The 1,098,203-nt window shown below is 43.1% G+C and overlaps 12 protein-coding genes and 5 long non-coding RNA genes across 31 annotated transcripts; 6 read left to right on the plus strand and 11 right to left on the minus strand.

Annotated features, from left to right (window-relative positions):
- Window positions 1-5,498: 5,498 nt before the first annotated feature.
- On the minus strand, window positions 5,499-16,609 carry HYAL2 (hyaluronidase 2). 2 transcript variants are annotated; one of them, XM_079964438.1, is made up of 4 exons: window positions 16,455-16,609; window positions 13,410-14,391; window positions 9,059-9,148; window positions 5,499-6,974 (listed from the first exon to the last, which is right to left on the minus strand). In XM_079964438.1, exons 2-4 carry the CDS (start codon window positions 14,334-14,336, stop codon window positions 6,570-6,572), a joined length of 1,422 nt encoding a protein of 473 aa, XP_079820564.1. In that variant the 5' UTR covers window positions 14,337-14,391; window positions 16,455-16,609; the 3' UTR covers window positions 5,499-6,569. The 2 variants fall into 2 exon arrangements, with proteins under 2 accessions (XP_079820564.1, XP_079820565.1); XM_079964439.1 differs by lacking the exon at window positions 16,455-16,609 and adding an exon at window positions 16,295-16,448.
- A 31,813-nt stretch (window positions 16,610-48,422) lies between these two features.
- TUSC2 (tumor suppressor 2, mitochondrial calcium regulator) lies at window positions 48,423-59,235 on the minus strand. Its single transcript, XM_079964479.1, has 3 exons — window positions 58,960-59,235; window positions 56,508-56,628; window positions 48,423-51,741 (listed from the first exon to the last, which is right to left on the minus strand). The coding sequence occupies exons 1-3, from the start codon at window positions 59,103-59,105 to the stop codon at window positions 51,676-51,678; spliced, it is 333 nt and encodes a 110-aa protein (XP_079820605.1). The 5' UTR covers window positions 59,106-59,235; the 3' UTR covers window positions 48,423-51,675.
- A 3,015-nt stretch (window positions 59,236-62,250) lies between these two features.
- On the minus strand, window positions 62,251-102,126 carry RASSF1 (Ras association domain family member 1). 3 transcript variants are annotated; one of them, XM_079964452.1, is made up of 6 exons: window positions 101,312-102,126; window positions 82,517-82,641; window positions 67,114-67,218; window positions 66,210-66,507; window positions 65,319-65,434; window positions 62,251-63,914 (listed from the first exon to the last, which is right to left on the minus strand). In XM_079964452.1, the coding sequence occupies exons 1-6, from the start codon at window positions 101,640-101,642 to the stop codon at window positions 63,768-63,770; spliced, it is 1,122 nt and encodes a 373-aa protein (XP_079820578.1). In that variant the 5' UTR covers window positions 101,643-102,126; the 3' UTR covers window positions 62,251-63,767. The 3 variants fall into 3 exon arrangements, with proteins under 3 accessions (XP_079820578.1, XP_079820580.1, XP_079820579.1); XM_079964454.1 differs by lacking the exon at window positions 101,312-102,126 and adding an exon at window positions 101,109-101,194; XM_079964453.1 differs by lacking the exons at window positions 82,517-82,641; window positions 101,312-102,126 and adding an exon at window positions 78,333-78,898.
- Window positions 102,127-110,709: 8,583 nt separating this feature from the next.
- Window positions 110,710-129,048, minus strand: ZMYND10 (zinc finger MYND-type containing 10). Its single transcript, XM_079964441.1, has 12 exons — window positions 128,699-129,048; window positions 127,304-127,412; window positions 125,604-125,720; window positions 124,932-124,985; window positions 123,932-124,084; window positions 122,568-122,656; window positions 121,778-121,878; window positions 120,390-120,562; window positions 118,594-118,719; window positions 114,591-114,712; window positions 113,172-113,297; window positions 110,710-111,351 (listed from the first exon to the last, which is right to left on the minus strand). The coding sequence occupies exons 1-12, from the start codon at window positions 128,794-128,796 to the stop codon at window positions 111,240-111,242; spliced, it is 1,380 nt and encodes a 459-aa protein (XP_079820567.1). The 5' UTR covers window positions 128,797-129,048; the 3' UTR covers window positions 110,710-111,239.
- An 846-nt stretch (window positions 129,049-129,894) lies between these two features.
- On the minus strand, window positions 129,895-139,099 carry NPRL2 (NPR2 like, GATOR1 complex subunit). 2 transcript variants are annotated; one of them, XM_079964450.1, is made up of 12 exons: window positions 138,957-139,099; window positions 138,116-138,201; window positions 137,760-137,851; window positions 137,473-137,641; window positions 136,534-136,642; window positions 135,464-135,600; window positions 133,856-133,953; window positions 133,034-133,070; window positions 132,447-132,540; window positions 132,168-132,285; window positions 131,280-131,422; window positions 129,895-130,470 (listed from the first exon to the last, which is right to left on the minus strand). In XM_079964450.1, the coding sequence occupies exons 2-12, from the start codon at window positions 138,191-138,193 to the stop codon at window positions 130,403-130,405; spliced, it is 1,143 nt and encodes a 380-aa protein (XP_079820576.1). In that variant the 5' UTR covers window positions 138,194-138,201; window positions 138,957-139,099; the 3' UTR covers window positions 129,895-130,402. The 2 variants fall into 2 exon arrangements, with proteins under 2 accessions (XP_079820576.1, XP_079820577.1); XM_079964451.1 differs by lacking the exon at window positions 138,957-139,099 and adding an exon at window positions 138,853-138,877.
- A 40-nt stretch (window positions 139,100-139,139) lies between these two features.
- CYB561D2 (cytochrome b561 family member D2) lies at window positions 139,140-148,334 on the plus strand. 4 transcript variants are annotated; one of them, XM_079964470.1, is made up of 5 exons: window positions 139,140-139,476; window positions 140,031-140,192; window positions 141,756-142,044; window positions 144,077-144,114; window positions 144,714-148,334. In XM_079964470.1, the coding sequence occupies exons 3-5, from the start codon at window positions 141,918-141,920 to the stop codon at window positions 145,215-145,217; spliced, it is 669 nt and encodes a 222-aa protein (XP_079820596.1). In that variant the 5' UTR covers window positions 139,140-139,476; window positions 140,031-140,192; window positions 141,756-141,917; the 3' UTR covers window positions 145,218-148,334. The 4 variants fall into 4 exon arrangements, with proteins under 4 accessions (XP_079820596.1, XP_079820597.1, XP_079820594.1 ...); XM_079964471.1 differs by having other exon boundaries at window positions 141,832-142,044; XM_079964468.1 differs by lacking the exon at window positions 140,031-140,192.
- A 3,884-nt stretch (window positions 148,335-152,218) lies between these two features.
- On the minus strand, window positions 152,219-160,463 carry TMEM115 (transmembrane protein 115). The gene is made up of 2 exons (XM_079964457.1): window positions 158,962-160,463; window positions 152,219-153,822 (listed from the first exon to the last, which is right to left on the minus strand). Exons 1-2 carry the CDS (start codon window positions 159,813-159,815, stop codon window positions 153,615-153,617), a joined length of 1,062 nt encoding a protein of 353 aa, XP_079820583.1. The 5' UTR covers window positions 159,816-160,463; the 3' UTR covers window positions 152,219-153,614.
- On the minus strand, window positions 156,301-157,424 carry LOC307205159. Its single transcript, XR_013833925.1, has 3 exons — window positions 157,243-157,424; window positions 156,578-156,868; window positions 156,301-156,433 (listed from the first exon to the last, which is right to left on the minus strand). It is a non-coding gene; the product is annotated as an uncharacterized lncRNA (long non-coding RNA).
- A 553-nt stretch (window positions 160,464-161,016) lies between the features above and the next one.
- On the plus strand, window positions 161,017-216,445 carry LOC307209422. Its single transcript, XR_013835574.1, has 4 exons — window positions 161,017-161,211; window positions 164,131-164,185; window positions 215,876-216,197; window positions 216,308-216,445. It is a non-coding gene; the product is annotated as an uncharacterized lncRNA (long non-coding RNA).
- CACNA2D2 (calcium voltage-gated channel auxiliary subunit alpha2delta 2) lies at window positions 164,249-709,045 on the minus strand. Of its 4 annotated transcripts, XM_079964401.1 has the most exons (40): window positions 708,405-709,045; window positions 686,053-686,106; window positions 673,216-673,297; window positions 576,971-577,087; window positions 408,022-408,081; window positions 352,903-352,947; window positions 320,718-320,856; window positions 291,684-291,815; window positions 290,540-290,597; window positions 276,407-276,457; window positions 276,029-276,128; window positions 264,509-264,667; window positions 262,606-262,713; window positions 255,315-255,393; window positions 243,463-243,512; window positions 227,268-227,357; window positions 226,709-226,780; window positions 223,923-223,997; window positions 223,444-223,518; window positions 219,823-219,897; window positions 218,436-218,507; window positions 216,439-216,500; window positions 213,910-213,986; window positions 210,537-210,554; window positions 202,535-202,595; window positions 194,439-194,536; window positions 192,307-192,397; window positions 191,314-191,376; window positions 186,618-186,721; window positions 185,859-185,957; window positions 184,813-184,907; window positions 182,858-182,905; window positions 182,271-182,342; window positions 179,990-180,142; window positions 178,786-178,838; window positions 177,599-177,654; window positions 176,815-176,938; window positions 175,499-175,608; window positions 172,829-172,917; window positions 164,249-171,606 (listed from the first exon to the last, which is right to left on the minus strand). In XM_079964401.1, exons 1-40 carry the CDS (start codon window positions 708,527-708,529, stop codon window positions 171,478-171,480), a joined length of 3,420 nt encoding a protein of 1,139 aa, XP_079820527.1. In that variant the 5' UTR covers window positions 708,530-709,045; the 3' UTR covers window positions 164,249-171,477. The 4 variants fall into 4 exon arrangements, with proteins under 4 accessions (XP_079820527.1, XP_079820529.1, XP_079820528.1 ...); XM_079964403.1 differs by lacking the exon at window positions 686,053-686,106; XM_079964402.1 differs by lacking the exon at window positions 210,537-210,554.
- A 221,056-nt stretch (window positions 709,046-930,101) lies between these two features.
- Window positions 930,102-940,546, plus strand: LOC307210245 (uncharacterized protein). Of its 2 annotated transcripts, none has more exons than XM_079965831.1 (6): window positions 930,102-930,172; window positions 930,794-930,944; window positions 934,385-934,468; window positions 936,465-936,512; window positions 938,297-938,384; window positions 939,924-940,546. In XM_079965831.1, exons 2-6 carry the CDS (start codon window positions 930,852-930,854, stop codon window positions 940,022-940,024), a joined length of 414 nt encoding a protein of 137 aa, XP_079821957.1. In that variant the 5' UTR covers window positions 930,102-930,172; window positions 930,794-930,851; the 3' UTR covers window positions 940,025-940,546. The 2 variants fall into 2 exon arrangements, with proteins under 2 accessions (XP_079821957.1, XP_079821958.1); XM_079965832.1 differs by lacking the exon at window positions 930,102-930,172 and adding an exon at window positions 930,266-930,491.
- A 3,385-nt stretch (window positions 940,547-943,931) lies between these two features.
- On the minus strand, window positions 943,932-955,762 carry LOC307210529 (uncharacterized protein C3orf18). 3 transcript variants are annotated; one of them, XM_079966455.1, is made up of 5 exons: window positions 955,629-955,762; window positions 952,852-953,257; window positions 952,023-952,048; window positions 950,392-950,521; window positions 943,932-947,806 (listed from the first exon to the last, which is right to left on the minus strand). In XM_079966455.1, exons 2-5 carry the CDS (start codon window positions 953,083-953,085, stop codon window positions 947,735-947,737), a joined length of 462 nt encoding a protein of 153 aa, XP_079822581.1. In that variant the 5' UTR covers window positions 953,086-953,257; window positions 955,629-955,762; the 3' UTR covers window positions 943,932-947,734. The 3 variants fall into 3 exon arrangements, with proteins under 3 accessions (XP_079822581.1, XP_079822579.1, XP_079822580.1); XM_079966453.1 differs by having other exon boundaries at window positions 952,852-953,243; window positions 955,681-955,736; XM_079966454.1 differs by lacking the exon at window positions 955,629-955,762 and adding an exon at window positions 955,131-955,226 and having other exon boundaries at window positions 952,852-953,243.
- A 2,609-nt stretch (window positions 955,763-958,371) lies between these two features.
- Window positions 958,372-1,012,020, plus strand: HEMK1 (HemK methyltransferase 1, mitochondrial release factors N(5)-glutamine). Of its 2 annotated transcripts, XR_013835570.1 has the most exons (12): window positions 958,372-958,506; window positions 960,320-960,796; window positions 962,979-963,070; window positions 968,522-968,615; window positions 984,517-984,678; window positions 985,199-985,263; window positions 990,132-990,181; window positions 992,156-992,261; window positions 992,734-992,829; window positions 1,004,333-1,004,446; window positions 1,005,208-1,005,441; window positions 1,010,551-1,012,020. XR_013835570.1 is itself a non-coding variant. In XM_079964455.1 (11 exons), exons 2-11 carry the CDS (start codon window positions 960,545-960,547, stop codon window positions 1,005,260-1,005,262), a joined length of 1,086 nt encoding a protein of 361 aa, XP_079820581.1. In that variant the 5' UTR covers window positions 958,372-958,506; window positions 960,320-960,544; the 3' UTR covers window positions 1,005,263-1,005,507. The 2 variants fall into 2 exon arrangements, 1 of the variants encoding a protein (XP_079820581.1); XM_079964455.1 differs by lacking the exon at window positions 1,010,551-1,012,020 and having other exon boundaries at window positions 1,005,208-1,005,507.
- LOC307209434 lies at window positions 969,953-972,570 on the minus strand. Its single transcript, XR_013835585.1, has 2 exons — window positions 971,505-972,570; window positions 969,953-971,149 (listed from the first exon to the last, which is right to left on the minus strand). It is a non-coding gene; the product is annotated as an uncharacterized lncRNA (long non-coding RNA).
- Window positions 1,012,021-1,067,591: 55,571 nt separating the features above from the next.
- Window positions 1,067,592-1,068,452, plus strand: LOC307209432. Its single transcript, XR_013835583.1, has 2 exons — window positions 1,067,592-1,067,663; window positions 1,067,825-1,068,452. It is a non-coding gene; the product is annotated as an uncharacterized lncRNA (long non-coding RNA).
- An 886-nt stretch (window positions 1,068,453-1,069,338) lies between these two features.
- LOC307209337 lies at window positions 1,069,339-1,076,643 on the plus strand. The gene is made up of 2 exons (XR_013835550.1): window positions 1,069,339-1,069,407; window positions 1,076,325-1,076,643. It is a non-coding gene; the product is annotated as an uncharacterized lncRNA (long non-coding RNA).
- Window positions 1,076,644-1,077,686: 1,043 nt separating this feature from the next.
- On the minus strand, window positions 1,077,687-1,090,009 carry CISH (cytokine inducible SH2 containing protein). Its single transcript, XM_079964294.1, has 3 exons — window positions 1,089,137-1,090,009; window positions 1,082,536-1,082,762; window positions 1,077,687-1,080,423 (listed from the first exon to the last, which is right to left on the minus strand). Exons 1-3 carry the CDS (start codon window positions 1,089,181-1,089,183, stop codon window positions 1,079,927-1,079,929), a joined length of 771 nt encoding a protein of 256 aa, XP_079820420.1. The 5' UTR covers window positions 1,089,184-1,090,009; the 3' UTR covers window positions 1,077,687-1,079,926.
- Between the last annotated feature and the right edge of the window lie 8,194 nt (window positions 1,090,010-1,098,203).

Genomic DNA, 1,098,203 nt, shown 5'->3' on the forward strand with positions numbered 1-1,098,203 from the left:
ACTTCATGTAATGCCCCCCACCCAGTGGGTGCATACCCTCCAACATTTCTCCGATGGAAATAGGGACATCCCGTTCCATAATGATACTTTTACTATTTATACGCCACACATCTTATTACAAACCACTCTGGGCAGCTTCCAACATACATAACCACTTATTAACCACTCTTGGCAGCTTCCAACATACGTAAAAACATACTAAAACATTCAACATTTTAAAAAACACCCTTCCCTATACAGGATTGCCTTCAGACAGCTCGGGGGTTGGATAACTCCATACCCTCCAACATTTATCTGGTTGCTCACTGTGAGAACAGCGTGCTGGACCAGACAGATGGACTTTCAGCCTGATCCATCAGGGATCATATTATGTTCCTAAACAAGGATGTGAGTGGGGTAGTGGGTGAGAAGGAAAGATTTCTTTGCTTTACTGCTGGGTGATCTGCTTTGCTCTGCATAAAGAGTCCTGGTTGGCTTTCCCATCCCCCTGCCCAGTAGCAATGCCTATGCAAGAGGCCCCCTCTTCCCCTCGCTTCCTTCTCTGTTGTTCTGTGGTTAGGATTAGCCACACAAAGCCCTTTTTCAGTACCAGACTCGAGGCTGTGAGTGGCCACAGCAGCGAAGGCTGATGATTATTTAGTGGCATTAGCATGATGAAAGCGGAGAGGGCGATTCCAATGGCCCACAGAGAAAGCATTTCATTCACCTCCCATAGCTATTGACATCAGCATGAGAACAAGGGGGTGAAATTTGCCATTGTGCTATCAGGGGCACCAGTGGTTTGATCTCTAGCTCTCAGAAAACTCAAGACAGTGGATGGGAACCATCAGCTCTCGCTCGTCTTCAAGGACCTCTAAACCAGGGATGGATGAGCCGTGGCCTTTCAGGTATCGCCACAACATCCCCGTCCATTGGCCAGGGTTAACAAGTGTTTAGGTCCAAGAATATCTGGAAGGCCACAAATTTCCTAAGCATGCTATAACTTCTTCCCACTTCACAGGATGATGGTGATGCTGCCATGTATGCCTTTCTCTCAAACACCCCCCCCCCAAAAAGAGGCTGCTACTTCTGCTCCCTCCTCCCAAGGCAGCACTGCCACACCTCATGGTGGGTAACTGAAGTATCTCTGAGGAAACTGAATCAAAGCGCCTTTTGAAAATTGCCACCACCTGAAGTTCTTTGTCATGCACTGAACAAAACTAAGAGACAGATCTCTTAATGACCAGGCCAGGAAGCTTTTAAACAAGAATTACAGTGGTACCTCAGGTTACAGACGCTTCAGGTTACAGACACTTCAGGTTACAGACTCTGCTAACCCAGAAATAGTACCTCGGGTTAAGAACTTTGCTTCAGGATGACAACAGAAATTGTGCGGCGGCAGTGGGAGGCCCCATTAGCTAAAGTGGTACCTCAGGTTAAGAACAGTTTCAGGTTAAGAACGGACCTCCAGAACGAATTAAGTTCTTAACTCGAGGTATCACTGTAATTAACCCACACACACCCCAGCAAGAGAGCTTTGGGGCTGGGGTAAGAGGTCTTCTGGCTCACACTTAAAAATACCCAGGATTGTATCCACGCTGGGTTTGAGAAACTGTTTTGAAGTACAGGGATTGGAATTTATTTTAAATGATCGTGTTATACAGAGGATTGGCCACAGAACAAATCTTCAGAAATCGGCACATTGCAGATTTCGTAAAAGTGCACTGAACACATTTGTTTTGTGTTAGTCCTTTGAAAACAGAATGACACATCTTCTAGCTACATAACTGTGACCTATAATTTTGTAATTCATGATATATATATCTATATCTGTCATGCTTAGCCACTGTTCTCTTTCAAAGAATGACGGTTAAAATGACTAGTTAAAGAATGATAAAAGCTGGGAGTTTTCTGCTTTTTCAATGCATACCTATGGGCAAAGTGCGGGTGGCAATTCACGTTTAAGTGACTGTGAGTACCGAATCAGGGGTAATCATTAAGAATTCTAGATCCATAAATCCAGAGTAAGAATTAGGAATTTGTGTAGGTGCATAGACTGGCTGGTTCCCTACAAAGTGTTAAAACTGTAAGCATTCACACACCACATCCCCAAGCATTTCACATGGCTTTTAGTAACCTTTCTCCAAGTGTCTCTGCTCAAGAATTTGGCATGGCCTTAAACAAAAGACAACTAGTTTCTGCCTGACTACGACAAGTAGAGGTGGAACTTGACAGCACAAAGCATATTCCAGACTCAGAGAGGGAACCGTGCAATCAATGTGACAAAAGAGAGAATAAAACAGGGGAAATGCTTTCTGTTCCAGTGTCTTGAATATATGGAAATGTGTGTGGGGAAAGCCATGAAAGGCTGAGAAAGGGAGCACATTGAAAAGCAAGAAGATGAAGGGAGAAAACATGTTCGATCCTGGGAAAAAGATTTAGAGAAGGGAAATAAATGGCAGCCTGCCATCAGATCAGCCGTGGGCTGGTATATACTCTGGAGAAATCAAACACAAGGACAAGCCAAGGCTTGCATTGGTTGTGGCTTCCGAAAAAAACTACAGATAACTGCCCACATAAGCAGCACTGGCAATCCTTGTGCAACACTCTGCCCTCCTAGGAAGATAGCAACTGAGCTTTGATTTGTTGGCGCCCTTTGTGGCACTAGGGGGCGCTCTCCTACTGAACGGAAAGCAGGAGGACGTTCAGCACTGACCCTCGCACAGTAGATGTTTTGACAGGGACTCCCAAGGGAGCGATATTCCTTGTTTTTCCAAAGCTAAGATGGAGAAATTGTGCACTCCTGGTTCTCAGGCAAAGGGTGGGGAACAGACCAACCTCCCTCATCCCCCAGCTCACACATTTGTCTAAAGAAACAAGTGGACTAGATTTGCCTCTGGACAAAGCATCTTCATGCATAACCTCACAAATATTAATAGGACATGAGATGAGACAAAGTGTACAGACACTATTCTCATTTGGGGGGGGGATGAATTAGCTTGCTCCCCCATTTCAGCATTTTACTTTGTGCCCACCCCCAGAAAAATTCCTGTGCTACTATTATAGGTCCTGTTTTCCCTTTCCCAAATAGCAGTCTAATCAGATGCTTAATTGCTCCAGTTATCTGAACCGTATCCGTGGAGATTAATCTTATGCAGGGGTCAGCAAACTTTTTCAGCAGGAGGCTGGTCCACTGTCCCTCAGACCTTGTGTGGCCAAACTATTTTTTTGGAAGGGGGAATGAACAAATTCCTATGCCCCACAAATAACCCAGAGATGCATTTTAAATAAAAGGATACATTCTACTCATGTAAAAACGCCTGATTGTCCGCAGGCCGGACTGAGAAGGCGATTGGGCCAGGTCCGGCCCCCGGGCCTTAGTTTGGCTACTCATGATCTTACGCCTTTTTTCAAGCACCTACTTGCCCTTTATGCTCTTAGGTATATGGCATCACATTTTATGAGGCTCCTGGGGGCAATGAAATAAATACCTCAATGGACAAAAAAACAAACAAATGAAGAGCCATGTACCTCCTTGCTCCCCCAGATTGTCTCTAATCAAAATGTGTGTGCAGTGAACAGGAGTACCCCTGGCTGAACTCAGCTAGCAGAGGAATGCTCATATTTATAGCACTGGACATGTACACGCCTCTTAATCCTATGATTTAAAGCTGGCTTGTGCCTCTTCTCACAATTAAAAAAAAACATTCTCCAAGGAAATGCAAGAACCACAGCTCACCCCAGAATCATCTTGCATTCTTCTGTGCCCAGGGACTGTTCAGTTTTTTTGGACAAGATGTTATCATTTCTGAAAGTCTTAAGGTGGGAGTTTTAGGTAGGGTTGCAAGTCCAGAGCACTTTCCAGTTCACCTAGAAGAGCACGTGGACAACACACACTATGTTTCTATACCAGGGATGGTGAACCTATGCCCTTCCAGATCTTGCTGGATCCCAACAATCAGCCTGAGGCAACATGGCCAGTGGCCAGGCATAAGGCTGACTTACAGTAGGCAGAAAAACTAGCCCACCAAGAGCCATCCCAGAGGAGAGCATGCAGCCACAGGGAGATGCCTGCTCTCAAGAGACCCATCTTAGGCACCATAGCAAGAGGCATTTTATGTGCAGGAGGATTAGTGAAGTTTTTCCTTCACTGTGAAACAAATAATATCCACTCACATCAGGAATTTCATTTCAATAAACCCCATGCCCTTGGCAGAAGATGACCTGCAGCCCAACCCCTGGGTAGAAAACAGGGAGGAGTTGTAGCTCAGAGTTACAAAACAGGCGCTGGAGGCTCCAGGGTCAGATCGTAGCATTTCTCGGCTCGATCACTTAACTGGATGTATTGCTGGAAAACGTTTTGGTAAACAGAACAAAGAGGTTGGCTGCTGCCAACTGCTTGACAATATGAGTGGGTTAATAGTACTGGGCAAAATAACCCACTGACCTGGTTCAGTGCGAGACAGCTCCCTGTGTTCTCAACACCAATTTGATCACAGGCAGCTGAAGGGCAGATAAGAAAACAGGCTGCAAGTTTGACGCAGCTCTACTTGCCTGTTCCCCAAGTCAGCCCAAGGTGCCTCTTAGCTGCCTTCCAAACCAGCAGCAATCCCCCCTCACAGAAGACAACCCCACGAAGCACCACAATTTGGTTCGGTATTTCCAAGCTTGTTTTCTACAGATGCCCAGCCTCTTCCATCGCTTTTAGAGATGAACAAGTCAGGATCAGCCAAGAAACAAGCAGCCAAAGAAAACTAGATACACTCCTAAAATCAGGGGTGGGAGAGCTCAACCAGCCCAAAGACCAGGTTGCTCTGTCTTCCATCCAGCGAAGCAGGAGGTATCATCAGAGTTCAAAGAAAAGGCAGGCGAAAACAACAGAGGCTGCAGAGCACAACCAGTGGGAGAGGAAGGCCTTGGGGGAGGGGGTGTGGCTTGGGGGTGAGCCCTGTATGGCAAACAGAGAAGGTCCTCCATCGACTGTAAGAGAAGCAAGGAGAAACACGGCTGTTTGGGGAGAAAAGGAACACAATGGCAGTCAGGCCGCGCCCCTGCCTGCAGCCTCTCGCTCTCCTGTGCAGGGCACATGACCCTGACAGAGACACCCAGTGTTCCTTCCACTTTGGCAACTGCTTGGCTTTGCCAGCCAAAACTCGTTGACTTAATTACAAGGAGCAGGAAGTCCGGACAAGGAGAGGCAGCCCCTTGCTGCTCCAGTAGAGACAAAGAGCAACACTGGGAAGGAGAGCTGAAGGCCAGGGCTGGCAGATGGCCTCTGTACAAACAGCAGAAGGGGAGAGGGGGTGCAGCCACAGCAGCAACAGGCCTCTTGCATTGGGGGTCTCCAGACTCTCTGGCCGCACCCGAAACGGGAAGAGCTGAGGGAATTGTTAAGGCAAGTAAGAATGATCTGGTTCAGGCGCAGCTACTCGGGGATGGTCACAGGAGGGTGACCAGCACTGGCCAGAGCCACAGTTCTGTGATGAGAAGGACAAAGCCACACACGATGGGGGGAGGTGTTAATGAAAAGCCGGCCAACGTTTTATTGGGGTCTGAAGGCAAATACCACTCACAGCTGGAGCCTCCTTATTGGCAAGGAGGAATGGCATGAAGGGCCCCTCGGGGCAACCAAGCAAGCTCCCAACACACAATGCAGAACGCCAATTACGTTTTCTCGGTGTGTCTTTAATTCTGAGGTAAAACTTTTTTGGTTTTCCTATAACGGATGCAGGGCACCAACTCAGCACCGGCCACACACGGATCGGGGGCAGGGCACTCCCGCACCCCACGGCTGCCCTTCTCAGAGCAATACAAATGTTGTTTGCCCGCCCACCCAGTCGGTCAGCAAAGGGCATTTTCGCCACCAGAGCTTTCTACTCTCTAGGTTAAACCCCACTGGCTGGGCAATGCTTTCTCTCCTTCTCTATCGGCTATCCTAAAGAGGCATGTTTTAAACAGCAGCAATTTTCTCCTCACTACAGCAGCTCCACCAAACCCATCACACCTCTCCTGAGGCCTAAGCAGGCTCCAGGACTCCCATTTTCTAACCGAGCCCCCCTCCCTCCTTACAACAGAAGAGCCAAGCACCCCTCTCCCTAATCCTCTCCCAAAAGAATGCCGAATGTGGGCACCTATTCCTCCCTCCTCCCCACCCCCAGGTTACCCTTCGACAACTTTCCCCACCCTCAAATTCCTGCTTCTGTTTGGGTAGCTAACCCAAGGCACCAAATCGACTCCTGTGTTGGAGATACTTCTGGACAGCAAGGGAAAGGCAGGAGAGGCGAGGCCTCATGGCAGCCCCCCTACCTTTGCCAGTCCTCACCTCCAGTCACCCATCTGCCTGCGCACAGAAATACTGTCAGTGGGGGGGAAGGTCCTTGTTCACTTTTTTGCCCCTTAAAGGGCCAGTGGCACAGATGGGAGAGGTAGGACAGTCTCTTAAATAGTAGGTCTGCTACATCACTGCTAAAGAAATATATATATATAAAAACGAGAGGCTGGCGGCTCTTATTTCTCCCTTTCCGCCTATCACCACTGCCTGCTGCACCAGGAACTAGTTTGCGGCCGCAGAGATTCCAGTTGGAGGCAGCCTAGTGCAAGCAGGCCAGCAGACAGAGAGTTATCAGCAACTGGAGTCCCAGGTTACTGCGAAGATAGGGGCCGCCCCCAGGAGGGTTCAGCTGCTCCTTGCATCCTTTCCCGTGCCATCCCTGGTAACAGTGGCACTGGAAGTGGGCCTTGAGGAAGGCAGTGTCATCCTGAGAGAAGTTCCCTGTGGCCTCAAACAGCTGCTTGCCCTGCCCAGGAGCGTTGCGGTGGATCTCGAAGCTGGCTGGGTTGAGATGCAAGAAGACGTCAGTGTTGCTGAAAATGCGCCGGCAGCGCCCGTGGCCACTGCACAGAGCGTGGCTGCAGAGTTCGGCAGCTGTGGTCACGTTGACGATGTAACGGCCAAGGCCTTCCTCTATGTAGTTTTTAATCAGCTGGCACGTTTCCTGCAGAGGAGAGGATTCAAAATTAGCAACAGGAACTGGGAGACTAGCAGCTATAGCCAGGTGGTGAGATTTCACTCTTATTGAATCCCTGATGCAAGAAGGTCCAATGGAAGCCTCTATCCATACATCCATCCTGCAATCTAGCAGTTTAGATTTCTGAGCCAAAATACATATCTGAGAGTAAATTCCATTTATTTCCATGGAGTTTACTTCTTGGTAAGCATGCATAGGGTTTCTGCCTTGGTCAGTATTTATCCCTTTCTTAAACCCTAATAACACATTACTTATGTGTGGAGCATTTCTGTGTGGACCCATGCTTCCAAGTCTTGAACCCAGGTCTGCAACCCCCTCAGCTTGCACCCGACTTCGTCTGCAGAGAAATTTCAGAGCATGAGCACCTGCTTGTGCAAAGGGGCAGCATGCAATCAGGACACCCAGTCATGGAGGAAGAAGTTCTGATGGGGGAGGCGGGGCCAAAAGCCCAGCCCCCTCTGCTGACATGCCCTACATATGAATAATGCATGAACAGATGGGGCTGTATTTGGTAATGGGAATTTATCACTTCCCTCTTTCAAGAGGATGCACTGAAAAGACTTAAGACATCAGATCCGGATGACACAATCCCAATACTAGTCAGTACGGTTGCTTCACATCCTTGCAGGAAACTTGGAAGAACTGTTCCCAGAGCAGCTTTGCTAAACACGGTGCTTGAAGGCAAGTATAAAGGCAGTGTTTTCAGCTCAATATGGCTACCCACAGCTGTTAGGGTGTAGGCTAGGACTTTCACAGCACAAGGAGGCCTCCCTCAAGACCGAAAGGCTTGAGTTGTGTACAGCCTCAGTCTCTACTATTTACACTGAAAGCAGTTATTGCCCATTATGTACTCTGGACACCAAAGGGGGTATCTCTCTATGGTTCCATCTCTTTAGGAAATGATGCATATGCTTGGTATCAACACTGGAATGGCAACTAGTTGAATTCAATACAAGGAAGTGCTATGGAGGCCTTTGGTGGGGACCATGCCCCCTTGGACAAAGTAGCAAAGCTCCAAAGAAGAGTGTCTTTGTATCCCTCAAAGCCAAAAGCCATTAGTAGTCAAAAGCCACCCTTCTCCCTCTAGTACCAGGTGGTCATTGCATTGACAGTATCTATCTATCTATCTATCTATCTAGTGTGTATGTGTATTTATGTATTGCTTAAAACAATAAACAGTGCAGCATGTAAGAGGCAACACGGGATCTGGGATTGAAAATAAAGCAATGGCAGTAAAGAGAAACAATACCAGCCATAATACAATACAAGCTAGATCTTTTCAGGGATGCATGAAATAGCCACTCCCTTGGGAGTCATGAGTTGCCAGGGGACCACAATTTATGCTTGACCTATTAATAAAACTTACAGACGGAAACAAAATTCTGTCAAATTTATCATGTCTTGTCATGCCTCTTATTACTCTGTGGTGGTATGTTAGATGTCCAGAAAGCCCATTTGTCCCACACCTGAGACCACCAGCGTTCCCTAGAGGGCCTTTCTGGGGTCTTCTGACATTCAGCAACTTCCAGGCATTGCCAGTACCTTTGTCAACACATGCCTCTTCCCATACTTCTCCTGACAGAGAGAAGTGTGAGAGCCAGTGTGGTGTAATGGTTAAGAGCGGTAGTCTCGTAATCTGGGGAACCGGGTTCGCGTCTCCGCTCCTTCACATGCAGCTGCTGGGTGACCTTGGGCCAGTCACACTTCTCTGAAGTCTCTCAGCCCCACTCACCTCACAGAGTATTTGTTGTGGGGGAGGAAGTGAAAGGAGAATGTTAGCCGCTTTGAGACTTCTTCGGGTAGTGATAAAGTGGGATATCAAATCCAAACTCTTTTTCTTCTTCTTCTGACAGCCCACCAAAAAGAGGCTGTGCTGATGCTGAGCTGCTAAACCGAACAAATTGCAGAAGTAGCTCCACTAAGAGGGCTGCCTGCTGAATTAAGACAGGACCCGACATGCTGTTGGCAGAAGTGAGATCGAAGAGCCGTTTTATCTGAAAGAAGCTCCCTCTTGGCTTGTCTCTCTGCGGATGGTGCGGAAACATACATACCCGACTTCTAGTGTTCTCTGCATCTCCCCAGAAGATCGCACCAGCTACCCCCAGAGCAGCACTCTCCCCGATGGTGGAGATCAAATCTTTCTGGAAAGAAACATCCAGGTAGTTCCACAGTTAGTACAGATACAGAATATTAGGAGATTAGTAGGATACTCTCTAGCTCAATAATGGATAGGTTGCTGTATTATGACTGTTCCTTATTATATAGTAAAAGGGGGTGCCTTTTAACACCAGTTTCAGCCTTATGGTGGAGAGAAAGGATAATTCACCTTTCAAAATACGGACTGTCAGATAAAAGCAACATTTCAGACTGACAAAGAGAAACAGGTGAAAGCCTTGCCTGGCCAACATGTGTGAGGGAGTTTCTTGTTGGTGCTGTGGAGGAAATGGATGAGGGACTGCCTGCCCCCTGGCCCTTGAAGGCTTCATTCCCATGGAAGTAAGGTAAAGGTAAAAAGGTAAAGAACCCCTGGACGGTTAAGTCCAGTCAAAGGCAACTATGGGGTTGTAGCGCTCATCTCACTTTCAGGCCGAGGGAGCCAGTGTTTGCCCACAGACAGCTTTCTGTGTCATATGGCCAGCAGGACTAAACCGCTTCTGGTGCAACGGAACACCGTAATGAAAACCAGAGTGCACAGAAACACCGCTTACCTTCCTGCTGCAGCAGTACCTATTTATCTACTCACACTGGTGTGCTTTCAAACAGCTAGGTTGGCAGGAGCTGGGACATTGCACTGGGAGCTCACCCTGTTGCGGGGATTTGAACCACCAACCTTCTGACTGGCAAGCCCAAGAGGCTCAGTGGTTTAGACCACAGTGCCACCCGTGTTCCATGGAAGTAATCTGTTAGGGTCACACACTTGCAGTGGGCAGGGCCAGAACCTCTCTACATGCAACCTCTCAAGAACCTGAAGATACAGAAAGAGTGTAGGGTGGTAGATTATCTCAAGTTAAAATCATCGCCACCTCTTACATTTTCCATCCGTCAATGCACATGCACCACACAACAAAACAGGTGTCACCTGGTGTTGGTAGGCCAGAAAATTCCACGAAGGATTGGGAATGCCTCGCCACCCGAAAATCTGGAGAGTGGGTGCCAGTTCATGAAGGTAGTACTGAGTCATACTGAGCAATGGTCTGATAGTAGACAGAGCAATGGTAAAGCACAGCCCCAATTACATGGAGGATTTACCTTCATTCAGTGAGCACTCCCCAATGCAACATGGGCAAGTTCAGGGACACATTGAGACATGCACAAGGTCCTTGGAGGAAGGCTTGTCCCCATCCTCACTTTCAGCATCTACATTTTCAGGTGTGTGAACATGCCTCTGGTAGAGTACAGACAACCAGGACAAATCATGCTACACCAAATGCAGAGATCATCCCCAGAGCTCAAAGGGGTTGGGTGAGGAGTGGAACTGCAAATTGTATTCTATGGATGAATAGGCCTTTAGGCATGTGTGGTTAAAGCTGCCATTTTATTATCAATGACTGTTGCCAAGCAAGAAGGAGCAACAACAACTTTTTTAAAATACAAAACTTGGGCGTTACTACCCCTTGCCTAAACATGTCTGAAGTTTGTCATTTTAATTAGCGTTTCACTTACACTGCTTACTTTCAGAGCACCCTCTAGTTAATCTGAATGATTCCTAAGTAGCAGGGATAAAAACCTCCATTCACTAACTTCCACTCTATCCATGGGCAAAGTCAGCCACATAACGAGCAAGGGTTGCATTTTTGAGGCTCTAGAACTCACCACTGGCCACAGATTATTATTTTTTTCCAAAATGCTCAGCTGTAAAGTTGCTCTTGCCTTTGGTTAGAGGTAGAGCATGAAACCAAGTTAAGATCTCAAAGAGAGAAAGACCCAAGGTGCGTGCAGGTATCATGCCCAGCTCTGCTTCTCCAAACAGCGGATCTGCAAGGTGCAAACTTATTAAAGTAACGTACAAGGTAATTGCAACTGCTGACATAGGTGCCAACTCTCTGGGGCCCTGGGTGCCCGAGTACCCAAAAAATTCCCCTTGAAGGGGCCGGGCACCCACAAATTTCAATGCCAGGGCCATGCACACTGCATGGCACCCATGGCCCCGGGCACCCACGGTTGCGGGGCCAAGCTGGCACTCCTGATTGCTGAAATCCAGTTGTGTAAGGGCAGCTGAAAATTCTGTTTTGGAAACTTCCCCCACCCCAGCCAAGGCAAGATAGAAGCGGTCCAGTCTTAAAACTCATCACAGAGCCCAGTGATGTGCAAGGTCAGAAACTCTGGAAGGAAATCCCCCACCCTGAAGCTTAAGTGCCTTTCCTATTGTAAGTAGCAAACTCAGAAGTGATGGGTCCCTTTATGATAGTCCCAGCCACACACCTTCTAAGATTATACAACAATCTTATAATGATAAAATAGCAATAACTGGGGATGTGTTGCAATAAAACACTTTCCACCTAAATCTACTGTTTTCTGCACACATACTTGGGAAATGATTTGGAGTGCTCCAATATCTTTCAGAGTAACTTATGTTGTGTTTTTCATAATGTCTCATTACATGTAACATAACTTGTACACCATGGGTAGACAAACTAAGGCCTGGGGGCCGGATCCGGCCCAATTGCCTTCTAAATATAGCCCACGGACGGCCTGGGAATCAGCATGTTTTTACATGAGTAGAATGCGTCCTTTTATTTAAAATGCATCTCTGGGTTATTTGTGGGGCATAGGAATTCGTTCATTATTTCCACCCCCCCAAAAAAATATAGTCCAGCCCCCCACAAGGTCTGAGGGACAGTGGACCGGCCCCCTGCTGAAAAAGTTTGCTGACCCCTGTTGTATACCATTCTCTTGAAAGTCAGGCACCTTGTGTTTTTGGTGTTCCAAAATGCATAGCTTTGGAGCATAGTGGCTAAAAAAGCTTCCCTTTCATGCTGATCATGTGGCTTAAGGTCACTGGAGACTCTGCTGCCGAAACAGTAATGAGCCTTTGATTCCCCCCACCCCAAGGCCCCACATCACTAACACTACATTGCTGCCTGCTGCTTCCTGTAAGTCCAGCTAGGATAGGGAAGTTTTTTCCTATATGAGGGAAACAGAAATCATACTGCAATAGATTACCGATTACGATACAGTTACAGGGACCAACTATCTCAGAAAGCTTTCGCTCCCAAGTTGTGTGGGCCAAGGCAGAAGACCGAAGATAGTACATTTTTGCCTATGGACAAGCCAGTCACATCAACCCTGACACTAGCCTCAGTGGTGCTCAGACCTTGGGGGCATCTGCATGATCCTGCTGCATCTTACAGTGCCAGGTAGCCTCAGAAGTTACCTTGGGAAACTGCAGGAAGCAGAAGCAATGCAGCTTGGCTTTCAGCACAGATCTACACTCCAAAGGCTGTGGCACCATGGCAAAGGACTACTCTGAAGTTGGCATGCCTGGATGCTCTTCAAGCCAACAGAACTTGGGTCAATAGACTACATCCCCTTACCAACCCTGTGTGCTTCAGTGCGCCAGAACTAAGCCCACCCATAGGAACAATTTGGAGTGCAACTTCCGACTTCTCCAGCTCAGTGGTCCACAATGGGCTGGACATGTATCCAGCCCAATGGCTCCCTATTCTTTAGAAAAGCCCTTGGCAAAATGCCAGACTAATAATTCTTTCTAGGAGAATTAAATGTCCATAAAGAACAGCACTTTTTTGCAGCAGTGCTGCCACAGCCATACAACTGATGAGGGAGACAGACAGAAGCAGCTGCCTCCTTCCCTCCTCAGCCCCACCCTAGACTTCTTAAGTTTCCATTACACATCAAGTCAATTTGCTTAGGACCAAGATAAAGGAGAAGTCCTTTCCCACCTCCCATTGTACAGCAAATCCACAGGAACCACAGCTCACAGGTGCTTCCTGGGAGCAGTCCCAGCCCACAAAACTTTGGTTGGAGACCTCATTAAAGCTTCTGATAAGCAGCCTTTATCTGATCATGCTTATCAGTTATTACCACAAACTAATGCATCTCAGTTATTGCTATAACAGGTCTGAACAACGTTTGACCCAGGAAGGCAAAGGCAGCTCACCAGCTAGGTATTGGTGGCCAGCTAAGTGCCAAGTAGCCTCCCACCCTAGCCCCATTGTTTCCGTGTCAGTCAGACAGCACACCAGAAAGTTTATTACACCCCTGGAGAGTGCCATACATTGCTGGTGGATTACCTTTTGGGAGGGTGGATCACAAGCTGGGCTGACCTGTCCTTCAGACTGCTCCTCTTCATGGGACAGAAATCCAACCCCAATGGCCCTGGATTCTTGGCTATTTCCCAATTCCAACAGAGTAACATTTACCAGATAGGAAAGGCTTTCTTACCTCGCTTAGGACATTCTGTGTGCGTATATAGGTGGGCCTGGTGTAGACAAAGACCGGTAGGCTATAGTTATCATGGTGCTGCTGGGAGATGCGAAGGGCCTCTCCTACCCGAGACCTCACAAACTTGCGGCCATTTGTGTGGTTGGCCAGCACCTGCTCCAGGTAGATGGAAGGGTAAAGGGCAGTGCTCTCCTTCCAAAGCCAGAAAAGATGGTCGTTGCGTGACTTCTCCACATCTGGGCAGCACCCTGTGTAGCTGTCCTGGTTCTTACTGTAGTCGTGGTTGTAGCAGTCGGGGAAGAGGTAGAAGCCCCACAGTTGCCGGGGGCGATAGTACTTGGCGTATTTCAAGGTCTCGCTCATAAACTCACGGGCATACGACTCAAATTCATACTGAGCCTCCTTCTTCACCTGGTCCTCCAGCAGGTGAGGCTGCCGAGCCTTCACAAGTAAACGGGAGACATTGCGGTAGATGTCTTTCGACTGCCAGTTCCGGACCCAGATGGGTCTCCACTCTTCCCAGTCGATCACAGCCAACCCCTCCTTTGTCTCAGTGCGGATGTATTTCCTAATACTAGATTCCAGTTGGTTCCGATGCTGCTGTAAATTGCTGTTTTGGGGGACACCCCCATTCACAGCCTTCCCCCCATCATAGTAGGGATAGAGGCCCAGGCGCTCTTTATAGAAAATGGTCAAGTTCTGGTCCACAAAAAGTTCATTGGTCGAGGCATGAACGTCAAAGATGCTGAGATCTGGCTGGACACCATAGCGAGGCTTGCATTCCTCGGTTGGCGCATTCCAAGCAACAATGAAAGGCCTGCGGGTGAGAATGGGGGTGAAGGCGGGCTTCTCTTCGTCCTGCCCAGGGGCGCCAGCCACAACCAGGAACACAAACCAAGTCACTGCCAGCACAGAGCTTCCCTGCATCCTCTCCAAGTGGTTTGGGGACAAGGTGGTGGCAGGTTACAGGCAGAGCAAAGGCCTGCAAAAGAAGACACAAGAAGAGCAGAGAAATGTCTGATTATGCTAAAGTAAGGAAAAGGAATCACACTTTTTGACCAGGCGCAAACTCCTTGGTACAACAGTATAAGCTAAAGGCGGCCATTTGAAATGCTTCTTTGGAAACAAAGGAAAAAAGAATTCCTCAACCAGAACTTCTATCTCTATCAGTAAAACTCCTCCCTCCACTAGTCTTTATCGTACTCAGAAGGTGGGAGCTAATTGGGAATTGAAACACACACACACACACACCAGAGAGCTGGCCTAATCTGGTATACAATGACTGTGGCAGTGTTCAGAATTTAGCTATTATTGTTATGATCCCAACCCCCTTTTAAAAAAAACCTGTGGCATCTCAACAGGCAACATGCTTTTATTTTCCAACTTTCGTACCAGTTCCCAGAGCTCCGTCTGCAATCTGGCGTAACCCACCATCTGCTACAGGACTGAGAGTTGGAAAAGTCTACAGAGTCTAGCAAAAGCATGGCAGGCACAATCAAATAAACAGCAGCGGAGAGCAGAGCAAAACCTGGCAGAGAGGTTCTCAGAGCCTCAAGAATCAGCATGCAGGGACACATGGGTCCAGAAAACCAGTCGCCTGTTTATTTAGCGGCTTCAGGACTGCCAGCACTGCAGAGATACTTCCTAGACAGAGCAGTTCTTAAGGAGAACCTTCCTGCTTTCTTTTCCCTGAAGGCCCATCATCAGCATAACCCTAGACTAACTGGTGGACCTAGAGAGGAGACAGGGCCATTATACAAGCATACAGATTGTACAAAAGCGCCATTGGCCTCAGGAGGAAAATGGGGCAAGTAAACAAAGAAGTTAGCCCATCACAACCCTGGCAGCAGAAGCTTTTCACTAAGGAAGCCAAGCAAGTGAGACCTCAGCTTTGATGACCCTTATCACTACTGCTGAAAGAGAGTCCAAGAGCTGCTTTGAAAGAACTGCGTTTAAAGCCTTCCCCAGCAAAGGATGGTTCCCCAATATCAGAACACTTTCTTAAATTTATACCAAAATGCCTACCTTCCTAACATGAAAGTCAGTATTTTCTCTTTCAACACATCAACAAAATCAACACCATTTTTTAAAAAGAAAGTTATCCTTTGTTCGTAAAATTTTGCGTCCCCGTTATACACTCTTTAACATCTTGCTGGTGAGGAACAACATAGCTTCTAAAGTTTTGCCCCCCCCCCTCCCCACAGAAAAGTTCACAAGGTGAACTATTTGGTGGAAAGAAAGAATCCCTATCAAATAGCATTTGAGAGTAAAGAGTTGTGGGGAAATGTGGATGTCAGAAACTGAACTAAGTCACTTTTGGAAAAAAGAATAGCTTTAAAGACTGTTACTGCAGCAATCGGACAACGCTAGAAGAACAGGCAGCAGCAAAAAGTGGGAAAACTTAGCTAGAAAAGAAAAGAAAATCAAGACCCAAGTAGTTACTGAAGCCGGGTCAGCAGAACAGATGGAAGAGCACTTCCACGTGCTAACGCAAACACCAAGTCAAATATTCCGAGTTCCGAGCGAGCGTGATCTTTCCAGCAAAAAAATATGCCCACTAAAAAGCAAGTAGCTTGAAACCGTGATGTTCAGCCAAAATGCAAACCAGAATCACTCGCCACAAAATATTCAAGCGGTGCACATAGGAAGGGGCCGGAAGAAATAAGTTCAAGCGAGAGAGAAAAATATATTTTCCATTCACTAGCTCGGCTTCCTCAAAAGGGCATTTCATCAACTAGGAGGCTTGCCAAACCAAGCAGGGAAAGCGATCTGCAGTCTTGCAGAAAAACTTACCCCTGCACAGATGCGCTAGGGGACCCGAGAGAGGAACAGCTAAGCAGAAAGAAAGTACTTTAGGAAAAACCACACTGAACACACACACACACCTCCTTCTCCTCCTCTCCGATTCCCTGCTCAACTTCAGACACTCCTTGCCAGCCAACTCTAAACCAGCCCTGAGGGCTCCTCGAGCCGCATCTCCATTGTCCTACAGTCCTGGGGCTGGGGGCGGGGAAGCTCTCTGGGTCCCCCACTGTGCGAACTCACCTGGGTACTTAACTTATCACCCCCCTTGCCAGCTTAAGCAATATATCCTCCTGGGCGCAGAGCAGCCTCTACTTAAAGGGCACATGAGCCCAGTACCACCCACCCGCTTCTCCGGCAAGTCCGCTTCTCCCTTAAAAGATCAGAGCGAGGGACAGCCCATTGCCGATTACAGGAAAGGGGGAGAAGGGGCACACCATGGAACAAGCCTTCTGCGGACTTTTGCGCGAGCAGCAAGAACCGAGAAAGACGTTTGAGAGCTGATATCCTTGCACACTTTGATTCTGCAACGCTCGGGTGCAAATGGCGTTGTTTCCGCCGCCCCCTCAGTACTGTCGGTGTGAGTGCTCCCCCGCCTAGCGGAGCCACTTGGTACAATCCAGCTGCTTTCCGTATGCCAAGTGTGGCTTTGCCTCTTAAAGGGAAGCGAACATCATCAGTCGGGTGGAATGTAATATGGTAGTAGGCAAGATGCCAGCAAGTTCGCAGACCCCGGTGAGCAAAGGCGGTTGCAGTCACCCCCCCCACCCCGGCCACCCCCAGCCTCTACAGGAAAAGGCGATGGGTTTATGGAGGAGTGGGGCTTGAGTTGCCAACCACTCAGAGCTCTTCTTCGCAAGGGGTTGCTCACTCGGGATCAGGAAGGCCAACTTGGCTCCGCGACTGAGGGTACCCAGGGGCATGGGTGCCATGCAGTGTGCATGGCCCTGGCACTGAAATTTGTGGGTGCCCAGCCCCTTCATGGGGAATTTTGTGGGTACTCAGGCACCCACCCAGGCCCCTTGGGAGTTGGCAGCTATGCTCGGGACTTCATTCAAAGTAGAAATTGCCAGGGCTCAGCCCTGGAACTAATTTCCAGCACAGTACCAGAAATCTGGTAGGAGTGCCCCTTGGCATGTGCAGAGTGCCCTTCCTTCAAAACTCAATGCACTGACAGCAACCCCACACCGTGCATATCATTAGAGAATAAAGCTCCTCGATCAAAGGTTGCAACAATTTATATCAAGCTCAGCCAGCATAGTGCCCTTGATATGTTGTTGGACTACAACTCCCATCAGATTCGGCAAGTTCGTGCGGCCAATGATCAGGCATGGCAGAAGTTGTAGTCCAACGTTGGGAGAGCCCCATGTTGGCTGCCCCGGTTCTTATCATTTATGTACACTTACATGAAAGGTTTAGAGTGCAGCAAACTTTACATACATCGTGTGTATAGCAGCCTGGCAAGGTACCTCTGTTATACAGTATTATCCTCATTTTTGCATATCACAGAGTGAAGAGACTGAGAGATGGTCACATAGTGAGTTCTTGGAGAGGAGAGATTTGAGTTGGGGACTTTTCTGATTCTGAGCTTGGTTGCAGGAATTGTGCCACACTAATTCTAGGCAGGACTGAACCCCATCACCCCTCTTTTTAGCAATTAAGTACTGGGAATGTTGTAGGCAACCAGTTCTATCTTCATTTTACAGTGGAACCTCGGGTTAAGTACTTAATTCGTTCTGGAGGTCTGTACTTAACCTGAAACTGTTCTTAACCTGAGCACCACTTTAGCTAATGGGGCCTCCTGCTGCTGCTGCACCGCCAGAGCACGATTTCTGTTCTTATCCTGAAGCAAAGTTCTTAACCCGAGGTACTATTTCTGGGTTAGCAGAGTCTGTAACCTGAAGCGTATGTAACCTGAAGCATTTGTAACCTGAGGTACCACTGTATCTATGTGCCCACCAATACCTTCTGAAGCTGCCCCCTTTATTCCATCCCATCAGAGTCCCCGTTCATTTCTGCCTTACTTTCTCTGCTGAATAAAGTGTTTTTCTTTCTTTCTATGTAGTTTCAGAACAATGGCAAGGGACAGTATTTTATATGATCAAAATTGTTTGTTTTAAACCATCTTTCCTGTTTGCATGGCTTGGCATAGACAATTAAGCTCGGCCCTTCCCCAAAACTGCCGCTATAATGAAATGGAGGTGGGGTAGGACTGGAGTTCATGAAAAAACTTCCTGAGAAGGAGAAACTGTAGAGGAGGGTAATGGAGACTCCTGGCTGGCTATTACTGAGCTTCATTAATGCAAGATTCTGGGGTTCATAGTTAATGAAGTTCTATTTCTGGCCTCCCAAGGAGCCTTGAGCGGGAACTGTTCTATAAGAGCTTTTGCCCCAAACAAGAATTTCTGAAGGCCAAACAACTTGTGGGCACCCCCCTTCCCACACCATCCCTCTCAGTGGCAATTGGTATAAGGATTGACTTGGGAGCACTGGCTCTATTATCAAGACCACAAAGCGGTTGTTATGTCCAGAGCTTGGAATCCCTCAGAGCAGTCATTTGATTATAGACTGCAGATAAGCATCTGCCGCAGGAGCAATCTGCCTTTCACTGAACAGCCATTGTCTTGTGAAGGAGAGTCTTCTTCCCAGGAATGTGCCTGTCGGCCTCGCTGGGTGGCTCCCAGTATCCTGGCAACAGGGGGCATCATGCCAATGCAGGATGCTGCCATTGCAAACAATTAGCACATCCCTACTGGCCAGTGCTTTGGAGCTTTTCCAAAGTGCCACTAGAAATTGGGAGAAAATGCAGCTCTTGAGAGCCAAGATGCCACATAGTTGGGTTTTGTTCAACAATGAAGTTTGGCTCCTTTCCCCCCATGCTGTCACCAGAACACACACTTCACCAGAAAGCATACCCAGGAGTCAATGGAGAGTGTCTCATTTTGGAAGCCCAGGAAAAATGCTGCAAGTGACACCAGCCTGATCAGGCCCAAGAGCATTCTGTGCTCCCAGTGTGTTGACTGGTTTTTTACCGGCACAAATATTAACATCTGGGAGTGTGGACCAGAGAAGGGCTGAGCAGCCTGGTGGCTGGCACCATCCTGTGCCTTATCTACTCTTCTCTTCCTGGCCAGTAAGAGTGTTCATTATCTGACTGCTTCAAGTTGATAGTATGACTAGGTGTGTATGGGTTTTGTTTTTGTTTTTCTTTTAATCTGCTTGCAAGATGAGTATTTTTGTGGAACCTACTGTGTTGATTGAGTGATTACAGCTGGGAGCGTGATGGTGGACCCAGAACTTATCTCAGGTTTGACTCATAAGTACTGACGAGGCTGTGTGTGGTGGGGTTAATCCTGAAGTAACAACATAAAGTGGGATTGCTACCTTGGAAAGTGATAAAGGACACTGTCAGTTAGGAACAGGAATTATTGGCCAGTGGCCAGGTCCTGTGGAAGAAACAGGCCTGTGGCCTCAGTGAATGTAAGCCTGGTTCTGTTGGGGTTCCCCTGAGTGGGTATGGAAAACAGATTCTGGCTCGCAGTGTGGGTCATGTTTGTTACTACTGGTCCTTCATTTGCTATCTTTGACCCTAATCCCTGTCCTGCACACACTTTAATTGGGTGATGGTGTGAAGATATGTCTTGGTTGGGTATGTGGCAGGGAGCTACTATGATACTACCTCAGTTTTGGTGGTTGTGAGCAGGGTGAGCTACAGTTTAAGTGGAGAGGCTGATGATCATCTGGGGAAATGGCTGGTCTCTATGCCCTTTTTCTGACACCTCCACTGCTTTTGGTTGCTTATCTGCCGAGTGTTCTGGTCTTGTGCTGCTGCTTCTTGCTTCCTAACAGGCTTCCCGAGCAAACTGGCAGAGGAGGCCTCTACCATGGCCAATAGTTCTGGGTGACTTTAACATCTACACAAAGCTTGCTCTTGGGCCAGTTTGTGACTTTGTGACCTCTATGGCAACCATGGGCTTCTCTTGAATGGTTGTTGGTCTGAAAGATCAAGCAGGACACATCCTGATTCCCGATGTAGTCTTTGCTCAGTGGTGTGAGGAATGGACTGTAAGGGTATGTGCGAAATGCATTCCTCTTTGTCATGTGATGGGCCACCATCTAGTGAAGTTGGATTGGTGGGGACAATTCATCCCTGCAGCGATGGTGGGTCTGCTGAAATGGTCTGTCCTCAAAGACTGAGGAGAGTCACTTTACTATGGAGAGACTTTGACTCCACAGTAGTTTCAGTTTCAGTGGAAGTGTCCAATGACACAACCTTCGATGCATTGTAGAATCACTTTCAGACGATGTGGACACATGGCTTGCAGCTTTCCTTTATATCTGACTATGTGCCTTCTTGCCCTCTGTTCCTCTTGGCTTATTAAATCTAGCAGAATAAATTTAACTGGTTGGGTTTAGAGTGTGGTAAGTTCTTCTTGGGGATTTTTCTTTTTTGATTATGCGTTTTGTTGGATAATATTGTCTCCCGAGACAGAGGGATGCCAACCAATTGCTTGGGACGTCCTAGAGTCAAAATTTATGTATGTATGTGTGGGGTGTGTGTGTGTGCTTTTAAAAATAATTATTCCAGCTCAGTTTCCATCTGAAATAAAAAAAGTTCCCTAAATCAACAGAAATCTCTACGAGAAACATTTAGGGCTTTTGAGTTTAGAGAAAAGGGAAGTAATAGCAGCGCATAAGGCCGGGCATGCTGTGGACAAACTGGATTGCAAAAAGCTTTTCTCCTCTTTCGTAACACTGGAACTCATGAGCATTCTGTGAAGCTGGGAGTGGAAGATTCAGGACAGAAAAATGTACTTCTTCACAGAGCACCTAATCATACTATGGAATTCACTCCCACAGGAGGCAGAGATGACCACCAATTTAGATTATTTTAAAAGAGGATTAGACAAATTTATGGAGGGTAAGGCTATCAATGGCTGCTGGGCACAATAGTTATGTTCTACCATCACTGTTGGGGAACAGTAAACCTCTGAATGACAATTGCTGGGAATCACAAATAGGGAGCGCTTGGGTCCTACTTTGGGGATTCCCATAGGCATTTGGTTGGCCAGGATGCTGAACTAGATGGGCCGCCACCGACCTGAACCAACAGGCTCTTCTTATGTTCAGGCACTGGATGCTGCTGAAGAGAGGAAGTATGTGAGATTTGCAGCAAGCAATCCTATGTATAGCAGTGATTGTGAGGGGGACTTCTCTGTGCTAATTAACCTCTGAGATTCTTTGTGGCATTTGACTTGTTCACAATTGCCACCTTCCACGGGAGGAACAGGACTGTTACACAGTTCAAGAACATATCTCTCTCTCTCTCTCTCTCTCTCTCTGTGTGTGTGTGTGTGTGTGTGTGTGTGAGAGAGAGAGAGAGAGAGAGAGAGAGAGAGAGAGAGAGAGAGACTGGAGACATAGTATAGCTAGCCTGTCAGAAAAGCAGCCTTTTTGTTGCTAGATTTCACACCACTGCAGGAAAATCCAGCTTTTTATTTGGAGCAGCCAGATAACGCCAGGGAACGTCCGTTTCCTTCCTGCACAGGAAGTTGCTCCACCCAGGCATCATGCTAGAGGAAACCCCTGAGGGGGTTTGCCTCTGACAGGCTCAATTTTGTACGTCAAAGCTATACTTTCACCACACACGAAAAAACAAACTGCATCACCAGGTGTGGCCAAGAAAACAGTGTGATGTCCAGAATGATGACAATGCTAATAAGGTTTCCAGATTCCTAGATCCCAACAGGATACAGAGACATTTCTGCAAAGAGGCACAGCATATCCAAATAACTGGAAATTTCTACCACCTGTCCCTCTGGCAGTGCTTCTGCACCTGTAACAGTGCGCTGGTACTTAGCGATAATGCCTTCAATTTTGAGGTTCCCCAATGTGGTGCTCATGGCATCCATGGTCCCTGAGCAGCATTCCTTTGATGCCCACAAAACCTCTGAGACTCCCCATCCACAGTCCTGTTGGTCAAGAGGCAGTGAGCGTGGTTAACTTTTTTTTTTCCTTTGAAAAGTAGATATATCTGAAGGAGGAGGTTTGGACAAGTGACTTTCTTTCCCACTGCTGCATTAAACCTTATGCTTTTTGAAATTCTAATGAATTATTTTGACTTTTTCACAGATTCCTTGGAAAAGCAGAGCGGGCATGTGCACAACTTCATTCTCCCTGTGTGTGTTGTGACTGATCCAGGGGAGAGAAGTGATCAGAAGGGTGGCATCCACAGCACACACTCAAAAATCCTAATGTGCCCATGGGCTTTAAAAAAAAGTTGGCAACTACTGCCTTAAAATTCAGTAGTAGAAAGTCTGTTTTTTAAAAAGCATACTGGGGAGTGTGTGTGTTGCAGGTACACACTCATGGTTGTAAGTGGGATGGTAAACCAAACACAAAGAGGAAGAACTGCTGAACGGTAAAAATAAAGGAAAACTCAGACCTGGAACCTCACATAAACTAGTGTTTGAATTCTTCTGTGTTTCCTTTCCTTCTGACTTCTCTGTTTATAATCATCCCCGCCACCCCAGTGTGTGTGTGTGTGTGTGTGTGTGTGTGTGTGTGTGTGTGTGTCTGTCTGTCTGTCTGTCTGTCTGTCTGTCTGATGGTTAATTCTGGTCCACAAAAGCTTATGCCATAATAAATATGCTGGACCCACAAGACCCATTGCTGTTTTTGCTGTTAACAGGGTAATATGGTGACCCCTCTAGAAATCTTTATAAGAATCCCTAAGCTGAGAGATCTTGCAAAGTGTGCTTGCTGGTTGAGAGACCTCAGTTGGACACCACAGGCTTCCTAACCAGTGTTGCTGTCCCACCCACCCCCCAGCCACCTGTTCAGTCCGACCCCCAGTTCCTCTGCCTTGTTCCATAGCGGATCCGGGATGGGGGAGGGGAAACCAAAGGGCAGCCCATCTGCAATCTGATCACAGCTCCCCCCCTCCCCCCCTCTAGGAGTGGGGGCCCTGGCTAGATGGCTCCTCAAAGGACTGAGTCCTTTCCACTTCTTCAGAGGATAAAATTCCCAGTGGGAGGGAGAGGCTGGATGAATGCACTTGGGCAAGGCTGCAAATCTCTCCAGATAAAGGAGTTGCCACAGTCTGCCCTCACAATGGGGCTCTGAAAGGGGGTGGCTAGACTGGGAAGGAGCACAGAAGTTCGTCCCCACACAAAAGAGCTGGACGGCTCAAAGCCCTGGCTGATAAGCACTGAGGGAAGAGGTGGAAGAGGAGATTTTTGTTATCCGACTGGACCTCTGCAGATCTGGGATTTAGAAATGCCACATCAACTTGGAAAGGCTGTTTTCACATGTAACACTTACCAATCTTTCTTTTCTTTTTGCATTTCCCATGCATAAAATTTGAATGTAAAAACTGGCTGTCTTCTGTTTTCATTAACATGCAAGGCAACACATTACTATCTCTGAATGTGCCTTCAGTTTAAGTGATATTTGGATACTCTCTCTTACACACACTACCCAAGGAAGCTGTTCTTCTCCACCTCTTAAGGTCTCTGGGGAAGAAAATCTAGTGTTCTGTTTACAGTGGTACCTCAGGTTAAGTACTTAATTCGTTCCGTAGGTCCGTACTTAACCTGAAACTGTTCTTAACCTGAAGCACCACTTTAGCTAATGGGGCCTCCCGCTGCTGCCGCATGATTTCTGTTCTCATCCTGAAGCAAAGTTCTTAACCTGAAGCACTATTTCTGGATTAGCGGAGTCTGTAACCTGAAGTGTATGTAACCTGAAGCGTATGTAACCTGAGATACCACTGTAATTAGTTTTATTTAAACATATACCTAGAAAAAGAGCTGACCATGTATTACTCTTCAGTGACACCCAAAGCTAGTTATATCATTTAATAGGACATTTGCATTTACTACGCATGTTTGTTTTTAAATGCAAGTAGCATCAGTTGGGGAGAACTGATAATTATCAGAATCACAGTGGCAAGGGAGGGGAGGAGCTTAACCCTTTCTTCCCCTATTGTGGTCCTGAAGTGAACCACTCTGGTTTCTCTGAGGCTGCAAGCCTATCTGCGCATGCCAGGGGAATAAATCCTATTGAACTTTTTGATGCATAGGATTGCATTGTGAAAGTGTTATTTGTATGGCGAGACAGTGTGCTGTCATAGAGTGTTGAACTATTACATGGGCGACCAGAGTTCAAATCCCCACTAAGCCGTGAGGCTTACCAAGTGATCATGGGTCAGTCACTATCTAACCCACCTCACAAGGTTGTTGTATGGATAAAATGGGGAGTAGAGAACCATGTACACCACCTTGAGGAAAAGGTGGTATATAAATGTAATAAAATAAATAATACATTTGTATGGAGAGGACCCCCCTCCCCATTAGCATCAGATGGAAAGTTCTTCCCAATGCAAATAGCACTTTCGGAGGAAGGTTTCCCCCCAGAACCACATCAGAGAGTGAAAGTATTTAAGTTCTCCCTCTATATCTGCTGCAGCCCTGACAATTATCTTCCCACAAGCTGATATTTGCATTAAAAAAACCCCCACAACCTGCATCTTAAAGGCAAATAAAATTTTAACTTGATACCTAGTTTTTTCCTCCCTTTGTCTCATAGTAGGGCTGGCCATGCCTTTAGGAGAGAGCCTTTCTGTAGAAATAAAAGGTCTCATTGAGGGTATGCACCATTCCTGGGTGTAGGCAGAGGCTTACATGGCTGGATTTCTCAACATACACCTCACATGTAGAAGACTGGGCAAGACCACACCACCCTGATATCTCATTATCTATATCTAGGTTTGTTGTAGTTTTTTAATTGTTTGGACAGAGCCGTAGCTATTGGGGGTGTGGGGGTGTGAAATGTAGCCAGGTTTTTTGCCCCGGGTGAAGCCTCTAGAGGGGTGCTATTGATGCTTCTAGCCTGTGTGCATGTGTATGCAAATGTGCATGTGAGGGGGGCCAAACTGGTTTTTTGACCCGGGTGAAATAAATCCTGGTTTGGAGGAGCAATTAATCATCTGAGCAAGCACATACAGATGGAAGAGTTTCATCCCACATGTTTACTACCTCAGGGAGAACTAAACCCAAGTATGCCCTAGGCCCAGCTTTTGCCTCAGACACCTAAAACTTCTTTTTTTAAAGTCTCTGTTTTTTTAAAGTCTCTGTTTTTTTAAAGTCTCTGTTGTGATATCTTCTTGAAATATGTGGAAGGAGGATACATACTCAGGCTGCAAAATGCTGACAATGCTTCTGTTCATTCTTCCCTTTCTTAACAAATAATGATAATCTGGGCAGAGAAACATTCCTACTCAGGAAAATTAGGAACATTCCTGCTCAGGAAAATTAGGAAGCTTACACAGCCTCCAAAGCATTAAAACAAAACGGAATCTCAACAAAAGGGTCACGGAATAGCAAGACACTGCTGTGTTTGTGTGTGCGTGGCGTAGAATAGTCTTACTGGCCACATGAGCTCTCTGTTCCCACAGAGCAATTGTTAAACAGGGGCACAGGTGATCACCAAGGAATTGAAAATAAAAAATGGGATGCCCCAAATGTTGTGTTCATTGAAGCATGGTGGGGCCTAGAATTTGTCTCTGTCATGATTGCCATGGGGGTGTCATGAAGGCATCTGCAGAGGAATGGGAGTTGGAGTTGGAGGATCCTGACCAGGGTCCTAGCAAGATGTGGGTGGTGGAATCAGGACCTGCCTGAGCCCAGGGAGGGGGTCTAACTGAAATCTGGATCCAGGGAAGAGGCTGTGAGCTCATCCACACTTCTGCTTGGCCTGTATTTTGCCCTGTGAAAATCCTGCTGAGCCTTCTAACCTGTACCAATATACCTATCTGAGTTGAGCATGATAGTCTTTGGCAGAACTGGGAGTTTGAGTTCTTCATCTGGCAATGAGGGCCAGGACAGTCTCATATACATCAAACATTTAAAGCACATTTCCCCTCTCAACTGTAGTTTGTTAAAGGTGCTGGGAATTGTAACTCTGTGGAGGGTAAACTACAGTTCCCATGATTCTTTTATTGCGGCAGCAGGGGTGTGTGTGTGTGTGTGTGTGTGTGTGTGTGAGAGAGAGAGAGAGAGAGAGAGAGAGAGAATTATTTAAATGTGCGGTGTACATGTAGCCACAGCCCACAGGGAAACCTGAATGGAGATAATAAATACATTATCTGAGGGAAATACTACATTTCCTCTTGAGAAAACATTGTGGCCTGTATGATAAAGCAGTATCTCTGAAACAGAAAAAACAGCCTTTGGAGGGTGTATGAACTATGTGAAACAAAAGAGAAATGTGCAGTGATTGCACAGGGAAGTGGAAGGACCCTTAAGAGCATCCTTTCGGCCCAATCTTTTGAGATCACTGATTCCAGGAGGTCGGCCCAAGACATTTTTTGCTGCCTGAGGTGAAGGACAAGTTTTCCATCTCCCCCATTCCAGAAGCTGATCACATGGCCAGTTGAATCTTCCTTCAGCACTCGCAACTGGGCAACATTATTCACAGCATCCAATGACAGCAGGATAGCTCTGGGGTATGCGCGTGCAGAGCAGGTTCTGTCCTCCAACACCTCACCACCTCTCCCTGACCACGGACATCTGCTCCCTAAGGTGGCTGTGTCACCCTCACTTTCCTCTTGCCACTTGATCCTTCAAAAAACTCCCAACAACCTCAGTTTTCCTCCCATCTATAGTCTGAGTAACTTGCATTAGGTACACCAGGATTAATCACCAGAACTTGTTTTCAGTACTACATCTGAATCCTGGAACATGTAAAATAAGAAAGAGCTTTTGAGTTTCTGCAGGGCTCACTCTCCTAATCCTTGAGTAACTACAGCTGTGCCCCTTCTGGCATTTGGGAGAAGCTGTGTGTGTCTCCTGATCATGGGTCAGGGAGAAGGCTTGGCTTACCTTCTCATTGAAATCTATTTTTTCTACGACTCCAGGCAGGCCTCAGCCCCAGGATCTCTCATTTCTGAGATCAACTGCTGCAGGCAACACATGTCATGCTGTCAGTGTTTCCTCTCATCTCAATGTAAATGGTCAGTTCCCTACTGTGCCCTCACCCAACTGTAGGAAGACAGGAAGCTGCCTTATACTGAATCAGGCTATTGGTCCATCAAGGTCAATATTGTCTACATTGACTGGCAGCAGCTCTCCAGGGTTTCATGTAGCGGGGTCTCTCCCTGCCATATCTGAAGATGCCAGGAATGAAGTCTGGGATGTTTCGTATGCCAAGCAGATGACCTAAGGCTCAGTTCCCCAAGGGAAGGAGGCTTGTAGGGACATTGTAACTTCCCCCGACCCCTCAGATGTGTGGTCTTTGCTGCCTGTGACTGGTGGCAGCCCCTGTGGCTGAGTTACACAATAAAACTGCCCTTCGCCTCTCTCTGCTTCGAACAAACAAGCCTCAGCATGTTGAGGAGATAACACACAGTTCCATCTGACTTCTTGACAGCACAGGAAACCCACATGCGCCCGAGCCGAAGGAAAATCCCAAAGAAACGCAGGAAGCCAGGCTCATAACAAGCAGGAAATACGAGAACACTTGCTGACATTCCAGAACAGGGAGTGAAACAGTGCCTGTTAATCCCCGAAGCCAGCACTCTGGGCCCCCTGAGCTGTTCCTTAATGTCCATTCACACAACAACCCCCCACATTGACTCTTGCTGGAAATGTAATTCTGTTTAGCACGTTTTGTACATTTCTCTGATCGCTTTCAGGCATTTCATGGTGGGTGTAAATGAGGCTGATAATAGTCTCTGGGCCGACAGGTATCCCAGATAGGAGAAACTGTGTTTTTTAAGCGATAATCATCTCACCACCTGTGTGTCTGTTGTATTCTTTATATCACCTTCTACTATGGGTTACACTGCTGGTCTCTAAATCACTATTCTTCAACCATGGGCCCCAGATGCAGCTGGACTGTAACTTCCATAATCCTTGACTATTGACTAAGATAGCAGGGGATGATGGGGGCTGTGGTCCAACAGCATCTGTGAACCCACAGTTGAAGAACATAGCTCTGCACCTTATGTATGCACCAGACCCTTGGCATGTTGGAGACCCAGTTCTCATTGAGGTGGTAAATCTCTTATTGGACCTTACCACTTCAGACTAGAGGTAATAACTGCCATCATTTAATGCTATCTGATGCAACCCCCCCCCCCTTTTAAACCCCCCCCCCAACTAGCTGTCAGACTTAAGGGTTTAAAACTAGTGTTCTGACAGCCATGGAGAACTATGACTCTTCAGATGTTGTTGGACTCCAACTTCCAACCAACTTAGCCAAAAGTCAGGGATGATGTGTGTTGTTGTCCAACATCTGGAGGGCCATAGGTTCTCCATCCCTGGTTTAAATGGTAGGAGAGAAGGTTTACATTAGAGGCTAGAACAAATGGCCCAGATAAGGCATTGAAATATTTTCACTGGCCATTAGAATCTGGACAAGTATACAGTCATCTGGCAGACATGTTTTAGGTCTGCTTTACATGCTAATGTGATGAGGAGTACAAGTATTCTTTACAAATAACTAAAGAAAATGTAGATCCTAGATGTGTGTCAAACATATATGCAATGTAAGGGAACCAAAATTGGCTGTTGTAGGAATATTTCACAGCAAAATGTTTCTGTAATCATTCGTTGTATGTAATATGTGGGGTGTACCTTATCTGTATGGAAGAGCTGGAGAATCCCAGGCCTGGGAAGCTATCTTTTTCATGTTCTTCAGATCAATTTTGTTTATAGGCTGTCACAATGAAGTGGGAGAAAGGCAGGAAAGTTGGAGTTTATAGGCCACCTGGACTAAAAGCTACCTGGATTAGCAATGTGGCCATTTCAGACCAGCTAAAGTCTCCTAGTTGTATTTAACGGCTGACACACATTGAACACTTTGCAATAATCATACTGTACTAGTTATATTTTCTTCACTACAGTCTTCCCCAATTCTTTTCTGAATATTCAAGGTATTCTGTTGTCCTTGACAAAGTCCCAAAGCAATGTTTAAATGTCATTTGTTTTTAATTAGGCACATTATTTGTTGCTGTCCCCAGATACTCCCTATTGGTTCTCAAAGGCTACCATGACCAGATCAAGGAAGAATTAAAGAAGCTTTCAGAAAGAGTTGGATCTATGTAAGCCCGGGATCCAAACTTTAACAATGGAATGCTGTAAATGCTTGAGACAACATACAGTAGCTATTTGTTTTTGTTTGCTTATTTAAAAAGCTATTCCCACCAAATTTAAAATGAGAGAACGGTAGAGTTGGAAGGGACCCTGAGGGTCATCTGGACAAATTAAAACAGTAATCCAGTTACAGTTTTAAAACATACATTTCAATGTACATCTAAATAATAATGTTCTATGGTATTTATGAGGCGAATCTCAAGGGAGAATTGATTCCAGCATTAGGACTGTGTCAAAAAAGACTCTACCTGAAGCCACAAATTATGGACTAGAGAAAACAGAAGGAAAACTTATTCGTGTGACCTCAGAAACTGAAAGAACTGAATCTTTCCCTAAATAATGTAATGTTGTGCCATCTTAACTCTCCTTTTATTATCCAATAAATGGAGATTGACTTTATCAATGCAGAAAGCTCTCTCCTTTTTCCATTGTAATCGTCTATGAGAATCCTTTTCATTCAGACAGATGCTCTTCTGCTCTCTCTATAATTTCTCACTACTGTACACTGCACTTTTATCTCAAGCAGTAATATTTACCCACTAGCTAAAAGTAGCCCAGTCAAGCACTCTTGCTTACTTTTAAGAGAGCTGCAGCAACTGGTTAAATTCTTTGAGCAGAGCACAGGCGCCATTGTGGGGCTTTTGTTTGAAAGTATTTGCTATTAAGTCTCAGCTGTAAATATTCTGAGGCAGGTATCTTTGATAACTATTTGCTACCTTTCCGTGACATTCAAAGTCAGCTGCCTGGGGCCTAACAAACAGGTGAAGACTTTGTGCAAGAACAGGAAATTCAGAGAAGCAAGAGTGCCAGATAAGACATAGCAGACATAAAAGACCGTGATGTAAGAACCAAGGCAATGCAGGAGAACACTTTGGAAATAAAAAAATTCCTTCCAGTAGCACTTTAGAGACCAACTAAGTTTGTTATTAGCATGAGCTTTCGTGTGCATGGACACTTCTTCAGATATGAAAGCTCATACCAATAACAAACTTAGTTGGTCTAAGGTGCTACTGGAAGGAATTTTTTTATTTTGTTTCGACTACGGCAAACCAACACGGCTACCTGCCTGTAACTAGAACTTTGGAAATTGGCCTATAACACTTTTTTTTTTTAGTTGGCAGGAAGCTGAGATGGTGGGCCCTGGGTGCCACCCATTTAGCTTTGAATCAAGCATTGCTCCTGCTTATACTGAGTAGAAGAAAAAACAACTCAGGACAGAAGTTCCTTAAGCCAACTCAGGACACCACACTGCAGTTTCTCCATATCCTGAATATGCATTTAACGGCCTCTTAATAATAATAACTTGCCTTGTAGACATTTTTTTCATTGCTTCAGTGTTGCATCATCAAGAACTTGTTTCCATGCAAAAGGCGGAAAATATATTTATATAATTAGCTTTCTTTATTAGGTTTAGCCACTGGAAAAAGAACCCAAGCCAGAGTAATAGGGACGTTCTTGCCAGGTCTCCACAGAACACCAAAACTGCTCCAAGAACAAGTCTGAGAGCCTCTGTTTGAGCTGCTCAGCCTCAACCTCAAAGGGACAATGGATTTCTCAGCAGATACCCTAGACATTCTCTTGCAAACCTCTAACATAGCCATTTCTTGCAGCTCATGCATCACTCTACACCAATGATGACAGACCCCTGCTACCGTTTAAATAAGCATTTTTCTGTCATTAGAGAGAGATGAGTCAAAGGCCTGGAATATGCTTTTGCCAGAGGTTAGTGATTCTCCTTCAACTTCCTTCTGCCTCTCATTCACCCATGGGAGTGCAAACAAGTCAGAAGCTGAAGTGAATCAAGGTACTGTTTTTTTAAAATAACTCCTGGCACAAAATGGATCCTATTGGTGCATCTATATCCCCACCATCGCTGCCAATCTCCCACGTCCTATTCACCACATCAGCAAGCCAGTGCAGTTGCAATACTTCTGCAGCGCTTGGAAATATCTGGTCAGTACTTACAAGTGACCTTGCAATTCCAGCAATCTCAGTTTGAAGGTAAGGACACATCTCAGTATCCTGAGAGCAGGATTTCCTCTGCTTGTCAAAATGCTGATGGCGATGCCAGAAGAACTGAGTCAGCATTTGAGCCTCGGTTCCTTCCTGCCCCAAAGATGCAACTCTGCAGTGTTTTTCAGGATCACGAGGAGATTAAAAGGAAATGAAGTCTTCCAGAGTGTTCCTGACTATAGTTACCTACTTGGCTATAGACTCACACAAGGAATCTCAGCAGTACAGGAGCAGTGAATCCTCACTGCAGCTGGAAGGGGGGAATGGGGAATAGTCCAGGAGAAGAAAATCACAGAATCACTCATGCAGAAAAGTTGGAGAATGGATTTATTTATTTTTTGAAGAGAGTGGGATGGGCAGGTTCAGTATTCTTCAGGATACGGCAGCACCACTTGCAGCAGGTTACCTCTGTTGCAAGGTGATCTGCAATCCTGCAAGACCCTATTCTTAATCTTGAAGGGAAATATTCCATCTCAAAGTTAAGTGTATGAATTTGCCTATGTGGGCATTCAGGCATCAAGAGCCTATTCTGTTCACTCTTGGAAATCAAAGAGTAATGTGGGAGAGACTGGGTCTTTCATTTTTAATCCAGGAAGGTGGGTTTGGGATATGGAGCCTAGTCCTAGATATCCAGGGACGCAGGTGGCGCTGTGGGTTAAACTACAGAGCCTAGGACTTGCCGATCAGAAGGTCGCCGGTTCAAATCCCCGCGACAGGGTGAGCTCCCGTTGCTTGGTCCCTGCTTCTGCCAACCTAGCAGTTCAAAAGCACGTCAAAGTGCAAGTAGATAAATAGGTACCGCTCCAGCGGGAAGGTAAACGGCATTTCCGTGCGCTGCTCTGGTTTGCCAGAAGCGGCTTAGTCATGCTGGCCACATGACCTGGAAACTGTACGCTGGCTCCCTCAGCCAGTTAAGCGAGATGAGCGCCGCAACCCCAGAGTCAGTCACGACTGGACCTAATGGTCAGGGGTCCCTTTACCTTTACCTTACCTAGATATCCAACAAGGAATGAAGCATGGAATATGGTTTACATCTCTCGTTAAACTGGGATTCTACAGAGGATGTCATGCTGGGTTGCACTGAGCATGGGAAACATTGGGTTAAGGCCAACTAAAGTTTTACTACCTGAGGTGGTCCTGTCCATTAATTTTGATGGCTCTGCTCTATGACTAACACTGGATACGACTCATGATTTACAGCAGCACATCCCATTCTCTGGAGGGCTCAGAAAAAAACAAACACAGATGAGAACATTCCAGAATTTGTGCTGACATAAAGATCCTTCTGACGCACAACAGGATGCCCAACTAGTACACCGCTGAGCACCAGCAGGTCGTGCTGCTTTATACTGAGAGGATTAAAGGCTCTAAGTCCGGTGTGGGGAACCTTTGGCCCTCCAGATATTGCTGAACTACAACTCCCTGGCTGAGGCTGATGGAAACTGCAGTTCGGCAACATACAGAGGGCCAGAGATTTCCCATTACACTTAAAAGAAACTTAAAATACAACCCTATGCCTGTTTACTCTGAAGTAAGTCACACTGGGATTCCCTAGTGAATATATTGTTCCATGCCTCCCCCAATCTCCAAGAGCGGTGGAAGAGACTCCAGAGATTCTAGGCACTTAGCCAGGGTTCACGTTTCCTTTTGGAAACAAGGCACAGCAGAGACTGTAGTGTCTTTATGGTATATGGTTCATTTACACACCTATATAACCTGAGCCTGTGGTGGAAGGGCTCACAGCATTAACACTCCTCTAGGGTTTTGTTTCTCCCATGGCTGTGGCCTTGGATCCAAACAGAAATCTGCCATGGCTCTCTGAGGCTCTGCTCCAGTTTGCTGCGTTTTATAGACTGGCACTATTTTCTGCCACATCCCAGCCAACTGCAATCCTAAACTCAACCCTGCTTCGTGTATCTTTCTGTGAAAGGAGGGGCTCACACCCACCTGGCACAGATTGTTTGCTTTGTTAATCGCCCATTACCTTCCTTTGGTTATCCATAATGGCTCTTCTCCCATGCAATTTCCTGAATGGGAAACTGGTTTGGCCTGCATTTTAACACTTTGCTAAATCCAGCATCTGGAAGTTAAGCCTCAATTAAACTCCAGTACCCACCAGAACAAGGAATTTAGGGGAGTTGAGGCATCCACAAACTCACAACAATATTTAGGGATGCAGCATCAACATATCATTTTTGGATCCAAAATATTAGAATTTTGTGTAGACATGGTGTCTCTACAGGGAAAGGAAAGAAAAAGCCTCAGGCATGGTACCGGGCATACCTTACACTGAAGATATTGACCCCATTGGCTTGTATAGGAAGTGCTGCTGTGAAGAGCAAGACCCGGGCTGGCGTCTCAAGAACCTGGATCAGCAGAAGAGGGAACTGGCAGCAAAGCACAGCTATCTGGAGCAGGACTGGGGTTTTGCTGCATGGTTCAAAGGCAGGTTTGTCTTCTGGGTTTGGCAGGGCAGGGGAAGGGACTGTTCCAGGAAGGGCTGAGTTAGGGATTTTCCACTAGGAGCTGGAGAAAGATTTCCTTCATATATCTCTTTTGTACATGATTTACCAGGATCCAAAGAACCACACAACTCATCCTGCACACTTGTGAGAGGCTTTCTCAAACTGCAGTGGTCCCCCTCCCCATGCCCATATCCCCTGGCAGGCAATGTTCAAGACTGACAAGACTCTAGAAAGCAGCCTGAGATATGGCAGGAGGGTCTGCAATTCAAAGAAAGACAGGCAAAGGTCAAAAGAATTTGAGAAGAGGCCTGCTGCATCAGCCCAAAGTCTTTTATCTAGACCTTCTTCCTGTTTCTCACAGCAGACAATGGGGAGCCCGCAAGTAGATTGTGAGGGCAAGAAAACTCTTCCACAGCTATTTCCTTGCAATTGGCATTTAGAGGCATGCTGTCATTGATCCTGGAGGTATCATATAACTATCATGACTATTAGCCATTGATCATCCATGTATTTATCTAATCCTGTGCTTGAATTACGGGGGGGGGGGGGGGAATTCCAGCCCCCTTGCCCTTCTTTGACAGCTATTGTTTTTGGAACTTGACCTGTGGGGGAGGGAGCATAATGAGGCCAAAAAAGAGGTGCATGGCTAGGTAAAAACCTGTGGATTTCATTCAGAGCTCCATACCTCCATACCCACTATATATCAAACATATGAGTGCCGATGGGAGCCAGTTATTCCTTTACACCTTTTAAGTTCCAAGGGTTTCAACTGGGCTCTTTGGCAGGCCAGGCCTTTGGATGGCACAGCAGGCGAAGGAAGAACAGGGAGGCAGGAGGATGCAGCGCTGCAGAAAGAACATCTAGAGTGCAAGGGCAACTGCCCTACATTTGGACCGAGCTCGATGCCAGAGTATCTGAATGGCAGGACGGTTATGGGGACGGGAGTTGCATTCAGGAAAGGAAACAGCCAGTGAGTCACCCCTCCAGAAGGTTCAAGAAGGAATAGAAGGAACAGCTGTTCAAACTCAGCTCCATGCCAGCTCTGTGGGTAATGCGGAGAGACAACACTGGACAACATATACTCAAACAAGGCATGGAGCCAAAGAGTCAAAGATCTGCTGGGACAGTATCACAACACATTTATTAGGACCTACTAAATTTTAAAATGTGAAATGTAAGCTTTAGAGTTACACAAAACTTTCCCTTAATTTTAATAAAATTCCTGAATTTTATTTTATTTTATTTTTTAAAAAAACCTTTTTTTACAGGAAGACAGAAAGCATGTTGTTAAGCCCTGGCTTTTGATTTTTTTTTGTCTGTCTTGTCTATTTTGGAGTATTTAGACTGTACCAAAAAAAATCAAAAGTTATCAAGGCAGCTTCCAATACAGTAAAATAGACAATTCTATAGACAGCACTAGAGCGGGGCAAAGGTATATAAAAATTTCTCCTCTTAGTTCTCTGATGTTCCAGCAAGTGGCAGTCTGTAGCAGTTGAATCCAGAGGCAGAGCTAGCTGCTGCGGCACCCAGAGCAGTGCACATGCTGTGCACCTGGGGGGCAGGGCTAGTTGGGGGCGGTGCAACAATGTCACCCCCCCCCCAGGGATGACACCTGGAGCAGACCTCACCCCCTTCCTCCACCAATGGTTGAATCTCCTGCCCAGAAACTGACTTGAAGCAGCCAGGTGTGTGTTAGTCCCTTGCAGGTCAGGGCTTCCTCACTGTTTTCTGTTGTCTCTTATAGACCAGCCCCTGGGCTCTGGAAGCAGGTGTTGGAGGAGCAAAGGTGTTAGATGCCTCCTCTCAGTCCTCAGAGGTTCCAACTGCTGCTGGGACAATTGAAGGTTATGGAGGAACTTACTGAACTGTGTTGTTCTCCTATGACATTCTTCTTTTATCAGCAGAATCTCACCTGTGTGCGTCATCCAAGGCAAGCAATCGTAGACAATGACTGTGAGGACATTGTAAGGGTTGATAATTCCCTGACATTGTGGTTGGAGCAGGCAAGGCTCCCAAGAGATAATGCCCCCTTTTTTGGGAACCTATTATGCAGGTCTTCTAAGTTTCCTACTTTCCTCTGCTGCTGAAAGATTGATTCCGGCACGTAGTCAGGAAGTGACATATTTGTCTTCCCATCCACACAGGACAGGACAGCACAGAACAAAACAGAACACAAAGAAGACAAGGAAACACCCCCAACTCACTGTGCCCCCAACATCCCACCCCTCAAAACGGGTCAACAGGAAATTTTCCTATGACACTGCCTGCAAAATGCTTATCAGCTCAAAGCAAATCTCTGATCTGCCCCTAAAATGGTTTGATTTTTATTCCTTTCATCATGGTGTCCTCAACTGTGCTGAATGACCCACTACCACCCAAGAAACCCTACTTTATTTTCAAATAATTTCTTCATATAAGCAGGGATGTTTAAGTCATATGATGATGCCTTTTAAGAGGTAAATGTGTCTTTTTCTCTACCTCTTTGTAGATACCAGTCTGAATCTGAAATGCAATTGACATCTTCCAGATATTGTTTTCCTTGTTTGTTTAATTTGCAGATCGCTTCCTGCAAATTACCCTTTTTTTGAAGCTTGGCTCTTACAAGTAGGTTGTTCAGGAAACAGTTATTAAAGAAAGACAAACCACTATATAGTACTTGGAACGGATAGATTGGGATAGAAGAAAACTGGGCGCCCGCAGGTAATTTGCAGAAGCTATCAGTATATGCCAGAGCTTACTTGGTGGTGGCGAAGGCATGCTGTGCTGCCTCCATTGCATCCTCACTATGCCATTCAAGAGAGGTTTTCTGGGTAGTACTGAGCCAATTGCATTCTGGCCCAAAGGAGGTGGTAGAACCAACAGTAGCTCATTGTGACCTGTTTGCAAAACATTTTGAGGCTAAAATCACTTGTCTCTGCCGGGACCTTGATTCCACTGTTAGAGCAGATGAGTCTCAAGAGGCGTCCAGAACACTGGCTGGTGCTGTTGTGTTGGATGAGTTCATGTTAGTAAGGCATGGACAAAGTGCTTGGCTTGGTCCGAATACCTGTGCTCTTGCCCCTCATGGCTGATAAAAACTTGCAAGGAAGATACTGCTGTGGCGGGGAGGTAGTTAATGCCTCCTTGTGATCCCTGGGGTGGTCCCTGCCTGCTTAAAGGAGGTAGTGTTTACAACCACTTCTTAAGAAACCCTCCAGCCAGTCACTAATCTCCCCTTCTTGGGCAAGGTCCTCAGGTGGGTGGTGACAGGCCAGATCCAGACATGCTTGGATGAAACCGATTCTCTAGATCCATATTAATCTGAGTTAATGCCCTGTTTTGGCACAGAAACTGCCTTGATCACCCTGCATGATTACCTATTTCAGGAGAGAGACAAGGGAATATATCTCGATTAATTCTCCTTGATTTCTCTGTTGCTTTCGATGCAGGTTTTTCAATCCCTTTACAGTCTGCTTTGCAACTCGTATGGCAACAGCTTTAAGCATATCCATCTTATTTATGACCTTTGAATCCTCGTCCTCCCCCCTCATTTTATTCTCTGAACAGCTATATGAGGCAACATAGGTTGAGAGGTAGTGACAGGATTTGAACATAGGCCTCCCTGATCCAAGAGCATCATTCTAGCCACTAAATACCAGTCGTGCCTTCAACAAGGGGCAGCGGTGGACACAGGTTGAGGCCTTGGATTTGCTAGTAGCTATTGACGTAGGTGTGATATCACACATATCCAATGAGCAAGTGCAACTTTTAGAAGTTTAAAAAACTTAGATGGTGAAGTAAAGATAGCCTGAAGAGAAGTATCAGGGAGAGTCGGGGAAGGAAGGAAATGAGCAGATGGGGAGCAGGACTGCTGCCAGGGGAACCCTGGCTTGACTTTTATTGTTCAGGGGTCATCACAGATGAAATAACCAGAAAGGGGAAAATAATGTAAGTTGAACAAATTGGAGATTGGTTGGGAAAACAGATCTTTGCCTGGCATGTTCCAGCACTGCCCCTGCCCACCCTTCCCCTCCTGATCAGGGATGTTCCACTTCTCATTTCTTCCACTACTCTTCCTTTACAGGGTTCTGGGTTAGCTTCCAAATGCTCAATCCACATAGAGAAGTGCAGGGGAGGGGGAGGGAAGCAAAAATTAATAACCCAAGCAAGGAACTCTAGCAAGTGTGCAAACTAGGAATAGGGGCAAACTGAGCTTTTATAGTCACATGTGTGACTATGCTTGGCAAGGTATAGTCACTTCAAAATGAGATATCTGCATTAGGCAGGACAAATTACAGTTGTACCTTTGATTTTGAACAGCTTAGTTCTCAAACGTTTTGGCTCCCAAGTGTTGCAAACCCGTAAGTGACTGTTCTGGTTTGCGAACTATTTTTGGAAGCCAAATGTCCGACGGGGCTTCTGTGGCTTCTGATTGGCTGCAGGAGCTTCCTGCAGCCAATCAGAAACCGCGTTTTGGTTTCCGAACATTTTGGAAGTCGAGCAGACTTCCAGAACAGATTCCATTCAGCTTCCAAGGCGTGACTGTACTGACTCAGGCTGCCAGGCTCCTCTTGGTATTCCTGCAGCTTCAAACACTCCTGCAGGAACAGGCTCCATGGTCTTTAAATAAACAGTGGGATCCTCAGAGTAAAAGCAAATCCCACTTTTGCAAAGTGATCTTCCTATCAGTGTCTTCAGGGTGGACTTTGGTCTTTCAAATTTCAGTGGTGCCCCGTGCAAGGCCAAAACTCAGCACCCCCAGCCCTTCACCTTCCGTTCTGCTCCATTCAAATACATCATAGTTGTGATGTCCTGCTGTTCTCCTTAGGCTCGGCATCCAGAGTGGCAGAACCAGTCGCGCTGCCCTGAATCCACTCCCCGTGTCTTGTCAGCATGCATTAAAACATATTCCTGGATTCTTAGAATCACTGACTCAAAGAATTGTAGAGTTGGATGGGATCACAAGGGTAATCTAGTCCAACCCCCTGCGAAGCAGGGATTTTTTTGCCCAACATGGGTCTTGAACTCACAATCCTCATGCTCTACCAATTGAGCTATCTGTGTGATGAAGAAACAGCACCTACACAGTTCGGCTTTCAATCACTCTAACTGACTTTTATGGACAAAATTGGCTTGCCATTTCGGACAGTTAGAAGTGCAAAAGCTGCATTGGAGTGTTGAGGGACACTCAACCAGTACAGCTCACACTTCATTTGTGTCCTAAAGGGCACTCTTCCTGCAAGGGGGAAAAAAGTGTTTCAGTTGGGGGCAATCCAGTGATAGTTAACTAGCTTACCAACCATCCTTGACACAGGGACTCCACACTGTGCGCACACTGTGACTTTGTGAGCAAGAGTATACGCTGCACTTCCCTAAGGATCTCTCCCATACACAGGCTCTCCCTCTAAATACATGGCCAACACATTCATTGCTCCATTAATACCACTCAAATAGGCTAGTCCCTGTGTGAGAGCATGGTCCAAAATATTGGCTTAATATACGCTCAGAAAAGTCATGGCTAACAGTCTCTCTGCAAAAAAAATATCTATACAACTAGCGATGAGACCATTTCCCTGAGCCATCCTTGGAAAACCAGAATAGTATACACAAAAGGGGAGCAAAATCTCAGGAGAGTTTGTAAAGGAAACAGGTGTGTGGCCCTCAAAAGGAGTCTGGAAATGTATTTGAGAAAAGACAGGAGGGGAGGAGACTTCCTGGGTTATGAGAGGTTTTTACAGTTGCTACTGAGACAGAGCAGTGGCGAGAATAAGGGATTCAGCACTGGCCGCTGCAGTAGCCAGACATTTTGGATGGGTTCCAAGAAAAAAGGATCAGAAGCACGCAGAGGCTTGGCGGGACTGACTTAAAAGGCAAGAATGGGAATGTGCACAATGCATCTGGAACAATGGCTGAAGGGCCGAAAGGTTGCGTGGGTTGGGGGAGGGTGGCTGGATGCAAGCGCCTTCTGGGTGAAAATGCCACAGAAGCAGGGGAAGTGCAGAAGGGAGAGGCTTGGGCTGGATATGACATGGAGAGGAAAAATAGAAGCTCAGTCACAGGAAGACCTAGCTGAACAATGAAACCCAGGAGGCAGCGGAGGCAACGCCACCCCACAGGAAAGGCAGGGTGGGGTGGGGAGTGACAGCACCCCTCCAGCGCAAGGAATGTTAAACATGATTGTTGCAGAACACTGGCCCAAGACTGAAGCCTCATTATACCAAATTCGTAATAAATAGAGCCTCTCTGTCCAAAGAACCAAGACAAAGGGTAACAAAGTACACTCTCCAATCAGCCCAAGGGACCAGGGGCCACTGGGAGTCTGCACCCCTTGCCTCCCACAAAGAACAGAACAGCAATGGGGTGTGTTAAAGAGCAATAAAGCTTGGGGTACCCCTGCAAAAGGGGTTTACATAAACCCCACGTTTCCCAGAATACATTCCCAAAGGCATCATAAAAACATCGTGTCAGGGAAAGAAGTGTTGGTGGCAGGTAGAAATCTGAGCCTCAGACATACTGCTGTCACTCAAGGCAGTGATTAAGCATCTGTCTTTAATCTCCCAAAGAAAGCATTTTTATTTGTTATTTTTAATCAGCACCCTATATTCAATATCTATGATTTTAGGTAGCAGGGCAGGAAAAGAGCCTTCTCTGCCGAAAACCTTGAAGAGTCACAGCCAACCCAAGTAGACAAAACTGGCCTAGATGGACCATTCAACAACATAAGGCAGCTTCACTCATTCAGCACTGGCGACACCAGAAAATTGCAGCTCTCTGTGACTTCTCTAACCACATTTTATTCCTCTCCAGCTCTGCTGTTATTCTATGAAACAGTTTAACTGTCCATAAGAACATGCTTTGTTGTGCTCGTTTCCTAATAATCTTTGCATCAATATTATAACACTATAACAACCACCACCAAACCTAAAACAATATAACTGCCACCATCATAGTATTATTGTCCTTTCAATATAAACTCCTTTCTGGTAGCCACACAAGATCTTGTGCTAGAATCTCTGGAGCAACTTGGCCTTGATTTACCATTATCCTGAGCTATTCTATTCTCTCTTGGGTGTAGACATCCTCTCTTTTGTGATTCCACATACATGCCACCCACTCTGAAGCTTGATAGAAATGATAAGGCTCTGATGTTGACAAGTCTTTCTTTTATACCAAGCAGGGTCTATGCTAAGGGATGGAACACAGCCAGGTGAAATCCATCACGCTACTTTCAGAGTTTATCTCTGAATAGCATATGCATACTTGATTGGAGCCAACTTGGTAAGAACAGTAATCAAGTAGCTTTTCACATTACCAGGGCAGTGGTGTGTTTTTTTGGGTACAATCCATAGTTATTTGTTTTTTCATTTGCTGCACAGACTCTTCTCAAGGCTGTAAACTAGTTGTACGGTTACAGGCAACTCCCCATTTATGTGGTGGTGATATTCCAAGGCACCGCGAGTTTAAGTGAAATTGTGTATATTAGGGTCGCCATATTTTAAACAGCTGGCATGGGCTGCCATATGTCCGGATTTTCCTGGACATGTGGCTGATTTCCGCCTGGACACTGCTAGAGACAGCTGTATTCCGGATATGTCTGGGAAATCCTGTACGCATGACAACCGTAAGGCCTGCAAACACCACAATCACTCTTCCAAACCTCCTTGCTCAAACCTCAACTCTCCACAGGCCTCAAAGGTCAGTGCAAGGGCTCCTGGGATTGCTAGGAGCAGTTTCTGCACCATTATTTCCCGTGTTCACCCTCTTTTAGGACCATTTTTGTCCCTTTTCATGTCACTTCCGGGTTTGCGGTGATGCGTGTGTGCGCAGTCGCACGTGCCTCAAACGCGTGTGAATATGGAGTTGTTTGCACTGCATTTTCACTCAAACCGATAATATCTTTACTTGGGAAAGCATCGTACTTCTTCCGAAAGAAAATCTGGTCCTCTGGTTATGTAGCACGTGATTGCTTGACCCATCACAATTATGTAACATTCGCTGCTGAAAATTTTAAAAAATTATGCTCACAGAGATAGGAGGGCAAGGCAAAGAATAGTTTAACAATAACAAGTCCATTTGTCTAGAGTGTTCCCCTGAACCACTCCCTCTGTACAACAACTCCGTTTACACTTAGGTTCCTGTCATATATCATAATTACAAAACCATGCCATCTATTGTTTGGTTTTTGGAAGGAACAACACTGCTCAAGCACATTATTGTACGATTTTGTGAGTGTGTTTTGGTGTCTTTTTATTTTAAGTGTTGAAACTCATTGAAGGCAGAAGGACCATTCTCCCTCTTCTCTTTCTGTCCCATCAGAGCCTGTTACAACCAGAAGCAGGATTATAATTGGAAAGCATTCTCTACTGGGGGTGGCTAGAGGTCAAATGAAGACTGACACAATCCAGGTTCCAATTCCCACCCATTCCTGAAGCTTAGTAGATGACCAAGTGCCAGCTGCTTTTTCCCAGCCTAACCAATGACACAGTGTTGTTGCCACGCCCTCAAACACATTGGGGCAAAAAACCAAGATGCTGTCTTCCAAGACCATGCTCCCGTGCGAGATCCTCCCCCCAATAATAATAATAATAATAATAATAATAATAATAATATATTTGTACCCCGCCCATCTGGCTGGGTTTCCCCAGTGGCAAGATTGCAGTACCTCAAATGGCTGCTGTGCTCTTGCACGAAAAGAAAACAGGATGTCCTGGTTTTCCTGGGACAGTAGATGGGTATTTTGTTGGAAGGATAAAATAGGTAGAGGGTGAAACCAGACACGGAGGGGGAAACTTGCAAGCCACCCTCAGCCTCTAATGGAAGAGTGGGATTAAAAATGTAATAAAATAAATACATGGACGGCGTGGAGCTCTACCCCAATATGTTTCTGTTGATGGGATTTACTTTTATTCAGGATTACTGCACATTTTGTGTCAAAAATATTTTTCCTTTAATTCAAATTGGATAGCGGAGTATGTGTACATGCAAACACTGCACTCAGTGCAGTCCTAATCCTGTGGCCTACAGAGGCCAGAAGATGGGGCTATGCAGCATGTGGGTGGATGGGTCAGCTTAACTTCAAGGAAACAGAGTAAATGGACTTCTGCTCCCTTTTAACCCTGTCCTAACTACTATCCCTTTAGCCATGATTCCCAAATTATATCTAATGCTGCTACATAATATCTCAGTGGTAAGCGCCCCATACATTATACTCAAAACACAGGGCAATCAAATTCTAGGGAACATTGAGAGTGGCAAGGGCTGAGAGATGTCATTGGGGCAATAGGTTTCACAGCAATGAATTATTTTTCTGACAACCCCCCCCCAGCAGCTTCAGATTTGTCTCCAAGTGACCCTTTCATCAGTGCCATTTATCTGATCCAGTGATGACTCTACACCAGCTGGTCTCAGTTCAGAGCAAATCATCTGCCCTTCTTTGTTACTCTCCAGGCTCAAAATATGACCTTGCACTGCAGAGGCAACATATTTCAGAGCCCAATTAGCCACTTCCTCTGATCTCACAGCATAGCATGTGCCCTTTGGGACTGAATAACCTTTTGTCACCAGGAAACACCAAAAGTGCATCATCGCTGAAGTGAGGGTTGGGGGATAGGCAGGAAGGGAGAGAAGGGAGGTTTTCACTCTTCAAAGCAGGAGACCTGCCAAATCTTTCCCATCTCTCTAGACCCCAGCTAAGGGGGAGAGATTTTGAAATTTATTTAATGGTTCCTGGAATGCCTTGCCCTTTCACCTTGGCAAGCCCTGCAGCGGCCTTTTAAGTGTTTAAAAGGCCTTGGGGGTAAAGACAGCCACAAACTTCAGGAGTCTAATGCCAATAAGCCTTTGTTTAATTACTGAAGCAAAGAAAGCATTTTGGGATGAGTGTGAAGAATTCCTTCCATAACCAAACTGATATATGTCACATTATTTATGCTGGGCTAATGATAGAACTGTCACGACTAAAAATAAAATCTACTTTGCATTGTGTCATTATGTCTTAAGGAAGAGGTTCCCAATTAGGGGAACCACTAATTGCGAGGTGCTCGGCCCCATCCCGTGCCTCCCTCCCAACTAAATTTTTGCCGTTTTTGGCATATTAGGGGCTACCCCACATTTTGTTCTAAAAACTGCTTTGCAGAGGTTTAACCAGAGAGTTATCAACATTTTCAAAAGTAGGGGGCCAGGGCTTAGGTTTTGAAAACAGGGGGTCCTCAGTAATTAGCTAACTGGGAACCACTGTCTTAAAGGAAATGAGCCAAGCAAGTTGCAAGTCAGTGTTTTACCTGAGCTTCTGCCTCTGAAACCCTAGGATGGATAGGACCTATCCAGCCAACCTATATACAGTATAGGAAAAGAATCATATCCCTAAGGCTCATAAGAGTGAAAGCACCTTCATTGCCAGGCAATGCATTGTGGAGAACTACTTACCGAGGAGATTAACACAATGAATCTGAAATTTTACACACTAAAGGTATCAGTCTGATCCTATAGTTGTAACTGAAATGTACTGGTGCTGACCTGGCTTGGGAAATAGTTTGGTTTGGGCTAAATAGCAACAGGCTTCTATTTACACAGCTGCATGAACATCAAGTATACATAATCTGAAGGAGAGATGAGCATCTTCAAAGAAAATGTATATAATTCAAACATTATCAGCTACAAGAACACAAAAGGAATAGATTAAAGAAATCTTATTCAAGCAGGAGTTTTAACCCCTCAATTAAATCTGCATATATTTACATATAAATAGTTCTGAAGAAAGAAGCACCCTTTGTTTTTAGATAATGCATTTATATATCCCAGCAGGCACGTGAAAGGAATTCCTCTTAAAAGTGTTTTGTCACCCATGGACTTGTAAATGGTGCATTAAGTTATATACTTTTAAATAACAACCAGGGTCACCTTTTCAACCGATCAAAAGAAATTAAGATAAACATTGCATCTCTATAGAGAAGGGATGTCCAACCAGCGGATCTACAGGTTGGTTGTGGGATGTCCCTGGTCACCTCCCCCCCCCCCAAAAGCTCAACAACTCTGGTCAATCCAATGGGTAGATCACTGCCAGTTTCTTTATATTCAGGTAGGTAGCTGTGTTGGTCTGATGCAGTCGAAATATATAAAAAAATTGTCCAGTAGCACCTTAGAGATCAACTAAGTTTGTTCTTGGTATAAGCTTTTGTGTGCATGCACACTTCTTCAGATAGTTTTTTTTATAGTGGGAGTAGATTGCAGTCTCTTGGAAATTGGACGTGCCTGCTGTAGAGGAAACCCATTTGGTGCAGTGGCTATTGTGGTGGACTGGGACATGAGAGACCAGGGTTCAAATCCCCTCTCAGCCATGAAGCTCCCTGGTTTATTTTGGACCAGTCACTGTCTTTCAGCCTAACCTACCTTACAGGGTCGTTGTGATGATATAATAGGAAGGGGGGATGGACGGATAATAAATGCCACTTTGAACAGCTTGGAGGAAAGATGAGTCACTAATGTATTAGTAATGGTGCTGATAGAGGAGTGCTGTTAAGCTTACTCATAGTAAATCATAGCAAATGTTTTGAAGTTAGACTGTCCTCTTAAACTGACTTTGCCCAAACACTGCTTTCTATATTGTCAAGAAACAAGTGCTGTCTGCTTGAAGAAGAATCCTCTTTAAATGTAAACGCTTGCACAAAAATATTCAAGCAATGATAATAAAAAGGAGTTCTGACTTTTGTCTCTTTGGCTCACACCAAAATAAGGAACATTTTGCTGGGCTACTGAAACCTAAATAGGCCTCTGGCTAATGATTAATGACACAGCAGAATGGAAGCAACCTCAACAAACCAAGTCGAGGTGCCGGGCAAAAAGCTTTCCATCACCATTGCAGTAACTTAGAAGGCACTTCAGGTTTTTTTACAAGAGCTCTCTCCTGATCATCACCACATTTTGCTCTTGAGAAGAGAGCCCACAACTTGATTATAGAGCTGCCATGGCCACAGCAGCCAGAAACTGATGGGTTTGGTTAGTAGAAGCTGGTCATATTACACAATTCCAAGGAAACCTCTCAGCAGAGGGTGAAATACCACAGGACACAGCAAAGTTGGAACAAATCGCTCATTGTCTAGGCTAAATGGGGGCCAAGCCACAATCCTCACTCCTTCCCATAACCCAGAAATTAAACTAAAAATCCTAACAGCAGCCAGGGCTGTTTGAAGTGGGAAGGGGACACTCAGAGCAGCTGAAGACTGCCCCCTTATGGGCAGCAGCAGCATTTGAGCATAACACGCTGCCATTTCAAATGTTTAATTTTTCATGCTTGCAGACGCTTTCACAAATCATCTCCCCGAAGGGATTTATTAAAAGCACAGACATCCCATAAGCATGGAAACTGCACAAATCCTTGTGCAGTTGATGGGTGACAAATGAACACGCAGCTGCTTTTCTGTATGTACTTGGAATAGGCAAGTGCATTTGCCGCACATGATGAACTATATGGAAGATTCGGTTTCCTTTACGGAGTTCACATTCCCAGAGGAAGTGTCTCATAAAACAGATTGGCATACTAGCTTGTAAGTGTATCCATCTGTCAGACTGACATTACGAAGATGAACCATAGGAAACAACACACAATACTGGAAGCAGTTCTAAGTTAGCATGCTGCTTACGGTCATAATGTGATACCAAGTCTAAGGAACCCTTACTGGAATAGGTCAGATGCTGCTCTAGGAACCCTAATGATTAAGGTGTGAGATACAATAGAAAGAGAGTTTGGAATTACATTCCTATTTGTCAAGATCCAGGAATATGTGTGGTTTCATTGTGTGAAAGCAACTTGTGGCTGGAAATTTACCATATGAATGACCAAAGGGCACCCTGGTCCACAGGCTTGCATTTAATGTAGCTTTCAAGTCACAATTTATTACTTCCGGCCTTTCAGAATTTTAGTTAATCATTAGCACCGGCTTGGTTAGTTTCAAGATATCGAACTGCTACCCTCTGGTTCATTTATAGGAGGAGCTTTGACAGACAGATGCTCTGTAGGTGTCTCCAGATTTAGCATAGTAGGTTTTTTTATCTTCTGTGATGTGATCAGTCATAGGAATTAAATAATTCAGCATAAATACTTATCAGTGCAAAAACAAAAGAAGTGGCAGAGTCTACACTGCTGCAGCTTATCTGATATATTACGCTTCCTGGCCTGAGAACACAGCAGTTCCAATTACCCACTACCCTCACAGCTAAAAACATTAACATCTGACAAATTGCAGGTCTTAACTTTCATTGTCAATGTTAACTTCTACCCCTATCTCTTAGGCTCTTAGTAGGTACCTAAAATATTTGTGTGTGTATCAAACATCCATTCCTCATAGTTTTAACATGACTCATTATTTTCCCCTTCCCATTTCAAAACCACAATTTCAGAGTACATAGTTGAAACCCTTATTTAAAATTGTTAAGGCCTTTTGTTTAAGTACTGATGAATTTCTATCTAGCTGTATTTCAGCATTTCATGGTTTTCAATTTCAGTATGTCTACAGAGATATTTAGTGCCATTTTATGGATGTTATGGGCCTATCATTGATATAATAGCATTTATTGATTTTCACCATACCTACTCTAATTCAGATTCTAATGGTACAAACTATTGTACACTACCATGAATAAAGTTTTGAATTTGTCCACATATTACAATTCCAAGCAATTACCTTCTACAGCAGTAGATTGAAAGACCTTGAAACCAGATAATCTCTTTGAGTTCCATCAAAAATAAGATTGCCTCCATATTTCAACAGATCATATTGATTATATTGCATATACTGTGTGCCTAAGAACTTCCAGAAGGGTATTTGCCTGTTGCAACAGACACAAAGAATCTTGTGGCATCTTAAAGACTAACAAATTTATTGTGACATAAGCTTTTGTAGACTACTAGACTCTAATCTACGTACTTGTCACATAACTCTTTTTACTGTATGCCTACCATTACATCCTACAGACAAGTTTGGATCAAATAGACAGATATATCTATGAACTGTTTAGGTTGACAAGTTTATTTTGGGTGGTGGGACTCAATTTTCTGCAAACCACTGAGAGCAACTGCAGACTGCAGCAATCAACAAGTGATAGCCAAGGTTTGTGAATGGACTTCAATTAATCAATGTTTTGGTATAATCAATTGATAATAATTACTTATGCAATGGCAGCACAGTTGTGTAAAGCTTGATAAGGAGATAAGCTTAAATTTGCAGAGATGCTGTAGGAGGACTAAGCTACAGCTGGCTGCTCTATTTACAAACTGAGTTCTAAGCATAACTCAATGGCTTGAACTTAACCTCCCAAACAGTCAAGAGGCAATGTTAGAAAAATCAGTTCATAGTCTGAAATGCATTTAGGCCACAAGCCACAAACCTAACCATTTAAGAATGCTGGTTTTCAGAAAAATAAGGTCAAGCATTAGGCAAGATTAGCAGGGTGCCTTAAGGTAGCTTGCTTAGCAGAGCAGCACAAAGACAGAAGAGATTTACTTTGATTTAGAATCAACAGGGCCTACCAGTCCCTTCATTTTAGCGGGTGCAGCGGGTGATGATCTGCTACCAACTGACAATCAGAAACAGAAAATAAAGTTCTGGGACTTACAAATAATTTTATTGAAATTTAACAAAATTCAACAAATGCACTTCAAGGCAGAGAAACAAACCATAAATATTTTACACATTTGCCTTCAGGGTTCCTATCCGTATGCTATAGGAGCAGGAAGTGTAGTGCTAGTGGGTTCGGGTCTTCTACACAACCACATATGCACAGAAGAGTAATAAAAAAGGAAATAGAACTTTTTGCTTGTTCCAACAATAGTGATAATATATATATTTTATTTACACCAACTTTCACATTATCAGCATCCTGTATAAAGCCGTCTTCCCCGAGCCTGACAACAGCTGCCACTCTCAAGAGAAATGGGGCTGCTAGAAAGCACAATGAGAGGGACAGTATCAGTAGGATTATAAAATCCAGGAAGTCTTAACTGCACAGCTACAGTCTCAGTGGGCAAGCCAGCCTTTTAGAGAAATGGATTGAAAGCAGCTGCCGGTAGCTCCAGGGAGTCTGCTACATCTTAGGAGAAATTTCAAGCTAGGCAGAAAGGAAGCTTTCTCTGGGTACGGGCTCCATTTAGGTTCCAGTAGGAGGGAGGTCCCCAGCAGGATGGATATAAGCACTAGAAGTGGTGGGGGAAATGAAAGCCAACATTGCACAGTTCTTTTCTGACCACAGGGTATTTGCTTGCTCAGAACCAAGACAGCTAATGAAATAACATAAATTGGGTATTTTAGGAAATTGCAAACGGTGTCACCACCGAGCCTTTCACTCCCAGTATCTCTCATGACTATCAAGTCCCATGTAACAGAGAAAACTCTCTAGTGTGAAGATGCAACAAACAACCCTCACATACAGCAAAGTGCTTCTTCTTGAACTAGCTGTGGGGCAAAACTTCTAAATGGCAGGCTTGATATCTGTTGTCAACTATACTGTTCAAGAATAAGGAAGTCTCCTCCCACTGATTTCAACCTGCAACTCGTTAAGCACAATAATGCAGAGACAGAGCTTTGCTTTCCAATGAGTGTTGCAAACACACCTCCACCCCCGGTATGCTCTTGTTTTGGTAGTGGACACTCCCTTCCCCAATGAAGGATAAAGATGCCAGCTTCCCATCATTACCCAAACGAGATTCAACCGAAAGATAAGTGACACATGAAGATGGAGGATGGAAATATGACACGGGGCCAATGCCAATAGTTTATGCTCTTACCCTTTTATGGTTAACTGTATAGTTCTACACCTGTATAGTAATGCACAAGTTCTGCATGGAAGAGAAGCTGCAACTCAGGAAGCCACCGTGCACTAAGGAACAATCCTAACATACAACCCTCGACATACAGTTGAAAGGGTGACAGCGAGGCAAATGTGACAGTCAATAGAGTCAATAGAGAGTCAATAGAGAGCTCAGTCAACATTGCCACTTAAACTCCACCCTGTTTCTAAATTGATTCGTAGTGCTTAAAAAGGATTCCCATGTAGGTGCAGAGATGACACAAACCTATTGATGCTGCTGGCAGGCACAGCTTTGCACCAGCAAATTTAAACTAAACATTGAGGTAGCAAATGCCTGAAGTGCTCAGAAAGGCAATGACATGCTCCGGGAAGGAAAATATGCTGTGCAATGAACCAACTCTTACAGCTAACTCACCCACAGTTCGGTTTTAAAGCTTTATATAAATTCTGAGAGTTGGCAGAAAAGGCAGGCAGGCAGGCATTGCATATGAAACCGTCTTCAAAAGATAAAGAGTGCCTCTGACAGGGTTTTGCCTGTTCAGTTTTCAGCAGCAGGTAGCTCTAAATCGTAGAAGCAAAAACTTGGGGAGGAGAGGCAGGTGTACCAAGTCAAGTTTGGGAAGTGGCCCTACAAACCAAACATTTCACATTCATACATTGGGGGAAAGGGTAGAGCCCTCCCAAAACACATAGCCTTCCTTTAAAGTGTGCTGCACTCTCCCATATCAGGCAATACTTGGCCCAATCCAAAGAGTCAAGGAGACTGTCAAAGGAAGATCACAGTACATTATTGTTTTGTTTTGTTTTCCTTTGGAGGAAAGGGGCAGGGGAAGCATACAATCAGGTTGGTAAACATTTTGATCAAAGCAACGTAAGTTGCCTTAGTGCCAACAGCAAAACCTAAGGATTAAAAGGACAGTGTTACCTATTTCTGTTTTGAGGGGGGGGGGGGAGAGAAATGTCAGCAGTAAGAATGGAGTGGGGAGGGAAATGGCAATCTGCCTTGCACTCTCCATTTTTACTCAGAGTAGACCCACTGAAATTAATTACCATGACCAATTCACCATGGTCTATTAATTTTAATGGGAATACTCCCATGTAAAAGCCAGTTGAATACAACCCAGTCACAAGATGCAGATTCACAAGAAGGAAGTCTGCTTTGGAATGAAACCAGAACTTGTCGACAAACGCCTTCTAAGAGGTGGCCTGTTTGGTAAGGCTCCACAGGAAAACTGCAAGCTCAGATGCTGCTGCCGCTGCCAACAGCCTCTACTGATGTGCCACAGCATAGGAAGAAGTCAGTGGAATTTTCCAAGCAGTGAAGTTGAAAAAGACACTGCCTGCAAAGGAAATAGTGCAACTCACTAGGAAGATATTAGAGAGAGGGGGAGCAAGGCTTGCACATCAGTCTGTTTCAATAGGGAACCCTGCCTTGGACAACTCTGTTAGGTACAGCTCTGTTATCATCCTCCACTCCTCCAAGTACAGTACAGCATTAGGTTATTCAGTTATGTTACGTTGAGGAAAGGGGTGGAGAAGCACAAGCCGCTTACTGCTCACCTTTACTCTCATATACAACACATAAACCGAAACTTCGTTGTCAGCATTTAAAGAATACTGATGGGGAACTCAGAAAGCAGGCCACCTGGTCAGAAAAAGGTGCAGGTCGGTTCTCCGTGGTCTCAAGACACTTGAAATCTGTTGCCACCTAAGGCTGATAAAGGGATTTTACTCAATTCAGCAAGGGGGATTTTTTTTGAGCAGGTCACTAAACAAGGCCAAACATCTCACGTGACACAGGTCCTACCAACACACATCCCTAGCCAATGCTATTCCTGGTTATACGATCCCATGATGCTGTCAGTGCCGTAGCCGTTGCCGCCTCATCCTAGCAGACAAGCTTCAAAGCTAACCATGCGTCTGTGCTCTTGATCCATCACTCTGAAGGGAGACGTGGCTGCCTAGCTTGGTTTACGTGAGGTACAGTAAAACTGGGCAGGTAAGGTGCCTTGATAGCACACACTGACAGTTCACACTGCCCTCCATGGCTCAGACCTCACAGATGATAACAGGGAAGTCCACATGTATCCGAGGGTGCTCCAGTTTCACTATGCCCTGTAAAGAGAAAGATGCAACAAGGATGAGATAATGCCACGTGGAAATCAGGCTAAAAATGATGTGGAATAAAGGGACATGGTGCCAGTCGAGTTAATACAGTTCCTTGCTTAATGACTTCTGGCCCAAAAGCCATACCAAAGCAACTGGGCTATTTGTGTTAGGTCATGGGTATGAACTCTATCTAGAAACTAGACAGGAACAAATTGAGATAAAGGATCAGAAAACTGCATGAGCTGGAAATGTACGGCCAGTTACTTCAATACCTCAAGGACTGTCTCCCTCCATATGAACTGACCTGGACCCTGCAATCATCACCTGAGGTTTTCTTTGTGTGCTCCCTCCACAAGGGGCTCAGAGGGCAGCAACATGAGAATGCAGCCTTTTCTACAGTGGCTCCCCATTTTCGGAATGCTCTCCCTGGGAAGTTTCACCTGGCACCTTCAATACATATCTTCAGTCGCCAGGCAAAAACATTTCTCTTTAAGCAGGACTTTGGCCAATTAAACATTCTATGGCCTTTTAAATGTGTTTGTGAGAAGGAAGTTAATGTTTTTTGTTTTTTGCTTTATTAGGTATTTATGTTCAACTCTTGCCCACCATGCCATTTTCCAACGGAAGCTCCTTCCCACTGCAAAGTTATTAGGTCCCTATATAGGTTTTGTTCTATAGGTTAAACAGCAACTGGGGAGGGGGGAAGAGGAGAGATTTGAACAGAAAAGGGTTCAGGGGAGATTTTTTAATACCCCCCCCTTCTCAGAATCATGGCATTTACTCAATTTAACCTGCCATCAATCATCTTTCATGCTGCCATCTACTTTGGCCTTAAGTAATTCAGATGTTTTCCATTCTTGCTGAATGCTAATGGAATAGAGAAAGTCGCCAAGCTTCCACTGGACTAGAAAGTAAACTCATTGATTAAAGCAAGGCTAATAAAGTGAGTTTATATGAATTTGGCCAAGTGAAAAACCTTGGATAATCACATCTTGGATTCATAAATGGAGATACTAACAAGCTTCATATATCTGCCTTGTCCCTCCATATGCACAAGCAGACAAACAAGCCAAGAAGCTGCAGTAAACCATAGCTTACAGATAGGTCAGGAGATGAAGGTTTAAAGTTGGCTTCACTGGAAACCATTAATCAACACTTCCCAGTTTGGACATTTAACAGGAAGCTATGTTTAACAATGGCCTGCTGGCTTGTTTGCCTCCTTGAGTGAAGGAGGAACAAAGCAGATATGTGCAAACATGCAAATGCTCATTCATATCTCAATTATTAAGTCAAGATGTGGTAATCTAGGACACGCTGGCTTCATTCAGATTCTTCCAGCAATAAATTGATTGGAAGGTATGCTACCTCCAAGTACTGCCTCATAAAACTAACTGGTCATGCATTAGTGGTATTTGACAAACTTGGTCCAGCACTTCTCAAGAGAATTATACGCCACAAGCAATATTGAGAGCCACAGCACAGAAGTGAAAATATTTCATCACTACTTTTACTTGAAAAATGGCAAATGCAAGATGTTATGGAAGCCTCTAGACCAGGGGTGTCAAACTCAAATTCATCGGGGGCCGCATCAGCAGTTTGGTCACCCTCAAAGGGCCGGTTGTATCTGTAGGACTATGTGTCCACTCTTTATTATCATAAATTATTGTCACTGCATTCAATTATTACTGTTTTTTGTAATAATGTAAGTAATAACTAGCTCTGAAAGCAGAAACATAGTCAGAATAATGGCAAGTTTCCTGTGTAGAACGGCCGGCACCGCTAGCGGGCAGACGTTCTCTGGCTTGTAGGCTGAAGAGGTGTCTTTCTTGTGTAAAAAAAAAAAAAAAAAAAAGCGAGAATAAAAGGTGAAGGCTGGCGGCCGGTGGCGGCTACATGGGCCACATGACGAGGTCTGGCGGGCCGGATTCGGCCCGCGGGCCTTGTGTTTGACACCCGTGCTCTAGAAGTCCATAATATAAAAGCATTAGCAAAGAACATTCCCACCCCCATGATGCTTATAGAAACAGTAGCCACAGGAAGGTTTTTATAGTTAATGGCTATAAATAGCACCAGATAACCAGACTTGTACTTTCAATTGAACTATATGCATACCCCACGTTCCCTGGTGTGCTAGTTACAAGACAGAATCAAGCTGGTCAATGGGTCCACAATCAGGACGGACAGAAGAGTAACCTTTTGTCAGGGCAAAATCAAACCCAGGTTATGACAGCCATAACTGACCCTCCACACTTCCCATGCTTAGGTACATCTACAGTGAAGATTTTACACTTACTTCTATACAAACAGCTACCTTTTCCCTTATCTTCAGGATTGTAGTGCTCAACAAAAGGCGTCAGAAGCTCTTGAGATAGGCACAGAATCATAGAACTGAAGAGTTGGAAGTGACCCCGAGGGTCATCTAGTCCAACCCCTGCAATGCAGGAATCTCAACTAAAGCATCCAAGACAGATGACCATCCAATTTCTGCTTAAAAACCTCCAAGGAAGCAGTGTCCACATACAGGACAGACAACAGAAGAACAAGCCTTCTTTATCCTTCTCTTCTCAAGTGCTGGATCATCATTAAGAGTTTCATTCAAGTGAGCCCAGAACCAACAGAACTTTACACATCATGTTTCCAGCATGAAATTCTACCATATACCAACCAGTGTCATCTACAATTTTACCAAGTCATCACAAGCATCACATTATTTTCTGACTAAAATTTGAGGCAGCGCTGCCTTGCCTTCTCTATAATGATAGGGAACCTTGTGACTCCCAAGAATCTGAATTTTTGTTGTTGATGCAAAACACTGTCCATTACAACTGCAGCTTTCTTATCCACTAGTAGCTGTTATTTTCTCCTCTGCTCATTTACACAGCTATAGTCACCAGTATTTTGCACTGATTTTAACCAGAAGCAGTTCCACAAGCCTCCCAACACATCAGTTCATGTTCAGTAAGGCTTGCCTTTTTAGCCTCCTCTCATTTTCACTGTAAACTGATCGGGCAAACTCTACCCATGATTTCAGCAGGGGCTGAGACTCAATGAGCTACTTTAGACATACCCAATGAAATGTTTGATTTTTCCTCTTCCAACAGCAGATACTCCCTCAAGCCATTTGAAACACAAATTCAAACTCTTGGGACCACAGTGCACAGTTCCATGGATCTAGGCCATGGGTGTTTACTACTATGGAGGGATCTTACAAGAACAACATTCGTACCTAACAGCAGTATTAATATCTATTTGGGCCACCTACACAGGTGTGGATGTACAGTAATTCATCCTAAGAATTAGTGCCCCAAGGTTGTGGAACTGCTTCCCTAAGGAAGCATGGTGCTGCTCTCTCTTCTCCTAAATCCAGACAGGGTACAAATTTCACCTACGTTGCAAATCATATGCCTGCTAATTTATGCCATGATATGTAATCTTATTATTAAAAACTTGGATTGCTTTGTCTTAAATTACTTTGGTTCAATATGACTAATGTATTTGATCTAAGCTGACATGAGGTTGCAAAACAGCAGGATAAAATCATTTCAAACAATAATGAAATATTTATTATGTTCCCATCATTCATTACGAAATCCTCAATAACCCAATATAGAATGTTATGAAAGTGCTCATATTTACTACAATCCAGTTCCAGAAATGAGGCATCTGGGTCTTTTATCACTAGCTCAAAAGACAGAAATTCAAAGTGGCTGATGTTCTTTCAAGAATGTGACAGTTGCTGCATACAGGAACTTGAACAAGCATTTTAAAATTAGGTTGTTTTGTCACCATTAAAAAAAAATCCCAGGGAAGGTTGACAAAGACTCCTAGAACTGCATCTGTAGTGATTTCAAGATGGCCAATACAGACACAACCATTGTTGCTGGACACGATGAAGGCTGGTACTGGTGTCCCCACAAATAATCAAATCCAGTATTTCAGAAGACAATACAGTGGTACCTTGGGTTAAGAACTTAATTGATTCTGGAGGTCCGTTCTCAACCTGAAACTATTCTTAACCTGAGGTACCACTTTAGCTAATGGGGCCTCCCGCTGCCGCTGTGCAATTTCTGTTCTCATCCTGAAGCAAAGTTCTTAACCTGAGGTACTATTTCTGGGTTAGCGGAGTCTGTAACCTGAAGCGTCTGTAACCCGAGGTACTACTGTACTATAAAGCTGGCATTGGCCACACTGGCAGGGGCTGATGGGAGTTGGAGTCCAACATCTGGAGGGCCTAAAGCCCCCCCCCACTCCACCCCTGCTGTAGACTAATGCAGTGGTACCTTGGGCTAAGAACTTAATTCATTCTGGAGGTCCGTTCTTAACCTGAAACTGTTCTTAACCTGAAGCACCACTTTAGCTAATGGGGCCTCCTGCTGCCGCCGCGCTGCCAGAGCACGATTTCTGTTCTCATCCTGAAGCAAAGTTCTTAACCCAAGGTACTATTTCTGGGTTAGCGGAGTCTGTAACCTGAAGCGTCTGTAACCCAAGGTACTACTGTACTATAAAGCTGGCAATGTAGAAAACCACTTCTATGTAAATTCAAAGGAATCACATGGGAATGACCAACGTGTGGGCCTCCAGATTTCTACGGCTCCCATCATGCCTGACCAGTGGTTACACTGGTTGGGGTTGATGGGAATCCAGAAATAGCTGGAAGACAGCAGGTTAGCTACCCTTGGTATAAACTCAGAGACTCTCTTGTTGCTCAGTATCCTCAAGTGTTAGCTTGAAACCACTTTGCAACAGCTCCCTTTTACTTCTGATTGTGTTACCTGAGGTATCAGGTTCTTGTGGATTCTTTTCAGCTTGGCATGCTTTCTCCCATTTTTGGTGACTATTGTCTCCTCATAAAACTCATGGGCAAGGTCACCATCCTCATCGTAATACATAGAGCTGCGAAGAAATGAAAAACATTTAGAAAAAGCTTCAGACAGAAGAAGCAAAAGCAGCTGCTTTTCAAATCTGCGACTAAGAGCTGCAAGCCAGCTAGCTGGCAGCTGTTGCTGCCACCCATTTGCTAGCTCCTCATCCCTTGCACTACAGTAAGGAGAAGGTTAATTGTCAGGGGAAATTCTGCACGGCGGTTGCCTAAAATGAGCAGAAACCATACTACTACTAATCAACCTACTCTCCCAACCAGTATTACCACAGGTCGCCCACCCTTGCACTAATAGTTTACACAGAACAAATTAACTTTTCCACAAAACTCATAGTAAATGTTGTCCCATCAAACAGATGGCGATTCTTGAGATCATATTCCATCCCAGTAATAACATAAAAAGCTGTGTTCTATCAGGTCGGACCATCTAGCTCAATATTATCTACAATGACGGGCATCAACTTTCCAAGGCTTCTGGTAGAGATCTTTCCCAGCCCTACTTGGAGATCTTAGGAATTGACTCTGGGTCCTTCTGTATGCAAATCAGATGCTCTAACACAGTAACATTTCAAAGTATGTGCAGACACATATTGAAGACTACCTTACAAACCTGACTAATTTTTGCCAAGAGTAAAAAGAAAAACACTTGGTGAAACTATTGAAGTGACAAGATGTCAGATTCTCCTCAGGGAGAGAGCATTTGATTTAAAACAAGTTTATAGCATGGCAAAACCAAAGCGTAGAAAAGTGTCATGGTTGCACTTAAGCAGAATGGGCATTTAACTAGAATTAATCATAATTAATCATAATGATTGATTTCTTAACATATTTATTGAAGGTAAGATGCTGACAGGATTGGATAATCACTCCTGCTACATAAATGCCAACAGCTCCTGACCAACAACAGAATGTTTAAAACGGTATTTCTGCCACTTTTAAACAACTGCCCAAAGCTTATGAAATTGGAATTCTGTCAAGTCTAAATTTAAACATTCCTCACTAACATACTCAACTGCTTCAGCAAAGCAGTGTTCAGAATTCAGTAACTTCTTTTCTTTGCTGTGTTGCCACATTCATAGCAGACTGTATGAAAATCCACAGGAATTCTCAGGATACATTGGGGGAGGGATGAGAAAAGAGAAAATAGCAAGAATGTGCAACTCAAAATGAAAATGACACCTTTGCTTCCATGATATAGAAATTTTGCAGCCAGTCTGCCAACAAAGGCATTTGATTCAACATCTGGCCAGTTGCCTAGCTAGAATGGAAATACAGATGCCAGTCATTACTTTGGAAGAAGGCAGGCATTCTGGCACAGCTGAAAATTTACTAATTTAAGAGCTGGCAAGGGAACAATAGTGCAAAAGGACCTAATGGAGGCACTATTTCCCAGCCACTAGAATGCGCTTGTCACATTTCTTGCTATGCTAGTGACTTTACAAGCTCGGAATAAATCTAGGCTTATCCCCACAAACTGGTCCAAAAAACTTTCTAAATTTCTCAAAAAAAAACACCTAGGTGGTTTTACAGAATGGTCTGTTGTTGCCAAATACTTCAGGCTGCAATTCAACATCTACATAAAAACAGTATCAGCTGAGCTTTGGAGCAAAGAGGTGCTATAAACCAAATGTCAGGCAACAAGGAAAACAGAGCGTAAGACAGTCTTATCTAAATCCAGGAGGCATGCACAAGGAGATAATATTACCTGGAAGCCAATATTCAGTAGCTGAACATTGCCCCTACCTCTATGAAACCTCTTTGCACCATGATGGCGCGCAGAGAACAAAATCTCGCCCTTTGCCCGGCAAACTCTTCGGGCACCACAACCTTAGAGACCAGCAGAAGGCCGGCAGAGCCCTTTAACTACCGAACTTGCAGCATGCGCCCACGAGGCTTTCTGCAAGGGGGAGGGAGAGAGCGAGGAGGAAGACTCCGGCACCGCTGCGGGTGGGGGGAGCTGCAAGCGGCACATGAACTTGTGTTGGGGACCCATGGGCGCAAGGGAGGCTTCAGAAAGCGGCCCCAGAAGCGCCAGGCGGAGCCTCTCCCGCGGGAAAGAAAAGCCTGCTTCCTCTGGCATAAGGTCAGCGCCGCATCTCCGTCCACTGGATGAGGCCGAGACTCGGATGGGGCGGACGCAAGGGGAAGGAACCAGCCTGGCCAGTCCCTGCGTCGCACCGGGGTCAGGGGTTAGGAAAGCGGACGAGCACCGGGGAGGGTGGAGATGGAGCCCTGCCGCCGCCGCCGCCGCCTCTGCAAGGTCTACGGGCCGCTCAGGGCGACCTCCCTCCCTCGCCTTCCCGCGGCTCCCTCGGCGGCAGCAGCAGTCGGCTTTGCCGACTTACCCGCGGCGGGCGAAGACGAAGGGGGTGGCCGAGCAGAGTCCCCGCGCCCGGGCCAGAGCCTGGTCTCCGCCCGGCCCCTCGGAGCCGCCCGGCCCGCCCGAGCCGAAGGGCCAGAGGCCCCGGGACTTGGAGCCGCTGGCGCCCATGGCTCAGAGCGGCCGCATGGCCGGGAAAGGGGAGCGGAGGGAGGGAGAGGAGCCTGCCGGTGCCTCCGGGGAGGCTGCTGGCAACGGCACCTTCCCCGCACCGGAAAGCTCCGCCCCTCTCCCGGCTACGCAACTTCCAGGTCCGCCGCCTCCGGAAGTCCGCTTCCAAAAGAAGGTCGAAAGCGCCGCTCTGTAGCGGGGCTGCGGCGTGACGCAACTTCCGCTCCCCTGTGGAGGTGAGAGCGGGCTGCCTGTATAGGCGAGAGTAGGTGGGGGAAGCAGGATCCATGTTCTCAATAGGACGATTGAGACCGACAGCTATTATACTTCCATCAGAATCCAGCGCTCAAAACTACACTTCCGACACACCTCTAAGCAAGTGGCAATAGGATGACTGGCCTCCATTAATGCAAATGCTGCTACAAGCAGATTGATGCAAGTAGCGAGGTCAGTATGTGAACTGGTTTCCAAACAAATTACCTTTCTGGTAAAAATAAACTGTCATTCAAGAAATTCAGATTACCTATATTAAATTATTTTAACAAAGAAATACCCAAATTTGCAGTCCTACTTATTTGTAGCTTCAATGGCCTCACTGGTACACTTCCAATTTCTGTTACATTTTTATATATGTTTTTATGCTGCAATTCTGAAAAACCTACCTCAAGTCATCGGGACGTATTCCCAACAAACATGTTAATGAACAGGTGCAGTGTGATGCAGCGTTTGGGGAAAGGTGAAGCAAAAAATGACTTAAAAGTTCATAGCAATTGCATATCCAAGCCAATTTCAATTTCCAGAACAATATAAATTGCATCCATGAAAATATATTTAAGGCTGAGACGTAAACAAAATTATCAGTGGTCTTCCTCTCTCTCTCTCTTCTCAGTTACTAGGGCTGCACTGAAAATCCACCTTTTTTGATCTTCAGGCCAAAAGTATATAGTGATACCTTGGGTTAAGAACTTAATTTGTTCTGGAGGTCCGTTCTTAACCTGAAACTGTTCTTAACCTTAAGCACTTTAGCTAATGGGGCCTCCCGCTGCTGCACGATTTCTGTTCTCATCCTGAAGCAAAGTTCTTAACCTGAGGTAATATTTCTGGGTTAGCTGAGTCTGTAACCTGAATCGTATGCAACCCGAGGTACCACTGTATTTCAGAGGCACAATGTATCCCTCGTACCCTAAGTTATGCAAAAAATCCTATTCACCGGCATTTTTTCCTTGATCTTTTACATCTCCCCCTCTTACACTGGGTTGTCAGCTTGATAATATGAATCACCAACCTGAAATGGGAACCACATAATGAACTGGATGTCATTTTGGAAGCAGTAATGCTTTTGAATATCAACCAGCCGCTGGAAACCACAGGAGTCCCAGAAGTACTCTTGAGCACAAATCCTGCTTGTGGGTTTCTCACAGCGATCTGGTTGGCCACTGTCAGAAGATGCTGGACTAGATGGGCCATTGGCCTCATCCAGCAGGCTCCTATGATGTTCATAAGACACTATGTAGCCTGATTTGGCTATGACATCACTAGTAAGGACAAACAAATCCAGTTCAGAATTGTTCTTGAACTGGGTAACTCTTTTAAGTCCTTTTACAGCATACATTTTCCTGTTGTTGAAAATGGAGATGTATTGAAGTGTTTTGTGAGAATCACATGCAAAAGGGCAAAAGGACCCATGCTTTGGCTATAAAAATCTAGTTCACAAGTTATTGGACTGAAAAATAATTTTGCCAGCAAGATGGCGCCCAACCCGCAAGCTTGACAAAGAGCAATCCATTAAGTACAGAGGAACTATATGGCCACAATTTGACAAGGACTGAGGACTTTGCAGCACTGAGGTATGGATGACACTGTCTCTGGTCCTTAGGGAGTCTCTATGATATTCTGGGGTTTATGTGCAGTCTGCTGTGCCTTCAGCCGACCACTTTGGTATCCAGTGGCCACACCGGATTTTTGTTTTGCAGATATATTTGTTAAGTACAGTACACTATCCTGCCTAGGCCTGAACTGCAAGGTATGAAAAAGAAAGTTTTGTTGTTTTTTTGAATGTGCCTTTTTATATTTTATCTTATTGTACCTTTGGCTATGAAGTGTTTATAAATCTGCAAAATGAAATAAATAATATGAAATGGCTTGTGGATCCCAATGTACCTGACAACATTATTGGAAGCAGGCACCAAGGCAGTTGTGGGAGATATAAAAGGCTTATTAACCAATAAATACATGGATTTACAGAACTGCATCAACACCTTCTGCATGTGATGTCCTGTGGGGTCTTGAGGGCTCAACAACTCTCTGTTCTAAGGAAGGCATTCTGTTTAGGGGTCACCTATTCTGCTTCAATTCCAAAGCCAATAGTCAATACAAACTAGAGATGCGGGTGGTGCTGTGGTCTAAACCACTGAGCCTAGGGCTTGCCGATCAGAAGGTCAGCGGTTCGAATCCCCGCGACGGGGTGAGCTCCTGTTGCTCGGTCCCAGCTCCTGTCAACCTAGCGGTTTGAAAGCACGTCAAAATGCAAGTAGATAAATAGGTATCCCTCCGGCAGGAAGGTAAAGGGCATTTCTGTGCGTTGCTCTGGTTTCACCAGAAGTGGCTTACTCAAGCTGGCCACATGACCTGGAAAAACTGTCTGTGGACAAACATCGGCTCCCTTGGCCAGTAAAGCAAGATGAGCGCCGCAACCCCAAGAGTCGATTGCGACTGGACTTAACTGTCAGGGGTCCTTAACCTTTTAATACAAACTGCTTCTTGCTTTGAAATATAGTTTGGGTATCAGAAGGGGCAATCAGCAACAGAAAATGTTTTGAAAAATAAGGATTGCATTTTAGAATTCTCTCATTGGCATCTACACCAAACTGAAACCATCCTAGGATGTTGTAATTCAAAGCTGTGGTGGACCCTGATTTGACCCTAATCTATCATATATCTACATTTTGATTTCATACCAACTGTTGGATGTCCTTGTTGAAATCTGAGAGGTGGGTGGGCAAAGGGCCAGAGTTAGGAGCACAGAACAGGAGTACAGTCAATGGGAGAACTGCATTTTCCACTTATACTTCTCTAGTTTATCGACTGTGGAATGACCTTATTGTCCAACATAGTAGTAGTTCTCAAACACATATTACACCACGCATTTCTCACCCCTGAATCTTTTATTGAATTGTATACAAGCAGCGCCATTCATAACTTGAGCCCCCAAGGTTTTAAATCCATTGGATTCTCAAGACAGATAACAAGACAGTCCTGATTTGAAAAACTACTCTCCAGAACGGTCAGCCAAGTCTAGGAGGTCCATTTTCCTTTGGATACCTGGTCTGGAGAGTGTTTCAGAGTGTTTCAGACTTTAAAAAGAACAAAACACTTATTGCAGTACAAATACCCCCTCCACCAATGAAGTTCTACTACTACACAGAGAAGGTTTTATTTCCTGCCAGGTCGTGCCCAAGTCAAGGTTGCCTTTCAAGACATACACACCAATGCCTCTCATGCATGTCTATGAGAGATTGCAACATATAAAGGAGGGTGGCCAAAGCTATGGTTGCTTTCAGCAGAAGAGAAATCTGAATCCTGATGATGTTACATCCCTGGTTTTCAGATTTTTAATAACTAGAGACTAATAAATTCTGTCTGGGCAATAAAAAGTGTCTCTCTGTTCCTTCTTCCATGGGTTATTTGGGGGTCCTTGATCACTGCTCTTACCATACTATTCTATATTATATTGTTTTTTATAGTCCTTTTTTCTGCGGAATCAACCATAGTCCAAATATCATTTCTAGATACTATTTGTATTGCAATTATGGTGCATTTTGGTCTGCATGTCCTTTCCTATGTATTAGAAAAATAATCAGGAACTCTACCTTTTCTTTGGGTTCTGCTAATCAGAGTTTCCTTTGGCATTTTTTGATTCTGGTTCAATTACTCTTGAATCCCATTCAGATCCATCTGAGATGGGAGTCAACAGACATTTTCGTCATTGTTTTGTATGACCATAGTCTGAGCAAAGTCTATATAGGCAGGTAGTTCCATTCTGCTAGCAGTCTTACTGTTATATGAATCAGTATCAATCTCGACAAATAAAGACATGATTGAACATATCAGATCAATCCATGGGCCTTCAAAGTTTGATTCTGATAGAAATACAAAAATGGTATTGTGAAGGAAGGTGCTTGCTAAGGCCACCTCCCTTCTTGGGAATACATCAGAATTTGAGGCCACTTTGATTTATTTTGCTTATGTTAAATCTCAAGTGATCTTTACACCAAGCCCACATAAACCTCATTTGGACACACTGTAGGTATAAAAGTGGCATTAGCATCCTGGCACTTTGAAAGTAGCTGCTGTAGCAAGGCTACTCAAATTCTCATCTTCAAACACATCCCACAGGCACTTCCTTACTTCCCCAACTGATCCCATTGCATCATGCATGCAACATCTCTATTAACCACTCACTCCATGGAGAGCACACACACATGCACCAGTCACGGGCTCACAAACCCCTGTTGTCCCTTTCCCACCCTACGCCCCTCCAGAGATACATTCAACCCACACAATCGCAGGATTGCTTCACTCGTAGTCTTCTTGGCTTCACCACTTCTCTGCATCTGGCATCTTATATTTACTGGAGTGCTGGGTCTGGGATGGAGCACCTCGTCAACCTGGTGTGCGGGTGGCCAGAGCTTCTTGCATCTTTTGGCGGCAATGGGAATATTTCTGCAGGATCTGTCGAATATGCTCTTCCTCTTCACGCTGCAAGATACGCAGGAAGTTCTGTAGCTCAGGCATGCTAAAGGCATCCCACTGCAGAAAAATGTGAAAAAGCAAGTAGTGACCACAGTGCTGATGGCACTTGTATTAGTATTACAGTCATGAGCTCAGTGGTACTCCAGGTAGAAGCACAGCTTTACTGGTAAGGAGGGAACCTAGACTCGTGGCAAGAGGAGCAAGGGGTCAATGATGTATGCATGTAGAACAAGGCAAAAAAATAGCCAGAGTGTATATAAGGGTGGTATATCTGGATTTCACAATGCTCCAAGATTCAAGAACAACACTGAAACAGGACTGCACAGATAACTAGCATTTTCAAGATTTCAGGAAAGATTTTAACCTAAAGTGAGCATTTGTTATTGCAAATGCTAAGACATCTCTATGAACAGTGTAGAACAGATCCTTTTGTAATTCATTCTCCCATGTTATACACTCTTGACCCAGGGAATTAATTAATCAACAGCGTCTATGAGTAGACCAAGAACTATGTTCTACCACATTAATTCCATTATGTGAGATTTTTTCTACCATGAATATCACCTTTAAGAGCTCTGCTCTATAGTCAGTCTTGTTCTACAATTAAGTCCTTGGGTCATTGTCAATGGGGCAATAAAGTGTCATCAAGCCACAATGTTTGAATTTTTAAATCATGCTCTAGAGAATATTCTTTTTTTGCTGAAGGTTCAGCCCTTAACTTAAAAACTCCTCAAGCTCCCATCTATTAGAATGTATCATGTGTCAACATGAAACAAGAACAGATAGCCTGTATGCTGCTGCTTTTGTTCATAGTTATAAATTAGCAGTAGTTTTTTTCTGAAATACATTAAATCAAAAGATGTTATGATCCCCAGCATTAATTGGCATCCAGTTCAGCATGTTTGACTTCAAGTTTTTCCAACCATAAAACTCAACTATTTGATTGGGGAAAAGGCTAGAATAATTTAATTCAGTTTAAATGCTATGTTTGAACCAAAGCTTTACTCAAAAGAGCTTTTTTTTTACTGGAACGCATGTAAATATTTTAAGAGATGACAAATAGCACATATTGCATCCCCACACACCCCAATTTTTTAAAAAAGAAAAATAACGTAGCACTGGCAGCTGTTACTAATTTTTGCAAACCCACAGAGCTGTGCACCATGTATGTTCAAGGTACAACTTCCTGACAGAGTACAAATTTGTATTCACTGATTATGTTAAACAATATATTTCTAGAAATGTAATGTTTTATGCAATAAAAATAATTGTGGGGAAGAAGTTTCTACTCTGCATCACTAGTTAAAGCCAACCACGCAACTGGAACTAGGAGCATGAGTGCCCTTCTTTTATCTACTGAGATAAAGATAAAAGTAAACTTGATAGCAAATATTATAGGCTTTGTCAGTTCCACATAACTTGACATGGAACCTCAGACAAACCATAAACACAAATACTCACATTGACTTCTCCAGTTTCATTTTCCTTCAGGACAAAGCTCAGTGCTTTTTCACTAGGGCCAGCTAGTAGCCGGAGACGCAGGGGCTGCTCCTCATCAGAAAGCTTGCGGAGATATACTGACACACAAGAACATTAGAAGCAGGGTTAAATGAAGAACTCAATCACCCTGACTCTGTATAACAGTCACCTGGACAGATCAGACTGGCCCTTGTTTAATTTAAGCAGTCTATTTTTTGCCAGCAGAGGGTGCTGTTAATCCACTAGTTTTCAATTTCCATTTCTTTTAGTAAGCAGTGCTGCAGGGAACAGGTCAGGAAAAGAGGACGTAAGGACGATTCAGCTTTTCTTCCTTCCAGCCTGCCTCAGTCAGCAGCAACATAAAATGATGAGACACACTCTAATACAGACCTATAATTAACAATAATGAGAATACAGTCTTATATAAAGCTTCTCTGCTACATCAGCAGAAACTTCAAAAATGAAGTCAGAACTATATTTAGAATCTTCAGTAGAAAGTGAACAAACTTGCTCTGTATGATTTACAGACTGCTTTCTCTTAACCTCTTCTTATTCTAGGACTAATTGCTAAGATTACATCACTTGGTTTCAGACAATGTATTAATAAATCAGCTTCACAAGTAAGTGCAAAAATTAAGGGTCCACAAAATTTTACTAGCCTCTTTGCTCATTAACACTTATGTTAGTTGTTCACTGCACTCTAACAACCTAAGCAAAGAAATGAACTTCTTCCCATCTGATAAAACCTTCCTTTCCTGGCCAACTGGAACCAATTTTTATTTGCTGCAGGTTACTAGGCAAGCTGCTGTTTAGAAGTCTGCAATATGTTACATGTTGGCTTCTCAAAAAACTGGGAAGGGGGAGATCAGGTACCTTGGTCATCCTTTTCTGTTCTCTCAAAGAGGGCAAACTTGCGGGGATTGTCAACTACCATGAATTTCTTCAGCAGAGCTTCAATGACCTCACTGGCACGTGTACAAGAAATTAAATGCAGGTGCTTGATTGTGTCCTTGGGTAGGTAGAATGAGGTGCGCCGCTTTACTGCCTGGCTGCGTGAGGAGCACTTCCTGGTGTCCTGGATAGAGGGCGCCTTCTTATTGGCAGGTACCGAGACAGGCCGTATCAGCTTTAATTGCACCTTGATGAAACCAGTGTAGGAACCATCTTTGTTCTGTAGGAGCAGAAGTACAGTAAGCATTGCATGAGGGTCACATGGTTGTAAAAGTAAGAATAAAAACAGGCTACAAGTCAGTGTCTCTGAGGGGCAAAGAAGCCAAAGTTAATTCTTACAAACCTTGGAATGAACAGGGTTTTTCTACGAATACAGGATGCCATCAAAACAGGGATGGAATATGCTTGTGATGATTGCTATACAGTAGTTTTCATTTTAAGGATTACAATGATGGGACAGCAAATGTAGACATAGGCCTCCCAAGTTCAGCTACCAGGTTATACAGGTAAAACTGCCAACCTAGCAGTTCAAAAATATACCAGCGCAAGTAAATAAATAGGTACTGCTGCGGCTGGAAGGTAAATGATGTTTCCATAAACTCTGGCTTCCGTCACTGTGTCCCATTGTGCCAGAAGTGGTTTAGTCATGCTGGCCACATGACTTGAAAAAACTGCAGACAAATGCCAGCTCCCTCGGCCTAAAAATGGAGATGAGCTCTGCACCCCATAGTCGAATTCGACTGGACTTAACCATCCAAGGGTCCTTTACCTTTTAACCTTACTAAGTTATACAAGGGCTAAGAATGATATCTCTCCTGAAACTTACCAAGCTCATGAAGAGGTTGCTGTTGATCTGACTGTTGTATTCTTTTATCCTTTGCTCAATCTCAGTTTGGGACAGAACTGGCTTGTCCCAGTCGATCTGTTCATCCTGCAGAAGAGCAGGTAATCTGGAATTAGTTTTCAATGCAATCCCACAAATATAGTTCATTTCCCTTCATGGCAAGTTAAACAAACATTTGTTTAGATACAAATGATCAAGTAGTGCAGTGGATCAGACCTTGTATAAATTATGGAGGTGGTGTCAAGAGAAACTACAGGTTTCAGGTGAAGCTTTCTACATGCCAGTCCTCACCACTCCTTAGCTTGCTTTGGGGTTGAATGAACTCATTATACCAAGAAACAAAAACTTCCTGATTTCCATTCTCAGCTTTGAATGGTAGATTACAAAATCCTTGTGTGCAAACAAATCATATGTGGGTGTGAGAAGAAGCTGATAATCACATCATGCCTGCTTGGTGTTACATCACCCCAGAAATATGACTGTACATTGGCCCCATGATTAATATGCAACACCCAAGGATCAGAATTCTCTTACCATTAAAAAGGCTACAAAGTAGACTTATGCTGTACCTGCAAACTGCAGCATCTAACCACACCCTGAATTCCCAGAAGCTGCAAGAACAGGTATTCAGAACAATAGGGGTTTTACCAGTGTGGCACACATGTGCCTGCAAGGGCCTTTCTTTGTACCCACTGGGTCCCCTCCTGCACTGAAATGAAGGCATGAAAGAAGTATTCTTACAGACAATGAAACCCCCCTCCTTTGAATACAGTAATAGAATGCCGTATCCACTGGCTTTCACAGTACTGCAAAAATAATTTTTTATTTTTGGTAGGACACATAGAGGGTCCTCTGTCATGAAGAGAAGCCACCATACAAAAAATCTGCTTCAGTACACCAAAAAGGCAACCACCCTTCTTGTGAAGTATTTGCTTTACTAATGCAGAGACCAGGGTTCTCTATTTAGAGCCAAACATCTACTCTCAAACATGCAGAAACGGAAGCAACACTTTTCCAAACATTTACTTCAAACTGAATTATGGAGAATTACATTGAGATACAGTTTCACCTCAAGGATCTAGCTCTACCTCAAATAGGTACTTTGGCATTATGCACCATGGTGGTAATTCCAAATGGTTTCCATGTAAAGTAAACTCACTATGGTTTACGTTGCTAATACATGAAACAGGAATCCGACTGAGATTAAAAGGTAATGGGGCTCTCAGAACCAAAAGGATAAACAGAGCCAGCTTCTTAAGAGACATTAACTCCTGACATTAGTAACTTAATACAGTATAGCCCTCAACCTGCTGAAAGCCAGGAATCTGTGCAATAAAAAGTTTGCTTTAATATGTACATTGTAGCTCCTCTACAGAAGAGAAACTTCCTTCTACAGTACCTCTAGAATTACATGCACAAAATGAGCACCCTTCTACATACACACCCACAACCAGTTTCTCTTTCAGATTTTCAGAAGAAGTGAATTGCTCATGGTTGCATCAGCCTCTTTTCCTGTTGACATCACTCTTTTTGGTGGGGGGAGGGAGACTGTAGGGAATTCCAGATGAGCTCACCAAAAACCAATCAGAAATCTCCAGGGATTACTGGGAACCACTTCCTTTCCCACTGCATGAGTAACCACATGAGCAAAAGGAAATGGGAGAGATCAACTCCTATTCTCCCAGGGTCTCCTTCACAGAGGAGACCTATGAATAAAGCAATATGCAATCCTCTACATAGTATAAATATAATACAAATCATTTTAGCTGGAGACATGAGAGCCAAGCAATAATAATGCATTTGTGAGTCACTGACAATATTTGTTATATGACCTTATATACTACTTCTAAAAAAATAAACCAGGAAATATTTTATTGATAAAGGTGTATATTCATAAAAATACTGTGAATTAGAAAATGAACACAAACATCAATCACAATAACAAGAAAAGGAAGCATGAAGATAAAATTATCAAAAGAAGTTCTAAGATTTCATCATATCTTAACAGCCTGAGAAGAGCCTAGTGCTTCAAAAATAATTAAGTTAAGGCACCAGGTAAGAGGCTCTCATTACTACTAGTCTTACCTCATTTGGTGGTGTGACCCTAAGGAAGGTGTCCAAGATAGATCACAGCACACAGCAGGTTGGTGGGGTCATATAGTGTTGGCCACCTGTGCCCATGTTGTGTGGAGTTTTGGAAGAAAAGCACCATCTCTTTGAATCATGTACAGAAATTAACCATGAGCCAGTGCTGGTCTTTAAGCAACAGCATGCCCTTCACATGGCCCGTTAGCAACCTTGTGGCTCTATTTTGCAATAGCTTGATAATACTTAAGCCACAGGAGTAACTCCCAGGAATTAGTTCTCCCTTTGAAATTTAAGTGGCTTGAGGGACGTGGGTGGCGCTGTGGGTTAAACCACAGAGCCTAGGACTTGCCGATCAGAAGGTCGGCGGTTCGAATCCCCACAACGGGGTGAGCTCCCGTTGCTCGGTCCCTGCTCCTGCCAACCTAGCAGTTCGAAAGCACATCAAAGTGCAAGTAGATAAATAGGTACCACTCTGGTGGGAAGGTAAATGGCGTTTCCGTGCGCTGCTCTGCATGACCCGGAAGCTGTATGCCGGCTCCCTCGGCCAATAAAGCGAGATGAGCGCCGCAACCCCAGAGTCGGTCACGACTGGACCTAATGGTCAGGGGTCCCTTTACCTTTACTTGAAATTTAAGTGGCTTGAGAGATTGTTTGCAAAGGAAAATAGACTGGCATTTTTTGGGCACACCTCATGTGAATATGTGCCAAATTCAGCATTACAATTTAGAGTTGTACAGTTAATACTTGCAGAAGAATGGTACTTGGCCTAGAAAACCTGGCTGTGCGATAGCTCAAGACATTACAAATTGCCTGCCTACTGGCAGTTCAATCTAGAGACAACTTATTTTACCATTTAGCTGAAATGGAAAAATCCTTCTGATTTCCAATGTTTAAAACAGAGGTGCGGAACCTCTAGCCCATGAGCCAAATTTGGCCTGGCAGAGGTCCCGATTTCATTTTCCCAAACCATGGCCGCTTGCCCCACATATGACATCCTATGTGATGTCAAGTGTGGGGCAGGTAGAGATGCAGCTGATCCCTGCAGAACAGCTGCATTGATTGAGTGACTAAGTTCCCATGGGAAACTTGACTGCACAGCAAATTCCTGCAGAAAACAGCTTTGCCAGGTGTATGTTTGGCACTGGCAAGCGCAGGGCTGGCAAAACCCTTGCACTGCAGTTCCCAATGCCTGACATCCTAACATTTTAAAAACAATGTGTGATGGACTTTGACAGGTGGGTGGGACCTTCTGCATACCAATCATTTGGTGCTATAATGACTTCAAGTGATTTACAGATGGGTTGTTCTGCCCAGGGGAGTAGGGAGTGATAGGAATCTGGGCCAAAAAGGTTTCCCACCCCTGGATTTAAACCATGAACTTTCAGCTCCAAGCATCCCATTCTCTGTAGGCAGGTAGTTGTAGCCCAGGCACTTTTAGCTGGCTTTTTCCATTAATTTTCTTACTCCTAAAGCAATGTCACATACCACTAAGCCATATTCACAGGTGTGGTGAAACAAAGTCCATTTCTGTGCCATATAAAACTAGTGAGCACTGTGAATTACAGAATAATGTATTGCCACTTGGTTCACACAATGCATGGCTTGCAAAACAACAAGGTAAAGGTAAAGGTACCCTTGCCCGTACGGGCCAGTCGTGTCCGACTCTAGGGTTGTGCGCCCATCTCACTTAAGAGGCCGGGGGCCAGCGCTGTCCGGAGACACTTCCGGGTCACGTGGCCAGCGTGACGAAGCTGCTCTGGCGAGCCAGCACCAGCGCCGCACACGGAAACATGTGCAAAACAACAATGTACCCTTGTGTGCAAAACAACAATGTAACCTCTAAATCTAGATGTGTTCAAAGTACAGGGCAGATATTCCATGTGCTAGAATCATCGGCACTATAATTTTTTTATGTCAATTTAATTTTGCTTTTTGTTTTTATCCATGCCTTTTATATGGCTTCCATAGCTATTATAGGTAGTATATTACAGAGTAGTAGAGGAGAAGTGCTTGCAGTCTTCTCTGTTTCAACTGCTCTTCTTTGCCTGCCAAGGCAAACTACCAACTGCCTTTGGAAAGGATACCAGGAAAGTGAGTAAGAAAGGTGAAATGAAGTCTGCCCCTGCTTCAGCTGGAGTCATCCACTACTAGGTGCCCTGTGGGAAGGATCCTTATGGCTTGGTATTTGCTAATTTTGATTACTGTGTGCGAGTGTTAATATGCATTGATGGTACTTGTAAATAATTTTGGAAGGATTTGTATCCTGAAAAGTGTAATATAAATAATTGTAACAAGTAAGAGAGATGGGGTGCCTCCTTTCCCAAGCAGAATCAAGAACAGAATCGGCGCCATGCTACAAGTGTGCCTCACAACACAATCTGCATGAATTACTTCTTCAAGAGAGTCCTGGGGAGATACTCTACTTACATGGTTGAAATCATCTGCCTAGTCAGCACACTCATTTATGTAGTATTCATATTTTACAAGCATTTTAAAAGCTTCTAACCCATCCCCACAATCCACTTTATGGCTGGAGAACCAAGGTCAAGAGTTACTTTCTTCAGAGTTTTCCAAGATCAGAGCTTTCCAAACTGTGTCACGCAAATGCTCTCCGTGCTGCTCCCGGGGTTGGTACCCTTTATCTTTACCTTGCTAGTAAAACTGAATTACTGTGTCACGAAATTATGCATGTCTAAAAAGTGTGTTACCAACATGAAAGGTTTGAAAAGCTCTGCTATAGATGAATCCTTCAGAGCTAAATTGCTTATCATATCCCTTCAACAAGGAGTTGCCATACTAGCTATATAGAAAGATTTGCAGCATATTCAGCTTAAGGGCAACATGCTATTCACTCTGTTATTGTGATCCTGCTTAACAGACCCTAGAAAATTTCCATATTAGCTTTTTCTGACATAAAAAAGGTAAAGGACCCCTGACAGTTAAGTCCAGTCACAGACGATTCTGGGGTTGGGGCGCTCATCTCGCTTTACAGGCCGAGGGAGCCAGCGTTTGTCCGGAGACAGTTTTTCCGGGTCATGTGGCCAGCATGACTAAGCCGCTTCTGGCGAACCAGAGCAGCGCACGAAAATGCCGTTTACCTTCCTGCCGGAGCAGTACCTATTTATCTACTTGCACTTTTGGCGTGCTTTAGAACTGCTAGGTTGACATAAGGCGGCGTCAAGAGGATAGAACAGATTAAACAGAACTACTAATTATCCTACGCCCTCTACATGTTCTTGCATTCTCCCAATCAGCTCTTCCACTGTCTTATACCAACTGCTACATCCCACAGCAGCAGGAAAAACATTTACATTCACACTAAGTCCCAAGGAATAAAATTGGGATTTTATTTATTTTATATTTACCAGGGAATGGGACATAGCCAGCAAATTATTTAATCTAGTTTCCTCTCCAACAAGTAGATGTTTCGTAGGAAGTAAAGAATGCCACCCTCTTCTTGCTGCTCATCAGTTAACTAGGCACAAGATTACAGTAGCAGTGAGTTCTACAGAAAAAAAAAAATCTGTCTAAACCTGCCATGCACCACTCTACAGGAGCTTACATGCAAACTGACAAATCCAGCAAAGCCTGGATTGTGGGAAGCTGGGTGTATTGGGGTGGGGAACATTTCCTATGGATAAAGTTTTGACCCAAGGAACAAAATGGGAAGTTGCTGTATCCTGTGGAAAAGAGCAAGAGGAAATCTGCAAGGGTGGAACAAACAAAGGGGAAGATGGCTCTAGATAGGATAGGAAGGGCAGCTCCTGCTCCCCCAACACACACAAGGTAAACAAGTCAAGTTTGGGACACAGGCATCCTGTTTACAAGACAAAGAGCCATCTCTAGGACTCAATCCTATTATACAATTTAGAGTATACAATTTTTTGATGTCTCCTGCCAACCTAGCAGTTCGAAAGCACGTCAAAGTGCAAGTAGATAAATAGGTACCACTCTGGCGGGAAGGTAAACAGTGTTTTCGTGCACTGCTCTGGTTCGCCAGAAGCGGCTTGGTCATGCTGGCCACATGACCCAGAAGCTGTACACCGGCTCCCTCGGCTAATAAAGCGAGATGAGCGCCGCAATCCCAGAGTCGGCCACGACTGGACCTAATGGTCAGGGGTCCCTTTACCCTTTACCTTACTAATGATGTGCAAATGCCATAAATCACAGCTGGGATACTGTAACTGAAGCAATCCAGAATTAACTACCTCAGAGTTGCTTAACAATCATTATATTATATATAAACATGAGCCAACACTGTCTAATGGGCAGTGTTACCTCAGACCTAGTGTGCTCAGGCACAGATACCAAGAACAGACAAACTAAGGCCCGGGGGCCGTATCTGGCCCAGTCGCCTTCTAAATCTGACCCACGGACAGTCTGGGAATCAGTGTGTTTTTACAAGAGTAGAATGTGCCCTTTTATTTAAAATGCATCTCTGGGCTATTTGTGGGGCATAGAAATTCATTCATCCCCCCAAAAAAAAATATAGTTCAGCCCCCCCCCCCCCCCCACAAGGTCTGAGGGACAGTGGACTGGCCCCCTGCTGAAAAAGTTTGCTGACCCCTGCACTATATGGTTTGTGACCTGTGGGCACCTTAAATACCACTTTATATTAAAATGTGCCCATGCACTGAAGTCTTTGCCACAGGATATTATACGGGTGCTCTTCTCTCTAAAGTTAAAGGAGATGATAACCAAAGAGAAGGTATTCTCAGCTATTGCACCATTATCTTTGGAATGTTATCCCCAGAGAAGCTGTCCCACATATTCTTGTGAGAATAAATTAAGTAAGGATTATAAAATTTATAAGCACCAAAGATATAATAGGATGATCCTATCACAAGGAAATTGGGCCCTTTGTATAGCCTAACTGCAATTGTATTTTCAAAAACATATGCTCTTGCTGCAGTAAGTGGTGTGCAATGCTGAAATTAAAGTCGTAATTTAAAATTAATTTCAAGTCTGTAGCCATTAACGGTACTTGTGAGCCTACTGACAATGCAATTTTTTAAAATCCTAGAAGCCTCAGAAGTCTATTGTCTAGAATTTTTCTGGAACTAATTATTAACTTTTATGAATATAAAAGATATATAAGTATTGAGAGTTCTCCTGCTGCACTCTGCTTGGTACAATGACTCATTAGATAAGATTTGCTACCACCTGCATACTTCCGTTTAAGATTAGACCCTTTCCAAAACACATGATTTAGAAAGACACTAATTCATGGACTTGACTGTGCCATATGTTAAAGCAGCTGAATAGCTTACTTTATGAAGAAGGAAGAAAGGCAGACTTTGCTATCATCATTATCAGTTCTGACCTCAGGAGTGCTCTCATATGAGTAAAGAAAAAACCGTAACCTCAGAAATTAATTAACAGAACATAAACCCCCAAGCGTGAGTGATGCAGGACTGCTAGGTTGTGCCATTCTTTGCTGAAACAGGGGGCACAGCATGAAGACGAAATGCCCTGCAAAGACTGAACCCTCTGAGTCCCTACACACTAACACTAGAAACGTTAGCTCAGGATAGCTGCTGGATTCCAGTCCAATATGGACTCTTAGCTGCATTGCTGTGGCCAGGGTTGTTTTGTTTTTGCTGTGCTTTTCTTAGAGCAGTTTTGTGGTATATGTGGCTTTTATGTAAAGAAAAACCAACAGCGAAGATGGCCTGTGCACTCAGTGACTCAGTCCACATGTGAACAGGAAAGAAAGGGAGCCAGAGAGAAGAGACAAAACCTCAAGTAAAAGAAAAGGGGGGGGGGACTTGTATTGGTCAAGGGATTTAAGGTTTAGAACTAAAGGATGACTGCTATTCTCAACACTTCTCTAGTGTCCTCATGGTTCAACAGATTTCCATAAAAAGTGCCAGCAACATAAAACCCATGCCAATTCCAGGGTTCTGCCCCTGTTGATACCAGTGTTGAGCAAAGAATCATGGGGCTTAATTCCTACTGAAATAAGCAGCATAAGAAGATGCCTGTTGGGTCATACCAAATGTCTATCTAGAAGACTAGCATAAGCTACAGTCAACATGCCACTTTTTATTTGTCCAAGTCCCTGGTAGTCTCTCCTCCCTTCCCCGCATATATAAATGAACATGGGCATTCCCTGGTGTCCCAGGAGAACATGAAGACAGACACAGCATAAGCCATCAGCAGACCACTTGGGAACAAGAAAAAAAATAGTTTACTCTTTCACTGGATGGGGGGGCGGAGAGAGGGGGCGAGAGAGAGAGAGAATGAATTGTTTACATACTGAGATCTTTAAAGTTATTGGATCTCAGCAAAAGTTAACTCTGTATTAGTCACAACCCTTGGCTAAAGAACATTTCCAGTTGTGCATTCATCCCATGTCAAGCTGCACTTTTGGGACTCACTGCAGGGTTTCTAAACTCATCTTGTCTATCCTGTGGAGGTCAGAAAGATACATATATTCCCCCTGGACCTGAGTGGAAACTCACTGGTGGAACTTTACAATACTGTACCAAACTTCACACCAAGGCTATGGAAGGGTAAAGGGCCTTCAGTCCCCATTAGACCTTGCAAACCACATCATGCTTAACACATATTAATGGGTTTGTAGTTGCTAATTTCACATCACAGGTCTGAGGGGTTGTTAGATCAGTATCTTGGATCATTTGCCAACTCCCACATGCCTTTCCATTCCTCCCTCCTACCATTCTCTTCACATGATGCAGACTAACTGTATTTCAACCCTGCTTTATCATACTTAATCAGAGGTGACTAACGTTTTCTAATCAACAATGCATCCCAAGATGCCTACTGCTTCTACTTTGTCTTCATCATCTGTGGGTCATGTTCATGAAAACCTCAAGAAGAAGAGCTTATTTAACTGTTGATCACACTGACTCCTTTCTCACCGTCCAAGTAAATTAAGAAAATTCCACTCAGACCTAAGACAGAATGAAAACAGCACCTCATCTACAAAAGAACACTTTATATTTGGGCTCTACAACCCTCTATGTAAGGCTCAGTAGTTGTCACCCTGCAGACAACAAGCCCAGACTCTTTGGATGCAACTTGCACCTAGGTGTCCACCCCCACACTTGCTTTGAATCCTCAGGCAGGCTCAGCTGCTCCTGGTTACACAATAATAACTAGGCTGCCTTTTTTCTTGGCATACTGGCAACTGGGAAGGAGCATCTAGTAGCATGAAGGCAAGGCTAGAAAGAGAAAATGCTTTGAAGGAACTGTTTTTTCTGCAACACCCCTCCTCCATACTAATCAAAGAGAGCCACTCTTAATATGGTGCCAATCTGCATCTTCATAGTGCTAATGTCTTTAAGGGAAATTTAACAAGAGCACTCACTTCTTTGTTAGGCAGTCATATACATACACTTCATCCTATCAGAGACTTGTCTAAAGGCTAAGTGCATTTCAACATCACAAAATTGCTTGTATCTTTTTATAAAAAGCAAGATATCAAGCTACTAGAATTAGCTTTAAGGAATTAAGGACTGGTTCTTCTGGTTCTGGGATCTCTCTTATTTAGATCTCTGGACAATGCTCTTTGCCAGATGAAACAAGCAGGTTCCCATTTCAGATATTGTCCCAAACAACTTATTGGCACTGATTTGATAAAAGCTACATTTCATTTCCCCACATGCACTGCCAGTACCAAGGTCAAGGTTTTTTGCATGATTCCTTGCTTAAGCTGGGATGCTTAGTCTAAAATGTATGAGACACCACATATTTTGATCCAAACACTCGAGAATAAGAAAGCAGCTCCAAAAGCGGCTCCCTGATAGACCAAAGCTAGAGGAATCATTTTTGTTACTTTCATTTGGTGGCAGCACATAAAGGATATCATCATTGCAAGCAAAGCTCATCATACTTAAACCCACATGAGTGAAAAGTTTATGACCAATTGGCTATGTTGGTCTTTGCAGTGATACACACACTAGGGCTTGGCCCATGTAAAATTAAAATGGATGATAGTTATTTCCGCTGTCTTGTCATCGCATTGTAGCACCATGTGGTAATCTCATCTTGTCCCCAAGTGACCATTCATGCATTATTCTCAAACAAAGCTTGTTAAACTGCCATGATGCCGGATGTAGACCCCTTTTAAGACATAATCCCACACCTGTCATTACTATTAGTCCTCCTCCCAAAAGGACTCTTTTCCCATGATATCTGGAGCAACCACATGAAAGAGAAGAACAATTTTGCTAGCCTGGAATGGCAAAAAACCCAAACTCACCCCTTTTCAATTTATTGTCATACACATGCTAATATGGTGGAAAATACAAGTAGTCAGAAAAAGAGAGAAACAATACACTCATCCAGGCAGAACAAACTGCATAGTACCATCAAAGGCAGTGCCAACCTACACCTCTGTGTATTCATGTTGCTCTCATCCCATACTGTACTTAAGAGAGCCAGTGCCCTCTCAGTGAAGCTCTGCCTACATCAACACTCTACATAAGCACTTTCACCTTTCCTTGCTCAAAAGTAAGTTTGTGCTCAGGTTTGGAGCCCCACCCTACAAATAACACAATTGTGCTCCCTGCTGTTCACCGCAATCCCTGGACCCATAAACCAGCTACCTACCCAAATGCTACTGCATGCAACCTAAATCGTTCCCCCCTCCCCCAACTGTCCTGTATTCTCGACTATGTCTTTGGCTCCTCAACAGTGAACAGACATAACTGGTTCCGTTTTCGAGCTAACTTCAGGGAGACAGAAAAATGAAGGGATTTCTCCTGCTCCGTTCCTCTCAACCCTCCAGCCTGCTCTCCAGGGAAGTTCCAAACAGAAACTCATTCTCACTGTTATTAACCGCAGCTGGTTTCGCGTTTGACCGAAGGTACCTTCCACCCGCTTTCGGTTTATGGAAAACCTAATGTGTGTTTTTTTTTTTGGGGGGGGGGCGCGAGACAGAGACATTAGTGGGCTGGTCGGAAATACTATGCCTTCCTTCCTTCCTCTCCCCGCGCCAACCCCTATGGATTTGGGAGCTTGGGAAGGAGATTCTAACATCGCGTGGGCTTCCATCCCATCCACACAGCGAGATGTAAGCGCCGCGCATTTTGCATTAGAGCCGCCTGGAGACTGACGGGGGGTGGGGGTGGGGGGGCTTGCCTCACCTTCTTCTCCTTGTGGGGCTTTCGGATGAAGGAGGTTCGGGCTGTGAAGTACTGCTCTAGCTCGGAGTCCGAGTCCTCTTGGCTGCAGTAGCCGCTGCTAGTGGTGCTGCTCCAGGTCATCTCGAAGGACGGGGTGGTGGCCGCCGCGTCACCCTCGCCCATGCCCAGCTTAGGCTTCTCCTCCACTTCCTCTCGCTCCCTTTGCTTCTTTCACGAGAAGACCCGAAGATCCCCGCCCCGCCGCCACACACCAGCGGACCAAACAAACCCAAGCCGTCTGCGTGCCCAGAAACCCGGCAGGGCTGGGGAGGAGCTGCGCGGCTTCTCTCCGTACAAACTGCCTCCTGACGGGAGGAGGGAACGATAATAAACGCCTAGAAAGGGCAGCCCGCGTCAGTTGGTCGCCTGCGAACCCCTCTTTCAAGCACTGAAGCCACGCCGGCCGAGAGCCGCCTCATGGAAGTTCCCCGCCTTCTGCCGGGCGAGGGCTGCTCGAGTGGCAACAGACTCCCGAGCTCCCTTTGGAGGCGGAGACGCCTCCTCTCCCTCCCTCTCCTGGCAGCCGTTGGGATTGAAACGTATACAGCCCCCGCACGCGCGCGCCTCATTGGACGGAGGCAGGGGAGGCTGACGTGGGAGAAGCCCCCCTTCCGTCGCGGGCGAAAAGCTCGGCTCCGCCCTTTCCCTCTTCTGCGGGAGCGGCCCGCGCAGTGATTTCATCCCCAAGCCAGCCACGCGGGAAGTGGAGTCACGCTTACTGGCGTTCCTCTCCCCGCGCCTTTCAAGTCCTCCCGGAATAGCAACACCCTAGCGCCGCCCTCAACTTAACCTTACGCAGCCCCCCCCAAAAAAAAAGCCAAAAAAAGAAAAGTTTCAAGGGTTGCGGTATGCATTCCCGGCATTCCCTTCCAAGTATACTGTATATATTGTCTGGGATAGGCAGGTTTGTTCGGCTGTGTTTGTAAATCTACTCAGACGTAGGTCTCGCAGAAACATTTTAATAATTGGGTGGTTCATTTAAAAGGCAAAAACGCAGTTTCCCGTTTGGTTGGGTTACTCCACTTTTCTGGGGGGCGGGGCGCAGGGGCAGGGATGTGCACCTGCCAGAAATTCTGCATGTAAGCCTCACACAGATCTCTAGACTTGGAAGAATAAAACTTACTGGATTTCTGCCTTGTGGGTACAAAAATTTGCCACAGTAAGAGATGACTGTCACAAAGACTTTGGAGTGAAGTGTTCCTATTCTAGACAGGACTAGAACTAAAATTCAATCACATGTTCCTTATACTAGCCAGATTAGAAATATTCTAAATTTCCCAGAGCCGCGTGTGCAAACATCACTACAGTCACATGTAGAGAACATATCTGTTATGTACTGAGTTTAGCAGAATTCTAAAAAACAAAGTACAAGCCTATGGCCTCCACCTAGGAACTTTCTCAGATCATTTTCACTATGGAAGAGCTCTCAGGTTGATGGGGCACTGCCTCATAACATTTAGTACATGAGTTAATCTAGTCTTGTTTAACTTTATTTTTGATCCTTTAATCTTTGTTGCTTAAAGTATTTAGTTCTGTAAGTGGTAATCTCTCACCACCCCTTTGCTGCTCTAGACCTAAACAGATAGCATGAATAGCACACCTCCAGGCATTTCTGGTTATAACAGATAAGTGAGGGAGGGAAATCTCATAACAATATATGTTAAGACACCTTTACCAAATTACAAGAAAGAAGATTCTGACTAAACATCAGGGAGAACTTTCTGATGGTAAGAGCTGTTCAACAGTGGAAGATGGTGGATTCTCCTTCATTGGAGGTTATTAAGCAGAGGCTGGATTGCCATCTGTCATGGATGCTTTAGTTGAGATTCATGCATTGCAAGGAGTTGGACTAGATGAATCTCAAGGTCCTTTCCAACTCTATATTTGTATTAAGAGGTCAACGAGATGGAAGAACATTGAAGAGATGACACTTTTAGCCAAAAATCAGGGATTCCTCCCCCACCCAATTCCCTTGTACGTGCATGTCTGTCTGTTTCTGTCTGTCCTGGGAATAGCTTGCAAAAGCTGTTGCTAAGCAATGTAGTTCCATGGCAGAAGTGTTTAGTCCACCACGTGGCAAAATGTTAATTGGCAACGAGCAACGCCAGCTGGGCTGATGGCCTTGCATCTCTAAGTACCTGCCCTTTCAGCCCTCCCTGCCCCTGGGACATGATAGCAGCATCTAGCCCCAGCTGCAGCAAGCAGCTCTGCCAATAACAGGATGGAATTGGATCTGTCAGAACCATGATGAAATCTGTGGACCCCTCCCTTCTGCTAAATCTTGTCTTGTTTTGAAAATGCAAGCTGATTGCTGCATTTATCGAGAGGTACCAATGGCTTCCCACATATGGCAGCACCAAAATTCTCTTAAGCAGATAAGACAGCCAGGGATAAACCCTCCATAATTTATAATATGCCTAGTGCAATGCTAAATATGAGTGAAGATAAGAGAAAACCTAGCCATGTGAAGGAACAGAAGTGATTAGTGTAGGGAGCTCCTGAACATCTTAGGATTTTCACACTTGTATATTGCATCAAAAATCCACTCTGTGTGTGTCTCTTCCTGCCTCATTACAGGCAGATGCAATCTGAAGGGTAATCTGCAACATGTTTACTTACCAATTGAAAACCATCAAAAAGGACACCTGATTTTAATAAGCTTGTCTGCAAACACTATCCTTTCAGACATATTCCTATATACATTTTGGGGAGCACCAGACAAATATCGCACCAAGTCTGGCAAATCTATGAGTCCCAAGAACAAAAGGTATTAATAGAACACAGGTGGGGAACTTCAGGCCCAGGGGCCAAATACAGGACCCTTGGAAATCTCACATGGCCACATACCCTCCACAGGCCACGCCCTCCACTGGCATGGCTCTGCATCCTCCTTGAGTGCTTTTGCTAGGCTGGAATGTGTCCTTGCAGTGTGATAATGCATCTTGCTTGTCTAGATGGAGAGGGGTGTGCCCGTGCCTGAATTTTGCATGGCTGGAATGTAGCCTACTGTACAATGGAGAAGTCACATTTATTGCCCCACTAACTTCTTGCTGCTAAGCCCTGTCTACCAGCGGTGCACCCTGGGAAGTTGCACAGGAGGGAATGCAGCTCTTGAGCCAAAAGAAGTTCCTCACCCACTATAAAAAGAAAGGAAGTATAGTTTGTAGTTCTGGCTATTCCAGCCTCAAAATGACATCTAGCAAGTTAATTTGGCACAAAAGTTACAAATGAACATAAAAATCGCCAGTAAATAGTGTCTCTCCTACCCCAAAGCCATGGTTCATAGTACCAAGGCCAGCCAAGTTATTCTCGAACTTCTCCATCTCTCCAACAGTAAATAATACATACATACATACACACACACACACCAGTTTGCTGCTCTTTCATGACACCCCATATCAGCTGCCTATGACAGTCACCTCATCATGCCTAATGGTTGGGTTGGCACAACTTGCAGCATTTGTGTGAGCATTCAAGTTCTTGTAAAGGAGTGTTTCCGGCTATTCCAGATGTATTTTCTTCAGTGCAAAGAAGCATTTTGCATTTTTACAGCCCCGTGTATGATAGGGTTGCCATTTTCCAAAGACAAAAAATCCGGACCCCCCCCCCACACATTCGGAGGACCCCACCACCACCCCACATCTCCATTGCTCACCCCCTCCCTGCCAGTGACCCCTTCCTCGTCCCCCTGCTCGCCCCCTCCTTCTATCCCCTCTCTTACCTTCACTGTCTTTGGCCTCCTGCTCTCTTTTCAGGCTAGGCACTCCTCCTGGAAAGCCAGGCCGGCCTTCCCCAGGCTGTGGCTGGCCTCCACTGCCTCTGAAGAAGTGGTGCAGGCGCTTCAGTGGCTCTGTGGCCGCGGGGCCTGCAGGGGCTCCAGCCTGGAGGCCACTGAGGGAAGGAGGAGAGACGTACACATGGCCGCCAAAAGTAAGAGCGTCATGGCTGCCCCTTCCTTTTGTGACAGCACCGCTGCTCAGCCAGTGCCCTCAGCACACCAAAAACAAAAAACCCAACCCCATTAAAAAAATAAATAAATTAAAAAATCCTCCTGGATAGTGATCTCACCCTTGAAATCCCAGGCATGTCCTGGAAATTCCGGACATATGGCAACCCTAGTATATGACTCAGAACTATTTTCTTACCACATTGGTGTCTTTTTCTACTGTCTGCTCGTTGCCTTCATTCTGTTCACTGTCTTCATATCTGGGGCCACTGCAGTCTAGCCGGATAAGGGTGCGGCATCGGTAATGACAGATGAACTTACAGTCTAAGGAAAATAAAAAGAAGACAATCCATAAGGCAAGGAAGGCTCAGGAAGAAAAGGAACCCACAGGTTTAGTCTGCACAAGGAAACGCACCACATGTCAGATCTCTGGGGGAGAGCAAATAGGCTATTGCTGCACATCACACAACTTTGCAGGTATGATTAAGCAGGAAGGGGTGGGAGGAGATGCTACTCAAATCTCAGTAGCAATATGTCAATTAGGTTTCAAACTGCTCAGGACCTCCTTTTTCCTAATTCTCAAGAAAAGGCTTACTCTAAGCACTGAAATATATTGTGAGATAGGCTAGTACAGTCATACCTCATGTTATGTTTGCTTCAGGTTGAGCGTTTTCAGGTTGCGTCCCGCAGTAACCTGGAAGTACCAGAAAGGGTTACGTCCGGGTTTCGCCACTTGCGCATGCACAGATGCGCAAAATGACGTCACACACATGCGCAGAAGCAGTGAATCGCAACCCACACACGTGCAGACACGGGTTGCGTTCTGCTCATGTTGCGAACAGGCCTCCGGAACGGATCCCATTCGCAACCAGAGGTACCACTGTACAGTGGTACCTCAGGTTACAGGTGCTTCAGGTTACAGACGTTTCAGGTTACAGACTCCGCTAACCCAGAAATAGGATGAGAACAGAAATCGTGCAGTGGCAGCAGCGCAGCAGCAGCGGGAGGCCCCATTAGCTAAAGTGGTACCTCAAGTGGTTTCAGGTTAAGAGCAGACCTCCAGAACGAATTAAGTTCTTATTTTTTTAAAAAAAATTTTATTAAAGATTTTATTAATACAGTAAGAGGAAAAAAAACAGAATAAACAGAAAGCAAAACAAAAGAAGAAACAGATATAAAAATAACACCTTATAGTAGCCATCTTTTCTTCACTTTTTGGACTTCCTCACATCTCTCGCTCCTACGTTCCAAATTTATACAACTTTAACCAGCAACTTATCACCTTATTTCGATTCTTATTCTATAAATTTCCAATATTTTATCCCTAACTTTGAATATTTTTATCTAAATCTTAAATACCTAATTTTGACATGATATTTATTCAAAATTTATTTTTCTCTTAAAATTCACTCATTCTCATATTCTTTTCAACTAACTTTATGGTGCCATGTTATTTTCAATCTCTCATCCTTCTTAGCACTCATATAATTTACAGTGTTTTTGTAAATAGTCCTTAAATTTCTTCCAATCCTCTTCCACTGCTTCCTCTCCCAGGTCTCGGATTCTGCCGGTCATTTCTGCTAATTCCATATAGTCCATCAGTTGCATCTGCCATTCTTCCAGCGTGGGCAAATCTTGGGTTTTCCAGTGTTTGGCGACAAGTATCCTTGCTGCTGTTGTTGCATACATAAATAATGTTCGATCCTTCTTTAACACCCTCTGGCCAACAATGCCCAAAAGGAAGGCCTCTGGTTTCTTAGGAAAGGTATACTTAAATACCTTTTTCAGCTCATTATATATCATTTCCCAGAAAGCCTTAACCCTGGGGCAAGTCCACCAGAGGTGAAAGAACGTTCCTTCAGTTTCCTTACATTTCCAACACTTATTATCAGACAGGTGATATATTTTTGCAAGCTTGTCTAGGGTCATGTACCACCTATATATCATTTTCATAATATTTTCTTTCAAGGCATTACATGCCGTAAACTTCATACCGGTGGTCCATAACTTTTCCCAGTCAGCAAACATGATATTATACCCAATATCCTGTGCCCATTTTATCATAGCTGATTTAACCGTTTCATCTTGTGTGTTCCACCTCAACAGCAAGTTATACATTCTTGAGAGTAGCTTAGTCTTAGGTTCTACAGAACGAATTAAGTTCTTAACCCGAGGTACCACTGTACTTCATATGCCAAACGTAATCCATTCTGGAAGACTGTTCGATTTCTGAAACATTCGACAACCGAAGAGCAAAGAGTGGTCTGCAAAGTCAATGGAGAAAATTGGGGGGAAAAAACTCAGCAGAAGCTGTTCGACTTCTGAGGCGCGTTCAAAAGCTGAAATGTTTGGCTTCTGAGATGCTCGAAAACCGAGGTACCACTGTATTTAAGGCAGACTTCTTTCTTGCCTTTCTTCTCCCCTCACCCTACAAAAGGAAAGCTTATCTAACCTTTGCCTGATCACACCAGAATCATGGTCAACACTTCATTTTTACTATCTCTAGAATCTTCATTTTAAACTTCTCTGTCTTTTGTGCTTAATATGCAATGCTGGCCTCTTATCTCCAGGGCATTGCTTTAATGCATAGCCATTGTAGCCTCTTGGCAGAAAGACAGACCAGAAAATTACCCCTCCCCTCCCCACTCTCTTCAAAGGAAGAGACATGAAAGAGCCTCTGTCCCAAGGCATCACCTTTCCCTGGCAGCCACTCTGCCGCCTGCCAGGATAAAGGCCTCATTTTAAGAGGCAGCCTGCACTGATTATTTTCTGCTTGGATGGACTGAATCTGCTGCATAGGATATGTGCTCACGTGAGAGGAATGCTTAATGCCACTCACATAGTGTCGAGGCACAATGTTGCCCTCAGCATAGGGAGTGCCCTGCTCCCCTAGGCCTCAGACAATCTGGATGGCCTTGTACTGGGCAAAACAGAAAGATAACAGAACATCCACACAAATGGCCTTCTCCAAGTCTCCCTTTTTTCTTGTGGCCTCATCAAGCAACACAAGCAAAAAATGGTAGAAGGATTAGGGGTTTTAAATATGCTAAGTATGCTGCCTTAAAAAAAAAAAGAATGAAAGGAAGAAAGGAAGAAAGAAAGAGACGCCAGCACACACATTTGCAAGATGTCTTGAGTTATAACATGGAAAGACCAACACACTTTTCAGAGAAGATACATGTTCAGCAACACTATGGAAACAGACTAGGAAAAAATATGGCAGAAATTTCTGGAAATCAAACAAAGCATGCTCATATATTTATTGTGGGAATGCATGTCCTCAGAAATATTTCCAGTCTTTGCCTGGGGACTTAAAAAAAAAACCTGATTTCTCTATGTTGTAATAAGATACAGCATTGTAAATGCTAAACCCTTCTGTATCTGCAATTTAAGCAGGACTTGATTAATCATTATGCTATGTGTAGATTGGAGCCTTTTGTCTGCTGCTGTAGCACCCTGCTTGTGGTTAACGCTTAGCTGGAATGAAATATTCAACGCAGCAATAGAGAAATTAAAATAATAATTTATTTGTCGGACAAATAAATATGAGGCACAGTGGTATATGGTTACCAAGCTCTGGCCTGCCCTCCTGCCATTCTGGCCAGCACTTATATTTCCTTAATCCAGCCCCCTTGCTCCTCCTGTGGCTGCCTCTGTCCAATCAGCCTGGTTGAAATTCCTATTGGCTGTTTGCTAGAACCAATCACAAAAGATACACCCATTTCCTTTTGCCCTTTTATGGGAAACAAAAAGCTATATATTCTTCTATCTATAAATGACAAATAAGTAGTAATATATCTTACATGTGTCTCAACAAGGAACCTTAATTACCAGCTCACCTCTTGCCCTCCTTGCCCTATTGCCCTCCAAAACAAATGGTTAATCTTAAATTTTTATCTTAAACAGATGTCAAGGATCTTGAGTTCACATCATCATTGAAAGATCTCCTTCTCTTGGAGGTCTTTAAACAAAGGCCTGACAACCATATGTGTGCTCTAATGATGTTTCCTGCTTGGCAGGGGGGCTGGGCTGATGGCTGATGGCCCCTGTGATCTCTTCCAACTATATGAAATAAGAATCTAGCATAAGGATTTAACATTTCTTTCTTTCTAAATCATTTGCATAATTACATTTAAGCCAATATATTTAATACATAACATAGATAGCTTTTTAGAAGAATAAACCTTCTCAAAGTAAAAAAGGAAGGGACAGTTTCCAGCCTCAAAATAAGATAGGAAGAAACCTATCTTCTCCAGCCAAGCCAGTTGCCTTTTTCACTGCTCTTGACCTTTCAACCTTAGGAAAATATGGCTCAAGTTTAATGGGAGGCACATGGTTTTATTTTACTATTTATCAACTCTTAATTATGTTTATCTCTTTTTTTATCTTCTGTAATATGTAGGGTCAGTGTAACCTTGGCTGTCAGCCTGTAATTCCCTTTTTACGACTTTGAGAATTGTTTTCTGCTATAAATCAGGGGGCCCCCTTGTCCAGGAGAATAAACATTGCCAAGGTTCTTAGGCAGCTGGTCTTCTGCCTGGCATAAACATTTGAAAATCTTTAAGCTCTTTTTAAGATACAGGCCTTAATAAAAAATATAAGCTTTGATAAAAATGCAGGCTTATGATTAGATGCCTCACTGCAATTATCAGATGTCGTTTTTATGCAGAAACAGCACAGCTTTTACTAAACAGCTGAGAACCATCCAGATTTCATTGCTGCAGCAAGCACCTTTTGTTACAGAGGAACTGTGCATTCCAAGCATTCAAACACTCAATCAAGTTGCTCTAGAAAGAATGCAGAACACCTCTAGAGTCCAGACAACTGGTTTATTGAGCAATCTTCCTGATTTTCTTATTACACAAAGCTCACATGGAGGTCAGATTAGTATATCTGGTCTTTATTGAACATTCATTCTGATTTGTTTGCAGGGCAGTTGTACAACAAGCATTCATCCCGATCTGCTTGTGGGTGTTTATACATCTTTCCATTAATTATTAACCCATCCCACACTTTTCAATCCCATCACTTTCCAAACTGCAAAAAGCCATTCTTTTTCCGACTGGATTTGCTCTAATAGGGCAGGGTTGGGGAATTATTGGCCCTCCAGAAGTTGCTGAACTACAACCCCCAAGAGCCCTAGCAAGCATGACTAAGGGTCAGGGATGATGGCAGTTGTGGAATTTAGTACTGTATTTAGGCAAATCCATTACTCTCTCCAGAGTCTATAGCCAGCCATCATACACTCATTTTTAGACTGACTCTGTCTGTCAGCTGTTGAATACATATGCCTGTTTAACTACCTCAGTATATGTCATGCTGCTTTTATCTGTGGAGCAGTAACTGGGCAGATTTACCCTTTGATGAATCACTAAAATGGCAGAGAACAAGAGCTGGAAAATAACTGGCTCCCCCTAAAAATCATAAAGATTAGTGAATGAATATCTTTCTCACCTACATATTTTGCAAAACCCATCTTTATTTTCCATAATTTATGGCAGCACATATTCTTATTGCACAACAGTAAACTCTTAGGTTTTATACATTCTGCCCACTGAAAATAGAATCGTGGTTATGTTTTGGCTCTCAGATAGTGAAGAAAATAATGAAAAGTGAAAGCAATCTGTGTCTTCAAGTCTCTTAGGCCAGAAGGCAATTATAATTTAATGAGTTTAGACCAAGCATGACTTTAGGGCCTTGACCCAAAGTATCAGCATCAAGCAGCGGGCCTGCCACTAGCCACAAACATCGCAGGGCTGAGGACAGAGAAGAAGAACAAGACGAAACCACAGAGAAATGGTAATTCTATCTCAGGGTTCTAGCAGTTGCCAATTGTCTTGCACCAGTGCAAGTACTGAGCAGCAGAAAGAAGTCCTTTTACAGGCAAGTATAAGAGTTGCCACCATGATTTTTCAATTTTTTATTTTTTTTAAATGAAGCTCCTCAGCAGAAGAAATGCCTTTAGCAATTTCATTATTCTAATACAGTACAGTAATGCCCAATTCCACACTGCAAACTGTTAGATTTATTTCTGATTTGTCTCTTTGCCTGTTCTTTTCGAGGGAAAATAACTTTTAAACACTCTGACACCCTCTAGTGACATCTGCTCTGCTTTACAGGCATTAGGAGAATGCACTTCCATTAACCTATTTGTATCCCATTCATTAAGGTGCACTATTTTATTCTGGATCAATTACTCTGGAATAATTTCTCTCAATACTGTAAATATCTTTAATTGTAATCAGTAACGGATTAGACTTAAAATGAAACACTAACACCAGAGTTCTAATTTATATGGGAGCAATTAATGCCAAACTGTTAATCCTACCTGAATTCTAGAATCAGAACTGCTCTTGACTGAAGGACTGCCTTATACAATTAGGATGTAGTACTCCAAAGTATTCCATGCCATTTGCTATTTTTGGCTCTAGCCCTCTGCATCTCAAATCAATTGTTGTTTTTAAAAAAAGCAATCAAGGTTAGCAAAGGTGCAAGAAAAAATTAAGTGCTCAAAGTGTAACAATTCTGTTTTTAGTTCCAATTTATATGACATTTTGTAGGATGCAACAAGTTTGTTACAGGAGTTCTCCTTGCTAAGTCTATTAAAGACTCTCCTCCCTGAAAGAGAGGGGAGTGGTTGTGGACGGGAGCCCGAGCACCGCTCCTAGCAGGGGGCGTTGCCCCCTGCCTCCAGCTCACCTGGCTGGCACTCACGCCCCCCCCCCCCCCGTGGCTGTCCAACCAGGTGCCATGGGGGGCGTGTCCAGCAGCCTTTATGCTGCAGTGCCAGCCTCCCCCCCCCCGGCCTCATTTCTCTTTGTCGTCCTGGGCGAGTCAGGAGGATCCTCACCTCCGTGTTCCTGCATAGAAGCGGCCACGTGGAGTTAACTTTGAAGAAGACTTTTGAGAAAGGGAAGTCTTGCCCTCAAATCCTCCTTCATTACTTTTGTGATTACTTTTTCCTTTCTCCTTGTCTTTAAATCCTCCTTCCTTCCCACCATCATTTCCCCCTTTACTTTTCACATAATACCCTCCTAGTTTCATCTTTGATCCCAAAGCCTTTTCGCTGTGTAGGGGGTCTTCCAGTGTGTGTTTCCAGCACAGCTGCGTTTTTGAGAGTGCTAATTTTAATTTTATTTTATGCTGCTAATTCTACCCTACTTACTGCGTATTGGTTTGATTTATTTAATTGGAGTGTCTGAGTGGTTGGTGTTAGAACGATTGCTGAACGTTTGACCTTAAATCCTTACTACGTCACTTTAATTGCCCCCATACTCCTCTATTTTAATTCCCCCCCTTACTCCTTTACTTTAATTCCCTCCTTGCTCTTTGGCGAGTTGTTGCTTTAATCCTGCCTGGATATCCTGTGTGATTGAGGCTGCTCTTGCTGGCAACATCTTAAAAAACAAAAAACAAAAATACTTCTCCGACTTTGTATCAAACATTCTGTGTGTCTGTGTGCTGCACTTTTCCGATTTTAAATCAATCACTCTGTATGTGTGTGTGTGTGTGTGCTGCTCTTCTCCAATTTTAAAACAGACACTCTCCCTGTCTTTGTCGGCAGCATCGCAGCGTGCTCGAAAGGAGGGAAATCTGAGCGCTACGGGGGTGGGTTCTATGAGCGCGTACTGCGCACGTGGTCAGTGTGAGTCTCAGCGTTTGTTTGAATTGCTGGTGCATTTTAAAACTGCTGTTTTGCTGTGTATTTCCGTGAGGGCTTCTCCCCCAGTAGATTGTTTCAACTGCCTCCCCCTCCCCCTTCATTACCCCCCCTCACTGCTCTTGGAATTTTGTTTCTCCTGAGCTGATTGCCATTTCAGGGTGCGGCAGCTCCGCTCGAAATTCCTTCAGTTGATTGCCATTGCCCTGATTGCCATTGCCCCAATTTTGCTATTGTCTCAGCTTGCTTCTGCTCTCCATTACACCCTTCCTGGTGCTCTGAGCTCCCTCACGTCACCCCCCCCCCTTGCTTGGTTTAAAGCTGGATAGTATTTCTGGGTTTGCTTGGTGTCTTCTCCTGGTAGTTGTATTGGAAACGCAACCCTGTTGCCCCACAGTAAGAAAAGCTAGAGCTGGGTGTTTTCTTTATTCCATTAAGTTTTAAAACTTCCCTGTGCTCCGGGCTTGCACCCCCCCCCCCGGTTGTTTTAAAAGTGTGCTTTTCACTGTGTCTGGCTGGTGATTCATTCTGTTGTGCCATAGAAACTCCATTGCTGTTGCCCCATAAAAGGATAGCTATTGTTGCCTGCTGGCTCTTTGGGTTGCCATAGATATGCCATTGTTGTGCCTGCCTTAAGGCAGGGGGACAATAGCTCTTCAGCCTTCTCTTTCATAAGAGGCAGAGTTTCCCCAGGCTGCTTCCCCAGAGTTAATCTTTGTCCTTTGTTTTACCAGATTAGGTGATTGCCAGGCCTACATACTTTGTTACTTGGCAGTTGTTGCATTCAAAACCACCTGGCTTTTGGGGACAACATTGAGCTGTTTGGCTTGAGGCTTCCCTGTAATTTTCCTGCTTCTGTGTGGTGTTTCTTTATTTCTTTAGCAGCTAAAGGATTGCTGAGTGTTGTTTCCTATTGTATAGTAAAGTAAAGCCTAGTTCGCAGCCTGGTTTCATTAATGGATGCTTTAGATTCTGCTTCCATGCAATTTACTTTTGTAATGGGAGTGGCTTCTCTGTTTTAAGAGAGCAGCTCCACGTGTCTAGCTGCTGCTCACTTTACTTCATTATTTAGCTGCTGATCATTTTATTTATGTATTGTGCCGCTGGGGCACCATAGCTCTTGGGACTTAGGCTTGGTACATTGCTACTGATACAGGGATATCTTCATTAATGATTGTTTATCATTTTATGATCTTATAATGGTATTATATATTTGATTTAACTGCACATAAATAAATTTATAGACATACACAAGCGGACCAGTCAAGTGAGGAATAATTATTTCATATCGTCAGTTACGGTAGACAATTGATAGTATCAGTAATTAATTCTACTTACAGTGGTAATCGATTGAACAAATAATTCCTTGATTAGATTGTAATAAATAACAATAATTATAACTAATAATAACAATAAATAGATAAATAAATAAATAATAGATAAATAATAATAGAATGATAACAATAACAATAATAATACTAATATTAATAATAATAACATTAATATAAAGAGTATTATTATATATAATAATAATAATAATAATATATATTAAAAAAAAAAATAAAGAGAATAAGTGGAATGGCATCACATACCAAGATTAAATTGATTAATTAATTAAATAAATAAATCTAAAGATAAATATATAAATAGACAAATAAAATTGATAAAAATAAAAACAAAATTTATAATAAATAATTGACATATTGCGGAACCCTCAGTTGCTTAGATCATGGTGCCAATAAGGCCAAGGTTGCAGGTTCGATCCCTGTATGGAACAACTGCATACTCCTGCATTGCAAGGGGTTGGCCTAAATGACCCATGGGGCCCCACACAATTCTAGAGAGCCCGAATAGCTCGATTGGTTAGAGCATGGGGCTGATTATGCCAAGGTGGTTGGTTTGATCCCTGTATGGAACAACTGCATATTCCTGCATTGCAAGGGGTTGGACTAAATGACCCTCGGGGTCCCACACAATTCTAGAGAGCCTGGATAGCTCAACTGGTCGAGCATAGTGCTGATAATGCCTAGGTTGCTGGTTTGATCCCTGTATGGGACCCCTGCATATTGAACGAGATATTATAATATGAAGTAGGAAGCATCTTTTAATACATATATATATATATATATATATATATATATATTTGTTGTTGTTTAGTCGTTTAGTCGTGTCCGACTCTTCGTGACCCCATGGACCAGAGAGCGCCGGGCGCTCCTGTCCTCCACTGCCCCCCGCAGCTTGGTCAGACTCATGCTGGTAACCTCGAAAACACTATCCAACCATCTCGCCCTCTGTCGCCCCCTTCTCCTTGTGCCCTCCATCTTTGCGAACATCAGGGTCTTCTCCAGGGAGTCTTCTCTTCAAAGTACTGGAGCCTCAGCTTCACAATCTGTCCTTCCAGTGAGCACTCAGGGCTGATTTCCTTCAGAATGGAGAGGTTTGATCTTCTTAATAAATAACACACGCACGCCGCACATACTAATTGGATAAACTATTGAACATTTAACCAAATAATTGGAAAAATTGTTATTTATTATAAGTGAATCAATTGTTAATTAGTACATTCGTTTCAGAATCTATAACAGGTGCCTGTACAACCGCTTGTAAACAGCAGCACGTGTTTGTGGCAGTAACTTTAGCGCGTTATCCATGGCGCCTAAGAGGAAGTGCTCTGCAGCGGAGTCAGCTCACACCTCAGGCTGCATGGGTGCCACATGGACAGGATAATAACACCAAACCTATTTCGCACTACCTAAATGCCTTTAGATCGTTCATTGGTGATTATGAGCAGCATTTTTTTGAGCAACCCCTAACCCCATGCCCTCCGCTGCTACCCCTGATATGATACCAGATTCCCAGGTGGTTCCGGAGAGCCTGCCTTTCACCCAGGTTGATGACCTCCCAGGCACCTCTGCCGCCCTCTTCATCGTTTCTCAGTTTTCAGGCGCAGGCCCAAGCTCTCTGGCAGTAACTGCGGCAGTGAAAACTAGGCCTCTGGCCCTCAGAATCTACATTGGGTCGCCTGTGCGGAGGCCGCCGGCCTGTGTCAATAACCCTGTTGCGTCCAGTTCTTCCGGTTCTTTGCAGAATATGCAGCCCGCTTCCAGGATCCATCTAGCATGCTGGGATCTAATTGAAGATGGCACCTGGTCTGTGGTGGTCGTCCCGTATGTTGAGAAGAAGCCATTAGATTCTTATCGCACTGGTAAGCCAGACCTGAGAAGGGAGCCAAAGCGCAAGGTCAAGGTACGTTGGGAATTCAATAAGGGGTCATGCCAAAGGCAGTCTTGTAGGTATCTGCACGAGTGCGCGAGCTGTGCAGGGGTACTTCCAGCCGTGGCATGTTACAGAAGGCAGCAGCCCTTTAGGGAAGGCGGGGTGCCAGTGCCAGGGAAGCCCCCGCAGCAGGGAACAGACGATAGGGACCCTCCGGGTCTAGCATTTTCCCTGATCCTGCTCCCTCCTCTCCACATTCTTCGATTGAAGTCTTCGATTGGGCACTAAGACTTATTCGGATTTTTGGTTACGAGGCACTCTTGACAAAATGTGACTTGGAGTCAGCCTTCTGTCTATTGCCAGTTCATCCCAATGACTCTCATTGGCTGGGATTAAAATTTCAAGGGAAATATTACATTGGCAAGGTGACACGTTACCTCGGTGACTTTCTACTCGTTGGGAAGCCCAATACTGGCGAATGTGCCTCCCTTCTGGAGGCCTTTTCAGCTTTGGCCCAGGAGCTGGGAGTTCCCCTCACAGCAGATAAGGCGGACCATCAACGGATCTTACTTGCCTGGGTATAGAGCTTGACACAGCAGCTCAATCCGCCCGCCTGCCAGTGGGGAAAATGGTTGCCCTTAAGGAAACAATTTGTCAAACCCTTCCCGAAATAATAATAATAATAATAATAATAATAATAATAATAATAAGTCGCTCTTAGACAGGTCCAGTCCTTGCTAGATCATTTCAACTTCGCATGTAGAGTAGTTTCACCAGGCCGCCCATTTCGCTCCCGCTTAGCCAGGTTGTCAGCGGGCCTCAAGCATCCGCACCATAGAGTAAGACTTCTCAAGTCGGTCAAGGCGGATTTTGAGATGGGGATCAGATTTCTGGAACACCACAACGGAGTCTCCCTATGGCTGGAAATCCTTAATTTAGCCTCTGATTTCCAGGCCCACTCCAATGCGCCTTCTGTGCCCGCCTAGCCAGGCTGTCAGTGGTCTTAGACACCCGCACCACAGGGTCTGCTTCCCCAGGTCGGTCAAGGCAGATCTGGAGGTATGGACGACTTTTCTGTAGAACTACAATGGGGTATCTCTATGGCAGGATGTCTTGAATCTGTCATCAGACTTCCTGGTCCAATCGGACGCGGCTGGGTCCTTAGGCTTTGGCTTGTACTTCAAGGGGCGCTGGTGTGCACTACGATGGCCGACGGCATGGCAAGGTCAGGCCATCACGCGGGATCTCACCTTTCTTGAGTTCTTTCCAATAGTGGTGGCCGTTCACATCTGGACGGAAGATTTTCGAGATCACCGCGTGTGCTTCTGGACCGACAACCTGGTGGTCGTGAACATTCTAGCCAGGCAGTCATCTCGGTCTGAGAGGATCTCCCCCCTTTTGCGGGCATTCGTCCTCCGGTGCCTTGAGTACAACATAATACTTAAAGCCAAATTCGTACCCGGAGCCAATAATGACATAGCCGATGCCTTGTCTCGATTTCCGATACCTCGCTTCCGGTTGCTTGCACCTGGAGCACAACTGTTGCCTTTCCGGAGCACCTGTGGAACGTGGGAGACGCTAAGTGATACAGGGAGTATTGGCGTCCGTGGCACCCTCCACTCTCAGGTCCTACAAGAAGGCCTGGTGTGATTTCCTTGGTTTCAGGTCTGGGTTATCTGGGCTCTCACATGACGTACCTCCTACCACTGACGCTGTCTTGCAGTACCTTTCCCATCTCTATGATCTGGGACGTGCTCCTAAAACCTTAAATATTCACGTAGCCGCCATCAGCTTCTTTTCAAAAGCTACATTTGCTCATGACCCGGGTAGCGACTTCTTGATCCATAGAGCCATTGAGGGTTGGGGCAGGTTACAACCTCACAGGGCCGAGGGCCGTAAGCCGATTTCTTCCGAGTTGTTATCACAGATACGCATAAAACTCAGGTCAATTTGCTACGCTATCGCCTTTTGGCACGCTTAGAGTTGGTGAGGTGGTGTTTGAAGTTAGTGCACGAGGTTCAACACGCGGCCTCCTGTGCGAGGACGTGCAGTTGTCCGATTCTAACATGACAGTGCGTATATGTCAGTCCAAGACTGATCAGGCTAGTAAAGGTGTCCTAGTTAAGCTCACGGCGTCGGCACAGCAGGGCCCACGCTCGGTAGAGGACACTAGGCGGTACCTCTACCTCAGACCGCCCAGCCCGGGTCCGTTTCTGGTCCATGAAGATGGGTCACCCTTGTTGAGGCATCAATTCACCAGAGTACTTCGCAAGGCTATTGAGGCTTGTGGTCTATCCTCCCAGGAGTACGCTGCACATTCATTTAGGATTGGCGCTGCAACCACGGCCGCGCACCTGGGGCTACTGGCGGACAGGATCAAAGAAATGGGCCGGTGGGAAATCCAATGCTTATAAGTCTAATATGCGACTTGCAGCTTTACCCTACTTATCCGCCTGTTCTTTTCTGTCTTTTACCCCTAGCTATGCTCAGGAGAAGCGTGTGGATTTGCGGCCACAGTATAGTTCATTGGGCCCGCGTACAAGCGGTGAGCTGCGGCCTTGCACACAATATTGGCCTTCCACATGGTGTGCGAGTTTCCTGGTTTTCGACAAGAGGCATGTGTTGGGAGGAGCTTATGCCATTGCTGTGGGAGAAAGTAGCCAAGTTCGGCCCTCCCGACATCCTTGCAATTCATTTGGGGAGAATGACCTCGCTAACAGAAGGAGTGTGGACTTGTTGTGGAGCATAAAAAGAGACTTGTATGCATTTGCAGCCTTGTGTCCCAGAACAACGGTGTTCTGGTCCTCTCATTTGGGGAGAATGACCTCGCTAACAGAAGGAGTGTGGACTTGTTGTGGAGCATAAAAGAGACTTGAATGCATTTGCAGCCTTGTGTCCCAGAACAACGGTGTTCTGGCCCTCCTTCTTGAAAAGAACTGTTTGGCGTGGTACGCAAAGCTGTATGGCCATTATAAGAACCAGGAAACTCGTAAATCGGGCGGTAGCCCGTTGGGTGCGCTTTATGTATGGCCGAGTCATTTATCATGACCGTATCCGGATCAGCGACCAAGCTTCATACCGGAATGACAGCATCCACTTATCGGATCTGGGGAACGACATTTGGTTAGCTAGTGTCAGCAAAAGCATCTGGGATTGGTTGCAGCTTTGAAGGTATTGGCGGCGAGCCTTTAGCTCGGGTGGCGGTTAGGCATTGGAATAATGTGTTGTGGTGTGTCGAAGTGCTAGGTGTGGCCATCGCCTATGCCTTCAATTTCTAGGGGTATTCCGTTAATGGAATCTGGCGGTCGTGTATTCCGTCCGAAGCCTGCTTGGCGGGAGGCCATGGCACGACCCTCGGTGACATCAGGGGTGAGCCTATAGTTGGATTAGCATCAACAGGTGATGAACCCCTGGTGAATAAACCCACTTGTTTCGCGATCCAATGCCTAAGCCAATACCTTTTCATTGCTGTAATCAATAAAGTTGTGGCCTTTTCTTGCCCATTAACCTTATATCACGTGTCCCTGTGTCTTCATTTTACTCCGCGGGGGTCGGGTCCTCGAACCACAAGCATTATTCAGCATTAACAGGGTGCTAGATGTTATACAAAACTGTTAGTCAACAGGCAAACTTGCAGGATTAGTGTAAATTATGGGAGTACCAAGTGTAAGGACACAAGGCAGAGGACATGGTAGCAATTTGAGAAAGTGGCTGGAACAAACAGGGTAAAACAAATTTCTCAGGGTGTATGGCAGCCAGAGACAAAGATACAGACAAAGGTAGGCTCAGGGATACAAAGCCTGCTATGAGGCACAGTTAAGGAGCTCTTCGCAAATCACACCCACTGAGTTTAGAGCAGCCACATCCTTTCAGCTACAGTTGCTGAAAGGATGGGAACACTGAGGGTAGGCCAATCAAATTACTCTCAGCCATTCTTTGTGCTTGGTACAAACTAAGTCTGGAAGCAAGTCCCAGTCCTAAGAAGACTGCACATACGATACTGTTCCTGCTCAGAAGACTTATTATGTACAATAGATTAACAAGACAGAAGCTATGCCATCTTTTCCCCCCTGGAACGAGCCTCTATGCCGGCAACAGCTGCTTATCAGGTAGAAATTCAACAGGGGCAGCCTTCCCAGCCCTTGATGCTCCACAAACATGCACAAACTGTGGGCAGGAAGGGCTGAGTTTTTCACATAGGCTGTCACTAAAATAAGCAGCCACAAATCAGGATCATCTGGGTCCTGGCCTATCAGAACAAGAGAAATAAACAGCTGTTGTCCAGCATCCTGCAAGCACACACACAAATACAGTATCTGTGTGCATGCCCAAGTGAAAGGTGTAGCAGAGCTTTCCCTGGCTTTCAGTGACACACATGCAACTTTGGTGCACAATTCAGCACTGTTTTCGCACAATTATGGGGTTGGCAGGAATTCCAATCCATTGGAATAAAGGAAGCTGGTGAACCCAGCTGATTTCAAAGACCCAGTTTTCTTTTTGACGTGGAGCATCCTTTTACATGCAGCATCAGTAGTCACTGCTTAGCAATAAATCAACTCTGACACTATAAGCCAGCAGAGGAAGGGAATACACATGCAATTGACAAGAACACCAAAGGTCTCCCAAGCACCCAGTAGCCTTCTCTCAGAATCCAACCCAACCAAACAGGACTTCACTGCTGGACTTAAAAATAGGGGATTTAAGTGAATAATATTGGATATGACCATGCCACACCTGCTTTCATGAACATACACAGACTCCCACATGCATTTTCTCAACATGGAATGATTCAGTGGCAGAGAGGAAGGAGAAACAGATACTGAGTCATCTCTGGCCCAAGGAAACCTCATTCAGTTAACCTAGTTTCCCTACAAGTCCTCTGATAAACAATATGCAATAGCTTTAAGAAGATCCCCCAGGGTACTACTTGTTGATTGCCTAGGGCTAGGCCCCAGGACATTGGAGAAGTTTCTAAATTCACAGTTTCTTTTTTTAAATTTTTTATTCATAAAATTTTCAAATATAACAATAAAAGAAAAACATTCCATTTGAATTATCCAATTCTAATCTTTCCACTTTCAGACTTCCTTCAGTCTATCTGGAAATTTTCATGTTTTCACAGTTATTCACATTTCTTGCATCTGTATTGTTGTTTTTATTAACCAAATTAATCTTAACAATTATTATAAAACAATATTTCTTTCCATTATTATCACAGAGCTTCTTGAAAACCTACAAACGTTAATTGACCTTCACATATATTTTTAATATACTCTGTAAATTTATTCCAGTCCTCGGTAAATCTCTGGTCTCGCCGGTTCCGAATTCTCCCCGTTAGCTTGTCTAATTCTGCGTATTCCATCAACTTCATTCTCCATTCTTCTTTCGTTGGGATTTCTTCCTGTTTCCATTTTTGTGCCACCAAAATTCTTGCCGCTGTTACTGCATATAAAAACAACTTCTCATCCTTCTTTTTTATGTCATTTCTTAGTATACCTAACAGAAAAGTTTCTGGTTTTTTAACAAAGGTATATTTCAACATTTTTTTCAATTCATTATAAATCATTTCCCAGAAACCTTTCATTCTTTTACATTCCCACCACATATGATAAAATGTTCCTTCTTTCTCCTGACATTTCCAACATTTATTACTCACTTTATACATCTTTCCAAGATTTACTGGTGTAACATACCATCTATATAACATTTTCATAACATTTTCTTTTATTGTAGTACATGCAGTAAATTCCATTCCTTCTTTCCACAATCTTATCCAATCATCAAATTGAATATTATAACCAAAGTCTTTGGCCCACTGAATTATTGCAACTTTAACCTCTTCATCCTTAGTATGCCACTCAAGTAATAATTTATACATTTTTGATAAAGTTTTAACATCATTATTCACAATTTCTTTTTGAAATCTAGATTTTTCATCTTGAAAACCTCTTTCCAACATCTCTTTTTTAAACATCGCATTCACTTGGAAGTAGTGTAACCAATCAAACACATATTCTTTAACTTCATCGTATGGCTTCAATTTCCATTTATTTCCTTCTTTTATAATTAAATTCTCATATGTAATCCAACTCCCCGTCATATTGATCTTCTTAAAACTCATTACCTCCAATGGCGACAGCCAGAATGGAGTTTTAAACTCTAATAAATTTTTGTACCTATTCCATACTTCAATCAGCGGACCTCGGAAAATGTGATTTTCAAAATCTTTATGCACTCTTTTTTTCTCATACCATAAATATGCGTGCCAACCAAATCTATTATCATATCCTTCTAAATCCAAGTTCTGAATTTTCCAACTTTATCCATTCTTTCACCCAGCAAAGACATGCAGCCTCAAAATATAACTTTAGGTCTGGCAGGGCAAAGCCTCCTCTATCTTTTGCATCCATTAAAATCTTAAATTTTATTCTAGGCTTCTTGCCCTGCCAGACATCTAAATTCACAGTTTCAGTTATGCCACGAGAACTGAGATCCTTGGCTGGATGCTGTCCTTAACTGTCATAATTTGGGACCGTAACCCCTTTGGTCTTCTTCTGCCCCCCAACTGGGAACAACTGTGACAGCATGTTCATTCACATATTAATGTTCGTTATCACCCATGGTAATCCTTATAGTTAAACATCCACAGTGGATCATCTCACATCAACACAAACAATATTTTCAATGTGGGAGTTATTGTGTTTAGCTGCAAATAATCAGATGATGATGACACACACACACGAACCAGCTTCAAGTCCATGTAGAACAATGTTTCAGAAACAAGTGAAAGAATTGTGGAAGCCCTTTTCATGCAAGGGAAAATGTAAACTGCTTGGTGTCTGAGACCTCTAATCATTCCCACCCGCTTACTATTTTTTTAGTCCATCTTGTGCCCCTTTAAAGAAGAATTTTGAGAGTCTTAAAAACTACTCCTGCTCTTTGGAGTACATGTGAGAATTTATATAGCCGGAGCTTAGATGGTACCACCACAATATGATGATTGTGGGCTGCTGATTAGACTGGAGCAAATATTCATATGGGATGTTCTGAGTTGCTCTTAAACAGAGGTAATTCTGGCCTGTGTTAATCAGAAACAAATGAAGAAAGAGAAGGGAATTCCAATTTCTCCTACGGTCTGCACATATCTACTCCTAAATCAAAATATGATCCAGGTAATCAAAATGGTAGAAAAGAATGAGGAAGTTGCTTGGCATTACTGAATTAGATTTTGATTCATTCAGTTACTGTTAAGCAAGTATTGCTGCAGTATAACAGACATTGAGAGAGCCATCACTCATGGCATGCACAGTTAACACACTGTAAATCTGCATAGGACTTCACATGCTCAAATTGTATGGGAATACAATATGTGAGAACATTCACTGGCATAGAACACTGTCTAAGATCATATCCAAACCATATATTTAAAGCACATGGCTTCCCCAAAGAATATTGGGAACTGTAGTTCACCCTTCACAGAGCTACAATTCCCAACACCCTCAAGAAACTATAGATCCCAGTTTTATTTGGGGAAGCCATATACAGTACTTCAAATACTTGGTGTGGGTGTGACCTCAGAGTCTTCTTTAAGCTCCACCATTCGCTTAAAGCTGCAATTCTGTGCATACTTTCACCTAAATCCAAACAAGCTACCAGAATAATTATGTATGTTTCTTTAGCCCCAACCCCAATTCCTCCGAAACTTAAAAACTTTCCAAAGCAAATTGTTCTCAAGCAGCCCTTGGGCCAATACAAAATACGTCCTTTACTTATCCTTTCTCTCTGTGTGCCATAGGCTTGTTGCCTTTCTTATTAAAGAGCTCTTTTGACTTTTAATAGCTGCAGGACAAGCATTATGCAGCTTCTTTCAGCAGTGAGAGAAGTGATGGGGAAGCTATTCCAGTTGAATTTCTACCTGTAACGGAAGCCAAACAGGGCTACATCATCCTGGGCCACTTAGTTTTACTTTTATCACTCCTATTTCTCTTCCATTTCTTTTCAAATTGATGCTCCCTGAACCGAACGCTACCTTGCCCTCCTGCTTCTCCCAGAACCTCCCGCGAGGATGCAAAGCGGCCTGGCAAATGCCGCCACGTGCGGCTGGAGGCCGGTACTCACGGATGCACCGCAGACGCTTCTTGTACACGCCCCAGATGAATTCCCCGCACAGATCACACCAGGTCGACTGGCTTTGCGCGCAGGGCTTGAAGACATGCCCCTCGCCCAGCTCCTCAGTCAGTTTGGGGTCGCTCTGGCCGCCCAGGAGTCGGATCTGGCGCACGCGGCTCAAGATCTCGGGCACTTTCCCCGGAGAAATCCTCAGGGCGTTGGCCCGCTCCAGCCGGACGGGACGTTCAGACGTGCCTCGCGGGGCCCGCGTCAGGTCGAGCTGCTTCTCCAGCCCCAAGTTCTTCAGCTCGATCATCTCCTGGTCTATCGGCCGGTTCATGGCCACTACATAGGCTGAGGATGCAAAGCGGGAAAGGGGCCCTGCAAATACATCTCACGAGGGGTCCAGAAACATCCCCATCTCGCCCGCGTTCCTCGGGGGTCCCTGGGCTGTTCGGAGCAACCCGCACGCCTCTCTCGACCCCTTTCCCAGTCTGTCAAAAGTTCACTTCTTGTCTGTTTTCTCTTCCTCTCCGCCTGTCTTCTCCCCCGCCCCTTTTCACCCCTTAGCTTTAAAGCAGCAGCCAGAAAAAGTCACAGGCGATCTTTGTTGGGAAGATTAGAGCTCAGTAAGAGCCTCCCGCCCCCACGAGCGGGCGGGCAGCTTTCTTGGCTCCACAGCATCAGCCTCCTTTGGTTCTACAATCGTGCTCCAAAAGAGAGGAAGCTGGGGAGAGTTGCGTTAGTTTAGGTCCTGCCTCTGAAGTGCTACCAGTTGCTGGCTTGCTCTTTCTTTTTTTGTTGAACAAGCAAGAGGAAAGGTCCCAGCTCCCCTCCCCTTCATGCATTTCCTCCTTACTAGGAGGAGGGGGGGGGGAGAAGAGACCAACAGGCGGCGCCTAGTCCTGTACGCCTTGAAGTTGTCGCTCGTCTTGCTTTCCGCCCCCCCGCTTCTGCCGCATTAAGGCACGTCCGGAGTAAGACTGAAGAAGCGCAGCAGGTTTGAGGGAAGCGGCATCCCGACGCGCTGCCAACTCCCCGACAGCTGTGCAGCATCATTTCGTGGGACAGGCTGTGTGTGGTTGGGGGGGGGAGATATGCAGGGGGAACCAAAAAGGCGGGAGAGAAAGACACAGCTGTGAGGGAGTAGGGGAGAGTTGGCGCGGGAGATTTAAGACTCCAGAGCATGGGTAGGCAAACTAAGGCCCGGGGGCGGATCTGGCCCAATTGCCTTCTAAATCCAGCCCGCTGAGGGTCCGGGAATTCGCGTGTTTTTACATGAGTAGAATGTGTCCTTTTATTTAAAATGCATCTCTGGGTTATTTGTGGGGCATAGGAATTCGTTCACCCCCCCCCCCCATATAGTCCGGCCCCCCACAAGGTCTGAGGGACAGTGGATCGGCCCCCTGCTGAAAATAGTTTGCTGACCCCTGCTCCACAGAGTCTCCAGGCTGAGGGTTTCAGCAAAGCCCTCCCTCATAATCCCAAACGCTGCGTCAGAGAAAAGGAGACCCCCCCCAGGGGAGCTCCTGCTCCCCACGGCTCCTTAAGGACCTCGAGCAAATTGCCTCCCCTCCTCGCCCGCGCTGGGTCCTCCGCCCGCGCTCACAGCGAGGTTCCCGGGCTCGCGCTCCACTTCTATGTTTCTATAGCGATGCTGCTGCTGCTGCTGCTGCTGTTGTTTTTGAAGCGAGCAACCGCAGCGCTTCGAGAGGCCGGCGCCTGACGTCAAAGTCTGGGGAGATGGAGGAGCGCACGGCGAGAGACGGCGCGGCTCCGTCTGAGCGGCAGCAAAGCGCCCACCTACCCTCAAAGGGAGGCTTCTGCGACCGGGGTTAATCTCTTCGGGTTATCAGCAGCTGGCAAGAGCAAAAGAAGCTCTTCCCCAAGGAGTGGCACCCAAGGGCGGCCGTTTGCTAGGACGTCAAAATAGGGAAGGGGTCTCTGTCACTCAGACAACCATTTTCACTAGGCCTGGAACACCAAGAAAGGATGAAAGAATGCTGAATTTGCACATCCCTCCTCTACTAGGTGTGGGCTGCCTTGCTTGAGGGCCCATTAAATCCTGAGGCTGACACTGTTGCCATTTATTTTTCTGAGGAGGGAGCATGGGCGTAGCCAATTTTTTTGGGGGGGGGCAAGACTTTTGTTAGGGGGGACAGAACCCACGTGAATGATCTGTTTAAAAAGCTATTTAATCTAATTTTATGAGGGAAAAAGAAAGATTTATCTGTCTAGGGATACAAGATTACAATGCACACATTCCATATGCAATAAATACCCCGCAATTGCTCGTTCAATAAGTCTGGTGAGCATGTACCATTTGTTCTTTGAACAGAGTCTATTATTTATCCATTTTAGCTATCTCAAGATATTAAAAATAAGCCATTCCTTTGTTCTTTTACAGAAGGCACTGCAACACATTTCCAGTGCCAAGCAAAACATAGTTTGCAGTTTTAAAAATATGCAACAGACTTAGTTTAAACGAGCTGCTATATCAGCCTTAATGAAATCAAAATGTTAGAGCATTCCCTTCATTCCTGCTGCATAATGTCTCAGTACTAGATCACCTCCTTGAGACCTCTAATTGGTTTGGATATTGCTAAATGTTGGTGTAAAGCATAAACTTAGCAAGGAAACCAACTCTTATACTCGGTACACGCATAAAGTACTGCTTACACTCACATTTTTATGAAATCTGTCTGACCAGCCTCCTGTTGGCCTGCATAATTTGCTATTCTTGGCTTAAGTAATTGCTTACCTGTTTCTTCATGTAACTTATGGTGTAAATGTTCACAGCTGTGTTTTTCATTATTGCATAATGTAATTTAGAGAGTATTGTTGTTTTTTGTCCTTGTTTGTGAGGGCCTCCCTAACCACTTACTGCCCCCTCGGACAAACTAACTGTCAACACTTGGATGTTGGTGATGGGGCAAACAGCCACATTCTCAGAGAAGTAGCCATCTGGAAACATTGTGCTTTTGCTGTTCACATTCTACTGAAGTCAGGGATCATAAGCAATGCATGGAGATTGTGAACATCATCTGCATTTCCTTCCCCAGTGCTTCCTGCCTGGGAAGTTCCACAGTGTAAACAGAGCCTAATCATTTGTCTTTGCATAACAAAAATGTTTTTTCTTGTTTGTAGTCATAATACTCTGGACATCCTTAAGTCTTTAGGGTTTAGATACACCACTTCTTGTAAACTTTCTGAAGGCAGGACTGCACTGCACCCCACTGTGATGGTCATACTATATCCCTAAGCAGGGTTACTAAGGATGCTGCTGTTTTGTTTTGGGTGAACTAATTCAGTGAAGCAAACCATGAAGTGGGTATCTTCAGCCTGCTTTTAGTTTGATTCTTCACCATTTGTCAGTAAATGATTGATTGATGTACCCCACCCATCTGACTGGATTGCCCCAGCAGCTCTGGACAGTTTCCAACAAATATAAAAGCATAAGAATAATATCAAATACAAAAAACTTCCCTATACAGATGTAGATGCCTACAGATGTCTTCTAAAAGTTGTATAGTTACGGTATTTATCTCTTTTACATCTGATGGGAGAACGTTCCACAGAGTGGGCGCCACTACTGAGAAGGCCCTCTGCCTGGTTCCCTGTAACTTCACTTCTATCAGTGATGGGACTCCAGAAGGCCTTCAGAGCTAAATCTTGGTGTCCGGGGTAAACATATGTGCCAAAATGATGCAAGTGAAGGTGGCATTTTTTAAAGAAGAATTTACAGTTTCTCATCCACAAATGTTCTCAAAGGCTGCCCTTCTCTTCAAAATGATTTGTTCTGTTTGTTTTGGCTGTGGCAAATGTTTAATAACAACCTCCCTGGCAGTCCCCACATCTGCATTTTCCTTTTGAGGAAATCACAGAATTGGGACAATTAAGTTTTCCACATGACATGTAGTTTCACTAGGTTTCTGGCAACACAGAAAGTCCCCAGAACTCAGCTGCTTTCCCACTTTGCTTGTTCATAGTGAGATGTGTGAGTTATATTGTGGAACAGATGGGGAAGGTGAAACAGAGAAAATAATTGGCTTGTCTTCTTGCTTATTCTGAGAACAGAGTTAAGAGGCCACAGATTTGGGCTGGCATTGCAGACAACCAAACTAGTGGTTGATATTTACTGTGGTCCTTCCCCATTTCATGAAGTACCTCTCCATTAGCATTGCACTGGGCTTCAGATGCATCCAGAACCAGAAGGAACAATGTGCTGTTGAACCTCTGGAGTGCTCAAAAGCAGCAAGGCACCTACATAGCACTGAATGGCTAAAGGGCTGTTGCAGCAATGTACTGCAGCCTTGTTACCAGGTGTACATGATGGCATGGCTTTTCCTGAGTGGCCTCTTGATGGATGAAATCACTAGCTGATCTTTATACTGCTGACACAAAGCCCTTGGCAGGTTTCCTGCAAGGTCCCATTGCTGAAGGTTGGCTGCATCCAAAGTCCATAGTAGATTGTTGCTAGTGGTTGCTGTGGAACCATATTGTTTGGTTTGCTTATTTTCCTAAAATCACCTCTCAGTTTGGAATGGAAAAAACAAGTCAAGGAGAACGTTACAGGCCTCTTGCTTGCTCTAGGGAGCTGCATCTTGAACTTTTGCAAGAAATATCCATGGGAATAAATCCAAAAATATTATTGAAAAGAGTCTAGAAATGGGTCTATTTTTGTCATTTCCTGGGAGTAAACATCTGCCAGAGAAATGTTAAATTTGGAAGGATGTAAGCAGCATACTTTGTAGTAATTTGGCTGGTTTTTTTAACCTTGGAAGATCCAGTATTTTTCTTGCTACTTCTTATAGTTGGAATTATTTTCTTTTAAAACATCCATCCATCTCTGTGGTTCACATTTATGCTACCTTTTTTTTGAAGTCCAGAGATCTGCCCATAATCAAAACAGTTGTCTTGAATGTAATAATAGGCAGTTGAATGACTTATGTTACATTGTGTATTAATTAAAATTGCAACTTAAAGTTGTAAACTTAAAAAGAATAGCAATCCTTCTTTTACTACATTGCATAAACATAGGAAATGGATGTAAATCCAATATGTAGATGTTTTCTCTCATAAAAATATTTGAGTTTAAATACAGTACACTTTCAGAGCTGCATAATATAAATTTGGGGCCATCCATTAAAGCTGAATGTTGGAAGATTCAGAAAAGACAAACAATAGTATTTATTTGCACAGCCCATAATTAATCTATTAAAATTGCTCCCACTTATAAAATGGCCATCAAGTTAGATAGCTTTAAAAGTATTAGACAAATGCATGGAGCATAAGGCTCAGTTTTGCCTCCAATGCTGGAGGCAGTATGTCTCTGAACACCAGATGCTGGGTATAACAAGCAGGGAGAGTGCTGTTGTACTCAGGTCAGTGCTGCAGGCTTCCCATAGGCAGCTTATGGGCTACTGTGAGTACAGAATGCTTTTCCAGCAAGACTTTTCTTGTGTTTGGATTCCCCAGACAAATTGGGTTGCTAGTAGCTGAATTCACATTGAGGCCTTAATTCCATATGCGAGTGTTACTTTTGTTTATTCAATCATGGCCAAACTTGAACAAAGGAACTTAAGAGGGAGATTGCAACTTGAAAATTTAGGGCCAATATGTTAACATGTGTTAATTGGCTTACGAATACCAGGATGTCTGTATTATCAACGGCTATTTTGTGAATTACCGCTATCAATTATATAACTGATTATGTCACTGTACTTTCTGCCTTTCATGTTTTTTTTACTTCATTGCTTACAATTCACCTCTGAGCCATTTGTTTCTATGTACATCATAGATAACACAAACCTTTTCACTTTAAGGGAAAGGTGTACAAATCAACTATGTTGACAGCAGTGATATTGACACTGTTCCAAGAGTAAAAAGTGATATGTGAAATCTCTTGTTATTTCCATTCCAACGTCTGCCAAGCCAACCCACTCCCATATCTCAGCTAGGAAGGACCTAGACTTTAAACATGAACAAAACTGATGGAACATTTCCCCCTCTTGTAGATTGTCTCCTTCCTTCCTTCTAGCTGGTTAATCAGTTAAAAGCTCATTTACAGGACAATAACCTCTGATTTGCTATTCTTTAGTTTCCTAGAACAAGAAATGTTTGCAGGATATGTGATGTGGAAGCAAAGCGGAAATTGATAAAGGAATAGATTTATGTTATACATAAAATTATGTACATGCGCATATGCTGCTGCATATTTCCTTGCCAGAAAACAGTGCTTTTTGTTTACACAAATGATATCCTCTAAAGACCAGAGATTGTTTCATAATTGTACAATGAGTGGTTATCCTGGTTATTTTAATGTAGAAAACCAAGGCCCGGAAAAACAATTAGCCAATTCTCCAAGGTCAAATCTAAAACCTTACAATTACCAAATGAGTACTGTACATTCTCCTCTGCTGTTTCTCTGAAGAATGTAGTTGTGTGTGTGTGTTTGTGAAGGAAGAACAGTTGTTCCAGCCTTCTTTTACTTTCTCCATAAGCTTTGATTTTTACCACACACAAAAAGCAGCTGAGTCTTGGACTATAGAATGAAGGCAGGGAGGAGTTTAATGGTCAACTACTTTGCTTCCCACTACAGTAAAACATAATCCCACTTCAACTAAAATCTAGAATTAGATAGTCAGGAATTTATAAAGTAAGCCTTAAGTTTAATAAATGCCTGTGCACAGCTTGCCTAGCTCAAGAAGTAAACCATATTTGAAATGCAAAACTTTACATGTCTGCTCAGAAGTAAGCCTCACTGAGTTCAGTGGTGCTTACTCCCAGCTTAGATGGTCTAGGACTGCAGCCTTATAAAACGAGGGACAGCTGGGATACTTATGGACAGCTAATGGTGAGAACAGTACTAGAAATGTGGGAGATTAAGATATATTATTATTTCTGCAAAAGCTAGCTGAGACACAGCTGGCTCCTGTTTATTTTTGTCACTGGAAGACATCAAAGAAATGTTGAAATAAAAACATCATGTTGGTCATAGGTCTGGTTCTTGAACTCATGACTGATTAGAACAATGAACATCAACTTCCATAGTGCCTGGTGTAAAAGAAGTATCTTCTCAGAGATAACAAGCGCTGTAAGAATTTTATAAATCTTGAGCAGTAACCTTTATTATCATTTCAGCTTGATTTTTCCTTATAAGACCAACTATCAAGAAGCATACCTGAATTCATATCATTCATTTATCTGGACTGGATGACCTAAAATTGGAAAAGGCCATTTAAACATTATTCTTAATATATCTTTTAAGTTTAGCTAAACCAGTAATTCACTTCCAATGTTAAACTGCATCTGACAAGCTCAATCTTGTCACTAATAAGCCTTCATTAAAAAAACCCTTTCATCTTCTTTTTGCAGGTACAATTCTCTAGGCAGGATGACTGTGACATAATGAAAACCAGGCAAAATGAGCACTGTAGTCAAGGAACCATGAAACAGCACTTGTTTGCCATATGTGTGTTATACCATGATGCTAGTCTTCATCTCCATGGCCAAAGAGCACAGCTGAATTCACAGAATCAGAGTTAATGACCCAAAATATCATCTAGTCCAACCGCTAACCTAAAACTATAAACTCATCAGTCCTTCCCAGACTACAATCCATCTGTAGTCCCAGTGTGCTAGAATTATATGTGTGATGTTTGCAGAGCAAGCATGACGCAAGCAAACAGAGCCAACCACACACTATGAGGTAAGACAGTATCCCTAGTCAATCAGTGGATGTGTGTAATTGCTCTTTCCAAAGAACTGCCAAGTGAACAATACAATAAATATATGTATTTTATGCAGATGCCAGCTCATTTCACATATAAGGGTTTGACTGGATCCACTCTTTACACTAAAAGGAATGGACAGAGGAAGTTTGAAACCCACCTTCTTTCACCTTACCTAGCTTTGATTCACTTCTTGAAGCAAATTTCTTCCGGCATGGCTCACCTCTGGTATCAGAACAGGATTAAGGAAAGCTGTTTAAAGCAGTGGAGGGCAGCAAGGTAACACATGGTAGGGACCGTTTCTGCTCCCCACACTGTGCTCTTTTTTCTGTAACAATAGGCCCCAGCCACCTTTTTATTTGCATAAAGGACAAACACTTGCACAACTATTCCAGCATGTCTAATTTAGCCCTGAAGCCCCTGGGGAATATAAGCAAAATGGATAAAAGGGTCAGTTTCCAAGGGGAAAGGACAACAGTGATGGTGGGTATTGATAGGATTCTTTGGCAAGCTCTGAATAACTATAACTTTAAATATTGAAAATATCAAAGCCAAGACTTCCTTGATACTTTTAAACAAGACTTTCATTCACTCCCATGGGACGTCTTGCCTGAGGGTATCAATTATACATAGCATCACACTCCTAAATGTTCTCACATGGCAGACATTAGTTTAATTTTTAACAACAAAACAAGGATTAAATAACAGAATCAACTTTCTCAGTAAAGATGTCATGTGTTGTACTCTCAATTCTGAAACTGTGCAGCTCAGCAAAACTGAAATTGTTTAACCACATCCTTTCCCTGTCTCCTCCCTTGGTTTAGCACTCAATGCTTCTGAAGCAACCAGATGGGACAGTTGGTAACACTGCCTGTTGGCCCTCCATTCTTTTTGTCCCATAGTACAAAAGACACATGTGCTATTTTGAGACTTCAAAATATTTCTAAATGCTGGGATCCTGGTCCATATAGAGTGCAGCTATTAAAGTAATTGACATAAATTGGGATCAAACAACATGTTATATATAAATGTGTATAACTTAGTCTTTACAAACACTACCCCATGAGGTGAAAGCTACAAGTGGGGGCAGGGATTTTGAACAGGGTAATATAGTCAAGCACCCATTCTGATCTGTTGCTTCTCATTACCCCCTTCAGAAGCAGCTTTTATCCAAAAACAGCCCTTGAGCTACAGTTTGTATGTAATGTATATTTTGCAAAACAATTAAATTTAGTTGTTTTGAACAAGATGTAGAATAAACTGTCTCTGGACTGAGATTCAAGTATTCAGGATATAGCTATAATTTCAAAAGTAAATTTAAATTACTGAGATCTAATAGGAACTTTGTAAATTGTAAGAATGCTCTCTGTGTGTGAATGTGTCTATACACTCCACAGTGCTGAAAAATGGGTTGAATTTGAACAAGATATTTCATGCTCTTTAGATTGTTTTACTTCTCTCTGAAAAGCAGCATAGGGAAGTCAGATAAGGAGAGTGTCCAACATTATAGAATGGCATATGAAAAACAATCCAGAAAAGATGAGTGCCTTCTGGGTTTAATGATGATTTTCCATAAAGGCTTAAAAAAATAGGCTCAGGTTTTCATTCTCAAATCAGGTATATAGGTATCAGTGTCTGCATCGGTTCATGGAAAGAAAACAATTGTGAGTCAGCTTCATCATTTCTGCTGTTAACTGTAGCAGGGAATCTGGTTAATTTCAGTGCCATGGGACTGGGCAGGCTCTTCATCTAAGCCAGTATGCAAAACGATTCCATAGACTTAAAAATTCTAAATGACAAAGTAAAGAAGCAATTCTAGCACAACTAAAATTCAGCCCTTCCAAATTCCTAGGGAGTCACTCTAGCTCTCTGTCACTAGTACAGGAACAGTCCAATATGCATGCATCACATTCACAGTCCAGGAGACAAGCAGCCGTGGTATTTTAAGATTAAATTGGCATAGGGGAGAGAACCTAAACCAATAGAGTCTCAGTGGGCTCAGTGTTTTCTTGTGCAATCTCTTCTAGTGTATGAGAATTTTGTTCCTCTAGCCTAGGCTGTATTTGTTTGAAAGTTTGTTAAATCTGACATTAAGCGGCTTCCTGTGTATGCTGTTAATAGGAGGGTATTTTCTAATCTCAAACTCTAAAATTTAGCCTATTTGTCAAAGGAGGAACTGGAGCAAACTCCTCTACCCATCAGAATTACTTGGAAGGAGTTGTCTGCACTTGTACATCTTCCTGTATTTTCTTCAAGGTATCAGCCATCAAGTTGCAAGCTTTCTTGTGCTTCTGCCAGTGCTGTACCTGACACTCTCTGCAAAGGGGAGAGTGAAAAAAGAAAGGATTTTAGAAAAAAATAATAGGTAGCTCAGGAGTCAGAATGGAATATGGATATATAAATTTGTTAACTGCAAGATTAAAGCCTCCCTGATACCTTTAGCAGATTGCCATTCTACTTGAGGTACTGCCTCTTGATTTCTATGATCTCCTTTGTGGAATTTTAGTAAACTGAAATGTTCATTATTGTGTTTTGTTATTTTAATTTTGTTTGTATGGGTATACCAGTATGAATTTGAGAAAAGTTGTACTGTATATGTCTTAAAACAGTATTTTGCCTCGAGTGTTTATATCATGCAGTGATTAAAAATCTATTTTTAAACAATGATTTGGATGCGGAAACTGGAATTGGTGTTGTATAAACTATATACTAAAACAAGTTCACTTTGGAGTGGGGCACCAATTTGCGATTTTTACCCACATATTTGAGAGTGGGACACTGATTTGTGCTTTCTTACCCACATATGGATAAACAGGAATTCTATATATATATATATCTCCTTCTGTAGCCAGCACAATGTGTATTTTTGCTTTCTATATTTTTAAAGAAAGTATAGCATTGTGGCTAAAAATACAGGCTATGATGAGTTTATTAGTCCTGGATTCAAATCTCTCATCAGCTTTAAACTCTGGGTAGCCTTAAACAAGCTACTATTGCTCAGCTTCTCATCTTCATATGCAATATGTAAATAATAATACTGCCCATAGCTTACAAGGTTGTTGGGAAAAACAACTTAGATAATATCATGAAAAATGCTTTGGGTTCTTAGGAAAAAGCACTATATAAATTTCAAGTCTTAATATTACTAATAATTCTTCCCCTATTTTGCTTTATAGACAAAACTGGCTGGTGGAAATCCAATGCAGATTCATACAGAATAATTTCCTCTATCTGAGCTGTGTTTTCCACTAACCCTTGTTTGGAAATTAAGTGTCAGAGCAATGAGAGGTAACCTTGAAATATGACATCGAGAAAAACGTATCTTCTGACTCAGTTAAGAAAGCAAAGGGCAGCCTCAGTCTGCACAACTCCTCTTTATAATGGGCATGAATGATACACATGAGAGTTGTTATGGTATATTGCAAGAGGTTTGATCAGCCCTATAAGATGTGAGGAATGGTTAGCTCATGTCATTTAGGATATGCCTAATCTAATGACTGTCTTATTGTTAAAGGTCTATTAGATAAGAGAGAGTGGATATAAAATGAGGAACGTCAAAGCATGGATCTGAAATATATTTCATATAATTTCATATATTTCTGTAAGGAAAACAACTGCAATGGAGGGATATTTCTCTAATGGAAGTTTAAGAGTCTGCACTGTGGACTCAGTAGGAGTAGTAAAATACCTCAGAATAGCAAATGTCTGCTAAAGAAAGATTGTTTGAGATAGTCAGTGTTCCTATTAATAAGATTAATCAAGGCTATAAGAAAAAAGTTTATTTAATTTTGGAACTATGATTTAAAGATTGATTAATACTGTGTATTTTTTGCAGAAGAAAATGCTTACAAAGGAAGATGCAAAGACTCATATGGAACAGTATAATCACTAAGTTGCAAAGCTCAGATTGCAGTAATCTTAGTAAATACTACTAGATTTCACAACAAATGAGCCAGAAAAGCAAGATTGTAGTCTAGGTAAAAGCCAGTAAGATGTCCTATAGTTTTCAAAACACAGGTTTTAAAATGAATGGCTTTTGCTCTGAGGGGTATCTCTGAAGCTTTTGCCTACATATGAGCTACCCAAAAAAAGGGCTCAGTATAGCACAGCAACTGTCTTATGTTAGGTGTACTTACCTTTTGCAATACCATTCATTCCGGCAACGAGAGCAGCGTTTTGCTGCCTCGGAGCCACACATCCCACACTTGGGTTTCTCTGGGATCAGAGCTTCCATCACATCCAGGTTGTATGTTTTTGCCCATCTGATTTAAGACAGAAAGCAGGCTTCAGAAAGTCCTTCAAGCAACAGCAGATAATTCCAACAGTTACTTAGTCTTTGTCATGTGCTACAGGATAGAGCCTTTACATCCAAGACTGATATCACATTCAGCGGAATGTCAAGTGGTATTGTAAGGTAGCTGACAGCTAGTTGAATTTAGTGCAATATGAGAACAAAAATAAATAAATAAATAAATAAATAAATAAATGGATTCACAATCTTGATTTAAAACAGTGTTATAAACACTTCATACAACTGCAGGCTGGACACACAATGACATCACCACATAATGGAAAAGCCTTTTCCCAAAGACTTCCTTACACCTGGAGGACAGAACTAGAATTCAGACACTAGCAAGTTAGAGATAATTAGAAATACTTAAACACGTTCAGAAATGAAATGAAATAAATTTAGGAAAGTTTTGATGGATCATACTTGTAGACCCATTTCCTAATTCTAAGAAAGCTTTCTTGTGCTTTGGACGCTGCTAACTGAAAAAGGCAATATAAAAGATAACTATAACACAGTCCAAGAGCAACAGTACTTAGATGTGGTGCCTGGGTCCTGTAAGGCGAGTATGTTGCAGGGAGCCAAATCCCTTTGGCAAAAAACCAAATCTGACTCAGAAGTGTTTCGATCTGCTATGGCCTGTTAACATGCAAGAGGCTTTTATAGGTTTGAACTCCAGCTGTTTTTGCTTTGGTTTCCTTGGATGATGCCCAGCTTAAATTCCTTCTGGGCAACTCCAAAGGCCTGAATACCCACCTGAGGTGGATGTAAGTTCTGAACAGGGACACGGGTGGCACTGCGGTCTAAACCACTGAGCCTCTTGGGCTTGCCAATCAGAAGGTCAGCAGTTCGAATCAGTACAGCGACGGGGTGAGCTTCCATTGCTTTGTCCTAGCTTCTGCCAACCTAGCAGTTCGAAAACATACCAGTGCAAGTAGATAAAGAGGTACCGCTGTGGGAGGAAGGTCCAGGGGTCCTTTACCTTTAAGTTCTGAACAACTCCAAACCGAACACTAAAGGATGCTTTTTTCATGACATTATGTTACATGAATATAAGTTCACATTTCACACGTCAAAGACCTTCTAATTTTACTATAGGAAGTCAAATTTCATCCGGGGATTCCTAAACCTAGTTGAATTGGGAAAGCTGAATGTTTGTTATTCAGCATGTGAGCTTTCAGATTCTGTGCATCCAGCTGGCTAAAACAAAGACTTGCCATAACATAAGCTTTGATATAGTATGAATCTGAGCATAGTAAAATTTTACCTGCAAGCCTGGCTTTTCAGTTCCTCCTCTGAAGGGCTAAACATGTTGTTTACCTGATGCTTGGCAATTGCTTGCCATTTTCCAGAGTTCTTACTGACAATGTTTTCCCATATTACAGGAACCTGTTAGGACAGCGAAAAAAAGAGAAAGAAAGAAAGAAAGAAAGAAAGAAAGAAAGAAAGAAAGAAAGGTGAATCCATCTAAAGCAAGGGATTCGAGAGCAGTAATAATTCCTGAAGCTCAGTAGAGTGCAAGCACATTTGGAAGCGATAAGCATCTATTTATATAAAAGAAAAAAGCAGGATTTCTGTCTAGGTTTAACTGACTAAAGGGAAAGTCTAACAATAGAGTTGAATGGGGAGACTTCTGAAGGTATATTGAACAGTTTTATGTAACAGTGGACAAATGCCAAATAGAAGAAATTTCAGTATAATTCTTTTAAGAAATTGCAGCCTCTTCTAGACAGATTTGAATTAAGCTTAACAGCATGAGCAATTCCTGGCCTGCTTGTCCTCTACCTATTTGTTTTTTTAATAAAAAAATATTTCTGTTTGATTATCTCCCAAATCCTTGCTTCCCCATGCTAGAATCCGCTTTACTGCTAGGGCACAACTAGCAATCAGTTTCCTGCATGTTGGTTACATGAACTAGAAATGAGGGAAGTCTTGCTTAGAAAAGAAGCATTGATGGAAAAAACAGACTTGTTCCATTTAGCTATTAAACTCTCTGTGTGTGTATCTGATGTTATTATTTTGGAGGGGAGTGAACCCTGTCTGTCCCACTAACGATTACATATTTATAATATAATTTGTAGTGTTCAGGTCTTCAGAAAATACAATACCAGAACACTCCAGGATTCAGTAGGAGGCCCCAAATACTATAAGTTGAAGGTGGATATTGAGGCATGAGCCTAGAATGTGGAACTACCGGTAGTAGTTTTCAAAAAATCTGCCACATGGCTAAAAGCTTACGTAAAATAGAACTTTCTGTAATCTGTCAGTTCCCTGAAAAGAAACACCCAGGCGTGGGCTTTCAAATATGAGAGAAAAATCTGGCAAAGGGCAAGTGTGATGAAGTTCAGCTCTACAGGAAAAGCTGATGTTTCAATAGAGTTGATGCCCCTATTGAGTAAAAATAGCAGTGCAGGGACTGAGAGTCAAAGACTGCTCTGTGGAGAGACAGAGATGGAAAAAAGCCTCTTCATCATTGCTTGGCATAAAGACAGTGGGTGAGTTCATGGCTCATTGGGAAGTTTGCCTTGCCAGGGTGTGTACAGCATAGCTGCAGTCCCGTCCACCCCCGCCACCCCCAAAAGTCTCTCAGAATGCCAATTCTCAGTTACTGGTACCAATGTGAACTAAGAGAAGGGCAGGGCTGTATCTCATTGGTAGCGCATTTGCTTTGCATGCAGAAGGTCACAGACTCAACTCCCAGCATCTCCAGGATAGGGCTGGAAAAGCTTTTCTGCCTAAAACCCTGAAGAGCTGCTGCCGATCAGTGTAGACAGCACTGAGCTAAATGGGCCAATTGTGTGACTAAGGTAGCTTCCTATGTTCCTGAGAATCAGTAGACTAGAACAGCTCAATAATTAAGAATTTAGACACAAGCGGAGGCTTCGCCCTGCCAGACCTGAAATTATATTATGAAGCGGCATGTCTCTGCTGGTTAAAGGAATGGATAAAATTAGATAATACGGAGCTGTTAGATCTAGAAGGGTTTGATAATAGATTTGGGTGGCACGCATATTTATGGTCTGGAAAGAAGAAAGGTCATGTAGGCTTTGAGAACCACATTTTCCGAAGATCGTTGAAAGAAGTTTGGGATAGGTATAAAAACCTACTCGAGCCAAAAACTCCACACTGGTTGTCTCCACTAGAGGTTATGAGTGTTAAAAAAACTAATATGAGGAAAAATTGGATTACATATGGAGGGTTAATTGTTAAGGAAGGGGGGAGATGGAAAATGAAACCTTATGAAGAGATAAAAGAGCATGTATATGACTGGTTGCATTATTTACAAACAAATGAAATGTTTAAGAAGGATCTCAAGGAACATGGATATGCAGAGAAAGAGTCGAAATTTCAAACAGAAATAATAAATAATGAATTTAAGATATTATCTAAAATGTATAAAATTTTGCTGGAATGGCACACCAAAGACGAGGAAGTAAAATCAGTTATGATAAAATGGGCCAGGGATTTTGGATATAATATACAAATGGATGATTGGATTAAATTATGGAATGAAAACATGAAATTTACTGCATGTACAGCGTTAAAAGAGAATATAATGAAAATGATGTATAGATGGTACATTACACCGGTAAAACTTGCAAAAATGTATAAAACATGTAAGAAATGTTGGAAATGTAAAGAAAAGGATGGCACTTTCTATCATATGTGGTGGGAATGTAAAAAAGTGAAGAGCTTCTGGGAACTGATCTATAATGAACTGAAGAAAATGTTGAAATATACATTTGCTAAGAAACCAGAGGCTTTTCTTTTAGGAATTATAGGAAATGAAATAAATAGAAAGGACTGTAAACTTTTCCAATATGCAGTAACAGCGGCGAGAATACTACTGGCCCAGAATTGGAAACAAGAACAAGTACCAACATTAGAGGAGTGGAGAACAAAGTTGATGGACTATGCAGAACTGGATAAATTGACAGGGAAGATCAGATATCTACGAGATCAAAAGTTTATCGAGGACTGGAAAAAGTTGGTGGAAGGTATAAGTGGAAGGTATAAGTGATAGAGAAATAACGTTAGTGGCATTCAAAGAAGCTCTGTAAAAGTTAAAGAAATATTGCAAAAAAGAAAAATAGGTTTCAAATGGTTTTCGAAAGGCAATAGTGAATTTAAGAACTGTGTATTTAAAAATTAAATTTGGATGATTGTCAGAGAGGCTGAGGGAAGTCCAAAATTGGAAAATTTGTTAAAGTGGAAAATGTGATGTGTTATGTATTCTTTTTGTGGAAATTAATAAAAAATTATAATAATAAAAAAAAAGAATTTAGACACAAGCACACTGGATTCAGCTTTCTGGGATCCATTGCACACCTTTATATTCTTGAGGAGTAACTTCACATGCTTTCATGCTCTCTTTTTCTGTGGCTTTCTCCTAGATTAATTTCCTACGTGTTTGCCTATTTAGAATAATGTTACCTGCTGACTATCAATATCCTTGCTTAAGGAATTTCTATGCTCAAATGCTGTAATTCTGATGATGTTAAAACAATCCTGTTCCTAAATTCATATCTGCCTTTGATATTTGATTGCTCTTAAGTTATCCTTAGAATAAGCTCTAATGCCAAATCATCTAATTCCAGAGTTCTCTAAACATGACTTTTTATTTTGCTGCTGTGTATATAGATGGGTTCTCCTGTGTGCAGCAAACCTTGTCTGAACTGTATGCAGCTAACATAAAACAAAGTTAAGTAGTATAGTTTTTCTTGCATTTCTCCTTTCAGCATAGGAGTTCCATATGACCATGCTTGGGGCTTAACCTGTATTTTACTGAATTGGTATATTTCACCTAATCAACCTGTAACATACTTTGGGATTGGTAAACTCTACAGTCAAACTTATTTGTTGGAAACCATCAACACGAAAATAGGAAAATACAAACAGTATAGAAGTAGGTTGCTAAGGCAAACACAGAAACCTTATATGTTGTATATTTATCTCCATCCATCAAAAAATAACAGTTTTTCTTATTATTCAAAAAGGAAACTCTCTGAATAATTCCTTTAATAAATCTATCTCTGGGAGAATTATGAAGAGAGCAACAGAGCACATATTGAACAATGTTTTCCACACCTTCCTTGCCACAGATACACGATGATTTACAAGTATTGTGGCATATTTTCCATTCAAATATGCTGTGGGCATAAATCTGAAATATCAAAGCTGCAAATGCCTTCAAAAATCCAATGATAATGAAGGAAAATTGAAGTGCAAGAATAAAAAAGTTGGCTAGAAGGAGATGGTTTTGGATATACCTGCTCTAGTATGAGGTCCTTCTTGGGTGGAGCAGGGTCTGTCACAGCAAGATGGCTCAGGAATCTTTGCAGCTCGAGAAGATTGGGGAATTGGTCGATGAGGACATCGGTCAGGAAGGCACGGAGCTAAACAGATGATCACAAGATTTTTAAAAATGTTAAGAATAAGCCATATGCTGACTAAAAGGATCTGCATCAACAACTGGCACCTCTATACTTTCTCTCTCAGATCTGTCTGAGATCTCAGAGTTGGTTAAGTAAAACAATGCATTTCAAATTACCCAATCTCTACTGCTCAACAAAAAACTGGAAGCAACAATACAAGGAGGCAGAAATTTGCTACACTTGGAACAGCAAGGAGGCCATCGGTTGCAATTATTATAATTACTGCAGAGAAACATATAAACAAGTAGCCCTCCAGCTCCCATATTAAGCAGATGCGAGGGAACCACCAGAAGGCCCTTGGAGCTAGATCTCAGTGTCTAGGCTGAAGGATGGGGGTGGAGACACTCCTTCAGGTATACAAGACTGAGGCCGTTTAGGGCTTTAAAAGTCCATACCGATATAATTTCTATACAGAATGCAGTACCAGTGTCCTAAGCAAATTTATCTTCTTACTCTTCAATTGATTTTTTAAAACCCACTCTTTGCCTAAAAAGGCTCTGAAAGTGACTTAAAGGTAAAGGTAAAGGTACCCCTGCCCGTACGGGCCAGTCTTGACAGACTCTGGGGTTGTGCGCCCATCTCACTCAAGAGGCCGGGGGCCAGCGCTGTCCGGAGACACTTCCGGGTCACGTGGCCAGCGTGACATCGCTGCTCTGGCGAGCCAGAGCCGCACACGGAAACGCCGTTTACCTTCCCGCTGGTAAGCGGTCCCTATTTATCTACTTGCACCCGGGGGTGCTTTCGAACTGCTAGGTTGGCAGGCGCTGGGACCGAGCAGCAGGAGCGCACCCCGCCGCGGGGATTCGAACCGCCGACCTTTCGATCGGCAAGCCCTAGGCGCTGAGGCTTTTACCCACAGCGCCACCCGCGTCCCTTAGTGACTTACAGATCACTAAAAAGAAGGAAAATATGTGGGAGGATGAAACAAACTAAGTTACAAGTTTTTGTAATGATCAGCCAGGGTGGAAATGTTCAAGGAAAGAAGGCATCAAAAGTTGCTGGTCTCTCAGCTGCATGGATGGAGTGGCCCTGCTTCCTCTGTTGCAGCAGATGGAATGTGATGGAATAACAACAACAACAACAACAACAACAACAACAAAATTTGTATACCACCCTTCATCCAAAGATCACAGGGCTGTTCACAATAAAACCAAAATGATAACACAAAATACATAATAAAACAAAAACAAAGCAATATCCCACCCAACACATGCAAAAGGCAGTGTTGTAACAAAATTTGTGTGTCACCAAATTCTCAATATTTTTAGATAATAAAGGCATTTAAATTTACCAAACAAGCTACCACATACTGTTAGAAGAAAAGGGCATTTTCAATGTTTCCTTTAGAACAAAAACATCCCACTCCCAAAATAAATGTCCCACAGATAAAATTTGTCCTCTGTTGACTAATTAATTTAAAATTAACTAATATTAATTTGCCAGTTAGCTCAATTAAGGCCTGTAGGCCCTACTTTACTCCCAGTTGTGATGGATTAGCTGATGAAAAATCAATAATTTTTAATCCTGGTTCCTGCTACATTGTTTAAAGCTAGAATAGTATATCTAAATATGCCAGACTAAACATTATGAGAATCATGCACTTGCAGTCTGTGTCCTCTGTAGTCCTGTACCTTCAGGAGCTGGCCTTTGTTAAAATTATTGAAGTTGTACTTGCGCTGACATTCTGAGCTAAGGAGCAGGTTATAGAGAGCAATCCAGACTTGCCCATCCAACTTAGTCATCTTCACATGGTCTTCATAGGGCACCTCATACCATGCACCATTCTCATACTTTTTCAGCTTCCCTGGGGAAAATGATAAATAGTGATAATAAAGAAAAGGACATTTTTTAAATCACAAGTAACATTTAAATATGATAAATATAGATCTAGTAGGCAAAAATCTTCAGGCCAAGATGGATGAAAAGCTGCTTATGCAAATGTGACTGAAACTTTGGGGGCGGGAGGAGTGTATAATTTGCACACTTCCTTATGTCCAGTTTGTTTCTTTATCCCTTCATTTAGTCCTTCAGGGGCATAACGAGCAGGCTGTTTTTCTGGTCCTGGAACCCTATTAGGACAGCAAGAAGCCTCTCTATTAGGGTTCTTTTTGCAGAACTGAAGCTACAGAATTATTTTTCCTTAACTATGGTTTGCATCTGTCTGTCTCAGGAGACAATGGAAGAGTGAGCCTTCAAGAGTAAAGTCAATCTGTTGGAGATTTACAGAGCCTGCCATGGCTGCAGAGACCAACGCAGGAGAGACATGTTTTGTTGCAGCTGGGGCAGATGAAGGAATCTGGTTTTGCTGCTACAGCTACACCATGAGATTTCTTCTAAATCAGTACCCTAGTGGTATCCTTATACATCTCTTGTACATACATGCTTCCTTCTATCATGACTGTGGTCTACTGCCTGGTTAGCTGAATATTCAGATGATTGTCTGCTTCTTGGAATGACAGACTGAGGTGCCTGCTCATAGATACACAAGGGTGAGTAGGCACCCTAGCTTCTTCAGTGAACTGTCACATTTGTTCTTCACAGTTCTACTTATCTTTAGAGGTAGAAAAAGCAGTACAGGAACAGAAAGGGACAACAAGAAATAGCTAGGCTCAAATAAAAAGGAAACAAACAAAGAAACTAAAACAGAGGGGCTATGGTAAGGATAGTTTTGAATTTCCACAACTGGTTACAGAGCATGGGTTGAGGTGCAGCCTCTACCGTATATTAATTACAAAAAATGATGAATCATGCAAAAATTAGTTGAAGACATAGCCATCAGAAGTAATGGATGATAAGATACAAATACATTTACTGGGCAGAAGAGCTATAAAAGGGGGAACCCTGAGTTTTATGGAGAAGAGTGTTAGTCTATCCTGATGTTCCAGTCTCAATTTACAAACAACAGAGGACCCAGCCAAGAGGAACCCTTAATACCCAAGCCTACAGAAGATATTATCAAAAGGAACAAGGTCATGTGATTCTTTTTTGAAAGGAACAATCCCTAGCCCATAATACACACCTTCTTCACGGCAGCTCCATGGAGAATGCTCTACCAACTCTACTAAGAGACATGGAAAGTTGTGGGTATTCAGAATTCTTGTCGCAGCACTCACTGGCAAACTGACAAAACATAAGGATATATTGAAGATGCCAGTTTTATGCAATCGAGCAGCTAAGTGTTTTCGTCAAGGTTCACAAAACTAAAATTAATATGAAAAATTTAAGTGACAAAAATTAAGACCTCAGTTGGTAATCATGCTAGGATGCTTACAGTGAATCATCAGCAGTGAAGAATTCACACCAGCAAGCAGTGCAAAAATCCTATCACCATACTTATAGCAAAACTAATATACTCCAACACTTCAGTGAGTAATACTGTAAGTGATTAACAGCACTACACAATGAACATATATAAATGTTTACTCCTATTCAGGTAAGGATGTCATCAAGACTTCAATGGTTGTATTCATAGCAATTTAAGTCAATATTCAACTTAAATAAAAATTCAGCTTCTCATTATATTACAAGTTATGAACTAACCCATAGGTGCCAACTCCCTGGGGCCCTGGGTGCCCGAGCACCCACAAAATTCCCCATGAAAGGACTGGGCACCCACAAAATTTGGTCCCAGGGCCATGCACACTGCATGGCATGCACAGCCCCAGGCACCCATGGGGCCAAGGTGGCACTCCTGAACTAACCCATAAATGAACCTTCCAAAATTGAAACTAGCAGACATGGGAATATAGAAAATCTTTACTCCTTCTCCCAGGCATTTACCTCAGTTCTTCCATGAAAACTGAACATACCTCTCTAATAGACCGGTAATGAAACGGAACACAGAAAGCGTTTTCAGTGAGATCTCAAACTCCATCTCCTCAGCTTGTTTCTTTAGTTCCTGGAAGCAGCAAAATTCACACAAAGAGCTATATCTAAGGCTCAAACACTATAGTGATGCTGGTGGGGAAATCTGAACCTTTTTAAGGTCTCTCCATATTCAACAAATGACACTTAGTCATGGCACCATCTCAAGCAGTACCTGGGCCAGAGGTGAAGTTGCAGAGGTGCTGGACCCAGGCCCCAGCAGTGAACCTTAGCTCCCTGCATCATAATTCCCAGAGATAACATTCCCTGGCCCCAATCTTTCTGCAAGACTGCTCCATAGTACCTGCTCCCTCATTCAGGCAATACACCAGACAGGAATCAAGAGAGAAATGTTGGAGCGTTAAGTTTGAAGCTAGAAAACTACATCTTTAAAGCTTTCTACCCCCTGAGGTGGAGCCTAGGATGGGTAGCTAAACACAAAGGGAGGGGGATAAGGGTTGGGAGCTAGGAGCCTATAGGAACAAGCTGCCTGCACTCTCTGATCTGCCCAGGGTACTAAAGAGCCTGTATCTAATTGCACCTCTTCTCTGGTCTGGCTTCTTGATACTGCATTGGAAATGCGGCTATTACCTATGCTACATAATCTCAAGCTGGTCCTGCTTCCTTACAACTCTTCAGTGAGTACAGCCTTACCAGGACTGGACAGTTTATGAAGTAGTTGTGTCCAAAATCAGAAGGTGAAGGGTTTGCAGGGAGATGATTGCATATTCCTTTACTTAGTGTCTGAGAGACTATTAACTCACAGCAAGTAAAAAAAAAAAAAAGTAGTGGGAATAACTGCAGAGAGCAGATGTGGTTATGGAAACTAACACAGAATGTTTCAGAGCTTTGCAGACATTATTTTTTCCCCTAGTCCTACCATGATGCAAACTGAGACAGGCACTTCAGAAAGGACATTTGTGAGATCAAAGGGTAGCAAATGATCTGTTTTTTAATTAAATATTTTATGGTGTGGAGGCACCACATGAATTTTCCATCTTGGGAATTAAAGGGTAGAATTTCACATTGCCTTATGATGAACATTCAGTTTGTGCAAGCATTTCAGCTTGACACATGGAATGATCCCCCTTCCCCCATGAGCTGTTCTAGTGGTTCTCTGACACACCCCCCCCCCCGGCAAGAGGTATGCAAGGGAGAGGGGTGAAAACCCCATTGCACAAGCAGAATTCTTTTCACAGGGTTTCTGCTGATGGAGCTGGTTAGGTGAATTGCACCAAAATCCCATCAAAAAGTTTTTCTTTTACCCAAAGAGGCCATCTAGAAGTGGGAGGTTGCAACTTTTACCAACCTGCATTGATGAAGGATTGACAAGATCCTCTGACTGAAGCTTTTGTTCAACTGGGATCTTCCCACAGGCACTTCGAGCTGCTAATAGGGTCAACTTCCTATGGCTGTAATCTATCAAGTCCAGAATGGTATCCTCTGCTGATTCACAGATTTCCTGCACAATAATAGAAATGCTAAATTCTGCAGAAAGAATGGAAACAATATTCCAAAATGAAGGCAACTCATCACTTAAAAAGTGGCTTTGGTTACACTCTAGTGTATAAGTTCTCTACAGTGTGTCTCTGAAAAAACATAGCTGCCAATGAGTTAGGCCTAATTTCCAGTACCTGGATTAAATGAGTTTCTTCCTTATCCAAGATACCTTCTTGCCTGACCATGCATGTCTAATAGCTAGGATAAGAAACCATCTGGTTTATTCTGTTGGGAGCTAAAATGTTGTTTAGTGAAAAGCAAGAGAATACTGAATTACACTGTTGCAACCAGTTTAGCAAAAGAAATGTACTAGAAGAGAGTCAAAGGGATATTCCACAATAGGTCAGGTAGGAAAAGATAGGATACTTGACCAGGGATGAAGTAAAAAATCTGGGGCAAATATTTGGTTTCTGAAGGGCACTTGCCTGCACTTCAGATTGCTAGGGGTAAAGGTTGTAATGTATGGTCCCAGATGGGCCAGTGGAAATTTACTTCTGCCAATCTGGGGAGCAGCAGACCTGCAACATGAAGTCACATAAAATCTTACACAGATTGGCAAATCAATGACATTGTTTCTTGTAGCTCATGCAGAAGCCCTAGGTGACCCTATTCCACTCTAAAATAATCTGTAGTAGAGGAATAAGAAAGAATAAAAAAGCCCAGATCAACAATTATCCCCTGGACCATATTACCACACTGAGAAATCTCCACTTAGTGAATTATCATGATTCATCCGCAGTGACCTAAATTATCATGATGAAATCTTTGTCCATAATCTTTGCTCATAACAGTCTAAATTTGCTGCCTACCTTGTGAAAAAACACTGTCTCCAACAGGTTAATAATTGAAGCTTCATGACGTAGCTGAGGTGGAAGAATAAAGCATAAATTATCAAAATGCCATTTACTGGAGACATTAGTAATGTCAAAAAACAAGAGAATATGTTGTAAGAAATAGAATTCCACTTTTGTGTCATCTTAGTGATGTGAGAACGTAGTCTGAGGGACAATTGCCACATATCAGATTAAGATTTAAAAGATTTAATGTGTGTGTGTGTGTGTGTGTGTGTGTGTGGTGGTGGTGGTGAAACCATCTTTAGAAACTGCAGTTGATTACACTGAACCTTGGCCTGTAGGATTGTTATGATCAGAACAGGGTATTACATACTGAAATAAAAACTGATTTTCTGTATTCAGGATAATAGGTACTAAAGTGAGGTGATAACATCTTGAAAGGGACAATTTATTTTGATGTTTTGGAAGCTCTAGCTTTAACGAAATAATTAGCTTTCTCAGAAATTTAGCTTAAAATTTATTGTACATTAATAGTACATATAATCTCCTAATAGTGATAATTCTGGGATGTGTCAGACTAATTTAGCTAGCTGAAGCATCATTGTGTGATACTTTCTTACAGGTATTGTGCAGTATAAGTAGCATAGTATTATGAAATATTCTACCTAAAACCCTTTTAAAACTTACCACTAAGTATATGGGAAATGTGCTTTTTGGTCTGAAATCCTCCAGTCTGCAAAGTATAGGGAATACCTTATGCTTCCAGATTTCCACAGTGATTAATTCCTCAATCAGAACTGGGATCTAAACAGGAAAAAACAAATAATCAGGAATGAGTGAGATATGAGGTCTGTAAGGCCTGAATCAAACAAGAAAATTTCAGGGCTTGTGATATGTCTCTCTGATGTTCAAACAGCTTACTGCAGGCAGAATAAATTCTCTCACTTTACACACTGCTGTTCACAGGGCAGACAAAAACCATTAGCTGTGACTATGAAAGAAGGTGCACACAGTCTTTCTTATGGAACACTGAAAGCCAGTGTGGTGTAGCAGTTAGAACTGCCCTGACATATATAAATCTATATAAATCTAATAAATAATAATAATTAGTGTCGGACCAGGACCTGGCAGACCACAGTTCAAATCCCCACTCAGCCATGAAGCTCACTCGGTGATCTTGGGCCAGTCATTCACTCTCAGCCTAACCAACCTCACAGGGTTGTTGAAAACATATTTACCTGGCACTAAGTCCCATCTCAAGGGACATGGGTGGTGCTGTGGTCTAAACCACAGAGCCTAGGGCTTGCTGATCAGAAGGTTGGTGGTTCAAATCCCTGTGATGGGGTGAGCTCCAGTTGCTCTGTCCCTGTTCCTGCCAACCTAGCAGTTCGAAAGCACGTCAAAGTGCAAGTAGATAAATAGGTACCACTCCGGCGAGAAGGTAAAAGGCGTTTCTGTGCCCTGCTCTGGTTCACCAGAAGTGGCTTAGTCATGCTGGCCACATGACCCGGAAGCTGTACGCTGGAGTTGTTCGCAACTGGACCTAATGGTCAGGGGTCCCTTTACCTTTAAGTCCCATCTCAGACTCAACAATTGGTTGTCTGCTCAGTTGTCATTAGGACCTTGTCATTATTGGTTGTCTGCTCAGTTGTCATTATTTGGTTGTCTGCTCAGTTGTCATTAGGACCTTGTCATTATTGGTTTCCCCATTTGCGGGGATGTCTCTCTCTCTCTATTGTTATTAACTTTCAGGAATAATTTGAAAACATTCCTATTTACCCAGGCATTTGCTTGCTGAAGAATATGATTCCAGGCAACCATAAGATCACTGAATGAACTAATGCTTTTAACTGTAATAGCTCTTAGAGCATTTTAAACCTGTAACTGCTCTTAGATAGTTTAACTGTAATTGGTTTTTTAAAAAGAATTTTTAGTTGTTTAGAATGTTTTTCATTTAAAATTGTTGATGTGTTTGCCTCCCTGGGCTCCTCTGGGAGCAAGGGCAGAATATAAATTCAATAATTAATTTGTTAAAAATCTCAGTTAGGATTGTGGCCTTAGAGTGCATAGTCAAAATCATTAAATGCAGCTTGAGTTAGCTCCTAATACCATAACCACCATCATGTAGTCACAAAGAGTGCTGAAGAAGTAATTTTTTCTACCCTGTCAAGTAAATTTGGAGAAACTATAATAATCATCATTTATGGTTGTGACCACGGTGGGGCTAGTAGTTACTTTATGTGGGATATAAGTGTATAAACTTGAGTAGCTCTTTGAGCAACCTTATGTAAGTACCAAATAAAACACAGTTCAACTTTGTTCACGGGAACATAGATTCTGTCAAATCCAATGCTTCTCTTATTGGTCCACAGTTGAATGCATCATACCTTGCCATTGTTCACCAGAAGCTCAGTAAGGAGTTGCTCATGCCCAGCAGAAGCACTCAGTATTGCCTGCATGTTAAGCTTCTCAATGTGCTCATGTTGCCTTATCCACCTAGGAGAGTAGGGTGAGAGTAGTTAGTCCCCATTTCTTCTCTGCAACCACCACTAACAACAATTTCTTCTGGCTATCAGCCACTCTTTTCACGTTTTATTGCACTGGATTATACTTCACAAGTGTCTCTGATCTGATGACACCCCTAATTTGAAAATGCTGTTAGCATCCAGTGTCCTTGAGAAGAACTAACTGCCTCTTATCCTTTCACTCCCTTGCATCAGTCTTCAGCTGATGGGATAGTGTGTGCCTCCCCTCTTCTCCCCATCCCAACTTCAGGGTGCAGTGGCAGTTCTACATAGGCAGTGTGGCAGGGGGGTTACAGTGCTGGGAGAAGAGGGTTCAAATCCCCACTCAGCCTTGAAGCTCACTGGGCAACCTCACCCTCTCTGTCAGCCTAACTTACCTTGCAGGGTTGTTGTGAGGGGTAAAGTGAGGTGGGGGATAACCATGTAGGCCACCTTGCGCTCCTTGGAGAGAAAAGGTGAAATGCAAATGCAATAATATAGAGATAAATAATCTCTTGCTGCCCATGTGGCTCCTGTGCCCAGGGCCGGATTTCGGTTTGATGAGGCCCTAAGCTACTGAAGGTAATGGGGCCCTGTATATGTCCAAAGCTATCCTTTGTCAACAACAAATTGTCGCTGTTTTTTGTGTTGAATATATGCTATACGGTAATTTATGGACCTAATAGGTATCTGAAGCCTTTTGCACATGTTGCCATGCAATCAGTCCATGCAGAATGCGGGCACCCTAAATAAAGAAGTGAGCAAACCACTGATATTTAAGGGAACAAGGCTAGCAGGCAGGGCCCATGACTTATATCACAGAAGCCAACACAACACAAAACACTGTTGCTGTATGTCGGTTTTGTTTTATTTGTTTTCTATCTTACATTTTGGAAATGTACATTCTGTGGTTTTTTTCCTTTAATTTTTTTGGGGGGCCCCCAAGAGAGTGGGGCCCTAAGCTATAGCTTGTTTAGCTTATACGTAAATGTGGCACTGCCTGTGCCATTATTTCCCCACCTGTGGCAGGATAGCAGGAGATAAGGGATCCTCACCTTTTTAAAAACAGCTGGGGCAGGCAGAAATCCTACAGGTGAAGCGAAGTGCGGTGGCTTTGCCTGTGAGATTCCTGCCTGCCATCCAGACACCCGTCCCCGCAAAGGGGCTCAGCCTCCCTGCTTCGGCCTGCTCGACTCTGAGGCTCCTTCCCCCAGCGAGGCGCTATTTCCTATCGCCCATGGACACCCCCTTCCCTCCAGCTCGGCCTCCTCCTCGTACCCGTAGTTTCCGATATCCCGCAGCTGGAAGTTCCTTAGCGACTCCACCAACGTTTCGGTTTCGCCGGGCAGCAGGACGGTGGGAAGCGCCTCCTCCATCGTGGCTTCGAGGGAGACGCCAGGCCCCACGCGGTCACCATGGAAACGAGCGCGGGCTGCAGCTGCAGCAACACCACCAGCGACCTCTAGTGGAAGGACTTGGCACTGCGGCCCACCGACATATCCCTGCTGCAGATCCAGAATGGGCCTCCGCTTTCACTTGCGGACACACCGTTAAGACCGCCGCGTTCATGGAAGGCTATCTTAGTTGGCCACGAGTGATTAGGAGAAAGACAGACCTGGCATCTAACCCTCATGCCGTGGGAATGCAGTGCCGTAGAAAACAGAATCGGGATTCGATATGACCCCAACAGATTTCTATATGGATGATAATTTATTACCCACAACCATCTTAGAGGCATGGCGGTTGGGTTAAGAGAATTCAGTAAAAGGAATACACTGCTCCAATATCAAAATACATGTCATCTAATAAATCCAGAGGTTTGGGATACACAAGTGCAAATGATTTAATAAGAAGGGTAATTAAATATTAAATTGGAGACACCCAAGTAACCAAACCATTTCTATTTCATTGCGAGTGTCAAATTTTTGTGTCCGCTATCTATTGCTTCTACACTTAAATTCTTATTTGCACAGAAACATGATTTGGTTCCACATTAGCTTTATAAGATGCCTATCGTTCCTCCTCATTACCAGTAATACACAAGAAGGACGCAGGTGGCGCTGTGGGTTAAAGCCTCAGCGCCTAGGACTTGCCGATCGAAAGGTCGGCGGTTCGAATCCCTGCGGCGGGGTGCGCTCCCGCTGCTCGGTCCCAGCGCCTGCCAACCTAGCAGTTCGAAAGCACCTCCGGGTGCAAGTAGATAAATAGGGACCGCTTACCAGCGGGAAGGTAAACGGCGTTTCCGTGTGCGGCTCTGGCTCGCCAGAGCAGCGATGTCACGCTGGCCACGTGACCCGGAAGTGTCTCCGGACAGCGCTGGCCCCTGGCCTCTTAAGTGAGATGGGCACACAACCCCAGAGTCTGTCAAGACTGGCCCGTACGGGCAGGGGTACCTTTACCTTTACCTTTATCATTCCTCCTCATTACCAGTAATACACAAGAAGGACTCAAAGCAATTGGGACAGGAACAAGGGTAATGAAATTATCTTTCTGTTTTATTTGTACAAGTCTGTTACAGAACTTTTTCCTTCAATACTTTACACAAGGAAATGAATTATGTAATTTCTTGCTACTACAGGATAATACTGCCAGATTAATAACAACCAGCATTTCAGCCTTGTAAACACACATCCATAACATCATGGGTAGCTGGGAACAGGTTTAAGCAGTCACCTGCCCCACTGCTCAACTTCATAGCATTGCAAAACTTGGTTTAATTATTTTTTAAACGAAAATGGAACTCCCAAAACTTCTGTGTGTTTTGCCCAGACAAATGTGATCTTCACTAAAATGTGTATCTTCACTAAACAATCCAAAGAAATCCAAGTCCATCCAGCTCACTTGTTCTAGGCACCAATGGTGCATCATGCCACACAATTTGAGCTATGTTGCTTTTAATGATTTCTGAAGAAATCATGAGCAGTCCCAGGCAGCACAGTAGTAAACAGGACATGATGAATAATCACCCCCCTTTCTGGAGACTCATTTCCAGCAAACAATTATATTGGGGTCATTCTCCAGCCTTTCATCCAGCTCCCGATAGCTCATCCCTAAGAAGGAAACACAAAATACTGGTGAATGAGGATATAAAGTACAACTAATAGGACTCCATGGTGACAGATATATGAAAGTCTTTGAAGGTATGGGACCCCCTATCAGTCACAATTTTTTCAGCTGCCACTGACAGATCCCACTCCAAAACAAAAATCTAAAAGAATTTTTGAGTCAAGCCTGTCGGTAATAGCCTGCGGGAGGCTCTTCAGAGTCCAATTCATTTGCAACACAGCTATGGCAGCCTGATGAGGAATAGTAATTGGGCAAGATTTAGGGGCATTACTATTTCATATGTGTATACGTATATACTGTGGGTATCCCTAATTCATTCTTTCGGTACGCTCTTTGGTGCACCGTGCTCTTTTCATGGTGGTGCCAAATCTGAATTGGAGGCATGCTAAGCAACATTGTTCCAGTTGTTCTACCCCTCATTTGTCTGACCACAGGGAAGAACAAGGAGAGCCTGAATAATCCTTCTTCCAGATGCATGCTAAATAATTTCTGTTCCTGTACCAGATTTGAGTGTGATTTTATTCTGAGAACCCCTTTTAAGCTGTACTGACAACCTCTCAGGGCTATATAAGTACTCTAAGGAAATAAATAGTTCTAGGCATGTTGTGAAGCCATGCATTTCAACAGGCTTTTGCAGTGTAAGTTTTATAACTTGGGTGCTTTAGTCACTTTTACTACTGCCCATTTCATTGCTATGTTATGTTGTTTTTTTATCCGATTTGCTGCTTGGTAGACTGTAAACTATGTGCAGTTTCACTGCTGGATGGATAGGTGTAGACGGATAATTCCTTACCTGTTTTACAGCAGATTTCATCATAGCTATGACAACCTGTGTACAGTCTGGCTGGATGACTTCTTTCATCCCGGGCTACTTTCACAGGATACTTCTGGAGCCGTCGAATAAGGCCCTTCATCAGGCCAAACTGGACAAGCTTCCTGAAAGAGAGAACTAAAACATTCAAGGAAAGGACACAGATTTATTACATAAATTAAAGTTCTTTATATAGTCAAAGTTTGTGTAAATGGCATGATGTCCAAAACATGAATTCTCTGGGGACTAAACAGGAGTGCTCTCTCTCAGCTCTTTCACAATGGAGTTACTTGTGGTCAAAATTAGAATTAACAAAAATATTAAAGGGATATATATCAGAAATGAAGAAAAAAATAATATGCAGATGATACAGTTTAAACTCTTAACAGAACTAATGGATTTGTGTCTAATAGGCAAACAAACCTGTTTGCGATTTAGGCATCAAAGTAACAGAGCAGATGCAATATTTGTATCAGAAAAAGTATTAAGCCCTATTTAAAGAATGTAAAACTTTGCTGTTAGGATGGCAAAAATTATATTTGTTCTTTTCAGGAACAATCCCTATGATCTCTACAGGGGACCTAGAAAAGTCTCCGAGAATGAGTAAGTGGCTCATTCTGTCACTTGCTATACTGAGCATTACTTTTTGTAATTGGCAGAGTAAGCAGTGTTCTGATTATAGGGGAAAAGGTGAGGGTACTTAAGGTATTTCATGAGCCCTACCCTCTTGATTCTTTCCAGTTTTAGCCAAATCATGGTCTCCTCTTTTAGCCATCTGAAAACAGTAGCTAAGGAGGGTACAGCAAGGTCGTATGACTTGAAGAGTCATTCCCATGCGTAAAAATAATATAAAACAAGCCACCCTCCAACCTTTCATCCACTCTCTGGAGCTGTAGGGTGTAGCGGCAAATGAGGTCTCGTACAGTTGTGCCAGGGCTCAGCCCACAATAGAGCTGGAAAATGTCTCTCAAACTGGCTCGCTTGTGACCTATCCAAAAATAAAACAAGAAAATGTATTGAAACATCTGGTGATCACACTTAAGTATATCCTAATTAAATACACCCAGCTAAATGTATTTCAAATATCATTTGCAACTGGAGGACACTCATGATCAATATATACCAATATATGACAAACATCTTTCATACCTGGTTTTGTGACATAAGAGAGGCATTCATCTTGAAGACATTTGTCATCCACCAGATCCTGGACTTTAGGTGTGGTACAATATACATTTGAGTACTGAGGAAGAAAGTGAGAAATCTCAGTACACTTAAATCATTTCAGTTCCCATTGGAATTCATAATGATTGCTTGACAAACCCATCCCATCAGTAGAACACAGTGTCAAATAATGAACATGCCTGGGCTGAAGGATGTGAAAATTAAGATTACTTAGGAAAATTGCATAAAGCAAACAAGGGAAACTTTCTAATGCAGAAATACACGGAACCTCTACTCACGACCACAATCCATTCTGGAGGCCCGTCCTTATGGCGAAACGGGTCGCTGGGAGAGGCGCTGTTGTGCGCAGGCGGCAATCACCCGCTTCTGCACATGCACGAACAGCGATCGCCGCTCCTGTTACTTCCGGGTTTGTTGTGGTCGCAATTTGGAACGTCTGCTAGTGGAGGCGGTTGTAAGTAGAGGTTCTACTGTATGCGCATTTATGAACTAGACATCACATTGCTTAAAATCAGCTCAATCATGTTGAGCCACTTACCCATTAAACTCACCTGAAGTATGGAAACTAGAGTCACTACTCCATAGTATCTGAAAAACGTGACAGCCATTAGAAATAAACCCATGCTAAAAGTTCATGCACCAAAAAAGTGCAAAAGTATACAGTAGGGCAAATAATATATTTGATATAATTTCCATACAGATCCTATAGTAATACTGAAGACATTAGGACAGGGTAGACGCTTAACATGCAGGAAAGGTGTTAGCTTTAGCTAACGTAGTGTTAAGTGCATCCTGCAAAATTTCTGTAACCCTAAAAATAAACAACACTTACATTCTAAGACAGGTGCTGGGATTTCTGCTTGGGTGGTATTCACTATGCTTCTTGACACCCCCCTCCCCATCACAGACAAGAGTGGGAAAGGCACACGTTTCCACAGGGCAGCCACAAGTAGTGACTTGCATGTGTGAAAAATATATGAGAGACTCCAAAATATGTGTGACTCTAAATGCTGCACCCTAAAGGACATCAGTTCATTATTTAAAGTTAATTGACACCAGGCACAGGATTCGCCAAATTTCCACATTTTACACATCATGCCTACATGTGCGCGCCCCCCCCCCACAGTCTGACACGCTTCAAACATTTATTGTCTAGTTTAGCTCTGAATCCAGGGTTTGTTTGTTTGCCTTTTTGATTTAGATGATTGTGCTTGAATTGCAGACAAAGTAAGAGGTGGTAGAGCAAAGAGAGAGCTAAAAGAAATGGAGGACAGGAAAACAAACAACAGGGCTGAAATCTACTGAATCTAAAAATCCCCACTGGTTTGCAATCAAGCTAATGCCTTGTTCTCCCTTTGGCACCCGGTACTTACAAGAGGTTCTGGACAGCAATTCGAACCAAATTGAGCTCCACGTCTGCCTCAGCTGAGATTTTCTGAACATGCCGAAAACCATCAATGTACGGCAAGATCTTGGGAGAGAGGATATGCATATAATGCAAGGCTAAGCAGGGATGTACATGCACAAGCACACTTTTCACACAACTAGGAAGACAAGGCCTGATCATCTCAGAATTGACATGAATGTAGAAGGCTCAAGTGACATCTGAACTCAAAAAATCTTCACTTTCAGTATCCAGGTCAGAATCAGGGGAAGCAGTAACAGTATTAAACATGTGTGAACATTAAGTATTTAATAATGTTTGCCTGCATCTCATGACCCCTTTTTCCTTTATAAACCAGCATTTCCCAAACTTTATTGACACCATGATGAGCTTATAAAGTTGTCATTGACCTCAACCCTAATTCTTAGGAATGTAAGTGAAATAGCAATATAAAATCAACATTTATTAATCATAAGTCACCACTACTAGGAATCATAAAAAAAGCAAATCTCTGATTAAATACAGAGATTCCTCACTGGCAAGGGAGGTGCACTCTGTACATGCCCATGCCCTTTACTTCTGAATCTTAAGAGTTCTTAATTATTCCCCTCCCCACTATACCTCAAACTTCTTTTTGACCCCTAGGTCTTCATTCACCCTCTGCGCATCAACCATAGGGGTAATGCTGCTTTAAACTGACCAAAGGTAAAGGTAAAGATAAAGGACCCCGACAGTTAAATCCAGTCGCAGATGAATCGGGGGTTGCAAAACTCATCTCGCTTTACAGGCCGAGAGAGCTGGCGTTTGTCCGCAGACAGTTTTTTCCGGGTCATGTGGCCAGCATAACTAAGCAGCTTCTGGTTCAACGGAACACCAAAACCTGAGCAGCGCACAGAAACACCGTTTACCTTCCCGCCAGAGCAGTACCTATTTATCTACTTGCACTTTTTGGCGCACAGGGACCAAGCAACGGAAGCTCACCCCGTCGTGGGGATTCGAACCACCAACCTTCTGATCGGCAAGCCCAAGGGGCTCAGTGGTTTAGGCCACAATGCCACCCGCATCTCCTTAGAGGACTTTTTCCTAAGGTGTACTATACGAGAAAAGTGCGTTCCTGTCCACCCTCCAGGCAACATGACAAAAGGAAGCAATTATTAAAGTAGCAGTAACACAAACCCAACTATACAAGTACACTTCAGCAGTATTTCAAGTCATCTGTGACTAGTGTTTCAGATTCTACAAAGTTTGATACTGGAGGCTCCTCTCATTAATAAATTCTGGGGAATAATCTTCTCATGTGTACCATTCAGTGCTCATTGAGAAAAATGAATCAGTAAGTATAAGAGTAACATGTTAAAGGGAAAGAAAAACAGGCACACCTTACAGAAACACATTTCTTCTCAGAAGACTTGCACAGGATCAAGCTGCCTAAAAATCACATATTTCTTGTGATAATTTGCCAATTGACATTAATGGCCAGCCTCTCCCACAAAATTCTATGGCCAGGCAAGGTTCATTAGCTGGGGTGGGGGGACTGTGAAGATGCCTTTGCTACCATCACACTACTGTATTAAACAAGACAATTGTGGATACCAACCTGCTGAGTGGTGAGATCCCACTGGGAATTGAAGAAGTCATCCTTATCTTGGGTGAAGACAGGAACGTCATATTCCTGCACAATGGGGGGATCTGGGCGTTGCTCAATCACTTTCAGGTGAATGGTGTTTGATTCATCTGTATGAAGGAGCAAAAGAGGACAGAGCTAGGGACTTCTGAAGATGTTTTGCTGCCTGAAGCAAAGTACAAAATGGTTCCACCCACCCCAATCTATGTACAGAAGTTCATTGAACTGGCAGCTGAATCTTAACACTGGTTGATAGGACAGCTGCAATTGGAACACATGGATCTCTGCACTGTACTTTGATGATGTGACTTTTTTAAATATAGCACAACTGGGGTGGTTCCATCCCAAGAGCTTACAAATAAGAACAATGTTCCTGAGCCACTCCGGGCTCTTTTGGGATGATGGCAGAATATAAATTTAATGAAATAAATGATTAAGGAATGTAAACCAAAACATCTTATCTAAATCTTTTGAAGTCTGAACTTTAGTTTGTTGCTTGGTTCCCAATTGCAAAGTTATCAGATGGGGGAACAAAAGGGTCCCTAGAAGCAGACAGGGTTGCATGCCTGAAACAGGAAGGGGGAGCCTGATGAAATTAGCACAATGAGCTAATCCAGATTAATTGAACAATGACAACCAACAACTTCTCTTTTTTTTGCACTCTTGGTCATGACAGCCAGACAACAGCTGACAGGAAAATAAAGGTGTCTGAACATCAGAAATAATTCATCTATGACAGGAAGAACTTGCTTGAAAGTCCAACTTTCAATGGACATTTGTGCCATTCTCTTGAAGCTAACAAAAACTAAACTCAAGGGCATCAATGTAGGATTTAATATTCATATACCACCCTTTCCTGAAATACACCACATTCTATAGCAACTGGACTATTTCTATCTTTCAATAACTGGAGGAAAAAAGAGAGAGCAACACAACACTAAGTGTTCTTTCCCTGCATTTCCTTCAAGAATCACTTGAAAGTTTGCAATTTAACATGCAATTTGAAAAGGAGCATTTGCTGCTACTTTTTGGTTGACAGTTACCTATAGGAAGAGTGCATTTGCCAGTGGCATTTAGTTCCTCAAGTAGGATGGTCATGATGGGTATCAACTTCTGTTTGCTCTCATCAGTGGAAATGAAGCCACTCTCAAGCTAGAAAGAACAAAGTCAATGATGCACCAAAATGCAACTTTAAATATACCATGAGAAGCAGAGGTAGTATTGTGTGCTGAAAGTATCCCATACTAAATAAAAATCTTTCATGGGGAATGTGCATGTATATATGTGTGTGTAAACAAACACACCCACACCTTTTTATAAAGTACTGTAATGGGAGAAACTTCGCCATTAGTGCAACTGCAGGATCGGTAACAATCCTGCAGCAGTTGTGTGATAAGTGGATGGGAAGATATTCCTGCTGCTGAAGCAGCAACCCTGAAACAAGAGAAAAGGCTATATGCTTCTTGAAGCAAATAGGCAAATAAACAGGAGATGTGTGCTTTTGAGACTGGTGGGAAGGGAGAAAGTATATATCATTGATATTTTTTTTTAAATTAGAAAGGAACATCAACATGGCAGAACACTGTTGCAAAGAATTAGATAATTGCACCATTTCTTCTCAGAAATGGTAAAGTAGGTAAATATTCACACTTTACCAACCTTAAAGATGATACATAAACTCTTCAAAAGCAGCTGCACAGTACCCTAAGAAAGAACAGGGAGAGTGCTCTGCCAGGTCATCAGTGATGTCACAGGTACTATCCAACAGGTATCTGTGACAGTCACACACATCTATCACAGTAGCACTGGTTGCACGTTTGGGTGGTAAATTTCAGAGTTCAGCAGGCGCAATTCAGCAGAACAAAGAAAGAAAACACAACAATAAAACAAAGCAGAGGAGACTTTAAATTAAGCCTTCATGTTGCTAAAATATGTGATCTGCACATCCTCTTGTGGAATGGCATATTTGTGTCATGTCTAACCTCTAGAGTGGTAAGATAACCTGCCAGTTTCTTCACTATAGGCTCCAGTGCACAAGTCTTAGCTCTAGCATCACAAACGAAGCCAAGGTTGAAGAGCAAGGCATTCCGGCTGTACTTCTTATGCTCAATGCAAACTGGGCAACCAATTAGCTTTTTCCCCATAGCTGTACTGTTAGAAAGAGAGAGGATGTATTTTAATGTTATTGAATATAATAATCATGCCACAGATGGGCATGATTAAAGGGGAAGGGTGGTCTACAAGACTCATGTGGATTTTTTCTACTTACACAGTGATGAGCTTGTTTTGCAGTTCAGGTTTGGTGATGATATAGACCTGAACTGTATCAAAGAGTTCTCGGGAAATGAAATCCTCTGGTACCTGCAGGGTCAGAAATTAAATCTGCAGATCAGTAGTCGCAAGATGAGATCTATGGACTCCTTTGAAACCCATCTAAACATATTTTTATAAATCAGTTTTTCACTGTCAATGAAGAGTTATGCTGCAGAGCATAGCTGCCGCTCAGAGTAAACAGTACTGGGCTCAATGGACAAATAATCCCGCATAGCATAAGGCAGCTTTCTCAATGTCCCACAACTATATACTGACCAGTTTCTTTATACCATGATGCCTGGTACCACTAACCTGATATGTTATCTTAGGCCCAAGTGTTGGGTGGAATTCACTGAAAAAGATACACTCAATTCTGCTGCTGACTTCCATAGTGATAACTGCAAGAGATCAAGTATACACAACTGATGATACTCCCAAGTAAATACCTCATAATTTTAAGAATTGTTATTTGTAATAGGGAGGGAACTCCACAAATCCAGAAAGATCACAGGAAGGGCACAACTTCTTGTAGCTGTTAACCATGCCTCCCTCAGTTATGTACAACATCCCATCATATAGCTCTTATAAGTCTCTGAGGACTTTTATTCATGAGCAGTGGCGTAGCGTGGGGGGTGCAGGGGGGGTCGGCCGCACTGGGCGCAACATCTGGGGGTTAGGGTTAGGGGGCGCAAATCCATGGGTTAGGGGGCGCAAATTACTTGCCTTGCCCCAGGTGCTGACAACCCACGCTACGCCACTGTTCATGAGTTTAAGTTTATGCAAGCTTTCCCACATATAAAGGAACAGTGACAAGCAGTGGGATTTCCTGCTGCAGCTAAGCTCTCCTTTCCGTCTCCCCTCAGTTCAGGAGGGCTTCCCTGGCTCGGCTCAGCCTGAGCTTTGAACCCCTCACTCTCCTTAGCTCAGTTTTCCTTCTAAATTGTTACACTTCCGGCTGGCAAAAGACACTGGAAAAAATTGTTCCTGTGTAGGAAACTCCAGGTTCATTGCTAAGTGGGCAGACAGGTAAGAGCTACACTCGCACACACATTTCTCCAGGGAACGCAGCACAAACGGGCGAAACAGCCTGCAAGCGCCCCCTCCCTCCTCCCCAAGTTAACGAAGAACAGCACTGAAGGAAAGGCGCACTCACCGGCGACCGAGAGAGGAGAGCAGCAAGAGCACGCATGCGCACACTATAGTCCTGAGTGTGGCCGGAGTCGGGGAGAACGATTGGCTTTTCAACGCAGGCGCAAAACAGCTGGGCACGCGCGCGCGCGCGAGAGAGAGAGAGAGAGAGAAAGACTAACGTTATGGCGCATGCGCGTGCCATTACCATTTTATCTGGCCTAGTGCCGAGACTGCTGTCCCGGAGATGCGCGCACACAGATTTCTCTGACTCCCGATAAAACGAATGGCAATTCCAAACAAAGGAGCCGTCGAGGAGAACTTGCCCAGGTGGTCACGTGTCTTATCAGGTTGAAGGTTTCATTTGACAGAACTTCGCCCGTGATGGACAGCGAGGCTCAGCCTCTCAGATGCGGAGGATGACAGTCAGGGTAGGCGGGCCCTAGAAGGCCAGTCTCGGCCTTGCCCAATCAGCAGGGGGCGCTTGCTTCCTCTGCTTCTATCGGAGTTCCTGCTCCCTTGCTATGAGGATCATCCGCGAGCAGGTAGGTGAAATCCGCGCTCCCCGGGATCTACTGTTGGACACGGGTGTGTGGGTGTGGGTGTTTGGACTAAGGAACTCGGTGTGTATGCGAACCCAAGTGGGAAGGTGGGCGGCAGCGTGGGTCGAGATCTGCCCCCTTTTGCACAGCTGTCGTGGGTGGGGCTGTTCCTGTGACTTGAAGCCTTGCTGGGGATGCCTTTGTGTGACCCGCATCTTCGATCTTGGCAAATCGGCACCTGAACCCAGAAATCTCCTGCTCCTCAAAATCTCGCTTTGCGAAGAATTAGGAGGAGGGGCGGGTGCCTTATCCGAGGAGAATGTGCTTTTGGATTAGGGAAGATTGGGTCCTCCCAATGACTATCGAATATATAAATATGTATATAAGCATATAAGCATATATGCTATACAGTATACCGTATAGTAAACGGGGGTCCGAAGGGTCTGTGGGTGTTCCCCCCACCCCTGTAATTTGGCAGACTGGGTATCCTCCCTCCGCAAATGAATAGGGTGGGGAAGAATAATGAAGCACACTAAATCTCGCTCTGCCATTCATAGTGCACAGAAAGAGCTCCGGATCGGACTCTGCAATAACAGGTTGCTGAGGGGAGATGAATGAGCAATGGCGACTCTACCACATTTTCATACTTAAGACAACAGGATCAGTGTCCCGACACGACAGCTGATCAGTGGCAGCAGGTTTAAAAGAAAGGGATGCTGGTGAGAGTGAATATATTGCATTTTCCTCCTGAAGTCAGCTGTGGTTTAATTACTGCTTAAATAAAATACACTAAACTGGATAAATACAAATGCCATCCGGTTACAAGATCAAGCATAGAGGTGGTAATTTCACCATTTATGGCTTCCTGGGTTTGAACACTTATTCATACTACTTTGGAAACTACTGAATGAGCTCTCTCTCTCTTTTTTACTCTTTTAAAAGGGAGTGTTCACTCTGACTGACAATATAATTCTGTGTTTGAAAAGAAGTGAATGCATCTCTGTTGGCTGTGGTCCCTTTGAGTTTAATTTCAGTGTCAATCTCATTTCTTTGTTAATTCAGGGGTGAAACTAGGCTTTAGGGAAGCTTGTAATGTTTAATAGACTATTGTATTTTAATATTCTGTTGGAAGCTGCCCAGAGTGGCTGGGGAAACCCAACCAGATGGGCGGGGTATAAATAATAAATAATAAATAATAAATAATAAATAATAAATAATAAATAATAAATAATAAATAATAAATAATAAATAATAAATAATAAATAATAAATAATAAATAATTATTATTTATTATTATTAATTTCACCTGGGTCAAAGACCCAGTTTGGCAGCCACATGCATTTGCACACACAGGCTAGGAGCCTCAGTGGTGCCACTCTGGAGACTTTATTGGGGCAACCCCCCCACCATGCATATGGCCCTAGTTAACCCTATGATTTCATTCCAGTAAGAAGGTGGATCTGTAGACGGTGCAAAGAAGGGATTAACAGGGCTTGCACCTTGCTTCAGCTCTCCACTCAGGGTTGCTTCATCTGGGACAAAATTCATGTAGAGAAAGCAGCGCTGGGTAGAAATGAATGTGCAACCCATGTGTACATAAGATGTTTGGAGTTCTCTTGTATTGCCACATAAAAAACAACAACCTGGAATCTCCCCCCTCACCAGTTGGCCACAGGTTTCTGGTGTGTTTAATCAATAATAAATTGGATTGATCAATGAGAATCCAGGAAGCAGAATAGGACTACGCATAGTTTACATATTAAGCTTTGCATGAACCAGGGAGAATCTATTAGGTGTTTCAGTTGGTGCTGGTGGCTGAAGATTTGTTCAAGAGCTCTAATCTTAATTTGGGAATTCCATGAGGAACGTAAAGAAAAATGTGGTTATGCCTTAGTCTGCCAAATGCTTCCACGTTTCAATAGCATTTCTCCATGGAGCTGCAGCATCAATACTTGCTGTCATAAAATGAAATATGTCTGTGACTCAACAGGCTTTCTTAGCAAACCAATAATAAGAGTGGTGTAACTCTTGTAGTGCTTTATACTGGCTTTGTAGTTTGTCAGTGTGTCCATGATGAAGGGGAGAGTTCAGCTGACTTCCTGAAATAGCCCATTGCTATTGCTAATAAAATAAGCATATGGTGGGGAACAAAGTCTTCTTTTGCTAGCCAGGATTTTTCTTTAGTCTGCCCTTAAGATTCACCAGTCAAAGTTATTGCTGGGCCTTGTGCCATCTTATGACAGATTTTTTGGTGTTAATAGCTTTGCCTGTCTTTTTCTCAGGCAACTAACAGACGTATGAGAAGTATGTTTTCCCCATCAGCACAATAACATTCTATCGTTTCATGTGCTGGGGAAGCTGATACATGCTGCATACAGAAAAAGGAAGCTGGTAACTGGTGAAGGGTGGAAGGTCAAGATCCTGTCAACTGTGCTGGAGAAGACATGGCTCTGACTGTTGAAACAGAATCGCGAATATACCACTCTCTCAGAGCTGTCTTTGGTGCTACTGCGCACCTTGCCTCACTTGGATTCACCATCTTCATAGCTGTGGTGGCTAGACCTGGATCAAGTAAGTAGGATGCAATGATAGGTGCATTGTTAAATGTGCTCCAATACCTGTGCATAGGTTTGATTAAAAACTAAGACGTGGACAGATATACACTCAATCAAAATTCTGTCTTGAGTGTGAGTAAAGAATGTTAGTCATTTGAAAGTAAGACTTATAGTCCAGCACTTTGTAGAGCTGATTTCAGGTGGTTTAGGCCTCACTCTGCATATAGCCAATGGATAGGCTTCTGAATAATCTAAGCTCTCTAGGGCACTTCTGCTCTTAAATATAATTGTTTTACAGGGCCTAAGCTGATAGGAATAGCTTCTGCCTGACATAACACATAGGATGGTGTCTGGTGTCTCAGTCCTACAAGAAACCTGTGCATGGTCCTGATGCACATTTTAATGTTCATCCCCTTCATGGTGTTTTTCCAAACCTTATGTGAATTAGGAAGACCATCCACATGAAGTTTACATGTCTGTGACTACAGTCTTTGATTATTGCCTGGAGAGAGTTTGGCCAGTGCACTTTACTGACGAATAGTGTAGCATTTCTGTTTTTCCATTACAAAATGCAATACATGAGCTCTGTCACAGTAAACCAATCCTTTGCAACATCTCCTGTTACTAACTTTGCAGTCCTAGATGTTTTATGAGAATAAACTTTGAGCCTCTCTCTGTTAAATGAGTCTTCTAGTGAAATATGATCCTTTAACATAACAAAAGCTTTAGACAAGATCACTAGGCCCATTTTCAGTGATGCCTTAGGTATTTTGGCATAGGGCACTGCATTTCCGCTTGCAGTCTCAGCAAAGCACATGTGTTGAACCAAAGGTGAGACTGCGAACGCCATCTTGGTAGTCAAGATGACCCTGAAACTAATTGGTAGTTGTTGCAACAATGAGCTCACCTCTATATGCACTTGCTTTGTTATAGGTTAATTGGATTGCTTTGATGCTATGCTTATCTGTGGGGCCTGGGATATTGGGCTCTTGGCCTACAGAGGGGAAGTATCTGTAAGCCTTAGATCAGGCTTCCTCAAACTCAGCCCTCCAGCTGTTTTTGGCCTACAACTCCCATGATCCCTAGCTAGCAGGACCAGTGGTCAGGGATGATGGGAATTGTAGTCTCAAAACATCTGGAGGGCCAAGTTTGAGGAAGCCTGCCTTAGATAGTTTCCAGCTATGCCCTCAGATGGATTGATGAGAAGTTCTGGTCAAACAAAAGTATGCCGTCTTTTGTATAAGTAATGCTTAACTTATTAGCACTTTGTGGACAAATCATGATTGCTTCCTGCTGTGGTGTTCCCCCCATGTCTGTAATGGCAGTGGGGCTTTGCAGGCTGTGTTGTAAGTTTATACTTTTCTTTAATAAAGCATTAGAACTGGCCATTCTGGTGTCTTTGATTTTCTCTTTTGGTATCTGCACCAAACCACTTCCACTGACCCTCCTTTGGGCTGCAGATCAGAACAACACACCACATTGCTCAAAATATTCGATTTTTTTTAGAGGGATATAATCTGTGTTGTGCCAGATTCTAAAAACATCCCTGTTGCACCTACAACCCACAATTTAGTGTAGCATAAGGTTTCATGTACTTGTGGCCACAAATTTTATACTACTGCAGATCTGTTCCATCTTTCAGGTACCACAATGCTTGTTTATCTTTTTCCTACTACAAAGTAAATGGCAACCTTTCCAGAATTCATATGCAATTCCACAATGTGTTTGGAGTGCTGTACTGCATTTCTTTCAGCGCTTTGGATTTTGAAGTCATTTTGTTATGTCTATTTTGGGGAAAGTTTTGCTCCTCCCTCAACCTCACGTGAGAAGGAATGACAAAGGGATCCAAATTGAAGTACACAGTATACAAAAATGTGTGATGGCTTCTCTCCAGCAACAATGATTCTAGTACACTTAGTATTTCCACACAATTGGATTAATTATAGGATTTAAAGGCATGTATCCTATTTCCATAGCAGGTAGCACATTTTCAGCTGTATGCTAACTGATCGTCTACAGGGACTCACCTTGCTTTTGTTTCTTTCCAGGCTTGTTCTCCTGGCATCCTTTCTTAATGTCTCTTGCGGTAAGCCAGCCACAGGCATTCTTTACAACAATCTTCCTAAATAACTAATTATAACCTTACCTTATCTATATCGGGCTTTGTTTAGTGGACCGAATAGTCTGAGAAAGGGCTGGAGGCAGCTTATTGTGGAGTAAGATGAAAATTCGTGCTAAGGAATTGGAAAAGGCATAGGTGATGCAGCTGCTCCTGCCTGTTGTGGGACTGGAATCCAGAATTCCCTACTGGTGGATAGGATTAAAATATGAGATAATTATCCCTTCATTCTCTGTGTGCAGCTCACAAAGCTTTTATCTTCTCCTTTGCTGATGAGGATCACTATAAAATTTGTACCAGCCAGATGGGCGGGTATTATTATTATTATTATTATTATTATTATTATTATTACCACCTTCTTTAGAAAAGAGAGAAGCCTTTCCATGACAGAACAATTTCTTCTCCAGTATTTGGCAGGAATTCCCAAGTTGCTACACAAAGTTAAATGCAGGGGAAAGCAAGGAAGCTGTTGTTGTTGTTGTTAAGCTGGGAATGAGTGCAATTTTACCATTGGCTAAATGTAATGTAACAAACCATAGTGGTGTTGTCTTCTTTTGCCTCTCCAGTTTTCTTTCCTGATGACAGAAGCCCTGCTGACTTTCTCTCCAGAGAGCTCCCTCCTCCAGTCCTTCTCCCGGAAGGCCAAGGTCCGCTTCCATTGGGCTTTACAGTTGCTCTCACTCACCTGTGCAGTGTTGGGCTTGGCCATCATCAGCTATAACAAGTACCGCAAGGGGAAAGACCATTTTGTCACCTGGCACGGTTTGACTGGCTTGCTGACTGTGCTGTATGCTACCATGCAGTGCATGGGGGGCCTTGCTCTGCTCTACCCCAAGCTGATGAAGAACTGGACACTGAGCAAACTCAAGCTTTACCACGCCACATCAGGGCTGATTGGTTACATTCTTGGCTGTGCCAGTTTGATGCTGGGTATGTGTTCCTTGTGGTTTACCATATCTGTAACTGGAGTCTCCTGGTATCTTTCCATGCTGTGTCCTATCCTCACTAGCCTGGTTATCATGAACCAAGTGAGCAATGCCTACCTCTATCGCAAAAGAATCCAGCCTTGAAAGCCATCCTGAAACAGACAGCTTGTGGGATCTCTGAAGAATTCCTGCATTGTCAGTAAGGAGTCAGGTGGTCTTACAAGGCAGTGGGACTGAAGAATCTCTTTTTACTTGCCTATAGCATCGTATGGTATTTTATGTAATTTCTGACTTTTCCCTGTGAAAATCCTGGAGATGCCCATCCTGTTGAACCAGCTTCCTTTTGGTGCCAGAGTGTCCATGTAGCATTTTCTCTTCTCTGTCAAAATACCTCTGGAAATATGGCCAGTGCTAAGTAGCCCAGTTGCACTCTGCTGGTGCCTCCCTGTGAAAGAACACCAAGTATTGCTTATGTCGTTCTTGATTCAGGTAGCTGCTGAAATCCTTCTCGCGTACAGACACACACACCTCAGCTGTTTTAATATACTTTCTCTTGGTAAACTGTTTGGGGTTCAGATGTCCTGGTTTGGGTATCAGATTGAACCTTTTAACACTCTGAATAAGGGAAGGGCTGATCTCTCTCTAACACAGTTGTAAAGGCCTGAGTTTCTGTCTAAAAAATCTGTCCTGACTGTGCAGTGCTCTAAGCTGTATTAGAAATGACAGGGTAATTTGAGCTAGGCAGGATCTAAACATATTATGTGCTTTAAAAACAAAGCTGTCTTGTATGGAGACTCTACAACCAGAAAGTGGCAGGGGAGGACAGAGGGCCTAACACTTCTCATTTTTTAATGCTCAAGAACACCATACCACCCCTGTCTAGCAGGTTTTCTCCCCAGCAGGATTCAAAGTGCATGTTAGCATGTAAGTGTACATTATTATTATTACTGCTGCTTTATCTGTTCATAGCCTTGTAGCTGAAGCTCTCAGGGGGATTTACATAAACAGTTTAAAAACCAAACCTGATCAACTATATGTGTTAGACTGGCTGAGTAACTTCACTTCCTGAAATAGTGAAGTGGCTCAGATGTGGATCAATTAGCCATTGGCGTTTTCCAGAGACAATTTGATGTGAAGAGATGGTGGTTGACATGTAGAGCATTTTGTACAACCTGTCTTAGATCTAGACAAACATTAGGAGATACTTGCCATTTCCTTCCACTGTTATAATATTCTGAGGGCTGCAACTCCTTCACTACCCCACCTTCTCTCCTGTGTGTTTTTTTTTTTTTTACTCTCTTAGAAGTCCTGTCATTCCATGTCTGCACCACTCAGTTCAATGTGGCTTAGTCCCCCGCTACTCTGGACTGCATTGCAGGCTTGTTTACCTGTGCTTGCCTTGTGTTTGTGTGGAAGTAGGGGGAAAGGAAGAAATTGCTACTGTGTCCTCCCTTCTGTCGCCACTCTGGCCCTCAGTAGTTATTGTGGCCTTTTCTTTGGTCAGCTGCTATAACAGCAGCCATTTTGAGAGCAACTGCTGCCTAGAAAATAACAGGCAAACACTGAGAACCAGGACGAAGAGGGGCAGCACAGTGATGGATTCTCCTCCTCCTCTTCCCTGGTGGAAAGATGTGAGGCAGGCAAAAGTTACATGAGCATATGGTACACTGAACTTGAGAAAGGCTTTCAACAATGGTATAACCAAGTCTCTGTTCCCTTCTTTACATTGATAACTTCTGGGTTCCTCCTTTCAGGTTGATGCGTGCACTGTTCATGGGAAAGCTTCACGGACAAAAGCACAATACTATGTAAGCTTAGGAATTTCTCTTTGAACTTCTGGCCTAGTGGTATAGGTTCTCATAATCTTTTATCCTATACCTGGAATGGTATACCACAAGACCACATTATTACCTGAAACTATTCCTGATAGAGGGAAGCTTACAGCCCGGCAAATGTATTTATGCCCTCTCAAGGTGGAGAAGAAACCTGCTCAGTCCTTTCCCTTCTAGGTGTACAGAATTTCCATTCACTCTTGCGTTATGGTAGATGAATAGTAGCTTCATTTTATGGCCAGGTAAGCAAAAGGGAGCTCTGATGTCCAAAGGTTTCCCACTGATCCAAGCACAGAGGTTAGAATAGTATCTGCATGGCTGTCTTCTTTTGTAGCTCTTAGACCAAAACTCCCAACATTTGATTTCTCATGAGTCACAGTATTTAACAGAGACGATCCTGTGAACAGGAACATGGAAGCAGAGCACTGAAATACAGATAAGCGCTCTTCTTTTTTCAGACTTGGCACTGTTTGCCGATACATGACATGTTCTGCACAAATGTAACGTGTGATCAACACTTGTGTTGATCTACATACAATCTCTGTGTGGAAATACTTTCTACACAGGAATGTTGAGGCACAGAGAAAAGCTTCTAGATGGGCTGATGGTACTTAATCTCTTGCAGTTCCAAGGCAAGGATGAAACCCAGTTGCTTTTTTATCATTAGCTAACAGCTGACTTCCAGATTTGGTTTGCTTGCAGCATGTTTAAGTGGCTTCAACCAAAGTGCATACAAAGGTTCCCACCAGCTGTGGGACTAAATCAAGGAAAGGAGTCTTTGTTTTGCTGCCTGGGAAGAAGAGAGAATGACTGCCTTAGCAAAGAATGAGAAAATGGGCAAAGCTGGGCCCCTTGTTTAATGGGATTGGAAGAAGCACCATGGTTGCAAGGAGATAAGACACTGGCCCCGACCTAGATAAAGTTAATCATGACTAAAGCTCTTTGAAACCTATGAAAGAATGTGACTAATTGAAGTCCCATTGTTTTCATCTTCCAGTGGTATGTACCTTAGATGTCCCGTGCAGCATCATTTGCTTCAACATATAGTTTGCCATAATGTATTATGTAAAAATGCTACATTTTTATGGACTAGAGTACCTGGTTATCTTTTCTATGGAGCCCATGGTCCCCACACCTTTTCTTGCGTCTATGCGATACCAGTCCTTTCAATGACAACTGCGACAGGCATTATGTCAGCAGGAATGCTTCATTTTCACCAGTTACATGGATTGATTTGGCTGAAATATATATTGCTGTTACTGAAACATCAAGCGTTCTGCCAAATCTGAAACTGCACCAACAAAGATCGTTGTTTGCACTGGACTGTTTGTGATGAGTATATCTGCCAGGCAGGTGTACCCATCATTGAGCTTGATCAAAGAAAGGTAATCAAGAGTGCTCTATTAAATAAAGCTTTTGAACACCTGTAGCGGCTCTGGCATGTTGCCTTTTTATTTGTTTTTGCTCCCTTCTGATCCACTAAGATGAGATATCCTCAAGCAGAGTTCATGAGATACCTGGTATCTGCAGATAACATTGCTCTTTCTTGCTGGCATCACATCTGTTAATAACAATTTTATTCTGCCCTAGTCAGACCTCATCTAAAGTACTGTCTACAGTTCTGGGTGCTGCATAGGCAAATTGGAACAGGTTCAGAAGAAGACACCAAAGATGGCTAGTGGGGTGGAAAGCCAGTCTCATGAGGAAGGAATGGAAGAACTGGCATGTTTAATGATAGCACTTTTCAAATACTCAAAGGTCAGTTACACAGAAAAGGGAAAATACTTGTTCCTTGCAATCCCAGAGGACAGGACTAGATCTAATAAGCAAGTTGGGGGAGGGCTTATTGCAGCTGAATGTTAGAAAAGCTCTTTTAATGACAGTGAAATCAGTTGCTGAGGTTGATGGGCTCTCCCTCATTGGAAGTCTTCAGGCAAAGGCTGGGCAATCATCTTTTGGATGCTGTAGCTCAGGATTTCCAATGCTGAGCAGGGATTGGCCTAGATGGTCTACAAGACTCCCTCCAACTCTTACGATTCTATGAATGTTCATTACCAGTAATTGTCATACTGATTATTACCAATAGGTGGCACTACAACAGTAAAGGATAGCAGAGATTTAACAATTATTTCTGCCCCTGGGTAGAAAAGAGCTGTTATGGGAAGCCTCTGGTGTTGGCAAAATTATCCAATACCTTCAGGGTGCACCAGGATGATAGTAAAACAACAAGTAGAGCCTAATTGCTATTTGAAAGCATAATTGAATCCAGAGTGATTCTGCAGCTGCTCCTTTAATACGGTGCTAATAGTAAAGCTCCCTGTTCCTCGACTTCCTAAAGTTGTTACTGGGGTGAAGTAAACTGCAAGGAGTCAATGGGCAGCTTGAAAATACCTCTTGGTGCCAAAAATTCTTTCACAGCAGCCCAGAATTTAGTTATGAAACTAACAAGGCCTAGTGGACTTAGTGCTTCCCTCCTTTGATTTTAGACAGCATGTCTTGGCAGCCAAAAAGTATATAATGGATAGAACAGTGACACCTAAAGCTGATGCAGTACCAGCAGTTCAGAAGTCTCCCATAAATTTCTATAGGACCAAATATTATGAATGGGAATAAAGTTAAATTCCACCTACAATGCAGGATTGTACGCTGTAGAGAAAAGAGGTACATTTTACTCCCGTTGCAACAGTTTTAGGAAAACTTCCAACTATTGTATACCTCTCCTGATAGTGAGAATTTATAGGTGGATATTTCGCATCAGCAATATTTCTTTTAAACAGAGAAAATGAGAAAAAGAGCTATAAAGAAGGATCCTACAGGAACTAGCTCTGTGTATCTGTGATTGACATGAATCATTTGGCCTTTAGACCAGTGCTCTACCTAACTTGCAAGGGCCCAGTATGCTCTTCAGAAGAATGACTTAGTACTACACCAAGGCACCTGGCTAGCACAAATCACTGAAGCATCCAACTGGCCTTATTGGGTCATCTAGCCCAGCACCGTTTACTTTGATTCTACTGGCTTTCGACAGCCTGCTATCTCCCTTTAAAAAAACAAAGGAAAATGCCTTTTACATTGGTGCCTCGCAAGATGAAATTAATTTTTCGTCTTGCAATTTTTTCGTCTTGCGAAGCACGGACTTTGGAAAAGCTTCAAAAATCACCAAAGTCTTCAAAAACCTCAAAAAGGCTACCACACCGCGTGCTATGAGTTGCTCCTCGAAGTGAATGCACGGTTTTAAGAAAAAGGAAACAAACTTGCAAGACAAAGGAAACAAACTTGCAAGATGTTTTCGTCTTGCGAAGCAAGCCCATAGGGAAATCCGTCTTGCGAAGCAACTCAAAAAACGAAAAACTCTTTCGTTTTGCGAGTTTTTCGTCTTTCGAGGCATTCGTCTTGCGAGGTACCACTGTACTTCCTAAGTAAGGAAGACCCAGTATATAAGGACTACAGGTTATCCCTATGGGATTCCTTTCCTGAAAGCTCAGCTGAGTCCACAGATGACCTTCCACATACATCCCAGGATGCTGCATTCACTATCCTCTGCTGTACTAGAACCCCACCCAATCTTACTTACTCACAAAACATCTCCCTAACAGGAACGAGATCTCCAGGTATAGGGCGGTATATGAATTCTAATTCTTATTAACAACCCACCACAGGCTATAAAACCTTTCCACATACTGAATGCAAGGGTATGAATTTAAGTAGCGATTCCTTAGAACCTTTGTTAGTGCTGTGTCTCCAGTAGCTGGCTATCAATCAGCTTCCGTGCAACAGTGGCTACTGTTAATGCTGTCTGTTGGCACAGGTCCCTGGTATTGTATCCTTGTTCCAGGATGAGACACACGATTTGGAAATTACAAATCATGGTTGTTTGCAAGTTACGACCAACATTTATGATACAAGGCTTACAGTTAGGACTATCAGGGTGGTGTTGTAAAGCACCCAGTAGAATCATAAAATTGTAGAGTTGGAAGGGACCATTATAATAATTTATTATTGATACCCTGCCCATCTGGCTGGGTTTCTCCAGCCACTCTGAGGGTCATTTAGTCCAAGCCCTGCAATGCAGGAATCTTTCACCCAACGTGGGGCTCAAACCCACAACCCTGAGATTAAGAGTCTCATGCTATACTGACTGAGCTATTCCAATACATTTCCTGTCAAAACGAAGTGATGCCCAACATCTTTCTGAGATTTAGTACAAAAATCTTATTTTGCAACAGAATCAGAACCTGGCCTAGGAGTATTGAAACATTGTATTTCTTATGCGTCTTGCGTAGAGATTGCAATGGCTTAGAACTCATAGGCAGCTGCATTAGTATTAGATATTTTTAGAAGTACCTACCCAAGGAAGTCATTTACGTCTTCTTGAAAAATTATAAAATTGACCACTTCCTAATGAGCATCACGTTTAGTACTGATAACTTCACACAAGATGAATTTCCTACATGTAAATGCTTCCATGTAGAAAAAAATAAGTGAAAGAAGGGATGAAAAGAGAAAGTACAGGTAACTCCCAATTTACATGGGTGTTACGTTGCAAGGCGAAACCTTGTATATTTGAAACACCATTGAAAAAGCCTCCAAACACCCTGTTCCACCCCTGCCCCCTTTTGTGATTTTTTCAGTTCACTTCTGGGTTTGACACAGTTGCGCACATATTGGATGTGCCTAAAATGGTTGCTGCCTGTATTCCAAATGTGTAACAATAAAATTATCTTTTTCGTCTTTTTATTAATCTACCAATGCAACACACACAAAAAGTATACAACTGCCTTTCACAGCAACTTGCCAGGTGAGATTTCCTTTTGGTAAAGAAAATTCATATTGTGTGAAGCAGCTCTTAGTAGAAGTGCCTACTAAGTACTCAGTTAAAGGGTTTTGCAGAAATCAGGCCTGAAATCCCCAGTCTGTCTATTGAAGCTCACTGGGCAAACCTGGGCCACTCATTACTGCATAGTGGTACCTTACACGGATGCTGCAGGGGTGAAAAGGGGTGAGAAAAAAACAACATCCTAGACAAAAGCAGGACAGAAATATAATAAGACTTAGAAGTTACCTGAAAAGATGTCAAAAGTCAAGCCTTCAGAAGTGAAGTGACTGTCCTTCAGTCTTTTATGCCAGTAAAGCTAATCACTTCCCTAAATTGGTTGAAAGCCTTTTCAGCCTTGTGTCTGTGTTCTTCAACTGTAAAGCTGTCTTGAGTGAGCCCACAAAAGAAGACAAGACCCCAACATTTGGAAACGTTTCCAACTAGGAGGCTTACATGGTCATATACAAAGGAAGGTTTACAAAGCCAATCAAGAAGCATTCTTCAAAAGAACTGTTTATTGATACTGAAATTGCGTTTCATTACCTGGTTGACAAAACCTTGTGGTCCTTTAAAAAAATTATCACAACATTGTCTCACACTCTCTTCCTGTTCTGCTAAGGGTCCCCTCACCCAGTCCTCCAGCTGGGTGAGGTGTACCCTTTTGATACTTTGGGGTTGGGTGTCAAGGCAAAACATCTTAGGCCTTGCCAACCCACAAAAAAAAGAAAGGGAAGAAAAAGCATCTCATCCCAGAGGAGAGGAAGAGGCTAATAATGATCTAACCAAAGAGAAAAAGCAGGCATCAGAAGAAATGTCAAGGGTCCCACAAAAAGCACCTTTTAAAATAAAACAGAACCAGCAACATATATTCTACTGTAGCAAGGAGTTCATTCCAACATCCTGTGAATGTATGGGCAACCCACCTAATGCAAAGCAGCTTTGTCATTTGAATCACTGCAAAAGGAAAATGAAGAACAACCAAAGGCTAAAGAACAGAAATGAAATTAATTCCCTCTGAGTCTTATGGAAAATCTGAGATAATGCTTTTCCACAAGGTAGTCCACATACTAGTAGCAACCTGCTCTTTATCCCTAAAGCCATCACTGTCAATAATTCAAGAGGTGGACCGAGTGGCTATGCTGTTATTAAAAAGGCTTTAAGCTGCTGGTTCTGTGAATGCCTAACCCAGCAACTTGTTTTGGCAGAGCTCCCCAGGGCTACCAAATCTGTAAGGAGGGAGGGTTAATACAGCAAAGCATTTGTTTAAAGTGCTTGCTCATTTAATCAACAACAAAGCCAACTCTGAAAGGAAAAGGGGGAGTTGCAGAGTTGTTTTGACAACCAATGCTGCCAAGGTAAAATAAAATCAAGAGGGAAAGTGCTGTGTTGCTTGCTGAGATTGCTCTGGGATGCCCTGGTGGGCTTATACAGTGGTCTAGCAGTTATAGCTCAAAAACAGGAGCCAGGCTGGGCAAGCCAGGGCCCCACACAGGTTGACTGGAACTGCCAGCCAGAAGGAGCCAAACACGCACACACATACATACATGTGATAATAGCCACAATAGCAGCTACTTGTTGGAGATTTTGCAGGTTGCTTTAATCAGATGAACGCTCCTTATTGGGCTGAAGAGATGCAGCTCTCCCTCTGGCCTGCCAATTCTGAGCCCAAATCCCAGATCTGTGCAAACAGTTTTCACCATGAGTCCTGGGACTTGGCACCAGCCAAGCGTGGCGAACAAACGTTGGAAGGGACGTGTGGTCTCCCTCAGGGCCAGCAGGCACAGTGTTTTGCTTCCTGCAGAACAGGCAGCACTGTGAGGAAGGACATGTGAAGGATCATTAGCAGCTCTGGCATACAGGGACACATAGAAGAGAAGGGCAGGTGCCTCATGGTCACAACTGAGAGGGGGCATCCTCAAAGGTAATGAGGCTGGACTCCTGGCTGCCTGCTTTCCCTGCAGTGACAGAGTCCCGGCTCTTCTCGGGTAGCAATGGAGTATCAGCCTTGATGTTTTCTTCTTCTTCATCCTCCATGCTGGGCCATGACGACTGATCTTCTACACGCTTCAACCGCTCATTCAGTGCCTTCAGGGCCAGTTGTCTACAGAATGAGAAAATGATCCATAGTGAATGTAGGTTAGTTTGCATATTAAGTGCCATATTTCAAGAGAGGGGTATTTTCTAGTGCAAGTCACCAAAGGAGTCCAGAGACCCTCTAAGGCTGGGAAGGCCACGGACACCCTTGACCAACCCTCCAAGGATAGAAAGCACAACCCCATCATGTGCATTGAGAGTGGAAGTGGAAAGGACTCTGTGAGCAACAGCATGCAATGATGTGCCGTTGCAATCAGGGATTTTGTTGTTGTTGGCACCTGTCTGTCATGAGAGACATTGGAATGTGTCTCTGGGGTGAAGTCAAACTGCCGCACACATCGTGCTCCTTCTGAGGCAGCTGGTCCACCTTTGGTCCCCATCCTGCACTCAACTCTCACCTGTGGCTCCTAGAAACTGTCAGCATGCGACAGTGGCCACACACCAGGAAATGACTTTGACTGGCTGGCTAAACCAGATGAGGGTAGCTGATGGGTCTCAAACCCTTAGTGAGTTAGGGACTTCATTTGCATGCAGAGACAGGCTCCAGCGGATAGAGCAGATGAGTGGTCAAGAAGGCTGTTTCTGCACATGCTGTAGAGGGAAGTGATAGGCAGATGGGGCTTGTCAACCTGGGAAGGCAAAACATCTATGAGAAGGAAAACTCTGATTCTAAACCTCTTGTGAGCTATCTCCAGGAGATGAAAAAGCTCAGGAGTAAACCCTACACAAATCTGGAGGAAGTCCCTAAGACTGTTGGATGGTTCCTCGTATGCCTCTTTCTTGCAACTCCTGAAGCCATGCTGGTACCAAACATTGCTCTGTGTCATTTTGGACCACATCAGCGAGGCCTTGTTATCTGAGCAGCCCAGGACCACCACACACACTTTCCAGGCTTGAGGTCTGGGGAGGTCACTTTGGTGCTGCTAACACAGCGGTTTTACTTCACCCCTGGAGGTCCATTCCATTGTTTCTCGATACAGACGGATGCCAACAACAACCATTTTAGAAATGTTGTATTTCCTCATTTTCACCTAAAAACAGCAGTTAAGGCTACATTCAGCTATTCTGATAACCTTCAAAGGCATGAGGAACCTGTGACCTCCAGATGTCACTGGCCTCTAAATTCGGTCACCCCTGTCCATTAGTCATGCTGTTTGGGGCTGACAGGAGCTGGATTCTACCAGTATATGTACAGCTACAAGTTCTCAGATGTACCAGCACTTAACCTTGATATTCAGAGATAACCTTGATATTCAGAGAAGATGTAGTCTGTTGCTGGGTCCTATCTACTTCTGCCTTTGATACAATCAAATAATTATTTAGATCTGCACCAAATTGCTCATCATAATCAGATAGTCATCATTCAATTGTTCCAATATGCATGCTGAACACCTAAAAAAACAGGGGTGGCTAACCTTGGGCCCTCCAGGGATTGCTGACCTGCAGTGTCCATCATTCCTGAGCACTGGCCATGCTGGCTGGGGGCGCTGATGGAGAGTTTGAGGCCAACAATATTTGGAGCATTCCTATCTTACAGAATATTCCCATTCATGAGGTGAATATTTTACTAGCACAAAGTGAATACACGTGGAGTCTTTGCCTTCCTAGAAGAAAATATTAAGGGATTTGTCATATCCATTCTGCCTGGAGCTCCTGTGCGAGCAAGGCTTCCTTTGTGCCAAGCAGAGCTCCAAGCATGCCACTGGGACATGTGGGATAAGCTTCTCCTAAGCTGAAGAAAGCTGGCAAGCCTTTAACAGACACAATAGATCTTCTGCATATGTACTGTATTTTTCGCCCTAAAGGACGCACTTTTCCCCCTCCAAAAATGAAGGGGAAATGTGTGTGCGTCCTATGGGGCGAATGCAGGCTTTCGCTGAAGCCTGGAGAGCGAGAGGGGTCGGTGTGCACCGACCTCTCCCTCTCCAGGCTTCAGGAAGCTATCCGCAAGCCGTGAGAACCCGCTGAAGTTCCCCCCGGGCTCCCCCGGCTTGCGCAGCGCTGCCTCTTATCCCGAAGCCCTGGCGCGCTCAGCAGTCGTGCCGGGGCTTCAGGTAGCTCTGTGCAAGCCGCGAGAGGGCTCCCATGGCTTGCGGAGAGCAGCCTGTTCTGGGGGCTGGGGAAGCTCGGGCTTCCCCCGCCCCAGCCTTGCGCCTTGGGGGGGAAATAATTTTTTTTCCTTTATTTCCAGCCCAAAAAACTAGGTGCGCCTTATGGGCCGGTGCACCCTATGGGGCGAAAAATATGGTAATTGGGACAATACTTGGCTCAAAGCATTAGCACAATGTTGTACTAGGTGATTTTAACACCTATATTTTAGGCAATACAGTTAAAAATCACACCTAGCTTTGTTAAAAATGCTTCAGAGCTGAACACTGCTGAAAGCTGTATTAGTGGAACACACTGCACAGTTATATCTACACAGTGCTATTAACTGCCTGACAACTTGACTTAATCATTCAATTTGCTCCAGACATTCAGAGTTCTGCATTTTGATGGTGTAAAGTGCACAATAATGACTTTCATCATCAGATTCTTTCAGCTCTTTCATTTGGAAATGCGAAACTAAGTTAAAAGCAAGAGACATATATAGGTGTGGCAATTACTGAAATTGCTGACTTGCTTTAGACCAGTGTTTCCCAACCTTTGGTCTCTAGCTGTTTTCAGACTACATTCCCCATCATCCCTGACCACTGGTATTGCTAGCTAGGGATGATGGGAGTTGTAGTCCAAAAGCAGCTGGAGACCCAAGGTTGGGAAACACTGCTTTAGACTACTAAATTTCCAGATTACTACAGTCTTCAAACAGGACTAAAGCAAGAAAAAAGTATACATACACTTTTGCATTCTTAAAAATTTATGCCAATAATCTGTGAAAAGCACAATAAGATTTTAAGTTGGATGCTCACTGGCAGGGTTTAACAAGATAGTTTGTAAAGAAGAGTTTTTGGTTGTTTATGAACCAAAAACAAATCTTAGAATTTCTTTTTTAAAGAAACGTTCTTGGAGTTAGTGTGACTACAAAAACATGACTACTCTACAATTGAACTAAGCTTTAAGTGTCAATTGGGACGCGGGTGGCGCTGTGGGTAAAACCTCAGTGCCTAGGACTTGCCGATTGCATGGTCGGCGGTTCGAATCCCCGCGGCGGGGTGAGCTCCCGTCTTTCGGTCCCAGCTCCTGTCCACCTAGCAGTTCGAAAGCACCCCTAAGTGCAAGTAGATAAATAGGTACCGCTATATAGCAGGAAGGTAAACGGAGTTTCCGTGTGCTGCGTGGGTGCTGGCTCGCCAGAGCAGCTTCGTCACACTGGTCACGTGACCCGGAAGTGTCTCCAGACAGCGCTGGCCCCCGGCCTCTTAAGTGAGATGGGCGCACAACCCTAGAGTCAGACATGACTGGCCCGTACGGGCAGGGGTACCTTTACCCATAAGTGTCAATACGCAGCACCACTGGCAAAGGACAAGCTGGCTGCAATCCTATGGCGGGACTTACTCCTAGGTAAATGTAGAAGCTCAGAACTGCACTGCTAAGCTCTTCAGTTTGACAGGAGTAAATTTTATTGTTTTTATTTCAGCAGCAGTGCTATTCTCACACTCCTTAATTACACCTACGTTTACTAGAAAAGCATCTAAATACTCATTAATATACTTATTATAACAACTAAATATTAATAGTCTTGACTTTTTAAAGATTTTTGCTTTTTTTAAAAAACAAGTATTTGGGTGGATTAAATGTTTTTGTATGGATTCTGTGCACAAAGAAAAAATTAATGCAACTTCTTTTCATGGGTCTTAACTCGTTAGTATATTTGCTGTCAGTGTTAGAATTTCTGATATATAAATGTAGGTTACGGACACCACAATGGAATGTCTAGGCTCCTTTTCCCCAGTTGAATTTTTATTATTACTATTACTATTATTATTATTATTTAAATTTCTATACTGCTTTATATTCTAAAGAATGAAATTCAAAGGAGTTTACTACACATTACAGTGGTACCTCGGGTAACATACGCTTCAGGTTACATACGCTTCAGGTTACAGACTCTGCTAACCCAGAAATAGTACTCAGGTTAAGAACTTTGCTTCAGGATGAGAACAGAAATCGTTTTTTAGCGGCGCGGCGGCAGCAGGAGCCCCCATTAGCTAAAATGATGCTTCAGGTTACGAACAGTTTCAGGTTAAGAACGGACCTCCGGAATGAATTAAGTACTTAACCCGAGGTACCACTGTACTTAGTATGTCCTTGTGCACCCAGTGATTCAGCAAACAGTGCGTGCTGGGCTGTTCCTGCAGGGAACACTTGTCTGGTACAATTCCTTCATGTCACTTCAGATATGTATGCAAACAGATGGGAAACGTGAACACGGGAGTTGATAGTTTGAGGTCCCCATGTTTAGTTTCCCCCATGTACTTGCATACTTGTCTCCCTTTTACATACTGCAGAAACAACATGGTGCTGTGGAAATGCAGGGGTTGTCTGTAGCAGATTTTAGAAAATCTGAAAATACACCACAGTGTTAGAAACTAGCCAGGCAACAGGTGCATCTTGGCTTGGGTCCAATTGCGACCACGTGGAGATCTCTGAATGCCAGGTTGGTGATTGGGGAAAGCAAAATGTCACTTAGAGAAGGACCTGAAATATTTTCCTTGAAGCTTGAATTTGTTTTATTCTGGATTGTTTTGTTTGATGTTATACAGTGGTACCTCAGGTTAAGTACATAATTCGTTCCGGAGGTCCGTTCTTAACCTGAACGTCCTTGCTGCCAGAGCACGATTTCTGTTCTCCTCCTGAAGCAAAGTTCTTAACCTGAAGCACTATTTCTGGGTTAGCAGAGTCTGTAACCTGAAGCGTATGTAACCTGAAGCGTATGTAACCTGAGGTACCACTGTACATCAGCCTGCTGACTACAGCTGGGCTACTCCTATACAAAGACAGAACAAGCACACTGAGCTTCAAAAAATCTTGAATCCTCACTTTTGTTTTTTTTAAAAAAGATCCCGATAGGCACAAATGGAGTACCAGCAATATAGAAGAATCTTTTAAAATATTGAATTAGATGACTTCCTCCATTTCCTTCTCACCAATGTTCAACAGTGAACATAAGTAGTCTTCAAAATTTTTTATATTGCAGGAATATTACCTTCTCCGTTCAGCATCCTGAGGATCTGTTCCTGGTAAGCTGATAGTAATAGATGAAGGGGCACCAACATCATAACGTTTCACTGTTTTTCGACAGACTTTCACTTTGACCAAGACGCTGTGCACAAGGTTGGCTAGCAAGCCAACCACTGGTTGTAGGATCTCAGGGAAAAATGTGGCAAATGCAAAGTGGTCTGACATATCACCACGTCCTCGGCTGTGCCTCTGGTAAAAACGGAGATATATCCAACTGGAGAGGACTCCAAAACCATAAGAGGCCAAGACATTGCTTTCGATGAGGGTGGTCAATCTCAGAACTGCCAGGATCAGGAGCAAAAGCATGGGAACAACCTTCATCCGTACCTGAGGTACCTTCAAGACAGTACTGTCACCCATGGTCTGTTTGAGAGCCACCAAGACACCACCAAGGAAGCCCAACATGCCATAGATGCGAATGGTAAATAGGTAAGACAGATTGAATGATGCCATATAGGTGAGAAGATAAGCAAAGGCCCCCAACAGCCCCACTGATACATTCACCACTGCAAAGAAGATCAAGAGCTCCAGGGCTCCCCATAGTGGCTCCAGCAGCCTCCCTGCCACCACTATAGTAGCCAGGCTCACACCTACATCCCAGATGTGTTTTTCCACCACACTGTGGGTTGCTAATGTCCAGATCCAAAAGTTGGGCGGGAAGAGAAATCCAGGCGTCACCCCGAGCCCATACACAGTGTCCGCAGCAAAGGAGAGAAAGTAGAGCAAGATGACGATGGCACATATGGACTTCACCACGACACTGGTGCTGGCCAGAGCAGCCAAGAAGTGTTGCCGAGCTACTGGGAGGTATCTGTTCATCTTTATACCCACAAGCCCTGCCCCACGAGTCAGGGTCCGAGGTCCAAGAGTCTTCGCTTTAGGGGCGATGCGTTAAGGCGTTGGTGGTGGCCCACAAAACCCCTTCTTTTCCTTAGCACGGATTCGCGGTCGATTCCATCGCCGCCTTCCACGGATCGCCCAAACGGGGGCGACAGCTGATTAAGCCACAGGCCGCTCTGGATAGAGGAACAGGAGGAAGGAAAGGCGTTCTCCTTTTATCCGGCCTCGTCCCAAGTGGGAAACACCGGCAGCCCCGCGCCCCACTTTCCTTTGCTTCCGAGCGGGGACCGCTGCACGAGCGCGGCCCCGCAGCACCCAGCGAGGGCGGCCCCAGTCGAGGGCGGCCCCCTTAGCGGAGCGGAGCGAGGGAGGCGCGCGCTCCGGAGCTCACGGGACGGCCAAAGCGGAGGCGCAGCTCGCTCCCTGCCGCAGCCGAGCCCCTCGCAAGCCCCATTCAGCCCGCCGGCGGGGGCGGGGGCCGCTCAGAGAAGGCCTCGCTTCGGCCTGCTCGCCGCCGGAAGCCGGAGCCTCGGCCGCTCTGGTTGAGGCCGACTCCCAGGAGCCTTCTCGCCGCCACTTCCCTCTCCAGGCCAGCACTCCGCTCCTCGGCAGGGCTCCGCTCAGACGCAAACAAACAGCACGGCTGCGCACGCGTGGCTGTTCGATGAGCTGCGCGGGGCACGCCGGGAAATGGAGGCTCGGCTTTCGCGCGCGGCGGGCGCTGCCCGTGGCGAGAGGACTGCGAATCCCAGCATGCATCGGGATGCGGGATCCACGCAGGGAATCGCGGGAGTGCGGGAGGGGCGGGACAAAGAGGCACCTGGGAGGCGGGGGTTTAGGAGGGGTCCCGGCTGCGAGGAAAGAGCGCGGCCGGGCAGGGCGCGGCTCTTGCGGCCCAAAGCGCAATGGTCGTTGGCGAGCAGATGAGGAAGCTGGTCTGGCCGCTCTGCGCAGTCGCGGCGTCACCACAGGGTCTCCTCCTCCTGTTTGCTTTGCCTCGTCACGCTAACTTGTGCTTGGCAAAGGACCGAAAGCATTGGCACGTGCCTGCAGGAATAGGGAGCCCGCCCTCCTGGGTGCGGGGTTGGCGGAGGGGCGCAGCCCTCGGTTCAGCATTTTTAGTCGCCCTGCCGAGTAAAAGGCAGCATGCATTTCGTGGAAAGGGTGAGAACGAGAAACCAAAGGTTGCAGGACTGTATATTAAATGCACATCTACAGCTGTGAATTTACAAAGCTTTGCTGGTGAATGCGTCTGCGCTTCTGAAAAAGTAAAGCTGTGCACACTTGGGAGTCAGCCGAACCGAACTCGCGAAGACATATTTCAGTGTAAACCTGCAGAGGATGAAGCTATATACAGGTTCTGGCTTCAGAGAGGGTTAGTTCAAAGCTCTGATACACCCTTTCTATTTGTCATGAGAAAATTGAGAGGGATTCAGAATGGTGTGGAAAATGAGGCCCAGAATTGATTTTCTGCTGTTACATCCTCTGTGTGATGAAGTTTCCATAGGGATATTCCCCTTTTTAAATAGATGCCCCTTATAGCGACATTTCAATTTGTGGTGGTTATGCAGGGCTCAGCCAAGTACAGTTACGGCCTGCACTTTGTTACATTCAGAGTTTAATTTTGAAAAAAACGGGGCACTATCCAGCCAAGTTCAGGCACTTAGGGCTACTGTCCTATAGACGCTCCGTTCCTTTAGTTCTTAACCTGAAGCACTATTTCTGGGTTAGCGGAGTCTGTAACCTGAAGCGTATGTAACCTGAAGCGTATGTAACCCGAGGTACCACTGTATTATTGATGGGGTAACTGTCAGGTTGAAGGGCTCCCTTTATCCCTTTTGAAACCTCAAGCATCCCTTCTCATTTGGATCTTACTCTGTATCTGGTTGAACGCATGAGAATCTTTCCACTGGCTTCTGCAGGAGCTAGATTGGTTCCTTGGATTTGTCTGCCATTAAATAAATATAGGTCCTAGACTTCAGGAATTCTCATTTATCCTTTTCTTGCACTCAATTGTAGACACCTTATTTATTGCATGGGGACAAAGGTGTTTTTAATAAAACAGCTGAGTCAGTTTCCTTTGTGAATTTTTAACAGAAACATGATAAAGATTGCCAAACTCAGGTGAGCAAAGACGTACTGCTTTTTCCCTCTTCTTGCTGAAAGATAGCTTCCCCCACCTTTCAGGACATCAGTGTGTTACAATAAATGACTAATATAGATGTGAGTCAGCACTTGACAACCAGGCTAGTAAATATTTCTTTGTGTGTGCATATCTGCAAAGCTGATAATACTTACACAACACTGTTCACCTAATAACCTCTCTTGAGATTGGTGGCAATAATTAACCTCCTCTAAAGAAACAGTTTATTGAAAGTGTCCAATTTTATGATACTTGTTGGAAGTGCAACAGCTGGGACCATTCAGTTTTAACTTAAGGTTTAATTATGTCAGTGTTGAAGTCACCTAACCAAGATGGGAACGGGTAGTGTTGCTTAGCAACCAGGCAGAGTGGCATGATGCTCACTGAGATAGTACATGCCCTGATTGGCTGTGTAGTTCTGAAGGAGTTTACCTCTGTATGTTAGCTAAATGTCATCTGCTATAAATAAGGCCTGAAGAAAGACAAAACCTCTTTATTTGAGAGCCAGTGTGGTGTAGTGGTTAAGAGCGGTAGTCTTGTAATCTGGTGAACCAGGTTCGTGTCTCTGTTCCTCCACATGCAGCTGCTAGGAGACCTTGGGCTAGTCACACTTCTCTGAAGTCTCTCAGCCCCACTCACCTCACAGAGTGTTTGTTGTGGGGGAGGAAGGGAAAGGAGAATGTTAGCAGCTTTGAGACTCCTTAAAGGGAGTGAAAGGCGGGATATCAAATCCAAACTCCTCTTCTTTATTTCTCCTCTCAAATTATACTGTTTTTATTCAGTTATCCTCAGGAAAATGTTAGCAGGACTTTTCTCTCTGGACTCCACCTGTGTTAAGTGGCTTTGCTACTATGGATGGCATCTAATGTTCTGCATGCGTAGATGTGCTGGTGCAATTGGACTTCCATTTCCTCTCCTCCACATTCACATCCCAAAATCTGATCCTGATTGTATTCCCCCCCCCCCCAAAAAAAATTTGGAATGGAAGCTCCAGTGTACCAGTGGAGCTGTAGCATTGGCTATGACCCTTTATATTTTGAAGTCATATCTTTGTATGATCCCCAGTGATCAGCCTGTATATGTGACCAGCCAAGCTTGGCAAGACTTTGTGTGACTCCAGGAGGACCTGCTAACAAACAATCGGTGTAGATTTTATCTATTTACCTCCCAGCATATGGCAGAGCTTCTGAGAAAGTAATGCAATTTTTGTGTGTTTTAGGAGGTACATCAAATAAAAGCATTTCCAGGTTGTTTGAAAGCTCTAGGCAACCATTTTAATATTTTAAATCTTAGACGAGTGTCAGGGGCCTGTTAGTAGGCCAGGGCCAAGGAACACAGACACCTGCTTACCCCTCCTCCTGTTTCTGGTGTGTGTGTGTAGTAGTAGTAGTAGTCGTTGTTGTTGTTGTTGGGGGAAGGAAGCAACATACAGTTGCCCAGCTGGCTCAGGATCCCTGTAAGTCGGGCCGGAGTCAGGAAGAACCTGAGTCCCACAGCTTCTGTATTCACTTTTCTTCTTTCTTGATGGTTATGTGCTACATGCATTGTACGCTTCTGAATACCAGGTGCTGGAAAACAGCAGGAAGGGATAGTGCTTTTGTGATCTAGTCTTGCTTGTAGGCTGCCCATAGGCATCTGGCTGGTCAGTTTGAGAATGAGTGTTGGACTTGATGGGTCACTGGCCTCATCCAAGGGACTCTTACGTTCTTCTCTTTGTCTTGATATCATCATCACCATTAATGGTCATTTTTCCATAATCCTGAATCCATTCACTAAGAAGGCACACTAAGATCTTCCTTAGAGAGGAAGTGGGAAGTGTCTTAAACGCCAGCTCTTTGGGTAAGTTTCTCGTCTATAAAACGAGCTGCTTTCTAGTGGCAAGGCACTTCTGTGTACCACTGGCTGGTGCCAAGCAGGGTGAATAACCCCCTCCGGGGATTAATTACCATATCTCATTTACCCAGCAAGAATACTGAAATGGTCTATCCCAGATCAAAAGTAGAGGCTTACAGAGGGCTGGAAAGAGCAGTATGGTTAGGAATCAAGTCTCTCACCGCCCTCACCCAGTTCTGAAGCTACGTCACAGTTTGAGATAGAACTTTCAGCTCAACTCTATTGATCCTTACTATTTTTTTCTATTTTCCTCATTAGGATTTGCAGCATGAGAAACTCGGAACAGTAAACGTCAGAACACGAGACCAGAAAGGTACCTACTTATCTAACCATTCTTAATGTGTTGTAAATGTAAACCAGTAAAAGAGCCACCACATTTGAAGTGAAAATATGAACATTATTTAATAACTGATCCTCTGTAATAAACAATTTGAAAATATTTTACAAGGAATCACGCACACAATATTTTACAAAGATTTTAGTCTTTTTTAAAATTTTCCAACTCTTCTGTACAACAAAAAAGAGATTCAAATAATAATTAAAAAAAACAACCCTTTTTGAATTAGTAGGGGGAACAAAACTTTCAGATGAAGAATGTTAGGAATTGGATCCCAGCAGCTATAAGGACAGCTACTTCATGTTTTGCTTTTTTCCCTTTTGTTTTTTAACTTAAAATATAATATAATATATATATATTTATAATTATGTATATTTGTTTTTTTTCCATTTTTCTCAAATGAGCAGCACCCGACTAGACTACAGATTTACACACACTCCTGGTAACACAGAGCCAGCCATCTGGTCAAAGCACAGTTCCCATAGACATAACCAAACACACACTGAAAAAGCTACAAGCAAAATGACCTTTAATCAACCTTGTCATTATTAGTGAATCTCCTCCCTGCCCGCTTGGCTCTGGAGTCAAACTTCCAAGACCATGTTCAGGGTTTTCATGGACCCCCCTCCCTTTCCCACCCACCTACCCTACCACAAATTGTTTTGCTCAAATGGATTTTAAAATGGACAAAGCATGTGAGGTGGGTTGAATCATTGCTATGTCTCACCAGTACTGCTAGTCACATGTGAGAACAGACTGGGACATAGGGAAGCCTGAACTAGCCTTCACTCAGCCCTTTGAGATCTGCTAGGAGGATGCCTTATTGGGAATGACCAGCAATCTCAAAAGATTTTACAGGCTTCTCCATTCTACAGACTTTCCTGTACTGGGCAAGTCTATTGCTACCTACAGACTCTCATCTTGTACAGCTTCATTCTCCTTCAAGGTCCTCTCCAGGATTCAGAAAATCACCTTGATGGTCAACCCAAGTTCACAATAACACACACAGTCGCCTTGCTGTTTCTCTGTGTCTTTCCGTGCCGATTTCAGATATAGTACTTCATGGTAAAATTCCTTTCGGCTCTCCAATTTTATGCTCCCAGAACTATTTCTTCATTCTAAGAGCTTGGGAAGCTATTTCCATTCCTTTCCTATTATAAGATAGGTACTATGATTTGCGAGGTTATCCATTTTTCTATGTTAGAGATAAAAGGCAAGCAACCCCATCATGCTCTTGGCTTCCCTCAATCTATTTGTCTTTGTACCATCCCCATCTGTCAGCAGACAAAGCTGAAATGGAGACAGTCTTACAGGCAACCCATGGGTGATTCTGACTGGTGGGGGCATAGTTCTGACCTAGGGGGACTCTAGGACACCCTACAGATAATCTGAGTTGTGCTGGGAATGGGTTTCCGAGCCCTGATTTATATTTCTAAGCTATTTGGAAAGAGCTGGTTGTTGCGTAGATCAATCTCGTACACTCATTTATACATAACACCAGGAGATCTCATTCTTAAAATGGCAAATATCACTACTGCGGCAGGGGAATAAACCAGCACAACTTCTACCCATCTTCAGACTTGCACATATTGGGATGCCATCAACTCATGCACAAACAACAACCTTAAAAATAAAAAGGAATCATCCACTTGCATTGAAAATAGGGCAACATTTTCTCATCTTAGGAAAAGTTCACCATCCAAATATTTGCCTGCTTTGGCTTTGAAACCTAGAGAAACAAGGCCTTTGTTTCATTCATATAACCATTGTGAAAAATGTGAGGGAGGGGTGCTGTTGGACTATATGATAGGAAAGAGGGTCTTCCACCCAGTTCCCTTTTGCCTTAGCTCTGACCCAGTGACATCTGACATGGCTTCCACAAATAGAAATGAATGGTGTGGGAGCAGTGCAGCATCTCCATCACATCTGGTACTGATCTCCTGACCAGTCAGTCAAGAGGCTGAATGCCCTGGTATCCAGGTGTGATGTGGGTAAGTACTCCCAAGTGGAAAATGTGCTGTGTTGCAATCTGTGCTCTGTCTGGTGTTGGGCTACTGGACATCTTCCTTTCCATCTCCAACATTCTCTATTCAGCAGTCTTCACTCCTTTCTGACAAACCAAAGCCAGGTGTTGGGAAGGTCTATAAGCTGTAACAAGGATAGATGTGCTGCATGGAAATGCAGAAACAGGCAAAGCTAATCTCCATAAGGTGGACTGGAGGTTTAACGCACCACAGTTTCAGTTGAACAAATGCCAGCATCACCAGGAAGGATTCACTGAAATCTAAGCTAGTAGGAAAGCAAGAGTTCCACAAGTTTAGGTAGCAGTCATCAGAACCACTGCATGTCACTGGGAGACTATGTCACTGGGAGACTACAACACTGGGACAATGTTGAACAACTGCTAGCACATCATGGCTAGAATGGATCTTGAGAAACTCTTCCGTATTATCTCCAGTATTACAGTAGATGCAAGATGACTCGGCATACTGGTCGCCGGGGGACATCAGTGGAAGAGTGCTACTGAATTGATGTGCTTGGGGGTTTCCCAAAGACATCTGATTGGCCATTGAGAAACAGGATGCTCAACTATACAGTCCTTTGCTCTGACCCAGCACAGCTGTTCCTGCCCACCCCCCAGCAGCACCTACACATCTTTCTGTCTTACAACTTTGCTACCAGTTGTAACCACATGTGAGAAGTAGAGCAGCTTTTTTAAAAACCTTAGGGTGCATACAGATGTATAGGATTTGAGTGCTGAACCACCTGTATAAGCCTGCTTCAGGGAGGGACACTGGTAATAAGCTACCCTGTCCCTATGCAAGGCTGGAGGCGCGAGGCTCTGACACTGTCCTGGAATCCTCCTACCTCCTTCCCAAAGCATGGTAAGCACTTGTCTGGCTTTCGGAAGGAGGCAGGAGGACTCTTGGAACCCTGTCAGAACCCTTCCTGAAGCTTGGCAAGTGCTTTCTGGGCTTTGAGAAGACACCTTTCTGAGATGTGTGTCCACTGCGGCCGCACTGCCCACACTGCCCTAAATCTGCCCTTGCCTGCTTACTGTACTTTGTTCAGGTGTATTGTTTTCTTACCCGGGTTGAGCTCAGGGAAACTATCTCTACATGGTTGGAGCAGAAGCTAGCTGTGCATAGCCCTGGTTGGCTGGAACCACTGATGCTCCAAAATCACGTCAACATTTCAACCTTTAAAACACAGTTCCTACATTAAATTTAAAGGGGGGGGGGAGTTAACTGCAGAAAGATACATATGTTTTAAAATATAAATTTTTAAAAGAAGGTGGGGGAGGGGCAGGCCCGAGAATTGAATTTGTGGTCAAATCAGTGGTATGTATGCCTTTTTTGCAGCAAAGTGGCCGGAAACAGGTTCACACCAGGAGAGGAATGATGGCGATTTTAAGCTATAGCTGTACGAATTATGGATGCAAAACACTGAGCTGTTGCTATTATTATTTCTTTATTTCCATTATTGGCTGTTCTGGGCATAATGCTAACCTTCCCAGCACTGCTGCCGATATAAATGAACAGTGGAATATGCCTGGAAAAATTGTAATGAGGCTCTGTTAGCCATGTACAAGTTTGAAAACCACCTCTCTAAGGGGATCAGTCACAGTTCAAACACCAACACAAAGACCTTGATTTGATCCCAGTGGATAGTAAACCAGGTATTGAGTGACTGTGAGATGGTAGCCATACTGTTTGTGGTCTAAAGTGCTCTAAAGTGGGGCAAGGCCCTTTTTATGAAACCATCTCTCATTCAGCTGACAGGCACTGCCGTATCCCAATCTATGCTCCAACTTTCTCCATCCCTGAATCTCTCCTACTAATGAAGTTCACCCTATGAACATATGGTGGCTCCAGAGCACTAGCCAAACAGAGTCACAGACAAAGTGGCGTCGGGGAAGACTATGCTTTTAGTCAGACCAAAGTGGGAATGAACCTGGAGGATTTCAGCCAAGCACACCATAGACAGTTGCTCACATCACAAAAAACAATCACACAATTTGGCACAATTTGGCAGTCTCTGCTCAGAAGAGACTAGCAAGATACTGGGACTGTACCCACAACTAGTACACTTGATTATTACTGGAAGTCTACTCAAGGAGTAATGGTTCTGTTTCTCTCTACTGTGTGTCTGGTAGAGTTGGAGCTATTTGTAACTTCCCAGTTTGCTTCTCTAGAAATCTACACAAGGCCAATGAAGCAAAACTATTAACCTTAGCACCAGTGGTATCATTGTGTATATAAGTCAGCTTGGGGAAGAACAGTGGGAGACTTGGAGGAGAAGGTTCTTTCAGACAGTATTGATGATTTGGAACATAGGGCATTTGGGGTAGGACAGGGGAGGGGGTATGTAGACAGTGGATTTGGGACAGAGCTGGTTTTTGAAAGGTTAAGAAACTATTTCTGATCTCAAGGACAAGGATCACTAGAAAGAAAGCAAATGCACCTCAATGTGTGTGCTAAAGGTTTGCTTCCAGATCTCTCAAATGATTTTTTTCTACAACAAAGTTACCTCTTTCATGTATTTACATTGTACTACCTTGCATATGACAGCAGTGACCTGTTTTTTTACCCCCATTCAAACCAGACCAGACCCGAGCGCAAAAATCCATTTTCAGCTTTCTCTGAAGATACACCTGTAGTGCATTGCAGCATGTTCTTTGGGACTGTTTGGGCGAATCAAAACCTCCCAAGACGAATCAGGTTTTTAAAGGGGTTCCTGCCATTTGCCTTGCAATGAAACACCTTAACAGTGGGGCCACCAGAATCTGCACAATAAATTGTGATGTAACCAGCATAGGAGTTTGGCATGCTACATTCTTTCCAAGAGACTTTCTCTAAAATTTTGGCTTAGTACTGAAGCACCAAACCAGGGTTACAGAAAGTTCCCATTCACACACATTGTTGAGCAAACTTTCTTTGCCTAGAAACCTACAGGTTCAAGTAACCGTCCCACCATTATTTGCTTTCTAGAGTTCCTTCTAACAAGGCAAATGGAATTCACAACATTGTAATTACTCACAATAGGTTGTATGCCAGGATTTGGATTAACTGGAAAGAGAATTTTGGTTGAGGAAATGAGCATGTGAAGTCAAAATGAGGTGCACCAAGATATGCACGACATTTCATCCTCCTATCACATCACATTGTTCTGCAAGGAAATGCCATCAGAGTTATTGACAGCGCACTTAACTGCTTCCTTCTGATGGAGTTGTATTACACTGTTGCATAGTGCTGCTGCTCTTCATATTGCCCAATATGTGATTGTGGCTCTGACATCACACTCAGCAGAAACAAGACAGGATCCTTCCCACTTTGCTGGCTACTCTGAGTACAGAGACAATGCATGAGGGGATATTTGGCTGAAGAGAAATAAATCTTTGAGTTCTCTGGGGACTGAGAAAGCTTTCATTAAGTGGCAAGGTATGTTTATCACTGTATGTGCAGAAATAACAGGCACAAAATCGGATAACCTGCCCTCAACAGCAAGCAGCTTTTGCGGAGACTGGGTGATGAATTCAAGTTTTACTCCTGTTTTCAAACCTCCAACAGTATATATGGCTGCTTTCAGTAATAATCCTCCCAGCCATGAAATATGTACCTGCAAAGTCATCTGAAGTGTTCTGTGGGTTGGAGGTGAATGGCAGGTGTCGTCATGACCTTCACTACGATGCAGAGTTCTTTCACCTTTCTCTGCATGGACACTGGAGACAATTAGCTGTCTGCAAAACATCTGCATTTAGAGCTCTAGTTGTGGCCCATTGCCCACCACTGTGATTCCATTACTTCATGGATAGAGGGGACTCTAAAGGTGCAGTCAGGTTTCTGCACAAAGTCCAGGAAGAAAACCTTTAGCTCACCTTCTTGGTTTGGCACAAATTGTTGCTGCCAATCATGGTGGACAATTTCCTTTAGAAGAAAAGGGACAGTGTGAACTGGGAAGAAGGTCATCTTTATCTTGGTCAGCTCCACCCTTTGTCCACCTCAAGGGTAGAATACTTCAAAAATCCCAAAATGAAGTCTTCACAGTGATTTGGGGGAGCAGAAGAGATCATCTTGTTTTCTTGATGGACTTAAACATTTATGGGCCACGCAGGGAACAGGCTCGGCAAGGAAAAAAAGCCAGGGACTGCTGGGTTTTGGCTGTTTCTTGCCCACTAGAAATACTCTGTCTTGCTATTCATTTTGCTAAAGACAGTGAGAGCCACTGTGACCTTCAACCATGTATGGGTTACTAGTATGCCTAAGGATCTTCACACACTTCCTTCTCCCCTGCTTGCTCTCCAAGTCCTCTCAGTATGGTGTGAGTTAGTTTAAATAAATAATACTGACCATAAAATTCAAGTCAATTTCTTTTTTTCCCCTCTTTTGTGTCTTTGTTGCTGACAACAAATACTATAATTTGTCAGGATAAAATGCTTGGAAATTAGATGTAAAAAGATCTAGATTAAAATCCTCAGGCTAAAAATAATAATTTAAAAATTGATTTGAGATGGGATCTAACTAATGAAAGATTCAGCAGCGATGGCCTTCGAAAACACAGAGCGGGCTGGGTGGGATGGAGATGCCGTGGTGACATCCTAGGATTACTTTTGAGTTTAATAAGCCATTTAAATTGGCTGAAAAGTTAAACTAGACTACAGAACCAATTTGGCAAGAATATACCATTGTTTTTCCTGTTCTATTGAATAATTTTGTCGTTGCTGCTGTTTGCATGACTGGGATGGGAAAGTAAATTGTTTCAAACAGAATAGCAATTTGTCAGCATTGTTGATTAAATACTTTTAAGACAATAAAATGTCAAGACATATCCTGATGAAAACTGGCAAAGGTCTTCCCAGAATTCCATGGATTCAATGGGGAAAAAAAACTTACGAGGCCGCTGTTCTTTGTTATTTGGCCACAGCTCAATGGGTGGAAAGGGGAGCAATGAATCAAAGCTCAAGGATGTTCACTGTGTGGAGAAAGTCGCAATGGTTCGTGCTTCCCAAAGTCTTGCTCAGAGCTCAACCTGCACAACCTGTTGTGCAGAGACACTGGAAGGGCAAGGAGAGGATGACAGGAAACAAGAAACAAAACAATGAGAATAGCTTCTGGACTTCTGAATGACGAAAGAGAAGATCCTCATGAGTGAGTGCCAAGGTGTAACCAGAGTTGATGGGACTAGGCAGCTGCCCTCTTCTGGCAAGTCTGGAGAGAATGGAGATGGTGCACAAAGCAAAAATGAATGGGCTAGACTAAATGGATGTTTCAAAGACAAGACACCAAGGGCAGCGGATGGCGACTGGCAGTCAAATAGAGGAGGAGGAGCTGCAGAGATAACAAGATACTCAAAGAAGGTCTAAAGGAGGCCCCTCTTCCACAGTCTGAGGTATCTTCCTATGGAAACAACAAAAAAAGGATAGATATTTTTGGTCATTCCATATATAGGCACAGATAAGTTACTTCCCTGCATGTTTTTCAATGTGATTTTCGAAAGCTGTTCAACATGAACCACAATAGTCTTTATGATTCAGTAGACACTTCAGTCTCCCATCCTAGGTCCATTACTCTCTGTACATATTCTCACAGTTCCTATAAGCATGGGAAAGGAAAATTATCTCTATTTTTTTAAGATAGAGCCCAGTGAGATTAGAAGGACTTCCAGATCAACTCTAAGGAATAGTTGGCAAAAACAGTGCCACCTCCCAAATAGAGTGGTTTTGCCACTAGAAAAGGAGTGCCTTATTAAAGAGATACTCATCCTCCCAGAGGTGCCATCTTGTGAAGGTGAATTAGAGGGGGGCAACACTGCATGTGTCACATCGCACATGCACAATGTCCCATCATTGCACATGCAACATCAGGCCGTCGGGAGAAGCCGGGGAGTACAGCTAAATGCAGCAGTAGTGTAGCTTCAACGGCTGGTGGCTCCTCCAGTGAGCGGCTGCTTCAGCCCTCCTTCTCCTCCGTGGCAAGTGAACAGAGGAGAAGGAGCTGGCCACTGAAGCCACCCCTTGCTTGGCTCCATGCTTGGCCTCCTCTGCCCCCTAATTTTTTGGGAAATTGGGGGCAGGTGCCCCCAATATTTTGGGCTGCTTGTTCCTGATCTCCACCCTTTGCAGTGCATCTTGCTACACTGGGACAAAGTGTTACCCCACAGTAAATATGCCATTTGAATTAGCAGGCTAGGGGATGAGTAGATGGACTAGTGGCCTGGTACTCCAGCTTCCTATTGCGAGCAGTACTCAGACTGAATCCCTTAGGGACATAGGAAGTTGCCTTATACAAAGTCAGATCATTGGTCCATCAGACTCAGCATTGCCTACAATGACTGGCTGTAGCTCTCCAGGATTTCAAACAGGAATTTCCTCCAGCTCTACTTGGAGATGCCAGGTATCAAACCTCAAACCTTCTACATGTAAATAGGTGTTCTCCCACTGAACTGTAGCCCTCCCCTACATACAGCCCTGATATGGCCCTTCCTATCAGTAGAATGGTTTGACAAGCAACGCTCTAGCCTACAGCTTCAGCCTTGGGTTTCTCAAATTCCAGGCTATCCTCCTAGCGGAGCAAAGCCACTTTAGATATATCCATGCACTCCTTGTGTCCTCCTACTTACCGTTGCATTGTAGTCAAAACAGATGTGGGGACCTTTTCGATACCGTGGCTTGTCTACTAGTTCACACTGATTGGGATCTCCCGGTGGAGCTTTGCAGTGTCAAAGAAAATATAGCACAAGGCAATAAATACACTTGTAGTGATATGGAAGAGGGGGAGGAGTGGGGTCAAAGAAAGGAGCCCTTGATTATGGAGACTAGCAACCACATGAACTGCCCTGCTGGATCAGACCAAGGACCTTTCACAGGGTGGCCAGGTCCTGAGCTTCCCCCTTCCTGATTGGGGGTTGATCAATGATGTCTGGTGACCCAACTTCAAAGTATCAAATAATATCTGAGTGTCACAGCAATTGTTCCATTTGCACTGTTATAATCTGGCCATGTTTCCACCCAACAAGCACAAGCACAGAATATTTGCAGAGCTATAGTGCAAGAAACAGGAAAACCATTGCAAAACTTGGGGGGGGGGGGGAGGTGACTGAAGAGGCACCAATCATGGAAACACTGGGGGCTCATGACTGCATTGTGTGGATTTACAAGTAAACAAAACATTACAGTAATGGGAGAAACCAGCAGTGTGGATGTGGCCAATGTCTGTCATGAAATGTTTCACAGGGAGAGGGCAACGGCTTATTCGTATCCACTGCTTTTTGTTACATGTCTATTAATGCTTCATCAGAAAGATACCATGTGATAACTCATTTTCAAATTAAATCCACATGAACAGAATCCCACGAGGATCCCTACCTACTGGTAGGCATGAAAGGAAAATATGCAACCATGTGTAGACAGTACGTTAGAAGAGCCTGCTGGATCAGGCCAAAGGCACATTTTGTCCAGCATTCCGTTCTCACAGTAGCTAACCAGATGCCTTTGGGAACCCCACAAGTAGGGCATGAGTGCAGCAGAACTCTCCCCACTCATGTTCCCCAGCAATTGATTTTCAGAGGCAGACCAGATCTGATACTGGAGACCATATACAGCCATAATAATTGATAGCCATTGATATTCTCCATGAATTTGTCTAGTTTCCTTTTAAAGCCATCCAAGTTGATGACCATCACTACATCTTGTAGTAGCAAATTCAATTGTGTGAAGAAATACTTTAATTTGTCTGTCCTGAATCCTCCAACATTCTGCTTTGTTGGCTAGCCCCAGGTTCTAGTATTATGCAAGAGAGAACTTCCAATTATTTACTTTAATGTTTCTTATGTAACTAACCTGGCTTGTAAGGCCTAATGCTATTGTGACTTTTTCTGGTCTTTCTGCTATTTGAGTATAATTAAGCCATAAATCCAATGGAACCTAGAGTGTGAATGTGTGAGAGTGATTTCCTGTTACAGGGAAGGAAGAGAGTGCTGTGGGAGTGAGAAGCAACTGGAGTGAGTAATCGCCATAACATAACAGCAGCCAAAGCAAGTCTGGGCCTAGCTAACAGGCAATATGTAACACTGTGCAATGTAATATCAGCCACCCTGGAGAGAGCCAAGGGCCTATTTGCCAGATAAGAAGGAAGTATAACTTTTCTTTTGGTTCTGCCAGTGGCAACATGGTTTATGGTTTTATGGTCTCTCTGCCCATGTGACAGTCTAGTGTAGTGAAAATGTGTGGTGACCTTTGAGGTATAAGAACACCCCAAAACTAAAGCAAGCTGGAGATCCACAGCAGACTCTTGAGGCAGGCATGCAGACACCCAGAGGCACTGGTCTCTCATCAACACATTACACTTGAACCAGCCACCCAGGTTGTGCATTTGTAAGTATGAACGCATGTGAGGTGACTTTATTCATAATTTGAGCATATTGCAGGGTTAAGAGCACTAACTGCTGTATTCTGATTAATAAAGCTTTAAATTTTTACATTACAGTGGTACCAGTGGAACTTAATTCGTTCTGGAGGTCCATTCTTAACTGAAACTGTTCTTAACCTGAGGTACCACTTTAGCTAATGGGCCTCCCTCTGCCACCACACCGTTGGTGCGCCATTTCTGTTCTCATCCTGAAGCAAAGTTCTTAACCTGAGGTACTATTTCTGGGTTGGTGGAGTCTGTAACCTGAAGCGTCTGTAACCCGAGGTACCACTGTAGAGTGTTTTTCGACTCCACCTTTCCCTGTCCTGATCAGCCAGAGCTCAGCCAGTTTGATAAACAGTTTGCACCAGGAACCATGCCTATAAAGGGGCCACACGTTTTAAAAAGAAGTTTCTAGCTCTCCTGGAAGGAAGGTTATGAAGCAAAACATGCATGTACAAAGGTGTATAGGTATCTCAATTCCGGGGAAAAGAAACTATCAACTACCTATCACCCAAAGGGACTTCACACCCCACCGCTTGCATTAAGACTTAGCACAGGTAAGTATTTTCATATGTGCATGCCAACTGATAATGGGGAGGTGGAGGTGTGCCCTGGAACAGCCCATGTGACCTGAAAAGCACCACCCACTTTTCATGCACCTCCCACTCTAAATGTTGCCATGGGCCATGGAATTGCGCAATGAATACAGTCCAATATTCATTGGCATGTAGAAACAGAGCAGCAATTCCACTCTCAACAAAAACAACACTGCAATGCCGAGGCAGGGGGGAGAAGGGGAGAGAAGGGTTCCAATGTGGTTGGGCCCATTATGTTGAACCTGATACCGCATCATGCAGCAGAGCTGAGAAGCAAAGGATACCCTTTATCTCCGCTTGGAGAAGCTTGGTGGACTCACACTGGCTGCATATTGGCTTTTCTGCTACAACAAACAGAAGGTTGGTGCGAGCAAGCCTTTGTGCATGGAATAGCCTAGGGAAGAAAAAGAAAAGGGCGTGGGGAAAGGAGGAAGTGCTGCTATCATGCTGATTTAGTACTATTTCTATTTACTGCAGATTATTACAACAATTCAGCTCATAAAATAAAGGTTAAAGTTACATTTGGCCTTATGGCAAAACTACACATGCCCAAATACAAAATATATGCAAACTGCATCAGATAAGAGCTGTATGTGTGTGCAATTTGCCACTTTTTACCTTTCTAAATGCATGCAACTGGCAGTGGAAGAAGGATCAGGCCCCACTCTTGTGTATTTGGAAGGGAAACATGACTAATAATATAGCAATACACAATTTACTTTTGGTCATGATTATGCTTGCTTCTTTACTTATCTAGGCATTATCCATCATATGCATTTAGGTCCAAAATACAGCTTATTTTAAATGTGTTCTCACACCTAATGTGACTGCTTATTTTATTTAAACAATTAGCCACCACAGGGCAGGGGAGAGACCAAGACTGTAGGGAAAGGATTTAACTTTTTCCTCCCCCACTGCAGTCCTGATGAACGCCCCCCAACCCCAGCTCCTATTTCCAGTTGCTGTCAGCCGGAGCTTCCCTCACAATGTAAACAGTTTTGGAATGGGGTTATTTTCATCAGAATGGTGGTTAGTGTGTATATGAGGGTAAAAACTCCTCACATTGGCCTGTCATGGTCCTGCTCCTGATTGCCCCCAAGCCTCCTGTGGCATCTACTTTTGCTTTTAAAATAAGGCATTTGACACAATGTTTGGTTTGGTTTAAAATTCTAATTGGCTTAGTATTCATTCTGTCTGCCTAGGGCAACCAGATAACTGGAATTCTTTGAGCAGGGCAGCTAGGAATCTGTCCACCTTCGCCAAACTTCAACTCCTAGGATTTTATTTTTTTTAGCGCCATGATAGTTAAAACTGTATAAAAATGATATCAATCTGTAGTGTAGATACACCCACCCCCCAATTCAGACCAATATTGCCTGTTCCTGGAAAGCAATCTAGCTGCATAACTCCACCAGGATCTCTTGTATCTTAGCCAAATACCACTCACTGCCCTTCACTAGTTTCTATACTACTAATTCTGGCGATAATTTTTAACCCTACTTTAAAAGAGACCTGAGCCAGAAGGGATTACCACCTTATAAGGACCAACAGTTTTGATCAGCTACTATGAATCTTTATAGCAGGGACATCTCCCACTGACCTGGAGCAATTTCCACAGTCAATGATGGTGTTGTAGGTGTAGTCAACTGTGCTAAAATAGTATTGGGTCTGCTTCATGATGCAACTGGTCTCCTTGGATTCCATGCTGTCAGCTGCGACATCCTCTGTTCAGACACACAATACATAAAGTTGGAAATAATGGAAATGGAAATGATTCCCGAATCATCTAAATTAGCTGTTCTCCTTTAATGTTGTGTCTAAGGGCTTTAACCACACATTATGTTAATTATAGGGCTTGCAGACATGTCAGGGGATTAAAAAAATAATCCTAAATGCAGTTCCCACCTATTTCCATGGGAATAGCAGCACCTGGGGAGGGGTTTTTTAACCTGTGTGTAAATTATAGGTATGGCACCTGCACAGTGGTGGCTGGTGACATTTTGACTTGGTAGGGCTACAGTTTTTGACCTTGCTGTTTTTATCACAATAGGAATTGCACAGCACTTATTTAGAAGAGCGTGCCATTACACGTGGGCAGAATGCCATTGTCTCCTCCTTTCTAAAAACACACAAATAAATCAATTATTCTCTGCACATCTATGGACAGGGAAACAGCTCCCATGTAACAGGACCCAAGTATGGTTTTCAGAGAAGATCAACTCCATACCTCTTATTTAGAAATTAAGCCATATCACATGACCCAAGTTTTTGCATTCATGTGATGTTTACACCTACATACCTGTTGCCAAAAAACCCCTAATCACACAAAAACTTTTTAAATGTGAGGAAAACTTGCTTCCAGATGCATGCAGTAGGGAGCTTACCTGTTTGAAACCAGCTATTGTAGGTTAGTCCATACAAGAATTGCTGAAACAGAGACCTTATAGAAGAAAACAGCAGAGCTATTAGGTGAAGAAAACAAATGCAGGTCACCAACCCAAATAAGTTCCTTGGCTTATGGGACCAAAAAGATATGAAGTCTCACATTTCTAAGCCAAAAGGGTAGAAAGAAGCAAGGAACCTCAAGATCAGTAGTTCTCAGACTTTTTTGTGGGCCACTTAAAAATTGTTGGGAGTCTTGGTGGATCACTTAGCAAACTTTCTTGTTTTTGTTCACCATAGTGCTGCCTTTTTAATGGTTTTCAGTCTTTTAATTAAAAAACAAGGCTTATAATTGCAATTTTAAAAGACTTCCCTTTCTAATGTGATGAATGTGAGCTCTGAAGTTTGGTGTCATGTTTGTCAGTTTACAAGAGGGGTGCAAGTGGGTGGAGGCAGGGCTGGACATAAATATAGTCGCAATTTTGTTTAGGGTGCTTCTTTTTTTGTTAACAGCTACAAATTGATGTTTACATTATGTACTGTATAGAAGCAGACACAGCTTTCCTTCCATGGTTAATTCCAAGCAATGACACCCTTACAAGCACACAGTTGACCATCTATGTCAAATAAAACAACAGGTGTAGGTTAGCTGAGTTGCATCTAATGAAACCCATGCATACACAGCTGATGAAACCATGTTATGCTAGCATGGTAGGATGGTACGAATTTTTTTGGGGGGGACACAAGCATTTCACTCCTGGAGTAAACATGAAGAAAAACAAAACATCATGGTGAAAATCTACACCATATAATAAAAACAATGGGCCCTAGCTGCTGAAAATGGCTCCTTTATCTGGCAGGTCAAAAGTCAAATAATGAAAATTATGTTCGATAATCCAGCTCAGGCTAAGATGGCATCAATTTCTGTCATGGGGAAAAATAAATCAAGAACAGTGGGAAAGTACAGATATTTTTAATAGTTCTGCGACCATTCTATAGACCACCTAAATGGACTTTGACTTAGATCTTTGCAGAACTTGTTGAAATGTTGACAAGCCTAGAACTATTCTACCAGATACTTCTAGATGTGGGTTCTCTTACTATTATGTGTAGTGCAGAGTGGCCCAATGTGTGACATTCTGGTCCTGCTCTAAGAGCTTATCCAGTAAAGAGCAAAAGAAAGGCTTACCATGCAGCTGCTGAAGTCCACCAGGCCAGGTTCAGGAAATCTGCCATTGTTGGCTAGACATAAAGGGATAAGGGAAATGTGGTTGTTAACAGAAAAATACCACTGTTAGCTCAAGCTCAATGTGCTGTAGCAGCTATTCATATGCTAAGGATCAAACATGAAGCCCAGAGGCAGGATTCTGTAATGTTTTGAAAAACCCAATCTTTTGACCACGTTTATCTGCATCTAACGGTGCTTTGCCACTGATAGAGAATACACAAATAATTCTACAGAGGGACCCATTGGTTCATGAGAAGACAAGGTTCACAAAGAGCCAGAGCAACCCTACTCATGAGCACTGCAAGCACACCCAGGCATGCAATATTTGTGATTAGATGGCCTTGACTGGCATCACTTTTCTCATAATACAATTTTTGATATACCTAGCACTGATTTTACTAGTACTAGACAAAGATCAGGAGCTTGGAAACATCTCAGTGACTCATTGTGGTTAGTAAACTACCAGACCTCTCTTGTGGTCCATGAATAGAAGAATATGAAATGACTTTACGAGAAGAAATAGTGATGAATTACCAATTTAAAACTGAACTCCATCTGCACTCAGATGCAACTGTACAAAATGTATGGGAAAAAGAAGTGTTGCTAGAAAGCAGGTAGACATTGTTTGGATTCTCCACCCTCTGCATTGCTGACAGACCAAGGCCATTTCTTACCTTTGAGCCACCTTGTGGGAAGTTGCTTGAAAGACCACTTGATGTGATGGCTCTAATATGCAAAAGCTACTCACTCTCCAGTTCACCCACCACGTATGGAGAATATTCAAGCCACCACCAATTACAATGTATGCCACAATTTTTGTGTATATATTTAAAAACCTCCCAAATTTCAGCCCTGTTTTGTTTCCTTAGCAGTGGCCTGCAAAATCTCTTTGGAATTCCTGGTATCAGCCATATTTCCGTACTCAAACAAAATTCTTGTTTATACACCAATGTATCACAAACAGTAATGTTCACCTAATTTAAAAATTCAACAATCCTCATCCTTCCTAAACATTGCATTGATACAGGTGACAATTCTTCTCTTTGCCTTAAGTATACTGTGGTTACTGTGTTTACATAATTCCACCTGTAAAGGAAATCCCCACTTGTATGCACAATGCTGAAACCTTCAGGTAATTCTTCACGGCATGGGAGCCCCCACTCACCACGTACACCCCACGTGGAGCGCCTCCCGTATTGCTCGGAGGTTCTGGAGCGCAGACTGACTGGAAGTCGTAGGATTCTTTCCGTGTGAAGAACGAGTTGTTGTAGAGAGCAGACATCAAGTGAGCGTCAACCTCACTGAAGAACTTCCCTACCTGGAAAAGGGAAAAAAAGGATGAAATAATTCGTTTAAGCTGTATCAAGCCGATTATGCATTTTACAACCATGGGTGCTTCCAGACAGGGACCTTTTATTGCAGATGGGTAATGATCAGATTTTTCTGTGTGCAAGTTGGGTGCTTCAGCTTCCATGCATTCCTCTCCCCCCCCCCGTCACTATATTTGTTAGTATTGCTGTCCAAACCAGTGGGCAGAGCTTGATGGAATGCATCTCAGCCGTGTGGATTTTTGTCCTTCCTCTTAATCATTCATCTCTCCACTGTCTTTTCCACCCTGTATCTATGTGTGTATGTGTTTATACCAAGTCATCATGCTTGACAATGGGGGAAATGGAAATTTATGCTTTCTTTGGGAAGGACAATGCCTACTTCTATTTGGTTTCTTCCTTCCTTTCTTTTTTAAAAAATGGAGGTAGAACATAGCCATTGTGGCTATTAGCCATTGAAATCTGGATTAAAGTATAGGCTGGCATTTCGATAATGCCTATGACATTGGTTGGGTGCTGCAAAAATACTTGTGAGCATTAGCAGTAATGCCAGCAGCCCAATTGAAATGGGAGCAATGTATAAACTCTGCTAAACATTTAGGAAGCTTCTGAACATGCATGTTGGCAACTGGGGTCCTCCATGTATCAATTGTCTGATATCATAATGATGTTAGATGACCCAAAGTAATTACTCCCCTTTGTGGGTTTGGTTTGAGCCACTTGCATTCAAGCTAGTGATACAAAGGAATATGGGCTGATCAGTGCTTATAGCAAATCCCAGGGATTGGCTGCCCTATGGTACCCACAGCCAGGAATTCTGTAGTGTAGCTGATCTCAGTGGGCTTGTTAGCAAGCATTCCTTTACCTAGGGGCTGGGGCTGACAACAAGCCCTGCTTGCCAAGCTCTACATTGTTCATATATACATTTCTATCTGCCCCACACCTTACGTTGCATATGACATTGGGTGTGTGACAAGTACCGTACTTTTCGCCCTATAGGACGCAACGGCCCATAGGAAGCACCTAGTTTTTTGGGGCGGAAATCAAGGGAAAATTTTTTATTTCCCCCCCAGGTTTGTGTAGCCATCCCCAAGCTAGAAGAGGGAGACGGAGCGCTCCATCTCCCTCTTCTGCCTTCAGGGACAGCCTCTCTAGCCTCCGTGGGGCAGCGGCTTGCCCCGCTGTCCCCCTAGCTTGTGGGGCTGGCGGGGGGGGGAGAAGCAAGCTTGCTTCTCCCCCCCTGCCAGCCTCCAGATCAGGTCGGGGAATAGCGGGGTGGCGGCTTGCCCCGCTGTCCCCCGAACTTGTGGGGCTGGCGGGGGGGGGGAGAAGCAAGCTTGCTTCTCCCACCCCCCCGCCAGCCTCCAGATCAGGTCGGGAAATAGCGGGGTGGCGGCGCTCCGCCTCCCCGCTATCCCCCAAACTTGTGGGGCTGGCGGGGGGGGGAAGAAGCAAGCTTGCTTCTCCGCCCCCCCGCCAGCCTCCAGATCAGGTCGGGGAATAGCGGGGTGGCGGCTTGCCCCGCTGTCCCCCGAACTTGTGGGGCTGGCGGGGGGGGGGGGAGAAGCAAGCTTGCTTCTCCCACCCCCCCCCCCGCCAGCCTCCAGATCAGGTCGGGAAATAGCGGGGTGGCGGCGCTCCGCCTCCCCGCTATCCCGCAAGCTTGTGGGGCTGGCGGGGGGGAGGAGCAAGCTTGCTCCCCCCCCGCCAGCCTCCAGACTAGGTCGAGGAATAGCGGGGTGGCGGCGCTGCACCTCCCCGCTGTCCCCCGAGCTTTTGGGCTGCAGGTTGCTGCCCGCAAGCCTTGCGAGCCGGCGGGACCTCCCGCCGGGCTTGCAAGACTTGCGGATAGCTTCCTGAAGCCTGGAGAGCGAGAGGGGTCGGTGTGCACCGACCCCCCTCGCTCTCCAGGCCTCAGCGAAAGCCTGCATTCGCCCCATAGGACGCACACACATTTCCCCTTCATTTTTGGAGGGGAAAAAGTGCGTCCTATAGGGCGAAAAATACGGTAGGTGTGATTTGGGGGAAACGATGAGCTAAATCGTTACCCTTGTTGGGCCTAATTTGGCCTGTGGACTGGAGGTTCTCTACCTCTGCTATAGAAAAAGCACAGCTTACCTGGAACCAGTAATCCTCCTGGTTGGAAAGTACCAGAAAACCCCCATCATCGATGAGAACACAAAGGAGGTCCTGAAAGATTGAACAATACTTTGTGTTTTGCAGTGGCTTCTAAATTCTGGTTTAGACATTAGCCTACATGCCTGATTGTCTCCATAATGAGCAAAGGCAACTTTAACTGAGCATTCCTTGTCATTCTATAAACATTTATGGTGCTCGCATGTGTTTTAAGGATCAGAGTAGTCTAAGAGCAAGGGAATAAAGGTAGTGGAAACAAAGCTTGGTATGTTTATGTGTATACACACACACATGCACAGGGCAGCACCTCTTGTTTTGCCGCCCGAGGCAAGATCTTGTCAAACTGATGCCATTGATGGCATGATTTATCCACTGGAGGTGGTGCCCATGAGGGTGTTGACTCTTTGGCTTATGCCGCCCAAGGCAACTGCTTCACCCCACATCAGGATTTCTGACAGTTTTCTGGTTTAGGAAGCAGCTAAGGATACACTACAATAAGCAGTTAGAGTCGCTATGTAACAATCAGCAAAAAGGCCCAGTTATTTTCCATTTGTTTCCTCCATGTTTACCTTGTAATTAGCCTCACAGTCCATCTCGCAGCCTGTGGAGGGGTCACACTGGAAATGAAAGAAGAAAGGCAATGACACCAAGAGAGTTCTAAACACATCTCAAAACTGACTTACTTAAATCACACATCCACACCCTTCCTAATCACAAGAGGAACAGGTTCTACAGGTAGAAGGGAATTGTAAGGAAATGAGAACAGAGACAGCTTTGGCAACATTTATATATGCTCTGGTAATGTTTAGATTGCTACAGTGTGCTGTATGTGGGGAATTATGATGACTTTCCAGTCGGAGTAAAATGGAGTGTAATAATCAATTCTCACAGATCTGCTTCTGTCCACCCAAGGTTAAAGACAGGGCAGGGGAGGAGGGCGGGGAAGAAGGGTGCCAGACCAGTTTTGCAGGATTGAAGCCACTCCTGCTGAGAACAGTAATAACAGTGCATGGATTGTTCACGTCGAGATCCATACTGGGAGAAAATGTAACTAGTAAAAAAGTTGTCTTAAAAGTGGTTTGAAAATCATTCTAAGGAATAGAAGTGAAACGTGCCAGCAAGAAGCAGCAGCAGCAGAAAAAACACTAACATGGACTGGCAACGGGATTCACTGCTTGGACTATACCTTGGTGGTCTTCACTTGTTTTCAGGCACAATTCAGTGTGCTGTCTTGTCTTTGTCCTACAAAGCTCTAGATGACTTGAGGTCAGTAGATCTGACAGACTGCCGTTTCTCATATGAACCTTGCTGTTCCTTAACTTCCTCTGAGACCCCAGTTTTGGGAGCCTCACCTTTTAGAAACTAGGCTGGTAGTTACCAGAAATGTCTTTGTTTTATTGGTGGGCCCTTCTTTATGGAATATCTCCCCCAGATATATTAAAGTGTCTCTAATTTTAGCATTTTAATGTTTTAAGCATTCAGGATCCTCAAAATGAACTGGAGGGGCAAAGAAGTGTTATGAAGTAGGATGATAAACCACCTCTTTCAGGAACAGTAAGATAGATACATAGATGATATAGATATAGATAGATATAGATATACTGTATTTTTTGCCCTATAGGACGCACTTTCCCCCCTCCAAAAACGAAGGGGAAATGTGTGTGCGTCGTATGGGGCGATTGCAGGCTTTCGCTGAAGCCTGGAGAGCGAGAGGGGTCGGTGCGCACCCACCCCTCTCGCTCTGCATGCTTCGCGGACCTCTCTGCAAGCAGCGGGAGCGCTCCCGTTGCTTGCGGAGAATTGCCTGCATGCAGAAGCCTGCACGCACTGAGCTCACCGCGTCCAGGCTTCGCGGACCTCTCCGCAAGCAGCGGGAGCGCTCCTGCTGCTTGCGGAGAGTTGCCTGCATGCCGAAGCCTGCCCGCGCTGAGCTCAGCGCGTCCAGGCTTCGCGGACCTCTCCGCAAGCAGCGGGAGCCAGCCCTGGGCTCCCACGGCTTGCAGAGAGCTGCCTGTTTGGGGGCTGGGGCGGGGGAAGCTCGAGCCTCCCCTGCCCCAGCCCCGCACCTGGGAAAAAAATAATAATTTCCCCCCCTTTATTTCCCCCCCAAAAAACAAGGTGTGCCTTATGGGACTGTGCGTCCTATAGGGCGAAAAATACGGTAGATATATAACCTCTGGGCAGTGCTTTTTTTGGGGGGGGGATGCAGGGGTATTCATACCACTAAACATTTTGTGAATCTTTGTACTTTTGTCCATTTACTGTATTTATTTTTCCTGATTTGAACTATAAAATGGTGATTTTCTTGAGTCAAAATGAAAAAAAAGCACTGCCTCTGGGGGTTCATTCATTGTTGCCAGAGGGAACCTGGCATGTCAGTGGCAAGGGTGACCGCTCTGCTGCAGTGTTAGGACAGCACTGGGGATGCAAAGTGGACTTGCAAGTGCTCCTCAGCTCCAACCATGTTATCTACAAAATGCAAAATCCCAGATCCTTTTCCAGGAGCATATTTTTCACCACCTACTCTTCGTGTCCCCAGCTGATCCCTTTCTGTTCGGTTACTTGCAAGGACTTTAAATTTTTCCGCCCATGCTTCCAGGTCAAGTTTCACTCCAACCACTGGAAAGGGAAAAACAAAAAAGATATTCAGGTTAGAAAAATGTCATCATCTTTTTTTGTCTAAAAACCTGGGCTGCATAGACACCACACATTTAAAGCCCATGGCTCCCCCTAAAGAATAATAGGAACTGTAGTTTACCTCCCACAGAGCTACAGTTCCCAGGATTATTTGGCGGAAGTTATGTGCTTTAAAGGGGACGCAGGTGGCGCTGTGGGTTAAAGCCTCAGTGCCTAGGGCTTGCCGATCGAAAGGTCGGCAGTTCGAATCCCTGCAGCGGGGTGCGCTCCCGCTGCTCGGTCCCAGCGCCTGCCAACCTAGCAGTTCGAAAGCACCTCCGGGTGCAAGTAGATAAATAGGGACCGCTTACCAGCGGGAAGGTAAACGGCGTTTCCGTGTGCGGCTCTGGCTCTGGCTCTGGCCAGAGCAGCGATGTCACGCTGGCCACGTGACCCGGAAGTGTCTCCGGACAGCGCTGGCCCCTGGCCTCTTAAGTGAGATGGGCGCACAACCCCAGAGTCTGTCAAGACTGGCCCGTACGGGCAGGGGTACCTTTACCTTTACCTTTTTATGTGCTTTAAATGAATGGTGTGAATCTAACTCAGGCGTCCTGTTGTTTCTTATTATGTACGGCATTTTGATGCATTCTTCCTAAAACCAGCTTCGTTCAGAACTGAGAAACAAAAACTACTTAGCTGCTAACGTGACAGCATGAAGGATTACACAAAGGCCACATGAGCCTTCAGCCCAGTGGAGGGGTTTGTCAACACAATAGCCCCCCAAAAAATCAAATGTTTTTGCAGCCTGACTGAAGACAATGAGCTGGTATTTATGTAGACTGCCAGAGAGGCTGTGGAAGGCTTCACAGCTGCAAATGATGTAGACCAGAAGGCCTGAAGACAGGAGAGACATTCCAGAGACAAAGATACAGGCAAACGCCCCATCATTCTTACCTGCTGGTTTCAGGTGCCTCTCTCCAAAGTTGAGCTCAACTGCTGTGCTGACAAGGATCCCAACTGTGTTGTTTTCCAGTTCCAGCCCTCGGTAGTTGACTATAGGGGGAAGAAGAAGAAAAAGGACCTGCCAGTCTGTGGATGGCACAGGCAGCATAACTGTTGCAAAGCACTCTCTGGCTTGGGTGGCAATGCTTTATGGTTCCATGCAGGGCTGACTTCCTGCCAGTGCCCTCTCCCTTCTTCCTTGTGGTGACAAAATGAAAGGCTGTGCCTTACTTTTTTTATTTTATTAACATTCTAATTAGTAATCTATGACGAGAACACTTTTCTGCTTAAGCAATTACCCACTGCATATAATATGAAAGGGTAGCCACAGCATATGCAGCAAGCAGTGAACCGCTTTATTACATTACCCCTTGTCCTTAGTGGAGTTTGTGAATGCAAAGTGGCAGGTCCCTTATGGTGCAAGAAAACTAAGATCAGAAGCTATAAATTATGGACGTGGAGGCATGATGGGGTTCTTTGCCTGCCATTTATTACAGAGCTTCAGGAACCGTGGCTTGATCAAGACTATGTAAATACTACATATTACTATTACTGTCCTTGTAGTAGGCCTTTAAGCAGAATTTATTGCCTCACACCCTGTAGCCAGATGTCTGGTGCCAATTCCTGTGGTTCCATGCTTAGAAAGGCTATCAAAGCTGAGGGCAGGGCAAACCAGTCCCACCCACTTGGAGCACTGTAGGGCATACTTACAATCCCTGTAAGGGGTCTTAAAGATGTGGCCTTTGTTATCCAGGCTTCTTCGATAGAAACTGGCGTTGAAGGGCTCCCGGTCTTCTTCCCAGTCTTCAGCAGCTCTTTAATGAAATCAACCAGCCCCACAGAATGTCACAAGCTTTTGGCAGAGATTTCATTTTCCATATAGCCGCAAATAAAATATTGACCTTTTTTTTAAACCCATCAATAATATGTACTATGAACATTTATACTTTCACAACCAGTCTTAGAGACAGGGAGGTGATAGTTGAGAAACTCCAAATGTTCATTATACATACGTATAAACAGAATTGTGGAGATGGATCACCATATGTAAACAAATAATATATTTCACCTCTGAAATATAGGATGGTATTGAGCCATAAATGTTCTTTTATTAAGACTACCAGCTATTTACTGTGGCTGTGGTACAGTTTTCATTTTGCACAGAGACAAGTTCTTGGCAAACCCACCCTTTTTGCAGCCCCAGGCAAACAGAGGACCAGGAAGTCTACCAGGCCCCTTTCAAGCTGCATTTGGTTTAGTGAATCAAAAGTTACGCGGGCACAATTCATTGTCTACTGTCAGCCTTTAAAGATAATTACACGCTTTCAGAAACCTCTAAAACCACAAGGGTCACAGAATCACAGCGATGATTAAAACTTAATAGTTGGCAGCCTATATTCCTTTGAGCATCAAGGGCACCTGAACCCAGTAAATTACCACTAATAATTTCCCCCTGAAGGAGGTAGTTGGGAATACAAATCTATTTTGTCGTCAGGAAAAGTGTTGTGAGGGTCTTATTAACCAGAAGTGTCCTTCAGTGACACAGGCTGCAAAGTTGTTAGTGGGTACACTTTGACATTACCTTTTGCTCCTTGTGCTAAAAAGAAGGTCATTCAACACCTTAAAAGAACATATCAAGGAATGCATTTGCTGGACACCCAAAGTAATGTGGTACCATTAGTATTCTGTCTACCTCAACAGTAATTTTTGGAAACCTAACAATGCCAACCTTGGATTGGCATGGTTGGCATTGTTAGGTTTCCAAAAATTACTGTTGAGGTAGACAGAATACTAATGGTACCACATTACTTTAAATTAAATCCAAGGCAGACCTTTTAACATCACAGTAATCCAAGGCAGACCTTTTAACATTAAATCCATTAAATCCAAGGCAGACCTTTTAACATCACAGTAATCCAAGTTTATGCACCAACTACTGGTGCTGAAGAAACTGAAATTGACCAATTCTATGAAGACTTACAACACCTTATAGAAGTGACACCAAAGAAGGATGTTCTTCTCATTATAGGGGATTGGAATGCTAAAGTAGGGAGTCAAGAGATAAAAGGAACAACTGGCAAGTTTGGCCTTGGAGATCAAAACGAAGCAGGGCAAAGGCTAATAGAGTTCTGTCAAGAGAACAAGCTGGTCATCACAAACACGCTTTTCCAACAACACAAGAGACGACTCTACACATGGACATCACCAGATGGGCAGCATCGAAATCAGATTGATTATATTCTCTGCAGCCAAAGATGGAGAAGCTCTATACAGTCAGCAAAAACAAGACCTGGAGCTGACTGTGGCTCAGATCATCAGCTTCTTATAGCAAAATTCAAGCTTAAACTGAAGAAAGTAGGAAAAACCACTGGGCCGGTAAGATACAATCTAAGTCAAATCCCTTATGAATACACAGTGGAAGTGAGGAACAGGTTTAAGGATTTAGATTTGGTGGATAGAGTGCCTGAAGAACTATGGATGGAGGCTCGTAACATTATACAGGAGGCAGCAACGAAAACCATCCCAATGAAAAGGAAATGCAAGAAAGCAAAGTGGCTGTCCAATGAGGCCTTACAAATAGCGGGGGAGAGAAGGCAAGCAAAATGCAAGGGAGATCGTGAAACATACAGGAAATTGAATGCAGATTTCCAAAGAATAGCAAGGAGAGACAAGAAGACCTTCTTAAACAAGCAATGCAAAGAAATAGAGGAAAGCAATAGAATGGGAAGAACCAGAGATCTGTTCAAGAAAATTGGAGATATGAAAGGAACATTTCGTACAAAGATTTCCATAATAAAGGACAAAAGTGGAAAGGACCTAACAGAAGCAGAAGACATCAAGAAGAGGTGGCAAGAATACACAGAGGAATTATACCAGAAAGAAACGGATGTCTCATATACCCCAGGTAGTGTGGTTGCTGACCTTGAGCCAGACATCCTGGAGAGTGAAGTCAAATGGGCCTTAGAAAGCACTGCAAATAACAAGGCCAGTGGAAGTGATGGTATTCCAGCTGAACTATTTAAAATTTTAAAAGATGATGCTGTTAAGGTGCTACACTCAATATGCCAGCAAGTTTGGAAAACTCAGCAGTGGCCAGAAGATTGGAGAAGATCAGTCTACATCCCAATCCCAAAGAAGGGCAGTGCCAAAGAATGCTCCAACTATCGCACAATTGCACTAATTTCTCACGCTAGCAAGGTTATGCTTAAAATTCTACAAGGAAGGCTCAAGCAGTATGTGGACCGAGAACTCCCAGAAGTGCAAGCTGGATTTAGAAGAGGCAGAGGAACCAGAGACCAAATTGCAAACATGCGCTGGATTATGGAGAAAGCTAGAGAGTTCCAGAAAGACATTTACTTCTGCTTCATTGACTATGCAAAAGCCTTTGACTGTGTCGACCATGGCAAACTATGGCAAGTTCTTAAAGAAATGGGAGTGCCTGATCACCTCATCTGTCTCCTGAGAAATCTCTATGTGGGACAAGAAGCTACAGTTAGAACTGGATATGGAACAACTGACTGGTTCAAAATTGGGAAAGGAGTACGACAAGGCTGCATTTTGTCTCCCTGCTTATTTAACTTATATGCAGAATTCATCATGCGAAAGGCTGGGCTGGATGAATCCCTAGCCGGAATTAAGATTGCCGGAAGAAATATCAACAACCTCAGATATGCAGATGACACCACCTTGATGGCAGAAAGTGAGGAGGAATTAAAGAACCTTTTATTGAGGGTGAAAGAGGAGAGTGCAAAATATGGTCTGAAGCTCAACATCAAAAAAACGAAGATCATGGCTACTGGTCCCATCACCTCCTGGCAAATAGAAGGGGAAGAAATGGAGGCAGTGAGAGATTTTACTTTCTTGGGCTCCATGATCACTGCAGATGGTGACAGCAGCCACAAAATTAAAAGACGCCTGCTTCTTGGGAGAAGGGCAATGACAGGCCTAGACAGCATCTTGAGAAGTAGAGACATCACCTTGCCAACAAAGGTCTGTATAGTTAAAGCTATGGTTTTCCCAGTAGTGATGTATGGAAGTGAGAGCTGGACCATAAAGAAGACTGATCGCCGAAGAATTGATGCTTTTGAATTATGGTGCTGGAGGAGACTCTTGAGAGTCCCATGGACTGCAATAAGATCAAACCTCTCCATTCTGAAGGAAATCAGCCCTGAGTGCTCACTGGAAGGACAGATTGTGAAGCTGAGGCTCCAGTACTTTGGCCACCTCATGAGAAGAGAAGACTCCCTGGAGAAGACCCTGATGTTGGGAAAGATGGAGGGCACAAGGAGAAGGGGGCGACAGAGGACGAGATGGTTGGATAGTGTTTTCGAGGTTACCAGCATGAGTCTGACCAAGCTGCGGGGGGCAGTGGAGGACAGGAGTGCCTGGCGTTCTCTGGTCCATGGGGTCACGAAGAGTCGGACACGACTAAACGACTAAACAACAACAAACAATGCCAACAGTTATGGCTTTTCCCATCTGCCTTGTCCCACCCTCCAGCCCAAGGAGCCTTCATAAGGGAGCTGTTTCCAGAGGAAGAACTATGAGGCGAGAGAGACTCTGTTTGCCATGGGGGGGGGGGGGCTGGTTTCACCTGTGTGGCTTCACCTCCAGCCCAAGGAACCTTCAGAAGGGAGTTGCTGCCATGGGCATTATGCGATTGTGTATTTTAATAAGATGAACAGAAGGTGTGGAGTGTCTGCGTGCATGAACTTCACAGCGCTTAGTTTATCTTTTAGTTGCTATTTTGTTAATGTTGTTAATAGTGTTTTATGGATTATAAGTGCTGTATTGATTTGTTAATCCTATGACTTTTGCTTTAATTGTTATGTTTAGCTTTTTTTAGTTTCTTGATGTGTTAAAAGTGTTTTATAGATTATATCTGTTTCATTGGAAATTTGTTAATTATTCGGTATGATTTATGCTGTATTTGTGATGTTCTATTATTGTTTGAAGGCTGCCTTGGATTCAGTTGAATTAAAAATGACATAGAAATACTGTATAATCAATCAAATAAAAATCAAATCAATTCGGATGTTAGAAATGCTTAAGAGGACAAGTGCAATAAAATGTACATAAAATACATATAAAATATGTTTATTTCAATGTAGCTTGACACGGATAAAAATGCGTAAAACATTTTTCGTATAGACATGACAGTGCATGAACATTTGCACCCTTAAGGAAGTAATTAAACTGTTGCATTAGTTTCACTGGGACTTGGGCTGCAATGTAACTGTAGTTACCTGGGAGTAAGCTCCACTTCAGTCAACAGGACTTACTTCTGAGTAGATGTGGTTAGGAGTGTATCCTTAATCATTACTAACTCTAGATTATGGTAGATTGGGGCCACTAAATGCTAAACACATTCTCTTCAGCTACAGATAATACAACACTTGTCACTTACTTGTTAGGGAAGACGCGTGTGATACCACCATCTGTGGCAACAAACACAGCTAAGAGGCTATACCTATAGAAAGGCAGAGATAGAAGGTTACAACCTCAAGCAATATACCAAAGTTCTGCTTCTCATCAATTTGTCTTTGCCCTGCACCTTTAGCCTATGTGTTGATCATTATAACTGTGGTAGGTATGGTTTGTGTTTTCCGCCCTTTGTTTTCATTTTGTATTATCTTCAGTGCATTTTTACAACTCACCATGAAGTTGTTATATTTTAACATTTGAAAAAAAAAGTGTCCATACCCTTGAGTACCCCCAGAAAAAAGCACCAATCATATTGTATGTTTATGTTGTGAACCTCCCTGAGATCTCCAGATGAAGGGCGGTATAGAAAATTAATAAATAATAAAAGGGTGTGTGTGCATTTAGGTTATATTGCCCCCTGGGAATGGGAGTGGACAAACTTTTGAAAATGAAAAACTTTTATCAGATTTTATACTGAACTGAAAGAACTTCTAAATGGTCAAGTTACCATGTAGTTTAAGTTGTGACTTGCAGTTTAGCTTGAATAAAATTTTAACTTGTCTTCAACTTTAACTGGTTTTAAATTTACCCTCTAGCTTTGATAAACTAAACTAGTTTTCACTGGTTTTATACTGAATGGAAAGCTGAAACTTTCAGCTGAGCCTTAAAACCTTCCGCTTAAAACCTCACCTAGCCCTTTTAACATAGGAAGACTTAAATCCACGTTAAGCTTGTTCTTAAAGCTAATCCTATTTTCAAAAATCTAAGATGACTAGGTCTGTATCGTGTAGAGTTATATATTAGTTGGGTTTCCTTTTATCCCTTCTCCAGAACTGACCAATTGTATAGGCCTGCTAGCCTCTCAGAAGAGAGTTTCAGGGTGAACACTGCTTTCTTCCCAGCTGCAAAATACTCTTGTTGGGGCACCAAAATGCTCCCAGTGTCTGAAAGAGCATTGAAATGAAATTGTATTTACGTGTTAAGGTCTTGGTCCTTCCACACTCTTTCCGCCAGCTGTTGGGTGATTCCTGTGTCCAGGATGAGGTTGTGAAGGAGGAAGTTATCACCTTGAAAGAGAAAGAGAGAAATGTTTCCAATCCAGAGTCTTGCTTATTGAATATCCCCTGAGGAGGGCTCCACTCCATTTTAAAGTATGATGGTGAAGAATCCTCTTTGCCTTCTACTCTTGCTTGCCTTTTCCCTCTCTCCTTGCATAGCCACCTTTTCACTTGTTTCAGCAGCAACTTAAACTGCATCGGAAAACAAGGATACTGCAAGGTGTGCAGTGGACCCTTTCAATGCTCACTGGTTAGAATGCCCTGCAGAGGTTGCCTTTAGCTGATAAGCTTCTGAGGTTGCTGTGTGATCCTTATAACTTGATTAGTTGGCTATGTATATTAAGTTATATATGTTCACAAAAGTAATAAACCTTAGAGTACATGACCAGCTCTACTAGTGCATCCCAGTACTTTCTAGTGTTATGCTAGTTTTGCAATGTTGTCAATGACTCTCCTCTCAATCCTGGAAGACCTACCAACTCTGCTGGTAACCTGTTGCACCTTGGCTTCTCCAGCTCTGCTGATGTCTCTCAAGTTAGAACTCTCTTACCTAAGTTGTCCTGGTAGGACAGGCAGCCTCTGGCATAATTCTCCACATTACTGCTGCCACCACATGGTAGGTCTATGTCCCCTTTTACTTGACTTAATAGAGGTGGGCACCACTGGCAGAGAGAGTCTAGGTCATGTATGATGGAGAACCTGCGGGTCCTTCAGATTACAGCTCCCATAATCCTTGAGCATTGCTGAGGCTGATGGGGGAAGTCCAACAACATTTGTGGGCAACAGTTTTCCCATCCTCCACCCCATCCTAGAGCATCTCTTAGCGCTGCTACTATGCGGGGCACATTTCCTTCCCAGTTGTTTCCTACGTGCATTGCCCTGTGGGAAAAGACTCTGAGCCTTTCCTGGCCCTCTTTTGTTTCATGCGATTGCCACAGACGTCTGCCAGCTAAGCCACATAGTTCTCTGCCATGTGGGCATGGACTTTGAGACTGCTTCAATTTCTCAGTCACGCTGAGTGCAGCAATGAAACAAAAGCTTAAAAGTGGCATTTCAGTTATAGGCAGGATTGGAAGGGGACTTCTAGAGGTTGTTGTCACCAAACTAAGGATACTTTAGGTGATAGACTTAAAAAAATAATAATTCATACACAGAGGGGAGTGATAGTCCATAGGCTTCTTACCTTATTTTCAGTGCTGAATTGCGTTATCACTAGAAAATTTAACTGATGTTTAATAGCAGGCTGTTTTCTTGCAATGCAATCTCACTGTTTTTATGCTATCCCTGGAAATTGATTTGTCTGCCTTGGTTGGAGATTTGTCTCAGGAACAGACCGGTTTTATACATGAGGTACTTTTGTGAAATGTGTACTACTAACATTAGAATCAGAGAGCAACAGCCTTATATGGAATATGACCTGGTCCAAACCAGATCACAACTAGAGTACCTGCTGATGGTCACATTTATGCTTGACAAACTGCATTACTCAGTGACTGTGCTTGCAATCCGAGACACCCTTTCCTGGGAATAAGCCCCATAGAATTCAATGGAGTTTGCTTCCAAGTGGATATGCCCAGTATTTCATTGTGAACTTAGGGGTTTCATTCATCATTTGCATCCTTCTTTCATGACACTAGATAACTGATACTACAATCTTCCCCAGAGAATAGTAACCCACCCCAATTCTTTCTTCATAGGGTGCACACTATCTAAATCAGGTGTGGGAAAACTTTGCCCCTCCAGGTGTTGCTGAATTACTGCTCCCATGTTCCCTGGACATTGGCCATTCTTGCTAGGGCTGATGGGAGTTGTGGTTCAGCAACATCTGGAGGGCCAAATGTCCCCCCACTCTTGATCCAAATAATTTTTATTTTTTGGGAAAACATAAACTTTGCTCCATTTTTTAAAAAACAACAACATTTAAATGCATATCTTTTAAAGCAGAAGCACACTTTTGCTTCTGGGTTTTTCCTTGGTTCTCTCACCCAAACAGTGCTGAGTGTTTCTTGAGAGAGGGCTGAGTCTCCACTGCAGGCCCTGGGATACTTACATTGCTTGGAGTCAGGCGTCACCTTTTCCATGAGGGCGATAAAGTTTTCCAGGAATTCAGTGTTGTTATCCGACTGGCTGAGGTCTTTGCAATATTCTCTGGGATTATGATGAAAAGATTTGTCGTTTGGAAGGATGAAAAAGTTACTGTCAGTTTTCTTCCTCTCAGAACTGCTATAATCATGACTTTGTGTGCAACGTAGGTGAGGCTGTTACCCAGTCATGTTGCTGTTGTGCCTAAGAGAACACTCTCAATACTGTCTGCATACATGTTTGAGATAGGAGTGGTGGGGGATTCCTGTAAAGATATTTGTCCTGTCCATGAGCAAGGCTGTGTGAGACATCACTACTTGTGTGCACTTGAAATCTATTTGTACAAATGCATTTAAACGTGGGAATGTGAGGAGGAGGAAGTAAGTGTGGAAAAGGATATGTGTAAAAACCCAAAATACCTTAAAAACAGATCTTCATATAGAAGATACTCATATGCTGTTCTGTATGACTTGGGCTCAATTTGGAACATAAGTGGATACAGATTGTAATCATTATTTATCTCCTGCCTTTCCCCCCAGGTGGCTTACAGATAAATTAGATGGCACTGTGCTCAATAAAGGTGGTATTTGGGTTTCCCACACTGCTATTATAGTGCCTCTCAAGAATATTAGAAGACTATTAAATAATGTGGGGCTGATCTATGGAGGAATAGTGGGAAGTCTGGGGAATTTAATGACCGTATAAAAATCTGTGGCATTCACTCATTCCTGTTATTGACTGATGCCACCCATCACCATCTGAAACAAGAAGAACACTATGAATACTGTGACTGCTTCTCTTCTGGATTTGTGTAGCAATTGCGCTGCTATTCTAAGAATTCAGTTGTTTAATTAAACTCCTTTAATTCCCCAACTCGGTGCCCTCCATGCTGGCTGGGGCTGTTGGGAGTTGTAGTCTAAAACCTTTGGAGGGTATCAGGTTGGAGAAGGTTGCTGTAGGGAAGGTAGCTTAATTAACCATGATACTTGCTTGAACCCCTTTAGGTTTAGAAAGACTGTGGCAAAAGAAGGCCTTCTTTCCTTCAAGCTCATCTATTTTTGTGAAGTTCCAGAACTGTCCTTTATTCTGATTTTCAATATGGCCTCTGCAGAAGCTTTACAGAGCTTTACAGCTCTCGTAAGAAAAAAAAAAACTTCTGTTTATAAACAAGTACTGTTCTACAAAAATGGAAACTTTGCTAATCAGGATGGTTATAGATTTATATACAGCTTTGGAAAACAGGTATGGGGGACTGTAGTTTCACCTGTGCAGTTCTAGCAATAGGTTTTCTTCTTATCCATCATTTTATCTACATTTGGTCACAGCTTTATTTAACTCTGGTTTCTTTGGTCTCTTTTTAAGCACAGCTAAATAAATATGACTCCTTCATGTATGTAATGAGATCCCACAGTGGGAAACTTAGGATTCAAAGATGATATAACTAATGCCTATATTAATCCTAGTAGGACTTCCAGTAGTAGCAGGTCTCTCTAGAGCAGTGGTGGGCAACCTTTTTAAGGTCAAGGGCTGCATAAGAGCCTAGATGGAAGATGAAGCCCTCTGGCTGTAAAGCACATAGCTCCCTGTGAAGCCACAATACTGGATAATGATGTCTGATTGTATTCATACCATACTGGCTTCCATTACAAGCTAATGCAATTTAGGTTTCTGGGATACAGGCATTATGAATGATACAACACTGTAGTCAAAGAAGCATGACTTTTTATGTATTTGAGAATAATACTCCTGCCTCCTAAATGAAAGTAACTCTGACTAGAGATGGGTGAATGTGTCAATTTCAGTTTCTTATTTTTCAAATCTTGAGTTTGGGTCTCCACATTTCCACATCTGTTTGAGATTCCCCCCCCCCAAGTTCCAATGAAAATTTATCAGCATTTTAGTGCACATTTCTAATACATATACATTTTTGTATGCAATTTTGCCTACATTTTTGCAAAGCAGTTTCCCAGAATATAATGCATTTTGTGATATTTTCACTATTATATGTATTTATGGACACACTTTTTCTCTAATACATACCTTTTTGTACACATTACTTGGCTGGAGAACTGCACTGCAAAATTAGGTAGGTTTGCCTTTAAATGTGAACTGAATTGAATATCTCCCATCCCTATCCTTAACTCGCTTGTGTTAGGTTCTCCCTAAGAAGCAAGTGCATCCCCAAATAAACAAAATAGAAAGATACAAGGATGAGCCATGGCTGTCTACAAATGAAAGATGTATACACAGCGCAAGTCACTTATATAATGTGCCACTTTATGCAGGCCTAAATCTTTTTCATTGAGACTAGTCCAGCCAATCAACTTGCTTTGCTCATTTTGAACAATCATTCTGAGGTTCCTTCTTTGTATGCTTTCCCTACAGTACATTTACTGCTTCCTACATTGGCTTTAACTGTTTCACCACATACTTTTCTGCAAATAATTATTTCTGACTCTAACCCTAAAGAGCAATGGACTGAGGATGGAAAGAACTACAAGTTAGCACGGCACATCCGAGTTTTCCCAAACATGTGTTAGCAGCTAATAATAATGCGAGCGCTGGGCATTTACAAAAGAGAATCAAAAGGAAGAGGAGATGTTTACTCCTTCATCTGCTCCCTCTATCCACCACACCTACCCAGTCGCCAAATCTCTCTCCTTTCAGTGGTCTTAGGAGGCAGGCAAGAGTAGTTGTTGGGAAGGATCAAGCCCACCACTACTTTTTATATGCAGATATGCACCTCAACCTTGCACGAGTCATATGACGCAGACATGGGACTGGGAACTCTGTGTTTCCTTTAGAAAGTGTCCTTTCTCCTCATCTCTTCTCAGGCTTATTGAACAAAGCAGGAAGAATATAAGTGGAGCACACTGTAATCCAGTAGGCAGACAGACTAGCAGCAACAACTGTCCAAATTGCATTCACCATGTGTTGATGTATACACAGACATGCAAACACATAGGAAATGCCTTCTGATTCAACTGTGCACCCAGGAGCACCGGTAAAGTGAGCAGGACCATAATGCAAAGGGGGAAAGCGGCAGATTAAGCACTTGGTGACTGGAGTATGAAGGGCTGTGCTTAGCAGGCAATGAGCTTTGAGGCAAGATGGCTCAGTTTCTTGCATGAATTGAACTGTAACTTTGCACATGGGACTCCCTTTGTTATCGTCCTTTTGCAAGAGAGGAATAACGATACTCACCTGGACAGAATTTCTGGTGTGCCATTTGGCTTCACTTTTGAATGTTACTGAATTTGAAAGCTGCTTCTCCCATGAAGCTTCGCACTTCAAGGAAATGGGGGGACATGATAGTAGTGAGTGGAGAAGGAATGCATGAGAGAAAACCCTGAGGATCTGTTTCATTTGTGGAACAAATCAATATTCCATAGTGCACAGACGTTCTCTGGACAGTAACAGAGAACCACCCTTCACCCACAGCAAAAAGAGAACAAGGTGGGCAGCCATGCTTTGGGTAGGAAAGCACATCCTTCATATAGATTGATAGGGGCTAACTCTAGACTGTAGAAGGGCATGTATTTTCAGTACAGACTTGTATCCTCTCTCTCTTAAAAAACAACCCTGCCCAAGTGATAATTCGTGCTCTTACAGACCCCACACTTCTAATGGGTTGTTGTCTATCAGGATTGCCTCCCCAGAGTGTGTGTTTGCATGCCTGCAAGTATATAAAAGACGGAGAATTATTTATTACAGAGATCCTGCTGCAAATAACAGCTCTGTATTTGGCATTATGCCAGTACACTTCTGTCTCTGGAAGCTTTCCAAGAGCTGCAGCTGTGAAGTTCTTGTGAACATTTTTCACTTGCTGGCTTTGCATTGCCAGTAGCTAATGGCTAAGGATGGCGAGAGTGAGAGTGTGCCTGGCCTCATTCCTCACTGCCTCTCAGGAGTAAAAAGTAAAGGCGGACATTCATTTAGAGGGCTCATGACAGCACACCATTGCATTTTCTGATGCTAGAAAAAAAAGAGAATTTACTGAGTTTGCCAATCACAGTTTATGGTAGCTCCAGAGGCCTTAAGGGTTTCTCACAGCTGACAACACTGGGAGAAAAAATCCCCTACATACGGGGCTTTTGAGAAAACTGCTGAATGAATATTCAGGCATTAAGGGGCTCATGCAGTGAGGGGAGAGTGTGGACATGCTAGTTGACCCCAGCTCTTCCTTTTGCCTCCCCCTTGCTGGCCCTGCCACCCTCCCATCATTGGAGGAAAAGTTCCATACCAGGAAAAGTTCCATACCAGGAAGCCTACACAAATACAGCTGGCTTTCTGCTGTAGACCCTCTTCTCTTGTCCAACACAGAGAAGGCAATGGGAACAGTCAGGCCATCTTCACCTTAACTCATGTAATGCTAAATAGGTCTTAAAATAAACCTAATAAGAAGGCTTACCCAGTGGGTGAGGGCCATGTTTCTAGGTCACCTCCAGACTGCCACTATTTTGCAGGAGGGATTTAGTCACAAAAATGACACAGACACAGGCTTGGCCCAACCACAAAGTGGCAGAAGCCCACGAGGCAGTGCATCTATGGGTGCCCCGTCGCCTCTGGCACTGGCGATGACTTGGCATCTAAATCTTGGAAGATCTCACCAGAAATTGGTGCCACTTTTCTGATGGTGGAGGTGGGGGCAGGACTGGGCAGCACATCCAGTTATGTCTCAAGCAGTGAAATGGGATGCACTGCCCCTGCAGAAAAATGCATTAGAAAGTGTGGGATAATTTTTGATTGACAGAAAGATGTGTAACCTCTACGCAAGCAAGTCAGGATGAATGCTGAATCAAGAGCAAACACCATTTATAACCTACACACCAGCTGTGTTCAAGGAAATCAGGATGATACTCGGGACTGGGGGGTACAACTCAAACCAATGGCTTCAAGTTACAAGCAAGGAGATTCCGACCAAACATTCAGAAAAACTTTCTGACAGTAAGAGCTGCTTGGCAGTGCAACAGACTCCCATGAGAGGTGGTGGACTCTCCTTCCTTGGAGGTTTTTAATTAGAGGTTGAATGGCCACCTGTCATGGCTGCTTTAGCTGAGATTCCTGCATTGTGGGGGTTGGACAAGATGACCCTAGGATCTCTTCCAGCTCTAAGATTCTATGATTCTATGCTGAATAGACAGGGCAAATGGAAGAGCCTCTAACTCGCAAAGCAAGAGCAAATCCACTTTATTCCCTGCTGTATCATACTGCTCCCAAGGAGGTAATCAGCGTGCATATCTTGTTAAGTTTGGCTTTCACAGAAAGCCTAAACCCTGAAGTAATTGTGCTTCAGTGTTCTGGAGACCACACAATCAATTCCTCAACAAGTATCAGATGTTGTGTAATTGAAGTCATTAACTGGTCAAACCAAGGAAGCTATATATCCATCATAGTGACTGGGCAATTACCTGTTGCGTTGCACTCACATTGTGAATCACTGGAGGTGCTAGGTTCATCAGTGCATGTTGCTTCTGTTACTTACTTCAATCTCATTAATACACTGTAGTTGAGCCAAATTCTTGCTGCATTTCTCTAATGAGGGCTGAGAAAAACAGCAGTAGATGTACAGCAATACAGTGCACTCCACTTATACACCCCGTATGTTTTTATGGACAGGCCTTTGTATTGAACAGGCACATTTTTTTGCACTCAAATGTTTCAAGCCAACTGTTTATACTTCCTACCTGCCAGATTCTGGAAAATGAATTCAAATAGCACTTAAAATATACTTGTAAGAAGAGATTGAATAAGAGTCAGGCCTCACCTGTAAATGTCTGTAATCACATTTTAGGAGAGGCAGCTGAGAGGCAAAGCTATTTTACTCTGCTAATTTCCTGACTTTCCATCAATATATTGCAAGTCCTCCTACGTTGAGTATAAAATCATCTTGGCTGTCCACATAATTTTGTTTCTCAAAGACCTAGAAGTACACAACACTGCATCCACCAATATATCTACACAAATGTGTACAGATATATGTGCTTGCACGCCCACAAATAGATCATTAGTGATATATGGTTTCTGAAAATTACCATGGACTATTGGCCATATTAGTATTGATGAGATATCATACAGTCTCATTAGTATGCTGTTTGGTATTATTGGTGTTAAAGGGCTAACAGATGGTGCAGCTGAAACTCAAGTGCTATCATGTGACCTTCTGTATTATGACTTGACGGAACAGGAGTCTGTTTGTTCCGATGTAGCAAGAGACCTGATTAGACATTGTGTTGTAACGAATATTTTCCGAAGAATTTGTTTGCAGTTTTCTGGTTTCTATTTATAGAAAAAGTCTAACAAAATTGTAAATTTCCTAAAAAACAACAACATTAGATTCATGTATACATTTCACATTAGTGTGACTTTGAACACTGATTTGGATGCCGACTATGTAAAGCTCTTCAATTATAGTATGGATGCTAGTGATGGACTGCTGCTCACAGCACAGAGATGGGGAACTTGTGAGTTCCCAGAAGTTGTTAGACTACAGCTCCCATCAGCCCTGACCACTGACCATGTTGGCAGGGGCTGATGGGAGTTGGAGTCCAACATCTGTTCACCTCTTACGCTATTATGTTCTCACTGATTATGCTTTGTATAAGAGAAGCATCTTAGAATAGTAAATCTAATAGTTGTATAAATAAAAGTTAGAAATCAACACACCCTCTTCAGTATTATTCTTTTCTGTACAAAGCTGAATTTGTGGAGGGTTACCAAACCCATGTGATGTACAGAAATTCTCTTCCATTTTTAAAAATACCATATTAAAGATAGGAGGGACTAATAGGATTTCACCATTTCACTACCCAGATGCCAAATGTAACATCAGTTTATTGGATTTTGGCTGACGTTTGCCAATAAACCCCCTTCTCTGTCTCCCTATGGCATTTCTATCTTGGCTTGCTTTGATAGCTCATGGCAGCAGCCATCGTTATTTGACCTTCCAATTTTACCCTCAGAACAACTCTGTCAGGTATGTTAGGCTGAAAGAGAACCCAAAGTCGCTCAGTGAGCTTCATGACTAAGGCAGGCTTATGAAAGTGGCTTCGTGATTTTTTTACATATAGCAGTAGACTATTTTATCATTCCTACTGTATTAATATGGCCTCACAAAGGTCTTTAGCAATATTGAATCATGTACATTTTGAAAATGCTTTCTGAACAACACAGTGTCTTTATGAAAGCTTGGAAGTATTTTCACTAATAAAAATAGTGCAGTGAGTGAGTGATTCATGCTATTGTGGTGTTGTTTATCATTAGGTATTTTTAAATTTTGGTATTTGTGAAATCCAAAAACATAAACAAAAGTGACCCAGACCTATAATTTCTTTCTTAGAAAAAAACTGGCAAAACACCAGTCTTGTGTTAAAAATCATTTGGTCAATAAATCATGGGTCAAACAAATGCTGTGTGATAGGTGCACCTAGTCAACTAAATCAAATAATGGGATATTTGGAGCAAACAACGATTTGGGGCGGAAAATATTGGCTGAAATCATTCAGTGGGAAATCTAGATGGCATTGCACATGATACTCCTGCCTTCCAAAGAGGGCTTTTGGCTTAGACAAACACTGTGTATTAGATATAAAAATGTATTTCAGATTTAACTAACATGATGGCATGATCTCAACATGATCCAAATAGGACTGACTTATTATTTTGTGAGTATTTTCAGAAACTATACCTATATATGTATGTGCACATAATATCTCATACGCAGGCATACATATATACTCTTCTTATGTAGGTGAGTGAACAGAAGGTGGGACCACTGCGCTGCCAACCACAGTGGCGTCTCAACAAGGTGCAGGTGGCAGCTGTAGTCTCAGAGTGGCACACAGGCAGACGACAGACACAAAAAAGAAGGAAAGGAAAATGACCAAGACTTTGGCACAATGAGGAGGTGTCAGCTCAGAAGGGTGGGAGTGATGAAGTAGAATATTTAAAAGGTGTGGCAGGGAGGGAAGTGGGGATGGGAAAGGGGGCTGAGTCAGTCCCAGGATCAGTGTTGAGGGGAGAGTGGTTGAATGGACACCTCAGCAAGCTCACACGCAAAGCTACCTTGGAGCAATGAATACATGTCCCTCGGACTCAAAGCTGTTTGGCAGCAGGTATTCAAAATCTGCAACAGAAAGGTAACGTTATCCGGCAGGGGTTTGAAATGAGGGAAGAAGAAGGCTTCAGTCTCAGAATGTGACAGAAGGTAGAAAAAGAGAAAAAGAAAAAGAGAAAGAGAGGAGTAAGGGGAGAGAGAGAAAGAGAGAAAGAGAGAAAGAGAGAAAGAGAGAAAGAGAGAGAGAGAGAGAGAGAGAGAGAGGGAGAAAATAGACAGGAATAAACAAAAGAGGCAAAACAACTGACTAGTTTTAACAAGAGAGAAAGGAGAGAAGATTCTTTGGTAACTAGCATCATACAAAGTTATAGCCAATATGGTGCCAACATTTGGAGGATTTTGATATTTTATTGTCTATATATATATATTTATATATATATTTAAAAATCATATAATTGAAATTAAATATGTTTGATAGATTGTATATGTATTGCTTTAGGGCTGTACAGTTACATATACACATATACACACATATATATCCTCATATTTATACATATACATATATATATGTATGTTTGGTAGGTTATATGGACATCTCTCTCTTATTACGATATTAACAACAAAAATAAACCACATGCTCTGCTCATACGGAAAGAGAATTACCAAAACAATATTTTGTAAGAAAAATTATCTTTCAGGCATCAACATGGCCAAACCAGGGTCCTTTATGAAGACAGTCCAACCAAAGACTTACCCATCAGATAGAGGTAAAATGCAATGCATTGTCAAGAGTGCAGCAGCTGCCTTCTAGCTGACAGTGGTCTCAAAGCACTGCAATAGCCATCCCTCCCTAGTCCAAACATAGAACACATCCTCCAGATTTCATAGGAGCAAACAGATGCAACCATAGCAAGCACAGAGCAGCATATGTGCTCTTCCAATGGTGAATTTCCAGCTCTATTGGCTGATGGCTTGAATTTGTCTTTCTACCTGCCTGTCAGTTTGTGATATGTCCAGTACTCTCTCTCATCTGCTTAACAGGCATTCAGCTTAAATGGCTTTATTAAAACAAAGAACTAGATGTGCAAACAGGGCATATGCTAGATTAAGTTAAAGCTGTGTCCAGATGAAAGTCTCCAGCCTATTTCTGAACAGAGAAATTGGGAAGATCATTTCACTGATTTTTCCCAGTGTGAGAGGAGAAATCCTCCATTTATTTCTCTAGAATGGAGAATGCCACCATTCACAGTGGCAGGTACAGTTTCTCCACCCCTCCCAGCCAGTTCTTTTTCTGATGTTGCTAGAAATGAATGCAGCCACAAATGTGTTGGCCACCTTGCCACCGATTTGCGTTCTCTACAACACCACAGATCGACTGTTATTCTGGGGCAGTTTGTGTTTAGATGACAGCCACCGCAAAAAAGAAAAGAAAAAGAATGATGGTGAATATTTGGAGAAAATTTTGCATTGTAGTCTTCCTTTTCTTAGGAATGTTTGGAGTGGGGGTGAGAGAAAAAGGGAAGACTCAAAAATATTCTCAGCAAAGGTAGTCTAAACAGCAGAAAAGAGCAGCTGTGAGGGGTGCTCAGCTGGAATGGCACAGTTGCTGAAGAAACAGCCAATTTACCAGTCTTCAAGGAAAGCAATAACTTGTATACCAGTTTGTTAAATTGTATTTTATTTTTCTACTGGCTGGATGATTTTCAGTGATGAGATGCAACAGAACACCTTTAATAGTTGTGTAGAAGATGGAATTTCAAGATAGAGATTTCTATATATATATATATATATATATATTTAAAATAAATTAGTAAGCATCATGCCTGGCCTTTCTATTGCAAAATAAATAAATAAAATAAAATAAAGCCTTGCTAAATGAGTCAGGCCTCCTCAATAGCCTGCTTCTTAAGGGAGAGTGTATTCTTATTTAGAATTGAACTATCCTTCATAGATCACCAGGCCTATTGTTCCTAGAACAACCTCAACCAGGAGTTTCACAAAGAACTTAACAAGGATGGGAGAAGAAAATAAACCTGCAGGACCATGTAGGAAAATTCCCATAGGGAAGTGCAGTAATCACTCCCTGAAACCATGCTATGAAGTAGGAACAAAACCACTGCAAACTAGTTCGTCCAGTTAACCCTTGGCAGATGGTCCTGACTGATACCATGGCCATTGCTTTCAACAGCTGCTGAGAGATCTAGGAGAATTAACAGGGCCATTGTTTCCTGTCTTGCTCCTGGTATGAGTCTTCTACCAGGCAATTGAGTCAGTCTCCATCCACAACACATCCTGAAGTCAGTCTGAAACAGCCAGTTTCAACCAAAACGAGCCAAGCCAAGCTGGTTTTCTACCGTCTGCTAGACCTACTTTGCCAGGAATCACAACTCTGAGATTAATTTGTAATTCCCCAATATAAGGGAGAATGCTTTTCCAACAATGATCTTATCATCGTCTTGCCCTGATGAATTAAACCCTCATGCAATTATTTCAACCAATATTACTTCATCGGTCAAAATGGACAGAGAGAAATCAACAGGCATGTAGTGGGATGGGCCACAACCAGTACAGGAAAGGGAGATAGAATCCTTATGGACCACAGCAAACATTGCTCCCCATCCAGCAACCTTATGTTGCTCCAATACCCAGCTAGAAGCAATTTGGACCAATAGGACCCACTGCCTCATCAAACCAAGCTTACATAATACCAGGATGCCCCTATCAATTCACCCCTATCCTAGCATGGATGGTATCTATATTATTTTGGCCTGACCTGGTATTTTAAAAGAAACAAATGAAAGATCATTGGAAGGCTGACTGAACTCCCTGGAAGTAAACGCCTTAATAGAGAACTAAAAAACAAACAAAAACAAAACACCACACGAATTCTTGAATTTGTCTAACTAATGGAAACCTAGCAGATCTCACTGCTCTCCCCCCAGAGCTCCCAGCTCCCCTATATCTAACCCTGGTCCACAAACATCTACCTCTGCCAGGCACATCTGAGCTCTAATCACCATCTCCACAGCGTAGTAGCAATTAGCAATAATTAATTAACACTCCACACTTGGCAGCAGGATAGTGACAGCTCATAAGAGGACACAGAATTAACTGCACACCAGAATTTAATCTAAATTAATGGCTTAACTTAAAAAAAAAACCTTCTAAGGGATATAGCATAATGCCAAGTGAGGATAAAAAAAAGTTATGGAGAGCTACAGAATTAATCAGAGTAACCACAAAGGAACAATGGAACCTTATTCTCACCGTAGTGGAAGATATTAATGATATTACCAATAGGGAATATAAGCAACTCTTACTGGGTAAACTTCTGGTGGTACATGTGATTGACTAAAATATCAGCCGCCATCATTGGATGGGCTCAGTCCAGACAAAGGCCGAATGCCTATCTTAATCAGAGAAAATGTAAGCATTCCCAATGAATATGCTAACTGCCATACCATGCTCAGTGAGCAGCCCTAAGGGAAGACCTAAAGGGACAATCCCCTTTGACATCACTCTTTCAGCGGCAACCTGTTGGGAGTATTACCTCTGGCAAAGCCCTCAGATCTGAATGGTCCCTTCTGGAGATGCACCTCATCAGAGCATCCTGGGGTGCCTGCTGGCTCTTCCTTGTAGAGAACAGGAATGGAGGGGTTTGGACACTCACCCCAGCTGACTCACTTCTGCTGTCACTCACAGGGCTGTGGTGGAGAGAGAAGCCCCCTGGATGGGAATCTGGAGGTGGGTAGTTGTTAAAGTCTCTCACTCTTGCTCTTCTTCTGCCGGTGTGGAATGTGCTCCAGTAAGAGTCCTCCATGGTCCACACAATCAATGCTGTTGAAGCTTCCACTGGGCTGAACGCTCCACAGTTCAACTAAAAGCTTAAAACCTTTGCTTCTTCTGCATCTGAACCATATATATATATAAAGCAGAATAGCCCTGGGCAGCAAGAATAGGGAACCCTCCAGATGTTGCTGGATGCCAACTTCTATTAGCCCCAACTAGCATGGCCAATAATCCAATATTATCTGGAGGTTCATAGGTTCCCCATCCTGTTGCACAGCTTTCCTAAAGGAGCAGCAAAAGGATTCAGGCAGCCAAAGAGGCTGACAATGTGCCTAGAGCAATACAATGCAATTTGTGTGCTTATGGGCAGCAGCCTGAGGTCCAAGACACAGTTTAGCACACTTCTCTTCATGCTATATGAGCCTGTCTGTTTATGTCCTTCACCACACCTGAAGTACTGCTATACAGAGTGTGAGAGCCACTATTTAACTGTGCTGCAAATTATATGCATTAAAAATCCACTTAATCCCTCCCCCCCAAAAAAAACTATTTTGCTATTTTTATTCTTAAGGGTGGGGGAAGAAATATTTAGAGGACTGCCTCCAATAAATCTGTACAACTGGATGTTAATGTCTCTAGGGAAAACGATTTCCTATATGAATTCCTTTGACTTTCTTCTCCTAGCATTCTGCACTTCAACAGTGTTCGCCACTGGAGACCCCAAGAAAGTGAATGAGATTTATAGTGCTCTGCTTTGACAATTAGAGCAATGGGGGATCTTATCAATTCAGCAACATTTTAACCAGAAGGTGATACAGGTGAAGCACACTGGTCACCCTAAAGAAGCTTATAGGATTTTTGCTTAGTTCTATGGAAGGAACAGTAGCAGTCAAATTTATTGCTCATTTTTGTATATTCTCCCTAGCATGTAGCATCATAGTATTTTAGCTCTTCATTCAGCAATCTGAACATCTTTTGGTTTGACTACATAGCCCACTCTTGTGGCTGAAACAAAATGAGGGATAGCTGTTGCAGGCTTTCCTCCGAAGGACACCCACTCACTTTTAATCACCGTCCAAGCAACCTTACCGCAGTTATGCATTTATCTTAGCAGCAAATTGTCCGTTCAAGCATATCCATATCAAGACATTGATTGTGAGACCACTAAAACGCCTCTCCTTCCCCCACCAATATCTCCCACAATGCATTACAAGACATACGTGGCCCTTTGTCAGGGCAGCACAGCCATAGGTTGGACTGCTATTTTCGAACAGGACTAAAAGGCAGGGTCTGGATACAAGCCAATGAAAGGAGGAAGAGGAAAGGAATACAAAAACACTAAGTAATTATTCCATCAGCATTGCCATTACAGGGTCACCGGGAACAGGCAGCTCAATGCTGATAGAACAGGGCTGATGACGACAGACAGAACCTTAGTGCTTGAGATCAGGTCCCTGCTGATAACTCTTTGGTACCACAATGTGCCAGCTACCCATACATGAACGGTGTCTCTTCCTTCCACTCTGTGTTTACGGCAAACACTTATTTTATGTCTATCTGCACACACCTTCCCAACTGCTAGGCACCTTAAGGCATAAAACGTAAATGGATGAAATAGTCAGTATGCTTAACCCCCCACCCCCCAAATTCTATTTACTGGCACATCTCTGTGTTTCTGGATCCACTGGTCCAGGTTGTAAGAATGCATGTATTCTTGGGTAGTGACAAGGATGACTGAGACGATCAGAGGGCAGCATATGCATGAAGATAGCTCTCTATATTTAATTCATTTTGCTTTTGTGTGAATGGTAAACTCTTCACCGCACAGACTTTGCCAACTCAGGCCACGTTAAAGGACCTTTAACCCTGGGAATAACTGACAGTATAGTTGGTCCCTGTTTCAGCTTTGCCCTTGCCAAAATCAGAGTTCCAATCATGGCTTTCATGTAACCCGGGCTGTGTACACACTTCTGTTTACTCTGCACCCAGGGCATTCCCACCACAGATTTATGAAGCTGTGTACCCATGGCATTAGCCATGATCCACATCTATCCTGCCATTTCTTCAGAAACACTGCATTTGGATGTGTTTTCTCCCAAACCAGCTTCAATCCAATTGGAAAACGTAAGCCATATGAAGACATCCATGCCCACTGATGTGGACAGGCAGTGGGTGACCTGGAAATTCATCCAACTGCACTGACATGCAAATGCAAATTGAAATGTAGCAAAAAGGGGAAAAGAGAGACCTTGCTGCATTTTAAACTGATAATGTGCAAACAGCCTCAGACCATAACATATAAGGAGTGCTCTAGGATGCCTTTGTTCCCCATTGTCAATATTTTGCTTTTGCTACAGAGCAGTCATTAGTAATTCTTTTTCTTCTGCTGCTCATGCCATAGCTGGATGAAATGCTGCAGTGGATGCTGAGGTTGCACATTCCTCTATACCAGGGATGGGGAACATGGTGCTCTCCAGATGTTGCTGGACTCCAACAGCCAGCAGAGCCCATGGTCAGGGATAAATGGATGTTGTAGTTCCAAAGCATCTGGAGGGCCACAGGTTCCCCATCTTTGCTGAGCTCATTATTTAGCAATACAGAACCCTGATAACAGTGGCATCTGCATTCTAAAGCATCTGCCTCAATGTAGGTGGCCTACAAGACAGTGGCATTGGAATTTTATTGTGGAAAGCTTCCAAGGCCCAGAAAGGTCTTCTGCTATTCTTAATGTCCCGTGTACACATATTCATGTTCATAATTGGGGGAGATGACCAGCAGATCCTATTTTGTGTTCAAAGTGAAGTGCAACTGCTCTGCAATTCTCAGGACTTGACCCACAAGAGAAGGAGGAAACAGAAATCTATGGAGACCCAGGCTCTATCTATAGCCCCCAAAATGCAAAACAGGATGCAAAACAGTTTTAGCCTAAGGTGCCAGATAGACTGCAACTGGATTCTCAAGGTGCTGAATCAAGACCCTTGTGAGAAATTTACCACATCAAATTTAGGAAATTATCTTCACGCTGTACCCTTTATCTATGGGAAGCTAAGGGACAGTTATTGTTAATGGAAGTATTGTTGCTGGCTGCAACTTGCGAGGGCTATGTCTTTTGGGGAAACAACTTTGATCTGCATGTAGCTAGGGTATGGACAGATCAGTCTATTTATGTGCCCATGACAATTTCACATTCCTTTACTCATTAGTCCAGCCCAGCCCATTTGTGAATTCATCTGTGAATTTTTAAAGGTTTGTATGAAACTTGGTATTTAAATGAGTGTTCAACTATATTCTTAAATAATATTTGATCACAAAATACATTTTTAAACCCCTATTTATCTTATGGCACACATTTCTAAATGCATTTTATCCTAAAGTATTTATTTTAATGCATTCTGGTGCATTTTTTAAATAGTTGAGACCTGTCCTGCAAAATTCTAAGGACTCTGACGTCCTGATCTGTGTGTCCATCCAGGAGGTGTGAATTAGGTCTGTTTGCTTGGAAATGCAGACCAAAAGAAGTCCTCCTCCATCCCTACACACACTGTGGACCTGTCTGAGATTTCTACTTTCCCTGCTGTTTCAGTACTCAATAAGCCTAAATATTTTCTTGTGGAAGTGATATTGGACTCCATTTTCAAACACTTCTCAGTCTGAAGGTCTCTGCACAGCCCTGTCCCATTCAGGTTGAGTTGTCTTCAAGAAGAAGGAAAGCACAGGGACAAGGATAGGGGAAGAAGATTTGTAGGGTAGGCGTGAGACAGGAGAGGAGAAAGGAAGGAAGGGCGTGAGGGAGGCATTTTTGCAGGGAGAAAGAAGAGCAGGATATTAAAACTAGCTACAAAAAACCTTATTGAATTCAAACATAACAATTCCATATGAAGTTGGCTCGTCTTAAACGGACTGAGTCTCTGAGCAATGCACAGGGAAGGAGTGGGGAGATCAGTAGTGGTGAAGCTATTATGAACATAACAAGACATGTTGCTTTCAAAAAAAGGGTGAACGAGTTTGAGGGGAGGAAGTGGAGGAGCAGGAGACAGGGAGGAACAGTTTGGTGGTGGTTTGCAAGGTTAGGCGTGGCAAACGGGCAAGGTAATGGGCAAGCAGGCCGGGTAAGTGGTGAGGGGGAACGGTGAAGGTTTGGAGTGACAGGTGGGGGTACTGGACACGGGTGAGGAGAAGGGGGTGGTGGAAGGGGAGTGGTCTAAGACTGAAAATACTTGCCCTTCAATTTGCTTGGTACTGTGTGAATCCATCAGAGAGAGAAAGCAAGAAAAAACAAACAAAAAACAGAAAACAAAAAAGGGGGGTTGGGTGGAAAGGGGAAGGGGTACAAACAATATTTTATTCAATGGCTGTTTGAATAAAAATATTGTGTATCATAATCATACCGAAAGGAAACCTCTTGCAAAAAACGACATGAAAAAGAAACCAAAATAAAAAAGAATAATAAAAGTACCAATAAAAAGGCCACAGTAATAAAATAATAAAAAATGTATAGATATAACTAGATAAATAGATATATATTATATAACCAACAGAAAAAAATGAAATTCAGTAGCAAACAGTTTGCAACAGTCTTGATATAGAAATGTTCTTACTGAGTTAGCAGACCATGCAAAATTCAAGATTAACAAAGGATACATACAGAGAGAGAGAAAGAGAGAGGGAAAAGGAAAAGAAACAAAGGGACAAAAGAGAGGGCGAGGGTGTGGTGAGCCTGGGTCTGTTTGTGAAGTGTGTGGGTGCACCTGTCTTCAGGAAGAGAACCTTACAGGTGGAGGAACCTTGGAAACAGACCACTTGTGGAGAGAAGGTCTGGCTATTATTATTATTATTATTATTATTATTATTATTATTATTGATGGCGCTGTGGTCTAAACCACTGAGCCTCTTGAACTTGCTGATCGTAAGGTTGGTGGTTCTAATCTCCACAACGGGGTGAGCTCCCATTGCTCGGTCCCAGCTTCTGCCAACCTAGCAGTTCAAAAGCACACCAGTGCAAGTAGATAAAAATGTACCACTGCAGCTGGAAGGTAAATGGCATTTCTGTGCACTCTGGCACTTGTCATGGTGTTCTCTTGTGCCAGAAGAGGTTTAATCATGCTGGCCACATGACCCAGAAACCTGTCTGTGGACAAACAACAGCTCCCTCGGCCTGAAGCGAGATGGGCGCCGTACCCTATAGTCGAATTTGACCGGACTTAACCATCCAGGGGTCCTTTTCCTATTCTTATTTCTTAATTTTCTTTTGCAAACACAACCAAAAAGTCTGAGCCCCACCCTTCCTCCTCAAATTATGCTGCATGGAAGGAAACTATATGACCACTTTAAAAAGAAATGGAAAACTTGCTAAGAAGGTGTGGGTGCAGCAGGAGTAGCCACTAGCAGTGGTTCTGGAAGGACCAAAGGTGATAGCGATGGTGGAAAATGTCACCGCATCTGTATATTAAGTTCAACACAACATTCAGGAGAGCGGCTGTGTCTCAGTGGTAGAGTGCATGCCTTGGAAGTGAAAGGCTCCAGGTTGAATCCCTGGCACCTGCAGACAGGGCTGGGAAACACTGCTGTCCAAGACCGCAGTGAGCCACTGCCAGCCAGTGTCAACAGTACTGAGTCAGATGAACAAGCAGTCTGACTTAGTGTAAAGCAGAGTCCTACCTTTCTAAGGGAGCCAGTGAGTACCTACTCTAGGCTGCCCCAGATTAGGTGGGATCATGCCTTAACCAGTGCTGTTGAGAAAGGAAACATAAAAAGTGCCTAAAGCTGCACGTTAAGCCCTGGGCACCAATTCTGCAGAATAATTCTGTGAGCCACCATCCTGGTCTGGTTGTGATACTGACAGATTCTTTCTCTCCGGTTTCATTACTGAGCTTGAATCAGTCAACAGTGGATTTCAGGGACTGAACAACCACTGTGCCATTTAGAATGCAAGTTCTGGAGCTCTTACTTCTCTGAAGGAGATGATGTAACTTCTGGACATAAAACCCAGAACACAGTGGCCAGAGCAGGATCTTGCAAGGAACCACCTGAGAGAAAAGGCATCCTCTGTTCTAGGTGTTTGTGGGAGATGCTGTCTTGCTGAGATCATATAGTATACTCATGGAGGCATGAGCAGGCAGGAAGCAAATGACTGACTAGAACATGCAGGAAACCTTATTTGATTCATACATGCTGGTACGGTCCTCTCATGGTACTGTACCACCACAGAAAATATATGGGAGCATTTATTTATCTGAAAGTACCTATCACTTAGAAATGTTCTATGTTTTAATATCTATCATATGAGGAAAAAGGATTGCTAGGATATTTCTCCCTAGAACGGTAGTTTTTTTATGTGGATGGAAAGTAAGACATGGGTATGTTAAAAGAAAACACAACATTATTCAGGAAGACTATCATGAATTGTTGAATTAACTTTCCATGTTTTGAGTTTAACATGAGTGTAAAGTCCAGAATCTAGGATGATCCCTTTGTTGAATCTCCTTCAGAGACAAATACAGCCAACATAGGAGTACTTTTTACTCTGCTAGACCCAGTGACCTAGATTACTCATGTTCATTAATTTCAGTGGTTCTACTCTGAGTAAAACTTATTTGAAAACCACCTATGGATTTTAAAAAATGTTTTACAGTGCAATACTATGCAGAAGTAAACCTCACTAAGTTCAATGGGACTTATTCTCAGGTAAGTGCGCCCAGAATCACAGCCTCAATATCTTTTTTGAAGATGGGTTACACTTTCTTTAAATAAAAACTAACATGTTGATAACCAGATCAGAGTTATCAAGTGAAGCGCTTTGGAAGATATTGGCACTATTTAACATAAAATCTGCTATTCAAGTGGTAAGGAACTCCTTTAAGCATGAAATTTTGAGCAACTACAAGTAATGCAGTGTGTGTGTGTGTGTGTGTGTGTGCATGCATGTAGTATGGGACTTACAGAAGGTAAAGGAAAAGAAAGAGAGAAAAAGATGAGAAAGGAGAGAGATTACAGAGACAGAGGGATAAACACAGGAAGAAAAAGAGACGCAGCCAGAATCACTCAGAGCAGGATGTTAGAGACGCCCTTGGAAGTCCATCCCACCCTGCGATGAGAGAGTAGGGCCCAGGATCACACACAAGGGTAGGCTAACACACAAGTACACAGATTAATTGTAAATTAGTTAGGAAAAAATAAATCCAAAATTTAAATAAAAATAATAATGGTTTGAAACAAACAAAACAAAACATGCAAACTTTCCCAGCTTTCAAATTAACTGGCTGCTACAGAGTTATCACCTGGTACATAAAAAGCATTTAAAGCAGCAACTCAACCTCATCTCCCCTGGATGTTTTTTAAAGGTTTTAGTTTGTTTTATGCAAAGTGTCACGGGAAATCTTCACATCCCCGGGAAGCCTGCGTTATTCTTCCAGGAATAAACCGAAAACTCCTCTTCTTCTATGTGTAGGGTTGCTCTTATTTTTCATTTGATAAACGATGTAAAAAGTGACTCTGGCGCTTTGTTTTCTCTTATTAGCCTTCCTTAGGCTAGCTGGTGGGTTCAGGGTCACAGAGCACACGAAAGGCCAACAGCAAACGGGAAGTATCTACTTACACTTCACCTGGAGAATCTGGTCGTTGAGGATGGCTTGGATGTAATACGTGTTGTAGTGCGGCAAGACCAAACCAAGGCTGGTAAAGGGGAGAGAGAGAGAAAAAGAGTGTTTCTGAAATTGCTGTGATAGTTAGGCACAAAATGGTTTGTACAGTTGCTAGCAATTGATGGATGAAGACATGGGCAAAAACAAGAGCAGGGATGTAATATATTGACCACCCGGTATAGTACTTTAGTGAGCTATTGACACAGGATGACCTTTGGATCTGTCAGGAATGGAGCATAGTGTATTTTAACTATCACCTTCTCAAGGGGTGGATAAACTGGACCTTTATTTGCGGCACAAACTGAGGCATGGGGGTGCAGTGGAGCCAAAGAGATAATAACACAGATTAGAGGAGATGAGAACAGGCATTGACTTCTGTCTGGAGTTTCCAAGGAGCCAGGGCTTACAAGCACTTCCTCGTAATGGGGTCCATCGGCCATAGCAGGTACAGACCCTGAGACCAGCAACAGTTATTAAGAAAATATGTGGAGCTGCACAACAAACAAGGCACATTTCTAATTCTGTACATCTATTCTTCAGCGCAGCTTTCCCCAATCTGGTGCCCTCCATGTGTTTTTGAACGAGAACACTCATCATCGAAACAAAATTTTAAAAATCCTTCCAGTAGCACCTTAGAGACCAACTAAGTTTGTTATTGGCATGAGCTTTCATGTGCATGCAGTTCTTCTTCAGATGCACACAAAAGCTCATACCAAAAACAAACTTAGTTGCTACCTACCTGTAACAAGCACTCATCATCGCTGCCCATTGGGCGTGATGGCTGGGGCTGAAGGGAGTGTGGGAGTCTTTGAGCAACTCTAGGATAAGAAGTCCTGAAGGACACTTGCTTATGTAGCTGGGCTGGACAGGTTCTTCTGTCTCAAATAGGCCAAGTTGTTACTGCACTTTATAATGTCAGCATCAACTGCACTAGGAAATCCCTGGGGAATATGTGTATTTGCAACAAACAACTGTGCACTAGGTGGCAGCCTCACCAAGCACTTTCAGGCTTCAGTACTCAAAACGATGCCTCGAGCTACCATTAAAGTAGGGCAGCTCTCTAATTTTTGTCACAATTTAAATGCACAAAAATAAGCACATTTCTTTTAAAATGCATTATTATTAACTGAGAAGGGCACTGTGCATTAGAAATAGCTGCATTTTACCTTTCCCCATATTGCATTTCCACACATAACAATGGGTGTGCATACAATGCAGTGCAATGCACAGCTCCTCAAGAACAAAGATGCTTAAACCTTTTCAATGGATCCATCAAGATAAGGATTCTGCAGTACTTCTTCTCAGTACTGCATTATTCACTTACTGTCATTGAATAGTTATTTTTGCCCAATTGTTTGACGCCCCATTGGTTTTGGATAGGTTCTGCTAATCGTGTGTTGTATTCTACTCTGCCAGCACTAGAGTTTATTATTAAATGAGGGGTATAGAAAATACTATAAGGCAATTTGCTACTAAATCCTAGTTATCTATTTATCCATCAGCCTCATGGATCTTTTTACATGTGGGAGTAACTCTTCAAAATTATTCAGAAAGTCATTATATCATTGCCCCACTATGACTCCACTTTGAATAAAGCTCCTTTGCCTAAAACTTTATACCAGCTTAATAACGGATATTATTGCCAACTGCTGGGTTTTTGTCCCAAATGTAAGCATCACATAGGATTATGAGAAGCACAATCAAATGGCAAGAACAGAAAAAGCAGACCTTACATTTTTAAAAAAGCTGACTATATTCATTTTATATTTCCTAGTTGAATAGTAAAGCTGTAAAATGTGACAGCTGTATGTGTCATACAGGCTGAGAAAGTGTACCCCCCTCCGCAAATCATTTCTTTACAAATCTTACTATTTTTAGGTGTGGATAATGAAAGTTACATCAATATTCTTGATATTACAGGTGTTGCAGCCATGGATCGGACAGCTAAGGAACAACCCATCATTACTGGCTCAGGCTTGTTGTGAAGATAAAATGGGTAAGGAGGAGAATGATGGATGCCACCTTGAGCTCCTTGGAGGAAAGGTGGAATATAAACGCAATCAATCAATCAATCAATCAATCAATCAATCAATCAATCAATCAAACAAACTAACTGTATCTGTCTAGACACCATCCTGAGCAGCATCCTGGTGCTGATGAAGAGATGCCAGCCAGATCCATTGGATCTACATCAGCCACTAGCCACAATGGTTATACTCTACCTCCACTGTGTGGGAAAATGGTTGTTTGTGCATAAGAGCATGGGCGAAAGTTTATTATTACAAATAATAATTGTTATTATTGCAATAATAAACAAACAACCATTTTCCCACACCACTGTTGGGGGCAGAGATCCCTACTGCATTCTAAATAGCTCTCTTGAGATTCTGAAGCACTCTTTTGGATCACCATTCATAGTAGAGGTTCAGCTGAATAGGACGAGGGAAGCTATTACTTCATGCTGCTTCTTGTTAGCTCCTTACCTGTAGTTTGTGCTTTTGATAGGAGCCCAGGTATAGGTCCTGTAGACTTTATCTATGTATCTCTGGAAGGTCAAAGGTGAAGAAATAAGAGTGAGAGCATTTATTATTAATAATAATAATAATAATAATAATAATAATAATAATAATAATATTAATATTATTAATATTTCGTCCATGCTTTAATAAAGCTATCGGGGCATCACACAGCAAAATAGTAAAAACACCAATATTAATTCACAATAAAAAATAAAGAATATTCATTGTAACCAGTCCTTTACGTTCTTTCATTTAGATTGACTGTGAGTCTTCCAAAACCTGCATTCTAGAAGTCTTCCCAATTGCTTCATAGCTCTTAGGTTCCTCAGAAAACAAAGGAGCCGGTTGGGTTCAAGTCAATGTAAGAGCCTGCCTAGGAGCAATTGTGGAAACTGCATGAACATGGTGCCACTCTGGATCGATATCAAAACCCAGAATGATGATGTAATAATCCAGAACAGCTTTTGCACTCTCTCTCTCTCTCTCTCTCCTAGTAAATTGGCAAGCCAGCAGCTGTGCCGCTAGCTCACTGCCACATTGCATGAAACTGAAGCCTCAAACAATGCTGAAAAAGGATGGCTTCCACTACTGTTTCCAGCAACGCTGACTGTACTACAAGGGCAGCCATTTCTTTTTCAGTACAAAGTCCCCAGACACTGAAGCAGAAACTATTGTTTCAAGGTGTCATTTGAGGTTTCAAATCATGCAGTCCTGCAGTGAATCAACTTGGCAGCAGAGCTGCAGACTCCGGCTATGGAAGATGGCTATGGAGACTGTCATGATGTGTGCCTGCCCTTCTAAATTTACTACTACTCTCATCTCTGTATCCCATTGGGTGATTAGAATCTATATAGAAGCTCCAGGAATGCAGATTGGAAACTGCCCCAGTGGTTTCGGGAATCCATCTGGATCCATCAACCTCTGAGAGAGAGCCATCCTACTAGATTCCCAATCCTTGTGGAAATACAGTCAGTGAAAACCTAAATCTTATAAGGAACTGGTCTAACCATGACAAAATGAGCCAACAGAATCTTATCCAAATCCAGATCACTATCCTGCTGAATCAAGAACACCAGGCCCAGAGTGTGGGGACGATGGTATGTTGGGGCAACCCCATGGCTGCCATGGCAGCCATGAAATCCTGAACTGCATCTGACAAGGCAGACTTCGTCTATATACTGCAGTCTTCCAGAACAATGACAAAATGCCCCAAATCACTGCAATTGACTCAGGCAAGGAGAATGCTTCCATCATGGCTGAGCACCAACAGGTCCTGATTATCCAAAACCAGGTATAAGCATTCAGGAGCCAGATCCAACTTAACCACCACCCTGGAGAAGGAGATGGAATGTATATAGACTCCAGTAACACCTTTCCAAGCTTTCCAAACTTGGTTGGCACTGTACCAAAAATAAGGTGCACAAAGCCAAGGAGGTCATAATCTCCCAGCTTGTTCCATTCACATTTAGCAAATACAAGTCAGGTTGGTTTTCTCACCCAAGATCAAGTCCTGAACAACAGCTGTTTTTTGTCATTTTGTGCCTTTAAGCTAGCCATTAACGAGAATGGCAAAGCCTCTTCTATAGAACTTGGAAAGCCATTACCAGGCAGAGAGGAAAACCACCTTCAACCTTTTCGGACCTGAGACCCACTTTTAACCCAAACATGCAATTGGGGACTCATTTCTTAAACTTTCCCCATATATCTGAATGGTTGTAGTGGTTCTGTTGCAACCTACACTGGATCAGGCTGTGGCCCAGTAGTTGAGTGGTCTACATGGGCTAATGGGTTAACTCAATATAAGTCAACTTCAAGGGTTTTTATGTTTACTCCCAACCCTCATGCATTCCTTCTCTATTAAGGACAAGGCAAACTGATCCAGTCTTTTAAAACTCCTGGTTACAGTGACCAATTCACTCTTATGTTTTCTAACCATCTGAAAGTTCACCACAAGTTTTTACCTCATCTTGGGACTTGACCAGAGTCTTGATGTATCGCTGATCCTTAAATCCATCTATCATGCTTCTCCGGATCTGGAGTGGGGGGCAGGGGGGGGGAGGACGTGAAAGGAGGCATTGCACATGGCTGAGTGCCAGAAGTTGCACATAGCAATTGGACATCTTTCTTACCTCTCTAGAAAACGGTTTTAATATTCTAAGATAGGTAATTAAAATGAGAGTTCTCTACCCATGTTTTCCAAGTGGATGCTGAGAAAGTCCAGAATACTAGTCTCAAGGATGGAGATAGGATTTATACCCCAAGATGCTCCCTACCCTTCTCCCTGTGCGATCTCTCAGTTAAGGCATAAACATAGGGCACCATTTTTCATTGGCCAAGGAACAGATCCCATAAGCAAGTTCTGTGAAAATGCATCAGGATTGTAACCTGGGATACATGGCCAGGCCTCTAAGGGCTATTTCATGTGTGGCAATTCCTAAGCAGATAACACTTTCATGTAGCAGCTTGCACACTTTCCCTATATACACATCATGTGTACATGGGGCAAGAAGCCCTGTTTGATCACTGATTACTATGGTATGAGGCAAAACAGGCATGAATATATTTGATAAGGATGGGGTAAACCTCGATTTAGTTCACATTTAAAGGTGAACCGACATAATTCACGCTTTCCAAAACAATACACAAAGCATAGCCATCCTTCACTGATTTTTTTCAGTGCAGTTCTCCAGCAAAATAACGTGTAAAAAAAAAATATAATAAGGCAAAGTGTGCATTAAAATTAATGAAAGTAACATATACAATTACACCATATTGGGGGAAATTGCTTTTCAGAAATATTAGGCAAAACTGCAAACAAAAATGTATGTATTAACAGAAATTTGCACTAAATTGCTGATGAATTTTCATGAGGACTTTTTTTTTTAAAAAAATGCAATCTGATGTGAAAATGTGACATACTGAACTCAAGACTGGGAAAATGAGACACTGAGAGAAACCAAAACTGACATATCTGCCCATCCCTGGTCCTACATGTTGGCATATTTACTGGGTAAGTGCATTTTGCTACATGGAAGTGTAAGGTCCTCATGATGTACACATATCTGCAGCAGTCATTGCCTACACTGCCATTACTGGGAATCTTGTTAAAACGGTAGCATTCACTTTATTGAGGAAAATGAATTGCTGTTTAATATGGGGACACATCTGCAGACGAACCTGTGGTGGAATCTTACTTTTCTGCAGCGAACGAAATGCTTCTACAAAGCCATAAGCATATTCACAATTGGCTTATAGCTTTGCTTTCGGCCACATGGCCACGACTTAATAGTCTTGTATGCACTTAACTTCCTAAAACAGAACAGACCCCACCTCCAAGGTTTCACTTACCTCCTCTTTGTTCTCGTCCTCTAGTTCAGCATCAAGGAAGTCCAGGGTCACAGGTTCCTGGAATTCTCCCCCCTCCTTACATTTTGCAGTTGAGAAAATAGAGAAAATAGAAGCACAGAATTTACCAAAAAAAAAAAGGTCTCTCTCATCCTCAAGCACCTCCCCGCCCCCGTTGATAGCAAGGACATACAAAGTTAATGAACTAACCTGGATTCTGCAGTCATAATCTGAGGTCCTTTTTCATGGGCCTCCCTCATGAGAAATCTGGAGGGTGGCAATATGAGAGTGGACCTTTTTTTGCGGTAGCTCAGTTTGTGGAATGCTCTCCCCAGGGAGGCTTACCTGGTGCCTTCGTTACGTATATTTAGGCATCAGGAAAAAACACTTCTCCCAGGCCTTTGGTGAATTAAATTACCTATGGTCTTTTAAACTGCTTGTGTATGGGGGGTATTGTTTTTGTTTGTTACTATGCTATATAGTTTTGTGTTTTTATATTGTGAACAACCCTGCAATCCTTGGAGGAAGGGCAGTATAGAAATTCAACAAAAAGGTAATTTATCTAGGGCTGAGTGTGCCAAGATGAAATGGTGGTTCTACCTGAAGAGAGATACTTGTGCAAAAGTTGACTGAGTTCAGGCCAAGCACAGAAAATGCATCGAGTCTTGGGTGGTGGTGGTGGTGCTACTCTGCTGAGCAATTTAAATGGTTATTGATCAGAGTGAGACTTAGGCAAGTGAATAAATTGGTGCTCTTTCTGTCCGTCTCTGCCACATCACTTGCCCATTAATAACACTGATGAACTGAGTTGGAAGTTTATGCCAATGAAACATATCTCACTCTGATCGCTGCCATTTCTCAGTGCCCTAATTCCTGGCTGGCCTCTTAATGATAGATTTATCTGAATGGTATCTGAGCTGGAAGCCTGTTTTCCTTGCCCCACCCTGATAGATGTAGAGCATCCCCTGAGATAAATTAGCCTGGGGCTCCTCACTCACTCCTTCTTGTGTGCGTGTATAATATCCCAAGGAAGTAATATTTCATAAAAAGGGGCCAGCTAATTCCTGTCTACACCTGCCAGGAGTAGAAGGGAAGTCCATATATCATGTCCCTGAGAGCTGGCAATTAGCGCTCTGTGGCTGACAAGAACACCATTTCCTGCTCCGCATTAAGTACAGCAAATGGCTCCCAGCATTGGAGTGGTGAATAATTAGCTGAACTCTAGATTAATTTAATTCCCAAGCACCTAGGACCAGCCCTGCCCAGTTTCCCCAGTCATCATTCATCCGCCATGTTAAAACAAATAGGTTGTGCAAATACAAGCAAAGAACGAACAAGCAGAGAAGTCACAGTTGCGAGAAGCGGATTGTATCCATCTACACACACTGCACAATGGGAGTCCTGCAGATCATATACTGATTCTCTGTTTGCTGAACATCACAGACCATAATCCTCCTCTCCTGAGAAGACAGGAGCCACTGCGGGGCCAACTCATGCCTCTGGCTGATATGAAATCTCTTATTGCTGCTGCCTTCCATCAGCCTGGGCAATTTGTTGTTGAGGGAGATGATGAGATCCTCCCCCTCTGCTAACGGACTGGCTGACACCCAAGGTACTCACCGGTGAGACATGCAGCCACAGAGAAATCTGTTGATGGTCTACATTTAGCCTCAGAGAATTGGCAGATGGAAATGCTCCATCTGTTGGCACACCCTTACAGGAAAATCCTTTGCATGTCTAATCACTCTCTGATTTTCCTTGCCCACATCCCACTCAGTTCAATGGGGCTTTCTCCCAGTCTTAATCTCCCACTTTTTGAAAAACATTCGGTTTGCCCTTTAATGGCTTGCTTGTATAATTCTATAATTCTATGAACTATCAGATGCAGAAGGGCTTCCTGCTCACACAGCTAACTGGAGACTTTCTTGGTGCAGCAGATAATGCAGGGAGGCCCAGATCCCAGTCCTTACCCAGACTTCCTAGTAACCTTATTTTTTAGGACATAGTGACCAAGTGCAAAAGAGAATAGTGCTGCTGTGTCTTTATTTTATTTTATTTAACAAGATTTACCATATTTTTCCATGTATAAGACGCATCCATGTATAAAATGACCCCTGTTTTTTGAGCCCCAAATTAAGAAATAAATATTTTAAACATTCCTTGTATAAGACGACCCCCAATTCTAAACTTAAAAAAATTGGGGGGAAATATAGTCTTATACACGGAAAAATATGGTATATGTTGCTTAATAAAAGAAAACACCTCTAAGTGGTTTACATAAAATAAAATATTTGTAAGAAAACATACTTTTAAAATGAGTGGGCCTAATAAAATGTTCTTTAATCTTTAATAGTCATCATGCAAGGGTGAGAAAAGTGAAACATTCTATTCCACAAAACTTTTAAAGGCACAGGAATCCCATCCTGTTTGGCATCTTACCACCCTTGCCACATATGGGCAATCCAGCTTTTTGCATTCCAACCTGTATCACTAAGCTACTGATGAGGAAGTGCTATAAAATGGAAATGAAAGTAGTGCAAAATGTATATGTGAAAGGTTAATGAAAATCAAAAACCACAGAGAGGTGCTGGAGACAGAAAGAGCTGTGCACAGGTATGAGCTCTGGAGAGAAACCCAGGATGGCTGAGGAGAAAGACATGGAGGCAGAATAATGTGGAAATCCCTTTAGCAGGGTCTGAAGCAAAAAGGATTCTTTTATGTTTGTAAGAAAAGTGGAGATGAGAATGGCTGAATTTCACATTTTGATTGGAAATAGCTAGTCAAACCTCTCAGCAGTTAAAATATTAGTGAACGTTCTGTGACATCACAGCATGTTTCTGCTCTTAGTTCAGACTTTAGGGGAAGGCTTTATGAGTCTATGCCATGACTGAAAATATAGTTCAAGATCAGAAAAGCATCCATATTAGATGGGAGGATAGAAAAAAGGTGTGTGCTGCAGGGAGGCTGGAAAGGTAGTGATCTAGGGATGTTAAGAGCTAGGAATCATGAGGGCAGGTACCAAAAGAGATGGATGGAAGAGACGAAACTTCACAAAAGATGTAGGAAAAAGAAGGGCCATAGAAATAGAAAGGGCAGGAGCTGGATAAGTGCAAAAGGCTGAATTCAACATATTGATTTTAAATAATTAGGCAAATAGTTGACTGTTGGTCAATAATAACAACAACCATCAACAGAGAGAAAGCACATGTTTGCTTTTTGGTGGCAAATCTGTGGCTGAATATGGACAGTTCACTTGTTTGTGATAGCTGTTTGGAACTACTTTCAATCTGGTGTCAAATTGTCATCACTAATATTCCCACCTAATCATTTCTTCGCAGCTAGACAGCAATCCATCTGTAGGCAGGTATATCGACCCTCTGCATAATAGCAAGAGAATTTTGCACCAAGTCACTGCTTATTACATTGAAGTTTGAAGGAAAACATGGCAATGACCTATGGAAATGTTCTTTGAGTGAATGGTGTGGTGAAAAGCGGTGACAGAGAGCAGATGATGCCAAACAGATACACTTTCATTTTGTGGGGTAAATGGGATGGAAAGTCACCTTATCTTTTGGTGGTGGTGGGTGGCAATGGTTATTCAAAGGAGGGGAAAACTGCACCTACCTGAGGTCTCAGATTTGGGTGTAGCAATAGATATCCATTCAGATCAATAGCAAATATATAGCCGTTGGCCCCTAACTGGATGGGAGGACAACAAGAGAAACAAATTACAGCTCAAGATGAAAGAGTGGAATTGCATTAAAGTTCCTATGCCACTGCCACAGATAATCTCTACAGACCTCTGTCCCTCCTCAATTAATCAACCCAAGCACAGAACAGACACCTAAGACCTTCTAAATGGGTTTGTTTTTTTCCCAGTTCTCTCACTGCAGAAGAAGCAATGACTATCAGATAGGTGGGGCTGATTTGGAACTGGAGTGCAGGAAGCAATTAGGAGAATTCTGTGCAAATGTGAACCTCATGCTAATTCCCAAAGATGCCTCTCTTCCCCGCCTGCTTGCTCTTTATCACGGCTGAGACATTGCAGGGACTGGCGTGTGGAAGAATGCCACTCTGAGGGAAGGAATCCATTCCTTACGCACATTGTATCGCTGCGTCAGCTTCTTGATGTCGTTCAGAGTCACGTCAATCCCCACAACACCGAGGATGAGCTGGTTCTGAAAAAACACAAGCAGAAAAAGCAGTTATATTCAAGAGACTGAAGTCGTGGACAACATAGATGCCATCCAATAGTGATGTAGTTTTTTATTTGCCCCCATGTCCTTGATATAAAGAGAAGGACAGGAGATAACTTGTCATAGCCAAGCCATACAGGGGAAAAGTGTAATACTTGGGCAAGATGAGGGAGATCCCCGGTTGAAGAGGATGGTGGGATAACACTTCACCACTTCACTATTCCAAATGTTTCACATTTGAACCTCCTTTCTCTGACATCCCACTTATACACCTAGATTTAATAATATGTCTCTCTCTCTCTCTCTCTTTCACAAACACATATACTCATTTTTAAACTAATATTTAAAATAATCACAGGGAGTGTATGATAAGAAGACTCAGCAGCCCCCTTTTTACATGGGAAAATCAATATGATTTCCTTTTAATTTTCACATGCATGTATCTGGATTGCACAGCCTTCCCAAATGAAGTAAAATGATGGCATGGCGATCCACAAAATGCTTGAGCATTTCCAAGACTAACTCAGCTTATGTACTGTGCAAGCATTACAATGTAGATAAATCACAGTGTCATTTGGACCTACCCTTACAGTTTCTCTCTCATGGTATTAGGTAAACAGGATGGCTGGCTGGCTGGATGTAGGACACATTCAACTGAGCAAAGCTCAACTGGAGCTGGAAGCCATCTTATATTGTTTCCTGTCCAGCAGGATCCAATGGCCCGTCCAGGTGGTTTCAGCTGGAGGATGGAAGCTCACTGAGAACTGAAGCTCCCCGCAGCAGCTCAGTGGTTCACCCCATGAGGGAGCTGTAAACAGCTAAAAGCAAACTAACCCCAACAGTAAACAGAATCCAGTGACTGACAAGGGCCCTGAAATCAGTGTCAATCCCTTATCAGGCTCTTCTACCCTAACCACATGCTTCTTTAAGACAAGTACATTCTCCTCTTAAAGAGACACCGGTGCCTGCACCTGCAAAAAGCCACAATACCAACTGCTACACTGCACGCCATGGGATAATGACTGCAATGGACTTGCCATGCTGCTTTATGAGGCAGTAACTGGGCTCCCCGGAGAATAAATGGCTTGGTCTTTGGCCTTGTCGCTTACCTAGTTGAGAAACAGTTCGTTGGCTGTTTAACAGAAAGCAGCTATAGAATGCCATGGCAGGTCTATTACTGCTAATAAATCTAAACAAACATGAATTGGGAAGCATAAGGCAAATGAGACAGGCTGCTGACACATGCTGGGATTCTACTCACTGGGGAGAAGGGAGGCATTAGTGCTCAGTCTAGTGGGGCTTGTTTGTTTTGGAATTCAGGTGCCATTGCAGGGTGAGAAAATCCAACAGAAATACTTAAGCTGATAGGCATAATAATAATAATAATAATAATAATAATAATAATTTATTTATACTCCGCTCATCTGGCTGTGTTTTCCCAGCCACTATGGGCAGCTCCCAGTCGAATATTAAAAACACAATACAGCATTAAACATTGAAAACTTCTCCAAACGGGAACACACACACAACACACAGTGTAGTGTGTTGGAGCTGACTTTCCAAGACTGCTGTTGCTGCTGGACTCCCCCAGCATGCCTGTGCAGTCCTCTCCTTTCTGCCACCCGAGTCCTGCCCAGGGAAGCTACAGCGACGCAGGCATCAGGGTGGTTATGTGGCTCTGCCAATTACATTAGCTGCTACCGATTGTTATTATTGTTCCTCCTGTTACTGTTACTACTACCACCATCACCAGCTGCTCTTCTCTGGGAATGCAGAAAGGAGATTTCAGTGATCTCTCCTCTAGGTCGGTGCCCTACCTAGCTTTAGCAATGCTGCAGCATAGGGAGCTCCTACACTATTCACACTTCTGTTTCTCATACGTAGTTAGTGTCCATGTCTGTTTCTGACCCATCACTCTCTGTAAGGTGTTCTTCTATAAACAATAGCACAGCATTCCTACCGGTTGACCCATAGAAGATGCAGCTTTTCTTTTCCTCCAGTGATATAGCTGCACCCAAACCAGTGATTTTACAGGGCACTATCCACCCCAGGACTTTGACACAGTACACGGTATTGAATACAGAAATAACTGGGTGAAGTTCTGCTTTGAGCAGTATTGTAGATTATACGCACACTAGTATGTTTTAAAATGCTTACTGCTCACCTGTCATTTGAAGGAGGAATTTATGCCACTCCTAACTTCAGGTACCTTTCCAGTTAACAAATTTTAATAAATAAACACTATATTGGTTTGGCACGCAGCCCTGGTCATAAAGGTATGATGCTGATGTACATAAACAATAAACGCAGGACAAGAAGGTGGTCAGCTGGTGGGCTGACTGTCTTGCATTTGCTCTGGAAAAATCCCAGCCAACTGCCCCTCCATCATTTATAATCTTAGCCCATGTTTACGTCTTTTGAATGTCATAAAATTTGGCAGGGAGATGCTATACCCGGCTGATTCAGATTGATTGATTTTGAATTGACTCCACAGCATCATTTCTTGTTTAAAGGTATCAGTGACATCTACATGGAAGGCAAAGAACAAAACAAACCTTTGTTTGGATGCTAGAGTCTCTCTCTGTCACACAAACACATACTTCACAGCAGGCTAACTATTGTGGATATGAGCAAGAAGAGTATCAGCAGTAGGTCAAAATCAGAGTGGGGGACATTGCAGGGAGAAAACATACCTTCCTTTCACTACTGCCATCTTCAGTGAGGTTGAACACTGGCAGAGTGCCTGTTATGACCAAGCCCAGACCCTATCAAATGTCAAAAGCAAGAAAATATGATAAACACAGTTATCTAAGTAGGTCCATACTCCTAAGGGTCAAATAGGTGTGACATAGGAGATCTATTATCAAATGTATCTTTAAACCCCCCCCCCCAAAAAAAAAACTTGAAACAAGTCACAGGGAGCTTTGATTTTTATTCCATTGCCCACTGTCAATTATATTGTGCAAACCAATGGCCTTGAAACACGGAGACGGGCCATGCTGGGAGGTGTAAATTATTATGTCTTGTGTGTATACCACTGTACAGTGGAATCTGCAGAGCCTGTTTCTTCCAAGAAATTGGAGAAGATATCAACTGGGAATGTCAGACTTGGGACACTGAAGAGGTATGTGACATAAAATAAATTAAGTAGGACAAATTACACTGCAGTGGATGGGTAGACCTTACAAACAGGAGAAAAGAAATGAAAAGCAGAAGACCAGCTGTGGGAACTCATAAAGTTATTTTACTTACCAAAGCATCCCGATAGACATTGGTCCACTGAACTTGTTTTGCTTTGTTCCCTGCCAAGACCATGGGTCTTCCTAGAACATCCAGATATTCCTGCAGAGAACAGAAGGAGAAAAGCACTCAGATTAATTCACTTGTGGAAGTATGTGATATACAGTAACAGATGTATAAAGGTAAAGGAACCCCTGACCATTAGGTCCAGTTGTGGCCGACTCTGGGGTTGTGGCGCTCATCTCGCTTTACTGGCTGAGGGAGCCGGCGTACAGCTTCCGGGTCATGTGGCCAGCATGACTAAGCCACTTCTGGTGAACCAGAGCAGCGCACAGAAACGCCGTTTACCTTCCCGCCAGAGCGGTACCTAATTTATCTACTTGCACTTTGATGTGCTTTCGAACTGCTAGGTTGGCAGGAGCAGGGACCGAACAATGGGAGCTCACCCTGTTGCGGGGATTCGAACCGCCGACCTTCTGATCAGCAAGTCCTAGACTCTGTGGTTTAACCCACAGCGCCACCCACGTCCCATAACAGATGTATACCGCAACATTATTCTTGACTGAAGTAGAATGATGTTTGTCATGTTCAGTTCAGTTGCTCATCCTGCTCCCCAAACAAACAAACAAAACTCCCTTAACTTTAGGAAAGGGTTACAGGCAGAGGAGGGATTCTATCCCACTAGCAGAGGCCACATGTGCAGAGTAGAGACCGGTGGAGGTGGGATGTGAGCCCCGACTTGAGTCAGGCTATGCTGGAAGAGAGATGGACCCAACTTGAATTAAGCTGCCCTGTTCAAACGCAGTTTGCATTTTGAGCTTCCTTCTATCGAAGACTTGTCTCATCCCAAAACTGAACATGGATCTCTTTCCTAAGATAAAGGTTATGGCAAAGCGAGGCTGCCATCTCAGGTGGCTGATGCAGGTTGGTGGTGGTGGTGAGGAAGCAGTGGCAAGCTGTTGAAGAACAGAGCTGTGGGTGACACGTGGCCTGCCATGCACCGCTTCATCTAGTGTGTTTCCCTCAGGAGCAATGGAGGATGCTGCCAGTGTTGACCTGAGATTCAGCTTCCAGGAGGGAGGGGTCATATTGTCCTTTGCCTCAGACAGCCAAATATATTGAGCTGGCCCTGACTGGAAAGCTATTGAATCATAGTTGAGATGTTGCTCAGACAGGCAAGGCTAAGCCCTCTAAAGACGGAAGCCCAGAAGAAGAGAACCCTTTCAGGGCAAGGTCAGACTGTAAAGACATATTAGGTTAAGTAGTAAAAATGAGATCTGTAGGGTGAGAAAAAGCCTTGGAGAAAGTAATATTGTATGTGGATATAATGCAAGATGCAAATGGAAACACCGGCTTCCCAATGGAACTCTCAGTTGAACCCAGAATTCTGTCAAGAGCTGCTCGATTCTATATATTTCCAGGAGACTGAGAAAACCTGTTGCCTATGTTTTATGAAAACTGAGATTTTAATTGTAGAGGCTGGCTTCTGTTCAGAAAATGCAGGTCAGCTGCAAAATACTATTTCTCCCATTACTCCAAAACAAATCCTTGAGTGGATATAACACGTCTCTGATACAAATCTATTCCCAATCATCTCCACTGCAGTGCTGACTTGAGAGTGGGTCAAGTATTGCCTGAGTATTTAACAGGGACATCTGGCACTTTGAAGGTGGTATTCAGCTTCATGAGTTCCATTCTCTAATTACGGATCTCTGTGGAGACAATCTCCACCACTAGAGGGGACATTGCACCACAACTTGAATGCCCTGCCATAGACTAATATGCACACAGTATGCTACTATACAGGCAGAAAAGGAAGCAGCATCATTACAAAGAACTAATATCTGATTCAGGGAGATAAAAGATAACTCTTAAGTCATAAATTTCTTGCATGGTGTCATGCAGAAGCTGAATTTCAACATCCAGCTTTGACCAGCACACATGTGTAACCTTTCAAAAGCAACAGGTAAGGTTTTGGCTGTGAGTCCTGGAAGTCCTGCTCCCTGCCTTGCTGGCCTTTTTCTACTTGGGGGGCCCTGTCTGTCTCCAGCAACAAAGGCTGAGGTTGCTGAACAGACTCTTGAGCTGGGGTCTTTTTTGGGTGGGAGGGGAACTGTTGCTATTTTTTCTATTATGTTTTGTATCTTTATTTAGATCTTATTTATGTGGAAATGGTTCAGTCTAGTTGTGCATTTTTTGATGTTTTATTTATTATTTATGACTACTTTTGTTATGTTGCAATTAAGTATTTTTTATGCTGTAAGCCGCCTTGAGAATGGAAAGATGGCATACAAATAAAATTATGTATGTACGTATGTACGTATGCATGTATGTTTTTCCCCCCTTTTCTTTTGTGTGTTTCACAAAAGATACTTCAACAGAGCAAAAGTTTCCAAAATAGCAGGCCCTTGTTGTGTGAGATTGGGCTTCAACAAATGTCAGAATGACAGCAAACATTTGCTAGATGCTTTGTCAAAAATGTTATCCCATCCTTGAAATACTCTGTGGGGTGGGGGGGCAGGGGCAGGAAGTGTGAGACTCTAGTAATTGGCTCCTTCTCATTTGCAGCACTGAATAGACAAATATTGGAAAATTCCACCGGCAAAAGCATTTCATTCATCTGTGTTTGACGGTGAAGGTATGTGCGCACAGGAATTAGTGTGCAATCCATGCTCATAGATTGTGATGTGTGACAAATGCATATTCACAAATTTCATGGTGTACACACCCAACATGCTGGGAAGCAGCTGCCACATGTGACTTTCTAGTGAGTGTACTCATAGGGACACACACACATGGATGCTTCAGTTTAAATTCCTACACAGAAATGCAGGACACACACACACACACACACACACACACACACAATCTCAATACTCTGCCATTTCCAATATTAGACTGATTTCAGCAAGGGCAGAACTAAGTAATGACAGAGTTCTTTTTTGCTTCATTCCATAACTTCTTCAGCTTGAGGAGGAAGATTTAAGCCACTGAGCACATTTAGTGTTGAAAACCACAAAGGTGAGGGAAGAAGGGGAAATGAACAAGATGTAGGGGAGCCCTGTACCAACGTGCATGGGGTCCTGCTCCCTTTATCCCTACAGGAATGCCATGTAAGGCGTGGGGAGGGCTGGGGGAACGAATGGTGACAGCAGTTCATTGTGCTGAGAGCTGTATCTGCCACCTGTTTGTCTTCTGTAAGCATGTTAAGGGACAGTATGTGCCAATCAGCCCTCGCTGTCAGCATGAAGGAAACACGCCCTTTCCCCAAATCGATTAACCCTCCCTGCAGGTTGCCATGGTGAAGTGTGGCGCTGTGGCAGGCAAGAGCTTCAGCCCTGAAGCGCATGGGGAATGTATTATTTCCGGATGATTTAATACAGGGGGAGAGAGATGTAAAGGGAAAACAGCATCACAGAGAGGAGGCAGAGATATAGGCAGCAGAAGGGGAAAGCGGAACAAAAGCAGAGATACAAACAGAAAAGAGAGGGGAGAGGGGGAGTAAAGGGAAAGTCATGTCACACTTTCAAGATCACACACTTGAACTGTGGGTTGATTGCTATTCTTGGAAAACTAACATCCTACCTTTCTTGCTCCTGTAAACACAGCAACACAGTTGGTTACCTGTGATTGTTGTTCTTCAGAGGCAAATAATAAAGTGGGGTGGGGAATGTTGCTGGACTACAACTCCCATCATGCTGATTGGGGCTGATGGAAGTTGGAGTCTAGCAAACATTTGGAGGGCCACACGTTCCCCACCCCTATTGTAAAGAGTCCTTCATAGGTGGCCCCTGTGGCTGGTCACATGACAGGAAATTCTTACTAACTGCTAGTAAACTGAGATATTTATGAAGGTAAAGGGCTGAACCTAGTTTCTGAGGCCATCAGAAGACCTGGGGTTCTATCCAATGATAGCCCTGGTCTGACTTAACTTAGGTCCATTAATTCTAATGGGTCTTCTCTGACCATAACTTAGTTCAATACTGGGCTCCAAAATTCACTTAATTTACATTTTGATATCTTCCCCTTCCTCCAAGGAGCTCAGGGTGGTGCACACATAGAGTTAGCCTAACCTACCACAACTGGGTTGTTATGAGGATTAAATGAGGAACCATGTACATTACCTTGAGCTCACTGGAGAAAAGGTGTGATATAAATGTATTAAATAATTAAGTAAAAATAAATAATTATAAGTGACCAGTTTACTAATCCCACACTTATGCTTTTAGTCAGCCAGTTATTGGGACATTTTAAAAATTAAACACTGTGGTTATAACAATTTGTCTTTGGTTTTACACAAATAACTTTCCACACTCTCCCTGCATGCAGTCGGGGTGTTTATTTTAACACTTAACAGCATAAAGTGCCTGTGTGGTGCATCCGAGGCTGTGGTTAGCCTGGCACATATTGTATTTTTGGTTATTCCAGACGGACAAGTAGATGCATACAGCTCTTAAAAACCATACTTAATCGTAGGCACAAATGAGGCCAATAACTTAACATCTGGCACTGCTTCATGGCAGCCTGGCTTTACTACACTAATTTCTATGTTGTAGCAAATGCTTCAGATCTGGGATATAAATGGCTCCATTACTCTGCCTGATCTGCTTCTCTCGGGGACCTCAGGCAGATGAAATCTGACGTTTTTGATGACAGGCAGTTTAATCATAGGCTCCCATAATTGGACTAGAGACTTAAGGCAGTTGAGAGTCCAGTTAAGTGTGATTATTTGATGGGCATACTTGTTGTCTCGTTTGTGCATCAATGAAAGAAACACAAATGGTTTCTTGCTAACATAAGGCTCCGCTGAGAGACAGGATGATTAAATGCCATCAATGTTTGTTTCTGCTGTGGTATGTCTTTGAGTGAATCCGCGCTAATAGGTGTTAAAGGTGGTAAGAATTAAGCAACTAATATTGTACAATAAAATTGTCACAATTGGCTGGGTGACAGTAGCCAAGAGATATTTTCTAAGGCTGTGTAAAACTATTTACCGCTCCTGCCAGATTGTCTGCTCATATAAATTAGCACTGACGCCTTTTCTTTCATCAGTGAATAATCTGTGCATTACCAGTTAATGGCTACACCCAGTGCTTTTGGGTGACAGTACTCAGTACTCACTGATACCAAGTATTGTCACCTCTTTTATTTTCCTGCCCATGGCAGACATTTTGTGCTGGCACCCACAGGACATTCATCAAGATATAATTACTGGCACCTCATTTGTTTTTAAATAAAAAAAGCATTGACAACACCTATGATTAAGGATATATATCTACATTATAATTGTAGACCAGGCATGTCCAACAGGTCGATTGAGATCTACTTTGGGTATTCCTGTCCCAAAAAAGCTCAACAGCTTTGGTCAATCCAATGGGTAGATCACTGCCAGTTTTTTTTAATAGTGGGAGTAGATCGCAGTCTCTTGGGAGTTGGACATGCCTGTTGTAGACAGATATCCAACTATTTGTACCCACCATCATTTACCTCAGAAAACTATGAAATATTTATTTTACTAAGAGTGCTGTGAAAGTATTATTAGGGATCCCTAGTTCTTTAAGCAGTTGCCATTTCCAGGGCTCCTAGGTTGAATGTTAAGCTGCAGTCTTGCATCAACGTTCCTGTTGTAAGCTGTGTTGAGCATACAGTGGGGCTTACTTTTTATCAGATGTGCACAGGACTGCACTGCACAGCATTTAAACTGCATTGAGATTGGCTTAAATGTGCAATACATGACTACGGCAGCTTTGTATGAAACCAAATTAAGCTCATATGAACTTAGCATTTTGTCGCCAATGAAATGAGAGTGACAGCGCAATACTAATCCCCAATATTGTTGGCAGGCAGGGGTGGGGGGTGGGGTGTTAGGCTGGCAAGTAGTTGACTCTCTGCTGACTTCTGGGGAACACCATTTTGGAAGGAGGAGGCTCAGCTGAATTGGAGGCCCTGAGCTTCAACCTGATGGCTGGGAACAGAGGCAGACTGGATCTGTCGCAGTGGGAACCAAGCTTCAGGGATGCTGCAGAGGATGCTGAAATCTTGATTTAGACTGGAGTGCAAGAAGGGGGGGGGGGATTTTGGCATTGCACAGGGCACTGCTGAAATTTGAGACCCCAAGGTTTGTGTTACCTGCAGAAGTTCTCCTGTGGGCAGTAGCCAGTGGAAATCTTTTAAATGAGGCATTTTGGCACAGGGGTGAGGGCAAGAAGCTGAAGCAGGGTGGGTGTGGGTGTCCTCACCTTCTGCCTTGCCTGGCGTGAGTGGCAGCGGTTGGTTGCAGCAATAAAGCTGCCACAAGTCTGCCTGGTTGCTCCCTGGGCAGGATTAGAATTGCTCTGCCTGTGTAGGAAATGGAATGAGCAGGATGGACTGCATGTTCATAAGACTGTTAACAGAGCAGGACCACCTCCATGCTTTCCTATGGCCCTTTGTTCATCTGGTTAGTTTCTCTTCATAAACGAACTCATTTTAGTGTTAGCCACTGTACTTCGGGGTTTATAATGCAGCCCTCTTGAACACCAAATAACATTTATCTAGGGATGGTGAAGAAATGTCGATTCAGTTTGCATTTAAATATTCACTTACCTAACTTGCACTTTCTGAAACAAGATGTGGACCAAATTTGAAATTTGGTTTGAAATTTGAACATTTCCAAATTTTGCAATGCAGTTCATCAGCCAAACAATGTGCACAAAAATTCATTCACTTGTGTAAAATGTGCACATAAATGTATATATTAGTGGAAATAACATATACACAATGTTACATTAGGGGAAATTGCTTTGCAAAAATGTGTGCCCTAGGCAAAATTGAGTATGAAATGTGTACAATAGGAGAAAATCACACTGAAAGTGAATTTTCATGACTTTTTAACTTACAAAATGATATGCAGAAATATGGAGAACAGAACTTAAAACTGAAAAAAATGAGAAACAGAGAGAAGCTAAAAAGGGCATATTCACCCATCCCTACTCCTATCTAAAACTCCTCCTGCCTTTCTTTAAATCTGTAATGTCTTAAAGGTTGGATTTACAGAGGCTTTCATGTTGGTGTGCAAATGAGATGTAATGTATCTACAACTGGCTGAAACCATCTTTGCAAAAAGTTTAAGCCTTTGGGCTGGGGGAAACAAGTATTTTGGTAGCCATCCATTTTCTTATATATCCAGATTTTTAAAATAAAAACCCCAAACCATACTTTTCCTGCTGCATGTTGCCATCTACATTTACTTTAAGAACTCTCTCTCTCTCTCTCTCTCTCTCTCTCTCTCTCTCTGTGTGTGTGTGTGTTTGGGGGTGGGGTGAGCTTGGCACAGAATTTCTAACTGTGGTTCATTTTGAAGAATCACAGGTTCCGTTCCTCCACATTTTGTCAGAGAAGGTTTCAAACGGGCTGCCTGGCCCTACAAAGAGATGAATAGGTACTTAAGGATGCTGCTGAATGAAAGAGGGCAGCATGCCACAAAGCACAAAGAGGAATCAGCTGGTCAATTTGCTGGCAATTCCCACCGGAGCTTTAGAAGCAAGCCAAGGGGGAGTGCGCATGTTGGCCTGATGCGCAGTCTCTCACAGGTCTCTAGGTGGTGCTCTCTGTGGGGGACAGCAGATGTTCTACGCAGGATGAAGGCTTCATTAGAACAAGCTTCAACTGTACACATAATTATCTGCTATGCCCTGCAGCTCCCCACACTTTTTTCTTCTCCTTCCAAAGATGCTTTCATCTTTAAACAGAGCAGTGTGCAGCCAGGAAAAGAAATGAGGGTGGCGGCGTTTCAAAGCTGTACGATGGCCTTGGTGATTTGAAGCTTAACTGAGAGAATAGGACATTTACTTAGCTGATTTAGGAGCGATGATGATGGGGCATCTGCACAAATGAGTACACGAAGTCAGCAATGGACACACACAGAGCCATGTTTTTTGTGTGCATGCATGCCTAAGTCCAGGTATATGTACACCATCATTATCATTTAATTTGCACACTCATCTGCATGGCTATATCGGTATTCATAGAGGAGCAAACATATTTACATACATGTTGATAGCGAGGGAGGAATGGGTATCCTGCAGGATCTTTCCATTCAGCTGATCTGCCTCTCCTCATCCCCGGCCCTCTCCTAGGTGCTGAACAAGCCCTCCCTCCCTTGTCCCACTGGAGGGAGGATTCTTGTCAGAACTGCACACAATTTTAATGAGAATCTGCCCCCTCCCTGGCAATTAGACTTGTCAAAAAATGGGCTTCCAACACTGAAGGCACTTGGGAGGTTGTGGACTCTCCTTCCTTGGAGGTTTTTAAGCAGAGGTTGGATGTCCATCTGTCATGGCTGCTTACTTGAGATCCCTGCATTGCAGGGGGCTGGACTAGATGACCCCTGGGGTCCCTTCCAACTCTATGATTTAATGATAGGTGAGCATTCATATAAATAACATGCTAAGATGCATGGCTGCCCAGACATTTAAGGGATCGTAAACCTTCATGCAGGTGCTTACAGCTGACACGCTGTATCCACCCGTACGAGAATCCATATCAAGACTGACAGCTGCCTTCCAAACATATTGATTGTTGCACTACTACTATCTGTCAAGATAAAAACAGACACCATTTATTCCCCAATGCTGTTATGAACAGCAGTACTAGCTATATATAGAGAGAGAGACTTGATACCCACTTATTGCAACAGGGTAACTTCATACCCTCCTCATCACTGGACAACTGCAACATCACATAACGACTTGCATGTGTAAAGCAGCTGTCACAGATGAAACACCAGTTCAGAAAGAGTTTTCATGCAACAAGACATCACTTAGAGCAGTGGTTCCAAATTGGTGGTCCTCGGGGAGGGGGTCCACATAACCCACCTTGGGGGGGGGGGGGAGTCTGTGGCACCATTCACATAACAAAAAATACCAATACCAGAGAGATATCAAAATCTTCAAAGGTCCAGGGCTTGGCTTTTGCAAAACAGGGGGTCCACATTATTTAGCTAATTGGGAACTACTGACTTAAAGCATCGCTTTTTAGTAGAGGCAGCCAGGGATGCTTGTGGAATTTGGTGGGCCTGAATCTCAAAGTGGACTCATCTGGTCAGCACCTCTGAGTTTAGCATGCAATTTGGGACATGGTCTGCTTCGAAATCCACTTCCACTGAATTTCATGATTTTGGTCTGCCTTTGCTTCTTTCTTTTTAAACTGGCACTAGCTGCTTTGAGAAGGCAGAATGCACTACTGCAGCCACATGAATTGAGAGTGGAAGTGGAGATGGCTCTGCAAGCAACAGCATGCAATGATGTGCCACTGCAATCAGGGGTATTGTTGTTGTTGCTGTTGTTGGCATCTGTCTGTTTTTGAAAGACAATGGAGTATGCCTCCAGGGGTGAAGTGAAACTGTTGCACACATTGTGCTCCTTCTGGGGTAGCTTGTCCATCTTTGGTCCCCACCCTGTGCTCAGCTCTCCCCTTTGGTTCCTGGAAGCTGTCAGCCTGTGGCAGCAGCCACACCTTCAGAATGGCTTTGACTGGCTGGCTAAACCAGGTGAGGGTAGCCAATGGGTCTCAAACCCTCAGTGAGTTAGGGACTTCTCCAGCATGTGAATATAGGCTTCAGCAGACTGAGCCGACAATATGTGCATGGAGGTCCTGAGCTACCCGTAGGACAAGATCCCCTTCTCGTCCTCACTGATGTGGTCCAAAGGAAAGCAGAGCAATATGTTTGTCACCAGCTTGGTTGCAGGAGTTGCCAGAAGGAAGCATACAAGGCGCCATCCTACTGTTGTAGGGTCTCCACTTGTGTAGGGTTTACTCCTTAGCCTTTTCTTCTCCTGAAGATATCCCACAAGGAAGAGGAGGTTTAGGATAATGTTAACAGCAGCAGCAGCAGCAGCAACAACAACAACACTTAAGCTGCCCCTCTCATCAACTACCTATGGACCCACAGGGTGGAGAGGAAGACCTAAGATCTTTTTAAAATGAGCTTCTGTATTTCATGAACTGAAGGCTGAGAGAGATCCCACTGGAATGTATATTTTCCTTCTGTTTTTAACCTAAGAAACTGGCATAGGGGTGGAAGGGATTGCAGACAACCCTTTTCCCTCCAGCTGGTTTCTCTCATCATGTCGGGGGAAAAGGCAATGGAGAGGTTTTAAATGGGAAAAACAGCTAAAGGGGAAAGGGTTAAGAAACATCTCTCTTTGCTGTCCTTTTGCTTAAATCTGCAGCCTCCATACAAAGGAAAACAATCATGCGCACACAGACACAAATAACCCATGGGGGAAAGATAGATGTGATTGCATGTCACATATAAAGAAATAGTCAGGTAAGATTCTCAAGGTGACATCAGGGACTTTTGAGAGATAATGGGCTCCTACAGTGTTGGGAGAAACCCACCAGATGGCACTGACACACTGTTCTGTGCTCTCTGCGCAATACAGAGTGAAAAATGAATCAGCAACCCAGAGGGGAAGCTCCTGTCAAAATCCTGACTCACGTCACTAGAAATAAATATTCAGTAATGAGCTATTAACCTTTATGGTTCCCTAAGGGGGCATGGGGAGGGGACATGCTAAATACGATACTACAAAGCTGCACAGGATCCTGCCTAGCTGCGCAGAAGCGCACCTTTGCAGGATGCTTCCAGGCCAGAGGCTCCTCAGCATCAAACTCCAGTGTGGGCTTGGGTAAAAGCATGAGATAGACAAAGTCTGCTTGCATAGGGCTTTCAAGCCTGTGATTAGTGCGAAAGAACAACAAGAGAAAGAAGATCTGAATGATTCAGATAAGCTTCAGGCATCATTGCAGAGGAAAAGGAAGAGGACCCATACTGGACCAGGATGACCGACCCTCCACTCCCTTCTTTTCTGTTCTCTATAGCAATGCTCATGTCTTGATTTCAGCTCCTCAGCTCCCTCTTCATTTATACTCTATCCACATCAGGAATCACATGATGCTTCCAGACACGGATGATTTAGCAGCGGCCAAGCATTGCTGTTTTGCTCTGAGCTTCAAGAGGAATAGCAAAGACTCTGCTTCCAGACTTCTGGAATTCAAATAGCATTCTGCAGCCAAGTGGACAGTCCTTTCCCCAGTCATAAATGTTGGGGATAATTTTTAGAAGGACCGTATTGTGTGTTTCTGTGAAATAAAAGCATTGTTTGGCAGGGGGGAAGGAATGCAAGGTTTATAGAGACAGAGTTGATTTCTAGAAAGGAGAGATGAACCACAGAGAAGAAAATGGCAAGAGCAATCTATACAGGTCATAACCAGACCCAAAATTTACTGAACAGCTGCCTGATTTATTCTACATCTGGGGAAATTATGGAGCTGTCCCATGAAGTTAAAATACTTGGGATTTTCTTAGCTCTGAAAAAAACCATTAAGAGCAGTGTCTTTTGTTCATGATGTCATGCAGTTGCTCCATAAAAAGTGAGAAAACAAAGCGAGGCTATTTCACAGTAAAAGCTCAGTGTGAAAACAGCTGTAGAATTTGAAAGCACCAAAACACTATCACACCATCACAGGGCAACACTATCTGCCCACCAACCTCTCACTTATGAAACCTGAATCGCACACTCCCTTTTCACGTTGCTCGAAGCAAAAGTAAACACAATGAACGATGCCCACAAAACATACTACCCATCCTCATTCCCTTTTGGAGTCCTTCATATGCAGTATCTACATTTTCTGACACTTTAGATTTGGACTTTAGAGCCCTGCAACCAAAGATATGGTTGGGTATTTCAAATCAGGCTAGGTGAATTTCTGCTTTCCTTGCTGCTGAAGTTCCTGGCCATGCACATCTTTCCCACCAGCCCACCCTTCCTGTCTCAGAATCCTCCTCCTCCTCTTTCCTTGGATTTTCTTAGCCCATAGCTGTCAACTTTTCCCTTTTCTTGCGAGAAATCCTATTTGGAATAAGGGAATTTCCCTTAAAAAAAGGGAAATGTTGACAGCTATGTCTTAGCCATTACTTTCCCTCTGCTTTATTTTCCAATCCCACCTTCCCTTAATCTGCAGCTTCATGAGACACAGACATTTCCCCCTTTGGAAGTACCTTCTGCTTCTACTGCTCCTTCCTAAGCATTACAGCAGCTCAGCCAATCTCTGCCAGAGGTTTTCTCACCACCACACATTTTAAAAAACAATCTTTAAATACTTTACGATACTGATTTATCTGTTTAATCTGCATCTAAATCTGTTTACCTTAAATTGTCAGGCGGCATTGAGGCCTGGTCAGTGATTGGGCAGTCAGCTGGGGAGGCTTGGAGGCCTGGCTGCAGATGGGCCTATGGCAGGCCAGCCTGGGTCCAGGGATTCCCCCGGGTGCGGGCTCAACCAGCCAATGGCCCTTGCTTGGGTCTGCCCCCTGGGGAACAAATTGAGGCGAGTCCAGCACTCCTCAATTTTTCTGTTGGATTTATTTGTTTAATCTGCATCTACATTTTTCTCCAGTGAGCTCAGTCCTTTAATCCTCACTACAGCCTTGGGACGCAGGTGGCACTGTGGGGTACGCAGGTGGCGCTGTGGGTTAAAGCCTCAGCGCCTAGAGCTTGCCGATCGAAAGGTCGGCGGTTCGAATCCCTGCGGCGGGGTGCGCTCCCGCTGCTCGGTCCCAGCGCCTGCCAACCTAGCAGTTCGAAAGCACCTCCGGGTGCAAGTAGATAAATAGGGACTGCTTACCAGCGGGAAGGTAAACGGCGTTTCCGTGTGCGGCTCTGGCTCGCCAGAGCAGCGATGTCACGCTGGCCACGTGACCCGGAAGTGTCTCCGGACAGCGCTGGCCCCTGGCCTCTTAAGTGAGATGGGCGCACAACCCCAGAGTCTGTCAAGACTGGCCCGTACGGGCAGGGGTACCTTTACCTTTACCTTACAGCCTTGGTTGGTAGGCTAGGGGACTCTGCCTCCCCTCCAACAGAATCCTGGGAACTGTAGCTTCTCCTTCACAGTGGTACAATTCCCAGTGAACACCAGGGATTTGAAATTCTAAACCAGCAGTCCATGCCTGCTGAACATGCTCAGTCTTCAGTGGGCTGCTATGAGTCTTCCACCACACCCAGCCTGGCCTTAGTTTTCTTTCTTTAAATATATTTGTACTTTGTGAACACTGAGGTTCCCCCAAGTCTGTTCATCACATCTCTCCCTCTTATGTGTGGATGGTTCTATTTTGGCTACATAAGAACCCACACTCGGAGAATGAGTTCCTTATTAATTTATAGGGTAATTCTCTCTCCCCCCCCCCCCCCACTCTTCACTGAATTGAAACCAGAGTAGCGTGATTGATGCCTTGGTCTTGCTTTGGAAAAATGAAAGAGAGGAGCACCCTAGTCCTAAACCAGTTCAGGATGTACAAATAAGCACATTTTGTTTTCTAGTAGTTTCTCATTTTTCCATTCCTAAATTCAGTTTGTCATTAAAAAAAAACAAACAACCTCACAATTTCCTCCTTATTTTACTGTGTATTTATCCTAATATGCACATAAAGGTAAAGGTACCCCTGTCCGTACGGGCCAGTCTTGACAGACTTTGGGGTTGTGCGCCCATTTCACTTAAGAGGCCAGGGGCCAGCGCTGTCCGGAGACACTTCCGGGTCACGTGGCCAGCGTGACAAAGCTGCATCTGGCGAGCCAGAGCCGCACACGGAAACGCCGTTTACCTTCCCGCTGGTAAGCAGTCCCTATTTATCTACTTGCACCCGGAGGTGCTTTCGAACTGCTAGGTTGGCAGGCGCTGGGACCGAGCAGCGGGAGCGCACCCCGCCGCAGGGATTCGAACCGCCGACCTTTCGATCGGCAAGTCCTAGGCGCTGAGGCTTTAACCCACAGCGCCACCTGCGTCCCTATATGCACCTATTTGTAGCCAATTTTGACTAATACAAGTATTTTTGCAAGCAATTTCCTCTAATATAATGCATTTTTGTATGTTGTTTTCCCTAAAAATGTATTTTAGCCACTCTTCCCTTAAAATACAAATTTTTGCATATATTTTGAGGTTGGAGAACTGCAGGGAAGTGAGAATTTTGAGGGATAGTGGCATTTCAGTTAGCTTTCTACACAACCCCTAATCCTAGTTTGGATTGGGTTTAGCATGCAGAAATTATGCCCTGGGTGCCATTCACCTCACTCCTGCAAAAATATCTTACATGATGATGGGGGAGGTAGAAAGGAAGTGTTCTGCTTTCAGTTCTGTTTTTAACTGCAACTATTTTTAGAATTCTTAAACTGTTTTAGAATGCCTTTTATTTACAAAAAATAAATAAAAATGTGGATATGTTTACCGCTCTGGGCTCGTTTGGGAGAAAGGGTGGGGCACAAAATAAATAAATAAATAAATTCCTGCTTCCTGAGATAGGAGACTGTCACAACTTAACATTTATTTTGTCATTTGTCTGCTTTTGCTGACTTTTATTAGAATGCTGCATGCATCCGTTGCCAAGAATCTAATGGCTGGAAAAAGAAGCATACAGTGTCTGTCAGTGGGGCTAATATGCCGACGATTTTTAGTGCTGAAAGCTTCTAGAGCTACTATAGCCAAGCATCCAGCCTACCTACAGTTAGCTAGTGTCACGCTGAGAAAAAAAGGAATAGCATTTCCCTTTTCTCAATCTTCCCCCGCTTCCTGTCTCTGCCTCTCTCCACCCCACCCTACTCCCCATTTTCCCCTTGGCTTTTGGCCTGAAGATTTAGGCATCATTTGAATGGAAAGCTATTAGCTTTGCCTCGTCACCCCATTTCCAGGGCACTAATAACTCATCCCAAGCTCCCTCTCTCACACGCCGCATGTCGACTCTAATAGCTTGATAGATCGGGCAGTTTGGCTTGCTCCTCTGCGTGCTGATTCAAGCACGAAGTTTTAATAATTAGCCACATAAATACAAGTCCATATAACAAGGATGCGAGAGTTTTCTCCATGGATGAGGCTGTGCTGCGACAGCAGGGGGCCTTACAAGTTATGATATTAGCAGAGCTTTGTGTGAGGAGGCTGTGTTTCTAAGACCGAAATAACAGGGGGCTGTGCCAACACAGAGCAGTGTGGGGTAAGTAACTAAGGCTTTGTAAGCCTGGAGGACCCAGTGCTGGAATAACAGGGCCTTGCGGGTTAGTAGTGAATACAGTGGTACCTCGGGTTAAGTACTTAATTCGTTCTGGAGGTCCATTCTTAACCTGAAACTGTTCTTAACCTGAAGCACCACTTTAGCTAATGGGGCCTTCTGCCGCTGTGCTGCTGGAGCACGGTTTCTGTTCTCATCCTGAAGCAAAGTTCTTAACCTGAAGCACTATTTCTGGGTTAGCGGAGTCTGTAACCTGAAGCGTATGTAACCTGAAGCATATGTAACCTGAGGTACCACTGTACTTGAATTTATGTTCAGCTGTTTGTCCTTTTATTAACTTGGTGATATTAGGCTAACCTAGAAGCATGGGCAGTGCACTGGAAGAGGCTCCAGCTCAGTTGGAGAGCACAGATGGTGTAAATGGACAAAATTCCAGGTTCAGTCTTCTGCAGCCTCTCCAGTTAAAAGATTCCTGGTAGCAGAGCTAGGAAAGACGTCTCCCGAAGACCTCAAGGCAGCTGCTACATGGACCAATGTTTTCTGACTGGCTGAAATACATCTCTTTATTTTTATAAGGCAATATCCTTCTCCCCCCCCCCCCCGGTTTGATAGAATAAAGCCAGTCACATATTTGGCAGAATGCACACTGATAACTAGGCCGACACTCTCCCTTGGTGGTGGCTCCTAGGGACATGTGAGGGTGCAATGTCAGCACTTGAGTTTTTGCTGGATGCTGAACTCAGAACTGCATTAAGTGGAATGTTGAGCCGTTTCAAGAGGGACATGAAAAAGGTACGAGGCTGTAAGCAACATTTTTCGCTTTTTCTCAAGAGCCAGATTTGAAAAGGCACGCAATTTTCTCTCATCCGCTCTTATCCCCCTCATGTTCTGTAATTCCTTCAGAATACCCAAGGAGTAGAGACTGGGTTTTCCCTAACAGATAGAGCAGATGTTTAGCAAGACGGTAGTTGAGTCTGGCATTATTGGCCATTATAGGCTCTATAGCGAATGCAGTCTTGAAAAAATGGGCATACAATATACATCCCAACCTAATCAGAAATAATAATCTTGATTACATTCTTTGCCCTATGCTAGGCAAAAGGTCAGGTTAGATGCCAGTAAAGGTACTTTAAATTATATGTTTGGACAAATTGTGTTTCGTTTCCTTACCTGTGTGTTGATTCGGATGGCCCCAATGGAGGGAATTTCAAAATAATATCCTTTAAAAAAAAGAGACAAGAAAGGCATGACACAAAGAACTTTAGAAGTGCATTTTAACATGGCACCTCTTAATTCATCAACAAACCCTCTTGTGTATCCTATCAATTTCAGCACACCAGCTACAGGCCCCACAATCAAGCAAGTTGTGCATAATCTCATTGCTTTTAATTAGTCTAAAGTATGGATTAGATTGTGGCCAAATCAGCCTCCTGTTTCAGATCTCAGAGCTTGCTGGTAGAAGCCACATTGCATGCTGTTACAACTGGATCTAAGAGATAGGTATTGTGTATATTAAAGGGCCAGAAAAAGGTGTGGAGATGGAATACCTATCCTTCACGAATAAGTGGAAAGTGAAGAATTGAATATATATGACACCATTCATACCCAAAAGCGAGAAAAATAGATTTCTACCGTGAGGAACTCAAAATCTAACTTTCAGCAGTGGTGTGGAGGGGAGAGGTTCAGATAACAAACAAAAGAGAGAAATGGGATTTGAGATAAGCAAAGGAGGAGTGGGGGGCAAATTCAATTATGCTCACTTGGGTTCCACTTCAGCTTGAGATAAAGATCCCTTTGGGATCTGAGGAGGGGTTTGAGGAAAATAAGATGGAACCATGAGGTGTTCTGTGCAGGATTTCCAGGCATTGGGGCAGCGAGGGAGAATGGGTTAAGGCACTGATGATAAAAGGAGTCTCTCAGGTGTCTGGGGGTCACAGTGTTGGAGGAACAAAGGTCACAGGGGACTGGAAACATACTTGGCACACAGGCAGGGATGGGGGAGGAGCCCATTTTAAACAAATCTATACTCATAATTCGTTGGTTCCAAACTGATCAAGCTTTGTTCACATCAGAACACCTCTTGTATTGAGATCCTGCCTATGTCTCAGTTGTTCATGCATTGTCAGGGTTGTTGTTTTTTTAAACCAACTGCATTTATGCAAAATTATATGTAAGAAGTGTGTATTATATGCATAATATATATAAAAGGGTCAGGCTTCACGCCATACTATTTTTCTGCAGCATAATTTTACCCACAGCAAGATAGCACAGTCAGTAAGAGCATGAGACTCTTTATCCCAAGGTCGTGGGTTTGAGCCCCACATTGGGTAAAAAGATTCCTGCACTGCAAGTGGTTGGATCAGAGGACCCATGTGGTCCCTTCCAACTGTATGATTATGATACATATGATTTTTATATCATTATTTGTATCATAATATGTATCTGTTTATGTGCTGGTTATTTTAGGAAACCTGAAGTATATATGCATATAATATGGAGGAATTGTTCGTGGTCTTAGCAGAACCAGAGAAAAAAAAGTTGGCTGATGAGATGAAGGTGAGGTACGGGAATTAAGGGGGGAAAATTCTGTGTAGATAAATTAGACACCGGGATTTTCAGAATATTCCACCACATCTATGGCTAAAGAGGGCTTTCTAGTCACGCTTAAGGGATTTTGGCTCAAGAGTTTTATCTTTCACCCAGTTCCCTTTTTAAAACAGATTTTCCCGTTGTAGGAAATACAATGGTACCTCGGTTTTTGAACGTCTACGTTGATGAACATTTTGGGTTTCAAACGCCGTAAACCCGGAAGTAGATGCTTTGGTTTTCGAACATGCCTCGGAAGTCGAACATGCCACACGACTTCCACTGAGTGCAAGATCCTGAGGCCTAGCTGTCGGCTATTGAGTTTTCAGGTTTTGAACGTTTCAGAACTCGAACAGTCTTCCAGAGTGGATTACGTTCGAAAACCGAGGTACCACTGTAATTGGTGCCACTTATAGTGATACCCAGAGCCATTTCATATCACAATGCCTTTGGGAAAGGACACTACCTTACAATGTAGCACCCTTCCAGGGAATCCTTCCCCTTAAGCGAAAATATATATATGCTTGATAAGGCAACCAGGCCCCCGCAACAATGTCCCCAGAATAGTGACGTGAGGTGAAATTTTTCGTAGGGGAACAGTTAGGGCCCGAGCATTACAAATAGGCCATTGTCATCTTAACTGGTTCCCATTCCATTTCTGAGCCCAATTCAAAGTGCTGCTTTTTCACTTCAAGGCCCTTCCTAGCTTGGACTCATGGTACCTGGAGGATTGACCTTTCTGTACATTTTATTATCATACTCCTTAACTTGTTGTTTTTAACATGTTTGTTTTTATTCCATAAGTTGCCCTGATAGCTTTTTACGATCTGAAGAGAAACCAGAGTACACCCTGACCTGATAACTTTTTGTTACAGAAGAGCCTATAAATACTGAGTGAACAACAAGCAATCAGCCCTTGGAAAACAGCAGCTTCAGCTACTCCTGCAATAGTTCAAATTGTTTTACAGTCCCCAACCATGTAGCTAATGCCTGCTTGCCACCCACCATGAACGTACAGGTCAAGCAAACACTGAGATGAAGAAGTCCAATTCCTGCTTTTAGGTTTGTTGTTGCAACCTCAGTAATGTCACTCCAGCATTTCTGAAGCCAGTAAAAGGTTCACAACAGCGGCAGAAAGAAATGTAGCTTGCATTTCATTGTAGCTTTGAAAAAGCGTCTAAGGACAGTTACCCAGCAGAGGGAGATTTTCCTTTAAGGCAGGGGGAAAACACCTCCAGCTTGTTTCTCCCTGAGTTAACTGATCTCACGGAAGAGCTGGCCAGCAGCCTGATGTCTCTTGCAAACACAAACAAAATGCACCTCAAATAGCGGGCGCTGAACCTGCATTACTTGCTCTGCAGCTGCTGCCTGGGATGGTTGTAGCTAAAATCTTCCACGTCTTTCCAAGGGGAATGCCACATGATGGAAAGAGCACGAGGCCAACTTGAGGGCAGAAGCAATAATAATAATAATAACTACAGTCCATTTAGCATCCGAGGCTTTTACAGCAAACGTCTGTTGCTCTATCTACTGGTCTATGGCATCTGTCCATCAAGCACATTAGTGGACTACTCTACCCAGTGCAACTATTGGCCCATCTATAGCATCTGTGAACCTAGCTGTCCACAGTGCTGCCCATGACTCTGCAGCATCTGCCTATTTAGTTACCATATCTGTTTAGCAGCCCCCCTATGAACTCTGTATATGACATCTTTATCTATTTCTCTACAACTTCCCTCATTTATGGTAAATTCATCTACAATAAATGAAGGACACTGTGCCTTTATTTTCTGTAGACAGGGAAACAGAGGTACTGACAGCAAACAAGTGCCAAATGATGGAAGAATGAATAAGATACAATGGCAATTTCTCTCACACATTTTCTGTTCACATGTTTTAATAATCCTTGAGAAACTTAATTGTATAAAATATTTACTGACATGATGAGCTTGTAGAACTATGATTTTCCCTCTTTGTACACAAAGGCAGTGCACAAAACTTGAATGTGTAATTGCATTTATTTTGTTTTATTAATTCATATAGAAGGTCATTAGTTTCTTGCTAAAGTTTGTCTGCTTTCTGTTGCTTTTCAAGTTTAATGTTCTTGGAAATAGTTGCTGTTAGGCAGATCTTTTCCAATAAAAGTTGTTTTATACAGTATTTTCTACTTTCATAATGTAAACCTGAGGGCTCGGATTACCTTGGTTTTTAAAAAGACTGACCCATAAGTCACTCTGAAGACTTTTTTGGCTGAAGAGTGGAAGAACAATAATGCTTAAATATGTTAGTATATCCTTGAGATGTACATTTGGCTATAAGCAGCACAGGACTATCTATCACCCCAGCCCCCAATGTACTACTCGATCTACAAAAATGCTGCTCTAAGGCTGTCTACCCCAGCTGTTAAGTGGTTATATGGGGAAATAGTAATACAAAAATTCAAGCTGCACTGCATGCAAGTAAAGGCTAGTACTTTTCTTGGATCTACAGTGGTACCTCTAGTTACGAACTTAATTTGTTCCGGAGGTCCGTTCTTAACCTGAAACTGTTCTTAACTAGAGGCGTGCTTTCGCTAATGGGGCCTCTTGCTACCACTGCGCCACCAGCACACAATTTCCTATCTCATCCTGGGGCAAAGTTCTCAACTCGAGGTAACTCTTCCAGGTTATCAGAGTTTGTGACCTGAAGCGTTTGTAAATTGAAGCGTTTGTAAGGTACCACTTACAAGGTACGAGGTACCACTGCAATACATTATTGCTATGAGTTTGTGGGAGGTAGATTTTATACCTGAGCCCCCTTCTAATTTCTGGATCCAGCATAGATTTAATTCCTGGAATAGCCAGGCCCTCTAAGTTTGGGCCATTAAAGGAACATCTGTGCCAGATGAAAAATGATAGTTAGCAGTGTTATTTTTATAGAAAAAGAGGTGCTGGAACTCACCATTGTTCTCTTATAATGGCAATGGCACCCACCTTAGAGGTGCCGGGAAAGACAAAAGCCACAGTTGGGAGTTATGTGTGAGAGCTAGAAGTGAGAAGCGGCAGGCTGGGCATATGAGAGAGACAGAGCTATGCCGGATTCCTGTTTGATTCCCATAGCTGTGGCTATGTGAGAAGCAAGACCCTTCTGGGGTGTCAATGCTGTTTAAATAAAGCATATATTGTAAGTACACAACAGGCTCCACCATCCTTCATTCCAAGGAAACAAAACCCTGGGTAAAGGCATGGAACCTACAAGGGATCAGCGGCAGGGAGCGGGCAAGCCGGTGAGCAACAGCGTCAGTGGGATGGCGTGGGGTGCCCCAAAGGTTTCTCCCCAATTTTGGGGGGGGGTATGCTAATCTACCATGCCCAGTGTGTATAAATGTAAATTAAACGATATTGCAAAACTTCCCAAAGTCTCAATATTTACTGCTCACATAGAAAGCTGCTCCTGGAACTTACTCCTGTTCGGTAATGTAACTGAAGCATTACATAATATGAACTAGGCCATAGTTGTAAAGGTTGAAAAAGTTACTACTAGGGGCAATCAAGAAGGCCAGATTCATATTACGGTGCTTTAACAAACAGCAAACATTTCCCCTCAATACAAATTTTCCTCCTAGACCTAGAGCTTCTTCTTGCCAACTGTATCATTCTTGTGTCCTATTCAATTGCTGGAATACAATGAGAGTGGACTCCCTTGTCCTCATATTCTTAAATTATATGCCCCTTTTATTCTTGTTGGTAAATAAACTTAAAGTGGTAGCCAGTAACAAACAGTTGGAGATCCCTCTTGCTTTATCTGCCTAAACTCATTTCTTACTGGTTCAGGAGCGCCTGCTGTTTTCAGTGGAGCTCCTTCCTGCATGTGATGTCACTACTGCTCTCAAAATGCCTTTGATGTCAGAACCAGAGGCCTGGGGGCACTAGCAGCAGGAGATGACAAAGCTCTCAAGAAGCAAAGGCTCAGCTCCTCCTCCTCATGCCACTCAGAACAAAGGGCACAGGGAGAGAGAAGGGGAGAACAGAGCCTTCATCCATAAGGGAGGGCACTAAATAGGTTTCCGAAAGGTCACCGAGAAAATACAGGGAGGCAAGTGAAAGCCACAGTTGGGATAGTCATATAGTTGTCAGGGAGGAAAATAATGAAAGGAAACCAAAGCCAACAATAGGAGCTTGACAACATAAATGGCTGCCAAAATCTATTCCTTTGCTGTGGTCTAAACCACTGAGCCTAGGGCTTGCCAATTGGAAGGTTGGCGGTTGGAATCCCCATGACGGGGTGAGCTCCCATTGCTCAGTCCCAGCTCCTGCCAACCTAGCAGTTCGAAAGCATGTCAAAGTGCAAGTAGATAAATAGGTACCACTCTGGCGGGAAGGTAAACGGTTTTTCTGTGCGCTGCTCTGGTTTCACGAGAAGCGGCTTAGTCATACTGGCCACATGACCCAGAAGAACTGCCTGTGGACAAATGTCGGCTCCCTCGGCCAGTAAAGCGAGATGAGTACCGCAGAGTCATTCGCGACTGGACTTAACTGTCGGGGGTCCTTTACCTTTACCATTGGTAAAGTAGATGCTACATGCAATTATATGCAATGAATAATTTGTGGCTGTAAAAAATGGAAATCAGCCTTGGAAGACCAAAATCTTGAGAAGACAAGTAGCATTTCCAAGGAAATGTGGGGTGGAATGTGGCTGAGGAACAATTTGGAGCAGAAATGTGGCTGGCAGAGTTAAGTGTTAAGCAGCTCCTGCCCCAACTCCTTCAATCCAAATAGATGCCTGGGGCTGCTTTTTGTTTTAAAAAACCCACTGGTGTTTTATGATATGCGTATGTGACGTCTAGTTCAGAGGTCATCAACTCAGCACCCAAAGGCATCTTGGTGCCCACAAAGGCTTTCACTGGCGCCTCTGGGCAGGTGCCCCCGACTATATTTTCCTGGTACTGAGGAATGCTCCCTGTTGTTATTAGATATCAACAACATAACTGGGTTTGAATGTGGCCAATACTGTGTGATTGCCACAGTCAGGGCCAGCAGAACATAGCTGACTTCATACTGTAAGTATAAGGTTGCTTGAGGGGGTTGTTACTTTACTTTTTTATTTTGCCATGCCTGCATGGCAGGCCTTTTGTAACTGGTGCCTACAGCACTCTCTAAAAATTCAGTATGTGGCCACTGGTCCAAAAAGGTTGATGACCTCTGGGCTCCTTTAACCCTGACAGGGTTAACCACAGAGCTTGGTTTCTAAGATGAAGGTGTTGGCAATGGTGTCTTCTAGGAAATCACTCTGATTATTATTTGCTAGATTTCTTGCTGGCCTTCACCATGATGCCCCAGTGTGGCTTACATCATTAGGCAATATTTAAAACAATTAAAACAGATTACAAGGGCCTCCCGATTAACGCTAGTTGGGTGCAGAAGTGTTTGTTTACTCGGTGATAAGGCAGCCCTCACAAGCACAAGGGAGATAAATTCTGTGCTGCTGTGTGACAAAGTCCTGTAGCACCTTAGAGACTAAGAAATCTATTTTGGCACAAGCATTCATAATCAAAGGCCCCTTATTCTTTATTATTTCTTCAAATGCCCTGGAGTTGAGCCATGACACTGACAACAGTTTCTGGGGCTAAACCCTAGCAAGCTCTGTCTTAGTACAAATTAATTAATCAAGTTAAGCAGTTGAGGCAGGAAACAGTTGTGCCTCTGGTGAAGAGCTCCTCAAGCCTGATCAACGAAATGCTGAAAACAGATTATGACAATTGCTGCTGACATTATTTCACTTGATGTGATGATGTGGGAGTGGGGGAAATGTGCAAGGAAGTGGTCAGAAAATAGCAACAGCCACGTGTCTGCCTGATATGAGTGCATGCATCAAAGCTCTGGGATGCCTCTCTTGGCAAGCTCCTGTGCTGGGATGCAATAAAGACGTGCAATAAAGGCTGCTAAGTAAGATTCCCTGATACATACACATGAAGGCATCCTGAAAAAGCATTGTAATAAATCTGGGATATAGTATATGATGAACTTAAATTTTTTTTTTTAATATAACTTTGTGAAAAATACAGAAGCTTTCCTATTAGGAATAACAGACACAGGTATAGCAAAAGAGGATTGGAAAATATTTCTGTATGCCACAGTCTCGGCGAGGTCCTTAATTGCCAGAAATTGGAAGAAAGAATTTGTGCCAACAAAAAAGGAATGGCAGGATAAATTAATAGATTATACTGAACTGGCCAGATTAACAGAGACAATTAGGGGACAACCTAGCCAGGAATTCCAAAAAGAATGGGGAAAATGCAGAGAATACTTTACCAAACAGTGCCCCAAAATATACACCTGGACTTGTTTTGATTAATTTCTATAAGAGACTTTGGGGTTTTTAAAGTCATAATTAGGAAAAATTGTAATAATCACATATAAAAGAAACGGTATACAAGAAGTAAATAAGGAGGCCATTTACAGGATAAAGGAAGTCTTTTATTTTTATTTTTTTGTGTAAGGGGATAGGAGATTAATTTTGATAATTAAATTGTCAATGGTGGTGGGTTTGTTTGTAAGTATGAGTTGTTGTGGACTATGCTGTAAATAAAATAAAATAAAAATAAATAAATAAAAATAATTCGAACCCCAATGAGAATTAGCTACTACATGTACAGCTGATAGAAAGTCACCACAACCCAGGTGAGGCTGAAAAGGCCAGGAACCGAAGGAGAGAAGAAGAGAAATAGGAATTTGAGCATGAATGACCAAAGGTATTCTCATGGGACAGGACAATGGGAAGATGGATTACTGCAAGCCCAAAGGTTCACAGGCCTCCACCATCTGCTGACAGATACAGGAGGTGTGAAAGGAAAGCCAGAGCTGCTGAACAAAAGGGCAGATGAGGCAATCTTGGATAAATGAGAGGCAGAGACAGGAGGCTTCAGATACAGAGGAAGGTGAAGGAGATTAAAGGGGACTGAATGTGATGAACAAAGGGAACTTCAGACGGCAGGGAATGGGAGGGGTGGACAGCAGGGAACAAGAGGGAGGCCTTTGTAAAGCATAGGCAGATGCTGCCATACTGGTCTTGCAGAATAAGAGACAAAATAGGGAAAGTGATATCCTAATCTGTTAGCATAACAACATGCAAGCTTTTAAGTTACACAGAACCTTTCATCTGTGTAACATACGACCTTGCATACTTTTAAAGAAGCAGAAAGAGATCCAGTATAATAAATTACTACTGATCCAAATGGCCTTTAACTGGCGTGGTCTTATTTTATTCAATATGCTGCTGACCTTTTGATTTACTGTTACCTCAAACCCTGCACACTTTTTTGCTCCTCTCCCTCCATTGCTTTGTTCACCATCTAGCTTGACGAAGAGTTCTTCAGAACTCAAAAAGCTTGCATGCTACTTTGTGACATTTTGGTTTGCCTAATAAAGGCGTTGCCCTACTGTGGATTTTTGAATTTGTTTAGAAAGGTAGCCAAAAAATGTTTTGAATGCACACACACTGCTTTATCCCATTTTTCTCCCTGAGGGAAAAGTATAAATGGCAAATGATTGTCCTGTACACATTTAAATGCAAGAGGTAAACTGCAGAACACTAGATGCTTCATGCATGATGACGAACCAGCCTCTAGCCCATGGGACTTGTGCCATTTCCCCTCCAACCCAGATCTGCATCTTGCTATTCCCCCTTCCTTTTTAGGCATGAGAGCTGTGAGGAAATGGAGCTATGGAGTGGTGGTACCTACACAATGGAACGCTTGGTCGTTATTTGACCCTTACCCTGTTTACATTTCATTGAGAAGGGAAAACTTGGTGTGTTCCCCACAGGATTACCTGGATGTTTTTAACAGCTGCTGTTTTCCCCCGATTATGAATTACCGTATTTTTTGCTCTATAAGATGCACCAGCCCACAAGACGCACCTAGTTTTTGGAGGAGGAAAACAAGAAAAAAAATATTCTGAATCCCAGAAGCCAGAACAGCAAGAGGGATTGCTGCGCAGTGAAAGCAGCGATCCCTCTTGCTGTTCTGGCTTCTGGGATAGCTGGGCAGCCTGCATTCGCTCCATAAGACGCACACACATGTCCCCTTACTTTTTAGGAGGGAAAAAGTGAGTCTTATAGAGCAAAAAATATGGTATTTTATAAAGCGATGCTCCCTGATTCTTATTGCGTGTCTGGTTTCTTGATGATGACGATGAATGATTTCAAGGGGAGGAATCCTTTGTAGCCTGAGGGAGGCATTCCCTTGTAGCTACCCTTCTAGAGGCCACATCCCGGTCTTAAAAGGTAAAGGTAAAGGGACCCCTGACCATTAGGTCCAGTTGTGGCCGACTCTGGGGTAGCGGCGCTCATCTCGCTTTACTGGCCGAGGGAGCCAGCGTACAGCTTCCAGGTCATGTGGCCAGCATAACTAAGCCACTTCTGGCGAACCAGAGCAGCACACGGAAACGCCGTTTACCTTCCCGCCGGAGCAGTACCTATTTATCTCCTTGCACTTTGATGTGCTTTCGAACTGCTAGGTTGGCAGGAGCAGGGACCGAACAATGGGAGCTCACCCTGTTGCGGGGATTCGAACCGCCGACCTTCTGATCGGCAAGTCCTAGGCTCTGTGGTTTAACCCACAGCGCCACCCGCGTAGCTACCCTTCTAGAGGCCACATCCCAGTCTTAGGTAGGGCTAATGCAAACAAGTGCATGAGGCAACGAGGGGACGGAGGGAGTTGGATGGGGAAGTCCCCATAAGACTGTCTCCAGCCCATGGGCCAGAGGTTCCCCCACCTCTCTTTCATACACTGTTTTGGGTGCCACCTCTCAGTAGAAATATGGCCTGTAAATGCTAAAATATATAAACAAACAAAAATATTATATTTATCTGCAGCTATAATTAGTGGCAGCGTGCTGGGAAGGCTCTTGTTTTCTCTGTGCTGCAGCTGTGCAGAATATTCAGCCAAGCAGTACATACTGTGACAGAATGCTTGCTGTTACGGAAACGTCCTCCCTGTTTCTAGTAGGCTTCTTTTCTTTGCCAAAGAGCAAAGTGCTTTGCCCAAACTGTTTATATACTTTGCTGCTGAGATATTGGCCTCAAGGTTTCCTTAGGTGAGCAGACAGACAGCAGCTGGTTCTCTTGGCTGAGCTCTTGGTAGCCATGGAAGGAGTTAGCCCAGTGGAGAGAAGCTCTCTGTAGGCGTATCTGGATGGCGAGTGAAGACAAGAGCATCTATGATCTATTTTCACAAACTAATGTTAGAGTGGATTGGGGGTGGGGTGGGGGACTCCATCAAAATAGTACTTAGACAACGAAGTGATTCTTTTGAACTAGAAAACACAAGATGATTGTGCACATAAGTACATTTTCACCAAAAATATACCCCAGAGTTTCATTATCATGTTCCCCTAAAATTCAGCTTTATCAGGAAAAAACCCTGTTATCAGGAAAAAACCCTGTTAAGTGTTCTGGAAGGAGAGAAAAGGGAGAACAGACAGTGAGGATGGAAGTCTCATTAATGCATGGAAGTTGTCCTGAATGATGGGACAGGGCAGGTTATAGATCTAAGAAGGTATGAATGAAAGTGAGTTAATTCACAACCCTTGCTACCTATGTTGGGAAGATGTGTTCTCAGGCACTGGGTGCCTGAATAGTTTTTGTACAATTAGGAGAGGTGACTGAAACAAGGTCTGATGTAATAGCTGAAGACTATCCACTAGATTAATCTGATGGCTTAGAGACCAGGAGATCCAGCTGAAGTAAGTATAAAGTTAATCAAATAGGGGCTATAAAAATGGTTGTCTGAATCCGGAAAAGGTGATGCTCCCTTGGAGAGAGATGTTGGCCTCACTTTAGGATCAGGAATGGTGGATGGAGATGTTGTCTATCAACACTGCATTATTTCACCTGGATGTGAATCTGAACGTGGATTTCCATCCACTTTCTGAAGCAAATGGCTATGCATAACTACAGGTGACTGCAGGTGAAGTGGAACAAGTAAGTTCAGACAAGGGCCTTGGAATGTGGAGCTATTAGGGTCAATTTATGCAAGATACAGGGTATGCAAACATCAGTTATCAGTACCATGTTCCACATGCAACATTCCTTTAAAAACTATACTTAGAACATGTGCCAGTCCGTTTCTTGATTCTGGATGCCGGGTGGGCTGACTCAGGATTGTTCACATCAGAGATTACCGGTTCTTGAATAAGAAATGTTGCTTGGCCTTCACTGTCTTCATGCACATATTACACTAATCATGCTGATTATGTAAAACTAAACCAATTAAACTATGAATAATAGCTGAGCATCACTGGCTCAGTGGAGCGAGTTGCTTACACTGGTCTACTCTGGAAAACAGAAAGCTAACTTTCCCCTCCACTCTTCTGATAGCAGAGGATAGTTTCTCCCCTCTCACATTCTGCTTGACAGGCTAACAAGAGGTAATTCTGTACTTAAGCCACTCTCCCTACCTTTGTTAGCGCACGCCATCCACTGCAGAGGAGTGACGTCATAGTTATGCTGTCCAACAGAAAAGGTGAACACTCGCACCTGTGAAAAGGGAAAAAAGAGTGATTTCTTTTTAATAAAGAAAATAAAATTAGTAGCATCCTTCAATAACCGTGGAGGGTTTGCCAACACCCCAGCCCATGAATGCACAAATTTTGCATCTGAAATGCAAGCACCTGTAAAGGAAAATGGCAGATAGAGATTCTACAGGTAAGTACTTACTAGGGACTTATGACCACTGGCTGCATAGTAACTGCATGGCACCTCCCTCCCTCTGGCCATGCATCTCCTGCAGCAAATATACTTTTTAAAAAAATACATTTTCTAAGGTGTGGCAAAAAGTTTGATCTTGCACATGGTGGCAGCTGGCTGCACCCAACTAGCTGAGGAAGCAAACACAAAAAAGGAATGTTCAAGCAGCTACCATGCCTTCCAGTTTCCCTGTGCTAAGATAAATGCTTGAATGGTGCAGTACATGCTCTGCAGCTGGGTGGCTTCGTGTACTCTGTAATTTATAGCCTGCTGCTTGGAAGCACAGTTCTTGATCATTGCTCCTATTGTAGTGATAACTAGAAAACCAGCAAAACAGCAAAAGCTTAAAGATAAAGGTAAAGGGGCCCCTGACCATTAGGTCCAGTCGTGGCCGACTCTGGGATTGAGGCACTCATCTCGCTTTATTGGCCGAGGGAGCTGGCATACAGCTTCCAGGTCATGTGGCCAGCATGACTACACCACTTCTGGTGAACCAGAGCAGCGCCGTTTACCTTCCCGCCAGAGCGGTACCTATTTATCTACTTGCACTTTGATGTGCTTTCGAACTGCTAAGTGGGCAGGAGCAGGGACTGAGCAATGGGAGCTCACCCTGTTGCGGGGATTCAAACCGCCCACCTAACGATCGGCAAGCCCTAGGCTCTGTGGTTTAACCCACAGCACCACCCACGTCCCGCTTACACTGTGTTAAATAGTAAAATGGAAATTATTTATTTATAAATACAAATTCTCCAGAAGGACCAAGGTGGCTCACAACACTATAAAACCCATCAACAATGTTAAGCCCTTGATGTACTTAACTAGGGGGTCTGTTCCTACAACCACTGGATGGGTGGCAGTTGTGGAAAAAATGCTAATACATGCTGGCTCCCATCAGCTGTGTGTACCAGATACTGTGATGCGCCCACCCTTTGGCACAAGCAAGCAGGTGCCACTCTAAACCCTTTCTTGCAGTGGTATGGCAGAAGCAGAACCCTGTGTGTCATGGCAACTGCCCATGGATTTTCAAGCAGCTGCCACCAACCCAGTGGCCACCTGGATTGGCCTCCCTCGGATCAAGTACCTGGTGCAAGTGAATATGGCTGTTCATCACTTACCAGTTCAGGTTTATCACTTAACAATTTGCATCACCAGCATAAAGTGCTTAAATTATGCTGGGCATCATTGTGCTGCTATTCAGCAACACCTCTGCACAGATGCATGTCACAGAAAGAACTATTCTGTCTAGTTGTCAAAGCCAGGAGCTACTCGTTTCCCAATGGCACAATGAAGAAACCTCAGTTTTCAAGCAAAATGAAGTAAGCAGATTGAAAAGCAACAAGTTGACAAAACCACATTCCTGAACGAAATGTGTTTGGGATCTAGGTCCAACTGTTAGGTTTTAAATACATATGGTTGTATCCAGTCTTAAGTCTTATGCAGAGTTTGGGGTCAGCAGAGGTTTCTGAGTCCAAGCCAAGCACACATTTATAATTGTGAGATGAGTTGCAAGCTAAACGGACTGCCATTACTGAACCCGTTATGTGGGTGGAGAGACCTCTATCCCCTGAATCAACAGGCCCACAGGAAAACTTGTGTATATTATTTACAGATTATCTGGGAAGGGTCTTATCACACAAGTGCTAGAGGACTGGACTCTCCATCAAATGCGGTCAAGAGGGAATAAATTTGACTCCCACACTACTATTGGTAAGAGTGGCTACTGCTGTAAGCAGTACCCACTCCCTCAATTTCTTTCCTTTGTTGCCTGCATGCAGGTACAATGAATTTGGAAATAGAATAAAAATATGGAAAAGGTGATTTTCTGTGTGCAACCCATGAATCAGAAGGTGTAGATGCTTCGAGGGAACTCTGCAGCGGCTGAAAAACATCAGGATTGCTATGAAATACTAGTGAAAGTAGGGAAGACGTTCATGAGACAGAAACTGGATTTTGCTTTGGTGTAGCATTTCACTGATCTTTACTGTGAACGAGGAAGATGATGTTTCAGTACAGTATCCCATTTCTCACTATTGAGATCTCTCATCTGGTTTAAAAACAGCAGATGTTAGAGATCATACCCATTTCCTTTCCCTCCTGTATATAGGGAGGGAGGGAGAAAATAAGTCCAAGCCATTTGAGTACTTCCACCCAGCAGGCTTGTGTGTGTGTGTGTGTGTGTGTGTGTGTGTGTATATACACACACACCCATGTGATGGAATATCTCCCAAACTCAGGAGTGTTGACAAAGATGCACCTTTTCCTGTAGCAGCAGCCTGTGCAAAGTTTCAAAGGAAGTTCTGTCCACCTTTTTTGGCATTTCAAGGTCGGTGCAGGTAATAAAAACAGTGCCAGCGTGTTAGACGCCCCATTAAAGGGGCAGTGGCTCAGTGCGGGAGCAGACAGGCAGGAAGATCAACTGTCTAAATAGCTCACATCAAATGAGGCGGAATCCTGCAATAAAGCATGAGTTAGCCACTTCCCCTTGTTCCCGTGACTGAGCTGATCCAGGTCACACAGCTGGTTCCTCAGCGATTCGGTGCTGTGTCTTGACTCATTTATAAGGTTCCATATGCAAAGTTCTGGGCGGGGTGGTGCTGTCTTCCACCCCCCATTGGCTCATGCACAGATTCTATCTGGAAAAGCTAATAACAGTTTGAGCAGGTGAAGAAGAGGCACAGTATGACTCCACCTGCCCCCTTCCCTGGCATAGTTCAAGCCTCCATATGGTACATTTGTGCCAAATGAAGAAGCACAGAATAAGGGAGGCACAGTGCACACTATTGTACTGTCTGGTATATGTTTTGGCTGCAATACAGCCATTTTGTGTAACAAAGGTCTGTCAGAGGCAAAGCTTAAACTTTCAGAGAAAGACAAATTCACCTAACGAACCCTGCCAGCAGAAGCCTGACACAAGGGCTTCCACTTGTACAATGGGGCTTTCCTTCTTCACCCCCCCAAAAATAGGCTTGGGGGGACTCCCAGAACATTGCACAGGGGAAGGGGGATTGTTCCACATGGCAAGCTGCTATACTTGTGCAGATGGAGCGTCTGTAATAGCACACCATTAAATCCCCCACAAAAACTTCTATGGAATATGTATGGGAAGCTACTCACAAGTAGCTCTGTCCTAACAGACAGCAGAAAAATCTCTTTCCCTTTCCTGCTCCCAGGTAGAAATCAAACTTACAATGCTTTTGAATTGGCAACACAACAACAACGACCCCTTCTATACCTGAAACTTGAAATCGGGAATTTCTTTCCCATAAAGGTGAGTGGATCCCACTCCACCCCCACCCGTCCCTTGTAGGCAGTCCCTTGTAGGCAGCAACATGAGTGAGACCATTCGGGAATCTAGCTTGCCAGATGCTGCGAGTGAGTGGCTTATTTTGCTCTCTGACTGATTGAGAGCCAGCAACACTTATCTACAATGGCATGGTAATTTACTTCATAACTAACAAGTTACCTTAATCGGAATCAACAGCGTTTTCCATCTCTAGCTAAGAGCTGCTTCACACATTATGACATTACATGCTGGAAAACTGTAATGCATTTAACAGCCCTGTCAGAATTTTAGCTAAGACAGAGTGCTATTTTTGCATTCATTTTCTTATGCAGTACTTTATATTCTGGTTTTACCTAGATGAACCTGCTTGCTTAAACTTGTGTCCTGTGATATTCAAAAACACAAACATTTAGATTAAGGCCTGTGCATATTGTGTGTGAGGGGAGAATTTGGAAATCAGGGGTTCCGGTGGGGAAGGGTCTCTCTCTCTCACACACACACAAGTTTATTAAATAAATACAATAAAGCCTAGTGTCGTCTAGTGACAAAACAAAATAATGGCATGTGATCTCCCTCCAAGCTTTTCTGCAGATCAGGGATAGCTAATAACGCCCTATGGGCGTTATGGGTCTACATCTGCCATTGGCCCCAGCCTTCATGACCAAGCAACAGGGATGATGGGAGCTGTAGTCCAACTATTATCTGGAAGGCACATTGTTGGCTACTGCTACCACTACTGTAGATACATAGAGAATGAGGTCTCTCTGTGCACAACAGTTAAGTGGGTCAAAACTCAGGTCTGCAGCCTATAGCTCAGAAAAACACGCTTGGGACCAGAGAGAAGCCTGAAAATTAGCTCTTGCCTGATAACTGAAGATAATAATTGGATATATTTATAGTATATTGCTAGGCATAGGGGTGGGGGTGGGGGTAGAACAACAATTGCAAGCAAACTCTGAAGTGAACAGCATCCTTGGCCTTGCCAAGCTACTTGCCCCTGTAATGAGCAACTCCTGACAGAGAAGCTGGAACTGAGGCAACCGGGAGTAGCCAGAAGAAATGTTATGGTGGAGCCTCAAGGTCAAACTGCACATACTGCAGGACATTGCTGGTGTACCACCCACCCTGATGCCCAATGGCCTGCCTGACCAAGGTTGTCTCCAGGGTCACGTTGGACATTATTGTTTTGGGTGGCATCAACATCATGCTGAGGCTGCCTCAGGGCTAGCTTGAGTTTGCATGGCATCCATGGGACTAATTCAGATAGTTATCACCCCAACGCACAGGGCGAGGCATACTCTCAGGGCTGACTCATTGGCAGGTCAGAACGGAGACACAGAGACTCAAAGTAAACCCAGGTTTTTATTCCAGAAAATAGTATACAAGCAGAGAGCATGGAGGCACAGCTTTCCTCAGTGGTGATGTTGCCAAGATTGGCTCTTGGCCCTTGCTGCCTCCTCCTAAACCTCATCCTCTGGATGTCTCTCAAACTGGTGTAAACTCCAGTGGGGAGGGTGCCCCCATGGGCTTTCTGAGCTTTCTGTTCAGCTATATGCAAAGCCCTGTGTGACCTTGGAGTCAAAGGGGGAGGGGAGCTTACTACAGTGGGACCAGGCAGCTGCTGAGAAGCTGGTGCAGCTTTTGTCCCTTCCTCTTCCTCCTCTCTTTCAGGTCTCAGCCCGTCTCTGTCTGCACCCTGCTCTGCCTCTAGCTCTTTTCTTTCCCTCAAGCCTGTTGCTTCTTCTGCCTCCCAGCCTCCCTCCTCCTCTGACGTGTCTTCAGAGTCCCATCACCACAATTCTGGCTGTGAGCATTCTTTCTCCTCCTGCTTCCCTAGGGGGCTCTTTGGCTGGAGCCTCCCACTGCCCCTCTTTATCCAGCCAGTCCTTGACAATTACACTTGACTTAGTCTTTCTTGTAATGGTAAGAGGGGGATCTTGATATGGAATGGTGGTCATAATCCCGTTGTCGTAGTCAGACTAGTTTTCGTGGCATTTCAAGGATACATTTGCTCAGCTCCATAGCACTTTCAATGCAGTAGTTCTTGCGAATACTGTTGGGGTTGTCCAGTACATAATTTATGGGATCTGCTTCAGTTTTTGAGACCCAATAATGTAGACAGAACCTTTGCAATGATGTGACCTGCTTCTTGCTCTCTTTACCCATGCTCATCCTGGCTGCTGAAAGCCAGTTGGGGACAATGGATTGGCAAGGTGTGGTAAACATACAATGGAGTGGTGCCTGCTGTCCTTAAACAGGCAGTAGTGCATCAATTCCTAAATAAATTCATCTTGGACCCTACCTGTTTATAACAACTACCACCCAGTGACAATCTCCCCCTTCTTGGGCAAGATGGTGGAGAGTGGTGGCAGAGCAGCTGCAGAAGTTCATGAAGGATGCAGCTTATCTGAAGCCATTTCAGTTTGGCCTCAGGCATGGTTTTGGGATTCAATCACCCTGTTGGATGACCTGCATCAAGAGCAGGACTGGGGGGAATGTGACTATGACGGTAAGAGCGGTTCAGCAGTGGAACAGGCTCCCTTGAAAGGTGGTGGACTCTCCTTCCTTGGAGGTTTTTAAGCAAAGGTTGGATGGCCATCTGTCATGGATGCTTTAGCTGAGATTCTTGCATTGTTGGGGGTTGGACCAGGTGATCCTTGGGTCCCTTCCAATTCTAAGATTCTATGTTCCACATCTTTTGAGACCATTGATAATGGTATTCACCAGGATCAGCTCTGTAGGATGGTATTGGGAGCACTGTTTCACAGTGGTTCCACTCCAGCTGCAGGACCATGTCCAGACAAGAGCATTGGAAGATTGTCTCAGTCCTATGATCCTTGTGCTATGGTGCTCTGCAGAGCATGATCCTGTTACCAGTGCTGTTCAACATCTACATGAAGCATTTGAGAGTGGTTATTAGGAGTTTTGGGCAAAGAGCCATCAGTACACTGATGACACACAGCTTTTTCTGTCCATAACATGAACATGAGTCAGAAGAGGCAGAATATGATCTGGACCATTGTCTGGGCACAGTGGCGAACTGGAGGAGGGCAAATAAACTGTGTTTGGACCCTGGGAAAAGGAAGGCACAGTGTGTGGGTGCTTCCCATGTCCGAGAGATGGGCCATTTGCCTGTTCTGGACAGAGGTTCACTCCCTCTGAAAGAGCAAGTCCATAGTTTGGGAATAATCCTAGATCTGTTTCTGTCCCTTGAGGTTCAGGTAGCATTTGTTCAGGAGTGTCTTTCAGCTATGGGTGCTATGCCAACTACAGCCATTTCTGGACAGTAATAGATTCATTCACTGGTAACCCAGGACTTGATTATTGTAGTGTGTTCTATTTGGGGCTACAATTGGTCCTGGTTTGAAAGCTCCAGCCGATGCAAAATGCTCTGGCTAGACTGTTGATAGGGACAGACTACTGCCTGCTCATAACACTGGTGATTAAAAGCTTGGACTGGCTGCTCATATGTTATTGGGTCAATTTTAAGATTCTTGTTTTAATTTACAAGGCTTTTAACAACTTGGATCCAGGATACCTTAAGGACTGCCTAATCCTTTATATCCCCACCCAATCAATGAGGTCTTTGGGGTAGTCTTTGTTTATCTCTCCCCCCCCCCCCAGATCCACCAGAAGCTGTGCATTCAGAATTAGTACAATTCTGTGAAACCCCCTTCCAACTGAGATTAGACTAGGTCCCCTCCAGTTTAAACACTCACTGTCTTGTTAGGCCAGTTGTACTTCTCAAACACATCTTGCACTCGATCTTCTCCTCCGTCAGTGAACATCATGATCATCTTATTGCAATTGGCTCTCGTGATGTTGGACTGCAAATGGGAAGCAAACATTTGAGTGAGTGCACAACTCAGAACCAAAGGCAATGCCCTAGAAAGGATTGTGGGAAGACAATGCCAAATACGTATATTTGTATGTTTAATACCCTTTGCTTAAAATAAAGCGTAGAGGGGCAGCATCAGCATCGTGATTGCATTTTTTTCAGAGAAACGATCTGGTTGGATGGATAGCTGATGAGTGTGTGAGTGAGAGAGAGAATATGAATGAGTGAGGTATGTGTATATGCAAAAATGCAGTTCTCCTCTCACAATCTTTAAACATGGAAGCGATCTCTACAGTAGATAAATCCCCACAGTTACTGGGTTTACAGGCATGTCAGGGCTAGTGAAGGGAAAAGTAGGATTCAAATCTGAAGTAAATTAGTGGCAGCAGATACGCACAGGCTTGTGTATGCATAAGCACGTGCTTCTTTACTTGTAAAAGAGAATGGCAGACGCTAGACACAGATGTGCTTGCAAACACAGAGGCGTACACAGAGTAAATGCTGGGACTACAGTTTCCTGCCCTTTCCCAGCTGCGTCTTCAGCCCAAGAAACTGGCAGTGAGGGGTCTGTTTTCTTTAGCTGCTTCTCCAGGGGTGAAGGTGGTGCAGATGAACAGGGAGAAGGAGGGGTTGTCTGGACGGAAATTATGTTGTGGCTATTACCGCTCAGCGATTAATAGGGCTATCCGTCTTTATTTTGCCCAACGTCACCGTAGCCTGCCTGAGCCGAGCCCTCTCAGATAGGCCATGCTACCTTTCTAATGAAATGGAAGAGGCAGCTGCTGCCGCCATTAAAACTTAAGTGTCAGCCACTGATGCTTTTCATTTATCTGGGGAGAAGCAGGCAACGCCAATGCCCTGTCCCAGTATAGCTCTATTCTTAAGGCACATAGACCTCCCCCCCCCACTACAATGTCAGGGAGAATAACATGAATGCTCCAGCCCTGCTCACCACTTTGCAGCTGCTGTGTCATTGGGAATCCAATGCCGTAAGAACAATCTCCAGAGATGGATTGTTGGTTACAGAGGAATTTCCTCCAATTCCAACAGCATCCGCTACTCCAAATTAGACTCGTAAACAACTGTTTCTTTTTCTTTGCTTATGCCAATGCCTCAGAATGTTATTTATCCCATTATATTTTTTTTGCCCTGCTCTTCCTCTAAGAAATACATGGTTCCTTTCCCCATTTTATGCTCACAACTATCCTAAGAGGTATAGGTTAGGATGGCAGTCAGTAATTAGCACAAGGATTCCCAGTCACCTTTGCAGCTGAGTGGGGATTTGAATCTGGGTCTCTCCCTGGTCCTAGCCTGACAGACACCCACTCGCAGTGTGAACAAAGGAGCCATGAATTAGTGGATGAGCCATAAAGGCCATTTCTCATGATGTGTGAAGAAGAATTTGGAAGGTGGGTGATGTGGTAATGTTGCAATAGTATGTGCAAGTCTGAGACACACCTCTACAAACCTTCCTAGGAAGCTACTCTGCTACTCATGCACCTCAGGGCCAAACTAGAGGAGTGATGCGAATGCATGTCCAACGTCTTCCCCCACCCCAAGCACCTGCCAGGGGAGCAATTTGGATAGGGGCTCTGGAGAAACTAAAGCCCCTCCCCATCCCATGACGTTCATGATCTTAGCCCTGTTTATGCACCTTCACGCCTAGATTGATCCTCACCTTCACAGCCCCATATTCTCCGGCACACACATCTTATTTGAATTCCAGATTTCCTCTCTTTGTAGTCCTTCCCTTGCCCCACTCTGAGTTTATACCCTGTGCTTACATTTTGCAACTGTTCAAAGGCATATTCAAAGCCGGCCTTGTAGTCCGTGGTTCCTTGGGCCTCCATTAAATCCACCTTTTCTTTAAAGACCTTCTTGTTGCGAATATTTGCCTGGACTAAATGCTTGAAGCAAGATACAGGCTGTGCATTTTGGTTGAACTGGAAGACAAGAGGTAAGAGAGGTGAAGTGCATTAAAGGAGGCGAGAAGGCAATGCAAAAGTTGTGAACCGCATCCACCCCTCCCCTTAAAGCCGTGTCTTGTTTAGTTAACAACGGAACCGTGGATGTTTTCAGAAATACAGATGCAAGGCTATCTTTTATTCTGTTAGCAATCTCAGCAACCTACGTGGACAGCTGAGGAAGTTAGTTGGGAGGCAAGCAAGGTCCAGAGTCAGATGCTACTGTCAGTAGACACTTGGTACCTTCTCACATACATTATAGCTCAGTTCTTTGTGACTTTTCCTAGTGACAAGACAATTGCAGATGTGCTAACTTTGGGTTTGGGTCTGAGCGGTGGCAAGCAGAGGTCTGCTCTCCCTTCAAAGGCCACCCCCCACAAGAAATATTTGGGAGTGGTGATAAGCTGCATTTAGCACATCAAACTGTGAGAGGAGATGCCTTGAAACTGTAGCTCAACTGGTGCTGATTTTCTGCCATCCTGTTTTGGGAACTGGCAATAGTTATGCTCCTCCAAGATCTGCTGCATATTTTTGCACCACTGGACATATCCAAACTCCAGATTTGAGCAGAATTAAAGCAGATAACCTTAGCAGTTGTAGCTCTTTTGTGGGAAGGAAGGACAGCTGGGCACATCAAACAGAAATTTCTCTTTGCCATGTCAGCTGCAGTTCACAGGATTCCCCCTTTGGGGAAAGGCAAATGAGAGAGTATATAAAATGGATATGTTTGTAATGCAATAATAATAATAATAATAATAATAAATTTTATTTATATCCCGCCCTCCCCAGCTGAAGCTGGGCTCAGGGCGGCTAACAACAATCAAAATAATCCAACGATTCTAAAAACATTTCATTATAAAAATTAATTAAAATCAAATTGATGGCAACCAATAAGCAAAGTTCTGTGCAGGTTGCCAGAGGAGGGGGGGGGGGGTCAGGCTGCGCCCTGACCAAAGGCCTGGTGGAGCAGCTCTGTCTTGCAGGCCCTGCGAAAAGATGTCAAATCCTGCAGGGCCCTAGTCTCTTGTGACAGAGCGTTCCACCAGATTGGAGCCGCGGCCGAAAAGGCCCTGGCTCTAGTTGAGGCCAGCCTAACCTCTCTGTGGCCTGGGATCTTCAAGATGTTTTTGTTTGCAGACCGTAAGTTCCTCTGTGGGACATACCAGGAGAGGCGGTCCCGTAGGTACGAGGGTCCTAGGCCGTATAGGGCTTTAAAGGTTAAAACCAGCACCTTAAACCTGATCCTGTACTCCACCGGGAGCCAGTGCAGCTGGTATAGTACTGGATGAATGTGATCTCGCAGCGAAGACCCCATAAGGAGTCTTGCCGCGGCATTCTGCACCCGCTGGAGTTTCTGGGTCAGTCTCAAGGGTAGCCCCACGTAGAGCGAGTTACAATTATCCAGTCTGGAGGTAACCGTCGTGTGGATCACAGTGGCTAGGTCAGGGCGAGAGAGCTAAGGAGCCAACTGCTTAGCCTGGCGGAGATGAAAAAATACTGCCTTTGTTATAGCTGTAATCTGCGCCTCCATAGAGAGGGAGGTATCGAAGATTACACCCAAACTCTTAACGGACGATGCTGGCACTAATTGCAACCCCGCAAGAGATGGGAGTTGCCCCCTCAATCCCATATCGCCCCGTCCCAGCCAGAGGACCTCTGTCTTCGAAGGATTTAACTTCAACAGGCTCCCACGTAACCATCCAGCCACAGCTTCCAGACATCTGGTCAGTGTGTCTGGGGCCGAGTCAGGGTGGCCATCCATCAACAGATAGAGTTGGGTGTCATCGGCATACTGATGGCAACCCAGCCCAAAACTCCGGACAAGCTGGGCGAGGGGGCGCATAAAGATGTTAAAAAGCATCAGGGAGAGAATCGCACCCTGAGGCACTCCACACACCAAGGAGTGGCGTGATGACAATTCTCCCCCAAGCGCCACCCTCTGTCCCCGACCAGAGAGAAACGAGCGCAGCCATTGAAGGACTGTGCCCTGAATCCCCACGTCAGCAAGGCGGTGGTCCAGGAGTTCGTGATCGACCATGTCGAAGGCTGCTGACAGGTCTAGAAGAATCAGCAGCCCCGACCCGCCTCGATCCAGCTGCCTGCGGAGATCATCTGTTAGGGCGACCAGAGCCGTCTCGGTCCCATGACCAGCGCGGAAGCCGGACTGGAATGGATCCAGAGTCGATGTTTCACCCAGAAACCTACCAAGCTGTTCAGCAACCGCTCTCTCAATCACCTTACCCAGGAATGGAAGATTCGAAACTGGGCGGTAATTGGATAGATCTAAGGGATCTAATGATGTAGATATGACCACAACGAGAGACTCAAAGGGAACCAAGATTCTGCCTGAATACACACCATACATTCAAAGCACATGGCTCCCCCCAAAGAAGCCTGGAACTGTAGTTTGATAAAGGTGCAGGGGATCAAAGCTATGTGAGCGGTAAACTACAGTTTCCATGATTTTTGGATGTGAGTAGGTGTGCTTTAAATGTACACAGCCTCCAACTATCTAATACTTATCCTGTACTTCTTCCAAGAATTTAGGGTGGCAAAGATGGGTGACCCCCATCCTTTTATCTTCTCAAAAACCCTGTAAAGTTTGTTACTCTGAGAGATGGTGACTGACTCAAAGTTATCCAGTGAGCGTTATGGTGAAGTAGAAATTTGAACAAGTTGCCTTGGCATGACCACAAACCTTCTTAAGGTTCCAAAAGAACAAAGGATATACGGAAGATATTTTGGGCAGCCCTCCTATGCCCCCGCCCCCTCTGTGAATGCAATATTCACAGTCCGTTGTCCCAAATGCACAAGGCGAGAAAGAAAATCAAGGAGTTTGGATAAAAAGGTGTGAGGAGAAGTGAGGGAAATAAACAAACAATGGGCATAAACATGCTTTCAGCCCCTCTGCTGAAGGACAGGGTCTTCTTATAATGAGGGCCACATTGTCCCCCCCTCCCCATTCTATAGGTTTAGATTGTGGAGGAATTCTTTGGCATTAATGGTATGATGTGATTTACACACACACACACACACACACACACACACACCAACCACCACTCAATGCGCAGCTGAGAACAGAATGAATTTGCTGAGAGAGAAAGCTGTGATTACCTGAACACCTTCAGGCGTGTTTTCTGCAGGACATTTCGGTGGCTTATCACAAGGTCACAGGCCCAGTTAAGAGCATGCCCTGTGCTAAGCTCCTGTTCGGAGAGGGCTGACTTTCCACTCAGAGTTTGGCCAGGCGGGTGAAGCGAGAAGGCATTCGTTTTTGCTTATGGCTTAGTTTGCTGGAAATATGGAACATTCATTTAGGAGGCAGTGAGCCAGCAAAAGTAACGAGGCTAGACTCGTTAATTAGCAGAGCCCTAGCACAGGCATGTTGCATGCCAGACAGCAGGCACGTGACACAGAGAATGACAAGAGCTCTTCATTTTCTTCCCAATATGACTTTCTTTAGGCTCACAGAGAAATAAAGTTGCAGAACTTTTTTCAGTGAACAGACTTAATTTGGGCCAAGGCTACAGCTGATCAGGGCTTAGCAGCAATGCTATATAGATGCCTGCCCTATAACATGAAGCAGCAGTAAAGAGGACATACCTTTGTGTTTACGAAAAAATTTTGTTGGAAGCCGCCCAGAGTGGCTGGGGAAACACAGCCAGATGGGCAGGGTATAAATTATTATTATTATTATTATTATTATTATTATTATTATTATTATTATTAATAATAATAATAATTTATTTTTGGGGGGGAATGAATGAATTCCTATACCCCACAAATAACCCAGAGATACATTTTAAATAAAAAGACACATTCTACTCATGCAAAAACACGCTATTCCCGGAACATCCACGGGCTGGATTTAGAAGGCAATTGGGCCGGATCCGGCCCCTGGTCTTAGGTTGCCTACCTATGGCTTAATGTCATGATAGCTTAAAAATGGTTTACAAAACATAAAAATCAACCACCCACACTATTAGGATACAGAACAATTAAAAACACATCATGATTAAAATACATAATAATAAACCACTAACATGGAAATATCTGTGCTTAAAATATGCAATAAAGCAATCCCATTGAAGCATTACAGCAATCAAAATGGGAAACTCAGGTCAAGAGATCAAGGAAATGCCTGTGTAAACAGGTGAATTTGCAAAAGCCAGCAGAATGCCAATACAGATGGGGCCAGTTCAAGCCTATACACTGTTACTACTCAAAAGCCAAGGTGGGCAAGGAAGGTCCAACACAATTTCTGGTTAATTCAATTTGTTGATAAGCTACATCACTTTCCCTTGTACTGCAATGCACAGAACACCTTCCCTTTCCATCCCCTCAGCTAAAACACCTGTTCATGCTCTAATCACCTCCCACCCTATTAACTGCAACCTTCTTTTCCCCGGCCTTCTGTTGTTGCACCTTAGCTGCCACAGTCATCCATCTTTCTTGGTTCTCAGTGACAGCCCTCTTTCAATTCTTGCGCTGGCTACCTATTCATTCTCAACTCTTTGGCTGTGGTTTTAAAAGCCCTTCACAGACTCTCCATCCCACCCAGATTTCTCTGTCCATGCATCTGGATATGTCACTGCCTCTGGCACCTATTCCTCCAACTCTGCCACCCGCACATGCCCAAAGGTCTCCTGCTCTTTCTTCCAGAATTCCATCCAACTCCTTTATTAAAGGTAAAGGTACCCCTGCCCGTACGGGCCAGTCGTGTCCGACTCTAGAGTTGTGCGCCCATCTCACTTAAGAGGCCGGGAGCCAGCGCTGTCCGCAAACACTTCCGGGTCACGTGGCCAGCGTGACGAAGCTGCTCTAGTGAGCCGGCACCAGCGCAGCACACGGAAACGCCGTTTACCTTCCCGCTATAAAGCGGTCCCTATTTATCTACTTGCACTTAGGGGTGTTTTCGAACTGCTAGGTGGGCAGGAGCTGGGACCGAAAGACGGGAGCTCACCCCGCTGCGGGGATTCGAACCGCCAACCATGCAATCGGCCTTACCTCTTTATTAAGGTAAAGGTAAAGGTACCCCTGCCCGTACGGGCCAGTCTTGACAGACTCTGGGGTTGTGCGCCCATCTCACTCAAGAGGCCGGGGGCCAGCGCTGTCCGGAGACACTTCCGGGTCACGTGGCCAGCGTGACAAAGCTGCATCTGGCGAGCCAGCGCAGCACACGGAAACGCCGTTTACCTTCCCACCAGTAAGTGGTCCCTATTTATCTACTTGCACCCGGGGGTGCTTTCGAACTGCTAGGTTGGCAGGCGCTGGGACCGAGCAGCGGGAGCGCACCCCGCCGCGGGGATTCGAACCGCCGACCTTTCGATCGGCAAGCCCTAGGCGCTGAGGCTTTTACCCACAGCGCCACTCGCGTCCCACCTCTTTATTAATTAGCCCCAAAAGAGGCCTTACACAACTAAAAGCTTTTTCCTGAAAGTTAAGCACCGAGAACTTTCAACACATGACTCCTGTGCAATGAAATGTACAGTATAAGCCTACTATGATAGCCACCTCCAAATATCTAAAGGGCTGTCAGGTGGAAGATGGAGCAAGCTCGTTTTCTCCAATGGATTCAAGTTACAAGAAAGTAGATTCTGACAGTGGAATCGATACTTTCAGGTGGTGGTGGACTCTCCTTCATTTGAAGTTTTTAAGCAGAGGTTGGATGGCCATCTGTCATGGATGCTTTAGCGGAGATTGCTGCATTTCAGGGGGTTGGACTCTAGTCAGGGCCCCTTCCTGAGGGTTCCTCAGGATCCTTCCCAACTCTACAATTCTATTATTCTATGATACTTTCCCAACAAATGAATATGTTCCCAACACACTCCTAACAATCAATTTAAAAGGGAGGAGCCCTGAAATTGATCATAAGCCCCTCACCATGTCACAGTCTGTTCCTCTTGTCTTCTGTCTCCTTTTTCCCTTATCTAAATATTGCCAATTTTACCTGCCTGTTTAAAGCCCAGTCCCTAGTGCAAGATAAACCAATCAATAACAATGATGGCAGCAATCCAGCAATGGCTCATATCGGACTCTCTCGGGCATGCAGAAGTGAGGAAGATAGGAGTTATGTGCCCACCTTTCCCGACACAACAGCTGCCAACAGTTTAACAAAATGGTCTTATGAGCGAGGAAGAGAATATTTTCCCCCAGGCATCTATCTTGATATGTAACTGGCCAAATGCATTAATGATAATACTGATTCATAACCAGATTGCAAGATCTTCACAAGCCATTTGGGGGCATTTGTCTGATCTTTGCAGCATATACATGTTGTATTTCTGTAATTATAATTCCCCCCCCAAGGCTCTTCCCCTTGCAGGACTTCCAGATGTCCCTGAAAACACACACACACACACACACACACACACACACACACACACACTCACTCTCTCTCTCTCTCTCTCTCTCTATATATATATATATTAGTTGGGCAGAATGTAGTGGGTTATATCGAATTCTAGGATGGCTTCACACCTTGCAGGAAGAGAGAGTGAGTTCCAGGCATTTTTACAACACAGCAGCTATTTCTTTAGCATTTGAAAGGGAGACATGCAGTGCAACCATTCCACTTGCTACCTCACTGGTGGCAAGTACCCCTTGTCTCCTGATGAGAAGGGCTCACAGCAGCCCCACAGGGTCTCACTAGCACAGCATTATGGATAAGGATAGAAGTAGCAGGAGAGCCAGTGTGGTGTAGTGGTTAAGAGCGGTAGACTCGTAATCTGGTGAACCGGGTTCGTGTCTCCACTCCTCCACATGCAGCTGCTGGGTGACCTTGGGCCAGTCACACTTCTCTGAAGTCTCTCAGCCCCACTCACCTCACAGAATGTTTGTTGTGGGGGAGGAAGGAAAAGGAGAATGTTAGCCACTTTGAGACTCCCTTGGGTAGTGATAAAGCAGGATATCAAATCCAAACTCCTCTTATTACTAGGGCTATGGACTCTCTCCCCCACCCACACCAAAAAACAAACAAACTGGTTTTAGAGGTATTTTAACCCACCCTGAATCAGGGTCTACAATTTCAAAGGGTGGTTGGGAATCAAAATACCAGAGAGAGGAACAGGCCACTAACCATGCTGCTGAACATGATATCCTCAAAATGTTCTTTATTTAAATGATTTAATGGTTTAAAGCTCCTGGCCCTACCTGTGGCTTTGGGGAAACAAAGAGAGTGGCATTCTGGCTGCAAAAATGCTTCCTTCCCCATGGTGCATTTGATGGGGGGGTGCATCTTGGAAGGAAATATGATGACAGTCAGAGCTCAGCTTGTGATGCAATCAATGGAGCTGCTGGGAAAGCTGGCGGCTTTAAAACTCTTAAAACAGTAGTAGGGAACTTCTGTGGCCAATGGGTCTAATTAGGCCCACCAGGTCCCTGAATTTGTCCTGAGGCCATTCTGAGCAAACCCCAACCACCTGTCACTCACCTGATGCCATGGGGATCTGGTTATCTCCTGAGTAAGCACTAATGCCCAAGATCAAAGATATGCAATCGCTTAGCTCCAATCCTATCTTAGCGCTGTGAAATTTCACAGCGCTAAGATAGGACAGAAGCTTATATCCAGTTTCAGCGCTGTGGTGCTTAACCACATAAGAGATAAGCTTCTGTACACTCTTTGGCAGTTTGTGATATGTTTACCCATTATTAATGCTGATGCCATTTCTATTGTTGATTCTAGGCTTGCCTTGGTTTGTTTTTAGTTCTCGAATTGTTTTAGTTTTCCATGCAAGCTGTCTAGAAGACTTTTGGCGGAAAGATGGGGCATGCCTCTTTTCTAGATCAGGTATACACCTTCAGAAGGGAAATGGCAAACTTCAGAGGCAGAGCATGTGCTTTGAATGCAAAAAGTCACAGGTTCAGTTCCTGGCATCTTCTGGTAGAGCTGGGAAAGACTCCCATCTGAAGCCCTAGAGAGCCACTGACAGTCAATGTAGACAATACTGAGCTGGGTGGACCAATGGCCTTAACCTGGACACAAGGCATTTTCCTATGTTTCTATCCTCCCCAAAACACATTATGAATAACGCTCAAGCCTCTCTGTGCATAATGTCCCTGACCCTTCTGCCCAGCCTGCCTCAAGACTATTCACTCATGCGTGCAGCAGGCCTTGTGTCCCTTCTATCTGTCCCCCTGAGGCTTGAGGTTTTATTCTGGAAGCATTTGAGCAGTTGATGTGATGCAATTTGACAGCTGATTATAGTATTACCTCTCTATGCCACTTCGGCAGACCAGATAGGGAAGACTGAACTTTGCCTCCATTTTTTCTGGCCTGGGAAGGATAATGGAAACAGACTGCCTTATGGATGTGTAAACGCCTCACCCATATGGCCTCAATCTTATGTGAGGGATGGAAATATGGTTGGGTAGAATGAGGCTGCCAGATAAGGGGCTGTATTCACCAGAAGATTCCTTGGGAATCACAAGGGGAGAGAGTGGTTTTGTGTTTATGTACTGCTCACAGGCTTGCCATAGGCATTTGGTTGGCCACTGTGGTAACAGGCTTCTGGACTCGATAGGCCTTTGGTCTGATCCTTCAGTGTTCTACTTCATGGCTTAGCCCAGCCGGCCCAGACCAATTCTCTATCCACTATGCACAACAGTGATTCTCTTTGTATCATTGAACCTGGTATATATCATGGGCAAGTGTATCCATCAAGGGCCTTAGCGAGGCAAAGGTGAGAGAATAGAAACCTGTGTGGATTTCTTGAGCCATTTAAGTCCATGGAAGGAAGTGTAAATTTTGGTGCTATTCCTTAAGACACTGAACAGAATATGCTTTATTAGCTGTACAGCAAAAAAAACCACAACAACCCACATGTTCACTGACTACTCTGGATTGCTTAAATATACTAATATACTGAAGGACTATATTGCAATATCATTACTTGTACCTAAAAATATATCACTCTGAAAGGAGCCCAGCTCTGCTAATGATGCCTATTTCATGCATCATCTTGCATGCTTAAAAACCCCCAAGAATCTTACCTGTGTTTAGTCTAAGCTTGCTACAGCTCAGGCCCACTGAGAAACATGGTCTCCAAAGCTAACTGGTCTTCTGTGGCTGTATGCCTCTTTGCCAAAGCTTTCCTTCCCCTCACCATCAACCTGCCCCCCACAATAAACACCTCATGCAAACAGAATAGTCCATCAAAGCTGGCATGGGGGAAATGGCAGTGGAAGGATGTAATTTATTTCTTGCAGGTGTGTTTTGTCATTTGCAATCGATCAAAGGCAGAGAGCAGTCGGGAGTGCAGGAAAAGGAAAGGTGACAGAAATGGTAAATTGGGCTGCAGGAGCTGCACGAGGCAGAGGCCAATGCCTCTGATGGGCGTTTCCCTCTTCTTTCCCATTATACAAAGCAATAAATACAGCAGAATAAAGAGCACACTTGTTTTCACAGGGCTCATGTGGCATTTTGTTTTGAGATGCTTTCAGAACTCATTTCCTAGAGAACCTGTTGTTTAACTCCTGGAGGCTGGTAAGTGCAAGAACATGGATTGAAAACTCCATATAAACCCTGGAGAACAGCTTTGCTCATTATGCAGTTCACTTACTGGTGATACACTTTCTTCACTCCTGAGTGGCTGTCATTCCACTCTTACCTGCCCCTTGCCCAGCACCATCACACTTGCCTATGATGAAACTGGCTTTAAAAAGTCTTGAGCAAGTACCATGCATATCCAGATTATTCAAAACGGTGCTCATTATTAATACAAAGGAAAATTAATCAATGAAACACTCTGTCTAGGAAAAGCAGTAGATTCCCAGCCACTTATAGGATGATGATGACGACGACGATGATGATGATAATAATAATAATTACTCTGTGCATTAGATTATTTCTATGTAGAACTTTTGCTTTAGTTCTATCAAATGTTTAAGAATGCTTGGATTAGGTTCATATTATGCCCTGGTTTCTATCAGATCAGGGAAGCAAGGAAAACATAACAAAAAGGTTCTGATTATACATTTAATTGGGCCAACTATCTTGACAGGATGTGGTAGCAAACATTCCCCAGTCCAAAATAACTCAAAAGCTGTCTTCCTTACATGGCAATGTAGTTGAGTTCTATGAATCACTGGGCTAAAGATCTGGGACAGAATGTCTACCTGATAGTTCCCTAAGGCTATACTAAAGTGCAAGTCTGCAGGCCAGGCAACCATAGTCAATCTTTCAATAGATTTGGCAATCAAATTAGAATGTCACTGGACAATACTCTCCAGCCATCAGGACAGATGTGCATATCGCCTTGTGGCCATAAGGATATCAAGAAGTGTTGGACAACTCTGAACCTAGTCCTGATCACTAAAGAAGATGGAAGATGACACATGGACAACATGCCAAGGATGTGGCAGAAGTAGACCCTTCTGTCTCTTTCTAAGTAAGAAGAAGAGAAGGAAAGAATGAGTTGATACCTATACCAGCCTCTCTCACTCAGTTACATGTGTCCTGACACCCCCATGCCAATTATTTGGCATAATGGTGTCCTGCAGAAATGGCAAAGCAACTTACTCACTGATTATCATGTAGCACCTTCACAACGTCAACGGACCCATGCATCTTTACTGCCACACTTGGTTCTTTTGCAGTGAGGAAATAAGACTGCAATTAGAGGGCACTTAAACGATGGTACATAGAAATTACCATGTAACGATACCTTATAGACTTGTACACACAGCTCTCATCTCCGTTACAGTTATTTAGTAGCTCAGCAATCCACTGTCTCATAGCACAGAGGAGCACTGAGGTTAGTTGTCTATACCGCAGATCTATCTGCATAACAATTATGGTGTGCTGGTTAGCAAGAAAGAAAGGCTACAATATAATTAGTGCCACTCGATTTATCTCTTTCCTAAACAACAGTATATACTACGAGACATAACTAATAGAGTGTGCACACAACAAAGTCCCCAAGGTAAGTGTATTAGGTGCTGAATCTGATTTTTACAGCTCTAAGCTATCCTCAAGTGAGGGTACAGACTGGAAATTTGTTCTTAAATATAGTAGATTCTACATCATGAAAACCAGTCTTGGATCACAGGATGCAGATCTGCAAAGGCTCTTACTTTACATGCATTTTCCTTTCAAAAATAGTCATTGTTTCTTCCTAATTTTTCATCTTTATCCTAAAGACCACTGGCTGGAACTGAAACAACTGGGAACCTAGAGGTATATATGCTAGAGTGTGTGTGTGTGTGTATCACCACTGATATCCATGGGGGATATTAGGTGCCATGAAGCCACATAAGCCTTCACCACTTTCATTTCCTACATCTTTCATTCTACCTTCACCACCTGCCTCTTGTTCTGCCAACCACAAATTAGACACTCACTGAAGCCACATTGACATAGTCGTCATCTGAGAGAGTGTTGAGCATGTCATGGACTGAGGTCTTCATCAGTTTCAGTGTCAGGCCACTAACGCTGCCACTCCTGTCAATAAAAGGAAGAAACAGCTCATGCCGCCACTTTATGACTACAGGGGAAAACATTTTTAAAAAATTAAAATCCACTGCCCTCCCATTTTGAAGAACCCCTCCCTGGTTTCTGAGCTGGGCCCCATGAATAGTGACAACCCCCGGACCCCCACATGTCTTTGAAGTGTAGCAGACTTTACAGTAAGACATAGAATTATAGGATAAATCGTGGCCTTTGGACTGAGGAGGTACAAATGCCACTGAAAGTGGCTGATTTTGAGGAAAGACACTCACACATCCACGATGATCACCATGTCCTTTGGGGATGAGGCGCCTTGAATGTACCTGCATTAAGGAAAGACACAGATAAAGTGAGAACCAGGCATCCAACAGCCTTGATGATCCCACAGAGCACCACAAAAATGGCAGTCATGCCATTTGGCAGGCTGAGGCAACACATCCAGGGGGCCAGTTTTGGCATATGGTTAAAGGTAAGTTAGCTACCAGTGTTCTTTCGTTTATTATTCAACACTTACCACTAGAATTTCTGCCTCATGAACAACTGTGTTAGCTATTAAGCAATTTTGTAAACATTTAAATACTGTACTTAATAAATGAATATTTTTCTTATTATGTAACCATGAGTATAGTTCAGTCACAGGTAAAGCCTGTGGCATTTGAAACCCCCCCCCCACATAATGTAAAAATGATTTGATCATTTAATTGCTATGTTAACATTTGGCAGATAAATCCATGTATTTCTTTTAATAACAATCTATCAGCTATAACTCTGAAACACACATTTTCTATAATACCTGTGAAGTTAATTCAATAAATGTACTTGCTGGGGTTTTTTGTGGTCAGAGATTGACATGTTCTCTACATCTATAAAATAATACTGTGAAATCAAAGTTATACATAATGTACAACAAAGCGTCTGTAAGATTATTAAACTACAAGCTTTATTTTTCCATCATGAAACATTCAGATTCTTCAGAGATGACAAAAAGAAATGCACTACTGAAGTACATCTAATGTTAGTAGAGAGAAAGGAAATATAGGTTCACTAGGGACTGCATGCCTGCTTGCTCTGCCTACCAACTCCCTTGCAATTCCCCCCACATTAACTCCCTCAAACTTCCCCTAACTACCCGATACAACTACTAAGCTTGCTTTTCACCTTCCCAACCCCTTACCTGAAACCATATCTTTCTTGTATCTGCAGCTCCATTCTGCAGCCCTGTGTCCACCTTTACCCCCTTTTCCATGCCTCTCCCCACTCCTTTTAGGCAATAAACCACTCCCATGGTAACCTCCTGCATTCAATGCCCTGGCAGTGTGCAGAAAGCATTCAGGAAATTCGCAAAAATGAAGGGAATTTTGCTTCAACAAGGCCAATCTTTAACATGGCACACCTATTAAGACCAGCATGCAGCATGTGAGCAAATTATGCAGAAATGGATACTGGGTTCATCATCCTAGTACTTCCAGAACTTCATCCTGACAATTGAAATCAGAATGTAGTATGCTGCACTGATTCTAATCAGGCTTGTACAACTTGTGACCTGCCAAGCTAAATGCAGCCCATGAACAATATATTATGTGGCCTGCTGGGTGCATGGCAGCCCCCACCCTCTTTTGTACCTACAATCAAGCATCAAAAATAGAAGGTTTACAGAGTCTTCGGTGCATTGCCGTACATAGATGGTCAGCTGTGTTCAGCTTGGTAGGGAACAAAGTATGCAGGCATGTTCTAGCATGAAGTACTCCTCCATGAATTGCATAATTAAACTATGGAATTCACTCCACAATGCATCATGATAGCCACCAACATGGATGCCTTTAAAATAGGAATAAGCAAAGAGGAGAATGAGGTTATCAGGGACTACTATGTTCTGCATTTACTGTCAGAGGCAGCATGGTTCTGAATACCAGTTGCTGGAAACCACAGGAGGGCAGAGTGTTCTTGTGTCCATGTTCTGTCTGAGAGTTTCCCATAGACAGCAGGTTGACCACCATGAGAACAGGGCCATTGGCTCGATCCAGCAGGGGTCTTCTTACATTCTAAATACAAGGCATCTGTTAGAAGAAGGGTGTTGTTCTATGGTCATTCTTCAGGCTGAAGAGAAGCCCATTCAAGGCCCATTCAACTGGTTCTGAAGCAAGGAGTGCTTCAGAAGCAGTTCTGTACATTTCAGCCTGCTAGCATATATAGCCACAGGCACACGAGGCAGAAGATTTGGCTGAATCAGAGGTGGGCCTTGGGGATTTCATTAATGGTCCCCAAGCTTTATCCCAAGAAGTTGAGCAGAGAGAGAGAGAGGGAAAAGCAATGTATTCTGACCACAAACTTCTAGAGCAGGACGAGGCATGGGCTATGAGAGCAGAGCATTCAATATGGTTAATGTAAGTGGATATTGTTATAGCCAATGTTTTAATAATTACAGACACACAAATCAAGTACATATATGAACCAGATAAAGCAAGCAAAGGAGAAGAAGGGAAAGTGGAGATTGAGTCAAAGAATTCCTCAAAAGCTTTTCTTCGTGGAACTTTGAGGGGAGTCGTGAGAGGTGAATTGGTGTTGGTGGGGTGGGAACATACTTTTTGGAGGCAGAAAAATATCAAATCAGGGACAGACCCTGGAAAACAGGGTCACTTGGAGGGTCTGGTCTTCATGTTTATTTTAGCTGGCTGGTCAAAATTATCTGTCCTTGAGTACTGCATGACATATTTGTTTTAAATTGTAACCTGCTATGGCAATGAATGAAGAGCTGTTTCAGATTAGGAATTACATAAATAAACCCCTGTGTTGCAATGTGGTGTCATTCCTGGTGTGGTGTTGAAGGGGAAACATCTGCTTCCCCAAAACAATATACCAAAATGGCATTCAATCATGACGTAACAGCATTCAGAGAAATATTGTGGGAAACAGCGCTGCAAACTCTGCTACAGCAAAAAAGAAAAGCAAAAGTTAAAAAAAAAAGGAAGGAAGGAAGGAAGGAAGGAAGGAAGGAAGGAAGGAAGGAGAGGGGAAACCTCTGTTGTCACTTTTCAAGTGAAGCACTTCACCTTTCTGAAAATTTCATTGTTTCCTCCTGCCCCCTCTGAAAAATACAGAAAATGCTTTCCCTGCCCCTCCTTTAGTGGCCTGCACCTGGGCCTATGAAAGTGAGAGGGTATTTTTGGCACAGCTCTCCAAAGACACTGATAGTGACCTGACTGCCACTCAACACTGTGTCAGCTTAACGAGTTCTAAATGCAAAACTCTTCCATAATCACAATCCCTTTTTAGTAGCGGTGATTGTGCTGACACAGGCGTATATGTTATGATTTTATTCCCCCAACCCCTGATGCTTTCAAAGGCCAAACCTGATTAGGATATTTTTAGCAATTGGTAGGAGAAAAGAGCACCTTCCTTTGTAAACAGCAAATAAAATCTTTTAAAATGACATCCATTTTTAAAACAGTGTACATTAAATCTGGCTATATGGTTTTTCCTTGTTTGTTTTGACCTTTTTCCATTTTGTTATGTCATGTGAAAATATGGAAATGAATACACATAAAAACATGACAGACCTGAGTTCAACCCCTCGTTCTACCAAGAGTCTCACTGACCCACTTTGCACCAGTAATTAGTTTCTCAGTCTAACCCTGGGGTCCCCAGAGGGTGCCATGGCATTAACCCTTTGGCACTCAACATGGTCTTTCAATGTTGGTGACAAAGTGTTGCCTGCTGTGTTTTAGTTGGGTTTCTTTGGTTTGTGTGTTTGTAGGTGTTTTCCCTTTTTGGGGGTTGGTTCTGAGCATCAACAGTTTTTCTAATGTGAAATGGGTGGTCCCCAATCTAGTTTCTTAGATTTCTATCCATGTCCACTGGGCCATAAAAAGGTTGAGAACCCCCTGCCTAAGCTATCTATGATGGCAAACTATGTGGAAAAAGCTGTTGTGTGAATGGGAGCCTTGTGCACACACGCACACACATGTTCTGGGCTTTATCTATATATAGGAACTTACCTGGGGTTTTATGGTGTGTGTGTGTGTATTTCTGTAGTGAGGACAATATATTGTGAACAGTTCTGTTGTGAAATGTTGTGAACAATATAAAAATTAACTATTATTCTTAACGATAGGGGAATTAACTATAGGGAAATTAAGTATAGGGGAACCAGCTTACTCAGATAATAGTTTTTGATTCTCACTCCCTCACTATTCAATTTTACTGTGTTTTACCAGCATAACCTCACACTCAAGTTTTTCCAAAATGGATGTCTCTCACTGCTGCCACCAGACTGGGCACCCACCTGAAGGCACTTTGCTGAGGGCCACCTCAAAACTAGAGCCATGACTGGGTGATAGTAAGAAGAGTTAGTATAATAATGGAACACCATGAGCAAGCCCTAAGGAACCAATAAAGGTGGATGGGATTGGGAAGATTAATAGGAAGCAGGATGAGGAGAATACAACAGCATGGCCACCTGTTAGCCAAGTTATTAGTATATATCTTTTCCACATGCTAACAATGTGGCCTGATTTCTGCTCCAAAGAACAACGTGGGACCATCATTCTACTGAGCTCCATTTAAAAGGCTGCTCCAGTTTCCACACACGTTGTAGCCCGTCTGGTAGATTTTCTTTCAGCTGAATCCTGTAACATGCTCCCCAGCTTAACCACTTCCTCAGGGTAATAAGGGGTGAATGTGTGCAAATTCAGTGGAGTGGGGTGACAATCAGGAACGGTGGCTCTAGGGGACACATTTTTTCCTTCTGATGCTCAAAAGTAACTGACAGTCCAAGAATGTGTATTCTTTTTCACACTCTCTGCTTCGCTCTTACACTCAGCTCATCCCTCTTTTTACAGCTTCCTCATTTTTACGTGACAGAAGACACCCTCTGGAAAAGTTGCTCATGGACCGAGATGCATACAGTAGTACTGCTTGCCTGCCAAGCTGAGTTACCTTCCATTAGAGCACTCTCCACCAGAGTGCAGAAATGCATGGAGACAGAGGAAAAAACTCAGCCCGAAATGGCACACAACATGCACAAAGCAATGTGTGCACAGAAAGTCCAAGGGAGGATTTTGACATCAAGCTAAGGCGATCATTCCATCAGGACAAGCATTTCAGCTTTCTAGATGGAATGGTCCCCACTCTCCTTGCCCCCAGTACTGTTTCAGGGGTTCTAATGACTTGAGGCTTAGCCAGTTTGGGGGGGATGGGGGGGGGAGGAGGAAAGCAGCATCATGCAAGTGGAAGTCATTCTGCTGGGCTTCCATTGATAAGACTCACTAGTTGAATTCCTCCTAAAATATGTGGAACATACTCAAAACTGCACTGAGTGTCAGACTAGACAAGGGATTGGGCAATCTGTAAGATCTCCAGTGTTTCTTCCTTAGTTTAAAGCAACTGGCAGGAGCCTGAGTTGATCAGGGAAGCTGCACTGGGGGACCAAGTGTCAGTTTTCTGATCTAAATCATTCCTGAATCTACTATTTGCCATATGGGAAAAAATATAGTTTGGTTGGTACCACTTGATACTAGCAGTACATAAATATTCTCTCTTTAGCTGTCAGTTGGGGCAACTGGCAATTTAGGTTTTATCCAGATTGACGTTTGCTCCAATTTAGCACTAAAGAGTGGGGTTTCCCTGGGAAAGGAGTGGGGCAAAGAGAAAACCACCCAGACCCATACCTAGAAAGTGCACATGAAGCAAAAAACTGTTTGGAGCTGTGCTTTTTTAGGCATGGGAAGTGTGGCCAAGCCCATTCTCTTCAACTTGGCAGCAATGAGATGTAGGTTGGAACATCACCCCTAAATTCACCAGGCTAGCTGTCAGGGACCATGCTGAGGAGGGCTGCACTGAGAAAGAATAGTGGGAGCCACCCCCTCCTCTTGATCCTGATCCTGGATCTTCCCAGGAGCAGGAGGACAGTATAGATTTGGAACAGTGGGTTGCAGAAGGGCATAGTTCAGAAAGCAGAAGCTGGGAAATACTGAAAAGGGAACAGCTAGCAGAAGAAACACTAGAAGAGAGAGAGTTAACAGGTTCACAGTCTCTGGATAGTATTCACCCCCCCTTCTCCAAAGTCATGGAGAGCTCAGAAAGTGTCAGAACAGAAAGCGCAGAGGTTACAAACTCAGATTACAAAATGTAGGAGTGACATAGATTAATAGGGACAGAGGGGGGAGTGACCCTTAATTGGGAGCACCGCCATTCTAGGAGATGTGTTATTTGTTCTCTCACTGTGATTAATAATGATTCTAACTGGTAAGATGTTACTTTCATTTGATCCTTTGTTTACTGCCATGGGGGAGGAAGCCAATTTCATGAAGCCTGACAGTAGCCTAACTTACCAACTTAGTTACTTTCAACACCTGACAGTTATGACCACAGGTAAAGTCAATTAAATCAAATAACCTTTATTCACACCATTCATATAATATGGACTAGGTGAGAACAAGGCTATCTTACAGCCAATTCTTAGAAGCCCCTCCCCCTCCCCCTCCCAAATCTGCTCAGCTTCTAATGGAGTGACTGGCTAATCTCATACTGCCAACAGGGCAGGTGGGTGAGATGCCACACCTGAGCTGAAGAGTCTTCCTTTAGAGTGGTGCCACCTTATGAAGATGTGCATCTTTGTGACCACATGCTGAGCATTGGTGACACACACAGAGGCACATTTCCACATGTCTTCATCCTTGCAAAGAGGGAGGAGGAGGACAAATGGACTTCCTCCTAATATTTGGAAGAGTGTCAGTGTCATGCATATTCAGAAATGCTAGGAGCAAGGGAGAAGAGTAGTTTTGAGAGACAGGTGGTACCCACCCTTGCAGTGCTTACTGCTCTCTATTACTATGTGTTATTTATTTCCTAGGAACTACAGTTGCCTGAGCACTGACCATCAATAGTTCATTTATTAAGTTCATAACATTTCTATACTGCTTGACTGTAGAAAACCTCAAAGCGGTTTACAAAAAGACAGTAAAATCAAGAAAAATTTACAACCCTCCTTTAAAACATACAAAAGTTAAAATACTTAAAACAGATTAAAATTGCTTCATTTACTTCTTATCTAATATGAGTGCATTAGAGGAGGGTTAGGGTAAGGAAAACTCCACTTAGCTGTGTTAAAAATTCATTACGCTGTTAAATTATAAGTAAAGCTTGAGACATAACTGGCTGATGTTTCCTCCGATGTCTACACAGAGCCTGATCCCTCCTTCAAAGAAGCTAGAGGGAGATTTGGTGGCACTGGCTGGCTCAAACAGGATCAGTCCCAGCATGAATTAATTAGTGCTTAATTACTGTCAATTACTCAGCATTACTGGGAATTGCTTGCAAATGGACAGCCTTTGATTGCTAATCCCAATTACTAATGTTATCTAATTGGGAGTGATTATATTTTCTTTCGGTGTGATGCTGGGCTTTATGCTTCATGTGCGGCAAAGAAACACATTGCACTCTCTTCATGTATATGAAACAGACCTCCCCACCATGCCTTCCCTGTGTTTGTCCCCTTCTGGGACCAGACTGCAGTGCCACAGACCATGTGGGAATTCATCTGGAATCATAGAAGCAAAGGCTGCCCGAGGTTTTTGACGTAGCCCCAAAGGACGTATGTAACCTGGGCTGCTTTCATGGTAGAAGAATAGCGCCCCTGAGACAATGTATGGCCTTCATGCAGCTGCCTGATTGCATGGAAACCTCCGCACAACCTTTTGCATGATTTCTTTCCTTCATTTTTCTGAGGGAGAGAAATTCCATTAGCCGGGCTTCTGCATGATCAGGCAGTTTGTGTGGAGGCCTGGCTCATACTGCTTAACGAAGATGAAGGGGGGTGGGGGTGGCAGCAAGCAACTCCTTCATCATGTGAATGCTCTAGGAAATGTTTGATCTGGAGAAATAATTTGTCCTGCCTGTTGAATTTAAGCAAGAAAAAGAACGATGGCAACACCTGAAACCAGGAGTTCAAAGCTATGTTTATAATTTTGTACAAAAGGATGTTCCTAAGTTATTATAACGGACAGACACAGCACTGACACCAAATGTCCTCCTGCCCAGATTAGAGATGGACGTAAGGATCCCAGCACAGCAAGTCTGGCTTGGAGAGACCAACTCTGTTTCTGGTACTGCTGTAATTTAACTCTGACCTGCCTTGTAACATTAGGCTGATTCTGGAGTTAGCAGAATTAGCTCTTCTGTTGTATCTGGGGAAGATAAAACCAGATGAAAAATAAATGTAGTTTAAACAGGAACAGAAAAACTGGATTATGTTCCCCTGTGTGTATATTATGCTTCAGGGGAAGAGGAAGTTATTTCTGTCTTATTTACCACAGAGAACCTCCATTAAACAGTGCAAAGGAATTAAGGTTGTCCACATTAGATCAGACCTTAATTCAGTTTCATGTGACTGAGCCAATCCCGTTTCAATTAGGCACAGATCCAGATCATTTTGCACTCTATCAAATCTATAAATCTGATGTTGTGTGACTTCTCCTTGCTGTTATCCCAGCGTCACTGGTGTGAAAATATACAATGCACTAGAAATATTTCTGCTTAAAACACTTAAGAGTGTAAATAAGTCACACAGTAGGCTAACACCAGAATGTGTAGAGAGTGTTGACGGTTGGCCAGAGATTGCAGAGAACGAGAGTGAGCCCAACCTCGGGGGTTGGTGGTATATGACAGAATCGTAGAATTTTAGAGTTGGAAGGGTCCGTGAGGATCATCTAGCCCAACCCCATGCAATGCAGGAATATAAGGTAAGAAGGTTAGGACAGCAGGCAGGGAGAGAAACTTGATTATTAATGATAACTAACACCACTTGAAACAGGAGCTGAGAATGAGGTTAGGGGCAGGGTGGCAGCTGTCTGCTGCTGGTTTGTTACTGTCCCTTTTGCTCTTATGGCCCAGCTAATCCCGGTCCACCGAGATTCAATGAAGGCCTTAGTATCATAATGGAATGCAAGGCCTGTCAGTCTTCTCTCTGCTCCATCCCTAATAACTTGAGGAAAGTTAATAATTAATGTGGAACACTCATCAACAATTAACCAGAGTGGCAGAGTCATTAATTTTCTGACAAAGGAAGTCCAATCACTGCAAGCACTCAACGCTATTTGTCAAGGAGGTGACACAGCATGGCTTAAAGTAAAATTGCCCGTTCGGTCAGCTGATGTCTGAGATTGTAAGACAAGTGAATATACAGTGAAAATAAACAGTTGAATAATTGTTTTCCATTTACAGTTTTCGCTGGTGCCTGTTTTTGTGAACTTATGTATCATTTCACATGCTCTCTCCGCTCAAGACAACTCCATTCACACAACTCCCCCCTCCCCACTGTTCACACACTCTTGGTTCATTCACACATCATTCATGCAGCAATATGATTCACACATGCTTAGTAGAAAAGAGGTCCTAAGAGCTCTTCCTTGATTTTCCACACAGGATGAGGTTGCCAGAGATCCCATGAGAGTAGCCTGCAGCTGCACAATAAATCTGAACCAAGCCATATTCTACTTGGTCTCAAAGTCAAATAATCACCTCAGCCCCGTACTTATTTTTTCCTTCAACCAATAACTATGTACACCCCCTCCCCTAGAGAAGCTGAGCAACAGGATGTGGCAGAGAAAATGATCTGCTGTCTCCTAGAACCTGTTTTGCGGCACCTCCAAGGATGGTGTTGATAAAGCTAGCCTTGGCTTAAAATATCTGTGTTGCACTGTGCCAGAGTGGAGGCCTTCAGAACAGAGGCTGCAATATGCCATCTTTGTCAAGGTTCTTTAACAAAATCTGCAGGAAGCTGCCGCTCCACAAATAACTGCATTAGATGTCTTTCTGTTAGAACGGCACATAAAATGAAACAGACCACAGTGAAAGGTAAACCGGGGAGGTATTTATTTATGGCTCCTAGGCAGCAGTTTCTCAGAAAAGGCAATTTCTTTAGTGTGCTCTTAAAAGAAGGAATGTTTTTTTAAAAGCGGTTTTCACTTTTTAGAAAAGAGGAAGCATCTAGTTTGGTGCTTTGCAATGTGTGGCATATGCCAAGTGCTCCATTCATGTGGCTGCCTATAGATCTTCTGGGGTCATTTGTCTTCTAAGCAAATATAAACACAAATGCAGACAAATTACATGTTCACATGCACAAAATACTACTACTAATAATAATTTATATGCCTCCCATCTGACTGGGCTGCCCCAGCCATTCTGGGTGGCTTCCAACAAATTATATAACTACAGGTGGAAGGTGACAGCCTACCCCATATGGCACAGACAGAGAACCTGTGGCCCTCCAGCTGTTGTTGGACTACAACTCACATCATCACTGGCTTTGCTGGCTGGCTGGGGGGGGGATGGGAGTTGGTGTCTAGCAACATCTGGGAAGGCCATGGGTTTCCCATCCTTGTAATAGGGCCTAGCCCACATTTCCTTATGGAGAGTGGTTATGAGAGATTCATGCTCAAGACCACAGATATTTATGGCTAGTCGAGGCCTGCAGTGCTGGGATAGATGGTATAGACAGGTCCAAGAACTTGGGGTACTCATTTATTTATTTCCATCCCAGTGCAGGACTCATGGAGGCTCGCAGCATGAACGAAAAGCAGATACAGTTTTTAAAAACCCACACAGATTAGTTATAATTGTTAAACAAACAAACAAACAAACAAACAAACAAACAAACAAACAAGTTACCATCCCTAAAACAGCACTGAATCAAAACACCAAAACATTTAAAAGCATAGCAAGAGGAAAATAACAACAACAACAACAACAACCCCACCAGTAAAATATCCTGCCACAACAACTAGTTAGAGGCCAAAGGTCTGTCTACAGAAAGTTATTTGCCTGCTGGTAAAGGGAAAGCGGGGGGGGGGGGCAGCCTAGCCTCCTGTGAGAAGGAGTTCCACAATCTGGGAGCAGGCACCAAGAAGGCCCTCTCCATAGCTTTCACTGGAGCTTAAACGGAATGAAGCTAAGCTGTTTCAAAAACTCAGATCCATCTCTTTTGAGTGGCAGGTGCAAAGATCCACCTGCTAAAAGAAAACATTTTCTTCATATGTAATGTGCAGAAGAACCAAAATAAGTCCCTTCTTGAGACCTCTCTGCCAGGTGCCTGTGCTTTCAACTCTACCACCATGCAGTTGCATTAATGCATGTGCAGAATGGAAAAGATCAGACCCACATTGCACACACAGAGAGAGCCTTATCCATCCTGCAGGCAGCCCTGTGGCGACTGTGCTTTGTCTGTCTCCCAATAAGCGGGGACCTGAAGTTTAAAGGACAGACTTGAAAGGAGCTGCTGCTGTTTATGTATATGAAGGCTAAAGGGGAAAAAGAAAACTGCCTCTGACTCAGATATTTTCTCTCTCTTTGTTGCCCAGCCAGGGCTTCCTGCTCAAGATCCCCCATTCCCACCCCACTGTCTCTGCGTGGCTGGTAAATACTTGTTTGAACTTGTTTGAGCAGCCTTTTGGGCGAGAGAAAATGCTGGCAACAAAAGGAATGTCATTCACCCCATGGGAAAAAGAGAGAGAAAGACCCGTCTAGGACACGGGCAAAATCAATGTAAAATAAGAACAATGTTTACCTACAATCTAAAAGTAGCATGCTACAAAACAAAGGTGCCGTAATTTCTCTTCCACCCCCCCGTGTATGTTAAGAGCGTGCGCACACATGAATATTCTGTACGAAGCAAAGCCATACCTGTTCTGCTCATATACAAGAGCTCCAAAATAAATGGAGGAAAATTAAATCCTAAGCACCCTGCACTTGCACAGGCGTAATTAGTGCTGCCAAGCTAGTGCCTTTTACCTGGGCTAATCGTAACTGATTCAATCATGCTTAACTTGGTGTGTGGCTAAACTGACGCTTGCAGCTTTCACTTAAATGTAGTCTGTCTCCGTGTGCCACATTTATCTTCCTGTCCTTCTGGCTCTGCTCCTTGAGAGTTATTTGTTTTTCTTTTTCCATTTCTCTCTCTACTCCCTCCCCCTTACAGAAGATGAGAGCCCTACCTAAAGCTGTCTGTGAATAAGGGCTAAATTTACAATTGCAACTTCAGTGGGGAGGGCGGAAGAGCCCTGCCCCATTTATCTGTATCTAAGGTTATAATCTATCTATCTAACCCCCTCTGCCTCTCCTCTCCAAAGATATACAAAGGGAGGGAGGGGGAGGAAGCTGATGAGAGCCGCAGCTTGGATGCCTCTGCCTGTGTTATTGTATCCATTTTCCAATGGCAACGATGTGTGAAATGAAAATTGGACAGAGCTGGCTGCTCACAGACCTGGAATTTCATACAGACTAGTTGAGGGAAGGAGGGAGCAGAGACACAGAGAAGATATCAGAGATGGGAGGGAATGGGAGAGCCTGCTGCACCCATGGTCTGGGTAAATCCCGCTCCAGTTTAATAGACCCTTGTAGTGGCAGTGCTGAACATACTGTGCTCATTTACATTTCATTACTCAGAACGCTCTGTTAGTTTCTGGTAGCTGAGACAATTTACAGGGGCAGAAAGGTTGAAGACAAACTTGACGGCACTCAGGAGTTATCCCCTCCCCACCCGCAATGCCTTTTGCTAAGCAGAACGCTGAGGCTCTGTGCCACCTCCTGCAAGCACACTTCTAAAGGCCAGCACATGGGACTGACGTTCTGTGCTCGTATCTGGTCTCCACCATTTAACCAACAAGTATGGGATAATCTGCCACCCAGGTGCCACCCAGAGCCAATAGGGTCTGGCCCTTTTCTGAGACAGCTGCTCCAAAGGCCTCTTCAGATGCTCGTTTATTTGCACAATGAATAAATGCACACTTGATGCTCCCTTGTTGGAGGGGATGTAGATGCATTCACTCCAGGTAGCACTTTTATGGTGAGGAAGATGTTGCACTTTTCTAGCACTTAACGTTGTTGCCAGGAAATGGAATGTGTGGGTTGGGGGAGTGGGGGAATTACGTGGCCTCAAATAGGCAATCACCTTTAACATAGTAATTGCACAGGCAATAACAGCACTAGCTTTGGGTGGGCGCATTACTTTTTTTGTGTGTGTGGCTTTCCCCCCTCCGTTCTTTGCTGTTTTGGCATTTCACAAATCAGAGTGCGCATCTGCATCTGTGCCACAAGGTGCTGTGTGTTTCAGCCTTCCCTCCCTTCAAGCGCTTCCAGCATTTCTAGTTCTTTGCAGCATTTTCTCTCAGCTCTGCTTACATGTTTTTGCCCAGTGAGAAGAAGATGTCCTTCCATGACAAAGCCTTCTCTCCACTGTGAGTCTATTGCTTCTCCCAGAAGCATCACAGCTATGGATGAATACTATGCTATTCAGCCCTACCATTAGGCAGAGGGAGAAGGTTGCCTTTGCTGGGGAGCATCAGTGTCAGCTTTCTGAGCCATTCCTCCAGAGCTGGTACCTGAGGGTGGGGTGGCGATTCTTGGTTTTCACAGGAATGGCTGCTTGCCTGCCTTGATCTGCAGGCCCAAAGGAGGGCCTGCGCAACTAGTCTGATGCAGGGATACTAAAGAAACATGTCAAAAGTGCCAGTTCTAGTGCTTTATTAAAGAAATGTGTAAACTTACCTGCAGTGCCCTGCTGCCTTTATAAGCAGCAAGCAGTTCTCATGACTTTCCCGCATGTGGGAAAGCATTTAAGCATTACTTATACATAAAGCAAGCTATGAAAGCTGGCATCAATAGCCCTTTCCAACTCCCAGAAAAGGGAGTAGCTGACAGTCAGCCAGTATGAGAAGCTGCCCCTCGTTTAACTACCTATGCATCTCAAACCCACAGATAAATATACCATCAAAGCAAGCCAATCAGCATATATCAAAGCAATATATCAAAGCATGTGCGGTCATTCTTGCAGCAATGAACAATTAGTCTCAGGGTTATCTTGACTACCAAGATGGCGTTTACAGGCCTTCCAAAACATTTTCATCATTTGGTTCTACACACTGCCACCTTTTTCCATAGATGGTCCCTTGGACCAAGTGAGCAGGCTGAGAGAATTCTAGACTGGACCATGCAATTCAGCAGGTATCATGTGTGTGTATGCACTGCTCTGCTGACACGAGTCGTGGTGGCTCAGCTGTTCCACTTTGGTTAAGGCTTAACACTGAATACAGTTTGCTAGAGCGAAGCACTTTTAAAGATCAGCTAGCACCAGAGTAAGAGGTGGAAGAACAGGTGCAACTGTAATTTGAAAAACATGCATGGGTGTAGTCAACTAACATTTACTCAGAGTAAACCCTTTACAATTAATGGACCTAAATTAGTTAGTCTCATAAATTTTCATGGGACTATGGTGAGTAAAAGTTAGTTGAATGTGCTTAGGTGTGCTTAACTCTACATTTTAAATGATAGGCCCCCTGTTATCAACTCTGAGACTATTGTTCCCGTGGTATGCAACCCAGGATCCACCTACTTCAGTGCAACTCTTCACTTACCAAGGTCTTCGTCGGACATCGTACAGGTCAATCTTATTGGGCATTCTCCAAGGAGTGGCTTCAATTAGAAGAGACAATTAGAAGTAGCATTAGAAGTAGCACAGCTGATGCCTATACAGGGAAATCCAAATAGTGGGGAAGGAAGGCAGCAAAGTGTACATGTGGAAGACCACCTGCTACGAGTCAATGGCAACAGAGCTGATTATGCAAAAAGTGTTATCAGTGGCTAATTTAGGCTGATGCAGGTGGTTTCTCTGCATAGGGCACCCAGCTGAGGGGGACACAAAATTGAGAAGATCCATAATCAAGAATATCGATTTAGGAGAGCCAAAATTTGGCCTTGCACAGGGTGCCATATTATCGGTGGTGGAGTAAACTGCTTGGGTGCCTGGGGAGGCGTGCCCAGGGGCAGGGCAAGCCTCCCATAGGGGCAGGGTGCACTGCGGGGCCTCCATAATCTGCTTGCCTTTTCCCACTCAGCCGCCCTACAGCTGGGGGGGGGGGCTGTGGGCAGACCATTTGGGCAGTGCGGAGCCTGTGTATGCCCAAGCCACCATGTCTCTCCCAGGAGAGACGCGTGGCTTGGGTGCGCTGCAGGCCCCGTGGTGAGTGCCGCCTGGCATTTTGTCACTCCCCTCAGTGGTGACACCTGGGGCTGACTGCACCCCCGCACTCCCCTTCCTCTGCCCCTGCATATTATGAAAGATTACCAAAGTCCGCCCCTGGTGTTATCTGGCAACGAGAAACAATACTACAAGCCAGTGAGGATGAATTCATATGGATAATATTGAGGGGAGGGGTACATGCAGTTATAGGGGATTGTGGATTGTGGTCCACAAATCACACTAATCACATCTAGCCGTTGGCCCACATTGTGAAATCCTGGATGGAATGGAAAGACAGGAAAGGAAGGGATGTGTAGCTGTCCCTATCCACCATCCTAAGCAGCTCCTGTTAGTACTGAACCCAATAATGAAATCCAAACAGGACTAATATTCAAGGACAAAGACACAATGGGAAAAACTGTTCCCCCCCACTTCCTCTACTCCAGCTACACCAGACACATTACATGTATAATTGTGGTGTCATTGCTCAGGCCCATATCAGTAGGTTTCCACCTCTTTCACTTTAGAATGGCACAAACCTGGGTAGAAGCGAGTCACGCCTGTGGCACTCCCAAAGACTTGCCATAGCAGAGATGGATCTTCTTTTCGGTTTTCAACGAATACATCCTCCAAGGCGTCAGTCCAGTTGAGTTCGTTAAGGATTACTGTGGCTGCAAGAAACAAAACAAAAACAAGATCAGCGTGCCTAGAATTTGGACACCAAAGGGCAGATGTATCCCTTCTCTGTAATTTAGAAAGAAAAAACACACAAGATGCTTCCACAAAGCTATATGGCCACAGAGGTGCGGAACTTCTTTCTACCCTGCCCAATTGATGGAGTTGTTGAGATGGTAATAATTTGTTGAGTTGTTGATAATTCCAGTTGAAGAATTATGATTGACAATGCTCATTATCCCTGATTGTTGGGCTAACTGTCAACAGTCCTTTCACAAGAAGCAGGAATGGCATCAAGTGTATTCATGACCACACCTTGCCATTACTACCAGTGCTACAACTGCACTAGTAGGTAGACCAGCCATGTTAATGACTTCATGAGTAACACCTATGAATGTGTCTACATCACTAAACACCATCAAATGTATTTATCTGTAGTACTGGGAACTAGCTGATACTTGGGTGTTGGTTACAATGCATCACAGGTGGTGTAAATCATGGGTAGGCAAACTAAGGCCTGGGGCCAGATCCAGCCCAATCGCCTTCTAAATCCAGCCCATGGATAGTCCAGGAATCAGTGTCTTTTTACATGAGTAAAATGTGTCCTTTTATTTAAAATGCATCTCTGGGTTATTTGTGGGGCATAGGAATTCATTCATCCCCCCCCTTCAAAATATAGTCTGGCCCCCCACAAGGTCTGAGGGACAGTGGACTGGCCCCCTGCTGAAAAAGTTTGCTGACCCCTAGTGTAAATCATGACATTATCTGTCCCATCAGATTCAATAAATAGTACAGAAAAATCCCCAAATAGGACTAGAATAAGACTAAATTGACAATATTTTGTCATTTCTTCCTCAAAAATGGAGACAAACCCAGTCCCAGTAGTGTTTACACTTAGATCACTGGCAGAGGTTTTTTTTTTTGGTCTTCTTTTGTAGCATATGATACACACAGATAAGCAAATGGAACGATGAACTCCTCATGCCACTCACACCAGTTATTAGGAATATGAACTCAATTGTACTATTGAGACTGAAGATTAGCTTTGGGTTGTCCCTTAGCACCTTGCAGATATGCACACTGCCATACCCTGTTCATGTGAAGCCACTCCACAAATCCACAAGTAAAACACCCACCCACCCCCTGACTGGATGAAAATTATATTCCAGGCATGAAGAATATCAAAGCCTTCTGAAGAATAAGAGTCAGTGCACCATGAAGTGCATTTGTCCCTCTGGCCACCCACAGCAGATGGGAAATAAATTGCCTGCATCCCCTTTAGGAACCACAGCCCAGTTTCTCCCCTCTAAGCCAGTTCCAAAGAGACATTGAATGAAGTGGGGGGGGGGGGGAGAAAGACCCTACTGGGGTTGGTCCCATTTTGCATTCATGGTGGCCCTCGTGTCTAATGCAAAAGCAATTAAGACGCCAGCAAACAGAGGTTTTAAATTATTCAGCTATTAAGGAAAGTGATAAGCTCAGAGCAGCCTGACTCTGTGATTAATCAGCTGGGGCCAGGATTTAAGGAATGTGCAAAAGAACTTGGTTACTTGTCGCTGCCAGCCTGTTCTTTCTTTCATTTTTTTAAAAAAACCTCTCTCCCCTCCAACATGCCTCTATTAACAGCACTCAAGGGGAGAAAATCAAGTGGAGAATTTCCTAGAGAGCTGCAGTCAGAGCTGAGGTGGGGGAAGTAGTTTTTTGAGCACAGGTTGGCAAGATGAAAAAGAGGTGTGAGCCCCACCAATCATCATCATCATCATTCTAGTCATCCTCTCATATTCATCCTTCGAAGATCACACATTCTTCTGCAGCAGAGGATTTCAGAGCTTTCTATGAACAATCAGGAAACACACCTGAGGGCAGCTGAGTTTGTGGCATCTCACAGCCAAGAAATCGGGGCATACAGGCAGGCTCTGAGAAGGGCTCACAGTATCACAGAAAAGCACCCCAGCATGCATTAGCAATCGCTAGAGTCACAGTCAAGGTGATAGATGCAAGACTTATGCTATGACTATGTCAGTTCACACTTATAGCTCTTTTTTTCCAACTAGACTTTTGGAAAGGTTCAAAGCACAGGTAAAATAATTCCTTTCTTGCTTCCTGATGCAGTTCCTGTGGGGGAATACTGGAGTTTATTGGGTGTGAGCTCTGGCCTGATTTCTTAGATGTACTCATGTACATCCAGCCGCTGTATCCACTATTATGCACATGCATTTCTGGGGCTGTAAAGGCATCCCTCTGCATGCACCTTTGAGATCATGCTCCCTAAAGAAGGAAAAATGGCTTTAACCTTCTCTCTTCAGTGCTTGGACGATGACTCGGAAGGGATTTCATAAAGCTAACAACCATGCCAGAATGTTAAAATAAAACGTAAGAGATACTCCTTTCACTAGCTAGTGTCAAAGAATTTATCTACGGAGCTGTAGTGTGGTGACACCTGAACATGGGCAAGCATGCCACACCATCCAGCTCTGAAGAGGGCTTAAGAACTGTGCCTTCTAAACAGACAGTGGCAAAAACCACAAACAACACACTGCTGGAGAAATGGAATGAGATGAGTGGGGAACTAATCATTTTTATTTGTATGCAAAGGCAGGCTAAATGGTTATTTCAGGTGTTCTCTAATGCAGCCACTACTTAAGTAACATGCTGCTGTTTCTGAGGTCGATGGAAAAGAAGACAGCAGACTTCAAAATGGAGAGCAACTGCCAGCATGGTGGATCAGAGTGTAAAGCCAAGATCAAACGTAGCTAGTTACAACTTGCCAGTGTTGTTGCTCAGCACACTCTGCTCAGCTTCCACTTCAAAGGTGAACTACCGGCTTCATGCCCATCTTTTACTGGTTTAAAAGAAAAAAGGTAAGGGATCCCTGGATGGTTAAGTGCAGTCAAAGGCAACTATGGGGTTGCAACACTCATCTCGTTTTAGGCCGAGGGAACCGCTGTTTGTCCACAGATAGCTTTCCGGGTCACGTGGCCAGCATGACTAAACTGTTTCTGGTGCAACGGAACACTGTAATGGAAACCAGAGCACACGGAAACGCCGTTTACCTTCCCACCACACCGGTACCTATTTATCGACTTGCACTGGTCTGCTTTTGAACTGCTAGGTTGGCAGAAGCTGGGACAGAGCAACGGGAACTCACCCCTTCATGCGGATTCGAACCACCGGCCTTCTGATTGGCAAGCTCAAGAGGTTCAGTGGTTTAGACCACAGCTAGCTGCTAACAACATGTCTATCATCTCCTGCCTTCTGACTCCTTCCTTGTGCAAAGCAGTATGGATAGTTTTCATTCTACAATTCCATTGTGAAGCAGTGCTATGAACAAGGGGGGGGGGCATATGTGTGGAGAGTTCTGATAGCTTGAGGACCATTTGGTATTTTCACATTTATTGCTAGAATAGTTTTAGACTACTCTCAGTTTGTTCTGTTTTGCAATCGCCTGCTCTCCTTTCTTTTATGCCCTTAAAGGTTCCAAGGCTGTGTTTATCTCCCAAGCTTGAGCCTGGAATCCTGCTAGAGAAAAGTGGTATGGGGAGTCTTAGGATAAATGTTGCACATGGCCAGGACTTCGCAGTTGCAAATCACTCCTTGATGAGAATGCTTTCAAAGCAGAGAAGCATCCCTCAGGCTAGTGCTACATGTGGCTGTGTTTTAATGCGTAGTTTATATGTGTAGTTAATTTATATCTATATAATCAGGAAAACTTTACTGAAAAATTAGGGGAGATCATAATTTGTTTCTTACAAATGACATCTCAATTGAAACATGAAAATGCAGAATTAGAAACTATGTTGTAACTGATCACTTGGGATTCAGAGAATTTTATGTTATCTGAAATATTTTTAGCCCATTCTTCATTGCAAAAACCGGTTCTTGAATGGGTTACAAAAACATACACCCCCCCAAGTGTGGGACTGCTTTATTTTTCCATGTCAATTTTAAATATGCAAGAGGAGCAAGTGTGGAAGGTTTGACAAAATTAAAAAAGGTTGCGCCCCTCTAGCTAAGAGTCTTCTACCAATAGGTCTATTCCCCCCCACTCCTTACATGCTGCAAGTTATATAACTTGTCTTCCTTCTCTTAACGTCACGTACCATCCTCCAGTCAACATAAAAACCCATTACTTGTCCAACACATGGTATGCGGAAGATCTGACGAGATGCCGCCTGCAGCACTGCAGCGACTGCTGCCATCTTGCGCCCCAGCCCCACAATGCTAAAAAATGCAGAACTGCATCCCCCCCCCCATTTTACTCCGACAACTACAGTCTTGGTTGACACATCAGATGCTAGACTGATGCTATACGACTGCACATAGTTTTGAGTTATGAACCTAGGAGTGGTATTAGATGTTCTTTGCTTGTGTATCAGGCACACATAGAGACAATCTATTGGCTACATCTTTTCCATTTACGGTGAAAATTTCCCTCCAGTGTCTAAATGCCTCCCAGAAAACCTTTTCCCTCCCAAATTTCAAAACAATAATTGAAACAGTAATTCTCTACGGGGAGCTGGCTTCAGCCACCAGGCCCATTATAAAGATGTTGGCAAATGTGACATGTAGGCTGGCAACATCAATCCCACCATGTGGGAATTCCTTGCAGATGACTGCAGTGCCTGAAGACAGACAGTCAGGTTGTGTATCCATAGCAATAACCAGAGGAGGAATGACCGCTGGGAGGAATGCAGAGAGAAGAAACACCATGGTGTATCTGCAGTAGCACAACCAGACGCCTTCATCTGCCCCAGCTGCAACAAAACATGTTGGTCTCTACAGTTGGTCTCTTATCGGTCTCTACAGCCACCATAGAGGCACTGTAACTCTCCCATGGTCTGATTTCACCCCCAAAGGTACACTGCTCCACTGTCTCCTGAGACATATGTATACCGACCATTTACATGTACCTTTGATTTCTGTCTGATTCCCAGAGTTTGTTTATAATGCTGTTTTTTTTTACTGAATTATTCCTTTTAAATTCCTTTTACTTTTACTATTATTGGCTTTTTTAATGAGCCGCTTTGTGGGTGCCGTATAGGACTGAAAAGCAACATATAAATATTGCTATGAATAAATACCCAGTTATCCAAACTGAAGATAAAGCTGCAATTTGGCTGATTTAGCATGGAGTAACCTGCAGAAAGACCCACTGGTTTGTTGGCTGGCTGCTTAATAAGCACACTGTCCTGTATGATTTGGATTCAGAACAAGGCAGCACCAGCAAGATTATTCTATTTTTTTCTAGCTTGGACACTGAGTGGGACACACAGCCCATACAGGAAGAGAAGGCTTTGGGGACCCTGAGGAGATAGCAAGCAAATCCATCCAAGTATAATTCCTTTGCTGATATGAGCTACAGATTCTTAATGTAACTATTAATGAAGAATATGGTGTCATAGAGTTGTTCTAAAAGATACTGACCTCACAGGCTGTTGGTGAAACCATATCAACAACAAAGCAGCTTCCAAACAAAAGCAGCCAGTATCACAGTGAATAATGAAAATGCTCTTAGGGCCAGTCACTTTCAAATGTCAGTGCTGTCAAGAGGATGGATTTATGGAGAGGGTGACAATTGCCCAATGCGATTCTTTCACACAGCCTGCTTGCTGCAGGAGTTTGAGTGCATGAGGTTGAAAGCATCTCATGTAGCGAATAGCATCAATTCTATCTGGCTTCTTTGAAAGCTGACACTTGGAGGGCTTAGCCTCTTGGCACAACGGATCCTCCCCTTACTTCAAAGTGGTGGTGGAGCTCTGCAAGCGCATCTTCATTGCACATACATCAGAAACCTCCATCAGAGCACACACAGAACCTTGGATTGGGGGCAGCCAATCATCATCAACATCACCATCACCATCACCACCATCATCATGTCATTCTTCTCTCAAAACCCTGAAAAACCCATGTGAAATTGTTTCTTTGACAGCTGGTTAGCAAAAGGACATGCTATTGAAACATGGTTTTTTTTTTTTTTGAGAAACAGCCTATATTTAGCACTTTCCATAAATTCTTCCTACAGCAGCCTCTCCTCCCTTGAACTTCATTATTCTTGCTACCCTTTGATCAAACCCCTAAGGATCATTACAGACAGATGAATCACACTTCAGATACTTTTACTGAATTCTGCTTCTTTACTCAAATAACTTTATTCTGATTACCACAACAATTCTGACAATCCTGGTGTGCTGGGCATTTTTGCTTTCATGTTCAGTATAGTATCAGGGCTATGTTCCTGGTGATACCGTTTGCAGAACTCTCGTTAGGGTTTGGGTTTTTGTTGCACATTGTCGGAAAACATTTTACAATAGTAACAAAGATAAGGTTGATGCCTCCTTATCTGGACTTTTGAATACACATCTCCAAATTCACTCCAAATTTGATGAGTTGTAGAAGGCCCTCCCATAATGCAGCTTAATGCCTATCAAACATCTGGCTGTCACAGCCAAGTTAGAGTCCAGAATCACCATCAGCTACACAATTACTGAAGTCAAACAGCTAAGCAGGCATTGGGAGAGCATGTATAAGGTAGGGCAGTGCCGGATTTACGTATAAGCTAAACAAGCTATAGCTTAGCCCCCGCCCCCAAATTTAAAGGGAAAAAAATTGGATGTACATTTCCAAAATATAAGATAAAAAACAAATAAAATAAAACCTACATACAGCAACAGTGGCAAATGGCCTTAGATACCTATTAGGTACATAAATTACCATACACATATATTCAACACAAAAAACATTGACAATTTGTTGTTGGCAAAGGACAGCTGGACATATAAAGGGCCCTATTATGTTCAGTAGCTTAGGGCCTCATCAAACCTAAATCTGGCCCTAAGGTAGGGGCTCGAGCAAAGGTGAACTAGGGCAAAGGACTGGTGTGCATGTGTGCCCACAAGTTGCTTGGTACTATAGAAGAGGGAACCTCAGAATTCAGGCAAAACAGCTCTGATCAGAATGCTGAGGATTGACCAATGACCTAATAGGAATTTCATATAGGTTTTGCAGCCTATCAAAGGTTAGGCAATTTCAGTTGCCACGTATCAGTAACTTTAGAGGAAGGGTCAAGTATTCCACTGATCTTGCACCTACCTGTACATCTGAAAAATCTATGGATACATCTCCCATTATCTGAATTTCTGATTTGGGGGCATAATTTCCCACAGCCAGTGTGGTGTAGTGGTTAAGAGCGGTAGACTCGTAATCTGGGGAACCGGGTTCGCGTCTCTGCTCCTCCACATGCAGCTGCTGGGTGACCTTGGGCCAGTCACACTTCTCTGAAGTCTCTCAGCCCCACTCACCTCACAGAGTGTTTGTTGTAGGGAGGAAGGGAAAGGAGAATGTTAGCCGCTTTGAGACCCCTTAGGGTAGTGATAAAGTGGGATATCAAATCCAAACTCTTCTTCTTCATCATCTAAATGAATCACACCTGATTTCTGTTGGAAAACTAGTGCAGTAAAATGTTCATTAAATTTAAGGGGGCTTATTTTGTTTTGTTTTAAAGAGGCACTTCAAACACAGTCTGTTGAGAACTTGTTCTGTAAAAATCTCTTTTAAATGTTTGGGAGTTGTAAGAGTTCTGTGCAATTCCCTGGTGAATTTTGCTTCGGGCCTACAGAGCATCCATAATAGCAGCTGAAATCTAAGAGCGTCTGCAGGTGTTCAGAATTTCTGAAATGAGCCTTAACATATCTCATGCTGCATCCTCAAATATTAGTGGCCTTTTGTGCCTCATTTCCCCTAATGACTATAGTGTTTTGCCTCATAGGCAGGATTTGATGATAAACCTGTTAATGTTAGGTTCACAGCCCTTACAGTGTCAAGCACTTTACAAAACTCCTACAAATAAATAAAGGGAATTCTTCCATTTAAATAACTCCATAGGCACATTTCTTGCTACTGGCATAGTAAAATTTTAAAATAATCACTATTTAATTCAAGTTTGTTCAGGCATGCAATACACGTGCACATAGAGCATTTCTTCTCTCCCCCCCCCCCCACTTCTCCTTCCTTTCTAATGCTGATTTATCTGCAAGTATGGGGCAAGAGAAACTACTCATTCATTCAGGTTTCATATGCCCCAGCACCTCATTCAAAAGCATTTCTAACCCTGTGTACTGTTATCCTCTTCATCTGCAATGTTTGCAGGTGACTGATTTATGCCAAGGAGGAGGCCACTATTGTGTGTGGATGCCACATGCTAAAGACCTGGTGAACAACAGAAACAATGTCAATGGGAGTTTTCCTTCTAGGGCTAACAGCAGCTTCTCAGGGCATGTGAGTGACTGGGGCTATGGTAGTGGGGGGGAAGAGTCCATTTCCAATGAAACAGCCTCTCTGAATACCTACTCAAAAGGCTTTAAAAGCCACAAAGACATGATTTGCTAATGACAAGTTTAGTATCATAGCTAGTTTGGGGCCAAGTGAGTTTTTGGCACGCTTGAACTCTGCGTCAGTAAATGCTCTTGTCCACTTTGTGGCTTGTACAAATCAGTCCCTAGAGAAAAATACACAGGCGCTTCCCCTCTTGAGTGTGACATGCTTTAACTGTTTTCTATATATGCAATTGCTTTTATGTGTGTTTTATTATATTGTGAATTGCTTCAGGATGCCTCATGGAAAGCGATCCATAAATAAAACAAATGCATGCTTAATAGAAAGAGGACTTCCTAAGATCCCCGACTGGGTAAGCTCAAAGGCCTCGGCAGAGGTGTGGCGTTCCGCCAGGCTCCTTCGCCCTTTGCCTTCTTAGCACACCTTCTCTTTCCCCCTTTTTTGATTTTCCTGCCTCCTTGCAGTCAATCAATGAAACATTACATGGTATAAGATTCTGCATTACCAAGGCTGAGAAAAATGCTTCATGTATCGATTTCCCTCAATCATTTTATACAATGGAGTGGAGAAGGGAAAGCAAAATATTAATCTTTCCAAAATCTCCAACAGCCTCTCTCTCATTGCATCCAGTTAGAATGGGCAGTAACCACTGTGACTTCTCTCCAGCGAAGCAACACATAGCCTTGTTTCAGCTTTCTAATGGACCTGTGTGATCATGCTGGCGGTCCCTACCCACATGCATGCATGACGGCAGTGTGCTGGAAGGTGGCTGTGCATATTGACGCATACACATAGACCCCCAAATTCACTGGCTTCGATAGCATGGAATGCCATCACAAAACTAGAGACTTGGCAGTTCTTAAAACAGGGGCAGGGAACCTGCAGCCCTCTCCAGACGTTGTTGGACTCTGACTTCCATTAGCCCCAGCTAGCATGGTAGATGGCCAGGGCTGATGGGAGTTATAGTACAACAGCATTAAGAGTACTATAGGTTAGCCTTCCCTATTTTATAAAGATAGCCCCACAGAGAGCACATTACAACAATTCAAGGCTGGACATAATGGACAGCAGTAGCCACTAGGTCACCTTTCACTAGGAATGGACACAACTGACATATAGGTAGATTTGAGAAAAAGGTGGGACATGGGCCTTCTGCACCAGATCCAGAACAGGAAAATAATAATGAAGGAGGAAATGCAGGGCCGCCTGTGTTAAATTGAATCTGTTAAATCAATATATTAATGATTGGGGTTTGTACGTTTCTGAGCACAAGTCAAAGTGTTGGTGCTGACCTTTAAAGCCCTAAACGGCCTCGGCCCGGTATACCTGAAGGAGCGTCTCCACTCCCATCGTTTTGCCTGGACACTGAGGTCCAGTGCCGAGGGCCTTCTGGCAGTTCCCTCACTGTGAGAAGCCAAGTTACAGGGAACCAGCAGAGGGCCTTCTCGGTAGTGGCACCTGCCCTGCAGAACACCCTCCCACCAGATGTCAAACAGAAAAACAACTACCAGACTTTTAGAAGACATCTGAAGGCAGCCCTGTTTAGGGAAGCTTTTAATGTTTAATAGATTATTGTATTTTAATATTCTGTTGGAAGCTGCCCAGAGTGGCTGGGGAAACCCAGCCAGATGGGCGGGGTGTAAATAAATTATTATTATTATTATTATTATCATCATACATTTGGGGATTTCTATCTGCCATAGTAAGCAATGCAGGCCATGTACCTGTGGCTTTGGATCAGAGCCAATATATTTTCTTAACACAGCTACTTATTGCAGGGAACACCTTGGCTGCATATACAGTCTAAGCACACATTCCTTATTGAAGGCACATGAGCAAACATCGTTTGCCAAGTAACATCTCAAACAGGTTGCCTACAACAATAGATTTTGTCTGTTTTAGGGTCCATGTGATATAACCAGTAAGATCAGGGCTAAAGAACATGCAACAACAGCCTTGTAGAGCAGGGGTTGTCAATGCAGTGCCCTCTAGGTGTTGTTGGACTACAACTTCCATCATCCCTGGCTTTGATTAAGCTTGTTGGGCTAATGTGAGTTGTAGCATTTGGAGAGGACCATACTGGTTACCTCTTTGGCAACTATCTTCATGTGAAAAGCAGCTCAGAAAGGCAATGTTCGCCATTTTATTGAAGACCCCCCCCCAAAAAAGTCTGTCATGATGGCGAAATTGCTTCCCATGTGGCTTCCCAAGTGACAAAAGCTGAAAGGTTTCAGCTGCAAAACACATGGAACAATCCTGATACATTAATATCTTGTTCCTCCTGCGTGGTCTCTGATATACACAGTGAAGCTCAGCCCTCCTGCAAAGGATTTTCCCAGTCATTTCCATGAAGGGGACAGCACTACCCAATGAATGGGGAAGCCTACACAGGTGGGAGTTCCAAATGGATATTTGTAGACATGCACTGTCTGGTTTGGGGTGGCAAAATATGCACAACCCTAAGTGAAGTGCATTGAACACCACACTCTTTTTCTACAGCTTTAAAAATGTGATCGATCATGTCTTTACTTACTGTTTTATTCTTTACCTAATGACCATCATATATTTTTATTGACTCAGAGATGAAACCCATACTGACACAGAGTTTCCTTAAACAGTCTGTTCACATTTCTTTCAGATCTGCTCCTGAATCTTTTTCTTCTTTAAAAAACTATTAATGCATTACAGTGGGAAGAGGCTATTGTATTTCTGCTGACAGATGCACCTCTGATCAGCAGTTTATTGAGTCACTATCTCAGTAGATGTTTCTTAGAGAAAAACACACCCTTCCCTATGTTATCAGCCTATGATTTCCTGTTTATCTTATTTTGTGTAAGTTTTCATGAAACAAAATGGCTGGTTTCATGAGAAAAGATTGAATGTATTAACAGTTTACAGACAGATATCAAAGCAACATGGCTTTATAGTATGTCAGACTATTTATAATGCCAAAACTGAAGAAACACATAAGGAATTGACATTTACTCTTGGCTTATCGACCTGGTATTATGTGACTAATACTATTCTGACAGCATAGCGGAGCAAACAACTCTGGCATTCATACTCAATGCTGAGCATACTTTTAGGCCACAGTAAAAAACAAGACCAACCAACCTGGAGTAAGGCAAACTGAAGCCACTGGAGCTCATGTCTGAATAGACATGTACAGGATTGCACTGTTAGTAATGCATAGAGGCAACCTTTCAGAAGAGCCCAAATCTACCTGTGCAAAAAACACGTTTAAAAAATAATCCAAAGGAAAGTCCCTTCTAAGGAGAGTAAAATCATGCAAAAAATCTAGCTCTAATTGCCCAATGAGTGTGATCAGTACATTTCCCCCGTAACTCATGCAAGTTGCTAACCGTGCAACACACAGACACACGTTAGCTAGACAAATGGTGGGTGGGGATAATGCCGGTGTGGGGAGATACCATAGCCTTGCACAGCTGCACTGGGAGCACAGCTACGTGACTCTTTACACTTCCCCTCCCCCCAAGAAACCTCCCCGCTTTAAATGTTACAATCTGTCTCTTGGGAAACTCCTTTTAAACAAAGTCATCCTTCAGGCTAAGAGCTATCATGCTCAGTCATCATCATTGGCTGCCTCTAATCTAATATCACTAAAAACACATCTGAACAGCAACATAATAAACTCTCCAGCCTGAGATGTCACTCAAGAACCTTGTTTCTTGCAGCCCCTTTCTCATCCAGATACATCCCAGGTTTTCCTCTTTCTGAATGTTTTTGCAACTTGGACTTGATTCCCCCCCCCATCCATCTTGTGCTCTTTCCCTTGGAAGGGACCCCATTGTGGGCCTAACCTGGAAGGCTCAAACCAGCCCCTCCAGCCAGGCAAGGAGATCAAGAGTCCAGGCCACGCCCTCTCCCCACCCTTCCCTGGCAAGTGATTACAGATTTAATTAAAACTGGCGCAGTAAATAAAAAACATATAAAATGCAATTTGTGTGTGTAGCGACGGGTGACTATGGAGGGTGTATTATTAAATGTTTTAATTAGCATGCCAGCTCGCAATAGTGCCCCTTGATTGCTTCAGTGCTGAAATCCTCAGACAAGGGTGGAGGACTAGGAATGTGGCATACAAGCTCTGGGTTGGCAAGTCAAGAGGAACCGTTTGTTCATTTCAATCCCATTACAATCTCTGCTTGTGTCTCTTGCAAAAACCACTGCTGCTTCCTATCACCCATAACGGCGAATCAACGGATAGATATTAGGGATATTTTGCTTTACACACGGCAATGAGAGTTTTAAAAACTCCATTCTCTGTGTAAGGTAGCTTGTCTTTACAGAAGTGAAATCAAAATATAATATGCACAGCATATTATATTTGTTTATTATGGCCAATATGAAATATATTTTTCATGTTTCATTGCTACAGATTCCAAAACTTTATTTACAAAGTCTCTATCTGCCAATCAAATATTTAATGCTTTTGCTTACAAATCATCACTTCTATTTCGCAAAAAGTTATAACTTTCAACTGTTCGCATGTTAAAAAATGTAGCTGAAATCTTTATCAAGCTTCGACAATGTCAGTATTTTCATACCCCATATTTCAGATGAGGGGGTGGGGTTGATAAGGACTGAAGATGAGAGAGATAGAGTGACTTGCAAAAGGCCATCCAGTGAGTGCATGGCAGAGACAAGATTCAAACTTGATTTGAAGTTCCATTTCAAACCCGAGTCCTTCTTGAGTTGCAGCTCAGTTTCTTAGACACTATGCTACCCCAGATCTTATAGCCCTGTCTTCCTGTCTGTGTTGTGGGCTCACATTCCCTGCCCCTCTCCCAGCACCAACTAAGTGGTTAGGTTGCATGTATCACTTCTCTCCTTTGTGTTAATTCAGCAGCATCAGGGGGATTGGACATGCATGAGAGATAACATCACTGATATAGCTGCGTTCATGCCACATTCTTTTATGGTACAATCTGTGAAGCACTATGGAGAACCTAGCATATTTGCAAAAAATAAATAAATCCTTGCCTAGCTGCACCTTTCATAACTCTTTTCTGGGACAGGTTAGAGTATAATACAAAAGAAGGGGCATTCCTTCTTTGCAGTTGTGGTGAAAAAGGTGTAGGAAGATTAAATAGGTAGGGGCTGTCCTTGGTGCTGAAAAGACAGCTACAGCCTGTAGACGGAAAAGCACTTTCCTTTTCAAATAAGATGAAGTTTAATGAGGAAGAGCTCTGTCACAGGCTAATATACTCACAATTTTCAGGCTCATTTAACCCCACTACTTAGAATGTCTTTGTGGATAAATGCTGAATACAGCCCACACAAACTTAATGTCGTCTGGCCGGTGACCCAATTCCCAAGGGCTAGAAAACCAGCAGCTTTCAGGTGTTCAGTAGAAGCAAACTGGCTATCTCAACATGGAGGAAACCTCATCTGAAACTTGCATAAATGATGGAGCTGAGGAAACATGGGAAAAACACTTCTGCTCTCCCAACAAGGGGGGCTCCTTTCATCATTTTTGGGCTGTAGGGGTTCAAGAGCTCATATAAATGTTTGTGAAGGGCATTCCCATTGCCAAGACTTCCATGTCAATGCTCCTTGTTTTGTTGTACTGCACTGTAAACGTGGGCAATGGAACAACCACACAACAGCCCAGCCCAGCATGGATGTATTTGACAACTAGGACATTGTTCCTTCCCCACCCATGGAGAGTGAGGGGCAACATAATTGACTTCATTTGCCCTCAGTAACGTGATTATGCAAGCCAATCTGATTAGATGCATAATGCTGTTGTGAGGTCACTGAATTTTCTTCATGCTCCCTGATGGGCTCAGACCACTTGGAAAAGAAGAATGCTGGGGCTAAAAAGAGGAAAAGAAGAATACTGGGAATGGGAGGAAAAACAAGCAAGTTGCTTCCGCTTAAAAGCTACCTTTTTGGAGTTTAGGGAGGAAATTTTTGTACCCCTCTGAAAACCCCTCCTTTGCCTCCAAAACATCTGAGAGGAACAATTTACCACAGTGCTAAATATATTCCAATTACCATTCTCATATATAACATTTTCTTGTGCAATTATCTGTAAAGGACCATAACAGCATTCTGTATTTTCCTGTTCTTGCTGAAGAAGAAAAAGTAGGTTGCTTCTGCGTAAGACTATCATTCAATGTGTGTTGCCTTCAAAATGTATAAATTTCACATTATTATTCAGGCACAGTAGTACCAGAATAATTAAGGTTGCATCAGGAATATAATGGGGGCTAAAACATTTAATATCTCAAAAAATACACGATCAATCTTAATGAAACTTTCTAGGGGGTTAGTTCCAAGGACTTTTCAATTTTCTAAACAGTTATGGTTTACAGCACTTGAATGTTAAGGGGCATGTGTTGGGTTTCTTTTTTTTTTTTAAAAAGAGAAATGTGTCCCAACTCTCTTTGAAGCATATTTTTGCAAAACGCTTAAAGAAAACTCTCAATCTGCTTCACAGGAGCTTTATTGCAATAGCTTAATATACAGGTGGCTTAAATGGATTTTAAATTGCCCCAAATGTCAATTATGGGCATTTGCTGAAAACAACGGAACATGTTCTTCAGATCTTTTCTATGAATAGTTTCTATGGCATTATTCTTTGAGTGGATACCATGTGGTAGCAGCTTAAAATTTACTGCTGTGGTGACTTTGGCTCCATGGAAGAGAGTATAATCTGTAGCCTCTGATTCAGCACCCCCTCCTTCAGAAATGTAGAGAAGTGACAAGTGGTTGAACAGTTCTGGCCTTACTGTGTGGTCAGAGGCTACAAAAGAAGCAGCTCACAACTCAACAAGTTTCTAAACCAGCTATTATACGGGTCACAGTTGCCAGTTCCCATAAGAGGGTGAAGCAGAAAATGGAATCAATCTCCTCTGGTCTCTTGCAAAAAGAAACCCTGATGACTGCAGTAATGCCAGGTTCTGGGGGTAGGAAATTGAATGTTAATGAATCAAATGATGAAATGGCAAGAGATTCATTGTTCTCATTAATTCCTCTCTTCCCCACAAGGATATTAACATTTTGCACAACTTGCTTTTTTAAAATGGTATTTTTATCTTAAAAATAAATACATTTACAAATAATGAGTCTATTAGAAGTAAATTATGCTGCTCCTAATGCTCTGCTTTAAATGCCATTATGGATGTATACTGAATTGATCATGAGCAAGTAGTTAACTTCTTAAGTGGAGCTCTCTTTGAAAGTTATTTTCAATTATCTCTATGAGTTAACACAGCTCTAGAGGTGCACCCCACCCTCTGCCAGATCAAACCGCGAGGGGAAGAACAACACAAAAAGTTTATGCAGCCCATACAAGACACCATCACTTAACACGGGGGTTCGGGAAGCTGGAAAGGAGGAGTAAGATGGAGTAAGATGCTCTCCCCCTCAACACAGTTATTCTAAGACCCTCGGGGACATGCAGCTCTTTCTTCATCTCTCTTGGACTGGTCTGATAGGTAAACAGGGCCTGGCCTTGGCAGTAGAGATCATCCCAGGCACTGCCCCCAACTCCCCCCTTGCCTCACTGGACCACCATTCCCACTGAGCTGAGATTTTTGCCCATCATCTTCCATGCTTGCAGGCTGTCCTCTAGAGCACAAGCTTAGCATTTTCATAAAAACCCCAAGTATTTTTAAATCTCATGTTTTAAGAGACAGATTGAAAACTATCATCCCTAAATGGTTCAGCTACTTTGTTGTTCAAGTGTACTGCTTTGATTGGAGGCTCTTTAGTTCTAATGTATTAAATCCATTGTATTGCACTGTGACTTTTAAAGTTGTGGATTTTGAATATTGTTATGTTATCTTGGGTGCCTTTGAGTGATTTTGCAAGTGTTGAGGTGGTCTTTCCACATTTTATAGCTGTTTACCTTTCTTTTACTGCAGTGTGTGTGTGTGTGTGTGTGTGTGTGTGTGTGTGTAGTGTTTGTACACACACACACATGCACAGAGCCCTTCATCCTATTTAGTATTTCAGGACGCTATGCAACCATTTGTACTGCAATACGAATACTGCAATAAAGCAGCAGGGTAAGAACTTTAAAACAGCTAAAATGCCCCCAAGGAGCTAAAATTACAAGTTAAAATGCCAACATGAAGAGCAACATCTTGTGTTGAATAGACTGATGCATAAGTGCCAAGCAAGCCTCTTCAAGGAAGGCATTCCACAACTGGTGAGCCACTACTGGGAAAACCACCTCTGTCAAAGAGAAAAGAGACTTGGCAGATGATCTCAGAGCATAGGAAGACTGATATTGTCAGAAGCACTTCTTCAGGCTTGTGGGACCTAGGCTATTGAGGACATAAAGTCACACTGAATTGTGTGCTTTTTAAAAAACTGGCATGACATCCATATACAGTACCTGGCTGTACTGGTCAATTTTTAGTGGCCATCTCCTGTACCAGTTGAAGCTTCTAAGTTGTTTTCAGAAGCCGCCCCATGTATAACACAAACTAACTGGGAAGTTCATAGAATCATAGAATCTTAGAGTTGGAAGGGACCAAAGAGTTGTATAGTCCAACTCCCTGCAGTGCAGGAATCACAGCTAAACCATCCAAGTTATCAGAGCTTGGATCACTGTGGTAGACTACGGCCAGAGGCGGTTTTAGGGTGACATGACAGGTGCGGTTACACTGGGGGTCATGCTGCAGAGGGTGCCAAAACAATGCTTTAGAACAGAATGTGAGAGGCAGGGGGCACCAAATTTTAGTGTTACATGGGGTGTGGCTGAAATTTGAGAGGCAGGAGTCCACCACTGCTACAGCATCTGTCCAGAAATGGCTGCAGCTGATGGGCCAGGCAAGACTGATGAAAGACACTCCATATCACAACTGCCACCTGGGCTTCTAAGATTCCCTAGACCAGCAGTTCTCTCTCTCTTTTTTTAATTAATTTTTTATTGATTTTCCAACACAAATTAAAAGCAAAGCAACACACACATAAACAAACAGACAAAAAAACAACAACATATAAACATGTATAATTTCAAAACCTCTTTTTCATAAACCTTACTTCCCGGACTTCCCCTTCCCTCCCCTTTTCTGCATCCCTGTTTTAAACTCTCTTCAACAACCCCTCACACCAATCAATTAATAACATCTTCTTATTTTAGTTTCTTCTCATACTTAATCGATTACAGCTGTAATTCTATATTTTCCTTTCCCTTGACATTTTAGCACTCATTAATTTTACAGCAATTCTTAAGATATACTTTAAATTTCTTCCAATCTTCTTCCACCGTCTCTTTTTCTTGGTCACGGATTCTGCCAGTCATCTCCGCCAGTCCCATATAGTCAATCACCTTCGTCTGCCATTCTTCCAGCGTGGGTAGTTCTTGTGTCTTCCAGTACTTTGCTAAAAGGATCCTTGCTGCTGTGGTGGCGTACATAAAAAACGTCCTATCCTTCCTTGGCACCAATTGGCCGACCATGCCCAGGAGAAATGCCTCTGGTTTCTTATGAAAAGTACATTTAAGTACCTTCTTAATTTCATTATAAATCATTTCCCAGAAGGCCTTAATCCTCGGGCAAGTCCACCAAAGGTGGTAGAAGGTACCTTCAGTCACATTACATTTCCAACATTTATTATTGGGCAGATGATAAATTTTTGCAAGCTTGACTGGGGTCATGTACCACCTGTAAATCATTTTCATAATATTTTCTCTTAAGGCATTACATGCCGTAAATTTTATACCGGTGGTCCATAACTGTTCCCAGTCAGCAAACATAATGTCATAACCAATGTCTTGTGCCCACTTGATCATAGCTGATTTAACTGTCTCATCTAGTGTATTCCACTTCAACAGCAGGTTATACATTCTTGACAAGTTCTTAGTATTGGGTTCTAGCAATTCTGTTTCTAGTTTTGATCTCTCCATCTGGAAGCCAATTTTCCTGTCCTGTTTAAACACCTCCATTATTTGATAGTAGTGAAGCCAATCTCGTACTTTAAACTTCAATTTCTCAAAACTCTGTAATTTAATTTTTCCACTCTCTTGCTCTAAAATTTCACCATATCTTGGCCATTTAGATTCCATATTAAGTTTTTTCACCTCCTTAGCTTCCATTGGTGACAGCTACCTAGGGGTTTTATTTTCCAACAAATCCTCATATCGAATCCAAACATTATATAGTGCTTTCCTAACAATATGATTTTTAAATCCTTTATGAATTTTTACCTTGTCATACCATATATATGCATGCCAACCGAATCTATTATCAAACCCTTCCAAATCCAAAATATCCGTATTCTCAAGAAGTAGCCAGTCTTTCAACCAGCATAGACCAGCAGTTCTCAACCTGTGGGTCCCCAGATGTTGTTGGACTACAACTTCCATCATCCCTGAGCTCTGGCCTTCCTAGCTAGGGGTGACGGGAGTTGTAGTCTAACAACATCTGGGGACCCACAGGTTGAGAAAGGCTGCCCTAGACTGGGCTATCAGCTTTCAGGGGTGGTGCAGCCCTGTCCAAAGCAGGTCAAAAGGAATAATCTAGGAATAATCTCCACACTTGTGCCCTGTCTTGTCAGGATTCAGTTTATAAGTCCTCATCCAGCCCATTACAACATCCAGGCACTGGTTCAGCTCCTCACAGCTTCACCAGACTAAGAGAACAAGGAAAAATAGAGCCAAATGCTAACAGCCTGCTGATGGTGTGTCACTCCACATTCCCAGAGGAAACCCACACAGCAACTTCATATAGATGTCTAAAACCATGAGGGATAAAATGGAACCACGACATGCATCCCCCAGACCCCATGCTAGTTCCCTCAACAGTATGCTAGGTAAAGTAGGATTCAGCATTCAACAAAGACTTTTGGCTGCGATGAGAAATTAGCAATGAACACATTTGTATCTGACTCTTTGCATTTTTGCAACCAGTCCTTCTTTCTGATTTGATATGTTGTTTAGTTTACTAAGCAGTTTAGTTGCCACATGTTGATTTCGTTGCTGCAGCTAAAGTCTATTTTGTCTCTTACTGGTGCCTAAGTGATTCTTCCTCCTTGATACTTCATAGTTCAGCATGTGAACTGCCTCCGTTTAAAAAAGTTGTGTGATAATTAATATAAGCACTCTATAGTGTTTGTTTTGGGAGAGCTCTTTCATGTGTGCAAGTCATCACTAGCTGTTATCAAATAAGGAACATGCATGTGTGAATCACCCTCATTAGTTCATATACACACGCAGCCTCCTTGGAAATGAGGATTTTCTCCTACTCATCAAGCCACCTCACTGTACTGTAAATGCTTCCTTAAAACCTTTGTTTCTGCTGTGCCTCATTCTTTTCTGAAAGATACCTGATCAGTTAATTTGCTTGCTCTGGAATGCAGATCATAGTCATTGCCTAGGCTTCTTACTGGCAGAACATCTTTCACTTTAAAAATACCAGCAAATTACCCACTCCTCCCCCCTCTTAAGTGCATTTGCCAGATGTGACAAAAGTGACAGGTTACCTTGTTATTCTCCATTGCCCCTTGAGAATTTGGTACCTTTTGCCTGGGAACAAAGCCAGAAACACAGCCGCTGCCTATTTTCAGTGGATACAGCTCTACTGAAACCAGTGGAGCTACTTTGAAGAGCAGTTGCTGAGGATCTATCCAATTAAAGGGTCTCACACACACTTGTCACTTCTGTAAGTCTTGCTTGTGATTTCTTACAAATCTAATTCCAAACTACAATAAAAGGAACAAGCTACACCCAAGTCTTTTCATATGATAGTTCATCTTGCATCAGTTGCCACCTGCCCTCCAAAACTCAATCCATCTTTGGACCCCCAAATCAGCTGACAGTCAAATGATGGTTCTCCCTTGATTGCTCTTGAATCTCCTCTTCACCACCACTTCCACCAGTGCCTTCCTTTGAGCTACAACTTGCCAACTCTTAGCTCTGAAACATGGAAGCAGCCATAAAGAAGAGATTGCTTTGAAGCATGTTCAGAATGCTTTTGTTTTATCCACTGAGTAACAATAACTAGACCTCACCATTTTTTATTTTAGAGAGACAGGCTTCCAAGGAAGAGGGCACAAGCTTCAGGCAGAACTGGCCCACCAACCATTTCTTTCTTTCTTTCTTTCTTTCTTTCTTTCTTTCTTTCTTTCTTTCCATACAGTACCCAAGTCCAGCCAGAATATATTGGCACTTGGAGTAGAAAATCCCACAACTGTCTCTCTCCATGGCAACAAAAAAATCCCCAACCCCCTGGTAATGTTAACAACAATATCTAACCATTTGCTGCCTTTTCATGATATCAAAGCCCTGCTGCCTAAGCTGGCCACCTCACTCTGCCTACCCAGGGCAACTGAGTCAGATGGGTGGGGTACAAACAATAAATTATTATTATTATTATTATTATTATTATTATTATTATTATTACCCTGTTCTGAGCCAAGTAGCCTTGTGTTGCAGTACCTCTTATTTTAGAGACTTCTTATGGCTTGCAGTGTGCTAAATGGGATATGGTTATATTATAGACAAATGAATCAGTTATATGCTTCCCCCCACCCTCGGAAATTTTAATGACTGTCTTTTGTGCAGTTTGTTCCCTGCCACAGCTCCAAGTCTCTTCTTCTTTAGTCCTTGCTGTAGCAAGCCCTGTATACTGTACAAAAAAAAATCATCATATTCTCCCCTGAGATGAAGTATGGAAAGCTATACCTTCAGACCTCTTACTTTGCCTTCTAGCTTATACCTGCTGCAGGTGTGATCTATGATGGTTTCAGGTGAGAAAATAAACACAGTACACGCACTGCAGAACCTTCACCATCCATCTTGGTAGTTGTTTATATCTTAACCTCTACTGATGAAGTGGGTTTTGCGCCTTCCTTTCTTCACTTACTGCATGAAGGTTCCCTAAGTTACTATGATGCGCTGCTTTTTTGGGCCAGCCAAAGAAGAAAACGCAGGGTGGCAAAAGCCAAAACCCTAGTTAGCTCATAGCAATCAGCTCTACAGGGGTTTCGAATTGAAGGAGCTCTCATGAATAAGTAGATAGCCTTAGACACTGACATGCACATCAGTCACACCAATGGCATCAGTCTGAATGGTCCCAATGAATATATGACAGGCTTCCTCAAACTCAGCCCTCCAGATGTTTTTGAGACTGCAATTCCCATCTTCCCTGACCACTGGTCCTGCTAGCTAGGGATCATGGGAGTTGTAGGCCAAAAACATCTGGAGGGCCAAGGTTGAGGAAGCCTGCTCTATGAGGATGCAAACCCTTGACAGTCAGGGTTCCCATCCCCATTGAGTGAGCTTTGAGTACATATTTGCACCCATAGGCCCCCCTTTCAGACTGATGCTGATTGTGCATTGGCAAAGGAGATGGCTGATGTCTATAGTTCTCTTATGCATAGGGCTAGTGCATTTAATAGAGGACTAGGGCATTTCCTGAAATTGTGACACTGTATTATGATGATGATTGTTCTGGATTATTATTCAGAAATAATAGACAACACCCCATCACACATAATGTAATGCTTCCTTTCCTTCTTCAATTATATTTTCTTACCAATTTCCTTGCTCACTTTCTTATTTTTCATTCCGGGATTTCCCAATGTAATAGGCTATATGCCTCTCAGGGTCCACACTCCTGCTTTAGGGCACTAATCAAACACTATGTAAAGTTATATGCACAAGAAAATGTTATTAACAACAACAACAACAACTGTATTCATGGGATCTTGAGGCCCAGAAAAATTAATATACATGGAAAAGCAGGGCATGAACAATCGATTCTTGTAATAGCCTTATTCCTCTGACAGTTCCCTGCTGAGGAGAGGATTACAATAGAGTGACACACATAGCACCAGAAACAATAGTACTTGTTTAGGGCACTTCATTGTTGCATCTTTAACTAATGTATGGAATAATCATATAACCAATGAGGGTTTGGAAACTCTGGTTGGAAGTTCTCAAGTGAGGCCTACAAGGTACAGAAGCTTCTGCCTGAAACAGTCAGTAGGAAGCATAAAAGCTTTCTTACTGCTCCTAAAATTTAGTGATTGAAAGTGTACATCCTGATCTTAGGATGCACACAGTGGAACAGTAATACCAATACTAGGCTGGCCATTACATTTTCATCCATAAAAAGCAAAAGTAGGGGTTGGGGTGAAATGAACTGAATATTTGCCCTATCCCTAACAGAAGCATACTGGCAACTGCAGGTTCCACTCCTGCATATTAACTTCAAGGTAAAAGGTAATGTGGATGGTGCTGTGGCCTAAACCACCAAACCTCTTGGGCTTGCTGATCGTAAGGTCAGTGGTTTGAATCTGCTTGACAGTGGAGAGCTCCTGTTGCTTTGTCCCAGCTTCAAACCTAGCAATTCGAAAGCATACCAGTGTGAGTAGATAAACAGGTACCACTGTGGTGAGAAGGTAAACAGTGTTTCTGTGCGCTTTGGCATTTGTCATGGTGTTCCGTGCACCAGAAGCGGTTTAATCATGCTGGCCACATAACCCAGAAAACTGTCTGTGGACAAATGCTGGCTCCCTCAGCCTTAAGCGAGATGAGCACTGTACTCCATAGTCAAATTCGACTGGACTTAACCATCCAAGGGTCCTTCACCTTTACCTATTATTCACTTCAAGATGGTACTTTTCTCCAGCTGGGGATACAATCACCCTGCTTATTTGATCTCTCTCTCTCTCTCTCTCTCTCTCTCTCTCTCTCTCTCTCTCAGTATTGGAGAAAACATTAGCCAAGTGGAACCTAGCAGTTTCTAGGTTCCACCTGGCTAATGGTTATTGTACAAAGCATTTTATACAATACATTATTGTTTAAACCAGCAGAGGAGCAAGAGGGCGCTGCAAAGTCAGGATGTGAATACTATGGGTTCACATTAAGGTAGACATGAAGGTAATTAGGTAGCTTGACGAAGCATCTGATATAATTCTCAGGAGATCTTCTCAAAATTAATTCAGCATGGCATAATATCAGCATTATTGTATGAAATGAAAAATTGAAGTGATATATCAGAGCAGCACACAAACCTTTGGTAGGTGACAAAGGCTTGTTGGAATCATGGGATTCTAGCTGATGAGATAACAACTGCATTAGCAAACCGGCAGATAACTTATACTGTGATTCACCAATAGTAACAACTTGGGAGGAACTGCAAACACTAATGATGCTGAAGAAGCAATAGAAAGCAATACAGGTGCCTTAGAGGTAGCTAGCCTTATTAACAGTCTCTGGGTTCAACAATAAGAAATGAAACATACCTTGCCACCCTTGGGGATGAGGGGTCGTCTTATTACTACGTTTTTACCCAAGATACCCATTGAGCCAAATACATTCACCAAAAAAAGCACCTGTGGTGACCATAAGATATCAGCTGCCTTTCCATGCAAATTCATCCCATAGTAGGCAGCATTTTCAAGTCACCAGCAGGAAATGTCTGGCAGTGGAGTGGAGACCACATTTCAAAGATTACCCATACTTCATGTGGTGGAAGTAATATTTATTTTAAAAGCATTTTGAAACCATTGTTTCCATATAGTGAGATGCTTTCCTCATAGAAAATCCACCCCACACCCTTATTTTCCTCCATCATATTATTATTATTATTATTATTAAGCAGGGCATAACACCCCAGAGTGAGTTAATCTCCAATTTGATTTTGTTTCATGGCACTGTGTGTTGATTTATGTGGCTTTGGCAGGGCACCAGTGCTTGTTCTGCATTAGAAGCAGGAGGTTGGAAATCATGAATATTTCATCCTGCTCACCCACTCCAAGGTCTCCTCCCCACATCTCATGATTTGGTTCATTAGCTGCTCGGCCTGGACTAGGTAGGTAATAAAACTAATTGCCATTTCTAATCCACTGATGCCGGTGCAGTGAAATCATTCTACTGATGTCATTCTCCACACATTTACGAGCCAACATAAGTGCATGTTGGAATACACTGCCAAAGGAACAATGCAAGCTAGATGTTGGGTGGCACAGAGGCAACCATTGTCGAAACCCCCCAAAAATGTGACCCAAAGAGCCAGTGAGATATTGTATGTGGTTTCCTGTTCTGGGGAAAGTCACAAATGTGGGTGAGGTAGATTCATAAGCATTAGCGGCATTCTTTAATGTGGCAGCAATCAAAACATTTAGAACATGCATGTTACATCAGGAGACAGACTTTCACATTCCAGTGAGCTATCACACATTATACCGTGAGGATAGGCAGCTAGTTTGACTCAGCTTTCTAAGGTTAACGCCATGCTTCCTATTTTGCTGTTAAGTTAGGTGGAATTAGTCTCTCTACACAAGGATATTAACGAGAGTTTCAAGCAAAAACAGACCTTTCCTAGCTCACAGTCTGGCTGAAAGGCAGTAAAAGTTAAGCTTCTATGTCGCTTTTGATTAGATTCCTAAGTGACTTAATGGAGAAATTTTCAAAGCATATTAAAGTCTCAAAGCAAGCAGGTGCCAGAGACTTAACAATGTGGATATTCAGAGCGGCCACTAAAGGGAGACCGAGAGCTGTACTTTCTAGTATGTGTTATATGCACAAGACATGGGAGCCCCTCTGAGCTCTCCCCAGTATACAGCCACAAAATGGTTGGAATAAGGAGCGGCCATGTGGGCTCAGGGAGTATTTGTGCACAAAAAGTCTTTAGAGCACACATGGCAGGGGAGCACAATTCCACCCTGCTCATAGGCTGTGCAAACACTGCTGCTTACTGCTCTTTGTTCCACTTACCTGCTCTATGCCTGAATATAAGGACCAGCAGCAAGGAGATATATTCAATGCAAACTATGCTGTGGCTGCTGCAGGGCTGAGGAAAGGGGTTGCATTTCCTTCAATGTAGGACTTCCAGTGTATATAAACAACAGCACAGACCAGCTCAGATTCACATCTTTTCTGTGGAAGAGGGCTGCTTGCATTTGATCGTTGTTGTGAATGGGTTCAAACAAACATTGGTCTTTTTTTTGAAGAGGCCTGGAATTAGGTTGCATCTTTCTATTACATTTTTTAACACTATGAATGCATGGCATATTCTCCATTCTAGATTTCACCCGGAAAAAGAAGCTTCTGCATTTGAGCCACCACATCACATTGCCATACATAGGAGTGTGCATATCTGGGCACAGTGCTTTCCCTCCTCTTAGATGGGCTTGTGGAGGCAAGTGCACACTTGTCAAAGTGCCTGGATCCTACCCTGCTTTCATTCACATTTGTTGCTGTCCACGGAGAATGCAAATTAAAGTAGCTTTCAAAAATCTAAGCATAGTGCTAGGCTTTTATATTGCATTTCAGTGGATGCTCTGAGACCTCCTTTTGTCTGCCAGCAAAGTTCCCTCAAACAGAAGCAAGTGCAGAGGCAGAAAAAGCCTTCGTGAGCCCTCAGCTACAATACAGCTGAGTAAAGCCAAGTCTTAAGAACAGCTCTTCCCTCCCATTTTCCTGTGGCAACAGAGAGACTAGTCCTTAGGGGGTAACAAAGAACTCAGAGCTCCTGGTGAAGATTCGAGGCTTTGCTGTGGCTGCTTCAGAGCTAGTGAAAAAGAATGAGTTTTCTACCCAGTGATGAGCCATGCAGGGACAAAGCACTAATTGGACTGCAAACAGGCAGCATCACTAAGAGCTTTTGAAAACACCTAGGGCCTTTTCCCACCAGACCGTAAATCTGTTGGAAGCATTTACACAGTAAAGGTTTTCCAGAATAAAAACCTTGATGATGGGTGAGACTAGATGCATATTGTAATCTCATGTGCTTGTGCAGGACTGTTATGATCCCAGCGACCTCAACAAATCTCTCTTTCATAATCATACATACATGCACATGGATGGGGCGTTTGTGAGAGAATTTGTGTGAAAGACTATAATTTAGAAAGGACCATATGAAAACACTTCCTTTCAACTTATCCCTCTAAAAAATGCATTTGGACTGGACTCCTATTTGTTGGATGTTACAGAAATCATATGCAGGTAGGGATGAATGAATCTGTCCATTTCAGCTTCTCTTGGTTTCTCATTTATTCAGCTCACCCGATTTCCACGTCAATTTGTGAATTTTTCTTTAAAAGTTTATGTGAAAATCTGTATGCATTCTTGTTGCATTTTTCTTAAAATATACAATTTTGTATGCAAGTTCACCTTACACACACATCTTTGTAAGAAATTATTCCTAATATAATTTTGCACATTGTTCTCAATGCATTTTTGTGTCCACTTTTTGGTTGGAGAAGTGCAAATTTTGAAGAATGGAAAATATTTCATTTTGTTTACTGGTTTAGGAAGAGAGAATCAGGTTTGTATTTCACGTAACCTGCCTAATTAATTTCTTCCTCATCTCTACCTACAGATGGGAGTTGTCATTCTTCACCCTTCTTTTTTTCTGCTTCCCTGATTCAAAAGCTGTGGCTATTATGGGATAGGCCACTTACTTTACAGTTACATTGGGGGGGGGAGTGGGTGTGTTACAACAGCAGAAAATCAGAAAGAAATGCAAAAAAGCAATGCAAATAAATAGTGTATCAAATAGAAATTTGATAGCCTGTAGTGCAAATTATGCACATAGCAAACTGTTCTGTGACTGAGCATTTGCAAAGATGAACTTGACGTCTTCTCTTCTGCAAAAAGGAAGCAAAAGCCAGAGGGAATGACAGAGACAAGGGCAAAGCAGTCTCAGATGCAGCGTAACAACCCTGATGGGCATGCGCACCATGACAATTCCTGCTGTGACACGCAGGAGAGGCATCTTCAATATGGTGCTAGAGAAACTGGCCGTGCCCCCACCTTAATTAGAATGGCAATTGCACTTTTCAAAAGCCAGAAACCATTATTTGGAAAACAACTGCCCAGGTGAAAGCTGTTCTCTGTAACGTCCACGGGAAGGAAGGCTCAGCACGAGAGTGCGACTATAAAGGCGAGGCTGATCAATACCAACTCTCAGAGAGGATCAAGCTGCAGAGCTTGCCAAAGGGCATGTAGCCCATCACAAAAGTGATGCAGGCAACAGCAGCAGAATAAAAAGCAACAGGTGGTTTTGGTGCAGTGCAGCTACACAGCAAACTGGCACCATACCTGCACCAGGTTTAGGCTGGTGCAGGCAGTTCCCTCACACAGGGCACCAAGCAAAGGAGGTGCATAATTATTATTATTATTAATAATACCTATACTGTGGAACCTTGGTTCTCGAATGCCTTAGTACTCGAACATTTTGTCTCCCAAACGCCGAAAACCCAGAAGGAACTGTTCCGGTTTTTGAACGTTTTTTGGAAGCCAAACGTCCAATGCGGCTTTTGGCTATTGTTTCTGGGTGCCTGCACCAATCGGAAGCCATGCCCTGGTTTTCGAACGTTTCAGAAGTTGAACAGACTTCTGGAATGGATTACGTTTGAGAACCAAGGTCCCGCTGTATTTAGATGAGTAGCTACTCAAAGTTGGTGTGCGCCCCAAATTTTGTCCTTGCTCATGGCACCATATTACCAAAGTCCGCCCCTGACCTTACCATACTAAGGCAGCAGCAATGAAACAATCCCAGATTACTCTAGTGTAGAGCAAGGCAAAAATACTTTGATTTTGTGTGTGTGGATGTGTGCTCATTTTTCAGTGGAGGCTGGGCTATTGTTTGGGGAAGGGCAGATCTGGTTAATCTCAGCTATAGTTTATCTAGCATCTATGTGCAAGGATAAATTAACCCAACTATATTGTCTGTTATGAAGCTTGAATAGTTAATCTATGGGAGAGGTGGGGAACTTTTTGTGGGTCTACAGGTGGCATTACCCTGGGGGAAAGCTTTCATGGGCCACATTCCAGCAGTGGCTGGCTCAGATCCAAAAGGGGTGGGGTTAGATGCACACAAAATCACATACCCTTAATATGCACATTCACATAGACACACAGTTACTTCTCATGGAAACAAAAGCATATATTTAATTTGCAGTAACTCTAGTCTCACCTTTCATTTTCTCTTAATTTCATGTATTTCATAAAATGTATGTACCACTTGGTTGCAGTAAAACCTCTGAGCTGTTTACAATAAATATTAAATTTATCAGTAAAAACAGTCAAAAACGTTTTTTAAAAAATAAGTAAATTTAAGAGAAAAAATGATTCAAATTCCTCAGACTCTTAGAAAAAAATTTGAAAAGGAAAAGCTAACAGCCTTTGTCTCTGCTGACTATAGAAAAGGCAAAAAGAACTCGGTAATCCCAACAGAAGATTGCAAATAACACCATTGCACAGCTGAACTGCAAGCCCTGCCTTACAGCCAGTCAAAGACTCAAACTCCAAGCTGCAATTGCTTCCCCAAAATTGCATGTGCAACTGCATATTACATGGATGCTTGCGCTCCTGGAAATATGCAAAAAGTCTGCCTCTCTGCTGAGGCACTTCTCCCTTCTTGCAGAGAGAGGAGCTGCAATCATACACACTTTGCCCAACATCAGAACCTCATTTCCCTCTCAGCTGCTTCCTGCTGAACAACTGGTGGGTGGAAGGGGCTCTAGAAGGCCAACTGTCCAGTTGCATTTGGCCCACAGGCCAAGCGTTCCTCACTCCTGATCTATGGGGGTTGTCTCCAGACTTAAAACGAAGAGTTCTGTGAAAAGGGGCAACTCACAGCCTTTGTAGATGTCTGTAGGTATCTGCACAGCTGCATAAGAGTAGTTAACCTTCGTTTTGAAGTTGGCATCTTCTGTGAACTCCAGTTTCAGGGAGTTGGACTTTTCTTTTTCAATTTCTTCTCCATCTGGATCTTCCTGGACAGGAAAAAGAGGAGACAAAAGTTCAGGTCAGTTTTATACAGAAGCAGCCAGCAAGCTGGTGCAGCAGATTGTATATGGCCTCTGCGGCTGAGTGGCAACCAATATGAAGAGTCCCCATTTTATCTGCTGGAGTTGCTTTGTAATATAGACAGATAGACCTGCTTTTGTGGGCACACAGCTGTTGATTGACCATCAGCATCACCCAACATAGGCTGCTGACATCATTGGCTCATGCCTGCATGGGATGTAACTGGCCATTCAGCAGCTACCTGCTTGCTCAGTGCTGACCTTATAATTCCCATAAGAGCAAGGGCTTCACTTCACTTGACAGCAGCTCAGCAGAGGTAGCAATATATATGCTACCTGCCACAACACCTTAGTGGCTGCTGCTTGTGGTATTGAAATAGGTCCCACCACAGTTCTGGACACCCCCCGGTTGGTTATAGATGTCGTCCATCTTTAAAAAGAAAATGCTAGTATTTTCAGTAACTTCCATTTGAACATGGCAGCTGTGCAGGAAGATCCACAGCTAACTCTCCTTGTTCAGCAGGTAGATATTATTTTTAGTGCAGTCTTCTCTTGAGCATGAGAAATCCGGTTCTTTAGTTCAGTTCTGAATGGGACACACTCAGCTTATAGCTCATGGCCTTGATCGCCACAGGACACCGCTGCTAGCAGTTTTTCCCTTGCAGCCAATGGTCCTGGCCCATTCCCTGGAGTGTGTGTTGCTGGGAAACCAGGACACTTATACTTCTGAGCCCTCTTCAAGTAAACTCCATAGCAACAGCAGGAGCAGCAGGAGCTGTGCCTGGAAGGGGCTGGGAGTGGAAGAGCTGCTAAATCTTTTTTAAATGCAGCCTTTGTGCGTCAGGTTGAGGTGGCTTGTAAAGCAAACTGGTTGAGAAGATGCACTGATTCCTGGCTCATTTCTTGGCTCTGTTTAACCTTGCCTCTCTGTTTTCAGTAGCATGGCAGGTATTAAATCAGACAAAAACCCCTTGAAAATCAATTAGCAGCAAAAGGCGACTATCAAAGAACAAATTAAAACTGAGTGGAGCTTAGTGCTTTGTCAATAAGCAATGCAAACAATATTTAATTATGGTAGAGAGAGATGGCAAACTCCCTGCTGCTGAGGCTGGAATATGCGCAGGTTCTTTCACACTCCACTTCTCTCTCCCTTCCCTGTACAGATTGCCACAGCTTTGGCAGTCAAATCGAACAAACTGAGGGCTCTTTTGTTCTTTGTATGAGGAGATTTAACCTGTTTGGAGAAGCAAACATGCTTTCTTCCTGGAGTATTAGAACTGAGAAATCTTGATCAGCCAGTACAGGCAAGAAGATGATGTGTAGGACATGGCACTTCCAAATCCAGCCTTTCCCAACTTCAGCTTGTTTGGACAGGGTATGGGGGGAAGTGGCTCATGGGAGGAGCTGCAGTGGGGAAGTGACTGGCAGTGAGAGCTAAGCACCCCTCTTATCCAAACACCCCCCCTCTGAAAGATGCTTTCTTCTAAGCAACGGTTTGTTTTGGTACACATGTTTGGTGTGTTAGACACAGAGGTGGGTTAAAAAAGAGAGAATAAGACTTAATAATTCATTGTGGCAGGGTCAAAACCATGATTCTATGGAACAAGAGATGGAGCTTTAAGATGCTATTAAGAGGCTCCTCCTCCTCCCACGCCAATAATTCAAGCATTGTAAAGCCATTAGCTATGATACCTAAATGGAACCTTCAAGTTCAGTATAATTCTGAATACTAGATGCTGGCTGGGGATAGGTAACAGAGGAAAGCTGCTGCATTCAAGGCACACTTTTGGACTCCCAGCTGACCACTCGGCCAAATCAGACACTGGGCTAGATGTTCTCATACTACCCACAGTGGGCATTTGCAAAAAAGCGCTTCTACTGTGACTTTTCTGACTCAGAAAATACAGTGGTGCCCCGCAAGACGAGCACCTCGCAAGACGAAAAACCCGCTAGACGAAAGGGTTTTCCGTTTTGGAGGCGCTTCGCAAAACGAATTTCTCTATGGGCTTGCTTCGCAAGACGAAAATGTCTTGCGAGTTCCTGCGGGGTTTTTCCCCTCCCCCCCCTTTTCCTAAGCCCTAAGCCGCTTATCAGCTGATCTGCTGATAAGCCGCTAATCAGATGATCCGCTAAAAGCCGCTAAATCGCTAATAGCGCTAATCCGCTAAGCTGTCAATGGGCTTGCTTCGCAAGACGAAAAAACCACTATATGAAGAGCCTCACGGAACGGATTAATTTCATCTTGCGAGGCACCATTGTATATCACAGGAATTTCTGTAGGTGTGAAATTAATTTTAACCCTGAATAAATTTCTGTCCCTAGCAATTATGCCACCTTGCTATCCAATGTTTCCCTCCTCATATTATAAGTGGGCATATAAAATAACCCCCTGCATTAAAAATGAACCTGGCTACTGGTCACAATGGCTGCAGGCTATCTCCAGAATGAGGGGAGGCATGCTTGTGATCACCAGTCACTTGGGAACAACAGCTGAAGAGAGTTATTGCCCTTGCTTGCGGGCTTCCCATAGGCATGTGGCTAGTCCCTAGGGAAAGTAGGGGGTGGTATTTAAGTAACTGTTACACAGATTATACCCATTAAAATTAGTGGGTTTCAGTTAGTTAAGACCATTAACATCAGAGTCTATTCTGAGTAAAAGAATACAACCCAGGATGCTGGGCTAGATAGGCATTTGGCCTGATCCTGCATTGATTTTCTTAACTATTTATCCCTTTCATTCATTTCTTCCTTGACTTCTATGTCCCATTCCACTCATGTCATGGCTGTGGGCTGCTAGTGAAGGAGCATGTGTGTTTACTGTAATAGGTTTAGCTGTATGTTCATTGTCACCTTCAAACAATTCTAAGAGGAATGCTTTCTATTTACAAAAAGCATGCCTCCTCCCTAGCATATGGCATTTAACTTAAGAGTTAAATAAATATCATTTATTAGAAACTTTACTCATTTATCTGGGTATGGTATACAGTGGTACCTCGGGTTACATACGCTTCAGGTTACATACGCTTCAGGTTACAGACTCTGCTAACCCAGAAATAGTACCTTGGGTTTAAGAACTTTGCTTCAGGATGAGACCAGAAATCATGCTCCGGCGGCGCGGCGGCAGCGGGAGGCCCCATTAGCTAAAGTGGTGCTTCAGGTTAAGAACAGTTTCAAGTTAAGAACGGACCTCCAGAACGAATTGTGTACTTAATCTGAGGTACCACTGTATAGGCCCTTTCAAAAGCCTGTTGTTATCTTAGCTTCCTGTCATAGTCTTCTCATGCAGTTGCTGAGTTTAGTAAGAAAGCTACATACTGCAGTTAGCTATATTTTGCAATTTCATATTTGAGTTCCTTCAGAACTCTCAGATGAATGCCATCTGGTCCTGGTGACATATTACTCTTTCATTTATTTGCTCTTCTGACATGTCAATTTGTGACAATTTCTTTTGCTGCTGGTATCTCCCTGATGTCATCTGCAGTGAAGATTGATGCAAAGATTTCCTGCACCAGAGGTTCTCTGCACTGACCATAACTTTCTTTAATGTGCTTTTACCCTAATGGCTCTAGCCATTTCCTAGCAGACGTTCAGTTTTTTTATCTGCCTTGGGAATATTTTTTCTGGGGTGGGAAGGGAGCACATAAAGGTTTTTTTTAGCAGCTACTCTTGAAATGTGCTTGGCTGATTTCCCTTACTACAGATACACACTGCCAAAATTTGTCCTTTTGGCTGTTTTTATTTATACATTGCATTTCCTTCAGCAGCCTCATTTCACTACCATCGATTCCTGCTGGGGTTCTTTCCGATTGTTTGCAGCCTTCCTTAAAATTGGAAGTGAATGCTTATTTAAATCCTGGGTTATGGTATATATGTATAGCTCCCATGAAACTTTTATTCATTTTGCATCTGCAATGCATTCCTTTCAGTCCCCTCTTCCCCATGCAGCTGCCGTGTGTGAGGCCAAGCGCTGTGGCAGTGCCTCATCTCATGCGCCACACCTACTTACATGGGAACTCTCTGATAATTTGTAACAAAAGGCTTCATCTGTGACACTGAAAGCTAGATATATTTTCTAAACAATTAATAGCCAAAACCTTCTTAGCAAAAGAGTACTTCTATGCCAAGGAAAAAATGGAGACATTGTTTGCAGAAGACTAGCATTTCTCTAGGACTTTAAAGACAGCAACTGAAATAACTAATGGGGAGGAAAATGTCCCTGTATATAAGCTTGTTTTCTGCTTCTGCATGCCAATTCATAGCTTCAAGATTTGGGTTGGAGAAATACAATGGGACAATGATTGCATATCAATTAATTGTTTGGGGGAAGATTTCCGTTTTGCATATGCCATTCCTAACAGTATCTGCAAGCACACATTTGCATCTGCCCTCTTGCTGAATATGCCTTGAAAAGATTTGATCTAGGACCCAAGAAATGAAATACAGATGAATTTTATCTGCCCCCTTCAGTTTCAATACTTTTATAGTTCAGTACCACATGTTATAGGGACGCAGGTGGCGCTGTGGGTTAAAGCCTCAGCGCCTAGGACTTGCCGATCGAAAGGTCGGCGGTTCGAATCCCTGCGGCGGGGTGCGCTCCCGCTGCTCGGTCCCAGCGCCTGCCAACCTAGCAGTTCGAAAGCACCTCCGGGTGCAAGTAGATAAATAGGGACCGCTTACCAGCGGGAAGGTAAACGGCGTTTCCGTGTGCGGCTCTGGCTCGCCAGAGCAGCGATGTCACGCTGGCCACGTGACCCGGAAGTGTCTCCGGACAGCGCTGGCCCCTGGCCTCTTAAGTGAGATGGGCGCACAACCCCAGAGTCTGTCAAGACTGGCCCGTACGGGCAGGGGTGCCTTTACCTTTACCTTACCACATGTTATGTGTGTGAATCAGCAGTCACCAGGGCTAGAAACTTTACTGGAATTCTATATTATGTTCATAACCAGGGGCTTACAAGCAGGAATCTTCCCTGCACTAAAGCATCATACAGGAAGAGGGTTTACTCCTACACTGTGGAGCTCCTTACCTGTAGAGCTTTGGCAGGAACCATCCCTGCTACTTTCAGGCATCTTCTGAAAGCTGTGCTGCTTAGACAGGCCTGCATTATATGAATTTTTCTTTAAACCAACTAGTATCTAATGTTTTGGGGGACGCAGGTGGCGCTGTGGGTTAAAGCCTCAGCGCCTAGGACTTGCCGATCGAAAGGTCGGCGGTTCGAATCCCTGCGGTGGGGTGCGCTCCCGCTGCTCGGTCCCAGCGCCTGCCAACCTAGCAGTTCGAAAGCACCTCCGGGTGCAAGTAGATAAATAGGGACCGCTTACCAGCGGGAAGGTAAACGGCGTTTCCGTGTGCGGCTCTGGCTCGCCAGAGCAGCGATGTCGCGCTGGCCACGTGACCCGGAAGTGTCTCCGGACAGCACTGGCCCCTGGCCTCTTAAGTGAGATGGGCGCACAACCCCAGAGTCTGTCAAGACTGGCCCGTACGGGCAGGGGTACCTTTACCTTTACCTATCTAATGTTTTTAATTGTGTTTAATATATATTTATAGATTGATTTTATTGCATTTTATATGTTGAATGCCTCCTTGTTATAGTCTATGAAAGAGTGGATTATGAATTTATTATTATTAATTTCATTTCTATACCACTTTATATTTTTAAGGGAAAAAATATTGAAGTGTTTTATTATTATTACACATTGAAACATCAAATAAAACAATGCAGAATAAAACATTATGGAGTAAAGTCTGATATAAAGTATACATTCATAGCAACATTAACAGGAAACTATTTACTAAAAAAATTCTGAATAAAACATTACAAAGCAGGTCAACTACAGAACGCACATTTAACGCAGCAAAGTTAACAAAAACAAATTATCTTCGACATTTCAAAGGAAAACATTACCATTCCAGTTTGGTATTGTCTACTCTACACCTTGCCAACAAAGGTCTGTATAGTAAAAGCTATGGTTTTCCCAGTAGTGATGTATGGAAGTGAAAACTGGACCATAAAGAAGGCTGATCGCCAAAGAATTGATGCTTTTGAATTATGGTGCTGGAGGAGACTCTTGAGAGTCCCATGGACTGCAAGAAGATCAAACGTATCCATTCTGAAGGAAATCAGCCCTGAGTGCTCACTGGAAGAACATATCCTGAAGCTGAGACTCCAATACTTTGGCCACCTCATGAGAAGAGAAGACTCCCTGGAAAAGACCCTGATATTGGGAAAGATGGAGGGCACAAGGAGAAGGGGACGACAGAGGACGAGATGGTTGGATAGTGTTCTTGAAGCTACCAGCATGAGTTTGACCAAACTGTGGGAGGCAGTGGAAGACAGAAGTGCCTGGCGTGCTCTGGTCCATGGGGTCACGAAGAGTCGGACACGACTAAATGACTAAACAACAACAACAACAACTCTACACCATGGGTAGGCAAACTAAGGCCTGGGGGCTGGATCTGGCCCAATCGTCTTCTAAATCCGACCCATGGACGGTCTAGAAATCAGCATGTTTTTACATGAGTAGAATGTGTCCTTTTATTTAAAATGCATCTCTGGGTTATTTGTGGGGCATAGGAATTCGTTCATTATTTTCTCAAAATACAGTCCGCCCCGCCACAAGGTCTGAGGGACAGTGGACTGGCCCACTGCTGAAAAAGTTTGCTGACCCCTGGTCTACACTATCTGGCAGTGACTCTCCAGGGCTCATGACTAGATTATTTACCAGCTCTTCCTGGAGATTCTGGGGATTGAACTGAGGACCTTTTGTATGCCAAACACGTGTTCTACCACCAAGCTATAGCCCTCCCTCTACTATTTGTTAGAAAGCACTGGTACCTGCTGGAGCTCAATATGTAGCCAATGGATCACTTTCAGTTTGGCAAGCCATAAATTGTCCAAGCCTAATTTAGATTCTGAGATGTCAGGGCTAGGACCTGTTTTATCTATGCACAGTGCCTAGTTAAGTGTTATACGCTTTTGCAAATATTGTATCATAACTGTTTAGCAACAAGATGTTCAAGCTTTCTTTGCTGGCAGAAAGCCAGGCTAATATTCTGTTGTATTCTGTCATCATCTCTCTACTGATGCTCTGGACACAGACTGGAATCATAAATGACATTGAAAGCATTGTAGGAAAGGCTAATTTTAGCCCACTGAAGTATAACTGTGTAGCTACCAGCAGAGACCTCCTTCCTGGATGCCATCCTCACAAACAGCAGGTTAGAACAAACTTATTTTTTCATGCTTTGTGTCAGAATGAAAGAAAGGTTAAATTAAGTTATTCTGGACTCTGTGGCACAGAACAGAATAGTCAAATTGTAAGAAGAGCTAAGCTTTCTTTAGTTCTGACCCTTTGCTGAGATAAAAGAAAGCACTCATTGCATGATCCATTTCCCTGTGCATAGCTCCTGCTTTATAGCAATCTGCTGTATGAGACTGCAGGCTTGTCCACACTTGAGCATTCATTAGCTGCCAATCCACATTTCCTCCATTTGAATCAGACTGGAGTAGTCCATACTGTGATAGGAATTTTGAGGTCTTAGATATATGTTAAATGTTCATAAGTGTACCAACCAAGCACATACATAGATCAGCACAGGAAGACTGACCTGGAACCATTTTGATTCCCAAACTGTCCCAAACTGACCAAATGTTTTCTCTGCAAGGTCAAAGCAAAATGGAAAAGCCTCCCCGTTGTCTTTTCCTGCACAAATCCTGTCTTAAAGGTATGTCTGTGTTTGAACAGGGTGTGAGCCTGTGACATGGCCCAGGAACTAAGTATTTATCATTACAAAAGACTGGCCAGGCTACCCAGGCAATCCAATCAAGTAACCTGCCAGACAGGAGATAAACAAGGACAGGAGAAAAACCACATTCAAATTTCTGTTTTAAGACCGCCTTTTCTGTGATATAGGTATGATGTATCTGAGGGGTGGTCTTAGGTTACACCACTTCTGTGATGTATGTATGATGTTTCTTTTCTGTTCTGGAACAGCTCTTGAAAAACTGGAGTGTGCTATATGATCTGCAAATTCTAACTGTTTGAGAGTTAGCCTCCCAACAGGTTGGCTACTGCCAGAGATCCAGCCAATGGCGCCATAAAGGAAAAAAAAGAAAAGAAAAAGACACACAAGTAATTACTATGAACTAAAATGCTCATCTGATTTGAAAAAAGTTTTCCCATTGATTCTAACCACTGAATCTTTGCAGTCAAGTAGAAACGCCAAGAGGGGCTTTAGAAAGAAAAGTCCAGATAATACAGCTTCTGCTCTCAATCTTCTCCAAGCATATTTCACACCTGATGGTTCTTTCTGATTGCAGCTGCAACAATCAGATGCATTTGAGACAACAGAAGCAGGCCTCAGGTCAGGTCTTCAAGAGAAGTACTGCTTTGTTTGATCTGGCATAAAGCCCATCTAGTCTTCTGTGGCGGCTGGACAGATGACATCTCAGACTGATGCTGCGTAACAGGGCAGGAAGCAGAAAGCTCAGAGACCTCCAAGGCTATACAGTAATACTTGTTCTGCATTCTGATGGCGATGCCTCTCAGAAGCATGACAGACAGAAGCAAACAAAATGTTCCTTTACTACAGTGGCCGGAACCAGCACTATCCCCGTGGTAAAGGGGGATAAGATTTGGACAAAAGTATGCAAAATCAGTTGTGGATGGTGTGTTGGGGTTGCGCCCCCACCTGGCCTCCTTCTGCCTAAGTCGCAGCTACAAAACAGGTTGGCAAGGGTGAGGGGGCAGTGAGGTGGTGAAAATGTTAGAATTCCTGCTCCGTGGTTGCAGTCATGGAGTTGTTGTCTATCACATGACGGTATATGTTTTGACTCCACAAAGTGGGAAGTGACAGAGACAGGATGTTTGTGTTACTATGTCCCGTGAAGTGGGACTATTGTCCTTTGTTCTTTGTCTTTGCTGTCTGATGCTAGAGAGAGAGGGAGCAATGTTGCAGTGCTCTGTGTGTGTTTATATGTAAATAAAGTAGATTAGCCAAACTGCTGAGTTGCTGAGGTCTGCCATGCAAGCTGCGAAGACTCTGTAGATCCCTAAGTGTGCCAATGTCTGTTGGCATTGGTCACTGTGATGTTCGGGCAGAAGAAAGCTTTTGAAGCTCCCAAACAATCGACCAGGAGGGAGGGAACATGCCAGTTGGGCATGTGTCTCTACAAGGGCCCTACTCAAGTGTAGGACGAGCTCCTGACAGAAAACATGCCAGCAGGAGCAGCAGATAGGCTCTCCCAGTGCATCTGCACCTTGCCAACCTGACCACCTTTTCTCCCTCATCTCTCCCTCCATCCTAGCATGCAGCAGTGACTTAGCCAAAGGGCAATCAGGTGAGCAACGCAAGACTGCTGCCCTCAATATTAGAGATGTAACGTGGAATCCTCTGGACTCCCACTGAGCAGCAGGTGTGGCAAAGGTGCTCCACAGAGCAAAAGACCCTACAGAACCCTACTATCATATAGACAAGTCCAGGGCTGTTAAAGGCACAGCTCAGCATTTCTGAAAGGACAAGCACTGACTGCTTTGGGGATCAAATACACTATTACTCTTTGGCAACAGAGACTTCATTAGGGACCTCATGCTCTAGGGCAGTGCATTTGTATTGTGCAGCGGCAATCAGCAAGAGAACACTTATGAGCTGGAAGGTGTAGGGAGTTTTTAAAAGTTTCCAATCTAGTAAAATCTAGTTATATTTAATAATAATAATAATAATAATAATAATAATAATAATAATAATAATTTATTTATACCCCACCCATCTTGCTGGTTTCCCATAAAATACACAATGGTATATTTTATGAAACTACGTATAAAGTCAGTTTCAAACCGAAAGCTTCTCTTTTGAATCAATGAATGTAATGAAACGGAAGATAATTTACGGCCTTGAAACTGGTACACACTAAGTATAAAAGCTGCATAGTAAAAGTACAGAAGGTTATTTTTGTGTGTGAAAAGAGCTGAAATAGGATTGTATGAATTCATTAAATACATGTTCCTCTGAACAATGCCACCTGCACAAGCTTCTGAGATTGGTTGGTTATCCTAGACTGCAGAGTATTTCTGTGTCAGGTAGGTCCTCTTGTTGCTCATAATAAAGAATTCATCCTTATTTGTGCATGCAGTTTGCAAAATGATTTGGAAAAAAAGTGAATGATTCTTGCATCCCCAACCAGGGATAGTCCCAAAACACTAAACCTAGGGATGGACAAATAGGTCAGCTTTGGTTTCTCTCAGTTTCTCATCCCCCCACCCCAGTTTCAAGTACAGTTCTCCCACATTTCCACATCAGTTTCCTCCTTGCTCCATACGTGCAAAAAAGCTACACAGTGGTGACCTGAATCTATGGAAACACTGGTAGAGATGTATGAGGGGAACCAGAAGTGGACTGGTGAGAATACAGATTGGAGCCAAGAGGTGGTAATCCAGTCATGCAAGCCTACAGCTTCTTTCTTCTGTCCTGCTCCTAATAGTATCTAGCATGTACATAACATCCGAAGAAGCAGCCTTGGTCAACGCAGCCTCCAGGAACAGGCCAAATGATCCTGCACACCTGCCCCTCCCCTGCTACCTGTGTGGATCCACAGCTAAAGCACCTCCAGGCTTGCAAGCAGCTTATTTATAGCAGATGACATTTCCTTAGGTAAGAGGTTGCCACTTACACCAGAAGGAGCGAAAGCGTTACATTTCTAAAATCAGCCCCTGCCCTCCCTGCCACGTCATGCCTGCCCCTGACAGGTGCCAATTATGGCATCGCACCACTGTAGACACAAGCAAGGGAGCAAACCGCCCACTCTGCAGTTCGTCTCAAATGACAGAGCCTAACGATATAATTGGAGTGATGTTGAGGAGGAGAGCAGAAAGATAAGAGGCAGCAATTTAATCCTGCAGGTGTGTAAAAGGGAGAGTGTGGGGAGAGGTAAAGAAGGATAAGTATTTCTGTACATTGTTTCTGGGCTACAGAGAAAAATGCACAGACACTCAGTGCTGCCACTCTGCACCCCATAATAGGCAGTGGCCATATCTGAGGCCAGCTGTGACTACAAGCAAGGCAAGATCAGGCATTAGAGGTGGCTCAGTGGACTGCAGCTTGCATGGCCCTGTTTCTGAAGAATGGATGGGGGAGAAATTTCATTCAGTTCACATTTAAAGGGGAATTTGACTAATCTGCACTTTCCAAAACAATAAGCAAACCGAAACCCAGAAAATGTGGGTTACTCTATCTGAGTAATGTGCACAGATATGCATAATATGTGCATAAAAATGCATATATTTGTATAAATGGATAAAATGTAGTAGAATGGAGAAAACTGCATTATAAGGGACAAAATTGCATGCACAATTGTATATATTAGGAGAAATCTGCACCAAAAAATTGATGAACTTCCATGAGGATTTGCTTCTTCTAAGAATAATCACTGACTGATGGGGAGAACTTAACTTAAGTCTAGAAAAATGAGAAACAGAGAGAAACCAAAGTTGACAGATTTGCGCATCCCTGCTTAAAAGCATCACTGGGCTGGAACTATGTACATCTCGACTTCTTAACATGTTACATTTTTAAGGTGGAAATCAGGGCCACAGTAGACATAATGTGGAAGATTTTTCATTGGTGCTCAATAATAATAAAAAAGCAGTCACAACATACTTCAACCTTCATCAGAGCCTCATCTCTAGGATGGAAGGTCAACCCTTCTCAGCCTTGCCATTTTCCCCATCAAAATCATCTCATCCCCATGCAGCTATTAGCTTTGATGGGGGGAAATTCAAGAGTCTGTATCGTGTCTTATATCCCCAGCAATCCCCAGCAGAGCTAATAGCAGCTTTGTGGAAGGGGGTGATTTAGATCAGGAAAATGGCACAGGATTAAAGGGTTAATTATACCCATCCTCCAGTGTTACCACCAAAAAAAACAAAAACTTAAAAACTGACTCCCTGCTCTGAAGTGGTGATGGTGGGGAATCCATTTCAGAATTTTTGCATATCAGATCAAAAATCTCCTGTGTCCTTTTGGGTTTTCAAATCTCTTTGCAAATACATGCACCATAGAGGCAAACTTTTCAGAGAGCTGATTGGCTGTGGCTCCCTGCCAAGTATAAACCATTTTCTTCTGTTGAATAATATGTGAAATTACCTTTAGAAGAAAAGACTAGTTTCAATCATTAAGCATTTTGTTATGCTCATCTGTGTTTTTTTTTTAACATTAGCTTCTTTATTTATTAAATTTCTGTACTGCCCTTCATCCAAAAATCACAGGACAGCTTACAATATAAAAACACAGAATATGTAGCATAGCAACAAACAAAAAACAATAGCCCCTCTACAGTTTAAAGGGCCATCAATTGTTTAATTGGCCATTAGTTCCCTGCAGTGAACATCTCATTTCGCCAAACAGATGGAGTGACTCTGCAGAGCTTCAAGACCTGCTAGCATTTCAAGTTGTGACATAACACCATGTCCAGGCACATTATTGGTTGAGAGGGTGGTTGAGACTACCACCACTGGGCATCATGGGGCCACCCAAGAATGCCCCTGGGAATGATATTGTATGGTGACACAGCATCATTCCCAGGGGTGTTCTGTCCCAGAAATGCAGCAGGACTGCTAGAGGCACCAGGTTGCTGCTTGCCGTGTTGGAAAGCCTTTCTTATTATTATTAAGAAAAGGAAAGAAAGGAAAATAAAAATGCTTGACCAAGAGTCACCCTGAAAAGTTGCCAAAAATTCTCACCCAGTTTTGTCGGGCAACAGATGGTCTGATCTGGTAAAAGACAGCTCCCAAAATCCCATTCCAGATAGAAAAAGAATGAAAAAAGAAAATTGAGGTGGGGGGAATATTTGGCCCCGTTTGAATCAAGAGCAAAGAGCAATCTCCCTAACAAAATATGTACCTGGCGATTTTGTCACCAACTACTAATGGAGTTTTAGCAGTGATTCTGGCTCCATTAATCCTCTCTGGTCTAAGCTTCCAATTATACAGTAACACTCTTTTGGAAGCAGTTCCCACTGAAATCAAATTATTTCCAAGTAAATGTAGGGTTCTGCTTCTCTCCCACAAAGAAAAGAATGGGAATTTAGTGTGAAATGAGAGATTGCTTAAAATGCCGAACAGTCTGAAGAGAGGGGAAGGAACTTCTTAAATTTGCTCATTCTGTGAAGTTGAAAAAAAAAAGACCCAGCTACCCAAATCCTGAAATGAAAGAGAGTATTTTATATCATTCTTTCCTCTAGATCTTTAGCCTTCATCTACTCTCAGCACTCCCAAAGAGTCCACAGACTCTAGCTGCAAAGAGTCCACAGATTCTTCTTCTCCAGTTGTAAAATCCAGCTTGCCAACAGGGAAGATTGGTCAGGAAGAAGAAGAAGAAGAGTTTGGATTTGATATCCCGCTTTATCACTACCCGAAGGAGTCTCAAAGCGGCTAACATTCTCCTTTCCCTTCCTCCCCACAGCAAACACTCTGTGAGGTGAGTGGGGCTGAGAGACTTCAGAGAAGTGTGACTAGCCCAAGGTCACCCAGCAGCTGCATGTGGAGGAGCGGAGATGCGAACCCAGTTCACCAGATTACGAGTCTACCGCTCTTAACCACTACACCACAAAGTAAAAAAAGCTAGTTTTAGTCTGCACGTATGACCTAAGATGGGAGGCACAGATGAATTCTGAAGCTGTTGTCTTCCTTATCTCTGTACCACTACTCAGCTGTTACTGGGCATTCCTGTAAGTCAACAAGATGAGTGACCCGCTGGAGTCTGTCCAATACACTGCCAGGGCTGTGCTGCTGAAAATGATTCAACTTAGCAACACGCCTTGCAATGATCACACGGCCTCTTGTTGAAATTGTCATTTCATAAAGAAGTTGCATGTTATTTTGCTTAGAGTAGAAATGGGCCAGAGCCTGGCCCAATAACACTGAATAACCCTTAGTTCTTTACGTTGTGAATGGGTGAAATGAAGGAAAGCAAAATGATTATTGTGAATGCTACCTTTCCCACTACAGAGATCAATTAACTTACAATTACCAAGTTGACAGTTTTATCACCTATCACTATTGTTGTAAATGGTCACTGTATTTATTTTGCCTATGTTCTAGCTTTTGTTGAATTGTCACAACAAAATTTGTGCTTTCAGCATTTCCCTCACAGTTTCCAACCCCCAGCTCCATACCTAGAACTGAGAGTTACACTTTGTGCATGATGAAGTGCACTCTAGCTCACAGCAGATTGTGCTATAATTTGTTAAGTCTTTGAGGCACCACAAGACTTTTTGTTGTTTTAATCATGAACAGAAAGCACACATGAAATACTTGCAATCTGTTTTGGACTGAGTTTGGAACTGGCACATTAGAGCTGTGAACACTTAGGATTTGCTCTTACCAAAACACATGTGCACTCATTTATAGGAAGTGATGTTTTTATTCAGGACCTTTCCAGCTAACAGAGTCTGAAATGTTAGGGGTGGGAAGCAAGAAGTTTTGAGCCAAGGGCAGAAGACTCCTTTGCACAATCACTGGTGTATTTCTAGCATCATTTGCAGAGAGAGGGGACCAATCAACGTTAATTTCTCTTTAAACTGCACATAATAAAATGTACGAATAAATGTCCACCCGCGCTCAGACAAAAAAAGCTGTTTTCCAGTGCAAATGCTTCCTCACAACTCCTTGTTGCAATGAGGGAGACACAGACCAAATTGCCCTTGCAACATATTTTTTCGTTGGGGGGCCGTTATAACATGGACTGATCTCTTTGGTAATTCTGAAAAATGATGGGCCTCTTTGGGTCAATGCTCTGAACAGCGCAGGATCTCAAAGCAGATGCTGCAGCAGGCGGCTTGTGAAGTCCTATCAGATCATTGAGTCTCAAACTTAACAAACCCTAGATGTCAGGGACTCAATATTCTCTAGGTCAGTGATTCTCAGTCACTGTTTTGTGGCTTGCAGCCAAGTTATAGGAGGATTCTTGGCTTGGCAGGCACATATGTGCTTCAGCTCTATAGCCTTTTCAAGCTTTTCTGTTAACTGGCAGGTACTCTTTCAATGAGTTTGAAGCATGAAGAAGACTGAAACTTCCCAATAGATTGTGATACAGAGACTGTATACACACCAGACATTGAAAGCACATTTCCTGATCGCCTAAGAATCCGGCAAACTGTAGTTTGTTAATTGTGTTGGAAACTGCAACTTTGTGAGGGTAAACTGCAGTTCCCAGGAAGCGCTCTCTCTCTCTCTCTCTCTCTCTCTGTGTGTGTGTGTGCTTTGGATGTATGGCATGTATGCAGACAGACAGTGAACAACTATGGTAGGGATATTTTTGCCTATCTGTTCCTAGTTGTTCAGGAAGGAGGGAAAGTCGTCTTTCCACTGATATTAATATAAAAGGAGATCAGGAATTATTTGTCTAGAATTTTGTATTCTGTATTGAAGAAGAAGCCAATTTCTATACCATGGTTTGTATCCAATGCTAGTCCTATTAAGATTAATGGATCAAAATTAGTCATCTCTATTCATTTCAATGGGTCTCCTTTGAGTAATACTAGCATTGACTACAATCCCATATTTAAGATTTAGGGAGAAGTGCCAGATATTTTGCACTTTGGGGTATTTTCTGTTTGTTTGTTTTTTATTGTAGTTTCAATAACCATGGAAATTTCTCCTGAAAAACACTGGTCTGAAATGTGTGTCCATTGCTTCCTTGCTTCCCTTGACTACTGCTTTTTTAATACCACTTTGTACCTCACTGCCGCTTTCCTTTTCCTGGGTTTGGCACATGGCTGTTTGCAGCTAATCAGGAACTAGGTTGTGAATAGGAAAATGTCATCACAACACTATGTAGCTGATCAAATCTGGCTGTTTGAGAAGGCTGCTGAAAGTGTGATAGAAACTGAAGTTAAAAATATGCAGGGAGTGCTGGAAAACTGTTAAAGAGAAGAAGCTTATTGGTTCAAACTTAAATGAAACCATTTCAAAGGGGAAAAATGCTAGATATCTGTAGTCAAGTCAAAATACGTTAAGAGGCCTCTCTCCCTCCCTCCCTCCCTCCCATCTTATTTTATTTTTGTTCTTAAGACCTTTGTCTGAGAAGGGGCCTTGTGCAGATTGACAGCCTGAACACTTCTAGGCTGACTTCAGTCAATAAAATTTATCAGGCACAATCCATCAAGCACTGCTCCATTTAACATCAATGGGGCCACAAAAGAATCATTCTTGGGGACTTGAACTTATCTTGTTTATGTTTAGGTCTCTTGGCTGTATTTTTAAGGCTGCTTTCTTACTTCACTTCAGATGATCACCCTCAGATTCCACTAGGACTCGGCAACTAGTCACTTTTGCTCTGGGTGGATGAATAGGAGAAGGGAAAAACCCTCTTCTTGCATTATAGCATGCACAAGAAAGTGTAGAAATAATGCTCTCCCAGCACTACAAGCCTAGCAATAGCTTTTTCCACAGTAAGGGAGAATAATAGGTTGGCTATGCAATGTTTACTTTTTAATTCCAGCAGATGTACTCAGTGTAAACGCACCATATACATGGGTCTTAATGGAGCAGCTCTAGTGGCATGGAAAGATTCAGAGCCCAATTATGTTTTCAGGAGCCTCTACCAGTATACAACACAGCTGCAATTCCCCTTAAGGGGCAACTCAGTAAGCTAAATTTGACAATGTAATAACACAGAGCTAGATTCTCATCTTTTCTATATTATTGCATTGCATATTTAGAGACGAGAACAACTTGAGATTTCATGGGCAAAGGAACCCCTAGGTTTATCTAATTTGCTGTCCTCCATATCAGAGGTTACACCACTGTATTCTGTCATTTCCAGCTTGAGTTGATAACAAACCAAAGAGAGAGAAAGGAAACAAGCTGAGTAGTACTCAACAAAAGCACACACTCAAAAACTAAAGATTCAAAAGCAAATCATTGGTTAACAAAAGAGCAACTCCTTAAAAGCAAACTACAATTTACATTTTACCAGAGTCAGGAAGGATAGCATATTTTAGAATGTTTTACTATTTTTCTTGCAACGTTTTATTATTGTCCTGGAAAGACAATACAGTATGTATTTGAAAATACTGGATCATCTATAATGCTATTGCCATCTTAGAAGCTTGCAACCTTTTCATTCACTTTGATATTCAATATTTCTTATGGTATGATTCAGTTTTAGCCATGTGTAATTATTTGTTAAATGTAGTCTGATTTTAAGACACAATTTTATTTGTTTCTATATGTTCAGTTTTGTTGAGCATAACTCTGTTGGGTGCACTTTTACATGCAGTACCGGCAGCATTTTTATTTACAAAGGGAGATACCATTTTTTATTTTTTTGCTTTAAAGCAGTGATAAAGAGCCTGGTGTTCCCCAAATGTTGTTGGATTCCAACTCCCATCAGCTGCAGCCAGCCCTGTAGCCAGAGTGGGATGCACTGTCCCCCTTGAGCTAAGCTCGCCCCCTAATTTTTTAAATGGCAACATACATTTATAATTTATGACATGACAGACAATGACAGCCCCATTTAAAGAATGGCAGCTTGTTCTAAAAACAGGAGCAATGTAAGAACAGGACCCTCTGAAAAAAACCACACAACACAAATAAAGCAGGGTGCTTGCACAACAAAAGCCTTCAACCAGGTTGCGGAACAGTTGAGAGTATCTTTATTTGGCCCAACTCTTTATTTTTTCTGATGATGGAGACTGAGAAAGTTTTGAACAGGGACAGGTTTATCTAACAGGCCATTCAGGTCCTGGCCTTGGCCTAGTGCCTGTGAGCTTAATAGTACAGAGCTTACAGAAACATAAAGAAACAAAAAACATAAAGCCTTCAGAAGCAGGCACATCTTTCACATTGGAAATGTGTTATGACATCAATTGAACTCTATTGAAATATCTGAAGAACACTAGCTTGGGAAAGCTGGACATATAATGAAGTATTTGAATTAGGTATGACCCGTAGAACAACAACATAAAAAGTTTACTAAGTAGCCTGCTGAGACCCCAAGTAATTTTTGTGTGGTGCATGGAAAAAAGTTTGAGGAGCACTGATTTTTGCCATAGACCAATAAGCCATCCAACTACTGTCGCCTCCCCAGCTGCCTGTGTTGCTTCTAGCACCCATGCATTGACACCCCTTTCCCACTGTTTCTTTTTCTTTTTACCATCATGCCTCTTTCATGGCGGAATGTGCTGTTGCTCTTGCCTTCAGCTCTAAGAAGCAAATGTTCATTAATTTCCACCCAACGTTATTGTTTTTATTCACTCCTTCAAAGTGCCGGAACCAGTGTGTGTAATTACAGGACCCCCCCCCCCCCATTTATCATTATTCTGTTGCAACATTCACTTGTGAGTGGTTAATTTGTATTCTTTAGGACTTGGTACAATCTGGCTGTCTCCATTCATATGTGAATATAGTTACGCATACAAGCTGAAGGAAAACACTGGTGGAGCTCAGCTGAAGCACTGAGAATCTTGGTTTCCAAGTGGAATCGTGGTACTTCAAGGGAAGGGGAAACAGCCACTCAAATTCCCAATTGATCTAAGACAGTTTATGCTCTCCTCCACAGTGACTTTTTTGGACTATCTCTCCAACACGACATGACAGTACAGCTCAGGAAGCTCTGCACTGTATCATTTCTCACCTTCTAGAGCAGCCTTTACTGCACGGAGAGGAATCAGTGACCCTGCAGATGTTGCTGGACTTCAGTTCCTAGCATTCCTAACTATTAGCCTTGCAGGCTGGGGCTAATGGGAGTTGGAGTCCAACAATAATTTTCCCTTAAAAAATAAATAGAGGGAATGGTGATAGTCTGATAGCCCCTCTCCCTGAAATGTATATATGTTGATATATGAGATATTTGATATATGAGATTTATAAGGGTGATATTTGGCAATGCAATTTTTTGTTTCTGAATCTCAGTATTCTTTAAAAAAAAATGCTGTTCCAATGTCTTTGCAACCAAGAATACTTCTCGAAAACCATGAAGCTTAAAATGAAGTCACAATACCCATCCGAATTACTAAACACACACATGTGCGTGCGTGCACGCATACACACACACACACACAGAGAGAGAATTCTACCAAGCCTAATTAGGCTGCTGGCAGTACAGTTGTAAGATGTTTGACAGCAGCATCACTGAAAAGTTGTATTTCTCTGATGCTTTGCAAACTACCTGGTCTTTGTCATGTATAGATTTCTACTAAGTGATGAGCATCCTCTTCACTAATGAATTAGTCCTGATCCTAAAAGCGTTCTAATTTGTCTTGACGCTGCCTTTGATTTTGACATCAGAACAGGCTTTACAGAAATCACCTGTCTCTTCTATCACAACTGTATTGCCATGGGAATCCCCACAGAGAGGCACTGATGTTATTATAAGAATTAATTTAAGCTAGTAACGAGGAACTGAATTCCAAGTGAGAAACGAAACAAGGCTGAAATTTGCCATGTGTAAATTGAAGATTGCTCAGAGAGCTCAGTCACACATTACACAGCAGGAGCAAGTGGACAAAGATACATTTTTCTCATTCTCTCATTATATCTTTTTAGAAGCCCCCCCCCAATATGTGGAATGCTCTCCCTAGAGAGGCTTGCCTGGTACCCACTTTAATGTCTTTTCACTATCAGTCAAAAGACTTCTTTCCCCCTCAGTCTTTTAAACATTTTTTAAACATCTCTTAATATCCTTTAATATCATTGATATTATAATTTCCCACCTCTGCAGAATAACGACAGTTTGGCTGGTTCTTCTTCTTTTTAAATAGCTTTTGTAGCTTAACTGAACTTTATTGGATTCATTGCTGGGTTTTTAATTTGCGTCACTCTCTGTTGGATTTTACAGCTGGATTTAATCTGTTTCTGGGTTAGTTCTACGGATTTATGGTTTTATTAAGTTGCATTTTGTTGCTTTTATTATGTATGCAGCCAAGAGAATATATTTTGCTAGGGGAATCAGAAATGGAATAAAATAAGACTACCCTATAAAAATGACTGGTGGTAGATTCAGGAGGTCAAGCAAAAGGAAGTACTTATTTGCACAATGCATAATTAACAGGGATTTCCTTTGCTGCAAGTGTTAAAGGCTGCTAGCTTAGCTCTAAGAGCAAAACCCTGTTGCTGTTGTTGCCTATGATGCAAGGATGGGGTGCCAGGAGGACTGAATGCTTGGCAGTGTGACTGCATGCATGTCTACACAGAAGAAAGCCCAATTGAGCCCAGTGGCGCTTACTCCCAGGAACGTGTGACCAGTTTGCAGTCTGCCAAGGATTTGGGTTTTCATTTATGGGTCTCTTCACCTCTCCCTCACTATACCTCCTTGCCTCTGTGTTCGCTGGCATATGCAAGCAATTTTAAGGCAGGGCGGAGGGGTGTTTGTTTGTTTATATAATATCTAATTTGTCACATTTGTTCTTTTTGAGTTATACAAGATGATAAATTGATACAGAAAAACAGGTGTCGGTGGGCAAGAGTTAATCTGTGCATAAACACATGGGTGGGTAGGGAGGTGATTGGTACATGCACTCTTATATGGTGAGCCCTGATCAACCTTTAGTAAGAAAGCTGATGAAATGCTAAGGCTCATGCTGGTTTAGGCACATGAAATCAACTTATGTCTAGCCCATCAACTTGCTATGCTATCCACGGATGCAGGGCAACTGATTATATGCTGTTGTACACTTCAGTAACACTGTACAGGCCTACATGGCCACCCTGTTTGCAATTCTAATAGCAACGTTTGTGACCTGTATTGTCCTAATTACAGCCATCGAGTCTGAAATCACAGCGCCTAATCAGGGGCGTTGCAGCCCATTTCTCCACTTGAGGTGAAACGGGAAGTGCCACCTTGCCCTACCGCTGCTGCCACTGCAGTTCCTCCACTCACCCTGCCGCTTCTGCCGCAAGCGGAGCACCAGCACTGGTGTTGGCACCAATTTTGGGTGAGACCTTGCCTGACTTTGGTGGGAATCTTGCTTGTTCTGGAAGATCTCATGTGACTTTTGCTGATCTCAGTGCCACTTCTGCAGAGCTGTCACCTTGGAGGCTTCTGTCACCTGAGGCAGCCACCTCAACCTCCCTCATGGTTGAGCCAGCTCAGTGCCTAAGGGCTGAAGAGTGCTCCAGTTCATCTCCATGGGGTATTAAATCAGAGAAAATGGTGCCTTCTTAAGTATCAGCACTGAAGACAACTGGTTGAGGGTTATGTTAGCAGAAACAAACTCTGTGGAATGCCTCCCTTCCATTTCCTCCAACACAGTCTTCCTCAACCTAGTGCCATCCAGATGTTTTGGATGGCAACTCCTATAAACTGTGCTGGCTGGGATCGTGGGAGCTGAAATCCAAAACATCTGGAGGGCACCAGGTTGGAGAAGGCTGCACCTAGTTTCAGAAGTGCACTGCACTGGAATTTCAGGTAGTTGCAACAATATGCAGAAACCAATGAACAAGAGCCTGCTATTAGACTGCCGCATCTCTGCTTTTATAGTTGCACTAGTTATAAATAACAATCAGTCTCTTTCGCTTGTTTGCTTCTCTTTTTTTAAGGGGAAAAACACACACTTTGCCAAAGGTACTGTTTAGAGATCTTTCTAGACCATTTATTTTTAAATTACCAGCCAGAGGAGAGGAGGAAAAAAAAAAGGGGGGGGGAATCTCAGACCGATTGCTTATCAGAATGAAATCCAAATGTCACATTAGTTGAGAAAGTTGGGAGATTAAATTTTCCAATGCCCTTCATCTGCTGTTGACATTTTGGGAGCTTTGCTCCCCCCTCCCTCCCTCTAGCGCCTGCTTTTCAGCCTTAATATCTTAAACACACACACAGACACACACACACACAAAACCTAAACAAACCCTGCACAAGAGAGATGGCTCTGCAGACTTGAATGTTAGAAAGCTTCTTAGAAGTGGTCTTTTTCGGTAGGCTTTAGTTTTGACCTGAGGATTGCATCTAGCTCTGTGACTGCACATGCAAGGTACTTGTAAGCTTTGTGGGATAAGATTTTGACTGGAAACCTTGCTTTTAAAAAAAAGTCATTAATTTAAGCAGGTCCACTGTTATTATCATTTAATGAATGTTTGCTGGCTTATGGCCTGCAGTTCTTTGCTTTCAGCATGTTTTCCTCCATCTGTTGAAGAGCCACAGTATTATTAAACACAACACTACAAAAACCATCTTCAGCCTATAACTCATCAGATTTTTATTTTAATCAGGTTGGTTTACAGTTAGAAGGATTTAAGAAGAAAAGCAACAAGTGGGGTTTGTTTTGTTTTGGCTTCCCTGTTTCAGGTGATGGAGTCAGTCAGTCAGTCAGTCAGTCAGTCAAGCTTTCCCTTCTACCGTAAAGGGCAGGAAATAATTTTGCAAAGGAACACTGACATTCTAATACCATTTTGTGATTCCAAGCAGTAGCTTGATTAAAAAAAACAACAATAAAGGAAAAAAGCCTCACCCACGATCAATCTCACAACAAAATCAGCATTGCTAGTGGTATCAGGCTGCCAAAGGGTAATAACACTTTATCACATCTATTGCAAATTCCATGCAATAATGGTATGCTATTTTAGAATTAACTCCTGCCATGCCAGATCCCAACAGCCTTAATTTTGTGGAAGCAGATTTCTGTTGTCCTTTTTTTGCTTCAAAATTACAATGACACTTGATTTCCAGTGCCTCTGTGTATTTGACCCTGGACAGCACCAGGGGTGCTGCCACCACGTTCCCACATTGGCAAACACAGTTGAGGAAGAAAAAAAATATATATGCTGCTGGGTATTACAAATGCATATCCCTCACCCTCAGAATTTGTTACCTGCATAAGATTATGGATTTCCCCACCTTCTTTTGTGTCCTCCACAACCACCCACCCATGTGCAAAATAGTAGTAATAATAGTAAGAATAAAAAAAATCCAAATGGAACTTTCAGCACAGTGTTACTATCAACACACTTGCCTTCTCTGGATAAGTCTCCTATAATTAGCTAATTATTCATGGATTTGCAGAGACTGGGAGAGAGCGCTTGGCAAGTGATGGCTGCTTTTGTTTAGAGTCCTGTCAAATCCACCACTGAGCATGCAGCCATTTCTCTCAATCCTCTCCCATGCCTGGAATGCAGTGAGATGCAGATGAACACTTCAGCATGCTCTCCCCAAGTTGTCAGTTATTAACAGTTTCTGAGAATGGCCCATCTCCTGTTAATGCAAATCTACCTACAGCTCCATGCCAATCATTTTGTTCCATCATATCTGAACATACCACCCTCCTGGAGCATCATGTACCATACCAACCTGGAGGCTGCAGCAAAAAGGGGGAAGCAGCATGAATGATGGTGCCTATCAGAAACATTTGGCTCCCTTATTAAAAGTGCAGTGACTTTTAATCAGGTACGATTCAAAGTGCTGGTGTTAACTGAAAAGCCTTTCAGGGTCTGGGACCAGGACATTTGAAGGATCACCTTTTCTCTTATGAGCCACACCACCAGCCAATATCTTCATCAGCAGTCCTCTAATGTGTCCCTGTGGTCCTCCAGATGTTGCACTAAAACTCACATTATCCCTTACTATTTGCCACACTAGGGGTGATGAGAGCTGGGTTTCCAACAACATCTGGAGGGCCATAGGGTCTCCAGCCTTGAACTATCTGGTCGTAAGTATGGTTTAAAGATAAATAACCATAAGAAGGGAGTGCATCGGCTTTTAAGGTTCCCACCAAGAGTGAGCACCTGGATAGTAGACTTGAGAAAGCATGCAGATCTTGATCACAGTCTTCCACACTGTGTCAAAATGCAATGCAATGCATGTCTGTTTAAATCATTGCAGTTATTTCTAGGTTTGCATTTATACCTATGCATTAACATACACAAACCTGTATCCTCTTTTGTCCTCTTTTTTGGTGATGAAAAAAGGGCCACTCTGTGTGCAGTTGTTTTTGAAGTACAAAACTGATGCCGTTGAAATCAAAACGAGGTCCTGTTTCTCAGCATGGCCAGTTATCTGCAAAGTGGTAGCCTTCCCCCCTCCCCCCAAGAATAGAACTCAGGTAATAACTCTTAGTGGGAAATGGTGCTTGAGAGAATAAGCTTCTTGTGCTATTGTGGACATTTTACCGCATCAGAAATTCACCAAAAAGAGAGTGGAGGCATGCTGGTGTTGTCTGAAATAACCACAACCGCCCAGTCCTCATCTCAGTTTGGCTTCACTTTAAACAACAACAACAACAACCGATACACTAGGATAGAATTGGAAGCAAGAAAGGGACAGTCGTGGGAATTTGCTTACTGAAGCAGGCTGCTTCAAGTCACTTCATGGCAAAGCTGGCCCTGTACTGATCTTCATTTTTCTTTCCAAAATAGTGCCTTGATCTCCATTAACAGATCTGGGATTGTTTATGTCCCCTGAGTGTGTGAGAAGACTAGCTGTGACTCACAGGGTTCCCAAACGTATGAAGCATTATTTATATCCTGCCTGGCATGTTGTTCTATCTGTGTTTGATATGCCATTAAGCAGAGTGGCGGAAATATTATGATTTATTGGTAAAGTGCTTTTTTATATATTTCCTGCTGGCCTGGTATAAATATCTGATATTTATAATAATTACACCGACAGCATCAATTCATGATTCTAAGGAGACCGTCTGGCTGCCATGAAATTGATCACATTTATGAACTCCATTTTCAGGCAAGCATTGACAGCTCCAGTGCCTCCCATTCTCTGGAGTCTTCAGCAGTGCAGTTCACAAACTCCTGCTGATTATATGGAAACCCATCCATTTGCATTGCTTAACACACGCATTGATGTGGCCGCCTCCAATGCATCAATCACTTTCCTTGTGACTTGAATTTCAACTTCCTTTATAAGAAATGAAAACAGGGGTGGGGTGGGGGTGAGGGTGAGGGGAAGCTATATAGTAACATCCATTTGCTCAACTTTCCAGCAATTCCTCTTGTCCCATGCCCTTTGCAATGGTAATATGTGAAAAGCTATTCTATTTGTACCCACTGGCGGAGGAACAGGTGTGCAGAGGGACCGGACCTCCCCCAGCACCACTATTCTGGTAGGGTGCCATTGCTGCACCCCCCGGACATGCGCTGTGCACCCGCTGCGCGCCGGGCGCCATGCCCCCACAGGTGGCACATCACGCCCCCAAAACGCCCCCAATGCCCCTGCGGGCAGCATACCACGCCCCCACCTGCTCTCCGCCCCCGGTAGCGGAGGATGCAGCTTTGCCACTGTTTGTACCATACCTGGACTGCCCAATCCTAAACATGTTTAGTGGTATTGACTTCCAGGCAAACACACGGGTGGCGCTGTGGTGTATACCACTGAGCCTTGGGCTTGCCGATCAAAAGGTTGGTGGTTCGAATCCCCGTGATGGGGTGAGCTCCCGTTGCTCGGTCCCTGCTCCTGCCAACCTAGCAGTTCAAAAACACACCAAAAAGTGCAAGTAGATTAATAGGTACTGCTCTGGTGGGAAGGTAAACGGTGTTTCTGTGTGCTGCTCTGGTGTTGGTGGTCCATTGTGCCAGAAGCGGCTTAGTCATGCTGGCCACATGACCCAGAAAAACTGTCTGCAGAGTGGACAAACGCCATCTCCCTCAGCCTGTAAAGCGAGATGAGCGCTGCAACCCCAGAGTCGTTTGCAACTTGACGTCAGGAGTCCCTTTACCTTCACCTTTAAATATGCTTAGGATTGCAGCAGCCTTTAGGAAACTACATGACATGTACTTCCATGATTCTTTTTAACATAAGGCTAAGGCTGCAGTCTGAATACTGCTGTGGAAGAAGTCCTCCATTTCTGATTTCAGCTTCAGCATCTGATTTGTCTAAAAGACAAAAGCCTATCAAAAAAGTATTATATGACATGTAAGATCCCCCCCCCCATGATGCTGCTGATGATAGCAAAGAACAGCCAGCCAGTTAAGAAGGAGAAAGAAATCCAGATTATACGGATCCTATTTGATTGCAGAGATCAATCTGACTTCAGCAAGGTCCCTCTTCCCTAGGAGGGAATTTTTCTCCATAGTCTCAAACAGCAAGGAAAATAGATAGAGAAACGTCTTTGGATGCAGTGGAATTAAAGAGGCCTCTAGCCATTACTTTCAACTTCAGCAGCTTGTGCATGAAGGGTCAACCTTTCAGGCTTTTGCCTGCAATTTCTCACATCAGTTGGCCATTTGTACCAGCACAGTGAGGCCACAAAAAATGACAGAAAAATGAATCAAATACAAACGTACTCATATTTCGCTAAAGTATGGAACCGGGCTATTCTGTGATTTAAAGGATCAGACCCTTTGGAATGGCAGATGCAAAGGTTCCCCTCATTTATACCATAGAGCACATTGTTTTAGCACACACACACACACACACACATGCATCCTGGATCAACCCAGAAAAAAAAGCCTACCTGTTATTTTTTTAATTAAAAAAAAATACTAGGAAATTAACAATTTATCAGTCACCAGAGTCAGGTACAGAAAATGAAAGCTATTGCATATGGTGCGGTAGAAATCCACAAAGTTCTAGTGACAGCAGCAGAATGGTGGCAACTTAATAGAGCTGGGGATCTGGCTGGAGAATTTTGGCCTCCTCTATGATTTAAACATTGTCTTCCAACCATAAACATAATAATAAGACTTGCAAAAATAACTGTAATTTTCTCCCGTTTTGCTAGTGGCATCCTATAGCGATTGTTAGTTAATTTAAACACTTCTTTGTGAATAAACATTGAAACCCTCTCCTGCTGGAAGAATGAGTAAAGAGGAATTTTAAACTCTCCTCTCCCTTTTCTTTCTTTTTACAAATATTGTATATCTCGAGCTCCCATTTACACACGATCTGGCATCCCCATTACCTTTTAAAATTAAATTATTATTTTTTAGAGGTCCACAATCAGAATTACATTGGGACGAACTAAAGGTGCAGTGAATAGGAACCTCATTTCTATTTCTTTCTGCATTTATATCTGGCATAAGCTTCTTGAATAAAGTCACAGTTTTACTGAATAGGCTTTGTCTGTCTGAACTAACTTCATTTGAGGGAGATCATGCTCAATTTAAATTTTATAATGAATGTTAACAAAAATGGAGGAACTGTGGTTTCTTTTTATTTAGTTCCACTGCAGACAATTCGGTATCTTTTTAATTTCATCATCACCATCATCACTTTCACCATCATCTTTTCTTTATTTGTTGGAAGAAAATTAGCTGGAATATTGCTGAGTGTGAAGCAATAGGCTTAGGCAGAGAACGCTACATGTGTTTTCAATAGGCGAAGGACCATCATTTTACAAAAACCAACAAAAACCTATCTGAATCTGTAATAATATCAGACACCACCATCAACAAGCATAAAATATACTGCTCTGAGATATTAATAGTCCTGGAAACTGATTTCCTATCCCCTTTCCACCTTCTTACAGTTTCAGAGTTCACAGGTTGTCTGAAGGTTGATTAATTTTTAAACATTGAGAGATTTCATGCTCTAGTATTCATGAGAGCTAAGCAGGAAAAAAAGAAACCTGACCGTGGAAGTTGATAGACACCATAGGTCTGCCAGTGATGGTTCCCTAACTACCAAGTCAGTCTCATTTTCTTAAGCCTCCTGTCTTAATTCTGCATTGTCTGCTGGAGTAGAGTAGTTAGGTTCATGAGGTTGGGGCTAGGGCTGGGTGATTCCTGGTTTTCAACATGACAATACATCACCAGCTAAACATTGCAATATATTGATATATCTCAATGTTTGCAATAAGGATGGAGCTATGTAGAGGCATTGGCTGGCTTCACAGTTTTTTCTGTATTGTGATTTTTGCCGGTGCCTGCTCATGTTATTTGCTGCCCCCCACAGGAGGCAGGGGAGAGCTGAGCCAGCAGCAGTGGCGTAGCGTGGGGGGTGCAGGGGGGGCCGGCCGCACTGGGCGCAACATCTGGGGGTTAGGGTTAGGGGGCGCAAATCCATGGGTTAGGGGGCGCAAATTACTTGCCTTGCCCCGGGTGCTGACAACCCACGCTACACCACTGGCCAGCAGAGCTAACAGGGGCTTCAGGAATCGAGAGAAGCATTGGCTGGCTTCACAGTTTTCCCCACATTGTGATTTTTACATAACACACCCTCACACACCATGATTTTCAATATATTGCCGGGTTAAAATTTATGAAACTGATATAACTAGATTTGGATGATATATAAGGTCCCAGGGCAGGTTACAACAATTACAATGAAATATATACCTAGTTGGGGGCTTCTAATCTATGTGATCTTGTATTCTATACCTTCAACACAAAGCTTCCTGAATAAAAATAATGTTCATGTTGCAGCTTCCTCATGCAATATAACTCTACCAGCATTGTACCGATCCAGCATTCTCAGCACTATCTAACGTGGATGTGAGGTCTTCTGCTTGCTGTGAGGGTGGAATTTTGTGGCAGTCTCAAAAGCAGATAGCAGTGAGCCGATCACTGTTATTACTATCAGCGAGGTTAGTTAACTGCTGAGGAGTTATGAAGTGTGCTGGCGCATCATACCCTCCAACATTTCTCCAATGAAAATAAGGATGTCCTTCCTATTTACTTACTTACTTACTTACTTACTTACTTACTTACTTACTTACCCACCCTGCCCATCTGTCTGGGTTGCCCCAGCCATTCTGGGAGGATTCCAACACACATAAAAACATAATAAAACATTAAGCATTAAAAAACTACCCTATACAGGGCTGCCTTCATATGGCTTGGGGGGGCGGTCAGATAATTCCATACCCTCCAACATTTCTCCAATGAAAACAGGGACATCCTAAGGAAGTTGAGCTAAATGATGTCCGTGCTCCTGGTTGACCTTAAAAATCCATCTATTATTAAACTAATCACCTGTACACCATGTGTCTGTAGGAAATCTTACATTTCTGCTCTTTACAGAACCATAAATTCTCAAGAGCAAAGGAACAGGCATGCCAGAGTTAAAGATTTACCACCTTGTGCTCAGAAGTATCTGAATGTGATAGGGAAATGCTCTTGGTTGGCCTGTGGTCTTTCTCCATATTTTGGCTTATTATTATAAATTAATTACCTGCCCTTCACCCTAAGGTTCCAGGGCAGGTTACAACAATTACAATGGAATATTAAATACAGTTTTAAACAACTGAAAATTACAGACATAAGGTGGGTCCTAAAAATATACATCTCAAGTGCCAAAAACCATAGCCTCAGATTTTGGGTTACTTTGATGTAGAACACAGATTGTTCTCTCTCATATTCTGTTTGCTGCCCATTTGGGTTTTAGCTGGCCATTGTTCATAGAATTAGGTTTGAAAAGGGTATTAGAAACGGCTATTCAGGCACTTACTGCCAAGAGCTGGTATCTACTCCATTCCAACAGGTACTGACTTATCTAGTACAGTGGTGGTCCTGTGTTACTACTTTTTAAAGGCTATGTAACATCAACTACACCGGACCCCTCAGTCTTTGATTTATAATGCTATGAAGCTTAAGGAGAACAGCTTTGTCAAAAGCAGGCGCCAAAGGCTTTGTGTCCTCTCAGCAAGCTGAGGCAGCTTAATATCTGTTCTTCCTTTTCTTGGCCACAGGAGAGGGCCCAAGGACACACCTTGCTTCAGCATTTAGGCCACCCAGGAAGACTCCAAAGCACTCCAGAAAACCATTTCTGGGATGAGTTAAGCCCAGTGGCCAATGCCTGGGAGTTGTTTTGAACAGAGCTCTATTCACATTGCACACAGTCACTAGCAAAGGCCTATTTCCTTGGGGAACTGAAGCTCTTTGGTTTGTACTTAACATGCTGATTGCCAGAATTACAGGATGGCTGTGCCAGGAGGAGGGTAGAGAATTAGATTCTGTCTCTAATTAGATGTTTGCTCTTCATTTGAATTTCAGATGCCAGCTTTAATTTTAGAAACTTTCCCAGGAAGCATAGTGACTTTCTCTAGCAAAAGTGCACCTGGCTCCTTCAGGCTTTGTCTGATGGGCTGTCACAAAATAAGCACAGAGTGGAGCCAACCACTGTCACCCCTTCTCTAGGTCCAAGGGGCAGACCTACTGCCTGTCAGATTTCTGGAAGTATCATTCAGGTAAAGGAAATCTTCCTATGTATATCTACTTAGACGGAAGCACCACTGACTTCAGGGAACTTACTCCCAGTTAAACTTACAGAAGATCACAATGGTGGACAGGTATGCTTTCAAATGTGATTGCAGTAGATCTCTTTGGCCTTGCTTTTCTGAGCCAACATATGACCTGCCCCATGCTATATGAAAGGGTCTGACAAAGAGAGAGATCTCTTCTGGAAAGAAAGATATTCCTTTCAGAATAATCAGTCAAGAGAGGGAATATGCACCAGTCATATGTTTCATTATGTTTAATTGGCAATGTAGTCATCATTTCATGAGATCAAATGTAATCTCATAGACTCTACAGTTTAGAGTTTCAAGCAGCATTCAAAAAGACCCCCCCCCCAGCATTCAGTTGGCAAGGGGGTGGGTTTTCTCAAGTTCCACAATTCACTCTGAAACAGGGATTTGAAAGGAAAAGCACACATTTTCATCAGAAGTCTCATCTATTTGGATGAAAGTATTGTTTCTTAATTTAAGAGCTGCAGTGTGATTTCAATGTTTGCTGCAAGGTCCCATTGTCATTATATGTTTGCAATAAAATGGCATGTTACACACATATATAAGCTACACTGATATAAGATGGGGGACATGTGGCTTCCCAGTAGTACATGTGGAAATGATCTAGAGGTCTTAGTAGACTATAAGCTTAACATGAGTTAACAGTGTAATGCAGCAGCAAAAAAAAAAGATAATGTTTTTCTAGGCTGCATCAACAGAAGTATAGTGTCCAGGTCAAGGGAAGTCAAGAGTACTGCTTTATTCTGCCTTGGTCAGACCACACCTGGAATACTGTGTCCAGTTCTGGGCACCACAATTTAAGAAGGATATTGACAAGCTGGAATGTGCTCAGAGGAAGGCAAACAAGATGATTAAGAGTCTGGAAACCAAGCCTTATGCTGAATGGTTGAAGGATCTGGGTATGTTTAGCCTGGATAAGAGGAGACTGAGAGGAGACGTGATAGCCATCTTCATATATCTAAAGGGCTGTCACATTGTTTCCTCCTGCTCTGGAGGGCAGGACTCAAAACAACGGCTTCAAAGTCACAAGAAAGGAGATTCCAACTTTCTGACAGTAAGAGCTGTTCAGCAGTGGAACAGACTCCCTTGAAAGGTGGTAGACTTCCCTTCCTTGGAGGTTTTTAAGCAGAGGTTGGATGGCCATCTGTCTTGGATGCTTTAGTTGTGATTCCTGCATTGCAGGGCGTTGGACCAGATGACCCTTGGGGTCAAACTATACAGTTTTATGATTCTATGAAAAGAGGTGGAAGGATCTGAAATCTTCATTTTGCTTCAATACCCAGAGCAGAATTACACTGCCCATCATACAATGTCTCTGCAGATTTACTGTGGTATCCCATGCCTATATTTGACCGAAACATGTTCCCTTACATGTGTTATTGTATTTTTCACAAGGCTTCATGGGAATGTGTCTAAGATGAACACAATTTAAAGAGAAAAAAGGAGTTTAAAATAGTCAAATAATGCTGCCAAATCTTTTATGAAATGAAGCAAACACAAAAATGTATGCCTGCTGTGATTCCCTCCCCCAATTCAGTTCCCAAGATCAATAAAAACAACTTTATCCCACTTTCTATTCTCTAAGTTTCTCCTTGCTGGAAAATATTTGTCATAAGTAAAAGGAGTTCTGAATTCTCCTGAATTTAACCATTATTGCTTCTTTCTATTACCACCCAATGAGGAAATATTAGAACTTGCAATTCTATAACAAAACCCCATTTTGTTCACTGCCTTAAGTGTAGATCCTGTGCTTTGGAGCCAGTCATATTACTCTGAGCTCTAAACAAAGGTGGCAAAGTAGACAGTGGAATTCTAACTTGAAGGAAATAACATGTGAAACTCATTCAGTGCATAAAATGTAAGTGAAGGATGACTGGAAGACACTTACATATTCTGTGTCAGCCTTGGAGTCATAGTATTCAATATCCTCCTCCTACAGAATAAAAGGGAAAAGGTGTGATTAGTACAGTACACAGTCCCAGGCCACAGGAAAGAGGTTTTTCAATGTCATCAGTAGGCTTGCCAGCATTTCATTTTAACAAGACTGTGACTTGTCTGGGGGCTGGGGTTTCTGGTGAGTTCTAGCATGTTAAAGGCAAAGTTCATTGCAAAATGTTTTGGGGCACTTATGATGTTGGTATGGGGAGGCACACTGGGCTAACTCTGTGCTTGGATTCCACTGAAGGGTTAAAGAACCATGATGGGAGAGAAGCCCCCACAGGGGCCACTGCAAGTTGGCCACATTCTCTGTCTTTGGGTGTCCTGTTTACCTTGGCTCAAAAGAGCTTGCAGAGAATATCTGAAGGTATCTGAAGAAGTGTGCATGCACACAAAAGCTTATACCAAGAACAAACTTAGTTGGTCTCAAAGGTGCTATTGGACAAATTTTATTTATTTTTATATATTTCAACTGCGTCAAACCAACATGGCTACCTACCTGAATCTTGCCGAGAATGTTTGGCTATTATTATTATTATTATCAACCCAAACACTCAGACAAATGCTAAGGCTGGCATACAGAAAGGATTCCTGGGAACTAAGGGATGGCATGACCTGATTCCCCCCCCCCCCATGGCAGAAGTAACTCCTTATTTTAAAAATTGTTGTTGTTGTTTAGTCGTGTCCGACTCTACAGGTATTTTAAAAATAATTACTTTAAAAATAAATTCTTTTCTGAGTTTGAACCACATTGATGTCAATGATATCAATAACTCTTTTTCCTTTTCTCCTTTAGACTAGGCCATTTTTACTGGGGTGAAATGCAGTAGCACAGCAAGGGTTGCCAGCACCTGGGGCCATGGGTGGGTGGGAGTAAGGGCACACACATTCAACTGCCTAGTGGCATCCACATCACGGAGGAGATTGCAGTCACAGAGATAAGGAAAGAAGAGTTGTTCTGCTGTCTAGAGAGGTCACTTCCTGGTTTGCACGGGGAAGCCGTTTTCAACAGAGCCCAGGGATGGAAGCACACAGCTGTATTGAGGCCGCACTGGCTGTTGAAAATTTGCACCCCCTATCAATTTTGCACCTGGGGCAGCCACTCCTGCCCCCCCCACTATGCCACTGGTGAAATGGATCTATTTCTCTTCCACTCGCACACTTGTTTGCCCATAATTCAATTTTGTTGTCTCCACATTGATCGTCAAAATTATTTTAAAAATACTCTTCATAATTAAGATGTAAATGTATATTCTTCCTCAAAACAGTATTGAAATGCATGCCTTGATATATTTCAATGACAGAAAACTGTATCACAATATTTGGAGAACCACAAGATCCTACTGATAGTGATGTTCCAATCAACACATTAATCTAATTGGATGACATTTTGATTAGGGATCCATGAAGATAGAATTCCTCAAGCACCCCATATTTTTACATTGGGTAGACTGTAGAGCCTGTTTCCTGTACCAGAATACAGAAACCACTTACTAGTTGGAAACTTAGTACAGTGTACAATCATTTGATAAGGAAGTTGTCTGCATCATCCTGCCAACTCATCAGCAGAATCCACTTCTCAGTTTCCCTAGACTGATAAACTCAGTTTCCCTAGACTTCTGATCAGTTGAGAAAGCCAGCAACATTTTCCTTATTACTCATAAGCCAGACAGGGTTGGCTCTCTAAGGTTTCAAACAGGAGTCTTTTTCAGCCCTACCTACAGATTGAATCATGGACATGTTGTCTGCCCTTAACTTGCTTTGCAAAGAAGAAGCAGGCAAACTTCAAAGCTATGGGGCTGAAACATGTAGGAAACCACTGAGCCTCTTGGGCTTGCCGATCAGAAGGTTGGCAGTTCGAATCTGCACAATGGGGTGAGCTCCTGTTGCTCTGTCCCAGCTCCTGCCTACCTAGCAGTTCAAAAGCACGCCAGTGCAAGTAGATAAATAGGTACTGCTGTGGTAGGAAGGTAAACAGCATTTTTGGGTGCTCTGGTTTCCGTCACAGTGTTCTGTTGCACCAGAAGTGGTTTAGTCATGCTGGCTACATGACCTGGAAAGCTGTCTGTGGACAAATGCCGGCTCCCTCGGCCTGAAAGTGAGATGAGTGCTGCAACCTCATGGTAGCCTTTAACTGGACTTAACTGTCCAGGGGTCCTTTTCCTTTACCTTTTACCTCCACCCTTGATAAATAGGCATCTGCATTCATCCAATGTTTCATCATGAAACAAACTATGGTATACCTCACTAGAAGGTCACACTAGCTCAGTTACAAGTAATCTAAGAATGGGTACAGGAATCCAAGTGTTAACATTTCCAAATCTGTGCTATTCTATGGAAGGTCACATTGGAGGTTTATAATACTCTCTCTCCCGACTCTGAAGTCTCTGAATCTATGGGAACAAGAAATACATTATCATTTGCTGGAGGGGAATGTGTGCTAATGGTGGAGATCTGAGATGCTAATAACCTCTTCTACTCAAAACCACAAAACAGGCAATGAAAAATTAGAGAGTGATTTCATCATTCCAGTGAAGAACTGCATGTCATTAATTTGCAGTATTTAGAAACTATTTACATAGAAAGGTCTCTTCCAATCCCTCTTCCTCCTGTGCTAGGACATGCAGCAGCTGATAAAATTCATAAAGGGACAGGCAATTCAGAGAGCAGTAATACTGTCAAAATAGAAGTTCACATTCCATCAAAAGGGATAATTAAAGGGCAGTTGGACTCTCCATTCTGCATGCAAAAAATGGGAGTGGGGATGCAGAAGTCATGGCAGTACATTCTCCCCCTGAAGCAAGCTCAACATCACCAGTTCTGCCATTCACCAGAAGAACATCTTTCTAGGGACCTGAAATTCTGGAATGCTATTCTCAAACAGTATTCTCAAATTACTCTCACTACTGCGGGTATCCTGCATATGGAATTTGCTATGGAGTCAGGCCAGACCAGGAGGGGTTTCTTGAATTCTTGGAGGACCCCCAAGGTATGCAGAAAAAATGTATTTTTAAAGAAACAAACCACATGCCCCAAACTGCCTGACTCTGTGCAGACTAAGAGGCACACTTATGGTATCTGCTGTTGTCACGCTGCTCTGAATATAGGTTAGGCTGAGGGGAAGCAAGCAGTGTGCCACTTGCTTCTCTTCTGCCTGTGAACTAAAAGAGGAGCAGAAGTGGGTTACCCAGATTCCTCCCACCACCCAAAAATAATATTTTAAGCTGCAAAGGGAATTGTCTTTTCTTAGTTTGAAGGGTGAGGGCAGAAGCCCCCTTGAGCCTAGGTGAGGGAGATGATCTCCTCATAGCTGAAAAGACCATGGGGTGAGATTGGCTCTGGAGGTTGTATTGTTTAGAACAAGAGCCACAATAAATGGAATGCCCATTGAAGTGGGCATCCAAGCACAGAAATCGCTTATCCACACTGCATTGATTTAAGTGGAACTGCACACTTGGATGTGCATTCACTGAAGGCAATGCAGTGCAGATAGTAAATGCGCTCTGATATGTATTCAGTACACACCTGAGTGACACCACTAACATTGGTAATGCTTTGCTTTTGATGGAAACCCTGCTCAGGTGTACATGCAAGTGGATATTCCATAAAAAAGCAGCACACTATTAAGACCATTCATGTTTGAATGTGCATTTAGATGTGCACCTCTGCAAAGACCATGAACATTTTCATGGAACGACAGTTATTATCCCTGCTGTGGGAAATCATCTTTTCTCAGAAGTGCAGCACAGATGCTTCCTCTACTTGAAGGTGCTTCTCAATTTAGTTTCTGCCCTTTACCCATGCACTTATATCCACGATATCAGTATCAAGAGCTCTACAAATCAGTTGATAGTGAGGGACACATCAATGCAGATGTGAAGACAGCTGGAAGCAGGCAGAAGGAGCTGGGTACATCTTTTTGTTTACTTGGATGCTGTTCTGTTCCAAGAGGATGTATCTGTTAACAGATGGAGTGCTGCAAGGAATGGCCCCATGTGTCCGTATTATTATCAGTCATAGCAGCAGAAGGATCTAAATAACTGTGCATCGATAATGAATGTGTAAAAGACCCCTTTCTGGATGCAACCCACCAAGTCCTAATGCTCAGCAGCTCCCATTAATTTAATGAGGTTTGCTCAGGGAGCCCTAAACAAATCCCACTGAATGAATCAAAACTGAACAGTCGTAGTGTCTGGTGGGCTGAGCTCTGTGTCACTATTAAGGGGGCTATGAGAGAACAGCCCCAAGACAACTGGTTCAGTTCATGAATCAGAGATGTCATGGTTCACAACTCAATCTCTAAACTAAGCTGCTAAGCCACACACTTTCTCACAGCTGACTGAAGTGTTAAACTCTCAAAGGGGTGTTGCTTTAAATGATATGGTAACTAAAAGAATGAAACCAGAGGAGGGTGAAACAAATCTACAAACAGCCTAAGATATCTTTAAAATAGCGCGGCCAGTTTGGCAAAGTGAAGCTGTTCAAAGGCAAATTAAAAAATAAGTGAACTGCTGTTACAGAGAGGGGTAGCTAACCTGTTTATTTGTTAGTTTATTAAACAAGTATGCATATTACTTAATAAAAAAAATCTAAGTGGGGAAAACATATGTTTTACATAAAGCAGAATAAAATTCAAACATATGCAAAAATTGTTCAGTCAACTGAAATACAGATGGCTGGTCACACCTCAGGGAAATAAAAAGGTTGGTGGAAGCATGCAAATATGCTTGATGCTTATAGGTGTTTATTGGCCTGCCGGCTGGCCCTGAAACACTCACATGCCATCAGCGGTTGTGACCAAAGCTGCCGCACGCACACACAAATACCACACTCCCCCTGCCTACACCACACACAGATAGGTGCAGAAACCACACATAAAGCACTCTCTCACACAAGCACAATGCAGTTACTCTGCCAGCTTCTCTTCAAGGCAGTGGGTGACTTTCCTGATAGCACTCCTGCCTCCTCTCTTTCTTCTCATGCCTCTCCCTCTTGCCTCAGTTCCTCCCTTCCAACCTGCTCCTGCATGCGCTGCCCTACCCCATCTCCACTTCTCCCCTTGGCATTCAACTGAAAACCCTTTGATGACTGCCTTGGTTTTCTTTTCTACAGCCTCCTTCTGTTGCCCTGACTGCAGCTGCAGCTTCTCAGTCCCATTGGGTGGGCTAGCAAGAAAACAGCATATCCCGCTCCATCGTCGCTGGATGCTGTCTCTTGCTGCTCTCCTAATGCAGTGTTTTGCCACATGGCCGGAGTGGTTTGGCTGAGTGATTCCCCAGAGTCTGCTCACAGCAATAAAGACATTTCTTTTTAGAGAAGCTTTTCATCAGTAAATATGGTGGGATTTGACTCTGGTTTTTGCCTTTCTGCTTAGATCATCAAGGTTTGTTAGTTGTTTGTTATAATATTTTAATTGCTGTTTTATTTTTTAAAATTACACTATAAAGTTTACTAATTTTCTGCTTTGACTGTTCATCTGTACTAAAAATGGATGGTTAAAGGAAATGTAAATCAAGTGGACCATGATCTCCACTTCCTTGAGGAAGGATTTCTAGCCAGAGATATGGATCCTTTAGATGGAGAATGAATGACACCCTATTTAAGGATGAAGAGATCCACAAGAAGGCCCGTAAAACATTAAAAGATTACTTTGAGATCAACAGGAAAACAGATGTGGAAAAAAGAATAATTTGGGACGCAAGCAAAGCCGTGATGCGAGGTTTCCTAACTCAACAGAATTCTATAAAGAGGAAGCAACAAAATGAGAAGAAGGAAAAAATTTTAGAAAAAATAAAAGAAGGAGAGAAGAAGCTGAGGTCCAAACCAAAGTCCCATGAGATTTTGAGAGAAATAAAGTTTTACCAGATGCAGTACATGGAGCTCATGAACCAACAAATAGAATGGAAGATAAAGCAAATGAGACAAAGAACTTTTGAATCAGCGGATAAATGTGGGAAACTTCTGTCATGGCAACTGAAAAAAAGGCAGAGAATGAACACTGTAACAAGTCTAGAAGTGGATGGAAAAACTATCCACAAACCTAATGAGATAAACAATTGTTTTCAAAGTTTTTTTAAGAAATTGTATGCACAAGGGCCAATCAATGAACAAGAAATAGAAGAATTCATCAGAAAATACGGTCTACCAAAAATTCCAGAACAAAGTAAAAGGATCTTAAATGAGGAAATAACAGAACAAGAAATAGAGGGTGCCATCCAAAATATGAAATTGGGAAAATCACCAGGACCAGATGGCCTGACGGCCAAATACTACAAAATGCTGAAAGAATGGCTGATACAACCATTGAAGGAAGTTTGCAATGAAATTTTGAAGGGGAAAAAGGCACCTGAATCGTGGAAAGAGGCTTTCATCTCACTTATACCGAAAACAGAGACTGAGAAGAATCAGGTCAAAAACTACCGCCCTATATCTTTACTTAATGTGGATTACAAAATTTTTGCAGACATTTTGGCAAAAAGATTGAAAAGAGTGTTGATAGAAGAGATTCATAAGGACCAAACAGGCTTTCTCCCAGGTAGACATATGTCAGACAACGTGAGGAACATTATAGACATTTTGGAGTTGTTAGATGTTGACATTAACAGGAAAGCAGTTCTGATTGTTGTGGATGCGGAGAAAGCCTTTGACAATATCTGTTGGACTTTTATGAAAAAGAATCTCCAAGGGATGGGGGTAGGTCAAGGTTTTGAAAACGGTATAGGTGCAATATATTCCCAACAAAAGGCCAAGTTAATTGTAAACAATGTGGTAACAGAAGAAATACCCATAGAAAAAGGTACACGGCAGGGATGCCCAATATCCCCTTTGCTTTTTATATCAGTCCTGGAGGTTTTGTTAAACATGATTAGAAAGGACCAGTCGGTTAAAGGAGTTCAGGTTGGAGTTAGACATTACAAATTAAGAGCATTTGCAGATGACCTAGTATTGACCTTGCAACAGCCAGACACTAGTACTAAAAGAGTATTAGAACTAATTGAAATATTTGGTCGAGTAGCAGGTTTTAAATTGAATAAACAAAAAACGAAGGTGTTGGAAAAAAATTTAACAATGGAAGAAAGAGAGAGTTTTCAGAATGAAACAGGCTTGGAAATAACAAAAAGGGTAAAATACCTGGGGGTAAACTTAACATCTAAGAATGTGAACTTATTTAAGGATAATTATGAAAAATGTTGGTCAGATGTTAAAAAGGATCTGGAAATATGGTCAAGGCTGAAACTTTCCTTGTTAGGCCGAATTGCTACTATTAAGATGAATGTATTGCCTAGAATGCTGTTTTTATTCCAGATGTTGCAGATTGTGGACAAGATGGACTGTTTCAAGAAGTGGCAGAAAGACATATCAAAATTTGTCTGGCAGGGCAAAAAGCCCAGAATTAAATTTAAGATTTTAACTGATGCAAAGGATAGAGGGGGGTTTGCCCTGCCGGACTTAAGACTTTATTATGAATCAGCAGCTTTCTGCTGGTTGAAACACTGGCTACTTCTTGAGAACACCGACATTTTGGATCTGGAAGGGTACGACAATAGTTTTGGTTGGCATGCATACTTATGGTACGACAAGGTAAAGGTGTATAAAAGCTTTAAAAACCATATTGTAAGGAAAGCATTGTATAACGTTTGGATTAGATACAAAGATTTGATGGAAAGTAAAACCCCTAGGTGGGTGTCACCAATGGAAGCTAGGGAAGTAAAAAAGCTTAATATGGATTCTAAATGGCCAAAATATCATGAGATTTTAGAATATGATGGCGAAAGGGTGAAACTTCAGAGTTATGAGAAACTAAAGTCTAAGGTTCGAGATTGGTTGCATTACCATCAGATAAATGAGACGTTTAAACAGGACAGGAAAATAGGATTTCAGAAAGAGAAGTCAAAACTAGAAACAGAATTGTTGGAACCCAATACTAAGAACTTATCAAAAATGTATAACTTGCTGTTAAAATGGAATACACAGGATGAAACGGTGAAATCAGCTATGATTAAATGGGCACAAGATATCGGTCATGATATTATGTTTGCTGACTGGGAACAGTTATGGACCACCGGTATTAAATTTACTGCATGTAATGCCTTAAAAGAAAATATTATGAAAATGATCTACCGGTGGTAAATGACCCCAGTCAAGCTTGCAAAAATTTATCATTTGCCTAATAATAAGTGTTGGAAATGTAATGAGACTGAAGGCACTTTCTACCACCTTTGGTGGACCTGCCCAAAGGTGAAAGCTTTCTGGGAAATGATCTATAATGAAATTAAGAAGGTCCTTAAGTGGACTTTTCCTAAGAAACCAGAGGCTTTCCTCTTGGGCATGGTGGGCCAAGTGGTGCTAAGGAAGGATAGGATTTTCTTTATGTATGCCACTACAGCAGCAAGAATTCTACTGGCAAAGTATTGGAAGACGCAAGAACTACCTACTCTGGAAGAATGGCAAACAAAGGTGATTGACTTTATGGGACTGGCCGAGATGACGGGCAGAATCCGGGACCAGGGGAAAGAGACAGTGGAAGAGGACTGGAAGAAATTCAAAATATATCTTAAAAATAATTGCAAAATTGAGGAATGTTAAGATGTCAGGGGGTAAGAAGTAAAGAATTGCAGCAGTAAACAAAAAAACTTAAGAAATTTTTATGAAAGGGAATTAAGACATTGGACCTAAGGGTTGCTAAAGAATTATTAAACAAGGATGCAGGGATGGGGAGGTATGGGGGAGTCAAAGAAAAAAGGGTATGAACTGATGAGCTTGAAGTCATACTGTTTTATACTGTTTTTATTATTTGTTTGGAAAATTAATAAAAATTATTATAAAAAAAAAAGAAAGATTTCTAGCCAGAGATAGGTTGTACCTCACAGCGCTTGGCATTGTGCACATCCGCCAAGCTTCATGAACTATGCACATTTTTGTTCTTTTCCAGTTGCTTTGGGTTGTCCTGGGCAAGATAAAGCAACTAACAAATGTAATAAATAAAAACAATAATAAATAATTCCTGGTTGATACACATAATCCTCAACAGGACTTGGGGAATGCATATATCTCGACTGGATTTTGTACATTGTCTGGGCAATATGCACATTCTCCGGTGAGTATACATAGCCTCCAATAAACCTGCCCCCCCTCCCCATTTCCTTTTCAGAAGTGTGCTATCTACGCTCCTTGGGTTGCATCTGGCCCCCTACCTAATCTTATATGGCCATCAACATTCTCTCCCAATGATGAGCCAAGCATCAGGAAGAAGGAAGGGGACTCCGGATCAGGATCATTTCTCCCCCACCCCACCCGCAGCTCAACCTCCTTTCAGTTGCTCATCAGTCAGTTAAATAGCACAAAGAGAATTGCAGAGAGGGGAAAATTTTAAATCTCCACTCCACTCCCCTGATTCTGATGGAAATGCTATGAAGTTCAGGAAGAAGCTTAATAGAAGCATTTGGTCAATCTTCATGGGAATTGCAGCAGAAGGGAGATCTAACCAGGTAAAAAAGGGCTGGGGAAGAAAGAATGTGAAGTACCTCAACCAGCGGGTACAAAATTCAGATGAGAAATGCCCAAGGTTTGATGGGGATTGTGTATACTACCTACTGAATGCACAAAATTCAGTTGATATAAACATGTATCTCAAAATCTGCTGATTACATGTATGTGCACCATTTCCTCTTCATGGGAAAATTATGTGTAGATTCTGCATGAGACCTGGTGAATGTGCACAATGGCTGGTTGTAATGCACATTAACCACTTACCGGTAATTTACATTCCCTTTAAACCCCCCCCCCCACAATTCTAGCATGGCATGAGGCATGATTCCTTTATAACTTTACAAAAATATTAGCTGATTTACATTATTGACCACAAATTTAACTTTTATTGTACACTTAAGACTTAAACTGCAAACTCTCCAACACAGAACTCTGTATTTTGTCAGTATTACCAGTTCTGTCATGCCGAGGAACCTACACAATGAGCTGAGAGAGACTAACTCCTCTTTGGAGTTATCATGGAGACAAAACCTGCTCAGCTAAAGCGATTTCCTCTTCCTTCTCCAGACTGCTGAAACTCAAGCTGACAAAATGCTTCAGCTTAGGGAGATCTGTGCCAATTACTTAGGCAGAGAGCAAGAAAATCATCAATGGGAAGATGTTTGCTAGCTGGATATAAAGGACTAGGCATAAGCTTATATTTAACATTTGGCATGAAATTCACCCTCCTCAGCAGAGATTACCATGTTTTCAGATGTATGTGCCTCTCATGACAACTTATAAATGCATTCACCAGTTTAGCCTGGCCTAGTTATAGTTTGGAAAGGATATTACTGGTATTTAGATCAAACTGACCCCTTCAACCAATGTGGATAAGGGATACAAAGAACGGAAAAAAGAGGAGGGAAGCACATAAACCCTAAAGAAAGCAGAATACAGAAGCTGATGCTCAAAAGTGGTCAGCTAATATGGGGCCTCCTTGTGGGGCCTCCTTGACGGTTTTGTGCAAGCTGCTTCACTTCTGAGAACAAATTTCTCTTTTTTGCATTATTTCTCTTATGGGAGACAACAGACTTGTTCATCAATGCAGGATGGACTTTATGTGGGTGATGTTAGATTCTTTTTGGAGAGAGGGGAGAGGTGAAAATCAGTGACTTGGGAAACATGGAGACTAGAGGGGGGAAGCGGGCCAGCACCAAAATCCAAGAGTAGCAAAGAAAGAGACTTGATGGGGGACTGCAGAATGATGTCTTCATGAAAGGGCAGGGAGCTCCATTCAGTAGAATGAGGAGGAACCCCAAACACTGCAATGCTGGTTCAATACATTTTGAAGCACTGCATCTAAACACTCTTCTGCCTATAAAACCAGAGAGCCAAATTCAACTAAATCCTTGTGTGAGCAGAACAACATTGGCTTGTGCAATTAGACTTTCCCTATCTCCTTCCCCCTGCACTGTCCCTAAATTTGCTCTGAAGGATTGGGGGAAACCCCAGAACAAATTTAGGGGCACATAAGTGGAGGAGAGGGAGGGAAGTCCTTTTGTGCAAGTAGAAGCCACTCTACTCACACAAGGATTTACATAGCACTACACTGAATACAACATGGAGTCTAAAATTACCCAATTTACAAGGCTGTCAGTGAGGATGATATGAATCAAGTGATAACACTGGCTAAACATAGATGCTTAAAATAAGTTTAGAAGCATACCTAGTTTCATTTTAATATGAGTTCTGATAATTACAAGTATGTGTTGAGGAGAAATTCAAGATCTCTAAATGAGGTGAGGCAGAGGGGCCAGACTTGCCTGATTTTGCACCATGCTCTCAATCCCTAATCTCTAAATGAGGGTTTGGTGTAAATGCATAGAAAAAAATTAAGCTGCAAGAGTCAATCTATCCCTACCAATGGAATCATGGGTGGGCAGATCAACTTTGGTTTCAAATCCTCAGGGAAGGGCTGGATTAAAGCGAAAATTCAGTTCAGGAACCCAATTCATCATAGCAGCTCCAGTAATGAGAATCCCCTCCAGTAAACCATGCCTTCAGGGCTCCCTCATATCCCCATTTATACTCCTCATGGCTGTTTCCCATAAACTATTTTACCTCCAGGTTCAGACTCTCTGGATTTCCCTCCCTCTTGTTCCTCACCAAGAGTACCCTCTATCCCAGCCTTTGCCTCTGCTGTGGAAAAGGTCCTGTGCTACCTTCTGGGTAGTACCTACCCTTTATTCGTTTATGGTGGTTTACAGTATAAAATATTTACAAAACCGCTGTTGGGTGGGTGTGAGGAGGAGGGAATGCATTGGATAGTAGATGCTGCCATGCTGCACAGACCTGACCCCTCACACATTAGTAGACCATTGGGCAATGTTCAGTGGACCATTAAGGTTTACTGTTGAATGGGATTCTTCCAAGAACGTTCACCTAGGTGTGCCGTGATCTGTCCCTTAATGTTCTTAAGCAAGTGTATATACTAAGCACCACTTAACACAGTTAATATGTCTTTACTGTTAAGGGATCCTGAGTATGAACACTTACTTTGTTGATTTTGAGGACTCATTGATGGACTTGGGGGTATTCCAGAAGGGACGGGGGAGAGTAAACAATATAAAACTTAAGCCAGCCAACCACAAATTTAATGTGCAGAAATATGCCTGGGGGCATTTCAGATGGAATTTTTCTATGCTGTGATCAATGGGTGAGTTCAATCTCACTCAACAAGTGCACGATAATAAGAGGTAACAGAAGATAATTTTAAAGGAATGTATATGGAACAGCACTCTCAAATTGAGGGAAGGTTGCTTGTGGTGCAGTTAGAGTGAAGAAAAGGTGTCATTGTCAACATGTTTTATTTTCTTGGTTGGACATTTAAATATTAAGAAGGTTCTCCCATTCAAATCACACAATTTCAAAATGGCCTTGATTTTGTGACCCAGTTCTGGGCATTATGTTTTCCCTCACAGCACATTAAAAACCTGCAGTTTTTCAATTTGTTTCCATCTGTGAACCTTTCCATCTGTGGTTCATGGAGAAGGCATGCCAAAGACCCTTTCACATGGTGCAAACACTTCCTCTCTCCTAATCCTCAGCTTGACTTTAATATTTCTTGGTTGTATGGTACATGATAATCTTTTATTGACTGCCTCTGTGCCTTTGTGATGTGCTAATCCTTCAACAACTGAAAGTTGTGCAATGTTGTCAAGCTGTGAGATCAGATCTAAAGGAACCTGGGTGGAAGGTAACTGCATTGTGCAGAAATGTCTGGAGACTTTGCAACTGACTGGGTTCTCATTGCTAAACTCCCCAGCATCTGTATCAGTATAGAATATATATGTTCATACATGCACATTCTGAAACCAAACCTCAGAAATAGTTAAATAATTTGCAGCAGGAGAAACTAAGACCTTTAATTACTGGTATATTGGCTTTTCCTAGAATATTTGACACATAAGATTCTAGGAAACCTTTAGAATTCCTACTGCATCACTTCCTGTAGGCAATTTTTTAAAGAGAGCCAGTGTGGTGTAGTGGTTAAGAGCGGTAGTCTCGTAATCTGGGGAACCGGGTTCGTGTCTCCGCTCCTCCACATGCAGCTGCTGGGTGACCTTGGGCCAGTCACACTTCTGTGAAGTCTCTCAGCCCCACTCACCTCACAGAGTGTTTGTTGTGGGGGAGAAAGGAAAAGAAGAATGTTAGCCGCTTTGAGACTCCTGAAGGGGAGTGAAAGGCGGGATATCCAATCCAAACTCCTCTTCTTCTTCTTCTAAAGCATTGCCTAGTTTAGGTCAGCTTAATATTTCACCTAGGATGTGTCTTTAAGCCAGGGGAAGGCAATATGGTGCTCTATAGATGTCTCCAGACAACAACACTCATCACCCCTGACCATTGGTTGTGTTGGCTGGGGCTGATGGGAATTGTAGTCTAAAACCTCTGGAAATCACCAGCCTTGGGCCAGTTGGGATGTAACAGCTGATAGTGGCAAAAGCTTATGGAAATGAGAGCAAAATTACAAGTTGCTACCTACAGCATTTGCACTTGAGTTGGCAATTAACACAACATATTAGATTGTCTGGGAAGTAACATGAGATGAGAATATTTGCTGCAAAATGCAAAGGCAAAGTTACCCAGAAAGATTTTAAAGTTGTTGTCTTCCTGGTTTGTGAGGATTTAACTAACTGGCAGATAACATCCTTCCGCTAGTCTTTCCTGACTCCCTTTTGAAATTGACAGTGTTCTATTAAACTGTGGTAGATTGTGTTCTATGCTTTGGTGCTATCACACCATTCAAATTATACAATGCAGAGCAAGACCTTAATCTATCCCATGCTTGTAGCTTTTGGCACACACAGTATGTAGAACTTATTAAGCTCCTTGATAATAGATCTAGACTGCACTGTGCACAGTGTTCTCCAAATCACCTCTTTGTCAATCCCAGTTAAGCACAAGCAATGGTAAAATAAAGAGAAGCTGGTTCCCAAAATCTGGTGTGGGATTTATAGCATCAAATTTATATATATCTATATATAAATCATGAATGGAAATATAGATGAGGCTTTCTTCATGGGGGTGGGGGAGTGGGCTATGAGGACCATGACACCCAAACATCACTAAGGTTTTGACATGGAAAGAAAACCAGCAGTGCTGCAATCAATCTCCTGTTTGATGACATAGTAGGATGGAGACTTCCATTCCTGATTAAAACCTCTAAGCAAATTTTTGACGGCCTGGGCTTGATGAAGCCTTGCTGTCATGACACAATGCTACCTTAATGGGGAAGTCACACTTTCTGCCATATCAGATCACCCCTTTTCACCTCCCATAATTCTGTGTCACGTGGTCTTTTTTTGCCCCTGGGGCCACAGCTCTGGTAACTGAAGCCCAGCTAATAAATGGAAATGAAAGAATATCTTTTGTACCTATTTAAACTGCAGCAAGTCAGGAGCCTCTGTGCTACTTTTAGCTTCCCTGCAGCACATTACCAACTCGCCTGCGTGGGGGGCTCACCTGTCATCATGATGGAGCAGAATGACAAACTGCAACTTTGCTGCTAAGTGGGGGCATCTGCTTCTAATTACACAAGTGAATGCTGGAGCTCCACACTGAGAGGCAAAGGAACCCAGTGAGGCACAGGGGAGTCATTGCAAGCATCAGTGAGTAATAAAAAAAAGAGGAGCGCCTCTTCAGTAATAAATTATCCACCCCCTCCCCCAACACTGCTCACATAACGCTGCATACAGAAAGGCAGAGAGCCATGCACATAGCACTGTGGGAGGAATTCAGTGTAGTGTTGGGAGATTGCCCCACTGCTTCCCTAATGGGATGATCGCCCCTCTCCTCCCCCTGCATACTGTTCTGGGAAGTTCTCCTGACCCCCACCACCCAATTTGTGGAGGCTCAGGGGGTACATGATAGGATGAGAGGGCTAATGCAGGCCTTTGCTAGCAAGACTGGTTAGTTGAATCTGGTTTTTTACTCCTTAACACAGCATCTTCTCTGTGTCCCACCTAATGTGGAGCCACAGTTGGATGGGAGCACAAGACAGGGCCATCCCACCACTTACCCAGACCTTGCCCTGTGAAGTGTAGTTGGCCACATTTATCACCTTTTTTTTGCCAGCAAGGTTTTGCCTTTTTATTTCTTCAGCCTTTTGTTTTACGAGGTTGATACTAAACAGCTCAAAACATTTACAAAAATCATAAAAACATTATTTTTATGTGTTGTGGACCACACTGAATGGCGCAGTTTACACTAAAAAGCCAGGATATAAATGTTGGGTGGGTGGGTGGGAATCCTGCTTCTCACAAAACCATATTACTATATCAGAACTGCCCCTGGTATCCTGGCATGAATTAATATATCAGCCTAGTTCGCATGACATGCTAAGCCACACATTGGCTTTGCAAGTCTGCACAAACATGTAAGCTCCCTAAGAGCCACGTTTCTCCTCCCTAGTCCTTTTTTGCTCTTGTGCTACAAAACTGAGTGAACGTTGGGTTGCTGTGACATCCAAACTGGGACTCGCGGTTAAGCTCTCTCCTCACTTTGAGCTGTAACCCAGAGCATACTCCTATCAGCCCAAGCAAGTATGATGCAAGGTTATCAATGATGGGAGTTGCAGCCCAACAACATCTTGAGGGAACCAGGTTGGGGAAGAATGCTCTAGAGAAGGGGTGGGGAACCTGTAGCTAGGGGACTTGATTAGTTCCACCAGGCCTGTCAATTTTTCTCACAAGGCCATCTTGGCCAAGCCACACCCACTTGCCAGTCACCTGACACCATATGTGATGTCAACTGTGGGCAGGTAAAAAGGGGCATCTGGAGTGCCACCAATTAGCTGACAGTGCTTCAGAGGCCCAGGTGTGATGCTTTTGGAGTCCTGCTGGTCAGAACTTCATCAGTTATGTGCATCTTGCTTTTGAAGCACCAGTGGTCAGCTGAGTGTTAGAATTTCAAATCCCTTTTGAAAGAGCCCTGCGTGATGTTTTGTAGTCCCATCAATCAGCTGATTTAGTTGGGGGTTCAAAGTGCTCGTCACCAGACATAATTGTGATGATGGGTCATTTACAAGTGGTTGGCTTCACCCACTAGTCAAATCTGGCCCATGAGGAGCTGGGAAAATCAAGATCTGGCTCACCACCTGGGTGAGTTCCCCAACCTTGCCCTAGAATAACCTGTCACATGGAGAAGGTTCCTATCGCTGAACCAGCCACAAGGAGTAGTGTAGCAACAGAACGTTTCTCTGAATGGTAATGCCTCACAACTGGCTTGCCAGGTGCTGGCAGCCATCAAAAGAAGTAGCCCTCACATTAGCCCAGCCATTCACACAAAAGAGACCTTAAAGTGCTGCTGCTGTCACTTTTCCATTATGCTTGGTAGGTCCAAGCCAGGTGGAGACCTGCTTCCTCAAATGGAATATTTCCTATTTGAATAAGAATCAGTTGGCTGGGAGTTTTATCTGCTGCTTCAGTACAATAGACAAGCCAATACAAAAATGGGGGCTGGGAAAAGGAAGCCCTGCAATGGGTCTGGGTTGTTCGGCAGCCAATGAGACTCAAATTAGCATGGTGATTTTTTTTCTTCATTTTGTTTAAAACCTAAAGGGAAGAAGGGTGTGTGTGGAAATAAACTGATGTGGCACCTTCCAATTTCTGCTACTTAAAAATCCTAGTCATTAAGGCAAGTGTACTTATTAATTATCTGTGATTTGTTGTGAAATGCTGAGGGGTTTAAAACAACAAGGAAAGTAAAAATAAATTAATTTATATTCTCTCCAATTCCCGAGTCCCTTTCCATGCCTCCCCCAGCCCTGCACAAAGCTTTGCCCCCTTTTTCCAAAGCTGAGTTTCCTCAGGTTCTCGGCCATCTGCACTTCATAATTAAAAGAATCCCCAGGGGACCCGTAACACAAACGAGCTAATTTCATGTTTAATGATCTTTAATCAGAAGTGAGTGTGACTAACAACAGTCATCCAGAAGGTGCTTTGTTGTTCATTTTATCTTCCATCATTCCCTCCAAAAACCCTAAATTCTGCTTTGACACGTGAGGGCCCAGCTCCTACAGAGGCACAGAATAAAGCCAGTAGCAAGGCAGCCACAAAATGAAGTGAAGATTAAAGAGATGAGCAATGCCAAGCAGGCTGAGAATATCCAAGAGCAGGCTGTGTAAAATACCACTCTCTTGCTGCTTCCAATGTGATTTCAGTTGACTGAACGACTCTACAAAGCAGGGTTGCAAACTGAATTTCTGTGAACATGCCCTATTCCATCAAGACCATTGGTCTACACAGCCTAATTATAATATACTCTGATTGGAAGTTGATCTCCCTAGTCTCAGGTAGAGGTTGGCTCCCAGCTCTGCTACTTGTGGTCCTTTTGACTGGAAATGATTTTTGATCTCTGAATTGTATGCAACCTTCAGGGGCTTTGCCATGTTCTTGCTACCTGAAATTGCAAAAGTGGAGGGTTGCTAAACACAAGACACAGCAAATTTGGGGGATGATTCTGGATCCATCTTTGATCGTGGATGCGTTGGTAGTAGGAAAGCAGTGTGTACTGCAATTTCCCCCCAGTAAAACTGCTGACCACTTTTCTCTGTTATGTTTTCCTGGAAACAACCATTCAAATACACTGAATGGAAGAGGCAAAACCAAAACACTCTTAGGGCCACATGACATTAATTATATCATTTGGTGAGTGTGAGATTTTTGTACCAGGGGCGGCCAGCTTGGGCCCTCCAATCCAGATTAGGACCCTGGTGTAGGGGATATGTTTTTTAAAAATGAATTTGGCTTCGCACTTTTAATTCCCAAGGTGGACCCAATGCAGATTGGGCCCTCTGAACCTGAAATCTGCATGATTCAAAAGCTGCCGTTGGCTATTTATGCAAGAAAAATCCTACAGTCTAGGACAAATGATGTGATTAATGTCACATGTAGTTTAGGCCCTATGTAAAACACAGAAAAAGAACATAATACATAATGAAAGAAATTTTAAAATAGTAACAAGCCAGGATGCAATAGATACCAGTACAAAATATCGCTCCTTCCTCCCCCACCCCCAATGCTGCAGATGGGGGAAGTTGCCACAGGACAAGAAGATTTTTGTGCTTCTTCAGTGTGATATGATTAATAACATTTTAGTCCTGATTTGAAACCAGCACTCTGGGTTCCTGGTTCTGCAAGCACTGAGAATATCAGCAAACTACCACAGTGGTAGTGCAGCCTGTGAAAACAAGGCAGACTCTCACCCAAAGCCAGGAAATGCACCTTAACTACAAACTAATATCATCTCTATCCCTAGCCGCAGAGTTTCATGGAAAAAGAGAATGGCCATCAAACAACTTGAAGGCCTGTAGTGAAGTCTGATTTGAACATACTCTCTCCAGAACAATCCCAGTGTTTAAAATTAGGAAGTAGAGGACCGTTCAGCCCCAGGAGATATGACAGAAGACTTACGTAGAGCTCTAATATGGCTGCTCTAATATTAGAAGTACATAATGAAAGAGATTTCCATAATAAGTTCAGGAATAAGACCCTATTTTTAGTAAGGGGGGGGGAAGTATCCAACTGAGGAAGAAAGAAAGGAGAAAAGGTTTAATAGTAAATTGGTCCCCTCCATAAGTATCTATCCTGGTTGAAGTGTGTGTGTGTGTGTGTGTGTGTGTGTGTGTGTGTGTGTACTTGCTTGGCAAGAATTGTGAGCATTGCCCTGTTAATGAAGGTCTCACAGAGGTGACTTGCACAGAGCATCAGCACAGAGGTGAGAAAACAAGAGTCTTTTGTCTTTGCTCCAGTGATGTCATGTTCAGCCAGTGTGGTGAGCGCTGTGGCCAAGCCCTGTGCATTGGCGTCTGTGCCAGTGACAGCAGGTGACTGCATGCTTGTGCCTATAGCAGAGTAATGAGGTGGGAGAAGAGCAAGCAGCGGTGCAAAGCCGAGCTCTCCTCTGCTAAATATCACTACCATCCATTTGCAGCTGGTTATCAGAGGACCTGGCAGACAGTGACACTCCCTGCCTGTTATCTCTCCGGCAGCAGTGGGATGCCCTTTGACACATTTCTCTTTCTATCCCCCCCTCCAGCCCGTCTCTAGATACATATAAACATCAGCACAAGGGATGGGAGCACAGATTAATAGACAGGACCGAAGGGAAGGAGGAAAGGCAGCTGAGGGAGTTTGTATTCCTTCCTTTCTTCTGCAATCCATTTCAGAGCTATAATGCTAACCACCAGGGAACATCCATTACCTCCTACTTTCTGGCTAAGTACTTGGTTTCCATAGAAATCCCTCCCTTTTTTCTTTTAAAAGAGCAACGAATTAAAAGAAAGCAAGGGTAACATTGGCTATGCCTCCTGCCCGCTGCACCCTTCCAAGAGTAATCACCATCTACTGACATAGCACCACACAGGGTGTCCAGGAATGGCTATGGTTCCCTTGCTGCACAATCCCAGCTATGCTCAGTTGCCAAGAATCCTTGGAATTTGCTACCTACTGATGCACCATAAAGATGTCTGGGCGCAGCGCTTTCAAAAATGGATTTTACATTTCATGTGATAATCAGCACTGTAGTCCGCAGACATAGTTAAATGCTTAGAGGGGGTGGGGTGGGGGAGCTATAGTATCAAAAATTCAGCAGGAGCGAAACAACATTAAACTAAAGAAAAATGCCAGAGCTTAAAATGTTCATTTTTAAAACTTAAAAAATAAAACATTTTGACACGGCAAACTGAAATGCTTCATTTTGATTTTAGTTTCTGAGTCACAACACGTCTCTTTGACTGAGAGTTTGAAAGAACATGTCGATGTTAAGGAAAAAATGGCCTTTTCTAATTCAGTTTTAAAAGCATGTGGTTTCCAAAAAAAATTCAAAATGTATAAATTACTGAAGGCTTAATGAACATATGAGGTCCTGAGATAAGATTACACATATAATTCAAGTATTGATGAAACCTTGCAGCTTTGTCATTTCCCATGTGAACCTGGCCCTGCATCTTTTGTATTTTACTTAGTTTCTAGCCATAGTTTGAAGGCAGTCAAAGTAAATAAAGTTAAATCTGTTGTCTTAAAATATCTCCCTGGTGACACATACATCAACCCATGTCTATTTTCCACACATATATACGAGGCACAAAGTATATCAAGGATCCTCTCACAATGCCCCCTACACGCCAGGAAGGATGATTTTCCTGTCTTCTTCCAACTTAGAGCCCCAGGGGAGGCCAGGTTAGTACAGGTTGCAGGTCACATCTCAAAACCTTGGCCTTTGACCCACCCTTCCATGCTATTCTGTAAATTTCTAAATTTACATAATATTGTATTTTTGGATTTCTGCATTGTGCCCTGGGATCTTACAGTGAAGGGCAGGTAGGAAATCAAAATGATATCAGCAGCAGCAACAGGGTCAAGGCAAGGAAAGTACAGTAGTTGGGTTAAAGTCAGTGCTCCAAATTCTAACCTTGCAGAATTTACAATGCCAGGACTGACTAGGAAAACACACATGGAGAACGATTGCCAGCAGCAGGCTGAAGCCTTCTGAGGCCTTCTGAAGAATGAGGGCTCAGAGGATCACAGAGAGAAGAAATGCCATGATGCACCAGAGAAAACAGGAGAGGGCCAAGCTGAGAACACGAGGTGAGGGGAGGCTCAGAGAGATTTAACTCCACCTCCTCTTATGACCGAGGGCTGAAAGGGAAGTGAGCCCTGGGGGCAGTTGAAGAGAGCACAAGTAAACTGGTACACCTGCCAAAGATTTGGCTGAAGATATTTCAAGCAAGTGTTCTAAACCAAACTATACAGGAAAAGAGAAATGACTCCAGAATCCCTAGTCAATGCGGTTATTTTCAGACATTCAAAGTGAGCACATAAAATGTTTGCAAGCCCTGTCCCAAACACCCTGATTTCCATAGCTGACCTTTGTGTGTTGAGCACAAAGGGAGCTTCTAACTGTGTTAGAAGCCTCTGTAAGACCAGGAATCTCACATTGTTAATAAAAATAACCACAGCCTCATTACTATTTTCTTGCTACTTTTCTCCCCTCATCGTCTTCTTCCACTTGGCTTTCCCTTTTTGTTTCCATTTCAGCTGTTCGTAAGCAAACCCATCCAATTAATGTCCATCTGTTGGTGTGTGTGTATTGCTCCCACTGTGACAAGAAAGGTGTGAGGACTGTGGTTAAATATGCAGTAAAGCAACCATCTGATAGTTGGAATCTCTCTCGCACACTCTGCCCGAGATGCTTGATAGTATGAGCTGCAGCCAGCCCCGCAGGGCCCACTGACTGCAGCCGGCCAACCAGCCAGCCATCCAAGATATCCTGGAAGCAGCAGCTGCTGCCATCAGCAGAACTAACGGAAGCAGTTGGACTTTGTGACCCTTGCTGGTTCCAGGGTGTCGGTGGTGAGAAATTGAAAGTGGATACATCCTCTTTACAGAGGGAAATGGGGCCAGCAAGATTTTTAAGAATGAGACCTACTATGTTATAGGGGTTGTAGATATGAGAAGAGATGGATTACTCACTGCAGTCTAAAAAGATTAATTGGCCTCCTGAGTGAAATGAAAGTCTCAGGTAAGTCCTTCTCCCTTATTCACATTTACAAGGCCAAAAGAAGTATGAGAGATGGGGCTAACTCTTAATGAGAAGATACTAAAGTGTGGTGGCTTTATAAGCATTACACAAAACTGTCTTATGCAGCTGTAGAGGGTTCATTGAAAGCTGGCAGTCAAATAAATGGCGCATGAGCTTTTAATTTCTTTGTCATATAAATTACGTTCTCATGAGCATTCATTGTCATCACAGAAGCTTAACCTATTATCTGGGGATGAAGGCTTGTAAGAGAAAGAAAGGTAATAGCCACTTTTGGACAAATATATGATACTAGTATTTTCACAGACCACATGTTGTAGTTTCTATCAACAGGTAGCTGGTTTGGCCTGATGCACATTACAGTGGACCAGGGCAATGGAGGACTAAGAAGCTACGTCCTTGGAATTGAATTTCTATCATTCCCAGCCTGCATGGCAAATGGTCAGGGATGATGGAATTTGTGATCCAACAAACCTGGAGGGCCCCCATGTCTGCTATTCCTACCACAGGGTTCTGAATTACACCTGGTTCGTGCAAATTCACTGAATGGTTTCAGAGCCTTTTGAGGAAGAGCCATTAGCCACAGCCTGTACCAATGATACTTGCTGTGGGTGGTATGCAATGACGAGGCCATCTTTCCTCCCTATTTATTTCCTGTGTCTTTGACGTGCACACACACACCTCTCAAGCCACAGTAACTCTGATTCTACATTTCAATTTCTGCCCTGCCCTTCACGACAGACCCTAAAGTGCCAATAAGTGATTAATTAAAAATAAATTAGAGATCTCCCTGGAAACTGGAGTATGGCCCATCACCCCTTTCTGCTCAGGTGAGCCTCCTATTTCAGCCTGAACTGTGTGGAAGAGAGGCTGTGACTGAACCTGGCAGGATCTGGTGCTGGGAAGGAGACTTCTCAAGCAATTGGACTGACCCATGTGGTGAGCAGATTTCCAATATTCTCTGCCTAGGAAAATGTTCCTGGAAAGAGGATCTGCTGATATGAAGCAGCCCAAAATGAAGGGAAGAGAAAGACAGTGGTAAAAACAACAACAACCCTCCAAGCAATGATATCCAGAGGAATTAGTGAAGTGTCACTCAGTAGGGGCAAGTTTATTGTTATAATCTGAATAATGTCTTTTTATAGCCAGTCTTCACATAATGCTAAGACAAAACATGGCTGAAGGAGCAAACATGCAGGTCCCTGGCTGCTTTTCTCCTCGCCAGTTATTCTATCGCTACACTGTACTGTTCTAAGCTATGGTTTGGCTTAGCATGTCACCCGGACTTGGGTTTAGCTCTCTTCAAACAAATCACAAGCTATAACTAAAGGTTTCCCTATGGTTTACTGCTCATGGCTTATCTGGGAGCGCTAAACTATGAACTTGGGTTTGGGCAACACACTAAGGCAAAGCACACCTTAGCTCAGTGCAACACAACAGCAAAATTGCCAGGGAATCTGCCATCACTTGTCTGGGAGCTTGTGCATTTGCTTGTTCACACTAAGCCATGGTTTTGGTTAGGTTAGCTTTGTGTACAAACAGGGGCTTTGAGTGTGTGTGTGTGCGCGCTGGATATCAGAGCAAAACTAGCAAATTCTATGGGAGTAACATCCACATATTGGACTCCAATTTCATATTGATCGAAGGCTCAGGTGCGTGTCAAGAATTAATCAATTCTTAATTGTACAAGTTCATGTAAAATGAGGAAGGGATGAAATGCTATCATAAGTTAATTTTGTGTTGGGATAAATCCATTAAGGTCTGTAAGATGCTCAGATGCTGAGAACCATTCTAAACACCTTGGAGAGGGGGTTTAGAATTAAGATGCTGTCCCAGATACCTAGTCAGAATTTATTGCAGTGCTGATCTTGTGTACATTTAAGTACCACTGTACCATTCTCTTTGCTGGCAGGGTCTAGAATCCACATATTTTTCTATTATCTGTTCTTCTGAAAGGCCAATCAAATGAGATAATCCTTTGCTTCGGGTCAATATATCTTCAGGGAAGTTCCCCCCCCTCCCCAAGTCCTGCAAGGGTCATCCTGCTAATCAGTCATTTTAGCAACTGATCTGGACAGTTCCACCAATTCCTGCTGTGTTGTATTGATTTGGGTCTGTCTCATAATCCCCAGCTGTGAGTTTCATTCGCCCAAGCAGCATGGCCCCAGTTTGTACAAAGTGTCTCTGGAGGTTTAATTGGCTTACAGAGGGAGTCTTAATTTTGTGTTCTCTTGTCCTGGATAAAAAGAACAGAGTAAACAAAACTCTGGCTACTACAGCTCAGCTCCGTCTTAGTCTCAAATTGGTAACTCCCATCACTCTCTACACCTTTACAAAGGATACTAACATCAGTCATAAAGAGACAGCAGAGAGTTTCACAGTCCTTTGAAAACCTACAGCATGATTCCCCCCCCCCCACCACCTGCCCTGCTTCTCTTGGGTATCAAGGCTACAAATAGAAGAACAATGCTGGGTGATGCAGTTACCTGCCCTCCTTCGAAGTTCCTTCCAAGAAGGCTTAGCTTGCACTCAGGATCGAGGGGAGGGGGGGGAGGAAATATCAGAACCGGAAAGAACTTTTGACCATGTCAGACTGGTTAGTGGACTTTAGAGAGAATCTTCCTGTCTGGCATGTTAACTATAGAGTCACATATTCTTTTTGAAATGGTTAGAAATCAAATATGTTTTGCTTCATACTATTTTATTGTTGTAATTATGCAGTATGAGTCAATATATATTATTTTGCTCTTAATTTGTATTGTGTTTTTATTTCTGCGCTAATTAGTGGATCGGGCAGTTGTAATTTAATACTAATTTTATTAATATGTGATGTTTTGATGGTCTTATTGAAATGTTATTTCTATTCTTCTATTTTGCTGATATGTTTTCACTTGTTTGTTTATTGTTTTAGAATATTGATGCAATATTTTATTATGTCTTATTAGTTTATTGTAAGCTGCTTTGAGTTTACAAAGGAAAAAATGGCATGCAACTAAACATAATGAGGGTAGCATGTAGCTTGGCTGGCTTGCTTAAGTCACCTAAACCGTTGCTTTAGAATCACTTTCTGGGATGCATGTACACTTTCTTGCAGTTTGGGTTATGGACACAGTGGGTGGCGTTCAACTGAGTTTTACTCAAGAGTTGTTCTTGGCAAATGTCTGTCCCACAGGACAATGGAGTGTGCCTCTGGGAGTGAAGTCAAACCACTGTGTTAGCAGCACCAAAGTGGGGCAGCACCCTGGGGCACAAGCCTGGGCAGTGTGTTTGGAGGTTTACTCAGAGCAGAAACACTGAAATGAATAAACATGACTAAGTTAGGCCAATTATTTTAATGGATTTACTCTGAGTAAAACTTGGTTGAAAAATACCTATTACAGTGGTACCTCTGGTTACATACTTAATTCGTTCTGGAGGTCTGTTCTTAACCTGAAAATGTTCTTAACCTGAAGCACCACTTTACCTAATGGGGCCTCCCGCTGCCGCTGCCGTGCAATTTCTGTTCTCATCCTGAAGCAAAGTTCTTAACCCGATGTACTATTTCTGGGTTAGCGGAGACTGTAACCTGAAGCGTATGTAACCTGAAGCGTATGTAACCCGAGGTACCACTGTAATTTACTCTGGATTTTTTTTTATTTTTTAAAAAATTCCCCCAACTCTCTCTCTCTGTGTAAAACTGTTACATTAATTGTTATAACGATATTAAAGGCATGGAAATGTGAGATTTCAGATTATTTGAAAGGCACTTCGCTTTTCCAAACAGGATTTTCTTTTTTGTGGTATTAGTTTATGATTTTAATTGTACATTGTATTTATTTTTATTGTGATATTTTTGTAACCTATCCTGGGGCTGTTTGGTGGAAGGCTATAGCTGCAAATATTAAGTGGACAAAATAAAATTTGTATAGAATTTTACTTTGTGTGAAACACAGTAAGGAAAAACTCACCGAGAAACACTGCCAGTCTTAACTTGTTTTGCTTTCCTCAGAATCCCTATCCAAGTAGGCTATCAAGGATTTCCTACAAAAAGCATGGTATATAATGCATATGAAAAAGCTGACTATGCGTAACCAGCTCTGAGATGTTGCTTTTTCTCTCTGAGATGATACAGGATGCATCTACTATATCTGAAATCTGTCACACTTCCACCATAATGTTTCTAGTACTTCCAAGGATATAGTATTTATTTTTGCATGCTGTATGTATCTGTGTTTTGGTCAGTGCAAATTTTATATATTTAGACATGCAGCTGAGCTAAAGTTATTTGTGACTAACTTCCACTGAAATGTAAAAGCCACGACTGATGTCCCACTCTTTCCAATGAGATTCCCCATTTGACAAATTTTATATGAACTGGGGCCATATTATTTCACTTTTTTAAATTATTAATTTTTACATTAATACATTAAATTAAATATAGCACTCTCATATCCAAATATGTGCTTCACAATTAACATAAACCTACAGACCTGAATTTGTATCCATTCACCAAAACAGTCTGTTTAACTTTAACCAGCCTATGGAGCTAACTTTCATGTCTGGATGTCAGGACTGAAATGAAGATGGACATCCAGCACATTGAGGATCTCGCCTGGCCCACTCCTCAGTCAGCAGAGACATCTGATGGGTTCTGGCATGCCTGCAAGGCATAACCTGGCTTCCTCCCAACCAAGCCTTTTTTTACTTTCACAGGAATTGATTGTGAAAAGGTAAATACGGAGGTGTTTGCCTCCTAGATAATAGTTATGCCCCCTGGGACTGAATAAGGAGCAGGGCAGAATTTAGCGTATGGCAGCGTATTCGCTATGCAAGACGCTTTGCAAAATTATGTGTTTGATAGTGATATACTGCGTGGGCAAACAATGCGGCTGCTATTTGCACAGCTGTAACTCTCATGTTGCCTCAGGCATTAAAAGCTTTACAAATAAAAAAGGGAGGGTGAAACAAAGTGGCAACTGGCCCCCAAATGCTGATAAACGTGACATGACACACAGCATTTCAGTGAGAGAGTCACTGACTCATGGCAGGAGTGACTGAAAGCAGTTATCACATGGCCTCTGGGAAATCAATGGTTGTTCCAAAGTCTTTGCCCAAGTGCTAGGAAATGACACACACACACACTCTTAATTGTTTGATAGCTTTGAATTATATGCAAAGGTCAAAACTCCATAAATGGTCCATGGGACTGAAGTCTGGACATAAGAAAGGGTGCAAAGGGCATTACAATAATCTCTTGAAATGCTCAGTCTTTAGTTTGATCAGTTGATGGGAGAAATTGACATCTGCTGTGCACAATTTCCAGAGGGACAGCTGCACAGAGAGGTGAAGTACTCATATATTCTAGGCAGAGTAAGTAAAAAGAATGGTGGCAAGTGGCACCAAGGGATCTGATCCTTGTGTCAAGTGCCCTGTGATATTAACAGAATTAGGCAGTCATGTAAAGACTGGTTTCAAAGTAGCGGGAAAATGTATAATATGAAGCAGGGAACCTAAAAAAAACCCTGTCCCTAAGGAACTTCACATAGGCAGCAAATGATGCTGTGGCAACACAGGGAGCAAAGCTGTCCTAAGGGATGCTTCTCAGTCTACATGGCTTTTATTACCTGAATGCCGTGTACATGTACTTCATATTGGTTGAAAGAGGATAGAAAAGTAACCCCAATTCCTTTTCTTTCACTGAGGAAAGTGGTAATTTAAAATTGCCTATGATATATCAACAATGAGGCATGTGTAAGATGTGTAAGTTATAAAGCGAGCTGTCTTTCAACCTTAGTCCCTGGGCCACATGGACCTTCTTTGTTGTTTTGAAGCTTCCAGCTCTTATGAAAGCTGAAATTTCAGTATATCAAAACCAAACTGAACATTACAGGTTCTGATGTCTTTTACAAGGGTGATTTTGAGAGTGGGGAAACAGCTGGGAAGATTTAACAATCCCCTTCTGACTTGTCCTTCTTCTGCTTCTGATTGCAACCTCAATTACTCCCCCCCAAGAGAATTTAGAAAAAAGTTACTTAAAACTCCATATATGGTATGGTTGTTTATAGGTTCAGAACATTTCATGCAAATTGAATGCTAAAAAGCAACTGTCTGTCATGACCCTGGAGTCCTGCAGTGACTTGGATGCAGAGTAAGAGGCTACAGTGCTGCCCAGCTAAGGAGCCAGGCTGGCTTCCTGGCTCTGAAACGGATGCTTGTGATTAGGTACCACTGAACCTGAAGCTTGCAGGCAGGAGCACAACAAAGCAGGTGTCACAGCACCAGGGCCCTGTTGGTTTCTGCTTCCTTCACTGTGCAGCGAAAGTGCTTGTCACGAGACAGGTGTTTACATTCCACAGTCTGTGCTGTTGGGTTTTCTCACGGGAAAGGAGACTGGATGTGACGTACACTGGTTTCCTGTTTTTCACTGTTCTCACAGAGTTCTCTCCGTGCTTTAGAGGAGAGAGGATGCTTTCTCTGCTCCGGCAGAGGCAAGATGTTTTTCTGTAATCTACCAGCTTTGAAGTGTAAATAAAGTAATATAGAGTATGTGGCACGTACTCCTCATCATTCCGCTGTGCTCGGAACTCTGCAAAATCAACAGGCCCAAAGAGCTAGAGGCAGGACCCTCATCAACACCTTCCCCTGGATCTGAGCAAACAGAATGCCTCCCACAGCACCTTGCCAAACTAGTGGTGTAGGGAGTGCACTGGATTGGAGGACATGGAAGGCAGGAGAAGCACCTGTCTTCAGACCAGATGGTCAAGCTTTTAAGAGACTAAGGTAGTTCTAGGTGGAACCTAGATAGACTGATCATTCAAAATGACCAGCTTGCTCCCAACTCTTGTGGGTGCAAGTTGTGAGCTGTCCATGGTGCTAGTTTCTTTGGAAACACATTTAACTTTTGTGTCTGGCTTTGCATTACATAGGTCTACTGATCAGCAAGCAAGCAAAGTTTTTCTACGCTGAATGTAATTTCTTCTGTAATGATTACAAACATTAGGACCTGCACAATTTTTTCAGTCAGCTGAATGTCCCCTTTCTGTGGTTAGAGTTTTCAGTTCTCGAAGTTCCATTTTAAAATATTAGTTGTTTATCTGCCCTATTTTATCACATTGTGTTAAATTTTGTACATCACAGCTGAGGAATGCAGACTTTAGGTCATTGTTTCTGTCAGTTTTGCCAGAGACTTCAGGAGTGTGGTTGAGCTCCACTGACTACTCTTCATAATGCTCTCTTCAAATGTATGTCTTGAGAGAGTCAATTTATTCTCAATTGTATTTGTTTGCTGCAGAAGTTCCAATTCTGTTTAATAATCTGCTTCATGTGTTGCAGTTCACAAGACGCATTTCATAGATTTGCTCTCAGTCTTTGAAAACTTATAGAGAACATCTAAGGAATTTGTTTGCCTCTGATGTTTTCACTTTAAACTGTTTACTCAGGCTGCACAATGCCAAGTTTGAACAGTAATGGCTATCTTTCCTAGAAGTTATACTGGCCACCACTGAAACAAATCCAAATTTGCCATCAGCTAACTATGCAGTAATGTTTAATGTTTCATAACCCATTTTGGCTCAGATCCAAAGCCTTGCCTCAGAAAATCTGAAGCTTAGTGCAATCCCATTGATTTATAATGGAGGTATCAGGATACTTTTTGATAGAAATGGAATACATTTTCAGTCCCTTCCAAATTACACTTACCATATTTCAGAGTTATAGGTGCAGGGGTTTTGTGTTAGGTAAATTTTAAAAAATATATTTTTAAAGGGGAGGTGCCTATTGATTTATTGGGGAACTGGATGAATATTGTAGGCCTAGTACCCTCTTGAGAGGGAGTAAAGGCTGACAGATTTTGGACAGATAGGTAGAGAGGTTTGTGCAAGGGGGAATCTTAAAGCTGAAGATGTAAAAAGGGATTTTTTTTACACCCCATTAGGTTCCAGAATTTTTTTATAAAACTATCATGCACTGTAGAGGTTCCTAAAGGTACATACCATTTAATATTTCAGATGGTTAGGCACGGGGTAAGAGAGGTATAGTGAATAAAAAATAGTTTGCTGTTTTGTTTTTCTTTTTGCTCAGTTTGCAAGACCTAAATAAGTTGAGTTACTTCTACAACCTTTTCAATATGCTCTTATTCCCTGGTTGGCAGCTAGAGCTGTCAGTCAGTAAACGACACCACTTTTTTCTTCCCCTATTCTTCCTTGTACTTATAGGAAGAGCTTGGTGAAATATAATGACTTACAGACAGTCTGAATCTCTGAAGTATCCCTGAGGTTTCGGGAGCTGCCCAATTTGGTTTGAAACAACTTGGAGACCACCTGCTTTGCTTCAAATTTCTCTGCACTGACCCCAATTCAGCCCAGGGTTCTGAATTCATCCAAACTAGTTGAGACAGACAGAATGAAGGGGTGTTCTTTTAGGCTGATAAACCAGAGAGCATAGTAAGGAGGAAATGAAAGGCTGAATGGCAAAGCAGCAAGAACAGAGGAGGTAAGACTTGGAGGTTGGGCATTCAGGAAAAGAAGCATCAGCAGGAGTGGAGCAAGACAAGTGTGGGAAGGTCAAACAGGATGTGAGGCTCCATTAAGAGTCTGCTAAAGCTAGTAGCTGGATGACTTACCCAGAAACATGAACTGAAACCTAATTTGATGAGCTACTAAGGACCAGCCTAGATGTCATGAGGTATATACTCATGCACATGCCAGCCCCATATAGAAGGAGGATGGGGGAATCTACTCCTTTTCTGAAAAGAAGTACAATGGGACAGATGAGCAAAAACTCCTCCCTCCCCTGTTTTGCTCTCCCTTCCCCTTTGCACTTAAGAAATGTCTTCCTTGTTCAGCTCATGTGGTACTGGAGACATCTCTGGGGGAAAGGGTTTAAAGTGCAGAAAGTTAAGGTGGGGCAGGAGGCAGATTTCATTCCCCTCCCTAGCATCCTGAGGGACCTGCCCAGGTCCTGATAACACAGACAGCTTGGCTAGGAGCTTGGCTTGCTTCATAGTCAAGTAGGTAACGTGAAGGTTCCCTTTTTTGTAGATCCTTTAGCAAAAGGATCAGTCAGGGTGTGAGTTGTGATTGCCAGTGAGGTTGAAGCCCCCCTCATCAAGGTGGGTATCTGGTTGAACACTGGAGGACCAAATTTCAGTGTCTGAGATATGCAGATGCAGCAGATGCACAATACCATGTAATACAAATCTGTTTCTAGCAGAATATGATAACATTCAAAGCTAGGCTGGTCTGTTGCCTGACATGTCACAGTACTTTGGCTAATGGAAATTTGAGCACTGCATGAGTGAGGTCTAAAATCATCCTGCCTCTCCCACAAACTCATGCCTAATATTTCCTTTCTGCTGCATTCAACAACATGAAATGCAAAATGTATTACCGCACACAGGTGGAAACAGCTGGCATAATCCACTTTGGCATCTCTCTCCCCACCCCCCAAAAAGCAATTTTCTCTTTCTGCCTCTCTGACAGAGCTGGAGAAATATTTAAGTGACCCATCAACAGGCTTTTTCTTCCCTTGGAGAGGACATTTTATCTGATCTTGCATTCCTGTCTACTTTTTCTTTTGATAGAGCCTTTCTCTACCTGCATCAGCTTAAGACTTGCTAAGATGAAAACTGGGTAATTCCCTTTATGGAGCTCTCTTCTCCATATTATGCAACACATCTTGTCTTAGCCGTCTGCCAATAAAGCAAAGGGTTCTATTCAAAGTCAGCCCAATTTGTCTGGGTTCACACTGCTATAGAAGAAAGCCAGCAATCTTCCCTGCAGAAGACTGAGGCCCTATGTTGTGTAGGCAGCAAAGATTGCTACTGCTAACAACTGTTCTGAAAATTCAATAGTGCATGCAAATAATTTATGAGAAACAAGATTTTTTTAAAAGGCAGAAGAAAGAAAAGCAGCGTTATACTCCCAAGTGACAAACGTCCTATGTAGCATAGAGACAGCAGAAAAAGCTGGATGGGTGGGGAATTGTGGGGTTCATCTCACACCACTTACAGTAGATCTTGTTCACAGATGCAGGTTCATCCCTGAATGACTGTAAGCACTATCAAGTGACAACATGAACATGTGAATGGAGCATCACAGATAAAACACTACAGACAGAACTTTCAGATTCAACGAAAAGAATAATGTTTTTCAAAGGATCAAGTTCACACATCCAGCGGTGAGTCATTGAAACAGAGAGAGACAGAGAGACAGAGAGAGAAATGCATATGTAGGTGTGGACGAGTTTTTGAAAATAATCATATTTAGAGATTAATCTCCATAAAACAGTAATTTTAAAAGGAACCAGGTCTTTTATAGATAGCAGACAGACAGGCAGATCTCATTTTGCCCTTTGCATAAAACTGTTCTTATGGCCAGAAATGTGGAGCCTCCCAGACCATATTATTATGCCAATAACATTATAAAGTAGATTTTTCTGTTGTATCAAAAGGAGAAAGAAAAGCCCCTTCCCTGATGGTATTTCATTTTCTGTTAAAAGTGGTTCCAAAGACGTGTGTGTGTGCTTTTTCATGCTGAATGGTTTTTCTTGTTTTACTTTCTTTCAGAATGGTTCTACAGCAAGGTTGGTGCTTTAACACAGAAATTTGCAGTGCGCTCTCACAGGATAATGAAAGCTGACATTATATCAAACACAATAAAGAGTCTCAGTTGATGAAGATCATTCCTGAACACACAAACCTATTAAACCGAAGAAAAAATATCAATTCTACACACTCGCCAGCCAAAAGAAAATGTGATTTGTTATCTAAAAGGGAGTTATAAACACAGCTTCAATACACTTTTTGTGCTGTAATGAAAACTGGGTTTGAAATGGCAAGATGATTGCAAATTAGAACATTTGGTTTTATTTTCTAGCTTTTTAGGTAAACCTTCCACAAGGGCAAGTAGAAGGTTAAAGAGACGATCTTTCTGTTCTATGCCGATAAGTGGGCTCCGTAATTAAGGGAGAATAAAAAATGGAATGGGGTGCTGAGCTGCATTTGCCCTTCTTAACATGCTTTGAACACAAAGGACAGACTTCAGTAATGCAGCTCTGAAAATAACGAGATGATAGGCATCATGTGTATACATAAATTATTGTATATACCACATACGCCCAATATATATGGTGTGCATATCTTCCAGGCATTTTATGAAAATGACAACCTTTTGCAGCTGCTGTATATATTGGGACAAGACAACACTGAAAATTAAACCAAAAATGTTATTCCCAACCCCACACCACTTCAGAACTAGAACAGACCCTGAACCATCATTTGAAGATCTCTGCTAAACCTGAACTGTACCCATATCCCTAAAGAAAACACCAAAATAATACCATAATTATTAGGTAACCTGTTAGCATTAGCCTTTGGCTAATATAGTGATGGGAAGGGATGCACATTGATCACAGCATGAATTAATCATCAGTGTTCTCATATGTGTGGAGTTTATCTACACTTCTATTCTTTGTTATCTTGAAGGTCTGGGGTACCAGAGACAGGAAAGAGGGCTGGAATACACTGCCGTGCAGCCTGTAAAAGCAGGAATTGTTTGTTGCATTTGTGCAAAATGATGATACCATCAAGTAAACATTATTGGCTGTTTTAGGGGCTGACGGGAGTTGGAGCCAAGCAATTTCCAGAGGGCACCACATTGGCAGACACATTTAATTGTTGTTAAAAAACAACAACATAATCACTCAGTAGAACCCATGATTTGACCTGATATATAGATGCTGCTGAGGATGAAGAACATATAGGACAAATGTTATCTTTTAGTAATTTCATGAAGTTGAACTTCAATATTCATTGCAAGGTGGAATTCAGTTCTAAATGTACTCTACTCTCTGGGGCCACCAATACAGAGTGGGTTCTAAAGAAACTGGTGGGATGCCCCCAGTCGGTCACTCAGTTAAGGAAAACTGCAATTGTTCAGTCAATGATGGTCAAGCTGGCAATCCTGCATGCCTCTCCCGTCCAATATCTTTCGCTGAGCCCAAGATGGTGGTGGTACATTGCCCCATGGTTTGAGAAACACCACCACAAAAGGAAATTGGAGCACAATTGCTCCTACAAAACTCTCTGACAAACTTCATCCAAATGAATAAAATGAGAGAGATAATAAAAGTAACACTACAATGGGCAGGATTCACCTATCAAGTCCTTCCTCCTGCCCCCATGCTCCCCCAAAATGGCTCAGGGCAAGCGTGCTGCCTTGCCCCCATGATTGAGGAGGCCAGGGCTGGGGCAGCACCACATCAGCACACCATGTGTGCACACCCTGCTGCGTGCAGACATCACTTGTGCATGCTATGGGGCATGCTGATGTCACTCTACAAAGAACGGTAGGGTTGGAATGGGCCTCAAGGCAACCCCTCCAATGCAAGAATCACAACTAAATAATCCCTGACGGATGGCCATCCAATCTCTGCTGCTTTATATTTTTATGCCCTCTGATATAAATTTTTAGTTTTAATGATGCTTAAAAATCAAGGCACCCAAGGTACAGGTGGCAAAATGCATACGCAAACACAAATTCTGAAAAGTTGTGATACAAGTATATAGTGAAAATTCCATGGGGAAAGAGAGGGATAGATACCTCACAGAACACCATATCTGCCACAGCTTTTAATGCAGAGTAACTTGACAACAAGGATCTCTAGCTTTATAAGGACTGACTAAAGATGGCTAGAAATATATCAAGCTCCTCTTGTCAGAGAAGGAACAATTCGCCACTTCCAAATGGAAGCACTCATGAAAAACTATGATTGCTTTGAGTTTCCACCAGGCCTCAGGGATGATGAGGTCTGAAAGTCCCAGGGGGTTAGCAGGTAGCTAGGACATCTTCTGCATTCAACACTTACAAGGAAATGAAGCTGCTTAAGGGGATCTGCCAATTTTCATGTCAGACTCAAGGAAAAAAACTCCCCTCTGTCTTTGCTTTAGGGATGTTCAAATATCTTTTTCCTAAATTACCACTGTTATTGAAAGAAAGTAGTCTGACATTTCTGAGACTGTTCAAACTTTTCGATCTGTTAAAGCTTCAACCTTTTTATCACTTTTCACAAAATCACATTCAGAATGGAGTTCAGGTCTGGGTGTAGCTTTAGTCAAGACCATGCACAATCATTTATGTAAGATTCCCTAGGTACTTCTGTTGATAACTGTCCTGGTAAAATTCCAGTTTGTCTAATTATAGTGCCAACCTAATTTCTCCCAGCAGTATCAGATGGATGAGATGCAATTTGTCACTTCATCTCCTGGACTGTTGTGTGATGTATTGTTTAACAGTTGCTGTGTTCCATTATAGGGGAAAGGGATTCCTCCTTGCAGAGCGAATGTGAGTAGAAAGAATGTGAATGTGCTGAGGATATAGTATATCTTGATTTCAGAAAGGCTTTTGACAAATTCCTCCATGATATCCTTGCAGACAAGCTGGTAAAATATGGGTTGGACAGGGCAACTGTTAGGTGGATTTGTAGCTGGTTGGCTGACCCAATCCAAAGAATGCTCACTAATAATTCCTCATCATCCTGGTAAAAAGGGACAAGTGGGGGTGCCACAAGCTTCTGTCCTGGGTCCTTTGTTGTTCAACATCTTTATAAATACCTTGGAGGAAGTTGTAGAGGGGATGCTCATCAAATTTGCAAATGACACCAAACTGGGAGGGGTAGCCAATGCCTCTGAAGACAGATTCAGGATTCAATATGACCTTGACACATTGGAGAAAAACCAGCTGCACAAATATATGATGGGGGTTACCTGGATTGTCAGTAGTACATGTGAAAAGGATTGAGGGGGTCTTAGTAGGCCACAAACCTAACATGAGTCAGCAGTGTGGTGCAGCAGCAAAAAAAAAGGCTAATGCTATTCTAGGCTGCATCAAAAGAAGTATAGTGTTTCTATCAAGAGAAGTAATAATCCCACTCTATTCTGCTTTGGTCAGGCCATGCCTGGAGTACTGTGTCCACTTATGGGCACCACAATTCAAGAAGGACATTGAAAAGCTAGAATGTGTGCAGAGGAGGGCAACCATGATGATCAAGGGTCTGGAAGCCAAGCCATATTACGAGGAATGGGTGAGGGAATTGGGTATGTTTATCCTGGAAAAGAGGAGACTGATTATAGAGGAGAAAATAGACATCTTCAAATATCTAAAGGAAGGCCTGTCACATGGAAGATGGAGCACGCTTGTTTTCTCCTGCTCCAGAGGCTAGGATCTGAACCAATGGCTTCAAGTTACAAGAAAGGAGATTAAACATCAGGAATAACATTCTGACATTAAAAGCTGCTTGATAGTGGAACAGACTCCCATGAGAAGTGGTGAGCACTCTTTCCTTGGAGGTTTTTATGGACAGATTGGATGACCATCTGTCATGTATGATCTAGTTGAGATTCCTGCATTGCAGGAAATTGGACTAGATGACCCTTGTGATCCCTTCAAACTCCACAATTCTGTGATTCTACGAAAAACCTCAAGACTGCAGGTTTAATACCCATCTCATTCTCTGCCTCCTCTAAACTACATAGCTATTGCTTGTGGAACTGAAGCTCTGATCCTATACACCCTTACTTGGGAGTAAATCCCATTGAATGAAATGGAATTTTCTTCTGAATAAGCAGAATAAGTGATTGGTTTCTTCTATTATTATTATTATTATTATTATTATTATTATTATTATTTACCTGCCCTTTATTCTAAGGTTCCAGGGTGGGTTACAACAATAAAAACGCAACGTTAAAAACAGTTTAAAACAACTTGCAATCACAAAACAACGGTGTTGTTCTGATTCTCTGAAATCCCTTCCCACATATTATGTCCAACCATTACCTACTGGAACGTTAAGTTGTGGTCTAGAGCAGGCATAGGCAAACTCGGCCCTCCAGATGTTTTGAGACTACAATTCCCATCATCCCTGACCACTGGTCCTGTTAGCTAGGGATGATGGGAGTTGTAGTCCCAAAACATCTGGAGGGCTGAGTTTGCCTATGCCTGGTCTAGAAGATACTTAACGGAACAAACTTGTGTATTGTGGGATGTTATGTCTATTTCTATTGGGGAAATCAGTCTGTTTCTGGTAGGCATCATGACACAATTCAGCAAATGGAGTATTCTAGTTCTGGAGGCAATGCATATATCACAAAATACTGCTGTGTGTGTGTTACCATGGAGCTCTTACTATGTATAAACTTCCTCTATATGAGCACCTTGCTTAATGAGGGGAACAAACGTGGAGGTGAATGCTGCTCATCAGTATATCAGAGAAGTGAGCAACTTGCAAAAATGCATTGTTTCGCTCCAAATAGGACACTCACACAATATATTTCTTCATGGGTATGATCTGGGACAAGAGAGACTGAAAGGGCAGCAGGACCGAAAAGATGGGAGACTGAAAATGAAGAAGGCAGTGGAAAAAAGGCAGGAGAGAAACAACAGTAATAAACATTTTATGAAGCAGAAAATGGGTTATAAAGAAGTCAACTTTTAAAGGCAATTTATGTAATCCTGCCAAGTGCACATAAATTGGGAAATAGCTCTCTCTGCAACCACTAAGCATTTCTTTAAATGGGACAAATAGCTTCAGCAAAGGTTTTTGGATGACCAAACCAAGCTACTAAAAAGAACGCTGATAATGATAGGCAACCCACTTTCAGCAGAGAAGTGTGGCATCTGGAGAAATGAAGAATGTATCCACTGAAGGCATATGAAGATTTCTAGCACTCAGCTAAGTGCTCCATCCCCATTTTCTACCTTCTTTGTTGGGCTGAGTGATACAGAGAGTGGCTAGCAAAGCCAAAAGAAAAACATGTTAAGCTAATAACCCCAATTGCTATCTTCATGCCGCTCTTTTGGATTCCTAGGACATCACTTCTTCCTTCTGTCGTGGAGAGCCTGGAGGATGGCCCTTACTATCAAGACTTGCAAGCAGCAGTTGCAAATAATAAAACTAATAAAAAGGCCAGATTTCTCTCAATAACTCATAAAGTAATGGTGGCAGCAGTGGACCATGCACTGAGCTCCATGGAGGAAAGGTGCAATAGAAATGTAATAAATAAATCTTTAAAAACAGAAATAAAACCAGGGCACTTGTAATGTGCCATTTTGCACGGAGGTGCTAGAGAGCTGGATTTGAGGTTTTAAGTAATGTTTTAGTACTTTGAAAGGCACAGAAACCTTTACAGCTTTTATCTGTTTTTCTTAAACATCTCTGTGAACTTGAACAAGGAAACCCTGAAATGACCAAATGTAAAAAGAAGCAAGGCATATGTCAGATTATGCTGAAATTGGGCACATTCTGGTGTTACAAAGAGAGTTCTCTGCACTCTGAACAAGCTACAGTTCCAATGATTCTTTGGAGGATCCTCACGCTTTAAATGCATTTTGAATGTATGAGGTTAATGTTTGGTTGTTGAGTCTACAATGCCTTCCATTACGTCTTGAACTTGAATATACATTGATTATGTGGTTTCAAATTTGCTTTCTGCCTATGAAGACTGTAAATAGGTAAAATGTTGTGGGGTGTTTTTGGTTGTTGTTTTTTTTAAGATAAGGAAAGATGTGCTAACAATCAAACAGAATTCAGCAAAGGATGAATGCAGAATCTTTTTTTTTTTTTTTTAGAAAGAATAATCCACAGCATAGCAGGACAGAAACATATGGACCTTAGGGATAAGGTCTTGGATGAAGGGAATGGTAAATATGATAATGTGGATCTTTTGATTCCATAGTATTCCTGTGTTGTCCAACCTAATATCCAGAACCACAACATCATTCAAGGGTTGGAAAGAACCTTAGCAATTGGGTTGACCAGCTGCAGTTCCTTGCTCAGGCACTCATAACTCTGCTGCCCCACACTGGGCAGCTGAGACAACATTCAAAAAGTACTGATGCACAGCATCAATTGTGTTTGGTTCCTGTGTCTTAGTGCCCTCTGGTGCAAATGCATATTAGGTTGGACACCCCGTCTCCCACCAAGGTTGATGCTCAGCCCTCTTTTCTGCAGGCTCAAACCCCAAAGGAGTCTCATTCATTAGCTCATTCACATACATGTGAACCTGTCCCACATGCAAACCTGGAACTGGCAGACTGGGAACCTAGTCACAAATCTACATGCAATTGCACTCATGTGAAGGAAAACTGTATTCTGCCCCCAAAGTGCAGAAAACATTTGAGGGGATACAGCACAGGCATTTGTCCCCCACTCATTGATTTTAGTAGATTTAGTTGTACTAAGAAGCACAAAGAATAGCCTTTTGGACAGATACTTTTGATCTGCAGCTGTTGGCTGGAAACTACCAAAAAAAGAGACATGGCTCTTCAGCTCTGCAGTGTTCCCTCATTTGCAAGGGGCACATAAAAGAAAATTGCAAACAAAAAAGCCACCTTCTGTAATTTTTATAGGTACATTTTGCACCTGTTTCTCATCTAAAAGAAGTGGTAAATGGATGGCTGAAATCTGGAGAACAACACTGTAGCACTCATTCCAGATCAAAAACATCTAATTTGCCAGCTGTCCAGGAATATCCAAGAGGAGGGGAGAGTTTTACTGATGACCTGGCCTCTCTTAAACCCCCCCACAGCATTTCATACTGTTTTGCTGCTACAGAATTAGTCTGTAGAAACAAAACACATCATCTATGAGCAGCAGTGATGCTAATTGTGTATATGAGTAAAAATTATCTAGCTAACAGTGCCAGAACTATATAGGAACAACCCTTTTAAAGGAAGTAACAAAAAAGAATAAGTACCTGAAATTGATGAAAGCTACAGTTCCCCTATGTGGAGAATTGTTCTGTGCTTAACATCTGAAATATCCAAGGAAATTTACAGGGTTGTGGGGAGGAGATGAAATATTTTTAAAACGTGTTGCTTTTTAGTAGCGAAAGACTTGACCCGGTTTTCTGGCCACTGAAGCTGGAATGTGAATTAAAGAGAATGTGGGCTGCTGCCACCGCCACTGACAGCTCCAGGTCATTTTCTCCTCCTTTCCTTGGGAACATCTAATAACACAAAATGCATGATTTGAAGCAATCCTGTTGCCTGTTTACTCACTCCTGTAAGCTGCAGATGAAGGACTGGAGCAGGAACAGGGGATATTGTGCCACATAGAGACATTGCCTCCAATGTTGTGTATTTTTACATGTTATGCAGGAGAGGCAGAGGAGATGCAGGGCTGCTGGTGCAACCTTTGGATTTCCAGCCTAGAGTGCATGCATATCCAAGGTGAAGGGAAAGTCAATTACTCTTGCTTACCTTTCCACAATAACGTATACCGTAAAGGCAACTGGCCTTTACAGCACTTTTACTGCGGAAGAGGGTCTTTTAACTACTCAAATATGCTGGCTTTTTATTTATTTTTTAGCTTATCCTCTTAACTGCAGAAATTTTGAAGAATAAAATAAAAATAAAACACAGGCCTGTGGGTTAGAATTTAGAACAGAATACAGCCAGAGTGCAGGGAATGCCTGTCTTCCTTTCCTAAGTAGACAACTGAAGGTCACTTGAAAGGGTGTTGCTGTAATTTGAACCTTTGAAAACAGAATATGCTGGTGTATGGTTAATACAGGGTAGAAACAAAGGGGGGGGGGTGAGAAAAAGAAAAAGCAAGAAACTTTCCATGTAGGGATCACAGTTCTGACTGATTGCCCAGCCGATGATTGCTGGAAACAGCCTACCAGTCGCTTACACTCCAGCTCTTGTTTCATTTTCCCCTGAACTTCCATAGCAACCCATCTGCAGTGAGTGACTCTAATGTTTAATGGTCCTGCCATTAGCACTAATGCATTCCAAACACTCAGCATCTGCTGTCGCGCATTCAGATGGAAACACAAAAATAACCATGTTCGGCGCAATCTGTCATAAATTCCAGCTTGAGGTTATAAAATGACATACTGGGAGATGGAAAGAGAGAAATGGCCAAAATTAACAAGCCACTTGGTTAAAAAACAAAAGGAAGAATGAAAGAGAGAGGAATGTAAATACACAATCAATAAATAAGGAAGATGCACGATGCAAAGGGACATCTGGAAAAGAACAGGGTTGGATATATCCACCCAGAGCTGTCCAGAGAAACAGCAGAGACATGGTTGCTCTCCAAGGTGCTGAGTTAATATTTGCTGGGCACGTTGGTTAAATGTGAACAGAACCCAGAATACAAATAGAGGACACAATTATTCAGAAATAAACTCGTGTGGCATAAATAGGTTCAGATAAGAAGGATTCTGACATAGTCACCTCTTATAAAATTGCTGAAGATCAAGGAACTAGCATGCAGAATTGTCACTACTGGGCCTGCAAATTGCACTTAGAATTAAGGTGACATGAGGTTGGTTTGAATAGGATATTTATACCTTAGGAACAGAAAAAATATGTTGTATTCAGCAAACATGTTAAAGAAGACACACATGAGGAAATCTGGTCTCTATTAGTGGGAGTGTTTTGCTGTGGGCAAAATAAAATAGGGAATGGCCTGTTTGTTTATTGCTTTTATATCTCACCTATATCTTCCAAGTTGCTCAAGGTGGTGTGCATGGTTTTCCTCCTTCCTATTTTATCTTCACACAACCCTGTGAGGTAGGTTAGGCTGAAAAACTGTGACTGGCCCAAGGTTATGCATTGAGCATCACAGCTATTAACATGTAAGTGCTAAAATATGTACTCATTTACTAAATTTATTAATACAGTCAGTATTGCTTTTTAGATGTTGTCCAAAGAGAGAGAAAATATATTAAAAGAAAAACACAACCAAATACAAAAACTGCATTTATTTATTGCAAACATTTAAATTATGCTCAGCTTTAATTAGGCATGTGAAGAGAAGCTGCCTGCAAAATGGAAGAACTTCTGCTTCTCAACTTAGATGAAATGGGTCAAACAAAGCAAGTTGTTCGGAGTCTCTTCCAACAAGGCTTCCTGTTATTGCTTTTAATGCTTTGAACTAGTGCTCAGCTGAACTATCTGCATTTTGTAAATTTGGGAGTGGGTATGAACTGGGCATGGTGAAAGTGATGCCTTAGCTGCTAGTAGCAGCCTGGTCATGTTGCTGGTGTGGAATGTGCCTGGGAAGGCAGTGTCATTTCTCACATAAGAATGCCCTTCTTGGAATGATGATATGTGATGTTGCAGCATCCTAAGCAGGGAAATTCTGTGTTAGGAACACAGGTGGGCTGCCACAGCTGGAAGCTGTGTGTGTGTGTGTGTGTGTAAAAAAGAAAAGAAAAAAGAAAAACCCTCATAAACAACTTAGAGGATTCCCCCCCCCCCGCTACAGTTAGGCAGTCTACTAATTTTGTTAGATAAAGGTACAATAATAATTTCTTACATTTGCATGCCCCTGAAAGTCACTGAATATCCCCCCACCCTATTTTCACAGGGACAAATGCAGTAGTGGTTGGAGGTGTGGCACTGCTTACCTGACTTCCTGTCACTGCATTTGCTGTGGTGTGCCATGGGGGGAGAGGAGGAAGGTGAGGCCAGCGCAGTACAAACATGCTGGCAGCCCTCAATTTGGCCTCCCATTTCTTGGCACGCCACAGCAATGGAAGCAATGACAGGAGGCCAGGTAAGCAGTGCCATCCCAACAACTGCTACTCAACAACTGTTCTGACGAACAGGAGGGGGGATATTTGGCATGCAGGTAATGCTGCTATCAGAGATTCTTGATTTATTTATGTAGGGCTAAGAATTGACTTAGATTGACATCCTAAACATAATTACCAGGGAATAGGTTCCATTGAACACAGTGGGACTGAGCAAATATGCACATGCTTCAGCTGTAAAATTATGAGATTGATAGCAACTCCATGAGTTGGTAGATGAGATTATGTGAAGCTTAAAATCTCTCCAAAAACATATTCAACCTAAATAATACATTTTCCTCCACCCCCGGTAGACTGTGATATAGGAATATGTGATTGCAAACATTGTGATGAATGCTTAGATCATCTATGTAGTTACGCATAGTTTTCCTCTCTCCTATGTATTTTGCAGTTTCATAATAAAGAAGCTGCCAGTCTTTCCTTTCCTGAGCTAGAAATTATTCTGCTGCACCAGTTTGGGGGCTGGGTTCAATGAATGGGGTGTTCTGTGAAGAGCGACCCAGGTATGCAAGTGAGCAGCTCTGGGCTATCCTGATAAAGCAGCTCTGCATTTTGCAGAGAGGTGCCAGAGCATATCCGATTTGGGTGGCTTGTTCCTAATTACCTGCATCCTGATTAACTGGTACGATTGGTACCATTAAAAATATTTTCCAGAGGATTTCTGAACAGTTTGCAGCTAGTGGCCCACAGGCATGAAAAATCATTTTAAAGAAGGTAATTAACCTCTTTATGCCCCTCATAGACACTGAATCAGATACGGTTGATGCTGGCAGTGACCAAATACCCCCTTCCATCTGTGTGATGCTTAGTAGTCTGTGTGGAATGAGGCTATGGCTACCAATGGAGCAAGGAACAGTTTCTAGCCTGCTGGTCAACATATTACATATTCCTCTTTCTTTGTGCCTGTTCCACACAAAAGGAGAAATGTAATAGAAGTCAGCTATAAAGCCCAGGGATGCCAACAGGACTTTATGAGACCTGGAACACAGTATGCAGATTAGGCTCTCCAACCCACTCACAAAAGAGGACACATCTTTACATTCCTGAAGGAGCATCTCCAGTCCCCTTATTCAGCCCGGACACTGAGGTCCAGCTCCGAGGGCCTTCTGGCAGTTCCCTCACTGTGAGAAGTGAAGTTACAGGGAACCAGGAAGAGGGCTTTCTTGGTAGTCACACCTACCCTGTGGGACATTGTCCCATAAGATGTCAAACTGATAAAAAAGCTACATGACTTTTAGAAGACCTCTAAAGGCAGCCCTATATGGGGAAGTTTTTAATGTTTGAGGTTTTATCGTTTTTTAAATAGTTTGTTGGGAGCTGCCCAGAGAGGCTGGGGCAACCCAGTCAGATAGGCAGCATATAAATAATAAAAATATGATTATAATCACCACCACCACCACCAAGTTTCCATATTATTTGTGCCATGTGCAAATTCATGTCCTCATTTGCTGGTAGAGGGTAGAAGTAGTCAGGCTGGTTCATCTAACAGAAGTTTCAGATGCAGAAGTGTATCTGTTCATTTTGCTTCATAACATTGTTTTTAAAGGCGGGCTAGAGACATACTTAAAAGATAAAAACTGGCTGTGAGACATGCACATCAGTACTTCTGTAGCCACTTCTTGGTGGCCCTGATAAAACCTGCACCTCTTCAGCTTAACCTATAGTAATTCTTGCTCACATGTGAGTCCCATGGATCTTACAATCCATCTACAAAATGAGTTTACTCAGAAATCCTAGTGAGTTCAGTGGAGACCTCTCCCAAAGTCAATATGCACAGGACTGTAGTCCTATTGAAACAAATGCTGAGTGCTGGTTGATCTACTTGAAGGAGATCTGAGAGGAAAATCCAGCACTGACATCTAAGGTGCCTCTGAAGGGGGGGGGGGGAGGAAAGCACAGAATCTTATGTTGTCAAGGAAGCCCCCTTTATTTGGGAACACAGGAAGCCTCACCTGTACAATAGAGGATTTGTGCTGCCACTGCACTGAAACAATGAACATTCCAGATACAGATCTGCAATGTCACATATCCAGCCCACGGTCTCTGAGCCAGGGGCTGGGGCTGGGGCCAGGAGCAGAACTGGCAGAATGTACTGAGCAGGCAAGAACAGAAGACCAGGATCTCAGTATTTATATGTATTACTATTTCTCACAGCATCAAGCTTCAGGCAAGAGCTGTACAGTGGTATCTCGGGTTACAGATGCTTCAGGTTACAGATTCCACTAATCTGAAAGTAGTACCTTGGGTTAAGGACTTTACCTCAGGATGAGAACAGAAATTGTGCAGCAGCGGCAGCGGGAGGCCCCATTAGCTAAAGTGGTGCTTCAGGTTAAGAACAGTTTCAGGTTAAGAACGGACCTCCAGAACAAATTAAGTTCTTAACCAGAGGTACCACTTTATCTACAATGTTCTGCCTAGGCACTTTGAATAGCTCCAGAACACAGGCTAGCCTATCCGTTAAAGAAACCCCAAGTGCCACAGAAACATAGCATGACGTGGGCAAGCCCCAAGCCTCCTCTCAAGCTTGATGCTGGGATGGAGCCTGGGGGTTGCCCTCAGACCTTCCGAGGCCATTGGAGTGCCTCAAGTGTGCAGGATTTTAAACACCTTCTCTGTCCATCTGTGGACTTCTACACACCTCTATTTCCTCCTGAGGAGAGCCGGGCACATAGACTCTAACATAGGCTTCCTCAACCTTGGCCCTCCAGATGTTTTGAGACTACAATTCCCATCATCCCTGACCACTGGTCCTGCTAGCTAGGGATCATGGGAGTTGTAGGCCAAAAACATCTGGAGGGCCGAGGTTGAGGAAGCCTGTGCTAACACCTTGACTCAAACGCTTCTGCATTTCTACATCATCAGGACTCGGTGCAGCTTGGTTTTGAGAGACTGCTGCAAAATGACAAATCTAAAATGCTGCCTAAGCTACCAAGGCCAGAAGCACCAAGGTAAAATGTTGATGGAAATGATAACATCAATGGGGCATTAGCAAGGGAAAGGAGAAGAATAATGACCCAACAAGAGAAACAGCAGGAAACGTGTGTTTTTCAGGACAGTGTTATGAACTACATTGATTCTGAGCGGAGGCCATCCCTGTTCTTCCTCGTTGAGAAACAGCTTTAAGAACGGAGGCATAAAATCAAACCTTTTCTCATACCAGCAAGAGAACAGCTGTCACCAGCCCAAGGGAGAAGGCATGTGTCCAAATGAGAAAATAAGGCCCATGGGGGATGCTCCTTAGGAAGCATCTTGCCACTTGCTCACTATTAATACAACATGCCCTGCTGGCATGCAGCTATGGCTTATACAGAAAGATGCCCAGCCTTAGAGTTATAAGTTCCAGTTCCAAAAAACTCTGACTAGTTCTCTCTTGTCTGCTCTGTATGCAATTCTGGGAAAAGTAAGTCCTTGCAGTTCCAGTCCTACTAACGCTAGTTTGGAAATGTATGAAATGAAGATAAGCATAGGAATGTGTTGTGGGTTTGTCAATACCTTGGTTATAGAGCACAGGGTCCTTCTTGAGTGCAGGGCCATTCTTCTGACACAGAGCTTTCCAAACTGTGTGTCATGGCATTGCAGTGTGTCGTGCGAACGCTCCCCTTGCTCCTTCTGGGGCTGGAAAGGGGTTAGTTTAACCTCTGGCTTACTAATAAAACTAACAATTGCTGTGTTGCGAAATGATGCATGAGTAAAAAAGTGTGTCACCAACAGGAAAAGTTTAGAAAGCTCAATTCTAACATTTTCTCTTTATAGCTATATACACTAAAATTGGTGAGGTGTTTTGATACTGTAGCAAAGGCAGGTTTTTTTTTATTTAAAAACAATATTATAACAGTCAGTTTTAGCTATTTATACAGTTTCCTTTTTGTAACAAGACTGCTGTCCCTAACGCCATCTCCCTTTTCTCAGGACTTTGAACAAAAACAATTGTAGCCATGCCCCAAAGAAAGGATTGAATGTTTTAATTCTCTCCCTCTGTTCAGCAAAGGAACCAATACAGATATGCTTCAAGATAACCTGCATCCCTGTTCTTCAGCTAGGGAATGGAGATTAGCGGCGCTCTGCATCTTTACAGAAACGTATAGCAATAAAATAGAATAAAAACAAGAAAAAGGCTCTTCACCCCAGTCCTTTGCATTGGGAGCCACTAATAAAGATGTGAGGGAAACCAGTAAAAGTCAATACAGGATAATAAAAAGGATTTGCACTATACTCCCCAACATTTCACAGATGAAAACAGGGACACTTGTGTACATCTCACATCAAGGGCTCCCTGCTTGAGTGCCTGCACTCCACTGTCACACATATCCACTATTGCTGAAGGCTCTTTTCTCCCTGCTGTATGTTGCACTCATTTACTCTTTAACAGCCTGTCCCATATTAGCGTCTGAAGCAGCTGTGATAGTAAACAGAGTGCAATAGTTCGCTTTTTAAAAAAAATCTCCAGTAACTTGATGGAATATTTAATCTTACAATGGATCTCTGGCTGTCCTTGCTATAGAAGGCCCACAGGAACTCAAATGCATTCAGCAATACTTATTGTTTAGATAGGCAGCTAGGGGTTTTTTTTGGGGGGGGGGGAGAAGGATGGAAAGAAACTGCATACAGTCTGCTGCATATATACTGATTTTTCAAAAATATTTAAAAACACACAACTCTAAATGGTGTACAAAAGGCAAAATAGGGACAGAGATTTGGCAGGCAGGTGTAACAGAAAACAGGGGCTGCTGTTGAAAAGTATGCCAAAGGATCAATGTCTCAGCAAGTAACAGTCTGGAAAATTGTGGCATTTTCCACCAGTCATAGCTGGCATTTCTCTCCTGGCACACTGCATGGATAAGAGGGGTTGGCATGGTCCAGAGCAGAGAGGGAATGGAAGGAAGATCAAAGACAGCTAAAGGGAGAAGAGCTCGGGTTCTGTATGAGAAGGAAATATAGAGGAAAGACTTTTAGGAGGCCTCTCTTCTCTCCTTCTCCTCAGCCTTTTGAGATCTACTACATGGACACGGGTGGTGCTGTGGTCTAAACCACAGAGCCTAGGGCTTGCTGATCAGAAGGTCGGCGGTTCGAATCCCTGCAACGGGGTGAGCTCCCATTGCTAGGTCCCTGCTCCTGCCCACCTAGCAGTTCGAAAGCATGTCAAAGTGCAAGTAGATAAATAGGTACCACTCTGGTGGGAAGGTAAACGGTGTTTCCGTGCGCTGCTCTGGTTTCGCCAGAAGTGGCTTAGTCATGCTGGCCACATGACCCGGAAGCTGTACACCGGCTCCCTCGGCTAGTAAAGCGAGATGAGCGCCGCTACCCCAGAGTCGTCCGTGATGGGACCTAATGGTCAGGGGTCCCTTTACACTTTACATTTAAGGTGATACTGCTTAAGACTCCATCCTCCATCATTATAGCAGGAGGTTCTCAGTGGTGGCCCCAGCAATGCAAAACTCACTACAAAGTCATTCCTCACTGTTCATTCTGAGTCCAAGTTTTTACATAACATTGTAAATATTTCTTACTATGAACTCAGTGATGTTTAATGACTGACGGTTGTTATTTTCAGTTTTGCACTCCCTCTTTCCAGATGCTGCTAAATGTTCTGGAGTCGCTGTTTGTTGGTTTTTTATTTATTTTGCAATTTTATTGTTTAATTCTTTATGATTTTTTGTTGTAAGACAACCTGATTTTTTATTTTTTAATGAGCTGGATATAAATGTTTATAGCAACCACAAAAGCCGTTGATTCTCCAGGTGCAACTGGTGATGATAACGATGAAATGCTTGCTTATTGATCTGCATGGCCTGTAGAGAAGAGCAAACCCCTTTTCCCTGGACTGGTGGTGAAATGAGTCTGCCGGACAATGACTCAGGGAGCACAGTCAGAGGACGGATTTTGTAGCCATCATCCAAATGTTGCTTTCCGGTACCAGAGGAAATTTTCTTTCACTGCTGCTTATCTGTAATTCTGCAGAATCAGCACCATCTCCTGCTAATCAGGGTAGGCAGCTCGTAGGACACACTCAGAGGAGCAAAGGGACCACAGGATGTGCTAGCAGCAGAGAGCAGCTGCAGCGGCAGCAACTGCAGTAAGAGGATTTTAAAATCATTTAGGGTTTTTTCTTTTTAAGTTGGAATGAGGAGTATTTAGAGTGGGCTGGGGAAGAAGGAAGATTAAGGGAATCAATGGTGCAGTTAGAGAAGAGAAAGAGATCCTCGAGAAGAGAAAGAGATCCACGAGAATCTCTCTTTCCTGTTTATTTTCTCTTGCTCTTTTATTTTCTGTTTTGCCCATAGGTCTGCTACAATGGAGAGGAGCCACATGCATTGCAGTTAACCCCATATTTACTTTGCCAGTGATAGGCTTGGGCTCAATGAATCCATTGATGCCAAAAGAACATCACCAGGATTTACTGAAACAGAAGGACAAAAGGAGCACAAAGCCCCTGAAATGGAGAGTAGGCTCAAAGGCAGAGCGGTCTCTGTTTACCTGCAGCTACTTACCTGCAGCTTCCCCCATTTATAGACAAAAATAAAATAAAATGGGGAAAATGGAGGTTAAGTCTGGGGAAGATGCTTTCAGCTCGATCACCTTCCAAAATGCACCAGGAGTGGGTACACAAGCTCTCAGGGCAAAGGTGGGAAATCAGGGTTGCAAAGATATTGAAATTACCCTCACTCTTCCAAACAAACTTTGGTCAACTGCTTGGGCTCCTGTTTGGCCCCCATTTTCAAAGACAAGTGGATTCCCTTACTTTCTTTTTCCTGTATCTTATAGGGGTCAGGTGCTATTTCCTTGTAAATTTCCTAAGCTCCCAATTATTTTGAGGAAGAATAAGGAAGGAAAAGCGAGAGAGAGAGAAAGAGAGAAAAATAGATTGGAAGTAGTGCAGGAGATGAATTAACCAGGCATAGCAGAGATGATGAAGGAGAGCGGGAGTAGAGTCTTTAAGCTCTTCTTTATACTGGGGGTTCTGAATGCCTGAGATAACAGAGATGAAATATGATTTGCTAATGTTTGCATGATGGCACAATGCCCCATGGGTCACAAACAACAGGCAAGAAAACATCTATGGCTTTTTTGGGGAGGGGGGAAGGAAGTCACATACAGAGGCCTTTGCATTGTTCACTAAGGTCAGCGCTTCTTGCTGTCACCAGCCCAGGAGGAAGGTTATGTTCCTGCCAATGGCAGATAACAACAGTCAGCATGGTGTCACCCCACAAAGACGGCTTTTGTTCACTCCCACAGCAAGTGTGCCCCCAACCCCGCAGCAGTAGCCTGTGACACTTTGATTAGACTCTGCTGCACACAGACCGTGGGGTCTCAAAATCTTTCAAATTATTCCTGTGCCAGGTACATAAACTAACTTCATAGCAGTGAGACTGCTTTGAGCAGAAGATTTGCACATTCATGCGAAAGCTGTATGATAATCTAGCCTGCCTTGTGTATGTCAAGATATTAATTAAGACTCTTGAATCAATTATATGACTAATGATTAGATTACAATTTGATAGAAATGTTCATTCCTGATTTATCTATCTATCTTCTTTTCTAGGTAGGCCTGGTGCAATTGTTAATCAATTTGACTGTTTACAAGTTTATGTCATATTTCTAGTACCAATCTATTAAGATGCAAATCCCATACCTTGAATCTACCCTTCCTGTTTAAAAAGCCATGCAAAATCCTTAATAGCTCTTGGAGAAATTGAGGAGGAGGAACTTGTGCTGCTACATGCTGAAATATTTGTGGAACTCCCAAGAATATGGAATTGTAAATTCTATTTAAACTTTACACAAATCTCAGAATCATTCAGGCTTTTGTTTCTTGTACTGTGCGGTTTTATAATTATTATTTTGACTGGCAGCTTTTCCCTTCTGGATAAGTGCCGCGTTTGCATTGCCCTGAAGATCCAAAGTCTATATAGCAGTGATTATAATCCACAGAAATGGAAGTTTGTAGCTGACTAATATGGAACATCCTTCGGGTCGCTACATCAAAGAAAACACCAGGCAAGGGCAGGCTGGCATCTAAGCCACTCAGCATGGTCGCAAGTGGATAAAGAGAGAATACAGATACATTTAAAATCTATTTGCTATGCTGTTCCAAATATTTTACCAGACAGGTGCCCATTACAAGTGCCAAACTGCAAAGCTGAAAATCCTTCTTTGATGCTGATGTTGTCAAGAGGGGCTAGGCTCCAAGGCACCCAAATCAAGGGACAGGTCAAGGTGGAGCATGCTAACCTCAGTGCTGTGGGGGCTCATCTGTCTTTCCTGGAACAATAACTTTAGCTGCTCACTTCATGTCTGCTTGCATGAGTCAGCCATTGCCTGCTAGTCTTGCTGTTTTGAAATGCAGAAAAGCATAGAGGCTGCCCTCTGGCTCCCTGTGCTTGTGCTCCAGTGATGTTAATAATATCTTGATGGGAGTGGAGATGCTCCTATGGGAATCAGGCTCAGAACTAGCAATTTGGAGTTGTCAGTGAGGCGACCTTGAAGCCCAGAGATATTGTCTGCCTTCCAAGGAGAAAACGGGCATCTGAGGGCATTTCTCTTGTAAACCGAAACAATAAAACCCACTTGGTTGTGAGCTTTGGTTTAAGGAAATGGAAGCTGTAGTGATGAAAGCATAACCCAAGTGGAAACAATCGTGCTCTATTCTTGCTACAGGCAGAAGAGGCTCAAGGCCACCTTTGCTCCTAATATATCCTAGTTAAGTCAGCTATAGTTGCCATGGTATGCACACTGCTACATACAGCGGAGGGGGAGAGGGAGGAAGAAACTATGGTGTCTGTCGTAACACTGGGTTACTTAAGAGCATATGAAAAGCCCCGGTGGATCATACCAAAGGTTTACCTAGTCTACCACTCTTTTTCCAAAGTGGCCAACCAGATGCTCATGTGAAGCCCACCAGTAGGATATCAGTACAATAGCATTATTTTGATTATGTTCTCCAGCAACTGGCATTCAGAAGCCTATTGACTCTGAACCCAAAGCTGCACCCATCATGACTGGCAGCCATCAACAGCCTTATCCTCCATGGGTTTGTCAAATCCTCTTTTAAGGATCCAACCTTACCACCTACCATCCAAGTAGGTGGTAATCATTGCATATTATGATATCAAAGCCCACAGTTTAACTATGCACCGTGTTAAGTACTACATTCTTTTGTCTTTCCTGAATTAATGACCCTTAAGTTTCATAAGTACTACATTCTTTTGTCTTTCCTGAATTAATGACCCTTAGGTTTCATAAGTTGACCCTGGGTTCTTCCCATGTATGTTCTCCACACAATGCCTAATTTTAGAAACTGGGGAGAATATTCTGGCATGAACCAAAGATTTTACAAAAGATTTTACCAAAGAGTGGGCTTGGTTGGGTGCATAGGCCAGAGGTTTCTCATTCTCAACATAGCTTTTGGAAATAGTGCCACCAAAGTTAGCGAAAGTTAAATAAATTAAACCTACTCAGTTTTGAATAGTGACATAGAATCTCTTACATTAGGGTTATAACAAATCTGAAGGATACCTGAATAGAAAAAAGTGAATTTCACACCTACTCTTCATAGGCATCTTATCCCATGTCTGATTGAATGAGAAGAAGCAGGTATTTTAAGTATTCCTCATTGTGAGGCATGGATCTATTTTTAAAAGCTGCTTCCCTTACAGATACCATTAAAGATTGCAGAGGAAGAGGTGATGGGTGGGATGCAATTCCTATAAAGAGCCAGCTAATTTTTCAAAGCCTAGAATCTGGAAGCCAGTTTGCTTTAGCAGCACTTGTTATGGACATTTTGTATATTTCAATAGTTCATACTAACAGTAAAATTACCCAACACGGGGAAATAACTTGTGAAGCAGAGCAATTTGTGCCTTTAGCATGCCAGCAAAACACTGAATAAATCCAGGCTTATGAAACAAAATGCAGAGAAGTCAAACACATGGGTAGCAAACCTTGCCTACCACAAACTGCTGTTATTGCTAGACATGTTAAAGTTGCAGGATTATGTTGATAAAGTGTGCAGTGGTGTAAGAGTCACCATGCCCATGTCACTGGTGCAACCACCTTCCACTCAGTGCTTATAAGGGCAATGGAAGAACTATTTTGAGTGCTGGGAAAACACAGGACAGAAGCACATTTTTTTTCAGGAAAGGCCCTTGGATCCTGTGCATGAATGACCAACCACTTTATATTTCTCATACGAAATGAACCTCTTCCCTTCCCTAAATAGGTTTTAGCTTCTGATTTATTGAGAAGTCAAGGCTTACTTATTAAGGCAGCCTCTATAGTAGGAATGGGGAATTTCTGGCTTGTGGGCCTAATTAGGTCCACCAGTCCTCTGCTTTTGGACTGCCAGGCCATTTTTAGTCAAGCCACGCCTTCCTGTCCTCCACCTGACATCACACATGACATCAGGTGAGGGGAAGGTAAAGTCATGGATGGGCCAAAGAGGGGTTTTGCAAGGCTATTCAGAATCCTGACTATCTGCTGATTGTTTGGGCTTCAAAGCTCAGTGCAGGGTTCTACGAATACCCAGAATCATGAGTATGTTCACAAGTTCTTTGGGGTCCTTCCAGGTTCCATTCCTGCCTGACTTCCCTGTTTTCCACATATGTACACTCCATATTTTCCCATTCACCACAGGCCCTAATGTCCTTGCCTTCTTCTTTCCTCCTTCCTCCTTCCTTAATAGAAATTTCCATTGTGCCACAAGAGGTCTCAGTGGGTTGCACATTGCCATTCAGTGTGTGTTTCACCCCTTTGTCTTTTCACAAATGATGCTCTGGTTGACTCTCAGGTCTCGAACTCACTCAGGTGTAAAGTTATAACCACAGACTTTAGCAGTGCTCAGAGTGCTTGCCCTTTGATCCTTTAAAGAAGTAAAAGGAATGTCAAGTTACCTCTATAAAAAATAATCTATCTCACTGGTGCAAGCAGAATGGCAAGCTGTGCAACGTGCCCTTTGCTGTGGGAGAACTATTGTTTTGGCAAGGGGGTGGGACTCAGCATCTCAATGTTGTTGTTGTTTTTAGTGAACTTCACTGCAGGGAGCTTTTTGCTCCCCACAACCACCATCTCATTCTTCTAAATAAGTTTATCACAATATGGATTCCTTTTATTAAGAGACAGCAAAAGGAAAAGCATTATATCCTTTCACAGATAGCAGGTTTGGATGTTGATTCTGGTGACAAAGGTGCTCATTTATATTAGGAGAGGAAGCTGAAAAAGAAAGTGGAAAGGGATCCCAAGCTTTATCAAGCCTAACCTCCTTAAGGCTCTCTCATCGCCTGTCCCACCAGATTACCCTACATATTCTGCATAACACTGTGCTATAAGCAGAGAAGAATGAAGACGGTGTCTAGTGGGGACACTCTGATGCCCCCCGAAGCGGAGAACTGCTCTCCTGTAGCATCTATCAGCTAGAATATGAAATGAGACAGAAGAAGAAGAAGAAGAAGAAGAAGAAGAAGAAGAAGAAGAAGAAGAGGAGGAGGAGGAGGAGTTTGGATTTGATATCCCACTTTATCACTACCCGAAGGAGTCTCAAAGCGGCTAACATTCTCCTTTCTCTTCCTCGCCCACAACAAACATTCTGTGAGGTGAGGGGGGCTGAGAGACTTCAAAGAAGTGTGACTGGCCCAAGGTCACCCAGCAGCTGCATGTGGAGGAGCGGAGACGCAAATCCGGGTCACCAGATTATGAGTCTACCGCTCTTAACCACTACACCACACTGGCTCTTTAAGAAACTTATTTGCCCCAATGCTGTCTCTGAAAGGAAGGGAGTTTTCCCTCTCTTTTGTCTTCCTGTAACAATTTAAATGCATTTCCGAGCAGAATGCCACGATTTCTTGCTGAGCTTTAGCGCCGCCATAATTACAAAGTCAAATGCAATCATTAAAACAGCAACATTTGCTTGTCACCATCTTAGATTGCTCTTCACCTCCTCCTGAACAAACTCCAACTGGAATGAGTTGCATCAAATATTATTAAAATGTGAATGCCATTGTATTCTTATATGCGAGAACCCAACCGCCCTGCCCCCCACAACTGGACTGAGCAAACCCTTGCCTGTAGGGCCACCTCTTAGCACATCATGCCTCTTGCGCTATTAAGATGGCACGTTCATAACAGAGCTCTCCACAGCAACTCAAAAACAAAGCTTTTAACTGTTAGTTTTACCTCCATCTCCTGCTGTCTGCCTCGTCTTATTACCTGCACATGCAGATAGAGGCGATACTAAAAGTGAGCTCAAAATGACTGAATTCACTTTCATTTTGGCTGGCCAGCACAGGGATACTAACAAGCAAATAGCAGGGCACCTGTAAATACAGAGCTTTCTGGAAAACCAAGGAGCTGGAAAGGAGAAGGAGTGATGGGGCAGAGGAAGAAAAAGGAAGTGGAAAATAGAGAGAATGAAGACACAATGGCTTTGTGAAGTATTCTGAGAATGAGAAGCAGAGGGGAAAAGATTTATTTTAAGGACCTCATTGTATTCAAGAATTTATTTTAATTTGGTCACTTCATATTTATATTGACCTACAATGAATTTCAAAAGGAGCAAGCACATTGATAGAGCCACACCCACCTCTAAAGTGCCTGAAATGTAATACAAACCCTGCTGTAAACATAGTGAGAGAAGACCTGTGAACTGCAGAGCAGCAGCTGGAATGTGAAGGCCTTTCTTTTACCAGACATATGTATTTATAGAAGCGCTTACATCAGTTGTGCTTATTTTGTGTTGGACACACAAACAAACACCCGTTGCATCTGTGTTTCAAAAAAGTTCACTTGACAGCACATGTAACACTGAAGTGTGTGTGTGTGTGTGTGTGTGTGTGTGTGTGTGACAGACAAAGAGACAGGCAGGGTGTATGGTGTGGTGTGTGTGTGTGTTCAATCCTTGATATGATTAGAGGCCACAAAAAAGAGGTTTACCTTGATGTTGTCTTGCCAACGATGGGCTTTCTGAAATTTCTCAGCTGCATCAGCCAGTCTCTGAAAATGGAAAAGAGCGAGGGTAAGTCCACAGAGAGGTAATGTGAACTGCAATAATGAAAGAGGAGTTATTTTAAAGCTGTTCTAGCACATATGGAACCAGCTACACCATTCCTGGGGCTTACAAGGTAACAAAGCATTTTCAGCACCCTTACTAAAGCCGTTCTTGTTATGAAAAGAGATTAATTAAAGGTTTATGGGTTCCCATGACCATCTTCTGTATGCAAATCTGATCTTGTTTAATTAAAGGAGCAAACCTGTGAGAAGCCTTGTGCTTCAAAGTCTTTTATGAGATGAATTTACTTTCCTTCATAAGGGAGGTTGGCTTCCATTGGCATTTGTGGGCAAAAATGGGCTGCAATCTGTGATGATGTTGAAGTTAGGGCAAAATCTATCCTCTGTCCCTAATGCGAGAGCTGCTCATGGGATCTAGGATTTGCCTTCACCTCAGTAATGCCTGCAATGGAAGCAACTTCATTTCTCCCACATTTAAGTTAATTTGGTTAGTTAGTTAATTGAATCCATGCATCGCTTCCCACCACCAAGAAGGTCTGAGTGACTCACAAAAGATAAAATGCAGGGGGTGGGATACAATCTATAGCATAATTCAACCTGCCTGTAGTTTAGGAATGACCCTAATTTGCTCCTATCTCAAATGTGTTCTTGCCTATAGAAGTCAATGCAAACCATTTCATTCCCTGGGAGAAACAGAGTATTAGTCAAGTCAGGTTTCTGCAAACACTATACTTCAAGTGGTTCAGAACAGATACATTAACAATAGTAATCCTATCCAGGCATTTATTCACACACACGGGGCTGGGTTCAAGTAGCCGATTCTGTTATTGGAAGGTAGCACAATGACTCCTATTGGCACTGCAAAGCTTTCCTTTCACTCTCCCCCCTGATTTCCCTTCCAGGGGGTTGGGCAGGGGAAGCCCCAGAACTGTGCCTGGGAGCCAGGTTCTGCTTGCATGCTTCTCACAGGCATCGGTGAGAATGAGATGCTGGATTAGATAGGTCTGGTCAAGCAAGCTCTTTTTACATTCTCATGAGGTTGCTCCATCAGGGAAGCAGAAACACCTCTGCCCAGCTGCCAGACACTGACTGCTGGTGAAAGTGAAATCAAAACCACCAGAATGCCTATATTACGCAAATCCACTTGAAAAAACACGTGAACGTAATAGGCTGTATAATAGCAATTGTAACGTTATTTACTAGAAACTACTTCTCAAAATTAGATACAGCTTCTCATAACTTCAAAATCAACATCGTAACATAACCTATTAAAATGTAGCTTATTCAGTTAACCACCAAATCCAGTATGTACAAAATGCAATTCCTATTTTGTCAGTCCCGTAGTACATTCATTTCTAATTTCTTCATCTCCTCTTGTATTTTTCTATCTGACCTATTCCTTAGAAGAGTACCATGAAATAGTCTTGTAAGTGTCTAATGAGGATGATAAGGTTGGTAGACATAAGAAACTGGCACTGGTAGATGCTAGCACAGGTAGACAAAGACAAGGATTCCTGGATATTCCCGTTTTGCCCCAACTGAGAATCTATCATGAATAAGATCCATGTAGCTGTTATATACAGTAACGAACCATGCACAGCTGATGAAGCCCATTGGGACGAAACATCCTCATTAGACATTTATCAGACTATTTCATGGTACTCTTCTAAGGAATAGGTCAGATAGGAAAATACAAGAGGAGATGAATTAGAAATGAATACTACAGGACTGACAAAACAGGAATCACATTTTGTACATACTGGACTTGGTGGTTAACTGAATAAGCTGGTGAAAGTGGGCATGTGAAGGTATGAGTGGGGCTAGCCAGCAAGGTATCAAACCATACTCACACATTGTTTTCATGAGTGAAAAAGGAATGCAGAATAGGGCTAATATTATTCCCAGGAATGTACTGCAAATGTGCACCATCTAGAGGAAGAGAAGCTAAACCATACCAGATGTTCTTTGTTTCCAAGAGGTACATTATTGAGCTGATACCTGTTGGTCTAATTCTGATGTGCACATTTGTCTCCAAAGTGACCTGCTGATGTGACCGTTTCTTAGCAGCAGCATCAAACAGTATTCCAGCCTAAGTAGGGGGGCAGGAGGTTCTCTGATCTGCCAGGCTGCCAACTTGAGGTTGGTGGCAGCAAAGACAAGCGACATGTGGCTCACTCACCAGTTGCAAGCAATGATCAGAGGGAAGGCCTGTACCTCCTTAGTTTATAATGAAGCATGGTGGAATATACCCACACGTACCATGGGTGTGTTCACATGTAACACTACAATAGAGCTATATGCTGTATAGGGCTGTTGAAAATCTCTACACTATTTTTGAAGAAAATGAGTGGTGGTGGTGGTGGTGAAGCATTTAACCAATTTTAACCATGGGGAAGGTGAAATTTTCCAACAAGTTTCTTGGGAGTGGGCTTATCATTAGTATTGGCAGTAGCAGCCCCCCCCCGCAAGGGTTTTGTGTTTTTTTGGCTGCTTCTGTAAATGGCAGAAGCAGTAACTGTATTGGCCTCTGTTCTGCATTCCCCACTACGCTTTAAGTCTAATGCTCTTCTAGGACACTGTGCTGCATTTCAGAAAGCAAGGAATGGCAGTAGGTGGCGAAAATTTTGCCAAGTGGAATTCTTCTTCTGGTAGGGTTTTAAAAAAGAAAGGATTTTGGGGGAGTGGGGAGACGTATCCAGAGAAACTTCACAGCTTAGGTTATCTAAGCATAGGCTACTTGACCAGCGTTTAGTTCTGCTTTCACACTATCTTGTCTTGTTGTGTTCTATGAACCACGGGTCATGGTTCAGTATTTTAAAAAGCAACAAGCCAACTTCAAACCATGGGCAATGAAGCTGGCTTGTTTAACTAATCACAATTTGTTTTATACCACTATCTCTAGTTTGTATGACATGACAGTGCTGGTGAAGTCCTTCTCCCAGCTGCCTGGGAGCAAGAGAGTAAAGTCAGGTTCATTCCAGCTAGTGCACATCATAGAATCATAGAATCATAGAATCATAGAGTTGGAAGAGACCACAAGGGCCATCGAGTCCAACCCCCTGCCAAGCAGGAAACACCATCAGAGCACTCCTGACATATGGTTGTCAAGCCTCTGCTTAAAGACCTCCAAAGATGTTAAACCATGGTTTGGTATTACTTGCAAACTGAGCTTCTGTCTATTGCAGAGGTGGAATAACATTCTTGCCAGCCTGAAGGCTCACAGTGATTTTTGCAGAATTTACAGTGCTATCAATTGCTGAGCAGATTTCATTGCTTAGCAGGAAGTTATAGGACACCCATGTAGCTAGGACCAAGCCAACATGCTGAGTTATTGGTGAAAATAAAAGTCTTTGTCTACAGAGGATCACTCATTCTAATTTGGTGGTTACAGGATTTACCAGAGTGGTGATTTTTGTCTGAGGCCTATTTACTTTTCCTTCACTTTGACAGATTATTTTTACACTGCCAATTCAAACTCCGAGGAAAGCCAGTGTATGTATGCATAGCATCCAACCAGTCGCAATGCGCCAGCCATTCCTGTGAAGCTGTGAAGGGGCTGAGGAATCAGGTAAGATATCTGAACAAGCTCTTCCTTTAATTACAGGCTGCAGCAAGAACCTCCAGGCTGAGATAGCATTTAAAGACAGCCTGACAAGATCTAATCAAGCGGGATGTTAAATGCAGATGCAAGAGCCATCTTCTTTGCTTAAAATGTATGAGATTTAAAAAGGGGGCAAAAGGAAGGGAGGGAAGGAAAGAAAAACCCGAAGTGATTTTGTAGAGTTTGCCGTTGAAGTGATTGCAGAAGCATGCCTCATTACTTAGCAGGAAGCCATGGGGCAGGATTTCAGCACTGTCAAGAGCAGAGCATCATCTGTCCGCCAAGCCTCATCATCCCAGCCCCTTTGGCCATCAGGAGCTTAAAAGGGCAGGAGGCTCAAAGGTTCTTCAAGGAGGTTAGGGACAATAAACGGTTCTCCTCCCAGGGATGCAGCACTCTCCTCCTATGGCTTTATTTATTTAATGCCTATTTCCAAAATATACAGGAGTCAGCTGAAAATTAGTGATGAAAACAGTTCCATCGCAATCAGATAAGAAAACACAAACAAAACCTGGGTTTGCTTCAAAGCAGCTAATGCCATTGGGAAATATGTGTGTTGTTTTATTTATCTTTCCAACAGAAAATTCAAATATCCAAGGCCTGGGCAAGATGTTTTGTGCCTGACAGCAGCTATTCCAATGAACGCTCATGGGGAAAAAAATTATCAGTACTTACTCTTTAAAAACTCTTGTTGAAAGGTTTCTGGGGTGTGAGAGATGCCTTCCAAGAAAGATGGGGATCGTTTCCAGGACAGCACCCTTCCAGATTTTCCACTCTCCCCAGCCCTTTGCCAAGCTCTTGAGAGTTACATGAGAAGTGCTTTCATCTGCTCAGTTGTTGCCATGATATTCCCTACCCCTCCCACAGTTGCAAACATTTGGTTCTCTAGTATGTGTTCCAAAGGAAGAAACACAATATATTATTGGTGGAAGTGCATCTGACCGGAGAGGTACAAAGCTTGGAGATACTCCTTTATCCAATGCCATCAGTGGAGGCTCAGGTGGCCTTAGTGGTATGAACTGCTTGTTTCCAGGACCAGGATAGTCTGATTTCAGTAACCCATGGTACCATAACCTAATGATTGAACTATTCCAGTGTACTCTGTATGGGGCTACCCTTAAAGACAGTCTGGAAGCTGCAGTGGGTGCAGAATGATGCTGCCCAGCTGTTAAGGGGACAGTGAAATGTGACCATATACCACCCATTCTAAAAGCACATTGCTGTCTGCCTGTGTGCTACTGGGCTCAATTCAAGGTGTTACTACAAGTGTACAAAGCCCAAGTCCTAACATTCTGAGCGTTTTGGCACATAGTATAAGATTCACTGCAGTACAAGGGATTTATACCATGGGCCTCTGCATTATTTTTTTCTCTAGGGCAGCAGGGGAGAGTAACACACTTAAAATGATGCATAGGTTAGCTTTTCATTGAAAGAAGAGAAAGGGTGCCAGTATATTTTGCCTCATACCACAGATTCTTGCAAATGCAAGCAAGCCAGTCTTTTTTAAAAATGAAAATTTGGGGTTATGCTTTATTGTGCAGAGGTTGGGGTGGGGTGGGGGGTGGGGATGTGTAATACTAAGGGTTTTGTAGGGTTTGTTTCTTGAGAGTGCAAGATGAGAGCACCAGGCCTGTACGTCAGTTGTGCTGCTCATAATTTTAAATCAGCTTATGTTTGAAGGAAGGTGTTGGTATATCTTTGTCCTTGAGCCTGCTTACAAGTACCAGGGGTATACAGCTTTCAACTGCTGCAGCTATAACGCAGCTCAAGTGCCTACAGCAAGACACAGTAGGCATGAGTGGGGAGATCCTAAGTGGTGCTAAGTTGCTCTACATCAGAGTATAGCACCTGCAGCTCCATATAGGAGTTTTCTCCTAGCCATGGCACCACAGCTATTTCTGGAGGGCTATCCTGGAAAACATTTCAAGAAAGGGGATTTAAAACAAAAAATAAAATACATAAGCATTTATAAATCATGGGGCAGGGATGGAATGATTTAAATTGGTGTCATCTAGAAAATGCCTTTTCCTTCTCTGCTGTCCAGCAAAACACACACTGCCTCTAGTTTGTTGTGCTAAAGCTTTACAGAGCTGTGTGAAATGCATCAGAATCTTTCTTTGCCACCCAAACACAGACAATTTATTTTAATTCTCTCCAAGTACTGCCATTTTGTCGTCTGTTGCTCAGCTGAATGCAAATGTATATGGAAGCGCTTCAGAGGCAGACTATGGCAGATAGGAAAGTTTCCCACAATCCCGTGCCCAACAGCTCAACAAAATAAAAGCTGGGAAGTGGGGGATAAAGAAATTAAAGTGCAGAGAATTGATTTGTATAATGAAATTGCTGAGAAGTAGCAGTGGTTGGGGTTTGTTTTCTTTCTTATTTTTATTAAGCCAATAGGTGTGAATATACAGAGGCCAGAGATTCCAGGGGGATCAATTTTGCACCAGCAAGTAAATTAAAAACAGAACGCAAACTAAATGACAGCCCCCTTCTGGCACTAGTCAGTCTTTGCTTCAGTTCAGGAAAGGGAATGCTGCCAGGTAAGGAGAATAATTGCAACTGTGCTTATGGAGCCAGTTCAGGTGTAAATCAGAAGGCAAAACCATTTGTCACAAGGATGTAGATTAGGGAAGAAGAACATGAAAGCATTGTTTACTTTATTGCCCATTTTGTACAGCCTAAGGGTGGAAGGGAATGTGGATGGTAGTAGGGTTAGATCTTTATTTTGTCCAGCACTTATTACAATTCAGTGTTAAAATTATACATGCGTGCACACACACCATTCATTTCAGTTTCTTCAATGTGCTGAATTCTTCACAGCATAAAGAAGGGTTTAAGAGATGCAGTAGTAGCTGCTCTTTGCTTTTGGTGTCCCCTCACCCACCCAACAATCCCTTATTTAAGTTCCATAGCAAGCTTCTAATTGCAGGGCCTGGTTTTAGCATCAACACGTATTTCTCACCAATACCACACAGGAGCATGGCTTAATTTGATTTCAGTGGTACCTGAGGTTACAGACGCTTCAGGTTACAGACGCTTCAGGTTGCAGACTCCGCTAACCCAGAAATAGTACCTCAGGTTAAGAACTTTGCTTCAGGATGAGAACAGAAATCATGCTCTGGCGGCGCAGCAGCAACAGGAGGCCCCATTAGCTAAAGTGGTACCTCAGGTTAAGAACAGTTTCAGGTTAAGAACAGACCTCTGGAACGAATTAAGTTCTTAACCAGAGGTACCACTGTAAGGTTTTCTTAAATAGGACTAAAGAATAACAAGGACTGTATTTCTCATGAATATCCTGTTCCCTGCCCTTAGTTCAGGGCAGGAATCTGCACGATGTATAATCACAAGTACGTTTCACTGCAAACCTTACAAAAACTGGGAACAACTTGCTTACACACACACACTATGGCATGAACATCTTGCACAGTGCTTTATCCATAGCTCTATGGCTAATCCAGACAATGAACAGGAAAATAGCTGTGAATCTACTAAGATAAACACCTTTCAAGGAACCTATTTAACACATTACTGCATCAGACCTCCCTGAAATCCATCAAGGCAACATTTATTGCAGGCTTTGAACACAGTAGGCACCCTGACTGCTAGCAATGACAAAAAAGCACACACAATTCTAACATAAACAAAATGTATTCATTTATTTACTTTAATATCTCACCTATTACACAGACTCCAGACAATTTGTGACCAACAAAACCAAATGTGCCCTACTAACCTTATTGTGATCTGTCAAATACTGTTTTTCCAGTGTCAAGTAGAGGTTTACTGAATATCTGACATAGGTGGGGTTGTTTTTGGCTTGGTGGATTAAACTGTGCAGATATGCTCTGGGCAATTCCTCTCTCTGGACAGGACAGCTTGCCCACACACCAATGCTACCTCCTTCTACCCATGCAATCGAGACCACAGTGTACAATACAGCCAGCAAAGTGGTGCGCCATACTGTAGAAAGGGTCTTGCAAAATAGTAACATAAGACAATCCATTTCCTGATTCCCAACTGATCAGTCAGAGCCTCTGTATGAGCAAAATTATCCACGGTGCCACCCAAAAGGAATATTTTGGAGATGAATCTTACTGATAAATTTTATTTCATTATAGTTATATTCTGGGTGCCAGCTGAGTTCAGTGCTACTGAATTCAGGACTCTTTGGGAACTGATCTGTATTGACACCAATTCAAGTTATTAACAATCATGACCAAGAGACAAAAGCCAGGGCAGCATCTGGCTTAATTCTTAATGGCTCCTCTGGAGTTATATGTACCATAAAGTAAGTGAGCATGTCAAGACATTTAGGAGTGGGGCAAAACCACATTCTCTCTCTCTCTCTAGACACTGGCTTAATCATAGGCAAGCAGCCACCTTAGCTCCCACACCAATCTCCATGAACATCATTCTTCCCACATAATTGGTTTCCTGGCATAATTCACCCCAAGCCATCCTTCCCATGCCTACATCATGCAATTATTCTCCTAGAGAAGCCCACTTCTCACTGTCAGCCTGATTAAAGCTGTGACAAATATGCCCTTCCCACGTTTGTGGGGCCATTCATCCCAGGTGGAGGGGAAGGGAAATATTCATTGACTACTGGGGGCAGTCACATTTCAAGAATTTCAATACTAGGTAGCCGATGGGGAACGATGGGTGCCTAAGGCAACCCTGGGAAAACGCTACTCCATGATGTAGTAGCATTTTCGCAGGATTCTTTGTCCAAGCAATGAGACTGGAGCAGCCAAGATTTTGCAGAAAGTGGCAGCAAGGCTTTTTATTGTTTTTTTAAAAAGCCCAGGGTAAGGTGAAGTGCTAGGGGAAAAAAATATCCTTGATCATGTCACATTTAAAGATAATTCTTCTAAGACCAATCCATTGTTGGAACACTGTTTTTGCCACACCACACTCCAGATTTATTAAATAATACTTCAGCCTAGCACTCTTGTGTGAGCTGAATAGTCAGGATAGCTCAATGGGCAAAAATAAACTAAGGACGCTGTAACTCTCACATCCCCTGCATATAAAGTGCACTTAATTCTTATCAGCGATAAAGAAATGCATATTTCATCTTCAAATGTGAGTTACAGAGGGGGTTTTTTTTGTTTAATGGTTTTATTTTGCTATCTTTTTTTTAGTATCCAAAGTATATTTTTCTTCCAGAGTTACTGTTAAGCTGGGAAAATATTAGTTAATATATTATCAATTGACAGCAAATTTGGGAACAATAAGTACTTAGGCTTTCTGGGAAAATAATGTTGTCTACAGCAAGCGGTATAATAGGAAAAAAGCATCTAACTATTGATTTGTGGGCCAAATGTGTATGCATTACAGTTGTGCAAAGGCTTTAGTTGTTGTATTTCTAGTGTCTGCAGGTGTTTGTATTTTCTTATGGATTTTTCAAGACAGAGGAATCGTGCGCTCTGTTCTGCAATTATAGAGGGAGAAGATCGGGACTTCTGTTACAGTTTCTCACCAACTACTGTTGGTGAAACAGGAGTACTAGTGGAGCCTGCAACAAAAAATGTTGCAGTGTATCATCACAACCTAAGAGTGGGCTGCTGTTCAGGGTTTCAGCCAGACATTACTTCTAGGCAGGTCATTCCACTCTCCAACCTGCCTCTTTTCTTTTCCATCTGATGCTCACATTCTACAGCCACTGGATTGTTGTTGTTTCTTGGGGTGGTAGTACTGGGAACTGCTTTGGATTTCTAGTTTTTGTGTGTATGCTTCTGCAGTGACCAAAGCATTTGGCCTTCACTGTTACATGGTTGTAGACCAGGATTTTAATGCATGCAGGGAACCTCCTCAAGTATACAAGGCTCAATGCTTCAGAAGATTGTCCACCAACTTATGGAGGAGACGAAGAAGGCAATGGAGATGAAGCTTAGTATACTCATCCCTGCTCATGTGTTCAGAATCCACACCTTTTGCTGAAACTTGCAATCTATTCATTCTGAAATATACATAGCTAATTTGGTTCGCCTTGGGAAATGATCTATAATGAGTTGAAAAATAATGTTTAAGATAACTTTCCCAAAAAGACTGGAGTCCTTTTTGTTGGGAATAATTCAGACTGATGTCCCTCAGTGACAGCAAAATTTATTTATGTATGCAACAATGGTGGCCCGAGTTTTGTTAGCCCCCAAATGGAAAGTGAGGGAGGTCCCAGGCAAAGAGGACTGGCAACTTAAGATGTTAGACTATGCAGAGCTTCCAGGTTTAACATAATGAGAGCAAGAAGAACATATATTCAAAGAAGAGTGGAAAATGTTTATTGGGCATATGGAAAATAATTGTACACAGCTCAAGACGCTGGCAGCATTAATATAAATTCAACAGTGTAATTAATGTTTGAGGGATGTAAAAGTGGAGAACTGACTAAATGGTTATGATAAATATGCAGGAATGAAAGATAAAATGAACCATGGAAAGAGGAGGAGGTAAGCCATTGGATACCTAACAGTATGTAAAATGTTTATTTTAAGATGTAAAATTTAATAAAAACTATTATAAACAACAATAATTTGGTTTGCCTTGGTTAGCAGCCTCTTGTTCTCAATCTTACAGGTACTCATGACAAGAACTAAAGCTACATGATTTCAGAAATTATTTAAGCATTCTTTTGATTAACTAGAGTAAACTAAAAATAAACAGATGCGCTTTCCCAGTCATTCCCTTGAGATATAGCTGAGAAGACACTTAACATTTCCCATGGTGTGAAACAAATTAATTTGCAATGAAATTGTACCTGCTGCTTTAAAAGAAGTTATACTTCAGAACTTTATATTTGCAGGGGGCTGGGCTGAACATCTGGCTCACAAGCTGCTTACATTTTGTCTGGCCACATTTTGTGACCAGTTGGTCTTTGAAGTGGGTAGGCACCTTTCTAGTGCGACAGAAAACCCCCTCAAATATGGCACATTCAAAAATAGTGGTGCATAAACCATGGGATTTCCTCAGCAGACTCAACGAAGCAATGAATTGAGTTGTTATGTTGGGAAACAACCAGCCTGGGGACTTGAAATGGAGGTCACAGGTATTTGAACAGGAGCCTTCCACCAGCTTGAGCTTCCATATTCAAATGTTTGCAAGCATGATCAAGGAGGAGAGGGAGCTCTGATTGTCTCATTCCTGCAAGTGCTACCACCTGGCTCCTCTTTCCCATAGCAGAGGATGTTCCTCCTTCATCTTGTCCCCAAGGATCTAGCACAGGCTTCCTCAACCTTGGCCCTCCAGATGTTTTGAGACTTCAATTCCCATCATTCCTGACCACTGGTCCGCTTGCTAGGGATCATGGGAGCTGTAGGCCAAAAATATCTGGAGGGCAGAGTTTGAGGAAGCCTGACCTAGCAGTTCACCTGAGGCAGTTCATGGAAAGGCAGTGGTAGGTGTTCCTCAGACTCCAGTGCAGCACATTTCCCCACAGAGGTGGGACTGCAACTTCCAGTTGCAGAATCCTCAGCAGAAAGGTGATGCTACTGAGAAGTAATCACTACTGAGAAGGCACATGCACACTGTCTCCCCAGAAACTACCTCTTTTATCCTATTCTCATCTTCATATCCAGGGTAACTGAACATAAGAATGGACCAGGACAGGATGGAGCAGTAACACAACAGAGCCATGTTCTCTCAGCTTAGCACAAGGTTGGCTAAACTTTTCCAGGCCAAGGGTAACGTGATTAACCCTCCAGGAGCTCCTTATTAAGTATGAAGTGGTCAATTCAAAAATTGTTTAAGGAAAACCTTCAGGAGGTTGTTGTTGTTGTTTTTTTTTTGTAACACACACACACACACACACACGTACGTTTAAAAATGACAATTTGGAAGAGAGTGAGGAACCACAAAAAAACCTTTCGGGGGATGAATGAAACTCACGGGCCATGAGTTAGCTGCTCATGGCTTGGCATATTTTCAGCATATTCACATTCTACTGAATGTCACTGCATCACAGACTTGTAAAGTTTTAAGGGGCTACTAGGGTCATCTAGTTCAATTCCCTGCAATGCAGGAATCTTTCACCAAAAGTGGGCCACAAACTCATGGCACTGAGATCTGGAGTCTCATGTTTTAGCAACTGGGCTATCCCTTGGTAATAATCTGTAGCAGTTAAGGACAGGAACTAGGGGCAGATAAATCTATCAACTTTAATTTTTCTCAGTTATGCATTTTTTCAAACTTAAATTCAGTTTCCCACATTTCTACATCAGCTTGCAATTTACTTTGCATCTTCAAGCACATTCCTTTTTAAAACATATTTTTGTATGTAATATTTGCAAGCAATTTCCCAAATATAATTCATTTTTTCTACTTTAATTTCACTAATATATGTATTTTTGCAGATACTTTCCAATAATAATAATAATAATAATAATAATAATAATAATAATAATAATATTTTATTATTTGTACCCCACCCATCTGGCTGGGTTTCCCCAGCCACTCTGGACGACTTCCACAGAGACCAAAAATACACTAAAATGTCACACATTAAAAACTTCCCTGAACATTTCACACACATGTTTTTGGGTTGAGGAACTTTATCACACAATTCAGAGAAGTGCATATTTCAAAGGATAGCTGTGTTCTGCTTTGTGTATTGGTTAGAAAGTGCAAATTAGGTTGGCTCACATTAAAACGCCAACTGAAAGACTTTCTCCCACAACCTGAATTTTCTCCCCATCGCTTATCCTTCCCTAGCTTTCAACCTCTCAGTGATTTAGCATGCAGTTGCTGTATTCTTTGTTATCTGTCATATTGTCCTGCCATGTACATCTCTTACATTCATGGAAGATGTGTAAATATGCATTATTGCTTTCCTTTCATGAACAGAACAAAGATCATGAAATGGAATATATAAATATGGGGGATTTATTGCATGTAAATACATAGGCTTGGATTCTAAGGTATCCTCTATTCACATGGAGCAGGCCTGATTTCTGACACCTCTTCCTTCCATCTGCAGCTCACCCTACCATTGCGCCACTCCTGGTCAACCTCACTAAGATTCCAAGACCATGTGTACGCCTGGGTTAAAGTTACAATAGCAGGTGAAGGAAAAAATGTGTGAGGATTATGGGCAGCTATGTAACAAGCACATATTCAACAGGCATGCAATTTCTGGTCAGAGATGCAAGACATACAGATTCCAACCCCTTCGCCATTACATTTTTACTTCTCATTAAGCTGTTAAAGTGGGGTGGGGAAATAAGTCTTAAGTATGGATAATAGGGAAGAGCAGCCGGCTGGTTCTTTACTGTTTAAGTGCTTGAGATCCAATCTCTTCTGTTATGGAATAATAAGGAAGGGGCTGAACAGAAGACTGCAGGAAGGAAGTGATTTGAATAGAGTTTTGTTTATTTATTCATTCAGTTTTAATCCTGCCCTTCTTTCATTGCATTGATCTTAGCGCCGGCTACATCTTAACATGTTATTAAAGTGAAAGAATAGAATAGCTCTCATAATTAAGACATCAAACTCAATATCCACAATAGCTTTGAAAGGGGTTGTTTGGGACTGGATAGTGGTTATTACAAATCTCTGGGTCCAGGGAGGGCTTCCTGAGTGGCTGGGATATCAAGGTTGAGCATGCCCAGGTCATTTACTGAGGAATTAAGATAAAGGTAAAGGGACCTAGGTTGGCAGGAGCAGGGACCGAGCAACGGGAGCTCATCACATCGCGGGGATTCGAACCGTCAACCTTCTGATCAGCAAGTCCTAGGCTCTGCGGTTTAACCCACAGCGCCACCCGTGTCCCACACAGGAATTAAGATAGTCCATGGTTAAATTCAGAGCAGCTATAAAGCCAGCCCTCACCTCCACTGATCCTTTCCAGTGCTCAGTTACACTGCACATTTCATCTACCGTACTCTTCTGCCATACCATTCATTTGCAATATCATAGTCTAGCCTTAACAGCATAATTCTTTAGCAAAGCCTTCCAATGTGGCTGCAATGGGTGGTGAGCTTTTAATAATCCAATTCCAACAGGACTAGAATGGGATGGCCCAGTTCAGCTTTGCCAGCAATCTGAGCTGCTATGCTTCCTAGCTGCTACTCTTTCCTCTCCCCTTCACTTGGGAGGCAGCAGTTGGTAAACAAGAACAGGGGAACTGCAGGTGGTGCTTGAAGACAGCCATTCTAATGCCAAATGAATTCATCATGAATAATCTTATCATGATCAATAGGGCCAAAGGATTACTTTTAAGCTCTAACAATGATTAAACCATTACTTTTTAAAGTGTGGCAGATCAATCGGTTCATTTCAAGGTGCACCGCGTGCACAGACTGCAAGATGTACTGGAGCCAGGCAGCCAAACTCATGGCAGAGAAGAAAAGCAGCCCTCCTGCTTCCTTAACTGGAGGTTGACTGCAAGAACAAGGGAAGAAAAACGCTGCTCCAGGGCAGCTGTCCTAAAGAAAGGTGTGGTGCAGGGAACTGACTGCATAAGGACAGAACAAAAGAGACTGCAGAATTAAATAGAAACACCTTCGGTAATTTTTGCCAAAGGCAAAAGTGTTATTTGTTAAAGGGTCTTTGAAGCAAAGACAGATCACTAATGGGTGAGAAAGGCTGAATTTTATTGAGCAAACTAACTTTAAACAAGGGACACGGGTGGCGCTGTGGTCTAAATCACAGAGCCTAGGGCTTTCCGATCAGAAGGTCCGCGGTTTGAATCCCCGCAATGGGGTGAGCTCCCGTTGCTGGGTCCCTGCTCCTGCCAACCTAGCAGTTCAAAAGCAGGTCAAAGTGCAAGTAGATAACTAGGTACCACTCCTGAAGGAAGGTAAATAGTGTTTCCGCGCGCTGCTCTGGTATCGCCAGAAGCGGCTTAGTCATGCTGGCCACATGACCCGGAAGTTGTACGCCGGCTCCCTCGGCCAGTAAAGCGAGATGAGCACCACAACCCCAGAGTTGTCCACGACAGGACCAGGGGTCCCTTTTCCTTTACCTAACTTTAAACACATACACACACACCTCACCCAGGTTCAAATAACAGTTCCTGCTTTGCACAAGGATGCACAAATGATCCACAAACCTTCATGCAGAATAACTAAACAACCAACAACCCCTCCCTCTTCATAAAGGTACAAAAACAGACAGTGAGTCCACAAAGCATACAATACCAGACGGCCACCTGAATCTCTCCTTCCAGCTGCAGGGAGCCCCATAGGTACCAGGAAAGTGGATCTCAGTCTGGCCAGTTTTTGCAGCACCTACAGCTACATAGGTGTATCAAAGCTCCCCCGGCCTTCCTGGCTGAAGCCCTATGGTTTTTAGCTGCTCCAGGGATGAGGCTAAATGGCCCAGCTATTTCCACCTGCCTTGATTGTTACTACCTGCACCTGGCCTGTGGCTCCCATGAGTCATTTCCAAAAACAGTAGTGCTCCTGCAAGCTCTTCAGTCAGTATTAAATGAAGGGTTAATTGCACAAGCCCACCTACACCTTCTCGATTACAATTCTTCCACATTTCCACTACAGGTAATATGGAGAGTTCAATTCTAAAGGAATACAGAAATACCAATTTTGGGGAGTGTACGGGAATCTAGTTAATCACTTGACTGTCCTAGTTGGGAGCACCCAAAGCGTATTGCAAGAGGTACATGAATCTACTTCACCTATTCCTCCTAGGTTCTTATCTAGTACCAACGATATGATATGCACTGCATGGATCAGCCAAGACCCATACTTTACTGTCATACTTTCAGGAGGAGAGGAAAATCACCTGCAGCCTCTTTGGAGGAGTGGAAGAATTTACCCTAAACACATGCCTTTTCCTTTCCTGTTGCAATAACATCTCATTCCCAAGGCAGGGGAATCCAGATTTTCTCCTCTTGGGGAAGTTAACATTATCCTACTTTTGGGCACATCATAAAAATACATCCCTAATAACCATATGGCTCTGAATATAAACAGAGCCAGCATGTGCCAGGAGGAAGCAAACACACTGACAAAATATTTGTATGCAGATGCCAACACATTTGCGGGCACATGATATTCATGATAAATACCACCATTTCCTAAGCTTGGTGTGAGAAAAAAAAAACACCACCCCCAAACACATTGAATCCACCAAACAATTTACAGGCTGCACAGGCCAATGGAAGAAAAATCCTCTTCTCATCAAGAAGATTGCTTTGGTTATTGGAAATGTAGGCAGGCCAGCTGATATCTGAAGCCAGTGCTCTTCTGCCACTTTACATTTGCCCTTTTGCCATTGTTTTAATTCTGTTTTACTATTTTATCATGCTCTTAGTTCTCTCCTTTGAAATATATGTATTCAAGGACATGGTCTAAATACATGAAATAAATAAATGCAATCTTTGGCAATAAATGCTGCATTAAGCGGTGAACTGGTTCAAATTTGCATATATATAGTCAATGTGGTATGCCACTTTGAGTTTGAATTCAGAGGGATAAGTGCTTTATATACTCCATCCTTAGGTTTACTATCTTTAAAACAAATATTTGTTTCCTCAGGAAAAATAAAAAAGTAATCAGCACATATTTCCCCCAAATAACACGCGAATGCAAGTTGAAACCTTCTCATTAACCTTCATTTAATGGGCTTAAGCGCAATTTACATGTTATGCTTTCCCCACTTTAACTGTCACAATATCCCCTTTTAACATGGGAGAAGGTACTGTTTGACTGCCCACGCTGCAGAGGAGCGCATGCTACCTTGTGACCTGATTGGTGACAACCTGGCAGTGAGCAATGCCCCCTTTCTGTATGACCACACTATAATTTCCTTCACTGTCACTGCTCTCTAATGAAATTATCATGTCAGTATCCATCTCACCTTCTTTTAAACCACCACCACCTCAAGCTTCTGTTTCCTGGTACAGTTGGTGAAGGCTAGAGTAAGGAAACTTGCTGATTTAACCATGCCTTTTTCTATGGAAGGGCATGTATATGCCCACAGTATTAGTGTATGGAGTAATACTTTAACTAAAAAATAAGCTCATGCAAGTTTCCCAAACTTGGGTCTCTGCCCCAACTGATCTATCCCACATGGTCAGGTTTCAGTTTCACTGAAGCCAGCTGCTCTTGGCTATGGTGGTAAAAAACCGCAGCCATATAAAAAATGCCCACAGACATGGAAAAGAAAGAGGATTTCAGTAAAAGAGCTGCATTTCACTTCTCAATAATGACAAAAGAGCCACATTTTTATTGGGATAAGTTAAAACACTGAAAAAACCATTTCTAAAAGTTTTCTGTTCTATGGAGGAGAAAATAGTGGGTGGAGGGCTAAAGCTATGTTCCCAGGTCACACAGAAAAATACAGGAAGCTTGAAATGCAATTGTAAATCCACGTTCTAGCATGGCTATCAGATCAGTCAGTTTATAAACCTGCATATCTATATATCTGTATATATTCTAAAACTGCATACCTGCCCTTCACATCTGCAGACCCACAGAATGAGAGAAGGTCAAAAACACATATGGAATTGGCCTTGGAGAACATGTCACACTAGCACTTAGAGGAAAGGAAGGTGGAGATTGAAATGGGCCACCACTGCTCTTTCCATTCTTACAACAGCTCTTGAGAAGTCAGCTGTTCCCTTGTAAGTCTGACTCACACATTGCTCCTTCTGCATCTTGGATGGTTTGTGTGTGGTGCTTTAATTATCTCCATGGCAACATACAGGCAAATTGTCATGTCCAGACTTCATGTAGCAAATATCTTGATTGCAATGATCAAAGAAAAACCAAGGGGCTATTAGAGGTTTTAAAGAAGGCAAAGCAAAAGAATTAAATATCTGCCAAGTCAGAAAGGACTAAATAGTATGCTAATGTGCAACACATTCCATGACCTCCCTCCAGAATTCTACCTGCCCCCTCACCAAGAGCATCCCTGAAGGCTAAGTAGGAGAGATTTGGAGACTGAGAACAATGAATTTACATAAGCTAGCAGATCAGAAAAGGCCAATCACAGACCAGAGGGTGGCCCGTTCTTCAAAGTCAGCAGCCAGCTTAGACAGGCTTGATTGGGGGTGGGGGCACATGCAGCTGGTTACTATATTTTATTTGTCTGCTTTAATATTCTTCTCACACCTTCTCGATTTCATTCATCACTTGGGCAAATCCAGTTTGAGCTTTCTATTCAGAGTTCCAAGTCCAGGATTAAAGAATCTCAGCGCTGATTCAGAACTCAGGCTATGACAAATGGAAGAAGCTAAGTTTCTAGAACTTAGACAAACAACAGAGAAGTGAAGGAGAAGTGAATAAAAGGAGAAATGTCTGTGTGCACCTACATGGCAAGATGGTGGGCCTTCACTGCACAGGGCCTGCTGCAAACCAGAGTTGGACATGAACAATAACATATTACAAAAGTTATCTCCCCTTGGGCCATATGTTGCATTTATTTATCAGGTGGAGTTATGGTATTCCTGCTATCTTTAGTTCACACATTAACTCATTCAATGTTCCTTAATCCATCGAAGCATGCAAGTAGTGGCTGGGGAGGTGGGACAGAGGGCAGAATGAGGCTGCCGCCACCACCACCAACTGGCAATCAAGAGGGAGGGGGATCTCATGGTCTTAGGAATGTGTTGTATAGTGGCAGCTGAGAGGCTAAAGCAGCACTGTGCAGGCATACTCATACCCAATGGCCAGAAGTGCCCAGCATGGGATGATGATATCATCACCCATTCCTGACTCCACTGCTGCCAAGTGATGCCAACAGTGTCAAGCCCCCTATTGCAAAATGCTACCCAGTAGCAAAGGCTTTGCACCTGTCTCCACACCACCTAACCAGATGACACACATAGCCGATTACCTGGTTAGTCTAGTTCATACATCTGGAACAGTATCTTAACTGCCTATCAAAACGCATGCCAAATCAAGCCAGTTACAGTTCTCTGCATGCCCCTGCTTCAATTTGCAATACAAACTACCCTTCTCTTGAAGAGGAACTGCCCCTACAGTCTGATGCCCATATGCGATTACATGACACTGATTTCTTTGCTTCACTGAGGAGTTCAAGCATTGACTGGTAAACATTTCAGCTGGCCTATGAGAAAGTGAGAGGCACATTTCAGTTTGGTCACCCTTGTGGGAAAACTTGGTAAGGAAAGTAATAAATGTCTTAATGGGATGCTGTTCTGCAACACTGAAAGCCAAGTTGCCTGTTTGTTCTGCCTCTGCCTCCTCCCTTCTTTTCTTTTAGCAGTGGCTGAAAAGGATAAAGCTGCAATCATATGTTCACTTAAGTAGGAACAAGTTGAAACACTTGCATGGAAAAAGTCCTATTGAACTCAATGGGGCTTACTTCTGAATATCTTTGTATAGCGTTGGGCTGTACAAGGATTTTCTAGACAAAAGTGAGAGTTACAAGAAAGCCAGCAATTGGCTAGTCATAATAGGACTCATGCTTGTCAAGTGGTGTAGAAAAACCCTTCCCACTCTCCTCTGCAGTAACCCAACTTGTGTACATTATAATAGGCTGTGTGCCTTCGTCACTTGTACATGCCGTGTACTAATTTTTATTCCATTGATCAAAAATAAAAGTATATTAAGCTGGCCCTCCATTTATTTATTTACCGTATTTTTTGCTCTATAACACGCACCTGACCATAACACGCACATCGTTTTTAGAGGAGGAAAACAAGGGAAAAAACATTCTGAATGAAACAGTGGATGTATCATTTTTGTGCTTCATGCTGTGGCCACAGACATGTGATCTGATGGTGAATTTGGGGTGACCCAGTGCAAAAATCCTGAGAATCCCTGTGGATCCATGCTTTGTAACCACGTTTTTGCACCATTGCAGCCCCAGGCAACAGTGGGTGCGTGATTTTTGGGGGGCAGGCTGTAGCCATGGACATGCTATGTGCTCTGATGGTGAATTTGGGCTGACCCAATGCAAAGATCCTTAGGATCCATGTGGATCCATGCTTTTTAACCACATTTTAAGTGGGGAGGGAAGGAAAAACACAGAAGGGACAAGGAGCAGGAGAGGGGTGTGCAGAGAAGCAGCTGGCTAAGAATGCAGGAGAGGGGTAGGGAGGAAAGGAAGGCAAAAGTTTTCCCTCACCTACCCACCCAAGCCAGCCAGCTCGCGCTCTCTCTCTCTCTCTCCCTCCTGCATGTTTTCAGCTTTCCCCTCTGCTTGCCTGGAGGGGAGGGGCTTTCCCTGCTCTTTGTTCCGTTTGAGCAAACACAGCAAGGAAACAGAGATGGGTGGGCAGTAAGACCCTGAGGCAGAATGCCGGAAAGCAGCCGCTTCCTCTTTTCAAGTTTCCCTTCTAGGAGACGCGCGGTTTGATTTTTGCCTGCTTTTTTTGCCTCCCCTTGCACCAATTGGTTCCAGGGACCACACATTCGCTCAATAACACGCACAGACATTTCCCCTTCCTTTTTAGGAGAAAAAATCTGTGTGTTATAGAAGGAAAAATACGGTATCTATATAGCATTGTCCGCATGCATACACTATGCTTTTCAGATGCAAAGAATCAGATCTGTGAGAGGATCTGCTCCTTCACGAGCAGCTTCTCTGCACAGAAGAGTAGCAAATATCTTTTATTTTTAAATGTTATTCATTGCATTTCTATCCCACCTTTTTCTCCAAGAAACTCAAGGTGGCATCCATAGTTCTCCCCCTCCTCGTTTTATCCCCACAACAAAACCTGGTAGGTAGGTTAGGCTGAGAGGCAGTGACTGGCTCAAGGCCACCCAGTGAGCTTCATGGCTGAGGGGGGATTTGAACCACTCTAACCACTGCACCACACTCCCAATGAACCTGAGCTAATACCCCCCCCCCCCTGATCTTGAGCAGCTGCTACAGTCAAATGCCATCTCAGCGAAAATAACACAACAGCTCTAAGGAACAACATTTTCAGAGCGGGGTGGGGGGTGGGAGGGAGATGGATTTTTTAATCATTTCTTCTTGGTTGATAACACATTGGTATTTTCCCCATAGGAAATAACTGAAATGGTCAGTTCACCATGCAAACACTCACCTTACAAACCATATCTCGGGAACATATTACGTTTGCATAGCAGGACCTGTGTGTATTGCCATTACAAACTAGTGAAGTGAATGAACATAGCAATATCTGTAAGAGATGGAAAAGCTTGTTTGACATTGGAGATTAGACTACAGTGTCAGTGGGCATTATCTGCTGTTCTTTAGGGTCCTGTAGTTCTAAAGAATTGGGCTGCCAAAGAGGACAGTTCATCACTTTGTATTAGAAGTTACTTTTAAAAGAGAATACTTTCATATAGAGGTATCTTTGATGGTAAAAGCTTGGGCTGTGTGTGTCACCCCTTCTACTGGGTATGAATAAAGAGATTTCTCTTTCCTAGCTGAAAATCAAACTGCAAGCCAGTCCCTCTAGAGACAGAGCTCCTGCCATAAAGTTACAAAGTACAATTTAAATCAGTGGACCTTTAAAACATTCACATATGTTTATGGATCTGACCATTATCTTCCATCTGAGACATCACACGTTCCATGACAGCAGCAGTGCAAGGCCACAAATAAAATATTAACCCCAATTACTTTGAAATGACCTTCATCCCTCCCAGGATCAAAGGGACAGGGGTGCCTTCTGTCTCTTCCCTTTTCAGGGAAAGTAGCTGGTAAGAAAATTAATTAAACAAGTGGCTGGATAATTGATTTGTGCTTAAATGAGATAAAGCATTGTGTTCTTGGCAAGGAGGCAAGTCCCTCTTTCAATGAAACAACCAAGATGATTTCCAGTATAAAACAACAGCAACTATCTCACACAAGAGATCATTATGGATGGATTATGAACCCTTCTGGTATAATGCAGGAGGCCCTCCAGAGAAGGCATTACCAGGTGTTATGAAGGGACTATAACAAATAATTTGCCTTTGGCATTATTTGCTAGTCTGACCCATAATCCATATATAAAACCCTCTCTGGAGAGGCTGGGATGGCTTGCCAATGTGGCTGGTAATCCCCCAGAATTCTTCTCCTGAAAAACCACCACTCCTTGCCAAATTCATTCTGAAGGTCCCAATAACTTTTATTATTTTAAATGTCCTCAAGCACTGAGAGAAAGCAGCACAGATATGGCTTCAGGCTAGATGTCTGTGTCCTGAAATATCTGGCTTACCGTGGAAAACAACAAGGGAGCTGAAGGTAAGAGAGAAGATGCTCTTATAACAGAATTGAGTGGTATCACTTATCAGTGATGTCATGGGCACCAGGTTCTCAGGATAATGCTCATCCGAGTATGTTCCACACAGCATTCCAAATAGGTGGAGCCCCACCAGCTAAGGAAATAAGGACATCTCCTCAATATATTTGTCAGAGCTTGATCATGACCAGCAGGATGAGTTAAGTCAGGAGCTAGGGCACATAATATTAGCCAGGAGCAAAAGGCTAACTAAAAGGCAGAGTCAAAGAGCAAGTCCGGACCAGAGGCCAAACCAGGAGGCAGCACTGAAGCATAGCAACCAGAGCTCAGGAAGACCTTGCTGCTCAACCCAAACCCTGCTAGAACAAGAAGTTCCTTATATTCTTCCTGCCCAGAAGGATCCAATAGTCAGCCTGACTGAGTGGAGTCAGTCTGTATGGTCACTTGATGAACTGTAACTTGCAGTCCAATGGCTCTACATACTGTACACAGGGGCTCTCCATACAGGTGCACCCGCTGCTGACAATACCTTACCATGGGCAAAAGGGAGGCAGTTTGGTCCTGATATTTTCACAGAATAAGAAAAGGACAGTGATAGTGCACAAATAAATGTTTGTTTTCCACTACACAGAGTGAACAAAAGCTTCTTTTTCCACTCCCATTTCTCAAAGAGGAAGGAAAACTCCTTAAGAGACTGGCAGAACGAAGCATAGCAAAATTTGTCATGATTAAATCAAGAAGAGGCCATAAAAAACACTTTTCAAAAGTTCTCTAACAGAAGGAAGGTGCTACAGATTCCTGAAATCTCTCTTAGGAGCAGGTGCTGAAGGCTTCCATCACTTCATTTAGACATGGTGAGATGAAGCCTTTTGGGAAACAAATTTTAGACAAAAGAATTGAGTTAACTTTGGAGCGGATCTGTTGTTTTGGTTGCTCTTCTCTTCTTGCCATTCAGTTTCCCCCCTTCTGTCCCCAAATCGCTAGACAGAGAGAAAATGATAAGCCCCCTGAATTCATGCCACCTCTGGTTGCTTCTGGAAGCATTCTCTGTTCAATGGATCACAATCCTTTGATTTCTGCATCTGACAGGGTCCTGCATGGGCATTCCAGCCCCCTGACCCAAAAGAAAATACTTGTACAAAACCAAAATGAACAGTAGTAAGTACAACAAAATAAAAAATAATATCAATCAGAAACAAGAGGGACAACCCCCTTCTGTACACACAGGGAACATAAATCACCAATAAACACTGTAAAGCAACCAACAATCTTGTCCTGTGCTAATCTCTGAGACAGCTGATCCCAGGGCTCGTATTAGGCATGCAGCCCTCATCTGAAATCCACTAGACAGCAGGTTGAGCCATGGCTAAATATTGATCAAGGAGGCAGCTTCACAAAACACTGCCGCATTTTTCTTTCAAGGCACTAACTTGTTTGTCAATAACTCTCTCTTTTGCATGGCGGGAGCTAAGTTTAAGAAGAAGATGTAGATTTTTAGATCCGGATTTGTATATCTTTGCCGTATATTTATGTTGGCTCGGCTCCCAAGGAGTGAGAGATGAAAAGGAGCTTGTGCACCCCTGAGACCCTTAAAAGTCTCTCCAAAGTGCCAGAACAGCAAGAAAGGGGATGTGGGGCAGGGTGGGGCAAGAGGAAATAACTGAAAATTGGACAGAGCCACTTTATGCAAGCAGTGGAGTGGTTCTATGCATGAAAGTCTTTTCATGCTACTTGGGCTTCAATCTGATATTTGTGACCACTGGCACCCCAAAAGCAGTGCATATTATGATATTAAAGGCCTGTGATCTTCCGGGCCTCAACCTGAAAGCACAGTGGTAATGCATCCTGTTTTTAGCATCAGAATAAAAAATGAAATGAAAAAAGGGAGTTGCTTTGCTGTGGTAATCGAGCTGCAAAACAGAATACAGATAATAACTCTATTATCAGCAGCAAAACAGCAACAACAACGTGAGATTAAGACTATTTCTTACCTACATTCCCGGGAATAAGTCCCACAGAACTTTCCTGAGAGTAAAGTGGACATGTATAGAGATTGTTCTGTAAAGTACTAGTGAAATGGGGGTTAGATCACATATATGTTATTCGCAGGGCTTCTTTCAGCCAGAACTCAGGTGAGCACTATGGCCTTCTAAGAGAACGAGGGAGGTATTCATGGTGAGTTCTAGTGCCTCTTTTTTATATATAGAAAAAATAGCATTGGTTATTTTGAATGAAAAGTAAAATAAAAAGTGCTCTCTTGTGTTTAGCTGACTTGCAAACAAAACACCATCTTGCTTATGCTCTTGGTGTGGCTGTTTGGAAGATCTGAAGAAACCCTTATTACCTGATTAGATAATAGCTGGCACTGAAGGAGCCTAGAATTTGAGTCCATAAATATGCTGCTGCTATGTATAAGATAGAACAGGGAGTGGGTGTCTGATGGCTGTGACATTCCATGAAGGCAATGCTCTGTCCCTTGGAATAGAAACGATTGCCTCACAGATGGCCGTGTGTGCGCATCTGCAGGGTACCTGACTTTAAACATGGATAAGGAATGACATCTGCCCAAGAAATTTCCCATATTCTAAAAATATCTGTCTTCCAGAATGGACCTTATATTATCCCATAGGGGGAAATACCAATGTCAGGCAAGATGTCTTGATCTAGCAGTGCATTTCATGCTTGTGAGGCTTATCTGGAGGTTACAGTTTTCCTAAGATAAGTACGAAAATATTTCTCTTTTCATTGGTTGTTCCCTTCAAGTTCTGATCTCCTGGAGTAGAAGAGTGTGACTGACAATTGCAAGAGAAAATGTAGAACGTATGGGGAAAGATTAGATGACCTGCTCATAGAATTGGGAATTTTTTTTTTATCTTCTTTGGCCCAGCACTGTTGCATGTGGGATAGACTTGGGGCATTTATTTGAGGTATCAGCAGCAAAATTAAGAAATCACTATTATTATTAAATTTATTCTCCACCCTTACCAAATGGAGCCTCAGAGAACAAACACACAAATAATAAAACAATTAAAACACTTAAAAACAATTCAGATGCAGATGCAGGCTGGGGCTCAGCTTTCAACAGGGAATCACAAGCTGCCTATTCGTGCGTTACTTGTGTGCAGGACATATCTGTGCTAACACCGGAGTACTTATTTGGAACCACCATTTTATCCCCATCCCTGCTGTTGGGTGTTCTTCCTATAACAACTGTGTGTTGTGCGTGGGTGTCTGGAGAGAAAACATGCAACCACCTAGCTGTCTCTTCAACCTAATATCCAGTCAAGTGGAAAGCAGCAGATGACAGAGGGCAGGAGGCAGCAGCAATGAGTTGGAGGACAGCACTATGAGTGCCATTTGACCTGACCTTCACCCCCTAAACTAGCCTGCTGCCTTCAGATGTGATGAAGAGCACTGTCCCATCACACTGAAGTGAGATTTCAGTGGCTAGTCTGCTTGGCTTCCATATGTGGAAAGGGGGACAGACATGTGCAGGTTTGTCCTCAAGTAATCTTGGACCAACCCTGCAAATGGGTGAAAATCTAAAAGGGACAAGGAGCAGGTCAAAATACAATTTTTATCTCATTATTACTTTAGGAATTTTTTTTGAAGTTTTCACAATACAATTAAAAGAACAAATTAAAAGAACAAATTAATCTACAAGGAATAAAGAAACTAAAGAAAGGAACTAAAGTAATGACAAAATCCTTTCTCACCGCTGTATCTTAACTTTCATCCCCTACAGAGTACAGAGAATACAGAGACAGAGAGCACTGCAGATCCCCAGTTTAAACATGAGAACATATTTGAGAACAGAGGAGCAGACAGGTACAGGTGGCAAAGAGCTAGTCTCAGGTGCTGTGCTTTGCATCTGTGATACAGAATCAAAGATCTGATTCATTTTTTCATGCTTTCTCCTGCTGCATGAAGTAGTAACTTCTGAGTACGGTTAGCGCTTCAGCATAAATGGATTTTCAAAGGTTGCCTTGTGTATGATAAATCCAAGCATCACAATTTCAAATTGTTCCCATTTCACCCCTCTCACAATGCTCAGGCATGCAGATTGCTACAGTGCGTTCTTCATAGCTGTCTTATCCTCCCCAGTACCATACGTATTTCTCTGTTGATTCTCATCTGTTGATTATATGGTATTTATAACGTGTATAATGCTGGCCACCTGGTTCTGCAAGGAGGCTGTACGCATGGCAGCGTGCAGTGGGGGTTAACTGTGAGATATATAAAGACATAACTACTTGGTAGTATTTTAGGAAGCAAAATATAAATATATACCCATATAAAACATGTATGAAGCTTAAGCCTGTATTGTCTCCAGGTGCGGAAAGAAAAAGCTAATCTTGGGAACTGCCACTTACAGGTTTACACTGGCCAAATATAAGCATTTTCTCTCTCTCTGTTGAAATAAATGAGAATCAAAGGTGCTTGACTTCCTCTGGATTCTTTCTTTTTTTAAAGTGCAACTCTATTTTAGTGCCAAATTCCAATATTGGCTGTCCTTCTATCTGGCACCATTTTATGAAGGAGCAAGTGACTATCCACACACCAATGAATTTTCATATGCTCAATTCACACCTGCCTGGGTTTTCTCCCTGAAACTGCAAATGCTGACAGCTTTGCACTCTGTCCCTGGACTCTACTTTGGTAACAATGGGATCCAGCGTATTTCTATAATATTGAAAATGGGTGTGTGTTATGATGAGTTGTGAATCTTTGTCACTGGAGGTCATCTGTTGCTGAAGAGGCTGTATTAATGTAACCACATTTAGTATCTTCCTGTGAAGAAACACATGGTGTCCAGAAACACAAAACCCTAGAGAAGATAAATAATAACTTCCTGCCTTTCAGACATTTCTGAAATAGATTTTCTGTCAACCATAATGTCTCCATGTTTAGGTATGAAATCTGCCAGGGCTAGATATAAATGCAGCAGCCCAACAGGGAAGGGAGATTCTCAACAAAGCCAACCGTCTGAATCGATACAAATGGGAATTTTTGAAAAGCAGATAAGCTGAAGAAGAACTGGGATGAAACCAAGAAGCTAACGTCTTACAATTCACAACACTGCTGGCCACTCACAAGCCTGCATTCCCTGCACAGGCTTGGGCTGTACACCAGTTAGCCACATAGATTATTGAAGGGATGCCTAGGCAAATTTATTAGAGTACACATAAGCAATAGTAGTTATAATAGTTAAAAAATAAATAAATGAGACTCTTGTGGGGTGGTGAAAAGAACAGAGGGGAAGAAAAAGACACCTTGCTCATGTTCAGAGGACTCACTGTTGCACACAGGGAGTCTTGCAAAGAGTCTAGGGCAGTATGTATAAATGTATGTACCGTATTTTTCGCTCTATAACACGCACCCGACCATAACACGCACGTAGTTTTTAGAGGAGGAAAATCCGTAGGCATGCCACCTGTAGGCATTCCCTCCATAACACGCACAGACATTTCCCCTTACTTTCTAGGAGGAAAAAAGTGAGTGTTATGGTGCAAAAAATACGGTATGTGCTCTCTCTCTCTCTCTCTCTCTCTCTCTCTCTCTCTCTGTATGTGTACAAGAGCAGAGAGGTTGACATGCCATCTCACCCAATCAAGATACACAACAGGAGAATGCAAGAGCTACCCTCTCTCAAGCAGCCCTGCTTTGTACTTGGTGGCTCCCCACATTCTAATGGCAAAGAGCAGGGGTCAGCAAACTTTTTCAGCAGGGGGCCGGTCCACTGTCCCTCTCACCTTGTGGCAGGCTGGACTATATTTTGGAATAAAAAAAAAGAATGAATTCCTATGCCCTACAAATAACTGAGATGCATTTTAAATAAAAGGACACATTCTACTCATGTAAAAACATACTGATTCCTGGACCATCCGCGGGCCGGATTGAGAAGGCGATTGGGCCGGATCTGGCCCCCAGGCCTTAGTTTGCCTACCCATGGCAAAGAGCATGCAGAACAATGGTGCTAATAAAACATTAAGCTTCCACCCCATCCTGCTCCCCATGCCTTTAAGGCTGGAAGCCTGCCTTCTAATGAGAGTCCAGCCAAAGGTTTGCACAGGAGCCGACTGTGAGCTAAAAGCTTAGGGGTGGCTACTGCTGTACTTGAGCTCTCATTACAAAATACTTAAATGCTCTTTGCACCGTAGAACACTGCTTCTAACTCTTGGGCCATAGCTCTCCTTTAGCTACTGAGCAGAAGTAGAATGGGATGTCCAGAGGAGCCCTTTATTCATGCTCAGCAGCTGAGTGGCAGCTTCTCTTGTTGGCAAGTGCTAATCTAGTTTCCTGCTCCTCCTGGCCATACTTGCTCCTTTGTTTATTACAGTTATTACTTTTGCTAACGGGGATCTAGCAGTGCCTGTGCGCTGCCATTTATATGCTAGCAGCCACACCCTGTGTGTCTCCTGCCTCCATCCTTCCTCCTTTCATCAATTGTTGCTCAAACCTACTCCTGGCACATTTCATTTGTTATGGGCGGGCAAGGACTGCAAAAAGGTTTTCATTACCCATCTTGCTATTTCTGGGTAATTTTCCACAAACGGCTCTTTTTTTGGAAATAGGCTGCCAGGGAGATTTTATAACTTATGCAACTTAACAAGCACCACCAGACACTCTTTTCTTCAAAGCCCACTTGTTCTGGGAGGCAGGCGCTTGGAAGGGAACACGCACCAGTCAGTACTCTACCTTTGGCAAAGTGTTGCGCTCACCTCTGCTCTCCCTCAGTAAATAGAAAGATCACATTCAAATGGAAAGTGTTCCACATTGCTGAGTTTTAAGTTTAAGGGGGCACTTCTGTCACGAAGCCTTGTTGCAAAAATTTCAGATGGTGCCATGAAGAGCTGATTATTGTTGAAGCACAATGCATTTCTGCTCCGCAGCCTGTTTAACCTTTCACCCTCTCTACAGCAACAGTAATTTCTGTTAAGGAATTGCCCTAGCAGCAACAGCACGGAATGTGAGTCAGTGCACCTATATATCTTATGCTCATGCATGGGTTACTGGAGGGAAAAACATGAATATTACAAAAGGACAATTCAATCCTATGCACATTATGCAAACTTAAGTTCCACTGATTTCAATAGGAGAATTATGTGTGTGCTCAACTCTCTATCACTGTCCCACTTTGCATGTGAAGCTAAACCAAACCACAAGTAAACATGTGGGTTTGTGAGTGAAGATCACAGCCACTGCATTACTCCCCCAGTCCTGTCGCTGTCATTCAACCCAGGGCTAAACCATGGCTTGGCTTCCTGTTACACCTAAACCTGGGCTCATGGTTTGTTTCACTCCATACAGGCCATAAATGACAAACCAAGAACAAACCTTGGTTACAGCTCATGGTTTGTCTGGACTCGAGCAAGACAAATCAAAAGCCCAGGTTTCCACGTAATGCTAAGCTGAGCTTGGAAAGCACAAGAGCTGCAGGCCCAGGTGAGGAGCCAAGTGACTGTGATCTTCACTAGTGATCCTCATGTCTTCTCATACACAATAAGCCATGTTCTGGTTTAGTGTGACATTTGAACCAGGTCACTTTCTTCACTGGGAATTATAAGCGGGCTGGACTGTGTCAATTGCACTTGGGATTATGGTGTAAATACTGATGTAATCTTACAGTTCAAGTTTGAAATTAAGCACAGTTAAACCACCCGCAAGACCTAAAATGGTCCACTCTCAGATGCTTCATTGGTATTTCTCCAAGTGTAAGGTAGGCTTACGTGAGAGGTTCAGATAGTTTCAAGAGAAAGCAAACTCTTCCTTGCATCTTCCAAGGGTGCCTCTTGGCCTGGAAGAGGCCTTGCCTTGCAGTGCAGTAGTGTCGGCAATGCAATGCAGCCAGTAAGTACCAATATCTGTTTCCACTATTTGTTGGGCTGGTGCCTCCAGCACCAATCATATCAAACACTGAAACACTGCTGCCAGTGTTGGTGTGTTCTGCTCCATGTTTAAGGACTGAGACAATTGCTTTCATTGCTTTCCCTCAAAAGGGCCTGTCACACATTCATCCAATCTGCCAAAAAGAGTATCTGTAGATCTGCATAGTGCTTAGCACAGTATTTCTTTTAAAGTGCCCCCCACCCCATGAAAATAGTTTGATCAGGGCAACACCAACATGAAACCATTAGTTAATTTCTGCTCCAGCTATAACTCAGTGTTGTAGCAGAGATTCAGAGGTGTCCTCTGACTTCCATCAAGGACAGTCACCTATTCTTATGAAAGAAATGCAAACTGTAATCTAGCTATAATCATTCCACTGTTCATTTTTAGCTTTGATGACCTATTATGCATGGCGTATTCTGTAACACCTCAAATTACTCCTCACAGCCTAGTCTTTCTTAAGAGATACTTATATGAGGTATTTAATAGCTTTGGTTGCTTCTGTTTAAAAAATGAATAACTGGAATTCACAAGAAGCTTGGTAGCTCATCTCAGTTCTTTGCTGTGTGACACAGATTTCTAAACATCTCAGTTCTTTGCTGTGTGACACAGATTTCTAAACACCCATGAGAGTGTGTGAAGGAGAGAGAGATGCCATCAATAAACTGCAGTGCCTGCTGCTTCCATTGATATCTTAAAAGATTTTCAGCAACATAACTTGTTAAGTGAGGGTGACACTTCCACTGGCCCATTGTAACCCTGGCTTCTAAACTATTACAACTCAACAAAGGATGCTGACCCACAAACCAACATTTCTATGTCCTGATCTAGTGCTCCCTGACAAAACCATGCCACTAGCTTACTAATCATAGGAAATGTGAACTGTCAGGGATTGGTCTGGCTCCAGGGCCATAATTCTCCAAGTTCCCCAAATGCCTTAATTCCACATTTCTTATCCCCTTTAAAGTGGCTCGTGGATAAATAATTATTGGCTCTATTTGAGCTCTATTTGAAGAACTGGGTACTTTAAAAAGCTGCAATAAATCCTAATAACATGTATGGGGCCCAAGTGCAGGACTGCCTGGAAAAAGGCAAGTATTTTACAGACAGCCTTAAAATATTGAAAACAATCAGTAGCAGGATTGCAAACCCCATACTAAGCCACACACACCCTCCATCTTTCTATATTGTTTAATGATTGCATTGGTACTCTCCAAAAGAGAGTTTGGTGCTTATATTTGTGCAATGCTATTTCTCATCCTTAGGCCTTCAGTTAGGATAGGCTGTCAATAAATGTATCCAGCTTGGGGGTGGGATGTACACAAACAAGCTCTGTGATCAAGTCCCAAACTCACTGTCTATCCTCACAAAAGCTGGACTCTAAATTTACTCACAGGATGCCATATGCACCAGTAGTTATTTGCTAAGCCTGTTCTTTCTCTTGCTGAGAAGGCTGTCCTGCTTGGCAAGACACCTGACATCAGATTGCCTTCTGAAATGTCATGAATCAAGGGGTAAGAGAAAGCACACTTCACCTCTCAGAAAGGTTAATAGAGTTCACCTGAAAGGCAGGAAGAATCTGGGGTGCTAGGCTTTGCAGAGCAGTCAGCATCTGGAGAAGGTGCATGCAGAGAAAGCAGGCACAGAGACTGAGCTAGTCAGCACTTTAGGCCATTTCTCCAGACGTATCTCCTTAGTCAGAAGGGGGGGGGGGGAAATCACAGATAAACTCAAACCATTCAATCCAACAACACTTACTAAATCATATTAAAATAATCTGTGGCGCTCTAGTTGTGATCATCAAGCAGGACTTGTCACAGTTCAAAATCCATTACAATAACCACAAGGCATTTTGTCTCCAATTATAAGAGATAGTTTCACTTAAAAATCAATTTTACTTAGCACTCAGGGGAAGAGTTCTTTAAAAAGTTATACACAGAGCCTGCCTTTTGGGCAAGAGAGCAAGGAATACATCTGGGTAGATCTTATTAAGAGACTGATACATTGTTTTAGATTATGATATGGTACCATGTGAAACCATTCATTTCACCCCTTTTCAAAAGTAATACAATATATATTTTTTTAAAACTGATTCTTTTTTTTTTTTTAAAAAAGTTAATTTTCATAAGCAGAGTGAAATAACTTAAATAAAATTAATGTCATGTGCCTGGAAGGTCAAACCAGGTTACCTAGTCATTGATCTTCCGGGCTGGAATTTCCATGGATGAATTGCCAATTTGCATGTGCATCTCAAACTGGCAATTCTTGGTTACACTGGCAACTGTCATTTATCTTGTGTGAACTTTGAATATGATCATTTGAGATGACAGCCTGTTATTACCAAGAGGCTGCAGAGGAAAGTATTAGCAAATAACAGTTAGGCAATTGGCAGAGTGGACTCGTATCACCATGGGTACCACTGAGCAATTAGTACTAAGGTTAGATTAGGATACAGGACTATTTACTTCCAATAGAAGACAGCATGGTGAAGAGCACTATAAGGCCAGCCAGCTAAATTAGACAGCAAATGAATCAGTATCTATTTGCTCATAAGTGATACTATGGGGTTTTTCATTGTTATGGGAATGAAATAAGGCCCCATACGGTTTAGCTCCTTCTTAGATTGTTCACTTACTTGTGCACTATGGAAGCATGGAAGCCTTATGTGTTGTGCTCTCTTTATAAATGTTTTTTTCTTATGGCCTAGCAAAGGGTTGACGAATTTTGCTTCACAACAGAAACAAGAATAGTACTAAAAGTGAGCTTTTGCCATATTTTTAAAAGACCTCTACACTAAGTATTTAAACATTAAAAGCACTGCTGGTTCTTGATAGCTCTAAATGACCAGTTTACTAAACAATGGATCAGAGCTGGCCCTGCCATTAGCCAGAGTTACACAATCACCTCAGTAGGCAACTGTGGCAAGAGTCTATCAGCCATTGCCCTCTGTTGAGGGACAAAGCTTGTGGGTGCCTTTGCTGCACCTCCTAAACTAGACCACTTCCCTCTGATGCAGTTAGTGGAAGACTTGTCCCATTGCCAGTGCTGAAGTAAGATTCAATTGCCGGCTTCTGTACATGGAATGGGAGAATAGACACGATTTTTCCCTTTGTCTAAGGCAGCAAAATGTTTTGTGCAGGCCCTGCTATGAATATCATGTATGAAATGCAAAACCTCAATGGGCTTTCACAATCCAGCAATTAACCTAGAAGGCAAAAAAGTAAATAGTCTTGATGCCCTCATTATTAAGGCTGTAATATTTAATCAATTAATTGGTTAGAGTAATGACTGCAAGCATTTCAACTTGCTAACAAGATGCCTCAGTGAATCAGGATGATTTTAAAATTATTTTAAGAAGTATTTTCTCTTCTTCCACAAAAATGCCTTTTGAGTTAATGCCTCTTGATGCTTTCTATGATACATATAAAGGTAAAGGACCCCTGACAGTTAAGTCTAGTCGCGAACGACACTGGGGTTGCGGCGCTCATTTCGCTTTACTCGCCGAGGGAGCCGACGTTTGTCTGCAGACAGTTTTTCCGAGTTATGTGGCCAGCAAAACCAGAGTAGCGCATGGAAACACTGTTTACCTTCTCGCCGGAGCGGTTCCTATTTATCTACTTGCACTTTGATGTGCTTTCAAACTGCTAGGTGGGCAGGAGCTGGGACCGAGCAACGGGAGCTCACCCCATCATGGGGATTCGAACCGCTGACCTTCCATATCGTCACCCGCGTCCTTATGATACATATATGCATCATCCAATAACCAAGATTATGTGTCTTTTGCTTCAAAACGATATTTTTGCCTATATATAAGCAAATGTCAACCACCCCAAACCCATCAATTAATCAACTAATATTTCTTTAATCATGCAATAACTCAAATGATTGAATAAAGGCTTCTATCAATTAAATACCAGCTTTTTCAACCTTCTGCACAGATAAACAATCCCAACATGACACAGATCCCCATAGAAGATGTCTTATTTCTAGTTTTTTACCTTCTCCATAACCTGTTCAAATGATGTTAATGCCAAGTCCAAGCCCAAGATGCATGCCAGACAACTTGAAGGAGGAGAATGATGGTGCCAAAATTACGGCTGCCTAGGATTCCAGACCATCATGGTATCCCTACATCTAGAGACTAGGTACATGGCTATTTGTGAGGGGGCATTCTTTGTTGTGGTACTCTGCCTTTATAATACTCTCAGGAAGGATACTCACCTGGGGACCACTCCGAGATTACTTAAGTGCTGAGCAAATACTTTTTTATTTTTCCAAGACTTTAAAATTGTGATTCAGCTGTTCTAATTGGCCAATGTCATCTGACCTGGAGTGGGAACTCTAAAGGGCAGCATATGCATCTTAAAAAAAACCAAATAGTTAAGAGTTATGGCTGATCAAATCCAAAATCCCACTAAAAACCTGTATTTTATTTTATTGTTGTAAAAATAAAACTAATCCTAATAACCTAATTCCAATAAACAACATACAAATTATTCTAACCTACATAGAGCATATATGGATTCTCTTTCTTGAAAAATGCTAAAAATGCCTCTCCATTTTCTTATACAGTGACCTGTTGGAGAACTAATCCACCAGGTTCTTCCCAGATGGCATTTTATTAGTACTTCATAATAATAATCCCACCCAATATACCATTTTTACTTCTATCTGAAAGGAGAAAATAACTATATTGGGTGGGGGGCTTAATCATTTTCAGGAGGAAATTTTATCCTGAATAAAATGCTCTATTAAGCTATAAGATTTTCTTTTTAATGTAGCAAATGTGTACCATTCCTCTAAAAATATAAAAAAGAAAAAAGGGCAAAGTTTTCTAAGTGTATTGGGGAGCAATCCAAACCCAAGTTCCCCTAGGAAGAGCAAGTTGGGATCTATTGGATCTCCAGTTCAGCTGGCCCATTCTCAGCTCAGCTGTGCTCAGCCTGCAAAAACCCCACATCCCTGCTCAGCTGAAGATATGCTGGCATGGTTCCTTCACCTCAGCTCAGCTGGCTCAGCTAAGACCAGTGGATCTTATCCCAACGTAAGCCCTGAAAAATGGGTGTTTTGGGAGGGTGGTGGGGAGGTACCAGGAAAGGGCAAGACTTATGCTGGATCCTAACATTGTTCAGCTAAGGCATCTAACCTCACCACTCAGCAGTTCTTATGCCAGCAAAAAGGGTGGTGTAAGTTTTCCCTTTGCCAGGCTTGGGTTGGCTCTCCTGAAGTAGCCCCACTCCTGAACAGAGTTTGCAATGGTCAGTTTATGTTCCACTGGCTTCCTATACTTAGGACTGCTCTCTTAGATAGAAGAGATTGCACATAAGCACCTCTCTGTGGACACAATCCCCTTCAGATGTTCTCCTGCACGTGCCCATTTAAAGTGAGTAGGAGCTATTAGTGTTGGTTCCAAATGTTACAAGGTCCTCTCAGTGTTACAAGTGGCTCTCAGTGGTCTACTCCTCCTCACATGTGTCACCTCTGCCCAATCACTTGCTCATTTCATTGAGAGCCAGTGTGGTGTAGTGGTTAAGAGTGGTAGATTCGTAATCTGGGGAACCGGGTTCGATTCCCTGCTCCTCCACATGCAGCTGCTGGGTGACCTTGGGCTAGTCACACTTCTCTGAAGTCTCTCAGCCCCACTCACCTCACAGAGTGTTTGTTTTGGGGGAGGAAGGGAAAGGAGAATGTTAGCCGCTTTGAGACTCCTTTGGGTAGTGATAAAGCGGGATATCAAATCCAAACTCTTCTTCTTCTCCTGGACTCATGACTTCATGATGACAGAAGGGGAGGGTGAGGTGAGCAGAAGCAGCAGCTCCTTCTCCTTGATCCTGTCCCTGAATGTTTCAGAGGGAGGAAGAGTGGTAGTGGCAGCAGGGCCAGGGGGGACCCAGGGGTTAGAGTCAGACCACTACTGCAGCATGGGCCTCAGTGGGTGACCAACCATGCTGACCCTGACAACAACTCTGGGAGCTGCACAGAAGTACAGTAGATCATTTCATTTCAATGGGACCTGTGCAATGGATAGTGTCCCACTGAGGAGGAAATGAAATGAACAGAAGTGCATATGTTTGTCTCTAAACAGAGAACTCTAAAGAGTCAAACGCTAAGCAAGCTTCAGACTGAATTTTGCTGAAATACTCCCATCCAAGTTGGCGAATATATTTTTTCAAAAGTACATCAAGGGAGAGGGGGGAAATCTATTGTCTCCTCGAGAGGTTTTGCACTAAATTCAGCAACAAAACTCAGCCACAATTCAATGCGGAACAGTAGGGGTTCAGTTCTACAAATCACAGAGCAGCTGTAAGTACAGAATTTTGCCTGTGCTTCTGTGCCACATACACACCGCAGAGCAGGCCTGGTCTAATTGCTCTTTATAGAATCCATTTAGGGGACCCAGCTGGGATGCTTTATACATCTCCCATCACTGTACCTCCTTAAGCAGACAACCTGAAGTAACCTCCAGAAGAGTTGGGTGGGAGTTAAAAAAATGTATGATGGAACAAAACAACGGATGGCAAGTAAGTGAAAGGACTAAGGAGCCAAATGTTGCATCTGCTGTTCACAGGAACAAAACTCCTATAGATTGCAGTTGCATAACCACTTTGGAAACATAGTTGGGAAGCAGTTGAGGAATGTGAGAAATAAATAAATTCACCAAGCCCAATTGTCCAGAAAAAGATGGGGAACGTGCTTGCATCCTGTGCAGCATCTTGCCTTCAGTACTTGCTATACTAGATAAATATGTGCACATATGCCAACTTATACCCACTACCATGGGTATCCTAAACTGCATACTGATGTTATAGTGCACCATGTGCAATATGATATTAGATATCAGGGGAAAGAACATTATCAGAGCCAATACAGCATCTATGCATTTTAGAGCAATACAAAGCAGCAGTGAGATCAGGGAAACTGTCCCCTGAAGGTTGCACAGATGTCCCATCATTTGGGACACTGAAAAGTATGCTGGACATAATAAGTGCAGAGCAGCCTGTTTCTAGGAACAGCCTCCCAAGAGCTGTAAGGTGTGGAGCACATATAAAGGTAAAGGTACCCCTGACTGTTAGGTCCAGCCGCGAACGACTCTGGGGTTGCATGCTCATCTCGCTCTATAGGCTGAGGGAGCCGGCGTTTGTCTGCAGACAGCTTCCGGGTCATGTGGCCAGCATGACTAAGCCGCTTCTGGTGAGCCAGAGCAGCGCACAGGAATGCCATTTACCTTCCCGCCGTAGCGGTACCTATTAATCTACTTGAATTTTTTTGTGTGCTTTCGAACTGCTAGGTGGGCAGGAGCAGGGACCAAGCAACAGGAGCTCACCCCGTTGCGGTGATTTGAACCGCCAACCTTCTGATCGGCAAGCCCTAGGCTCTGTGGTTTAACCCACAGTGCCACCCTATATGTCAAGCACATATAGTTTGACCTATTTGATTTCTGACAATTGCTGTACTTCTTTGTTAAAAGTACACAAAAATACTCTAAAGCAAATCATGAGTTTTGTTTCTGAAAGTCCATTATTACGAATACACACAATACAAATCTGTCCTGGACTTGTATCTACATTTACTTTTCTTTTTGGTCATAGCTGACATCCATTGGTGGCTTCATGGATGATGATGGGAGTAAGAACTTTTTAAGTTAGAAAGTCAACAGTGTTGTGCTTCTGGTAGATCAGTTTCACACACTTAAACAATGTGTCGGAATGTGCATTCACATTTTTAATAGCTGGTACCTATCACAACAGAGTGAGCCATTGGAGCTAGCAGTGGAGTGAAGACACTTTCAACTGGATTTCAACATGTGAAACTGACAGGATCCCAATCTTATTGTATATCAGCTGCTTTTGGCAACATAAAACACTTCAGGAACAAAAGAAAAGGGGTGGGGAGGGGAAAGACACCTGTATACATCAATGAAGATATAATTTGTGTGTGTGTGTGTGTGTGTGTGTGTGTGTAATGTGTGCATATTAAAAAAACAATGTTCATTGTAGAGGACTAAGATGAAAAGCTTTCACATGAAGAGTTTGTTCTGTAATGGGGGTTGCATGGACCGATGGAAGGAAATTGGCTTGATATCCTAATTTCAGTACATTGCTCCAGCCTCCCTAATAGTGGTATATCTAGTTCAGTGCATCAAATTTTTATTTTATTTATTTTAATTTTATTTTATTTGTATATCACCCTATATCTGTAGATCTCAGGGCAGTTCACAACATAAAAGACCCAAACAGGAATAGGCTGGGCTCACACAGAGATGGAATATGCAATGTGGACTCTTTGCTTTCACTACAAATTCTTCATCTCATAGAATCACAGAATCATCATAGAGTTGGAAGAGACCACAAGGGCCATCGAGTCCAACCCCCTGCCAAGCAGGAAACACCATCAGAGCACTCCTGACATATGGTTGTCAAGCCTCTGCTTAAAGACCTCCAAAGAAGGAGACTCCACCACACTCCTTGGCAGCAAATTCCACTGTCGAACAGCTCTTACTGTCAGGAAGTTCTTCCTAATGTTTAGGTGGAATCTTCTTTCTTGTAGTTTGGAACCATTGCTCCGTGTCCGCTTCTCTGGAGCAGCAGAAAACAACCTTTCTCCCTCCGCTATGTGACATCCTTTTATATATTTCAACATGGCTATCATATCACCCCTTAACCTCCTCTTCTCCAGGCTAAACATGCCCAGCTCCCTTAGCCGTTCCTCATAAGGCATCGTTTCCAGGCCTTTGACCATTTTCGCTGCCCTCCTCTGGACACGTTCCAGTTTCTCAGTGTCCTTCTTGAACTGTGGTGCCCAGAACTGGACACAGTACTCCAGGTGGGGTCTGACCAGAGCAGAATACAGTGGCACTATTACTTCCCTTGATCTAGATGCTATACTCCTATTGATGCAGCCCAGAATTGCATTGGCTTTTTTAGCTGCCGCGTCACACTGTTGGCTCATGTCAAGTTTGTGGTCAACCAAGACTCCTAGATCCTTTTCACATGTACTGCTCTCAAGCCAGGTGTCACCCATCTTGTATTTGTGCCTTTCATTTTTTTTTTGCCCAAGTGCAATACTTGACATTTCTCCCTGTTAAAATTCATCTTGTTTGTTTTGGCCCAGTTCTCTAATCTGTCAAGGTCGTTTTGAAGTGTGATCCTGTCCTCTGGGGTGTTAGCCACCCCTCCCAGTTTAGTGTCATCTGCAAATTGGATCAGGATGCCCTTGAGTCCATCATCCAAGTCGTTGATAAAGATGTTGAATAAGACCGGGCCCAAGACAGAACCCTGTGGCACCCCACTAGTCACTCTTCTCCAGGATGAAGAGGAACCATTGATGAGCACCCTTTGGGTTCGGTCAGTCAGCCAGTTACAAATCCACTGAGTGGTAGCATAGTCAAGACTGCATTTTACCAGCTTCTTTACAAGAATATCATGGGGCACCTTGTCAAATGCCTTGCTGAAATCAAGGTAGGCTACATCCACTGCGTTCCCTTCATCTACCAGGCTTGTAATTCTGTCAAAAAACGAGATCAGGTTAGTCTGACATGACTTATTTTTCAGAAATCCATGCTGACTATTGGTGATCACAGCATTCCTTTCTAGGTGCTCACAGACTGTTTGCTTAATGATCTGCTCCAGAATCTTCCCTGGTATTGATGTCAGACTGACTGGGCGGTAATTATTTGGGTCCTCTCTTTTCCCCTTTTTGAAAATAGGGACAACATTTGCCCTCCTCCAGTCTACCGGGACTTCGCCTGTTCTCCAGGAATTCTCAAAGATGACTGCCAGTGGTTCTGAGATCACATCTGCCAGTTCTTTTAATATTCTTGGATGCAGTTCATCTGGCCCTGGAGACTTGAATACATCTAGACTAGCCAAGTATTCTTGTACTATCTCCTTAGTTATTCTGGGCTGTGTTTCCTCTGCTGAATCATTTGCTCCAAATTCTTCAGGTCGGGCATTGTATTCTTTATCGGAGAAGACTGAGGCAAAGAAGGCATTGAGGAGTTCAGCCCTTTCTGTGTCCCCTGTTTGTATTTCACCATCTTCTCCTCTGAGTGACCCCACTGTTTCTTTGTTCTTCCTTTTGCTACGAACATACCCATAAAAGCCTTTTTTGTTGCTTTTAACCTCTCTAGCAAGCCTGAGTTCATTCTGTGCTTTAGCTTTTCTGACTTTGTGTCTACACGTGCTGGCTATTTGTTTGAATTCCTCTTTGGTGGTTTCCCCCCTTTTCCATTTTTTGTACACATCCTTTTTTAATCTTAACTCAGTTAAAAGTTATTTAGATAGCCACCCTGGCTTCTTTAAGCACCTTCCGTGTTTCCATCTCATTGGTATTGCCTGAAGTTGTGCTTTTACTATCTCCCTCTTAACAAACTCCCAGCCATCATGAACTCCCTTTCCTTTTAGTACTACTGTCCATGGGATCTCACCCAGCACTTCCCTAAGTTTTATGAAGTCGGCTTTCTTAAAGTCAAGAAATTGAGTCCTAGTATGCTTGGCTGCTCCTTTCCGCTGTATAGTAAACTTCAGAAGAGCATGATCACTCGCACCTAATGATCCTTCCACTTCTACCCCACTAACCAGGTCATTAACATTGGTTAGGACCAGATCTAAAATGGCTGTTCCTCTTGTTGCTTCTCCCACTTTCTGGACAATGAAGTTGTCTGCAAGGCCAGTGAGGAATCTGTTTGACCTTATGCTCTTGGCTGAGTTTGACATCCAAAAAATATCTGGGTAATTGAAGTCCCCCATTACTACTATCTCCCTTCCTTTTGCATGCTTGGCCATCTGTTCCAGGAAGGCATCATCTATGTCCTCCGTTTGGCTTGGGGACCTATAGTAAACTCCCACAATGAGGTCACTGCTTTTCTTCTCTCCCTTAATTTTGACCCAAATGCTCTCACTTTGGCTTTGAGGTTCTAAATCTTGGATCTCTTCACAGGTATACACATCCCTGACATATAACGCCACTCCTCCTCCTTTCTTGTCTGGTCTGTTTCTCTGAAATAGATTGTATCCCTCCATTATTACATTCCAGTCGTGGGACTTATCCCACCAGGTTTCAGTGATGCCTATTATGTCATATTTAGTTTGCTGTACCAAGAGCTCAAGCTTATCTTGTTTATTTCCCATGCTTTGCGCATTAGTGTACATTGAAGTCCATTAATCATTCCCCCGTGTCTCTTATTTAAGGATTTTTTCCTCCCACCACTAGGTCTGGTGCTGTTTGCTCCATTTGGTCTATGACATTTGGATGATCATCTTCATCAATTGATAGACTCCTACCTTCAGGAGCACTGTCTCCCTCCCCCACATTAGTCAGTTTAAAGCCCTCCTGATGAGGTTTCTGAGATTTTTGGCAAAAACATTCCTCCCAACCGTTGTGAGGTGCAGCCCATCGCTTGCCAGAAGTCCATCTTCAAGAAACTGCAGTCCGTGATCTAAGAATCCAAACCGTTCCTGTTTACAACATTTGTGAAGCCAGCTGTTCACTTCCACTATTTTTCCCTCTCTCCCTGGGCCACGTCGTTCAACTGGGAGGACAGATGAGATGACAATTTGTGCATTTAATTGCTTCAATTTCCTGCCCAGAGCCTCATAGTCTCTTTTGATCTTCTGGAGGCTATTGCTTGCAGTGTCATTGGTTCCCACATGAACCAAGAGGAAGGGGTATTTGTCAGTGGGTTTTATGATTCCTTGCAGTCGTTCAGTTACATCTTGGATCTTAGCCCCGGGGAGACAGCACACTTCCTGAGACATCTTGTCAGGCCCACATATCACTGCTTCTGTTCCCCTCAGTAGGGAATCCCCTATCACCACTACACGCCTCCTCTTAGATCTGGTCGGGGTTTGCCATGAGCTGTCCATTCCAAGGTCGCCTGCACATTGCCTGAGGACTGACTTTGCTGCTCGTCTTCATATACCTGATCGACTGTAATGAGGGAGAGATCCTCAAATGGAGTCTGCTCTTCGTCTTCCATGCTAGGGGAGAGGACCTCAAAGCGATTGTGTATTTCTAAACAATCAGAGCGAACCCTGGGCCTCCTACTTCTTTGAGTAATGTTTCTCCATATATCTGGCTCCTGTGTTGGTGAACTAGCCTCCTTCTCAGGGGAGTCCCCGTCTCCTCCTTGGTGGAGACGGTGTGCTCTGTTGCTTCCAAGAAGAGCTCCAGCTCTCTAATTCTTTGGAGCATAGCTACACGTTCCTCCAGTTGCTGGACTTTGTCTTCTAAGAGGGCAATCAACATGCAATTGCTGCAGGTAAAGCTGCCTGCAACCTTTGGCAAGATGGCAAACATTGCGCAGGAACCGCAGGCGACTGCAGCTGTTCCCTCACCCTCCATCTTGAGAACGTGTCATTGGGGGTGGCTACAGCGGTCCTCCATCATAAAAAGCGTGAAGACAGGACAAAAAACTCCCCCCAAAAAACCCCTAGGTCTCCCCCAACAAACGTTTGAGACTAGCTCCCCTAAATCTAAAAGATGGATCAAACTGCGCGCGCCGCTGCCCTGCAAGCTCTGATAAGCTCCTCCCACAGCTAATCACCTGCCTCAACAGAAACCCTGCCCCCTCTGACCTTTGCACAGGGAGAGCAGATACTTAATGTTCCCCTCATGTAATTGTTGCCCGGTAGTTTGAATGCATGATCATTTTTGACTTGATTTTTGTCTTCTTCTTTTTTTAAAAAGATAATACCTCTATTCTGAGAATTCAGTGCTTCTCATTTAAGGAACATTTCCTACTCTGCAGACATAGTGCTCAAAAATTATAAAACAGCCTGTAATGAGAATTCAGAGCTGCCTCCTTCTCTTTTGCACATTTGATTGTGCCATATTCAGAAAGGGAGATAGGCTTCCATCCTTTCCACAACAATGTGCAGCTTCCATATTGGAATCCCATCATGGACTTATTTCCAAGGCAAACAAAGATTCCTTAAACAAAGATTCATTGACTCTAGGTCTGTCTTGGTCCAGAATCAGGGTGTCAGGTGGTGCTCTCACCCTCAAAATGGAAGGAGGAAAGGAATTCGTCTTATTATTTTCTTAATCTAGGAAATGTCAAAATGCAGCTGTTTATGTGTCCTATGCAGCAGAAGGAAACTTATCAGAATCTTGAGGAAAAATCCTTTAAAGGATTTGCATTGTGTTACATATGTAGAACATTTCTGGAGTAATAGGCCCTGTCCCAGATTGATTTGTAGCATGTTTATTTGTTTCATCCCTTGGTAGGCAAATTTTAGTAACTTCCTTTTCCTGATTAGTTCCCCTGCTTTCTTCTTATAAGCCCCCAAATAGCATAAACACTAGATTTGTAGAGGCTGGCTTTTGTTTCTCGCCTGATCCATTTAGACAGATAGACAAGACAATTAGTTTTTGGGTTCTCTTTTGTTTGTCAGGGTGACCAAGATAGGCTGAAATGTTTTGCTTCACACTAAGTTTTAAGGGGACAAGATAAACATGACTGTAATCTGGGGCAAATTTGTACAGGGAACATAATCCCTTCCCCCAGGCTCTGCTAGCAGGAATCTCATAAATTTATGACCTCTCTCTCTACCATATAACAATTAATTTTCCAAGCAGGCTGTACTTAACACGATCCTATCCTGCACAGTGTATATAACTCAAGGGCTCAGGTGAGTAAAAAACAAACAAACCTAAATCCTACTATATTTTGGATTTGTAAATATAGTACTCTCACCTTACACGAAGAAAAATGAGTTTTACAACTGAACCCACTGCCACAGAAACAGAGTTTCTCTGGTATTTCTCTCCCCCCCCCCCCCATTTTCTGCCTGGTTCTTAAAAGCAAAATCCAGTTGTTAGCATTAACATGGGAAAAAATCAAATAAATTGGAACACTTTTTATTTTAAAAGGGAGGGGGGAGAGGGAGAGAGAGAATGAGAGAAAGAGAGAGAATTTCCCTCAGGGAAACGCCATCAACCGAAACAAGATTTCTACAACTACACATTCTCTGACCTTTTCGACAGTCATATCTTTAATGTTTCACTGGTGAACTTGATAAAAGGAAAAAATTAATAAAATAGATTTCATTTTTTAAAAAAGGTCAGGACATGTGTTCCAGGGGAAAACTCATTTAGGTTTCTACCTTCTGCCTCTCGAAAGCAGTTCTGCTCCCCTCCTCCCCAGGAAACCTTTCTGCAGTCTCTGGATCTGAGTCATCAATTTTTGTTTGTTTGCTTCCAGCATACTCAGCGCCTGAAGAAGGTTGGGATTTTCTCCCCCTACCAGCCAAATACTGATTAAATAATCACTACTAATCACTTGGAGGTGGCAGATAAATGCTGGGGTGCATCCCATAACTAGTGAAATGTAGCTGAAGAACACAGGGGGAACCAGCAAATAATGAATAAATGTATGCTACACCAGCAGGAAGAACAATAACTGGTTTTATATCTTGGTTTCTGTTACACAGCTCTTACTCTGCCTTCCATCTTGGAACATGTCCCAAGAACAACTGCCCTTGGGCATGCTCCGAGCCAACCATTTTCTCAAGAGGACCCTTTGGCTATTGGATGGTGACCATGTAAACATATATTACATAATCACATTCCCTCAGAGGCTGAGGAGGGGGGGCAGCTCACATCACTATCAGGTGATGTGTGGCAGGCAGCTGCAAGAAATATTCTTGAGAACCCTACATGCATTGGGCTTCTACCCAGAGCATGCTGGTTGTGTCTGTCTGCTGTCACACACAGGGTGTAACTTTCAGGAGGCACTGCAAGCACCACAATAACCATGTTCACCAATGTCCTGAGTATAGGATGGGGTAGAAATCAAGTCTCATTTGCATTTAATGCAGGCCTGTCTAATTTGCACTTTCCAGAACAATGCATGGGCCGAAATGCAGCTATCCTTCAAAATTTGCACAAAACCACATGAAATTTGCAAAAAATAACACAGAAAAATCTATTCTATATGGGGAAATTGCATGCAAAATGTGTATGTTAGGAACGCCCCAATAAGATATTGTAGGTACTTACAAGTAGCCGCACCAAACACTGGGGTGTAAAGCAAGAAAGCAGGAGGGTCAGACATTTCCTTGCAGATTGCAATTAGAATCCTTCTGACTACTTTCCCTATTCTATCCAACATTATGAGCTTGGAAGCTGACGCAACAAGCCAGTTTCTTGCTTACAATGAATCTTCACATGGCTCAATTTTCATAGCGAAAGTTACAAGAGGGGCAGGAAGATCTTAGTGTCTACTCTTTTGCACATCTTCGGTACCTGTTCACAGCCATAGTCCAATCTGCTACTGCTTGAGATCAGGATAAGGGAGGTCTTTCCCACTGCCAAGGCTACACAGATTCCCCACCTATGTTCTTTCAGACTGGGCTGTGCACCTCAGCGAGAGGCAGTGTCAGACCAGTTGACTCAAAATAGGGAAATGTCACCTCTTTGTTCGGAGAAGTGTCCCCCTGCAACTTTAGTTTCACAAAGAAGTGCAAACACTGTCCAAATAGGAGAGAGGAAAGGAGAAACCTTTGCAGGAAGCCAAAATATTTCCAAAAAGTGTCCTGGCTCAATAGTCCTGTCTCCCACATGACACTCATTCCATGAGAATGCTTTTGGAATCTGTAGGTATACAAAGATATTGGACTTCTGAGGAAAAATATATGTGAGCAGCATATCTGATTACTGTGAGGATTTAGACATAAACATTTTTACACATATACCTCCATAGAAATCATTCTGAAAGCCACACTCAATATGCCAAATGTTACGTCAGAAGATCAAACCCCACCAAGGCTAGATGCCTCAATTATTCCTGTAAATGCCCTGCTGAAACAAATGGCAGTGGGAAAGCAGCAGGGGGTCTGCACTGTTCAAACACTGAGTTAAGAAGACAGAAATGAAGAGCTTTGAGCTGGAAATTCCTATTAAGATCATTAGTGAGGTACACCTTTAATCTTCAAAGACCGAGTCCAGCAGTGCTGTTGACTGTTGCATTAGATTTTCAATAAATCTTTAACATTCTTGAAAATATGAATGACAACAGCTAAACTGAAACAATCATTTGCTTCAGTATTACTGTTAAAAGGGACTTCCAGTTCTCAGTGTGCTTTTACCTAGTTTTTGCCCAAGGCCTGGGCATTTTGAAATGTCAATGCAAAGCTCCAAAGGCTGGTTTTACAATTCAAGGAAACTTACATCCCTGAAGAAGGTGGCCCACCAGACACAGTTCAGAGAAGCTCTTGGATTTTGGAAGCAAGAAAGCTCTGAAATCCATGAGTTTCTAGCAGAGCCCCTTTATGATTTAAACCACCCTTAGCCCTTCTTACAGAGACATGGCCATGAGGGAGGGATTATACAGCCTATATAAAGGCATTCTACTCAAGCTTTAATACAGTCAGTTTGGAGAACTATCAAGAGCTGGACTAGACACATTCAAGAATTGGACAGCATCAAAGCAGGATTTGGGGGTTTCTGCACTGAGCCGTGTTTGAGGCTCACAGGAACACTTTTGATTGTCAAGAGTTTTTGCTTAGCTATCTGAGAAAAGCTTTTCTAACACCGAACATGCAAATTTCAATGCAAAAAGTTAAATTGAAAATTTGGCTTAGCCTTGTTGAGGGCACTAGGCATGCCATCTTTACATTTAGGTAAATTAGGTCATTTTTCAGTAGAGCAATGGAGGAGGATAGAGGGCCACTTCACATATTATTATCTGAATAGCTACAGAGTATAGAAACATGCTTTGCATTTCCCCAACAGAACAGTGTTTGAAGCCAAGCATGTCTACTTTTTAAAACCTCTTGCACACCACAGAAACACCTTGTGTGGAGCTGGGTGTGGTTTTGAGGTGCAGAAAAGAAAACACTATATAATCAACTACATATATACACTTCAGACACGAGAGCTTTAGCAGTGACACAGTACAGGTCTATTTATTTAGGAACCTTTTTGTATCAGAAGGTAAGAAATAACCTTAGTTATTTAGTTATTTTTGCTTAGTAGTTTTGCGTGTAAGCTATTGTTCTGCTGCCAGTTTGAAAACACTGACTTGTGGCTTTCTCAGAACACCTATCAATTTCTGAACAAATTGTGGAGGTGTACAGTGGGTGTACAGGGATGTGGGTGGCGCTGTGGGTAAAACCTCAGCGCCTAGGACTTGCCGATCGTCAGGTCGGCGGTTCGAATCCCCGCGGCGGGGTGCGCTCCCATTGCTCAGTCCCAGCGCCTGCCAACCTAGCAGTTCGAAAGCACCCCCGGGTGCAAGTAGATAAATAGGGACAGCTTACTAGCGGGAAGGTAAACGGCGTTTCCATGTGCTGCGCTGGCTCACCAGATGCAGCTTGTCACGCTGGCCATGTGACCTGGAAGCGTCTTCAGACAGCGCTGGCCCCCGGCCTCTTAAGCGAGATGGGCGCGCAACCCCAGATTCAGGCACGACTGGCCCGTACGGGCAGGGGTACCTTTACCTTTACCTTTTACAGTGGGTGTATCGATGCAGCCATGTTGCAAAATAACATTAAGGGCACACATAACAGCTTCATCACTGTCCATTTCCATCTCTTTATTATGACTTCTTTGTCCAGAAAGGAATAGTTTAGATGTAAAGAGCACCCTAGCGATTTTCTGGAAAATCCTGACAAAATCAGATGACCACCCAGCATACAAAAACAGCCCTCTGATCCTTAAAAGTAGTTCACTACCACTCCTCCTTTGGATAATTGAAATTATGTTAACAATTTACTGTTTCTCAAAAGCTATTTCTAGATTTGAAAGGATTTTTTTTTTGTGGTTCCACCCCCCCCCCAAATGTTTAAACTCCATCAGACAGAATAGAGACTACCTTCTCAAAGTACTTTTTGAAGCAATAATAATAATAATAATAATAATAATAATAATAGCCATAGAATGTGATGGGCAAGTAAGGAATACCTGATACTTTTTTTAAAAAAAAACCCTACTTTCTGGATGCTTTTTATTGAATTACAACAAAATGTAATTCATTGATGCTAGTCAAAAATTACCGATAACATCATGCCAAGCTATTAAGCAATAACAATGTGTGCGGGGGGCGGGGGAGAATTACAGTACGTACTCTATTATGTAGTATAGCCATCAGGATGAATCAAAGTGAAAGCACACAATGGATGGGGAAAAACTCATTAATCAGAACATTAGTGTAGCAGAATATAATACCTGCCATTCGGACTGGGTATTCATCTCTATGCTCCATACAGTTGGCAGGGGGAAGGAGCATGGTGCAGTGTCACTGGCAAACATGCATTCACTTCTAAGTGGTACCATCATACTGTGGCTATTCTTATGACCCACTAAGGCAAGAATACCCAGGCTATCTTTTAACAAAAATTAGATTTATAATTCAGTAAGATACTGTGAAATGCATTGAAAATCTTAGAATCCAATTTTAAAGATATTGCAAATGCATCTACAGTGGTACCCCAGGTTACATACATTTCAGGTTACATACGCTTCAGGTTACAGACTCTGCTAACCCAGAAATAGTGCTTCAGGTTAAGAACTTTGCTTCAGGATGAGAACAGAAATTGTGTTCCAGCGGTGCGGCAGCAGCAGGAGGCCCCATTAGCTAAAGAGGTGCTTCAGGTTAAGAATGGACCTCTGGAACGAATTAAGTACTTAACCCGAGGTACCACTGTAGTTCACCCGTCTTTGTATTTGGTGCAGATTTTCAAGTTTCCCTCCCAAGCCCTTCATCTGTAGTTCTCAGGGTGGTTCACAACATCAATGTCCGCAAGCATTAGGTGAGGTCTGGATGGATCTACAAGTTCCATGGCTTACTTGATTCCATGAGTTAAGGATAAATACCTAGCTCCACGAGGCTGTTGATCAAATTGAAGGAACTACTGGCAGGACTTCAGTAAGTGAAGCTCCACTGTAATATTGCCAACTCAGCAGTCCCATGCATAATCCAAAATGTGCAGCAATATGTTCAAGGACACCAAAGCTCCAGATTTTGGTAGCCCTCAGGCAACATATCCCACCCTTACCCTGGGAGATGTGGGGCATGCACACTAAGAGCTCTCACACTGTTGCTTTATTGTAAAGCAAAAATAGCAGTCCTGTTAGGGTGGTGGGGCATTTGTTGCTCTTAGGTCCCCTAAGCAAATACTGTTATTGCTGCCCTCTAGAGCTGAAGTGGGGCACACTTAAGCCCCATTGACAACCATGGGAGAGTTAAGCACCAGCTTGAATCTTCCTCACTAAGAGCAATGAGATTTCGAAGTCATTAACTTTGGGGTAGATGGGTTGAATTTAGTCCACTGCTCTGCCTGACCATTTTGGGGGAAGCATTATATGCTCTAATTAAAAAGTGCAATTTAAGCCACAACTGGATATATTAACATTTTATTGTGAGCTTTTTGCTGAAGTGGACTAGAAATGGAACACAATTATGCTTGCATGTCTTTCCACTTTAACGTCCCTGCTCATTTTCAGCTATTAACTATTAACTTTGTGATAGCTTTTTTCTAAAAAAAAAAAGATGTATGACTCTTAATGAACTGTAAATTTCATACTTCCCATATCAATTGTTTATTTTCACATTTAGCTCTTGGCTTTTTCAACCTCTAGAACAAATAAGGCACACAAATACATCAGTGCTCTGTCACCTCCTTGATTGCTTCAGTGTGTACACAACAAACAATGGCTAGATTTGTATCAAATGCACCTTCAGCATGTGCTCTGAGCAGCTGGTGGAGAAAACTGACTTTTGTGAAGGGTTGTTTAAGTCCCAGACCTCAGTATGTGCAGCTGAGTTTTTGAAAAACTCCACTCAGACCAATTTATGCTTGGCACTTCGCACACAGTTTCTAACCTACATAGCCAAACGCAGTTCCCCAGCTACATATGGCAAATTGTGTAATAATGGTCCTTGGGTGTCATGTTTCTGTCCACCACCAATGGGTCCAGAATTATGTTGCATCAGTGCTGCTTCAGGAAGCATTGTGGGGAAGATGTGGCTGCTGGGCTGTTTAGAGGAGTATTGCTGTTGCATCAGTAAACACAAAAAACAAGTCTTTATAAAGGAAAGGAAAAGCCCGTCACTGTTGCTTATATTTTTGTTATGTACTGAGTTGAATAGGATCCAAAAGGTAGCAGTCTGATTGGTCCTAGAACAATAGGATTCAGAATGCAGCAGTCTGATTGGTCCTAGAACAATAGGATCCAGAATGCAGCAGTCTGATTGGTCCTACAACAATAGGATCCAGAATGCAGCAGTCTGGTCCTACAACAATAGGATCCAGAATGCAGCAGTCTGACTGGTCCACAGGAACCACCCAATCCAGCTCCAGGTGGAAAGGAATCCGCAACCTGATAGGCCTACAGGAGAATCCTGGAATTAGCCAATTATGTGGGGCCCATTGTGTAAATAATGTATATAAGACAGACATTCGGGGGACCTTTCATTCCTCCTCACCACTATGAGCTGAATAAACAGCATGAAATCCAGTCTCGACTCTGAGTATATTCCAATTTTATTGTTGTTTTTTTCTCCACCCCCTCTCTCCAAGAAGATGCCTTGCCTTTTAGACCACCTGAATACTCTTCAAAGATGCACAAACAAGTTCAGTGAGAAACTTTTGCCCTAGCTCTAAATATGTACACTGACGGTAAAAGGAGGCAAATGTTTGCTCAGCAATCTGGAATGCTAAAGAGGAGAAGCAGCAGGAAGTGTCATGTGCAGCAACCTTCCTTTGTCTTAACAAGCAGCACCTAAACCCTCCCTACAAGCGCTGTGTGATTTAAAGGAACACAGTTCCACTCCTCTTCAAAGGAAGCTGCTCTGAACCAAGGACAGGCTGGTTGTCAGTTCTTTGGTTTCAGCAGATGGGGCCTTGATTCCTAAAGCCAAATTATATGGGGAAAGAGGTGCAAATGTTTGTTCTGATCTGTGTGATGTAAAAACCACAGTAAACAAACTTTTTGCCGCTCCAGTCAGCTTGTTGACATCTTACATCTGTTTAAGCTGTGTTGGGGAATATTCTGAGACATTTTCAAAATAATTGCAAGAGTTTTTCTGTTTGCATGGAACAGCTAATTAAATGAATTGTAAACAAAGTGAAATGGCAAACTCTTTCCATTTCTGGTTTGGCATATCTCAGGCTACTCGATATATCATGTCTCTGAATGAAAGCTCCCCCTGCTGGTTCAGCTGCCACCATTTATCTGGAAAATATGCCTTAGATCTTGCCCAATGTGCATTAGAACGCCACATATCAGGAGCAGACACAAAGCATGCTGTTCTCTTAGTGCATACTTTCTCAAATGCATCTGCTCAGCATATTAATGTTTATTTCAGCCGAGCACTATCTAGCTTCCATTTTCCTTACTGTTGCAAAGAAAAGTCACAATAGCGTCACTCCAAAAAGCACATTATTGACTAGCTAAGGAAGAAAATGTGGTCTGAGATTTTCTTTGTTTTATATCAAGAAAATGACACCAACATAAAGGGAAAGGAATGAAATGTGAGATGAGGGCAACAGGGAAGGAGAGAGGTAGCAAAAATGGTGATGGGGAGGTTAAGGTCCACAGTTTTGCTTTGTTTCCCTTAAGTTTCACTTTACTGAACTTGATTCAGGAAAGCAACACAGCTCTGTACTCCAGAGTCCTGGAGGTGAGGGGGGTTGTTTTTTTTTTTTGTTTTTTTTACATCTGCTGAATTGATTAATCAAAAGGGAAATGTTCCCTTGCAACTATAACTGATGAACTGCCTTGATTAATCAGTAAAAGCCTATGAATGTACAATGCAGCCATTTTTGGAATACTATGTACAATTCCGTCTGATGCTTATACAACACAATATCATAGCGCTGGAAAGAATACAGAAAAGAGAAAAAAGAGGACCACAGAGTTGAGAACAGACATGTGCAGCAAGCAGCCCCATTTTCCTGCGGTCATCAGCTGTGAGAGGAACTTCTTGTAGCCAAGGCGCATAAAATGAGGCTTCTTTCTCCCCTCCACATGTGCCCTAAATTCACCATGTACTTAGCAGGCCAACTTGGACAGATGGGTGAGACAACCAACCTATCATAATGATGTCATGCGATTGACAGGTGGCTTGTCTCACCCATACATCCAAGTCTGTCCATGGGGTTCCTGAGGCGAAAAGGGTCCCTACCCTTGTTCTAGACACGAGCTCCAGTGGCATGGAATGTCATTCACCAGGTAAGACCAATGTGCCAGCTGTGTTCCCTCCTGAAAAGAAGTAGCCTAGCTACCGTTAAACACCATGATTAGACTACTGTGATGTGTTGTATATGGGCTGCCTCTGACTATCCAGAAATGGCAGTTAGTTCAAAATACAGCTACTACATTGCTAACTGGGACTGGTCATTGAGAACATAGTTTACCAGTACTTAAAACAACTTCCTTCTGGTTTCTGAGCACAATTCAGAGTGCCCTGCTTGCCTTTAAAGCCCTACATGCCTTGATACCTGGATACAGATGTTTTTCTGCATCAGCCTCAGCCTCTACTATTGCACAGAGGTGCTCATCACAGTGCTTCCACCAGCTCCCTCACTGGATAGAAATCTTTCTTTCTTTGGTTGTGATGTCTCACTTGTGGAACTATAACCCTAAGGAAGCTGGGCTGGCACTTACACATTGTATTTTAGGTGCCAAATAAGTTTTCCAAAATGTCTTTTACCCACTGATGTATTTTCCTTTTGCTGCTGTGATTGTTTTGCCTTCTGCACTGACTACTATTGTCTTTTACTGAGTTTTACTAGTTATTGTAAACTGCCCTGGAACAGCTGTATAGAAATCCTAGAAATAAATGAATGCATGTGTGAATGAATAAATAAATAAATAACATTGGATAAATCCGCTGATTCTTATTGTTTCCTTCTAGTTAAAGCCTGCTGTTAAAATCAAGTTGCTGCAACTCAGCTTTGAAGAGCTCCATGCTCATCAGCAGAAATAGCTGGTATCAGCAAAAGTTTTTGGACGGGGCAGCTGGGATTTAAGCCACTATTTTAAGTGATGGTTCTGAATGAGTCATAAAAAGGATTTCTTCACTAATAGAGTTCAGTTTTATTTCTCTAAGGAGGAGAATCACAGGCACTGGGAAAGCAATGCAGAACAACTCACAAGGCAAATAGATTGCACTCAGCTTTCCAGTGAAGGTTAAGGTGTAGAGCCATGCTGAAAAAAACATTGTTACTTGATTTTCAGCATGAAGTTTGCCTGTTAAGAAGAATGGGGAAGGCCCATTAAAAAAAACCCCTACAACAATATCTCCATTTTTCCTCCCAACACACTCCCCATCTCGCAAATACTTGAACTCTATTGTCAAGGAGTGTGGGGAAAATAACTAGAAAGTGTAAAAAAAGAGTTTGCAAAATACCCCACCCATTTGAGCTGAGCTCTGTGTCAGTGTTAAGAGACAGACAATATCTAGTGAAATTGCCTGTGATCCATTCCAGTGTTGGTTATCCTTCCAGGTAACAGCTCCTTACTACTCAGAAATAATATACGGTAATTAAAAGGAACAGCTTTTGCGGTTTTCTCAAAGGAAAAATAGAGAAATGGACCCAATCATTATGTTCATTCTCTCTTTGACACAAAATATTATAGTTTTCCAGTCAGGACCTCAATCAGTGCTAATTTTCATATACTGATGCCAACATACTTGCCCTGTATGATGACCTGTGTCAGAAGAGAGATTGGGGAATACGACCCAATTGCTCCCTCAGCACCTGTTGATACCATAGACCATGGCATCTTTCTGGTCGACTACCTGAGTTGGAAATACCACATAACAGTGGTTCTCCTCCAACTTGGATACCCAGCTCCACAAGGTGGTGCCTGGAGAATATTGCTTGGCCCTGTAGGTTCTCTGCTATGGGGGCCTCTGGGAACTGGTCTTGTCTGTCATGCTTTTTAATATTTATGTTAAACCCTGGAAGGTGTCATATGGTGTGTTACCATCAGTATGCTGATGACATTATTTCTCATTTTCATCTTCTGCAGGTGAGATGGTGGATGTGCTGAACTGGTGTCTGGTCATGATAATGAACTGGATGAGGGCCAATGAACTGAAGCTTAATCCAGACAAGACTGAGATGGTGTTAGTGGGCAATTCTCCCAAGTGGCTGAGTTGTTTATGACTGGAGAACCTGCAGTCCTCCAGATGTTGTTAGACTCCAACTCCCACAAGCTGCCAGCTGCATAACCAATGGTCATGTATGATGGAGTTGTATTCTAACATCATCTGGACGGGCACAATTTTAGCCACTTCTGGTTTAACTGGAAGGAAGAATTGCATGCTGTCCACCAAGAGCTGCTCAACCATTTCCATTTAGTTATTTTCTCAGGGCACTGAAGCCACTCATTTCTATAGCATTTTTTTCTGGTGAGAGACCAGCCTCTTAATAAACAATAAGCACTTATCCCACAGGGGTTGATAGCCTAGTCATGTGCAAATGCCATCGTTCCTTCCAACCCCAGAGATATTTGGTACTTCCTCCTGACCCTGTTTTTCAAGGCCAAATGTATTCCTCCTACTACCATAGTTTTCTTTCACCTTCCAAGACATTATTTTTACACTTCTGTTAAAATACAACACTAAGAGAGGCTTCTTGACTATATTAACATTAGGAATCTAATCAGCAATCAGGCAGCTCATAATTTTCTGATTAGCTCTGATTATCCTCAATCTTTAGGAATGGAGGAAAAAAAGTGAGTAAGAACAGAGAAAGAAAGAAAGACATACACCCAGAAAGCTTGTACTTTTTACAATTTTAATCCCCTCAGAAACTCAAGAAGACAAAATGTCACAGTCACCTATTAAACCAATGTGGCTGAATAACAGCGGTGAATCAGCTCTTTGTGTTCATCGAATAAAGAGACAAACAGGGGGTGATTAGGGTCATGATATCATGTTCCTAAGTGGAATTGCACCACTGACAAGTTGTGTCAAGGTGTACCAGGTGTCTCCAACCATTTGATACTCTCTATTGCCTCAGTTTCCCCCAAAAGATAAATTTGCAACCTTTTCCTCCCCTTTCCTGAGAAACAAACAAATGGGAAATAGGGAACTAGTCCAGAGCTTGAGAGGGGAAGGCATGTACAGTGGTGCCCCGCAAGACGAATGCCTCGCAAGACAGAAAACCCGCTAGACGAAAGGGTTTTCCGTTTTGGAGGCGCTTCGCAAAACGAATTTCCCTATGGGCTTGCTTCGCAAGACGAAAATGTCTTGCGAGTTCCTGCGGGTTTTCCCCCCTTCCCCCCCCTTTTCCTAAGCCGCTTATCAGCTGATCCGCTGATAAGCCGCTTATCAGCTGATCCGCTAAAAGCCGCTAAACCGCTAATAGCGCTAATCTGCTAAGCTGTCAATGGGCTTGCTTCGCAAGACGAAAAAACCGCTATACGAAGATCCTCGCGGAACGGATTAATTTCGTCTTGCGAGGCACCACTGTAAATGGTGGGCGAGAGGGTGGAGAGGTGGGATTATCTTTCATTCTCATGGCCAGTCTAGCTTTTAATTACAGTGAATTATTTCCCAAATTCACTCCAATCACAGTGATATGTGGGACTGATGTTAAAGTAAACAAAGTTGTTTTGCATCAAGTTTGATTGTGGAAGCAGTGGAGTGGAGACTATGAGAGTGTCCTGCTTCTTTCTCAGTCAGTCTTTTTCTCACGATGTAATTAAAAACTTCTCACTTTTGTCTTTATGGAGGATACTTCCAGGATGGGAGATTTTTTCAGGTTTCTTTTAGTTTTAAAATTTAAATTTGTATACTGCTCTTCATCCGAAGATCTCACAAGATAATGTTATTCAACACGATAGCCCCTTGACCTATTTGTATGAATTTTGGTAGGTTTTATAGCCAGGGGCACATCCTTCATGCCTCAAGGTTTGAAAATCACTGCCCACTTCCACCCAACAACATCAAGAGAACATAGGAGAGAGAACATAATCTCTATTTCCCAACCTGTAAATAGTAAAGTTTGTCCTTGCAGGAGAACTGGTATGTCTATCTTTCTGAAGTTTTGCAGGTGTCATCCCGCCCCCCCCCCCAACGGAAAGCACCATTGAAGTTTGCATCCAATTGCGGAATAAAATAAAAAGCATTTTCCTTTTTAGCTTTTTAAAACATTCCTTGCAAGAAAACATGTAGATAGATCTGCCTGATATTTGGTATGCTAACCCACTCTAGATGATGGGAGGTCATTTGTCTGCAAATTTCAGCCACTTATATGAAAAGCGACTTGTGACCATTCTTTAGATTCCCCATTATAGTACATAGGGGAAAACAGAGCTTCAGATTCAACAGATTAGATTTGGACCCGCATAATGAATCAAAACAGAATGCCATGTAGTGGATCCAAAACAGATCAGGCTGCTTTCAAATGGTACAGATACAAGGCAGATCCTGTGGTTGCTGCACAAACCTATTGAATCACCCAGATGTGATATGCTCCTACTGTTTGCTAAATGGAATGTTAACATTAAAATGCTTCCCCAATATGTAAACTTTAGTTTGAGATTATGCATCTTCTTTGTACCTCGGTCCTGTAATTTCTTCTGGATCTTTGAAAAATAACTACTTGGTCCTTTATCATGGGGATTTGATAACTACCCAGGAGATACTTCCACTATCTACCTAGTCAAATATCTTGTTTCCAGTCAATTTAGATCACACAGTTGGTTCATCTCTGTCTGTAAGTTTCCTCTGGCTCTAATGGCTAATATGGTAGCTGATGTTCCAGAGAAAGGATTGAAAAATAATAAAACCATTATAATGACAATATACCTAACCAACACTGCAAAGCCATACATAGCAGATTCATTTCCAACTGAAGCAAGTGATGCTTTTGCATTGAAGCATGAGATTTGATTATTCATATCTGGATACGGTCTGCATAAGTACAGGCATTGTTAATGGTCATCACATTATGCAGATGGCTTTCAAAAGTCAGCCATGAGGGCAGCTGATTTTATACTCTCCTCTGGCAACCACTTCCACAGGTGGATATGATGAGAGTATCAGATGAGTAAAATATCAATACCACTGATGTTGCCAGATAACTGCATATGGCTTTTAACTTCTGAAAGTCTCTATGTTCTTACAAAAGTAGCACTGATATATCCTGCTGTGCACCTCACATTTTTACAGCTTATCTTTACTGAGAGTTAAGCATGATTAAAACATCACTTTGGCCTACTTGGATAAATTGCTGATCCTTTAAGGTTATTATAAACTGCACCCCTAGCCAACCAGGCACCCAGTTTCAGGGATATATTGCTGCTAGACATACATTAACTTGGTCACAGAGCAAGAATAATTTGTACTAGCAGACCAGCCTTTTCCATCCTTGAGGGAACCAGGTTGGGGAACACTGTAGTAGAATGTCTAAATGTCCATGTATAGACATGGGCATTTTCTAACCTTTCCTTCCATTCCTTGAGGACCAGATGACATATTCTTATACGGAGCAGGCTAGAAACACCAACAGCTGTTGAGACTAGGGGAAGGTTTGGACAAAGCAATAACACTCTTTTGTTTATGAGCCTTGGGCTCATGAACTCCCCATCCCTTTCATACTCAGTCATGACTCTGAGGAAGAGAGTGGAAGCTTTGAATTTCATTTTCAGTTAGCCATAGTCAAGCATTACACTGTATTTAATCATTATATGTTTTATCGAAACAGGTCTATCTGCATAAACTATGGCTTGAAACTAGCTTGTTTTAGTAAACCGTAGCCATCCAGAGTGGCTGGGGAGGGGGGCCCCAGCCATATGGGTGGGGTATAAATATTATTATTATTCACCATAGTTTATCCAGATTTGTGGTCGGATAAAAATAGAAGCAAAAACTTCTTATCCCCTTCTCATGACCACATCAGAGAAGAGTGGCTGGGAAGCAGGCAAACCCAAGGCCACACTTTATCCATAGTCACAAGCCAAAGAAGCAATAATGGCTAAACACTTTATAATACTAATAGTAAAATACTACTACTAATAATAATAACAGGAGAACAGCCATTCTAGCTACTTACAGAGGCTAATGTAATCAGGGCTGCACAACTCCTTATGCACTTCATCTCAAGACTTTTAGAAACTGCAGACACTGGGCTTTGATGTCATGTCCTGCATTTTCTTCCCTCTACATATTTTTTTCTAGCATACAATCTGAGGAATGGTTCTGGAGACCTCAAGAGCTTGCTCATGACTGCGACATTTTGCTTGGTCCTATGCAAGGCACTAACCATGCTGTGGCTCTTCAATATTAGCTGAAATCCTTTTTAAACTCCAGCTTCCAAACAGTGTAGTTTGAAATATAATTTATCCATGGAACAAGGCAAAAATGTGTTGTGGAGTTAGGTGGTTGAAGTTCTATAGCTCAAGAATAATTTTTCAGCTGTATGCTAATAACTATGGGACCAGTATTACTTGAAAAATGTGGGATTGGAATGCAACCTCTGTTTGAAGCAGAGAAAGCAGGGATCCTAGTCTACTTATGGATTTTGAATTTTAGAATAAGATTTCTCATAGGTATGCATTTCCAGGTATTATTCAGTAAGAAACGCCTCGGGTCTGTATTAATCCTCTTCCATTATACTAGCTACCATTTCGGCAAAATTTAAGCTCCCTTGATGAACACTGAGGAAGGGATTGTGTGTGTGTGTGTGTGTGTGTGGATGGAGTCAAGCATGAGAAGAAAACACCAGACTGGTTAGAAGTTGGATTATCCTCATACATCCAATAATGACCGATTCATTTCAACCTGGCTACATTAATTCCAGTGTAAAATTGCTCCCAGCTGGAAATTGGAATTTGGCATGAGTCAAATGTATGATTAGTGGGTGGACTCTTTTGTTTATTTTCAATGAGGCACGAACTTTGTTGTTGTTGTTGCACTCATCACAAGCACCACATTCCAAAGCCTACACAAACAAAACCACATGCAAGGCTCCTATAATTAAAGTACCTGAATTTATGCATTAAAAGCTAGCCGAGTTCACAGAGATAGTGGCCTTTTACCCCCTCCCCTCCTCAGTACTGGGAAATCTCCTGGTTGCACTTCAAACCCTGTAATCACATCCATGGAGCCTCTTTTGTGAAGCAGCATTGGGGATGTAATTAGTTTGAGGTGACCTCTGGAAGAAAAAAAGTTCAAGTTTAAAAAGAAAATATATCTGGTTAATGCTATGCAAATTGTCAGAGAGGCAATCAGGCTGACTTTTTAAAAGCTAGCCCCCATCACAAGCACTTGCAATATGGGCATATTGTCTTTCTCAATTTGCATCTAATTACCCACAATCCTCTACTCTTTGAATGTAACCTTTTGGGGAGCACACTACAGCAGAGTGGGGGCTTGGACTAATATGGTTACAGGAGCTGACATGAATTTAACACAGTGAAACCCTTGAAAAGGCCTATTTTCAGATCTCCTTGGTCCATGGAAGTGGCTGAGATATGCCTGGAGACTTAACTCTAGAGAACAAACTGTGAAGTAGATGTATTTTTTTCTTTTTTTTTAATCCATTGAGTTTTCAAACTTTTTTTGGCTCCACTGATGCCAAATGCAAAATCAGACCTACGTCTTGTTGGAGCCTATACTGTGATTTCTACAACAGGCCTACAAGTTTCTATGTGCATATCACAGCTGCCAGTGCCTGTGATGCTCCTTCACAATCATTTGCCATTGTTTTTAACACTTGATTGGAAGCCACCCAGAGTGGCTGGGGAAACTCAGCCAGCTGGGCAGGGTATAAATAATAAATTATTATTATTATTATTATTATTATTATTATTATTATTATTATTATTATTATTAAAACAAATGGCAAGAATGCTAATTGAAAACAATGGGATCTTATCCAAAGGCCCACTGGAGATAATAGAACAGCAGATACCAAATGACACGACAAAGCGCCACTGGAAATGAATGCAAGCTCAAAAGTTAAACATGATGAAAAATCGATGAGCTATTAACTGCCCACTTGAATAAATTTCTATCTTAGAATAGGAAGTGGGCAGAATCAATAAAATTGTCCTATACCCAGTCATTTCTATTGTTCCCAGTACTAGAGGAATGGGGGAGTAGAGTATGCTCCTTTCTCCCTCTCCCCATCCCCGGCTATACATTATGGAGTGATCCATTATGTAACTTCCTATCCTGTTGCAAACTGATCTGCCCCCCCTTAATAACCAGCCTTTAAGGCTAAGAGATTTTACTGGAATGCAAAGAACTAACTGGAGTGCAAGCAGGCACCTCTGTGTACCCTATCTCTATGTGAGAGGCAAGGAGGTCCCAGTTTGAGATTAAATCTGTAGCAAAGCTGCTTGAGTGCGGTCTGTGCATGATGCCAAATGCTAAAAGAAATGCAAAAAAGAAAACGCGAAAACATTGCTGCAAAATGTCTTCAACTGACATTTTATTTTGTCCAGGATTCTTCAGCTGCTACTATTGCCAGCACCATACTGGCAGAGAAAGCTGAATTGAAAGCAGTAAATAATGCAGAGAATACTGGATTTAAAAATTAGGTCAAGCCATTCCTCTCCAGCAAGAATTAGAATAAAGTTATATCTAAAACTGACTAGTTTTTGCACAAAGCAGCCATTGGAAATAGAATCAGTTGTTATTATCAACACATAAGGCTTGATTTGAGACAGCCAACAATTTCTATTAGGCTGTTAAGAATGGGTAAAGAACGTGCCTGTTGCCATAAACAATGGCAAGAATACAAAGAAGCAAACAAAAAAAAGGACAGAGAGAAGAGGACTGTTCCAGTAGCTAGGAGTGTAAGTGGGAGGGTGTCAATGAGTTGTGGCACTGCAACTAAACAATGCTCTTGGAGCCCCAAGAGCCGATTTGGCTCAACTACACAAGAGCCCAATACCTGACACTACCAGCTGTAGTTTCAAAGTCACCTATTGATAGCTGCACAAGAGTTGGAATACTACCATTAGGAATTTTACTATGTCATTTTAATGTTTTGAACTTTATGGGGAAATGGGATATAAATGCTTATGCACGCGCACGCGCACACACACACACACAAATAAGAGATTATAGTATCTAAATGAACTGCCAATTCCTGAAGCACTGGATGCCAAAAGACATTCAAGAGCAATCCAAATCCAATTTAGGGCAACCGTGGAGGCATCATCCATACAAAGTCTACACTGTGAATCCATTTATTCCAGGAGTTTCATACCTAGCTACTTCTAACATATTTGGCCAATTTTATTTAAGTTGGGCATCCATCCTGTTGTTGTTTTTTTCTCTGTCCACATTTTCTGTCTACCCCACATCTTTCCCACTTGCTCACTTCTGGTTCCTCCCAGTTACAAAATCCAGATTAAAAGCAATTGAACAAATTTCCACTCTCTTATAATTTTTAAACTTCCTTTCAGAAGTTCTGGGGAGGTGGCAGGGTCTCCCCCCCCTTTTCACCCCTTCCATTTTGTTCCTTACAAGATGCCTGTAAAGCATTTTTCTTTAGCATCTTGTTCAAGCAGCGTAGAAGTTGAGCGTTGCTAAGCACCTCCAATGGCCTGGAGCCAATAGGAAGATGCCACATCAGTCATCCAGGCTAGAGGTGCCAAGACTATAAAGAGATTTTTAATAGGCAACAAAATACCACTGTGATGAAGAAAACGTGATCATTTAAAAACCCTTCTGAGTAATGGGGCCACCTCCCTGCTGCTCAAATCAACCGCTGCATTTGGTTATTATGATAACTAAATATGGCTGATTTTAACAGCTGGAAACACAGCGACAATATTTAAAAGAGTTTTTTTAATATATAAAAAAGTCAAGATTGTATTCAACAACAGTAATGGCCTATTTAAGATACATTGTTCTCTTTTTTGCTGTTATTTTCACGTCATGCTGATCGGGCTGTGAAGCCAACGCTTGCCTGGAGATGGCAGGCACTTAACGCCAGTGCAAGAGGCCTTTTGGAAACTGCATGCATATAAGGACTTGGCAGTGACACACAGACATTATAACTTATTCTTTAGGCTCCCTCCTTTCTCCCTAGTTACATTTCCTTTCAAGAATTTGGCCATAGGCTAGAGGAAATCACAAATTGCTATGAAGTGTGCCAGGAGTTACAAAGAACTGCAACTCCAGAACTTATGACTAAAATAAGACTTGACCCAAATCCTCGGGAAGCTCGTTATCAAGGAAACGTACTGGTTGAAATCAACAAAATCTAGCAGTACAAGCAGCATATTGTCATGATGGAAGATACCTACTGTTTATGATGGGAAAGAAACAAAAACAGATGATAATACCTATTTCTAATGGAGGATGCTTTCTAACCTTTGGGTTGCTTTTTCGGATACTTTCTGCACAGATTCATGTTTATGAAACACCTGCATGCCAGTTGTGAATGCATTTGGTATGTTTTAGCTGATGCTGTTTTCAGAAAAATGTGCATAAGCAGAGGCCAAGTTCTTTCTCAATTGTTGCTCTATGTATTTCATCAAGAAAAGAAGACAATACAAAACGTAAATTATTTATAACCAACAAGAGACACATATATTTGATATATTTCATGATAGTTGCATGAAAAACTTTTAACATATGGTCTTAGTCAATGGCCCTAGTTTGCTCAGTACACAAACCAATCCTGAACCTGCAGGCTCTCAAGGAAGAGCTCGCAGCAGCATTGTTCCTCCCTGGGTCCTTCTGGAGCTAAAGTATGTTTTGGCTTAGCATAATTAACCCAGGTCTGTGGCTGAGTTCTCTGCAGACTAACCAAGAACAAACCTTGTGAAGCAGGCCTTTAAGGAAGGTAGTCTATGTATTACAAAAATATAACAACATTCTGGACAACAAAAATGTTTAGTTTACTAATTTTCTTTTTTTAAACAGAGATGTAATTTTAATATGTTGCAAAATCAATGATCAACCTGGATCTAGTAGCCATGAGGTTTTATTGCATAGTAATTCAGTTATTCCTAAGCCTAAATGTACTAGGCATAAGTTGCATAAATAGGCATAACATTTTCTTAGCAATTTCTCCCTTAGCACAGTGACAGCTCTAGCCTACTTTGATAGCTGGATAACCAGAAAAATGTAGCGAAGGAGAGAAAGCTACTACCATAGGATTCTGTATTTGTGCCTACTGATAGTGAACCATATCTTTGTATGTCCCATATAAGCTCTCAAAGCCACCACAACGCCCTTTCATGATATGATACAACTGGGAGGTTGGCCAGAAATACTGAATTGTCTTGCTAGGAGACATTTCATTCTGAGAATGTTCTCCTTGCTCTGAAGCTACTTAGGAGCAACTCAAGAGGTCATTAATAATGAGCTGACATAAATGCACTAGAGGCGGCACTTAAATGCTATGTTAACCATTTGAAGATTAACATTATGACACTTGCCGAACCTTGTTAGTGGATCTTTAAATAAAAAAAGCAGACTGAGTGATAAGTACTGCTACTGACAAGGAATTCATTTATACCTGCAATCAAAAGGGCAAACTAGCAAGCAATGGAATGACTCCAGAAGTCCCATAATTACCTCTTCTTATTGGGACATGTGTTGTTACTCAGTCATGTAGCTAATCTGAAGCTCTTTACAAAGAGCATGTGCTCATCACTCTCCAAAGGCATGCCCAGGAGTCCTCTTTGCCTAGATTCAAGACTGCAGCACAGTCAATATCCGGTGTGGGGTGCTACATGGAGATGATACCAGTGATGATTTAAATGTTCCTTAAATAAAGGGCTTTAAGATGGTACCATTTCTGAATAATGCCAAGGATAGTATGCTGTCAAAAATCTGCTGAATAGATGATCTGAACTTGGGGAGTGGCAGGGCTGTCACCCCAACAACACAATTTTCTAAAGATTTATTCAAAAATCAACTGCTAGTTTGTTCCTCTTTCACCACGAGCTTTTCTGTGGAATGCTATTTCAGTATACTATGTTCTCCGATTAGACGTCAACAAAGAAATTCACGAAGAAGTGACCTCAGAGAAAGCTAAACTCTTACACCAAATGAAGATGTTACTCATTAGCTACCAGTACTCATATCAAAGAGCAGACCACAAACTTTTCATTATACTAATATGGAGAGGGGAAAGACTGGAGATCAATCTTCTCTACTAATCCAGTCATTTATCAATGAGATTACAAAGGAGAGCATCATTTCCCAAGCAACTTTTCTTTACCTTGATTAGAACTCAGTCAAAGGGGAGGTGCTTTTTGCAAGATTTATGGCAGTGGCAAAAGTTGTTAATGTCATCACAGTAATTTTTTAGATACTGACCCAAAACAGGTTGAATGGATTCACTAGAGTGAGAACAAAGTCGATCCTGGAAGTATTGCCTTCACTCTCAAGCAGCTTTGTGATACTGTCACTTAGGCAAATGCAACTAGCTATATTGTGTCATGGCATCATCATATTGCACATGTGATTTCTAAATTCTGCTCACCTGACCAGTACCAGGCTTGTTTTGGCTTTCCCAACAGCTGCCTTGGAGATGTTCTTCTCTCCTTCTAGCCTCGGGAATTTAAATTTGGCTGCCCGTGATATTGGCCAATCACAGGCAGGTATTAGGAGGCTGCTGGGAAGGGCAGAGCCAACAGGAAAACTTGTCTTGGTTTCCACTTGGGCCTGCTCTCTCTGCATAAAAAGGGATCTATCTCCTAGCCTGGCACCACAATCAGCTTTTTGATCTCCCACTCGCATTCCCTAATTTTCTTGGATTATTGTATAGTTAAGACTTTGCTATGGAACTAGCAGTTGCCATATTCGGGGCCAGAAAGGAATTTCGCATCCAGACTAATAGGGTGGTCTGGAGGTTTTTGCCTCCCTTATAGTAACTATCACAACTTTGGTGGTTTAAGATATTGGGTAGGATCCATAGTAATTATTGGGAAAGGGGTTTGTCTGGCTTTGCCTTACACTTCCAGGAAAGTGGGGTGCCCTATTAAAGGGATCCTAGGGGAGATGTTTTTGCCATAAGCCCAGATGGGGGCTGAGGGCCACAGCACTCCCCAAGGTGGTGATTCTGATGGGCTGCTCCTATTTGATGTATGTCATAGGGCAATCCTATCCCAGATTTGACCCCCCTGGACAGCAGTCAGCAGGCAGGCAGACTGAGTGAGTGAGAAACCACTCAATGCCTTTGCCAAATTAATTTATATCTGTAATCAATAAAGTTTTGATCCAAGAACATTGTCCTGTGTTTCTTTATACAGTTATGCAAGGCACCAGGCAGTGGGCTCACTGCCCCGAGCATGCAATACTGTATAACTTTTTATGTGTTTTGTTTTACTGTGTGTTCCGCCTGCTTTTAGTTTTTCTATTGCTCTGCTTTGTTGCCTTTACTGTGTTTTTAAAATGTATTGAATATCCCCCCCCCCCCATTATCTGCTTTGGAAGGTCATTTGGTTGTATGCTTCTTTTTGGACAATCTAAGTAAATAAAGAAAATTGAGATGACTATTCCCAAAAAGCAGTAACATTTGTTAAAAAAAAGGGGGTTGAAGAAGCAGCATATTGGGAAGGTGGAGAGATTACAGTGAACAGAGACAGCACACAAAGAAAACAAGGAGGATATTTTGGGAAATACTTTGGCACTACAAAAGCCCTGTGTTTGCCTTGAAAGATGAAATGGATAAACATTTGTTGAGGCTCCCTAGGAAGGTTACCTCAATTTAAAAGAATGACTACTCTAGTCTGACTCTTTGTAATGCAAAGAGTTATTGATGTCTTCCTCTCAAAATATGGCGCGCTACAACTTTTCCTTTATTGGATGTTTATTGGTAAAAAGTGCTGAGCCTTAGGTGGGCTAGGTCAGTTTCTAAACTATTTTATTTCTACGGATGCAAAAATCTATGAGTATAACAGCTCTACAAACTGCAGGAGATAAAATATAGGAGATCAGAAGGCAAAAAGACAGGGATATAACAATGCAAAATTAAGATGGGGGGGGGGAGAGAGCTTATCAGACATACAGGGTAAAAATTGGCAAGGACAGAGATGAAGGAGGAGGAGGGGCTTTTGTTCAGGCAGTGACCCAGGAGAAAAGTGTTATTTCAGTGCTTCATTCACGGGCACTGGTGGCCTTCACCTTGATGTCCATTTAATGTTGTCCTATTCAGCAAGTGTTCCTATGATCTGGTAATTATCTTTCACTTACAAAAGAGCATCTCTGTGTTACAAACACTCCCCTCTCCAACTCTGCTATAGATCAATATCTCCTTAGAGCCTTGTGCTATTGTTTGGGTGAATGATATTGATTTCTTCAAGGAACAAGGGATAAAGTTAGGGGAGGGAGGAGGCTGATGCTGCAGCAGCTATGTCTGTGCCAGACTCTGGCTGACACATGTGCTATATAGTTCGGAAACAAATTGTGTTCCTTGGCATCTTGACTGCCAGTGTCACATACTGTACTTTTACCCTCAATGCAGAGTGAGAGGGAGGGGGAATTCAATCCTTGCCATTTGCAGGTCACATTATTTTCAAATAGTTCTGTTTGCTTATCCTTCTGTTGAACCAAGCTCACAAAGCATAGGTTTAAAATTCCATCAACTGCTCATGCAAAGTGTTTGGCCAAATTGTAGTTGACATTATATTACAGCAGTAAGTGCCTCAGAAAGGCATTGGGAAGGACATAAATAGTGACAGTAGAACATATGAACAAATGATTGTGAATAAGGTTTTCCCCAAGCACTCTGTCATTTCTGGTAGAGGCTTCTAGTCCTGGCCTCCTAAAAATAGGAAGAGCAACCAATAATAATGCTGGCAGGTGAATGCAGTGGAGGAGGGAGCATTCATCTACCAGGGAACCTGTCTGCTGTGGCCCCGCACTTTTGCTTCATTAGTTCACCTGAATGAAGCTACCGTGTTATCAGAATAACAATGGCCTCAGTATGTGCTGCAAAAGCACACTGTAGCAAGCACTGAAGTGTGATGTTCAATGATATAATGCCTATTGTAGGTGGTCTTTTCTAGGACAACCACTAAATATCACAGCCAATCAATGTGGCATCTTACACCACCTTAAAATGATATATCTATTGCAGTAGTATGGAACCTCTGACAGGTGGACCTAATTTGGCCTGCAAGTAGATCTTGGTCAGTGGCTCCACTGGAGGTGAAACTGCCCTCCCCTGCTGTCTCTCTCTCTCTCTCTCTCTCTCTCTCTCTCTCTCTCTCTCTGGCTTAGATTTGGGACTGGAAGTTGGTGGGTAATGAGGTGGCTGCCTTATTTGCTCTGTCTACAGGGGAAGCAACTGTGAGGAACACAGGCATTTAGGTAGCTATGGGTACATACAACTCAAACCTTTTGATCTTTGTCTTGGAGATTTGAGAAGTTAAATTGCAGAAAATACAAACAAAATGTGATCTGTAATCCAGACCTTTTCTTCCTACCTTCCTCTGAGAGGCAAGATGTTGCAAACAGGGTTGACCTTTGTTTCACCCTACTGAATAATCTGACCTGTGGCTTAGTATTGAGTCAATTTCGAAAGGCAAGTTCCTATAAATAAAGAACCAAGTCTAAGGGGTTACCTAGCCTCTGGTCCCCAGTTTCCACCTGGATCCTGTCAGTCACTATTTCTGAAGTCTAACCACCTGTTCTTCTGTCAGGAAGATATACAGAGACTTTAAAATTTGACTCATATGTTGGCTCTTCTGCAATGTGTAAGAAAGGAAAGTACCTGTCTGTTATATCAGGTAGAGTATATTCCAATCCTAAATTGGAAGTTTTAGGTATATTATTCTGTTTATTGAATGGGTCACAATGTTAACTCTGTGTTTTACTTAATAAACATGCATTTTCTGGTTTAAATAATCCAATGTGCTCTGTTCAGAATGAATATGTCTCATTCCACATTACTACCTTGGGCTTCTCAGGAAAACTGCTGAACAGGTAAAGGTTGACCCTTCCGGGTGTGGGGTGGACACATACTGGGAATTGGCAGAGTGGTGTCTCAGTACCCCAGTCAGATTCAATAAGCAAATCTGCTACTAATTTGTTGGGATAGTTAAGTATAGGTTTAGTCCCAGTCATAAAGATCAGGCAACTCAAACTCCCTTTTACATGGCCTTACATAGTAGCCTCCTGGACGTCCAGGTTAAATCAGAAAGATAGGGACACTCTGAAAGAACCCAGGATATATTCCAGATTCAAATTCTCACTTCTTCTAAACAGGTGTTGTTACACTTTGAAAGAGAAGTAACCAGAAACAGGGGAAGTTGAAGAAAATAGTGTTGATAGAGCATAAGTAGACATAGCATACATATGTCAGCCAAAATAAAAAGCAGACCCTCCAGATCTAGACAGCATTGGGACATGAGGGAGTGGCAAGAGCCTGTACTCTTCCCAATAAATGTCACAAACTCAAACAAGGTTACAGAGAGACTGGACACAGAAAGTAACTGTGGATCAGTAAAGAAACAGTATTTAAAGAATTCTGTATAGCATCTGAAAATGCTGAATCTTATATTCAACCTTTTTAATATGGTGAGGGGTGGTGAGGTGAGAAAGTGGAAGGAGCTCAAGAGAACATGTCAAACTACATTAAGAGAGTTTGAAATAACCTGTTCCTAGAAGCTTTCCTGAAAGACAGGAGTTTCTGCTGGAGTGGAGTTCCTTGGCACTTGTAATCTTCTCAGAAACTTCAGTGAAAGGACCCAGATGGTGAATACCAGTGAACATTTTCCAAACAGTAAATAGTTATCATGTCACAGTATGTATGTAACCCCCTTTTTATCTGTACAGTGGTACCTCGGGTTAAGAACTTAATTCATTCTGGAGGTCCGTTCTTAACCTGAAACAGTTTTTAACCTGAGGTAATAATAATAATAATAATAATAATAATAATAATAATAATAATTTATTATTTATACCCCGCTCATCTGGCTGGGTTTCCCCAGCCACTCTGGGCGGCTTCCAACAGAATATTAAAATACAAAACCTATTAAACATTAGCTAATGGGGCCTCCTGCTGCCGCCACTGCTCGATTTCTGTTCCCATCCTGAAGCAAAGTTCTTAACCCGAGGTACTATTTCTGGGTTAGCGGAGTCTGTAACCTGAAGCATCTGTAACCTGAAGCATCTGTAACCCGAGGTACCACTGTATTTGTACCTCCGCAGTAGGTCTTCTGCAACAAAGCTACTCCTGTACTGTTTCAAAATGAACACAAGAAGTGAGGCTGGTTATCTGTAAATAGTGAATAAAACTTTGCTACTCATTGGATGCAGATGTGTGTGGGAAATTCTCTTCAGTACAGCCTACTTTGACTGATAGCAGCCCTTTTAAGGGATCAGGAAGGAAGAAGTCAAGGATTATTGAACTTGAAACCTTCAACATGCAAAGTATGTGTTCTAAACTAATGTCCACCTGGCAGAACTTTACAGAAGAGCAGTTAACTATAGTCAACCAAAAACTTAACTCTTGTGACCTTAGAGTAAGGGTAGCTAACGTGGTGCCCTCCAGTTATGATTAGACTCTAACTCTTATCAGCCCAGCCAGCATGGCCAATGGTCAGGAATGATGGGAGTCCAACAACATCCAGGAGGAACCACATTAGCTACCCCTGCCTTACAGGTTACTTACAGGGCCATTGTCCTGATCCACTAGGTTCTTCTTATGTTCTAATTGTGTGTCATCCATTTTCTATTTCAAGGAGGAATTACAATGAAAATATCTTCACATCATACATCTCTGACCGTTTAAAACAATTTCTCCATTAATTACTCTACTTCCTGCTTCCTTTGAGCCATATATATTTGTCACTGATCACAGAGGTAAAATGCTAATTGGACAATATGAGTTTGGCTGAACTTTATGGGAAGAAAAGGGAGACAAAGTGTAATCCAGTGGGTAACTCTGACATATTCACAGGCATATACGTGTTCCTACTTTGTTTCTTTCAAAGGGTAAGGGAAATTTCCTTTCAAAGCCAATTAGTATAGAACAACACATGGTGAGAGTTCAAACTTATTTCTTTGGCATCTGGCTTTGGGCACTGTTGGAAACTCAGGGTAATTGAATAAACAGGGCATTAGCTTGTTCTGGTATTGACTTCTGAGTCTCTAAAATGAGATTTTGGATATGTGCTAATAGAACCTACTGTGTCTCTTCTCTTTATGAGACTGTACTGCTGTCATAAATGACTCTGTTTGCCAGTGGCAGGCACCCCTTCATTCCTACCAGCTGCCTGACTGCCACCAATAAAATCAGCACAATTCCCTTGCTGGTGTTCTGAAACTCTTCATCATTTTTGTCCATAAGATACTCTGGACATTGGTCTCCAAGTTCAGGAGTGCCAATGAAATACAGTGGTACCTCGGGTTACATACGCTTCAGGTTACACACTCCGCTAAACCAGAAAGAGTGCTTCAGGTTAAGAACTTTGCTTCAGGATAAGAACAGAAATCGGGCTCCAGCGGCACAGCAGCAGGAGGCCCCATTAGCTAAAGTGGTGCTTCAGGTTAAGAACAGTTTCAGGTTAAGTACGGACCTCTGGAACGAATTAAGTACTTAACCTGAGGTACCACTGTATAAGGTTTGGATTTCCCCTACTCCTAGAGGCAAGGTATTTAAAGGTAGAATCCAAATGCTATTGCACATTTCTCAGTAATTTTCATCAGGGTAAAGAAATCCACTACCATTTTCACTCTGCACCATTCGGCACAATTTTAAACAACACTGGATAGGATTTTTGCTATCAAGACAGAGGTCATTATAATAGCAGTTTAAAAATTAGGCAATGAATAAAAACGAATATGCATGCATTAAAATACATTAACATGATCCATAATTAGGGATAGCTTTCTTTATGATAAAAGTTTCAAAACTGATTATGACCTATGAGACAACAAAGAACCAACCAAGGATCCTGTGCCTGCTGTCTGTATACATACATGAGGATTCTTCGCTGTCAAGCAGTGGGTCATAGAAAGGGAACCTCTATTCTCTTGCTGTCAATCTTCACAGTCTGAACCTGCATGGGAAGCTCCTTGAATCTTACTTTGGGGAATAAAGAGATGATTTTCTTAGGCAGCTGGACAACACTACGCTCACCATCAGAGCTTTTTTTTAAAGGTCGTGCCCCTATGGCAAACAACACTGAGAGTAAATTCCTCTCTTTCAAAGTCAGTGTAAGTGTATATTTTTATGAACACATGCAGCACATGAGGCTGACTTGTGCTTTATTTTCCTTTTTTTTTAAAAAAGAGAGGTATTCAACATCACCATCTAGAGATAACTAAAGATAGAGATGGCAAGAATGCAGAGAGTTGTACTAAACAGCACAATTTCTCCCTTTTTAGCTCTGTGGCTTTATATCATGAATTCTCGGGTGTCAGCTGATATAGTGTCAAACCCAAGGAAATAGAATTAAACTGTTGCCTTGGATAGGTCTGGGGATTTTATTTATTTATTTTCAGCCGTGCTTGAAGATGTTCCTCAGGTTTAATGCATTGCAACCTGTAAAACTCCAGTAGAAATACATTACTGGAGAAAAGATAGGTGGGGGTACTTGCAGGAGGAAAGTACTTGCATTGTTGTGTTTTATAACTGAATTCTTATAGGCAGATGTTTTCAACAACTTTCTTCTTTATGGGATGTTTGATCATTGCTGACTTGTTTGCCTTATACAACCAAACACAAGATGCAGAAAGGCAACCTTCCCTCCACCATTTCTCTTCTAACATGCAACAAACACCCACCCCTTCCTCCCTTTAGATGTCTTGAATGTATACTTTGCTGCACAGATATAGCACTTCTGCTGGATTTCTCTGAAACACACAATGGAACTGAACTAACAAGAACCATGGAGTAGATAATTAGATTATGGGAGTTAGGAATATAGGAGCTGTAGTCCAACAACATCTGGAGGGCACCAGGTTGTGGAAGGTTGGTCTATACAGACTGGCATTAACTCTCCAGGGTACCAGCAAACACTCATTTCTACAGATGCCAGTGATGGAACCTAGGCAAAGCATGCCTTCTACCACTCAGCCACACCTGTTCATATCAGTTGCTGCCCTAGCCTGCACCAATGAGTTTTTGGACTACATGCAGCCGCTGGGAGAGATCATCAGGGGGTTTGGGCTGGGTGTTCATCAGTATGCGGATGATACCCAGCTCTACCTCTCTTTCAAATCAGAACCAGTGAAGGCGGTGACGGTCCTGTGTGAGTGTCTGGAGGCGGTTGGAGGATGGATGGCGGCTAACTGATTGAGATTGAATCCTGACAAGACAGAAGTACTGTTTCTGGGGGACAGGAGGCGGGCAGGTGTGGAGGACTCCCTGGTCCTGAATGGGGTAACTGTGCCCCTGAAGGACCAGGTGCGCAGCCTGGGAGTCATTTTGGACTCACAGCTGTCCATGGAGGCACAGGTTAAATCCGTGTCCAGGGCAGCTGTGTACCAGCTCCATCTGGTACGCAGGCTGAGACCCTATCTGCCTGTGGACTGCCTCGCCAGAGTGGTGCATGCTCTGGTTATCTCCTGCTTGGACTACTGCAATGCACTCTACGTGGGGCTACCTTTGAAGGTAACCCGGAAACTACAACTAATCCAGAATGCAGCAGCTAGACTGGTGACTGGGGGCGGCCGCCGAGACCATATAACACCGGTCTTGAAAGACCTACATTGGCTCCCAGTACGTTTCCGAGCACAATTCAAAGTGTTGGTGCTGACCTTTAAAGCCCTAAACGGCCTCGGTCCAGTATACCTGAAGGAGCGTCTCCACCCCCATCGTTCTACCCAGACACTGAGGTCCAGCACCGAGGGCCTTCTGGCGGTTCCCTCACTGCGAGAAGCCAAGTTACAGGGAACCAGGCAGAGGGCCTTCTCGGTGGTGGCGCCCTCCCTGTGGAATGCCCTCCCACCAGATGTCAAAGAGAACAACAACTACCAGACTTTTAGAAGACATCTGAAGGCAGCCCTGTTTAGGGATGCTTTTAATGTTTGATGTATCATAGTATTTTAATATTCTTTTGCAAGCCACCCAGAGTGGCTGGGGAGGCCCAGCCAGATGGGCGGGGTATAAATAATAAATTATTATTATTATTATTATTATTATTATTATTATTTGGGTGGTAATCAACAAAGTTTTAACTCAGACTAAAGCCACTGAATTTAATAAACCTGGTCATTAATTTCAATGAGTCTACTGTGAGTAACACGTAGTTGAATGCCACCCAGTTTTTCTACCATTGAAAACAAACAAACCCACAAGACAAGAAACAAGAATCATAGAATTGCAGAGTTGGGTGGGACCCCGAGGGTCATCTAGTCCAACCCAGCAATGCAGGAATCTCAGCAAAAGCATCTATGACAGATGGCCATCCAACCTCTAATTAAAAACCTCCAAGGGGGCACAATCCACAACCTCCTGAGGGAGACCGTTCCACTGTTGAACAGAACTTACTGTCAGAAAATTCTTCCTGATGTTTAGCTGGAATCTTATTTCTTGTAACTTAAAGTCATTAGTTCGGCTCCTACCTTCTTCATTTTTATGCGCACTTCCCCTTAATATATGCATTTTTTGTAAACACTAGTTGGAAAACAGCATTAATTTTCGGGAAAGTATCAATATTGAAATTGATAAAAAGGTAAAGATAAAAAGATAATTTTTTTTTTAAAAAAAACCCCACTTATGTTTCCCAATTAAATGAAGGTGTATTTCTTGTCAATTAAAATGGTGCTTTGATCAATTAACCTAATAAGTTACTTGAAGTTGCAGTCCTAATAACTGCCTGCTCCTTAGGATGGTATAGAATAAAGATCTAAATATTTTTTATACCACCCCAAGTTTGTGGTATCTCTTATTCCTGTTTATAAGGGCAAAGTTCTTCTAGTAAATGAATTTATCTTATTCTGAAGCCAAAGCATTGAGCTGTTGCAAATAAGCAGTTCTACGCACAAAGAAAGAAATCAGAAGAATAGGGAATGGGTCACTTCTTACAGAACAGACACTGGATGCCTAGTGAAATGCTTTTGATAGGTATGATTTCTTTCCTGTATGTCCAACCCTAATGCAAGTTGTAAAATACACCCCCCATGCTCATGAAGACATATCAAGCTCTTTTATTCCATGTTGCCAGGGACAATGTACAGGGCCATATTGTGGCCTGTGGTGTGGAAGTAAATACTGCCTGCATATTCTAGAGCTTCTGAAAGCCATACCTATATCCAACAAGCTTTGTATAACTCAACTGCCTCCAGCATCATGATACTGCGGTTACATTCTATGCAATTTCTCTCATTCCTTTTACTTCTGATATGGTGCAGAGCTGCACGCCTCAGACTGGATTTAATATTTCTCTTTAAAAGGCAAGTCTACTGAATTTCTATGCCAGGTCATGAAACCTCTAGCACAGGAACTGTCATGGAGGATTAGTCCTCCAAGAGTACAGGAAAGTCATCTGATATGCAGTCTCTCTCTCTCCCCACCCCCATCAGCCTGTCACAAGCAGGCAGCTTCAAGGACAGTTCTGAAGACTCACCATGTGCTTCTTCTGTGTGGGCTGTCCTAAAAAAAGGAGAGAAGGGACTGCAAGGTTGGTGTTAAAGGACTATCATTTGGATACAAACTGGCCTGTGGTCAAGTGCACAGAATACTGATTTTTAAATTTTAATTTATTAATTAAAACACTTCTACCTTGATGAATCGTTGCAAAGAGCTATTGCGGACAAAAGCTGGGCTGCAACATTCTGCACTAACTGCAAATTCCAAACCTTTCTCCAGGGGAGTCCCATGTAGAGTGCATTGCAACAGTCTGGTGTAGCGCACCAATGCCTATTCTACTGTGGCTAAGCTATACCTGTAGAGGAGCAACTGTAGTTGGCACAGCAGCCAAAGTTTGAAAAAAGCACTCTTGGCCACCCAAAGCACCTATGCCTTCACTGACAGTGATGGATCCAAGAGTAGTTCCAAGATACTTAGCTGCACCTTTAGGGAGAAGACAACCTTGTCAAGAACAGGCAATATTCCAATTTTCTGAACTTGGGAACTGCTCACCCACAGGGCTTCGTTTTTACTGGGATTCAGCTTCAGTTCATTGGCTATCATCCAGCCCATCACTGGTTCCAGGCACTGATCCACACATTATTATTCACATATTGGGAATAGTTCCTGAGATGGAGCAGCCTGGAAAGAAGCTGGGACTGTGTACTTAGTTATGCCAGCACTAACCCCAGTTTCTTCTACCAGATGCATTAATCCATAATAAAGAAAATGGACTATATGGCTGCTATCAGCCACAGTCTCTGTTTGGGTGCAGTATTGCTGTACACAACTGTGGAATTGCTATTATGCAAATCAGCTTTAATCCAAATTTAGCTAAAGCACATAAAAGGTACAAACATGACCCCAGCTTACTAACTAAAGCATAGGCTGTTTACATTTGGGATTTTAAATCAAACTATTATGTGAATCCCAGATGCCATAGCACTAAACACACACCAGGGGCCCATTATGCTAGGCACTGTACAAAGAGAGAAAAATGCATAGTTCTTTTCTCAAATGATTTAGCATCTACCTATAAGACAGGAGACTATTTTCAGCAGTATGTACAATGCCACAGCATGCTGCATTCTAATGCATATCTGAGTGGGACAAAACAGGATTACAGTAAATGAAAACTTGTCAATATACATGGAATGTAGAGTTCTTTCCTGTGAAAGCCTTTCCCCACAAATCTTCCTGAGCTCCCAGAAGGTGTAGGTCCTTGCTCCCAGACAATAAAAGCTAGTGTAGAATCAAAGCAGAGAATGGATGGAGGCAAAAGTCCACAAATGAAGCTGGCAGAGTGCCAAACTGACACCCACTCTTTATCACTCCATTGGACCAAAGCTTTTCTTCTTTTTCCTGCATGACATATAGAGATGGAAATGGGAAGGCGAAAATCCCCCAGCAACCCCTCCCCCTGTAGATGCCACCCTAAGCATCCTTTACTTGTCCACTAACCCGTCCCTGCATGCAGTGTATAGAAGAATAAAGTAAAGGTCATTAGAGGGTTGTTCTGAGCCCATAACCCCTATAAGCTCTTTCCAGTTACCATAAATATATCGCAAATTAGTAAGGCATATTTGTGTGCTTTGGACTGTTGTTCTTTCCAGAAACAGGGCAAAGAAGGACAGCTGCATGCCTCGGTGAAAGGGTTTATGAGAAAATTAATCAGAAATGACACTTTGGACTGTTTCTGGTGCTATGGTTCTTCCCATATTCAAGCTCGCTTGAATTCTAGGCAGGCATCAATCATTAAAATGTGTCCATATTTATTTATTTAAGAAAATGTTACAATTGCTGCAGGGTTTCCCCCAAGAAATCTCTTGAGGATTAACTGCTCTGAAAAAAATGGGAATCTATTAAAGGTGTCCATACCAGCATAAAAGGACCTACAGAACACAATGACTGCTTTGCAGTCATTAAATTTAAAATAAGTGTGTCTGTACGTTTGTGTAAAAGGGTGAAAAAAAGAAGAGCACTGCAGGATCAAATAGAAAGTCTGTCCACTGCAGCATCCTGTTCCTTAAGGTGGCCAAATAAGTGACTCAGTGAAGCCCTCAAGGAGCACACAAAGGCAACAGTCCTTCCCTACCGCTGGTGTTAAGTGTAATCTTTAGCCTTTAGCCATCATGCTTAAAAGCCACTGATTGACCTATACTCCATGAATTCATCTAATCACTTTTAAAAGACATGCGGTCATCACCACATATCTTGGTAATGAATTCCATAAGTTAAATACCCGGTATATATTGTACGAAGGGTGGCCACCAATCAAAGCACATTCTGCTGGGACTTGCTATAGAGGCACCCTGGCTATGGAACATCCTCCTTCTACCCCTCACATCCAAGCGCAGCTGCTTGATTTTCAGTGCTAGCTGAACACCTTCCTCCTGGCTTTTGGAGAGAGAGTCACTTAGTGGCACTGGCCTGTGCTGGAGTGAGAGGGACAGGGGAAACACTTTATGTAGTGAACTGGTTATCTCTAGTTTCAGTTTTTACTGACTTGAGTTTACTCTGCATTTCTACAGCTGTACCCTCCCTGAGATCACTTGACACTGACAGCTGGGATATATATATATATATATATATATATATATATGAAGTGGTAATTTCTTTGATCTGCTCTGAAATTTGTCTGTTTTAGAACTACTGCCAAACAATTTTGCTGGTTGACTCCAAATACGATAATTTTTTTTGTCCCCTTTTCTGTGGATTATTTTTATGTACACAGCTAAGAAATGCAAACAATTAAGTGGTGCATAAATGTCTCAAATTGATAGATAAACAAATGCTGTTGCTTAACCCCTTAATCGTTTCAGACAGCCCTTCCTACACCTTTTTCCGTTTTTGAGATGAGGCAACCAGCACTGTATGCAGCTGCAGATTTATTACAGTACTGGGAGTTTTATTTTTGTTCCTTTCCCAAATAGTCCCTTGTATAGAGTTTGCCTTTTTCAATGCTGCAACATGCTGTGCTGACGTTTTCATTGCACTATCCACCATGACCCCAAGTTCTCTTTCCTGGTGAGTCACTGCCAGCATGATGCTTGCAGTAACAGTGCACTAAGAAATCAGAAAAAAGTGGTTGAGAAGAAGGAGCAGCCTTGTCTTCTGCACCCTTTCTCTCCTTTCAGCTTGCTGTCTTCCAGGATCTCTGCCATACTCAGATGCCCTTCCTCTCACTTTGCCAGCCCTGGGGCTACAGACACTTGGTGTGGAATTCTATTGATTTAAAGGACTTCTTATCTGAAGAGGATTTTTCATATTACTTAGCATCTACACTTATAGTTCGGCTGGTAGAGCATGAGATTCTTAATCTCAGGGTTGTGGGTTTGAGGCCCCCATGTTGGGCAAAATATTCCTGCATTGCAGTGCACTGGCATAGATGACCCTCATGGTCCCTTCCAACTCTGTAGTTCTATGATTATAAGATTTCTGTGGCTTTGCTTTGTACAACAGCATTCAGGCAGCCCACAACCACATTTCTTTCCACACCACACTACCTGTTTCCACCATTAGATGCTTCTGTTGCCTTTACAGGTCTGCGTTCCCCCTTCCTAGATCAAGATCTCCCCCCTTCCTAGATCAAGATTCCTCAGTCCAGAATCCTCTGTGCCTGATGAGAATTACAACCCAAAATATCAAGAGGCACCAGGTTGCATCATTCCTACTACTTATATCTCACATTTTTCTCTGACAGGGACTCAAGGCGGCTTGCAGCTAAAATATACCATCCATACAGACTCAGAGACATATATTTGACTAAACCTGCACTTCTTGCAGTGTTCAATATGCAATTCTGTTTTTTGTGTACTCTAGTTACCCCTACAGCACTCTAATGAAGAACTGCCTTACGAACTCAGTAACTTAAGTGTTAGAGGGACCCTTCTCTGAGCTCCTCAACTGCCGTCACAACCAACGAATCCCTTTCCCCTGTCTGCCCAATGTGCAAAAGGGGAACAAAGCAATTTAAAACAGTTTATGTTGTGATTTTCTCCTCCTCTGCCCAAAAGGGAGCCATCTTGCAAGAAAACCTGTTTATTAAATGATCCTTTTACATGTTTCATGTTTCTTTTTCTAAAAAAAATGTTTTATAAAGCTGTCACTGCAAAATGAGAATTTTTTTGTAGCACTCTTTGAAATAAAGATGTGATGTGGGATCAATTTTTTATGGCAGTAAAGTAAAAGGGGGAAATAGTAGCAATTTTCTCTTTTGAACATGCCCTATTTAATGGAATGGATGTCACGGTAAAGCTTTATCCTAGGGAGATGTAAGGAGAACCACAAAATGATTATATGGTCAAAGACTTCTGTATTATGTATTTCCCCATTTCCCCATATCTCTCCTGTAGCCACTTAGGATATCCTACTATCCTAGCATTCTTTACTCTCCCCTCCTTGTCCTTGTTCTGTAGGCCCACCAAAAGGTAAGCTAAACATGCCCAGGGTTGGAAGGAAGAAAGAATGGCATCAAAAGAAGAATGGATACTGAAGCTGATGGATTATGCAGAAATGGCGAAATTGACTGGGAAGATTAGTCACCAAGAAGATAAAAAATAGAAATGAATAGATTAATTTTATAACATATATGAAGGAGCACTGCAAACATTTAAAAACATCAGCAGGGTTGGATTAGCACTTGTAATATAAATTGATAAAAGGTATTGAAAAAGGAGATTTTATAGAGCGCCGCAACCCCAGAGTCGTCCGCGACTGGACCTAATGGTCAGGGGTTCATTTACCTTTATTTAGTTGCAGAAAAGAGAAGAAATAAATATTGTAAACCGGGGAAAGGGGGGGGGAGTCCAAGGGTTGGAAGAACCCCTATAAAGATAGTGAAATTGTTATGGATGAATGCAATTAACATTGTATGCAAAAAACTTTTAAAATAAGATATATATTAAAAAAAAAAAAAAACAAAAGTTCAGCTAAACAAGCAAACAAAATGGAGAAGTCAGATCCTACTCTTCTGGAATAAAAGACAAATGCAGAGCATAATATGTCTTTTTGAAAACTACGTACAGTACAGAAAATATTTGTTACAGCTAATCTCTGCCCCATCTCCCCAACTCCCCACAAGCTACAGACACTAGAATGGAGTGGAAAGCCTTCTTGCTATTTATTTAAATTTGAACAGAAATTTGCCCACACCAAATCCCACTTCATTAAAATATCAACCAATGTGCGCAGGAACTGCCAGGACCCAAATACAACTATGTACTCTCCAGGGTTTACACCTGGATACATAAGGAGACACCATTCTGAGTGTTCAACACCCCTGCTGTGCAGGACTGGAAACTCCAGTATTCAAAACATGCTATTTTGTGAAAGAGAAAGACACACACACAAACAGAGAGAGTATATATAGAACGTGCTGCCTATTCTGGTAGCAATAAGACCATTCTGGTGAAACCAAAATTAGTAAAAAACAAAAATATGCATTTGCCAGTACTGGTGATTCTAGAAGACTGCAGTCTTGTATTCATTATTCATTCATGCCTAATGCTGGAAGATATTTCCAATTGTCAATTTTACTCTGGAACCATTGGTGTGATATCTGTCAGACACGTGTGGCCGTGCAATTATTGTATCTGCTAAGACAACTAGCATAATAGGAATGCTTTAAAAAATACTGGAGTAACACCTTCTCGCTCCCTACTCTCACACATAGCAACTTGGGGAAATCTGTTCTAAAATTAGAGCTGTGGAGGGAAGTACATTTATGTGGGAGAGCAGGGAAAGAGGAAGAAAAGGGGCACAAGAGAGAAATCAGTGACAAGCCAAAGTGAGTGGAAATGAGATATAGCAGACATTAAGAATGGATGAGAGAAAACATCACAGATTAAGGGAGAAAAGCACACAATGCTGCCACAGTGCAAGCCTGCCTTAGAGACACAGTTTTCTGTCATGGAAAACAGTTTGTATGTGTAACAATATAATGGGAGAATGCCTGACTTAACTTAATTTGGTTCATATCAGTGAGCCACTACATTAGCCTGTTTGCGTTGCATCATGGGAATAGCCTCAGTGGCACTTACTCCTGTTTGTGACATAGAATGCATGATCAGGGTTCCCGACACCAGAAACTGCAATGAAGCGAGCATTGATACCGTATTTTTCGCCCTATAGGACACACTTTTTCCCCTCCAAAAATGAAGGGGAAATCTGGGTGCGGCCTATGGGGCGAATGCAGGCTTTCGCTGAAACTTGGAGAGCAAGAGGGGTCGGTGCGCACCGACCCCTCTCGCTCTCCAGACTTCAGGAAGACATCTGCAGCCTAGGCAGCCCTGCGGGAGTTCCCACAGGGCTGTCTAGGCTGCGGATAGCAGCTTGTTTCCCAGAGCGCCGGGCGCACTGAAAGCAGAGCGCCTGGTGCTTCGGGAACACATCCACAGCCTAGACAGCCCTGCGGGATAGCAGCCTGCCGCCCCTCGCGAGGGGCGCCCTGAAGCAGAGCGCCCCTCACGCCGGGCAGACATCCGCAGCGGGTTGGAGCCCTGCGGGAGTTCCCCGCAGGGATCCCCACGCTGCAGATAGCAGCCTGCCACCCGGCGCGCAGGGCACCCTGAAGCAGAGCGCGCCGGACAGACATCGGCCAGCCCCACAAGCTTGGGGGACAGCAAGGAGGCGCAGCGCCGCCATCCTGCTGTTCCTCGACCTGGTTCGGTTTCCCCGACCTGGTTTTTTTTTTGGTGGGGAAATAAAGGAATTTTTTTCCCCTTTATTCCCCCCCCCCAAAAAAACTAGGTGTGTCCTATGGGACGGAGCGTCCTATGGGACGAAAAATACGGTAATTGCTGACAAATCAGGAATGTGACTGGGAAAGGCTTCTAAACCAGTAATTTATCAGCCTCTCGGGGAACAGATTTCCTCCAAACAGAAACAAGTGTCAACCAGTCCCAGTCATAATTTATGACATATTAGGCAAACCTTGTTTCCTTTAAATGCTGGAATTTACACCAGGTATTTCACATTCACAAGATGACAATCTTGAGGAAAGTCACCAACTCCTGCTTCAAAATAATATTTTTATTTTCCTGTTTCACATCACCACTCTGTGATTCTGTGATTCCCACTACCATTTTATATGTGCATCTATGATATGGTTCGGCAAACTAAGGCCCACTTGCCTTCTAGATCCTGTTGAATGGTTACTTTAAATGTAAAGGTTCATCATTGTTCCACCTAATGTGTATGTCTTTAAGGGGCCAGAGCAAGGGCCAGAGCAAGATAACGAGACCCAGCTTTACAGCTGTGAAACACAGCAGGTGCTGCTGAGTTGCATTGATTAAGGTGTGTCAGCATTTGCATGTAGTATATAAGGAGCAGCACCTAGCTCTCCCATTACCCTGGGGGTTGGGTTGGTGGTTGGGTCTGGTTTGTTGTTAATGTATTTAGTGTATAAGGAGTTTTTGTTTTTTGTAATTAAAACCTTGTTTAAGTTATTTTTGAGTCCCTTTCTTTTTAATGCATGGTCTCCCCAGCAAGCTCTCTGCAGCGCTACCATACTGCAAATAGCCAACATCTTTGGTTATGGGCCCAGCTGCTGAGTGGATGACTGCATATTTTTGGACTCTGAGAAAGGTTTGAAAACTCCTTCTCCTGTTAGTGTAGCTTTTGTGGGTCTGGAAGATTTCCAGAATGGTTGACCGGGTTCCTGAAGCTGAGAAGGCTCTGGTCTTCCCACAGCTAACAGATGAGAACTATAGTTTATGGTCTTTTCGGGTGGAGGCACTTTTGACCTCTAGAGAAGTATGGACCTATGTAACTGATGACCCTCCTGACCCTGTAACAAATGCTTGGTCGAAAGGAGATGCGAAAGCCAGGGCGATAATTAATTTGGCAGTCAGCGACCAGCAAGTAGTCTATATAAGGAATAAGAAAACTGCCAAAGAAATGTGGGACAGTCTTGCAGCAGTGCATGTTAGAAAAGAGTCAGCATCTGCATTGACGTTTTTCAAGCAGTTGTACCAGACTAAGTTGCAGCCTGGTGGTGATTTGGCAGCACACTTGAGACGTCTGGAGGCAATACGCAGCGAATTAATTCGAAGGGACATGGACATACCTGATATTCAGTATGTTTTTATCATTCTTTGTTCCATTAATGAGGACTTCGATGGTATAGCTAGCCAGATATCTGCCGTTCCACCAGCACAATTAACTGTGGAAGGGGTGTAACGGCAAGATTAATGGGCGAGTTGGATAGAAGGGAGGCTTGTGCCATAAGCACTCCTATTTCCAGAAGTAATGAGGAACGCCATATGCAAACTTGTGGTGATGCGACTGCATTTAAAGCTGCAAAGCGTTGTTGGTTCTGCAATAAGCAAGGACATTTTGCAAAGGTCTGCAGAGCCAAAAGAAAGCAAAGTACTCCCAAGCCTGTTTCTGCTCGTCAGTCACGGTTGTCATCCCAGCAGTCAACATTGCACCGTAAAGACAGAAATGAGCCGCAAGCTTTTCATGCTCGGACAACAGATTGTAAAAGAATTAAAGATGCCAAGTGGAAGTCTTTTATTATCGACTCAGGAGCATCTCAGCATATTTGCAACGATCAAAGCTTGTTTATTTCTTTCGAAGAGGAAACTGGTAATGTAATCACTTGGCAGGGGTACTGTTAAACTTGACTCTTTAAACATTACAATAGCGAACTGCATTTACTGCCCATCAGTGGACAATTTATTATCAGTAAGATGTTTTGCTCGTCAAGGCATAAGTGTGCGTTTCTTAAATTCAATGTGTGAGTTTTTTGAGGGGAACAAACGTCTATTGTATGCCCGGGACTCTGATGGTTTATATAGACTGTATTTTCGCACCTACTCCCAATTGCCTATAAACTGCAGAGCAGCACAGTCAAGCCAGGGGTTGAGGAATGCAAGGCCTCATTCCGGGTGTGTCCACGAGGCGCACAGAATTCTAGGACACCTGAATTTTGCTGATGTAATTAAGACAAAGAATATTGTTAATGGCCACAACTTAAAACCATGTAAATTCTTCATGCAATGTTTATCCTGTTGCAAGAATAAGATTAAGGTTGCACGCAAGGGTAGGTGCTCAGATAGGAAAGTAACTGAGCCATTTGAGCGTGTACATTGTGACTTAGTTGGGCCACTCCCACCATCATTAGGAGGTTCAAAGTACTGGTTCACCCTCATAGACCAGTATAGTAGATATTGTTGGACTTATGCAATAGCTGAGAAGTCCCAAGCATTTGAGAAGTACAAAGTTTTTTGCAACTGGGTAAAAACGCACTTTAACAAACCAATTAAGAACCTGTTTTCTGACCGGGGCAGAGAATTTGTTTCTGAGGATTTTGAGAAATTCCTGGAAGCGCAGGGGACTACTCATGAGTTATCTTGCCCCCGAAGTCCCTGGCAAAATGGGCTTGTTGAAGTTGTGCAGCGTGACCTGCAGGCAGGGGTTAAAACGTATCTGCACGATGCTAATCTGCCCAAAGACTTTTGGGCTGAAGCGCTTAATGCGTTTTGTTATGTCAGAAATCGCAGTTATCATTCTGGTTTAGATGTCACCCCCTATGAGAAGCTGTTTAAAAAACGCCCTAATCTGAAATACTTACGTATTTGGGATTCAGATGTAATTATGCATTATCCCGCTAAGCAGAAATTGGGTGAGCATAGTGTTCAGGGAAAATTAATGGGCTACACAGCAGGGGGCGTACAGAATTTACATACCAGCAACTGGCAAATTTCATATTACCAGAAGCATGATACAAACTGTAAATTGGAATGGAGTTGCTGTTTTCCAAGATACTGACGGTATAGATAGTACTGAGGAAGAAGAGGAAGAAGCAGCAGCAGCAGCAGCAGGAAATGGTGCTTCTGAATTAATGGAAAAGGACAAAAAACCTGTTGAATCTGATAATTTGCTTGATGATTTAAAGTCACAGGCACCCGAGGGGAGGTTAGATTCTCTTGATTTTTCTGACTGTGAGCTTAGCCTACAGGCACCTCTTCAGTCTGACAATGATGATTTACAACCTGAAACTAGTAGTTCACTTAGTCCCATTAAGTCTGAGGAGTCTGACTCTCCTTCTGGACTGAGACGTTCAGATAGAAAGAGGCAGAAGCCACAACGTTTTGCAGATGAACATTTTAATACTGTGTATGCCAATAAGGCGGTTTTTGAGCCAAAAAGCTACAATGATGTTCAGAATTTACCTAAGCACCAAGCTGTAAATTGGTATAAAGCTATGAACTCCAAGATAGCTTCTTTAAAAGAGCATAACACTTGGTCTCTTGTACCACAAACCCCAGATATGAGACTTATTGATTCAAAATGGGTTTATAGAGTTAAAATGAATGACAAAAATGAAGTTGTAAGGTACAAAGCAAGATTAGTTGCTAAGGGTTTTCAACAAATTCCAGGCGAAGATTATGATTTGTGTTATTCACCAAGTGTAATATATGAAACAGTTAAGCTTTTGTTAAAAGATGCATCACAACGTGGACATTCTGTTTATCACCTAGATATAAAAACTGCATATTTGTTTGCAGATTTAAAAGAACAAATTTTTATGCGTGTCCCTGAAGGCATAGACGCTGGCTGAAGGTTTGGTATGCAAATTAAATAAATCCCTTTATGGTCTGCACCAAAGTGGAAGGAATTGGCACCAAACTTTAGCAAAAGAATTGCTGGATATTGGGTTTTCACAAGGAAAGGCAGACAACTGTGTGTTTATAAAGGAGAGGGCAAACTCTGTAACAAAGATATGTGTGTATGTAGATGACGTGTTAATTTCTACAAAAACTAAACAGGAATATGAAGAGGTAGTTTCACAGTTACAGAAGAAATTTGATGTGGTGGAATTAGGCATAGCTAAAAATTACTTATCCATGCAAATTGAGAAAGGCAAAAATGGATCTTTTCTGGTTCATCAAACTGCAAAAATTGATGACCTTGTTGAAATGCTATGTTTAGAAAATGCAAATGGGAAGGAAACGCCTATGGTGTGTGGTTTCACCTTTACAGGTGAAGATAAGCCATTCCCTAACAAAACTTTGTATCGTTCTGCTATAGGCAAGCTAAATTTCATTCAAAGAATCTCAAGACCAGATATAACTTATGCTTTTCACTTTCTGGCAAAATTTGTGGAAAAGCCTACTACACAATGTTTCTCTGCTCTTAAGAGAGTGGTAATGTACCTTAAACATACCAAACATTATAGGTTGCAGTTTACATCAAGTATTGACAAAGGTTTTGAAATTTTCTGCGATGCATCTCATGCAGTGGAACAAAATAATTGCAGGGGTGTGTCTGGTATGGTGTTTTGTTATAACGGTTGTCCATTTGAATGGAAGTCCCAGACACAAACCATTATTTGTCTCTCCACAACAGAGAGTGAATTATGTGCATGCGTTCAGGCCACTCGTGATGTAGAATGGTATCTGCAAGTATTTGCAGACCTACAGATACAAGTAACACTACCAGTAAAAGTTTACCTTGATTCCCAGAGTGGACTTGCTATCCTATGTTCAGAAACCAATACGCAGCGCACCAGAGTCTTAAGATTACGTTTGCAGTTTGTAAAGAAACTAATTGCTGACGAAATGATTGTATTTGAATATGTCCCAGGTGATAATCAAATTGCGGACATTTTTACAAAAGCACTTCCAAAGGTTACACATGAAAAACATGTACAAAGTATGCTTTATGTTTTTGTTCCACAATGATGAACCGCAGGGGAAATGTTGAATGGTTACTTTAAATGTAAAGGTTCATCATTGTTCCACCTAATGTGTATGTCTTTAAGGGGCCAGAGCAAGGGCCAGAGCAAGATAACGAGACCCAGCTTTACAGCTGTGAAACATAGCAGGTGCTGCTGAGTTGCATTGATTAAGGTGTGTCAGCATTTGCATGTAGTATATAAGGAGCAGCACCTAGCTCTCCCATTACCCTGGGGGTTGGGTTGGGTCTGGTTTGTTGTTAATGTATTTAGTGTATAAGGAGTTTTTGTTTTTTGTAATTAAAACCTTGTTTAAGTTATTTTTGAGTCCCTTTCTTTTTAATGCATGGTCTCCCCAGCAAGAGCTCTGCAGCGCTACCATACTGCAAATAGCCAACAGATCCGGCCTGCAGACAATCCAGGAATCCAGGCAGCCTGCATAGTACATGCACACTATGGTTTTTGCGACTCAGCCAGGCTTGGAGGTCAAAAGTGAGGCATGCAGCTGCTCAAAACAAGCCCCTTCTACGTCCATCACGCTCAGCAATCTTTTCTTCTGGGGTGGGGAAGAGGGAAAAGGAGCCACAGTTTGGATTTCCACCATGGAGCTGCCAGCGACTGACATCAGGAAGGGCAGTTGCGGCGGCAGGGGCTTGGAGGCGCCTCGGGAGCGACGCCTGCCGGTGTCTGTGCAGTGGTGCTCCCCACCAGAGGAAGCGGAGAGCTCCTGAGTGGCTGCACTCCGAAGCAGTTCTGCGCTTTGCTGGGGAGGCTGCTCATGAGCTACACGGTGCGAGCCATGGAAAGGTAAATACCCTCTGCCTCGTCTTCCCTCACATGGGGAAAAGAATGTTTTTGCTTGAGTGGTGCCGGCCTGACTTAGCATGACCAACAGCTTTTCCTTTACCCACGCATGCGTAAATGCTCTCCAGGGCTGACAGGAATGTTGCGCTTACCTCAGCCCTCCACCCTCCACCCCACCTTACGAGAGAAATAATAACTGTCAATGCGTAAAATGCAAAGGAAGCAGCGAGGGTGTATGAGGGAACCCCCCCAAAAAATCACAATGTTGGGGTTGGTCCCAATAAGGGTTTTTGCCAAAAATGCGGGTCATAATCATGGCAACATATAGTCTGGTCCCCCAACAAGGTCTGAGGGGCAGTGGACCGGCCCCCTGCTGAAAAAGTTTGCTGACTCCTGATCTATTAGAACCAAAATCCCTTTTAAGATTGAGGTTTTCCATGGATTAAGCATCACATCATGGCTCCAACAAATTCAACACCCTTTCACATCTCTCTCAACATTTAGTGCTTCAGACCATGGAAGGGTTGCTGGTTGGTTTTAAAAGATGAGAGATTAACTCTTACCGGAATCCTGAATCCAGACCTTGGGTCCTGATCGCCTTTCATTCCTCCAAACGCAGAATGGCTCTAATGAGAGCCGAGAAAGACATAATTTTGCTCCTATCTCTATTTTCAGAGTTCATAACAAACGTTACACTTGCCCACTTTGTTTCCTTGTAGATTAGAGTCTTTCATTTCTTTAGATTAGGAGTGTGAATGTGCTTGGAACTATTGATTTTTATATGTATGCTTTATGCTGCCCATGATATTTATGGCACATTTCATAAATGTATCCTATCTTTCTTGTAATAAACAACCTCCTTTTGAGCACCCTTATGTGGGCATATTTTCTTGAGGGTAATAAAGACTGGGTAAACACACACTGGAAGAGCGCTTGATTGTTTCTCTTGCAAAAGTTCCTGCCTCTCATAAGTGTGTTTTAAGGTCATGTGTGAAGTACACACACAGGCATATACCAACACATGTAATAACATCAAGTTTATACCACATATAGGGTGTCCTGTTATAGGAAATTGAACTGGAGTAAATTTTGAGGAGCTATTTTGAGGAAATTGGATAAAATGTCTCTGGACAACCTAACAGTACTGTTAAGTATAAGTTCAAAGATATCTTGAAAAACTTGTAAGAACATAGCACTTTCATCTCAGTTTATAACACTGGATTCAAAACTCAGTGAGCAATTTGCAAATGATAACTGCATTGGTTATCCCATCACTAGTAAGGAGTCCAGACTCCACCAGATCTATTCACATCATTCTGCCCTTTTCAAAATTCTTAGTAACCTCTCTGAGCTTCCATATAGAACTGGTAACAAAATAATACTGCATGTTACAGTAGTGATCAAAAGCAGTATTTCCTGGAAGAGAGAAGAATGCAGAATTCATTACTTTGATATTTGCCAACGACTTATTCAAAGAGCCATCTTTGCCCAGAGGTCCAAGGCTGCCTTGGTTTGTATATTGGTAGGGAATAATATATGTTAAAGGGATTTATTTGTTGTTCAGCACTGTGTCAGCTTTTGGACATCACAAACATTTTTTTTTTTTTTAAAAAAAATCCAGCTTCTGGCTAGAGTGGGTGGAATAAATACAGAATGGATGATGAGAAGCCTGATGAACAAATACCTTATGCTATGGCTTGAAAAACTAAATCAGGAATTTGTGTATAGGTAGCTGCATGCACACTACGTGTGTATGTGTGCCTACACAAATCCTGTTGTGCAGAGAAATATATTAAGAACTAAGGGAAAGAAAAATGAGTCCCATGGCATCTTAAAAGCTAATTTATTCTGTTGTGGATTGGAGTCCACTTCAGAAGCAGACTTCACAAAAGCTTATGCCATGACATTTGTAATTTTAAGGGGCAGGAGGACTCTTAAATTGTTGGTTGGTTTGGTTTGGCTTTCCCCCCTTCTTTTTTATTTTCTTTTTTGCTGTAGCAGACTTAGCATGGCTATTCACCCAAAAGCAAAAGGAGAGCAAGACATGTATACAGGTGAGCTCAATCACTGCTCCAGGAAAAAAAGGCTAGAGGATTTATTTAGCTTTTACCCTGTTGTAAGATGTTCATAGCACTCACTCTCTTATTGTGCACACAGCATGCTTAATTTTATTCCACAGAAGTAAGTGCATTGGCTCCCATCGTTTCAGGAGTGGTTACAAACTTTGCTTTCAAGCATCAGCCACATCCAGGAGTTGGCATATGCAGTCCAGCATTGGAGCCCTGCTGTCATAATTTGAGCACTGTTGTAGCTCCTTGCCTTAGGGGATCACAGAAAAGGTAGAGCATGTAGAAATGCAGAGGCACAGCATTTTCTGTGCTCAAAGGGGAAAATACGACAATTCCTAAAAATAGGTTCCTATCATAACCCAGATGCCTAACCTAATGCAGCAGCTCAAAGGTCAAAGAAACTGCCATGTGAAATAGAGCCAAAATTTCTCAGAAGGCAAGTTATGTTTTTCTTGAAGAAATTTCTATTTTTCTTTTTCTCACTCCTCTAGAAAAGAGCCAACTTTTCAGAATATTCTCTAAATATTCTTCTAAATATTATTTGGGTAGAAGCCACCAAAAACTCCCCCAACCAGTGGCAGACCTACATTGAACTGTCACGCAGTGCCCTTCACAACCAGCAGCAAGGTCTGTGTAATCACGTTTATCTTTTTCAGTGGGGTTGTTCCATGGAAGATCACCACAACTTTACAAAATCTGTGCTACTGACTCTCAGACTTCGGGATTGTTGAAATATATACAACAATCATGTGGCTCAAATTGGGCCTACTAGACCCAACATTTTAAAGCAATGTGGACTAAAGTCACTTCTGGGGCTCCTCCATGATTAGGAGCTCTGAATCTTAAGCTTCATTAGTTTCAGAGTAGATCCACTCCTACCTCAAACCAGCTGTAGGCTTCTACTACAGCTAATGGTGAACCCCACTTATAAGAAACACTTGAAGAATTACTTGTCTCTGGGGGAAATCATTTAACTGGTCCCACCAATTTCTCTCTCTTTTTTAAAAAAATATTTATTAGCTGTTTAAAAATTACAAAAAGAAAGAAAAAGAATTAAACAATACAATACAAAAACAAAAACACTACATGTCAGGGGTTCAGGGAGAGAGGCGCAGAGGAGGGAGGAGACCGAGAGTGAGGGAGAAGGATTCCAGCCTGACGAGGAAGAGGACGACAATGACCCGAGATGGTCCATGAGTCCGTCCAGTGAATCGGAGGATTCCCAAAAGGGAGCCCCCCTGGTCAAGCCAAGGGGAGCCCAAGGGGGAAGCAGTCAGGAGCAGGGGAACGTAGGGGGAACCGCCAGGGGGAGTTGGAGATCGAGACCTGCTTCTCCACCGGAACGGAGTGAAGAGGGTGGAGTTACCAGGGTGTCGGGAGGAACAGAACAAGGAGCAGAGGGGGGAAGGAGATCGGGGCAAGACGTCCTGCCGGAAGGGACGGAAAGCAGTACCGGGAGCAGTGTGGCTGTTGAAAGGAAGGTGAGGAGCAACGTACGCGCGCCAAGTTCAAATGTGGAGGCGCGCGGAAGTGGGGAGAGCTCTGGGGAGGAGCCTGGTGCTAAAGCACGAAGGAGGGGGCAGCAGGCAGGAGAAGACTCAGCCTCTGGGGAGTCCCGGAAAGAGGGAACACAGGGGGGCAGGAAGACCCTGCGGAAAAGGAAGGAGAGGAAAAGGTGGAGCAGCACAAGCCTCTTAAATTGGTGCAGGGGAGGGACGGACTCAGAGGGGACTTCTAACATCTAAGGGTGACAGATGTGGAGCCACGGAGTTTGGATGTAATGACGACAATGATCTTCAATAAAACCTTTTGTATATAACTTGGACTGGACTTTGGTCTCTTGTGAGCTGGGACCCAGGGTGGCTCCGACAGTAAGTCCCCTCCAAAGAACGCAAAAATTTTTTTTTGCAAAGCTCACGAACGGTGACAGCCATGAGTGCGGAGGAGCAGTTGACAGCTCTGCGAACTACAGTTTCCGAACTCACTGCTGCAGTCCTTGCGTCTCAGAAGAAGCATGACGAAATGGAGAAGCGCTGCCAGGACCTGCAAACCAGGTGGGAACGTGCAAGCAGGGAAGGGTTCCCAGGGTCCAGATCAGAAGGGATTGGACTTGGACGGAGGGGGGGCAGGCTAGTCACCCACTTCGATGGGAACCTGAAGCACTACCCCAGTTTCAGAGCAGACGTTTTGTATGCATTGCACTTGCTTCGTCATGACTTTAAAGATGAGGAGGAGAAAGTGGGGTTTATTGTTTCTCACTTGCATGGGCCGGCCAGAGACTGGTTGCGCAATTTGTGGCGTGAAGATGGCCCTGCCCGCCGCGATGCAGATGAATTCATTAAAGCAATGGATGCCTGCTTCCAGTCAACTGTAGATGTGGATCTTGCACGCAGGGAAATTTTTGGATTGTGGCAAGGCAAAGCCACTGTGCGTCAGTACCATTCCAGATTTTTTGCTTTACTGACTGCGCTAAGCTGGGAGAAGGATTGTGCACCTGTGAGGGATTTGTTCTGGGAGGGGCTCAGCGGTCTCATTAAGGATGAACTTGCCAGGGGAGACAGACCCCAGACCCTGGAGGAGCTTGTGCAGAGGGCTTTGGCGATTGGGATAAGGCACGAGGGACGTCCTTGGCACACTGAGGAAGAACGTCAGGTGCGTCCACCAGCGAGGACGTCTTCTTTCATCCCCAGGGAGTTCAGTCAGTCACATCCTTCGCCACTGGGAAGGCAGGGGGAGGAGCCCATGGAACTTGGTGGTGCTAAGGCTCAAGCAACAGCCAGAGCCCCAGCTTCCGGTGCAGTAAAGGCACAGCCTCCTAGAGGGACCAGGAAGTGTTACATTTGCGACAGTGCACAGCACATGGCGAAAGAGTGTCCCCAGAGGCTGCAGAAACACACTGCAGCTTTAGCAACTGTTGCAGCAGAAATGATGCAAGCAGAGCAACCTCAGGGAAACGACAGTGCCTGGCTGGAAGCAGAGCTGCTGGGGCTCAGCCAGGCGAATCTGTAGAGCAGTCCCCAGCGCTTTTGCAACGCACAGACCCTTTACCACCCAAGCCAGCGGTGCAGCTCACTGCAACACTTCAGTTGCCGAATGGAACCACCCTGGAAGTCCCCATCACGATTGATTCTGGGAGCAACGCAGATTTTGTGGGGACGCACTTTGTCAAGCAGCATCGCATAGCGCTTCTGCCAGCGACAACACCTCTGAACGTAGTCACGGTGGATGGCAGGAAATTGCTAGGAGGACAAGTTGTGCAACAGACGCCTCCCATGGTGATGAGGATTGGAAATCATCGAGAAGTCATCAGCTTCAATGTCACCCGCCTTTCAGACACGCCTATAGTATTAGGCATGAGTTGGCTGGAGAGACACAGTCCTGCTGTAGCGTGGTACCAACGGCAGATCACCTTTTGCTCATCGTACTGTGCTCAACATTGCATCCAGTCCAGCCAGGAGGAGGGAGCTGAGCAGCAGTTGCAACTTGGCATGGTGCAGGCAGTACCCCGCAAGTACGAGGGGTTCCTGGAGGTTTTCTGCGAGAAGGAAGCTGACCAGTTGCCGCCCCACAGGCCTTATGATTGTGCCATCGACCTGGTGCCAGGGGCGCAGTTGCCGACTGCAAAGCTGTATTCCATGTCTGAGGACGAGATGCAAGAACTCAGGGAGTTCATAGAGCACAATTTGAAGCGCGGATTCATCCGAGAATCGAAAGCGGTGGGGGGCAGTCCTGTTTTCTTTGTAAAGAAAAAGGACACGCCCCAAAAAAGACTCATTGTGGACTATCGATTCATAAACAGTAAGACCAAACCCAAGGCCTTCCCCATGCCCAAGATAGATGATCTCCTGGCAACCGTAAGGAAGGGGAAGATCTTCACCAAATTGGATCTGCGTGGAGCGTATAACCTCATACGCATCCGGGAGGGCGATGAGTGGAAGACGGCCATGTTCACGCCTCTGGGCACGTACGAATACAGAGTGATGCCATTTGGTCTCCAAAATGGATCTCACGTCTTTCAAGCATTTATGCATCACGTGCTAGCGGGACTTCTCTACAAGAAATGCGTGTGTTTCCTCGACGACATCCTGATCTTTTCGGAAACGGAGGAGGCCCATGAGAAGGACGTAAAGGAAGTCCTGCAGAGACTACGGGAGAACAAGCTCTACGCCAAGTTAGAGAAGTGCCAGTTTGATGTGACGGACGTGGATTTCCTAGGCTACAAGCTGTCCGACAAGGGGCTGGCCATGGACAGCGCCAAGGTCCGCGCGGTGTTGGACTGGAAGAGCCCTCGCAATCGGAAGGAAGTCCAAAGATTCATCGGCTTCGCCAACTTCTACCGCAAATTCATCAGAGGTTTTGCAAAGGAGACGGCAGCGATCACGGACACTCTCAGTTCCAAGAAAAAGAGGTTCGTGTGGACGGAACAGGCGGAGCGCTCTTTTCAGAAGCTTAAAAGCCTTTTCGCCTCCGAGGAGCAGCTGCTGCACGTGAATCCAGGCAAGCCCATACGAGTAGAGACCGACGCGTCAGACAGAGCGGTTGGAGCCGTACTCCTGCAAGAAGATCCACATGGAAACTGGAGACCCGGTGCCTTTTACTCCAGAAAGCTCAGCAAAGCGGAGCAAAACTACACCATATGGGACAGGGAGCTGTTAGCCATTCACGCAGCGTTCAAAGCGTGGCGACATTTCCTCATTGGAGCCAAGCACACAGTGCAGGTCCGCACGGATCACAAGAATTTAGAGTATTGGCGCACGGCGAAACTCCAGAGCCAAAGACACATGCGCTGGGCAGAGTTCTTCGCGGATTTCGACTTCAGGATAGAGTACGTCCCAGGGGACTCCAACGTTATAGCCGATGCGCTCTCCAGGAAACCGCAATATCTTGAGGAAGCGGCGCCAATAGCAGCCAGGCACATTTTTGCACCGCAGGCGTGGGCGTGCGCTGCCATCGCTGTCGACCTGGACGCAGTGCGACGCGCGTTGCAGGTAGATCAGTTTGCACAATCCAAAATAGAGGAGCTGCGTAGGGGTTCGCTGAGAGACGATGAGTTCCAGTTACGCGACGGACTGTTAACTCACAAGGGTGCCCTCTACGTGCCGAGCGACGAGCTCCGAGCAAAGGTTCTGCAGCAGTTGCACGACGCTCCCAGTGCGGGCCATTTCGGCAGGGAGAAGACAATAGAACTGGTGGCCAGGGACTTTTGGTGGCCCCAGATGCGAGGAGAAGTAGCGGAGTACGTCGCCAGATGTGACACGTGTCAGAGGTCCAAGCCAGTACACCAGAAGCCGGCGGGCTTGCTGGAACCACTGGAAACACCACAGCAACCGTGGGAGAGGGTGGCGCTGGACTTCGTCACTGACCTGCCCAGTTCCAGAGGCAAGACGGCGGTACTGGTGGTGGTGGACTTGTTCACCAAGATGGCGCACTTCATTCCCTGCGCGAAGGTGGCGACGGCGGAACAGACCGCCAAGCTCTTCATCGACCACGTGTTCCGGGCGCATGGGCTGCCGCGGGCCATCCTGTCCGACAGGGGGCGCCAGTTTATTTCCAATTTTTGGCAGAAGCTCCTAGGTATCCTGCGCGTCAAGATCAACCTAGCGTCGGCAAGACATCCACAAACCAACGGCCAGGCCGAGAGGGTCAACGCGATCATGCAGCAGTACCTGAGATGTTATGCAAATCAGCGACCCACAGCTTGGGTGGACTACCTACCGATGGCGGAGTTTGCCTACAACAACACGAAGCATGCGTCGACGGGGGTGACGCCGTTCTTCGCGAACAATGGACGTCATCCCAGGACCTTCCCGGGGTTCGTAGCACCAAGAGAGGGGGAGCCGCAAGAGGCCGACCAGTTCGCTGCAGAACTACAAGAGGTGCACGAGGAGCTGCGGAGACATTTGGAGCTAGCCAAACAAGCATATAAGGTGCAGGCAGACAAAGGCAGAAGAGTGGGAGAGGACATCCAGGTGGGGGACTGGGTGTGGTTAGCGGCCCAGGCGATGCCAACCAAGTCGTTGGCCAAGAAGAAGCTAGGGCACAGGCAGCTAGGACCATACCAGGTGGAGGCTAAGATCAACCCCGTGGCTTTTCGACTGGCCCTCCCCGAAGGTTCCAGAGTCCACCCGGTTTTTCATAGGTCGGTGCTCACTCCCTACAAGGCCCCGCACAGGTTTCAGGAGTCTGAAACAGTACCGCAGCCACGCACAGAGTCACCTAGGAGGGAGGGATCGCCTAGGGTCGAACCACTCAACGAGGTCACAGAGATCCTGGACTCGAGATGGGGGGAAGAGGGAATAGAATACTTTCTAGTCAGAGAGGGTACACCAGTCAGTGCCAGTGGGTGGGTGCCGGACTACGCTTTAGACGAACCTCTTTTAAAGGACGAGTTCCATGCCCTTTTCCCACATAGACCCATGCCAGCCGAGTACTTCGATGACTGGCTCTTTACCCCCACATGTTCAGGCAGCACTTTCCACGGCTTTTCTTCAGCCGAGGAAAGAACGCCGAACTCAAACTCGCCCAGGGGATCGTGTTCGGGGGTGGACACAGAGCCCTCTTATTGGTGGGATGAGCAACCAGAGGAAGCCTGGCGCAAGAAATGGCTGAAGGGGCCTTGGCCGGCAGCACCAGACGAAGTAGCAATGGAAGAGGGAACTGCGAACATTTTGGGTGAAGAACCCGAATTCGAACACACGTACACCGAGCTGCCAGCAGAGGTCATGGACGTAGCCGAACTGTATCCTGCATCTACCTCCGAGGAGCTGCAGTTCCCACAACCCGCACCCGATGGGGGGGAGGGGGGAAGGGGGGGCTTCGAGGGGGGGATGGATGTCAGGGGTTCAGGGAGAGAGGCGCAGAGGAGGGAGGAGACCGAGAGTGAGGGAGAAGGATTCCAGCCTGACGAGGAAGAGGACGACAATGACCCGAGATGGTCCATGAGTCCGTCCAGTGAATCGGAGGATTCCCAAAAGGGAGCCCCCCTGGTCAAGCCAAGGGGAGCCCAAGGGGGAAGCAGTCAGGAGCAGGGGAACGTAGGGGGAACCGCCAGGGGGAGTTGGAGATCGAGACCTGCTTCTCCACCGGAACGGAGTGAAGAGGGTGGAGTTACCAGGGTGTCGGGAGGAACAGAACAAGGAGCAGAGGGGGGAAGGAGATCGGGGCAAGACGTCCTGCCGGAAGGGACGGAAAGCAGTACCGGGAGCAGTGTGGCTGTTGAAAGGAAGGTGAGGAGCAACGTACGCGCGCCAAGTTCAAATGTGGAGGCGCGCGGAAGTGGGGAGAGCTCTGGGGAGGAGCCTGGTGCTAAAGCACGAAGGAGGGGGCAGCAGGCAGGAGAAGACTCAGCCTCTGGGGAGTCCCGGAAAGAGGGAACACAGGGGGGCAGGAAGACCCTGCGGAAAAGGAAGGAGAGGAAAAGGTGGAGCAGCACAAGCCTCTTAAATTGGTGCAGGGGAGGGACGGACTCAGAGGGGACTTCTAACATCTAAGGGTGACAGATGTGGAGCCACGGAGTTTGGATGTAATGACGACAATGATCTTCAATAAAACCTTTTGTATATAACTTGGACTGGACTTTGGTCTCTTGTGAGCTGGGACCCAGGGTGGCTCCGACACTACATAAAACATTTAATTAACAAATCAAAACAAAAACAATTAAAAACACATCCAGTAATTTCCATATCTTATCTTTCATTCGCTTGTTTCGTCGACTTCCTCACACCTCCCTTTTTGTATTCCACTTCAATTTAACTGTTTCAGCAAATCCTTTCCATCTTCCTCTCTTTTCTGTCCTGTAATTCTTAACATATTCTAACCTTTTCCCCTTTTCCCCCCTTTAATACATTAACAATCTATCTGTACCTAATTCCTTATAACATTTCTGCTAAAGCCGAATAACTTCATTACAACATTTTTCTAACATTAATTTTACAGTATTTCTGTAAATAGTCTTTAAATTTTTTCCAATCTTCTTCCACCGACTGGTCCCACCAATTTCTCAGTCCACAAACAGGGTGGATAATTTCGATAGACAATTTGTGCACAGCTTTTTCACTTAATCGTGGATCCAGCAGTAACTTGGAGCAAGGCTTTTTGTGTGGCAGCCTCTGTTCCATGGAATAGCATTCCTGTTGTGATATGACAGGTGCCCACTCTCTGCACTTTCCTGAAACCAATTTAAGACATCTTTGTTCAGACAGGCCTTCCTAGTTGGAAAAATGGGTCCTTGCCACAAGTGTCCGTTTTGCATTGTTTTAAATCGGGCATAGGCAAACTCGGCCCTCCAGATGTTTTGGGACTACAATTCCCATCATCTCTGATCACTGGTCCTGTTAGCTAGGGATTATGGGAGCTATAGTCCCAAAACATCTGGAGGGCCAAGTTTGCCTCTGCCTGTTTTAAATGTATCTGCTTGCTTGTTGTGTTTTTTTTTACCTCTTTTTAATTTTTTGCTGGTTTTATTGTGTAAAAGGCAAGAAGTAAATTAATGATGATCAAGATGTGTAATATACGTAGAAGCAAACACGCTAAATCAGCAAAACTTCTGAGACACGTTTTTAAAATCTGTAGAAGTGGCAGACTTCAGCAGTATCAGTGATTGCACTGCCAAGTTCCCTTTCAGTATATACCAGGCATAAGTGATTGGCAAAAAAACTTTAAAAACCCTAACACAGTCATAGCCTGTTATCACACCATAGAGTGGAAATGTTTATTCAGAGGGAAAGTGAGTCATGAATAAGGTTAGAAGAGAATGCTGACGCAATACTGGGCTTGAGCCGGGTCCCATCACTGGTACAATGGGATTCAGTTGTACTTGCATTTAGACCCTGTGGCTTGGATCCTATGAGGCCTCTGTACATCACACAATCAAGCAGACAAATCACTACTCTCAAGCCTAAGCTCCACCTGCCTAAGTTCCAGGAATTTAAATAGGCATTGCAAAGCTTTAAGGATTAGACTGAGGAAAGGTGCAGGGAGCTTGTGCTTGTCACTATGCCTAGCTATCCATTTGAGATGTAGAGTCATCAAAGTGATGGTAAACTGAAATTAAAATAGCTTCAATGCAAAGGTGTGGACCACCCGGCTTACAAATAGCAAGAAAAAAAACCTTGCAGAGAATTTGTAATTAAATAAATAAAAATTCACCATCAAGACAGTTCCCATTCACAGATCTGGAATCACCCACCAAGCAGAAGGAAAGAGCGAGCCGAACACTCAAGTATAAATTAGCCAAAGTGTCTCTAATGTACACAAGAAAGCAGAGACTACATGTGCTGCAAGCACCGGAGAAAACAAACAAACAAACAAACAAACAAACAAACAAACAAACAAACAGATGAGACCAGAAACACTATCTGGCAACAGACACATCCCACTCCTCATTCATAGCTGGGCTCTTGAAATAATTAGCAATTCTGAACTACAAAACATTGTCCCAGTGGGATAATAAACTCCAGCATCTGTCAGAAAAGCAAGTGCCTATCAAATTGCCAAGAGAAACATTTTTCTCCTCATTCAATTCGCATCTAAATTGAAAACAACCCCGGAAAGTATCCAGTGGCACCAAATCACTATACGTCTCTGAAAGGATGCAAGCTGTTCACAGACAAAGCTCCCCAGCCATGGAGCGATCACTCACCCAAATTAACAAATCATTTAATTTAGATAGGGGAAGAATTTGTAATTGACTGATGACGTGGCCCCATATGGCACTGTAAACCAGAGAAGCTTTTTAAAAAAACTAAATGCAGCCATTCCTCAGAAGCAACACAGGTTGCCCATAGGAATTAGCATCAGGAGATGTGGAAAAGATCAGCAAAGCAACCATGAATTGCTGGGGTGAGGAATTAGCAGTGACCAGTGCTAATCTACCCCTGTAGAAGATGGTTTAGGGAAGATGAAGAGAAAAAATGCCCTGACATGCTTCCTGAAAATCAACAAGGGAGCAAACACCTGAATGAAGCAAGTTCCAGAGAGAGAGAGAGAGAGAGAGAGAGAGAGCATCATGACCGAAAAAGGCTTTTAGTGGTCACCAACCTAACTTCTCCTAAAGAAGGCAGTTTGGGTGCAGAGAAAGGCAGAGAGTGGGAGCAAAAAAAATGCCACTGGCTACACATCTCTTTAAACATTCTAGAGATGCGATTGAGGCTTTAAAATGGTGGGGAGGTGCTTTTAAAAAAATGCCCTTTAGAAAATATTGTTGATTTCCCACGTTTTAAATTAGAACTTCTCATCTGGCAGCCATGGAAAGATCTTTTAAATGTCTCCCCTCCACCATCCTGCACCTGTCAGATTAAGAGTGCCAATACTTTATTTTATTTTTTTAAAAAATGGCTGCCTGGAAAGAAAAGCAATTCAGTTGCCAAAGGGCAGAAAGAAACCCCAAAGCAATGAGTCCAGTTTTCTCTCAGTTCACACTATAGTCTATGTTTCTGCATTCTCATTTTAAACACATAACATGAGTTGCAAGAGCATGCCTACACAGCCTAAAACCTTGCAACATTGAAATCTTATAAGATAGGATACACCTTTATAGTCACAGCCTGCACTGTGACACATCACTGGGTGATGTTGTCAAAGGAAATCATAGGAATGTTAAGATGAATGTGGCAGTTTACATCTCTCCAAGGCATGGTTTTCCTTTTTTAAAATGAAAATTGTATTCAGCTAAACAGCTACACTCGGAAGAGTGCTAGTGCAACAGGAATTTCCCTGCCTCCCACTACATGTGCCCCATGCAACCCCCAAATCAGATTTTTGAGAGATCAGTCTGCTGCACAAGAAGAAATCCCTGTGCTGATGGAATCATCTGCTTAGTGCTATGTTGAATAAAACACATCATCTCCAATACTACAGTCACCACTGCACAATTTTCCACAGGTAAATCAAATTAAAAATCCACTGATTGATCTCTGATTAATGAGCTGGTTCAGTGATTCATTAAAATGAAAAGATATTAAGACAAGAGAGAGAAGACAGCCATCTGATTTCCAACAGGAGGCGGTGGAATATCTTAGAAGTCCAAAACATTACAGTAGATCATCGTATTTCTTTAGCTTCACAAATTGTGTACAATAAGGGAAAGGGCGAGTAATCGTCTATTCCTCACTGCAGAAATGGTAAATGACTAATCATCTGATGACAGAAATATTCCAGGCATTTACACTACTTTCCTGAAATCTTAAGAATTGCTGGTAAATGTGAACATTTACAAAATTACAAGAGCCCAAGTCTGCTGCACTACTTCAGATCTGTATTATGATTACAGTTTCTACAAAGCTACAAGAGGGGAGAGAGAATCTCAAAACTTGAGAAACTTGAAAACAAAACAGACAGACAAGTGATGCATTGGAAATTTGTCATTTGCAGACAATAAATATGTGCCAGCATTAGAACCAAAGCAAAGTTGTTCCTCTTCCTTTATATTGTCAACTGTATTTTTGCCAACCATGGGCAATGCTGGGCAAAATTTCTCTCCTTGCCCAAAGTGTCAAAATTGTTATGACTGCGTGATCAGAAGCATTTCATCAGCAAAGGAAAACGCCTTCCAGTATCTGTCCATGGAATGAGCCCCAGGACACCTCTGAAGAGTACAGCTTGAACTGACAGTATGTCTATCATTACTCAAGGAGAGGAGTGGAGAAAGGAAGGCATATTTGACTATTTCCTTCCACAATGGCTTTCCTTTTCATTTGTCAAATCAAGTCATTTTAACAAAAATAGAGTAAAACTGAGCAAGGGATATCCTTTTGCTCTGAGAGTTAGCTCTGGGCACCATGAATGACACTGCCTTGCAGAGGGAGAGCAGGCATGCCAGATTCCTGCAGCCATCCACCTACAGCCTGGTCTCCCCTTTCTCTGACCAATCAGCCAAAATTATCACACAACAGCAGCAGCAGCGGCATTCTAGAGACAATTATTTGACCTAGTGGCTGCTTGAGGTTCTCTCACAGCCCACTGAAAAAATGTGGCGGGTTTTCTGGCTCACAACTCAATCTCTTGGTCACTCTGTGACACTACTTCTGGGTATTTTCTCAAGTTAAGCAGCTAGTACCGGGGAGAAAGACTGGTATGTAAGAAGAGCAGATCAGAGAAAGATATAGTGACAGGTCTCCTCATTACAAATACTGTCAGTTATGACAATATATTTCAAGAAAATCAAACCTTTAATGTGGAAGGCACTATGCCTTTCAATACCAGTTGCTAGGAGTGGCAGGTGAGTAAAGTCTGTTGTACTCGGATCCTGCTTTTGGGCTTGGATGGTGCTGTACTGAGTAGCCAAGTAGCGGGGGGCAGAACTGAGTGGAATCAACCACCCAGGTCTCAGATATACAAACCAGGCCAGCTGCCTCATCCATAATAATCAAATCATAGATAAGGGTGGTCTTGTAATGCACAAATCTGTCACTGAACAACAGCACCACCAAGTTAGGGGTATCAGCAGTCCAGTCACCAGCTCCTTGCCAGATAGGATCATTAAAGGAGACAGCCAGAAGCCTTTGTCCCCTTCTTCTTCTTTTCTGATCTGTATTCTTGACCATATCATACTTTCCTGACTTGAAGCAGGATGCTCATACTCCTCCAACCTCTCCTATGCTTACTCAACCACATTCCACCACACGTCCTCTACTAACAGCTTATTCAGGCTGTCAACAAAGTGCAGCAGCTGTTCCCAACTGTCACTCCTGTCTTGAACTCAGGAATCACCTATTCTCTCAGAAATCACAGAAGGTTGTGCCCGTGAACTTGTTACTCCCTGAAGGAGTGACTCAGAGTGAAAATTCCCTTTGGTGTCTTCTACTTCAGTGTTGCCCTAGCCAGGGCAGCCAAGCATCAGCAACCCACAACACCTTGGTGCTGTGTCTTTTATAAGGCCATAGGCCAATCGGTCTGATGGGAACCAGCTGCTCCTATCTTTGCCACCACCTCTTCCTTCCCATTTTTTTTCTCAACAGGTGAATGCCAGCAACAGGCAAAACAAACCAAGATAATTTTTGCTGGGTAATGGGGAGGAAGTTATCAAGCGCCGCTTAGCTCTTAACTTCCTTACCTCCTGCAAACACGTCCCAACAGCACCTGGGATGAGGTGGCAGGGATGTCAGTGTAGTGGAAATGCATTAATCCATTCATTTCAATGGGTCTGCTGTGAGTAAAGGTTAGTTGCCTACAGCTCTCAGGTTTTAATCTTCTGGCCAAATGGCTGATTATCTATATCCACCTGCATCGCTATAGGATTCCTTAGCTAGACAATAGGACAAAGTGTAGTTCTCAGAACCTACATCAAGAAGTGGGAATAAGAGCAGAATGCGTATCAAACTTGTGGTAATTGATGCAGCAAGTTTGCTTTGCCCTTTCCACACCATTCCACCTAATGCACACTTCGGATTGATACTCAACTGTGAAGGCTGTATCTTTTGAATAGCTGCTACCTTCAATTGTGGAGATTAATGGCCAAAGGAATGTGTCTGTCTCAAAGATGAAAGAGTTTTGTTAAAAGCATGACAGTAATTATGTTCACATTAGTCACAAAACACTGCACACTCCTAGAGATTTCAGATGGGTGTGTTGTTTATTCTATTCCCCCCTTTTATGCCACACAAATTTGTTTAAATTGCTAATGAAGTTGAGATTAGTGCACTTGTTCTTGTATCCCTGACTACCCAAAGTCCCATACTCAATCAAATTCAGCCCTGGCGGTTCTACCAGAACCACTGACCAGAGGACAAAGCTGAAAAGGCCATTAATATTTTCCCTTGGCAAGGATATTTGTAGCTGACAGACACAAAAAGCTGATAAAGCAGGGAAAAAGAAAAACAATTGTGCTCAAAAGCAATGCACAGATTTCTATACCTAGAGCAGAGCCGAAATTTCTCAGCAGGTATTTTTGTAAGGAGGAGATTTTTCTTTTTCTCACCCTCTTAGAACAAGAAGGTGACTTTGCAGAATTTTTCCAACCATTCTCCAACTTTTTTGGGGGGGGGGGCGGGGTTGGTTGCCATTTCTTTCCTAACAATTCCCTGGAATGACACCAATTCCAGGGCATTGTGGAGAATGCAATACAGAGAACAGGTAGCCAACATAGTTGTTGCTGTTGTCACTTGGGAGGCAGGGGACTGTGCTAGCACCACTCCTAATGGTATGCCCCACTCCCAAGAAATTGTTGGAGACATTCTTCTGCCTCTGCAGGAATTCAACAAAACAACCCCATGAATTTCTCTGCCCTCTAGAGTAGTTAATTTCAAGCTCATTTTGAACCAAGCAAAAATTCTACTTTACAAGTTAGGTGTTTGGGTTTTTTATTTGGGTTTTCTTGTTGGATAAGCCATCTGAAATTCTTATAGGAAAGATGAGTGCATGTCCATTTCCTTGGCTCAGGAAGGCTAGAGAATATAAGAAGAGATTTCTGGATCAGGCCAGTGACCCATATAGTCTAGCAGGCCACCCTAGATACCCGCAAACCGGACCTGAGCACAACATTTCCCCCACTTGTGATTCCCAGCAACTGGCACTCAGAAGCACAGAGGCTGGGAAACAGCAGCTATTTCAGCAATGTGGGACATAGGAACAGCCTGCTGGCTCAGGGCAATGGGCCATTGAGTCCAGCATGCTGCTTTCACAGTGGTCAACCAGATCCCTGGTATTCAAGAAGCACTGCTGCCTCTGATCATGGAGGCAGAGCATACCCATCATGGCTAGTAGCCACTGATAGCCTTATCATCCATAAATTTGTCTGGCCCTAAGATGAGTGGTTTTGTCCATACATTTTCTCCTTCGCACACATATGGTTTTATGGGTAACCAGTGGTTTTTTTTCCTGGGGGGACGCAGGGGTACGCATACCCCTTTTGTGAATATTTGTACTTTTGTCCATTTACTGTATTTATTTTTTCCGATTTGAACTATAAAATGGTGATTTTCTTGAGTCAAAATGAGAGTACCTCTAAACATTTTTAAAGAAAAAAAAAGCACTGTGTGTAACTATACACATATAGTTATTTGGGCACTTCAGCACGGACTCTGAAATTCCTGCCTGGCTCACTATCTCCTCTGCTCCCCTGGCACTGGAGGAGAGGAAGGGGAGTTTGAAACCTGCCCAGGAAACTAGGCAGTTGGTGTGTACTACCTTTAGTTTTGGTACAGGGATGTGAATGACCCATCTGTTGGGGGTCAAGGGACCTGCTCCACTTCCTCCTCAGCTGACTAGACTTCTGGTTTGAGAAGGGCTGAACCCTGAAAAGTTGTACCTGGCCATTGCTCCATCATAGCACAATTCTTGCTAAGAGATCTGCAAAGTCCTTTGGAAGTACCACAATTCTCTCCTGTTTAACTATACTAATACTCCATCTCCATTTCCACCAAACATTCATTTCTGATGTCTTTCCTTCCAAGACACCTTTGCTGTGCAGTTCTTGCACCTAAGAATAATGTGTGTTATCTATTCTAGAATCATACTAGCCATGCTGTTTAGCAGTTACAGTGATACCTCGGGTTAAGAACTTAATTCGTTCCGGAGGTCTGTTCTTAACCTGAAACTGTTCTTAACCTGAAGCACCACTTTAGTTAATGGGGCCTCCTGCTGCTGCTGCACGATTTCTGTTCTCATCCTGAAGCAAAGTTCTTAACCCGAGGTAATATTTCTAGGTTAGAGGAGTCTGTAACCTGAAGTGTCTGTAACCTGAAGCGTCTGTAACCTGAGGTACCACTGTATAGGCAAATAAAAGCAATTCATCCTGAGTATTAGCGAACATAGAACTTCTCCATCTAGTTTAGAACCTTTTAATGGTGATACTGGAAGAAGCTGCAGGAAAAGGAAAATGGGAAGAATTCTGTTTCTCAGCAACAGATTATACAAAAAGATTGCAAAGCTGCCAAAACGCTCCATTTCTCAGCCCATATGTTCTTTAAAAAGAGATTAAGTATCATTGAGAAACCCCTGCAGGCAATAGGGAATGGGCACAGAAACAGGATACAGAGATCAGTCAAACAGATGTTCTCCCCATATTCCTGAGACATCAACACAGTACCACATTTCCAATGTGAATTTTTCCAGAGTATTCTCTTAGCCATACAGAAACTGAGATTACTGCTAAAGAATCAGTTATATTTACTGTAAATATATAATCCATCTTATTTTTCTCAAATGGGAAACATGGACCTGCATTAATCATTCCCAGCAGTCACCACAGATAACATACTTGCAGATTTCAATACAGCTTTAGAAAAAAAACATTGCATGGCAAAAAAATTTTTGAATACGTTTTAGTGTTTCTTGAAGAAAACTTGTCAAGCCTGAATGGCATATACACGTGTATATATACCCAGGCGCACACACCCATGTTTATGCCCTCCATACACTGTATGTCAAGGAGAGAGTTGAAGTCTTGAACTGTTGTCTGGTAGCAGTGGTGTGGGCTAACAACCTGAGGCTCAGTCGTACTGTTGGTCACTACACAAGCTATTCCTGGTTTTGGGGTTCAGCCTGTTCTCTCTCTCTGAAGGATCAGGTTTGCACCTTTGGGCTGTTTCATGCCTCAACATTGTTCCTGAAAGGTCAGGTAACTGCAGTGGCCAGCAGCATCTTTGTCCAGTTTTTGCTATGATTAGATCCTTAACCACCTCCCATTTTGATTACTGCAATGCACCCTATGATGGGCTGCCCTTGAAGAGTGCTTGGAAGCTGCAGCTAGTGCAAAATGCAGCAGCTAAATTACTTTCCGGTGTGCCCTTTGTTGACTATATTACACCAGTCTTGCACAAAATGTACTTGATTTCCATTTGTTCCTGGGTGAAATTCAAGGTGCTGTTTCTTATTTATAAAGCCAAAAATGGTTTGAAGCCAGGATATCTGGTGATGGTGGGATAGCTATTTGGCTTCATGAAGAAATATCCATTAGATCTGGAGCTGAAATTCAGCCTATACCGATTTAGCCAAACATTTATTTGTGAATATGTTAAAGCTGGCATAATTTCCTACCAGTGTTTTTGAGTTGACAGACATCTGTAGTGAAGAACACATTTCTGTATTCTTAATGCACATATACAGTGCCTAATTTTGGCTACACAAAATGTATAAAAAAGTATTCAGGAGAACATAAAACCAGATATTCTGGTTTTGCATAATTCATCTTGAATTCCACACATGAAAATTCTTTATATGAAATGCATAGGAAACAGAAGCTAAGTGTCATGTAGGAAACATTTTTAATTTATAAACTGTCACACAAAGATGCTTTAGAATTAAAAGATAAGTGGGAAAATATCCTGGCATGTAACTGACATCTTCCAGAGCCTAAGAATGTTTTGTCTGATTATCATTTCTCACTGCAGATGAAATTTTCATATCATGCCAGAACACAGAAGCGGAATGTGTTCAAAGACAAAAGGCACAATCTAGTCAGGAGCAATGAACACATGTAATGGAAAGTAGATCTCTGGTAAGAGTTACAGTTCTTAAAAAGCCAGTTTATTTATTTTTTAAAAAATAAAACCATGGATCAGCTTAAAATATTTTCAGTTTTGAAGACGGGTTATGCTTAAACTTATATTTAAGGCAGGGGGTTGTGTGTGTGTGTGTGTGTGTGTGTGTGTAAACATCTCAAAAGGGTGAATACTTGCAAAAGAGATCCAATCCTCTACTCCAGTAGCAGTCTCTTGATAGAAATTAAAGCATTTTCACATGTTGGCATCAGGCCAAAAAAAGTTAGTTGGATGTGTCCCATCAACAGGATAACATGGCTGCCACAAATTCAAATCTCATTGGTTTGAATGGAGTGTGAAGATACCTAACTTTTTCTAGGTCATGACCATTAACTACTCTTCTTCTTCTTCTTCTTCTTCTTCTTCTTCTTCTTCTTCTTCTTCTTCTCAGAAGTTGTTGTTTAAACTGTGGCTTGACTGTGTGATTCAAAATTCCTATTTTTTACATAATGCAGAAATAAGCTACTCCCATAATAAGTAGTAAAAAATCAGGAGTGGACTATAGTCAGGTAGTACTTACATTTTAAACCCCTGGTCTTTATTCACACTGCACTAATGCAGCCCCACAGATGATGAGAAAATGCCCTTGACCAACATAACCTTAATTCATAGCAGTAAATGGGATATATGATTTTTTTTAAAAAATACTTCAATTTTATCTCCAGGCGTCAATGCGTCTTCTATCTCTGTTGCCACATTGAAAAGTTGAAAAAGAAAACAGCATTTTCTGTAGTTATATTGAAATTTGGGATTGTGTACAATAGGGTGCTTTGAGATGCCACAAGTAAATGGTCCAGAATGACTGGGAAACAGCTTGAGGCTCCTATAGAAAGTAAGAGTTGTTTTGGCATTTCTCCTGTCCCCAGCAAAGAAGTTTGTAACGAAGGTATCTTGCATGCGAAAAGAACAATAGACTGCAGTTGAAGTACGACCTAGAGGAAGAGATGGGAGCTCAATTTGAGCTTTGTAAGTATCTTAGGGTGCTGGCTTTCTTCCTGAAGATGATGTGGAAGCAGCGAACTTTCGCTATCAATTGACTCTTTTCAGCTTTTCTACCAGTGCTCAATCTGGGTATTTGTAAATAAACACGAATATAATGCAATACCAATAACCTCCAGCAACCTCCTTCTGAAAGGAACTAAGCCTGGGTAAGCACTATGCTCCTTATCACCACTTGGGAGGTGCCATAAGCATAACTGTATATCACCAACACCAAGATATAATTCAGAATAGCTGTGCATGCCTTCCTGATGTTCCAACAAATAAGGAAGCACATTCTCTGCTACTATACAGCAAAAAAACAACAACAAACCACATTGAGTATTACAAATGATTAAAATGGCATCGTTTATTAATAATAATCTGTAATATTTGGAGACCTATACCAAACCACCGAATAACGTACTTTCAGCTAAGAACACCCTTCCCCACCCCCGACATCTTCCTTTTCATTTCAGCACAATGATAACGGGCACAAAAAGCACTGATCCTGAGATGCTGTTCCCGAAGAGATCCTTTTTGTGTCGTTCCCTGCTGAAAACTTGGTGCAGCATAAAGAAATTGGCAATCTACCTGACCCAATTGGCAGTGCTGAAGCATAAATTGATATTGTACGAATTGTTCCTTAAGTGCAATTATTGCTCCTTCTCCCAGCAGTCTCTCTGCTTCCCTTTTTCTTTCTCTCTCTACCTTCCTTTCTAGGGAAAGCAGGGGGGAGGAGGGAAGAGGAGATGACAGATGCAATATTTTGCAAAATGAGATAATTATATAGCAGCCGCATGTGGAGATTAGATTAGTAAGAGATTTCAACACAAGGACATTTAATAAGAATGAGACACAGGTACATGAAAACCCAGACAAAGGAAAGGTCATCATCATCACCATCTTCATGAGATTATGAAACAAAATGCTTATGACCTACACAGCCTTCAATACTTGCAATAATTCTATTGTTATTGCAAACGCAAATAATAGGATTATTTTGTAAAGATGTATCTCTCTCTCTCTCTCTCTCTGACTCACACACAACTTTCCACCCACAAATACAACTACGTTAATTCAGATGCAGGACTGCATTCAAAATACATTTGCCATTCCACTCTCAATATTGCCAAAGGACACAAAGAAGGGTCTGACCTGCAAATTGGGAATTTTTTTTGCTACTGATGCAAATATGAACCTGTAATGTAAATGGAAGAAGAAGAAGAAGAAGAAGAAGAAGAAGAAGAAGAAGAAGAAGAGAGAAGGTACAAAGAATATTTCTTCTTGTTACCTTTTGACATTCAGTGACTATAACCATCTTAGTCACGTGAAATAAAAAATTTTAAAAATTGTCCAGTAGTACCTTAAAGACCAACTAAGTTTCTTCTGCATATAAGCTTTCATGTGCGTGCCCTATAGACATCCAATGTGTGCCAGGTCTTTTCCTTGGGAGATGAGGGATTTGGAAAATATGAAGGTAGGCTGACCTCTTGGGACCTATAAAATGGTGAATTGACTTTGGGGACAGACAAGGAATCTAGCTGGAGAACCACTTTGCAAATTCTCCTTTGAATGACTTGGAGTATTTCCTCAAACTAAGTTAAAGTCTGGGAAAATGAACCCATCCTCAGTCTGTAATATGTGCACATGTTAAAGGCTGCAGAGGCAAAATCCAAAAGGGGAGGACTCTCATATTAGACATTGAAGGCTGGGACAACAGATTCAGCTGGCACAGTTATCTGGGATATCATAAAGTTAAAGTCCATAGAGGATTCCTCAATCACATAATGACCACTCCCTACATCAAATGGGGGGGTGCCTTTTGCGTGGTCGTGCACAGCCCCCCCAATCCCATGAGGCTCCCGGCAGTACAGCCTGGATTTGCCCGCCCCCCAGGCTGGACACCTGAAGGTAGCCGCCTACCTCTGCCAGTTACCCAATCCCAGCTGGGGAGGCGTTGCCAGGAGAGAGTTGGCCAGGTAAGGGGAGGGACTGCCATGCCGACACAATAGTGGGCCGAACTTACCTACGAGTTCTCAGCTGGCTTCAGAGCTTCTCCCACCCTGCCCTCCCTCAGTTAAGCCTTCTTTTTCAGGATAACCTCTTCTCCACAGGTACGCGGGCGCTGCTACATCATGGTCGCTGTTGAAGGGCCGGAAAGGAATTTTCCTGCATTGGCAGGTTTTGCCTTCCCCGTAGCAAAACGGCACAACTTTGGCGGTTTCAGGCCTTGGGCAGAATCCTTTCGTCTATCTTCCCTAAATTTGGGGGGGAGTGAAGCGGTGACCCACGCCACGATGGCGATCGCAGGGTTCCCTGTTAAAGGGCTTGTTTTGAGGGGAGGCATTGGCCATAGGCTAATAGGTTGTCATTGCTCTCCCCTGCGACGGTGGCAAAATGGGGGCCAGGCTCTCTGCTTGAACAGACATTCTCCAGAGCCAGCCCAATCCCCACACATTCTGGATAACCCTGATGTTCCCCAAATCCCCAACAGGGGACTGGGGGGGATAAATGTCCAATGCCTAAGCCAAGGTCTCCCTACATCTGAAGCTTTAATAAAGTTGTGGCCAAATTTTAATCCCATAGCATGTTGTCTTGAGTCATTATTCCATTAAGGTGTCGTCTGGGGTTGGGGGGGGGGCGTCTCCGCCTGACTGCGCAATTAGGAAATCTTTATTCACAGTATGGGAAATAAATAAAAAATTACTGGAACCCCAAACCCCTTAGTGGTTGTCACTGGTAGAGGCAACAGCAGTGAAAAAGAAAAACATGGACATTAATTGGCCAACTTATAAGGAAATATTAGAAGAAGAAAATAATCAATTGAAAATTTAAAAAATACGAGGAACTCAAGCAGGTAGGCGTGAACTGGCTACAATATCACCAGTTAAATGAAATTTTCAAGTCAGACAAAAAAATAAATGGATTTGACACAAAGATATCAGATTTGGAAAAATAACTTTTATTAAATAATAAAAAGATGTTATCAAAAACATATAGATTACTATTGGATTGGAACCTTAAAGACAAGGAGGTGAAGGAAGTGATGGTGAAATGGGCACATGATTTTGGTTATCCAATCGAGATGGAAAAATGGAAAAAACTATGAAAAACAGATTTAAAATTCACCGTGTGCTATCTGATAAAAGAAAACTTTATGAAAATGATCTACAGATGGTACCTGACCAAACTAGCCAAAATAAATAAAAATAACAGTAATAAGTGTTGGAGATGTAGACAAAATGAAGGAACCTTATTCCACATGTGGTGGTCATGTCCCCAAATAAAAAAAAAATTGGGACATGATTTATGAATAACTAAAGAAAATGCAAAAATATACATTTTAAAAGAAACCTGAAGCTTTCCTATTAGGCATTTTAACAATAAGCATCCCAAATGAATATAAAGGAGTGTTTCTTTACACAACAACAGCGGCTAGAATATTAATAGCAAAATACTGGAAAAGTGAGCAAAAGACGAGTGGCAATTGAAGTTGTGTGAGTACCTCGAACTAGCCAAAATGACAGAACTAATAAGAAACCACTCAGGCGACAAGGTAAAAAAGGAATGGGTTTGCTTCAAAAACTATCTGACTAAATATGGTTCCAAAAATAATACTTGGTTGTGCTTAGATTAATTTCACAGATATAATGGAAAAAATTGATTTGAATAAAGGAATACAGATTATTGATAACTGATGAGAAGTGTTGAAGCCGCAAAGAGATAGAGGGAAGTCAATTAACATATCAAGGATTCAAACAAGTTTAGTGGAACAGAAATAAAGTGACTGTAAGGAAAAAAAGGGGAAAAAAGAAATATTAATGTAATTTCTTTCTGGGAACCTTTTGTATAGAATATTCAAATTATGGCTTGTATCTTTTGAACAATTGTGTGTATCTTTTTAATTCTCTCTCTCTTTCTCGTAATTTTTCTTTTATTATTTTTCTCTCTTTTTCTTTTCTTTTTGTAGTTTTGGGTGTGATTTTTAATTTATGTCTCTCTAAAGTTTTCAAAAATGCAATAAAAACAAAAACAGACAAAACTAAACAAACAAAAGGAGAGGAGTCTCTTACACTAAGGGTCCTCTGATGTCAGTGGGCTTTCCTCCCACCTTTGACTATATATCAGGGGATATATAATGATATTCTAGGGGAGAGGACCATCTTACCACTTATTAAGGTGTGAATATTCCATATTAAGGGACGCGGGTGGCGCTGTGGTCTAAACCACAGAGCCTAGGGCTTGCTGATCAGAAGGTCAGCACTTCGAATCCCCACGACAGGGTGAGCTCCCGTTGTTCGGTCCTTGATCCTGCCCACCTAGCAGTTCAAAAGCACGTCAAAGTGCAAGTAGATAAATAGGTACTGCTCTGGCGGGAAGGTAAACGGCGTTTCCGTGCGCTGCTGTGGTTTGCCAGCAGTGGCTTAGTCATTCTGGCCACATGACCCGGAAGCTGTATGCCGGCTCCCTCGGCCAATAAAGCGAGATGAGCACTGCAACCCCAGAGTCATCCATGACTGGACCTAACAGTCAGGGGTCTCTTTACCTTTAATCCATGTTATGATGCACACAGATGTGCACTCGCTCTACTATCACCAGAATTGCAATTGTGTGCACTGTTGTTTCTTACACATATTCATTATTTGCCAAATAAAAATAAAATAAAATCTAGTGTTTCCCTCCTCCTGGCCTAATAATATTCAGATTGGGCCTATATAATTCTGGCAAACTGGCAACCCTAACACCCAATATCAGAAGTGAATCTGAACATGCATGAATTCTCTGTAAGGAGCTTGCTACTGGGTTATATGCAGAAAACTATTTCAGATATAATCTTCTTCCAGCAACTTTAAAAAGATCACAATAGGGGATTCTAATTTGCAGTTGTTTGGTGGCCCTGCTTCCCACCTACTAATACAAGTCTAAGAAGCATCTATCCTTTTGATTTTTTTTAAGCTCCCAAGGGTGCACTGAAATGAGAGACCTCAAGGGGGCAGCACGTGTTCCGCAGGCAACCATGATGCGCACTCAAAGAGGAATGAATTTGTTCAGACATATTTGGCACAAGATCCTGCTCTCTGGTCCGCAGTGCAGATTTCATATGCACACAGCAGGTTTTTCAGATGCAGTTCTTCTCCTGCTTCCCTCCAAGGATTCCAGAGTGCTTTACATATATTAATAAATGAAACCTCTATGCACTGAAAAGTACAGGGAATAGCAAACCCATTTCAGCAGAGAGAGTGATTTGTTACTCAGTCCGTAAACAGTTAGTTTACAGTTGAGTAAAAAAATAAAACTCAAGCACCCCACAGTCTGGCTTTCTTCTCTGCAGCAGCATGCACTTCAGTTCTGCGGATGCCTGTAATCCACTGCAATATGATTTTTTTAAACCATTTCAGCACTGTTATCATCCACCCCAGGACAGCCCAACTTTCCATAGCAAGTGGGCTGCAGGAATACTTCAACACAGAACCTGCATGCCTTGTTGCATGGGGCAAGGGTGGGATTTGATGCCTCCCCAGCCCTCGTGCTGCCTTCTCAAACCAGTTTTGGGAGGGAGGCACGAGGATGTGGCAGGGCCCGAGAGACCTGCCAACTCCTTCGCAAAGCTAGGAAAGTGCCAACTTAGGCTTTGGGGAGGAGGCAGGAAGAGCCCTCACAGCTTTGGGAAGGCAGTGCGAGGGTTTCAACAGGGGTGCATCAAATGTTGCTGAGGGCTGCTAAAAAGGCCTTGAGGGCCACATCCCTGTCTACCCTGATCTATCCTGTCATAACCAGACAGCTTCAACCCCAATGCTGGCAAGGGCCGCCGCCATCCTCAAGATTCATTATTTGCGTACTTCACCTCAATAGCTTTCCCAGGGCAGTTAGAATTTAGAAGAAAACACAAAAACAATTAAAATGGAAATAATGCCAAGGTCCTTCATGCCCAGGATTGAATAAAGTGGATATCCTTGGGGAGTTCTAAAGGCTGGGGGAACCTGGACCCCCCAGACATAGGGGGACTCCAACTCCAATCAACCCCCACAAACACTGCCAATCACTTAACTGGATACTTTCCCTCATCAAATTCCCACCCCCACATCTACAAAGCAGTGGTTCGCCAGGTCAAGTTGCAATGTTAATTATGGACCATCCTGTCACTCAGATCCCCTAAGGTAAAGTTGAATTTTCTTGGTGGAAAAACATTTGGGTCCACTTTTGTGAACCGAAAATGCAGAAAGCATGGGGGTACGTGCCTCTCAACAGGCCCAATTTCAGTGAGACATTCCAAAATCACAGAAGCCATCCAGCCTCTGATTCAATCCTGGATTGTCCCGTTTTTTAGTCTAGCATTCTGGCATGAGTCAGCAGGCTGGTGCCAGAGAACCAGATGAAAAGACACTCATTTTTTGAGTGCTGGATCAAAAGACACACTTTTTAAAGTGCTGGACCAAAAGACGCTTGATTTGGTTCAACAGGATGTTGGAAGGTATGGGAGAAGTATAGCCGGTCATACAGAAAATAAAAAAAAATAAAAAAATGGTAAATTATCCAACCTGGTTTGTTCTATAGGGGGTTGGAAGTATCACTTTAATGTATTTTTAATCTTTTGTTGGAGGCCGCCCAGAGTGGCTTGGGAAACCCAGCCAGATGGACAGGGTACAAATAATAAATTATTATTATTATCATTATTATTACTGCAGAGGTATGCAGTAAGAGATCCATTTTTGATGAATTTGTGATGTATTAGCAGAACAGGGTGTTTCTTTGTGAGCAAGAATTCTACTAGGTTAAAAAAAAGAAAAAGACTGAAGGGTTGCTATCTACAAGTCTCTTCTAGTTAGCCATGTTTCCCTTTGGGCACCATTAACACTTTGACTTATCTACTCTTTAATGTATCCTTGTGAGAATGCTCAGCAGTCAGAGCCAGGAATTTTCAGTTCTTGGTTTCAAGGCTAATTTTAAAAAACAAAACCTTAAAACTGAAAAAGAACGGAAAACTGCATTTTATTTTAACCTCTTGGGAGCTGTATAACAGACCATTGAAAGTACACAAATGCTGATAGTTTGGACCTTCAATTTAAAATGCAAAATACGAACAGGGTAAATAGTTGTGATAAAATGTTCCAAATATTTTGCTCATTTTTTAAAAAAATGCTTTGATAGTGTAACCAGTGAAATGATTAAAAATGCTAAGGCTGGCAAAATATATAAAGCTTTGAAGAGCACATATCAGAATGGATTCTACCGTGCTGGAGACAGCCTCAGGCTTTGCAAATCCATTTCTTCCTACAATTGTGTTCAAGTGCTAGTTTATCTCCCTTGTTAAGTAACCTGTATCAAACGATCTGCAGAATATTTTGAAGTTTCTGCTGACCCAATTCAAAATAACAATGTGAAATTTATTAGTCTCTGCTGGGACACAATTTTTTGGGGGGGAAGTGTGTGTCATATCTGGAGAGTGCCTTGTATATACATTTTATGCAAACTCGAGTTAAAAACGCAGAGTCTGCCACCAGTGACAAGATGGGCTGATAATGAGAGCGCCTCTGTTTCATTTCTGTGGCTGCAACCAGGTTGTTTGCCCACCCTTTCCCTGTCATTTGTTACAACAAAACTTAGTGTAATACATATGCATATACACTTCCTGCTCTCAGAAGTATGGGCTTAATTTTGTTGTTCCAAAAGCAATGAACTCAGATAACAAAAGAGCAAGCATTGATTGCGGAGCAGGTAAAGGTAAAGGTAAAGGGACCCCTGACCATTAGGTCCAGTCATGACCGACTCTGGGGTTGCGGCACTCATCTCGCTGTATTGGCCGAGGGAGCTGGCATACAGCTTCCGGGTCATGTGGCCAGCATGACTAAGCCGCTTCTGGCGAAGCAGAGCAGCGCACAGAAACGCCGTTTGCCTTCCCGCCAGAGCGGTACCTATTTATCTACTTGCACTTTGACGTGCTTTCGAACTGCTAGGTTGGCAGGAGCAGGGACCGAGCAACGGTCCCTGTCGTGGGGATTCGAACCGCCGGCTTTCTGATCGGCGAGTCCTAGGCTCTGTGGTTTAACCCACAGCGCCACCCGTGGAGCAGGAGGGAGATGTTAATAATCATTTGTCCAGATAAATGGCAAGAGCCTATGGGTGGCCCTTTTCTGAGGGGGCCTCCGTGCCTTTGAACAACCTCACCACGGAGCTATGTCTCATTATGACGCTGGTGTCATTTCACAGGCAGGTGAAGGCATACTTCTTTGCTCATCGTTCGGGAGAAGGATGAGATGTACTGGGCATGCGAATTTTTGTTGCTGGTAATAGTTTTATTTCTAACTAAATTCTATATTTTTAGACACTGTTAAAATGTTGTTATTTCATTCTTCATTTGGACTGTGTAGTTACCTGCCCTGAGGCCTTCAGGTTAGGGGAAATTATAAATACTTTAAATAATTAAATTAGGTTTAATGTGTGAGGGGAAAGAGCAGAAAGTGGAGCAATAACTGACAATCTGTTAGCAGCAGAAAACCACCTTGACTCATACTATTTTCAGAACAAGAAAAGATACCGGTATATAATAAAAAGCAATGGGGACATATTTATAATTATTATATAGTAACAATGATTTTATAAAATGAATATTTCTTACTTGAACACGGTGCTTTGCATATATTGGTCTTTAAGGTTCCCCAAGGCTCTCTTTTGACTTTGCTGTGAAAGACTAATGTGGTTATTCCTCTAGAAACACAAGTAAGAACTTTGCTTGTACAAAGTGTCCCAAAACCAAAGACCCATTGCTCATGGAGAACAAGCAAACAGAAAAGGTGTGCATGAATAATTCTCAAAAAAAACTTCCTGGTACCTGCCTTTTGACTCCAGACACCTACAGGCACAAGGAAGCCCATTTACGCTGCTCCAACAAGGTGCCCTACAGAGATATGGAAAGAAGGGGACTCACCAAAATGTGTAATTAGTCAAAACTACACACAAAAATGTGTTTGTTAAGAGAAATTTACATGAAAATGCTGAAGAATTTTCAAGATGATTTTTTTTAAAAAAGAAACACAACTATTGCAAGAATTGTGAAGAACTGAATTTATGACTGGAAAAAATGGAAAGTGAAACAATCTAAATTGACAGATCCTTCCATGACTAAGTAGGAAGTCGCTCTTCTGGTGTGGGGTCGTCACTTTTTGTAGTTTCTGCTGGGCTCCTGTGTCCTGCCAGAGTGTCCCAGCCTGGGGATACAGTGATAAGGAAAGCTGTGTCTGTTGCCTTTCTATCTCACAACTTTCAAAAGTACTGGGGCTCTCTGCAAGATACAGAAAAATGGGAACCCTGGTTTCTCTTTGATGCTCTCAGAACTCAGTCCGCCAGATAAATTTTACCCAAAATATTATTTCAGCTGTAACTCTGATCCTATTATAGTTACCTAAGCACTGAATTAAAATTGTAAGTAGTACAAAACTGACTGTATTATCATATAGCAGAAAAGTAGGCCTGTCCCAAAGAGGTTAGAGTGTAAATGAATTATGTTATATATGGAACATGGTGCTCTAATTAGCAAGGTGTTACTGGAAATATAGAAAAGGAGGGAGTACCCTTATGATAATCAGGACCACTCTGCCTCAGTAGCCCCATTCACACACACACACACACCCTTGCTGGTGTGCCTCTACCCATTCATGCCATTGTACTGCCCCTTTCCATGCCAAACTCTGGCTTCTCCATTCACAAGGCACCCAGCCAATCCACAGCCACCATTTAAGTAACTGTCAAACAAGTGACCAATCAGAACCCTCTATTTTGACAGCTACTGCAATCCCAGCCAATCGGAAAAAGATATGCCTGGAGAGTTACAAAACAGAGCCCCCTAACAAGAGCAACACGGGTACTACAGCCATCCAAGTCAGCTTCTATAAACCCTGCTCAGTTAAGTTTGCAGAGAAACCCTGCTGGGAATAAGGGAAAGTGTAGTGAAACCCTTTCGTAGAAAATTTCTGTAACTCCTGTAACGGATTTACATTCTAATGTTGTTCTACTCAGAGGGAAAATGGCTACCAGGGGAGGGGCTTGAACCCAGAGTAGCCGCAGCCGTAATCCCTGAAGCATGAGACCACACTGCCTGGGTGATAATTCTTGGCATCCTGCCCCTGAGTGCCAGACTGGAAACCATTTCAAAAATAATGCATACCAAACCTCAGTAGATTGGGGTCACAGTCAAGACAAAGTGGTATGCTTAACTTGGCTGGGAGAACAGGAAAATGCAAATACTTACCTTTGTTTCACCTAAAAGACAGGAATGTAGAGGTTATTCGATTGACATCGCAGGTCTGGGGCTCAGGTTTCTACCAAAGACCACTCCCAATTTATGACATATGTATGATGTTTTTTCTAGAGTTGTTATGGGTAACTTTGGGAAACTTATAGTTGCGGAATGAAGTCTTGTTGCAGCAATACAGATCAGGCCTACTGGCTGCTGTTTTGCTTCTATATCTTGGCTGGTGTCTCTTACTGACAAATCCAATCTGAGCCTGGCAAACTCTCCTCGACAAAGGTAAGATAGGAGTAAACTCATCGCTAAAGTTAAATTATCCTTTAAGTAAAAGTAAAAATAAAAATAAGGGGTGGACTGATACCTGATATTGCAGGTGCAGGAGATGGCAGGTGCAGGAGATGTGGAAATAACCAAGAAATTGTGTAATATAGCAATATATAATAATTTACTTTGCTTTTTCATTACATTTAATCCCAACCCCCTTATGTTGGGTTCTTGTTAATCAATTGAAGATGATTGCTAGACAGCAGTGAGAGAGCCGAATAGGTTAGATCCAAATATATTTACCACAGTGAGTGACACATGTAGACAGAATTTGCTTGCAATTTTTTATAACAGCTGTTACCTATGATAAAGAGACAAGCCCCTTTTCACTGATTAGCAGTTTGTCTTTTGGGAACTGGGTTGCTGCGAAGAAAATAGCAAGCACACATGGTTCTCGCCTGAGCACACATATCTCCACTTTGGATCTAGGCCAAAAACTACAAAGTACATTATCCTTCCTGGTTTAGCTTTTATTTTGGTGGATGCCCTTGGGCAAGGAATTTGCTCCACATCTATACATCATGAGACAACATTCTCCTATGAACTCCTCCTATGAAGTACTATTATGTGTACATTTAGGGGTGTCGTGAGAAACCAAGCACAGCTGCCTGTGTAAAGCAAATATTGCTGCTCAGTTTCTCTGTGCAGAATGAGGGTGAGCAGGCCAGCCCACCTTGGGTGAGCAGCCTACCCCCTGAAGTCCTTTGAAGGTGGGGATCACATGACCTGGCAGAACTGCTAGCCCACACAATCCCTCATTCAAAGGTGGTTCACCCTAGGCTGCAGGGTGGTCCTGTATGGGCGAGACTGGAATAGGCTGCCTTTCTTCTGAAGGTATAGGCTGCACCTTCAAAGTCAGCCAGCTGCTCCATTCTGGGCTCAGAGGCTGCCCCATGCAAGCCAGTCTGCAATGAGATGTCTTTGAATGCGAGGACAATGCCAGCTGGCAGGGGGAATCAGTACCCTTCCAGTATTTTTTTTGAACCCCGAATCAATGCTTGAAGACTGGGGCTCCCTTTGGCTGAGTTCATTTTCAGGCCAAACAGCCTTCTGCTTTCCAACACCTAACATAAACTATCCAAGTTCTACAACATAATAAGAACACCACGAAAATAACTTAAATAAGTCAGTTTGTTCGGCTCAAGCCAGGATCTTAGTCCAGGTTAGGGACTTAAACACCACTGAGTTTGGTTAATGGAACAATGAAATAGTGAAGGGGTTGGAATCCAACTATCTCCAGAAGAAGTGAGAGCATCACCTTGTCTGCTACTGATTTTCTTCTTCATGAGTATGACTAGTGAGCATCCACATATCATTCTCCAAGTAAAGGCAACTCTAGTTTGGAGTGAAAGATGCCTCTTAGGTTTAAAGAGATAATGTTTAAAAGTCATAGCAATGGTTCCTGTCCCCCACATAACATAGTGTCCTACCAGACACGAACTGTAGTAACAAGTAATGAAAAATGTACTGCTGCAGTGCCCTTAGGCAAAAGGCAAACCTATCTTTGTCCTATATTCTGTGAAGGATGAAAGAACTGTCTACAGTTTGCTTCTGCTAATTGCATCCAGCTCTTGGAAGTTTTTCATCTGGCCTTCTCAAAGGTCCTTTGGTAAGAAGAATCAAAAACTTCATAACCAAACAGAGAATGTGAAGTCATCCACCAGAAGATACACAGGAAGCAAAAAGCAGAATAAAAACAAGGTCAATCAGGACAAAGTCCTGGTATTTGTGGGGCCCAGAAAACAGACCACTAGTTATTCCCCAATCCCATTGTCACCCCTACTTGCTTCATTACAATAGGCACCCCAAAAGATGATTGCTTTCAGCCAATTGGCACCCCAAAAGATGATACTAGAAGATATGACGTGTCTATTACAAGCGATGGGAGTAAACTTCCCATTTATTCCAATTGGTCTTCCCCTTGCAACAACATGCTTCTCAGCTGAGACGCATGTTTAGCAGGAGGAAGCTAAGTTTAATACAGGAAGGTCTTCCCCACCCAGTCCCCCAAACCATGCCAAATAGATTTTCCTTGCCCATGTGGGATCAAAAACAAGTTCTAAGTAACTCATCTTCACATGGCAGCAAATTCCTAGCATACTTATCTTGGAGGAAATCCACATTGAGTGCTATAGGAGCTGGGGCTATACTTTAAGCCCATACAGTCTCAGAATCTCCCAATATATAGGCATTACTTGATATGGAATTTTCAGTTACACTAAACCCTATTAAGCCCATCCTGAATAGTAGCCCTAACTGAAGAAACTGTATAGAACACCTGTATGAGTGAATTCCTAGTACGTAATAGCTTTGTGTCTGGAGGGTAGAGGGTGGGTGATGAAGGGCAAACTCGCTGTGTTTGAGTGGTGTAGATTTTTTCTTTTCTTTTTTGCTGACCTGTGGAAGCAGAAAACAAATAATGACAACAAGTGACATTCGATAGTTTTCAAGAGATGTATGGAAGGCCACCCAAAAGAGTCAGAAAGGGTACTATACAACCTTGACATTTGCAGGATTGGTAGGTAGAGCGAAGGGCAATCACAACATCAATCCTACACTCCTCAGGGACAAACCTCATTGGTTTCAAGGCATCATCGTTACCTGCTTTGACCAAGACTGACTTAAAAGCAAATCCTGTCTCAAATATATATGTATGAGAAGTTTGGTATCATATAAAGACTTGTCTCTGTGTTTAGAATTACTGTTATAACTAAAAAGAATTCTTACGTTAAAACTTTTCTGCAACTGATCTCGAAGCATTTTATTAAATGATAATTGCTAGCATGGCTTGAAAGGTCATCAGTGCAACCCCCATTTAAAAAAATAAAGCCTCCACATATTAAATGTCATCATTCACACTAGAGATTACCCCATACTTTCCAGATGATAACACATCACAGACAGGAGCAGGCAAGATGTCTAATAGGGAGGACACATCAAGAGACAGCTATGCAGAGTGACTTGCCCAAGATTATCTAGCAAACCTGCAACTGAGCTGCAAATAGAACAGACCTGCCCTTATCACTTCTGTCAAATAAATGCACTAAAGGGTATCAATAGCCCCAGACAACAAGAAAGAGAGAGAGAGAGAGAGAGAGAGAGAGAGAGAGAGAAAGAAAGAAAGAAAGAAAGAAAGAAAGAAAGCCAACATCAACTTCTTCAATAAAAATAGGCATATTAAGTATATTTGCTCAGTTTTGCATAATTTGTTCTTTATGATTGCAATGCAGTAATCATCTGGGTGACCAGAGGATATGGAGAGCAAAATGCATATGGTTCCAATATTAATAATTGTCATTTGAAGTTTAACATGCACCTTCCCCTCCTGCTCCATTCCCTGAAGTTCCTCCTGCCCCACCTGGAATCACCTGCCGAACCCCCCAAAAAACCCTCACTTACATTAATATTTAATTATATTCTCTGTTATGAGCATATAAGGTTAAAATATGTCAATCACACAAAGCAAAGACATACTACAAATGGCTTCCTTTTCAGTAAACATTTACATACTTAGAAGGAGAATAGATTTCCCTCCACTGAAGCTCTAAATGGTTAACTCTGGAATCCTGGCAATGTGCTGTAACTGCCTCTAGCAGATAAGTGACAGCACATTGCCATATAGAAGTTATTAATTTAAACACAGCCTGGTTTCTGGTCATTTATATCCAGTGTAACACATTGAAGCACCAACAGGCATATTCAGTTTAATTGAGGGCAGACTACATGATGTGTATATTCAAGCTCTAGAGGTTTCGTTTCAAGGGGAACAGAGAAGAGAAGGAACCTGGGGAGGGTTAACCCATTACTCTGAAATAATTCATTAGCATGCATATTTTGGACAGTATACGGCTTAACAAAGACCACTGCTCGGCCCACATTACTAAAGCAGCTGAAGCTGTCCAATTCATTTCCTCATGGGAGCAAACTGGCTGAATAAAGAAAGAAAACAGAAACACTTGCAAGTGTTCTGCTGCTGCAACAAGAGCTTGAACGTTTTAATCATAGTGATTGTGCAGGAATTGGACTTAAATTAAGTGTAGAATAATGACTAGGTCTGAAATCAGTGATATCCAGGCCAGGGTGAGTGCAAAAAAAAGTAAGGAGGAGCTGGACATTAGACAAGAGCCCTCTCTGTAACTATAGCAAACAGGAAGATCTGTTCTGCTAACCAAGGTGGAATCTACACACATATAAAAACCGTTCTGAAAATGCTTTTTAAAAAATACTTTGAATTTTCCATAAGGCTCACCATCATCATCTAGTGTCACATTATATATTGCACTTAAAACACACTTAAAATGTTTTATTTGCAGCTGTATAGCTGAATCCCAAGATATACATAAAGCCTAATTATTGTCTGCCTGTCACAGGGGCTGATGTTAGGTGCCCTTATAGCCAGTTCCGAGGCCTGAACACAAACAGTATCAGGATGATCACAAGGCTTGGTTGGTCTGGATCTCAGAGTTCTCAATGTAAGCCCTATGACAAAATGAGATTGGCTCACCTGTACTCATTTTCTTTTCAAAAGCAGCCACACTCAAGTAAACAGTAATGTCAGCAGTGATCCTAAGATTGATATTTCTGCAGACTCATACTGCACGACAAGGGGAAAGAGCTGTTAACATTTCTCCTGTCCTTTGAGGCTAGGGACAGGTGGCAACCCTGATGTTCAGTAGGTATTTCAGCACTTTTGAGAGCAGAGACGGACAGGTCTCTGGGCTGCTGTCTGCTGCTATTTGTTGCTTGGCAGCATCACCAAGTTCCATTGTGACCTCAAATTAGTTTTCTCACAACAAGCAAGAAATGCAGGGCAGAGAGCCATATGACCTGCTGTAATACCTGAGGAGAGCTTACACAATAACCAGAGGCTGGAAAATGAGGAGGAGAAAGAAATCCCTCCTTTCCACTTATTTCAGAACAGCTCTGATAAGTGTTGGCCAGAGTTGGTTCAGGGGTATATCAGTAACACCCACCACCAAAACAAAACAAGATTACTAGCTGTCATATACAGACAGAACAGAACGCCTGCCCATAGCTAGTATTTGTTATATTTACATTTCCACAGTACAGTGGTATCTCGGGTTACATACGCTTCAGATTACATACGCTTCAGGTTACAGACTCTGCTAACCCAGAAATAGTGCTTCAGGTTAAGAACTTTGCTTCAGGATAAGAACAGAAATCATGCTCCGGCGGCGCGGCGGCAGCAGGAGGCCCCATTAGCTAAAGTAGTGCTCCAGGTTAAGAACAGTTTCAGGTTAAGAATGGACCTCTGGAACGGATTAAGTACTTAACCTGAGGTACCACTGTATGCACAAAACATAGCACTGCAAGCTTAAGCATAACAATATTTTGGTCCTGTACTATATAGACATACATTTCTCATAGATATGAGACTGTAGCTTCATCAAGGTCCACCCTGCCTCCTTCGGTCATGTGATGCCAGATATATTTAACGTATAAAGATAGTATATAGTAGGCAATATCTTCATATTCCTAATACAGCTGATAAGACATAGAAACCTGGACCCCAGTGACCGACTTCATCCTGAACATTCACTGTGACAAGATTTACTTCCTTTCTGCTTTTCAGGTTTGCAGCTGACATTTTGGGGTACTGAAGTGGACATTAGAATATTATTCTAAAGCTTCAGCTTTTGGACTTTGTCATCTACATGTTTCCACTACTGAGAACTTCACATTCCAAAGTACAAAATCCTGAGAGCTGCTGGAAATATTTGCCCTCAATGAAACTGGAACAAAAGGCTACAGTTCTGCCTTAGAGAATTAGAGGTAAAGAATCTGTTACATCTATAATTCCTCCTCTCCAGCAAGCAACAAGTGATGGATTGAAAACTACAAATTTCAGCCTGACTGCGCTACATTTCTGCCTACAAATAGTAGAGTTACACAATCGACTGTAGCAGTGCACAGGAATTGGGTAAATAGCTTCTAGCACTTACGTTGAAGCTCAGCTGAACTCATGGCTGGGAAGCTGCCACAATGGCTGCCCACAACAGCAACGCAAACACGTTCGGATCTCGCCTATCTATATATTTCAAACAACTGTGTTTATCCACCCTAATAAACTTATGTTGGCAAGTTCACAACAGAAGCATTCCTTGAGGCTGCATGATTCCTGGGAGTCTTTACAATGGCAGGAATGGGGGTTGCTAAGCAATTGGAGGTTAAAATAAAACAAGCCATCCCCCAATTCAATTGTTTTGTTGCTAAAAGAAAAGCACTTGGTGGTTTAATAAAATATATAGTGATTTATTTTCAGATTAGATATAGATTCTGAGCAAGAATATATATGTTGAGAGCAACGCTCATAAATTCTTGCAGCAAGACTGCAAAAGGGCAAGTACAGCTCCAGTCAGATCAGCCCATTAGGAAGCAGAATGGATCAGAAGATACAGCAGGGGTTTTTTCCCCTTCCCCTTCACTTCTCATTTCTAAAAGGATGTTGCTCTGTTTTACGCACACTGCCCTCATCCACAGACCATGCATTGCACTAAAGAAGTTCATCAATAACATGTGGCACTGGGCCCAAAGCTTAGTGCTAGAGAGAGGATGTCAGGAGTCAGATGGGTTCTACAAGCTGGGGTGACAACAGTCTGACCTGGAGCTCCCAATGCACTTCTTGAGTTTATACTAGGGAAAATAGAGGAAATGTGTGTGGGGGCTCACTCTTAGTACAGCTAGAACACATTATGTTACAATGCAAAAATTAAATCAAATTATGTCAAAGTGTCACCCATCCACCCACCCACCTTTTTTCTTTAGGGTATTATGTACACACGTCAGCAGTCTATGCAGAGTGAACTTGATGATCTTGGACCACTGTCTATATTTCTTTTTATCTCATCTAACAGGATAAAATTTATTAAGCCCTTGTATGCTCTGTGGAAAAAAGTTGGGGTTCAATTGTGGTCAGGACCACCAACAAGTACAGCAAGCACTGATTTACTGGACTTTAGAACCAGCAGCACCCCCAGATTCTCTCCTTCCTTCCTTCCTTCCTTCCTTCCTTCCTTCCTTCCTTCCTTCCTTTGTAAGTCTATAGCCCTCCTAGGGGGAAAAAGAGCTATGGAAGGAAATGTGCATGTCCCCTTCGAAGTAATTTATGCAAAATTAGCAAACCTGGCTGCTCCCACCATTCAGTGTTTCAAGCCAATGAGTGAAGTTAGAGTTGTGATTGATGAGTGAGTTGTTTGGACACTGTGATAGGAATCTCTAGGGTCCTAAAGAGCTGCTGGTTTCCCCTCTCCTTTAGTTCACTTTTCCAGTTTCTGTCTGTCTTATTTTCTAGCATTCTTCCTGTTGTGGCTTTGGCTGAGATTTTCTGCAAATACTACTGCAATATAACTGTGGGTGGTTGTTAAATAATCCCATCCCCAATTGGGAAGTGCAAAATTGGAAAACTTTGCAAAGAGCTTTAGGTATGGCTCTTGGCACTCATTAGGAACCCAACTATTCAAAAGCAAGTCTCTTAGTGTTTTATGGGGCCTGCTTACTCTCAGGTAAGTGAGTAAAGGATTATAGGCTAGGCTTTGGTTTAAGGTTGGCACTAGGGTAAAGCAGGGTTATTGTGCCTTTAACAGCTGTGTGGAAGGCAGACGTTCAACAAGATTCAGATTTTCAAGCATGGACATTCAGTTATGGAGAAAACTTCATCTGTTTGCATTCTGTCTATCAACCATTTTATAACGTGTGTGGCTACTGTTTCATTTTTGGACCCTCCACTCCACCTGCAAAATACGACACAAAACATGCAAATTTGTGCCAATCTGTGTTTTCTTTTGCAAGTGGGCCAGCATCACTCCCCTATCCACATACAGAAAATTCTGTCTGCAGGTTTGATTGTGGTTACCACCTGTCAGGGAACTGACATCGGAGCCAGAAGTGGAGGCAGGGCTCCCAAGCGATGCCGGAGAAGGGCCAAGCAGGGAGAGAGGGAACTCATTGGCTGGGGAAGGAAATCAGCGTAACACCAGGGATAAAGGGAGGCGGTTGGGGGAATCGGAGAGGGGTCTCCAGGACTCTTCGTTGGAGACCAGCGGGGAGAGCACAGGTCCTCCTCTGCCCACACCCACCCTGCGCAGAAGACTTCCGCGCAGGGAAAGTAGGCGTAGACTTGGCGTCAAAGAGCTTTTGTGCTGGAAGAAGTTTAAGAAACGCCCACTGACGGATTCTGCTAGCGACTGAACAGCCACAAAGTGAAGGGCTGTCCAGTCAGGAAAGGTTTAACCAGGCTACCTAGCCAGGCGTGGTGGCAACTTACGCACGAGCAACCCCCATACATTCATTACACCACCAATGCTTTTTTTTCTTTCTTAAAAAATGTTTAGGGGTACTCTCATTTTGACTCAAGAAAATCACCATTTTATAGTTCAAATTGGGAAAAATAAATACAGTAAATGGACAAAAGTACAAAGACTCACAAAATGTTTAGGGGTATGCGTAGCCCTGCGTCCCCATCCCCCCAGAAAAAAAGCACTGGTTACCACTACAACTACTGCTACTACTTGTTATGGAACTACCTCCCTCCCAGCTCGAGTGCTCTGCCTTGATGCTGCCAAGTCCTCAATGCAGCAAAACATTTAAGTGTTTCCTTCGTAGTATCACTATATGAGAGCATAGTATAACTCTTTCTAGGCTTTGGGGGATTAGAACATCTGAGTGGAGGTAAGGATTGCCAATTGATTGTCAGTTTATAAGGATTAGCTTCAATGAACATCTCCAATTCCCAAAACAAGCGAGCAAATAGATCAAAACCAGTTAATAGAACTGTAGAGTCCTTCTGTCCACCATATTAAAAGAGATCCCCACTTTTTAAAACACACACACACACACACACACACACACGTATATGTGTCTGCCAGGTGCTGCTGGAACAGGACTGGGCTCTGACGGAAGGATGAGGGGAAAGAATAAAATTCTTCCCAATTATTGGCGTAGAGTCTGTCCCTAAAATTTCAAACACGCCCATCGCATCTGCCAGAAATGATATGCTCAAAGAGACACATATAAATAAAAGAAAATGAATGACTAAATAAATAAATAAATAAAGGACCTTAAAGTATCTTTAAAGAGTGCTTGATGTGAAACAAGACGACCTCCCCCCTTGGGGAAATGTAATTGGGAGCAGCTGAAGCAGCCTCGAGGGGGCGGGCTCATTGCTGTCCCTGGTGTCCTGACGAGATCACATTGGACAGAGATACTGAGCAGGTGGGGGGGTGGAGGCACATAGGAGGGAGGGACATGTTTCCTTGCTTTCATTCTCTATGTGTAGTGACCTTCCTGTCAATGCTAGTTATCCTTGCAGTTGTGGACTCAGGGAAAAACCCAGAGTAGAGAAAGTTTCCACAGTATAAACAGCAGAAGCAGAGAGGAGGGGCAAGAGGGAAGAAAACAACCTAATGGACTGATGCTCCACTGCTCATTGGAAATCAAGTCAACACGGAAAGATGAGTGTGGTAGGATGTGTTGGAGAGGGGGGTGGAAATCACACCCACTCCCCAGCCTGGTGGAGAGAAAAGGCAATCGAAAGCAATTACATGGACCCTCATAGTTTCCACAGGGGGTGCCAGATGAATAGTGTGCTGATCAGAAGGGACTGGCTTCATCAGGACAACAAGGAGCCTCAAACAATGGTTGCCCACAAAAAGAGAAAGGAAGAGTGAGATGAAAGAATCTGAGCTGATACAAACAAGGGAGCCCGTGGAGCCCAGCAAAACAAACAACTGACATTGTCTGTTCAGCAGGCTGGAATAACAACATTTGATACCCAAGACGCACTCACTGCACTTTAACTATTGTGCCGCAAAGAAGCTGCAACAAGAAAAGAGAGAAGGATGCTATTGCAATTCAGGAAGCTCAATGCCATTCAAAGCCAATAAAATCCAGCAAATTGGGGCTATTTTGTAGTTTTCCTAAACAACTGCAAACCATTCCTTTTGCTATCTGAAAACATATAGTGAAAACACATGAAAAGGTCAACCACTCATGTGATTATTTACTATGTGTGGCTCATCACTGTGGGTTAAACCACAGAGCCTAGGACTTGCTGATCAGAAGGTTGGCGGTTCGAATCCCCACGACGGGGTGAGCTCCTGTTGCTTGATCCCTGCTCCTGCCAACCTAGCAGTTCGAAAGCACGTCAAAGTGCAAGTAGATAAATAGGTACCGCTCCAGCGGGAAGGTAAACGGCGTTTCCATGTGCTGCTCTGCTTTGCCAGAAGCGGCTTAGTCATGCTGGCCACATGACCTGGAAGCTGTACGCCGGCTCCCTCGGCCAATAAAGTGAGATGAGCGCCGCAACCCCAGAGTCGGTCATGACTGGACCTAATGGTCAGGGATCCCTTTACTTTTTAATGTTGTAACCTGCCATGGGACCTTAGGGTGAAGGGTAGGCAATAAATAAATAAACTTAAAGTTGACCTTCAGAATCAGTCACTTTGATGATTAATGCGTTGAGCCCACATTTGGATCCTGCACACAGTTACTTAAATAATCAATCAAATAATCAATCCATTTATTAAACCAATTATAAAGTCTCAAGATTTCAGGAAATAAAACTTTCAGCACTGCAAATTGCATGACAGCCATACCATCAACATTAACTGAGGTGCTGGAACACCAAAGTTATACGAACATTTGCAAAACGGGATTTCACAGGTAATGCTAGAGAATATCATTATGAGGATTCAATGGAGGTGTACACATAGCGTACACTGACCACTGCCAACAAAAATGACACCTGAGGAATACTATCTTGAGAACAAAAACTGAATGAGCCTTTACACACAGTGATTGTGTGTGGGTGTGATACACAAACACACACAGACATACATGGAAGAGAGGTGTACAGAGAGATAGATAGCTCTTGCATATAATCTGTGTCACTAACCATTCTGTCCATTTGACTGTTTTCCTCTGCAAAGCTGACTGCAGTGGAGTGACACAAAGTCTGTTTGACGTGAAGGGAACAAATTATTCACAACCTCCCTGCAAATTGTTAAGCCATGTGGCAGCGCATATAAAATGAGAGAGAAAAGAGGAAAACTCAATCCTCTGCCTGGCAAAGCGATCAGGGGGAAAGCACTAACTGGAAAAGATGAAAGATTAAAAATGTCACCAGGAGAACATCGCTGTGAACACTCATCCATGTTACAATCCAAGGAGCTACCTGACACATGGACTCAAACTTGCAAAATGAAAGTGCCTCAGAAGGGTAAACCTGTCACTTTAGCAAGCATTGGTTTTATACCCAAATTTGTTTACCGATGAAACAGAGTACTCTCCTGTTGTAGACACATGAGCCAACAGCAGCAATACAAACCTATTAAAAGTCTCCAACCTCATGAAGTAGTATTCCCCCCCCAATTACATCTGTAAGCTATTAGAAAAACCAAAAACCTTTTAGTTTTTTTTAAAAAAAATGAATTTGGTGAGTACTTGCAATGGAAAAAGATAGTACTTGTGCCTACAAGGTAGCTTCCACATGACACAATAAATATGTTGGCTTTGTGATTGATGTGACACAAATGCCTTAAAGTAGTTCGACAAACAAAAAATAATTTTTAGTTTTCCCCACTCCATGCTAGTTTCATACTTGGATAGCAAACGTAACCGAATGCTCCTCCGTACAAAATATTTTCTTCACACAGAGAACTAAACACTGAGAGAAAAAGTTCTAGCCTAGCTATTTCCCTGATATGCTAGTTTTCTATATGAAGACATTGTTTTTTCTGTGAAGGAACAGCCAGTCATCTGAGTTCCTACCCACAACATGCAGTCCAAAGTGGTACAGACGAGACAAAGGCTTACTTCTTCAGTAAAGATTAGGCTTCAATAAACTTAGAGAAATCACAAAAGAACTCCTGTTTATTATTACATCTTGTTACAATTACATACCATATTTCATGCAAGGAATGAAATACCATATAGCATACACTGTTCTCCCCTCCATCCATTTTCTCCTCGCAACAACACTGTAAAAGTTAGGCTGAGGGAGGAAGTAACACAAGGTCACCCAGTGAACTTCATGACTGTATAAGGATTTGAACTTGGCTCTACTCTTTCCTAATCTAATACTTTAACCACTATGCTACACTACACCAACAAGTGTATTATGGTTCCTTGAAGATTTTAATAAATATTGTTGCTGGGTCATAGCCAAGGTCCATTTAGCTCACACCTTTGACTATGGTGATCCAGATTATGTGAGGATGGAGGGGATCAAAAGCAAAACACGATGGTAATATTCATATACTGTTCTTAAATCTTTAATAATTTCTGGAGAATCTGAGCTCTTGACTACCAGGGCCAAAGGAAACTAAGAGAGCTGAAGCTAAAAGTGTGGTTTAGCCAACGTTTAAAAACGCAATTTATGCTAGTTGCCATCATAGCATTCTGTAGCAATAAATGTCATAAAATAATCATTTGAGCATTTTGTGGAGTGATTCATCTTTTCATTTTTCATAAGTCTACAGTCTGTCAGTTTCAGGCAAGGAATACGGTTTGGAACTTGAATGTTATATGAACTTTCCCCTTGCACATTTTCTCTATATCACTCATCTATATTTATAAAAGACAGTTCCTAACATTCTGCCCCACTCTCCTAATTGTCCATTATACTGTAAAGGTAAAGGTAAAGGTACCCCTGCCCGTACGGGCCAGTCTTGACAGACTCTGGGGTTGTGCGCCCATCTCACTCAAGAGGCCAGGGGCCAGCGCTGTCTGGAGACACTTCCGGGTCACGTGGCCAGCATGACATCGCTGCTCTGGCAAGCCAGAGCCGCACACGGAAACGCCGTTTACCTTCCCGCTGGTAAGCGGTCCCTATTTATCTACTTACACCCGGAGGTGCTTTTGAACTGCTAGGTTGGCAGGCGCTGGGACCGAGCAGCGGGAGCGCACCCCGCCGCAGGGATTCGAACCGCCGACCTTTCGATCGGCAAGTCCTAGGCGCTGAGGCTTTAACCCACAGCGCCACCTGCGTCCCTTCCCATTATACTGTAGTATGACCAAAAAAAGGGTGAAAAAAGATCTCAGGATAGGGCTATGCCATTCAAGCATCCCATGACAGCTGGTGGGGGTAATCAGGGACAGAGGAAGGTGCCTCATTCCAGGTGACACTATTTGTCCAACTAGCCCAGTACTGTCAACTACTCTGACTGACTGTCAGTCACTCTCCAAGGTTTCAGGCAGCTGTGTTTCCTATCACCTACCTGAACTTTTAACTGGAGATTCCAGGGATTGAAATATGTTCTCTACCACTGAGTTATGACGTCTAGCCTAAGCCTGTTGCTTAGGCTGTTGGAAGATCACAGAATCAAATAACTGTTGAGTTGGAAGGAACCATGTGAGTCATCTAGTCCAACCCCCTGCAAAGCAGGAATCTCTTGCCCAACATGGGACTCGAACCCACAACGTGGAGATTAAGAGTCTCAAACTCTACTGACTGAGCTATCCAGACTCCCAATATGTTCAATATGTATCACAATATTCCCTATATAATTCCCCAAGAGGTAAGTTTTTGAAATACCGTATTTTTCTGTCTATAAGACACCCCCCCCATGTATAAGACACCCCCTATTTTGGGGGACTCAGATTTAAGAAAATGGGGGAGTCACTATCTGTGTATAGGACGCCCCATAATATTTGACCTTATTTTAAAGGGAAAAAACCTAGTCTTATACATGGAAATACACGGTGCATCCTTATGTTTCCTTTTTGAACAGTATTGATAAAGCCTATAAACAAGTATATAATATGTATATCGTTTCAATTCTATTAATGTTTAATTGTTTTTAATGATTTTTTTGTTTTTGTTTTTAGTGATTCTTGGTTTTATCTGGAAGCTACCTTGAGTGCCATCAAGAGGAAAAGCAAAATATAAATAAATAATAAATAAAATAAAATGAATCTGATAGGGTTAACTATGTAATATATACAGTGCCTTTGCTCTAGCAGCTCAAATGATGAGATTAAAATGCATCACACAAAATGAGATTTAGTGAACCAGGGATCAAATGCTTCTCTTAACTTGATTGTAGTTTTGTGATGGTTAATGATTTTTAGGAAATAAATTTAACTAACTGAACCCATCTCATTGATTACATCCACTTACTTGCTTCATTTATTCATATAAACAAATAGCTTCATTAACTCCTACCTCCAATTCTAGATGCCTCATTGACAAGGACCTAATCAGATATGTCTTAGTGTGTATGTGCACATGTGCAAAGTTTTCTACACACACAGCATAGCTCAGTGGTTGAGAGTATTGAACTGGGAAATCACTATTTGAATCCGTATGAAGTCCCATGGTCCTGGGGCCTGTCACTGTCTCTCAGCCTAACCTACCTCAGAAGGTTTTTGGGAAGACAAAATGGAGGGGAGAGAACTGTGTGCCTTGAGCTCCTTGGAAGAAAGGTAGAGTAGAAATACAACAACAACAACAACAACAACAACAACAACAACAACAACATTTTATTAAAGTATTTGGAATGACATCTAACTCAAGAGCTGGTCCTGGGATAGCCACTCTCTATTTTATATACCCAGTAACAAAACGAAACAAGAATTTCAAGTAAACCATACTGCCCCAACAAATTGTATTTTCTTAGCATTAGCTGCTGCTCCTGGGCACCTTAGCTTACTGGGGAAAGGAAACTTAAGTCAGAGAAGAGTGAAGCCCAAGTAGTTTTCCCATCCTGAAAGTCCCAATCATTTTGCTTTTTCCCCTTGAGAAAGATTTAGATCAAATGGCCCTCCATATGCTTTAGCATGGATGCTTTAGCTGAAATTCCTGCACAGCAGGACTAGAAGACACTTTGGGTTCTTCCCAACTATACAATTCTATGATTCTATGTTGCTGGACTCCCAACCACCATCAGAAAGTGGGGGAACTATGAGAACTGTAGTTGAACAACACCTGAGCCACAGATTTCCTATCTGTGATTTAGCTATCACCCTGCTTATTTTAATTGCTCTTCTTTTTCTTTACTTCTTTCCTTCTGTTACGCCTATTTTAATGGCAGGGAGCAAACTGTCACGACTGTTCTAAATGAGCATGGTAAGATAGCCGCATGCAGAGCTTCCAAAAGCATTCAGCATATAAACACTGCTTTAAATAGTTAAATGCTACAATTTAAAAGTACTTTTAAAACACAGTGTGAGGTCATTCTAGGATGCCTAGATTCATTTCTGTTTTGCCACAGTCTTAACGTGTGACCTTTCAATTCAATCAGAGGTAGATATTTTGAAACTACAAAGGGCCCTTGGGCATCTGATTTTCATGAAAATTTGCTGGAGCTATGGGACTATACATGCCCTTTTAACCTTTGAAAAATCTTTCTCTTAATCTTGCTGCCCTTTATTTCCCTGGCTATAAAAGGGGGGTATGGGATTTACTTCATCTTTCCCACTGGAGAATATAAAGGCAGGCACATTAAGTGTGAGTGTGTGCCTTTCATACACACTAAAATAACAAGATACAGAGAATATAACAGAGAACAGTATTATGGTGACAGAAGGTATCTCAAAGGCCATCTAGTCCAATTCCCAAAACTGGGCAGAAAAATCTATTGACCTTTCTTCAAGTTATCTGTTTTACAAGCATGACAGATGCAAAAAAAGGATGCAACAGCCCGATTCTTTGAATATTGCCACTTCAAGGCAATCCAAGCACCTGAGGGATGGAACTGCTTTCCTTCATTTTTCCAGTAAGGATGAGGGAGAGGGGCAGGGCTTTGGAAAAGGTTGGGCAACAGCAGGCTGGATGGGTGGGCTTTGTGGCGCCAGTGGTTTATTGCTCTTAATACGTACCCCTTTCCCACTGAACAAATGCTCAGTCAAAAATACAAATAAAGGTTGACCTAGAATGCAAGAATACTTACTAGAAAAAGCTTGAACAACATTAACAATGTTTTGAGTGTTGCAGCGATAGCTGATACAATGACATTCTTGTGTTCATAACTGAGCATCTCTCCAAGTGTATTTGATGTCTTTTCATAAAAACAGCATAGCATATTTAATGGTTCAGAAGGGTTTCTCTGAAGTTTCATTTCTGAAAGATGAACCGAAGTCTGGATGCCGCAAAACAAGGGAGTCAGTCGTATGCTTGAATTTAAACACATGTGAGGATTTGTAAGACTAGTTTAATTATTAACAATGTGCTGAGATGCTCCACAAAGGGAGTGCATATTCTGCATGTCAGAACAGAGATTAAGATTTTAATTAGCTAATATGTTTTTCAATAAAGACAAATCAAAAGCTGTTCAAAATCTATGCTTTAAACAAAAAGCATACATTTTTAACAAAGGCGCACACAGCTTTCAGAACCATTTCTGATTTGCATTTCCATTATGTCAGTCCACAGCTCCATGCATATACTACTATACTTTGAACACACCCTTCCGCATACTTCTCTTCAAACTGAAAAGGGAGTGTCATAGATTGAGTCCCAAGACAGATACATTAGCTGCAGCTCCCGTTTCATGCTGCTGGACTCCAGCTCTCATCAGTTCCAGCCACAATAGTCAATAGTCAGGGATGCTAGTCTAGCGAGCTCTGCGGGTCAAATGTCCACCACCCCTGCAGGTAGACATTTTCACAAGTTAAAAGAAGAAAGAGCATTCACACATTTGTCCCTGCTCCTGGACTCCATGCATTCAGCTGAAGGTCTGAATAAAGAGTGTGTTAAGTATAATTGTTTAATTGCACACTGAAGTAGATAATGCCTGTATGTATATTGCTGAAGGTTTTAACATTGAAAAATTCCACTGCAGTATACTAAGCAAGAAAAAGCTCTCAAAGCTTCTAACTGAGTTGATAATTAACTGTTGATAGTCTCTGCTAGCACTCACATGGTGTTTAGATCATGTGAGGGTATTCAATTGCAAATCTTCATTTTGAAAAGGAGTTGCCTTTATCTTTTGTTCCCAGACACAGTGGGAGAAGGGTGTGAAAATGAGCTCCAAAAGCCTTAAGATGGATGCAGGGTAATGAAAGCTATGGGGGAGACTGAATTATTATTTTATATATTTAAGAAGAAGAACCTATCCTGAATATGCATATGCTTTATACAACTTTCTGGATGTACCATTGATGTTTATGTACCTGTTTTGAAGAAGCTCTGGTTAGTAAAGCTTTGAATAATACCTATGGCTCTGGACTATTTTTATTCAAAAAGGAGTCCGCTTTTATGTAACCAATACTTCCCGCTGCACAATATCTGCAATACTGTGTGCTTGTACTGGCAGAGCAACTGAACGCGATCTCATTTTCCCCTCCATGTATTCACTGAACACAGATATATCATGTGACTAGGGCTAGTGAATCAGGCTGCTCAGGGGAAGGTGAGGCAAGGCAGAAAGGTCAATCTGGTGAGCCGAAAAGCCGATGATCAGAGAGGTGAGAGGCAAGAAAACAGGTAGGCAAAGAAGTGAATGAAAGCAGTTTGATTATAGCTTGATCTTTATCCCAGAAGACATGTTCCTCAGGCTGAGTCTGATCCTTCAGAGATAGTAATTGCAGCATTGCCTCCTGGCCATCTGCAATGATGGTGGCTAAGCACAGCAGACAGCAGGCCAACAGCTCCCTCTTCTGACAAGCTGACATCATGGTGCAAAGAGTAATTCATTTGTCTTATTAATTTAAATAGATTTTATATCCTACCTTTCTTCCATCATGGAACTCAAGATACAGTACATGGACCTCCCAGGCAGCCTGCCACAAGCACTGACCAGCACCAGATCTGCTTATGCCATCCGATCACATTCTGGGACCTGGCTCTGGCAGCCAGAGTGTACATATCAAAACTCCTGCAACCTTACAATCAAATAGGGCAACCAGAAATTTTATCAAGTCCACAAGGGATTGCTGTTGCTGCCAATTCATTTATATGGAGAGGGATCTGAAATTTAAAACATAAATGTAGAAAGCCCCCTCTACGCCTGTTTTCAATTTTTTCTTCCAACATATTCCTCTTACAATGCTTTCCTCTTTCACTAATTGAACTATTAACCTTTTATATGTTTGAAAATTCGAAGGGAAAAAAGAGGGGCAGTGAAATCAAGCACTCCCAAGATTGCTGTTATGAAGAGGAAGCATGAAAGAGGTTTGCAAAATGAAAAGGGAGAAAACATACTTGAGACACTTTGACAATTTTCAAATGGTCTGGCCTGTTAGATTTCAATTGCTTCCTATGGAAGTGGCGGCATAGTCATTATTTACTCCAAGGTCCTCATTATCCAGAAAAATGCTGCTCTAGAAGGTCAGCAGCAACCCAGACAGTTTCCTCCTGTCACCTGTAGCATTCTGATCTCCATCCTTCACTAGGACTCTCATCCTTTCCTCATGTTTACAGGAGGTGCTAAAGGGGCAAGTAGGGTCAGGATGCTACTGAAATTTTCTTCCTTCTTTATATGTGGAGTCTGTCCCTGTGATATAATCACTGTAAATGTGACTGCCTTTAAGATAAACAAAAACAAGATTTGTGCAGGAGCTCTCTTTTCTTCTGCTAACGCTTTGAGCCAACTCAAACGCAAGACATTCCCGCACCACCATCACCTTATTTATATACGCATCCCACCTTTGATGCATCCAGAGTTATTCCACCAGATATCCTCTGAAGCTTTTCTTCACACTGGGGTGCCTGCTTCATTGTGCAAGTCATCACCATGTGCCATATATGTGCACTGCCGCTCTAACTCCCATACTATAGAACTTTTTCTGAGACGCTATTTTCCAAATGTATTTCCTTCCACTGTATCAACATTATACAGTTACGTGTTAATTTGTAAAGAATTTGATTATTTGCTTTTCATGGGTTTTGTAGATAGTGTGTAGATATTAACAAAAATAAAATAATTAGAGTTTATACACACAAGAAGCAGGAAATGAATCCTACAGTACACATAATAAAACCTGGGTGTAAATAAAGGAAGATGGACCAATGATTAATAAAGCATGGCCAGGCTAAGAAATTTGACAGTTAAAATAAACCACAAGCCTAAGCCAGAGACTGAAATTGCAAGACTTGTGCACGCACACACATATGTCTTGTAATTTCAGACTTTATGCAATATTCTCCTGTACATTTTTGGGCTGTGCTGCTTATTGGCCAAGGTCCCTGACATACTCAATTAATGGACCCAAGTAAACAAAAAGGTCCCCAAGGTTTCGTTCTACTATGCTCACTTTAATTTGGTACATAACCTTTTCAGCAATGAGAAAACTCTTAACACTTTGAAAGACTACATCTGGGAATCCAAACAGCCTCTTACACGGTCATAAAGCCTCACAGCCCATCTACCACATACAATTTGGTGGTGCTTCTAAGGGATGCCAACTCTGAACAATGTTTATATTCCCAAGTCAGTCTGTTATCTCTTAGGGGCTCAGTTCACACATTATGGTAAATCATAGTTAATAGTTTCCCATGAATGTAGAGATTGTTCCTCCTCTGCTCCTCTCCTAACATGAGCAGAAGCAACAGACCACAAATGCATTAGTACCCTAGGGAAACTTTGACTTAACATTATAGTTTGTTTGGAGCAAAACAATTCACGACCATATAGCCCTAAGCTCAGGTTCATAGTTTGTTGCTTACATTTAGGGGAGAAGCAAACTAGAGCTGATCTTTGTAATCATGGTAACCCTTGATTTATTGTGACACGAGAGCACTGTCAGAATATTAATGGAACATGTCTGTACTATGAATTAGTCACCAGTGGATATTATGACATCCAGATATTTCCTGAAACTCCCCTGCCCCCGTTTCAAAATTTTCCCGTTTTCAAAACTTTCATCTGCATCAGCCTTCCACATCAGAGACAATTACTGTATGTCTCACAGACACAGCAACTCAAGCTGGCTACCTTATTCCAGTCCAAATGTTTATGTGTACACAGCACTGCGGGTTTTTCCACTTACTACAATAAAGGATGAAGCTCCTTTTGCATATAAAGAGCTTCCCTGGCCACTGAAATTAAATACAGAAATTTATGCGGGTTGAGAAGCTCCGTGTTTGCATCAGAGTCCCTGCCAATCAGAGTCCCTGCCAATGTACTGAATCAGAGTAAATAAGATTCTTCAGAGGCTTTAAAAAGACATAACAAAAATGAGTAAGTAATATTTCAGTGCCCAGGGAAATGATAGGCAATTTGAATCTTTAAGGCTAAAGGCATGATCACTGGGGGTAGTAGAAGCTAAAGAGAGAGAAATTTCTTCACAGGCAAATGTAGTAGAAAAATTTGAATTCTCATATCAGAATAATCAAATGATTATTGAACAGATGACAGCTATAGCCATTAAGCATTCCCACTGTTTCCAATCTGCAATTATATATTGTGGGCCTAGTCTTTAATTTAAGAAATCTCCACAAACCTTTAAGACACAAACAAATTTGCCTATTCATGGCAAGATATAAAATGACTATCTGTAAGAATCCTTTGAGTAAGGGGGGAAAAAAGATTGTGTCTTACAATCAGTAGCTGATGCTAAAATTACACATGGATTTCATTTATTCCAAAACAAATGACAATGCACACACCTCCTCAACAAAGCTTTTAACCTCAGGACACTTACTTTGCAAGATAAATTGCTCGTGGTGAAAACACTGCCATCCTTGTACTATAGAGCTACAGTGGCAGAACGTGGGTTCCCATAATGAACTAAATCAAAACAAACCCACACATGATGGGATTAGTGTTTTATAGGTATTAGGTTTTCTTAGCACTTTCAGTTAGAAATATTCTATAATCCAAAGTTTTGACTCATAGTTTCACATAGGCGGTAGTAGTATAAAAACAAAGGCATATCTTAACATGAACCATGGGAGAAATAAAACCTATATATAACACCAGCTAATGTGAAAATCACCCAGGTCAAAGCCAGCAGGATAGTGAAGCAGCACAACTGAATTAGCATGCTGAATTGATAGAGATTTCTTTATGGTTTGAAATGGTAATTAAAGTGTTCGAGTGCAGCGTGCCCAACTTGCAACCCAGTTAATGAATTTTGATCAATGGCACAGTAAATACAAGTTGATATGCAAGCCAAGGCAATGATTTACTTATGGAACATTAATGATGATGATGATGATGATGATGATAATAATAGTAATAAAATTTTATTTATACCCCGGCCAAAACCGGGCTCAGAGAGGCTAACATCAAATATATGACACGTTACCATAAAATCAAGCAATCAATTAAAATACATCTTAAAATCAAGTCAGAATCAAAGTGAAATCCAATCAGATGGCAACCCGCAAAGTAGGAATGAGGACCTTAAATGCTCACCAGGCCTAACTGTTTATACCAAGTTTCCTCAACCTCGGCTCTCCAGATATTTTGAGACTACAATTCCCATCATCTCTGACCACTGGTCCTGCTAGCTAAGGATCATGGGAGTTGTAGGCCAAAAACATCTGGAGGGCCAAGGTTGAGGAAGCCTGGTTTATACTGATCTTATATAAGTCTGTGAGAAAGTTTGGGGGACCACTTTCATGCAAGTTGGAGAGAGGGGAAGTCAGACTGGACCCCGGCCAAAGGCCTGGCGGAATAGCTCCATCTCGCAGGCCCTGCAGAAAGATGTCAAATCCCGCAGGGCCCTGGTCTCTTGTGACAGAGCATGCCGCCAGGCCGGGGCTACAGCCGGAAAGGCCTTGGCCCTGGTCAAAGCCAGTCTAATTTCCTTGAGGCCCGGGACCTCCAGAATGTTACTATTTGCGGACCATAAGGTCCATGGGGCATACCAGGAGAGGCGGTCCCATAGGTACGAGGGTCCTAGGCCGTATAGGTCTTTAAAGGTTAAAACCAGTACCTTAAACCTGATCCTGTACTCCACCGGGAGCCAATGCAACTGGTATAGCACTGGACGAATTGCTATACCAGTTGCTAAGTATGAGAAGACAGCATAATTTATGTTAGCTTAAGTTATGCCACAGTAAAGTATGCCAGATACAAACTTTGTTGAGAAGTGGGGCCACTGCTGACTGAGCCAACTGAAGTCTGGAAAAGGGAAAACAAACATTTAAAATAGAGTTTGACTGACACCACCCTTTTCACCAGCATAATTTCCTACCCACTGCAGGTCACATGACTGAGCTAAGCATAGGATCTAGCCTAAGTGTTCTCCTGCCCAGTCCTGCCCCAACCACTCCCCTGGAACACCTATTTTTTAGGGCTTATGCTGGTGTAAATTCTGCCAGCCTCAGCTCAGCTGGCTTAATCCCATCTAAGACAGGTTGAGGGAGTTATGGCAGTATATATCTGGCTCAGTCAGGATCAAGGAGTTGACATAGCCTAGCTACGTCAGAGACCCACTGGATCATGGGTTTAGATCTTGGGTTTAGATTGCTATCTAAATCTACATTTTCAACATGCCAGTTATCATCATGAATTGGCCTTCTTTAACACGAAGGGGAAAGGCATTCTGGAAACTGCAGTAGTGATGTCACAGGGGAAATGGGCAGCAGAAAGGAGATAGACCCTTCTCCGTCATTGTGTGCATTGTGTGCGTGTGCATTTGTGTGTGTGTTCTTCCAACATGTTATATGTTGTGCTATATTTAAAAACAAATGTCAACCACCAACAGTAACAGAGTTTCTACCATTAGTAAACATTTCCATTTTTTTGCCAATTTATTAGTAAATACCACTAGAACTGAACCATGACAAGGCCTTTTCAGTGGTGGTAACCCATTTCCCACTGTTAGGGTATGCGATCACTTTTAAATGTTTTAAAGATTATCTAAATGTTTTTAGTTGGTTTTTAGTTGTTTTAAAATACATTTTGTATGCTTTGTTTTAAACTGTATTAACGTTTTGATGTGTGCCACCCTGGGCTCCTTTGGGAGGAAAATGAGTCAGTAAATGAAGTCATTCAAGCCAGAGAATGTTACCAGTAAGCAGTGCTATTTTTCTGGAAAAAGAGGTTCTGGAACTCACCATGAATGCCTCCCTTGTTCTCTTAGAATGGCAATGGTGCCCACCTGAGAGGTGCCAGAACTGAGTTCCAGTGAGTTCCGGCTGGGGGAAAAGCCCTGCCAGTAAGGGTGATTAGTTCTTGATGGCATCCAAGTGTTTTGCTAATTAAAAATGAACTACCTATGGTAGGGTTAATGCATTGGCAATATACTTACTCCACTTTCTGGCAGCACAGGGAATGGTCTGTTACAATGGTACAATTTCTTTCCCCAACATGGCGCCCTCCAGATGTTTTGGACTACAGTTCCCAGCCCTAAGCAGTGTGGCCAATGAGCACAGAACTGAAATCCAAAAACCAGGACTTGGAGAAGGCCACCAGAGGGCATTTGTCACTGAGTGCTGTGTTGCCTTCCATCATTAAAGGAACAGGAAAGCAATGCTCAGTGGGAGTTGTAAAAGTGTTGTTTATACAACTGTAGCCCGCTGTTGACTCCAGGATACATTTTGCTTTTTGAACACACACAAGGAATCTTGCTTAGGTGAAGAATGATGGCAATACTCCTTTCTTTCAAGGGGTTGAAAGGCCTATAACTCAAACTCACACAGGAGGTATCAAAGGGCTGTTAGGCCTTTTCACAAGGAAAACAATAAGGCGGTGATTTTCACAGCTTATCACTGTATTTCATAGTGTGATATTTTCCCTCCCCTCCTTTAAAAATATCATATTTTGGGGGGACAGATTAATGAATGAATGCATCAAGCTGACAGTTTTAAATCACCGCCAGCAACATAGAGAGGAAGAAAATTTGAAGCTGTGGTTGCCACTTCAGCCTCTTCTTTTCCCTTGAGGCTTAGAAACTCTTTGGGATCTTGAAATCAGTGTGCAATTGTACATGTTTGGCTAGAAATAATCCCAGCACCATGGGAGGGAGATGGCAAACATAGACAAGTTAATCACTTCCTTGCTTTCTTGGATATAAATGGGTGGGTGAAATGAGTGTGTGTGTATAGTTGCAAAATACCATCTTCCTTTTAAAAAAACAACAAAGTGCTAAATTCTGTCTTGGAACATATGATAGTAATGCAAACATTCACAACTAATTGTCTCATCTTTCACTCAGCCTCCAAAGGAAGCTGATCTGAACGAAGAAGCCATTTGTTAAGTAGGCAACTGCCTCCTGGAGTATCTGCTAAGAAAGCAGCAGTCTAGCAATACTGTTTTGTGCCTACTATAGTATCTAAGAATCTCACAGGTCAAATGAAGTTATGGCTCATGGTAAGGCCTTTAATCAAGTATAAATGATGAAGACCATGGAACCTGAATTCCAGACTTGTAGTCAAGTGTGTCTTCTGAGTTTTCTGCCTTCTGTGCTCTGTGAGCTCTAGACATTTTATCATCTCAGCTCTGGAAAATACCATGAAGCAGTGATAACTCTTCAGTTGGGAGGACATTTAGGAGTGATGGTGCTACAGCCACTATAGTGTTTATCTGGCTCCAGCTCTTTGTTCTATCTGAATAAGGAGAGAGAGTTCAGGTGCCTGACAGTTACACTCAGCCATTCATGGGCGGGATGTGGACTCCATGTTGTACATACTTCCAGCCATTTTGGCTCTTTGTGTAGCACAGGAACACTCCTTTACCATTTGTAAGAGCATTTTCACCCTACATGGCAGAGATACCACAGTTTAAAGCTTCTCCAAGCACCTTTACGCTGTTAAATGTGCACAAAAGAAGTACAAAACAGCCCACAGAAGGCCCATGAAGGCCACTCAGTGCTTACTAGTTGCAAGGAGTAATGTATTCTCTTCACATTGGTGCACTGTCTTCACTAGCCTAAGAATTTTTATTTCCTGTTCTGCTTGAGTGCCAGCAGAGAGAGGCATTTCTGCCCTTAAAAGACACTGAACTAGAGTTGAGCAGATCTGTCACTTTCAGTTTTTCTCTGTTTCTCATTGTTTCAGTCTTAAGTTCAGTTATCCACATTTAAACATTGATTTGCAACTTTTAAAAAAGTCCTCATGAAAATTCATCTGTATTTTAGTGCACATTTCTCCTAATTTACACATTATTCTATGCAATTTTGCCTAAAGCACCCATTTTTGCAAACCAATTCCCCCTAATACGATGCATTTTCATTATTTTTTACCAATATATGCATTTTATGTACACTTTGCCTTGCTACTTTGCAAACTTTTCTTGGCTGGATAATTGCAGTGCAAAATTCAGAGAAGCGTGAATTTCAAAGGATGGCTGTGTTCTGGTCTGCATGTTGTTTTGGAAAGTGTGAAATAAGTGGGTTCGCCTTTAAATGCAAATTGAGTCAAGATGGTTTACATGGTTCTCCCCCTCTTCATTTAAATACCAGAACAACCCTGTGAAGTAGGTTAGATTGAAAGATTCTGATTGGCCCAGTGAGCTTCATGGCCAAGTTGGGATTTGAACCTGGTCTCCCAGGTCTTTGTCTGACAATCTAACCATTATATAATGTTATATATAACTCAGTAATATATAGGTTCTGCATTTTCCTGAGTTTATTACACTAGTACATAACAATATTTTACTAGCTGAAGTGACTTGATAATGTGCAGTGTTTCTCAAACGTGGGTCCACAGCTGTTGTTGGGCTACAACTCCCATCATCCCTAGCTAGCAGGACCAGTGGCCACGGATGATGGGAGTTGTAGTCCAACAGCAGCTGGAGACCCAAGTTTGAGAAACACTGGTATGGCATCATTAAGATTGTTTTAACTCTAACATTTCCAGTTTAGAATCATTTCTTAACTTGTATTCTTTAATTTTAATAACTTTTAAGTGTATTGGAAGTCTTGATTTATTTCCCATTGATGAATAAGCGCTGAGCGATTAGGCGTCTAATAGATCCCCCTTCAGGTGTTAGATTGCACAAGTGAATGTGCAACATACCTCAACCTCTACCTACAACAACAAATGCTTTCAGGTTTTCTTATCAAATTTGGAAGGTGCCCCTTCCTGTCAGTGCCTGCTGCAGACCAGAAATTACTAAACTATGCATAGTACTCTGTGGTGTTTGGCTGATTTAAGCATAATCAGACTTAAATGCAAGCAATCAGAGAGAAAATGTCTTCACAGACACCTAATTTCCTATACTAATTGGCACAATGTATTACTTTTTCTTCCAGGGAAAGGGAACGGCTAGGTCAAGATCTTTAAATGCAGAAAATGGATAAAATGCACACTCACAAAACTATCTTTAATTTCAGAGTGAAAAGATGAAAAATAAAAGTGAGCCACGGAGGGAAAGCCTAAAAACCAATTAGAGCAACTTTAAAAAAATGTATTGCCCTCAATTCATTCCATTTTGGCACTATTCTTCAGAAACCCACATGACACTGCAAATAAAAAAGAGGGTGGAGAAGGGGAGAGATAGAGGTACAAACTTAGGATATGGTCTAAAGGTAAATCATGCATTCACCTTGCTGAGCAGGTTTGAGTCTGGTGAGTGGCTAGATTGAAGGCTGCCTGGAGACTACATTGTGGCATAATATAAAATATTATAATAAGCAGCATATCAATGTGATGATGCTGATGATGCCATGGCTGGCAAGATAACAATTTGTCATGCATTTGTGAATCTATTCTTGACCAATGCTGACATGAGACCGAATCTTACAGTCTCAAATTTCAGCGGCACCTGTGCAACACCAAAATTCAGTACCCCCCACCTTTTGTGCTCCATTTTAAATCATAGTTGTGGTGCGTCCTGCAGCACCTCTGAGGCTCTGTGCCCACTGCAACTGAACCCACCGCTGTTTTAGCCTATAAAGACTCTAACCTTATCCAGAATGCAACAAAATCCCATCATTTAATTGAATGCAGTTTCTGAGAAAGCTTAAACAAGGCAGCTGTCAAGATCAGCTTCCTTAGCAACTCTGCTATCTAGTGGATCTGACCTGTCAATACTTAAAAGATATGTAGTACTTATATGATATGTACCTCTCTTAAGCAGGCAGAGGGTGGTGAATGCTGGGTACACTTGCCCCAGACCTCAAAGGACTAAGCTGGCCAGGGGGTGGGGGTGGGGCTGCAGGGACCAACTGCTTCTTTTGTCTGAGTTTGTAACTAAATTCTAATAAGACTCCTGCCCTGGATGCTCCGACAAGTTCAGCACAGGCCTGCTCTTATGTATTGAATTCATTTAGCCATTTTCTCACCTTGACCTGGTCAGCACAACCACTGTCTTCACAGTGCTACAAAAGAAAATAATTGCTGTATACCCAGTCATTTTGCTGGTGGTAGAAGGGCATCACCAAAATTCCTTTTGTCCTACTAGGAAGCATTTCAAGGTCACTGCCTCCCCAGTCAATATTCTCCACAGGTTGTTGCAATCCCATCAGCACTCCCCATGATGGATTCTGCCCTTTTCAGCAATACTGTGTTTGTAAGAGTGCTCTGAATGCATTGCTGATGACTGTTTGGCATTACCTGCGGCCCCATTTAGTTCCACTGCATTCTGCCTAATGCCCAATTGTTCCACTGAGGGCTCAGTCCAGCAAATAATAGCTATACCAGGCTTTCCACTAGATCTCCCCATTCTCATGCACTGAGAGATGCCTCAGACTAACTTAATTAAGCTGGCACAGGTTGCTAGGTGTTCTGTCGAAGAAGATAAAAGAAAAATAACACATTTAAAGACTGTGTGCAAGAAACATGAACTCCACACCAATTAATGCATAAGGGAAAGGAATGTGCAAAGTAGGTATTGTTGACACCTACTTAAGAACCTTTTAGTGCTGAACTTAACTACTGCAATCTATCTTTCCCCTAAATAATTCAGTTCATAGTATAGAAATGATAATTCTGTTCTCACCATCAGTTTGTGCTGACTGAAATTTATGGAACACTCTCAGGCACTAAGCAGTGATGTGGGTTTAATGGAGGTGTTGAATTAGGAAATTTTCCTATGTAAATTTCTGTCATTTGCATAGAGAAACTTTTCTTATGTCCCAGAGAGTGATCTGATTTAGCATGTTTATTTTACATGTAAGCAACACTAAAAACTTTGAAACTGCCAAGCTTGTCTAATATCTGTATCTATTGATTGCTATTAATAAACTTATGGAACAGAGACATTTCCACAGAAAAATAAAGCACCAGATTCTTTTCCCATGGGGAATTTTCTGTCCACATCATGGGCATCAACACTCTTGGATCATGTATAAAGGAACGGGTGCATGCAGGCAGACGAAGGAGAGTGCAACAGGGTTAATGAAAAAGGTAGAGGAAGCAAACCAATGGTTTGCGGAGTCAGGTGAAAGGTGGGCCTGCTTTTATCCCTCGGGAGTGAACCTATCTGAAGTCCTCAAGGGGACTTGGTCAGGTTTGTCCTACAGAGTGAGCCCGCCCCTTAGCCCACCTGCCATAGGTCAATCTTGCAGGTGGACCAGATTCAAACTTTTCTAGTTGGAGGGAGACGGCTGATACATCTCCCTCCAACGGGGAGACTCGGTGATACAGATGCCATGGCAGTGGGCCAGTCCCGTTCTGCAACACTGTGCTATTAAAGTAAGCATTGTTACTGAATAATGTAGAGAAAGCTAGCTTATATGGAACTGCACATGATATTCCAGCTGGAAATAACTGCATGCCATATTTCCATGCATCAAACATTTAAATTGCGGATCTTCAGTTTGCACAGTAAGACTCTGCAAGAAGAACGAATAACTTCAGCTCTTCAACAACAACAAAAAGTGTTGTTTTCAATTCATTTCTTGCAAATATCTTGGGGCCCTTTTAAAGTGCAGGTTTTAATTCTGCTAATCCTGTTAAGAATACCAAAAGAAGGAGAGCAGATATTGCAGCTTTTCATTATGGAGATTTTCCCTTGAAGTAAAATGTTACCTAGTAATAGGAGGAGCCATTTTTTATTATTATTCTTTGTAGTTTTCCTGTTGTGACAAATAAACCTGCAGCGCACATACTGTCTCATTTGCGGTGGGAAGAACAGAATCACATGCAAGAAGAAAACATTTTAAAGCATAAACCCAAAGGGAGAGAAGGTGAGTTTTGGAAGGGTGGGATGTGTGGCGAATCAAGCTGCACAAAAATCAAGTCTGCCTCTTCCTCTCGTGTGCACTCACCCACTTTCTCTTCCAATATAAATTGCAGCTGCAGTATGATGAGAGAAGGCACTTTAGTTTCCTCAGTGCTGAGGATTAAGTAAATTAGCTAGCAGCCTTCTGCAATAATGCATTCAATCAGTCCTTTTGCTTTTCCTCTCATTTTCAGCATCCATCAAGAAGTTACATGGCAGAAGTGGGGTCAAAATAAAAGTCTTCGGATGCCATCATGCCTGTCCTAAAAAATGGAATATTAGAAACCCAGACCATTAAAGGGCCAATTTGCACACTTTACATGAAATAATGACTGAATGGAATGATGAGAATCTGCCCATATATCACAAGTTCAAGTTGTAATCACACTATAGCTTGTATACGACAGTCTCTGCTGCCACAATGCAGCACAAGCCTTATCCACAATAAGCTGCTGTGTGTTTCTCTCAATTGTTTTTGTTGGTTTTTTGCTTTATGCTTCGTATTCTGAAAATTTCATATTTCTTTCAAATAACTGACAGACACAATAAATAGCCATGGGACTGCACAATGTGAAATCAATAGCATCAGAGATGTTCATGCCTTGAAACAATGTCAGCAGCCATGTTTATATTTGCAACCATTTGTCACAATGCAAAAAACAGAAAAACACAGCATCACTTCTGCACAGAGTCATCTGGACTAAAGGTTTGTTTTTGGTTTACAAGACCACGATCACTAAACGTTTGTGCATGATGCATAATATGGAAGGGCAGCTGTGATCTTTTGTCTCCACCATCCTCTCCTACCCAGTGACAGAAATCATCTGTCAGGGCAGAACTATGACAAACTATGCAGGGCCATCCATATGCAGCAGGCATATGGCATACAACAATATTGCACAATGTGGGGAAAACTCTGTGATGGCATGGACTGTAGTTTGCTCCTTGAGAAGGAAAGGAGGCAGTCCCTACGCTAGGTAGAATGCAATGGTGTGGAGCAAATAGCACTTAAGTGTGGGGTAAATAAAGTCCCAGACTGTTTTCAAAACAAACACTCTTTTACTTATACAGTGGTACCTCAGGTTACAGATGCTTCAAGTTACACACGCTTCAGGTTACAGACTCCATTAACCCAGAAATAGTACCTCGGGTTAAGAACTTTGCTTCAGGATGAGAACAGAAATTGCGCTGCTGTGGCAGCGGGAGGCCCCATTAGCTAAAGTGGCACCTCAGGTTAAGAACAGTTTCAGGTTAAGAACGAACCTCCAGAACAAATTAAGTTCTTAACCTGAGGTAGCACTGTAGTTTTAGTAAGGCAGCAAAGTAGTTTTTTTTTGAGAAAAAGATTGAGGGGTGGAACTTAACTTTGTAGTTTGAGCAATTACCCATAAAATCAAATAAAAATGAACAGGGGTAAACACGCATAGTTAGGCATATTTTATATAGTTATCCAATCAGGAGAGCAGAGTCCTAGGTAAGTTTTATTTTTCCCTCAATCACCAGATTCTTATGGCTGAACCTTTGACCCTCCTGTGCAAAACTTTCCGCTATATACCTTAATCCTTCCTGATGTCAGGGACTGGGCAGAGGAGGAATGGTAAAGGCCCCTCCCCAGCCTGACCCTTTCAGGGAGGAAGAAGAGGAAGACAATTTAGATTTACAACAGGGGTTTGAGGGAGGTCACAGCTCAGGGGCAGATGAGGGGGAAAGTTGGGAAATAATGGGAGAGGAGGAGGAAGCAGGGGGCAGGGGGGACAGACACAATGTCTTTAGAAAGCATTCCAGACTCCCCCTCCCAGAACCCAGCGACCCTTGAAAGCAGGAGCAAAAAGCTCAAAGACAGAGGGCATGTAGCAGCACCCATAGAAGTCACAAATGAGGAAGTGGGGGAGATGGGTGTGGAGATTCACTTGGGACAATGCCATTATCCAAGAGGCTGGATTCTATAGCCTCTCTGTAATATTAAAATAAAAAAGGACGGTAAGAAACTTTTCCTTGTCTTTATACTTTCCTGGGAGCTGCTGACAGCACCCTGACACCTGCGAACTTTTGTCCCTCCTGTGCAGAAATACCTCCAAAACTCCATTTCCCCCCTGCTTCCTCAGTCACCCACTTCCTTTCATGCATATTCTGTCTGTCTGTCTGTCTGTTTGTCTCTCTCTCTTGTACAACTCAATGCATACAAATGTTCACATGAATTCAGGCAAATTAACACATACACACAAAAGAGACATGGCAGCCAGATGGAGTTGGGAGAATTTGCCCTTTTTGAAAACAACCCCTCTCTTTCACACACACATGCTCAAACACATGTATTCACGTGTATAAGCATGCTACATTTATACACCTATTCACACATATTTGGGATGAGTGCCAGTGATGTTGGTGGGGCAAAGTGGGCTTTTTTATAGTGATGGGGAAGCAGATGGAAGTAGAAGCACAGTACTGTAGTGGAAAGTATATTAAATGAGTTAGCCAATTCATTACGGCAAGCTTATGGCAAAAAATGAAGCAGTTGTGCAAGACTACAGAAGCAGTATTAAACTGGTTGATCAGAGATACAGAGATTGTGTCTTCAGCACTGCTTAGGATGATCCCTTAGTCAAGAAGAGTCGCTCCAGGTTCTTTTTTGGGGAGTGGGGAAAGGGGTGGGGAGGCTGGCAAAATATCCTCCTTTGAGCCCCTCTGTGTTCCATCCCTTCTGTGTACTACAACTACCTATGGCAGCACCTCCTCTTTCTAATTGTTCGATCTGCCATCCAGAGGGACAAGGTAGTGTCACCTCCTTGACTAAATACCCCCTTTCCCAATCATGCAGAGACAAGAGGGAAGGCAAATGAGCACGCAGTGATGCCTAACCCTCCTTCTTAGCAGTAGCAGGTGAGAGACCATCATTGGCCCTCCCTGGCAATGTTGAGGCCTTTACCACTGCCCAAGCTGGCATTGTCAGGAGGAGAGTGAATAGAGATAAAAGGAGGTAACTATAGCCTGAAACCTCCAAGAGGATGGGGAAAAGGTAAATCAGCCCTTCTGATCTGACCTGAGCACCCTTGTTGAAGCATCTTTTGTTGAAAACTGGAATAAAGTTAATTGGTGTTCTAAATATTACTAAAGCACTGCCTGGCATGTTTAATAAACCTTTCTATTTGAGAAAATTACCACTCATCTGGACAAGTACTGAAATGCTGCTACTTGGGGGAGGGGGAGAGAATTCAAGGATCTCAGTCTAATTTAAATAATTATCAGCATATTTCTGCTCTTGGTATGTTGCTGAAATCACAAGGAGATTCAACGCTGCCTAAGCATAAGTACCTTTTCGTCTGCATATAATTTATTGATCCCATTTCAATCAGTTGAGCTTCTTGGCATGTCCATCCCACTGTCTGTGGTGTTGTTTTTTTACACAGTCATACGAGAGGTGTTTTAAAAAATAAATAAATAGCCATAGATAGTAAAATCAAAAGCAACTCAGCTATTTTTATGGATTCTGGCAGGAACTATTGACTGACAGGTCAGTTCCCAATTCTCTCTATATCTTGGTGAAAATGTTAGACCCTTTTGTCACTAGACTTAGCTAAATATTTTATAATGTGTCAGTCCCAAGTGATGACTAGAAGCAATTGAGGCTTCTCAGTGGCTGCACCAATACTGTGGTATACCTTGTGCTGTGAAGTGCAGATGCCCGCCTTTTCCGAATTTTTTTTTCACTGGCTAGTAAAAGCATTTTCATTCCAGCAGGGTTTTGACTACTAAAACAAATAGCAGGTGGGTTTAAAAAAACACAACACCTGTGATGCTGCTATTGTGGCTTTTAAATAATTTTTAAATGAAGAGTGTTTTATGTGTTGTTCTATTCTTTGTATATTAATATCTTTTTATTGCATTGAGATTTTAAATTTTGTAAGCCCTCCTGAGTAGTGTATGTGGGCACTAAAAAGGTGGGGCAGATTTTTTTTATATAAATAAATATAATGAACACATCCCGGGAGATTATGTTTATTAAACTACATGTCTTGCTTTGCTAATGGACGAATGGACATTTATAATCAATTTTTTTGTGATCCATAACATGATGTTTGCCGGTAGCAAATCGTACCTGCGCTCAGAGGAGGAACAGGGAACAAGATGGATTAGGGTTGCCATATTTGAAAAAATCCAGACACAAAATAAGTTGTTGAGCTTTTCGTTGGGCAAAGTTGTTAAGCTTTGTTTTAGTTGTGCCCAAAGTTGTTGCAAAATCTCAAAAAAGAAGAAGTTTTTGAGCTATTTTTAAGGAAGTTTGCCATACGTCTGGATTTTCCCAGATATTTCAGTGGTTTTCACCCAGACACTGTTTCCGATGGCCAAATCCTGTATCTGTCCGGAAAATGCCAACCCTAAGATAGATCAGTTGGGAAGGTCCCACAGAATCAATAAGCACCTGATCACCAGCACCTTGATACTTCTATACTAAAAAATGGATGAAACCAATGAGAACCAGTCATGCAGCATCTGAAGGGCCCCCAAAGGGCATTAGAGTCCCTATATACCTCCAGGTCATAGTCACTTGTGATAACAACAAATGATGATTTAGTACTATACTGAATTTGAAACCAGATTGACTTTGTTGTTTTGCACGCTGGGTGTGTGTGTGTGTGTCTGACATTATCTAGATGCAGGGGTGCCAACTTGAAGAAAATATTGGGGAGAGCAGGTAGACACTGATATGGGAGGGAGGGTGGGGCACAGGGAGGAAGAAGGGGCAGCAGAAAAGAAACTTGATAATAAATGGTGAAGCTCTGGACAATGTCCCTCCCTCCTGTCTTGACTCTTACAGCGTGTCTTATGTAGTTTAAATTGCAAGTTTGGGGGATTTAAATGAGAGGACCCTGCAGCTGCAACTGTCAATGGGAGCTTATCTTGCTGCTGGAAGTACATGTGGCAGAGACTGTGATTCCCCCCCGCCCACTGCACAAACACTCTTCATAGGCTTTTCCTCTTTCCCCATTGCTCCCTCTGCCTTCTCCCTCTTTCCTCTGTGGTGTGGGTGGGGGGGGGGGATATGTGTTGAAGAGAGAGATAGTGGAATGTAGCTGGCTCCAAATGTATAATAGCGTGGAATGTAGCTGGCTCCAAAAGCAGAACAAAGAAAACTTCCCATTTCGCACGTGAATATTTTCTTTAGTTTACTCCCTCCCCCCAACAAAATAAAGTGTGGTACAGCTGCGGAGCCATTGAGTGTGTTCTGCACTTTTTTTAGTCATTTATTATTACCGGATTCATTGGGATGCCCCCCAAATATTTTTGGGGTGGGCTGAAGGGACCTGGGGCCCTTAGAGTTGGTGCCCTAGTCTAGATGTGCCTGATTACTACCAAGTAAGAAGAGACAGTAGGGGAATTGCTATTCTTAATTCTGTGGGAGGGGGGCAATGGTGTCTTTTCCTTCCTTCCTTCCTTCCTTCCTTCCTTCCTTCCTTCCTTCCTTCCAGCAGCCTATAAGCTGCCAGGTACAATGCACTCTTCAAGGGGGAAGAAGACAACAGAGATAATCACTACTGTAGCTTCTCTTTGTTGGACACCAACTGCCAAGGCAGGAATGGATCAAACAAACAAAAAGTTGTTCATTACACATGCACACAACTTGCCATTCTGCTTCAGTCCAGTTCAACCTGAAATGATCCCTACACTGAATATATATTGAGTTCAGGCTCAATAGTTAAGTTAGCAGCTTCCACAGCCTGTCAATACTAATGATATTCCTGCAAAGTGGCAAACTCGTCACAGTAGAAACATCATCTCTGGCTTTGAGCTAAAGCAGTTCCATTTATCAGCTCCCAAGACTTCCAGCTAGACTACTTACTTTGCAACATCTGACATGTGCACAAGTGAGTGAACCGCACAACTGGATTTGCAGAAGGAAAGTGCAGAAAGGAGAGGCCAGGAACTGACCAAACAAGTTAAAAGGATAGAAACGCAAGAAGAATCTCTTCCCCTCCACTCACATATCCAGACACATTCAGCTAATGATCCTTCCATCTGTACATAGCTTTATCGAAGCAAGAATCCCTGAAGGGAGTATTCTGCAAGCCACAAAGGCTCATCAGTCTTTGCTCTCATCAAAACAGGACCAGACGCTTAGCTCAGGTTTAATGGAAACAGCGAAGGAGTTATACTCATTCCGTGTTTCCTGATGATTGTGGTGGTGCCTGAGGCTAGTGATAATGTTGCCAAGAAATAAATCTGAAGTGATACAATTAGCAGGAATAGTGTTATGGTTCAGGTTTTACAATTGCTGGGTATATACGGAATAAAGCACACTTAGAAAGGGTTTATTATGGTTGAATTTAGATGTTCAGGGCAGAGGGAAGGTATTGTTTGTTTGTTTGTGGGGGGTACAATTAAATGGAGAATTCAAGGTACAGATGACCTTGAGTGGTCTTGCTAATTTTCACATGTTCCATTGTTCTTGAATTAAACACATACATATCCAGACCCCTGTAAGTGTACAAAGCAATGGGAGAATAAAGTTCATCCCTTCTATCAACATTTTACTGAATTATATTGTGGTTTTTTCCATGCAAAAGTTGGATAAACAGTGCCCACACAATTTCTAAAGGTCCAATTCACACATGCATGGGGATCATTCATTATGTGAATCAACTTTTACACAGTTTAATCCCCACAGGCAAAAAAATCAGTGTAATTCAGTGCCAACACAAGCATAATACCTTTCAACAGAGATAGAGCACACATTTAGTTAGGAGTAATCACCATAGATTAAGTGATACACAACCTCTGCCCATGCCCAAAATATACCTTTCCCGATGCTTTGTCACTGGCAATATAAAGCAGCTGTGGAAGCAGCAGGAGTAAAAGGGAATTCTTCCCCAACTTCCCTCCATTACCCCCTCTGAAAAAGACTGTTATAGCTTTAGTTCCTCCTAAATCAAGGAGTCTATCATAACCCACTGTGCCTCATCAGTCTGGCCAATGAAGGAGAAGAAGGACAGGATCACTGGAGTAAATCCTCTGTGATTCAGATTTTGATCCCAATAGGAGTGAAAGGTTGGGGCTTGTAAAACTTAAGTCTCATTTTGAGGCAGGTCTGGGGAGAAATTCATTGGCATTTGTAGTTCAGTAGCCCCCCAAATCATGAAAAACAAGAGATTCAGAATTCATATTTCTAGCAGACAGCACAGTCAGATAAGGACAAGAGAGCAATGTGATCATCACCTTCATTTGGTTGAAAAGGTGCAGTCATTGGCAGAAGGAGGAGGGCTGGAAATAAGAGCCAGGAACAGGTAGAGGAGAGCTGGGAACAGAAGGGAGATTAGGTAGAAGGTATGGTTCGGGAGGCTGCGGCTGATTGATCTGGTCCAACGTAGGAATGAGGAACTCTACTGCAGAGACAATTGGCTTCTGAGGAACACCCATGTTTATATTGCAAAGGACCAATAAGTGCAAAACACACAACATGGCAGGGAGGGTTAGCCCCCTCCAACATCACTGCTCCTTCAGTCCATTTTACATTTACACATTGACTTCCTATTAAAAACACAAGTTTCGACATACAACCACAGATCTCCTGCAGCACATATTGATCAACTTTAAAATGGCATCTTATTGCTGATGCTACAGAGAGTCTGACCTTCTTGATCCACAGTGATTTAAAATGATTCACCAGAATCATCACCCCAAAGCTTGAGATCCAAAGACACTGGCACCCCTGTTTAGATTTTGTTGGATTAAAAGTTTTGTTACATAAATACTGTATAATATGCATGTTCACCTAAGAGCCTTTCTCACATCAGTTTAATCTACTTTATAGGCAGTATCTTCAATACAGGTTGGCAGATACACTCTTAGTAATTTTGCTCATGCATTTTGGAATTTACTAGGCTGTGCTGCCTCTCTGTTAAAATTATGCTTTTAATTACTGTATTTTTCCATGTGTAAGATGACATTTTCCTCTGAAAAATGTTAGTGATAAATTGGGGGTCATCGTCTTATACATGGGTTAATACAGTAAGTAAGTGAGGGCTGGAGCTGCGGTGGTAGCAGGGAATGTTGGTGAGGAGGCTGCTTACCTGCTCTTCCTGGCTTAGGAAGAGTATGCTGTGAGTGCCAGTATGTGGTGAGTTACGGCACCAGTTCCGTCAGCCAGAGCAGGGGGATCGTCGAAAAACTGCTCAACAGCTCAGCGAACTTACAAGCTCAACAACTTTCTTAATTCTTAAATTTCTTAATTCTGGGCTCCCAAAATTATGCATGGGGTCGTGTTATACACAGAAAATTATGGTATGTTTTTTTGTTAGGCACTCAAAGGTCTACAGACACAGGCAACCAGTAAATAAATAGAAAAAGTAGGTTATTATTGTGATATATGACAGTCAGACAGGTTTTTCACTAATCCCTAGGAAGCAAAGAGTGTTTTGAACTAAGGGCTGTGGATTTACAGATGGTTTGTAGAGCAAGCTTAGGCAATTTAAATACTTTCTGCCAGCTAACAAGGATTGCTCTTTAAAGAACGGATCACAGAGTTTGGCACTAAACTTGCATTAAACTGATACAATCTCTTTAATGTTATCTGCAGCTTTTTATCACAATTGTATGTGCAATTTACATTCTTGTCGGCTCTGGGCTTTTTATTATTATTAAGATTTAAGAGATACCAAACTGAGATATTCCATACATTGTTCCAGCGTCACTCAAAAGATTTAATGGACATCAACTGCTAAAGGAAGAAAGAAAAGCTCTTCTGTGGGAATAGGGTAAATGCAATCATGTTTCAGGCTCATGTATTTTAGATTGCATCATATGCAAGAAAAAGTATGCTTACTGGTCATTAAATAGTATCTTTATTAAGATAAATGCATACTCAAATTGGTCTTCTTTGTCTGCCTAGCATAAGGCCCAGTGGCAGATAATGGGGATAGCAGATATGATGGGAAGTAGGCAATAATAAGTCGTCTTTCCCCCCAAGAATAATAGGACTTTTCTTGCTACTTCTCATTTTGTTGTATCTGCTGAGGTGCCAGAGGTTACGGTAAATATACAGGGCAGTATTCTACTAATGTGATCCATTTGTGCAGATACTTCCGCTTGCCTCACCCCCTTCTTGCCCCACCCCCTCCCCAAATCTGCTCCTGCCTAGGTGTGAGGATCCTTACAATTTCTCCTCCCTCAGAGATGTTCTACCTGATTTGAGCTCCCAGAGTTGAGAGCTCATGAATGTTGGTGATGACATTACATGCTGAGAACAGGGAGATAACTTGATCATCATTGTTTTCTAAACAGCTACAACTTAGCAACTCCATATCTTACAAAGGGCTCTTCATGCAACTGCATCAAGGAAGAACAGCAATTTCAATAAAGTGTATGAGCTTTTATAGTTAGAGCAATTAAAAAGATTTACCATAAATGAAAACAAGTTCCCTAGTTTAAACAAAAAACGGCTCTAATGTACCTTTCAACTAATTGAGACCTGTGGAACACAAAACTTCTATATGCAATTAAGCAACGATGGGTGATTGCAAATGTACTGCTTTTGCAATGGCTGTCAATGTGTATCAAAAGCAAGATTCAAGATCCGTTAGGAGCACAGGAATGTGCTGAACCACAGAGGTCACCTTGCAACAAATAAGGAAGCATGGGATGGATGGACAAATAGAGCATAATAACTAATCTGGAACTCTGAGAGGAGGAAACCACAAAAGAAACATGTCAGAACCACTGTCTCCTCATTCATGAACTCTTCCTAACAGGGCAGCCAACATATTATACTGGAGAAAGCATTAAAAAAAAAAACATAATAGGAAAGTACAGTGGTACCTCAGGTTACAGACGCTTCAGGTTAAAGACGCTTCAGGTTGCAGACTCTGCTAACCCAGAAATAGTACCTTGGGTTAAGAACTTTGCTTCAGGATAGGAACAGAAATTGAGTGGTGGCGACGCGGTGGGAGGCCCCATTAGCTAAAGTGGTACCTCAGGTTAAGAACAGTTTCAGATTCAGAATGGACCTCCAGAGCGAATTAAGTTCTTAACCTGAGGTACCACTGTACATGTGTGACTGCCACTCGAGTAGTGAGAAGGTTTTCTGTTGTTAGTTGCTGGCATTAGCAATAGCTGGCTTGTTCATTTAGGGAAATTCAAGACAAAACAGAAGAGCAACTATGGTCACAGTAATGTGTCATGCTAAACATTAGTTTGTGCTACATGCATGAGTCTGATAGAGGCACACACTCCACCCTCTCTTCCCACTGTAAAACTGACATTTGCTTTCAGCTTCCTTGAATGTCAGCTTGTTATGTGGGACTGTGAGAAGAGTTTGGATTTGATATCCTGCTTTATCACTACGCTTTATCACTAGTCTCAAAGCGGCTAACATTCTCCTTTCCCTTCCTCCCCCACAGCAAACACCCTGTGAGGTGAGTGGGGCTGAGAGACTTCAGAGAAGCGTGACTAGCCCAAGGTCACCCAGCAGCTGCATGTGGAGGAGCAGGGAATCGAACCCGGTTCACCAGATTACAAGTCCACTGCTCTTAACCACTACACCACACTGACTGTGGTTTTAACAAATTGTCAATTTCAAAACAAGCAAACCTTAAGCTATGGATTTTGAAGTTGGTTTCTTAAACTAATCAGAGTTTGTTATAAATTGTTGTTGTTTAGTCGTTTAGTAGTGCCCGACTCTTCGTGACCCCATGGACCAGAGCATGCCAGGCACTCCTGTCTTCTTGTTATAAATACCTGTCCTTGATTCAAATGACATGACAACCTGTCATAAACACTGACAAAGTCATTTTCCCAGCTTTTGGGGAAGAGGGAAGGGAGAAAACAGGGCCGAATATCTCTTGGGCTCAGTCCAGCTCATGAACATTAGCATTGTCATGGTTTGGCACAAGAATGTGGAATCCCTGGTTTAGTATTATGTGTGAAGTGACTCAATATGTGCCTAGAATTACAGAATCACAGAATCTTAGAGTTGGAAGGGACCCATCTAGTCTGACCCCCTGCAGTGCAGGAATCTCGGCTAACAGATGGCCATCCAAACTCTGCTTAAAAACTTCCAAGGAAGAAGAGTCCACCACCTCCAGAGGGAGTCTGTTCCTTTGCCAAATAGCTCTTACTGTCAGAAAGTTTTTCCAAATGTTTAGTTGAAATCTCCTTTCTTGTAGCTTGCAGCCATTGGTTTGAGTTCTACCTTCCTGAGCAGGAGAAAACAAGCTTGCTCCATCTTCCATGTGACAGTCCTTTAGATATTTGAAGATGGCTATCATATCTCCTCTCAGTCTCCTCTTTTCCAGGCTAAACATACCCAGATCCTGCAACCATTCTTCATAAGGCCTGGTTTCTAGACCCTTGATCATCTTGGTTGCCCTCCTCTGCACACGTTCCAGCTTGTCAACATTCTTCTTAAATTGTGACACCCAAAACTGGGCACAGTATTCCAGCTGTGGTCTGACCAAGGCAGAATAGAGCTGTACTATTGCTTCCCTTGATCTGGGCACTATTCTTCTGTTGATGCAGCCTAGAAGAGCATTCCCTTTTTTGCTACTGCATCACACTGTTGACTCATGTTAAGCCTGGTGGCCAACCAAGACCCCTAAATCCTTTTCACATGTACTGCTGGTAAGCCAAGTGGTTCTTCTTGCCTAAGTGCAGGACTTTACATTTGCCCCTATTGAAATTCATTTTGTTAGATTGGGCCCAGTTCTCCAATCTGTTAAGACATTTCGAATTTTGATTCTGTCTTCTGCAACATCAGCTACCCCTCCCAGATTTATGTCATCTGCAAATTTGATGCACATCCCTTCAATTCCTTCTTTCAAGTTGTTTATAAAGACGTTGAACAACAATGGGCCCAGGACAGAACCCTCTGGGTTTAGTCAGTCAACCAGCTACAAATTATTTAACAGTTACCTCGTTCAACTCACATTTTACCAGCTTCCTCTTGAGAATATTGTGGGGGACTTTATCAAAAGCCTTACTTAAATCAAGATACACTATGTCCACAGCATTTCCCTGATCCACCAGGTTTGTAATTCCATCAAAAGAAGAACTCAGATTGGTCTGGCAAGACTTATTTCTGAGTAACTCATGCTGGGCTTTAGTAATCACAGCATCCTTTTCTAAATGCTCACAGACCAACTGTTGAATTATCTGTTATAGGACCTTCTCTGGTATTGATGTCAAGTTCATCAGTTGGTTGTTACCTGGGTCCTCCTTTCCCCTCTTTTTGAAGATGGGAATAATATTTGCCCACCTCCAGTCTGTCACCTACATTTAATTTGCTAAATTAGGCCTTTAATCCATATAGGGAAGCAGGATTTTGTTGATGAACACACACTCGATTCTACTCACTAGGAAAAGCAGTGAGCAGAGTGTTTCCTTAATAGATAGTCCAGCTCCTAAACAGACTCCTAGGTCTAGAAAGAGACTGTTGAAAGATATATAGATACAGTGCACCGAGTTTAATGTTGCCCATAGCAAAACAGAACACACACACTCTAGATACTATATATTTACTTATTTATTCCCCAGCAACATCTTTCCTTACTGCATAGTATCTTAGGGCTCATAGTAAAATATATCTTTCAAATATTTATCAGGTGTCTCCTTCGGAGGGTAATGGCTTCAACTCTTCTCTCCAGGGCTGAAACTGAAATGCATCCTTAGTGACCTAGAAAACAGTAATCTAAGGCTGTACAAAGAGGTAGAATTGCAGAAGTCCAGGCTCAGCAAGCACGTCAACCTCTTAAATACATGTTTACATGCATGTTTGGGGCCCATTAATAGTCTAAGAATCTTGCAGAGTCAGACATAAAAATCAGATATCCCAGACATGCCTTTCTCAACCTTGGGTCCCAGGATGTTGTTGGACTACAACTCCCCTCATCCCAGGCCACTGCTCACGCTAGCTAGGGATGATGGGAGCTGTAGTCCAACAACATTAGGGGACCCAAGGTTGAGAAAGGCTGCTCTAGACTTTATATGCTTCTGCTTGGCACCAGAAGTTTCCTTCAAGTAGGAACAGTAGCAGCAAGGAGTCTAGTCCTGGTTGTTGCCTGCACCCAAAAGAAGCGCCAGCCTAGTTGAACTGCTTGCTGCTGGAATCTCCTTTTCCCAATGGAGATAGGGACAGCAATAGGAGCACATTGTGTGCACAGACTGGGAGAAGGACCAAAACAGCTGCTTAGCCCAGGCTTCCTCAACCTCGGCCCTCCAGATGTTTTGAGACTACAATTCCCATCATCCCTGACCACTGGTCCTGCTAGCTAGGGATCATGGGAGTTGTAGGCCAAAAACATCTGGAGGGCCGAGGTTGAGGAAGCCTGGCTTAGCCTGATAGTTCTGCAAGATTCCCTGATTCCATGTGCATTTGCTCTCCATCCTGAAGCAATGGAGGATCCTGTTGCATAGGAAGTGGGGCACAGAAGAGAGCCTGGGAACTGTGCGGGCTGGTCCATTTGGGCAAATGGGGCACTGACCCAGAAAAAAGGGCCCTAACAGTGTAAGAAGAAGAACTGAGATCCAAGGGACGGATAGTATAGAACTTTTTTAGCAGTTTACCTTTCTGGATTACTGTGCAAAAATGTGCAATTACTATGAAACTGTTGTGGAGGATTTGAACTCCTATCTCCCTCTTTGCCCAGACATCCAGAGCAGCAGTTGCAAGGCACCTATATTTATGACTGCTGGAGAAATGAAATTTCCCATCCACCTAGCATTTTGAATCACCAAGGAAGGAAGGAAGGAGTGTGGCTGGGAAGCAGTTGCTGAAAAGTAATCTATTTTCCGAGGTCTTTCCAAGGCACTAAACATCAAGATGTTTTCTTTTAAGCTTATTTTGCCATTGACCTAATGGATGCCATTCTATTTTAAATTGTAATTTTATTTTACTTCTCTTTTGTTGTACACCGTCTTCTTTTTGTGTATGAAGGAATAAATTTAAATGTAATGGGCTGGATTTGACTAACTCATTCTGCTGATAGAAGCCAGTGCAAGGACTTCTGCTAGTGCAGCAAACTTTCGTCCTTCCCTCCCTCTTGTGTGACCCCCACACCTTCCCCCAATCCACTCTGAATGATTGGGAGAACCCCCTGAATATCATACAGGGGAGGAGGGTGAGTATCATTCCATGGGAAAAGCCGAAGAATTTGCTCTGACAGAACACTCTCCGTAGCACTATGTTGAATTCCACACAATAATTTATTTACTAATTGTTAACAAAATAAATAAATATAACACACATATACACATGGGTAGGTAGCCGTGTTGGTCTGCCATAGTCGAAACAAAATAATTTTTTTTCTTCCAGTAGCACCTTAGAGACCAACTAAGTTTGTTATTGGTATGAGCTTTCGTGTGCATGCATACTTCTTCAGATACGAAAACTCATACCAATAACAAACTTAGTTGGTCTCTAAGGTGCTACTGGAAATTTTTTTGTTGTTGTTGTTACACATATACACACACACTGCAGGAATCATGCCCAAACCCCAAGCATATTGATAAACCCTCACAAAGCATGAAGCAGCTTACGATATTCCAAAAGCATAGTGGGCTGGGCTTTTGCCAAGCCTGCCCTGAAAAAGAAAGGAAAATACATACGCTAATCTGTATGAAAGTGCATGAAACCCTAAATCACTTTAGTATTATTAGAGGACTGGTTACACTGTTCAGTGAAAGGGCCCAATGCAGTTTTGATAGACTTGTTACAAACATCTGATTGCCCCTGATTAGATTAGACAATAAACTCCTGTCTTGGTGTTTGCATTGTTCAACTCCCACTCTGCAATCTGTAAATTAGAATTCCAGACCTCAGAGATTGGATTCAAATTGGATTACTGGATCTGGTCCAGGTTGGGAAGGGTGGGGGAAAAACAATTTGGAGAAAACAGAGGGAAGTATGCAGCCACACACACTTGAACACATACGCTAACAAAATAAACACACAGACAGAGACAACAAGCCAGGATTTGATTAGGAGTAAATTAAAAATATAATTAAAACAAAAAACCCCAACCAACCAGCAATTAAAGAAGAAGTGGGAAAAGGGATGAATTGTCACTATTAATTAACAAAACAAGGAGATTATACCTTTAAATGTTGTTTTTCTCCAATTTAGGCTGTGTGGGTTTTTAAGACAAGTGCTCAGCAGAAGAGACTAATTTCCATTTCTATTGTTGGGTAGGCTTATGTGCTTCCAGAGACTGCATCTGTGTATTGTGTCAATAGAACCTCTGCCTCCTAAGTTTCAGGAGAAATGTGATGAGAAGACAAACTTTTTTTGCTATTCCATCTGAATCTTATACATGGTCTAAATTCTATGGCGTAATTCTGAAAGCTAGAGTTTTCGCCTAAGCCTGCCACTGGCCTCCTATGTAATTTTGAAAAAAGTCACTTCCAGTGCTTCCAGTTATCTGTACTGTATTTGTGTTTGACCTATTTGGCTGTACTTTGCTGCCTCTCACATTCTATATGATGTGCAAAACCAGTTGGCCCTCAAGTGTGGAGCAACTGAAAAAGAAAACATATTTGTTTTATCCATAACCTGAATTTTAGTTCAAGGCAGTGAACGTGGTTCACACCTTTAATTTGCAAAACAGTTCTGTGAGGCAGAGCTCAGAATGACTGGCCCAAAGTCACCTAATCAACTTCATGGCTGAGTGAGGATTTGAATCTGGGTCTTCCCAGTCCTAGCTGGACACGCTAACCACTGCACAGGCTCTTGTAGATTATTTCTTCTTCTTGTACAGCTTCTCTATGTAGCTTAAAAGGTGCAAAGGCACAGTGCAAAGAACCTAGGTTGGGTTCATTTTGAGCTTTTGGGCGAGTAGCTTAGAGCCCCTCTACTGCACAGCCTCTCTATCTTACTCCTCCAGAATATAAGCAAAACAAAACCTCAGCAAATTACATTTGAAAAGTACAACACCAAGCTACCCACACCAGCTTGGAGCAGGCTTTCACCCCCAATTCAGCAGCACAACCATCTCTGTAATGAGCCAGCCTATTCTTAGCTGCTAACCATGATAGGGCCAAAAGGCACTCTTAAGAGCGAGACAAGTCCTATTCTGTGACACGTCAGTTTTTTCATAGCATTAAAAACAATTTCCTATCAGAGAGTTGAAGGACTGAGAAAGACGTCACTTAATACATGTAAGGAAAATAATACAATTATAAGTGCTGTTAAAAGGATGCACCTGCCCACACTAAATGCACAAGATAAGCAACAGTTGAGCTTGAGATTGATAACTTCCAACTGAACTAAAACAGACTGAAGAGACAGCAGATTTCTGCTGCTGGAGAAATTTGGTTTGGGGGAAAAATAAGAAACTGAAATAAAGCAAAACTAAAAGATCCATCCCTAACTACATCAGGTAGGAAGGTTGGATGCGGTGGTGATTCCAGGGTCCCCCTCTTAAAGGGTTTATATATATGGGTGTCACTGGCCATACACTGAAAGGTCGTCAGTGAACTACCCTGCATGCAGGGATCTGGACTTGGCTGCCTGCTACACTTACGTCTCGCAGAGCACCCCCCATATCTCATTTACCCTGATGAGCCCCAGTTCCCCCTGGCTGGGGGGCTGGGAGGGATACACGCCCAAGGCCTAAGCCAAGGTCTTCCTACATTCAGAAGTTTAATAAAGTTGTGGCCTAATTTTAATTCCATATAACATTGTCAGAGTCTTTATTCCTTCCTTATGATCCCTGGGGGCTGGGGCTGTCACCACTTGGTCACGCAAAACAAAACTAACAGATCCATTCCTAACTACACCAGGTAGGAAGGTTGGATATCTAGCCTTGTTCTTGAAATTTCATTTTTCTATGCGAAGGGTTCTTTGAGGGAGAGCATCCATACATGCAGCTCTCTGCACCCAGTCTGTGTATAGTCCAAAAACAAAAATAAAAAACTGCACTACTTGATACTAATGACTGCATAAACTGGCCAAGCTTTGAGCATTTGGTGTTGGCAGACTAGAAACACAGAAATAAGCACAGGTTCAAGACATATCACCCTCCCTTCTCCACCTTACGAACACACATACTCATAAACTCCAATCCTCCCTCCAACAGAAGGTAAAGGTATAGATGCTTTTTATTGTTCGCACTCATCCTTCTCCATACCATAATCTAGATAACTACTGCCAACACAATGCTGAGGCACAGCATGATTAAGTAAGCTATTCAGAGTCACAGTCAATGTAAATATGAGGTAAAAACAAGTTTCCTCCTAAAACTGCACTCCAAATATAACCTCACACATTTTCTGCATTTTAAAAACAAAGCAAGGATGCTTTTAGACAACACATTTACCTCTTGCTGAAGTGTGAAATTGCATCTCAGAGTGCTCCAGTTACAACATCCATTTTCATGGGGTAACAATTCATGCACTTTAATTTGGTTGTTTTTGCCACAAAGAGAATCCTGAGCTGACCACATAAGAACTCCTGGGCTGAACAATGTCCCAAACATTCTTCAACTGCACCCAAAGCATACAGGAAGCAGAAACAGACTACCGATTTTGATGATTTCAGAACTTTCCCATGATTGGTCAGTAAAGGCACAAGGATGACTAACTGGTTGCTTAAGATTCTTCTCCCATTTCTTTTCTTTTTTTTTAAGTAATATTTATTCAGATTTTCAAAAATACAAAAAAAAAATAAAAAGATAAAAACATATAAAAACCAAAAAAGTACATAACAGAAAAAAAGAAAAGAAAAATACAAATTCAAATTACATCCTCTCATTAACTTGTTTCTTGGACCTCCTCACACCTCCCTTTTTGTATTCTACTTTATTCTACTTTATTCTTCTCCCATTTCTTTCTGGGATATCACATTTTCCTAGATATTTTGTTATTGGGAAAATGTGAGAGTCAGACTTCACCTTCTCTTGAACCACAGTGCAAGAGGGAAAGAGAATCCAAATTCAGAGCTGAGCTCCAACTATAGAGGGACTTGTACCAGAGTTTCTGCTATCAAAGAGATAAAGCCAGAGTGACTCTGCTCAGCTGCCAAACTGGATTAAGGACAGAGCGGGAATCTTGAAGAGAGCACAAAACACCTTGGGGCCTTTTTGTTATTGCCCCTCTCTGCAGTCCTAAATTCCTCTATCTCATATTACTGGACAAGATGAAGCCGGTGATAAAAACATCAACTTAGACAGCAGTCTTTATTCAGGTCACAGAACAGAAATTGTACACTTCAAGGCATAACCTCCAGTAAACTATGGAATATGCAGAATTCATAAGGCAAAGTAAATTGTCTGCGGCCCAACACATTACCTGAAAAATTAATAAGCATCAGCTGTCAAACAAGACATGGGGGAAGAGGGAGAGAATTATATTCAAATCAGCACATATTTAATTCAGAACTTCAAATGCCCATCCCATATTCTTCTGCACAACTTTTACGCAACACATTGAATGCACTGGAGTAAGTCCTATAGGAATCAGGGGCTTACTTGTAAGTAGACATTTCACTGTTACACCAGCATTTTCAGGTATAACTAGAAACAATCTACCCTTTGGAGAGGGAAAGATGGTAAATATTAATAAAATTCTAAGAATGCAGCTTATCTATACTATACTATACTATACTATACTATACTATACTATACTATACTATAAACTATACTATACTATACTATACTATACTATACTATACTATACTATACTATACTATGCTAATATTACCGTACTACTATTAATTTATTTATACCCTTCCTTTTTCCTTGACTAGGCTCAAGGTGGCTTGCAGAAGTACTGCTAAAACATAGAAAAACCAGTCATTAAAATACTTTTAATCCGGATGCACTCTGGACTTGAATGCACTGAATCTTCAATAAATTTGGAGTATAGCTCCTGTTTTGGCTGCTACTGCTTATCAGAAGCACACCCCACAGTAATATACCCTCCAGTTCCTACACCAGAACAATGGAAAAGAGCGAAAAATGCTTGCATTGAATGAGGTGAAACAGACGGATGTCCCAAGACCTTTGCCAAAACTACTTGCCCTGCATTCACTCCTTCTCATCATCCCAACTTGACTCAATGAATATAACTTTATTTTTTTAATTACCACTTTCATGAGTCATGGATATAATAAGCCGAATGAGTGAGGTCAAGATATATTCTCGCTTGGGAGGGAGACAGTGCCATAGAAACAAGACCCTGATCCTTGCTATTTATAAATCTAAGAAAAACCCAATCAGTTGCATTCCTTAGCAACTTGCTGTGCTGCTGTGTTGGAAGTAAAGTATGGCTATAACAACTAGGGGTGTGCATTTAGTTCAAATGAATTCTGAGCCAAGTTGGGCAGATTCAAAGAGTCTTGGGACTCTCCCAAGGTGAAACAGGTTTTTGTCTTGACGTATTCCTAACTGAACTCGGATGTTCTCAAAGCCTTGGGGCCATTTTGGAAGATAAGCTTTGCAAACTACATACCGTATTTTTTGCTCTATAAGACTCACTTTTCCCCTCCTAAAAAGTAAGGTGAAATGTGTGAGCACATTATGGAGCGAATGCAGGCTGCGCAGCTATCCCAGAAGCCAGAACAGTAAGAGGAATTGTTGCTTTCACTGTGCAGCGATCCCTCTTGCTGTTCTGGCTTCTGAGATTCAGAATATTTTTTTCCCTTGTTTTCCTCCTCCAAAAACTAGGTGCGTCTTGTGGTCTGGTGCGTCTTATAGAGCGAAAAATACGGTAGTTCACTCACATATATACAGTGGTACCTCGGGTTACAGACGCTTCAGGTTACACTTTGCTTCAGGATGAGAACAGAAATCGTGCTTCGGTGGCGCGGCAGCAGCGGGAGGCCCCATTAGCTAAAGTGGTGCTTCAGGTTAAGAACAGTTTCAGGTTAAGAACGGACCTCCGGAACGAATTAAGTACTTAACCCAAGGTAACCCTGTAGTGCCCAATTCTAAAGAAGGACAGGATTTCTGTACTATTAATAGTTGTGTAGAAGAGAGAATTTTGGCTGGTACAGCTTTCTCCACATGCTGCATGACAAGCTACCTTCACTAAAATTTCCGCTTCTATAGCGGTTAAAGATGCACAAGCCTGTTTGCTCTTCACACGTGATAAGCCTGGCTAAGAAATCAGAAGCTAGAGTAAATTCCAGCTTCCCTAAAGTATCTCCTGACCCCCCCTAAGTTCTAGGGGCAAGAGAATCATTGTAGAAATAATGGCGATCAGTCATGGATGCTTTAGTTGAGATCCCTGCATTGCAGGGCACTTGGGGTCCCTTCCAATTCTACAGTTCTGTGATTCTATGAATGGTAGCTATTGCATCAGAAGTTCCTAGCAGTCTTTGGGTGGATCGGAAGGTGGGAGGAGGAGATATATTTGACCATTCTCTGTCTTCTCCTCACACTAGTTGCTGGCAAAGGCTTTCCTAGCGCCATGCTTGGTAACTGGAAATTTAATATTTTTCTTTCTCTGCAGTGGGACAGTGTTGCATGGAAACTTACCAGGGCAAAATCCATTTGACACATGTCATTGTTGCAACATGGGCCATTTTGGCTTGGAGAATGGTGCCACTACTGTGTCTTGCATGGTGCCAGGCATACCGTTGACACTAAATGTTAGTAGCAGCTGTAGTAATTATTAGGAATACATGATGTATTTGTCTCCTTTCAAACATCCATGTGAACTAAAAACTAGGTATAAAGAACAGAAGAGGTGACAGGAATACAAGGCTTAAGTTTACTGGTATCAATATCAGTAGTCACCGTCATTAATCCTTACACTGTCTGGTCAGTTAAGCTTTGCCTACCTTGGCTAACTCATACTAATCAACTCAGCTGCTGTGCACAGAATACAGGCTGTGATTAAGAATGTTAGGTGTGAAAGAGGGAATGGTGTGAAAAGATTACACCAAGTGAAATATATATATATTGCCTGGATATATATACTCTTTCTCTCTATATATTTATATGTATACTATATATATATATATATATATATATATAGTGTGTGTGTGTGTGTGTGTGTGTGTGTGTATATATATATATATATATATATATATATATATATATATGTATGAGAAGGAAGCAGCATGTGCTGTTGCTGAGCTTTGAAAACTTCCATTGCTGAGTTTATTGGTGCTGACCACACTTTTGCATAATTGCATCTTAATATGTAGGTACTTTATCTTACTGCTGCTGCTTTTGAGGATCTGGCTGATCTGTTTTGGCAGTACTGATTTTTTTCCCCCCACCTACAAACTTTTGCTGCTGAGGCTTCACAGTTTTTGATTTCATGGCCTACTGAAATTTGCTGTTTTGCTATCACCATTGAAACATTTATTTAAAAAGTAAACTGATATTTTGATATGTACTGTTTTATGCTTGCTGTTCTATTTTCTGAATTGCTTTGGGTAATTCCATGAATTTTGTGGGAAAGCAGCATGGAAGTTGTAATAATAATGATGATAACAAACCACCTTTATGATACTTATAAGTTGAAAACTATATATGCAGAAGTTTCAGTTAGAGGAAATGAAACAGATAATGCATAGGACCACATACATATAAAAGCCCTTTGCTAAACCCAAAAGTCCTTGATGTGATGATTTCTAATCAGAAAAAGTTAAGTAGAAATGCCAGATACCTGCCCATCATCACATAAAGGGCCAGCTTCACCTATCATTATAGCTTAATCTTGCTTGCTTGCTTCAGCAGTAATATAACATTTATTCCTTCATTTAGGAAGGAAGTGATACAGTGGAAAGTTAGACTGAAAATGTACCCCAAACCCCAAGATGAGAATGAACTGTACATCTTATCAAAGGACTCAGAATACTTTCTGCCCCTCACCCCCATGAGTTGTTTGCATGTGAGCACAATGGGTTACAGCTCCCAAAGGTCACTTCTTTGAAGAACTCTGGGCAGGCAGGAAACTAAGATTCAGACATGTCAGGGAAGAGCGTTTCATTAGTCATGTTAAAAATGATCTCTAATTGCAACCACTTGTGTGACGGAGATACCAAGAACAAAAAAGGCATTTGGGCTGAATAGCAGTTATCCTTGGAACTTCATAAAATTCCCCAACTCTGTGGCTCACAAACATTGTTTGAATCATTCTGAATAAAGGATTCATCAGCTGGAGACTATGCAAATATTGGAATGTTGTCATACATACCAGTTCCATATTGCTCACTCCTTCTTCTACCAGACACACCAATCAAGGCTAATGCTCCAAGATTTGACCTTACCTTCAATGCCTGGACTTTCTTGGCCAACAGACTCTCAATGTCCTCTGCCACCTTTTCCACTATTTTCTCTGGGACATTCTCTCTTACATCAAACAGGCTCTTTTTTTCATCGTAGATCTGTTTAAAGATATTAAGATGGGGAGGGGAGAAGAAAAATGGATATTCTGAGAAACAGCTATATACACACATAAGCACCAGCTTTAAGAAAATGTATTTTAGGAACTATAGACTATGAAGTGTTCATACAAATAGCAATCATATGCCCAAGACCTCTAAGTACTGTTAGAAATGCCATGCCTTTCCATGGATTAAGAGAGAGAGAAAGACAGACAGACAGACAGACAGACAGACAGACAGACAGACAAATCCACCATATCCCTGTCCCAGAAACAAGGCAAAAAAAGTAAAGAAATGAATGGCTATCAGATTTTCAGACCACTATGGTGGGAGCCATCATGAATTACTGTGGGAGAGAAGACAAATGAAATGATATTTGGCATCCCAATGCTAAGGCAGCCTTAAATAACCAACCAACTGGCAGGGGGTGGGGTGGGTAGCACTGAAGGTGGAAAGGAGACTAGTAAGAATTCTCTGAAGCAGGAGGTTGTGCCTGAATGCCCAGTTCAGCTTGCTAACCTCTGTGAGATTTCCCACTCCCCCCCCCTTTTCTAAATATCCTTTCACTGTCACAGACTGAGCACACCACACAGTCAGAAGCCTTTGAAACAGAGTTTCTCATTTTCTTGGGATAGTCAGATTGCCCCCAAGCCTCAATCAGAAAAGCACTTCATGAAATGCCACGCATAGTGCCCTCATCCCTCCCACTGTGCATATAATTTAGTGGGGATGGAGACTAGCAGCAGATGGTACATGGCTGAAGGTGGTAGGAAGAGTAAGCAGAGCTTAAAACAGACGGAAACAGGTTGGTATGATAAAAGGCCTGTAAGAAGGGAAGGAAATATTCAGGTAAATAAATACAAAACAGTGCAAAATTATCTGTATGGATAGATAGATAGATAGATAGATAGATAGATAGATAGATAGATTACATAGAACACAAGAACTGTCATACCCCTTGGGTTGTATTTGATGGTGACGTGAAATATGTTTGGATCAAATTCAGCAATGGGGATAGATTGGCATTTTGCACCAGAGCAACCAACTAATTCAACAACCTAACGGACTCCTCTCACAGTGTTATCACTAAGCTTCAGAATTAAAGCTTCTCTTCACCAACAGCCACACTACATACCACTTATACAAATGGTGTAAATAGTGGCCAACAGAAAGGTTGGGAAATAATAGAATCAATACATGGTGTGGCAGCAGGATTGTCCTCACTTTTAGACCCAGTTCACTGTGATGCCTTGGCCATAGCAAGTGAAACAAATGTGTGCAGGAGTTCAGTGTGAATAAAGTAAACCTGATAACTTCAATCTTTACCTGGCAAAATATGTGTGTGTGTGTGTGTGTGTGTGTGTGTGTGTGTTTAGGATAAAATGTGTAGCCAATACACATTGCACTCTACACACACATGTGTCACTGATACATTACATTCAATCTGTAGAGGTCAGCTTGCCTAGGGGCAATCAGGCAGAGACAAACCAGGTGAGCGCAATCCCATTTCACAACTGTGCATCTATTTTACAGAGTGTGCTCAGCATGTCAATAGGGCTACTGCTATCAGAATAAAGGAGAGCTTTGAGAATCAATTACAGAAATAGATTTTTGAAGTTTGCAATCCAAGCTGCTTATGAAGGGCTACGAACACCCAACATGGCAATGTTTTGTTTTTTCAGATGTTGTTTATCGCTAGTTGCCCCTTCCATACAGTTCTTGAAACTGCCTTTGACCTGCTGTGTGAAATGGCTGCTCAGCAAAGAGCAAGCTCCATCCTGATAATGTAAAGGCAGCTGGAAGTGAATTGATGTGTCTGAATAACATACCTTAGTCCTTCTGCATGCCAGACGTGTGTGTGTCTGCATGCATGCATGCAAGGTGGGGGAATAGTTTGCAGAAGCTGTTAAACAACAGAACTGAACATAACTGATTCTCATAATCTCTCTTACTTCCTTTCTCTTCCCATGCCCTATTATTCCTTGGGTAAACAACAGCATAACAAAATAATGTGTTTTGAAGGCACACTGGCTCCAGCTGAGCAGTAGCAATTAGGGAAGCAAAAGAAATGGAGCAATCTTCAAGGAGAAAGCTTCAGATGCAGAGGGCATCCTGACATCAGTATTTTCCTATTATGAAATGGCAAATCTGCTCCCATTGGTTGTAGCTAGCCTTGCCCATGAAAAATGATGAGGGTGTGTTGTGCTTTTATGACATTGTGCCCTAATGCTGTCTGTCTTAAATGGTGAGGTAAGTCTATTAATTCAGTAGGGTTTACTGGAACATTTCAGTAAGGTGACAGTAACCAAATATTGTATGCATTTTTTATAGAGGCACGTTGAACTATTATAATAACATAGTGGAGTGTGCTCATTATTGCAGAACAGATTGCTCTTGTTAAACAGCCAGCAGTATGGATGCTCATACAGAGAAAATGATGCTTATGTTGCCAGTGACTATTATCACTGAGCTTATCCCTAATCCTTGTCCTTAGTATTACATGCCCCTCTAACTACTGAAAAGTGGAACTGGTAGATATTGTATACTTGGGACTTCCAATAAGCTTTTGACAAAGTCCCTCACCAATGACTCCCAAGTAAACCTAGCAGCCAAGGGATAAGACCAAGGGTCTTGTAATGGGCAGACAACTGGTTAAAGAGCATGAAGCAGAAAGTAGGAATAAATGGACAGTTCTCTCAATGGAGGAGTATTAGAGGTACCAAGAAGGCCAGTTCAACTGGAACTCTCCACCAACCCCAAGACCATATGTTTATTTTTGTTTCACTCTAAGCAAGGAGTGTGGTGTTAGAGAAAGTAATTGGAGGAAGCCAAAGCCAAGTATAAGTGATGCTTAAGCCCAGTATCATTTATTTAGAAGTTCCTGCTGTAGTTAGGAATTTTCCTACAGTAACCGATATGCATAATGAATCATGTATATGCATGCCTAATTAAACCCCCCCAAACCAGTGACATATCTAATGCAGGTAAGGCCTCTAACCTGGCTATTAATTATGCCTTGTGATCAATGGATTTCCTCCAGAAAGCACAACTCACTCTAATTAAAATATGTACCCTTGTTTGCATGTCTTGAGAATTTCAAGCTTGACCCCTGCAGCGGACACAATATCCCTTAAAGCAGTATTCTTTGACCTTGTGTCCCCAAATGTTGTTGAACTACAACTCCTACTACCCTCATTCAGGCTGGCTCAGGGATGATGGGAGTTGTAGTCCAACAACGTCATCTTGGAAGCATGGTTTTAAATAAGCCTTTTTGGCATTAGGTTTTACGGTAACAATGCTTGCACCATAATGGTTGCTAACATGCATAGTAGTATGGAAATACTATATCCTCTGAAAGCCTGGGTGAGATTTTTTTAAAAAATTAAATATCACATCATGAAACAATGGGCTTTGTCAAGATTGCCTCAGTATGTAATCTTAGCCCATTGTAGCCTCAGTTACAACATAACAAAACTATGCTACCAACGTTGTATGCTTCCAACTGTTCTAAAAAAAAAAATCTCTGCATGACAGAAATTATCTTCCTTACAGACACTGGAGACCTCTGTCACAACAGGCAGTGATGCCCATTAGCCTACATGTCTTTAGAATAATCAGACAAGTTAATAAATGATCAGTCTAGCAACAGCTATTAGCCAAATGGATAGCTAAATGGATCCTCCATATTCAGAAGTAGTGTATCTGGTTACCAGATGCTGAGAGCCAACTATCAGGGAAGGCCATCAACCCCTTGCACTGGTATATCAGCTGCTAGACACACTATTAAAAATAGATCACTATTGGAAACTGATCACTGCTGGAAACAGAATGCTGGACTGGATGGATCTGGGTGGTCCAGTTTGGAGATTCTTCTATCCTACTATTTCACTACCAGTGAATCAACTTAGTAGATGGGTGAATGAGGTCACACACCAGACTATTCCCAGATGCAAGCAGTGTTCAGTACTTGAGACAATGTCAGAAAGAACATGATTCCCATCTCATGGTTGCCCCATAACCATAGTGTTCTTAAATTTCATCAGCTGATACTTGTATCTCAAGGTGTGATCACAAGCATAGTGCCATCTATATTATGCTAACAGGATGTCAGGTTCTGTGTAACATCAGAGATAATGAAGCAGGAAGTGGCAAGAGTGACAGCAGGCTTCATTGCCAGCATACCGGAACAGTTTCTGCTGCTGGTAGCCTGTTATGTGGAAATCGCCACATATCACTGTAGTGGCAAATTGGGGAGTGGTGCAGCTAGGGCTGGGCCACAGCCAGCATCTCCCCCATGAGCAAATAGTAGCAAATGAAGGGGACAGTGGCAAAAAGGTCAGCAAGGATATGTCAGTGTCTATTTGGGCTGATAGTGGTCACTGCAGAAACCTTCTTTTTAAATGTATTATATATATTTTTGGCAGGGGGTGGGGAGACAACTGGCCAGACATATAAATGATCACAGATGCTCACTGTTTTATTTTTAATATAAAAATGCACTATATTTTTAATACAGCAAATGGTGCTTATTCCCAAGTAAGCAGCAGAAGCAAACCACATTGATTCCTGCAGCCATGATGGTGGTATAAATTAAGTGAGTTTAAAATGCAAAACGTCACATGCTCAGAGTGTTGTTGTTTTTTTAACACAGAACTGACAAACTATATGGTTTTTTTGTTTTTTACTCTGACATATTAGGGATGCAAAAGCAGTTAGTTGTAAAGCATGGAATGGTGGTGGAAAAGAAGTAATGCACAAGGCTGCCCAAAGGGGGTACCCAAGAGACTAGGAAGTTGAAGGTGTAAAACAGGCACCCCCAAACTCAGCCCTCCAGATGTTTCTGGGACTACAATTCCCACCATCCCTGACCACTGGTCCTGTTAGCTAGGGATGATGGGAGTTGTAGTCCCAAAACAGCTGGAGGGCCAAGTCTGGGGGTGCTTGGTGTAAAACTACCTTGAATTCAGCACAGCTGAGATGGAGACTGAGACATATGCAGGTGGGGAGGAATTAGGAACGAAGTAGCTATTTGGAAGGGGGCAGCAACAACAGGAATGGGAAATAAGCAAACACATGCATTCTGGAGAACAAATGCTGAAGAAGAGACAAAACGGTGGCAGATTTAGGCTGCTGCAGTCTGTGTTGCTCGGAAAATGCATATCCCCCCTTCTTGCATCATGTGACATCAGTCCAAGCTGCAGCAGCACTGCAAGTCTTCCCGCAGCCTCAGTCATGCCAGTCCAAGATACTGGTTACTCTCCACTCTCAGAGGGGAGTATAAGCCAATTTTAGACAGGATGCACATGATTCAGGGACCAAACTACTGCCACGTAAACAGGCCTGGAGAATGAACCTACTGCCACTGCATCCTGCAGTAGTACATCCTTTAAATAAGAAACCTGATCCTGGAGAGCTAGAATGCTCATGAGAGATTAAAAGAAAAAAGATGGGGGGAGGCTGACATTAAAGAAAATGCTTTCTTTTCACTCACCTTGCAAGCAGTTTTCCTCCTACCTACTGAACAATAAAAAGACTGTTCTAGCAGTTCTTTGCAAAATAAATAAATGAGAGAGAAGCAGGGAGAGTGTTGTGGAAAGAAGTGTACAGTTAAACTGATCCTCAGGGACAAGAAACCCAATGAACAAAAAATAATGCAACACTGTATAAAGCCGTAACAGGAGAAAGAGAAGATGCTAGGAGTTTAGCTTACCTAAAGCAATTGTGCTTTTTCCTATACAAATCCATGTTCTTACCTTTTACTAGCTCCCCATATTCCTGCCCAAAGAACTGCCTGAAGCAAGTTAATAAGAGTTGTCATTTCTATCCTGAGGGATGAGAGGAAAGGACCACCGCTCATTTACATATGTATCTGAATATATACAAATGAGCATTTCCTCACTTCTTACCATAGGGCTGACCTGAAAGCACCAGCCAGATTACAAAAGATGCAGCTAGGCCAATTTAAAATGTCACCAGATGACAATCCTATGACAAGCAAGCACTGCCTGTGCATATCAAAACGACAGCTACCAATACCTGAACTAATTAGTTTGAATAATTATTAAACATTTTGTTCAGCCCTAACAGTGGGCTAGGTGCCAGAGCCAGAAGAGAGGCAGTGATGTTCCAGCCACATGGCCTTGCAACCTAAATAACTTTTTAAAAAGAGAGAAAAGAGGACAGGATTTGAGAAACGGACAATAGGGAGTAGCAGAGGAAGGGTTAATTGTAAGCTGGCAGCACAGAACAATGCTGTTGGCAAGGAAGAGAGATTCTGTGAAAAATGATGCTTAGAATCAAACAACAAGAAGGTAGTTTGGTTACTGAGGCTCTATGTAAAGAAACAATGATACTGGGAGTGGAAGAAATGAGGGGAAAGAGTCAATTATCATGTCAAGAGCAGGAATCTGGCGGATGAGAATTAAGGACACAATGTTGAGATGTAAAGATTTGGATCCTGTAACTGATTCATTCATAATGAACCTGACACGCCTCGCGCATTCATGAATCTGGATGGTTGCTTACAAAGGTAGAGATAAACACGAACTATCTTCGAACCATACCATTACCAATATACACACCTGTGTGGTTTTTTATAGAGAACAAAATATATTCCAATTCTTCAAGTGCTACTCCTTAGCCAAAATGGTACCATCCATGCATAAGACGGAAATTATTGGAATGCTTGGGCAACTCCAATGTTTGCAGAAATAGTAATAATAAAACCTTCTTACTGTTTTCTCCCCCTCCATACACTTGCCCAGAAAACTGCCTGATGCAAGTTAATAAGACTTGTCATTTCTTCTGGGGGACAGGGACTCAAAACCAGCCAAAGGAGGACTAAGAGTGCTCAGTGGCCACACAATGCCAACTGATAGTTGGAAGAGGAAAAATGGAAAACCACATGGGAGGGGAATGGAATGGAGTATCTTCAAAGGCAGCATGAGTGGCTGGCTGGAATCCTGAACTCTAAAGTGGAAGGTTTTGCTGCAGATCCCATTGTATATATGTTGGCTCTAGTGGTAAAAAAGAAGTTGCTTAAGTTTCTTGGCCTTTCACAGAATTAGATCATTTTGTTTCATATCTATTTCTTTGAAGACTTTATTCTTCTGGGCTGAGAAATCATATATCTATATAGTAAACAAAGCATCCTCAAGGGAGACTTTACTATGTTTTTGGCCTCCAACCAACATGTGCATTCCTCTGATGCTCTGAGATATTCATAAACACATGCATCACTTCATTTCAGCATCAGCAAGAGGACATAAATTAACAATGAGTATCCACCAGTCTTCACGGCCCTTCACTGGCAACCACTAAGCTCTATCCAGCTGCCACAATCTCCTAAACTTCAAGGATATCTTTAGGTGGAATACAGCCACATCCAGAATGGGTTGAACATCACCACCTTGACAATATGAACCACCTATCAACAGCACTTCCATCTTGTCAGAACTGAGCTTCAGTTTGTTAGCAATTCCGCAGTCTCTTCAGGATCTCATATAAAAGAGAGGTGCCAGTGCTATCTACATATCAGTGACACCCAGCTCCTAACCTTGCTCATTAATTTCAGGTAGATGTTATGAAGCAGTGCCCACCAATGCAATCTTGATTCCATGGGGTCCAAATACCATGATACCAAACTATAGCCCTCTGCCCCTGCTCCCAACAACACCATCTAGAATCAGTCTTTTTAGAGAAGAATTGTCAAAACCAGAAGGACCTCATGAATGATGACATCAAAAGCTGCCAATTCAGAATAGGGTTAATTCAGGCATAGGCAAACGCAGCCCTCCAGATGTTTTGGGACTACAATTCCCATCAACCCTAGCTAACAGGACTGGTGGTCAGGGATGATGGGAGTTGTAGTCCCAAAACATCTGGAGGGCCAAGTTTGCCTATGCCTGGGTTAATTTATTGATTTTATGATACCTTATTTCATTTGTCTTCCCTTTTAATGAGCAAGTAAACGGAGTAATTTAATTAGTGTAATAAATATTTGCATTGTGTCACTGATGGTACTGCTAGTGTTGTTCATCCATTTAGCGTGGATTTTCAACTGTTGGTCAGTGACAAATCGAACACACAATTTGTGCATCTATTCCCGCATTGCTTGCAGTATTCATAATATACATATATAAATCTGTGCAGACATAGATTCAACATGCTGTAAATTGTAGCAGTCTGAAAGGCAATTCATCATGCTTCATAAAAAGTGTGTGTATGGAAATTCTACAAATGGTACACTTAGTAATATTATTATTATTGCACCTAAAAGTATATCAGGCACATCACAACTGTCATTGGTGAACAGCTGTTGTCATTTCCTCATTATCTCCAAGCAGTCCTTGCTTTTTTGTCTATACTCTTTGGTTTAAATTGCGAGATTTACTAGTTTCCTCAATGTGAAATAACATCAGAATGACGAACACATTTATTTTTTTAAAAAATGTCATATTGATGAGTAGATGAACACTCTTTGAGAGCTTTGTGAAAGCATTTATTTATTTAAATTTGTATACCACATGTCATCTGAAGATCTCAGGGTGTTCCACAGCATAAAAATACATGAGATCAAAACACAAAATACATAATAAAAACAATAATAAAACAAATCTAAAGGTGTGCAATGAAGGTGCCAGGGAGAGCATTCCACAGACAGGGAGCCACTACAGAAAAAGCCCATTCTTGTGTTGCCACCTGCTGGGTCTTACATGGAGGGGGCACACAAAGAAGGGCTCTGATGATGATCACAGGATCCAGGTAGGCTCATACGGCGAGAGGCAATCCTTGAGGTATTGTAGTCCTGAGCCATTTAAGGCTTTAAAGGTCAAAACCAGCACTGTGTATTGGGCCTGTAAACTAACTGGCAGCCAGTGAAGTCTAACCAGGATCAGTGTTGTATGCTTAAACTGTCTTGCCCTGGTTGATCAACCTGGCTGCTGAATTCAGCACTAGCTGAAGTTTCTGAACCATCTTCAGAAGAGGCCCTACATATAACATGTTGCAGCAATCTAGCCTAGAGGTTACCATAGCAACTGACCCCAGCTCAAGGAGAGGAGCCACCCTCTGAAATTATGATATGCATTCCACAAGTCTGGGGGGAAATGAGAGAACACACTCCCTCCAGCAAGGAAGCATTGCTTTAGGTAAAGGTAAAGGTACCCCTGCCGGTACGGGCCAGTCTTGACAGACTCTGGGGTTGTGCGCCCATCTCACTTAAGAGGCCAGGGGCCAGCGCTGTCCGGAGACACTTCCGGGTCACGTGGCCAGCGTGACATCGCTGCTCTGGCGAGCCAGAGCCGCACACGGAAACGCCGTTTACCTTCCCGCTGGTAAGCGGTCCCTATTTATCTACTTGCACCCGGAGGTGCTTTCGAACTGCTAGGTTGGCAGGCGCTGGGACCGAGCAGCGGGAGCGCACCCCGCCGCAGGGATTCGAACCGCCGACCTTTCGATCAGCAAGCCCTAGGCGCTGAGGCTTTAACCCACAGCGCCACCTGCGTCCCAGCATTGCTTTAGGTTCTACTTAATCAAGGCCACAAGTAGTAAATTGAGTGGGTCTATTCCTTTCTAGATCTTGTTTGGAAGCACTTCCAAATTAGCCAGTGCAAGACTAAGTTTTGATCGGAGCTTAAATTAAAAACCCAAAGCCACCACTGAATTCCACACATTTAACAGTGTTCCAGAATAATGCATTTCAAAACCATTGTAAAGAGGAGGGTTATGAAACTGAAAAAACAAATGAGCTTTGGAGACTACTATACATTTATTAGTTAAGTACCATTTTCCTAATCCATTCATTTTATTCTGGAGGTTGGTGGCTCACTACAAAGGGTTATCTGAGAAAGTGACAAAAAGCACTAATGTAACCCAAGCTGCAAAGTAAAAATTACCTGAAAGCAAATAAAAATCTATGAAGGAAATGAACTTTGTGCACTTGGCACAGGGTGGAAAGCAAGTACATGAATTTACAAATGCAATTTCATTTCCTGTGTGCTGTAGATCATGCAATAGCCAGAAAGAGTACAGGTCTACTTAGATTACAAAAAATTATGTGTAATGTGTGTACGGCAGCATGGCTATAAGAGGTATTTATGACAGATTTGGCATTAAAATGAAAGAAGAGATCACATGCAACAGGGATGTGAGATTCCAGAGCTGGAATGGTAAGGACTAGGAAGGGTGCTTCCCCCCCAAAAAAGATTTAGTTGACTACAAGTTGAGAGGTTATGACAACATACTACATGGCAACAATGAGCTGGGAAGTTTCAGGTGCTGCAGTATCTAAACATGAAGTTGCCTTACTGAGTCACCCCACAGGTGTATTTAGCTCAACATTGACCATTCTAACTCTGTAGCTCACCATGACTGTAACTTTCCCATGGTAGTTTTGTCTGAGATTAGGTACTCCCTCAAAGTTTCACAATAAGTGCAGGTGGCTATGCAAAATGTGAAAACTATGCAAAAAGGCTTGGGTATGTATCCTGTTGTGCAGGAGCTAAGGATAAGGCAGTCATTAAGGCAGTCAGTACAATAGCAGCAAGTCTATTTGTGTTTCACAGGCTAAATGAGTACACAGTTGCTACCAAGGCTTTGGTTTATGGTTGGCATTAGGGGAAAGCAGGGTTCTTGTGCCTTTAACAGCTGTGTGTCAGGCGGAAATGCAACTGGTTAAGTCTTTTCTAGTAAGGAAATAAAATTATGGGTAAGTTTACCTCTTCACATTCTGTCTGTCCATATTTTATTACATGTGTGACCACTGATTTATTTCTTGGAATCTCCACTCCACCTGCAAAATATGACACAAATTTGCATATGACACAGAGCTTATGCTGGGTTTTTAAAATGCAAATCTGTGTCATTTTTTTGCAAGTGGGGTCAAAACCACATATATTGAACTGGGCCCAGAAAATGCTATTGGCACCCATGCTTCCTCCTGGCCTAGTAAGATCCTTTAACTGGAGAGAGCCAGGAATGAACCTTGGACCTCGTGCATGCAAAGCATGTATTCTACCACTGAGATATGACCTCTCCAGGAATGTGATATGTTTTAATTCTGAGAAGGCTCAATACATATAAATTTGGTGCTGGCTTCAAAACACCTGATGCTGGCATTTAGAAATTCCAAACAGTTTCCCACCTCTGATTATATGAACTAGAACTTGTCTTTTTGCACTTACTGTCCCCATATAAAAGTGCCTAACTTCTCATATCCACAAGCACTGAGCACATATTAATGCAACAAAAGATGTAACTTTACATCAGAGGCAAATTGCAAGCAGGCTCCCCAGAATATTCAGTGAAAGGGTCTCTTTGCTGCTTCAGTGATGTGCTATTTAAATGTACATGCTGCTTAAAGCACAGCCTCCCAGTGCAGTGCCACATTCCAGCTCCTACAACATACTAAGAGAGAGACCCTTCAAACTAAAGAAAAAAGAATATACAGTGGAACATGAAAATCACATTTCCCATCAGCATGTTCATACCTCAATCAGGCTTTCATTGCACAAAAGGCTATTATGTAGGAAAAGTCAGTTTTCCTTTTCACAGAGTACTGGAACATGGGATTATGATGGGTCTGGAGAGAGATCATCCTAGCTAGTTTAAAAAACATAAAAGTGGGCCTATGTGGCATAAACAGAATCCTTCTCCTGAAACTCCCATTATGTATCAAGACATATGCTTGTTATTCTAAAGCAGCAATGCTGCAGCAAGCAAAGGCTACAGCAGCTCAGTCAGCTGCTTGTGGCTGGAAAGCCAAACAGGATGTATGTGACTGTTGCCATGGAAACAAAGGGGCAGTCCATTCTGTACTGAGCACCGGATGTTAGCTCAGTGTGTGTCATATGACCTGTACAGGATGTACATGGGTGGAGTTTGGAGTTTCTCTCTGTTTGTTGAAGAGAGCGGACATGTTTTCTCTGTTTGACTGCTGAAGACAGGAATAAAACATGTAGATACATTTCTGTCTGAGTCTGATTCCCCTCCCTGGGGATATGCTGGAGAGCAGGGAGGAGGAGAGCAGTTGGTGTGTTTTTCTCACAGCCTGAGGAAAATCGCCGGAACGGACCTCGTGTGTTTTTCCTACCGGGAGTCGCCGGAGGGAGGTCGAAAGAATTCAGCCGGTGCCTGGAGAGATAGGCACATACCTCTGAACGGCCCTGAATTCTGACATTGGTAGCAGTTGACGGTTGCTACGATCCATGGGAGTCTGCATCAAGGAGACTGTATTCATCCCTCTCCAAGAAGCCTGAGATGGAGGCTGATTCTCTGCAGCCAGAAGCTGACCAGAAGAAGCTGAAAGCCAAGCTACGGAGCCCAGGTATGAGATTTTCGGGCTTAAGAGTGTGAATGCAGATGGATTAATTCTCTGCTTCATGGGAGCAACGTTTGGGAAAAACAGCTCCGAGAGAGAAGAGTCTGCATTCCAAACATTCCTGTGGTTTTTCCTGTCCAAGGAAAGGAATGTGGTTGCTTAGCAACGCAGGCCAGTTTCAAGATAAGGGCTGGAAGTCGTGTTTTGACTAGGCCTTACAAAGGAACTGTTGGAAAGGGACTTTCCAAGCGGCCAGTGTTAGAGCTGCCAGGTGCACAGAGTGTAAACAAGCCAGCTATTGGATTTTAGAGGCTTGTGTTTGAGAGTCAATGCAAGGACTCAAAATGGATGTCAAGAAGGGAAGCCTGCCTTCTCCACCCCTTTTGACCAGTGACAATTATGCATCTTGGTCTATTAAGATGAAGACCTTGCTGCAGAATCAGAGACTGTTTGGGGTGATTGAGAACCCCATCCCTGCAGCACCAACGCGTCCTTGGGAGTCACAGGATGTGAAGGCCAGAACCGCTATAATTCTGTGCGTGTCAGATTCTCAGCTTATTCATATACAAGATTTAGAGCACGCGAAAGATGTTTGGGACACGCTGAGAAGGACACATCAGAGAGATGCAGGTTCTTCAGCGTTGCTGTATTTTGAAAAGCTGACTAACCTGAGGCTTGCGCCTGATGGAGATGTTCAAGCGCACCTGACGGAAATGAAATTTCTGCGTCAGCAGATGGTGGAACGCAATTTCCATCTGGATGAGGAAGTGTTTTGCTTCATGGTGATCAACAGCCTGAATCGGACTTACAAAACGGTTGCCAGTCAGCTGGGGTCTCTCCCAGCGCAAGATCTAACTTCGGACAGGGTCTTTGCCGTGGTTCTGAACGAACATGACAGACTTGCCGCCCTGGAAGTGAAGGACAGGGGGAGACAAGAACGGAGTTCAGACACCCCCACTGCTGTAGCTACTGGAGGAGACGCCGTAGCTTTGAACGTTGTCCGATGCCACAATTGTGGACAGACTGGGCATCTTCAGCGGAACTGCAGGAAGCCACGTCAGAACAAAGGAGCCAAGGGAAGCTCCACGAAGTCTGAGGCGTCAGGCAGAAGTCATGCCAAATCACAGGCGAAGCCTGCGAAGGCTTTGATGTCCCTAAAAGCCACACCGGAAGCGGGGAATTTCTTTGCCCTAGACACCGGGTGTACGCAGCATATGTGTCGACACAGAGGACTATTTTCGTCGTTTAAGAAGCAAAGCTTCGTTGTACAACAAGCCAACGGTCAAGAGCTGGAAGCCACCGGAATTGGGACTGTGTATCTTAAAAGTCTAAACTTGACTATAAACAATGTTTATTTGGTTCCAGAGTTGAAGTACAATCTGCTCAGCGTTTCGCAGATTGCCAAGAAGGGACTAAAACTGTCCTATGATGATCAAAACTGCGAGATCTACAAAGATGGAGAGTTGTATCTTTCTGCCGAAGAGAAAGATGGACTGTATTTGTTGACTTTTGATCAAAGTGATTACATGGAATGTAATTCTTGTGATTCTAACATGGTTTCTTTTGCAGGTGTAGCTAAGAAGAACACCAAGCAGGTCACCTCGAGGGTCGACAAGGCATTTCAGCGGGTGTATGCTGATGTGATTGGTCCTTTAGCACCATCTAGAGGCAATGCAAAGTATTACCTAATATGTGTTGATTCTTTTACAGGTTTTGTCTGGATTTATCTTTTGGAGAGACCGAAAGAAGCCTTAGAAAGTTTTAAAGAGTTTTGTGACAAGGTTAAAAACATGCATGATGCTGACATAGATTGTCTTTGCACAGATGAGAAGCCAATTTTTCTCTTACAGGATTTCCAGAGGTTCCTGAAGAAGAAAGGGATAAGACACAAAATTGCAGCTTCCGAAGAAGCTTGGAACAGATGTATCTGTGTTAGAGTGAACAAAGAATTGCAAAAGGGAATGGAAGCGCAATTGCTTAGTTCACGTCTGCCACATGAGTACTGGGCTGAGTCACTAATGTCATTTTGTTACACGTGGTTGAGAAAGGTTTCAAAAGACTTGGGATGTTCTCCTTTTGAGAAACTGTTCCACAGAAAACCTTCTGTTGCCCATTTCAAGGTTTTTGGGTCTCATGTGAGAACAGAAGCTCCGGGTGGAGTAAAGAATGCCAGAGGCATTTTTGTGGGTTATGAAAAGGGTCTCTACAGAGTAATTTTGTCTGAATCTGGAAAGGTGATTCTCACAAAATTTCTAGAGAGTGCTCCTGAACAGGAGCGAGTGATTGTTCACACATTTCCCACAGGAGATGATGATGATTCTGATGATGATGATGATGAGTTTGATCTTATTGAGTTCAGTAGTACTGATGATGACAGCGATAGCTCAGACAGCTCAGTTGTCACAGTCATAGAGAGGAAATCTCACACAATGACTAGACCCTCAGAAGAGGAAGATGAACCACTGATTAAGCTTAGTACTGGTTCTCCAGAGAGTTCAGAGGCTGAACCAGAAAGCAGAGAAGAGCAGCACCTCTTACGTAGGTCTGAAAGAGCAACGAAGGGTGTACCACCCAAGAGGTATTCAAAGGAGTTTGCAAACCTAGCTATTGCATGTGTTGCTGTTGTAAACGACCAAGGTCAGATTGAAGCTGTGTCTGAGTCAGAGACAAAGGCACAACAGAGAGTTGCTAACCAAGGTAATGCAGAAGCACTCATTCCTTGGAAGTCACACAACCAGAGAGGTACATTGGTAAAACCAGTGGCGGGTAGTTCCAAGGGTGGAACTGAAACAACAGGGGAGTGTTATAAGTATAACAACTGTTTGTTTTCTTCTCTGGATGACGCTTTGCTCGCAGCACGCATTGATACTTTAGGGGGAGTATGTTATTCTAAAGCAGCAATGCTGCAGCAAGCAAAGGCTACAGCAGCTCAGTCAGCTGCTTGTGGCTGGAAAGCCAAACAGGATGTATGTGACTGTTGCCATGGAAACAAAGGGGCAGTCCATTCTGTACTGAGCACCGGATGTTAGCTCAGTGTGTGTCATATGACCTGTACAGGATGTACATGGGTGGAGTTTGGAGTTTCTCTCTGTTTGTTGAAGAGAGCGGACATGTTTTCTCTGTTTGACTGCTGAAGACAGGAATAAAACATGTAGATACATTTCTGTCTGAGTCTGATTCCCCTCCCTGGGGATATGCTGGAGAGCAGGGAGGAGGAGAGCAGTTGGTGTGTTTTTCTCACAGCCTGAGGAAAATCGCCGGAACGGACCTCGTGTGTTTTTCCTACCGGGAGTCGCCGGAGGGAGGTCGAAAGAATTCAGCCGGTGCCTGGAGAGATAGGCACATACCTCTGAACGGCCCTGAATTCTGACAATGCTGTCACTATTATTTTTCAAGCTTCTACTGAAGTCAATTCAGCAAACTTGGTTAGCAGAGATTTTTATCCCAGTCTTTACTGAGCTTAAAATGGTAGATGATAGATAGATAGATAGATGATAGATAGATAGATAGATAGATAGATAGATAGATAGATAGATATAGATAGATAGATCGCTTTGGGATGTTTTATGGGAAGTGATTTATAAACATATTAAAAAATAAAAAATAGGTATAAAATAAGAATCTGAATCTATTTTATTTGTTTGTATATTATTTATTTTAGGCTGTATTTTTGTTTTAATGGATATTGTCTTTATATTGTACATACTACACACCTCTTAAGACATTTAAATATATATATATATTAAATGGTTTAGACATGCTTTTGAATGAATGAATGAGCATAGATAGCTTGGGAGCCATAGAACTGCCATATCTTTCTCACACTGTTGGTATTCCAAGTGTCTTGATCTCCACAGTTTGCAAAACGTAGGATAGCCAGAGGACACCTCTTCCCAACTACGGCTTTTCTCTCAGCCTCCACAGCTCAACACAGACTCAGTTCTCTGGAAAGAAGTGGGAAGGTTTTCCTCATTCCCCATTCCCAGGACAAGGGCTTCCCGATTGTTTCAGGATGTTGAGTCAAGAAGGTTCCAGGCCTCAAAAGAATAGAATTGTACTATAGAGTTGGAAGGGTCCCCAAGGGTAATCTCGTCCAACCCGCTGAAATGCAGGAATCTCAACATGCAGTCCCCCATCTACTTTGAAAGCATACTGGACCCTGCTTAGCTTTGCAAATGTGTTGAGCTTTGCAAATGTTCTAGCAAACAGTTTTACAGTGGTACCTCGGGTTAAGTACTTAATTCGTTCCGGAGGTCCGTTCTTAACCTGAAACTGTTCTTAACCTGAAGCACCACTTTAGCTAATGGGGCCTCCTGCTGCTGCTGTGCCGCTGGAGCACGATTTCTGTTCTCATCCTGAAGCAAAGTTCTTAACCCGAGGTACTATTTCTGGATTAGCGGAGTCTGTAAATTGAAGCGTATGTAACCTGAAGCATATGTAACCTGAGGTACCACTGTATTGCTATACCACATATGAAGAAACGAGACTTTGAAGAGCCTGAGAAAGTTCTCTTGCATATGGATTATTATTGAAGACATTTTAGTAATTCTCACAGTTGTTCCCCACCACTCCCCCCCCCCCGAAAATAATGAGCAAGTTTTTTCATATAGAAATTTCTTTCATATAGAAATATGGACACATATTATTGGTTGATGCTCTGATGATCTGCAGGAATTGTGCCGAGGGAAAAAAAGGAATGATGGGTGTGGTAATGGAATGGGTACCAAATTCACCTAGGCTCTAAATGCACCCACCGTGAACACCATCAACTTTTTAAACAGTTCAAAAGGGAGAAAATTAATTATCTTCGTTTTTAATTGCAACATAGACGTCTTTCTTAGTGTTTCCCACAACTCTGACGATATGCATAAAACCTGACCTGTAGTTCTTCCTGCTACTATAGTAAATAATGGGCTTTCCTGTTCCTCAAAACTCTGGCAAAGGTTTTTTTTAACACTGACATATGACAAATTCTATTTCGGTTCTGCACCTGTGTCTTCCAGTGAATTACCACTACAAGATGCTGAAATTGCTACACTTATTTCACTTATGCTTTGCCAGACTCCAAAAGCAAGTGTTAGCAGCCCAGGGTCACATGTATCAGAAAGCCAGGATTTGTGGATTATTATTTCTGAGCTTGACACTGTTCTTTGCCAGCTCATGACCTCTATATAGGTCAACTTCCTCATTTTGGAAATGAGCATAAAGTGATTATCCTTCCTAAAGTGTCATTATCATTAGAGTCCCATCCCCCTCACCCCACAAAAAAGAAGTCAAAAGACAATGCAGCCCCATGCAGACATCCCTGGGAGTAAGCTTCCTTGTATGTAGCAGGACTTGCCTCTGAGCAAACATGCCCATAATTTCTCTGTAAATGTGCTGTTAATATTCTGGTGTAAATCTCTAGAGCTATAAGGATGAAGCCTAAGCACTTAAGTTACAATAAGCATTATAAAATACCCTCATGTGTTCTAAGCAGGACCAGATTTCTTTAATGACCTAATCCAATTAAACATGTATCTAGCGCTTCTTGCTCCAGTACTGTATAGAACAGAATCTAAAGCAATTGAGAGTAATGTTGCTTAAGGTTGCAGATGTGGAAAAAACCCATACCCATGTTTTGGTGTTACTCTCCCACAGTTCTAGAACGAAGTTAATCAGTGGCAGAAATTAATCCTTTCTGACAGCATGTTGCTTGTCTCCGATTTCATCCTTTTTTGCCTTGATCTTTTTTGCCAAGGGAATGAGAAATGTGTGACATGGACCCTCTTAGCTTAATACTTTATCAAAAAGAAAAGGAAAGAAAAAGTACAGAGAACAATAGATCCCTATGTCAGCTCACCCCACACGATGGCTGAAGGACGCAAATACATGTATACATATACAGTCACAGACATACATATGTTGTCGTCCAAAACATATGGAGGGCAATGGATTGGTAAAGGCTGGCAATTTTAAATGAATCTATGGTTCTTTGTTCTTTATAGAGGATACATTTTGTTTTTGTTTTTATTTTTAGAAAACCAATGTGCAAATAGGGTTTTAAAAACCACATTTCCTTAAAATCAATGTTAAAAACTGAGGAAATGTGAAAGCAGTAAAAGATCAGACTACAGGTGAATGCAATTGAGAAAGAGAATAATTACATTGTCTCCATCTTCAAAAAGATGGAAAAAAAGACCCTGGTAACTACTGACCGGTGAGCTTGACACTGATACCAGGAAAGGTCCTAGAACAGATAATTCAACAATTGGTCTGTAAACACTGAGAAAGGAATACTGTGATTACTAAGACCCAGCTTGGGTTTCTCAAAAACAAGTCATATCTGATTAATCTCATTTCTTTTTTTGATATAGTTACAAGCTTGGTGGATCAGGGGAATGCTGTGGATGTAGTATATCTTTATTTCAGTAAGTCCCCCATGATATTCTTGAGGAGAAGCTGGTAAAATGTGGGCTAGACAAGGTAACTATCAGGTGGATTTGTAGCTGGTTTACTGACTGAACCCGAAGGGTGCTCACTAATTGTTCCTCATCATCCTGGAAAAAACTGACAAGTGGGGTGCTGCAGGGTTCTTTCTTGAGCCTGTTGTGGTTCAATGTCTTTATAAACAACTTGTATGAAGGTATTAAGGGGATGCTCATCAAATTTGCAGATGACATTAAACTGGGCAGAGTGGCCAATGCCACTGAAGACAGAATCAGGATTCAAGATGATTGGATTACTGGGCCCAAACAAATAAAATGAATTTCAGTAGGTACAAATGTTAGGTTCTACACTTAGATAGGAAGAAACAGCTGCACAAAAATAAGATGAGGGAAACCTGGCTTACTAGCAGTACATGTGAAAAGGACCTGGGGGTCTTAGTAGATCACAAGCTTAACATGAGTCTACAATGTGGTGTAGTAGCAAAAAATAGCTAATGCTTTTCTAGGCTCCATCAACAGTAGTATAGTATTCAGATCAAGGGAAGCAATAGTACCACTCTATTTTGCCTTAGTCGGACCGCATCTGGAATACTGTGCCCAGTTCTGGGTGCCACAATTTAAGAAGGATATTGACAAGCTGGAACATGTGCAGAGGAGGGCAACCAAGAGGATCAAGGGTATGGGAGCCAAGCCTTATGAGGAGTGGTTGAGGCTATGTTTAGCCTGGAAAAGAGGAAACTGATAGCCATCTTCAAATATCTCAAGGGCTGTCATTGTGGAGGGTAGGACTTGAACCAGTATTGATTCAAATGAGATTCCAACTAAACATCAGGAAAAACTTTCTGACAGTAAGAGCTGTTCAGTTGTGGAACGGACTCCCTCAGAAGGTTGTGGACTCTGCTTCATTAGAGGTTTTAGAGCAGAGGTTGAATGGCCATCCATCATGAATGCTTTAGTTGAGAATCCTGCATTGCAGGGGGTAGACTAGATTACCCTTGGGGTCCCTCCAACTCTACAGTTCTGTGGCTCTGTGATTAACAGATAATCCCTCCCTCAGTTTCACTGCACACCACAAACTCTGATCCTTTAAATTTAACAGGGCATTTACATGCCACAGGGCAACATGGATAACCTGGACTACTTTAGAGAAAGGTAAGGTGGCCAAGAGCTATGGTGATGAAATCTACAAAAATAAAATTGGCGGTGGTTGGGTGACAGATGGAATAAAATGTGCTTCAGTGTTTTGTGCTGTCCAGAAATGCAGTTTAACAAAGCAGAGATAATGCAGCCAAATTCCTGTGTTATACTCCTATCTCCTCGAAAGCATGATATGCATAGATTAGCTGCATTCCAAGCAAGAGTACATACTGTGAGCTTTTTGCTGTTATCAATGCTGAAAGGAAATAATGTAGAGAGGAGCGTCAGAGGGAGCATTATTTGAAAAGAAATAATGTAGAGAGGAGCGTCAGAAATTCAAATGCTTAAGAAGCACTAGAGGAGATGAAATCTGCTTCCTTCTAGTTTGTAGCTGCAAAGAAAGAAATAGCACCATGCTTTGTATTAAATTTATTATTATTTTATACCTGTTTTCCTCCCCATCACTGGGTTACCGCTGGATACTAGCAATATATTACAGCTTTAGGACAATTTGGCCGAGGTCTTTGGACAGTTCCCATTCGTCCAAGTTTTTCCCTTCAGCATGGCCTCTGCTGACATAAACTGGACAATTATTTTATTGCATCTCAGTCCTTGACCCTGACCCAAAGTTACATGATTTCCAGTGAGAGATTCAAAGCAAAATTAGTCTACAGGCTTCTTCTCCCAGTGCTTGCTATTATAAAAGTGACTTTAGCTTCCACAATTAAAAAAGCTATTGACAGAGATGTCCATTTTTTTCCTCCTCCAGTCTTTATAGCCTTACTAATGAACTAAGCCAACATAATGCCAGATAATTCCCAGCAGAGACTGATCATAAAGCTGATGAGAATTTTATAGTTGCGTCAGAAAAAAAAGAATCTCTTTCCCCGCAGCACACCACACATACTTCCCCCCCTTTTCTTTAGAATCCTTATTGCAAAGATGCACAAAACCATCTAACATGAATTCACTACTCCCCCTCCCACTTTAAAAACAGAATAATCTCTCCAGGCAGGAGATGCCTTTCCTAGCTATGTTTGCTATTATTGCCTCTGCATGGTTTCTAGTTATGTGAGCATTGGAAGAGAAGGGAAACAGAAAAATGCCCAAACTCATGCCATGCTTGTATCTAGGCCCTGAGATGCCTCTGAACATTTTGAATTAAATGACCCAGAAACCTTTTAAGTGATTAAGTGTTTATTAACTCAAAGAGCAAGCTGCATTGAAGAAATAAAATTAAAATGGAATAGTGGAGGAAAGCAGTTCTCTTCAAGAGCCAGGGAGTTTGACTTGATTGGAATGGAATCCACCTGACTCTTCACAATCTTTGTTTTTCTTCCATTTCCCCCCAGCAAAAGTTCCTGCCTCATAGCAGAAATGTAATAGTATATATGTTAGGGGTGATGTAAGCTGGGCAGCTAACTATTGTGCATAGCAACTGCCACTGTGAACATTCCTCGTGGAAAATGTGCACATAATCTGCCAATGAAGCACAAATTATGCACATTTCCCAGTCAAGATGCAAACTCTCCGGCAGGCCTTGCCTGGCAGGAATGTGCATATCTTGACATTTTGCACATTCTCCAGCCAATGTGCACATTATCTGGGAAATAGGCAAACATATTATTTGTTTCTCTCATTCAGAGCTGGGCAGCCTGTTGCCTCAAGCTGCATGCAATCCGCTGCCTACTTTTAAACAACTTATGTCCCCTCCCATTGACCTGCAAGGAAAAGAGGGTGTGGCTGCAATCTCCTTTTCTCAGAATAGCTAAATGGGTTCAGAAACAGTGATGGAGTAAACTAAGTCCAGCTCCAGAGGGCACAACTAGAGCCAATGAGGAAACTGTAAGGAAGCAGAGTTTGGCTAAACATTAGGAGAATTTTCCTAACAATAGGAGCTGTTTTGGATTGCCTCAGGAGTAGAGCTGCTACATTTCAAAAAGTGAAAATCTGGACACAAAAGTTGTTAACTTCTGAGATGGGTTGCCATATGTCTGTGATTTCCACCCGGATACTGTTTCCGACTGCTGTATTCTGGCTCTGTCCTGACGTACGACAGCCCTACTCAGGAAGGGGCAGGCTTTTCTTTGGTGGAGTTCATAAAGTGGGGCCACTGAGTCATCTGTCAGGGATGCTGTTGATGCATCATTTTTTTGCAGATCCTGCACTGGGCAGGGGGTTGGACTAGATTGCCCCCAGATTCCAAATCTACAATTCCATAAATATCCAAGTAGATACCTGTGGAAAAATCAGTGGGGATGACTACCTTTATGGCCTGCCTGTAAGTTTCTAGAGGCATCTTCCAGAGCACTGCTATAGAGAAAATACTGGACTATATGGGCCTTGGGTTTGATAAGGCAAAGTTCTTATTGCCCATGTGTTGGCATTTCCTCTGAGTGAGGCAGGAAGAGAGAGAGAGGTTGAGTCATGGCAACAGTTCCCCAGAAGAAAAACATGGTGCTGCAAGGTCACTGGAGGTAAAAAGGAGAAGTTAGTTTTAACCCTAAACCCGTCTTTCTTCCCATAAAGCTTTTTAAAATTAAACAGACACACACACATACCACAAAACACACACACACACACACTAAAAACAGTCAGGAGCGCTACTAGCAGAGCAGCTCTTAGAAATGGAAAAAGGCAGGTTGGAATTATAATGACATAAAAGGTAGAAATGCAAAATACTTTCCTTGAAATGTTGAAATGCCAAACACATGCCTTCTATTCCCTCCAGAGTCTCCAACAACAAAACGGCTAAGATATTTTTTAATAACTGTGACACTAAATGATGTAATGCATATAGTATAATTATGCTTAAGTGCTTTCCATGTTAAATGTCATTTCAGTTATCACTTTTTAAATGCATTTTTATTGAGTGCACAATAATAATTGCGCTAGTGTATGAGCAACTCACAAAAAAAGGGAGCAGAGCTAGGTTGGGGAGACCCGAGACACTATCGTGAAATGCACTGAATACACAAAGATGCTGTCTCTGAAAGCTTTAAATAATAAAAAAGAGAGCCCAAAATTACAAGGCTGCCAATTGTAATAAATTACAGCCTCTACCAAACCAGATAATGGAAACTGAAAGGGTGAGGGAGGGGAGGGAGGAGAGAAATCTGCATAATTTGCCACTGCTGGCCCAAGATGGGTGTGTAGCATGGCAAATACAGACTACTGTTTATAGGGCAGCAAAATCATAATCCCAAGAGAATGAGAAGGAAGTTATGAGGATCAGCACAGTTCTTTTGATGGATTCTGTAGCAGGGAAATATTGCCAAGAGGTTTAAATGAAAAAGTTGGTGGGTTCAAAGGATTGCAAGTTTCATTTATCACACATTGTGTTATGCTGTTGCCTTTCCTCCAAGCACGCAGGACAGCATACATGGGGCCATCCCAGATTAACCTCACGAACAACCCTGCAATGCAGATTGGGATGAGAAAGAAAAGGTATATGGCTAAACTGGGTTTTGACACTGATATCCCAGTCTCCCAATAATCTATCTGCCATAGCATACTGGCTTCATGGGGCAGGGTGAGGAAAATAAAAAGTTGCATGGAAAAGACAGAAACATTTGAAAATTGGGCTCAAATTTGTAATTTGGTGAACCTGAGTAAGCAGGGAAGTTGTGTATGGCAGATGTATAAGTACCCTTGGGATCTTAATATTGGCATTTAAAGTATTATCTTCATACAACAGCAACAGCTGCCTCACCCAGAGGAGATTAAGTCATCAAGAATCAAGAAAGCCCCTGTGGTTGATTCTAGAACTGTCCTAAACTAGAACTAGCATTACAAGGAGCAAAACAACCCCATCTCCGCCAAAACAACCTCATCCCTCACAAATTAAAGGGGGAAAGATCAGAGGTTGAGCATATGCCCGCGCTGCCCAGGGCGGGTGTGCTCCTGAGGGGTGTGTGGCATGGGAAGTGCCCTCCCAGGCATGGGATAGCCGCTCGGGTGGCTGGAGCGGCACATGCGCCCTGCAGCCGGGGGCGGAGCGAGCCGCCCATGGTGGACATTCAGCACACTGCCCGTCTGTGACTCCCAAGCCTCCCCCAAGCTGTCAAAACAAAGGGGGAAGGGGGGAATGCCGTCGGCAAAGCGGCAAAGCTCCCCCCACATACCCCAATGGCTCGGGGTAGGTTTGGGAGTCGCGGGCAGGCGGTGCACCGAATGTCACCCCCCCCCTTAGTGAGGGCACCCGGGGCAGTCCTCCCCCATCCTACGTCCCTGGGAAAGATTTCTCAAAGATGGTAGTGTCATCTGCTCAGACTATATAAAGGTAGAAGGAAACACCTACTTCTCATACAACAGAATGTCATCCATGCATTCAGTTAACAACTATAAGAAGACCGGGGGGGGGGGGTTCAAGGCTCTAGAGGGTAAGTTTCTATAGGGTACTTCCACTCAAGATATATTCTTCCCAGTGAAAAGGGAGAAGGAGAGGCGATTTTCACTGGCCCTGCTGCATACTCCTGGCAGCATAATGAGTTGTGTGGTAGGGCCCACGGGACCTTGACACAGCCACCATGCCTGCCAGCATGAACAGGACTTCCCCTGCATTTTCTGCTTTATGCTACTTACTGGATAAGTGAGAGCCATTGAAAGGGTCTCATGCATCTCAAGTGGGACAGTGAGTGTGCAGTGCTGAGCATTCACACATGTATGGTGCATACAGAGTAGTTGGGCATTATGAGAACTACACCTCCTATATGATGCTCCATCTGTAGCCAATAGGGAAGGAGAGCTATGTTGGAAATAAGTTTTTATTAGAGATGGACACAGCTGCACAATTACAATGTACATGGGGAAGACATTCCTTTGAAAGGCTCTGAAACTAATTCTGTGTTAACACCTGCCTTCTAACTTGCCTTGACAGATTCTTCAATATTTTATTACCTACCAAAATTAAGTAGGTCCTGCACGGGCCCATAACCCACTCTTAAATATTCTACAAACCCACAGGCTTCTCTTAAGAATATATACCGAAACCACCTGTGCCTTAGAATTAATGACACACAGAGACATTAGCAGTCAGAAGCAACCCACTAAACCTGGCCAATTTGCCACGAGGGCAAATCGAGTTCCAAGCAAGACTTGGGGCTGTCACTACGAAGAGATGACACAAAGAGGCGCTGCAGGCCAAATGCTGTGCTAGCTTTTGTAAAAGAGGCTAGTAGTGTCTTGAAGGTGAGGGCTTTGTGATAGGAGCGCTTGGTTTCCCTACTCCATGAGGGTCCTCACCTCATGTGATGCAGCACAAGTCACTAATCAGGGCACAGAAAGATCAGGAGCTGGCAGAAGCTGGTCTCCAGCATTTTCTTCCCAGCAGGAGCTGAATGCCAGCACTTCCCCCTGAATTAGAAAGAAACAGCTTTACTGCTTCACATGAGTGAAGAAAAGAGGCTTCAAAGGTTTCCAGAAAGGGGGGGGGAGAGAGAGAGAGAGAAGGAATGAAATAGGAAGTTAAAGAGAATGCAATTTCCAAGTGAAGGACAGTAATTCAAGTGTCAGATCAGACCTGTTCTGCAGGGCTTAGTCTTGTGTTCTGAATGCTCCTCACTCCCTGGGCTCAGAACTGCACTGCAGCATTGCAACAGCTCCCTCGGTTTCCTTCTTCCCCCTCATCCATGCTCTGCTGCCTGCACAACTGTAGCCTGCATTGCAACCAGGACACCCCTGAATCTACTTCCATTTTCTCCTTATAAACACACAAGAGGAACCTCCTATCACCAATACACACTTTCCACAGGTCTGCAGCCCATATCTCCTTTGCAGTGCTATGAGTACTCTCCCATTTCCAATGCAATTCAGACTTTCACTTAGCATTATGGGATCATCACCATTCTTCCCTCTCTCTTCATAAACTGAACTTCCAGACTCTGCCAGCTCCCAGCTCCCCTTTTGTCATGCTCCCAGATGGTGCCTGCTAACAAGAGCAGAGAGGGTTTTATTGCCCCTTGAGCTTGTTAAGTTCATTAGCTATGTTATGCCAAGTGGAACATGGAATCAGTGAACTTTATTAGCAGTGCCTAGAGGTGCTGCTGGCATGGCCATGTCACCCCAGTAGACAGCCCCCTCTGCCTGCATATGCCAGCAGCCATCAGGCCAACTGGCTTATCCTACTCAGATAAACCACCAGCAGCCTGCATGGAGGTGGCAAGGGGGTTGATTGACAAATTCCCCATGGCAAACAAGGCACAGAAGCAAAGAGAAGATGGTTATTTATGACAACACTGAACAAAATGCTGTTCACCACTGCTTCTCTCTCTCCCCTTGCCCTCAAGCCCAAGATCTCTTCTTACTCTGGTTCTAACCCAGATGTTTTGAAGCTCCAAAACACTCTCTCAACACTTTTTGCTGGAGTTTGCCTTTCCAACACTCTTAGTTTAAAAAAACCAAAGGCATGTTTCTTGCCCTTGCCCTGAGCAGCCCGCAATGAGCAGAATTAACTCAGGGCAGTTAATTCTGGTCCAACAACTGACATTACAGCCAAATAGCACCTTGAGAGCATGCTAAATTCAACAGTATTGTATGGGCACAAGTGATAGATTGATGGTTTTTGTGCAATTTCTTATTCTAAATATAATTTCCAGTGACAGAATCCTTACATTTAGACTCTCCCTCCTGGAGCTGTTGTATTTTATACCCAGTGCTATTTTTATAAAAAAAGAGGTACAGGAAGTCGCCATGAACACCTCCCTCATTCTCTTAGAATGGCAGTGGTGCCCACCAGAGAGCTGCCAGAACTGAGTTGCTGCACAAAACAAATGAAACACCGTGAAAATCCTTAAAACGAGAAGTAATCAACTAGAAATATTATCTTGTGAACTGAGTTTTGGCTGAAGAAACACCTGTTTACATGCTGAATTATCTATCTACCACAGCTTGGGTTTGAGAGAATGTTACCTTGCAGGAAAAAGTATTTTAAATGATGGAGGGAAATGTATTTAGAGGGTTTGGGGAGGGGCAGTTGAAAATCTGAATGGAGCCATTAAACAATGTATATAAATGGACCACTCCATTCATGCTACCTGCCCCCACAGCACAGGATGTATGCCTCCTATCATTAGCACGATGATGGTATTGACCTGGACTTTCAAACATCCTGAAGAAAGCTAGCTGCCATAAATGATGCACCATTGGACCCCTGAGACAATAACATCTAATCAACTAGGCCAGGAGGTGGAGGGACAGGATCTTACGGGCCACAGTCAGTCTTACTGCCCTCATAAATAGTAAGCTGCTCTTGCTGTAGCAGCCTTTAGCTCTTACTGCATCTCCTTTTCTCCTTCGACTTGTAGTCCTTCCACTTGAATGCTTCACAGTTGACAGCTACTAATGACTCAGAGTCAGTTATAACCTCTGACTGTCTAATCAGGGTTATGCTAAACAAGAAGCTATCAAGTCCAATTTGACCCTGGGTCCCTTCTTCAAGAGGGGAATTGATGACACTACATTACAGGCACGCAAACAAAAACTGTAGCTTTCCCCACATTGTAACAAAGAAAGTCGTGTTAAGGAGGGGGGAAGAGAAAACAATCATAGATATGTGTGGGTTAATAAACATGGAAGAAGCAAAAATGAGGAGCAGTTGAATGTGGAAAAATATACTTTCTATCCTTAAAGTTATCCAATAGTAATATAACAAAGAATGAAATATTTGTACCCACAATATTTTCTCACTTATGAACTATTTTCAAACATTCAACAGCTGAAAAACAATCACTATTTGAAAACTGTGAAGTATGCAGATTTCAAGATGTTGAAAGATTTCACTGAGAGGGGGAAATACTGTTTTCATTTCTAAAGTTCCAAGTTCGTCACTTGCAAGTGTTTCGAGTGCTTTCTGATTATTTAACAGCTGTGAAGAATGCAATTAAAGAAAGAAAAACACACCTTAACACAGACATTACTTTCAGAAGTCAAAACATTTTATTTTTTTGTCCATTTTTGACTCATCTAATCCTGACAAGATAACTCACAAGATGGAAATTAGCACAATCACACTCTCCTGCGCTCATTTTCTCAGCATACTGCCCTCCGTACTGGAGGTAATACGGCCTTTGTGACTAGTAACTATCAATATAGACTTATTGTCCAAGAATGTGTCTAATTTCCTTTTGAAGATGTCCAAGTTGGTAAACATAACTACATCCTGAAACTGCGAATTCCATCATTTAATGATTCATTGTGTGAGGTACTTCCTTTTGTCTGTCCTCCATTCAGATTCATTGGATAGCTCTAAGTTCTTGTATTATAAGGGAGAAAAACTTTCTCCATACAGTGTCATACTTTTATACACTTCTACCATGTCCCCCTTACTTGCTTTTTTTTTCTAAACTGAAAGCCTCCAATGTTGTAATCCTTCCTCAAAGGAGTGTTGCCCCATAACCTTGTTAATTCTGGTTGTGTGTGTGTGTGTTTAAAAAAACTATAGGGATCAGAACTAAACATAGTATTCCAAATGTGGTCTCACCACAGATATGTATAACAGGATCGTGATATTGGCAGGTTTATTTTGAATCACTTTTCCTAACGATTCCTAACATGGAATTTGCCTTTTTCACAGCTACCGGGGCAATATCATCATCAGGCTACCCACTAGAACATCAAAGTCTCATTCCTGGATAACTCATTCTCCAAGACAGCAGGCAAACTGTCACCCTGGAAAAGGGATACAAATATTTTGTCCCCAACAGCCTCTTCCACCAACCTTTCTGCCTCTCTCAGCTTTTCCTGGTCAGCCATCTTGGCCTGAAGGGAACAAACCCATTCCCTGAGGGTCAGGAGTTCATTGTACCAAGAACACACTCATGACTTCTGTCCATCATGCATAAGAAAGGCTTCATGATTGGGGAAGAAGATTGAAAGGGCAAACTGGAAAGCAAAGTAAGAAAGCATGGCATAAATTTGCACATTCTGCCAGTTGGCAGAGAACAATTTTAATCATTTAACAGCTTTAATCTTTTATCAGAAAGATGTTCACCTAAGAGGATTTTGTTGTGCATACAAGATTTGAAACAGATTTGTTTGCAATAAATATATTCACTTAACTTTTATTGGCAGGCAGATCCTGTGGATTGTGGCTGATTATATTTCCGTTTAAAAATATCTACTTATCTTGAAAGTCTTGATATTGCTGGGTCAGAGATCTGAGTGGGTGCTAAGCAGGCTTGTATGTGCTAGTTGTTGCTTTGTTGGGTGAATTGTAATGTTGAGCAGTGAAGTTGTTAGGTGAGCGAATGATACGTTTGAGTTGATAGGAACATGTCCCAACAATGATATCACCATCACAGTAGATACAGACAGAAAAACATACTGTGAGATGTGGTACACACAGGTGTTTGCTCACCATTCCCCTCTCTGGTTTTTCTCACCATGTGGCAGCACCTCATTGCCTTTCCATTAGTTTCCATGGCCTGCCTGGTTGCACTGTTGTTAAATGCCAGGTTAGTTTGAAATAAACACTTTACTTATGTTCACAATCACTCAGTAAACAGGATCAATTTAGAAATAATATTTCCCCACCTGAAAGCAGTAGCATGGACTGTACAGGCCACAGGAAGATCCTTCTAAATGTGGCTCACCTAGGTTTGGTATGACAGCCCATTGACCAACCAATGCTAGATTAGACCTCCTGCTATTTGACCACAGTCAAATATTGTCATTATGCTGGTGATGCATTGGCCTCCTTCCTATTCAGCACAATTGTGCTGAATAAACTAGTGTTTTAAAATTGTTTCATGTTGTTTCATGTATACTGCCTAATTTTTATATTAAGTGGTTTACAGATTTTTCTAAATAATTAAAATAGTTTGTTATTTCTGTAATTATATTTTAATTAATTTTAAAAGCTACACTTTTAACAGTAAACTGTTACTTTTCAGTAACAGTTAACTAATTTGTTTTTGTAATTATCAACCCAGTTGATAACCATAATATTTTAAATGTTGTTCTAATGCAGTGCTTTAAAAATACTTTCCCATTTGACAATATCTGATCAGTCAACTGAACAAATCTTCACTCAAATGCACACGCTTGTACATGTAAGCTGTATATTCCCTGCTTCTGCTTTAGAGGAAACATAATTTGCTATATAAACATTGTTTGCTACACCAGGAAGCTTATTCCCCATTCCTGATAGACAGAATATGTTCTTCAGTACTATTCACCATCAGGGATTTGCTGGACACTGAGGAGTGGTGGCTGGATTCTTATGAGTGGGCACTGAGAGAAAGGAAGCTTGAGGCTAACTTGGAAGAAAGGATCAGTGAACTGGGAGAAACTGTAATAGCCCGAAGGTGAGAGCCAGGGGAAGGAGAAGCTGTGGGGGGACAAAGAGGTAGATCAGGCTGGTATGGAGTCAAGGGTTTCCACACCTTTCCTGCTCAACTGTCTCCCAGGACCAGAAGAAGATTGAAGTAGGAGAAGTAGAAGGTTACACACAGGCAAAGTTCTCACCTGCTTGCATGTAGCTTGGATAGAAGAGATAACATAAGCTGAGGTTGGGGGTAGGGCCTCTCTGTTGTGGCAACTAGGTGCACACCTAGGAGTAGCTGAGAGATGTTGAACTGATGGGACCTGCCTTTCCTTAACTTGTAAGTGTGCTTGTGACAATAAAGAGTTAATTCCTCACTCTGGACCTTCTGGGCCTGCCAGTGCTGGGACATTCACCAACAAGTATCTCAATTCACTCTTCCTACTCTATCAAGCTATTAACTTCCTAAACCAACGGACAAATTTCTGCTATGACCCAGAAACATATACAGTAAGCCAACAACTTGTACACATTGAGCTTTATGTGCTTGGCAAATAAAATAAATAAAAAGGGGACAGAAAGTGGGTGGAAAAAGAAAGACTTTGGCAATCTCACCTGCTGTTGCACCCAATGTGTTTCACAACTAGACATGATTTTGGCTTTAGGCACAACCCCCAAAACATAACCCCCAAGTAAACTGCAGGCTTACTGTACAAATTTATGTGGATTCATAAAGCATGGGCATATATCCCCACATTGGTATTTTTCATCCTAGAGTCTTTGCTTTCAAAATATCTTTAGCAGCATGTATCATGAAAAAACACCATGTAAATAAACATTAAAAATACTAGCTCATGTGAACAACAGCATAGATTCATAAAGTGCTCATACAAATTGTGACTCCATAAAAAATGGTATTCCAACACAGCATGGAAAAACATTTCAACAGAACAGAGAAAGCCCATTTCCCAACTAGCAGTAGCAACAACTTTTTCACCTTATCTCTTTTCCAGCACTCTCTATCTAGTAACAAACATGTAGCAGCTAAGAGGAAGAGAAAAGCTGAGCACTTCACTGGTTTGTGACCTGAATCTTATGAGGTAGACTTACATCCACTTTGCTCATTCATATGATTAGAAAAACATGCCAGTTTCCTACTCAAAATGTCATACTACATTGAAGGCTTTGCTTATAATGCTTGTGGAAATGGTCCACTACACTCCTTTTTTTGTTTTTGTTTTTTGCTTTTAAGGCTGCATTCCCTTGAAGTCTTCTTGCAGTAAAAGCATAAACAGAAATAAAGTTACACATTGTAATGCAGGCTCACGTGAAATTAGGCCCACATCTGGATCATATGAAAAATGGGCCTCACTTTCTTTTTCCAGGTTTCCACATTCTTTTATAAAAACAATGCAACCTTTTCTAATAATTCTGGATTCTGGAAATCTGAGAGACATCATCATAAGATGTCAAAGTTATCATGATTCTTATTTCCATGATATTACCAGTGAGTCAGAACCCTTCTATAAAACCATAGAATTTTATACACCCTATAATATTAGATATTACAAAAAAAGAAAAGAAAAGAAGTTTGTGACTGGTAGGGCTAATTTCACCTCTGCATTCAGTGTCAGTTCTTAGGGTATTGACTGTAAGCCTGGTCAGAAATGTGAGATCTTCTCGGACTTTCAGGGGAGGAACATAAATCTTGGCTATCATATTCACTCTGGAGGTAAGAGTGAACTTTTTGAACCCAGAAAGTTTTAAATGGTTACGGGAGTTCTGAATGCTATGTGTTTTTATTTCCTTTATTTTTTATTCTTTATTTTCCTAGCAAAATGCTGCCTTGAAAATTGAAAGTAATTTTGCTACTTCATATTGCCTTTGTGGGAAAGAAATGTGTTCTGATAAGACATAACACTGTAAAGATCTTAAAGTGGAGATGGGAGATTGAAGATCTTAAGGTGGATACTGAATTGTTTAAAAGATCAAGAGCATTCAATATGGAAAATACATCGTTGGACATTCCATTGACTGTTGCCATCCTTCAGCAATTTTTCAATGAACAATTAAAAGTGATTAGAGCAGATACTGATGAAATGATGAATGAGGGCAGACCAGAGACAGATGAAATAGAAAGTTGAAGTAAAGAGGAAGCAGAGACCTCAGAGAACAGGAGGGTGAAATGGTAGAGTTGGAGGCAACAGATGCTGAAATGGAGAAGTCCTTCACACAGGTGGCTTAATGTACCCTGTGCAACACCAAAATTCAGAACCCTCCCCACCCCTTGCATTCCATTCTAGATTATAGTTGTGAAGCTCCCAAGGCTCCATGCCCAGTGTGACCAAAGAAGTCCTGCTCCCCAAAATCCACCTCTGATGGAATCCACATAGGTATTAGACCCAGCCACAGGGCCCCAAACCAGGCCAGAGCCTGACTGACAGTAGCTCTTCAGTGTTTCAGGCAGGGCTCATTCTAAGCCCCACCTGGAGATTGAACCTGGGGATTTCTGAGTATAATGCGTTTTGAGTATAATACCATTGAACTAGAGTATAATACCATTGAACTAGACCCTTTTCCCTTCAGCTACAGCCCCTCACCAAATATAATATGGAAAGCACACTTCACATATACAAGACAAAGAGCTTTGATGTTAGATTGCAGTTTATTCAAATCAGTTCTCCTAATCCTTCATGGTTTGGCAGGCATTATACATGTGAACTTAAATTGTGTGGTATATATCAAGTGAACAGAAACAGCAGTAGAAAACAAACCTTACAACCTCCACCAGCAAAGACATCTAAAGGGAACCATTTCAAAGTATTAAGGTTTGCAGGTAAAATAATCTTCAAGATGGATGACAAGAAGCAATCATATTGGTGAAAAACTTGGAAAAAGCCAGGCTTCTAAGGACATTGAAATGAGGTGTTGACTTATTAAATCAGTCAATAACATCCTACCTGTTTTGACAAGAAGCTGCTACGCACAGGGGGCTAACCTAAGATTGAAATGTATTGTTCTAATTGATTAAATTGCTATGGAAAATTTTACTAATAATGTCGCATAAACCAAACACAACATTACAGGCCAATTGAATTCTCTGAAAAATTTTGAGTTAGGCTTTTTGAACTGAAGTTCTTAAATAAAAATATATCTACTTAAAGAAAACACTACAGACCAATGTATTTATGTTCTGACTCCCAGGCAAGAACATGAAAGCTAGAGTCACAAAAACCTTTGATATCTTATGATGCTGTCTCTCAGAATTCCAGAAACCAGATTGTTAGAATAGGTGGGCTTCATAATATGTTACTAGTATTGGTATGAATTGTATTGTATTGTATTTTGCACTGTTATTCAATGCTGTTATAAAAACTGAAATACAGTGGTACCTCGGGTTAAGAACTTAATTCGTTCCGGAGGTCTGTTCTTAACCTGAGGTACCACTTTAGCTAATGGGGCTCCCGCTGCCGCTGTGCCACCACCGTGCAATTTCTGTTCTCATCCTGAAGCAAAGTTCTTAACCTGAGGTACTATTTCTGGGTTAGCGGAGTCTGTAACCTGAAGTGTCTGTAACCTGAAGCGTCTGTAACCTGAAGTGTCTGTAACCCGAGGTACCATTGTAAAAAGAGATAATGTTTCTCTGCCTTACACCATTTGACATACATGAAGATGACATACACATTCACACAATTTTTTTGCCTTTGCTAAAAAACCACTGGCCAGTTTAGCAAATGCACACCCAACACATCCTCAGCAGTGAACGTCAGCTGCACATCATTGTGCCTCAAAAGGATCCCAACTGCAGCCTACTTTAATCACTGTCATTAAATCTGCACAGCGTCACCACATGATCTCTGATTTGTGAGGCAAAAGTGACCTCATATTGCTTCCTTCCTTGTCCTTTCCTGTCGTGTTGAAGGGGTGGTAGGAGGCAGCAACACAGCAGCTGTATTAATAGCCTCCATGTCTGGAGAAGGAGAAGAGGGGTTTTAAGTTAGACAGATGCTTTTTCTTAGAACTGCCAGTATGAAAACAAATCTCTGGTTCCAAAGCAACTGAAGATGAATGAGCATTTAGCACCTGAAATTTATTTATTACATTTACATCATCTAAGCAATTCAGGAAGGTTACATGCAGTTATCCCAACTCATCTTCACACTACCACCATCAGGTCAAATAGATGAGAGAGAGATTTGCTCACAGTCATTGAATGAGTGAGTTTTATAGCTGAGCGTGACTTGAACCCTATTTTCTCTCATCAGAAAATATTGACTACTCCAAATGAATTAATAAACCACCTTTCAGAAAAGTTACCATTGACTGACAACACAGCCACTCTATTTTCTATGGAAATATGCCTAGTAAATGCAGATGCATTGCCCTTGGATACATATATACATAGTAATTGGTATCCCCCCCTCACCTACCCAATGTGCAAGATCACTTCTGTATGTTGAATGGCAGGGAGGAGAACACTGGGTGATTTATTTATTTTCACTTTGTAATTTACTAGGCTCTGAGTCTTTTATCCATTTCAGTGTGTAACATTCAGCTCTTTCCTTAATTAGAACAACTTTAGTCTGCTCTGAAAAATGTATAAGTGAGTGTTGCTTATGGGCAAAAGCAGAATTATACCAGCATAGATTTTGTAAATATCCTGCAAAAGGATTTTTTTTTAAAATTAAAAAACTCCTCTTCAGATAACATATACATGTTGCCCCATTGCATCCATGCACAATAATGAAACAGCATCACTCGAAAGAATCCCCTTATTGGATGTGTGCCATACAGACTCTTCCTCCTAACACCTACTCTGGGGAATTGTGTTTAGACCCTTCCAAAGCCCTCTCTTAATGATGAATGAACTATTTAGAAAGGACAGGAAGGAAAGAGCCAAACTGCCCATACACCCAGCAGCTCCCATGTGTCATTGCTCTCATCAGCCATTGTTGCCATCACATGATTTAGTCAGCCTCTCTATGTAAAAAGAAGAAAGTCTGTGTGGCATGCGTTCTAACTGAATGTGCAGGCCCCTTGCCTGTGGACACCAGCCGCCTTCTTAAACATGAAAAATAAAAAAGCAAAAACCAGAGAGAAGGGGAGGGAGCATGTGAGGCCACTAGATGCTTGAGAGTCTGCTGGAGTAGGATGGCTCCAACCTTGAGAAAGATATAGCCCCCTAGTCTTCCTTGAATCCCATTAATGGAAGCAGAAATTCAAGGGTTGATACTGCAATGAGGACAACATAGCAGGTAGGATAACATTCTTTTGGGCAACCATTGGCTACATTCAACTAACGAGTCCTGCTAGTGGAAGCCTGTGCAAGGACTTCTGCTAGCACAACAGGGCTCTTCCCCTCTCCTTGCCCTGTGCCCCCAAATTGGGTCTAGGTTGTTGTTTTAAGAACTCCTGGAACAGCACGCAGGGGAAGGAGAGGGGATATTGTTCCACCAGGTAAGCAAATATGCTTGTATGGATGGGGTGACCTCCTTAGCAATATGTTGAATTCCTCCCTCTACCATTATATTTCATTGCTGTAGTGTAGTTATTTATTTGAATTACATATTTAGTCAGCATAGTCAGGTAATTTAGAATATATTTTTGTGTAATTACACACAGTTTTAGCATCTTATTACTGTGAGGCTGAACAAGGTTTTTGTTAATAATCGTATGTTTTATTGACATTTTGTTGTAATATACAATGTTCATTTAGCACCCTGACCTTATTTTTTGGCATCTACTACTTGGTCAGGGAATATACTCCTTAGGTTGGGTTATTCCCTATGAGAAAACCTATGCGTAGCACAGCAGAGCCAAGTACATTTTGAAACTAAGGGGCAGTGAATAAATCTAATACTGTTTAAATTTGGAAAGTGGGGAAGTAAGCTGAAGCAGCTGCTAGTCAGTACCTCCCTATGCTTGCTTGGGGAAAGAGATAAATCTGGCCACCCTGAAGGTCAGTTGCTGGTTGTCCCAGACAGAACAGTGTCCAGACAAGATGATTCATTGTCACCTTCTGCAGAAGGAATCACATTAAGCAGGTAGTAAGATAAGATCACAGTGTATTAGGAACAATGTTACATGGTCTGTAGTTCAAAGCATCACAAAAAGAAATCTGACAGAGCTTGGTGCACGGGGAAGAAAAATGAGAGTTGACTCTGGCATTCTTTGTACATCTAAAATATGGAGCAGAAAAAGAGTAGAAAAATAGACAGAAGAGCTGCAAACTCCTCTAGTTCAATGGTATCCATTAACAGTGGTTTAGCATGTTGTCCTATTAATGAAGGGATATGTGGAATCAAGTCTTCCACTACCTATTTCTCTGAAACCTCAGCTCTCTCAAATTCTTTCTCCATAGAGGCCCACAATTACTATATACATTCGTTTCAGTTAACCTGTACCTCAAAACTGATTTTAAACTTTATTTGTAGTTAATTACAAATTTAATTTGCTGTAATTGATTAAATTCATTTTGTGTTTTTAATTATAATTGTCCACTTTTAAACATATTAGTGTTTACATCTGTGTTGGATTTTGCTTGTTGTGGCATGAAGATGAGTGTGGAAAGCAGCTACTCAGTGATCTGCATGCTGAAGGGGGGGGCACGAAGATTCTTCTCTGTGAGGAGCAGAAAGCACAAATAAACAGACAAAGCCAGAGGCCACAACATGAGTGCTCAGGGGGGAAGTTCCTGGGGAAAGGGTTTGTGTCCCTGTTTAACTTTTCAAGGACAGCCACATCTTACACTCACATCTACTGATGGACAGAGGTGAGCAGTGGTAGGGCTCCTTTATACATTTAAAAAACACACATTCCTAAATTGGACTGTTTGCAATCTGCTGTATATGTGGGCCTGCCCTGTAAGATGGTTCAGAAGTTGAAACCAGAGCAGAATTCAGCAGCAAGGCTCAGAAACTCCCTCATACAAATCATACATACAGCCATATTGCACACCAGAGTAACCATGTGTGGCTGATGGACAAATGATACCTCAGATAAACCAGCCTTGATTAATATATGCACATCGGTGCCAAAGCCCCAGTCTAGTGTGAAAATCCTACAGAAATTGCAACAAGCACTGCTTTTATGGGGGGGGGGGGGACCTACTAGGAAATAAGACAATGGCTTTTATTAGACTGCAAATCCATAATGGGATATAAAGAACCTATAGCAATACTTGTGGAAAATATTATGACGCCTAAAAGGTATAACAAGATCTAATACAGTCTGAGTAGCTAAAGATTTCTATTGATTCCCCCCCCCTCATATCTCTTGAAGGAGACTGAGACTGCCTTGCACACAGCTGCCATCATAAACCTTCTTAGCCAAACTGCCCTGCTTCATTATAGCTTGTCATCTGATCAGGGAAATCACTTGTCATGGAAATTTTCTTTTCCACTTAACAACTTCAAACTCAATTTGAATGTTTCACTCAGCAGGTTAATTCCCTGGCCTTTTGTCTCTGAAGGTCTGGCATACAAGGTACAAATGAGGAGAGTTCAACAAGCTCTGTCTTTAGCCACACCACAAAACCTACACTATTTGCCTGCTACAGTAACTGTTACTGGATTCAGCAAAATGCTTGAATGTGCTTAAAATCCGCTCATTATCATGTGACCCCCAACCTGTGCTTGAATTAGTTTGGCAATTTACTCTGATGCTTTGCTAAATTAAACACCTACAAAGTAGACGAGAAGACGATTAAATAAATCAGTAGTGAAAATTGGTGAAGATGGAAAACAGGAAATATTTGAACTTTGTATGAAACACAACATGCTCCTGTATCAATTCCATGTGAGGGAGAAAGGCTCATACTTCATATTTCTGAGTAGCTTTATGGTTTGGTGGAAGCCCTGCTGTGCTGGCAGAACATGAGATACGCAACTAGCACAACAGATATGCTAGTAGGATTCCTCAGATCTCCTGGCAGAAAGCCCAACACTGGAGCCAGTGAAGATCCATTGACCAAGCAGCTGAAAGAGGACAGAGTCCTACACATTCCACAGAGCAGCACACTTGTGTCATACACTATACCCTTTTCCACCCATGGCCATACCTGTGGTTTCAACAGTGAATCTTTACACCAGCCTCAGGCCTACGCATGAATTTTTTTAAAAAGCCACTCCTAGGTCAACCAACATGCCATCAACATAGTAAACTCAGCACCTAATCACAAAACACCCCAACTCAGAGCTCGTCCCTCCAGATGTTTTGGGACTACAACGCCCATCATCCCTGACCACTGGTCCTGTTAGCTAGGGGTGATGGGAGTTGTAGTCCCAAAATATCTGGAGGGCCAAGTTTGCCTATGCCTGTTCTTGATGTTTAGTCAGAATCTGCTTTCTTGTTACTTGAAGCCATTGATTCAAGTCCTATCCTCTGGAGCAGGAGAAAACAATCTGTTGACTCATGTTAACCTTGTGGTCCACTAAGAGCCCCAGATCCTTTTCACATGTACTACTAGTAAGCCAGGTGTCCCCCATCTTATATTTGTGCAGCTGGCTCTTCCTGCCTAAGTGCAGAACCTTACTTTTGTCCCTATTGAAATTCATGTTGTTAGTTGGGGCCTAGTTACGATCTGTTATGGTCATTTTGAATCCCAATTCTGTCTCTCTCTCCTAGTTTGGTGTCATCTGCAAATTTGATGAGTATATATGTTAGTGGGGTCTGAACTGGTGGTGACTGACTAGAAATGAGATTAAGGTTCTGCAGGGCTAACTCAACGAAGATGCCACCGCAATGCGCAGCAGCTATGAAAAAGGCAAATTTGTTATGACCACCAGCAGGACCAGTAGGAAAGGACAGCACTGCACATCTAGTTTCCGAACACTTGAGTGTCACTTCCGCTTACTAAAAGGGGAGGTGTGAGGTTCAGGGACCTCAGCACGGTGTGGGCATGGTAGCAGAGCAAATCCAACACTCCTATTCCATTGGCAATGTGGTTAGAGTGTTAAGACTATGACCTGGGAGACATGGGTTCAAATCCCCACTCAGCCATGAAGCTCACTGGCTGACCCTGGGCCATTCACTCACTCTCAGTCTAACCTACCTCACCTGGTTGTTGTAAGGATAAAATGGAGAGCTCCTTGAGGAGAGTAGGGGTGAAAATCTAACAGATAAATAACTAACTAACTATATGGAACTCATTACTTTGCCTCTGTCTCCCAACTTGACTAGACATGAATCCTCAATGACAAAGGACTATATAATGGTAATGGTATTCCTAACAGGAATCTGGGCCCATTCTGGATGCTGATCAATAAAGCTTTGACTGTTTCCCATACACTGCTTCTCTATTGATAGGAATTGATAGGTATCCCTCCCCCATACATCCTTGTTTCAGCTGAGCTCCAGGTAGAACTGTACATGGGGTACATGGGGTACAGCTGTATTGGGAAGCAAAGGCCCTTTTATTATTTGGTCTTAGCTGAACGGTAAAGGGGCAGGCCTTTCGTGGTAAATGGATGTGACTGCCACTTGACGGGTTGGCGGATAGGTACAATGAGAGAACTGCTAGGCTTGAGAGGGGGCTTTTCTTAGGAGACAACATGTTTCATCAACACACACACACCTCAGATTCACATTTCAGCTTAAGTACTTTAAAGTGCCCTCTGCATAGCACACAATGTTATGTTTACACAATAAGCCTGCAATGCTATACCCACTGAAATCAATGGGTGGCATTCAACTAATTATAACTCCGAGTGCACCCATTTAAATTATTGGACCCATCTTAGTTTTGTTCATTAATTTCAGTGGGTCTACTCCAAGTTAAGCTTAGTTGAATACCGCCAGATGATACTTATTTCTGAGTAGACACATATCAGGTTTTGCTATAAATGTTATTAATATGTCAGCCATCAACACATTATTCAGAAAAAAGTTTCACCCAACTTCAGTGGAACATGTTTATCATCAGGTAAGATTTAAAGGCTTCGGGGGGGGGGGGGGAGAAAACCACTTGGAGTCCAATGTATCCAACTCCTCATGTTCACATACACTGACTCAAGGATCACAAGATAAACTTGATTCAACTCCTTCAGAAAGCACCTGGCACATTGACATCTGCTGCACCTGAACAGATACAGATTATATTCTTGCTCCCAAACACCATCTATGGAAGAAAAAATTGAAAAACATTGTGGAAGCCTTATCTCGTATTTCCCCCTGACCCTAAACACGTTAAGTTCTATTGATTTCAACTCCCAATGTGTTTAGGATCGAGGTGTCCATCAGTCTGACATAGAACTGGATTATGTCTCCAGATCTGACATCCAACAATGTCAAGGCAAGACTGTTAAAATGTGGACTTCTGGTGAACTAGTGAGTGCATACTGACGGGGGTGGGGGTGGGGTGTCAAATCACAGTCTCCTCAGGTCCTGCTGCTGTTACTACACAATGCCTGAACATAGGGTCATAATTTGTCTCCAGAACAATCCACAAGCTATAGCCAAGGTTTCTTCTTTGTGAGTGGGTACCCAGACACTCCCTTTGCAATGGTCTGGCTTAGCATTATGTGCAAATCTCACTATAGAACATTCATCTACAAAGTAGGACTTCTTGCTAATGATGTTCCTCATGCTCCAGTAGGTCCAATACATTCTTTTAAATCCTTGTAATATAGATATATTCCTGCGGCGACTAGCTGCTCCCTCTGTAACGGATCTTTAACTTCCTAGCAACCCCACTAAATTAGTTACACCAGAAACCAGCTCCCCTCTAATTGGTTTATAAGCCAGCAGGTCCTTTTGTTTCTAAATGGCTGATTAATTACCAACCTGCAGAATACAAAACTGCAATTCGCCTCTCTTTCTCCCTCTTGTAATTTTAAAAGAGTGGTTCCAAGTGCAAAAGACAAGTCAAAATGACTACACCTCTGTCAGTCCTTTCTAGTTCAAATTAACTAAGTTAGTGGTTTTTCAATAATCTTCCCCAACAGACTAACTTTATAAGAGCCTTAACATGTGTGCATGTGCACACAGACACACTCACAACAATACTGGATGTAGTTCTATCCAAGCAAAGACCTCAACATTAAAACGAATGACTTCCCTTACCACCTTTCTTTTTCCTAATCAGCTGAAGAGAGAAGTGTGTGTGTGTGTGTGTGTGTGTGTGTGTGAGAGAGAGAGAGAGAGAGAGAGAGAGAGATTCATATCAAGTAGACAGAGAAATCACCACAAAGTTGGACTCACGGTGCAGATTTTTGTGCAAAAAACCCCCAACACACCATGAGTCCAGCTTTGTGCTACTTTCCGTTCTCTGTAGTGCTTTTTAGGCAGCTGAGCCTTGAGCTACCGTAATCCTGTTTTTGTTCTGTTTTACTCTATTGCTGGCAATTGATTTCAATTAACATTTTCATTCCTCTCCCAACTGAAAAAAATAACCACTTGGCAATTGAGTTACTCAAGTATTACCAGCAGTGGCTGTTTGGCTTACTCCTCTCCTGGCAGCTGGGAAAACCCAGGAAACATTAAAGCAAGAGGTTTCAAATCATTCAAAAAGTGAATGGGGAACTACAGCGATAACTGCAAAAAACAGAAAGCAACCTGAGTTACAGCCGAAAGAATCAAGATGGAATCTACACACGTATAAAAAAACGTTCTGAAAATGCTTTTTTTTTAAAAGTGTTTTTAAAAATACATCAAATTTTCCATAAGGCTTGCCATTGCCAACATTGTATACTGCACTTAAAACACATTTAAAGCAGTTTATTTGCAGCTGTATAGCTGAGTCCTAAGTTTATTATAACTGCTGGAGTTATTTGTGTGTGACTGAAAGGCTGAGCACGGATGAGAAGCTAAAGTGCTGTGTGCTTTGCCTTTGCTGCCTAAGGGAACATCTTGATACTGTGATTGTGGATTCTCTTTTAATTAAAAAAATATATGCAGTAAATGCCCTAGTATTATAGAGGCTGTATTCACACTATAACTTTAAGGAAAATTCAGACCACACACACACACACACACACACACACACACACCATCAAAATTCTGGGCACAGTAGGGTTAAGTGTTGCTGGAAACAGTACCACTGTTAGGGGTAATCTACATTCTTTCCCACTATGGGGAGGTGAATTGTGTGCCTGTTTAAATTCTGGAAATTATTTTTATATTTGTATAAATAGATGGAAATTAGCATATGCAAATGCTGTGCTAGTAAGTACCATCTTTTTTTGGTGATGCACTGTCATGGACTGGCTGGTTGCAGAAGAGTGGTTGGAGGAACCAGCTGGGGAATCTTCTTCAAGGGAAGAAGGCTCAGAGCCAGGAGAGGGGTGGTGAGATGGTGATGGGTGGTAAGAGGGAGAAGACTGGGAGGAGGAGGAGGAGGTATTGGAAGCTGATGAGGTAACAGGATTTACTGAGCACAAAGAGTTTGCAGCAGAGAGCAGTCCAGAGTCAAAGGCTGGAGAGGAGGGAGGTCAAGAGGCTGGTGAAGAAGCCAGGGTGTCTCCCCTTCCTGCTGAGACCAGATCCCATCCCCACTGGTCTCCCAGAACCAGAAGAAGAAGAAGAAGTGGAGGAGTTTGGATTTGATATTCCGCTTTATGACTACCCTAAGGAGTCTCAAAGCGGCTAACAATCTCCTTTCCCTTCCTCCCCCACAACAAACACTCTGTGAGGTGAGTGATGCTGAGAGACTTCAGAGAAGTGTGACTGGCCCAGGGTCACCCAGCAGCTGCATGTGGAGGAGCGGGGAAGTGAACCCGGTTCACCAGATTACGAGTCCACCGCTCTTAACCACTACACCAAAAACCAGAGACAGGCACAGTGATGGGATCTCAGATTGCTTGGGAAGGACCTGGATGAAGAGGAGACTTTATGGTGAGAAAGCAGGGAACTTCAGTTCCCACAACTGCCTCATAGAGGCAAGATTGATCAGAACAAATTGCTATGCTCACCAGACCTGGCCTCCTGAGCAGACCTTGCTTCCTTGAATAAAGAGTTAAATTCACTGATACCATTTACTGCTGATACCCTGCTCCTGATACCCGCTCCCAACATGCATTTCCACTTTTTGTCTCCTCAGCCACCAACAATCCTCCAAACTCTGTCCTCCACCTATTTACTTGGAGGGGGCAAGCAAAAGGATAGTGAATAAAGCCTCTTCCCCATTAGATGCCTCACACGCCAGGAACAAAATGCCTCTGGGAAATGTGCTTTTCACTTTGAGCCTAGGAGAGCTCAGCCATCATGAATTATCCTTAACAAAGGTGCCAAAACCACATCCTATATAAAAATTAAGAATATTTTCCATGTACCTTGATTGTGTCACTTTGTCTCCCTACTTTTTAACCTAAGCAGCTGAATCTAGGGAAAGAAGATTGGATGCTGGCATGGGCATAGCAGGATTTATGTTAGGGGACAGGCTTTATGCTGGGGGGGGGGAGAGAGAGAGAATCTGAGTTAGTTAAGAATTTTGTATTGATTTACTTGATTTAGGGGGGTGCAGCTGCCCCTCCCTGCCCCCCGCCCCAGTTACGCCTATGGATGCTGAATCACAATCCTCTTTATCAGTGTTTCTGGAGAATTGGACAATAACAATGATGCCAAATTCAAAGGAGGGGAGGGATAAATAAATGGTTGTGGGTAAAGGCTGGAGCCATGAAAGACCACTCTTAGAGGTTTTATTACTGGAGTTTGGAACTGAAATTCAGCTGTTGTGTGTTAGTTTAAACACAGTAGTCCAGATTTCCAGACTTTTCGCATTTGAATTTTAGAATTTAAAGTTTTAGACCAGAGTAAACATTGTGATTCAGCAAGTTGTGAGAGTCCTGTCCATTGTCCTCACGCATGCTAGTTAATTTTCATCTGATAATTGCACTAACATGTGCAAAGGGAAATGCAACTAAATTAAATAACCAGGCAGGTTTTTGCAACACCATTTACTTTGCAGTAGAGTGTAGGAGCTATTAATTTCATGCTTCTTAATTTCTCAATCCCATTTCCTCATGTATAATGTGTGTAAACTTTTCATTCAGCAGCTCTTCTCAGCTTACACGTTTTGGGAGGTGTGTGTTGTGAGCATTCTGAAAATCACAAAGAAGGAAGACTTCTGGCACAGCCTCTGAAATACATGGAGAGGTCACCACTTTACTTACCAGGAACAACCCAGTATATACAAACTCACTTTCAAAATGCAGGGAATGTTCCTTCAATTGTCACTAAAAAAAGTAAATATTAGATGCCCAACCATTCTACAAACAGCAGAGACAAAATGTTTTATTAAATGTAACTAGATGTTTCTAAGATTTGTGCTCCATTTTGCCAGTGTGTGTGTGAAAGAAAGAAAGAAAGAAAGAAAGAAAGAAAGAAAGAATCTGGTAGAACTGAATATTTCAGCACTTCGTAAAAGATGCTTCTGCATTCTTTACCAAAAGTGGGATTGGTTTCAGAATACTTAGTCAACATAGTTCATTAGCAAGTATTGTCTTCTTAGGCTCAGTAATCTAAGCACCTTCTGGACAAAAGGTGCTGGTATGCATACCTTGAATACCCCCAGAAAAAAGCACTGCACATATGAATAATTCCAGCATTATAGGTAACACTGAATGATTCCAACCTATATTACTGATGTTCCCTCTGGGCCTCTGAGCTCATCTTCAAAGTACCTACTTAAAGTCCTCTTAAGTATGTGCAAGAGTAGCCAGAGCTCAATAAATTCTCCTTACCTGTGGAACGCCCTTCCTGTGGAGGTATATCTTCAGGGTCTCTCATGTATTTTGTAAGGCTTTCTATTATCAGGAAAGCATTTGGTTTGCTGTAGGATATGACTACTTGTGCTATTATTGTTTTTAATCTGTTAGTTTTTTAATTTTTTGCATGGTAGTTATATTTTTTGTTTTGTTTCTAATAGTTTTTAACTTATGTTGGACGCTATGATAGCCCTTGTGTTGAGCACCTACATACATACAGATTTTTTTTTAAAAAAGCAAACTCAAACAAGTGATGACAGTATTCACAGCCCCCAGCTCTGACCTACACACTGGGTGCTCCTCAGCCAGGAGCATTTTACCCTTCTCTCTCCTTCCAGGCTTCCCTTTGCCCACTGTTACCTTTGCATTCCATGACAGCATCTACAGTAAATGTCTCTGAATATACCCTTTGCTGAACTCTGGCTTAGGGGCGCAGAAAACAGCAGGGTTGACAAAATTGGAGCTGGCAGCTCTGCAGCATGAAGTCCAACAGAACATCTCCCTCTTTATTCTCTCTACCCTTCTCCGTTCCTTGCAAACAACACAGTGCCAGAGTGTAGCAAAAGAGAGGGCACAGCTGAATAAATGCCAGTGAAGCGTGGAACAGAAAGGAGGCAAGGGCACATGCAGAAGGAAAGCCAAGTCAACAATATGTCCTTTATTGGCAAATGTGATTACTTTTAATTTATTCCAAATGTGCCTAATAAAACAACAACAAGAACAACAACCATCAATCTTACCTATCCGAACCCGCCCCCCAACTTTCCCCAATAGCTAACAAAAAAAGTTATAGCAAAGAAAGGGACAGAAATAAAGTAACCGTAAGCAGAATGAAGGTAGAGGAAGGGGAGGAGAAGAAAAAAGAAAGAAAGAAAGAAAGAAAGAAAGAAAGAAAGAAAGAAAGAAAGAAAGAAAGAAAGGCTGGCAAACAAAAATTAATGGAAGGTCATCAACTTGAGTATGTAAACCAGCCTTCCCCAATCTGATGCTCTCAGCATTTAACATGGAGCCAACTCCTAGGGGCTGAGGGGTCTTTGAACTCCTCCCAAGTTGATAGGCACTGTCATTCAAGTGGTGTGCATGCACCACATCATGTGATCAATTATGTGGGGCAGGGCTTACCTGCCCCCCCCCCAATAGTTTAATCATGTTGGCACCTCTGGCATCTAATATTGCATTCTAAAGAAGAGCAGAGGCAGATCTAGTAAGCAAGGTGCTTGGAAGGAGGCATGAGGCTCTGAGGGTCCTAGAATCCTCCGTCTCAAAGCCAGGTTAGCACTTTCCCACTTTGGGGGAGGAGGTGGGAGGGCTCTAGGACCCTGCCAGAGCCCTTGCTCCTCCTTAACAAAGACAAGCGCCTCCTTACCTGCCTGTGAGGACCTGGCAGTGGGGGCTCCAAATTTTGGCTTCACACAGGGTGCCATAGTACCCAGGTCTGCCAATGAGAAGACAAATAAGACTTCAGGAATTTGTTTTTAGTACCAAGAGTCACAGTCCTTTCACCCAAAAGTCCATTAGTAGTTGGCTTTCTTCAGTTCAGCAGCTTAGATGAATGGTGTTATTTTGTTGTTGCTGTTCTTAGACAATTCAGAGTTGAAACCTGCTGCAATCACCTAGAAATCTATTAGCAGACTCCACTGTACTCTACTCACCCCTGCATTTATAGTACTGATGCAACTAGAGAGAATACAAATGCTACAGTTCAAATCTTGCCATTCCTCCTATTACTGGAGTCTCTCTCACATCTAGAAAATTATAATGATTAGCAGCTGCCTTAATAGAGCCATATAGTGGTTCTTGGGCATTGACTGGGAGCTGAAGGGGTTAACAAAGAGTGGGGTTGTTGTTTTAAAGGTATTCTGGCAGTAGAGGCAGGTACAAGCCAAAAGCTTTGGAAAAGTAACCAATAAAGGCAACCGAAATCCCTCCACAACTTACATTCATGCTATTGTATTATGGCAGAGGTGTTTACATGTTTACATCTTTGCATTTCTGAAACTGCTCCCACTCCTAACCCAGTGACATCAGCCCTACTTACCTTATTGTTCAGAAATGGTTTAGAATGTGCTCACAAAGCTGAATGCCATTGCCTACAACAATCTCAGCTGGGGTGGGGGTGGAGAGACAGATTCCATTTAGTCACCAAAATAAGAAGCAGGCTCTAAAAACTGGTCACAGGCAGCTGCATTCTAGAAACCTCTCTGGCCCAGTTTGAGCACCCCCTCTGTGCCATTTCACTCCTCTGCCAAGAACCCAGCCAGCCCTCACCACAACTTCCCCTAGGTTCAACACATCCCGGTCTCCTACAACACTTCAATTGCCAACAGACAGCGAGCTACATCCTTACTCTTCCCTTTCATTGATCCACAATGGAAAAAAAGTCCAAGCCTTTACGGCTTACAGACCTCTTATCAGGTAAGGAGGTGTTCATGTTCCCTGCTTTCTTCTCACACACCCCTTGAGTTTCCCACTTGATTAGAGGCCCCTGTTCTATAGAACCATGTCCACTAGCAAGAAAAGAAATGCTCCTTTTAAAAAATGCACTAGACCACCAACTGCCTTACTTTCTTCCTACAACACCATATCAAGGCTGCCTGGAAACAAGGTTAAATTCTGGATGCTCCTGTGTTTCTCTTTAAAAATACTTAATGAAAATACTACCCCATTAAGCTATACAGTCCCAAGAGCCTGTAACTAGGGCTTGATTTCTGACTGGTTTCTTTTACACAGCTGATGTGAGAAATATTACTTTGGGCAGTATTCCCTATCTTTTTTCTCCTCTTTACTCATGTGAATAACCATCAAAACATCTTTGATCCCTTCAAGCTCCAACATCACTTCATCGAACAAACTGCACGGTCATGTGTGCTACCTTGCAACTCCCAGTTCCTTTTCCATCTAGTCCACACCTGCCATGTGAGAACTTTGCTCATAAAGTGCCAGGCCTACTCTCTAAAACATGTCTCTACTCAGGGCACCATATCCCCTATTGCTGCAGTGTGAAACTAGAGACTGCAATAAAAATTCTCCTTGCTGGTTTCTATATTTATATGTGCATCCCTTGCATTTTCAAATTAGCTTTTCAAATTAAGCCTGCTGTAAGAGGTCTGATATGCAGTATGCTGAGCACACACACACCCCTTTAGAGTTCGTGATTTTAAAACAAAATAGAGCATACAAGCAACTGCCTTGCTGCTGATTGTGGCATATTGTTTTCTGAGCTCCATAAAAGTGAATGGATAAGTAAGCTGTTTCATGGAAATTTAACTGGGAAATGAGAGACAAGCACAGTAAATAGCATTTTCCATCTATTTATCCCTTCCCTATACTTTATGTGCATGCAGAAACAATTGGTGATGTTTCCCCGGGAGCTGGCGTGTAATGTTTGACATATTCTATCTATATTCTAGAATCGAAAGCCTTCAGTTTAAGAGAAGAGTTAATGAGCTTACTAATTCACTCATGACCAGAGCATGGAAATTGTCCATTTAGATGCCCATCTTATCTTCTGTAAGCAATAAATACTTTATATATTCCCACTTAACTGTGCTCACTTAAAACTTAGCCCCATACAATAATGCTTCCCTACTTGTTCTGAAAAATCACCCAACTTAAACCAAGAGCCTCTCTCTCCCTCTCTCTCTCTCTCTCTCACACACACACACACACAGGCAAACAGCTATCTCATGCAGCTGCATGTGAGAAAGAGAGGCAGAGAGAGATAATATCACAGGCGCATGGCCAGGGCTGCTTAGATGAACCACTGGGAAGATGCACGATGACTAGATTGGAAAGATCCATGCAGTCAGTTCCGTGTATGTGGTCAAGCTATTCTCTCTCTCACACACACATACTGCAGCTGCTCCCATATGGCTTTCTGTGAGCATGGAGGCCTTCGAATGCACATAAAATGAGCATGACTCCTCAACAATTGAAAGGAGAGTAACTGCTGATGCCAGGTATAAAAGTTAAAGATGGAAATACATATTTGCCACTCTCCTCCTGCTGCCCCTCCATGCAAGAGGCAGTTTACGGGGATTCTTATAAAAAATAGTTTAGTGTAGTTCACTGTGTAAGTGTGCCAAGTTTCATACTGTACTTTTAACTCAAAGTGTATGATTTTAGAAATAACTATTCCACTACCAGTGCTGTGTTTAGCAGCCCCTATATCTTCCTTGGCATCCAATGGGAGGCTAAACATTTTCAAGAAAACTCAGCCCACATGTTGCCTCCATCGTATTTCTTGCAACGTTTCAAGGGACTTTTGTATTGGTGCATCCAATGCAGTGCTAAGCCTCTTGTCAGTGCTAGGATTTCCACTTGCACAACAGTACTCCTGCTCTCCTTGCCCAGAGCAACTCCATAAAACTGTTCTGGGGTTTCCCACAACCTGCCAGAGCAGATTGTGGTAGATCATGAGGTACATGCAGGGGGAAGGAGAGAGGGAAGTCCTGTTGCACAAGGAGAAATTATTGTGCTGTCGGGATGTGTTAGGAGGGTACTGCCCTCAGTTCTCAGGACAGCTAAGTGACATTTCCATGTCACTTTAATGACCCATTGTGTGACCACGGCCCTGTCTTTCTCTTTCTCTGCATCTACTCCCATCCTCTGCTAGGTTTATCTGTTTGCATGCTTCATTATTTTTTCCTTTTCATTTATTGTTCCCTGGAACAATGGGGTCTTCAGTCTCTGAGAATTCTAGTGATGTGAATTATGTTTAAAGAAGGAGGGGGGGACATATCTTATAAAATGCCTGCACAGGCCTTTTATGTGTTTCTCATTAAATTTGTTTCTCACAGTTAGCTTTTGCATCCAGACTACAATGGGAAAAAAGCAATGCGGAAGGGCAATAGTGTATGCAGGGGGCAGGGTAGGCACAGCTGGATATTACAGTATATTAAGACTGCTACTGTAGTCAAATGATGTGTTTCTATACCAATTTTCTTTTTTAGAAAAGATTGGCACATTAAATAGCAGGTTTCATCTCCAAGGTGGTTCATAAATACTTAAAGAGAAAAGGGGGATGAGGGGAGGGAAGCCATCATCAATTTGGGTTTAATGAGGTACTGGGCATGAGACTTGGATCAGGGAGAGCTCTCTGCCAGTCTGCTATACCTACAGCCAACAGAGAAGATTAAACCTCTCTCCAGCCAGGTCGAAAACACAATTTCAACAAAATGGCAGATGCAATGTCTCTCAACTAGCAGCTTTAATAAAACAAATAAATAAATAAACTATCCCTCAGTGCAACAATAGCCAGTTCCCCCAGTTCTTAATGGAAGTGGAAAGGCTCGACAGCAGTGATTAAGTAGTTGTATTTCTCTTTTAGTCTACTAGTTTCACCTCTGCAAATTGTTCATATAGTAGCTGGGGGCCCCTATCCTTGTCAAAATTGCAAATGAAGTGGTTGTTACCAAACTTCTGGCACCCCTTCAGCTCATAGTTTCCTCCACCAACTTCTCTTTACACCCTCCCCCTTGCCCCTTCTTCAACAGCCTTTCATCTCCTTTTGAGGGTACCATGCTCTGAAAGCCTCAGCTAAGGTTGACAAATTGTGTCCTCCCTAAAAGAGGGTATGTGTTGCGGTGAGACCTGGAGACCGATCCCCTGTGTTGTGGGTGGGTAAGATTGGTCAGCCACAACACCTGATTGGTAGGTCCCTCGATGTTGGGTTCAGTCTGACCAATGGGGCTCAGTCCAAACAGATTGAGGGACCTATATATTCTCATGCACATGGCCCAGAGCTTCCTCTTTTGGCGCATGCATTCGGAACAGGAACAGCGTGTCCTCTGTGCAGCTGAGAGAGAGTGATTTACCTTCGATGGATCGTCCTGGTGATTTCTTTCCATTATTCCTTCCTTTCCCAAATCCATTTTTAAAATTAATTTCATTTCCCCTCCTTTGTTGATTTTTAGTCCTTTCCCTTCCTTTCTCTTCCCTTTCCTTTAAGGGGGCTTTCACCCCACGGGGCCTTTGGCCCCTGAGTGCTCCTGCTTACGGAGCTCCCCACTGCTCATTTAAAGGGCCTTTGCCCATGGGGCTTTTGGCCTAGAGTGCTCCCTGTTGCGGAGCTTGCCGCTGCCTGAAATTCCAAAACAGACCAGTTGGGCAGAGGCCCCTTGATGAGGCTGCCCCCTGGGCCAGTATGAGAACGGCAGAGTCTGGATTCAGATGCAGGCTCAGACTCCCCAACCACGTGTGCGTATCTTGGATATCTAGATGAGGAATGCGTTGGGAGGAGCTTTTCCCAACAGTGCAGGCAAAGGTATCTGCGGAAGGCACGCCTGCGGTGATGGTGGTACAGCTGGGTGAGAATGATTTGCCGGAAGCTCCCAGCTTGAGCCTGCGAACCTGCATGCAGGAGGACTTGGATGAGTTGAAGGCAACTCTTCCCTCTTTACTCCTTCATACCCTTGACTGCAACAGGAAGTTTGTTTTGCATTCTTTCCTGTCAAGGAAAACCAATGGCCAGCTTGGGTGGAAAGAGTCTAGTGCATGATGGTTATTTACAGAGAAGGCTGCAACCTGCAGCTCTGCAATTCTGCAAATTTGGCTATGACATACAAATCCAGTATTTCCTGGTATTTCCTACAGTCTGTTTGTTTTTATTAACTTTACTTCTGAGTATTCAAAACAGCTTTGCAAAATCAACTGACACACAACAAATGTATAAAGCACTAAAACAGATTTCTATCAAAACTGGAGTTTCAATGTTGTTTAGTTCCCAGCTAGCGCATCTGAAATTCCAGGGGCATTTGGTAGAACTGTGTTGGACAAATATATTTTTCAATTAGGATATTAACTTAAAAGAGGACAAACAACAAGTGATAGTTCAGTATTTCACTGTAACCTCTTTTTTCACATTACACATTAGTCAAAATCTCAGTATCTGAAGATTTGCTCAACAACAAAGTGCTTTTTAAAATGTGACATCTTATTTGTGTTTCCATGTTAAAAGTTGTTAAAAACTTAATAATTTAAAGGGAAGATAAAACAAACTGGAATTAAAAAACAACAACAGGAGTTTTTAACTCCAAATAAAAACACTTTATATAGGAATAAGCCCTTTACATTGTCTCTCAATATTTCGCTATGTGGGTTACAAAGAGGAAACATTTCAAGATATTGGTCTGGGCAGACCAGACTCTTAACCTAAACATTCTTCAGATTTACAACCCAAACTATCATGAATCATAAGAGGATAAACTATTTTATTGAGGGGGAAATGGACAAGCTTGCAGATCCTGGAAATTCCATAATAAGGTTGCCGAGGGGCACAGCTGAGCTAACTAAAAATGGATAATGTGTTCCAAATAATCTTTAGTAACTTGTTTCTCTCTGCATAAACCTTGTCCATCAAGCTTCTTCTCTGTACAATAGTTCAGCTATGAAGGAGAAAGGAATTCATTTTCAGTCTGCTTTGGTATTGGTATGATTGCCATCATGCTGTGGAATGGAAAAAGAAGAGCTAGGCAGAAAGAGGTACTAATCTTGAATGGGTTACCAAGCACCTGCTAGTCAGTTACAACCATCTCACAATTAACTACAGCATAAATGAACTGGAGCTGAGAATAACGTATTTGCTATCCGGTGCCTCATTTTTATTCTGTTTGTAAGAGGTAGGGCTGTCACCTGTTTAAAAGAAAGCTTACTTCATCACACGTTTCAATCAACAGACTAATTAATTAATTAATTAATTATAGCTGAATTTCCTGCACACCCACATCATAGCATTCTCTGTGCAGTCATACTAAAATACTTTCCTTTAAAAAACAAAACAAAAGTCTGTCACCTAATTAATCAGGAAGAAGTTTTCAGTCAATCAAATGGTTTTTAATCCATTTATTTAGATAAACATTGCATTCCTAGTAGGAAGTGCCTCCTGGAATTAGTTGTCTTAATGTTATGCATCTCCAACACAGCTTGGAGACTTTTGCAAAAGACAATTCATGGACAAGACATTGGTAGTCAAAGTCAAAGCCACGCGTGATCTGGGACTAAAAAGCCAGTTTGTGGCTTGCAATGGCAGAGCACACAGACAAGAAGAAGCCCAGTTAAAGGAGAAAAGCAGTTTTAAATCAGCACATTTATTGCCATAGGCAATAACAGCACTGAGCTGGAGGTGGCAGCCCTAGAGACAAGAAAAAAGCAGCACCATCAACAGAAAGAACTGACCAGAGCACAGAAAAGGCCGAGTGACTTATGTTGGGTACCCACTAGGTTGAACAAATGCTGGCTTCTTTCTGCCAGACTTGGTAGCAGTCAATGGCAAAACTCCCTAACCGTCCATGTGCCACAATGATGCAAAACAGGAGAAGGTGAAATTTCTGAGGATCAATATTCATATCTTTTGTTGAGTCTATTGCAACTAGGAATCAGTGCCTGGCAGACCAAAGTTTAAACCCATCTCTTGGGTATGATGTTGTCACAAAAGCAGTATGAGTATGGTCAATTTCTTCGAGACTCAACATTTCAATTTGGATCAGGTATTACAGGGCCTCTTGAAGGCCACACTTCTTTTGCCAAAGAGTAATTCTATTGAAAGAGCAGCTGTAGAAGGCAGCTCAGACACAAAGAGAAGCTGTAAATGCCACAGAGGGCAAAGTCAAACTGAAACTGCATGTCTCATTTGCAAAAACAAAAAATGAAAACTAACCATTAACAATGAAAAATTGAACACATGACACAGAAAATACCAGGTCCAGGTGCTGGGATGGTTCTATTCTAGCTCTCTCCATGTCACCTATATTACAATGCCATCTCCAATCAAATAATTTTCAGTCCCCATCCCATAAGTAATCAGTGTAACAAATTTAGAACAAAATATTGAAACTTGTGTAAGCTTTTTCTGACCCGGCCTAGAAACCTGAAGCACCAGCATCTTGAGACTCCTGTTGATAAATCTCCCTCAGATAAATGTGGAAGATTCAGAAAAGAACTGAACATTGATGGCAGAGACCTTCATCCACTTTTTCTTATAGGATAGTACTCTACTTCCAGTCGGAGGCAATACCAGTTGCTGGGTATCCCAAATGGGGAGAGTGCTGTTCTGCTCAGGATCTGATTTTGGGTTGGACATTATGAGATCAGGATGCTGAATTAGATAGACCTTTGGACTGATCCAGGATAGTTCTTCTTATGTTATTAAGATAATCTTCATATAGCATAAGAAGCACATATGGCAATGAACACAGTATAGTAGTTAGATGTGTGTTTCTTGCCATAAATAGGATACCACCGCATGTATTGACAGTGGTGATCCACTCACTCATGGAGCGAATCTTGTTCCACAATGTATTAACAAATGTATTAATACTATTAAAATTATTTTTAACTTGTTTACAAAGGCTAGGTACTTTACATAAAAGAAAAATAAGGCACAGGTTATGACCTCAGGCTTACAAGCAAAATAAAGCAAGACAAGAAAGAGGAGGAGAATGCAGGGCAAAGGTAAGAAGTATAAGGTAAGAACAAGACAGTATGAAGCAGCAAGTATTTATCAGGCATAAAAATGCACCAATGGAAGGGTGTAAAGAGTCCAAGTGGCAGGGTTGAGTGTTTTTATTTTCCCTGGTGCTGGAAAATGAGGGAAAGACATCACTCCTGTAGTTTTTGCACAAGTTTTGATTTGACATCTAACTTCTATCAAGAACTCAAGAGACAACTATTTCACTTTCATAAAATCAAACAGAATAATACATAATATGAGAAGCATTACACACTACCCAAGGAAGTAATTTCAAGGAGTTTAGCAAAGAAAAAGATGCATTTAAGGAGGTAGTCTTAATTTCTGAATATTATGACAGCTACTAGAAACTGCAGGTGAGGTACTGAAAGCATCCGATCCCTTACTGGACTCACAAATTATTTATATTAAACTTAAGTAGAAATGATAAAACTAAAGAGAATCCTGCACAGAATTTTCAGCAACATTACTTCCTAAGATTAAAAAAAAGTCATAACTTAGGGGTAATGTTTGAGTTTGGGATGTGCACAGACTATAACATTTGGTTCAGAACCTGACCTGGTACTTTAAAAAGAACTTCAGAAGGTAGCCCTATTTGATCTGCAGCACTTCAGAGGCTGCCTAATTTGGCTTAGTTTTTCATCCATTGTGAGGAATCAAAAACAGCTTTAACTTTGTTTCCTTTTGAAAGAAGTTGACTAAATTTGCAAGCATTCACAAACAGAAGTCCCAGACTCAGAACTAGAGAAAGGGGGATAATGCTGTATACTGCTAAAACAAACTCAGACTGAAACAGTGTCAGTGACTGCTAATGATAACAAATGACTCAAAATAAAATAAATGGGGAGAAAATGGTATGAAAAGAAGTTGGTAACACAATCAGAAAGGATGTATTGGACAGATGCCTCCAAGTCCACCAGTTCAGAACTCTTAACACATGCCAGCCTTGCAAAACAGCAAGGGACACATATATTGCAATACTTTTTATTGTCATAAGCATTCCGCCCCCAAAGCACTGAGATTGGATAGCCCTGGTGAAATCAATCCCTCTTATGACAAGCTACACCTGCCAGTCAAAACAGTCAGACCCTCTTCTCATTCTGGCATTTTCTTTATATGGTACTAAGCTTGGAGAGATTAGTTTTGCTTTTCACAAACGTGTCCTCGGTGTGTTGTTTTGTTTTGTTGCATTTGAGTCAATGAGGAACAACAAAGAGATCCCTCTTTAACTTGGGATGCTTCGCACAGATTCCACTTTAGCTCAAGCAAACAAAATATCCCTCCAAGACACTCTACCTTAGCTTAGGATTTGTCCAAACCCAATGCACACCCCTAATTTGCACCCTTCACTTTGATGTGTGTTATTTATAAAACAGATTTATTACTATTTTTTCCCCATCTTGAAATGAATTGTTTCTTCTTAACTAGCATCCTCTACTGAATTCCATCTCATCTAAAACTCTTTCCTTCCTTTTGATCCCACTGTATGTCAAAAGTGTGAAATAGGTAAGCAGGTTGCTAGGGCAATAGGTTGCTAGGAGAGCAAGGGTGTATGTGGCCAAAGTCAACTAGTAGAAAGGTGTATCAGGCAAGAGTGAAACCTATATTTTCAATTAATATCCATGACACTATGGTGTCTGAAGTAAAAGACAGATAGAAGAGGAGAAAAGAAACAAATGAGATTTAGCACAGAGAAGATCTTTTGAGATCTGGATTAGAGATGTTTCAGTCGCATGAGCAGATAAAAAACCAGATAGGGATACAAAAAACAGACTGATAGGGATCAAGGAGAAAATTATCAGAGAACATATTTTAGAGCTTGATAATGAATCTTAGAGGAAAAAGAACCAAAGAGATGGGATGATGGTTAACAAGAGAAAAAGAGGGCTGTGGGAATGTTTTTTTTGTTTTGTTTTTAAAGAATTGGCAAGGCAAGACCAAAATTAAAGCAGGGGAGAATAAAATCAGATGATACAAATAGATTAAAGATGTGAAACAGAGAAAGTTAGCAGGGGGTATTTGTTTGAGGAAAGAGGAAAGGAACATGGTCTAAACAGCAGCAAGAAGAATGAGAAGAAGTCAGGGAGGGAATTCAAGGAAGTGGCTGAGGAGTGCAAACAGCTTAGCATCCTCTTCTCCAGCTTCATTAAAGACCTGCTGTTCCACTCTGGGATAAAGCAAAGTGTCAGTGAGGTGGTGGCAGGCTTCACCCCACTTCACATTCCCATTCAGAGGGTGCAAGATGTCTGGGAGAGGCTACCACCTGGTGAAACCTTTGTCCAGGCTGATGCTCACAATATGGTTCCCTGCTGGGGTGCCTCAGATAAATGGGAGTACAGGGTGAGGACTGCTCACTGGAAAATTCATGACCAGCTGGCAGAGTTTCTTACAGAATTTCCACCTGTTGTCAAGCACTCTTACTCCACAGAGCTGCAGGCATAGGTAACAACTGTTATTGCAGAGTGGGGTGGAAACTGGTTCTTTGGACTTTGGCAATCATTGGCAAGCTGCTGCAGATGTTCCAGGATGTTTGCCTTTGCTTTTTTCAGCAGTTGGGGCAAACATGAGATGGTATAGCTACAGAAGGCCCCAGGTTTATTTCCCAGCATCTCCAGGTTCAGTTGATAAAGTCTGCTGCCTGAAACCCTGGAGACCAACTGGCAGTCACTGTAAACACTGAGCTAGATGGACCAGTGCTCTGACCTAGTAGAAGGCACCCTCCTAAGTTCCTAAATTAGGATACATAAGATAAAGGTAGGAGAATGTGCAGGAGAAAACGGAAGGAAATGTAGCACAAATGGAAGAAATGTTTATTTATAAAGGACCAATCCAAAACCTGAAAGGGAATGGGCGAAAGATGGAAAAATACAAAAGAGGACCAACTATGGATTTGATTACTGCTAAGCATGTAAAAGAGGAAGAGAAGAGGAATACATGAATTTGTCAAGAAGGTAGGATGGCAAAGGAACTTTGAGTTCAAAGGCTCCCACAGGTGCAAGCATAAGGTCATAAGTCAGATAGATGAACTTAGCCAAGGTTGTGGATAAGGAGAAAAAATGAGATTTAAGGAAATGATCTATCACAGAGAAGGTGGATGTAACAGTAGCAAGTATAATTTGGGGAATTGGAGGAAGAGAGGAGTGATGAATGCACTGGGATCAAAATAGTGTGAGCTTGAAAAACAAGAGGATTCTGTGGATGCTCCCTGCAACAGATTGTCTCTTTAACAGGAAAAGTAATACATGAAGCAGCTCTAGGATGCCACAAAAATGGCTTCTTTTTTTCTTCCTTCCGTGCTTAACTTTGAGCCCATTTGTCCCATTCATGTATAAATATGAATAAAAGCAAATGCTAAAAACAAGTTAACTTAAAATTTATCAAAATTTGAGTAGGATCAGCAGTGAATTTCATGTTAAAATTACACATCTTCTTCATTTGGTCTTTCAAAAACAAATCATATGTAACTAGACTATGACCTCACAAAAGCCATGTAGCTTCTTACCAATCAACTGTAGGATCCTAATAAGTGATAACCTAATTCCATTTAGTAACAAAGTTTCCATAGCTTAGTACAATGACAGCAAGCATAAAGGCTCAAAAATAAAAAATTCTGTTCAGCAGGATTTGGCTACTAAGAAAGGAAAGTCTCTGGATTCAATAATTGCTAATAAGCAGGTACATATCAAAGACATGCTTTGAACAGGCTAGCTAGCTAAAAGAAGAAGCCCATTAACTTTTTTGCGAATGTATTCCATTACCATGATTCAGAGAACTGAGAACTGATGCAGCCCATGTCTAAGAGACAGGAAGCCCCCAATTTGAATCTCACCTCTAGCATATACCGGTAGTCACTAGATGGACTTAGGCAAGGCTTTATTTCTCAGTCCACAACATGGGAGTGCAATATGGGATTAATAATACTGACCTATCTACACCTTACAAATGTTGGTAAGGATTACAACAAGATATTGTACACGAAGTGCTCTGAATACTGTAAAAACATTATATTCATGATAATCATTATTCAGTTAACCAACATAGTTTATGCAAGTTCCAAAATTTAGCATTGTTGTTTGAGTTCAGGTGACTTGGTGGCTCTGAGCTTTTGGCAGACCTACCAACCATGACCCTACCTGGACAGAGATAGGCTTGCTATGGTGGTAGAATCATAGAGTTGGAAATGACAATGATGGTCATATAGTCCAACCCCCTGCAAAGCAGGGGGTTGCCCACCGTGGAGCTCGAATCCACAACCCTGAGATTAAGAGTCTCACGTTCTACCAGCTGAGCTACCTTTTTCAGTCTGCCTTTGTCAATGGTCCAGAAATGTCAGTTGGCCAGGCTGGGGACTGGTAAACATGATCATATTATGCTGAGCTGGCTTCCAGTCCATTCCTGGCCCAATTCAAAATGTTGGTTTCAACCTTTACAATTCTAAATTATTGTGACCAAGATACTGGAAGGATCATACATTTATGTTTTGCCTTGGATCATCATCTTGAGGTTCCTCACCATGTTCCCCCACCTCACCATGGTGCCCCACCTAATGAAGTGGGCACTGTTTCAGTTGTGGCATCCCATTCATGGAATATGCTTCCCAGAGCATATTGATGGTCACACTATGGTCTTTTAATTGAAATGCATACATCAGTCTGGTGCATTAGATTCTTGCACCAAGCTATCTCCTTGCAGGTTTTGTACTGGTTTCAAATTGTTTTCAACTGCTGTTTATAATGCTTATTTTAGATGGATTTTGTTTCTGTGGTTTCTATAACTGGTATTAGTGTTTCTATTATGCAAATCTTCATAGCTTTTAATTTCTCTGTGAAGCACCCAGAGAAGCTGGGAGGTATAAGGGAGGTATTTGTATAAGGGAGGTATACAAATATAATGAATAAATAATTATATCCATCCAAGTCCTCTTACTACCAACTCCAAAAGAAGACAAAATCTGGAAGAAATTGCAGAGCTTATGCTTCATTCTTTGGCAGGTGACTTGTTAAACTTACTGTCTTATACAAAGAAGAGGAAACTCCTTGTCTACAACTCTTTTACTACTAGGGAGGGCAGATAGCCATAGTCAGGACAAAATAAATAAAATAATATTTATTGTATATTTGTGTTCATTGATGGCTGAGATTGTGCTTATTTACAACTTAGATCTCTTTTGATCTGAAAATACATCAGTGAACCTAAGAAAGGGTAACAGAAAAGGGTTAGAGTATTTATCTGAGTAGGGTTCAAATCCCCACTTACCCATGAAGCTCCTTGAGTGACCTTGGGCCAGTCATTCACTCTCTGCCTAACCTATCTCACAGGGTTGCTGTGAGGATAAAAGGGCAGGAGGAGAACTATGTAAACTGCCTTGATCTCCTTAGAGGAAAGATGGGATATAAATATAACAAAATAATAATAATTGCAAAAAAATTGCAAGCACGAACATTTATGTGAGCCCCAATTTGCAGCACTTGCTGCAAACTGCAGAGTCCCTTTGCACTTATACACTCATTGTGACTTACATGAAAGAACTCAATACATAAGATGATTCACAAATATGAATTTTCTACACAAGTGAAAGCACTTAAATAGCTGGTATCCAAATGCAATATGGAGAATGTTAGCAATTCTGATAAAACTGCACTACATCAGAAGCACTGATGAAATCACTTCACTTGCAAATGATAACAAACATTTCTGTCTGCATCCTTCTAGTGTAGCCAAGCTGGCTGCAGCAGACGGGGAGGTGCCCACCGCATGCATCTCCTGCCCAAAAGAAAGGTGTACTGCCAGTCAATCCAGTAAAATGCTAGTCATCAATCTATAAGTGAGCAAACACTAATACAGCAAAAGCTAATTTTATGACGTTCCACTCTGAGGACTCCTCTTTGTCCCAGCATCCTTCAGCTCAGGAGATTAGCAGTTCAAAGATGAAGAAAGGAGAAGTTATTTTAAAACGCAGCATAAAACTCTCAGACTCAATGAGCTTAAAAAGAAAGATTGAGAAGGCATCAGTTTGTAAGGGCCCAAATAAAAGGAGAAAGTATGGGTGGAAAGAGAAAGATCATTGAATCTGCCTGTTTAGAAAACTGAAAACACTTATTAAACATTTTTATCCTCGTTTTCATATTCCTCTAGAGTGGAATTGTTATCTTCCAAACATCTGTGAAGTTCCCAAATTGGAACATGTCCAATTGTCCTTGGTCTAAACAATTTTGTGCCAAACATGATAATTTTATACTGATTCAGCACATCAAGGTCCTTAAAGAGATATTCATGCAGAAGGACATGGAAGACCATATAGCAGCTTTCCTGCAGCCTCTTCATATTGCAGAACGTTCTTCCAGTAATGCCAATCTACCCAATGCCTGACTTGTCAAAGCTGGCCTTAGATCTTCTGAAACCTGAAGTCAAAATGACACCCCTCTTCTTTATTTTTCAGAATGACATTTCTTGGAGGACAGACAGAGGGAAACAGTACTGTCCCTCTAGGCTGCTTCCCATGACCACGTCACCTTGTTTTATGGAAAGGGCAGCCCTTCTGCAACTGGAAAACAAGGGAAGTGTTGAGAGCATGATAAGAAGGAAAACTAGTTTCCAATTCAAGGTCACCATGCTGTCTTTAACAAGCCACTCTCCCAGGCTATGTAACTGAGGATAACACAGAGGGTGAGTGCTGCGAGGTTAACTTCATTAATGTTTGTAAAGGGCATCAAGATCTTCCAGCAGAAGAGAGCTGAACTGGAATCACAAATAACACATGTGCTGATGGCAGTCCAAACAGAATGAAACTGCACAGAAGAGAGAGGTGGAGCACACAGAGAAACACTTACATTTGATAAGTAGGAAAAGCAGAGGAATGGCTTCTGCAAGAGTTCATTACACTTGTTTATCTTCCTTCATTCTGTGTGTAATGTATAAATAGCATAATGGTTCTGGCTTTCCCACAAACCCCAAAACATCCTAACGAAAAATAAATGTATTTACAGGGAGACGTCAAAACAGCCCAAGACAAGTCAAAGTAATGTGCCTGCATTGGGAATGAGTGCTTTTATTTCATTGCTCTGCTATGGCCTTCAAGCAGATCACACAGCGCAGAGAGATAAATATTTTAAATAGCGACACTTCAGCAATGCACGGGTGTACTAGACAAGGAATAATTAGAAAATAAATTACTTTTTTAAGGGAAAAAAAGCACAGCATTACCACCAAACGTCAAATGAATTAGATTACTGACAAACTCCCATCCCTACCAGGGTTTCTATCAGTGCTGAGGGGTTCCTATGCAAATTGGTGCTCAGATAAAAATAAATTAAAGAAAGATTGGGGAAACACAAATAAATGCAGCTCCATGAAAGTGTTAGAGATCTGCCCAGCAACTTTCATAAATCTAAAAGATGTAACGTTTCTGCTGGCTTCACACCAATAGTTGGGTCTAAAAATAGCTTAATCTCCTTGAGAGCAAAAGGAGCAATCAACAAAACAGTCACACACTCTCAGCACACACATCTGCTGGCAGTCTCTCTCTCTCTCACTCATGCACACAACCTGGCAGCATTTAATAAGGTTCATGGGTGGCTTCAAATATATAGCTATAGAGGTCTACAAATTTTGATTCAGCTTGGTAACCAGCCAAAATGTTTACATTCCAGTGAGCAGGGGTCTTATTTGGGGGTCTTAACTAATGTATGATGCTGACTGAGTGACTATAAGGTAAAGGTAAAAGACTCCTAGATGGTTAAGTCCAGTCAAAGGCAACTATGGGGTGTGGCGCTCATCTCATTTCAGGTCGAGGAGCTGGGAGCCAGTGTTTGTCCACAGACAGCTTTCTGGGTCATGTGGCCAGCATCGCTAATTCACTTCTGGTGCAATGGAACACTGTTACAGAAGCCAGAGTACATGGAAATGCCGTTTACCTTCCCGCCGCAGTGGTACCTATTTATCTACTTGCACTGGTGTGCTTTTGAACTGCTAGGTTGGCAGAAGATGGGACAGAGCAACGGGAGCTCATCACTGTCGAGGGGATTCGAACTGCTGACCTTCCGATCGGCAAGCCCAAGAGGCTCAGTGGTTCAGACCACAGCACCTCCTGCAACGCTCATGACTGTAGGGGTGAACCCACCCACCTCTCCATTCCAAGCTGGCAGTAGAGGGGGCAGTTGTCCCTGTCATGCTATGCCTCAGAGAGGTTTGAAAAGCAGTGACATGTTCTATTCCTTTTTTAGTCTCTCCAAGGCTTAGCATGAGCACATTTGTGAACCCCTGCATGGCAGCCACTTTCTTATAATCACACTGTTCTACTAACATATAAGATACCCAAAGCACAAGGGGGGTTCTGATGTCAGCAATGCTAACCCAGAGGGAAGCTCTACACTGGTACCGATATGTCTGATATCAGGGGTGACTAGCCTTTGTTTGATTCTAGGGCCATGTTCACTCTAGGCCAAGCCTTCGGGGGTCACATTCCAACAGTGTGTGTGGCTAGCCCAATCTCACATGCGTGTGTGTGTGTGTGTGCGCGCACACACACACACAAGCACCTGGCCCCTTCCTAAGTCAATATGTGCAGATCAACTGAGAAGGGGATTTTTGCTCCCTCTCTGGTCATCAGACGACTAGCCCAGTGATTGGGGAGGGGGACAATTTGCATTTCCATGAAGGTCCTGGGTTTCAAACCCTCTAACACTGTGTCTATTTTAATTTTGGTTTTGCTGCCACCATAAAAAATGGTGGGGTCCCGGGGACTCGTGAAAATTTGCCTTGGGGAACTGAATCTTTCATGTGAGTTTGCATTTCATACATGACTGAGTGGTGCTCAGAAATGGGCACAGTATTCCAGGTGTAGTTTGACCAAGTCAGAATAGAGTGATACAATTACTTCCCTTTCCCAATTTTGAACCAATCAGTTGTTCCATATCCAGTTCTAACTGTAGCTTCTTGTCCTACATAGAGATTTCTCAGGAGACAGATGAGGTGATCAGGCACTCCCATTTCTTTAAGAACTTGCCATAGTTTGCTGTGGTCGACACAGTCAAAGGCTTTTGCATAGTCAATGAAGCAGAAGTAGATGTCTTTCTGGAACTCTCTAGCTTTCTCCATAACCCAGCGCATGTTTGCAATTTGGTCTCTGGTTCCTCTGCCTCTTCTAAATCCAGCTTGCACTTCTGGGAGTTCTCGGCCCACATACTGCTTGAGCCTTCCTTGTAGAATTTTAAGCATAACCTTGCTAGCATGTGAAATGAGTGCAATTGTGCGGTAGGTGGAGCATTCTTTGGCACTGCCCTTCTTTGGGATTGGGATGTTGACTGATCTTCTCCAATCCTCTGGCCACTGCTGAGTTTTCCAAACTTGCTGGCATATTGAGTGTAACACCTTAACAGCATCATCTTTTAAAATTTTAAATAGTTCAGCTGGAATACCATCACTTCCACTGGCCTTGTTATTTGCAGTGCTGTATATTGCAAGGCTGTATATTGTCTCCCTGCTTATTTAACATATGCAGAATTCATCATGCGAAAGGCTGAGCTGGATGAATCCCTAGCCGGAATTAAGATTGCTGGAAGAAATATCAACAACCTCAGATATGCAGATGACACAACCTTGATGGCAGAAAGGGAGGAGGAATTAAAGAACCTTTTATTGAGGGTGAAAGAGCAGAGCGCAAAATATGGTCTGAAGCTCAACATCAAAAAAACGAAGATCATGGCCACTGGTCCCATCACCTCCTGGCAAATAGAAGGGGAAGAAATGGAGGTAGTGAGAGATTTTACTTTCTTGGGCTCCATGATCACTGCAGATGGTGACAGCAGCCACGAAATTAAAAGACGCCTGCTTCTTGGGAGAAAAGCAATGACAAACCTAGACAGCATCTTAAAAAGTAGAGACATCACCTTGCCAACAAAGGTCCGTATAGTAAAAGCTATGGTTTTCCCAGTAGTGATGTATGGAAGTGAAAGCTGGACCATAAAGAAGGCTGATCGCCGAAGAATTGATGCTTTTGAATTATGGTGCTGGAGGAGACTCTTGAGAGTCCCATGGACTGCAAGAAGATCAAACCTCTCCATTCTTAAGGAAATCAGGCCTGAGTGCTCACTGGAAGGACAGATCGTGAAGCTGAGGCTCCAATACTTTGGCCACCTGATGAGAAGAGAAGACTCCCTGGAAAAGACCCTGATGTTGGGAAAGATGGAGGGCACAAGGAGAAGGGGACGACAGAGGACGAGATGGTTGGATGGTGTTCTCGAAGCTACCAGCATGAGTTGAACCAAACTGCGGGAGGCAGTGGAAGACAGAAGTGCCTGGCGTTCTCTGGTCCATGGGGTCACGAAGAGTCGGACACGACTAAACGACTAAACAACAACAACAATTACTTCCCTTGATGTGGACATTCTAGGACTAGGTTGATGCAGCCTAGAATAGCATTAGTTTTTTATGCTGCTGCATCACGCTGTTGAGGAATGGTTGAGGGACTTGGGTACGTTTAGCCTTTAGAAGAGAAAACTGAGAGGTGATATGCTAGCTGTGTTCAAATATCTAAAAGTCTATCACATGGAAGAAGGAACAAGAAACAAGACTCTGACTAAATATTAGGAAGAACTTTCTGACAGTTTGCTGTTTAACAGTGGAATGAGTCAGAGGTGTATCTAGGCACCCTTGAGCCCTTGGCAAGAAGCTGTATCAGCACCTCCCCGTCCCTTGTGCCCTTGGCAAGGAGAGTGCATGGGCAGGCAGGGTCCTAGCCACTCTGAACCAGAGTAAGGTAAAGGTAAAGGGACCCCTGACCATTAGGTCCAGTTGTGACCGACTCTGGGGTTGCAGCGCTCATCTCGCTTTATTGGCCAAGGGAGCCGGCATACAGCTTCCGGGTTATGTGGCCAGCATAACTAAGCTGCTTCTGGTGAACCAGAGTAGCACACAGAAACACTGTTTACCTTCTCGCCAGAGTGGTACCTATTTATCTACTTGCACTTTGACGTGCTTTCGAACTGCTAGGTTGGCAGGAGCTGGGACCGAGCAACAGGAGCTCACCCCATCACCGCCGACCTTCTGATCGGCAATGCTCTGTGGTTTAACCCACAGCACCACCCACATCCCCTGAACCAGAGTAGCGAGGCACAATTTTGTGCCCCTCTCCCAGGCCTGCACCCTTGGAGGGGGCCAACCTGGCCAACCCCTAGGTACACCCTTGAATGGATTACATTGGAAGGTGATGGAATCTTCTTCATTGGCAGTTTTTAAACAAGAATTGGATGGCCATCTGCCTGGGACTCTTTAGCTGTGATTCCTGCCTTGAAGGGGGCTGGGCTAGATTACCCTTGTGATCCTTTCCAATTCTGTGATTTTAAGAACACCAATTATACAGAAGTTCTGCAGCGGAAAGAATGAACAGGAGAAAGAAATACTGTGCCATAAATTACTCTGAGATAAACAGAAATGCACTTGATAACAAGGAGTGCAGGCGCAGTAACTGTAGGAGACATAATAGAAGTGAAGTGTAAGCAAGTTAGCAATAAAAGGATGGCATCTGTTACAGGACCCCAGAGAGGTCGCCTAAAACTCCAGGAGAGCTTTGCCAAGATGACAAAAATAAGACAAACAGATCCAACTGTGACTTCTTCTGAAATGTCATGTAATTAAGTCTACACTGTTGTATAACTACAATGTTGTGTAATTAAGTCTGCATCTGTATTGGGGTTGTTTTTAGATGTTTTAACGCTCATGTTTTTGCAGCTCTGGGCTCCTTTGGAAGAAAGGATAGGATATGAATATCAATAAATAAATAAAAACACAACGTGTCCTCATCCACATTTTTTTAAAAAAAACCAAACCCAAAAACCTCTCATAATGGATAGCTTTCTGTTGTTGCATTGGCTTCTGTGTTGCCAGCTGTTCAATAATAAAGTAGCACACAGGCGGTGAAAATCAAATCTCCCTAACTACTGTGTATGCATGTGCATTCCAGTATATAGTAAATGGTGGGCAGAAGAGCCTTTCTGACTCAGTGTTACAACAACTACTTTTACTCATTGCTCATTGCTGATTTTTGAACTCACATTGTGCAGACACTTTTCACCTTCACAAAGTACTCATGCACTGTCACCATTATTTTACCTCATGAGGCAACTGCGTCCTCCCAATCGAACTGGGTGAGGGGGTTTGCAGATAGGTAAGTGGATGGGTAGGAGTGTATGTATGTGAGAAAGAATATGAGCTTTTCAGCATTCAGGTCAGTTTTTTGTTTTTACATGATATACAAGGAATCATATTAACAACTGAGTATAGTTGATAGTGCCTCTATCTGGAGATGTTGAGCCTGCAAGGAAGCCATAGCGTGCACACATCACAGTTTATCATATTTCTCTCCTTTTTTTGAACCGCCAACCCTCTAATCCAGTAGTTCTCAAACTTTTTTCTCTGGGCCACTCTTTCACAATAAAAATTTGCTTGCACCATGCCAATTTATTATATTATTGATAAGAAATACATTGGAAAACAAAAAGAAACAACTCCTAGCAGTTCTTGATTTCTAACATAAAGGTAAAGGTACCCCTGCCCGTACGGGCCAGTCTTGACAGACTCTGGGGTTGTGCGCCCATCTCACTTAAGAGGCCAGGGGCCAGCGCTGTCCGGAGACACTTCCGGGTCACGTGGCCAGCGTGACATCGCTGCTCTGGCGAGCCAGAGCCGCACACGGAAACGCCGTTTACCTTCCCGCTGGTAAGCGGTCCCTATTTATCTACTTGCACCCGGAGGTGCTTTCGAACTGCTAGGTTGGCAGGCGCTGGGACCGAGCAGCGGGAGCGCACCCCGCTGCAGGGATTTGAACCGCCGACCTTTCGATCGGCAAGCCCTAGGCGCTGAGGCTTTAACCCACAGCGCCACCTGTTAGATATGATTTCTAACATAGAACACAACTATTTTACAATAAGATCACAGGACAGTCAGAAAGTATAAAACAATGCAGCTACATAAGAACATGAATCATTCCCAAAATATAATTATAAATGAGCCTCTTACGTATGTACCTTAAGCACGTATAAAAATCCCATTTTTATTAGAGGTCTGATTTGATACACATCAGACATTAACACATTAACACAAAGAAGCCTTTCTCTTCTCTGAGCTTTTATATTTGTCAAGGTTGAAAATCCCTGTTCACAACAATATGTTGTGGAGAACTGTAGAAGAAGGGAAGTGTGGATACTGTTTCTGGTTGTATATATAATTATTTTGATACTTTGTCCTTGAATCTTCCCACCCCAGGTGCCCTCCTCTCCTGCCACACCAATGTGGCACACCACACCCTTGGAGAACCACCAATCTAATCCAATTTTAAACTGAGAGAGTGTTGAGGGTAGCATTGGGATCTACCAGAGAACAGTCCACTGTAGCCAATAAATGTCCACATCAAAAGGATTAGCGTCAGCCAATCTACCTGAATGTACTTCACAATCCATTTTAAAAAGTTAGTTGCATGGTTGACATCACAAATTCAAACTTGCAGCTTGTAAGCTGTGCAGCAGCAAGTTGGATAAAGCTCATATTGAAATACAAACAGAATGTATCTACAGTAGCAGGTATGAGAATATATATAAAAAATTACTGACAAAGTAATTGCTTTTTGTATAAACGTTCCTTTTTTATTAAATAGTTCTACCCAGGGTGGAAGTCTCTCTTTCAAAAGGAATAAATTTTCTGCATGCCAAATTATTCACAGCTTGTAGATTCAGCATAATGAAATCCTCCTAAGTAAATATCTGATAAAAAAAGAATAAATAGGTAGCACTTGAACTCATGAGTTAGGTTTTCTTGACACGGTGCTCTAATGCAAAATAGCAGGAACCTCAACAATGCTGGCACATAGGGCTATAGGAAGGGCTCTGCTCCTAGCAAGACCTAGTGGCAAGAGTTACAATACATAGTAGCAGCCCAAGAGACAGAAAGAAGGAGACAGCTTCTAATCTATACTTCAAGTTGCTCCTTTTAGCTAGATTGCTATATCTTTCACTGAGCCAAAAAGGTGGTTTGCTGCAGGACACAGAAACTTAAGAATATTTCTTTGGAGGAGAGAGATCACCACTCCCCAGTGGTTTAGAACATGTACATCTTCCATGTCCCTCACCTGCTTTTTAGCTGAATTGCCATAACTATACTATCACTGGAGAATAAGAATGCATTAGTTCTTGGCTACAGCTATCATCCAAAGCAGAGTATCATACTCAGATATGATATCCATTAAAAAACAACAACAGAAAAGGGTTTTGTGCCTTCTGTGTCCAGGGAAAGTTGAGCAGGACGTTTAGAAGGAATAAACATTTACTTTCTCTTGCATACAGCCTAGCACAGGGACGTCAGTTGATGGTTCAAATTCAGTGCATCAAATTTGCCGAATTCACAAAAAAGTTGAGAATTCTGTGCTGAGTACAGAAATTGACATCCTTAGCTTTATTTTTTAAACAATATTGTCTGTGGCTACAAAAAAACTGTGGGAAATGCATGGTGAGATCTTATTCTTTTCATTTTCAACCTATTCTTCCTCCAAACGGTTCAGAGCAGCATATAAACACACACACACACACACACACACACAACCACATATCCAGTTTTCTCAGCACCCCTCTGAAGTAAGAAACTGTGACAAGTCCAAGGTCATGCAGTGAGATGTATTGTGGTTAAGGGAGTATTTGAACCTGGGTCTTCCTTGTTCTAGCCTGATACTCTACCCACTCAGAAGATCCTTAGAATCAAGAGAAGGGATTGAGTAAGATTTATAGCTGTTAGGGGCCAGAACTTCAGTGTCTTTCATATAGCTTTTCTCCAGCAGAAACTATTGGGGGTAGGTATGCTCGCTCTGGGCATGAATACACAGAGCCCTGCTTTCCATCCTTTCTCCCTCTCCTATATTACTGTATTGGCCTGAATATAAGCCACACTCAAATATAAGCCACACCTTTAAAACTGGAGCGGGGGAGTGAAAAAAAGAGAAAAATACCCGAATATAAGCCACTCCACTCCTCACTGCTCCTGGCTGCATACTGAGGGAGGGGGCACTGTGTTTGCCAGCAGCCTTTCCCTTTCCTCTCTCTCTCACTTTCCGGCCTGGGGGGAGAGGATAGGGGACTACGCGCAGGGCGGGCGCCGCTTTGCCGTTCTCCTGGCACTGTTTATCCTGCGCTCCTGGCTGCATACCGTAAGGTGGTGAATATAAGCCGCACTTTAACTTTTCATGGTCGGAATTTGGGGGGGAAGTGAGGCTTATATTCAGGCCAATACGGTACAACACATCCTAATATTTACATGCAAATGTTGGCACCGTTATTCCATCTGTATTAAATGACGTCAAACTGAGGACACCATGCACAAACTACCTGATCTTTCAACTAGCTTACCAACTGTGATGCTGCAGAATGAAAGCTCTTTCAAATACATGAGATGCTTCTGCAGTGCCTGATCTATGCCTTTGCTACATTATGAGACATAATTCCGCCCACACTGGCCATCTAACTGACTGGGCTCTAAAAAGCAATGCAACTCCAGGTGCTCATAAGCCTTATAATCAGCTTGCATTCTGCAAGCATAGACCATTTCTTGCTGCCATGAAAACCCCTTCTCTCCCATTTAGAAGATTGGCAAACTGAAGGGGAAAGCCCCAGATATGCATAACTTTCCCCATATTTATTTACATTTACATTTTAGACTGAACCTTCAAAGTCCTCTTACTCCAACCCCAAGCTTGAAACTCCTACAACCTAATATCCTGCCATCTGTTCCTTGGTTGCCTTGAGCCAGTCAGGCCTTGTATCATTTTCAGATTTTCTAGAAATGTATTAAAGTACTGCCACAACCTATAAGAAACATGAATGTAGAGGTTGGGAATCTTGCACCCAAAGCAGTTCACTGACATTGAAACCATCAGCTACATCTACTTTCCATGGAACATCCTGCTCAGACTTGGGGAGAGGAGATACCTGCTGTCAATGAGCCTATTGGGGCGATCCCAATATCCATCACGTCAAGTTTGGAAGGAGACCTAAGACTCTTGTTTGTGCCTTTAAATGATGTGCAAACACACTTTACTGAGGGCATGTCTGCCTTACAGATGTCCAGACTGCCCAGTTTGATGTAGTAGTGCATCAAAGGACATGCTCCAATGGGGGGGGGGTCATTTGGTCTTGTGCTGTCATCCTCATAAGCAATAATGAGGAGCAGAGTATATATACTGGCTGGAACACCATGTGTGTGTGTGTGTGTGGATTGAAGACTATGGATATGTGCATATACTCAGTACTTTTTTCAGGGAGTTCCCAAGGGTATGCAGTAACGGCACCTCTTTTTTTGTTGTCAAAAAGTGTGGTACTTTCTGTAACAACTTCATGGTGTGTACCAACACCTATTTTTCTAGGGGGGAAAGCACTGCATATACTACACCCCAAATATGAAATGTTCAAGTAGGTTTCGAGAATGTCAGGAACAGGATTGGAACATTAGATGAGCAGTCTTTGCCCTTTTCTTACCCAGACCCAACATTTACCTTAGTTTCGCCATATGTAGCATCCCATGGTGTGGGAAAGGTGCTTACTGTGTGAGGAGACCTTGCAGTGGGTCTGCTCTAATTCCAGGAAAGCAGCAGGAGTCAGGATAACTTCAACAGCTGTATTTATTGGTGACCAATGGATCAACACTCAGCATAGAAGCTAGAGCTTGCTCCAAAGACAAGACTGGTTCCCACGAGCTATGAAGGGAATTACACATAAGGAGGGGTGGGGAGTTTTAATTACAGATTGGGCATGTCACTTAAAGAGACAGGCCACACACACACCACCACAGGCACCACTCTTCATTTTTCTACATGTGTTGTTTTTCTAGATCTGTCCCCACTCCCACTTTCTCTTTATCTGTGCTACTCTGTCTTTTTGCTTGAGCATGAGCATGTGGTATTACTGTCATTTAAGCTGCATAATGATAATGTCAGTCTTGTATGCAGCACTCCGGAAACATGCAAACCCAACAAATGATCACAGCCAGTCAAAAGGCTTCTGGCACATGTCACAGCATCAGCCACCTATTGGCCAGGAATCAATAGTTTGCAAACTGTTGGGTTTTACAAGATGGGCAAGGCTTGTGGGGACAAAAACATCCACTTTTCATCAGCTTCAGGGGCAAATGTGTTAAAATTTTCGAGATATTCCCTCCAACAGGGAACCCTACGAAGTGGCATGTTGTTATGCTGCATGTCACTCACTCTTTAAATAAGCAAACACTGAGAAACATATGCATCAGCCTTCACACATGCATAACGGATGCCAATGACAGGGGAAATTGAGAGGATACTGTATCAGTTTTATTTGCATTAATATCTAACAATGTTGAGGTAGCCCATCAGTCTGCTGGGTAATATTTATCCTGCACTTGGGCTCGTGGGAGTGCCTGTGTGCATTTGCAGTGACTGTTGCCACAGAGATCAAGACTTCATAGCGCCTCTAATTAATTACTTAACTAGTCCCCCCCCCAATATCTGTGACACAGAGCTATCAGCATCTATTGCTCCCCTTCACTTAGTGCCTCTAACATTCCTTTGTTGTTGTTTAGTCGTTTAGTCGTGTCTGACTCTTCGTGACCCCATGGACCAGAGCATGCCAGGCACTCCTATCTTCCACTACCTCCCGCAGTTTGGTCAGACTCATGTTTGTAGCTTCGAGAACACTGTCCAACCATCTCGTCCTCTGTCGTCCCCTTCTCCTTGTGCCCTCCATCTTTCCCAACATCAGGGTCTTTTCCATGGAGTCTTCTCTTCTCATCAGGTGGCCAAAGTATTGGAGCCTCAGCTTCACGATCTGTCCTTCCAGTGAGCACTCAGGCCTGATTTCCTTAAGAATGGATACATTTGATCTTCTTGCAGTCCATGGGACTCTCAAGAGTCTCCTCCAGCACCATAATTCAAAAGCATCAATTCTTCGGCGATCAGCCAAACATTCCTTGCTCTACCTGAATAACCTAACAAGGCAGAATCTTTCAAAGTATTTCCCTCCACACACACACATTCACAGATGTTGCTGTTAAGAACTAATTTGCATGGCTAATACCATCAAAACCAAGACAAATAATATTCATCCACCATTTTCCCCATATCAAGATTAGCTATAACATTCATCTGCTTCCAAATGAAAAGCATGCAACATGTGAGGAATGGAGGGGAGAATTTGCTTCCTCACTTCCGGGTTAGCGCGATCCGGTTAATGGCGGATTCCCTCCGAGCTCCGGAGGGAATCGGCTCCATTGCAGACGGGTCTCACCGCGACGGCGACGCGGGGACCCTTAGAAACCGCAGGCGCGGAAGCCTGCGGACCTGGTGACTCGGCGGGCACCTAAAGCGCCCCCCGACCCACAAAGAGCCTTTTTAAAGGCTACAGAGAGGGTACGGGGAGCGGCGTGGTGCTGTGAGTAGACCGCTACTGCAGTGGAGCGAAGCCGCGAGCCATGGCCGGAGACCGCTGACTTTCTTCCCTGAAATTCGGACTTTAATTAATCCGTGAGTAGATTGGAATTTGGACTTTAAAAATTTTATCTTTGAATTCGGCACGATCGGGGGATGTGCTAAAGGGAAGTCCGCACCCCCCCTGCTTACAGAAAATTTAAAGCAAGGATCGGAGAACTAAGGTGGAGAGTTCTTTCTTTGGTGTTTTGTAAAAGATAATATTTGTATGAATTTGACAGAAGATGATTTGTGCTGGAGAGTAAGAGTGGAATTTTAGAAGCTTTTGCTTAAACCTCCCCAGACCCGGGAGTGTCCTCTATGTGAGCTGGAGAAAAAGGAACGAGGAGTTTGACAGCTGTCAAAGGAGCTGTCAAATGGGCAGCGACAGTTAAAGACTTTATTATTTAACATCTTTTCGGACTTAATTTGCTACATTTGAACTAAAGTGGTTGGAAACAAAGAAGTGAAATAATAAAGTAAAGGACTATTGGGAAAAGACTATTAAGTAACCAGAATCCCCCTAGGGGAAACATTGAAACACTACAATGGCTGCAGATGGAAAATTACAGGCAGAGTTAGAAAGAATGTTTTTTCTTGTGGGAAAGCTGCAGGAGCAGACTATGGCCATGAGTAAACAACTTATAACCTTGAACTCTAAAATAAGTGACTCTGCTGAAGGCACAATGGACTGGACTGGGAAAAAATCTGCAGCTGAATCAGAAGAGATAACCTTGGAACAGGGGGAGAGTGAGCAAGGGCCAGTACAGATGGAGAGTACCAACCACAAGCTTACATTGTTAGAATATAAAGAAGAAGACCCTTGGATTACAAATCTGCGAAAGGTGCGAGAAAGGAGGGAGGAAGCCCCTGGAACATTTGGAATATTTGAATTTAAAAGAAATAAGAAATATGATTGGGGCTTCTTCTTCGAGTATGGACTGGTTGACCTTCTGCAGCAGCTGGTGTCAAGTATTTTGGATGGAAGAAATTTTGATGATACTGAGCTGGAACTTCCTCGAGACCTGTGGACCAATGAGGAGGGCTGCCAACAAAACCGGCAAAGAGAGACTGACTGGGACTTAAAGGCCTCAGATGTGAGGAATCCAGGCTAAAAACTGTTTTTGTGGACGTGGGGACATTGGGAAGGGACAGAAACCGGGCCTGGGGGGGGGGAGGGAAAAATTTTTTAAAAATGTTTATGACTTTTGTGTTTGATTATTATGATCTATTTTTAAGATAAAAGGGAAATTCGTGGAAGGAACTCGAGTCGACCTTAGAAAAGGTTTTAATATTTATAAGAAAATTGGATAAGTAAAATCTGGCCAAGTAAAAGGTTTTTTAAAAAATTTATATATACAATAATAATATGTAAAGGATGAGAGATATGAATTTGCTGAGTTAATTTAATTGAATTAGGATGTATGAAGGGGGGGTGGGGGGAGGTCAAGAACCGGGGTTAGGAAAGTAAGGTTATGAAACTTCATATGTGTTGTCTTTGTTTATGTGTGTGTATGTTTGTCTTTATAAAATGTGAAAATTTAATAAAAAATTTTATTAAAAAAAAAAAAAGAGAATTTGCTTCCTCAAAGTCCATTATGTGTCTCCACTTTGACATTCATGGTTTTCTGGGAATAAACTACTGAGCTTCCTTAATTACAGTTTGCAAACCATCTTTTCTAGAATTCAGTAACACACCTCACCCCCACCCCTCTATCAAAGATTGCCTACATATAGGCTTATATTCTATTTGCCTTGAAACTGTGTTCTGATTTTTTTTAAAAATAGTTAGGTTGCATTAAGCTGATAAGAGATCACAAAATAATTAAGGCTGCAATCCTACAAACACTTCTTTAGGAAGTAAATCCTACTGAAATCAATAGAATGGACTTCTGAGTAAACATAATCAGGATGAAGCTGTTAACCTGGTATGGAATAGAACAAAATTAAACTAACTTTGGTGATGATGGTGGTGGAGGTAGAGCTTACATGACTCCACACGCAGAGAATATATCAATAGCCTCGTGCATTGATTCAAATTGCCATGTAGGTTATATACACATTTTTAGAAGACTCCCTTTAGAAGAGTGCTAGGCTGTTGCATAGCAAGCAGAAGCCACATTTTCTTCCCTCTGTGTGGCCTTGCAGAAATCATAAAAATAAAATAAAAATCACAATGCAACTCTTTCACATTCAAATGTCATATTTTGTAATGGTATTTCTTTTTGGCTGTTAGTTCCAAGAGGTATGCTTTCACAAGTTCACATTAACTTGCTTGTGGTTAAGTAGCTGCCTAAAAAACATGCTTGCCTAATGTCTAGGCTTCACTCCACCTATAAAGAGGGCGGAAATAACTTTCTTTCAACTTGCAACTGTACCAAATACAGCACAAGAAACTCAAATTTAGCACTTCAATGGCTTCCAAATTTGCCAAGGAACTGATAACAACATGATGCAATGTGCATAAGTGTGGACATAGAAGCCTATGCTTAAATGCCAGCACAGCAGTGGACACACGCTCGACAGCGTTGGGAATGTTACCATATCTCAGTCTCAACAAGATTCACAGCTTACCTAGAAATCTAACGGGCCCTTTGGTGGTACAACTCTCCCTCCTTGTAGCACTATGTAGTCTGGATTGCACTGCAGGCCTGCCCACTCATGAGGTGGTGTAAAGCAGCTACCTCAAGCAGTCAATGAGGTAGTTTCCCTGTGGGCACCCTGCTGCCTTCAGTGCCAATTTCTGGCAAGATCTCATGAGATCTTGTCAAAATCTCATGAGGTTAATCAGCACACAGCAGTGCCAATGGAGGCGGAAGTGGCAGGGTGGGTTGCATGGCAGAGCAAGGTGGCACTTCTGACTTTGCATCAAGTGGTGGAACGGGATGCACCGCTCCTACTGGATTGCATAAATTAATATTGGCAAATGAGTCTTGGGAACCAATAGATAGCTCAATGATCTTGGCTGTTATGCCTTTCCAGCTCATATGTTTCTACCACAATAGTCCCCAATCAAGATATAGTTGAGTGCTATGCAACATGTGCCACCCAAGACTGTGACTGGGGATGTATACACTCATTTGTATTGCACCATGGATGGAGAGGAGCACATTCAGCCACACCACGTTATCCCAACATTAGATGCCTCATATATGAATGTACAGCACAACAAAAATGATTATCTGGGTGTACAGTTGTATCCATTCTGCACATATGATTTTGGATCCAATAAGGGAATCCCCACTTGGAAGCTGCCTTCCCATGTCTCTCCCTCCCTCCCAAATCAGAAGGATATAGTTCTATCTTACTGGAATTTGGGGAGAAGAACAAGGTACGAAACTGTGAAGCACACTGCAAATTACAAACGCTGTACAAATGATTTATAATGGTAATAAGGTTATTTGCTGCCTTGTTTGAAGCCACATTTTAAAATGGATATGAAATTGAAACACAGCTTGAGCTCTGATAAGTGCACTTACAAAAAAAAAGTTACTATGACATTAAGAAAATCAGGAAGCTAGAGGACCCTTTTGCCTTCTGCCACATATCCACAGAGTCTTTTCTCTATATATGGACACTCTGACCTGGCTAAAATTTGAGTGGCCAAATGTAAATGAGATCTTGCACATTTGCAAGACTGTCTCTTTTACACAACAATTAAAAGTGCAGGATTCCTGTTTTCTTTGGCATAGGCTGCCCTAGTATCTATAATGACCTTACTAGACCTACCTAGCAGAAAGTCTGTAAGAACTGATGATGACAAGAGATCAAGCTCCTCTTTCTCCTCCAGCTGATGCCTCCATGTTATCCCTAGCACTGTAGCTGCTGTCTGGCAGAGCAGAGGACTTTGTTCCCTGGGCCCATTATTTCTTAATCTGCCATGGCCACCTAATTTACTTTTCAAATGAAAAGGAGGTCCTCTTAAAAAATCATTGTCTAAAAAGTCACTGTCCATGGCTGCTCAGAAGTAATCTCCATTCAGCCCAATTGGAGTTAGGGCTTTTCCACATTTACCTTCCCTCTGCGCTTTCCAGGCACAGTTTGCACTTTAAATGTATTTGTGGGATGGGGGGGGTAATGGTTTGTTTTTGTTATTGTTTTTATTATGTATTTTGTGCTTTTAGTCCTGTATTTTATATTGTGAAGAGACCTGAGATCTACAGATGATGAGCGGTATACTAAATAAACAAACAAATAAGCAGATAAATAAATATAACTGTGTCTAAGTGTCCTTTTCTTTTTTTTGCTCCAGAGCTATGCCTGCAAAGCCCACTCTTTAAAGCTCAATCGGAACAAAAGGCAATCTGCAGAAAACCCAAATTGCCCTTTGTTGTGTTTCAGCTTTAAAGAGTGAGTTTTCAAGGAGAAAGCTCCAGGGCAAAAAAGAAAAAAGAAAAAAAAGAGGGCTCAAACATAGAGCTTTAAAGCATGGAGCTTTGTCTGTAAAGAGAGGAGCAAAAGGTAATTTTGGGTAAGCCCGTACTCAATGTTAAGCAAGTACAAGACTGCAGTCCTAAGACAGTTAATGATCAGTGCAGGTGGAGAATGGCCAGTTGCCCTAATAAACCTTTGCACTTTCTGTCAAAGTGGCAGCATTTCCTCTCTATACCATTAGAAATCAATTGCTACATATTTCAGCCCAAGTCAACTAACAGCTAGCCAGTTTTATTTTTGTAGAAAAGTAGGTGCTGGAACTTACAATGAACGCCTCCCTTGCTCTCTAATAATGGCAATGGCATCCACCTGAGAGGTGTCAGAACTGAGCTCTGGCGAGTTTCTGCTGGAAAAAAAAAGCTCTGCAGCTAGCCTATATTTTCTGAGAGAACAGAAGAGTAAGTATCTCCCATTTTGAGAACAGGTTCCTTACACCTGGAAAAGAGGAAACCTACCAAGGGCAGTAAAGACAAATTTCCTACCAAGTAGAATTCTGGCACTGGGGAGGAAAATAGAGATACTGTAGCCATACTAGAATTTTAAAATTCTTATTCATTCTGATTCTTGCCAGTGATAAAGCTACATTTTTGGTTATCAATACTGCTCATAGGAATTTGCATCCCAAGCTACATCAGCTCCCATGCTGTGCTCAAAGGAAAAGAACCATATGGAGAGAATAATAAGACAATTAAATATCCATTAAATAATAATATATCTGTGTTTTTAAGGAGGCAAGCTTTGCTAATGATACAGTATGCATCCATTGGGTCTTCATGGAATTGGAGTACAATAATAATAATAATAATAATTTATTATTTGTACCCCGCCCATCTGGCTGGGTCTCCCCAGCCACTCTGGGCGGCTTCCATAAAAACCAAAAATACACTAAAATATCACAGATTAAAAACTTCCCTGAACAGGGCTGCCTTAAGATGTCTTCTGAATGTCAGGTAGTTATTTATTGCTTTGACATCTGATGGGAGGGCGTTCCACAGGGCAGGCGCCACGACCGAGAAGGCCCTCTGCCTGGTTCCCTGTAGCTTTGCTTCTCGCAATGAGGGAACCGCCAGAAGGCCCTCGGCACTGGACCTCAGCGTCCGGGCAGAACGATGGAGGTGGAGACGCTCCTTCAGGTATACTGGGCCGAGGCCGTTTAGGGCTTTAAAGGTCAACACCAGCACTTTGAATTGTGCTCGGAAACGTACTGGGAGCCAATGTAGGTCTTTCAAGACCGGTGTTATGTGGTCTCGGCGGCCGCCCCCAGTCACCAGTCTAGCTGCCGCATTCTGGATTAGTTGTAGTTTCCGAGTCATCTTCAAAGGTAGCCCCACGTAGAGCGCATTGCAGTAGTCCAAGCGGGAGATAACTAGAGCATGCACCACTCTGGCGAGACAGTCCGCAGGCAGGTAGGGTCTCAGCCTGCGTACCAGGTGGAGTTGGTAGACAGCTGCCCTGGATACAGAATTGACCTGCGCCTCCATGGACAGCTGTGAGTCCAAAATGACTCCCAGGCTGCGCACCTGGTCCTTCAGGGGCACAGTTACCCCATTCAGGACCAGGGAGTCCTCCACACCAGCCCGCCCCCTGTCCCCCAAAAACAGTACTTCTGTCTTGTCAGGATTCAACCCCAATCCATTAGCCGCCATCCATCCTCCAACCGCCTCCAGGCACTCACACAGGACCTTCACCGCCTTCACTGGTTCTGATTTGAAAGAGAGGTAGAGCTGGGTATCATCTGCATATTGATGAACACCCAGTCCAAACCCCCTGATGATCTCTCCCAGCGGCTTCATATAGATGTTAAAAAGCATGGGGGAGAGGACGGAACCTTGAGGCACCCCACAAGTGAGGGCCCAGGGTTCTGAACACTCATCCCCCACCACCACTTTCTGAACACGGCCCAGGAGGAAGGAGCGAAACCACTGTATAACAGTGCCCCCAGCTCCCAGCCCCTCTAGACGGTCCAGAAGGATGTTATGGTCGATTGTATCAAAGGCCGCTGAGAGATCCAGCAGAACTAGGAAACAACTCTCACCTTTGTCCCTAGCTCGCCGGAGGTCATCAACCAGCGCGACCAAGGCAGTTTCAGTCCCATGATGAGGCCTGAATCCCGATTGGAAGGGATCCAAATGGTCCGCATCCTCCAGGCGTGCCTGGAGTTGTTCAGCAACCACGCGCTCAATCACCTTGCCCAAGAAAGGAAGATTTGAGACTGGGCGATAGTTGGCCATACTGGCCGGGTCTAAAGATGGTTTTTTAAGAAGCGGTTTAATGACTGCCTCTTTCAGCGGATCTGGGAATGTTCCCTCACAGAGGGAAGCATTCACCACCCCGCAGAGCCCATCGCCCAGCCCTTCCCGGCTTGCTTTTATTAGCCAGGATGGGCAAGGATCCAGGAGACAGGTGGTTGGTTTCACGCGTCCAAGCAGCCTGTCCACATCCTCGGGGGTAACGGATTGAAATTGATTCCATGCAACTTGACCAGACAGAGCTCTAGCACTCTCCTGCCCCGGCACTGCTCCCACGGTGGTGTCTAGCTCCCTCCGAATATGAGTGATTTTATCTGCAAAAAACTTTGCAAAATCGTTGCAGGAGATCTTGGGGTCTTTACAAGGCCCCGGTGGTAAAGGTGGTTCCGTTAAATTACGAACCACCTGAAAGAGTCTCCTGCTACTATTTTCTGCAGATGCAATAGAGGCGGCGAAGAAAGTCTTCTTCGCCGTCGCTATCGCCACTTGGTAGGCTCGACGTTGAGCTCTAACCTGTGTCCAGTCAGATTCAGAGTGAGTTTTTTGCCACCGACGCTCTAGCCGTCTCAGCGATTGTTTCATCGCCCTCAGCTCCGAAGAAAACCACGGAGCTGTCCGGGCTCCATGCAATCGGAGAGGGTGCTTCGGAGCCAGACAGTCGATAGCCCTGGTTAACTCCGCATTCCAGCGGGCCACCAGGGAATCAGCTGAAAGGCCATCAACATGGGATAAAGCATCCCCTACCACTCTCTGGAAACCATTTGGATCCATTAAGTGGCGGGGGCGGACCATCCGAATTGGTCCCACCTCCCTGCAGAGGGGATGGGTCGCAGAGAAGTCCAGTTGCACCAGGAAGTGATCTGACCATGGCACTTCTTTTGTTTCACTTTTACTTAGTGTCAGATCACCCACGTCACTAGAGGTGAACACCAGGTCTAAGGCATGTCCATGACTATGAGTTGGGCCAAACTTATTCAGGGACAGCCCCATGGAGGCCATGCTTTCCACGAAGTCCCGAGCAGCCCCTTGTAAGGTCGTGTCGGCATGGATGTTAAAATCTCCTAGGACAACCAAACTAGGTGTCTCCAGGAGAAAATCCGCCACGACCTGAAGCAGCTCAGACAGGGAGTCCTTGGTGCAGCGGGGAGGTCGGTACACCAAAAGGAATCCTGTACTGCCCCTATTGCCCAACTTCCAGAACATGCACTCAGAAAGCTGGATCTTCCCAGTAGGACGCCTGGTGCAAGCTAGTGACTTCCTAAAAATCACTGCAACCCCCCCTCCCCGCCCACATGACCTGGGTTGCTGTGCGTAAGAGAAACCTGGTGGGCAAGCAGCGGCAAGGACAGGCCCATCTGCTTCCTCCAACCAGGTCTCTGTCACACATGCCAGGTCAAATCCTCCATCCACAATCAGGTCGTGGATGGCAGTGGTTTTATTCATCATTGACCTGGCATTACACAGCAACACCTTCAGGTCATGTAGGTTTCCCCTGTTGATTCCAGTATCCATCTGGTCAAGGCCAGACCCGGAGGCAGGGATAGTCTTCAAACAACGACTAAACCTGCCTCCTCGGTAATGGCATGGTCTGGTCTTAGCGTAACTCCGCCTCCTGCCCATGATCACCGAGATCGGATGTCCCAGTGCTTCCCCCCCTGTGAAACTTGTCCCAGCCATCGTGTTGGCTGGGGCCCCACTCCCAGGCAGCCCTGATCCCGCCCCTTAAAAACAAAACACAAACTATACAGAACCAATAAAACAACAACAACAGAAAGAAACAAAACAATTATACTAAAATTAATCCCCAACTAAATATCCATCCCACCCACCCCCAACAATGGAAAAAAGGGGGGAAAAAAATAAAAATTTAAATTTAAATTTAAATTGCCACCGACTGCTTGAGGACATTTTAAAGCACATTAACCACCTGGAACAGGGAAGAATGGCAGAACACTTCCCACCCTTCCCAAAAAATTTTGTTCCAAATAAGTGCCTGGGCCACGCTCCCTGGGCCAGTTGGAAAAGGCCCTGGAAGGGAGCAGGCCCTGCAGTCCTCACCCAGCCGATGTTCCGAGGCCTCACTGCAGCAGGAGTCCCTTTATAGCCGGGAGAGAGGTCCTGGGCCATGCCCCCTGGGCCAGTTGGAAAAGGCCCTGGAAGGGAGCAGGCCCTGCAGTCCTCACCCAGCCGATGGTCCGAGGCCTCACTGCAGCAGGAGTCCCTTTATAGCCGGGGAGAGGTCCTGGGCCACGCCCCCTGGGCCAGTTGGAAAAGGCCCTGGAAGGGAGCAGGCCCTGCAGTCCTCACCCAGCCGATGGTCCGAGGCCTCACTGCAGCAGGAGTCCCTTTATAGCCGGGAGAGAGGTCCTGGGCCACACCCCCTGGGCCAGTTGGAAAAGGCCCTGGAAGGGAGCAGGCCCTGCAGTCCTCACCCAGCCGATGGTCCGAGGCCTCACTGCAGCAGGAGTCCCTTTATAGCCGGGAGAGAGGTCCTGGGCCACGCCCCCTGGGCCAGTTGGAAAAGGCCCTGGAAGGGAGCAGGCCCTGCAGTCCTCACCCAGCCGATGGTCCGAGGCCTCACTGCAGCAGGAGTCCCTTTATAGCCGGGAGAGAGGTCCTGGGCCATGCCCCCTGGGCCAGTTGGAAAAGGCCCTGGAAGGGAGCAGGCCCTGCAGTCCTCACCCAGCCGATGGTCCGAGGCCTCACTGCAGCAGGAGTCCCTTTGTAGCCGGGGAGAGGTCCTGGGCCACGCCCCCTGGGCCAGTTGGAAAAGGCCCTGGAAGGGAGCAGGCCCTGCAGTCCTCACCCAGCCGATGGTCCGAGGCCTCACTGCAGCAGGAGTCCCTTTATAGCCGGGAGAGAGGTCCTGGGCCACGCCCCCTGGGCCAGTTGGAAAAGGCCCTGGAAGGGAGCAGGCCCTGCAGTCCTCACCCAGCCGATGGTCCGAGGCCTCACTGCAGCAGGAGTCCCTTTGTAGCCGGGGAGAGGTCCTGGGCCACGCCCCCTGGGCCAGTTGGAAAAGGCCCTGGAAGGGAGCAGGCCCTGCAGTCCTCACCCAGCCGATGGTCCGAGGCCTCACTGCAGCAGTAGTCCCTTTATAGCCGGGAGAGAGGTCCTGGGCCACGCCCCCTGGGCCAGTTGGAAAAGGCCCTGGAAGGGAGCAGGCCCTGCAGTCCTCACCCAGCCGATGGTCCGAGGCCTCACTGCAGCAGGAGTCCCTTTATAGCCGGGAGAGAGGTCCTGGGCCACACCCCCTGGGCCAGTTGGAAAAGGCCCTGGAAGGGAGCAGGCCCTGCAGTCCTCACCCAGCCGATGGTCCGAGGCCTCACTGCAGCAGGAGTCCCTTTATAGCCGGGAGAGAGGTCCTGGGCCACGCCCCCTGGGCCAGTTGGAAAAGGCCCTGGAAGGGAGCAGGCCCTGCAGTCCTCACCCAGCCGATGGTCCGAGGCCTCACTGCAGCAGGAGTCCCTTTATAGCCGGGAGAGAGGTCCTGGGCCACGCCCCCTGGGCCAGTTGGAAAAGGCCCTGGAAGGGAGCAGGCCCTGCAGTCCTCACCCAGCCGATGGTCCGAGGCCTCACTGCAGCAGGAGTCCCTTTGTAGCCGGGGAGAGGTCCTGGGCCACGCCCCCTGGGCCAGTTGGAAAAGGCCCTGGAAGGGAGCAGGCCCTGCAGTCCTCACCCAGCCGACTACAAGTGGTAGTTATGCTTTGTTTTTAAGAGTAAAAACAAAATTCAGGAAAAATGCATCTCCCAATATGAATCTTGCCACAAGAAGAGCCATCATGTCTGCAGAGTTGCCTTTACCATGAAGTGATGTGGACTAGCTGCTTCAGAAGTACCACTTTTCACTTCTGGCTGGTTTAAAATGAGCTTCAGTAAATAGCAAAGTGTGGGGGAGGAGAACGTGAGAGTGCAAGTGAGATAAACCTTTTGCTTCTGGTGAAAAGCTGGATTGGAAGTGAATGAGGCAAGGTCACAAATCTATCTTGAACTGGATTTTTTTTAAAAGAATGCTTTTTATTATTGCTGTTTATTGTCACCACCATTACCACCTGCCCTTACCCCTAAGTCCCTGGAGCATGATATTGACTATGGGAGCTGGGTTAAAATCCCCACTCAGCCATGAAGTTCAGTGGGTCATAATGAGTTAGTCACTGATCTCTAAAAGCCTAGAAGAGTTTGGATTTGATACCCCGCTTTATCACTACCTGAAGGAGTCTCAAAGTGACTAACATTCTCCTTTCCCTTCCTCCCCCACAACAAACATTCTGTGAGGTGAGTGGGGCTGAGAGACTTCAGAGAAGTGTGACTAGCCCAAGGTCACCCATCAGCTGCATGTGGAGGAGCGGAGAAGTGAACCCAGTTCACCAGATTAGGAGTCTACCACTCCTACCCACTACACCACACTGGCTCTCATACCACACTGGCCTAGCCGAGATCCTAGAGTTGTAAAGATTTGTTTAAAAAATGTGATAACCCACATATGTCATACTGAGCACATTGGAAGAATGTCTGGATACAGATGTATCTGTTAATACTGCTAATGCTACTAACAATAACCAATGCTATACCATATCCAGATATGTTTGCTGCTGAATTGCTGTTTTTCCTTTCTGTTGGCAAATATCATATGCAATATCTCAGGATGTGCATTCCTGACTGGAAAGAATTTAATAAGGGACACAAACACCACACAGCAAACCTCTCCATGCAGATATTCTTTATATATTATGCATACACATTAGCCTCATTATGCAAACGACCTAAACACTGGAGCATATGCTCTCCTGACATTTCCTAGGATGGATGGCAAGTGGAAGGAAAGGACAAAGAGGAAAAGGTAAGAATCCTCCACAGCTTCTTTTGTAGAGTGCTACAACAAGAGCCACCCATGTGTCTAATCAAGCCATTGGAAAAAAGGGAACAATTAGGATCTTCCACTCAGAAACAGACTGGACACAGAAATTCAGGGGGGAAATGGGCTGGATCACATATACTGGCATCAAAACCACCCTCCTATCAAAACAGATTATGTCAAGCCTACAGAAGCAACAACAGGTTACCCACCGTTGGTTAGGAGGACTTGCCTGATATAGGAGAAGAAAATCTAAGATTAAGTTCCAACTCCAGGGCTGGGATGGGGAAGGGAGAGTTTCATGACAGTGATCTGGATTTGCTGTTCACCTTTTTGGGGCCATGTCACCTTTATGTTGAGTTGACATCAACCTATATCTTCTTCTTGTATCTCCTGGTAACCCTTAAGTTAAAGCAGGTGTGTGACATGTTCTAACTGTGCCATTAAAATGGACCAGGAACATTCTGAACAGAAGACTCAGATCAACACTATAAAAGAATCAACGGAAACATATGGAAAAGCCTATTTTCCTATACTATACCACTTTCTGCTACAGGTAGGAGCTTGTACTGTAGGTCTGAATGTTTCTACTGGGGGGGGGGGCAAATCTGCACACAGAAAACTAATATATTATGGAAGTGGGTCTGACCTAGTGCCCCCCCTGACATGTTAGTTTTCCATGTTCAGTTTTCCATAAGGTCAAATTCAAGCAAACCCACCCAACCCCGCTGTACACTTGTGGACAATAGTTGCTCTGCAGTTCTGTCGCCTATATTAATTGGTCAACAGAGGTGACTCAGGAAGAGTTCACAAGACACCATTGCAGTGATTCTTTCAAATCTATGAAGACTTGGGAGCTATTTTTGCAGGTGGCTCAGTCAGTCAGGTGGCTGGGAGTGAGTGTGATCAGTGTTTGCTGCAGCACTGATTGTATAAGAACACACAAGAGAAAGGACAAGGGCAAAGACTGTCACTCAATCTGCATAAATCAAATGCCCAGCACCCCCTCCACTAGCATATTCAAAGCTCCACTGTATACATAGCAAGAGCAAAATTTTCACCAGCTCTTAATACCCCTTAGAATCTCTTGCTCCAAGATTCAGGGTCACAAGTAAAGCAATGCCTGGCTCCAGATAAAGTCTCCTGCTACACAAATCTCACAGTTATTACCCTGAATTATCATCCCTGAAAAACTGGGTGTCTGTCTTCAGCTTCAAAAGCAGCTTTATCATGTGAAAAAATATGTTCCTTCTTTTTTTATCAATATCCTTACAGGAGCTCTAGTGACATTGGGCTGATGCACTTGACTTTCAGCTCTGCCGAGCCAAGTTTTAATCTTCATGCAGTGACAAAATGTAAACTGTCCAGAATCCATCACCCATTTTACCACAGGTTTCACCTCCCTAATTTAAAGTTACACTTCGAGAAATGTTCAGAAAGATGAGAATGCAAAGAATGTAGGGGAGGGTGGTTAGACAAACTGAGGTGGATTTGAATGGCAGATTGCCGTGTTTTGCCAGGGCTTGAGCCCACAGTAGTCTGTGTACTTAGAACACCAAGTATGTGGGCAAGGGAGATTCAGCATGTGCACCACATGCAGCTCTGGCAAAGGGAGGAAACTGCTGGGGTGATCACACCAGGAAAGAAGCTGCTCAACCGCAATAGGCCAGATCAGATCAGAGGATATTGCCTGACCCCTATAAAACCAGCAAGGGGATTCTGCTTCTAGCTAGCTTCTGTCTATTGTTACCTTCCTCCATTCCCTTCTGACAGGAACAGATTCTGACAGAATCAGGTCAGTACTGTAGCCCCAAACTGAAAAGCCAAGAATCACCCTAAACTTCGGGTTCTGTATGACTCCATAGAACACAGGGCTGACATTGCTATGTGGATTGTGCAGACAATATCACTTTGGCCAGCCCGGCTTGTAATTCCCTTCCATCTTCTGAACAGGCGGTGTGGTTGATCACTGGCCAAGTTCAGATGCATGTACCCTGCAGGAATCCAATGTGGTTTCTGACCACATCCTGTTCATCCATCCAAATGTGCATTGTGCAGGGAAAGTAGGCAAGACTGTAGCACATTGGCAAGATATCTGGGATTAAAACAGCAGATGGAGCTGTAGGTCAAGACAGTGCCAGGGAAGCATACACATGATTGCTGAACCCCTAGCCAATGCTTTTAGTCCTTCTTCACTTTCATACGCAACAAAATTAATAAAGAGCAGAACTACGTGGCAAGTAGACATGCCAGACTGTCAGCATGAGGTAATTAGCCAAGGAACAAAAACCACAATAGAGAATAAAAGTACTGATGCAGTGAATGCTTGTGAAAAGCCACTTAAGAAAAATGAAATGTCAAGTCAGTTAGAGAGGCACTCCAAACCAGCTCTGTCCAATCTCTTGCATTTGCCACAGAAGCCTCCCGGGAAAGGGTAGAAGTGCATGGCTCTACAGCATAAAAACCTTGTTTTTAAAAGAAGAGAAGGGAGCCTCTCTTTGGAAGAGCTTGAGCAGTCCTGGCTAGCGACTGTTTTTTCCTGCCCTCTCCATGTGATTTTCTTTGAGTCGCAGTGACACCTGTTGAGGAGGATCAAATGCTGCTCAGCTGCAGGCTAGTCGGCTGTTGAGCACTGCCAACAAGCTGTGCACCACTCCCAACCAATGGCACAAGCTTTCAGGCCATCTGGACCTTTTAATGGACTGGGTGTTTTCCTCTTCAAAATGTATGAGAATGTGCCAATACTGTCCATTACTCGGCATACCATCATTGGATGATAAGGACATGGGGCCAAGCCAAATAGCAGCATTGTTTATGCCCCTAGTATTGAAAATGACAGGGAGGGGGGTGGAGGAAACAAAGACAAGAGATCAGGTCTGTTAAATTCAGCAGAGGACTGTCAGATACACACATTACGCTGAACTGTTGGCATGGACAAAGAGGAAACTCTTTGCAGTTGCTACACCTTTTTTTTCTTAATGTCTCCCTGTAAACCACCTTCTGGGAGACTCTTACTTACATAGAATGGTCATTATTACATAGAGATCTTACATAGTGATCAGTGGATACACACAACCAAGCCCACTATGGAGATAATTAGGAAAAGCTGGATAATTTTTCCAAATCTCTGGAGCTCACTTGGAAAAATAAATCTGTCTATCTAATTGGGTCCAGAGTTGAATGGACCTACAGTGTTTGGCATCCCTCTCTACTTCCAGCTGAGGAAACTAGGGTAAAATGGGTGGCATTAAAGGAATATACTTGTGGTGTGGCTGGTGTGTGTGTGTGTGTGTGTGTGTGTGTGTGTGTGTGTATGTAATACGACAATAATCCAGTTGGATCATAGGACTTCAGAGGAATCTAGATCAATAATAATAATAATAATAATAATAATAATAATAATAATAATAATAATTATTATTTGTACCCCGCCCATCTGGCTGGGTTTCCCCAGCCAGTCTGGGCGGCTTCCAACAAAGATGAAAGATACACTAAAATGTCACATATTAAAAACTTCCCTGAACAGGGCTGCCTTCAGATGTCTTCTGAATGTCAGGTAGATGTTTATCGCTTTGACATCTGATGGGAGGACGTTCCACAGGGCGGGCGCCACTACCGAGAAGGCCCTCTGCCTGGTTCCCTGTAACTTGGCCTCTCGCAATGAGGGAACCGCCAGAAGGCCCTCAGAGCTGGACCTCAGTGTCCGGGCAGAACGATGGGGGAGGAGACGCTCCTTCAGATATACTGGACCGAGGCCGTTTAGGGCTTTAAAGGTCAGCACCAACACTTTGAATTGTGCTCGGAAACGTACTGGGAGCCAATGTAGGTCTTTCAAGACCGGTGTTATATGGTCTCGGCGGCCGCTCCCAGTCTAGCTGCCGCATTCTGGATTAGTTGTAGTTTCCGGGTCACCTTCAAAGGTAGCCCCACGCATTGCAGTAGTCCAAGCGGGAGATAACCAGAGCATGTACCAGACTGGCGAGACAGTCTGCAGGCAGATAGGGTCTCAGCCTACGTACCAGATGGAGCTGGTAAACAGCTGCCCTGGATACAGATTTGACCTGTGCCTCCATGGACAGCTGTGAGTCGAAAATGACTCCCAGGCTGCGCACCTGGTCCTTCAGGGGCACAGTTACCCCGTTCAGGACCATTCGAATCGGTCCCACCTCCCTGCAGAGGGGATGGGTCGCAGAGAAGTCCAGTTGCACCAGGAAGTGATCTGACCATGGCACTTCTTTCGTTTCGCTTTTACTTAGTGTCAGATCACCAACATCCATAGAGGTAAGCACCAGGTCCAAGGCATGTCCACGGCTATGGGTTGGGCCAGACTTATTCAGGGACAGCCCCATGGAGGCCATGCTTTCCACGAAGTCCCGAGCGGCCCCTTGTAAGGTCGTGTCGGCATGGATGTTAAAATCCCCTAGGACAACCAAGCTAGGTGTCTCCCGGAGAACATTCGCCACAACCTGAAGCAGCTTGGGCAGGGAATCCTTGGTGCAGCGGGGAGGTCGGTACACCAAAAGGAATCCTGTACTGCCCCTATTGCCCAACTTCCAGAACATGCACTCGGAAAACTGGGTCTTCCCAATAGGATACCTGGTGCAAACTAATGACTTCCTAAAAATCACTTCAACCCCCCCTCCCCGCCGACATGACCTGGGTTACTGTGCGTAAGAGAAACCTGGTGGACAAGCAGTGACAAGGACAGGCCCATCTGCTTCATCCAACCAAGTCTCTGTTACACATGCCAGGTCAAGTCCTCCATCCATGATCAAGTCATGGATGGCAGTGGTCTTATGAATCATTGACCTGGCATTGCACAGCAACACTTTCAGGTCATGTGGGTATCCCTTGCTGATTCTAGTATCCATCCGGTCAGGACCAGACCCGGAGGCAGGGATAGTCCTCAGACAACGACTAAACCTGCCTCCTCTGTAATGACATGGTCTGGTCTTAGCGTAACTCCTCCTCCTACCCATGATCACTGAGATCGGTTGTCCCAGTGCATCCCCCTCTGTGTACCATGCCCCAGCCATTTTGTTGGCTGGGACCTACTCCCCGGCAGCCCTGACCCCTCCCCTTAAGAACAAATAACACCTTTAAAAAACAAAACAAAAAACCAATAAAACAATACAAACAAAAAACAGTAAAAATTACAAAAACATAAAATCAAACAAATTCCCAGGCCCAATAAACATCCATCCCAGCCCCACCCCCACCCCACATACAAAAAATTCAAAAGAAAAATTTTAAAACATTTTAAAAGCACTCTGCACCCCTACAGCAGTAACAGCAACTGTCCTAGTGTGGCCCTTCAGGCCCTGCCCTCGGCCAGGTGGTAAGTGGCAGGAAGGAGCAGGGCCCTCAGACACTCACACAGGAGAGTCCTCCTGGGCAGCAGAGCACAGCAGTCCCTGTGAGGCTTCAGGCCCCGCCCTGGGCCAGGTAGATGGTAAGCGGCAACAGCAGGGCCCTCAGGCACTCACACAGGAGAGTCCTCCTGGGCAGCAGAGCGCAGCAGTCCTTATGAGGCTTCAGGCCCCACCCCAGGCCAGATGGTGAGTGGCAGGAAGGAGCAGGGCCCTCAGACACTCACACAGGAGAGTCCTCCTGGGCAGCAGAGCGCAGCAGTCCCTGTGAGGCTTCAGGCCCCGCCCTGGGCCAGGTAGATGGTAAGCGGCAAGAGCAGGGCCCTCAGGCACTCACACAGGAGAGTCCTCCTGGGCAGCAGAGCACAGCAGTCCCTGTGAGGCTTCAGGCCCCGCCCTGGGCCAGGTAGATGGTAAGCGGCAAGAGCAGGGCCCTCAGACACCCACACAGGAGAGTCCTCCTGGGCAGCAGAGTGCAGCAGTCCTTATGAGACTTCAGGCCCCACCCCAGGCCAGATGGTGAGTGGCAGGAAGGAGCAGGGCCCTCAGACACTCACACAGGAGAGTCCTCCTGGGCAGCAGAGCGCAGCAGTCCCTGTGAGGCTTCAGGCCCCACCCTGGGCCAGGTAGGTGGTAAGCGGCAAGAGCAGGGCCCTCAGGCACTCACACAGGAGAGTCCTCCTGGGCAGCAGAGCACAGCAGTCCCTGTGAGGCTTCAGGCCACTCCAGGCCAGATGGTGAGTGGCAGGAAGGAGCAGGGCCCTCAGACACTCACACAGGAGAATCCTCCTGGGCAGCAGAGCGCAGCAGTCCCTGTGAGGCTTCAGGCCCCGCCCTGGGCCAGGTAGGTGGTAAGCGGCAAGAGCAGGGCCCTCAGGCACTCACACAGGAGAGTCCTCCTGGGCAGCAGAGCACAGCAGTCCCTGTGAGGCTTCAGGCCCCACCCCAGGCCAGATGGTGAGTGGCAGGAAGGAGCAGGGCCCTCAGACACTCACACAGGAGAGTCCTCCTGGGCAGCAGAGCGCAGCAGTCCCTGTGAGGCTTCAGGCCCCGCCCTGGGCCAGGTAGGTGGTAAGCGGCAAGAGCAGGGCCCTCAGGCACTCACACAGGAGAGTCCTCCTGGGCAGCAGAGCACAGCAGTCCCTGTGAGGCTTCAGGCCCCACCCCAGGCTAGATGGTGAGTGGCAGGAAGGAGCAGGCCCCTCAGACACTCACACAGGAGAGTCCTCCTGGGCAGCAGAGCGCAGCAGTCCCTGTGAGGCTTCAGGCCCCACCCTGGGCCAGGTAGGTGGTAAGCGGCAAGAGCAGGACCCTCAGACACCCACACAGGAGAGTCCCAATCCCAGTTGTCTCCAGGAGCAGGAAGGCAAACATCAGAAATCTAGTATTCCCAAACCTCTTTTTAAGGATTCAATCCCATCCCTAGTCTGATATTAAACCCTTGAGCATATCCTTTGGCTGACTGTGAAAAGCAAGGTAAGATGCAATAAAGAATAAAAGAGCCATTTTCCATCCCATTTTGATTACTCCATTTTCAATTACTGTTTCAATGGCTGCTAAGAAACACTCCAATTGATTTGAAAAGGCAGGTAAAGTATGGCCCCTGGGGCTGCTGTATAGGAATTTGAGTTTAGTAGGATGGGTTAAATTTCTTGTTCCTTCACTGATCAGCTCCCTACTTGATCAGTCCTTTTATGCCTCAATTCTCTGTTTGTACATAATTGGAATTAATGACTATGAGCTGTTCTACAGTACTAATTAAAGACACACATAATCTCCTTTTTTATATATATATAAAAGGTCCAAACGGCGTAAGGTTTATACATAACAGATAATTTTTGTTTGTAACAAGTAAGACATGTTTAGTTTTCCATCAACACATTTGTTAGCATCAGAGGCATGCTGAAGTCCACAACAGCAGATGGTCGGTTGCAACAACTACTGATTATTGTTGCCACAATTGGAGAGGGTTAACATGACATGATATAATGTGCCTCTTGTGTTATAAAGTTCAAGAGACAGTATTATAAGATTTAGTTGCATCAAGATGTAGGAGCTTAGGAAATGCTAGCAATATATCCGTAATGTGAATTGATGGTGCTTTTTTGTTGCCATTAGTATTAGTCCTATTTTTAATTTGATAAATTCCCCCCTTTCTTTTGTTAAAAGTTGCATATAAAATTTAGATATATATGCACCCACCCACCAGCAAAACACTATATTAAACCTTACTGTCATGCCATATTGCAAATATTTATGATATATTATCAGAAGTACTTTGCAAAAAGATTCTTCATCTAAGTGAGCCTCTAGATTCTTAACTCATTATACAAATCTGGAATCTTCTCAAATGCCTCCAGGTATTCTACAACTTTCATGAAGAACCTGTTTCTTGAAATTATTTCAATAACTATAGAACTGACTACCAAAGATACCATAGGACAATATCAGAACATCTTTCAGTGGTAGTAAACCAAAATGCTCATTCAATCCAGAAAATGGCTTATAGTAATCAGGAATGGTTTAAGAGCACAATAAGAAACCTGCTGGATAAGGCCCAGCATCCTATTCTCACAGTAGCCAACCAGATGCCTTTGAGAAACCTGCAAACAAGACTTGAGTGCAGCAGCTCTCTCCCACCTTGAACTCAGGAAGACTTGTTCCTGAATAAGCATGCATAACTTTGAAGTGTTAAGGCCCCTCCAAAAATTCAGGTTCACAAAAACACTGAACTGAGCTCACAAATAGATGGAACCCTTCTTAACTCTCTCTTTATCACTAACTCACTTTCCTCTCTCTCCAGGCAGTGTGACTTCACTACTTCAACAAGATCTCCCCTCACATCTCTGATTCATCATTTTTTTTTTAGTTGCTCAGCTGATTCTGTGCATATCCCCACCAATGTCCAACACATGTCCTACCTCTTTTCATTCTGGTTGGTCAGAAGCATGCAGGAACAGACTTCCTATTGGACTATGGCGTTAGTGGGAGCAGAGTAGAGAGCCACATGCAGATTCATTTATTTATTTACTCAATCTGAGTGGCCATTCTACTACAACTGCTATTCAGGGGTAGTACCAACAACAGTTTGCCAAATTCCAGATTTTGCCCATGGGCCCCGAAAGATTTTGGATACCTGTCATGGTTGGTTCATTTTTTTATTTTTATTTTTTAAAAGCCTTTAACTTTAAAGACTCCTTGCACAAATTCCCCTGTATTTTACTTGTCTGGAATTCAAATGTTCCATCCTCTCACAATAGGCTTTTATGCCTGCAAATTTTAGCTAATTCTGCCAACAAATAGTATAATCAATGGGGAGTCCTTCAGAAATCTGAAGCAAAACCAAAGCAAACGAGGTGTTGTCTGAATTAATCCAAAGTGAAGTGGCCCCATATATGAAACAGGCTCCAAAGCCATTGCTTTTTCTGTGCACACCCCTAAGTTATAGGGACAATTTGATGAGTAAACAATTCCTCGTGTCAACTCAGCTTGGTTCCTTCTTTGTTACGTTGGAGTTCATGGGATGTGGTGGTTTCCTTTATAAACCATTTTAATAAGGCAAACAGTAGCAATACCCTCAGAGTTTAGCCACATGAGGTTGTTCTGCCATTGCCAGTTTGGCAGTTTTGTGTCAAACTGAAAGTCTGAGAGCAACATTTCCCCATGGAAGTGTATGCTGCTACCACATGGGGGAGGGGAGGGTTGATACCCATCTAAGTCACACTCACAGTAGTCCTATTGAAATTGATTTTAATGGGTCAGCTCTTAGTAAAACTAACACTGGCTATCTCCCAAGCAGACATGCTTTGAAGCATCCTTTGTTACTGAATATAGTGTATGCATATCCAAACTACCTCACCTTATTACACAAAGAAGGAAGGTTAGAATTATTATAATCTTATTAGTAAGAATCCTATGTACATCTTCACTGAAGTGGACACTGATGCTCTAGTTTGCCAATATCTGTTGAGTTTTGCTTCATTTATCTTGATATTCCAAAATCTATTGGTCAAGGATCACTGGCATTTGTCAGTGAATTGCAGCCTTCACAGTATAGATACTTCACAGGCCTTTAACAGATATGTTCCCTATGAAATTGGATATACCTTTCTCAGAACCAGTTACATCTGGTCCATATTTCTTGACGTAATCAGAATCTCACTTGCTTTGTTGAAAGTAAACATAAATAGATGGTCAATAAGATCGGCAGAAAAAAATGCCTTTTTATGATTCCTGAAAACAGGAATAGCTCTGTTGTAGTAAGCAACACCCCTTGTTTCTGGAAACAAAGAAAGTGTTAAAAATAATGTTTTTAATATGCTAGCTGTCAGAGAAAATATCAGCACCATTACATTTTCTGACACTGTATTCTTGACAATAAATTTCATGCCTCATGTGGCAAAGCATTTATGAGATTTCAGTCAATAACCAATGCACAGGTCCATATCCTCACCCAGAAAAGAGGGAGAAATTAAGAAGCAAAAACTAAAAAATAATAATGAAGGAGGTATTATAATTTTTATTTACTAACATGTCACTGCTTATAGTTAGACCTGAATTAAAAGGGAAAAGAAGCAGCTCTGCCTCTCAGACTGTACATCTCTCTCTCTCTCTCTCTCTCTCTCTCTGTGTGTCTGTCTGTGTGTGTGTGTGTGTGTCACATACAAAAGCTATGAGAAACAAAAACTGAATTTAAAACTTGCAGATGATGGTGTGTGACAGATCTGTAGGTCTGAGACTTTTATCTCCTCTGACATGCTTAGTTCTATTTTTAATCACCAAGACACAGAAGACTGAGTCACAAAATTAAGGAAGGACAGAGCCCCAGAGCACCCAAGCAGGTATCATGGCTCTGACTGTGCTAAGCGTCATTCAGATGCACAAGGAAAGAGATTCCTATTAGGGCTTTGCTTAGGAGCTATTATTAGTATTCAGATTTCCGTTTGTCTCAACTTCTATTTGTATTAGCAATTCTCCAAGCGGAGCATCAGGACCAAGAACAGGAAAACAACACTGCCGCTCACCCTGTCAGATTTGCTAAACGCGGCCCTCATCTTGACTGAATGTCAGTATATCAAGTTCAACATTTAGCTGAGGCAATCATGGTTTCAGATTCTGGCTTGTTTTCAGAAACCATTGTATTATTCTCCAAGTTCAGACATCATGAGGGATGGCAGATAAGTTTAAAATACTGCAATTACCCCAAGAACTGCCTCTCCTTATGATTGACCCAGACCCTACGATCATGAGAGGTTCAGAGGGTGATAATAGAAGAATAAGCTTCTTCTTTTTTGCAGTGACACCTCATTTGTGGAATGCTCTCCCCAGGGAGGCCCACCTGACACCTTTGTTACATACCTTTAGGTGGCAGGCAAAAACATTCCTCTTCTCCCAGGCCTTTTAAATGGGGGGGGGAGATTATTGTTTTAGTTTATGACTATGTTATGTGCTTTGTGTTTAGATATGTTAGGTACTGTCAGGGATGTGTATGGTTGCTCACGAGTAAACAGCCAGGACTCTGACCTGCCTTTTTACCGGTTTTATTGGGTGCAAACTATGTATACAGTGCAGGAGTCCAAAGTTCATGTCTGCCTCAGTCACTAGCAGATTTCGAGAGTGGGTTCTTCCAGTTCCACACCCCCCCCCCTCAGCATAAGAACCTCAACACCCCCAATCTCCTCCTCTTTTCCTTACGTTTGACTCCCTTGCGAATACTAGGCGACAGAAGCTGCATGTCTGTTTCCCTATCAGTCTGCCTGGGAGTGGTGCTGGGGCTCGCAGTAACCTCTGTGAGCCTTTGCCTCACCTCCCCCCTCCTTTCCTCTTCCATTTCGCCTGAGGCTTCGCTCTCACAAGTCTCTGACAAGGTGTTACTGCTCAGCAAAGTAGGAGGCTCCCTGTATGTTTCTGCCTCCCTCTCCCCTTTCGATGGCTGTCCCCTGACAGGTACTTTGTGTTTTTATATTGTAACCCTTCCTGTGATCCTCAGGTGATAAATAAAAATAAATTAGAAATAATAATAACAAATTCATAAGCTTTTACTTTCACTCCTCCTTGCAAGTGTAAAAGAGGAGAGGAGAAGGAGCCAAAGGTTCAATAATGTAACAGGATACCATGTTCCCCCATTACATCTGAAGTGAATCACTGGGTGAGGTTGGAGTGGGCAAGAGGCTGCTGTCAGTGACTATATATATTAGAACAGTGATGATGTTGTCAGGCATATGTGATTGAAGTCTCTTAATAGCTTACAGATTGAAAGTAAGCACTGTGAGGTGTGCCCTGGTTGCAAGAGTGAGTCAAACACAGCATCACCCCAAGACTGTGGTGCTATATGAACATGAGAACCCAGACACCAATGAATGTCCATTATTTCTCCGGATGTAACCAGCTTTATCCAGAAATATTGTCACAAAGAAAGGAAAGAGAAGGCAAAACTTACCCGTTTCAGCTGATCAACACCACCAAATATCCTCATCACGCCATCAATCTCTTGCTCCAGTCTTCTGGCCCAATACTGCATTCTACAAGACAGGGGGAAAGAGGGCACACTGAGTCATTTAAAGAGGTACAAAAAGGGAGATGGTTGCAAATCAGTGCCCAGGGCTTAGCTTGTACACTCGCCTCCTGACATTCCAGCTGTGGGCAGAATACCAAGCATGCCTGACCTCCAAGATAAGGATGATAAGCTTAGAATGATAAAGCTTATCAGATGACCAGCTCTCAAAATTGTAAATGTACACACACAGAACAAAAAAGAAAGTCAACATAAAAACTGCAAGCTGCCTTTCTTCTCTGGTAACAAAAATTTAACACAGATTAGGAGGGGCAAACTGGTCCAGCTCCTCACAATAACACCTTGTCTTCTATGCCCAACACTCCCAATATCCTTCCTTCAAATAGCAAACTAAGTTGGATGATGCCCTATCAGTTCGGAAGCAAGCAGAGCCACGAAAAAAATTAAGATGCCCATGTGTGTAACAATACATATGCCAGACCCTCCAAGTCTCCCTATTTTCCAGGGATGTCCCTGGTTTATAAATAATAAATTATTATTATTATTATTATTATTTAGAGAAGCCATCCCGGTTTCTGATTTTATCCCGGAATGTCCTGCTTTTCATTAGGATGTCCTATTTTCATTAGAGAAATGTTGTAGGGTATGGAGTTACGCAATCCCCGAGCTGTCTATATTCAATGTTTAATTATATTTTTATATATGTTGGAAGCTACCCAGAGTGCTGAGGCAACCCAATAAGATGCGTGGAGTATAAATAGTAAAATTATCATTACGGAATGGGGTGTCCCTATTTTCATCAGAGGAATGTTGGAGGGTATGATATGCTTCTGAATTATAAGAAAGAAAGAAATTTTAAACCTCAAACTGACAGGAACTTGTGAGCTTGCAGAGTGATGATGGTAGCTGAGCCATTGGCAGGGGGAGGGAGGTTTGACATAAGAACCCAAAAGTTAGGCCGACTGTGCGAGTCTATCAAGTCTATGATTGAGAGCAGCCTAATCACTAAATGTTTGTGTGTCAGTGGTGGGGCAGGGGAGAAGGAAAACAGAGGACAGGAAAAGAAAAGTTGCTGGTTGGCCTTGACCTATAAAAGAATCTTTGGGACGCAGGTAGTGCTGTGGTCTGAACCACTGAGCCTCTTGGGCTTGCTGATGGGAAGGTTGGAGGTTCGAATCCTCACAATGGAGTGAGCACCCATTGCTCTGTCCCAGCTTCTCCCAATCTAGCAGTTCGAAAGCACAGCAGTGCAAGTAGATAAATAGGTACCACTGTGGCAGGAAGGTAAATGACGTTTCTGTGCTCTCTGGCTTCTGTCATGGTGTTCTGTTGTGCCAGAAGCAGTTTAGTCATGCTGGCCACATGACTCGGAAAGCTGTCTGTGGACAAACACCGGCTCCCTCGGCCTGAAGTGAGATGAGCGCCACACCCCATAGTTACCTTTCACCGGACTTAACCATCCAGGGGTCCTTTACCTTTACCTTTCACCTTTTATAAAAGAATCTTTATTAAATGTCTTCCCCTTTCCCATTCTGCAGACCTGAGTATTCTGTGCTCACTCCCTTTATTCCTATAAAAATGTTCCAGTTTGGCTAGCAGTGATCTAGAACTATACCACACAGGAAGAAAGTCTTGAAGGGCAAGGAGAAGTGTTTGATATCCCTTTAACATCCCTCTGGAGAAGTCTGAGCCATTAAGAAGAGTACTGTTCTTAGTGAATGTGGATACCACAACATGCCATATATACCGTAGTTGCACATAATTAATTCAGACTTAGGTTTGGTCCACTGGGACTTGCCATAAAAGGTTGCAATTTATCTTAGATTTGTCAAGGGGACAGTGACCCATGTTTCTTGAGAGTGATTTTTGTTTTCTTTAATCATTTGTTACAATGTTGGGAGGGGTGGCTATTTTAAAAAGCTGATCTGGTGTTTATGTTTGTGTGTGGCATACAATTAAAATATACAGAGTAGAAGCATGTTGTTTTTAATATGCTGATTTGGGGGCTTTAAAATGCACCCGTGTACAGTTTCCTTGAGATGCAGGAAAACAAGGCTTCACAATCCATTGCACTGCAGTAGACAGCAACAGATTTTGGGCTGCCTGTAGCAGGATTGAACATCTGGTATTTCCACTGAGATTTATCTACCTGTAGAATCTATGTACATATCAACATATGTCTACCTCTTGCCTTTCTAAGAACACAGATTGCTATGTCCGATCAGGTCATTGGTTCACCTTTCCTAGTATACCTTTGTCCTTGAAAGTCACTTCTAGACTACCCAATGCATGTTAGTTTACTGTATCTAATTATATGGAAGACCACAAAAGAAGCAGCTTTTTTGGAGGATTAGACTGACTCAGTGTTTTTTTTTAATGATATCATTAGTAGGTTCACTCCTTACTAATTTTAAGTTCCAGGCCCCACAGAGTTTAGGACAGCCAGTCCTTGCTTTATTTAGGGGGGAAACTATACTCACTTCTCTGTTTCCAGAACACACGTGAGAGGTATTCCTAATGGTGGTGGGGTGGACTTAGTTAGGCAGGATTATCACTCCTCACCTGCTTTCTCCTCCCGCAAGATGTAGATGCAGCCACAGCCTTCTCCCTCTTTTCTATTACTCATGCTGTAAAGACCATCAGAATTCAGTCTTCTGCCATTTCATTTTTCTGTAAATCCCTCTATTACAGAGATCCTTGTGCAAAGTTTGTAGTGCACAAGGCTCTTGAGGGTTGGGCCAGGTTGCAGCCACCAAAGTCACCAGGTAGGAGGAGGCTGGTCACATTTGACATTTTGTTCTTGGTGCGCAGCAAGTTAAGACTTGTCTGCTGGTCGATTTATGAGGCAAGACTCTTTGAGGCAGCCTTTTCTATAGCACTTTTCGGTGCACTGCATGTGGGTGAAGTGGTGCTGGAGTCAGCACAGGGAAGGGCTCCCAGGGGCTTGCTTTTGCAAGACGTTCAGCTTTCTGATGCTGAGCTGGTGCTCACTATTCAAAATTCCAAAAAGGACCAGGTGGGCAGAGGTGCCTTGATGAGGCTGCCTGCCACTGGTAAGCCCGGCCCTTGTCCAGTGAAGGATGCCAAGAAATATTTGTCAGTTCGCCCACCTGGGGCTGGTGCCTTCCTGATCCACGAGGATGGGTCCCCATTAAGGAGGCATCAACCAGAACCTATGCAACCACTCACCTTCTGTAATCAATAAAGCTGTGGCCTAAATTCTGCCTAAAATTTGAGTCAAGTGTGGATTTATTTAGGGGGGAGGTCTCTGGGTCTGAACACACAAATGAGAGAGAAAGGCTTATGAAAAAGTGAAGTGGGAACATGTTTTGAATTATGGGGGGGGGGGATCTGTAATCAATTTGAGTAGTTTATTAACTACTGCACCATGAGGCATTTCTGTAAATGTTGAATGACATGTTTCCATATGAAGTAGAGAACAGTGAATCTCATGACCAGGATTCAGATATTATCACTTTACATAGCAGTAGCAACACACTGACAAGATTACTATTATTTTAGTTATTATTTCTGTTCGGTCTTATCTGACCTGTCACCTAACTCTATACCTATGTAATGTACTTTACATTTTATGGAAAGTGAATAGTAAAGAGGAAAAGGACAGAAGCTGCAGATATGTCATTATGTACGGGTGGTTTTCACTCTATGACAAATCTGTACAGAGAATATAATACATGGCAATCACTGCATTTTAGGAGTATGCCTCCGGTGGTTTTACAGGGCTGAAGAAACCACCATTCCTTGAAATTTCTTACCATTTTTGCAAAGTATCAAATACCGGTATATGAAGAAAATTATCCAGAGTGGGGCACTTTCCACAACAGGCCATTGACACAGATGCAGGTCTTGTGGTTTTAAGGTTTTAAAAAAATCTTCTTGGGATTCCATGCAATGCTGTGCATGCAGAGTTCCAACCATGCAGATGGTCCTCCAGCTCTCTGGAGCAGATTCTATGGGGGAGGGAGATGGGGAGGGATAGTTATGTTGTGCAAGTGGAAGTCATCTGAGCTAGTGGAACAGCAGCAATGGGTACAACCTTTGATAGTGTATTTAGCGCCAAGGTTTGCTGGCAACTTTTAGACAACTACCATAAAAACCAGTTAGAAAGCTTCAGCTGTGTCTAGATTATAGAAGCATTTCCCCAAATTTAAACAGATCTGCAACCTTTTGGGTGAAATATACCACCAAATTTGTCTTGAAAGCCCACTGAACAAGCTTGTAAAGTCAAATATAATGTGAGGCCCACGTAGGACTCATAACCCTGTACATTGCCAAAATGTCCATCTAGCCCAGCATCCTGCTTCCCACAATTATCAATCAAATGCTTCTAGGAAACACACAACAATGATATGAAACAATGGCCCTCCTCCACCACCGTTTGGTACTGACACCACAGAGTCAGCTCAATAATGAACTTTTACTTGTGTTGAGCTGGATTTGTCGGCTTCATTCCCTATCATCTTTCAACTTGCCTCATCCTCAGCTCAAATGTATCCCATGGAAATGCTAAACAAAAGCTAATGCTCAGGAGTAACCATGCCAACCACCAGGGCCATCTCCATATTCTACCAATTGACCAGGACTTTGGTAGGAGCACCAGCCATGCTGGTTGGTAAAAAAACAATAACCCAAAACAACATCAAAGCTCTCTGGAATCCATCAGACTCCATTCATCTCTGGGGTGAACATTTACCTCCATGAATCTTTACCTTCTTTACCTTCTTTCTTTACCTTCTTTCAGTTATTGAAGATTTCCATTAATGCATTTTCCTCTTAATACTCCTTCCCATTCCCACAGAAAGGAAGAATGTGAACAAGTATCTTCTAGGGCTTCTTCTTCTTCTTCTTTTTAATCCGTCCAGTGGCATTTCTATTTTAATAAAGTCTTATGCCATTTGATTTGATTTTGATACTCCTTGATTTCCTAAAGTAATACTCAAATGGCTTACTCAGAGGTAAGCGGAATGAAGACTGCAGCCTAAATTACTGTGCAGTCTGAAAGTGAAGGAGGGAAATAAAGAGCCACTAGTTGGGATAAATTTTAATAATCTAATGGCTCTGCTTGAAGCCCAATATTATAGGCGAGCCATTCTGCTTGCTGAAGATGTCTCACCTTTCCCATGCCACACCTCTTCAGGTGAGGAAAACTTCTTAATTATTATATCCTTGGTGACCCACAACACTGAGCGAGTGTTAAAAGCCACAACAGTGGTCCGTACCCTGTTCATGAGTCACCAAGGTTCGTGTGCAAGTCTTGATAATCACAGTTACAGATAGGTAGCCGTGTTGGTCTGCCATAGTCAAAACAAAAAAAATTCCTTCCAGTAGCACCTTAAAGACCAACTAAGTTAGTTCTTGGTATGAGCTTTCGTGTGCATCTGAAGAAGTGTGCATGCACACGAAAGCTCATACCAAGAACTAACTTAGTTGGTCTTTAAGGTGCTACTGGAAGGAATTTTTTTTGTTTTGATAATCACAATTCACCTGGAAAAGTGCCACAGGATGCTCACTTATTCCTCTTTCCTATTCCCATTCCCTTTCGCCTCAGATTCCTGCCAAGTGGCCAAACCAGCTGTTTTAAACACCAACACTGACTGCCTAATAACCTCCCTGTTCTTCACCCTGCACTATCCAGCAAATTTCAGTGCAAGGCAAAAATTACTGCTTGTTCACGTTAAGGCAACCAGCAAATCCTGTACTTATATCAAAAAGAGGGCAGGTTGGGTGACAACTGGAGACTAAAGAGGATGTCCCCAAGCAGTGATGCTAGTATACAGCCCCACGCTTGCACCCTCCCCATCCTTCTCCCTGCCCCACTCATAATCACAATTTCACCTGGACCTCTCAATGGGAAAGCATCTAGCAAAATAGCACTGGTACTGGCTGTGAACTTCTGTTGTCTCTCTAAGAACAATGAGATGACAGTAGGCAAAACAACATTAAGTCCAGCCTCCCAAAGCTGGGTGAATACACTTTCACATTCTGTAGCTAACTTTAGCCATGTACAACTTTATTTACATTTGTTTACCACAAGTATGCAATGCACTCTGATAGAGAGCCAATTTTAGGGAAGCAAGCGAGAGGGTTCATGGAAAACAAATTTCAAGCCGGAATACTGATGCGTTTGCTAATGTAGCTAATCAAGGACCAAAAATACCATATAATAGGTACATATTCAAAAAATGTCCAGTGCCAAACCACATAGTACCATATAGTGGATACTTAAGAATACAATAATAGCCCCCTGGACCAAGCCAAAGTCTTGTCTAGTCCAGCATCCCATTTCCAACTATGGTCAACTATGGTCTAGAAAGCCCGCAGGCAGGACATGAGGGCAACAGCACTCTCCCACAGTTGTTACTTCACAATGGTAGAGGCACACTGCTTCCCAGTCCAGAGGAAGAATATAGGTATCCATATTCCAGTTTGGATTTTCCATTTTTTTAGTTAGTCAAGTTAATGTATATGCCACCTTTTCAGAATGAGCTTAATAATAAATTCAACATTACAAGTACACAAGCATTGGACAAAATGAAAATTTGCAGGCCATAAATGAATAAAACTGGAGGGAGAGAGGTCTTCTCAGCAGGTTAGATGATTTACAACTGGCTTCCTCACCTCTACCCCAGAGAAGGCAGACATCAAGAAAAGGAAAGTGGTGTGAGAATGAATCCTCTTCTCCAGCATCCAGGAAGTTCCAGCTGCTGGTGCTGGCCTCACTAAAATGCTGGTGAATTTTTCATTAGGGGTTTCTTTGTGTCAAAAAATAAATAAATCACAAACTGATGTGAAAAGGTGGAGAACAAACGTTAAGATTGGGGAAAGTGAGAAAACGAGAGAAAATGAAACTGATAGATTCACCCATCCCTAGTCATCACTTGATGACTCTTTTTCACTACCAATCTCTCTCTCTCTCTCTCTCTCGGCAGAAAGTCCACATGACTGGCGGAATTTGAAGGGAATGAAGAGACAGCATTTCTGGAACAACAACGATTACAAATTCTATTAAAAATTTAGAAATGCCGTTTGCAATCTGGCAAAGGATAAAGAATTACTGTTTGAAAGGTCCAATTTTGAAGACTCAGAATGCTGCTGGAACTGTGAAACACAGATGTAAAAGCATAGGAATGTGGAATATTTTTTTTAAGTGAAATGGCAGAGAGAGCACATAATAGTCTGAAAACCTTATGCAATGCTTTCTAGAGGTTTGCTGCTGTGCTCTGGGCCCTCCTGGGTAGTTCCAAGATCAAGGGAAATAGGGGCAACTGTGTGGTGGTGCAGTACTCTCAGAGAACATTAAAATGATGCTCCATGAATTCAAAAGGAGTGGGAATAATGGTTAGTAGATGAAAGCAAGCGGAAAACAGTCCAAAATTGAACCAGAGTTGGCTCCTGGTCTAGAGAGCTGTGGCTGGCACTTCAGAAGGTTGAGTGCTTCATGGTACATAGTGAGGCAAATAAAAGGTTGGGTCACCCAGCTGATGACACTAATCTGACTCCATGAGGCAGTGGCAAACATCTCAGAAGTTGGCAGGTAGTTTACAGCAGGGAAGAGAACTTCTTGATGCTGCCGTTAACCTGAGAAACAAATTGAAGAGAAGGGGGCATAAAGAACGGATGTACACTACTATTCTCAGGTTAGGACAGACATTTGTGTCTGTAATAGTTATGCTGCCACCTTAAGTTAAATGTATATTATGCTCTTCTTGTTCCGTGTGTCTTCCATTGTCTCCTGAGACAGACGGATGCCAACCATTGTTCTACATATGTCATTCATAAGCCATATTGAGAGAACTTTTGTCTTTAAAGGGAGTATAACAATATTTTAAACAAACAGTCCTGCCCAAAATCTGGGTTAACCCTTCCCCACACCACATGCAACTCAACTTCTTCTATTATGCACATAATGTACTGTTTTGTAAAATGCAGCCAAAAGAAAGGGTATTCCGATGCAGGCTTAATGTTGGGGAGCACTCTTATTACAAAATGTGCAAGCCAGTAACAGCTTATTCAGCATTTGAAGAAGAAGTTCCACGTGGTATTCTTCATTATTGCTTCTCTCTTTTTGCTCAGCAGCTTCTGTGGCTCCTGGAATCTAAGCAAAAAGGGGGAGAACTGAAGAAGGTGCACTTCAATCATAATAGTGGGAACAGGGAGAGAGAGAAGTGGTGTGTGTGTGTGTGTGTGTGTGTGTGTGTGTGTGTGTCAAGGAGGGCATCTCATTAATCGCTTGAATCATCTATGGAATTATAGCTGGATGAAAACAAGGAAATTGGGGTCAGACATATTTAGAAGTCTGCCATCCTCAGCTTCTTGTGTTAATAGTGACATATCCAGGCAAAGAAAGAGAAACCCAATAGCCAGGGCTCCCAGATACCTTGAAAGACAACAAGCTAACAATCACACCTGCACTGAATGACCAACAGCGTTGGCTGTGACATAGCATTCTATTTCATTCAATGGCCAAAACCAAGCTAAACAACTTTCTCCACGCTAGCATACTACACTTCACATTAACTGTTCATGTGTATGTGTGTACTGAGCACATACAGGTGCATCATATCACACATCTGAGTTTGCTGTTTTTTATTAGATCACCACAACTATTGCCATCCTATTGCAAAGTGTACACCCACACCCAAAAAGGAGTAACAAATTCACAGTGTAATCACAGTGAACATGTGCAATTAAACCGGTTGCAAAGATGCAAAGCAATAATGGGATGCAACTAGGAGGGGGGTGAATTGGTGTCCATGCTACTTTCTAAGGTGTGCACTGATAACTTTGTTTTGTCCCATTTCCACATTAATTAATGAAAATACTTGTTTAAATATGCAAAAAAAAATAAATAGATTTATAGGCATGTGTTTTCTCAAAATACTCATTTTAAAACATATTTTATCTCAACTTTTCTGTCAGGAACTGCTTCAGAACATTCCAGAAGTGTATAAGCTGGCAGGTAACTGCATTCTGATCTGCACATTAGTCTGTGAGGTGAGAATAAGGTCAATTCATATCAGTTTTTTCAAAGACTGAATTCCTCAAGCATCCCTACATGCACCATGGGAGATTTGCCATGACATTCTATTTTACTCAGTGTTGCAGAGAATAAGATGCAGAAGGCATTCTAATTCATTTCTGTTTCCAGTGCCTCCTCCCTGACTCATGCTGTGTATGATTGGGGCAAAGATGCATGCAGACAGTAATTCACTAAGCTGATATGTGTTGGCCAATCCTATAGGGAAAGTCCCACTGTGTTCAATGGGGCTTAGTCCCCAGCAGGTTGCGTAGTGTTGCAGCCTTGCTTTTTATTTAACCCATTTCTATGAAGGAAAACTTTTTCCAATATTCACACAATTCACTACTATTGCATTATAATTCAGCAAATGGGATATCCACTTCAATGTTCCTTCCCAGCATCATCATGCTGTTTAGGCAACAAGGTCAAAGCTGAAGTTGGTTTGGACTTTTTTAATAGCTTCATTTTGTCCCATATAACACAGACACGGAACTAGTCACAAGGTGTAGTGTGAGGCAAGTCTATCGTTGTATACCACACTATAAATTCAATGCATCAGTTCTATAAATCCACAAAAGCAATGAGATTGTGAGTATGGGTGAAGCACCATCAGTGTGTATGTACCAACATGATGAACCATGAAGCTTTCCCAAGTTTCCTGGGAAGTGAACTCAGTAAGCACAGACCACAAATAAGTAGGACCAGGCAAGTCTGAATTAATAAGTGAGGAGGGCACAACTGTATAGTACTTACTATCTGAAAAGAATTCTCTATCCATTTCAGTTGCAACTCACTCAGAACCTTTGCATGCCTCAATGTGAGTCAGTGGCAGAAGCTTATTTCAAAGCTTCCATCTATGCATTATTTTGTATTCTTATGAGGACAGAGCGGTTGAAAAGATGCCATCTCCTCTGAACTCTCCGGATAAGAAAGACTGGGGGCTCTAGGATAGCACATCTAATGGAAGCTCAGCAAGAAGCTTGAATTATTAAGGCACTAGACTGTTTGTTTGTTCTGTGTATAATCTGTAATTCTCTCTGGAGGTGGAAGAGGAACAGAAGGGTCATCACAGAAAGGAACAGCATGAGAAAGCTAAGTAATCCGGAAGAACAGCCCAGTTACTACTAAGATAGGGCCTGGGAATTTATTGTCTCAGACAAGATAGGAACACAGAAGCCGCTTCTTGCAGAGCTAGCCAAGAGACAGAGCTGGCACTGAACGAGCTGGCAAAAGCTCAGAAGTCATGGCAATGCCTGGCAGATGATATTACTTTCTTAATCATTCTGCTGGTCAGCTCTTTTGCACATCTATAATGATGTCTGTAACTGTGGCAACAGAAAGTTACATGGTGATGCAATTGTTATAAAAGACAACCTGGCTGCTTGCATGATGCAGTCAACAGAGAAAAACTGGGAATGCAGCACATAAACTGGAGGTGATACCAAGAAGAAGAAGAAGAAGAAGAAGAAGAAGAGGAGGAGGAGAGTCTGTGTTTCTTCTTGAGGAGCAAAAGAGGGAAAGGATAGTTGCAAGATGGAAAAGGAATATCACAGCACAGAACTTACCAAAGCATGAGATGGTTTTCATTAAAACAAACAAACAAACAAACAAACAAACAAACAAACAAACAGAGTCAAGTTTAACGTTTAACTAATTAATTAATTCTTACATTTTAAAGTGCAGTGAAACCTATACAAATGTTTAGGTGTCAGTTTGATAAAGATACAAAATAGATCTTGGGCACAGAAGGAGTTTCTGGTGTACAGAATGGGACTTCTGCAATACTGATAGGCCCTGTCCAGCAGTCGTTTGCTGTTCTGAACACTTCAGCCAAGGAAGGCAAATGACTGAAAGTTAATTATTGAAAAAAGCACACCCTTACAGCAGCTCCTAAAGTACACCAGATACAAACACACTTCCAGCATCTACATAGCTGGCTTTAACTTTTTCTGGTTTGTGCTTGGCAGAGTTGATGCAGCAGCAGGACCATGCCCACCTCCAGGGCTTTTGTACCCCTGTCTGATGGAGTACATGCATGCAGCCTGAGACTTCTCCTGTACCTACCCTGTGCTTCCCTCTTCAAGCCCCTGCTGTTTGTAGGAGACAGCTGAGTAGGGTACACTGGCGAGAGCCAGTGTGGTGTAGTGGTTAAGAGCGGTAGTCTCGTAATCCTGGGGAACCGGGTTCGCGTCTCCGCTCCTCCACATGCAGCTGCTGGGTGACCTTGGGCCAGTCACACTTCTCTGAAGTCTCTCAGCCCCACTCACCTCACAGAGTGTTTGTTGTGGGGGAGGAAGGGAAAGGAGAATGTTAGCCGCTTTGAGACTCCTTAAAGGGAGTGAAAGGCGGGATATCAAATCCAAACTCTTCTTCTTCTTCTTCTTCTACAGTGGGGATTTGACTGACCTGCCCCTCACCTAAACAGCCTCTTCTTCCACTTCAGACACATCCTGTGCCCCCCACCTTCATCTCTGACTGCTTGGATCTTTCCTGCTCCCTCCACCTTGGCTCCTGCCTCATGGGTAACACCAAACCCACATAAGTACCTGGCCCTCTTTCCTATGTCAGCCTCCAGCTCCCCTGCCTCTGTCACACACCTGTCAGAGCCCTGCCAGTCCCAGGCATTGGTGCTCTAAAAACTTCTCTTCTTCCTTTGCCTTTATTACAGCAGACCCAGCTTTTGTAAAGTTAGGAAAATATTTCAAGGATCTGGAATAACATGGGCAAAAGAGTAAGAATGATATTTCATTGATATGACATTATGCAGCTTTTGAAAAATTAGCATAACTGATGCTGATTGCAGAACTAGGGAATTCTACTACAGAATTCTAAGCTTGGTGACTATACAAGAAACAAGCTTCACACACAAACACATAAGAAACAACTCAGTAGCACTTCCAGCCAGTGAGACTACCTGAGCTTCCAGTGACAAAGTTTGATCCAGACGCACACCCAAACTGTGAGCCTGCTCCTTTAGGGAGAGAACAATTCCACCTAGGGTTGACAGCTGAGCAGTTTACTCGACATGAGAACAACTCACCCACAGTGCCTCCATCTTGCCAGGACCCAAGTGGTTTTCAGGCTAGCATCACTCTATGGTGGCAGTCTTTCAAACACTTTTTATACAGAGGGGGAAAGATATATCCTGCCAACTTCCGCTTTTTAGGCAAAAAATTGGCCATGTGCAAGGACACATGGAAGTAGACATACTTCAGCTAATTTGGCATGGAGTATCTCAAGTAGTTACTTAGACTTCAAAATGCAAATCTCCTCCAAAGGCTGAAAGATATTCTGTGTGTAAAAAGGCTAGCAGCAAGAGAGAACTAAAGAAGACATTTAAGTACAAATTTCAAAGCAGTGGCTTCTTGCATGGGTTCGGTATATGGTTTCAGCAGTCTTCTGGCCACTTTAAGTGACTGGGTTGTATAAGCTTCCAGTTACATTAACCCACTGGCTGTGTTGTGCTAGTTTGCTTCTCTCCCCCCCCCCCCCCGCTTACATATCATATATTCCTGGGATACTGAGTGCCAACCTGCTTGATGTGTCCTTTGTTAATCTACCAACTGCTCTCCCCACTACTGCTTCCCTGAAAAAAGTTTCTGACTCCTAAGAACAGCATCATTAAGAGAGGGTGGTATAATCATAGTTATTATAAAGCACTTAGCAATGTTCACTCAGTTCTCTCGATAGCCAAGCATGCAGAACCCTGTCATTTTACATACAGGGTACTTTGTTCCAAGGAGAAGACTGTAGGATTGCTACTTTCCAGAAAGTGACTGTGGAGAGAGAGAAAAGGGGAGGGGGGAGAAAAACAACTTGCTGAATATTTTGCTATTAGATCACTGCCATTTATGTCAGGACTATGGAATCTCTGCATTATGTAAGATAGCATTTAATATCAGTTTAGAGAAATTAGTGTTTATCACCTCATCATCCTCCACCATGGTAAAAGGTGGTGGGGGTGGGTTGTTAATATTTTCAGTTTACTTTGCCCTCAACTTGGGCAAGTTTTTCACCTTCAAAGTAAATGCAAACAAACAAACAAAAATGGCCTGTCCCCAAGTAGGACTGTGAGCACAACAGAAACCAAGCTTAGCCCATCATACCTGGCAAATAACTGGACAAAACCAGATACACAGAAGCCCAGAATGCTAATTTTTAAAGGGATTCCAAGGATTAGGCAGCTCAGAGAACAGCCTGTCCTCCATATGGGTGGATTTTAGCCAAAGCGGGCCCACATAATTTGGTGCCTATATCCAAATGGAACATGCCAAACAAGAATAGCACACTGTTCCATCTAAACCATTTTCTTGCTTCCCACAATAGCCAACAATGGGGAGACATGATTCTTCTCCTTTTGTCACAGAGGAATGCTGATGTTGTACATAGATAACAGGATGAGGATCTTGTGGATACAGATGGCTCTTTTCCAGAATCCATTCACTATGGAAATATAAGTGCTTGCTATGTGTGGTGCTCAGCAATCTCAACGTTAGAATGGTCACTCCCATTTTTGGGAAGACCAAACACTAAAATAAAGAGTGCTGTGGCACCTTGGAAACTATCTGATTTAAGTTAATTTGAGGGGAAATTCCCATTGAACCCAGTGGGACTAACTTTTGCTTAGGATTGCACTGTTACAGTGGCATAAAGAACTGAGGTGTATTGCATCAGATACATTAATCAAGTTGAGTTTGTGGTAGGTGTGCACTGTACTGGCCTGAATATAGGTTTCACTTTTTTTCCAAATTCTGACCGTGAAAACTTTAAGTGTGGCTTAAATTTGCAACCTTACAAAAACTGGCTTTTATGATATCGCTGCAGTAAAATGGAATGGGCTTGAGTGCCTGTGGAATTTTATTTTATTTTATTAAATTTTTATTAGGAATTTAAACAAAACATATTATCTTAAACACATATCATCCTTAATCCCCCCCATTTTCCCCCTCCCCTCCCTCCCATAAAACAACCCACCCTCACCACCCCACCCCTGACTTCCCTCAGTTCCAATCTCTGGTTTCTCTATAAAAGCTATTCTCTGCATGTTACAAAGTTGTATGAATCCTTAATTTGTCTAACTGGTTGTTATCAATAAAAGTTTGTGAGTGTTTATTCAAAATAGTGTCTGTGGAATTTTAAGGGAGTGGCTTATATTGGGGCATTGTCTTTTTTCCCTTTTCCCCCTTTGAATTTTAAAGGTGCGGCTTATATTTGAGTGTGGCTTATATTCAGGCCAATACGGTATATGTACAGAATAACATGAAGGAAAGCCATCAAAATGGGAATAAGATAGAACGAGAATGCATAAAAGAGAAGCCAGTGCTCTAAATATGAAACTATAAAGTTTCTCAGGCGCAAAACCATGAATATTGCACAGTTGCCATAGATGTGAGGGGAAACATATTTTGTAGTAAAATCCACCTATAAGACTGATTCAAACTCTATGAAAAACAGTACCTCTAAAGACAGCTTAAGCCAAATGTTGTGTGGATTGCCAGGATGCACCTGCTCACTATTCATTCTTGACATCAGGCCAACATTGGTAAATTGATTTGAAGCTGGCAAGAACAGGCTAAAGGATCATTCCAGCTGCATCTCTTGTTGGTCTTCTAGCAAAATTGCTTACATTAAAACAGTCTCTAAAAATGAGACCAACAGACAGTTGCATAAATGATGTGAGGTTACAAAACATGCTTAAGGAAAACTTACAGATGAACCAAGTTGCTTCCTGTTGTACAATGCTTGTATGGTTTTGGTTTTTGTAGGTCCAAATGATCTGAGAATGTGCACCCTTTCATATATATTTTTATCTTTGAGAATCCCCACTTCTTGGAAAGAAAAGGGACCTTGCTATTCTTCATAATGAAAAAACAAAAACAAAACCCTGCTGATCACTACCTTGCAATCATGACATGTCTTCCTTGGATCCAATCAATGCCAACAGACACTTCAGAGGACAAAAAGTAGACCTTCTGCATAAGTTAGATATAAGTTGTTAACTCAACACTACGTGTAAGCAAGACACGCACTTCTGTTGTGCAAATAAAGGGGGGGAATAATCTATTGAAAAGTGGTGCCCCTCCAGATGTTGGTTAACACCCATCAGCCCCAGCCAGCATGAGCAAAAAAGTAGAGTACGATTTGCAAATCTGTACTGTTAGATATAATTCTCTCTCTCTCTCTCTCTCTCTCTCTCTCTCTCACACACACACACACACACACACACACACACACAATCTCAGTATTGCTTAAGATGAAGGTAGTAAATGGCCACAGTGACAAATGCTTACCACAATCTAACCATCCCTCAAACTTATGAAGCTGTGGAGTCTCCAAGCAGCCCTACCAGCTGGGCAGAGAAAACTGAAAAGGAAAAGAACTTCCAGAAAAGGAAATTTCTTCCTCTTATTGGCCACTGGTCCACCCCACTCTCACTTACCCTCATACAGTCCCACTCCCCCCCCCATGCATATATGCATATGCACGTGCACAGACACACACACATACACACACAGACAGACACACACCAAATGCTCCACAGGCATGAACTCAATCAAGGAGAAAAGGGGATTGGCAAGTGCAGAAAAAACCTTCCTTTTCCCAGAGTTTTGCTCCAACTCCAGCCACATTTCCACTCCTAGCTTCCTGTCTGATGCATCCTCCCCCTCTTTGTGAGTGGTGGAGATAGTAGAATTTGGATAATGGCCATAGCTATTTGTTTTCAGAAACTTGACTGCTTCAATCTGCTCTAGTCACACTTTTTTGAAAAGCTATATATAAGTGACTTATTGTGCCAGAAGGTGGATTCATCCAGTTGCAAGCAATGCAATGTGGATATACAATATCAATACCCCAACATGCATGTGTGGATCCACATCTGATGTACACTAGTAGTTCCTGATTCAGTAAGCAATACATGCATACTTATTTGGATGTTACCAGCTGTATTGGGACAGATATCTGGGAAAGTATATGGAATTCATTTGCACAAGAGGTAGTGATCGCCACAAAAAGGACACTAGGTTCCCATGGAAAGGAATGAGAGGCTGAAGACCCATGGATTCCTCTTGAGGTACTGAAGATATGTCATTCAGCAGTACTAGCTGCTGCCAGTGTTACACCCCCTCCCCACTGCCAACTTACTCTGCAGCTCAAGAAGTAGTGAGAAGTCAGGAAAGGGAAGTAAAGGAAGATCTGCAGTCTCTCTTCTATTATGCAGAATGCATCAGTTTGCTTCACTGAATAACTCCCCCTTCTACCTAGTCTCCACATGACTGCTGGTGTCTTTCAAATTTGACATCTACTAGTTTTTAATCATAGTAGTCCTCATAGGCATAAATCCTAGGGGCTGAGGCAGTCCCCCCCCCCAATGTATTTTTGGAGGGGCCCAGGCCCCTTCAATTTTCAGAGGACGTTCAGCTCTGCCCCCTGGCTCCTTGCACAGTTGTGCATGCAACGTCACATCGGGCCCCTTCAATCCTCTGGAGAAGCTGGTAGTCCTCATACCACATTCGTGTTTTCCAAAAGATCCAAGAGCTTTTTGTTGTTCTTCATCACACCACTGCTTTGCTTGTCCCTTTCTCTCTCTTATAGCTCTTTTCTAGTTGTACATGTTTCCCTCCTCACTTCCCCAGTACATTTATTAATGCTACAAGCACAGGGAAGTCAATGGGGAAATGGCTGCAGACAGAAAGAAGGTCTGGTTTGTACAGTCACATAAGAGCATTATAAAGAAAAGAAAAGAAGTCTGGTCAATGTGCTACGTGTACAGAACTGCTGTTTTCTTGACTCATAAATCACTCCCATGGGGGGAAAGCTCTTAATGCCACAGAATTTAAAACCGTAAGCATACGTGATTTGACTTAAATTACGGAACTTCACTCCCTTTCAGATCATCACATTTTTTCTAAAAATAAAATAAAAGCTTTACCAGGTTCTGAATAATATCATGACTTCTTAAAACTGGGAAGTTAACACGAACCCACTTTTATAAAGACCATTTCAGTCTGAAAACATTAGCTTATATTGGCAGTATCTGCTCTGGAATTGATTGTGCCAGAAGCTGAATGATCAATGCTGCCATTTAAGTAAAATGAGAACGGGGTTTTGGAGGAAGGAGAGAGCGTGTTCTGCTCCCTCTGCTTTCCTCCCTTGCAGCCAACAGTGACTCAGACTCCTCCCCCTCCAAGCCAGTGATTCAGACTCCTCCTTCCTTCAGCTAGGGTGAGTAATTGGCTGCAATCAAGGACCAGAAAAGGGAGAGGAGAATGGGAAAAGTGACTATGTTGAACCTATTGGGTTTCATATGATTATGAAAGTAACTGGATGTTAAATGTGAAAGACTGCAGGAGCAAAGTGAGATGATCCAAAACCAGAACCATGATTCAGGCAGTGGAATCCAGACAGAGAGTTGAGAAAAGGCAGGAAATTCTGCAGAGGGGCCCATGCATAGGCAGGGGGCCATGGGTGCTCTAGCCCCCACAACATTCCCCATGACAGGGCTGGGCACCCACAAAGGTTTGTGTCAGGGTCACACACTCTAGGGTGGGGGGTGGCCATGAGAATGCTGCCTCAGCAGGAGCCTTGGGTGGCGCTGCCCAGCCGAGGATGTGGTGGCAATGCTGCACTGTGATGAACAATAACCATTAGCCACACTCATGTAACTTGTGTCATTTGTGCTATGCGAAGCTCTGAATTTGGGACTGGAGGGTGGGTGGTGTATTTTGACCTCTGCTGGTTGAAGGAGTGGGGATAACCTTTCCTAGCGGGTCTTAGTTGATGATACAATCACACTGTGAGCCAGGTAATGCAGAGTTAAAGCTACATAATTTGGAAAACTGTGAGGGAAAGGTATCAGCTAATTCGTGTGATAATCTGAGAAAAAAACTCAGAACCCCCATATGTTTTGCAAATTTATTAAAGACTCTATATCCAATGTATCTATTAGGAGCAAACTGCTTTTCTTTCAAGACAGATTCTTAAAACATAGTTCTTTGCTTCCTCTTTCCTAATAGATTAAACACGCATACACAGACAAAACAAGGATAATTTGTTTCTATTTTTAGCGCTAACACTTTCTTTAAACTAATAAAACCAAACAAACCTTTCTTTTTAGAGAGCCCAAACACCTTGTTCAGATAATATTCTGAGGTTTCTCTTTGTTTTCGAGAAGACAAAATAGATTCTTAATATGGTCCTTTCATGATGGTTCGTATGACATCATCAACCCTTTCTATTTAGAATAATGACTTCTTCCACACGCCAAGAGATTTGAAATTACCTGTGAAATATATTTCCCTAGGCACAGGCTCAAGAAGCATGTAAATTACCCAGCTTAATGGCCTCTGGAATTTCTGCCTCTCTCTCTTCCTCTCTCAGTCACACATTCTCACACAAATCAGATATGTTCAGAAAATATCATAGGATCCATGCTAAGAACCAGGTGAGTATTTGATGGGGGATAACAGTTGTGACACTCCAGTTTCCCCAGGAAAACTCTGGCTCCCTACGAGGCTAACATAAGCACATCTAGCCTCTTAAAAAGAGAAGGATAACCAGATAGGAAATAGAACCATCATTGGCATAAACTGTGTTTCTTTAAAAACACTTCCTGAGGGGTGTGTGGGGCTAGCCATATTTTACACAGTGTGCAAACAGCCAAATGTAAATAGCTTATGTTGCACTATTCATTTAATTTACATGATCCTAATATTACAGAATGTTAAATAACACAATATGTAGCCTCGCTCTTCTTAGCGGCATAATGAAAGAGATTGTGCTGAACTCTATGGGCCATTTTAATTTGGTGATTAGTAGGGACTCTCTGTGGGTACCCCAATAATACGGTGAATTGGGGTGATTTGAATCATGATCTTATGTTCCAGAGTTGATTACACCTAAAAAGGCATCTTGAGGCACACCGGGAACCTCCCAAGCTTTCACATTGCTCTGTGGTCTCAGTTTTTCCAAAAAGTTGCCTCCTTTCTTTTCTAAGAAACAAAACCAAACTGACTGGGAAAAGGCCCACAGGTTGAGTGTTGAGGGGAGGGGGAATTTTGATGGCTATGTCCAGTTTTTAATCACAGTGAATCATTTTCTGAAGTCACTCCACTCATGGCGATTTGGGGGAGAGATACTCAAGTAAAAAAAAAAATATGATTTTTTCTTCTTCTTCACATAGGTCATAATTCTTCCCCACATTTTGACTGTGAGAGCAGGGTGCAGGTGGCTGACTTAGACTACTGGGGTGACCTTTTTCTTCTCCAATTGTTTTTCCCCCAACAGTTAAAAATCAGCTCACTGAAATTTGGCAGCCTTCATCCATTTAAAGGGGGCAGCCATGCCTGCAAGTTGCATCTAATTTTGGCAGAATTTTCTTTAAGGTAAAAAAAAAAAAATTCTTTAAAAAATAAATAAACTGCATGAATACTCCAGATGGATCTGCCTGAAATTTGGTAGGCTTAATCCACATGGGGGAGGGGGCTCAATTGTCTGCAAATTTCATCCACTTATGTGAAAAGAGAAGAAAAGGTTGGTTTTAGATTCCCGGTGATAGTCAATGAAGATGAAACAGAGGTTCATATTTAATAGATTGGGTTTCGACCCAAATAAGAAATCAAATTGGAATGATATGGAGTTAATCCAGAAAATGTCAAAACTTTCTCAGTTTAGAATTCCATTAACTAGATTGTGACAGTGTTCGAACTCCCATTGTTCTAAGCACATTTTATGACAAGGAATTTCATAAGTGTGAGGAGTTTCTGAGCTCTGGGCGCAGTACTGCGTCTAAGATTTCTGATTAAAACTGCAGAGTGGAAGGAAAGGAGGACATTTTTCTGCCTCCCCACTTCCAGCTATTCTCTGAAGACTGGAGAAGAGACCCTCTTAAGAATATTAGGGGGGTGGGCAGGGGAAGCATTAGACCATATGAAAAATGAACATAATATTGTAGCTACAGTTTGTTCATTTTCAGCTTTGTATCCTTCTTATTAAAAAGTGTGCCTAGACATTTCATTGCTGCACCCATAACCTAGGTTTAAGGTGCCACTTAGATCCTAGCTTTCATATCTCAGTTTCTAACACTGGATTATAATTATGGTAACAACGGCAACATAAACTAAAGCTTTGCATTTCATGTTCAGATTAAAACACTACATACAGTCTCACTTTTGGAATATGTACAGGTTCAAGGTAACAGCAGATGCTGAAATGGTTGTCATTGTGGAAATTTGTTGTTTTAAGTGCAGTTTTTCAAGCAGTTAAGAATTGCAGTGGAAGGAACTACAAATAAAGAAACTATATGCAAGGTACACTGGCTTTATTCCAAATACTAAACATGTAAATTGTGCACTTTCTATATTTGGATTACAATCTCTTGCAACCTTCAGAGTGCTGCAAATAAAGCACCTTAAAGATTAGAGCTGTATAGGTTAAAATATATAAACTGCTCAGTCAATTGTTTTGCTAACAAGCAAAACTTCTTCAGGACTTCTGAATTTCCAAACATCCACTTTTGGTGATCTTCTCCTACTCCCCTTAGTCAAATTTAGTAGTTACCGTGCAGTATGAAATTCACGGCTTTTCTTCAATCATCAAAAGCCATCATTATCCTGTGCACCCTTACTTGGAAGCATAGGCTCACTATCACTTTGAGTGATGAACTCAGTGGGACATTCCATCCTGAGTAAACATGCATAGGAGTTTACACCACAAAGGTGCCAAAGTTCAGTTCAGTTCAAGTCAATATCAACAATGCATGTTTTAAGCCTGGGCCTTCCATAATATTGATGGGTATCTTGGCTCTGGTGTTCTGACTATAATCGGGAATATTCCATTCCTGCATAGGCATTTTTCCTGAAAAAGTATTTAATCTGTTGACAACTATATAAAATCACTAACACAATGCAGGCAGCTTTCATGGGTCATGACACCAGGCAACAATATACCGGTACCTCTAAACCAAAGTACTGACAAAAATCCTTTATATCATAAGGCAAAAATAAGGCATGGACAGAAGCTCTAAAACTAAGCAGTCAAGATCAGGCTTTAGACTCCATCTAAAAAAGAACAGTGTCCATGGTTGACATCATATAGCACCTTCTGAGGCCCATGTTTCAACAGGTCCCCCACTGCTTAACCCCCCTGGCCCGCCTCCTAACTTTTGCTGCTTTTTCACCTGCCTTCTAAGTGTACAGGTCTGCAGGGAGAAGGCAATGGATGAGTAGAGTTGACAGTGCGAAGGAGATTGCCCACTCCATGAGACAGCCCCACTGAGATATCCCTGCCCAAAAGCCCCTCAAAACCTGGAGATAAGACAAAAAAAAGTCAATACTGCAACATAAGGTAAGACTGCTGGTGAAAAGATGGATATAATTATAGATGGAAGTAAGTAGATTAAATTGCTCACATGCTCATCTTGGCTGCAGGCACATCCTCCACTCATCTGTGATTCCCATATGACATGGCAGACCCACTTTCCAGTGAGAAGGCCATATGCTGACTTTCCCAAAAGCTGCTAAAGAGCAGATTTGTTAACTGGCTTTTTAATTTTATTTTTAAAGATGAATTCAATGTAAATAATCAGGTTCATGCACTGCCAGAAACTGGTAGAGAGTATTAAGTCAAAGATTCCGCTCTAAAATATGTACGTATGGATGCTATGCACATACTTAGGGTGTGCATGCCCCACACCATCCCCCAAATTCATCTTGCATCTGTGTGTTTTTAAAACTTCTGATGTTTCTAAGTTGTCCTGTGCTTCAGTCTATAATTTGGTTCCTAACCCACTCTGTCACTATAGTGGAAAATCTAAAAAGTGTTACCGTATTTCCCACTTTGGGCCAAAGTGGATGAAATTTACAGACATGGGAACTACTCTGGAGTTGATTAAGCATGCTAAATTGCAGATAAATAGGTCCAGGACCTTTTGGTGGGGGAGTAAAGAGAATTAACTTTTCTTTATAATTTTATTAAAGAAGAGCAATATAGGATATATATTTTTAATGAAGCTTTTAACTTTTTACATATCATATACTACTGTGCTTAATATCTAGAGCTCTTCATTACTTCACAGGCAACATTTTGGACAGTCTCACTTCTTCCAGAGCCTATGTATCTCAAGAAACATAGGAATAATAGAAAACACAGCAATTCTGTAATTAAAAACAGAGCAACAGTGACCCGAGTTATCTGTGGCTTTGGGGCTAAACTGACCCAGAGGGTGTTATTGACTCGATGGCCCTTGTGGTCTCTTCCAACTCTATGATTCTATGACATTGACATTTAATGCAACAGGGGAGAATACCCCCAAATGACTCTGGCTGGCCTTGCTATTGGCTCCCACACAAAGCTGATTAACACCCTTAGAGCATACCCCTCACCCACAGGTGCATTCTAATTCAAAGTAGATAGTATCTCACCTTCCACAGGAAATGAAACACATAAAGATAGCACTGTACACAAGATACCACAGAGCAAAGAGTAAAATAAATACTTTTAGCCAAGTAAGAGTAGTGGTGAAATCTAGACACTTTGTTCTGTCCCTTTTATAAATGACTTACAGTTCTACTTTTCCTCAACAATGCAACATGAGAAAAGCAAGCAGGAGGACCACAGATGAACTCCATGTGGGCTATATGCACCCTCACAAAGGAAGATTCAACTTCTGTTCCAAAAAGCATCAAACACAGCCATATGAATATGTCATGCAAATAAACGAAATATGACTACATTTACCGCTTTTTCATAATTATAGTTCTTTTACTCAATGAAAGAGGCACAAAAAACTATTGAGAGCACTGAAGCCCAATCTCTGCATATTCTGATCTAGTCCTATCCCTGATTTTGCACTGCTCACATTCAGCAATCCCACTTTTCTTACAACTATAAATCCTAAATCTGCATCGGAGTAGTGAAACTTCAGAAGTACTCAGTATACAGAGGACTATATTTGAATACCTGTGAGAAGTCATCCCTCCAAGATAAAGGCTATCCACTCACCCATCTACTATCCCATGCACATACACACCAAAGTTAAGACCTACATACAGAAAGTGGATTATATTTCCCCTTATAGAAGGAAATTAACAGAAGCCCAACATGAAAATCCTCCTGGGAACATTGTGAAATTTCAGACAGTCACAGAGCATTCATAGATGGAGATGTGTGGTGGCTGTTGAAGCTTAAATAATGTGTCTGTGAGTTGATTTATGAGGATTGTAAGTGTAAGTCATAGGTACAGACTAAAATTGTGCCTTGCAAAAGAACCTGGGATTTCTGATTTCTGTGGTCTTTGGCTATATAGAGAGACAATGCTTTACTCATCTTAAGTACAAATTGATCAAGACAAACAATAGTCACATTCAACATCAGCTTTCTAAAACATCCTGATGATTACTTGCCAAACACTGAACTTTTTCGTTTAAGAACATGAGAGACTGGAGAAAAATTATTTTCTACAGCAATACCTCACAGACTGCACACTCATTCATGTGTAGGCAGATACACACTTCTTTCTGTTGAGTTCATGTTGACTCTCCTGAGGCTTCACATTCACTTTCATTGGTAAGAAAGATAATACTGCTACACACCACACCAATCTTTGAGCGGTGAGAGATTCCAGGGGTTCCAGGCACTTACTGAGGGTTCAGGTTCCTTGGAATGAGGGTCAGCACAGAGTGTGATTTATTTACACTGAGCCTAAGATGGAAGGGCTCACAGTAGTAACAGGTCTTGCTTCTCCATTAGTCACAGCTTGGATTCCACACAAATCAAAACTATCTCACCAACTTCTCGTCTGCCTCTCTGCTTAGCTCACATACAACTACTATTATTCTTCTAACTACCAGCCAGGTGGGAAGGAGAAAGCCCCACCCATTTACCCTAGGCAGAGAGCAACTTCTTTGGTTGTACTAATGGTGGTGCTTAAGTGGCAAGCTAAGGCCTAGTTAGCAATGGAATCCTCCACTCAGCTTTTAACCCTTACTGGGTAGTGGACCCCAAGAATAGGAAGGGACTCAGGGGACCACCCAACTGACCATCGAAACCTGTAACATCACTATACATTTTACTGTCATTATAAAATGCAATCAAGCTCACAAAATTCTTAAAAACATAATTTGGTTAAGTATTTTCCAAAGAGTACAGCACTGTGTCTTATCTGGCCCTGCAGTTGAGGGTGGGGGTGGTGCACTCAGTGAAGCTACAATCCACATCTAACTGGCTTCAGGTTCAGAATCCTGCAACACTCACTGGCTTCCATGCCTTCAATAATTAAATGTGGTTTCCTATGCTGTTGTACATGGTGAGCAGCTGCATTAGGTTTACCTTTGCAGTGAGATGAAGCCCTTCTCCAAAGAATGGAACCAGCCACCCTCCCCCAGTTCAAACACACATGATTTTATCTTTTCTTCCAGCATAATAAATGCAGTGTTGACTGCATGTACTCAAGACATTTTGCTCCAATGTGTCAGTATGGTATTTGGGCTGTATTCATCCACACTACAGAGTTCATTCCAGAGCAACAATGCAATAGTAGCAGAAGAAGAAGAAGAAGAAGAAGAAGAAGAAGAAGAAGAAGAAGAAGTAATGATGAACATTGGGGAAGAATTTTTTCTTTCTTTCATTTTTTGGATTAAATTTATTTAATCCATTTGTATTTAATTCAGGATTAGTTATTTCATGCTTCAAACTTTAGTTTGTTTCAGAAAATTCCTCTCCTTTGATTTGCAGGGGGTGGGGTAGAGACTGCACATCCAAAATCAATTTTGAAGGGAAAGAAGCCCACCCCTGAACAAAAAGTCTGTTGCCCTATTAACTTCATTTCTTAGAGATGTTCTTGGGCCAAGAAAAATTAAAGTCCATAGTTAAAGAGTAATTTTATAGGATCATAGGAAGCTGCCTTATACTAAGTCAGATCATTGGTCCACCTAGCTTAGTAATGTCTAGACTGAATAGCAGCAACTCTCCAGTATTTCAGACAGGGTTTTCTCTGATCTGTACCTGGCTGTGTCAGAAACCATACCTGTGAACTTCTGCATGCAAAGCAGATGCTCTACCACTCATGTGATATTTGAACACACTAAAAACAAAAAACAAAAACTTAAACTCTCCTGATTTCTTAGAGAAGGGATTTATCTTTGCTTGAGAAGGCCACAGATCTAAAGAAGCCTCTGTGTATGAAATTTTGGTATCAGTCAAACCTGTCCTGTCCTTCTGCACAACAAATTTGTAGTTCTCAGCTGGGAAAGGCTGATTATGACATCATTACTCCACTGTAAATATGCCTCAGTCACAGCAGAGGATATTGGTCATGAGACACCTTCAGATCTCTTAATTAGTAAGTGAAATACTTTTAAAACTGGATAAATAGTACAAGTGACTGATGGTTTTGAAGTCCACACTAGCAGCCTGTATGTATCTGGAAATAAATCTTTTACCCAAAACTTCCTCGCTTCTCTACTGAGACACCACATTGGGGGTACTGGAATTGAATGGAGTGGGTATTAAAGAATGTTCTTGATAAGCAGTAGTGTTCAACAAATGTGTTCCACAGTGAAAGACATATTGAGGTCATGGAATAGTTTTCTCCCAATTTAGACTGACTGGAGACACTTGGATTTTTAATCTACAACAGTATATCACATTGGAAAAGCAACTTGAGAGCCTAGATATGCAGTCTGTGTTCCTGGTTGTTCCCAGCCTTGAGGTCCATTTCTTTGGTTCTCTTCCAAGCATCCTAGAATAACTAGCCAGTGCCCCATACATAATATATGGAGATGGTTAAGCAGAAGAACTCAACTTCTAGAAAACAAAAGACCCATACTCTCAAAACAGCAGGAAGTTTTCTATTGCTCTCCTTTCTATGGGGCTGGTGGGGTACACTCTCTTGACTGACAAATAGCACTCGGGATAACTGAACTTAATATCTTTCTTATAGTATTGATTGTTGTATCTGTGTTTTCTTGAGATATAATATATATTGCTATGAAAATGGGGGAAAGTTCTGGAGTCATTCATGAAAGCAGTATCAAGGCCAAAAATTCTGAAATGCGTGTAAAGACTAATAATGGCTGTGTCTGAAATCCAGAAATGCCTAAAAAGTATCAGACAACACATTTTGGGGGTTGTGAACTGTATTTATTGGTTACTATATATGGGAGATCCAAAGATTTGATGGCAAGCATTCTGCTTTCTTTATCCGAAGTCTGAATTCTCTTCAGTGAAGCGTCTTCTTAAGATACAATGTGTACCACTTTGCCTTTTCCTTTCTACTCATGTGGGTGAATCCACAGCCAGTTCCAAAGGCTTCAAGACACTGAAATACTATGTTTCCAGTTGGCACAACAGAACTGATTCTTTATTCACCTGATGTGGGATTCCATTGAGTTTCATTTAAACTCTTAAGGTCACTCAAGGAGCTGTATTGATGGCTTGCTTGCCATCAAGGTATCCGAAGCTCAGCTCAGCTCAGCTGTGCCTGGGGGCAGGGAAGGATTATCAAGCAAATGACAGGCCCAAATAGATTGTGTTGTCCAGCTCCGCTGGCCACAAATTGTGAAGGTCTGCTTTTAAATCATCACAACTTTTGTGTGCGTGTGTTTGTGTGTGTGTGTGTGTGTGTGTGTGTGCATGCACCCACACCCACACACACCTTTGCAAAGGTTTGACGTTCAACATAAATGTTTCTTTGGACCTTATTTCGTTACAAAACATTGTGAACCAAGGTTCATCCTTCTTCACCCACCATTTCTTATCAAAGTGCTTGTAGCGCAGAAAGGGAATGAGAAGACTCAGTTCACCAGGAGTTTTTATTAAATGTACTGTGGTGAACATTTTCCAGTACATGGAGCAATACGACCAACAATTGAAGGCACATACTGAACACCAAGTAAGCAAAACTTTGTAGTGTACTGCATGACTAGTTCCCAGATTTGAAAACAAACAGGAAAAAAAATCAAATCAGAATGAATATTCCATTAATCATTTCCAGCTCGGCATAGATCTTAAGAGAAAAGCCTCTGAGTAGTGGAGTGATTTGGCTTTAAATATGTGAGGCTGTATTTACATACTACTTTCAACTGTATAATGTTTCAGTCTGTTTTATTGTAGCTCACTACAGTCAGAATAGGACGCGGGTGGCACTGTGGGTTAAACCACAGAGCCTAGAGCTTGCCGATCAGAAGGTCAGTGGTTCGAATCCCCGCGATGGGGTGAGCTCCCATTGCTTGGTCCCTGCCGCAACCCCAGAGTCGTCCGCGACTGGACCTAATGGTCAGGGGTCCCTTTACCTTTACCTTTACAATCAGAATACGTGGCTGCATGAGCAGCAAATTAAGCTTTTTTGTTCTCTCCAGCAGCCCTGTAAGACAGGCCACTATTCTATCTGCAAACAGTAGTTGAAGATGAAGCTGTGAGAGATTTGTGGTTGAGGTGGGACCTAAACCAGAAGCTTTTTGGCTCACAACTCATGTTTTTAGTCCCTACTATATCCCAGTTCTCAAAATTATTATCACAACCCTACCCTGCCTACCCTGGCATACCTCTTCAATCATATTTTATTATTTATTTATTTCACAACAAGTTCTATATTGCTTGTTTGTCATAAAACCTTCAAGAAGTTTACAAAAAAGATTACAAAAAATACACACTGGTATTGAACAGGGATTGCATTGAGTGCTATCCAAGTGAGTGAAATGGACGTGCTTCTCCTCTCCTCCTGCCTTGCATTCCCCTTATCCTACCAAAATCTGCTCTGAAGGATCTCCCAGATATCTGGAGCTGACTTTTTTTGGGGGGGGGCTGCAGAGAGCTGCAGGAGGGGAGGAAATCTTATTGCTTCATTAGCTGTCAACTCATGCAAGTTGTGTGCAAAAATATTGAAAAATATTAATTAATTTATCTAATTAATTTATTAATTAATCTAATAGATACATAAATATAAACCACCATTAGACTCAATTGTTTCTTTTTTGCTTTCAAAGTTCACCTTCAAATATATTTATGAGCCTAACAGACTAAGCTAAGAGACAAAAGATTTATTTATTTATTTATTTATTTATTTATTTATTTATTTATTTGTGCTCATTGAAGAACCTATGCTGATTTTCCAAGATGCCAGGCTGCAGGAGCTAACTGATGGTGAGCGGATGCATGGTTCAATGTGTTCCTGCAGAACACACCATAGATAACCAACCAACTTTTCTTGGTTATTTGCTCCAGGTGCAGGCCATTTTGATACATTCTGAACTCCATGAATAAAATTGCATTCCTCTTCTCACCTGCCAGAGAAGGAAGCATTTTTATATTAAGCAAAGAACCGTGCGGATAATTTAAAATGAGGGGAAACTAAAGTATCATTAGAACTATTTAAGATTTTGGCAGTAATTTGATTCATCAGTTATTTCTGTATTGATTTAATTTTCCGAACGAGTCACATCTAAAACAAGCTTGGATGGAAGTTAAAAAAAAGGAGATTTAATGACAAGGTAAAATATTGCCAACCATTTTTCCTGTCTATCTTCTTTCTGTTTGTGCTGCATAACTGACTGCCAAGCCTTTCAGCAAGCAGATAGGATAATAGCTTTTAGTGGACCATCTTCAACTTCAGTTGATAAGAGTTTACAACCTTTCAGGTTTCCACAAAATGCTCCTTCAGGCAGAGCCAAGATTCTCACAGATAATACTCATAGGAGTCTCAGAGTGCTTCAGGGAGGACATGCCTTTATTAAATACAATGTCCTCCCAAACTGTGTTCAGTATAGACTAGGAACATACTGTGTTCCACAAATTCTGATAGATCTCTGCAGACCATTCACAAAGGGGGTGCTAACCATGGTGCTGCATTTTCTATACACTCTGTTGTGACAGAAAATCTGCATAAACAGAGAATGTGGTTTAGACAGAGGCCTACTATTGAGGTGAAGATAAAACAGTCTTCCTCCCAATCCTTACTCCAAATCTACAGTTCCTGGAATACATCTAAGTAATTTGTTAAACCTTAATGTGCTGCTCCTCGATGCTAGATGGTTGAATGGTATCATCACCACAGTCCAGGATTTAATCCTGGGTGAGAATTCCAACCTAGGTAGAGGATGGATTTAACCCATCCTAGCTGTGCTCATCAAGGTTCCAGGAGCAGTATAAACATTTGCCATCTTGTCCTTCAGGACCATTTGGGAGGTTGGGACCTAGAGGCACTGTTATGCAGTGCTTCCACTCCTTCCTCCTGGGGGTGTCCAGAAAGTAGTGTTGGGGGATGAGTGTTCGGACCCCTGGGAGCTCACTTGTGGGATGCCTCACAGCGCTATCCTATCCCCTATGCTTTTCAATATCTATATGAAGCCACTGAGAGAAATCATCAGGGAGTTTTAGCTGGGTGTTCATCAATATGCAGATGATACCCAGTTCTATCTATTGTTTAACTTGGAAGCAATGAGGCTGATAAATGTCCTGTGTGAGTGTCTGGAGGAGGTTGGAGGATGGATTGTAGTTAACAGATTGAGGTTGAATCCCAACAAGACAGAAGTACTATTCTAGGGGACAGAGGGCAGGCAGGTGTGGGGGACTCCCTGGTCCTGAATGGGGTAACTGTGCCACCAAAGGACCACGTGTGCATCCTTGGGGTCATTTGGGGGCACAGCTGTCCAGGAGGCACAGGTTAATTCTGTGTCCAGGATGGCTGTCTACCAGCTCCACCTGGAATGATGGCTGAGACCCTACCTGCCTGTGCACTGTCTTGCCAGAGTGTTACGTGCTGTAGTTATCTCCTGCTTGGACTACTGCAAGGTGTTCTACATGGGGCTACCTTTGAAGGTGATTCAGAAACTACAACTAATCCAGAATGCGGCAGTTAGACTGGTGGCTGTGAGTGGCCGCCGGGACTATATAACACCAATCCTAAAGGATCTACATTGACTCCCAGTACATTTCTGAGCAAAATTGTGCTGACCTTTAAAACCCTAAACTGCCTCAGCCCTGGATACCTGAAGGAGTGTCTCCCAGACACCGTGATCCAGTTCTGAGGGCCTTATTGTGGTTCCCTCACTTTGAGAAGTGAAGTTACAAAGAACCAGGCAGAGGGTCTTCTCAGTAGTGGCACCTGCCCTGTGGAACACCTGCCCATCAGGTGTCAAGTTAATAAAGAACTACACAACTTTTAGAAGACATCTGAAGGCAGTGCTGTATACTGAAGTTTTTAATGTTTGATGTTTCATTGTGTTTTTAATATTTTGTTGGGATCTGCCCAAAGTGGCTGGGGCAACCCAGTGAGATGGACAGCATATAAATAAATCATCATCATCATCATCATCATCATCATCATCATCTATTCTTTGGCAGTGGTGACAGCTACCAAATCTCTCTTCTCTGACACCATTACATCTGCTCAGTGTCATCCAGTGGAGCCTCTCCAGTGGTAAAAGGCTTTCTACAACCTGGTAAAGGCAGGGAAGTGAAAGAACAACTCATGAACCATTGTGACTGTTTTGAAAGTTTTCACAGGTAAAATCACTTGGATCAGTTCAGACTTTGAGTCTACTTTTGAAGCAAGATCGGAGACAGGTGGTGCTATTGTGCTGTCTCACCAAGCTTTCATGGATCCCTTTCAGGTTGCTGGTCCTGAAGATGTAGACAGAGTGCATGGAGAAGTTAGACCAAGTACATACAGTATATGCTTGACCCTTAACCATCTTGTTTGCTGAAAGCAGCAAGACTGGACATTTCTCAATGGGTCTTGAAGGTAGTCAATGAACATCAGAAGAGCCCTAGTCCAGCATCCTGATCTCACAGTGATCTTTGTTTTACATGTTTATATTATATCACCCGTTTTCAAATGTGTGATGCCTAATATCAGACAAAACATCACACAACATTTCTAACTGCCATTTTTTTTTAAAAAAAGTGAATACTATGCATCCCATAGGAATAAATACCTATATCTGGGGTGGGAATTGAAGCAAAGCAACAAATAAGCCATACTGCCAGACAATAGGATAAACTAATAAAGATCTCACATTTATGGAAAGCGGTAGGTACAAAGCATATACATTTCCTTAATCAGAAATAGCTCTCCAGCCTTTGGAAAATTTATTTCAAACACAAAAGATAATCAACTTGTTTAAAGGTTACAATGCTGATAAGAATTTATATTTTCTGTCTCTGGTGAAGTGGGTTCTAACCCATGAAAGCTTATGTCTGAATATATTTGTCAGCCTTTAAGGTGCAACAGGAATCTATGTTGTTTTGATTGAAACAGACCAACATAACTGCAGCTTTGGAATTTGTATTTGGATTACTCCACTCTGCTCCTGCATAGTTTAATTCCTAGTCTTGTATAATTTAAATGTGGACTCAAACATGAGAATAGCTTCTTAAGTGATCAATTGTTATACAGGATCCTCTTTCACTCCACATCAGCCTCCACAAGATCCTGCTTCTATTTAGTACCAGTTAGCCAATGCTGAAAAGTATTTAAAAGAAGAATCAGCCTCAAAGAGCAAAGCCCTTAATCCCATCTGTGTACACAGGCATACCCAGTCACCAAAAGCAACTTGTCAATCAAGTGCATACCACCCAACATGCCCAAGTGAATGGGCCTGTTCCAATCTCGGATTTTGCTTTTTAAATCTCGATGAGAAATTCTACGTTAGACAACAGGCTGAGCCAAGCCTTCCTTAGCTCAGCATAAGATGATTAAAACCATGCTACCCAGGAAGAGAGAGATAATATGAAACACCAGAGGTTTACTAGGGGACAGAACTAGGAACTGATATGCAAAACCACTGTGAATGTTTAAATCATATCTGAGTCGGAGCAATCCAAGTGCAAATACTCTAATCATTCTGCATGCTGCAGGCAAGACAGCCTGCTGTAATGGGAGGCAGCTCTAGAAATAGTTATGAAGGCTAAGCCCTTATACTTGATAATTTTATATATATATGTATTACATCCATGTGGAGAGAGAAAGAGAGAGAGGTAGTAATTCAGCAGGAACAATCTCTAAAAGTTAAGAGTGATTCTAATTTTAAAAGCTCAGTATCATTCTCAGCTGTGATACAATATCCCCTCAAATATTCCTTCAAACCTCTCTTCAAAACCCACCTTTTCCGCAAGGGCTTTGGCTTAACCCCATAATCTTCACTGTCAACTCCAACATATATATACACACAGAGAGAGCAATGTACAAAATAACAAAAAATTACCTTATACCCAGAAGACCAAGAATCTCTGCAAAATTTGACCTGTTTTATCAATGCAGTTTTTAAAAAAAAAAAAATTCAAGGGTCGTTACAATGAGGTTTGTAGATACAAGAAGAGAGGTTTTTAAGGAACATCCAAGCACCAAATGGGCAAATTAAAATGTGCTTATTTGTTTTGATTTGTAATATCAGCTAACATAGCTCCCCCAAAACATATGTGGCCTCATGTTATACTGCACAGTCTGGATAAATCCCTCTTCCCCCTGTCTAAAATAGTTATAAATTACTTGAGTATTCTTACTTGGCAAAAATGAATTACTGTATAGCACACCTGATAGTCAGTGACTTCTACAACTGACACTGCTAAAGGAGAGCAGATAAGGAAATGTGCCATTCAGTTCTATTTATGTCTATTCAGAAATGAGTCCTGATGAGCTCAATTGGTTTTACTCCCAGGTGAAGTACATGCGTACTGGAACCACAATGCCCATTTCCCCAATAATTAATTCATGCTAAAGGTTGAGAACAGACCTTGCAATAATTCTAACTTCTTGTATATGAGAAAGTTATTTATAAACTATATTAAGTTAAAGAAATCTGAATAGGAACTACAACTTGTATAAGTACAACAAAGTAATTCATTTTTAATTAACCGTGTTATGTTCCAAATTCATTTTCTCGGAAAACACTGACACAGAATGATTGAGAGGTTGGGCTGTTTTAGTGATCATTCACACAGAGAGGGAAACTGTTTATTTCTAAAGAGACTCCTTGCATGAGTAAGGACTACTCATTCAAACAGGAAGGCTGCAAGTTCAAACCCTAAACACTTAGCAATGAACAAGTGTTTTGTCTCCCTCACTCCAGGCAGAAACCTCTCTGAACTTTATATCCCAGTGGAATTTGTATGCATGTTTGGCAGGGAAAGTGACAGAAAGGGAGCCCTGCCGCTAAGTCTCAGGGATCAGTAGTGTGTGGAGGCTCAGCTCCAAAGGAAAGAAGGAATGTAACATGGAACCTCCAGAGGAGAGGGAGAGGGAGGGGAGAGAGAGAGAGAGAGTTGTGGTGGGCAAAGAAATAATGCAGGAAACTTAAAAGGGGAGGAGGGCACCATTAGGGGCTGCAAACAATTGTAGCAAGCCATAATGATTGAAAATAAGGACTGAAAAGTGTTTCACTATGGAAAGAACCCACATTGCATCTTTACATGGGTCTTTAAGCAAGCATTTAATGCCAAGTATGTCCTTCAGCAGGTCACACACATTAAAAATATATTTCCAAGTAATATTGCTAAAATATGTTATCATAGTTGTACCAATTTATTGTAATTAAAGCCCTCTGAAGGATTCAATCTAAACTATTGTACCCGAAATACCAATGGGATGTTAAGGTCAATGTGACCATTATTATTGATTTGTGTCATGAAAACATTTCTTCACTGAAAGAAGCAGGTGACAAATGGACACACTGACAACTTCCAAGCCCCAAGAACAGTGATGTTTTGTGCCTCAAAAATGCTGCATTTCCTGCAGCTATCATGATCAGAAATGTCTAGGAGAATAGGCTCTCAATGAATGTGGCAATCTCCTCAGCGGCAAACCATTTGCTACTGAAAGACATTTGATATGTTGCCTCTCACCTCCCAATCTCATAGTAGGATGCCTTCCAATCTTTGGTCTCAGCAGACTGGAATCAATTTGTCTCAGTTCAGGCATAACAACAACAACAATAGAGACATAGATGCTGCATGCAATGCAACTATCAATACATTAGTCATTTAAAACTCTGCTATATATACCTGGGCTGGAGAGTTTGTGTGGGTGCACCTGTAAGCCATAAAAGACATCTGTTTCTTCCATGACTCAAATTAAAATTTCAATATGTATATTTCTTTTTTAAAAAAAAAAAAATCCCACTTAGAAACCAAAAACCTTAAGAACTTCAGCAACCTTCATTCCACTCCTAAGAAGATTATGTTAGGACCCTCACGCCAACAGTTTTATATAAAGAAGTGTTGGAGGGTGGGGGGAGAGAATGCAGAAACTGATGAAGCCACAGCAGAGAGGAGTTTAAAAATAGAAATTTGGTGCTGCCAACATTCGTACTGAAGTCGTAGCTATTTCAAACACAGATATAAGTGTAAACAATGGAGCACAACTAAATATGTTCCTCACTACTTCGTGTGGTATTTCGAAACTTTGCACATATTAACAGTTCTCCAGCGAAGTGTTAACGCTAATATATTGTCCTGTTGGTCTTTTGCTTGTTTACAGTTGCTTAAGTGCTTCTTCAGCACTTAAGGAAAGGGTTTCTTAGGTATTGTTTAAAAAATGATAAAGGAGTTATCTCGGTCAGGCATTTTAGAACACATAGAGATATGGTACACACACAACTTCACCCCACCACTTCGGAAGGGGTAGTTGGCTAGGATCCGGAACAGCGCTTGATTTGTGCCTAAGCGTCTGGGCGAGCGGGAGTCGGGGGAAGAGAGAACCTGCGCGCTGGCCAACTTCTCCCATCCGCCCCAACTAAAATGGGACCCCCCCCTCCCCCCAAACGTCCCCTCGACATCTGAGTGGCCCTGGGCAATGCAGATCGGCTGCACTATTTCTTTAATAAACAAATAAATAAACAAAAAACCCTAAGAACAACTGAAGTAGTATCGCTGAAGGTACCTGGAGTGGGACAAGTGCCAAAGCAGTCGCCCCCCCGGCACGCAATCCCAATCAAGTTGCGAGGCGAGCGCCCGTCAGACAGCCAGCCAGAGGCTGCACTCGCCCGCGGCGGAGGCTGCTGCTGCTGCTACGACTGCCAGGTGCCTGCCTGCCTGCCTGCCTGCCTGCCCTGGCAGCCTACATGGGTGAGGGGCTCTCACTTACGTGTACTGCTGGGGAAAGCTGTAGCCATCCGCGGCGGGAGCCGAGAGGACGAGGCACAGGATTATTTGGCTGCACAGAGCCGGGACGATGCAAGATGCGCCGCAGGTCTGAGCGGAGAACGCCATTTTTCCATTAAAAATTCAGCGGCGGCACCAACTCTTCACCCTCTCCCCGGCGGCGGTGGCGCTGGGCTGCCAAAGACACCCTCCCCGCTCGGGCTGGGAACCTGCGAGGGGCTTCTCTGAGGGACCGGCGCCGCTGGATCTCCTCCGGCTACTCCAGAGAGGCGCAAGAGTCCAGTCAGTCAGCTATAAGCAAGTGGTGGCGGCCGCAGCCTCCTTCCCGCCCTCCGTCCCCACACTCAAATGCCACGAGCGGGGCAGCTCTCGGGAGGCTGAGGCGAGAGAGGAGGGGGTCGGGAGAGCGCGGCTGGGGCTCCCTACACAGCCAGCCAGGCGGGTGGCGGCGGCTGCTGCTGCTGCTGCTGCTCGCTCCGGCCCTCACGCGGCGGGCTCGGCTCCGTTGTGGCAAACACTGAGCGAATACAAACTGCTACTTTCCCTCAAATAGGCGGCCAACCTGCCCAGCCTCCTCCCCTCGCATCCCTCCTCCTCCTCCCCCTCCTCTCCGCATCCCTCTCTTCCCGCCGCCCTCCCCTCGCTTCGGAACGCTCTCCATCCTCAGCAGCCACCACGGCGCATGCTCCCGAGACAGCCGGCGCCTGGCGAACCAGCGTCCTCTCAGCCTCTGGACCTTTCACTGGGCCCAGGCGGCCTGCGCGCGCCCCCCGCCAAGCGTCACGCACTCGCCCTCGCCTGCTCGTGGCAGCAGGGGGGCTGGCGCGCTCGCGTGCCTTTGCCGCCAGGGCACGTGCGAGGCAGTCGGTGCAGCCACATTGGCCGGGTCCTGTTAAACTTGCGCTCCTCTTGACCCCGCAAGTGCTAGCGAAGCGGATTTCTGCCCCCTCCCCCACTTCGCGGCCGCAGCACCCACCACCAGCAGCGCTTTCCCCTTCTCCTACTGGTGCGTACCAGTTACCCCAGCCTGGCAAACTCTCTCGGTGTGTAAGCAGTTTAATGCAGGTCACTCAGCTTGAGTCTGCGCCCAGCTCTCCCACCCCCCACCCCCCCAACGCAGGTAGCGCAGCTACCCTAGGCGTACATCCACTGCTTTGGACCATGAAAGTTAACACCTGCCAATCAAACTGACTCATCAGCTGCGAGTTCCTCTAGGCTACTGTGTATTATAGGAAATTAAATTGCGGGGGAGTGGAGGGTAGGAGAAATTCTGTACAGTGGTACCTCGGGTTATAGACGCTTCAGGTTACAGATGCCACTAACCCAGAAATAGTACCTCGGGTTAAGAACTTTACCTCAGGATGAGAACAGAAATCGTGTGGTGGCAGCGGGAGGCCCCATTAGCTAAAGTGGTGCTTCAGGTTAAGAACAGTTTCAGGTTAAGAACGGACCTCCAGAACGAATTAAGTTCTTAACCCGAGGTACCACTGTACATGGTTTGAGGCCGAACCCTGAGAAGGTACACCTCGGCAATTCGTCAGAGCTATCCCATTTTAGGAGTGCCTTCTATTAAACTGAGTTTGGAAAACCCTCGCCAAATTTAGAATTCAAGGAGATTCCTGAAGCAAGCCTTGGTCTGGGTAGTTTTAATTTTTGAAACTGGTTAGGAATTGAATTTTAACCGAACGTGGACAGGCAGAATCCTCCAGACATCATGGTGACCAATCTCAAATATGTTCCTGGGTGTACTTTTGGCAGCTCCCCTCATAATGCATTAGTGAGAAAACACCAGGTTACCTGCTTCCACAGCAACTGGCGGCATAATGCTCCAAAGGCTGCATGCACACCTTAACTTTGAGAAGTGTATTCTTCTACCATCTCAAATTTGTATTTTGAAATATACTGCAAATTTGCATATTTTCCATTGTACCTTGTTAAAAATACCATTCTCAAATACGACCCCCCCCCCCATTTTAAAATGGAATATGGGGGGAATGTTGTGAAAGGTAGGAGTTGATTTTAGTGGGCAAACAGGTAGAAGGAACACAGTGAACATTCTATTCCATACAGTCTAGCAACTATGTACAAAGGGTGCATAATCCCACTGATTTAAATCCCGCAGATTTAGTGGTACATGATTTTCAATGTACCCTATGTAGGACAACAGTTCTATGCCTGATTCTGCTGAAATAGCTCCTAATAGCGCTTATTCCCTACTGTAGGCCACTGCAATCCTAAACACACTGAGTGGAGAGTAAGTTCCAGTGAACACAGTGGAATTTACTTCCAAATAAGACTGCTTCAAGGGGACGCGGGTGGCGCTGTGGGTAAAACCTCAGCACCTAGGACATGCCGATCGTCAGGTTGGCGGTTCGAATCCCCGCGGCGGGGTGCGCTCCCGTTGCTCGGTCCCAGAACCTGTCAACCTAGCAGTTCAAAAGCACCCCTGGGTGCAAGTAGATAAATAGGGACCGCTTACTAGTGGGAAGGTAAACGGCGTTTCCGTGTGCTGCGCTGGCTCGCCAGATGCAGCTTGTCACGCTGGCCACGTGACCCGGAAGTGTGGCCTCTTAAGTGAGATGGGCGCAGAACCCTAGAGTCGGACACGACTGGCCCCTACGGGCAGGGGTACCTTTACCTTTAAGACTGCTTCAAGTTGTGCTGCTCAGCTGCAGTCCTGTGAATACTTACCTGAGAGTAGTTTACATTGAAGTATGTGTGACTGAAGGTGCTTCTAGACCTGCTTCTAGTGCATCCATCTTTACGAGACTAGGTGACATTGCATCAAAGCAAGAATTATCCCCCACTTTCCGCTGCATTTTCCCATCATCCCAAAAAGTTCAATCTTTTGGCAAAGGGAGTTTGTTGTGAAAGACTATCCAACCAAGCTATAATTGTGTGATGTCAATTTGCCAGTATGTGATTGAATCCCACCCCAAAATGGAAGTTCCCTCACTTCCAAATAGATATACATAGGATCAGGCTGTAATGGTGATCTAAAAGCCTTGTTATTTTCACCAGTTACAAACGTGTAATGCTGCAACTGATCTAAAAGCCTTGTTATTTTAACCGAAAAACAATGTAAATGGGCAAAGACACATAGCTTCACAGTAAGAATCACATATATCCCACGTATCTTGCTGATTTTCTAGTCCTGAAATGCTGCATTTATTAACTCGACAGACTGGCCACTTTGATGAGATTTTCTCTGCTGGATTCATAATTTTAGGACTCTGTGGTAGAGATGGCATGGGCTCCTTGTCTTCTGACTAAGGTATACAGGTCTCAAGCAGCCCTGGGGAAATTGGAGGGTGGGGCTGCCTCAACAGTTACCGTATTTTTCGCTCTATAAGACTCACCAGACCACAAGACGCACCTAGTTTTTGGAGGAGGAAAACAAGAAGAAAAAAATTCTGAATCTCAGAAGCCAGAACAGCAAGAGGGATCGCTGAGCAGAGAAAGCAGCAATCCCTCTTGCTGTTCTGGCTTCTGGGATAGCTGCGCAGCCTGCATTTGCTGCATAAGACGCACACACATTTCCCCTTACTTTTTAGGAGGGAAAAAGTGAGTCTTATAGAGCAAAAAATACGGTACCTCAGCCCACCAAGAATTGCTTCAGGGGCTGATGGTAATTGTCCCCTGGCCTGGCTTTGGCCTTTCTTCAGGGCACACAGGTCTAAAGTAGCCTCAGGGAAGATGACAGTGGGGCTGCCCAACAGTTCTCTCAGGCAGCTGCTGATCCCTTCAATGGCTCTGTTATCCTTAGCCTGGGCTACTTAATAAATGTTGACAAGCATCATGTTTTATATGCAAAAAGTCCTAGCTCTAAGACCCTCAAGAATTTCTGTCAGAATGAACAGTACTGGCCCAGGTGGACAAAGGACTAAATCCAATCGACGGTAAGTTCTAGTCAGAGTGGACCCGTTAAATCAGGGGTCAGCAAACTTTTTCAGCAGGGGGCCGGTCCACTGTCCCTCAGACCTTGTGGGGAGCCAGACTATTTATTTTTTTTGGGGGGGGGGGGAATGAACGAATTCCTATGCCCCACAAATAACCCAGAGATGCATTTTAAATAAAAGCACACATTCTACTCATGTAAAAACACCGGGCAGGCCCCACAAATAACCCAGAAATGCATTTTAAATAAAGGCACACATTCTACTCATGTAAAAACACGCTGATTCCCAGACCGTCCATGAGCCGGATTTAGAAGGCGATTGGGCCGGATCCGGCCCCTGGGCCTTAGTTTGCCTACCCATGCATTAAAGTAATGAGCATGGCTAACTTTAGTCCATTAATTTCAATGGATGTGCTCTGAGTAGGACAAGCTTCCTGTGTTCCTGTACAGTGGTACCTCAGGTTAAGAACTTAATTCGTTCTGGAGGTCTGTTCTTAACCTGAAGTACCACTTTAGCTAATGGGGCCTCCTGCTGCCACTGCACCGCCGCTGCACGATTTGTGTTCTCATCCTGAAGCAAAGTTCTTAACCTGAGGTACTATTTCTGGGTTAGTGGAGTCTGTAACCTGAAGCGTATGTAACCCGAGGTACCACTGTAGTCTAAAAGGCAGATAAATATTCTTTCAGACTTGATTTTATATACTATAGACATATCCTTTCTTGACTGACTTTTTCTTAAGCTAAACTGTCCTTATAAACTTTTTGTTCTGTACATGAAATACATTCCATAGCTCTGCTCAGTTTTACTGCTCTTCTCTGGACATTTAGTAACCTTATTTAGGATGGCCTGAGCAGAATTGCTCAAAGATCTAATACTGTGGACAAATGCTATTGTCTGCATTATTTTTTACCTGTTGCCTAATAAATCCTACAATTGTATTTATCAATTTGAAGGCTGCAACATACTGAGCTGTTCCCCTCCCCCCAATGAGCTATTTAAAAGATTCCAATATATATTTTCTTGAGCAGAAATGTTTTTAATTCACTTTATATGCTCAACTAGTGTTATTTTCTGGTTATGCATCACTTTAATTTATCAACCTTGCATTTCATTTGCTATTTCATTGCCTCTTCTCCTACTGTTCTTCAGCAGTCTGTTTCTAATTACTTCACATCTAACCTATCCATGATTGGGATGAACTGAGAATGCTAAACAGGACTTCCAAACTCAAAGGTCATGATCAAGTCATGCTTCAGCACATAGAATTTTGCTCTTAAATTTATTTATTTTTTTGTTTTGCTTTTGCTAGCAACCAGTGTTCACTTTCTTGAGAGTAAATCCCGTTAAACTCAGTGGAACTTAACAGCCAAGTAAACATGCTTGGGATCAATCTGAAAAAGACCCATTAATTTAAATGAGAGTTAAGCACTTAACTTAGACTGAACCATGACCAGAGGGGAAAGTAGCATAATCATTGATATGCAGAAAGGTTGTCCTATGGACTCACAAGTGTTCTTTTATAAAGGACATTTGTCCATTCCAGCAGTTGGTCTCACCATCTTAATCTATGTGTGAATAAAATTGAGCACCATTTCATAGTTATTTATTGTTAGAAACAGTATTTATTTGGTGTGCATCCTATTGAATTTAATGGGGCTTACTTCCAAACTTGCATTTTTACCTGTGACTTTGACCCACTGAATACAATGTGACATATTACCAGGTAAATAAGGTCAAGATTTGGCAATTAATCTCTGCTTCTTGTCCTTGGGAATAATAATACAGTGGTGACAGAATGCAAAAGTGTTCAAAGTCTGCTCTGGCATTCCCATGGGTCAGATTCACCATATGCTACTGTTACCAGATACTTTTATGTATTTATTTAATTAAAAAAACTAGGCCAATGTCTTGCGTTTTGAAGTAACTTTCAGAAATACAGTGGTACCTTGGAAGTCGAACGAAATGCGTTCCGGAAGTCCGTTCGACTTCCAAAACATTCGGAAACCAAGTTGTGGCTTCCAATTGGCTGCAGGAAACTCCTGCAGCCAATCAGAAGCCACAGAAGCCCCATCGGACACTCAGCTTCCAAAGAACGTTTGCAAACCAGTACAATCGCTTCTGGGTTTGTGGCATTTGGGAGCCAAAACATACGAGTACCAAGGCGTTCGACAACCAAGGTACAACTGTACATGAAGCAAAGGCAGAACGGTCCTTGGTGAAACATGGCAACCAAATTACTATTTATGAAACCATATCGAACATTTTGCCACGCAACAATACTAGAATACCAGCACAAAGTTTGCCCATGGGGTGTACTACTAGCAATTGCTCTGCATCAAAGTAATACAGAGGTAATGTGTAGGTAAGACAGAGCAGAGAAGCCAGCTCTGGGGCTTAGTTGTTTGTTTGTTTGTTTGTTTGTTTGTTTGTTCATAAAAATGTTTATATACCACTGTATCATAGAGATACTGTGTATCACAGCAGCTTACCAATATCAAAACCATAAAGGAAAACCATAAAAATCTAAAACATGTTAAAAGCAAAATAATTAAAAACAAACATCAGCAGGTCATTGTAGGGGATGTACTCTTCATTACTTGCATTCTACCTGGCGGAATAGAAAAGTTTTCAGCAAGCATTTAAAAGTTGGCACAGAAGGTGCCCGCTGAATTTCTGTTGGAGGGGTGTTCCACAGGACTGGGTCAATGACATCAAAGGCTTGGTTTCTTGTTGTCAAACGAGCCTCACCAACTCAAGGGACGAGTTGTTTAAGAGGCACTTTTGCCTGTATTAGAATCTTTCTACATTTATTGTTGCGGCTTGCTGAGACTACACTTGATTTTGGAGGTTTCTCTTAGAAATCTTGCTGCATACTTCACTTGTATATTTATTTCAGTGTTTTCTTACGTCAGTCACCCTCCTCTCCCTCCCTGCCCCACCCCCAGTTAATCATCCAGCTCTTTGCACTTGTGGTTGTCAATGCTGCTAACTGGGTTACACTATGTTTATTTTGAACTTGGCAGTCTAGGAGCAGACAATCTGCAGAAAAGGAACTGTTTGAAAGTAATCAAAAATATGTTGGAGGGAGGACTGAAGGGATTAGTTAGAATATATGACAGGGAACATGCTGGTTTACACCTGCTTGTTTCTAGATTAGCCCTGACATTGCACGCAGCCAGAATCCATTGCCCAGGCTGCAAATGTGAATTAATGCATCAGAGGGTTTCATATACTATCATCTTTACCCAGACAGCTATACATGCAAACTTTGTAAATTTATGGCCAATCAGTGCAAACATCCGTTACCAGCATAAAAACTATATTGGATAGAGGCATGTTACTCACACACACACACACACACACACACACAAACACCTTGAGGCTCTTCTTACACGGGGCTAAGGAAGTACTGGCATTTACTTCTGTTTCTCCAGAAGATCCATCTTTCATGGTTTCCATTGCATATGTGGAGTGGAAGACTGAAAACACTTCTACAGAGGTTGGTTAATGACTGCTTGGGTGGTGCAGGATGAGTGAAAGGGGGGCATAACATTCTAGAGAAGGATAGGGAACGAAGGCAGGCAGAACTGCCTGAGAGAGAAATTAGAAGAAGAAGAGTTTGGATTTGATATCCCGCCTTTCACTCTCCTTCAGGAGTCTCAAAGCGGCTAACATTCTCCTTTCCCTTCCTCCCCCACAACAAACACTCTGTGAGGTGAGTGGGGCTGAGAGACTTCAAAGAAGTGTGACTGGCCCAAGGTCACCCAGCAGCTGCATGTGGAGGAGCGGAGACGCGAACCCGGTTCCCCAGATTATGAGACTACCGCTCTTAACCACTACACCACACTGGCTCACATTAGGCAGTTTCCTGAACCAATTAGGCAGTTTCCTGAACCAACTGCAGTTTCTGGACCATTTTTAAAGGTTGGCCAACATTACAACAATCTAACCAAGAGGTTACCAGAGCAGTGGTAATTGTCACAAAGGTATCTCAATCCATGTGTATCTGGGCTTATCTAAGAGCAGAACTAAGGCAGAAGTGGCACCTGCAGTGAGGTGGAGCTGCAGAGCCACTCTTCTGACACTTGCATCGCTGCTGCTTACCTGAACAGGGATGGGGCAGTGGCAAGGTCATGGCCATGTGGTGGTGATGGTGGGGCCTGTGCAGCAATCATACAGCCCCAGTGTCAATTCCAGCCTGCCCCAGCTCTGTCCAGGCAAGTGACAGTGTGGCCCCAGGGTCTGCAGGGTGGCTCCAGCACATGTTGCACTTCTGAGCTAAGAGCATATCAGAAATTAAGGGCCGATTCAAATGTTCCTTTTTACCTTTGGTTGCTTGCAGAAACCCCTGCATGGGATTAGGTTGTCACGCAACAAAAGAAAACTTGAGCCAGAGGTCTCCGGTGTGGGACCTGCAGGTACACATGAATCCAAGGAGGCCTTCTCTGGTAGCTGGGGACGGGGCAGGGTCTGCTCCATCCCCTTCTCCCTATCCTGAAATTAGACTGGAAAGGAGCATCCGGTTGACGCCCATAGAGCAGGTTGCAGTGTGTGGAGTGTGTGTGGTACCCATGAAACTTTCTCCAAATTGCCACTATGTCCAGGTGCCCAAGGCTGGCAACCCCTTAGCTCATAAATAATGTAAGTTTACCTTTTTAATCTAGCAATTAAATATGCATAAATATGCGTATGGTTCTGAAGCAAGAAACCTTTGGTAATATTTTAAAATTATACATGCATGTTTTAGGGTAGGCATCATCTCAGAAGAGGTAGCCCTTCTTAGCTGTAAGCTGCTTTGAGTCCCTGTCAGGGAAAAAGGTGGGCTATAGATAAGTAATACAATAATAATAACCCCATCCTTTGTAATGTCACTCTGAAGAAGAGGCACACCACTTGCAGTATTTATAAATATTTATATTAGTACTTTTATTTTTAAAAATAAGAATTTCTAATCAGCTCACCTTTTTAGCAAATTTAAACAATGTTTATAATTCATGTAATCAATTCATTGATTCAACATTGCAACCCTAGTTGTGGCAGATCTGTTCATGGAAGTGATAACACCGCATGCATTGTACCAAGTGTGCCACCCACTCATGTGCAGAACCTGCATGCCTATCCTGGTACACCCATTGGCAGACTCAGTGGGACTTATTTCCAAAACAGCCTCTCAAGGACTGAGCTTTAAGTTGTTATATGTAACACTAGAGTAATTTTATTGAGGTGTCCTAGATTTAGAACAGGATTTGCCCCTGTGGCTAAGATTTAATTATGTGTTTATTTGGATTTTTAACCTGTCCTATTTCCAAAGGCTCAGGGTGAGCGATACCAATTAGAAACAAGCAGCCAAAATACTTGCATGTATAATAATATGTACTTTTTTAAATAAATAAAAAATGAGCTACTAAAAAAACCCAGTTCTACCCAATTGCAGCCATAAGATAAAATGCCCTCAAAATAAGGTTTTGTATAGCTTCCAGCGCTTGCAAGTATACATACCGCAATCTCTTATGCAAGTTCAGCTACTGAGTGAGAGTATGGGAAATGGTGGCTGACATACCACTAAAGTGAGACAAATAAGAACAGGAGGTAATTAAGAGAAAACAGATGATAATGGCTAATGCATAATGTGACTTTGGAAGCTTCCTTGTCTTTATCCAAGTATTCTTCAGCTTGAAAAGCTCAGCTGGTGATGTATGCTCATATGCATACTCCATAGTTAACCTATGGATTTTGCTACCACAAGATTAGTGACCATAGTTCCCTTGGTTATTTGTTTGATTGTCAATACCTACTGCTTGTCCAGAGCTTATCCAGTGATAGGCACTGACTTTTAGCCCTTGCAGCATCTCAGGTGGACAAAAGAAGCATGTGGGGAAGAAGCAGGCCTTGGGTTATCGTCATTGTGGTGGTAATGGTGAATCAAGCCTTGGCCACCTCCAAAGATCCATTCTGAAGACAACTGAGGAGTTAGCATGGAAGAGAAGGTGGGTCCTCAGCTGCTGCCTACCCCATATTGTCAAGCAATGACTCAGATGCCAATGCCAAAGCTTTTACTGAACAGCATTGGTGATAGAGGTGGTTCGGAAAGCAGGACAGATGAAGAGGATTACCATTATAACAAATTGGCAGTTCCCCACTGCTGCATTCTCACTGCTGCGATATTGGCTTCATAAATGCATAACTGTCCACCGAGCAAGTTACAAAGGTTCCACTAAAACAAGAGCAATAATAGCTAGATGCATGCTAGTCACTGCTGATATCCTTGCTGTAGGTCTCATTTGTGGTCTGCATTTTTCTGGGTATGAGGAATTATCTTGCTTTTGCAACTCTTGGAGGGCTGCCTGGAAAGAATCATGGAAGACGTACAGGGACAGTAATAAGTCATTGTCAGGAGTTACAACAGAGCAAGCGAGGGAGTGAAAGTGGTGTCCAGGCCTAGGTGCTGTTGCCTCAGCTTCCTTCCACCATTGGTGGAACTCCTGCTGTTCACATCGGGGGATCTACCTGTTGGTGAAGAGAGTGTGGTCAGTAATACAGATGTCAATGCAGTTTAGGTAAAAAGGTAAAGATTAAGGACCCCTGGATGGTTAAGTCCAGTCAAAGGTGACCGTGGGGTTGCGGCGCTCATCTGCTTTCAGGCTGAGGGAGCCGGTGTTTGGCCACAGACAGCTTTCAGGGTCATGTGGCCAGCAGGACTAAAACTGGCACAAGGGAACACCGTGATGGAAACCAGAGCGCACGGAAATGCTGTTTACCTTCCCGCCGCTGTGGTACCTATCTACTTGCACTGGTGTGATTTTGAACTGCTAGGTTGGCAGGAGCTGAGACAGAGCAACAGGAGCTCACCACTGTTGTGGGAATTCAAACTGCCAACCTTCTGATCAGCAAGTCCAAGAGGCTCATGCCACCCATGTTTAAGCAGTTCAAGCTGCTGGAGAGAAGTGGGTGTTTCTGCAATATCCTGAGTCTGGACATCTGAGGAAGAGTACCTGAAAAGGTTCTGAGAATAAAAGCAGCCACCCTGAAATTACATATGATAAGGCAAGATGCGAACATGTCACTATTCACACTGGTAAAACCCTGACGCCAATGTACCATCTCCAGTGCAGTGAGTAACACTGCATTCTTAACCCTACTTACCTAGGATTAAATCCTGCTGAATCTGATAGGACTTACTTCTGCATAGATGTGGTTAGGATTGTGCTACTAGGCTCCTAAGGCTCTGTCATTTAATAATAATAAAATAACAACAACAACAGCAACAACAATAGGTAATTTCTTGTACCTAGCCCACCTGACTGGGTTGCCCCAACCTTTATTGGCAGCTGGATCATACGATTACATAATTTGCCTGTACAATACACTGTACAATGAAAATAAACAAATATGATTTTAAATTGCCAGAAAGATATAAAGCCTGTAAACTAAAAAAAAAAAACCCTAATTTTAAAAACTGTCTGACAATAAGATAGCATCTAAATAGAGTGTTTTTATTGAAATGCAATAAAAAAACTGCATCCATTTGATAGGTTACATACAGTGAATATGTTTTTTCTTCCCCCTCACCTCAGGTCTTTCTGACATTCTCCAGCTATTTACTCCACCTTACTGTTATGAAGAAAAGAAGTCTCTAAGCAGCAAAATGATTCAAAGGCCTAGGAGACTGCCAGAGAGAAAAAGGGTATTTTCTGAATCAGTTCCCCATGAAATCACTGAAACTAGATTTGTCCTGGGGGATAACAGAATGGATCATTAGGTGCTTCAGAAAGTTCATACTGGATTTTGACACCATCCTGCAAGCAAAAAATATCAGCATTTTAAGCAGATAAATAAAAACACAGCAGTCCATTTTAAGTAGAAAAAAATGCAGTGAGTGAAGGTGGGAAGAATTTCTTAGGAGGAAAAAAATACTGGCTTCAAAAAAAATACAAAGGAAAGAAAGGTCTGAAAATTGTCCTTTCCTCCTCCGGTGATTTAATCACATATGAAAACTGTATAAATCAAAACTCCCCCTTTTCTCTCAAGTATAAATTAGCTCATAATTAGGCCATTGGACAAAATTTCCAGTTAAAATGAAATGTATCTTATTAATAGGTTGGAATATCTTTTGTGAGTATAAAGGCTAAATCATTTGTCTCATGCAAGTCCATCAGGGACCCAATTTTAGCCTCATTCTCAATGGTTTGACCCTAGTAACTCCCATTACTTTCTCCTGCTTCCCATGAGTACAGGTTAGCAGAGGCTCCTGCCACCAGCATTCAAGTTCTCGGCAGGGCAGAGAAAGCTATGGAGAATGCCACCATATTGCAATTTTCATCCACAGGACTGTACTTTGGCAAGTTATTCCCGTGATGAAAACTGTCAAGTGGGGAGTCATTTATATCTCCATCTACTTACAAGACATGCATGGCCATACTGAGAATCAGGAAATGCCTTAGTCTATCTGTGTCTGGTATGAATAGGCACTGATATAAACCATTTTATTTTATTTTTCACCGAAGTAACTTGCAGGAGCACTAAGATTAAACTGTAGTGTAGAAAACGGACCTCTCGTTTCCTCATCACCAGTACAAGATTTGGTTTTATCAGTTCCTTCACTGGATGGTTTCAGAGCAGATATTCACTTAGAAAATGTATGTGGTGTCTGTATATACATAAATAGATGAAGTCTGCCTCCAGGCTAGAGGCTTTAGTGTACTTAAGAGTGGAGCACACTCTGTTCATGCTTTGCTCATCCTCTTCCACTCCAGAGAAGCTCACTGCCTCAGGTGGTATTCTAAGTTGCCTGCAAAACTTGTATTAGCCAAAGCATCAGTATAACCCTCAGTAGTGGTGCCCACCCTGTGGAATGCCCTCCCATCAGATGTCAAAGAGATAAACAACTACCCGACATTTAGAAGACATCTGAAGGCAGCCCTATTTAGGGAAGTTTTAAATGTGTGACATTTTAATGTATGTTTAATCTTTGTTGGAAGCTGCCCAGATGTGGGTGGGGTACAAATAAATTAATAATAATAATAATAATAATAATAATAATAATAGATGTACAGCTTGTAGGACACAATTTATATTAAGTACCCAGCAACTGTATTTTGTTTTAAACTGTTGCCACGCTCTTGTTTGGCCATCTGAATGACAGCCATTCTGCCTGTTTTAGACCAAGTGAGATAAGAACATTAGCATTTCAGATCTGGAGTTAAAGGCTCTATGAAAAGCTGAGGAACAAAGGAAACCTTGCTACCTTTTTCTGTGGCTGCAGCATAAATATCCCATCACAATGGGAACACTTGAAAGGTATTAATAACATTATGATATTTTATGATAATGTTAATTACTCCATCTTTTCTCTAAGAAACTTAGGGCAGCATTCAGGTGTGCTATCCCATTTTATTTGTACAATAATTCTAAAGTCAGGGGTGGGGAACCTCCAGTCTGCATGCCAAATCTTGGCCCACCGGGCCTGTAAGACATTTTCACCCGAACCACACCCACCTGTGAGTGTGTGTTTTCATCAGATAATGGGTACAGGGAGCAGGTATCAACTCTCCAATGGTTGCAGCCTGCAGTTTCCCAAAGGGAACTGGCATGCACAACCAAAGCAGTAAGATTTAACCCCCCACTCATCAGTCAATGAACTGGGGGTTAAATCCTCCTCAGATCCCTGCAGGGAACATGAGGGTGACCCCTCTACACACACATTGTGAGCCAATTTTAACCAGCTGGCAAGATTACCCAATTATCAGCCACCTGATGTCATTATTAGCCTGTGGGATAAAGGTTAAAAAGATCTGGTCGGCTAGACCCAAAAAGAATCTCTAGTTGGTAGATTAGACTGAAGCAAAGCAACTGCTCCCAATATCCGACCTTGAGTTTCATGGTTCAAGCATAGACTTTGTTCTCCCCAATCTCAAACTGAATATTTCCCAGACTAAGGGCTCATCCACACTGCTGCGTGTCTCGTGCCTAGAAAGCATGGGTCCAGGCTGTTTCCCACTTGACCTTGCTCTGGGAAAACCCACTCTTCAGTGCTAAATCAGAACAAACCTCAATACAGAGAAACCCAAACTTCTGTTTGCTCTAATTGAGCACTAAAGAGCAGTTTTCTGGGGGGTGGGAGCAGCGGAAGAAGAGGAAATGTGGATAAGCCCTAAGTCCAGCACTATGGGTGGTATTCAACTACATTTTACTCAGAGTAGACCCACTGAAATTAATGAACATGACTAAGGTCCATTAATTTCAGTGGATATACACTGAGTAGAATGTAGTTGAATAGCACCGTGCATCAACTACATTTCACACTAAGGGAGGAATTCAACATTGCATTGTTATGAATGTTCCATTAGCGCAAACATTTTAGCTTGTCGGATGGAACAACCTCCCCTATCTTCCCTATGTGCTGTTCTGGGGGTTCTCTACACACACACACACACACACACCTGAAAGCACTGACTGAGGGACACAGCTGAAGAGAGGCGGGGAGGCCCTATTGTACTAGTAAGACCCATTGCATGGGCTCCTACTAGTGCAGCTGTCTAGTCTAATCCAGGCCTAAGACTGCAGTCCTATAAACAAGTGGAGTAAGTCTCACTCAACACAGTGGGGCTTACCTTTGAGTATAGGATTGCACAGCATGTATTTAAGGTTTTAATAATTTGAGGCCCAGTGAAAATGTTACTTTGTCTAGGTATATAGTGAATACTGGACTTCAGAAAATCCTCCTACTAATTAAAGTTATGCCTGGAGACTTCAACATTTGGTTAAGGGATCTTTTGAGAAGCTGATTCCTTCTCTTTTCAAATTCCTGCATAGCAAAACATATTTATGCATAGAAAGAGGTTGCTTTTGCTGGATTATATGGTACTGAATACTTTTTTAAAAAATGGGTGTTGCTTCAGCATGGCCCAGTGCAACTGACTTTCTAACCCTGCAGTGGAGTTCATAAGGCACAACTAATTTCATACTAGTGACTATAAATGACCTTATGTTAATCCTTAGTCACGATTCAGGCAAAACAAGATCTGTGTTAAACAAAATCAGCCTAATAGTTTAAAAGTGAATAACTGGATCATAGACTGCACAAACCAAACTGCAGAGTAAAAAATAAGATGCTGAATTATCTGAGCACTCTTCAAACCCAATTTAAATTTCATCCACTGCTGAGACTTCCGCTTACCAGCATCATAACTAATAACAGAAATGTTGCTGAAACATCAGTTTCACAAGGAGCCCATTAGGAGAATGAGAAAACAGAGACATCATACAAGAGAAACAACTCTTTTTTTAACAGCAAACTGTATAAACCCCTTGCGTAAATGAACAAGGAGTGTGTGTAGAAATGATAGCAATGCAGTGAACTGGCTGTTTCAAAGCCCGCCCAGTACAGTATCTAAGACTGCATATTTTTTTAATATACTGGACTGAAAAGTAGGAATGAATTCCCAAAACCAATGTTGCTCTAGCAAGTAACTAGTTGTTGGGTGGGCCAGAGGTTTAAGTGCAAAAGTATCAACCAAGGGATCTTGTGCTTAACTCAGCCATCTGCAATCAGTTTTGGTAAGAAGTCTTGATAGTTACTTCCACGTAGCCACCAGCTGGATCTATAAAATTGTTGGGAGGAATTAAACACTGCATTCTTCTGATTGTTCTTTCAGTGCAAGCATTTCTGCTTGCCAGGCAGTACAATCTCTACTTTTCTCCCCCCAAGTGGTGTTCTGGGGGTTCTCCTGATCTTCTAGAGCAGATTGGGGGGCTCAGGGGACACACAAGGGAGGAGAGGAAGGGAAGCCCTGCTGAGCTAGTCGAAGCCCTTAGTTGTTACCCAACTAAGAGTAGATCTAATTAAATTAGTGGACTTTAGTGGGTCTCCTCTGAGTATCTTAGCTGGATATCACCCGAAAACTATAATCCAGGCATAGGCAAACTCAGCCCTCCAGATGTTTTGGGACTACAACTCCCATCATCCCTGACTACTGGTCCTGTTAGCTAGGGATGATGGGAGTTGTAGTTCCAAAACATCTGGAGGGCCGAGTTTGCCTATGCCTGCTATAATCCCTCTTCTCTGGAGACAAACAGCCAGTTAAGGATCAACAAGAGTATATGTATGCCCACAGCTGAGGACCTACATCTGTGTCTTCAACAAAATACCATTTGTTTATTGTATACCAATGTACATTGTAATCACTTTGCATTGTGCTCACAGACTATTGCTCCCTTATTCCCATGCATCTTTGAAGCAGGTGGAGGTGGTGACATTGCATCCAGCATTGTGCAGAGGCTAAGGTCCATGCACAGGGCCAACAGCCAGACACAGATGTGAGAGAGATAAATGGAGCTATATAAGCCTCATGCCCACCTGTTCCCTGTTGGTACAGTTTACATTTCATTTTGCACTTCTCCACCAACCCTGGATGCAGTGCAACGTTAGCCTTGGGCCAAGTTGCAATTTCTCCCATTAATCTGCGTTTGTTGTTTGGTTGGTTGTTGTTGTTCCCCCCCCCCTCTACTCTGTAGCCTCTAGTTGCAGGCAAGGCTGTTAACAAAAGTAGGGGTGGTGCCTGTTGGATAGGTTAGGCTGGGAACTGCAGGGGTTGGGAGATAGAAGAAGAAGAGAGTGAACCATAATGGATGAGCACCTGGAGGCACAAAAAAAGTGAAGGGGGATCCTATAGACCTGCAACACACATCTTGGGAATTTGGGAAGTGGTGAATGAAACCCCTTTGTGATTTGCAGTCATCGCATTCACAGAGCTTTGGGGTGTGGAGAATGGCAGGCACAGCTCCCTCAGCAAAAACGTTAAGCATGGCCAGAAAAAGTCAGCATAACTACTCAGATGAGGAGAAAATTTTACTAAATATTGGGGGTAGGGGGAGAAGACTGCTAATTTCAAATGTGTGGTGGGTCATTGGGAATGCATCAGGAAATGGAAGAGTTAACCCCAGCATGCCACTGTTTCCAGTTGCAGGGCCTGACATATCAGGCCCTAAATTAAGAGGCAAACCATAGGTAGCCACCCAGGAACAAAATCTGGCCGTGTGCACAGGGTAGGAAGTGTAAATTAACATTAAGTCACATTTTTATTCAAGGTGCAGCCCTCCTTAGGCTTGGAGCACTCCAATATGGCCCCCCATGCGTAAGAAGATTGGAGACCCCCGCTTTAAAACCACTGCAGGGTGAGGATTTCAACTGCCTCATCTGTAGTTTAGCAAAGATCTTATGACTTATGTCCATTTAAAACCAGACTATATGGGATTCTTTTTTGAATGCTTGGAGTTGCATTCTTTTGCTCTAAGCATTATTACAAATTTACTGAAATGCACAGAGAAACTGAACTGGAGAAAGTTCTACATAGGGTAAAAATTTGCTAGTTGTAATTAGAATAAGCCAAAGCATTTTTCCTTATATTTAACACTCAATATAAAAAAGTGCCACAGTGTTTTGTTTACCCAAAGGGCCTCCAATTTTTCAGCCCATTACTCAAACATACTTAATGATTTCTCAATCAGAAATCTATTATGGGTTAAGGAACTGGTGTTTCCCTGCCTCCTCCTCCTACCCACAGTCTTTTCATGCTAATGCCCTAAGCAAATATTGCTGGGGATTGCATCCTGCAATTTTTAGCAATATCTTTATTTTCCTCTCTGCAGTGCTGGGGTGCAGTCACCTAGGATGAGTTGGAATGGTAGGGGCTGTGTTGAGGGCATTACACTTACTATTATTGTTGCTAATTGGTTGTCTTACACACCATTAACAATAAGGTCCCCAGGTGGGTTACAATATAACAATATACGGTAATATTAAAATCAGTTAAAACAAATTACTAAAAATGACTGTAATGGACTTTCCCTTCTGCTCTTCAGAGAAAGCAGTAAAAATACCATTGGGATGTATTCAACTTAGTACTAAGGAGAATGTTTCATCGGTGCAAGGATTTACAATTGTGCAACAGAACATTCTCCCCTTCTCCTCCCCCTGTGCCCTCTCCAAATATGTTCCGGGGTTTCCCCCCAGCCTCTAGAGCAGATTTGGGGACAGGATGGGGGAAGGAGAGGGGGAAATCCCATTGCAAAACCTCATTCTATGATTCATGCATTTATAAGTATGCTGTTCAATAGCACCCACTATGTGCATGCAGGTTCCTGCATACATGGTGGCAAGGCTCTCTGCATTTGGGACAAATGTAGAGGCTACAAAAACTATGCTCACTACTGTTTTGCTTTATGGAATGCCATAGGAGCATTCCATTTCTTGTTCTTCCTTTTTGCTTGGAATCCCATTTTAGGAGCCCAACATTTCCTCCTCAAAGTTGGGATCAACTTGCCTCTTCCCCCTATTTAAAACCCATTTGATATTGCTCCAGCAAATTAAATGCTCTAGTTAATCTTCAGAATACATAAAAGAATTCCACATACAAAAAGTTGAAAGGATCAGGAGCTCAGAATGCAAAAGATAAAATCCGAGAAAGTAATATAAGAAAGTGCTAAATGTACAAAATAACCACCATGTAAACCAAATGAGATTGCTGTTTTGAGATTGCTTTTGATATATGAAAATTTCTTTCAAAACAGTCTGAACAAAATGGGACCTAATTTTTGGGAAAAGACTATCCTTCCCTTCTCCTTCCACTATGTTGCAAGTGATGGTGGTGAGCTTTGAAGAGAGTCGAGATGCAAGTAGCTGAGGGCAGGGCATGGATGGCAGCCTTTGCCTTATGTGGACAAGCCAATCTGAGGCCTTTCTAAGCTCTTGCTACTCAGTGGGGCACCCATTTGCCATCTCCATTGACATTGCAGGGAAAGACTGGTTAGTTAGTCACACACACACACACACACACACACACACACACACACCAGGGGCAGGGAGCAGAAATATCTCCTTTCCATTCCTATTTAGATTTGTCAGATGTGTTTAAAATATTGTCCTGAATCAGAAAGTAGTAGTCCCCTGCCTCCTGCAGTGTAATGTATAGGAAAATACCTAGGGTGTTGGGTTTCATGTCTGTGGTCAACTTGAATAGACTACAACAGGCAGAGGCATGGTAGGATATGGGATAGAAGGATTAAGAAGCATGTAAAAAATGAAGAGGTCTTCTCCTGACAACTCATAGCTTTCTGGAAGCATGGGTGACACAAAAGTGACCAGATCATCTACCCAAGGATCCATGGTGTGGCCAGGCTTCACTCTACACATCCCTGAGTTGTGTCGACTGTGAATCTGAGCCAGGAAAGGTGAGGTGATCCAGGATCACCCAGATGTTGGACAACTCATCAACGTATCCTAAGAGAATAGCAATCTATACTGTTTGACTGGCAGTTAGGTAAACTGATAAATAAGGATTTTTATTTCGTTATTATCATTCTTATTATAAATAAGAATTATGTGTGGAGTCTTACCATGCAGACCTTTTTTCTTTTCTTTTTTTAATAAAAAAATCTGTTCAAAAAACCACAAAGTAACCACCTTCGCCATCTTTGGATACATCTCTTGATATACTTAAGTTGTCAATCTGCAGAGGATGAGAGGGGAGGGTTCTCAGTGTCTTCAACTGCTGAACTGAGTGAGTGGAATATCTCAGATACGTTGCAAATATGCTGGCACATTCAAGTGCCACCTGATTCTATCTACTTATTTTGTATGGTAGTAAGTGTAGGCACCTCTAATACTGATATTTACACATGAATGATTTATTGTACAGGTGTCACTTCCTTACAGAAAATTATTTATGTGCCGTATATACAGTGTCACAAATTATGAGTGCACACAATGTCTATTAAGCTGTGAATACATCTCACTGGAATCCCTATTTGGCAGTGCATCTATGTTGGTTGTTCATATGGGCAAACAGATGTATGTGAATTTTTCTACATAAGATGGCACGTATAAGCAGAGAAGTGACATCCGTCTAAGCACTCGTTATGTTTGGGGAGCCTTAATTATGCCTCAAGTAAATAAATGCTTTAAATAAGTAAGGAAACAAGTGCATTGTCGGGGCCTCGCTCCCAAATTCTCCATTTAATCTGTCTCCAGCCCTTCCTAATTGGAAATAAGGTTTATTCCCCTAACTTATGTAGATTTCCAAAGTTAAATCTTCAGTGACATAGAGTGCTGTCACAGTAGCATTAAGTGCTTAGAGAACAATTGTTCTTGAAAGACTTTCATTTTTCCAACTTTCTGCTTCCAGAGAAAGCTGAGGAAATAAATGAAAACACTGCAAGCTAAACAAACCTTGGAGTTTTGAAGAGGGACCATTTCAAAAGGAGAAGCAACAGCCCAAAGCAATGCCTAGTACCATGACAAATAATTTTTTGAGTTTCCCAGTACCATATTTCTGCACGATAATAGGAATTTGCCTTATGAAAAGCCCTGTGCCTAACAGTTAAATAGCTCCTAAGAGGAATAACTCCTGAACTGTCAAATGTAATTCGGGGGGGGGGGGAGAGACTCTTTCTATTTAATAAAAAAAGAGACAGGTTCAATTAGTAAGAAATATTCCATATAAATGAGATTATTTTAAAAGCACTTGTAATGTTATCAAACATTCTCAGTAAATGAGCAGCTGTCAAACAGCACCATTTGTATCATATTACTCCCTCTCCCTTTTAAAAATTCCATTTTGTACTTGGTCACTTATTCTGTGTGTGCCAAAATCCAGAGTCACAACTCAATCATCATTCCTCATTCACACAGGGAAATATTTGCCTGGTTAATTGTTGAGTAAAGTCTTCCCTGTATGGTGTAGAGGCACACTTTGCTGAAGCTAAGGAGGTCTTGTCTCAGTCAGTCCCTGAATGGAGAGCCTAGAAACCACATGCATAACTCATTGGGTTCAATGACAGAAGAAAGGTGGGATATAAATGTAAAAAAATAAATAGAAATGAATATTTCAAATATTTAGTTACTTATTTTTAAAAACGTAAGAAGAGCCTATGGTTCCTCTAGTCCAGCATCATGTCCTCAGAGGTCAACCAGATGCCAGTGAGAATTCTGCAAGCAGGTGGGAGCACAAGAGCACTCTTCCTTCCTGTGGCTTCCAGGAACTGGTATTCAGAAGCATTGCTGCCTCTGACCATGGAAGTGGCGCATAACCCTCATGGCTAACAGCCATCGATAGCCTTATCACTTCTGAAGAAGTTAAAATTACATGTCTACACAGAAGGAGCTCCAATCACATTAAGACTGTTTCTATAGAGCTTCTCTAGGCTTAAGAGCTTCAAAGTTCTGTGCCCTTTGAGCTGCTCCCACAGTCCTAAAACTAACACCTGGGGGTTAATAATAATAATAATTTTATTATTTATACCCCACCCATCTGGCTGGAACTCAGCAGCTCTGGCAGGGTCCCAACAGAATATTAAAAACACGATAAAACTGTTATTCTAAAGCAGCAATGCAGCAGCAAGCAAAGGCTCTAGCAGCCAAGTCAGCTGCTTGTGGCTGGAAAGCCAAACAGGATGTGTGTGACTGTTGCCATGGAAACAAAGGGGCAGTCCATTCTGTATTGAGCACCGGATGTTAGCTCAGTGTGTGTCATATGACCTGTACAGGATGTACATGGGTGGAGTTTTGAGTTTCTCTCTGTTTGTTGAAGAGAGCAGACATGTTTTTCTCTGTACTGAAGTGAAAGACAGGAATAAAAACATGTAGATTCATTTTCTGTCTGTGTCTGCTTCCCCTCCCTGGGGATATGCTGGAGAGCAGGGAGGAGGAAAAGCAGTTGGTGTGTTTTCCTCACAGCCTGAGGAAAATCGCCGGAATGGACCTCGTGTGTATTTCCTGCCGGGAGTCGCCGGAGGGAGGTCAAAGGAATTCAGCCGGTGCCTGGACAGATAGGCACATACCTCTGACCGAGCCTGAATTCTGACATTGGTAGCAGAGCTGCTGGTTTCTACGATCCATGGAACTCTGCAGAAATAGGAGCCTGAGATGGAGGCTGATTCTCTGCAGCCAGAAGCTGACCAGAAGAAGCTGAAAGCCAAGCTACGGAGCCCAGGTATGTGATTTTCGGGCTTAAGAGTGTGAATGCAGATGGATTAATTCTCTGCTTCATGGGAGCAACGTTTGGGAAAAACAGCTCCGAGAGAGAAGAGTCTGCATTCGAAACATTCCTGTGGTTTTTCCTGTCCAAGGAAAGGAATGTGGTTGCTTAGCAACGCAGATAAGGGCTGGAAGTCAGGCTATGCCCAGAGTGGCAAAAACAGCTCGTGTTTTGACTAGGTCCTTAGAAAGGAACTGTTGGAAAGGGACTTTCCAAGCAGCCAGTGTTATAGCTGCCAGGTGCACAGAGTGTAAACAAGCCAGCTATTGGATTTTAGAGGCTTGTGTTTGAGAGTCAATGCAAGGACTCAAAATGGATGTCAAGAAGGGAAGTCTGCCTTCTCCACCCCTCTTGACCAGTGACAATTATGCATCTTGGTCTATTAAGATGAAGGCCTTGCTGCAGAATCAGAGACTGTTTGGGGTGATTGAGAACCCCATCCCTGCAGCACCAACGCGTCCTTGGGAGTCACAGGATGTGAAGGCCAGAACCGCTATAATTCTGTGCGTGTCAGACTCTCAGCTTATTCATATACAAGATTTACAGCACGCGAAAGATGTTTGGGACACGCTGAGAAGGACACATCAGAGAGATGCAGGTTCTTCAGCGTTGCTGTATTTTGAAAAGCTGACTAACCTGAGGCTTGCGCCTGATGGAGATGTTCAAGCGCACCTGACGGAAATGAAATTTCTGCGTCAGCAGATGGTGGAACGCAATTTCCATCTGGATGAGGAAGTGTTTTGCTTCATGGTGATCAACAGCCTGAATCGGACTTACAAAACGGTTGCCAGTCAGCTGGGGTCCCTCCCAGCGCAAGATCTAACGTCGGACAGGGTCTTTGCCGTGGTCCTGAATGAACAGGACAGACTTGCTGCCCTGGAAGTGAAGGACAGGGGGAGACAAGAACGGAGTTCAGACACCCCCACTGCTGTAGCTACTGGAGGAGACGCTGTAGCTTTGAACGTTGTCCGATGCCACAATTGTGGACAGACTGGGCATCTTCAGCGGTACTGCAGGAAGCCACGTCAGAACAAAGGAGCCAAGGGAAGCTCCACGAAGTCTGAGGCGTCAGGCAGAAGTCATGCCAAGTCACAGGCGAAGCCTGCAAAGGCTTTGATGTCCCTAAAAGCCACACCACAAGTGGGGAATTCCTTCGTTTTAGACACGGGAGCGACGGTTCACATGACCCATCGCAGGGATTTGTTTTCGTCGTTTAAGAAGCGAAGCTTCGTTGTACAACAAGCCAACGGTCGAGAGCTGGAAGCGACCGGAATTGGGACTGTGTATCTTAAAAGTCTGAACTTGACTATAAACGATGTTTATTTGGTTCCAGAGTTGAAGTACAATCTGCTCAGCGTTTCGCAGATTGCCAAGAAGGGACTAAGACTGTCCTATGATGATCAACACTGCGAGATCTACAAAGATGGAGAGCTGTATCTTTCTGCCGAAGAGAAAGATGGACTGTATTTGTTGACTTTTGATCAAAGTGATTACATGGAATGTAATTCTTATGATTCTAACATGATTTCTTTTGCAGGTGTAGCTAAAAAGAACGCCAAGCAGGTCACCTCGAGGGTTGACAAGGCATTTCAGCGGGTGTATGCTGATGTGATTGGTCCTTTAGCACCATCTAGAGGCAATGCAAAGTATTACCTAATATGTGTTGATTCTTTCACAGGTTTTGTCTGGATTTATCTTTTGGAGAGACCGAAAGAAGCCTTAGAAAGGTTTAAAGAGTTTTGTGACAAGGTTAAAAATATGCATGATGCTGACATAGAATGTCTTTGCACAGATGAGAAGCCAATTTTTCTCTTACAGGATTTCCAGAGGTTCCTGAAGAAGAAAGGGATAAGACACAAACTTGCAGCTTCCGAAGAAGCTTGGAACAGATGTGTCTGTGTTAGAGTGAACAAAGAATTGCAAAAGGGAATGGAAGCGCAATTGCTTAGTTCACATCTGCCACATGAGTACTGGGCTGAGTCGCTAATGTCATTTTGTTACACGTGGTTGAGAAAGGTTTCAAAAGACTTGGGATGTTCTCCTTTTGAGAAACTGTTCCACAGAAAACCTTCTGTTGCCCATTTCAAGGTTTTTGGGTCTCATGTGAGGACAGAAGCTCCGGGTGGAGTAAAGAATGCCAGAGGCATTTTTGTGGGTTATGAAAAGGGTCTCTACAGAGTAATTTTGTCTGAATCTGGTCAGGTGATTCTCACAAAATTCCTAGAGAGTGCTCCTGAACAGGAGCGAGTGATTGTTCACACATTTCCCACAGGAGATGATGATGATTCTGATGATGATGATGATGAGTTTGATCTTATTGAGTTCAGTAGTACTGATGATGACAGCGATAGCTCAGACAGCTCAGTTGTCACAGTCATTGAGAGGAAATCTCACATAATGACTAGACCCTCAGAAGAGGAGGATGAACCACTAATTAAGCTTAGTACTGGTTCTCCAGAGAGCTCAGAGGCTGGACCAGAAAGCAGAGAAGAGCAGCACCTCTTACGTAGGTCTGAGAGAGCAACGAAGGGTGTACCACCCAAGAGGTATTCAAAAGAGTTTGCCAACCAAGCTATTGCATGTGTTGCTGTTGTAAACGACCAAGGTCAAATTGAAGCTGTGTCTGAGTCAGAGACAAAGGCACAACAGAGAGTTGCTAACCAAGGTAATGCAGAAGCACTCATTCCTTGGAAGTCACACAACCAGAGAGGTACATTGGTAAAACCAGTGGCGGGTAGTTCCAAGGATGGAACTGAAACAACAGGGGAGTGTTATAAGTATAACAACTGTTTGTTTTCTTCTCTGGATGACGCTTTGCTCGCAGCACGCATTGATACTTTAGGGGGAGTATGTTATTCTAAAGCAGCAATGCAGCAGCAAGCAAAGGCTCTAGCAGCCAAGTCAGCTGCTTGTGGCTGGAAAGCCAAACAGGATGTGTGTGACTGTTGCCATGGAAACAAAGGGGCAGTCCATTCTGTATTGAGCACCGGATGTTAGCTCAGTGTGTGTCATATGACCTGTACAGGATGTACATGGGTGGAGTTTTGAGTTTCTCTCTGTTTGTTGAAGAGAGCAGACATGTTTTTCTCTGTACTGAAGTGAAAGACAGGAATAAAAACATGTAGATTCATTTTCTGTCTGTGTCTGCTTCCCCTCCCTGGGGATATGCTGGAGAGCAGGGAGGAGGAAAAGCAGTTGGTGTGTTTTCCTCACAGCCTGAGGAAAATCGCCGGAACGGACCTCGTGTGTATTTCCTGCCGGGAGTCGCCGGAGGGAGGTCAAAGGAATTCAGCCGGTGCCTGGACAGATAGGCACATACCTCTGACCGAGCCTGAATTCTGACAAAAACATCAAAAACCTCCCTAAACAAGGCTGCCTTCAGATGTCTTCTAAAAGTCAGGTAGTTGTTTATTTCCTTGACATCTGATGGGAGGGCATTCCACAGGGTTGGCGCCACTACCAAGAAGGCCCTCTGCCTGGTTCCCTGTAACCTCACTTCTTGCCATGAGGGAACCGCCAGAAGGCCCTCGGAGCTGGACTTCAGTGTCTGGGCTGAACAATGGGGATGGAGACGTTCCTTCAAGTATACTGCAAAGTTCTGGTATACTGTGTGGGTATACTGCAAAGTTCAGGTTCTGCAAAGTCATGTTTGAGACTGCCTCTGCTATATCTTTCAGATAGGTTGTTGGACAATGACATGGGTGGCACACCAACAAGACCCCTCTTCTGCTTCTCTGGCCCAACACCACTTGCCTCTGACTCCCAGATGGACTGATTTCCTGGTGAGAAGGATGGAATGGTTATGGTTGGTGGTTACCCTCCTGCCTGATCTGGAGGACCCTCCTGAGTAGACAGATGAAGAAAGATTACAGTGGTACCAGACTACAGACTCCGCTAACCCAGAAATAGTACCTCGGGTTAAGAACTTTGCTTCAGGATAAGAACAGAAATCGTGCGGTGGTGGTGCAGCGGCAGCGGGAGTCCCCATTAGCTAAAGTGGTATCTCAAGTTAAGAACAGTTTCAGGTTAAGAATGGACCTCCGGAACGAATTAAGTTCTTAACCCGAGGTACCACTGTCATTAAGATTATCTGAACCTGTCAGGAGTGATAGACAGAAAGTTACTCCTCCTCCAGTAACTACCTGTAGCTTGTTGTTTTTTGGGGTTTTTTGTCTGTCCTGCTCCTTCTCCAAGTCGGTCAGTGCTAATTTTCAATCTCATGATGACCACATGTAAACTTATACTCAGATCAGCTTTGTTTACCAGGAGGAGTAATAAACCTTGGGCTTACCGGTATTTATTCTTTTAAACAGAAGTCTGACCAGACTATTTATTACTGCACTTCACTGCAATATATATACCAAACACCAACAAATGGAAGAGCTTCTCTCTTTCTCTCTGGCAATATCAGCCAGAAGTACATTATCAAGTGGGGATTCTGCATAGAAAGATGCAAAAAGCCTTTTTAGAAAATCTGAATCAGCCAGAGCAGATTTGCCATTAACTGTGTTAGAATGTAGACTGCACTGCATCCTGTTGCAGTCAGTAGAGTCACCACACTCCAGATGTCCTTCGGTTGAAGCCTTGCATTCTTTTAAAGATGTTTTGTTAAGTGACAAGATTTGTTCACTGTTTTACAAAACATTCAGGGGGACTCAAGAGCTTCCTGCCTATTGTACACACAGCTTGGCCTCTCAGGAAGGTGTCCTAAAAGCATTTATGTCGACACAGCCACCCAGAAGACAAAACTGCTGAATTGATGCTGCAAGTGCTTTAGATGTGCTGTCACAATTGTCAATTATGGTGCCAAGCTCTCTGTGATCAGGGGTTCTCTAACCATCAAGCTATGAAATATCAAGGCTTGTTAGAGAGCCAGCAGCTGGAATAGATGCAGTTGCCAATATGAATAACCAAAGGTAGTTAATCACAGGCTTCTAAGTAATCAGAACAAAAAAGGAATATATATAGCACCAAATTTGTTATCTTTCAGTTCCTGCAAATTGACACATTTTCAAACCTTGTAGGGTTGGACTACTTAAAAGCCCACTTCAAATGTAAGGGAAGACTCCACAATTTTTAAATTATTTTTGCATACCCAAAATTTGAGTCTGAGGTGACCATTTGAGTTCTTTCATCAGACTTGGAATGAGCCCTATGCCTGTGTTCTCCTCTCTCAGCCTTGCTTCTTCCTTTCCCTTCTCGCTGCACATGTTTAGTTTCAGCATTAATATCCTGACTTGTTGAACCACAGTTTCCGATAAAACCATGTCACAGGAAACACCCAACTTAGCAAGCTGTGGTTTAAGGCTTTCCTCCAAATTAGGCCATCACATCTGTTGTGATATTCTGGCTTGTAAGCAGCATTCAAACTACATTTCCCCAGTTCAAAAGTCCCTGGAAATTGTGGTGCAACAAGTCAGGAGATTGTCATTAATACTGGCAGTGTACACAGAAGAGTGAGCCACCTTGTTAGAAAGCTCATTCCCAGTCCAATAAGACATGATTTATGAGATTATGATGTCTGGACCCAGTCAATCTTAATTTGGAATTATAGGGTGTTAGTGCAAAGACTTCTGCCTGCACAATGGAAGCTCCTCTCCCTTCTCTCCCTGTGTGTCCCCTAAATCTCTCTGGGTCCCCCCTCCAACTCTCTGGAGCAAACACAGGAGCACTCAGAGAGAGGAAAGGGGGGGGATGTTCCATTGCACAGCCAAAAAGAATATTTTCAATGAACAGAACTAGGAACATAGGAAGCTGCATTTTATTGAGTTGGACCATTGGTCCATCTAGCTCCATATTGTCTACATTGAGTGGCAGGGGCTCTCCAAGGTTTCAGATGGAGAGTCTCTCCCACTCCTACCTGGAAATGCCAGGGATCAAACCTGAAACCTTCTACATGCAAAGTGCTCCTCCCCTGAGCTATAGCCCTTCCCCTCTAACTACTTTGCTGGATACATATTTTCAGAAACCTCTCTGGCCAGTATCCTAGATCGCTGCTGTATCATGTTCATCAATTGATTATTTTAAAATTATATGGATAACCAATTCCAACAGCACCTTTCCACACATAACTCTCCTTTAAAAAGTAAATCCATTAACACAAAATCTTGGAAGAAGCCTTAAGAAATCATATCTGGCAATAAAAACCTTTCCCTCATCTTCTAACCTTCCCTTCTCCCATTTTCTCCCTCTGACTCCTTTTTTTCACTTTGTTTTATATGGCAAGAAAGTCAGATGCCATCAGCACAGCGCACTCAAATCAACCTTTCTGATCTCTCTTTCCATTAAATGAACATTGCATACCTGCCATTATAACCTGCTCTATTATTATTATTATTTCCCTTATTTATCACAGGGAGCCTGCAGGGAGAAAGCTTTTGTTATCAATGAATGTGAGGCACAAAGCAACCTGCACTTATCTTATTAATTACTCCAGCGACTTCCCAAATCCTATCACTTGACTTGCTATTAATCAGCTATTACAGCTGAGGCTGCATGCTGAACAGCTTCTGTTCACAGAACCACAGCTCTTACAACTGCTGATTTTGCCCATAGGAGACACTTTCTGAAAAGCTTGTCGATTTGGGCCTTGTCACACCTCACGCAGCAGAATGAGGTGGTAGAACACTGAGGCGATAGGATGGTTTGTACTACTTTAGATTGCAGGTGGGATGCCACTTTTTGGATTGCTTCCCTATATGAAAACAGAAAACAGAAATCTAGCACAACAGGTTAGAGCATTTCTCTTTAATGTGCCATGTATGCTTTTTACTTGCAGGAATCTTTTTACCGGTACATGTGGAATCAAATGTTATCTCTCTCCTGCAGTCTGAAGTGGTCCAATCCACCACTTTGTGCTTTTATCACTTCATTCTTCTGCATGTGTAGACTGAGCCTTGGGTGGGAATCTAAATACCTAACTTAAGGAGGTGGCAGAACAATGAGGGCACCGCTTGTCACCTGTGAATGGGGTGACAAACAGGAGGTGTCTGTTTCACCCGCTGCTACACTGCAGGCGGGGAGTTGCATTTTTTGAATGTCCCTCTACATTTATTTTATTTATTAAAAATATTTCCACTGTACAGTTTTATATGGCTTTTCTTTTTTTCTTTTTTTAGAATAATTTTTATTCAGTTTTCCATTTTAACAATCCAATCAAATCACATTAAATATTCCAAATTATACAAATACATATCATAAAGTCCAAATATTTTGCCAAATTATAAATTTTTGTTGGGGCTTCCCATGCTTCAAGTTCAGTGGGGTCCAATCATCTTATGGTTCTACTGCCTTGAGTTTCCAATAGTTTCTTCTTTAAATCTTCCTGCTGTTGTCCTTCTTTCTTTCATAGTTTTATATGGCTTTTCACTTGATTTTATATTTGTGGATGTTCTCATGCTTTTAAATTATATTCCTGTGATGTGGGGACTAACAGATGGACAATGAAAGTGGATCCTATAAGCCCTTATGTTTGCAAAGAGACTTATGCCTCAAGGATAAATGCCCACCATCCATTGCTCAATAGTCTGAAGATCTTACTGTCCTTTCCACATCTGAGCATATATCTTATGATCATCAATCTCATCTGGATATCCATTTGGACATATGGACTATATTAATATGTACAGTATGTTTAAATTAGTATCGATGGATTCTTCTTGCTGGTGTGTTCTCTACTGGCAGAGTCTAGCAGAAAACCCCCAATTGCTAGATCCTTAGTGGCTCTCTCACTGCTGTTGCTTTACAGCATCAAGGCCAGATTGAATCACTGTGCCAGCTTGGAGCTGGCTCAGGAACTGGGCCCAATTGTCCTGTTCCCTGCCCTTCTGCCCACCTTCTGCTGTGAGCCCCAGGAGTGACAGGCTGCAGATGTGGCAGCGGTTTCACTGTTCTGCAAATCCCAGCTGGCGAGAGTGTTTGGGTTTTGAAGTCATCTTAACATTTAAAAATCCCAAGGCTGTGTGCAAATAATAAAACATAAATAAACAGCATAAAAGTGACATAAAGTACAGTCCCACACTTTCCAAAATACCTGAAATAGTCCCCGGAAATAGAAAGCTAGCTTGACAGAGAACCTTTCTGGGCCAGCTGCCACAGAGCAGGCCAGTCAGTAAATCACACAGTTCAAAACTGGAGTTAACTCTTTATTAGCAGATTTAAATCTTCCCAGATTTGGCTTAGTGTCAGGCCTAATGAGCACAGTAGCTTATGCCCTGTAGGTTCTTCTTGGAGTAGGCTCCAGGAAATCAGTTGCCAAGACTTAAAAGTCCCCACCTCCCTACAGCCATCTATATCTCTTCCTCTCCAGGGTTTCTTGCATGCAATCAGAGACCGCACATGTGTGCAGCCTGTTTCATACCTCTCCTGGTTCTAGGAGTCGGGGGGGGGGGAGCTTGCACAGCAGGTGGGGGGAGACACCTGTGGGTCTTCACCAGCCTGACTCATCTCTGCTTCTTAACCTCTTCCTCCACTCACCTGCTTCAGCTTCTGCCTCTGATTCTTGACTTCTCTCTGCCACAGAAGCTCCCTACTCACTGAGCCCATTGGTGGTTCCACAGCTGGTTCCTCCCACCATTCTTCTGTGTCCAACCAATCCACGACGCCATAATCTCTCTGCCTGGTATACTTGTTTTCTAAATGCAGGGAGTTTTGACAAGGAGGAGTATTCAGAAATGTTACAGCACACATTGTACTGCAATGTGATATAGTGCTCTTCTAGCATCTCATTCTGCTGCATCTGTAGATCAAGCCTTAGTCATATCTCTTCCTCAGCACTCCTAGAAATTGGACTTGCAGCGATAGAAGGGCAAGATCCTTTGCCAGTAGGTTTGCCCAGCAGGATTCCTGTGACATTAGAATCACAGAGAAAGTTAGCAGTTGAATGTTTTCCCTAGCATGGAGATGGAAGGAATGATGAAAGTTTCATCTGCTAAATTTGTGCAGATCACTTACCACTGGCATTCTATCAGAAAAAATGGTTGACCAATGTGAGCTTGTAGGGAAGACATTGCCTTCTAAGAAAATGGCTAAGCTCCTATGCTCAATATTTACTGTGCTTAGTAAATTTATGAACTGTATAAATAAATTATGATTACCTTTTTCTAATATATTTTTGGCTCATCATATCCCATGTCGATCCATATAAAGAAGTAGTAAAGAAACATATTTCTCCTTGTTATCCTACACAGTCGTAGTGATTACAAGAAGTGCTGCCAGGCACATTTCTCATGATTCCAGTGAGTCTCATAATTTTCAGGGTTTTAGTGTGTGATAAAATCATGGGAGTCAGAACTCTTGTGAATACAAATCCCCATCTTTTTATATTCAGATTTCCTTTGAGAGGTATGTTTGAAATCACCAGAAAAATAATTTTTTAGAGGAAACCCCTGAGATTTCAAATGTTAACAAAAATTATTCTGCATGCAAATTATGCTGCATGCAAATCAAGAGGAATCCAAAGTCCTTATTGAGTTTTTTAAATGACTTACGCATAGTGTATTAATAATAAATGGAGGAATTAATAGTGAATAGAGACAAATGAATGCATAATAAGACTTCCTTCAAGAATTAAGTGCAGGTTTTATCCCTAAGTAACTAGGACTGGATTAACCATAAAGCATAAAAATAATTTGCATATAATTTTAATTATAAGAACCCCCTTCCAAACATTCCCCCCCACCTGTTTCACAAACCCTTTTCAGATCTATCCTCCCACTGTAGCTTTCTCCCAAAGTGTTCCTCGCTGTTTTGTAAATCAAAGTAACATATCCACATGACAAAAGAATTGTTACACAAAATGGGCCAGTATCAGTACACTTGTTTGCTTGTTCCTAATGTACATGATGAGTTAAAGTGGTGTTAAATGGCTTTGAAACGAGTGCAGAGAGAGTAGCTGAAGGGCTGACACATACTGGACATGTCATTCATCAAGGATGTCAGGTCTTGAGGGAGAGGGTGGCAAAGTTGTGACAGTTTGTGATGACAATGAAGGCTGGGGGCATCAGCTGAAAACTGTCCTCTCTCATGTATTTCTTCCCCTCAGCGAACACACACTGCAGGATGTGTGTGCGTGCACTTAACTCTTCCCACATCTACTGATCCTCTCCTGAAAATGTCCTCTTGGCAGTTTTTGCCATGGATGGCTCTTTCTTGTCTTTGAAACTTTTAAAAACAGATGGGGAGGGTGGCATTTGCAGGGCAGAATTGGTAGCTGAGAGAATAGCAAAACACACCTTTCTATACACCGATTTTCCCCAGCTAATGCCCCTTCCTCACTAGGATCCTGAGACAAGCACAGCCCTGAGAAGCCTGGTTTGGCTCATAATGCAAAGGTGTATATGATTTGCCTGTTTGGTGTATGCAACCAAGTGATGATAATAAAAAACAGCACAATAAAACACACATAATACATAAAACATACATGCCCATATTTCAGGTCACATGGTTAATCTCTCATGCTTCCCTGAGCTGGGAAGTGTTAAGAGAAAACCTAGCTGTGTTGATCATAACAGACATAGCCGTGCTAGACAGCAGGCACTTAATTTTGCTGATATCCTTAAGCTGCAAAGGGTTCCACTACCCTGCCAGTACAATGGTGCAGGCAGCACACCAGATTCTATCCTATTCTATCTATCCGGATTCTATTCCAGGCCGTAGATTCTATAGGAGGCCGTGAAGTCACACATCTCCAAGGCAGAACCATTGTCCAACAAAGGAGGCAGAGTAGAAGAGAGGTGGACTGAAGTCAGAGACTCACAAACACACGGTTCATCTCCAGCCCTTGCTGAAGCAAATGGGTCACTTTGAGCTCTCCATGGTGCTGCAACAGCTCACCTGCCTACATAATGGGTTCATTCCTGAGACTAGAAAGCACACAATGCTGTTTCTCTGTTGTCGTCGTTGTCGTCGTTGTTTAATTTTTTTGTGATATACAGATGACATCAGAAAACTTGGTATACTTATTTGTGTAACATTATTCTTGTTTATAAAACCCAATAGAAAATAAAACAAAGAAGTGCATTGACAGGCGGACAGAGATAAGTTTAAAGTAAAAACAGAAGAGGGTTTATTTATGATTGCATACCAATCTATCCCCTTCATGGATCACTGCCTTGCCGTGGCGAAGGGGCTTGAAGAACTCAGAGAAGCTATGAACTATGCCGAGCAGGGCACCCAAGATGAACAGGTCATAGTGGAGAGTTTTGACCAAACGTGATCCACCTGGAGGAGGAACCGGCAAGCCACTCCAGTATCCCTGCCAAGAAAACTCCATGGACAAAGACAACAGGCATATAAAAGTTATGACGCTGGAAGATGAGCCCCTCAGGTCGGAAGGCGTCCAACATGCTACTGGGGAAGAGCGGAGGGCAAGTACAAGTAGATCCAGAGCTGATGAAGCGGCTGGGCCAAAGCCGAAAGGACGCTCAGTTGCGGATATGCCTGGAAGCGAAAGGAAAGTCCAATGCTGTAAAGAAAAATATTGCATAGGAACCTGGAATGTAAGAACCATGAACATGGGTAAGTTGGAGGTGGTCAAAAATGAGATGGCAAGAATACATATTGACATCCTGGGCATCAGTGAACTAAAATGGACGGCAATGGGTGAATTCAGTTCGGATGACCATCATATCTACTACTGTGGGCAAGAAACCTGTAAAAGAAATGGAGTGGCCCTCATAGTCAACAAAAGAGTGGCAAAAGCTGTACTGGGATGCAATCTCAAAAATGATAGAATGATCTCGATACGAATCCAAGGCAGACCTTTTAACATCACAGTAATCCAAGTTTATGCACCAACTACTGGTGCTGAAGAAACTGAAATTGACCAATTCTATGAAGACTTACAACACCTTATAGAAGTGACACCAAAGAAGGATGTTCTTCTCATTATAGGGGATTGGAATGCTAAAGTAGGGAGTCAAGAGATAAAAGGAACAACTGGCAAGTTTGGCCTTGGAGATCAAAACGAAGCAGGGCAAAGGCTAATAGAGTTCTGTCAAGAGAACAAGCTGGTCATCACAAACACGCTTTTCCAACAACACAAGAGACGACTCTACACATGGACATCACCAGATGAGCAGCATCGAAATCAGATTGATTATATTCTCTGCAGCCAAAGATGGAGAGATTTTACTTTCTTGGGCTCCATGATCACTGCAGATGGTGACAGCAGCCACGAAATTAAAAGACGCCTGCTTCTTGGGAGAAGGGCAATGACAGGCCTAGACAGCATCTTGAGAAGTAGAGACATCACCTTGCCAACAAAGGTCCGTATAGTTAAAGCTATGGTTTTCCCAGTAGTGATGTATGGAAGTGAGAGCTGGACCATAAAGAAGGCTGATCACCGAAGAATTGATGCTTTTGAATTATGGTGCTGGAGGAGACTCTTGAGAGTCCCATGGACTGCAAGAAGATCAAACCTCTCCATTCTGAAGGAAATCAGCCCTGAGTGCTCACTGGAAGGACAGATTGTGAAGCTGAGGCTCCAGTACTTTGGCCACCTCATGAGAAGAGAAGACTCCCTGGAGAAGACCCTGATGTTGGTAAAGATGGAGGGCACAAGGAGAAGGGGGCGGCAGAGGACGAGATGGTTGGATAGTGTTTTCGAGGTTACCAGCATGAGTCTGACCAAGCTGCGGGGGGCAGTGGAGGACAGGAGTGCCTGGCGTTCTCTGGTCCATGGGGTCACGAAGAGTCGGACACGACTAAACGACTAAACAACAACAACAACCAATCTATATCATATATGCTGTTTTTGGTATGTTGAATATGTTTTCTAGAAAGCTGGTACAGAAATATTTTAAATAACAGAAATAAATATTTAATCATGTACATTTAAAATAAAACAGTCAAACAATCATAACAAGATACTATTTGTTTCAACTCAAAAAAAGTAATGGGAAAACTCAAACCTGTTGCACTTCTTAAAGGTGAACTAGCTTTTTTAAATATTCTTTATTGATTTTTACACTGATTAATTATATACATTTTCCATTCTTTCTTCAAAATATGTTAACTTATACATGAATGTAAACCAAAATAAATCAATACTTCTTCACTAGTGACTTCCCTCCACCTTATTGCTGCTTCTTACTTCTTCCTTATCTTTTTAACTGTATTGTTTTCCTTATTTCACTTCTTTTACATAATATATGTTATCTATATGTTATTTACTTTGCAAACTTTAGTCAAAACACATCAAAGATTTTGTTTGAGAACAATGTTTTTTCAGGTACTCTTTAAAACAGCCCCACTCCTTTTTAAACCTTTGATTTGGTTGATTTCTAATTAATCCTGTCATTTTTGTGAATTCCAAATATTCACACAATTTGATTTGCCATTCTTCCTTTGTAGGTGTCCTATCCCCTTTCCAATTTTTAGTGATCAGCATTCTTGCTGCAGCTGTAGCATATAGGAACACACTCCTTTTATCATTTGATATATCAATTGTTAGAATACCTAGAATAAAGGCATTCTGGCTTCTTCACAAATATTTGTCTAAACTATTTTTTTAAGTCCTCATAGACAAAATCCCAAAAATTTTACATTTTGTCACAACCCCACAAGTGAACTAGTTGTAGAAGATTATGAAAATGCATGAAAAATACATGTAAAAATGTCATTTACTACATTAGGATATAACATGCAGATATAACTTCAAATCAATGGGTGGTATCCAACTGTGTTTTACTCAGAGTAGACCTATTGAAATTAATGGCCTAACTTAGTCATGTTTATTAATTTCAGTGGGTCTATGCCAGGCATAGGCAAACTCCGGCCCTCCTGATGTTTGGGACTACAATTCCCATCATCCCTAGCTAACAGGACCAGGGGTCAGGGATGATGGGAATTGTAGTCCCAAATATCTGGAGGGACAGAGTTTGCCTATGCCTGGTCTATGCCAAGTAAAACTTAGTTTAATACTTAGTACCCAATAGAATTTTCTGAAACTTTGTCCTTTCATATGAGGAATATATGCACACATCAAAACTGACAGTTGCTTTTGAAATTTGCACACATCATGGTAAAAAGGGTGTTCTTGAGATTGCTTGCAGTCTTAGACTTTTTGCAGTCACATTTCAGCAGCTTGTAGCATGCATCCTATATATTATAGAAGTTGCGGCCGCTTCAGTTAAAATAGCTACCATTTCAAATACCATTGCAGCTCATGGGGAGAAGGGTTCACACCAACTACATTCACCTGCTTGTCCCCAGCTATGGCCCTGGCAAAAGGCATTGTGTGTTCCTTTCAATGTTACCCTTCTGCCTCTGGAGACAATTATTGTATGCATATATTTGTAAAATAGTTTCAGTTTTGCCCCATCTGCGTTGCCAAGTTCACTTGTGAGAATATACTGATAGATGGCAGATCACTCAAGAGTGAACAAGGTGTCACTGTAAATTGAACTTCATGGGCATGAAAATGAACTGAAGGCTGTTGCAGCCTAATCGATGCCCATCCATGTCTTTCATTGCAATTTTTCATTGAAGGTTAGAATGCTCTCACAACCTAAGGAAGCACAGCATCTTTCCAAAAGCCTCATACTTGACCTTTCATATGACATCTACATGTGTTGTTGTTGTTTAGTCATCTTAGTTCTGTTCGACTCTCTGTGACCCCGTGAACCAGAGCATGCCTTGGAAACTCTCACTTTCTTCTCAAAGCTTCTCCTTTTTTTATGTCCATGGAGTTTTCTGGGCAAAATACTGGAGTGGTTTGCCAGTTCCTTCTCCAGGTGGATCACATTTAGTCTAAACTCTCAGCTATGACCTGTCCATCTTGGGTGGCCCTGCACGGCATAGCTCATAGCTTCTCTGAGTTATTCAAGCCCCTTCACCATGACAAGTCAGTGATCCATGAAGGGGATCTACATGTGTAGTGAACCTTATATAGGGCATGTCCAGTTGGGCTGGGTGCAATGAGTGAGTGGCTGAGTGTGACTGATTAGCAGGGAAATGGGAGAGTATGTTAAGGAGGGAGAGAAATGATAGCTAAAGTGGTGGAGTTATGAACATTTGAGAACTTATAAGGGATTTACAAAAGAGTGACTACAGAATCATATAATTTTACTTATAGCATATTATTTTGTCATTATTAAGTTTCAGTTATTAAATATTTAAGTATGATTGTTGTTGTTGTTAAGCATTTTTTGTATCGCTGGTTCACTCCAAAATATCCCAGAAATAAAATCTTACCCCTGTAAGAGTCTAGGACTACAGAATTCATTCTAAGCAGAAACCATGTGGATGCCGCCCCCCCCTCTCTTTTAAAAAACCAATTCAAAACATTGACCACAAGTTAAGTATGTAGATGACTATTTGACATAAGAAAATAGTTGGCCATTTTGTGGGATAACAATGTCAGAATCACCAGTATATATTGAAATGTTTTTGAAACCATATTCCTCAGGTGAAGAGACATTCCGTTTTCTGCTTCATTTTGGCCCATACAGGCTGCTTCGGTCAGTGAAATCTGCCCTATCTTGGACACAGTTGTTACTAGGAGTTGTCACTAGCAGAATATATACAAGGAAATCCATGTGAAAGTCTCAAGGCTCCAAAATAGCTCTTCTCATAAAATCCTGACAGTTCTTTGGAATAATGCAGACTGCAAATTCTTGTCTCTTGGTTCAAGCACCTTCTCCCTCTCTTATATGTTACATAATAATAATACAGTGGTACCTCAGGTTAAGTACTTAACCTGAAACTGTTCTTGACCTGAAGCACCACTTTAGGTAATGGGGCCTCCTGCTGCTGCCGCGCCGCTGGAGCACAATTTCTGTTCTCATCCTGAAGCGAAGTTCTTAACCTGGGTTAGCGGAGTCTGTAACCTGAAGCGTATGTAACCCGAGGTACCATAATAATAATAATAATAATAATAATAATAATAATTACCCCACCTATCACTTCAGGTTATTGTATTTAACTTATTCAAAGCCGATTAGTTAAAAAAATATACTGATGTAAGAAAAGCTAAAAATATAATAATGCTTGAGTGTGCTTGATATGCATGGCTTCAAAATATAGATCAAGGTTTGGTAATTACACTGACTTTCCTAAAGTGCAAAAAGCAAGCCTCACCTCTTTCCTGACAGCTGTTCTGTTGGGATAAATATTATTCATGAGTCATATACATGTCAATCATTTTCATCACCTGAGGATCTGTATGCACTTTACAAACAGGGAAAAATTAAAACTCATACCCTTGCAGGTAGGTAGGCAAATAAGTAATAATGTCCCTACTTTAACAGACAAGAGCAGGGCATTGAAAAGAAAAGTCATGTTTTTCATGCTTATGAAGCAAATGCCAGAATAAAGAACATGGCAGAATTCTGGTGATCTGTTCTGACTGTTACTCATAACTCCACATGAACGTATTCTATCATGCTGGTCTTGCCGACCATGACTGGAGACAAAATACTGGAGATAACCCTCAAGACTGACCTGATAGTGCAGGTCATGAGTTTGCTTGTTTTTAACAACTTTAAATTAATAACTGTCATTTATTTGGTGAGAGGGCACTTAGGAACACAGAAGGAACATGGAAAGTTGCCCTATACCAAGTTATACCATACCATTTAACTCAGTATCATACACACAGCAGATCTCTAGGGTTTCAAGCAGGGGCCATTCCCAGGCCTACCTGGAGACTGAATCTGGGACCTTCTGCACACAGAGTAGATGCTCTACCACTGAGCTTTGGTCCTCCCCACACAGCTTTCTCCCAGGCAGCAACTTCTATTAATTAAAATACACGGAGGGTAAAGGAGGCAGTCTGATTAGTGGGGAAACAGAAGAGAGTCTACTTGGTCGTGATTTAAGAATCAGATAAATACCGTAGTTACTTTTAGGACAAAGGGGTCTATGTATATATCTGCTGTTATTCTTTTTATTTTATTGTCTTTCTTTTTGTAAAAAACATTTAAAGAAAAACGAACATACATTGTTATCTGAAATTATGTCCCTTATGTGAATCTATACTTATAATGAAACACAAAAGAAAGCAGAATGCATGCCCTCAAAACATACGGAGGTTTTGTTTTTGCAACTTAGTATTGAATATATCCAATAGAAAGCTTTTGAGCATTGTTGTGAATCTTGTTTTCCCCTATTGATTCCCAACCCCTTCTTTTTACCCCACCACTGAAATATGATGCAGTCCCCTTGGTATTTCTGTTCCAGAACCTATCAGTGACTGGTTTCCCCCCTGCTGCAAGTAGAAGAGATCTTCCCAGAGGGTTTTCTAAATGTTTCAATAAAAGAACTCTGGAAAATCCTGCAGCTGTAGTTCCTTGAACATATTCCAGAAGGGACCAGCAGAAACGAGCAGCTACCACCTGCTGAAACACAGTGACAGAAATAATGTTTTCCCAGAAATTGGGCAGGAAAACATAATAAAATATTGTTACATTCATCCATGGAAGGGAGGGAGGGAGGAAGGGATGAAAGGAAGAGGAACTAGCCACAGCTATTTTAATGCCAGTAGTCCCAGCCCTTCCCCTCAAGCCCCTAATGACTTTATGGTTGGGTCAAACTAAACTCAATGCTATGTACAAGCACAGTTGATGTTGAGGTAGGAATTCAGATAACTTATTTAAGGCTGTATCCACCAGTCATGCCCCTGCTTCCCATCAGCCAATTGCAGTGTTCTCATCACCTACTCACTAACCTCAGGTACATAGTACTGACATAGGTTGATCACATGGTGAGTCAAATAAGATTTTTTTTTCCTCATCACCCATATTGTCTGAGGGGCTGATTCTTTTCTCCTATTGTGTGTGATTTATGGAAATTGGCAGTTAGTACAGGTTATGGTACTGTAAAACAGGATAGGACATTAGATTGCAATGTTGGGGCATTGCAGGAAGAAAATGCAGAACATAATGGGTTGTGTTCATCATATCCATTGGCCTTTTTAATCCTTGTTCCTTAAATATCCTGAAAAAATGAATATGGTAATTATTAGTATCAAGATTTGTTGCTTTAATACCAGACAAAAATGTAGCATTGTTAAACTACAGTGTAATCCTTGACTAAATACGAGTTGGTTGGTACTGATTTCCAAGAGGCTAAATATTTGCCTAGTACTGTAACAATTATGTATAGAAAACAACGTATTATATGGGTCAGGGGCAGACCTTGGGGATTCTGTCTTGTATTGTTTAAGAAGTTCTGTGAGATCATAAAAAAATTCACCAGGCTATGCCATGGTGAGCAGCAGATGGGGCATAAAGTTAACCACCATTTCAACAGCAATGGAGTTTAGTGGAGTAGGACAGCAGACACTCAAGATATAAGGCAAAGCATTTGACATTTCTGATCAAGAAATGAATGTGTGATCAAGTGAATTTCACAGGAACATATAAGATGCCACATCAAGTATAGGATATGTCAATCATATCCTGGAGAATTTTAAGGTGTCCTAAAGCTATCAATAATTAGGGCGCAGCTTAATCTTGCTGGAATTACATTAATGCTGTACTATATCACCAGTGGGCTTGGTTTTCCTTTGCTCGTATCAGTTGCTTCTGGATTTATTTGATGCAAATGAGATCAAAATCAGGTAAAATGCTTAATAAGGTTTTCCAGTTCAATTTGCTTTCTTCTCCACATGGGATTTGCTGCCTAGACAAATAGCTACCTTTGGGTCCTGTGCTATTTCCAAATATAGTGTCATCTGTGGACTTTGCAAATCCCATTGTCTGGATTCTGGGTGGTAACTGAAAATTTACTGTCCAGTTCCCATGTGGTAGTTGTCAGAGTTATGCGGAAAAGACCATCAAATCAGCATTTCCAAAATGGAGGACACTGTTGAGCAATGTGCCTGGGAAGAGGCGTGTTTCTGAAAATAGGACATTAACTGTGTTCTGTGAAATCATCTAAAATAAAACATGCTTGTGTAAAATCAGGTCAAAAATTAAAATATGAAGTGTTTCTTTACTGTAACAGAGGGTTTGATGGAGTAGTAGATCTTGACTACACATTACAGCCACCGCAGTGTTGCTATATGTTCAGATTTCTGAAAGTTCTTTCTACTTCACCTCCTTTACAAAAGTTGGGGAAAGCCAGAGAGGCTAGCCTTGCAGTCATATTTAGGGGGTGAGGAGGTGTTGCCGGTCAGCAGGTTTTTTAGTTTCTATTAAAGTTTCTGGTTGTCTCACTCAGCTAATCTTCCCTGGTGAGATGATATCACAGACCCCTCCTTTGCTATCAGCAGGGAACCTTCAGAATTTGGAATAGTTACAACTTAGATTCTCATTAAATGTGAGATAAAGCCAAGAGTACCTGGTTTTAGACATTCTCTGTTCTATCCAGAGGAGCTGCAGCAGCAGCTATACTGCTAAGAGAACATTAGTGTGATTTGCGGAGTTTTCTGCAAGGTTCTGCATGTCTGTGAGAGCTGGATACAGCAGAGTAGCAGTTTGAGGGAGAAGTTCATTGAGGTGAGATGGTTAAACAAATGAAATATCCTCCTTGTGATGGAGCCAAGAAATACATAAACAACAAAAGGGTGGGAGACTTGGGTGAAGGACTGGATTAAGTGGTCATTTGGAGACTTGGGCGCTTCCAGATGACCTGTTTATTGAGCATTGATCCTGATTTGTTTTCAGGAGAGAGTCAGTTATGTTGGCTATTTATTGAGCATTCATTCCGATTGGAGGCAGGAAGCCTCAATACCAGTTCCAGGAATACTAAATTGATCAAATATACAGGTGCAGCGGAGGAATAATCTGAAGCATGGGATTGGGGATTGTTGCAAGATGTGCATATACAACTGTTTTAAGTTGCATAGAGAGCCTACAAAAATACATAAAGATATAAGAAGAGGTCTGTTGGATCAAGCAAAACTCCATCTCCTCCAGAATCCTCTCCTCACAGCAACTAATCACATGTCTTTGGTAATACAACAAGCAGAATTTGAGTGCAATAGCACTCTCCCACTCATATCTGATTTTCAATGCTCCTTATAAAAGAGGCAATATATTGCCATCATGGCTAATAGTGATTTACAGCATTGCACTTGGTCTACATGTGGAGATCAGGTGAGAAGAATCTTATAGGCACTCTTGAAGCCTGATCACATACAGCCCAAAATATATTTTGTTTATATATGACACTACCCACCCTGTTCTACCAAAATGTCACCATTTGTCCCAAGCCTAAGGTCAGGAGAACTATGAGTGGCTCAAATTCTACGCCCAGTTCTCCCTTCCTGCTTCCCATCATGGAACTTTACTTGCAAAACCAAGCAATCAAATTTGTCTTTCCAACATTCATATGTATATACGTACTGTCCTTTGTGTCAAAGTTACAGTAGCAACATGCATTTCCACAAAGGGACCTGAATTTTTGTATTGTGCTAGCATCGAAACCTTTGTGGCTCTGCACTGAACAAAATGCCAATGCAGTGTGTCGCCAGCTATGTGGCATTCCTGTTCTCTTTACTTCCATAGAAGAGACAGAGAATGTCTGTTCCCCACACACCCCCTAGCTCGCAGGATTAATCTTGCTTCCATAATGAGACTCTTCTGTCCTATCTAGGAGCGGCATGCAACTGTTTCCGAGGTGGTGACAGTTGTTTAACATTGCATAATGGTTCTGGGTAACACAGAGGAATAGGCTTAATCGCTCAGTAAACCAACTGGGAAGGTTTCACTAGGTAGGCAAAATACCCAAATTGCATCGTGCATACTGGGCCCAATGCTTGTAAAATCTGTCACTCTGTGGAAAACTACAGCAGAATATTAGTTGGACATCTTTCTGAAATCACCTACTTTCTTTCCGGGAACCACAGCAACTTTGTCTGAGATGGTCATTTGATAGCTTCTCTAATGACTTTGCCAGAAATGCAATGAGCAGTGAGCAGAATCTGCTGGGAAACTGTCATGCAGAACAGTGCTTGTGTTCAGCTCCCATTCATTTCAATTAATTAATTAATTAATTAATTAATTAAGGGTCGTATAGAAATTAATTAATTAATTAATTAATTAATGATTAATTTCTATACTGCCCTTCATTTGAAGATCACAGGGCAAATTACAATTCATTGGACTTCTGCAGGAGACCTTGTTGGTGGATTGTCACCTACGGAAAAAGCAACAAAGACGTTTGTGGATGGGATGTGTGATGCACACAGTTTGAAATTTTTGATGAGCGGCTGCTGCCCTTCCAAGAGAACAATAGAGAAGAGCCTTGTTGGATCAGACCAAGCAGCCCAAGATTCTGTTTCTTGCTGTGAAACTGACAGCATTATGATGTCCCATCAAGGTGGGGAAGGGGAGACCTAGGCCTGTCTGAGAATGCTGTTTTCTATGTAGACCCATGTCTTCTGTAGTGTCTCAATTTGTCAAAAGTGATGGCTCTGACTGAGGAAATAGGCACCTTAAGGAATTGGGGAGAGCACTTAAATCTCCATCCTTAACCTTTTTAATAGTTAAGTGAACTTACCTCTTATTACTAGCCTTAAAAAAACCCGATAGCCTGATCAAGCAATGCAACCAACTACCTCATAAATAAAGGGCAGAGGGGGAAGAAGATTTTGACCCCAAAGTTGCTTTTTTCAATTAGACAAAAGCATGAGTTGAAAGAAAACTGAGTAGCACTTTTAAATATAGTTTATTGTGCCATTGTTCGCAAAAAGTATTCCAGAAGCCTGAAAAATGATTCCCCCACTTACAGATTTTGTTCTTTTCTTTTCAGTAAGCAATCATTATTCCCCATGTCTTTTAAATGAAGCTGAAATTAGCTTGGTTATTTTTATTGAACAACAACAAACTCCATGTATATGGTGCTTTTATCCTGCAAAGAAACAAAACAAAAAACAAAACAAAAAACCCAACTCCCAGCTTTGTTTGTTCTCGGCATCAGTGATGATGTCAGCAAAGCTCCCGGAAGAGTGGCTGTTAATTGCTGGCTGCTTCACAGTCAGCAAGAGCAGTAACAAAACGATGCTCATTTTTACGCCCTATAAAAATACCCTCAGAAAGGTTTCAGGTTTGGGTTTATTTAAGAAAAAAACCTGCCTTATTATAGGATCCTATGGTCAGTCTGAACAAGTGATACCAGAAGCTGTTGGGTACACAGAGGTCCTGCCTTGCGGCTGTTGTGTGACTTTGCACCTCTATCTGACTCGGACGTCCTCGCTTCTGAGGCTCATACAAGAGGCTGTGGGAAAATTAGTATATCTGGTCTGGAGAAATGTTGAATTTTGTCCAGGAGAATGTACATTTTTAGGCAGGGGAAGAAACATGACCCCCCCCCATTTGCATGAACCCTAGAAGTACAGTGAGAGGAAGCATGACACCTCCACAAAATACGCAGATCCACCCAGCATGCGTTTGCAAGCTAGATGTTATAAGACTCGTATCTGACCTGAAATTTGTTGACCAAGGGAAGGAGCGTCTGTTTATTCTGGGGCTTACCAATTCGTCTCATGCCTTTAAAAAAAAAAAAGAAAGAAAGAAATATCATGTTCTTGGGAAGTGCCTGTAACTTCCGCAGAACACAATGAGTGAAACAAGGGGTATGAATTACCGGTAGTTCACGCTATGCCATGCCAGAAGGCCATCACTGCAGTAAAGTGTTTAGAAACCTTACATCACCTCACCTATTATTGATGTCAGTGTTAGGGTATCTGTCCCTTGGTTCAATGTAGGGTCCCCTAGAGGCTGTGCATACTTCAGAAAGCCCCATGTAATGAAGAAATAAGAGAGGTGACGCAGGGTTTCTGTTGCATGACCAGGCAGCGACAGCCCCAGTCCCCAGGGATCATAAGGAAGGAATAAAGAGTCTGACAACGTTATACAGAATTAAAATTAGGCCACAACTTTATTAAACTTCTGAGTGTAGGAAGACCTTGGCTTAGGCCTTGGGCATGTATCCCTCCCAGCCCTCCAGCTGGGGAGGACTGGGGCTTATCAGGGTAAATGGGATATGGGGGTGCTCTGCAAGATGTAAGTGTAGTAGGCAGGCAGCCAAGCCCATATCCCCGCATGCAGGGTAGTTCACTGACGACCTTTCAGTGTATGGCCAGTGACATCCATATATATAACCCCTTTAAGAGGGGGACCATGGAATCACCGCCACAGGGGGGTGAGTCACCACTTCACTCACACACACACACACACACACACACACATACACACACACACTCCATATAGGGAAGAAAAGACTAAAGGATTCCACCCAAGGTCATAACCGCCAAAGGTGTGACGAATTGCTACGGGGAAGACAAAACCTGCCAGTGCAGGAAAATTTCTTCAACAGCAACCAGTCAAAGACCATAACAGCACCCTGTAAACAAGAAGAAAAAGTTAACCTGCAAACAAGAAACATTAAGCAAAGGGACGGTAGGGAGGGTGGATCTCCAGAGCCGACCGCCTGGCTATTGTCGGCTCCACCCCCTATTTATAAGCTGGCCCCAACTCCTAGAAAGAAACTTGGTTACTGAGGCTGGGCGTGAACCTCCAAAAAATTAATACTGAGAGGAAAATATTTTCAGGAACCTGAGTGGCTTTGACTTGGCTTTTAATCTTGTTCTTTGCTGTCTTGATATTCTGGTGCAGAGAGAGTTAAATACACAAATATAAATAATGTCCCTATTCCAGGAATGGTGAGATATTTCAATGAGGTTTTTTCAATTTCACATGTTAGCAACAGAGAGGCAAACAAAAACCTTGCTAAAACAAAAGGGTGTATAGGATTTCCCAGCAACCACCGTAACCCACCCCATTGCACTGCCTTCACCATGCATGGCATGAGAGCTAAGGGCAAAGCATAGCTCTGGGCAAACACTGCAGAGACCAGAAAGAAAGAAACACATCTCTTAATTTCTGCTGGTAGCATTGTGCCATGTCACACAATGAGTTTGCAGCGATGGTGCCCAGACCTTCTCTGAGGCATTTCCTTGTCCCTACAGGAGGATGGGAGCTGCTGGTGCCCTGTCAATTCTACACCCGGACTTGTGCTCCAAGGGGTTAATTCCCACCCCCCTGCGCTGAATCTCATCAGCCGCTCTCCTTTGATGAAATCCACATGCAGATTCTCCAGCAGTGAGAAAGAGGGCAGGTTTTTCCCTTCCAGGCTTTCATTATGTTGCAGTTTTCATGATTTTCCAAAGCCGTCGGATTCATGAAAATTAATGCAATTCTGCCAGTCTGTTTCCTTTGCATCTGATGTGCCCTGATGCATTATGAAAACTCTTCAAGAAACCGAAATTTCCATTCTGCTACATACAAACCATCAGAGCTTAATTCACACAGTTCCAAGATCCTTGTCCCTGACCTGAGCACTGTGCTAAGTGGCCTGGCTGAATGGAGCGGAAGGGCTTTCTGTAAAGCCAGAGCATTTGTTCAAATTCCTCTTCCAGGTTGATGGCACCAGCTCATTTGCTGGGAAGCAGTGTGTCGAGTCAACAGACAGATTTAGCAAAATATGTCAGTGCTGTAAGATGTCCAAAGCATTTGCTGTCTTTCTTTTTGCTCCTGGCCACAGAGAAGGAAACAGATTCTAGATGGGAAATATTTGCCACATGGGAGCTGTGAGAGGCCATAACAATGAGTGGGCTAGCAGAAGAGATAATTTGTCCTTTTGCCTGGTAGAGACTTGCAAAGTGTTCAACACTTGTAAAAAATAATCATCATATGTAGATCATTGGAACAGAGCGCAGGGCTTCCCTAGGATGCAGTAGTGTGCTTTGGTTTACCCAGTTTAAAAGTGTTATGGTTTGGAGAGCCTGAAGAAGAAGAAGAAGAAGAAGAAGAAGAAGAAGAAGAAGAGTTTGGATTTGATATCCAGCCTTTCACTCCCTTTAAGGAGCCTCAAAGCGGCTAACATTCTCCTTTCCCTTCCTCCCCCACAACAAACACTCTGTGAGGTGAGTGGGGCTGAGAGACTTCAAAGACGCGTGACTAGCCCAAGGTCACCCAGCAGCTGCATGTGGAGGAGCGGAGACGCAAACCCGGTTCCCCAGATTACGAGACTACCACTCTTAACCACTACACCTGGTTCCCCAGATTACGAGACTACCGCTCTTAACCACTACACTACACTGGTGTAGCAAAACCCCTACAAAATTTGTGGTGAGTAAATTATTTAAATTAGTTATGTTGCTGTTGTTTAGTCGTGTCCGACTCTTCATGACCTCATGGACCAGAGCATGCCAGGCGTGCCTGTCTTTATGGATTACTGCCTTGTTGAGGCTAAGGGGCTTGAATAACTCAGAGAAGCTATGAGCTATGCCATGCAGGGCCACCCAAGATGGACTGGTCATAGTGGAGAGTTTTGACCAAACGTGATCCAGCTGGAGCAGGAACCGGCAAGCCACTCCAGTATCCCTGCCAAGAAAACTCCATGGACAAAGACAACAGGCATATAAAAATTAGTTATAGCTGTATATATTTAACATTACTTAATTTGTTGTGATTTAATTAGACTTTGGAACAAGGATGTTGGTGAGAAAGGGCTATGGAACAGAGGAAGTAATTTCTAACTGGTTTTTTTAAAAAAAATTATCATAATCATGAGGACTAGAAAATATGGATGCTGCCTTTTTAAAAAACTAAGATGTTTACGGTGCTGAATACTTTTTTTCAGATAGGAAAACTTGTACCCGCAAATTAAACACAGAGAAATTTAGAAGATGGAAGATGGAAAGATCCCCAAGGAAGTGCTTTACAGGGAGATGGCTTCAGGCACCAGGTCCGGTGGCAGACCAACTCTGTGTTACAAAGATGTCTGCAAATGTGACATGAAGGCTGGCAACATCAATGAGGACCGACAACATCAATGCCACGAGGGAATCCCTTGCAGATGACTGCAATGCCTGGAGACAGACAGTCAGGCCATGTATCCACAGCAGTGACCAGAGGAGAAATTACTGTTGGGAGGAGGCAGAGAGAAGAAACACCATGGTGCTTCTCCACCAGCACAACCAGACACCTTCATCTGCCCCAGCTGCAATAAAACATGTCTCTCCCACATTGGTCTCTACAGCAACAGCAGGCGCTGTAATTCTCCAATGGATTGACTTCACCCAAAAGGCACACTCCTCCATTGTCTCTTGAGACAGACGGATGCCAACACAACCCTTTGATCTGTGGCACGGGCACTGTTACAGGTGGCACATAATATTCATTCCATGCTTGTAAGAAGATGATTTTTTTAGCATAGAACCAGTATTTTGGAACTTCCTGTCTATCGATTATCAGGCAGGTGCCTTTGCTGTACACTTTTTGGCACCTAAAAACATTTTCTTTTTTTTATAATATTTATTAAAGGTTTTTTTAATTACAACACAAAGAACAAAGCATACAAAAATATCACATTTTATAACATATTTTCTTATCCTCTTTGGACTTCCTCACATCTCCCGCTCCTACGTTCCAAAATTATAAAAAAATTGGTCCAGCAATTTATCACCTTGTCACCACCTTAAAATCTAGTTTTCCAATGTTATATCTTAAATTTTAGATATATTCATTTCACTCTTTATAACATTTAGCTTAGCCTAGTCATTATCTAAAAAATTGATTTTTCCATGAATTTAACTTATCTTCATAATTCACTTCATCTAATTCAATGGTGCCAAATTATTTATGATCAAGCATCCTCCTTAACATTCATACAGCTATCTGTAACCCCTCATCACGGCCTTACTTGCATCCCAGATGATTCTTTTTTCCACTGTAGTATTCAAGTTTATCTCAAAATAATCCTTCAGAGCTTTTTGGGCTTTCTTGGTAATCTCCTGATCTCTAAACAAATTGTCATTCATCTTCCATCTAAAGCAGCCGGTTGGTAGTAGTGTCATATTCATCTTTACAGATTTATGGTCGGAGCAGGTCTTTGGGCAGATTTCCACCTTTCTGATCTTAGGTGCCAGACCTCTAGATATCCATATTTGGTTGATTCTCGTCCATGTCAGTTGGGCTTCAGAAAAGAATGTTCCTTCTCTTCCCAAGGGGTTCTTTGTCCTCCAAATGTCAATCAAATCCATATTGTCAGTCAATTCAAAAAAAGTCTTTGGTAGTCTGCCGTCTTTTGTAAGATTTTGATTTTGTGACTTATCCATGTTGGTGGATACCACGCCATTCATATCTCCCATCATAATGATGTTGTCATAGTCCAGATAGTCCAGGACACTCTCATGCAACTTCTTATAAAATTCCGATTTCCCTTCATTTGGTGCGTAGATTCCTAATATCAACAATTTGTCTCCTTGGTATTGTATCTCAATTGCCAAAATTCTTCCTTGCTCATCTTTGAATAAAAATTTAGGTGATAGGCTCTCCTTTGCATAGATCACCACTCCTCTTTTCTTCACTCGGTCCGAAGAAATAAATTCTTGGCCTAATCTTTTATTTATTAGCACTTTTTTATGGAGCCTTGTCACATGTGTTTCTTGCAAACAAATAATGTCCAATTGTTCTTTTTTCAATATATAAAATAACTTCCTCCTTTTTTCCGGAGAATTGCACCCATTAATATTCCAGCTCAGCAGTTGCAGAGACATCCTGAACAAATCTGTTATTTCTCAAGAGGTGGTATCTTTTTCTCTAAATCTTCAGGTTCCAAGGAAGAAAGTACAGCAGATGCTCCAGGCCCCAAGGGTGTTTCGATTCCTTTCTGAAGGTCCTCTCCGTAGGCAATCAGAAATTTATCTCTGTCTTCAAGTGTTTTAATCTTGACTTTCTTCCCTCTGAAGGTGAAGGATAATCCCTGAGGAAATTCCCACCTGAAAATGATTGAGTTGCTCCTTAACAATCTAACCAATTCAAGATAGGCGGATCTAAGGTCCAGCAGTTGTTTCGGGATATCTTTGTAAATTTCAGCTCTTCTGTCCAAGATGTCCAGTGACTTTCCGTAGTGTAAACCCAAAATCTTGTCCCTTTCCTCCTTCGATCTCAGTTATCAAACAGTCTCTGGGCTTATCTTTCTTTGCAAATCTTCCAAGTCTGAAAGCCGATACAATTTTAAAGTCCTTTTCTTCCTGTATAGGCCAGAACTTGGAAAATTCTTTGGTCAGGAACTCAACTAAATTTCCTTCTTCAGCTTCTGGTATTGACCTTAACCTTAAGTTGTTTTCCCGGTTCCGCAGTTCTATCATAGACAAATACATCTGTTGCTCTCCAACTTGTTTACAAAGTGGTTTTACCTCTTGTTCTAAATTTTCAACTTTTTGGCTAGTAGCCTCAGTCAATTTACGATTCTCTTCAGTGGCCTCAGTTAACTGCCCAGTTGCTTGTACGTTCTGTGCCACCTGTCCAGTTATTTTGTTTAGACAGGCTGTATTTTGATCAATTTTGGCTGTTTGTTCATCCGCTTTCTTGTCCAAAGATTCTACTCTTCTATCCAAAGACTCCAATTTTTCATAGATTTTCTCTAAAATTGAAGCAGTTGCTCCTGAGGCCATATCTTCCAACTGTAACTGCTCAGTTTCTTCTTCCCCTGCCAATGGCAGACACAATTTCTTCCTCCCCTGCTACCGGCAGGGTAGGTACAGATGATCTACGTGTCTGTAAGGCTGAGGTTAAAGTTGTTTGTCTAGTTCTTGCTCCACTTTTCCTTGTGCCGCTCATTCCAATTTTATCTAAGAGTCAAGGTCAAGCTGAGTAGTTCCCATGAGAATACAGCAGCCCAAGAGCAAACAGTCAAATAGGAGGAGAGGAAAGAGAAAGTAAAATAGTGTCACTGCTGTAAGTCCAAAATCCTCTAGAGGGAGCTTGGAATGTCTTGAGAGAAGAAATCAAATCAAATAAAATCAATAAAGTCATATTTAATGTCCAAAGACCTTCAGTAGCTAGTATTTAGCAGAGTTGGTGTTAACAGCATAACATTGTTTCTGACAAGTGTCAACTAGTATTTCAAAGTAGCAAGTCTAAAAATGCTCTGAATGTTGCAAGTCCAAATACACAATAGCCAAATCTGCAAACTGACAGTTCTGCTGTTTAGGCAGCCCAAGTACCTGGGCTTCTCAGTCACAATTGTAGTTCCCAGAGAAGAAGATTAACACAGTCCAGGTAGAAGATAAATCCAATAAATAAATTAAGACTAAAAGCAGCTTCAATGGGTGCTCAAATCAGATAGTTTAAAAAGCCTCTACAATGGCTCCACTCCTCCAGCTCCTTTTGCTTTGAAATTTAAATAGCAGCGGAAGACGAACTTCCTTTTAACATCTCTCCGCTTTCAGCCAAATTTCCATTAATTTAGACTCCAATTGTGAAAAGTCCCTCCTTACTCACAGGTTGTTGCTTTTCTGTTCCGAGTATTTGAGGAAAAAAGGTCAGCGCTCACCGACAGCAGCTGCGCGGCTTCACTCTACAGAGTAGCGATCGACTCACAGTGCCGCAACCCCCTCCACGATCCGAGGCTCCTTACGGGGTCTCTTCAACGCTTTAAGGGTCGCTTCTGGCACCCGCCGAGTCCCACGTCCCCAGGCTCTTGCTGCCTGGGGTTTTCCAGCACGGGTCTCCGCTTTGCCGTAGTGGACAACCCGATTCCGTAGAGCTTCCTTCTCACAGCGCGAGAAGGACCGCCATTGTCGTTCGCGCCGCCTCCGGAAGTCTGGCACCTAAAAACATTTTCATTTAGGTAGCCTATACAGTCATGTAAGATGTTGGCATGTGTTTTTGTGTCTGTTTAGCTTACTGCAGATTTTAACTAAGATTTAACTGCAGATTTTAACTATGACAAAGAAAGCCATAGTCAAAATAAAAAGGTTAGTCAATTAAAGCTGAAGAATGCTCAGATGGATTTGCTACAGCAAAACATGGCATCACAAAAATAAGATTAAGAAACTTGGAGTCGATAACAAAGTTTACTTTCAAATCCAGAAACACACAGCATCAGTATTAATAATAAGAACCTTCTATTTCAGTGATTACAATCTTATTGTGATTCAGAGTGCAGATATATACTAGATGACAGGAAGTTATTTTCAATAGAAAAAGATGCCTTCTAGGTATGGTTAGAATGCAGGTGGTGGGAACACACTCTTTATTTTGGAAATTGCTAATCATATTTTCTAGTACAGCGAACATCCCAGAAGTGTTAAGACAATAATACTGTTATTATAGTGTTAGACAACTGGAACATTGTTATGGATCAAATTATAGAAAAATCCCATTATGCAGGATGAAGATCTTAGGGTTCAATACATCATACTGTCCCCCAGTTAGAAGTTGCTGAATTAGTAGGCATATGGAGGAGACTGAAGCATTTTGCTCCCTGCAATTATTCCTAGAGGGCCAACTGTGATGTCCTTAGAAGTAAGCCCCACTGTGTTAAGTGGAATCCCCAAATAAGTAGGTTCATATACCAAAATTCTTATATTACAATTCATATTGTAAAGCACCCTATGATCTTCAGATGAAGAGTGATATCGAAATTTAGAATAGAATAGAATAGAATAGAATAGAATAGAATAGAATAGAATAGAATAGAATAGATCACCTTTCTAAAAGTTTACTCTTTCAGAGATTTATTCACACATTTCTACACGAGGTCCTTCTTGGAACTCCAGTATTCCAGCTGTGTTAATTACACACCTGTATGTGTACAACATGGAGTACACATAGTGTCTCACATGATTGGGACCAACTGATGGCAATGACTTCCACAGCAGAGTTTGATAACATATCAGGCAGTTGTAATACATAGAAACAATTTGTGAAACTTAACAGCTGACAGTAGTAAAAGGACAGTATACATTTTGCATACCAAAGTCCCAGGTTCAATCCTCAGCATCTTCCAATAGAGCTGGGAGAGAACTCTGTCTGAAATGCTAGCCAGGGCAGACAACACTGAGCTACATTGACTAATGGTCTGACTTAGTATAAGACAGCTTCTTTTATTTATGGTCCTGATGGTGGCCAAGACGCCCCACACTGAATCTCACCTCAGTGAATCTAGAAGGTGCCTTAAGGCACCACCTTCTAAAACTTGGCTCCTCCCCGCTGCAAACTGTAACAGGAATTATGATAATGGGAGATGGGAAATTTCTCCCTACCTGGGGAACCCATGGAAATCAGGACCATGGAAAGCTCCCCAGAGAGCCCTGCTAGCTGTAGTCTCTGCTGAGACAATGGAGAGGGAAGTTATCTGAAGACTGGCAAGGCCTGTTTTGCAGCTGACTCCACCCCTTTGGAGGAGCTGGCTGTACTTTTTAAAGGGCCCTTGTCTGGTTTGGCAGCTACAGGTATCTATGAGACAGTGTGGGAGACTTGTTCTTTGACTTCAAGGAAGGTGGAAAGGCCACATTTACAGACTGGGATGGCGTAAGAGCAGGGGATGAAAGTTTCTTCCATAATGTGTGTCTGGGGCGGGAGTATGTCTCTATAACTCATGAATGTCTTCTTTGGGGAAGTGCAGGGGAGCAGATTTGGATGTCACCAAATTTTCCAAGCCAGTCCAACACCTGGAAAAATTCCTATGACCAACCCACTCTGCCACCCCAAACACCTCACTTCCTTTCATCTCTCTGGCCAGCAGTAATGTTGGAGCACCAGGAAATGAGAGGAAATAGAAAGGTTGTTCCCTTTCCCTTATGTCTTTATGTGGCATGCTGTATCACACAGTGGTTTCTGCAAAGTCTCCTAAATTCTTTTCCAGGCCTGGCTCAGGAGAACTTCGCTGGCATCTCATAATAATGGGCTAAATTATAGGATTGTTCTAAGGCTTATGGGGGGCTCTCAGGTTGTTCTCTTAACCACTATGTTACAGGAGTATTTTGATCACTCTCCAGAAACTTGTAGTGTTTGGTTTCTCTATCCTATTGTGTTTTAAGATTGAGCTTTTGCTCACTTAAAGTAATCACAAATTCATTCACAGCTTCCCATTTCTGTCTGGTGACTTGTACTCAGTTGCTGTGGCTCAGCAGAATCAATGAGGAATCATTAGGAAGTAGCACAAGGACTCATTCTTTCTGAAACTTCTCTCCCTCCATGTCATTAATTGGCTCGTTTGTAGCCAGTAGGGATTAGCTCTGCTCTGCTGCTCCCATAGCTAAGGAAGTAAGAGGAGGAGGAGTAAGAGGCTGGGAAAATGATAAATCATACGGAGATGCAGACGGGTTTGTGATGATCAATAAAACAAACAATTATCCTGTCATTACCCAATGCTCCATTGCAATGGCTTGCAGCTCCAGCAGGGAAATATAAATAATAACAATCATAAAGAGAAAGGAATTAGGACTTGTAAAATGCTGGTATTGGTGAGGGGGTGGGTGGGTTGATGGGAGGAAAGCTTGTGCAATGACATCAAGCCAAAGTTATGTCACTCATTTATTATTGTAGCAGGGGGCTCAGGGACTCCAAACAAGATCAAGCCCTTATTATACCGGGCATAATAAATGGAAGGCTTGCTCTGATGAGCTTACAGAGTGGTATCTCCCTCAAAAAGCTTCCTCCAGGCAATTTCCTGAGGAAACCCTGAAGCATTCAGTTTTATGTAATTCAATGACAAGAAGGAGCAATAATACCCCACCAATACAACTGCTGTTGTCATGGCAATGAATCAAATCCCCACCCCCACCCCCCACACTACCATTTATTGAATGGCAGTGAGTCAAATTCCTGCTCCCTCATTTTGTGCACTCAAGAGCTGGATTAAGAATCTCCCGAGTTTTCCCAGAAATAACAGGCCACACTTAGTGGAATGTTGATAACCACAAGGGGGAAATTAAGCTTTTGATTCTTGTGGATATTTCCATGAAAGAGCATCCTCCAGAATAGATCACCCATGAAAATTGTTGTTTTTAAATCTTCCAAAGTGTATCCTAATTTGGAAGATAGTATATCTCACCACTTCTTCAATGACTGCACTGACTTCTGGTTTCTGGTCATACTTCGAAGTGTAAATCCCTTAATGGCTTAGTTCCTTGAAGGACCACCTTCTATCACATGAGCCTGCCTGAACCTTACAAGCATCCTCAGAGGTCCTCCTCTGAGTCCCACTGCCAACTGTGGTTGTACAGGTGGTGACAAGAGGGAGGAGTCTTCTCAGATGTTACATGTTGCACTTGCTGTGCTCAGGGTTGCTTGGTGCCTATTCTGACGTCTCTTGATGCCAAACAGGCTTCCTAATTTGCCCAGGCACTTCAGCATCTTAGTTTTGTTTGCTATTTTATGGCTAAGCCTGATTTATTGAATGGATGCTATTTCTGTGTTTATATCATATCATATAATATGACTTTTTACTTTAATTGTGATGTTTAGCTTATTGTTTAGCTATTGTTTAGTTAACACTTTAGTTATTGTTTAGTTAACAATTATAGAATTATTTCACTGATGATTTGTTAATTATTTTATATGATTTATGCTGTATTTGTGTTGTTCTATTATATTATTAATTGTTTGTAAGCTGCTCTGGGATTCATCTGAATGAAATGTGGTATAGAAATATAACCAAGCACATTGTTTTAACTGAACACTGTACACTTTTAACTGTACACTGCGCAGTGCATAGGAGTTTATGCTGGAGGGTAGCTCATAAAATCCACCAATAAATATATAGAACCCACTGAGTTCAGTGGGATTTATTCCCTAGGAAGCGCAAGCTTAATTCTTCATCTTATTCTCCCCTGCCAAAGAGACACATAAATGAGGATGTTAAGGGCACCAAATAATAATGTGGCAGGTGAAACTACACACCTTTGGCTTACCTCCAATAGCTGTGCACATATAATGAAATAAAGTTTTCTAGATGACAATACCTCTGTTTGCATGATGCTTCCACTTCCTCTTGCATTATGCCTGCAGAAGTAGAGCACACCCTGGGGATATGCTGATAAGCCCCTGAGAATTTACAATCCAGGAGAGAGTCAAAGACAGAAAGTAAAATGCAGAACATGGCTTCCCCATTATTATACAGTACAGTGGCTGATAGGTGAGCTGGAAATAAGCCCCAGCTCTTATGGATCTGAGCAATCCACTCTCTTCTGGATATAAGTGGTGATCAAGGGAGAGTGTTTGCAAGGTGGAAAAGGCCAGTGGAAAATGTTTCTAAAAGTCAGGATTCCCCCTCCCAGCTGCAGGAGATCATGCCTTTGGATAAGATGTGAGAGTTCTAATTGAGAGTTAAGCCCAGCATCTGTTCTCATTAGCCGCAAAGACTCATCCTGGGGTTTCCTTGTTATCAGCTTCAGAAAGAGAGAAATGCTGGTGCCAAGGAGGTTGTCTCTTGCCAGCCCTGATTCATCCCTCCTTTTATTTAAGGGGATGGCAAAAATCCCCCGTAGTTTCAGCTGAAGCAGCAGGCTCAGGGCCATGATGGCATCAAGGATGCTTGGCACGTGTGCAAACATTGGGATGAAAACACCTGCTTTCCTTTCAGCACCACTGCAAAGCATAGGATGCATTGCTGCAAACCACCCGACAGGATTGGGTGCTCCACCCTGCTCTCTCTGAATTAAGTGCAAGCCTTACAAAGGACTCACTCTCAGAATCCTCTCAGGTATTCTGGATACATACCATAACAGCAGAATGCCTCTGAATGCCAACTGCTGGCAGACAACAGCTGAAGAGGGCGATTACCCCCCTTGTCCTGCTTGTTGGCTTCCCATAAGCATCTGGTTGGCCACTGTGGGGAAGGAATGCTGGATGGGATAGACCTCTGTGCGTATCTAGCAGGTCTCTTCCTAGGTTGTTAAGTGTGACTTCACACAACCCTGAACAGGTTGTGGGCCTGGTGGTAGCCATACACACACACACACACACACACACACACACACACCGCTGAATGATCACTGCCTTAGTTAGGCCTGAAAACTGCCTTAACTAGGTCCATCATCATCATAATCATTATCCCATTTCCCAGAATCAGAAATGACATCCCTCCATGGGTATTGTCTTTATTCGTATGTGCACAAAACCTGTCCCTTGGGTGCTACGGCAAAATACATCTCCCTTATTAGGAGTAGGGAAAGTGCATAATGGTGCTTTCCTCTGGGTTCAGCACAAATCTGCCAGCACAGCAATTTGAGACCAGCACAGAAAAAGTTAATGTCATCCAAGCAGAGGCAAAATGGCACTGAACTTTTTCACTTAGGCATGAGGGTCTTATTTTTGAAATAGTGTTTGAAATTATACACATAAACATCTGGAGCGCTGTAAATGCTAAGAGTTTTACTGGTTTATTACATGCAGTAAGTGCCACTACCAAGGAAAGATAACAATGTCACATTATTAGCACCTTTGCCATAAATGTTTGTAAAGTTGGCATATAACTTGCAAAGAGCAATTTGCAAATGGATGCTTAAAGTTTTTACTGTTACTGCAAGGAGCTACTACTATTATTACTCTGCTATGACTACCACCTCTGTGACAACCACAATTACTGTGTCTTCTATTATTATAGATGTGTTATATATTACAAAATGTGTATCAGAAAGACAAGATAAGAAGCAATGGAAGCAAGGTGAAGACTGTGACAGAAGAGGAGCAGCATTACAAGAAAGCTAACTGATAATTCTGGCCAAAACAATATATCATGTTTCACCCCTTTCAGGAAAAAACATTCCTAGCACCAGTATTTCTAGAAAACTAAGTTACTCAGCCAACTAGGCCAAAATGAAATCTCTCTTGAAGGGAGTACTACCTCACTGTCTTTTCTGTGTGGATACAATGGGTCTTGGTACTGACAAAAATGTTGAAAAGCAGCCTGAAAGTAAGTTTTTATGAGCACAAACTTTGCTTCTCAAAAAATCAAACAGAATATTTACACGATGGAGGATATGATGTGAGAGCATAACATAGACAACAATACAATACTAGTGGTGCTAACAAGGAAAAACATCTCAAAAGCTTTCTAAGGATTGATAAGGTGTATGGCTTTAAATAAAAAATCTTTCTAGATGTCCCAAAGGAGAAGTCCAGGTGGAGAAGTAGCTGATAGTGTCCTGCTCAATGGACATTAAAGTTTCATATTTATAACTGAATTGTTGTGATCTTGCAAGGAATCACCAACTTCAAAAAGAATCTCTGCTTAGCGCTTAAACAATGTGGCTGTTTAAATTTTTAAAAGTCCAAGGAATAATATTTCCTCTGATCTTCATTCATTTCAGCATCATAAGAAAAATTGAATGCAATGCCAACTTTACTAGCTAGCCAGGTCAACCGCTGGATCCATTGTTACTGAAGCATTTTAATTCTAAGAGAGGAAGGAAGGAAGGAAGGAAGGAAGGAAGGAAGGAAGGAAGGAAGGAAGGAAGGGGGGAAATCCTAAAATCAAAAGATTTTGAGATTGCTTCTGAGCGAGTTTTGCTGGAGTGAGGGAAAAAGACTTCTGGGATGAATGAAGCAACAAAAAGAATGAGGTAAACTCAAACTTTCCCTCTAATACCATGACAAAGGCAATACTGTATCTGGTGTAGAAAGGACACTTGAAGTCAACCAGTCCAGGAGGCTGCTCAATGCAGGATCTGCAATGCAAGCTGCAGCTGCAACATCACTGACACAAGGCCATCTAGCACTTGCTTAGGTACCAAAGAAGAGCTGCATCTGGCTTCCACAAATGGAAAACCTGATTACCGTTCGCTCTGATTCAGCAGTAAAATGTGGCGTTTGCTGGGGAAAGTGCTGGGACAAAAAAAACCACACAGAGACACTTGGACACAGAGCTTTAAAGCCTAGAAATGTGGCACAAAAGGCACTCTGAACGAGCCCTTAGAGATACAGGATCCTGCGAATTAAAACACATCTTTGGTTTATTTTGGCCCAAATGCAGGTGGGGTGAGAATCTAACGAACCCAAAGTTCTTTAACCTCTGAACATGCCTTCAAAGGATATGAGTAGTGTGTTGTTGTTTTTTAGTTGTTTAGTCATGTCCGACTCTTTGTGACCCCAGGGACCAGAGCACGCCAGGCACTCCTGTCTTCCACTGTCTCCCGCAGTTTGGTCAAACTCATGCTGGTAGCTTTGAGAACACTGTCCAACCATCTCGTTCTCTGTCGTCCCCTTCTCCTTGTGCCCTCCATCTTTCCCAACATCAGGGTCTTTTCCAGGGAGTCTTCTCTTCTCATGAGGTGGCCAAAGTATTGGAATCTCAGTTTCAGGATCTGTCCTTCCAGTGAGCACTCAGGGCTGATTTCCTTAAGAATGTTACAGATAGGTAGCCGTGTTGGTCTGCCATAGTCAAAACAAAATAAAAAAATTCCTTCCAGTAGCACCTTAAAGACCAACTAAGTTAGTTCTTGGTATGAGCTTTCATGTGCATGCACACTTCTTCAGATACACAGTGTATCTGAAGAAGTGTGCATGTACACGAAAGCTCATACCAAGAACTAACTTAGTTGGTCTTTAAGGTGCTACTGGAAGGAATTTTTTTATTTTGTTTTTCCTTAAGAATGGATAGGTTTGATCTTCTTGCAGTCCATGGGACCCTCAAGAGTCTCCTCCAGCACCATAATTCAAAAGCATCAATTCTTTGGCAATCAGCCTTCTTTATGGTCCAGCTCTCACTTCCATACATCACTACTGGGAAAACCATAGCTTTTACTATATGGACCTTTGTTGACAAGGTGATGGCTCTGCTTTTTAAGATGCTTTCTAGGTTTGTCATTGCTTTTCTCCCAAGAAGCAGGCATCTTTTAATTTCGTGGCTGCTGTCACCATCTGCAGTGGTCATGGAGCCCAAAAAAGTAAAATCTCTCACTGCCTCCATTTCTTCCCCTTCTATTTGCCAGGAGGTGATGGGCCCAGTGGCCATGATCTTTGTTTTTTTGATGTTGAGCTTCAGACCATATTTTGTGCTCTCCTCTTTCACCCTCATTAAAAGGCTCTTTAATTCCTCCTCACTTTCTGCCATCAAGGTTGTGTCATCTGCATATCTGAGGTTGTTGATATTTCTTCCGGCAATCTTAATTCCGGCTTGGGATTCATCCAGCCCAGCCTTTCGCATGATGAATTCTGCATGTAGGAAATAAGAGTAACGAAAGTTAAGAACCTCAATCGCATTGAAAAAGCCAGGTGCACTGACGACAGAGAGAGCTGCTTCACCTGTCACAGGTCACAGACTTTTGACTCGCACCCAGTGCAGTCTTTAGCATATGCGCCGCTGGGGTGCAAAGATCCGCCCAGAGCCCCCAAAATTAGTTTATCCCCCAAACTAGCTTTTATTATGATGTAAGAGTTAATTTTGCGTGCACGATGCCATTGAGAATGATAAGCACCGTTTTTGAGTCAAGCACTGCCATTGTGAATGACAAGCACCGCTGCTGGCACGGCACGTCTTTGGTAAATGAGCACACAAAGTCGAAAGTCCTTTAGTGAAACAGTAGGTATACATTTTGGTAATACCTAGGTATATATGTATTTTGTTTTTGTAGCTTGATCAAAATTATTTATTATTTCATAACAGGTAGTTAAGAGCTTGGGTAGCTTCAGTGGTGGGCGCCGGGCGCCCCCCAGAATTCAGCGCCCAGATGCCCTGCACCCCTTGCACCCCTGGGTAAAGAAGGCCCTGCTTGCACCTGACCTTTGTGATGTGATGAAGGCTCTTGCCATTGGCCATTTTTAAACAGCTTCCATCTTTAAGACACAATGCCACATTGAAAGTAGCCCATGCTACACACTGGCAGTGTACTCAAGAAGTGCTCAGAAGGCCCCACGCTGTTGGGAATGAGAGCATTAGATGCAGGAAGCAGAACCAACAATGATGGTATTCACAGCAACATTTATCTTTGCTGTTATGTATTCATATACATCACTGATTTGAGAAAAGAAACACCCTCAGGCGTTTGGGGGGTGCACCCCTGGCTTTGTTGCATGATGTGATCTAAATTGTGTAGCCCGATCTGGGAGAACCCAATAAATGCACAGTCCGGCTTAATGGCTGGAGTTGAACCAAATGGCCTTTTGGTCCAGCTAACCTTACATATATGGACTCAGTCCAAATATTAAAGCAATGGTCATTTTTCACTAATCTGGTTAAAGCTTCCTTCTAGCCTTCTTATTAAGGCTTTTACTCACATCTTTTCTTCTGTTATAGTCTTATTGAAGTGCCCTGGCATAGCTGGTAAAATCAACCTGACAATTTCCAGTGTAATTTATATTTTTGCTTGGCTGCTACAGAGATGTCAAGTTTTTTCTCTCTTTTTTTAATGAACTACACCTATTGGGTGAGAGAGATGGATTTGATCTGCTTGACACATTGCAGCATAATTTTGCCTTTAACGTTGCGTAGGCGCAACTTTTCACATATGCCATGAGATTATTTTCCAGTGACACTGATTTCGACAAACTAAGAGCATGCACAAAGAGATGGTAGCCACTAAAATGGAAAACAAGCCCAGTGCTAGAATTATCTTGGGACTGCACCCTGATGGGACAACATAGTAAGGAACTAGACTCATGTCATTATATGTCACACCGATTATTTTAACCTGAGGGCACTTTCATACTTTTAATACTTCCGCTTTAGTGGAGCTGAGTTTGAGCTGATATGATTTCAGATTACAGGCATGGTATAGTTCTCCTAAGATGCTACTGTTCAGAAAATGAATTGGGGAGGCAGGAGAGAAGTTGCAGCAGAACACACCACCACCTGCTGTTGGATGCACATTTTAATGCTGTTGCCACGCAACAGGGTTAAAAAGTTTTTTATATTGTTTTCCAAATTATTACAAATCATACCAAATTACTTTAATTTAATACAATTTCTTAAAATCAGGTTTCCCGCTCCTGTTGCATCATATGTCCAAGATATTTCCCCACTACTACTGTGATGGCAGGCCAGATTAGTTGTTATCCTTGCACATAATTCTTGCTGCAAATGTTACAGTCCTGGGGTGCATGCATGCATGATTGCAAGAGTAGAGTACTCTGTAAAACTTCTCTGTCCTGATGTTTTTGAACTTGCACAACCTAGGTTGGTTGTTGTTGTTTTTTAAGATAAAAATGTTGCTCCACAGAAGTGGCCTGATGATTTGGGGAGAACGAGAGCGCTTAAAGCTGTCCCGCCATAGAAAGAGAGAGGGGTGAGGGAGAGGAAAAAGAGAGACAGAAATGCTTACCATTTATGATCACCCTGCAAAAAATAAACATACCTTGACTCATTCTCCAGAGAAGTCAGCAAGAATTATGTGGACCCGAGGACTTTCCATATGAATTGAGTCAAATCAACTGGGGGGGGGGGAGTAGTTTGAGTCTAGCAGCTCAGCTGCCACCATGTGACCTTATTTTAGGTCACCAGCGCTGTGTAATATGCCTCTGACAAGGACCATAGGAAAGGCATTTTCCCCTCCTCTCTAAGCTCTGGCCTGCTGATCCAACTCTATCATTGTCTTGATGTCAAAGACCAAAGTGTGAGCAGATGGTAACTACCCTCTAAGGAGCTGTGCTGTTACCTGATAACACTGAGCAAACCCCCACCCAGAGCCCGCCTGCTGTTCCACCAGAAATATGTAAAAACTAAATATTCCGCAGAGCTGCTGACTCTTGCAGTTTTAACACAGCTTTCGTGGTGCCGGATGGTTTCTTAAAGCATAACACTATGAGATGTTATGAATGTGTGCGACAACCTCAACCTTTTTTAAAAAATAAAAAATAAATCAGACTTCTAATACTCCTGTTGTGTAGGAAGTTTTAAAAAATATTTCTGCAACTCTGCCTAAATCTCAAGAAGTGTAAGTTCCCGGTCCCTATGCTGCAGATAGTATTTCCAGGAACTGAACCTGGGAACTTTTGCACACAAACCATGCCCTTCAAAACCGAGCTACCGCACTTCCCTCTTGCTTGCTTCACCGTTGCAGGGCACTTTATGCAGTAAATAGCACCAGGTGAGCAGTGAAGTAACTGCTTTGCCCCATTGTACTAGATGTTCCCTTCACTCTCCTATTTGCAGACACTGAAGTATCATTTGAACTTTTGTCCTCTCCTTTCCCCTTTTGAAGAGTCTGCCTCAGTGTGTTTGGAATGGACAGAATGGAAAGTAAGGAAAAATATAAGCATGGGACATACAGTGGTACCTCACGTTAAGAACTTAATTTGTCCTGGAGGTCCGTACTTAACCTGAAACTGTTCTTAACCTGAAGCACCACTTTAGTTAATGGGGCCTCCCACTGCCACTGCGCTGCCACAGCGCAATTTCTGTTCTCATCCTGAAGCAAAGTTCTTAACCCGAGGTACTATTTCTGGGTTACCGGAGTCTGTAACCAGAAGCATCTGTAACCTGAAGCATCTGTAACCCGAGGTACCACTCTATTCTAGATAGACCTTTTTAAATGAAGTGGTAACTTTCACTGAATCCCTCAATTCCTCCCGATGTGCTTTCACATCACTGCAAGTCAATGCCTTACTGCCAGTACTACAAAAACCCAATACTGCACCTTCACTGTAGCATCTGGGTGCATTCATAGATGCAGGGAAGGCCACTGTATAGATCTGGGTTGGGGGATTTTTTTCATCCCCTCTTGGCCAGTCCTCTGAGGGCCATGTGCCAGCAGTGGGCATATGGCCACACATGTGCTTACATGCATTGTTTTGTTGTTTAGTCATGTCTGACTCTTCATGACCCCAGGGACCAGAGCGCGCCAGGCACTCCTGTCTTCCACTGCCTCCCACAGTTTGGTCAAACTCATGTTAGTAGCTTCGAGAACACTGTCCAACCATCTCATCCTCTGTCGTCCCCTTCTCCTTGTGCCCTCAATCTTTCCCAACATCAGGGTCTTTCCCAGGGAGTCTTTGCTTCTCATGAGGTGGCCAAAGAGTTGGAGCCTCAGCTTCAGGATCTGTCCTTCCAGTGAGCACGCAGGGCTGATTTCCTTCAGAATGGATAGGTTTGAACTTCTTGCAGTCCATGGGATACATACATACATACATACATACATACACGTGAGCATATGCATACATACACACACAGTTGACACCCATTAATACACTGCCCCCACTTTCACACTTCCACATCCACCCACTGAGTAATGAGGGTTGGAAACTGAAGGTTAGCTTTTTGGAAGCTTAATTGTGAGGTGGGTGATATTCCTGGAGGTTACAGCTTCTAGGGGGAAATTCACCCTTCTACCCCAGCTGCATTCTCCATGAATATTATACCGTTCTACCCCCACCCCCAGCAGTTAGGCTTTCAGTCCAGGTTTTTTGTATGGTGGTGGGATGGGGTATTTTCATGTATTGAATGTATATGAACAACTGAAGAGTATATGCCATATTGCACATTACATGCAAATCTGTATAATGAAATTCCAGATTCAGAAGGGGGGTTTTTTTGGTAATGAAAAGCAGCCACAGGAGGCTGTGATCTTCAGAGGAAGAGCAGAGGCAGGCAGGCATCACTTAATCCTTTCCCTTCCAGCCATTTTGCTGCTCAAAGTCTGCTCCCACAGCTGCTTCCCTCCCCGACGGGATTACAGATTTGTACTGAAATAAGTGACAGGATGAAATTAAAGAACTGATAGGAGCGGGACAAAATCACACTCTCTTTTTTTAAAAAAAAATATTAATATTTATTACTTTTAAACACCACAAAAAAGGAAAGAAAAAAGAAAAAAGAAAAAAAGACAATACAATATAAAAAGATTACACAACACTAACACAATAAACTAAACTAAACAAAACAAAAACAGTTTAGCACACATCATACAATTTCAGTATCTTTTCTTTCATTCACTTGTTTCAACGACCTCCTCACACCTCCCTTTTTGTATTCCACTTCTATTAATTGTTTCAGCAATTCCTTTCCTTCTTCCTCTATTTTCTGTCCTATAATTATCTTAACATATTCTAACCTTATTTTTCCTTTAATACTCTAATAATCTATTTATACCTAATTCCTTATAACATATCTACTAAAGCCATATAACTTCATTGCAACATTTTTCTAACATTCATTAATTTTACAATATTTCTAAAAATAGTCTTTAAACTTTTTTCCAATCTTCTTCCACCGACTCTGCTCCCTGGTCTCAGATTCTGCCAGTCATTTCCGCCAATTCCATATAGTCCATCAACCTGGTGATCTTCTGTCCGATGCTCTTAGCTCTTTTCCAAGTCCCTTCTGCAAATCTTCTTCATATTTATACAAAAACTTTACTTTGTCTTCTACTGATCTTATTTTTATTTTCCTTCCTTTAAAGCTGAAGAATAGACCTTGGGGAAACTCCCACCTAAAAATGATTTTATTCCTTCTCAGCAGGGCAACCAAATCTCCGTAGTTAGACCTAAGATCCAAAAGGTATTTCGGGACGTCTTTAAAAATTTCCACTCTTGGCTGTTGTACTTTTAGGTTCTTCTGGTAGTGCCAACAGTCTCTTATTCTGTTCTTCTCTTTTTTCCCTCCTCTTCCAAATCTGAAGGCCCTCACAGTTTTAAACTCAGATCCAAGTCCCAAAAATCAGCAAATTCCTGTGTGAAGAAGTCTATCAAACTTTCCTTCTCCAATTCAGGTAGGGCTCTGATCCTCAAATTCGTCTGTTTTTCTTTAAATTCAATCATAGCAAGCGTCGACTTATGGTCATCAAGTTGCCTCTGTAAGGCTGGGACTCTCTCTCACACCAATTGTGTTACTTTACATTCAGCAGCAACAGCTTTCTCCCTAGCTTCCTCCGCAGTCTGCCGTATCAAAGTAATTCCTGTATCAATTTCTTGATTGTTTCTGTATTGATATTCACCTTTTGTCCCAGATTATTTATACTTTCTGTATTTAAGTCAATTTTAATAGTTGCAATTTTCAGTTACTTTTACTCCTTTTTAAAAGCAGACGGAGACAGTAGAAACAATGTATTTCTCTTATTAGCTAGCTGTCAATGAACGTTCTAATCGCTGTCAGTGAGCCTTCCAAAGAACGTCAGTCCTGCTAGCAGTCCGTTTCCAGGGTCTGAGCGGCGGTATTTTAACTCTCCGCTTTCTCCCGCAGGCATATTCAGTTCACAACTTCCCCCCCTCTTGTCCTGCCTCCAAGGGGGGGGGGTTATGTTCTTTACCGATGGAAATTTAGTCCTTTACCATAGGCTTTCCAAGGCTTCAGCTTGCAGCCTCAATGCTTCAATCTATTTACAAAAGGGGAAGGCGGACTTCCTGTATTGAACCTCCCCGTTACGATACCAAATTAAACTTTTAGAAATCCAATTCTCCCGCTTCAGCTCTACTCACGGGTAATTACTTTAAAATCAAATTGTCCACAAGAAAAAGTCAGCGCTCTCCGGCAACAGCTATGCGGCTTCGCTCCATGGAAGAAGCAGACGATTCGAAGCACCGCGCCGCTCACCCCACGTCGCTCCAGACCCCCAAAACCGGGATTCCCCACGAGTAGGGGAGGCGCAAAAGGTGCCCGCCAAATCCCACACTCACAGGCTTCTCCCGCCTGTGATTTTTTGCGGGTCTCTGCCTTCGCCGTGACGGCCAGACCCAAATTCCCATGGGGGAAATTCCTCCCGATCAGAGGAATTCCGCCATTACCGGAGGCACCAACCCGGAAGTCCGGGACAAAATCACACTCTCAGGACCTATCTGCAATACCAATCGTAAACCGGTTTTTAAGAACCTGCTGCACACCAGCAGTGCTTTTATACTCATCCTCTGGGCTTCCCAGAGGCATTGGTTTCTCTGTTGTGAGAAACCAAATGCGGGACTAGATGGGCCTTTGATATGACCCAGCAGGATTCTTGTGTTAAGAATGCACAAATGTATATTCTCCACTGTGATGGCCTGGGATTCGGACTCGGAGGCTGAACCTGAGGGATCCCAGCCTGCACAAGGATTCCCCACCTCCAGAACCAGCTGAGCCGGGGTTGGGGCTTGAGCCTGAAGGGTCCTCACCTGTGCTGGATCTTCAGGTGCAGGCACCAGCTGAATCTGCTCTGGCTCCTAAGGTGACGGAGGACCCATTGCCTGCAGGTGCTCCACTCTCAGCCCCGTCAGAGGAAGCTGAGGTTGCTTCTGGGTCCAGTAACCCTCCAGCCTCTCCTGAGCTGCAGAGGCTCAGGGCAGAGAGGCGGAGGGAACTAAGTTCCCACAGGAGGATTGCTCACCTCCAGGCCAGGAGAGGCGAGTCACCAGAGGATCGGGGCCGCCCTATGCCTCAGTGCAGATAAAAGCCAGACAGGCCCATTCCCAAGTTGCGGGAGCAACATTGTTGGTTGCCAGTTCCTGCCTGAACCCTGTCCTGCTTTCCTGCCTGAGCTCGTGGCCCGCCCTGGCTCCCTGCTTGCAAGCCTGTTCCTGACTTCACCCAGCTCCCTGCCCTGCACCCAGCTTCTGCTACTACGGACTGCCTCCCCATTGCACCTTGACCACGGACTGGACTTGGACCTCACCTCTCGGGTAACCCACGGGACCAGCACACCCACTGGGAATATTTGGTGATCAGAAACACACATGTCCAGACCCTCGAAGTGTCCCTGATTTAGAGAAGCCATCCTGGTTTCTGATTTGTTCTCAGAATGTTCTGCTTTTCCATAGAACGTCCCTATTTTCATTGAAAAAATGTTGGAGGGTATGGTAGGCTGTCCCTACCATAATGTTGGAGGGTATGGAGTTATCCAACCCCTGAGCCTTCTGAAGGTAATCCTGTATACGGAAGTTTTAAAAAAAATGTTTAATGTTTTATTGTGGTTTTATATATTTCGAAAGCTCTCCAGAGTGGCTGGGGCAACCCAGTAAGATCTGTGGGGTATAAATATTAAAATTATCATTATGGAATGGGACTTCCCTATTTTCATTGGAGAAATGTTGGAGGGTATGCACGTCTATCAAAATGAACAATCCCTTTAAAATGTATAGCTGGGCAAAGCCTTCACCAATTTAATTTATTTCCAGCCCCTTGTTCTCACCAGCATTAGGCCCTATGCCCTCTCCATCAGATGAACCGACACAAAATGGAACATGATTTATTATTCTGTACCATTATGCCTGTTTCCAGAGAAACTAATTATTCTGCATTGTTGTATTAGATACTTTAAGAAAGATTACATTTTCTTACTTTAGGCTGATAAAAAAATTAAATCCATCAGTTTTCCTAAACACATTAGAGTAAAGACAGAATTTCTGCTCCTAATTATTAATCAGCTGGATTTGAGGACGCAGAGTATTTGACTTAAGCTCAATATATTCACGAACAATGTCCCAATATCACATTTTGTATTGAAACAATTTTTCACTTTATTAAAGTCTTTAGGAGATGGACCCAAGCTGCAGTTCCTGCTCAAGGTCATAAAAGCTTAATGGGCCTCTTCTATATAGCACTACCTAAATGTTATCTCCAGCAGTACAGGCAGCAGAAGCATTCTCCTTCCTTCCTTCTCCCAAAGTCTTGATGTGCCAAGACACTTGCAGAGAGACTAACATTTGCCTGCCATGTATATGCTGCTAATGTGGGAAAGTTCTCTGTGAGAAGATCCATAGGCGGGGCTGTTTCACAGGTGAACAGCTAAGATTAGATGTAAGGTTTCAGCTGAAAGTAGCCATGGGCTACTTTCCCAGTCAAAATCACATACGCGGCAAATAGACTGGTGACTGGGAGTGGCTGCCAAGACTGTATAACACCAGTCCTGAAAGACCTACATTGGCTCCCAGTACGTTTCCGAGCACAATTCAAAGTGTTGGTGCTGACCTTTAAAGCCCTAAATGGCCTCGGCTCAGTATACCTGAAGGAGGGTCTCCACCCCCATCGTTCAGCCCAGACACTGGCAGTTCCCTCACTGCGAGAAGCGAAGTTACAGGGAACCAGGCAGAGGGCCTTCTTGGTAGCAGCTTGTCGTGCTTTTAATATTCTGTTGGGAGCTGCCCAGAGTGGCTGGGAAAACCCAACCAGATGGGTGGGGTATATTATTATTATTATTATTATTATTATTATTATTATTTATTACACCAATCTGCTTTCTTTCCTACCTCTGGGCTGTCCCACCAGGACTCTCTTTTCACCTCCCACCATGCTTTCTAGGCCATGCTGCTACATTAAGTTCACTCCCACTCCCTTTCCTCACCCCATTACCCCTATGTATGTGTGTGTGGTTATGGGTTGTGAACCACCAGCAGTATGACCCCTCTGACCACTTACCTCCAAGAGAAGACAGCTCCTGGGGCTTGAAGGTAATGTTCTCCAGCTCTGCTGTAGTACTAGTTGTTGTTAAGTCTCCTTCCAGAATCACTCTAAGCTCTAACATCCTATATCGACATTTTTCATCATGTGGTGGATGTTATGAACTTATAAACATTACCAGATTGCCACAAAGCAAATGATCCTGGGGTGATCTGATCATTCGCGCGATCCCACTAAGTGGTATGGAGGATGCTTATTACAGGGAGTGTGGTGGTGGTAAGCTCCCATTGCTTTGTCCCAGCTTCTGCCAACCTAGCAGCTTGAAAGCACACCAGTGCAAGTAGATAAATAGGTACTGCTGTGGTGGGAAGGTAAATGGCATTTCCGTGCGCTGCTCTGGTTCGCCAGAAGTGGCTTAGTCATGCTGGCCACATGACCTGGAAAGCTGTCTGTGGACAAATGCTGGCTCCAGGCTCCTAGGTCTGAAGCAAGATGAGCGCTGCACCCCATAGTCGCCTCTGAATGGACTTAACCGTCCAGGGGTCATTTACTTTTTTACTTTACATACCATGGACAGATCTGAGTTTGAATGCTTATCTCTGTGGTCTGTATGAAATGAGTAATAACAAGGGCCCTGCAAAATCTTGAAAGTAAAACATCTCTCAAAGAATATCTCAATAGTGAAATGGTACAAACAAAGTTAGAAATGTGTTTAAGTCCCACTGAACCTGGACTTTATTAGCAGGAAGAAAGAAGACTAACCAGATTCTAAATCTTCCTGCTTGTGGTGGGACCTAGTTAGTTGTTAGGGAGTTAGTAGCTGGTCAACCTTTGTAATACTTTTCTGAGCCTCTTAGTCATCTTTCTGCCCAGCACTTGCAAACTGGTTTGTGCTTCCCTGCAGCACTCTTTAAGACTGGGATGCAGGATTAGCCTTTCACATAAAAATAAATTCTCCTCTCTTACCTTGAGAGTGGGTTTAGCTTATTTCTGGTGGAATAAATTCTCCTCTTCATGGTGTATTAACCATATTTGTGCTGGAGGGATACATTTTATCTAGGCTTCGGTTTGGCTTTCAAATGGTTTCTGGGAGTTTACCTTTCACAGTTCCCATTATCTGAGTCAGACCCTGGCAAATGTCATTCCAGTTTCTCATTTGAAAAATAGGCTCTTTGTTTTCAGCATATGCAGATGAACGCTGAATTAACAGTGTGATCATATATGCACACTTTCTTGGGAGTAGGCATCATTGAATTCAATTGGACTTGCTTCCTAGTAAGTTTGCCCAGGATTGCCTTGCAAAGGTTGAGAAGATTTGCCCCTTCTCCTGGACTTAGCATATGCCCATGATCTAACTTGCAGGACTGTTGTGTGGGGAATCACATGCCAGGGATGGGAGGAGGCATTACAAAACCATCATAGTTTTAAAGGTTTTTTTATGGGAAACCACTAATGCACCGCAGGGAGATGGCTGCTTGGTGGGTCATTAGCTGCTTCATTACTTTGAAAGAGAACACACAAGGAAAAATATGGAGAAGCTAATGTGATAGACATAGGGAGTGGGGGGGGGGACTTCAATGAAATAAACCATGCAAATAAATATGTATAATTCCACTGCCTGTTAAAAATACACATTGATCACAACACAATGATGGCAATAAATATGTATTGTTCCACCATAACAAACAGCGGGACGGCTACCAAACTATTAGACAGAAATGAAATGGCACAGAAATGAAACCAGCTTGCTTTGCAATGAACAAATGACAGAACAGGCATTTCCGTCCATCCCTATGTCCTATCCTTTCGTTACTCTGCCACTCAGGTTACCTTTTCCCATCTGTTTCATTTCCCCCACCCTGCATATACAATGAATTATTATTATTCTTATTATTATTATTATTATTATTATTATTATATCATCATCTTCTTCTAAAACACTTTCTCAGGGTATTTCACACATTAAAACAGTTAGAAACACAAGAACAACAAATATGTTTAGAACAGGACTAAAACCCAAACAAGAGGACACTTTTGGTAAAGACACATTTATTTATATAGAAATTAATGGTTTTAATTCATACCATCTGATAGCATGGAGGTATACACTTTGCCACAGTTACATAGAATTTAACACATTTTTGCTGCATAGAAACAACAGTTATTTTAGATTTTTTTCTTTTTTGAAAAGAGGGTCAAAAGCTAGCTCATTTGCTTGCCTGTTTCCTAAAGACCCCATCAACATGAGACTTGGCACCCCAAGATTAATGACAGCAAAATGCAGATCTATTGTCAGTTCCATTTTAATTCTCATCTGTGTTTTGCATGGAAGGTGTCACTTTGATGTAAAATATGGACTCTGACACTTTGTCACTTCTGTCAGGGGCAAAGCATTGTGGGGGATACAACCAGAGCCAGGGCCTTGTAATCATTCTATTTCTGAAAATATCTTCCTGCAGCAAATTAACTTTTATTAACCTGTCACACACTCTTCCTGCGTCTGCTTTCTCCTGATGCTCTGTTTGAGAGATGTTTTGCTTGCCATTCATTTCAACCCATATTTCATGGACACGTTGTGATGGGAGAGATGGACAGCCACGGTGAGCCTGGAACATAACTCATGCACAGCCAGACATGTACAAAGTATTCCACAAGATTTCACAGCAGCCTCTGGTCCTGAAGCCTGCCCCACCTCCTGCCCCATTGCACCTGAAAACTATAGTCCTGCAGAGGGATGGAAAATGTCCCCCATTGGCTGAAAACAGGCATGCTTCATGTATCATAGGCAAGAGAGAAAACATCTTTGCTAAAGCTGCTATGATTTGTCACTGATTTCCCCATTCTTCTTACAGCCTTTATCCATGTTTAGTGTCTCTTGACACATTTATGAGCACTTTATAAGGAGCACTTTTTGATGTCTTCATTCACGGTGGTACTACATAACACTTATTGCTTTTTGGGGTCTTTCCATCACAACAGACTTAGCACAGTCATTGCAGAGGACCAGTTCACTATGTAAAAAAAGAGAAAGAAAGAGAGAAGAGAAGAGAAGAGAAGAGAAGAGAAGAGAAGAGAAGCATCACATAGAAACTGCAGAATACAGATGCAGCTATTTGCATTTCCACTTCTCTTCCTTGTCATAATTTTAGCATGATTTTTGCCAGCAGTTTCTGCCAGCAGTCAGATTGTAGACAACACCAAGCAGTCAAACTGCAGATATATGCCTCTGGAGGAGGAGGAGGAGGAGGAGGAGGAGGAGGAGGAATACTAGCTTGGGTCTTCTCCTTCCCAGAGGAGGACTGAGGCCTGGCTCATAGGATGTTCTGTGAGAAGTCCAAAATAAATGTGTGCCTGTGTAGGTACATTTGTGTTCTTGTTCCTCCATCTGTTGTCTGTCTCAGTGGTAGCCAATGTTTATTATTGTACTGTGTATTTTATACATAAACTGTCCTGTTATCCTTGGCCAATGGTCAGGAATGCCTGGAGTGATATCTGAAGAGCACCATGTTGGCTACCCCTGGATGTAACTGTGGGACTGAATTCTAAGATTTAGGAGCAATTCCTATTCAACAAGAAGTACTTCCTGCTGCACTTGGAATTTGGGAGTTGCCATTGTTGCTTGGGGGTAGCAGTAGCTGTGCTGCCCTGTACGGAACTGCTAGCCCATGTGAACTATCATAGATCATTTCGGGAATCCTTGCTATAAATTGTACGAACTGTGCTCAGTCTCTCAGCTGGTTCAGAGCACTAACAATCCACAAAGTCCTATGCCTGAGACCACTCTATATTTAACAGATAGGCCAGTTACCCCATGTTCTGGCCCTGAATTATGCTGAACTGTTCTGGCCCTGAACTCTCATTTTCAGACATAGCTCAACATTCTATTTTTACCTCCATGCTGCAACTGCCACAGTAATCTACAAGAAATTCCCCATAGATCATCAGATCTGAGGCTGGGCAACTTCCTTAAGCTAATATATGGAAATGAAATTGGCATCATGGCCCCCTTTGGCCATCTCTTTAATACTCATTAGATTGTGACACCTTTAAGGATGCACTGGAGAAGAAAGCTTGTACTAACAAACTTCCTTTGGCTGAATAACCTTTCCTTCTTTGTTTCTGTTAAGGGAAGGAATCCAACCCAGCTCCCTATGTTTGCATCCAATTAACCTGTCACCTTCAAACTTCTTCTCCCTGCATTCTCCTGGCTTACTTCAATTTAACTAGAGCCAACTTGTGCTCTCAGTGCCAGTGCAGATTTCTGCAATCTTCCTGTGGGAGTGTATTCAGTACATGAATGCGCTAAATGATCCAAGTTGCATTCTGAGCACTAAAGAGAGAACACATAGATAGCACTTTTTGCTAAAGCGGTCGCCTTTTTATGCCAAAGCATTCAGACATTCTCCCATTTTTCTTGACAAAGACAGAGGAGCACTGTCAAATGGTTTTAAGAACCATTTCCGTGCCTCTGCATCTATCTGTCGATCTCCTTCCTTTTCTTCCTCTCTATCCTAGCACTTCCTTGCCTGCTATATATAGACTCATTGCTCTCATGATTTATATTGTCATTTTGCAGCCTCTATTTAAATAAAAATCAGGATATGCGCGGCTTGGAGTGATTTTTAAAATACCTGGATGGATGAAATAGTGGGTGAGACTGGCACCTGATCTTCATCACTGTAGATTCCTGCCTTATTTCATTTATAGCTGGAAAAATTAGACCCAGGAGAAAGGTACAACCTCTGAATTCTGGTGTATCACCAGGGGTTGGCTGGGTCAGGCACTGCTGACAATCCCAGGGGATCAGAATGGTCTTTCACTGGCCCAACCTGGTTGTGTCACTATTCATCACCTTCCCCATTGAGTTCTCAGATAGCTGTGTGGGCAGGTGGGTGGTGCTATTTTGGAATGGGGGCCAACCTCAGCTTCCACCCACAGTGGCTACCCACCACCTTAATTACCCCCAACCCCCCAGTCAATAGATCTATGAAATCTTGGCCACAATAGAGGAGTGATGTGTGTATGCTGGGAGAGGAAAGCCTATTGGCAACAATGTGCCCCCTGAAGTCAAGCACTAGCCCTGTTGGAATTTTGTCAGTCTGCAGAACTAGTTTGGTCAGCATTGGGAGCATAACACCTTTTGTTTGATATCACTTGCATGGATCAAACAATCAACCATTTATTATACTGGCACAGATCCATTAAACAGGGATACATTCTTGACTGTATTATTACAAATCCTGTTACCCTGTCGCTATGATTTTGAAGGTTATGTGGTACTGGACCAGATGAACCAGTGATCAATTACAAGGCAACTTCATACGTTTATTTCCCTGGTAATCTTCCTGAGAACATGCTCTGGTAGTCCATTTTAGATTCAGAAGATACCTAAAGCTCTAACCTGGAGGATGCAACTTTTTAAAGGGCGATCCAAGGAGTTACATTTCCTGTGTGGGTAAAAAAAATATCCTCCTTCGTCTGCTTTTCTCTGGACCAGGCTTGCAAGTTCATCAGGGCTATGTGGTTTCGCTAATGCCATGTTTCCCAGATCACTGTCTGGATCTGTTCAGCGGCCCTTATATGGTGTTCTCCCCTCTTCTGCATCAGCATCTGACTGTACAAGTGTGCAAATGGCTGAGTCAAACTGCACGGAAAAAATGTAAGACTTTGAAATGGGCACTGTTGTGTATAACACAACTGGGAGGAAGGAAACAAGCATGCAGAAAAGTTAAGTTTGATTGGTGCCCCAGAAGGTGCATTAAAGAACTCCTTGTGTTTCTGCCCGCCTTTTTCTTCCATTGTCTCTGACGTGGGGAATGATCGGGAAAGTGACTTACACCACTTTTTTCCATTCCTAAAGGATGGTTTTCTTTTTAAAGTCTGATCAGATTTGTCAACATTCTTTTAGCTTTATCCAGTTTCGGCGGAGGGAGGGACGGGAGACCTAGCTTTAAAAGACAACACACAGACATCATATAACTGGGATCAACAGATAAGGGCAAAGAATCCCTCTTCAGTACACCGGTTAATTAAATGACATAGATAACCTTCTGCATGCCCATAGTTCCCTTTCTGAAATCATATCAGTTGTTTAATTATCCCTGAGCTTTCACTGACATTTTCTGGAGCTATGCTTGTACTTTTGGTGTCATTCATTTCAATAAAAGGAAAACTTTTTTTCCCCCTTACACCTTACTTTTAAAATATTTTATTTGTTTATTATTTATTTTCTGGCTTGCTTGGTATATTAAGTGCAACATAATCCTATGCATATTTACTCAGAAGTTAGTCCCACTGTGTAAATCAGGGCTTACTCACAGGTAAGCATGTATAGGCTTTCAGTTAAGTTTGCCACTTAAAAATGTAGATGGTGTCATTTCCTCCTGATGGATGCCCAAAGCAGTTTACAGTATAATACAAATGCATAAGGCAAAAAATAAAAATATTCTAAAACACAAGTTTGGGGGACAGAAAGAAACGCCAAATCATTTTAAACTTTAATCCTCGTAATAAAAATCGTGAAAAAGAAACTCTGAAAAATAATGTTTCCAAAATAAGAAAAATGATAGGACTAACTGAGCCTCCCTAGTAGGGGTGTTCATTTGTTTAGAGACTAATGAAAATTGAACCAATGTTCAATGGGGAACGGCCATAGCTCAGGAGCACAGCATCTGTCTTGCATGCAAAAGGTCCCAGGTCCATCTGCAGCATCTCCAGGTAAGGCTGGAAGAAACTCCCCATCTGAAACCCCGGAGAGCTGTTGCCATCTGTGGAGACTGTATTGAGCTAGATGGATCAATGGTCTGACAGCAGTTTCCTGTATTCTTTTGTTCTTCCTAGCAATCTGACTTGATCAACTTTTCATTTTTTTTAAATAAATGCAATAGGTAACAAATGGTTATGAGTAGTTACTGGATTTGGCAATCCATTTATCATGCATTGTCTTGTTTGAGTAGCAAAGGCAGCAGCAAAGCTGATTTCAGAGCAGGCTGCTGGTGGCTCTTATTTTTCTGGCATCTTATTTTTCTAGAATGGTCTAGTCATTGGGTCATTTCAGAGAAAAATGGTGGATGTGTCAGTGGGAAGCCTCTGTTCCCTCACAAATCACCCAGAGTAGTGCAGTCTACCAGGCATTGTGAGAAAAGAACATGGTGGCCATCAAGCATGGCTGCTGCTCAGATCAACTCTGCTGCCACTGGCATAAAAAGGTAAAGGTAAAGGACCCCTGACAGTTAAGTCCAGTCGCAGATGGCTCTGGGGTTGTGGTGCTCATCTCACTTTACTGGCCGAGGGAGCCGACATTTGTCCGCAGACAGTTTTACCATAAATAGACAAAGTGGGGAGGGGTGCCAACAAAATGTATGTAACAAAATGAATGGGATTATACCAAATCAAGAGTAAAACAAATGTGATTTTAACAAATCAATAAGTAACTCAAAGAAGTCTTTAAAATGAAAATGAATGGAGTCATGAAACAGCAAAATTAATAAATAAATCTTGCCTACTCCTACGCTCCGGTGAGGAGATTTGCTTGTCAGAACAAGTCCTGATTCTGCTGGTAGCTGAGCCAACTTAGCCTCCAAATGAGAAGATGGATCAAGAAGAAAATAGTTTCACAGATGTAAGGATATGCCTGATATTGTGTAGGATCAGTTTCCATAATCTTCACTCTTATCCGGAGGGTCTTTCTCACCTTCCAGTAGCAAATGGAACAAGAGGATTAATCCCTGTCATGTCAGGCAAACTGAGATGACCTTGTGTGGCACTGCAAATCAGTGGCAGGAGGGGAGAAAGAGCCCAGATTTTTCAAGTTACAGACTAGTGCCCCATCCATTGGATTCTTTTGGAAGTATTCTGTGCCTCATAATAGCGTGAGATGCTGCTGCTGTTGCTGCTGCAATTAGAGCTAAGTGGTTTTTGTTAGAGAGGGAGCTAAGTGAAGGAAAGGGCTGTAGCTCAATTGCTGAGTATCTGCATTGCATGCAGAATATCCCAGGTTCAATCCCAGGTATCTCCAAGTAGGACTGAGAATTTCCTCTGCCTGGATCCCCAGAGATCCACTGCCAGACACTGTGAACAGTGCTGGTCTAGATAGGCCAATGGATCAAGCTCAGTAGAAGGCAGCTTCCTGTGTTCCTATGTGATGATTTGGATTTTCCTGTTCTTTCATCAGTCCTTTGAAATGCTTCTCCTGTTTTGAAGGACTTGGCAGTTTCTAACATAGCCAAACAACCAGGACAAAAACAGTCCTCGTTTTCTTTACAGTTTTCCCTGGGGGTAAAGGTAAAGGTAAAGGTACCCCTGCCCGTACGGGCCAGTCTTGACAGACTCTGGGGTTGTGCGCCCATCTCACTTAAGAGGCCAGGGGCCAGCGCTGTCCGGAGACACTTCTGGGTCACGTGGCCAGCGTGACATCGTTGCTCTGGTGAGCCAGACCCGCACACGGAAACGCCGTTTACCTTCCCGCTGGTAAGCGGTCCCTATTTATCTACTTGCACCCGGAGGTGCTTTCGAACTGCTAGGTTGGCAGGCGCTGGGACCGAGCAGCGGGAGCGCACCCCGCCGCAGGGATTCGAACCGCCAACCTTTCGATCGGCAAGCCCTAGGCGCTGAGGCTTTAACCCACAGCGCCACCTGCGTCCCTTTTCCCTGGGGGAAAATGGTACAAATGGTTGAAAACTATTGAAGTGACTGTAATTAGATATGCCTGTGTCTAGTGCATCCAAATTTTATACACACACAGACACATACACACAGAGAGAGAGAGCGGGGGCAGAGTAACATTTTGAGTGCACTGATGAAGTTTTTTGGGTGCCTTCCCATGGTGCTTGCATGCTGACAGCAAAGGCTCTTTGCCAGCTGCTTTCCCTGCATTAAGTGCTCTGCCTGCTCTTGTGCACATTGGATTCTCCAGGACTGCATTATTTTCTCTTATCCGGAGAGCTGGCAGCTGGTGTTGAGATCATACGCACAGTGGCGTGCACAAAAGCCAGCACACGGCTTACATCACACTTCTTCCTCTTCCCTAATAAAGCACATTGTGATCTGAAACATAAGCAGCCAGGAGTATCACTCACTCGTTTTGCCTCTCCCTGAAAGTGCTTTGGCAGAATTCCCTTTGCAGAGTTCTTTCTGCAACCTGGAAGCAGCAATGGTCACATGTTGCCTTCCAACTGCCAAACCAATGACTTGGAACACTGGTCAACTTCCTAAAGCTGATTCATGTTGTGTGTGTGTGTGTGTGTGTGTGCACGCATACTCTTAAAGAAACCAGGTTTAAAGGGCAGAATAAACCCACAGCAGCAATTGTAAAAGCACATACACATACAATTAACATAGAAGTGGAGATGGGAAAAAGATCAGGCCCATCTTTATTTAGTATTTTTTAAATTAATAGTAAGACCTCTGTTTGAGTACAAAATGTATTTCTTCCAGTAGCTGCATAATATGTAATAAAATTAAAGATTACAACAGTAAGAAATGATGCCCACACTTCCTTGTTTGTTGCTGGAAAAGCCAATCATAGATAATTCATGAAAGGCCACCTAATATGGTCAGGATCTAAACTCAGGTCCTAAGATGATAAGGTCCTATGATGGCACCTACCGCAATAAGCACCAACTGTTGACCATTGTCCAAGGCATTATTCAACCACTGAACAACCACTGATTATGCTAACCTAGGACATTACCTTTTCCATAACAGTTGAATATATTCCTCTTAGAACATTTTCATATGTTATGCTCTTAGATAAATAACAAATGAGGGACACAACACAACCGTCCTGGATTGGCTGTATGCAGAGGAACAGTGGGAGGCACCAGTTAGGGAACCTCCAGGGGAAGAAGGTTCAGAGCCAGGGAATTGGTGGTGTGACGACAATGAGTTGTCAGAGGGAGAAGAAGGAGCAGACTGGGAGGAAGAAGTGTCAAAAGCAGAAGAGGGTTTAGTGAGCAGGAAGAAGCTGTGGCAGAGAGCAGTTCAGACTCCAAGGCTGAAGCGGAAGCTGGAGAAGAGGCTGGCCAAGAGGCAGAGTTGAGACAGGCTGCTGAAGAATCTAGGTAGTCTCCCCCACAAGCCACGACCCAGCTCTCTTCCCCCAGTCTCTCAGAACACAGAGACAAATGAAAAGGCCAGAGCAGAGATTGGATGTGTGCAGACGCAGTTTGCGACTGCTTGGGAAAGACCCTGGAGAGGAGGAGCCTTAGAGAGCAGTGGGAAGATGAGGACCTTCAGTCCTCGCAACTGCCTCATTCGGGCAAGACTGACAGCGAAGAGTTGCTGAGATTACTAGGCCTGCACTGTTTTGGTTTCTTTGAATAAAGAGCTAACATCATTGACACTGGTTTTTTTTATTGCTGACCTATGCCTGACAGCAATCTTTCATGTGTGAGCAGGAGGATACTACAGGTGTCCCAATGTCCTATTGAACCTATGCCGGTCATAGCCCATGAAATTACCTTATAGCCCTTGCTGTGGCTGGTCATAGACCCAGGCTGCATCTCAGGGGCTTAGGAAAAACTCAAAGGGAATTGGATACATCAACATGCTATGGCTCTCTGGGTTAGGTAACCAATATGCAATTCCTGAACTCAGTCAGTCAGTGTTTTGCCATTGTGCCACACCCGCCCACATTGCCTTATGTCACTTCCACTACTTCATCTGTTCCTGACAGAAGCAATCAAGGCATCATTTAGCTGTAAAAGAATCACTGTAAGGAATCACTTTAGCAGTGATTCCTGCATTGCATGGGGTTGGACAAAATGACCGTTTGGGTCTCTTCCATCTCTAAAATTCTGTGATCAATACAATTAACCAACTGCAGGATGATATAATATTTTCTGTTTCTCTTCCTCTCACACACACTCACAATTAGGCATGGTCCTGTTTTTCTGAAGTGAGCGGCATGCATTGGAAGGTATCTCTGTAGACCATAAATCAGAATTATATTTCAGCTCTTTCTGTCTTCCTTTGTGATTTAGACCTTTCCACTGCAGGGTGGGGAAGAAGTCTATGCTTTGCAGCTTTATTTTCTGATGGGCCCTGCATTTTTCCAGCTTTCAGTACACTCCTGTATCTTTTCAATAATGCACCTGATTTTCCCTCCCAACCCACCTTGCCTTTATTCTGCTTCTCTGATGTTTGATTGACAGTTTTTACTCAGCCTGTCTTATAGCAGGATTGATAGTAAATTTTTCATCAATCCAGCATGGAATTGCTCTGCAGTGTTTAACCTGGTCCTTTGTGCCACTAGCCACCCGTCATTTGCTACCTCTCTGCTCCAGAAGTCCCTGTCCTGAAAGGCTTGTTGCAGGTCTACAGACAGAGCTACATATCTGACTAACCTTCAGTAAAAAAATGAAATAAAAAAGGAGGGGGTTCTGAGCTAAAATCTGAAGTACAGTTTTACCAATAGGAGATGTTTTGCCGTAGGAAGCTAGGGAATGGTGAGCAAGAGATCAGACAGCAATGGATGTCTCTCTGCTCTCTGAAGGTTGTTGCTGCAGAGCAAGAAGGAAGAGATGAAAAGCAGCCTTCAGGTCTCCCTCTAATCTGAAAAACAGGTGCAACTGGGCAACCAGCCATGCAATCAGCCTCCTTGGGAATTCAGATCAAGTTCCTTATTTCTTCAAGGCATCGGAAACGGACAGCTTCTGAATAGTGCAGGAAATTCTGATGTTTTGCCCTTTTGCCTCTCCTGAAAGCTGACCCTGGCCCCAGAGCAAGAGAAATGGTTCTGTTTCTTAAACCAGCTACATCTACCAGCCTCCCACTCCTCCAAATTACAAGGCTCCCCAGCTACTCTGTGACTTCCCATTGTTTCCGAATAGAATTTGTCAGCTTCCCATCCGTTACAGAGATTAACTGCAGGCTGAGAGAATGGGAAGGGGAGGCTGGGGGCTGGAGCCATTTAAGCTGTCACTGGCACGACCGTCACATTTAAATCACTGCCACAGAATAACAATGCTATATATTGAAGTTTTTATTTTATTTTAAAGAAAGCCCAACCCATCGCTAGAAACAATCTAGACAGAACAGAATAAATGAATCTCCCAGTCCTGTTGATTGTTACCTGTTGGTGAATAATATAAACTCACACATCTAAACACTATAGAAAAGGGCTTTGTGTAATATTTTCTAGCAGCGTTCTGTATGGGTTCTGACTCTGAACACTTCCCACATTATGTTTTTATGACAAGGAAGCGTTCCTGAGTGTTCTTATATCTTCAGAGTGCTTTATACATTATATTTTTCCTACACTGAGCTAATCCCTGCCTTTTTTTTGTAAGGGTAAATAATGTGATCCATATTGTTTAAAATGTGGCCTGTTGAATGTCACATGTGAAGGTGTGTGTCCATACAGTGTCTCCTGCTCACTTTCTGCTATGAACAAAACAATACCTCCGAGGTTTTTTCTTGAAATCACTTGGTGAGATTCCACAGAAGATATGTCGCACAATGACTATGATCTCTGCTACAAACATTCCCCTGTCTGCCCTTTGAATACTGTGGAAAGAGGTTGGAGTAATTTGACTTTGGAGTGCATCCTCCAATATGCAGTGATTCATATTTTTCTAAAATGATTCCCAGAAATCTCCCCAATATAACTGCTCACAGAATGAGGATTTGTGAAGCAATGAGCTATGTGACAAGTGACTGTGTGAATGAGGGATCTGAGCTTGACTTGGACTTTGAGCAATTTGACCACAGACATTTCCCTCTGCCACTATGGTGGCAAGTATCTCCTCAGCTCATACATTTCAAAGCCATCTTTTCTACCTGAAAACACTTTGTGTGGTTTGCATGCAAGGTGAGCTTTCTAGAATGAGTGGGGGACGCAATGCTTTTCATGAGACAGAGGACTCCATTTGCCACAGGCTTTTACAAATGGCACTTTAGTTGCCACACAGGAGATGCTTTTTCCTTGTAGACTTCTCCTGTTTTAGCTTTGGACTGATTCTTTCACAGCACAGGAGAATCATGATTAAGAGAAGGGATTGCTCAACTCACAGGAATCCTGCCATTGTCTCTGATTGCATAGTATTAACTGTGTGAAATTATACCCTTTTGGAGGCCACATGTAAAATAAAATAAAATGTCAAAAGAAAGAGGAAAAAAATTGATGCTGAAGATAGAGGAAACAAACGCTTGGTTAAGTTAGAAGCTTTAAAAAAACAAACAGAGCAACCCTTTTGGTAAAGGTAAGAGGGAGGGGCAAGAAAAAAAAATTCTATCCTCTTTTTCTTGAGCAAATAATGGAAATAATGTCAAGGAGGTGGGCTGTGCAAATGGTGTTGGCCATGACCCTCAAAGATGATCCATTGGCAGGCATCAACCCAAAACCTGCATAGGCCCATAGCTGTGACGGGGCAAAAGGAGAGAGACTTGCATGTGTTTGGATAGCAGCTTCAGCCAAGACTGAACCCAAGTTCAGTCTACTCTGCTGCCTTTTAAGTTGCAATCCCATTAGATCAAATTAACTCACTTGCATCACTTCTGTGCAAGGGATACAGTAATACAGGCTCTGTGACTGCTGAGAGGTGTTTTAAGATTCAGCATAAATGGTTCATCTCTATCTCACTTTGCCATGCCCCCCCAGCACATCTGTGCCAGGTATCAGCACTACAGGTAGTCACTGTGCCACACTTGGCAAGGTTTGCTGCTGCCAGAGGGGTAACACAAGCTTCAACTTTTGTGCCAGCAAGGCACACTGAGATGGCCTGCAATGGCAGTGCAATGCTGCAAGCTGTGGCACTTTGTCAGCACAGCAGTCCTGGTGCCTAAGACTGCCTTCTTATTTGTCAGCACAGAAGCTCAGAGGATTTGGCCATAAAGCACCATCTGTATTTACAGGAAGAAACAAGCAACAACTCAAGGATGCAACTATGAGATCTGATCTACCAGAATGGGGTCGTTTTTGTGGTGTCGGTTTGACCTCAAGAATTGAGTCCTCAGTGTGCATTGTCCAGAATGATTAAATCTCCCAAGTTCTCCCACAAGGGAGAACATATCCTTTAACCAGGCTTTGATCTCAGCTTGTAAACTACCATTTCCCCCAAATGCAGGAATGACGCAGGCCATCAAATGCATTTGAAGGCTAAAGAGGCAATAATAAATTATTGGGGGCTACAGAATCTTAGACAGGATGGAACTAATGTAGCACCCAGGCTCCCAGGCTCAGCAGCAAGGCATGTCTCCTAAAACTGCTGCCAGATTGTTGTCTAGGGCTGGCCAGATGGAACATATGACTGTGGTCCTATTTTATCTTCATTGGTTACCTATTCTATGGGTGGGGAACCTCTGGCCTGCAGGCCAAATAAAGCCTAGCAGGCTTCCGTATTTGGCCTGCAAGATGATTTCAGGGAAGCCACACCCACCTGCCTTGCACCTTGTGTCATAGGTATGATCAGGTGTCAAAGTTAGCCCATTGGGGTTGGGATGATTAGGATGTGGCCCACTGGGGCAAAAGTTTCCCACCACATGCCTATTCACTTCCAATTTCAATGTGCCAGTTCTTTTTACCTTTAAAAACCTACACGGTTTGGAGCCTGAATGTCTTAACTACCTCTTTCTCCCATCCTTTCCTTCAATGGCTGAGCTCCTGCTTTGGGTTCCCCTATTAAATGAAATGTGTCATGTGGAGACAAGGAGCAGGACCTTTTCAGTGTTGGCACCAGCACTTTGGAATGTCTTCCCTAGTACGAGTGGTGTAGCACCATCAGCATATGCCTTCAAATACACTCATCACACAGGACTGCTTTTGTGTCTGCGCACAACTGATACTACTGTGCTGCTGCTGGGAAACAAAAGGATCTATTCGCTTTTTTCACCACCGATTATTTTATTTGCTGTGTTTTTATTTTGTTGTTTCAGTGTCCTGATTATTCTTTGTATTTTGAGGAGAATTTTTCTAACAAGCACAGAATTGTGCCAAATGAGGTAATAAACTAGAGATTGGCTTCCTGTCTTGAGTTCTGGGGAAAAAGGGGGGGGGGAATCTGCTTGATATAGTGGATTTATATTTTATAGACTGAAAGATCAGGAAGTACTGTTATGATCACTGAATCAGATGTTCTAAGGCATCAGTCACAGATTTTTATCTACTCAGTCCTGTACTGGTGCCAATAATTATTGGCAGAGCATGTATATAGATTTCACCTCTCCTGGGGATCCCTCCTGACATTAGGAAAGTGTTGCAAGATCCATTTCTTGCTGGCTTCATCCAATGGTTGGGTCATTAGCCACTGTAGCAATGCTTAAAGTCTCAGCACCATTCGTGTGGGGCTGATTGCATAGGTGGGGAACCTCAACTGTGCTCCCCGCTAGAAGGTTGCTCAGGAGGTAGTGTGGTTTGTGGATGGGAAAAGGAAAATAGCCCACCCTTGGCAGAGTTACCTCCTATCAAGTTGCTTCCTGCCTTTCTCACTAACTCACAACTTGACAGTGTCCTGGCTCCCACTTGAAGATGCAGCTATCAGACTCACAGTGTCTCACAGGCTTTATTCCAAAATTCACTACAAGGCTCAAAGATACATCAGGCCACAGCTTACACAATTCACACGTTCAGAGCAGAGCTCTAGCATTCCTGGCATAAGCTTATCTATCTGTTACCCCCACACTTGACATGCCCCATGATCTCCCCTCCTGAAGAGCAAGGTGGGCACAGTCAGTTGCCTGGTTGTCGTCCTGTGCTTCAGGACTGAGCAAGCAAACAAACACCCCTGTGAGTAGGCTGGACCTGCTTTAAAGCTCCACATCCGAGCACCTTCCCCTCCCCCCACACACACACCAAGACCTTTCCCCACAAAAATCCACTCTTTAAAGCTGAATCAGAGCAGAAAACCAGAACTGACATTTGCTCTGATTCAGCTTTAAGGAGTAGGTTTTTTAAGGGGGAAACATGCTTGGACACAGAGCTTTAATATGTGAACCTGTGCCTGGAAAGAGTGGGGCAAAAGGTAAGTGTGGATAAACCCTTTGCTGTTCTGTGCATCTCCTTACGTTTTCTAGGAGCAGTACAGTTGCTGAAAGAGAGCTCATGTATTGGTTTTATTCAGAATAAAACCGTTGAAATAAATGAGACTGAAGTTCCATGTAGGACTAAGTCTGGCTCAGGGGTGCCAACTTGAAGCCCCGCCCCAAATAATCAACCACACACAAACCCTATTTGAATGGCAATGTTCAATAACTTTTTTGGGGGGTTGGCTTCCTCAAATATTTTCTGGGGGGGGCAAAGGGGCCTCGGTCCCAGTAGTTGGCTTCTATGGTCTGGCTCCAACCCTACATTAAAAACAAAACAAAACCATGACATATTTTTCATAGGATTATTATTATTATTATTATTATTATTAAGTGGAAGGGCGATATTTTATTTAGCTCTGTTGGCAACAGTTCATTGCTCAGAGACCCAGGTGATGCCTGGAGATTCTCCCACAGAAGGGCTTTCTTTGACTCCATGGGAGCTCACTAAGGCTGAGCACTATGGCCCACTGCCTTCCCTTTGGGTTCCAGCGGCACGTATAAGCTTTGAAGCCTCTGAGCCACAGGTTTCTTAAACTAATATATGTCCTATAAGAATTTTACCTCCAGCTCTTTTTTTATTTCATACATTAAAAAGAAAACAGTTTTCACTTTATGGCTGCTATTCCATCAGGGCGAGACTGAGCTATAAGCACGGCACACACGGCGCAGCAATGGCAAGAAGGAGTTAACCAATTGCTAGCTGACTGTGATACAATTTGCTTGAGTAATAGTATAAAAAAAAGAAGAATACTGGGAAACATAATTTTTAAAATGAAGACTACTAAATCAATAGGCGCTACATGACTAATCATCTTCTATTTACCCAGTGCACGAAGGCAGAGCTGTGATCAGAAACCCAAAGCACAGCTCTGAGACTCTTCTGCTGCAGGCATGAAGAGGGCTGGCTCCAGAGTTACACTCAAGCAGGGAGAAAGAGGGCAGCGAGGGGAGTTTTGCAAATTCCCCTCCCACATGTCTCCTGAAAATGAGCACTCAGGGAGCAGCAGATTATGAAAGTCCAGATAAACAGGCCCCAGATCAGCTGCTGCTGCTTCTTCCTCTTCCTCTTCCTCTTCCTCTTCCTCTTCCTCTTCCTCTTCTTCTTCTTGTTATAGTCAGGAGCAGCCACCTGGGCCAGCACATGGTTACAGATGGCTGCTTTATTATTGTTTTTTTACTTTAAAAATATCCCTCTTCCACAAGAAAATGGTCATTTCCCCAAGTAAATATATTTTGCAGGGGTCACCAACATAGCGCCCATAGGCACCTGTGTGCCCGCCACTACCTCTTATAGTGCCCTCAAAATGGCTCAGTAAACATCCTCTCAGAAATCCGCTCTGCAAGAGATGCTGCTAGCTCTCCCTGCTCAGTTGCTGCTTGTACTGGCTCAGCCTCTCACAGCCCCTATGCCCTCAAACATGCCCAAAATTCATTGGATGCCAGGATAGGACACCCATCTTCCCATCTGTTCTGAACAGAGGAGAGGTGCCTGAAGCTTCTCTCTGTGAGCAAATGCAGTGGTTGCTGATGTGCCCTTTCTCATTGAAGGGGGGCTTGTGGGGAGGGTCGTGACCATACCATTTTGATATCCTGTCTCTTTTTCTGTTCTTTCAGATGTCACGGCCACCTTGTGCTTTGCTACATACCCATTTTTGTGACTAGTGACAATGGCACATTCTCAAAATTTTAAAAGGCTGGTGCCCCCTGGTGCTGAGCAGAAACAAACCCTCCTGTATTCCGATAGCTGTATGATTTAAGTGAGCTTAAAACATGAACCTGCATGTGCTCAGAGCATTTCTCTCTCTTTTGTTTTATAAGGTCTGGCAAACTGTTTGCTTGGTGCTCTGAGAGAGGGATGGGGAACCTTAGGCCCAGGGTCAAATGCCCCTCTATCCAGCCCTCAGTACTCTCACCAACCCTAATCTACACCCTTTCAGCTGGCTGGAATGTGTCCTTCCACTGTGACAATGCCTCTTGCATGCCTAGATGGAGAATGGGGAAAAAAGGTGAGGGTCTACCCTCTAGCTTTTGGGTGGTTGTGGATAGAGAGGGATGTGTGAGAATGTGTAGAAAGTAGCCTACTGTACAAAGGTAATATTTAAATCCATTGCTCCTCCCACTTCCCCTTCTGGCTCCACCCTCTACTGGAGGGTGTGGCCTCTGGATGAGAACCTCTACATGAGGGAATGTGATGCTTGGGCTGAGAAAGCTTCTTCACCCCATCTGTGAGAGATCAGGAATGTAGAAGCTGTTGCAGAGCATGGAATAGTGTGGGCAGGGTGGGGAAGGAGAAAAGAAAAATGCAAATATATGTTTCCCAACTAAGTAATGCAGGTGGGCATTTCAAGCACCCCCTCGCCCTCCCATAAAGCCATTATCCAGGTTCTAAAGTTAGCTAGCTGCCTAGGGGGTTTCAATGAGCAGGCGATCCAGAATCACATAACCTAAACAAATGTTTGTTAATACTCACACAAACAGAAGCCCCCGGATCGTGCAGAAAAAAGGGGGGGCAGCTCTTGGTTCTCTACTGAGCAATTAGGAGCAACAAACAATGAACCAGTAAGCTTGAAATAAAGCCAGGCACCTTCATTCCCACAGCTTACCTAGCAACCAGAGTTGTACAGAAGAATTTCCCAGGAAATATCATTTTAAAGCCATTTTTATGTGAAAGCTATAATAAAAATGAAATTGCCCTTCCTAAAGAAGCTGAGAGTTTATGTAGAGCTGGAAGGTGAGGAGCGGCAGTTTAAACCTGATGATAAATAAGTTAATAATACTTCTCATACACAGGTCTAAATGCTTTTCCAGAAGAGAGGGGATTTTTATCTCCAGGATATAGATCACGGCAGCATGCCTGGGAAACACAGAAGTGAATCCAGGGGAATAGAAGCTACAGTAGATATCTATGATGCTGTATGTTTCATTAAAGGAAGAGAACACGGCTTGTCCCACCTCTGCTTTGCCTCACATTGTCATAGCCTCACTTAGCTTTGCTTTCCTAATCCCTGTCTTGACTCGTTTCACATGGCTGGATCTTGGTGCATCTTCTGTCCTGTCTGATTTGGTACCCCTGGCTAAGTGCCCTTGGGGGCTCTAGCCTACTGTTAGCATCTCAAGGGTATGATGTGACCATGGACTGCTCAACTCCCAATCCAGTTTATGGTTTTTCCAGGTAGACACTTTCATGTAATAGATAATGTCAGCTAACAAAGCAAGGCAGTTAACCAGACAGTCTATTAGATTTATTTCTAGCTTGTTGGGCCAGAAGGGGAGAATTGGAATTGTGCACACAGCTTCCCCAACTTTTCTGTTCTGGGGAGGAATGGTAAATGCATTAGACAGGTATTAAAGCTGTTGATTTTGTGACATGAAGCCATGTAAGAGCTGTATGCAGTTCTCTGCTTTTGAGAGCAAGGAATATTGATTTGGGCTGCAAACCTCAAAGCCTTAACTTGGAAGACAATGGGAATTACTTTCAAGTAGACATGGTTAGGGCTAAGCTTGCACCACCACCCCTTTAAAAAACCATCATAATTATTTCCAGCAATGGTGCAATCATATTCATCCATGCATTTGGTGTATTTCATGTGGCGCTCCAAGATTTGCAAGACATTCACAACAGCGGCAATGTTTATTTATTCTAGGTTGTATTGCACATATGTTTACTTAGGAGGAGCCCCGTTGAACTCCATGGAACTTATATCTGAGTAAATATGCAGTGAGTTGGGCTGTAATGACTCACAAAATAAAGAATAGCAGTAAAGCACTTTGCACATTGCAAAGAGCTGCAGACATTATGCATAATAATGAGGAAGCCGACATTTCTGAGAACATGTTTCAGAGAGCGTGTTTTTAGGAGATTAGTCCTTACTCGCTAATAACCTTTGATTATGTTTACTTCTGCAGCTGATGTGCTCAGGTGTTTGGCACATAAATGCAGAAATAGGGGTCGGTGACATAGCCTGTTCATGCGTCAGCCTTCAGAGTTTAATAATTTCTTGGCAACAGACTGGTTGATTTGTTTTAATAATTACTCACACTCTTGGGGTGCCTTTCATGTAAGGAGCTTGATCACTTTAAAAATAAATATTAATTAAGGCTTGTGTCATTCTGTGGTGTTACACAGGGCACTAGAACACCAAGCAGATTAGTATGTTACCCAAGGTCAAGCACAGAGTAGGTGTCAAGGCCTTTCATCAGCCACAGAAACCTCTAATATTGATTTCTCAGGTTAGATGGTGTTTAAAAATATCCCTCCTTCCATTTTACAAAGGTCTATGCAGGCAGATTAGAATGTATTGATGGGAATTAAGTTATAAACTCCTTGTTATGGGCTCAGTGGTGCAGTTACAATGATGGTGTGAAACTGTCAATCATAGAGCTGCAACCAAGGATTGACTACAGTGATGCCCCGCTTTTTAGAGCACCTGTTTTAAAAATCTGGCCTTCAAGACATATGGCTGCATGCATTCTGAGGTTGAAAAGTGCTCCACCAGCAGCTGCTTTCCTGTTGTAGGAACCTGTCATAGTTCCAGCAACTGCTCCAGAGGGTCTTCCCCCTTTCCATGTTAAAGACACCCCTGGCGTAACAGTGTTTCAGTGAGGATGCACCCTCTATAATAAAAGCACATTGATCTCATAAGGTAACTGCTACCAATCTTCGCTTTAGAAACCCCAAACTGACAATTGTCATCACCAAATTAGACGTTCTATCCATTACCACAGTAGCTGTTTAAAAACAAAATCGAAAGCAGCTTTTGGCAGGAAACAATTTGGGAGTGTTTAACGCCTCACCCATATTGCAGTATTGCAGCCCAACCAACAGAAGGTGGTTTTAGTATGACCTGGACTAGAGGAATCGGCTGCTATGGATTCCAGTCCATTGACTAGAAGTCTAATTTGGCTTTGAGTGGTATAATAATAAAATCAGCAGACATTTTTGTGCCATAATAATAATAATATCAAAAGTCTTTAAAGTGCCACAAGACTTGACTTTACACAGATCTCAGTTTCAGTACCATGGATAGCTCATCACCAGCCCCCTCAGCTTAAGAGCTTCTATTTTTAGCCATTATTTCCCTCAGAGTTGAACTTAACACACCTAACAGGTTCTTTGGCTGGGCTGGAATAGTGAGGGTGGTACTGCTATAGACATGAGATTACTGCTCCAATTGTTGTGCTCTTTCCCAATCCCTTATTTAGTGGGTTAGCATTTGCTAACATCACCACAACATGCATTTCCATGCCTTGCTCTATATTTCTGGCTGCTGCCCGTGAGGGTGAGAAAATGTTAGATGTGATAATGTCACATCAACTGTTAAGTGCTGCTATACGTTACCCACTGTTGGATGTATAGTTAAGCAGTCCTACTTCATACTTGAACATTAGGTTTTAACGTTTGTCTTTGTTTTGTTTTATTAAAGAAAAAGACCTTTACATCACTTAGAACTTTTAGCATATCCCCTTAAGACATTTTCCAATCCCTCCCAATGTATATTACCCATAGATTTGTTAAGTATGAGATCCAACCCCCCTTTTTATTTTTTAAAGGATAATATCAACCAGTTAAAACATCACAGGAGCAAGCTGGGAATGGATTTTTGCCAACCATTCATAAAAGACACGACAGCTAAGTCCACTCTTGGGCTGTTGCCCAAGGGGGGGCAGGGGGAATCAGATAATCCTTCCAGTAAAAAGTGTTATTTAAAGCAGATATCCATCAAATTAGTTAATATCATCAAATATGACATTTTATTCGCTGAAGTTATTATGTGCATCAATCTGAAACAGCACGTTAAGAAGGATTGACACAGCAAATTGATAAAAGATGTTATGTAAGCTGTGAGGTGATGTTTTTATTTGACCAAGTTTATTCAAAAATAGCAAGGTTATGCTTAAAATTCTACAAGGAAGGCTCAAGCAGTATGTGGACCGAGAACTCCCAGAAGTGCAAGCTGGATTTAGAAGAGGCAGAGGAACCAGAGACCAAATTGCAAACATGCGCTGGATTATGGAGAAAGCTAGAGAGTTCCAGAAAGACATTTACTTCTGCTTCATTGACTATGCAAAAGCCTTTGACTGTGTCGACCATGGCAAACTATGGCAAGTTCTTAAAGAAATGGGAGTGCCTGATCACCTCATCTGTCTCCTGAGAAATCTCTATGTGGGACAAGAAGCTACAGTTAGAACTGGATATGGAACAACTGACTGGTTCAAAATTGGGAAAGGAGTACGACAAGGCTGCATTTTGTCTCCCTGCTTATTTAACTTATATGCAGAATTCATCATGCGAAAGGCTGGGCTGGATGAATCCCTAGCCGGAATTAAGATTGCCGGAAGAAATATCAACAACCTCAGATATGCAGATGACACAACCTTGATGGCAGAAAGTGAGGAGGAATTAAAGAACCTTTTATTGAGGGTGAAAGAGGAGAGTGCAAAATATGGTCTGAAGCTCAACATCAAAAAAACGAAGATCATGGCTACTGGCCCCATCACCTCCTGGCAAATAGAAGGGGAAGAAATGGAGGCAGTGAGAGATTTTACTTTCTTGGGCTCCATGATCACTGCAGATGGTGACAGCAGCCACGAAATTAAAAGACGCCTGCTTCTTGGGAGAAGGGCAATGACAGGCCTAGACAGCATCTTGAGAAGTAGAGACATCACCTTGCCAACAAAGGTCCGTATAGTTAAAGCTATGGTTTTCCCAATAGTGATGTATGGAAGTGAGAGCTGGACCATAAAGAAGGCTGATCGCCAAAGAATTGATGCTTTTGAACTGTGGTGCTGGAGGAGACTCTTGAGAGTCCCATGGACTGCAAGAAGATCAAACCTCTCCATTCTGAAGGAAATCAGCCCTGAGTGCTCACTGGAAGGACAGATTGTGAAGCTGAGGCTCCAGTACTTTGGCCACCTCATGAGAAGAGAAGACTCCCTGGAGAAGACCCTGATGTTGGGAAAGATGGAGGGCACAAGGAGAAGGGGGCGACAGAGGACGAGATGGTTGGATAGTGTTTTCGAGGTTACCAGCATGAGTCTGACCAAGCTGCGGGGGCAGTGGAGGACAGGAGTGCCTGGCGTTCTCTGGTCCATGGGGTCACGAAGAGTCGGACACGACTAAACGACTAAACAACAACAACAACATTCAAAAATATAGACTTTGTTGTCTCTCGGCACCTTCCAAAGCCACTTGGCAACGGTATCACTTTTATGGCATGTGCATTTCTATATGGTCAAATATAAAGTATTCCATTATCTGCTAAGCAATATGACTATAACAACACCCCAAAATCTATGTTTAGACAGGATAGAGATACAAGATCACAAGAAATCTTGCTATGACAGGCATTCGAAGATGGTCTGGAAATTGCAACTGGTGAAGAACTTAGTGGGCTAAGAGTTAACTGGGACCACATGACTCGAATATATTACACCAATTCCATCCTGGCTGCACTGGCTTTGAATATATACCGTGGGCCAATTTACAATACTGATCTAAACCTATAAACTTTACACAACTTAGAACCTAAATACCTTGAGGAATACATTTTCCCATATGAACCTATGTAGACCATACACCAGTCACCACTGGTGAAACTCTTCTGAGTGCCCTCTCTGGCAGTAGTCCTGAAGATGACAACAAGAGAAATGGCCTTATCAGTGATGCCCCACACCTTGCATTTGTGGAGTGCTCTCCCCAGGAAGGCTCACCTGGTGCCAACACTGACACCTTTCTGTCACCAGACAAAAAGGTGTTGTCATTGGGGTTTTGTTTTTACTCCCTGGCATTTTACTGGTGAAATTTCTTTTGCTGTTTCTTAAATAATTGTTTAGTTAAGTAGCTCAGTACAATATAATGAAGCACATCACTGGTTTAGAGGATTTTATTGTTGTTGTTTTTGAACTTACTAAGGATTTTGCTGTGGTCACAGTGGATTGTTTGGTTTTTAAAATATGTTTTAATAATAATAATTATAATAATTTATAATTTATACCCTGCCCATCTGGCTGTGTAATCCTGTTGTATTTGATATACATTATCATGTTTTTCTATGCTGCTTAGAGGTAGTTTGTGTTAAGTCACTTAATAATAAATAAATAAATGGCTGCCAAATGTACTGATACAGCAAAGGATGTGTAATTTTACATATTTTAATTTTAATTTTAATTTATTAAATTTGTATACCACCCTTAATCCACAGTTCTCAGGATGGTTCACAACAAAAAGATACAGTATAAAAGCACAAAATCATCTGAATTGCACTTTTATGTGTTTTTATGATGCTGTTTTACTGGCTTTAGGTTATGTGTCTATTGCTGCTTTAATCGTGTAATGTTTAATCGTGTAATGTTGGTTTTTTAGACTGCACACCACTTACAGATTTTTGAAATATTAAATGGCATTTAAATGCTCTTAAATCATTTTTTTAAAAAAGCTATAATGCTCGTGCGCACACACGGCAGTCCAAAGTGGACTTGATGCATCTCAGGTGTGCATGTTTTTCACTTTACCCACAAAATGTGGTCCTTATTCGAGTGGCAGCCCACACTTCCTCTGATTTAATTCAGATTTTCCCAATTCATGGATAATGTGATAATGGAGGGAAATCCAACATAAAATTGTGTAATACCCAACTGTGAAAATTCTGAAGCACGTTGTGTGGATGGGTGGCTTTTTTAAACACAAGTGGTGATGCTTTGCTGGGTGCTATTTATCACCATGCCCCCTGCTTCTGTTGGTGAGGCAGTGAGATGCTGGTAGAACCAGGCACAATGCTCACCTCTTTGTTTTGTGCTAGTGCACATGTCCACAATTGACCTCAGGCTTCTGAGTTCAGAAAGGTGGGGGGAAATACTAGCAGAGACAGGAGGACAACAACACACATGCAAATGCCTCTCATCAAGCACCACCCACTAATGTGGATGAGAAACACTGAGACAGAGCTCAATTGAAAGAACTACATGGAAAAATGGAATATGTGTGACCAGGGCCATCTTTAGTATATGCGCTGCCGGGGTCCAAAGATCCGCCCAGCGCCCCCAAATTTAGTTTAGCCCCCAAATTAACTTTTATTAGGCTTATGTCAGACACCACCCTTACACCTTATCTCTTGTTTACAAAAGAAGGGAGGAAAAAGAAACAAACTTTTTTATTTGCTCATTTATTTACAATGCACTTATACTTAAGTATACAACACCACCACACTTAAACTTATAAGTATTCTTTAGGAACCTACTTAGGAGAAACATCAGTCGTGTCAAAGGTGCCGCTGACCCCGCTCCCGCATAGCAGCACAATACAATACATAACGTAATATTTTGTAAGAGTTTCGCATGCACGGCGCCGTTGAGTCTGACAAGCACTGCCGTTGTGAAGGACAAGCGCCACCGCTTGCATGGCACATCTTTTGTAAATGAGTGCACAAAGTTGAAAGTCCTTTAGTGAAACAGTAGGTATACATTTCAGTAATACCTAGGTATATATGAATTTTGTTTTTCTAGCTTGATCAAAATTATTTATTATTTCATAACAGGTAGGTAGTTAAGTGCTTAGGCGGTTTCAGTGGTGGGCGCCTGGCATCCCCCAGAATTCGGTGCCCAGGTGCCCTGCACCCCTTGTACCCCCGGGTAAAGACGGCCCTGTGCGTGACGCACATGGCCTGTGTTTTGGAGATATAGAAGTATTGGTTCTGGTAAATGAACACAGTTCACATGTGATAGGTAGCTATGCAAGCATGGGTACATGTGCATGCACACAGGGACTGCAAAATGTATCCCCCATAAAGAGTATTGAACAAAAGATAATGACTGAGTGATAACAAAATGTTGATTTCCTGCTGGGATGAGCAGTGAATGAGGGGACTCGTTTTCTTTACTTTGTTCCCTCTGGGAACAGAAGCCAGTCTGAAAAACTCTTGGCAGCATATTAGCATTGCAGTGCAAATTATTAGCAGAGGGATTGTGGACAATGATGTATAATAAACTGATTAGAGTGATAAAAACTCCCACCCCAGCATTAGAAGCGGAATGGCAGCTGAATACTTTCCAATACATAGATGGGAAAACAATTTGGCATATCTCATTGGCTGGGGATAAGGAACAACAGGGCATTGCATGCTAATTGATCCCGGGTGAACATTAATCCCTGGCAGGAGCTGTAGGTTCAGTTTCTTTTGTGATGGTGGACTTTTATAAGACATGATATTGAACCCCTCATCTGGGTCTGGACACAACATCATCTCCTTGCAACTACCGCCAGTGGGGAGAAGGAGCAGGATAATATTGCTAATAACTTATTTTCACCTCTTGCTTTTAGAGTGTGATCATCAATCCCACCATCTGAAATGAGAGAGGCTTGAATGAGGTGCCCTCTCCACAGCTCACCCAGGAAAATAAACAGAAACATTTCTTGCCATTGAAGAGAGATGTTTAAAGGTGGGAATGAGGGCTGAGACAGGAGATACGTCCCAGCAGGAATACACCAGCCAGAATCTTTTTGTTGCAAACTCAATGTCTTAAGGAGTCATCCTTTTCCCCCAGGGTCTTGAGGGACCTGTGACACAGTCCCTTTAATCTTCTGCATTTATAGTCAATATACTGTCACGGAGCCTGTTTCAAATATATCTCCCTCAAAGCCACACATGCCTTTGAAATCTCCTAGCTTGACTGCAAGGTGCTTTCTATAAGAAGTGTGTGAAGTCCATTTTAAGGTACTGCCTAACTCAAAAGGAAGCTTTTGAAACTTCATTAACTATGAATTGCAAAATATGGGATCCCCTGCAAACTAGTGCCAAAGTTTTGCAGTCATTTTGCAGTGTTTTATAGCAACCCCCAAACCAAGTAACTGATACATCAAACCAGGGTGTGTAGTTAGCACCAAGAAACCCAACATTATTCAATTCACTCCAAACTGGTGCCAAAGTTTTACTAGCATTTTGTAGCATTTTGCAGCGAAAACCCCATACTTTGCAGCATGCCCCCCAACTGAATAATTGATATCAAACTGGGGGTTACAGGTATCACACTAGGGAGCATGGTGAAGTTTATTAAAACTGAGTGGAAGGGTGAGCTTTGATGGCCAGAAATCAATCTTTACATGTGAGAGCTCATTATCAGTTTCTGATCCCAATCTTCTGATAAAATTTCACCCTAAAATTCTTGTCACTGTTCTTGATCTCCAGGCTTAAGCTCATAATTTTGCTTGTCCCATTGCCATGGATTTTGCGGTCTCTGTTTGGTCCAATGTGGTTAAATGTGTATCTGAACTGTCTGTGTGCTCTGTGGTCTGCGTTGGCATAACACAACAAATTTAAGTTACAGAAAACTCCTTTTTAAATGCACTTTCTCTTCACTCCTTATGTGTCAGCAATCAGCAGCATGTATTGCCCAAAGCAGAAAGCGAGAAAAAATAAGCAATATTTTAATGCTGAAGATCATGGTATCATACATTTATTTCATTTAGAACCATGCACATTTCTTTTTCTTCTTTAATCTTCTGAAGAAGAAATGTTTTGCATTAGTTTAAATGTTCAAAATCATCTCCAGAAAATATCCATTTACTAATTGAATATACTTTGTTTTTAGGAAGCAGGTGTTTGTTCAATAAAAGTCAAGGATAATTAAATGCTTACATACTTTTAGCATTTTATTACTAATATTAAATATTTTGTATTTGTAAATAAAATGTGAAGGTGGCCAAATGGTTGTTATTGTACTATTATTTTCTTTTTGAGTGCAGCATGGTAAACTAACAATTAGAGCAGTGGTGTCCAAACTTTTTTCAGAGGGCCAGATTTGATAAAGGGAAGGGCCGTGAGGGCCGACCAAAGGGCCAACCAAAGTTGAAGTTGTTGAGCTTTTATTATATTTTACCCCAAAGTTGTTGAGGTTTTCTTAGGATTTTACCCCAGGAAATAAATTGCCACAGGGAACGGATTAAACCGACTGGCGGGCTGGATTAGACACCCCCGAAATGGACTTTGGACATGCCTGATGTTGGAGTGACTAACATTAGATTTGGCTGACAGAGGTTATTGACCTTTGTTTAGATTCCTATTTAGCAGTTAAAAGATTAACTGTCTGTCTCTCTGAGCACAGAGAAAGGGCAGGAGCAGTGTGTGGGGTTGTTCCTTTGGTGATCCTCACAAAAAAGAAAAGGCTAAGTTGAAGAAATGTACAGTGGTACCTCGAGTTAAGAACTTAATTCGTTCTGGAGGTCTGTTCTTAACCTGAAACCGTTCTTAACCTGAGGTACCACTTTATCTAACGGGGCCTCCTGCTACTGCCGTGCGATTTCTGTTTTCATCCTGAGGTAAAGTTCTTAACCCGAGATACTACTTCCGGGTTAGCAGAGTCTGTAACCTGAAGTGTTTGTAACCCGAGGTGTTTGTAACCCAAGGTACCACTGTACTGTTGTTTGTTTATATGTGTGTGCCTTGCAAGCAAAGAAAGGATCCAATGGTGAGGTGGCTGGTTGAGGCAAAAGGAACTGGAGGGGGAAATGTAAACAATAATGCATAACATCAAGGGTGGGAGGAATGGCAAAGCAAGACTATTTATTTTGTGGTGGGGACATATTATAGAATATCCAATATATAAAGTTAAAACACATGCCGTTCTTTTCTGTGGCTTACTTGTGTGTACAGGGGGCAAACTATTTGCATGGGAGTCAACATCAGTCACCTTTTAGAGAGTCTGAACTCAACATTTTCAACTCAACAGCAGAGCTGAGTTCACGGGGCTGAACCCATACTGCAAACATGGGCTAAGTATTGGTATGAACAGAGCCAGCATGAACCAGAAACACAAACAAGCTAAAACACAAACATCCCTACTAGACACGTGATTCGGTTATATCAGTTCTTGAATTTGTATCAGATGTTTTATCCTTCTGTCTTTAAAAAAAAAGGAGTGGAAGAATCACAGGAATTAAGCATTGAAGACAAATGCACGTGTCACCCCATACCATATGAGGTGGGGAAACAGTGTGCCTTCATGGGATTCCCATTTGGGACTGTGTGAGCCAAGTCCCCTATGCTATTTAGCTCAGTCTAGCTCATATTGATGAACCCTTCTCAACCACATCTGGATATCTGTCATGGTTTCTACAATGTTGCCATGCAGTACAGTGAACTTAATGCACAACTATTAAACAGAGGTTCTGTGGCAGGAATAGGGAACCCTTTTTCAGCCTGAGGGCTGCTTCTGGAGGCCATTCTGTAAAAGTGGGCAGAGCAAGGAATGTGACTCTTACTTTTCTACAGAAGACTGTAGCCATGCAAAAGTCAGAGGTTTGTATAATAGCCATCTTTCAATATCTCAAGGACTGCCACATGAAGGATGGAGCAAGCTTGTTTTCTCCTGCTCTGGTTTCAAGTTCCAAGAAAGGGGATTCCAACGAAACTTCAAGAAAACCTTTCTGATAGTAAGAACTGACAGCGGAACGGTCTCCCTCAGGAAGTTGTGGACTCTCCTTCCTTGGAGGTTTTTAAGCAGAGGGTGGATGACCATCTGTCATGGATGATCTAGTTGAGATTCCTGCATTGCAGGGGTTGGACTAGATGGCTCTCGGGATCCCTTCCAACTCTACAATTCTATGATGCTACACATGCATGTCACACAACTCCCCATCCTCCTTCAGACAAGCAAGAGGTCCAAGGACACATTCCAGCCACTCAGGAAGGGTGTGGCCTGGGAAGACTCATGAGGGCCAAACAGAGACCCAAAGGGCCACATGTTCCCCCCTCCTCCCATAATAATGAGTATGAAAGCACTTATAAATGATTTCTTAGAGGTGTGCAGGGGCCTGGTCTATCTCCCCCTTGTCTCCCAAGGATGTGTTGGATATTGTCAAAGCATTAACCATGCACACATGAACCCAATACAGCAAGGAACACTGGACATAACCCTAGATGTTAGATATATTTGGTAGTATCCCACTTAAACCACATGAATTACATTGAGCAAGGCAAATTCAACATGGCAAGCAGTTTCTGTGCTCCCTTTTACTACTAGATGCACTGAAAGGGACCCTGGGCATCTTTCTGCAAAGGTCCTCAATGTGTCCTTGAGAACAGCTGCAGCTGGGTGGGGGAGAGATTTTACAAGGCTAGGTGGATTCATTTTATGCGTACAGGCAGGGGCATTTCATGGAGTAGATGAAACTGATCACAAAGGGGCAAACAGTATGTCCTTCTGTTTTCCCAACTTTTAATAGGATGGTGGTGGCACAGGAAGAATGCTCCATCCTGACGTTTTTGGCAAAGTCCTTTGGCCAATGTCAGTCATGCTACTGGATGAAAACCTAATATCTCCTCTGTAAGCCACCTAGATTCTGCCCTCACAAGAGAAAGAGATGGATAGTGTAATGGGGTTTCTCCAACATTTTTGTCTCCCATGATACTAGAAGAAAAACTTGGGAGGCAACCAGATTCTATATAAAGAGCTGCTAATTCCTGTTTAATTTTCTCCCCTTTATTACTAATCATATCACTGCAAACATAGTTTACAGCAATATAAATAGGAGCTGTAGCTGGAGGGAATTGTGCAGCTTCTGTCAAGTTTTCAGCACCCAAATGTGAAACAGAAACAATTAAACTCTGAGGGGAAAATGTAACAGCGTGGAACATATCAAAAACCGGGTCATGAATTCACACAGATGGGAAAGCCAGGAAACAGTGGGAAAGCAGGATTTGATTGACTCACCATCAGCAGTAAATGAGGAATTGGTGGTTTGCCTTCAGCCCCCCCCTTTTTTCCCCCTATTTTTTTTCTTTTCTTTTCTTTTCTTTTCTTTTCTTTTCTTTTCTTTTCTTTCTTTCTTTTTTTTCTTTTCTTTTCTTTTTTTTTTTTTTTGCTTTTTAATCTACAAGTTCCAGGTTTGAGGCTTCCCTCCACTTTGCTTTTGGAGGCAGGAAGAGAGAGAGGAAGTGAGAGAGCACAAACAAAATGCAGGAAATGCACATGAAGCAGGGAAAACTTTTGCACAATTTCAGTTTTTGCTAAGATTGCCTTAAACTTTATTCTGTTAAACTGGTTTGAGGGTATTCAGAAGCACCCAGAGAAGTTTGGGTTGTTGTTCTCCACTCTGCCCATTACATATGCAGCTTACAGCCTAGCCCTAAACACCCTCTTTATCTGCTGGTGTGGTGGCACCAAACAGTGGTTTGTGCCACCACAGCTAAAGTGGCACCCTAAGCTCTGTTATGGTTGCCATGCATATCATAGAATTGTAGAGCTGGAAGGGGCCACAAGGGTCATCTAGTCCAACTCCCTGCAATGCAGGAATCTTCCGCCCAATGTGGGGTTCAAACTCATGACCATGAGATTAAGAGTCTCATGCTCTACCCACTGAGCTATCCATTGTGTGTATGAGGGACAGGCTATGCCACTGACTCTGCTCCAGTGGCCTTTACTCAGGCTACATACAAACCATAAAGTGGGAAGTGCATTTCCATTTCATATACTCTTTTATGCAGGCTAGTAGCTTAATAGTGAGGGGAGCCAGGCATTGCTAGAGGAAATCCTATCTGCTCTGCTTTCCTAAATCCTTATTGCAGCTACTTTTCCTAGAATCTATATAAACCAAGGGAGTCATTAAACTAAGGTAAGTAGACGGGAGAGTAAGCAGCTTCTGTGCAAGTCAATTTCAGTCATAAGGAACAACAATAATAAATCCTGCCCTTGAATGTCAGAACCTTGTACAAAATGGTGATAAAACCATGAATTCCTGCAGGCATGTGAACAGGAGCCCACGGTTTCACTCAAAAAAAAGGAGAACCCCTATAGCTTACACATACACTACTTTTTCAAGGAAGGCCATGCCAAAACAGCTCAGAATGATGATGAAATAAATATCAAAATACAGCATGAGATTGGGAAACATTTACAAAATGTGCCCATAAGAAGTTCCAGAATTGTTCTGAGCGAGAAAATAGGAGAGGAGAGTGCCACACACATCATGAGCACTGTTTAGTATTGGTGCCTTTGACATTCACAAAAGCCATCTACACATCTATTGCAGTCATGCAATAGCAGCACCTCTAGTCAGTGCTATTTTTCTAGGAAAAGAGATGCCAGAGCTCACCCTTGTTCTCTTAGCACCCACTTGAGAAGTGCAGGAGCTGAACTCCAGTGTGCTCCAGCTGAAAAAAATGCCCAGGTCTTCACCATACGTCAAAAAGTAGCTGCAAAATAGGCCCCACATGCCTTCTTAGGGAGGGAGCAGCCAAAGATGGATGCCAGTACTCAGAAATCTCCACTCCTTTTAGCCAATAGCCTATTTTCCATAGGCTGGACAAGGAAGAGGGTCTCATAAATTGATCTTAACAGACTGGTGTGTTGATGGTGGGAGGAAAGGGTTCATATGCAAAAGGAGAGATCCTGGTGTCTCTTTGTAGTGGGTAATTTAGCAGGACCGGGGGGACAAGAACCAGCCTGGAAGCTCACCTTGAAATAATGCCCAGATGACGATGATCCATTATGGTGTAATGAGTTTCCCGCAGCCAACTGGGATGTCACACTTTAGCTGCAGCTTCCAGATGGTCTTTATGGACAACCCTTTCTAAAGTGCATTGCAGTAATCCAAATGCAAAGTTAGCAGTGCATGTACAAGAGGGGTCAGATCATCCTTCATCATAACACCAGTCAAACGCCAGCCAAGAAGCTGAGCATTAGATCTAGCATGACACTGTTATAATTTTGGCAATGAACATTACATTATATATCATCATCATCATCATCATCATCTCTATACTAATAGCCAACTTGGTGATCCAGTGCCTATCAGTAAGGCAGCGAAGCAGGGCAGCTTACATATAGCCCCAAACCTTGGCCATCAGTGCTATACAGCAATTGTGTTGCAGAATTAGATGATGTGCCTAGTGGGGTGAGCAGAGAGTCATTCATCTATCACTGCAGCTCAACAGATTCATGCTGTTCTGCTGTTGGGAGTGGGATTCCCAAACACTTTGTGAACAAGTGTGTGAATCTGAACTTATGATATGGTTTGTCTCTGTAAATCGTGGCAAAAGTGTAAGATTGACACAGCTTAAACACAACATGAGATTCTCCATCTTGACCTTGGTACAAGCATCGTCTCAGGAAACACTTCACACCTTGAAACAGTCAACACATGCAATTCCAGTTGCTAGCACAACTCCTGAATGAATGCTTTCAAGCTAATGGTGGTCCAGGAGGAGGCAGACAAAGAGATGGCCAGGCTCAGTTAATCAGCAGTGGAGCAAGCCAATCAGGTGCCTGGGGCAGTGCGCATGCCCTGTGCCCTGTGCCCAGGGGTGGGGCCAGCTGCCCACAGGGTGGGACGAGCCAGGGCAGACCACTCCGTGTGGCCCCCAAGGACTCTGCCTGCCTCCTCCCACTCAGCCACCCTACAGCTGAGGGGGAGGTGGTGGGCGGTCCGTTTGGGGCAGCTCGGAGCCTGCGGGTGCCCAAGCCATTGTGTCACTCCCAGGAGAGATGCATGGCTCGGGCGCGCTGCCGGCCCCGCGGTGAGTGCCGCCCAGCATTTTGTCACTCCCCTCAGTGGTGACACCCAGGGCAGCCCACCCCCACCGCACCCCCCTTCCTCCCCACCTGCAGTTACTCACTCACTATCAAAAGTCTTCCACTCTTTTGTCAAGCAAACAGGATGGCCAGGTTTCAGTCATTTTCTCACTAGGATGGGCAAGGTGAGAAATGGGCAGGAGCTCTGGGGAAATGACAGGGATTGCTCATCTCAAAGCCCCTCCCTTCCCTACTAGGAAGCATTTCCTAAGGATATTATTACAGTGGTACCTCGGGTTAAGTGCTTAATTTGTTCTGGAAGTCCATTCTTAACCTGAAACTGTTCTTAACCTGGAGCACCACTTTAGCTAATGGGGCCTCCCGCTGCCGCCGGGCCACCGGAGCACAATTTCTGTTCTCATCCTGAAGCAATGTTCTTAACCTGAGGTACTATTTCTGGGTTAGTGGAGTCTGTAACCTGAAGCGTATGTAACCTGAAGCGTATGTAACCTGAAGCGTATGTAACCCGAGGTACCACTGTAAAACAAAGGATTCTCCTGTAGTCAGTAGCTTTTCTAGCTCTAATTGGTCACAACTTACCTAGCACTGCCCAGGACTCCGCATACTTCTGTTTCACTTTAAGGACAGGTATACTTTCCGCACCCCACCCCACCCCGCCTCTAGTTTGGGTTTATGGCAACATTGTCATGCTCACATTTCTGTGGGCTTTTAAAAAATACTTTGGGAAACTTTCACTCTTCAGATCAAAGGGTGGGTGGGTGGGTTGTAGGCATTGCTGCCTGCTTAAATTTCAATACAGTGGTACCTCGGGTTATATACGTTTCAGTTTACAGACGCTTCAGGTTACAGACCCAGAAATAGTACCTGTGTTGGCGGCACGATGGCAGCAGGAGGCCCCATTAGCTAAAGTGGTACCTCAGGTTAAGAAGAGTTTCAGTTTAAGAACGAACATCCAGAACGAATTACCGTATTTTTTCCACCATAACACTCACTTTTTTCCTCCTAGAAAGTAAGGGGAAATGTCTGTGCGTGTTATGGAGGGAATGCCTACGGGTGGCATGCCTACAGATTTTCCTCCTCTAAAAACTACGTGCGTGTTATGGGCGGGTGCGTGTTATAGAGCGAAAAATACGGTAAGTTCTTAACCCAAGGTACCACTGTATTTGTTTTTTATTGTGTTGCAAACCATTTTAAGTTTTTATTTCTTAAAAATATAAAGTGTTATAGAAATGAAATGAATAAGATTTTTCTGTTGTTTCATCCACCTCAAATTTGGCTCTTTGAATACATTGGGGGAGGAAGTGGGGGAAAATTGCAGGGAAGAGAATTGGAGCAGCCACTATTTTGTTGCTGTTTTTTCTGAGAGAGCTCTATTCTGAGGTGCTTTTTGAATTTGGAGGAATTAAAAATTTCTGTCACCAATAAAAAAATAATGTTGACTCTTTTGTCACCCACTGGGCTTGCCATTATAGCAGACAGCAGTTGGCTATATACAAAAAAAGCACACACTTTTATTCAGTCAGTTGATTCTTCCCCCAGAATTTCATCTTCTATGAGAGGTGCTGTGTTAAATTCCCCTCCAAAGAAAGGGCAGTGATTGAAGGAAGCTTGTTAAAAATATGAAGTTCACAGTGTGTCATTCCATGCAACCATACTTTTAAACCTGAAATACTAAGAAAACTTTGTTTTTACTTTGGGATGTCTTACTTTTATAAATATTGTCTTACAAAAACCCAAATACAGTCATACCTCAGGTTGAAGTAGCTTCGGGATGAATATTTTCTTGTTGCACTCTGTGGCGACCCAGAAGTAACGGAGCGCGTTACTTCCGGGTTTTGCCACTCGCGCATGCGCAGATGCTCAAAATGACATCACGCACGTGCACGGAAGTGGCGAATCGCGGCCCGCAGACGCGGCTTGCGTTCGCTTCAGGATGCGAATGGGGCTCCGGAACGGATCCCATTTGCATCCAGAGGTATCACTGTATACCTTATTAGAAAACAGACCCAAAGGTTTTCAAAGTGTCCCATGCTGTATTTTTTTTTATTTAAAAAAATGGTAGGAGGGCGAGGATCAATTACCAATGCATGTCTACTCAGAATGAAGCTCCATTGAGCTCACAGGGATTTATCCCCAAATTGACAAATTGGTAATACGATTTGGCAAAACAAAGTGGGTCAATTTCATTAAACTGTTTCTTCTCAAAATGTCATGTAAATTTCACAGTGTTCTCCCCGCTTTCCCCCCTTCTGAATCACTGTTTCTCACTAGGTCTACTACAACCAAGAAATTGGAGAAATAGTCCCTAGTGACGGGAAGAAAAAATATTATGCAAGCCCATTCTTAAAAGTGTGACTTACTGATTACTCTGGTTTAACATTCATATGATTCCACCGAGCAACTATTTTACCCAGTATGAATGGTAAGATAATCATCCCATGTCCATAATATGCAATATGTTCATTGTGCAAAGTTTACTGGTGATGGGAATTAGCTTCCTCCGTGAAAAATCCCAGTGACTTTTGTGGGAGTACAATTCACAGAATATAATGTTTAATCAACATGAATGAATGTAGCAAAAGCTGGGCATTATTTCACTTTTCATGTAATGACTTTAATGGACTCCGTCTGGCCTTTGCGCAATATGAGCTGCGAAGCATGCCTCTAAGGTTTACTGGGAAGGTGGCAAGGGGGTGGGGGGCAAACTGCATAGTAGTGCTTGTAAAGTAATATGTGGTTCATAGAATCAAAAAATGGACTTCCGGTCGGCGCCAGCACTTAATGGCGGTCCTCTCTTCGATCTCCGGAGGAGGACTGCTCCACGAGTTCGGGTCTGACCGCTACGGCGAAGCGGGGACCCCTAAAATCACAGGCGCGGAAGCCTGTGAACAAGGAGACTCAGTGGGCACCATTTGCGCCCCCCTTTACTGTTAAGGAGCCTTTTTAAAGGCTCCGGAGTGGCATCGGGGTGCGTGCGGTGCTGAGAGTCGCTACCCAGCCCGTGGAGTGAAGCCGCGTCGCCATTAGCGGAGAGCGCCGATTCCTTCCTGAAATCTGGACTGAAATTGAAATACCCGTAAGTAGGATTGGAAACCTTACTGGGACTATAAAAAAAAAGCATTTGAAATTTGGCCGAAATCGGGGGACGGTAAATAAAGGAAGTCTGACTCCCCCGGATTGCATGATTTTTAAAGCAATGGAACTAGAAAGCTGCAACTGAAGGAAAAGTAACTTTGAACTTTTTGAACTGCTTAACTTTGACATTGACTTCAACTCCCCCCCTAGCAAGCAGGAGCAGGGGGGGAAGAAAAGGGAATTTGGTTTAACCTGCATGAGAGGAAATTTATTAAAAAATTTCTGCTGTCTCTGACTCTGGGAACAGACTGCCTGGGTGAAGCACTTTGACAGGGGACTGTCAGATAAGATCTACTGTAAAGCACAGATTTTATTGGATATAACTGTTGGGACTTTACAGAAATAACATTGCTGCAATTAGAAGATTGAAAGACTGTTGTTAAAATCTTTTTCCCTCTGAGGGCTTTTGGTTTCTTTGTTTCTTCTGCCTATTGGATACATTGAATTGCTCCCTCTAGAGGGTTGAAAGGTAACAGTTGTAACATAGACTGTCAAAAAGCAAGTCACTGGATTTTTTCATTTAAGAGCTGTTCCTGTGGGAACGACCTTGGGATATGAGCGGCTCCGCAGAAGAGATAGCAACAAGATCTAAAGCTAAAGCTGCACAAAAGAAAAGGGGCTCAATATCAGCCTTATTGCCAACAGGTGCAGCTGGACAGGAGAAAGGAATAAACGCATTCATGGATTCAGTGACACAAGCACTACTTAAAATAAATGAATCTTTAGAAAACTTAACAAGACAGAGCACGGAAAATACCAAACAACTGACAGAACTTACAGCAAAATTAGATTTAAATACTAAAAGCATTACGTCTAATACAGAAACCATAAATAAATTGGTTCAAGAAAACGCTACAATCCGAAAAATTGCGGAAGAAGCTAAATTTACTGCAGAAACCACACAGGAAAGTTTAATACCAGTTTGTAAGAAGCTTGACCAGCATGAGGCGGCCTTGTCTTTGTGGGAGATGCAGAGGAAGGAGAAGAATCTGAGACTTAGATTGGTCCCTGAAAGTGAGGGGGACAACCTGGTGGACTTTCTCACCAAAGAACTTTCAGAATTTTGGCAGGTAAACTCAGAGGAAGAAGAATTTAAGATAACAACCGTCTTCAGATTGGGCAGAAGGCAAGGCAGGAAGACCCCAAGGGACTGTCTGATAACTTTGAGATCTAAAGAGGAAAGAGACAAAATATTAAACTGGCATTATCAGAGAACTCTTCAGATCGGAAACGCTTCTGTGCAAATCTACAAGGACATCCCAAAATACATTCTGGAGGTAAGAACCTTCTATAAGAATCTGGTTGACCTGCTGAAGAAGAACAACATACCTTTTAGGTGGGAATTTCCACAAGGCCTATCTTTTAATTTCAAAGGAAAGAAAGTTAGAATAAGAACAGTGCAAGATAAAGAACAATTCCTGGACAGAAATGAGGAGGACCTGGTGAAAGGAGTGTTAGAATCGACCTCTGAAACAGATCTTGGAAACCTGACATTTGGACTTAAGTCACCAACGGAAGAACAGTTGCAGGGAGCAACTGGAGGTAACTAATTAATTATGTCTCTGCAATTTTTAACTTGGAACTGTAATGGACTGAACCTTCCCAGAAAAAGACGTGAGGTTTTTCATATTTTGAAAAGAGAACAATTGGATTTGATTTGTTTACAAGAAACCCATGTGACAAGGGCACATAGAAGATTACTTATAAACAAAAGATTAGGACAGGAATTTATTTCATCAGATAAAGTTAAGAAAAGAGGAGTGGTGATTTACGCAAAGGAGAAATTGGCCCCAAAACTGATTTTTAAAGATGAGCATGGAAGAATTTTGGCAATTGAGATACAAATACAAGGAGAAAAATTTTTGACAGTTGGCATTTATGCACCAAATGAAGGGAAGGCAGAATTTTATAAGAAACTGCATGAGACACTAATGGACTATTTGGATTATAAGGTGATCTTATTAGGAGATATGAATGGCGTCGTTTCTACTAATATGGATAAAGCACAAAGACAGGTGGTTTCTAAAGATGGGAGACTACCTAAGACTTTCTTTGAGATGACTGAAAATATGGACTTGATTGACATTTGGAGAACAAGAAACCCTCTTGAGAGAGAGGGAACATTCTTCTCAGAGGCACAGATGACATGGACAAGAATAGATCAAATATGGACTACTAGTGGAATGGCTCCAAAGATAAAAAAAGTGGAAATCTGCCCAAAGACATGCTCCGACCATAACGCAGTAAAGATGGAAATGAAACTAACAACAGCTGGTTCCTTTAGATGGAGAATGAATGACACCCTATTTAGAGATGTTGAGATTTATAAAAAGGCCCAAAAAACTTTGATGGACTATTTCGAGATAAACCTGAGGACAGATGTCGAGAAAAGAGTGATTTGGGACGCAAGCAAGGCCGTGATGCGAGGTTTCTTAATACAGCAGAACTCCTTAAAGAGAAAGAAACAAAATGAGAAGAAAGATAAGATCCTGGAAAAAATAAAAGAAGGAGAAAAGAAACTGAGGTCAAAACCAAAGTCTCATGAGATTTTGAGAGAAATTAAGTTTTACCAGATGCAGTATATGGAATTGATGAATCAGGAGATAGAATGGAAAATTAAGCAAATGAGATAGAGGACATTCGAATCAGCGGACAAATGTGGGAAACTTCTAGCTTGGCAATTGAAGAAGAGACAGAAATTGAATACAGTCACAAGCTTGGAGGTAGATGGAAAGAACATCTCTAAACCAAATGAGATCAGCAATTGTTTTCAGAGCTATTTTAGAAGATTATATGCACAAGGGCCGGAAAACGAAGGAGATATAGAAGATTTTCTTAAGAAACATGGATTACAAAAAATCTCACAACAAAATATGTTGGCTTTAAATGAGAAAATAACAGATCAAGAAATAGAGGGTGCCATTCAAAATATGCAGTTAGGGAAATCTCCAGGACCAGATGGACTAACCTCCAGATACTATAAAGCATTGAAGTAATGGTTAATACAGCCACTTAAGGAGGTTTGTAATGAAATATTAGAGGGGGAAAAGGCACCTGAATTGTGGAAAGAAGCTTTCATTACACTTATACCAAAGACTGAAACTGAAAAAAATCAGATCAAGAACTACCGCCCTATATCGTTACTTAATGTGGATTACAAAATATTTGCTGACATTTTAGCAAAAAGACTGAAGAAGGTGTTGGTGGAGGAGATTCACAAGGATCAGGCAGGCTTTCTCCCAGGAAGACATTTATCAGACAATGTAAGGAACATAATTGACATTATGGAACTGCTGACTGTAAATATCAACACAAAAGCAGTTTTAATTTTTGTGGACGCGGAGAAAGCCTTTGATAATATTTCTTGGAATTTTATGAAGAAGAATCTCCACGGGATGGGGGTAGGCCAAAGGTTTGAAAATGGTATAGGTGCAATATATTCTGAACAAAAGGCAAAGTTAATTGTAAATAATGTGGTTACTGATGAACTTTCTATAGAAAAAGGGACACGGCAGGGGTGCCCAATATCCCCATTACTTTTTATATCAGTCCTGGAGGTTTTGCTGAATATGATCAGGGGGGACCAGCTGGTAAAAGGAGTTCAGGTCGGAGCCAAACATTATAAATTGAAGGCATTTGCAGATGATTTAGTATTGACTTTACAAGAGCCAGACACTAGTACAAAAAGAGTCTTAGAGTTAATCCAAGTCTTTGGTCAGGTGGCAGGATTTAAGCTGAACAAACAAAAAACTAAAGTTTTGGGAAAAAATCTAACAAATGTTGAAAGAGAGAGTTTTCAAAATGAAACTGGGTTAATGGTGGCAAAGAAAGTAAAATATTTGGGGATTAACATGACATCTAAGAATGTGAACTTATTTAAAGACAATTATGACAAATGTTGGACAGAGGTAAAGAAAGATCTAGAAATATGGTCGAACTTGAAGCTTTCCTTGTTAGGTCGAATCGCAGTGATTAAAATGAATGTATTGCCTAGAATGTTATTTTTGTTTCAGACATTACAAACTGTGGATAAACTAGACTGTTTCAAGAAGTGGCAGAAAGATATATCTAAATTTGTCTGGCAGGGCAAAAAGCCCAGAATAAAACTTAAGATACTTACTGATGCAAAAGAAAGAGGGGGGTTTGCCCTGCCGGACTTAAGACTGTACTATGAATCGGCAGCTTTTTGCTGGTTGAAAGATTGGCTACTTCTTGAGAATGCAGACATTCTGGACTTGGAAGGATTCGACAATAGGTTTGGTTGGCATGCATACATATGGTATGACAAGGTTAAAGTTCACAAGGGTTTCAAAAACCATATTGTTAGGAAAGCATTATACAATGTTTGGATTCGATATAAGGACTTGCTGGAAAATAAAACTCCTAGGTGGTTATCACCAATGGAGGCTAAGGAGGTGAAGAAACTTAATATGGAATCCAAATGGCCAAAATACTTTGAAATTTTAGAAGAAGAAAGTGGCAAATTTAAATTACAGAGTTTTGAGAAAATAAAGTCTAAGGTACGAGACTGGCTCCATTATTACCAAATAATGGAGACCTTTAAACAAGACAGGAAAATTGGCTTCCAGGTGGAGAAATCAAAATTAGAAACAGAATTGTTAGAACCCAATACTAAGAACTTATCAAGAATGTATAATTTGCTGCTGAGGTGGAATACAATAGATGAGACAGTTAAGTCAGCTATGATTAAATGGGCACAGGACATAGGCCATGGCATTATGTTTGCTGACTGGGAGCAGTTATGGACCACCGGTATTAAATTTACGGCATGTAATGCCCTAAGAGAAAATATTATGAAAATGATCTACAGGTGGTACATGACCCCAGTCAAGCTTGCGAAGATTTATCATCTGCCCAATAATAAATGTTGGAAATGTAATGAGACTGAAGGTACCTTCTTTCACCTTTGGTGGACCTGCCCAAAGATTAAAGCCTTTTGGGAAATGATTTATAATGAAATTAAGAAGGTACTTAAATGTACTTTTCATAAGAAACCGGAGGCTTTTCTCTTGGGCATGGTCGGCCAATTGGTGTCAAGGAAGGATAAGACTTTTTTTATGTACGCCACTACAGCAGCAAGGATTCTTCTAGCAAAGTATTGGAAGACACAAGAATTACCCACACTGGAAGAATGGCAGACGAAAGTGATTGACTTTATGGGACTGGCAGAAATGACTGGCAGAATCCGTGACCAAGAGAAAGAGACGGTGGAGGAAGATTGGAAGAAGTTTAAAGTATATCTTAAGAACTGTTACAAAATTGAGGAGTGCTAAAATGTCAAGGGGAAGGAAGATGTAGAATCACAGCTGAAATTGTTTGATAATTTAAGGGGAAATTGAGAAAGATAATAAGTTTAAATCTAATTGGTAAAAAGGGTTGCTGAAAAACTGTAAAATAAGGATGCAAAAAGGGTGAGGTATGGGGAAGTCCGAGAAAGGAGGCTTATGAAAATGAGGTTAAGAATGTATATTTGTGTGTTTGTTTGTATCTGATGATGTTCCTATGTTGTTATTGCTTTGTCTTAAAATTGGAAAATTAATAAAAATTATTATTAAAAAAAAAACATAGAATCAAAAAATGGAAGAGTTGGAAGGGACCATGAGGGTTATCTAGTCCAACCCCCTGCAATGCTGGAACATGCAGGTTGTTGTGGGGACTGAACCTGCAACCTTGGCACCACGCTGTAACTAACTGAGCTAAGTTAAAGGTGGTTATGGGGTGAATTATGCAGAATTATGCATTATCCGTATTGGGAAATGGAAATTTCTAATGTTCTTATTTTTAGAAGGCAAAGATAGAAGAAACTGTGCTCCAATTGGCTAGTTGGCTATGCAAGGAAGAGGATAATGCCTTCATTGACAGGCTTGGAAAGATTTCCCCTTGCTCCTTGAATATGGCATATTGGACTCAGGTGCTTAACAATATTTATGTCCTATCCAGTCCCCACTCACTCCCTTTTTATCATACACTTTTCTATTACAAGAATAAAAGCAAGCCGCCCCACCCTCCACCCCTACCAATAGTCAATAATAACAGTGTTCAAGCTTCCTGTGAAATGTTCTACTATTTGGAATTATTAGTAACTTTTCAGCTTTAAGTGTGAATATCATATGGCCTCAAGGACAAGATCCTGATATTTTATATAAATGAAATACCTACAATATTATTACTACTGCTACTAATACTACTACTATTATTATTATAAAGAAATAAAATTCTGCTCTGAATCATGCTTTTCTTTTGAAGTTTTTCAATTGCTGATTATAGTTTTCCCAACCAGGGGATAATACATCTGAGTATTGTAGAATGCTGGCTTCATTCTGTAAGTTACTATGCCATCGCTCATGAATAAGCACTCAGACACCATTGGCTATTTTCAGATATGAGCACAAGATGATGTAACATGCAGCTAAACTTGATTGAATGGCCCTCACCTGCAACAGCCTGTTTCCTCTCTACCAGTCAAGATGGCAACTTCCAGCTCTTAGGACCTAACTAATGCAGGATTAGGGATGCAGGTGGCGCTGTAGGTTAAACCACAGAGCCTAGGGCTTGCCAATCAGAAGGTCGGTGGTTCGAATCCCCACGACGGGGTGAGCTCCCATTGCTCGGTCCCTGCTCCTAGCAACCTAGCAGTTCAAAAGCACGAGGTGCAAGTAGATAAATAGGTACTGCTCCGGTGGGAAGGGGAACGGCATTTCCGTGTGCTGCTCTGGTTCGCCATGCTGGCCACATAACCTGGAAGCTGTACGCTGGCTCCCTCAGCCAATAAAACGAGATGAGCACCGCAACCCCAGAGTCAGCCACGACTGGACCTAACGGTCAGGGGTCCCTTTTCCCTTTAATGCCACATTAGCCTGTGCATCACAAAGCCCAATGGATGCTTTTCCTATAGAAAACCAGCATTTGGTGCATTAAAACTAGAGTGAATAAGTAGTGAGCCAATAATGGCTTGGAGGTAAATGTGAGGGGTGGCATGGTAAACCAATAGAAGTGAAGAAAAAGGGGGGAAGAAAAAGAAAGAAAGAAAAAGGCAGAACCTTATCAACTTTATCAAATGCATTCCCCAGAACTGCCCCCTGAATAAATATTGCTTAGTACCCGCTTTGAGATTCTGCCTTCCCTTTGCTTCTCTGTGAATAAGTTAAACACTTGCTTCCCACCCACTGCAGTAGAAAACCCCCCTCCAAAAGGTTCTTTTCCCCAGAAAAAAATATATGTGTGTGTGTCTATGTAACATACAGCTCTGCCCTCAAGGTGACAGCTCCACTTTCTAATAGCATATCTCTAACTGGGGGGACTATATTTGGTGACTCCATCATAGAGTTCTGATGACTAGGTTCTTGGATTCATCGCCCCACCTTACTCCCACTGGCACTGTGCACAACTGGTGATTTTGCAGACACTAACCATTAATACAAGCCAAACAGCTATTTATCTAGAAGGGAGTTTATTAGATTATCCCGAATACCCACCTTTCCAAAAGCGGAGGAAGAGCCACAGTGACTACAGCACCCACTTGTAGTCTTCGGCCAAATGCTGTCTTCATTCAGGAATTCCCAACCTAAAACAAAACAAGGTTAAAGCATGATGAACGGAGGCAGTGATTACAAGTCCTTCAAAACTGGGGTCTGCTGTCCTTTAATGGTGGACAGCTACCATAGTGCTGTACTGCTCTTTCCCCAGAGGGCAGCCAGTACTCCTCAGAACTACTTCTGCCACAGGTAAAAGGAGTGAAAAGAGGCATCTGGCACAGCAATGGCGAGAGCAGGAAGGGTTTGGAGCTAGGTAGCAGAAGGTATGGATCAGTACTTCTCGTGTTGTCTCTGCAAGCCAACACACTACTGTAGCCTCAAATTCCTTTTTTCTTTTATAAGCTGCCTTATCCAATGCTGGACCCAAAGGAGATGTGTATGAGCCTGATACTCTGCACAAGCTGTAGAAGGACTCAAGCTGTTTTAGGAGTCATTTCAAGCCCACATAGAGCAGCTGCTACCTGAGTGCAGAGCAAATGGATCAATAGACCTGACAATTAGATGAGAGCAACCAAATGTTATACTCTTTCCTTTTGCTGTTTCCTTCACACTTCATCTGGGATGTATATGTGAGAAGCTGAGCTCATATCGAGTGCGCCCCAACATTCCATGAATAGCATGCAATTATGCAGGACAAAAACGAGGAGCACATGTGGGGGGCAGGGAGGATACAGCATTTACAACATTTGTGCCTATAGTTAACATATTGGCACAGGTGACACTCCTTCTGCTGCTCTTCCTGCTAGAAAAAAAAAAATCTACACCATAAGCACATTAGAGAGCAGAAATGGAGAAATGTGTTGAAGGCAGCCTTTGGGGCTTTAAGGGACAGGAAGAGATGGATAGGGACCCACCTCCTCACCCACCCACCAAGGTGAAGGACAGCTGCATCTCATGAAAGCAGCCAACAAATTGGGGTGGTGTGTTAGTCTGCATGATGCCCAAGCTCCTTCTAATTCCTGGGGTCCTGGATCCAGAAAGGGTTAAAATCTAATGGAGGGCTCCATTGCTGTAACAGTCAGGCAAGCTTGTGAGATGACGGCCTTGGTTGCCACCTAAGTACCATCTCAGTACCATCGTTAGTATAACCAAAATTGTTGCTCAGGTATTATACATGTGTGAATAAACCACAAATCATAAAGACATCACAGTTTCTGCTGTCCCCCATCCCAAGGAAATTGGACCCCCTGGAATCTCGCACCGCTCAGAGCTTGGGGTGGTGTGTAGCAGTATTCTGATTTCTCAGCCTATCCATAGCAGAATACCTTCATGACAAACTGAAAATTGCTTATTGCTGACTGACTGCATTTCCACTTGAGAGTTCTCTCTTATTCATTCTCTCTTGGAAAAAAAAGCACAAACACTTGCATACCCAGCCTTTGGGACCCATTGAAGGATATGGTCTGAATCTAAGTCCATTTCATTCCCTGTTCATCTCACTCCCTATATTCATTCTACTGTTGCTTGGTTTTTCTTTTTCTTTCCTAACTGAATGGTATGGAATCATATCAGAGAGATTTCCCACCCTCGGGGGAATCTATGCCACCGGTGCCATCACTGTTCAGGAAACACTTCAATGAGGTGGGGTTGGGCTGTCCATGAATAATAAGGCTACAATCCTATCCACACTAAGGGGCTTGTTTCTGAGTAAAGGACCAGGCTGCATGAGTATGAAAATAATAGTCCTACAAGATCTGGTCAAAGTGGTCCATTAGTACCCTGATCTCAGACAATGATAAGATCAGGGGTAGGCAACCTAAGGCCCCGGGGCCGGATGCGGCCCAATCGCCTTCTCAATCCGGCCTGTGGATGGTCCGGGAATCAGCGTGTTTTCACTTGAATAGAATGTGTCCTTTTATTTAAAATGCATCTCTCGGTTATTTGTGGGGCATAGGAATTCGTTCATTTCCCCCCCCCAAATATAGTCCATCCCCCCCCCCGCCCCCCACATGGTCTGAGGGATGGTGGACTGGCCCATGGCTGAAAAAGGTTGCTGACTCCTGGGTTAGAGCAAGGTGTTTTCGAAACAGAGTTATATCCAACTAAATTATTGCATGCATGAAATAATCAGAAGTATGACAGAAATTTCCCTCCTCTGCACCACTCTCAAATCAGCTCTGGAGGGTTGGGGAACTCCCAAGAGCATATCTAGGAGATCTGTGATGCAGAGGAGAGGGAGGGGAAGTTTTCTTGTCTTTGTGGAAGCCATTCCCTGCACACAGTGACTTAGGAGCCTCCAACCCATGGTGATGTAGCACCTGAGAGAGGACCGTAATCCTCCTCTTTTTAGCAGCAGGTACTAGAAACCATAGCCTGCCAGTGTAGTGCCTCCCGGCACACATGCATCCACAAAGGGCTTCCCTGGCGCCTAGAGAGTCCTGTCCCCACCCTTTTCAAGCCTAAATGTTGGGGTGGGGGTGAATGTGCATGTGCGGCTGGCAAGGCACATGTGTGCAGTTTGTGGCATAAGCATGGTTCCTACAACAGTTTCTCCGGCTTGCAAATGGAGCTGAAATTTAGAGCAGGGGTTAGCAACCCCTGCTCTAAATTTCAGGTGTCCCTAATTACAAATATTCTTATCTTCTATTAATTTTACCATCCCTTTTTAAAGACAGAAAAGAAACTTTCATGAAACTAACCACTTTCTCTTCCAGTGAGAGAAACCATACTAGCTGCCTTATATTAAAATGCATTTTTCTTCTGAGACTGATGTTTGCCGGTCTCATTGGGTGCCCCTTACTAGACGGTATAAAGCAAGGTAAACAATGTTTTCCTTCTGCATTTTATTTTCTCCAGCCCCATACTGATCTCTCTGTCTTCTTCTTCATATTTTCAGTCAATCTCTGATTCGCTTGATATTCCTCTTTGAACTTTTTTCCATTCATCTATACAATTTTTTGCATGCATTGATCAAAACACTAGCCAATATTTGAGATGTACATACTCGGTTTATAGAGATGCATTATAATACTGCCATGTATTTTTTTTCTGACTCTTCCTTTATCACTCCTGACAATCTCCCCAGCACAGCTTGAGTGGAAACTTCCCTATTCTCATCAGTGAGAACTGCTTTGTGTGCAGAATGGGATCCACTGAGGAAAATGAAGATACCTCTTATCTCATAGAACCCCATTTACACATCAGTGATCCCCCCTCTCCAAACTTTGAATCATGGATCAAAGTAAGATATTTACATAAACATTGTGTGTGTGTCCTTTGTCTTAGATTTCCACATGACCTTTAAGAAGCTCTTTACTATTCGTAAATCTCAATTCCCCTGGCTGATTCCCCCCCCCCATTAAAATTAAATCTGGCTGCAATATACATGCATAGAAAATAAAAAATGAGATATTTTTGACTTGAGTCTATCATCATCATCATCATCATCATCATCATCATCTGTATGTGTAACCAGTATGCACATTGAACACAACTCTTTTGTTTGGCTTCATTGTGCAACTAAGTAGAATATCCATATGTGTCCCACTGCCTAAGAGTTCATTCATATTAGTGAGGTGGAATGAAAATATTATTTCTCTCCCCACTCCCCCAAGTTGCAACCCCCTGCGTTGTGTTGTGCCAGTTTCCATCTGTGAAACAGGCACAGCGGGATGTGTGCCAAACATGGAGAGAAATGGGGGAAGTTAATCAAATGCACCTGAATTGTACTGGGGAATTTTCAGCAGGAAGATGCTATAAAATTACAGCATGCAACTGGCAGAAATCAGTTTTTAAAGCAGTTGGTGGGGGGGGTACCGTTCATAACGCCCCCACACCCACTATTTAGATTTCTCCTATTTAACTGAATATTCAGGTTGAACAGAACCTGGAATTCAATACACGAAGCCTTCTGGATTCAATGTAGGTCAAGTCCCTGCTCTCTCCCTCCGAGTGGGCAGCAGCACTCTGTCCCCTTCCTTCATGCATTATTGCCAAGCACTGTCATTATACAGGCAGTAAGCCACATGGCTTTATTAAACACCTTTGGGTTGTATTCACAGCTTGAACATTTAATGACAGAAGCTTCTTCTTCAGTTGATGATGTGCACAAGCCCACTTGGTGATTTGGCACCATGTCCCTCTTTCACGGTCACTTATTTTTTCCCCCTCTGCAATGCTCCTCTTTCCCTGGGTGTATTATGATCTGCCCTTTGGTACCTCCAAACGTTTACCTCAACAGCAACACTATGGGGTGGGGAGTGGGGGGGAGGCTCTGTAATCAGGACATGAAGAGAGGAGGGTGGCTAAAGATGTAGGTCAAAAATGGCTGGAGCCCGTTGAAGGAACATTTCACAGTCCAGGTAACTGGGAATCCTCAGCTATTTTCTTGCCTGTTGTTTTAAGAAGACACATTTATTTGCAGGCTGTGGTGGCTGGTGTCGATTGGGGCTGGGAGGGTGGAAGGCAGGGAGGCCCACAGCAAGGGGAGCCAGAGCCAGCTAATTCTGGTTTTGCCATCCTCCTCCTCCCAGCTAAGTTCCCCCAGGGCAAAACTGAAACCAGGGAGGAGGAAGCCAACGGGCACTGCCACCTCTTTGACTGGTAACTAGGAAGGCAAGAGGTGGGGACTGGCTGGGGCCAAGTGAAATTGGTAGGGCAGTGCTCTGTTAGCCTGAATGGACTCACATCTGCTGTTTACAGGGTGCCCAATGTAGGGGCAAAGGCTGAAGAAATAGTCCATTCAGAAATAGGGTAAGTACTTGAATTAGGGAAATTTTCATATGACCAGGAAGGAGAAAGAACAGACAAACTGGAAATAGAGGGCTCATTCAAATGCTTGGCTAAATCCTACAGACCTAACTCAGCTGTCTGTTGTGTATTTTGGTCAATGTTTACTGGGTCATTCACTGGGTGGGAAACAAATAACATCCTATGCCAAGGTGCATTAATGCATGGAGTTTTCTGGTGGAGCTATTGGAAGCAATACCTACTAGCCTTAATGGCTATACATACTGCCTCCAGTATCTGAGGCAGCATAGTTTTGAATATCAGTTGCTGGGAAATACAAGCAGGAGGGTGCACTTGTGCTCATATTCTGCTCATGAGCTTCCCAGAGGCACTAAGTTAATGACCAGGAGAACAGAATGCTGGACTAGAGGGGTCTTTCATCTCACCCAGCAGGGTAATCCTTATGTTCTTACAGCTTTTACTAGAATTCCAAAAACACTAAACACACTCCGTCCTTTTGACCAATTGAACACACTTCTTATCTGGAAAGTCCTGGCTGAGTGGATGTGCACTGTCACTTTGGAGAGGTCTCGGTTGACCTACTACCCAATGTTTCTAGGATATTTCAAGCTGAGCAGCAAAAGTGGGTGCTTCTGGTGAATTTATCTTTTACAAGGCAGCCCCTACACAGAGTTCTTATACTTGGAATCCACAGAGAAATAGGGAGTCTGTACTAGAAGCCTTGTCTCAGAGTTCCAAGAAATAGAACAGTCTTCAGTGGGGTTTTTGGGTGAGGGGAAGGAAGGAAAGCTTAGGTAGATGTTGGCATCTAAAGTCTGACATTTTCAGCTAGTCCCAAACCATATGGATGTGGGTCTGCAATAAGTTTTCAAGAGCCCAAAACCCTGGTGGATATCTTCAGTAAACACTCCTAGCACTGACAGAATCCATCCAGCTGCACCTCAGATATTCCTCACCATTCTGAGATGGGTCAGGAATTATTTGGAGGTCTTTCCTATATATCAGTGACTTCTTATTTATTTTACTGACTGCCACTTCCCCAGGAAAGGAAGCACAGCACATAACATTCAAGTAATAACCATTTGGGGCAATACTGGCCTTCTGATAAGGGATGCTGTTTTACGGCACAAAAAAGACAACATTGAGCCGTGCTGTAAATTGCAGTGTCCATCACTTAGCCACTTAAAAGCTTCTGTTACAAATATCTCTCTATCTGTGTTCCTAAAGTCCCAATCAATGCAGCAACCAGGCAGTAACAATTAATAGTCACACAGTGAGTACTATAGATGCCGCACTGCTATTCATTCTGCTTGCCTCCTGTAAATGAGGCAGTGTTTTTGCCACTGTTTCTAAGGGGAAACGTCCTTATGACAGCCATCAGGCAGAGAGTGGGATTGTAAAAATTTACAACAAGCATGTTCAAAAAGAGTGGACATTTCCTGGCCAACTATATACTGTTCCAGTCAGAGCAATGCAATTCCATGAGAGAGAACTACCGGAACATTATTTTGAACATGAGATTTTTTTTAACATGCAAGGGTGATGCCATTCAATCAGGCAAGATAGGTAGCGTTTACATTGTTTTTCCTATGAACAATGCAATCCTTTGCAGGTCTGCTCAGAAGTCGGCATCACTGAGCTCAGTAGGGCTTATTCACAGGTGTGTGTAGGATTGCAGCATCAATGCCCATTTCATCAGCTCCTGGGAGCTCCAGGGCAACCAGCATATGCTGACCAGAGCAGCTGGCTTTGGGGCACCAGTGATTTGGTGAACACTGATAGACTGTGGGCACGCAGCAGCCCGCCAGCCATTCCAGGCTGCTGGAGGGCTTTGGGTGGAAATGGTGCCTGATTAGTAAATCAACTGTGTATTATTCTGGACCAAGTAATTATAGGATTCAGAGGCACTGTGGCTAACAGTGTGTTATTCTGCATGAGTCGTCCAAAGCACCTGGGCTAAGCACTTCCTTTCAGCATTGTGATAACTTTGCTTCTCCGCTAGATACTGCAATACCATTCCCATACCTGGAAGACAGGGAGAAAACTCAAAGGGCAAAACCAATAAACCAACAATGTAATTAGATCTGCTGGTTAGCTGAAATTGGGTGATAAATTAAAAGTGGGTCTTTCTGGAAGTCTCCCCAGTAGGTATTGATCAGCTTCAGGTGATCTAAAAACTACCAGAGGGGAATTTATTAATTAGACACAGACATCCAATTCCCTCTCTCCATTCTCACTCTAGGGCTAGGCTCCTTGTTTGCTTGTTCCTTTGGCAAAGGCAGCAGGTAAATTTCGTTAACCTTCCTTCTTTATCTATGTCGAGTGGGCAGTGAAGTGGAAGCACAAAGCCTTGGAAAGCTCATTAGCTGCAGGAGGGCAACTCTTACCTTTGGTCCCTGTAGGGATCATCTGGTTCATCCAGCACCCCTCATCTCTGGCACTGTTAACTGTGCTGACATTTTCGGCACAAAGCTCTCTGGAATATTTCCATCTCCCACTGGCAGATACTCCCTGTGTAATAAAAATTCCCTAGTGCATCTTCAGGCTTCTGGGGCAAAAGGACCCATGATGGTTTCCATAGTCTAGTTGTCACTGGATTATACTATTTCAGGAGGGAGGTGAGCATATAAGAGTTAACATGCAATCATGTGAGCTGCCACCTGCAATGTGGATGTGGTATAACCTAGACCCAGGTCTATTGCCTCTGTCAAACTTAAGCTCAAGTACTCTACTGATAGCAAAAGGATACTGATGCCCTATTCACAATGCATCAGAAATATATTTTAACTCGGAGGTGGTCAGAAGGTAGATCAGGGTCTGCTGGCAGATCTCTGGGTGATTTGTAGTAGATCACCAAGCTGATTAACAAGAGCAACAAAATGATTCTTTCTACCTAAATCAGGCTGCCAAAATGAAGAAAGCTTAGTGGACTTGGGGTGAAAGGGCTGCGAGAGCCATTCAGTTCTGATTCTGAGGCTTGGGCTGTGTACACTCCACCAGCTTAAAACACAAGTCATTCTTTTTCTCAGTTCAGATCAAAGCTGGGGGGGGGGGTTTGGGGGGAGGGGAGGCATCAAAATGCAGTATTCCATAAGAAACAGGATAGGTACAGAGTAGATCTGCATTGTGGCTAACTACATGTGCACACTGCTTCTCAAACCAGCAGTAAGAGTAATGGAAGCAGAGTAAATGGAATTGTGTACATGGTCTGAATGCGACCAGAGGCCCCTGTTCTTTTATTCTGTTTTCTGCCTTGAGTCCCATCAGGGCAAAAGGTGGGGTATAAATATAAATATTATTATAATAACAGCAACAGCAATGGCAACAACAATATAGATTTTGCAGCAGGCTCTGGTTAGTATATCTTGGGGTTTTAGTAAAAAAGCAAAATGGATCGGTCAAATCTGAAGCTGGCCCAGTCCTGTTTTAAACAACAGGCTATTCACTTTCTGCACATAAGGGCAACACTAGCAAGCTGTACTTTTTAATCTCTAGAAAATGCACTATGCATATCATAAAGGTCTATAACAAGCAGTCATGAGTTTATGTCATTAACACAGTGTGGGGGGTTTTCAATACCCAAAGCATGCTTTGGGTTTGACTGGTGCAAGTCTGAGGTCCTATGAACAGTGAGACTGCTTAACTGACATTGACTGCAGTGGGATTTCGCCAGTCAAACAGTGTGCAGGATTGCATGCCACGATTCTTGCCACCAAGTTTGATGGATAATGGATTTTCCCCTCTCTCGCTTCTATTAAAAATAAAACCAACAAAACATCACGAAGCTTTTCCTAAGATTTATTTTTGATGTCTAGTTAGTCATAGGGCCCAGAGGTTTCCCTATGTGATTTATGTATCTTTTCACAGGTCCTTAAAGTTAATCTGTTCCCCTTAGCTGTCGGCAACTTGAAGAAGGGGTGAAAAGTATGAACGATTGAAAAGTGCTAAAACTCTCAAAGCTTCCATGGAACTACTAATACTGTCCTCTGCAAATGTGCAAAGATCAGTGTGGGCAGTTGGGTACAAACAAGTGCACACAAACTCTACTTCCAAGCTAGTGTTTCAAAAGACTAATTGTGCACTTATTTTAAATAACTGGACAGACTAAAGGAAGCACCACTAGATGTAGCAACAGCCCCCAACTTATTGAAAAGGGAATTAGCCAAATACACGGAGGACAAGGCTCTCAATGACTGGCAGTCAGAATCATTGTTTACTGTCTCCAGAATTCCTTGGGGTGCCAGTTATCAAGCTCATGCCTTGCTTGTTGGCTTCTCAAAAGCATATGGTGGGCCACTGTGGGGAACTGGAGACTAAACTGGGTAGGCCTTTTCTCTGGTCTAGCAGGGCTACTCTGACGTTCTTATGTTAACTATGCCAGTGGGTATTTTCATTTTTGACTAGGCTGGGGGAGAGCAGTTTCACGGGGACCACAGCAGCTAAGGAAGGCATAATTTAACCCCACCTTGCATCCCAACAAAAGTATACCTTGTGAGTAATCTTTCACTGCATAATAATTTAATTTATGGGGTTTGTGTGGTACCTACCAGCCTACAGTTACTGGTCTTCTAATGAAACTTTTTTAAAAATAAAAAAACTATTGCCAATGAAGGAAATGTTTACAAAATGCATCTGCCTAACCTACAAATTGAAAATTACTTCATCTAATGAAAGCTGCAATCCTAATCCCACTTACCCATTTGAATACAATGGATCTTACTTCTGAATAGACATAGTTAAGATTGAAGCCCTAATTCTGGGAATTATAGTTTTGTGAAGGTGCAATTTGAATTCCACTTGAGACCTCGTCCATTCACAGAAGTGCCCCTGCTGTGCTAGGAATCATTACTTGAGTAGGCAGCTGAGATCTGTCAACATTAAGAAGTGGGGCAGCAGGGAGACCAGAAACAGCAGAAGGCCGAAAAATTATGGTTCGACTGCAGTGAGAATATGGGTATTATTGCATGCTCAAGCACTGATAGGCATGTGTTCTATTTGCATAATCAGCCTGCTCAAAGTGACTTATGCCAACATTACCAGGCACACTGAAGGTAAGCAAAGGGATCCCATTAAAATGAGCGATGTGTTAGGGAGAAGGAAATGACAGGTGATTTTCTCAAAAACAAGGTGACAACCAACATACTCTCCTCTGACCACCAAGCTCAAATTTAGCAAGCATTTGTGTGGAGGAGGGGTGAGGAACCTTATCCAGCTCACTGGATACATTGCCTTTTGGGCAACCCCCTAGGGACCATATACCAGAGGTGGGCATGACCAGATGAAAAAGTGGGCAGGGCAACCTATGTGTCTCAGACTTTTGGTACAGTTGTTTGCATTCCAATCATGCACAAGTGACAGTATCTTTCTTCCAGGAAAACAAGAGATCAAGGGCACATTCTAGCTAGGTAAAAACCTTCAGGGAAGGCATGGCTGGGGGGGGGGGTGACCTGGGGAGGATCCTGAGGACCAAAGGTGGCATAGGGAAACACCATGCTTCTTTCTGTCTCCTAATTCTATTGTTAGGACATGTATATCAACACAAAAACAAGCAATGGGGGGTGGGAACGGGCAAGAAAGTGGCATCTTCCCTTAGCTACCATGTCCTACTGATTTTTGCTCTATGGGGATAGCAGCAGTGGTGACATGGAAACAGCAGGCAAGCATCTGTGGCATAAAAGAGCTGCCTTTTGTGTCATTTGTGAATCGTAGAAACATTTGTTTATTTATTCTACTGCATTTATATCCCACCTTTTGTCTAAGGAGCTCAAGATGCTGTTTGGGGGTGGGGCTTGATTTAATCCCAGCAAGACAACCCTGTGTGGCAGATTAGGCTGAGAGTGAGTGACTGCCCAACTGAGTGGGGTTTTGAACCCTGGTCTCCCAGGTCCTAGTCCAACACTCTAACCACAACACCACGCCATTAAGAGAAAGTCCCAAATACTTCTTCCATCAACCTTTCCACCCATTTCCACTTTAATTAACACCTTTAACATCCCGTAGTAAAGGTAAAGGTAAAGGTACCCCTGCCCGTACGGGCCAGTCTTGACAGACTCTGGGGTTGTGCGCCCATCTCACTTAAGAGGCCAGGGGCCAGCGCTGTCCGGAGACACTTCCAGGTCACGTGGCCAGCGTGACATCGCTGCTCTGGCGAGCCAGAGCCGCACACGGAAACGCCGTTTACCTTCCCGCTGGTAAGCGGTCCCTATTTATCTACTTGCACCCGGAGGTGCTTTCGAACTGCTAGGTTGGCAGGCGCTGGGACCGAGCAGCGGGAGCGCACCCCGCCGCAGGGATTCGAACCGCCGACCTTTCGATCGGCAAGTCCTAGGCGCTGAGGCTTTAACCCACAGCGCCACCTGCGTCCCTACATCCCATAGTACTTTCCCACAAATGTGTTTTACTCCTGGTACCATGTGTTGTCCTCAACCTGAAGTTCCAGGTTCAATGTAGTCATTTCAAGCAGATAATAATTTTAAAAATAATAATTTATTATTTATACCCCACCCATCTGGCTGGGTTTCCCCAGCCACTCTGGGCGGCTTCCAACAAAAGATTAAAAACACGTTATGACAAGCTAACATCTATATATGTACAGCACCCATCAATTGAACTGAACCTTCTTTATCTGAAGAAGCTACGGTAACTGATGGACTTGCTCTTTAGATTCTATTCATCTTAAAGCTACAAATCAGAATCTGGGACAGCCTCTCTAAATCTGGGACTGTCCCTGGAAAACATGGACACTTGGAGCGTCTGTGGGTCTGAGCTGGAACCCTTTCCAAATGACCCAGGTGGGTCTTCTCTCCTCAGAAAGATTTTGAAGAAGCCCACGGAGATGGATCTGTTTTGCTTTCTCTCAATCTCTCTTCTTCTGTTTGAGTTTGCATGCCTCTTCCTCAGTGGAAGAATACTAAGCAAACAGAGAACACAATTACTCATGCCGCAGTCACTGAGGGGTGACAGCATTACAGCTCTCCTGGGCTGCCAAGCAGCAGCCCTGGCCCAGAAAGTAGAAGGGGGTGAGGGAAGAAAGAACAAGGTAAGTTTATGACTTCCTTTATGATGTCCAAAAAAGCCTGGATGATAAAACTCATCTCCTGCACTTGTAAATTATAATCTACTGAAAGGCATCTGTTCTTGTCATACCGCTGGGGAGGTATTGTGTATCCTGGGTGCACCCACATTAATTTGTGTTTGTATTTACATGTCACCGGCCCTGGCTATCTAACTGAAAACACTCTTGGTCACAGTGGCATTTGGATGATAAAGTAATTTTGAAGCTCAGTCGATTAGAGCATGGTGCTGATAATGCCAAGGTTACAGGTCCAATCCCTGTATGGGACAGCTGCATATTCCTGCATTGCAGGGGGTAGGACTAGATAACCCTTGGGGTACCTTCTAACTCTATGATCTATGATCTAAGTGCCATACACACTTACCCTGGAGTCAGGCAAGCAGGCATATCCCAAGCTGATTGCTCAGAATTTTGTTTTATTTTATCTTGACACAAATAAAGCAACAAAAACTAATTCATCTCAGCGTGTGCATTCAGCTTGGAAACCCCGCCTCCCCCTCCCAAAGTGCCTGTTTCAAGGTTACTTCTTCATATGCATTACCAAATGTATTTCGATTCTAGAAAAGGCAGGCTAGCCTGCACCTCAGGGTTGCTAATTGCTCAGGAACAAAGGAAGTTGCCCATATATTTTCAAAGCTGAATCTCATGATTGGCATTTGGACATTCATAGAACTTTCATATTTTAAAACACTCTTTGGCCCACTGAGAAAGATAAAGCTGTCTGTAGAGAGTGACTTGATGCCATAGAGGGCAGGGCAAGCATGTATTTAATAGTTGGGTTAAAGAAGGAATTTCATTAGGTGCTACCAATCATATCATAACGCTGCAGGAATTTTATAAAGCCTCTGTTACCAAACCAATTTGTTGTTGCTGTTGTTATTGTTGTTATACTTACTTATTATACTTATGTGAGGGTGACCAATGGCATTTTTCTTTGGGCAGTTCACAGAATAAAATACACTTGAAAGGAAAACTTCCAGCAAAAGGGGTGGGGGGAGACTTCCTGCATACTGAATGATAAAAGCAGGTAAATAATGATTCAGAATACTAAAAACACAGGTATCTTAACAGGCCTGGAAGAAGAAAAATGTGCTAAAATGACCATAAATAAAACACCTCGTGAGGAGGATATACAAGTCCTCTTTAGTCCCCTTACCTGCTTAGTCCTGCATCTATGCCTTACCTGAACTCTGCCCACTATGCTGTCTAGAGAAGCCTTCCAGCTCTCCTTCATCTAGAAAATTGTGGATTTAACCTTGAAGTTCTCTTATCGGCTGCATCGCTTTGTCAGAGCTGCAAGAACTAAACTGTCTTGCATTGTCCGTGAACTGAATGAGGTGAGGGCTCCAGCGAGTACAGGTTTAGAAGCACTAGAATTGATACCAAAACACTACAGGTAAGAAAACAGCAAAAACACACTTCTTTCCAAATGTGCTCTCTACTCTCTCAGCGGCTGATAGTCCCTCTCCAGATAACCATTACAATTTCATCTATCAAAGCAGAACAGCCAAGGCTGATTTCCCAGCCCTCTAGCTTAGGTTAGATCTGTACAGCGTACCTACAATCATAGAATTGTAGAGTTGGAAGGGATCCCAAGGGTCATCTAGCCCAACTCCCAGTGATGCAGGAATCTCAGCTAAAGCATCCATGATGGATGGCCAGCCAACTTCTGCTTAAGTCAAGTATGAGTGGGATCTTATTATGAATCCATCTGGAGTTAAATAGCAGCAGCACCAGATCCAACAACTGAGCAGCCAGGTGTGCGGAGGAGAAACATCCTCCACGTATCTTTGAGATGGATGAGAGAACATTTTCGACTGTTTTTAGAATGTTTTAACTGTAGCTGTTCTAAATTGTAACTTTCTAGAAGGCTTTTTTAAAAAAATGTTGTAGATGCAACTCTGGGCTCCTTTAGGAGGAAAGTAGGGATATAAATTATCACCATTATCTATATTTCCTTCTTTGTAGGTGGCCCATATGATACACAAACTGTCTGACGCACGAAAATTCCCCATTAGGGAGAGAGCAGTGCTCCCTGCTCTTCTGCCTGCCACGCTACTGATAGGCATGGATCCTCAATCAGAACAATGGTAGGAACCCAATCACTTGCTGCTTTCTCTCACCCTAAGGATTAGGAAATGAAGCCAAAACTCTTTCCTACATTCTGAACACAGTCAATTGCACTTCTTGCTAATTGGCACCCAGCTGAGACCTCCTTCTGCTATCCCTAACCTCCCACTTCTGCTAATTTACTTTGACCTTTCTGAGCAATAGTGGGGAAAGTGGAAATGCTACAGGAAAGTCCTGTGAGTAAAAGACAGAGTGGGAGAAGAGAAGGCTTGCTGCTAAGACTTCCACTCGGATAAATCGTGCTCTTACCCACAGTTGTTTTGCTTCCTGCTTTCAAAACAACAACAACCACCCTAGAACGGCCCCACAACCCATCCCCACTCTTTGAAATATCAGAGGGACTAATGCTGTTATGACTAGGAAAATTTCCAAACCTCCCTTTCAACTCAAGATATTGAGTTGAAGGGAGGGCTGAGGTAGAAATTCAATTCAGTTTGCATTTAAAGGCGAACCAACCTCATTCACCCTCTCTGGCCATTAGTGCCCAGGTGGCCACCTTAAACAGATTTAGGTTGGTCACAACTGGCAAGGTTATGTTGAGGAAAACATCAAAGCCAGGCAGAAGGCCTTCTCAGTAGTGACTCCCTCCCTGTGGGACACCCACCCTTCACATGTCAAGGAAATAAACAAGTATCTGACTTTAGGAATACATCTGAAGGCAGCCCTGTTTAGGCAAGTTTTTTTTAATGTTTGATGTTCTATCATGTTTTTACTATTCTGGTGGGAGTAGAATATATAATAATAATAAATGTCAGAATTTGATGAGCATTAAGAAGCGTGTCTGAGGTGAAGGGGGGTGCCCCTTAGGCTATGAAGTATGGATGACCTTAGCAGTCAACTAGGGTCACCTCCCTGAAGAGAAGGAGTTGTCCAGGTCTTCCTCAACTCCATGAAAGGTGTTTGCCCCTGGGGAAGGAGTAGCAACTGAGTGACCCAGACCCGGATTGGCTCGCCCTACTTGGAAGCTCATCCAGTTTAAAGCTAACATCCTGCCCATGTTTAGTTATGGATATGACTAGATAGTATATCTACATGACTAGATAGATATGACCTTAGCTCACCCAACACCTGTGTGATTCTGGAGTACACTAACTGACTCATAAGCTTTCCTTCTCATCTAGACACCTGTTGTACGGTACTTTAACATTTTTCAGGGCCCAACATCTTTCAGGGCCCAACATGAGGGTGGCTAAGTAGTGGTCTTCTAGAGTACAACTCCCATCATCCATGGCCATTGCCATTCTGGCTGGAGCTGATGGGAATTTGAGTCCAACAACAACTGGATGACCATAGCTTCCCCCATTCCTGATATATAATATTAGCTCACAATAACGGCATAAAGTTATTTTGAAGACTATATTAGCTGAAAGATAATGAAGTCATAACTTAATTTAAGGCTATTTGTTTACTGAAGAATGTGTGTGTTTGTGAGCTCCAGCTCCAAGGGCCTTCTGGCGGTTCCCTCACTGTGAGAAGTGAGGTTACAGGGAACCAGGCAGAGGTCCTGTTTAGGGAAGTTTTTTAATGTTTAATGTTTTATTGTGTTTTTCCTTTTCTGTTGGGAGCTGCTCAGAATGGTTGGGGAAACCCAGTCAGGTGGGCAGGGTATAAATAATAAATTATTATTATTATTATTATTATTATTATTATTATTATTATTATTATTATTAATATTATTATTATTATGTGTTTGAATGAGCAGCAGTCAGCGGCGAGTGGTTGCCTTCTCTATAATGCAATTTTAGATGGAAACATTTTTGCCAAGTGAGAAAACAGAAGTGTACATGTTCCAGAGTGTTAATCCCTCTCTGGACTCTGCATCTTGACTGTTTTGAGTGGGTGCTGCATATCTCCTCTCACAGCCGTTGTTGGGGAATGTATGGCCATTCTTGCACTGTGATTAATTGCTCCCATTATACACAGTTGGGGGGAGGAGCTTCCCTGGGTCTCCAGGTAGGAGCCCTAGTAGAAATGTTTACTTTGTAGGTGAGCTGCAAATTAAAATTAATGAAGATGGAAATTCATGCTGGTGTAAAAGGGCCCTTGCAGTGGGCTGTGTTCCACTTTTGCTCTTTGGAGAGGATGTGCTGCATGGGGGCCAATCAAACAGTGAGTGACCAGAGATGAGGTTGCCTAAGAAAGTATAACTAGGGCACTGGTGTGTTTGTTTCTTCCCCAGTCCATCCATTATTGTAACACTTTGCTAACATGGAAGAATAATTTAGATTTTCCTTGTCCAGTCTTTTTTTGAACTTACTTCAGATATTATAAGGCAGAGCTTTCCAAACTTTTCAAGTTGGTGACACACTTTTTGGACATGCATCATTTCGCAACACAGTAATTAAGTTTTACTAGCAAACCAGAGGTTAAACGAAACCTTTCTGGCCCCGGTAGGAACGTGGGGAGAGTTCATGTGACACACCTACACACTGCAGCCGACACACTAATGTGTTGCAACACACAGTTTGGAAAGCTCAGCTATAAGGGTTATTGAAAGAGCAGATTTCCCAAATTGACAGAGATTGGAACAGATTCCCTTTTAGTGGTGGGGGAAGAATTTGATTCAGTTCATATTTGAAGGTGAACCTACGTAATCCTCACATTCTGAAAGAATACCCAAACCAAAACAGTCATTCCTTAACATTTACATTTCTTTGCATTCTGAAATGCATTTCTTCAGCCAAGTAATGAGTACAAAAATGCACATTCTAGGGTACCGTGTGCATAAAAGGCATATATTAGTGAAAAAAACATTCAAAACAGCATTATATTAGGGGAAGCCTGCTTTGCAAAAATGTGCATAGTAGGCAAAATTGCAAACTAAAAGGACAAATTTGCACTATAGTTCTGAAGAATTTTCATGAGGATTTTTTCTTTTTTAATTGCCAATTGCGGAAACGTAAAAACTGAACTTAAGACTGGAATAATGAGAAACTGAGAGAAACCCAATTTGACAGATTGGCCCATCCCATCACTGTGATTCTATTATTCGTGGCTTGTGTAGGATAGATTAGATTAGAGGCTAGTAATGTGCTTGCTTTTGATTAGCGGCCAAAGGCTGGGTGTACCTGCTGCTTGGACAGAGCAAATAGGTTCTAGCTTAGTCTCCTGGCAAACAGGAAATGCTTTTTTGAGCTGAAACTCACTTGGTTTCATGGCTGAGTCCAGGCACTTACCAACATGCTGCTTGCAAGGCTGCTCATTTGACTTTCAGGAGCTTGTGCCTAATCATCTAAATGTATATGCATGTATCTCTGCAAAGCATTGGAGCTCGTTGTCAAAGGATTCATTTAAGGGTGATCATTTGGGGAAATATGTTAGCACTAAGCCAAAGCTCACATGTTCAGAAGAAAAGGCTCAGCTCTTGTTTACTCAGCATTCTCAGCTCTTTGAAGGGAAAGGAGGCAAAACAGGAACTGGTGGGTGTTTCACGTAAAATAGAAATCCAATTGTACCGAACGCTGACATAGAATTTGCATGTTTTGTTAAACTGCACCATGACCTTTGGAGGTGATCACATGGAACCGCCGGAAGTGAGATGTCTTGAAAACCCAGTCCTATGCATGATCTCTTCAGGCATTATCACCTGAAGGAGGAACCCAGGTAGAGCAGGGCTGTGTTCATCCCTGGGAACAGAAGAAGTCCACAAGCCCCTTTGCCCTCACAGAGGATTTTGGCAATAGGGAGGGAGCCTTGTGTATTCATGAAGGTTCCCCATGCAAACTGAAGATGGTACCTCCCATTTTCAGGGAGCTTCCACACTGCACTCCCTGTTGCAGACATTCACCATGAATGTGTGAAGGAGGCAGAGGAGCCGTGTACCTCTGAGGGGTGGGCAGGGCTAAAGCTAAAATAAAAGGGCTATAAAGGTAAAGGTAAAGGTACCCCTGCCCGTACGGGCCAGTCTTGACAGACTCTGGGGTTGTGCGCCCATCTCACTTAAGAGGCCAGGGGCCAGCGCTGTCCGGAGACACTTCCGGGTCACGTGGCCAGCGTGACATCGCTGCTCTGGCCAGAGCCAGAGCCAGAGCCAGAGCCGCACACGGAAACGCCGTTTACCTTCCCGCTGGTAAGCGGTCCCTATTTATCTACTTGCACCCGGAGGTGCTTTCGAACTGCTAGGTTGGCAGGTGCTGGGACCGAGCAGCGGGAGCGCACCCCGCCGCAGGGATTCGAACCGCCGACCTTTCGATCGGCAAGCCCTAGGCGCTGAGGCTTTAACCCACAGCGCCACCTGCGTCCCTAAAAGGGCTATAGGGAACCTCAAACTGACCTAGGGCGAATCTACAGTCATGGTTTTAAACATTAAGTAAGGGATAAGGGATGGTTTTGAAGACCGTATGGACACCTGATGTTCTACTTTTAATGTTCATAATGCGTTATAAAAATGTGACACCAGAGGGTGCTGCAGAGCAACCGGCGACCAGCAGTAGGGAGATAGCTGTTTTGACAGAAATAACAAAGGTACCTTGGTTTATGAACTTAATCCGTTCCAGAAGTCCATTCTTAAACCAAGGCGTGCGTTCCCAGCAGGGGACTCAGTTTACAAATGGAACACACTCAACAGGAAGCAGAACATGTTCTGCTTCCAAGGCAAAGTTCACAAACCAAAACACCTACTTCCGGGTTTGCAGTGGTCTTAATCCCAAATTATTCATAAACTAAGCTGTTCTTAAACCAAGGTACCACTGTATTTTACACGTATGCCCTGTGACGTTTTAGAACGATATATCTAATATCGGTCTAATAACATTAAACAGGTCATTGTAGATCCAGTCCTAGTCACCATCATGACTGGAATTTGAAGCCCTTGGAAATAAATGCCTTCACTCAAGGCATTTAAGCAGAGTCTGGGTGGCCAAGTGACACACTAATGTTGACACACTAATTCCAGATGCCAGGGATTAGCTGTGGACAGAGGCATAGTAAGGTCAGGTGGTACCCGGTGCAGAAAATTTATTGTCACCCCACCACCACCACACTGAAATCTTTTTGTTGAGCTTTTTTGGGGGGATTCTAGAGTTTGCCTAAGTTGTTGAGCTTTTGGGGGAATTCCACATTTTGGGTCCAGAGTTCCCTCCATCCTCCGCTCGCCTGCCTCCTCCGCGTCCTCTCCCTGCATGCCTCCTCCACCAGACCGCAAGCACAGGGCTGTAAAAATAAAGGCAGAAGGGGGGGGACTCCTCAACTCCCGCCGTTCCCCAGACGGATCGGGGTAGCCGGGAGTCACGTGCAGGCAACGCACCGAATGTCACCCCCCTCTGAGATGACACCCAGGTCAGTACGCCCCCACCCTGCTCCACCCCTGACTGTAGATACCCAGTGATGAGGGTAAGGCATTCTGTACATGCTCAGGTCCACTTTGCAAAACACAAAAGTCCCAGCTCATGTATGATAGGGATCAGGGTATTTAAATGGTTTCCAGGAGTGAGTCTTGGTGAATCTAGACTGAAAATAAGCCCTGTGTATTACTTTAGAGTACATCTAGCAAATTAAGTTGTGGAACCTATCCTTTGTGGTCTCAGTGCCAAACCCAGCTAGATTTAAAGACTTTGAACAGCCCTGCATCAGTTCATAAGCTCCAACGTTCTCCCACAAATGCAGAAGGAGTAAGCAAAATATAACTCATTTATAAAAAGAAATTCAATTGCACTATCCATCTTAAGTAAAAATTCAATATTTCCCAATACAGGCTGTTTTGATTTGATGAATGGGGAAAATCATTCTTTCTAGACTCCCAAGCATCTCTTATTTGTTAAAGCAGATCCCTTATTTTTGTTCAAAGAAATGTTAGCATAAGGGCTGGGAACCTGGAAATATTCCTTGAAGAATAAAAGAGGATGATGGATAGATAAGAAAAATCTCTCTGAGCTCTTACTCTGGGTCACAGGGGCACATTGAGGATCCCCACATACATTCATTCCAGTAAAGTGAGTTTTCATCATATTACAAGCAGCAACGACCCTCTCTGTGATGTAATGATAAGAATACATACACAGTGCTAGGGGAGACATTTATTTTGTGCATTTATTTATTTATTGGGTACTTCCTGGAGTCTGGAGCACAGAACTGCTAACAACAAAGAATGAGTAAAACAACGATAAGACATCATTAAAACAACAAAAGCATGAGAAGAATACAGTACCACAATAAAAAATACAGAGAAGCTTAAGGCCGTAGTAGCAAAAGATTAAGTTCTAGGCCTAATGGACAAAATAAAAACTGACAAATTGACAACATTTCCCCATGTCATCAGTGCCAACATGTGCCATGATTCCTCTCCAAACCATCTACCAGGCTAAAGTATCTAGGCAAAGGGCAATTCTCTATCTATACACCCATACACCCAACGATCTATGTTCTTAATGACTGACTCGCCCACTGCCATGATCATTCCACCCGTCAAAGAAGTTGTCCTCGGCATGAGAGGATAGTGGTTTGTGGTTCGAGGACCCGATCCCCGCAAAGTGGAATGAAAACACAAGGACACGAGATATAAGGTTAATGGGCAAGAAAAGGCCACAACTTTATTGATTACAGCAAGTGAAAAGGTATTGGCTTAGGCATTGGATTACGTCAGCTGACTCCACCCCCTCAGAGAGGGGTGAGTCTAAAACAAGGGGTTTATTCACCAGTAGGTGGAGCCTGTTGATGGCTCCACCTATAAGCTCTCCAACTATAAGCTCTCCCCTGATGTCACCGAGGGTCGTGCCATGGCGTCCCACCACACAGGCATCGGACAGAATACACGACCGCCGGATTCCTTTAACGGAATACCCAAAAATTGAAGGCGTAGGCGACGGCCACACCTAGCCCTTCGACACCAAAACACATTATTCCAATGCCTAACCTACCCACCAATACCACAAAAGTTGTGATGATTGCTACGAGGTAGGCAAAAAAACCAAAAAGCCTAATGCCAAATGGAAAAATTCCTACCAGGCCCCCCGGACAACCAGGGCAACCAACCTAAGGTCCATAGCAAGGCCAAAAGAAAATGAGACCCTGAGCTCTAAGGGAGTGGAGGGTGGGTGACTCGCGACAGGATGACGAAAAGTGAGGCCAGGAGGCTGGCGCCGCAGCAATTTAGGCTGCTGTACACGCCCCCTCGAAGGCACCTGGTTGGGTGCCTGCCCGTGGGCGTGGGCGCCAGCCAGGTGAGTGGGAGGCAGGGGGCTAACGCCCCCTGCTTGAGGCGGATATCGGCTCCCGCCCACAACCATTCCCCTCTCTTGCAGGAGGAGAGTCTTTGCCCCACAAAGAAAGGACTCTTCCTAAGGGAATGTTTTCCTCTGCCTCAAAGTGATGCTTCCCTTCCTGAGACACTCATCCTCCCAGACAGCCAGGGAGCTGTCATCATTGGAGTAGGGCACAGCTATAATGTTCCTGAAGGCCTCATCCACCAATCTCTCTGCCCTTCTTACCTGTTCCCAGTCTCCTCAAGACAAGCAGAGTTCTCGCCTCTCAGCAGGAAAAAAAATGACAATGTGGTTTCTCCAAGCTTTTTAAAATCAGTTTTAATCTTGCTGGCTGTTTTATGCTGTCCGTCTGATTTTGTGGCCTTTTCGTCTCGTTTGTTTGAATTTGGATTTTAATTGTTTGTTTGTTTGTTTGTTTGGTAAACTGCCATGGGAATATGACTGAAGGGTAGTATAAAAATAAATAAAATAAATATTGCCTTCGGATTTTCAAAATACAGCATACGTTGTAACTTTGTTAGATACATTTCCTAAGGAAGTTGGCTAGTGTCCTGCCAACCCCTCACCCAATCGTTCTATGTGGTAGGAATGGTGTGTGTGAGAGAAAAAGAGTTTATTTGTGGGTCTCTCACTCACTCACTTTCTCTCTCTCTGTGTGTGTGTGTGTGTGTGTGTGTGTGTGTGTGTTTGTCACAGCCCTGTCCATTTTTGCCATATCTCCACCTACTGTTGGCTGTGCCCCCGCCTGCCACTTGCATATCCTCTCCCCTCCACAAGGGAATGTGACCCAAGGGCTGAAAACAGTTCCTCGTGCTTAAGTTTGATCAGGGGCCACTAACCTCTTTTGGGACCTGTGGATACATTTGCAAGCTGGAGACACTGTTGTGGGCAGCTCACCTGCATGGCAACCAAGCACACACTGTGGAACATATTCAATAAGTTATGAATGCTTCTTTCAAGACTGATTTTGGGGGGACGGGACTCTGTGGGTACCAAGGGAGTCCTCTGCAGGCTCACATATCTACCTAAGGGCCTTTCCCATTCAGATGCAAACAGTTAGTAGATGCACACTTGTGATTATTTGCCTATTGAAATAAAATGTTGGAGGTGTGCTGTGTTTCTGGAATCCCAGAGTGGTTGCGGGAGACAAGTTAGTTGTTGTTTTCACATAAATCCTCCCTTGTCCTCTCCACTCTGTCACGCAGTCTCCACAACTGGCCAAGTGACATATGTTAGAAAGGCTCCTTGTTCTTTATTTGGGATGTTAATAACCTGCCTGCCCACCCTGTCTCCAGGACCGCGGGGGTGTCTATTGTCCTGACCCCCTTTGAAGTAAAACTGCAAGGCCTCCGTTGAGCTTGTGTTCCTCCCTGATAAAACACCCTCCCAGCTCGGTCTCCATATGTGGGCCTGCTTATCTAGTCTCACTTCAAGGTAGCAGAAGTTCTCTGGCCAGCACTGATTTGGCAAGCTCTCCTCCCACCCCTGGCTGTGAAAGAAAGGCCAGAGACCAGAGAAGGGATGAAGCAGATTCCTCAATGAGACACATCAGTCCTTTTTTTTTTGCAGGGGGTAAAGAAGGAGAATGTAAAAGAATCAGGCAGGGGTTAAGGAAAAAGCCACCCTCTCTGAAACGCATGGAACAATTCGGCAGTCTCCCCACCCAATGGCCTCATGGTGCCAAACAGGACAATGGCCCAATCTTAAAAAGTGATTTGAGGCAGGTTCAGTGTGGTGCCCTACACCGTGTGGGCGATTCCTTGGTCTATACAACAAACTGAGCTGGATGCTAAGAACCACCCATTACAAACTTCACAGAGCTTGAAACAGGCTCCACGAAACTCAGAAAGTTTTGCACGTAGCAGGATCCGTGCCACCCCCCCCCCCAGTCTTAAGCAATAACACAGCAAACCAAATACTGTAGCCATGGCAACATGCCGTTCAACTTTAAATTCTCTAACACATAAAAAGGCAATTTCCTTTATCCTTCCCCCCCTCTGAATTTTTATATATTTCTGAGGTTTATAATGGCAATCATGGCCTCAGGTTCTTGCCTCTGTCAGTCAGTCACTAACTGCCTGGAAATGCTGACTTAACAGCCCAATCAAGGAAGCATGCCATCTCCACCGAAATCACTGGAGCTTGCTGCTCTCACCGAGAGCAACATTACATGAGCAACCACTGGGAAGCAAGGGGGGGGCGGAGGGGGTCTGTACAAACACATTGGAGAATTCCAATGATGAGCTAAGACAGCCCCACTTTTTTACTGTCCTGGCCCCACTGCCTTGATCACCAGCCTGAGGCACAGAAAAGAAACAGCTGGGCTTTAAAAGGACAGTGACAGAGCATCTGGCTGTGCATGCAGAAGGTCTCAGGTTTGGTTCCTAGCATCTGCAGGCAGGACTGGGAGACACCCCTGCCTGAAATGTCTTACGTTCTCCCATCCCTGGAATTCATGCCCAGAAAAAGCACCTCGTGTGGCTTTGAAATGCACAGGAGCAGGACCACTAAAGAAAGGGAAAAATGCAAAAAACAAAAAAACAAAAAAACAAAAACAGATAAAAAGGGGAAAAAAGGGGAAAAAATAATTAGAAAATACATACAATCAAAACAGAGAAAAAAACAACTTAAACCTTTACATAATTTTCTTTCTATGACTTATTTCCTTGACCTCCTCACACCTCCCCTCTTTGTTTTCTAGTTCAAATAGATATTTCAGCAAATCCTTCATCTTTATTTTTATCCTAATAATTTATCTTAATATACTGTGATTTTCCATTCTCTCTTTCACCAATTAGCCATCCACTTTTACTTTATTTAATCTTATTTCTCATTAAAACTGATATATTTAAACCTATTCTCTTAAGACATTTCCGCTAGGGTCATAAAAATTCCATTCCAAGATTTCTCCATCTCTCATTAAAAGCAATTTTTTTTTATTAAAAAAAAAAGATCTCAATATATACACTTTAAATTCCCAATTTTCATTCACCGTCTTCCCTCCCCGGTCTAGGCCCCTGCCAACAGTTCCATCGGCTTACAACAGTCCATCAACCTGAAGATCTCAAATCCGAGGCTCTTAAGTCTTTTTCATGTCCCATCTGCCGATCTTCTTGATAATCTTTAATATTCAGAAACAGTTCTTGGGGGAGCTCCAACCCAACAATGGTCATATTCCTTCTTATCAAGTCTGCCAGATTTCCATAATTAAAGATAGGGCCCATAAAGTATTCCCGATCTTGTTTCACACTTCTTCCGAGTCCAAAGGTCCCAGAAACTTCGGTCCCCTCATGGCTCAAATTCATATCCCAAAAGTCATTTGATCCCCACATAGGGTGATCTCTCCACTTTTCATTTTCCAAATCAAGCCAGGCTCCCATCTCCAAAAACTGGCTTCTCCTAATTACAGTCATGTAAGGCCTCAACTTGTAATCCTCCAATTGTCTCTGTAGGGTTAAAGCTCCCCCTTGCATCACTTTAACAACAACTTTCTCCTTCTCTGGTTCTTCAATTTGTTCAATTGAGAAAGATTCTTGTGCCGGATTCTTGTCGACTTCTTTACTGATGCCTACTTTTGTTCCCAAAATATCCACACTGGTAGCCATGGCATCTATCTGTTCATGCAGCTTTCCCAACAGATAAAATGTCCTATTCAGTTCAAGCATAACTTTTTTCTCCGCCGACATCCTTGAAATATCCAAGGTCAAAGCTAATTTCTCAGAGTTTTTATCTTTAGGCTAATTTCCCAGCTGCATTCTTATGACCATGTCCCAAAACTCCCTCTAGAGGAAAGCAGACTATCAATCCTTCCAGCACGGTCCCCAAAGTCTCAAAAGTAAATTAATAACAATTCCAGTTACCTTTCCTTCTTTTTAGACGCAGAAATGGACAATGGAAACAAAGTCTTTCTTTGTATCTTAACAGCTAGCTGTCAAATTTGACAGCTTTCAAACCTTTCTATTCACCGTCAATGGGCTCCTCGCGGACCTCTCCCGGGTTTGGAGACGTGACGCTTCAGTTCCTAAATTTTACCTTCTCCAGCAGGCTTCCCCTGCTTCCAAAGGGAGTGTAAGTAATAGTTTCAATCAGTGAAGTTTTAATCCTTTACGTAGAACTTTCCAAGACCTTAGTTAACAAACTCTTTGCTTCAGTCTATTTACAGAAAGGGGAGGTGGACTTCCTGTTTAGACCTTCCCCCGTTCCTTGCCAAATTAAATTGTTTTAAAAACCTAATTTCCCGTTCTACTCACGGGTTGTTGTTTGAAATCCAATTGTCCACAAGAAAAAGTCAGCGCTCTCCGGCAACAGCTGTGCAGCTTCACTCCGTAAAAATAGCGGTCAATTCAAAACACCGCGCCGCTCACCCCACGTCGTTTCGAAGCCCCAAAAAAGGAGTTTCCCTGTGGGGGGGGGCGCTCCTGGTGTCAGCCGAATCCCACGTTCCCAGGCTTCCTCTGCCTGGGATTTTTGAAGGGTGCCATCATCAGCATTCTTATTGGCCACGGCCCTCTTCAGTGTTTAGTTATGCAAAAGGGGCAAGCATGGTGACCGGGCCCTACCATTGGGCAAAGTGAGGAGGCTGCCTCAGGCAGGAAATGCCAGGGGATAAAGAACATCGTAAAAATGTTGGAGTGAAGGAAGGGAGGGACATAAGGCTTCAGGAGAACCTAAGGTGACCTTCTGCCTTCACATGCTGTGCAAGGGGCTGTCCCATCTGCTGCTCTCCACATAGAGTCATAGAACTGTAGAGTTGGAAGGGAACACATGGAATCATCTAGTCCAACCCCCGGTGATGAGGGGATCTTTTTGCCCAACATGGAGCTCGAACCCACAACCCTGAGATTAAGAGTCTCATGTGCTACCAACTGAGCTATCCCACAACATGGAGACCCCCTGCACTGTTTTTGTTCTAAATCATGCTGGGAACCTCTACGCCTAGAGTAGCCTCCCCACTTTTGAATGTATGCTGCCCCCAGCAGCCTCATGGTCCTTTTCATCTTGCTTTCCCCCATCCCCTGAGTAACACCTGAAAAGAGGGGTCAGCAAACTTTTTCAGCAGGGGTCCAGACCACTGTCCCTCAGACCTTGTTGGGGGCCAGACTATATTCTGAAAAAAAATAATGAACGAATTCCTGTGCCCCACAAATAACCCAGAGATGCATTTTAAATAAAAGGACACATTCTACTCATGTAAAAACACACAGATTCCCGGACCGTCCGCGGGCTGGATTTAGAAGGCAATTGGGCCAGATCCGGCCCCTGGACACGCCTACCCATGTCCTATGGCATCCCTCCATATGAGGGCTGTGTATTCTAGAGGAAGCCTGCAGGAGTCACTGCTGCTCTTTTTGCTTTCCAAGGCGGGACTGGGGGTGCCTTTTAAAAGCCACACCCACATGCATTAGTTGGACACAGCCGGTTTGCGGTGGCAGGGGAGATTTCTGTTGGGACTGTGGTGTGTGGGAAAGCTAATGTAGGGGAAGTTAATGTAGGATTCCCTTGTGGGCCTAGTAAAGGACCCCCATTCGGTTAAGACCAGTCAAAGGCAACTATGAGATTGCGGCGTTCATCTCCTTTCAGGCCATAGGAGCCAGCATTTGTCCACAGACAGCTTTCCAGGTCATGTGGTCAGCATGACCAAACCTCTTCTGGCACAACGGGACACAGTGACAGAAACCAGAGCACACAGAAATGCCTTCCCGCTGGAGCAGTACTTATTTATCTACTTGCACTTTTTGGCGTGCTTTCGAACTGCTAGGTTGGCAGGAGCTGGGACTGAGCAGTGGGAGCTCATCCCATTGTGGGGATTCGAACCGCCGACCTTCTGATCGACAAGCCCAAGAGGCTCAGTAGTTTAGACCACAGCGCCACCCGCACGGGCCTAGTAGGAGATGTGGGGATGGTGTTGGTCAGGCCTGCAGCAGGGGAGGAAAGGGGAAAGCTCTCCTCCTTGCTCTGTGGCCCCACCCAAAATCAGAGGCCCACGGACTTACCCTTTCCAATTAATGTGGTTGCCAATGATGTGTTTAGCAGCTTGTCTGGTTTGCCTTTTGTTTAAACTATTAGACATGGCAATATGCTGCACTGCGATTTATCCCACCTGCCCCTCCTGCTATATAGTACTGTACACTTTTTTGCTTTTAAATCATGTGGGCAGACCCAGACGGTGACTACGTTAATTCTTGCTTGCTTGTCTAAACACAAAATGACAGTGTGCCGTATCTCTGCTATCCCCCGCATAATTGCCTTTCAAGATACTAAATGTTGCTGGATATGTTTGAGTTCCAGCTATTCTTTAGTAAATATGATGCTTCGTGGTTGTTTGTATAAAACGAAACTTATGATTAGGTTACTAAGACACCTGCTTTAGGAGGCGGTTGGCAGCTGTAGAGAAAATGGTTCTGATCCAACAGCATTGTGCACATAGTCTTTTAAAGAGAATAAATCCCACCTATCTGCTGTTCGCTTGAGGAGGGGAACCTCCCCAACAGCTGACCCCTGCCTGGTTCAGTGTACAGCAGATGGAAGAGACCTATTAGCTGGGCGTAATAGTGGAGGGAGAGGGAGGGGGTGCTGCTGGGAGACTAGGAATGGTACACAAGAATTGCCCACAAATTATTTTGGACAGGTGGATGTACTTACTTACCTTGCAATTTTTAATTTTGCCTTCCTGGGGGCCCCTGGCTGATATGACATCTGAATCATCTCTGCTGACATGTAAACAGACTTTTTTTCCTCTCTCTCTGCTGGTCTGTGATTATATGATTCTTTTTTTGTCGCAGTTGTCTGTAAGATATGAATGTATTTTTTAAATAAAATGTATTTTAAAATGAAGGAAATGTCCTTGCTTCCATCAATGACATTTTGGGAAGCCTGACATTAAGCAGGGGTTTAAGCTTAGAGTTAAGTTGGGGTGGGGAATGTTACCTGCTTCATTTCTCCATGCCAGGGACAAGAATTGAGCCAATAAGGAAATGGCTATTCTCTGTCCTCTTGCCTTTGTTCCCTTGCCCAGTGGTTCCAGGCAGTGCCGGATTTACGTATAAGCTAAACAAGCCATAGTTTAGGGCCCTACTCTCTTGGGGCCCCAAAAAATAATTAAAGGGGGGGACTGGGTGTGCATTTCCAAAATATAAGATTAAAACAAATAAAATAAAACCTACATACAGCAACAGTGTTTTGTGTTGTGTAGGCTCCTGTGATGTAAGTAATGGGCGCTGCCTGGTAGCCTGCTCCCTAAAATATCACTGGTTTGCTCATTTCTGTATATAGGGTGCCTACATTCTGCATGTGCAAATGGCTTTAGATTCCTATTAGGTCCATAAATTACCATTTGGCATATATCCAACACAAAAAGCAACAACAATTTGTTGTTGACAAAGGACAGCTAGACATACAAAGGACAGCACCCCCATTACCTTTAGTAGTTTAGGGCCTCATCACACCTAAATCCAGCCCTGGTTCCAGGTTTTGATTGCCAGCTTTTCCCTGACTTTGTTCCTGTGCCTTTAACCAGCAGCCTGTCATTGAGACAAGTAGCGAGAGAAGCCTCCCTGTCTCCACAAGGTGTTCACTGTAAGGCACAGGATCAGGGCCAGTAGCACATCCTCAAACACTTGCCTTTGCATTCACACATACACACTTCACTTCCAAAAAACTAAATTGTTTAAAAAGTTGTAGACCATTTACGCACGTAAATAATATAGCCTATCTGGGCAGCAATGACCAATTCTTGCCTAATTAATTGGGCACAATAATATATGATATGTGAGACCGTCCCCGCACCCCAGGGCTGATGCACATGCACATACATACATTAAAAGATTTCAGATCATTGGATGTGGTGATGATAGACAAGAAAAGTGGTCTGGATTTTATTTTCTTTGCTGGGTGTTCATAAATATTTTTACAAAGCATTAAGAGGGCACTGGGGGAAACGCGCTGTTTTTATTCACATTAGTTTATAATGGCTTCTAAAACAGGTCAAACTGAGGTCCTAAACTACTTGACTGTCTGAGGCCATAAGCTATTATGACATTAAAGACTGGAATCTTTTGCAGAAGGTCATAAAGGAGTGCATTGGATGACCCTGGGTGGCCAGGTGGGATAGAGAAACAATAGCAAATGTCAGCAGATTGAGCCATCAACATCCATCAGCTCTCCCTTCTGCTCCTCTCTCAGCTGCTGCAATATGAAGCCATTTCTCCCAAGACTTAAACCAACTGGGGCCAAACTGCAAAAATGCTGGGTGACTAAATTTCCCAGAGAAGGTCTCAGTCACGAATGACTAAAAACAAAATTATAGAGCAATCCTGGCTGACTGAGAGCAGAATGAAATGTGATTCATTTTTCTCCGCCCGGCAGGGACTGCAGCAAAAATGACTAACTTAACCCTTTCTCTTCTGCAGCTGCCTGTGTTTTTAGGGTTTGTTTAAAAGAAAAAGGAAAAGAAAAAGCACCCTGCTTGCCTGAGAGGGGTGGAAATCATAATAACATAGTCTGAGAATTGCTTGGGAACACATGATTCTAAGTGCCCATGTGGGAATAATGGGCAGTTAATCGTACGACAGCTTTTTAAAATTTCTATACCACCACAATGCATAAAATGTGTAGCAGTATTTTATCTTGCAACTTTTTGTTGTAGGCCATTATTATCTACATTTTGCAGGTGGAGGATGCAGGCTGAGAGATGATGGTTTGCCTGTGTGGCTACACATTGAGTCCAGGGCTGTGGTGGGTGCTGATGATGGCAGCTCTGGCTGATAAGTAGATAAAGGTTAACCACTAGATGACTGTTAAAGATGGGCACAGTTTAACAGGTTATACAACATAGTCTGATCTGAAATCCCCACAGCTTAACTTCACACACACACACTGTTCACAGGTGGCAAAGTTCAGGAGTATTTTAATAATTGGGTTGGGGCATGAACAGATGCACTTGTTGTTGTTGTTTAGTCATTTAGTTGTGTCTGACTCATCGTGATCCCATGGACCAGAGCACGCCAGGCACTCCTGTCTTCCACTGCCTCCCCCAGCTTGGTCAAACTCATGTTGGTAGCTTCAAGAACACTGTCCAACCATCTCGTCCTCTGTCGTCCGCTTCACCTTGTGCCCTCAATCTTTCCCAACATCAGGGTCTTTTCCAGGGAGTCTTCTCTTCTCATGCAATGGCCAAAGTATTGGAGCCTCAGCTTCAGGATCTGTCCTTCCAGTGAGCAGTATAGTGTAAATTTACTAGTGGTGGTTAATTGTGATCCTGACTGCTTCAAGGTATATATTTATCCAGTGTGTGGGTTTTTTTCTGGGGGGACAAAGGGGTACGCATAACCCTAAACATTTTGTAAATTTAAGAAGAATCGTCAGCATGGTGAATCATCAGTTCTGTTACTACCCCCTGATGGTGGCCTCATTTCCTTTCCCAGTGTTTCCTGAGCCTCAGATGGAAATGAGCGTTTAATGTGTGAAGCAGTGTGGAATGTGGATGTGTGGAATCAGGAAGATGTTAGTGCATACAACCTCATGCCAATGTGGAAGTAATTTTGTCCATTTACTGTATTTATTTCCCCCGATTTGAACTATAAATGGTGGTTTTCTTGAGTCAAAATGAGAGTACCCTTAGACATTTGGGGGGGGGGAGCACTGTAATCTCCTCTATTTTTCACCCATTACCTTCACTCTAATTTGACTTCATGCTTATGTCACATGATGTGCCTGAAGCTAAACCTGAGTAAGGGTAACACCTTCTTCTCCCAATGATTTGCTTATTGGAAGTTGGAAGCATAGTCACAACCGCAAGACAGGACCATTAAACAGGTGGTGGCAATGGCAAAAAGTTGAGCAGGTAGTGGTTTCATTACCTGACACATGTACTTGAGACCTCTCTTTCAAGCTGAAAAAGCTCTAAAAATATCTTTCTGCTCAACTCTATTAAAAGATAATATCCCTTCAAGGTCACAAAACCCTCTTCATTAAGGATCTCTGTTAGTTTGATTTTTCAATCTTCTTTCCCCGAGGTCCCATGCTTCACTAGGTCAACATATCCTTTATATGTTTACAGTTCACTGAGAATATTCTGCTGTCAAAAAGGACCAAACACAGGGCCTTTCACCTGAGCTGCATAGCTGACAGGGTGGGTATTATTTGTGATGTGTGAGGAGGCAGCACTCACAGTTAGATCAGACATGGCTGCTCCCTATTGGGGGGAAAATGCATTGGCATTTATTCTTGAATCTGTTCTAGTGGATCTGCAGCTGGGGTCCCGTGTTGCACACATACACCATTCCTACTGGGTTTGCATCTCTTGCCCCCAACATCTTGAGTCATCAGAAAAACCAGGAATAACTTTTTCCATGTTTTGCTGTTTCCCTGGGTGAGACCTGCTTTTGTCCTTCTCCAGGGCAGGGGTCTGGCAAGTTGTTTGAATTCCCACTTGATATTTTTTTTCCCTTGTCCCAACTTGGTAGTTCCACTGAGTAAAAGAAAAGCCATTCAAAAAGAGGGATGAAGGAGAATTTTGTTCGGTCCACGTTATTCATTGGAATTTTCCAAATTTTGCAATATAGTTCACATATCAAAATGTTTTTTTTAAAAAAAGAAGTGTGCATTGTAAAGGATAAAATATATATTTATATAGTATATTGTGACAGAATATGGGTTTGAGTATGGGCTTTTATATATAAAAAATTAAGTCCTCAGAATAATGTGGAAATGGGGTGGACCTATAAATGAGCACATATAAAACTGACATGGACCTGAATACATACATGTAAAATTGACTCAGCCCAGAAATAAGAGTGATCAATTCATTCCTAGCCAGAGCTTGTGAGAGCAGTTAGGAACGTTTAGCACTTCTAGATGAACAACCATGGATTACAGAGGTTGCGAGGTGGGGAGCAAAGATGGTAGGGTGGCTGGTTCTCCTGCCTCAAGCAAAAAAGTCAGGGACATCTAAGAGAATTGTTGCTGGAGGAACAGAAAGCCCAGGCCTCAGAGGAGGGGGGCTCTGGATGTTTTGCCATTGTAAGCAATATGCCCTGTCGCCACACGCACCTCACCGCTGCCTCCCAACCACCCCCACAGATCTGGAGCCCCTTGCTGCCTCTGCTGTCATGTCAGCACTGCTGCCAGCCTCAGCACCACAACTGCACCCCCACCCGCAGCTGCACTCACGTTGCTACAACGATGCAGAAGCAAAGGTGTAGGGTTAGTGGTGAGAGCAAGAGTGCTGTGGCAGCAGTACAGCTACACGGGGGCTGGCAGTGGGGCAATAGGAACAGGAAGACAGTTGGTTCTGCTTCCTGAGGGAAATTGCTTCACTGGAAGTGCCAGCCTTGCCCCAGAGGCACAGGAAGAATTTGGGCCATGCTCCATCACTGGCCAAATTTAATTACTGCAGCATTTGCAAGTGTTTGTAAAGTCATAAGCCTTATATAGCTATGGCTTTTTAAATAAAAGTTATGGCCTATTTTAATTCCACGCTACTGCAGATATCTCTTCATTGCATTTGAAACGGTTAGTTCACAATCATTTGTGACAACTATGCTGAATTTCTGGCGTGCGCATGTCCTCAGGCTCCTATATGACTGCATTCATGTAAAGGGGAAAGTGTTTGACAGATGCTAAAGGCCAGGCCACAGATCTGCTCACTGTGGATAGAAACGGGACTGTAAATATTCTGTGAATCAGAAGTGCATGCTTCTTGTGCTACACACACTTGCTGCGATTCTCAGCAAATTGTAACAGCTGTGCTTTCTTTCTGCCACAGTCAGAGGAATCTCGACAATTTAATGTAAAATTCTGTGCCATTTATTGCATGGGAGGACGCGTGCAAGAGGCAACATTAATTGTGTGAAAGATTGGTTAGAAGGTTAGAAGGAGATGTTGTACCACCAACATCCAAACATCAACTGGGAGATTGTAAAGCTGCCCATGACTTCCCCCACTGTCAATGTTCTTTCTTCTGATTTGTTGTTGTTGTTATTTTATTTATACTCCGCCCAGCAGCTCCTCAGTTACGCTCTATGCCAGGTATGTCCAAAGTCCGTTTCGGGGGCCTATTCTGGCTCCTGTAGCAGTTTATTTCCTGGGGTAAAATCCCAAAAAAGCTCACCAACGTTGGGGTAAAAATGTAAAAAAAGCTCAGCAACATCAATCCTAAAAAAAGGACTTTGGTCGGCCCTCATGCATGTTCACTTTATCAAATCTGGCCCTCTTTGAAAGTTTGGGCACCCCTGCTCTATGCTTTTAAAATTTTGTAAGTCACTTGTTGGAGACTTCTTATGTGCCAAACAGCTAATAAATTCTAATAACAGAGATAGTAATGGCTGTTACCTCCAGAACCATGGAAAGCAGAGATTGTGGCTTAGCGGATGGATGGGACTCTTCCACCTTCCAGCTGCAGTGAGGTGGGAGAAACCACACTGGAAGCTGGGAAGCGCTCTTGTGCAAGTAGCTTTGGAGTGGACCAGAGAGATGAAGTCTTCTCCCTGGCCTGTTCCCTGGCTCTTTAAGCCAGCCATGTTGAGGGAAAGGCAGGAAGAAGGAGGAGAGGAGGGAGGGAGAAGGTAAATTTTGAACAGTTGTGAAGAAAGATTGAATTAAACTGGAAAAGCTACACTGAACCTTTAAGTTGTCCATGCTATTTGTATACAAATGAAGATTTTTCAGAAGCACTCTGGCAACCTAGCCTCTGACTGAAATTTAATCAATAAGTCTTCCATTGACTTCAATGGATACAATCAGTACATCACTGTGTGCTTCTGAGAATCCTATCCAGAGTGCAATGCATTATTATTTTAGAAGACACTTCTGTTTGCCTGTGATTTGTATTTACCTTATCTGGCTCTGCTTTTATACTATTATCTTCCCTAGCCTTAGTTTGACTAGGTAGCTTGAATTGCATCAAGCCTACATCACCCTAGCACAAGATAGCTAGAGGAAAATGTGTTAGTTTCCTCCATTATGTTTGGTCATTTCACTCCAAAGAGAGAAGGAATTCTCCCAGGCTAGAATAGGATCACAAAACCTCAAGAGTCCCTGGGTTAAATTGAACTAGGCAGGTTTTGAAAACTCCTGGTGATGCCATTAATAGGTTAAGGCAGGTAGTCAAGGCAAGACATTGTGTCCAATTGACACAGCAGGGTGGAAATTTGAAGGAAGGCTCTGCACAATGGCTAAATTAGAATGCAGCCTAGAGCCAACAATAGCCCATGTAGGGGTGTATGGTGATCTTCCAGGCTACCACTGCTGCGCTATGGTCAAGGAGGTTGGAACAGCATAGTCTGCATATAATAGGCATCTCTTACCCGTGTAGAGTCCTCTGGTAGCATGCACCAATGATACCAGCTCTTCACATGTTCAGCACTCCGCTACTTAAACTTTGTGAATGAAACCCTGCCCCAAAACTTGACCTCCATTTCGCAATTGTTGTTGTTTAGTCATTTAGTCGTGTCCGACTCTTCGTGACCCCATGGACCAGAGCACGCCAGGCACTCCTGTCTTCCACTGCCCCCCACAGTTTGGTCAAACTCATGCTGATAGCTTCAAGAACACTGTCCAACCATCTCATCCTCTGTCGTCCCCTTCTCCTTGTGCCCTCCATCTTTCCCAACATCAGGGTCTTTTCCAGGGAGTCTTCTCTTCTCATGAGGTTGCCAAAGTATTGGAGCCTCAGCTTCACGATCTGTCCTTCCAGTGAGCACTCAGGGCTGATTTCCTTAAGAATGGATACGTTTGTTTCTCTGGTCTGAAATTAAGAGAGACTTGGATAGTTGGACAAAATTGAAGCTTTCTTTGTTAGGCCGAATTGCTGCTGTTAAGATGAATGTATTGCCAAAGATGTTGTTTTTGTTTCAGACATTGCAGATTGTGGACAAGACAGAGTGCTTCCGGAAGTGGCAGAGAGATATATCTAAATTTGTCTGGCAGGGCAAAAAGCCCAGAATTAAGTTTAAGATACTAACTGATGCGAAAGAAAGAGGGGGCTTTGCCCTGCCGGACTTAAAGTTGTACTATGAAGCCGCAGCTTTTTGCTGGCTAAAAGACTGGCTACTTCTTGAAGACACTGATGTATTGGATTTGGAAGGTTTTAACAATGCTTTTGGTTGGCATGCATACCTATGGTACGATAAGGTTAAGATCAATAAGGTCTTTAAGAACCATATTGTCAGGAAAGCAGTTTTTAATGTCTGGACAAAATACAAAGACTTATTGGAAAACAAAACTCCGAGGTGGCTTTCACCTCTGGAAGCTAAGGCCCGAAAAAGACCCAATATGGAGGCCAAATGGCCAAAATATTGGGAAATATTAGAAAAAGATGGAGACAATTGGAAATTGCAGAGTTTGGAGAAAATGAAGGATAAAGTGCGAGACTGGTTACATTACGCTCAGATTAAAGAAGTTTTTAAAAATGACAAAAAGGTAGGGTTCCAGGTGGAGAAATCGAAGTTGGAAACAGAATTGTTAGAACCAAAAAATAAGGTACTATCAAGAATGTATAACTTGCTGTTGAAATGGAATACACAAGACGAAATGGTTAAATCAGTTATGATAAAGTGGGCTCAGGATATTGGGCATAATATTTTGTTTGAGGACTGGGAAAGGTTGTGGACCACAGGGCTGAACTTCACTGCATGTAATGCTTTGAAGGAAAATGTAATGAAAATGATATATAGATGGTACATGACCCCAGTTAAACTTGCCAAAATATACCATTTGTCTGATAATAAATGTTGGAAATGTAAAGAACATGAAGGAACATTCTTTCACCTCTGGTGGACTTGCCCTAGAGTGAAGGCCTTCTGGGAAATGATATATAATGAGTTGAAAAAGGTATTTAAGTATACCTTCACTAAGAAACCAGAGGCCTTCCTTCTGGGCATTGTCGGCCAGAAGGTGTTAAAGAAGGACCGAACATTTTTTATGTATGCAACAACGGCAGCAAGGATACTTATCGCTAAGAGTTGGAAAACTCAAGATCTACCCACACTGGAAGAGTGGCAGATGCAGCTGATGGACTATATGCAACTGGCCGAGATGACTGGTAGAATTCGAGACCTGGGAGAAGAGAGGGTTGAAGAAGACTGGAAGAAATTCAAGATTTATTTACAAAAGTATTGTAATTTGGTAGAAGGCTAAGAAGGATGCTAGATCATAAATAACTGCCTACCATTGAATTAGATTTGAATTTGACGATAAGTGAGATTGAGGAAAATATAAAATTTTTGGAGAATTATTAGATTAAATTAATTGAACGAGATCTAAGAATGTAAACAAGATGATAAATTGCTGGGAAAAGGTCATAATGATGTAAGTGGGAGTGGGAGACGTGAGGGAGTCCAAAGAAGTTTTGAAAAATGTGTTATGATTCATGTTACATTGTTTATCATTTTTGCATTTTGTATTTAAAAAAATCTTAATAAATATTTATATATATATAAAAAAAGAATGGATACGTTTGATCTTCTTGCAGTCCATGGGACTCTCAAGAGTCTCCTCCAGCACCATAATTCAAAAGCATCAATTCTTCGGCGATCAGCCTTCTTTATGGTCCAGCTCTCACTTCCATACATCACTACTGGGAAAACCATGGCTTTAACTATACGGACCTTTGTTGGCAAGGTGATGTCTCTGCTTTTAAAGATGCATTTCGCAATAGCAGCCAGTGAACAGCACTCCATGATGGCCTGGAAGCACAACATGCATTTTAAGACACTGTCAGGCAAGGAATGTTCAAGGTGAGGAAGTAGTTCTTTATTGCCAAGTTACAAGTTAGGGAAAGGCATGTCCATTGGAACTAGGTCTCTCAGCTACTCCTAGCTGCGCACCTGAAATATACTCAGAGTCGCAAAGTGATTTCATGCTCTTTATTCAGCTCATAGTGGTGAGGAGGAATGAATGAAAGTCCCCTCAAGGTATCTGCTTTATATACATTATTTACACAATGGGCTGCACATGATTGGCTAATTCCGGAATTCTACTGTAAGCCAATCAGGTTGTGGATTCACTTCAATCTGGAGCATGATTGGGTGGTTCCTGCCATCCAATCATACTGCTGCATTGGTCTAGGACCAATCAGACTGCTGCATTCTGAATCCTATTGTTCTAGGACCAATCAGACTGCTGCCTTTTGGATCCTATTCGACTCAGTACATAACAGCACCTGATGAGGCAGTTGCAGCAACAGAGAGGACCCGCCCTCAACCTTGACTTATGTAACTCCCCCGCCTGAGCTGTGCACAAACAAATGCAGACTCCGCCTGTGTGTAACCTGCTTCTGCTCCTCCCTCTTGAGTCCTCTTCTGGTCCTGGGAGACAATGGAGCAGCAGAAGTGGGGGCAGCAGCAGGAGGAGGTGTGGTGTGGTGTGGTGTGGTGTGGTGTGGTGTGGTGTGGTGTGGTGTGGTGTGGTGTGGTGTGGTGTGGAAGCCCTTGACTGTACACCAGCCTGACCTATCTATTCCTCCTCCACCACCTGTTGCTCATCTCCTGGCTGTTACAGTGAAATATACTCAGAGTTGAGTGTTGATTTCATGCTCCTTATTTCAGCTCATGGTAAACAGTTAGTGAGCAATTTCCCCAAAAACCTCTGGCTATATATATACACTATTAGCACAATAGGTGTCATGTGATTGGCTGATTCATCTCCCCCTCCTGGAGCCTGATTGGACTGTTCCTGCAGGCCAATCAGGTTGCTGATTCACTTCCTCCTGGAGCCGGATTGGGCGGTTCCTGCAGACCAATCAGGTTGCTGCCTTCTAGGATCCTACCTGCCTAATGTTCTAGGATCCAAGCTCAGTACATAACACACAGTTTCCCCCAGATCACTGTACCTTTCTTCCAAGACTATCTCCAACCCCACTTCTCCCAGTCCCCACGCATGAGAATCCGAATACTACTCATCAGGTGAACCACAAAATGGAGTTTTCCCCTTCTCTGAATCATGCTGGGTGGGTACAGAGCCCAAGAGACCCCAGACGGCAGCCCCCACCATTTTTTCCCTAGGGGTGGGAGGAGACCAGCAGTGCCTTCTATTTGCCAAGAGGCCACAATGACTGTGGAGGTGGCATGGGGGAGCTGCTCAGGAGGTGACAGACCCGGCCTTCAAGGGGCATGCCGCAACTGTCACTGCCATCACAGCAACAGCAGGCAATGCATTCCTTGGATGCTGGGTCTCATGTCCCTGCATATCTTGCTGCCCGAGTCAGTCACCTCACCTTGCCTCATGGGTGGGCCAGCCCTGCCACTGCCCCATTAGCATAAAACAGTGCCTGGAATTGGATCTCGCTTAAACGCCCTTTGAAAGAATCCAGTCACTATTCACTTGAAAATGGGAAAGTGCCTATTTCCTGCAGCACCTGCCTTCTACTGTAATTTCCCATCTATGTAAAGCATGGATCTGATGCTAATTAACTTATAGGATCTGACAAGTTCACAACCCTGGGTGGTCTGGCTGTGGCTTCCTGCCTTAGCTTTCAATCACTATTTATCGGGACACAGCAGCTCCTCCAGTGCATTGTAGCTATTCATGGGGATGACTTGCCAATTTTTTTTTTTCAAATGGGCATGTGAGCTGATATCCCTTAATAAAACTCAGAGCCAGTCTTAGCACGAAGTGACGTAAACAGTCGGCTGTGGGCAGTGAATTCCAAAGACAACCTTATTTTCCCTGTCTCCATCTTTGAGTCCTGATTTTCAAATTGGCTCTAATTCTGATGGGTGGTGTGCTTTGTATAGATGGGAAGCATCCTCTGATCTTGTGCTTTCGGTGGGTGGGTGGGGAATCAAAGGCCAACATTGCAACAATATTTTGCTTTTCGTTTGAAGGCCTCCAGGAGGAGAGCTTGTGATTCCTGGGATGTTTTAGCTTATGTTTATATTTGTGTGGCTTATGGAGCAAGGAGCAATGTGCTTTTGCCCATAATGGCTGTTGACTTTATAGAACATTTCTACAGCACAATCCCCATTCTGATCATTCTACTACAAAATCTTCCCTGTCCGTTGGTGGCAGTGATAGGAATAAGGACCACAGTAAGAAGGCATTCGCTAAATTCCATAAACAACTCTATCCATTCCAGTCAATATAACAAAACATCAGGCAAAGGCCTTCCTGCTAGCAGTATAGCAGAGTCTTGCCAACCCATCATTAAAAAGTAGCATTTTGCTCCTGATTTAAGGCTCTAATGAACTTTTGACAAAGCCAAGCAAGTTTTTCCTAGAGCAGAGCCAGCAATAGATTAACCCGAATGAGAAGTCTCCCAGGGCCAAAGCAGCACACTCTCTGGCAATTTGTCAAGGTAGAGTTCTGCACATCAACATGTTCCTAGCCTCAGGAGGTGTGATTTGGGAGCTGTTCTTTGTTATTTACTGAGCTATCTTGGGTCTTTGTGAATAATGCCTATAAGGAGAGATGCAGCTGGGAGAGAGAGGGTAAAGGCAGGGAGACTCCAGGGTAGGAAAAGGGGTGGACACACACCCAAAGCTTCTCGATAGAGAAGCACCATACAGATTTCACCAGCAGCAATTTGCTAGTGGAGTTGTTTGGAAGCATCTATGCTTGGTAGTTGGTTCAGAAACTAACCAGACAGACTAATTATTAGGGCTAGGGTGTTCTTGTTAGGGCTATTTTGTGTGATGCCAAAATTCAGCACCCCCTGCCTCTCACCTTCCCTTCTACATCATAGTTGTAGCGCCCCCAAGACCCCACACCCAGTGCGCTCCCCTAAATCCGCCTCTTCTACCAATTGCACCCACATGCTGATGAATACCAATAAACCCCAAAGCTGTTAGAATCACAATTATGACTGTTCCTTTGCTTGGGCATGCTAGTTTAGATCTATAAATGGTGATGAACCATGGGCAGTGTGTGCAAATAAATAGGTCACAATGTTCTGCTATAAAGAAGATGTGAGTAAAAGCATCACTGTGGTCTGAAATGAAGAAAGAGATGGTGATCTGTCACCACAGCTGTAACACCCAGGTGAGGCAACTACCTCAGGTGGCAGGATCCGCAGCGACAGCAGATCTGGCCTCCAAGGAATGCAATGCAGTATGCTCCTTGAAGGCTGGATCTGCCACCTCTCTGTAGCCCCTGCCCACCTTGCCTCCATGCCGCCTCTGCTGCAGCCTCTTGGTGAATAGGAGGCACTGCTGATCTTCTTCCACCCACTATTCCCCATGTTGCTATTTATTCCTCCCCTTGTTCTTGATGTAGGTCTTCACTCCCCTCTTCTCACCTGGTGAAGGGATGCCTTGATAACACCACATCAGTAGCAAGTAGTCTGATAAAGGAGAGCAACAGGGACTGCAAGTTTACCAAGGTTCGTAACTTGTATCTGCATTTTCATGGAGCAAAATGAAAGAACTTTTAAGAGTTGCACAGTTCTTTGTGATATTTTAAGAAGGATGCCAAAACACCTCCTATGGTTCTGTCTTGTCTCATGATGGTGCATGTTTGACTAAGCCCATTTAACCTTGTGTATGTTTTTATTCCATTAGTGTTTTGAATTCATTTAAGACTATAACAGTTATAGTCTGTAACAACTTCAATTGAAATACAGTGGTACCTCGGGTTACAGACGCTTCAGATTACAGACTCCGCTAACCCAAAAATAGAACCTCAGGTTAAGAACTTTGTTTCAGGATGAGAACAGAAATGGCGCGGCAGCAGTGGGAGGCCCCATTACCTAAAGTGGTACCTCAGGTTAAGAACAGTTTCAGGTTAAGAACGGACCTCCAGAACGAATTAAGTTCTTAACCCGAGGTACCACTGTATACATATGTGGAAATGGCTGTTTGGATAATGCAAGCCCATAATGCATTGAAACTGTAGGCAAAACATCCATACAGAAAAAGTTCCTAGAAACTTTGATTAGAGTGAACCCATGGAGGAAGCAGATAATGGAAGTCCATCTAGGACAGGCCAAAATTTGATTTGAGCAATAAATTTTCCACAGGAGGGTTAGTCACAGACCTATGCCTGGAACACTTTTTTTTTAAAGTGTGTGTATACAGAGCAACTGCAGCACAACAGCTCTCCAAAGTAGCTTCTAGTGCTTAATTCTCTGACGATCTCTCTGTTAACTGATTTGTCCCGGATATTTCTAATTTAGAATATGTGTCTGAAGTCTACCTTCTGTGTTTCAGCTCAGGGATTATGTGACATTTCAACAGAGCAAGAACCCAGAGTGGAGGAATAAAAATATCCACAAGCGAGGGGAGATCTCCCCTATGCATTCTGCCTGCACAAATCTTTTCCATGTTAACCCAGAAATTGAACTGTTCATCTTGCTGAAGCAAAAGTGAGATGCTCCATGCTCCCAGCCCTGAACAACACCACAGCCACTGTAGCTTTGAATCAAGCCGTGCTGAATTCCTCTGCTGGGGGTTGGATGGGCTTTGTTGCATGCAAATACACAAGCTCAGGTTGGCACAAAGTGGCCTTTTTCTATCACAAGAAGAGATGTTGGAGAGCTTGTCATTTCACACTGTTGTGCAGGTGACTGTGTCATGAACATAACTCTTTCACCATGTGGCAACAGTGCTGGCTTCTGGAAGGACATGGACAGTGTGGCTCCCATGCACTGAGGGTTGCTCCAAATGGCCTATTTATTGACCATTTGCTTGCACAAAGCTCACACGAAAGTTAAACTATGTCCAGTTTTTACTGTGTTCATCCTGATCTGTTTGCAGAAAGGTTATATGACAGTGAGTATTTGTGCTGCATTTATCCTGATTCACTTGAGCAGTGGTTATCCATCTTCCCATTATTCATTTCACACTTTTTAGTGCATTTCCTTCATCTCTTTTCTAACCACAAAATATCTGGATATTTTTTTAAGGGTTTGTTGTACTAAGGCAAGAGAGTGCTTTAATCCATGAGTTCTCTTTAATTGCACACACATTGGGTGCTGTTCAATTAAATTCTACTTAGACCCACTGAAATTAATGAACACAACTAAGTCAGGTCCCTGAATTTCAATGGGTCTTCTCTGAGTTAACACTTAGTTGAATACCACCCTAAATTTCCAGAATGAACTTAAACCCCTTCCACAAAAATACAAAAGGTGGCAAGACTAAGGCCCATTAATTCCAATATGTCTACTCTGAGTAGGGTTATTGGGTTGTTGTTTTTATTTTGAGTATATATTTTATATTTTGATTTTATATTTTGATTTTGTTCTGTGAACCGCCCTGAGACCTCCGGGCATAGGGCGGTATATAAATTCAATAAATAATAAGTAAGCAAATAAAAATAACTGGGGGGGGGAACACCCTAAAAGCGTGGACATGACTTGGATTTCACTCAGAATGGGAGCCAAGCTTTGCTCTGTAACTTTCTGCAATGGAAAGAAAGAGAAAAAGAATGACAGGACTAGTTTTGAAAACCTAGACCAATTACAATGTGTTGGGAGGGGGAGACCTTGGCTATTATAATTAAATATTAAAACCAACAAGACAACAGCATAAAAAATGAAAGGAACCGAATGAAAACAATTAGCAAAGAATGAAACAGGGATGGGAATGATATTAATTGAACCTATTATAAAACACTAATGACATTCGAAAAACCTAATTTTTGTATTGTCGGGCCATTTTGATTAAGTGTTAAATGCTGCTCTTGTGAACCTGCCATATTTTGTACTAGAATATTAATTCCTGCCTATGTTCGTCTTTTATCTTTCTTCCTCTGAAAAGGTGCTTCTGTGCCAAGTCAGGTAGCACAGGGCTCCCTCATTAATTCTTCTTGGGTTCCCTTCTAGGGACATATCACAACATCTTCTTTCCTTGCCTGCCCCCAGAAGAATAGTTACACCCTGGCCAGCCCAGAGGATGAGCCAGCAGAAATAAGGTGGGGGTATGAGAACGGGGAAGGGAGGTGAGCCGTTATTGATGGGAGCTGTTGCAGTGCATTTCACAAGGCTGGAACTTTTTAGAATGGAATAAACACAATAATTGAAAGGGGAAATCTGACTTCTGATTGCTTTTTAAGTGTTTAACATGAAGTTTCATCTCGGGAAATGATCGCTATTTTTATCTTTAGCTGCGTCGCTCATGCTTTTCCTTCAAGAAGTTATTTCTTGAGCTCAGGATGCCAGCTGCAAGTAGCTGCCTGAAGAATGACAATGGCCTGTACCACTACAAGGCATCAGTCATAAAGCACATTCGGGAGGGCAGAAGCAAGCAGCTGCAGCGCAGGAGTTCCAAAGTTCAAGTCCAGGACTTTGATTTCAACAGGAGTCAAACACCACATGCATGCCATATCTTTAAAGCACATTTCTCCCCTCAAAGAAGTCTGGGCACTATAATTTGTTAAGGGTTGCTGGAAATTCTAACTCTAGGAGGAGTGAACTACAGTGCCCATAATCCTTTGAGGGGAAAGAATGTGTTTTAAATGTGCTTCAGAGCTATGTCAGGCATCCCCAAACCCGGCCCTTCAGCTGTTTTGGGACTACAAGTCCCATCATCCCTGACCACTGTTCCTGTTAGCTAGGGATGATGGGAGTTGTAGTCCCAAAACAGCTGGAGGGCCGAGTTTGGGCCTGGCCTATGTGCAACTAAATGGTGCATTCTTTATACTCGGGTTTTAGAGACATGCTGTGCTAAAAATCTAGGGTTACAGCTTATGTTCCAGAGAAAAGGAATCTCCCCATTGGCCTGCCAAGCCATTTTGCTGAAACCATTCCCAACTGTCCCACACCTGATGTCATATGTGATGTTGCGTGTAGATTAGGCAGAGATGTGGCTGCAGGAAGCAGGACTGAAACCCACCCACAAGTGCAGACCCTCCAAGTGTCCCTATTTTCCAGGGGTGGCCCTGATTTAGAGAAGCCGTCCCAGTTTCTGATTTGATCCTGGTTTTCTTTAGGATGTCCCTATTTTCACTGGAGAAATGTTGGACGGTATCAAGTTATCTATTAAATATTAAAATTTTAAGAGATGATGCTGTTAAAGTGCTACACTCAATATGCCAGCAAATTTGGAAAACTCAGCAGTGGCCAGAGGATTGGAGAAGATCAGTCTACATCCCAATCCCAAAGAAGGGAAGTGCCAAAGAATGCTCCAACTACCACACAGTTGCACTCATTTCACACGCTAGCAAGGTTATGCTTAAAATTCTACAAGGCAGGCTTAAGCAGTATGTGGACCAAGAACTCCCAGAAGTGCAAGCTGGATTTAAAGGGGCAGAGGAACGAGATACCAAATTGCAAACATGCGCTGGATTATGGAGAAAGCTAGAGAGTTCCAGAAAGACATCTACTTCTGCTTCATTGACTATGCAAAAGCCTTTGACTGTGTCGACCACAGCAAACTATGGCAAGTTCTTAAAGAAATGGGAGTGCCTGATCACCTCATCTGTCTCCTGAGAAATCTCTATGTAGGACAAGAAGCTACAGTTAGAACTGGATATGGAACAATTGATTGGTTCAAAATTGGGAAAGGGGTACGGCAAGGCTGTATATTGTCTCCCTGCTTATTTAACTTATATGCAGAATTCATCATGTGAAAGGCTGGGCTGGATGAATCCCAAGCCAGAATTAAGATTGCCGGAAGAAATATCAACAACCTCAGATATGCAGATGACACAACCTTGATGGCAGAAAGTGAGGAGGAATTAAAGAAGCTTTTAATGAGGGTGAAAGAGGAGAGCGCAAAATATGGTCTGAAGCTCAACATCAAAAAAACGAAGATCATGGCCACTGGGCCCTTCACCTCCTGGCAAATAGAAGGGGAAGAAATGGAGGCAGTGAGAGATTTTACTTTCTTGGGCTCCATGATCACTGCAGATGGTGACAGCAGTCACGAAATTAAAAGACGCCTGCTCCTTGGGAGAAAGGCGATGGCAAACCTAGACAACATCTTAAAAAGCAGAGACATCACCTTGCCAACAAAGGTCCGTATAGTAAAAGCCATGGTTTTCCCAGTAGTGATGTATGGAAGTGAGATCTGGACCATAAAGAAGGCTGATCCCCGAAGAATTGATGCTTTTGAACTGTGGTGCTGGAGGAGACTCTTGAGAGTCCCATGGACTGCAAGAAGATCAAACGTATCCATTCTTAAGGAAATCAGCCCTGAGTGCTCACTGGAAGGACAGATTGTGAAGCTGAGGCTCCAATACTTTGGCCACCTCATGAGAAGAGAAGACTTCCTGGGAAAGACCCTGATGTTGGGAAAGACTGAGGGCACAAGAAGAAGGGGACAGAGGACAAGATGGTTAGACAACGTTCTCGAAGCTACAAACATGAGTCTGACCAAACTGCGGGAGGCAGTGAAAGACAGGAGGGCCTGGCGTGCTCTGGTCCATGGGGCCATGAAGAGTCGGACACGACTAAACGACTAAACAACAACAACAAATCAAGTTATCTAACCCCCAAGCGCTAACACTTGCTTTATTTATTTATTTATTTATTGATTGATTGATTGATTGATTGATTGATTGATTGATTGATTTATTGGGGAAGTATTGGGGGTGGGGTATTGTTTCAGTTTGTTACTACATTATGTATCTTTGTGTTATTATATTGTAAACTGCTCTGTGGTTCTTGGGTGAAGTGCAGTAGGGAAATTTAATAAATAAAAATAGATATATAAACAGCGACTTCCTGCATGTGCCGCTGATCTTCGGTGATGCAAACACCTGCCGTTCCCTCTTCACATTCAGCAATGTGTGTGCTTGCACTTACATGGAGTATATAGCGGCCTCCCTCCATAACCTCCTTATGCCAGCCCTGCAGCACTGGCAGCTCAGAGCACACGGCACACCTCCTGTGGGCTGCAACTGTTGGCACTGCTTTTGCCGAAAGCTTATTCTTCTTCGCTTTGCGGGTTTTTGTCACTGCTGTGCTCCTGCTGCATTAGTTTTCGTCTCCTGTTACTTCATTCTTCCTTCTCCCAAGGGCTGCTTTCCCAGGAGGAGTCGAGTCGAGTTGATCTGCCATTTAATTACCTGATGTGTTCATTGCTCTGCTTGCTGTTTGTAAATAGCCCTGCTTGTATTTCTTTCTGGGCAGGAGAGAATGGGAGGTGCAGCAAGGAGGTAGCAGCAGCAGCAGCGTAGCCAGACTGCAGCTTCCGCAGAAGCAGGACACCTGCCAGCAACACCTGTGCTCGGCAATGTGCGCTGTCTCCCTTGGTCAGCTCCCAGCATTCGGGGGGAAATGGATGTGTCTATTTTCCATGGCAGCAAAACAAACCGGCTGGCTGGAACGCATGAAGGCTCTAACAAGACACATGGCCCCCTTCCAGTTCATTCCAAATTGCTTCTGCCTCAGAAGTCCACATTATGGGTCTCATCAGGAAATGGTGACAAAATAAGGGGGGTGGCCGGTCTATCTTGCTTTACCTTGCTTTAGATTCCTTTGTCGAAAGGCTTTAATATCTCAAGAGAACCCTTTCACAGAGCAATGATCTTGTAGTAAATTATTGACAGCGAGGGATTTAGGACTATAGTGTGGGGAAGAGCAAACTAGACATTTTGTAGGCGCTCCCTTTTTCCTCTCAAAAAGCAGCCATAAAAGGGCTCCCAATTTATACTGGGGCAGAGGCACAGTGGATACGGATGGCGACATTAACCCTCCCCGCATGGCAATTCCCTAAAGCTAATCCCCCTCCCCCGCTGCTCTTTGCCTATTTGAACAACCAGATCTGTAAGCATGACACCATCATTCACACACACAAAATAGTATCCCCTTTTAATATTGATGCATTTACTGAGGAGTTTAATATTTTCCTGTGGAATAATTGCCTCATACTGTGCTAAGCATGTTGGCCCTCAAACGACTGATTTTTTAGAAATGGTAACTGCTCTGTAGGTATGGAGAGCCTGGTGGCTAACCTTACACAGCCCTGTAGTTGTGCAGCCATCTCCCAAGCCTTGATACGGGTTTCCTGTCAGGCTTGTGTGAGTAGGACTCCATTTGGTATTGCTCTGAGGCAATATCTGGTCAGAACCTCTGACCTGACAAATGAGTGTTAATAGCTGGGTGATGTGTTTCCATGGGAACTAATTGTTAAAGAGTTTCCTTTAGTTTTCTGAATGACTAGGAAATACCTGAAAGGGGCAAAAGACAAACCTCCCACCCCCACCCAGCTCCAGTTAAGGATGTTGTGATCTAAGAATATGTATCTGAAGAGAGACTCCCAGTGCTTTCTTCTGGGGGGACGCAGGGGTACACATACCCCTAAACATATTGTGAATATGAGTTTGGCCTCATTGAGGGGCAGTATTTCAATATGAGTAGGAAAATGAGAGTACCCCTAAACGTTTTTTAAGGGGGGGGGGAGTACTGCCCATGAGAGAGAGCAAGAGAGAGAGAGCTGAGTCTAGGTCAGGGGTCTTCAACATGGCACCTGAGGACACCAGACACTGCCAAGACCCACTTCCCATTCCACTTAAAAAAATATTGTTGTGTGCACCCTCACCACCACCACCGAGTCTCCAAGCAGCAGGAGACTCACAGATGCCAGTACTTACCCAGGGTTCAGTTTCCTTGCAATGGTCAATAGAGACTGACTTTAAGATATATGGTGATAGATATAGATATAGATAGATAGATAGATAGATATAGATAGATAGATAGATAGATAGATAGATGATAGATAGATAGATAGATAGATAGATAGATAGATAGATGATAGATAGATAGATAGATAGATAGATAGATAGATAGATAGATAGATGATAGATAGATGATAGATAGATGATAGATAGATAGATAGATAGATAGATAGATAGATGATAGATAGATAGATAGATAGATAGATAGATAGATAGATAGATAGATAGATGATAGATAGATAGATGATAGATAGATGATAGATAGATAGATGATAGATAGATGATAGATAGATAGATGATAGATGCACAACTACAGGGCTGTGTAAGGTTAGATAGATAGATAGATAGATAGATAGATAGATAGATAGATAGATAGATGATATAGACAGACAGACAGACAGACAGACAGACAGACAGACAGACATATATTTCATTGTGTAAAACCAAACTGAAAATACCCCAGAAGGCCTGAAAACACCATCTTGGTAGTCAAGATATTGTTATTTGCTGCAAGAATGAGCTCACTTATGTTTATTCACTTGCTTTGATATTATGCTTACCTGTTGGCTTGGGACACTTGGCTATTGGCCATGGGAGAGGAGTTATCAGTGTACTTTGGAGGCCTGCCACCCATGTATTCATAGTCAGGTGGGCTTAATTGGCCAGCTGATGTATGATGTTTTCTGTATAAGTAACATATAAAATCCTTCCCGGGTGTTGACATTCATGACAAATGCTTGCTGTTTCAGTTGTCCATCCTGGGACTCAGCTACATTGGGAAAGAAAAAGTGCTGTATATGTTTTTGCCAACCTGATTTCTCATATAAAGTTTACAATGCTTTTAACTGAAACATCTTCTTTGATTTGTCTAGATCCAGCCCTGAGCTGTAATTGCAAGGTCTCTAGTATTGTCTTGTTAAGTTTCCACCTTCTTATACTAAAGCACTAGAATTGATCATTCTGGCATTTTTGACATCCTTCTTTGGATCTCCTGCACCAAACCACTTGCACAGGCCCGCCTTGGGGCCTGTGGAGCAGGACAATCACACAGCCTCCACTGATGGATCTGTAGTTCTTCATCACAATTCTGGATTTGCATGAAGTCAGGGTGGGGAAAAGTGAGAGGGCAAAAGCGGTGGTTTAAAACAACAGCAGAAGTTTGAGTAAAGGAACTGAGAGGGAAATGGTGGTTAAAGGAGCTGTGAAGGAATTGGGTTTCAGAGATGGATGGGAGGGAGTAAAGTAGCTGTGCAAATTGGGTAAGCTGTAAGGGGAGGATTGAGGTGGATTGCAAGCAACGTGAGCAGGAGCAGCAGTCCCTAGTACACATATATATGCAACCTGAGCACAAGATGGAAGGTCTCACAGCAGAAACACTCCACCCAATCTTGCCTCCCCATTAGGTTTCTGGAGGGAGGGGGGCAAACCATAGCTTTGGTTCCAGCACAGTTAAGTCTCTCTGTACCCAGCTTCCACAGCCAGCCACACATACACACACAAATGTGGCCTATGGTCCTTCTACCTACAAGATGATGTTGCCTCCAGCCAGGTGGGTATTGGTGGAAGCCTATCTACTCCTGGAAAGCATCATCACCCAGTTGTCTCTATGGCAAAGCCTCTGTTCTTCACTGTCATGCAGATGAGCATGCTTACAACCCCAGCTACGCCATTAGCTCAGGGAAGAAACTGGCTTGACCAGCTCAGCAGTTGTTTCTGCTACAAACTCCCCACTTTTAGATACAAAACTCATATTCCACAGCAAATGATATTCAGAGGCATGCCACTTACAATATTGTGGGTGGTACACAGTCCATCATGGCTTGCAGCCAGCCAATAGCCGTTTCTTCCCTGAGGATTGGTTTACATTTGCAACTGTGCGACCTAGATTTAAAAGGAGCAAGGAAGAACAAGATCTTGCTCAAGTAGCCACATTATAGATGTCACCTCATTCCGTTGTACAGTCACAGGCATGCTGATTCCTGGGACCTCAAGGCAAGCACAGGGAAGGTTTTCCTGCCTGCTTTGGGAGCTGCTCAGTTGTGCCCTGATTGCTTCTATGCAACCATCTCATTTCTCCACTGCAGTGTCTTGCTGGTGGGATTTCCTACCATGCTAAATGAATATGGATTTAGGCATTCCTGATGCATGTGTGAGAGTGAGAGAGAGGGTGGGCAGAGGGGGAGAGAAAGTGCCTTTTCCCCATTGCTGGATTTCTTGCTCCATTGGCTTTTGAGTATATGCCATAGATCATGAAAAGGAGCTCTGCGGGCTTGGTTTGTGGCTAATTCTAGAGTGTATCAACATTGTTTTTTAAAAAATAAAACAAAATTGATCTGCTTATTCAGATACACAAATCTTTTCACTGGATTTTGTTTCCATTATTTCCAGCAAAGCCAGAGTAATTTTACAGCACACTAAAAATACTTCTTAATTTTTCAGATATTTCTCTGATGAAGGGAGAAATAATTCACCCAGTAAGCTATGTCTCTCGCTCTCCTCCTCCTCCTCTTCTCATGTTGTCTCTAATTCCTTTGCTTCTTTCCTTATTATATATTTGGACGCCTTGACTCTTCCTAGAATCAAAGTATTGTTCAGTTGGGAGGGATCCAAAGTGTCATCTAGTCCAAGACCCTGCCATGCAAATACCTTGCATTCTTCTACCACCCTGTCGTTATCATCATTGGGTATTTAAGGCTAGCTTTTATGAAGGATGCATATTCCTCTTAGACACATGATTTAAAAACAAACAATCAGGGTTCATTTATGTAAAATGTATATAGCTGCTGACATGCAGCTTCCAACTTAGCCTTGAACATTGAGGACCAAGCCATTAAAACAAACTCTCCAACATGTCCAGGCCAAAAACCGGGATGCGTGACTTTTGGACCACACTTCCAGGTGAGTCACATGACCCATAAGAAGGTAAAGGTAAAGGTACCCTGACCATTAGGTCCAGCCGCGGACAACTCTGGGGTTGCTCACTCTATAGGCCAAGGGAGCTGGCGTTTGTCCTCAGACAGCTTCTGGGTCATGTGGCCAGCATGACTATGCCACTTCTGGCAAACCAAAGCAGTGCATGGAAACACTGTATACCTTCCCGCCAGAGTGGTACCTATTTATCTACTTGCACTTTAACGTGCTTTCCAACTACTAAACCGGGATGCGTGTCTTTTGGACCACACTTACGTGATGCATAAGAGAGTACAGAGCCCCAAAACAAGGATGTCCTGATTTAATTGAGGCAGTTAAGGGGTATGCAAATATGATTTGAACCACTGCGCAATGTATTTATTTGTTATTTACATTTATACCACACCATTCTTCCAAGGAGAGCAAGCTGGCATACATGGTTTCTCCCTCCCTATTTTATCCTCACTCACAACAACCCTTTGAAGTAGATTTAGGTTGAGAGACAGTGGCTGGTCCAGTGTCTCCCGGTGAACCTCTTAGCTGGGTGGGGATGTTGACACCAGTTTCCATAGTCCTAGTCCAACACTCGAATGCAGGGATGGGAGAATCTTTTTCAGACTGAGGGTCACATTCACTTATGGGCAAAGTTTAGAAAGTCGCATGGCAGTGGTGGGTGGGACCTCAGGGAAGAGTGTGGCCTGGGAAACGTTTTGAGGGCCAGATAATGGGGGGTGATGGTATGGTTTTAACACTGCTAAGTTTCTGGAACTATTGTCTATTGGTTGTGTTTTTAATTCTTTACATGTTTTAGCACTGTCACCTTGAGACAGTTTTGTAGAAGGCATCTAATACGTGTTAAGCACTATCATCTCATGAAATGTACATTGGGTTTGTTTAAACAAATTGTATCATTTGTATCACAGGTTTAAACAAGCCTTCCTGAACCAGGTTAGGCCATCATGCTGCCATTTGTCAGAAATCCTCTTCTCTCACTTATTTCACACCTTGTAGCCTATTGAGGGAACACTCTGTAACCCTTTCCTGTTGCAGATTAAAGCATTCTGCCTCATTGTGCTATCTTAACTGCTTGTCTAGTATGATGTATTTATCTGATTCCCTGCACCTAATTACAATACATTTGACAGCCGCAAACAGGGAGTTTAATAAGTTCTCATCTTGTTCCATCGAGAGAGCCTTCTGTAAACTGACTTTAGTTAGCTTTTGGCACCAACTATAATGGGTGCTTCATAGGCAAATAGCAGAGCTATTTGCTCTCCACCCCAGCAAAGGGCCTACTTGTAATTGAACCAGAAACCACAATTTCTCCAGTAGCTCAGGATTAGACTGAGCCCAGAGGTGAACTGGCTATCCACCTTTTGAACTGGATGTGTTAGAGATCATGTTCAGGGTTGATGAAGGCATATCAGTGTTCAGACAGCTTGAATAGACATACCTATATGCAGTACTGAGATGTATATTTTTTTAGGGTGCCACCTTATTTTTGTGATTATAAGTTGTTTAAAGCTTCTTAATATTGTGTTTTAATGGTTGAAAACTGCCCTAGGCCCTTAGGCATCAAGAAGCAAGTCACCATGTAAAACCCACACAGATTATTCTCAAATATCCATCTCATATTCACCAACATTTCAGGAGGGCAAAGCAGGAGACCACCAACTCCCCACCATTCCGTCACCCTCGTTGCCCACCCACCTGCTCTGCTGCTTTCCTCACACCCTCAACCACCCACCCGTCCCACCACTTCTTGCTCTTGCCCTTGCCCACCCCACAAAATCCGGGCACCCTGGGATGAAGGCAGAGTCCATGGCACCTTGAAAGAAAGCAGGGCTGTCCCGCTTCAACCGGGGCACTTGGCAGGTATGCTATCTTACAGAGACACGTGAGAACAACAATTGCTGCTGAGTTGTTTGAGTGAAGGTCCAATTCTGGTAGAACAATATCAGCCTCCTGATTTTGAAGAAAAGAAACACCTATCCGAAATCCACACTGGTTGGCCACTAAAACCTCAAGGATATGAGGACAATTGCTCACACACTTCTCTCCAGTCAAGCACCTGAGATAAGGTTTTGTTCCATATCTGCACCAAATCACCATTGACCCCCAAGATCTCTCCCCAGCATCTCAGTCCTCAATGGTGTCAAGGACTGCACTGAAGAGGAGGAGGAGGAGGAATGGTAGAGGTCTCTACCCCCCTTCTCCTGTAGCTTCCAGAAAGGAATAAGGTAGTATTGAATTACAGCAGGGCTTTGAGGAAGATAACAACTCTGAGACAGGAGAAGAGCAGTTATGCAGTGTTAGGAGGAGGAGGAGGAGGGGAGGCAGAGCAGCTAGCTGACACGTCATTGGACAACATAACCAACACACACACCCTTCTCCCAAAACGCGGTGTTCGTTAAGGGTGCAAGAAGAAAGAGCACAAAGACAATGGTCCACAGACAGACGCCGTAGAAGCAAGTGTTGCTGCTAGAGGGGGAAGGGGGAGGAGTTCAGTGTGAGCAACTCTATCATGGAGGAATGACCAGAATTCTTTGTCTCATACCATGATGGCTGAATAAATCATATGTAAGAACTTTCTTGTTTCCTCCCTGCCTCTTGGTGCCATCAGGGGAAGGGAGAGGATTCCTCAAGCCTGACACTTGGTGTATATATGAAGCTCAGAGGTTTTTCCCCAATGTGTGCATCACTTGACACATGTTTCCAGGGAGGTAGACCTGTTTGCCTGCTGCTGCAACAAACAACAGCAAATGAACAAGCCTGTGGTTCTCAGTTCAAGGGAAGATCACATCCCAAGGGAGCCACAGAAGCGAACAAGGGGAGACAGAAATGGCAAGTGACTTGGGTTTCTGTGACATCCAAAGTGGGAACTTGCATAACTCCTCTGCAGTCACAGCTCCCTTCAACAGGACAGCTGATCTGCTGCTAACCCGAATCCTTGTAAGTTAGGGGATCTTTCAGTAAGTTGGTGACATTCCCTCTGTTGCCAACATATAGTGATGGTGCCCTCTGGCAGCTGTTTTCTCTGTAGGTTCCCTGGAGAACCACTGAAACAAGTGTGCTATTGTCAGCTTCTCACCTTCCATTACCAGTTCAGGTCTCCAGAGACAGCGAGACTCTTTTTGCTGTGTTTGCCTGCTGTACACTGAAAAGAATAAGGTTCATGTTTGGTGCAGAATGGCGTAGAGAAGTATGTGTGCTTTATGTTTCAGGTGGAAGAGTGAAGCTAAAATCACCACGAGGCTACTGCTAGCCTAGCCTAGTAAGACAAACTTTCCAAGGGCCATCAACATGGAATGAGGCAAAAGTTCTTTACGTGACTTTCAGAAAAGAAAATAATCATATTTACTGGTGCAAACCAGAAAATGATGCAAAGGGGAAACTGGAGTATGTAGCATGGGGTTTTACTTAGCACTGTGTGCTTCTTGCAACAATATATTAAAAGGCTGCTTCTCTAGGCTTCTTTCTACTTCTTGGTTTGTGTTTCCTTCCTTACATACTAGCATTTGTGGAGCTATTTGGTTCCTAATTTGAACGACTGTCAATTTACCCATGACCTATTGGTCTGGACCTTCAGTAGTATTCCACTAATGACCATTGCCTTCTAGGGTTGCTTTTTTTTTTTTTAGATTGCAAGTGCCATCATAAAGCAATTACACACAAAAAGAGCTTGTTGGCCCAGGAGCAATGATAAAACTGCATTTATTTCCCAGTAGCATTTTTCTATCATTTGTATTCACACCGGGTAAATTAATCTGGGTACAGATGTGTCCCTTGGCAAGCAGGGTTAGTGTTCTTTTATTGGCTGTGTGCATTGCTTTCTTATTAAACTTACTACCATCAGAACCTGGATGGACCAGAACTAAGAGTGGGCAGGGTTCTTCTAAAACAGAACAATTGTAAGTTCCAACTGATGTAGGCAGGAGAGTTCATTTTCTCATTTAAACCAGGGAAACCTAAAAGTGATTGCACTTTGGCAACTTGTGCCAAATATCTGTGATTACTATCTGTGATTACTTCCAAAATAATAGAGCATTGCCTCTTTTTTTGTATAATTTGCTACCATGCTTGCTTAGGACATATTGCTTTAAATCGTCATCACCATGTTAGTCTCTTGTAACACAGAAAAAGGCCCTCAAGGCACTGATTTTAATGTATCTATGTGGAGTTCTTTTTGAGGCTGTTTGGTTGTTTGTAAATCGCTTTGAGTTGCGTTTGGCAAGAAAAAGCAACTAATCAATTTAATAAAGAAAAATAACAGTCGGTGTGCTAAGGGACATTGGAGGCAACAGTTTAAAAATAATAGAGAATTATAGAGTTGGAAGGAACCCTGAGGGTCATCTAGTCCAACCCCTTGCAATGCAAGAATCTCAGCTAAAGTATCCATGTCAGATGGCCATCCAACCTCTGCTTAAAAACCTCCAAGGAAGAAGGGAGTCTGTTCCACGGTCCAACAGCTCTTACCATCAGAAAGGTCTTCCTGATGTTTAGTTGGAATCTTCTTTCTTGTAACTTGAAGCCATTGGTTTGAGTCCTACCCGTGTGGCAACCCTTTAGATATTTGAAGGGGGCTATCATATCTCCTCTCCATTTCCTCTTATCCAGACTAAACTAAATAATAATGTTGTTGTTTTTTAGTCTAGGTTCTGGGAGGGAAACCACTCAATATAGCAAGGGAATGTGCTCTCTTAGCAACAAATTTTATCAATGTATAAACATAAACTAAATTACATTAATTCTACAAACAGAGGGGAGAAGAGGGGGGGGACAATCAATCATGTTCAAAGAAAAAGATAACATAAAAATGTATACACACTCAACTTCATATAGAGATAACATAAATAACTTATACCAGAGCCAATACATCTTGGCATAGATTATTACACTGCATAGAGCATTGAATGGTATAAAACTCTCATGAAAAATTTAACACATAATAATGCAGCCCTGTCACCTTAAAGATTTTCTCCTGCCAGAAACACTTCTGGAAAGGAATTTTATTTTGTTTAAGTGAGAATGGTCTGTAAAGCAAAGCATTTGCTACTTATGCATTTCCTTAGAAGTAAATAGCTTTCATCAGAAACCGGTTACTTACTAGTTGCCTTACCAGGTGTTGCTGCAGCACAATATGCTGCCCATATTCAGCAGTTGTAGGATCCAAGGGGAGATGCATAGCTTTCACAAAGGACACTAACAGCACAGTGCAATACGCACATGTTTTCATAGCAGTAAGTCCCACTGAATCCTGGGAGCACAATGGCAGGGTGGTATAAAAATACTTCAAAGAAATACATAGGTATAGGATTGCAGACTATAGTTGGTATGCAAATCCCCCACATTTATGTGTTGGACGAAGGAGACACACAGGCCAGGATTATTTAGAAATGGTTTCCTTTTGCTGGCTGTATTACATTAGCAACATTCAAAAGTGACACGTCTGATGATGAAAAGTTTTCTCACTCAACTTGCCAAGTGCTGTTGGAGAACATATTATCAATATCCACCCTAGCAGAAGAATGGCCCACAGCCTATTTCTCCATATAGGAAGATGCTAGAGTATGATCTTTACTAATGGCCCCACACACCTGGGACTAGGAGGAAGGGTTTCCAAGACAGAAGGTGTCACTATGTGTCTCTGCATCCCTCATTTTAGAAATTAAGTGTTGAGTGTATATCCTACAAGGAAAATGTACAATCATTGGTCACAGTAGTTCTCCTCACTCCTTGGAAAAAGCTTTCTGTTAGAATGCCAAAGAGTGTGTCTTCAGGTTCTGGGTGGAAAAGAGGGACTGATCCAAGCTCTCATAGTGCCTCCCTGCCTGCCTTTCTTGCAAAGGCACTGAAGAGGGCAAGGCAATTAGACAATAGATGTACATGGGTGCATATCCTTTGGTACTAGGATTGTGCAGAAGAGGGAATAAAGCAGCTGTAAAGAGGTAGGTGGCTGGTTTGTGGCTGCAGGCTAATAAGTGGAGTCATCTATTATATCCTCTGATATAATAACCTCCCATATCATCAATACAGAACCTGGTAAGTTCCCTTAATGAACCAGCAGTCACTGAACTTGTCAAAGGGAAAGTATGTGGTCAAAGGCAAAGCCTGGGATCCCAGGTAGGCTGTAACAGCCATCATTGCTCCTATAAATGGAAAAGGTAGGGCCATTTCAGTTGCATTTTCTTCTTTTTGCAGGTGTTTAATGACCCTGACTGCTTCCATTTCTCTTTAGAATATTTCTACCAGTATGCCCAGATTGGAAAAAGGTGAAATCTTGTTTATTAGAAGAATTAAAGGAAGAAGAAGAAACCTGTCTCACTCTGTTATTTTTGGCACAAGCTAATTGTGTTTCTCTTCCACCTTGTTCAGCATCTGACAAATTCTGACACCGTAAGCTCTGATCTGGATCTCTGGCAGCACAACACAAGAATTAGATAACTTGTTCTCTTTTCCTAATACAATTAGATAATTTTATACTGTTTCACCAACTTCTTCTCATATGACTTAAGTGCCAAGTCTGTATGTCTGGGAATAAGTTTAATTCCTGCCCACGCACATGTTCCTCTTAAGTTGTCATCCTATCCTGTCATTATATCAGACTTGCTGCCTGGGATTTGTTAGTGTAGAGCTGAGCCCATAGTATGACTTTTAGAATGAACTGCCTGCAGCATTGCTGCTTTTGCTGATGTGTGTGTTCATGTCTGTGTGTGATCTCTCAAACCTTAGGGGGAGAAGTAAAACTCTGGTTAAGCCTTCAAAAACAGGTGGCTTTTCCTGATTATATTTAACCTTAAATGAATCCTTCGCTGATGGATTTGTCTTGCCTACAACAGAGATATATTTTTTACAGAGGCATGTTCTTCCACGATGGTCAACTTCCGATTAAGTCAAATTACAGATGTATCAAAGAGAAGGTTTCTTAGTCTGCCTAGTTCAGTACAAAGAGAAGCCTAGGAAATTGATTGCAGGGAGCAGCTTGTCCATTAGACTGATTTAGGTAGTTATATTTCTGCAGGGTTGAAGTGATTAACTTGCTCACCTGCCTTAACACACCTCCATAACACTCTCCAACTAGACTACAAGCCACGGGCAAAGATGAAGAATGAAACTATGTGCCTTTCAAAACATGCCCGGTTCCTTGCTGCATATGTGACTAATGCTCTTTGTGTATATCTGCACCAGCGAGCGTTGACATGATTTGTACATGGAAATACCACAATTAACTTGCACAGTCCATCTTTCATCCCCTATAAAAAGTCTGAACTGACACAGCTGACTAATACCTGGGGCAGTTGCACCAATTTAGCACAGATGCAGAGTCCCTTCATGCACATAGAACAGTGTGGAGCAGGCTTCCTCAACCTCGGCCCTCCAGATGTTTTGAGACTACAATTCCCATCATCCCTGGCCATTGGTCCTCTAGCTAGGAATCATGGGAGTTGTAAACCAAAAACATCTGTAGGGCTGAGGTTGAGGAAGCCTGGTGTGGAGCAACTGACCCTAGCTGCATATTCACATCATTAGTGATTGCATAGGGATAGTGCAATTGTTGCTATCCATCTGTTTTGAGAGACAGTAGAGTGTGTCTCCTCTCTGAGGTGTAAGATAACAAGACCCTCATCTCAGCCTTGCTGGTGTTGTCCAAAGGAAAGCAGAGCAATGCATTTGACATCAGCTTGGCTACAGGAGTTGCTGGGAGGCGACGTACAAGACACCATCCAACTGTCTTAGGGACTCCAGTCCAGATTTTTCTTCTCCCACAAGGAAGCAGGTAAAGATTTTCTCCAGGGTTTACTCCCCAAACCTTTCTCATGAACGAGGATAGTTGCAAGGCAGTGAAGGTTTAGAGTTTTCCTTCTCCTATATGGCCAACTTCCCAAGTTGAGAAGCCCCATCTGCCCCTCATTTCCCTCTACAGCACGTGCAGTAATCACCTTCTTGACCATTAGGTCCACTATTGGTCTTGTCCACTCAATCCACTGGAGCCTGTCTTTGCATGCTGGGGAAGTCCCTAACTCACTGGGGGTGTGAGACCCATTGGCTACCCTCACCTGGTTTAGCTAGCCAGTCCAACTGTTTCCCAGGGTGTGGCCACTGTTGCATGCTGATAGCTTCTAGGAGCCACAGGTGAGACCTGAGTGCAGGACGGGGACCAAAAGTGGACAAACTACCTAAGGTACTACCCTCCCCTAACACACAATATAGGCTGTATATTATATTAAGGTTCTGCCCTCCCCTAACACACAATATAGGCTGTATATTATATTATGTACAAAGCATAAATAATATTAAAAATGCAAATCCAAGACCGTACCTACGTTTTTTCTGCTAATAGAGAAAGCATAGCTATATATATATATATATATATATATATATATATATATATATTCCCTTTGCAAAATGCTTGTCTAAGATTTCTTTGCTGAAATTGATGGAAGTCTGGGTAATCTGGAGATATCAGTTCATTGAAAACAATGGCCAACTAATTACTGAACAATTTAAGGGGCATTTTTAGATGGAGCCCTCTTCCTGTGGGAAAAACAAGCAACTTGATCACACAATCTTTCCCCCCCCCCATCCCTCTCGGTGCTCATTTTCTGTGTCAAAAATCCTTGTGGGAAATTTGTCTTCTAGTAGGGGAGATCCTTTAATTTATTTTACAGTTCGGGGGGGGGGGGCCTGCAGTACTGTACTTGTCTGCTAATCATAGGTTTTTTTTAAAGGAATAGTGTGATCCCAAGGGGGAAATGGGTCATGTGAGAAAGAGTCACACAATCAGCCCCATGTACCTAGTTGTGATATTCACTAACAAACTCTTGAGCAGTTTGTGACGGAATCACCAAAAGCAGATTCCATGCATTCATTCAATGAATACAAGCTCCTTTTTGTGCTTGTGCTTGTGTATGCAATACTTTTGTGTACAGAGGTTTCTAGCCACCATTTCTTCTATTTCCAAGTTCAAGCATAACTCTGTTGCTTGTGTAACCATAACTCACCAATCATTACCAAGTGGGAGGTATCAGTAGGTTTGGGGGAACTCTTGAGGTTTGCACAAAATAATTAAGAGGAATTCACCCCATGTGTGTGTGGTAGTGGGGCAGCCCACTATGGATTCAGTATGTCCAGTGGCTGCAGAATGCTGGCTGACTGTTGTGGAGGAGGGGGTGGGAAAGATTGGATGAAGGCGGGCTCCACAGTGCAACATTTTCTTGCAGTTTCTACTTGCCCTCTTCTGTTTACAGATTCCTTCTAGGGATGAGCGGATGCTTACTGTTCAGTTTTGTTATTGTTCTGTGGTTGGATTCCTCTCCATGTTCTGCTCTACCTGTTCTCTGATTTAATTTGGAGATTTTCTAAAATTAACTTCAGCTTTGGAACAATACTCATCTTGCCACACTTTTCAAGTCTTATCTCTTCCCGCCCCCTTACAGGGTCCTGATGCACACATGCACATCTCTGCATTTATTAAATCACAATGGAACAAAGACTTTTGATGCTATTGTCCAATGTATAAAGCTTCCTTTTTTGCAGTGTTTTAATTAATGTACAGTAGGTTTGTGCATGTTGGTTACCTGTATAGTAAGGAGGGGTGGAATATGTGAGCTCCACACTGCTTCTCTGTTCATCCATCTGAATGAAGTCTGAAAATAAAAAATGGCATGTTGCTAAGATCAGGCAATTTATAGCTCCAAAATCCAGGGAGAAATTTGGTTGGGGAGAATTTCATGAGCACCCCTAATTCCTTCAAGTCTACTTGTGTAATTTATTCTATTTTTCTTTTGTCTCAGAGGAGAATTATTACAGGTTATTTCAGGACAACAAAGCTATTTCTTTTTCGCTTTCCCTCAAAGAACAACACTCTGTTTCCCCAAATTTTCACGAACCAGGAGGTTCTCGGTGTGTGTCTTGGTAATGATTCTTCCAATTATGGAAAGTTGAGTGTATTTCCTAAGTTCTTCACCACAGTCACAGCTCTTAGAAAAATGTAATTAGAAAGGAGAAACAGCACCACACACTAAATCCCCATGCTACCTGAGCAGCTAAGGAAGCGTGCATCATGCCGTAAGTCAGTAATAGAAGAAGAAAATGTCAGATGGTTCTCCTTGAAGTACAGGCAGGGAAATAGGCGCTACTGTCCTGAAATGACATTCAATCAGACTCCTTGAGGCCTGCAAAGCTAACAAAGGAAACTGGTCTTTCCTTTTTGGGGACACACATTCAGCTCTTTTTATTCATGTATGAACCTTGGCATATACATTACTTTTAGATTATAACCTGTAAAATCTGCCTGTAACTCCCAAATTCTTAGTCCCAAGTGCTGGACCACGAGCCTTTTAGAAAGAAATGCGATCATTATTTCAGCCTGAAATTTCAGTGTTCACAACTGGCTGAACTTATATGCAAATGCATCCAATCCACGCATGCTGCTTTCAAAATTAAGTTTAAGCCATATCGTATATTAAATGTGTACAACTGCTTGGGTTAACAATGTAATTGGTCAAACTCACATATACTAGGACACAGAAGTAAGGCTGCTTTCATCATCATCATCATCATATTAATTTTCCATACTGGTCAGATGTCAAAATGGCTTCTAAGCATTTAACAACTATTAAGTCAAGATACAATTAAAACACACAATAACTTTAAAGCATCATTTATTAAAATATACAATTAAAGAAATAATGTAAAAGCACGACATTTAAATCAGTTAAAATAATAAAACAGTTCCCCAGTTCAGAGCAATGCTTGCCAAAGCAGGTGTGACTTACACCAAACTTTTTGCCAAGGTAACTTCTACTGGGTTGGGTTGTTGGGTCATATGGTTGAATTGAAAGGAGTTTGGGATGGGATGAGTCTTCTCTTCATGGAGCGATAATGACAGTCAGGTTTACACCTGTCTCAGCTTATTAAGTACAGTGGACGCTTGGGTTGCAATTGTGATCCATGCGGGAGGCACGTTCGCAACCTGCAGCATCTGCAACCCATAGCGCTGTGTCTGCGCACACGCAGGTTGCGATTCAGCTCTTCTGCACATGTGCAAAGCATGATTTAGTGCTTCTGTGCATGTGCGAGCACTGAAACCCGGAAGTAACCCATTCCGGTACTTCCGGGTTTCGGCGTGTCCATAACCCGAAAATGTGCAACCTGAAGTGTCTGTAACCCGAGGTATGACTGTACACAGGAAGACAGCATCGTAAATGTTTGGTTGACTGCACCCAATCCCTCCCAGCCCTCTGGTGGAAAGCATTCAGATATATTCTAGGTAAATTCCTCCACAAAAGATGTGAATGTTTTCCCTGCTTGGAAAAAGTCCAGCCCCATCTCTTTAAAACCTCCAGTCAGCTTCCCTGATAATAAAATCTGATGTGTGTGATTTCTGAAGATGAGCAGATGGCCATATCAGTCAGGGGGACAAGTTCTGAATCCCCTGACTGAGAAGCCTTGGGAGGATATTGTCGGAGACTGAGGGTTTTGTTTCTTTCTCTAGTAGCAGCCACAGCACCTGGAAAAAAGTGTACACATTCCTCCACACACACACACACACGTGCGCGCGCGCACACAAGCACTTTGGTTACAAGTCACTAAATACCCATTCCAGATAAGATGCTGGAAGAATCTCATGCTGGGTTTCCTGTTCATTTATGCTAGCAAGGGGTTGGGTAGGTATGCTCTCTCTTTTGCTCTCTATGTGCTGCCTGCCAACTATTCCAACCCCTCCTGTCTGGCTTCAGGTGGCTCATCAGTTTTCTTGCCTGTGAACAAAAATATAACAAAAGCACTTCATTTGTTGCAGTCATCTCTCTGGAAGGGATAAAACAGTACGCCAGTCAGATGCTACATTCTCCAGCTGATAGCACAATCTCAGCATCCTGTCTCTGTTATGGTAAGGACCAATCCCTTTCATACCCGCTGCACATGACAGCCAAATGAAAACTTCATTGATCTGCTGATTTCTCTTTCAAGGGGGAGCGTGGTGCTGTATTTGTTTCAGAAACACAGAGCAAAACATTCTTTTCCACGGCTCTTATTATATACTTTGGCTTACTAAATGTGAGGTGGGTGCATGTGGTATCCAACCAAAGCACTCGATTCCCAAACATTTGCGGGCCAGGAAAAATAATAAACAAACTAACAAACAGCCCCCTCTCCTCCAATCAGCAAGAGCCTTTATCTAAGGTTGTCCTCTTTTTGTGAGAAGATGCCCTGTGCCTTAGGAGCTACACAGCAGGAAGAAGTCAGCAGGTGAAGATTTTTCCAGGTACCAAGGTGCACCTGGATGATGGGGAAACCTTCACTGGCTGATTTCTGGCTGTTGTAGGCTCCCCATTTCTGCCCGTAAGAAGAGGGAAAGTCCTGCTTCCATCTGACAATATGAGCTTTTGCCTCATAACAACCAAGGTATGGCTGTTTCGGGTGCCACAGGATCATTTATGTATCCAAACCCTTTAGATCTACATCGGGACACCAGGATTCCTGTTGGCAGAGGTGATGGATGTTAAACTGTTATTCTAAACCTACTAGCAGCCCACGGGGTTCATATATGTCTAGTCAAAATAGGGTGACCAGATGTGAAAGGGGATAGGGCTTCTGAAAAGGTATGCATGGCAAAATCTTCTCTTCTACACAACCATTAAAGGTGCAGGAGTCGTTTCTTCTTTTACTCATGGCCACCCAGAGTTAACAGAGGGAAATGTTCCTGTAGTTCTATACATGTGGTACAGAAGCTAAAAACTTCAGCAAGTGAAGCTGATGATGCCATAGTACTGAAAGAATCAACAAGTCCCATCCAACCAAAAAGTTCACATCTATACAGCTATGAGAGCAACACAAACTCTATCCTGTTATCACTGGATAACATAGTCTTAGTTTAGGACTCCATTTGATGTTTTAAAGACAATGCCTGCTTTTCTCTACAGGCAGCTTCACACGTGTGTGTGTGTGTGTGTGTCTGTCTGTCTGTCTGTCTGTCTGTCTGTCTGTCTGTCTGTCTGTCTGTGTATGCACATCCTGTAATAGCACTTCTTTTGAAGCCTGCTGTCAGAATGTTTACTTTCTCTGTGGTAGCTTTTAACACATGCAAGTGGTAGCTCCCTTAAGATGGGGACTGTGCTTTAGACATCTTCTTCACATGACTGGGCCATGTGAAGCCAGAGTTGCCAAGAGACGTTTGTGCATTTATCCTGGGCGGCATCTGGAGCCGCTGCAATTATGAGGTAAAGGGTCAGTTTGTTGGCCTTGTGCGCTAATGCACAGATAGCTCAGCAAAGCAAATTAAACTGCACAAAATTTAGAACAAATGCATTTCCAACACTACAGGAGCCTTCAAAAGTCAGACACTTTCAATTTGTGAAGAAAATTAGTATCCCTTGTGGAGAGAAAAGAACGAACGTTCTCAGCCTGTCACTTTAGGTTTATCGCATTGTCAGTTCCCTTTTCAACATATCAGGCAATGGTATTTGACTCTAATCCTCCTTTCAGCACTGCCAATATTTACATAATACGTAGAAAGCGAGGTCTAGAGTGTGACATCACAGAAGGGTGGGTGGAATCTGCTGCAACTGCTCCGGGTTCAACATTCTTTCAAGGGTTCCTTGTCAGGGACTGGCTGGACGATGAGGGTTGGTGGGAGGCTCCAGCCGGAGAACCTGCATGGGAAGCATAAAAGGAAGAAGGATCTGAGCCAGGGAGTGGTGGTGGGGCATGGAAGACAGGTCAGAGGATAAGGGGTGGCAGAATGGTTAGAAGCTGAACAAGCAACAAGCTTGAGTGAGAAAGAGGAACCAAAGGTAGAAAGCATTGCAGGTGCAGGACAGGCAGCTGAGGAGGAGGACGGGGCAGAGGCTGCAGCAGCTTCATGGGAGCCTGCCGGTCCCACTGTATTAAGCTCCTCTTGTCATTTGTCTCCAAGGGCATGGAGGGCCTTGCATGAAGCAGAACCAAGAGCACAGGGGGCTCCCTGATGGAGTTTAAGACTGCTTGGAAAATATCCGGCCAAGGAGGAGACGTAGAGGGAAATGGGGGGGCACAGATCATCAGTTCTGACAACTGGTTAACTGGGAACAAGTCTTGCCCATAGGTTTCTCTGTTTGCATTCTGTTTCCTTGAATAAAGAATTAACTTCACTGCTCAGCTCTGAGTCTCCATGCTGACCTGCAGCTGAACCAGCCCTGACATTTCTTTAGCAATTGTCTGGTGCCATCTGGTTGGTCACTGTCAGAAGAGAATGCTGGACCGTCAGCCTGATCCAGCAGGGCTCTAGATCATAATTCCACTAGCAGGGGGGCAAATGATACAATGCCACAGAGCTGCCATGAAGTAACATGGCTTCAACTCGTTGGCATTTACGGATTAATTTATTAAGATATTGATAGGCCACTTTCCACTATAAGTCACAAGACAGTTTTGCGAAGAAGTAGATGGTTGGCTAGGAGTCACCAAAGAGAAGCAAGCATCACTATCAATTCCCAGCTGAGTACCTTTCAATATTGGAAGTGCATTATACTACGTCAGACCATTGGTTCATCTAGCTGGGTGATGGCTACAATGACTGATATTGGCTTTCCAGGGTATCAGACAGGATTCTCTAATAGCCCTATGTGGAGTTGCCAGATATCGAAGCTGGGACTTTCTATATGCAAGTTACAGTCCTTGAAGAGGAAGAAAGACATTTCATACAGAATATGAATATTTAAAAATGCATATATCAATGGTGTCTACCCTTTCTGGCAATCAGGTCAAGTCCCAAATATGACACGTAGTCAGGCAAATGTATGTCCCAATGGAGAGCATTTACAGCCCTTACATATTTTGCAGTGAAATCTAATGCACATGTACTTGGGTTTACTTCTGAGTAAGCACACATTGGCTTACACTGCAAATGCCTCATGCGGACAAACCTTTCCATGTTCCATGCCACTGTGTGGGGAAAGTGTGAAAACAAGGACAGGTGGTCTTCTTCTTTTTCAAGAGAAAGAGACACTTCTCCCTCGCAGTCAATAAAAGGGAACGCAGGAAAGAATTATCCCAGCAGAGTCATATTTATTAAATATGAAGAGCACGGCACAAGAGAGGTGACCTCCTGCGACACTCATGCAAAGATAACCTCCAATTCTCATTCCGGGCATGCCTGACACCCGCAGTGCTTGGTGACACAAGTTAATTGCACAACGATCAGGAGATAAAGCAGTAATTGAAATGTAAGGTAGCATGCAATGTGCACTTTATTTCCCTTTTCTCCAAATGGAGTTTGATCACTGATTTGCACCAAGGCACTCTCTGTCTGCCTATGCTCTCTGAGCCTCTTGGACCGCAGCTGCAACAGCAATGCAACAGCACCCTGCCGAGCGCATTGAAGCGCTTCAGTGCACACAGAGCCACAGGAGGCTCTTAACAATGTCTCTGCAGCAGGAAGTATGGAAAGTGAAAATACAGAGCAGAGCAGGAACATCATCGTCATCATTTTAGGGTTAAAAAACCCAATGCTTCATGATTTGCCTGGACTTTTGGTGTGGGGAAGGAAACATGTCTTAGGAAAATATGTCTCTCTTATTAATAAGGTTGATGGAGCCTTACACATTCTAGAATCTCAAGATGTTCCGTTGTCAGAAACACCGGCCTTTTTACAGGTTTTCTTTGTAGCAAATTGCTTTTCAGAGAAGGAAATGTCACTATTGTTTTTCGTTTTTGTTTTTATGCCTGTAGCCAAGGAAGCATAGGGTGATAACAATGGCTTAAGGCTGGCAACGATAAAGTGTATAAAACTGCAAATGTTTTTATTGATTTATTTAAAATGTTTCTCTACCACTTTTCATTTGGAATTACAAGGCAGTGTACCGTTTTTTTAAAAAAATACAATGTAAAATAAAATAAAACAGCACCCAACAGGCCAGAGCAGACGTAAAATGAATCAATACAACTGACAGGTACTCATGGCCTAGAAATGCCTGAGAAAAACAAATGTGTTTTCAACAAGTGCCAAAAAGGGTGCCACAGCTGAAAAGGTCCTTCCCTTGGTTGCTGCAAGATTAATTTCTACAGGTTGCAGAGTGGCCAGAGGTAATTCATCAAATAATCTCTCTCTCTCTCTCTCTCTCTCTCTCTCTCTCTCTCTCTCTCTGTATACACAGTGGTACCTCGGGTTACATATGCTTCAGGTTACATACGCTTCAGGTTACAGACTCCGCTAACCCAGAAAGAGTACCTCGGGTTAAGAACTTTGCTTCAGGATGAGAACAGAAATTGTGCTCCGGCGGCACGGCGGCAGTAGGAGGCCCTATTAGCTAAAGTGGTGCTTCAGGTTAAGAACAGTTCCAGGTTAAGAACAGACCTCCAGAACAAATTAAGTTCTTAACCTGAGGTACCACTGTGTGTGTGTGTGTGTGTGTGTGTGTGTGTGTGTGTGTAATTTTTATTGGTTTTTGCACGTTTTCCAAACATAACATCCCATCTTATACCAATTCATTAGATAATCTTACATGACCAGGCAGGTTGAGACGGGAAAAGGTGCTGTCTCAGGAATTTTCGTCCCAAGATGTTCAGGTAAGTCAGAACTAAAGCCATAAGCCTGGCCCAGTAGAATGCAGGTAGCTGCTGAACCACTTCTAAGAATGGTGTAGCATGTGTCCACTCAGCAACATAGCATTCTGCACTAGCTGTGGATTCTAGGGCAGCCTTCAGGGCAGCCTCACATAGAACACATTACAATAGTTCAGTCCTGAAGTTGCCAATGCATGAGTCACAGTGACAAGGCTATATATGTCTGATTCTATTTATTTATTACATCTATATTCTGCAAACCTCCTGCAGCAGAAAATTGCTCTCAGTCAGTGCCTGATTAGGTGGTGGGCGAGCATGCAGAATCCCACTGACAGCACAATCCTGTGCCTGTTTACTCAGAGGTAAGTCTCAGTGCATCTGATGAAGCCTACTTCCAGGTAAGTGTGCACATGCCTGCCACATAGATCTATGATATAATTTGAGATTCAGGGCATATGAAGGTACACTAAATCCCTATGATTTGATCCACCTTAAAGGATAAGGTGTGCAATATGGCAGCAAGAATTGGACATGCATATGGATGGCTGTTCTTGAAGCTACCAGCATGAGTTTGACCAAACTGCGGGAGGCAGTGGAAGACAGGAGTGCCTGGCATGCTCTGGTCCATGGGGTCACGAAGAGTCGGACACAACTAAATGACTAAACAACAACAAAAACATGGATGGCTGTGCCCACATACGGCCAGTGTCATGTTATATCTTAAATCTTGCCAAACAGCATGGTTTGGGGTTTGAACATAATTTTATAAAACTGTCATGTGAATGACTATGGTGGAAATGAAATGGAAGCATTGGAGTTAGCATCTAGAATGTTGGCAGGATGCTAAATCTACAAAAGTTGTTGGCTTATGCTAGTATTAACTCACAGGTCTTTCACTGTTAGCAGTTTTGTTAATGGGAAGAACATCTGAGCTAATCGAACTTAGAGTTAATGAATATATTCTGCAGAATAATATATATGTCTGTATATAATTGCTTGGAAATGAAGCATCTGTGCAGTGCTTATGATATGTCACTGTCTTCAGTTGTTTCATGTTCCCTTCGCATTATGACATTGGAGACCTTGAAGCATTATTGAATTTCTTATTGCAGCTGGAAGTAAATCCCCTGAATAGATACAGGATCTTACTTGTATCTTTTTGTTATTATGTACAATAGCTGGGACAGCTTGACTCTTAACATTGGAGTGACCTTCCTGAGTCAGATCAGTAGTCCTTTTTGGCCCGGTCTCCTGTTCCTGACCATAACTGTATTGAGAGGCGAACGCCCCAGACATTTTCCCATGCAGCTTTCTTCCAGCTACTCCTACACTGTGGGAGGAATTCAACATACTGCTAAGGATGTTGTTCTGCCAGTGCAAGCTCCTCCCTCCCACCATACTGTCCTGGGAGTTCCCCTGCTTCACACACACCCTGAGCAAATTTGGGGTACATGGCGGGAAGAGAGAGGGGAAGCCCTGCTGCAGGTGGCAGAAGTCCTTGCCCTGGCATCTGCTAGCAGGACCCATTAGTTGAATCCGGCCCCAAGTTTACAATTTGCTAAAAAAACAAAGAAACAACACACACCTCCCCTTAGTTCATGGATGGATTCACTGATGAAAGGGGAAGTTCTTAGGAGCCCTCCAATATGTGACACAACCATCTGGATCATTTCCTCTGATAGTGGCCAATACTAAATGCAATTGTCAAAGTGTATTCTAGTCTCCTTTGATCTATTTCAAAAAGTCCCATTTGCTCGTTTTCAGCTTTTTCCTGGTGTGGGACAGTTTCAGGACAGCAGCCATTCAATCTGTAGCAGCAAGAAGGCAGCCTGGAGGCCAACTGATCAATTGTTGCCTGCTGTGTATTAGTAGCCCAATACAAACCTTAGATTTGACACCTCCTCTATTGGCTCTGAACCTGGTCTTCTAACAGCAGCTGGGCATGAAGAAATTTGGCAGGCAAAGGTTTTCCAATGACTTTTCTCCATTGCCAAGACAAGGTTTGCAAACTAAATTTCTGCCTATAGCATTACGGTTAGAATGCACAGGAAGAGGAGCAATTCAGAAAGCGGGAACCCCACTTGGTGATTAGCAGGAGTTTTCTTCTTCTGATTGATGGACCTGCATTTTTAACAGATGCATGACAGGAAGAATTCAACCACAGTAGCTTTCCCCTGGATTGTACTTCATTGCTGGAAGAGGCCACACTAATTGGATTTCTGCCTGCCGTGCTGCAACTAAAAATACTGACAGAAGAGTATTCTCAGAGTACTAACAGGAGAGAACAACTTGTTAAAAAATGGCAGCGATAAGCAGAAAGACTAGACCACTATTTCCCTGCCAATGAAATCTCAGAGAGTGGGGAAAGGCAATGTTTCTCGATGCTTGTAGCAGTAGAACTTACTTCCTTTAAAGGAGTTTGGTGCAACCACAACAGCCAAGGGACAAAAGTTTGGCAGAAATGCAAAAGATCTTGTCTGACCACTATATTCCAAGGCCAAGCATAATTGTGGAACATTTTGAATTCCATAGTAGGAGAAGGAAAGAAGGCTAATCTATAGCACAGAGTAGAGCTGATCTCAAAAAGCTGACTGGACCTTTTTCTTTTGGAAATGTTCTGGAGAAGATGTGAAGAGTTAGATTTGTGTGTGGAGCTGGTGATATTAAAATCCCAAAGCAATTACTGGCTGATGGGGAGCTGACCTGCAACAAATCTGCAAAGGCTGCAACAGCCGTGGGAAGAAGCAGTGAGAAATCTGCAGGATTTGCATCTTGATAATAAAGACATTCAAAATGAGTCTATAAACCAAGTGCACAGCCCACAACAGAGACTTAGAGGTCTGGAGAGGTGTTGTCATTTGTGGAAGAATGCAGTCACTGTCTGCTTAAAGACTCAGAATGTCCTCAGTGCTATATATGCAGGAAAACTGGGCACTTAGCAATAAATTGCAAAGGGCTGCACAACTGAGACGGGCCAAGGGATAGTCAAGAAAACAAAATGCTTGTCATTTACTGGAGGAGAGTGGGAAGAAGGTAGATCAGTAAGCTCTGTTTAACAAGGGGGAAAGTGGAGCCTTCTAAAATAACTACAGTCCAATCATCCAGTAGGCCTGAAAATAGATACAAAAGCTGTTGTTAAAGTAGACAATGAAGAGACTTACCAACAATATAAAGGAGGCTTGAATCCATTGGCTAAGACAAGAATGTAATTAAGGTTTTAAACTGAGGAAAGTACCCCCAGTCCAAGGATCAATGATTATTTCAGTCACACAAAAAGGACAACATAAAATCTTGTAGGTGTTAGTCATAAAGGGAGAAAGTTGTTTGGCTAAAAATGGCCGAAGGAACTAAAAACTAGACTGGGACCAAATCTGGAAAGTAGAGGTACGTAAAATGTCAGACCTACAAGGACCTAAAATATTTCAAGAAGGGTTAGGTACAGCAAAAGGAATAAGGGTCAGGATTTATATCTAGGAGGGCAGCCAGCCAAAATACTGAAAAGCCAGAATGGTGCCCTATGTTCTGAGAGAGAAATGAATCAAACTGGATAGATTGGAATGAGAAGGCATCATTTCCTCTGTGCTGTTTTCAGAATGGGCAGTGCAACACCCCTAGTGTCTGTGGCTAAGCCTGATGGGAGTGTCTGCATCTGTGAAGACTACAAAGTCACAAGCATGCAAGTTTCTGAACAAGACAACTAGCCCATCCCACAAACAAAGCAGTGCTTGGAGGAGGCAGACATTTTTGCAAGCTGGACATGTCCCAGGCTTACTAGAATATGAAACTTGAGGAGGACTACAATAAATTCACTGTAACTGATACACACAAAGGGTTGTGCCAGTGTAACAGGTTGTCCCATGGAGATTTGTTGGCACCAGGCAGATTCCAAAGGGACACAGAAAACATCTTATAGGAAATCCTGGAGAGACTTTCCAAGAATCTAAGAAGCAACTCAGATCCACAGAATTGATGGTCCACTTTGACCTTTGTGATGCTTCATCCTGTGGACTGGGGCCTGTTCTGTCCTGTAAAATATATCCAGCCAAAGAAGAGTCTATTGGTTCTGCCTCCAGGACACTAAGAGGTTATCCACACTTACCTTTTGCCCCACAGAGGTCCGTGCTTAAACGCTCCATGTCTGAGCAGGGTTTTAGTCTTTTGTGGGGGTGGCCCAAGCTTTCCCCTCAAAAACCTGCTTTTTAAAGCTGAATTGGAGCAAGCATTAATTCAGGTTTTCCATAGATTGATCTTAGCTCCGATTGAGCTTTAAAGAGCAGGTTTTCATGGAGAAAGCTCTGGAGCAAAACAGGGGCACTTTAGACATGGAGCTTTAAATGGAGCAGACTGTGCCTGAAAAGTGTGGAGGAAAGGTAAGTATGGGTGAGCTCTAAATAAAGCAGAATGGGCCTATTGTCAGCTGGAAAGGGAAAGCCTAACTGTATGGGAATCCTTTCACCCTCACAAGAGAGGGCTATTTATAAAGAATAAAACAGTGCCCATGATGGCTGCAGCCTAACTACTTTCATTTTCCTATATAGTTGTGTGTTTGGCCTGTTCATCAATAAACAGCCTGTTGTTCTGGGCATACAAAGTGAGTCAGCTTGTCTTATATTAAATAAGAACTTAACACGCACTTAGCTTGTCCTCTCTCTAGGAACATGCTCCTGCAAAGGTCAGCTAAATGTCTGTGCCAGCAGGGCTTATGCAAGGTGTGGAACACAGAAAATACCATTTCATATCCACAATTTTCAAGATCTAAGATAAGTCCTGTCTATTGCATATCCTTCCTTTTCCCCAGGTGTCTAATACAGTGGTACCTTGGGTTACAGATGCTTCAGGTTACAGACTCCGCTAACCCAGAAATAGTACCTCAGGTTAAGAACTTTGCTTCAGGATGAGAACAGAAATTGTGCTCCGGAGGCACAGCAGCAGCGGGAGGCCCCATTAGCTAAAGTGGTCTTCAGGTTAAGAACAGTTTCAGGTTAAGTACGGACCTCTGGAACGAATTAAGTACAGTACTTAACCCGAGGTACCACTGTAGGGGGGGGGGTGAAGTCTGTTCTCAGCATTTCAATGTTGCACCTATTTGAGTTCATTATTTATGTTATGCATTATTACTCCACGTTTCAGCCCAAAGGGGTCTTGCATAACATTAGTAACAAGCTAGACAGTCCCCACCCACAAGCTTATGATCTTAAAGAAACGAAATAAGGAAATAAAAGTAAAAAATGGATTAGGAGGGAAGATTCTAATGTTGCAAAGTTCTTACAATGACCTGTCTGAATGGAAATGGTTCAAGGAAAGGAGAAACCAAGTAGCACTGGCCTCTCAGCTGAGCTAGTGGAGCCCTGCTCTCCATCCCCTCAGTTAGTTACTTCTTGTCATGGAGCTGTCAGGAGCCCTGTCAGGAAAGGTAACCTCCCTACATTTTATTGTACACATCTTTTGTTGCTATAAACTGCTCTGAGAAGGTTGCAGCCCAGCAGAGGACAGGGGGACAGTATTATTCCTTGTTATTATCCAACCAACGGATAATAATAATAATAATAATAATAATAATAATAATAATTTATTTGTATCCCGCCCTCCCCAGCCAAAGCCGGGCTCAAAGCGACTAACAACAGGTAAAAAAGATGCAAAAGAATAAATGAAGTTGCTTCCTTGTGCTTCCTTGTGACCACATTTCCTTCCTGCTGCTTCCTTGTGACCACAGAGTTTTAAACCTGTGGCCTTCCAGATATTGTGGGACTGCAACTTCCATCAGTTCCAGCCAGCATGGCCAATGGTGAAGAACGGCTGATGTTGTACTTCAGAAATACATGGAGAGCTACAGGGTTCTCCACCCCTCGCTTAAAGGGACATGTGCTATCTCTGGTTGAAAACCTGGCAATCTTGATTCTTGAGGTTGACATGGATGCACAATGGTAAGTGAAGCGCAACTGCACAGCAGGGTTTTTTACTAGCCGTGTTTGAAACTGCCCTTAGCCCTCTCCTTTTAAACATACAAGACTGCCTTAGGCCATTGGTTCATCTAGCTACGCATTACGTTGACTTGGGACTTGTCCATACTTTGCCTAGAAGGCATGGGTCTGGAAGGTTTTCTGCTTTCTAGGCATGGGTCTGAGTGGTTTTCTGTTTGACCCCGCTGCAGGAAACCAAATTGACGTTTGCTCCAATTTGGTGGTAAAGAGCGGGTTTGCCTGAGGGAAAGCGGTGGGACAAGCGGAAGTGTGGATGCGCCCTTGTAGCGGCTTTCAGGGGTTTGGGGCTGGGGATTAAACCTGGGTCTTTTTGCCTGCAAAGCATGTGCTCTATGCCTGAGCTCTGCCCTTCCACCAACCACAGTTAACACTTCACATCAGCAGTGCTTGATAAAGCTGTGTGTGTCACTTACCATGGTGGCTCTGTTCCAGGGCATTTAACAGCAATCTGATGTAGGATTTTAGCCGGCAAAGCTTTTGCCACCACTTTTTGTTTTTACTGAGCTGTACCCACTAAATCTCTGCTTGTCAGACTGCTATTAAAGACGCAGGGCTCTTCCAGATGACCAATTTATTCAGCGTTTGTCCTGATTTGCTTCTGCAAAGCGCACATGTTGCTTACACACTGACACAGTGCATTGAAAGCACATGGTGCCCCTCCAAAGAATCCTGGGAACTGTAGTTTGTTAAGGCTGCTGGGAACTGCAGCTCTATGAAGGGTAAACTACAGTTCCCATTGTCATTTGGAGGAAGTCATGTGCTTTAAATGTAAGTTGTGTGTGCAGCCTAATGTCTGGACTTTATCAAGTATTTGTTCTGATTTGATTGTATGGCGGTTTCATGGCACTGACTATTCATTCTGATTTGTCTATGGGATGCTTGTCTTCCTATTAATCACCCATTTATCCCACGCTTCTCAATGCATCGGCCTATCATTTTCTTAACTACAAAGAGTCATTTTTAAAGTGGATTTGTTGAGCTAGGGTGACAGAGTGCTTTAATCCAAAAATTGTGTGAATGTAAATTTCTGGTATGCAACCCTAGGAACAGAAGGATTCATTTTGTAAAAAGAAGTGAAGTGACGTTGGTATAACGAAATAAATTTTCAGTTTATCTAACAATGCTGGGTCAACCTATTTGTATTCAGAGATAATTATGCATAGCTCTTTTATCCTCCTCACCTGGGAACAGATTGACATCTACCTTTTTGCAGTCATTTTGAAGTTGCCCTCTGGTTTTTAAATTATTTTGGTCTTTTGAACTCCTGATCTGAAAGCAAGCATGAGTGTGCATGCGCATCATTTGGTCTTTAGCAGCTGCCAGACCTGGAGGCCTAATCAATGCAAGTTATTGATAGCAAATCAATTAACTCAGACAATGCATCAAAATGAAAGCGCTTTCACTAAATTAATAAGTGAGTTCAAGTCTTTTAAGAAAAGTGTCAGATAAGGACAGCTCAGTCTTCTGGGACGGAATTTAGTATCCAAAGGCAATCAGTGACAGATAGCTTTGTCTTAATAGTATTTATCCCCCTGAATTGTTCTGATTTCCATAGCAGTTAGAAGCCACTGTCTGCCTGCTTCAGTATTTTCAATGGAAGTTGGCAAAGTTCCTCCTGTTATGATCATAGAATCTTGGAGTTGGAAGGGTCATCTAGTCCAACCCCCTGCAATGTAGAAATCTCAGCTAAAGCAAATCAATTCTTAGAATCTATTTGCTCTGATTTGCTTACATTAATGCATAATTTTACCCCACCCCCACCATTCCTGCAATGAGCTCAGGGCCCATAAGGAGCTTATGGCAAGGCAGATAGATCCACAACAACAACAACAGTATAATCACAACAACCTTGGGAGGTAAGCCAGGCTATGAGATGGAGATTAACTCAGAGTCACTCAATGAGCTTCATGGCTCAGCAGCCTTTGAATCTGGTTTTCTGGCATAGTTGAAGTGTAGCAAGTTGCCCGCTACTCCACCATGTCTAACAGGAGTGGGAGACCTAGTGCCTTCTGGTTGTACTCCAGCTCCCTTCATCTCCAGTCAGCATAGCCAACTTTCAGGGAAACTGGAGTTCAGCAAATCGGCGGGGGGAGGGGCACACATTAACCGACCCTTCTATGTAACTTGGGTGCAGCATGCAGTGTGCGTTGGGTGGCAAACGTGCCTCTTTCCTTCCCACTGCCACACTCCTCGGACTGACAGCCTCCTCACAAGCAGCTTTGGCTTTAGAATGAACGCTCTGGGCAGCTGCTGCCTGCCGCAAACACCTTTATTGGTGGTGGTGGTGGCAGCGGCAGCAGCCTCCTTGAAAGCCTTCATGTGGGATAACCACTCGCCCTAAGAGTCTATCACCAAAGAGATCTGACGTCACAAACCTCTGTGTGTGTGCATGTGTGTGTGTGTGTGTGTGTGTGTGTAGGATAAAACTCTCCCGCACCACCTCCCTTTCCATCTTTTCTTTTTCCTTGGATAAATGAAAAAGCTGTAACGAGCAAATCAAAATCTATTTGGTATTTGTTCTCCCTTGATAACCAGGCAGCCGATGCCTATCGCCCTGCCGAGGCTTATCGGCTGCCTCCAGCCTCTCCACTGCAGCAATCGGTTCCTCCAGGGTCACAGAGAGAGACTGATAGTGGAGGCAAAGGACCTCCCTTTCCTTCTGCGGCTCCTGCCAGGTTGCCTCCTCAGAGTCCATGTTCCTGAGCAAGAGGAGGAGATAAGGAAGTAGAACGAGGCCAGGGTGAAGGGTTCTCGGGTATTTTTTAAAGGCCGCCCGTTCCCTACTTCCCCACACCTTAGCTGGACATTATTAAACAAAAGAGGCATGTCCTCCCTACTTTCACATTTTGTTCCTATGCATCCAGAACATGTCTATGTAATTGGGCTATTTTTTTAAGCGGTCCTGTCTCAAGTAGCTGAAAAATAGAGAAGTGGGTAAATTAGTGCATAGCCAGTAAACTGACCCCATGCTGACTTCTTTGTCAGGGGAGTTTATGTACAGCGATAGCCGTTGTATGCTCACACAGCAAGGCTGCAATCCCAAACCTACTTACCTGGGAGCAAGCCCCACTGAAGTAAGTAGAACTTACTTCTGAGTATACATGGTTAGAATTGTGCTGTAAGACATTATTTCTCATAACGAAGCACCAAGTGGATGAAATCAGCTTGCTGTTTTCTTTTCTTTATTTCTTTTTTAGAAAATCCAAGACACGTTTCTGATTTTACCTCATATAGACTGAGCTGAGGGTCATCATTATCAAACTACTTAAGCAATCTCTACTGTACTGATATGCTGATGAAACTAATCCTGATCCTAATACAGTGGTACCTTGGGTTACAGACGCTTCAGGTTACAGATGCTTCAGGTTACAGACTCTGCTAACCTAGAAATAGTACCTTGGGTTAAGAACTTTGCTTCAGGATGAGAACAGAAATCATGCTCTGGCGGTGCAGCAGCAGCAGGAGGCCCCATTAAGCTAAAGTGGTACCTTTAAGAACAGTTTCAGGTTAAGAACGGACCTCCAGAACAAATTAAGTTCTTAGCCCGAAGTACCACTGATTGAGAAGTTTGTTAGTGGAGGAAATCCATGGTGCTCCAGAACTTTTGTTTTCTGAGAAGATCAACAGATTCTGAAGCACAGCCAGTGTTGATCAGGACATTCATTCAAAGAAGGCATGGGAGCAATTCTACAATGGATAGCGGAAAGGCTTGAGGGAGAAGACGGCAAGCTTTTACAGTATCGGAAAAGCAAAATTTAGAGAAACATCCAAACGGTTGGGTAAGTATGGTGGTTTTTAACTTGTGTTAATACATCTAATCACACTTTTAGTTTTAGTAATGCAGAACATTTGCCATCTCTGATGCCTCCAGAGATTGTCTCTCTCTCACACACACACAACCTCAGAAATCCAAACAGTGAAACAAATCTGATCTGAGGTGCTTGGGAAATGAGCTGCAGAAAAGCTGGCTTCAGGAAAAATTATATTCAGTCTACCCTTTTCATCTTTAAGTAGGGTTGTCAGGTCTTTGCCCAGAGATGAAGTTCATCATACTATTCTTTAAACCAAGAAAACAAGTAAGGCTGCTGCTTCTGTACCTCGTGTCCTGGACCTCTGTGTCATTTCACAGTCTTCCTCCCTCACTTACTGTGGCCACTAAGGTTCAGTATGGGTTCAGAGGCCTTCCTGCACTGAAAAATGGAGGCTCCACTTCCACTCGTGGGCTGGCAACCTAAGCTTGATAGAAGTTCATCCTTCTTCATGCAAAGGTGCTTTTCAGAAGAGCTGAAATGCCTGTGGGCATAAAGGAGCAGGAGCAGAACTGGCACGCCCATGAGGTGGAGTGAGTTGACACCCTGCAAGGGGTGGCACCCCTGTTCCACTGCCCCGCTCCACTGCGGCAAAGCTCTGCAGAATGCCTGCCCTGCTGCTGAGTTGCTGAAAGGGGAGGCATTCCACCACCCGGGCTGTGAAAGCAACAGCCCTCCCCAGTTTGGTGCCCCTCCCCAGCAACTGGTACCGAGAGGAATGGAACCTGGAGATTGCGTATAGTGAAGCCATCATGAATGGTAGCCATAGACACACCCATCCTCCATGAATTGTAAACACATCTAAGCTAGAGGCCATCATCACATCAGCTATGGATTCTGCAGATTAACTATATGCTTTGTGAAGATCTAATGGAGTGGGATGGCTGCGGGACTTACTAATGGAGTGGGAAGGAACATGGATAACTGCATTTCGTACTAAGGAAGGTGCATGAAGAGACAGAGAGTTGGGGGCTACAGAACATGTTTTAGTTCTAGCAGTGTGTGTGTGTGTGTGTGTTTAATTAGCCCTTCATTAAAACCCCTCCCTGAAACCTGAGTGTTGCAGAGAGCGGCCACATATGTGGGTGTAAATTGCACTCTGCAGCATCTTCAGCATCCTTCTAACTCTTTTTAAATGCTTCCTGAAGTGATCAAAACAGACCAAGGCACAGATTTAACAGTTTAAAATAAAGGTGGGAAAATGCCTGCTGATGAGTATCTGAGGAAAACACCGCTGCGTGTGTTTTGCTTAGACGGAACAGGAGCATGTTTGGCAAGAGGTGAGTACAGGAAATCCATTAAGAAATAGTTGTATGTGCTGCTAAGAGGTGAGAACTGAATGGAGTTGCCCTTGTCTGTTCCGCTGGATAAATTAGCATTTCTTTAGAGGCTGGTTGTATAGATTAGTGCGCACCCTTGTCAGGTTGACAATGTGTAAAATGCCACCTAAGTTTCAGTGGCAGCTTTTTTCCGGGAGATAACGCATAAGGAGGGGTTGAGAGTGACAAGAACCGTACAATCAATTGTTCAACATTAACAAATGGCTAGATACAGTTTTCCATGCAGGTGAAGTTATGAGATAGGTTTGGAAATAGCCAATGGCAGGGGAGAACAAAAAGGTAAAATTCTGAGAAGGCCCAGCTGAAACGTCTTTCCTAGATAGCTTGCCAGAAGTCGTTTTGTTATTTCTCCCACCCAGATCTTCGAATTGTTTTGCACTGTGCCATTAAGATTGGAAAATGGATATAAGAAGATGGAGGCATGGGTTACTGGAAATAGAAGAAGAAGAAGAAGAAGAGTTTGGATTTGATATCCCACCTTTCACTCCCTTTAAGGAGTCTCAAAGCGGCTCACATTCTCCTTTCCCTTCCTCCCCCACAACAAACACTCTGTGAGGTGAGTGGGGCTGAGAGACTTCAAAGAAGTGTGACTGGCCCAAGGTCACCCAGCAGTTGCATGTGGAGGAGCGGAGACTCAAACCCGGTTCCCCAGATTAGCAGACTACCGCTCTTAACCACTACACCACACTGGCTCTCTGTCCTGCCTACAGTCTTGGGCAGTTCTTTATGGTCCCAGACCGTTCTCCTGCATTGTGGAACCATGGTCTTGGACAATTCTCCTGAGTTGAGATTCTATTGTCTGCAGCCGTTATATCTAATGGTCAAGGCTGAAGCCAACAAAGGTGTTCTGGGGAATGGGCAATCAAGAGCCTTTCATCCAAGCAATCATTTAGGACAAGGCCATTCCTTTGAAATGAACTTAACTGCTAGTTCCTCAAAGCACTCCACTGGCACAAATGATTGCAGAAAGAAATAAAGTTTATAGAAATGGGGCTTGATCAGAGCAGAAGAATAGAGTCAAATAGAATGATTTATTGCCTCTATTTAACCACCAAGTTTCAGAGGGAAATACAAATTGATTGAGATGAGCTGATATGATAAATCATTCATGTTTATTAGCAATCCTCTACTTTATAATAACCTGTGCAGTGTTAAGTCTACGGCTTTCTCTTTTTGTTCCATCCAGGGACTGCTCCTTATATTACTTTCAAAATCTATGGCTTACACACTCTAGAACTGCACATACAGCTAATACTTAATATTCATTTAGCATCGTTGGCTCATGAAAGTGTAATGTCAGAACTATAGTTTATACCCTCATGCCTAACAGAAGGATCTATAGCTGTGTATTAAAAGGGAGAGGGGCTGGATTTTTTCATAGACTCCCATCGCTTAAGCGTCAAAATAGAATTATGTCCTTGGATTTTGCACTCAAGCTTGCTTTAGGTGCGTCAAAGCAGAGCTGCAGCTACGGGGGTGGGGAGGTTGGCTAGCTGGGGTTTTATATGTCCTGGGTGAAGCCTCCAGAGGGGTGCCATTGAGGTCCCAGCCTCTCTCTCTCTCTCTCTCTCTCTCTCTCTCTCTCTCTCTCTCTCTGTGTGTGTGTGTGTGTGTGTATGCAAATGCACATGGGGAGGGTGCCAAACTGGGTCTTTGAACCAGGTGAAATAAAGCCTAGGACTACAGGGAAGGCACTTATTTGGCTGATGTCAATAAGCAGGGAGTTCCAAAGCATGGGAGCTGCCACAGTGAAAGTTTGATTTCTTACAAATGTGGAATGAGTATTGTGTGGCACCTGCAGCAGTGTCAGTATGTTATTTTTTTTTTTTTTAAGAATAATTTTTATTAAATTTTCCACAGCTTTTTATCATAACACACAAAACATAACAATAGAAAAAACATACAACATGTATAATTTGACACTCTTAATTTCATATTCCTTACTCTCCCGACCTCCTCATACCTCCCCTTTCTGCATTCTCGTGTCGAATTAATTAATTAACAAATCCCTCCCTTACTTTCAACTTAATTATAATAACACTCATTTTCTTTAACTTAACCATTATTGCTGTTAACCCCTATTTTTCTCATTCAACATCAATCTAGCATTCACTAATTTTTGAGTATTTCTTTAAATAGTCTTTAAATTTTATCCAATCTTCTTCCGCCGTTGCTCTTCCCTGGTCTCGGATTCTGCTCGTCATCTCTGCCAATCCCATATAGTCAATCACTTTCGTCTGCCATTCTTCCAAGGTGGGTAGATCTTGTGTCTTCCAGTACTTTGCGATGAGTATTCTTGCTGCTGTTGTAGCATACATAAAAAAGGTTCTATCCTTCTTTAACACCAATTGGCCGACCATGCCCAGGAGAAAGGCCTCTGGTTTCTTAGGGAAAGTGCACTTAAGTACCTTTTTTCAGTTCATTATAGATCAGTTCCCAGAAAGCCTTAATCCTTGGGCACGTCCACCAAAGGTGAAAGAATGTTCCTTCTGTTTCTTTACACTTCCAACATTTATTCTCGGGCAAATGATAGATTTTTGCAAGTTTGACTGGGGTCATGTACCACCTATAAATCATTTTCATAATATTTTCTCTCAAGGCATTACATGCTGTAAATTTCATCCCGGTGGTCCATAACTTTTCCCAGTCAGCAAACATAATGTCATGACCAATGTCCTGCGCCCATTTAATCATTGCAGATTTAACCATTTCATCTTGTGTGTTCCATTTCAACAGCAAATTATACATTCTTGACAAATTCTTAGTATTGGGCTCTAACAATTCAGTTTCTAATTTTGATTTTTCCACCTGGAAGCCAACTTTCCTATCTAATTTAAAGACTTCCATTATCTGATAATAATGAAGCCAGTCTCTCACCTTCCCTTTTAACTTCTCAAAACTTTGCAATTTCAATCTGTCTCCCTCTTGCTCCAAAATTTTCCAATATCTCGGCCAATTGACCTCCATATTTAGTTTTTTAACAGCTTTTGCCTCCATTGGCGACAACCACCTTGGAGTTTTACTTTCCAACAAATCTTTGTATCTAATCCAGACATTATATAATGCTTTCCTGACAATATGATTTTTAAAACCCTTGTGAACTTTTACCTTGTCGTACCACAGGTATGCATGCCATCCAAAAAAAATTGTCAAAACCTTCTAAATCCAAAATGTCAGTATTCTCCAGAAGTAGCCATTCTTTCAACCAGCAGAAAGCTGCTGATTCATAGTACAGTTTAAGGTCTGGCAGGGCAAATCCGCCCCTTTCTTTCGCATCAGTTAATATCTTAAATTTTATTCTAGGCTTCTTGCCCTGCCAGACAAATTTAGAAATATCTTTCTGCCATTTCTTGAAACAATCCATCTTATCCACTATTTGCAATGTTTGGAACAAAAACAACATTCTAGGCAATACATTCATTTTTATAACTGAAATTCGACCCAACAAGGAAAACTTCATATTTGACCAAATTTCTAAGTCTTTTTTTACTTCCATCCAGGTTTTCTCGTAATTATCTTTAAATAAATTCAAATTTTTAGATGTCATATTTATCCCCAAATATTTTACTTTCTTAACCACAGTTAACCCTGTCTCATTCTGAAACTTTTCTTTCTCCAATACTGTTAGATTTTTCTCCAAAACCTTCGTTTTAGACTTGTTTAGTTTAAATCCTGCTACTTGACCAAACTCTTGAATTAATTCTAATACTCTTTTGGTACTAGATTCAGGTTCTTGCAATGTAAGTACTAAATCATCTGCAAATGCTCTCAATTTATATTGTTTAGCTCCGACCTGTATTCCTTTAACCAACTGGTCCTTTCTAATCATGTTCAGCAAAACCTCCAGGACCGATATAAAAAGTAATGGAGAGATTGGGCATCCCTGACGTGTCCCTTTTTCTATAGGAAGTTCTTCTGTAACCACATTGTTTACAATTAGTTTTGCTTTTTGTTCAGAATATATCGCACTTATACCATTTTCAAACCCTTGACCTACCCCCATCCCCCGAAGATTCTTTATCATAAAACTCCACGAAATATTATCAAAAGCTTTCTCAGCGTCCACAAATATCAGAACAACTTTAGTATTAATGTTCACTTCCAATTTTTCCAAAATATCAACTATGTTCCTTACATTATCTGATAAATGTCTTCTCGGGAGAAAGCCTGCTTGGTCCCTATGTATCTCCTCCATCAAAACTACTTTCAACCTTTTCGCTAAAATGTCAGCAAAAATTTTATAATCCACATTTAATAAGGAGATTGGGCGGTAGTTTTTAAGTTGAGTCTTTTCTGTCTCAGTCTTCGGTATAAGTGTGATGAAAGCCTCTTTCCACGTATCTGGTGCCTTCTTTCCCTCCAAAATTTCGTTGCATACTTCTTTCAAAGGTTGTATTAACCACTCTTTCAAAATCTTATAGTATTTAGAAGTCAATCCATCCGGTCCTGGAGATTTGCCCAATGCCATATTTTGAATGGCCCCTTCTATTTCTTGCTCTGTTATTTTCGGATTCAAAATCCTTTTACTTTCCTGAGAAATCTTTTTCAGTCCATTTTTCTCCAAAAACTGTTCTATATCCATATCTCTCTGAGGACCTTGTTTATACAATTGTCTAAAATATTTCTGGAAGCAATCCCTAATTTCTGTTGGTTTATAAATGTTCTTTCCATCCACTTCTAAATTTGTAACTGTATTCAATTTTTGTCTCTTTTTTATTTGCCAAGCCAGCAGTTTACCACATTTATCAGCCGATTCAAAGGTCTTCTGTCTCATTTGCTTGATTTTCCACTCTATTTCTTGATTCATCAGCTCCATATATTGTGTCTGATATAATTTAATTTCTTTCAGGATGTCCTGTGATTTTGGCTTTGATCTCAGTTTCCTTTCTCCCCCTTTTATCTTTTCCAAGATTTTCTCTTTCTTTTCATTCTGGCTTTTCTTTTTAATTGCATTCTGTTGTATCAAGAATCCTCTCATCACTGCTTTGCTTGCGTCCCAGATAATTCTTTTTTCTACATTGGTCCTCATGTTAATTTCAAAATAATCTTTTAGAGTTTTCTGAGCCTTTTTACAAACTTCTTCATCTCTGAATAGGGTGTCATTCATCCTCCATCTGAAGGTACCAGTTGTTGTTAACTTCATCACCATCTTTACCGCATTGTGGTCGGAGTAAGTCTTTGGGCAGATTTCAACTTTTTTTATCTTAGGTGCCATTCCTCTAGTAACCCATATTTGGTCAATTCTAGTCCATGTCATTTTAGCTTCAGAATAGAAAGTTCCCTCTCTTTCAAGTGGGTGTAGTGTTCTCCAGATGTCCACTAAATCCATATTGTCAGTCATTTCAAAAAAGATTTTTGGCAGTCTTCCATCTTTTGTAACTACCTGTCTTTGAGCTTTGTCCATATTGGTCGATACTACTCCATTCATATCTCCCATCAATACTAAGTTTATGTCCATATAGTCCATCAGTATCTCATGCAGCTTCTTAAAAAATTCAACTTTCCCCCAGTATGTTAAAGGTAAAGGGACCCCTGGCATTTAAGTCCAGTCGTGAACGACTCTGGGGTTGCGAGGCTCATCTCGCTTTACAGGCAGAGGGAGCCGGCGTTTGTCCGCTCCACAGACAGTTTTTCCGGGTCATGTGGCCAGCATGACTAAGCCACTTCTGGCAAAGCCAGAGCAGCACATGGAAATGCCATTTACCTTCCCGCCGGAGTGGTACCTAATTATCTACTTGCACTTTGACGTGCTTTCGAACTGGCTAGGTTGGCAGGAGCTGGGACTGAACAATGGGAGCTCACCACGTCGCAGTGCCTCAAACCGCGAACATTCCAATCAGCAAGCCCAAGCAGCACAGTGGTTTAAACCACAGCGCCACCCACGCCCTCTTATGCAATTATTATTCTTTGCATGAAAGTAAGTTTTATTTTTCTTTGTTATTTCAATAGAGATTTCCCTACATTATAAAAATGATTCAGAACCTATGTTGATTCTCCCTCCCTCTCTCTCGCACTCACTCTCCCTTAAGTCTCCGGATCTGAGCATAAAATGGGATTGCTTCTACAGGAGTTCTCAGCATACTGTTTGTGACATCTCAGTTCCAGAACTGATGTAAACAGTGTGTGTGTGTGTTGTTTTTTACAAAATAAAAATCTTACAGAGAAAGATACTGTGTGCATCACTAATCTGTCCAATAGGAAACTGACTTGTATAGCTTGAAATCCATTCTGCTGAGCAGAGAAGTGGCAACGTTCAAAAGCTGCTTTTCTGGTGCAATTTTCTTCTCAACACTGAAATTCTGGGCTCATTCTCCCCCCCCCCCCCCGACGTGAGTTCTGTACATTTCACATATGCTGCTTACACCCAACCCAATAACAGTTTTTCATTGCTTATTTGTGCAGGTAAAAATGGACCTTAAGAAGTCAGGCATTATTCTTCCATCATCAGGCCTGCCTGTGTACATGATCACCAGTAATGATCTGCACAGTAGCAGCTTGTTTTCTGCTATCAGGCTTGTTGGAGATGATGTATGAAGTATAAAGAATACTGTGAGATGTTTTTCTTAAGCTACGTTAAACCCACTGTGCTGACAGCAGCAAAACGGAACTTGTTTTGACAGCGAGCTGAGCTAATGTGACACTGAAGTTAAACATGGGAAGGACAAGTATCTCTATCAGGCTCCAACATCAATTTTTCATTTGTGGGTCACTTCTAAAGGCAGGGGGTTTTTTGGGGGGGTGTTTTTTGCAGGGGGGAGAAGGAACAAATGTAGATCCTTTCCTCCAAGATTTCCAAGCCATGATCTTCAACTGTGCCTGATCCACAATCAGGGCTTCCCTAGAGTAGTAAGGGGCCTGGGGCAAACCACTCTGTGTGCCCCCCACCATCCCATTACCTTTGTGATTCCATACATACCACACATTTAAAGCACACTTCCCCTGCCCAAAAGAATTCTGGGAACTGTATTTTGTTCAGGTTGCTCAGAATCAAAGCTCTGTGAGGGGTGAACTACAGTTCCCAGGATTCTTTGGGAAGGAAGCATGCTTTAAATGCACACATGTTGTATATATGCAGTTAAAATCCTCCTTGCCTCTGCTGTTCTCCCTGTTCTACAGGATTATGATGGTAGCTCCTCCCCTCTTGTCATTTTGCTGTGCTTTAGCAGATGTGACCTATCTCCTCCCCGCTTTCATTTTGCTTTTGCTTCTGGTCCTCTGTCTTCTCTCTCCCTGTTTTCCTTACTGGAGGATAGAAGTGGACAGCCTCACTGGTTAGCAGGAGGTGGCAGGGCCAGCCAAGCAGAGGGACTCCTGGCCATATGTGTTGGTGGCAGGTGCATAGCATGAGACTTGAGGCATTCACCCCTATTCACACACCCTAAGGGATGGCTCCAGGAGGCCCAACTTGACCTGGTTGAAGCCCAGATTCCTCCCACCACCTCCACCATTGCCACAATTGGCCAAATCTGGCTGTAATTTGGAGGACAACAGGTCAAGGAAGGCTGAGTTAAGACCACAGTTAAATCCAGAGCAGGGGTCAGCAAACTTTTTCAGCAGGGGGCCAGTCCATTGTCCCTCAGACCTTATGGGGGGCCGGACTAGATTCTGAAAATAAAATGAATGAATTCCTATGCCCCACAAATAACCCAGAGATGCATTTTAAATAAAAGGACACATTCTACTCATGTAAAAACATGCTGATTCCTGGACCATCCACGGGCCAGATTTAGAAGGTGATTGGGCTGGATCCGGCCCCCGGGCCTTAGTTTGCCTACCCATGATCCAGAGCAGTTTCCTAGCTTGGCTGCTCTGCACTGTAGCATGGAATTCCTACTCATCACCCTGAGCTGTCCATGGTCCTGCTCCTCTGTCTGGAACTGGTGCTCCCCTGGGCAGATGCTTGAAGGTGCCAAGAAACACGTGTGTTCATAGAGGCACAGACATTAAGTTGCATCTCTGGCTTAGCTCAGAGCTACTAGCCCTGCACCAGAGTTTGACACTGGAATTGTACGGTTGCTTTTTCTAATTGTCAGATGAAATTAATCTTAGATTATCTGCTTCACCAATCCAAACACGGGCTCCTGCATTAGCATTTATTTTTGTTAGGCTTGAATCTTTCAGGGAATAAGATGCAAATTCCGAGGGCTACGTGACTCTGTGAAACCTGTCAAATCCTGGTTACAGCACGATGCAGCCTGGGAGCTGGAGAGGAAATTGTTGCTCAATTTATTTACCACAAATTGAAAATTAGTATTGTGCAACAGTGTCTTAAAGCTACAGGCTCAGAATTTAGCTCAAATTACTTGAAAGTCGGTGTCATCTAGGGTGCTGCTTGGTTAGTTTGAAACCCAGGCTTCCTGCCTCCCAGTCAGATTGCATTTCTTTGTGTGTATAGCTTAGCTTCACAAATAGGCAGTTTTAAATTGGCATACACTGGAATAAAGAAAAACATTCATTAACTATCATTGGAAAGCAGATTATGAATATGGGGAAGAACTAAAGTGAAACAAGATTAGCCCCACATTGCTGTTGAGGTTCAGACTTGCTACCAGCATGGTTTGAGTTATGGAAAAGAAACCAAAAGTCCAGTGCAGGCATTGCTGTTGTTCCTTGCAAACCATGGTTTGCAAACTAGCAGGTGAACTAGGATGCAGATGGCTCCTTCTCCAAATATTAATCCTCCATTACCCAACAGTACTGTTTGATATTCTTTTACCATAGGAGCAATAGCCCTGGAATGCATGCCCCCTCACATCACAGTATAAATTCCCTTGTTCATCTTAGCCTGGATTAAGCATTATGTATGCCAGATACAGGGAACCTCAGACCTGCAGGCAAAATGTGTCCCCCACAAGCTCCCTATCCAACCCTGGAGACTCTTCCCAGGCCCCAGCTCCTTCCCCAACTCTACATCCTTCCCTAGCCCTGCTCTGATCTCTCCTTGAGTGCTGTTGCCTGGCTTAAATGTGTCCTTGCACTGTTATAATGCCTCTTGCTTATTCAGATGGACAATGAAGTGCTGTGGTTGGGAGGAGTATATTGAAGCTGACTATTGTGTAGCTGGATCAAGCTCTAATGTACAAAGCAATAGTTGCCTTTGCTGCTCCACCCACTTTGACCTCTGGCACCAACCCAACACTGACATGCAACCTCCAGAAGATGACCCACAAGGGAAGGCAGTCCTTGGCCTGAAAAAGGTCCCCAACCCCTGACATACACAGTGCTGCAAGCATGCTTAACATATCCAGGATTGCTGTCACAATCAAGTTTAGAAACCAGGGCTTGAAATGTGTTTGCATCAACCCCTGGCTAAAAGGGAACCTGGCTACGTTAACCACCAACTGTTAGTATTTGCTGCATGTGTAAATGTGTAAATGTAAAGTTCCCTGGACAACATTAGGCCTGAAGGTCATGCTTCCATCTTGCCACTTGGTGTCCCCTTGCAAGAACTACATTGTTTGCATGACCTTTTCCCATATCGTTGAACATCATAAAGTCCACCCAAGCTGATGAAAGATAAAAGTCAGAACTGGAGCTTGTCTGCATCAGTCCTCCCGCATTGCTGATCTTCTCCATGGATTCAGAGGCACATGGTGGAGTTGCTACGCATTCCCCCCCCCCCTCCTGAAACCAGCTAGCCATGCTATGTGGTCTACTGACAACTGGTCCACCTCTGGTGTGAATTCATTGGAGAGTAAAAACCTTATGTGCATTTGTCACAGAATTCAGTAGAGATAAGGCAGGGGTCAGGGAACTTTTGGTTGTCTAAATGTTGCTGAACTAGAACTCCCATCAATCCTAGCAAGCATGGCCAATGACCAGGGATAGTAGGAATTTAAGCAACATCTGGAGAGCAAAAGGTTCCCCTCACCTGAGATAAGGGGTTATCTGAGTAACAGAACAAACATGAAGGTGGGGGGAACCAGAAATGGAGTCTAGAGAGGCTAGGGAGATAGATATCCTAATGTTTTTAAAGGACTGATTTTTTTATCACAACCAGGATTCATATGTTAACGCAGTAGCTATTGCTAAAATCCACTGGCTTTGTATTTTTTATTTTTTATTATCTATTTATTTATTTATTCATTCATTTCTTAATTGTGTTCTTATTAAGAATTGTGACCTTGATTTCCTATTGGGTAGCAAGGCAATCGGAAATGTTTTATAAATAAATAATAGTGAGTCAACAGGCTGCTTAGAGATAACAGGAGGCTACCATTTGCACGGCCTTTATTGGGAGATAAAACACTCATATATCTAGGCTCTCTTGATATGACAGTTCCACAGATAAAGTTGCCACATCTCTGGTTGAGGGAGGTGATATATTTATGGCACACTTGCACCCATTAATTCATTTCCAACATTTAAATTTGTGATCACTCATTGACAAGGAGGGAAAGCAATAAATAAATCAGAAGATTTAAACCCTAGTGAAATGATTTCCGATTTATGTGCCTTTGAGACATAAAGGATCTGCTGGCTTTCTGCTCATCATGGGAGCGATATGCACAGAATATAACTGTGACCATTGGACTGTTAATAGATTGCCAACATAACATGCACAAGGAAGGAAAAGCTAGGGGAGGAAATAAAAAATGTCCAACCACCTCATGGCTCTTTGTTCTAATTTCACCAATAGCTCTGCCAACCCCATCAAATTCAAATCAAGACTTCTGACAAAGCAGGTTACCTGATCCCTCCTTCATTTCTTTAATATGCTTTTGTGGTTTGAGGTTTGGTTCCTGGAAGTCTCCTATTGATGCAGCTGTCTCCATTTTCCTGTTGCATTTGTGAAAGTGCTGCGAAAAAGGCATGAATTCTTCCATGGGTGCAAAAGCGAGGAAAGCTCACAGGTTAGACCGAGACTCCTACCTTTCCCTTGGACAATGCTCTTTACTAAAATAGTCATTTCTGCAACATCATTAATGTTAAATTGACTAATGAGGCAGGAAATCGTACCTTTGTCTCTTTGAAGCCATTCCCTGTTTGTTCAGTTGAAATAGCTAAGGCTTTTTGGATACCTTGCACTTACAAGTGTGTTGGTGAATCTGCTACCATTAAACAAACTGAATTTTTTAGAACGCTGCACACCATCAGCAAGCAGTAAACACAAACGTGGTGCTTCAGAGTGAGATGGAGAGCACAGGCAATGCATCAATAGAGAGCTGGTAGCATAGAATGGCTGGTGGCTGTGTAGCCAAAATGGGGCTACCAAGAAACAAGGAGTGCAAAAAAAAAAAAAAGCTTTAGGGGAAATAACCACAAAACACCCAGTGAAGACTGTGCGCTTAGTGGCCAGCGGATGCTAACTTGACTGTGGAATGGAATGGAGTAGCCTGAAAGAAGGCATGGTTGGCTGGCTGGCATCCTGAACAGGATCCAACCACCCTGCAACATGTTGCTGTGGGTCCCACTTGCAACAACAATTGTGACTTTATGCAACTTTAATAATGAGTACCAGTATTTCCTTGTTTTTCCTCTTCCTCTATTCCTTTTGCGCCATAAGCCTGTTAGCTGAGCCTATGTTGTTATCCCTTAGTACAACACTTAGGAGATTGTAGGCACTTTATAAATGATGGTTTCAATGACAAAAGAAGAGTTGTGAAATGTCTCTCAATGATCACATTAGGAACTGAAGAATAATTTCAAAGCTAAGGTTCTGCTTAAGTGATATTCAGGCATTTTACCTGGAGAGGCATCATGAAGAGAAAGAAATAGCCCCAATCACCTCAGTAGTCTTTTAAGGAATCAATCCCATCTTCTCACATACAATAAAATTCTTTTAAGTATCTCACATTGGGTTCCACCTTGGTTTCTGCCACAGAGAGTCTCCTGAATAATATGCTCTCCTTACACTTCTGATTAGATGGAAAACATGATAAATGGAAGCAATCAGTGACCATTCTTCATTAAGATTCTAAGCCCCACAATTAGAAAACTATCAGCAAATACAGACGTGCTGTATCTAAATTAACAGAAGAAGAAAAAAATCTACATGAAATATGAATTAAGGCTGATTGTATTCATCAGATACCAACCAGAAAAGATATGATCACTTAATGTGGTAGTCAACACCCCTTGACCCAATCTCACGTGTCATGCCAGCAGCAATGTCTCACAAGGATTTAAAATATATTTAATGGTTTTGAACTTAAGATGGGTAATGTTGAGTATATAGGATACATAGTCATTTAATTAAAAGTTGGTTACTAAATGAGAATAAGAGCTAGGGTGTAGGACAGGTCACATGTTGGGATTAAAACTGACTATTCACAAAACAGTCCCCTTGCCTTGTACTCTTTGAATGTCACATTGAAAGGCTGAAGAGTGCAGCTTGTAATACTGATGAATATTTACGAAGAACCAGCATCAGAATAACTGTCAGGATAACCCTCTGGCCTCAAACTGTGCAGTCCCCCTCACCCAGCTATGTATATCCATACCTGCAAGTCAAGATAACGCTTCATGCATCTGGTAAGGTGGACCGTAGTCCATGAGAGCTTATGGCGTAAGTCCATCTTGGCTGTGAGTCTGGGGGACCTGCTCCCTGCCTTGCAGGCCTTTTCCACCTGGCCTGGGAGGGTGGGGCCCTGACTGACCTCAGCTACAAAAGCGGAAGCTGCCGAACAGACTCTTAGGTTGGGGTATTGGTTAGCGGGTTTTGTTATTATTGCCCCAATTGATTAAAATGGTTTAAATTGTTTTTAACTTGTGTGTTTTTAAATTCAGGGTTTTTGTTGGACCTTCACAGGCTGTTTTATCCAATGCATTTCCAGAAGGCTCTGGGGCGTTTTCTGGCTGATATGACTGGTGCCCTGTCAAAGCCCTGGCTGATCTCTGGAACATCTGAATGGCTTGGGTCACTGACACGATCTTCCCTGAGCATCCTTGCCTGCTTCATGGGGCCTGCTTAGCTCCCTGGTGTACTCCAGAGTTTAGGGTGAGGAAATAGATGGCTCAAACATGAGTGGAGGAAAATGTCAGACAAATGCAATTGAACACTGGTGAGGGCTCATCGTTGATCCTACCTAGTGGCAGTGAAGGCATCAAAGGAGGCATACTTTGATGCCTCCATTGCATCCTTTCTATGCCATCCAGCAGAGCTTTTCTGGGTAGTGCAAGGCCTCTTACAATCTGGCCCAAAGGAGGTGGCAAAGCCAAATGGTAGCTTGATGCGACTAGGGCTTCTCAGACCCTAGTATCCCCAAAGATTGCCTGATACCTCTCTTTTCCCCCCTGGCAGGCTTCACAAAAGGCATCTCCACAGAGCCTTGCCAAGGAATGAAGGCAAGAGTAACTGCCAGAACCTCTTTAAGGAACGTCAACAGGATCCTGACCTTGAACCTGAGAGTCTCTGAAAAGAGCTCTCTGGGGGAAGTGCCTGTGCATCCTAAAACCCTGGAGCCTATTAAGAGTTAATCACTGCAGTTATAAATGATCTGCAAGCATTTAAAGTCACTGAATAGCTGGCGGAGGGTGTGAAACACTGTTGCATTCCTATTAACTCCAAACAGCAGCTCTAAATCCAGAAAGTGGTGCCCAGATTTTCAAGTCAATATTAATTTTACACTTGGCACCACAGGAGAGCAAGAGCAGCTGAGTTCACAAGGGGTCAGTCTAATAAAGAGACAATGGGGGGGGGATAAAAAATGAAACCCCCTCAAGATTGAGCTCCCTTTCCCAGGCACGGAACGTCTCATAACAAAACAGGCTGCACAGGGTAAAGGGGAATTCAGCTTTGTAATGAGGGGTAACCGACAGCAGGACTTGGGCCCTGCAGGAGATGTCAGATCCGTATATACGGAGCATTAACAATGGCGATATCAGCAAGTTTAACACAGCTGTCATTATGGAATGAAGGGCATACGAGGGGGGATTGTCTGAAGTCGCGGGAATCTGTGGGCAAGAGGTTGAGTTTTGTCCCAAATTTAAAGGTGGCAAAAATCAACTCTGATGAAAAGTGCTTTTCCACACATGCTGTAATTAGGCTTTGGAATGCGCCAGAGCAAAGGCTTTCAAACTGTGTAATTAGCACTGCTATGAAATGTGCTAAAATGGGCAGTTTTATACATTTTTCCTCTCTGAGCCTCCCTCACAAGGAGGGAAGAAATGTCTGAGCTTTCTTTTCTTTTTTTTAAAAAAGTCAGTATGTACTGATTCACACAACCATGTTCCTAGTCAGAAAGCCACCTAGAAGTGAATTTCCCCCTTATGTGTTTGCAGGATAAAGAGGTCTTGTGAAAAGTACCTTCATACTGTTTTGTGTGTTTTAGCAACACAGGGAGGCGCATTCACAAGACTGCATTCTTGTCCTAAAAATGAGTGGGAAGCCTACCTCATAGTAGGCTTGATTGCCTTTAAAATTTGCCACAAGCACACTCACCCAGCACCCACTGGGAAGCCTTGTGTGGTTTTGCCCAGGGAAGGAGTTACTGGGAGGTGCAGGGGCTCATGCTCCCAATTGCGACTGGGCAGTAGATTGGCTTCGTAAGTTGGTTCCGTCTCAACTTCTTCCTCTTTCTTCATTTGAAGCGCCCTCCTTCCCTGTATAATGTGGGCTTTGCTAGTTGTCTTTTACAGGGTTTTTAAAGGACTCCTCTTTCTCTCCTACTTCACATTGTCTAATTGGCTTTGGAATAGCATACCTGGTGTTGAATTGGTTTAGTCTAGGCAAGTGAGGTAATTTGGACAAACCAGTTGGTTAAACCTGAGGCACAGTTATATTTATTTATACATACATACATACATACATACATACATACATACATACATACCCCGCCCATCTGGCTGGGTTTCCCCAGCCTCTCTGTACAGCTCCCAACAGAATAAAAAAAACATTAAAAACTTCCCTAAACAGGGCTGCCTTCAGATGTCTTCTAAAAGTCAAATAGTTGTTTATTTCCTTGACATCTGATGGGAGGGCGTTCCACAGGGTGGGCGCCACTACCGAGAAGGCACTGTTGAGTTAAGAACCCTTCTCCATCCCCTCCCAAAACCTTTGGCTTGGGTGGTGCTTGGGGGTGCCCTTTAGGCTTTGCATGAGCACCTTGGTGGACCTCAGACAACAAGGCCACAGTGTGCATGTCAGGTTCGCATACCCAAGGTTCACATAGCAAGGAGCGAGAATTTACTTCCAACCATTTGGTGAATGGCTACAGACTGAAGCCCAGCAGAGGGGAGACACTTAATCCTTCATCACTTATCCTCTCCTCCCTGGGCTGCTATGATTTGATTAATTGGTTTGAATGGTTGCAGACCTTCCAGACTGTTGCATTTAATAAATAGAACCTTATATACAGCACATGTTGTCACAAGTCTTCTTATGTGTATGGTGGCAATGTTTGGTTTGGGCACTCATCAAAATTGTGCGGGGTAAGAGAGGGGTCACACTGACTGGCCCTACCCTCTCTGTTGCATCTCTGTGCCCAACCCCACCTCCCTAGGTGCACTGGAGGAAGAAAGTCTGCAGCGGGGAGACTGCTGTCCTTGCAGAGGCTCCATGGGCAGCTTAGAACTCTGGTGGATTTCAGAAGATGGAAAACTTTATTCCTTAGGATCATTGGGGTCTGTTTTATACTGATCAATCTAGCTCATTGTTGTCTATATTCACTGGTAGTGGCAGCTCTCTAGGGTTTCAAATGGAAGTGTTCCTTGCCATACCAGGAGATACTAGGAGCTGAAAATAGGACCTTCTACCTGCAGAGCAAGTAATCTGCCAAGGAGCTTCATCTCTTCTTAAATTTAGTGACTGGTGAGAGGTGCCCTCTTTATTGGGATGCTTTCTCCAGGGAGGATCTGATGCTTCTACTTACGTCTTTCTAGTGCTTGGCAAATAGTTCCCACCCGCAAGGCATTTTTATTTTTTATTTTTTTTAAAAAAATATTTTTTATTAACTGGCCAATCAAATCAAATTAAATCACATCACATAAATTCCAAATTACAAAGCCGAATTTTAAATTTTGTTGGGGGGATCCATATTTCAAGATCCGAAGGGGGATTCTGATCATCTTCTTGCTACTGCGTTAATGTCCAAATCAATCCAAATCAGTCCAAACAGAGTTCATAATCCTATCCAGTCTTATCTTGCTGTTTCCACATCACATCTTGTTCATATATTTTCTCTTTTTTCTTTATGATCTCTTCTGATAGACTCCTTAAGCCGATAAACACCAATAATAATCCTGTGTGAATTTTCCGTTCTTCCAATCCTCAAATCGAGATGGTTTCCATATATCATCACCTTCATAGATAACAGCACTCTTTCCATCATTAATTACAGAACTGTCATTCTTAAGTCCCACTGAGGAGTTTCACCCACAATATAAAAACAGCTCTATTTCTCTATTTCTCCTCTCAGACTTAAGTCCTCCGACAGAACTTCCCAACATGGCAACGGCATTTTTAACTGCGTCATTCCAAAGCTCTTATACATTCCACGCTCTTCTTAAAACATGCTTTGGTTCGAAAGTTTATCTCCACACAGCCTTAAATCCACAGCTTAAGTCCTTAAAACGACAATTCTGACTCGTGAGGGGAGGGGATTCTTGTTTAATCACATAAGGAAAGAAAGGAAAGTTTTTTCCCCTCCCCCATCAGTCATTTGCCATACCGTATCTTGGCGTATCTTCTCATGTTTTATTCTTGTCTTGTTTTATCAGAGATCTCTTCTGTTAGCAGTCTTTACTCCCCCTCCTTCCTTGAGATATGTGCATTCCTTCATCCAAATTGTTTCTTTTGAAGTTCTTGCAGCTAGTGTCGCGGATCAGGGATGGCGTCCAGAAGTGCCGGAATCCCACAGGAGGGCTTTGTGCCTAGTGCCCCCATCCCCACAAATTCGGGGGTGGTATAGGGCACAGCAGGCAAGGGCAGTCCCCCCCACCACCATCCTGGGGGGGGGGTAGGGAGGCTAATTACTGCCATCATAGCCTCCAAATTACCCCATGTAGGTCGGAGAGATGTTATTGTCAGCCATCTTCCGATGTGCCCCCTAGTGCCCCCCCCCCGCAAGGCATTTTTAAATATTCACCGAATTTGGTGATAACATAGTTGTGTTTTACAACTTCTGCTGTTTTAATTTAACCTTGGTCGTCTTATCATTTGAACCAGGTTTGTTTTTTGTTTTTTGTATTATTGTTAGCCACCCTGAGAGTGTTTGTTCTCAAGAACTGGATGGCATTTTAAAAACAATAATATGTTTGTTGCCTAGTGCTGTCAACGGATCTGGTGGAAATTCCCCACTGAGAAGATCTATGTTGAAGACAACAGCACGCCTGTCTCTCATCCTGCCTTCATGTGACTAGCTCTGAAATAGCTGTTTAAAGGTAATTTTATTTAATTGCAACTTTTTATGGCTCTTCTATATTTAACTGCGGTTGTTGCAGTAATAACTTTGGCAATTTATTTTAAGACAGTAACCTTGGCTTGCTTATTATGATAGCATCGGCGGCAGCCATTGTCAGCCCAGAGCAAACAAAGCCGTCACAGCACTGCTAAAGTTCACCCATGCATTCTTTTACCGGCGTGCTGTTATTCTCCTTCCAGCCCATTGTAGGACACAGACCTTAGAACATGATTCCTGCTCATCCTTCCATAACATAATCTTTTCCTTTCTTTCCCTCCCCCTCCTCAGCCCACTGCAAGGAAAGGGGGGGAATCTCCCTAGTGCCTCTCTCGTCCATTACTCTAAAGCAGGGATCCTCAAACTATGGACCGCAGTCCACATCCGGCCCACCAGGGTCCTGAACCCGGCCCGCCCGGCAATTGCAGAACCCGCCGCTGTCTAACAGGTCTATGGCGAAAGGAAGTACAGCGTTTATGGCTTCACCCATAGGGAAAAGAGGGAGCAGCAGCACCCCAGCCATCGTGCCTGCTGCAACCGAGCTATGCCAAGACCCATTAACTGCGCCAATGAGCAGCTCCAAGCGGAGGGATCCCAACAGTGACCTAGCCATTTGTCGCTAAAGCAAACCTGCCTGGTGCCTCCCATGCCGCTCTCCATCTCCTGGGCAGACGGGCCGTTGGGGTGAGGGGAGAGGAGAGCTCCTCCTTGCCTGGTGTGGTGGGAGGGTGGTGGGAGAAGACATCCTACCCCCCACTCACTCACTACTTTGCCAGCAGGGGAGGCGAAGGACCAGAGGCTCATCCCTCCATGGCGCCCCTTCCTTGCTATGATCCCAAGGTGGGAAACCGGGCAGAGACAGTTCCCCACCCCTCTTGCAGGCCTCGTTGATCTCACAGGAGCAGGTAAGGGGTTGATTGAGTGGTCGGCCCTAAGCGATCGTGCATCCTCATCCCTTTCTCCTTAAAGCGCAAGCCAGATGTCGCGCCTGCCCCCCCCGCAGCCACTTCGGTAAATGGGGCGGCTGTGGTCCGCACTGTCACGCGAGGAGTGCTGGCTCCCTGCAGGGAATGCTTGTCAAAAGAGACCCTCAGATCTCATTCTGGTGAAATTCATTCCTTTTCCACAATGCTCCTGGCCGATGTTCTATTTTTAAGGAGAGCTCACTAGTCCAGAAATGCAGAGGGATCCTTGGGATTATGTGGGGTTGTTGGAGAAATCCAACCTGGGGGAATACCTGGGGTATAGGAAGAGATTTCCCTGAGAGCGGATTTCTCAATATATACTGGAAAGGGGCAACTAAATCATTTATTACATTATAAAGAAGAGGACAGAGAGCAACACATACACACCCCATGCAAGCAAGCTTGCTTGGGGCAAAATCGTTTTTCATTTTAAATATTGTATTGTTTTTCCTGTTTTTTGTGCACCACAAATAAAATATGTGCAGTGTGCATAGGAATTTGTTCATATATTTTTTCAAACTATAGACCGGCTCCCAACAGTGTCTGAGGGACAGTGAACTGGCCCCCTGTTTAAAAAGTTTTAGGACCCCTACTCTAAAGCCATTCAATCCAGTACAGCTGATGTCCATCAAACAGGAGATTATAGTAGAACCTTGTCAGGCAAGGTCAATGCGCTAACTGTGGCAATTCAGAATTCCAGATGCATCCACTGGCTTCACTAGCAAACAAGAACCAAGAAGAGTCACAGATCCCTTCTCTTTGGCAGAGATGCAGCAGCTCCCTAAACTATTAGCAGGCATGAACAACAATAGCAATTCACGGACTTTGGCCTCCAAGGTATTAGCATAATCTGATGAATTATAGAGTGTAAGTCCCTAGTGTATTTTGTCCTTAGCAACTAGAAGGCATAAGGCACAGTCCTGTATTCTAGATGACCTAGCTGAGGTGCCATAGCATTCAGTGAAACCGCTGCCACATGAGTGCAACACCAGGTACTCTGCCACCAAAACAGCTATGCTGTCAGAACATGCTGATGCCAGTGTAGATGTTCCACTGGCCAAGCAACATGACAGAATGGCTGGAATGGGCAGAGTCATGCACAGGGCATGGGCAACACAGGAAGTGTGGATAGCACAGCTGTCCCCAGACCCAGCACACCAAAAACCCTCCCTATTGACTTCAATGGAAGAAAGAGATGTGATGTGATAGATGTGAAAAGATTTCATTTGAAAAGCACTGAAGAAGCCACCACAGGGAAAATTCAGTGAAATTCAGTGAATTTGTTAAATTTCCTTACACTCTACTTTGGGGTTGAAATCTCTCTCTGGGAGGCACATGGCAACAAGTGCAGTCCTACTCAAAGATTGTGGGTGCATTAGATAGTATAGCTGAAGATCAATTACAAGAGGGAGAAACTGTATGAGAGGCGGAAAGCACTGCAAACAAGATGCAAGAGCTAGTTTGTATTCATGTTGACCCCATGGACTGAAATTCTGCAGTGCTTTTATTGCACAAGACAAGCTCTTCAAGAAGAAGAATTGGACTTGCAAACATGTGCAGACCTCTGCCAGTCATTAGCAGAGCACTTGCACACTTTGAGGAACGATCTCAAAAGTTTTGAAGACATATCAAAAAGCAATCTTCCTGATATTGACTACAAAGAAGCCCAGTCCTACAAGCAAATCAGGAAAAAAATGCAAATGATGGCAGCACACCAGAAACAGCATTGAATCTCAGAGATAAATTATGTGTATACTGACTACACCATATTTGACACACCTGAAGCTAAAGTATGGATAATATGGTGAAGCATACGAAGAAGTATCAAGTAGATTCTTTTCTAAACAATATAGACTTATCTGATGAACAATATGCACAAGGTCCTCAAAAGCTAGCTGACTCATACGCTCTTGTCTTGAACAGGAATCTCTGTAGAGCAGTATAGCAGTTCTGCTGTTACATGTGCCCAAAATCTAATGAAATAGAGAAAAATGCAGTCACATTGAGCTATATGACACAATCGTGAAAGACAGAATACAATGTGTATGTCCATATGCAGAGACCACACTACATACTTTCCTAGCATTGATGCTTACTAAATATTCCACACAGCCCTCTTTTTTCTGAGCTGAAAAGAAGAAGTAGAAGTAGAAGTAGAAGTAGAAGTAGAAGTAGAAGTAGAAGTAGAAGTAGAAGAAGAAATAATAATCCTCGGAGAACAACAATGTGTCAGGACAGACTTGATTCACTTTCCCTCCTGTTCATGGAAGCAGAAATGCTTCGCCAAGTCAGTTTGATGAACTTATCCAGAATTTTGCAATCGGAAAATTTCAAAAGAAGCTTTTGTATTTTCAGCATACATGTAAGCTTGGTGTCAGTTCAAAAAAATATTTTTTTTAATTTTATGGTTTAGTGTCATCTTTATTTTGCATTACGTATGGCTGGTACCATCATATTTCCAGAGTTGAGGGCCTCTAAATGTCTTAATCTGGCCCTGGGTGGCATTTCTCCACCCCGCTCTCAGTCACGTGCAAAGCGAAGGTGGGGTTGTTCTGCCAATCTCCAGAGGGATCTGCTCTGACTCCAGGGGTCCCCTTGGAACATGCTGGGGCAAAACACTCTTCAGAACAGCTCTGCAGCATCTCTGGCATCCCAAGGTGTATAGAAGAAGGTCACCATACATTTTTAATGGCCCCACTCCTGTTTCTTAAACAGTGACTTGATGGACATTTACTAGGCAAAGCTTTAATCCATCGCTGATTTGCCGTGCCAGGAGCAGTTTCACCTTGTAAATGTCTGCATGTCAACTTGCTGCTAACTGCATGACTTTAAGAAAAGGAAAAATATTCCTCTCCTTTTTTTAGTCAACCTCACCCCACCTGAAGGAAGCTTCAGCCTAAAGTATCCTACTTGCCAAGGTACAGTGGTACCTTGGTTCTCAAACTTAATCCATTCCAGAAGTCTGTTCCAAAACCAAAGCGTTCTAAACCAAGGTGTGTTTTCCCATAGAAAGTAATGCAAAATGGATTAATCTGTTCCAGATTTTTAAAAACAACCCCTAAAACAGCAATTTAACATGAATTTTACTATCTAACGAGACCATTGATCCATAAAATGAAAGCATTAATCAATGTACTGTACTATAAAATAAATAAGACAGTATTGTAGATTATAAAAATTAAATTATTATTTTTTTCTCACCTGCACTGATGATAGTCATTGTTTGGATAAGGGGCTTTTATGCGTTTCCGCAGTCACACAATCAATCAATCAGTAGCTGAATTGGGTTCCACACAGTCACAAAAACAAATTAAGCCTCAAAAACACAAACGCAAAATAAATAGCAAAAACAAAAGCGCCAAACTTAATCTGTTCCAGTAGTCTGTTTGACTTCTGAAATGTTCAAAAACCAAGGTGCAACTTCTGATTGGTGCAGGCACCCTGGAAATAGCTGACAACCGCATCGGATGTTCGGCTTCTGAAAAACATTTGAAAACCGGAAGACTAACTTCCGGGTTTTCAGCGTTTGGGAACCAAGGCATTTGAGTACCAAGGCACTTGAGAACCAAGGTACCACTGTATTATGAATACACAAAGACAGTTTGTGGCTCTGATTTCTCTAGTTTTATTTTATTCTTTAAAACGTACAGCTCAAAATAAAGAGTTTGTTATGGTGGTTCAGGAGTTATTGAAAGTTGCCCATCCCCACAAAAAAAAAAAAAACCACGATCAACATTTTAAAAATAGAATTCAGGCCCCAGTCTCTGCAAGCCAGCATCTTGAATTGTACGTGGATGGCCAATGCAGCTGTTTTCAAATAAGCTATATTTACAAGGTCCACCATCTGTGCAGGTGCTAGACTTGTTCGCACAGCTTTTATGGAGCAAACATAAAATCTTCATTCTGTTGCTGGACTCTGTGCAAACTAGTATGCAGAAGGAGTGACATGGAGAAGGATTATATCCCAGCACTGCTTAAAACCATCATTCCACTGGGCCTCAGCTGGAAGCCTTCATTGGGGATTAAGCACACACCATTGGCTGCAAAACCTCCTCCACAAACCCTGCGTGAACAGGATGCTGGTGCCAAGCACCTTGGGGCAAAGCCAGATCAACACCTGCAGCTGCAGCAAATCCCATACTAGCATACCAAGTAGGTCTCCTCATCTCAGGGGCATCGCAAGCCTGCGTAAATGAGTATATATATTTTCTTTTCCAGTGCAAGGTGTCAACTCTAAGAGGCTGAAGGTGTGACCAAGGCTTAATCCAGAAGACAGGGAGCAGGTTGTACACCAGTGGACTATTCAAAAGGTGAGGCAAGGCTTGTCCTTGGAATGAAGGTGGAATTAGAATCACAACGTCATTGTATTGCTTGTCTGATTTGCAGCTTTACTACTAGATAAAGCAAACAACTTATCACGTAGGTGAGAGCTAGGCCATCTCCCCTTGTTTCTTGAATCCACCCTGGCTTTAAGCACTGGATCACAGCACCTAATGGTGTGGGCGGGTGTCCCACCAGCATCAGCAGCAGATGCAGATTTAGGGGAGCATGACTGGTTCACCTGCACTGGGCACCAAGAGGATATTACAGGGGATGCCACAAAAATGATGAACAACGGAAGTTGAGTGACAGAATTTTGGTGTTGCACAGGGCACTGCTGAAGCCCGAAGTCCACCACTGTCATCAGTCCCATGCCAATAAGCTTTGAGGACCAGCTCCCTGCCCCCAAATCCCCCCCAAGCCAGTAAAGGTAAAGGGACCCCTGACCGTTAGGTCCAGTCGTGGACGACTCTGGGATTGCGATGCTCATCTGGCTTTACTGGCCAAGGGAGCGGGTGTACAGCTTCCAGGTCATGTGGCCAACATGACTAAGCTGCTTCTGGCAAACCAGAGCAGTGCACGGAAACACTGTTTACCTTCCCAACCGGGTGGTACCTATTTATCTATGTGCACTTTGACATGCTTTCAAACTGCTAGGTTGGCAGGAGCTGGGACCAAGCAACGGGAGCTCACCCCGTCTCAGGGATTCGAACCACCAACCTTCTGATCAGCAAGCCCTAGGCTCTGTGGTTTAGACCACAACGCCACCTGCATCCCAGTCATCAGTCCCATGCCAATAAGCTTTGAGGACTAGCTCCCTGCCCCCAAATCCCCACAAGCCAGTAAACTGTGTGTAAATATCCTTTCACCACTCTGATGCTTTTGTATTTTCCCCCTACCTGCACTGAACCTGCCACTTGTAATTTATTTTATGGCAAGGCCAAATAGAACCCATTAGCGAACTCATGCTACGTGACAGAACAGAGGACATGAAAGAGGTCAGGTGGGCAGGTGGGCTGTCACTGCACTGAGAGCTGAGCAGTTCTGGATTTACGTATAAGCTAAACAAACTATAGCTTAGGGCGCCACTCTCTTGGAGGCCCCCAAAAAATATACTTCTTCCTAATTGTATTTTAGTTCAACAATTACTTTGATAAAATACATATTTTGTTATGTGCAAATGGTTTTAGATACCTATCAGGTCCATAAACTACTATATAGCATATATTCAACACAAAAAACAGTGACAAATTGTTGTTGACGAAGGACAGCTGGACATATAAAGGGCCCCATTACCTTCAGTAGCTTAGGGCCTCATCAAACCTAAATCCAGCCCTGTAGCTGAGTCTTAGGAGAGGGATTATCTACCTTCAATAAGCACTGCTGTCCCTAATTGGCTGGTATGCACAAATGTCTCCTCCGATCTCATCCCTCAAATGGGTCCATGTGAAATTGGCCCACACATGGCCATCAAGGTAGTACTGGGTGTAGACCAGCAAGGAAGGTGGGGTCAGACTGCGTCTTCAGGCCAAACCTTTACTGTGTAAACAATTTGCCCAACAGGATGAAGAGCCAGGGAAGATGCTAGAAATGAAATCCCATTGGTATCAAAAGGCTGAGGAACATGCTGCATGTGCCAGGGAGCATGCAGCCATGCTTCCTTCCAACCATTGGCAGTGCCCAAGCACGATGGGTAACAGTCTGAAGGTACTGAGTATTTGGACAGTTTCTGAAGGCTAGGGACTAGATCTGACAGTAGTCATAGGGGTTACCACCATAGGAAGTGTTTGGCTCTGCATCATACATTGCATTCCCTTACAAAAAGGCATGTACCCTTCCTTTGAATTGCAGTGTGATTCCGCACCGCCACCCCTGCACTTCACACACAATCAGGTGAACACAGGTGTGGGAGCAGTTTTGTGAATCAACTTTCTTCTGCTCCTGCTGCCTTCCCCCTCCTGGGATAGGGGGAACATTCAGGGTGCACGTCCAATATTATAGAGAGCACATGTTCTATGTATCTTGTCAATGGATGCTGTGGTCAAGATATGAGAAATACCTGTGAATACTAACCATCCCCCAGCAGACCAGTTATCTGTGCTCAGGATATTCTGTGAATATTTCAGCTAGGGTCATCATAGAAAAAAGAAGACTATTACCCATTTGTATGTGCTCGTTCACTAAATACATACCAAATCACCACCATCACCCAGATGTGGATTGTACATAATTATAATAATAATAAAAGCTATGCCATTTTAAAACTCAACCAGACAGGAACCCTAGGAATAAATTAACCCCATTGCAAAATGCAGCCGCTTTCACCAGGGGAATGTAAAGATGACGTGGTTGTTTTTATATTTGTCACTATTGAGTGGAAAGTGCGGAGACAGAAAACCCCTCTAATATATGTGATGGAAGGGCACCACCCCATGGACAATTGGAGTATTTCATTCACTGCTATAATGTTTGTTGGCTATTCCATCCACCCCCTCATCCCGAATTTTAACAAAAATCAGAAATCAGTATTTTGTTTGCCTTTTACTTTTGTTTTCTTCTTCCATGAGTCACTCTTGCATTTAAGATTTTTGTAAGTCAATTTTACACTACGTTTCATGATAAAAGTCTACCAGGCTTGTGTGTTGAGCACACTGCTTTGTGGAAGTGAGTTGTGGGCAACTTAACAACCATCAGGAGTGACGCCTCAGTGTGCTGCATGGGGAAGAATTTGGGTATTAAACAGCAGGATAGAGTCTCACTCATGGATGTGTTCTTCCACACAAAATGTGGCACACGCACACCATTTGAACGGCAATGCCTATTAACTGGGGAGGGGGTACCCTTTCAAAATATTTTATTGCGAGGGCCGAAGGGGCCTTGGACCCTTAGAGTTGGCTCCTATTTGTGTCAGCAACATCTGTGCTGACTTAGTCATGTCCACAGAATCCAGCATCATGTTATTTTAGTTCCTTGGAATTTCATTATTTATTCTAATTTGGTGGATTTCATCTGTAAAGTTGGTTGACTGAAAATGAGGGTTGAAAAATGCTTAAAATAAACAACAATACCCCAATTTTCCCTTTCCTCATACCTCAACGGAACAAATTCCCATTTGAAAATCACATCATTTGGAGGTGAACTATTCCATTTTACCCTAAAGATAGGGATCAGATCTTCCATCCCCAAACCTTCATTTTTCTTTAATAAATGTACTTGGAAAAATGGTATATTGCATGCAAAATAATGAATATACAGTGTCAGTAATAAATATATCAGTTTGGCAAATATTCAACTCTTATTTCCTCAATATAATTCAATTCAGTACATTTAGTTCATCTTCATTATCCACATTACCACTATTTTTACTCCAATACGGAAAAAACTTGTTAAGCAAATGCCAATTTCTAATCTTCTTTATTTTTCTCTATACCAAACATAATGAGTTAACTTGAAACAACTAATCATGCGCCACCACTTATTTCCACACACATGAATAGATGGCACCTCTTTCTTCCCCAGTAATGAGCAATTAAATATATTGCTGCTGTTACTAAGTGAAACTGTTTCCTGTTTCATACCTAACTCATTAAAACATCCAAAAATTATATTTTGAGGGTGTAATGGAGCAAAGATCCTTGCTGTCTTGGAATGTTTTGCAATAATTCTCATCTAGAAAACCTGATTCCCACTTTCTTGATTATGTCACCCACAAGAAGAGCCAGCACCAAGACAGCTCTACTTTCATCTCCTTCGTCTTACAAACCAGCATGTTAACAATGTATAGTAATTCCCCAACAAATTGATACACAAGGATGATTTCATATATGCCTACCATAATTGCTGCCACAAGCTATCTGGAATCTCTTCAGCTATCAGGAATTTATTCCTTATTTCCATTTTCTACAATAGAATTAACTTTTCCTGCAAACCTCATTCAATACTTAATTGGAAAATTCAACTTCATCTGGGCTCTCAGTCAGATGCCACAAAACAGTTTAAACCCACAGAGGAAGGATGGGAGACCTTTAACCCTCCATCTGTTGCTGGACTCTGGCTCCCATCATACATGATCATTGGCAGTGCTGGCTAGGTGATGGGAACTGGAGTCCCAACACCAAAGTTTCCCCACTCCTGCACCTTAGAATGTAACCATTTAATTTTTGATGTGCCCATTCTCATAGTTGCAAATGCAGATAGCAAAGAAATATCTTGTCAACTTTTTGCTCTGATCAGTTTGTCCCAAAACATTCTGAACAGATAAGCAAAAACATTACAGTGGTACTTCGGGTTACATACGCTTCAGGTTACATACGCTTCAGGTTACAGACTCTGCTAACCCAGAAATAGTACCTCAGGTTAAGAACTTTGCTTCAGGATGAGAACAGAAATCATGCTCCGGCGGCACGGCAGCAGCAGGAGGCCCCATTAGCTAAAGTGGTGCTTCAGGTTAAGAACGAACCTCCAGAACGAATTAAGTACTTAACCTGAGGTATCACTGTATAGCATATGAAAGGCAGGGATTTGGGGGGACATAAAGGGCAGCATGCCCAACCAGGTGCTTCCCAAGAGGGAAATGGTGCCTTTGCCAGCTCATTTAAGACAAGGGAGTTGTGGGATATGCCCCATCACATCCCAGAAGAAGAAAGAATAGGATGCAAAGGAGGTCAGGATTGCTGCCCCTTTAAAAGTTATGTAGAAAGGGGAAATTCAGCACTCATGACATATCTAACCTTCTTCTATCTACACAGCTGTCAACAGAGACAGGAACCCTATCCTGTATTATACCTATTCAGCCATTTGAGAACAGCCCGATGAAACAATCTCCCTTCTCCTCCCTTTGCATACTGCTCTGGGGATTCTCCTGACCCCCTGAGCCAATTGGCGAGGGAGCAATTAGGGAAAAGGGGCAGACTCCCCATTGTGCCAGTTGGCTTCCACCAGCAGGACCGGTTAGTTGAATCTGGCAAACGTGCAATCTAGAAAATGTCTAAAGCTCAAAAGAAATCTGTGTTCCATGAAACAGAGCAGTTGCAAGTCGTAATTAGTCCCCCAAAACTGTCTGCAGAAAGTGATTCAAATGATTTCTTCTAATTTAGATTTCTTACTTGGTTTGTTAATGTTGAGGGAGAGGGTGTTTAATTTGGTCATGTGGATGTAACAGAAGGTCTATTTAATAAAGAAGGGGGCTCCCATACCCTTAGAGCCCCTCAATGATACATTCTTTGCAAAGAGTTTTGTGAGATTTGCCGTGGGACCTCAGCAAGGCAAGGATTCATATTATAGTGTGTGTATTCCCCGTTCTTGATCTGGGATCTCCCAGAATAATCTTAGTGTATTTTGAAAAGATGTTTGTAATATGATGAGTGCTAATACAGGGATTCTGATGCTCATCACAAGATTAATTTCATTTGAGTGACCAAATAAGTCTCGATATGAGTGGAGAGAGAGAGAGAATATTAACCCCATGAGAACCTGGGGTAACTGGGTACATGAGTAGCGCTGCCTCTGGCTCCATGTTCACCCTGTCTACCAGCATCTCAAGATACATATATTCACCTAGCCTAGCTAATCTAGCCTCTGCACCTGGCTTTCTGTGTTCTGGAGAGGTCCTCTTTGCATTCCTTATCTGCACAGGTTCAGAAAGTAATTACTTGAAAACATTCTCTTCTGCAAAATGTGGTGTGCAGCCATAAATCACTTGGTGTGAGTGAAATCAGGAAGCCGTCATTGTTTCCAGTACAGTCTGCAAAGACTGGAAATCCTACTACCACAGGCCACAGGGTTGTTGGTTTTTGCTGAGGATGTGGAATGAAATAAAGACCACACTGAGTTTGGAAGGACCCATCTAAGTGTCTTAACTGCTGTATTTCACAAAGATAGATGACTTCCCGCCTGTGTGACTTTGAGTGGCTTTCCCACCCTCCTCAGCTCCTGCTGGGTGAGACTATTTTTTCAACACTGTAGGTTTTTATATGCTGTTAACGCTTAAACCAGACTCACTCCCCAGCTGTTGCCGAGAACCCCAGATCTATAAGGAAGATCTTTCTGCTTTGGGGTGAAGAATTCATATGTTTCACACACACTTACTGACTCTTTCTTTTTGTCTGCATCTGGATCCAGCGGATCCTAAGCAGGGCATCTATTTCCTCTCTTAGGGGGAAGCAAGTCTACTTACGGCCTCACTCTTTAACAGAGTAAAACATCATCAATAGACGTAGGGGTGAAATATTAGCAGTGATGTGTAGCTATTTGGTACATGCTGGGATAGCGTGGGTGGTGCTGTGGGTTAAACCACTGAGCCTTGGGCTTGCTGATCAGAAGGTCGGCAGTTCGAATCCCCGCGACAGGGTGAGCTCCCCTTGCTCGGCCCCTGCTCCTGCCAACCTAGCAGTTCGAAAGCACGTCAAAGAGCAAGTAGATAAATAGGTACCGCTCCGGAGGGAAGGTAAACGGCATTTCCATGCGCTGCTCTGGTTCTCCAGAAGCAGCTTAGTCATGCTGGTCACATGAGCCAGAAGCTGTATGCCGGCTCCCTCGGCCAATAAAGCGAGATGAGCACCGCAACCCCAGAGTCGGTCACGACTGGACCTAATGGTCAGGGGTCCCTTTACAAGAAAGAGAGCACTCGCTTCTCCCCAAAGAGCATGTGAAGCTGTCTTATACTGAGTAAGACTACCTTTACCTAGGATAACAGATGTTGTCCTTGCACTTTGTAAGCAGGTCCATCCAAAAAACTAAAAGGCAGGACTTTTCTCTTAGGGAATAACCTTTCATGGCTCAGTGGAAGAGCACAAGCTTTGTATTAGAAGTTCCCAGGTTCAATTCCTGGCTTCTACAGTGGAAAGCCTCCTGTAGCAAATGACCTCTGATTGAGTCCCTGGAGAGATAGGAAAACAGGACTGCAGGTTTAACTAGTCTTACTCAGTATAAGACAGCTTCACATGCTCTTTGGGGAGAAGCGAGTGCTCTCTTTCTTGTGCTTCTACTTGCTCACATCAGTGGCCGACTAGAAACTCAGGCATCTGTGTTGCAGGCCTGACCTTAGTTTAAATCCCTAGCTGTGCCTACTTAATTCTAATCTGGGTAAGTTTCCAGTCCTGTGTGTCACTGTGAAGGCTGACGTATGACAAAAGCCCCAAAGGGTTTTTCATGCAGACCTAGAACCACTCTGCCTCATCCCAAACCCAGTGTACGTTTCATTTCTTCATATGAGAAAGAAGTTTTAGAGAAACAAGGTCACGATGCTTGGAATCACCCTCTTTTCGCTGCTGCTGCTGCTGCGTAAAAACGTTATGTCCTCTCTGTTCAGATCCCTCTTGCTCGCTCTTTAGGAAATTGGTTTTATTTGTAGTAAATGGGGAAGCTGAGAGAACCAGTGCTTTCTGGTTGGGTTGGTGGGGTTTCCCTCCCTGTCTGAGTCTAGCTGAGTTAAAAAGTGAACGTTTTCAAGTTTCACTTGCTGCCACAGCTCAAGACTGCCATCACTAGAACATAGGCAGCAGCACTCAACCTGCTTTCCATATCACTAACCAGGAATGAACTGCAGACAGGCATTGTGAAGAGTGAGGCTCCTGAAATGAACATACGTAGCTCTCAAAACTAGCGATCCACCTCCCCACCCCTCCCCACCCCGAGCAGGAAAAGGGTGACTCACTGAACCACTCTTTCTCTACTCCCCGCTCCCTTCCTTAGGTGTCTGAGTGTACTGGGGCCAGAGCAAGTTGTGCTATCTAAGTTCTTGACAGGTAAGCTTCCTCTTTCTTCATCACCTTTCTGGGTCTGTATCTAAAATGCACATGTGGACCTTTGCCCTGATGCTGCTCAGATGATTCTCTTAATGAATCTTTGGTACAGAGGGAGGGACAAGAAATAGTGTTAAAATGCTTCAGGTGATCCTGCCTAGTATACCGTCCTCTTTCAGATGCTTTTCTCTATCTTCCTTGGGGAGGAAGCTTATTTTTGTTGAATATTTGGCCACTAGCCTGAGTTGCACAGAGCTGAAAAGTTCTTCTGCATAAACCCCACTGAATTGGCTACCTCCAGTTGGTTCCTCCATCATTTATGGTAAGTTGCTGTGTGGAGCCTTCTGTGGGAGCCGTGCAGGAGAACATCCCTGAGCCCTTTGGAGCTAACACAACCCACAGATAGGAGCTGTTGAGGGCCTCCATAAAGACTTTGGGACTCGCTGAGGATGGAAGGAAAAGGTGGGAGAACATGATGATACTTTGTCCTAAGATTCTTCCGGTGGGGTATTAAAAGCCTCGAGGGGAGTGCTCCATCAGATGTGCCTGCATTCCTCCTTCTGCAGCGTACAGCTGAGAACAAGCAGGGTAGAATGGGATTGTTCACTCCTGTTCCTTTAAAAGGCTGCAGCGTGGGAAAAACCATTGGCTGATCATCTCCAGAGACTGGTGAAGTGCCACTATGAGCAACACTGGGAAGCAGGCAGGACCAGGGTCCACTCTTCCGACCGAGCTGCCCAAACGAAAGAGGGGACGGCCGAGGAAGCAGCCGCAGGTAAGTGTTCAGCCTCAGTGCTTTGCCTTCTCACCATGTTAAGATTTATAAGAAGGAAGTTGATGACAGTTTTTTAGACATAAAGTGGTATTATTAGAATGACTAAACTTAGGTGTGACCCTCAAAACAGTTCGGCATGTCCAGAAAGCTCTAATGTTTGGGTTCAAGGGCTCTTTTTTCTACTAGGCAAGACATTCTACTAGGCAAGAAATTAACCTGTCTACTGTTAAGTGAGTGATTGGTTGATTGTTCAACCTTCGCTAAACTGGGAAAGGCATATCTAGCAGCATATTTTACAGCTTCAAAGAGGAGCGTGATTCATTTCTTCAGTATCAGCTGCTTATACTGAGTATGGTTGAGACAGCTGGGGCCACTTTCACAGGCATCTTATGTAGCCAGGGAGGTCTCCTTACCTTGAGAGATTGGCTGAAGATTAGAAAGGGAAGTCCAAAAGGTCTGGAGATGTCTCCAACCCCCATTCCTTCTTGAAACCAGGAATTGGACTTTGTGCTGACTGGGGTTGGTGCAAGTTGTAGTAGAAAGCATCTAGAGGGCACCAGGTTGGGGAAGTCTGGGTGGCATCTTAACCTGACTTGCAGTCAGATTGAAATGCACTTAAATGCATCTCAGTTGGCAGGGCAATTGCTTTGTGAGCAAACTTGTACAGTTTAACATATGGATGGCAGCTGTAGTGCCACCAACTTTTGGTGCTGTTTGTCGCTGGTCAGAGCAACTCCCAGTCAGGAACTCCAGGTCTGCAAGACCCTGTCAGTGCCACCAGCAAGAGTGGGACTATATCCCAGCTCCCTGGTATCCCTGGGTTTCTTGCTGATACACTTTGAGGAGGGAGGAGACTGTGAGAGTTAACACTGTGAGACAAAATTAGGGATTGACTTCTGAATAATACTGGACTGCCAAAATGACCCTAAACATTTTGATGTGCAACATGGAATGACTCAGTTCTAGGTGGAGGGTGACATATCTGCTGACGTGTATGACCTGGGAAATCTCTTTTCTCACCATACACCTGTTTTTAAAGGAACTGAAATTTACCAGTGATGCTCAATAACATTTGCACTGCTCTTGCCCCATCTTGGAAAGAAAATGAAGTTGTTCTCACAACATTCTCCTCAGAATTCTCTTTTGCAAATATTGATGTCAAATACTCTCTTGAAGTTTCCTGGTCACTCAAATGTTCTCTCGATATTTGTGAGTTGATAGACTGCAGCATTTGGATAGTAGTCTTTAAATATCTGACAGCATTGCTGCAATACTACACTTAGTATATAGTAGTGGTTTTCATTCCCCCCCCCCCCAGGGAACACTTTCTATACCTGCCAAGGAACTGCTCCATGTTGCAAAGGATTCTGGGGCATGCTCTAGAGTTCATACTCTAAATGGAGCAGAATTCACCTAACTCTCATGCACTGTTAGAACACCCTAGAATATACAGCAGGGGTCAGCAACCTAAGGCCCATGGGCCAGAAGCGGCCTGTGGAGGTCATTTGACCAGCCCATGAGCCGCCCCTGAACTGAGCCGCCTGCTTGTGCGCTGCACTAACCACCACAGCGTGGTGCAGGGACTCGCTTCCAGGGCGTCGAAAATTGCGTACGTAGATGCCAAAAATCGCAGGAGTGCGCGTGATCCAGCCCATGGAGGGATCTCCGCAGGACCGATCTGGCCCAGGCAAGATAAACCTTGCTGACCCTGATATACACAGTGTCCCCCTATTGTTGTACAGCACCATAGAATATCAAAATAGGGCTGGATTTAGGTTTGATGAGGCCCTAAGCTATGTCCAGCTGTCCTTTGTCAACAACAAATTGTCACTGTTTTTTGTGTTGAATATATGCTATATGGCAATTTATGGACCTAATAGGTATTTAAAGCCATTTGCTGTATGTAGGTTTTATTTATTTGTTTTTTATCTTATATTTTGGAAATGTACATCCAGGTGTTTGTTTTTTTACTTTAATTTTTTGGGTGGCCCCCAAGAGAGTGGGGCCCTAAGCTATAGTTTGTTTAGCTTATACGTAAATCCGGCACTGGTGATAGATGAGGTGTTGTTTTTCTCATTGGAAGATCTTTATCTAGAACATTTATACCATGCTTTATATCCATGAAACTTAAAGCAGTATACAGCAGTTTCCCTTGAAATCTCCCATCCAGGCACTAACCAGATCCAAAGATGCTTAGCATCAGTATCATGGCTACATCATTTGCACTCAGTCCACACCGGCAAATTCTTAATAGGCTTCCAAAGCAGCTCACCACTGCAAGAACTTGGCTTGCAATTCACTGCTTTGGTTGACAGTATTTAATGGTTGGCGAAGAATGAGTACTTGTGTTTTATAGTCGCTGTGCATGTCACTTTTTATCTCATAGAATTGTATGGATAACATGAAATGGCAATGAATAGCTGACAGTTGGTTGCTTATGAGATTTTGGATTGCCAAAACTGAAACACTCCAGAGTTCTTAATCATTTGGGTTTTGCATGATGAGTTACAAATGTCACATATTTAAAGGTATATGCAAAATATTTTACTTTGAAATATCTTTATTCAAAATTATACATGATTTAAGTGGAACAATTGCCAAATTTCTAATCTTTGTAAATATTTGTTTCACCTTTACTCCATGTTCGTTTACTGCTATTCTTTCTCCCTCTCCTTTAATGATGTTTGTACTAGTTTTATTTATCCACTACTTCTTTTTTTCAAAAAAAATAATAATGTTAAGGTCTCTCTTCTCATTGGAGGGCATTCATCATTCTCCCACAGAATGAAAACACTTGCATAATCACATACCTATTTTATTTTAATTTATTTAAGCTTATATGATAAAAACTCTTAACATTTTGTCTTGGATTAAGGCATGGCCCGATTTGAATTCTGACAAACGCAATGCAAGGGCTGCATCCAAGTCATACTTGAGCATAGAAGCCAACTCCTAGGGGACAATGTCCCTTCAGGGGGCCCAATAAATTATTTGATCAATTGTGTGGGGCAGGGCTTACCTACCCCACCCCTCAATATTTTACTCCAGTTAACACCCTTGTACTTGGGGTAGCCCTACTGCAATCAATTAACTCAGCTAACTTAAATGATTTCTACTCTGAGTGTGACTTAGGCTGCAACCATATCCCCACTTAATTGGGAAGTAAGCCCCACTGAAGTCAGTGAGACTTACTGTAGGTTAGGACTGTCCCTCCTTTTGCAGCTATCCATCTAAGAAATTGCAGTGGATATGAGCTGCTCCTTACGGTTTGTCCTGATAAAGAGCTCGTTGTGCAAAAGCACCTGGGTTAATAAAATTCCTGTTCGATTTCTGGTTGCTTTTGTTTTGTGCTGCTGCTGCTGCTGCCCTTTTAATGTGTGTGAAATACACAATCTTTGCTCTGTACTGTACAAATAAATGCCCCTTCCCTATCTGAACAGGAGCCTGTTGGGCCATTGCCACCAAAGAAACCTCGTGGAAGGCCAAAAGGAAGCAAAAAGCAGAGTGCTGGGAGTGGACAGATGGTAAGAACCAGTGACAGAAAGAGCTTTCATGCTGATTGGCACTCAACCTGTATCCCCCGAGAAGGGAGAGAAGGAAAGTGTCCATCTTTATTATTATTATTATTATTATTATTATTATTATTATTATTATTATTTTCAAAATTTTATTGACATTATTAGCACCTTATTACTAGCTGGGCATTGCATCATACCTTATAAACAGCTGATAAGCAATAAATTGTAAGAAAAGGAAATGGTAACACACCAATATAAATCAAGAAATCGATACTTCCTGAGCGGACGTGGATGGCGAATATCGAGCATAAGAAATAAAATCCCACTAGATGGCATAGAAATGTTCTGGATCCTCCAACCTCCTGGAAACTCACAATTTGTATGTGATTCCCCCCCCCCTCTGATAGCCAAATTCTATAGGTTCTTATACCACACAGCCAAATGCAGATTTTTCAAGGTTTTCCGTTGCTAAGCTATTAAAATTCCAGCTGCAGCTAACATCCAAGTCAGAAGCTCTTTAGAGCAACAAGCTCTCATGTTGTCCATCTACATATTCAATAATAACAGTTACTAGGAAGCCTGAACAGGTGATTTAATTATTTTAGTTATTTTTTGGTATGCTTGGGACCAGAATAATGAAACCCAAGGGCATTCCTGCCAAAGATTGAAGAATAACCTCACCAGCAATGCTGCATTAATTGTGATGTAATATGTACCCATCTTTAAGCATTTGGCATCCTCTCATTCCTATAGCTTTAGAAATGATTAAATTCACATGCAAATTCCATGCAACCTAGAAGCCTCCTTTAATTATCTACCACCTCTGCATAAATATATTTCACCAGCTGCAAACTCAACATCGTCTCCCTTGGGCAGCTGCTGTTGTCCAGTTGTTTTTCATAATTCTCCACTACTGTAATATAAATCACTGCCAGGTTCCTTTGAGCTGCCCCCTAGAGGATTAAATTGCATTAAAGAGCTCAGTTGCCATTGTGTAACGAATCCACTTTTTAAAAGAGGTGGTGGGTTTGCAGTTAGGAAAGTGACAGAGAAATGCACAGAAAAGTGTGGGATAGATGAATGATGAAGGGGAAGCCACATAATCACTGTGCAAGCAAACCAAGATGAATTCAGAATGTATGCTCAGTAAAGACCTGACATAGGCTAGCCTCTGCTAGGGGCGACATGTCTCATTTTGGTGCTTGAGGCAAAATGCACAGCAGCACCTGCATCGACCTAAGCATCTTCAGCACCTTCCTCTCTGTTGCCAATAGCTTACTTAGAGAAGGACCCATAGCTCATGGGTAGAGCATCTGCTTTGCACGTAGAGGGTTATAGATTCAATTTCCAGGGAAGGCTGGCAAAGACCATGAAACAGGTGTGTACCTAGGAGCTAGCCAGGTTGGCCCCACCAAGGGCGCAAGCACAGAGGGACACAAAAACCATACCTCTCCAGTCTGGCTTGGAGTGACTAGGAGCTGGAACGCCTGCCTGTGCGCTCCCTGAGCTGCTCCTCTGCTGCTTAGGGCAGCCAACATTGCTTGCCAAGGCCACAAAGGGCAGGGGGCGGTGATACAGCTCCTTGCCAAGGATGTAAGGGAGCCTAGGGAGCCTCTGATTGGAAAATCTCAAGAGCTGCTGCCAGTCAGCATAGACAATAATACTGAACTAGATAGACCAGTGGCAGGCCTCTATATATGGCAGCTTCCTCAATTTCTTTGTTCTGTCAGTGGTTTCCCAGTCATCTTCTTAATGCTCATGCTATCATGTATCACTGTTTATCTTTCACTGTGGCCCCTTTCCAAAGAAATCTCTCTCTCTCACACACACACACACACACACACACACAGAGAGAGAGAGAGAGAGAGAGAGAGAGAGAGAGAGAGTGTCAGTCATTTAGGCACTGCACTTTGAGGAAAAAATATAGAGTTTCTCATTCCTTTGCTTCTGTGACCACCTGTTGACTAATCAGAAGGTTCTTTTTGTTTCTCCATTATTGCAGGTACACACCTCGGTTGAAAAAAGGCCCAGGGGTCGACCACGGAAATGGGTAAGTTAAATGGAATCAAAAGTGCATTTTTAAAAAAAAAAAAAAAAAAGTGGCACCTGATGTTCCTAAAGACTGATCACATAAGCCTGGGATCAAGTTACATCTGGGGAGTGACCAAATTCTGGGGAGAGGACAAGCTTGCACATCCATTCACACGGCATATTTGGGACATTTGAAATTGCTCCTCATCAATAATGCCATAAAATGTGCAAGATCAGCTCGCATGCAAGAGATTGAGAACAAACTTTAGTATCAACCAGCAAAAAGAATGAGCCTGAAATCTTGAGGCAAGCCACTGTGCTTCTGATGGATGGGCCAGCAGCCAGTCTATTCCAATAGCCTAATGGAAAATGTTGCCCTCCAGATGTTCATAGAATCATAGAATTGTAGAGTTGGAAGGGACCCCAGGGGTCATCTAGTTCAACCCCCTGCAAGGCAAGAATCTCAACTAAAGCATCCATGACAGATGGCCATCCAACCTCTGCTTAAAAATCTCCAAGGAGGGAGAGTCCAGTACATTTGGAAGGCCACAGGTTCCCCAGTGTTGATCTACATGCAGTTTAAATTCCATTTTTTTACCATCACTCCTTAGCAACCAAGAGGACAGCTGCAGTTCTAAACATTATTTGGGAATAGGCTCCACTGAACATAATAGGACTTGCTTCCAAGTAAATATGAACAGGCTTGCCCTAAGATTCTTCATCAGTTAGTGCCCTAATTGCTTTAGTCCTTTTACTTTGGGCTCTGTGACAATTGATCTATGATCCTATATGGAGATGGAAGCTGTTTTTCAACAACAGAACCTAGTAATCTGTTAAAAATTGTATCACCTCCCACCCACCCCATTTCTAGTATTTCAGTAAATTGGTTAGCTCCTATCACCTGTGCATAGAGATCTCTTATTCCGGAATGGTCAAGGCAACTTGCAGTTTTAAAAATCATAAACAATACCCCATACTAAAAATACAAACAGGAGGAGGCTGTTTGCTAAGTATTCAGAACCGTCACAGTGACTAGCAGTAAGACACCTGCTGACATAGGCTGGCCTGTGGTTAAACTGCCAGCAACACAGAGAGGGGGAAAGGCTCCGTCATGACTCACACAACATAGCTTTGCAACTGTATATCTGATACACTGCTGGAGACAATGTGGAATCTGAAGCAGAAGGAGAGGTTTGTTACCGTAATACCTAAGCCTAGGTCATGTCCACACCATGCATTTAAAGCACAGCATAGGAGGGGTTGGAAGGACAGGTAAGCAAAGGGGTGCGGAACAGGAGTGCCAACTTGGCCCCGAAGTGTGGGTGCCCGGGGCCATGGGTGCCATACAATGTGCATGGCCCTGGCTGCAAAATTTGTGGGTGCCCAGCCCATTCATGGGGAATTTTGTGGGTGCCCAGGGCCTCAGGGAGTTGCATAAAGTGGTGTTTTGGCGAGGTGGGTAGGTGGGTTTGGTGAGCAAAGAGCTTAGTGGGGAGGAATGAGGGTTTGGCAATGTGTAGAGATGGTTGGTTGGCAAGCAAAGCAAGCAGGGTCACAGCCCCTATCAGTGCCACAGGGCCATCAGAAGAGCCCCTAGTGGATCAGACCAAAGGCCCACCTCGTCCAGCCTCTTGGGGCTGCTATGGGAAGCCAGAAGCAGAACCTGGGTGCAACAGCCCTCTCTCCATGTGTCATTCTCAGCAACTGTTACTAAGCGGCATAATGGGGGCAGAAAGAGCCATCATGGCTAGTAACTGTCAATAGCCTTATCATTCATGTCAGATGCTTACATTTCTCTTGCAGCTTGTTGTCCAGGAGGAAGAATTTCAGAAACCTAGCATTCAAGGGAGGAGCAACCCAAGTTCTAATACATCGTGCCCTGCCACAGAAGGTTTGTGGCATTCAAGTGGGGCTTCTGCAGATAACATGAGAATCAGCCCTCGCATAAACAGGGGTGGAGGCACCATAGTGCATTGAAGGAAGCCACTCATCAATTTTTGTTGTTGTTGTTAAGGCTTGAAGTTAAAAGGGAGAGACAGAAGAGGTGTCACCCTGCTGCCTGTTAGGTTGTTTAATCATGTGACGTATGAAGTAAGCTGGTGACTGACAAGCACTGCCTTGATTTCTAAGAAAGTTGATGTAGATGCCACCTGATAAATGCCAGGGTGTTTAACCTCACTTGTTTGAGTCCATTTCCTCTCTGACTTCTGCTGCCGTATCATTTCCCGCCTCTAAGGCGCACAGTGATGTCAGCTACAGCCACAGACACCTTTGTGATGGCCTCACTTCCTGCCCAGTTCTGCATCAGGTTTGCATGGTAGGCAGCTCCTTCGTGCCACTTAAAACCACGGCTGCCGCTATTTGCTTAGGATAGCGGCATTCATGCGGCACCTCCTGTCCTGTGCCATTTGATAAAACATAGATGCAAAAGGGTGAAGCAACAGAGTGAGTATTGGGAAAAGATGGCCCGTGCCAGATGGGCCCATTTATTGAGCAATTGCCCTGATTGTTTTGCACAGGGTTTATACAGTGTCACCATCAAGTGGCAGCTGCCAGTGCTTTTCCTATTAGTACTTTTCTTACCACAGACAAATCCTGTGGGCGGGGTGGGGGTAGAGAGTTGAAAACAGGTTTGTTGTGCAAGAGCACCTCAGTGCTGTTGCTTGCTTGCAGTGCACCTGCTTTCTTGGGGGGTTAGGAAGGTGCACTTTATAATGGACATATCACCAGCATCTACCCAGATGGGTGAGATATGTATGCCAAAAGGCTGATAGTCTGTAAGTGAGATATATAACCCAACCGATCCAGCACAGATCTGTTTTTAACCAGGTGATCAAGGCCAACTCGAGGGGTACCACCCGATGAGTCCCTTCCAACACTCACATCCCCCCCCCATTGCAGGCACTGCAGCTTCCTGGCTGGCAGCCAACACCTTCCTGTCACTGAGCATGGATGGGTCAGAGGGCCAAGTACCAGCCAAGTAGCTTCAGGGCATTTGGACCAAAGCAGTGGCCTGACAATGCTGAGTGTTGCCTTGGGCTGTAGCTGTAATCCCGTGTTCACTTCCCCACTGAAATAAATGGAGCTTAGCCAGCCCAACTGTGCAGGTGTTGCAGCCTATGCAGTGAGGTCAGAAAGAGTGGAAAAGTTTCCCTGGAAGGTGACCTTTAGTCCCTTTGCCGATTTCTCCCCACTACATTGTGCTGGGATACACATTTCAAGTGTGGCAGTGCCCCACAGCCCTATTGGCAATATTCCATCAGAACTGGCTGTGCTCCCAATAACATACACCGCTGCTCCAGAATCTTCTGTCAATCACAGGAGTTCCTCCTTAGCAGACATTTCAATGTTGAAAGGGTTGCCTGAAGGAGGAAAGTTTTATGGGGAAAGCTAGTGTTTTAATGTACGCTTTGTCTCATGCTTTCTCTAGGCACATCTGGGAAAGGATGTCACAGGATCAACAGAACTACAGAACCCAGTAGATTGTTGGACACCTCTCCAGCTGTGGTTCAGCAGCAGACGGCTTGCTGATGTGTCTCTAAAGTAAAATATATTACCATCCTAGAGTTGGAAGGGGACTCATTGTTTGATGCGGGAAATCCAGAGCTAGGCCATCCCCAACAGATGGCCTCTGTTTGAAGACCTCCAGTGATGGAGAGCCCATCACCCCTCCCTTGGTTTATACTGTCAAACTGCTCTTGCCATCAAGAAGTGTCCCCTGGTTGGCCACCATGGGACCTTCCAACTCTTTGTTCTAATATATTAAATTCCTTCTCTGCCCCAACTGTGTCAAGTGAACTCCAATGCTTGTTCTTCCCCCATGCTGTTGATATCAATTTTTGCCCAGTCCAGTGGCCATCTCTCACAAGATTCAGACATTCACTTTTAAAATGGTACATTTGGGCTGAAGGAGGTTGATTAGAGCTCATCAGTGTTTGCCTGGAATGAAAGTAACATTGTGCTCTTTAAAAACCGTTTTGTGCTGTGTCAGGATGAATGCTCACACTCCCAAAGTGTTTAATAAATTTAATAAGTTTAATAAATGAGAAAAAATTGAATGGCAAATAACAGCAGGTTCCTATGTACAATCACTCAAAAGTCTATTGGGGTTTGTGTCCTAGGAACATAAACTTAAATCTGTAGGCCTGAGTTGAGTAGAGAATCACTTCTTAGAGGCTTGATGCTTTATTATAGAATTTTGGGTTTTGCCCATGGGAAATGCTGACTCGCCACCTTTCCCCATCTACTAAACATCTGCTCCATCAGCCTCAGCTTTCCTCTTCTTGCCTAGTGAATAGAGATGTTCAGAGAAAGAAGAAGAGGGAAGCCACCTGCCACCACCTGAAAGTAGCCTTGGGAAAACTACAAATCCCAAGGCCCACCACAGCTTTCCTACTGGTACTCAACATAGTAATACAGCAAGGGGCAGTGGGGACAGACCTCTGTCCTTCTTAGATAACACCATTGCTCCTCCCACCACTCGCACTGGCCAGCTACAGTAAATAAAGGAGGAGGTAAGTGTTATGGAGAACTGGTGAGTGATGGGAAGGATGATTTGGAGGCTGGGATGATTGGCAGGGGAGTGGGAGGGAAGCCAGGATTTTAATCCAAGCTTCTCTGAATCTAGTTCAGACAGATTTCACCCGTCTCCATTTACTTCCAACAGTTATTAAGCTACTGGTGTTGGAGCAAGGTTAATATCACAGTAGCCACAAGGAAAAAGTTGTTTCTGTTATTCCAGAGAAATGATTGTCAATGCAAGGCCTTACATAGTTTATGGCAGCATGTGGAGTGAAGCAAGAGGTAAACATGCCCTTTTTCAAAGAAGATCTGGAAAAAAGTAACCCAGGAGTTGTCCTTGGGTTTGGGTTCTTCTCATCCCTTTGGTCCAATAAAGGGCTGTTGTTCACCTTTTCAGCATAAATGGCTTGGACTGCAAAGATTGCCATGCAAGTCTAGTGTACCTGCTGCTTCTCAAGGAAATCTTTGTTTACTGGAAACAGTTGCAACCTTTCTGTGAGCAAATGTAGCTTTGGGATAGTGCATCATGATGTAAGAAGACTCTTCCTCAAGAAATAGATTAGTCCTTGATCTGTAAGAACAGGTCATTTTTGCATATTTATCACACTGTAAGGGGATTCGAAAAAGTGACTTGGGTTGCCTAGGTCCTACAACACCAGCGCAGCTCTCAGGAGAGAGCTAATGTGTTGTTTTCTGTGCTGCAGCGCCATCTAGAGAGGGGCACTGCAATTCTTCAGCCCAACTCAACCAGCTAGGTGATCTGGGTCACTAAATTATAGCCTTCCAGATGTTGGACTCCCATCAGCCCCAGTCAGCAAGGGCAATTATCAGGGATGGTGGAAATGTAGTCCAACAATATGCAGAGGGCAACAGATTTCCCCACCCTTTGGTTAAAGAAACAGAAATCCAAATACATAGCTTTTTGTTTATTGTACAGTTTTATAGCAGGGTTGGAGAAGCTGTTGCTCTTCAGATGTTGTGGACTCACATCATCCCCAGCCAGCATGGCCCTAACACACTGCTGTTTGTAAAATCCTGAATGCCTTATGCCGCATTGATGTGCCGCATTTTCAGATGGGCATAGACCTCAAAGATCCCTGGACTTTCTTATGAAGATAAGGTCTTTGAAATGCAGCAGGCCAGAAACAGCTGAGAAAATTGGGTTTATGTTTATTCAGAAGATCACTGCTTGAGATGATGCAGAAGAAAAGCTAGGATCTGTTTCATCTGAGGTCTAAAAAATTTTGGGGAGCTTTTGACAGTTGATACTGATCTACTGATAGAGCAAAAAAGAGGGGGAAGATTATGCCTTTAAAGGTGGGAAGTGGGGCGGGGGTCTTTGATTTCTCCGTTAATAAGCCTGTATCTCCAACACCACCTTTTGGTTCCTAATTCTCTTGGACTTTGTGCTTCCGTACAAGATGTGATAAGCACAGTGGGAGTGTGGGACATTTGCACATCATAAAGTAGCTGAGCTTTGACTATTTGAATTGGCAACGTATGATGAAGATGGGATGCAAAAGACAGGAATGACTATGGCAGCACAGAGTCAATGGTTCCTGTGAAATATGTAGAGGTGACTTGCAGCCTTACAATTTTATATGTACACCTTAAAATGTAAAAACACAACTGTAGCAAACAGTATCAAAGAGGGACACATGGCAGAGCTCTGGGATTGACTGAGGCTTCCTGTTGAGTGTTATTTGTTTGTTTTAAATTATGTATATAGACTGCCTTCCTCAAGCTTGCATTCTTAAGAACTCAGAATAAACATTTCTACAGACTCTCTCCCAAAGCAATAAAAGAACACTCAGGCCAAAATACAAAACATATTTTCTGTAAGTCTGGGAGTTCAAATAAAAAATACCAGCCCCCCAAATGCATTGATTATGAACAGGCCATATAAAACAGGCAGGACTCCAAGGCCTTCCAAAATGTCTGAAGTAAGGTAGCCTTCTGGAGAGCAGCTGGTCAGGCGTTCCAGAGCCATGGAGCCACCACAGAAAAGACTCTCTTTCTTGTGTTTCCCCAAACCTTGCTGATCTAAGTAGTGGGGCAGGTTAGGAGATCTGCTGGTGTAGACCTTATAGCCAGCACTTTGAATTTGACTAAAAACATGCTTGCAACTAGTGCACCTCAAAATTTCCTCCAGATGGTTGGGGGGCCACCTTCCACCCCATCCTGGTGGGTCCCAAATAGAGCAAGAATTATCTCCCCTCCTATTAGCATACATCTCTGCTGAATCAAAAGTCCTCCCATAAGCGCAAGGGCACCAACTGTTTTTCACCCTGTGAGTTTACTACCGAAAGCTGTCACATACCAGACAAAACATTGACAGCCATTTACCAAGTAATACTCTTCAGGATAATACTTCAGAATAATAATAATAATAATAATAATAATAATAATAATAATAATAATAATAATAATAATAAATGTTATTTATATCCCGCCCTCCCCAGCCGAAGCCGGGCTCAGGGCGGCTAACAACACTAAAACAGTGCAACATTATAAAAACATTATAAAAATTAATTAAAATCAAAATTGATGGCAACCATAAATTAAAGTTTTGTAAAGATTGCCAAAGGAGGGAGTCAGGCTGCGCCCTGACCAAGGGCCTGGTGGAACAGCTCTGTCTTGCAAGCCCTGCGGAAAGATGTCAAGTCCTGCAGGGCCCTTGTCTCTTGTGACAGAGCGTTCCACCAGGTTGGAGCCGCAGCCGAAAAAGCCCTGGCTCTAGTTGAGGCCAGCCTAACCTCTCTGTGGCCTGGGACCTTCAAGATGTTTTTATTTGAAGACCGTAAGTTCCTCTGTGGGGCATACCAGGCATACCATTCTGCACCTGCTGGAGTTTCTGGGTCAGTCTCAAGGGCAGCCCCACGGATCAGCAAGCAGAACAAGTAAAACACACGCTTGATTTCACATAAATATTTTAATAACGTCTCAAATACAGGAACATATTGCAATGGTTATCCTACATTACGCAGAGACTTCCAAGTACCATGTAAGAAAGGGCTATTGCATTCGAAGAATACGATGGTACACAAGCCTAACAAATTCCTGCACTGCCCTTTCAGTGAAGCCATCAGCACTACAGTACTGAAAGCCTTCCAGATGCAGGGCAGAAAGGAACTGGTAATAATATCCCATTTCCTTTCCAGAACCATTCATACTATATATAGCATGCCCTTCAGAAACAGCCTATGATCAAAGTGCACGTTTCTACCAAATATGCAGTAAGTTAATCACTCAGCCTCTATGTTTTCAAGTGCCTGAGAATTGCAAGGATTTCAGTTAATGGCACTTCATGGAGCATATTGTTGCCTTTGGAAACAAATTTCATTTTCCAGTCATTTTTTATTTTATTTTATTTTTTGCTTCGGTGATGAGAATGCGAAAGAGCCAACGCTGTCAGTGAGAAAAAGAAACCCAGTACTGCAAAGAATAGAGCAGCCTTTGCCAACCTGGTGCCCTCCAAATGTTTTGGGGATATACTGGCCTGTATAGATGGGCATTGTAGTCCAAAACTTATGGCTGGCAAAGGGTGGTGCATGACTTCTGAGTAGCAGCTGCTGCCTGATAAAGAACCACCTGATACTTCAGTGTTGGAGGCCTTATTGCCAACCTCTAATGCCTCAATATACTTCACTTTATAAGCTACAGCCTTATTGAATGCCATCAATGCCAGCCAGGGTTTCTGTCGTCTTATAGATCTGGGTTGCAATGGAAATTGAAGTCACAGTGAAAGCTATCTGTGAATTGTAGATTCAGCTAAGCCCTTGGAATCTTTTGAGAGTCCTTTCTTTCTTTCTTTCTTTCTTTCTTTCGGAGTGTCAAGTAGGACTGGTGGAGGGAATTGTGTTACTGGTTTTTGTGTGAATGCCCTCGGGAAATGATCATTGAATGAGAAAGTTTCCATGATCCGATGCGATTATACACACCCCAAAAGTGAAGAAGATACATAGGGAGTAGGGAGACTTAACACTGGCTGCAAAGTTCTAATTCATGGAGTTTGACACTATATACTCACGTCGCCAGTCATATGCATTATACACCTCTACACACATGTTTTGCAGGTCTAGAAAAGACCTGAGTGGCAAACTTGCATGCACAGGCCGGGGGTGGGGGGCACATTCAGTGACAACACATCAACAGTACCGCTCCGCATATGTCAGACCACTTACTCATCTGCATGACAGCAGAGCATCTCAAATCTATCATACGGATCCAGCTTTGCATGATCACAACCTGCCTCTTGCATGAAACGCAAGCAAAAAAATTCTATCAAGGGAGGAAAGAGAAACTGGGTTTAGAAGGTTAAAGGATTGGAATGAGGTTTCTCTGACGTTTTCCCCCCAGCTTCCCATTTTGTTCCCAATGGAAACCGAAGAAGGTGACGGAAGTGCGTTTCGGCTGCTGTAGCTCCCTTGGGAGCACAGAAGAGAACAGCCAGGAGACTCTCATCCCCCACAAACACTTCAATATGAAATCCTACTTATACTGCACTACACTTTCCTTTGCCCTGATAAGCAGCCCACACATAAATAAGTAGTTTGTGGTTAGCTTTGGAACCTGTGCTAAAGTGCATAGATGCCCACAAATGTCAATACTTGCACAGTAGCCCTTCTACGCTTCACTCCATCTCCCATCCTCCCTGACCATTAGTCATGCTGGCTGGGGCTGATGGAGTTGTGGTCAAAAACATCTAGAGGGGTACAAGGAGCTATGCTGCTGAACTGCACAGTGATCGTGGATAGCAGAAGGGCTTCTTACCTGCCCATGCTTCGGCTTTTCTCTTTGTACACTAATGACATCGTAGGGCACAACCAACCGCCAGCAGTAGGAGGGTCCAAACCAGGCTCTCCCATTTTCCATCAAGAAACACTGTCCCTTTGATTGTACTTTGATTGCACTTTACTTTGATGCTTCTTGACTGATTTGTTACAGCAGTTTCGTGTAATGGCTATTTGGTTTGTCTCCTCGAACATGGAGGTGGAAAGACAGGATAGGAATCTAATAAATACGTAAATATCAAGAGGGTTTCAGAAACAGGCATAGACATAATCAGACCACAAAGACTGACCTAACGCAGCACCTGGCTGCTACTGCAAATTCCTGAGTATGTAAGCCACCACTGGGGAGGAGAACAAAACTATCATATTCACAATTCTAAAAGAAAATTTCAGTGTCCCAAAATATCCCTGTTCAACCATAAGGAACCTGAGCTCCCAGTGAAGACAGTGTGGAGCTTCTTTGCTCAGAACACGACCCTTTACATCAGCATCACTATTGTTCCCTTGTGTTCTACATCAGCATTTGCCAGCCTGGTGCTTTGCAGATGTTTCACACTACAACTCCCATCAGCCCTCAGGCTGGCTGGGGCTGATGGGAGGTGTAGTCCAAGACATCCGATTGGAAAAGGCTGTTCCAGAGGAATGGTAATCCCCTCTCTTCCTTGGTCCTATGCTGAAAATAAGGGGGGCAAAACAAAATCTGCGTTCTACACCCCGAGCCCTTCGAGCATTCTATTTTTAGTCGAAAGCTGGGATATAAATTATCTTAATATATATATATAAATAAATAACAACGTTCTCCTCCCCATCCTACCAGGAGTGTAAAATAAAACTGTGTTAACTTACATGTACTGAGGTTTGCCTGTATTGTAGGATTTATTCGATTTAGTAACTATCACGAATATCTTCAGCATGGAACACAGAGCCATGAACAAGAACCTAATGTACAAAACTGTCCTGCACTTTTTGCTTTTCTTGTAACGTTCTTGAATATTTTCAAAAGAATGCAAAAAGAACCTTGAATGCAGATCCTGTGGCAGACACAGATCAGGCTTTTAACTGTTCTATATGGACATGAACCCATATCTGATTAAGTATATGCAAGAATACGCATGTGAGCACAATACTCTTCCAAAAGCAACTGGTCTTCAGCTAAGGCTTACTGTCTTTGGCTGAAGAAGGATGGGATAAATCATCTCAAAATCCATGAGTTACATATTGCTGCTCCTACTTCTAAGACTCTCCCTTTAGTTAAGTGCTCATGAGAGGTAGCCCTTCTGATATGGGAGAGTCCCCAGTTTCTAGAAGCCACACTCTACAGCATCATCTTGCGAATGGTCCTCAAGGTGAGCTAGCTAGAGTACCTGCGCTGGAGAAATCTAATAGAAGGTCGCAAGGAAAATTCTGGACCTTGTGCTTATGCTTAAGGCCAGCCTCTTATGCGCATGAAACATGAGATGGGACAACCAGGTGCACATCATAATATAGGCTTGAGTCCAGATGACAGAGACAACTGCCCAGGCTTCCAGTGCCAGAAAGATGCACCCACATATCTGAGAATGGGAGTCTATTGCATGAAGTGGATTGAGTTAACCCGCAAGATTCTGACGTTAGGATACTCTGACAACAACCCAAAGGAGGAAGGCCTTAGAAACTGATGCTCTCATTCCTAACTCTAGCCTGTCACAATGCATGTTCTTATCAATTTATCTCAAATAACCTTGCACTTTTCAGCACACACAGCTTGGTATTGGCATTACCAATCAAGCTCTGAGTGAAGTAGCTTCTTGATGGCAACAGATTCCCGACAGGCTTCACATTGGTTCCTGGCACCTTCTACCCCAGCTGGAATCAATGGTCACTGTCCGTGGCAAGTTGCTAGCTGGCTGGTGTCACCCTCCTGCCTCTCGGACTGAGGAAGCACTGCTCATGCATTGATGGCGTTTGCAACATCTGTGAACACAAGGCGACTAGGTCTCTGGAGCACTCCTTGATTTGTCTGTAACAAACAAAAAAAGAAATCGGAAAGAGACAGTGGTAGAAACAGATTTAAGAAGGAATTTGTGTGTACTTTACCCTCATTTGCTTCTCTGGGACCTGTAAAATGTTGCCCTCATAGGCAATCCTATGACAGAAGTAATAGCGAGCCAGATTCTTAAAGGTCCATGTATCGTAAAAGTAAACACACAACTAATCTCTTGCTCTCTGGTGGCCTGGGTGGCAGGAAGTGGTTGTCCACAAACAAATATTGTTAGGGGAAGAAAAACGCCAGGTGGGCAGGGAGGGAGAAATGAAGCAAAAATTGAATGCAGGTGTTGCAACTGCTACTGTCATGGCCCTGGACTTGGAATAGGGAGGAAATCACACTAGGAGAGGCCCCTGCAGTACCCGCCTCGCTGGAGTGTTGTCAGGAAGGGGACCCAAGGAGATGGCACTGCCAGGTGGGTAAGGAGGTAGCCTTACCCTGCTCTGACTTTTCAGAACCCCAACTTGGTGGCACCCAATCACTACCACCCTATAGCCAGGGGCAGCTCCAAGCCTACCAGAGCCATTTGCTATTTCTAAGCATGTTCCACTTTGGCTTAAAATCCCGCTAAACTGCCTCAAAAGCTGTTTGTTTGTTTTTTTAATTATAATATTGCAGAACTGATTTCATCACACTGAACCAGTAGCTCATAATCTCCTTAGTTATCAATGTGAATGTGAACAGGTTCTTTGCTGGCATGAGCTTGTCGCTCTGATCACGGCCAAGATAAATTTCTCAAAGCTACCAGGATTTCTCTACTGATCTATTACAGGATAGGTTCAGGTACAAGAGAAGGGTCTACTCTATTCCATTCCCGCCACCTGCACAGAAACATACCGGATCTTCCTGTTCCTGCTGGCTAAGCTTTTAGAGAAAATGTGAAGAAAAAACAAACATACATTGTGAGACCAGCTAACGCTTCTCCTTTCCTCTCCTTCTTTATGGAAGCCAGGGCTCAGTTCTGGAACTTGTTTCTATAAGGGTAAAGGTAAAGGTACCCCTGCCCGTACGGGCCAGTCTTGCCAGACTCTAGGGTTGTGCGCTCATCTCACTCTATAGGCCGGGAGGCAGCGCTGTCCGCAGACACTTCCGGGTCACATGGCCAGCGTGACAAGCTGCATCTGGCGAGCCAGCGCAGCACATGGAAACGCCGTTTACCTTCCCGCTGGTAAGCGGACCCTATTTATCTACTTGCATCCGGGGGTGCTTTCGAACTGCTAGGTTGGCAGGCGCTGGGACCGAACGACAGGAGTGCACCCCGCCACTCGGATTTGAACCGCCGACCTTTCGATCGGCAAGTCCTAGGCGCTGAGGCTTTTACCCACAGCGCCACCCTTTTATTTCTATGCAAAAGCTTAATTCGAAGCATGCAGAGCAATAGTAAAGATTTCTTCTGAGCATTTGTGAAGCGTTTCTCCCTCATCAGTTTTTAACACAACATTATTTTTTCAGAACTCTGAGAGTTGCAGCCAATATAAGTTCCACTCTATATCATATTGACTTCAATACATGCTTTACATTAAATGAAGGCAGAAGGTAGGTCAGGATCTAATGGATGATTGCTGGCTATTTGCAGTAGATTAGCAAGGTTTTAGTATTCTCAAGGGTGAAACAGCAGCAGCAACAACAAAGACTCTTTACTCCCACAAATTATGTTGCTGCAAAGTATTTTTTTTTTTTATGGGGGGCGAGGGGAACCAGGCATGTATTTTTGAGTGAAAGAACTCTGGTGCTGATCGCTAATTCCTGGGCTGAGCATCCAGCCGGCCTGAGTTACTATTTTACACCCAACTGTCATTAGGGAACCTCAGAGTGCTAGTAATAATAATAAAAAACCACCACACACACACACACACACACCCCAAAGGAGATCCTGCAGGCCTGGTCACCCCTGCTTTACATGCATGAGATACCAGGTTCAATCCCAGAAACTCTACTTAAAGAACTTATGTCTGAAGAATTGTATCTTAAGCCTTGGAGAGCCACTGCCAGTCAAGAGTAGGCAATACTGGGTTATATGGACCAATGGTCTGATGCAGTATAAAAGCAGTTTCACACATTTAGGACAAGGATTATAGGGCCATTACAACTGCCATCTAAACAGTTCAGCTGAACAAATGAATCTTCCAGGTGTCTCCTGCATTCAGGTTCCACTCAGTTCATTTTATTAGTATTAGAGGTTGCAATCCTTTGTGCACTTACTCAAAGCAGCTCCCATTGAAATCAGAAAGTTGTGTGTGTGTGTGTGTGTGTGTGCGCGCGCACACACACACACACACACATATTGTTGCAATAACTTCAGCTAATCCTTTATAATCACTTACAGAAACCTTTTAATTTTGGACTAAAATTGATCACAAATTCCAATCCCATATACGGTATGTACTTTGAAAAAGGGGGAAAGAGTCATGGCTTCAGAAGGAAAAGCAGCACAGAAAATCTTCTTCTAACCTGATGTGGGTCTAGCCTGGAGCCATGCAAGCAGAGATGATCACAATACCCCTTTAAGATACCAAACTATCAATGCCTTGGTTGGCGGGAGGGGGGGTGGAGATTACCTTATTCTGTGAAGCCTGCAAAGAAGCAGCATCTCTGCCATGCTCCAACAGCTCTTGTTCCAGCTCATCCTGTTCTTCAGCAGGATCAAAGTTGTACATGGGCATGAGCTGATGTCGCAACTTCTCTAGTCTACGGAGGGGAAACGGACAGTGAAAATTCCACCACTGTGACGTTATCGGACTGCGCAGGAACATCAACGTTCCAGTTTTTGCTCAGCAACCGTTTAGAAATTTTTTTAAAAAAAAATATTTTTTTATTAACCGACCAATCAAATCAAATCAAATCAAATCACATAAATTCTGAATTACAAAGCAGAATTTTAAATTTTTGTTGAGGGGACCCATATTTCAAGTTTCGAAGGGGGATTCCGATCATCTTCTTGCTACTGCGTTCATATCCAAATCAGTCCAGATAAAGTTCATAATTCTATCCAGTCTTATCTTGCTGTTTCCACATCTCATCTTGTTCGTACATTTTTTCTTTTTCCTTTATGATCTCTTCTGATAGTCTCCTTAAGCAGATAAACACCAATTATATCCTGTGTGGATTTTTCCGTTCGACCAATCCTCATATCGTGATGGTTTCCATATATCATCACTTTCATAAATAACATCACTCTTTCCATCATTAATCTCAGGATCTGTCGTTCTTAAGTCCCACTGAGGAGTCTCACCCACAGTATAAAAACAGCTCTTTTCCTCCTCCCAGACTCAAGTCCTCCGACAGAGCTTACCAATATGGCGACGGTATTTTTAACTGCGTCATTCCAGAGCTCTTAAAACTTTCCACGCTCTTCTTAAAACATGCTTTGGTTAGAAAATTTATCTCCACACAGACGTAAATCCACTGCTTAAGTCATTAAAACGGCATTTCTGACTTGGGGGGGGGGTTCTTGTTTAATCACATAGAGGAAAGAAAGAAAAGTTTTTTCCCCCTCCCCCATCCAGTCCCTTTGCCATACTGAGTGTTGGCTGTCTTCTCATGATTGATTCTTGTTCTTCCGACTCATCTTGTTTATCAGAGAACTCTTCAGTTAGCAGTCTTTACTCCCCCTCCTTCCTTGAAATATGTGCATTCACTTCTTCCTAATTGTTCCTTTTGAAGTTCTTGCAGCTAGAGGCGCGGATCAGAGACAGCGTCCAGGAGCGCTGAGATCCACAGGAGGGCATTCTGCCTAGTGCCCCCATCCCCTCAAATTCGGGGGTGGTATAGGGCACAGCAGGCAAGGGCAGCCCCCCCCCCAATCCTGGGGGGGTAGGAAGGCTATTTACTCCCATCACAGCCTCCTAATTACCCCCTGTGGGTCGGAGAGATGTTATTGTCAGCCATCTTCCGATGCGCCCCTAGTGGTCCCTCCGCAACCGTTTAGAATTTAAGTACTCTGAGCAGGGACCACATAACCAGAGTTGCATTTAGGCTGAAATCCTATATGTATGTACTTGGGAGAAAAATCTCATTGAACTCAATGGGACTTATTTCTGAGGAGGCATGTATAAGATTGCTTTAATGGTACAATCTTTGGCTTGGTTCAGTCTCTGCTGCCTAAATGCAGAGGTTATTACAGGAGATTTTCAAACACAGAAACAATCAGTCTCTAAACATTGCTTTACCAACAGCAAGGGGCACTTACCGTTTTCTCTTCCTGATATATAAAACCTAGAAAAGCAGAAAGTTGTTGTAAGTACTGGAGAAACCTTTTCACACCCATTCCTAGGAAAAACAAGTGCTGTATACTCTTTGGCATGCAAAATTACATTGAGTGCAATGGGGCTTACTCCTAGGAAAGTAGGTGTAGGATTGGGGCATTTGTGTACACTCATGCATACTAGGAAGAACTAGTTGGAAACCCAGTTTACTTTACCTTAGTAAGAGGTAACTCAGTAACTAAGAGAGCAATCCTAGACATGCATAATCAGAAGGAAACCTCACTCCCAAATAAGCCCATATTGGATTACAGCTTAATTTACAGAGCAACCCTTGGAAGTAAGTCACACTGTGTTCAACGGGGCTTACTCTCAGGAAAATATGAATGGGATTGCAACCTTAGGCTGCAAGTCTATACACATGCTTACCTTGGAGCAAGCCCCATTGAGCGCAACATAACTTACTTCTGGGTAGACATGCACTGGCTTGCACTTCATCTCTGAAGCCAACCCTATAGCTAGACTTAATAATTATTCGCTTTTCCTAGGAAATGGCAGTTCTGTGCTTTTGGAGAGAGGGGGTGTCTTGGGATCTCTAACAGAGGATTTTAAACAACCAAATGAGAAAATAATTCCCAGGGTCCTTCGGTGAAAAGCCGTGCCATTTAAACTGATACATGATCAAGGTAGACTGGCACCCAAGGACTGGCCCAGTCTTAAGCATTTTTGTACCCTGCTTGAAATATTATAGTGGAGCTCCTGAACTAAGCAATCTGCAGCCCTCCTGTAGGAACCACATGGTAGACACCGTCTTACCATAGCAACAGCCAACCCAATCACAGTGATGATGCCGAAGGACAGCAGCATGGTCCCCATGCCAGAACCATTGCCAGCCACATCTGGAATTTTGGTGCTGTTAAAGCTGCTGGTTTCAGGGGTCAGCGTAGCAGTTTCTGATCCAGCACCATCCACAGTCATGCCATGGTCTGGCTCGGAAGTGGGAGTGCCACTGTGGTACAAAGTGTTTGCAGTGGATGTGCTATAATTCATTTTGGGCCGGAGCTTTTGGTTGTCTTCTCCTTGATTGATGTCTTCAACAAAGATGTTCTTACTTTTCTGCTGCAAAGTGCATTTCCTTGCCTCTTCAGTTAAGAAGCCTGATGGGAAAGCTCTTTCCTTGCATTTTCTTCCGTTGCTCTTCTGAAGTCCTATTGGCTAATCTCTAGCAATAGAAGGGAAAGGATAAATCAGTCGTTACCTCCCAAGGTATCCTTACAGCAACCCTTTAAACTATACTGGTATTCTTAGGACCATATTATAGATGAAGAGCTGAGGAGGGAAAGCTGCCTAAGGCCAGCCCAGTTCATTCACGGCTGAGCTGAAATCTGAACCAAACTCTTAACCACCTTACAACACTAATACCGCAAGCCTAGACACATCTCCCCAGAAGCTAGTCTCAATGAATTCCTTTTTTAATTTGAACATTATGTTTTGTTAGGAAGGTTATACTTTAGTTACTCAGCTCAAGCCTTCTGAATGGTGGCATGTGCTATAAACATAGATGTGAGTCAATAAAGTAGAAATAAGTTTAGCTGAGTATCAAGTAACTCACCAGGTGGCCGGCTGACCTTCTGGAATCTCACATGGCCTAGTCAGCTGGCCTACAGAAGTATCATGTGAGTGGACTTGGGTGTGGTCAAGCAACATGGGCACAGTACTTGAGGTGCCTTCAAGGCAAGATTCAATAGCAATATCCCACGCCTCTTATTAATCCTTACTATTGCACTTTTGGCAATGAAATTTAGTTACCAACAGATCAGTTCTCCTGAATTGAATCAAGTCATTTAAACATATTCTCACTATAACAATATCCTGTGATGTTAAGTTCAAAAAACAAACTACATGCATGCATTGTGTGAAGCACTTCCTTTTGTTGCTAAGTTAGTTTTAATGAAAGAGCATGAATTCTTGAATTTTAAGAGAATGACTGTACAACCCTAGGCATCTTTACTCGTATGCAAGCCTCACTGAGTTCAATGGCATCTTCTCCCAACAGGAGGTAGTGGGCATAAGACTGCAGTTATATCCCTGGGCACTCCATACTATTTGTTACTACATTTTTTTAAAAAAAAATGCCATTGAAATGCCCTTTTCCCCTGTGCTAAAACACACCCTGCACATATATGCCAGCATTCAGGTGCTATGCATGTTTATTGAGCAGTCCCAATGTGTTCAGTTGGATTTACTCTCTCGTAAATGTGCAGCGCATTGCAGCAGCCTCAGTTTTATTTTAACCCTTGAGGGTTGCTGTTTTTAACCAGACACTATTTTTGCCTTAATATTGCTACAGCTGAGTTGTCATCAGAGCTGACATTTTCAAAGAAATTTCAACCGTGACCACAACATCCCATCCCTAAGCAGCCCTAACCACTTTGAACCTCAGCCATCATAGTTCATATGTGGTTAGGACTCTTTCCCCATCACTTCAGGTGTCCTTCTTTCCCCAGGAGAGGAGCATGCTCAAGAGAATGAAGGAAACCAGGAAAGAACATTGGGACACTTTTTAATATAGAAGTCTATTTTCTAAAGCAAACTCCACCCCGACTTTTCATTCACTTATTTAATTGCTCTGTAGTGAGAACTGTGTGGCTCAAACATGCAAATGGATTTTCATTTCCCAAGATTGATTATCATTGTTATACAAGACCAGCCTGGGTTTTTTGGGTGGAGGTGGGTGGGGAGCTATTTCCCAAAGGCCCTGTTGAACCTCAAGAAGAATTGCCCGCTTGGCTGGGGCCTTGCATGGAAGTGCGCTTAAGCACTGAGAGAGAGAGAAAGAGAGTCAAAGAGAAACTTTGTCCGGGCAGAGCTCTGCTTATTGCAAGGGATGAGTCGGTTCCCAGCCACTTCTGAACTAAATCCAGCTCCCCGTCCCACTTCCCCAATTCCCAACGTGACAGACCAGGACAGCGAAAGGAAGCCTTCGAGGGAAAGGTACAACACATGATGGATGTCAGGGAACCGAGAATGATTTTGGGGGTTTTTCCCTGGGGTGGCTGGCTGGCTGGCCTGGCGCTCCCCCCGACCGCCTCCACCCATCTCCGTGGCCTGCTTAAGAGGTCAGCGCCGACCTCCTCGCTCCCTGCCGGGCGCGCGTGGCCGTGCCGGGCCCCTTTAGCAGCAGCCTAAACAAAACCATGATGATGACACCAGCACTTACGGAGGCGATCGCCGGGCAAGGAGGACACGGGTCCCTTGCAAGTCCCGGAGACGCTGACCTGCCTGGGTTGGGAATGCAGCCCCCCGCCCAGCCCAGGATCGCGGAGGCCAAAGAGGGAGGGAGACGTTAGCCCCCCCCCCCCGCCCCTTCTTTTGACACTCTGGCGGAGCCCCGTCTGCAACTTGTGAGAGTGGCCCTGGCGAGGAGGGCAAAGAGATGAGGACCAGCCAGGGGCGCTTGTGCTGGACGTGGAAGACTCTTGCCCCCCTCTCCGCTTCCCATGCAATGGCCGCCTAGGCTGGGGACCTCAGCACATCGCTCTGGTTGCTGGGAGACTGGGTGGCTCCGGGGGCTTTGCTGCTATTCGGATTACCTGCACAGGAAAGCAGGAGCTGCTGCTGCTGCTGCTGCTGCCATGGTCTTACTTGCCATTGTTTTTCCCGAGATGCTGGGTGAAGCCCTTCCTCCCTCCCTCCTGTCACCGGCCCTCTTGATGCTCCGCTTTGATCTCCCCTTCTCCCTGGGATTGGCCAGTAGAGGACAGCGCTGTGGCTCGGGATTGGCCGGCCGGGATGTCACTCACAGCGGGGAGATGCCACCGCGAAGAGATGGGCTGCAATGCGAGCCCTGGAGATGAACGGCGAGAAGCCTGGATCCGGGCGCGTCTCGCGGTCGGCCGAAGGAAGCTCGCGTGCCCGGCAGGGCGATGGAGCAGGCGCTTGAGCCGGTGAAAACTCTACTAGGGTTTTTCTTCTCGGCAGCTGCCCCTTATTGCTGTGCCCTTGGCTGGGGCAAATCCATCGTCTAGTGTAAAGTGGTCCTCGACTAGTCAGACTGCCTACTCAGCAGGACTGTATTTTACCGGCTGCGCGCCTCCAAACCCATCCTCGAATTCCCTAACAAGAAAGCAATGAAGAAAACGTGTATGTGTGGGGGGGGGGGAGGGCGGGTTCTTTAATGTTTGCAACATACATTTGCTGTTGTTTTAACTACCTTTGAGAGGTGAGTGCTCTGCCCATGCTCAGAGGCTCCGTCTCATGATTCTTACAGTTGTCTCTTGCAAGACATCAAATGCTGGGAGTGGGAGGCTTCCTCCCCACCCAAAACGCAGCACTCATTGTTGTCTGAGCCCCCCTGCTGGATCTGCGCTTCCACTCAGCATGCATGTAATCCATTATCAAAACCACTTCAGTTATTTATTTATTGACCAACCTCTACATTTGAGACCCCAACGAGGGTGATGAGAAAGTGGCTTGAGGTTCAGTTAGCAAAATGATGCTACTAACCTGCATTTGTTTTTCTAGATATTTTTATGAAAACCAGTATGTGATTATTATTAGTAGTATTATGAAATAGTTAGGTAAAGGTAAAGGTACCCCTGCCCGTACGGGCCAGTCTTGACAGACTCTGGGGTTGTGCGCCCATCTCACTCAAGAGGCCAGGGGCCAGCGCTGTCCGGAGACACTTCCGGGTCACGTGGCCAGCGTGACAAAGCTGCATCTGGCGAGCCAGAGCCGCACACAGAAACGCCGTTTACCTTCCCGCTGGTAAGCGGTCCCTATTTATCTACTTGCACCCGGAGGTGCTTTCGAACTGCTAGGTTGGCAGGCGCTGGGACCGAGCAGCGGGAGCGCACCCCGCCGCAGGGATTCAAACCGCCGACCTTTCGATCGGCAAGTCCTAGGCGCTGAGGCAACAGTTCTCAAATCTACTTAGGACAGAATATCAAAGAAAAAGTGCCCTCTCAAGCCCACATTCCCAGCACGTACGCTGGTCATGTCCACAGAATGGAAGATGACAGAATCCCAAAGGATCCCCTACAGGGAGCTGGCTTCAGGCATCAGGCATCCGGCCTGCTGGCAGACCAACTCTGGATTACAAAGATGTATGCAAATGTGACATGAAGACTAGCAACATCAACCCTGCCATTTGGGAATCCCTGCAGTACCTGGAAACAGTCAGGCTGTGAATCCACAGCAGTGGCCAAAGGGGAATGACCACTGGGAGGAGCACAGAGAGAAGAAACACCATGATGGATCTGTAGCAGCACAATCTGACACCTTCATCTGCCCCAGCTACAATATATATAACTATCTCCTGTATTGGTCTCTACAGCCACAACAGGCCTTACAACAGTTTGACTTCACTCACAAAGGCACACTCTATCAGGGTTGGAGTCAGACACAGGTCAGCAATAAAGGAAGCAGATCTCCATTATCTCTTTATTCAAGGAAACAAACACACAACTCGACCTAGTGATCTCAGCAAACTATGCCCCTATGAAGCAGTTGCCAGGACTGAAGGTCCCTGTCTTCCACGCCTCTCTAAGGCTCTTCCCCAGCAGTCTCAAATTGTGTGTGCATACCTCTGGCCTCTGTCCTTCCCTCCTCATTATTCTGCTTTTTCTGGGAGATGGGGGAGGAGGGGAGGGGAGCTTGTTGAAGCAGGACAGGAAGATTCCTGGGATTCTTCAGCAGCCTCCTGACTCCCCTCCTCTGCTTCAGCTGCCAAATCTGAACTACTCTCTAGCACAGGCTCTCCCTGCTCACTAAACCCTGTTGCCCCTTTGGCATTCGGCACTTCTTCCCAATCTTCTCCCTTTGTCCTCTCCTCAGTGTCCCACCACTGATCTCCTGGCTCTGAGCCTTCCGCCTCCTGGGCTCCCCTTGGGGGTTCCCTGGCGGATGCCTCCCCCTACTCCTCTTCCTCCAGCCAGTCCCTGACACACTCCTCCATTGTCTCCAGAAAGAGACAGATGCTGAGACAACGGCAGAACAGCACCTGTGGGCTATCTTATACGCAGTTGTTTGGAAAGAAGCCCCATGAACACAATCAGGCTTTCTCTCTCCCCCCCCCCGCCCCCGTGCTAAATTTAAGCCTTAAATCCTAAGAAACACTGAACACTGCAGGACTTCCTTCCAAGTGAACTTGCAAGGAAGATTCTATTTCTCTCTTTAGTGCACAGTTTTCTGCCGCAGCCATTCCTGTGGAACTGCTGCAATGGGCTAAGGCTTCCATGCGGGGTCCCCCTTGCCTCGTTCGCTCTGCCTTTTACGGAAGATTGACGCTTTGAGGCTTTCCCTTTCACGCGGAACTGTACGCCGCCGTCCCTGTTAGCGAGTAAGGCCGTGTTGCTTGCGGCCCCAACCGGAAGTGCGTCGCTTGCCAGTCTCGTAATTTGCTTAAGAGTCTCGCCTCCTGCTCTTGGGAAAGAAGCGCGGTAGTTGCATTGGTGCTTTGTCAATTTGCAGGTAAATAAAGGAACAAAATATCTCATTGCCGCCACATTTTGGTATAATGTTTTTTGTACGCGTCCATAAAAGCCTTCCGTAAGGCTTCTCACTTAGAAGGAAGGACCTGCGAATTGGTCTCCCTCCTTCTCCCCGTTTTTAAATAGGAAACCGTTCTTAAGCCAAGCTTCGTTCCCGCGCTTTATTCAGAATTTCTCTCTGACTTCATCTATCTGCTGTTCAGCTGCATTGATCGGGCGGCGGAAACTGCTCTGTGAAGGTTTAGCTCAAAATGGTTTAGCCTTCCACCCAACGAATAATGTATTTTAAACTGCAGTCGTTTGCAGCGTAAGGTTTGCACACTAACCTAGAAGTAAATCCCGTTAAACTCATGTGCAAGCATGCCATGGAGTGCCCTCCTGGGCTTAGAATACTAGTTCCTATTTCTCCTGTTGATTGTATGTGACACTCTCACTTCTCACAGAGGATAGTATCTTCACAGCAGAAGGTGATGGGATGATGGAGGCAGGTATTGTTGCCAGAGGCATTTGTGCTCATTCCACTATCATCTATGTGTACAAGTTCCTGTCGTTGCTACCTGTTTGATCAGAAATGACACCAGAACAAAATAAGTGTGTGTGTGTTACAGGAAACAACTACTTTCAACTATTTCAGACTATTTTGTCAACTCTCATTGTCTGTGGCTACTTCCTGATTATTTGGAGAAAGGGGGTAACATTCTGATCTGCTTGGATCATGACAGGAAGACATTTTTAAAAATGCAAAATAGCACAGATACCTTTTATATTCTTTATTATAGAGGAGCCTTGGTTCTTTTTATCCACACCTCCCATTCTATATTCCTATGCTTTGTTGCCTGCATCAGCTGTCCATTATATCTTTTTCCCTATGTGGGCAATTTGTGAACTGGTCAAGCATGAATTAAAAAAGGTGGTTTTTTATATTTTATAGTCTAATCAGTCTAAAGCTGGCCAAATATCAGTCCTACCACTGCAGATGGTTGGAACCCACACCTCACTTAGATTCATTTTATTGGGCCTAATCTCCTATGTAAACATATTTAGGATGAATGTCCCAGGCCACAGACGGAAGGCACTCTTAAAAGGAAATCCACATGTAGTCAAGACAATATTTGACAATATCACCATTGCATCATGTATATAGCTGGGATTAGCAGAAGAAAGATCCAGACCTACTGGTAGCTCTCTGAATTATTTGAGAAGCTACAGAGGACGTAGTTGTATATTGTGATTTCCATTCCGTTCTTCTACTCACAACAAATTCCTGGGCTCAGAGTTCTTTCATTCTAAGTCTTTTGTGCTAAGCTCCGGTTGGTATATCTCAGAGTTCAAGTAAAAAACAAACCAGATCCCACAAGCTTATAGTCTGTGTACCCTTGGTGTATAGTATATGTGTGACAAACAATGTGTGTAGGAATTATGTAACACCTGAACAAGAGCCCTTGTAGTTTGCATTCAGTTCCCCCCAGTGGTCAATAAGATGCCCTTTGGAAACCCACAAACAGGACATGAGCATACTAGCACCCTCCTGATTGTGAACTAGCCTGTAGCTTGAGTGTTGGTGAAAAGCAAATCTGGGCAGTTTCAGTACTGCTTAATTTTATTCAAATGTGGTTAGAATCACAATTATGGAAAGTGAAATGCATTATGCCTTCTTCATTTTCATGTGTCATATGAGTTCATCATTTATGCTGTGTTTATAATGACCTCCTTAAAAATTACTTCAACCTAAATGGTAAGTGAGCTTATCCTGAATTTGAGATGATTTCCTTTGGTTGTCTCTTTTTCTCTAGGTTACTACTGGATGAATGAATCACCTGTGTGCTCTGCAAGGACAAGAGGACACATGGAATCTCCTGTTGACATTCTGCTGTATAAGCACTGATGAGACTGGAGTGTCCTGTGTTGATATATTTTCTTAAACCAGACTGCTGGTGTTAGAGACTTGTGGTGTACTTTGGTGGCCTATAAAAAGTTGAGCCTGTTCTCATTCTTCGAAACCATAACCTTCTGGAGCCATGAAAGTTCTTACTAGCTCTTTGTACAGGAAGATTTTTAGTTTGTTCCCTCATCTTGGGAAAAGTCCTGCCAAAGGCTTCAATCTAAATCCGTGTCACAGACTGCTAAGAAAGTATTTCTGTTATAAGGCAGGTGTGGTTACAGCTGCTGACTTGGTCAACTACTGGCAAGACATGTTTGAAGTGAATGAGATCCCCGAAGCACAGGCATCTTCCGAATATATTGTTTCTCATGTCCTGGGAGCAAAAACAGTTAAGTGATGTGGGTAAAATAGTGGTTGTCTGTGCAGAGCACTGAAATGAATGTTGGAAGATCTGCCTCATGTCTGATTCACTAGCCAGCAATTCTGCACTCTAATGAAGTAAATAGTGCTTCTTGTAGACAGAGAGGCTAAGCCTTGACCTCCTTTTAAATAACTTTGCTCTGATCAAGGTTCACCAAGCACATCGGCTGTTTGCAGTAGCATCCAAGTACAGTTTATCCTGTTTACATCATTGATGCTTTTTCTGGATTGCTATTTATATCTGTTTGCCATAGATTGTAATGGCTAAATAATTGCTTAAACAGTTCCACAACTGGAAATAAATTGTACCACTGTGGATGTTTGGAGCATGCTATTTGGTCAAAATGTCTGACATTTAAGTTTGCCCCAATTTTCATAAGCCCATAATTTTTGGTTTGAAGTACTGCAGGGGACTTAGATTTTTTACTGCTTTGCCATCAGAAAGGGAGAGACTGCTCAGAAGACATTTTACAAGACTGGTAAATGAGCCCACAAAGTTACTAGCCAGCAAAAAAGAGAGAGAAAGGAATGAATGAATTAATCTATTAAGCAACCAATAAACAATAGCTAACCTTTCTAGCTTAATAAGAGATTAGTAGCCTGCATTTCCTTGGTGGAAATCCTCTGTGGTCAGCATGGAAATGCAGTCTAGTAGCCTCTTAGCAGTCTAGTGTATAAACTTGCCTTCCAGTAAGTGAACTGAAAAAGTAGGGATGGAGCATTTACCGTATTTTTTGCACCATAACACTCATTTTTTTCCTCCTAGAAAGTAAGGGGAAATGTCTGTGTGTTATGGAGCGAATGCCGGCGGGTGGCGGGGGGGGGGGATCTGCTGCAGTCGTGAGCAGAGGATCCATGGTTCCCCTTCCTTCCCTCCTCCATGGTTACAAAGCATGGATCCACATGGATCCTCAGGATTTTTGCATTGGGCTACTCCAAACTCACTGTCAGATCACATGTCTGTGGCCACAGCATGAACCACAAAAATCATATATCCACTATTTCGTTTAGAATATTTTTTTTCTTGTTTTCCTCCTCTAAAAACTACGTGCGTGTTATGGTCTGGTGCGTGTTATAGAGCGAAAAATACGGTAGTTCATTCTGTGCCAGCCTGCTTGGTTTCTGTGCTAGTCTTGGTGGAAGGGTCTTTCCTTTCTGCATGGCAAGGCAGAATGGTGGAGGGAAATCACAACACTCTACCCCTCAGCCACCATCCTTGTTCACTTCTTTGCTGGCTACTTAGGATAGGAAGCCTAAAAACCATCCTCTACAGCCCAATTGCTCCTCTGCATAGCTATAGTTGTTAAATGTGAGGCTGTTTTAAAAGGGACAAAATTATGTAGAATGAGCCTATCAACAGCTTTTGGTCATAATAGCTATTAGGAACCTTTGTTCATGAGGCAGTATGCCAGTGAATGGTTGTGGGACTATTTCCTTCATTCCCAGCTTGTTGGTTTTCCAGATTAATCAAATTTAGTGGGTTCTATGGCCTTCCATAGGTTGATGGATTTCAGCTCTCTTTAGGCCCAGCCAGCATGGTCAATGGTCAGGGGAGATGGGAGTTGTAGTCTAGCAACGTGGGTGGTGCTGTGGTCTAAACCACAGAGCCTAGGGCTTGCCAATCAGAAGGTCAGCAATTTGAATCCCCGCGACGGGGTGAGCTCCTGTTGCTTGGTCCCTGCTCCTGCCAACCTACCAGTTCAAAAGCACATCAAAGTGCAAGTAGATAAATAGGTACCGCTCTGGCGGGAAGGTAAACGGCGTTTCCTTGCGCTGCTCAGGTTCACCAGAAGCAGCTTAGTCATGCTGGCCACATGACCCGGAAGCTGTATGCTGGCTCCCTCGGCTAGTAAAGTGAGATGAGCGCTGCAACCCCAGAGTCATTCGCTACTGGATCTAATGGTCAGGGGTCCATTTACCTTAAACGTCCGGAAAGCCACAAGTTCTCCACCCCAAATCTAATTGTTCATTGGGAAACAGAATGCTGTATTAGGTAGACCTTTGGTCTCACCCAGCAGAGCTCTTATCACAGTACAATGGAGAGGGTAGGTGGGCTGACCATCAAGAAAAGCATTTAACCCTCCTGGCTGCTGTGTTCAGTTTTGTGGGCTACCAGAATTTAGTCTAAATGCCTGTAAATAACTTTTCAGTTTCAGAGCTTGAATTCCAGCAGCATCTCTACTCCCCTCTCCACAAAGCAACAAGAACAGATCCAGCAGCTATGTGCAAAACGGCTACAAAGGTGGGTACTTAACGCTGATTTGTTTCACTTTCTCAAGGATTTTGCAGAAAAAAACTGTTCTATTAGGATGCTTGTGGAATGTCAGGCAGCTAAAGTAGTTTTAAAATGAAGACAGGGGTCAAGTCCTGTCTTCAAGGTTGGAAGGATACATTTAAATTCATTCTTTTTAATGGGAATTGACCTCAATTTAGCTTAGAAATATGCACCCTTACATATTACTTAGTAATAAAAAAAAAAATGCAAGACAAACCAGTAGGTACTAGTGCTAGAAGTAGCTGCTGAGCTCTCGCTACCACTCTGCAGTATAGTAGCAAACATTTAGCCGTCCATTTAGCACTTTAATAAATCATGAGCAAATCCCTTTTTAAATCCATAGGGCCTTTGCAATAACTGAGCCAGCAGAGAGGTGCAAGTAACAAGCTGGGCTGCTAGGCTTACACAATGCCATTCAAAAATTAAGTGGCCTTAAATAATTTAAATAAATGAGGCATTTCCAGCAAAGAGACGTCCAGGGTAGATGGAGAATATTTAAGGCTTGGATCGCTGAAATGTGTTCATCTATAGTAGCTGAATCAGTTCTATAGATTTCTTAGCACCCATAACGACAATTTTGCATGCATTTTAAAGCCACAATCTCTTAAATTATTTGTGAGTTTAGAACAATTAGGGTTAAGAAAATACAGTATTGGAACTCATTGTCTTGGATAGTGAATCCAATTGCCCACTGTCTCTTTGGTTCTGATTTTATAGCAATCAGCATACTAATTAATCCTCCTGTTGAAACAAATTAGCTGTTATTACTGTGTTAATATGTTTATGCTTTAAAACTTAGGAGAAATACAAGTAGCCCCACTGTTAGAATCTGTTAGTAGCCCCACAATATAGAATCGGACAGAAAAATGGACTTCTTTGAATATGGGGTCTGTTTTATTGTACTCTAAAGGTAAAGGACCCCTGGACATTTAAGTCCAGTCAAAGGCGACTATGGGGTTGTGGCACTCATCTTGCTTTTCAGGCCAAGGGAGCCGGTGTTTGTCTGCAGACAGCTTTCCAGGTCCTGTGGCCAGCATGACTAAACCGCTTCTGGCACAACAGGATACTGTGATGGAAACGAGCGCATGCTTTTGAACTGCTAGGTTAGCAGGAGCTGGGAATGAGCAATGGGCGCTCACCCCATCGTGGGGATTCAAACCGCCAACCTTCTGATCAGCAAGCCCAAGAGGCTCAGTGGTTTAGACCACAGCGCCACATGCATCCCTTATTGTACTCTAACCCCACTAAGACAATAATAGTATCTAGCTCTTGAAGGTACTGAGTAAAAGTTTTGAAGATGAAGGGCAATAGCAGGGCTGGCCCAAAACATTTTGACACCCAAAGGGGCTCACAATAAATATTTACTTATTATCAAGATACATAACATTTGGAAAAATGTATTGTGGGACATAATAAATTGAAATAAGACAAAATCAGCAATGCAATAAGCACAAGATTAATTCATTACTACAATGAAATAATCTAGACTTCATATATAACAAGTGGAGAGCTGAACCAAAATTAAGTGACCAAAAATATATACAAATAAAGTTAATGCACATTTCTAGTGTTGCTGCAGAGAGCAGCCTGACCAACAGGTCAGAGAGGGCACTGCCTTCTCACAAAGCTAAATGGTTCACAGCTGACTCCTGCAGAGGAGACTTGCAGCTGCAAAATGGATGTGCAGGAGAAGACAGTGAGGTTATATCTTTTTCTCCAGCCTCCCAGTAGTCTGACTCCTAGTGCTATTCTTGCTGCATTTCAGGTGCTCATTTGTGCCCCAATCATTAGTGCATGTAAAGTTAAGAGTCCCACAAAAGTAGTACGTGCAGCCCAATTCTATTTATGCTTAATTAGTGAGTTTAATGGAACTTAGTTCCTAGTTAGTGTTGTCAAGATTGCATTTACTGCTGTACATATTACATTTAATATGTAAGTGGACTGTATATGTGGAGGCTTACAAAAGAAAGAACAACCCTGTCAGCAAAGTTGGGAAAGAAGACAAGGGAAAGTCCATTGTTAAGTTAACACAAGCTTCAGTTCAGTAAGCAGTTAAAAAAGTAGATGTTGAGATACAAAGATGCTGTGAGCCTTTGGAACCAAAAGCAGTTCAAGGTTATGTTGCTGTAGGTGGAAATGCATACAAGTCATCTGTTCCTGTCTCTGGCTTTGTTCTCTTGTTGCCCAGAAATCATGAAGGAGACTCAGGTATTCAAAGTATGAATAAACTATGCAAACCCCAACAATAATTGTTGCAGCTGTAGTTGTAGGCCAAGCTAAGCAACCAACTCACCAAGCTTCAGTTCCTGGTTGTTCTTGGACCATCTAATGTTACAAGAGAATGAGAGAGAGAGAAATGGGTAGCATGGATATTTCTTGCAGTGGTTCAGCTTCAGAAGCTGAAAGACAATACAGCCTTCTAAGCTTTTCTTTTTCTTTTTCCCCTATAAGAAAAGATTACAGAATAAAAAAAATGCACATGATTGAGTTTAGGTACACATCAGATCTGTTAAGCAATGCGGATACCTTTAAGACAAGTGGGCATTCACAATGCCTTTTGCCCATGAAGAATGATTTAACTGCCAGAGAGTGTGTTGCCTAGCTAATAAAGATGCCAGTAGATTTCTTAGTAGATTTCTTGGATCTGTACGTACCTGAAAGCTAAAATATATAACCTTATTGGATTCTAAATTAAACATCCTGGATCCTTATCTTGACGCTAGTAAGTGTGTATATTGAGAGATAAAGGGGGTGGGGAGTGAGAATAGTACCTTGGTTAGTTTATGATTCCTCAGGGTAGAATGTGTGGCTTGCTTTTTGTGAGGAGATGGCAAGAATACCTGACCAAGAAGCTTATGGTAACATGACAGCTGCCTGGCCTTCCTATAGTACAGGAATAAGGAGACTGCCCTTCTAGATGTTGCACGCCAGCTTCCAGGAGTGGCCGACAAGGAGGGGCAGCAACACACACCTGGTCACTAGCATGGCTGCAGCTTAGCAGGAGGGATATGGTGGGGTGTTGTGACAGAGCCAGGAGGGCATGGTGGGAGACAGATTTCCCATCTCTACCGTAGCCTTGTGAGCCTGATTGTCATATTTTAGCTTTATACTAAGCACCGTCAGGAATGACAGACTTTAGAGACAGGAATCTAGAATGAGTTCCTTCTTGCTGGATGGAATCTACCATGTGAAATGCCGATAGTGACTTTTTCTGATGCTTGGAACTGGGGATTCAGCACCCACAAAAGGAAGTGTAGCAAAGAGGAATGCTTCGTTGGATCAATTTGCTCAAAGTGGTTATTAAGGGACTTTCTATCCAGAATTATGAATGTTTGCATTGCTCAGTGAATGGTCGGAGGAGAGAACTGAACCTGAACTGGAGGAAAGGGCAATCAAAGCGCTCAAAGGCATGGAACCAACTCCCCTGTAAGGAAAGACTGCAGAGTTTGGGGGTTTGTGTGGGGACATGATCAGCGGGGAACATATCAAGAGGGGACATGATAGAAGTGCCAGATTATGCACAGTGTGAAAAATAGGCCATCTCTCATAATACTAGAACCCGAGATAATCCAGTGAAGCCGAATGTTGGGAGATTCAGTAAAGACAAAGGGAAACGCTTCTTCATGCAGCACGATACTATGAAATTAGCTTCCACTGTAAAGTGCGAGATTGGTTACATTATGCTCAGATTAAAGAGGCTTTTAAATTGGATAAAAAGTTAGGATTCCAGGTGGAAAAATCGAAACTGGAAACAGAATTGTTAGAACCTAAGACTAAACTACTTTCAAGAATGTATAATTTGCTGCTGAGGTGGAATACACAGGATGAAATGGTTAAATCAGCTATGATAAAGTGGGCACAGGATATTGGGTACAACATCATGTTTGCTGACTGGGAAAAGTTATGGACCACCAGTATGAAGTTCACGGCATGTAATGCCTTGAAAGAAAACATTATGAAAATGATATATAGGTGGTACATGACCCCAGTCAAGCTAGCAAAAATATATCACCTGTCAGATAATAAGTGTTGGAAATGTAAGGAAACTGAAGGAACGTTCTTTCACCTCTGGTGGACTTGCCCCAGGGTCAAGGCCTTCTGGGAAATGATATATAATGAGCTGAAAAAGGTATTTAAGTATACCTTCCCTAAGAAACCAGAGGCCCTCCTTTTGGGCATTGTTGGCCAGAGGGTGTTAAAGAATGACCGAACATTTTTTATGTATGCAACGACAGCAGCAAGGATACTTGTCACCAAATATTGGAAAACTCAAGATTTGCCCACGCTGGAAGAATGGCAGATGCAACTGATGGACTACATGGAGCTGGCAGAAATGACTGGCAGAATCCGAGACCTGGGAGAAGAAGCAGTGGAGAAGGATTGGAAGAAATTCAAGGACTATTTACAAAAACACTGTAAACTATATGAGTGTTAAGAAGGATGAGAGATTCGAAAACAACAGGGCACCATAAAGCTAGTTGAAAAGATTATGAGAATGAGTGAATTGTATGAGAATAATAAATTTTGAATAAATATTATGTTAAAATTAGGGGTTTAAGATCCAGATAAAATATTCAAGGTTAGGGACAAAATATTGAAAATGTGTATAATAAGAATGGAAACAAGGTGATAAGTTGCTGGCTAAAGTTTTATTAATGTGGAATGCAGGAGCGGGAGATGTGAGGAAGTCCAAAAATGAAGAAAAAATGGTTATTACAAGATGTTAAATTTTATGTTTGTTTCTTTTAGTCTGTTTTTTGTCTATTCTGTTTTCTTTTTTTTCATTGTATTAATAAAACTCTTAATAAAAATTAAAAAAAAAAATGAAATTAGCTTCCACTGGGTGTGGTGTTGGCCACCAACTTTGAATGGCTTCAAAAGGAGATTAGACAAATTCAGGGGAGATAAGGCTATCCGTGGCTAATAGTCATGATGGCTGTATTACTTCCAGTGGATGAGACTTCTGAATTCCAGATGTGGGGAGCACAAAGAGGTCACTGCTGTCACACTCGTGTCCTGTTTGCAGGCTTTCCACAGGCATCTAGTTGACCACTGTAGGAAACAGAATGCTGGATAAAGATAGGTGTTTTCTCTAATCCGGGAGGGCTCTTATGTTCTCATCTGGCTCCTGGTCAGTAGCTTGCAGAGTTGCAGATAGTCTGTCATGGAAAACCAGTGGTATCAGTTTTAGCTTCAGTAGTACAGTGCTTCAAACTTCGCATTAGGGAACATTTGAAATCTCTCTGTCATAGGACTGAATGTTCTTTTTCCTTCCCACTCCACCCATTAGGGAAGGTACTGCCTGTCCAGTTGTTTGTGCTTTGGAAGAGGGTGGTATATCTGAGCATGATGATGAGTTACTGTAAGCAACTGGATTCTTGGCCAAGTGCACAGTGTAATTCTCATCCTCTGTTCCAGGATGCCAGTGCAATATGTTCTGGGTGAGTGGGATTTCCAGGATCTGACACTCAAGATGAAACCTCCGGTCTTCATTCCTCGACCAGAGACAGAGGCAAGTCATCATAAGGGACAAACCTCAGCTCTTCTCCAGAGTGCTGCATTGCTACACACGTACGCCCACCTCCACTTAAAGGAAGCACAATATTAGGCAGCCATAAGGGCATTCCTTCCCCTGCCTCCTTTCTCATGGGTAGTCTTTGCTGCCTGGGGAGAGTGGGAGAGGTGAGCACTATCATAAGCACATATGATGAGGTACATATTTTTACCTTGGTTGGCTGCAGCAAATCTCAGATAGAAAATCTTTAGAATATATGTAGTTGATTTACACACACACACACACACACACAATGGCAAAGTATGTATGCAATGACCCAGCTCACGTGTAATGTTAAGCCAGACCATGAATGTCCAGGCTGCTGAAGACAAGATCATGACCACTTTGCTTCTTCAGTCTTGCTTTGGCTGCTGTGAGCTAAGACATGGTTTGGCTTAAAGTATTGTCCAAACCCTGGTTCATAGTTTGTCTTGCTCCAGACATAACATGAGCTGTAAACCAAGAACAGACCTTAGCTGCAGCTTGTGTGTTAACTGGAATGAAACAAGCAGCCCCTCCCCTCCCACTGGTCTTCCACTCAAGATTGCAGCCACTCCAGTTATTTTTGGGTTGTGCTTATTTTCCAGAAGCAAAGGTCCCAGGGATCAGAAAATATGGCGTGAGCCATTCAAGAAGGTGGGGGTTTCATCTCATAATTTTCTGGCTCCTCTTTAGTTATCTTCTGTATTCTCCTCTTCTCTATCCAAGTGGTTTCTAATGTGCTTTTTTCTCTTCTGATTGTTCCTTTTGCATTTTGCTGTTCCTTAAAATCACAAGACCTAGAAACCTGAAGTTCAACCTATGGAAAGTTCACTGAAGTTTCCAAGGTTCTGTGTCCTCAGGACTGGAAGTTGAAGTTCATTAATTAGACAAAATGAATGCCCATGTCCTATACAAAAGCAGGAACTGCTTTTAACTTTGGGATCCTTTGCATAGATATCTACTGTTCTAACAAAGAAATCCCAGCTTCAAAGTATCTGTTAATATTTTGGGTGCCAAATCCTTCTGTGCCAAATGGAACTTACAAGATAGTGGATGGCCCAACACAAGTCTATCTGGTGATATCGCTGTTTTCCATGCTGTGTTGTCACTATCTTCACGCAATATCGCTTCCCGTAATAATTAAACAAATGCCTGCTGTGTGTGATGCAAGTGTTGATAGTAAACACAAGAGTGTGTTGCTTATTCTGCCCATATGCTTGCATGATCAATGTTTGCCCGTGCCAGCCTAGTTTGCAATTCAGTGCTGTGTTTGATGTGAACCATTGACTAAGTGCTAACCTCTGTACTTTAAAAAAAAGCAAAAACAACAACATTTGTAATGTGACCTCCTTTTCAAGCCCCAAAGCCCTTGAACTTCTTCCCTGATCCTTCTCTTTGCTATAGCACGTAAACACTGGTTTGGCCTGATCTGAACCTGTGGAGTTTGTCAGTGTTTCTCAATTTGCTGCACAGTTTGTAAGGGGGTATATCTGATCTGCTTGCCAGTAATTCACATTAAGCCCCTTGGGACTTAGGAACTGCAGTTTGAAGGCATCATTTTAGAACCAGATTGTGTAGAATGGCTGAAGGTCTTCCTTTCCACCTAGCAGTATGGGACTGATGCCAGTTGACCTTCCAGGAATATTTCACAGATTAACGAGAACACCTGGAATTTGCCAGAAGTTGGGGCTGCCAATTTTAGAGAGACTTGGGGAGGGGGTGTAACTTGCTAACAAAAAACAGCAGCTGCGTAAATGATCGTGGTGGAAGAGAGAATAAATAAATAGGGAAGTGTTTTCTCCAAAATAACTACATGCGAGATTCAAAATTTAAAAAGAGCAGTGTAACCATCGTAGAGTTGCTTCTACTCTCAACACAATTGGTTGTTGCATCACCTCTTTATTTTCTGTGTTGTCCTCTCATCACCCAGGGAAGAGATCACGGCATGCTTAGTTGCTGACCAAACCACCAGTTTTTGAACTCTTGGACTTTGCTATATTTGCAGGTTGCCAAGCACCAAAGCAATAACACAGATCTAAATTCGGAAGGCAGAGCAAATCCACTTCCATCTGCTTTTGGATCGTTTTCTATTCTTCTGCTTCTAGACATAGTGCAAGCTATCACCAGGGAAGTCTTCGATTGAAATCTTGCCTCAGCTGTAGTTGCCCTCCATCCCCCTAGCAATATCTAATTTAGTCTACCTTCCAGGAACGTTGTGAGGCTTTATCAGAAACACTTTGAACACTTTAAATTTAAAAATAAATTTGTTGTTGTTTTGTTGTTGTTATTAAGAGTGCTAGCTCTCATGCATTTGCTGGTGCTTTAGATGCACAGGTCTGGTGGAAAGAATGTCCACATCTTTCGCACAATAACCACATGGATTTAAGGTCAAATTAGGAGATGGATACTTGAATATGAATGGAGGGAGAGGGAGTGTTCAAGCAGTGAGATAATGCCATATGTATGCGTGACTTCCTGTAATTGCCAGCATTTCATTTATACAGTGGTGCCTCGCAAGATGAAATTAATTCGTTCCGCGAGTTTTTTCGTCTTGCGATTTTTTCGTCTTGCGAAGCACGGACTTTGGAAAAGCTTCAAAAAGACCAAAGTCTTCAAAAACCTCAAAAAAGGCTACCACACCGCGTGCTATGAGTTGCTCCTCGAAGTGAATGCACGGTTTTAAGAAAAAGGAAACAAACTCGCAAGACAAAGGAAACAAACTCGCAAGACGTTTTCGTCTTGCGAAGCAAGCCCATAGGGAAATCCGTCTTGCGAAGCAACTCAAAAAACGAAAAACCCTTTCGTTTTACGAGTTTTTCGTCTTCTGAGGCATTCGTCTTGCGAGGTACCACTGTACATATAAACCTGTTGTTCAAGCTGTGTACTTGACCAATTTCTTTAAGCAAAGATCGTGGCCTGCAAGGTCATTATGTAGCATTTGAAAACAACAGGATTTCTCTTGCAGGTACTTACCCTGGAATTTCATTTGAACTCTGGCTGATGAAAGAATTGGATTTCTAGTTTCCAGATTACCAGAAGGATCATACAGTGGTACCTCGGGTTAAGAACTTAATTTGTTCTGGAGGTCCGTTCTTAACCTGAAACTGTTCTTAACCTGAAGCACCACTTTAGCTAATGGGGCCTCCCACTGCCGCCACACGATTTCTGTTCTTATCCTGAAGCAAAGTTCTTAACCCGAGGTACTATTTCTGGGTTAGCGGAGTCTGTAACCTGAAGCGTCTGTAACCCGAGGTACCACTGTATAGCATATTTTTGTTACCCAGGTAGCTGAGTTTTCATCTGTGAAATACTTAGAAAACTTTCTTATTAATACTTGAGTGATAATTGGCCATTTGCCACAAACTTTCCTACGATGATCTTTGTTGATAAATTGATATAAGGGGAGGGGGCAAACCCATTTGTTCAGTGCCTGCCACAATACAGATCTACCTCTATATGTGTGGGTAGGTGCATGTGTGTAAATAAGGTTTTACTTGAGTGGGGGAGAGAATTGGAATATTGTGGGCTTCCCATAGGTGTTTGGTTGACTGTACAGAATGTTGGGCCAGATGGACCTAAACCAGCAGGGCTCGTCTTATGTTTTGCTCTGGGTATCTGAAGAAGTTTGGAAATAAGCATGCAATTTTATACATGGCTACTAGGAAGTCAGTCTTACTGATTTCAGTGGGACTTGCTTTGTAGTGACTGTGCCCAGGATTACAGCCTTCGTAGGATTAGATTTTAGGTGGAGAATACACTCCAACATTCTGTTGCAGGTTTCACTTGCCTAATCTTATATTGTTGGATCCTTTTCTTTTCACAAATATTTTTAACACATGATCCAGGCAAATAAAAAAAAAACAGAAGTAATTTTCTGTGGGAGAAGACATGTACCGTATTTTTCGCTCTATAGGACGCACCTGACCATAGGACGCACGTTGTTTTAGAGGGGGAGAACAAGAAAAAAAATGTCTCCCCCTCTCTGCTCAGCACCTCCAGAGGCGCTCAAAGCCTCCAGAGTGCAGGTCTGTGTGCAGCCTTGCCGCTGCCCCCCGAGCTTGTGGGGCTGGCGGTGGGGGGAAGCGCTGCTTTCCCCCACCGCCAGCCTCAAATACCAGGTCGGGGAGCAGCACAAAGGCTGTGCGCAGCCTTGCCGCTGCCCCCCCCCCGAGCTTGTGGGGCTGGCGGTGAGGGGAAGTGCTGCTTTCCCCCACCGCCAGTCTCAAAGATCCCTGAAGCCTTCAGAGCGCAGCGCGAGTTCCCGCTGCGCTCCGCAGGCTTCAGGTTCCTTTTGCCAAAGCTCCAAAGGCTTCGGGTTCCTTTCCCAGACTGTTCCTGATGTATTTCCTCCACTACCTCTGAGGCCGTGGCTATTAGTCCGTGGACCCTGATGTCATCACTTTTTGAACTAGCAACTGATCATACTCGAGTTGTCAATTTGGGGGGTAAGTTCACTAGAACTTGGAGCAATGCCAGAATTGTACTCCCTTGTAGTTTCTCCCGGAGGGATTTCCTCTGTTAAAATGACCTCTGGTGACCAAGCCAGCATTTATGGGTCGGGGCATGGATTGATGTATTAAAATGTCAATTTCCTGTAGATGGACTTTGGGGCAGTCCTGGAACACTGGGGGGAGAGTGAGTTGATTAGTGATATGTACTGAATTCAGCAAGTTTGGCATTGTGATTCTTTCCTGGGGAATTTCTAGTTGGGCTTCGGCTGAGTTCGGTCGAGGCTCAGAGCCCAGTATCCCGAGAGATATCTCTTGTTTGTTTTTAGAATATCCCCCTTGCTTCTGAGTAACTTCTAATCTAGCTTGCTTGTCATCCATATCTATATCCTCTCTAACAGACCTTTTCGTGTTCATATTCGTGCAGCCCACATTGGCCAGATCCAGGGGTTTTGCCTTGGTCTTGTTGAAATCACGCAGCAAGACTTGGATACGGTTTGTTAAATCCTCTAATTCTGCTAGAATAGTGTTAGTTGGTGCTTTAATTATCGCTGTTGTTTCCTCAGTATTCCTTTGGAGCAGCGATTTCTTCAGAGGCACTAATTGAGGCCTCTCTGGATTAACTGGAGCTGTAGCAGAATCAGCCAGAGGGGCTGGCTGATTTCTGGGAAGGTTTAACCTTGAGAGTGATGTTACTCTTAGCTCAGGAGTTAGCCGACTAGCAGGCTTTTGACTGTCTGATAATAAAGGCACAGCATCCAAGTCTGCAAACACCCTTCTGATTGAAATGTGAAATCTACTTAAAAAGTCACACATTTTAGGAAGCAGCAGGGGAATGACATGGCTATGAAATTTGAGAAGCAGTCTTATTACATTTGGATGGCTCGGCAATTTTTCTATTGTTTTTAGGTCCAAAGAACCTGTGTTTAATCGCAGTAGTTCGGATAAGGAGGAGCAAACTCTTGGTCTGGTAATCCAGTGCCCTTTGTTCTCCCAGTTATTTCGGATGATCAAAGCTATCTGATTCAACTGCAAACACCTTCTAGTGGGATGTGGGCCATTGGTCTTATTCCGGGGACAGAATTTAATCTGAGCATCGTGGGTGCTTTTCCTTGAAGGATTGAAGGGCTCCAGCCTGCTTGGTTGAGCATTCTCAGCGTTCTTCCCCTGGGGCTCGGGGGACCGCACCAGGCTCTCCTCCTCCTGACCCCTCGCCACACGATTCCCCAATGCTCTCCAACTTCTGGAAGATCAACCCCAGAGACCTTCCAGTGAGTAGGCTTTGCTCTCCAATCAAGCTCCAATTCTTCAGTAAATAACTCTTCTGTTGCTTCAGGCAGTTTAGATAGCTTTTGAGATGTTATTTGGGTGGTGGTATAGGCTGCTGCTTGAGCTGCTTGAGTTGCTTTGATTTTTGAGGTCTGTTTTCTTTAAACCTTTTGATCTAGGGCCTTTTGGCTGCTTGGGGGGATCTAACTGCTGAGAATTTGAACTATCTAGGGACTGTTTGTCACGCTATGGAGATCATCCCCCTCCTCCGTTTGCTCTTCCGACCATGATCTTAGCCCTTCAGTAGCCTCTTGTGCTGTTTCAGGAGTTATCCAGTCCGAGAAGTCAGTCAGACTTAGTTGCTTAGATTTGGATCTGGTCAAGTGGCTTGGCACGGTAAGCACTTTCTGCCGCAGCAGCTGCTTTTTCTTGGGCATCAGGGCAAGGTCAAGACCTCCTGGAACAATCCAAAACAATCCTCGTTACTTACGATTTGTTCGGTTACCGAGCTGGGGGAGAGGGTGTCACTTCTCAGCTGCCTCTCTGTTTCAAAGGATTTGTGTATACAATTTGAATCTATGAGCTAAATTAAGCTTTGCTGTTTATATTTCTAGGATTTTCTGCAGCACACGCTATCCAGCTGTCTTCTGTTTATGGGTTTTTGTTAAGCCACCAGAGGGCAGTCATGTTTTAAGCTGTCAAACAGCTCTTACCTTCACAAATCTCCTTTCTTGTAACTTGAATCCATTGGTCCAGTTCCTACCTTCCAAAGCAGGAGAAAACAACAACGGCTCTTCCTTGCCCTGTATCTTGTGTGCAAACTGAATGAAGTTTTCTGTAGGGATTGCCAGGATAAGAGGTGACTCTGTGCCCTGCAATGCCTTCTTCTATCAGGAAGTGTTTATGCTGGAGATGACATTGGAACCAGAGCACTGTGATGGCATACAGTGGCTTAGTTTAAACCATAGTTTTAAACCCACCCTGGTTTAATCTGAAGAAGCAGCATGTTAGTGCACACTGCCAAAAACTATCCATGGCTGCTGTCCATAACAGTTACGTGCTACCTCTGCTGTTGCAGGCAATACGCCTCTGAATGCCAGTTACTGAGAATGGGAAGAGCGCGGTTGCACTCAGGTTGTACTTGTGGGCGTCACATAGGCAGCTGGTGAGAACAAGGTGCTGGAGTAGATGGGCCATTAACCTGGTCCAGATGGACTCTTCTTATGTTCTTAATATGGGATAGACTGCCCTACTTTTTCAATTGAAAAAGGCAACCAAAATGATCAATTAATGGAGGCACTGCCTTCAGGGTCAGACACAGGCCACACCTCTCAGTACCAGTGGCGAGAGATTCACAAGTGTGGGGAATGCTGTTACACTTGGGTGTGGCTTGCAAGCTCTCACGGAGCATCTGGTTGGCTGCTGTGGGAACAGGATGCTGGGGGCCTTTGGCCTGATCCAGTAGGGCTTTTCTTATATCTCTACTAGAACCCTGGGATCATCTAATGTAGCTGAATGTTGGAAAATTTAGAGCAGACGAAATGAAGGACTTCTTTGCACAGCACTGTTGCACTTAAAAGGGCTCCGGCACGCGGTCTCCCACTAAGCAATACTCAGAGGAAACCCATTAAAACTCAACAGATATGGGTACCTTAAGTCTGTTTATTTCAGTGGGTCTTCTCTGAGTACGACTTTAGCTGGATACAACCCAAATGCCTTCTCCTCACATGAAAGAAATTAATAGGTTCCCCCCCCCCCGAATAACTTCTCCATGAATTTAAAAGGCTATCCACTTCCAGAGATCAGTATTCTGCCATTAATAGCAGACACCAGCAGTAGTGCTGAATTGGCATTGTCGGTGGCCGTGGAGGCTTGTTCATTAGGGCAAACAAGGAACTGATCCGCCAACCTCAATTGCCCCCACCTACCTGCTTTCTTACAGCCAGTCCAGGGTGTGGCACTGGCTCTCAGCTTCCTCCTCTTTAGTCCTAGGGTTGCCTTTGTATAACTCATCAGAGATCCAAACTAGTATTAGTTGGTATGGTCGGTCGTAGCCTCTGCCTCTCTGTGCCATTGGCTCTGGCTCCACCTACCCTTTGCCTCCCTGATTTCTGCCCTGCCATTCCCAATGGGCACCAGCCACCACTGGGCAATGTGCCCACACTGCCCCAACCTTGCTGCTGCCGCTTGCCATCCCAGTAGGCAGTGGTGCCAGCTCCATGGCTCTTCCCCATCAACCATTCCTACCTGTGTATAGCTATGTCTTGGGAACTGTTAGCAGTTTTCATTCCTGTAGTCCTGTTTTGGACCTGTCCTATTTCTGTGTCAGTCCTGTTCTGCACCATTACATACTATGGATCTAATTCATTTCATTGCTTAATGATGGCCAAACTATTTTACTTCTGGAGTTTGCAGGGAGGTAATATCCCTTTCCGCTGCTCGGTCCCAGTGCCTGCCAACCTAGCAGTTCGAAAGCACCTCCGGGTGCAAGTAGATAAATAGGAACCGCTTACCAGCGGGAAGGTAAACGGCGTTTCCGTGTGCGGCTCTGGCTCGCCAGAGCAGCGATGTCACGCTGGCCACGTGACCCGGAAGTGTCTCCGGACAGCGCTGGCCCCTGGCCTCTTAAGTGAGATGGGCGCACAACCCCAGAGTCTGTCAAGACTGGCCCGTACGGGCAGGGGTACCTTTACCTTTAATATCCCTTTCACCACACTATGCATGATTTTATACATCTCTCATGTTCCTCCTTAACTACTTTTCTGAGCTGAAATGTCCCAAACGTTGTGGCCTTTTTTCATGGGGGAATTCTTACAGCATGGTCCTTCCTAATGCAACTATTCTTTCTTAGTAAAGATTGCATGGCTATTCTGTCACTTCTTGTTTCTTACAATGGTGTCTTAAGAGTTTAGGATGTTAGCTTTGCATCATAACATCCTGTACATCCTAGAGAACCGAGAGACTTCCTTTTTTCATCTTACCTTTTACCCAGCTACAAGACAGCTAGGAGATATTGATTTTGTGTGTGACAGCTGCCTCCCCCCCCCCCCCGCCACAATAACTGGACAGGAGGAATGCCCTGGTATTTCTGGGAAGCAAATAGGAATATGGAGAAACTGTTTAGTATTCCTTCAGATGAATGAAATGAAACCATACCAGAGCTCATGCTATATTGACCCCCTGAGCAGCAGAGTTAAGGGGCATGATGAAATAAGTTTGCATTATCTCATTGAACTGCAGTTTGTCAATAATTTAGTCAGGGAAAATAATGTTTCTGTGTACAGTGGTACCTCGGGTTTAGTACTTACCGTATTTTTCGCCCTATAGGACGCACTTTTTCCCCTCCAAAAATGAAGGGGAAATGTGTGTGCGTCCTATGGGTCGAATGCAGGCTTTCGCTGAAGCCTGGAGAGCGAGAGGCATCGGTGCGCACCGACCCCTCTCGCTCTCTAGGCTTCAGGAAGCTATCCGCAAGCCTTGCAAGCCCAGCGGGAGTTCCCGCGGGCTCGCAAGGCTTGGGGCGGCAGCCCGAAGCACGGAGCGCTGTGGAGCACGCCCCGTGCTTCGGGCAGGTGTCCGCAAGCCCTGCGTGCCCTGGGGGAGTTCCCGCGGGCTCGCAGGGTTGCAGGTGGCAGCCTGCAGCCCGAAGCACGGGGGGCCCTCCGGAGGATGCCCCGTGCTGTGGGCAGATGTCCACAAGCCTTGCGCGCCCGGTGGGAGTTCCCGCGGGCTCGCAAGGCTTGGGGTGGCAGCCTGCAGCCCGAAGCACGGGGCGAGCTGCGGAGCACGCCCCGTGCTTCGGGCAGATGTCCGCAAGCCTTGCGCGCCCGGCAGGAGGTCCCGTCAGGTGCGCAAGGCTTGGGGCGGCAGCCTGCAGCCCGAAGCACGGGGTGCGCTGTGGCGCACGCCCCGTGCTTCGGGCAGGTGTCCGCAAGCCCTGCGTGCCCGGGGGGAGTTCCCACGGGCTCGCAAGGCCTGCAGGTGGCAGCCTGCAGCCCGAAGCACGGGGCGCGCTCCGGAGGACGCCCTGTGCTTCGGACAGGTGTCTGCAAGCCTTGCGCGCCCGGGGGTCGTTCCCGCGGGCTTTGAAGGCTTGCGGGCAGCAGACTGTTCTGTGGGCTTGGGTCTGGGGAAGCTCGGGCTTCCCCCGCCCCAGCCCCGCGGCTGGGGGGGGAAATAATTTATTTTTATTCATTCCCCCCAAAAAAAACAAAACCCGAGGTGCGTCCTATGGGCCAGTGCTTCCTATAGGGCGGAAAATATGGTAATTCATTCCGGAGGTCCGCTCTTAACCTGAAACTGTTCTTAATCTGAAGCACCACTTTAGCTAATGGGGCCTCCTGCTGCCGCTGCACCGCCGGAGCACGATTTCTGTTCTCATCCTGAAGCAAAGTTCTTAACCCGAGGTACTATTTCTGGGTTAGCGAAGTCTGTAACCTGAAGCGTATGTAACCTGAAGCGTATGTAACCAGAGGTACCAATGTATGTTGTCATACAGTGCCAACATACTACTTGCAAAAATTTCAGAATGCTTTACTGGGTTGTTTCTAAATAATTTCTGGCCCAGTCAAGCCTTTGCAAGTTGTTGACACGACTTTTGGAGACACATAGATTGTATGTTCAGGTGAGGCGTTCTTCCCTTACAAAACTCCCAGAATTAGTTTTCTGGGGATATGTTTTCCAGATTAGAAACTTGTACTTCCAGGAATGTATCTTCTGGTGAAGGCATCCACAAAGTTCATGGAACTAAGAGAGTCTGTCCAGCCCTATTGCCTTCAGCATTGTTCCTATATTCTACTTTGAATATTCATATGCCAGTGTTCCACTAAAAGCAGGTTACACAGCTGTGCACACACATACATGTTTACCACAACTAAAAATCTAAAATTGTAGACATGTTTGTATAAGGCAGTGAAATATTTTGTGCTTCATCACAATAATCAACAAAATATCTAGTAAAACATAATCATCACCTGCTATTGTAGCTGCCTACTAAACCCTTAACAATACAAGAATAGACAAACACAGATCTGTGGCTAAAGAAGGGAAGAAAAGTGCACTAGATGGAAGAGACGGTAAAATAAGGGGAAAGAGTTAACTGTCTAAGAGTAGGAAAGACTAAAGAAATCAAATAGAATCAGCCAGGGAAGTAAATGGAAATGAGGAGATGATGATTGATTGGTTGATCTAAATACACACACACACACACACACACAAACACACACACACACACACACACACACACACACACACGAGTCAAATGGGCCAGGGAGAAGTTTAAAAGAAGAGAAATTCACACCTTAAATAGCACTGTCATACTCTAGTTGATTCAGATGGTCTTCCTTGCACATCACAAAAATTGTTTCCTGATTCTGCGAATCTAGATTTCAGTTGGAAAAGTGTTAAGCAACCCCCTTTCTCTTTCACAGTAACTGCCTTTTCCACTCCAGTGTCCTTTTCAAGGCTTCTTTAGAGGAAGGGAATTGATCACTGGGCTTTTCTTGCATATTGTTCCACATACTGAATAGTTTTAACCAAAGAGGTTTATCTGAAAGAAAATAGGGCCCTGCTGGTCACAAGCAATTTTGAGTCTTAAAGGCTCTGAAGGCCCAAACCAGCACTTTAAATTTGTTGATAATAAATTGATGATGATATATAAAAACAATATGTAATTGGAAATTGTGCCTGGAAACAAATGAGAAGCTAGTACAGATATTTTAACAGTGGTATTTCCAAATTTAGCACATCTCCATTAACTACATAGCTGCCATGTTCTGGATTGGTTCTTCAAAGGCATCCCCCACATAAAACAAATTACTGCTGCCTAACCTGGATATACTCTCCCATCTCCCCTCCCCTTTCACTCACTTTAGACATAGTATTATGTTTTAGGCATTGCAGTCTGTTTTTCTTCCATCTGCAACTCTTCTGTTCAAGGGGAAATGAACTTCTTTTTAAGAAATTGCTGCTGAAGGAGTGTGTCCACCCCCATCGTTCAGCCCAGACACTGAGGTCCAGTGCCAAGGGCCTTCTGGCGGTTCCCTCATGGCAAGAAGTGAGGTTACAGGGAACCAGGCAGAGGGCCTTCTCGGTAGTGGCACCAACCCTGTGGAACGCCCTCCCACCAGATGTCAAGGAAATAAACAACTATCTGACTTTTAGAAGACATCTGAAGGCAACCCTGTTTAGGGAAGCTTTTAATGTTTGAAGTTTTATTCTGTTTAATATTCTGTTGGGAACCATCCAGAGTGGCTGGGGAAACCCAGCCAGATGGACAGGCTATTAATAATACAGTGGTACCTCGGGTTACATACGCTTCAGGTTACAGACTCTGCTAACCCAGAAATAATACCTCGGGTTAAGAACTTTGCTTCAGGATGAGAACAGAAAGGCCCCATTAGCTAAAGCGGTGCTTCAAGTTAAGAACAGTTTCAGGTTAAGAACGGACTTCCAAAACAAATTAAATACTTAATCTGAGGTACCACTGGAAGAAGAAGAAGAAGAAGAAGAAGAAGAAGAAGAAGAAGAAGAAGAAGAAGAAGAAGTTGTTGTTCTTTTATTATAGCAACATCCTGCCCCGTTCCTCTTACAGCATTTTATGCTGTTGTTTTTTTTTATCATCGTTTAAAGCAAATGAAAACCAAGTAGTCCTCTTTTTTTGGTTTCTCTCTCTTCCCTGCCCTTCCCTCAATGTCTCTCCCAATCATAGTTCAATATATACCAGAGCAAAGCTGTTGAAAAAGCTGGTGCTGCTGTTTTCAAGGCCAGAAGGGAGGGAGGGAGGTTTCATTTTGAAATGCTTTTGCTCAGCCTCCAGTTCTAGGAAAGAGGTACTAAAATCCTCAAACTGCTTTTTGTAACCTGTGCCAGTGACTCAGACTGGCAGGGTGTCTAGCATGTGGGATGTGCTCATAGTGAATGACTAGTAGGTAGTGCTCTTAAGCAGTTACATGCATTGTGATATTCCCATAGGTCGAGCCTGTTACCACCACGCTGATGACTCATCTATCCAGTTGCTGCGGGGTATACATGAAACAAGGTCAGATGCCTCTTCAGTGTTTTAGCATGCCATGTGGAAAAGGCTGCAGACAACATGGAAGAAACTGTGACCAATGTGCTACTGATTCCTCTAACCTCATAATTTTATCACAAGGAAGTTGATCTTCTGTAGCTGCATCATTAGGCTACATCCAGACTACTGCTCTTAATTTCCCCATTTTTCCCTTCGCTGTTCTGGTGCTAATCTTGGAACATTTTGCCCTATGCTAGCTCCTTGTTCTCCTGGGATTACCAGCATAGTTTTATTTGTAGTAGTAGTAGTATTTCTTGATAAATGCTGCATCTCTGACATTGTTCCATTTGCACCCTAGTAGAAATAAGATGCAGTCTGCTTTTTAAAAAAAAAATATGTGGGAGGGGAGCCTTTAATGGAGATAGTGAGAGTAACCAGTTTCTGAGATAATGATGCAGCAAGATTTAGCTTTTCCTAGAAGAAATTATAATTCAGAATTACTTATATGCCAGGGTGCATAGATGTAGTGGTTCAAATTCAAGATGGTGTGTGTGTGTGTGTGTGTGTGTGTGTGTGTACCAGCAACTGATATTCAGAGGCCCATTGGCTCTAAGAGCAAAGGTAGGACATAGTCACTGTGGCTGGTAGCTGTTGATAGCCTTGTGCCCCATGAATTTCAAAGCCATCACTGCCTCCTATGGGAGTGAGTTCCATAGTTTAACAATGTGCCATGCGAAGAAGTAGTTTCTTTGATATGTCCTGAATACCTCCGACATTCAGCTTCATTGGATGTCCACAAGTTCTAGAGTCCTGTCTGCATTCACCTAGTTGGAAGTCCCACTAAATTCGGCGCAATGTGAATCAAAACACCCTGCATGCTGAATGGGTAATCCAGTTAAACCCACTCTCTTATATACCTATAAATTAATGGCATTCACCAGTCCATTGGTTAAGGATGAAACTAGGCGTGGTGATGGCAGGCCTGGCTCTATTCGAGCACATATAAGCCAACCGAAGAGCCAACTGATGAGGAAAGCCTCTGGGAGGACAAACTATGGGAGGTTTAAGACATGGGTAGGATGCGGGTGGTGCTGTGGGTTAAACCACAGAGCCTAGGACTTGCCGATCAGAAGGTTGGCTGTTCGAATCCCCATGACGGGGTGAGCTCCCATTGCTCAGTCCCTGCTCCTGCCAACCTAGCAGTTCAAAAGCACGTCAAACTGCAAGTAGATAAATAGGTACCGCTCCGGCAGGAAGGTAAACGGCGTTTCCGTGCGCTGCTCTGGTTCGCCAGAAGCGGCTTAGTCATGCTGGCCACATGACCCGGAAGCTGTACGCCGGCTCCCTCGGCCAATAAAGCGAGATGAGCGCCGCAACCCCAGAGTCGGCCACAACTGGACCTAATGGTCAGGGGTCCCTTTACCTTTACCTTTAGGGCTAGTGTGGAAGATCTAGCAGTCTTCTTTCCCCCTGTGCTCCTTTTTCTCCCACCCCTTTTTTACTGGGCACAGATCCAGATTTGCATGGATCTGCCTCTGTTTATATGGAATTTTGATCCTTAAGGATCAAAATAACAAGTAAAAGGGCAGAAGCAGGGCCCTTCCTTACGCAACTGTTATATAAACTCCACCGTGAATATAAGCTCCTGTATTGTATGCTCATGTTATACGTCTCAGCATTCCATCCTGGTGCTTGAGATTTTTCCTGAAGTGCTGAGGCCTTTGTATGTACAACACACATTGCTGCAAAGTACCAGAAAGCCAGCGCGTTCAAGGGTGCTTTTGCTGACAAAGCTTTCTAAGTATGGGTACAAACTTCACCTGCAAATTCGTGGAAGTGCCCCTTTTATGACCGCTGCCGGCAGCACAATTCCCATCTCTTAGTTGAAAAAGAGAGAGCAAAACAAATGAAAGTAGAGAGTACTAGAGACCTGTGTTTCCTGAGTTTCTGTGTAATCTCCAGCCTTCTTGTGGGAACTCTAAGAATATTCTGTGCGTGAGCATAGGCTGCTTGTGAAGGGGGGGAAAGGTGGAAACTCTCCTACACCAAAAATACTAATCCTTTTCTTTTCATCACTACAGCTTTGCATTTGTGAGAATGTAGCCCAGGATGAGTTTCTTGTTGCATACTGTCATCTGTCCCCCTCTCCCCTTGCTTTGTAATCCATTATTCTCACTTTTAGATTAGGAAAAGTAATTTAATTCTGGAATGCATATGAACATGGCCTCAGGCATTGAGGGCCTCCTAGAACGGCCTTCACCAACCGGGTGCCCTCCAGATGTTTTGGACAAGGTGGGGCTGATGGGAGCTGTAGTCCTAGAGCATTCATAGAATTGAGCAACCTGCAGGCTAAGAGTCCTATGCTGAGCATCATCCCTCCCTTTTCCCCATGTCAGTGTGAATATCTCTAGTCACCCACTCCCCACGGGTAAATGTTTTGCAGCAAAACCTGAAGGACTCCTCTGCCCCAATTACTACATTTCATTACCAGTTTTCAACATCCTAATAGTTCCCACAGCAACCAGCCATGCTGCAAACACGTGGGAGAAAACTGGAAGAGACAGATGGGATTCCTTCTAGGCTTCTGTAGCCTCAGATGTACTATTATGACCCACTTTCTGGTTGCTCAATATCCAGAGGAGGAGGTATGCAAATACACAGGTGTAACAGGCAAACAGGCGTCTCTCCTGGGGAAAACTTTTTGGTCTAAAGCCACTCAGGTGAAGTAAGCAGCCCTTCTGAAAAATCTCCATTCCACACTAACGCAGGCATTAATGAACACAACAAAAATACTAACAATAACTCAACATTATTAAAGCCCTATCCTTTTTTTGCCTTTGCACTTTGGAGCATTTGCGTTGTTCTTACAGGCTTTGTTTCTGCATGCTGAAGGGGTTTTGTACAGGTTTTCACTGCATACAAAACTATTGTGCTAATGTTATTAAGGGTTCCTTTTTTAAGAAATAAATGAGGACCCTTTTTACAGCACTTGGCTTTATAATATATAATATATTGTGTTCAGCACATGCCTCAACACACCAGCTAATTCTACAGTATCATACAGAAAGCTCTGCATTCAGACAGTAAACTGAGAAATTAGGGTCAGACTTCTGTGGACTCATCACAGAACCTGCTTCTTACCTGCTAGGAACTGGTCTCCCTTATTGTGGATGAAGAGTGCAGGAAGCGATCGACCTCAGCAAACTGCAAGCATCCCCAGCTGTCTCCAGAGAACAGTGGGCTTGTGATCCTGGAGGTTGGCTGTGGCTCAGGGGCGATTGCTCTGAGTCTCCTGAAGAAGCTGCCTCATGTGAGTGAAATTTTCATTTATGACTATAATGTTGAGAGACCTGCCCCTGCCCTGCTTCACTAGGAAACAAGGGATGGAAAGAAGAGCCACTGCTTCCAAAAGTTTGCCACCTGAGGTCTAAAAGTCAAGAACAAACATCATATTCATTTATTTATTTTTTGCACCAGCAGCCTCGTACCTGGCATGGCTTAGGAATTCCCAGGGTGGTTTAACAATCATTCCCTCTTCGCAGGCAACTCTTGGAATTGTAGCTCTGTGAGGGGAATAGGGGATCTCCTACCAGTTCTCAGCATGCCCAATAAACTACACTTCCCAGGATTCTTTGGGAGAAGCCATATAAAAGTAGTATGAAACTGCTTTGAATATATAGTGCAGATGGGGGCTTAGAAAGAGCTCGGTTCCAAAGCATTACACTGGCCTTGCTCATCTCAGATGCTCCAAATGGCATTTTTTTTACCAGCTGTGCCCAAGAAATTATTTCATGTTTGCTTCTGCTGTTCTTCTTCCCTTTCTTTCTTAGAGCAGAGTCATTGCCACAGATAAATCACAAGCTGCTGTGTATCTCGCCAGGGAAAATGCAGCAAGGTAAGAGCACACTCCCTGTATATACTAATAGCCAACATTTTCTATTTCTTTACCAATGTGTCTGACATTTGGTCAGTTTACTGGTGCTCTGTTCCTAATTTCAGGCAGTTTAAACAAAGCATCTGGGTTGTATAAACAAACATTTTTAATGGTCAGGATTTAAAATCGTGGGATGCAGCGCAAACAACTCTGTCGTAACTCTCCAAGTGCTATTGCACTTGTATATTAGAAAGCATTACTAAATCAACTATCATACAACCAACCTATAATTACTGGAGAAACTCAATCAGATTTTTTTTAAAAATAAGACAAGATTAAGATATTGGCTGTGAGAACCTGCTCCCTGACTGACTCCAGCTACAAAAGCAGAGGCAGCTGAACAGACTCTTGGGTCGGGGTATAGCTTAGTGGATTTTGTTGCTGTTGGTGTTGCCCCAGTTGTTTATAGTGTTTTAAATTGTTTTTAACTGCTTTTTGACTTTTAAATTTGGGGGTTTCGTTGCTTTTAAAATAAGGGAGTAAGACATGTCTAGGAAGAGAAGAGCTGGGAATAACAGGGGCGACCCCAATCACAGTGATTCAGGGTAGGAGGGCAGGCCAGGTAAACGGCAAATGCCACAGGCAGTTAGTGGCTGTACCATGTGCCAGCCCCTCCTCCAACCTGGCAGGTTGTGGTTATCCTATCAGTCAGCCCTTGGCTCTGTGTCTCCTGTTGATGAATGCCAGGGGTGTTCTGAGTAAGACCCCTCTCATCCATGGTCTGACCATGGATGAGGAGACTGATCTGGTCTGTATCACTGAGACCTGGGTGGGTGAGCAGGATGGAGTTGATCCCACCCAGCTGCGCCCACCTGGTGACTCAAGCATCAGGGCAGACTTGAGGGACAGGGAGGGCAAGTTGCTGTCATCTATAGAGATCCCATCTCTCTCCAGGCTTTCTGTCCACTTTGGGGAAACTAGAATTGAGTTCCTGGCATTGGGCAGTCAGGACAGATTAGAAATTCTGCTAGTTTACCACCATTGCCCAGGAGTTTCCTTGCCTGAGCTGACAGAACTGGTCTTGGAAGCGGTGTTGGGGACTCCCAAGACCGCTGGTTTTGGAAGACTTCAACATTCGTGCCAAGGCAACTGGCTCAGGACATCATTGCTGCCATGATTATCATGGAGCTGTCCCAACATGTCATCGGACCAACACATAAGGCAAGCCACACTCTGGACCTTATTCTCTCAACTGAGCAGGAAAAGGGTGATCTGAAAGTGAATGATATTGACATCAGCCCCTTGTCATGGTCAGATTACTTTCTGTTGGAATTTAGGCTTTCAGCACCTTTCCCCCTCCGCAGAGGGAGAAATTAGCGCATGAAAACGGGCCTCAGATGATGGACGCAGAATCTGTCATGGTTTATACAGGGAGAGGCGTCCTTAAGGCCCTTCTTTTTGTGTTTCCTCCACAAGAGTTCCAGAGGGTGGCAACACATGAACAGGCCTTTTCTGCCGTGGCTCCCCTTTTGTGGAATGCTCTCCCCAGGGAGGCTCACCCGGTACCTACATTACATTACATTACATTACATTACATTACATTACATTACATTTCTCTATAACCAGGCCTTTGGCTGATTAACTTTCTACATATCTGATTGTGGGAGGTGGGTTATTGGTTTGTTTTTGTTTTATTATGTATTTTGTGTTCTTATTTGGTATTTTTATGTTGTGAACCACCATGTGATCTTCGGTAAGAGTAAGAGTGATTCTTACTCTTATTAATACATTGTTTAACTTTACCCAGGTTTTTAAATATAAACAAGCTTTACAGTATAAGACATGGGCTCACTCTATCATCATGATCAAGTTACATTAATTACTACATATCACCAGAGTGAAGTGTGAAGAAAGGAACAATAAACATATGCCTTCCTTTTATTTCATAAGAGTTACCCTTTCTTAATTATGGCTTTGTTCTCTCCTGACATCTAGAGACTTTACTTTATTCCCCTTCCTGTAGCACCCAGACCCATTTGGGATGTTTACACAGTAATTCAGAGATTGTGTTGTAATATCAGTAGATAACAATGGGTGCAACACAGTAGAGCTATCTCACAGGAGGAGTATTTTGATACCTGTGAATTTCTGATTAACAAGCATGACTACTTTTCCGCTGTGCTGGTGGGGGTGGGGGGGGAGAGGAATCCATTCAGAATGGCAGCAGAGTTGGGGGAAAGTTGAGCCAACTAACATGTGAGCAGGAGACAGTTGCATTAGTTTAGTTTAAGATCATGAAAATTGCAGCTTGCAGGTGGAATCTCCGATATTCTGAGTTAGACTGCTGGGCTTCTTTTAGGCCACCACATTCTGCTCCAATTATTACTGAGCTAGTCACAAGCATTTTTGCCCTCTAAAAGGTGCCCTTCCCACTTTGGCTATTATTTGCAAGTCTTCACAAAAGAAAAATTCAAGGGATCAGATCAGGGGTGAGTGGTTGGAGAAGAGCACAGCCCCTCTTCTTCAGTAATGGAGACAGCGTTCTCTCTCATCCTTGAAATTGAATATGCCCAGCTAGGCATGTCACAGCTATTGGTGCAAGTTGTAAGTCTTGGGGGCCTGTCAGCTCCTCACCACCATCTATTCTCTTGCCCTCTATCTCTGACCCAGTCTGCACAATTTCCTAGAGCAGTGCTAGGGAGCCAATGGCATTCCAGATGTTTTGGGGCTCTCATCTGCCCCAGACGGGGCAAGTGGAGGGTTCTGCTCCATCGCTTCCCTACTTGCATGCTTGAGGAGGACAATTAGACAGGTGACTGGGCAGGTAGGAACAGAACCGCTGTAGTCCAGTGCCTCCAAACTGCATCCCAGACAGTTGATCTAGGAAGAGACCATATTCAATGATATCAAAAGCTGCTGAGTGATCAAGTAAGAGTAACAGGGTTGCAGTTCCCCAGCCACTTTCCCAATACAGGTCATCCATCAGGGTGACCAAGACTGATTCAGTCCCGAAACCAGGCCTAAACCAAGACTGAAGTGGATCCAAATAATCAGTGTCATCCAGGAGCACTTGCAGTAATAGAGAGGACTGCAGCCTGTTGATGAGCTAATTATCAGAAGGGACTCGCTTATCCTACTGTAGATTATCCCTCTATTCCTGGAAAAGATATGCCCTCTGCAAATAGTTTTGCTAACCAAGACTATTAGTAATATTTGGTGGAGTAAATGAGTCCTAAAGGACTACAGATTTGTTTGCATAGTCTTGGAATGGTGTTTTCAGATTCTGAGTCATTTCTGTTCATTGCATTGGTAAATCAGGCCAACCCAGAAATGAGTTGAAAAAGAGTCACCCATCCTGGTTCTCTGTTTACACTTTGGGGAGGAATGGTGATCTGTAGTATAAGTTGAGGTGGCTAAAGCACGTGTCCTTAGTTTGTATACACATTTCGTTGTCTCAGGATAATAACCCTGAGAAAATGAACACCACCACTGAATCTTGTGGGTCTAAATTAGCCCACAGAGTAGATACGAGCTGCCTGTAGCAGAGCGGAGACACCTGTTTCCCACACGTGGCTTTTTTCTTACAGGCTGCTGGTGAAAGAGGCACCAGCCACAGGATTTTCAGACTTCTAGATGTTATGTCAGGTGAATTATCTCCCAATCTGCTAGTGCTGGAGAATCTGATAAGGAGATGCGAGTAGGAAGCAAACATGGAGCTTTGCAAATTCACCTTTTCATTTTTACATTTTAATCTTGAGAGGCTGTCAAGGCCTGTCCCCCTGCAGCGGTTTTCCACAAGGCCACCATATTAAGCCATGTTATCTTCCCATCTAAGCCAGTTGTGGGCTTGCTACACCTTTTAAGCGGCATGTTATAATGTTAGTGCTCCCCTGTGGGCAAATCTTGGGTAAGACCCATTCTCTGCTAGTGAGTCCCACGCCCATATCTCCCAAAGGCATGTGATTGCAGACTGGTGGATTTTCTTTTCTTTTTAGGGGGCCCTTTATTCCTAGTCAGGATTTGCCATGTGCTTATGATCCCTGTACTGAGAAACTTGGCCAGAGCCATGGGACTTGGCATCCCTTTTTTTCAGTTCCTAAATTCCACCACCAACTGTTGTTGCTTACCCACGTAAGGACTTGTCAAGCAACTGTTCTCTTAGCTTCCACTTACGTAATAACTATTCTGCAGAATGTTATACAGCTGCAAAATTTCCTTTTGTTTAATCACATTTCTGTTTTGCCCATCTTCAATGGCAGAGGTGGGGAAACCTTTCTGTGGCTAAATTTGGCTGGCAGGGGTCCTAATTTGGCCTGTGAGGCCATTTCCTCAACCCATGGCCACCTTCTCCACAACCGCTGCTATGCCCCACTATAAACAATATATAAATATATACAAATCCCACTATAGCAATATTGCAGACACATGGAGGTGTTGAACATATCACAGCAGCAGCCAGGGCGAGGCGATTTCTGCTTTCTAACATCATAATATACCGCCAGCTAAACTTGGTGATTTAGCGGTATATTATGATGTTGGAAAGGAGATGGGGAGGAAGAAGGTAATTGCCGGCCACGGAGACTGATAGTCTTTAGTTTTCTAATGACTTCCTACAGAGGAGGACTGCAGTGAGGAGTGCAAAATTCCTTGCTTAATCAAAGTTTTGCATAATTGATGGTTACACTAATAGCATCTCTCTCTTTTTTTCTTTTGAGCTTGTGCCAAAGAGAACCATAATAATTACTTCACAGTTTTCAGACTGAAAAACTGTGCTGTTGATTGTTGCAATGGTTTTCTTCATTAGATTGGATGTGATGGGTTTTAATGCCATTTTCAATTGTTACATTAAAAGATGATCTGTATCTCATGTATGATCTCCTCTCTAAAAGGTTACGTCTGCAGGACAGGGTAAAGATCCTTCACCATGATGTGTCTTCAAGTAAGTTTCATATATACAGTTGCTCATGTTAAATGGTACCAGGGGAAGGGCAAAGAAAAGAACCATTGTTTATTAAAATGCAAGAGTGCTAATTCTCACATGTCGGAAGCACCGTGCAGTGACCTGCAGAATACAGTTGCCAGTCGTGATTTCTGTACATTCAACATTGTATCAGTATGCGGTACCCAAAATGCATCAATAACTTGCCCAGTTACCTCCGTCATATTTTGTATTCTGCTTATTATTGCTTTTAGTATTCTCTGTTTTCAGTTATTTTATTGGTATATTACTTTTTTTTTAATGTGTCATGAGCTATTGTAAAAAAAATAGCCCTGTACTGTATATTATTATTTTCAGTTGAAGAATGAGTTAAATGTGTTGAGCTGAGGCCTTATATGGCAGCACAGTACTTGCAAAGCAGTGGCTTGCTGATTTTTGTAAACAATTTGAATGCTGAGGTAAGCAAACCTGGCTGCACTTCAGTAACCTTTTTCCTCCCCTGAAGAAAAAGTCCCTTTTTCAAATATGTCACTTTAAATGTCTTCACAAAATTCTGAAGCGGCCATTTTGCCAGATTTTAAAAACTTAACAGGTACGAGTCCCTGTCAGGGGAAAAGGCAGGATGTGAATAGACATAAAAATAACCAGAATTTGGCTTTTGAGAACTATAGGGCATTGGCATTCATGATGCTGGGAAACACTTTGTGTTATAAGGCTGCCATTATATAACCATTGGCATGTTTCAGCACCCAATATAGTGCTATGAAACCTGTGCTGCTTTAGCTCCTATAAGGTATTATTTATTCCAAAATTGCCACAGCTTCATATGTTGTTCTTTATAATCCGGCCAGGTACAGCAGCAGCCCATGCGGGGAGCAGAGAGGCAGCAGTGCCCTCCCAGTGGACAGGAATAGAGGGGCAAGGCAGTGAGGCCAGGGAGTTCCAAGTTGGTGGTAGAGGCCTCTGCAGGGCTTCCACCAACCTGTAGCTTCCCCCAAACTTGCCACCATCTTGCCCAGTCCTGACAAGCAGGACACATTTATTGGGAGAGCGCTACTGCTGCTTTTCACACCACTGTTTTAACAGTATACAGTTCCCTTAAACATTGTTTTGCAGTTTATAAGTTTGGAAGGGTTTTCTGATTTATTTTTTTATTGGGCGGGGGGACCGTGGTGTCATTTAGATGATCAGTGTAGGCCTTATAAGCTGCTGTTTAGTCTCTGGACCAAGTACTTCTCCTTCATCTTTTCTTTGTCAGAGGAGGGGAGGAGTGAGGAAGGAGTGCTTGACACCCTTGATTTATGAACCATGGTTTATGAAGGCTGGATTACACATGTGATCCAGACCAACCTGCTAGTTATTCTGGCAGGTCGGGAGGGATAAACAAATACAATTTCGCAAGTTACCTTTGAGCCTGTTATTATACCTAAAGTTTGTTTTGCTTTGCTTTTGTTTTTTGGTAAAGCTTTTTATAATTTTTATTTCGTTCTATAATGTATGATTATAAGAGCAGACAAAAATTAAATGGTGAAAAACAAAATTATAAAATAGGCACATAGAATGAGTAGTTGCACATGATTTAAAAACAATAGAGCCCAAGTTAGGACTGTCAACTCTGGTTCCAGATTTGCCAGGCTTGTCTTGAAAATGATGGTTCTGCTATATATGTCATAAAGGAATGCCAAACCATATAAAAAGTGTCTGGGGGTTCTAGTCCTTGCTGAAATCTCAAATTATATGTGATTTTCTCCATTATTGCTATATTCCAGAGTGAGCAGTGCCAAGCGTCCAGTGCAAGTTTTTTGGCTGTTTTCCACTGAGTTGCAATTTGTGTTGCTAAGATTGTATATAATATCAGTTCTTTTGACAATATGTATACATTGGTTGCATAAAAAATATTCAGTAGCATTAATTTTGGTGATATTTATCATTTCTGTCAACCTAACATTTGTTTTTATTCTTTCTTCAATGTAGGTTCTTGGGAATGCCTACTGTCCTGGGGTTTGATAGATACTATAATCAGTAATCCACCATACATTTTCCATGAAGACATGACTCAGTTGGCGGCAGAAATCCTCAGGTAGCCAGAAACCTCTTCCCTCTTTGTTCCTCTCTACATTTCTCCCCCCCCCCCCTGTCTCTTTTGCTCTTTGGTGAGGACTGCTAGCATTCTAAAGGCCAGTCTAGGTATGATGTGGGGAGATCTTTGAGTTCAAAGGGGCTCTCGCCATATTTTGAAGAGATAGTAGCAGCTGCTGGACCCCTTCCCCATCTCCCTGACATGATTCTGAGGTGTCATGACCTTTTCCATTTCCCTTGAAAGAATGGGCCATAGCTGAGTGATAGAACATGTAATTTGCATGCAGGAGGTTCCAGAATCAATCCCTGACAACTCCAGGTAGGGCCAGAAAAAATATTGCCTGAATGAAACCTTGGAGAGCTGCCACTGCCTGTCAGTAGCAAACATATATTTCAGGCGGCCTTGTTTGTTTTGCTGCTGTGTGTAAAGCTAGGTAATGCTTTGGTTTTTAGACCTTGTCTTTGGTTTCTAGATATGAGGATCTTGGTGCACTGGATGGAGGAAAGGATGGGATGAGTGTAATAAAACAGATTCTGAAATTGGCTTCATACGTCCTCAAGGGTGGCAGGTAAGTTCTAGCTAATGCTGGCTGCTTCTTTTCCGACAATAAGGGAGCTTTGTTGCAGGGAACCGGGAATAAGACTTCCTGAGGGACACCATCTGCCACCACAGCTAAAATAATTTGGAGGAAGAGAATGACAGGAGTGTGCAAATGAGAGCAGTTTCTGTCATTCCCAGTTCTCTTCCTTTTCTGTCTCAGGTTCAGAGATTGGGGATTGAGGAAAAACTCCACAACTGAGGTGAGAAATCCTCCCTTGTTACCTATTCCCTTTGCTTAAAAATCAATATAGCCACCATTAGTATGTCTGAAAGTCACCAAGTTAGAGAGCAATTTAAAAAAACAACAACATTTATGTCATGGCACAAGTACAACATCCACTGCCCTGTTGCACACAGTGACCAGGGCAGAGGAGAGGGGAGGCAAACAGACTGCTATGTCAGCCTGGAGCAGGAGCACCAGTCAGGTCCAGATCAGGCCTGGTGTCATCCCATGACAGCAGCTAGGCTGGCTCATCCCTGCAACTAGAAAGTGCCATTTAGGGGGTTTCTTATGTTGCCACCAGTGCAGATCTTGTCAGGAGCGCTTTGGCATGCCCACATGTTTGGCGGGTGAGAGGGGGAGCTAGGCCCAGCATTCACTCCACAGACAGTGGGTGGTAGAGGCCAGCAGGGGTGAAACAGGGGCACCCCCACTCAATGCAAGCCCTAGCCCAGCACCTGTAAAGTACACCTCCAAATTTGCATTTTGGTGTGGAAACACCACGGGACCCCCTTTTACTGATAGGAGGAGGAATTAAACCCCCATGTGGGGGTCTACAGCCCCCCTGCCTAACCATTCGACCATCCTACCTATGTCATTAATTCGTTGGTTATTTTCAACAAACCATAAAGATATCGGCACCTTATATCTATTATTTGGCGCCTGAGCTGGTATGGAGAGAGAGAGAAGGAGTTACAAAAAGATAATTTAAAAAATAGTTGAAGGAATCACTGGAGCTGAAGAAGTTATATTAGGTGGCACTTGGGAAGTGATCCTAAGATATTATATTGTGATGATTTGGGGAAGTTCATTTGGGAACTTAAAGGCCAGGAGCCAGCTGCATCTCAAAATACCCTGCTGTGGCTGAGATGTTCCAATTTGTGGCTCTGTAGTTTTAAGAACACACCCATCAACCAGAAAACGTAGCTTTGCTGGCCAAGATCTCCATTAAGATAGATTGGGAGGAGAGAAACCACAGTACGTGTAATAAACAAGTGTGAGAAAGATCTCTTTAATGTTTGCTTCATTAGCCACATTATTACAAGTCCAGTTTGAACTCAATCCTAGGAAACAACCCACAGCTTCCTTTCGCAACTACGATGTTACAGTGGATTTCAAAACACTTGAAGAAAACCCCACAAATCACAAATAATTGAAAATGTCAGATAATATTTATGGATAGTGGTTATGGCAAACTTGGACACCTCTTTGGAGGCTGAGAGTTCTCTCAGTGCCTCCAGTTACTTTTAGTGTACCAGATCAGGGAGAATTGGGGTATGGCAGTCAGCTCTGTGCTCTCTTTTTTTAAAAAAAAAAAATATTTATTTATATAACAAGAAAAAAAAACAAAAAAACACAAATACCAAATTACACACAAATTACAAAAATAACCATAGACACATAATTTTCTTGGCAAACAATAAAACATCTATTGGTCTTAACACTAAAGACCCAACTTCCCGTCTATTCCATATTTCAAATTCATATTACGTATTGCCAATACACATTTTTTCATAATTAAACTTATTCTCAATAAATCTAATTTCTTCTATCTACCTAGCAACTATCACTGAAGTTCCTCGAATGCTGCAACAGAATTTAAACTATTATATTTATTTTTCAGATATTCTTTGAAAACCTCCCATTTAGAAACAAATTCCTGTTTTGATTTATTCTTTATTTTTTCTGATAAACCATCTAAGAACAGACCTCCAGAACGAGTTAAGTTCTTAACCTGAGGTACCACTGTACAAAGGATGGTTAGTGGAACAGCCACCAGTGGAAGCAAATTGAACGATACATGTAGAGATCTGATCTGTGGTAAACAGCAGCAATGCCAGGGCTGTCCCTACCATTATGTAAGTGTGACACACTTGGCTCAGACAAATGCTGGGAGGTGGGCAGCAGTGGCAGCTCCCCTGGCTGTTTTCCTACTGGGAGAGGGAAACTGTGTGTGCCCCCTTAACTAGCCCAAAGCGCTTAGTGGCAGGGTCCAATCTTCCTTTACTTAACTCCTGGCACCTTACAGGTCAAAAGTGTCGTCAGGCAGTGTCACTTGGACCAGCAGTGGTGGGCGAGGAAGCATTTCTCAGCCAGCCAGCCCTTTGCCTTCGCAGCACTATAGGAAGTAATACCCCAGAGGCCTTGCATCACTTCCCTGTGCTATCTTGCCCTTTAGTGCTGGAAAGTGGAGGGGTAGCTTAGAAATCTCATGCAGCTCCCAGGTGCACAGCACCTAGGCTGTGCTTCTCTGTGCAGGGTTCCTGAGAGTCATGTGCCTTCTGAGCTGGGCCATGCCTTGGCCTTCCAGTCCCAGCACTAGATGAAGAATGGTGCCGAGAGAGGAAAACTCAGTACAAAAGCAAAAAAGGGGCAAATAATCCTTGACCACATAGCCCTGAAACAAGAAGTTGGGAACTATTTAAATACCAATTTTACACAATAGGAACATACATAAAAAGCTGCCTTATGCTGAGTCAGACAGCTGATCCGTCTAGCTCAGTGTTTTCTACACTGACTGGCAAAAGTTCTCTGGGGTTTCAGCTGAAATTGTCAATTCTGGGGATTGAAGCTGGGGTCGTCTGAATGCAAAGCAGTTCCTCTGAGTTACCGTCCTCATCACTATTACAGTAACTAAGTCTCATTGGATTGTCATGTAACAAACACTTTATTGTTGTGTTAGGAAGGGTTTTCATTTTATTTTATGCATTTTAAATTAATTTAATTTTTGCATGCTGTGTCTAATATGTGTTTGCTGTTCCTAATGAATATACTGTACTTTGGGGAAACTGGGTACTACATTGTCCTGATAAAAGTCAACTTTGTTCTGGCACCTCCTTCCCTGCTGTCCCTGTCCGAGCTTAAGGGAAAGGCTGCTTTATTGGCTCAGAGTACTCTAACCAAAGGGATGCGGGTGGCGCTGTGGGTTAACTTGCCTATCAGAAGGTCAGCGGTTCAAATCCCCGCGATGGGGTGAGCTCCCATTGCTTGGTCTCTGCTTCTGCCAACCTAGCAATTCGAAAGCACGTTGTAATGGTTCTAGGGGTTGCTCGTGCGTAAACCGGCACCACACCTGGGTTGTCTGAGTGAACCTCTTCTGTCCGGACAGCCACTCGCCCGTGGCTGTCTCAATCGCTGGCAGACTCCGTCAGTGGGCGTTTCTTGAACTTCTTCCAGCAAAGAAGCTCTTTGATGCCTAGTCTCCTCCTACTCTCCCTGCGCGGAAGCCTTCTGCGCAAGGAGGGTGTGGGCAGCGGAGGACCCTTACTCTCCCCGCTGGTCCCCGACAAGGAGTCATGGGACCGCCTCGCCGATTCCCCCATCTGCCCCCCTTCTCCACTGGTGCTACGCTGATTCTCTTCCCCAGAAGATGGGCTGCCTCTCCCCATCCCGGGACGCTCTCTGGAATCCCTCTGGAGCCCGCTCTCTCCCTCCGGCCCTGATGGCAGTTCCCTGACACACGTCAAAATGCAAGTAGATAAATAGTTACCGCTCCGGCAGGAAGGTAAACGGTGTTTCCGTGCGCTCCTCTGGTTTGCCAGAAGCAGCTTAGTCATGCTGGCCACATGACCCGGAAGCTGTACACCGGCTCCCTAGGCCAGTAAAGCGAGATGAGCGCCGCAACCCCAGAGTCGGTCACGACTGGACCTAATGGTCAGGGGTCCCTTTACCTTTTACTCTAACCGAAGGGAGGGTTAGCAGTGATGTAATGGTGGCAGTGACTGTATTGAAGAAGTTGATCATCTCTGGGCATAGAGAATTCTTCAACCAGCAGACTTCAATAAAGCACTAACCAAAAAGAGAGAGAAGTGTTTAAAGTCTTTTAGAACTTAGTTTTTTTTTATTTTGTTTAATAATAAACAAAGTTTGTTAAGCTTAGACGAATAATTGGAAGGTGGCTAAATATTTTCAAGCAGTTTCTTGGGATGGGGAGGGAGAGAGCTGGGATGGCAGTGTTTTTCCCAGAGCATGAGAAAATGAAAACTGGTAGCACTTATATTGCTACATTCTTGTGGGTTTTAAAAAGGCACTGATGATTTAACAGCCAAAGAAAAGCAACTTGAAATCCCTCCTGCAAAGTTGGAGCACAAATCTTGCCATCTCATACTCCAGGGTTTATAATATCATTTTTCATTGTTAACCTCAAAGCATAACCAGTGTTTCCTAGAATCTGTGGAGTTTTTTCTTTATTTTAGTTATTTATTAACTCCCCCCCCCCTCAAAAAAGGTGGAGGAGGAATTGAAGGAAAAACATTTTGAAGGTCACACATGCCCATTTTGTGTGTGTGACTGGGCCTGGTTGATTCAGAGGGAATGTTCCGTGTGGGAAAGCTCTGAAAGCACTCACTGCCTAGGCTTGGCTCATTCTCCATCAGTTTATTATTTAGCCTGCAAAACTGCCTTTGGCTGTGTTCAAGCTGAGAATCATTAGAGATGGGTTTGGGTATAGTCATTAAGATGTCTATCAGGGTGCACTAGAAACTTAGATTGTAAGATTCCTAGTCCAGTAGCAGAAAATAATTAGTTCTGGTGACAGGTGTGGAATCCTGAATCTCTGAATAGAAAATGTCCTCTGGGAACCAAACTACATTATATGTTAACTGCAGCCCTGCATTTCATGTATCTGGGTTACTTCTTGTTAAACAGCAACCACAGCAGAAGTGGAATGAGAATCTGGACCCTTGGCACAAGAGGAAAAGTTTGTAGTGCTTTGTCCTTTCACTGTCCTGAGGAAAATCCTATTATTTCCCCGAAGCGCTTGTTTTTTCTTGGAGAAATTCTCTCCTGGTTTGTTTGTTTCTTGAAAACAAAAAACCATCTTCCATTCCACTGCGGTCCCAATCCTGAATGCCTTCCCAACCACAACTGCTAATTAACAACAGCAGAAGGACGCATTAAATGCAGTAATACACTGATGAAATACTGTGTGTTCTATTTTTTTTTTTAATGATATTTATTAAGTTTCACAAAATATAACAAACTTCGAAACAACAAACAACAAACATCAGAAATACAAACAATATCAAAAAACATAAAAACAAAAACATACAAAAGATTCAACATAATAATAAAAGAAACATTAAAAGAAAACTCTGGTTCATTCTAATAGTCTTCAAAACCTTATTTTCCTTGCTTCCTCCCGCCTTCCCTTCTTGTATTCCACTTTAAAAGTTTTTTCAGCAAGCTCATTCAAATTCATTTTATCCTTTATCTTTCCCTTTATACTCTTCCTTATCCTAATCACTGGAACCCCATCATTTCATTTACACTGCCCTTAGCACTCATAGATTTTACAATGATTTTGTAGATAAACTTTGAACTTCTTCCAGTCTTCTTCCACCAACTCTTCTCCTTGATCTCGGATTCTGCCGGTCATTTCTGCCAATTCCATATAGTCTATTACTTGTATCTGCCATTCTTCCAAGGTGGGTAGATCTTGTGTCTTCCAGTGTTTTGCGATGAGTATTCTTGCTGCTGCAGTAGCATACATAAAAAAAGTTCTATCCTTCTTTAACACCAATTGGCCGACCATGCCCAGGAGAAAGGCCTCTGGTTTCTTTAGGAAAGTGTATTTAAATATCTTTTTCATTTCATTGTAAATCATCTCCCAGAAAGCCTTAATCCTTGGGCACGCCCACCAAAGGTGAAAGAATGTACCTTCAACCTCTTTGCATTTCCAACATTTATTATCGGGCAAATGATAGATTTTTGCAAGCTTGACTGGGGTCATGTACCACCTATACATCATTTTCATAATATTCTCTCTTAAGGCATTACATGCCGTAAATTTCAAACCGGTGGTCCACAACCGTTCCCAGTCAGCGAACATAATATTATGACCAATATCTTGTGCCCATTTTATCATAGCAGATTTGACCGTTTCATCCTCAGTATTCCATTTCAGCAGCAAGTTATACATTCTCGACAATACCTTAACCCTGGGTTCTAGTAATTCTGTTTCCAGCTTCGATTTTTCCACCTGGAAGCCAATTTTCCTGTCCAAATTATAGGCCTCTCTTATTTGAAAATAATGTAACCAGTCACGCACCTTATCTTTAAGTTTCTCATAACTCTGCAATTTCCATTTATCTCCCTCCTGCTCCAAAATTTCACAATATTTTGGCCATTTAGATTCCATGTTAAGTTTTTTTAAGGCCTTAGCCTCCATTGGAGAGAGCCACCTTGGGGTTTTATTCTCCAAAAGATCTTTGTATCTGACCCAAACATTAAACAGCGCTTTCCTGACAATATGGTTTTTGAACGACCTTTGTACTTTATCCTTGCCATACCACAAATATGCATGCCATCCAAAAGCATTATCATACCCTTCCAAATCAAGAATGTCTGTGTTCTCAAGAAGTAGCCATTCCTTCAGCCAGCAAAAAGCTGCCGCCTCATAATATAGTTTAAAGTCCGGCAGGGCAAACCCCCCTCTCTCCTTCACATCAGTAAGAATTTTATATTTAATTCTGGGCTTTTTGCCCTGCCAGACAAATCTAGAAATTTCTTTTTGCCGCTTCTTGAAACAATCCATCTTGTCAATTATCTGTAGCGATTGGAACAAAAACAATAGTCTTGGCAATACATTCATTTTAATTACTGCTATTCTACCTAGTAAGGATAATTTTAAATTTGTCCATATTTCAAGATCTTTTTTCACTTCAGACCAACATTTTTCATAATTATCCTTAAATAAATTAACATTCTTTGAAGTCATGTTCACCCCTAGGTATTTTGTTTTTTTCACCACTGTTAAACCTGTTTCTCTCTGAAACCTATCCTTCTCCATTTGTGTTAAGTTCTTCTCTAAAACCATAGTTTTTGATTTGTTGAGTTTAAACCCTGCCACTTGACCAAACTCTTGTATTAATTCCAAGGCTCTTCTAGTACTAGGGATTGGCTCCTGTAATGTCAAAACTAGGTCATCTGCATAGGCTTTTAATTTATAATGTTTCACTCCGACCTGTATACCCTGAATCTGTTAGTCCCTTCTAATCATGTTCAGCAATATCTCCAGGACTGAAATAAAAAGTAGAGGGGAAATTGGGCAGCCTTGTCGTGTCCCTTTCTCTATCTTGACTTCTTCTGTAACCGCATTATTCACAATTAACTTTGCCTTTTGTTCAGAATAAATCGCCCCTATACCGTTTCCAAACCTTTCTCCCACCCCCATCCCTTGCAAATTTTTCTTCATAAAACTCCAAGAGATATTATCAAAGGCTTTCTCAGCATCAATAAATATCAATACTGCTTTCGTATTGATATTAACTTGTAATTTTTCCAAAATATCAATTAAATTCCTTGTATTATTTGACATATGTCTACCTGGAAGAAAGCCTGCTTGGTCTTTATGTATAATTCCTGCCAAAACTTTTTTCAGTCTTTTAGCTAAAATATCTGCAAAAATTTTATAATCCACATTAAGTAGGGAAATGGGGCGGTAGTTCTTAAGCTGTGTCTTTTCCGCTTCATTTTTCGGTATAAGAGTGATGTAAGCATCTTTCCACGACTCCGGCGCTCTTTTCCCCTCCATAATTTCATTGCAAACCTCCATTAGTGGTTGAATTAAATAGTCTTTCACCACTTTATAATATTTGGAGGAAAGCCCGTCTGGGCCTGGAGACTTGCCGAGTTGCAAATTCTTTATGGCACCTTCAACCTCCTGTTCAGAAATTTTTTCATTCAATATTAGTTTGTTCTCTTGCGAAATATTTTGTAATCCATTTGTTTCTAAAAATTCGTCAATCTTGGTCTCATTCTGTGGCCCTTGTGCATACAGTTGTTTAAAATATCTCTGGAAACAATCTTTAATCTCCTGTGGGTTTTGTACATTCCTTCCATTTACTTCAAGATTAGTCACAGTATTTAATTTTTGTCTTTTCTTCAGCTGCCATGCTAGCAGCTTTCCACACTTATTATCTGATTCAAAAGTTCTTTGTCTCATTTGTTTAATCTTCCATTCTATGTCCTGATTAACCAGTTTCAAATATTGTGCCTGATATAATTTAATTTCTCGCAGGATCTCCTGTGACTTTGGTTTCGTCCTTAGCCTCTTCTCTCCATCTCCAATTTTCTCCAAAATCTTTCCTTTTCTTTCTTCTTGAAGTCTCCTCTTTAAAGTGTTTTGTTGAATCAGAAAACCTCTCATAACCGCCTTACTCGCGTCCCAGATTATTCTTTTTTCTACAGTTGTCTTCAGGTTTATTTCAAAATAATCTTTCATAGTTTTTTGGGCCTTCTTAATAATTTCACAGTCTCTAAATAAGGTGTCGTTCATTCTCCATCTAAAGGAACCAATCGGTGTTAATTTCATGTCCATTTTCACAGGGTTATGGTCGGAGCAAACTTTTGGGCAGATTTCCACTTTCCGTATCTTAGGTGCCATCCCTCTTGTAATCCAGATTTGGTCAATTCTTGTCCATGTCATATTGGCTTCAGAGAAGAAGGTCCCCTCTCTGCCTAGGGGATTTTTAGTTCTCCAAATGTCAATCAAGTCCATATTGTCTGTCAATTCAAAGAAAGTCATTGGTAGCCTTCCATCTTTTGTAACTACCTGTCTTTCAGATTTGTCCATATTTGTTGACACAACTCCGTTCATATCTCCCATCAAAACAATGTTTTGGTCCATGTAATCGAGCAACGTCTCATGCAGTTTTTTATAAAAGTCTGATTTTCCCTCATTAGGTGCATAGACTCCAATTATTAAAACTTTTTCTCCATATATTTGTATTTCAATTGCAATAAATCGTCCCTGTTCATCCTTAAACAGAAATTTTGGTGCCAATTTCTCTTTTGCGTATATCACTACTCCTCTTTTTTTGACTTTATCCGATGAGATAAATTCTTGGCCTAGTCTCTTATTTATCAATAATTTCCTGTGGAGTCTGGTTATATGTGTTTCTTGTAGACAAATCAAGTCCAATTGTTCCTTTTTTAATATATGAAAAATTCTCTTCCTCTTACTAGGGGAATTTAAGCCCCGGATATTCCAAGTTAGCATCTGCAGAGACATGTTGTAGTTATTATGGCGTTCCTCCGACTGCTCCTAAAAGTTGTTCTTCCTCTGATGGTTGTGTCTCTTTCTCTAGTCGATCCAACCCCAGGGGGAGCCTGTCCAAGTCAGGTGGTCCCAATCCTAGTGCCTCCAGATCTTTTGTTCTTGCCTCCTTTCGTAGTTCTTCACCAAAATCTTTCAGGAAACTCACTTTATCTTCCTTTGATCTTATCTTAATTTTCTTTCCTTTGAATGTGAACGAGAGGCCTTGCGGAAATTCCCACCTGAACAAAATATTGTTCTTTCTTAGTAGCACAACCAAATCACTGTAGTTGGTTCTAAGATCTAATAGGTATTTTGGGATATCTTTAAAAATTTCAATTCTCTCACTTCCAATCTCAAGTGCTTTCTGGTAATGTAAGCTCAATATTTTGTCTCTTTCTTCTTTTGATCTTAACGAAATCAAGCAGTCCCTCGCCTTGTTCTTCCTTCTGACCCTTCCCAGTCGGAAGGCACTCACTATCTTAATTTCTTCAGGGTTCAAACCCCAGAAAGTCTCAAACTCCAGTGTGAGGAACTCTATTAATTCTCCTTCCTCTGTTTCTGGGACTGCTCTTATTCTCAAGTTGGCCTGCTTTTCCTTAAGTTCAATCAAAGAGAATTGTGCCTTGTAGTCATCCAATCTTCTATTAATTGGCGGTATTTTTTCCTCTACCGCCAAGATCCTCTCTTTCGCTTCCTCTGAAATACTGTGTGTTCTAGCCCTTGTTGCACTCAAGGGCAGATTAATGCTTAATGCTCAGCATGAACAAATAACTGATTTGGCAGATAAGGAGGGGATTATGATTGTTAGGCATGTATGAATGATGCCCACAGGATTCTTTCATAATACTAGAACTCAGGTGATTCCATGACAATGAGTGGCAGTAGGTTCAGGGCTGATGAAAGAAAATACTTTTTCACAATATGCATACCGTAGAGCAGCCATGTACAACACGTCGATCGCGAGCCCGCAGTTGACTGCCGGGTTGTCTCTGGTCAATCGTGGGGCCTTTCTCTGCAACCTCAGATGCAGCAGCAGCTGCTGCCGCAGCCAGTCTCCACAGCGATGCAGCCCTGAGCAGCACGAGGGTGAGTGGAGGCAGAGGGAGGCATGAGGCACTATCGGGATCCCCATCAGGTGTGAGATTCCCATTGACAGGGAGTAACTATTTGGATCTGTCATAATGATATCCAAACATAACTACTATATCTGTGAAATAAAGATCCTTTCTTTTTTTCTTTCTTTAATAAACTTAAATGACTATGGAGGATGGTAGATCACTGCCAGTTTTTGATACTTGTTGGTACATTACAGGCAACTTGAGGTTGGATGTGCCTGCCATAGAGGATTAATTGCAACCAGAGATTCTGATAGCCTCCAACTTGGGGGAGGTCAGGCAGGTCCACCAATGGCTATCGGCAGTGCTTTTTTGTGTGGAAAAAAAGGATGTGCTTCAGGCTAGCACGGAGTGTTACACACCCACCCAAAAGGACTGAATATCAGCCATAGCTGCTGAATATAGTTTTAAGTGCTTAGGGCAAAAGCAGACAGTGTCTTTCTCAATCTTGCTTTGCTTGATCTTGGCCCCTGTTTGGAGATGGTGTGTTGAACTTAATATACCATTGGTCAGATTCAGCACCAGCAGTTCTTAGGTTCATAGAATTCTATTTTCTGGTCCCAAGTAACAGGTTTTTACCCCCTGCTCCACCAAAAGAATCCATCTGATACTGCTTGCGCCACCATTCCTTCAACACCATTGATTGCTTCAGTTTAAAGGAGTCATAGCATTCTTTCTCAATCACTATTGAATTATATGCTGTCAGGTTAGGAACTGAAGTGCAGAAATAAGAAGTGAGTATTCAGATGAGGAGCCTGCTTCAATTGGACTAGTCTGTATTGGACTTAATGAACCACCGTATGGTAGCTTGAGGCTCCCAACTATCATGACCTAATTGAACTGGGCATGTGATTTCATCACGATTCACCCAGCTCTTAATTTAATCCATGCTCAACTTGCAGCCTCAAAGTTGCCAAAAACATTTGGAAGCTCAGTGTATTTGAGCAGTTGCACAAATCACTTCAGTGTGTGCTTAAAACTCTGTGCAGATCCACTAAACCCACATTCTCAACATGCCAATTTGATCATGTGAAGTGCCCTGTCTATTAGGAAGTTTTGATCAAGTTGGCTCATTCTCTTGCTTCTCTGCTTTCAGGAGTGTGTTTCTAGAAGTTGACCCCAGGCATCCAGAGATGGTGGAGAACTGGCTGTGCAGTCACCCTGACTTGCTTCTCTTTGTGTCTGCCACCCATAACGACTTTTGTGGAAAGTAAGAGCCTGTTTTACATTCATTCTTGTTCTACTGTCTACTAGAGTAGTTTCACAGAAGCGTAATGAGCACTGGCAAGTGTTGCCCCCTGCTTGGAATGCTGTGAGTCTCAGTGGAAAGATGCTCCAGCTCAGGGGTAGGCAACCTAAGACCCGGGGTCCGGATGCGGCCCAATTGCCCTCTCAATCCGGCCAGCGGACGGTCCGGAAATCAGTGTGTTTTTACATGAGTAAAATGTGTCCTTTCATTTAAAATGCATCTCTGGGTTATTTGTGGGGCATAGGAATTTGTTCTCCCCCCAAAAAATATAGTCTGGCCCACCACATGGTCTGAGGGACAGTGGACCGGCCCACGGCTGAAAAAGGTTGCTGACCCCTGCTCCAGCTGTGCGTATTCTGCTACAAAAGTTTGAGCCACATGTTTTTCTCCTTCCATGGCATGCATGCCATGGCAGGATGGCCTTCGGAAAAGAAATAACAGTTTTGAAAACCATTAATCACATGCAAAAACTCTATTCTCTTTCTGTCCTAATGCATTTTGGGCATCATGCCTAAGTAACTGAAGGTGAACACCACTTGTCACCTCCAGCTCTCCGCCAAAATAACTCAGGCATATCATGAATGTGCTTTAAACACTTCCTGTATCTGATGAAGTGGATTCATGGGAAAAGAGGTTTTCCCATGAGATATTTTCTTCTTCATTGTAGCCCTTGTGGTCTCTCTATGGGGGTCAATGCTGTGTTTTGTTGTCTTCCTATATAGGCCAAGGTTCCTGCATATCCAGAAACATGGGGGAGAAAACAACAGAAGATACTGAATGAGTTCTGTCTTCCCAGCACAGCTGCCTTTAGTGTTAGTCAACACAGAAAAGAATCCTTCTGTTAGACCTCAGTGCTGCAATAGGGATGGGTGTCTGGAACCTGTATCAGTGAACTCTGACGGTATATTCTCAAACAGCCAGTAAGAACACTCCATGCTGGTGGACACTTCATTCAGGTGATCAGCAGGCCCCGTTGTGTGATAGATGTTATGTAAAGAAAGTTTTAAACTGTCAAACTGTCACACGATTGTTGCTGTTCTCACATGAGAGGTGTGTGCTCTGCATCCAACCTAGATGCATTTTCTCTCTCTTCCTTTCTGCCATGATTTTTGCCAGCAATTGGTTTTCAACAAGTGGAATAGTTCCACTTTCCAAATATGGTTAAGCAGATCATTGAAAGTAAAGCCCACACTGTGCTTGCATAAGCCTCACAAACACGAATAGAAGTTTATATTGGTAAAATATGATGTTGTTGTTTAGTCGTTTAGTCGTGTCCGACTCTTCGTGACCCCATGGACCAGAGAACGCCAGGCACTCCTGTCCTCCACTGCCCCCCGCAGCTTGGTCAGACTCATGCTGGTAACCTCGAAAACACTATCCAACCATCTCGTCCTCTGTCGCCCCCTTCTCCTTGTGCCCTCCATCTTTCCCAACATCAGGGTCTTCTCCAGGGAGTATTCTCTTCTCATGAGGTGGCCAAAGTACTGGAGCCTCAGCTTCACAATCTGTCCTTCCAGTGAGCACTCAAAATATGATAGAGTTCAACTTTGCATTAACAAAAGTCAAGGGGGCAAGTTTTCATATGTGAAGACCTTAAATTGATTGAACCTTCCAATGAATGTAAGAAGAACCTTGCTGGGCCAAGTCAAAGGCCCATCTAGTCCAGCCCCCTGTTCTCAAGGTGGCCAGCTTGATGCCTATGGGAAACTCGCAAGCAGGGCGTGAGTGAAACAGGACTCTCCCCACTTGGAATTCCCAGCAACTAGTGTGCAGAGGCATACTACTTGCAACAGCAGATGCAGAACATACCCTTCTAACCTCCTTATCCTCCATGAATTTGTGGAAATCTCATTTTAAGACATCCAGGTTGGTTGCCCATCACTGCATCTTTGGGGAGTGAAGCACACAGGTTGCTTATGAAGACTGGGTGAAAACTTGCTCCTGTTCCTCTTGATCTTTTAATCTGGAGTCTACCAGAAATATATAAGTACAGGGCAAGCCCAACCATGCAGGGCAAGACAACCAAAGCAGTTACTTGGCAGGCAAACATTATGCTGTGTGTGATGCAAGAAGTGTGCTTGCCCCCAGGTTCCACTGGAATGTGGCAGCAGACGCCAGGGCAGAACATTTGGGTTTGCAGCAAAATGTCTGACCCAGCCCAGAATGAGCTGGCATGTTAACTTACGAGATTTTGACCTCAGTGAATTTGAACCAAATTTAGACCTCTGCCTCTAGTTCAGATCCAAGTCCAGACTTGTTTATCCAGGGTTTTTGGTAGGGGAAAATTACTCATCCAGGAGGAATGTCTGGAGAAACAGGAGATGAATTTGCTGAAAGAAAGGACAAAAGTGCATGTATCAATAGTCAAGCTTCTTCCCTAAATGGAACCAGCTAGAGGATTTCGGACCGAATACGAACAGAAGCCACAAATGGGAAAAAGAAAGAAAAATGTCCTGTGGCTTCTACTCAAAAGTTAGGTTTTGCAGTTTACTCTGGTTTGACTAAACATCTGGACAGAAACTTAAAGGAGGGTAGTCATAAGATCATCCTGGTTATTCTGGATTTAGTAAATGCTGGTTACATCCTTGCATCCATAAAAACTGCCCTCCAGTGTGCATTTTTAAGGTCATGTGACTGGTTAAGTGCCCCTTATGCTATACCACCCTACTGTGGGCTAAAGTTTGTTAAGGGAAAGGATACCTGTTTCTTCCATGTGTATACAAGCAGGAACTCTACTGTTTCCCTACATCTTTTGTATGGGGTAAGTTGGGAGTCTTTTTGCAGCCTCTAAGCACAGACAGGAATTCCTTTCCGGTCATCTTTGAAAGAACAGGTAGATCCTGCCGCCTTACCTATCTTATTCACACAATTAGAATGACTGAAGTGGACTAAGAGGCAACATTTCAGTGAATATTCTTGAGGACAGGCCCTTATTAGCTGTAACCCCGATATATATATATATATATATATATATATATATATATATATATATATACACACTTGTTCAGGTTTCTTAAGAGAGGATTTTCAGGCCACACAACTAGCGAGCACACACTAAACATGGCATGCTCCTGTAGGATTGTTGAGAGGTACGCTAACTATTCTGTCCATCAGCTTTATAATTTCACACTCTGATGTATCATAGAATCATAGAATCATAGAGTTGGGAGAGACCACAAGGGCCATCGAGTCCAACCCCCTGCCAAGCAGGAAACACCATCAGAGCACTCCTGACATATGGTTGTCAAGCCTCTGCTTAAAGACCTCCAAGGAAGAAGACTCCACCACACTCATTAAACATGTTACAGCTGTATTTTTCAGTGTGCCTTTTAGGCTTCGTTGTGCAAAATGGTACTCAGCTGGACTGACTCAGCATAGGATTGTACAGTTGGAAGGGACCATGAGGGTCATCTAGTCCAAACCCCTGCAATGCAGGAATTATTTGACCAACGCAGGGCTTGAATACACAACGCTGAGATTAAGAGTCTCCTGCTGTACTGGCTGAGCTATCCCAGCATTATATCGGTGTTCCTAACTTCTTAAGCATTTTGAGAAAGCAACCTGAATTGCAATTATTAATCTCATTCTTTCCTGGCAACAGTCTTCAGAGGTCGATGACCATTTAGTCCTAATTTACAGTTGGGCACAATGCTGAAGAAACTGGCCTAAGACTGCCCAGCAAGCTCATGGCTAAGAGGGAAATTGAACCCAAGTCCAACTGGTCCATGCTGCTATATGCCTATGCTTACCTTCCCATTTTGTCTCCTTTTATAAAAGTTTGTGTTACAGTTATTGAGCCAGTGATCTTTAAGATCACATGGCATGTGCTGACCTCCTCTTTAGGACATGAGGGGAGAAAATTGCCATTTTCTTTTGCATGAGTTTCTTTGCCAAAGTGTCCTGGTACAGGAAGCATGCCTTCTTCGGCACAGTGTGTGCCACAGCATCTAATACACGTTTAGCAAAACACTTAATCTCAGAAGCGTCTGAGAACATATTAACGTGGCAGGCTCCAAGGGGCCAGTGACACCCAGGCCAAAGACTTCTCCCAAGAGGGGAGGTTCCACCATGGAAAGTCTGCCATTTGACAACCAGTTCACTAGAGAGTTTCTAATTGCTTCATAAAGCTGCGGGCAGGTAATATTACTGCTTTCCTCATTTTACATAATTGTATCATAATTTAATAGAACTCATTCCTAGTCAGTTGGCACATGTTTTCAATTCCTTGGAGCCTCAGCAAGGAGGGGGTGGGAGTGTTTTCCTTAAATGAAATTTGCAGAGGGCTGGGTTTTGTTTTTCCCCCTGAGGCTGGTGGTGGTTAGGTTTCTTTGGGGACAATGCACTGCATCTGACAATTTCAGCTTTCCTGGAAAAGTGTCTGGAAATAACATGGGCTTTGCCAGAGTACCAGGAGGTGGCGCAGCAATTCCAACTACAGGCCCATGGTGATTCGCTCCAGGAAGACCCTGATGTGGAGAAGGGGCTGCTCTGTGATCTGTTACAGAGCCATCCATTCTGAAATGAAATGAAACTAGAAATGAAACCACAATCTGATTGAAGCCCGTGCAATGTTTGTGATTGCCTTTGCCTTTACCTTCCATCTCCCCAAAAAATGGTGGAGACTCACAACACGGATCACCAAACTCTGTTTGCAGGCTGAGTAAGAGAAAAGTCTTAAATCTCTGTATATGTGAAGTCGTCTTGGGAGCACAGCTTTCAGGCACAGATAGGTATAGCCAACCAATTTGGTGGAGTGGATAGAGCATTTGGTTGGACCGGAGAGTCAAATCCTCCTTCAGCCAATAAGTCCACTGCTTGGCACCTTGACCTACCTCGCATAATTGCTGAGCGTGAAAGGGGAATAATACTGGGCCTTTTCCCTTGAGCTCCTTGGAAGATGGCCAGTGTAACAAACGAGATCAGTAATAGTAGCCAACATAAACTGCACATGTTGAATAAGGGCCACTTCTCCTTGCCACCTCACCACATGGTTGGTGATCATGGGAGAGACCCAGTTGTGGGCACATATCACCATGCACAGGATTAAGCTTTTTTTCTGCCACTCCAAAGATGAATGTGCCAAATCTGAAGCCTGTATGCATCATCTGCTTGGCATGGATTGGCAGCCAACATGGGCAAGCTTTTTCATCTCGCTGCCATATGCTAAAGTAGTCGAGAGGCAACCTGTTCGACATGATTCAATGTATGAAAGCTGGTTAAGTGTGAGCAGACCTGCAGGTGGGCTTAGCTACTTTCCATAGGCTGTGAATTGCTGCAGACCTTCTTCCCATACAGTGCTGAGGTGATTGCGATAATGGGCCATAAGTAGTGAATCATAAGATCGTCTGCTGTTTATTTGTTTTTCCAGGGGGGGGGGAGCAAACTAGACATCTGTGTTTTATTTTCCAAGAAATATTTCTCTGATCCTTCTGCATTCTATGTGAGGCAAGTTTCTTTCCCAGAAGTGAAATTGACACTTCCTCCAAAGAAGTGAATGGAGCAAATACCTTGACTTCAGTTTGGGTTTTTTTAATTGAGGTTGATAGTTTTGCTCTTTGTCAAGTATAATGGTGCACTAAACTGTTGTCTGATTTGTATTAGATTATTCTTTTTTAGAGCAGGGAGTTGGGTTATGACTCTCACTACATCTTAGGCTACATGTGATGGGTAAGTAGGCCTGATGCAATATGACAGGTAAACTGTGGGTAACTGTTTTTAACAACAATTATTGTTTGCTGCTCCATAACAAAAAGTTGTCCAGGACAGACTGATTTCTCCCGTTATTTGGACCAAATACTTTTCCACTGCCCTAAGAGCAATTGTGATTCAAACTTATTCTGAAACCCTCCACACAACCACATGTAGTTTTAACAATTACTGCATGAATCATTGTCAGCTGTTCAGATTTTGTTCCTGCCAGTGCTAAAAACACAACCTTTAGCAAAATATTCTTAGCCTGTGTTGGCTTCCAGTGTTGTTTTTGACATTAAGATAAAACCAAAAGGGGAATTTAGAGTGGCCCTCTTGCCACAACTTTTTAAAGCATTTTCTCTCTCTCTTGACAGCAGTGAGAAGACCACAGCAGGAAAATGCAAGTCACTGCATCTCACAATACTGAGAATGTCTACACACAATACTGAGAATGTCTACATCCTTTTCCGATATAGTGGTACCTTGGTTCTCGAACGTAATCCATTCCAGAATTCTGAATTGTTCGAAAACCAAGGCACAAAGGGCTGATTGCAAGTTCAATTGGAAAAACTGAAAAACACACAGCAGAAGCCATTCGATTTCTCAGGCACGTTCGAAAACGGAAGCAATTACTTCCAGGTTTTCGGTGTTCGAAAACTGAAACGTTTGGCTGCCGAGACGCTCGAAAACAGAGGTACCTCCTGCTTATATGAATCATATAAACAAACACAAACAAGGCACATATTGCAGTTGGAATACAAGCACCAACAAACCTTGTCAGTCGTGTCACAGGCTTTAGGGGCCTTTTAGCTTTTTTTATGCTGCACATGATAAAATACATCACCGGCTACAAAAATTATATTTCTACCTTAAATCGCTCTCTTCCCCTTCCTTAGGGGAATTTCATTCTTGCAGCAATCCTGTGAAGTAAGTTAGGTTAAGAGTTGGGGAGTGACCAGATAATATCCAGTGGGTTTTATGGTCAACTAAGGATTTGAATCCATGTCTGCCCTGCCAGCTACCATATACAGCACTCATCTCGCTTTCAGGCTGAGGGAGCCGGCGTTTGTCCACAGAAAGTTTTCCAGGTCATGTGGCCAGCATGACTAAACTGCTACTGGTGCATGGAGGACCGTGACGAGTGCCAGAGCGCACGGAAACGCCATTTACCTTCCCACCGCAGTGGTACCTATTTATCTACTTGCACTGGTATGCTTTTGAACTGCTAGGTTGGCAGGAGCTGGGACAGAGCAATGGGAGCTCATGCCGTCACGCATATTTGAACCACTGACCTTCCGATCAGCAAGCCCAAGAGGCTCAGCAGTTTAGACCACAGCGCCACCTGCATCCTTTACTAGCTTTGTGTACACTGAAAGGATGCAATTACCTACAATTCTCCCCATATAGACCAACCCAGAGCCAGCGATCACTATCTGAGGCCCTTCTTTGTGTGCCTCCTCCACGTGAGGTCCAGAGAGTGGCAGCACGAGAACGGGCCTTTTCTGCAGTGGATTCCCGTTTGTGGAATGCTTTCCCAAGGGAGGCTCGCCTGGCACCTTCATTATATAGCTTTAGGTGTCAGATGAAAATGTTTCTTTAACCGGGCCTTTGGCTAGTTAACATTCTATATACTTTTAAATGTGTGTGCTTTGGAGGGGGGTATTGGTTTATTACTTTTCTTGTTTTAGTATATGTTTTCATTTTGCTTTCATTTTTTATGTTATGGACTGCCCTGTGATCTTTGGATGAAAGGCAGTATATAAAATTAATGTATAATGTTTGATGTTTTATTGTGTTTTTAATATTCTGTTTGGAGCTGCCCAGAGTGGCTGGGGAAACCCAGCCAGGTGGGCAGGGTATAAATAAATAAATTATTATTATTATTATTATTATTATTATTATTATCATTATTATTATCATTATCATCATCCTCATCACCATCAGTTAATTAATAGCTGCTGGTGGTAGCCTACCTGCAATGTCTGTCTCTAAGGCATTGCATCAGTCTTTATTATTCACAACTGTTACATAGACTGGGACTGTCTGATACCAGCCTGTTGTCTAGAGATGTTACTACACACTAATTTTAGTTTTGGGGAATCCTTGCTTCAGCCGTCACATTACAAGCTGTCACAGAGAGGGTGGGGAGAGAGAGATTAGGGTGTGTGAATAGGGTCTGTATGTGGCTTTGGCCTCACTTCCCTTTGGCATTGGCCCCACCTACCACTGCCTATGGTTCCTGGAAGGTTGTCTACAAAGACATGTGGTCCTCAGGTTGAAAAGGTTTCCAACAGGGGGAATCCTGGCAGGGATGGCAGTGATGTGGTGCAGACTATGATGGTGTAGCCCAGTGACCAACTGAAGCCAAGACCTTACGAATGCAAAGTGTGTGTTTTTCACTAAGTTACAATGGTCTCTTGTCAATAGAGCCCAAAAAACTACAACCAACATTGGGTAAATGGTGAGTGTTGGTCAAGCTTTCAGAGCCTATTTTATCGTCTGATCCACTTGTTCACCCAATATTCACCCCAGTTCCCTCACTCGCTCACACATTCTACCCGAAGCCAGTGTTGACTTTGTGGCGAAACCATTTTATGGTATGAGATATTCTGTTTGTTATTTCCTCTGATACAGCACATCACCACAGAGCATCATTAAATAAAAGCTAGTTTAGCAAATCAATAATTAAACAGAGTGTTTTGGCAGCAGAATAATTAAAAACAGAAAATATTTGTGGAAAGGAGTGCCATGTTCTCCCCATTCCATCCTCCCCTTAGCTGTGCACAGCCATGTGGCAGCATATGTCTGTGAAACGGACTGGATGATGCATCAGGAAAGGCAGCAGCTATCACTGAAGAGAGCAAAAGGTCAGCAGCCAAGCATAAATGAGGAACCGAGAAAGCCCCAGCCCAGCAGTGTGTGAGAGAAAGAAGTGGGAGTTTAGGAAGAACTCATGATATTTAAACTTAGAAAATGTTGTGTAATCTGAGATGCTGAGTATTGTATTGCTTTGTATTTATAATAATAATAATAATAGCCCTCAAAGCAGCTCAAGGTAGCATAATGGTTATGCCCCTCCCCATTACACCCTCACATTCAATCCTGTGGGGTACATTAGGCTGAGAGGTGATGACTGGCATCAAAACAACCAATGAACATCATGATTAAGTGTGGATCTGAACCATCCTGTCTCAGGTCAACCAATCAGTTTATGCTTTGTTATATAGGCCTACCAGAAATCCCAGTTTTATGTCCGGTTCATGGCAGCCATTTTGTGACATTCTCTCAAAATTCCAAATGTGCCCCTGGGCCCAAAAAGGTTGGCATCCATTGTTCTATACGTCCACATAGCCTGATATATTTGTAATTGGCAGAGAAGAGTCAGCTGCCTGTTAGCATGTTGACTGATTGGTTCACACCAGTGCCTGACTGAGTGTTCTGCAAATGTTGCAGTTGCTATGTGCAACTTAAACAGTTATTCAGTATGCAGTATATTCCACTGTGCTAGGCCCCAATAGCCCTGGGCTTTGGAGAGAGCGGATTCTTGCAAGAAGTACAGAACAGGCATGCAGCCTTCCTCAGACTCCTCTCTATTTGTTTCTTAGACATGCGTAATTGTGGAACTAGAACTGTTTGCCCCAGCAGTAGCAATATGTCTGTTGCTTTCATCTTGACTTTTTGGAGCCCTTCCTCGCTGGCTTTCAGTTGAATGCAAGATAACAGAAATTTTTATTTATTTATCTATTTATTTTAATAAATTTATACACCGCCCTTCATCAAAAGATCTCACAAGAGAAAAAAAATACAAGAGAAAACAGACAAATAAACAGTTAAAAACAACAAAACAATAGCCCCCCTTCCACAAACACATTTAAAAGGCTTCCATCTCCCATGCAGATGCAAGAGTGAGAGCTCTTGAGCAACAGAACCTTTTTCTCTCTACAACCTTAAGCAACCCCTGTTTACACAACAGCCAACGTTTCTGAGAATAGAAACAAATCTGCTTGGAAATATAATTCAGCCCGTAAATGCTGAAAGAAGCAGGGGATCTATGCCAGTCGGTGTTTGGGGGAAGATTGTGGCCCTACAGAAAAGGACAGCATATTCTAAAGAAAAAACAATGGTCCAGGTTCCAGCACCCAGGATAATCTGCTTTTTTTGTGGAAGGGGTGCTATGTGGGGCAGCTCTCATTAAAGGGAAATCCTCTGTATGGAAAGTTTGGATCAAGAATGCATAGGAATATTAGGAAGCAGATTCACTGCTTCCTAGTGATGAGCTGTATGACACATACAGTACATGTCAGTACCAGACAATACATGTGCCTGGGCTGTGGGGCTGGCACATCAATTCCACTGGTACCAACTTTTCAGCAGCCCTAGCCATAAATAATGTTTTGGTGAGAGCTGGTTTAGCCTTTAACCCTTGTTTGTTGTATTATTCTTTGTAATGAGGAGGTATGGTAGTTGATGTTTGAAATGAGGGTGTGTGGAACCAGTAGGTGGGGTTTTTGTTTTGTTTGTTTGTTCCATAATTATAGCCACAAATAGGCAACAGCCTAGGCACAAGTCACATATACAGTGGTGCCCCGCAAGACGAACGCCTCGCAAGACGGAAAACCCGCTAGACGAAAGGGTTTTCCGTTTTGGAGGCGCTTCGCTAAACGAAGTTCTCTATGGGGTTGCTTCGCAAGATGAAAAAATCTTGCGAGTTCCTGCAAGTTTTTTTCGCTTCCCCCCCCCTTTCCTAAGCCGCTAAGCCGCTTATCAGCTGTTCCACTGATAAGCCGCCTCTCAGCTGATCGCTAAAAGCCGCTAGACCGCTAATAGCGCTAATCCGCTAAGCCGTCAATGGGCTTGCTTCGCAAGACGAAAAAACCGCTAGACGAAGAGAATCGCGGAATGGATTAATTTCGTCTTGCGAGGCACCACTGTACTGTGATCAGGTGCAATGGGCATTTTAAGGTGGCTAGAAGTTGCCACATCTGCCATCACCTTGTGTGTCCTTTCACGCGCAGATCGTTTCCTCTAGACTACTCCCTCCCCTACCTACTGATTTAGGGTGGGAAGAAGCTGACACATCCCAGGAAAGGCATAGCATCTGCAGAGGCCTCTAAGCCACACACCACCATTTATGTCATCTGCGATGTGCAGGGGCTGGTATGTAATTAACCTGGCCGGTCTAGATTAAATCACAGACATCTGGATAATGGCACACTTTTGATGATTTGCCTCTGAGGTGCTGCTGCCGGATGCCGTCTATGTTGCAATTTTTAAGCATCGTTCTTATTTCACTGAGGTACTATTTTACGAAGTGGTGTTACTTGCTTCAATGGGATATAAATATTTTAAACAAATAATCTTGGGTTTTTTTCTTGAATTGTTTATGGAAAAGGTACAGCCATATCTGTTCTCAAGGGCTCCAGAAATATTTTTCAAGGTGCAGAACATGGCGGGATGTCAAAACAGTCCAATATGTAATTAATATTGTAAGATCCGGAAGGAATGCCACCTGCGCTGTGAAGAGCACCATTCATAAATACTATAAAATGGTAGAACTAGAGCTGGTGTGATGAACCTTTGGCCCTCCAGATGTTGAACTACAACTCCCATCACCCCTATCCATTGGCCATGCTTTTGGCAACATCTGGAGGGCCAGATGTTCCTCACACTTCAGACAGAAGCTCTTGGCTCAGCTCCTTCCGCCATAGCAAAGCTCTGCTCCCAAGACACATCCAGCAAGACAGTGCAGTTGGTAGCTGGATCCTTTCGTCAGTTAACTTTGACTATGACAGCTGCTACTTTTTTATTATTATCTCTCTTGCTGCTGCCACCAATCTTAGGGGAGACTGGCTCCCTTTCAGTACATCCCTGCCTGCCTTCTTCCCATCCCCATCTAAATAATGGAGCAAGATGGTTGCTGCTGTTCTCCACAATGTCCCCTGGGTTTGGTTGTGGGCTTTCCAACCTCAGCCATGCTCAGAGAAAATGGCCTGCTAAAATGCCTGCTCCGTCCCTTGACCAAGATAATAATAGAAGGAACAGCTCTAGCCTAACATACCTATTTTCTGATAACCTTCATACTTGCTAGAAACTACTCCAGCAGGCTAGATGTTTCTGGGCGGAGGTTGGGAATGCAAGGTATTTCTATGTGCTAAAGCAATCGCTTTACCATTTTAGAGAACAGGTTATGGGCAGCGATCCAGTTAAACTTGATCCCTAATAGAAAAGCTTGAAATTGCAGTCAGTGCCTCCCTCTCTTTGGTTTCTCTTCTCCTTTGTAAAACATGGAAGGACAAGTCACAGGGGCTTCATGTGAAAGACAAGCCAGCCTGGAGGGATTATAAATACTCCTTTTATTGTCCCTGCATCAGTGAGAAAGCAGCAGCAAGAGGAAAAATTTACAAAAGCTCCCAGTCCCAAGCCTAACTGCTGTGAACTTCGGGTTACTATTAGGAACTTCTATTCCTAGCATAGTTTTAAAGGAATTACTCTATATGATGGAACCCACAGCAATCATTTCTGTGTCGCTATACTTCCAGGGGTAAAGGCTTCCTTTAACTGGAGAAATAGGTTTCTAGAGCATGTAGGAACACGGGTTAAAATAGCACTTTGCAAATGATGCGTTAGCATCCACACCTTTTCTTAGAAACCTGCTGTGTAGGCAACATACCTTCAGAGTTAGCAACAGCAATAGTTTGAATGTTTCTTTGCCCCAGCATGTCTCTGGGTAGTATGAAACCTTAACAATCATTTTCAATCCATGTGCTGCGAGAAAACGGCTAATGTGTGGTTGTGCTGTAAGCAGTTACAATGAGATGAATACAGCCTTAGTGAATTAACTGCTGATCATCATCCTCTCACAAATATTTACTTGGATCTGAATATTGAGAAATACTCCCCAAATCAATCTGCTGGATGCACTTCCTCTTGGTAGAGATGGAGAACCTGTGGCACTCCAACTCCCATTGTCCTCAGTCAGCAGGGCCTGTGATCAGGGATGATGGGAGTTGTAGTTCGGAAACATCTGGAGGACCACAGTTCCCCCATCACTGCTGTATGGTTTTAAGAGGGCAGTGAAAGTTTTCATGTATACAGACTTTGGGTAGCTTCTGGATAGTAAAAGTGGCTGGCATTGTGTCATGATTGGTAGTTTGGTAGGCAGAAGTTGGTACTATATCTTGATTGGCCCTCAAACCTAAAGTTCCCTATTCCAGAAAAAACTGTGTGACAAGGGACAGGCTCAAAGATATGGCCCTGCAGCCGTTTTCAACTTGTGGTTGAAGAGGTCTTGGTTTTGACCTCCATTTACTTCTCACTTTTTTTATTAATTCCACAATTCCTCTCAAGCTGTATGGATCAGTTCTCGGTGATCTGGTTTCTACATGCAGGACACGAGCAATCTCTCACAGCTGCTACGTTCAGGTATTCCTCAAAGACGGGAAACATAGGAACTATTGGGAACTGACCCATATAAATAGGAAATGAACTAAATAAAAGCCATTTTGCATGGTAACATTCCCCCAGCATTTCCTTGCATCAAAGGAAATAAAAGCGATAAATCAGTCAGATTCCAGACACCTCCCACAAGGGCATTAAGTAGGGTGGATGTGCAATGAAGTAATCCCTGGAAATGATGTGATTCATCCTTCATGGAAAGCTAAGATCACGGTGCCTACACACCTTAATTTAAAGGAACGTTTGGCCATGCTGTTTTAGTAAATGCATAAATTTCCATAAAATAGAGAGAGAGAAGATAGTGGTACAACACGTAGGACCACTTTCCAAGATTTGTTGTATAGTACTAATCTCTTCTCAGTGCTTAACACTCTCCAAAGTGCTGCCCCCAAAGGGACAATAAAGGGCAGGTAGGCTTTATAGAGCTGCCCTAGCAACTAATGCATGCCTAGCTGGGGCAGCAGGTGTTTCCAATGCTGCCTGCCTACCCAGGGGTCTGGTCCCTACCCTACTTGCACACTTGCAGGCAAGTCCTGGTCTGGAAGTCCCCCAAGAGGCCATAGGTCCAGCAGGTATAGGGAGATGGGAGATCCACCAGGCAGCAGCTGCAGGCAGGTTCTGGTCTTACCCCCAGGGTAGGCAACTATGCATCACTATCCACATGAAATCACAGATTAATTTAAGGACTCAGAAATATTAAAGCATTTGTGCTGCTAGGAGTTAGGGTTGCAGCCCTTGAATTGTGATTGTTTGGTTTCATACATGTTTGGCCAGCAGCTGCAACTCTTCTGTTCCTCTTCTGGCACAGCCAGCCCCAATGCCCAGCAAATTCACACTGCATGGCTTAAATGGTGATGTGCATCAACAAGTGACTTCACAGCATGTCGTTTCCTCCTGATATTGTGGACTACAACTAGTATTATCCCTGAGCATTGACCTTGCTTGCTGGGGTTGATGGGGGCTGTACTACGCACACCTAGTAAGTAAAAGTAAAAGACACCGCTTTGGCTAACCTTACTTTAGCCTTTGTCCTGAGCAGGAATGGGGAACCTGTGGCCCTCCAGATGTTAGACTGTAATTCGCATCATCCCTGACCATTATCCATGCTGGCTGGGGCTGATGGAGTCTCAGCAACATCTGGAGGGCCACATGTCCTCCATCCCTGCTCTAGAGGATCTAAGCTTTGATGTGACCTACATGCCAATTTTACAAAGAAGGCCAAGAGAGACTCTGTATTGTACTGTCTGGGTGTTCTAAACCATAGACCAAGAGGAAGGTTCATGGGAGTGGCTGGGTGCAGGTATGCCCAAAAAGGGGGAGGTGCCAAAGACAACAGAGTGATCAATTCTAGTGCTTCATTAAGAAAGGTGTAGACTTACCAGACTGCCAGGTCTCCTAGCCTTTTACATGTGCGGGATGGACACCGCAGCAAGGAGTTCATCTTTGGTTCAACACAACTGTGAATGTAAATATAAATGTAACTCAGTTGGCCCATAAGAAAATCTCCAAAATCCATATTAGTGTAATGCCTTTATCAGGCCATCTAGAGTGTCACAAAACTGTGAGGGTAGATCTTGGAAATTTAGAGAACTTCCAGCTTTTGCAATTATCTTGCAAACCTATTGGGGGAGCTACTGACCCAGGCCTCTGGATACAGATAAGCGTCCTCCATACTGACAGTAATTCTGCCAAGTACAGTTGTTTCCCTGAATATCTATGTGGTCACTAATTCCTCCAGCATTACCGATAATCTCTGAAGCTTTATGTTTTGATCGCTCTCCAGTATTTCATCCAAACTTTTGGGACATGGTTCATATGTGTGTGGCTTGAAAAAAGTAAGCACAGTGACTTGCTTGCTTCCCTTCTGTGGCTTCTTCCCATAAATCTTTCTGTCTGCGATTCTAAGAAAGCCATCTATATCCTTCATTAACTGCAGAGTTGCATGTCTATTTGGGGATCTATTTTGATTGCTTCACTTAGAGTACTGTACATTAAATATAGAGACCTGTGTCAATGCAAACCTAAGCTTTTGAATGGCAAGAATATTTATGTAGACTTGAGTCCTAGCCAGCCTGTTCTAATTAAAGTTAATGGCTCAGATATCTGTGCTGGTTAAATTTATTATCACTTTGCCGTGTCAGTGAAGTAATGACAATTTACACCAGCCAAAAGGTCTGGCCAATCAGAGGCTGATAGCCTTGGTCGTTGTCACTTTTGGGGTTGAGCTATTTCAGGACATTTCGGTGATCTGCAGAAGATTAGCTGCTGGTTCTGCTGTCATCAGCCTCAGCAGAGAGATGAGGTGAGAACCTTTAAGCATCCCCGGTACCATCTGCTTCTCAGCCCTTCTGCAGATCAGACTGTCCTGAGGGAACTGGGCCCTCTCTCCACTACACCTCCCAAACCCCAAGACTTCTCTTTGCCACCCCACAGATCACGGCTGATTTTAGGGGCACCCATGGGGCCTTCTGTTATGTACTGAGTTGAATAGGATCCAAAATGCAGCAGTCTGATTGGTCCTAGAACAGGAAGATTCAGAATGCAGCAGTCTGATTGGTCCTAGAACAATAGGATCCAGAATGCAACAGTCAGATTGGTCCACAGGAGCCACCCAATCCAGCTCCAGGTGGAAGTGAATCCGCAACCGGATTGGCCTACAGGTGAATCCCGGAATTAGCCAATCACGTGGGGTCCATTGTGTAAATAATGTACCGTATTTTTCACCCTATAGGACGCACTTTTTCCCCTCCAAAAATGAAGGGGAAATGTGGGTGCGTCCTATGGGGCGAATACAGGCTTTCGCTGAAGCCTGGAGAGCGAGAGCGAGAGGCCAAGCCGCGCCGGACTCCGGAGGGTCGCGCAGGGCTGCCTGCGCTCCTGGGGTCCGCGCAGCTCTGCGCGACCCTGCGGAGCCCAGCGCCAAGCCGCGCCGGCCTTCGGAAGGTCGCACAGAGCTGCCCGCCCTCCCGGGGTCCACACAGCTCTGCGCGACCCTCCGGAGCCCGGCGCCAAGCCACACCGGGCTCCGGAGGGTTGCGCAGAGCTGCCTGCATTTCGAAGCCTCGGGCGCTCTTCAGCGCGCCCGGGCTTCGCACAGCTGTCCACAAGCCTGGGGAGATCGGCGCGGCTCCCTAGGCTTGCAGATAGCAGGCTGTTCTGGCGGCTGGGGTCGGGGGAAGCTCAGGCTTCCCCCGCGCCAACCCCGTGCCTGGGGGGGAAATATTTTTTTTCCCTTTATTCCCCCCCCCCACACACAAAAAAAACCCTAGGTGCATCCTATAGGGCGGTGCATCCTATGGGGCGAAAAATACAGTATATAAAGCAGACATTTTGGGGGAACTTCCATTCCTCCTCACCACTATGAGCTGAATAAAGAGCATGAAATCCACTCTTGACTCCGAGTATATTTCACCTTCTAACTCCTTTAGACTTACGCCTGCCTGTCTCCTATCACCCCACCCCAATATTACATATTGCTGAAGGCCTCCAGCATAGAACTGTGCCCAGTTGTGTTGCTGGTGGGGACCACACCAGAGGATAAGGACTGGTAAGTGTTAATACAAAATAAGATTTCCTCACAAATCAAGGGATCCACTAAACTGAAATTTGATGATTCTTTTTTAAATTATGTGCATTCTACCAAATTTCTGTTCTCATGTCCTGGGACACCTAAATCAATTGGGGCAAAGCGAAGAGGGAGAAAGAGTAGCCCTTACATGATAATTTATGTCAGCAGCTTTCCTTTCCTTTTTGTAGTTCCTTGTTTTTCATGATTCCTTTTTTATTTTGAGCTCCTAGTGTGTTAAAAAAATCTCATTTGCTCATCTTTCTTGCTGGGTTATTGTTTGGCCCTTTTGAAATGCATGTAGGTTCAATATGTAACGAGAAGAATTTGTGAGCTTACTTGCTATTTTATTATTACCTGTACTTCTCTGTAAATCTACAAGGACTTAAAACATTTTTTTTTCTTTTTAAAAGGGAAGGAAGGAAGAAAGAAAGAAAGAAATCTTCGAATGCAAGATCCCAGTCTCTGATCTGGCATTGCTTTCTGTGCTAGGCCCATTCACAGTAAATCAGATAGTGAACTCAGAAGAACACTGTGCTAGCAGTGCTAGATCAGTATGTACTTAATACTGGAACAATGGAAAATAGCTAGCATTGAAAGAATGACTCCAGTATTGCTTTGGGAATTCTAAGAAACAAATGAAAAAACAGTACTATACAGATTTAAAAGGTTCCATCCGCCATCTTGATTCAAAATGCTACTGACTTGTATCCAAGCAAAGACAAAAACCTGCTGCTTGCTTTCAGGAACCATCATTTGGTTATGATAACTAAAGAGGTGCCCAGATGCATGGCAAGCAAACTACAATAGTACAAACTATTTTGAACTTTCTGAAATATATGTGGAAGGGGAGAAATTCAGTTCAGTTCACATTTGAAAATCTGCATTCCCGGAATTTTGCAGTACACTTCTCCAGCCAAGTAATCTGTACAAAATGCATATACTAAGTTAAAGTGTGCCCAAAAAAAGTGTATATAATGTATTGGGGGATGGAACATAAAATGCATTATATTAGATAAAATATGCTTAGGAAAAATGTTTATATTAGAAAAAATTGCATATAAAATGTGTGTATTGGGATAAATTTGCCCTAAAATACTGGTGGATTTTCAGGAGGGCCTTTTTAAAACCATAGTGATGTGGAAATGTGCAGAACTGAATTTAAGACTAGAAAAGTGACCTATGGTTATATATTTTTGTAGTTAAGTGTGTTAATAAACATCATGATCCATGGCCTCCTGACTTTTTGTTTCTGATTTAATGGTTAAAAAAAGACACACACACACACACACACACACATTATATATATATATATATATATATATATATATATATATATATATTCAAGAGTTAATTACCAACAGTGCAATCCTAACCATGTCTACTCAGAAGTGGGGTTAGGATTGCAGCCTAAGTCGTGGTTTACTTAACAGATGTGCCCAATAAAAAGCCACCACAAGCTGTTTTCTAATATATATATATATTTATATACATTTAATGTATTGCTCAGGGACGCGGGTGGCGCTGTGGGTAAAACCTCAGTGCCTAGGACTTGCTGATCACATGGTCGGCGGTTCAAATCCCCGCGGCGGGGTGAGCTCCCGTCTTTCGGTCCCAGCTCCTGCCCACCTAGCAGTTCGAAAGCACCCTTAAGTGCAAGTAGATAAATAGGTACCGCTTTATAGCGGGAAGGTAAACGGCGTTTCCGTGTGCTGCGCTGGTGCCGGCTCGCCAGAGCAGCTTCATCACGCTGGCCACATGACCCGGAAGTGTCTCCGGAGAGTGCTGGCCCCCGGCCTCTTAAGTGAGATGGGCGCACAACCCTAGAGTCTGTCAAGACTGGCCTGTACGGGCAGGGGTACCTTTACCTTTACTTTAATGTATTTCTCAGTGGATCTGTAGGTCTGACATGGCTCTGGATAAAGCTTCCAGAGCATTGTTTATTTCATCGGCTTATCTCCACTATCTGCTCCAAAATGTGTGTGTGTTTATTTGGTCAAATTGAGCAGGCTTGATGTTTCAGTCCAGTTAGTTTAGGGAGGGGAAAGGGAATTTGTACAGCTCTGTGATAGGTCCTCCCCCCCAGGGTTTCCAAGAACATAGTCATGTTCTATCCCTGCCACCCCCTCAGTTGTTCCTGGGAATAGCAGTTCAGCTTAGCTCACTACTCCTTCCTGGAAGTCTGTGGGACTTAAAGTGAGAAACAGGCATTCTCTGTAGCCAGGGGTTGTTGGGCGGAAAAAAATGAGTGGCTCTGACATCTCCCTTCCTACTGTCCTTTCCCCAGTTTTTCTGGGTTATGTCAGTCTGAACCGAGAAAGTTCGGGTGTTTTGGTTCGAAAGAAAAAGAAACCAAATAAGCCTATTTTTCCGCAGCCTATTTTCAGGCCTCTCAGGAACCTTATATCCTTTCTTTCTCTTTATGAGATGGTGTTTATTTTTCTCTATAATTAGTGTAAAGTGTACTAAGAACTCCTTAAGCTTGAAAGCTTCATATAAATAACCCCTTCAGAACCCACCTGCAGTGTGCATGATTGGATAAAATACCTACTTTGTCTTTTTTTGAATGTAGGTTTATAACTAGAGGGAGGATCGGAATCTCTTTACCCTAATGTATTACATGGTTCCTAATATGTTAATTAGGAGTGCCAGAATTGAGTTCCGGTGAGTTCTAGCTGAAAAAAAGCCCTGGGGATAGGGAAGCAATTTGATGTTAAGTTCACATTTGAAAGAGAACCTACCAAATCTGCACTTTCTGAAACAATACGCCAACTGAAAAGCAGCCATCCTTCGAAATTCACATGTCCCTGAATTTTGCAATGCAGTTCTCCAGCAAGCAATGTGTGCAAAAGGGCATATAATAAAGTGTGCATTAAAAATGCATTACATTGGTGGGAATTGCTTTGCAGAAATGTGTACATTAGAGAAAGCTGCATACAAAAATGTGCATTATTGGGGGAATTTTGCACCAAATTGCTGACAATTTTTCAGAAGGTTTTTTTAAAAAAAAATTGCTGAAGAAATGTGGATAACTGAATTTAACATTGGGAAAATGAAAAATTGGGAGAACTGAAATGGATGCATCTATCCCTACCACACAAAGGTCACTTGGTCCCAATAGGCTCCTCCCAATATAATGTGAGATGTCTTTATTTATTTATATTAAAGTAATGATTTCTAAATTTGCATCTATACATACAAAATAGCATGTGTGCAGTTTTTTGCAAACCTCTTCTTTTTGGTGATGCGTTTTCTCTTATTTGCCAGTGCAAACGTAGCCACTCTAGGGAGAATTGTGTGAGGTAACCATGTCAGTCATGAAACGTCAAGGAACAATGTTTGTTAGAACCAGCAGGTCCAAGAGTGGGCTGGACTAGAACTCTTTCCCCCTTCACATCTAGTTTTCTATGTGCAGGGAATTATTTTTGCGCGGTAGAGCAGTCAGTCAAACAAATCCTCACCTGTAGTCTGATATGATACCGTCTGTGATGCTGATTCTGATGGCCTTGATCAACTGCTCTTCTTCTTTGGTGATCACTCGTAGCCGAGTAAGATTGTCTTCCATAAGCACGGTTTTAACAATGAATCCGTAAGTGACTGTGGAGGCCAATTCTGGATCCACACGTCCTTCCACAGTGGGGACATTGGTTTCCGGGCAGGAGTTGATCACGGTGTGGATTTGCCAAGCATGCCTTCCTCTTAGCACGTTTCTCCCTTGCGTCCCTTTGAGTGTCTTCAAAGCCCATGACACCTTTGGTAAAGGCTATTCTCCAACTGGAGCACTTGCAGGCCAGTGTTCCCCAGTTGTCAATGTTTATACTACATTTTTTTAGATTTGCCTTGAGGCAGTCTTTAAACCTCTTTTGTTGACCACCTGCATTACGCTTTCCATATTTAAGTTTGGAAAAGAGTAGTTGCTTTGGAAGACGATCATCAGGCATCCGCACAACATGACCAATCCAACGAAGTTGATGTTGAAGAATCATTGCTTCAACACTGGTGATCTTTGATCAACGGCTACGCTCAATCTGTCCAATATCTCTGGTCAAAAGGTATTTTCCTCCGAATCAAATTTAAGAATCTGCGAGGGGCATTGCTACCTTACTAGATGGATGGTGGCTTTCTGCTGCAACACATGACTTGCCTTTTTGTATTTGAGTCAACGGCAAACTCTTTGTTCTTCAGTGATCTCATTTCCCTGCTCCTCCCCTGTAGTGTACTTTATTTCTGCTGATGATACTCTGCGGTCAGGATTGTGTTGGCGGTTCAGTGCAGGCCTGCTGCGTAGTGGGATTTCCTTTGGGCAGACAGTTTGACTAAGTCTTTCATGACCGCTTCTACCATTTCCTTCCTTAGCTTTCAGTGGGTCCCGACCCCAGGGTGACGTGGGTTATCCACTCCTGCTACTGCAAAGTTTCCTTGCCAGGCCTCTTCCTTTTCTCCCTCTGCCATCAACCCCACTGCCACACATTGGGCAGAGCCCTCCTTCCTTCAGCAGCACAAACACACAAACCAGCAGCACTTCTGGGAAGGGAAAGTCCATTCTGTTTGCTTGTGTTACATGGCAGTTACAGTGTGGCCTATACAAAGTATTACTTCCTAGGCAGACACTCAGAACCACTTTGGGTGATGCATAACTCAGGGTTTCCTTTTGTGTGGGAGGTGTGAAGAAGCAGCTGGAAAGTACCATATTAAAATACATTTGCATTCTTGACAGTTGAGTGATACTATTGTATTCAAAGTGGGCGATTAGTTCTTTCCACTGTGAGCCCACTCTTTACTCCTTAGGGTGTTTGCGGGTGGCTATATTCCAAACATGCTAATCTTGTGTTGGGTTGCAGCCGTGGCTCTTCAGAAAAATGGGCAGAGTGCAGGCCCTGCCTGCCCTTTGGGGATCTACCATGCAGGAGCAGCACTGTTCTGTACAAATTGTTTTAGTGTTGCTCGCCATAACAACAACACTGCAAAACAAGCCATTATAGCTTCACCCTGCTTCTCCAAATGATGAGAAGTTCCAGGGGTGCAGCACTTCGTTTGGAAGGTCTGTGGAGTTTTATTGGAGTTTTGCAATGTTTGCATTTATTTAAAAATATAGAAGTTAAGTATGGTGGAGGGACAGCTTAAGCGCTCTACCAGACAGCCAGAGACGACTGCTTCCACATCAAATCTCCAGATACAGAAAGTTAGTACCCACAAATGCTTGGCTCTCTCTGGCTCTCTGGGAATTTCATTTGAACACATGAAGATGCAAGCCCTGCTCCCATAATGCTTCAAGTGCCAGACCTGCTTCCCAGCTCATGCAGGATTGGTGTTAGACTGAAGGGGCTGCCTTACTCAAATACAGGGTTTCCAAAAAGGGGACAGGAACCCTAGCTGACCTCATGAAAACGGTTCCCTTCAGACCAACAATGATCACATGTGTCTGGCACACATAGCATCATCAAGGTGGTGGGGCTCATCCTGCAGATTCCTCCTTGCCCCTTCATACATTCGCTTTGAACACCCCCTACCTTTTGTACTGGGTGGGTCTACTTAGGAATAAGCATGCCATTGCAGTGCACCCTCATAAAGTCTTCTTGATCTGGTATTTGTCAAGGTGAATTATACATGCACACAAATATCAGGACAGAAAATGGCAAGATAGCGCTTGCCCCTCCTTTGCCTGCTAAAAGTCTGGTTGAAGCACCCACAGTGCCTTTGCTGCATTTACCCTTTGACCCTTTAATGCACTTTCACATCTCTATTTTCCTTCTTCTTTCAGGACCCATGATTCTTCCTCATGATCTTTATTTCCTTCACTACCCTTTCGGCAACATTCTCCATCTCAATTTCAAGAGGTGTGTCCACGTCTGTTTTTTTCTCCCTGTTGCAGCAAAAGCTACAGCCTTGTGGAACCTTAAACAATAACCATTTTTAATGGCGTAAGCTTTTGTGGACTAGACTCTGCTTCCATCAGATGCAATCATAAATTCATTTTTTTCTTTAAGGTGCTACCTGACTTCCTTTTGCTCCATCTCAGCAATTCCAAAATGGTAGTTATTTTACCAAGTGGCTGGTATGATATTAGAGACAATGCAGAGGAAGGCATTAAATAAATAACACTAAGAAAAGTGTTGCACCCAGGTAATATGATGGATTGACAGACTCCAATGAAATATAAGATTATAGAAAGCTGCTTTATACTGAATGGTCCATTTAGCTTAATATTGCATGCACTGACTGTTAGCAGCTCTCCAAGGTTTCAGACTGGGGTCTCTCCCAGCCCTACCTGAAGACGCCAGGGATTAAACCTGGGACCTTCTGCATGAAAAGCAGAAACTCGGCCACTGAGATACTGCCATTCCCCCTGCATTGTATTATAGAGCTGCCTTGCTTTCACTACATGCCTTCTGGAGCTGCCTTATCCACCTTTCAGCCTCACTTTCTTCTCCCCTGTCATCATGCCTGCTGCATGTCTTCTACCCCTTGCCTCTCAACAGCATTTAAGCCAGGCTCCTTGGAGTACAGAAAGAGCTGTACCAACTTTTTTGTTGGTTAACTTTTCTCTCTGTGTGTATTTATAATACCTAGATTGTTTTTTTTCCTTTGTAATATTGAATTTATTCTGTTCTTGCTAAATTGTTGGTTCCTGCTATTTTAAATTTACTATTATGTATTTTGTATACAGACCTCGGTTTTCTAACGTAATCTGTTCCAGAAGATGGTTCAAGTAATGAAACGTTCGAAAACTGAAAACTCAATAGCCGACAGCTAGGTCTCAGGATCTTGCACTCAGCGGAAGCCATGTTTCATGTTCAATTTCCGAGGTGTGTTTGAAAACCAAAGCATTTCCTTCCAGGTTTACAGCATTCGAAAACCGAAACATTCGTCAATGGAAATGTTTGAAAACCGAGATACTACTGTATTCTGTATTTCCAATGTTCCCTATTTTGAAGGTTTTGTTTGTTTGCTGCAAGCCACACCGAGCCCAGCTTGTTGTGGAAAAGTGGCCTATAAGTACCACCAGTCAGTCCATCTCCTTTACTGATACCTTTAGCCCTGGCAAGCTGCAGAGGAGGAAAGCATAGACTAAACAGGACTCAGGAGTTCTCTGCCAAATCATTGCTGAGCTCTTCTTAAATTTGATACGCCTGTGGTTCCTAGCTCAGCTGTCAGTGTGGGCAGGCAGCCCAGCACCAGCGCCTTCAGCTCAGTTCGCTCACAGAGTTTTTGGGTGTTTTCATTCTAAGAAATCAGCTAACATACAGTACTCAGCAGAAGCACCCCTCCTATGGGAAGATCAGAAGATTTAGGATGTACAGTGAGCTGTCTCTGTGGATTACACAATTTCATTTCATTTTGCAGCATCCTGTGGAGCCTTTGGGGAGCAAGGCTGATGTCGCAAGCATTGAATCACACTTTCCCTTGAAGCAGACCGGGGTTCCTGACTCACTTCCTTCTAGCTATGTTTGTTTCATTATGGCTCAGCAGAATAAAAGGATCTTGTCACAAAGCTCAGTGCGGACCAGGGGGGGTAACAGGCAGCCTTGGCCTCTAAACCTGAAAGGAAAAGCTAGTCACCTTCAAAACAATTCTTTTTGTGTCACCTCATTTGACTTATAATGAAAGAATCAGCCCACATCCATCCACCCATAAGCGCTCCAAAGGAAGTTTTGGGTCAACTATTGTTTTGAGAGATGACAAATAGCACATGGCTACTAAAAAGGATCCCATTAGCAGGCTGCTGACTGAATGTTTTATTTATTAGGGTTTTTTCCTTTCTTTTACACTGGGTAACAAAGCATAATTAAAACAATATTATGAATTTCATTAAAGCAAATAAAAATCTACACTCCCAAAAATAAACTGTACAGTAAACACAATTAAACAGTAAATGATCCAGTGATCAGCAATTCACATATGCTGGGATAAACAGAAGTGTTTTTAATTGCTGGAAGAAGCACATTACTGAAGCTGCCTGCTGGGTCTGTTTCACAGTTCCACTGTAGAGGGGAGGAAGCAACAAGGACCGCACTCTCATTTTGTGTTATGCCATGCCCCATGGTAGCCATTTTGTGTTACGCCATGCCACCAAGGCAGCCATTTTGTGAGTGGTGCCTATAGCACTTTGTCAAAATTCAAGGCGTGCCTGCTGGTCTAAAAAAGTTGGTGACCCCTGGGATAATGTATTGAGTTAAAGGATTCAAGCTGCAATCCTGGACCTACTTACCTGGGTGTAAGACACACTGAAGTATGTGGAACTTACTTCTGCGTTGAATTATGCTGTCAGAACATTTTAATATCCCCCTGGGACAGGACAGAAAGTGTTGATGGGGATACGGGGTTACATGTGTACATGCCCATGCTTTCTTGCAGTAAGTAGGGAAATGGCACAGAATTTCTACGGCAACTGTAGGTTCATAAGCAAGTGGCGTGTTCTGAGAGGGTTATTGAGGCTTTGGGATCAGGATTTGAAACAAAAACAAAAGCTAAGTTTACATTGCAGTTACCTCCAAGCTCGTTAAGCACAGCTGCTGAAGAGCACAGTGTGGTATGTGTGCTGCTCTTAATGTGCTAAAATACTACCAGAGTAAAACAGTGTGGAAACCCATGACAAGGCAAGTGACATGGCCTGATGATTTAGTAGGGTCAAATATTGTTTTATCCTTTTAAATAAGAAGATCAGCAGGCTTGTGTCCCAAACACTTGGCTCAGCAAAAGAGAGTACCCTGTGTGCAGATGTTTCTCTCACTTGACAAATCTGTAGAAGAGAGGTCTGAATAAAATGGCAGTTTTGTTGTCCAGGTCTGGGAACATTGCCCTGACAATGAGAGGTGGAGCAGAGAAAGGAATCTGAGACTAATCTGATCTGGATGGCAATGTGCTTTAGCAAGGGGGCAGGAGAGCTTCTTTCCAGGAATAATAGTGTTTATTTCTATTTTATTCTCTCTGGCTTGTGTTACCAAGGTCAGGTTTCAACTTGCCCGCCTCTCCCTCAGTCACTGGAACCTTGGCAAGATCTAAACCACAATTCTGAGCTGGTTTATTGAAGCATCTAAATAATGCTTTGCAAATTTGTGCCACTTACAATCTTATACAGTATGCAAAAGTAAGTAGCATTGAGTTCATTGCTTATTTCCAGAATCTGTAGATGCTTTTCACCACTGTCTACTAGTGACAATGCAGTTTCCAACACAACCAGTAAAATAACACAGCATGTAACACACAGATCCCAGGTCATTCAAGGCTTTGTGTAATAACATCTACCTCTTAAATTGAGCCTATAAGCAGCCTGTCCAGATCTCAAAAGGCAGGTACTACATAGATGACGCTCGTGGTCCCTTCCAGTTTTACAATTCTATGATTCTGTGACCATATCTAAAGACACCTGTCCATACTTTAGCAGTGGCATTCTTCATGAGTTGCAGTTTCTGCACTGTCTTCCAAGGTAGCTCTACATAGAACACATAATAGTAATCAAGATGAGAGGTTACCAGAGTGAGCAATGGTGTTACCAGGCTGTTCCAGTCCAGGAATGTCCATAGCTGGCAAACCAACCATACCTGGCAACAGGCACTCCCTGGGCCTCCAATTGCAGCTGTGGATCCCCGAGACTATGTATCTGCTCCCTCAAGGGAGCAAGGATCCATCACTCACACTCCCAGAAACAGCCTGTTTTATTCTTTTTGTAAGCCACTTTGAGATTTTATTGCTATCAAGAGGCATATTTTTAAAAAATAAAATAAAGAAATGGCCATCTTTACCAGCCTTTGCTATCCATTAAGCAATTGTTCCTTTTCCTATGATTTAATTAATTCCTGGAGCTACAAAGACCACATTACCTGGGCCTAAAAGAGCACGTGACACTAAGCCTGGCTTGCAATATTTCATTGGCTAACATTCCCAAATTAAGGTTCTTCCTCACAAAGTGCTCTTTGAGTTGGGCAGGTGAGAGGGTTCTCTTTGCGAGTGTATGGGGGGTGTAGAAAATCACTAGGAGCAATGCTAATTATTATTTCCATTCATTCATTCATTCATTCATTCATTCCCCACCCATCTGGCTGGGTTGCCCCAGCCTATAGCTCTAATCCCATAGAAAGTAATTTTCTGTGTCTTGAAGCTCAAGTACAGAAGTTAGAACCATGACTGATTGATAAGATGTACTTATTCATGTCTTTTTCTCTGTATGTTTTGTCAAAGAGAATACTCTTTTTGACTTAAAGGCTCTAGACTGGTTTAAATCAAGTAACATGACTTGGCCTGCAGTGAGTCTTGAGTGAGACCACAAACACAGAGAGTAGTAATAATAAAGTTTGTATTCAGCATATAGGACTCCTACCTTGGAGTAGAAATAATAGCTCTTTGTGGGTTCTAACTATTTCTCTGATATAACCGAGAGGAGGACATTTTCGTCTGAATCCACAAGGAGCTATGTAAAATGGTGTAGTCAAATTCCTTCACAACAGTGAGCCCACACTTAGTTCTTACCATGGCAAATGCCCTCTCTTCCCTACTATTTTGAATGAAGCTGGCAAGCTTATACTTCTTTACTAACACACTCAGCTAAAGCTATTGTTCCCACACTATACCAGCGTAAGAGTAACCCAACAGAATGAAGCAATTTTGCAAAATATTCTAGCCAAATACCTTTGTGGAACTTCACCATCCAGTCTAAGATGCATAGAAGCAGCTGGTTTTTGATCAAATGATTAACAAAGCGTTTATTCTCTTCTCCCTCACTCCACTCCCTGGGATTTCCAGCGTTTTGAGCAATATCTATCATAACAGCTGTATTGAGATGCAGGTGTTCTTCCCCAACCTGGGAGCTCAGTTGAGCCAGATTTTGGCATTAGGGCCACTGGAGTGATAATCTGGATACTCAGGACATCAGAAAGTCACTCAAAAACTGCTGTTTGGATTACCACCTAGATTTCCCACTGCCTCCCACACTTTACATAGTGTGGTGCAAGGTTCTCAAGAGATATGTTTAAATAACTTGACAGGTTTCTCACATCCCCATCGTAAGCATCCACTGATGTGTCTGTGAGCTTTGTGAATTTGCTTCACAAATTATCTGCCTCACGTCCCAAAATAGCATGGAGTTGATAATACATTCTACCCAAAACATTTACAGCAATGCTTAGGGCATGTCTGCATCTTCCAGTGCTTCTGTTTTAATACATTACAGTGGGGAGGAGGAGGAAGGTTTATGATGCAGTGGTGGGGAAACTGTAGCCCTTCAACTCCCATTAACCCCAGTCAACATAGCCAATGGTCAGGGGTGATAGGAGTTGTGGTCCAGCAACATTTAGAAGGCCATGAAGTCTGAACTGGAGGTGTCTGACCTTGGTCTCAGGAGACTGCCCAATGAAAATGTCACCCAGTTTGTGAATTCCGTATTAGGGATCATTAGGAAATGGATTGGAAATAAAACTGCCCGTATCATCATTATTTCAATTATTATTTTTTGAAAGTTTTCTGTCCAATCAGACAGGAGGGAGCGAGATTCACCTCAAAAGGGATCTTATGGGGCTGGAAAAGTTTCAGAAAAGGACAACCAAAATGATCAAGGGGCTGGAGCAATTGTTCTGTGAGGAAATATTTACAGCAGAGACATGGAACTCCCAGCCTTAAAGTCAAACTTCTCCTGCAAGAGGGTAGGAGAAACATGAGAGTTGCTTCAAACAGATCTTTTGTGAAGTGATTTAAGGCAGTTCCACACAGCCAAAATGGGGGCACAGGGCCAGGAGCCACCTTAAAGCGCTTCTCAACAGCACTGTTTGAAACATTTCCCTCTCCCCCTGATTCACAGCCATCCTTTAAAATTCACACTTCTCTGACTTTTTCGGTGAAGTTCCCCAGCAAACTACTGTGTACAGAAATATATATACTAAAGTGTACATAAAAATGCATTTTGATGAAAATAGCATACAAAAATGTATTTTATTAGGGAAAATTCCTTTGCAAAAGTGTCTATTAGGCAGAATTGCATACAAGAATGTAGCGCTTTTTAAAGAAAAAAATGTGCCGGTACTCACCATGAAGTTGTTACAGTAAGTGTCACACTTTTAACATGGGGGGGGGGCAGGTGCCAGTACTGCATATGCTTGAGTACCCTCAGAAAAAAAGCACTTCAAAAATGTATATATTAGGAGAGATGCACACTAAAACGCTGAAGAATTTAATGAGGACTATTAAATAAAATAGTAGTAGTAGTAACAGTATTTAAAAAAACAACCTGATGTGGAAATGTACAGAACTGGACGTAAGAGTGGGAAAATGAGAATCAGAGAAACCAAATTTGACAGGTGCCCCCCTCCTTATCTCAGGCCTTACTTTACTTGCAATCCTGCAGGTTAATGCTATCACTACACAGAAGCTGAATCCTGAGAAGCAGCAAGTGGCAATTTCTTTGCCGAGATTTAGGCTCCTCTTAGAATCTCGCTCCCTCCTGTCTGATTGGACAGCTGTCCAAGGAGTGGTTTGGCTCTCGCCTTGCCAGGTTTCCTGGAAGATTTGAGCCACAAGCGAAAAGGAGAAGGACAGACTGTTCTGAGGGAAGCTGATGGCAGAAGGGCTTTGGCTGAGAAACTTCTTGTACAGCCTTTGCAAACAGCTGCTGTCAGGAGACTCATCCCTGCAATATAAAGGGTCTCCATAGCATTTCTAAATGGGCACCAGCTAAACAGTTCCAAGCTTTCTAGTGTGTGTGTGTGTGTGTGTGTGTGTGTGTGTGTATGCATGCTAATCTCAATATAGGAGAAATGCAAGCCCTAATAAATATTGCATGTCTCACATACAGAGCAATCCAGATCCATTAAAATAAAAAGTTATTCTGTTATGTCAGTGGCAACATGGCATAATGGCACTGCAGTTTATGCCATTTATAGCATGAGTTTTTCAACCTACGCTGGGGCCTGCAATTGTGGTTTTATGCAGGCCTAACATAATGCAGAAGGGACGCAGGTAGCGCTGTGGGTTAAAGCCTCAGCGCCTAGGGCTTGCCGATCGAAAGGTCGGCGGTTCGAATCCCTGTGGCGGGGTGCGCTCCCGCTGCTCGGTCCCAGCGCCTGCCAACCTAGCAGTTCGAAAGCACCTCCAGGTGCAAGTAGATAAATAGGGACCGCTTACCAGCGGGAAGGTAAACGGCGTTTCCGTGTGCGGCTCTGGCTCTGGCCAGAGCAGCGATGTCACGCTGGCCACGTGACCCGGAAGTGTCTCCGGACAGCGCTGGCCCCTGGCCTCTTAAGTGAGATGGGCGCACAACCCCAGAGTCTGTCAAGACTGGCCCGTACGGGCAGGGGTACCTTTACCTTTACCTTTAACATAATGCTCTGCTATCATTTGTTGATGAACAGCAGTATAGAAGTACCCCAAAGAAATATACAAATGAACCTCAGATATGTGGGATGTCTTTGTATGTACCTGGCAGTCAGCCTGGTGCATTTTTTCCAGAATCTTAAAAACAGATTTGGAAGGGATTTCATGGGTTGTTCAAGTGAAGGCTAACCTTCTTCCATAACCAGGAGCTGTTTGAACCTCATATCTAATGAATAACAGCCTTGAGCTTAACACGATGATGACCAGGAACTTTATAAGCCCACCTTGACAAATTCAACCAATGCTGATCTAACCTGTTCATTAAGTGATGGATATTTCATGACTTCAGTCTCAGAATAAGGAGCAGCAATGATCAGCATTATGGGAATGTGGTTGTTGGCAAAAGGTGATATTTGTTACTGCTGATGAATACATGCATACTATGTCCCTGATCTCCTCTTGATGAAGCTTTTCATATCTGTTGGAACTCAAACACTGTCAAAAAATGTAAGTTCAACAAATTCCTAAATTCTGATCAGTGAAGTGGAAGTGCTGAGAACCTTGGAAGGAAGTGATTGTGTCTCTTGGGTTTCATTATACAGAGGCAAGGAAAAGCTGAGTGTAGTCAAACATGCACTCTGGACTTTAAGAAGGTTGATTTCAAAAAGCTTAAGGAACTACTGGGTGAGATCCCTTGGCCAGATCCCTTGGCCAAAGAGAAGGGAGTCCAAGACAGATGGGAGTTTCTTAAAGGTGAAATATTGAAGGAACAAATGCAGACAATTCTAATAAGAAAAGTGGAAGGCATCTAACAAAACCAGTGTGGCTTCATCCTTATGCTTAGCTTACAGATAAGCTGAGATTCACAAAGGGAATATATAAGACATAGAAGAAAAGGAAAATCATGAAAGAAGAGTATGCATGATTAGCCAACAGTTGCAAGGAGAAAGTCAGGCAGCCTTGAACTCAGACTGCAAGAGAGGTTAAAAATAATAATACTCAAAGGTTTCTTCAGCTATGTTTGAAGCAAGAGGAAAAACAAGCAAGTAGTAGGTCCTTTGCATGGAGAAGAAGGAGAAATGATATTGCGTGACAGACAGAAGGCAGAACTGCTCAACACCTACTTTGCCTCAGTTTTCACCCAAAAGGAAAGCAGTGCCCAACATAATAAATGATGCAAGGAGGGAGCTGCAGCCCAAGATAGGAAAACAGGTGGTAAAGGAACACCTATGTACTTTAAATGAATTCAAATCTCCAGGACCTGACGAGCAACCAAGGGTACTAAATAAAGAGCATGCAGATGTAATCTCAGAGCCTCTATAATCTTTGAGAATTCTTGGAGAACAGGCGAGGTCCCTGTAGACTGGAGCCAGGCAAATATTGTCCCCAACTTCAAAAAGAGGGGAGAGAAGACCCAAATAACTACCAACCTTGACATTGATACTAGGAACAATCCTAGAACAGATAATTAAACAGTTGGTCTGTGCACCCTTAGAAAAGGATGTTGTGATTACTAAGACCTGGTATGGGTTTCTGAAAAACAAGTCATGCAAGATGAAACACATTTCTTTCTTCCTTTTGATAGCTTTACAAGCTTGATGGATCAGGGAAATGCTGTGGACATAATGTATCTTGATTTCAAAAAGGCTTTGACAAAGTCACCCATGATATTCTCGTGGAGAAGCTGGTAAAATGTGGGCTGGATGAGGTAACTACTATGTAGATTAGTAGTTGGTTGACTGATTGAACCCAAACAGTACTCATTAATGGTTCTTTGTCATCCTGGGAAAAAGTGACTAGTGGGATGCCCAGGGTTCTGTCCTGGGCCCGTTGTTGTTCAGCTTATTATTGTTGACTTGGATGAAGGAATTGAGGGGATGCTCATCAAATTTGCAGATGTCACAAAACTGGGAGGGATAACTAATGCTGCAGAAGACAGAATTAGGGTTCAAGATGACCTTCACAGATTGGAGAACTGGGTGCAAGCTAACAAGATGAATTTCACTAGGGACAAATGTAACGTTCTACACGTAGGCAGGAAGAGCCAGCTGTACAAATACAATACGGGGGAGGACACCTGGCTTGCCAGCGGTACATGTGAAAAGGATCTAGGCGTCTTAGTAGACCACAGGCTTAACATGAGTTCATAGCATGATACAGTAGCAAAACAGCTAATGCTCTTCTACGCTGCATCAACAGAAGTATAGTGTCCAGGTCAAGGGAAGCAATAGTACCGCTCTATTCTGCCTTCCTCAAAGCACACTTGGAGTACTGTGTCCAGTTCTGGGCGCCACGATTTAAGAAGGCTATTGACATGACAAAACATGCGCAGAAAAGGGCAACCAAGATGATTAAGGGTCTGGAAACCAAGCCTTCCAAGGAATGGTTGAGGGAGTTGGGTATATTTAGCCTGGAAAAGAGGCTGAGACTGGGAGGAGATAAGATAGCTATCTTCAAATATCTAAAGGCACCTCATTATGAAAGATGGAGCAAGCTATTCTGGAGGGTAGGGTCCGAACCAATGGATTCGAATTACAAGAAAGAAAATTCTGAGTAAACAGAGCTATTTGACGGTAGAACAGACTCCCTCGGAAGGTGGTGGACTCACCTTCAATGGATGGGGCTTTTTTAAGGAGAGGTTGTATGGCCATTTGTCACGGATGCTTTAGTGGAGATTCCTGCATGCAGGAGCTGGACTAGAGGACCCCTGGGGTCCCTTCCAACTCTACAGTTCTAAGATACTAACAGGATTCTGAGGAGGGGAGCTAAATGGGACTATAAAATAGAAGAGCCAATACATTTTAAGCAAAAATTGGAGACCCATGGGAGAGTAAAATGAAAGCAAGAGAAAACACCCGAGGCCTGTTGGAGGTAATGACAGGTTTCAGCTGAGGATTGGCATATTGCAGCAGTTCCCCAGGGCATACTTAAGCTAGTGCGTAATGCCGTGGTTTTGATTTTCTGTGTCTTACATGCTTTGGAAGTGTCTAGAGATTTTCTTGAAAGATGCCAGTTGTGTAATGTGTGCTGGGTCACTTTGACCTTAAAACAGGCCCAAAAGTTCCTACCAGCATTCACACTGAATTTGGCAGGCTTGTGGAATGTTGCTCCAAGCCTTAGCTCTCCTAAATGGAACTTTTTGCTAATAGCATTACAGGATTTACTAAAAACCTGTTATGGCCAGCTCTTTCTATCTCAGGCTATTTATTTCTGCCTATCCCAATAATGCTAAGAGTAGGCTCCTTGGCAGTATACAAATAGCAAAAAGGGCAGGTAATCATAATCAGGCAAACTTTGCTCCTTGGCCAAGTTCAGCAGTTAGAATAGAGCAGAATTTGCTCCCCAGCTGTTTTTTGACACAGTAAGTGCTGTTTTCCTTTTCAGCCTCTGGATAAGCAAATACCCATAATCAAGTGTGTAAAAAGAATACTGACAAAGTTTTTAAAAATGATTCTAGAGAGTTGCCATTTTAAAAAAACAACCTGTACTTACAGGGCAAACATGAGCAATAGTACCAGGCCACGTGTTCCATTTCCATACATGCCTTATAGCAGATTGGAATTTGATTTTCCTCCTGCGGCCTGAATTGTATGAAAAAGAAATTGTTCTGCATTTTTGAGCTTCTTACTGCTGGCCTTGAAATGCCAACACTTGTGCCAAATCCAAAGGAAATATGTTTTAAAAATTATTATTCTTACTCAAACATTCATTATTTCTTTAAATTGTCTTCATCCGGTATGTTTGGTGGCCAGAATATGGTTTGCTTTACTGGAACTTCCTTAAGTTGTAAACGAGTGTTTTTCTCAGAAAGTAATAGGGCAGCAAAACCACAACATGAAACAGGCCTATGACATATTCTTTAGACAGACAGAGAGGGAGCCAGTCAATGAGACCTGGAGTTTGTTTGTGCCAGATTAGAAGAGATGGAGGCTCCCCCTGTGCCTACTGCTTTTCCCACCATGCCACTTCCAAACACCTGCCTCAATATTGCCACGTTCTATTGCTTTCTGTTCTTCTCCTGGTAATTTCTCTGAGTGCTCCCACACATCCATTTCCTTTCTCTTTCACCTCCCCTCCTCCTGCACAGTGCCCAATAAATAAAGTGATAATTGCAATTTTTAGAAGGCTAATAATAATAATATATTATTATTTATACCCCAGTGGTTTTCTCAGCCACAGAATATTAAAAACATCAAACATTAAAAACTTCCCTAAATAGGGCTGCCTTCAGATGTCTTCTGAAAGTTAGGTAGTTGTTTATTTCCTTGACATCTGATGGGAGGGCATTCCACAGGGATGTTCCCTTTAACCTCACTTCTTGCAGGGAGGGAACCACCAGAAGGCCCTCGGTGCTGGACCTCAGTGTCTGGGCTGAACGATGGGGGTGGAGACACTCCTTCAGGCATACTGGGCTGAGGCCGTTTGGGGCTTTAAAGGTCAGCACTAACACTTTGAATTGTGCTCAGAAATGGTAATATAGGTCTTTCAGGACCGGTGTTATATGGTCTTGGCAGCCACTCCCAGTCACCAGTCTAGCTGCCGCATTCTGGATTAATTGTAGTTTCCAGGTCACCTTCAAAGGTAGCCCCACGTAGAGCACATTGCAGGAATTTTGCTGTGCGCCCCCCCAACCTACAGCCCAGTGCTTATGCCCCCTTTTGCCTCCCACTTATATCCAGCACTGACTCACACTAGGAGATATCCAGATCTCCTTTAATAAAAGCTCCGCCTTCTGATGAAACAGAATGTCAGCCACAGAAGATCTCGTAAATACTGAGGTAATCTGGATAATGAAATGTACACCACAATGGGTGTTTGTTTTGTGAGAGCATTTGTTAGTGGGGGACTTTTTTACTTTTTTCTTTTGCAAAACAGGCCCAGTCATGGGACCCATCCCTTTTTCTGGTTTTCTGAAGTAGTTGGACATCCCTTTCCCTTGTCTGCCATGGATGAGATTCCTTGCTTTCTCCTCTTCTGGCAGCCAGCAGCATTTTTTCCAAGTTGATTCACTGAGTTTCTAGTGATTATAGCTTCCCAAAACGACTGGTTTGGTGGTAGGATGAGGCAACCTTAACTCCTAGATCTAAAGTTAGGAATTTCATCAACCTGCCCCTCTGTGTTTATGGCCATGGGAGGTAACTGTTGTTAAGACAACTCTTCTTGATACTTGTACTTTGTACTGCAAACTTGACCGGGGGAAATGGGGTAGCGCTTTATGCATCCTTTACTGCCCACAGACTCTGGCATCTGTGTAAAATGAGGCTGCAGAGCGAAACCTAACCAGAGATTAGAGATCAAATTCTGGTGCCTGCTCATAAATCATATTGTATGAAAGGAGCAAAAAAAAGTGTTGAGTCCAACCCCTCGCCAGAAGGAAGGAACACTCCCAATAATTGCCACAAATGATTCATTCCAGATCACATAGTGCTACAGACACGTGCATGGCATGTGTGTTATCTTAGAGCTGCCATATTTCAAAAAGTAAAGTTCCTGACACCCGCAAAGCTTTTTTTAAGGAAGACCCCAAAATTGTTGAGCTTTTCTAAGGAAACCACCCAAATTCTTGAGCTTTTTAAGGGAACGAACCCAAATTGTTGAGCTTTCCCCCGGCTACACCATTTTTACACCCCAAAACCAGGACATGTCAGGAATTTTCCTGACTTATGGCAAGCCTATGGTAGTTTCATCTATTTCATATTCTCAGTAACTGAGTGCTGATACCTAGAAATCCAAACTAGCACCACCCTCACACAAGAGGGATGTTTCAGCAGCCTTGGGGGAATCTTGAGTTTGCAGAAGTATGCAAAAAGCAGGGACAACTCCCCAAGAAATGCCTGGAATCCTCAACAGCAACACTCTACACTGCGACATTTTGTAGCAGGTCTGACTTGTCACATCGGTAGCATCAGTTTGGCAAAAAGCCCTTATGCATGAGCAAAACCAGAGGTCAAGTATATTTGCTCCCTGACAGTCTCCTCAGTAATTGTTTGTGTTGAATGTTAACCAAGTGTTTGATATTCTTTACAATTGATTTCAGTGTTCCAATAGAATTTGATAGCTGACATGCAATAGTATTTTGTATCTGAAAATATTCAATTGTTGACATGCAGCGGTACTGAGCATTTGAGGGTGGAAATTATATATTAGAAACTTGAAGAAATTAAAAAACAACCAACAGAGCAAGCCTATGTATGTCTGTTCTGTGGTATTGCTCACTCCCAAGATTACAATCCAAGAGATTCCACGTGATTTAAAACACTATAAATTCTGCTGTGGAAGCAAATGTTTATATTATGGCTAAAAAAATCCTAAGAAAACCCACTTGGAGGAGTAATCCCTACTGAACCCAGGGAGACTCACTTCTGAGTAAATAGATAGGACTGCACTGTAAAAAATCCAGGTCCCAAAACTGCATACAGTATTTAACTTTTAATATTTTTTAAAATGACAAATTTTGAAAATCTGTAAATATTAGCTTCAGCTCTGAATAAAACCCACCAATTTTTCAAAAAACAGAATGTCGCCAAGGCTCATCAGTGATGCCCTCCCTTTCTCCACTCTTGTTTCAGCTGCCCCTGATACCCTTCTCTTTACTCACTGTAAAGAACAAAGATTTCACTCATTGGAGATTGGAATGGTGTCGTTTTTTCATCTAGATTCCATTTGTGGGTGGGAGGGGTTGGGGGGTGGAAGACTTGCTCCATGTGCATAGTTTAAGACGCAGTACCTCCCAGGACGGTTTGTAATCCCTCCTCCCCTAAAGTGATTTAGGACAGAACACTCTCAGGTTGCTAATCCTCGCAGCTGCTCCAAGTGGGCAAGCAAAAGAATGTGTGTAAATTGGCATGGGTAGATGAAAGTGTTAGACAAGGCCTGCTATCTGAGTTTACTGTCTGCTGATCAAGGCACTTCCTCTCAGTGAATACTAGTTTTTACAAGGCACTATATCACAGGCAACTGATGAAATTCCAACCTCTGTATAAAGAGAGCTGAGGAGTTTTATCATCATTATTTGTTTTCCCCACTTCTGTTAAATGATTCCCAGACCTTTTGCTACTGCCTCACCTTGGGAGCTTCCAGATTAATCTCTAGGATTCTGTGGCATATCGGAGAATTCAGGCTGCACAATTAAAGTGGATTTGGAGCTCTTGTGCAACAAACACACTTCCCTGCAAAAATCCCCAGATTTTTTTGCAGTAAGGAAAGTGACAGGAATATGCACTCCCTGAAAAAAGGGGGGGCTGCTCAGTGAGCAGCCAAGGTTGCATGATTTTGTGCTAAAAAATCGGAAGTTCTCAATAAACAGGTTGCTTGGGGGTGGCTTAAAGATTACTTACAGAAAGCTCCCTGGATTCACCTGCATGAAATTTGTCAGGATTAATCCCCTCTTAAGGGGGCTGCCACATCTCTGAATCCCATGCACCTCTGTTAAAATCCAAAAAAAAAATAATGTGGCTGTTTTGGGTTCCAAAATTGATTCAGATTTGGGGTCTGAATTGAGATAGATCATATCTGAATCTATCTGTACCAAGTCAGGTTCCAATCCAAATCTCCAAATGTTGGGTGGAGCTTCCACAGCCCTGATTTTCACACACAATGCTAAATATGCCTTTCAGACTTCATTATATTATTTGTACATGTACATGACAGTGAATAAGACTAAAGAATTTTTTTAAAAATAAAATCTACATTCCAGTCTGTGTGAAATTTACATGCAAACTGCAGGTGCAAGGTAAGCAAGCATAATTTCAGACCCTCCAAGTGTCCCTATTTTCCAGGGACATCCTGATTTAGAGAAACTGTCCCGGTTTCTGATTTGATCCTGGAATGTCCCACTTTTCCTTAGGATGTCCCTATTTTCATTGGAGAAATGTTGGAGAGTATGGAGTTATGCGACCCTGAGCTGTCTGAAGGCAATCCTGTACAGTGGTACCTCAGTTTAAGAACAGCCCTGTTTAAGAACTATTCAGTTTATGAACTCCGCAAAACCAGAAGTAAACTTTGCAAACTTTGCAAACTTTGCAAATTTTACCTCGATCTAAGAACAGAATCCAAATAGTGGAAGGGCACCAGCAGCGTGAGGCCTCATTAGGGAAAGCGTACCTCAGTTTAAGAACGGTTTTGGTTTAAGAACGGAATTCTGGAACGGATTAAGTTTGTAAACCACGGTGTGGCTGTACAGGAAAGTTTTTTTAAAATGTTTAATGCTTCATAATGTTTTTATATATGTTGGAAGTGGCCCAGAGTGGCTGGGGCAACACAGTAAGATGTGTGAGGTATGAAGGGTAAAATTATCATTATGGAATGGGACGTCCCTATTTTCATCAGAGAAATGTTGGAGGGTATGTAATTTCGGTGCCATATGTAAAAACAGTTTCAGGCCATGATCCTGAAGTCACTTGTGTGGAAGTAAATTCCACTAAAATCCACTGCACATATCAATGAAAATATGTTTAGAATTGGAGTATTAGCTTTTTGCAACCTTTATATTTGAGGCCAAACTTATGATTATGCCGCACAGAATCAGCCATTTGTTGTCCTCCACAGGAAACATTTAAGCAGAGCATTAAACACAGCACTTGTGGCGCTGCGTGACTAATAAGTGAAGGATTTATTTCAGACCGTTCTGGGCCTCATAATTCAAAAACAGGCTTAGAAACCACACACTGTCACTACAGTCTTCTATTTCAGAAAATTCAAGGGCCCAGAACATTTGGAAGTCTCAAGTCCAATCAATGTAATTCAGGAAAAAAAGCTTCACCTCCTGAATGTCTGCCTGTTTTGCAGCTATTAAAGACACAGGAACCCTGTCGAAAAGCATGCCATAATGCTGTGTTAAAGTTCCAGTGGAGAGTTGAGGGCCAAGACATGCCTTGGGAGACTTCAGGCTTTAGGGAATACAATGAAAAACATTTCTACTGAGACTGGAGTAAACACAGAAGGAAATAATATAGGAATGTCCACTGTGTTTTGATGGAAAAGGAGGGGGCCCCTCCAATTTGGGAGCCAATGACCTCCCATTCCCTCATGACATGTCTATTTTCTCCTCCGCTCCCCCACCTCACCCTCCGCCTCCTCCCTAAGGCAATTAAAAGGCCAGTTTTTCTAGGAAGAGCTTTGTGGAGTCAGCAGCTGTGAATTCCAGTTCTAGGAATCGTGGCTGCTGGTCTTGAAGAGAAACTTCCTGGAATCCTCTCTGCCATTCCATGGAACGCAGATGCAAAAGAGCTGTCACAGTGACCTTAAGCAGTTTTAAGAGCCTATAGTGGAGGGGAGGGATAAAAGAGGCAGAATAGTTTATTTTGTTTTGGTTGTCTGGCTGGCTTAATTATAAAACCAGGGCCAAGCAGTGGCGGGGTGGTGTGTGTGTGGGTATGTTCTTACTTCATTTAGCTCTGAAACTCTGAGAGACTGTGGAAACGGAGAAGGAAGATTTAACCCCCGAGGGGTGCAGGACTTTGGAAAGAGGATATCAGGTTAATGGGTAAAGGTTTTCAGCTATTGATCATAGCTTCCTGAGAGGTTAGCCAGGGTGCAGTGGCGTAGCGTGGGGGGTGCAGGGGGGCCGGCCACACCGGGCGCAACATCTGGGGGGGGCGCTCGCACTCGTAGCTCTCTGCCCCTACCTGGCTCACTCACTCTCTCTCACTGCTGTGCTGGCTGTGTGAATCCGATCCGAGCCGCCAGGTCACTGTCGCGAAATTCCTCGCGGCGCTTTCAGCAGAAACGCTAAGAGTCCCAGGTTTTTCCCGGTGCAGTCTTTTAATGTGAGGTATATACAGGTATTTACAAAAGAAACAGTCCATACAGAGTACTTACAAACGAATACTCTCCACCACAGCACCACCACACTACAGCACAACCACCACTGCAACCACACCCACTGTTAAACAGGCTTTTCTTTTTAAAACAGGTGATGGCCAATCACATTAATCACACTCCTGCTGAGTCACTCTGACTCAGCACTTCACAGAGTATTGCATCATCCTGTTGAAGCCTGCAGACTTATTCAGTATCCTGCGAATCCCAACACTCCTCCTTAAGTCAAAGGCTTGAGACCTAATAATTCTCTTAAGTCTCGAAATTTAGGAGCATCCAAACATTTTGTATACAAATCTGCCACATTACATTTTGTATTACAGTGCTGTACCTTTAACACATTTCTTTCCAAAGCATTTTTCACATTTCCGTATCTTATAGCTATATGTTTACTTTTGCTTTTAAAGTTCTGTTGGTTAGCAAGCTGTTGTGCAGCCATGTTGTCACTTAGCACAGTGATTGGCATTTCAGAAGGTATTCCAAGTTCTTTTGTTAGACAAGCAAACCACTCTATTTGTGACACACATTCGCTTATGGCTGAGTACTCTGCTTCACAAGTACTTGTGGCAACAAATGTTTGTTTCTGGGATTTCCACTGAACCAGGGCATTTCCAATATATATGGCATATCCAGTGGTAGACTTTCCATTTTCTCTGTCCCCCCAACTGGCATCAGCGTATACATACACTTGCTGATCATATCCTGTATCCAGCACCAGTTTGTAATCTTTTGTGCCTTTCAGATACCTTAGGATTCTTTTAAGTGCTACCCAATCTCTCTGAGCCGGGTCTGCACTTCTTTGGCTTAACATGTGCACTGCCAATGTTATGTCAGGTCTTGTCCAGCAACTTAAATATAACAGAGAACCCAACAGAGAATGAAACGCTGTTGCATTCTCACATTTTTGCGCTTCTGGTTCATTTCTGTACTGGGTAGTTATGGGAGTGTCAACCTCATTTGCCCTCTCCATTCCATATGTCTTCAGTAACTTTTCAATTTTTTCCTTCTGACTCAGAGAGTAGATGCCCTCTTCATTTCTCTGAACCTCTACTCCTAAGTAATTCTGAATCTCTCCCAAATGCTTCAGTTTGTATTTGTTACCTAGGCTGTTTATAAACCAAGACACTTGCTTTTGTGCAGTTGTTATTAGACAGATATCATCAACATACAAAAGTAAATAACAAACACTTCCTTGCACCATTGCTGAATATAAACAGGAATCAGCCAGGCTTTGTTTGAATCCCATCTTCTTCAAAGTTGTGTCTATGCATTCATGCCATAGATGTGCACTTTGGTGTAAACCGTATAGTGCCCTTTGCAGTTTTAACACCATGCTGTCTTTTTCCAGCTCATAACCTGGTATTTGCTGTAAATACACCTCAGTGTCAATAGGAGCATTTAAATATGCTGAGGCAACATCAAAATGATTAACTTTTAACCCTCTCAGACTTGCCATTGCTAAACCTGATTTTACTGTTTCAGCCTTTGCTGTTGGGGCAAACACTTCATCATAATGTATCATTTTTCTTTGTGTAAAGCCCCTTGCAACCAACCTGGCTTTCCTCTGACAACTACCATCAGCCAGTTTTTTCACTTTAAAAACCCACTTACAGCTTATGGGCTTTTTGCCTTCAGGCAATTCTGTAGGTACAAACACATTGTTGTTTAGCAGAGAGTTATACTCTGCCTGCATTGCCTTTAACCACGCCTCTTTCTCTAGAGTAGGTAACTCTTGCACTTCTTCAAAGTTTTCTGGCTCAGTTACACAAACCTGGTTTATGGTGGCTGGGAACCCATAACGGTCTGGAGGTTGACCTTTATTACTTCTTGCAGACCTCCTCGGTTGATTAACCTCACCCCCTGGGCTACCTTCAGGACTGCTTTTGGGGTGGATTGATTCTGGAGATTTACTTCCTCCTGTCCCTGTTGCACTCTCTCTTCCCCCTTGCTCCATGCTAGCAGCTGGAGAAAAATGCTCAACCTTTACCTCCTCCCTCTCAGTTTCTCTGGGAGAGCTGCCAATTCTTAGCTTTGTTTCAACTGCCTTATCAGGTACGCCCGGCAGTAAAACTTTTTCTGGCAGCAGGTTTGCATGTATCTTGGGCCAATTTCTTTGCTCATTAAAGCTGGCCGATCGACTATAACTCAAAAGATTTTTATCATCTTCAAACCTGTAGGCTTTCGTACCACTTTCATACCCAAGAAATAGCAACTGCTGTGCCCTTTTCCCACCTTTTCTTTGGTTCTTTACAGGTATGTCAACCCACGCCTTTGTCCCAAAGATTCTCAAATGTTGCAAACTGGGACTTTTGTTATAGAGAATCTTATAGGGTATGTCATCTAGTACCCTTGACCACAAGCAATTCCCAATATAATTCGCGGTCTTAATACTCTCAGCCCAGTACCTAATTGGAAGATTTGCATCTGCTAACAATGCTTTCATTTGTGTCTGCAAGACACCTCCCTTACGCTCTGCTACTCCGTTCTCCTGAGGCATTGCCACATTGGTAAGTCTATGTTTAATCCCTTGGGAACGCAACCAGTTTCTTAGGGAGCTTGCCATAAACTCTCCTCCCCTGTCTGTCTGAATAGAGCACACCTTTTCGCCAAGTTGCCTTTCTACCCTTCTTACCCAGAACTTCAAAGTTTGGGCAACGTCAGACTTTTGCTTCAATGGATAGACCCAGCCAAATCTAGAATAGTCATCCACTAGAATCAAACAGTACTTGTTATGGGAGACACTTGGTGGAAAAGGACCAGTTACATCAGCATGAATCAACTCCAGTGGTTTTTTGGTTTCTCTCTGGCTTGCTCTTGCTACTGGGCAAGCCCTGCTTTTAACCTCCTTGCAGACATTACAGTCTAAGTAATTATCACAACTTTTAATGTTTTTCATTCCCCCACACAACTCCAATGTTTTGTTTAGCACCTTATAGCTAGCATGAGCCAGACGCCTGTGCAGGAGATGAATACACATATCATGGGTTGGGACATTTTGCACATTAGCAACCTTAGACTCACACTGCAGTACATACATATTAGTTCTAAGGTTAGCATTTGCCAACACTGCCCCATTTTGCTTTATCTGGCACTGATCTCCCACAAAGTTTACTTCAAAGCCTGCTTTTGCCAAGTCAGGAATGCTCAGGAGATTGTTTTGCAAACTAGGCACACACAACACATTCCTGAATGTGTGTCCCAGTTGTGGGAACACAACCTCCCCCTCACAAACCACATTAGCTTTCTGGCCCGTAGCAAGACTTACATGTTTTTTGTTTGAGGCCCTAGCATCAGTTAGCAATCCTTTTCTTTTACAAAAGGTTTGAGAAGCTCCACTGTCCAGAACCCACAGCTCTTCATTTTCTTGACCATCTGCAGACACCCAAGCGGTAGACTCTCTCTGCTGCCTCCTGTGCTTCTGCTGTTTTTGTTGTTTTCTCGGGCAGTCCCGCAGCAGATGTCCACTGGACTTGCAACAAAAACACCTTTTTACTTTGTTGACCACCGGCTGGTCTGCAGCAGCTCCTCCTGGCTGTTTCTCTGGCTCCCGACACCTCTGGTCTTCCCGGCTGTTGTTCCCTCTGGGATGCTCCAACAGCTGGGCTGAGGTCATCTTTCGCTCTGCACGCCTGTCCTCCTCTGCATACAACCATCCAGTTACGTATTCCAGAGTCAGCTTATCAGTCTCTACAGACTCGAGGGAATTGACCAGCATATCATAGCTGTCATCAAGGGAACTCAGGACTATAAAGACTTTGTCCTCTTCCCCCACAGGCCTCCCTCTTAAGGCTAGCTCCTGGAAACAGCCTGTTAGGAATTTTAGGTGGTTCACCAGGGAGTCCCCCGGTTTCTTCCGACACCGGTACAGTCTCCTGGTCAGTGTTATCAGTGAGCCAGCTGTCTCTCGCACATGGACAGCCTTGAGTGCATTCCACGCCTCACTTGCCGTCACCTTATCAGCTACGTAGACTAGCTGGCTGTCGTCCACTCCAAGGATGATCGTAGCCAAAGCTTTCTCATCCTTTTCAAGCTGGGCCTCTGCTAGTGCCAGCTTTTCATCGTCGTCCTCATCCTCCTCAGGGGGCTGCGGTGGAGTTTCCACCACTTTCCACAGGCCCTCACGCTTGAGGAAGTGTTGCATGCGGACCGACCAGATGCTGTAGTTCGTGGCCGTCAGCTTCTCCAGCAGCACGCCACTTCTGGACTGCTCCATCCCTGCAGCTCACCTCCAGCACCCACGGCTAGATAACTGCCACCTGTACTCTGGCGCAGCGGAAGCGTGCTGGGCCCATAACCCTGTCGCGAAATTCCTCGCGGCGCTTTCAGCAGAAACGCTAAGAGTCCCAGGTTTTTCCCGGTGCAGTCTTTTAATGTGAGGTATATACAGGTATTTACAAAAGAAACAGTCCATACAGAGTACTTACAAATGAATACTCTCCACCACAGCACCACCACACTACAGCACAACCACCACTGCAACCACACCCACTGTTAAACAGGCTTTTCTTTTTAAAACAGGTGATGGCCAATCACATTAATCACACTCCTGCTGAGTCACTCTGACTCAGCACTTCACAGAGTATTGCATCATCCTGTTGAAGCCTGCAGACTTATTCAGTATCCTGCGAATCCCAACAGTCACCGCCCACTGTGGAGAGAGGGGTGCCAGGCGTGCGGGTTAGGGGGCGCAAATTACTTGCTTTGCCCCGGGTGCTGACAACCCATGCTACGCCACTGCCAGGGTGGCAGACTCTAAGCAGTCAACAGTGCTCTGAGCATGCTGGAACATGCAGATACACACTTTCCCCTTCAAAAAATCAAGTAGTGGCCACAATTGTTGCAAAAAGAAATAATAATAGCCACAATGACATTGTGTTCCTCTTACATTATCTCAGTGATCCTCACATCAATACGGCAAGGCTGATCAGTATTACTGCATTGCAAATGAGGACAAGGCATGCCGGGTAGGCCTGAGAGATAGTTAAATCCACCTAATAAATTCAGGAGTGAGGTGGGTTTTGAAGCGGAAGGGAACATGTCCGCATGCTACTCATACACTTCAGAAACAGCATCGTAATAAATTCTGAATCTAGCTTGTTTAGGGCCGAAGCTACAGCCAAAGGAAGATGCTTTTTCTTTCCTTGAATATGGAATTTGCATTGCAAGGGCTATTTCCCTTCCAACCACTAAGTAATACTGTACAATTAAACTCTAGTTGACTTTTTTTTTTTACCTTGTACGCCACCAAAATTAATGTTTGGCTTTGCTAAATCAAAGAGAGTTGAAGTTCTCCTTGCTTCTGCTCTCTGCTGATCCATCCTGTGTGTTTCATTCGAGTTGTTGGACTGATGTGTCTTTATCCCAGGATCATAGGTGTGTGTGTAACCTTATTTATTTATTTCTTACTTACTTACTAACTAACTAACTAACTAACTATACCACCCTATACCCAGAGGTCTCAGGGCGGTTCACAGAACAAGATCAACATAAAAGCTACTGTGTGTGTGTATACACACACACACACACACACATTATATATATATATATATATATATATATATATATATATAATCAAAATAATTTCGTGCATGACAATGAGAAGCACTTTTGAACCTCCAGTTGTGGTGTTTGTGGTGTTGTTGATGCAAGAAAGAAATCTGAAGAGGAAATGGGAATGTACATCTTGGCCACTGTTTTGCTTTTAAATTAGGGGCAGATTTTCAACAAGATGTATTTAAGTCTCATCTGCAAAAAGTGATCTGAGAGCCATTTCATGCACTCTCACAGCTGTACACTGAAGCTGCTTAGGAAGGCAGCTCAACAAATGTAATACGTGAAGAGAACCTGGGTGTTTCATGATGAAGGTTCTTCAAGCAAGTGTTGTTTTTTTTGATGTTGTCTCCCTCTGTTAATTTTACAACCATTTCCCCACATTCAGGCAACTGTCACATGCTCTTTTTCTTCAGAGCAGGAAATGGCATAAAAACTGAAAAGCAATTAAGGTAATATATCCACCAAGGTGCTTTCAGTTGTCATTTGCTCTCCAGCAGTTCAGAGAGCAGTACAGAGTCCCCCTCCCTGGTTTATGGAGAAAGGAACGTATTTCTCAGAATGCTAGGACATTTCCTATGAGCTGAGATAGATACCCTGTTATCTTCCTTGGAACAATCTGAAATCTGCAACAGAGTAATGAGGGAAAATCAATACAATAAACAACTCATCCAAAAGTAAGCAGGCTACTACATAACATGCTGCACATTTTACACCAAAGGTACTTCATGTTAAAACAACAGTGAAGGCTCAAACACTAAGCATATAATCTGTGGTGGATTTCTACACAGGAAAGACAGTGCAATTGATTGCCATACCACCGAATCACTGCAGGTGACATGGCAGGAAGTTCATTAGGACAAGCTGCAATTTGCAGCGGTAACATGGTTTTTAAATAATAATAATAATAATAATAATAATAATAATAATAATAATTTATTATTTATACCCCGCCCATCTGGCTGGGCCTCCCCAGCCACTCTGGGCGGCTTCAATAGAAACCAAAAATACACTAAAATATCACACATTAAAAACTTCCCTGATGTCTTCTGAATGTCAGGTAGTTGTTTATCGCTTTGACATTCTTATGCACAGTTCTCACAGGAAATGGTTCTGTTTCACAGCTTTCTTTCAATGGTTTTGAATGGTGCAGTCCTACCTTCAAGTGACACTTGCTGGCTGACAGTAGGATGGCTACTAAACCCCTTACACTGGCAACTCTTCAATTCTCTGATTCTATGATACTGGGCTCTCTTGTTTGCTGACTGTGATGATCAGAGTATATCTCTTTCTAGTCACTGGCAAAGGTGGAGGTTAGGCTACTAGGAGATTGGCACTCCTGTCAGAGGGTGGGGACTTGCCACTGAAGGTGTAGGTTGCTTCTCACCTAATCCCTGGATGATAATGATAACAACAACAACAACAACAACAACAACTTTTATTTGTATCCCGCCCTTCCCGGCTGAAACCGGGCTCAGGGCAGCTAACATCAAATATATAACACTGATATAAAATCAAACAATAATTAAATTACCTCCTAAAAACAAGTCAGGATCAAATTAAAATCTAATTATATGGCTTTCCACGGGATTAGGGTGTTAGTTATGGTATATTTAGGGAGGCATGGTTTCTTCCTGGCGGGACAATGTGTGAGGGAGGGTGTGAAATGCATGGTCATATTGGCATTCATGTCACTGCCTCCTGCTGACTGGTGATTTCTATGCAGGGATAATGCAGGGTGTCATTTAGTGAGTGGCGTTGTGATTTTGTCAGGGACTAGACTGAGGAGGAATGGTGGAGACCGCCTCCCACTCCTCCTCAACCTTCTGGAGAAGAGGAAGACAGTATAGAGTTACAGCAGTGGTTTGCAGAAGGTCACGGCTCAGAGGGGCAAAGCTGGGAGATAATGGGAGAAGAGGAGGGGGGAGAAGCAGAGCCAGAGCAGCTGGCTGACACGTTATCACTAGAAAGCATTCCAGACCCCCCTTATCCCAGAACCTGGCGAGCAGTGAAAGTAGGAGAGCAGAGAGCTAAGAGGCAAATGGCCTTGAGCAGCTACTGTAAGGGTGGTGGTGCTGCTGACAATTGAGAAGGCAAGGGGGTAGAGCTTACTCGGATCAACACCATTACTCCAAGAGGCAGCATTTCTAAGCCTCTCTCTGTGAATATTGAAAAAAAGACATTGGTAAGATCTTCTTGTCTATCTGTTATTGGCAGCCTGCCGTGGGTGGGTGGGATCAGATTTCCTGAAGCCTGGCAGATTTGCAGGTGGCAACAGAATTCTTGTGTATACTGTGGATGAGACTGCCAATGTTTTTACACTACCTCTTTTCTTGTTGTTTTTCCCCCACTGCTTTTAGTGTTGTTGCTTTTTGATGTTGTTACTAGAGGAAGCACACCAACATCAGTGACTCAGTGACATGGGAATGGGTTCCTCTCAGTGATCCTTGCTCTCTGACAATTTGAAAGTAAACTCGTTCAGGAGATAAAGTGAAGTGTGTTTCCACTCTAACTCCAGAAGGAAAGTGTACTTTGGCTGCCATTTTGCAGGGGAAAGTATGTCAGGGTCTCGCCAGCACCACTACTTTGTCACCACGCGCACAGATGTCTTGTGCTTCCCTTTTTCCTAGCCAATATGTCATCTGTCTTTATTTCTGGAAAATGCAGCAAAACAAGCATTGATTAGGAATGGTGGTGGGGTAACAACCTCAGGCATGCCATTCTCGAAATAAGAAATGTGATAATAAACATACAAAGGTTGGACTACAAAATTCACAACATACACACTCATGCGACAAGGTCGCTTGTCTGGACAAACCTAGAATATTAGAAAAAAAGACCGAAATCAAGTCAGTGCATCCTGCAGCCATAACAGGTCATGGTGTGAACCTTCTCACAATCCAACTAGGCAAGATTAGGCAGGGTTATGAGTAATGTAAATAAGAGACTTTCTAGAAATGGCTAATTATTCTTCCGTAAGAAGCAGAGTCCTTACTAGCAGGTCATAGTCGTGTAACTGCAGGTGTAATTAAAAATGTCATTCAGATGAAGTGTTAATAACCTAAGCTTTAGGATATTTTTAATTAACTCCCTTGGGGGAAATAGGTATAGTCACTGCTTTTTTGCTTTTGCTTATTAAATGGGTGTGCCTTCAAGGGATTGCATTCTATATTGTTATTCTGCTATTAATTTCTTCTTTGGCTCTCCTAAAGATACTGTGACTTGATGAATAGTTGCTGCATTCTGCTGTGGGAGGTTATACAGGTGTGTGCACATTTACACCTTTGGGCACCAATGTTTTATCGACTATGCTTGACTTTCCCATCTGCACCTAAGCCAAGAACAGGAGAGCCCCTTCTCTTTTGTAGCTGTGCTGCTACAGGGTACTGGCTCACAAAACGAACTCCCAAGAAGTAACAAAGGCATTGTTGCAATAAAACATGCTTAATTAGGTTCCTTCGGTAATCTGGTTAGAATTCCTGGAAAAGCATGAATGATGAAAGTATAATTGACTCTGGGAATTAGAGGCCTGGTTCTTGTGAAAGGTATAAGTCTATGCAGGAAACGAGAAACTCATTCTGTTTTTCCTTTTGTCAACTGAGTGTTTGCTAGCTATGTCACAGCGAATTACCTTTCTAACACTCCTGTACTTCACTGAAGAGAAGATTCATTAGCAGAATCCCAACAGAGCTTTGCTTTTCATTTGGCATATTCTTTCAAACACACCAATTTGTGTAGCAGAAAGGAGCCATTCTATGGACATGAGTACTGGCACAGGTCCAGCAATGGAGAATATAATCACTCTACTTTGTATGATGATGATCATTTAGTAAATTCATATTCCACCCTTCCGTTCAAAGGTTCTCAGGGTAGTACAGGACAGAATATAAAATGTAGAAATGCCATAAAGCAGCAACATAAGCCAAATATTAAAACAAAAACAAGACATTTAAAGCAGTCCTCCAGCCAGTCAAAAACAAACAAACCTTTCAACCAATTCCATAGGCCCAAGAGACCAGCTATGTCTTGAGCTAGAACTCAGAAGCAATTCATGTAAAGGACAGCTGGAACTCTGTGAGGAGGGAATTCCATACCATAACAAAAGGCCCTGATCTTATATCCTGAACGAATGTAAAAATACACTGAAGAGAAATACAAGCCACATAAAATGGTAGAAAGTATCAGAGGGATGCTATAACCATAAGAAAATAGTATTAGATGGAGTGGAAACCATTCATATGCCAAGGCAGTGGGGGCCCTGAAAATTAGGAGTAACTGAATTCACAATGGCCTGGGGTAATGCTGTTGAAGCCAAATTTATTTATTTATTGAATACATGGACTACAAATGCTATAAACGTCTTCTCAGGCAAGCTTCAGGAGCTAATGGTCTGCGCTCCTTGTCCTTCCTATAATAATAATAATAATAATAATTTATTATTTATATCCCGCCCATCTGGCTGGGCCTTCCCAGCCACTCTGGGCGGCTTCCATAAAAACCAAAAATACAGTAAAATCACACGTTAAAAACTTCCCTGAACAGGGCTGCCTTAAGATGTCTTCTGAATGTCAGGTAGTTGTTTATCACTTTGACATCTGCTGGAAGGGCATTCCACAGGGTGGGCGCCACTACCGAGAAGGCCCTCTGCCTGGTTCCCTGTAGCTTTGCTTCTCGCAATGAGGGAACCGCCAGAAGGCCCTCGGCGCTGGACCTCAGCGTCCAGGCAGAATGATGGGGGTGGAGACGCTCCTTCAGGTATACTGGACCGAGGCCGTTTAGGGCTTTAAAGGTCAGCACCAACACTTTGAATTGTGCTCGGAAACATACTGGGAGCCAATGTAGGTCTTTCAAGACCGGTGTTATATGGTCTCGGCGGCCGCTCCCAGTCACCAGTCTAGCTGCCGCATTCTGGATTAGTTGTAGTTTCCGAGTCACCTTCAAAGGTAGCCCCACGTAGAGTGCATTGCAGTAGTCCAAGCGGGAGATAACCAGAGCATGCACCACTCTGGCGAGACAGTCCGCAGGCAGATAGGGTCTCAGCCTACGTACCAGATGGAGCTGGTAAACAGCTGCCCTGGACACAGATTTGACCTGTGCCTCCATGGACAGCTGTGAGTCCAAAATGACTCCCAGGCTGCGCACCTGGTCCTTCAGGGGCACAGTTACCCCATTCAGGACCAGGGAATCCTCCACACCTGCCCGCCTCCTGTCCCCCAGAAACAGTACTTCTGTCTTGTCAGGATTCAACCTCAATCTGTTAGCCGCCATCCATCCTCCAACCTCCAATCCTCCATCCATCCTCCTCCTAGTGGAATACAGCCTGCTGGATTAGAAATTACTTGGGTGGGATGGATAAAAGATGGTACACATCTTCCACAGTTATCCCAGGTGCGTATTACCTCAGGTATGGGATAAGGTTGGGAAACAAAAATATAATGGAAGGATCTGTTCCTATGATCATCAGCTGCTGTCCTGCAAAAGCAAATTACAGCCAATGCAAGTGTTATATTCACATGAGGATGATGGAGCTGAGGTAAGATCACAATATCACTTTGATGGATAGATATTACATGTTGAGGTCTCCACCCCTTCATGGAAGAGGCTCATGTGGGGTTTCCACTGCAACTTTACTCTGCTCATGAGAGTAGAGTGCATGGCCAGTGATCTGTGCAAGGCAGATAATCAGAAAGGCTACTATAAAAAGAGATTTAAGAGTTCACAAGCAAATGATTTGCTTTATTTTTGTTTGCGGCACAAACTGAAGGGCAAGAGGCAAAGGACTGTTGTCCTGTGGCTCTTTAGCTATTTAACAGAGCCTGTTACACCAATATAAGGGGGGCGGGAATTCCACAGGTCTTCGCACTGTGGAAGCCATGGAAAGAGACACTGGAAGATCCATGCACAAATCATAAATGGTGGGCTTAAATATGATTGGGGTGCACTGTGCAAAGTGGGTGTTAGAGGAGGGCTTAAACCCTGCCCTGATCTCCATTTTCCTCATCAAGTGACGCCCATCAAAGCTACTACCATAGTTATCCAGTAGGAGAGCACAGATGGTGTGGTAGCTACATGACTGAACATTCAGAAGACTGCTGTTCAGAAGACTGCTCCTTGCTATGCAAGGAGTCCGGCTCAACATACCAGCAATTCAGGGGGAAGCTGTCTCTGCCATTGGAGGTCTTCAGGTAGAGACTGAGTAACTATTCATTTTTTTGTATATTCTAGCTCTGGATCTCCTGCACTGAGCAGTAGGTTGGAAAAGATAACCTCCATGGTCCTATCCAAATTTCTGTTCCCAGGAAAACAACACAGTGGGGTTTCAGGACTCTGGCATCATCCCAATTTTCTGGAAACTCTCCAAACACCCGTCATATATTCTCTTACGTTCCATTTGAGGAAAGTATGTTTTTTGACCATGGCAGATAAATTAACATAACGTAACGGACTATTGAGATGAGTAAAATAAAAACGAACCCTTGGCAGTACAGGGTACCAACTGATCGTTCATGTGTTGCAGTAAGGTGGTTAAATCCTTCCAACTAAATTAAAAAGCTCAGTTTGGATTAGGTGCAATTCTACAACACTGTTGGTCTCCAGCCTGAACTTTTATTATTGTTGTTGTTGTTAATTTTATTATGTATTTTGTCAATGCTTTCCAAACTAACTTTCCCCTGTAGAGCAGGATATAAATAGCAGGCACTCGCTTTTTGTTCTGCCTTTATTTTTTCATAAAGTTGTTAGTGTTTCTCTTGTGTGGTTTGTCTGTAAAATTTTGCAGAAAACATAATAAAAACATTTTTTTAAAAAAAAAGTTCCATTGGGGAATCCCCACTACAATGGAACAAAACAATTTCCTGCCTTTGCTTGGTGAGTTTCCTGTTAGAAATTGCTTAACAAAAATCAACAAGCATGTCCTCAAGCTCTAGACAAATCTGTTTCTGAGCCAGCCCACCCCTTATTTATTCATCCTGTTAGGAAGTCTATTCCTTTCCTTCCAGTGGCAACTGAGCTGCTGTAGTTCTAAAATCTAATAGGGTCCCCCCTACTTGCTTGGGCTTGTAAAGCCAGCCCCACATCACTCAAAGGGAAAACTGCAAGAGACAGCAGATTGGAAATCCATAACCGAATGTGGAGAAGTGCTGTGGGAATTCCTCCAGCCATAGCTGCCACTATTTTGCAGTGCTCAGAATGCTCACGCAGATGGATTGCTTTTGGTAGCTAATGGGCTTCTCATGGAAAGCCAGCTCTATTATTAATGAGCCACTCCCTTTTCATAATATTACAAAGGCAAGTCCTATTCCACCCTGCCTCCACTTAACTGACGTCTGACTAAGATAGTATTCTTGGAAAAGCTAGTTACACAACAGCATAACGTCGATCTTCCTGCTGCCTTTATATAACACCACGGATTTGTTTCATCTCTCGGTGTTGTTAAATATCACTCTGCTTATTTATTTATTTATGTGCCAGAGGAGATTAGAATCATAAGAAAATAGGAACAGCCAGGGCTTTTTTTTCTTCAGCCAGAACTCACCGACGCTCTCAGGTAGGTGCCATTGCCATTATAAGAGAACAGGGGAGGCGTTCATGGTGAGTTCTGGCACCTCTTTTTCTCGAAAAAAATAGCACTGCCAGATCCATCTAGTCCTGCATTGTGTTCACACAGTTGCTAACCAGATGCCCATGGGAAACCAGCAAGCTTTAGCTGAGATTCCAGCATTGCAGGGGGTTGGACTAAATGACCCCATGGGGTCCCTTCCAATTCTACAGGACCCGAACACAAGAGGGAGAGCATGGACATCGTGGCTAGTAGCCATAGTTAGCATTCTACTCCATGAATGTATTGTTACAGGTTTGCAGGAAAGACCCCCTAAGCCCAACAATTTAATGAATGTCAGAACCTAGTTAATATTTGAAGTATTGAAGGGGAGATTCCAGGCCAGTGGAAAAGTACAAGCTAAGCTTCGTTTCCACACCTTAACATGACAAAAGGTGTTGATGATCCACATAGGAGAGGAATCCTTGGGCCTGGGCAGACAGGGGTTGTCAAGGGGAGGGGGAGGGGGCAGGCTGTGCTCAGAGGGAAAATGTGCCTCTTTAAAAAAAGGCTTGATGGATGAGGGAGAAGAAGGGGAACAAAGGCCAGAATGAAAGTCTGGCAGAAGGCTGGCTTGGAGAAATGCCTTTGACTGCACTGCTGTGGGGAATAAGCCCATGGGTGTAGCCAGGTGGGTAGGGAGGGGCAGCTGCCCCCCCATCAATAAAAATACATGGCAAACTGAGGGTCTGCTCCCCCCCCAACAAAAGGCCTGTTCCCCCTAACAAAAATCCTGACTATGCCCATGAACAAGGCCCTCTTGAGATAACCATTCTGTAAGAGCTGAACTCCAACCATCTAACTTCAGGTGTAAATATGTGAATAAATAGTGGTGCAGCAATAAAACTGTTAGCACATCTGAAGAGCTAAGCAGGTTCCAATATGGTTTCAAATTGGATGGGAGACTGCATATTGAGATGGCTGCATTGCAGGGGATTGGTCTCTGCCGTTCTACCATTCTGTGATTCTGTTTCTTAAAGCTACGACAGCCTCCATTGTGTCTTGGTTCTCAACACGACCCAAGGGTGAGGACCTGGAACCCCAAGGACTCTTGCTACCACTCAGCAGTAGTTGAGTGGCTGGCGCACCACCTGTGTAACAGTATGTAATCCTCTTTTGGTGGCCACCACTGCATCCTGTGGGAACAAATTCTATGGTTTAGTTCACGCACCCCCAACCTTCGGCCCTCCAGATGTTTTGGACTACAATTCCCATCATCCCTGACCACTGGTCCTGTTAGCTAGGGATCATGGGAATTGTAGGCCAAAACATCTGGAGGGCCGCAGGTTGGGGATGCTTGGTTTAGCTACACACTGTGTGAAGAAGTGCTTTTCTTTTAAATTTTCCAGTATTCAGCTTCATTGGATATCCAATAATTCTCTCTCTCTCCACTTCCTTCATGTCATGCATAATTTTATAAATGTCTGTCATGTTGCCCCTTACTCACCGTTTCTTAAACTAACAAGCCCCAAATGTCATAACTTTCCTCATAGGGGAGATGCTCCATGCCCTTGATCATTTTGATTGCTCTTTTCTGAATAAGATTCCAGGTCTGATTGCAACAGCCTGTAAAATACTTAATAGTCACATTGTCTCCTCCTCCTCCTCCTCCTCCTCCTCCTCCTCCTTCTCCTCCTCATGTTTTACATGAACTTTCTGGTTGGCAAGCAGACCTCATCCTTTTCTCAGGAAGTCAAAGGCTGTTGCGTAAGGCTGTCTTAGGCCTACAGTCTCTGGCCCAGTTTTCTTCCGAGCTACACTAATGAATAGCTAGAGCACCATTGAAGATACCAGCAAGCTGGAATGGCTACAACTTCTGCGAGTTATTGAGTACATAGTGCCTATGAATGACTGCAGCAGATAGCGTAGGGGGGGGGGGGGCAGGTGGCTTATTTAACAAGAAGTTACTCACACAGTTAAAAAAAGGAAAGAACGGCTTGTGCACTAATGGACAAATTGCAGTGGGAACAGGTAGTACTAAATAGTGTGGGCATTACTGACCTGGCACAGCTAAACTCCCAAGTGACAGCAGATTTCATGGCTGGTGCTTAAATCAAGGTCTAAAAAATAATCACGGAGGTTGTTTATGAATGTGCTTGTGCTACCACTCACTTCTTAGCCTTTCTTTCTTGCTTGCTTGCTTGCTTATTTGCCCTCTTTCTTTTGAGAAATGAATTCAAATCCCCTTCACACCTTGCATGAGAGCAAACCCAGGAACCTGCAGCCAGTCCAACACTGTAGAGTTGGAAGGGACCATGAGGATCATCTAGTCCAGCCTCCTACAATACAGGAAACTTTTGCCCAATGTGGGGCTCGAACCCACAACCCTGAGATTAAGAGTCTCATGCTCTATCAACTGCTGAGCTATCACAGCAGTAATAAGAGATCCCATATGATCCATGTGTTTTCAGCACTCCCATTTTACTTTGTGTGTGTGTGTGTGTGTGCGCGCGCGCGTGCTGAAAATTTAATGTTTGACGGGGCTGCTAGGGGCGCCTTGGAAGATGGCTGACAATACCATCTCTCCAGCTCACACAAGGTAATTAAGAGGCTGATATGGGAGTAAATCAGCCTCCCAAAATTCTTCCTGGGGAAGGGAAGATGCAGCCTCGTCCGTAAAGGTAAAGGTAAAGGTACCCCTGCCCGTACAGGCCAGTCGTGTCCGACTCTGGGGTTGCGCACCCATCTCGCTTAAGAGGCCGGGGACCAGCGCTGTCTGAAGACACTTTCGGGTCACGTGGCCAGCGTGACAAGCTGCATCTAGCGAGCCAGCACAGCACACAGAAACGCCGTTTACCTTCCCACTAGTAAGCGGTCCCTATTTATCTACTTGCACCCGGGGGTGCTTTCGAACTGCTAGGTTGGCAGGCGCTGGGACCGAGCAACGGGAGCGCACCCCGCCATGGGGATTCAAACCGCCGACCTGACGATCAGCAAGTCCTAGGCGCTGAGGTTTTACCCACAGCACCACCCGCGTCCCAGCCTCGTCCGTAGTTGCCCATAAATCACCCCTGGGTTCGAAAGAAGGAGGGGGTGGGGACTTCCAGAGGCGGCGCCAGCGGCAATGGCGGATTCCCTCTAGCTTTGAGGGATTAGCTCCGCGGAAATCGGGTCTAGCCGCTACAGCGAAGTGGGGACCCTCTTGAAAATCACAGGCAGATGAGCCTGTGACCGCGGGGACTCGGCGGGCACCTTCAGCGCCCCCCCAATCTGCAAAGGAACCCAGCTACGGGCTCCGGAGCGGGAACGGGGTGTGTGGCGCGGTGCTGAGAGTCAATTGCTTCTTCCGTGGAGTGAAGCCACACAACTGTTGTCGGAGAGCGTCAACCTTTTTCCTGTGACAATTCGGCTATTGAACAACTACCCGTGAGTAGGTCAAGTTTAAAGTTTAAAGACTTGAGAATAAGAGGAAGAAAAAGCACTGATTTGGTACCGAAGCAGGAAGGCGTAAACAGGAAGTCCGCCTTCCTTCTCTGTAAATAGATCAAAGCAAAGACTATTTAAGCCAAGACCTGGCAAACTTCTTAAAGGGATTTAAATTCCAACATCAATATATCGGAATTCCCTCCCTGAGTTGCAGGAGAGGGGAGGGAAAAGGGGGAAGTATCTTTGCCTGCGGGGGAAAAAAAAGAGAGAGAGGACAAAGGAAACACTGCTTAATGCCCAGGATCGGACTGTCAATGGGCAACAAAATTACCGCACTGTGAATCGCACCGTTAATGGACAATGTAAATTAATAGTTACTCTGTAAGAAAGATACTTTGATTCTGACTGGTCTCTCTGGACTTGAAGGAAGTTGAAACTGTTGCTTATTTTGCTAAATGGGGGATTTGTAAAAATTGAAAAGCTAACAAGTATTGACTGATACTGTGTCCCCCTAGAGGAACTTTGAAATTGTTACAGCTGGCAAGGGAATTTTCCACTGTAAATCGGCCAGGGGGATTTTCCACTGAAAATTGGCCGTGGGATTGACCTTGATTCCCAGACAAGTGTTATGGCAGACTTGCCACAGGAAAAAACAACAAGATCGGGTAAAATTAGACAGCAGCGTAGACCATCAGCATCTGGTCCTATTGCTCCACCAGGGGAGGATCCTGTTAAAGTCGGGTCAAAAGGAATGGCATCTGAAGAGGTCTTAGCTTCAGCACTAGGGAAAATTTATGAATCCTTGGAAAAATTAAGTAAACAAGTGGCTGAAGCATCAACTAAAATTGACCAAAATACCATAAGTATCAATAATCTGGGGCAAAAGGTGAATTCAAATACAGAATCTATCGAGAAATTGCTGCAGGAATCCACATTGAACCGAAAGACAGCTGAAGAAGCAAAGGAAAAGGCACTGGCTGTAGAGGAAAAGATACCACCGATATGCAAACAAATTGAGGAGCACAGGTTGATGCTGTCTATGATTGAATTGAAGGAAAGACAGACAAATTTAAGGATCAGGGCTGTACCTGAATCTGAGAAAGATAACTTAAGTGACTTTCTTACGCAGGAATTTGTAGGCTTTTGGAATTTAGACGCTGATAAGCAAGACTTTAAGATAGTAAGTGCTTTTAGACTTGGAAAAGGGGAGAGAAAGAACAGAGTGAGAGACTGTTTGATTTCCCTCCGAACAAAAGAGGAGAGAGATAAAATACTGAGCCTGCACTTTCAGAGGACCTTGGAAATACAGCAATCAAGAGTGGAGATATTTAAGGATATTCCAAAATATCTTTTGGATCTTAGGTCCAATTACGGAGACTTGGTGGCCCTGTTGAGAAGAAGCAGAACTCCTTTCAGGTGGGAATTCCCCCAAGGCCTATTGTCAGGGAACTGACATCAGAGCGAAAAGCGGAGGCAGGGCTCCAGAGCGATGCCGGAGAGGGAACCAGTCGGGGGGAAGGAATTCAGTGTGACACCAATAGAGAGGAGATGGAGGAATCGGTGTCAGGGCTCCAAGACCCTTCAACCGAAACCAGCGGAGAGAGTGCTGGCACGCCCTTGCCATCCCCTTACTTGCGCAGACGCGTTCCGCGCAGGGAACATAGGCAGAGACTTGGGGTCAAGCAGCTTTTATGCTGGAAGAGATTCAAGAAACGCCCACTGGCAGATTCTGCAAGTGACTAACAGGTCACGGAGGGCGAGCTCTAACCCTGAACATGTTTGAGCAAACCACCTAATCGAAGTGGAGGCAGTTTACGCACGAGTAACCACACAATACCATTACACTTATCTTTTACCTTTAAAGGAAAAAAGTTTAAAATAAGATCAGTGGAAGATCAAGGAAAATTTCTGAGAGACCATGGAGAAGACCTGCAAAAAGTATCTGAAGAAGAGCCAACAACATTAGAACCAGGAATACTAGACATAGTATCACTACCTTTGGGATTGGACAATCTACAGAAAGTGGTACCACCGACAGAGCAAGAACATTCACTAGGTGGAGTCGGAGGAAAAGCAAAATAATTACACCATGTCTCTGCAACTATTAAGTTGGAATATTCACGGTCTTAATTCCCCGGAGAAAAGGAAAAAAGTTTTCCATTTATTGAAAAAGGAACAATTGGACTTGATTTGTTTACAAGAAACACATGTGATAAGGCTAGGAAAGTATTGATTAACAAAAGATTGGGTCAAGAGTTTATTTCATCGGACAAGGTTAAAAAAAGAGGAGTAGTGATTTATGCAAAAGAGAGCCTATCACCGAAATTTATTTTTAAAGATGATCAAGGAAGATTTGTGGCAATCGAAATTCAAACACAAGGAGAGAAATTTCTGATAGTAGGAGTTTATGCGCCAAATGAGGGGAAATCTGAATTTTTTAAGAAGTAGCATGAGACATTGCTGGACTATATGGACTATAACATCATAATGATGGGAGATATGAATGGAGTGGTATCCACACATATGGACAAGTCACAACGACAGGTAGTTACCAAGGATGGCAGACTACCAAAAACTTTTTTCGAGATGATTGACAATATGGACTTGATAGATACTTGGAGAACAAAGAATCCCCTGGGCAGAGAGGGAACCTTCTTTTCTGAAGCCAAAATGACATGGACAAGAATTGACCAAATTTGGATAACTAGAGGACTGGCTCCTAAAATTCGAAAAGTGGAAATATGTCCCAAAACTTGCTCTGACCATAATGCCGTGAGAATGGACATGAAATTAACACCAACTGGCTCCTTCAGATGGAGGATGAATGACACCTTATTTAGAGATGTAGAGGTTATTAAGAAGGCCCAAAAAACCTTGAGAGACTACTTTGAGATAAATATGAACACTACTATTGAAAAAAGAGTAATCTGGGATGCAAGCAAAGCGGTTATGAGGGGGTTTCTAATTCAACAGAATGTAATAAAGAAGAGAACCCAAAATGAGAAAAAAGAAATTTTTTTTAGAGAAAATAAGAGAAGGTGAGAAGAAACTGAGAGTGAAACCAAAGTTACAAGAGATTCTGAGAGAAATAAAGCTACATCAAGTTCAATATATGAAAATGATAAACCAGGATATAGAATGGAAAATAAAACAGATGAGACAAAGGACATTTGAATCTGCTAACAAATATGGGAAATTGTTAGCTTGGCAGATGAAAAAAAGACAAAAACTTAATACCATTATTAATTTGGAAGTGGAAGGAAAGAACGTACAGAATCCAGGGGAAATTAGGAAATGCTTCCAGAGATACTTCAAACAGTTGTATACACAAGGGCCACAGAAAGAGACTGATATAGACCAATTCCTAAAAACAAATGGATTACAAAAAAATTCTCAAGAAAATAAGTTGTTGCTGAACTACAAAATAACAGAACAAGAGGTAGAAGGTGCCATCCAGATCATGCAGTTGGGCAAATCTCCAGGGCCGGATGGGTTAACCTCAAAATATTATAGCTCATTGAAAGATTGGATAATTCACGCACTAAAGGAGGTTTGTAATGAAATTTTGGAGGGGGGAAAAGCGCCAGAGTCGTGGAAGGAGGCTTTTATTACACTTATACCGAAATCTGAGACGGAAAAGACCCAACTTAAAAATTACCGCCCCATTTCCCTGCTTAACGTGGATTACAAAATTTTTGCAGACATCCTGGCAAAAAGATTTAAAAAAGTATTAGTGGAGGAAATACATAAAGACCAAGCTGGCTTTCTCCCGTGTAGACACTTGTCTGATAACATGAGGAATATAATCAATATTTTGGAGAAGCTGCAAGTGAACATTAATACTAAAGCAGTTTTAATCTTTGTAGACGCGGAGAAAGCCTTCGACAATATTTCTTGGAACTTCATGAAGAAAAATCTTCAGGGAATGGGGGTTGGTCAAGGTTTTGAAAACGGTATAGGTGCAATTTATTCAGAACAAAAGGCTAAATTAATAGTCAACAATGTGGTGACAGAGGAATTTAAGATAGAGAAAGGAACACAACAAGGCTGCCCAATTTCCACATTACTTTTTATCTCGGTCCTGGAGGTTTTGCTAATTATGATTAGAAAGGACCATCTGATTAAAGGGGTACAGGTCGGAGCTAAACGGTATAAATTGAAAGCTTTTGCAGGATGATTTAGTACTGACATTACAGGAACCAGAGGTAAAGGTAAAGGTACCCCTGCCCGTACGGGCCAGTCTTGACAGACTCTGGGGTTGTGCGCCCATCTCACTTAAGAGGCCAGGGGCCAGCGCTGTCCGGAGACACTTCCGGGTCACGTGGCCAGCGTGACATCGCTGCTCTGGCGAGCCAGAGCCGCACACGGAAACGCCGTTTACCTTCCCGCTGGTAAGCGGTCCCTATTTATCTACTTGCACCCGGAGGTGCTTTCAAACTGCTAGGTTGGCAGGCGCTGGGACCGAGCAGCAGGAGCGCACCCCGCCGCAGGGATTCGAACCGCCGACCTTTCAATCGGCAAGTCCTAGGCGCTGAGGCTTTAACCCACAGCGCCACCTGTGTCCCACAGGAACCAGAATCTAGTACTAAAAGAGTACTGGAACTGATTCAAGAATTTGGTCAACTGGCAGGATTCAAATTGAATAAGTCAAAAACTAAGGTTCTTGAGAAAAATTTAACATCGATTGAGAAAGAGAGATTTCAGAAAGAGACAGGTTTAACACTGGTAAAGAAAGTAAAATACCTGGGGGTCAACATGACAGCTAAGAATTTAAATCTATTTAAAGATAACTATGAGAAATGTTGGTTAGAAGTGAAAAAGGATCTGGAAATATGGTCAAATTTGAAGCTTTCCTTGTTAGGCCGAATTGCTGTTATAAAGATGAATGTATTGCCAAGAATGTTATTTTTGTTTCAATCATTGCAAATTTTGGACAAGATGGACTGTTTCAAGAAGTGGCAAAGAGATATTTCTAGATTTGTCTGGCAGGGCAAGAAGCCCAGAATAAAATTTAAAATATTAACTGATGTAAAGGAAAGAGGTGGATTTGCCCTGCCAGACCTTAAACTTTATTACGAATCAGCAGCATTCTGCTGGTTGAAAGAATGGCTGCTCCTTGAAAATACAGACATTTTGGACTTAGAAGGTTTTAATAACGTTTTTGGGTGGCATGCATATTTGTGGTATGACAAGGTTAAAGCACACAAAGCATTTAAAAATCATATTGTTAGAAGAGCATTGTTTAATGTCTGGATAAGGTATAAAGACTTACTTGAAAGTAAAACCCCAAGGTGGTTATCACCAATGGAAGCAAAGGCTCTGAAAAAGCTCAATATGGAGGCCAAATGGCCGAAATATTGGGAGATTTTGGAACAAGAGGGAGATAGATTAAAACTGCAGAGTTTTGGAAAATTAAAAAACAAAGTGCGAGATTGGCTTCATTATTACCAAATAATGGAGGTTTATAAATTGGATAAGAAAATTGACTTCCAGGTGGAAAAATCAAAACTGGAAACAGAATTATTAGAACCTAAAACTAAGAATTTGTCAAGAATGTATAACTTGCTGTTGAAATGGAATACTCAAGATGAAACGGTTAAATCTGCTATGATTAAATGGGCACAAGATGTTGGACATAACATTATGTTGGCTGACTGGGAACAGTTATGGACAACAGGTATGAAATTTACAGCATGTAATGCCTTAAGAGAGAATATTATGAAAATGATATACAGGTGGTACATGACACCAGTCAAGCTTGCAAAAATATATCATTTGCCTGACAATAAGTGTTGGAAATGTAAGGAAAATGAAGGTACATTCTTTCACCTTTGGTGGACGTGCCCAAGGATTAAGGCTTTCTGGGAAATGATATATAATGAAATGAAAAAGGTATTTAAGTATACCTTCCTGAAGAAACCAGAGGTCTTTCTCCTGGGCATGGTCGGCCAATTGGTGCCAAAAAAGGATAGAACTTTCTTTATGTACGCCACAACAGCATCAAGAATACTTATCGCAAAGCATTGGAAGACACAAGATCTACCCACCCTGGAAGAATGGCAGATGAAAGTAATGGACTACATGGAATTGGCGGAAATGACCGGCAGAATCCGAGACCTGGGAGAAGAGTTGGTGGAAGAAGACTGGAAAAAATTTAAAGACTATTTGCAGAAATATTATAAAATTAATGAAAGTTAAAATGATGTTGGAATGAAACGAAGTGGTTTTAGCAATAAGGTTAGAATCAATGTGCAAAAATAGATTGATAATAGATGAAAATATAAAGTTACAATGTGTTAAGATATTGGATTAAGATTAAAACAAAGAGGGAAAGGATTTGCTGAACAAATTATCTGAATTGGAATATAGAAAAGGGAGGTGAGAGGGGGTCAAGAAATTAAGTAAATGAAGCATAAGCAATGAAAAGATAGACTTGTTTTTAATTTTGTGTTGTTTTTTTCTCTTTAATTTGTTTTTTGTAATCTTTTGTCTTTTTTGTACTTTTGTACTTTTGTATTTTGTATTTTTATTTTTACTTTGTAATCCTATTTGTTGTTCAAAAACTTTAATAAATATATTTAAAAAAAAAACGAAAGAAGGAGGGGGTGAGGGCACTGGACGGAAAGCCCTTGAGTGAGCTTTGGATCTCCCGGACGCTGCTTCTGAGAGCGACGCTAGTTGCATTACTTAAGATAAAATATTCGATATAAAAGTAATTGCACATGCTTCGAGCGAAAAAAAGGTTTATCAGCTGCTAATTGAGCCTGCCATTGAGAAGTTAAGAATGATGGAATGGACTGCACAGAAGATAACATCAAAGAATAACAACTATGTTAGTATGTTGAAACGGAACGGAAAGGGGTGGGAAGCTTCTTCTCTTTACGATATTACCTAACAACCCCTCCCCTAGAAGAACCGTCACATGACTGATAGCAAGTGAGATTAGAAAATAAACTGTGTGGAAATAAAAATAATAACTAAAGGCTTTGTTTTTCAGAAGATCTGGAAAGAAAAATGAAAGGCTCTCCTGTGACGCAGTTCTTAATCGGGATCCGCCATTATGAGACAGACTATATTGCGAGATTAACCGTCAAAGGGGGAGGTGAGCCACTGCTTTGATGTTTGGATTGTAAGTTTGATTTGGCAAAATCTCCCCTGGAAAGACTGATTTATGGTGCAACTGGTCTGGGAAAATTAATGAGCAGACGCTTAGAATTTATTTCATCGGAACTGACAAAAATGGCGCCTGCCGCCCGAGCAGGACTTTTGGATCAGTGTGTGATGATTTACTGCAAACAAAAGACTTACCAGCTTTGAAAAGAAAAGAAAGGGAGAGCCTTACAAAGTTCACACAGAAACATAATAATGCTTGCTTTAACTCGCCTGTGGAAATAACTCAGAGGTTATTAAAAAGAAAAACGATAACAACAAGAAGATCGGAAGATGGGACTTGTGAACACCAAAAGCAGCAGAAATATGAGATGATTGGACCCTTACTGGATTGGACCCAACAAAAATTTAAAATTTGGCAAAATATTTGGACTTAATGATATGTATTGGTATAATTTGGAATAACTAATGTGATATGATTGGACTGTTAAATGGAAAATTTAATAAAAAATATTATTTTTTTAAAAAAAGAAAATTTAATGTGTGACATGGCATTTCACATTGTGTTCCCCAGATGTGCCTGCAGAAAGGGGCTAAAGAAGGCTGAAACTTTGTAAACTGTGTCACAATCATGACCTACCAATCAGGACAACAAGCAACCATGGAACAATGAAACAAAATACTGTATAGATAAACAGATTATAGACTTATGCTGATTGGAGGTGTCTTGAAGTTTCTCTAGATTGCAAAAGTTTCCAAGATTAACAAAGGAGTTCAATAGCAGCAGGTTCTCTCATGACTGCTAGAAGGATTGTTGTGCAAACTATCCTCAGATGACTGAGGATGCCTCCAGACTGTCCATATTCGGCAGAAGGGATTCAAGCACATATTGGGAAACTGAAGTTGGTGCATTCAAAATGGATTAAAGTGCTTTGTTGCCCTAGCACAGGAAATCTGCTTTTGGAAAAAGAAACACAAGTCTTGCAGTTAGGAAAGTGATGGGGAAATGCATTGAAAATGCAGCGAACAAACAATTAATGGGAAGATGCAGGGCCTTTTTTTCAGCTGGAACCTGCACCTCTCAAGTGGGTGCCATTGCCATCATTAGAGAACGAGGGAGACATTCATGGTAAGATCCAGCACCTCTTTCTCTGGAAAAATAGCACTGGCAATATCCTGCAAGCAAATTAGGAAGAATGCTTGTTGTCATATAAACTCCCTGTTTTGAGCAAGCAAATTGGGATGAAAACGGCCACCTGGAGGAGCACGAAATTCAGTGCAATCAGGTTTGCACCCACAGGGCTCCTTGAGAACTGGGCTGTTGTTAGATAAGAATGAAAAGCCATAAGCGGCATAAGAAGATCTGTATAAATATTGCTGATAGTGTTAAATGTTGCCTTCAGGCTGAAACAGGTGTCCATGCCCAGCCTTGATCTTTCCACCTGCCCACTGCACCTCTTCACCTTTCAGGTAAGTGGTTTGTAGGGCAGCTCTGTACCACCATGCCAGCCACTCCTATTCCCTCCCCCAAACCACCTCAGTGTAAATGCTTTAGAAATTATTACCAAATAAAACTACAATGAGGTGAAAAATTCTGACACAAGAACCAAATGCGGGAAACTGAGCATTTCTCTCCCTCTCTCCCCCTTACTTGCTTATTTTTCATTGGTTATCATTCGTATAGTAAAGTCCTTTAATGACTGAGGAGCTGCTGTCATAGATCACATTTGACAGAGTAGCCATGTAGTTTGGTTCTTCCTTAGTTGTGCAAAATAACTGTGGGTGCAGTGCATTTAAAGCTGAAGGGAGAACGTCAAGTTTTAATTGATAGTCCAATTCAAAGCCAGTTCCAGGTGCAATTTCAACCCCCAAGTGAAATCCTGCAGGTCCCAACTCCTGAAACACCGACATCTGCAGTAAGTGTCTGCAGAAGCACTTGCATCAGTATGATCTGCAGTATGATCTTAATCCTTTATATCCTTTCTGCTAAAACCACATAGTGTTTTTCCCCAACATCTTTCTAACATTCCTTGATTTTACAATATTTCTGAAGATAAACTTTAAATTTCTTCCACTCTTCTTCCACCGACTCTTCTCCTTGGTCTCGGATTCTGCCAGTCATCTCAGCCAGTTCCATATAGTCCATCAGCTTCGTCTGCCAGCAACCCACTCTTTTCATGCCCCCTCCCCTAACACCCTGGTGCCGCATCCTTCTGGAACATTGTGGTGATATCAAAAGGTTGTTTTATAGTGAATTACCAAACCACTGCAGCCATTTGGTAAATTCGGGACCAGGCAAGGGGCCTTGTTCAAGTGTCAGTGGGCTGTCCGCAGCTGCCCCACCATGGTATTGCCACTGGTTCTGGAACAATGAACTAACTAAAGCTTCGGATCACAGCTGGACTTGTTCCCATCTTCGCTGTAAATTTGTGGGACTATGACTGAGGCCCACCCACCACACCAGATGCAGGCTACCCAGCCACAACAGGTCTCTTCCTTAAAGACCGCTTTCCTTCCATTTTGTACTGAAAGCTAACAGACATTTTGTATTTCGGAGCAAAAAATGGATAGCTTGCTTTCTGGCAACAGTGCTCAGCTGAAATAATTATCGATATATTTCGACATCTGCCGCAGCAGGTGGGAACGGGGGTGAGCTTGAACTTCTTGCGATGGCCCAGAAGCCTCAGAGTCAGGAGGACCTCTGTGTCAGATGGAGACGGGTGTTGGGGAACGTACCATCTGCAGACATTACCTTCGGTCTAAGCCTGAAGCCGTGACAAATTAATGGACCAAATACGAAAACCTCCTGGGTGAAACCACATAATCTCCTTAAGTCAAGGAATGACTTAATAGTACTTTCTGTTGCTTTTAGAGTCTTTGCCACAAGGATCTCAGTTTAATTAAGGCAAGCAGCAAGAATTGCAAGGTGGTCTGGAAAAACGGGTTAAACTGAATGCAGCAATAAGGAGCTCTGGGAGGAATTTAATTGCTGTTGGAAAAAAGCCAGTGCCAGCTCCAGGTCTTGAGGGGCCCTTGGGCAAGACATTCTCCATAGGCCCTTCCTCCTGCAGGGAGCCTACCTTCCCACTGCCATTGCTGGCAGATGTTCCTGCTCCTTGGCCTCATCACAGCTGTGCCACCTTCTCGCTTGCCAGAACCAATAAGCAAGCCAGCAGTTGCAGCTGCTTCCCTTCCTCCACCTCACCACAGTCGTTGTTTGCTTGCCCATCTGAGCCAGAGCAAGTGATCGAGGAACAATAAGACCAAAATAGTGAAGGAGGAAGAGCAAGTCCAGAGCACTCCTGTCAGTCAACTCACCACTGACTGTTTTGTTTTGGCTTAACACTTTGTATTTTCTCCAAGTTATTTGTGGCCAGCAGTGTACATTTTAGAAAATTGTGTTGAATAATCATTTGATCTATTTTTTTCAGTTTTATAATCACATTTGTCTTCACACAGGTTGGCCACTGTGAGAACAAGAAGCTGGACTAAATGGGCTATTGGCCTGATCCAGCAGCCTCTTCCTATGTAGTTATGCACTCCTCCTCCACAAGGCTCAAGAACTGTGGGGGATTGGGAAATGGCTTTCACAGCCCAATTCAATGTCCACTTCACCCTCTCAAACTAGTTGGGACTTGCTTCTGAGAGAATATGCATAGGGTTACCCTGTCAGTGTCAACCAACACATGATACTCTCCAGCAAGTTTTCCACCAGTAACATAAACACCACATGGCATTCCTTACCCAGCAGGTCAGATAAACCCGGAAATTAATCCCGAACTGTGCAAGTGGGTGTGATGAATCTATTGTAATGAAACCTCTAAGCCACTTATAAAAAAGCCAATCCTTTCTTTTGATGGCAAGTGGTAACTAGTCAGCTGAGTGTTGAATGTCCCAGAGGGAAGAAAGGATGTGAGTTGCATGTAATCTAAAGGTAAAGGTACCCCTGCCCGTACGGGCCAGTCCTGTCCGACTCTAGGGTTGTGCGCCCATATCACTTAAGAGGCCGGGGGCCAGCGCTGTCCGGAGACACTTCCGAGTCACGTGGCTAGCGTGACGAAGCTGCTCTGGCGAGCCGGCACCAGCGCAGCACACGGAAACGCCGTTTACCTTCCCGCTATAAAGCGGTACCTATTTATCTACTTGCACTTAGGGGTGCTTTCAAACTGCTAGGTGGGCAGGAGCTGGGACCGAAAGACGGGAGCTCACCCTGCTGCGGGGATTCGAACCGCCGACCATGCGATCGGCAAGCCCTAGGCGCTGAGGTTTTACCCACAGCGCCACCCGCATGTAATCTAGATGAGACCAAAATAAGGATGAGTTAACCTTTTGATTTCTTGGTGTGTTGGTGGCTGAACTGCACAGTAAGGATTTCTGACCTGCATCTGACTCCAGCCTTGACACTGCGCATATGAACTTAGTAGGGTATCTATCATCTTTCCTCCTCTCTTTCTTCTTTTCAACATTTCAACAAAAAACAAAACACCTGTGTATTCTGCACTGCATTGTCTTCTATAAGCTCATGTTTCCTCATCCCTCCCGCCTAGTCTCTTAATCCTCTTAGTTTATTGCATTGTTCAGGAATGGCTCAATACACTTTGCTGCCTGAGGCAAAGGATAAGTTGACGTGTGTCCCACCCCCAGTTCTATGTTCAGGAGCCAACTGGTCTTTCTTCAGTACTGGAGACAGGACAGCAGCATTCTCTTGCACACCTGAAGGCAGCTGACTAGGCTGCAGGGCAGGCCACATGCAGCTGATGCTGATGCTGAGATGGCCTCATTCTGCTGGCACTGGTTTTTGCTGATTTTAGAGTGTAAACCTAAGGGCAGGGAATCATTACTTTTTAAAGCGCTCCACCTGCCCTGCCACTTTCCTCTGGGAAAACCTGCTCTTTACCGCTGAATTGGAGCAAACGTCAGTAGGGTTTTCTCTGGATTGATGTTTGCTCCGATTTAGCACTAAAGAGTGGATTTCCCAAGGGGAAGCGGCAAGGCAAACGCAAAACCACTCAGACCTGTGCTTTCTAGGGAAAAGAAGAAGTGTGGGCGAGCCCTAATAGTTTTAGACACTTTAGAATTTGGTGGTAGTGGTGGATGAGCACATGGACAGATGTGGCTCAGGCCTGATAAAAGAGGCAATTCCCTAGTAGTGGTTTGCTGCAGAGTGCAAGTAATTGCTTTGCAGTAGACTGGTTATCTGTATTGGGCCTGCCAATTTCTTTTACTATTTATTTCTGTGTTATATTTAGCAGTCACCTCACGCTATGAGCCTCTAGAGTTCATGTACAAGAGGTTTCTGATCAGGTGAAGAAAAGTGGTGTGAGTCTCCTTTAACATTTGGCAGGAAAATCAACTGACTCCACTCAGACACATTGCACAGTGACAGTCGGGCTGCATCTACCACCCCCAATGACCTCTGCCTCCCCTCTACCCCTACTTCCTCCCCCAATGAACTAACCTGAGTTGTGCTTTGTATGCACTCCCCACATGCCTATAATCTTTATTCAATATACTGCTTGTGCAAAATCTGCTGCTCTAATCTAATTTGTGTGCTTCATTGTGCAAACATCACATGAATGGCTTATCGCAGTGAAAGGCATATTGTAGCAGGGAATCTCATGCTGGTATAATTAAAGGCCTGCTTGCATAGCCATTCACACCTCTGTTTGCAGGGATTTATAACTTAGCTGTACAAATGAATTCAGTCTCTACTGAAAATTGGTGTTCTTTGATCCAGAGCATCCCTGCTTTGGAAGAACTTACCAAATGCAGAGATGGGAAATGGTCATTAAAGATAAAATAAGTTGGAGTCAGCGAGAGAGATACATCCCTGACCTCTACAACTTATTGTGACAGCAAGCAAGGCAATGTGTTCATGTGAAGCCCTTGGCATCTAGAAAAATAGGGGCCTATACTGTAATTAGAACAAAGCTTCTTTTTTGCAGTTTCTGCTACATTGCAGCAACATGTTTAGAAGTGGGGCAGCTGAGTGGGTTACATGTTTTGATCCCAAATTTTGTTCTGAATTACTCCAAATTTATACCAATGTAACACAATACAGTTTTCCCTAGGGCCACATTCATATTGTGGCTAAAGCTGTGGTCCTAATAGCACTTCTTTGAAAATTAAAATTAATGAGGCCCTTCAGCTGAAGAGTAAGAATCTGCACCACCCTGTTTGTTATTAATGTTTATTGAAAAGGCTGGAGGGAAATGATGCAATGTCAAGTTCTATTGTCAGTTGGAATCATTCTTATTTTGGTGTGGATGTTTACAGCACAACTGAGTCTAATGGGATTTACTCCCAGGTAAATGAGACTTTGTATTATGTGCACACAAGAATGCCTTTGCTTTTCCTGGTGAAATGTTGGAAGCCAATAGAGTATGGCATCTGTTTATTACATGGATTCCTCTCTTCTTCCAAGGAGCTCAGGGCAGTGGCCTGCATAGGATTATCCCATTTTATCCTTACTACAACCCCATGAAATAAGTTAGTCTGCAAGACTGAGGCTGGTCCAAGGTCACATGTAGGCTTCAGGTCTTTGTCTTAGCTAGAATTCAAAGCCAGGTCTCCTGGACCCAGTGTGCTTTTCCCTGACTCACCTTACCATCAACGCTTCAGCACCCTCACAAACATGGCCCCTCTGGTGTGGAGTATAATATTGGCCAAACCTTCTAGGGCTCTTGTGGCTTTAAGCCAGCATACTGTCTCTGGATTTCTATTCACCATATGAAAAAGTATGATGAGCACACTGACTTCTAAGCCAGAAATTGCTGTTGAGGGAGTTTCTTCCTTTACTAGTAGCCAACTGGCACACTTCAGTCTCTCCCCACTCCTTTGCCTTCAAAGGAGAGCAATGGAACATGGCCAAGGCTAAAAGGCAGGGAGTAAAAACTGTGCATACAGCAAGGTGTGGTCCTGATACCCGCATTTATGAGCTTCACCCATATGAGCCTCTGTCTACAGTCATTGAAAATTCTTGGAAAACAGGTGAGGCCCCTGCAGACTAAAGACAGGCAAATGTCCCTATTTTTAAATAGGGTGGGGAAGAAGAACCAGTTTACTACCGACTGGGGAGCTTGACATCAATGCCAGGAAAGGTCCTTGGACAAATAATTAAACAATCTGTGAGCACCTAGAAAAGGATGCTGTGATTACTAAGACCCAGGATGGGTTTCTCAAAAGCAAGTCCTGCCAGACAAAATTCATTTCCTTTTTTGATAGAGTTACAAGCTTGGTGGATCATGGGGATGCTGTGGACATAGTGTATCTTGATTTCAGAAACGCTTTTGACAAAGTCCCCTATGATATTCTTGCAAAGAAGCTGATAAAATGTGGGTTAGTTAGGTCAGCTTGTTGACTGACATTAATGGTTCCTCGTCATCCTGGGGAAAAGTGACAAGTAGGGTGCTGCAGGACAGAGGTGGAGCTAGCTACTCCGACACCTGGAGCGGCGCACATGCTGTGCACCCAAGGGCGGGGCTAGCCACCCATGGGGGCACCACCCATGGCAAGCGTCACAGGGAGGTTCAGCCCGAGGCAAGCGTCCCAGGGGGGAGGCATGGCGATGTCACCCCCCCTCAGGGAGGACATCCGGGGTGGACTGCCCCCACTGCCCCCCTTCCTCCGCCACTGCTGCGGGATACTGTCCTGTGCCCATTGTTGTTCAATGTCTTTATAAATAACTTGGATTAAGGAATTGAGGGGATGTTCATCAAATTTGCAGATAACACCAAATTGGGAGGGGTAGCTAGTGCTGCAGAAAGTAGAATTGGGGTCCAAGATGACCCTAACAGAATGGAAAACTGGGGCAAAACTAACAGAATGAATTTCACTAGGGACATATGTAAGGTTCTATACTTAAGCAGGAAGAACCACCTGCACCTGGCCTAGAGGTAAAATGTGACTCTCCAGTCATCTTTAGTTAGCTTCTGGGACACTCCTGGGATCATTCCGCTGTCACACTAGCCTTCTCTATGCCCTCATTGATTGCTTTTGTCTGACTGGAATGTACCCTTGAACTATGATTATCCCTCTTGCTTGTCTGATTGGAAGTTGGGTGTGGGTGTGTGTCTGGGTTTTGCATGGCTGTTTGCTGCATAGCCTACTGCACAAATGCAAGAATCACATCTATTGCTCCATCTATTTTGCCTGTGGCTCCACCCACACCCATCAAGTGGCATGTGGCCCCTGGATGTTTGCCCACAAAGGTATGTGGGGTATATTTCTATAGGAGATCAGCTAGGGAGGCAGGACCAGACAGGCTGCTTTAGCTCTGAAGACCTACTATAATAATGTAAAGATGTAATAAAACTCTTGGGGGTTGTCCTGTTGTATTGTTGTAAGAAATTGTGCTATTATGATGATGTGGCTTTTCATGTTAGCAGGATCTACTTGTGCAGGATCCACCATCAGGCAATGCATGGTCTCCAGTCCACCAGTGCTGAGACAGAGGGTCTGTCATCTAATCCCACCCTATGAGGATTCCAGCAGCCCCTGGATGTTACAGTAATGTCTCTCAGGCAAAAGAACAGGGAGAGGAAGTCACATTGTACAGGCTTGTACATCTTGTGCTAACAAGATGACTTCCTTTGATATGACTCAAGAGTGCCCCTGAAAATGTGTAAATGCTACACCATTTAACTAAGGCACTGGATCTCCCTGTGCCATTGGAACACCAAAGAAATAAGATCTCTTTGCATCAAAGAGCCTGAGACTGTTGTCAATTGTCCTCAGCTTCTAAACATGCAGAGGATCTAAATATGTAGATGTAGGGATGCTGTCACAGGAGTGTGCAGGCCAGTATTCACACCGTTCAAAGATGGAATTAACTTTTTATTAGCAAAAACATGATCTCTACAGACTTGATTGTTGGGCCTAATGAGCAAAGCAGTTCGTTTCTGGTGGTCTTCCTGCATGAAAATCAGTTGCCGAGACTGAAAGTCCCTGCCTTCTTAGTGCTTTCCCCAAGCAATCAGAGACTGTGCCTTCATATAGCTAACTTCTCCTCTCTCCTTTTCATGCCTCTTCTCGTTCTGGGAGACAATGTGGGAGGGGAGCTTGTTGCAGCAGGAGGGGGCAAGACTCGTGACTCTTCACCAGCTTGATTCATTTCTGCCTCTTGGCCTCCCTCCTCCCACACACCTGCTTCAGCTTCTGCCTTTGATTCTTGACTTCTCTATGCCACAGCCTCTCCCACCTGTTACTTCTTCAGCTCCTCTTCCCAGCCTTCTCCATCTTCTCCCTCTGACCCCTGTCATCCCACCACCACTCCCTGGGTTCTGAGCCTTCTTCCCTTGATGGTTCCCCAGCTGGTTCCACCATTCCTCTGCTTCCAACCTGTACACGACAGATGCAAAACCTTCTTAAATGAAAAGTGACCTTAGGTTTATACTATAATCATTATGGCACCTTGACTAATACCTTGCAATGTCACAATAGGCAATTACACAGCAGAGATGAGGAACCTGTGGCCCTCCAGCTCCCATCAGCCTCAGCCTGCATGGCCAATGGTCAGGGATTATGGGAGTTGCAGTCCAGCCAAGCCTAGACAGTCACTGGTTCCCCATCCCTGTACTGTAGCAATATGAGGGCACTGCCAAAACTGACACACTGGTGCCAGGATTTAGGACTGCAATATTAGCAGGTGAGTTTCCTGAAGTAACTACAATACTTTTAGTAGAGCAAAGTGAAACATGCTTAAAAGGCTTCTGCAACAGGCTACACTGAAGAAAGAAAACATTGCAGTGTTTTGTTTATATTTAAAAATATCATTTATTGTATTTTGTTGTTGTTTTTAAATATATTCTCTGTTCTCATTCATTTGCCCTTGCTCAGTCTGTCACAGTGAACAGGGGAGAGCTCAGTGAGCAACAAACCAGACATCACACAGGCACACATTCTCTGTCAGTCATCAAAGTATCCAAAATAAAACCAGAAATACAAAAGAAATCCAGGCAGAGGGGTTAGGGGGACACAAAAAGAAACAGACATTAGCTAAATATCCCAGGTCATGTTGGATTGGCAATGAGAGCAGAAGGTTTGACATATCTTTCAAATTACTCTGTAGAACTTGTCCACATGGTGCCCTTCAGCCATTTTGGACCACAGCATACATCAGCCCCAGCCAGCATGGCTGTTCACTGACGGTGGATGTAGTCCAAAATCCTTTGGAAAGCTTTTGGTTGGTCAAGCCTGTTTTAAGGTGGGGATAGGGAAATTGTGGCTCTCCAATGTGTTGTTGGTTACCAGCCCCATCAGAAATGGCCCGACAGTCAAGGATTATGGGAACTGTGGTTCAACAATACATGGAAGGCTCCAGGTTCCCCATCTCTGATGCAAAGGGGCCTTAGCCCTACCTGAATCTCAGTCTCTTGACATAGCAGAAATCTCTCATCTCCAGCTCAGCTCTAGGCTTATGGGGAAAGTGTATCCATCATTGTCCTGAGGATTTAGATATATAATGGCAGACCAACCATTCTAGTTTGAATGTACAAATCCTCTGCCCCCAGTGATCAGGTCACAAGGCTGAGGAAGGCAGAATGAATGCCAAGCTTGTTATCTTGGCCCAGGCACAACAAATTCTGGGGTCTTGGGTACCACCAGCTCCTTAAGAAATACAAAGTGTGCTAGAGTTGCCTGGATATGGTACCCCAGATGGAAGCTGGGGTAACACTTGATTGCTTCTTTCTCCCTCTCCCTTCCCCATATACAAGGATCAAAATAAAAGTGGATTAAGTGTCCACAGGCAAACTTTAGGGAAGCAAAAAATAAATAAGGTACATTAAAGTTTTAAATTTTTTGATTTCATTATGTTATTCAAAAGGCAACTATCCGCTTCAACCTACAAGTCAAGCTACCCCTAGCCAATGAGGTAGTGAATAACAACAGAATCCAGCTCTTTCTGAAGCCACATGGTGCTAAACAAAGCAGTGACATAAAAACTTAAGAACCAACTGGTTGTCGGTGTTATTGGGATGGTGGAAGAAAGGTACCCTGTTTTCTGCTGGGCTCCTTCCCCCGAAGGAAGGAAGGAAGGAATAAATATATAAATATATGTATAGAAGTTTGCTATGTCTGAGTACTGAAGATGGGATCATCCCACCAAGACAAATGCTTCAGCTCCATGCAGAGGGTACTCAGGAGCCTTCACTGTGTTATTTTTTAAAAAAGCAAATCATTAGTATATAATTGGCTACTTCAGAATGGGTGTGTCCTCTTCAAGAGGGGAAGATAGAGTCAAAAATACACTCAATTGTCCGAGCCCAATAGGCTTGTTTGGGAGGGAAGGAAGGATTCTGTGTGCTACGATGATGGGACCTGAAGTCTAGATGTTGACAGCTGACTAGGGTCAACCTTTCATGGGCTTCCAATGGCATCTAGGTACGAATGCACTATCATAGATTAAGGAGAAGGCTACAGCAAGACAACTTAACTGGTCGATATTCAAAGTCCCCCAAGGGTTACTATGGATAGCTACAGGTTTGTTTGAAAAAGAAGCAAACGTAGTAATAATAATAGTAGTAGTAGTAATCTATATTATACTTAGTAGTAGTGAAAAAGAATAAAAGCTACCATGGATATAAATAACGACAGTAACAATGTTTCGACATTCCTGGTGTGATGGTGACTCTGAAATTCAAGTAGTGTGCACATGCCAAGTGTGTTTTCCTCAAAGACAAAGTCAGAAAATAAAGAGAAGCTCTGAGGTTTTGGGCACTGGAATGGCCACAATTCCAGCACCTCCTCCTTGGCACAGGAATGGAATTAGGATAGCTGGGGAGAAAATACAGGAAGGGTATAATGGACGCCATCTCTTCTGCTGGCCGTTAACTTACTGTGCCCACTTAAAATAATACCACACCATGTCAGTGGGAAAAAGCCCCATCACTGTCCCATCAGGTTTTTAATTTTTATTTTATGTATATAGTTTTTTGTTTTTTTAAAAAATTGCTTCTATAGTCTGTCTTGAGGCAAACCAGCAGTGCCCTCAAAGCTGGAAAGGGTACTGTTTCAAATAGTCATTCATTCTCTTTGGTAGAGGCAACTGGTCTGTCTCGGCAGTCGACCGGTTGATCCGTAGCCTGCAGAAGTGCTGGAGGCTAGGAGGGCTGTCCCTGCGCTTGAGAGGCTGGATGAGTTTCAGGTGCACGGCCGAGACCTCCTTCTGCATAGGAGGCAAAGGCATGGGAGGCGGGTAAGGTGCGTCCGTTTTGCTCTCCACGGTGCAGGAAAGAACGTAATGCTGGATCAGGCTGACCACATCCGGGAAGGTCAGAATGCGAGGCTTGGAGAGGCAGTTTGAGTCTAGCCGGAACTTGCTGTCGGCATATTCGATGCGCACGTTGGTGGGGCCTCGGTTGGTCTTGACTGAGAGGGTGAACAAGTAGCTGGGGTGAGTGCTGTCCCGTACCAGGAAAGTCCCCTCGGGCATCTTCTGGAGCTGCTGCTTGGCTTCGCTGGCTGTGATAGAGCCCCAGTACCAGCCTAGAAGAGAGGCAGAAAGATAAGAAACACATAGAAGAAAAAGTACAAACTAGTCAAAGAATAATAGGGTTGGAGAGACTCAATATGGAGGCCGGCTGGCCGAAATATTGGGAATTAATAGAAAAAATTGGAGACAAATGGAGGTTGCAGAGCTTGGAGAAATTAAAGAATAAGGTGCAAGATTGGTTACATTACGCCCAAATCCAAGAGGTTTTTAAATTGGATAAAAAGATAGGATTCCAGGTGGAGAAGTCGAAATTAGAGACAGAACTGTTGGAACCAAAGACTAAGGTATTGTCGAGAATGTATAACTTGCTGCTTAAATGGAATACACAGGATGAGACTGTTAAATCAGCCATGATAAAATGGGCTCAGGATATTGGGTATAACATTATGTTTGAGGACTGGGAAAGGTTATGGACCACCGGAATAAAATTCACGGCATGTAATGCTTTGAAGGAGAATATTATGAAAATGATATATAGGTGGTACATGACCCCAGTCAAGCTTGCAAAAATATATCACCTGTCTGATAATAAATGTTGGAAATGTAGAGAGGCTGAGGGGACATTCTTTCACCTCTGGTGGACATGCCCTAAAGTGAAAGCCTTCTGGGAAATGATCTATAATGAACTAAAAAAGGTATTTAAATATACCTTTGTTAAGAAACCGGAGGCCTTCCTCTTGGGCATTGTCGGCCAGAAAGTGTTAAAGAAGGACAGAAGCTTCTTTATGTATGCGACAACAGCAGCAAGAATACTCATTGCAAAGTACTGGAAGACACAAGACTTGCCCACACTGGAAGAGTGGCAGACGCAATTGATAGACTATATGGAACTGGCTGAAATGACTGGCAGAATCCGAGACTTGGGAGAAGAAACAATGGAAGAGGACTGGAAGAAGTTTAAGGATTATCTACAAAAATATTATAAGTTGTATGAATGTTAAGTATTTGCACGATTTAGAAAATACCAGCTCCAGCAAATAGGCTTTGTAAAATAGAAAATTAAGTTATAAGTAAGAAAAGGTCAAAATTTAAGGCAATATTTTGTTTAATTTTAAGGTATGAGCAATTGATAAAAATCATTTTAAATTTAGAAGTATAATATTTGGAAAGTACAAAATAAGGTATGAAATAAGGTAATAATTTGCTGACATTCTGATTATAAATAATGCAGGGTAAGGAGATGCGAGGAAGTCCAGTTAGTTATATAAGAAAAGTTATATTGAATGGTTGGTTATATTTTTCTCTTTTTTCTTCTTTATTTTTTTATTTTTTATTTCTTTCTTTCTATATGGTTTCTTGGTGTATTTGTTTTGGTTTTTTGGTGTAGGGATCTTGTATTATGTATTTTGAAAATTTAATAAAATATTTATAAAAAAAAAAAGAATAATAGGGTTGGAAGGGAACTGGAGGTCCTCTATTCCAACCCCCTGCTCAGTGCAGGATCTACAACAGGGTTTCCCAAACTTGGGTTTTCAGCTGCTTTTGGGCAACAACTCCCATCATCCCTAGGTAGCAGGGCCAGTGGTCAGGGATGATGGGAATTGTAGTCCAAAACCAGCTGGAGACCCAAGTTTAGAAAACCTAATCTACAATCATAACGGAAAGTAATACAGGGAAAGGAGATGTATTTGTTTACTACTGCACACTGCAGTACGTTCACGGTGGCTTCTATGGGATTTCCCCACTTATCCAGGCTGACAGTCTAAGGCAGCCTTGTGGCTGAATATGGATTTGAATCCAGATCCCATTTTCCCAAGCTGGACCCTCTATCCACTAGCCCACATGGTAAGTCCCAATGAGCTAAGCAGGGATTCATGGTGTAGTGCTGCAGGTCCAGTCTCCCCAAGCCAGCTTTTCAGAAGAACATGGCGACATTTGCCTGGCTGCACTGAGATCTAATGAAAAGCCAACCAGTTCTCAAGGCCCATAATGCCCTTCTGAACTGTCGCCATTGCCACCCAATGGTGTGTCATCCATATCTCCACTGCAAGCAGCTTTCAACAGTCATTGTTGCCCATCAACCGCATGAATGCTTCCACTTCCTTGTTATTTGCACCTCTAGCACACATGGCACGCTCCACTACCAAGTCTCTGAGGGCTCTTACCAGATTCCCGCAGATATGAAAATGTTTTGGCAATGCATAGCAGATCCTCTTCTGGGTCTCGTGCTTGAGGCGGGCTGTTGTCCGGTGTGGGCGCCACAAAGGGTGGAGCAGGCTCTTCTTGGAAAGGTGTGACTGACAGAGGCTGCATGACTTGCTCTGACAGATTCGCTGCAAGGCCCCCAAGCGATAGGCTTCTGATCTTCTCCTCTGCCAGCAAAGGATGGGATCTGAAAGGAAGGGCATTGAGAATTAGTTTTGGGGTTTTTTAACCTTGCCTGGCAACCAGGTTGCATCAATGCATTGCTTCCTACTGTACTAACCCACTATGTGACAGCCTCTTACACTGCACAAGCAGATAAACAGAGGAAGAAGAAAGGGAAGAAATGCACACCACTTAACTGTGATAATAAGCACACAAAGGACTAAGACCCACTGAAGTGAGTGGGATATGCTTTTCAGTAAACATAAATGGGGTCGTGCAGGCTTGTCCCCAGACAGAAGATAACTGACAGCACAATCCTATGCATGTCTATTCAGAAAGAGTCCTATTGAGTTTGGTGGAACTGCTCCCAGATTACTGTATATAGGATTGCAGCCTCAAATACTCTTTCCATGCCTGTGGCTTTTCGGTCCTACAGACCCAGTCTTTTTCTTTCTCTTTGATTGCAACCCATAAACATTTAGCTGGGAACAAGTCTCAATGAATCCACTTACTTCTGAGTAGATGCATACAGAACTTCACTTGATTCCCTGACTATATCCCATTAAAAATCAAATGCACTAAAAGAGAAATTTGGAATAAGTTTTAAAATTCACTCTTATGCTTTTCAAATATAGTGCTCTATTTTCTACTGCATCTCAAACATTACTGTGCCTGAATAATAATTACCAACACATACGCAGGGGAAAGTGTTGAAGCGATTTTGGGTGTACATGCGTCTTACACAACGTCTCTAAGAGCTGAAGAGTCAAAGAATAGCATATACGCTTACAGGCAGCCTACAGTCGGATCTGTTCTTGCTACACTTATTGTCTGGCTCCTCTCCTCCTCCTCTGCCAGTTCCATGTCCCACCACTCTTTTCCAGCTACCCACCAAGACTGCACCCATCAGGAAATACAAACTGGAAGCTCATTAGCCCCAAGTGAACTTGTCTAAAAACCTGTGGAACTGGCAACAAGGATGGACTCTGGTAATATGGCGCCCTGAGTGAGGACAAAATTGCCCCCCCCCCTCTTTCACTCTGTGTATTATTAGTAGTAGTAGTAGTACTAGTAGTAGTATACTGCCCTATACCCATAGATCTCAGGGCATAAATTTACAATATTAAAACCAGGAAATGGGTAATAAAAACAAAAACAAAGACAACCCAATAACACACACACACCCCGCCGCTTCCACAACACATTTTAAAGGGGCATTGGCCAAAGGCCTGGTTAAAGAAGAATGATTTTGCCTGGCATTCTTGTGCAGGGCAATGGCCTGCATTGCCCTAAATCCAGCTGTGCTGGTGAGGCACACAGGCAGCAAAGTCAAAGTGTGTGAGTCCCATTTGCAAAAGGCCTTTCTGCTTTGGTTGTACAGCCTGCCACTTCTTTGGTTAAAAAAAACCCACCCCAACGCATGGCAGACATTGCATGCAGTGTCAACGACACCTTGATGAAAACAAGGGATAAGGTTACATATCCATCCTATCCCATTGGTACACTGGTAGCTCGGGTTAAGTACTTAATTCGTTCCAGAGGTCCGTTCTTAACCTGAAACTGTTCTTAACCTGAAGCACCACTTTAGCTAATGGGGCTTCCTGCTGCCGCCACACAATTTCTGTTCTCATCCTGAAGCAAAGTTCTTAACCCGAGGTACTATTTCTGCCTTAGCGGAGTCTGTAACCTGAAGCGTATGTAACCCGAGGTACCACTGTATTCTGCTGGTTGTTACCGGTATTTTCCCTCTCCACATAGCCTGGTGGTCTTGCTGCTTGGCTCCCTTCAATTAACCCAGTTGAATATGGAAGTCTAAAGATGAGTCAACAAAAAAAGCACAGAGAAAAGTGCATGTATCACCCACAAGGGATGTGAATGCCGAGATCATCATCATCTTCTTCTAAGCAATTGTTTTCTGAGCTGCAAGCTTTTGCACCTCCCCAAAAGGGGAAATGCACGAAAACACAAAAACCTTATCTGGAACACACCCACTGCAAGGCGGCAGGCAGTACAGTTACAAATATGATTTGTGTGCTAAATTTAGACATTGCTAGAAATTCACAGTGCTAAAGTTTTGAAGTGAGCCACACCTTTCCTCCATAACCATGAGACAAAGTCCTTCTCAGGCAAACCATGGCCAAGAACCATTTGCCAGCTCAGTTTCTCAATTCTGTTCCACTCCATAGCTTTTCTAATGCCGCCTTTCAAAGGCACCTACGCATGTTGGCCCGGGCTCTTAGTTTCTTTGTACCTTGTGTAACCACTTTACTCTCCAAAGTGGGTGTGATAGCAACCGGCAAATCTGAACGTATCAGTAATTTGCATGGTAGTAAATGACTAACAAAGTGAAAAGGCAGGAAGTAGCTGTAATTACCAGCAAGGCTTCATTACAGGAGTTCTCAGTTCCAAATTCAGTTGGTTCAGGTCCATCACTGGACCTGAATGTTACTATAAAGGGCAGTCCATAAAGATTACGGTACCTGTAATAAGGAATATTGTACACTTTGGACTGATCTTTTCTCTGTTGTGATGCCTTCATTTTTGCTTCCACCCATACGGGGAAGAGAGAAATGTCATTGAATGTCACAATTACCTGAATCTGCTTTGTTCTTAATACTTTTCTGTGGGAGGGAAGATGTGGGGTCCCACAGAATTAGAGATAATGAGGTGGGAGGGTTCATGCTCACAAATGAAAGTGCCCTTCTGTTTTCAGAAATATCTGGTTCATGAGGAAAATGTTGAGCAGTCCTGGGAATTCTGATGCATGCGTAGCAATCTAAATATTTAAATCTTCGGCATAACCTTTAATTCTCATTCCCAACTGGAATCAAGTTTAAGCATCTCTGCCCATAAATACCTTGCAGTCCTTGTCTCTGTCTTCTTCCTTGCCTACTTTAGACTGTAAGCTCTCAGTCTGGGTTTTGTTTCTGCATTGCTTTGCATTGCTTATGAAACTCAGTAGAGCTACATATATTTTAATGGCTCACATGTAAATAATAAATAATTTAAAAGATTAAAAAACAAAACAAAATCCAGAGATTCTTAGGAAACCCTGTCCCATATATTATAGGAACAGAATGGCCAAATCAGTTCCTATTAAGCTGACATATATATGCTTCTGATAGTAAGGGTGGAGGGAAATCCTAATAATATCAGCTTCTGCTTTTGTTGCGTGGTTTCATCTTTCTTGCACAAGATGTAACGTCGTCGTCCTTTCCTCTCACCCTCCTAGAGATGGATGTTTACCACTCGTATGAGAAAACGGACAATGAGCTTGCCTTACGCACCAACCCCAAATAGTAGCTAACAAAACAGCCACTCCAGCTGGCAGGCTCTAAAGGCCTCAGAGTTTCTTGGCCAAAAGGAGAAGAGGGCATGAGGCCCTGTAACCCATCTTATTTTCTGAACTGGATACTTGGCATGGGCTTCTCTGAACCATAGGTCTGCTTGCTGGGATTACAAATACCAGGCAGAGAGGGCAAAGGGCCTGGCATGGTGGAAACGGTCTCCTCTGTAACTGAACCCAAACCTCTATTGTTTGTAGAAATAAATAACCTTATCCCAGTCCTTTAAATCTTATTCCTGGAGTTTGCAACACATGTCCCTTCTTTAAAATAACGTTTTAAAAGCATTCTAGTCTGCCCCTTGTTTTGTTTTGTTTTTGCAGCAGGGGGAGTGATGCTGTGCTCTGTGATGTTAATACCATTTTTTGCTAGGTCTTTCCCTGCATTCGGTCTCCTTAGAGAAACAGTCCTTGCAGTTCATGCATCCTGGCTGCTTAACTAGGGTATGAAAGGGAGACAAGAGTGAAATTTTGTGCTTCAACCAAGTGAAGGGCTCCAGGGTGTGACAGAAAGGGATTTGCAGCAAAGAAGGAATGATGAAGACGTGTGAGAGCTGCCACCACAGCAGCATCCCTAATGGCCTGCCGCCCGCATGATGAGCATGGGGGTGGTGGTGGTACAGCGATGTCATCCGCCCTCACAGCTGACACCTGGTGTGCACTGCACCCGCCTTCCTCTGCCAGTGCAACTGGGAATACGAGAAAGGCTGGTGTGAGTAGTAAGCCGGGGAATATCTTTGAGTAGGTGTGCAAGAAGATAAGAAGATAAAAATGTTCATGCCAAATGAGGTAGTAGCTTTCTAAATATGATCTGAGAGGAACATAAACTGAAGCAGACTGGGCATAAACATAGGGCAGACAGGACAATAATAAAAATGAAATTGTACCCTTCCTGCAAAAAGAGGTATCTCTTTTAGGGAGTATCAGAAAAGCATCTACATCATCAAAGTGTGATTGCTCAGAGGAAGGACACAGACTGAGAACCAGTGTGCTGTAGTTGATCATTCTGGACTGGTTCACATCTCTACTTATATCCATGAAGCCCAATGGATCTATGTACTTTGGAGGTTTGTTCTGAGGACAAACCTCATGTCTATCACCTGGGCCCTTTGGAGTAATGTCAGTCTTTCTAGGATTAAAGAGATATGAGCCATGTGGTTTATTAGCTAGTTCTAAATTAAGGAATGGTAAACCTATCAAAATAGCAACAATGGTTTAATCAGAAATTAACACAACAACCAGTATACTTCTCAAGCTGAGCTACTTAGGAAAATGTGAAAGGCATTCCACAGTTTTAAAGAAAGGTTGCAAACCTTCTCCAAAGAATTATTAGTTCTGGGGAATAAAAAATAAATTAGCAGCCCCAAAACTAAAGCTCAAAGTTCTGGAGTTGCTTACTTCCCCAGCAAACCAAAGTTAAATGGCAAGATAAGAAGATTCAGGAAATTCTCCAGCCCTGTGCTTTATTGAGTGCTTTTCTATTCTCCCTTGGGAATTCTGCTTAAGTGAGCAGGAGACAAGTGGCTTCTAACCTGCACAAAATTCTAGACAGCCCCAGGTTAAAACCAGCACAGGAAGCAAATGAACTGTAAACCAACAGAGGAAGAGGAACGATTCACACCATTATAGCAATTTTAAAATGTGTTGCATTTTAAATGCTTTACACTTAAAGCAATATGATACCGCTTTAAACAGTCATGGCTTCCTCCAAAGAATTCTGGGAGTTGTTAGGAGACCCCTATTCCCATCCCATCCCATAGTTCCCTGTGAAGAGGGATTGATTGTAAAATCACTCAGGGGATTGGTTTTTTTTTGGGGGGGGGAGGAGCACCCTTAACAAACTACAACTCCCAGAATTATTTGGGGGAAGCCATGACTGAAGTGGTCTTGTAGTGCTTTAAATGTATGGTGTGAATGAGGACAAAGACTAAATTAGAGCAGATGTGTTTTGAGACTCGTCACACGAACAGAAAGTATTAGCAATGAAAACAAAGAAACTGGAAAATTGTTGTTGTGTCTAGCCAGCAATACATAGAAGCAATAGAGGAGGTGGAAACCCCCACCTCTGCCAGAGTGGAAAGGGGCAAAAACTTCTAGATTCTCTTTTGGAATAGTTTTAAATGGCATAGCTCTTAATGACTATATAACTAGGTAAGTATTTTACATTGCTTGAGTGTGGAATGTCAGACAACATGCAGTCTTAGTGTACAGGTACCACCCCTTGATATCTGAAGTAACTGTAAATGTTAGTCTGGCAGCACGAGTATGAATTCTAGTTGGGACTCTTTGGTGTGATAGTAAGAACAGTGGGATACATCTAGTCAAACTGAAATATTGTGCTGTCCTTAAGTTTCACAAATGCAGTAACATGTAGATAGTTGCGTGACCAGCGTGCCATGTATACATCACACACACACACACACACACACACACACACAGAGTGAGTCTTGGGTAGATAAGCTATTATCAGTTACAGCAATCTATGTATATTTTTGCAGTGGTGTTGGTTTTTTTTTTTTTTAATTATCTGAAGATGGTTAAAACAGTAGCCCTTCACTACTCACAACAAACTGTTCTGTACCAACTCAAGAGTATTTTCTGTATGTTTGGAATTCTCTTCCAGTTGATCCCCACACACTGCTCCTCAGTTTAAGTAAGATTATAAAGCCTTTTTGCTGCAATTGCATGCCCACTTATCTAGAAGTCAGGCCTACTGAACTCAGTGGGACTTTTTTTTCTGAGTGGACATGTACAAGATTGCACTGTTCATCTTTAATCAAACACGCACAATAGAAACAGCAACTCTCTTCCTTCCACTTCTTTTAAAAGCGTATTGAATTTTGTTAACTTGATGTGCTGCATGTTTACCTTTTTAAAAATGGGAACCTGCACAAAGGGTGACCTTCAACTGAAATAAAGTAACTTAAACACACACACTGATTTGAATTGAAATCCCTTATTTAAAGAAAAGGGGGTTTGAGGACTTGTTCCACAATACCTTTTCAGTACTTTTTAAAGTGGGATAAGAAAATTGCAAAGTCTTTGAGGGATCTTACCCTTGAACACAGAGGATCATGTCACTCCAGGACCAAGGAAAGAGCATCAAGTCTTCGGGGAACTGGGGGAAAAGCTCTCCCTCTTTTGGGTTTCTTCTTTATGGTCGGTCTTTGTTCCCAAACAGGAGGTACCACAATCGGCCAGTAAGTGACTCGGAAAAAGAAGGCTGGATGAAGACCCAGAAGCCTTCTCAAAAGCACCTTGGAGATCACTCGCTGAAAAGCAGACAGTTTGAGGTATCCAGAAAGTCTTTGCTCAGCAAGTTACGAGTAAGAAAAGGTACGTAACCTTAGCAGTTTTCCACTGAATTCTTGCAGAGGTGAATTTTTAAAAAAAAAAATTACACGGGGAAAAGAAAAGAATATGAGAGAAGGAAAGAAATCTCCTTCCCGGTGGCGTATAAAATCACCAGCAACAACTGGAAAGAAAAATCAATAAATACGTCTCAATAAATAAATCTCTCTCTTGTCTTAAACGCGTGGAAGAAGTGAGCAGAGAGAGTTGCAGCTCGCCTCGACGCTGCCTCTTGAAGTAATCTTGAAGCTCTGGGAGGGGGGAAGCCACTACTAAGTAATCTTTTGTTTGCTCCCTTTTAATCTATTCCAGGAAGTGGTGGATTCCTGGAATTGTATTGTATTCACATCACTGTGCCGACATTAACAAGAAAAAAGAGAGAAATATATAAATAGATGCGTCCGTAGCAGAGACCTTGCTGTCAGGCTTGCTCTCCTGGAATTAAAATAATCCCCCCAACAGATCACCAAAATATCCCCCAGCCGGAAAGGGAGAGGGTTTTTCAAGGGATCCGGCTGAAAAAGTTGCTGGTTGTTTTCAGGCTTATCCAGCATTGGCTGCCGCCGCTCTCTACGTTCAAGGAAATACCTTTGATAGATTTCCAAGAACTTTCCAGGAAAGCGGGGCCGGACCGCGTCCTTCTGCCAATCAGAGCGAAGGAGGGCAGGGCCGGGCCTCGGAGCCCTGCCAATCAGGGGCGGATGACGTCGGGTGCTGCAATGATCCGAGCCCAGTAGACACGCGGAGAAACCCGCACGCCAACGCGGAGGCAGAAAAGGAAGGGCGGTGGAGGCGGGGAGCAGCAGCGGGAAGCCTGGCGGGCGTTGCTAGTAGCCATTTGGCAAGAGGGGCCAAGCGCCCGCCGCTTCTTTCTTGAGGCTCCCAGACAGGGCGAGGAGCAGCAGCACGTTTCCCTGCCTTGAGTAGTGGGGCAGCTGCCGGCCGCCTCTTTTATTAGGCTGATGGTTTCCTTCCGCCGAAGTTTTGAAAAAGCCTATGATTTACACCCCACGTTTGTTCCTGGCGCAGCATTGGGAAATAAATAATAGTTGGACGACAGCAATTTTATAACGCTCTGCAGAAAGTGGAGTCATTGCTGCTGAAAGATAAGGCACGTCCTCTTCCTGGAATTTCGCTCTTCCTTTAATTCAAGAGTAGATCAGAATCACACACCCCACTAAAAAAATACTCTCACCCCACTAAAAAAAATACTCTCATGTGATTTCACCCCTTTCAAGTACAATTTCATAAAGCTTGAGAGTGAATCGAACACGGCCGCAACAAATGTCATACCTGAAATAGTTACAAGCCACCCAAAAAAGAACAATAATTGGGGGGGGGGGGTTTGAGATGCCTAAGGGGGATAAAGCGAGATGAGTGCCACAACCCCAGAGTCATTCATGACTGGACTTAACCATCAGGGGTCCTTTACCTTTTTTTAAGGGGACGGGACTCACAATTTTATTATTAATCCATTCCCAGCCATAACCTGATTATTTTATTTTATTTTGACAGCCTGAATTCCTTTTCAAGACACCCTAAATATCCAGTATGCTCCACATAGAACTAGGTGGTAATAAGCTCAGAAGATCACACCTTAAGGTGCCCTTGACAGCAAACTACTCAGCAGGGAGCATCCCACCCTGTCACTTCTGAATGAGAGTGAGTCACGTGTCTTAGGTTCTAGATGGGTATATAGTGTAGTCACCCATAAAATAATAAACTGTCTTGCCTAGTTCCAGGCAGCACAAGGTCTATTATTTCCCCACAAGCACTCTGCTGGCAGCCCATGAGACTTGTACCATGATGCTGCTTTGAGAGTCAAGGCCAAAGGCCATGATTCTTCACATGCTTTCGTTAGAGTTGAATGAGAATGTCATCCCGGGCCCAGTTCAAAGAATAAGCAGCCATGGAACCATATTGTCAAGAAAACAATTTTTAATGTCTGGACAAAATACAAAGACTTATTGGAAAACAAAACTCCGAGGTGGCTTTCACCTCTGGAAGCTAAGGCCCGAAAAAGACCCAATATGGAGGCCAAATGGCCAAAATATTGGGAAATATTAGAAAAAGAAGGAGACAATTGGAAATTGCAGAGTTTGGAGAAAATGAAGGATAAAGTGCGAGACTGGTTACATTACGCTCAGATTAAAAAAGTTTTTAAAAATGACAAAAAGGTAGGGTTCCAGGTGGAGAAATCGAAGTTGGAAACAGAATTGTTAGAACCAAAAAATAAGGTACTATCAAGAATGTATAACTTGCTGTTGAAATGGAATACACAAGACGAAATGGTTAAATCGGCTATGATAAAGTGGGCTCAGGATATTGGGCATAATATCTTGTTTGAGGACTGGGAAAGGTTGTGGACCACAGGGCTGAACTTCACTGCATGTAATGCTTTGAAGGAAAATGTAATGAAAATGATATATAGATGGTACATGACCCCAGTTAAACTTGCCAAAATATACCATTTGTCTGATAATAAATGTTGGAAATGTAAAGAACATGAAGGAACATTCTTTCACCTCTGGTGGACTTGCCCTAGAGTGAAGGCCTTCTGGGAAATGATATATAATGAGTTGAAAAAGGTATTTAAGTATACCTTCACTAAGAAACCAGAGGCCTTCCTTCTGGGCATTGTCGGCCAGAAGGTGTTAAAGAAGGACCGAACATTTTTTATGTATGCAACAACGGCAGCAAGGATACTCATCGCTAAGAGCTGGAAAACTCAAGATCTACCCACACTGGAAGAGTGGCAGATGCAGCTGATGGACTATATGCAACTGGCCGAGATGACTGGTAGGGTTGAAGAAGACTGGAAGAAATTCAAGATTTATTTACAAAAGTATTGTAATTTGGCAGAAGACTAAGAAGGATGCTAGATCATAAATAACTGCCTACCATTGAATTAGATTTGAATTTGACGATAAGTGAGATTGAGGAAAATATAAAATTTCTGGAGAATTATTAGATTAAATTAATTGAACGAGATTTAAGAATGTAAACAAGATGATAAATTGCTGGGAAAAGGTTATAATGATGTAAGTGGGAGCGGGAGACGTGAGGGAGTCCAAAGAAGTTTTGAAAAAATGTGTTATGATTCTTGTTATATTGTTTATCATTTTTGCATTTTGTATTTATTTTAAAAATTTCAATAAATATTTATAAAAAAAAACAAAGAATAAGCAGCCATGTGCTGGCTGCTTGAAATGCCACAATGTGGAGGCTATTCCACCTATGACTCACTAGACTAATTGTGGCACGCTTGTTTGCTTGTTGTCTATGGGGTTGTGGTTTCAAACCCTCCTGGCTGAGAGGGAGCTTAGACTTTCCTTAAATTGAATTCCTAGACTTTCCACTTAAAAGATTTCAGTGGCAAAGCAGGAGAACACCCATTCCTGAGACCATAGACTGGAGTCATTACTACCCAGATCAAGCAACACTGGGCTATAATGGTGTATTTTCAAGAGTGCATATATAGCAAGGTTTTCTCATTTTATTAAAGGGCAGGTTCATAGTCCAGTTTCAAAGCACAAGTTTCAGATGTAGGGGAAGAAATTCAGTATAGCTCTAGGCAGATCACTAGTGCACAAGCATTTCTGCTAGACTGATGATATTATCTGTCTACTCCTCTCACTACGCACTGTTCTAATGGGACCAGTGGCACAATCCAGGTTTAGTGGACAACATTGTTCAAGACAGGTAGGCTTAGCATGAGAGAGGAGGACAAGGTCCTGCTGTGACTGAAAATCACATTGTGAGGCTGGTTGGTGGAGCCAGACTGATCCTTGCCAGCTTGCTACAGAACCCTAGATGGCACCCTTGAGAAACAGAGCTTAGTCTGGAAGGCACATGCCAGGAATTAGGCCCTAGTAGCACAGGGACACGGGTGGTACTGTGGTCTAAACCACAGAGCCTAGGGCTTGCCAATCAGAAGGTCGGCAGTTCGAACCCCCGCGACGGGGTGAGCTCCCATTGCTCCGTCCCTGCTCCTGCCAACTTAGCAGTTCAAAAGCACGTCAAAGTGCAAGTAAATAGGTACCGCTTTGGTGGGAAGGTAAACGGCATTTCCGTACGCTGCTCTGGTTCACCAGAAGCGGCTTTGTCATGCTGGCCACATGACCCAGACAAATGTCAGCTCCCTCGGCCATTAAAGCGATATGAGTGCCTCAACCCCAGAGTTGTCCGTGACTGGACTCAACAGTCAGGGGTCCCTTTACCTTTACCTTTAGCTTTAGCATAGGAGGTAAGGCAGCAGAGCCTTGCCTCTGTGGGAGCCAGTTTAAGACCTGGCTTCCAGTGTCTCGTGGGTAGCTAGTCTGTTCTTTCACACTCATAAATAGGTCTTGTTTCAGTGAAAGAAAAGCAGCCAATTAGCCAGATCACATTTTGAAATGAGCTGTGTGAAGGCTGTTGTTTCCCGCAGCCCCAATTAACCGCAGGTGGCGCTGTGGGTTAAAGCCTCAGCGCCAAGGGCTTGCCGATCGAAAGGTCGGCGGTTCGAATCCCTGCGGCGGGGTGCGCTCCCGCTGCTCGGTCCCAGCGCCTGCCAACCTAGCAGTTCGAAAGCACCTCCGGGTGCAAGTAGATAAATAGGGACCGCTTACCAGCGGGAAGGTAAACGGCGTTTCCGTGTGCGGCTCTGGCTCTGGCTCTGGCTCTGGCCAGAGCAGCGATGTCACGCTGGCCACGTGACCCGGAAGTGTCTCCGGACAGCGCTGGCCCCTGGCCTCTTAAGTGAGATGGGCGCACAACCCCAGAGTCTGTCAAGACTGGCCCGTACGGGCAGGGGTACCTTTACCTTTACCTTTTTTTAAAGTCATACTGTTCCCATCTCAAAGTGGAGTTCTTTGAAATTATAGACACATAAATGCTATGATCCCTCCAGCTGATTTTGAACCTAAAAGTATAGCAGAGGCGCTTTCTCTTGGTGTCTGCAAACTTCCTAGACTTGTTAGCAAAGCGCAATCTAGTAGTCAGAATCTGACAAATGACTTCCAGCTCTACATGGTGAGGGTTCATGCTCATTCTCTTTGAGAATATAGTTAATAGCTCAGTAGCTTTAATTAACCTTTTAAGGGAGTGAATTGTGACAGCAGTATGTGTGTGTGTGTGTGTGTGTGTGTATGTATGTATGTATGTATGTGTGTGTGTGTGTGTGTAGCTTGGGTAGCTTGAATGTTTTACAGACTAGTTCTCTAATTGGTTCAGAAATACATGTTATTTCTCTGCCTGATGGTGGGAGAAAAGTACGAAAGCTTTTGCATTTGTCAGACATAATGAAAGGATTGTCTGGTCATATTTTCATGATTCTAGTTTTTAGTCCAGTATCTATTATGTTTAACTACAGTTCATACCTCAAAAACTATTTTCTAGGAATTACTTGCAGTCATATTGTTTGTACCACATGTATGTTTAATGCATCAGGCTTCTAATTTCTGCAAATTACCTCCAGGTTAAATGTCTGCTGGTATATTGCTGCTGACATCATAGATGATCAGTGAACAATCCAATTGCATACAAGGTCGTGAATGAAAGACGTGTTGATTCACCAGATAAACACGCTTAGAAAGAACTCTATTACAAACATTCTGAGAAAATCTTGGAGCAACATTACTGGAAAGTTCCAAAAAGAGAGAGCTAAAAATAATTCCTGCACATTGCATTCTAGGTTTCAATACTACAATACTACCATCTGCTGGTAAAAGTATCTCAGTGTGAAAACAAATAGGACATATGTATTAGGGAACTAGAACACCAGTTGGGACGTGAGTGCATATGGATAATATATATGGCATGGTCAACTTTCATTTATATTTGCAGTACTTATGTGTGTAGTGCAGGATATTTAGTGGGCATCTATTGATGTCAATAGGGAACATCCAACTAATTCTGGTGGAGCAGCCTTTGATCGATGAACACGTTTCAACCCTAGGTTAAGAACAACATTTAAATATTGTTTTGTTCTGAGGCACCAAAACGCATGGAATGTCTAAGAATGTCAGGCATCCAGCCAGAAATAACTATAAGAACAGCCCTACTGGCTAAGACCAAAGTCTCATCTAATCCAGTATTCTATTTTCATAGTGGCCAATCAGATGCCTGTGCAACAGCACCTTCCCCTTTTGTGATCCCCAGCAGGGATCAATACTAGTAGCCATTGATACCCTCCATGAATTTTTCTAATTACCTTGTAAAGCTATCCAAGTTGGTGGCCATTACTACATCCTGGGGGAGCGAATGCCATAGTTTAACTATGCACTGTGTGAAGTATTTTCTTTCGTCTGCCCTGAATCTCTCAACATTCAGCTTCATGGGATGACCACAGGTTGCAGTATTATGAGAGAGGGAGAATAATGATCGTCCACCCACTTTCTACGCACCAAATTTTACACATCTCTTATTGTGTCCCCCCACCCCTTACTTGCCTTTTCTCTAAAGCACCATATGCTATATAGCCTGTCCTCATAAGGGAGTTGTTCCAGCCCCTTGATCATTTTGGTTGACTCTTCTTGGATGACATTTTCCAGCTCCACAATAACTATTTTTTTAAAAAAAATGTTTTTATTAAAGATTTTATTGGTTTACAAATGCTCATGCCTTGTCTCTTTCTTCAGGTTGTACAGTCTTTCTTACAAATCAGTTACATTTGTTGTGAGGCATTAGTGTTGAGTACAGGCTAAGGTTGGGGAAGAAGAGGAGGGAGACGAGAGGTGGGGTGGTGAGTTTATATTCTTTTGTATAGAGTACGTGTGTGGTTTTGTGTCAGCGTCAACTGGGTAGGTTCTCTTTCTATCTGTTACATTTCCTTGGCAGTGGGAGGTATTGGGGGGCAGGGTGTGGTTGGTTGTCTGTGGTTGACTGCAGTGGGATTTGTTTGCATTTGTGGGGGGGGGGAGTTGGATCAGGTAAGCTATATTGATTTGTGTGTTGTCAGTGGGTTCTTGTTGTTGTCTTTTGAACTGTGTAATAATAATAATAATAATTTATTATTTATATCCCACCCATCTGGCTGAGTTTCCCCAGCCACTCTGGGTGGCTTCCAGTCGAGTGTTAAAAACAATACAGTATTAAATATTAAAAACTTCCCTAAACAGGGCTGCCTTCAGATGTCTTTTAAAGATAAGGCAGCTGCTTATTTCCTTCACATCTGAAGGGAGGGTGTCCCACAGGGCGGGCACCACTACCGAGAAGGCCCTCTGTCTGGTTCCCTGTAACCTCACTTCTCGCAATGAGGGAACCGCCAGAAGGCCCTTGGCACTGGATCTCAGTGTCCGGGCTGAACAATGGGGGTGGAGATGCTCCTTCAGGTATGTGATAAAGGGGAGACATACTGGGTTGAAGGTGCCCTCTTTTATTTGTCCCCGTGTCAGTTTCAGTTTATTGGTTAGCTTTTCTAGTAAGGGCGTTTCCCATACAATTTGATACCACCTGCCACTTCTGGAGTTGGGTTGAGGGAATCCAGATTGGGAGGGTTTAGAATAAATAGGTTAGTTTTGGGAGGGTGATCATTTTGATCATGGCTATTTTGTCTGAGAGGGTAAAGTTGGTGTTGTTCCATTTCCTCAAGTCTTTGTTGATTTGTCGCCACAGGGGCTTGTAATTGTGGAAGTATAGTTTGTTGAGGTTTCTGGTTACAGTGGTACCTCGGGTTAAGTACTTAATTCGTTCCGGAGGTCCGTTCTTAACCTGAAACTGTTCTTAACCTAAAGCACCACTTTAGCTAATGGGGCCTCCTGCTGCCGCCGCGCCGCCTGAGCACGATTTCTGTTCTCATCCTGAAGCAAAGTTCTTAATATTTCTGGGTTAGCGGAGTCTGTAACCTGAAGCGTATGTAACCTGAAGCGTATGTAACCCAAGGTACCACTGTATTTGTTTTTTTTAAAATAATTTTTATTAAAGTTTCAACAAATTTTATAATAACACAAAAGGCAAAACATCACAACAACAAACAATACAAAACAAAAATCAAACAAAATTAAAAGGTTCAATTCTTAGTTTCATATAGCTTTCTTTCCGGACTTCCTCACATCTCCCTTTTCTGTTTTCAGATTTCCAATTTAGTTTCAGCAGATTTCCCCCCTATTTTAACCAATTTAATATGTCTTAATTTCTTTTAAAGTTAACCATTCCTGCTGCTATCCACTCATCTTTTTATCTTCCATCCTTAGGTTAACTAAACTGTGATTCTCTTATTTGTTACTAATGAAACATCTTTGCACATTCCTTCAGCTTTATCACTAATGCCACATTGTCTCAATATCCTGCATCATATTAACATTCATATAGTTTTCAATGTTTTTGCAGATAATCTTTGAAGTTCTTCCATTCTTCTTCTATTTGTTCTTCTCCCGTATCTCGGATTCTGCCAGTCATTTCTGCTAAGTCCATATAGTCCATCAATTGCATCTGCCATTCTTCCAGCATGGGCAAATCTTGTGTCTTCCAATACTTTGCGATGAGTATTCTTGCTGCTATTGTTGCGTACATAAAAAAGGTTCTATCCTTCTTTAACACCTTCTGATCGACAATGCCCAGAAGGAAGGCCTCTGGTTTCTTCAAAAAGGTATACCTAAATACCTTTTTCAACTCATTATAGATCATTTCCCAGAATGCCTTTACCCTTGGGCACGTCCACCAGAGGTGAAAGAATGTTCCCTCAGTTTCCTTACATTTCCAACATTTATTATCAGGCAAATGATATATCTTTGCAAGCTTGACTGGTGTCATGTACCACCTATAAATCATTTTCATAATATTTTCTTTCAAGGC

The sequence above is a fragment of the Podarcis cretensis genome (assembly GCF_951804945.1).
Source record: "Podarcis cretensis genome assembly, chromosome: 2".
In the NCBI taxonomy this organism is placed as follows: Eukaryota; Metazoa; Chordata; class Lepidosauria; order Squamata; family Lacertidae; genus Podarcis; species Podarcis cretensis.

What these genes read in the sequence shown, in the direction of transcription:
- HYAL2 (XM_079964438.1), bottom strand. Translation starts at nt 14,336, where the DNA reads ATGCAGGGAAGCTCTGTGCTGGCAGTGACTTGGTTTGTGTTCCTGGTT. An exon ending in CACAGAATGTCCTAAGCGAG is followed by an intron (nt 9,149 to 13,409) that starts GTAAGAAAGCCT and finishes GTTTCTTTCCAG; the next exon opens with AAAGATTTGATCTCCACCAT. An exon ending in CAGAGAACACTAGAAGTCGG is followed by an intron (nt 6,975 to 9,058) that starts GTATGTATGTTT and finishes TCTCCTCTGCAG; the next exon opens with GAAACGTGCCAGCTGATTAA.
- TUSC2 (XM_079964479.1), bottom strand. Translation starts at nt 59,105, where the DNA reads ATGGGCGCCAGCGGCTCCAAGTCCCGGGGCCTCTGGCCCTTCGGCTCG. An exon ending in TTCGTCTTCGCCCGCCGCGG is followed by an intron (nt 56,629 to 58,959) that starts GTAAGTCGGCAA and finishes ATTTCTTCGCAG; the next exon opens with CTCTATGTATTACGATGAGG. An exon ending in ACAAGAACCTGATACCTCAG is followed by an intron (nt 51,742 to 56,507) that starts GTAACACAATCA and finishes TTCTCTTTACAG; the next exon opens with GGCATAGTGAAACTGGAGCA.
- RASSF1 (XM_079964452.1), bottom strand. Translation starts at nt 101,642, where the DNA reads ATGAACCGGCCGATAGACCAGGAGATGATCGAGCTGAAGAACTTGGGG. An exon ending in GAAGCGTCTGCGGTGCATCC is followed by an intron (nt 82,642 to 101,311) that starts GTGAGTACCGGC and finishes TATTTTCCTTAG; the next exon opens with ACTGTAAGTTCATCTGTCAT. An exon ending in TAGAAAAAGACACCAATGTG is followed by an intron (nt 67,219 to 82,516) that starts GTAAGAAAATAG and finishes GCTCTTCTGCAG; the next exon opens with GATGAACAGATCGACTGGGA.
- ZMYND10 (XM_079964441.1), bottom strand. Translation starts at nt 128,796, where the DNA reads ATGGAGGAGGCGCTTCCCACCGTCCTGCTGCCCGGCGAAACCGAAACG. An exon ending in CGGGATATCGGAAACTACGG is followed by an intron (nt 127,413 to 128,698) that starts GTACGAGGAGGA and finishes CTACTCTCCTAG; the next exon opens with GTGGATAAGGCAACATGAGC. An exon ending in AATGAATGGTATTGCAAAAG is followed by an intron (nt 111,352 to 113,171) that starts GTAAGTACACCT and finishes TCCCCTTTGCAG; the next exon opens with AGAGTGTCAGGTACAGCACT.
- NPRL2 (XM_079964450.1), bottom strand. Translation starts at nt 138,193, where the DNA reads ATGGAAGTCAGCAGCAGAATTGAGTGTATCTTTTTCAGTGAATTCCAC. An exon ending in GTTATCTTACCACTCTAGAG is followed by an intron (nt 136,643 to 137,472) that starts GTTAGACATGAC and finishes TGTTCTTTCTAG; the next exon opens with CTTGAGAGTGGCTTCATTTC. An exon ending in ATTGCTGTCCAGAACCTCTT is followed by an intron (nt 133,071 to 133,855) that starts GTAAGTACCGGG and finishes CACGTTTTTCAG; the next exon opens with ATACTATGGAGTAGTGACTC.
- CYB561D2 (XM_079964470.1), top strand. Translation starts at nt 141,918, where the DNA reads ATGGCTCTGACTGTTGAAACAGAATCGCGAATATACCACTCTCTCAGA. An exon ending in GGTGGCTAGACCTGGATCAA is followed by an intron (nt 142,045 to 144,076) that starts GTAAGTAGGATG and finishes GTTTCTTTCCAG; the next exon opens with GCTTGTTCTCCTGGCATCCT. An exon ending in CTTTCTTAATGTCTCTTGCG is followed by an intron (nt 144,115 to 144,713) that starts GTAAGCCAGCCA and finishes TTGCCTCTCCAG; the next exon opens with TTTTCTTTCCTGATGACAGA.
- TMEM115 (XM_079964457.1), bottom strand. Translation starts at nt 159,815, where the DNA reads ATGAACAGATACCTCCCAGTAGCTCGGCAACACTTCTTGGCTGCTCTG. An exon ending in CAGGATGCTGAACGGAGAAG is followed by an intron (nt 153,823 to 158,961) that starts GTAATATTCCTG and finishes CTCATTCTGTAG; the next exon opens with ACAACTGGCCCTGAAGGCAC.
- CACNA2D2 (XM_079964401.1), bottom strand. Translation starts at nt 708,529, where the DNA reads ATGGCGTTCTCCGCTCAGACCTGCGGCGCATCTTGCATCGTCCCGGCT. An exon ending in ACCCAAATCTGAGACCTCAG is followed by an intron (nt 219,898 to 223,443) that starts GTAGGTGCAGTT and finishes GCAAAATGTAAG; the next exon opens with GAGGGGGGAGAATTCCAGGA. An exon ending in ATCAGCTGGGGACACGAAGA is followed by an intron (nt 182,906 to 184,812) that starts GTAGGTGGTGAA and finishes TTTCATTTCCAG; the next exon opens with TGTGACCCCTCCACAGGCTG.
- LOC307210245 (XM_079965831.1), top strand. Translation starts at nt 930,852, where the DNA reads ATGAGCAACACTGGGAAGCAGGCAGGACCAGGGTCCACTCTTCCGACC. An exon ending in GGGGTCGACCACGGAAATGG is followed by an intron (nt 936,513 to 938,296) that starts GTAAGTTAAATG and finishes TTTCTCTTGCAG; the next exon opens with CTTGTTGTCCAGGAGGAAGA. An exon ending in ATCGTGCCCTGCCACAGAAG is followed by an intron (nt 938,385 to 939,923) that starts GTTTGTGGCATT and finishes TGCTTTCTCTAG; the next exon opens with GCACATCTGGGAAAGGATGT.
- LOC307210529 (XM_079966453.1), bottom strand. An exon ending in TTGGGTTGGCTGTTGCTATG is followed by an intron (nt 952,049 to 952,851) that starts GTAAGACGGTGT and finishes CTGCTTTTCTAG; the next exon opens with GTTTTATATATCAGGAAGAG. An exon ending in TGCAGGCTTCACAGAATAAG is followed by an intron (nt 947,807 to 950,391) that starts GTAATCTCCACC and finishes TGTTTGTTACAG; the next exon opens with ACAAATCAAGGAGTGCTCCA.
- HEMK1 (XM_079964455.1), top strand. Translation starts at nt 960,545, where the DNA reads ATGAAAGTTCTTACTAGCTCTTTGTACAGGAAGATTTTTAGTTTGTTC. An exon ending in TTCCTCGACCAGAGACAGAG is followed by an intron (nt 968,616 to 984,516) that starts GCAAGTCATCAT and finishes CTTACCTGCTAG; the next exon opens with GAACTGGTCTCCCTTATTGT. An exon ending in TACGTCCTCAAGGGTGGCAG is followed by an intron (nt 992,830 to 1,004,332) that starts GTAAGTTCTAGC and finishes CTCTGCTTTCAG; the next exon opens with GAGTGTGTTTCTAGAAGTTG.
- CISH (XM_079964294.1), bottom strand. Translation starts at nt 1,089,183, where the DNA reads ATGCTCTTTCCTTGGTCCTGGAGTGACATGATCCTCTGTGTTCAAGG. An exon ending in ATGATCCTCTGTGTTCAAGG is followed by an intron (nt 1,082,763 to 1,089,136) that starts GTAAGATCCCTC and finishes CCTTCCTTTCAG; the next exon opens with ATCCCATCCTTTGCTGGCAG. An exon ending in TTCATATCTGCGGGAATCTG is followed by an intron (nt 1,080,424 to 1,082,535) that starts GTAAGAGCCCTC and finishes CCTCTCTTCTAG; the next exon opens with GCTGGTACTGGGGCTCTATC.